General features: G+C 40.0%; 6 protein-coding genes, 4 long non-coding RNA genes and 2 other non-coding genes across 41 annotated transcripts; 5 read left to right on the top strand and 7 right to left on the bottom strand.

The window, feature by feature from the left end:
* Nucleotides 1–19,938: 19,938 nt before the first annotated feature.
* On the top strand, nucleotides 19,939–40,537 carry LOC116663635. Its single transcript, XR_004319873.1, has 3 exons — nucleotides 19,939–19,949; nucleotides 21,161–21,170; nucleotides 40,459–40,537. It is a non-coding gene; the product is annotated as an uncharacterized LOC116663635 (long non-coding RNA).
* ACVR1 (activin A receptor type 1) lies at nucleotides 37,486–104,441 on the bottom strand. The gene is made up of 10 exons (XM_032479489.1): nucleotides 104,303–104,441; nucleotides 86,736–86,809; nucleotides 68,677–68,940; nucleotides 66,268–66,479; nucleotides 62,679–62,778; nucleotides 59,397–59,543; nucleotides 53,031–53,306; nucleotides 49,778–49,975; nucleotides 39,437–39,567; nucleotides 37,486–38,704 (listed from the first exon to the last, which is right to left on the bottom strand). Exons 2-10 carry the CDS (start codon nucleotides 86,800–86,802, stop codon nucleotides 38,570–38,572), a joined length of 1,530 nt encoding a protein of 509 aa, XP_032335380.1. The 5' UTR covers nucleotides 86,803–86,809; nucleotides 104,303–104,441; the 3' UTR covers nucleotides 37,486–38,569.
* LOC116663634 lies at nucleotides 56,933–71,295 on the top strand. The gene is made up of 5 exons (XR_004319872.1): nucleotides 56,933–57,436; nucleotides 60,262–60,346; nucleotides 62,728–62,828; nucleotides 64,615–64,642; nucleotides 69,372–71,295. It is a non-coding gene; the product is annotated as an uncharacterized LOC116663634 (long non-coding RNA).
* Nucleotides 104,442–104,447: 6 nt separating the features above from the next.
* On the bottom strand, nucleotides 104,448–155,601 carry LOC116663633 (formin-like protein 5). The gene is made up of 2 exons (XM_032479491.1): nucleotides 154,944–155,601; nucleotides 104,448–104,597 (listed from the first exon to the last, which is right to left on the bottom strand). Exons 1-2 carry the CDS (start codon nucleotides 155,582–155,584, stop codon nucleotides 104,483–104,485), a joined length of 756 nt encoding a protein of 251 aa, XP_032335382.1. The 5' UTR covers nucleotides 155,585–155,601; the 3' UTR covers nucleotides 104,448–104,482.
* A 59,917-nt stretch (nucleotides 155,602–215,518) lies between these two features.
* LOC116663947 lies at nucleotides 215,519–215,625 on the bottom strand. The gene has a single exon (XR_004320301.1). It is a non-coding gene; the product is annotated as a U6 spliceosomal RNA (small nuclear RNA).
* A 39,247-nt stretch (nucleotides 215,626–254,872) lies between these two features.
* Nucleotides 254,873–563,068, bottom strand: CCDC148 (coiled-coil domain containing 148). 10 transcript variants are annotated; one of them, XR_004319876.1, is made up of 19 exons: nucleotides 562,547–563,068; nucleotides 544,919–545,044; nucleotides 510,525–510,587; nucleotides 509,426–509,547; nucleotides 503,031–503,134; nucleotides 497,911–497,993; nucleotides 494,988–495,139; nucleotides 493,513–493,608; nucleotides 493,251–493,432; nucleotides 471,328–471,466; nucleotides 468,894–469,100; nucleotides 426,930–427,070; nucleotides 406,152–406,270; nucleotides 372,888–373,002; nucleotides 370,681–370,821; nucleotides 340,609–340,718; nucleotides 262,717–262,917; nucleotides 259,601–259,694; nucleotides 255,797–256,179 (listed from the first exon to the last, which is right to left on the bottom strand). XR_004319876.1 is itself a non-coding variant. In XM_032479509.1 (17 exons), the coding sequence occupies exons 1-17, from the start codon at nucleotides 562,569–562,571 to the stop codon at nucleotides 256,119–256,121; spliced, it is 1,986 nt and encodes a 661-aa protein (XP_032335400.1). In that variant the 5' UTR covers nucleotides 562,572–563,068; the 3' UTR covers nucleotides 255,799–256,118. The 10 variants fall into 10 exon arrangements, 6 of the variants coding, with proteins under 6 accessions (XP_032335400.1, XP_032335399.1, XP_032335402.1 ...); XR_004319875.1 differs by lacking the exon at nucleotides 255,797–256,179 and having other exon boundaries at nucleotides 258,500–259,694; XM_032479509.1 differs by lacking the exons at nucleotides 259,601–259,694; nucleotides 262,717–262,917 and having other exon boundaries at nucleotides 255,799–256,179.
* UPP2 (uridine phosphorylase 2) lies at nucleotides 304,538–336,200 on the top strand. 3 transcript variants are annotated; one of them, XR_001364940.2, is made up of 8 exons: nucleotides 304,538–304,864; nucleotides 310,289–310,406; nucleotides 316,287–316,445; nucleotides 319,180–319,294; nucleotides 323,002–323,211; nucleotides 325,365–325,511; nucleotides 334,502–334,628; nucleotides 334,952–335,093. XR_001364940.2 is itself a non-coding variant. In XM_006176777.3 (7 exons), the coding sequence occupies exons 1-7, from the start codon at nucleotides 304,803–304,805 to the stop codon at nucleotides 335,101–335,103; spliced, it is 963 nt and encodes a 320-aa protein (XP_006176839.1). In that variant the 5' UTR covers nucleotides 304,543–304,802; the 3' UTR covers nucleotides 335,104–336,200. The 3 variants fall into 3 exon arrangements, 2 of the variants coding, with proteins under 2 accessions (XP_006176839.1, XP_032335406.1); XM_006176777.3 differs by lacking the exon at nucleotides 334,502–334,628 and having other exon boundaries at nucleotides 304,543–304,864; nucleotides 334,952–336,200; XM_032479515.1 differs by lacking the exons at nucleotides 304,538–304,864; nucleotides 310,289–310,406; nucleotides 334,502–334,628 and adding an exon at nucleotides 312,515–312,838 and having other exon boundaries at nucleotides 334,952–336,200.
* Nucleotides 563,069–563,204: 136 nt separating the features above from the next.
* PKP4 (plakophilin 4) lies at nucleotides 563,205–773,297 on the top strand. 18 transcript variants are annotated; one of them, XM_032479493.1, is made up of 22 exons: nucleotides 563,205–563,349; nucleotides 628,283–628,419; nucleotides 674,524–674,636; nucleotides 699,761–699,795; nucleotides 717,750–717,881; nucleotides 717,992–718,182; nucleotides 720,953–721,505; nucleotides 726,533–726,721; nucleotides 728,358–728,577; nucleotides 734,204–734,336; nucleotides 735,435–735,648; nucleotides 750,633–750,816; nucleotides 753,539–753,656; nucleotides 755,126–755,317; nucleotides 755,518–755,691; nucleotides 758,505–758,655; nucleotides 761,811–762,006; nucleotides 765,813–765,897; nucleotides 766,019–766,136; nucleotides 768,661–768,789; nucleotides 770,471–770,544; nucleotides 772,294–773,297. In XM_032479493.1, the coding sequence occupies exons 2-22, from the start codon at nucleotides 628,288–628,290 to the stop codon at nucleotides 772,540–772,542; spliced, it is 3,582 nt and encodes a 1,193-aa protein (XP_032335384.1). In that variant the 5' UTR covers nucleotides 563,205–563,349; nucleotides 628,283–628,287; the 3' UTR covers nucleotides 772,543–773,297. The 18 variants fall into 18 exon arrangements, with proteins under 18 accessions (XP_032335384.1, XP_032335385.1, XP_032335387.1 ...); XM_032479494.1 differs by having other exon boundaries at nucleotides 728,361–728,577; XM_032479496.1 differs by having other exon boundaries at nucleotides 717,750–717,875.
* LOC116663637 lies at nucleotides 669,053–689,320 on the bottom strand. Of its 2 annotated transcripts, none has more exons than XR_004319880.1 (3): nucleotides 688,746–689,320; nucleotides 673,784–673,788; nucleotides 669,053–669,064 (listed from the first exon to the last, which is right to left on the bottom strand). It is a non-coding gene; the product is annotated as an uncharacterized LOC116663637 (long non-coding RNA). The 2 variants fall into 2 exon arrangements; XR_004319879.1 differs by having other exon boundaries at nucleotides 687,865–689,320.
* A 60,376-nt stretch (nucleotides 773,298–833,673) lies between the features above and the next one.
* Nucleotides 833,674–843,332, bottom strand: LOC116663638. The gene is made up of 3 exons (XR_004319881.1): nucleotides 843,117–843,332; nucleotides 842,272–842,388; nucleotides 833,674–836,824 (listed from the first exon to the last, which is right to left on the bottom strand). It is a non-coding gene; the product is annotated as an uncharacterized LOC116663638 (long non-coding RNA).
* A 23,579-nt stretch (nucleotides 843,333–866,911) lies between these two features.
* DAPL1 (death associated protein like 1) lies at nucleotides 866,912–887,539 on the top strand. The gene is made up of 4 exons (XM_006176784.2): nucleotides 866,912–867,033; nucleotides 875,684–875,771; nucleotides 879,421–879,481; nucleotides 887,255–887,539. The coding sequence occupies exons 1-4, from the start codon at nucleotides 866,976–866,978 to the stop codon at nucleotides 887,369–887,371; spliced, it is 324 nt and encodes a 107-aa protein (XP_006176846.1). The 5' UTR covers nucleotides 866,912–866,975; the 3' UTR covers nucleotides 887,372–887,539.
* A 54,092-nt stretch (nucleotides 887,540–941,631) lies between these two features.
* On the bottom strand, nucleotides 941,632–941,819 carry LOC116663920. The gene has a single exon (XR_004320279.1). It is a non-coding gene; the product is annotated as a U2 spliceosomal RNA (small nuclear RNA).
* Nucleotides 941,820–1,004,689: the final 62,870 nt, after the last annotated feature.

The raw sequence follows: 1,004,689 nt of genomic DNA on the forward strand, positions 1-1,004,689 counted from the left end.
AAGATACATTCATTCAGCATCTACTACAAAGGGAGGCGGGGAAAGAATATTTACTAGATATCAAGTATGTGCCAAGTGATCCCAGCTATCAAAAGGCTCATGCTGTAGAAGGAGAGACAGCCAAGGAAACAAACAGCCCAAGTACAATACGATGCGTGCTAAGAGCCAGGCAGGGAAGAAACAGGTTCTTGCTTGCAACCAGTATTCCTCTAGGCAGGCACTGACAGAGCATGATTCCAGCAGCAAATATAAACTCAGTCATCAGAATCTGCATTTAGGACAGAGCTTCAAAAACTAGGTGAGATTATCATTACAAGGCAGGAATGAGGAGTACCTAAATTCTCCATACCTCGATTTTCTCGTCTGTAAATGGGAATAATAATGACCTAAAGTAGTCTCTCACTAAATTGCTGTAAAAATTAAATGAGTTAATGTATTAGATAATGTTAAGCCCTTAGAAAATGTTTGCACATATCAAATGGCTTATAAATGCTAGCTATTAATGATTATATAATAACTTTAAGACAGGGCTCTAAGGTAGGAACTTGATAATGGTGGCAGTGGTGAGGTGAGGCAGTGAGGGGATACAACACTTGGTCACAGAGAACATGGACAGAGGTCACTGAGTGTACCCAGACAAAAGAGACAGTGTAGACCTTGTAGCAATAAAGAGCTCCTGGCCCTGGACTCCTGTTACCCTGAGAGTACCCTTTCCATTTTTGTATGACCGTCTTCTTTAAAAGCAGGATGGCAATTGTTTTTTATGTTTCCTAGGATCTGCTACAAGCTTAGCTCTTAGTAAATTACCCATAAGTGGTTGTTGAGAAAAGTATATGAACATTTGAGGAAATCTGAAACTAGATTGTTACCAGAGCCTTGGGTATGGCAGGGTGAAGCACAGAGATGAGGGTATGGGGGCTCCAGCTGGGGACCTCAACAATTCTGTGGGCAAAGAATATGTGGTACAATTCCTGAGTACTCACAACTTTTGGGCAATTGTATTCAGCTGTGTATGTTGTCCAGCAATTAACAAAATCAACTTCTTTTTCTCTATATATAGTCACTCTTTCATACTACCCAAGGTGTTCCTCAGGCTACAATCTTTCCTTCCTAAATTAGGGTCTGTTCAGGAAGAGCCTATTTAAGTATGAATAAATTTACTCTTTGGCAAGGAAGAAGCAAACCACTTACTGAAACAGAGTAGCAACTTTTGTTTCTTTTCAGTCCTTGTCCCATTTTTGACTGGCAAAGAGGATAAGAAGGGCCACTGTGTAGCCAAGAGAAACGGAGTGAAGCCTTTTGGACAAACAAACCTTGCCTGCCTGGAAAACTGGCCCACTGCTGTCAAAAGGCCAATTTTTTCAAGATAAGTTCTTTTGCCCAATATTGTTGCAACTCCTGTCTAAAGCATGCTGCCCTATGTCATGAACTTCTCTCCTCTTTTTTGATGTTGCCAACGTCCCCTCTGGAGCCAATAGCCTGTTTACCAGGCATAGCATTAGGGACCGAGAAATCCCAAAAGCTGGGGGCATGGTCCCTGAACACAGTTCCTTAGTTTGTTTCCCTTGAAAGCCTTATGTACATACTACGATTAGTTACTGCCAGTGCTCAGCTCTCTACAACCCTCTCATCTCCCAAACTCCTCCCTCTGCTCTAAGAGAAGAGGAAATTTGGAAAGAATTTTCCTAAACGAGAAACTTTCCAAGAAGAAAGACTGTTTTCTCCTTCCTATATTCTCTACATCTTGAATAACCCCATCGTCTTTAATTCTCTTCATGATTAGGGATGACTTGTATGCAAGTGAGATTGGCAGCTGCCTGGTTACAAGGATTCAATGGCATTTGAAATGTTACCTAAGACTCCTTCCCTCTTTATTAAAACTGTGGGTTCTAAGGCATTGGTTCTCAAGTTTAGCACCCATCAGAACTATACGGAGGGCTTGTTAAAACCTAGATTTCTAGGTCCACAAAAAGCCTCCCCATCCACAGTTTCCAATTCTGTATGTCTGAGATGCAACTTAATTTCATTTCTAAGAAGTTACCAGGTGATACTGATATCATAGGTCTAGGGACCACATGTTGAGAACCATTGTCATAAGGTATCAATTCAGTCTAAAAACTTAATCAGTAAAAACTAGAGACAAAACATACTATGTAAAACAATATAAAAGATTTCAAGTGAGATCTGGAAGCAAAGTCCTATATTACAAGAAGAGTATTCACCTGTGTTCGGGTCAGTGCATGGAAGTGAGGAAACTACCCAAAGCTGGAGAAAAAACAACCTGAAAGGATGAAAGGCAACTCCCCTTGGTCTTCACACAGGGCCAGAAATAATGCCTATTTCTAAGGTTGAAAATGATCATTCATGGGCCATTGGGTAAAGTACATGGAAAAGTCTTGCCTCAGTAGTGGGGGATAACTGTCTCCAGGCAGGGCAAAATTCCAGACCCACCTAACAAATTTTAAAAGCAAGAACCAAAAGTGCTAAAATGTTCCCAAATAACAACTACAACCTAGAACAAAGTTTATAAATATTTAAAAGAATACAAAAATAACTGGCATCCAGTAGGTAAAACTCTGAATGTGTGACACCCAATAAAAAATTGCCAGGATTATAAAGGAACAAAAAAGTAGGACCTATTAAAGACTTAAACATAAGACAAGACACAATAAACCTCCTAGAAGAAAACGTAGGCAAAACATTATCTCACATACATCTCAACAATGTTCTCCTAGGGCAGTGTACCCAAGCAATAGAAATAAAAGCGAAATAGACAAATTGGGACCTAATTAAACTTATAAGCTTTTGCACAGCAAAGGAAACCGTAAGAAAAACAAAATGACAACCTATGGAATGGGAGAAAATACTTGCAAAAGATGAAACTGACAAGGGCTTGATCTCCAGAATATATAAACAGCTCTTATGACTTAAGAAAAAAGCAAACAACCCAATCCAAAAATGGGCAGAAGACCTAAACAAGCAATTCTCTAATGAAGACATACAAATGACCAATGGGCACATGAAAAAGTGCTCAATATCACTAATTATCAGAGAAATGCAAATCAAAACTACAATGAGGTATCACCCCACACCAGTCAGAATGGCCGTCATTCAAAACTCCACAAATGATAAATGCTGTAGAGGGTGTGGAGAAAAGGGAACCCTCCTACACTGTTGATGGGAATGCAGTTTGGTGGAGCCACTGTGGAAAACAGTATGGAGATTCCTCAAAAGACTGAAAATAGACTTACCATATGACCCAGCAATCCCACTTCTGGGCATATATCCAGAAGGAACCCTACTTCAAAAAGGCACCTGCACCCCAGTGTTCATAGCAGCACTATTTACAATAGCCAAGACATGGAAACAACCTAAATGTCCATCCACATGCCTGGATAAAGAAGTTGTAGTATATTTATATAATGGAATAATACTCAGCCATAAAAATGACAACATAATGCCATTTGCAGCAATGTGGATACCACTGGAGAGTGTCATTCTAAGTGAAGTAAGCCAGAAAGAGGAAGAAAAATACCATATGACACCACTCATATGTGGAATCTTAAAAAAAAAAAAAAAAAGACAAATGAGCATCTATATATATAGTCACTCTTTATAAATATAAATATAAAACAGAAACAGACTCACAGACATAGAATACAAACTTGTGGTTGCCGGGGGGAGAGGGGTGGGCAGGGATAGACTGGGAGTTCAAGATCTGTAGATACTGACAGGTATATATAGAATAGATAAACAAGTTTATAGTGTATAGCACAGGGAAATATATTCAAGATCTTGTAGTAGCTAACAGTGAAAAAGAAGATGAAAATGAATATATGTATATTCATGTATGACTGAAAAATTGTGCTCTACACCAGAAATTGACACAATATTGTAAACTGACTATAGCTCAATAAAATATAAACAAATAAAAGAAAATACAACCTATTAATAAGAAAAATCAGTGAATTTAAAGTATCCCAGGATTGACACATATTAGAATTAGCAGACAAGGACATTAAAGCAGCTAGTTTACCTGTATTCCCTATGGAGAAAACTTTGAAACATGGAAGATTTTTTTAAAATACTCATTTTGAACTAAAATTCTAGAGGTAAAAAAAATCTATCTGAGATGAAAAATATATTAAATGGGATTAATGGCAGATTGGACATTACAGAGAAAAAGATTACTGAACTTGAAGATGGAGAAATAGAAACCCTCAAAAATAAAACAAAAAGAGAATTACAAAAAAAAATGCACAGAGCATAGTGAATAGTGATAACTTCAGGTGGCCTAATATGTATGTAATTGAAGCCCCCAGATGAAAGGAGAAGAGCATGGTGAACTAAAAAGAAATTTTGAAGAAGTAGTGAAAAATACTCAAATTTGATGAAAATAATATATTCACGGATTCAAAAAGTTCAAACACCAAACACAAAAAAAGAAAAAACCTACACAAAGGTACATTATAATCAAATACTCAAAAGCAGTAATAAAAACACAATCTTAAAACCAATCAGAAGGGTAAAAACCCACATTATTCTAGAGAGAACAGAGATGAGGATGGTGTCAAATTTCCCATAGGGAAAATGCAAACAAGATAGTGGAACAAGAAAAGTGTCTACTGAGAATTCTATGCTCAGTGAAAACTGAAGGTGAAATACTTTTTCAGACATAAAAAGCTGAGAGAATTCATCACCAGCAGATATGCATTACAAGAAATGTTTGATTCTTTCAATTCAAGGACACAGTGTATCTTTCCATCTGGTTGTATCATCTTCAATTTCTTTCTTTTGTCTTATAGTGTCTTATACTTTTGGAGTATAGGTCTTTTGCTTCCTTCAGTAGTTTTATTTGTAGGTATTTTATTCATTTTGATGTGATAGTAAATGGGACTGTTTCCTTAATTTCTCTTTCTGATATTTCATTGTGTATAGAAATGCAGCAGATTTCTGTATATTAATTTTGAATCCTGCAATTTTGCCAAGCTTATATATATATATATAGTATCATGTCATCTGCAAACAGTGACAGTTTTAAGACTTCTTTTCCAATTTGGATTCCTTTTACATCTTTTTATTCTCTGCTGTGGCTATGACTTCCAAACTATGTTGAATAGAAGTGGTGAGAGTGGGCATCCTTATCTTGTTCCTCATCTTAGAGGTAATCAAGCTTTCAGCTTTTCATCACTAAGTATGATATTAGCTGTGGGTTTGTCATATATGACCTTTACTATGTAGAGATGCATTCCATTTATGCCCACTTTCTGGAGAGTTTTATCATAAATGGATGTTGAATTTTATCAAAAGCTTTTTCTGCATCTATTAAGATGATCATATGGTTTTTATTCTTTAATTTGTTAATATGGTGTATCGCACTGACTTGCAGATATTGACAAATTCTTGCATCCCTGGGATAAATCCCACTTGATCATGGTATATGTCCTTTTAATGCATTGTTGGATTTGGTTTACTAATATTTTGTTGAGGATTTTTGCATATATGTTCGTCAGTGATATTGGCCTGTAATTTTCTTTTTGTAATATCTTTGTTTTAGTATCAGAGTGATGGTGGCCTCATAGAATGAGTTGAGAAGTATTACTTCCTCTGAAATTTTTTGGAATAGTTTTGGAAGGATAGGTATTAACTCTTCTCTAAATATCTGGTAGAATTCACTTGTGAAGCCATCTGGTCCTAGACTTTGCTGGGAGTTTTAAAATTATTGATTCAACTTTATTACTGATAACTGGTCTGTTCATATTTTCTGTTTCTTCCTTCAGTCTCGAGAGATTGTGCCTTTCTAAGAATTTGTCTATTTCTTCCACATTGCCCATTTTATTGGCATATAGTTGCTCATAATAGTCTCTTATGATCTTTTATATTTTTGTGGTATCAGTTTTAATGTCTCCTTTTTCATTTCTGATTTTATTGATTTGGCCCTCTTCTTTTTTTTGATGAGTCTGGCTAAAGGTTTATGAATTTTGTTCATCTTTTCAAAGAACTAGCTTTTAGTTTCATTGGCCTTTTCTATTTTTTTTTTTTATTTTTAGTCCCTATTTCATTTATTTCTGCTTTGATCACTATGATTTCTTTCCTTCTACTAACTTTGGGTTTTGTTTGTTCTTTCTCTAGTTCCTTTAGGTGTTGGCTTCATTGTTTATTTGCAATTTTTCTTATTTTGGAGGTAAACTTGTATTGCTGTAGATTTCCCTCTTGGAACTGCTTTTGCTGTGTCCTATAGGTTTTGGATTGTCATGTTTTTGTATTCATTTGTCTCTAGGATTTTTTAATTTCCTCTTTGATTTCTGTAGTGATCCATTGTTTTTTCAGTAGCATGCTGTTTAGCCTCCACCTGCTGGTTTGTTCTTGTTGTTTTTTTCTTTTTGGACTTTTTTTCCTTGTAGTTGATTTCTAGTCTCATAACATAGTAGTCAGAAAAGATGCTTGATATTATTTCAATTTTCTTAAATTTTCTGAGGCTTATTTTGTGGCACATGTGATTTATCCTCGAGAGTGTTCCATGTGTACTTGAATGAGTATTCTGCTGCTTTTGGATGGAATGTTCTATACACATCTATTTAGTTTATCTACTCTAATGTGCCATTTAAGGCCAATATTTTCTCTTTTAATTGAAGTTTAGTTGATTTACAATACAGTGCTACTTTCAGGTGGACAGCAAGTCATTCAGTTACACATAATTTTCAGATTGTTTTCCATTATAGGTTATTACAAGATATTGAATATAGTTCCCTGGGGTATACAGTAAATCTTTAATCCTTAACTATTTTATGTATAAAAGTTTGCATCTGTTAATCCCATATTCCTAATTATTCCTCTTCCTCCCTTCCCCCCTTGGTAACCATAAGTTTGTTTTCTATGTCTGTGACTCTTTCTGTTCTGTATATATGTTCACGTGTTTTTATGATTCTACATATGTGATATCCTATGATATTTGTCTTTCTCTGTCAGACTGGGGCTAGTGCTGGACTACTGGCCAGCAGAGTCAGGTTGTGGGATCTGGATGGACGGTCCAAGGGTCCCAGAGCTGGTGTTGCATCATTGGTGGATGTGGCCAATTTCTGACACAGTTGGCTACTGGACCTGTGGTGGCTTGAAGTTTGTGTTGGCCTGCTAGTGAGGGGAACTAGGGCCCAGCAGGTCCCGTGGCAGTATCTGGCCTGCTAGTGGGTGAGCTGGGACCATCATTTGTGGTTTTCTTGCAGCTGGTGTCTGCCTACTGGTTTGTAAGGATGGTCCAGAGGCTAGACCAGGCTCATTGGTAGGCAGAGCCAAGGACGAGCCAGTCACAGGGCAGAGTCTGAACTGCTAGTGAGTGGGTAAGGTCTGCAAGCTATAGTTCTGCAGGTTTTTGTGGCTGGTGTCTGCACACTGATGGGTGAAGCTGAGCCTGAGGCTAGAGCAGGCTCACTGGTGGGCAAGACCAGGGCCCCGCTGGTCCCAGGACAGGGTCTGCTGATTTGACCTTCTTTTCAAATGCTACCTGTTTGCTACCCTCTTCCACCTTTTGACTTCATTAACATCCCTACATCCATCGTACAATTAACCATCTCTACCCATCCGTATACCTAACCGAAGCTTCTGCTGTGCCATATGCTGGTGTCTACCAGTTGGCTGGTGATGCTAGGCCCGAGGCTAGAGCAGGCTCACTGTCAGGTGGGGTGGGGGTCCAGCCAGTCTGAAGGCATGGTTTGACCTGCTGGTGGGTGGAACTGGATCCTAGGGTCTCTGGCTGGAGGGTTCTAGAGGTCTCGAGTCTAGTACACCTGTACATTGCTGCATAGGGTCCAGTCTTGGGGCCTCTGGTGGGCAGGGCCATGTCCAAAGGCTGCTGTGGACTCATGGGGTCTTCAGGCAGTTTGTCTGCTGGTGGATGGGGCTCCGTCCATACCCAGTTAGCTGCTTGGCCTGAGGCATACCAGTACTAAACCCTACAGGCTAGTGGGCAGGGACAGGGCTGAGTCCTAGGGCTAGTAAACTAGAGGGCGGATTCCAAAATGGTGCTTGCCAGCACTAGTGTCTACATGGCAGAAGAAGCTCCAAAAATGACTGCCGCCAACGTCTATGTCCCCTGGGTAAGCTGTAGTTGCCTCTTGCCTCATCAGGATACCCTATGATCAACAGGTAGGTCTGACCCAGGCTCCTATCAAACTACTGCTTTTTCCATGGGTCCTGGAGCATGTGAGATTCTGTGTGTGCCCTTTAAGAGTGAAGTCTCTATTCTCTATTTCTCTGGCCTTTAAAGCCAAATGCTCTCTGGGGGCTTGTCTTCCTGGTTATAGGACCCCTGGGCTGGGGAGCCAATGTGGGGCTTGGACCTTCACTCCTTTGGTGGAACCTCTGCAAACTGTGGGTTGCCTAGTGGGGTATGGGACTTGACTATATCATGACTCTGCCCCTCCCACCTGTCTCATTGTGGTTCCTTCTTTATATCTTTATTTATAGATATTTGCTGGTATGTTCCAGTCTTTTTCATTCATAGTTGTTCTGCAAATAGTTGTGATTTTGGTGTGCCTGTGAGAGGAGGGGATCTCAGGGTTTCTCTGCTTTACCATCTTGGCTGATCTCAAACTTTTCCTATTCTTAGTATGAGTTAATGCATCAGCAATATTACCAAATAAGTTTAAACAAGTAGGCCAAAAGAAGAAAAAATTATCAAGAAGACTTTTAAATTTGGATTGACAGACATTATTATTGATAATAAACAGTACTTTTAGTAATATAACATAATAAAAATATTATTTTAATTATAAACATAACTTTATTTCAGTCAGCTTTTTAGTGTCTTACTCTGGACAGCCAAGGATCTTCAATCAATTAGGAATTCCTTTAAAGGGAAACACAGAAACTTAGAAAAAAAAAAACTTTTAAGAAACAGAAACAAAGGAGTTAAAAAAACTTAAAAAAAGTATACCAAAAAAACTTTAAAAAAATGTGTAACATTCTAAGTGATATGAGAAAATTCTGCATCCTAAAATAAGAAGTCTATAAAATGGTTTTTAAACAACTTTTGGAAATTAAAATATTGTCAAGAAGTGAAATAATGTGAAACAATACTTTGTGAAATATATAATGAAATATTGATGAGAAATGAAAACTTCAGTATAAATATTGGAAGGTAAAACTGCAAAAATATTAATATCTAAATTTACTGTGTCAGGCACTATTCTAAGCACTTTACGAATATTAACTCATTTAATTTTTACCAAAAAACCTATGAGATGGGTAGTGTTATCTTCATTTTACAGAAGAAACTAAAGCACCAAGAAGTAAAGTGGCTTGCCCAGAGTCAGACAGCTACTAAGTAGCAGGACTAAGATAAACATTGATGCAGCTGTTTGTAGAGACAATGTTCTTAATCTTCATGCTATGACAAAGACAAAGATCTGGAAAATAGGAGATAAAAAGTTTATTGTTTTTAATTGGAAGACCAGCCCAGAAGGTTCAACATCCAAATAATAGGCAATCCTGATAGAGAACTATAAGGACAAGGGTACAAATCCTAAAAATTTTGCTGAGAAAAAAAATGTCACTTAAACAAAGACTGATAATCAGATTACATGAGATTTTCAATATCAACACACAAAGCTAGATGATTCTAGGGGAAAAGTCTAACTTAGAATTCTTTACCAAGCCAAATTCTTAATTTGGTGATATAATATAATAAAGACACTTCAGACCTGAAGGTCCTCAAAAAATTACTTAACATACTCTTTCTCAGGAATTTCCTGGAAGATGTGCTTCAACAGAACAAGGGAGTAAATGGTAAGGAAGATATTAGGAACCAGGATTCTTACACAGGAACAAAGTAAGGGAAACATAATTGTGAAGGGAGACCCCAGGACAACAGTAGTGGGTCTAGACAGAAACCAGTTAAAACTGGAGCAAGAAGATAGAGGGCTCCAGGAAGGGATATCTTTAAGAGAAAATATTGGTAAATTACTTTGTGTGGATGGATTAAGGGATTAACACACTGGCAGTGTGTTTGATTAGGAATTAAAGGTTGGATATTGAAAACTAAGCCAATGCCTAGAGAATAAAATCATCAGAGAAAATAAATTTATAGGAAAGGAAATGTAATCATTGGTGAATGTTTAACTGATGGTAATAAACAGTGGATACTGACAACCTAAAATTATACTCTGTAAAAATCTATGAAGGAAGAGTTGTTTTTTTTTTTTATCACTGCTGCTTTTCTTGGTAGTCAGAAGTAAGATGAGGGTGAGGAGAAACTGAGAGAGAGCTAAATGTTCATCTTCTCTAGAAGTTGATAGATAATATCTACAACTTAAGCAAATATAATTATGAAAAACAAAGGCAAAAGATCAGTAGAGACCATTTTAAAAGGAGAAAGTGGTTGTTGCTGTGGAATGGGAAAACAGAAGCAGGAAATGGCTGAAAATTGCTATTTTTTTTCCATTTTATTGAGAAATAATTGACATACAGCACTGTATAAGTTTAAAGTGAACATCATAATGGTTTGACTTATGTAATTTTTATGAAGTGATTATCACAATTAGTTAGCATCCATCATCTCATATAGATATAAAAAACAACAGAAAAGAAAAAAATTCCTTGTGAGAATTCTTAGAATAAATATTCCTAGTACTTATTTATGTTATAACTGGAATCTTGTACCTTTTGACTGACTTCAGTCAATTCTTTCTCCCCCAGCCTCCTGGCATATAATAACCACAAATCTCTTTTTCTTTGAGGGTTTTTTTTTTTTTTAAGATTCTACATATAAGTGAGATCATACTATATTTGTTTTCTATCTAATTTGTTTTCCTTAGTGTAATGCCATCAAAATCCATCCATGTTGCTGCAAATGACAGGGTTTCCTTCTTTTTAAACTGAATAATATTCCATCATATATATGTACATTTTCTTTACCCATTCATCTGTTATTGGACACTTAGGTATTGTAAAGAATGATGCATGAACAAAGTGGTGTATTTATTTTTTCAAATTAGTACTTTTGTTTTCTTTGAAAAATATCAAGATGAGGAATTGAGGAAAAAAGAACAAAGCTGGAGGCATAACCATCCCAGACTTCAGACAATACTATGAATTTATAGTAATCCAAACAGCATAGTATTGGCACAAAAACAGACATATGGATCAATGGAACAGAGGAGAGAGCCCAGAAATAAACCCGCACATCGAGGTCAATTAATCATTAACAACAACCAGTAAGAAGCCTGAGCAATCCATCTTACAGCTGAAAGGAAATAAATCTTGTCGTCAACCTGAATGAACTTGGAAGGAGATTCTTCCAGTCATTCCCTGTCAAGTCTCCACAGGAGAATCTGATTTTTATAAGACCTTGGTAGTAGCCCAGCAGACCCCGAATACAGGCCCCAGTTAAGCCTTGCCAAGATCCTGATACATAAAAACTGTGAGTTAATAAGTGGACATTATTTTAAGCCACTAAGTTTGTTATAATATATTATGTAGTATAGAAATCTGATACCCTTGATACTTGAAACATAAAAGGAATGGTTAAAATATAGGGAAACAATTTTTTTTCCTATAAAGCTTGAGTTTCAAGCCTTATTTTTCTTAGTGATGTTTAAAGAAAGTCACTTTGGGATGCAAAAAAAAATCATCAACAAAGGAGGCAAAAATATACAATGGAGAAAAGATAGCCTCTTATGTAAGACATGACACCATAAAACTTCTAGAAGAGAATGGCGGCAAAACATTCTCTGACATAAATCGTAGCAGTTTTTTTAGGTTAGGCTCCCAAGGCAACAGAAGTGAAAGCAAAATTAAACAAATGGGATCGAAGCAAACTTACAAACTTTTGCACAGAAAAGGAAACTATAAACAAAACAAAAAGACAACCTATGGAATTGGAGAAAATATTTGCATAAGATATGACTAACAACGGATTAATTCCCAAAATGTACAAATAGCTCATACAACTCAATAACAAAAAAACCCAAACAAGCCAATCAAAAAATAGGCAGAAGACCTAAATAGACATTTCTCCAAAGAAGACATACAGATGGCCAACAGGCACATGAAAACATGCTCAGCATTGCTAACTATCAGAGAAATGCAAATCAAAACTACAGTGAGGCATCACCTTACACCAGTCAGAACGGCCATCATTAAAAAGTCTACAAATAAATCCTGGAGAGGGTGTGGAGAAAGGGAACCCTCCTACACTGTTGGTGGAATGTAAATTGGTGTAGCCACTATGGAAAACAATATGGAGGTTCCTTAAGAAACTAAAAAAATTACATGATACAATAATCCCACTCCTGGGCATATATCCAAAGAAAACTCTAATTCAAAAAGATATATGCACCTTAATATTCATAGCAGCACTATTTACAATAGCCAAGACACAGAAGCAAACTAAATGTCCATTGACAGATGAATGGATAAAGAAGATGTGTATGTATATATATATGTATATACATATATATACACACATACATACAATGGAATACTACTCAGCCACAAAAAGGAATGAAATAATGCCATTTGCAACAAAATGGATGGACCTAGAGATGATCACACTAAGTGAAGTAAGTCAGAGAGAGACAAATACCATATGATATCACTTATATGTGGAATCTAAAATATGATACAAAGGAACTTATTTACAAAACAGAAAAAGGCTCACAAACATAGAAAACAAATTTATGGTTACCAAAGGGGAAAGCAGGTGGGAGAGGGATAAATTAGGAGTTTGGGATTATATCTATGTATATGTATAACTGAATCACTTTGCTGTACACCAGAAACTAATACGACATTGTAATCAACTATACTTTAATATTAAAAAAAAAAGGAGAAATAGTTATACCAAAAAAAGAAAAAAGATGTGTAATTTCTGGATCATATAGTAGTTCTATTTTAAAGTTTTTGAGAAACCTCCATACTGTTTTCAATAGTGGCTGTACCAATTTAAAATTCCACCAACAGGGTGGGATTCCCTTTTCTCCACAGTCTTGGTAAAATTAGTTATCTCTTGTCTTTTTGATGCTAGCCATTCTAACGTGTGAGGTGATATCTCATTGCAGTTTTGATTTGCATTTCCTCGATGATTAATGATGTTGAGCATCTCTTCTTGTGCCTATTGGCCATCTGTGTATCTTTTTCGGAAAAGCATCTATTCAAGTCCTTTGCCCATTTTTGATTGGATTTTTTTTTTTTTTTTTGCTATTGATTTGTATGAGTATTGATATATTTTGGATATAAACTCCTTATCAGACATATGGTTTGCAAATATTCTTCCCACTCATTAAGTTGCCTTTTCATTTTGTTGGTTTCTTTGCTGTGCAGAAGATTTCTAGTTTGATGTAGTTCCGCTTTGTTTATCTTTGATTTTGTTGCTTATGCTTTAGGTATTATATTAAAAAAAATCATTGCCAAGACCCATGTCATGGAGTTTTTTCCCCTATTTTTTTTCCTAGGAGTTTTGTGGCTTCCAGTTATATATTTAAGTCCTTAATATACTTCGAATAACTTTTTGTGATTGGTGTAAAATAGGGATCTAGTTTTATTCTTTTATATATGAATATCCAGTTTTCCCAGCACTGTGTATTGAAGAGACTGTCTTTTCTCCATTGAGGATTCTTGGCCCCCTTGGCAAATATTAGTTGACTGCAAATGCATAGGTTTATTTTTGCACTATCAGTTCTTTCTCATGGGTCTGTGTGTCGGGTTTCTGTCAAATATCATACTTTTTGATTACTTTAGCTCTACAATAGTGCTTGGAATCAGGAAGTGTGATGCCTCCCACTTTGTTCTTTCCCAGGAGTGCTTTGGCTATTAAAGATCTTTTGTGGTTCCCTATAAATTTTAGGTTTGTTTTTTCTACTACTGTAAAAAATGCCATTAGATCTTGATAGGTATAGCGCTGACTCTATAGATGGCTTTGGGTAGTATGGAAGTTCTAACAGTATTAATTCTTCTGGTCCATAAACACAAGATACCTCTCTATTTATTTGTGTTTTCTTTGATTCCTTTCATTAATATCTTACAGTTTTTGCTGTAGAGATATTTTACCTTCTTCCTTAAATTTATTTCTAAATATTTTATTGTTTTGATGCTATTATAAATGAGACAGTTTTACTTCTTTCTTTTTCAGGTAATTTATTGTTAGTGTATATAGAAAAACTACTGATTTTCATATGTAATTTTGTATAGACATGTTTACTGGATTTTTTGATTAGCTCTTTTTCTTACAGTTTTATTGAGATATAAGATATATAGCACTGTATAAGTTTAAGGTATACAGCATAATGATTTGACTTACACATATCATGAAGTGATTATCACAATAAGTTTAGTGAATATCCATCATCACATATAGACAGAAAATTAAAGAAATGGAAATTTTTTCCCTTGTGATGAGAACTCTTAGGATTTACTCTCTCTCATATACATCAATATTAATTATATGTAATGTGTTGTAAATTACATTCCTAGTACTTATTTATCTTATAACTGAAAATTTGTACCTTTTGACTGCCTTCATTCAATTCCCCCTCCCCACAACCCCTGCATGTAGTAACCACAAATCTGATCTCTTTTTCCTATGAGTTTGTTTGTTTTTGAAGTATAATTGACCTACAACAGTTAGTTCCTGTTACATAACATAGTAATTCGATATTTCTATACATTTCAAAATAATCACCATAATCTAGTTATGATATGTCACTACACAAAAATATTACATAGTTATTGTCTATATATTCCCAACACTATGCATTTCATACCTGTGACTTATTTTGCAACTGGAGGTTTGTACCTTTTAATCTCCCTCACCTATTTCTTTCCTTCCTAGATCCCCTCCCCTCTTGTAACCACCTATTTGTTCTCTGTATCTACAACTGCTTCTGTTTTGTTAAATATTTTTAACACCTTTATTGTGGTATAATTCCTGTACAGTAAACTACACATATTTCAGATGTACAGTTTGATGAATTTTGATAGATGTTTCATCACGTTTGTTCATTTTGTTTTTCAGAGTCCACATATAAGTGAAATCATACAGTATTTGTCTATTAGATTTAATAGCTTTTTTGGTAGGGTATTTACAATTGTCTATGTATAAAATCATATCATCTGTATATAGAGATAGTTTTACTTCTTTCTTTCCAATTGAATGTTTTTTTTTTTCTTTGCCTGATTCTCTGGCTAGGACTTCTAGTACTATGTTGAATAAAAGTTGTGATAGCGAGTACCCTCCTCTTGTTTTTGATCTTGGAAGGAAAGTTTTCAGTCTTTCACCATTGTGTATGATGTTTGCTGTGGGCTTGCTGTGTATGGCCTTTATTGTGTGAGGTACATTCCTTCTGTACTTTAATTGTTAAGAGTGTTATCATAAACAAATGTTGAACTTTGTCAAATGATATTTCTGTATCTATTGAGGTGATCATATGGTTTTTTTCTTTCATTCTGTTAATGTGATGTACCACATTGATCTGCATATGTTGATTCATCCTTGCAACCCAGAGGTAAATCACACTTGATCATAGTGAATGATCTTTTATAATGTGCTACCAAATTCAGTTTGCTGGTGTTCTCTTGAAAAATTTTGCACTTACATTCATCATGGATGTTGGCCCGTAGCTTTCTTTTTTTGTGGTGTCCTTTTCTGGCTTTGGTATCAGGGCAATGCTGGCCTTGTAAAATGAGCTTGAAGTGTTTCCACCTCTCTTCAATTTTTTTTTTGTTTGTTTGTTTTTTGTTTTTTGTTTTGAAAGAGATTAAGATGGACTGGTGTTAATTCTTCTTTTAATGTTGGTAAATCTCACTAGTAAAGCCATCTGGTCCTGGGCTTTACTTTGCTGGGAGACTTCTGAGTACTGATTCAATCTCCTTACTAGTAATTGTTTTCTTCACATTTTCTATTTCTAATTGATGTAGTCTTATTAGATTTTATGTTTCTAATAAGAATTTTCCCATTTCTTCTAGGTTGTCCAGTTCATTGGTGTATAGTTGTTCATAGTAGCTTCTTATAATCCTTTGTATTTCTGTAGTGTCAGTGGTCAGTCTCCTATTTAATTTATAATTTTGTTGGGTTGTGTCCTTTTTTTCCCTTAGTCTAGATAAGTTTTGTCAATTTTGCTTATCTTTTCAAAGAACCACTCATAGCTTTGTTAATCTTCTCTTTGTTTCCCTGTTCTTTATTTTATTTATTTCTGCTCTAATCTTTATTTCCTTCTTTCTGCTAACTTTGGGCTCTGTGTGCTCTTCTTTTTCTAGATCCTTAGGGTATAGAGTTAGGTTGTTTGAGTTCTTTTGTTTCTTATATTATAGGTGTTTATTGCTATGAACTTCCCCTTAGATGTTTTTGCTGCATCTCATAGTTTTCAGTATGTTGTGTTTCCATTTTCATTTGTCCCAAGGTATTTTTAAAGTTTTCTCTTTAATTTCTTCTTTGATCCATTTGTTGTTCAAGAAAGTTCGTTTCCATGTGTTAATGAGTTTTCCTTCTGTTATTGATTTCTAGTGTAGGTCATACCATTGTGGATCAGAGAAAAATACTTGGTATATTTCAATTTTCTTAAACTTGCTAAGGCTTATTTTGTGTCCTAACATATGGTCTATCCTAGAAAATGTATAATGTGCATTTGAGAAGAATACGATGTTGTCAGGTGGAGGTTCTGTATATATTTACTAAGTTCATTTGGTCTATAGTGTTGTTCAAATCTGCTGTTTCCTTCTTGATTCTCTGGATGATCTATCCATTGTTAAGACATTGGTATTAAAGTCCTCAATTATTATTGTATTGATGTTTATTTCTTCCTTTAGCTATTAGTTTTTACTTTATATATTTGGCTGCTCCAATGTTGGGTGCATAAATATTTACAATTATTATTGCTTCTTGATGGTTGATGCCCTTTATCATTATATATTGACTTTTAAATCTTTTTTTTTAAAACCATTTTTAGTTTGTTTATTTTGTATGGTAGATGTGTACCTACCCCTGCTTTTGGGGGTTACCATTTGCTTGAAATTTTTCCATCCCTTCACTCAGTCTATGTATGTCCTTCAGGCAAATGTGAGTCTCTTGCAAGCAGCATTTTGTTGGATCTTGTTTTTTGGGATTTTTTAAAATCCATTCAGCCATTCTATGTTTTTTGATTGGAGAATTTAATCCACTTATATTTGAAGTAATTACTGATAGTCGAGAACTTACTGTTGCCATTTTGTTAATTGTTTTCTATCTGTTTTATTTATTTTTTAATTTTTTTCATTGAAGTACAGTCAGTTATAATGTTGTCAATTTCTGGTGTACAGCACAATGTCCCAGTCATGCATATACATACATACATATGTACATTTCCATATTCTTTTTCATTAAAGGTTATTACAAGATATTGAATATAGTTCCCTGTGCTATACAGAAGAAACTTTTTAATCTATTTTTATATATAGTGGCTAACATTTGCAAGTCTCAAACTCTCAAATTTATCCCTTTCCACCCCCTTTTCCCTGGTAACCATAAGATTTCTTACTCTGTCTACAAGTCTGTTTCTGTTTTGTAGATGAGTTCATTAGTGTCCTCTTCTTTTTTTTTTTTTAGATTCCACATATGAGTGATATCATATGGTATTTTTCTTTCACTTTCTGGCTAACTTCAATTAGAATGATAATCTCTACATCTATCCCTGTTGCTGCATCTATCTGTTTCAAAGATCCACTGTTTCTTTCTTATCCTGCTGCTTTTGTTGTCTTTTGATATCTTTTGGTATCAGTAAGATTTGACTTCTTTATGTTATTTTGTATAATTACTATAGGCTTTTCCCTTGTGCTTCCATGAGTCTTCCATAAAGTATGTTAAAATTATAACATCCTTTTGAACTGATAACAACTTCAGTAGAATTGCTATACTTTACACTTTTACTACTCCTACCATTCACATTTTAGGTTATTAGTGTTACAGTTTAGATATTTTATAATTATATAACCAATTTTAGATTATTATTGTTATGGTTACTTTTACCATGCTTTTAAAAAAAACTTTTAAACTAAAATTGTAACTGAATTACACATCATTTTACCATATTATAGAATAGAACTTTGACTTTATCATTTCAGCGAGTTTTATGCTACCTACTTATATTTTTATGATGTTAATTAGCATCCTTTTCCTTCCACTCAAAGAGCTCCCTTTAGTATATTTTGTAAGGCAGGTCTAGTTGTGATGGACTCCTTGAACTTTTGTGTGGGAAGGTCTTTATCTCCGTTTCATTTCTGAAGGACAGCTTTGCCAAATATAGAATTCTTGGTTGAATTTCCATTCTTTCAATATTTTTAAATAAATCATAACATTCTCTCCTGGCCTGAAAATTTTCTGTTAAGTAATCTGCTGATGTTCACCTGTATAATTTATTTTTTCTCTTGTTACTCTTAAAATTCTTTGTCCTTGACTTTTGACAATTATTGTGTCTTGGTAGGCTCTTTCAGGTTTAACCTTTTGGAATTCTCTGGGGCTTATGGATGTGAGTGTCTATTTCTCTTCCTAGACTTAAAAAGTTCTCAACTATTATTGCTTTAAATATACTTTTGGTCCCTTTCTCTTTTCTCTTTCTGGAACTTTCATAATGTGGATTTTGTTTCTTTTGATTGTGTTCTATAATTCCTGTAGTCATTCTTTCATTCTTTTTGCTCCTCTGACCATATAATTTCAAATGTCCTGTATTCTAGGTCACTAGTACTTTCTTCTGTGTGATTGAGTTTGTTCTTAAAGCTCTATTGATTTTTTTTTTTCAGTTTAGTCATTGTATTTTTCAACTGTAAAATTTGTTTTGATGGTTTCTATTTTTTTGAACTTCTTTTTTGCTAGTGCATTGTGTTCCTAATTTTATTTAGTTGTCTGTGTGTTCTTGGACTTCACTACTTTAAAATGGCCATTCTGAACTTTTTGTCTGACAATTCATCGATCTCCACTTCTTTAGGACCAGTTATTGGAGCTTTATTAGTTTCCTTTGGTGGTGTCATGTTTACCTAATTTTCTGTTATCCTTTATTCCTTATGTTAGTATCTGTGCATTTGAGTAAGCAGCTTCCACTTCCAGACATTACATGCTGACTTTGGCAAAGACATTTCTTCACTATAGTTCAATATGAGTATCCAGATATGACTGCTGATAATGTCCTAGGGCAGATCAGGCTGGCTTGCTATCAGCCTGATGTTTTGAGCTAGGCCACTCCTTCAGCTCTGAGGTCAGGGGGTAGGGAGAGCCACTGGCTGGCCCAAGTGGAGTCTTTAGGAGTCTCCAGATTCTTTGATCAGGCTTCCTAGACAGTTGGAACTGAATACAATCCTCAGCAGTAACAGACTACGAATTAACTTCCCTGCCTTGGCCAAGCATCATGATGTGCCCCAGGACCTGTACAGCCCATTTTGGGGATGTAAATCAGGCAACACTGTGCACTGAATCCAGATGGGACCACAGGATTTTCTTCATCTTGGTGACATACTCTGGACTGCTACTTTTTATTATAAACCTTGAAGAACTATTAATCATTTTAAACAGTGATATGTATAACTTAGAAAAAAATGAGATTACAAATTCACTAAGATAATTATTAGTCAACCACTGAGTCTCTTCGTAATTAGACCAATCTGACTTCCCAAACTAGCACAAAAGTGCCATTCCTTCAACATTCCATAATACATTCTCACTATAGAAAGATGGGAAATACAGTAAATATGAAAAAATAACCCAGAGTAATACCACTCAAAGATAATGGTTAAATATTTTGTATAGTCTGAGTTTTTTCTAGACTTTTTTTTTAAAACAACTCAGTTCATATCTGGCAAGTACACTTGTGTCCTATATTCATATCTAAAAATGTTGCAGCTATATAAGAGAAGATCATTTGTTGGGGGAAAAAAAGCCAATCTCTCATTCTCATAGTACAGCAACTTACTATGCATATTCTACTGAAAAGAAAGTCAATGACATCATTCTCATCCAAAAAAGAAAGTAGAAAAATGAGTAATGTCTTTTAACAAGTGGCAATACATGGTATATTAAGAGCACAGGTGCTAGAATCAGTGTGCCTGGGTTCAAATCTCAGCTCTACTGCTTTTTGTTGTAGGTTGGACATTGTCAAAATCACCTTGAGTGTCAGTTTCTCTGTCAAATAATAATAATAGTGCCCACCCACTACTATTGCTATGAGGAGTACCTGTAGAACAGTGAGCACAGTGCCTGGCAGGTAGTGAACATTCAGTAAACATTATTATTATTTTTATTATTAACAACTATCTAGTGGATAAAATTTACACCACAAAAATATATAATACCAGATAAGATGAAGAAGGGGCTGTAACCACACCAAACACAAAGGTCGCCAGTGTGAGAGGAAGGATGGGAGGGAAGCCTCTCCTCTCTGGAGAGGCTTAACAGACCCTTAATATTTATTTGTTAAAGTGCATCCACAATTCATCTATTTAACAGAAAATCTAAAGAGTTTTGGAGTGACTTTGGCAACATCAGATTTGGGTATAAAGAAAAGATTTTATGGGGGTGGGGGTTTAGGTAATAGCTACTTAGGGTGATTCAGCTGGTGCAAACTGTCAAAATCACACTGCAGCCATAAACTCAGTGTAGGCTTTGCATAGCAGGAAACCTGAAACATGTGAATTAATTAGGTTTGGAAAAACTGTGCCTTGGGTCCCTGATGGAGGGACAGTGTGAGGCAGGATGCTTTGGAAAGAGAGATTAGGAGCCAAAGATAATAGAGACCTCTAGTAATTAAGGGAATCCTTCAGGGCATTCTAATTTAAGTGGAGAAAATGTCATTTATTTAGGGACACAGGTGGAGAGAGAAAGGGAGAATAGCTCCTCTGTGGAGAATCTAATATTCTAGAAGATGAGTCCAGGACATGTGTCACTCTGGAGTACAAACACAGTAAGAAAGAAAACAAATGCCAGACCAAATGATCTTCATTTTCTTAGCCCTTCTCTTAGGGAGATACACAAACTGGGATAGAGGGTGGGAAAAGGCCAGGAGGAGTCACAAGGTAGATGAAATCCCCAAAACTTAAGAATCTGATTTTAGTTCTGCTACTAATTAACTGAAGTTAACTTCACTATTGCCTCAGTTTTCTGACCAGTAAATTGGGGGTATAACATCTGTTCTACCTCAGAAAGGATCAGGAAAGAGAAAGTGCTTCCATCAGTCAGAGTTCAGTCAGGGGACAGAGAGACCGCACCAGATTTTTGTCACTTTTTAGTAGTAAGGATAAAAAAAAAATTATTTAATAGGGTAACTGAAAAGGCCAAAAGACACATTAAGATATGGTGAAGGAAGAAAGTACCAGAAGCAGCTTACAGCCCTAAGGGTTGAGCAACAAAGGGGAGAGGGTGGAATTATTAGAACTTAGAGGCTGAAAGCAGAGGACCACAGAGCTGACATTCAGATCTCAGAAGAGAAGGTCCTGAGGGGCTGGTACTGGTGGCTCTGAGTTTAGAGATGGGGCCCCACATAGCTGGGGTCTGCCCTCTGAGGAGTGAACACTCATCAGTTGGTGCTGGTATCTGGAGGTGGGAGCACAAGAAAGCTACTTCTGCAAATTTTAGAGTAGCTGCAAACTGGGGTCCACCTGCTGCTAATGGAAGGCACTGCTAGTGCTGGAGTGAAGCTGAGAGAACAGGAAGCAGGCTGCAAGGAGCAAGTCTCTTTCTTCTCTTGCCTCCAGTCTCCCTCTAATACCTCCCACCCCCCATCCCAGCCATTATGGCAGTGCCAGGCTGGTGTGCTCTTAGCCCAAGCATCACAAAGTAGCATATAAGAGAGAGGGTTTTCAACTGGGAGACAGTAGCTTCAGGACTGGTACAATGCCCACGAGAGATTGTGAGAGCTCCTGTCTTATCTTATAGGTGCTTCAAAATAGGGCATCTCTAATATATTAGAGAACAACTAGGGGCTGCTTCAAGGAACTGTGCAAACTGAACGTGTGCTCGCTCGCCCCAGCACTTTTCAGTAGTGGCCGTGCAGCTCAGAGGATGTGACCCAGTGCAATGAAGGTAGAAAAGGTTAACTTTGAAGACTGATGTGTGGCCTAGAAAAGTTGACACTGTTTTTGGAATCAAAAAGTCTAGTCCTGACACATCAGCAAACCTCTTTGAGCCTTAGTTTCCTTACTGGGCACCAAGATAGTATGATTCTGTGTAAACCTGGCTTTTCCCAGGGGCTGTTTTCTTAGTTCACCCATTCCCTGGCCCATTCAAATACATAAACCTTAAGTGAGGTTAGGTTCCAAGGTCAGCAAATAAGGGGGAGGTGAGCTGTGGTCAGAATTGCTTAGAAATATGCCATTTTGAGGCCCACATAGAACCTATCCATCTACACAGCCAGATTATCCTCTAGAATTAGAACATCTCTTTCAGTGAGTGAGTACCAGATGAAATCGTTAGATTGCTGAAAGGGCCATGTTGTACAAAACATACTGTCACTAAATGGTTAGACTACACTCAGCCAGTACATGGAATTGAACTCAAATCTATACATTTATGTCTTAGAACTTGCTCCCATATGAGTTCTGGAGCCACCAAGGAGTCACTAAGAATGGTAAGAGATGTTTGAACAGTATCATTTACTACTCTAGGCCTTTTGTTTCTTTGTTTTGTTGAATTATGTGTACAACACCCAGCAGAATGACTAAAATGAAAAAAAGTCTAAGTGTTGTTGAAGATAAAGAACAACCAGAACTCTTACACATGGCTCGAATATAAACTGAACAACCCATTTTGGAAAGTGGGAACATATGCCAAACCATATAACCAGGATTCCACTCCGGCATACGTACCCACCACCATCCATATGGTATGATTTTATACAATGCTCAGTAATAAGTGGATGCAATCTATGCTGTTAGGAGTCTGGATAGCAGTTAGTCTTGGGGTCTAGAGTGAGACTGGAGAAGAGAGGCTTCTAGAGTACTAGTAATGTTCTGCTTCTTTTTCTTAAATTGAAATATACTTGACATATAATGTTGCATATATTAAATTTAATATAAATGTAATGTGTATAGCATGTTAATTTGTCACATTTACATATTATAATTTGATTGCCATTGTTGCAATAATTGGCACCTCTCTCACACTACATAATGATCCTCTTCTTAAGTGGTGTAGAATAAAGTCCTAATCTTTTAGAAAGTTTGTTGATTACAATACAATATCATTGTCTATATCCACTATTCTGGACATTAGAGCTCCAGGACTTACTTACTACTTGTAAGTTTTTACCCTTAAACATCTCTCCTATCCCCCCACCTCCATCCCCTTGTAATTACCTATTACTCTGTTTTTACTAGTTTGGCTTTTTTAGATTTTACATTAAGTGATAGCATGATGTGCACAAAGTCCATGCATGGTGTCACAAATGGCAAGACGGCCTCCTTTTTCATGGCTGAAAAATACTCCATTGCATACATATTCCATATCATCCTTATCCATTCATCTCTTGTGGGCACTTAAGTTGCTTCCATATTTTGGCTATTGTGAATAATGCTGCAATAAACATGGGAGTACATATGTCTCCTTTAAATCCTTTCTTCATTTCCTTTGAGTATATACCCAGAAGTGGATTTGCTGAATCATATAGTAGATCTATTTTTTTTTGTTAAAACTACTAACAATTCTTTATTCTTCATCTCCCTCTTTATTCTTATTTTTATTGAAGAATGGTTGGTTTACAATATTGTTAGTTTCAGGTGTACCACAAAGTGATCGGGATATATTTTTTCAGATTATATTCCATTATAGGTTATTACAAGATATTGAATATAACTCCCTGTGCTATACAGTAAATCCTTGTTGCTTATCTACTTTATGTATAGTGGTTTGTATCTGTGAATCCTACACTCCTAATTTGTCCCCCATCCTTTCGTAACCATAAGTTTGTTTTCTCTATGATTCTGTTTCTGTTTTGTATATACTTTTTTTTGTAGTATTTTTTGGATTCCACATATAAGTGATGTCACAATATTTGCCTTTCTCTGAATTATTTCACTAAGCATTAAAAACCTCTAGGTATAAATACCACAAATGGCAATATTTCAATCTTTATTATCTATCTAGATAGATAGCTAGCTAGCTATATAAAATTATAAAATAATCAATCTTCTTAAGCCAGTCCCTGTTGATGGGCACTTGGGTTGTTTCGATGATTTGGCTATTGTAAAATAGTACTGCTATGAACACTAGGGTTCATGTAACTTTTCGAATTAGAGTTTTCATCTTCTCTGGACATATGCTGTGAAGGGGGATTACTGGATCATATGGTAGCTCTATTTTTATTTTTAAAAGAACTTTTAATTTATTTTTAAGAATACTATTCTCCGTAGTGACTGTACCAATTTACATTCCCACCAACAGTGTAAGAGAATTCCCTTTTCTCCACATCCTCTCCAGCATTTATTATTTGCAGACGTTTTGATGACAGTCATTTTGACCATTCTGTAAGGTGATACTTCATGGTGGTTTTGATTTGCATTTCCCTAATAATTAGTCATGATGAACATCTTTTCATGTGTCTATTGGCCATCTGTATGTCGTCTTTGGGAAAATGTCTATTTAGATCTTCTGCCCATGTTTTTTATTAGGTTTTTTTTTTCCATACTGAGTTATATGACCTGTTTGTATATTTTGGATATTAACACCTTGTCAGTTGGCATCATTTGCAAATATTTTCTCCAATTCCATAGGTTGTCTTTTCATTTTGTTGATGGTTTCATTTGCTGTGCAAAAGCTTTTAAGTTTCATTGGGTTCCATTTGTTTATTTTTGTTTTTATTTCTTTTGCCTTAGAAGACTGAACTAAGAAAATGTTGCTACGATATATGTTAGAGTAGGTTTTGCCTATGTTTTCCCTCTAAGAGTTTAATGGTGTCGTGTCTTATATTTAGCTCTTTAAACCACTTTGAGTTTATTTTCATATATGGTGTGAGGGAGTATTCTAATTTCATTAATTTATGTGTAGCTGTCCAGCTTTCCCAACACCACTTGATGAAGAGACTGTCTTCTTCATTGTATGTTTTTGACTCTTTTGTCAAAGATTAATTGACCATAAGCATGTGGGTTTATTTCTGGGCTCTCACTTCATTTCTACTGATCTATATGTCTGTTTTCATGCCAAAACCATGCTGTTCTGATTACCGTAACTTTGTAGTATAGCCTGAAGCCTTAGAGGACTACACCTCCAGCTTCGTTCTTTTTCCTCAGGATTGCTTTGGCAATTCTGGGCTTTTTGTGGTTCCATATAAATTTTAGGATTATTCTAATTCTGTGAAAACTGTCATGGGTATTTTGATAGGGATTGCATTAAGTCTCTAGATTGCTTTATGTAGTATTGTTAAAATACAATATTAATTCTTCCAACCCAGGAGCATTAAATATCTTACCATTTCTTTGAATCCTCTTCAGTTCCCTTTATCAAATTCTATAGTTTTCAGCATATAGGTCATTCATCTTCTCAGTTTATTTGTGGTATTTTTTGATGTGATTTTAAATGGGATTATTTGTCTCTTTCTGATATTTCATTATTAGTGTAAGTAAATGTGACAGATGTCTCCATATTAGTCTTATATCCTGCTACTTGCTGAATTCATTTACTAGTTCTAATAGTTTTTGTATGGACACTTTAGGGTTCTAACAATGACAGTTTTACTTCTTCCTTTCCAATTTGGATTCCTTTTTTTTTCCCTTGCCTGATTGCTGTGGCTAGACTGCCAACACACTATGTTGAATAGAAGTGGTGGGCATTCTTGTCTTGTTCCTGAATTTAGCAGAATGGCTTTCAGCTTCTTGCCATTGAGTATTATGTAGGCTGTGGGTTTGTCATAAATGGCTTTTGTTATGTTCAGATATATTCCCTTTATACCCACTTTATAATGAATGGATGTTGAATTTTGTCAATTTGGGGGGGGGGGGAGCATCTATTGAGAAGATCATATGGTTTTTGTCTCTCCTTTAGTTAATGTGGTATATCACTTTGTTTGATTGCATATGTTGAACTATCCTTGTGACTCCAGAGTGAATCCATCTTGATCATGGTGTATGATCCTTTTTGTGTATTGTTGAATTCAGTTTGCTAATATTTTGTTGAGGATTTTTGCATCTATATTCATCAAAGATATTGGCTTGTAACTTTCCTTTTTGGTAGTGTCTTTGTCTGGTTTTGGTATCAGGGTGATGTGAGCTTCATAGAATGACTTTGACAGTGTTCCCTCCTCTTCAGTCTTTGGGAATATTTTGAGAAGGATAGGTATAAGTTCTTCTTTGTATACTTGGTGGAATTCCCCAGTAAAGCTGTCCAGTCCTGGGTTTTTGTTTGCAGGGAGTTTTTGTTTTTTAATTACAGATTCTATTTCACTTCTAGTGACCAGTCTTTTCAAATTGTGTTTCTTCTTGAATCACTTTTGGCAGGCTGTACGTTTCTAGAAACTTGTCCATTTCTTCTAGGTTGTGCAATCTGTTGGCATACAACTGTTCATAGTAGTCCCTTATGATTTTTTATATTTCTGTGTTAATCAGTTGTTGTTCCTCCTCTTTCAGTTCCTATTTTGTTTATGTGGGTCCCCTCTGTTTTCTTCTTGGTGAGCCTGGCTAGAGATTTACCAATTTTTTAAAAAACTTAAACAAAACAAAACAAAACAAAAAAAAACAGCTCTTGGTTTCATTGATCTTTTCTATTTTTTTAAATCTTTATTTCCTCTCTGATCTTTATTCCTTCCATCTGCTGACTTTGGGTTTTGTTTGTTCTTTTTCTAATTCTTTTAGGTGGTTAGTTAGATTGCTTATTTCAGATTTTTGTTTCTCGAGGGGAGGCACATATCACTATGAACTTCCCTCTTAGAACTGCTCTTGCTGCATCCCATAGATTTTGTGTTTTCATTTTCATTTGTCTTAAGGCATTTTCTGATTTCTTCTTTGATTTCATCATTGACCCATTGGTTTTTAAGTAGCATATTGTTTAATCTCCATGTGTTTGTTTTTCCCTCATTTTTCTTTCTGTGGTTTATTTCTAGTTTCAGACTGTGGTGGTCAGGAAAGATGCTTGAAATGGTTTCTGTCCTCTTAAATTTATTGAGGCTTGTTTTGTGACCTAGTCTTTGGTTTATCCTAGTGAATGACTCATGCACATAAGAAAAGAATGTGTTCTGGGGTTTTTTTTGGATAGAGTGTCCCGTAGATATCAGTTAAGTTCAACTGGTCTGTTGTGTCATTTTGGACCTCTATTACCTTATTGATTTTCTATATAGATGATCTGTCCATTGATGTCAGAGGGGTGTTAAAGTCTCCCACTGTTACTGTCTTTTCTCCTTAGAGGTCTGTTAGTATTTGTTTTACACATTTTAGGTGCTCCTATATTGGGTGTGTATATGTTAAAGAGTGTAATATTGCTTTTTTGATTCCTTTATCATTATACAATGCCCTTCTTTGCCTTTCTTTATGGCATTGGTTTTAAAGTCTATTTTGTCTGATATGAGTATTGCTACCTCTGCTTTCTTGTTGTTTTGCATGAAATCTCTTTTTCCATTCCTTCGCTTTAAATCTGTGTTTTTTACCTTAAAGTCAGCCTCCTGTAGGCAGCATATTGTAAGTTTTAGGGTTTTGTTTTTTTTTTTATCCAATTTGTCACTCTCTGTCATTTGATTGGAGCATTTAGTCCATTGACAGTTGAAGTGATTATTGATAGGTATGCACTTATTGCCATTCTAATCTTTTCCAGTTGTTTTTGTAGTTCTTCTTTGTTTCTTCTTTTTGTTTTTACTTTTTTGGTTTGAAACTTTTCTTCTGTAGTATGCTTGAGTTCCTTTCTTTTTGGTTTTTGTAAATCTACTGTATATTTTTGCAATGTAGTTACCATGGAATTTTAGTATGTTGACCTAAAACTGTATGTACTAGCTTTAAACTGATAGTCATTCAGGTTCTAACACATTCTAGAAGATTTATATTTTTGTACTCCCCTTCCCCACATTCTGTGCTTTTGATGCCCTAATTTAAATCTTCATGCCTATACTTCTCTTGTTTATTATAGCTGTAATCACTTTTACAACTTTTTTAATCCATGTCCTGGCTTATTTAAGTGATCTTCAACAGTTTTATATATTTGCCTTTCCTATTATGATTTTTCCCTTTCTTATAGATTCTTCTTTTCCATTTAGAGAAAACCCTTCAATATTTCTTTTACAGTAGGTTTAGTATTGCTGAATTCTTTTAGTTTTTGCTTTCCTGAGAAATTCTTTCTCTCTCCTTCTAGTCCATTGATAATCTTGCCCCAGCAAGAGTATCCTGGGTTACAGTCTTTTCCCTTTCAGGACTTTGAATACATCATGCCACTTCCTTTTGACCTACAAAGTTTCTGCAGAGAAATCAGATGATAGTCTTATGGGGGTTTCCTGGTAACTGACTTTTTGTTTTTCTCTTGCTGCCTTTAGAATCCTCCTTGTCTTTAACTTTTGCCATTTTAATTATGAAATGTCTTGGTGTGAGTCTGTTTTGGTTCATCTTGTTTGGGACTTTCTGTACTTCCTATACCTGGATATCTATTTTCTTTAGGTTTGGGAAGTTTTCAACTGTAAAATCTTCAGATACTTTCTTAATCCCCTTGTTTCTCTCTCCTCACCTTCTGGGACCACTATCATGCATAGGTTTGCATGCTATATATCATCCTTATATCTCATATGTTACTTTCAATTTTTTTCATTTGTCTTCCTGCCTGATGTTCTGATTGTGTGATTCCCATTATTCTATCTTCCAGATCATTGATTTGTTCTTCTGTGTCATTTATTATGGTGTTCATTGCTTCTTGATTGGTTTTTATCTCAGCAAGTGAACTGTCTCTTTTTGATTGGCTCCTCTTTATACTTTCTAGTTCCCTGTTATAGTCATCTTTATTTCTATGGATAAAATTTCTTAATTACTTTAACATGTTTATTACTTCTTTGTTGTTGTTTTTTAAGTATAGTCAGTTACAATGTGTCAATTCTGGTGTACAATACAATGTCCCAGTCATGCATTGTTACCTCCTTTTTGAACTCAAGTTCTGGTAGACTGGTGAGTTTTTTAAGACTGGTGAGGTCTGTTTCGTTATTTGTTATTTCAGGGGATTTCTCTTGTTCTTCTAATTGGAGTAGTTTCTCTGCCTTTTCATTTTACTTAACCTTGTCTAACTATGAATTTAGAAGAAGCAGTTATCTACTGTGGGCTTGAAGAGGTGCTTTTATGTGGAAGCACACCCGTGTAGACTGTGTGAATCCAGTATTTTTGTTGCAAGGGGTGGTTTTGGTAAGGACACCAGCCGCATCTTTCCTCAGGGTAGGCTGGCCATTATCCACTTGATAGTGGTGTGGTTGGTGGTGTAGTATCTAAAGCCTGTGCTGGATTTGAGGCAGGGCTTCATCTTTGCTACTTGGCGGTCACCACCCTGTTGGGGACAGGGTCTGCTCCCCAGTTGTTGGAGTAGAAGCCCTGAGGGTTGGGTTCTATCAGCTCTGTCGCCCTTGAATGTGTGCCATGCCCCAAAGGAGGCAATTGCTGAAGCAAGTGAGGTCTCTGCAGTTACAGAGGACTTATGTGCCACCTGTATAGATGCCTGCAGTTCTGTTGAGAGGCATCCCAAGGTCATGTCCCCTTCTCTGTTTGTCCAGATCTAGTGCAAGTTTGTGGTATGGAGTGTGTTAGGGGTTGGGGTGTCGTGGCTGCAGGAATTGAGGTGACTGTGCTACCTTAGATCTGGGCTGCCTCTGTGGCAGACTTCTCCCAAGATCTGTCTGCCCCATATCTAGTGCTAAGCTGCAGTGTGGGATGGATGGAGCAAGGTCACTCTTGCTGAGAAACAAATGGCTGTGTACTCCTGCCCAGGATCTGTCTGCCCAAGGTGCAGCATTTAGCCACTGAGAACTCTTGTGGTGCCACCTGATGTACGCTCTGACAGTATTTGCTGCAGCTTTACCTGCTGCCCTGTGCCCATGCTGACAATAGATTCCATAGCTCCACCTAGATCAAAACCCAGGCACTCAGCTCTCTCTCTCCATAGCTAGACTGAATCTTTGCCCAAATCCCACACCAGGCTGTGGTGTAGAGTGAGTAGGGCGAGGGTGTTTGCCCTTTTGGACTGGGAAGTGCAGTGAGGTGGCAGCTGCCAGTGCAAGGTTCTCTCTGCCCTGATTATTAGCAAGCCAGCACACATGTACTCCTCTTGAGTATAGGCTTCTCCAGCCCTTCGTTCTGTTTCAGCCCATTCCCCAGCAGGCAAAGGGGCTTTTTCCCTCTGTGCCAGGATCCTGGGACTGGGATTTACAGATTGTGGCTTGACCTGCTCACTCGCAGGGAAGGTCCACCCACAAACTTCATAACAGATCTCTCCCAGGGGTGCAAGTGCTAACCTGATACCTTGTTTCCCCATCCTACCTGCTTGCATGGAGATATTTCTTACAGCTTTGGTTATATAGGAATCTTTCTGCCACTTTCCAGTTAGTTTTTTTTGTGAGAATTATTCCATTTGTAGCTGTATTTTTAATGTGTTCGTGAGCTCCATGTCCTCCTCCTACTCCATCTAGATCCCCCTCCTTCTTATTTTTCTTCTGTAGATCTATTTTTAATTTTTTCAGGAACTTCCTTGTTGATTTCTGTAATGGTTGAACAACTTTGCATTATCACCAACAGTGTGCAAGTGTTCCCTTTCCTCCACATCCTCACTGGTGCTTACCTCTTGTGTTCTTGTCGATAGCCATTCTAACAGATGTGAGGTGACAGCTCATTATGGTTTTGATTTGCATTTCTGATTAGTGATGTTGAACATTTTTCATGTACCTATCAGCCATTTGGATGTCTTTGGAAAACTGTCGATTTAGTTCTTCTGCACATTTTAAAATCAAATTTTAATTTGTTACTGAGTTGAATTCTTTATATATTTTTTATGTTAGTCCTCTGTCCAATATATGGTTTGCAAAAATTTTTTTTCAGTTCTGTAGGTTGCCTTTTCATTGTTAATTGTTTCTTTTGCTGTGCAGAAGTTTTTAAGTGTGTCATGCCCCCATTTGTTGACTTCCGCTTTTGTTGTTTGTGCTTTTGGTGTCATACCCAAAAATTAATTGCTAAGACCAATGTTGAGAAGCTTTTCTACATTTTCTTCTAGGAGTTTTATAGTACCAGTCTTATGTTTAAGTCTGATCCATTTCAAGTTAATTTTTGTAAATGGTGTAAGCAGTGGTTCACTTTCACGGTTCTGCATATGTTGATCCAGTTTTCACAACACCATTTGTTGAAGAGACTACCCTTTCTCCATTGTGTTTCCTGGCTCCTTTGTCAAATATTAAATGACCATATATGAAGGGGTTTAATTCTGAGCTCTCTATTTTGTTCCATTGGTCTATTTTTGTACCAATATCAAACTATTTTTATTACTATATTGCTTTGTAGTACAATTTGAAATCAGGAAGTGTGATGCCTCTGGTTTTGTTCTCTTTCTTTAGTATTGCTTCAGCTATTTGGAGTCTTCTGTGTTTTCATACAAATTTTAGGTTGTTTTCTCTATTTCTGTGAAGAATGACATTACTGTTTTGATGGGGACTGTATTGAATCTATAGATGTCTTTGGGTAGTATGGATATTATAACAATATTAATTCTTCTGATCCAAGTACACATGATGTCTTTCCATTTGTAGATGTCTTTGATTTCTTTCAGCAATGTCCTGTAGTTTTTATTGTATAGATTGTTCAGTTCCATAGTTAAATTTATTTTTAAGTATTGTTTTTGAAGCTATAGTGAATGAGATCATTTTATTTTCCAAATGTTTCATCATTAGTGTATAGAAAAGAAACTGTTTTTTCTATGTTGACTTTGTATCCTGCACTTTAACGAAATTGTTGGTTAGTTTCAATTTTTTGGTTGATTCAATATTTTCTATATACAAAATTATATCATCTGCATATAGCAACAGTTTTATTTATTCCTTCTCAATTTGGATGCCATTTCTTTCTCTGTCTTACCTAATTGCCTTAGCTAGGACTTCCAATACTATACTGGGTAAGAATGGTGAGTGTGGGCATCCTTGTGTTGTTCTTGATCTTAGAGGGAAAGCTTTCAATCTTTCACCATTAAGTATGATTTATTGTGGGTTGTCATATATGGCCTTTATTATGTTGAAGTATGATCCTTCTATACATCTTTTGTTGAGGATTTTCATTATGAAAGGATATTGTATTTTGTCAAATGCTTTTCATCTACTGAGATGATCACGAAAATACGATTTTTACCTTTTTTTTGGTATGATGTATTACCTTCTTTTTTGTTTCTCATGTGGCAAACCATCCTTGTACTCTAGGGATATATCCTACTTGGTCATGGTGTATAAACCTTTTTAATGTGTTCTTGAATTCAGTCTGCTAACATTTTGTTGAGAATTTTGCACCTATATTTATCAGGGATATTAGTCTACAGTTTTATTTTCTTGTGGTGTCCTTGTCTGGCTTTGGTATCAGGGTAATGCTGGCCTTGTAGAATAAATTTGAAAGTGTTCCGTCTCTCTCAATTTTTTGGAAGAGTTTGAGGAGGGCTGGTGTTAATTTTTTTAATGTTTGGCAGAATTCACCAGTGAAACCATCTGGTCCTGGGGTTTTCCATGTTGGGAGGGTTTTGATTACTGTTTCAATCCCTTTACATGTTATTGATCTGTTCAGATTTACTAATTCTTCCTGATTCAGTCTAGTAGGTTGTGTTTCTAGAAACTTAACTTCTAGATTATCTAATTTGTTGGCAATAATTATTCATAAGTCTTTTTATGACCATATGCATTTCTATAGTATCAGCTGTAACGTGTTCTCTTTCATTTCTAATTTTATTTGAGTCTTCTTTTATTCTTAGTCAAGCAAAAGGTTTGTCTGTTTTTTAATCTTTTTGAAGAATCAGCTCTTGGCTTTGCTGATCTTTTCTATTTCATTTATTTCTTCCCTGATCCTTATTATTTCCTTCCTTCTGGTAAATTTGGGCTTAATGTGTTCTGCTTTTTCTAGTTAGGTGGTTTATCTGAGCTCCTTCTAACTTTTTAATACATGCATTTTTATCACTACAAATTTTCAGAACCAGTTTTGCTGCAGTCCATAAGTTTTGGTGCATTTCCATTTTCATTTGTTTTGAGATAACTTATTTCCATTTTAATTCCATTTTTGACCCATTGGTTGTTAAGAAATGTGTCAGTCCACATATTTGTAGATTTTCCAGCTTTCCCCTTGTTGATTTCTAGTTTCATACCATTGTGGTCAGAAAAGATAGTTGGTTTGATTTCAGTCTTCTTAAATTTGTTAAAGTTTGTTTTGTGTCCTATCATACAGTCTATCCTGGAGAATGTTCTGTGTGCATTCAAGAAGAATGTGCATTCTGCTGCTGTTGGATAGAATGTTCTATAAATGTCGAATCCTTTTGTTCTAAAGTATGGTTCAATTCCAATGTTCCCTTGTTAATTTTTTGTCTGGATGACCTATCCACTGCTGACAGTAGGGTATTGAAATCCCCTGTTACTATCCTGTTATCTATTTCTTTTACAGCTTTTAGTATTTGCTTAATTTTTCAGTATATATATATCAGTTGGGTGTGCATATATTTATGATTGCTTTATCTTGATGTATTGACCCTTTTATCATTATATAATGACCTTCTTTGTCTCTTTCTACCATTTTTTTGGCTTGAAGTATACTTCTTCTGGTAAAATTATGGCTACTTGCTTTCTTTTGGTTTCCACTAGCATGAAATATCCTCTTCCATCCCTTCACTTTGAGCCTTGGTGTGCCTTTAGGGCTGAAGTGAGTCTCCTGTAGGTAGCATACAGTGAGGTCTTAGTTTTCTTTTTAATCCATCTAGCCATTCTGTGCCTTTCAGCTAGTGAATTCAGTCCATTTACATTTAGAAAGATTATGTAAGGACTTACTACTGCCATCTTATCATTTGCCTTCTGCTTGTTTATTGTCTTTTTTCTTCTGTTTCTGCATACCTTGGTAAATCTGTGGTTTTCAATGATTTGCTCAATCTCCCCTATTTTTTCTATGTTTCATGTCTCTATTATAGATTTTTGCTTTGTGGTTACCACAAGCTTACATAAAACTTCTTATAGATAAAACAGTCTTTTTTATTCTGATAGCAACTTATCTTCGTTCACCTATAAAGGTTCTACACTTTTACTCTTCCCCTTTTATATTTTTATGTCAAAATTCACCACTTTTTATGCCATAAATTAACACATTATAGTAGCTATAGTTTAATTTTTTTCTTTAACCTTTATACTACAAGTAAGTGGATAATACACCATTCTAGTGTAAAGTTAGTTTTCTCATTCTAATTTCACCTTTACCAGAGTATTATGTACTTTCATATATTTTTGTAACACTAATTAGTATCTTTTCATTTTAGCTTGAAGAACTCTTTCAGAATTTCTTACAAGGCAAATCTGTGGGGTTGAACTTCCTGTTTTCCTTTGTCTGGGAAAGTATTTCTCCTTCATATCTGAAGAATAGCTTTGCTGGGTAAAGAATTTTTGGTTGGCAATGTTTATGCTTCAACACTTTGAATATGTCATTCCCCTCTTTAATGGCCTGTTGAGTTTGTGCAGAGAAACTCAGTGATAGCCTAATGGATATTCCTTTGTAGATTATTTTGTTTCCCTGGTTGCCTTTGAGATTTTTTCTTATTATTGATTTCTGACAGTTTCATTAGAATGTGCCTTGGAGAGTCTTTCTGCATTGGGATAATAGGGTGTTTGATCAGTTTCATGGACCTGTACTTCCAATTCCTTGCTCAGGTTGAGGAAGTTCTCAGCTATTATTTCTCTAAATAAATTCTTTGCCCCCTTCTCTCTCTTCTCCTTCTGGTACAATTAATCTTGTATTTGCTTTTCTGGTAGATTAGAATCTGATAGCTCTCATAAAGTTTCTGCCCTTTTTAAAAATCTTAGTTCTCTCTTCTAACTGAATCATTTCTAGATCCCTATCCTTTGAGTCATTCATTCTTCCATCAGATCTGTTACCTATGCTAGCTGCTATTGCAGTCTTCAGCTTATTCACTGAATTCTTCTGCTCTAGGATTTGTTTAGTTCTTTTTAAAACTTCAGTCTCTAGTAAAGAAAGTATGATCATTAAATTTACCGAGTTTATTGAATTGCCTTTCTCAGTTTTCTTAAGGCTTGTTGAATTTCTTTGTAATAGCTATTTTGCATTCTTTATCAGTTAGATCACAATATTCCATGCCTCTGAGTTCAGTTGCTGAAGAATTATCATTTTCTTTTTGTGGTACTGTATTTCTTTGATTTTTTTCATGTTTGAGGTTATGCACCTCTGCTCTTGCATTTGAAACAGCAAACACTTAGTGAAGGATTTGTTTACTTTGGCTGTTACAGGTCAAGAGGCTGGTAGTTAAAAACCTTTCTTTTGTGTTCCAGAAGGTGACACTATAGCTCAAGTTTTTGGTTTTTCCTACTGGAGTTGGCTCTCAAGGCTGCATTCAGGAGTGTACAAAGAGTTGGGATGTGTGGGCTTAGCATCTGGGACTTTGGAGGTACCCATGATCTGACAGGGAGATCCAGGTATCTGTGAGTGGACCTTCTGCGTAAATCTCAAATCAGATAGCAGGAAACTCATTTTTTCAGTGCCCTCTGGCATTCCTGTCTGCCTCCTTCCCTTTCCTCTTCCTCCCCCTCAAAGAAAAGAAATCCCTCCTCAGAAATCCAAATGCTGCTGGAGACAAATGGGTCCCTCCAGCTGCAACTCATGAAGGTGGGCAGCCTGTCACTCATCACTTGCACTTTCCACCTCCTCTGGCAGAGAGGCAGCCACTGATGCCAACAAAAGCCTAGAGTACTGCAATGTCACCATGGCAAGGAGGTTCCTCTTTCTCCTCCGCTTTCAAAGTCATCTCTATCCAGCTCCAGTGGTGTGCTGGGATCTCCCATCAGGTTTGCTGGATCTCTACAAATTCTCTAACTCCCATGAGTGTCCACTCAGTTTTGTACTCTCCAGATTCCCCCTTTCCTGATCATGGCAGGGACAGGTAGGGTAGGCTCAATGACTCCCTTGGATCCACAGCCCTCTCTGAGGTCATTTGTACCTATTTTCAGATGCACCTACTCTCAGATGTCCTGGTACAATGTACAGAGGCACTTTTGGTCTGTTATGGATGTCTAATTAGTTAACAACCAAAGGGGAAAGAAAAAGAACAATTCATGCTGCCATGATCCTAACTTCACTCCAGAGAAGTCAGTGTTCTGCTTCATGATCTAGGGCTGTTTCCATGGATACAACCACTGTATAAAAATGTCTCAAAATGCATCAAGCCATATACTTTTATATATGTATATACAACTTCAACAGATGTTAAATGTGACTCCATTCTACTTCTGGTGGGTATTTAGCCAAAATGATTGAAAAGAAGGACTCAGAGATATTTATACACCTACGTTCATGGCAGCATTATTCACAATAGCCCAAAGGTAGAAGCAACCCAAGTGTTCATCAACAGATGAATGGATAAACAGAATGTTGTATATATACACACAATGGAATATTATCAGCTATAAGAAGGAAGAAAATTCTGCTGTGTGCTATTACAAAGATGAACCTTGAGGATATTATGTTAAGTGAAATAAGCAAATCTCACAAAGGACAAATATTGTATGATTCCACTCATAAAAGGTACTTAGTCAAACTCAGAGACAGAGAGTAGAATGATGGTTGCCAGGGCCTGGAAGGAGTGAGGAATGAGGAGCTATTTGTTCGGTAACTGATACAGAGTTGTAGTTTTACACGATGAAAAAGAGCTCACTGGACAGATGGTGGAGATGGCAGCACAAGGTGAATGTACTTGATACCACTGAACTGTACACCAAAAAATGGTTAAGATGGTAAAATTTGTTCTGTGTGTCTTACCACAACTTAAAAAAAAGTTAAATGTGACTTTAGCATTCATTTAGTTGGAGGGTATATATTAATGACGTTATTAACTTACCTCTGGTGAATACTGCAAAATTGTAACACCTCTACCCTTATTGGGCTACTCTAAACTACATTTTCAACCCTGCTGAACAAAAGCAGTGAAAAAAGCCAACAATGGACTTTTCTCCCCAAGCAGCAAGGTGAGATGCATGAAACCACTTTCCCATCACACAGTACCTTATACCAAACAAAATGCTTTGACTTCCTTTCACTTAAACTCACAACTCCCTTGTAAGGAAAGCAGGTCAGACAGGTCTGTTACTCTCATTTCAAAGTTGGGGAAACCGACCAAGAAAAAAATCACAGCCAAAAAAGCCCAAAATTTAAGCTTTCTGATACCAAATTCAAGCTGGAAGGCATCCTCATAGAACCCTCAAGTTCATTAATAGACTTAAAAAGCAAATTTGATTTACAAACTAGTTTTTTGCTCCAGTTGTTTCTGTAAGAAAATGCTTTATATTGTGTAGGTCTTTTTTGTATGCTGGAAAAATTCACTTTTGACTTGAAAACATTTTATTTAATTTATACAAATAACTACTAAATACAAAAAGTAGATTAAAACAAAATAGTTATTTTTTTTTCTGGCAGAGTTTAAATGCACATAATGGATAATTCCGAAGAAAATGCATTTTCCCCACAGCGTTCAGGACTAAAATTCTACTGAAATCTTTGCTTCTAAATCAGTAATATATTCGGTGGTGTCACATGGGTAATGGCTAAATACGTTCTGCATATGAACTGAAAAAAATTATAGTCTACACACATATAAAATGTGAAGCACTTAAAGTGTGAATTTAACTGATAATAAAAGAAAATGTCCATTTCAGAGTATAGTGTTAAAAACATTTCGGTAATAAAATCATAAAGACCACATAAAAATAAGCTTTAACATATGCACGAAGTAGTTTTGTAAAAACTGCTAAGTGCACAAGTAATAAATAATTTGCAAAGTTGTGTATAAACAATTCCTAATGTTCAGCATCATTGTAAACATCAGCACATGTGTAAAATGCAGCAAAGTCTGACATTACATTTTGTTTTGCCAAATTGAATTCCTATTATCCAAAGACAGACCAGTGGAGTACGCAGCCAACGTTTTGGCAAGTTGGGTCTTTAAAATTAAGAGTAACAGTGCAAGTAAGGAATGCAAAGAATTCCTAGTGCAATAAAGAAGAGAAGCACAGGCAATATTGCTGATTAAAAATTCACCACCTCCTTGAGTTTCCCGTGGGGAGTGTCTAGGAGACCTGTGAAGATATGCAAAGCCACTGTCTTAATGCCCAGATCTCTTTCAGGATTTCTCTGTGTTCCTCCAGTTCCCTACCTTTGCAACAGTGTCTGTCCAACATTAGTCTCTGCAGTGTGAACAGTTTGTGAAATGCCCAGTTCAGTCATTGAGCGAGGTTAGGGTGGTTTTGGTGTCTCCCCAGCATGCGGCTGGGTAAGATGTCTGCCTTGTCCAAGCAGCCATTTGGGGAGGCAGACAGACGGACTCTGTTCTGACAGCCAGTCAGGCCAGCCTTAGGTCCCAGCTGGACGACAACAATGTCAGACCTTCCTTCTTGACACCATGAAAATGTCAACAGTCAGTTTTCAATTTGTCTAGGGAATTATCAATTTTGGTCAAAGTCTTTTTGATACGCAGGGCTGTGAGTCTTGCGGATGGATTTTGATACCAGCATTCTTTCATCAGCTTGGCCAGAGAGGTTAATGTCTGAGGAGAGAAAGAACCAACAGCACAGTGAAAAGTAGCTGGGCAGGTGTTTCTGTCAACCATTTTGCAGGACTCTGCAGGTCTTGTGAAGTTAGAGTGACAATAATGCCATCTTCCTTAAAGAAAGCCTTGACCACTGATAGAGAAGCCACTCTTGAGTTTCTTAAACTCTGTCCTTTGGACTCCTCATGCTGAAGTCAGTTGGAACTGACTTTATCGAGCCAATTACTTAGACCAGACTGGACCCCTTGATGGTTTTATGGGTGCTAAAAGCAGTAATACTAAACCAGAGTTAATACTGGAATGTATAGATAAGGTCATTTCTCAGTGTCGTAAATTTGCTACTACTAAAGAGCGGCAATAAGGATCTTCAGCATTAAACAGCTTATGTTTGGAATTTTAAGTATGCAGAGATGAAAGGAGGGTAAAAGCACCACTCGGGTCTCTTGCTTTACAGGTGAAACTGCAGTCCTAGGGCTAGTGGCATAGTAGGAGCTAGGCCATAGGAGAAATTTTTGTGAATGTTGTCATTCATTAGCAAAATTTATTGGATGTGTAGCTCCTTCAAGAATGAGAGCATTTTGTGAACCTATTAGGCCCTTCTGTGTAAAATCGGGAGACACAGCAACAGCTAGGGCAGAGCATTCAAGAACTAGACCAGCTGAAACTCAAGCACCTGCAACAAGCGAACAGATGAAAACAGCTCTGAAACTAAGAAAGCAGCACTCTTACCGGGTCTGAGAACCATCTGTTAGGTATGTTGGGCCTCTGCTGATCCACACAGACTACCTTCCTCATGTCTTCAAAACTTGGGTCGTTGGGAACCACATCATAAAATGGTGGCTTGTAATCCTCCACGATACCTGCACACACAGACAGGAATGGTGTCGGGTTAGCGAAAGGGCAGAGGCTCCCCAGGGTTTTAGTGATGGGCGTCCCAAGTCACCATGTGACAGGAAAACGTACTAATCATCTTCCTCAAAATTCAAGGTAATGCTGAAAGCTACAGGTAGGTCTTAAAATAAGTGGAGAACAAAGCAATAAATCGAAGCCCTTCAGAGAAATGGAGGAAAGTAATTATTAGAAAAAAAGTGACTACTTCTCAAGCAATTATAATTATTAACAAAACGCTCCCGAGAGTGTATAGAAACAACTCTTCAATGCCCAGCAGGGCATAGGAGACAGAACAAGAACTCCTTCAGTGATTAAAAAGGGACAAGACACCTAAAGAAGGCACATGAATCTAGTGGTTTCAAACCATAAACTTCAACAAAAAGTTGTCCACAAACTAGAGCTAGAGGTAAACAAATAACCCAAGACCATCATCTAAAATACCCTTTTTTTGTTATGATATGGTTAGGGAAAATCATTGCTATAAAATAATCCCTCCCATTGGGAGGATGCAAATAATGTTCTATGAAATACTCATTTCCTCATTCATTCCTCATTCCATGTGTTCTGAGTACCCACTGTCAGACACAGCTGTCTGTTTGATGGCTCTATCATTTCTTCTCAGAGCAAAGGCACAAAATGTAGAGGACAGTCATTTGGGAAGGAGAAGAATGGCTGAAAAGAATAAACACTCCCCTTACTCCCAAGCAAATATGAAAGTGGCTGATTTCAGCATCTGCCCCTGTGTGGTTTCCACTGCCTTAGAAACCTTTTTCCCCAGCAAAATTACCTTGGTTCCTTACTTTTCACAGAGAAAAGTAGTTCCACAAACTGAAAAAGTTAAAGCAGTAATTTGGAATTAGAAAATTGATGAAAGAAAAGAAAGGAAAGAAACCCACAAAATCCATTATCTTTCTTCCACCATCAAAGGCTTCAATGAAGAGGACAATGGATTACTTGGTGTAGTGCCTTTTTTCCTTCCTCCATGCAACTTTCTCCTATTTATAAATACCTACCAGATTGTTGGTGCAGACAGAAGGAGGCTGTTTTAATAATTAAAACCATTATTAAGTTTTTCTAGTTCCTACAAGCCACCTGAAAAGCTTCAGTCTCTCTTTCATTTATCAAAGAAATTAACAGTAAGAAGCTGTTCTCAGAAATTCCATATAAATACAAACCAGTTATGCAAAAAATTAGCCATCATAAGGAACATCTATTAAACAACTACAGATTTTTTTTTGTTAAACTTCATAGATTCAGCTAAGTTTATTTTTTAAATAGGACAGAGTCTAAATTATATTTTTAAAAATTCTACTTGCTGTTAAGTCTAAGTAACTTACCCACTTTGCTTGCCTGTGTTGGTCAATGGATTAAAACCTTTCTCGGCAAATCAAAACTTTCAGAAGACCTGGGATGCCTCATCTCAGAGGCCCTATCTACGTCTCTTGTAAGGGCCCTAGGAAGCCTTCAAAAACTATTTTAATTCTTTTCAGTACATGTACTACTAGGAGACATCACATAAAATAGAGCTGGACCTAGACCTGCAAGATAATTTATACCTTTATAAAGGCCACATGAATTTATAAGGAACAATAGAATTGTGCCCTGCATCATCTCTTAACTTATCTAAAAGCCTGGTTTCATTCTTTTAAAATCTAGCATAATAGACAATATTTGGAGTAGTTGCCTGGCTAGCTTGGGAAGGGTTCTGTGAACGTAAATAGTAATACTACATTGAATTTTCCTCTAAATGCAAAAGAACATGGCTGGATTTTTAATACACAGAATCTAGGGATATTAAACTTCACTATACAAAAATCAAGTTTTCCCTTGGGTTTACATTTTCCATATTTTAATCTTACTAAATTCCACCATGTTTTAACAAAAGGAATGAAGTTTTAAAAGACCATTTAGTTGATTATGCATGGGATTTTGTCACACCTCTCTTTCTTCAACAATTGGTCAAACTGTTGACTGTTTCCATCTGATGTTGGTCATAATTCCTCAGAATAAAATAAACCTGGGATTAAGCTCCAGCAGTCACATAGAACTCCCCTCTGGTCAAGGAAAGTATTTCAATCAATATAAAGTACACGATATACCTACAATGTGTGGAACACCATACTAAATGTTGAGGATGATAAAAGTATAAGACATGCTCTTGGTCTTCAGTGAACTCAAAATCTAGTGGAAGATGAGGACAAGCCTCTTTTTTCCTTAGATAATGGAAATCTTGTTTTTAAAAAAAAACCCTCAAACATTTTTTTTATCCCTTTGTATGCTTACTTTATATCTTGAAAGAAAAGAGAGATTAGAAATTCTCACTTATGTTTTACTTGCTAGTTCCCAAACTGGCTCAAAAACCATTTTGATGTCTCGAACTGTGTTACCCGGAGGTTGTCCCTGGCACTAGGGGCATAAAAATTAAAAAGATGCAATGTTAGTGATGAGACTAACGGGAAAGGAAGACACGAAAAAATAAATTACAATCTATGAGCAGAAAGAAGAGGTGGAGGACATGGTACTGAGCAGGTTTGTTAAGTACCAGATACGAAGCAGGTGCCGTGGAAGCTCAAGTAAGCTTTCCAGGAGCTAGGGCTTGGGTGAACACGGAAAGATGAATTTGCAAGACAGAGAAGATGATGGGACAAGAATACACCACGGAGATGGGTCATTGCATTCCAGGAAGGCAGGGTGGGCAGGGATGGGGCAACGACAAAGACTTGCAAATGATCCTTCTATGTTGGAGAGACAAAGGGAAATTAAGTTCCCTCTGGCTGAAATCAATGCACATGGTGGTGGGAAGAGTGAGAGGTCAAGGTTGGACTGTGAAATTACTTGTATTGTCAAGGTAGAAAGTTACTTACTACAATCGTTCCTCACTTCTGCCAGAAAGTGACAAGCAATCTGGATAGCAGGAAAAAGTGGACTCTCACCTCAGTCCTTTTATGACAGCATCCAGTGAGCAACTGCCAAATTGTGAGCCAGCAAATGACGGCAAGAATTCAGGAAAAGTGACTAAAATACAAAATACTTCGAGTGCCAAAGGAGTGGTACAAGCAACAAAGGACCCAGGAATGCAGCGGAAGAGGAGCTCTTAAACAATGGTCAAGGAGGGGCCAACCCCCCAGGTCTTGCTTTTGCACATAAGAGGGTGTGATTCAAAGGGCCAAGGAAAGAATCAGAAATTATTTATAACCTCCTCTCCCACAACTTTTGACACATGTATCTGATCCATACATTTTTTTTTCTTGGACACATGTCTGAAGTTTTTCTTTGCAGCAAGTACATCTTTACCAACCAAAACCCCATATCATTAATTTGCTGCATGATTCTGAGTAAACCTCTTAATCACCTGTTTCTGGTTCCAACATCTTTAAAGCACAAACCCCAAAGCTGATGTACAGATCAAGGACGCCCCAGACGGTGCTTCAAACAGCAGGAAACACCAGAAGGCTCTTTCTAAAATGCAAGTCTCTGGAAACAAGGCTTCCTCGCGATCCTCCCTATCCAAGACCAAAGGTTTTGGGCTTTCAAAGCTGTAGGGATTTCTCAATTGCAGATGAGGGATTGTGGATTTGGTTACAATTTGAATAATCCGAAGGTGTAGCTCACAGCCATCCTTTCCTTCAGAAGAAGAAACAGAACCATCCAGGGAAAACTTACTTGTCCAAATTCACAACTAACTGATGACAAAAATTAACCAGAATCCAGTTCTCCGTTTGTATCCTAGAATTCTTCTAAACAAGCCAGAGGCAGGGAAATGAGCTGATCTCACTCAGCAGCGCATGTTACTCCCTCTCCACGGCCCTCCAACCTGTGCGGCTCCACTATACCCAGCATCTACCTCCACGCAGAGAGCTACTGCTAAGGGTTAACTCCTACACAAATTATGAAATCCTTCAGAGATCAGAACATTACAACTAAAGCCACTTTAGAGAGAATTAGAATGGTTCATGTTTAGCTTCTGAGAGGACTCTAAGTTAATATGGTGTTTCCTTCAGGGATGGCATGTGACAAAATTGGATGCGGTTCATGGACAAAACTTTTTCATCATATTCAATAACCGCATATGTATTTTTAACATCACCTTCCATTTAATGCCATGTGATACCAGTTTTCCCACTCCCAGGACTGACATTAATTTCCTTTTAAAAAGAAACTAAGATTGAAAAAGCTGATTTAGAGGAACTGATTAAGAAAATAATGGTACAAGTGGTACTCGGGTATGAAAAATCATAAAGGTAGTACATGTATGAATGAATCTTGGGAAACACTGTTTGCAGAGAGGCATTTTTTTCCTGGTAAGAATAGGATTCGTAAAGGTATATCTACCATATGCTTTGCTTTGCTTGACATTCCTCACAGGAGGACTTCAAAAGTCAAAAATGACCAATAAACAAATAGAAGAGGCTGCTCAGAGCAGAGGTGATGACAGCCCAGGGGTTTCTGGTACCCCCTGACCCTGCCTCCCTGCCAGAGACTGCAGAGAATCAGCACCTCAGGCATTCCTGTAAGTCTACAGTGAACACGGGCTGGGAAGCCCTGCCTTACCCCAGGGAGCGGAGATGGAAAGACAGCTCTGTTCCCTGCTAAGTAACATACATGTGCGGCAGCTTTGACCTCATCCTTCACCCCAACTGCATTCATGGGCACATGGGACCATGCACATCATTCGAAGTCAAGACAACTGCATTCTCTGAAATCCTGTTAAAAGTAACTTCTGTTACTAGGATTCTCGGTAATGGAATAGCCAAAGTAAATAGTTTACAGATTATAGTTAGGCACTATTAAAAATATTTATTAATCATTTACTAATATTACAGTTGTCAGAGGGGAGGCCAAAGGGCCAAGGAGAGATGCAGAGCCCTGCTCTGATGAGCTGTGACCAGACGCCTGATACCTCACACTCCCAAACCTGAGAGAAGCTCCACACAAAGTCTGAGGCTCTGTCCGCGCCCCAGGGGCAGTCTTTATTCCCTGCCCTGGGTGAGACTGAGGTAACATGTTCTGTCTTACATGAGAGCTCCAGAGTTCGGTCCCTAACCCAGCCACATCAACATCACCTGGGGCCCTGTAAGAAAGGGAGGTTCTCAGTCCAACCCTACACGTATGAAATCAGAAATCCTGGGCGTGGGTTCAGCACTCTGTTTCTAGGTCATTCTGTTGCACACTCTCCAGTGTAAGAACTATGGATCCAAGCAAACCCCTGCTTTAAATTCATACAGAAATTTCACCCCAAAAGGGTGAGAAAATGGTTTTCCTTCCTACCAATTCCAAACTCAGTGTCAGTCTAAACACAAAGAATAAATTCCAAAAGACACTACTGAGAAATTTTCAGCTGTGAAAATGGACTTAGCTCTCATTTCCTGTACAGACACAGCATGAAGTTTATTATTAGTAGCAAATAAATATAAAATTCCTATGAAAATATAAAATGCAACATATTTTTATACTCATGGTTCACTTGAGGATCATATTGCTCCAAGAGAACTATCTGGTCATCAATTTTTATAATGGACTCAGAAACTCAAAGGATGCATAATTATAATGACCGCCTATGATAAGATATTCATATATTTAAATGAGGTACATTTTATATGCAATAATTTCAAAAATATATATTCTTTTAATGACACTTCTTAAAGCTGGTAAGGAAGTGAAATAGGTATATCACACCCTGGGGTGAACAGGATATTGTAAATTAGAACAACTCTTATGGAAAGGAGCTTGGTAATATGTGTCAAGTCTTAAAAACTCCCTCCATAGTCTTTGACCTAATGGGTCTATTTTTTTTCAGATTAACAATAATTCCCCAAATGAAAAAGTTATATGAAAAGATGTCTAGTACTGGCCCCAGGTGGAGGAGACAGGATGTCCAACAATATGAAAATGGTTAAATTAATGAAATCTCATGTGACCATTTAAAATAAAAACAGACTTTTTAACAACATTAAAAAAACACAAATGAAAAAGGTGATACAATAAAAGCTATATATGACAAACCTACAGCCAGCATAGTACTCAACGGTGAAAAACTCAAAAGCTTCCCACTAAAATCTGGGACAAGACAAGGATGCCCACTATTACCACTCCTATTCAACATAGTCCTGGAAGTCCTAGCCACAGCAGTAAGGCAAGAGAAAGAAATAAAAGGGATCCAAATTGGAAAAGAAGAGGTAAAAGTGTCATTATATGCTGATGACATGTTACTATATATAGAAAACCCTAAAAGGTCCACACAAAAGCTACTAGAGCTGATTGAAGAATTCAGCAAGGTAGCAGGTTACAAAATTAACGTTCAAAAATCAGTTGCATTTCTTTACACTAACGATAAATCAACAGAAGAAGAAAGTAAAGAAACAATCCCCTTTAAAATAGCACCCAAAGTAATAAAATATCTGGGAATAAATCTAACCAAGGAGGTGAAAGAATTATACACAGAAAACTATAAACCATTGATGAAGGAAATTAAAGAAGACTTTAAAAAATGGAAAGATATTCCATGCTCTTGGATTGGAAGAATCAATATTGTTAAAATGGTCACACTGCCCAAGGCAATCTACAGATTTAATGCAATCCCTATCCAATTACCCAGGACATATTTCACAGAACTAGAAAAAATCATAATAAAATTCATATGGAACCATCAAAGACCTAGAATTGCCAAAGCATTACTGAAGAGAAAGAAAGAGGCTGGAGGAATAACTCTCCCAGACTTTAGACAATACTATAGAGCTACAGTCATCAAGACAGCATGGTATTGGTACCAAAACAGACATATAGACCAATGGAACAGAATAGAGAGCCCAGAAATGAACCCACAAACTTTTGGTCAACTCATCTTTGACAAAGGAGGCAAGAATATACATTGGAATAAAGACAGTCTCTTCAGCAAATGGTGTTGGGAAAACTGGACAGCAGCATGTAAAATAATGAAGCTAGAACACTCCCTTACACCATATACAAAAATCAACTCAAAATGGATTAGAGACTTAAACATAAGACAAGATACAATAAACCTCCTAGAGGAAAACATAGGCAAAACATTATCTGACATACATTTCAAAAATTTTCTCCTAGAAGAAATAAAAGCAAGAATAAACAAATGGGACCTAATGAAACTTACAAGCTTCTGCACAGCAAAGGAAACCAGAAGTAAAACAAGAAGAAAACCTACGGAATGGGAGAAAATTTTTGCAGGTGAAACCGACAAAGGCTTGATCTCCAGAATATATAAGCAGCTCATACGACTCAATAAGAAAAAAATAAACAACCCAATCCAAAAATGGGCAGAAGACCTAAACAAGCAATTCTCCAAGGAAGACATACAAATGATCAAAAAGCACATGAAAAAATGCTCAATATCACTAATTATCAGAGAAATGCAAATCAAAACTACAATGAGGTATCACCTCACACCAGTCAGAATGGCCGTCATTCAAAAATCCACAAATGACAAATGCTGGAGAGGCTGTGGAGAAAGGGGAACCCTCCTACACTGCTGGTGGGAATGCAGTTTGGTGCAGCCACTATGGAAAACAGTGTGGAGATTCCTCAAAAGACTAGGAATAGACTTACCATATGACCCAGGAATCCCACTCCTGGGCTTGTATCCAGAAGGAAATCTACTTCAGGATGACACCTGCACCCCAATGTTCATAGCAGCACTATTTACAATAGCCAAAACATGGAAACAGCCTAAATGTCCATCAACAGGTGACTGGATAAAGAAGAGGTGGTATATTTATACAATGGAATACTACTCAGCCATAAAAACCGACAACATAATGCCATTTGCAGCAACATGGATGCTCCTGGAGAATGTCATTCTAAGTGAAGTAAGCCAGAAAGAGAAAGAAAAATACCATATGAGATCGCTCATATGTGGAATCTAAAAAACAAAAACAAAAACAAACAAACAAACAAAAACAAAGCGTAAATACAGGACAGAAATAGACTCACAGACAGAGAATACAGACTTGTGGTTACCAGGGGGGTGGAGGGTGGGAAGGGATAGACTGGGATTTCAAAATTGTAGAATAGACTACACTGTATAGCACAGGGAAATATACACAAAATGTTATGATAACTCACAAAGAAAAAAATGTGACAATGAGTGTGTATATGTCCATGAATAACTGAAAAATTGTGCTGAACACTGGAATTTGACACAACATTGTAAAATGATTATAAATCAATAAAAAATGTTAAAAAAAGAAAAAGGTGACACAAAATTGTATCTATACTATGATTACAACTAAGTAAACAAATATGTACATAGTTGCATAGAGAAAGAGGGGAAAGAAAGATGAATGTTGGAAGGTAAAAGCAAATTTTTCTTGTTTTTCTCTCTACTCATTTTTTGGTTTGGGGGTAGTAATAACTATAATATTAATAAAATTAGTTTGCAAGCAGCTCTGAACACTTTCAAGTTTGAGTTTAAACTGATTTCTGTGTGTGTTGTGTGCACATGGCCATGTGAATATTCATGGGAGAAGGGGGACTAGAGAGAGAAGAGAAAATATCAAATCAGTCACTGCCGAGGGACAGTAGCTGATTTAAAATGAGACATGACATCCCCTTAACCGCCCCCTAAAAATCACACCACACCACACCACAGAAACTCAGCCCACAAAGTGCTAGGAACTAGAGTACAACCTAAATCACGGTGTCAGGGAAATCAGATCAGAAAGCCCCCATCATAGTCTCTCTGCCTCTACCCTTCCCTATTTTTTTCAAAAATAACGTTAAACACAACATCAAGAAAACTACTATTTGCTGAGCTACATTTTCAACTGATGGCTTTAATTTCCAACAGACTCCTATTCATCACAGCTGATCTTCAGAAGCCATTTGAGTTTAAGCTTGTGACACAGGGAACAAATTTGCAACATGAGTTTTTACAAAGCCGAAATCCCAAGTTTCTGCCAAGTTTGGCTTTCATCACGCAGGCTAGCTTGGCGGGGCTCCAGCACACCCACAGCTGGACTGCTACCATCCTGGCCATGGAATATTAGCCTCCTCTTCATGTGGGGCAAGTTCCCCACCACACGGTTTATTATAACACCAATTCTTCCCTAAAGTGTTTTTAAGACTGACTAATTAGAATTTGATTTTAAGTCCTAAGGTACTCAAGAATTAGGGTGGGGGATGGGGAACTGAAATCACTGTGCAAAATTTCAGGCAAAGTTCAGAGCTTTATAAATCAGCAAAACAATCTCTCTGTTGCAAACAATTCTCAAGGCACTGGAATGGCACAAAATGCCAAGTCAGTAGCTCCTGACAATTGAGAAACAATTACCAAGAAATGTTCGTGACTCCATCCAAAAAAAAGTACTTCAAAAGAACTGTCAGGTTACAATGTATGTATGTTTATGCATAATCTGAAACATGGGCTTTGATACCCTTAGACAGTTTGTTAAAAGCAAACATACTGTGCTCTTAGGGGGAAAAGAAACCTACCACAAAAACTTATCAATTTTAATTTTTGCACACTAAAACTATGTTACATTACCCAGATTCCAGAGTACAGTGTACTTAAAGTTCAACAGTGTATTTGTGGCGGATTTGAAAGATGGAGGTGAGAGTTTACTATGTCGGGTAATGGGTTAAAAATGATACACACACGCCTCCCTAACTGCTGAGGTAAGACCATTTCTTACACTTACAAGAGGACCAGCACTGAGCCTCCCACTCAAGGTTTCCTGAATTTAAACTTCACTTACTCAGCACATACAGGCTGCTGCTTACAAAGGTGTGAATTCTGAGTGGACAACCTGAGTCTCTTCTCAGTAATCCAAACTTAAGTAAAAAAAAAAATCTACAGTAGCCGACTTCACCCTTAGATTCCCTTGAGCAGTCTCCTCGCACTAAACCTCCCTTGTGAGAAGCGCAAAGAAGGGTGGGAAGGAAGGCAGCATAAGGAAGATGGAGGAAGGAAGGATTTAAAAATGGACTGGTCAAAATAACGAAAAACAAACATACAAAGAGGGAATACATAGTCTCTTCCAGAAATTCCACAGTTAGAACAGACATCCCTCATGTGCCTTCGACCAGCCGTAAATCAGATAAAAATGCCGACAGCTTGGCAAGTGTAATTCACGGAGCACCATGGACTTAAAGGCAGCAGCATCAGCAGGACTGGGACAAGGGCAGTATTGCATCACATCAGATACTTACCATTGCTCACCATCCGCCTGGCCACTTCCCACAAGACAAGTCCAAAGGCCCAAATGTCAACTCTCTTATAAGAATCGAAACAATCCACCTGAATGGTCTCATCGAGAACTTCGGGGGCCATGTAGCGCTTGGTGCCCACACGAGGGTTGTTCCCCACGTCCAGCTGATTGGTGCTCTGGGAATGCATGACTGCCAGGCCTGAAGGGAAGAAGATGACAGTGTCAGACCACTCGCCGCCTTCCTCATGGAGGGTTGCCGAAGGATTTGTAACCAACCCCAGTCAAAAGCGCCGTCTTGTGGTGTCTGTGGTCACTGCCACACTGCACCCAGAGTCATCTCTGGAGGCCACTGTGATGACTTGTGTGAGAGCAGAAATGACAGGCCAGGCACATTCTGAGGCTATCAGGTTAATACATGAACCTCGGAGACAGAAAGTTTTGGGGAGATAAACTAATGTACCAAACCAACGTGAGGCTGGTGTCCAAAATCCACGGGAAAGCAGGCTCACAAGTTAAATGGGAGCCTCAAAGTGGCCTAATGAGAAGCTAATTAAGCTCTTAAGCTCCACCACAGCTCCAGTGAGGCTGCAGGCACAAACTGCAGAGATGCTGAGGTAATTCCTCACCACAGAAGGGCTGGGTGCGCGGGGCACTGCTCCGTCCCTGATGGAGGACTGCTCATCAGTACAGTAACACCACTCACACCCGCTGGCTTTTCTCTACACCCTTGGGTCCAGAGAACCTTAAACTGGATCTCAATTCAAAGCACAACTCTCACATTAAATGGTTTTGAAGCACCTGCTTAACTCATGACTCATTTCAGGATTCCTCAGCCAATTAGAGAGACTTGGCATTCTTCACAGATCGGAGGGAACAGACAGGTACATGCATGGTTTGTTCAGGAATGGAATTACTTTTTGAGGCATATGCAGACCAACTGAAAACGATTCCTGTAACATGCAAAATAACGAAAATTGCCAACATGGGGCAAGAAGGCCATGTAAACCTTGGCAACACTACGGGGATCTAAGTTATCGATGGAGATGCTTCTCCTCCCACTCTATGGCTCTGAAAGTGTGGGATGATGACTATATAAAGCCAAGGAGATAACACATATGTCGTCTCAGCCTTAATAATTACCAAAGATATTGGCAACCACATTTGACTAAGTCAAACTGGTGCCTCTTTCCCTTTTATAAACCCCAAGAGTCTATGGCAATGATATTAAAAAACAATTGATAACTTTTAGATGCGATAAACTGTGATTATGCAAGAGATGTATTTTGAGGTATTTTAAGGGATGCATTTTGAAATATTTCTGAGTAAAGAGCTGCAAATTATTTTCAAACCAATTTGCAAATATATATACACACAGCCACATACAGATAAAGCAAAAACAGCAAAATTTTAATAACTATTGAATCTAGGTGTTATGGATATAAATGACCACTATACTATTTTTTAAACCTTTCTGTTTAGAATACTGGCATTTATGCTAAAATACTGGTAGTTTTGCAGTATTAATAATACATAATTTCTAACAAGTGGTCCTTAATTTCTGAGTATAAAGTAAAAAATTACAAATTATGGTCCTATAGGAGCTGTCTCCTGTACTACGAATCTACTCCCCTAAATAATGACCCCTTAACATAGATTTCTGTACGAAACCACATATCCAATTGGAACACTATAGGCCAAAACAAATGCAGTTAAAGAATTAATTAATTAGTTGGATTTGTACAAAACTCCTAAGTCCCATAAACCAAAACCAACAGCTGTCTCAATTTGTTCATCTTCCCTAGGCCTCTGGACTATAACAGCATAATCATCTCTGAATGATTGTTCGCCAAGCATTTATAATAATTTTGGAATCTTGTAAGAATTGTGTGAGGTGGGCATAACTGATTTTTAGTAACATGAATATACATAAACACACTACTATGAAAGTTTCAAACAGCACAGAAGTATCACACAGAGTGTCAAACCCTGACGTCCCCCGTGCTGAGCCCCCATCCTTGCCCTGAGTATAAGCAGGCCAAGCACTTAGGGCAGGTAAATAGATGAAAAGACCTGCACAAAAGTAAGAGCCAATAATTGGGAAACTCAAATCACTTTAGCTCCGTAAGCCATGGCAGAGCCATAAAAGTCTTCTATACTACAACTCAAACTGCCCACAAAAACTTTAGGGCCACGCCTGTTCATACCAGGAAAACACTATAAAATAATTCTTCAGTGTAAATGCAAAGACTTTAAAGGGCTTCAAAAGAAATAAATTTTCCTGCCTCCCTTGTGTTTAAAAACAAACAATAGATTTTATCAACTACATAAATAAGAGTTAATACTGCCTAAACTTTGATCAGTTTAACAGTAACTACAATTATATGAATATAAGATAAAACCATTTTTTTATTCAACTAGAGTGAGGATCCTCAGTAGTCCACTGAAATGCATAACCAACATTACAACTCAGTTCTCATTAGCATAAATACTCAGCCAATATTCTAGGGGTCTAGAATGAATAGGTTTTATATAGAGTGCCACTAGAAATGAAAATAATCTTATTTATAATGCAATTAAAGCTACATTAAGCACTACCCTAACACTGTAAGAAGGAGCTATCCAAGCAGGGCAAATGGTAAAGTGATTTGGGGACTTTTTCTTCTTTCTTGGTTGATCATTTTGCCTTGGTTACAGAAGAACAACTTAGAACCCAGTTTTTAAGACAAACTCATTCCATAGGTTATTTAATTGTGTACCTACTTTGTGTAGAGACTTGTAAAATCAGAATGCAACCCTACTGGCTGCCTCTGAGGGTGGGCTGGAGTAGGGACTGACTGAACAAGCATGAGGTGACTTATAGGAAAATGAGAAGGTCTGTATCTTGATATAGATTTGGATTTTACAGCATTTGTCAAAACTCTGAGAATGTATATTAAGACGTGCATTTTATACAAAGGTGTGTATGCTGAAGACTCTGGAGGGAAGGGCTCTTTTGTCTGCAGTTTACTTTGAAATGTATCAAAGATTAAGATGTATTGATAAATGGAGGATGGAGAGATATGCGGTAACAGTAAAATGTTCATGGGAACATCTAGGTGGTAGATATACAGATGTTCTGTGTGGAGTCCTTTCAATCTGCATGCTTGAAATTTTTCATAACAAAATGTTAGAAGGGGAAAAAGATGCAACCTGGCTAAACAATGGAATACAACAAAAGTAAAAACAGTAATTTAAATATATTTTTAAAAATTTACCCAAATCTGCTATGCAACACTGTCCATTCTTCTTAACCAGGATGTTTTTGCTTTTTAAGTCTCGGTGAGCGATGGCTGGTTTCCCTTGGGTCCCAAATATCTCTATGTGCAAATGTGCGAGGCCACTAGCTATGGACAGCACTATTCGCAGGCAGCTAACTGTATCCAGGGTAGTAAGCTGAAGATAGTCATACAACGACCCCATTTCATGATAATGCGTGATTAACCACAACTGTGTACTGGAGTGTCTTGATGTCATGTCAGAAGCAATGAAACCTAAAGAAAGCAAAAACAAAATTAAGAGACATGAGAATTCCATCTCATAGCTTTTAGTATACAGAAATAGTGACCATACAGTAGAGATCACCTAAAACAAAAAATAAACTCACCAACTACCATGAGAGGAGGTTTACAGAGACATCAATAGAGAAAAATAATATATTTATTCCTTAAAAAGGCACTGCTAGTGAATGGGAAATTCTTATATTCATTGTAACTAATCCTTTAAATAATCCTTTAAAATATTTTACATTGCATTAAGATTCAGAAAGGAATAATATCTTTGTGCTTACTCATAATGATAGTGTCAAACCCTTTATCACATTGATATTCAAAGCACAGATCATTCAGCAACCACCCAGGAAGAACACTAAAACCCAGAATCTAACACTTGTGATCTAGCCTTGCTCTGCTTGTGATCTGCTGTGTAATATCAGGCAACTCATTTGGGCTCTTTGGATTGTCTCTGCTGTAAAATCAAGGGGGTGGGTTTGTATTAAATATCTGACTGATTCATCAAATAAACAAAGGAACCCATCAAGTAAAACAAGCACCTGGGATGTTTTCTTGTCAGTCACACAGAAAAACCAAGATGATGGTGTTTGTTGGTTAGAAAAGAAGACAGATTTGAAAAGGAAAAATTGTGATATAATGTGAAAAATCCTGTAGTACATATCTGCACAGGGCAAGAGGAGCCCAGAGCAGGGAATCATAATAATTCAGACTAGATAGTACCACAAGCTACCATCAAGAAGTGACAGCTGAAGTGGTCCTGAAAAGAAGTGATATAATGAAAGATATAGATAAAGAGGAAGGCAGACATTTTTCTGGCCATTCTGAAGGGATTTTTCAGCACACTGAAAGAACTTGAAGTCGGAGGCACTTCCTAATCTATGAAATAAATTGTGATATGTGTGCCTGTCTTTTCTGCTACAGAGGCACTGTCCCAGCATGAGGGATATACTTTAGGGACACACAGACAGTGAAGTTTAGGACTTAGAAATATGAGAGGATTTGGGGGGAAAAAAAAAAGATGCATATGATATGAAGAATTAAATGACTTATGCAAGTGTAAAGGAAAAGGCAAATATGTAAAAATTCCTTACTTTTTATAAAGTACTTTATATAAAATTCGATTTATAATTTAATAATTTATATAATAACATGATTTATAATTTAATTTATCACTTTCACAAATATTTTCTCATGGGATTTTTCTCAATAGGTCAGTAAGATAAGTATCATTATATTCATTTTCCAAATAATGAAGTTGCTGCTGGGAGGTGCCAAGGATCACACAGCTATTAAGTTGCTACCAACTCCAAGTTGGGTGCTAGCTGATCTGGTGCACCATACCTTGCCTAGGAAAGCTCTGGGGAGAAAGAAAGGTTCCCTATTTGATCATCATCATCATTGACAACAATGGAAACAGTCAATAATTAGTGAGAACTAGCAATGGGCCAGGCACAGTTCTAAACACCCCACAAGCCATCCTCCAACAACCACACAAAGGAGGCAGAGTACATCACGCACATTAAGGTCAGTGATGGTCCCCAGCAGCCTGCTCTGGAACCCATACTCTTACCTGCCATACTACCCCCCAAACAAGCTGATTTCAAATCACAGAAAGACAATTTGTCATCTGTATCCATGGGACATCTGTAAAGTGAACTGAATGACACTTCCGCACCTTGGTCCCCTATCTCTTTCTCCCTCTTCCTGAGCTGGTCCTCACAACCAGCTTAGTCTCTCACTCTTCCCTGTTCTCCAGTCTGTCTTTGTCTCCCAGAGCTGATTCTCTTGGAGCCCTCAGCTGGCCATAATATCAGTCAAAATGTGCACTTAGACATTAGTTATTCTTGCTAAAGAAAATGTTTCTGCTTTATCATTTTAAACCAAATGATATTCATCTTTAATGACTTTCTCAAAAATAAATATCATAAACTATAAAAGCACCACTCAAAAGAAATTAAATTACTGCCGTATATTTGGGTAGCCTTTACTGATTTCTCTGCCCAAGAGAGAGCAGCATCTAACTGACTAAGTGATTAAATAAATGTTTATTCTCTCACCTTCCCTAAGTCCCCAGGTTCTTAGAGAAGGATTTTGTCTGTCCCATTAATTATGCTCTAGACCTTCAAGAAAAATGAGTTTTAAATAAGCAGGGTTAAAAAAAAAAAAACCTTTCTCTCTTGCATGAATTATATAGCTACATTTGCTTCAACATGCTAGAGCATTTTTATGGGACTTTCGCATTCTGAGTCAAAGAACTTTGCTCCTAGTGGAGACTGAACAGGTGCCTATAAGTTGGAACTCTAGCACAGCCACTGGATGTGTTCATAACATGGAGAGAAAGTGATCAGGGCAAAAACCTCTTATATTAACAGTCACAGTCATCCTCCCAGGCTCCTCAAGAACTACAATAAAACCCCAAATCTTAAGAGAAGTAATCAGTGCCCTTTGTGAGCCTCTCACTGGCAACTCTCACGGGAACCAGGCTCTGGGCATCTGGACAGCTGCAGAGTGCGGCCACCACACCGGGGAGCACAGTGAGACGCTGAGCCCAGGAGCTGCACTACTGGGCGCCCACTGGGCTCCACCAGCCTGAGCTGGGTGATCCCACGTATGCCACATGAAATGGCTTCGTTGGTTTCTCGTTTGTAAGATACAGATAGCATCACCCTGTATCTCAAAGGGTTATTGTAAAGATAAATGTTATTACAGATAAAATGCTTCAGAGGATGCCTAACACACAGTAAGTTTTGAAGAAAACTGGTTATTATTATAGTTTAAAATAGCTCAGGGTTCAATTAAAACCACAACAATTTTGTAATTTAATATCTTTTTCAGGTAGTTTCCTTCACTTCCAACTGATCTCAAGAAAGTCTGACTGATTAAATGGTTAGGAGTACCTTTTAAGAGCATGGGCCAGTTCTGGAGAGGGAGGGTGGTGATGGCACAATGTGAATATACTTAACTGTCACTTATACGATTAAAATGGTAAACTTAATGGATACTGTACCATAATTTAAAAAAAAAAAAAAGGAGTATTAGATGAGACTTTGGCATGAAAGTCTAATTAACTTAACCTCCCTGGTTTTTGTGAGGAAAAGCATGCTCAGAAACACACAACTTTGGTCCCTAAAGATGCTAGAGCAGAAACCAGCTTCTCAAACTCCCAGACACTGTCCCAGCCACTACAACACAGCCTCCCATTATTCATTTATTTGTTGGCTTTTACACCCGATATAGCAGAAGGATGAGATGAAATCCAAACTAATCACTGGGAAAATATCATTCTGGGGGGATAAACAATGAGGACCCAAGAGTTTGTGTGTGTGTGTCTGTGTGTAGGTAATTTAACTATAATTCAGTGTGGGCTAGAGTAATTTAATTGTGTATTTTGCAGGGGCTAGAGTTAGCAATACTCAAGGGTGGAGGGAACTCATAATCTGATATTCAAAATAATATGCTCTTTTGACAGAAAAGAAAATGATCACAGAAAACCTTCAAGTCTCTACATCCAAAATACCGCTAAAGCAGTGAAAGAAGTTTAATCAAAAAGGATAGTGCATTTCTACAAGCTTTCTCTGCTAAAAGGACTGACTACACAGTAAGATTAATCCATATAGCTATAATTATGATGAGGGTAGAAAAGAGCTCATGAATCCAGAATTTCCATGGGTCATTAGGTAATAAGAAGTGGGCAATGTTTTGCCCTCTGTGATCACACTAAGGGAACCTAACTTCTCTTACAGGGATCCTATTGCAAAGGTAACTTTCAAATTTTCCTTGTGATCAAATCCAATTTAATAAATACTTACTGGGCACCTACCATATGCAGGGAACTGTCCTCAGTACTGGGTGTAAAAGCCAAAACAATGGAAATAATTCGTGTCCTTGGTGTACAATGGAGTGGCATCACAGGTCATTTAACTCAAGAGCATGGATAAAGTGACTATTTGCAGAGCACAGCACTATGTAGAGCGTTTTGCTCAATGAGCCTGTGAGCCCCAGGGGAATGAGTGGGGCTGCCTGAACACACCCTTTCTTCAGTGAGTCTCCGAGCCCATGTTCTTCTCAGTGTACGTGCACCTGCCCACTAAGAGTAATTCTGCTGTTCAAAGGTAAGTACTTCTTATACATCACGGCTTCTAACACAACCAGGGCTTTAGCTGTTACTCAGTCTCAGTCTGCTCCAGTGTCAGAGAGAAAAACTGGGGCATTTAAAGATAATTTTGACTGTAGATGAATTTTCACCTCACACTCTTGACTCTAGAATCTAAGAAGCTATTCCACGAGCTAACTACCATGTGGTTAAGAATCAGACCATCTGGTGTGATTCTCAGCTCCATTATTTAACTTGCTGGGTGATGTTAACCTTTCTGTACCTCAAAACCTCATCAGTTACAACTAAGAAAACACGTGTACCTAACTTCTTACAGTCATGGTGAAGATTAAATGGGAAAAGGCAATAAAACACTTAAAGCAGTGCCCACTGCATAGTAACTGGTCATTACTGTTGTTATATACATATCTAACTGCATCATCAAACTGATGTATATAACATCACACTGTTAGATACATCATACTGTTACATACATACATCATATGATGTACTTAACATCCTACTGTCGTTACATTCACATCTAACTGCAATATAGGGCAGTCTATGACAGCAGATGTGCAAAGTGCAGGAGTACAGAAAAGCACAATCAAATCCCATGGGAGAGTCTGGAAGGGAACTGAGAAGTTGTGATGGAGGAAGGGGCGGTTGGAAAGGGGACGGCGGTTGGAGAGGGGACAGGGTTAATGAGTGATCAGGAGTAACATTAACAAAGGCACAGACATGTGAACGTTGATGGTGATCCCAAGGAATGGCAAGTACTGGAAGTGGCTGCACGTGGACATATTCATAGAGGAAGCTTCAGAGTGAGCCTCTCTGAGACCCCAAAATAGGGAATCTGGAATGCCAGGCTTGGAAGTCACAAATGTTGCAAGCAACGTGGGAGTCACCAAAGATATTCTGAGCCAAAGTGTCTCAGCTCCCCAGTGGAAGATAAGTCACTGCAGCAAGATGGACTGGAAAGGGAAGACCAACAACAGCAATACTAGAGAGGAGGATTAGGTGATGGCAAGGGCCCAGGGGGTAAGGGAAGGAGAGAGAATGACAGCAGGAACTGAGAATTCTGACACGGAACATACCACCAAACTGTTAAAGCAAAGCTTTGGACAACTGTCAAACCATTATTTGCAGACAACCTGACTCAGGTTTAATACTAAATTGGCAGTACTGGAAGAGAAATAAATTCTGGCAATGGCCTTTCTACAAGCCAAACCTAATCCAATAGCTACACAGTGGCCAACATTATCCTACAAAGAGTCAAATTCTGTGGAAACTCTGTATCCACTATTAGAGAAGCATTCCAGGCAGCCTTCATCATACATGTATTAGTGTAAACACATTTAGAGAAGCTTTTCAAAAACAGAGAAGTCACACGGGCTAAAGGAATTTTCTAACCCTTTCTACTTCAGTATTTCAATGGGCTCGTCACACACTTCACAAATGTTTCCAAGCTTTAGTTTCCAAATTAAAATGTATGCTAAATCCCTCTCTAAATCTGGGCTTTAAAAACGATGCCTTGTTTGAAGGAATGTGCATTTAATTACGACGTCCCTGGGAGCTATGAATCTCTATGAATCTCTAGGAAATCGTCCAAAGATCTTTCTTCGTTTGATTCAAGTAATAAATATTCAAAAAGGGTGGGGTAGGCAGAACTATGGAGGAAGCCTTGAAGTGAACAATATGGGGCAAATTTTTGTTATTTAAATAACCTGCAGAGTAAGAACTCAGCAATAACAATTTCCTTTTCATCATCCAGAAAATCTTCAAACTTAGCTTCTCTGCAGATTTAAACAAGAAATTTGTGTTAAGAGATAATTAGACAGTGTATAAATGCTGATAATCCCCTATGCCACTTTTTAAGAGAGATCTGCAAATTCATGTACACCAAGTCAGAGAGGGCAAAGGAAGGCAATTATTTCTTTCTAGATAAAAATTAATGAGAGAATTACTTCTGTACTCACCTAAAATATTTTCATGCCTCAGCATCACAGTGTTGTACAATTCTGTTTCCCTGAACCACGACTTCTCATCCCGGGAGGAGAAGATCTTCACAGCGACATTCTCCCCTTGCCAGCTGCCCCTCCACACCTCACCATACCTGCCTTTCCCTGTGGAAAGCAACACGGGGGGACATTGGACAGGAGGACAGGACAGGCAGCCAATAAACTTTGTGCCTGCAACTCTTAACTCCTCCCACGGAAAAACACAATTTGGGGAAATAAATACCATAACCTTTTGCCTGTAAAGACATCCAAAAATAAGGTGAAACATGTCCCTCCCACCCACCCCACTGTGCTATCAAATTAAATCCTCTCAGAATGTGCATTTGTACAATCAGCTGCTAATTACAAGGTTACATTTACATTCCTCTATTAAAATGTAAGAAATGCATATGGTTTGCAAAAGCATGTGGAAGTAAAATTTAGAAAATGGTAGATTATTAGATTTTAATGTTGATGAAAGCCAAAAAGTGTATGTGGCTAAACTGAATAGCTTCCTTGATTCCTTCCCTTCATAAAAGATCAACATAGGCATTTTCTAAGAGTCCAAATTTGTGAATTTACATATGCATTTATATTTTTCACAAAGGAGACTATTAAGTTTGAGATGTGTCTTCTGAGGGATTAAAGATAACACACACACACACACACACACACACACACACACACACACACACACACACAATGCTGTGTAGGAGATTGACAGGCAGCCACTGCCATCCGTAAAGGGTTTCTTGGTGGGGGATATATTTCAAGAGAGAATTAGCAAAGTCTTAAACACATAATGCCAGGACAGGACAGTCCTGATTTCTGACATTGATCATAGGGGTTCGCTTGTGAGACAGCCCCCGTGATGCCAAAAGGCAGTGACTTCGAAAAGGCCACGTGGAGAAGACATTTTCAAAACCACAGTGAGTAGTCATGATCTGATCCACTGCGTGCATGTCCCTTCCTGCAACCGCAGCACAACTGTCAGGTTGTCAGGATTTAGTGCAGGATTAATTTTAATAAAGCCCTAGCAATTGCCCAGCATTTGTAGTTTAAGATGAAGGCTACTGCTAAGATCTACAAAATCAGCTCCTAGAAAATGGTACACTAATCTCTTTCTGCCTTTGGTTCCGTTCTGTATCTTTATTTGCCCTTTGTCCTCATATTCTCATTAGGAAAGAAGGGAAAATATCCCAGAGCATTGTGGACATTACTATAAAGTTGCCTTAAATCCTTTTTTTTTTTTTTCAAGAAAAAAAAGATAGACGTCAGTGCAAGCAGAATTGAACCAGAAACCTACTTCAATGGTTTTCAAACACTTTCAAGTTGTCAAATGCTTTTTACAAATGCAACCTAATGCAGAAGTCCCTAAAAACAGAAGCAGAGCTGCCCCAAAGTCCAGGCCATGAAAACCCAAAAGGGGATTCCTAAGGTACCTGAAATTTGAGGGTTCACTGATCACCATCTGTACCGACTGATCGAGTCCAACTTCCCATGTATCTGAACCAAAAATGGTAACATATTATCCAAGTAATTCATTACATATATTTTTATACAAGGCTGTACCACATGAGCACTAACTAGAAGCTACTGAAAAGGCAGTGTTTTTATTAAAGTCTTCAGCACTAAACCAACAAAATGCTCTGACTGAACTTACACTCTTTCAAAAAATGCTGAAGAATATCTATACAACAGGAAATAGTATGCATTTTTTTTAGTACGTATTTTTAAAGGTGCAGTGTTATTTTGCCCTTTGGACTCTGGAGTCCATCTCTGAGGACTGACCTTGAGGGCTGCTGCTCTGTGAAGGGTGAGAGGCCCTGGGACAGGAGGGGAGGGAGTCATGTCCCCCTTCACCGCCTTCTACCTACCCAGGTACCCTTGTTCATCAAAAACAAAAACGAAAAACAAAAAAAAACCAGGATGTCATCTGGCACAAGAGGACAACCCTGGCTGTAAACAGTGGCACACTGGGGGCTCTCCATTCTCACTTTTCTACTCCCAGTCCACCGTGGAGAAGCAGCAGGAAGCAGGGGTTCAGAAATAGCCACAGTAGCTACAGATCCAGAGAAAAGGCGACAGGCCCCTGCTGGCCGCCTGTGTGCCTGAAGGTGGCAGTCGCTGCTTTGACTACCTCTGCCCACCCTCTTCCACTCCTGCATTTGAGGGTGTCCTGGTTTCCAGGAAAACAGGAAGAAAAGTTGGAGGATAGCAGACAAGTGGTAAAGACAGCTTATGATGGCCAGCCACCTCCCCAGCAGGAGCTGCAAAGCCAGCCCAGAGAAACCAGGAGAAGTAGGAGGAGAGCGTGGAGATGTTTCTAGTCCATCATTGCTACTGTGGCCAACCCCGAACGCCATCTAAGGGGATGTGAATGAAAACTATCATGTGACTTGCAAATGACCACCTCACAATACTACAACTAATACAACTCAGGACTTACGGGGAAAAAAAGCATTTTGCACCATCTTCCTAGAGGGCAATCCGACAGTAAATAAGACAAGCCATAAAAAAATCGCAAATTTTGACCCAGGAACCCCAATTCCTGGGAATGTATTCTGTGCACTCAAAGAAGCAATGTGCGCAAAAACTTTTTCAAGCAGTATTATTAAAGTTATCATTCAACAGACAATTACACAATCTTTCAAATTTCTGTGATGTGTACAAATACATGGAAATGTATGTGAGCTTAAAACTGAAAAAAAGGAGCACAGATTATTATATACACACTATGATTACATCTCTACACAAATAGGTTCCAATATGGGAAAAAATGTGTGGCCATAGAGAAATGTACATAGCTCTTGCTTAAATAAAGCAGTTATAGATGTAGCTTTGCTACATTTCTTTCTTTTTTGGTTAAGGCAGGGGAAGAGTGAGAGAATTGCAATCACCAAGTTAATTGTCCAAAAGCCGACTTACCTCAGCTCCTCCAATGCCAATGTCAGGAGCAGCCATGTTAATTTATTTTTAAGCAATCCCATCATCCTGAAGGGTCTAATTTAAACTAAAAGGTTTTGACGAGGCATTCTCTGTCCTAACTAGTGGCAGACTACTTTGACAAGAGCTTCACCAAGTTCTAGTGCTCCAACACAAGTCACAGAGATTAGAGGCATAGCCACACCACACAGCTACCTCACATTTGACCTTTAACAAGCAACAGGCAACAAGAAGCAGATTTTCCAAGGTCCATTCTGTTCCTAGAACCACAGCTATCACCGCACATAACCCGCAAAGGAAAGGGAAAACAATTACCGACACACTCCAGCAGTGTGATCTGACGAGCCACTGTTCTTTGTACCAGAAAAGGAAGACCAGAGCCGCTTCCCGATGTACACGAGTGATCCAATAAATCCTGTGGTTCAAAACAAGGAGAAAGAGAAGCTATTGAGGAACAGCTCCCAGGTTAGAGAATGAGCATGCACGTGGGTGTAACTTGCACAGGGGCAGCAATCATGGACTGTTCGTGTGCGTGGAAAGCCCCACCGGAGGAAGGCCTGCTTTTATTTCAGAAGCTAGCATTCTCCCTAATATATGATAGGTTTTTTAGAGGGATAAGTAGTTCTTTCTTGTATCTAGAGTTTTAGAATAAAATACACAAAAAAGAAGCTGAGTGGACAAAGTCAAAGATGCAAACTAGAAAGTCCAAGATGCAGGCAGAGCTGAGCTCAAGGGGAAGCAGTAGACAGAAAAGCGAGTGGAGCAAAAAGAGGAGAAAGGGCACGCAAATCCAAGAGCTGGGCAAAGCTGACTGTGTTCTGCTCTGCTCATAGGTATCTACCGAAGGATCCACTTTAGTTGACATGCCGACTAAGGGACTCTAATAAGGAACAAACAAACTGGGAATAAGGAACAAGCAACTCTAATGCTGTTTGTCTTGGAAAGACTCCAGTGGCCATGTGAGGTCCTTTAAACTGGTACACTCAAGAGGAGAGGGTACGTGGATGGAGGTTACCTTGTAGGTAGGTGAGGAACAAAAGAATCACAAAATTAACTCCTCTATGTCATTTCTTGATGTCAATTTCCCACAAAGCAGGGAGAGAAAAAGTCTTTCATTAAAACATAAAACCATACCCCAAATCTACTTCTAAAAATGAACACAGTACAAAAAAGATTCCCAATTAGTTCATTCATAAATTTTCCCTTCTTACTCTCAGTGCAAGCCAAGAAGCAGAAGCCTTCTCAATCAGGAATGGATTCTCTATAATAAGCAATATTGTGCCCATGGTGATTGTGGTAAGGGTGCAGTGACGTTGAGCTAACGCTCCCCCCCAAAGCTTGTCCTTTCCCAAACATTTTAGCTGGCCTGTTAAAGTAATACATTCTTTGTTTGAATTTCATCATCTTTTACTTACTCTGAGCATCACTGTGAAGTACTGTTGATCAGCAAAATTACCAAAATCTGAACATCCAAAGGAAGAAATTTAGAATCCTTAAAAGCCACAAAATGGATAATCAACAAGAAACTGAATGTAGATGAAGCAGAGTTTCATATCTCCTTAACCCTCTCTTTGGCTGTTCTTTTTTTCTCTTTATTCATTCAATTTTTTTGAGAGAATAATTCTGAAAATTAAACTAATGTGTTGTTTCATCATAATGTATAATCCTGGTTCTAAACCTAGTTCACAGACTTCAGGGAGGGGGTGGTATCAATCAAAGACTAACTAACAAACATCTACTTCAACTCTTGGATCCCAAGGCTTCTTTTTCAATGTAGGGGAGCTGTTTAGTAAGGTATGCACTGCTGTATCACATAAATGAGCATCTCACTTAAATAAGCTAGTATGTAGACCGATAATGACAACTTGTTTTAAACAGTGTTCCTTACGGTGTCATTGTATCATGATAGTCATCTAACATGGTTGGGTTGAGACTATTTTAACATATACTTCTGTTCCGCTTTCAAAATTATAGAAGCCACTGAAACAGTAATTTACACTGGAAATCCCAATCATTGCCCAACATGATCAGTTACATTAGTAGCTCTGAGGAGCTAAGTTCTGACTGTCTCAGAATCTTGCTTTGCTAAAAGCTTTGTCGGGATGCAGAGCCTTGTATCTTCCTTGCTACTAAGTCAATGAACTCATTTAATTTGCCTTAAAACTTGAAAGAAAATTCCAAGTACCTTTCTAATGAAAACCTGTATTTCTACACTTTTTAAATGAAACATCCTTATTTCTTCTTTTCCCAGTTTCGCTGTACTACCACGATTTAAATAGGTAAGTTAAAGGAGCCAAACAAGATTGCCTCCCCCTTTTTTCATACAAAAAAGTACATCTGACTGTGGTCCAGTGATGGGGAAGGCAGTAGGATGGGATATTTCTCAGCCTGGATCAGCCATCATCAGATGTTTTAACAACTCGCCAAGGGTTGTAGTCCAGCTGTACCAACTGAGCTAGGAAGACTGGTGAGGTCAAGTCTTCTCCAGCAAAAAAAGCAGTCGCAGGGCAGGCTTAACTGCAGGACTCCCAGACACTTTTAAGTTTGTCGTCGAGGAGAACAAGACTTAATACAAGATGATCTTAGGTGATACATGGTCATGGCATTAAATAACACTGAATAACATAAAAGCTACCACCTTGATCACCTTTCTTTCTTTCTTTTTCTTTAATGGAGGTACTGGGATTGAACCCAGGACCTCGTGCATGCTTAGTACTGATCTACACCCCTCTCCCCTTGACCATCTTTCAGTTCATCAGGTTATGACAAGAAGAGTCTCAACTGGGTAACAGCATGTCTTTAACATCTCACTAACAGTCACAAAGCTTTGCCTTTTTCAGAGGAGCACCGGCTCAGCACAGTATCCCTGTAGAATGTTATTACTTTTCCCTTTGGCACTTGATGGCACCCCATCCACAGAACGTGATTCCCTTTCCTCACTTAAAGTTTAAAGTTGTTTTAAAAAGTGAAAAAAGAAAGACAGTCACTTTTTAATGTCATTTCATCATTTAAAAATGTGCAAAAGAGTAACTCTAAAACAAATAAAAACAATGGTTTCTAGCCCTGTGCTGTCTGCTAGGATAGCTACTAGACATATGTTGACACCCAGTCAGAGAAAGGTGGCTGATCTGAACCGATACGTGCTGTATATGTAAAAAACACAGCAGATTTTGAAAACTCAGTTCCCAAAAAAAAAGGGGGGGGTGCAAAAATATCTCATTAATAATTATTTATGATTATATGTTGAAATGATAATAATTATATACAGTAGGTTAAATATAGTCTTAAAATTAGTATCACCTGTGGTTTTCTTTTTTAACTTTTTTAAAAATGGCTACTAGCAAAATTTAAATTACATGTGCCGCACATTTCTATTGGACTGCCCTGGTCTAACCAAATGACTGCACTCCACAAGGGGGCAGCACAGGAACATGAAAAATTTGATAGCCACTTTTTTGGATGTCGGGTTTTAAAGTCTTAAATTATAGTGTTGAAATAATCTAGAAGGGATTTTTAATATTAAGCAAAAGATGCTGTTTTTGAAAGCACTTTTATTGCTAAAAATAGTGTTACTAAGTAGCATAAACTCCAAGCCCCCCCCCAAATTATAGGCAACCACTGTCTGTCCCTCTTCCTTTACTCTCAAAAGAAAAATAACTACCAAGAGTCAGCAAAAATAAATCCACTCCCTCATTTAATGTAAATGTCTAAGATAAATGTTCTCACATAGAGGAGACTAAACTTACACAGAGTATCAGCATATGCTTGCTTAGGACATAATTGACCAACGGCATGTATACACACTGTCTAGTCACCAGTTACTGGTTAGCATTTATGCTTGAAATAAGAAAGCATCTTCAGCCATCTTTGTTATGTTTGGGGTCCCCTGGGGCCACAAACTCACTGCTAAAGTGCTGTCTCCAACATTGGTGGTGATGAGCCCTTCGATGGTGCCGTACTCCACATCTCTGGGATTGAGGCGTTCTTGGTTGCGCCTTTTAAATTTTCGGAAAGCGACTCCCAGTAGGCAGGCTAGAAGGCAAACTGCAAACACTACAGACAGGATAATGAGGCCAACCTCCAAGTGGAAATTCTGTGTTCCAGGAAAGGATTTCCCTGGAGATGGGAGAGGAAAGGGTAATTGGCTGTAAGGATCATTGTTGACTTAGTATTTAGCATAACTGATACCTAACGAGTAGCTCCTGCTCCTGACCACACTGTCTTACAAGCCGCATAGTGTTAAAACTAAAACACTTCCTAACACCTGGCCAACAGCCCAGTCATTTAGTCCTTATTCATTTAGACACAACTGGAGTTTGAAAAAATTCCACTGAGAACCAACTGTATTAATGCATCTATGTGAAAAGTATTTTTAAAATATAAGGTACTATACAAATCTCTGATACTGTCCTTATTAACGTAGATTGGATCTGTAAGGATATTTTATCATCAAGCCCTGACAGACGGACATTACACTGAGATATTCCTATGAGAAAGTGTTACCTGAGTTAAGACCAAATTACCCAAATCTGTGGTCTCGCTCTTCAGTGTACCTTGGACATACATTGCTGAATTCTCGTTGCTCTTTTTACATCATGATTTTTGCCAAGGAATCTATTCATTCATCTGATCTATAACTCACTTATTCAACATTCATTCATTCGCTCAAAACAGTCATTCACTTACTCATTCATTTGCTGAATCGCTCATTCACTCCCTGGCTCAGACATTGTTCATTACCTTTCAAACATGCATGCGTGCACCCAACACTCCCAGGTCACTCAAGCAAATATTCAGAAAGACTTTCATCTTGCCTAGTGAGTTAAATCAAAATTTCTTAGTTAGATGGTAAGGGCCAAGATTAAAAGATCCCAAAGCCATAATCACCTATGAATCTCAGGTCCCTTCGTGACATTATGTCACCAAGCCCTGTTTGCCCCAAAGTATGCTTTACTCGTTTCCACATCCCTGGCCCCTTCAGCCATCCAATCGCAATCCTAACTTCCTTTTGATATTTCTTTTAACTTTCCAAATCAAATTAATCAACAAGTTGGCACATAATACTCCATCATACATGTCATTTGTACGATAAAGTGTAAAACTAATTATATACAACATTAAATTATAAATATTGGGCCTCCCTAATTAAATTAGGAATTCTTTAAGTAAAGAAAATAAATTTTCTATTACAACTCTTATCTGGCAGAGTATTCTGCAGATTAGAAACTTCTCATACTGTAGATAAAATTTTTGTATAAATGCAGACATTTCTCTGTGGTGTCTCCACTCTGTTGATAACAATTTAACTCACAAAGTTTAAGAGTAAAGTTTATTCCATCTAGCACCCTTTTAGTTGTAACCATTTAAATACTTGAACTCTCTTTCAAAAATCTCCTTCATTATTCAACCCTATTTGCTTATCAGAATTTACCTTTCCCATATGCCTTAAGGTCCTCACCATAACTTCAAAAATTATATGATCTTGTATCAGCTTTTTTTCATTTTTCTGCCTCCTCCCTTACTGGCTGACATTTCTGGCCGTGGATATTCTTAGTAGCCTCTCCTACAGTATATTTCTTCTTTTGTGAGTACAAAATTGACTATTTACGTCTATTAAAAATGTACCATATACTAAGAGAATAAATTCGGCTTCAACTGAGTCCACAAAGACAATTTTTTAATTAATTAATACTTGTAGGGACTTTGGCATCACAATTTAGTGCTCATTTTATGGGGAAACAGTTTCAGAGGAGGACTGAAATCCATCGTGATTATTATACAGAGAAGATTCCACAAAAACCACAAGGTTGATATGAAATCTCACCCAGCTTCAAGTTTCAGTGATAGATCACTGGGCATCAGATATGGGAGACTGTCTTTGTCTCCTTTCTCATAAAGAAGGGAAGGTATTCCACTCGGGCACTGAAGCCTTATGTTTCATTTTCCTCCCTACACACTCAACATAGATGACTATTTACCAAGCAAAATTGTTTCACGAATTATGACATCATAGCTCCTTAACAGAAAAGGGTGCCAGGAACTGTTCACCTCTCATGACAACCAAGAGAGATCTGGGCAGCCAAATGGTCCCCAAGGTAGACATCACCTTGCTCACTTTCCCCCAAACATCCATCCTCCTTGTAGATTCCAAAAGGCCATGCCTTTCTCTTCCTCCCTACAGCTACCCACCTTGCCACCCACTGTTCAAAGAGTAGGAGGAAAGCCTTGTGGCTACTTACATCTTTAACCCACACAGAGTCAGGAAAATACTAACAAAAACCCTTGATCTAGAAATAGAAAAGCCCATGGGAACCTTTAGTGGGCAGCTGGGCCGTGATGTTCCTGTTACACCAGTCCCCTTGGCAGCACTCCACAGCTTGGCCAGGTGACGGCGGGGTCTTACAGGTCATCTTCCCTTGCTCATAGACCTGGAAGCAGCCTTTCTGGTAGACGTGGAAGCCATCGTTTATGCTCAGCGAGGAAAAGCACTGCTGGCCTTCACAGTGGTCCTCATTCCCACAGGAGAGGCCTTCACACACACACATGTAAAGTTTGGGGTTTACCTTGGGCTTCTCATCTGCAAAGGAGAGAGAGGAAGGAACACAAACAAACAAAAATCACTGCATGGGTTTTGCCCCCATTGGGGGAATGATAGTTTCGCCAAGACCATTACAGCAAACACACTAACCAAACAGCAAGTCAGGTGAAGCAACCCCACTGACCGTGATGTCCATATTCTGTTATTTTGTATCCCTCACCTGACCAACCACCAAATAATAACCACCTCTCAAGATACAAACGTGTTCATGTAAGTTGGGTGTTCTTTCAGGACCTACTCGGCCAAAGAATGGTTGGTTATCATCTGTCCACAGGCTTCTGAAAATGAATTTCTTCCACTGTGGTTCATGTTATCATTGGTCTCATGGGTTCTCCTATCCCAATACTTGAATCAAAATAAAATGTGTTACCGGAACATAACACTCATTACCTTAATTTTTTTTTTTAAAGGCTCCTATAGATGGTTATCTGTTAATACCAGCTCTTGCTAGCTCCAGATAAATCTCCACCAACTAGCAACACGAGGACTGCTGACGTTCCTGCCATCAGCTGTCTGCGTCAGAAATATACCAGCATAGTGACAGTGTACGAGGATGCACAGTCTCTGACTACAAATCCATATTATCAATATTTTCAGCTAGATGTCTAGATCATTTTTCAACAGCAGTAACACTGAAGTTTTTACATTGAATACAATGGGATCTCATTGCTGTTTACTTCAACTGGTAGGAAAAAAAAAATTGGAACCAATTACTGAGGATGAGGGCACAGAAAGACAAAGGGAACAGAACGATGCCTGAACAATACGGTAACCAGAGGGCCCAACGGAGCAGCCCATACCAGATGGGTCCAAGGTGCAAGATGGATGGTCAGCGAAGCTCACCTAATCAGACCTCCTGTCTCTTTCCAAAACACTCACGTGCAGTTTCATCTTTCAAGTCACTCTCTTTCTTTTCCTCTCCTTTGTTAGGATAAATAGTTCAGACCTGCTGGTCCCAACAGCTTCCACTAGTGGGGAAGGGAAGTGAAAACGGAATGTAAACAGCCAAGTCCTGGAGGCCACAGATTTAGTCAGATGAGGCCACTCTCACCCAAGTTCATATATGGAAAGTCTGCTCTCATAGCTCCCTCCGAAGGTCTACAGCACAGACAGGCCGCCTCCTAATCCTGGAACCCCCTGCAGCAGGTCTGCAAAATACCTGCTTCTCTCTTAAAATAACAGGTCAGGTGGCCGTGCTTCCAAGAGGAGACCTTCAGGTAAGGTCTTTGGAAATGTCAAGCTCATTTACACGGATTTATGTGGGTGTGTGTAGAGGTGTGGGTTATCTCAAAAAGAGAAAAGCATTCTTAGGCTTTCTTCTTCCCTCTTCAAAGAAGCGAAAAATAGTTCACTGCCCACTGCAGTGTGGGTGCCTCGGCCCACAGAGTAAAGTGCATGCGGACACACAGACACAGGCCTTCTATTTATAATTGACTTGCTAGGTCTTTTGAAAACCACAAGGGGCTCATCCAAGAGCAAAGACTTGCCTGAAAGCAGAAAATCTAAAATAGCCGCTGACAGTGTATGTATGTCACCAGTCTCACCCCCGAGAATCAAGAGCTCTCAGACATTTTTAATGAGCAAAAATTTTAATGAGCCAAGAGATAGTCTTTATTTTCCCTGCCTAGAGAAATCCAAGAGAAGTTCCACCACCAATTCTTTTCTATGAGGATGAGAAACATATACATCTGTTGACATAATCCGGCAAAAAGTTTACACTTGCCAAACGCAAGTGGAAAGATAATATTTCTAGGGAGTCTAGACATGCTTGCCACTGTCAAATGGCACAGAGCTGGACTGAGGGTTGCCAACTATGCTGCCCAACAGGTGAGGATTCTTCGGAGGGAAATAGATGAGGGGAAGGGGAGGGTTAATGGTGTCATATTGATTTGTTTGTGATCACAGCAGAGAATTTTTTGTAAAAAACAAACTTTAAAAACCGTGCGATAGTTCAATGTACACAAATTTGCAACACAAACACGTATTTTATAACCCTAAATAATTTTTAAAGGTCAGTAATATCCAAAAATACATACTTAACACATTAAGGAGGTTGTATCTGTTGGTGCCAGGCTGGGGATGAGGGGTTAGAGTTGGGATGAAGGGATAAAATGAAAACAATATAGGAGAGGAGCTGCTCATGGACTGATAATGAATTGAGGGGTATGAATCATTCAACTCGCTGCACCTAAGTCCACCAGGAACAATAAACAAGCAACTGCAGACTACAGAAGGCGCACTCATCACTGATCCTACGGAAATGGATGGTCCCGGGTACCAAAGAATTACTGACACTCCGTGATCCTAATAAAAAAATGTCAATTTTTAAAAATATAAAATAACAACAATAATAATTTCTCTGATACGCTCTCAGAGTAAACTGTGCTTTAAAGTTTCACCCCAAACTGAACTCTAGGTCCACAGATGCAAGATGCACACTGCCTTTCCAAGTTCCCCAGGGGGCGGTCTAACAGATGTTTAAACTATAACCTAAAGAATTTTGCCAGAATTGGGCAGCCTTCAGTAAATACCATCTTTAGTAAGATTCAACCCACTCTATCCAACTGTGCAATGCATACAGGCATAACAGACTATAGATCTTAATCAGATCTTACCCTGTCGGGTCATAAACTAAGTCCAGACCCAGGTTTTTCATTTCTTCCCTGCCCCAATCAGAAAAAAGAAAAAAACGGGAAGCAAGACAGTTCTTAATTATCTGTAATAATTAACTCAATCTCTGATACGGAGGGACCGTGAGCTCAGTTCAGCAGTTAGCAAAAGCAAAGTACAAAACCTTCACCAACTTTGCTTCCTATTTTGCTTCTCACCAATGTTCAATCTTCTTAATTTGTATATTCCCATATAACTAATTAGCAGAATCCTTGATGAATCGATTTTTTTTTACATAGAGTCAAATATATATAAAGACCCTAAATTCACAAAATATAAGAATGACCACATGCACCCACACACACATATGCACATAAGCACACTTGTTAGTTAAATGCCACTTTGGCAATTTCATCCAACGGAGTGGATTAGTTGAAGAGATGCCAAAAGGATTTTCTGGGCTAGGATTACCAATTCAACAAAGAAGGTTAAAAGCAAGGTAGTAACATTTTCAGATCTTAATATTCACAATTCAAAGGAATACAGCAGGCCCCAAAATGCCTATGACTCACTGTTTTAGTCTTGTTAAAATTTAGGAATAACCATAACATGTGTGGGCCTGTGATATCTTATTTGGGATGGGCTTGTGGGGCAGGGAGGTGTGAGAACTATCACAAAACCTTTTTTAGGGCCACAGGCAAGGGTCCGTGCACCTCTAATCTCTCAGACCGTGGCATAAATACACTACACATCAGGGAACACTAAGGAAGGATAATCACCTTCTGCGGCCGATTTTCTACAGTCTGGCCAGGAAGCACCCTCTCTGACATGAAACATTTTACACTTGCCTGTGCAAAGAACTCGGAAGTGTCCTGGCAGAAGGCAGCAAGTCTACTCTTCCTAATTGACACTCATTTAAATAATTCAGTAATTGAAACGTCAAGCCAGAGGTATTCCCTCTCTGCGGAGCTCACCCACACTGTTTGTTCTAAAGGCACCTCCTGGCATTACTCAGTGTTATGGCTGGCACTGTGTGCCCTTTGTATCCCAAGAACCAGGCCTGTGTGAACACACTCGCAACCCGCGTCTGGCTGGGAGCGGCAACAAGTTTACAACACTCGACACCCCTGGGAGGATGCAGGGCTGGCTCGTCAATCAGAGGCACAGGCTCGGAATCCCAGGGGCTCACTGTGGCCAAATCTTTGAAAAGATTTTTCTGGTTCCGAGAGATACTCAGCTCACCATCTGGACACACCTCCTCTCAGAGCCTAATCCTCGACTGGCAGAGGAAGAGGCAGAGCAAAGAGCATCGCGGACGTTTTAAGACTGTCCCCAGTTCGGGATAATCTCATGCCTCGTAGTAAGAGTATCCACATTTACGTCTTAAGTGGGACTTGAGCAATCTGGGCACAGCACGAGGAATGGATCTCCCCGTTCTCCCGCCCACCTGCCCAGTCATGCACTCCAGAAGGCTTTAAGGCATTTAAACTGATTATCATTCTAAATGGTGCACCAAACCCCACGTTTCCCACTAAGTCTTTGACACAAAAGACAAACGGGAAAATGCTCCAAGTAAACCAGCCTGTAGCTGATCCCAGGAGTCAGCAAAAGGAACAGGCTGAATTTCTTACAGGCTCACCTCAAAGGAGCCTAAACAACAATGCAGCTATTAGACTATTGTTATAAAGTCCAACAGCTCAGAACTTTATAGGCTAAAATAGGAACCCCAAACATCCCTGGACTCTTTCCAACAGTATAAATGATTCATTCATTTGAAATGACAGCTTATATTAGGCTCACTGACACGGGAGTCCTTCCATCATTCCTAATCCGAGAGTGTGGTGGGCACCTCTCCAGAATCTGAAAGCATTTGAGATCTCTGGCATTAAACAAAGGCTTATGGATGGATTTTGCAATGCCAGGTATCACAGCCAGCAAGCCTGCTCCTAAGACAGAAACACAAAGGTCCATCCGGAATGCCTAGTGAAGGGCATTTGATGGTCTGGCAAGAAGGCAGGCTATATGCTCAGGAAAAAAAGATGCCAAGTGCCTAAAGGCTCTCATTGTACAACGCCCACTTAGGGAACCCAAATCACATTTTTTTTTTCTGATCAGAGAAACTGATACTTGGTAAAGCTGTAAAAGCCAAGAAGGAAGTATGTTCCAGGAATTAAAGAGAGAGAATACAGACATCCGAACAAGATCACCAATACATTAGAACAATAACAACAAATAATTTTAGGGTTTCCACGATCTTGAACTCATCTGTCCTCTAGTCCACATGTGTTCTTCCTCCAAGTGTTTGTTCCCTCACAGAGTAATGGCTCCCCTCTTCAGATGTACAAGCCTGATTCCATGAGCCTCAAAATGGAGACACTGTGGTTCCCATGATCTCTGCCTTCTCCTCCTCCTCCCCTCAGATCCCCTCCGTTCTGGGACTGCCTCTTCCTGCTTCAGGACCTCAGGCCCGCGAGGTATGGAATTCCCTCCACAAGGAACACTTGGCTCCCTCCCTGCCAACACCCCCACCCACCCAGTCAGTGCCCATGCTCCCCACAGAGCTCACCTCACTTGCTGTTTCCTCAGAGAAGCCTTTGTTCACACACCCAAATGTAAAGCTGGAGCCACCCGTCTACACTCGCATACGTCTACACTTGCATATGTGAGTCTGCTGGCTGCTGAGCACCCCAGCCTCCCTCTAGACTACGCGCACCCTGAGGGAAGGGACCGGGCCTACGCGCTCACCGTCGCACACCCCACACCTGCCTCAGCGTTGGCAGGAGGGCAAGCCCGATGAACATTTGCTTCAGAATGAATTTTCTCTCCACAGAAAGGATTTAGAGGTGGGAAGAGACATGACGCTGGCTTTCAGAGCAGCCTGAGCCCATAAAGTCTTTAAATGTCAGCAGAGATCTTCAGGCACGGCTTAGTCACCGAGCCAGCATGTCTGTGCAAACCTCTTCTTTCCACAGGAGCTCGCCACGGCGTCACATCTGTTCACCTACTCGGGCTTGCAAGGGTGGAAAATTAGCACTTTCTGTGGTGTGCTAGGTTTTGTGTTTGCTTGTTTGCGTGCTAGAAGAAAGAGGCAAAACACAAGGGTTCCTACAACAAGGAGTTATTTAATACATTAACAGAACAGCAGGGCTTTTACCTCCTGCTCCTTCCGTGGATGACTGATTTGAGGACTTTTGGCTACTCTGACGCTACGGTGATCAGGACGATCAAAGCACTCTAGCCAGTGGAGGGAGGTCATGCAGGACTTGCCTGCTCAGCAGGGAAACAGATGCCCCTGGTCTCCGCTGCCACTTTCCTCCTATCAATGAAAATAATGGCGTTTTCAGCAGGGAGTGAGGAAGAGTGAATTACATCATTTTCCCCTTCTTGCTTTGCTGAAGGTGATAAGGATTCCTAACTCACCCTGCATTTGAACTGCTGAAGCTGAAAGGGGGGAAAAAAAAGAGCTCCATCTGTTTATTTTGTGTATGGGCTGACTCCTTGTCTCTGAAATAATCCATGTAAGTTAAGCCTATTGCAGCAGCCACATCTATTTCAAAGCCAAAAACCCAGTCTGTGTTTAAATGACTAATAAGTTAAAGAGCATTGTGGGGTGCTAACCCAAGACAATACTGGTCTGTCTTTTCCATGCTTTTTAAGATTCCCTGAATGTAGCACAGACTTAGCTTTAACATGTGTGCTGTGTCCATGAAGCCACTCCTTCAAGTGCGGGAAAATAAGGACTTCTTCATTTTGTCTTCAAACTTTTGCATCGTTGCTTTAGAGAAACAAATGATTACAAGGTCCAATGAAAAGTACCTACTAAGGAATTCTTTCAGCCGCCACAATACACCCTGACTTCACCCCACCCCCACACATTGACAATTCTTGAGTCTGAGTGAAGCTCCATTTATTGGAAGAGCGACGGGGTACCACAGACTGAAGGCAGGGGGTAAAAAGAGCTGGGGAATTACAAACATTTCACAGAAGTCATTTTTTGTTTTGATTCAGAAGACGCAGTGATGCGGTACCACCTATAGAAAGTCTGAGGCTAGACGCTCTGTTCACAGGATGGGAAGACATGCTCCTGACTCATTTGGGTTGGCTCCCCCTTACCCCCAGGACATCTGGGGAGTGCACACTGTTCCAGTGAGGGTTTCCTACCAGGCTCTATACTGACAATTCTGATTTTACAGGAAACCTTAAGCGAGGGCTGTACGTGGAACTGGACAGCAGAGAAGGCGCCATGGGGCGCTTCAGCGCCCAGCTCCCACCTCTGTTTCCCTCCAGTGCCCTGCTTGACCTTCTTCTCTGGGAATCAGGGACAGAGCCTCCAAGGCTGCAGATCTTTGCTCTGCTTACCAGCAGCAAGCCGCCACCACACCCTCACATCCTTTCCGGAAGCTTTCAAACCACAGAGATAAACCCTTCAAAAGATGGGCAGGGCTCCAATTTGTTAACAGCAGTCGTAGAATGCCAGCCTTTAGGCATCGTGGCACCCAAAGCTAAAGGTGAAAATATATAGAATTAGTGAAATTCAGCTCAATTCCTCCTCTCCAGCTCCCTACCATACCCAACCCCAGAGAAAAGCACAGAGGAAACAAGGTAATGTCTAGACCAGTTTCTTTCCAGCCCAAATGAAGCCAAAGAGATGAAGATATTCAAAGGTGAAATACTGGGGCAGAGCCCAAGCCTCTGATATTGCTACTTCCTTATCCTCCGATTTCCCATCATGTCCCAAGGCCCTGCCAGGTCCAGAACTCCACGAAAGGTTAGGGGAGAGAAGACTCCCATGTCTTCAATCCCATGAATATATGCTGTGTGCGTCTTTATTCCAGCCTTTATAACTTGATCTTCGCTTTGCCTATCTTCTTTACCCCATCAGTCTAGTTAATTTGGTCCACAAGAATTTATTAACTCCCAGATCCAGCACACTTAGGAAGACTGGCTCCTTCATCCTAGATGAAAGACCCACCAGTCACCACGAGACAGCTGAATGCGGGTCATTTTGAGTTTATTCTTTTTTTACCCCTGAGCCCACAGAAAGGCTCCAGGTGCCTATACTCCAGGTAGAAACAGAAAGCATTTCTTCAGAGTGCTACAAACCAGAACCGGCTTTTTAAACACCCGTCCCCTGCCCCCCAACCCCCGCCCCCACCGAGTCTCTGTGGCTGAGCCCACTATCCCCAGCTTCCACAATAATCTTGGACCTTGGCAGAAGACAGGCAGCTAAATCTGAGATGTGTCACGAGGCCACTGGCTGGGGAGCAAGAATATCTAAACACAAACCAAGGCGAGAGCAATAGGCCAGGGTTTCTGCAGAGTCCCTTTTGGCTCCTGTGGCTACAGAGCCCTGACAGCCTAAAGATAACCCCAGGCTCTCAGAAGGGTCACTTTTAAATAGTAGTTTTAATACCACCAGTCATTTCAGAAGTATTTCCTTCCAGAGCCTGCTTCCATCCATGATGGCGTGCCAAGCCTGCCCAACGATGGCAAGCCCGCTGGAGAGACGAAAGCCCAGAAGGAAGTGGAACAGTCCCAAAGGGAAACAGACAACTCCTAATGTGCTGGGATTCTATTCCATGCCTACACTTGGACTGCTGGGAAAGAATAATTTAGCAAAGAGATACCTTGTAGAAGTGATCTACTGATAATCACTGGAGATTAAAGAGCAGGTAGAAAATTAAACAAAACAATTTATCTCAATGTCTCCTCTTTCTAAAACTGAAGCAGGATAAACTAGGATAGCTACCATCCAGGTTTTCTTTTGGGGGGGGGGCGGGGATATATATATATATTTTTTTTTTTTAATAATACTGGGGATCAAACTCAGGACCTCTCTACCACTAAGCTATACCCTCTGCCCCTAATCCAGGAGTTTTTTAGGAAAGCCTTTCCATCCATGAGAAAACTTGTACCTCTTAGTCTGTTTGCTGGACCACACTTTGGCTGAGCAAGGAGAACAGTGTGGAGCCTTCAGCACACACTGTACACACGCAGCCGATGCAGCTGCCAACCAACCACAAAAGTGCCCAGTGGAACCACTCAGAAGAGCCTGCTGCTTTTTTGTTTCCTTTTAAGCCGGGGCCAGAGTTCCCAAGATCTTCCTAAGAACCACTATAATCTGCTCAGCCCCTCACCTATCCACCAAGTGAGCCCTCACTGTCCTAAATGGCAGTCAGCCAGGGGCTGGTGTACAAGGGACAGGTGCTCAGTGGGCTATTTTCAGTCGCTATCAGCTCAAGCGCGAGCTGCACATGCTCAGTAGGCAGGCAAGTTCTGATTGCATTTCAAACTCTGGGCAGCCAAGAGACATCCACCTTTCACAGCTGCCAGGGCAACCAGCTGCCCAGTGCTCCTCCCAAGACGGGAGCAATGAAAACAGTGTAACCTGGCCGGCCACCACGCCAGCGAGCAAGCCGCACCTCTCATTTCACTGCCTGGGTTATTCTGAGCTGGGCTTATTGACACTCCATGGCAACATGGGAACAAAGGGCCAGCTAGAGGGATTTACACGTCTTGCAAAAGTTGCTAGAAAAGTCAGCAGCTCAGCCTTCAGTCTTCATAATAAAGTAGCAGTGGAATTACTGTTAGATCATCGTTGTTTGCTGCTGTTGTGATTATTTGTGAGCTACCTGGAACAAAGGTCTACTCCTGACCCTAAGGTTTTGTTTTTGTTTTGTTTTTGTTTTGTTGGCCACCACCAAGTTGCTATAGTTGGGATGCCTTTGAAAATGCAGCATGTGGGCCTGTCTGCCCCAACCCTGCAGGGGGACTAGTTTTTCCCATCCCTTCACCTCTTGTCTTGCCGGAGCCTATGATCCACCTCCACCACACAACCCTTTCAAAGCACACAAGTTACGTCTCATTAATATTTCAATAGCTCTCACTGCCCTCAGGATACAAGACAAACACCTTAGGCACATGGCCCTGCCAGGGTAGTAGGATCTCAACTCAACCAAAGTGCCTTCCGGAGGCTGCTCCGGCCATGCTGGTCCACCCGGGCGGTGTCCTCTATACCCTCCACGTCTCTGGGCTGGGCCCTTCTTCTCTCTAAAAAGTCTCCCTCAGTCCTTCCTTTGCTGGTATAATGCCTGTTCATCCCTCCAAACCCGACCTCCCTGGACCGCTGTCCTCAATCCTAGCCCAGTGTGCCACAAGGGCCCTTCCTGTCCACACCCCCAGGGCAGTGCTGTAAACTTGGTTTCCTCTAACTAGACTGCGACTTCCTGACAGCAGGAACCCCTTCTAGGTGTGCTGACATCACCAGTGCCTACCCGTGTGCTCAGGCTTACTTATCAACTGGAAGGATGTAAGGCTGTCTTATAACTGATTCTCTTTCCCAAACTCGGAATAAATTCTTCGAAAGGATGTGCTTTCTTACCATATCCTCAGCCCAGATCAGTTCCTCAGTCTCTTATAATATTATCTTTTTGATATTGTGGTAATTATTATTGTAGCCGGCAGTACTTTATTCATTCAGCACCGACAACACACCAGGCAATGTCATAGACACTAGGGATAAAACGATGAACACCACCAAGTCCCAGTCTCTCTCAATCTAGGGCTCACTTTGCACGGATGGCTCCTCACCACCATCCCATTACTGGCCAGCACGGTGCTGTGGTAACGGTGCTGAGAGGTGCAGTAAACCACACACAGAGAGACACAGGAACAAGGAAGAAGGTGGCTCCCGACGGTGTTTGACTCTACTGGTTCCTATGCATGGTCAAGAGCCTTCCCTTCAGAAGATACTCATTGGCAACATTATCTGTATCAAAAATTACCCTAACCCTCTGCAAATGTGACACATATGAACTAGGACATGATGTTAAAGATAAACAAAAGCCATGACTGCAGCATTATATACATCACAGGAGTCAAACTGTAAACTGGACTGTGGTTCGATTTTTTTTTTTTTTTTCTATCTACTCTTCACAACTTTCCTGAATGGGACTGGGTTTTGGGCGGTGGAGATTGTTTTTTTGTTTTTAATTCAAACTGGCTTAGTGTAAGTACCAGAATTCAGAAAGTCAAACAAAGCCAGCAAAGAATAAAGAGGGAACTCTCCCCCTCCAAATCACTGTTTGAATTAAAAAAAAAATACAGGCAGAGGTTTGGGTTTGTTTTTCTTTTTAAAAGGTGAATTTCACCAACCACTTCCAAGAGGAATTTCTCATTCTTCCTCCTTTCCTTCTCTTCTTCCCACATCCCCCAAAGATACATATCCTCAGAAAGTCCATGCTCCACTCTGACCCATAACAAAGAATTAGATGCAGCATTACCGTGGATCTAGGAAACACCCCGCTCTGCAGAGCTCAGATTCAGCTGATTAGAATCAGGCAGCAGCTGTTCCAGTGTTATGACCACGGCTGAGAAGGCACAAACGTAAACTTCCCTCTTCCTGTCAAATCACTGGCTTGGAGAGAGGGGACGGTCAGGCTACATGAAGTTGTTATAAAAAAAGAAAAAAAAAAAAGTAAAAGGTTCGGGGCCAGCACTGTCGGAGACTCCGTGGGTGAGCTGCCAGAGCTTCCACCTGAAGGCGGCGGGGACTTCCGGGCAGCCAGCTGCTGGGAGCAGGCTGGAGTTGTCTTTTTTTAACTGTGGGTTATGACCCATTTGTGGGTAGTGAAATCGATTTAGCGGTTCAAGACAAGGTTTCTCTCTTTCTTTTTAAATGAACTAAAACCAAGTAGAATAAAAAAAGAGAAGAAACAAGAGTACATTAAACACAGTAAGAGTAATCACTCTTTCACGAAATTTTCTTTTCAGACGTGTGCGGGTCCTTCTCCAAAATGTTTCCAAATGTAGATGTACTAGGTCCAGCTCTAAAATGTCTCTTACTGTGAGTCACAGTGAAAATTTTGAAGGCCACCCCGCCCCGTGTCTTAACACTATCTTGGAATCGACATGAGTCGATATCTGAGTAAGTATGACTATTTCATATAACCATTATCTATGGAAGCTTGCCTGAGGTCATGCTGGGCTGCAGAGGAAAGTTCTGGAGGATGGTCAGCTGTGTTTGGGGAGGGATAAATTAATTTTTAAATGTGCTTTGTTTTCCTTCGTGTTTACTTTTCAAGAGCAAAAGTTGCACATTCCTCCAAATCCCCTGCTTCACCAGTTTTTCCATAAAGAGGAGGCAGCATCCGTCTTCTCCCTCTTCAGACCTCTCTCTATGAAAGAGAAGCTTCGAAGCTGTTGCACGCCCACTCACTGTTGACCACAAGGAAACCATTTAATGAGCTAGGGTCTTGGATTTGTTTTCCCATCTGTTCCATACTTGACTTCGAATTTTTTAGAGTCCGCTCCACACCCTACTGCTAACTCCTGTCATATAAATGCATTGAATGTGAACACTTTATAATGTTCACTGGAAAAAAAATTGGACGTGGCTTTAGTTTAACTGCCCACAGCTGAAACAAACATCCCGCAGGAAGGAAAGGCTGAAAGGCAGTTCTGTCACAGCTCACTTTGCCTCAACTAACACACCAATGTTCTGCTGAGGTGAGAAGTTTGACGATGAAGAAGCAGTATCTCCAAAGTGTGCAGCTCCATCAGAGATTTACATTTGAGGTCCTCATAGTGGCAGATAACTCAGTACATCTTGTTTCTCTCCCTAACAAACCCCTGGTATGATGATGTGTCAATGAAAAAGATTTTATTCTGAATGACAGGGATAAATTATAGTAACAAGAAATGAGAGCAACAAACTGAATACTGAGACTTTTCTCTTACATTCATTCACCCCTTCACGAACTTCCTGAATTCTCAATAATGAGAAATTCAAAGAAAGGCTTATTCTATTCTTCATCCTTGGTGGCAAAAGAGGGGCACCTTTGTGGACCCTGACAAAAAGTCTATTGAAGTGATCTCCTCCCTTCCCTCATTGGGTAATTGGGCTGGAAAGTCTGAGTAGTGATGGCTTCAGAAATACTAAAATCAAGTTAACCCAGAAAATAATTTAGTACTTAGCAATCTTCTCTAGGACAGGCCAACATGTCTTGTGACAAACTCTGCAAAAGTCCAGTCTTTCTTGCTGCAATAAAATCTAACCATGGCTTGCAAATTTAATAAAATGCATGTCATCTTAGCTTTGAAATATTTCTGAAGCAGCATTCTGCTTCAAGTTACTTGTGTCATGGTTGTCCCTGCAAATGCTCACAGGGATCATTATCCCTGTAAAACCAAACGTGGAGGTTCTGGAACAAAAATGGACTTCTGCCGGGCGGCACGACAGCAGTATTACAGCATGAGTAGTCTTGCTAATGGGAAGGAAAGGAAGGATATACAGGTAATTAGGGCTCAAGTGCTCTTCTTGGTGAGAGCAAATAAAACTCTTCCTGCAGCTGAAGTTGTATACATAATGAACAAGAAAAATGAATACTGGTAGGAGAGATGAGAAATAAAAAACACAAACCCAGTTAAAAGGGATTCACCATTTACTATTATAAGCTCTCACCTCCATCTCTGAAGTAGATCGGATTGAGCTGGATTCTAGCACATACCAAATATAATGTGAATGTGCATGTGGTTAATTTAGGGTCCTAAAAAATGCAAAATTCTGAAGACAGATAATGACTGAAACTCTTGAACACCATTCCTCAAAAGTGTATCACACCTTTTACTGGCTGTGTAACCTTCAGCAAGAGTTTTAACCAATTCAAAAGCACACTCCCACTAACCGATCTCACTGGGACAATCATGAGGAACACGGGAAATAACGCAGATGAAAGAGCCCAGCGTCTGGCACGTGTTACCCACTCAGTAAGTGTTGCCTACAAGCCATCAAAGAGGTAGTCACAGGAAACAGTATTTTCCAAACTTACGGGGTCTTTCTGGTCCCAGAGCATTTAGGATAACATAGAAATAGAGAAATTCTATTTCTCTCACTTATACTAGTCAAACCTTGCCAAAAATCGCTGTTTGTGACCTATTATTTGAAGTGTTAACACTATACCTAATCAATACTTAGGAGACATTTGGAAATAATTTGGGAGACAAAGGGAAAGAAGGTTTGTTTTTAACAGACTAAGAGGACTACGATACCCAACAAAATATATTAGAACAAAATCTCTATGACTTTCTCATTTATGCACCAAGAATGCCATCTAGCTCCACGGAAGCCCAATTAATAAGGTGCTGTGGCTGCTTCCAAACATCAAACATGGGTCTGCTTCCTTCCAAACGTGGTGGTCTAAAGCCCGGCACTGGACAGTCCATGAGGCCAATATAAAGCTTTTAGTTATCTGCCCTATTATCTCCCTCTTCTGGTTAAGTATTTTGTACTGAACATTTGCTTTATGACTAATGTTGAGTGTATTAGAGTGTACTACACACAGTGAGGGGTTCTCAGTGGTCTTTTTTAAAAATTCCTAGTAAATATGCAAAAACAAAGAGCCTTTTCATAGACTATGCTGTTGACAGTTAACAAGGAGTTGAGTCACAGAGGGAAGATAAGACTAAGGCAAGCGCCGTTGTGATTAGAGCACTCTAGATTTAGCACTCACTGGATATCCTACTCAAAAAAGAAAAAAAGAAAAAGAAAAAAAAGCTATTGCAACTGAAGGATGCTGTGTTCTTCCATATTTGTAAACGTCCTAGTGGTGGTGTTATATTAAATAGCAAAACCTTAGTGGCTTCCATTTCCTTTTCAGCCAGACTAATGTGTTTCATTACAGATCTTCACTGTGGCATTAAGAGGTCACTTGCTGGATTCTTTGGGCAGCTTAAGAGCTTAAAGCAGGAAAAAACAACCCATGGCTTGGTTGCTAATATTGTTCCATAAATGCCCTTTTCACCTCTCTTCCCCATGCTTTCTCCACTTCTCCTTCTCTATTCATACTCCATTTCCACTCTTTTTTTCCCATCCTGCCCACACCATGGGTCCACCAGGAGAGGAGACAAAAACTTAAAGACGGCACCATCACCCAGAACTGACACAGTACGTGGGGGAGGAGGTGGGGGGCGCATGGAATTTGGGGGGACTTCATGTCACAACATTCTTCAGGTTTTTTTTTAATAATGATAATATTGTGTAGCAATTAAAAAAGGAAAAATCCTAACAACTTGCCTATTATAATAGTTTCCAGACACTGTCAAGTGTCCTTGTATAAAATTCACCCCTCAGCTGAGAACTACAGTTAACCCAGCAAATCTTTCCAGCCCACTTCTTCTTAATTCCTTCAACCTAGGAGCCAACCTCTCTTCTAGTTAAAACACTTCCTATTCCTTTAAACTTGCCACGTAGAATCCTTATTTCATATCTTTTTGGTACTAATTAAAATGATTGTGATCTTATTAGAATGTATCAAACAACACTGCTTAGAAAAGGACATAAACTATAGATACCTAAATTGGTTTACATCAGCACTTTCCAACACAAACTTTATGTCATATACCTTATGCAAATGTAAATTTTCATAGTAGTGAAAAGGGAACAGGTAAAATTCACTTTTTTAATTGTCTTCAAAACCCAGTGGGTACTTTACACATACAGCATATCTCAACTTGCCTTAGCCACACTCTGACCGCTCAACAGCTACCTGTGGCGACCAGACAGGACGATGGAGGTCCACGATGCACGTCAATGAACGCGGGATGGAGGGAGGAGCAGATCAAGTATTATAAACTGAATATGCAACAAAATAGAGTTCTAGTATGTTAAGCACTGATTTCTCCACAGTGTTGGCTACACTAATATTATATGTCTCCTTGGAAACTTACCAAGTATATAAAGCTGATCACCACACCCACAAAAGCCTGTACTAGGACCATCAGTCTTACTGTCTCATCTGATCACAAGGCTGGGAGTCACACTATACGCACCACTCTTCATGGAGCAACCTTTGTAAAAGATAGTGTGAACTGCTCAGTGAACAGTAAAATAGAGTTTGTTTATATATCTAGAAAGATGTATACCAACATGCTAATGCTAAAAGCAGTTACATGTAAGTTCAGGGAATTATAGACAACTTTTATTTTCTTTATCTCTTGATTATCTCTTTTGTGGACTTTGATAGGGGCAGTACCATCCCTAAGTAGCTTTTGGCAAATGGGGAGAAGGGAGGATTGCAAGTATGAGGAAGAGCCTGAGATGCCAAAGGCTCTCAAACGCCTGTGTGGTCCCACACAGCTCAGAGTTACCCTGTGCCCCCACAGGGTCTGACTGTCCCACTGAACATTCATTTACATGAAAAACCTTTGTATAATTAATTGAGATTAATACCTAACTCTGTCATACATAAAAATACAAAGTAGGTCTTATCACTGTCTTAACATATACAGAATTGTCCCAAAATATAACTACTGTGAAAATCAAGGGACAACAGTTCTCTGTTCTGTTGGGACACTACAAAAATTTGTTCATCAAATGGGAAAATTCAATAACTGAAGGCAAGACCGCGTGAGATAATTAAGTCACCAATACAATCCGCTAGTACCAACCTGTTTTCTGTTTTCTAAGACATCAAAGATTATCATGTACATGTGTGTGTGTTTATACATATATTATTACTTCATTATATCTTCTAGTGCACTCAAACCCAACTACACTAGACTATATTACATTTGTTTTACATATCATTTTAATTATATGACATGACATATTTAATTACATAATATTTTAAAAGAATTTTCTCTTTATTTCAGATAGGGAATTATACTGAATTTTTAAAATTTATGTTTATAAGAATGATGTAGTGTGTATAAGAATTACACTTCAAGAAAATCAAAGGGCATTATCAAATATATATCATAAAAAGTGTTCACATTAAAAAAAATGAAATCTAGACACAGACCATATATCTTTCAGAAAAATTAATTCAAAGTAAATCACAGACCTAACTGTAAAACATATCACCATAAAACTATTATTAGATAACATAGGAAAAACCTAGATGACCTCACTGAGTATGGGAATAACTTTTCAGAGGCACGATCCATGAAAGAATTAATTAATAAGCTGGACTCTATTAAAATTAAAAACTTCTGCTCTATGAAAGACAATGTCAGAAGAATGAGAAGACAAGCCACAGACTGGGAGAAAATATAGGCAAAAGACATATCTGATAAAAGTCTGTTATCAAAAATATACAAAGAACTCTGAAAACTCAACAATGAGAAAACAAACAATGCAGTTAAAAAATGGGCCAAAGACCTCAAAGATACCTCACTAAAGATATGCAGATGGCAAACAGGCATATGAAAAGATGCTCCACATCATATGTCATCAGAGAAATGCAAATTAAAACAACGAGATACCACCACACACCTATTAGAATGGCCAAAACCCAGAACACTGATAACACCCCATGCTGGCAAGACTGTGGAGCAACAGGAACTCTCATTCATCACTGATGGGAATGCAAAATGGAACGGCCTCTTAGGAAAACAGTTTGGCAGTTTCTTACAAAACTAAACATACTCTTACCATACAAACCAACAGTTGTGCTCTGAGATATTTACTCAAAGGATTTAAAAACTTACATCCACACAAAAACCTGCACATGGATGTTTATGGCAGCTTTATCCATTATTGCCAAAACTTGGAAGCGACCAAGATGTTCTTCAGTAGATGAATGGATAAATCAACTATGGTACATCCAGACAATGAAACATTATTCAGCACTAAAAAGAAATGAACTATTAAGCCATCAAGAGACATGGAGGGAAGTTAAATCCATATTAAGTGGAAGAAGAATCAGCGGTTGGCAGGGGTTGCGGAGGTCGGAAGGGATGAACAAGTGGAGCACAAAGGATTTTTAGGGCAGTGAAATACTCCATGATACTATAATGATGGATAAATGTCATTACACATTTGTCCAAACCCACAGAGAGTTCACAAGAGTGAACGAATCCTAATGTAATCCATGGACTGGGGTGATTATGATGTGTCAATGTAGGCTCGTTAACTATAACAAATATGCCACTTTGGTGGGGGATCTTGAAGATGGGGGAGGCTATGCATGTGTAGGGGCAGGGGGTATATGAGAAATCTCTGGACCTTCCTCTCAATTTTGCTGTGAACCTAAAAAACAGCTTTAAAAAAATAAACTCTCAAAATCGGAGGGAAGGGAGGATTGTTAAATCTGATAGGATTAAGAATGAACTAGTGTAAACAGAACAGTATCTTATCCTACCCCAAATAGCTGTGAGCCACTTACCTTCCATACTAGGGGAAGGGAAAGCAATCATCACTAGCACAGGAAGAATCATCACTCCATCTACCATTGTACAACTGTGGAGGGAAAAAAGAGACATCAGGAAAATTAAAAAATGAAACTGTAGGATGACAACTTAAATTAAGCACACCATCTTCAAATTGCCATTCAAGGCCTTTCTTACAAATCCCCCTCACATATGTTGCCTTATTTCTTAGTACATTTAAACATATACCCTTTTACACGGATCTAAACAAATCATCTTAAAGAGGTAATCAGATTTACTTCCCACGGGTGGCCCCTCTCAGGCAACTTTCTCTGAGTCTTACAAAGAACTCAAAAGGGACATGAAAAATTCTCAGCTGGGCCAGGCATTCCTGAAGGACCTGAGGTTTGAATTTTGTCTTATCCTATCAGATGCAAAATTGGCATCAGGTTAAACCCTCTGAGAAGCATGAATACACTGTTCTAGTATGATGTTAAAGATTAAGTCACTGAATAATCCAAGCCGAACTACTATGTTTGAGTCTTACTTTTCTTTCAAAAGGATTAGAGGTAGAGCAACTACATCAAAGATAAAACAAAACAGAAACTGTAACTTATCCCTCATCTATGGCAAAGCAATGCATTCTTACATGAATCTCAAACTTGACAAAGCACAGACACAGGACAGGAAGAAATCATATAAAATTTTAACATATCAAACTATAATGGAGAAAACATAAGATACATTATATAAATTTCAAGTTGATATTGCCCTAAGACTACACTGGCAGAAGCTCAATTTTCTGAGTCAAAGGACTACAACAAATTTTCCATTTGAATAATTCCTGCAAAATTTTGGAAATATGATGCGAGTTTGGTTATATGAATTCTTTATTACACGGAATAATTTTAAGAAATTAAACATTTAGCTAGTTGCAATTTTCTGGATGGTAAAATGAAGAGGAAGCCGGTAAAGTCCTTTAATGACTAGGTTAGTGTGCTATCTTACTCCTACAGCTTTAGAGCAAAGAGTAGAAGCCCTGCTATTGAAGGGGTCTAGAATGTCGGACACCTTTTGACTCATCAGCTTAAAATCACACTTTTTGGTTACTAGTCTGATTGTTCATTCCGCATGCCCCTATCCTATCTTACCACACTTCAGTTTGTCCATAATTGTATTTCAGACTATGCCTTCTCTAATAGCAAGGTGAGGGAGGGGGTAAAGGAGAGTTTAATGGACCTGGCTTTTATATTTTTGAAAGCACATGGAACCTGAGTGATCCCCTTTTACTGTTGTCGTTGTTGTTGTCATTTCCATGTTCACATAGATCTTTTCTGCAGCAAGCTCTTATTTGTGACATACAAATGCCTCACTTGACCTTGGGGCCCTCACAACCAGACATTGGCTCCTCCATCACCATCTCACCTCCATGCCTTGGAACAGGAACACACTGTTGGTTCCTTCCACCTCAAATGCCAGGCGTCTCCTCCCCCACCCCTCTCCTACCCAATTCCCTCCTCCCGTCATTCATGATCTAGCTCAAAAGGCAAACGCTTGGTGCAACAACTCTTTATCAGCAGTGATTTCAATCCCCCAGCACTGGTCTAATGCCACTCGGAATCAATCATGTGTCTATGTCAGTCTCCACCACTAGCCCACTTGCCTCCAAAAGGGGTACAAGCATCCAAGGATCACACAAGACAATTCATTAAATTATGGGATGAAGATGCTAACATTTGCATCTTACAAAAAATGTTTGAATCTAATACAGCAATAATTAACCTGAGCCTTTATTTGGTCTCTGTCTCAGTTCCTTGTGACAGTCTAGTACAAGAGGTATCCTGCAGAAAAAGTGGGAGTTACCTAATGTGAAAGAATGGACATGGTTTGCTTATAGAATACAGCCATGTGCTATACTTTGGAGGGTCCATTTAAGTGGAATTACAGGTTGTAATGTCTAGTTATAATGAAATGAGCCCTCCCCAAATTGCAAGTATTCAAAAACATTAAAGAAACTACAAATTGAATGTTATTAATGAAAGCACCAGAGAAGAGTTAAGAAAATGATGGAGCTGGTATCTCTATTCCTAGTCGTTCTTTCTTAATCACTTTACTAGAGAAAAGCAATTAACACTCAGTGCAATCCAGACATGAAGCAGGCTCCCCAAAATCAAAATTTAAAAATACCTGAAAAACTCATTTGCCTCCAGTATCCTAAACAATAAACTTTATCCTGAGTGACTTGAGATTTTAGTCCATAATACAATGTCATTACCATTAGCAATACGTTAAATATTTCATCTTAAATCTTTTTAAAATTCTATTCTATATGTTTTATAATACCTACTTTTACTTTATATAAAACTTATAACCAACATACATATTGAGGGTGCATGCTCAAAAAACGTTTTAACTGATAGGACATACCATTAAAAGCCTTTGAAAACTACTATACTATCTCAGTCTTATCTCTGAAGCCCGAGTCTATCTTCCCTTACTTCTACAACTATGGAGAGCCTACTACATACTAGAAACTAGAAACATAAAATGATAAAGGTATAAAAATATGGTTCTTACTATCATGGACCTTACATGATCTATCTATGGTGGTAATCAAATAATCACCTAGAAGATGCACAATTAAAAACTGAACTAAGTGTTAGGAAGAAACAAGGCTAAACCAAAAAACAACTAGAGATATTCTGGAGGGTGGAGGAGTTTCCCTGGGGAGGTCACATCTAAGAAGGAGCCAGAAGGATGAGCAGGAAGTCCTATAAAAAGGCTAAGCGTCCGTGAGCCAGCACGTGTGCGTGCGCATGCGCGTGATGGGGTGGGTAGCCAGCTGGGGCGGAGACAGGAGAGCGTTTAAGGATAAAGGCACAGCTTCTCAGCTTCTCAGCTTCTCTACAGGCCCTGTGGCCGGGGGAGCATGGTGTGTCCTAAAGACTGAAGGCATATTTCACACGTGAAAAAATAACCAGGCTAGGACACCGAGAGCCTAGACAGGAGTTACAAGGAGAGGAAACCCAAAAAGGCTGGAGCGGTAGCCCCCGGTCAGAACCCAGGTGGAACATGGTAAGCCCTAGCAAGCCCGCTACTCACCTCTCTTCATTCCTTGCCGAGGCCCCTCCCCACCCCATTCTCTCAGGCACCCCAACCAGCTGGCTTCCGGCCCCTCTCTGGACCTTTGTATATGTGATGCTCCCGGTGACTGGGCCCTTCTTTCAGGACCCACCTGACAAGTTTCTACTTATCCTTCAAGTCTCAACTTAAATGTCACTTCCTTCTAGAAGCTTGCCTGAACCCTCATATGCCCTCATTACACTCTCATATACCACTTCGTTAATTTTCATTCACAGCACTTATCATGATTAATAATTATATATTCATACTTGGGTGATGCTTATGAACATCTGTCTCCCTCACTACAATGTAAACGTCATGGTAGCAAAATCTAGTCTATTCTGTTCATCACTACCAGAGCCAAGTAGGTGCACATTTAACACCTGTTGAATTCAAATTTTCCAAGAATTAATCAGCTCAATTTAACTCTAAATCCCAAAGAATTAGAAACTACCCCCCCGCCCCACTCCTAACACACAAGCACACACACGCCTGCAAAGAAGTAGCACGATTAAGACATTTATCGTCTCTGTAACTTTAATCTCTAGAACTTAGTTCAGGTGATAAATAAAGCCAGCAGGTAACAAGCTTCAAGCTTCAAAATCAAGAATCCTTTCCTATTTAAAAAATAATTCTAAAAGACAATCATCATTGGCAATTTTTTCTGTCATAAAGCCAACAAGAGCCCATGCCCCCAAACATCTTTTAACAGATTATTATTGTACAAGCAAAATTAAAACACAGTAATTTAGGCTCCTAAATGGAAAATAGGGGGAAAAAAGTTATAAATTCAGGCTTCCAAACTAATCTGCTATTTCTAGATAGCTAGCTCAAAATCTGCCAGAAGTCTTTGGGGAAAACAATGTAACAATGTCAGCATCACTTGGTCGCCATTTTGTTCATTGTCTGCAGTGTCTCTGCCGACCAGTTAATTCGGCTATTAAAAATGATACTTTCAAAAGGAAAGGTGTGGGAGGGGAATGTAGAAAGGAGAATGTTCTGAAATAAATTTCCTGATCATATTTTAATCATAAAAAAAAAATCAATATGCTTAAGTCCCAACTGGAAGCCCCAAGGATCGATGTCTAATTTCAAAATATCCTAAAAAGAACATATTGTTTTTGAAAGTAATTTTCAACCCCTTTACTCTCAAGTATTTTTGGCTAAGGAGTTTCAGATGTAGGTTGGCAAAAAAGTGGAACTGGTGGTGGAAAAGGGAGTGGTAATGCTTCAAGAGTTCAGGGATGTTTTACTCCAGTGGTTTCCAAACTTTTGGTCTCAGAATCTATACTCTTAAACGTTATTGGGGGGGGGGGGGGAATAAATTGGGAGTTCAAGATTTGCAGATACTAACTACTATATATAAAATAGATAAACAAGTTTATACTGTATAGCACAGGGAACTGTATTCAGTATCTTGTAATAACTTATGGTGAAAAAGAATATGAAAACAAATATATGTATATTCCTATATGACTGAAGTATTGTGCTGTGCACCAGAAATTGACACAACATTGTAAACTGACTATAAACTTCAATAAAAATATATTTTAAAACAAGTCAATACAAAAAAAAAGTTATTGAGGACTCTAAGGAACTTGCCTATGTGGGCTATTTCTATCAATACATACTCTATTAGAAATTAAAATGGAGAATGTTTTAAATACTGTATTTGTTTTAAAATAACAATAAGTATATTACCTTATATATTTAAATTTAAAAAGAACTACATTTTCTCCCCCCAAAATATGTATATAGTGAGGAAAGTGGCATTAGTTTGCATTTTTGCAAATTGCTATAATGTTTGGCTTAGTAGAAAGCACTGGATTCTCATATATGTCTCTGCATTCAACCCGTTATGACTGACTGAATGTTGTATTGATGAAGTATATATGGAGAATCCAGCATCACACATGAAGCATATATGTCACCAGAAGAAGGACCTTGTGGGACCCCTGAGAAAGTTTTGGAAACTCCAGAGAATCCTGGACCACACTTTGAGATGCACTGCCTTACTCTTACATGATCAGTCCTTCTACAATACCAGGTAACCAGATGGTACCAGGTATTTTAGGCTGAGCATGTGCTCAATACCTGACAAAAATGTTACTGCTCCATAGGTTTAGAAATCTCATTAAACTCTCTAACATCAAGGAAGTCAACAAGTCTAATGGTCAAGGAAGAAGGCATTAGATATGTATTTCATGTAGGAATAATACTTTATGTACAGAACTAAATATTTTTGAATGAGACATAAAACTCTGATAAGAAGGTACTCCAGTGTCCCATCTCTTTTAGGTCTAACCAAATCCTTTTGCAATGTTCTAAGGCCAAAATCCCTAACTGAAAAAATGCATAGGCTACTAGGGATTACAGAATATTATCTGAAAGGTTCATAGTATGAATTCTGCCCCTAGTATATACCACCTCCTTTCTGTTCTTGGATGGGACCCTCTATCCCTGGTAACTGATCTTACTATTTCAGACCAAGGCAAGGAGCTATTTAGAAAAAGGTTAGGGACCTCCTGTCTTAAGTGAGATACCCTCTTTAAATCAGTACCACCTCTCACAATGTCTCAAGACTATTCTCTTGGGAGACAGAACAGTTCCATGATATTTTACTAAAAACAAGACCACAGGGCAAAACAGAGCTGCTCTCTAAATCCCATGGGACTTTTCAAACTCCATTTATAGAGCAGACTGATATTCGGTTAAGGAGCTAGTGTTAAGCTCAATTTTTAACATGTGCGGGCTTGAGACCAAGCTTGGCACTTCTTTTGCTCATCACAATTTTATAGCTGGATAAAGCCACACATATACTGCAATACATTATTCCCCCCAAAGTCACAAAGCATCTTGATGTCAGTCACAGAATAATCAAGGGTATAATATACTCTATCTTCAACCTTTAGAACTCAAATTAAGCAGTCGACTTGATAATCTACTATAAGAATAAAAGATATTTCTGAAACCTAGACTTTGAACAATACACAACTTGTTATCTGTATGTTGAGGATGAAGGGAAAGCTGTAAGATCTACTCTCAGATTCTTTCCCATTGGAAAATTCTAGAAAGTGTTCATCTGCCTGGCCTGGTGGCCTAGACTCTTTTGGTTTATCCATTTATTCAGCACATAATTTACTGAGCACCTACTCATTCAACACGGACTTTCTTGTTACTTTCTCCGTTCAACTTCTAATAATCCCCAAGTTACAAAGAATCTTGAAAGATAAGTTGTACATTCACCCACCCCTATTTTGAGTGACTTTTTCACCATCCATGTAAAGTCATTCACTCACCATTGGTGACGGCTCTCATGACTGTTCCACAGTAGTTTTTTCTTTATATCTTTTGCTGGCCTATGCTATGCCTTCCATAAGGAAAAAAAAAATCACTCTCTTAAATATAAAAAGTAGAGGCAAACAGAAGAAGAATTAGAGTGACTCTGCTTTGCTCTTAGTTATCGTCAACATTCCACCACTATTGCAGTACCTGCAGTGGGGCTCACTAAGCAACCAGGCACGTGCTTAGGGATTATACGTGTTATCTCATTCAACCCCTCCCCAAAACACTCTAAAATAAATACTCACATTAATCCCATTTTACAGCTAAGAAAATGTGTTCGTAGAAGTAAGTTGCTCAAGGACACAAAGTCAAACACAAGGCCTTCTGACCGGAGTTCAGCTCCTAATCAGCCACCACTCACAACCTTCATTAAACTAGCCAGCCACAGTCTGCTTCTGTTGCCCTTAACATTTTATCCGAGTTTCAACACGTTGTGAGCTTTAACCATCCTGATTTTCCTCTTGGAGAACAATCTTTACTCATGGTTATTTGGGCCACCTTTCAATCATGCCCTCTTTCAATTTCTCTAACCTCAAAATTAACGTCATATACTCTGTAACCTCAGATTATCCCCTTACCCCTGAAAAAAAAAACTTGATGTGAAAGGAGAAACAAGCCACTTTGCCAGTGCACATGTGGTCCCTACCTCCCACCTCCCTTCATTCTTCAGTTCTCTTGTGACTCATATCTCAAAATAAAAGCAGGAATTAGTGTAAGTCAGGCACACTTGAGGGGCAAAGTTAGACCCAGTCAGACAAATTCTAGACATAAAACTTTGAGGGAAGGTATACTTACAACAACTACCGCCAAGTGGGACAAAAATCAGCCATTATGTGACAACAGCTATGTCTCTTCTCTGCTCAACAAACAGAGAGAGAACTCAAGGGCAGCTTGCTCCAAACTACCTGGGCCTTTGGAAAGGGTGAAGAGAGACCTGGGCTGTCAGTTACAGCTGCAAAGAAAGGCTCAACCAAAGCCATCATACCATGTAAGTTAAGTCAGGGTCTTTTCTCTAGTTCACCAATGACTTGTGAAATATTTTTAACACCACACTCTGTCTGAACTGACAATGTGCAAGTTGCCAGGGCGCGGTTTTATATAGACCCCAGTGCTGCCGGAGGGTTGCTGGTGGGGTGTTACTTTCAGAATATTAGCATGTAATTTGATCTTTCGAGATAGATGAATACAAATAGCTTCTTGGACAAGTCCTATAGAACTGAAACCCAGCCCCTGGATCAGTTCATCCTGTAGTTAGAGGAAATAATTACAGATTATTTCAGGAAAGAAAGGGTTTTGACTGAAAGAGTTACACTACAAACATTCCAGCTGTGACAGATGGACCCAAGATACGGTTTGGAAAGAACAGGAAAGAATAATATAATCTGTTTAAAAAAAAAAAAAGGCAAGAGGCAGGGAAATGAGGCTTAATTGAACGAAAATAAATAAAAGGTTGACATTAAGCTACCATAGAAGAACCCAAGAATCCCCAGTAAATTTATTTTAATTATATACAGGATGAAATTGACTCTGTTACACCCTACCAGATATACAGGTAATTAATGAAGCTAAGCTTCTGGGAGTCCAATGTTTAGACCGCCCACCGCCTGCCTTGCTGGTATCTTGAGACTTGGTTTTATTTTGACATGCTTGACTACATGGAAACTGTCCCTCATTTTCCACTTCATTCCCTCTGTATCAAATAGCCATGGCTCTCCTGCTTTGTTTCAACTGATAGGACCCCATCATCTCCCAGCTGTTTTGTTCTCTTCTCCTAGGCAGCTCAGGGCTCCTCTCCTACCAGTCCACAAACTGACTGGGACCTTTTTTTTTTTTTTTTTTTTTCAAACCTACTGGTAGGAAAGACCCTGGTATCCCTACCCATTCCCCAACAAAACTGTGAAGTCCATCTAAAATCTCACTTCCTCCCAAAGTCCTCAGCTAGGTGCCTTCTCAGCCCTCAGCCTCATGTCTAATTCTGCCTGCAGCTCCCCCATTAGCCTAAGGCTGCAGACCTTCTGCCCTCCCATTACCAGACATGGTGTCTCAGGCACTGGCCCCCTGACACAACTGTCCCAGCTCTAAGGCTCAGATGACTAACCTGTAATAATCTGAGGGCATGGGCAGGGATTAAATAAAAGAGATGTCAGCACCAGGGACGTATACTTCTCTCTTTAAAACAAAACAAAACAAAACAAAACAAAACAAAAAAAAGGGAGATGCTGGAGCATACTTTTGTGGTGGTGAGAAAAGCCACCCTTTATAAACCAGCCTGACCAGAGCCCTTCTCACCCCCACGCCCCCCACACACTCAAGCCCATTCCTGCCTCAGACCTTCCCACCCTCGGCCCTGAATTTCACCTCTGGGCCTCTTCTTCACAGCACTTAACAACACGGTGTGAAATTTGTCACTTGTGTATTAGTTCATTGTTTTTTTATTATGTTTCACCCTCTCCCATCCCTCCTTACTCCACATACCAAAATTTAAGCAGTATGAGGGTAAGAACTCTGTCTGGCTCACGGCTAAATCCCTGTGCCGGGCACATACTAGGCACTCACTATAAATTACAACACATTTATTTTAACTTCTTAGTCTACCCCATGCTTTGGTTTGGGTGGGGAGAGGCAGGTGAAGTTTAAGGAATTTTATACAGCCCGGCAAGGAAATGACTGGGACAGGGGGCTGCTCCTTATCCTCAATGCAATATAGTTGTAACCAGGTATTTGAGATAAATTAAAAGATATCATTTGTTACTTGGACTTCAGTTTTCAAGGGTGTCATCCAAGAGAAGCAGCCAAACAAAAAGACGGCTGGCAGACTCCGGGTATACCAGACAACTCCCTGGTGGACAATATCCCATTTGGACAGGACTGCTTGGCTCTCCAGTTGCAGACACCAGCTGATCTGCCCAGACCCATCCCCAGTGACCTCTGAGACAGCTTCTGCAGCCTGAAAATACATCTCCTACAAGTCAGAAATTGACATTATCTTCCCCCCACCCTCCGCCTCCTGCCAGTCTTCTAACAGTTATTGACGCTATTTGGAAAGCCATGCTTCCATGCCTATTAATAACATTCAGAAAGAACCCTGAGGAAGTGTCAAGAGAAAAATAGATCTGGCTGATGAAAGCCAAAGACACAATCAGAGGTTACAATTAGCAATTAATACATTTGAAGAAAAAGAAAAGTTGTAACATCTTCTGAATCATGTATTATCTCTTCAGGCTTAAAACAAAATATTTAGCCAATGAATTCAAGGAATGCTGAGTCAAGAATACCAGTCTTGACAGAAAGAAACACTTTCAAAGACCCTGTATCTATTTAAATAGGCCAGCTACTCACTTCATCCCCACATCAATTCCAGGGAATTTAGCCTACAAGGCTGATTATAGTTACTTACATCTTCATAATGTTTCTCCAGGTGACACCTTAAATAGCAACCAAATCAATCTATTCTAAAATAATGGAACAACTAATTAACATTAATCTTTAAAAAGACTTCTTCTTAGTGGTCTTTCTCCTCTCCCCTCCCCCGGCCAGAATGTGATTAATGGAATTCTCTCACAACTTAGCTTGAAATGTGCTTTTGCCAGTCGAGCAGCTAAAGCAGAATCAGATAATTGTGGTATGACTCAACAAATGCACAGCTGTTCATTTAAATATATCCATCAAAAGTATAAATACGATCATGAGAAAGAAAATGAGCCGTGTACACAGGGTCAGTGTACAAGTTGAACAAGTTAGCATTGAAGTAACCACAACAGAAAACAAGGAGGAAAGGAGATGAGGCAGAGAAGGAGAGGCTCTGACACCAGGTAAAGTGACCGGAAAGCTGGGGTAACCGAGAAACCACCCACCCAACCCACTCATTGACCTAAATAAGAAATTAATGGTAAGTTAAAGGTAAAAAATAAACGCATTCTACTAAGTGAGGAGAAGGAAACGAAATCTAGGAAATAGAGGATGCTCCCAAGTACACAGCGGCAGAAAGCCTACGGAGCAGAAGTGATGAAGCCAATCTGCGATGAAAAACAAAGACCCCGAGGCAGAGAAAAACAGGGGAGGGGGATCCGGGTACTCACCTCAGTCCTCTCCCCATTGCCTTCCAAGACTGACATTAGGAAACCTGGAAAACGTGGGAGCCCCTCCAGTAGTCAGTCCCAAAGCAAAGAACTGAAACATACCATCCTGTACCCGGCAGCCCCTCTCGGAGGTTCTGCACGTATGAGAGTGCCACCTGGACACGAAGAGAAGGGAGTCAAGAAAGAGAAAACAGAATGTGAAGGGGCAGGAGGGGCGCTGAATAAGAAAAGAGGGCCGTCGGACACGCAGACCCCACTCCCTCCTTCCTAGGGCATGGGCAGAAGGCCCACTCGGAACTTGAGAAGCAGAGATACTGAAAAGACCTGGGTACCTCTCCTATTTTAATATGTAATTCAAATATTAGCAAATAGAAAGAACATCTAATCCATGACAACGATTTCCAAGCTTTCCTTGAACGTCAAAAATCAAGTTCTCAGTAGTGGGGGGGAGGGGCTCAACCTCATGCTTGGCCTGACCACTCAGTCATCATCCTGCATGAAGAACCATTCACGTCCTCCACACGGACAGGCAAACCTCTCTTACGTTATTAGAAGCAACAACTATTTCAGCAGCCGCCGCCACTTCCCTCAGCCCCAAGTCCGCGCATTTCTACCCTCTTCATCATCTTGCAGACAACTTTCTAGAAAGAGCACTCTACAAAGCTTCTTCCACATCCTCCCTCTCCTCCATCCAGTCCATCACTGAAACGCCCTCTGACTAAGGTTCTAACCCTTTGTAGACATCACCTGATCCTTCTAATTTGAAGGGGGGCTTCCTCAAAACTCAGATTCTGAAGCTTTACCCACAGAGATTTTGATTTCACTGACCTGAGATGAGGTCTAGGAAGCCCCCAGCTCCCCGCCTCCAGCAACTCAGGTGAGGCAGAGAATGCTGAGGGTGGCGTCACTGGTCCACTGTGCAGCGTGGTGGTGCTGGAGACCCCCTTCCACCCCTAGGTTCTTCCCTAGTGGGGATTCGGTGGCTCCATCTCGCTGGTGTCTTTACTCTTATGGTTTGGACCTTCTCAGTTTCCATGGATGGGAGTTCCCTCTCCTGCTAGTCACTCATCTCTTAACTCGTCTGGTTTCCCTTGAGGCCTCACATTGCAGCCGTCCCTTCTTCTCAATCAAGATGCTACCCAGCTTCAAGGCCACTGAACCAAACCACCAGGTTAAGAGTCTTTACTCATGTTCTTCATTCCTTCCTTATCACCTTCTTCCCCTATCATATGTCCTTGTCTTTTCACTGTATATAAAATTTTCATTAAAAAAAAATTTTTATAATAGGCATTTCAAGTTATATAGAGAGAAAAAAGATAATAAACCCTATTTTTAACCTCCCAGTTTCAAAAGTAAGCAACATCCTACCACCCAGTTTCAAAAATAAACAATCTTATTTCCTCTTTTCTCCCCATTTTCCTCCTGGGGTGTGGTATTTTAATGAGAATCCCAGAAGTCACAGCATTTCACCCACAAATTCTCTGACAGATAAGGACTTTCTCTAAACATAACTATAAAATCAACGTCTCATCTAACAAAATTAAAAGTATTCCTCCTCCAAATATCATCTAAAAGCTAATCAGTGTCTAAATCTGCCAATTTTCAACAACTATAAACATCCCCTACTTCTCCCCCCCAAAATTAAGAGGAGAATGGGGATAGCATATCAAAAAGGAATGGTTTTTATCGCTTTTCAGTTATCATAGTTAGTGGCACAGTGTTAGGATTGTGGCGGTGTTGAGAATGCTGTGTGAATCCCATGGAAGACAGCAAATGAGTAACTACGGTGTATTCAAATTCTACCGTCCCCTGCTATTGCAGAGAGCCAGAACTCTCTGTGTGGACTAAAGGAGTTAGAGATGTGATATAGAAAAGGTTAAGTAAGAACCTTACAAACTGATGAACTCATGGAGTATCTATTATTCTCTGTCCACTAAAAAGGCCTTGAAACTATGACCTACCCAAAAGCAGTGAGCATTCCCAATGCCCAGACTTGGGGTAAAACTACCATTTCCCAGTAAAAGAAAAAGAACAATTTGAATTGAACCATGAGGATGCCATCACCAAATCTAGCCAGTGGAAAATTAGACATCAAACAGCTGCATTCTTCAACAGATAAATGGCAAAGAAAGGAAAGGGTTGGAGGGGGAACCTGAGGGTTAAGAGACTTCAAAGACATAAAAAGATGTGCAAGAATGAACTGTGGTGCCTAGTTGTACACATGCAGGTGATAAAACTGCAGTGAAGCAATTACTATAGAAGTGAGGAAAGTGGTTACCTCTGGAGAAAGACAGGGACTATGACAGGCATGGGACAAGGCAAGGGGCTCGAGGGAGACCGCTAATATTCAGTCTCTTTACCTGTGTGGTGGTCACAAAAAATATTCACCTTCTAAAAATGAACTAACCTATGTATACATTGTGTGATAGCCGTATCTGTGTTTTATTTCACAATAAAAAGGTAAAAAGGAGAAAACTAAAGAGGAATGTGTTGTTCTAAAAAAGGTGCAGACTAACACACACACACACACACATTCTTTGAGGAAGTTACAACATTGCATATCTCATAGACATGCAAAAATTTGCCCAGGTTTGTGTTACAAGTAAGTTTACATAATAACCCTCTGAAATGTCAAATGTTTTTTACCTTCTAACAAGAAAATTGTTTTTTCAAGCTCTAAGTTAACTAATTTTCATAGAGAAATAGGCATATTGCCTAACCATTATCAGAAATCTGGTATTAAAATAAAAGTAATACAACAGCTTATGATAAACTGTTCCTTCCTCTCTCCTACTTCAATTATATAAGTTTTATGAGTCAAGGAAATAGAAAGATTGTAGAGTCCAGATGAATGTTTTCCAAACACCATGCAACATTCTCATCAAATAAGAAAAATTAACATCACAAAGATGTGAAGCTTTCCTCATAAAATTTATCTGTACATTTAACACAATCCTAATAATCATATTAACAGGTTTTCTTCTTAGGGGGGAGGGAGTGGTAACAAGATATGATCATTTGAAAGTTGATATATTTTTTAAAAACCACACACACAAATTAATATGAAAATTCAGTAAACTGGAACTTTAAAGTTCTGTAAAGGGGAACTTAAAATAAGTATGAAAATTTAGTTAAATGAAACTACCCCAAAAGAGGAAAAAAAAACATATTAAGTGCCAAGAGTTTAAAACAAACAGTGTGATCCTGGTACACACATAGGCAGAGAGATCAATGAAACTAAATGGATATCCTAGAAATAGAACACAGTGTATATGGAATTTATAATACAAAATAAATCAAAAAAGAAAATTTGGAACTATTCAGTAAAATTGAAATGACTAGTCAATGTGATGGACACAGCTTATTTTCCACTAAAGTTCCTTCTTGGCTTCTTCCTGGGCACATGCTGACCAGCACTGCATTCCCCACCCTCCTTCACAACCAGATGTGGCCACATGACTAAGTTATCACCAATGGAAGTAGAACTGACATGTGATCACTTGCTCTGGACTTTCTCCTTCATCCTTCACATTGAGGGAACACAGATACGGTAGCAACCCAGCGACGACCACCCAGACAACTACAGTGACAATTACTGGAGCAACGGGACAGAAGGAACCTGAGTCTCAAAGACCATAGGACACGGGCAGGTCTGCTGACCTGCTGTGCTCACAGTGGAACTGTTAGGTGAGGAAAAAATCAACATCTCTGTTCTTTGAACCATAACATATTTCAGTCCCTTGGTTACAGCAGCTCAGCCTTACCCTAATTAATAGAGCACCTAGAGAAAAATTAAGTTGGATTCATACCCAACATTCCAGATGGATCAAAGATTTAAGTCTAAAAAAAGAACCACATGACACTACCAGGAACCATGCGGTAAGTTTTTAACTCTAAGAATGGAAAAGGTCTTTTAACTGTGATACAAAATCCTGAAGCCACAAAAAGTTTGGTTATATATTTCTCTCTATATTTTAAAACATCTTTCATTACCATCTCTGCCACCAGAATACAAGCTCCATGGAGCAAGAATTGTGATCTGCTTTTTTCACTATTTGTACAAACCTACTGCCTAGAACAAATGCTTAATGCAGAAGGGGTAGGCAATAAATATTTGCTGAGTAAATTGGTAAATTTAAGTATATAAAATCTTAAATAATGTACACAGCAAAATAATTATTTTTATACAAATGACCAAATATAAATATCATGTATCACAAGAAGGGGGTGTGTGTGCTAATTTTGTTAATGCAAAGGAGTGCCTATGAACAGATAATAAGAAAATCAATAACCCAATAGGAAAACAAAGAACAGTAACAAAGAACAGAACAGGAAATACAAATGGCCTTTAAACTTATAAAAAGATGCTGAATGTCAATCGAAATAAGCAAAAACACAAATTAACGCTACATTAAACTGTCATTTTTCACTTATTGATTTGGCAAAGAAGAAAACCTATTAGTCTGACAATTATACTGTGATTGGCAAGGGTATGAGGAAGCAGGGTTCTCATCCATTGCTGGTGGAATCTAAAACTTTGCAAGCTCTATGGACAGAGCACGTTGGCAATAAATTTTCATCCAAATTAAAATGTGATATCCTTTGACCCTGCAATTCCACTATTAGAAATGGATCCTACAGATATGCTCACAAACATGTATAAAATGATATATGTATAAGGTTATTCCCTACAGCCTTGTTCATGATAATAAAACTGGAAATGATCTGTATGGCCGTAAGTATAGTACGGGTTAAATAAATTACAGCCCATCTCTACAGTAGAATGGTAGGCATCCATTAAAAAACAATGCAATATTAATATGAAAAACTTCCAAGAAACATTATTTCAATGAAAAAAGCACAGAAGAGTGTATGTTGTTACCATCTGGGGGAAAAAATAGAAATGGCAATAATCTTTGGATTACGTGCTGGCATGTTACATATGCCTGAAATCTCTGAAAGAATACATAAGAAGTTGATAACAATGGTTGTCCCTAGGGAGGCTAACTGGGCACTTGGGAGACGGAGGGAGGAGGAAGACTTACTTTTCACTCTTTTGTAGCTTTTCAATCTTACAAACATTGATTACAGCATTCTCTTTTAAAAAACAAATATTTTATAAAATAACAACAATACAAATATTCATTCTCAGCCCCAGATATCTGAAAACTTGTCTGATGATTCTCACTGTCAAGTACACTAGGAAGCTATCAAGCTGAACAATTTTAACCCTGTTTCATAATTAAGAATCACAAGGTTAGCAATTAACTAACACCATCATCTCCTCCTCTTCCGTCAACTATATATGCAAAACATAGTCATTCTCTTAATTCCATCCCTGTTATTCATTACTTCCTCTTGAAACTCATTCAACCTCATCCTACCTTAAGTGGGCATGAAAATATCTCAAAATGCTCCAAGGATGCTAGCCAGAACTAACAACTATGCTCATCTATTAACACAACTGAGCGCCAAGGAAGTTCCTTCTAGGCCCCCAGAAGATGAGAACTTGACATAACTGACACCTTGTCAACAGCCCAAAGCTGTGCAGCATCTGCCTTGGAAAATAACTCACATCCGAATAAAAGTCCAATGTCAACAGTCATAGCTTCTGTTTCTTCCCTAATGTGAAGGTCTCCCCGCCCTCATCCCCGCATCCCCCTTTAAATTACAGGCTAACCCCTCACTTGAGGACTGGCTGTTATTACATTACAGCCATATAAGGAACACTGAGCAGTCATTACTTACACCGAGATTCTGCTTAAAAGGGAAAACTCTGCTTAAACAGAAAAACGTCCACAACACAGCAGCAGAAGGAAAAAGCAAGCTGTAAAACTCAATGTGCAGTCACATTCCATCAATTTTTTAAACATAATTAATATCCATATTTTGTGTGTCCATGAAAAGATTTGTATGTGAAAAATTGTGTGTTCCAAATTATTAGCTATAGGTAAAAAAAGGAAAGGCGGAAAATTCATCTTTATACTGTTTTGTACTATTTGAAACCAAACAATCAAAAATAAACTTTTACATAAAAGAATAAAGTTTTTAAAAGAATAAATTAGACTTTTCTTAAAAAAGAAAGCAGTTGACAAGTACTAGAGACTTCCTCCAAAAGTTCTGAACCTAAGAAGCGGCAGAGACCTCCTGCTTCTGTGTCTATGGACAAGTTTCAAAGCACATCCGGGCAATCTGGACATTTAACACAGAGACACACTCACCAACAACATTGAGCATTTCAGGCCTCCCCTCATAGAAACAGGCTCTATTCTAAAGCTGGCTTTTGTATTACCAGCATAGCTTAACACAACTTTAATAGCATTTCATCCTGAGAGTGAGACTTCTTACATAGGTTTCAAAGTACTCCAAGGAAGCATACTATGAAAATGTAGTTCTGGGAAAGGTAAAAGTATGGAGACAATAAAAAGATAAGGGGTTGCCAGGGAGTGGGGGGGGGGGGATTACCAGGTAGAGCACAGAGGATTTTTAGGGCAGCGAAACTTTTCTGTAGGAAACTATAATGCTGCATATATTATACATTTGTCCAAACCCATGGAAAGTACAAGGACAAGAGCAAATCCTAGTGCAAACTATGGGCTTTGGCTGATAATGATGTGTCACTGTGGGTTCCACTACTGTAACAACTGGACCACTCTGCTGGGGGAGACCGAGAGTCTGGGACAGGTTGCAGAGGGGAGGGAATCTATGAGAAGAATTCTCTGTACTTTCTGCTCAGTTTTGCTGTGAACGTAAAGCTGTTCTAAAACACAGTCAATTTAAAAAGAAAGAAAAAAAATATGTAGTGACACTATAAAGTGAAAAGAATGGCAGAAGTATTTAATATGTAGGGAAATGCGGGTAGTATCTAAACAACTTAGCCAGAGTTAAAAGATAACTGAGCAGTTCCACCAAAAAAAAAAAAAAAAAGCCTACCTTGGAGGTAATGCAAGAATAAAGGAACTTTATGGCTCGATCCTAACTTTCTTATATTGGATTCATATAAACCGACAAAATGATCACTGTGGCTAAGAATTTACCGTGTAGGTTTGGTCTCTGCCAAAGCACTAAAAGAGGCGGTTTGTTGCGAGGGCTCTGCCGGCTCCGGCAACGCCGCTCTGAGCGCTCCCGGGTAAAGGCTGACTCGGCTACCTTAGCGCTGGCTCCGGGGCATCTCTCCCAGCTGTCCTGCCAGCAGTCGCTCTGCCCCGGGGCTCCGCTCACTCGCTGGCTGGAGCCTCGGCGGTGGGAGAGCGCTGGCGCCCGGGGTCTCCGGGAACGGGACGTTCTCCAGTAGCTCTCGCTGGCGGCGGGACGCTCACAAGTGGCTCAGGGCTGCAGAAGGAAAGGAGAAAGAAAACCAGCTAAGCAGAAGAAAATCCTGCAGTTGTGAATGGGCTGGCTAAAGGCAGAGCACACCTGACGAGCCTCTCAACTGGGACCACGAAACGACGGCGGATTTACATCAATCGAACCCAGGGTGGAAAGGGTTGGAAACAGACACGCAGGATGCTGAAGTCATAGGTCCACACTGGTCTTTAAATATTGTTCTAAATGACACAAAACCCAGTAGAATCTGCAGTTGGTAAATTTCAAAATCAAGTTCCTTTCAAGTTCATATACCAGGTACTCGAGCCCATTACAAAAACAAAACAAAACAAACAACAAAAAAATGGCTTTGCCTACATTAATTATTACATGTACCTGGGAAAAACGAAGTTCAAGCAGTCCACAAGTATAGAACGAAAGTTTCACTCCAGACTCCCAGCTGCTCCCAGAGACATGCATGTACCAGAGTAACCAGGTTCTTGTGTAACTACCCAGATATAATCTGGTTTGGGTCCATTTGCAACCACCATTCTCAGCAATAGAGATCTAGTTCAAAGACTCATAAAACAATGGTGGGGTTTGGAACACAGAGCGGAAGGCAAGGGGGCTCAAGATAACTATCAAAAAAACAAAAAACCACCCAAGCTCCCTTTTCCTTTAGGAAGACTTTAGAAACATCAACATTTGCCAAAGGAAGAGGAAATTTTTATTAGAACCAGACTTTCCCATTCAAATAGTTAAGTAATACAAACATTGAAAAATTTATTACTTTCAGAAAATAGCACCTCTTTTTTTTTGTTTGTTTTAATTTCAAGGAACACTTTACCAAGAAAACTTTCATGTAAATAAATCTAAGCTGAAAATAAACCCAAAATACAGCATTCCTCAATAATTATTTGGAAGGAAAATCACATCAACCTTGAAATTCAAGGGAAATGCTTTACAAATAATATCAAAACTTACCTCACTTCAGTTTAAATTGAGGCTGTCAACCAATTTGAAAAGAGAATCAAGAATGTAAAAATAAGACACTAAAAATAAGACACACAAAAATATCCCCCCGTAGAAAGGTCAACCAGAAATTTGACATTTTCAGCAATCATTTAGTGAAGATAAAGAGTAATGATCCATTTCTAGAATGGACATCCTTAAAAACAAACTCTTTGGCTAAGCGGCATGCACAAACCTTGAGTTTCAGAACAAACAGTTGAAATACTGAAATTTTCCAAGATGCTGGGGCCAGGGAAGTTTGGCAGTTTCACACTGAAGTGCCTTCCTGTCTGCCAAAGATTGACTGCGTTTTAAAAGGGGGCCAGCACTCGGCGCCCTGTGTAGGGCCAGCTGTGTCTTCAAGTTTTAGGGACTGTTTAGGGGGGAGCTTTAGATAGCAAGAAAATAGAGAAATGCTAGTGCATAGTTCTTTTAAAATGATTCTTTTTTAAAATGAGAGATTTTTTTAAATTACAAAGGTACTTCTAATTTCCCTTCCAACTTCTCAGCCCTATCACCGTTCCTGCAGGGAATTCCTTCAAGACTGTGCTCAGACTCTCCTGCCTCGGTTCAGCCTGCCCTAATGACTCTCACACTTTCCAGATCTTTCCATTCTAATTCCTCTGGTAGTTATAACCTATATGACTCAATTCTATAGGACCTGGCACTTAATCATCTGCCTTAAATTTAAATTGAGTTTGTCTTTAAAAAAAAAAATTTTTTTAAGTAGGTAAGGATCAAATACTATGCTTCTGCAATAGCCTTTTTTCATTGTACCTAGCATATAGTTGGTGCTCAAGAGTTACTGGATAAAAATCAAGTCTTCAAATTAAAGATAACTTAGTACTTGTTTTAAAATTCATCAGGCTCTCAGTAATTCATGAACTGAAGTCAAAACTGTGGTGTACTATAAAGAAGAGCAGGTCAGTAAAATGAGAGCAAAGATAGAAAGCAAATTCCAAATACTTAATTCTTCCCACGTTCTACCCAGGACCCATCTCCGCACAAACACACTTCATGCCAATAAGCAAGGCTGACAGATCCTGAAAGGCAGTGGAAAGGAGCTGTGCTCAAAACCCCAAGAGTGATTTAAAAAGTGAAAACAAACAAAAAGAGGCATGTGCACCAATTAAAATCAGTGCTGTAAGATAAATTCCTACACAGGTCTTCTTCGAATTATGATGCAGTTACACCCCAATAAACACATCGTAAATTGAAATTATCATTAAGCTGAAAAATGCATGCACTACGCCTTACCTACCAAACATTATAGCTGAGCCCAGCCTACCTTAAACTTGCTCAGAACACTTATATCAGCCTAGAGTTGGGCAAAGCCATCTAACACAAAGCCTAATTTATAACACAGTGCTGACTGTCTCATGTACTTTACTGAATACTGTACAGAAAGCAAAAAACAGCATGGCTGTAAGTGTACTGTTATTGACCCTTGTGATCAAGTGGTCAACTGGGAGCCGCCGCTGCCCAGCCTCATGAGAGAGGATCGTACTGCATGTTGTTAACCTGGGAAAAGATCAAAATTCACAATTCAAAGTCCAGTTTCTACTGAATGCGTATCCCTTTTGCCCCATCTTGTGTAAGTCAGAGACCATGTGCATATGGCGAACTGTGGCAACATGTCACAAAACTTTCATTGAGCTGAGTTTTTTCCAAAACCTGAGCCAGTTTATTTGTTCAGCTATGGAGGCTTAATTATTGGCAACTATCTCGCCACGTGAAAATCTTGCCCTTAAAGGTCAGAAGCACACTTCTGTGAAGTGGTGGCAAGAGAGTGTGAGGAAGTGGAAAACGAGAAATCCAAAAAAATGTTCTAACTGCAACTGCAGGCTTATCATAGCAATATCTTTTTCTTTAATTCAATTTAAGAGAATATGCATAGTTCCTTAAAGGCCGTTGTAATAAGATGGGACTGAGTGACAGGCAAGCATAAAAGGTACTTAAAATCAAACATGTTCTTAGCAGTCAATACAGCAGCCAAGCAACAGGGAAAAAAATCAGGGCAAGTTTTCTCAACTTTTTAATTATAACTATATCCTTGGCTTCTAGAAACTGTGGCTTCTAAACATTACAAATGCTCACCTTTTCAAGACATCATCCCTTGTATAGTGGTGGATGTTAAACAGACTTACTGTGGTGATCATTTTGCAATATACACAAATACTGAATCACTACATTGTTTACCTGAAACTAATATAATGTTAAATGTCAATTATACCTGAATTTAAAAAAACAAAAAAAGAAAAAAGACATCATCCCATATCCTCCCCATCTACCTACCCAGCCTCCTAACCCAAATAAACCATGCTGTATCTTGCTTTAGAATTACTGTTAGCTGAAATTACTTTAAGCAGCATATGGTAGCAAGATCATGGACTTAGGAAAAAGCTAAACCCGGTTTTCCAATCTGCTAAATGTGATCTTACACAAATCATTTAATCCTTGTTCATTTCAGTTTCCTTTGCCATGAAACAAGGTTAATATCTCACATCTTTAAGAGTTAATAATAATGCCACCTTGTCATTTAGTGAGCCCTTAGTTCCAGAACTGTGCTAACTACATACCTGCATTATCTAATTTAATCCTAATAACACAAAAATGGAGAGGTGGACATTAGGATTCCCATTTGAAAGATAAGAGAACGGTGTTAGAGAGGTTAAGTAAAACTGTCCAAGATCATACTTCTATAATACGTGACAAAACCAGTCAACCCAAGTTCCGCTGACTCCAAAATCTGTGTTTTTAATTACCAGTAAGTATAATTGTATCCTGACTATTTGTAAGAACTGAATTGAATGCTTATAGTAGATATTCTTAGTATCCTTTCCTGTCTCCTACCCCTTAAAATAATAGAAATGCTAAAGCAGCATGGTAGAAAGACATAAAGCAAGTCCATCCCAGAAAACAACACAAATCATCCACATCACACTACAACTGTCCTCTTGTTTTGGCTCTAAAGTAACATCTCTATAACCAAGTGTATAAATGTCAAGTATCCTTGAAAAATAATCTACTCTAGACATTTGAACACCTGGACAAGACAGGTATTACCTACTAGTAATTCTGAAGACAGGTAATAGAGGTATCAACTGGTTGCCAAGATTCCCAGTCTCCCAGTGGGGAAAAAATAGGTCACATGCCCTAGACAACTGATAAGCTCGGGGACACCACAGAGCTCAAAGAACAAGGAGGCCCTCATAAGGTGAGGAAAGACAAATGCTGGCTGAATCAGGAAGCACAAAGTGTACAAGGATACAGCAAGTTCCCTTCTCCAGCTATTTCCAAATTCTCTGTAGATCGCAAGCTTTGGAATGTGGGAATGAGAAATGGGAATTTCCAAGAATTTCTCCAAAATTTTCCAAATTAAAAGTTATTAAAAAAAATACTTCAGACATCCTCTACTCATTATTATGGACATCTAAAAAAGTGTTAAGTAAGAAATAAACTTAATAGTATTTACAAAGAATTGTAGCCGATAACAAACATTCAAATGCTGGAGAATATCAGTGAGCATTATTGGGTAGTATTCCAATAGCAAGCCAAATCCAGGCCACGGTCTGTTTTGGTAAATAAAAGTTTTATTGGAACAAGCCCCACTTGTTCATTTTATATATAGTCTATGGCTGCTTTCACACTAAACAGCAGAGTTGATAGTTGCGACAGAGTCCAAATAGCTTGCAAAGCCTGAAATATTTACTGTCTGGCCCTTTGAAGAAAAAGTTTGTTGATCCCTCTAGTAACCTGCATTTGGATCTATGAGGAAGGTTAACGGCACTACATAGAAACTGCCATGTTGAAACTGCCATTTTTAAGGCTGATTTTGCTTTGAAAATGTATTTCTTGGAATACCACTCACAGGATTTGTATACAGTATGCCACGCATATACATTTATATTTATTTTATCTACAAGGATGACTCACCAGTAGCAGCAGACAGGGCCATGGACACACATTTATAACACAGCAGCAGCTACCAGCAATCATGACCAGTTCTCTCCTCTGCGCTCCTATCCTGTCCTGGTTCTGGGAAATGTCAATCTTACCCTTCAACTCCACAGGTTAGCTTTCAACTTGACATCAGCAGATTCCTTCCATCAACTAACGTTTCTGTTCATTGTTTTAATTCTCACAGAAGAATTAACACTTTTCCCCATTTACCTTTTTTCTTAACTGATTTTGGGGGGTGGGTGGGGAGGGATTTGGAAAAACATAAATTTCCCAAGAAATCCTGGGCAGGAATTCTGCCAGGAAAACACTAGTCTCTTCCTGTGTATATTTAGATACTACACAGGGCTCAAACTCACTAGAAAAAGAGATGAGGAGAAGAGGCAGGCATGGGGATCAAGTCTCCAGGATGTTTTAAGGAAAAGATTAAGGTCTGTTTCAAAGCCATGGGAGAAGACCAACCAAAGTGGCGACAGGGTGAAGGCAAGATTTCCTATGCTTTGGCACCTGATATGGATTAAAGGTCCAAATATGAGAGTATCTTTCTGCTCCAGAAGTTAAATTATAATTTGGCTAAGATGAGAGGTATCCACTGTGGACTATGACATGAGTGAGTGCAATTAAGTACCAGACCATAGTTCTGAAGATAACCTGATTGTAACTTATAACCTCAAACACCCTCATCCAAAGTGGTTTGGGGCCCATCAAATTCCCAGTTCTCTGTCCAGCCAAAGGCTTATTTGTGCCAGAAATATGAAGCACAAGGATCATGATAAAACTCAAGAGAACAAAGACAGTGGGAAGTAGTAGCAGCAAGAGGGTCCTGGGTTGAAGCCCAGCCCTGCCCATCACCACACAGGTAATCCTGGGCCAGCTGTCTGAGCCGCAGTCTCTCACAGGCAAAATGGGCGTCATGACTTCCTTGCCGAGTTGCCATATGGGACATACACGGCATATGGTGGGTGGTAATAAATGATAGCTATTATTATAAATTTAATACTTAAGGAGCAGGTGTAAGAAGAGGAAACAGTGAGTAAGACTGAGACTCACAAGGGTTGAATTAATCGGTTGAATCATATCAAAGTGCCAAGATTTGACCATTTTGACCCATAAAAAACTGTAATTTTAAAATAAATATTATAAAGAAAGCCTGAAAGGAAAGAACATGAAAGACTAATATCCCGTACTCATTCCCCTACTGGTGGCAGCTTAGAAGAAACCCAGACACCAGACGAGAAGGCTACAGACTAAAATAGAATACACCTTCATCAACTCCTCACTAGACAGGAGGTGTGACTTCAGGGAAGAGAAGATTCAACAGAGACAGAAAGACAAAGAAACACAAACACACACGTATACACACACACCTCACTCATAGGTAGCCCAGTAACTCACTCGTTCTCCCTCTTCCTTCTCTATCCCTACTCTCTGCTTTTCTCTCCTCATTTATTTCCCCACACAAGGCCCAAAGCTGGCTTGTTAACTATTTTGGGAAGGAAACAGAAGCAGCATTTTTGGTCCACTGATGTTACCAACTGCATGGCAAGCCTTTCTGCAGGCCCTGGAGAGCAGCTGGTAGCTCAGTAAGAAATCCACTGGATCCATCACATTTCCCCCCTCATTTTTCTATCTTCCCTTCATACTACAGGTGTTAGTTTTCTCAAATTCTGTTAGTCTTCCCCTAGTTAATGGTTCTGTGGTTGATTCACAGAGTCATGTCAATTCCTGGATGAGATCTGAGTTTCAAGACACCGAACTCGTCCAATCCCAAGCAGCTCTATTCCAGCAATGTCTAAGTCTCCAAAAAGGGCTGAGTGAGGAATCAGAGCACCCTGAGTAGACAGGGATTAAGAATAGGCAGAGGTAAAAGAAGGAACTTGTCTTTCTTCCATCCCCTCAATGCACTACTCTCTAAACAGGGCCAGACTTCACTGGTAATCAGATCATCTTTCTCTGTTGGGCCCCGCTTTTGCATATGTAAACCCCATTCTTGCAGAACTTCCGTGCTCCCCATTTCCATGAGACATACGCGTTTTATCTGCTGTAACGTGGTAATCCTTGATGATTACCCCTATATGTGATGCTACGGAGGCTTTCATCAGTGGATGACCTCAAAGCCCTTTTTACAAGAGTTTGCAGGATGCCACCCACCTGGGCCGGAACCAGATTTTCTAGTTTTCTAATGGGGTGTTTGTTTCTCCAAAGCTTCACTCTGGGGTTCCTTGTCTGTATACCTTTACTAGACAGATATTAGCAAAGCTTCAACAGGGAGCTTCTTGAAAGTAGGGACTCTGTATATCCAACCTCCTGCTGTATCTCCAATGCCTGGTCCAGTATCACACCAGGCTTATTTAATTATCTGTGAAATGAATGAAGCTTAAAATTATAGAAAAGTGAGAAGTTTTAACAATTTCAAGCTCATAAACTTGCTAAGTAAAATGTCTCAAGCACTAAATGGCTAAGTTTCTACCCTAGACATAAATTCAAAACAGCGCAAAATGTACCAAACTCTTATTTGACAGGAACAGGTTAACACAAACATAAAGAAACTTATAATGAATTGTACTGTAAAAAACTATAATGGAGAAGATTTTTTTTAAAAAACAGATACATATATATATATATATATATGTATAACTGAATCACTTTGCTGTACAACTGAAAAAAATATTGTAAATCAACTATACTTTAATAAAAATTATAGAAAAATTACTGTTTTGTAAAAGCAGTCTTCATTTTAGAATGGCAGTAAGTTTTCCTAGTACATTTATTAACCAAACAACTACTCCAAATTAAGGTTAAGTTTTTCAGAACCATATCTATAGAAATTTCTAGAAACATTGTGGGGGGCAGCTTTTCCAATAGAGAGGTACCCAAATAAATGAACAGAGAACTAACGCTTTTAAAAACCATTCTTTCAGTGCCCTCTTGCAAATATTCACATCAGTTATCAACCTAAATGAAGTTTTCACCAGATCATTCTCCCTAATTAAGGTTCAACAAGAATAAACTGAATAAAAGGCGACCGACATTCTTTTTCTAATTGTTCAGTTTAGTGTATTGTTTGTCCACAGGCATATAGGCATGTCTAAGGCTAGGTGGGAAACTGCTTGCCCCTGTGTGGACAGAACAAGGAAATAAACAAAAAAAGACCCAGTATAGTTTAAAAAATATTAAAAGTAAACAATATTTTTCATGGCTTTGTTTTCTTAATGCTGTTATAGTGTGCTGTGTGTACATGTATTACATTTCCATAATTATGCCAAACAAGCTATGCATATTATAAGTAGTTGCCAGACCTGTAATAAGTTATCTGAAAAACTAACATGCAAGCTTACTGAAGAGAAAAATAGCCTCTTATTTATCACTTAACTTTATAATAATTGGGTACCATCCCTTCCACACTACACAGTCAACAAATATTTGCTGACTGATGAACAATGAGATTAACCTAAAGTAAGATTAAAGTCAAGAATCCAGGGAACTCTGGGTCTACCGGTGACTGAGAAGCCTTGAACATTAGATTTCAAACTCTGCTCTATCATCTCCACGGGATCATTGCAGGGAATCATCAGGCGCAGCGGAGAAAACACCGCCCTGATGAGCAAGACACACCCCTGCACCCCTGACACCGGGAGGCACCTGTGTCCTCTGGCATCCGTTTTTCCTAACTAGAAATGGAGAGTGGTGGCCCAAGCTGCAGAGTTTCCTTCTTCCTCAAAGATTCTCTGTTTAGATACTTCTTTTACCACTGCTAGCAGGATTCGTCAAAAATTACGTTAACAGGAAAGGTTACCCCTTTACTTAAAGACGGTTTTCCAATCTACTCATGTACTGAGATGGCAACCAACCCACTCATTAAAAAAAAAAAAAAATAACATCTTTCATTTAATTTAGCAATTTCGTTCTTAATTTGCAGAGGTTTGCTTTTAATTTAATTTGCCTACCAATAATTTATTGGCCAAACAAAGGATAACTGGGTAAGAAAATGCACAAAAGGGAGTAGAATAACAGTGCGGGTTGCAGGGGAGGGGGTCTATCAAGAACAGTCTCTCAAGGGGCATGAGAATGCATCCAGTTCCCAAGACAAGGAGCCCGGATTAACAAAACTAAAGTCAAGGTGTCCACCTCACCCATCACACCAAATCTGCTCATCTTTCTTTACGTCCAGCCTCATGCAATGGAACCACCAATGAACACTGATGAGCAAGTTGGAAACTGAGGAGTTGCCTTTAAAAATCCCACCACTGTCTTTGTCCCAGCCCTTCCTGTCTCCCACCAGCAGCACTCCAACTGCCTCCTCCATGATTTCCCCTAAGTACCTGCCAACAGTGCTGCCTCTTCCTCTCCTGAGCATGTGCAGATCCCTAATTTCCAGGACCTAGCCCGAGACCTCTCCAACCTCATCCAGTCATCACCCCACAGGTACTGTGACCCTCACTGCACCTTACAGCTCCCTGAGAGCACCTCTATCCTCGATCTTGTTCACCATCTGCCTCTGTACTTGTCCGCCTGAGATGTCTTTTTCCATCTGTCAATTCCTAAGCTTCAGGATCAGCTCAAGAATCACCTCTCAATGGAAATCGTCCCTGAAACCCCCAAGCCCACACCCTAAGATGCATGCATCCTCATTTGCTGTTTCCAAACTTAATTATCACGGCACCTAAAAAGTGCACTTCAATTTATTTTTTAAATTTCACTGTCTAGTGAGTCTGATTTCCTAGAAGATAAGTAATATTTTTCATTTCTCAAACATCAGGGATTATAAACAATAGGTCCTTAGTAAATGTTGATGGGTGATAAAGCCTGATAAATGGATTCAAAACAGAAGCACAACCCTCCAAAAGAAGGATGAACAATAAAAATTGAGAAGTAATTATGCTAATGGAAAAAAGGAGGTAGGCCTACCAGAATCCACTTTTAGTGTTGTCATGGCTTTTAATTCAAAGGGGAAAAAAAAAAAAAAAAAAAAAAAACCCTCCCCCAAATCCCAAGTTACAGAGTCTGAGAGAGAGCTAAAGTGTTTACTTCATACAAAAAGATAATATGTAAATTAAATGTACACACTAAGCCATAGCTTCCTACTGATTTACATATGATAAGAAGGAAGTATTCCCTACCCCAACATATTAGACCATAATCTTTTTCTAAGTTACATATATATAGAAAAGTAGCTTGAGAGCAACACTCAAATACGATGCTCACACTGTAATATTACTGGAAACTAAGATGTTGTCAGTAAAGTGTAAGAAGCGAAATGCTTCATCTCATGAGAATAATGTTAATTTTCCGAGAAAACTATTCCCTCAGTGGAGCCAGGCCCCCACACGATCCCCGAGGCTTGGCTCTCACTCTCTGGCCTCCTTCCAGACGTCTTCAGTCCAGGTGCTGGGGGCCGGAGTGGGGAAAAGATGACTTCTTCTTACCATGACAAACGCTATCTTTTTAATGGTTCTCCCCCTCAACCCAATTTCCCAACCCCAACCTTTTTATACCACATAGTGGGAAGAAAAGAAAAAATACATAAATTGTTATATAATATAATAAGCATAGAGAAGGTAAGAGAAAGGAGGCCAGGGCCAAAATTGAGCGTTAAGGAAAACAGAAGGAAGATCCAAGGAATGAGCGCGCCTCTTATTAGCACTTTCTGGCTGGGATCACTTTAAGTTTACACATGAAATTGCTTAATGCATGAGTCATTTCAAATCACGACTGTATTGATTCACTTAATGTGTTCACGCAAACCTGCAATGAAGATGACCTAGAAGTCTTGAGATGCGAATGATTCTCCAATCAAAGTAAGGAGGGGTGGAGAGGTGGCAGACATTTGAAAAATCAAAACCATAAATAAAGTTTATAAATTTTTAAAAATCCTGTCATTACCCCACACCTCATGGTCACGCATGCGCGCGCGCGCGCGCGCGCGCTCTCGCGCCCCCTCCCCCTCCTCTCTCTCTCTCTCTCTCTCTCTCCCTCTCTCTCCCTCTCTCCCTCTCTCCCTCTCTCCCTCTCTCCCTCTCTCCCTCTCCGTCTCTCCCTCTCTCTCTCCTTCTGAGATGGCCCACACTCTGTCTATGGAGTATCTACTTTTACTTTAAACTAAACACCCCACACCTCTTGGCCTCTCTTCCTCTGAGACGGCCCACATTCTGCTTATGGAATGTTTACCTCCTAAGTCGCTCTCCCTTCTGAGTGAGATGGACCTCACTCTATGGAGTGTGTGTCTCCCTGAATAAATCTACTTACACTTAAAAATAATTCTTTAATAAATAAAAATTAAAATCTTGTTTTCTCATTACAAATGGGCAGGAAAATGTGAGATTTCTTAGTTTATCAAAATTGAGCATAGGTTTTAAAAAAAAAAAAAGGTTGAGGATTTATTTTTCTGGAGGATTCTGTGACAGGAAAGGAACACTAGTGTCAGTGGAGGTGGGGATGGGGGAGGTTGGTCCAGGAACTTGGCTTCTACCCTCACTTAGTTCACAGGATAACTGGGAGCCCAAACTTCAACTTCTATTTCAATGGTCTTAGATTGAAAATCAGTCTTACATGCTGATGGTTTCTTTGGGGGACGATGAAAATGCTCTAATGTTGGATAGTGTTGACAGTTGCACAATTCTGTGGATTTACTAAAAGCTACTGAATTGTACATCACAAAAGGGTGAATCTTTGGTAGATGAACTAACTCAATAAAAAGATTATCTTTAAAAAAATCAGTCTGAAAGCTCCTACTCCTTTTTCTGTACAACTTAGACCTCGAATGTGTGCTTTGCCTGTTAATGGCATGGACATACTTTGTCTCTCATTCCATTTTGTGGAAAGAGCCCAAACTTTGGAATCACACAGTTTGGGAACTGAACCAAGGTCTGCCACTTCCAAGGCCCTGGGAACTTGAGCACATTACTGTCTGAGCCCCAGTCCCCCAGCTATAAAACCAGCAGACACTACCTACCTGTCAAACGAGGAAACCGAGGATCTGCAAATCACCACCACTCAGGCTGATGGTAACTGGCAGAAAATTAAAATGGGGTGCGCTCTAAGAAAGGACATATGAGGGGTGAAGAGAAAGAAAAAGGGAAGATGCAAAAGCAGGAAGGATATGGCAAATGCAGAGTCAGGGCCACAGCCAGCTTACCTAGAATCAGGGCAAACCCCTCTGGAATCCTCTTTATGGTTTCAATGATGCTCTGGAGTGGGGGTGCTTGGAGTGGGAGGGTGGGGAGAGGGCTGTTCCCAGAGCAAGTACTGTGATCAGACTAGGTTATCTATGACATTTACATCTCTGGATCCTTACTCAAGTAGTTTTATGTGAGTAACCCCAAAGCAGAGACATTTTCTAAACTTTTAACCTCCTCAAGTGTCATTAAGCAATCAGTCCACTAATGGAATTATAGCCTCTTGATTTAGGTTGCTTTTAATTAGAACACATAGTTTTGCACCAGAATTCATTTTTTATAGATTAGTTTTATATAATAAAACATGCCTGAAGTTGATTGTATGAGCAGTCTTTTCATCACAAGCCTCAAGATTCCATACCTGTGATTAATTTACATCAGCACAAGCTGAAACTTCAGCTTTTCCATCATTTGCAATATTGTAACTCTTCAGAAGCAACTTACCTGACAATTAATACAAACAATCTATATTTACCATCAATAACCCAAATTCCCAATTGGGCCAGAATTTCTAATGTGAATGTCTTTATCATGGCTTTAGCATCATTCTCATTTAAAATGTGCACTACTTGTCAAGCAACAATTAAAAGAAGAAAAACAAATTATATTATATATAATGTATATATATATATAATTTGTATGTTATGTACACACATATACATATTTATTTTTTAAAAACATATAAACTTTCAGGGGAGGGTACAGCTCAGGTGGTAAAGTACATGCTTAGCATGCTCAAGGTCCTGGGTACAATCCCCAGTACCTCTATTAAGAAAATAAACAAATAAAACTAATTACCTCCACCCGCCAAAAGAAACATATAAACTTTATGCCACATGTTTCTACCCTTGAAAAGTAATTCAAGAAGAGCTAAAGAGAGGAGCAAACTGTCCTCCCCCAAGTTAGAGGCCACACCACAGCCGACTAAATTCTCTCACTCCAAGTTGCTCAAGACACCAACGGGTTAACAAATCAGTCTTCCTCAGCAGCATGTTAAAGTGCCCGGGAGATCAGAATGAATAAAGAAAACAAAACATTAGCAATTGTCTCTGTTTACCATTCACACTGTCAACAATTCTGAGAAAAATTCCACTGAATTTCAGGTCACTAAACCCTGGTCCACTTCATAAATATTTGTCTACTGATTTTGCTTTTTTACTTTTTAAATCCCAGAGGGAAATGATAATGTCCTATAAGTGTTAGAGTGGCTTCGTTTCTAAAATTGGCAGGAAGGAAAGGCTAGCTTCTGTTAGTTCTAATTTTGAAAGCATTAAGTATTGGGGGAGGGACCTCTCAGATAATAACTTTTTTTTTTTTTTTTTACATCTTAGTTGTCTCGTGTGCGTTTCTGTTGGTTCTACCAGCACTGCTGTGCAGTCAGGTTTATTTTAAGGCGACACATTCTAGCATAAATTCAACTGAGTCTCCCAGAACTTAACAGCCAAATTTAGACTTAGACTGGCTTCCCACACCCGGCAGGTGCCCTTCCATGGCTGCTCACGCTGGACATCTGAAGAGTCGGTCAGATCCATGTCTAGAAGCTGTTTTATTTTAAATATAATTTTGTATGGTGAACTTTCCCAACATACACACAACAAAAAATGTTTTAACTTCGACTTTAGAGTTTCAGTCAACACCCAATGCCTTTGCAAAGACAAGACCCAGTAAGTAAGATAGTTTAGGGGAAAAAAGGCAAAGATAGAAATATTCCACAGAAGCAGGGGCCTGTCAGGGTTGGGAAAATCTTCCACTGCTACCATATGTGAACATATTCTCTCTGGAGAGAGAGAAGTGGTTCCCAACTGTGGGGCTTATTATACACCAAACATCAAGATTGGTAAGGAAACTAGTATCTCACATACATTTACTGTCATTTCTCAAATAACTATGAATTCCTGGAGAAAGATATATATCCATGTAACATATATGATATGAATATAATCAGTTTATATACAATAAATATATACACAATGAAAATGGAACTACAACCTTTAGTGAAGGCTCTAATTATTATTTTTATTTTTAGGAGATTACCAGCACTCCACGCCCTAGCCCACCCCTGGGTGTCCTCCAACACTGTCTTCTTCCTCCCCTACACGGTGGCTAAACCCCAGAACAGAGTCTGGACTGCCCTTCAGCCCAGTCATTTGCCACCTTTAGTGCCTCAGGCACATAACTTAATGTGCCTCGTTTCCTTCATCTGCAAAATTAAGATTAAAAAGAATTGGACCTGCTTCACGAAGTAATAATCATCAGGGCAAAATGAGTGACTACAGGCCAAGCACTCAGAGCAGAACCTGACAGATGAGCACCGCAAAAGGGCAAGCTGGTACTGAGACTGACGTTGTTGTTATTGTTGGAATCAGAATCTTGACTTTTGTGATATTCATTTCCTTGCTTTTCTTAATAGTTCTTATCTTTTAATGACTTAAAAATAGTTACTTAGACTCGTCTCCGAACTCCCTCCTCTCTGGAAGAACGCAAAGGAGAGGGTGGTGCTGAACCAGCTCTAACGCTCGTCAGAACCTCCCGACCTCAACAGTGAGCAAGAAATGACTCGCAGAGCTCACGATGAACAGCAACTCTAGCTCTGCCACAGGGCAGGACTGAAAACCACTGGTAAGTCCGAGGATTCCTCAACCGGTAGTTTATTGATGGACCACAGGAAAGCCCACACACTGATAGCAAGTATGCAGACTCCATCCCCCAAGGCTACCTAGTGAGGAGGCACTAAGAGCTAGTCACCACCACCCAGCCCGCCACCTGCCGCCTTTAATGTAATACACATACTCCTCTTCATCAGTAGGGATGCACATACGAACATCTATCAAGGACACTAGGGAGCCATTCACACTATAAAATCTAAAACTGAAGCCCGAAGTGTCACATCTGGAACTCACCCAAGTCCTTCAAACATATAAAATAAATACAGTGATACCCCAACATTTAGAAAAAGACAAGCTAGCACAGTAGTGCAAGCATATGTTAAATAAAGGCCATTTAATATCTAGTACTAATCACTGAGGAATTTATTTCCTCAGAATGGTCTCTCTAGTTTGCCAGCTAAAGAAATACTATCCTAGGAAAGGCCACATACTTTTCAAAAATGACTAAAATAAAGGCTTTATCTAGAAGAACACAGTCTGCCCGTAGACCTACTTTGCTGTCCTTAGTCACAAGAGAAGAAACTATGCTTAAGACATTATGGCCACTGCCACTGGATGTGGCCGGAAGTGGCCTGGGAGGGAGAGGTCTGCAGCCAGGACCCTTGAGGCCACTCACAATCCACAGACATTTCCAGAGGGAAACACAGGCAGCACCTACAATCTTGACTCACTGCTCTTCCCTACACATTTTATCCAACATCTTCCCTCTGCGGTCAAAACCCTCTATTTCAAGAAAGTAACCTGGGCAAGCTTCACTCCCAGCCAAGCCACCACCAGCTATTTTTGTCAAGATTCACTTCCTTCTGGGTGCTTGGACACACATCCCCTGCCCTGGCTTTGCCCCGTAGGAAGTGACGGCCACCCTCTGACAGCAGGACTTTCCTTTAGCTCTGAGTCCCCAGGCCCTGGTGCCTGACTCAGGGCAGTCTGCTGAAAATAACTGTCTCTCCTCCTCCACAGAGCCTTCCAGGATTTAAAACCAGTGTCTACTCCCAGCCCTCCCTGCCAGCATTATGACAGGTCTAGATAAAGAACACCTCACCACCTCTTCTGGATGCACGCTACAATTATGGGCAAAAAATACCACACCATTGGTTCATACAATTTGTTTCATTCCAGCTACACCCAAGAACAGCAGGAACAGACTCTGCAGCCTTAAGGAAGTTAATTCCTCAAGCTTTATGTTTCTTTCACCTGTAAAATGAGGCTACAGATACCAACTTCCTAATATATATAGTCTGTGGCATAAGACTTGGCACAAAAGTAAAATCCAAATATCTGTTCCCTCCCCCCATATACCACAAATTAAAAACCCAAAGTAATTTAGATTTCAAACTCACAGAAAACAGGTAGGACAAGGGCATCGGAACACCTCTCTTTTGAATTTTCGTAACTGCTTTCTACACCACTCAAATAGCACTTCTTTCCTTCCCTTCTCTGGAGACCCCAGTGCTTACGTGGCTGTGAAATGGGAAAGGACCCAGATGAGGTCTCCCACATGCAGCCCTGCCTGGCCCAGGGTCCAAGCAGAGGACAAGCTCAGAGAATGCGATCAGAAAGCACACAGAGAATGAATGTAACTAAACTAAGTCTGCGCCACTCTCCAAAATGAGATTTTGTGTGTGTGTGTGTGTGTGTGTGTGTGTGCGCGTGTGCTCAGTTTGAACACTGGAAATTCAAAGATACTTGGGGGGAAACTAAAGCATTACATCCGTGACCAACAACTTCTCCTGGTTCTTAAATAGAACTATCAAACTTTAAGGATTGTAACACTTAGATACATTTTGCATAAATCAACGATTTCTATTGTCACAAACTAGCATAAATAGGTCTGGAAACTACCAGCCAACTTCATTCTGTGAGGAACCATTAAGTTTTAATCAGATGTGGTTCAGTTTCTGGAACAGTGAGCACTAAGAAGGACTCATCAAGGAAAGTGGGCAGAAGTGGGAAAAGGAGGAGGAGGGAAGGGGGAGGAGGAGGATGAGGAACAGAACAAAAGAACCGCCCCCAAGCCAGCCTTGTAGCACAGACTTCTGACTGAACACTTCTGCCCCTCTTTGCAGCTGTTGTCTCCTGCAGTTGGCACAGAGCGCTGCCAGTCTGGGACCAGCTTCCAGTGAGGACAGCATTGTTTTATTGGCTACTTAGGCAGTGCACACACCATTAATGGAGTTTTTATCTCTCCATTTTCCTGTCAGTACAGAACCAGCCAGTCTGACTCTGTTATTATCATTAAGAAAGCTTTTTTTCCCCCTCCCCACACACACTCTTTAATCCAAACAACATCTGGGAACTTCAGCCTCTATCATATAAAAGGGAAACAGATTTAGAGGGAAAGGGGGGGTGGGGGATACAGTTCCAGCCACACTGAACAACCAAATCCCACAGCCAAACTTATCTGGAGTCACCTAATATCACTGAAACACTGTTCACTTCAAAAGGCGAGGTACTTTTCACCACATTGCTTTAAACTTCCTCTAGACCTTCACAATATGGGAGGGGGAAAAAAATCTCATTTTGACATGTAGCTTTAAAAAAAAAAAAGGAAAATGAAAATTGTATTGCTGCTTTCCTAGAGGGGAAGTTCACTTGTGAAATAAAAGAATAATATTTAACTTATTAAAGAATGATTTTTTTCAAAAAAGAAAAAAAAGAATGACTCTGTATGAGATGTCACTAGTGAGTACATCTCCAGTGTACACACTAGCAGGAAAAAGCTGGCGCCATTAAACCCAGAAAATATGCCCTCCTGTAACAGACAGCTGTCTCCTCTGTCCTTTAAGTGTGCTTTTTGCTTAGATCATGCTCCACGAGTCATGGAATCAATACTGGGAAATGCACAGAGCCGGCCACGCTGCAGCTTCACACAGCAGAGCAGGTTCAAGCCACACAGCTCCGCTGTCCCTTTCCGGTCCCAGGCACACGCACCTGGGGAGAGCGCACACCCGCTTTCCACTTCACACTTGAGCATGCCTTGTGGGGGCCCTAATGTTGGTCCTTTCAGCATTGCTTTTACATAAGCAGAACCTAAAAGTTACAGACCTCAAATATGCAGATGTCCAGCAATCCATCATGCCCCTCCCCCCTACTCCTTTCTGAGTTTTCTAGAATGCACCAAGAGCAACTATTCTCAGACTGGAAGGAATTTACTTCCCCAGAAATGCTCATCACCACGTAGAAGACACAATCAGAACTGAGCATTTAAGGAAAGCCAAAATGTGAGTGTCAGCAAAGGTTTAATAGTTTATTTTTAATTTCTCTTTTTGTTCCATTCAGCAAAAAGAGGAGGAAATCACTGACTGTCTGAGCCACAGGCTCCCGCTCCCTGGAAGCTTTGCCTTAGAGCCCCTCAGTCTGCTGTTAATGACAGTCTCAGTAACCTGATCCTCTCACAGTGGGAGACTTGAGTAAGCACTGGCCTCTCTCCGGTCTCGCCTTTCCATTGTCCCACCCTGCAGGGCCAGCTGTTTCTGACAGCCAAATTGCTGCGTGCTAAGCGGTGAATGCTGTCAGAGAAGGAATTTTCATTTCTATAATGCATAGGCCTCTGCGGACAAATTATCCAGCTTATGGTGCTGGCTGCAGGATGCTGCTCCGGGCTGGAAGCATGGCCAAAATGCAGCCTCTCCTCCCTTCTCCCCAGCTCCAAGCTGACAAGACTGTCACCCAAAAATGAATCTGAATGGCCAGAGAGAAACAGAACACATGCTTTCAGGTACAAACAAAATATATGTCAAGTCGAGCTGTCCAGCTACAACCTTTGATGTAAAGGCATACAGTGAAAGCTAATTGAGCTAATGTCCCACCAAAGAGCTACGTAGTATGGCATCCATTAAGACCTACTGTAATTTGATACCCCGCAGTGAGCATCCCTGAGGCATCAGCAAAATCACTGGCCCTGTGCTTCCAGGGGATGTCAGACTTACCTAGAAAACACCCAGAACTTAGAAGGCGGTAACCATCAAGCAACAATCCAGGAGGTGGAAAAACAATACTCTTTCACGATGATAAAAAAAAAAAAAGGCCCCCAATATGTGATTTATAGAATAATTTTGGAGAAACTGCCTCCCTGGCTTCGGTCCACACCACCCCCCTTCCAGCAACCACCCCTGACTCTGGGCTGGGGTACAGCCCCCCTGTTCTGAGTGGATGCCAGGGTAAGGGGACCAGGCTAATCAGCACGCTGGATTCCACTGAGGTTGGGACGTGGCCCACGCTGGTCCAATCAGTGATTCTTGGGATTTTATAGGAATTGCTAGAAAAGAAAGTTAGGTTTTCTCACTGTACTTAAACCTCAGAGAATATGCCACAGCCATTTTGCTAACTCGACAGGGGAGCCCGCTGGAGAATGGAGCCAAAAAACAAAAAGGAATTAGGGGGAAAAATACCTGGGTCCGAGGGACACTGGTGGAGTCCTGGGTCAGCCTGGATCTAAAACCTGCCTCACCCTAGACTCCCTAGTATGGCAGCCGTGTGATTCTCCTCTTACTAAGGCTAACCTGGATTGTGTTTTCTGTCCCTTGCAAATGCAAACTAACAGATGAACCACATCATTCCATCCTAAGAACACCCACTGGTGAACACAAAAGCTCATGCGATGCCTTAGCATGTAAACAAGGAAAATTTCTGCATTTTTGGTCACTTCCTATGAGAACTTACTCTTTCTCTTCTCTCCTCTAGACTTTATACCCTAACATGAGCTAACATACACAACACATCATCTGGTCCTGACCTCCTCTGCATGGCAAGTATAAATATCTGACCCGAATTCAAGGAGAGATGAGGAAGCTAAAATCACGATCCATGTTTTCTTTTGGGGTCATAAATCTTCACACGGCCCGGCCCGTGTGGCACAGAGAAAGTGGACACTAGTTAGTGAGTTGTCCATCCACGCCATGTCAATGAAGCCAATGCAGGGAAAGGCCAGGAAACCTATGCAGTCCTGACCAGAAGGGGGAGGGGGACACCTGCCCTGCGCTAAGCGCTCAGGTCGGCCAAAGTGTCAGCACCTGCAGGCTGTGAGCCGCCACGGCCCTCGCGTGCACCATGTCCTGCAGCCATCCGTTTTATCATTAACCACTGTCTGGCCAGCAAGGGCAGGGTTCGGTTCAAGAACACCAGGAACTTTAAGGCAGGAGGCATATCCACAACTGCGGTGGGCCCACAGCCACTCACTAGGACTATAAATATCCTCCTGGCTGCCCGCCCGACAGCAACCACAATTCCTGCTCCCTTGTTGGTAACAGAGCTGCAGGCCTTTTCCCCCAAGAAATTCGGCACAGCCCACCAGGTATGGTGAAGACGATGAAATGTGCACATGAGCTGACTCAATGCCCTGGCAAGCCTGTTTCTCACCCCCTTCTTGTCTGTACTTGGCTTCTGATCCACAAAGATCAAAAACAGGAGACTTTAAAGTTGAAAATCATACAAGATCTCAGTGTGGTGCTTAGCAAAAAAACTGAAAAACACAAGGGCTCAAAATTGTGAGAGAGAAAGGGAGGGAAGAAAGGAATAAAACCAGCTTGCTCTCAACCCCTTTTCATCAAGACAGTCATTAAGGAATTCCAAACCCTTGTATTCATTCTTTTATCTGAGGATATGAGGGGGCAGGGTGGGGGTGAGGGGTGACCTTGCCCTGACTCCTCACTTGAGGTGGTGGAGAGCAGAAGGAAGCACAAGATGGTCACTGGGATAGGAAAATCATGTAAATAAATAAACAAACGACTGCATTTACCCAGCTGCTTCTCAGGGATTAAAAAAAATGGACCAAAATTCTCAGGACTGACTTAGGCTTAATGGTTAAAGATCCATCCAATCCCTTGACCCCAAAGATCACCCCAGTGCTGCAGTAAGTCGTCCCAGGGAAACGCCCCTTGTTACAGCCCCTGCTGAAAAACAAACCATCATGATTCAAGTCCTGAAGAAGGCCCGGGATACAGTCTTTTGAACCATTTCCTGTCCCGTTCCTGGCACAGCGCTGTCGCACAGTCAGTGTCCCAGTGTGGATGGGTCTCTCCTCCAGACAACTTCTTGACCCTTGGGAAAGGCCAATTTAGAAACAAACTGCATAGAGTAGAGAGGGTATTCTGAACCCTACCAAGCCTACTGCCTTTTCTCCCCGCAGCCATTCACTCACTTGACCAGCATGTACTGAGCACCTACCAGGAGCCAGGCGCGGTTCTGGGCACTGGAGGTAAAGGAGAGACCAAGTTCCTACCCTCGTGCAGATCACATTCAGGCAGAAAACGCCACATGGAAGTTCTTTCATGCATCTGACCTTATGTCTCCTGCTCTAAGGTCCTAAATCTGAGACGATTCCCTCCGTTATTTTTTAATTAATTAATTTATTTGGGACGGGGGGCAATTAGGTTATTTATTTTTTTAAATGGAGGTACTAGGGATTGAGCCCAGGACCTTGTGCACGCTAAGCACATACTCTACCACTGAGCTCTACCCTCCCCCTGCCTCCATTATTAAGAACACCGCATGCCCCTACATAAGGATTACTCTCACTCATGGACCCACTAACTCTGGCGAAAGCCTTCAACATCCAGTCACAGAACCAATATCCAATGGCAGGTGACGGCCCAGTTTACTCAATTGCTAGCACTCTGTGCCCTATCTTCCCCCCAGCCCCAGAATGGTCTGGCACACACAGGGGTTTAGGGAAAGTAATTTTAATCCAAAATATTGTCTCTGGGCAGGAAACTGTTCTAAGGCTCTTCAGTCTGAAAACCAGCAAGGCAGCAGATGAATTCAAGGCTTCCTAGTGCAAAGAACAATGCATTTAATCACACCTTTATTATAAAAGCCAAGCGATACAGAATAAACCTCTCATACTTTAACAGTCACAAAATTATTGCTAACAATACAAATTGAACACTAATTAAACTATACTCTAAACTCTATCCCTCCATTGAGTCTGCAGGTAAAGGCCTTGAACTAATGAGAAGTGTAGCTTCACAGAGCCAGCATGATAAATGCTTCAGCTCAGGAATATAGTCACTAAGTGTGTTTTTACTCATATCATTTTTCTATCTTTCTACAAACCAGCCAAATAAACACCATACAGCCAGGCTGCAATGGCTAACGTATTCAACACACACTACCCAACACACACTGGACTGTTACTAAATCCTGCGAATTAGAAGCTTATTTGCTTCCTATGGGTGACTTGGAAACATCCCTCAATATCACCAGTGTCTTGATTCTCCCTGAAAAATAAATAACAGGAGCCACAATTATTTTTTAACATTTCTCAGGCACCAGAGACTACTATGCTAGAGATATGCATGCACATTACCACACTTAATTCTCCCAGAGGGCATGGCAATACAATAAGAACTATTATCTCCATTTTGCTATGATAAAACTGAAGCTCAGAGAGGTTAAGTAGCTTTCCTAATGACACAAAGCTGGGAAAGCGGCAAAATGAATTTGAAACCCACACTTGCCTGACACGATCAGCCATTCTTACCCATAAAGTCTCCACCCATGATGTCACGGCAGAGAGTGAACATGCACCTTTTGGAGCAATCCTGCCACAGAACGCCGTCACCATGAGCAATGGTTAGATTTCACAGACTCAAGCAGTTATATCAGGATTCATGGATATAACAAAACTCCAAATCAAGGTATCACCAGCTTGAAGATATTAGAAAGGCTAAAAATCAGTCACCTTCAAATGTTTAGCACAAAACAAATCAGAACACCTGCATCCATTCAATGTAAGAGAGACCAAAGAAAAAGGAAAAAATAAGGTATTATCAGATAACCTTGAAATTAAGCCAAATGAAGAAAATAGTTGGGAAAACTGCCTGAGACCTGTGCTCACTGCTGAGCTTTCAAGAGCAGCTGTGGGGCCGGGCGAGGCCAAGGAGAATGAGACTGTAGGGCAGGTGACCCTGTGAAGCCACCTCCTGAGGAAAAGTGAGGTTGGGGGCTGCCCCCAGCACGACTCTCCACGGTGCTGAGGGAGATTAAGCTCCAGTGCCGATAAGAACTGTCCTCAAGGTTTATAAAATCCACCAGAAAGGATTCCAGCGAAGATCAACACTTCCAAGAGACCAGGTAGACCCAACTAACAGCGACGGATCTGCCAATCGGTGCGACCTCCAAACCCACTGTCCCCACTACGTTTGCCCTTGCGTTTCTCTGCTCTGTTTCAGATCTGCAGCTCCGCTGCCAACTCTGCTCTCTCTCAGGTACTCACCTAAGTTTCCTGAAAAATAAAAAGCTCCCCCCCAAAAAAAGAGTGCCAAAAATAAACAAAAAACTGCAGTGAGAAAGATCACTTGCTCTATTTCAACACAGCACCCTGGTAATCACTATGCCAGGATTTTACCTTGCCACTTTTTATTTTATTAAAAAAAAAAAAAAAAACCTTTATCACTTTCTTAAACACCCTGCCATGAGCTAAGGGTTACATAGCAAAAGAAGCCTTCTTGCCCTCGAGCCCTTATAGTCTGGCCATGCAAAATAACAGGACAGAGATGAGGGGTTCCAAATCATGTAATTATGCCAGTGATGTCAAGAGGTCAAAGAAAGAAACCACGACTGCTGGCTGAGGTGTTGTAATAGGTTGAATGGTGCCCTCTCCCCACCCCCAGCCTCAAGAGATACATCCACATCTAAACTCCCAGAACCTGTGAGTGTGACTTTATTTGGAAAAGGGGTCTTTGCAGATAAAATTAAATTAAGGATCTTAAGAGGAGACTGTCGTAGATTATCTGGGTGACTCCTAAATACAATGACAAGTGTCCTGATAAGACACACAAAGGAATCATTCACAGAGAGAACAGGAAAAGATGTGAAGATGGAGGCAGAGACTGGAGTAATGCAGCCACAAACCAAGAAATGCCTGGAGCCACCAGAAGCTGGAAGAGGCCCTCAGAGAGGACATGGCCAGGACCGACATCTTGATTTCAGACTCTGCTCTCCGCAACCATGAAAGAATACATTTCTGCTGTTTTAAGCCACCAAGTTTGTGGTAATTTGTTATGGGAGCCCTAGGAATCGCATACAGATGGTGGAGAAAATGCTGCTGGGAAGGCCTTAAAGGGCGAGTGCAAGGAACCAAAGGCAGGAACAAGAGACCACAAGGAAAGAGACAATCTGGTCATAGAGGAACAATGAGGAAATGAATGCTGCTGCTTGAGAGACTGAAAGACAGAGACAGAGAGACAGAAAGAGAGGGAGGGAGAGGAGCCTGAAATGTACTTGGGGTGACACAGCAACTTGAATGTCTATCTAGGTCACATTATTTTATTAGCTAATAGGGGAGTCACCAAAGATGTCTGAGTAAGGAAATAAAATGTACAACGTCATGTTTTAGGAAAAGTAATCTAATATTAAAAAGAAGGCTGAACTAGAAACAAATATCCAGCAGACTTTCCTTCTGTGAAGAAAGATTCTTGAAGAACAGAAATCAAGTGTCCACGTTCTAATCCCCAGAATCTGTGAATGTTACCCAATGTGACAAAGGAGCTCTGCAGATGGGGAGGTTCACAGCAGAGAGAAGACAAAGTGACAAGGGAAACACTGGAGGGATGTGCTTGGAATCTGGAGGGAGGAGAAACAAGCCCAAGAAAAGGGCCTCTCCTCTCAACACCTCCTGAACTGGAAGAGGATACATTTGTGTTGTTTCAAGACACTACACTTATCACGATCTGTTATAGTAGCAGTAGAAGACTAAGTTTTATGTTTCCTCCTCTGAAATTATGATAAATCTCCCCTCTCCTGAACTCTTTCCAAAAGTGTTCTTTCTTGCTTTTCCCCTTGGCTCACCCAAGCCAGTCCCGTTTCATGCTTCCAACATTCACGTGCAGTGTCCTCTGTTTTCAAACACTTCCTGAGTTTCTTTAGACTTTTGTGCTCAAAACTCAACATTATCACCAATATATGCCATCCAAGGTGGGGGGGGGGGTGGAGAGAATCTGCTAATCTACTCACCCACCCACTTTGTTCCAGAAAGGATTAAGAAGAAGCTGTTTCCACTATTTACAATAGCCAAGATGTGGAAACAACCTAAATGTCCACTGACAGATGACTGGATAAAGGAGTTTTGGTATATTTATACAATGGAATACTACTCAGCCATAAAAAAAGAATAAAATAATGCCATTTGCAGTAACATAGATGGCCCTAGAGATCATCATTCTAAGTGAAGTAAGTCAGAAAGAAAGAAAAATGCCATATGATATCACTCATATGCAGGATCTACACAGACATAGTGAACAATCTTATGGTTACTGGGGAAAGGGGGTGGGAAGGGATAAATTTGGGAGTTTGAGATTTATAGATGTTAGCACTATATATAAAAATAGATTTTTAAAAAAAGTTTCTTCTGTATAGTACAGAGAACTATGTTCAATATCTTATAATAACCTTTAATGAAAGATTATGAAAACAAATATATGTATGTATATGCATGACTTGGACATATGCTGTACATCAGAAATTGACACATTATAACTGACTGTACTTCAGTTAAAAAAATAAATAAATAGTGGCCTTAAAAGCAAAAAAAAAAAAAAAAAAAAAAAAAAAAAGACAAAAAGAACTTACATAAGAGTGCCTTCCAAAAAAATTTGACCCCAGCTGTAATAAACATTACATTTCAACTTATTACATGCTTACAGATATAAAACTAAAGAAACAATTCATGAAGCATATCTTGTAGTAACCCATAATGAAAAAGAATATGAAAAGGAATATATGTATATATATATATATGACTGACTGAAGCATTGTGCTGTACACGAGAAATTGATGTAACATTGTAAACTGACTAGACTTCAATAAAAAAAAAGTCATCATCAGGGAAAAAAAATTCATGAAGCAATTCTTCCCGGGAAAAAAAATTCATGAAGCAATTCTTCCCTTGCAACACATGACTTTTTATTTAAAACTTTTATTTCTAACGCTGAGTCTAACTCACTAAATTGATTCAGTAATAGATCGAAACCTAGTTTGCAAAAACAATAAAGCCGGGGTAGTAGGGACTAAACTGGACAGGAGGAAGAAGATAATTTCAAAAGGCAACTCTCCTCTAATTTTATGGCTACAGGGGAGAAAAGTTTACAAAAGTTTTACTTTGCAACAGAGAGTCAATTTTTAAAAAATCTTTGAAACAATTTGTATTAAAAGAAAATGATCTGTATTAAAAGGAAAGTTTTTAATATTCTCATTAAAATTTTCTTCTTAACCACTGCCAACTCCCAACAACCCAGCAGGATCTCAATTTTGAGACTCAGTTTGATACTGAATCTTCAATTCAAGGAATCTATATGCTATGACATATGCAAAGGTAAACAAGATATAATCCTTACCTTCAAAGAATTTATAACCTACCAATAAAGAAAAAAATGAAAAACACAGAACAATTATGAACAATAATGTTGTGGGAACACTGAGGAAGGAGGAACTGGTTTTAGCCAGAAGATGAACTATGACAAAAGCTGTATGGAGAAAGAAATGGCATTTGAACTGAGGAGGGGGTAGAACAGAGGGGAAAGCAGTTTACATATAGAGGGACGTAGACACAGCAGAGGATAGAGGTTGGCAAATAAATAAGTGGCTGTGGCAGATTTAAAACATGGCCGTCAAATTCTTTGGCCCTGTTTCCATCAAGAGATGGGATCTATCCTAATTATTAGAGGAATACAAATCAAAACGACAATAAGGAACCACCCTACACTGGTCAGAATGGCTACCATCAAAAAGTCTACAAATAATAAATCCTGGAGAGGGTGTGGAGAAAGGGGAACCCTCCCGCATTGTTGGTGGGAATGTAAATTTGTGCAGCCACTGTGAAGAACTACGTATGGAGGTTGCTTAAAAAACTAAAAATAGACTTACTATATGATTCAGCAATCCTACTAATGAGCATATATCTGGAGAAAACTCTAATTTGAAAAGATACATGCACTCCAATGTTCATATAATACTATTGACAATGGCCAAGACATGGAAGCAACCTAAATGTCCATCAACAGATGACTGGATAAAGATGTCACACACACACACACACACACAGGAATATTACTTTGTCATAAAAGAAAATGAAGTAAGGCCATTTGCAGCAACATGAATGGACCTAGAGATTATCATACTAAGTGAAGTAAGTTGGACAGAGAAAGACAAATATCATGATATCTCTGATATGTGGAATCTAAAAAAATGACAAATGAACTTCTTTATAGAACAGAAACAGATTCGTTGACATAGATACCAAAGGGGAAAGGGGAGAAGGATAAATTATAGTTTGGGATTAACAGATACACATTAGTATACATAAAATAGATAAACAACAATGACCTACTGTATAGCACAGGAAACTATATTCAATATCTTGTAATAATCAATAATGGAAAAAAATCTGAAAAAGAAAAAACATATATATAGAGAGAACTGAATCACTTTGCTGCATACCTGAAATTAACACAACATTGTAAATTAACTATACTTAAATTAAAAAAAAAAAAGTGGAATCTGTATAGCCCTCACCCCATGCCTTGAATCTGGGTTCTGTGACTGCTTGACCAATAGAATACAGAAGTGACATGGTACCAGTTTCCGGGACCACACCTTCAGAAACTAGCAGCTTCCATTTCCTGTCTCCTGCAACACGTGCTCTTGGAACTCAGCCGCCATGCTCTAAGGAAGCTCAAAATCGCCCATATAGACAGACCACATGTAGGTGTGTCAGCTGACAGCCAGCATCACAAGCCAGACCTGTGACTGAATGAGCCTTCAGATGATTCCAGCCCCCAGCCTTCAAGCATTCCAAGCTGAGGCCCCAGACATTGTGGAACAGAGGCAAGCTGTCCTTGCTGTGCACTTTCCAAATCCCTGCTTCACTAAACTGTGAGTACAATAAAATGACTTTTGTTTTATGCCACGACATCTGAGGTGATTTACTGTGCAGCAATAGATTGACGGAACAGCATAGGCAAGAGCATAAGAGGGCATGGTAGAAGATAACCATGGAAAAGAGTTTGAAAGAAGATGTCACACATCTTCAAGTCAATCTGAACAATTTAAAATTTCTTCTCTATGCCATGGTGAGCAGTTGATGGGTTGAAGGTCAAGAAAATTATATAACTGGATTAGGAAGATTATATTAGCAGCAGCATACAGGGAGGCGTTCCAGCAAGCTCAGAGAAACACAACGTAGATACAATAATCTTAAGTGTAGATCTCATAACTGTCCCCATTTTACAAATGAAGTGCTTAAGAGGTAAAGATCATCTAGAATAATCTGACATCTAATTCAGTAGCAAAAACTCATTGGCTCTGTCATCAAAATACATCCTGATTCCAGTCAACTTCTCATAGCTCCAAGCCTGGTCCAAGCCATTACTATCTCCCAGCTAGACCACTGATTATCCAACTAAACTTGCCATTCATAATAGGTGAATAACTCTGCAGAATACCCTATTCAGTGAGTTGGGTCCCCTCACCACATGTTAAGTCATGCCAATGTGAAACTGCCATAACAGCTTCTAAACACATAATCTCACTTTCTGTACCTATCACATTATCGCCTGTCTTGGGACAAGCCCTATGGGCTATGGTTTCCAAATTCCCTACAGACCTCAATCTTTGGGATTTGGAAGTGAGAAAATAGGATTCCTGAGAATACTTTAAGTCACAAATTATTTTTAAAGTACTACCAACATTCTGCACTCTTTACTATTAGGAGTATCTTTTAAAAATTGTTTAATAATTAAGAATGTTAAAGTCTGGAAGTATTTACAAGAACTGAAGCGTATAGAAAACATTCAAACAGTGGAAAACGGCAACAAACATAACTGCATAGTATTTGAATAACTTAGCAAGGTTAGCAGCACCACGCAGAATCACATGTCAAAATAGCCAATTTAAGGACTTATTTTGCTTCCAAAACTTATTATCTCTTGGCACACTACACATAGGGTTTTACTTTAAAAATACTCTACACATAAACGTATTAATGTTTATTTGCAAAATGACTCACTGTTAACAGCAGACAGGGCCACGAACACACTATACAAGCATAACTTGGCAACAGCAACACGCAAGTCTGCTGATTAAATCGTGACCACTTCTCTCCTTCGTGCTCTTCTCCTGATTCCCAGAATAGTCAACCTTAACCTTCTACTCCATGTGTCAGCGTTTCCTGCTCTGGCTTTCCACTTGAAGTCAGTAGTTTCCTTAGGGCCAATAACATCTCCATGTGGACTGTGGCTAGTGGCTACCTTACTGGACAATCCAAGTATCAAGAATCTTAGAGGATGGAAATTGGGAAAAAGAGGAATAAGCTATCTCAGAAAATTCTGAAATTTAGGGGAAAAAGAAAGGAAGTCAGCAAAAACCAAGTCAGAGAGGATCAAGTGATCAATAGAGGCATTGGAAAAATAAAAATGAGGGGGAAATGCCAGTCTGTAGACACAGACCAAAGTCCCAGGCAAATCTGAGAATGGATTTTAAATACTGAGTGAGTGATAATCCCTAGGGACCCTAGCACTAAGAGCAGGTCATACAAGGTTAACCTAACTTTCTTTTCTACTAAGATTCTAAAGCTAGAAGTTCAAGGAAACACAGATTTTAGCAAGACGTCTAACAAAGTATCTTATGAAATATCTGTGGACAAGATGGACAAAAGGTAAGCAGATATATCCACAAGTTACTGCATTTAAAGGGTGGGGCAGGAGAACTCATGTCTTCCCAAAGTAACAGAAGTGGAATCCAACATATTCAACAGGCTAGTACTGTGGGTGAGCCCTGACAAACTAGAAATTAGTCAAGGTAACTTTAAGTAAAGGAAACAAAAGACAAGGGCACAAGGAGACAAGAAGAATTCAAGAGAAACAGGCCTTAGCAGCATCCTGACATGAGACCGATGCGATACGAGAAATTTTGAGATTTTGGTGGGTAGTCAACTCATAAGTAGGACAACGTGGCTCTCAGAAACGCAGCCGTTTTGGCTGCATAATACAAGCATGGGAGCCAAACAAAAATAGGAGAGAAAATCTACTCAAGAATATTGTAATCAGTTCTAAATACCAATTTTTAAAGGCTTTCAAACAAACAGAAGCATGAGCAACAAGGTGGGCAGAATGGTGGTGACCACGCAGAGCCTCTGAAGACACTCTGCTCAGATAAAAGAATATCGGGGTGAATACAATGGGTCTAATCCTGGAAATAGAGTACTGTACTCTATTCCTTAGAGCTGAAAAAAGAGGAGCTATGACCAAAGGATAAACAGAAGCTGCATTTACCATAGACAAAAAAAAAAAAAAACCAACCTAAAATCAACCTTCTGATGGTCAGCATTGTCCAAAGACACAGAGGGCTTGTAGTAGAAACTGCATCCCCCAACTTGCAGAATTTCAGCGCGGCCTAGGGATTCACTCGGAGGATATGATGCAAAGCACTGCAGACCGTGGATGGTTGGACTAAATAACTCCTCCCAACCTTGTGACGCGACCACTAAGAAGAGGCCACTGAGGAAGTGATGGACACCCCTGAGGTACTCGCATCTGGTCCTGACCAGGCAGTTTGTGAATATTTAATGAATGGGAACAACTTCATAAGAATATGGGGAGAGAAAGAATATGATGTTTCAGAGAAGGCGAGTGGGGGCTAGAGAGGGGGCTGCAGCAATGAACACAGACTCGTTTTCTGAAATGCTTCCTCAGGAAATAGCTTGTGAAAGTCATAGGGTTTAAAACATTTCGTTTAATGACAGGAAAGATGTAAGCTATTTCTAAGCTCAAGGGGAAAAGCCAACAAAGAGGACAAATTGGAGGAGGTTGGGGAGAAAAGGACAGAGAGAAAGAATAAAGAGCAAGACCTTGGGAAAGGAGACCAGACTCAACCTGAAAATGTCTGGCCCAGAGTAAGTGCTGGATAATATGCTTAAGACACATTTTCACATGTACAAACTAAAGTATTTAAAATTGTTCTCTTTTAAATAGTTATGCAAACACACCCAAGATAGGTACCAATTTTACAACAAATATCACGGTCTGCCATAGTTCTGCAATCTTCTAAATGGTATTAATTCCCAGCAAATATAGCTTGCATGGAGTTCCTAAAACCATACAAACATCAAGATTCCTTTAAAACAATTTATATGTCATGGTATCAAAATTACACAAAGCAGGGGAGGACTGTCCAACAGATTTAACCGTCAAGACATTAGGTACTGATAATTGGGCTATACCAATATGCAAAATAAAACAAAATAAAAATTCAAGACATTAGCAGATTACTTTAATGAAAGGTAGTATGCCAAGATATTTAATAAAATTCTCTCATAAGACTTAGCAGTGATATCATAACAATAATATCTCAAAACAAGATTTTTTAAGTTAAAATGAATAGTTCCAGGCTCAAATATTTTTCAGAACAGACTAGTAGCCAAATGATTGTTACTTACTTGAATTACTGTAATATCCTTCCTGATCAGAGTCTCACAATTACCCAAATGTATAAAATAAATTATATTAGTCTGCTCAGAATGTCATAATAAAATACCATATGCTGGGTGGTTTAGACAACAGAAATTTATTTCTCACAGTTCTGGAGGCTGGGAAGTCCAAGCTCAAGGTGCTGGCCAAGTCAGTCCCTGAGGAGGACTCTCTTCCTGGTGGCAGATGACCACCTCCTTGCTGTGTCCTCACATGGTGGAGAGACAGCAAGCCCTGTGGTGTGGCTTCTTATAAGGGCACTCATCCCACCAGGAAGGTCCCACCTCATGATCATCTACAGTTAATTACCTCCCAAAGACCCATCTTCAAATACCATCACATTGTGAGGCGGTTAGAGCTTCAACATAGGAATCTGGGGGAAACACACAATTCAGTTCATAGCATAGATAGACAGATAACATTTTTAAAGATCATCCTCAAAACTGTTGCCAGTGGTGGCTCCAAAATCCAAATCTAATCAGATCCTTTCTTACCTAAAATTCCCCAATAGTTATTGTTCAGCACAGAGTAAGGAGCCCTCACAATGTAGCCTTCACCCGCCTCTCCGGTTTTATGTCACATCAATTTCCACACGTTCCCCTAAGCTATAGTTAAACCAAACTACCTGCTACCCCCAGCGTGCACCATGCACTCCTTACGCCTTCCTCCTTTACACCGAATGTCTCTACGCTAGAACACCCTGCCCTGACATCACCAGGCTCACTTCCATTTATTCTTAACTGTGCACTTAATCTCCTTGACCCAGAACCTTCTGTACACCCTTTCCCCAAAAGTGAGTTAGGTGTTTCTCCCCTGGACTCGCTGCAGCATCCTCCACACACCTCTGTGGCAGGCAGCACTTGCCAAGCTGTACCTGAACTGCTGATTCATGAGTCTCCCTTACTAAGCTGTGAATTCCCCTGGGGCCAGGAATAGCACCTTTGGTCCCGGTGTCACCAACACATATCAGCGCAGAGCCTATAACATAGTCACTATTTCAAAAAAGTAAAAAGTAGAAGAATACAGTAAAAGCATGAATCAAATAGATCATAAAAGAATTGGAAAAAAGAAAGAAGATGGAAGCATTTTTTAATCCTAACACTTCACATCCATCTCCCATAGACATATTTCTAGTTAGTCAGAAATCTGGACAAAGTTCTGGCAATTATCTCAATCCCCAGCAAAATGGAACACAACACAGAAATCACTGAAGGATCAAGAGCAAAGAGAAAGGAAAAGAATGGCTAGGACTGGCAAGCACGGAACTCACAGCAGCGTGTCCATAAGACACACTTTACACTCTTCCAACGTCACAGGTTAGTTGACTACCTTTTAACATTTTTCATACAAGCCAATGAACAACTGGTGGGCCCCTCACAAAAGAAAACGTCTCAATCAGACTTGCCGTGGCACTTTTAGGTTATAAATTGCCAAAAACTAAAAACAGACTTACCATATAATCCAGCAATCCCACTCCTGGGCATATATCTGAAGAAAACGCTAATTCGAAAAGACACACGCACCCCACTGTTCAGAGCAGCACTATTTACAGCAGCCAAGACATGGAAACAACCTAAATGTCCATCGACAGATGATGGGATAAAGAAGTTGTGGTATATTTATACAAAGGAATACTAGTCAGTTATAAAAAAGAATGAAATAATGCCATTTGCAGCAACACGGATGGACCTGGAGATCATCATTCTAAGTGAAGTAAGCCAGAAAGAGAAAGAAAAATACCATTTATCACTTATACGTGAAGCCTAAAAAAAAAAAAAGGCACAAATGAACTTATTTACAAAACAGAAACAGACTCACAGACATAGAAAACAAAACTAACTTATGGTTACTACAGGGGAAGGAGGTGGGAAGAGATAAATTGGGAACTTGAGATTTGCAGATACTGGCTACTAAATATAAAATAGATAAACAAGTTTCTACTGTATAGCACAGGCAACTATATTCAATATCTTGTAGTAACCTATAACAAAAAAGAATACGAAAACAAATATATGTATGTTCACAGATGACTCAAACATTATGCTGCACACCAGAAATTGACATACTGTAAACTAACTATACTTCAAAAAAAATAATAAATTTTTTTTAAAAAGCACCTTCCCTAGAAAAACAACTCACCTGTGTCTCCCTCGTCAGTAGTACCAACTTTATATACAGAAGTCAGAGCAAACCTGTGAGTGGTCTTGGGGAAAAGGCTTTATAAAATGGAAAGTCCACTACAAACGCCAGCGGTCATTACTGTCTGAATTACCCATGCCGGCTGCTGGTCCTTCAGCAGGAGGGGGCTGAATTAAGCAGAGGAAAATGACTTTATGCTCATGACTCATATTTTGCCTTTTTCTCCTCTCAAGAGAAACAAGCTCTAATGATACATTTTCTGATGACCAAACATTAACTCATCTGCTGAACTCTCCTCAATGACTAAAAAGTTCCTCACTTTGTAATGAGGCAGCAGCTTGAAATTTTAGTGTAAATATGAGAGAGTCAAAATGTATTCCTCTTCCTCAACCCATGACACCCTAAAAAATAATAAAAATTTTTAATGTAATCTGAAGTGCAGATTTTTAGACATGACTCTAAGATTATCCACTATTAGCCCTTAGCAGAGGTAGAAAAAAAGGTGCTCTAATATGCCTCTGTCCTGTGGCTCTAATTAAGTTTGATAAAGGTCTTCAGTTTTCCCCTCTAAGACATCGTCAGATTTGAATTGCTCCTGTCTCCTCATCTCTCCTCAGTGTGCTCTTTTAAAAGTGTCTCCACATCTTTCCAGTTTCCCCTGAGTCACTCCTTCCTGCTTTCAACTTTTCACCGCTCACTCAAAGCCTCTCCTCTCTTGTCCTGAAACTTGCTGATTCCATTTCTTTACTCTCTTTCATCATTCCCCTCCCCCAAATCCTAACACCGGACATTTAACAACTCCTGGGAAAGATCATTTTAAAAAAAAAATTGACAATGGCCCATTGTGATAGAACAGACAATACGTAATACAAAATAACATCTCCCTTGTTTCAAAGTAACCAGTATTTATTGAGTGCCCACTGTGTGCCATATAGGGGCTATGAAACAAGATCAGCTTTCAGTAAAGCTGCGAGCTTTGTGAGGAGGGCTGATCCACCTGCACGTCCCTCCACTCAATTCATCAGACTACCCCATACACCAAGGAGGGCACCTCTGAAGTCCAGAGATGTTTGGGCCTCTTCCACTGTGATGACTTCTGGTATTAAAAATACAAGGAAATGTCAAAAGAGAGGGACAAAAACTGTATTTTAAATAGTTACAAAACATTCCAGGCAATATTATTGGGCTGGTCTCAAGATAATGACATGGTCCAGTAATGAGACACAAGTTCAAAGTTGCAGGATCCAGGATACCTTCTTTCTATCCTGTTGGTGTGTTTGGGGGGTACTATCATTCAAAAATAGTGTCAAGACCAGCATGAAGCAAGGTCTCTACAGAGTAGTGAGTGGAGGAGTCAGTAAACAACAGTGACACAAGGTCTCTGCCCTCAAGGAATTTACAAACTAATTGGAAAAAAAAAAAAAAAAAAAAGACACACTCTCCAACCTCATTCCCCACCCCCTACCAATATAATGGAAGAAATATTGCACCAGGAGCCCAGGATTCCATCCCAGATCCATCAGTGATCCATCACTAAGTCATTAACCATGAGCAAGTCCTCCTCAATAGATTTAAACTTCAGTGTTTTTATTTTTTTCTCCTGTAAAATGGAATAATACAATTTTTGGTGCTGCCTTTTGTACAAAAGTTATTGAGAGGCTCACCTAAGATGTGGTGCTGTTTTGGTCAACTGCAAAGCCCTCCACGAACGTGAGCTCCGTAAGAACAAAGGGTGAAAACTTAATCACATGCTGCCTTATCATCGCTGTAAAAGAAAGTTAATGACATTTATAAACACATAAATTCTGAACTTGGCGTTGTTGTGTCCAGGGAATAATAAGAGAAAGACGGGAAGAAAAGGTGTGTGGCTATGATCTAAAAGTAAAGCAGTTTTATGGGGCCCCGGAGAGCCCTGGCAATTTTCCCGTGAATATCTAAATATTCCTTGTAATCGTTATTCCTTGTTGAAATAACTTCCATGAATAACCACAAAGATGACTACTCCCCAAACAAACCGAGATTTATTCCCTAAGGTCCCATACTATCTTAGGCTTTTTTGGCAGTTAAAACTTCTAGTCATTTGCTCTAACAAGTCTCCTCTCAATCCACTGTAATCTTGCTTCCTCCCTCACGCTAAACTTACACAAACACGGCTTTTGCCATCCTAAATTACCAAAAGTCAAACTTCCCTGGAGAACTCTTACCCATTTGGATCACAGGACTACCCTGGGGAGCCTTCCCTGCCCCCAAGTGAGTGAGAAGACACTCCCCTTGGTATCCCTCCCACACCTTGGCCCACACTCTTCGCTCAGGGTCCCTTCTTCCTGCACTCATTCCATGGACCCTGGTGTGGATCACCCCCTCAACCCTTCTCCCAAGTAGATGGATCCCCACCTTGAACTTCAGGCCACCGGAACCCGGAAGAGACTCTCATCCATCTCCTGCCCAGCCCTTTCTCCTGAGCTAGTGCTTTCCTTCTGGCAACCCAAAGGACAGCTCCCCTTGGATGTCCCAGGGCCTCTCAAACAGGACTTGTCAAACTGAGCCTGTCACCTGCCAGCATTCGCCAGGCCTCCCTCCTCCGTTCTGTAATCACCATCTATCCCCAGAGCGGCCTGAAATTCTCTTATCTCACTACCCAGATCAGACCAGCCAGCTCGACCTCCTAAACAGCCCTGAAATCTCCATCATCCCCTCCAGCCACATTTGTCACTGTTTCTTGGCCACACTGCTGTTCTCCCTGCCTCCACATGAGTGTTCCCCAAAGTATGCAACATGTTCTACTGGTGGTCCCCCAACATGATGCTCAGAGGTTCTTAAACTTCTCTTTTCAGGGGTTGTTTTTCTCATTATATGTTAAAATAAATTCTTAAGGTGTACATCAAGACCACATTTTCACAGGTACAGTTTCTTTGAACAATCATCCACATTAGAACAACCTGGGGACCTTTAAAAATTCTGGGTACATTCCAAACTAATTAAATCACAATGGGGGGTGGGGAGAAGGGCATCGGTTTGGAAACTCCCTAGGTGCTTCCAACGTGAAGACAAATTTGGGAAAATTCCATTAGAATGGGCCTGAACCAGACATTTAAAGGAAAAGACCGAACCTATCAAAAGAAAATGAAGTAATTAGTCAAAGGCATGGTAAACAGATAGGAAAGGTGCCCAACTCACCATGGTTTACCCAGGACTTTAGCACTGAAAGTCCAGGATCCCGGGATAGCTCTCCGTCCCAGACAAAGCAGGAGAGTTGGGCACCGCATTCAGATAAGGTAGTATCTGCAGTTTGGGGACAAGACTGTGTTCAGCAAAACACTATCCACTCTCCCTGGCATGTTGACAGCTATGCGGCTGGAAAGGGTTCCACTGTGGAATAAACTTGAAAGACCCCAGGGATATCCCAGAATAGATGATTAAATTAATGGTTGTCCTCAATGCTGGCTTCTCAGAACTTCCAATACTGTACTCTGGTCATTTATATTGTCTGAAAGAAGGACACGTACTGCATTTCTCAAGCTCATTTGAGGACCTTTTTTGTGGAGCACTTTGTGATTGAGGGTTCCAAGAAACTTCTTGTTAAATGTTACCTCACTCGTACTTCCAGACAATTTTCAGAAAAAAGTAAATCTGATAATGTCATTTCTTTATTAGAAAACTCGTGCTTTTTTAAAAAAAAGTCCCAACTCCTTAGCAGTGGTCTCTGTCTTCCCAGCTCTCCCATCCTACCCCTTCCTGTGTCCTGATCTAATGAATTTCAAATGTTCAGAAGCATCCAGATGATCTAGAGCTACTGCTGCAATGCCGATTCTGATTCAGTAGGGCTGGGGTGGGCCTGAGACTCTGCATTTCTAGAGATGCCAACTCCCAAATGGGGCCACTACTGCTGATCCAAGGACCACACTTGATAGCAGGGCTCTGGTCACACTCAGTTCTAAGGGCGCTGTCCTTCCTGTAAGCCTCTGTGCTGTGAAGGCCCTTTTCCCACCTGATACTTTCCTTCTCAACCTTCAAGATGCTCGAGAACATCACTGCCTTAAGAATATGACCTTGTTGCCTTCTCAGACAGAACCACACATCTCAGCCTTATCTTACGTTTACAGCTCCATTCAGGTGCTTCGTTGTGGTGTGACTTGGCTATTTATTTTTCTGCCTCTCTCCCGCTGAGCTAACAGCCTTTTCATCATCTGTGTATGCCCAGTGCTGGGCATACAACAGCTAGTCAGCAAATCTATACAGAAGGAAGGGGTGGTCACACAAGAAAGATGCACGAACTTGGTCTAGGGAAGACTTTTAGAAAATGGGGTTGTTATACACAAATTATCAGTCTGGAGTTTTGTGGTTGAGGATCTTCAGCAAAGAGAAACAAGTAGAATTCACGCTATCATTGTAGAGAGTCAAATCACAAAGGAATACCATCGCCTATTTTTTTGCTCCATACAAAATAATAAAATTCCCAGTTTTCTTGAAATGAAATCTAAATCCAGATAATCTTCTGATTAACATTCAACAGACTGAAATCACCAGGCACAGTGCAACAGGAAACACCATTTGACCTCTAAGTATGCGTTCATTTACTTTACGAAGAAGCCTTCTGACAAGTCTAAGTTTAAACAAACTTTGTGAAAAGACTACTCCGGCAGGTTTAACGCAGTTACAGCTGTCAAAAGCATGGGCAATGTATCACACTTAAGAGAGCATTTGAAAATGTGTCAATAATTATAACTAGACACTTGTACCAGATCTAATATACTTTCATTATCCTTTAACTTCAACTGATGTAAAATTAAAACCAGTTTCTTAAACATGCAACTCTCAGATCGTAATTTAATTCTGAAGTAGATATAAAACCTGTCACACTAGAGAGATACAGTACATTTTACTGAAGAGGATAAAAGGCCACAGTATTGTAATATATCATTTTAGGTAAGGTGACCACCTTTAATGCTGAAAGGGTAAAATACATTACTGAGGTGACAAAATCTTCCAATATTTACTTCACCTGTTTGTATTTAAAGTTTTTCTCCTCAAAATGATGTATGACCCATACAGCCTCGAGATGATAACTATTAATATTCTGGCTTACTTCCTATTAATCTTTTTTTCTCTATATCCATATGAATATAACTACAAACCTGAATTGTACTATATTTTACATTTGTTTATGTTTATGGAATTGTACATAACTTATGTCTATGGGATTGTACTATTTTAGTGTCTGTCTTTTTCTGTTTAATGTTGTCTTGTATCATCTCCATGGTCATTCTATTCATTACAAAAATCTTCTGTGTGCCTACAATGGACAAGGCTAGGGACCAGGATACACACATACACACACAATACAGAGTACCAGACACAGTCCCTGTTCTTGGTATTTACCCTACAGATAGGCTGGCAGTGTGTATAAATATATATGTATGTATGTATTTAAAATAGTTAAGTGCAAGGTACAGAAAAGAAGGCTCTAACTAGATGGAATAGCCAAGAGAAACCTCTTTGAGAAGGTACTTTTAAGGTGGAATCTGTCCCTGAAAAGTCATCTAAAATAATATTTGTGATTACATAATTTCTGTATTATTCATATTTTTTTTATATATAGCCTGTATGTATATATCTAACCTTTATAGGTTATTGTAGAACATTTAAGTCATTTCTATTTTTTTCTTTTTCTTTTTTGCTACTCTACAGAGAGTAGAATAAATTTGTATAAAGAGCTTTAGTGTTTTTTTTTTTTGATGAGTAACCAAGGGCTCAAAATCTTTCCTAGAATAATTACATTTATATTAGCAACCTAAAATTTCTAAGTCTTTCAAATGAAAAATTCAAGCATGCTGCTTAATTTCAGGGGAGCCAATTCTAAAGAAAAAAAATGCAGTACAGGGAATAAACATGAATTTTATATTACATTTTATTTACTTGGGTTTGAATTTTTAAATACATCTAATTTGGTAACCACCAGGAAATCTAACCATCTTATTAAACTACACCAGCTAAATATTTCAAAATTTTAAATAATCCCCTATTTTACCTACTTCATATTACAAAACAGTTTGAAGGAGCTAAAGCAACCCACTCTGGTCTGCTGCGAAGTCATAAATAAAATTTTGCTGTTTCTTAAAGGCTGTCTATCATAGGCCTATTGCTTTTTTTAAAAAGCTATTATGAAAATAAAACATTTTTCCCTAAGTGTAAAATCCATTGCCTCTAATCTTGATCAATAATAAAAAGCTGACTATATGAGTTTCTTGGTCACTAAAATGCCTTACCATCCACCATATTAAAAAAAAAGAGAGAGAAAACTAACCATATAAGCTTTGCTTTTAACATAAAGCACAAAACAGATACAGTGCTTTAAAACAATCAAAGTAAAGCTGTGGTTATTAGCAAGGCTCCCAAAGCCCAGGGTTCTTCACAGATTCAAACTCACACAGGGGGAAAAAAAATCATCCAGCTTCATTCACTGCAAGGACCAAAAAGGAGGGAGACTGAAAGAGAAGCAACAAATTAGCAAACTTTAGAAATAGCTCAGTCTATGCCCTTCTTGACAGATGAGGAGGAAAAAGTACCACAAAGAAAAAGGTTAAGAAAGTGACTTTCCTGGGCCACAAAATCGGTTTACACCAGAGAATGGACTAGCGCTTGGGTCTTACGTTGCTTTCTCATCTCCCCTGTGCCCGTTTTGCCTCACTGACACACCCAAAATCCAACTCATGATACAACCTATACTGTAATGTCAAAATGTAAAAAACCTTTACTTCGGCAATTCCAATCCTAAAGACTTACCCCCAGATATACAGAAGATACAAAGCCAGATGGATCTCCATTTCCATCTATATATAAATCAATATGTAGATATCGTAGTAAATGTAAAGATAGTCACTGCAACACATGTTACCTAAAATAACAAGTAAAAGACTGGCTAAATAAATTGTGATACATCCATACAATGAAATACCTTTCAAAAGAATGAGAAAACCCTGTGGTATGGATAAGTGAAACATTTCCAAGATAAATTAAATGAAAAAAGCCAGGTATAGAACTGAAAGGTGCACAATATGATACAATATATATATGAAAAACACATTAGTATGTATCCATATATGGAAAGACTAGCACTGGTAAGATACACTGAGTTTTAATCATGGTTTTTCTCCAGAAAAAAGTAGAAGGCTGGACGACATAAGTTACCATTCATGATATGCCCTTCCTACACCTCAAATCTTCCCTTGAGCATATGTAACATAACATGCATTTCATTTGTAAAACACAATACCACAATAACAATCATAATATTACAATGAATAAAAAAACATGATTTTTAAGAAAAAATATATAGGAACCCATATGAACATGTACATGTAATGAAATAAAGCTCTGTAGGTATTAGAAATAAAAAGCCAATTTGAAATTTAAAAAAAAAAAAAAAGAGTAGGATGACACAAAAAGGAGACTGAAACATGTAAGATAAAAGTCTCTATGAGAACCAAAGCAATGCCCTCCTGGAAGATTTCCATGTTCAATACCCACATCTGAAAAAGATTCACTCCACCCGTGCTTGAATGTCCTCGAACAATACAACCTTTAGGGATCACACGGGAACCAGGGAGGAGAGAGGACCTGGCTGCTTAAGTAACAATGAGTCGGAGGGAATCCTAAACAAACAAGCCAAGATAAGGGGAAAAGCTCATCTGCATTTGAAAAGGACATTCCATTCTAAACTGGCTAAAGTCAAGAGTAAGTCCCAAACTGAGCCATTCTCTTTGGACAATCTTTCCCCATTCAGGATTATAGCAACTTTTTTCCATCACCTGCAATCCAAAAAAAAAAAAAAAAAAAAGTCATTGTTTTAATCTCTCACCTTAATAAGGCTCAGTAAAATAGGCTTAAACATAAATTACAGGTGTCACTCATCAAAAAGTGTATCTGCCTTCGATTCTGTGAGCAGATGTTCACCAGTTCCCATGTTCCAAAGTTGAAGATTGTTATTGTACTCCTTTGCTAGGAAAAACATGTGGTTTATTTGCAAGACAAGGCATTTGACCCAAAAAAGTCAGTAAGAGACTCTGGACTGTTTGTAGCTGCTTCCCTTTATCATTCAGACCTTAGTCCACTTTCATTTCCAGACGGCATTTCCATCCTCTCCCACAGCTCCAAGCCCTCACCTCCAGGGTTCCAGTACCGTGTTTCCAACTCCTCACAAGACTCAAGTAAGCCCTCTTCCATGCCCTTGTCCCACCAGAGCCTCAGTCCCAACACCGTGCCCTATCTCAAACCAGCTCCTCTTATCAATCTCCCCTTTTCTGTTAAGATCAACACCATCTTGCCAGTCACCTAGTCTCCAAAAGTCAGATATGCTTGCCCACCACCCAACCCTCTCTCTTGTCACAAAAATGGTTTATTCAGTCTATGGCTTCTCCAGCCCAACACCAAAACCCTAATTCTACCCACTCCGATTTCCCCTTAGCTGTCAGCCATCTCACCTCACCACTAGACTAATCATGATGGACAACAGAAGGCTATCAAATGGGCTCTCAAACTCATCTGCCTACAGGGACGATGCAGGCAGCAGACAGGAGTGAGGCAGGCCAGGAGTATGAAGAAATAAACAATAAACAGCAACTGACGCTGGGCCTCAGTGTGTGGGGGAAAACAGGGTGAGCCCAGGCTGCGGTGAACACAGCACACACACCCCCTTGGACAGACACGGTCACAGGTTCCTGCAGGAACACAGGCTGAGTGTTGCCAGAGCATTCAGATTTGCAGAAGCAGGTGGAAATCTGGACTTTTTATGGGAAATTTTCCCATATTTAAATGTTGGGAACCATTTTTTAAAATGTTTTAAATGCAATATCAAACAGGACAGAACTCTGAGGAGCATTCAGCTCTGAGACCATCAGTTTTCAACTTCTGCTATAGAGCATGGTGACCTGGGGATTCACAGCCTGGGTAAAGCTCAGATGTGTGACCCTGGACATCTTCCATCACCCCTCTGAGTCTCAGTTTCCCCTTCTGTATATGGGGGATTATAAAAGGAAGTACCTCATGGAGTAAGTGTGAGCCTTAATGAGAGAATGCAAGTAAGGGGCTTGATCAGGCCCTCTTTTACAGGGATCACTTTATTGTTGCTATTTAAAATCAAGTCAAAAACCTCTATCTAGCCTGGCATTCAAAGTAAACCACAGTTTGGCTCTAAATCTCCCTTTCGAAGTTTTCTTCTAAAGTGCTCACCTTAAGGTACTCCAGTCACATCACAAAGAGCTTTTAACTTTTTTAACTTCCGGGAGTTACCATATATGCTTGGCCAAAAAAGTAGAAAAGGAAAGGACAAAAAAAAGAAAAAAGGAAAAGAAAGGTGGGGGAGGGTATGCAATATAACCATTTAAATAGCACTGGCCATTCTACTTGGGACCCCTTGGCCCTGGAATGAGTGTAAACCTGGAGACATGAGTCTGCTCTTCCTTTTAGATGTCTCACATCTTGATGCCTCTCTAAGAAGCTGCACCTCAAGACTCAGTCTGACTCTGGTGACTGAAAATACGTACAGCTCTTTTTTTTTTTTTTTTTTTTTTTTTTTAACAACTTGGCTCTGAAACAAAAGCCAACTACCTCATTTACTTGCCCCATTCCCTGGGTTTGGAATGTTGCCTATTCCACAACCTACACACATATAGATACTTCGCCAAAGGATAACGTCAAACTGGTACTTCCCTCCAAGGCCAGCCTAACAGCCACTTCCTCAAAGGTGTTGTCTGATCCTTATCCATCTGTTTCTTGTGACCAAGGTACTCGTTCTGCCCTTTATAGTTACATGTGCAATTCTTCAACCCCTTATTCAGGTACACCTTAAGATCAACTTCATTTTACTGAACTTGATAAATGCTTAATAAATGAAGGACAAAGAGGGGAAATGATGATGGAGCAGCAAGCAGCAAGCAGCAAGGCAGGGAAATGTTAATGATAAGGACAGTGACAACAGTGGTTGCTGCCACTGGATTATGCGCTTACTTACATCTCTGAATACAAAGAGCTGTCCCCTACTAACCACATGCTATATAGTTAACTAAGTAACCATAGTGCACATCTGAACACTAAATGTATGGGGTCATCTTCCCCACCTCCCTCTCATCCGTTCAGGACACGTGACTTGCACAGGCACTCCTACTGTCCCCGTATTACTGGAAGTCACCATCCCATTCAAACATCATCTAATAAACTGGGAGCCAAGTGGCTCCTGCCACCAGTTTTAATTAATTAGCCCTACCTTCAATGCTGAGTGGGATCAAGACAAAGATGCACTCTTGAAGCTGGTCCAAAACATACTAGTCTCTTTAATCTGATCTGGAGAAGCAAAGACCCCTACACAGAGAAAAGAACAATGAAGTGGGGGTATAGTGGGAGAGGGCTATCTGTAGAACTACTGAGACTCAATACAAAATGAAAAACAAAATTCTCATCCAGATTAGCAAATAAACAAATTAAGGCTGATTGTCACAATACCTAGAATAGGTTTTTTCAAACTGCTGTTTAGAACCCATTAGGAACTTGTGAAATCAATGTAGCAGATAGAGACCAGAATTTTTTGTAACGAAACTTGAATAGAAATTAGAAAGCACTGCAACATTGTTTTGTAAAATGTGTAATTCGGCTTTATTTTTAACATGGATGTGTGTGTGCGTGTACTCAGTCATGATGCAAAATGAACTGCCGAGAGTCAAAAATGTTTTTAAAACACTGAAATAGAACGTTTGTGTTTACATAATCTCTGGGGACTAAGATTTTCCATTTTTTTTACTAGGCCATACTTGTAAAGTAAGAGAATGTTTGTTCTTGCCACCTGTTGAGCACAATAGTTCAGTTCTTCAAGTTCAAAGAAGCATATAAAAATATCATTTGGCACACTTTTCCCTTCCCATTTTCCTTATTCTCAAAAAGGGAGCTAAGGGTCACTCTAGAAAACCTCCTACACTTTTTCTTCCTACTGGTTGTTCCGCCACACATTTCTCTCTCATGTAAGTCCCTGACATTAAGTTACAAGCCCAAAAACTCTGGCTCTCTTGGTGGTATCTGCTTATCCACATTCACCTACCACTTAAGGGAAGTGAACAAGTGTACTGGATTTTCACCCGGGGTGCAACATCACTCATCAATGGATGCAAAAGTGAAGAGTCAGACCTTGGTTTAAAATATCTCCTCAACCCATCCCCTCTACACTAGAAATGCCTTTTCTTGAGTTCTTTTTATGGCACATTTTTCTCAGTACCTGCTCTCCAAACTCCAAGTATCATCCCACGTCTAAGACCCAGGGTTGTCCAAGATCACTCCTACCTTCCTTTATCCCCTCTGCATGTTTCTCATCAAACTCAAGGTTATTTTTTAGTTTAGTTAATAATTCTTCTGTAATTGGCTCAAAAAGAAAAAGAAACAAAAACTAGCATTGTCTTATTTTCAATGGCATCCATGCTGCTTGGTGGCCACAAAGACCCAGCCTGGCTTTCATAGACAAGCAAGGGACCCAGCCGTCAAGCATACAAGCAGAAAAGGTCTACACGGGATACGCATTCAGTTCAGCCCTTAAAAACCTACCGAAAGAGGAGTTTACTTTGGATTCCATCCATTTTCCCAAGAGGTCATCTACCTTCCACCTCTCACATGAGCACTGCCTCCCACACTATGTTCACTGGCAACTGTTTGAGGACACATGCAACAGGAGAAAGTCAGTGTCAGGGAGTCAATTCACCAAGGGTTTGAGTCCCAGACACACAAACACAAGGTACTGCAGGATTTCTTGCTCTGAGGGATAGGAAAAATTAGTTGAGATATTCTTCTCCCCAAAAGAGGTGTCATCCTGAAATCCAAAAACAATCAGGAAAGGAAACATATACTGAAAAGAATACAACAGATGTTTGTTGAATTCACTAAGTACAAGTTACAATATCAAGCATAATAAAGGGATATCAAAAACAGTTCCTTTTACCTAGAGTGTCTTTTGTCCCTGGTTCCCAAATTCATCCTTAAGGACCACTGTGTCTGGCATCATCTTCTCTGAGACTCCCTCTCTGATTGTCTAAAGTCCTGGGTTCCTTTGCTCCCCTATGTGCAATCATCCATTCACCCCCTCAGCAATTAAAAAAAGAAAATTACTGACAGTGTGGTCTGGGATAGGTATTATATTGGGAACAGGAGATATACAAGAGAGGAGTAAGACACAGTCTTACCCTCAAGGAGCCCAGGGAGAGAATATGAAAAGTTTTAAATTGGTGATGGGGAATGAACTGTGTAGAATTAAAAAAAAAAAAAAATGGAGGGTTGAATAACTTGAATTCCTTTCCATCTAAGAGATCAATTAAGCCCCAGAATGAGCAGTGAAGATGACAAAACACTAGGAGAACATCAAAAGGCAAGACCACTCGTGCTTGCAGTGAGACCACTCTGAGCCCTGAAGGACCTGGCTCTCCCCAAAAGTGAGGACAAGAGGGACAGAACAGCCAAAGCTTAGCCTGAAGATGAGACAGCTGAACTCCTACAAACCCATCAGGACACCTGTGCTAAATAGGACCCTCTGATCTCACTCCTCCTCCAGAAAACAAACTTCACCTCACCTACTACGTGAACCTCCACAAAATTGGGAAAGACTAAAACTTAAAGTTACTTTCCTAGTCACAGAAATAAAGGTCAAATACCGAGAGCAAACAATGAAGCAACCCTCCTGGGCAAAGTGGGATGCTGGTCAGGGACTGAAACCCAAAAATCAAACGAGTGAGTAGCGGTGGCTTTGGAAAACAAAGCTCTCATGGATCACGGACGAGTCTTTAGACACAAAAACAAGCTTGGGTTTCCAGAAATGCATATAAGGGCACGAAAATATTATTCGATTGTGCAGCCGGTTTGAATACTGGGGATGGGGGTAATATTTGTTTTAACTTCGAAAAGGAAGCCACTGGGTCTCATTAATTTTGGAAGGATAAGTTCAAGTAAAACTACCTTCCATCCGAACCAAAGGCCGTTATATGCCAACCACACCAACTTGATGAAGCTCTTTCATAAGGGGTCTTTAATTGGAAGGCCCTTCTCAACAGACAAATACTGGTTTGAAACTTCTGATTCTTAAACTAGCACGGCCAGCAAGAGCAGTCTACAGCCAAGTGCCGAAAAAGAAGAGGTAAATCTTCCACTTGGTTCTTCTAAGAGTTGGAGTTGGCCACAGAAAGAAACACAAAGTTTTCACTCTGAAAGATCAAAGAAGGCATTTTGTACCAGGAAACCCAATTCAAATCCTCTTTTCCAGGAATAAAGCCACAGTGCCCAATATTTGCTTGGGAAAATAAAACAGGAGACTCTGTGGACTCCAATTAAAATCTCTGATGGCTTTATTTCCCAGCCTCACCAGTGAACATTTTAGCCAGGCATTGCTTTAATTTAAATACTGGCTTCCTGGTCTGAACGGTCACACTTACCACTGGGTAAAAACAAATGCGGTTTAACACTTCATGACAGCATTCTCTGCCCCATCCTGAGCGCTGGATGTACAAGACAGGGTGATGCTGAGAAGCGCCAGCTTCAGCCCAGCCCGGGTCTCCCACAACTGCAATCACGAGAAACTACGCTGCAGCCCATGCTTTAGTCACAATATTGAAAGGAGAAAATGGGGACGGGGGAGGGGGGTAGACATACTTCAATCTTACTCAGGTGTGACAACAATCAGCTTGCTTTAAAATGATCACCTGGGGTCTTGTCAATCAGCCAATAGCTCTTGCATGCCTACTACACACAGGCACCAAGCTAAGCCTGTAGTCAGAATAGTGCCATGAAATATTCCCCAAGTAATCATTATGTTAATGGTTATGTGTTTAATTTTCTTTATCTTTTTACTAAAATGTATGTATCGTGTATGTAGGTTATAACGGCTAAAAATAAAATCAGCACCCATGAACCCATCACTCAATCTAAAAGCCAGAATATCAACCAATACTGTACAATCTACCTACCTCCTCCAGCCCACCCATCCCCAGGTCCCTGAAACACACACACACACCAGGTATTCATTACCCTGAATCTGGGTTTCAATATAAGTATGAACACATCTTTAGGATTATCTCCTAACCATTAACAGGTGAGTTGGCTTTCCAACCACAGCAGTAATATATTATTTCTTTTTAAAAGATGATGACTTTAAGGTTTTTTTTCAAAGGTGAATCATTGCTTTAAACAAAAATACTAATTAATAGACTAAGTAAGACAGACTTAGTTATGGTAAACTCATAAAGACAGTGTACGAATGAATGAAATTAGCAAATGCTGGCAAGAGTGGCTGAGAACACGCGTTCAAGAGTCCCAGAAACTCCTGGTTCTAATCCCTGCACCACCATTGACTTTGACTAGCTCTTCAACTTTGGGCTACTCACTTAATTTTACCAAGCCTCAATTTCTTATTGTAAAGGAATGAAATAATAACAAAACATACAGTGGTTGTGAAAATATAATAAACAAGTGCATGTAAAGAGCTGAGCATGGTGCCTGGCATGTATCCAGTCCCTCTCCTCCCCAAACCATCATGTCTGTCATTAAACTCACTCAAAACATATCAGAGGACTTTTGCCACCATCAGTAGTTTACTTCTCCTTAATTCCTAACACGTAAAAATAAATCAAGAGGCAGGGAATCCAACAGCAGAACAAGCACAGAGGACAGTTCCCAGTCCCGGCTCCTGTTTGCCTAAAGTACAGTACATACGCATTGATTCCATCTTCACCTCATGACCTTGAATAGCTGGATCATTTTTCAAATCTACTCATTCTGCCACATCCCTCCCTCCTCTAGAAGGCCGGACTACTCAGTCCTACCTTACCTAGAAGCCTAGCACAATCATCACAGGACTAGTTCAGTGCAACTGAGGGTAAGACAGAGGCACAGTCTCTGTTTGTTGATTTAATCACTGTTATCTGTTCTGTGGACAGATGTACAAAATTTGGCAAATTACTACTCTGAAAAAAAAATCATTAAAATACTATTAATGGCACTGAGTTCCTCACTTCTGAAATTAATTAATTACATTCTTGAATACGGCATACAACTCCATCCTTACTCCACAACCTTAGCATTCTTTTAAATTACTTATAGGTAACAAGAAATGTTATTTGGATTCAAATGATCACTCTCTTTCTTCCAAGGTACAAAAGTTGTAAAACTACTACCTATATCAATTTAATTTAAAATCACTCTTTCCATGTCAAATAAAAGTCACCAATACTGCTAGAAAAGGAGAAAATGAACCCATCCTGGCCCTTGATTTTTTGCCATCTATCCAGAACTGACTGCAACACCATTCACCACCCTTGATATTTTCATGAAGTGGGACAGGAGAAACGTGATTATCCAACACACAATTCCGTCGATTTAAGGCCTACACATCTTGGCCTCAAAAGACTTCTGCTTTTTAATCCCAGGACAGAAAGCAAAAACAACTGAATCACAAAAAAAGCAATCTGGTCTTAGGCAAGTGATTCAAGTCCTGTCTAGGCCTGACCCCTGTGTCCCCATCAGTGAAATGGGTAAGGCCCATATTTCATACTTCAGCACACTGTAAAACTGGATGGCAAGGCCAGGGTCTGAGGTCAGCACTAGTCTAGTGTCTGCTGGCTGCCCAAGCCCGGGCCCCCAGCCAGCCACCCACCTCCAGAGACAAGTGCCAGGACATACTATAGTGTTTCCATTTAAGGCCCGCCACTTGGATCAACCCATCTCTTGAAATTTCTTACCACCACCTTTCCAGGAAGAATTTTTTTGGAGGAAAAGGGAGGTGGTGTCTATTTTTTGCCACCGCCTTTCCTTGAGCTGTCAGAGCAGTCTGCATCTCTGGGACAGGATTCTTTAAAACCACTGGGTTAGTCTGTGTCTAAATCCGAGGGCCTCTTTTCAAAAATATACAAATTATGTATGAGATCAGTCCCTTTTCTCATCATCTTATTCCCATAACACACACCTCAAAAAAGAAAGAAAAGAAAGCTCAATAAAACGAACAAATCCTTTGTATTACTTTGTTACCTCTCTCCCAAAGCCACAGTAAGCACAACTTTTTAACGGAGACTTTTCTTCTGCTACTAAGGGGAATGTTTTCTTCCCCTAGTAGCTTCCTCTATAGCTTCTCTCCTATGCAAGGAGCGTTCAAAACTCCAGGGGAAAAGGGGGGGGGGGGGGTCGGGGGAGAGTGGGAGACATATCTGGCACAAACTGGACAGAGCTGAGCCAGTCTAGAACCCGACGGAAGTTAGAGAGTCCAGGAGCTCCAGAGGCCCACATCTCTCCCCAGCGCGCCCAAGGTTCTAGCCTCACTGTTTTGGTTACAGTGTTGAAGGAAGGGTTTTAAACTTGGCAAAGTACCGTGCAACATCTGTAACCACATTTGCCTTCTGGGGATCGGAAGATGAATCCCACATTCCTGGCTTTGAAGCTTTTAGAAACTGCAGCTAGGAAGAACGGAGGGAGGGAGGGCGTAGAGCAGAGTTTATTGGCTGTCTCTCCAGCAGAAAATTCCTCTTGGAAGAGACGGATATTTTGAGGGTGGGGGCGATTCGCCCATCCCTTTACTCTCGACCAAGCTCAGCGAGGAAGGTGAGCCCCGTGGCCAGGCGACCAGATCGATTTACAAGTCAGAGGCGCACACCCTGAAGGAGTTCACCACATGCATAGACACACGCGCACTGCAAACCAGAGACCACCCGACTCCATCCCTCTGCCCTCTCCCATATCCCACCAGCAGTTCAGGCCCAAAGCAAGACAGTTTCGTTCCGCGACTGCTTCCCCCACCGAGAGTGGATCGGCAAGGGGGAGAAAGGAATGAAAGCGAGGGGGAGGCACCGCAGACGCCTACCCTCCCACCTCCAATCCCTGCCCCTTCTCCCGTTAGGCTTCCTCCTCCCTCGGTCCTGCCGACTCCGGCAGGCTCGGCCGGCGACCCGCCCTCACCTCTGGTCCCGCGGCGGCGGGGGGCTGAGCCGGGGGAGGCGGAGTGCGAGCCAGCCGGGCGCTGCAGGTCGGGGCGGCGCGGCGCGGCGCGGGGCGGGGCGGGGCGGTGCAGCCGGCGAGGGAGCCCGGAACTCCGCGGGGCCGAGGGCCGGCAGCCGGCCCCGAGCGGCGGCGGCGGCGGGTGCGGCGGGCCGGTGCGGGGGGCCAGGGGCTTTCCAGCCCTCGGGCCGGCGTGGCTGGCCTTGGAGCAGCCTGGTGGTGGCAGCGGCAGCAGCGGCAGCCACCCCGGGGAAAGAGCCGGGGGAGGGAGGGGAGGCGGGGTGAAGAGGAGGCGGAGGAGAAGGAAGGGGAGGAGGGCGGGCGGAATAAACTTCCCGAGGCGCCGCGGCACGGGTTGGGAGGACGGCCGCGGGCGGGGCGGGCGGGCCGGGTTGGGGCTGGCCGGGGGGGGTAGCGGGGGAGACGGTCACTGAGAGTAGAAAAGTTCCCCAGCGCCGAAGGGGAGGCTGCGGCGGCGGCGGCGGCTGCAAAGAGCAGGAGCCGGAGCGGGAGGAGCGGGGGGAGGAGGAGAAGGAAGTGGCTGCGGAGCGCTCGGCCAATGAGTGTCTGGAGCTGTGATTAACCAGGCAGCAACACATCATTTCCTCCCGGCGCGGATCCAGGGAGCCGGGAGGGAGACGGAAGGCGGCGGGGCGGGGCCGTCCCCGCGCCCCCTGCAGGCGCCGGGCCGGGGGCGAGCCCGCCGAGCCCCGCCGAGCCGCCCCCGGCGCTCCCCGTGCTGTCTGGCCGGCCCGGAGGAGGCTGCGGGCGCGCGACCCGCGGGGCTCCTCGCAGGCAGGGAGGCGGCGGGGCAGGCCAAGCTGGGCTCCCACGGCCGGGGTGGGAGGCGGAGAGGCCGCGCGGCGGGGCGAGTGCCCAGGTAGGCGCGGGCGGGGCTGTCTGGACAGCTCCAGGGGCGCGCGGGGCGCGCGGGGCAGGCGGGCCGGCGGGCCGGCGGGCGGACCGCCTCCCGGGCCCCGGGACTGCGGGCGGCGCGCGGCTGGAGTCCTGCATGGCCGACTTAGGCTGGATTCTCAGAGAGACGCCTCGGCATTCTCATTCAGGCCATTTCTGACCGGCCTGCATATCCCCTTCCACTTTGCTCGTTTCCTCGCAAGGTCTGCGGTCATGCAAGAGCTTGCCATTTTCGCAGTGGGCCTCCTTAGTAATAAAAATGCACTGGGGACAGAGCGGGGTTGAGGGGGTGCTTCTGCGGTAATCTAGCCCTGTCCTAGGCGCCATGGGAGCTTACGGTGGAAAGGAAGGAACATTCCCCGCCAAAGAGAGGCTGACAACCTCGGTCCTTAGATACACAAAAACACTCCAGTGTGCTAATATTATCCAGAGCATCAAAAAGGCATGCGAGGATCAAATTTTGCATGGTGCCTGCTGAGTGTAAGGAAAGCACCAAGCCATTTTCTCTTCCTTCTAGAAGTTAGAACGTACAGTCCTATCACAAAGCCAAATAAGAGCGTGAAACCAATAAATGTGAATACCATTAAGTATTTTTATCTCTACAGATTCATTCATGCAGCAGGCATTTACTGGATGACTGTCTGCAGTACTGCAAAAGGTTGCAAAGAAAATGGAAGATCTAGTCCCTGCAGGTCAGGAGTTTAAAATCTAATTAGAAACACAAGGCAAATACACACGAAACCCCTAGAAAAGAATCCCCAGGTATCATATAAGCAAGAAGATGCAGAAGGCTAGGGATATCTTTCCATTTGAAGGGCTTTGTACCTGTATGATTGGTAAGCATCAGGAGAGGAAATTTCAGGTCAGTCGAGCAAGAGTGTCTGTGCGTGTCCTCACTCTGTAGAACAATGTAGCAGGGACCTCAGTATCACTTGGCTGAAGCAGCAGCCCCTGCCACTTACAAACTGTTTGACCTTGGGCACATTTTTAGCCTCTTTAAGAAGGGAAAAGAGCCTGTCTTATGAGGTTTGTTGCGGGGTTCAATGTGGGAGCTTCTCAAGCTGCTTTGTAAATATTCCTCAATCAGGTCCATTTACGGAGTCCTCATGTTACTGGGCTCTTCTTGGTAACCTCCATTGTAGACTCTGCTGGGCTGTAAGCTTTATGAAGGCAGGGACCAGGCTTTGGTATGCCAACCATGTATCATCATGCTTAGCAGAGTGGCACGTGTGAGTGCTCAATAAAGATCTGCTGAATAAGTGAATAAACAAACTAATGAATCCTGTTGTGCTTTTAACTGTTCCTTTTATCTTTTCCTTAGTAGTGGTCTTATTGTGTGAATGGCTCAATGCAGAACCCTCTAACTCAACTCGCCTGTGACTACTCCTGTATTCCAGGAGACTCTGGGAGGATTCTGGATAGTTCTGTGGCCTTGTAACATAGATAAATTGAGAGAGAGAGAGAGAGAGAGAGAGAGTGTGTGTGTGTGTGTATAAAACAGGATACACAAGGATACGGCCCTCCACACACCCCACCTATACAAGGAAACAGCCCAAATACAGTCCTTTGGCCTGGATCCCTTAATCCAAGGTTTCTCAGCTGTGGTTCTATAGACATTTTTGGTTGGATAATTGTGGGGTACTATCCTGTGCAGTGTAAGAGGTTTTGCTGCATCCTTGACCTCCATCCGTTAGATGCAAAGAGGACTCCCTCCACAGTCATCACAACCAAAAGTCTCCAGACATTGCCAAATGTCTTTTGGGGGTGGGGTGGGGGGAGCAGAATTACTGTGCTGGTTGAGAGCCACTGCTTTACATCTAATCCATTGATTTAACTGGTGGAAAATCACACTACCAAAGTAACTTGAAGGAAACACATCTTCTGTTATTCTAAGATTCACAGATCTCCTCCATCGTATGTTTCAAGGAGCACGACTCTTGCTAATTAATTGCCTGCTGCATTGTGAATTGGCAACTCTTCTGTTTTCTGCATATCCTCCTCCTTTACGCCCAGATCAACATGTTCATTTCTAAAAGTCAACAGCTTTCAAAAACTATTAGGAAACAGGGTCTTGAGCAACCGGAGAGACCTGTACAATATTTTCTTATAAAATTGAGGGAATTTATTCCATAAAATTTTGCAGATTGTAAGTGATACAGATGTAAGTTGTACTTTTTATAAAGTATTTCATTTAATCTTATCCCCCCCTGCTTTTTTTTTTTTTTTTTTGGCTGGGAAGAGGCAGTTAACTAGGTTTACTTATTTATTTTTTTCTTGGAGGTACTAGGGATTGAACCCAGGACCTCATGAATGCTAGGCATGTACTCTACCACTCAAGCTATACCCTCCCTAAAGTATTTCATTTAAAATATCTAAGTAACTACATTGAGTGATTTTCACTCATCTTGAAGCCATTTCTTTTTGGCTCCAAGAGAGTTTTCCTTTCATAATGGTATAAAAGAACATGGTTGATTAAAACCTATAAAGCAAAAATCAGCTCAGTTATATATATCAACTTTCAGAAGCAAATTCTTAAGAAGAATATTGGTGAGATATTTGAGAGCTAGTGTTGAGAATCTTGATGGATTGATGTGCTGCATTTCAATTTCTAGAAATTTCTGGAAGAAAAGATAAAGGGTTGAAGGAATGAACAAACAAAACAAACAAATTCTGAGAAGTCTGTTCATTTGATTTAAGCATGTGGAACAACAACAACAAAAAAAAAAACCTGCACCCAGCAGGCAATAGTGATTAAAATGTGGGCAGACATTTTTGTTCAGCAAGACAGTATCATCTGTCTCATTAAACAGTTATTTGAAGCATTGGCTTTATAGTTTTGTTCATATTTAGTTTTGGTTTTATAGTTGTGTAATGGTTACAAGCATATGGAGATTAGTTTACATCTCATTTAGTGATTGTTCACATTTAACTTGAGCATGAAGACTCGATAGGCATCCAGACTGCTTAGAAAAAGGGCAAAGTTTGAGGGCAGATGTGGTGTATGGTAAAGTGATTCTCCTATTTCTATTTCGTTAGACTAGAACTAGGACACATACTCTTAGGGGATCTCCAAGTTCTCTATGAAATCCATGGAATTTATGTTTTTGCTTCAGTTACAATATTTTCAAAAGAAATTAATATCATATTAAAGTAACAAATATGATGCATATTCTGGGTCAGATGAATGCCTACCATGCAACCATTATTCCACTACCCTTTTCTGCTATGTACCTATAAGAACATGCAGTTTATTTGAAATGAAATTTTATTTAAAAAAAATAAGGCATCACTGAAGGTCCATGGAGTTTTTTTCCTTTTAAAAGTGTCTATTTCTCAAGTGTGAGAAATACTGACCCTGCTGCATCATAACTATTCTTGGAGAATGATGATTTAAAAGAGCTTGAGATCTGGAATTTGGTCCTAATCCTGAGACCCATAAGAAACCAATGTTATGTTCCAAAGATTGAAATGACTGGATCAGAATAGTAAGGAGTGGAAGGGAAAATCATAACCTGAAAGGATCACTAAAAATGCTATCAGGACTGGCACTCTTCTTCAAAAAGTAAACATGTAACCAGTCAGGTCAGACCCTTGTTTATCTTACAGTTAAACTTTTCCGGGTGTATGAATGACTCATTAGTTGCTCATTACATACAAGACTTTATAAGCCATCTACCATATTCAAAGACCTGTGGGAGCTACACAGGACTCCTCAACCTGCCTGCAGTCACTCCCCACTTGGGATAGTTCATCCAGTCACTCCTGGCACAGCAGGTTACATGCAAACCAGTGTGCGGCTATGAGCCAACCGTGTGATAAGAGGCATCACAAGACCATTGCAAAAAGGGAAAATTATTCATTACATGATAGTGAGGCACTTGGACAAAAATCTTGTTAGTGCTTCCTTCCACACCATTCCTGAAAATATTTCCAGAAGGAATAAAGGGTTAAACATTTTAAAAATTATAAATTAACTCAAAGCAAATATAGGTAGAGACCTTTGTATGGTAGATTTTCTAAACAAAAGTGATGGAAGAAAGAAAAAAGATTGGTTGGCTTAACTCTAAATTTTTTTCCCTAAAATATTTTAGGGAACAATCAAACAAAAGAAGAAGGGAAAAGAGTCAAGTAGTGAAACTACTTACAATATATACTCAAAGTGTTAAAATCTTTACTCTATCTTTTAAAAACTCTTACAAAGCAACAAACTGTACCTTTTAATAGAAAGTTGGGCAGATGTCATGAATGGACAAGCAAAAATAAAATTTTACAAATGAACATTAGGAAAAAAGTTTACTCTAAAAATTGAAGAAAAGGTAATGAAGTCAAAACTGAGATAAAATATTTTACACAATTTGTCAGCAATTGAACATATTCTGTATTGGTAAGATTGACTTTATAAAGAACATTCAGTTGCTGTGGAGAGTGTAAACTGGAGAACAGTTTCTTAAAGAGAACTAAGTGATATAGATCTTAAAATATTTATACCCTTTGATACTTTAACCTCATTTCAGGAATTTATGAAAAGAATCATCAATCACACAAAAACTTGTATAAAAGGATGATCATCATCTAATAATTTTGGACATGCCAACAATAAGGCATAAGTTGAAAAAATGAGATACAAAGATAATATTCCAACTCCATGACTCTTACAAATGCATGAATCCTTCACACATATATACAAAGATGAAAGACTAGAAGAAAATATTTCAGGATGTGTAGTAATTATCTTTGAATCATGGATAGGATTGACTTTTATTCTTTACACATGTCTGTATGTTCCAACTTTTCTATATTACTTTCATAAGCAGAAATGATTGTTATAAAAATAGAAATACATATATTGTAAGAGGGTCTGACAATCATAGAACAAAACCTATCTGGTGAAGAAAGTATATGGATTTATATGTGTGAAGAGGGAGTGAGGATGTGGAGAACAGAATTCAAATTGCACATTTTTGTGCTCTCCTGATAGGTCCATTTCTTTCAGAAGAAAATTTCCCAGAGGACTCAGAACCTTATCTCTTTATTTCTCATCATCTGTTTCTTTGTGACCCATTTCCTTGCAGGCTTGAGGGCTAGATGCCCATCAGCCCTGTCTAGTTCTTGCTCACATTCTGAAGTTGCGTGAGTTTCTAATTCTCTTAACTATGGTTAATTTAGCTACATCGTAGAGATGGAGATTTTTAAAAGCTACTCCCATGGATGAATGCCCTCAGGATGACCAAATTAATTTCTTCCTCAAATTAAACTAATATATTTTGAATATAATTGTGCAGTTCTTGGTAGGATCCAGCATTACAGCGGGTTTCCATTTTTGAAGGAACATTCTTTTCCCTGATTGGTCCCTCTGAACATTGGCATCATGAAGATATTTTCATGGATAAGAAATCAAATTAATTTCCCAAGTCTTCATGTAGTCCTACTCTACCAATATCTAAAATCCAAAGACTTCCTTTTTATTAACCTACTTTGGTTTAATGAAACTCCAGAGATCAGCAACTAAGGTTAATTACATATAGCTGGGAGCTAGCCGTGTGACCTTAGGCAGGTGACTTCAGATTGTAGAGCCTAACTTCAGCCTAGCTTCTCCTACGGTGTAAAGTGAGGGGTGAGTTGCATTTCCGAGGTCTCTCAGTTTCAAAATTGCACGACTTGAGTTAGAGTTCCTAAGAAGCTTATTATCTGAAGTTGCTGATGCTGTGTTTGCCATTTGGGGGGACGAAGAGCTTAAGATCTAGGAACTGACAAAAGGCCACTGTGACTGGAGTGAAAGGAGCATGTGGTGAAATGACCACAGAGGACTGAGGTGGTCCAGTTCCTTCACGCAGGTCTCACAAGAATGAGGCAAGGGAAGTGATCAAAGTGGTTTAAGCAAGGGAGTAAGTGACAAGTTTGCTTAACCTCATTTATCATCAAACCCAAGACATCTATATTCCTTATTAGCAACATTTTTTTCCCTAATAATTATTTGTTTTTAAAAAAGATACAAAGTATGCAAGAACAAAAGGATATATCATATAATGAAAAGTAAATTTCAGGATCATCAGTTTCCCTGCCACCTACCCTCTCCCTAACTCCACTTCTGCATTCACCCACAGAAATGTTGTAGACCTGTGCAGCTATACACGTGTTCTCTTTTGCTTTAACACACAGGGTAGCATGCTCTGCACTCTCTGTCCTTTGCTTTCTTGATTTATCAACATATCAGTAGTACCAGTCCTAGTGATATACAGTCTTTGCTATTACAATGAAGTAATTACAACACATTTTTAATACTATTTTGGGGCCCCCCTTCAAGGAAGCAGAGACTCACAGAAGTCTGAAGTCGGAGGGGACCAAAATCTCACCTAGTCCCAGCCCTGCCATTTAACCCATTTGAAGTGTATAATTCAATGATTTTTAGTACATTCAGAGTTTCAGTCATCATTACAATCAATTTTAAAACATTTTCATCACCCTCAAAAGACACCCTGTACACATTAGCTCACCATATTTACACTTCTTATTCTTATGTATTTCCTAACAATTTTGCAGTAAGTTGTACTGTTACAATAAAAGTAAACCTATTAGGCACAAGATTAAAATAATGCAATATTCACTATGAAAAGATACAGAGAAAATAGAAAAAGGTATTTCAAAGAAAGTAAAATCACTTAATTTTACTCTTTCTGATAAACAGATACAATATTTTAGATAATTTTCTTAGTCTTTTCTGTGCATATATTTATGTATTTTATAGAAATAAACATAGTTTTCTCTTACTCATCTTGATTATATTATGAGCATTTTCCCAGGTAACTAGGTATTTTCTGCGAGTATGATCTTTTGACTGATTTAAATCTATGGCTATACCACAACCTTGACAGCATCTCATTATTTCCTTGGGATAGATTCCTCAAAGTAGGACTCTAGATCATATTTCCAATTGCTAAGTAATTTGAACTGCTTCCAGTAGCTTGTCCATCTCACCACACCCTCTATTATCCTTGCCAATTTGGACGTTTAAAACATTCGTTTTAATTTGCATTTTTTGATTGTTAATGAGGTTGTACCTTACTCGTAAATATACCCACTGTTTGTATATTTCTAATTTTCTTTGCAGTGAATGCCCTTTACCCATTATTCCATTGGAATGTTAGTGTTATTTTTTATTGATAAGAGTATAAAGAGCTTTCTATGTTTCTTTCCTACTAAGCATTGACCAGGTAGAAATTTCAATCTATAAACAAGTTTTAAAGATAAACTTGGTTTCCACTTATTATTTCCCACATTTTTGCAGTGGGACTTGCTGCCTTTCTTTAAGGGGACTCTTTTCATTTCTCTTTTATTAAAGAAATTGCTAAGGATGAGGCGTGGGGCAGTCTGCGAAGTTTTTAGAGTTTGATAAAACAGTAGTTCACCAATTTCATTCTAAACCTCCCCAAATAATACTGTATTTACTACCAATAACATAAAACTGTTTTAATAAGGTTTCATTTTCCTGAGTAGCTGAGAAAGTTGTGTTCAGCCAAGTACATCCATCGCTGTAAAAGGTAACATCAATGCTGGGCCAAATATATGAGGGTATATAAAATGCACCCAAGTCTCACTTCATTTTTCTCTTTGACAAACATGAGCTTTTAAGCCAATGAACAGTCTAAAGTTTAACTATGACTCAGTTCCTTCTAGTGCTTCACCACAGAGTACAAAAGGTTACCAGATCCTCCAATTTCTAACACAGAGATCCAATTTGGAATGAAGGAAGTAAACTTATTACTCTTAAGCAGCTAAAGATGTTATACTGATCACATCTAAGAAACTGGAGTTTCAACATGTGAAATGTGAAAACATTTGAATCTCTTGAGGAACTTGAAAGGGGAAAAAAAATCCACAAACAGCAAGGAAAAAGTATTGATGACAGTGATTATTCCTGGATAGAAAACTGCCACATAACCCATTTGGCGAAGAGAGAGGAAAAAGGCAATTTATTGATCTGAGCAAATACACAGCAAAGGCCATTCCACACAGCCTCTCACAGAGCTGAGATGAGCTTTCGATTTAGGAAAGCTTAGTCTATGGCTGCTAAAGGTCGTGGTTCCCTGTTGACAAATCAAGTGTAGATTTGTTGACAAATCAAATGTTCATCAGAAGTTCCTCTACCATGAATTGTCTGCTTTACTTTTCCTTTGAGGATTTCATAATGTTATGGTTTCTTTTTAAGGAAAACGTTCAAACATAAACATAAAAGAAAAAAAGTAGAGTAATGAGCCCCATGTACCTATCACCAGGTTAAACAATGATCAAGATTAGGCCAGACTTCAGAAGACCTAAACAGACATTTCTCCAGTGAAGACATACAAATGGCCAATAGGTACATGAAAAGATGCTCAATATCGCTAATTATCAGAGAAATGCAAATCAAAACTATAATGAGATATCACCTCACACCAGTCAGAATGGCCATCATTCAAAAGTCCACAAATGATAAATGCTGGAGAGGCTGTGGAGAAAAGGGAACCCTCCTCTACTGTTGGGAATGTAAATTGGTGAAGCCACTATGGAAAACAGTTGGGAAGTTCCTTAAAAAACTAAAAATAGAGTTACCATATGATCCAGCAATCCCACTCCTAGGCATATATCAGGAGGAAACTCTAATTCAAAAAGATACATGCACCCCAGCGTTCACAGTAGCACTACTGACAATAGCCAAGACATGCAGGCAACCTAAATGTCCATCGACAGACGACTGGATAAAGAAGCTTTGGTGTATACACACACACACACACACACACACACACACACACACACACACACACACACAATGGAATACTACTCAGCCATAAAAAAGAATAAAATAATGCCATTTGCAGCAACATGGATGGACCTGGAGATCATCACTCTAAGTGAAGTAAGCCAGAAAGAGAAAGAAAAACACCATATGATATCACTCATATGTGGAATCTCAAAAAAAAAAGAAAGAAAGAAAGAAAGAAAGAAAAGACACAAATGTACTTATTTACAAAACAAAAACAAACTCACAGACATAGAAAACAAACTTACAGTTACCAAAGGGGAAATGGGCAGGGAGGGATAAATTAGGAATTGGGATTAGCAGATACAAACTACTACATATAAAGTAGACAAACAACAAGCTTCTACTGTATAGCACAAGGAACTATATTCAATACCTTGTAATAACCTATAATGAAAAAGAATATATATATGTGTAACTGAACACTATGATATGATACCAGAAACTAACACAACATTGTAAATCAATTATACTTCATTTAAAAAAAAAAAAAAAAGATTAGGCCAGACTTGATTCATCTATTTCCCATTCCCTCTTTCTCACCCCTTTTTTGTGAGGGGGAAGATATTATTTAACAGTAAACTTTAGCCATCATGTCATTCCATTTGTACACATTTCAGCAAGCATCACTAAAACATATGGACATTTTCTTAACCATAATGCCACTATCATACCTAACAAAATGAATGACTACTTGGTATGTCCAATCCCCAGTTTAAATTCTAATCATCTAGATTTTCTCAGAAAGGTCTTTCATTAAATCAGGATCCAGACAATACCTGCTTGTCTCATTTGGTTATTTGGCCTTTGATTAAGTCTCTTTTCATTTTGAGATCACTTAGTACCCTCTCCTTCCCCCAACCCCATGCATTTTTGTTAGTGTTGTCATTGGTGATGGTGGTGGTGATGCTGATGCCATTGGTTTGTTAATGAGACCAGGTCACTGGGCTCCACCTCCATTTTGCCTTTTAACTGTAGAAGAAATAGAGGCTTAAAGAACTTGAGTGAATTCCCCTAGAAGAGGTAGTTAATCAACAGAGTAAAATTCAGATCTCCTAATCCTGTTCTATCTTGCCCTTTTTCCATATATCATGTAGTCATGTTGTTTTATACTGTCGATGATTTTAGTGTTCTAGTGACTCAGAAAATATTAGAAACATTTTGAACTTTACTTCTTCCATGTTTGTTTACATTTAAAATTTCTACTATTTTCCAAAAGTTAGTCGGATTTAGAATTTGCAGCTTGCTCTTCCCCAGAGCCTGGCCCACTGAAGTTACTCTATAAATGCTGCTTTCTGAAAGTATACCAAAATTAGTTGAAAAACTCAAGTTTTCAAAAACCAAAATGAAACAAAATCTCATAGCAGATCAATAAAAAGTACTAGAGCTTTACATTTGAAGCAATATTAATCAAACAAAAATGCACCAAAAATTAAGATCAAGCATTAGAAATTTAGAAAACCTCAAAAACAAATTGATTTACTGAAATCTATTCAGCTAAGCAGGGCTTATATTTTTTCTATTAGTGATACAATTAGTACAAGAAATAAATTGTGATTGTTAGTAGTTTATATGTTCCCAGAAAGCGTGAAGGTAGAGAGGACACAGGACAAATGAGGGCCGAAAAGACGTCTTCCCTCATCCATTTCTACAGTCTCCAGAGCAGATGGAGAGAGGAAACCAAAACTCAAATCCATTTTAATGGCTCCTGCTTTGTCCTTTTTAACAAGTCAACCAAGAAATCATTTTTTAAAACCAGTTTTTACTAATAGAGACTTTTATTTGCATATGCTATATGCGATCTTCCTGTGTTCAAGAATTCTGATTAGGAATTGTTGCTTTCAAACACAACTTCCTTGCATAAAAATGAAAAATTCTTGGCTGCATTTTCCTCTTAGTCCTTATAAGGCTGTTAAACCAGGGGTCACCTACCACTCTCTGGACTTTGTTTATTTCAGTCCTTAAATATATCTGAAGAGATTTTAAAATATTTGTTACAGTGGAATAGATTCTGCATGGTTGCTGCTGAATCTTTCGAGAAAGGAGGAAAAAACTCATTGTTTTGAAAAACATGTTTTTAAAATAATTTTATGGAGTGCAGATTTTGTAAATGATCATGTTAATTGTTGGGAAGGGGTTCCCAACCTTGTTAATGTCCCCTTCCCATTAGGCTTTTGTTCCCCAGCCTTGAATATGTCATTTTCTCCCACAGACTGCATTTCTAGGGGTATAATTGCTGTCTCCATGTAAAAGACAACTCATGTGCATAAATTTCCACTCACTGAAACAAGACTGCCTCCCCTAATTTTAATGCAGATGTGAACCAGGGGGTAGGGTTACACTTACTTCCCCAAGCAAAATGAAACAGATTACATATTAAATATTGTCTTTGGAACCAGGTGCACAGAAACAACCAATTACCTAGACAGCTCATCAAGTCCTGATATGTTTACCACATTGTTTTTTGTTTTCTCTTTAAACATTTGGCGAATTATTCTGAGGCTTTCATTTCTTTATAATGAACAGAATATGCTTATTAATAAAGCCCCCTTTGTGTGATTCAGTAACAGTTGACTCACAAAAGCCTTTAAAACCACATTTGAAAGTTTCTGAACTGAGCTTGAGTTCCTATGAAGACACAGCCTTAGTACGGCAAAGAGCAGAGTTCTGTCTCTTCTGCTTCTGGTTCCTCCTCTTTGCTAAAGATAATTTAAAGGAGGAGAAGGGATGTGAATTTGTCAAGAGAGATGGGGGGGTGGGTGCTTCTGTTCCTCCTTTAGATATTTTTTTTTTATTCATACTTAAACGTTACAGTATCCATATTAATTTACCAGGTTTTGGTCACTGCTCATTCTACCATCTTGAACTCGTATGCATATCATTACTCCTTTGGGGTTTTTAATGAATTGGAAATGCTGATGAATTCAAAAGCTCTTTCAAGACTGGTTTCTGTTATTCCAAGAGACTTTTACCACTTCCTGAGGTGGAGCTGTTTTAGATTTCCACAAAGTCATTAACCTCCCAAAGATTAGTGGGCGGAATTGTGCAAACCATTAGGAAGGTTGGAGGCAAGGGGTCTTTGTGGTGAACATGCCTGCCTCCAACCTTTCTAATGGTTTGACTTCCTAATAGTTTGGACTGAGGGGAGGGAGGATTGGGGATAGGGAAGAGGAAAATGTTACTGGAAATTCCATGGAAAGGCTTAGTGGTAAGTGGCCCAGAGATCAACCATCTGCTGGTTGGTGGTCCCACTGGGACTGACCTGCTGAGAGTCAGTCCTTAAACCCTTTATCCTCTGAGCTTCCTTTGGAAGTTCAGGGGAGCTCGAAGCAAAGTAGGTGAAAATGCATAACAGGAAAAATTCTGTGTATGTGTGTATGTGACCAGGGGGCAGAAACTGAGTGTAAGCCTTATGTTTTTCTTTTTACTAAAACAATTTGAGACATCTTAGAGAAGATGAAACTTACAGATATGAAAGTAGAAAAAGAACTTGAAATCATCAAGAATACTACAAGTTACTCTCATGCATTATGGTCAAACTGGAAGTTCATCCAAGATTTGTGGAGAACTATTTGACAGTAGTATACTGCAAAGTTACAAATGCACACACCCTTCGACCTTGCAATTCCATTTTAGGAATATCTCCCCCACATATCCTCATCCACTGTGAAGTGATGTATGTACAAGGTTTTCTTTGCAGTGCTATATGTAAAAGGTTGAAAACAACCTAAATGTCTGTTAATAGGATACTGAGTCCTTAAATTATGATACATCCTTACAATGAAATACTATGAAGTATTAAAAAAGAAAGTAATAATAAGGAAGTTCTTAATGTATTGATATGAACTGTACCCCTCAATATAGCAGTAACTGGAAGGAAACAGCAAAGTTCAGGAAATTGGATCACATGCTACCATTCGAGTTTAAAAAGAAGGAAAGCCATACGTCTATATTGACAAGTACAAGTGGACAAAAATTCTCGGAGATGGCTGGGTTGGGGGGATGAAAACAACAGAAAGGCAAGGACAGGGTAAGATGTTTCACTACTTGGAACAGGAAAAAGTTCCGAGGAAAAATTGCCAGGTCTGGAGGGAGGCAGTCCCAGCTCTGGTTACCGATTCTAGCACTTTCTGACTCTGTAACTGCAGTTTCCTTATCTGTGAAATGGAGAAGATGATACGACTTGCCGCATGAGGGAGTTGAGGACATTAAATCAGGGACACATATAACCTGGAGTGGAGGTGGGACGGTGCCTGGGATATGTTCATTAAGTGCGGGTGGTCACCATTACTCTTCTTAATTACCATCACCATGAGCTTTCTCACAAATAACTAGGTATTTGGGGGAAGAGGGTGGGAAACGGGTTATGGAAGTGATCAACTAAAACAGAGCGTTTCCAGCTCCAAAAGAGTTTGCTGAAGGGATTGACATCATCAAAAGCATTTATAGATCACCTCTCTACATTGGCACTCTCCTCTGCAGAACTGACAAGGACAGACCCTCTCCTGAGTTTCCTATCATGCACCTCTTTTTCCAAGTTCTGATGGAAAATGGAAAGACACTGATTGGTGTCTGGCTTGGGGCAAACAAAAACAGGTCCCAACTGCAAAACTTACTATGCTTTCTGATAAAAAAAAAAAAAAAAAAAAGATGGGGAGGGAAGGAAGAGAGTGGATATTTCTGTACTACCAACATGATTGCAGGAAGCAGCCTGGGTGGCTCTGCCCTGGGCCAGCAGTGAAGGAAGATGGTGTTCCTTGCAGAAGTATAGAAGGTCTGGCTTAAAGGTTCAACTGACCTGTGAACTTAGGAAAGCAGAGAATGAGGTTGTCAAGCAAGTGGACACAACCTTGAATGTATGTGGCCCAGCTCTCCAAGAGTCCACAGATGGACTCCAAGTTGTCCTGAAAACCCAGAAATTATATGCAAAAGTGTGTTTGTATACAGTAATATGCATTTTGGGGGGAAATTTATAACTTTCATCAGATTGTCAAAGAGGGCTGTGATCTCAGAAGGATTAGAAGCCCCCACTAAACTGATAATAGTGTGTCATCCAGCATCGGGAGCCGGAGGTGCATACAATAAATCTTTTCCCAAAACACAGAAGGAAAGAATAAAAGAACTACATCTCTGCTATAGCTGCTTCCTAAGCTGTCGGCCTTGGACTTTTGTTTTGCCATATTCGCTTTAATTATTATTTGCTGAATCTTCTTTATGTTTGTTCAGTTTTTAAACTTAAATGCCTAGTTTAGCCTCATCCTATGCAAAAACATCTGAGACATCATGGATATGTTCTGCCACTTGCAGTTTATTTCCTAATGTACGGTAGAAGACAAGTATTTTTGGAGGGGGGTGGTAAACTAGGTTTATGTATTTATTTATTTATTTTGATGGCAGTACTGGGGATTGAACCCAGGACCTCCTGCATGCTGAGCACTCATTCTACCACTGAGCTATAGCCTCCTCCCCAGAAGACATTTATTACTTTTAAAATTTAAAGATGTTTGTATCATTTCCAAAATCATTTCTTGCATGCACAGAGTTGGGCTTAGGGCACTTTAGAAAACCCTGACTCTAGGTATTCTAAAATTCACATCATGCATTCCACTTCATAGGGAAGGAACCTGAGGCAGGAGGCAATTAACGCAACTTAACAGAGATTTTAAGCAAATGGGGGAAAACTTTAAGTCAGGTACCCGGCAATGCTGTATCTGCTAATGACTCGGCCACGCTGTTTCTCATTGCTATGCAGACAGTTTAAAGAGATTTTTAAATGCTCTCACATTTCCCCACTACCACATAAAGAGAATCAACTAGACTAGAGGAAAACCTTGATCGATTTAATACTCTGGTAATGATCCCAGTCCCCAAGGAGGGGGAGGGAGGAGCCAGTGAGTTTCTTTCTACTCAAATTCCATCTCATTTTTATTTTCTCTTAATGTTTTTTTTGAATCCCAAGTTCCAAAACCTGTCCCCTATTATGCAGTGCAAACGAGAACAGATGGGGAAAAGTTATGTTGGAAAGGGCTTTGGAGGGCCACAGAGAAGAGAAATATGACTACTCAATGTGTCACACACCAACCTGCAGCTGCCACCAGCCCTTCCACACGACACGCTGCGTATGGAACCAGCCCGGTACTCGGAGGAGCAGGCTGACTGCAGGAAGGGAGCGCGATGAAAGAACAGTCGCTTTACTTGTGTTTCCTTGAAAATATGAATAACGAGCATAGCAGCAGCACAGCCAACAAAAGAGAAATCAATCCAGAGGCCAGCCTGGAAAACAGTGAGCTGTACCCTCAAGGTTCCCACATGCTAACTGAGAATTGGCTTTCTCCTGCCTTTTTATAGCAAAGCCATGCCTCAGCATTTTTCAGTCACCATTCAGGTCTTTGTGCCGTCTAGGAATTCTTCCAAAAAGGTCGTCCTGGCTTCCATGCTTGATGAAAGCAGGATTTTTCTCAGGACACACAAGGTGCTGGTGAGTTCACCAAATATTTCAGGGGGCGAGGCAGCCGATCTGGTTTCCAATGGCAGCCACTAGCTGTGAGACCTCAGGCAAGTCACCTTCTCTGAGCTGGGTCGGGGGGACGGGGTCCATCATTGAAAAAACAGCTAACATGACTTCCTTCCGAGGGTGTCTGTATTCGAGGTGATGTATAAAAATGCCTGGCACAAGAGCATAGCTCAATATACAGCAACTGTAATTACGGTGATCATCAGAAAGCGTGGAACACGTTGTTCTCTCTTTTCTTTGAATTCAATATAAAGATATTGGCTAAGAATCCCTGAGAATCTCTGTTGAAAGCAATTATAAGGTTAACACAGTTTAAATTATTTGCTTCAAATGGTGATTCAGGTCACACAGATGGTATCTGTGAGCAAATCTTCATGTTGTAAATAGTCGTGTTATGAAGTCCCGCAGGGACTTCCTCTGAAATTGGGCCCATCTTTGTAGAGTAAATGTGCAAAGACTTTATATAGAGAACCCTGTTTTCCTTCCCAGGCTGTTTAATAAAACTACCTAGATCAGAATCTCTATGGGAGGGTGTTAACATTGCAACATCTCTAAGCTATGGAGTTGAGGGATCCTCATTTTAAATAAAAATGATGGAGATTCTCAAGCATGTTGGAAGTTGGAGAACCACTTCCTAAAGGAACAGAGACAATGATAATTGTAATTCTGAGCCATTTCAAGCTACCTCCCCTTTCTCACCACACACAGGCAGGCCCAGAAATGCAACAGCTGCTATTGAGACAGAGGTTTGGGTCTGGCCATCTGAGCTTCCTTCCCCACAGCATGGTCCTCTGGCTTTGCATGGTGTTTAGTTAAGGCTGTATTATCAACACTCTCTTTGTCCATAGGAGACACCCGTGTGGTTATAGTTCATCAGAAGAGAGTGGCCATGCCTCCCAGTTTGCCTGGGGCAGCCCTGGAGTGCCCCATATAGTTATTAAAGCACTTGTTTTCATTATCAAAAGTGTCCCAGTTTGGGTGATGACTTACATCATTACCCCAGTTCTAGAGGAACCTGGATAAGCACATTTAGGATATGAATGAGGGCTGGAAAAATATCTAAGATCTGTTAATCACCAGCACAGGTAAGACACTCCTAAACACCATCAGCAACAATGAGGAGGTGTGTTGGCTGAAGTGACATGGGAGTGACCAAAGAAAATTGTTTTATTTCAAGTTATTCCATAAATTGGCATTAAGAAAAGAAGGGCATGGAAAAATTAGGATTCTAGACTGGTTACTATCTCCCCTCTCACAGAAGCAGCTGAACAGAAAAAAAGCACAGATCTTGGCACCACATAGAGTTAGATATTATCTACCTTTCAACTTACTGGCTGTGACCTTGGTTAAGTTATTCAATATCCTTGATCCTCACTTTATTCATGTGTATAAGTGATAATAAAGCTGAACTTCAATTGTGAGGATTTAATGAAACATGTGTACAAAGCACCTGGTGCCATGACTGGGTTCTTAGTAACGTTAGTTTGGCCATTATTCTTTCCATCATGGCCACTTCGCACTGTGGTTCCACCAAAGAGATGTGACCTTTAAAATAAAGAGACTTGTAAGAGGAGTCACGAGGGTGCTGTGAGAATGGGAATAGACTGTAGGCAGGAAAACATTCTTCCTTCCTTTCTTCGTTCCTCCTTTCCCTCCCTCCCCCCCCCCCTTCTTTTTTTCTTTCTTTCATGACAAACTCAAAATCACAAACTTTTTTTGGAAGGAAAAGAAAGTAAAGGGACAAAGGGAAAACTGTGACTCAAGACTGATCAAGAAAGGCACTTTTATAGTCCTAGGTGAGGTGAAAGCAAAGGAAGAAAGAGAGAAGATATGAAAGGAAAGAAAGAAAGGAGGGAGGGAGGGAGGAAGGGAGGAAGGGAAGGAGGAGAGGGAAGAGAGAAGGAAAAAGAAGAGAAAAGCAGTGATGATATGTGATCACAGGTCAGCCAAAACCTGACTAGAATTTGGCCTGAGAACTTCCGTAAGAGGTGCTGCTATATGTTGGGGTGGGGGTGGTGGACACAGTCCATCCTATGGAAAGGATGCTACTGTTCATCTAACTGTTGCCTCTCAGCCATCCAGACTGCTGTTTGGGTGGGCGGGATGGAGAAATACTATTCTGTTAAAACTAAGAGCTTTGAAGTGGAGACAAACACAATCTGGTAGTATTACAGAGGTATTATTCACCCTGATGACTCATTCTCTTTGGCTCCCACACAGCAGAGGCAAGAAGTAAAATCAGTGACCTTGAAGATGTTGGCCAAGTATAGATCCAGACTTAAGGCCTGATTTCTCAAATGAACACCTGTGTGTGTGTGTGTGTGTGTGTGTGTGTGTGTGTGTGTGTGTAAAAAGAGAAAGGAGAGAGGGAGGGAACAGGGGAATACATGGTAAACAGTAAGAATGTATGGTGAGCAATTCTAAAAAGCCAAAATAAAAACTCTTAATATTTAAATAGCTAACTCAACTAATAACAAGCACTTACAAGGAAATAACCACTGTGTGAGTAGGTCTCAGCTCAAAGCATTGAAAAGGCAGTTCAGTGTGGAAACATTCAAAATAAGAATTCTTAGCTAGGAGCTGAGTATGGAATCCAGTCCTGGTCCTGGATTCAGTTCTCTCTCATTTCCATTTATCATGACTCCATGAATCCAGTTTGCCGAGAGTAGTATTTTGTTTTCCAAGCCACACACTGCTCTATGCTGAGAGCCCTACAGACGAAATTCAAACAGATGCAGTCCCCAGGCCTTTGACAACATGCAAGAGAAAGCAGAAAATAATAAAAGGATGCAACAGAACATACAGATGTGCAGGCAGCTGCACAAATGGCAAACAGAGTCACGGCCTTAGACCAGATGGATGGTCCCTGTGATCTAGCAAAAACTTATCGACGTGGAAACCAGCAATCATTTCAGGTTGACAGAGATAGTCTTAGAATTGTACACTGAAGCCTCAGAGAAAAATACAAGGAAAACCATTAAAATATTTGAAGCTAATCCCCCAAAAAAGAGAACTACAGGAGTCAAGTACCAAACAGCCAGGGTAGAAAGGGTTTCCAGTTACGGCGTGCACCCCATGGTAGTGGAGCACAGCACTGTAAACCTTGAAGAATCTCAGGCTGGTCACCGTGTCTATATGGACAACAACAGAGGGCTGGATTGAAAGGGTTCTAAAAGATGGCTTACAGGTAGACTTGACACAACCAGCCTCCTACAGTTTGTTCTTAAGGCAAGTTTCCCAAAGTTTATAGTTATGTTTTGGGTTATATTTGTCCCTCGGTGTTTCTACCTATATAAAATTTTTACTTTTCTTGGGTGCATATAAGTTACAGGAAGTAAGGTGCTGTTTGCTCAGAATTCATAGCTATAATCCTAAACAAAAAACTCTTAGGGTTTTTCTCTGCAAGTAGCAGGAACTCAACTCAAAACAGCCCAAGGAAAAAGGAGATTGTATGAAGAAAAAATTCATGTTTTTTCCATATCCCAAGAATGGAAACATTGCTGGTCTCAAAAACAACTGGAACCACACAAATACCATGAGCATTCTCTATCTTCTGTCTGTGTCTCTCCATCCGTCTGCTCCACTCTCTTCCCTTGCTGACTGCCAACCTGTCTGGGGTGCTGACAAGTGCACACGGGAAATACAACTGCCAACAGGCACAAGTTCACCTTTCTTCCACTTTAAAAAGCAGTAAGACTGAGCTTGAATCTCTTAGTCTAACTCCAAACTCCTGGGGAAGGACTATGATTGGCCCAGTTTGGGTCAGGCACCCACCCCTGAATGAACTAACTGTGCCCCGATAGTCACACTATATTATCTTAGCTTTCATCATGACCCGGTTTGTTTAGTACAAGGGACAGTCCTGGAAAGGATGCTACTGTCTAGACAAATGGTATCTGTGTACCCAGATGCTTTGGGCTGTAAGTAAGAGGGTATTTATTACCTCACATAACAGAAAGACTTGTCTGAAATTTGGTGAGTCTCAGATTCAGATCAATTCAATTCAGCCAGTATTTCCTGAGCACCCACTGTATGCCAGTGCTGCTTTATGTGCTGGAGACGTTTGAGTGAGCACAGCAGACAACAGTCCCTGCCTTCAGGGAGCTTATGCTCTGTGGTCGGTTAATTCAGGGACACAACAACATTAAAAAGTTCTCAGGGTTTTTGTTTTTGTTTATTTTTAACTCTGCCAAACCCAGCATGTCAGCTCTAACAATCTCTGACATGAGGAACTGAACTGAGACACATAAGTTTTAGTAATTTTCCTACAGTCTCGCAGCTACTAATGGAGGAATTGTGAGCCCAGATTCTTACCTGGTGTGTGGTGCTGCCTCTTGCTCTGGGGCTGGAGGGCCCAAGCCTGCCTGACGCATGTGGTTGTCTGATACCTGAATAAAATCAAGGATCTATGAGCCAGGAACAGGTGTAGGAGGGGTTCTTCTACAGAGGGAACTACCATGATTTCTACAGGCTGTTTCATTGGGACTTCTTGGGACAACTGTATTTCCAGATCTTAAAACTGACCGTTTATTTATTGGTTAGATGCAGTCCTGGAGGTCACGGTCAGGAGAGAACCTGGGGGTAGCTCACACAGAATCAAGGTGCCTGTAAGTCAAGGTTCCTATTTGCAAAGGTGTTGACCAGCACAGAAGAGGGGGTGGCTGATGGCCTGTCAACAGGCAGTTTTCCAAAAAACCAGAAGAAGAAGTTTGATACGGCAGAAAGCGTACAAAGAAGAATTTAGAGGCTCTGGGCATAAGTCCCTACAGTGGAACAATCAGAAAGTCCTTAAGGTATGTTGAGGCATCATTTTGGCAGAGGTTGAGGAAAATTATCTTCATTTTCTTTAACCAAGAAAGGTGCTTTTGAATCTCAAGTTCCCAACCTTGATTTAGGTGATTACTATGCAGTGGTAGAACCTAGGAACTTCTGAGGGGGAAAAAGCAACAATTTACAGAATTTAGATAAAATAATGTAGGAGGAAGAGGAGGAGGAATCATAGATACTTCTATGAGATACAAACTGGAGGCATATATTTAGAACAACAATAAACCTTCATATTAAGAGACAAGGAAATCATCACAAAAGCTGATAAATATGCAGAGGAGACTCAATCATATGTGCAATGTTTTATTTCATCTACTGAGCAGCGGGTAGACAGGTATGTGTTATTCTCTGGGCCTTCCTTTATTTTTTCTGAGATATTCCATTAATAAGAACAAATTTAGTATCGTTTTGCTTGTTGGGAATCTGTCATTTGTAATTTGATGAGTTGCCCTTAGTGAGCAGAGAGGTGGGGAAGAGGATTTGAGTTCTGAGGTCTCCCTCCTTCCAGGAGGGACCAGATCTTGGGTCCCTGATCTTAGATCATCAGCGACATTCCTCGTATCTTTGTGGCCACAGTGCTGCCTTCCTCTCCCCTGTACCCTGCTCCCCGGCAATTTTTCCCCTTTACATTTGGGAACTCAGTTGGGTTCAATTTGCCACTGCCCCAGCTGCACTGAGGATTGGGTGTAGCAGAAATTCAGTCTCCACTGGTATGTGTCATTGTTCCTGAGTCAACTCTGCTTTTCAAAAACACAATATGTTATTAAACAAAATCTCTCTTCTATTCTGAACAACAGACTAGCGGTTTGTTTTTTTGTTTTGTTTTTTTTTTTAATTTAGATTTAAGAAAATAGTACACATGCCTAGTCCACTCAAAGGCTAATCGTCTATCAGGGTTTACTGAGAGTTGCTAGGGTGGGTTCCCCACCCCCAACCCCAACACCAGTTTTTGAGTCACATTAATGGCAACGTTTTGCTATGAAAATGCTAACTTCTCTTCTGTTGTGCTTCTGCTGTTATTCAAAAACAGCCAAATGGATGTTATTGAAATCCGGTCCCAAAAAAGGTTGAAATTGCTCCCCAGCTGGGCCTGAGACCCTGTGTGCCAAATTTCAGCCTAAAGAGAATTCTTATATTTGAGTCACTGTGAGCAGCTGAAAATATGAGGTTTGGGGTGGAAATGCTAACAGACTCTTAACTATCATTTTGCAAACCATGTGATTATAACACAATGCAGACCTCCTCTGGAGCAACTCTCTGGCAAAAGCAACAGAAACAAGACGTCTGGGCCCCAGAGTTCTGCCTTTACAAGCTTCTGCCAGGCTGGCAGCAGGCTGGGAAGGCCTGAGGACGACACTGCTGACATTTCTGTTCTCGCTGAGGTTAAAAGACGGGCCCCCCTGGTGAATTTCTGAGGAGTAACAGAAGTGTGTGCAGCTCATTCCTTTACAGGGCTCCTTGGAACACGGATGTATGGTCACCCTTGCTTGTTCTGGAAGTGTTATCGCCAACACGGTGCTCGGTTCCAACCAGACACAAATTGTTTGCCACCTCTAGTCCCATTGGCTTAGTCACACTTGCTCCCATTCCAACTTGGCAAAAATGCCTGCACGGCTTGGCCACTTGCTTCTATCATCTGGCATTTAAACGTGGGCTGAATCTCTCCTCAGTAACGTCCGGGGCCACGGAGATGCTTTAGTTCCAGGCATTGAACACATGCTCCTGGTGGCAACTGCCCAAATATAGGTAGAGTTTCCATAGGCCAGCCCATTCACGACCCTTCACGTGATGGAGAGGTGATTGCAGCTTCTTGGGGGAAGCCTCCCAGGAGGGGTGTTTCCAGAAGAGCCCCTCACACCTCCCACAACACTCAGCCCTCTCTTGGGGCTGTGGTAGAAAACTTTGTTCCCAGAGCCCAGTCAGAATGTGGCTAATCTATTCCTGCCACTTAACAGCCAGTCTACTTTGGGCAAGACATTGAACCACACTGAGCCCTAGTTTCTTCATCTATAAAACAGAGATAGCACGTGCCTTCAGTCCAGTTGCAAGGATCAAAGAATGTGAGAGTGTTTCCTAAATTGCAATGCACTATACACATTTTTGGTAGTGTTATTATCTCCAGAATCTCATGATGTCAAAGTTCAAATCTGAGTTAAAACTATGGTTGAAGTCAGTAGAAGTGGATTTAAAAGATCTGCTCCCATCAGGCACAGCAGGCCACAGGTTCTAAGATTCAGTAAGTGTTTATCAGATGCCTCCTATAAGCTCAGTTCTCTGCTAGGGGTTACAAAGGATACACAGAAAGTGAAGACGTAATCCTTAACTTTAAGAACATAATTTAGCAGGAAACACAAGATCCCTGATAATGAAGCGAAGATGCTTTAGATACAGTATCGTTTCAGAAGTGGAGAGGAATGAGGACGGCTAGAGAAGTAGGGGTGGCTTCACGGGAGGTTCTATCGTTTGTGTGTATCAAGATTCCTTCTCTGGAGGATTTGATCTTCCACCCTCCAAGTGGTTTTAGTGGGTTTGCCAGTCCCAAACCCATTACGTGAATATAGCACAATGCAAACCTCCTCGGGAGCAACTCTGGCTACAAATGAGGGCCCAGGCCCCAGGCTTGGCTCCACAGTAGCCCATCCTCCTAGCTGGCATGACTGAACAAGGGAACGGCACTTGATGCAAGGCAGGCCAATCAAAAATCCCTCCCAAGATACTAGTCTTTAGCTGAAGATGGTATTGAAGGTGAGGGCTTCAGCCATTTTGGAAAATTACTCAGTTTCCCTGGCTTTTTCCCATGTGTACATGTTATTAAACATTGGTTTGATTTCTCCTGTTAAAAAAACTCAAGTTATGGAAGGACATGTGGAGCAGGATAACAGATCAGTGGGGTGCTGGAGCTGGCTCACACTTAGTGGCTCATCTCCTCCCCTCTCTCCATGCCCTGACATCATGCGGTAGCTTGAAATTGGCCATGGTGGGAATGTTTACACCACAGAAACCGGCAGCCGCTTTAAAGGTCTTTTTTTTCTTTTCTTTTTTTTTCCTCTTTGGAGAGCCTCCATGGTAAATGCTGTTAAATATTTACTGGGATACTATTTAATAATATTTTTATAAATATTAAAATATTTAAACACAATATACCATAGTAACCATATAAAGACAGGTATTTGGTGTGATAAACATCACATTCAGGATAATGATTATTTCTTAAGAGGAAGGAAAGGAATGTGATGGGAGGGTTCCACTGATCTTGAAATGTCTATTTCTTAAACTGAGGAGCAGGTCCATGAGATTTAGTTCTTTCATACTTTATACTTGGTGTTTTTCTGGAATATTTTCAATGAGATATGGAAACCAGCATTCCCACACAGTACAGTTATGTGGACAAGGCAGGGGGAGGCACTACACTTGGTCTCTATCCTGGTGCCATCCTGCTAGCTTGACAGCGATGGGGAGTCTGTGACTCTCAGGCTGGGTGAGTGGATGGACCAATCTCTATCCTGGTGCCATCCTGCTAGCTTGACAGCGATGGGGGGTCTGTGACTCTCAGGCGAGTGAGTGGATGGACCAGATGAATCTGCAGTATCTCTGAGGCTGCAGGCAGGGGCCACATTTGATTTTGAGGTTTCAAAGGAAAGAGGGAGTAAATAACACAATGGAGAGATGGGATGATCTGAGGGGAATCTTTTAGATGGTTAGCACGATCTTTTCTGGAGGACTTTCAGCTCTAACTGACCACTACAGGCCACCAAGCAGACGGGGGCAGTATTTGGTTACAGGCAGCAAACAGAGCTTATGTTGTTTCAGTGCTTGTTTCTAGTCAGCTTGGGTCATAGAAGAATTCTTCTAGAAAGGGTCACGTGTGGGAAATGGTAAGGGCAGATTTACAGCAAACACAGGTCAGGAGCTACTAGGAAGGGGTGACTGTCACTAGGGGACGATCTCCCAGCCTTTCTGTTTGGACTTCTGGCATGTTTTCATTCCTAGGTGAGTTCCATTCCCCTCGCTCTTGAAAGCAAGTTAATAAAGCATTTATAGGCTGATCTGGACATTGTATCTCCCCCTGACCTCCCTCCTCTCCTTCCCATTTAGTGATGCTTACAGCTTGCTAAACACACCATAATGTTTCTGCACATGCTGTTCTCTCTGCCTGGAACCCCCAACCCCACCCACAGTCCTTCTCTTTCTTTAAGCCACTCCTGTGTGAAAACTTTCCTCCCACCCCTCCACGTGAGCAGAGTTTCTCTCTGTCTCCTCTGGGCCCTCCTCTTCCTAGGGCCTGCCTTCATCATTTCTCTCTTCACACAGCATGTAGTCGCTGCTGTTCAAACACCCATCTCCTCTGCTGTAGTGTTGAGTGCCTTCCTGACAAGGATCCTGTGTTATTTAACTTCCTATCCCTAGAGCCTAGCATCCTTCTCTCTTACTCTATCTTTTCTCTTTAAAACTGTCTGCTGGGGGGTGGGTATAGCTCAGTGGTAGAGCACATGCTTAGCATGCACGAGGTCCTGAGTTCAATCCCCAGGACCTCCATTAAAAAAAAAAAAAAAAAAAAAAAAGACTGTTTAAAACTGTCTGCTAACACCTATGCAGACTTCAGTTGTAGGCAAAGAAGCAAGGTAAGAGGGGTCAAATATGCCAAAGACAAGGAAACGGACACTAGTTGGCACAAAGTCATAATCCATTCATTTGTGGAACTTCACTTGCTCTAGTGCAGTTTGTGGCAGATAAACCAGCCAAGACACAAAGGTGCACAGAAGGCAGGGGTGCAGGGAGGATAACAAACTCCTGGTACCACCCCTTCCCCTTCACCTGTGAACCTCTTCTGCTCTGTTTTTGTGTCTCCTGACCTGGCCTGGAATCTCCTGAATTGTTGTCAACAGGCAGCTATTTCATATGTGTTATGCCCTGAATTCTGTTCTGAATACAACGCTAGTAGGTTCCACTAATTAATTAAATTGTACTTCATAGACTTGGAGTCAGGTCTCTTGAATACAAGATGCAAATTTATGCAACATATGCAAATCACTCATGTTCTCAAATTCCATGAACAAAATCTGGTAGCCTTGAGATAAAAAAGCCTCTGCCAAGCATCATCTCTTCTAATTATTGCTTAATTTCCCCCCACCCCCCACCCCCACTTTAGCATTGAACTAATACTTTCAGGCTTGGCAGAAACTGGTAGAAATACAACAAGAGTTGAGTCCTAAACAGGAAGTTCCTTAAAGGCAAAGAGTCCTTAATCTATTTATTTTATGTTCTCCGGTGGCTCCCAATAGACTATTGAGCACACATAGTCTTGTGCAGTGCACACCACCACCAGTCCTGCCTAGTACATTAGGGATGATGCAGATGAACAGAAGTCAGCAGCTCTGCAAGCTCTGCAAGCTCTGCAAAGCATGGCAGTGAAGTCTAGAACAAGGAGATGGAGACCTGCACCGTGGAACACACATGGCTACAGAAATTCAAGTTAATTAAATGTAAATCTTCAAGTTCAGTTCTCAGAATAGCCACATTTCAAGTGTGTAGTAGCTACATGTGGCTTATGACTTGCTTATTGGGCAGCACAGATAGAGAACATGTCCATCATCACAGAAAGTTCTATTAGACGACACTGGTCTAGATCCTTGCTCCGCAAAGTGTGGTCCTTGGACCAATAGTAAGGCATCACCGGGGAGCTAACTGGAAATGCAGAATCTTGAGCCCTACCCCAGGTTCACTGCATCAGTATTTTAACAAAATCCCCAATTCACTCACATTCATATTAGAGTGAGAGTCGTTGGCCTCTAGAATACATCTAGAATAGAAGTCAGTGGTTCTCAGATTTTAGTGTGCATTGGAATCATCTAGAAAGCTGAGGAAACACAGATTGCTGGACATCAATGTGAGTTTCTGATTCAGCTGGTGTATTAGTTTCTTAGGGTGGCTGTAACAAATGACTACAAATTGGATGGTTTAAAACAAGAGAAACATATTCTCTTTCTCATTCTGGAGGCTAGTAGCCTGAAGTCAGTGTTGGCAGGGCTACGCTCCCTTTGAAAGCTTCCTCAGGTAGGAAGAATCTTCCTTGCCTCTTCCTAGCTTCCAGTGGTATGCTGGCCATCTTTGGTGATTCTCGGCTTGAAGCTGCAGAACTCTAGTCTCCACCTCCATCATCATATGGCATTCTCCTCTCTGTGTCTGTCTTGTCTTATTCTAAGGACGCCAGTCATATTGCATTAAGGGCCCGTCCTACTCCAGTATGACCTCATCTTAACTTAGCTAATTATATCTGTAAGGACTCTATTTTACATTTTGATGTGCTAGGGGGCTAAGACTTCAGCCTATCTTTGTGGGGGAACATAATTCAACCCATAAGGCGGGGGGGGAGTCTAGGGTAGAACCTGATAATATGCATTTCTAACAACTTGCCAGGTGAGGCTGATGCTGCTCAATGGACCACACTTTAGAAACCACAGGTTTTTCTAAAACACCTACAAAAAGGACTGCATAGAACTAAAAGTTAGATTATGTTATAGTGATAACTATTCAACTTCCCAAATGTGCAGAATTCCATTTTAAAGCATACTTGAAAGATTGTCATCCAGCCTGTGCATGAATACTTCCAGTGACAGGGTTCTCATCACTAGCAGAACAGCCTTCTCCTCAGCTCTGCCTGTGAAAATTCACACCCTTGAACTTTCTGAATATCTGCTCTATCTAGATGGATCTAGATATCTGATGGCAGCTGAATGTCTCAATATTGAACTCTACACTTCCTCTGTGTGACAGAGTTCTCAGAATCCTCTAGATTCTGGCTTGCTTCTGAGGGCACATTTGTTGCAATTTTTAAGGGTGATAATCATGCCTCCAGTTGGTTATGAATTAATTCAAAATAGACACAGGAATCCAACAGATGAAGATCAAATGATCAGCTTTATTTCTGGTAAACATACACTGGAGAGTAGAATCCTGGGCCTTGACCATAATCAGCCTTCCTACTAAGCCTCCACCTAACTGAATTCATCTGACACAGTCAGAGAGAAGCAGGGTGACAATCTACACTACTGTGCAGGGTTTTGAGGGTAAGAGTTACAGCTACTACCACATAAAGGCACCACCATTAGGAGAGGACAGGTTTCCCTGGAAGAGGGAAAGGAAAGCTACCTACCTTCTCTTCCCCCAAACACACCCATCCAATAAGATCTTCCTTCTCCTCTAACCAGGTTTAGCATCTATTTGGCATTCATTTCCACTGTCTTCCCCCTTTCAAAAAGAACCCTGATGTTATTTACAAGAGCCCTCCTCTTTCATGTTGCCTAAATGTCTCAGGAAGCTGATCCTATTTTCAACTCAAGGCAGTCGTAGTAACTCCAACCCTTCGCAAGGGACTGGTTCCAGAGTGCAGGTTTAAGGCAATCAATGCATGGCATTATTCTCAAGCCTGCTGTTGAACCAGGGATGGGTGCATGACACAAACTAGCTTAATTAATCTAAAGGTGAGAACTTTTATTCACTGACTGGAGGAGAGCATTTCTAATAAGGAAGCATTTTGTACCAGGACTGATGGTAGCCATCTTCTAACCACAGGTGGAGGAAGTCTGGAGAAAAAGCCTCCACCTAGAGGCTGGAAGAGTTCAAAGAAGAGCAGAGAAGTTGATTCCTGGCTCCAATTAGAATATGTTTGCTCTACCTTCGAATTTATTGTTGTTATTATTATTATTATTATAAAACTCTAAATTTCCTTATTGTTTGAGTTAGTTATGTCAGTGTTTCTGTCATTTTTAGGTAAAATAATTCTTAATAAAATATCCAAATATTATTCCCGTGGTTTAGAAGTTTCCTCAAGGAATCCTAAAGACATAGGACTCAGTCTCTACCCATCAATGCTCCATTTTAATTCATTAATGATGCTTTTAAAATATGTGCCCTTAGCTGACAGATAATTCCAGACATTGTACTACCATCAGCTCCCAGGACCCAGCACAGTACCTGCCATGGAATACACACTAAGCAATCATTTATTGAACACATGCAGCTGGAGACTGCATTAACATTTCTAGCAGACACATAATAGTTGTCATATTAAGTTCCAATGAACTAAAACCCTTAGAACATTTTTATATAAATTTATGTCAAAGCTGTCTGTCTCCACCTTGTATCTGAGCAGTTGCATTGTGTATGGAGTTTTCTTTTGAAAAAAATTTAACCTAAATAAAGGCCTTGATATTTACTGCTATTCAAGTGCTTCTAGGAGGGTCTAGCCTGGGTCACACACTCAATTGAGATGATTTTTAACTGGGGTCCCATCATTTGTCACAGCAGCTAGTCTTCCTATTTTGGTAACAACTTGAAGAGAGAATACATTCGTTCTACATCTTCTTATGAGTCAAATAGCAAAATGTGGACTGAAACAGCAGCAAGAAGAGAGGACCGACTTAAGCTCCTCTTTGCCAGAAGTAACCACTCAATTTCTCTTCATGCATCCCTAAATTGGCTGGGAAAATAAGAACTTGTGCCCTTCCAGAACGGTCAGGATCATGACACCTACCACTTCTAGTCCACTCCCTCTACTTCCAACCATGCTTGGCGAGTGGTGAATTTTGAAGAAGTTACTGAAAATGCCTGACTGAGTCCTCTGTGAGTTCTCTGAAGTTGCCTCTGCTAAGGACATGCAAAATCTCCTCCTCCACCAAGCCCTGAGCTGCCTGCTAGTGGGAAACCCACAGTGGTCTGGCTAAGCCCACAACTAGTTTAACTGTGTGAGCGATGGAATGTCAGGAATGATTAGGGGGTAGATTGTGGGCACATAACCAGCCATGTTCTCTTTTCAGTTTCACCAAAAAACAAAGCTGAGGGTTTTTTCTCTACCAGGATGACATCTATCTTTATTTATCCATTACTTCAGAATTTAGACAGGTAGGAGCAATTTATTATTAATAAACTACTACCAAAGCTTAATCTTACACAACATTCTATGCTTGATTTTTCAATGGCTTCAAATCTATCAAAAAATATGTATAGTTACTGAGGCTTTCAACCTAACCAAGATTAAAGCAGGTTGATGACACTCCCCTAATCTGACAACTTAATAGACCAACTAAAAAGGGAAAAGAAATGAAATTGGTATGACTTATTTCGAGTAAACCCATCATAATTTGAAATGATTACTTTCATAGTTCCGATTGCTATAATGAATTACCATAGACTGAGTGGCTTAAACAACAGAAATTTACTTCTCGTAGTTCTAGACACTGAGAAGTTGAAGATCACAGTGCCAGCATGGTCAGGTTCTGGTGAGAATTTTCTTCCTGGTTTGCCATCTTCTCCTCATGTTTTCACATGGTGGGGGGCGGGGCGGGGGCGTGGTGGGGAGGGAGAGGGGAAGCTCTCTGCTGTCTCTTCTTACAAGGGCATTAATTCCATCATGCGGGCTGCACTGTCATGATCTATTTAGTGCCCAGAGGCCCCATCTCCAAATATTATCACACTGAGGATTAGGGTTTTAACATATGGATTTGGGAGGGGGGAACCACAAACATTCCGTCTATAGCCATTACTATGTTCTTTTAAAAAGTTATAAATCATCTGTTGCTTAGTGGACACAACCTTGAATATATGTGGCCCAACTCTCCAAGAGTCCACAGATGGACTCCAAGTTGTCCTGAAAACCCAGAAATTATATGCAAAAGTGTGTTTGTATACAGTAATATGCATCTTTTGGGGGCAATATTAAAGCAAATCAGCCTTTAATTTACACATTTGCCGTTTCTATGATCCCCATTTTTCCCCTTCCTGGAAATCAGACTACTTCCTCCGTATCTTGTCTTTTGAAGCCACTCCCGCGAACCACCATTCCTCTGAGGTTTCTATGGCTGTCAAATAGAACTAGAGTTTCCTTTGGTCCCACGGAGTGGAATTCCAAAGATCCAGAGACTTGAACTCATACAAACCACCAGGTGAACTCCCACCAAATCTTATCTCTTGAGAAAATTAAAACAAACTATGGCAACTATCACTCCCTATTTTCAACTATCTATGAGGGATTCAGAGATCCACGGTTGGCAACAATCTGTAACTTTGCTGAGGCACTTGGCTCTAGCCCACTCTTATAATGGTAAGTGGCACCAGTGTGACTAGCTAATGACAGCCTCGTCAGTTGCCCCACATCCCCATCTCAACTGTGTGTTCTGTGTTCTTACTCTTTACCCATCACGATGACTGCAACTTCTCTGTCTTTATGAAAATGAGGCTGAACAGAAAGCTATCACCTATTGCTGTGATGGAAGTAAAAAAGGCTAAAATAAAGATGACATTCTTGAATTTAGAAGTTGTGAAGACCTTAAGTCAGATGCTTCATGAATGCCGGGGCTCATGCACTTTGGTGGCATGATAACCTATGGAAACACAGACTTACATCGTGTTCTCTGTATTTTTCTCCTCCCTTCATTCCAGGAAGGTGGTTAGGTCGTTGGTTGGCTGAACCTGAAGCTGTTTCAGGGTACTTTTGCTTCTTATCTTCTGTGAAAGGCTGAGTATGTAGAAGAGGTGGTACTAGGAGTTCTACAGGAAGGTCAGAGAGAAGTAGAAAGAGCTTTTCCTTAGAGAGGGAAGAGTTAGAATTTGCTGGGTCCGTGATGCCACTTACCAGGAGAAGTGGCAAGACCACAATCGCACAGAGAGCACCAGGATTCCAGGGACCATGTGGGGTGAAGAGAGAGAATAACAGAAAGAACCGTGTGGCCTGAAGATTAGACATTTTAGTAGAGATTGCTAAATTTCGTCAGTATCTACTTTGCCTCTCCTTCCCGGGCACACAGGTCAACTCTATTTCTCTGCCAGCCACCTTTCATCTAAGTGGAGCCAAGTGACTGAGACTGGCTGATGGAATGTGGGCTGAAGTAGCCTACACCACTTTTAGACCTGGCCCTTAAAGATGTCCTCGTGATCTCTCCACTGTCACCTCCAAGGTGACATTTCTCATCTAAGAGGCAGAAAGCAAAGGACTGCAAAGCCTAGACAGTGACTGGAAGAACCCATGATGGAAGGAGTCTGGATCCCTGCATTCCTGCCTGAGGACAGCTGCCTGGGATGGCTTCCTGACAAAGGAACATCCATGTTGGCCTGAGTAAGAAATAAACTTCTCATCTCCAGACACTGTGGTCTGGAGTCTTTGCCTGGTAACTGGCTTTGATTGCCCTGCCTAATGCACACGTCTTACCCCTTTCCCACATCACACACATGCCTCCCAGATACCGCTATCTGAAGCAGAGGCGGAGACACAAATAGCTGAGATTGACTTTCTCATCAGCTCAATGGGATCCTAAGAGTTGCATTTCATTTGACGTAAAGAAAATACATTACTTGGAAACAAGACTTGACATTGTAGACTCAGAGCTTTATCTCATTTCTCCATCTGAACTCCTTTTTCTTTCTGGAAGAGACAGAACTAAGGAAACCGGCCTCTGACAGACAAGATGCCCCAACAAATGCCTAACAGTAATGCTTCCCACCGAAGTCAGCTTCAGCTTCCTGACCTTCCATTCCCACCTTTTTATCTTCAGCTCTTCTCGTCCTTCCAGGGTATGGAAACGAGCCTTAGTGGTCTGGTTAGCAAAGAGTTAAACTTTTCTTTCAGGTTCTTCGCTTCTTCAGTCGATTAATTAGATTGAAACTTCAACTTCAGGCTGCCTGGCTGGTCTCTAGCTAATGCTGTCTCCTGAAATACTGCCCACCACACACGCGCTTTTGACAGCGAGAGCCGCTCAAAAGCCTCTCCACGCCTCTATTCCAGGAATAATCCAAGGAGAGGGTTGATACCTGTGAAAGCTGAGTGCTAAGGCCCTCTCTGTCCACCGCTTCAAAAGAATGACTACCCTCAGCCTGCCTTTATTTTGTGTTATAGCTCTTCTTTTTCAATGAAAAGTCCCTGCTCTCTTTTCATTATAAAGAATAAAGAGCTTTTCAAGTGTGAGTTGCTAAACCCAGAAGGGAACAGAGCTATTTTTAAGAGGGTTTCAACTCTGAGCTGTTACACCAGGCCAGCCTGCCAGCCACAGAGGTCTTCCGGGGAGGCCGAAGGCAATGACAGCCTCCCTTCAGGAGGGGATACTCAGGAAGGAAGCTCCTGGGGCAGAAGCACACTAGCTCTCTGGCCCACAGACAGCCCTGGTGCCTGCATACCTGGCTCCTCCAGGCAAAACCTCGCAAGGGGGTCGGGGGAGTATTTTTCATTCTCACCCACTTGAGGTTTGCCTGCTGCCTTAGGTTTCTCACATCCACTTCCTCCAAATAGGAAACAATCTGCTTGATTCTCATCCGGGAGCACAGGGAGGAGGGGGGCCGCCTTTATGTCCTCTCCTATCTTTGTCAAGCCATATGCAACTGGCAGCCACCACGCTTCTCTCTGCGGGAAGAGGATAATCAGAGCCGGATTCCGAATGAAAGGGGGAGCACGCAGAGTCGCCTGCCTCCCATCCAACAGTAGTGGAATCCTTGTGGCCCGGGGCAGGCCAGAGCTCTTCTAAAGTCAGTACACTTTAAGGGTGGGACTGGGCTCTTGGATTCAGATCTAGAGGACCTGGGTTCAAGTCTCCCCTCTTAGAGCCTCTGTTCCCTTGGGGTAAATTGAGGATAATACCACTGCCCTCTCAGAGGTGCTGTGCGGAGGATTATCCACCCTCATGTGGGTATGGAAAGGTTTGTCAACCCTGTGGTGTTACACACATGTTAATCATTGATCTGAAGGCTGGTGAGATAGGCACTCAGATTTCTTTCAAGAGCAGAAAATGGTGCTGCTGGATGACAGAGGAGATACTGTCAATTGGATAGAAACTATTAATGATTTGAGAGGGTTGAGATTATGTTTTCTATCTTCCCATTTCTTTAAGCTTCTCCACCAGAGAAAAAGGTCAGGGAATTAAAACTATTTTATTGTTCTGGTAGCTTTGGGGAGTAAAAGACTTGCATATACCCTAACATAGTGAAAGGGAACAAAAATGATCAACTATTTTTATACAAAGAATGGCTAAATGATATACAGATAGAGAAAGTTATTTGATTATGATGTACCTTGTACTATAGAGGTATAGAGTTTACAGATATATAATTATTTAAAAATCCTCTTAGAAAAAATATAGGCAAAAATAGGATGAATAGACCTAAGGGAAAAGAGTGCACATATACGGAGGTGATAAGGTTAAACTGTTACAAAGACAGGGCAACCGAAAATGCTCTGAGCTTCCGAGAGGCCAAAGCAAAAAGGGAAATATGGTGTTACCAAATTTATATCTTTCATAAGGAACCCCCTACTGCTACCAGTTCCTCATCCTTTTTTATCATAAGACTCATAAGCAAGGATATTTATCTTCAGGAAGAGAATACTTAGGGAGTTTCATTATGGTCTTCTTCGTGTATTTGATGGGCTGCCAAGTACAATAAGGAAAGATTGCTTTGGGTAATTCCAGACCACAAAACTAGAATCAATGAGTGTAAGTTAAAGGGAACAGATTTTGGTTAAAAATAAAGAACTTTCTAACAATTAGAGTTGTCCATAAATGGAATGAGCTGTCTGGCAAAGAAGTGAGCTCCCTGTTACTGGAAGTGATCAAACAGAGGCTGGCTAACCATCTGTTAAGTATAAAAAGGATTTGTGCATAATGAGAGAATTATGCAACAACATAATACAAGATTCTTCATGACAGTTTTATTTATAATAGCAGGAAAGAAAATAGAATCAACCTACATGTCCAGTGATAGGGGATTAGCTAAACTGTTTATGGTACTCTCACATGATTTATTATTTACAGATTTTTACAGATGTTAAAAATCAGTAAAATAATGACATGGGTAATGCTTATAGTCTATTACTAAGTGAAAAAACAGGCTACTAAAATAGGATGTATATTGTGATACCATTGTGTAAAAAAATTTTTTGAAGAGAAAAATAACTCTAAAGAGTGCATACATGAAAACATTAATAGTGATTACCACGAGGGTTTGAATTACAGGTGATTTTCCTCCTCTGAGCTTCCCAGGGTTTTCCAAATTTTCTACTTCTTGCACTTACCACTTACAAAATTGAGGGGAAAAAAGTAAAAAGAAAAAAAAAAACTCCCAAAGAGTCTTATTAACTAGTAGTTTGAACTAGAGGATCCTGATAATTTTTCAAACCTAATATCTTACCATTTTGATTTTAAACTTAGGTTGATCTTTGTCTCCTATACAATATTTGCCTTTTAAAACCATTTTAATCAAATATAAACACCTCCCCGCCAAAAAAATATTGGCTTCAATTATGAGGTTTTGGTATAATTGAATGCATTTCTGATTGCTAGGGCCATTTTAATCTGAAGTCTCTTTTGGAATTATGTGGGATATAAATTTAAAAGTCTACACATGAGAGGAGAAAGAGCTTTAAGAATTGGAGTCAGATACCCCTGGGCCTCAAATTTTGGCTCTGCTCCACGCCACTTCAGTTTCCTCAACTTTAATCTGGGATAATAATAATAGCTAAGATTTGTAGAAGATGCTCTGTGTGCCAGGCACTGTTTAAGTGCTTTATGTGCAATGGAATCCTCAAGACAATCCTCTGAGGTGAACTCGATTCTCCTTATTTTTTCAGATGACAGAACTACAGCACAGAGAATTTCAGTATCTTGTCAAGTCAGGGAGCTAGAAAGTGATGGAGAGAATACTAAACCGCAGGCAGTTCAACCTGAGACTCCACGGTATTAACCACAATCCTATGCCGCCTTACAGAGTTGTGAAAGGATTGATGGAATCAACATTCATAAAGTACCTAGCAGAAAAGTGGGCAGCCAGTGTGTTAAATTTCTCCTTAAATTTCTCTATAACTATTTGGCCCCAGAAATACTTCTAATTATCTTCCCCAAGATTGCATTCAATCAACATATTGCAGGGGTGTGGTTCTGTGGTAGGTAGTCTTCTGAGTTCCTTATCAATGGCACTCATGTCAAACCAAGGGGTATTAGAAATCATATCCCAGACTCTCTTCTGGGACTGGTTCTTTAATATTTCATCAATGATTTGCATGGATAGAACAGAAAATAAGCTCCTAGAGCTGACAGATGATACATGCTGTTAGCAGATGACACCCATCGTCAGTTCGGAAGGCGGGCATCCAGGACAGGATTAGAATTCCAAATGGCCTGGCAAGATGGAGAAGAGGTGGAGGCAGAAAGAATGAACTTCATTAGCAGCTAACACAGTGTAATATGTTTATTAAGAGGGGAAACATTACACACCGGCACAGCAAGGGCAGTGCCTAGCAATGAAGGACCATTGCTGGAAAGAGTGAGGGGATAAAGTTGCTCCTAAGCTGCTGCAAATGAGACAGAATGTCACATATGATTCCGGAAATGTATGAAAAAATAAGACCTAGGTTGGGGTAAATCAATTTTCCCATTATATGCCATATTTTTAAAACTCTTTTTTTTCCAGTGCTGTGGGGTTTTATTTCAACCTTGTCCTGGACATTTTGGAAAAGGCACATGGAAAGCAAAAGAAATCTTTATGATTGCAAAATCCAACTTGAGAGGATAGTGAAGGAACTGAGATCTTTTCAATGAAGACGGCAGTAAGTGCTGACAATTCACGTAAGAATTGTTGACAGAGTGGCATCTGTGTGCCAGTCTTTGAGCTAGGTGCTGGGAGACCAAGAAAGTCAGACCTGGTTCTCAAGAAGCTCAGAGACAAGAGGATAATCACTTTTCAGTTTATAAAGACTATTGTGTAGAACTCTGATATTTGTGTCATTCCTGGCGAACTCCTATGCCCTCTTTCTAGTATCTCCTCTCCTTTCCTTTCTTTCCCTATTTCCTCTTCTTTTCTCTTTCCTTCCCCTCCCTGGACTTTAGGTCTGTGATTGGAACCCACCAGCAGGGCAGGGTAGCCAGGTGTATTCAATGGAGCCCCATCTGAGACTTTGCCAGGATACTAAGACCCTCCCTTCTTATAGTTCAAGGTATTTCTATAAACTTATCTTTCACTCTCCATATACTCCATTAAAATTGCAGGCAATAAAGCAAAGCTGGGAAAGAGAAAAATAAGTTCCCAGATGGTAAATAGATCAGTTTGGCTGAAGAGAATGCTAGAGTAGATGCATTACGAATTTTATAATATTAAGGAATTCAAATTTTCTCTTGTTGATGACAGAAAATCAATGAAAGTTTGTGAGAAAGGGAATAAGATCAATTTGGGGTTTTCGGAAGAGTAACTTTATTGTAGTAGACAGAATGATTGGTTAGGAGACAGACTGGAGGCAAGTGTCCCTTCAGAGGGTGGTTACTGTGCTATAAAAAATAAGGGCCAGGGGAGGGTATAGCTCAGTGGTAGAGTGCATTCCTAGCATGCACAAGATCCTGGGTTCAATCCCCAGTACCTCCATTAAAAATAAACAAACAAATCTAATGACCTCCCCCACAACATAAATAAATAAATAAATAAATAAATAAATAAATAAATAAATAAATAAATAAATAAAAATTTTTAAAAAGGACCAGAATTAGGCAATTTGAAGAAGAGGCAGAAGATACATGGAAATGAGAGCCACTGTAGAGGAAAAGTCAATACAATTTGGTGCCTAAGTAAATATGAGCAGCAAAGGAGAAGGGAAATGAAGAGAATCCATAGGTAGTAGACAAGGAAGTTTGGGAAATGTCATTAACTAACATGGGCCAGTGGGAAGGTGAGAGTGGCTTTTGGGAAGGGGATCATGATGGGTTCAGGGCTAGACAGGTTGTCTTTGTGTTGATGGTATAGATAAATAAAAGCCATATATCCAACAGAGAGCTAGGAATAGATTTCCTAGGTGATCATCCTCACGGAGGTAATAGTGTGTTTTGGACACCTCCACCTGTATATCCCACTGACACATCACACTCTACATTGCCCACCACTGAGCTCTGCTGTCACTCATGAGCACGAAGCGTAATTTGCATTTCTCCTCAAGGTTAGTCTTGCTTTTAAACACCCAGGCTACTGAACTCAGTCATATCTGGCACCTTCATCTCCCACCCTTCTGCTCCTACGAGCAACAAGTCACTAAAATAATTGATTCTAAGAGCTAAGTATGCGGTGTATCGATCCTATTGCCATAATCAATGCTTGCATGATTTGTTCCCTTAACTATTACACAGTTTTATAACAGGTTTCCTTGCCACAGAAGTCTGTATTTTTCCACTGCTTACAGAGTGAAATTCAGTGTCTTCCAGGAATGAACATACCTGTCCAGTCTGCTCCCCAAGAATATCTATACCTACTCAAGCTGAGAGCCCTGCCAGCTCCCCTGCCTTTCTTTAATGATGCCAGGCATTTCTATGCCTGGGGTGCCTCTATTGCTGCTCTTCCATTATTTTGCAATAATTTTTTCCACTTAGGGAGAATATCTTTCAAGTTCTGAGTCACGTGCTAGTCCCATTGTGAGGGCTTCTCTGACCTCCTGTTGCTTGTCTGTCTTCACTCATGTTGCTTTTTCTGAAAGCCAGAGCCTGAACCAGGGAGGTGGGAGTAGGCATGGGAAGAAGCAAAGGATGTCACAAAATCTAAGCAAAGCATTGTTGGGAAGAGAGACACAGAGACAAGAGAAGTTAAAGATAAAATGACAGTCTTGGCCAGTCCTTGTTGCCTGGGGAAAATTAGAGTGTGCTAAAAAAAAAAAATTTTTTTTGGCTTTGAGTATGTTTGGGTTGAGATACCAGCAATGAACCCAAATCAAGCTGATAATTTTAAAGCCTTACAGAAATAGAGTGGTTAGGCTAGAGGAAAATATTTGGAAATTACACGCAAAGAGATAGTACAAGATGCGTAGAGAATCAAGGAAGAGAGGATGTGTCCAGAGAAAAGTCTCTTAGAGACAAGGCTGGTCTGAGGACAGAGCTATAAACGTGTTACCAATTTCTAAAATGAGAGGAAGAAGTTCGACTAGCAAAAGAGCCAAAGACTGGCCACTGGTGAAATGACACATTTTAGTTTTCCTAAGAGTTTTTTTCTTTCTTTCTTTCTTTCTTTCTTTTTTTTTTTTTTTTTTTTTGTCCTTAAGCTTTTCTGGGAAACTTTCCATTTCTGAGATATTGTGCTTCTGACTTGAGGAAACTGCTGATTCTCTGCTCAAATTGGGTCAGTTTTGATTATAAATCTTGATACTCAGTGGTGTGAAAATTAGTCATTTTTCTTTCAAAAGAAGTATTCCAATCTTGTATGAGGATATCTAACTAAAACCAACAACGACAAAATATTAGGCTGTAGAATTTAAAGAGAAGTGCATTAGCAGGGGTCTGTTTTCACATGATCTGACAACATATTGGGGGTGGGGTGGGGAGCTAGGATAAGATATGTTAAGATGGGTTCAATTTGTCCAGATCACAGCTTCTGAAAGAACTTCTGTTTAGCACAGGAGTTCTTTGTTGTCTTTGGAGAAATTCATTGAAATAAAAATATTATAAAAATACATGCTTATTGTAAGAATAATTCAAACAATCCACAAACATAGACGTAACTTTGAAAACCCCACCATAATAAACAAATTGGTATACACCCTTTTAGGCTCTTCAGAATACATACACAATCATATATGCATAGACATTTTCTATATGTAATTTGTCTGACTTCTACCATCTCATTTCCCCTAAAAATAACAAGCTATAGCAATGAGCAATTACACTAATAAAGGTTATATTTGTATAGCACATTCACACACATTATATTTCACATGCATTATCTCCTAGATCCTCACTCTTACGTTCAGAAGTAGGCAGGGTGGGATTGTTGGTGTCATTTGATAGACAATGTCATTTGTCTCAAGTCTCAAAGCTATTGTGCTAAAGAAGCTGCATCCGGACTTGGGTCCTCCATCCCAAACAACAGGTTCATTTCCTACATTATGCTGTTTCCCACAGGGGGATTTCCACATCCAGGTCCCCCCAGCCTCAGCTAAAATGTTCTATAGAGTGTGTCAGTTCAAAATTTGGATTAGGATACACATCTGAATGTCACCATGCAGTTGCCTGGTAGTTTTCTTGAGATGGGAAAAAGGTGGCCTTGCCAGCTTGACCTGCCAAGGATCTGGATTACATCTTATAGTGATGACAATGGAACGTACAATAAAAACTCTAGAGAACCCTGCACTAATGTCTCTACATGTAACACTGACATCTCTGTGTGTAATCCAGCTAATAAATAATTTTGCAATGGGCACATCTACTACTGAAAAAAGTGCTGTTAAAAAACACAGGACAACCGGCCCAAAATGGAGTCCCTTATGCTAAGTCCCAAGTCACCAAACTGAGATTTAACTTCATTACAGTTTCAGCTCTCCCAGAAATGGAGTCTTAAACCAGTCAATCAAGAATCTCCAGAGGTAGGGTATAGCCCAGTGGTAGAGCACGTGCTTAGTATGCATGAGGTCCTGGGTTCATCCCCAGTAACTCCATGATAAATAAACAAACAAACTAACAAATAAATAAACTGAGAAACCTAATTATCTCCTCCCTGAAAAATTAAAAAAAATAAATAAATAAAAAACTAAAGGAAAAAAACAAAGAATCTCCTGATCATCACTAGTTAGGTAATCTGCCTGCCAAATCCCTGCCATTCCCTAAAGAAAGTCATCGTGCAACGAACCCATTTTTTGCCTAGTATAACTTCCTTCTTCCTGCTCCCTTCTGTCTATAAAAGTCTTTCATTTAGTACAGCTCCTCAAAACTCCTTTCTATCTGCTATATTAGATGCTGCCAGATTCAGATCGATTTTTGCTCAAATAAGCTCTTAAAATTTTTAATATGCCTCAGTTTATCTTTTAACAGTTCTAAAGAAGAGAAATTTCAGAGAGAGATGCAAGATATAGCAAAGTGGAAAAAGCACTACTATATTTCATTTCTGAGAAACATACTTTCCCCCACATTTTAATACCTGGAAATAGGCATTCATCATACAAATCTATGGGTCTTTGATTTGGTAAAGAGCAGTAAATGGGGACTCGTTAAAACTAGATTCTTGTCTAAACTCCTGCATTTCTCCATCTTGGGCAGGCCATTGGAGATCCCAGGGTTGTGAACATGAGGTGACATATGTGATGCCCAGTACCAGGCTACCCAGGAGGTGCTCTCAGCGTTTGAGTTTGCCCCATTCCAGTTACTCTTCTTTGCACATTGAGAGGATTTTCTCATTTAATCCTCACAGTGAACCTCTAAGGAAAGTCCTCTAAATACCCCAGTTTTATAGATGAGCAAAATGAGATTTTAAAAGTTTGAATGAATACAGCTATAGGTAATAACTAGTAAGTGGCAAGGCTGGAGATTGAACAAGGTAATACAAAGCCAGGGACTCCCCAGTAACCCCAACACTATTGACCTACTTGTGTCCTGTGATTTAGCATCACTGTCCTTTTATTTTCCTTCTTCTTTTCCCATTCCTCTACAGGTTTACTAGCTGACTTTGATTTATGATAAACTAGATGCCTTCAGGATTATAAATGTGGAACTGGTGAGGGATGGCAGACATTAGGAATGGTAAACAACATGATTCTCAGTCTGTACACGTGTGCGCACACACACACCCCCCCTCACCAGACTGACCTTTGGATTACCTTTTGCACAGTGGCAAAAAAATTAAACAACACATCAAATTAAACAAGCCGAAAGAGAAAACAGCAGCAACCACAACCCTGGACTGGGTCTTAAAAAGTAAAGCGAATTAAACTTACTAGAAATCCTTGCAATTTCCTCAAAACATTATTGACTTCACCTATTAGTTTGGGAACTTCTGTTAAGTCTCCAGTAATAATATATATTCCAGATGGATTACAGCAATACTTGAAAAAACTTCAATAAAGCTAAAGGAGACAGGGAAGAGGAGAAGTTAACCCAGGATGGATCCATAGCTTCCCAGAGAGGAGGTCTCCAAAATGGTGCTTTTATTGAGTACCACCTATCAAACAAACACTAGGTACTTTCTTTTCTCTCCTGTGTCTTTTCCTCACATCATTTCTGTGGCCAGGGGGTTCCATTTTACAGATAACACAATTAAGGCTCAAGAGGGGGAGTAACTTGCTCAAGGTTCCCCAAGCCTCAGCTTTTCTAGTACACATGGCTAGGGGGCAGAAGCAGAGGTGGTGTAAGCAGATAGGGTTGGGGGTCCCTGGAGAAAGAGAACTAGGAATGGCTTTCTTGACATAAGAGAAGCCATTTTTCAGGGGGAGAGTATAGCTCAGTGTCATGTGCTTACTTAGCCTGCATGAGGTCCTCAGTTCAACCCCCAGAACCTCTGTTAAAATAAATAAATAAACCTCATTACCTCCCCCTTCGCCCACAAAAAGTATTTAAAAAACAAAGAGAAGACGTTTTTTGCCTAAGCCATTTTGTGATCCAAGCCTGGCCATGATGCTTTGCTTTTGAACAGATCTTAGCAATTAATGATTTTAGGGGAAGTGATGGAATGCAGGAACAAAGAAAAAGTAGGCAAAAAACAATAGTTAAGCAATAAAGCAGAGTCCTCGGCCCTCTTCAGGGGATACACATCAAACCTGGTACATATTCTTGAGTTCTGCAGGAACCGAGGCCCCCACCCCAGGGACATGCTGAATCCCACACTAGTCAGAACTTACAGAAAAATAATGTTGACTTTTTCTGACCCCTGTGACTTCATTGTTGACCTTTGCTCCATTCTATGCTGGATTTTCCTCTGTGCAAGCCCCTTTATGAATATGCATGTGCTGCCCAAGCCCCTTCATGGATATCCATGCACCCTTAGCTTGAAACTTCCCCCATTTTGCTGTTGGGAGAGACTGCTTTGGGAAAGGCCTCAGTGTTCTCCTTATTTGCTGTAATTAATAAATCCCTCCTTCTCCTGGTCTTTGGCTTGGCTGTGTCTTTTGGCTTGACACCCAGCAAGAGGCAAACCCTATTTTGGGGTAACAGTATCATGAAGCCAGTGATGACCCTCAGTTGTAAGCCTCGAATCTGACTTTATTCATAGTTTGTGTTCTCTTTCTTAAAGAGAGCCCTCCAAACTGTGTAAACACCATGCTCCCCCAAACCCAGATCCACATCTGGATGGGAGTCAAAAGGCGTGACAGCAGCCATCTTGAGCAAGTCAGCCCCTGACTCCAGCTCTCTCCTGAGCGAGGAGAATGCCATGGATGCCAGGATCTCTGGCCAGATCCAGGACAGTGTGATTGTATACACCCTACATTTCTCCTGGAGGCCTCCTCTGTCAATTTAGCAATCAATTCTCCTGTGCTGGCTCACCACACAGAGAAGCTGGAAGGGCAATGTTGACTATATTTTCACAGCTTTGGTTTTTTGATTAATTGTGTAGTTGTCCCTAGTCTGTAGGAAATGAGATGCCAAAAGGAAGGGGAGTGGATCCCTTCCAGACCTCTACAAGGCTCAGATTATACTAAACCAGGAGCAAAACCCCTTTTTAGCATCTGAAAGGGAAGGCAATTGTATTACTAAGCCTCACTCAACCGCCTCCAGACTTTTCTCAGCCAGAGAACAAAGGGAAAAAAGCAAACACCACTTCACACCCTTATTCACTGGAAGTTGAAAGAGACCTCCCACTATACACAAGTCCTTCTAAAGGTCAGCTTGGGAGTGTATCGAGGAGGAGGGCACTGGCCACGGAACAAAATGTTTACCATCACTCTGAGGCAGACTGCTTCTGTTTTCCTTTCAGCACGTGCACGGGGTACATCTGTCAAAATTGGACATTTTCATCCTGATTTGCTCACTGGTGGCCAAATTATACTTCCTTGGCCCTCCTCAGTCTTTTTCAGTTGATTCCAATTGAACTAAGAAAGCAGGGCCATCCTGAGCCAGGACAACTCCCTGGGGATGATTATTCATTCACATTCATCAAGTCAACAGCTACTCATTGATGTGTAATACGTATCAAGCACTGTGCTAGGCGCTGGAAGGATGTAATAATGCAAGAGCCCAGGCAGTCGCCTGAGAGCTTCAATTCAATGGGGGGGGGGAAGACCGGCATTAAACAATGAAACACACTCTGTTATTTAAGTACAACGGTGATAAATGTTTGAAGGAGCACAGTGTGCAAAGAGAGCTTCACTGGAGAGTAGTGACCTCACATGGGTCACTACAAAGACCTCACACTCTTTGACAAAGTGAAGGAGTAGGAGTTAACTCTGTGCAGGGTTGGTTGAGATCATGCTGATACAAGCAGTAGCAGGCAAAATGGCCCTGACTGGGGAAAAAGACAGCCTGGCACAGGAACGAGGAGAATACAAATGTGGCTGGAGCTCAGAGGACTAGCCAGAATGGGGCTGGAGGGGAACTTCCGCAGCACTTTGTATTTTGTAGGCTTTTGCCTTTTATCTCCAAAATGATAGGGAGCTCGTTATGGTAGTTAATGAGGGAAGTGACTTATGTGCTTTGCAGGATAGAGAAAGAGTTTTAGAGGGCAAGAGATTGATGAGGGGAGACCATATAATAAGTGCTGTCAAAAGTCAAGATAGGTAAGAGTTCTCATTTTAATGAATTCCCTGGGGGTCTTGAGAATGCAAATTCTGATTCAGGAGGTCTAGGGGAGGGCTTGAGATTTGCATTTATAACCCAGCTACCCAGTTCTCTAGTCCATACCACAAACAATTTAGTAACAATTTTAGATCAAAGTGTTTGCAATGGAGATGAAGAAAAGCAGACAAATTTGAGAGCTCTTGTGTGGGAAGTCTCAAAAGACTCTGACTTGGACAACTTGGTGGAAGGAGGTGGCATTTATTGACACAGGACACACCAGAAAAGAAAGAGCAACTTTGCGTGGGAGACAAAAAGCTCAGTTTTGTAGATGTTGAGTTTGATGTGTCTTAGGAATATCTAAGGAGGCAATGGTACATATGGATCTGAAGCTCAGGAATGAGGAGGAAGCTGGAGTTACCAGTCTGTAAGTGGTAACTGAAGCTATGAGAATGGATGCTGTCAGTGTAGGGAGAGAGTATAGAGCAGGGGTCAGAAACTCAAATTTGGCCTATTGACCATGTATTGGTCTTCTTGTAAGTATGCTGGGAAGAGAAAAGGTTCAAGACAAAGCATGTATTTAACATCTGAGTGGTCATGAGACAGGATGGAAGGGGGCAGGGCACAGCCAATCAAGGAATTACAGCAATTTAACACCAAAATGGTGGAAGATTCACCTCCTACTTGGCCTTGAGGATTAAGAGGTTTAACTTCTAGTAGACCTTGAGTGTCATTATATGCTCATTGTATCAGCGAGATCAAATAACATGCCCGCAGGCGCCATGACAGCCCCAAGGCTAACTACAAAAGGCCAAAGAATGGGCCGTGGCCCAATCCCTGGGAATCCCAGCCCCCTCCCCAGGGCAGTTGGAATGATCCCACCTGTAGGCGTGTGAAGCTACTGAGCCCATAAAACATGGCAACACCATGCCTAGTGGAGCTTTTATGCTCTCTCCCCACTTTGGAAGACCCACGCTCTGTCTATGGAGTGTGTATCTACTTTTACTTTAACCTGAGCACCCAATTCCCACACCTCTTTCCTTGCCTTTCCCTTGCCTTACACTCTGTGCAGTACACTTCTCTTTAAATAAATCTACCTTTACTCTATGGTGGCTCGCACTTGAATCCTTTCCTGCAGGAAGCCAAGGACCCACACTTGGTGGGGCACGTCCCAGGGGCTCAACTGAAGCCTGGGACATGGCCCTTATCATGCCCCACATCCGTTTTCCTGCATCAGTCAGGAGAAGCCAGCAAAAAAAAAAAAGTCTGAAAAGAAAAGGCCAGAGAGGCGGAAGAAAAATCAAGTTGTTAACCAACAGTCATTGCCTTTCTTGCTGACAGAACAGGTTTTAGACGTAGGGATGGTTTGAAATCCAGGAAGATAAACTCCCCCTATAGCCCCAATGACTGAGTCATGGTTGATTTAATCTAGACATAATAATCTCATTCCACTTGGCCTGAAGATTGATCCAATAGCAGGCTCGGGGAAAAAAGGAAGTAGGCTGGGGTGAGTGGGGATTCAGGAAGGCATTTTTCTTTCCCATAAAAAGGATAAGAATAAGAAAAGGGCTTCATAGTGTCACTGCTTCCCCCTTGTCCCTGCTCTGAACTCAGACATGACATAGAGCAATGTCCGCCATCCTAGGACAGAGGGGAGATAGAGTGAAAATTCAACACTTAAGCATGGTGAAATTAAAAACTAAAAAGTGCTGATGACACAGCTGAGCTGCTGACCTGCTCTGGAACCACCTCCCTCTAGTGTCTTTGTCAAGCGAGGTGACAAATGCCCCTACTGCTTAAGCCACTGTCAGGGAGTTCTGTCACTTGCATTTCCAGCTGTTACTTAGAGTATATTGTACAATGCACTTCTGGAGCTAGACAGACATAGCACAGATAGATACAGTGCTCAGCTTTGGATATGCTGTATGTTTCCTCATCTGCAAAATGGAGATAATAATAGTATCTATTCCAAGAACTTTCATATACTGTTGGTGGGAGTATAAATTAGTAAAGCTACTTTGTGAAATAATTTGGCAGGATTTACTAAAACTGAAAATCCATGAAGCTTAAGGTGCAGCAATTCACTTCTAGGTAAATCTCAGAGAGACTCTTGCACAGTGCATCCAGAGACATGTACAAGAGTATCCATCCAGGCACTTCGTGCAATAGGAAAGAATTAGCGATAGTCTAGATATCCATCAGGAAAAAATTCATAGGTAAGGTAGAGTATATCAATGTGACAGTATACAATGGAGCAGTTTAAACAGATGAACTAGCTCTCTATATATATCAACATGGATGGATCTCAGAAACGTAATGCTGAATTAAAAAAGCAAATTGCAGAGTGAGACGTGCTGTATGATCCATTTATATACATTTTAAAAGCAGACACTACACTACATATTTTTGTGGATCTGTAAGTCTATGGAAAATAGATTGGAAGGACACACATCAGATACACTTGGGGATGAGGGATAAAGGAGATAAGAAAAAAGAGGGGTCATGTCTAGACAGATGATTATATAATGCCAGCAACGGAAAGGAGAGACTGATTGAATCAATTCAATTCTGGGCATCTGCGGCTCAACCTTAGCAACAAAATAAAACAAAACAAAACACGAGTATCGGTCTTCTAGGATTAAATGACATGATAGCCCAGTGTCTAGCATATAGTAAGGACTTAACAAATGGTGGCCGTCATCATTGTTAGGGTGCTCGCCTGCTGTGCTCTGCCTTTTTGCTTTCCATAGGTTCCTTCCAGTAATCTTAGAAAGATGAGGTGTTTGGTTGGGTGTGTCTCTCTGTACCTACATTTCCAATTCTCATTTATTGGTTTGAGGGCTATGAAAGCAAAAGGCTGGGTTTGGGCCAAGGTCTTGATGTGCTCTGATGCTACCTGAATGGGCTAAAAAAAAAAAACCAAAAACCTGCTACCAGGCACACCCAGTGTGCAGCCCCAGCCCACCAGTCCCCCAAATAACCACAAAGAACACTTTACTAGTCTAAGTCCTTGCATCTTCAATAAGTAAGTTATATTAATTAGGACTAGACTGAGCAAGAAGGAGAATTTATTGGTGTATGTGAAAATTGGGAATTTCAGGGAAAAGAACTGGCTTCAATTTTCTCAACTGAATTGGGGAATTCTCATCGCCTTGCACCTACCTACCTTTGCTATTTACACAGCTGAAAGTCTGTTCTTGCAGTGTCCACTTCCAGGTACCAATTTTTGAACCAGTTCTGCAAGGAACTGAAAGGTTTGACTCACCAAGTGGAGAAAGGAATTTATTGGAAGCAGACTCTATAGTTCACAAAATTAGAGGAAATGCTGAAAGCCAGGTCTTGGAAAGAAAGGAAAGCAGGAAGCTACATCCTCTTAGCACGGAGTACATTCTGTTTCTTTAGGTTATGTCATGGGAACAATCCAATCCACCAACCTAGCTTCCCACTGTCATTCTCCCTGAAGAAAGAGTCTAATTGGCTTAGTTTGGGTCATATGGGGGACCCTGTGATTGACAGTCCTAATAAGACTACATAGAATTGGGAAGCTGTAGTCTCCCCCAAAATAAGCTTCTTCCAAAACAAGGGTGGGGATGCTGGCCTAGCAAAACAACAGATGTCTACCATGCAGCAAAAGGTAGCTTGCATCTTCTTAGAGAGTTTGAACAGTCACAGACAGAAAGATATGCTATTATAACTTCACTATCAGCTCACTTATGACATGGGGAGCTTCCCTTCATAATTTCATCTCTTCCCTCTTCCATACCTGTAAAATGATGTTCATGACACATTCCTTTCTTATATCATCAGATGTCAGTCTCCATAAATTAATAATTACTCAGAGCTGGAAAGGGTCTCAGACCTCTTAAGGGAGTGATTCTCAACCTTGCTTTGGCTGCACATTAAAATCACCTGGGACACTATTTAAAAATGCACACATCCAGAGATCCTGATTTAATTGGCCTGGGAGGGAGCGCTTGGGCATCAGTATATTTTTAAAGTTCCCCAGGTTATTCTAATGTGCAGCCACGATGGAGAAGCCCTGGCACAGGCTTCTAGGGATAGTCTGCTCTCAGGCACTGTCATCCTGCAGGAAGTTTCTCTGCATTTTGAGAGGTGACTGTCAGCTTGTTTCAATGATGCCAGGAGGGGGAGTATCTTAGTTTGCTCCAGCTGCAGTAGTAAAACACCATAGGCTGAGTGACTTAAACAACAGAGATGTACTTTCTCATATTGTGGAAGCTGCAAAGTCCAATATCAAGCTTCCAGCTGGGATCAGGGCCTGGGGAGAGCGCTCTTTTCTGTGTTCTCACATGGCGGAGAGGGAATACGCTCTCTGGTCTCAGTTCTTATAAGGACACTAATCCCATTGGATCGGGGTTGCACCCTTATAACCTCATTTCAGTTTAATTACCTCTGTAAAGGCCATAATCTGCAAATACAGTCACATTGTGGGTTGGGGTTTCAACAACAAGTTTGGGGGGTGGGGGGACACAAACATTCAGTCCATAACAAGGAAGTCAGAACTCACTGAGCGGTATAGTGTGACTCAAATTGTTAGGAACCTCTGTTTCATATTAGGCCCCAAACTATCTCTTTCCAAATTCTTTCTACCTGTTAGTCTTCATCCTGCAGAAAGGGTTCAGAGAAACAGGAGGCAACTAACACAATGAACAACCATTTTGCTAGGTATTTCACATACATTCTCATAATTCTCATTCAGGAGGCTACTGTGAGGAAGATATCATTATCTCCAATTTACAGATCAGACGACTGATATCAGAGAGGATGAGTAATCGATCTAAATTCATAAGACTGACTGTGGCAAAATGAAAATTCACACCCAGGCCTTTCTGCCTCCCGAGCCCGAGCTCTCTCCACCATCGTGCCGCAGTCATCCCTTCTACACGAAACTCTCGGATACAGGAGGGTGAGGTTGCCTCTAGGCTTGAAAGCTGTGTCTGCCTCCTGAGAACATGCCCCGTCCATCCAAATGCTGCTTCTGCTACTGAGGGTGTCTTTCTTTTCTTTCTTCCCTTTATTTCATACTTTTATTATTCATGCTTTATCCTACTTTTGATTTACTTCTCTCCCACGTGACCTTATTTTTCCTCAGCGTCTTTTCTGGAATTCCTTTCATTTTACAGACTCCAGTAGAGACCAGACTTCAGCATGTGTAAGAATCATATGGAAATATTCTGATTGACTAGGTGAGGTGGGACAAAGGATCTGCATTCAAAGGAGCAGGCAGGTGATGGTGCTGCCATTGGTTGGTAGAGGCCACTTGGAACGTGCTAGCATAGATGCACTTTTCAGCCTTTCTAACTAGCTGATCTGTAGGAAGGGTTTCATATGTTTTTTCACTTTCTCCTCAAGAGGGAAGATCAGCTTTTACTTCCAGTTCCTACGACTATGATGGGCACAGACAGAAAAAGCTTTGAGAAGGTAGACTCTCTAGGTCATGAGGGCAGGACACTATGGTTTGTACACAATGGGATATTTTTTTCTGCCATCCCCTTCCCCTTTTTGCCACAACAGCCCTTCTCTTTTACTTTGGGGGAGTGCTTTTAGCTTACACTGTGTGATCCTGGTGGGTCTGTCGATCATGTGGCCCCACAAATTCCACCATAAGAAAGGACATAGGGGTCAGAATGTGTACACCACTTCCCTGGTCACAGTGATTGAAATCTAACTTGTTCAGCACATGATCCACAAAGGGCCAGTTAGATTTTTTTTTCAGAATTGCCATAAATGCTAGGAGAAAAGAGGTGGGTTTTTTCCCTCTTCTGTTACTAGCTGCTGGGATGCTGCAGACCTGGTGATGCTGGTGGTCATCTTTGTCCTCACATGGAGGGAACCTATTGAGGGGAATGAAGCTAACACAAGGGAATAGAACCTGCAGGTGGAGAGGAAGAGAGAAGCCTTGCATCTAGTTTTGCTGAAGCCTGTTTCTCCCTTGGATTGCCCATTCCCTTCAGTCAATAGATACTGTTTGGTTTAATCTTGTTTGAGTTGAGTTTTTGCTTTTGGCAATGAGACTCAAGTTATGAAACATGCCCACCTTGTTCAACACTGCATCCCCGGTGCTTAGTAATCAATACGTGCTCACAAAATACTCAGCAAACGCATGAACAGAGCGAGATCTCACTGCACAAATCCTTTTCTGGGGCTCAAAATTCACTAAAATACCACAGCTCTTCCGGGTAACTTCATGTGGAAACTGCTTCAGACTCTCTCTGTTTTGATTCCTAGGCTGGAGCAGATTCTGGGGAGAGAACAGTGATTAAGGACCCAGACTCTGGCTTCAGCAGAACTGGGTTCGGATTATGCCCTTACAACTTGCTGCTGCTTTAACACCTCTGAGGCATAGGCTGTGTTTGGTTGTTTGTTTTTACCTGCAAAATGAGGGTCATGTTATTTATGAAGCAATTATCACTTTGATCTGCTCCATTCATCCTCTTCACTCTTTTTTCATAACTAAACCTGGTCTTCTGGCCCAGCATGGGCATCTGTCCCAGGCAGGGCCAATGAGAGCACCTGTGTCCCAGCAAGGTCGGACTAACTCTGCTTGGAATTCGAATTGCTCGTGAAAATCCACAGAAGCGGTTGAGACGGTCATCCGATGACAACACCACAGACTGAGAAAAGCTGAGACTGAGCTCCTCAGAGCCGCTGTCATTTCTGTGTTTCCTAAACCTGCTTGGGCAGCCCTCCTGGTCTGGGAGCTGGTCCAGAGGCCTTTCGATACATCTTTTTTGTTAGTTTATAAAGGATACAACAAAAGATCCTCAGCAAAATCAATGTACCTCACAAGTTAGCTTTGATAATTAAATAAGATACATGTGAGGTAATCTGCTCATGCTAGGGATAAAATAAATGCTCAGTAATGCTATATTTTTTACTCCAATTTGATTTCTTATTTGGTGGACCCTATGTGGTTAAACAAATGAATCCTGGCTGCTTGTCCGGAAGTCAGCTATATGGAGTTGCCCATGTGAGAAACAGCTTGACTGTGAACTGGAGTCTATACACCAATGTCTACTCCTATGTCTTTGGGGAGGGTAAGAATCAGACGGAGAGATTCTGATTCAATAGGTCAGGGGTGGGGAGGGGGTGTCTAGAGCTCAAGTTTGAAACTACCGATTATTTTCTCTCTCCGTGGTGTCTTAATCCCTTCTGATTGGCAGATATGTGAAACTCCCGTTATTTTTCAGTTTGGGGCTATAGGAGCAGATTGATTGCTCTTTGAAAAGCCAGCGCCCCCAACATTGATTTCATATGTATTACGTGTTTTAAATCAGTCTGTCTGTTGGCCCCAGATCGCCAGTCCCCTGCTGTCCCCGCCGGCAGGCCGTTGCCTGTGTGCTTGCGTGGCGCAGCGCCTCAGGACCAGGGTCCGGGGCAGAGAGCCCTTCGTCCTGGGACACGGGGCGCAGCCGGAAAGGCGGCCGCCCCCTCGCCCATCATGCACCGCACGTTCCTGGGGAACCTGGTGCTAAACCATTCGTAGACGACCAGCTTCTGGGTCAGGGTTTCGTATGTAGCAGAGCAGCTCCCTTGCTGGGATCTATTGAAAGTCAGCCCTCGACACAAGGATTTGTAAAAAAAAATTAAGAAAGAAAGAACAAAATTTTAAAAATAAAAGTAAAGACAAAAGATATAAAAACTAAAGAAAAAGAAAGAAAGTTCTTTAAAAAAAAATCAGTCTGTCTGTAGTAGGCTGAATAATGACCTCCAAAGATATCTGGTTCTAATCCCTGGAACCTGTAAATGTTAAGGAAATAAAGGGTTTGCAGATGTAATTAAGTGAAGGATCTTGAGAGGGGGGAGATATCCTGGGTGGGCCCCAAATGCCACAAGTGTCCTCATAAGAGAAAGGCAGAGGGAGATTATATCCACACACAGAGCAGAAGGCAACATGAAGACAGAGGAGGATCAGAATGATGCAGCCACCAGAAACTGGAAGAGGTGAGGAAAGGATTTTCTGCCCCTCCAGGGCTTCCAGAGGGAGCACGGCCCTACTAATGCTTTGACCTTTGCTAAGCAAAACTGACTTTGGATTCCTGGCCTAGCGGACCGTGAGAGAATAAATTTCTGTTGTTTGAAGCCATCAAGTTTGTAGTAATTTGTTACAGCAGCTGCAGGAAACTAATACACCACCCTAAATACATTTGTCAAATGTATTGAAAATCTGTCTAACCAAAAGCTGTAAGAAATGGAAACTTCATTCTATTTATATAGGTTTTGGGGGGACCTTTTCTCTCCTGCTAACTTGCCAAACACCTGAGAAGAGTTGTTACTGCACTGTTTCAACCACTCCTATGGTGTGGCTCACAGACCACTCTTCTGTAACAGATTGACCTGCTTCTGATGCAGTTTCTGCAGAAGCCTTAATGCCCCTCTGTCCGAGATAATAAGCCTTTCCCCCACATTTCAACCTTCTCCAGGAGCAGGAGACTGGTTCACAGCACAGTGGCCTTCACCCATCCCTCCCCTCCCCTTGGGATGGGGTCATGTGAGGTCAAACCTCTGGGAGGAAATAAAGAACACTGCTAAAGTTTTCTTTCTTTCCTTCTCTCCCCTAAGGTAATGATCATTTAAATTTTTCTCATACAAATGTTTGTAGAAAAAATTTAGACAATGTGAAAAAATATACAGTAAATAGCTCAAGTTCCTCTCTCCACATCTTCCCATTTTACTCCCTTCCATATATTTAACCACTGTTAAAAGTTTGATGTTTCCTTGCAGAAATTTCTTTAAATGCTCACAAACTCCATTGGCATGTACATGCCTGGGTGTCCACTTGTACACAAACAGACACAGAGACTTTTTTTGTTTTAAATTGGAAACAATAATGGGAAAGGTTAAATGCTGAATCAAAGCAACTCTGTTATGCCAAGATTAGAGCTATGGTTAGGAGAAACAGAAAACTATACTTGAGCTGGGGACATCTGGGTAGATGTTATTTAAGATTTTGAGCCCCAGACTTCCCTGAATCCTTCTGACCTGCAGAAGTGACCATCCCTCTCCATTAAGAGCTGGCACTCTTTCCTTGTTTGAAAATCATGCAGAGGCCTTTCCCTGCAAGGCCACATGCTCCTTCCTCATGATTTGCCCCCATTTCCCTTCCTGGCCACGAAGGCCTATAACTAGGGTTAAGTTCCAACATAACATAGCTGGGGACACAATGGGCCTGATAAGGAAGGGAAGGGACTCCTACCCAAAGGAGTTGCAAGACCTAACTAGAATGTATTGGTAGGAGCTGGGACTGGATTCTGAGGCTACTTCATCAAGCAGACTGGAACAATATATTGGATACAGGAGAGTTTATTGATTTGTGGACAATCAAAATATAAGATTTAATACCCTGTTAAGGATCTGAGGAGATGGTGTGAACTCGTGACTAATACAGATCTTAGAAGCATAGAAAAAAATGATGGCTCATAATAAATGAAGCTGAAATGCCAGAATTACTATGGTAGACAGTGGAGAACGGAACTAAAAGGTTTAGGGAAATAGACATGCTGAAGTGGATATCCCTGCAAGGCTGGAAGAGACAGCAGATGGTATGTACCATGGGAAGGACTACTAGACTCATCAATGCCAAGGCCATAGGTAGTGCACTGGTGAGAGGAGAACCAGCATCACTCAAAAGTTTATAAGACAGGATTAAATGAGAGAGGTCATTACAGAATTAGGCTCAATGGTAGCAGTGGGGATGTTAGGGCCCCAGATCAACAGACAGTAGGTAGTGGCACTTAACTGCCAGAAGCAAGGGGGATGTACCTTTCTTAATAAGTGGCAGAGTCACAGGATAGCCAAGGGGGCCTGACCTGCAGAGAGTAATGGAGATGGTTACAAGAACACAGTATTCCTATGGGCAAAATAGATGGGCACCCAACAAGGATACAACTCAGCTTGTACTGTTAGAAGAAGAATGACCACTAGATTGAGGACAGTTAAATGTTACGAGCACTTGATCAGCTCCTAGATCTGAATTAGTTTTTAGGTACAAAACCCACTGACTGAGTAGTCACCTATAGTTAGGTATCTCAATCATTTTGAACACTGTGGGAAACAAAGGATTAAACTGATGTTGATATTCTGAGACCTGAAGTATCATCACAGTCTCTGTGTTAGAATGGAGGCTTGTCAAGTCTTGCTCAAGGTCCTGCTTACAGGACCTATGGGATCTACTGATCCACCCAGCAGTCATTTTCATGATCCGGGAATGTACAATTGGGATTGAACTATGTAGCAGTTAACGGAGATCTGACTCTGCGTTCTTGGCCTTTGGGGGTAAGAGTTCTCATAGTGGGAAGTCCAAGGAGAAGCCTCTGAAAATACTCCATCACTCCCGAAGTCCCATGCAAGACCAACACCAATATCACAATCCCAGGGTAGGGAGACAGAAAAAATTAGTGCCATCTCTAAGGATATAAAAACATGCAGGGATGGTGGGCTCTATTTAATTTGCCAGTTTGGCTCCCAGAAGAAACCAGATGAATCTTGGAAAATGACAGTTTACTGCAAACTTAAATTGTCCCCCTCATTGCAGCCACAGTACTAGGTATGACTAATATCTTTACTAGAGCAGATGAACATGGTTTCAGGTACACAACACATGGCCTTTGGCTTGGCAAGTGCATTCTTTTACATTATGATCAGAAAATAGCCTCAGGAATAGTTAGCATTTACACAGAGTGGGTAATAATACATATTTACACTTTATTCCCAAAGCTGTGTTAATTCTCTGCTTTGTGTAAGAATATAGTCCAAAGAGATCTGGGCCATCTGGACATTTTATAGAACTTCACACTGATCCGTTATTTCAATGATATTATATTAAGTTGGGCTAAGGAATAAGGGGTGGCCAGCATACTGGAGGACTTAGTAAGACATACCTGCTCCATGTGAAATAAACCCTAAAAAGAATCGTATCCCTGGTGCGTAAGTAAAATTTTGTAGTTTTGTAGTCAGGGGTGTGCCAGGGCACACCCTCCAAAGTAGAAGCCAAATCATTGTATCTTGCACCTCCAATACAAGGAAGGAATTCCTATGCCTGGTAAGTTGATCTCAGCTCTAGAGAGCACATCTTCCACACCAGAGCATGGCTCTCCAGCCCATAAACCAAGTGACAAGAAACATTGCCAGCTTTGAGTAGGTCCCAGTGCAAAAAAGAGTTCTGTAGCTAATCCAAGCAGCACCCTGCTGCTTGGGCCCCAAGACCCTGCAGGTCCTATGGTATTAGAGATGTCACTGGCAGGAAAGGATTCAATGTGGTAGCAGGGACTACGGCAAACCCCAGTGGGAGAATAAGAGTACAGACTCCTGAGATTCTGGCACAAAAAGAATTACGTATTAAAAAAACAAACAAACAAACAGCACCGTACGCATGCTATTGGGCACTGATACAGACGGAGTGCCTGATCATGAGACACCAAATGGCTGTGCCTCCAGAACTGCCTGTCAAGAGCTCGGTTCACAGAGAGCCCTCAAGTCATAGCCAGTTTGCATAAGAGTCCGAAAGGCAAACCGCTCGAGCCCTGTAGCAGTTTGCTGTAAGATGAGCATGAACCCCAAGTCTGAGCAGCACTAGAGAGTGGAAACAAGCTGCAGAAGCACTGGCCCAGACTCCCACGACCTTCACCACTGCGCACCAGCACCTCTCCCTCACTTCACTACGATCAAATCGGGAATCTCTTATCACCAGCTGACAGGAGAGCAAAACCTCCAAATTTGATTTACAAACAGAACAGCTTAGTATGTGGGTGCTTAAAAATGGGAGCAGCTGCACTGCAGCCTCATTCTAAAGTGGCTTTGAAAGACAGTGGCGAGGGAAAATTCTCCTAGTGGGCAGAGTTTTGGGTAATGCACCTGTTTATCCACCTTATGTGAAAGAGGTGGCCTGAGGCTACAATATATCCAGACTCATGGGCAGGCACCCATGAGAGAGTAAGATTGAAAGAATGGAACAAGGAGGTGGATGAACATATGGGAGTGGGAACAAAGCGTGAAAATCTTTGTATTGTATGTTAAAGCCCAGCAGAGAGCGTCAACTACGGAGGAAGATCTAAACAGCCAAGTAGACAAGATTACTCCGCCAGTCCCTGTCACCAGCTATTTCAGTGCTGGCTCAGTGGGTACATGAATGTAGTGGCCATGGCAGGAGAGATGAACGCTTGGGTCCAACAGCATGGGTTCCCACCTACCAAGGCTGATTTAGTTGCTGCTCCATCTAATGCCCAGTATGCCGGCAGCAGACACCAATCCTGAGTCCCTGATATATAAGACCCTTCCTCAAGAAGACCACTTGGTGTCAAGTTAACTACATTGAGCCTCTTCTATCCTGGAAAGGCCAGAGGCTTGTTCTAACAAGAATAAACACATATTCTGGGACTGGGTTTGCTTTTCCTGCCTACGAGGCCTCTGCCACCATAACTGTCCAAGAACTTACAGAATATTTTTCCTCTGGGCAAGAATCCTATACAACATTGTGTCAGAGAGGGGAGCCCACTTTACTGCAAAGGAGATATGGGAGTGAGCCTATGACTACTGCTCACAAGATGGCCAGAAATATGAGAGACCCATGGAAGGTTATCTTCCAACTCTGCCCAAAGAATGATAAAGACATATCAAAAGGAATTTTCTCAAAAAACTAAAAATGTGACCCAGCAATTCCATTCCTGGGTGTATATCTGAAAAGATATGGAAGAAAACCAAGTATATATACATACATAAAATGGAATACTATTCAACTACAAAAATGAATGAAATTTTGTCATCTGTAGCAACATGGATGAACTGGGAGGGCATTATGTTTAGTGAAATAGGTCAGAGAAAGACAAATACTGGACTTATATTCCACTTATATGTGGAATCTAAAAAAGACAACAAACTAGTGAATATAGCAAAATAGAAGCAGACTCACAGACATAGAGAACAAATTAGTGGTTACCAGTGGGAGGGCAACATAGGGGTGGGGGAGTGGGAAATACAAACTACTGGGTGTAAGAGACTCAAGGATGTATTGTCCAACATGGGGAGTATAGCCAATATTTTGTAATAACTATAAATGGAAAGTAACCTTTCAAAATTCTATTTAAAAAGTAAAAAATAAAGAGCAGAACAAAACAAAACAAGGACACAGAAGCCAGCTTGAAGGGGTGCTCATTGGCTAGATTAGGAAAAATCTGAGCATGAGAATAATCAATTAGTGTAAAGAAAAATAACCCATTGAATAAAATAGTAAACTATGACTCTATATATGTATAAATAAATAAATAGTCTCTCTTTCTCTCCGGTTTTCTTCTTTACATGCCTTTCCCTCAGTCCTGGGATTTAACTCCTTAACAACGCAGTAGCTCATAAACTTTGGCCTCCGATTCTATTTTGGGGGGAACCCATGCTACGATGACAGCCATTGTCCTATTTTCCCCTGGGAGTACAGTATTTCCATTTTGATTTGTAGTTGATCTTTATCTACTAGATATACTGGATATTGAGTTCTTATAATTTTCAGACTTCCTACTTGGTCATCTATCTACTAATTTTCAACAACAGAAAGCCTCAAATTACATACAATAAAATTCTTTTTTTTTTTTTTAATGATTTATGCTTCTGAAGTTTCGTGTTAAGCAATTTGTCCTCATACCTAAGCCACAAAGATGTTCTGTTCTATTTTACGCTATTAATTAATAGTTGTAACTTTTATATTTATTCTTAAATCCGTGTGGACTCCATGGTTTTTGTTGTGTTGTGTAGAGGCCCAGTCTTATTCGTGTGCCCACAGCCAGCTGTTCTTTAGTGTCTACTCAGTTCGCACATGAATATGTCCCTGGCACTCATTTCTGTTCCTTTTTGTCCCTGTTCTTGAACCAAACCAGCCTTACCGTGGTGGCTTTGTACTGTGTCACATTAGCTATGCTGGAAGCACATCTCCTACAATTCTCTTTTCTGTATGGTTCTGACTTAGTGTTGGCCACGAGAGACGTTTTGTGTGATATTTGAAAAGTAGAAAATGAAAGGGCAGCTTTTCTTTTTCTTTCTTTTTAATGCTCTGAAGGTCAGTGGTACAGTGACCTCTTACACAGCTGTCACTGATCTACTGGCTCATCTTGTTCTGTCAACCCAGACATTCAGCTCCTCCAGCTCCTGACAGATCTTCTCCAAGTTCTGCCCCAAGTGTGTGGGCACCTCCGTGGTGAAAGGTGCTACCTTCCCTCGCTGGTCACTCATAGCATTGAGATGGAAGGTGATGAGAGACAGATGTTAATTCTACTTTGTCCTGTGGGTCTCAGTTTGTCCTCACTGGTTCCAATGTGTTTGTCCTCTCATCCACATCTAACTTTCCTTTCCAACTGCTGGTCTGTCTGACCTATAAAGACTTCAAGCTCAACCCAAGATGCAGGTCAAACAGCTGTCCTCTACCAGCTCCCACAACTGCATGGCATCTAACACAGTGATAAATCATTGTTCCGTACCAATACCAGAGACTCTCCATTTCTCTTGAATTCTTCATTCATGTAAATATATCCTGTTCTTTATTACTATTGCTTCAAATATATTTTAATATTATAAAGTTTTATTCTCCTTTTAAAAGGCAATCTAGGTATCTGAGGATATTGCTTTTCCATATGAACTCTGAAGTATAAATTTCTCACAAAATCCAACTAGAATTTTGATGAACCGTACTAAATTGATTAATCTGGGGAGATGTTGTATCTTTAAAATATGAAGTTTGATTCTTTCCCATTATAACATCACGAGAGCCATGCTGCATATGGTGTTTGAGTCTCTAGTATAACACACCTATATCAGGTCTGTCTTCTTTTTAAATATAGGCACATACAGCTATAAATTTCCCTCTAGGCACTATTTTCATTGCATCCCATAAGATTTGGTATGTTGTGTTTTCATTTTTATTCACCTCAAAGTATTTTCTAATTTCCTTTTGACTCTCTGATTATTTGATTGTGTTTAATTTCCACGTATTTGTGAATTTGCCAAATTTCCTTCTGTTATTAATTCCTAATTTTATTCTACTGTGGTTGGGGAGCATACTTCATATGATTTCAATCTTTTGAAATTTATTTACACTCGTTACATGGCCTAACATATGTTCTACCGTGGTAAATGTTCCACATGTACTTGAGAAGAATGTGTATTCTGCAGTTGTTGAATGGAGTGCTCTGTAAGTCTCTGTGAATAGAATTACAATGTTGTTCAAATCTCCTACTTGTTTGATGATTTTATATCTAGTTGTTCTACCCATATTGAAAGCGAGATGTAGAAATCTCCAACCGTTACTCTTGAATTGCCTATTTTCTCCTCCAATTCTGTTAATTTTTGCTTCAAGAGTTTGGGGTTGTTAGGTGTATGTATATTTGTAACTGTTCTATCTTCTTAATGGATTAAGTCTGTTATCACCAAATGTTCTTCTTAGTCTGTAGTAATAATTCTACTCCTAAAGTCTACTTTGTCTGATATTAGTACAGCCACTCCCAGCTCGTCTGGTTATTGTTTACCTAGTATATCTCTTCCTATACTTCAACTTCTTTGTGTCTTTGAATCTAAAGTGTGCCTCCTATAGACAGCATACAGTTGGATTTTATTTTTCTCTCCATTCTGCTAATCTCTACCTTTCAATTCAATATCTTTTCATTTAATGAAATTACTGATAAAGTCGTGTTTATATTTGCTATTTTTTTATTTGTTTTCTATATATCTTATGTTTTTTTTGGAGGGGTCCTTCCTCTGTTACCTTTGTGTTAAAAGAATATTTTTTACTTTAATTCCCTTATTGATTCGCTTACTATATTTTTTCAGTTATTTTCTTGGTGGCTGCTATGAGGATTACAACTAACATCTTAATTTATAAGAATCTAGTTCAGATTAACACCAGCTTAATTACAATAGTTTACTCCTACATGGCTTCATCTTCTCTCCCTTCATTTGTGCTGCTGTTGTCATACAAATTACACCTTTAGACTGTGTGCCCATCAATAAAGAAAAAAATAAGGAATGCTTTAGAAATTTGTAAGTCACTTTTGCACAGGGGCCATGCTAGTCTTCTCTCTAGTGTTCCAATTTTAGTATATATGCTGCCAAATAGAGCAAAACATGATGTAATATTGCCATTAAAAACTACTCTGGCTTCAGTGTGGATAATGAATTAAAGAGGAGGCCAGTGTGGAAGAGAAGACTACATAAAAGACGCTGCAATGTGTCAGGTAAAAGATGATAGAGTTCAGTACTGGAGTGCTGGAGAAGAGGTGTAGGCAACCTAACTAATTTGAAAGATAATAAAGAGATAATATTAGCCAGCTCTGTGACTAGATATAGGGGTCAGCAAAATAAAAGAGTCTAAAATGATTAATTCTCTGTATCATGTAACTGAGGGAATTATGGTGATATTCACAGAGAGAGATAACTTTGAAATTGAAGCTTTGGGAGAAAATACAATGAGCTCAATTTTAGACATTCTGATTTTGTGATGCTTATAAGATACTTAAATGGAAATAGGAGTTGTTTAGTGAAGATGGGATATTTAGGTTTGGAACTTAAGTGAGAAATAAGAGCTATGAATAAAGATTTGAGAATGATTAATATGTAGATAATAATGGAAGTCTTGAGAGTTTATTAGAATGTCCAGTAAGATAGACAGAAAAATAGAAACTGATAATAGAAGAGGATGAAGGGTGGAATCCCAAGGAATAATAATATTTTGAGTTTGAGGAAAAGAAGAGGATTCTTCACAAGAAAGTGAGAGTGGCTCTACAAGTATCAAGAAAACCAGAAGAGTGTGTTGTCATGCAAGTTGAAAGAATGAAATATTTCAAGAATTGAGATGCCACATAAAATAAAAACTGTATTATTTTCACTGGAATTATCACTAAGGAAGACCATTAATAACAGTGCCATATTAAAGTTTGCTGCACATTTTTTCTATTCCTCCCATCAAGAGGAGAAATCTATTTCCCTCCCCTTGAATCTTGACTGGATGGTGTTTTATCAACCAATAAAATGTGGCAGAAGTGAGACTGCTCATTTCTGAGTCTGGGCAGCTTCTGCTTTCACAGGCTTGAAACATTTCCCCTTAAAACCAGTGTTCATGCTGTGGGAAGCCCACATATGGAGGTGCCATGAGGAGAAGAACTGACTTCTATCTAAGCTCCCAGCCAAGAGCCAACATCACCTGCTGGCTATGCGAATGAGCCATAGTGGATGTTCTAGTCCAGTCAAGTCTTCAGATGACCACAGGTGCAGACAATGCCATGCAGAACAGAATTACCACTTGTGCCTAGTCAACCCACAGAAAATCATGAAAGACGATAAATGGTGGCTGCTGTTTTTAATGGGACCGTTTGTTACACAGCAATTGATACCTTATTTTATTACTATTTTGTAACACCTATAAGAAACAACGTCCTCTTGGGGCATAGTAGGTATGAACTGCCATAGGCTGAAAAGTGACTTGAAGGATAGGAACTGAAGACAATTATTTTAATAAGCTGAGTGTGAAAGAGAAAAGCTATTTAGAGTGTTATATGTAAGAAGGTTTGTATTTGACAAAGGTGTTATGTTAGTATTTAAATACAAAAAAACTGAAATGATCTTTAAGATGGTGTTAGTATAAACAGAATACAGTGACGATACAGAAGAGAGATGAGTTAAGTGATGGAGGGAGGTTCCTGAAGAGCTGGAAGAAAATGTTATTCAGCCTCCCCCCGAAAGGATCTGACTGGTCTCATTAGATGTGATCCACAGAGAGGCCCTGATGGGTGGATAGGCATATCCTGACTTCTCGGCAGTTACCCTGTGGATAGCTGCTCTTGGCTTAGGCACTAATTGTTTTTCTAGTTATCTGTGGCTAGGCTCTTAGGTTGTATTAGTTAGGATTTGGGGGGCTATAAGTGACAGAAGATATATTTCAAAGAGACTGACACATAAATCTGAAGTTTGAGGGTTGGTTAATTCAGCAGCTCTACAGCATCATCAGGGTCCCAGGTTCTTTCCATCATTCTGCTCTGTCATCCTCAGACTTTTGCCTTACTCTCTTAGATGGGCTCCTGTAATTATCTCAAGATAAATGCTGCAGTCCAAGGGGTCATATACAGAAGGTCATGTCAAGGGACAGAAATAGGAGGTTTCTCCTTGCATGTCCCTTTTCCATAAGTCCCACAGCAGACTTCTCTAATGGTTAGAATCTCATCATGTATTCAGTCAACAGCAAGGGTGATTTTAGGTAGGTTGTTTAAACTTGGTAAGCCTCAGTTTTCTCATCTGTAAAACAGGTAGCCTAGTACCTATCTCAAGATTATAATAAGGAATAAAAGACACTATTCTAGTAAGTGCATAGCACAGCGCTTGCCTCACAGAGCCTCTTCTCATCCATGCCATCCTCCATACTGGGTTAAGAGTTTCATTTTCTAAAAAGCAAAATTGAGATTCTTTTCCCATTTTCAAATGGGAGCCCACAACCAGCTTAAAATAAATTTGATTCATCTTCTGGTGCTGGGGTCTACTTTCCTGCAAACACTCAGAAGAGGAAAAAAAATAAGTAGATGTCTATTATAAAGGAAAAAGTGTGGATGGACAACTAACAGTATCTGCTCCGTCGGACCAGTAACGTGTAAGGAACTGACCTGGTTGCCTTGCCTCTGGGGGTGTGAGGATCCCTGTGTGCTGGGCGGGAACCAAGGTGTCAGAGGTTTCCGTCTCAGGTAAAGGGGAATCCAGGCACAGTAGAGTACAGATGTGAGGTACGTGTTTGGGTGATAAAGGGGGTGAACATTCAGTGATTTACGCTTATCCCAACAATACCCCTCATAAAATAGCCTGGGCTCCACCACAGGCCTGAGTCTGAGCCAGAATAATAGATTATAAAGTTCTTTGAGCTCCAAAGAGCGTGCTAACATGAATACTAAATAAGTATTTGTGTTACATGTTACTAAGTAAAAAAGATATATATGTATATATACCATGCATTCTCAAATGCAATATGCTTTCTCTAGCAACAATTAAGATTTCCCATCTACATGCTCCTTTTGCTTATCTCAATAGACACAGTGCCATCTACTGAAAATAGAGCACCAATAGCCATGGTCCCCCCAGGGATTCCCAGAAGAGCCTCTCTCTCTATGAGCTCCTCTCTCACCCACCTCCCAGATGGACTGGAGGGAGTAGGCGGAATCCACAGGCTGTTCTCCTGTCACAAACTGTAATGCATCTGTTCTCTGGTGCTTTCCATGAGCAGCAAGAGTAAGACGGTCCTGTAGGGACCTAAGGAGCTTGGCCAGAAATTAAAAATGTCTGTGAAAGCTCTTTTAGGCTATCCTCTTGCCTTCAACCAGGTATACGTTTAAACTCCCCTAGATAGACAAGGCGTGCTTATATATTAAGATATCAAAGGAGTATTGACATGTCCTCCTTTGAGTGACTATGATTTTTTTTCCATGTAACAGTGTAGCAATGTATTACAGTTATTTTATCTTTCTGTGAGATTTTCAGTGGGTAGAAGAGATAAGAGATTAATAACAGAATCCTGGAACATGATCAAGTCTGCTATGTCTTTGGGATTTGTGGATAGCTTAGGTCGCTGATGAAATTCACGCATGCCAAATTCCACAGTTTAGTTGAGTGTGTCCTCTCCAGGTCACAGTGACTCTTGGTTTCATACATCGAGAAACAAGAGGAAAATTGTTGCTGACGTCTAGCCACCAGAGTCAGCAATAAAACAGGAAACTGAGCTCTTTAAAATACACAGCCTTCTGCAGGACCTACTCAACCCCTGCCTTCTCTGCCTCTCACACCACCATCCTTCCTCCTGAGGAATTCTGGCTCCATCCAGCAAGTAGCCCTTCAGGGACCATTTATAGTTTAAAGCTTTGGTCTGAATGGATTCTGATCTGGCTTTCAGTAGTCAGGCCTGGCTTCCCTTCCATCTGCCCCTCCAGGTCTGGCCCCATTCTCTCCATTGCATCTGCTGCTCATTCTTTCTGCCTTCTTTTTATTAGATTTTTCAAAGCAAAATTTCCCACACTTAAGTTTGTGGTCTGGTAATTTATCACAAATATTCTTGAAACTGCCTTGTTAAAAGGGGCATTTGAAGCTGAAACCTAGGCATCTGTTACCACGGTGACCACCAACAACTACTGAGACCTGCCTGCTGAAACCAGAGAGGTAAGGGTCACATGGGCGGGAGACTGAAGGCAGGCAACTCCAGACTACTGCGCAGAGGAAAAGGCCCCAAGCCTCTGACGTGGGGGTGGGGTTCTCAGCCTTGAGCTGGACAGCCTTCTGTGCAACAGGAGGAAGCAGGCCAGTGTCCTGCTCCTGAATTCTCTATATCACGCAGTTTAGGAAATATGGGAACTGGAAGTTCTTTCCACCACCAGGTTACTAAGGAGAGTGTGAATTCCAAGTTTATAACTTGAAACTTACTTGATCACGTTTGCATGTTCTGGAGCCATTTAGCTGTCTGTGCCTCAAATTATCAATTTGAAAAGGCAAAATATTCCCTATGTCGTCAGATTATATGAATGTCAGTGAGGCAACAAAGTGAAACCTTTTTGCAAACAGGGTGCCACGCCCACGGAGACCAGACTCCACGCTCTGAGTATCCAGAGCCTCTGCAGGTTGCTGTAATCACCTTCTCTCTCACACAAAAGACAATTCCTGCAACAGAGAGGAGCGCAAACTAACCTCACTGATTGCCTTCCCAAGCCAGGATCCTCCCGGAGTCCCACTGTTCACTGGGCCTGTCAAAGTGAACACTGGTGGTTAGGTGTGTCTTGAAGTGCTACAAAGGTGGTTATAAAAAAAAAAGTGTATTCAATAAATAATGAAGGTTACAAGAAACACAAATTATACTCCTTCACCTTCTGCTTTCTTTTTGCAATTTTGGATAGAATGTTAAAGAGATACTTAGGAGTGGCAAGCATTGTATTGAAAAGCAGAAGTGTCAAGTCAGGCAATATATAAGGGAAAGACAGGAAGATCTATACATACAAAAGGTGTGTATGTGCTTGGGAGTACTTTTTGTGTGTCAAACTACATATTTTATTAGTTTGCTTTCTTGGTAGAAATATAATGCATTGAATCAATAGGATTAGACAAACATGACAGACAGAAAAATACATGTTGGTGAGTAAAGTATGGAAGGATACAGACACGATAAAGAGGAAAATACCGGACAGTGCTGCCATTCCTATGACCGCAAGCGAAGGGGGTGCCCTGGGGTGGAGTCTTGGTAGGAATTCTTATGGAACAATAACAGGATCACATGGAGGAGGGGTGGAGTTATAAATACAAGTGGATGCATTAAATCTGCCAGATCTAAATTCTTAGGCACTGCATCCTTTTGTCATCTCTTATTAGCACAACTGCCATCAGCATAAATGACTGAAGTATTAGTGGATTTTTGACGTCTCACTCATGTACCTGCACGAAGGAACTGGAGCAGACAGAGCTCATTCTTCAGGTGGTCAGAAGTAGGCAGTCTCCTACCTGAAATGTTCTAAATTCCCTTCTTTTCACAGAGTAGGTAGGGAGTCAAACCTTCCCAGAGATAGGTGGGGTGTGGAGGAGTTCCCAGAATGTTGAAAATAGTTGGATGTTGGAACCAGAATGGGTTCACCATCAAAGAAATGTCTTGTGTGTTTTTTGAGAAAGGATAGACAACGTAATTCCTCACAAAATTGCTAGTTTTGTGGTTGTTAATGAGAAATCTCCAAAAAAAAAAAAAAAAAAACCTTTTACTGTTTACATCTCAGACCTTGTAAATCATGAAATATAGTTTCAGTTTGTAGTGTAAGACCTATGGAGTAACATGGTTATTGCTGTTAGCTGTAAATACAGTCCTTTATTATGGTTGCAGCTTGCTCTTCCTAAAATAAAATTCAGCATTTGCTGAATTTAAGTTTAGCTTGGCTTACTTTTCTGCCAAACAGAATATAAGCATACTGGATATAATACTGCATTAGCTTTCTTTTCAACCCAAAATTTGAATGTTCTTATCGTTTATTATTAAACTTGTACGCAAAAACAAAATGGGAAATTTTAAGAGCATAATCTTTGGCATTAGAGAGACCTAGTTCAGATCTTGACTATGCCACTTGATCAGTATTCCTCACTTATCTGTAAAAATTGGATGAGAAAAATGCTTGTCTATGGCAGTTATGAGACTGAAAGGAGCTAATGGATTTAGTTTGTATTGAGGTATTTGCATAGCTTCGATAAATAATACCTAGTCTCCTCACTCAAGTCCTGAACAAATTAAGAAAGAGACAAAAGAGTAAGGCCAACAGGAGACATTATAATCAGTAACACCGACATTGGAGAGCATAAGCTTCCAGATCCGGAACACCAGAAATAGATTTACCACCTGGTCATAGTCCTAGACAATGGGTCCCCCACTGGGCAAAGGTCTTTGCTACTAATCTTACAGCTTGCCTGAGATCAGCTGGGAGCGCAATCTCCCTGTGAGGAGATTTGCTACAGAGAGAGGAAGAGGCTGGATGATAAATACCCAGTTTCTTCCAAGCTTATCAATGAAATAAATCACTCTTCCCCCAGGGAGGTTAAGTGAGGAGGTGGAAGTATCCAGGAGGGTTACAGCTCCTGGAGCTCCCTCTCATGGGAGAAAGCATCAGGAGTGAAGAATCAGTGCTCCCTCCAGTAGAGTGTTTAGCACAGTGCCTGGCACAGAGAAACATTTATTATATGCGTTAGAACATAAACTGAGATATATTACAATTTTTAAGAGTTTATTTGAGCAAAAAATTATTTGAATCAGGCACCATCCATTCTAACAGACAGAAAGGCGCTCCGAGGAGCTGTACTAAATGAAAGGCTTTTATAGGCAGGAGGGAGTGGCAATTTTTTACTAGGCAAAAAAGTGGGTTGGTTATTGCAAGGTTACTTTCCTTTAGGGGATGACAGGGGTCTGTCGGACAGATTACTCAACTAGTGATTATCAGGAGATTCCTGATTGACTGGTTTAGGATTCCACTTTTGGGAGAGCACAAACTGTAATTAAGTCTTGGTTTGGTAATCTGGAACGTAGCATAAGTGACTCCATTTGGAACTTGTTGTCTTGTTAACATATGTCACTTATGCTATTATAATTACTGACCCTTAAGGAAAAGTGAAAAACTCACAAATTAGTTTTGGGACCTTGATACATGTGGGAGAGTGGTAGGTGGCAAGTCTAGAGAAGAGGCTGGAATCTGAATAGCAAAGATCTTCGTGGTCTGTAAGATGAACTTCCACTTTATTTTGTAGACAGTGGGTAACCAAAAGTAATTTTAAGTTGAGGAGAGACCCTCAAGTTTACATTTTAGAACATGAACTCTAACTGCAGTATATAGGACGAAAAAGAGTCCACAAGCCAGACACTATGCTATGCCCTTAGTATAGTGCTCTCTCTCAATCACCACAATAATCTTGACAATTATACACAATCATTATTACGATTTTACAGATGAGAAAACGGAAGCTTTAAAAGTTTAAGTGACTTACTCAAGATACTCAGCTTATAAATGAAAAACCTGCAGTTTGATCTCATGTCTCCCTGGCTCCAAGACTCAGGACTGTCTTCATGAGCCTGTGACTTGTGCATTCACAACAGGCTTCATGCTTAGAAAGGTCCTCTTCCTGATTTAATACTCTGTTGTTGCCATCTTGAAATTCTTAGTAATTTTAGAATAAGAGGGCCCACATTTCTGTTTTGCACTGGGCTCCTTAAATTATGTAGCCAGTCCTGCCAAGATATCTTTTCTCCCCGTTACTCCAGTCACCGCTTTCACCAAATCTGGAGAATTCTGCACAAATAAAAATCTCCTTTTAATCAAAGAACCATGAAAAATTAACTACTGTAGGTGGAATATAAATATGTTGACAATTATATATGGATGTTTTTACATTTATACGTATAAATATCCACCATTCAAGCCAAATCTCCATCACCAAACAATCCTTTCGCAGATTTCTTTGGTTCCCAGGACCTCCCCAGTGCTGTAAGTGGGAGCCAGGCCAGAAGTGGTGAGGACATGGTATGAAGTTTATTGGGGGGTAAATACATTCATGTCTAAACACATGTGTTTGGTCATATTCCAAGTCCAAATACAAATTAATTTAGGATTATCTTTTTGATGCTTTCCATATTTCAGCTCCCATCAGTTGGCACAAATAATTAAGGGATGATGGAATACACATTGGCACAATCTCACAACTTCTTTGAGGCTATAGGTCCCTGAAAGACAGGCAGCTATTACAGAAGATGGAGGAGAGTATTTTAGAAAAGAATGCTATGTGAGCAGCATTGCATGGGTCCCTTACTTTTAATCACCATCTTTAATCATGAATTCATAATATTCTTTGAAGTAAGAGGCTACTCCAAATCTCTTCTAAAGACTTTTTTCCCATTAAAGATTTGAAAATACAAAAAGAAAAATTCTAGAAAAATTATTCTAAGTCCTTCCATATTTTTTTCATAAATACACACACACACACACACACACACACACACACACACAGTTACAAAATGGAAAATAATGGGCACACAGTTTGTAACCTGTTTTTTTTTTCCACTTGATGTACTAAGGATTAATAATTTTTAAAAACTTTGATAGTTTTCTTGGCCTTTTAATTTTTTCTTTCTTTCTTTTTTCTCTTCTTTCTTTCTTTCTTATGAAGACCATTGTAAATAAAAAAAAATTTTTTCCTTAGGCTAAAGTGAAATATCTTACTCAAAGGACATGAACATTTTTAAGGCCCTTGATATATATTGCTCAATTGCCCTACAGATATGGTTTAACAAAATACAGTCCCAGTTCAGTGTGAGAATGCCTGTTTGCATGAACTCTTTTAAAGTTTGGATCTAAATCTATTTAGTTTTTTCCTTTTAACTGCTTGTCAAACCAAGGTGCACACTGTGTATCTTGGGAGAGCAGAAGATGCCTGACATCTCATCCACTCTGTCCACGTGATTGTGGAGACAGTAAATTCTCTCTCCTTTGAAGAGAAGAGCTTTTCTTCATGGTTTGCCAGAGCTTTGGCTATATCTTTATTTACCATAGCTCTTGTTTGGAGACATGACTATTCCCTAAACATACTTTTAAAAAAAATCTAGTTTTGGATTTTCTCTGATCTCTTCTTTTCTTGCTAAATGATTTTATGATTAATGTATTCCCTCACCTATTGCTTTAGAACTTGTTTACCCTTGATCAAATAAATGGTTTCCAATCTGAATTCAGAGTTAGTCACATTGTTGCATATTATTACCTAAGTCCAAGCCCCTAAAAATGACTTGTAAATAAGAATTAGATCTAAAGAAAACAATTCTTTCAATTAATTCTAAACCTTTGAAAGCCACTTCTACGCTTGAGTGGTGTTCTTTGAGGATTTTCACGGCTATCAAATCCTTCTAGAGCTTTCCAGAATTCAGTAGAGAAGGAGCAGCCTGCAAATCAACGTTTTGGGTAAGCTTAGGTAGTACTCTCAGGAGTTCAGACACTTTTCCAAGTCCTAGGTTTGCTTCACTGGAGGCCATACTGACCAGGGCCCGTATCAATGAGACGGTTAGTAGGGAATTATTATACTGAAACCTTCTCTGGCCAGAAATTGAATAAGTAAGTTGAGGACAATATGATATGCTTTGAGTGATAAGCTGCATTCTGAAGAGACATTTATTCAGTGATACTAATAAAGTAACCATAATTCTTTTCATTAACTGCTTCCATCTCAGCAAATATTTTTAGTCAACTAAAGGACCAAGAGATTAATAACATCAACTTGATTAACAACATCAACTTGACTTTTAACTTTTAGTCTCAGCAGTGCATCCTCACATCACAGTCGTAGCAGAGTGGTGTGGGCTGAAGAGAGGGCTACATGCAGGATCCCTCCCTATTGTTTTCTTATAACATTTCTTTGGAATAGTGCCCTAAACACGAAGGGTAATTTGTCTGCCTATAACATCAGGGGGCTGCTTCTCTGTTTGCTTATTAGATCAAATAGGAGGATGAACTAGAAAGCTTATTAGGGAATCATTAAAACATATTTGGAATGCCACATAATATTTTGCTTCTGGCTCTCCTATTTGTTTGTTTTGCTACCATTACTCTATTGCTCATTTGGGGAATCTTTGCTCATTTTTTTATTAGAAGGTTATCATTTTTACAATCTATAATATTGAACATGTATAATGATCCCTTATATTTTTAGGAAGCTAAAATTGGAGTTCAATATTTTTTAGAACCCTGTTGCTTACTAGTAATGGAGAGAAGGCAGGATGAGGGATTGAAATTATTTTTAAATTATTAGCAAATCCTGGTTTCTCAAAAGAGAAATTTTTGAATTTTCTTTTCAGGAAAAGAATTTTCCTTTACATCTGCTCCTTAATTTCCAGATCTACGTATGTTGGCTGTGGGGGAGATGCCATCATGTAACGGTCTCTGATTCAAAGCACATCCTGAACTCCATCTTTTCAGGTTGTTGTCTCTCAACTGCCACCATAAGTGAGTCTTCAGTAAGCCATTCCAGCTTTCAACAGCCTAGCTTTTTCTGAGAAATGGGTCTGTGGTAAGACCATGTATTTCCATGAGCATCTAGTCCATTGTTGTACTTCTTTTGCTGGGAAAACCCTGTGATAACTTTACCTGGAGTAAATACCTTGAAAGGGGATGTCTATTCTTCATAAGATTACCTACAACCCTTCCCTCTTACTACTGAATCTGTGGATTGGGTCAAACCCAGCACGTTCCAGGGAATGGGTACACATTATGATCTAGGAGGAATTAACTTATACCCCCAAAGAATTTCAAGGCCTTACTAATAATGTGTATCCACAGAAGCCTGGAAACTTCCGTAGAGGTGCATTTTAAGGGCATTTGTCCAAAGAAGATATAACAGTAGGCTGGGCTGAATTCATTGATATGGGTGAACTTCCTAGAGATTTTGGATTTAACGTGTCAACTTGTGCAGTAGGAGGTGGCTCTAACATCTTCCTTGGTTGACTGACCAAAACTTGGACTCAGCGGTGGCCTGTATTTAATGAGATGACATGCCAGTGATTCCCTGGCATGGTGTGGTGGAGGGAGTCCACAAGCTTAAGGAGATAAGGATGTTGGACTGAACTGATCATGTACAACTTGCATATCCATCCCCACACCTCTGTTCCACTAGATGGCCCCAAATGCATTTCCTTCATTAAGCCATTGGGAAGTACATTAGCAAACAGAGTATCTTCATCATTAAAACACTCTGTGGTTGCCCTCATTGGAAAGCCAGGTATGATGATCAGGAATACTGCTGCTGACAGAGGCTCCCTTGATTATGCTGTGCCTTGGTATGGGTTCTTCATGTTTCTTTTAATTAGGGGTTATTGAGTTTCTTAGATCTGGATGTTTACATTTTTCAACAAATTTGGAAAAATTTCAGCCGTTATTTCTTCAAACATTTTTTTCTGTCCCCTGTTCCCTCTCCTTTTCTTTGGGGTCTACAATTGCATGCAGGAGGCTGCCTGGGATTGTCCCACAGCTCACTGATCCTCTGCTGATATTTTTTAGTCATTTTTCTCTCTGTGTTTCATTTTAAATAGTTTCTATTGACATGTCTTTGAATTCACTAGTGCTTTATTCTGCAGTGTCTTATCTGCACTTAATTCCATTCAGTGTGTTTTTCATCTTAGATGTTGTATTTTTCAACTCTATAAGTTTGACTTGAGTCTTTTTCATACCATTGTCTATTTTTTATTCCCTAACACACTTATGGTTTCCTCTACTTCCTTGAACATGTGGTTATCCTGCGTTGGACTACTTAGTTTTATTATCTGTGTCATTCTAGGTCAGTTTTAATTAATTTTTCTTCATCCTATGACATTTTCCTACTTCTTTGAACATCTGGTGGTTTCTGATGGGATGCGAGCAAGCATTACCTTCATATTTTTAGATGCTGCATATTCTTGTATTTCTGTATGTATTCTTGAGCTTTGTACTAGGATATACTCAATTTACTTGGAGACAGTTTGAGCCTTATAAGGCTTGTTTTTAAGGTTTGTTGTGTAGGACTAACAAAGCTCAGGACTGATGTTTTTTCCATACTAATCTTGTAATATATTTCTGAGTACTCGACCCTAGTGTCCCAGTATCAGAAGGTTTTCCATTCTAGCTTGTGGGATCGCCAACTATTTCTGGATCTATCTGGGCTCCGAGGACTGTTTCATCTGCTCCATTTGAGTGTCTTTCCCCAACCTTAGGTGGTTTCCTCACACACATCTTGGTCACTGCTCAGCTAAAGAAACTCTAAGTAAGCCTTAATATATTTACAGGATATTTTTGATGATAAATAACAGAAATCCAATTTACATTAAGTAAAAAGTTATTTGTTGGCTCGTAAGAAAAATCCAGGGCTAGAATCTCCTTGAAGACCCTGATATAGGAGCAAATGAGGTCATCTCTTGTGGGCTTGCTCTTGCTCTGTCTCCATCTCTCTCTTCTCTCTGGTTCTCTTTGCATAATATTGTGTAAGTTCTTACTGGAAATGGCTCCTTCTAAGCGGAGGGAAAGGTGGCCCCAGGCAGTGGCAGCTTATCCTTCTAGCTCTCCCTAAGTTCATGTATCAAAATTCAAGGAAGACTTAGTGGCCTGTTTGGGCTACAGGTTCATCACTGAACCATACATCACACATGGGATGTGTACTGCTCTGATGGGCAAAACCAGAGTTAGCCCTACCTAAAATATATAAAATGAGTTCTTTGCAGGAAAGAACAGTTTTGTTACTGGGAGATGTTGAGGGAGAAATGTTGAGTAGACAAAATGGCAATGACCACTGCACTCAGTTTCCTCATCTGTAAAGTGTATGAAATATTCTAAAATGTGATAATGTCTTAAGAGCTTAGCATAATACCTGGCCTATGATGAAATCACAATAAATTTTATGTTACTATCAATAATCCGAGCTTGGTACCTCCAGGTGTCAGTAAATTTATTCACTTCTCTGCATCACTAACCTTCAGTAAAGAAGTTTCTCCTTTGTCCCTCTGTGTCAAGAGTGACTTAAATTCCTAACTATGGGGCCTCAGTTCCCAGGTAGCTGGGTTCCTGATCATCTCCCATTGCAATTTCCAAAAAATCCCTGTTTCTACGTTGCCTAAGCAGAGATCTTGTCTAAGCATCAAATCAGTAGCAGGAAACAGATGGCCCACTTGAATTGGGTAATTTGAAGAGGGTTTAATAAAGGGATTATTAACAAAGGTGCTGGCAGGTTATGGAGAAATCACAAGGGGCAGTGCACTGCCTTTGGCTAGTAGAAGAGTACTGCTATTCTTCAAGGCCTGAAAGGACAAGGGATAGAATGGTGACTGGAACCTGAGAAAGAAGACACCTGACAGGAGACGTTCAGCTGGCCCACAGTGACCCATGGTGAGGGAGCCAGTGAATAAACACCTTGACCTCTCCTCTCTCTGATCTCCTACATTCCCCACTGGGTGGATCTAACAGGAAGCCAAAGGGCATAGGAGTCTGTCATTCCAGTGGAAGGCCAGCTTGCTGCCTAGGGCACAGAGAAGGGTGGCAAAGGGAAAAGAGGAGACTAGAGGAACAAATGGAAAATGTCCAGCAAGCCCTAGGTCATGGCCTTACTTTAGACGCTTCTCCCTGGGTGTACATATCACACCTGTTTGATCTTATTGGTTGATTTCCCAGTCCCTTTGGACTCGTAATTTTGTTCCTATTCTCAAAACAATCTATTTTGGGTTATGTTCACAAAACTTATGTCTGTTCAGGATTTCCCTGGTCCTAAGGTAGGGAACTCTGAACATCTATAACCTGGAATGGGGGAAAAGCATGGCTAGACGGTCTGTATTTATGACAGTGAAAGACTGGTCACAAGTGCCTGGAAATCTGCAGTCTCATAACAGGAGGTTTTGTTCTTCAGTTGTGAACCTTGAGTGCATCCTTAATCAAGCCATTTCTTGAAAGAGGCGGCTTTATCCATGGACTGGAGAGAATTTGCATCAAGAAAGGAGAGTTGTCACCTTATGTGGACTCAAGTGGGAGGAGACGACTGGGGTTAGCTTTAAAGACCACCCTCTCAGCATCTTCCATGGACACAAAGTTCACCTCATTTCCCAAAGTCCTTAGAAAGGAAGCCAGGGATGTGGAGCATAGGTAATAAAAGATTAATAATAATAATAATATAATATAATATAATAAAGAGAGGAAGATGAGGTAAAAATAAGTTGTTGGAAAAATATACAGAAGTCAAAGGAATGGGTGAAGTGATGACAAAATGGAAAAGGAGAAGTACTAAAGATCAACTTTCAACTCAGGAACCACAAGCAATCCTGTAATTACAGAGGAAGAGAAGGACTGAGTCCTGCTTTGGCCGTGGCAGATGAACCAGAGGCCAAGCAGCTGCCAATTAACGCAGTTAGAGGGAAATGCAGGCCTGGCCCGCGTGTCTGCTCTTTGTTTCCAAGCCCGCATTATGCTCTCAGAAACACCTTGGAAGCAACTCAGCAAGGCAAGTAAGGAAAAGAGGAGGCCCAGCTGTCTGGCAGGCCTGCACTGACCCAGAGCTTTGCTGAGCCACTTGAGATGGGTGGTGATCTCAGACTGGTTACCTCAAGAGATGGTCCCAGGGGTGGTTTGAATATTTTGGATACATTACCTAATATATCAAAAGAAAACTCACAACCCAAGTGCCCCTTGGCTGACGTGCACGTTGATTCTCACAGCCTTGGTCTTTCAGAGATCAGTGCTCTGTTGCTGTGTTGCTATTGTCAGGATGGAAAAAATAGAACCATTTTAATGTTGTGCTGTTTGCATTTCCCGACAGTGAAGAAGCAGCCCATTATTAGCTAGCAACACTGTTGTGACATCAGTGGTGACTCTGCTGCTTGGGATTCAGCTCATGAAATATCTTCCTCCCTGGTGCAATTTTTTTTCTTTTCTTTTTCTTCTTCCACCTTCCGTGTTTCATCCTCATGCAGATAACCGGCTAAATGGCCATGCCTGCTTCTGGCCTTTTTGAGAATGGGATATCAAAAATGCTAACACATATTTTGCCTGCCCTAGTTCCCAAACTTTGGCCTCCAGGAGCCACTTTTTTATGGCTATCCCTGAACGGGCAAGGGAGCTGTGCCTGCTGCGCTGGCGTGGGCTGCTGAGTGGAGTAGGGAGAGCCCAGCACACGGAGGGTCTCTGAGCTCTGTGCTGGCATGGGAGCCTGGGTGGGAGGGGTGACTGCTCCCTGATGGGAGGGAAGGGAGCATAGGAGGGGCTGCTGTGGATTGTGGGGGGCTGGTGAAGGAGAAAGATATCCTTGCCAGGGATGGGGGCAGTGGGAGTGACAGGAAGTTGGTTACATGCAGGGGATTAATTCCATAAGAAAAATAACTGAGGACAATTGAAGTCAGGATTCTCATTATTGGAAATGAGAAACAACATATAGAAAGAGAGAAAATTAAAACTTGATATAAGAACTGAATGACATATATTAGTATGATCTCATGGTTTTTAGCATATGGAGATACAGAAGTAAATATATGTAAAATGTACATACATGAGTTTCTGTATATTTTGTATGTTGCAACCTTTTTCTAAGTTTGGGATCGTTCAAAAATAAAAAGTGAAAAAAATGTTTATACTGGTATAATAGTACTATTTAAGATGGAGGCATAGGACTAACAACATAGTGGTGTTAAAAGAATTAAATGACATAATTCACGCAGAGGTACAATACAGTGTCTGGCACATCATTAGCTCTCAGTATCTATTCTTCTTATCTCCTAGGATAGAAGCATATTGTGAACATTATTCTGTACCTTGGTTTTTTCCCACCAAAAATGTATCTTGGAAATCTTTTCATAACAGTTCATACCTTGTTTTTTAAAATTAATAAAGCTAGCTTGCATTCTTTATTATATTACTGTTATAATTAGAAAAACAAAACAACAATGATTGTGGGGGGATAATCTGCCTTAGCATGTCATTGGCTGATGACTCATAATTTAATTAATTCCTGTTGCTAATGGAAACCTCTGGTTGAATAGGCAGAGCTGTATTTTAATAGCAGCTCTTTAGTGGAGAGTATAAGAAAAAAATATCCAACACCAAATCTATGGACACATAGATGTTCTCGCTAATTATCCCTACTTTTGTAAAGCTCAGAATCAAAAGCATTGGGTAACGAGAGCAGCTGGCAAAATTCATTCCTTCAATCATTTCTTCCATTTGTGGACAAATCCTTATTTAAGGACTGCTATGACCAGACACTGAAGGCAGCAGTGAACTAAACAGAGCCCCTGCCTCTTGGGGCTCTCTCCTAGTGGGAGATAGGTAAGAATAACCACCAAGTCTTGTGTGATACATCAGTTGGTGATAAATTAAACATTAGATCTGTCCCTTCCCTTCATGAAGAAAGGTAATTTGGTAATTTTTAAAAGTTTATGCCTTATCAATCATTTAACTTTTACTAACCTTTTGAGCCTGGGTTTCTATACATCAAAAACGGAGATGATAAAAATTATCTCATAAGGTTGTTGTAATCAAATATGTTGAGTGCCCAGCATAACAAGAGCCCCTTAGCAGGTACTTGATGAGCAGACACCATCACTATCTGTAAGCTGTACAATTTTTGGTTCTTGTTTTTGAGACTAAGAGAAAGAGGGTGGCTTTCATTCTCAGTGAAGCTGTTTCCTTTCCCAGGTTGGGTGTGTCACTGATATGTCTCCAGACCTCACTAACCTGTTCCTGATTAGTCACACTTCCTTGACTGTCCTATCACACCTCCCACCCACAGGAGTGGGAAGTCCATTCTTCTACTGGGTTGCCTGCCACAAAGAGTCCTAAGAAGCCTGTCATGGTCTCTTGTCACCTACCCAGCAGCCCATACTTTGAACAGTCTCTTTGCCCCGCCCTGTACTTGGGTTCCAGGGAACTCTCCTCCAAGGCCATGGCTCCCACTAAACTCTCCAAAGCACACCAAGTCCATACTTGGCCTTGCAGAATAGGCTGAGTCTCTGGGTCTTTATCCTGAAAACACAGAGGAAAACTGGAAGGTTTTAAGAAGGGGATGACTTGGCTTAGTTTATACTTTGAAAAGAATCCTCAGATTGCTCTGTAAGGAATGGGGAATAAGAGTAAAGAGAAGAAGCAGGGAGAGTGGGTGTTCCTGCTGGACCCCAGGTGGGAGATGGACACTGGATCAGAGGGGCAGAGAGGAAAGGGAAACCGCACAGGCTTGAGATAATTTAGCCACTTTGGAGGCAGTACTACAGTCCTGCTGATGGATTTGATGTAGGAGTGGGAAGGAATAGGGAAGTTTTCAGCTTACACATTTGGGTGAATTTATATGACTGTACCATTTATTAAAAATGGGTAAAACCATGATGTTTAATAAAAACTCGACTGAGTGCTGAAGGAATCTCAAGTTGGGTGCTTGACATTGCAATGACCAGTGCGTACTCATGGGGCTTACAGCTGGCCCACAACAAACCTCAGGGTCCCAGGCTAGCCCCTGGAGGCCTATGGGTGGCCAGAACCAGCTCAAACCCACCTGTAAAATGTCTTGGGCTCTGCAAGCCTCAGTCCCATACCTAACCCATCAGTCCCCTTAGAGCAAAGCAGTTTCTCTCCTTTTCTACACTGAAGCATGCTTATTTTCCACTTTAGGATGGTTAAGGATGGGAAAAATCATCCCCCATGGAGAGGATGGCTTTAGCTACACTGCCTAGCCAAGGTGACCAGCAAAACACCCTAAATTACATTTCCCAAAGTCTGAGCTCTTCAGTCTGAAACCACAGTAAGTAGAGGATAGTCCAGGTTACAAACATTTTATGGCCAGAAAAATTCTGGCCTGAAGATGCAAGAGCACAGTCCAATTAAAGACGTCCATAATTCCCATTACAAAGCAGAACATTTCACATGTCATGGACTGTGGTGTCTATATTCAGATATATGGAAACCTCACCACCGTTTTCCAAGAATAAGAGAGAGGTCCATGCTTCACATTTTTGCAAATAAAGGGGCCATTTACATAAATAAAAAATAAAACCAACTTCCAGGAATCAGTTTTCTGGGCGAACAAACTAACAAACAGTCTCCAGTGGACATCCTACCATGTGTACACAAAGAAGCCTTTCTGTGGAACAAGCTTCTCATTCTCGTTCTGATTTAATAAACACACGTGTCAGATAGCGGGGTCTTGATCAGAAATGACAGCAGATCTGCTTTCCAGAGCAGCTACTACCAATGACTGGATTCAAAAGGTATCTTTAAGACAGGGTGGGGAGAGGTGGACACCCCTAGAAGAAAGATGTAAGAGTCCAAATAAGCCAGCAACTCAACTCAAGTGTAGTTAGGAGAGTCCTCACCATCCCGGCTCCCTTTGCCTGGCTGTGAGGTACCCTTTCATTTCCTTCTCTGAGGTTGGTACTCAGCTCCACGTTGCCAGCCTCAGCAGCAATAAATAATGATGATAGCTCACAACACTGATTAAGCCCTTTCTGTATACTGGTAGGCAATGTGACAAGCACTTTACATGAATCGTTTTGTAACCCTGTAGTAAGTATTTGAAGTAATAATAGAGTATCATGATACTCATTTTGTACATAGAATCACCGACCAACCCTGAGATTAAGCCCTTTGCCTGATATGACACAGTTGGTGTCAGAAGTCAGGCTTTTGTGATTTCAGTCGCCCAAGCTCTTTCCTCTTTGCATTCAGCCCTTTCTAGTTCCCTTTCCTTGTTTCTCCTGGCCAGTGCTTCCTGTTACCAGCTTCTCCATTCAGCTAACTTCCCACAACAGATTGATCTTGTCCAGTTCTCCAGCACTCAGAGAGGGTTCCCTGGCAACCCCCAAACCTTGAGGTTCTCCCAAAAGCAGTGACTTTCCAAGTGCTCTCTGCTGCCCCCACCTGGCAAGCCTTAACACTGCTTAGTTCCTTGGTCAACACACACTTGATAAGGGTAGCATGACTTTTTAAAATACTTCTTTTTCTCTGATTCGGATGCTTATGTACTACTGTTTAAATTAAAATAATAGTGATACATCATCAAGACCAGGATCTAAGAATACATTTAAGGTCTCAAAAGTGGATTAAAGAGAATTTAAATTTAACCTGTAATTGGATACATGGATCCTCAAGAAAAGTTAATGGGAAGTATTTCAAATTCAAAATCTTTTTGGGGGGTAGGGTCTAACTTAGTGGTAGAACACGTGCTTAGGATGCACGAAGTTCCGATTCAATCCCCAGTACTACCATCAAAAAATTAACAAATAAATAAACCCAGTTACCTCCCCCCCCAAGTTTATCAAGATTATCAAGTTACTAAAAAATACAATTAAAGATATAATTTTAAAAAAAACTAACTTAGGGAAACTATGACAAAAATAACAAAAAATATAGAAAGACTGCTTATTTAAGAAATAAATGGAATAAAAAAATTAACCAACTATCAAAAACAACAAACTTTCCACAAGGAGAACTTTAGGCACAGACTTTTTAAATGTTCAAGCATTATGGGAAAAAACCAAAAAACAAACAAACAAAAATCCTTTGAGGCTTTTCCTAGAGACGAGAAATTATGATTTTTAAAAAGATTTTGTGTCTCTTTAACGTGATTTCTCGCTTATACAGTAGTCCTCCCATATTTGCAGCAGATAAATTCCAAGACTCCCCAGTGGACGCGGGAAACCACAAATAGTACCGAGCCCTACATGTACTACGCTTTTTCCTATATGCACACACCTATGACAAAGCTTAATTTGTAAATTATGCACAGTAAGAGATTAACAACAATAACTAATAATAAAACAGAACAGTTTTAACAATACACTGTAATAAAAGTTAAGTGAATGTGGCGTCTTTCTCAAAGTATCTTGAACAAACGTAATGCCTTTTCCGACTTAACTAAGCACTTACCACGCGCTGTGGCCATAGCTTTTCCATTCTGAGGTACGACAGCAAGACTATCACGAATTTCGTTTTCCTTCTTCACAGCTTCATGGAGAGAAGATTCCTTCTTACCGTAGATCTTAGCCACTTCAGCAAACGCTATCTCCCTTTCCTTAAGTTACGAACTTTCACCTTTGCAATTAAAGGGCGCACTTAACAGCTTCCCTTTGGCGTATCTTAATTACCAGCATCACAACTCTTCGGCTTTGGGGTCATTATTAAGTAAAATAAGGGTTACTTGAACCCAAGCACTGTGAAACCCCAACGCAGACCTAGTAACTGCGAGGGCTTCCGAGCGACTAACGGAAAATAAGCGGGACAAGGGGAAGATTCAAATCCCGGGCAGGATATCGCGAGATTTCATCACGCTGCACAGAACGGCCCACAACTTAAAGTTTGTAAATTCTTTATTTCTGGAATTTTCCACATATCATGTTCGGACCTTAGTTGACCTTGAGTAACTGAAATGATGGAAAGCAAAACCTTGGATAAGAGAGGACAGCTGGAGCGTTGCAGGAATGCCATTCTAAAGTGTAAACGTACTATTTTGAGAAGGTCATTACCTTTTCAGCTTATTAGAAATAAGCCAATGTGAGATTAGTAATTCTCTTTCGGAATGCTTAATTACTTGTTTGATTCTGTTGTGTGCGAGGCATAGAGTAGGTGTGCAGTCAATGTTTGATGAATTATAAGGAATACCTAAATAGCTTTTACAAGGTCCAGAGAAGTGGAAAGGAATGTTATTTGACTTGGGTTAACACTGGACTTTTTCCTAAATACACAGTTGTTTGAAGGCTTTACTCAATAAAATACTGTACTGGTACAATGAAGTAGTGGGTATCCCGTTTCCCCAAAGTTAATGACTTTCTCAAGCATTTGGCTTTCTTACCATACGATTAGCACCATTATTTCTAGGCCAATCAATAGGAACAATTCCAAGATTAAGAGCAATTTGGATCGTTATTCTCCTTTCATCACATATTCATTCTTTTCTGTTTGAATAAGACCTGCAATCAGTGGTATTTACCAATCTTTACGGGGAAACCTTACACCAGTGATTATTCTTGTCTTTGCAGGTATTAAACGCCATTTCAAATATCCTTTCAATAATTTTGTAGTAGCTAATGAAGTCCATTTTTTCCCCAGATTTTGCAGGCCACTGAAAGCATACTGAACCCCCAAGGGTCTTTAAAGAGTATGTGTTGTTTAATTGGTGGCAGCTGTTCCTTAGAAAGTTACCTAAGTACATAAAAGTGCTTTTTACCCTGTTTAATAGCTTTAAAAAAAAAAAATCACAGTTTAAGTTATCCTTGACATATATATGGAGTACACAAAGATCCCCTGAAGTTCTTTGATATTGAAAATTTCAAATATTATAACTCACATGTATGCAAGAAATTATAGGACAGTACCCTTTAATTTTGGATTTAGTTACTAAAACTTAAAAAAAAAATATATATATATATATATATATATATATATATATATATACACACACACACACACACACACACACATATACTTTTGGTACTCTGGATAAATTTCTTCAAGAGAAGTTATTAATTTATTGTAGTTAATTCTAAAGCATATACACTCTATATTCCTTGGATGAAACATTTTCCTGCTTTGTCTTTGAATTCTTTCCAAAAATCATTAAGTACTGGATACATACAGTAATAGTAGATATGCTTAAAATGTCACTATTAATCCAGTTTATAGCCTCTAACATTTTCCACGAGGAATTTCAGAAAGAAAACCTTACGCAGACATCTAATATCCAAAATAACCAGAGCCAAATATAATGATTTTACAGTTGAAGGATAGCCAAGACGCACATTTTCTGAGTGTGGTTTTTACTGAGAGTCCGCATGTAGATGAAATATGGCTTTTAAGAATATAATCTTCATGGAAAAGGTCTTTCTTGTCACAGCACTGAGCTGACTTTCAAGCCAAGGTCAAAGTCCTTTCTGCAGGTCTATTTTTAGGTTTTCCATTTCTCAACAGGAAGCTCCTGGTTTTGAGTTAGTGTGACGCAGACTGCATCGTGCTGCAGAAAGAAGAGGGACGCCTCCTCTCTGCGGCTTTCCCTGCTTCTGTCTTTAGACTTCCTGTTTCATGCATCCCAGGGACGGGTTGTCACTCTCCCACTTGCCCGCCCCCTGTGGTCACCCTGCCGCATTAAGCAGGGTGGTCTCTGAGATGGCAATGGCATACTCGGGGCTCTTCTTCCTTTTGTCCTTTTTGGATTGTCTGAAAGAGTGGTGACCTTATGTTATGGTTATTAATCAAGAGTTGTCCTGCTCTTCAAACTGTCAACCTGAAGGCAAAAGCAGTGAGGTCAAAGTGATTTAATTTAGATTGAGATGGAAGAGACCAGGAAACAAGAGCATGTTGAAAAAAAAAGTCAAATACCATTCATTTATTTTTGAAATTGAATACAGAGCACATAGAAGTCTGTAACAAAAAAATAAATCAATGCATTTCCATTTCATATTATGGCCTTTCACTGGAAGAGGCAGAGTGATGAAGATGAAAGGATCAGAGAGAAAGACAAGCCAGCAACCTTGGTGTGAGCAGAATCTTAGGGGAAAATACCTAACATAATAAGCATGCATTTTTCCCCCCAAAAGGAATCACTTGGTTTTTAAAACAAGTATTTTCTAAATTTGTTATTAGCAGTGCTTTGATTTTGTGAAAAGTTTAGAAGCATATACATCCATAAAATATTTTTTCCTCAGTTTTTACTGAGGAAAGATTTCAATATTCAGTTCTGGATGCTGGAGACTATTGCATCCTTGCCTGGCGCCTCGTAAAATTTTACTTTCATTGCAGAGCAGCCCCACCTGGTGGTTATTTGTAAACTTTCCACTAAAGATACGTTGCATTTTCACAGTCATGGGCAGAAGTGGGATCCTCTGTTTTCATTTTCTCTGTAGGCGGGAGGAAGTTGAGCAAGAAAGAGGAAAGAGCATGCATCAGTTCAGTTTAAAAGGCCACAGACCAGAGAGGGGAATACATGGCAGGGATTCAGTACATGTGGGTTGAATTAACGTTGCTTGAAGGGAGAGTTGGGCTCAAGGCTGAGAGGGAGTCCGATAAAGTCCCTCCAAGGGAGCATTGCCAGCTCCCTTGCTACCCTGCAAAAGCGCTGCACCTTGTGCCTGTCTGCACCACCAGGCCTCGGAGGCTTTCCATCTCTGCATCCCTACCTCTTAACATGGAGCTTTGCAATGCCAGGCCCCTGGAGAGGACTCTGGTTTCACCTGGCAGAAACACAGCTGGAACTAGCTTCCAGGAAGATAACCAAATTAGCCAGAGGTACAGAAGTGGTCAACGCAGAGAGAGCTGAAGCAGGGATGTGAATGCCAGCAGGATTCCTCCATCCTGAGTGTCTGAGTATCTCTGCTTGTTGCCTCAGTTTTCTCCTCTGCTTCTTAACTGGTGCTTGGCTGCTCCCAGACTCATATCTTCCCAGCTCTCTATCTGGAGGGAAGACGATCTCTTTCCCAGCCAAGCTTTGAGAAAAGCCAGAGAAGAAGTCTGATTGGCCTGTTTGGGGCCACATGACTACCCTTTGAGCAACTGCAATGGCCAAAGGAGTGAGATACATTGATTGGCTAAGCTTGAGTTGGCCACTGGTCAGCCAATCACTGTGGACAGGATGCAGGGTTGTATGAAAGGACAGAATATCTGTCCAGAGGAGGGAGAGAAGGTGCAGTTCCTCTAGAGAAGGAGATGAAAAGATCGACACACCCATCTGAAATAGATTCCCTCCTTCCCTCTCCTGTCTATGTCCATCACATCACCCAGTAAATATCTGCTTGATAAATGAAAGATTTTCTAGATGAGTAGGAGATCCCAGGGTAGGTGTAAGTGGTACTGAGATGGGGGTTGGGGTGTTGGCTATTTTCTGGAGCTGGTGACATCACAAATTCCCTTCCTTTAGGAAACTCTGGGGCCTTTCCCCCTCCCTGGATATGGTCATGTATGTTCTTCTTTCTTCATTATAGCTTAAACCAAGAATTCTGGCTTTTCTCTACTTGACTCAGAAAAATACATTCTTCATTCTTTGGGTATTTTCTCCTCCTCAGTTCTGACTTTGGTGTTGGTCATGCCTTCCTGAGAATAATAAAAAATAACAACCACGAGGAAGTTTCAAAGGTTTGATAATCTTACTGAATTTCCCTTTTAAGATATTAGAAAGATGCACAAAATCCAAAGGAAGTTTTCCCTCCATAACATTGCTTTGATTTTATTTAAATACCTAAACAACTCAGGTTGCTAAAATAATTTAAGTTCACTTTTGCTTTTCAATGTAAAATTTCATTTTGAGCATTTGTTTTCTTAGATCTTGTAAACATGATTTTGAGTCTTTATAATATTTCATTGTATTTTTTCCATAACTATGTATCTTTCCATAACCATGTTCTTGGAATTTTGGTTATTTATAATTTTTATTATTATAAATAACATTGTGATGAATTCCCTTGTGATCTTTTATCATATCTTTGATTTTCCCTAAAAAAGATATCTTGAAAACAGGATTATTATATTAAAGCATATGAATCTTTTTATACATGTATTCCATTTTCCCCTCATCATAACCTTTTTGTAATTCTTGATCACAGAAATTTAGTCAGCTTCACAAAGATACATGTACAAGAATGTTCAATGTAGTATTGATCATAATAGTGAAACATTTAGAATAACATACACTTTGACAGTTAGGGTTTAAATAAATCATGATAGAATCATTGAGTGGAACATTATACAGCTATTAAAATGGTGATGTAGAGTTATACTTATTTGAGTTTTTCCTCTTTTTTCTTTAAGTGTTATTGAGATATAACTGACAAACAGCACTGTGTAAGTTTAAGGTGTACAGCATAATGATTTGCCTTATATACAGCATGAGATGATCACAACAGTTTAATGAATATCCATTATCTCGTAATGATACAAAATAAAAGAAATGGAAAAAAATTTATCCCTTTTGGGATGAGGACTCAGGATTTATTCTCTTGACAACTTTCATATATAACACACAGCAGTGTTAATTGTATTACTCACTCTGCACATCACATCCCTAGTACTTATTTACTTTATAACTGAAAGTTTGTGCCTTTTGACTGCCTTCATCCAATTCTCCTTCCCCTCACCCCCTGTCTCTGGTAACCACAAATCTGATCTCTTTTTCTATGAGTTTGTTTGTTTTTGAAGTATACTTGACCAACAACACTGTGCTAGTTCCTGGTGCAAAACACAGTGATTTGATATTTCTATACATTTCAAAGTGATTACCACAATAAATCTACCATCTACTATCATACAAAGATACTATATAGTTATTGACTGTTCCCCACACTGTACATTTCATAACTGTGACTCATTTATTTTGTAACTGCAAGTTGTACTTCTTAATCTCCCTCACCTATTTCACTCATTCCCCCATTCCCCTCCCCTCTGGCAACCACCTGTTTGTTCCCTGTATCTCTCATTGTTTCTGCTTTATGCTTGCTCATTTGTTTTTTAGATTCCACAGATAAGTGAACTCATACAGTATTGTCTTTGTATGTTTAACTTATTTCACTTAGCATAATACCCTCTAGGTCCATCAATGTTGTTGCAAAAGGCAAGATTTCTGATGCCTGTTGGCCATTTTTATTTACTTAACAATAATTCACATTTTTCTGTGTTATGGACATTTTAATGGCACACAGCTATCCTATTATGTGGATGCATATTGTAACTAAGCAAGTTCCCCATTGTTGAAACTTTAGATTTCAATTTATTCTATTTTAATTAATTCTTATACAAAATCTTGGTGCACATATCCGATGCAGGCATGAAGTGCCCACGTTTAGACGTATGTTATAACTTCTAAAGATTTAGACCTGTGGTACATGGACCTCTGTTTGCACTCTTGCCTGGGCCTCAGGATGTTAGGGGTGGGTCTGGATGACAAGGATCAGATATTTACTCCCAGATGTGGAAAGGCCTGGGCAGGGAGGGGCTTAGTAAGGTGAGAGGACAGCACATCGTTCATGACCTTCTCTCCCTCCCAGAATGGTAAAATGAAAACTGAAGCATAACCTCGAGTTGGGAAGCCAGCAGTGTGCTTTGGGGCAACTCACTAGGAATAGATGTGTTTGGTGAGGAAGAGACATTATGGGTGCAGAGTCCCTGGCTGGCAACAGGAACTCAATCTTATTAGTTCTTTTTGCTGAGAAGAAGGGTGCTTACCTACGGGTCTTCCAGGCACCTTTACATATTGGGATAAAAACCCCTTCATGCAGCAAGACAGGGGGCTGTGAAGAGAGAGCAGCAAATGAGCACATGCCGGGGAAGGAACGTTTTGTACCACTTGTTTGTACAAAAGGCAAGCTCAGGGGTTTGGTTTTATGTTGTTCACACAGTAAAGTCACAGACAGGGGCTTCCCAAGAGACAGTCTTCTGTAGCCACTGTCTACTCTGAACAGTTCCGAGAGCTGCCTTTTGCGCCCAGAGGCGGCAGAAGCCTGCTTCGGCAGGGTCCCTGACGGGGAGGAACTGAGCTATTTAGGAATGAACTACCCACCTACTGTTAAGTAATGTTCTGTCTCCAACAGAGTCCTTCCACGTAGGAAAATGTGCTGTGCACTTGGCTGCAGCCTTTACTACGCATCTGCTTGACGAGGTTGAACTGCAGCTCTGAGGCCCAGCTCCGAACCAGCAAGTGGTCCCTGAAGACTGCCGGCATTAGGAGCCGGACTACAGCTGCGCTGGGTGCGGGTAGCAGCGAGCCCACTAGGAGGGTCTGGTGCAATCAATTAGCAAAGTGAAGCGGGGGAGCCTCTCAGTGGATGATTGCCTCTCCTAGAACAACCCCATCTAGCAATACTCCCCAGAGTTATTCAAGCAGTGCTGGGCTCTGGAGCATGGGCCTTGCTCCAGTTTTAAGCTGGAAGGTAGTAAAGTTGAGTTATGGGCGTCCCAAAATCCAAGCAAAAGCCACGGTCTCCTTAACACAGTTTTCCAATAGTACTCCCCATCTCAGTAAAAGTACAGTTAATCTGGACCTCCCCCCACCCCTTAATGTTAGAAAAGAAATGTGTTTCTGATAATCAATGATCCTTTTGCTGCACAACTATATTTCATCAGGACTGTGGTTGGCAAATTGCTGCCGCATAGCATAAAACAAAGCAATGAAACATAAGACACGCACCCTGTTTATTTTGCTACTGGTGGACACAGTTGTTCCCTATTATCAGAACACAGAAGCAGCCACACAAGCAGAATCATACCAAATTCTATCACACCTTCCACCCCAACACAACAAAACAACCAAACCACTGAGTTTCCAGGTAACTGCTGGGTCACAAATTCTTTTGCAAATTATGCTTACATTCCAAGAGCCCTTGGGTTATATGGTGATAGAGTACCTTGGATGCTTGGCCAAGCTGATCTGTAGGAGGCAGAGAACTCGGTTTGGCAACAGTAAAGATAATAAAATTACCCATATTCCTATCTCGTAAGGAATCTTTTGCACATCATTTCATTTATCTTGCTTATGGTCATAAAACAACAACAACGTTTTTTTTTTTAAATGAGAGATCTCTTTTTTTATTCTTTTTTTTGTTGAAGAGTAGTCTACTTAAAAATGTTAGTTTCAGGTGTACAGCAACTTGATTCAGTTATACATCTACATACATATATATTTTTTTTCCAGATTTTTTTCCATTACAGCTCATTATAAGAAATTGAAAATAGTTCCCTGTGCTGTAGAGTAGGTCCTTGTTGTTTATCTATTTTGTATATAATGTGTATCTGTTAATCCCAAACTCCTAATCTAGCCTTCTCTACCTCCTTCCCCTGGTAACCACAGTTTGTTTTCTATGTCCGTGAGTCTACTTTTGATTTGTAAATAAATTTGTATCTTGAGAGATGTCTTTTTTAAAATGTCAGTTGAGAAAAGATTTTTATCAGTCCTTTCCATTAAGACCCTCTTTTAGTCTCCTGGGTATTTACTGAGTACCTTGCAGGGAACTCTTTATTTATTTATTTTTTTGCAAGGAACTCTTCAATGTGCCACCTTGTACAGAAGTTGATGGGCAGTCTATGTTAGCAAAAAATACTCTGTGAGCTAGATAGCCCCATGAAGTTCTACACCACTGGTGTATTTCTGCTACTTCATTTTTTTTAAAAAATGAGTTCAAGAAACAAGCGCTGTGGGCGTAGTTTTGATTACCCAAGGCCGTACCCTCTTCCTGTGGAATTTGAACTTGAGATTAGCTCAGGCAACCTTGATGATTGCTAGCCTTCATCTCTAATCCTGGAGGGAGACCAGGGGTTTCTCAATAATTAAGTGTTGAGATGGTCCCCTTCCCTCCTCACCTCACAAGCTGCATCAGGTGGTTGCTGTTTTAGGCATAAGTCCAATCCTCTTCAGTCCTCCCCCCTGCACAAAAAGGAGAGCCAGGGAAGGGTGACTAGACTGTAAATGCTCATTAGGGTGCCGTGCACTCGCTTCTGTGCATGCAGTATGTTAATAAGCCAAGATATTACGGCAGAGGGTCCATAACTAATCTACCGTAATAAATAAGAGTAACAGCAGTGCTACCAGTATATTCTATGGATATTATGTGCTGCTGGCAAAGTGTGACATTTTGAATAAACTTTATTCTTGAGGTATTTAAAAAAACATAAAGGCAGTAATGAAATATGGAGCACAACATTAGTTGACACAGCAATTCCTGCCTCCCAAGACGCTGCTAAATAACCAGAGTTTAAATCTTCATCTTGAAATATACAGCTCTTCTACGATTTTAAGTGAGTTGTAAAACTTTAATGGAGTGTACCCTAACTTTATTTTTTAAATATTCTCCACGTTTTTAGTAAAGGTGACCCAGAAGTACATTGTGAACAATAAAACAACATATTTAAGCTATTAAATTCACCTCTCTAGCCAATATATATATAAGCCTTTCTGGTATGGACATCTCTCCCGGATGGAAGTGGGAATAGGGAAGAACCTGGAATTGACCATTTACCCAAAACCTACTGATTTTAACTCCAGAAGTGACTGGGTTGTACTTCAGATGGGCAAACTTAAAATTTCTGATATGAAGATAAATATATGTATGTAAATGCACGACAAGGACATTGTGCTGTACACCAGAGATAGGCACGTTGTAACTGACTGTACTTCAATAATAAATAAAATAACATATGATACGGGGGGGGGGGCATTTTTTTGCTGCCAAGTTGAAACGAGGATTCAAAAGCTAACACGACTTGTAAAAACTTAGAGAAAGTCAAATATTTGTATACCTGAGTGTTGAAATTGTGAAAAGTTCATACTCCCAAGTCCTGGCTTGGAGTTGTTGTTTTTGGACGTGAGAAGGCTGATTTAGGCCTTTGGGATGAGTTCACGCCCGTATAAGGAGAACTAATTTTAAGTTAAAAAACTAATTAGGATACTCAATTTTTATTTAGTCTCATCACTGAGTTGTGATTCTCTGATTATATCAAACTCCTGTATATTTCTTCGTGAAGTACAATTTACTTTCTACCTTTCTTTGTTTCTTCTTTTCAAGTGTACATTCTTTGAAAATAGCTCTAGTCTATTAAATACATATAGTGTGTATGTAAGTGTATTCTATGGGTATAATGTGCTGCTGGCAAAGCGTGACATTTTGAGTAAACTTCATTCTTGAGGTATTTTAAAAAACAAAGGCACTGTATATCTATCTATCTATATATAATGTGTATAAAATATTTTATGTATATAAAGTGTATACACACAGTGTGGCCTCCAGCTTAACACGGTATGTGCAACCTCGTTTGGATGTTATGACAACAGTGCTTTAAAAATGAGAAAACAAGTCGTCTATTTATTTCTTCTCTTTCCCACTGAAGTTACCTACAATAACTAGACTGTATCATAACCAATGAAAAGCATTCAGTTAAGTTTTTTTTAATGTGATGCCATATTAAGCATTATCCAAAGAACACTAGTTTTAGCCACTGACTAAAAAGTTCTGCTTTCTGCGAACTCTCATGAAATAGCTACTCCCCAAAACATTTACTAAGACTGCAACTGTTTCCCCAATTCGGGGGTCTTGTTAAGACTAACACCCTCTGCTTCAGAATTTATAGAGGGCAGGGAACGCGGCACTGTGTCTTTTTTCCTCAATCGGACTCTACTGTGTGAGCATTAGTTTCCTTTTTTCAGTACTCCACTGCTCCTGCCGTCTCTTTTCTCCCTCAATTCGCAGCCTCGGTTTGTTGCGAAGGGCAGAAGCCAAGGCGGAATCCAGCCCACTGGGTTCAGAGGCTACGAGACTGGAAGGTTTCGGCCTTTAGCAGAAATGTGCTACTTAGTCCCCCCGGCTGGAGAGCCGGTGTGCAGTGCAGACACACGCATTTCATTTCAGGCAATGTTAGGTGAACAGTCAAGTTTTCAGTGCGAGGGAAAAAGGAAATCCTTTCTGTTTTGTCAATAGACTCTTCCACTCCTATCATACTCACTGGAGGAGTAGGAGAGAGAAAATCAGAGAAGAGTGGCGACGAGAAGGAAGGAACAGGCAAGGCGGTGAGATGCACAAGGCGGAGGAAGCCGGAGAGACTCCAGGATCCAGTGCAGACGCGGCAGCCCCCGAGGGGCGGGGCCGAGGGGAGGAGAAGGCGCGCTGGTTGGTGGGGCTGCGGGGGACCGGGGACGCGCGCGCGGCCTCTTTCATGCCACCGCTTTCTTTAGGCTTCACCCCATCATTCACAGGACACCTCTAATGTCTTCTGTCACAATTTGAAAATAATCCGTACATCTATCAAAATTCATCAAATTGTACATTTGAAATATGTGTGGTTTACTGTACAGGAACCAAACCACAATAAAGGTGTTAAAAGAAAAAGAAAAAGTAATCCAACCATCGTTTTGCTTTAAAAAAAAAAAAAATTGAAAAGCTCTTCCACCATGGCCTGTGCAGGATGTTTCTCAATAATTTTTATATCCTCCAAAGTGGAAGGAATTCAAATCCTCTAAAATATACACACATAGAAATTTTGACTTACAAACAAAATGCGTACCTTATTTTACAAATATCCCTGTAGTGTAACTATTCTTGAACTATTTCAAAGGACTAGCATTAAGGCGCTTTTTGGAGTGATGGATCTGTATCCTGAAGGTAGTTACACAAATGTATACACATGTTAAAATTCATATAACTATATACTGAAAAAAGTCAATTTCACTGTATTTTTAAAAGTAAAATAAAATACAACATTTCATTGCCACAAGAAGAAAAAAAAAGCCCAACTCCCTTGTAAGATCCAAGGTCTCTCTCTCTGTAATTAGCATGAAGGCTAAGGTGGCTGTTTGGAAAGGAATAGATGTGCTTGAAAGGTCCAGACCTACTCTACTAAAACAATAATGCCCCCAGTGAAACAACACTTGTTAAACACTGTGAGAGTCCCCCAGAGTCACTTTCCTTGAGGAGTAGGTGTGTTCTGTTTTCCCCTCTGGGTGTTCAAATAGACCGAAATTCAGGAGGTCTGTGCCCTCTTCTCGACTTTGCATCTCACTTTCCTTGAACCTCAGTGGTCCTGCTTTGCAAAGCGGGGCTCATTCCTTTCCGGGTTCTTCAGCCAGGTTGGTATGAGGATCCCCTCAGATGAGGTCTGGGGAGAGAGCGATGTAAACTGCCCCACGGGTAAGTACAGGCATTAATAGAACCAGCTCTGTGTTCCCTCAAGTCCAAAGATCCAACAGCAGGCTCGGGGGGGGGGCATTTCTGCTCCTTTGCTGAAAAGGAGAAACAGAAACGGAATTGGTCTTCTCTTATTCCCCAGGAGACTGTAAATGTTGAGACTCCCAAGCACTCTCTAAAAAGCCCTCACTCGCACAGCCTGATGCCCCAGGAAGAAAGGAGGATGCAGCGGGAGTAACGTCCAGGGAGCTGGAGAAGCCCGGCAGAGCAGGGATGAGAAGGACTCCAGGCGCAGGCCGAAGTTCAGATGGCACATGCTGAAATTGTCTATTTGCAGCTGGGAACAAAGTGCTCCACCGACGTTCCGTGGTGTTGAAAGTAACCCCTGTGGCCAGAGACCATTGAGGCAGCATAACTAAATGGGACTGCTTAGTGTAAGAACTCTGAGATTCTTTTGACTCATTTCTCTTTTTCCAACTTTTGAAAGATATGTGATTACAGGGAGATATTTCAGTGTCATGGAAAATGGAAATGGATGCCCAGCTTCAGAGCAAGCAAAGAATGGTGAGAATGGTGGCCACTTACGTGGGTAAAGGGGACAGATGCTACTTGACTACAGACTAGGGGTTCTTAACATTTATTGGGCCCCTTTGGCAGCCCAGTGAAGTCTCTGGATCCCGTCTCAGGATGATGTTTTTAAATGAAATAAAACACATAGGACTACAAAGGAAACTATGTCAAACTACAGAGATCCATAGATCTAGATTAAAGACATTTGTCTCAGTACAGCAGTATGGGCTTTGTAGTGCCAAATAGTTTGATTTTCTAAGAGAAGCCAAGTTCCAAATTTTCTGATTTTTAAGGGTCAACATTTTTTTTTTAAATTGAGCCAGTCTACTTAAGCACACATCTGAGTTGGGTATGGCTGCTGGTCACCCCTTTGATACCTTCTTATTAGAGACTATAGGAGACTCCTTGTAAACAAGGGTGAAGATCCCACATGATGTCAACAGAAAAGACTGGGGACAGTGTCATGACCAAACCAGGGAAAGCCTAACGAATGGCCATTTGTCTGATAGAAGAGGACAAGACATGGCAGAGTGGATGTATGTATCCTGTGTGCTTGGATTCAAGTACACAGCAAGGTCAGTAATTATTTTCCTTCTTTTGCGATCTCAATTTTAACATCTCATCTTTCACATGATTTCCCACTGAGATATTTCGATAGATTTTTTAAAGTTTGACTTTGGGATTTAAGGTTTTTAATTTGCTTTTATCACTTATTTCTACTTACTCTTAGAAAATAGATTTTTCTCCCCCACGGAATAGAAAAAAGGAGAGAGCTGGTGTCATGCTATCAGCATAGAAAGGTAATATATGGGAAGTCACAAAAGGAAAAAGAGAGGGTGAAGTCTCTACTTCAATTTCTACTTAAAATTTCTTAAAATAATCTCTAGAAAAGATTTTTATCTGTTCTGAACATAAGTGAAATAAGGTAAGATCAGATAATTGTCATTTTATACAATTAGAAAATATATTGATTTCTCCAAAGAGTCATGGGATCCATATACACTTACTTACAAAAGGGTGCCCACATTCCAATAAACGGAAGCCACACCATAAGGCCCGGAAGTTACTTTTTCAAATGGAGTCAGTGAAGTGTGTAGCTTCCTAGATCAGTGGCTTCTAAAATTTTTGACCACCACGTGAAGAGAAGTATATTTTACATCATGACATACATTTATTTATATGATATATTTATATATTTATATGATATATATTTATGCATGACATAACATATATTCATATTTTATAAAGATAAAAGTTCCATGAAATAGCACTTACCCTTATTAAGAGACGTGTTGTCTAAATTTATTCTACCCTGTTCTATTTCATTTTAAAATGTTGGTCTGAACCCACTAAATTGATGCACGACACTCTAATGGGCTGTGATTTGCACTATGACAAACAACGTTAAGGCATGGTTCTTCAACCCGAGGCAGAGCCCCCCATTCCCAGGTTCTCTCCAAAAACTGCAAGGCCCCTCAAGTCTGGACCAGGTCCTTCTTTCTTCATCCAGGCTTATTCAAAGACTAGGTGTGGAGGTTCTGGGCAATAATCAGCTTCTATCCCCTTAATTATTTGATTTCTTTATTCACTCATTTTTTCATTCCTAGTTTCATTTATTCAGTGAAATATTTATCGAATACTCACTATGTGGCAGATACAGGTCTTACCTCTAGGGCTACAGGCATATAAACAGATAACGTCACATGTTAAGAACTGAGCTGGGTATGCCCAGGTAGCGATGGGGGGGTCACAGAGGAGTGGCACCTGGTGGCAATGAGCTTGAAACAGTAAGGAGAATGGGCCGGAGGAGGCCTCTGACTAGACAATCTCGTGCAGGCATCTTGGTGCCCTCCAAAATAGGCTCCTGGGTAGCAGGTGGGTCCGTGGACCAGGGGCCTAGGGGCTGGGCAGGGCATGGGGAGGGCACCTGTCATCACAGACAGGTGAGCTGAAGTCTTTGGAGAGTAGTGGAGGGAGAGGAGAGGAAGTGACGAGGTTATGGGGTTGTGGGAGATTTGAAGGGCTCTGGGCCCAGCGCTCAGTTTTCCTCCCGCGGAGATTTGACATTGCGAAAGCGTGTTATTTTCATGTTGACAGAAGATCTTGTGCTTCATTGTGACACTTCCCAAGAATTAATTCCTCCAAACACCAAAGACTTAATCCTGAATTTGGAATGAACATAGGGCTCCCAAGATCGCTTCTCAGGAAGAGTCTCTTCTGCGTCTGAAAGCTCAAAATTACAAGATCACAGAATGTTAGAGCTGGGAAGAAATTCAGTAACGGTCATCCACCTGCTCTCATATTACAGACGAGGACGACCTACCCAAGTCCACACTGCTGTCAGTGGGAGACCCCGGAAGTTGGTCATCTGCCTCGCGCACGGGCCAGCGTGCCACCCCCACTGCGGGCCGGAGGGCGGCGCCCTGCACAACCGGGTCACTCTTTTGGTGGATGATGGCTTCTCAGAGTTCAGCTTAAGTCAGCAGGCCGCTTCAGTCTCTAGTGGACTCTCCTTTGTTCTAGCGGCAAACATTCCAGTTGGCAGGAGCTTCTGAAACTCGCTGCATCGGTCCCTTGCTCTCTCTCTCTCCCGCTCCGGATCCCTTCCCTCCCAGTGCCTGGGGAGACTCCTTAGGGTCAAACCCATTCGATTTGTTAGGCCTCTAATTTCTTCCTTTGGTACACTAAAATGCAGAACGCTTACAAATTTAATGTGCAGAAGAAATCAGATAAAGAACTTTTAAAAAACATAAATCCCAGAATCCATCCCCAGGCATTCCAAGTCTTAGCTCTTAGGGAAGGGAAGCCCAGAAACCTGGCTTTTTAATCTCTTTCTTAAAGACACTGGTATATGTATCCCCTTGAAGCACATTTTGAAAAATACAGGAGTAAGAGCACACTGAGTGTGAGTAAAACAAAGACCTGGGCTCCCAGCAAGTTGTTTCTTCTCTTGACTAAAACAAGTTTAAGGCCTCAAGAGGCTTCCTCCAACTAAACCACGGAAGCCACTTCAAAAAGCGTCCTTTACCCAGACTGCCAGGAAATCTCCACAAGTTGACCTGTGAAGAAGCAGGATTGGGTTGTGAACCGCATAGGAAAAGATATTGGTAGTCTTTTAATTAAGAGTAGGGCCCCAACCTTGGGAAAAACCAGCAAAAGTCTTAGTGGCAGATTCCACAGTGGCCACAAGGTGGCGATCTTCTGCACCTATTTGAAACGCTCTGTGCGTTATCATCCAGTTTTAGCTTATATTCAATATTAAATACATCATTAATTTTAAAAGTGTGCATTAATTTTAAAAGGATGCAAGAAGAAATGGTGTAACAGGCGAGCCTTCAAGCTCACGTTTCAGTTAAATACTGACCTGCTCTAGATGGAGGAATTTAGTGTGATTTCAACATCAGATCCCAGAAAAAAGATAAAAATCTGTTTGAGAAAAGGCTGTGGACTTTGCAAAATGAAAAATGTCACTCAAAAAAAGTGTCTTGGAAGCTTTCTGAGAAGTTGGTTTTTCGGAGTACTAGCAGATGCAATTTGGTCATTAAAAAAACATCATCTGGTAAGATTTCCTTTTTATTAGTCTGTAGTCAGGATCAGAAAATGAAAGGGGGGCAGGAAGAAAGAAATAAAAGAAAAGAGTTCTGGATAAACTTAATAACACCAGGGTAGTCCTGGACCAAAAATGACAGCCGAGCTGAGGCTTGGCTGGTGTAGACCGGAGCTGTTTCTCCTCTACTCAGCTCCCCGGGAGGGCAGGAGCAGGTGAGGAAGCCAGCGGGCTGGGAGCAGAGAGAGGAGAACTTGAGGATCACCACAGCACAACTTCAAGTGAGCAACACAGCCTCGGACCACTGGAAGGCCAAGTCATTGTCAAGGTCACTGCAGGCCTGGGACCTCAGGGACAGAGAGGCCATTGGTTGGGCTTACAGTAAGGTCAAGGCATCATTCCGAGGGACAGGCTGCAAAAGACAGCAAAGGCCTCGGGCCAGATATACGTACATATCTGTGCACATTCAGTAGGGGGAGTGGCTGTTGGCCAGAGCCTCACACTGGGGTCATACAGTTTGAATGTAGGATCAATGTGTCTAGGGAGGTTAGTCAGAGGGGATGTAGAGGGATAAAAATCACATCCTTTCTAAGGGCACAGGGGAAAGCTGGCTTCACATCCCACCCTCACTTTTCCTTGTTTCTCCCATTGTGCTCTTGGTCAGGATAGGAAATGGTAGAAGGAAGAAAACTCCTTCAAGAAGAAAGAGCTGAGGGGGCTGTTGTCTTAGAAATCTGGAGAATGTGGGAGAGAAAGAAAACCTTTCTCCTTTCTCTTATCCTCCAGCGTGGGGCCAGGGCAAAGACTCAAGGTCCTGGTTGTTTTGAGGGACAGCTGCCCTTTGGTTCGGGGAAATCAGATGAGAGCTCTGGCAGAAAGGATAGAGGTTCTCGACACATAGCAGGTGTGTCTCCAGGACTGTAGCCCATGAGAGCCTTCCGTGTGCTGTTAGACAGCTGGAGGAGATGCTTATATGGCTGAGGAGAGAAGATACCTAAGAGACAGCCTCCTTGGCAAGACCCTCTTCCATGGCATTATACAGGGATCCAGGGAGATGGGCTGCTCAAAGCTAGGCACACAGAAAGAGCTCAAATCTTGCCAAGCGGTTGTGAGACCTGGGGCCATGTTTAATGTAAAACACTGTCAGTGATATAAAGGCAATCAGTTTATTTGCTAGCCCTCTAAATGAAAACCCTATCCCACACCCAGTGTGACGAATGCCTTATCTTTGGGGTACATGTCTCACTGACCTGGGCTGATTTTCTTACACTCGGGTGGTCAACTCTGAGGCAGGAATGGAGAAGCGTAGAGGAGGTCAGTTTTAAGAAGCAACTTTCTGAGTTTTTGTTTGTTGATTTTTACCTTGCATGGCAGACTTCATATTTGAAGATGAAATTTCTGATCCAGAAGGCGGCAGGGAGGGGTGCTCAGAGGGATTTTCTGATGAGTAGGCGTGGATTTGCATGGATTTGTCCACATTCTCCCCTTTGGTCTCTACATAACTGCCAGCCTTCTGCAGGCAGTAGCCCAACCCAAGGAAAGTGAGGAAAGCTGACCGGCTTGCACAGGGGCTGGAATTCTGAAGTGAGCCTGGTGGGCCCAGAGCCCTTGGCAGCTGCTCTGCCTGTTTCTACACCCCTCATTACACACATCACACTCACGTGCAAGACAGTCAGTTGGAAATGAATGCTGCCTTAAATGAGACAATTTTGAAAGTATGAATGGTCAAAACATAAAATTAGAAGTCAAGACAATTTCCCTCCAACTATTTAGAAATATTAAACTAAATATTTAATTTGAACTAATAATAAGCTAAATGCACTATTCTCAGATTGAAACAGCCCTTTCAAATAATTGTAATTAGATTTTTTAAAAAGAATTATTTAAAAAAATAACATTTCCTTTGTGTGACTGGTAGTCAAATTACTAGAATCTTAGACATTTTGATCTCACTTTAGATAATTAGCTGCGCTGTGTTAATTTCCAACAACTGTGTCTTTGAGTTCTGTCTGGCAGCCATGTAGATGCTAGTATCACAGAAAACTTGCTGAACGGCCAATATGTTGAATGCCTTGGCAAGGCCACAGAATTACAGTATTTAGTAATATATACTCCTTGCTCTAAGTAGAGTGACTATACGATTTATTTCCAACTTCTGAAACTAAAAGGAGGCACTATTAATAATTACTCCAGGAAAACAGCTATAACCTGGGACTTCCTTACTTTTAGGCAAGGTTTCTTCTTCCATGGTATTTTACGGAAAGGAGAGAGATACAGACATAAATATAGATATTATTCAAGTTCTCATGAAGTTTCTCATATTCCAGGTCATTTCAAACTTCTTTTTATTTTAACAATAAAATACTATTTTTAAAAGATCCTGAAATGATTCAGTCACTTCAAGTTTTGCCTTTTAATAGAGGTCAGCTAATGGAAAGGAGTTGTTTAAAAGGAGGCATAAAAACTTGGCACAGATTTAGTAATTATTCTTGGGGACAGTCCCTCAAAATTTCACTTGTTGGATTTTGCAAGCATTTAAAAAAAGCAGAAAAGGTAAGTGGTTGTGCTGTCAACTTTAGGATGAATGGAAGCTCCTATTGTTACGACAGCTCATGGTTTGAAAGGCATTTTTCAGAGACATCATCAGACATGATTTCTCATAGTCAAACAATGAGAAGCATGAAGACAAGTGCTCTGGACAACTTAGTAAAAGGTAACAAAAATTGGCCATTGTGTTGAAGGAGACAATGAAGATGGACTGTGTAGATGGAGACTGAATATGGGAGTGGAAAAAATTCTAAATTAAGCATTATTTTGTGTAATACATGGTTTTTAGTATCAATAAATACTTTAACAAATTATTATGAGTAGACACTCAATTATTTCATCCATCTCCTTGAAAGTTTATATATTTACTTATATATTTCTTGGAAGGGGTAATTAGGTTTACTTATTTTCCTAATTTTAGAGGAGATACTGGGGATTGAACCCAGGACCTTGTGCATGCTAAGCAGGCACTCTACCACTTGAACTATACCCTCCCCCTGTGAAAGTTTATATATTTAAATCAGCCAGAAACTGTCCTTTGGCTCTTCTTATAAGGAATCACCCTGTATTTGGGGTCGGCTTATATCCAGGCATATGTTGTAATCACCATATGGGGTTCTGTTCAGTGCAGTTTTGTAGTGGTAGGCTTCTAAGATTCAGGCTGGGAGAATGAGGGGTCCCCCTGACTCCCTGTCTGGGCAGAAGCGTCGTCAGGACCCCAAGTGACAGAGCAAGCCATTAAGCCTGTGAGCTCTGTCTTCTTTATCCGAAGCCCAGCTGCTGTCGTTCAAAACCCCACCATGCAGGGGAAACGGAAGATGACCACCAGGTTCTCTGCAACCAGAACTCTCTCCGCGCTGCCCTCACTGCCGTGGGGCGCTCCATCTCCACCTCAATACAGACCCAAGCCCCGACCCGGTTTGCTGTCAAGATGGTCTGGGGCACATTTACCAAAAGCCAGACACTGGGTCGGTCTGGAAAGAAGGCTGTGTCGGCCTGGTCTCTTTCGGCCTCTTGGAAGCTTACCGTCTAATTGGAGGTGGGCAAGGCAGGCCCCTGTCCTGACCAGCTCTGCGCCTGTACGCCAGTCCCTTAAACTCACTGAGGGAGTGAGATGAGTTTCCTTCCAGAGCTGACTATTCCTTTTATCTGGGAAAATAAAAGTAAAAGGACAGTGGAAACTTAACATAAAGGTACAGAAAATGAACACCTAAGAAGTAAAAAGAAACAAGGATCAGGGCGGCTGAAGCAATCAGGCTTTCTTGGCAGAAGAAAATTAGGCTCCCCTCCTCCATTCGCTGTGGACTTTTAGTTTCATAGATTTTGGAGTAGGAAGTAAACTGAAGGTCAGGGGAGGAGCACCCACGTACTTAAGGCCATACATATACATAAAAGGGCCTTAGGAACCAAAGAAAATCATCCGGTCTCCCAAACTCGAAAGTAAGGCGTGACTTCGTATGTGGAGCGACTTGGGAAAAAGGTAGTTGTGTTCCTGGTGGCCTTGCTCTTAAATTGGATGACTCAGTTCCCCTGAGTTGGTCCTTTAAAGGAACATCAGAGATTTTGAGGTGCTAGGGGCCGGCTTAGGGATGGGTGAGGAGTGCAGGAATGGGGACACGAGAGTGTGGGAGCATCACCAGGACCACTGAGGTCACTTGGTTGACCCAACTGCTTTCTAATGAAGATCTGAGGAGTCAGCCAGTGCCAGGTTGGGGGGCTTACAGCTCTGACACCCTTCATTCTCCAGTTTGCTCCAGTTCCCTATTTGGTTGGCACCATTTACAGCTGGGGAAACAGTTACATGAACTTCTTTGTAGAACTCACATGGACCACAAGCACGCCATCAGAAAGCTATGAGATACAACTGGGGGAGGGTATAGCTCAGTGGTAGAGCATGTGCTTAGCATGCATGAGGTCCTGGGTTCAATCCCCAGTACCTCCATTATAAATAAATAAGTAAACAAACCTAAGTACCCACCCCTCCCCTCCTAAAAAAACTTTTTTAAAAGTTATGAAATAAAAGAGAAAATAGATTCCAGGTCTGCAGCAATCCAGGTGGTTCTAATTCCTACACTTGTGGTTTTCTTTAAAACTTTAAAACATTTGCTTTCTTTCTTGGAAACGATTTCCCGCTTGTTTTAAGCAAAGATCACTGGATGCCAGTCATGATCATAATCATCACAATTATCATCAGAGTGCTTCCCTTGTGTCCTTCCCGCTCTGTGCTTTGTGCTCATCACCCAGAATGCACATCGTCAACAGCTGAATATTGCATTCAGTTTTGGGCAGCACATTTCATGAAGGATATTGGAAATCAGGAAGTTCCCAGGAGAGAGTTGCCGGGATGGTGCAGGATCTGGAAACCACAATAAACGAAGAACAGGCAAAATTACAGAACATCTCTGGCCTGGAGAAGAGAATCCTAATTTTAAAACTGAGAGTTACGAGCTGCCCATAATGCAGAAGGGACCAGTTATAGCTTATTTTGACTTTTGTAAAAAAAAAAAAAAGAACTTAATAAAACATAGAGCTGTTCAGTATTGGAATGGGCTGGGATGAAGTCATGAGCATCCTGTCCCCAGAAATGCTCATGGAGAGACGGGATGAGCATCTTTCAGTGATGCAGTATGAGGGACTTCTCCCAGGGTAACTTGCAGGGAAAGACTCTGTGTTTGAACTAAGGATATAAAAAGATGTACAACAAAGCGCCTGCCTTCTGAGGACCTACTGTCTTTCACAAGGAATGATGCCTAAATAAATATGTAAGTAACAAGACTAGGGGAGAGCTGTGGGTGGGGAGTGTAGCGGTGGATGTGAAAGGCTTCATTAGGAGGTAGGATGTGGGGTGGCTGCTGAAATGTGACCAGGACTCAGGTTAGTGGTGAGGGAGAATCTGGAGGTGCAGCTGGGGCTGCAGGGAACACTGTGAACAAACCCTTGTGCTAGAACAATGGATGTGCCTAGGACACAGAGCAGTGTTTGTGAGGACAGGGCTCATTGAGATTAGAGACCACTATAAAGGCCAGATCCGGGAAATTCTCAAACTCCAGGTTGTTGCAATAAGTCCTCTGCTGGTAATTAAATTGCTAAATAGCAGTGCCTTTTATGTTTGACATGCAGTGCTGGCCTCTTCGTGCAGTACTTCAGAGAGGCCAAATGCTATGGTAGACGCCACGTAATATCATGGCATTGTTCTGACCTCTTTCATCACTGGAGGATCTCGTCCTAACAGGCTCTTAAGGGAAATAGTACATTCTTTTGGCATTTGCCAGTATCAGCCTACCCACCCCAAACCCTCAAAGCCCACTGTATAATTACCCCCAGGAGGCCAGAGGTCATTTAGAGCAAGTGCAGGCAACACCCAGCTATTAGACTTCAAATTTCAGAGCTCTCCCTAAACTCCAGCCTGAAGCATTTTCCAAATGGGAGGGGCCCCAAAGGTGGGGGGGCCTTTGAGGTTGGTATTTCCTGTGTGCGGTTTGTGAGGTTGGCCTGGGCAGGCTGTGTGCCTGTTGGGAGGGGTGTAGCTCCACTCTCAGGGGGCCCCCTCCCCTTGGCACATACCTCCCCCCGCTTCTGTATTTAGCTAGGCATCTTGGGAAGGAAGCCCAGGTGAGACCTAGGGCTCCTGTGTGACTCACTTCCCCAGATGGGAGAGTTGACTCAGACAGGGAGTGCTGAAAGGCAGATTTTCCAGAAGGGACCTTCCAGTGAGACTATAAGCAGCCAACCAGCCAGTCAGCCAGTGCCTCTCCTGTTTCCTAAGAGAACGAGGAGAAGCTGGGAAGTGGGCAGTCCAACAGTTTAGTTTCATGCAGGGTGATTTCCTGGCCAAGACGGCAGCAATAATTGCCCTGCTCCGTACAGGAGCTGCCTGCAGACAGTTGCCCCCCGGTCTCATTTGAGGGGTCCCAGAAGCCCCACAGTAGCCTACTCTGAGGTTTAAGATGCTACCATCAGGATGGATTCATTGGCTTGCAGCATAAATCTCACTCTGAAGTTCTCTTTAAAGAAGCAGTTTCACCAGGATAGAATAAATTAGTCTATTGGCTCATTCCTCCCTGACAGGAGGAGCGTACTGCCCTGAAGGCATGAGGATTTGGAGAAGGCAGCCGAAGACAACTAGATGTTTTGACTTCAGAGAGCAGAGAGTACCAGGGGCCACATTCACTTCCTTTAGGACTTGCCCCGGCCCAACACAGACCCAGTCAAGCAGCATCTTCTGGCTCTGGGGACCCAGAGCCCAGGATAAGGTTCTGTGCTCTGAAATAGATACTTCTGAACCCAGTTTTAAGTTCAGTCTCTCCAGGAGGAGAAAACACAGGAATCTAGAGTTTGACCATGATCACCACTTCCACCCTTCCAACCTTGCCCTGCATTGCCTGGAGTTCTTGCATTCATTTTCAGCACCCGGCTTTCGTCTGGAGTTGGCTGGAGATTCTCAAGTCTGTTCTCTGTGAGGAGGAAACCCGTTTTCTCTGAGCAGACATAGCACTCTGCAGGTGTGGGAAGTTCTCCATCTCTATCCTGGTCCAGAAGCCCATGTTCTGGGACCATCACACACAGAGCAAAAGCTTCTGCTCAGATGCTTTTCAGAGAGAGAGAAACTGTCCAGCAGATGTCAGTAAGTTCCAGGATGTGCCGGGAGCCTTGCTTGACAGTCAACGGTGCTCTTTTCCAAGCCAGCTCAGCATTCAAAGAACTCAGAGGGCATGTGACTGACCAGAAGGCCTTTAGTAGTGGAGCTCCTGAAGAGGACAGCAAGGAGGGGAAATAGAAGTTCTTGTCCTTGCAGAGAAGAACGGAGATTTGTCATGTGTTTGAGGGTTCCAGGAAGTCTGTGCTACTGAGCCCAGGCTGAGAAATGCTTGGTGAAAGGCAAGGCAGAGATTGTGAAGCACCAGACAGCAGTTCATTCTGCCTATTTCACTGCCACCAGGTACAATCCGGTCTGTCCTTGCCTAGGGGCAGCCTGTTCAAACCAGACTGAGGTTCCTCATCCAGCCTGAATGAGGACTTGGCTGACAGCAAAGAGCGCAGGCACCATCAGCCCAGCCTAGAGGACTCCGTTCTGCACTAAAGGGACCCTTCACCCCATAAAGTTGTGCAAACTAGGATCCCTAGAGCCACTATGGCTTGGCCTGGGCCCTGCTTCTGGCTTCACATCAGACCGAATTCTAGAAGAGGTGAGGCAGAGGTGTGAAAAAGAGCTCTTCACTTCACTGCATCCTTTTTGTCTGATCAGTATTTATTTAAAGACTGCTATTTCCAAGTGTGGGGCTAGAAACTTTGGAGGGTATACAGAGATCTAATGTGGGGTGCCTGAGTTTACGGGGCTCAGGATCTTGAAGCCGACTCTGGTGTCCACAGCTGCTGCTGACCAGCACACTGTCCCATCTGCAGTGTGCTGATTCCAGGCAGAGGAATTCCTCCCCCATGCTATAGGATCTTGGTTAAGTCTCTCAATCGATCATCACCCACTACTGCTCCGGATATGGGACTGTGACCTAGGATGGCTAATCCGTCTACACCGGCATCCTTATATTCTGTTTCCTACGGCCAAAGGAGTGAAACCAGCCCATCAATTGATATTTGACCTGCCACACTGTTTCACACTATACAGCAACCAGCATGAAATTCTCCTGGGAAGGGACGGATCCAGTGATGTTCTTATTTAACATGGGATGCACTTGGTCAAATACACACGTGTTGAAACTGGCTTTCTTCTGATTAGCAGCTACTCTCATCACCCTAGAAAGTCGAGTTTCACATTCTACCTAGATTCAGGAGTTTTGAAGGACGAGGATTGTGTCAAATAGCTGGCCAGCAGTTTCCAAGCACTTGGAGATGCTATGCTGACATGCCAGTCCCCTGCACGGTGGGAGAAGGATACACTGTCATTAGAGAAGGGCTAGGAAAAGTGCTTGCTGAGTATTGTAAACCATTCTCCAAGACTCATAGCGTTACACATTCTATTAGTAAAGCTATATTTTGTGTTTTGCAGTTTTCTTTTTCAGAGTCGAGCCTAAAGTGTTTTCACTTGAGCCTGAAGAGCAGAGGGAGAAGGCACTCAGCCCTTTCACCACTGCTGAACCCCCATGTGCTAAGCAGAGACATAACGTGTTCCTGCTGGTCTCACAACTGGCCTTAACACAAAGCTCTTGGCCTTGGCATTCATTGCCAACCCATTAGTGGTGGCCTACTATATGGTACAGAAGATGAAAGCTGTTTTCCAGCAAACACTATAGCCAGTGGTGCAGGTTTATGTAAAGACCCCGCAGGAATTTTGCTAGCTCTTATCTGTTCCTATGCTGGTGTAAGGCTTAGAGAAACACACAACTTCAAAATCAATCAACTGTAGATTGTGACACTGATACTGTGAATATAAATGTCTATGGAAAGGCATATGAAGATAAGACCAGTAACTTTGAAGTACTCAATATGTCAGTCTCCTGTCCTTGTGGGCAGAAGATAAATATTCATTGAATGAATCAAAGAGTGGTGATCAGTTGAAAGGGGTAGGGTCAAAATTTCACATTTCCAAATGTGTTTTGCTTCACACTGACTGGTTCTAGACAGACAGTCAAGGACACCCAAGGTAGTCTGTAGGTACTTTGAAAAAAAAAAGTGACGTATCTCCAACAAAACGCTGGCTCAGTCTGAAGCCTGCACTGGGCTGAGAAAGTTTTCTATTTTCAAGCTCATTTATTTCCTGGAATCTCAGATTCATTCTTATCTCAGAGGGCCAACCCTCTGAGAACTTGACATAGAGGACAGAAATGTAACAATCCATATAAAAAGGATATATTAGTTTCCTAGAGCTTTTATAATTAAGTACTGCAAAAGGAGTGGCTTAAAACAACAGAAATTTATTCTCTCACAGTTCTAAAGACTAGAAGTTCAAAATCAAGGTGTCAGCAGGGTTGGTTCCTCCTGAGGGCTCTGGAGAATTTGTTCACTGCCTGTCTCCTAGCTTCTAGTGACATTCAGGGATTGACGGCTGGCAATCCCTAGCATTCCTTGACTTGGACATACATCTCTCCAGTCTCTGCCTCCATCCTCACATGGTGTTCATCATAGTGTCTGTCTTCATATGGCCATCTTTTTATAAGGACAGCAGTAATGGACTAGGAGCCCACTTCACTCCAGTATGACTTCATCTTAATTAATTACATTGGCAATGATTCTATTTCCAAATAAGGTCACATTCTCAGGGTGCTGAGACTTAGGACTTTGACATATTTGGTGAGGGGGTGGAGAACACAATCAATCCATAATCGGGGATGAGAAATTTTCAGACTCTGCCAAATAATTAATCTTGCCAAAGCATGTAAGGTAACATCTTAGAGAGGTTTGATTTGCGACAGCAGGTTCATGGGGCTTTTGAAAGAAACTAAGACATCCAATAATGTATTCACAAAGGACAGAAATGTTCCTGTTCTCTTATTTTTCCATCTCAACTCTGATTAGAATGTCAACAGTCACCTAAAAGATAAAGGCTCCATATCTCATCACCAATTTCCAGAGCCACCTTATTTTCAGTTTCTCAAATTTGAAGATGTCAGGAACACACCGTTCAGTATTTGTATCAGTAGCACCAGCTTTCTGTATCTTGTTAAGATGCCTTTTCTCCCCAGGGCTTTCCACCTACCAGATTTTCCACACAGCTTCAGTGCATGTAGAAATAGAAAAAAAAATATTCCACAGAGGTTAAAGTGATGTGAGGCTGAGTCGTTAACAGGGTTGTGTCTTTAGGATAAGTGGGTATTAAAATAGTCAATTTCAAAGAAGTAGACTGATCACCCCGTTTTGGTTGCACCAATAATGAGAACAAAGTGATGATACTTTGTGTCATTCATTTGCTAGTGTGTTTATAATTTTTCACTGGGCAGATGCTGGAATGATATATTTTGTCTTATGCAGCAACACTAGACAGACAGCTAATATTTTTTTCCAGTTGAGTTATTCATAGCTCAACACTGTTGTAGAAAGATGTCATTTCATTCCTTTTACTGCAGAGAAAGGAAAGAGTTTGTGCTACTCTTCACCGTTGAGCTGGAACAGCCTGTGGCTAATGCCCATTTGCAAAACCACATTGGGAGAGAATTTTTTACTCTCTCTGCTTTCTGACCTCCCCAAAGACATCACTGTCAAGTGCGGGCATTAAAAGCTCTATTGAGGGTTTCTACAAAGATGGTAGGGAAGAAGGGAAGGCTGTAGGTGCCCAGCATTTGGACTAGATTAATCTTATCCCTGTGGACTAGGCCACCAAGACTAATGATACGCAGTCTATACCATAGGTCCCATTGGGACACGCATAATTTTCTCCAGGGAGGAAATGCCTTTCCTTGAGAGCCACAGGGTTCTGTATGCTGCACTGAGAAAATCTAATCCATTTCGGCTGATTACACTGAGATACTCTCTGTTCCCAATTAAATCAATTATCTGAGTAATCTTCATAATTAACGGTAGAAGACTTGAGCTGTCAGGACTGGCTGGAGCAAAAATATTTGGGTGTGTGGGTTAAGCCACAGTTGCTCTGTGGGTGTCTGAGGCTCAGGCAGGGAAGGGGGCCGACTGCACACTGGGGCCAACTTTCTCAATTAGCAATGGACTTCAACTAAATGGCAGACAGTGCTTTCACCTAGAAGTTAGGAGACAGTGTTCCTGTTCAACCTCTGGCACTAGAGAGCTGTATCACATTGAACACAAGTCTTCTCTTCAGAATGACTTATTTTCACTTCTGTAAAATGCAGGAGGCAAGCCAGATGGTTTTTGTCAGTATTTACAAAGCAAATGCTGAATATCAGGCATTGTAGTGAGCATTATTTCATTTAAACCTCATAACCAAACTTCTAGGACAAGCAAGACACAGAGAGGATAAGTAACTTACCCAAGGTCACACAGCCAGTAATTTTCAAAGACCAGAGAATCTCTCAGCCTCTTGACGTTCAGTAGGTATTCTGTGAGAATTGTTCCACATGTAGATGTACTTTTGATTCATGGGAGAGGGTGAGCTCTGCATCCTTCTCTCCTGCCTTCTTGACAGCCCCTCCTCTCAGGTCCTTTCCAAAGGTGATTTTGACAGCCATTGCTGAGAGTCAAGTGGAAGGAAGACTCTGTGTTTCAATTAAGGCTTAAATTAATTTAGATTCTTGCTATTCCAAATCTGTGGATTAACAGCATGGGTATCACCTGCAATCTTTCTGGAAATTTGGAATATCAGATCCTCCTTCAAATGTATTAATCAGAACCAGTATTTTCAACTGGATGCTTTTTAAAGATTGAGAGGCACTGATCTAAGGCTGGCTCTTGGTCAGTCAAATTGGAACCACTGCAGGGGATTTCTGTTTTCTGTCACTTCTGGTAAGCTCTGAAGGCCCTAGGCCGAAGTGCCAGGAGAGGGGTGCCTTCTTTCCAGAAGTTAGTTTTAAGCCATTTGCACAGTGCCAAGAATATGTGTTTCATTTTTTAATTTCTTTCCCAAATCATCTGCGTTTGACTCTCTGCTCCACTTCCAAAAGGAATCTTCCAGTAGCCAGAAGAGCTCTTTGTCGGCTAACCGCAGCGGGGGAGGCCATTATGAACAGATTAATGTATGTGCAGGATGAAATTCTCCAATGTCCTTTTCCAGGCAGGAGAAAATGCTGTTCTAACTCTCCCACTGGCTCTTCTCCTTTATATAACAATGATGCTACACAAAAGCTTTCTATGGAAAGATAATTGGATTTCTAACTCTATTTGTTCAGAACTCACTTAACATTATAATGGCCCTAGTTATATTGTTTTATCAACTCATCAGTAGTTAAGTACCAATTTCTTAATAAATGTCTAGATTTTTGTACCTACATCTAGGATTACCAAAGCAGGAAGGGAAAAAGCAGCTAGAAATAGAAATCCATTAATAAAAACAGATACCACATAGCCTTGCTGCACTAGGCTTAAATGCACTGGGTAAATTTAGGTGCTATTTTTTTATCTTAGCTATGTATGCATTTGCTTAGTGTTTAATCACTGTGGTACTTTTGGCAAGTGGGTCACCGAAGAAGAAAAATATAGCCTGTATTCACAACTGAAGTGCCAATTTAACTCAATCTAAAATGAATTAAACATGTACTTTAATCTAGTAGTGATTATCCCTCCGTCGCACTAGAGATGGCAACAGAACCCTGTTTCCTGAATGCTCTAGAGCTTCCCCTTTGACATTTTAGGGGGAAAAAAAAAAGTAGAGATAGTACGTGCGCGCGCGCGTGTGTAAGGATTCTAAGGATTTTGTTTGTTTGTTTCCGTTATGTGCGATGGGGATTTCTTTTCCTCTTTTTCAGATATATGATAATAATGGCTTTTTTCCCAATGTTTTTCCTTCTCTGCTCTTCCCCTGGACGAGGAAGAAGCTACCACTTAATACCGGAAACAGAACTGAATGCATTACTTGCTAAACAAGTGAGAGCTGTGTTTGTAAGACTCTAAAGAAAGCAGATGTGTGCTCTTATAGGAGGTTTGGGGATGCCTGGCGCTCAGGGATTGGTGGTCTTTTAGAAGGGGGCGTGGTTAGGGATTGGCCGACCTGCTGCCATGGAAATCAGTTACTGAAGTGTGGCTGCTGCTGATTGGCTGACTTTCACAAGTGTATGACTGTTGTATGACTGTTGCTGATTGGTTGGCTTTCAAAAAAGCATAGTTACAAATTCAAAATTATCATTAATTGGTTGGGAAGGGTTTAAACCTGAATTTGGTAGTTACTTGTTACTACGATCAAAGGGCATTCAGTCTTTCTTTCTTGAATTGGAAGTATTGGCACTTTTTATGTTCATCTCCCCCCACCTTCCCGTCCCCCTATCCCCACTACACCCTACCCCACCCCAGCCGTCTCAGGGAGCCTGTACGCTCATCCTGGTGTGAAATATTGGGAGAGAGAATTTTTACGAGTCCCTTGAATCTTAAAGTGCCCATATTTTGGCACTCTACCCTAGGGTAAAATAGGAAATACATGGCTCCTGTGAGGGCCAGTCCCCCTTCCAGAGGCAGCTTTGTTCAAATCTCTTGCCATTCTTTGTCACGGAGCCCAGATTCGGCCTTTGGTCACATTAGAACAGCCTGTACCTATCAGCAGTAAACTCATCAGTAGTAAAGTACCGATTTCTGACATGGAGGAAGCCTATCGGTCATCCCTGCTCTCAAACTGCTCCGTAAAATTTAACTGTCCTGTGCCCCACTCCTTCAGGCTTCTCCTTTCCAAAAAACCAGGTGAGGAGAGTTCCAGGCAATATAATGTATTTCACGATGCAAAGTTGTAGCATAACTGTTAAGGGCAAAGACCCTGAGTAGCACTCTGTGCAATACATCTGTTCCTGAAAAGGGACACAGGCATGTGTCCAAAAAGAGCACAAAGACAAACACACAGATATTCTAATTCCAGCTGGTGTCATTTACCAGCTGCATGATATTGGGCAATTTACTTAAACTCTCTGAGCCTCAATTTCCTTGTTTGTAAAATGAGAAAGAGGTAAATCTCAGTACTTGTCTCACAAGATGATTGCAAGGGTTCAATGAGAGGAACACCTAAGACACATAGGATGGTACCTGGTGGGTAGTAAGTGCTCAAAATGTTGGTTATATCATGATTTGCTATTTTTATATGTAATAAAATCTGGTGGTACAGTAGAATAAGGCCTGATCTGGAATTCAGAAGGCCTGGGTTCAAATCTGACTAATATTCCTAACCAAGTGGTCAAGGGTTAGTCACTAAACTTAGAGACATGATTTCCTCATTCACATAGTAAGAATCCATGCATTGCCTACACATAATTGAAGATAATATTTACTAACCTCGTGGTGCTATTTAAATCACCTTCCCAGGGCTTCAATTTTCTTACCTATAAAATGGTGCTAATAGCTGCTTAGTCTAAGAGAGAAGGTGGCTTTGAGTATTAATGAATTAATATAGATGAAATGATAAGGAACCACAGATATCCTCATTAATTGAGGACAATTGATATTTGATAATTGGTGTTTAAAAAATTAAAGGAGAAATCACTTAAAACTGGAACCAGAATCTCACCATACATGGCATTTTTAATAACTGATTGAATTTTAGTATTAACAATATAACAGTTATCTATCTTATATTCACTAGACTCATATCATAATTGTAATTATTTGTGAATTATTAGAATTGGAAAATAAAGTGTTGATTTTTTTGCCTAATTGGACTGACAAGTTTTTTAATTAAAATTTTTTCTTCTAGCTTTATTGAGATATAATTGACATACAGCACCATAGAAGCTTAAGATGTACAGCATAATGATTTGACTTCTATCCATTATGCAATGATTACCACAATCAGTTTAGTGAATATCCAAACTCTCATATAGATACAAAGTAAAAGAAATAGAAAAAAATTTTTTCCTTGTGATTAGAACTCTTAGGATTTATTCTCTTAACAACTTTCATATTTGACATACAGCAGTGTTAATTATATTTATTCTGCTGTACGAGGCATCCCTAGTTCTTATTTATCTTATAACTGGAAGCTTTTAACTTTTGGCCGCCTTCATCCAATTCCTTCTCCTCTCACCCCCCACCTCTGGTAACCACAAATCTGATCTCTTTTTCTGTAAGTTTGTTTATTTTTGGAGTACAATACCTACAACACTCAGTTCCTGGTGCACAACATAGCGATTCACTAATTTTATACATTACAAAATGATCACCACGGTAAGTCTACCATCTGTCCACCATGGGAAGTTATTACAGTATTATTGACTATATTCTTCAGGTTGTACCTTTCATCCTGTGGCATTTATTTTGTAACTGGAAGCTTATACTTCTTAATCTCCCTCACCTAATTTTTGCATTCCCCCACTCCTCCCCTCTCAGGCAACCATCCGTTTATTCTCTGCATCTATGATGCTTTCTGTTTTGTTAAGTTTGTTCATTTGCTTTGTTTTTTAGATTCCATACATAGGTGAAAACATGATATTTTTCTTTCTCTGACTTATTTCATATGAATAATACTCTCTAGGTCCATTCATGTTGTTGCAAATGACAAGATTTCCTTTTTTTTTAAATGGCTGAGTGATATTCCATTGTGTGTGTGTGTGTGTGTACACACACACATATATTCTCACATCTTTTAATCCATTCATCTGTTGATGGTCACTTAACTTGCTTCCATATCTTGGTTATTGTAAATAATGCTGCAATTGCTGTAATGAAGATGGGGGTGCATATTGCTTTTCAAATCAGTGTTTTTGTTCTCTTAGAAAAAATGTCCAGAAGTAGAATTGCTGGATCGTATGGTAGTTTTGTTTTTAATTTATTGAGGAGCCTCCATACTATTTTCCATAGTAGCTGCACTAATTTACTTTCCCACCAAAGTGCACAGGGTTCCCTTTTCTCCACAGCCTCTCCAACACTTGTTATTTGTTTCTTTTGGATAATAGCCACTCTGACAGGTGTGAAGTGACAGCTCACTTGGTTTGATTTGCATTTCCCTGATGATGAGTGTTGCTGAGCACCTTGTCATGTGCCTTTTCATCTGTTTGTCTTCTTTGGGAAAATGTCTATTCAGGTTCTCTGCCCATTTTTTAATCAAGTTATTTGTGTTTTTTGTGGTTTTTTTTGGTATTGAGTTGTATGAGTTCTTTATATATTTTGGATATTAACCCCTTATCAGATATACTGTTTGCAAGTATTTTCTCCCATTCAGTAGGCTGCCTTTTCATTTTGTTGATAGTTTTCTTCACTGTATAAAGGCTTTTTAGTTTGATATAGTCCCATTTGTTTATTTTTGCTTTTGTTTCCCTTGCCTGAGGAGACAGATCCTAAAAAATATTGCTAAGATCAATGTCTAAGAATGTAATGTCTATGTTTCTTCTAGGAGTTTTATGGTTTCAGGTCTTACATTTAAGTTGTTAATCCATTTTGAGTTTATTTTTGTATATGGTGTGAGAAAGTTTGACTGACAAAACTTTAAGACCCCCTTTACTTCATGTTTGACCTTTGCCACACAGTTATTGAAAGGGTCATTTTTTGCAAAAATATTAAAGGACTTATTCTCCCAAGGGTCTCTTTTAATTCTCTGATATTTAAATCACTCTCTTATGAAGCTCAAATTGTTTCCTTGTCCAATTGGATGAAAGCCTGCATCTTTTGCAGGATATGCAATTTCACTTTGTTGCAATAAATTTGCATTTGATTTGCATTGTATTATTGACCACATGGGAGTATCCAACAAAGATCCTGGTGCCATGTGTGAGGGCTGACACCAGTATAATGGGGAGTTATGATTAAATGGGAACTAACTGTCAAAGTGGTCAGTTGATTAGTGAATCTTTTTCTGTCCTGATAATTTTTGCTTTCCCACCTAATCTTGGGACCGCAGACATGTAGTTAATGAGTCCTCTTACTCCTATTAAAACTGTGGTCCAATTCCCAAGACATTGATTTGGGATCAAATTTTTCAGAACCAGATTGTATTTCAAATGCCCTTGGATGGGAGACACTATTTTAAGACATCTTTTTATGTTTCTCAAGTAAAATGAAAACCTACCTAATCTCTGACTTAATCTTACTCTCCTAAATCTGGATTTCCAGGAATCAGATTTTCTTAGAGCAGGGAACATCCACATTTCTTTGGCGAGTTGGGGGCCAGTGATGTTGTCTCACTTTTGTCCCTGCAGGCAAGGGGCCAGGTCTAAAACCATTTTGCAGTAGGCACAGATGGGGCAGGTATAGAATAAGTCCCTCACTTGCAGGGAAATAGTGAATTCTTATGTGGTGACCCACTCCCTTTCCCTGCTGCCCTGACTAATACAGGCCTGTGGACTTCTTTCCTCGCTGTCCTCTGTAGGCAAGAAGAGTTGATGATTAAAGACATAAGCAGGCCAGGAAAGAACAACCCCATCTCTTCCTGAGCACCGCCCATTACCCATAACATCCCCTGACATGTCTGTCTGATGTCTGTCACCATCACAAAAGCCATCCTTCCCCCATCTTGAACCAAGCTCCACTTTCCTCTCCAATGGGATTAGCAGTGAATACAGCTGAGATCAAACAGGATTTCATGGTGCTTTTGTCAGATTTCCTAAGCAGGCAGCTGTGGGCAGAAATTTAAACAAACAACAGGCCTTTTAAGGGGCTCCTGAAATAATCTTGTCACCGTTGACCTTATAGCTCTGTTTCCACAGTCTGACCCCAGTATGAAAAGAAGCCTGTGCTCTGAGAAACTGGGAAGACCCTTTTGAGTGTGCTTGGTTTTCTTCTTCCTCCAAAGAAGGACAGTGGATGGGAAGGGGAAGGGGAGGAGAGAGGGGGGGCGGCTCTGAAGAGACTGCTACACTGGCTGGAGAGGAAGGGAGGTGCCATGTTAGGGAGGAGGCCTTTTGAGGAAATGAGCGACTTCCACCCCTCCCATCACCCCAAATCTTCTCAGGACCGAGGGCCCGCTGCCCAACCTCCTCCTGCCAGGTCTAGGCCTGCAGAAGCTGCCATGTCCCATCCACAAAGACCCAAGCCCAATGCTCACAGTCTTGAAGCCTCACTTCATTATATCTGAAGACAGTTCTAAATGCTTGTAGCTTCTCATTTAGGAAAGGGAAGAGAAATCCTCTTGGGAAAATCCCTTTGAAACACTAAGCTTTACTGTTTAAAAATCTGTTAGCAAACCACACATTTCTCCACTCACTGGGACAGCTGGTTACTCTCCAAAGAAACCCCAGGGCTGCTGAGTATTTTAATGAGAGATCTTTGGGGTCTCCTTGAAAACTCTGCTCAAAAAGCCCAGCCTCAGGGGAACTGGTCTGAGACCACCTTGCAGACCTGTTCATAAAATCCTTTGGGACTGGAGTGTCTGGAAGGTGGGTTTAGGAACATTGGGCAACCCTGGCATTGCAAAACAGTGTCAGGTGGTGGTCAGGTCCTGGGACATCAGAAGTCATGCCTGGCAGATGGGCAGAGAGAACTGGAGCCTCCACAGAGGCATCAGATGCCGCCCACCTTCGGCGGCTGTCACCTGCATGCAGGCGCTCAGCAGTGTCTGAGGAAGCCTTGAATGGAAAGGTCGCGTTGCTCTGTGTCTGAAAAATCATGATTCAGTAGGAGGGCCAGTCATGCGGCAATAAGCAGTGTCATTCAACGGTCTATTACATGCTTGCTCAGGAAGACCCAGAGAGTGCAGAAGCCAAGATCCTGCCCATAGAGGTGCTTATAGTCCAGGTGGGGAGATAAGGCCAGGAAACCTGACATTAGAAGGAGCAGTTCTCTGGGGCTGATGCGCCATATTAATGGAAAGTGTAGCCTCTGGCATTTGCTTTCTTTGCGTGAATTGTGCCTCCATCAACTTACCAGCTCTCAAAGTTTGAGAAAGCTTCTGAACTGCCAGGAGGCCCAGTTTCCTCACCTTCAAATGTTCGTATCTTAGTGCCTGCCCCACAGGGTTGGCACAGAGATCGAATGAGCATCCCCTGTGAAGCACATAGCCCATAAAAGGTGCTCAGTAAATATTAGCTACTGATATTAAGTGTTATTCAGAGATGGAATATAATGAAGCTCTAAGGTAGGGTGGTATGGCTGAGAGTAACCAACGGTTCTGAGAAACAGAAAATAAGTTGCTTTTGAGGTGGGCTTGGAAAAATGGGTTGAATTTACATTAGCAGTGGAGAAGGGCAAAAATCATTTCAAAGCATGCCAAAAAAAGTAAGAGAGGGCACCGACAACAGTGTGTCTCCTCCTGGGCCAGTTTGGACGTCGGCCTGCCTGGAGGAGAGGATGCTGAGCGTGGTGGGGATTCATCTTAGTTGACAAGAGCAGAGAATGAAAGCTGGACGGAGGCAAATCCAAGTCAATGTGATGGGGAGGAGGGAGAAGTCGGACGTGTAAGTCTCTGAACCGAAGAGGATGTGGAGAAGGTGGAGTTTCAGGAAGACTACAGGGGCAAGAATGTCAAGATAACAGGGAGCAGAGACCACAGAAAGTCTACAGTCAGGCCAGCCAGCTAGGGTGACATGGAGGTGATCTGGGGTTGAGACAGCTGGGATCTGGGGTAGGGTCGAGGAATGGATTAAGACGACTTTTACAGGAAACATGAAATAACACTTGGTGACACGCACATGCACAAAGTGTACATTGTGGCATATGAAGGCTTTAATTGAAAGCTTTTGTTCATTTGGATATTTTGGCTTTAGGGAACAGAAATGCCCTCAAGTTAAATCAAGCAATTAAAGATTTGTACACAAGCGTGGGGACTCAGGAAAAGCTAAAGAAAAAAACTAACAAAAGGAGGCCTCAGGGAGGCAGTAACTGGAGGGTCTTCCATAACACAAATGGCTCTAGTAAGATGTTTGTGGGTTTCATTTTAGTGCTCTACCAATAACAGACTTAATTTTGCTCTACATGTTGCATTTCAGTTTTCTTACTTCTGACCAACTCCCTCACCCTTTATAAATATATTTCCTATTCTCTATAGTGCAATAGGGATACTATTTGCAAAATATTAAAGTAATACATTTTATCTTCTTCCCCCTTAAGTCATAGTCTTTGTAGCTTTCCACCTCTGAAGCTCTAGCCATAAAATCCCTTGTCCTATGAGGAAGGAACAGTTTGAAAACCAGGCTTGGGTGAGAGAGAGGATTTTCTAAATCCCTTTCAAATTTTAGGAACTAACCTAGATGGGTCAGATCATAGACTTTCTCCCAGGGAATGGGGATGATACCCTTTCCATCTAATCTAGCCAAGTCCCGAGGCTTGACTAGTAGTGGTGGAAGATAATGTGATGCAGGGGAAGCTATAGAAAACCTCATCCTTTCTAGCCTGAAGAACTGTGGGAGAAAGGAGAGAGGCAGAGGTGGAGGCAAGGAGACATCAGACACCTATTTTTCTCTTCCTCTTATCTCCTCCCACCACCTTAAGGTCAACTGTCAAAGGAAGTGGGTAGCCTTAGGAAATTCTGAGGTAATCTAAGGTACTTGAATAGCATGAGATTCTGCTGTTCTCCACACCTGGGACTCTGGAAGGCAGTCACTTCCCCCGTCGCCCTCTGCAGCTCTGCAATAGCTTCATCAAAGTCAACTCGGTAAGATGAGCTTTCTGATGTTTCAGTGTATTTGGTCTGCCTTTGGTGCTCCAGTGATAAAAGAAACTGAGAATCTGGGGAGCTCAAGTTCTTAGCAAGAGTGTTTTGATGCCACAGTGGATGAATGAGAAGGAGTCACAGCCCTTTAGTATCAACAAGAGCAGAGTGAGGCCACATGAGCCAGGGAAGGGCCACCAGCCACGTTCCACACTTCGAGAGACCAGATCACAAGTGCTACCACCTGCCAACGGCTGTTTTGAGTGCCGTCAGGGCCAGCTGCGACCAGGTATTCAAGGCTGTGGCGATTAGAGGAGACAGGATATCACATGGCCTTTAGGCCTCTTCCCATTCGGAGCCACGATGTCACTTAAGCCCCACTTGCCACATAGACCCAGACACCATATTGAAATAGGGAAAGGAAAGACACAAAATTCTAAAAAAACTGAGTAATACAAACAAAATATCGAAATTATTACCTCAAGCTAAGAACTAGACTAAGGTGTTTTCTTTTGCCCTGTTCCTTTTGTTACTCAGTGGATGGGGATTCATGAAGAAGATTAAAGGAGTTAGAAATGAAATGAGGAAGCTATACTGTCTCTGCACAGTGGATCTGTAGTTTAAATGAATTCATAACCCTACCATGAAAGTGTCTGCTTGCCCATAGTTTCCACTCCCTCAAAACCTCACTTGAACATGGTCCATCACGACTTCCCAGCCAACTTCTCAATTGCTCTCTAAATCATTACCTGCACTTTCATTTCTCAGTGTTAAATGTCCACTTTGCACACAGTGTGTTAGTTCAGGGACTCTGCAGTCAGAGAATCTGCTGGGCTCAGATCACCTTTCTGGGCCAGGATGCATGGATTGGGACCTGACTCTTGGGTTAGGAAATAGGAAACCCAGACGTACACAAGAGAAGTTCTAGGCAAGTGTCCGAGGTAGGTAAATTAATAGAAGTCAATTCTCTACTCTTTCAGCTATGCTTAAAGTCATGACCAAAGAAAAACTAGGGAATGTGCCCCACAAATGTATAAAAATGTTGAATCTTGATGACACATTCTTTCCTCTGAGTCTCTCCACTAGACTTACGTAATTGTGACTGAGTTTCTCCACTATCAGAAATAAGCTGAAGGAGTTCTGTAAATTTCACCTCCTTTTCCCATATGAAGAATCAGGAATCAGTCAATTCTTTCTTATGCAGAATTTCATTTACATATTCTACCTACTCAGATATTACAGTTAATAAAGTGTTGGCATTATATGTTATAGTGGAATGTGATTTTTCAAAGAATTCAAATATGTATATTGACACAGATAATAAAATCACACTACACAGTATCCTCATTTTAAAATTCAGAAGGTAGCTCAGTGTTTTGCAGCCTCTCTGGGCTGTGATTATGAAAATGAGTGATCATTTTCTTTACATGTGCTTCTGAGAGAGTTATGGTTAATAGCCTCAGTCAGTTTATAATTTTATCCCACATTGCATTTATTCCAAGTTTCACTCCATCCAAAAGCAACTCTGAGGTGTCCTGTGGTGTATTTCCTACCTCATAAACATCTTTGTCAGGAACTCCACATGTTCACTCAGCAGGGGTGTTGAGATTCACTTAAGGGGAACCAGTCGTAAAGCCCATCCCAGGTGATCCACACTTTAGCATGAGTGAGGAGGTGCGGAGCCAATGGGGAAGCCACGGGCTGACCTGAGGGGTGCTGGTTACTCATTCGTCTAACATCGGCATATGCTTAAACCTGCCTTTTCTTCAAGTTTGTATGTCGGTGGCAAAAAGAACATGCTGACATTAGGATTTGGTAGCTGACATCAGTTTTAAACCTGGTTATTAGGGTCTCCTCAGAGACATTACATGGGCTTGCCCAAGGCCAAACCAAGAGACCAAAAGAAATGGGAAAGTACAAAAAAGTGTTTTTTCTTCTAATTCAGTGCCATTCTTTAATGTCATATGTGAAGACAATATTCATTTCAATATCAGCTGTAATTGTTGAAAAATAATTTAAGCTCGAGGCAAATTATAAATGAATGTACCTTTAATTATATTTGCAAGGGGACAGCTCATCACCCTTATCCCACGGCCCTGTGGCTCATCCATTAATATATTTTTATTCAACCAGTATTTAGTGAACATTTACTGTGTGCCAGACTCTTGGAAGTTGCTGGGGCACAAGTTTTCTCAGCTAGCTTTTCTCCTACTTCAGCCCTGATATATGAGGATATTTGCTTGTTTTGTTGGATTTTTACTCTCTGGACAATTCAAAATCTGAAGAGAGAAGAGGTATGTAGGGTGAACGGTCTTGAGCAGCGTTCAGTGGAGGGTGAGTGAAGGGTGGGGGCCTCTGAGAATCCACAGCTGGCTGTCCAACCAAAGATGGATTAAGGTGTCAAGTTGCTGGCCTCTCAGCCAAACACCTAATTGGGTACACTAAGTATTACTGGTTACAGAATAGGAAAGAACCCAGGACTTTGCATGAACTCTTTACATATTTTGTACTCTCTGTGGTTGGAAGAAATACTTGGACAAGACAAGTGAGCCGGGGCCGGGGCAGTCTCAGACTGCCCACTGGGCAGACTTTCGGAACAATGAATGTTTAAGTGTTTTTTGTTTTGTTTTGTTTTGTTTTGCTGCTCCTCCGTGTAGTCATAGTCAGGGCTGAACTGAACTGCTCAGGAAAACAGATGAAACTGAAGGCCCCCCCATTAACCCTTCCTTCTTAGTTTCCCTTGATGTAGCACATTATCTCTTCTCTAAGTCAAACAGATATTTTAAAATATTGATTTAAAGAGTTGCAAATTATTAGTTATCCAAGATTCCTGCTTCCATGTTTAACCATATTCTTGTTCCTTTTGGAACTACCATTTCAGTGGCTTGAAAAAGAGGAAGTCAGAAAGCCTCTCGAGGACCTGAAGGGTGTCCAGAAATAGAGGTGAAGACCCACCCAGTTTCTACCTGTTTCCCTCTCCTAGCTAGGCAGAGCAGGATCTTGAAAGATGTGATGTGAGTGACAGTGTCCTTGGCCATCTCTCCTTTTCCACTGCAGTACCTCACCTCCTCTGGGTACCACTGCTGTTGGGATGAGCCCTGACAATTGAGGTCTCCCCAGTGTGGATCCAGACACTCTGCATGCCCAGCTGTGTACACAGTTTAATTGTGATGTGTCTGATCCCTGGTCCCACTAGGTGACTTTCACTAAAGTACCACATTCTAAAGTAATGGTTGGCCATGGACCCACATCTAATGTCTCCATAGAAAGATAGAAATTAAAAGCAAAGCATGAGAAATAAATACCTATTTCAAAGACATGCAGCTGTCACAGGCTCTGGGATAGACGGAGAGTGATTTGGGGGGTCGTGCATCTGACAGTGACACCCTCCAAATCACAGCAGCTGGTGGGGGGGGGTGTGTGGATAAAAGCAACCCCTTCCATGCCACAACCCTTCTCTCTTCTTTTAGCCCATCAGTTAAGTTCCAAGTTGTTTTCAGGATCAATGCAAACCAGAGGACATCAAGTCTTATGTGTTTTTACCCCTATTTTCCTTTTGAAATTTCCTCATCTGTGTGTGGCCCAGCATTTCATAGCAGAGAATGGTTTTTCAGCCTCTTTCATTTTAGGAGGTGATACATCAGTGAGTTTTTTTCCTACCGTGAACAACAGGTGCATGGAAATCATAGTCAGGGGGAACAGGCTGTAGCCATACATCAGACTTTCACATACTCTGTGGGAAGTGGAAGCCCCACACTTAAACTGCCTCTTGCATTTGGCATCTAAGACCATTTCAAAGGTCTAAGTCTGTAGTAGAATGGTCGTCAGCTTTCATCTGGGATTCTAAAGTGAAGTGGGGAATATTACCCGCAGAGAAGAAGTGTGTAAATGCTTTCCATTAGTTTCTTATGATAATACATTAGCATTCAAACATATTTGTTTAAGGCTGAAACCCTGTTGACAGTTTTCACTTGAAAGAGATTTGAGCAAAATGGCTCTTAGATGATATTATTTATTTGGACCAACAAGCCTCATTGCAATTTGAAATAAAAATCTCCTTGGCTCCAGGGTTCTTCCTTCACAGTGGTGATTCATTTTTTATTTCTAATAGTCAATCTCCTTGATTTCCTCAATTTTATTTTTCTTTTGTGTTTTTCCTGAGTGGAGAAGTGGAAATATTAAGAATAATAGGCAACAACGGAAAGTGGAGGGTTTTATGCTTTGTTCCTGACACAGAAATTTATCAGAGAAGAGCTTAGCTAAAGAGATTCATGAGAAATAAATAAGCACCTTTATGGGCTAAGGCTTTCCATGAGTGTATTCTGGAAAAGACCATCTCCTGGAGACAGGTAACATATTATTTTCTTTCTTTTGCATTTTTAAGAACCTGTGAGGGCCGTTAGCAACTATCTGCTAAAAGCATAGAGGCAAAGACTCTAAGTGAAGACTGAGAAGTAAACAGTTTGGCTCCAATTTGTTCACATGGATTACTTGGCTTAGGTTCTTTTTTTTTTTTTTTTTTTTTTTCATGCACTCCTATATCCTGTCCTTTTTCCCTGATGGGGTAAGAGATGAAAAACTGCATTAACTCCTGGAAAATCCCAGTCTCTACAAGAGACCTTGAAATCAGAAGGATCTGGTGTTTACTGAGGGAACAAAGAGGATGAAAATGCTATGATTCAAGGAACTTTCAAAAATGAGTTTTTATTTGCTGCAATCAAATGTGAATATGGAATCTGAAACTGGCTGGCCCTCAGAAGCAGTAATATAACTGGTTATGAGCTATTCAAATTCACTGAGGGACACGCTAAGGAATACCCATATGGAATAGTCTTAATTTTGCAACAACTGAATTTGTTTAATTTAATTTTTTCCTATGAAATTTATAAACCAGGGGAGGATTTTGTACACTTTATGATTAAATCAACTTTCATGATCATTTAAATTCCTCAGTCAGATGTTGAGAAAGGAAGGGGTTCCGGGGAACGAAAGCTAACAAAGCTGTGCTGAGGGCATATGAAGAAGTATCTGTTTTTCAGAATCCAGACTATCAGAGGAGATAACGAAAAAGAATTTAGAAATGTTACTTGAATAAAAGACAACAATCACTAAATTTTACCGAGTACAGTGCTATTCACAGACAACATTTCACTGAGTTTTCACAAAACCCTGCTAGTAGGATGTATGATTCCCATTTCATGGGGGTGAAATATGGGTGTTTTAAAATGTAGGTAATTTTCCTGGCCATCCTGCACACACATCTTCCAACAACAAATCATGCAGTCTTTTTCCTAACCCAAAGTCCTTCCAAGTAAATGCCCTGCCACTCTGTGGTAGATAATTCATCTTCCAGCTACAAAAATATAGGGATGGGGTTAAGGTTTTCAGATTTACCAAATAAAAATGTAGGACACCCTGTATATGTCTCAAATACTGTATGGGACATACTTCTAAGAAATTATTCACTGTTTATCTGAAATTCAAATTTGACTGCTGTCCTGCATTTTATCTGGCAGTCCTAGATGGGGGCTATGGGCTCTTGCTGAAAGGGAGGAACCTGAAGGAAAAAGCAGGTAAGAAGTTGGAACCCAACAATAACTGTAGGATCCAATCAACAGTGAGGAACCTTCCTAAGGAAAAAGATGTATCTGACTTACTTTATTTTCACATGAAGCTGCAGAAAAAAGGATGATGGTGGAGATGTCAGGATGTGTGTAAACTGAGAGGAAGTATGCTTGAGGCAAATGTTCAATGAATAGAGACAGCACTGGGTTAGTATTATCCAGAAAGGATGTTTGTGCTTACTGTTAGATCTCTAATGGCAGGTGCCCTGGACACCAACAGCAGCCACTCCTTATGCAGGTCCTGAGTCACTGAATTAAAAGCACACACTTTGGAGTGATATTAGCTGCCAAGTGTTAGCTCTGTCATTTTGAGCAGGTCACATCATGTCTTCGAGCTTCATTGCCTTTATTTGTACAATAGAGTTGATATTACTCTCTTTAAGAACTATTTTACTCAATAAATGGCAGGAGTGGCTTATTTTCTTCCTCTTCCTCCTCATCATAATCTAGAGTAGGAACTGGTAAACATTTTCCCAAATAGCAAATATTTTCAGTTTGATGGGCCATAATGGCTCTGTCACAACTACTCAATCCTGCCATTCTAGTGAGAAAGCAGCCACAAACAACGTGCAGAAATGGCTGTGTTCAACGAAACCTCATTTACAAAAGACGCCTTGGTCGGATTTGGCCTGAGGGCTGTAGCATACCAATCCCTGATTTAAAGCAGGGCTCCCCAGTCTCTTCCCACATCTCATCATCATGGGGAAAGGATGGGGAAAGAAGGAAGGAGGGGCTGCTGGACCTGGTGAATTAGCAGGAATTTATCTCTGACTGGGTACCAATTGTATGTGGTGAATAGCACCTGCCTCATTTTTTTTAATATTTTACTTTTAGAGCAGTTTTAGGTCCACAGAAAAATTTAGAGGAAGGTACAGAGAATTCTCATATACCTTCTGTACCTACATGTGCATGGCCTCCCTCATTACCAGAGTGGGACATTTGCTACAACTGATGAATCTCCACTGATATATCATAATCACCCAAAGTCCATGGTTTACATTAGGACTCACTTTTGTTGTTATACGTTCTGTGGGTTTGGATATGTATGTATATGCCGTGGTATAATGACACGTACCCACCATTATGGTATCACACAGAGTATTCTCACTGCCCTAAAAACCCTCTGTGCTCCAGTTATTTATCCTGCTCCTGTCAACCCTTGACAACTGCTGATCTTTTTACTGCCTTCATAGTTTTACCTTTTCCAGAATGTCATATAGTTGGAATCATACAGTATGCTGCCTTTTTAGATTTGCTTCTTTCAGCGAGTAATATGCATTTAAGATTCCTTCATGTCTTTTCACGGCTTGATAGTTCATTTCTTTTTGCCACTGGATAATATTCCATTGTCTGAATATACGAGTTTACTTATCCATTCACCAACTGAAGGACATCTTCATTGCTTCTAAGTTTTGTTAATTATGAAATTGCCAAAATTTTTAATGAAAGCTGCTATAAACATCTGTGTGCAGGTTTCTGTATGAACATAAGTTTTCAACTTCTTTGGGTAAATACCCAGTTGCTGGATTGCATGGTAAGAGTACATTTTGCAAGAAATCACCAAACTTTCTTCCAAAGTGGCTGTAACACTTTGCATTTCTACTGTCAATGAATGAAAGTTTCTGTTGTTCCACATCCTTGTCAGCATTTGGTGTTGTCCAGTATTCTGGATTTTGGCCATTCTAATAGGTGTGTACTGGTATCACATTGTCATTTAAGTTTCCATTTCTCTGATGACATATGATATGGAACATCTTTTCATATGCTGTTTTGCCATTTGTGTATCTTCTTTGGGGATGTGTCTGTTAAAGTCTTTGGTCTATTTCTTAACTGTGTGTTTATTTTCTTTTTGTTGAGTTTTAAGTGTTCTTTGTATATTTTGGATAACAGCCCTTTATCAGATGTGTTTTCTGCAAATGTTATCTCCTGGTACACCTGCCTTTTGGGAAGCCCTGACCTACAGGAATAAGTATGAAAGATGTAGATTTTCTATCAAAACTCCAAGGACAAGAGTCGACTTTTATGCATTTTTATAATAATATCTAATATATACTATGTGTTTATTGTGTGCTGGCTGCTGTGATAAGCACTTTATATATATTATCTCATTCTGTACAGTCCAGACTCCCAAAGAACAGGTACTATTACTTTACTATCCCCACTTCACAGATAAGGAAACTGGGATTTGGAAAAACTCACATGATCACACAATCATCCAGAATTTGAATTCAAGCAATCTGCCTCCAGCATCTGGATGCTTGACTTCAATACCGTATCACCAGTCCCAGTGCCATTAAATACAATAGAGCTCCCTCAAAACAAAGGAAGAGAGAAACCAGGTGTCCATGTGCCAAGGACAGAATGTTGGAAGGCACTGAGGCATGAAATAATGTGGTGCATTTCAGAAGTGGTAAGGACTCTGGCATAGCTGGTCTTATTCTAGGCTTCTCACGTTCCTCTGTCTCAATAAGTGAGACCCATCCAGTTGGTCAAGCCAGCAATCTAGAAATCATCCTCTGCTTTTCCTTAGCTTCATGACCAAATCATCAAATTCCATTGGTTTTACCTTCTGCATCTTTCCAGTCTGTCTACGTCTCCCCATCTCCTCCATCTCCAGCACCACCCTGGTCTGTGCTACCATCAGCCTCCACCTGGATCCCTGCAATAGCTGTGTAGCTAGTATTCCAGATCCACCCCAACCCTGTCAACCCACCCTCCTCACTGCAGCCAGAGTGAGCTTTCAAAAATACAAATCTAATGATGTCATGTCTTCCTCCCCACAAACTCTTAATATCTCTAATAGTTTACCATTGCCATCAGGGAAAGACAAAATCCTTGGCTTGGCTTCAATGTCCTGTGGGGTCTAGTCCCCCTGTTTCTCTTTCCAGCACCTTCGCACGTCATATTCAACTCACCCTCCCTCATTCTGCACCAGAAGCAATAACAGTTCAGTTCCTTGTACTCCACACGCTCCTTCTCAGCACAAGGGCTTTGCCCCTGCTGTTCCCTCCACCTGGGATCCTGTCTCCCTCATTCTTGCCTAGTTAATATACATTCTTTAAATCTCACATCAGGTTTTACACCCTCAGAGCTGTTTTCCTTGATAAACTGATATCTAAAAATGCTCTCATAGACTAAGACCTTCTCTTTTGTAGAATCTACAAAAACTGTGATTTTAAGTTAAAATGGGTATTTAGTGGCCATATAGCTATTAAGTCAAAGGAGAGCAGCAAGTTCAGGTATAACCAACTCCAGAGGCTCTAATAATGTCCCAGGACCTCCCCTCTGCTGTCCCCTATGTTGGCTTCTTTCTCTGCTAAACTATCTGCCCATGACAAAGATTATGTTGTCCTCACAGCCAGTGGTCCCAGTTTAAAATCTCACAGGGCAATTCGACATTTGTTTGTCCGATTAAGTTTCTAATGTCTGTCTCTTTCCCTGGATGGCAAGGGCACCCTATGTACTTGGCACATATCCTGGCACAGAGTGGAGAAATGGGTGGATAACTAGCCCTAAAATGGGGGTGAGGAAAGGAGAGGAAGGAGATAAGACTAAATCAGGAGTGTGATGCCTTCAGGATGGTTTTCTGTGGGGTGATTCCTGATTCTTTAAAATTAGAATGAAGTTGATACAATCAATATAGAAGCAGATGGTTTCAAAACCAAAACTTGGAGGAAATGAGAGGCCTAAGAAGAATTACTGTAATATGAAGTTTTAAAAAAAATTTATATACACACACACACATATATATTAGAGCACTTTTACATCGTTAAAAGATGATTGCTGAATAATTGAGGAGAGTACAGAGGACCCATATATCCACACCCAGCTTCCACCATTAGTGACATCTTACATTAGTATGGTACACTTGCTACAATTAATGAACTAATATCAATGCATTATTATTAGTTATAATTAAGCATTTATTCAGACTTAGTTTTTAACATACTGTCTTTTTTTTTTTTTTTCTGTTCCAGGATACTGTATTAGTTTCCTAAGGTTGCCATAAATTATTCCACAAACTGGGTGGCATGAAACAGCAGAAATTTATTGTCTCACAGTTCTGGAGACTAGACATCTGAAATCAGATGTCAGTCGGGCCCATGCTTCCTCTAAAACCTGTAGGAAAATTCTTCCCTACCTCTTCCTAGCTTCTGGTGGTTTGCTGGTGATCTTTGGTGTCCTCAGCTTGCAGCTGCAGAACTCCCATCCCTGCCTTTGTCATCAAGGGCCTTCTCCTTCTCTCTCTTCACTTGGCCATCTTCCTATAAAGGCACCAGTTGTACCGGCTTAGGGACCTATCCTACTCCAGTATGCTCTCATCTGAGCTAATTACATTGCAATCACCCTATTTCCAAAAATGGTCACATTCTAAGACACTGGGGATTAGGACTGCAACATATGTTTTTGGGGGATGATACAATTCAATCTATAACAGACCTCATCCAAGACACCACATTATGTTTAGTTGCTGTGTCTCCTTAGGCTCCTCTTGGTCGTGATAGTTTCTTTAACGTTCCTTGTTTTTGATGACCTTGAGTTTTGATGAATACTTCTCCAGTACTTTGTAAGATGCCCTACTGTTGAAATGTGTCTGATGTTTTTCTCATGATAAGAGCAGGATCATGTGTTACTTGTAGTCAGAAAACCACAGAGATAAAGTCATCACCTAATATCCAAGGTGCATACTGTGACCATGATTTATCACTATTGATGTTCACCTTGAGCACTTGTCTGAGGGCATTTTTATCAGGTTTCTCCACTGTGAAGTTGCTTTTTCCCACCCTTTTCACATTTTCACATTGTACATTTTGGAAGGAAGTCACTGAGCACAGCCCCTAAGGAGTAGAGGGTTATGCCCCTGTTCATTTAGTGTGGAATACACACATAAGTTATTGGAAATTTATCTCCATGGGATATTTGTCTCTTCTGGCCATTTATTAACTTATTCAGTCATTTATTTATTTCAGTATAAACTTGTGGATAGTTATTTTCTACTTTGGGTCATAATTCAATATTACTGTATTTATTTTGTTGCTTCAAATTGTTCCAGGTTTGCCATTGGGAACTCTTTTCATTAGGTCTTGTGTCCCTTTGACATAAATCCAATCAATTTTTTAAAGCAGGTCTTTATTTTCTGGCACTGTAAGATGCTCCAGGGTCATCTTATATGTTTCCTGCTCCAATATCAGCCAATTCTCCAAGGAGTCCTGATTTCTTTTATTGGAGAATCATATGAGAAACCAAGGATCTGGGCAATGAAAAGGGTTTTGGATAAGGGAAGCGACTGACTCAGGAAGCTGAGAGGGAGAAGAAAGTTGTAGGCACAAGGGAATCGCCCAGGCCAAGCAAAGATTTCCTGATTAGAGTTCAGAACGGTTAAGGAGGAGAGACATGAGTGGAGGGACGTAAGTGAAGAGGACAAGTGCAGACGGCCCCAAAGTCAGCCAACAGATGTCAAAGCAAATGACCTTGTTATTACCTGAGCGGCTGATTGTCAGTCACTGAGGAGATCTTCAATAACTGATTGAAGACAGCAATATTCCATTCCTGTCCCAACCCCTAAAAATAACTATCTACTTGGTTATAACTTCAGGGTTTTGTAAGATCATAGACCCTTTCAAAAAGCCAAGCAAGACAGAGAAACACATGATAGGGATTCTCTGCACTTACAGACTTCGTTTCCTATCTCTAGCCATTTAGTGAACTTGACCATCAGGAATCCAAGCTGCTACTCTCGGCCAGCTTCATTTTGGACACGAACGCCTACTAGCATTTCACTTATGAGGCTATCTGAATTGATGGGTAGGATAACTGGCTGTTCGTTGAACTGGACTGTTGAACAATTTGAGCCTCTCCTGAGTGCCGTCCCATGTGAAGTCATACTTTAACCTAGGCCAAGTATTACATCGTGACGTCAAGGCATGACCAGCCTTGAGCACCTGGCTGGCACAAAGACAGGCTTTAGTGACTGACGTTGGCTATGTTGGGCAAAAGGGCAAAGGTAAATAAACTTTGTCTGTCCTAGGAAGGCTGTACACAGAGTACAGGTTCTTTAGTTGAAACACTGGCTATTTACTAGCTATGTAACTTTAGATATGTTTTAATATCCCCAGGATTCAATCCCTACACAATGGAAGTAATAAAATCTACTTCAAAAGATTCTTGTGGGTGGAAATGAGATAATGCATTTGTAATGTTCTGAGAACAGTGTCTGGTACACAGAGCCCTGGAGAGGATACACCCCGCTTTCTGTACTCCCCTCCTCAGTAAGGCCTCCTTTTCCTCTCCCACCCTTTCCTTCCCTTCGAGCACTGAAGCCTTTGTCTCATACCGTAGCGGTTCATGGCTCCTAAATTCAGCCTTCTATGCAGGCCTCTCATCCCACAGTTGTCCCAAACCAAAATAGCTTCTCTCTCTTCACCACTCATCAAAATTCCCATTTCCTGAAATTCTGATCTCAGCCAGATGTTAAGAGAAAGCATTTTGCTGAGTTGATTAAAGTCCATCATAAAGTGTAAATAGCTTAAGGGCATTACTATATTAATTAATGCTTGTTATTAGTACATGAATATGTGTTACTTTGTTCGAGCACATTCTCTGGTGTATGCATGTGTGTGGACTCTCCCTGTAACCTGTATCCATGGTTATTAGGAGGGCAGGCTCTGGAATTAGTCTGCTGGGTTTCACATCCAGATTTGATCTCATACTAGCTATGGGACTTTACGTGAGTTACTCAGGCTTTCCACACACTAGTGTCTCCGTCTCTAGGCAGCTCTAGTAAGGGCGCTGTAGGGCGAAATGAGGTGCTTTATGGAACCTACTCGGAAGATTGCCTTGTGGAAATAAGCTTCCCGGTGAAAGTTAGCTATCGTGTTAGCTGATAACCAAGGCAGTCATCCCCCTATCCTAGCTCTGCTTTGAATCTCAGGAAAGGTGGAACTCAATTTCGTATTTCTTCCTCAAAAGTTTCCTACTGATGAGAAGAACATTTCCTTTTGTTTTGTTCATAACTAGAGAGAAAAATTCCAAGAACTCAGCATCCAAGCATAAAGTCATTTCAAGATTTGTGCTATGGACTGAACTACGTCCAAGTTCCTATGCTGATGCTCTTACCCACAATGTGATGGTATTTGGACAAGGGGCCTTTGGGGGTAATTAGATTTAGATGCGGTTATGAGAGCGGGCCTTATGATGTAAGTGCCCTTGTAAGAAAAGACACCAGCTCTCTGTTTGTCTGTCTCCCTCTGTCTGTCTATCTGTCTCTCTTTCTTTCTGCCATGTAAGGACACAGCAAGAAGGTGGCTATTTGCAAACAGGAGGAGGGTTCTTATCAGGAATCGACCATGCTGGTACTCTGATGTTGGCCTTGCAGCCTACAGAACTGTGAGAAAATAAATCTCTGTTGTTTAAGCCACCTGGTCTGTGGTATTTTGTTATGGCAGGCCAGGCTGACTAACACAGTCTGAGTGACGCGATGGTCCTACAACCACCCAAGTATAAAACATCAGAACTCCTCAGTGACCTGGTAGAAACTTACTAATAAAGCTAAGACTTTATTCATTAACATGTGACCAAGTTCACTATGTTAATTATAATCTCAGGCTACAACCCCAGCCAGATGTCGTTTAGATGAATCCTGAAATTGTTCTCTGAGATGGATAAGACCTCTGGAGTCATCTGATTCACATCACCGTGTGGCAGATGAGGTCGCTGGGGCCTAGACTGGCTAAGAGGCTTAGCGGAAGCCACACAGCTGGAGCCCAGGTTCTCTCCCTCCAAGGCCTGTGTCCTCTTCCCACAACACCTCAGTGCAGATCATCAGTCTCAGGGAGGCTCTGGAGGGGCTGCAGAGATTTAGCTCAAACCAGAGTGCCTAGAAAGAGTGCAAAAATTCCCTAAGCTTCACGTGCATGTGAGAAAATGTTGTGTAGCAGTGTTAACCTTTTAACTACTCTAACTCAGAAAGGTGAAGAAATTACGGCTTCTTTGTTTTCTAGAATCAAGCTGAAGTTTCTCCTGAAATTCCAGCCTATCCCGTCAATGTGGGAGGTGGGGGTCCACGAAGTAGTGGGGTTGGGACAGTGGGCGGTAACATCTGCTTTTGCCAACAAACACATCACTGTCTTTTCAACATAAACAGTCCCTTTTAGCTCATTTGGCTTATATGGGGTTGGTCTTGCAGGTTTCTTCCCTCTCGCCCTGCTTTCTCTCAAGATGACCTTGACTCTTTGTGTACAAGTTTGTGTGCTATTCTGTGCTGTTAAGTCTGGTCCTTGGCTGGTATTTGCTTAGTTGCACCTGGACTTGCATCATCTTTGGGTGCAAAAGCAAGTAATTCGGTCCTAGTCCAGGACTCCACTAGTCCACTGATTCTTTCAGTGGCTGCTGTCCCTCGGAAGGTGGGAACTTTCTGATCCTCCAGACCAGAGATGGACACACTGTGACCCTAGGGCCAAAGTTTGTTTTTGTAAATAAAGTTTTATTGGAACATGGCCATGCTTGTTTATTTACACGGACTATGGCTGCTTTCATGCTACAAATACAGTCCTGAGTAGTTGCAAAGGGAACTGGTCTGCAACGCCAAAAATATTTACTATCAGACTCTTTAGAGAAGCAGTTTGTTGCTCACTGCTCTAGACCGGTGCTGTCTAACAGAAATTTCTGCTGTGATGGAAATGTTTCATATCTGCCTTTCAATATATTAGTCACCAACCACATACTCAGTAGAGCACTGGAAATGTGGTTAGTGCAATTAAGGAACCAAATTTAAAATTTTATTTAGTTTTGATAACTTTAAAATTCAATTTAAATAGCCTCATGTGTCTAGTGGCTACCATATTGAGCAGTGCAGCTGTAGATGCTCTGATCAGGCCTCCAGGAGCCAGGAGTTCTGCCTCAGGATCTCCTCTGGCCACTTCCCTCGGCTTCCCATTATCTCTTCGGGGACACGCCAGCAGTCCCCGATGTTCTAGACCCCTCCATATCTATGAGATTTTACTATCCAGCACCACCCACTGGTACCCCAGGTTTTGACCCAGGGATAGGCTGCAAAGAGGAAACTCTGGAACATTCTTCTTCCATAGTCTACTGGGTCGGGGAGGGCAGGTACTTCTTTCTTCCTTATGTGGCTGCAACTTCCCTTACAAGATGCTGCATCCCTCTCCTCCCTGCGCTCATATTCATTCTTTTCCCTTTCCAACACCATCAGTTGGATGGGGTGCAGAGACAGAAACTAGATTAACTGTAAGGGAAGGTCAAGGTCATCATACCAACATTCCAAAACATTGTCCTTCCGAGGACTGCTGCATTAACCTGTCATAAAGGTTAGAGGCTTGACTATGCTCCTAGTCAGTGCACATTTGTTGAGCACCTAAAGTTTCAAGCCCTCCACCCATTGCTAGAAAGGACCCAATCTGTTTCTCTCCCTTTTCTTGTCCCCTCCCCAAGCTGAAAAACATAGTTTCCCAATCACCCCATTGAATCTACTTCAGTAGTTTTAGAGGAAATACTTGCAACAGAAGCAGTCCTTTCTTGAATAACTTACATTTTTCTAAACTATTAATTGTATATAACACTTATCACCCATCAAACTTCATGATTACCTATTTAGTTTCCTGTCTTCCCCTTCAGAATATAGTCTACTTGAGAGCAGAAATTATCTGGCTCACTGCTGTATTCTTAGGACACAGAATTGCCCCTGACAGAAGGTAGATACTCAAATATTTTTGAATGAAAAAACATGTGAATTATACCTCACAGTATGACTTTGATGCTTAAAAAACAAACAAAACTCCTTGCCTCCCAGGGGTGAAGATAGAGAAGTTCAAAGGAGATGAAGGCTGTAGAGGCTCCCTCTTAACTGCCTTCGTGAGGAGAATGAGGGGACAAAGTTGTAAAAGAACATAGAATCCCACCTGCATCATAGATTCAAAAAACCAAAACTTTGAGAAGTTAGATGATGACCCATTGCTGGCAGAGAAGTACATAAGCCCATATGCCCTGTTTTCCAAATTCCAGGTTTTCACCCATTCTTTTCTTGATTATAACTACTGCAACCAAGATTAATTTCTGAAACTCATTAATTGACCTAAAATTTTAAGTTATCAACTTCTAGAGGTGTCTTTATTTTTTCAAGTAAAATAATTCAGTTGTGGAAATTACTTAAGTTTTTGTTTGGAATTAACTGGAATCTTTCCTTAAGTATGTCTCGCCCTAGCACCTTTAAGCTGCACAGTATCTTAAATTAGGTTTTTTTCCTTAGAAAATAAAACTGGCAAATAAAATTTCTGAAGATTTATTTCAAATGAAATAATGCATAGAAAACAAATCCTAAGCCATGATGTATTCTGTGCTAGTGAGGCGTTGCTACTGTTACCATAATCAGCAATCCTCAAAAAACTTTGCAGTAAAGTTTTCTTTCTCACCCTGCCAAGAGTGTGAGATTATATAAGATTTGGAAATCACCTAATGTTTAGTTATTTAATGAAATAGCATAGATTTCACATTATGGTGAAGTGATAGGAACCTCTACAACCTCATCAGATGGAAAGTAATGGCTCTGAAAATGCAGGAGAAGGGATAAAGGGGGAATCAATGGAATTGTCTTTGCAGTAGTAATTACAGATGGTGAAGTGCTGATGTGGTTTTAAGAAATTTTGAGTGGGGATTTTACATGAGGGCAAACTGAATATCAGGGTAGCTAACCTGAGGAGAAACAAGTCTTGATAAGTTCCTGGTATTTTCTTGCCACAGAACATTACTTAAACATGTTTCATCCAACAATCTCCTGATTTTATGTAAATGAACAAAGTCGATGCAACACAAACAGCCCAAGTTCAGTGCTGATGTTTGAGACAAATCAACATTGAAGTTCACTTTGTTTGTTGCCTCCCCTCTGCATTTTGTTTGAATATGACACAGATCGGAGCAGGGGCAAGAGTAGCTAGGGTAAGCATGCCATTTCATTTCTCTGAGCCTCGGTTTTCTCAGCTGTCAAATGAAGCAGACAGATGGTCAAAGATCACAAACTCCAATGATCACAGGGACCTGGCATGTATTTGTGTGAAGCTTGCCTGGAGGGTTAAGATAATAGGGTATTATTGAGAACCGTGGTTATCCAGATCATGTACATCCTTCCTTAAAGCTGTCACATTCAAAATGTTTAAAACCTCACTGTCCCTAGGGCCTGGGTTTCATTGGCAGGCCTCTGGCTGGCTGCCTCTGGAGTGAAAAATTGTATTCCATGAACCTGTGTCTTTTCTTCTAGGAAACTGCTTTTGACGTTCACCTGTGCAAGTATGACTGCATCTCAGCTCCAAATTTGCCCTTTTTGCTTGCTCGGTGAAAATGGAGGTGGGACCTTCAGAGAGTTTTCCTATGCCAGCTGGCACAAGGTTCAGCTGTGTCAGTATGTGGTGCTGGAGAGACACTGCAGGAGGAAGAAGTTTGCTTCCTGATTCCAGTGAGCTCGCTTGGGAGCTCTTGCACTGTGGGCAGTGTCCAGTTCCTGCAAGTGCAGCTTCTCCAGCACCTTGCTCCTGCAGGACAGGTGACTCCTCAAGCATTTGGCTCCCACACTGCATGCAACATCTCCACTGCCAGCTACTGCAGTGCAGTGATTGCTTCTGTGCCCAGGGCAGCACTGAGGGCGACTTCTCAAGCATATGGCTCCTGCAGCCTGGCAGCTTCTCCAGTGTCCAGTTTTGGCAGGATGTGCAGCTTCTCTAGCACCCAGCTCCTGCAGCATGGATGGCTTCTTAAGCATCTGTCTACTGCAGTGCACTCAGCTTCTCTATTGCCCTGGATCCTGCAGTGCACTGGGGCCAGCAATTTCTCCTGAAAGCCTTTGGGCATTTCTGTAGTGTAGTACCTCACTGAGACACCTCCCGGTGAACAGCTTTCTCTAACAGCCTAGCAAGTTCCACTGGTGTGGCACTACAGTGACTTCTCTGGCATGCCGCGAGCCACAGCCATGCCCTCCAACAAGGTCTGGGTCTCAGCCTTGGTGGGGGGACTCTTTCTTGGCTGCTCTATCTCAGCCCTAAGGGCAGTGGCTGATCCTTACAGCTGCTGTTTCTATATTCTTTAGGGTTCTCTTCACTTCTTACTAGTTAATCTCTTGTTACTCTAGTCTCTTCTTAGAGTTAGCAGTTCTTTATATTGTAATATAAAGAATTTGTTCAAATTACTGTGTGGTTTTGGTTTCATGAATGGACCCAAGTTGAACTACCCTGGAGCTCTCAGCAGCTCTCCCATTTGTGTTGGTGTCATTCAGATAGGACATCCCTACCCACTCCAGATAAGGCATTCCTACCTAGACATCAGACGTGCCTTGAATATATGCTCAGATCTCTTGCCCTGAGTAAAGAATCCAATCCCACTGAACAGATGAGATACCAGAGAACAAGAAAAGTTATACGATTTTTTTTTTATAGTCACGAAGTCAGTTAATTACAGAGCTGGGACAAGAACTGTAGTATTCTGACTCTCAATCCTTTGTTCCTTCCTTTCTGCCGTGCTGACCTTTTTTCACCAAAAATATTAATTAAGCAACTATTTGCATAGGGCCCTATAAGATACACAAATTATAAAAATTTGATCCTAGGTATGCTTCCCAGGCAGAGTGAGCAGGGACTGGGGAAAGAGTGTGGAATTTGGGATCAGAGAGGAATGGGCTGGTCATCACCTGAGGGACCTGGGGCAAACAGACGAACATTGTTGTAAAATGGAAATATCTACATTAGAGTGTTGTCAAGAGGAAACAAGATCACACACATGAAGCACTTGCCATCATTAGACACATTTAGGGGAAGCAGACAAATAAAAAGGCAATTAAATTATGCTGAATTCATTTCATTTCACTCAATTATGTTTCCCATTTGCACATTTCTCCCATGTGTATTTTTCTAAGATGATGAAAGGGCACGGACACAATTATGTAATTTTACACTAAGATAAAATTGGAGATACTACACATCTTCAAGAAAGAGGGCACTTTGGGCACATGTACATGTTTATAAGGCTTCATTTTTACCCCCTTAGCTTTGAGGTGTAATTGACAAATAAGGACTGTATATATTGTTTTGATATATGTATACGTTGGGAAATAATCACCATAATCAAACTAATTAAAATATTCATAACTTCACATAATTAACTTTCCCTTCCTTCCTTCCTTCCCTTTTTCTCTAGGTGTGGTAAGAATACAAGATTTACCATCTTAGCAAATTTCAAGTATATAATCCAGTATTGTTAACTGCAGTCACATTGCTGTAGGTTAGATATCTGAAACTTACTCATCTTGCATAACTGAAACTTTGAACCCTTTTACCAACACCTTCCCATTACTCCTCCCCCAGCCCCTGGCAGTCACCATTCTTCTTCTTTGAGTTTGACTATTTTATATTCCACAGTGTAAGTGAGATCCTGTAATATTTGTCTTTCTGTGCCTGGTGTATTTCACTTAGCACAATGTCTTTAAGGTTCATTCACACTGACACAAGTGGTAGGATTTCTTTCTTTTTTAAGACTGAATAATATTCCGTTGTACATGTACACCACATTTTCTTTCTCCATTCATCTGTTACTGGCCATGTAGATTGTTTCCATCTCTTGGCTACTGAGAGTCATGCTGCAAAGAACATGAGAGTGCCGATATCCCTCTGTATCTTTTCCCGATCCTGGTTCTATTTCCTTTAGATATAAACCCAGAATCCCACATATATTTTAAGAAAAAGAATTGCAGGAGAGACTTGCATCCTTACCTGCCACTTTTTCTGCTCTCCAGTGATGAGTGTGCCTCTAGCAGAGAAAGGCTAAATGAGTTGGAATGAGGTAGTCATTGAGAGAGGGGTGCACACATGCTGCCTGATTCATTGTTCTTTCACATAATCAGCGTGGATAAATGGAAAGTTAACTGCAGTCAGAGAAAGGTATCACAGGTACCACTTTCCGGTCTGTCAGGCACCGTTTGCACAGAGACATTGAGGTCATTCAGTGCAATCACCATTTGTGTTTGAAGTCTCTCTGGGGCAGAGCCTTGCTTAGATGTAATACATGCCACATAAACATGCCTGGCCTTAGCTCTCCAGGAATCCCTCTTTCTGAGCCTTCTTATTTGACTGAGAGATTTGAATTCCATGAACCACACATCATTTCACATTTCTTTATTTGCATGTTTCATAATTTATTTAAAAGAGTGTGTTAAGATGAGATAAGATAATAAATGGTATTAAGATAATTGCCATCCTTTATTATGTGCTAATGAACCAGTTATTTAATATATATTTTCTCATTTTATCTTTCCAGCACTCCATTATTGTAATTACTATCATTTCCACTTTATAGGAAACAACAACAACAACAAAAAAAAACCCCTAAAGTTTGGAGAGATTATGAGCTTGCCCAACAATACTTGAGTCTATTTGGCTTAAAAAGAATGATCTCGTCATTGCCTCTTTACTTGTAGATGCAGTCTACCTTATTTGCCTCTGTAGGTGCAATGTTTTTAGTCTACCATTTTGAAACAGAACAGCATCCACAGACTATGATAGAATTCTGCTTACTGTTTGCTTTTGCTTCCAGAGCCAAGAGTAAGGCTTTTCTCTGAATTCAATGACTTTCCGTTTATCCACACACTGATTATACTCAAGGACAATGCATCATTTGGTATATTGTTTGTCTATTTTATAAATCTTGATGCTCTCTTTCTTCAAGCTTATTAAAGCCATAGTTTTCTTTCCTGGCTAGCTCAAGTCAAAACTTGCCAAACTTTGCAAATTTTTTTTTCTCTACTTTGAAACAGAACTGTGACACTTACCAAAATACCAGCCTCTGCATTTTGTTTGCCAGACTATGACCTCATTGGTGTTTGAATGAAGAAATGATTAAAGCAAAGACTTAGAGGATTAGAATCAGGCGGAATGTCTCCGGTCCTTGTTCCCCTGCCCCGTTCCTCACCCCGAGAAAGGCGAAAGACCAGGCTCCGACTAGAAGAGAGGGAGACGCCCAGTAACCCAGACTATTTGCTAGAAAACCACATGCTTTGGTATTTTTTTTAAGTTTTCACTAAAAGGCATTTACTTTAAAATATTTTCAAGTAAAATTTACTATGAATAATAGTAATATTCGGTGTGCCATGCCTTTGTCCTATTCTAAATGTTGATTTGCAGGGTTGTTACATCACAAACGAGTTAGAGATGTAAGAATCAAGTGTTACCAGGAAAATAAAGGAACAGACACATTCTCATAAAGTAACTCACAGAACATAACAGAATTGTGTGAAATGCTGATATCGGAAAAAAACATGATCATAAGTCCAAAAACTGCTTATGTCAATTCTTTAGTGCCTAACAGAGATGGAGGCTATTTTTAGTGCTTAATGAAAAGCAAGGCTTTTAAACAAACAAACAACAAACTTTTGTCCTGAGCCATATTCTTTGTAATGAACCATGTTTTTCTTTTGTCTGAGGACTGGGTCAATTCAAAAAAATCTAATTTTCACAGTCAATTATCTGTGCTTACTAAACAAAGCATGTGCAGGCAACATGGTAAACTGAGTGACATGGACATATCTCCTAAAGTAAACAAAAGGAATATTGTGCAAAAGTCAACACTGGGTGAACTTTAAGGAACGAAGATAACCTGAAGTTTCAGAAATGAAGAATGTCAGTGCATGAATTGACGTCATCATGGCCCAGTGAGGACCAGACCCTCATGCCAAGGCGCTGGGGTTTCACAGGACACACACACAGGGTCCCAGCCAGGAGGAGGGAGGACTTGGACCTCAAATTCCTGCTTTAGGCTGGGACATTGGAAATTCGGTAACTTCAGTGAAAGAGGATTAAACACTTAGATGACCAGTCTTGAAATGCAGAGGGAGTTTGTGCTTGTTGGCATATGTGGATAGAAAAACAGTTCCTAGTGAGAAACTGAGACAAAGTATGACATGCAGTCAAAGAATAACAATTCATGCTAGTCACCTGGTGCTGAAGTTATCAGGACAGGAAATTAATGTAATTCTGGTCCTAGACTGGGGATACTCTTGAAGCTCCTGGCAGAAGCAAACACAATACCACCACCCTAGGGACACTTGCCTAATCAATCTAGACTGGACACACATAGAAAATACAAGTATGGGCTCAAAAATTAAAATTACAGATAAAATGAGCAAACAATCCCTCCTGAGGGAAATCAGGAATCACCCCCAGGAACTTGAGATAATTTAACAGTCTGAAAGAAGTTATAAAATGGTTATGTTTAAAATGATTAAGTAGACAAAAGATGGAGTAGGAATATATAGAAACAATAGGAAACAATTTACAAAGAATAGGCCAATTTGAAAAGGTAACAATTAGAATATCTACAAATGAAAAAACAGTCCTTGAAAAAAAATCTCAGTGGATAGTGTATCAGTCATCTGTTGCTGCAGTAATGCTATTGCCTTGGACTGAGAGGTAAGCAACAAGGAATATTTATTCCTTACATGCCTGGGGTCAGCGGGGGCGGGTTAGGTGGTGCTGCTGCCCTTGGCTGCGTTTGCTCCCGGCGTCAGCTGGCTATTGGCTGATCTAAGCTGGCCTCAGCTGGCCTCATGGGCGTGACTAGGCTCTATTTTCCATGTTTCTCATCCTCCAGCAGATTAGTGGGCATATTCTTACAACAATGATAGAGCAAGAGCATGAACCACTGACATGCTGTCACTTCTGCCCTGTTTTCTTGATCAGAACAGTGACATGACCAAGCCCAGAGTCAAGGGCAGGGCGGATAACCGCATTCATGGTGAGAGGGCACTGCACTGCACAGTCATGTGGAATAGGGTACATAGGCTGGGAGATGTGAAGAAGTGAGGATGTTACTGCAACAGACTGCAGATGAGTGAAAGAGCTGGTTAAACACACCTACACAGACAATGAGCGAAGAAGAAAAACCTGAGAAAATGCCTCTGTTTGTAGCAGAGAAGCAAAGAGATAGGATATAAGAAAAAGTTAAGACATTAGGAGGACAGACTGAGATGGCCTGCTGTGGATCTAACAGCAGCGCCAGAAAGGACAGTAAATTCAAGGAAGAAATAGAATTCCCTGAGTTTATAACAGACCTACTTTCTCATAATTTGGAAGCACAATGAGCCCTGAGAAGAACTTTATTTTTTAAAAAGTCATACAGAAACGCCCTTTAGTAAAACTTGAGAATATAGAGAGAAAATCTCAAAGCCACAAGATAGAGTAGACTGATTACTTGCTAAAATACAACTCGTAAATGAAAGCAAACTTTTCACCAGCATCAGTAGGTTCCATAAGACAATGAACTAATATCCTGTGAGGATGGAGAGAAAGTAACCAGCAATCTGGAATTGTATTCCATACTACACATCACTACAACATGCAGGCACAATCAAGGCAGTCTTCAGACAAAAGCCCACGCTGAAGAACTATTATGTAATGTGCTTTAGAAAGAAAGAACTTAAACACGGAAGGAAGGAATAAGGTCTGAGAAGCAACAGTGATCAAAGACATTGGCAGATGTGGATAATTTAAATGATTATTAACTGAAAATACCACAATAATCATAACAATGACTAATGGGGGTGAGGGAAGGCCTGAAAACAGGGTAGATTAAGCTACTTCACATGGAAAATGTGAAGTAGTAACTGGAGTTAAAGAATTACAAGTTCCTTGTGTTATTTGGGAGAGGAGTCGAGGTATTAATTAACCATACATTTTGTTAAGTCAAGTATGCTTGTTAAAATGTAAGGTTAACCATTAAAAGAAGAGAAATAGAATGCATAACTTCAAAATCAACAGAGGGAGATAGAGTCTACTCACTCTGCAGAAGGCAGGAGAGAGGTGAAAAGAGCCACTATCTCTCTGTCTCTCTATGTATGTAATTAGAAACACAAAATAACCTGGAAGCAAATAAAAACACACCAGTCCTCACAATATTTGTCGAAGTATTAAACTCAAAAAATGCTTGAAGTTTTAATCATGAAGTATTTCAAACAAGTAGAAATGTGCAGCTGGAACCTCACTAATAATCAGGGAAATGCAAAATGCAACAAAGAGATACCATCTTAAGAGCATCACATGGTCAAAAGAATTATACAGCTAATGACACCAGATTTATTGCCGAGGATATGGGAAGTTAGGGCACATCATACACTGTTGGCACAAGTGTAACTTGGTACTTTATAAGGCAGTGTAAAAATACCTAGTAAAAGTGAATACAAGTGGACGTATGTCCTGATAATAGAGAAACTCTCATGTGCATACACAAGGAGATATACAGACAGATGCTCACAGGGAAAGACTGGAAGCAACCTAAAAATGTAAGGTATAAGGCAACCTAAAAAAAAGCGAGTTGTAAAGAGCATATACAGTATTCTCCCCTCCCCTCTAGATCGATCGATCTATCTATCTATCTATCTATCTATCTATCTATCTACCTATCTATGTAATTACTACACAAGCACACACACACACACACAAGCAGGTTTATAGTATGTACATATAATCTGCTCATGTAGTTTTAAAGCAGTTATAAGCACATACTTATAAGCGGAAGTTATAAAACGTGCCCTAGAAGGACATCCACCACCTCTGCGGAGAAAGCAAAAGTCACCTAAAGATAAGGAAGGTGTGTGTGTGTGTGGGGGGGGTTGTAATGGACTCATTTTTTAAAAATCTGTATTAAATATGGCAAACTGTTAGCGGCTGTAAAATCTGTGTGGCAGCTACACGGGCATTTGTTCCAGCTGCACATTTCTACTTGTTCGAAATATTTCATGATTAAAAATTCAAGGAATACTGACTAACATAAAATAGAGGAACACCCACAGGCGTCCAGCAGAGAATGAAACACAAAGCCAGGTGATGTGGTCGCAGGAACTGCACTTTTGGAAAGTCATGACATTCCTCAGGTGAGGCATTAACAGAAATGTAACTGTAATCATGATTATGTACTCAAGATTTCCTGTTTCTGTAGAAAAAAATTAATGTTTAACTCAATGGACTGCACTTAGCAGTGTTAGGAGAGCACTGTAAAACATGCCATTCTCTGTCCCTGAGCTAAACCCAAATTAGAATCAGTCAGCTTTGAAATTTCATGACTTCCTGGGCATGGACTTCACCACCTCCGTGATGTATTAGCATTATTTTCCCATCTGAGCCCTCTTGGGCTGCAGCAGGAATAACTTTGGTTTTTTGTGAGAGGCTAGGACTGAACATTCCTGGAGTTCCAAGGGAAACAGCCCCTCTCCCATTTCAGTGTGAGATTTGTGAAACTCACAGAGCTTCCTTCTAACTGAGAGTCTCATCTCCCAACGTTCTTCACGTTCTTCACGGGGCACTTTCGTCTGCTGCTGAGAAACAAATGCGGGCTTTGATCTCCGAGGCCCAAAGTCACTGGAATGATGAGGAGCCTCTCAGCCCTATGCCTTTTAACTCCCTTTTCAGGGATGGCTCTGGAGCAGACAGAACTTGCTGCAGGCAGGGTGTTGAACTGGACCCAGCTTTGGGGGTAAAATCATAGGGAAGCCTGAGATGAGTTCAACTATAAATTACAGTGGGTTTGAGGCACATTTTGAAAGTCAATTAAAATTTTGGCAATGAGATGATTTTAAAATCAGCTTGATGACTTGACTACCGCTTTTGGGGGGGGTAATTAGGTATATTTATTTATTTATTTTTATTTTAATGGAGGTACTGGGGATTCAACATGCTAAGAACACGCTTTACCACTAAGCTAAACCCTCCCCACTTTGATTACCATTTTAACGGGGCTGTTTTCTTCAGAGGCATCCACAGTACACACACCCACGATAGCTTAGCTTTGAGCTCCTTTCCCAAAACAGGATAAGATGTTGTAGAGAGATGCTCTTCACATCCCAATCCTCTGTCACCTTTAAGACACGTATCAAATTCCCTTCTCTTGTTGATGCCATTCTCCTTGGACTCTTGTCTTCTTTAAAGGACTGCAGCATTTAAAAATAGTGGTGAAACAGAGTGAGTTCTCACAGCTTTGTTGCTGGGCAGACCTAGGTGTGAATTCCAGTCTCGGATGACTCATTATAGGATCTCAGGCACCTCATTTAACCTCCCTGAGCTTCAATTTCCTCATCTGAAAATTGGGACAATAATAAGACCCATTTCAGAGGCTTGTGGTGAGGACTGAATGAGAGAGCCCAGAGTCTGGCCTGGCATAACGGTGAATCAATTACTGTTGTTACCAACTTCCTCTTCTCATTGTTCTCTCTGTGATTTTCCCTTGTCCTTCAGATTTCCATTCCAAGAGTGATTATTTTGAATTTAGAGAAAAGCATTTTCATTTTATTCCTGTCTGCTATTGATTCAAAATATCATGCATCATTTCCAATAAAATAGCTTTTTTTGAATTTTTCACTTGGTATTCTGTGCCTCACATTTCCTTTCCGCAAACAACATTAAGAACAGAAACAGTCTAAAAGTTGAAGTCAAGCACGTTCAGAAGTCACGTGGTTTCCGTCTTAAGTGCCTCTGTTGATCAAGCCACTTGAGGGACTGCTCCCCTTTGCGGGCTGTTAATTCACGGAGGCGCTGGTGTTGGTGTCAAGATCAGCCACTGGGGAAGAGGAAATTTAAGCTTTTGTCACACTGTGGGAGTTGTGTTCCCAGAAAGAAAGGCCAATGAAGCAGCCAGGGCAGTTGTAAGGCTAAGTCCTCTCCATTTGGAGATTGCCGGAAGAAGGAGCCTGAGAACAAGGACCATTCTTTAATGTCTTTTATGCAACTTCACCCATGAACAAGCTTTGGACATAGTACGTGCTTGCTAGTCACTTGCTGAGTGATCAGTGTGACACCTCCCATAGAGAGAGTCACCTCAAAACAGACTGTTACGGACTAAATGTGTCTCCTCAAAATTCATGTTAAAATCCTAAACAGCAAGGTGATGGTATTGGGGTAAGTAAGTCACAAGGGTGGAGCCCTTATGAATGGGCTTAGTGCCCTTATTAAAGAGACCCCAGAGAGCTCTTTGCCTCTTTCCACCGGGCTAGGACGCAGGGAGAAGATGTGGTCTATGAACCAGGAAGCAGTCTTTCGCCAGGCACTGATCTGCAGACACCTTGACCTTGGACTTCCCAGCCTCCAGAACTGTGAGAAATAAATGTTTGTTTTCTAAGTTAGTCTGGGGTATTCTGTTGTAGCACTCTGAACAGACTGAAAAACAGACCCTATCAAGGAGGGCTGATGACAGTCAAATCCTCCATCTCCCCTAAAAAAAGCCCTAAAAATAAATGTCCATACCACACGAATGGTGTTCTTTTATTTATTCTTTATAATCACGGCCCAAAGAGAAATTCCTGGCTAAATATACTTTAAATATGAGAAAATATGATTCTGTAAGGAAAAAACAGATCAATGCAATTTTGTAAATCAAGAGAAGTTATTTTCATAGAGAGAATTTCAACTTTATAAAGATTCCAGATGTCAGTGCTCTGTGGGTCCTGGAAAATATGTCATTGTTTTGTATTTGTAATCTCATACACAATGACTGAACTTTAAAAACAGGACCGCAGTAACTCTAGCACCCCCCCGGGACTGAAAGCAGGAGGCTGCAGTCCTGTGCGGGGACTGGGGGATGCTGTCATCCTGCCCGTGGTCTCAGCATGGTTCAGCCTTCACCAGAGTCCCCTGCACGGGGCCCTGCTCACAGCAAAGGCTTCATCTGCTGCCCCTCCACGTGGTCCTGTCTGGAAGAGTCTCACGCAGACCGAGTATAGTGTTCTAACAAAACTGTGGAGGGAGAAGTGGTCTAAAAAAGAGAAACACAAACACTGTGGTGCTGCTGGCGTTTGTGCTAGGAGGTCGATTCTTACTTCTTCTAATTGTAGTGGAGCTAGTCCTTGTGAAACAGACTGCTGAGCTCTCTTCTCCGTTCTGGGTGCACGGCTATTTTCACAGTCGATGTTCCCACCTACCTGCTGGGGGATGGGAATCGGAGTAGGAAATTCTGATGCTTTGATTAGGAATTTTGAGTTCCTAGTCAGGCAATGTGGAAAAAAGAAAAATATTTTTTAAATGTTTATGTTTCTAGTAACATACCAAAAGCTAGGTCTGCGGAATTTGAACACGGAGATTGCTAGAAGTCAGGGAGAATTCAGAGTATAAGGGTATTTCACATCAGACAGGGAGGAGAGGTACAAAGAAGGCCTCGCCTTCTAGTTATGAGAATGAGAGGGCAAGAGAGTAGGGCAAGAAGGTCAGACAAGGGTCCCTGGTCACCATCCACCTCCATGGGGATAAAATTGAAGGGAGAGAGTGCTATATAAATATCCAACTAGACACAGGTCAGCCTGAGAACACTGAAACCCAAGGCCCGCATCCTTCAATGCAGCTAACCCAGGGGAGGTTGCAAGTCTCTAGGAGAAATTCCATACTCAGAATGGGCCCGAATCCAATGCTGGGTGGGGCAATTAATACAGCAAAGATGGAGAGAAAGGAATCAGGAGAGACAGCCAGAGACCACATCAGTGGCTCCCCAAAGCCTAGATCTGGCACACAGGGGCTCCTGAAAGTTCCTGAGTGCTCTCACAAGGGATCCAGAGGTTCTCAGATGCTGGTGAGCTGTCAGAGGCGGGGAGACTGAACAGCAAGGCCACAAGGGGAGGGGTCTTTGAGGCTGGGGACAAAGAGTAGAGGCAACAGACTTCAGAGATGGGTACATGATGTTCCATTAGCACCAGATGGAACTAGCTGCATCTCAGGGGCCCCATTCAGGGACTTACAGACCAACCCAGGTAGCCACAGTTTCCTCACAAGGACAAGGCGGACAATGCCTCACTTGCCACTGCCAAAGGACAAGGAACTGAGCACACCAATCCAGGAGCCCTCCTCTTTCCCACTGCCAAGAAATCAAGTCAGTCCCTCCCACCCACTCCATCCAGTAGATATCATTTCAGATAGAAGCAGTGGGCAGAGGCAGGAAGTAAGAGAGACTGAGCATACGTCTGAAGGAGAACAGGTCGTCTAAATGAGAAGATTTAAACCAAAGTCATGAAGATGCTGTTGACTGGCAAGTTTAAAGTCACCACCCTCTGCCCCAACTTCCAGGCCAATGGGCACCATGAGAAAGATTAGATGGATAGTGGAAAATAAGGTACATTATCTTTGCACATATGTGTAAAAATGTTAAGCTGCAACACATCTACACTCTAAAGGAAACAGTTGTGTATTTTTTAATACTTCCCTTCCAAAAAAGATCTGAAGCAACTACAATCTATGTATTGGAAAATAAACACTAAAGGAAAGATCCAAAGATTCAGTAAGTTTTAGTTGTTAGGCATAAGAGTAGAATGATGAAGATTCACTTAATACACGTGTTTCAACCTATAGAAGGTTAGTATGAGACGGATGATAAGTTGCACCTTCTCTGTTCATGGAATGTCAATATTTTTAGGGACGAAATCAGAGAAGCAAGAACGGTCCTAGTCACAGCTGCATCTCTAGCACTTCCTAGACTTCCCAGAGCAGAGTGTATGTTCAGTAAATATTTGCTGAATGAATAAAAGAAAAAATAAACTGCTTAGCATCAGAATGGATAACAAGACATTTTTGAGCTCTTTCAAGCCATCGATGGTGCTATGGGCCAAATGGTGGAGCGGAGGATCTGGCACGGCAGGAGGAAGGGACTCTCTGTTACCCTATTCCCATCCTGAGAGACCTGTGCAGAAAGAGGGGAAACAGAAGGGAGTGGATGCGGGAACTTTGCTGTGTGTTGTCATCCCTATCTCCCAGGCTATGAGGTTGGTGCCGCGGTGTGTGTGTGTGTGTGTGTGTGTGTGTACGTGCATGTGCGCGAGATTGTTTCTTGGGCAGGGGTGATTGCTGTACCTCAGGTAAACTGATATGACCTTTAGTGGGTACCTCATGTAGAGGCCCCCTAAGAGCAGAGGCTCTGGGCCAGGGCAGAAGGGCTTGGTCTGGGAGGAAGGAACAGCACGGCCTCTGGGAGGCAGGCCTAGTCCAGTGGGCCTGGAGGCCATTTGATCTCAAATTAGACTTTACACACATATACCCGTAACTCGCTGATTGCACTGGAAGAAAGGGAAGAATGTTAGTTACCTTTGAACTGGGTTCCATTAAACTTACAGTGTGTGATGTATTAAGCAATGTTTTAATAGGCCCTACAATGTCTTGTGACTAACACAACTTGACTATTGTTTATTAAAAGAGTTAAGATGCCAGTTCATAAAATGTCAATGTTTAAAGTGCATTCCAATTTGTATAAGCCTGTTTGACCTTTCTTTATTTTTCAAAATACCAGAATCTAAAAAACTGAAAGCCACCAAGGCCCTGTCTGAGATGACCTGGTGCAAATACATACAAGTTAAACCACATAGAGCTACTAACAGTTCTCTCAATGTGATGCTTTTTTTGGTCACCTCTGTGCATTTTACACGTTGTTCCCTGGGTAGGGAGCACAGTCTTCTCACGTTCACCCCGCTTCCACCCTCAGCAATATTTTGGAGAACTGACTACATCTTTCTTCAAGAGTCAACCCAGGTATCATATCCTCCCAGAAGGCCCTGCAACTCCCAGCCTGGGTCCGGGGCCTCTTCTTTGAGTTTTCATAGCTCCTGCCATGTTCTTTACCACCCATCTCTCTTCCCCACTATAGTGAAATTCCTTTAGGGAAGACATCACCTATCTCATCCTCTTTGTGTTCTCAGCATTTGACACAGAGCCAGACACTGGGCAGATGCAAGGTCCTTACAGCACGATTATGGGAGCCCCAAATCCCTAGTTATGCCCCTCTCCCCAGTGTGATGGGACCACTGTTGTAGGGGGTGGGTATGGTCCTAAGTCTACATGAGTAATTATCACAGATTTGGGAGAAAGAGTATCAACAGGAGAGAGACCCAAATGCCACTCAGTTACGCGCTGGGACTCTGATTTCTTTTTTTCCAATATTAGAGGTTCAGGGGCAAAATTAAGGCAGAGAGAAATTTTTTTATGAGCGCAAGAGTATGAAAATGCTGGCACTGTGGAGGAAGACGTTAGGAAGTGAAATGTTTTGTCTCAGGCCAGACACTGCAGGGCATGGATTTGGTGGAGCTGCTGCAACCCCGCTGATCTCAAAGCAGTGCTGAGTCATAGGCTCTTCCTGGCACTCGGCCTTTGACTACAAAACACCCAGCAATGGCACGAGTTTGCTTTGTGAGTGCTTTCTAAAATGAAAACTTTTCCTCTTCTTGTTCAAGTGACTGGCCTTTTGCAATACAATCAATGACAAAAACAATGATTGAGGAACTACCTCTCATTAAGAGTAGGACTGAGTCTTAAAAAGACTGAAAACTAGGGAAAATAATCTAAGACTTCCCAGAAGACATGAATTAGTCCTCTGCTTTCATAGATTCTACAAGACTACTCTGCATTCCACCTTGTCAATGACCACCTTTCATAACATCCTGGGCTTTGTCATACCGGGTCCACAAATCTTTGCTGGCACTCCCTGGCACTTCTAGAGATCAAGATTATTGCTGACAGAATTTGCACTGGAAAGCAACATGTCAATTAGTCTAATTAATTCACTGGAGGAAATAATTGTCTAACACTGATCTAATTAGCTAACACTGTCACCTGTCAGAGCTACAGGTCAATGCCAGACTGGCATTGGGTGGTCCTCTTCATTATACCCTAACAATAAATAGAGAGACACAGCATGGAATGCCAAATAAAAGTGTGAAGGTCCCAGCAGTGGTAAGCGGGCATAATGAATCTCAGAACTGTCAGCAGTTGTTGGGAAGGAGCAGCAGGTGGCCCACTTTGAGGTGGCTCAAAGGTGGGTCACTTTTAGGTAAGAGACACATGTCTTGTGATAAACTATAAACAGGAGCTACTGTCCCAAGTTACAAGCAACACACACATGTTCAGTCTTATTCTGTCTCAAAGTCGTCATTGCCTTTCCCAAGTTCAGTTTCCTTGGAGATTTTTGGATACCTAGGGCAAGGTGACAAATGTCCATTTGTTGGTAGCAATGGCAAGATTTAGGCTGCTACCTGGGTTCCATATTTATTCTCTTTCCTTCTTGATCTATAATCTTTGCTAGCTGATCAAGATGAACTGAAGGAAGCTGGCATAGATTTCAAGGGGTTTGTCCACAATGACTGTCACCAGGAAGACGAGTCTCTTCCACCATGGAGACCCCAATTAAGACATGGGCATTTGATTCTTCACTGTTATGCACATTCTTACAAAGAAATTCATGCATGTTATGAAATGCCTTTATCTGCTGCTGTTTGGGCATTTATGGACATTTAATGCTCTGATTTCCCTGAAAGCCATGAGGCTAATATTCTTGATGCTCTCACCAGCATAGAACTTTGGTTGATTGCCTTTGGAGCCGGGGCAAAAGAGAAACAGGGTGAAGTTCCTCTAAAGTCTTTTAGATTTTTCTGTTCCTAGAAGTGCGAAGTGAGAAGCAACAGCAAACATAGTAAATTCCTGGATTTCTTAACAGAGACCCTGTTTTCTGAAAGTACTAGTATGTATTTTGTTATTCTACCTAGGTTGATCTCTGACAGCTGCTTCATTGGATTTTGCAGGCAGCCTTGGGTTTAGCCAAATAAAGAGGCCCCAGGAAACAAGTTTTGTTTAATTATCAGACTTTCTGTGTGAATTTGATGGTCAAAGTTCAGATGAAGGGGTGTTCTGAGGTCCTGACTGTGTTTTTTTCTCACTTGTGATCACAAAGAATGAAAACAAGTTGGTGACAGGTAGGATGAGGTGAGAAAATGAAATATTTCGGAACTGAAAGTTTTCACATGTACTGGACACATTTTGAGACCACCTGGTAGATTTGTTATGGAAATCAATAGAGGACTTGCAACCACATAGAGTTGTCTCAAAGTAAATAAGTCTGTGTGCTACCCCAGACCCATGCTGGGACCAAGGCCAGATGTAAGGAAAGGGTGCCCTGGTCAAAAGTTAACAAGCCAAACAACCTATCCTATTAAAGAGGTAGGATGCCACACCTTCAAGGGAACCTATCTTCTTGGGGAAGTGTTGCTCTGACAGCTGAGCTGCAGTATAAAAGGCCATGTCAGGGAGAATATTTTTGAATTGATAAGAGAGTTTAGAATGCTAAGGGGAAAGTTCCTTCAGCAACTTCGGAAGAAAACTTAAGTTTTAAGAGAGATTATCATTCAGCCTTGTCATTCGACTATGATTTGATCTATGATTTAATAGCATATCACAGTGTTTTTTCTTTCCTGACATCAACTTAAGAGTGACTATCCTCATAAAACAAAGTATGGCTTCAATTTTCCCTGCTTCCAGTACACCCATGAGATCTGACAGGAATACATATGTTGGGTGAGTAATTTTGATTTTTCATTGGCTTTGATGACATGGAGGTTCTTTGGATTTTATATTAAATGTTCAGAAGACGGACCTCTACAGTTATGTGTTTCTTAAGTTTAAAGATGATATACTTGGAACACAGCTCAGAATGCAAAACAAAATAAAAACAATGCTAATTTTCTTCTCAATGGTATTTTCATTCCTTAGTTCTTGGGAGGGGTTGGCTCATCTAAGAAAGTAGGGCGATATGTCAATTATATCTCAGTAAAAGGGAAAAAAGTGTCGCAAAGGAAGTCACTAAAAATAGGTAAAAGTTTAATCAACCTGCATGAATGAACAGAGTCACAGTTCAACCTAGAATTCAGCCTGGAGCTCAGCCTTTAATTCCAAGACCATGGGCTGTATGTATCTGAGAAATAATTAAAGGGCCCTCCCAGTGTCTAAGAGAGATTTAACTGTGTTGCAGCATATTACAAAGTGATTTCATATGCTTTGTGATGGACTTTACATAGAATTCACTTCTAAAGTACCGTGTAGGTTATTCATCTCAGGGGTAGACATAAATCTGCTGAAGCTATCTGCAAATTTAGCTCCAATTCTTGCCCCAGGTTCACAGAACATAATAGAGCATTAATCTTCATGAGGCTTAAAGAATTTTTCCAAGTTCCCTCTGGTTTTCTGCGAGTTGTGTGAAATGTCTGGCTTAGAGCCTCCATCAGGTCAGCATTTCAGAAAATGCTCCACTTACCCATCCCAAAAAGAGGTAGCTTACTACTGTGTTCATTTCTTCAGGGAAGCCAAGGAGAGAGAAAAGGAAACATTATGAAGGTGAAGGTAATGGTAAAATGGAAAGACTTCTCAGCCAGCATGTTACTTTGGTTACTGTTATTTTAATACTGACCATGCTATGTAGCTTGTCAAGTTTTGCTAAAAGACTTTATTCTCAACCCTATTTTTGGCTCATGTTTTAGGGGCAAAAATGCAAAACAAGGTAGAAGAGAAAACAGTAAATGCAAGTCTATTTAATAGAAATTATATGTTTTGGAAAGGCTGAAGTATTGCAATTATCTGATTCACACTGGGTTGAATTTGGCATGATATCCCAAATTAGTCTTTCCTTTGGTCACTGGTGGAGTGCTTCTTGGTGAGCCCAATGGAATAAAAATCTTCTACAGACATCCTCTTGCCCCTATGTTTTGACCAAGGGATCATTAGACATTGGGATAGACATCAAGGAAAACTAAAGAATGAATTAAGAGGAATATTATAATTAATGCAAGAGAATATAATTAATGGTTATGCTAGTTTGAGAATTCCTTCTTGAAGATAGGAGAGGTGGAGTAGATTGATGATTTTACAAATACAAAGGCCCACAGATCTCCTTGACCAACTGAATTAGAATTTCTAGGAGTTGGGCCCAGGTAGTGGTACTTTTTAGAGCACCCCAGGTGATTCTGATATATAGAGTCTGACTCACTTGAGTAGATGAATGACAGTCTTTTATAGAATAATGATTCATGGATTCAGTTGGGAATCAGAAGGGAAATCTCCAGATAGTGAAAGCAGTTTGGGGAGAGTAAGACAGAAAGTGTAATACAAGTTGGAACAGAAAGTGGATGGCAGTGTTTCTTAAATTTAAAGTGCATAGGGATTAAATAAGAATTAGTTAAAATGCAGACTTTAATTCAGTAGGTCTAGGGTAGGGCCTGAGATTTCGCATTTCTAACAAGCTGTCCAGGTAAAGCTGCAGCTGCTGCTGGGTCACTGACTACAATTTGTGTAGCAAGAGATAGTGGGTAACGTCCTCTTGCCCTTCACCAAGAGAAGAAAGGAGATGTCTTTTTGTCCAATGCTTTGAGGCTTTGAGGCTTCCTCTGAAGTAGAAAGTATACTAACGTCACGGAGTGCTTTATTTTTGAAACTAGCTATGATCCACTAACTAATTAAGAATTTGTTACCCTAAATGTTTTTGAAATTAATAATATTTCTGTTCTACTTCCTGAACAGTTAAATTTAATTCAACAAATAGAATCTGTTAAGATTTAGGGACTAAGAAGGATATATGTGACAGCCTGCACTGAGGGAATTCATCATCTTCCTGGGGAGACAGAAAATTCACATGTGAAATGTTAAATAAATGTTTTAGGAGCACAGTGCAGGGTGGAAATCGTACTGACCAGAGAGGAAAGATGCTTGGAAAAGCCTTCACCCAGGAGGTGATATTTGAATTTGACCTTGAAGAACGAGTAGGATTATAATAGGGGGAAAATGGAGGGAAAGGGGAAGGATGCTTCAGGAACAAAGGCCTAAAGCTGGGGTTCTTAACTTTGCACATCAGATCATCCGGGAAGATTTACAAAAGAATTTCTAAGTCTAAATTAATTGGGGCCTGAGCACCGTTGTTTTCCGCACAGTTCCCTGGTAATATTAGTGCACAGTCAGGCTGAGTATAACTGGAGGTATAGAAAGATGCAAGTTTTCTGTTAAGATGTTAAGAATGTGATCCTTAAAAAAAAACAAAACAAAAGAATGCGATCCTTGAGCCAGCAACAGCAGCACCAATGAAAAGCTTTCTAGAAAAGCAAATTCTGACACACACACACACCCCTAACCTGTTGAGTCAGAATTTCTGGAAGAGGAGCCCTTGAAATGTCCAGTGATTCTCATGCTTGTTAAACTTTGAGACGCACTGGCCTATAGAATTGAGAGCTTCTATGGGACTCAGAGATGACATGCCCACCTACACTCAGACACGGGCATACATACCACCCCGTGGAAAGTTGAGGAGACAAAGAAGTGTGCAGAGATGAAGAGACAGCAGTGAGAAATATTTCCTCAGCAGGGTATATGGAAGGATCGCCACGGGAGCCAAAGGCCACTGGTGCAGGATGCAGCGCTCATGCAGTGGGGAAAGCGGCAGGAGGGCTGGCAGCCACGGCATCGCTAGACTGGATGGTGTGCCCAGGCTGTGCTGGGATGTCACACCTGAGATGAGTGGGAGTGAACAGGTGGCCACAGAACTGCCCTGGGTAATGATGTGATGGGCTGACATCAAGAATGGCTTTAGTGGGGAGGGTACAGCTCAGTGGCACAGTGCATGCTCAGTATGCATGAGGTCCAAGGTTCAATCTCCAGTACCTCCATTAAAAGTAAATAAATAAATAAATAAATAAATAAATAAATAAATAAATAAATAAATAAAACTAATTACCTCCCCCTAAAAAGTAATAAAATAAATTTTAAAAGAATGGTTTTAGAAGCTGTGGTGTATATATATATATATATATAAATATATATGTATATATACACACACACACACACATATATATTTATTTATATGTGTATATATGTGTATATATATTTATATGTGTGTGTGTATATATATAGAGAGAGAGAGAGAGAAAACTCAGCCATAAAAAAAGTGAAATAATGCCATTTGCAGCAGCATGGATGGACATAGAGATTATCATACAAAGTGAAGTAAGTCAGGCAGAGAAAGACAAATATCACTTATATGTAGAATCTAAAATATGGCACAAATTAACTTATTTAGAAAACAGAAACAGACTCACAGACATAGAAACAAACTTATGGTAACCAGTGGGTAAAATGGGGAGGGAGGGGTAAATTAGGAGTCTGGGATTTGCAGATACTAACCATTGTATATAAAATAGATAAACAAGGTCCTACTGTTTAGCACAGGGAACTATATTCAACATCTTATAATAACCTATAATGATAAAGATTATGAAAAAGAATATATATGTATAACGGAATCACTATGCTGTACACCAGAAAGTAACACAACATTGTAAATCACCTAAACTTCAATTAAAAAAAAATGGCTTTAAGGCTTTCTAGCTGTAGTCTTTTCTTTTTGGTAAGTTTGTCTTTCCATTGGCTTCTTAGTAAATCTACACATTCTCTTCCGGGCATCTGGTGGAAGAAGGCTGCTGGAACACTGAGTCTCTACACTGAAGTGTCCTCCTTCTTATCTTAGCTTCTGTTTTTAAGTCTTACTTTCCTTATTACAATAATTTTATATTCTTATGGTTTCACATGCTTACTGACATTAAGAATTTCACTGCACCACTTCCCCTTTCTCCAAGCTCTTCAGTCTCACTTCTTCTCCTTCATGCTTTCTCTTAAGCATCTCATTTTTTTATAAGCTCTAAATCCTATTTCTCCAGAACTCTGTGCCCATTTATTCTTTCTTTTTACGTATTATACTGTCATTCAGTCTCTCTAGGTTCGTACTCAGCTCTCTGCCTCCACCCCATCATCCTGCTTCATTTATTTCTTATCTTCTAATGAAAAAAGATCATTTCTAAGTATGTTGACAAAGAACTTCTTATTGGTCAGGTAGGCTCATGCTGTTTAAAATGTCAGTGGCTTCTCGCTCAATCCAAAACAGGCTGATGGAGTAAACGAGGGTGTCTGCTCTGCATAGCCATTCAGACAGAGAGAGGGAGAAATATATTTGAGGAGATACTATTATTTTTTAGGAGCCAGGCCTAGAAGTAGACGCATCACTCCCAGCCACATTCCATTGGCCAGAACTCAGTTATATGGCCTCATCTTACTGCAGGGGGAGCTGGGAATATGGTCCAGCAATGTGCCCCGGTGGGAAAAGACTGGGACTCTGATGAATGCACCACTTTCTTTGCCACACCCTACTTTCTCATGTCAGCCCCACTAAAGCTAGTACCTGTCAGGTCCTCCATGTTGGGAGGTGTAATAAGGAGAGCGAGTTATTCTATGCTGAGTGTACATCGGGAATGCTACACACATTAGCTCATTCAGGCCTCAGGGCAATCTTGTAAAGTAGCTATTATTTTCACTGTACCAATTTTACAGATGAGGAAAGTAAAGAACAAAGATACAATAATTCACCCAAGGTTGCACAATTAGTATATATGTAATTGAACTGGTAGTGGAATCAGGGCAGTCAGTTCCAGAGGTCGGTGGCTTATGTTACACAGACTCTCATGCAAAGAAAGTGACCATCAGGGCTGGACAGAAATGGATAGAAATGACTGTTCTGTAATCTACTGGTTGTATAATCTTGCACACGTTTCTCAACTTCTATAAGCCTTGGCTTCTTCATTTGTATATTGAATTATTAGTATTACTTACCTGATAGAATGTTACGGGATTAAATGAGGTAATGTATTTATTATATGCTGCCTTCATGACATTGTGGAATTTTCATGCTTAATGCTATGGCTGGCACACAGTAAATGCACAGCGAATATTAACCATTATTATCATTATTATACCACATTGCTTCCTTACAAATCAATTAATCCTAAGTGAAGGTTTGTGTCCAATATTTGGTATAGCGAAAGCCACTTCTTATAAGCGTAGACTAATATTTCCCTTTTGTGTACTAGCTCTTCAAATTCCTTTACACCATTTTTGTATTATTTTTTTCAGAAAATGTTTTGTTCATGTTGAAAATCCTTACCTGGATTCTATGGATGAAGATGTTCTCTATCACTTGGATTTAGGAACAAAAACACACAACCTACCAGCAATGTTTGGAGATGTAAAGGTAAAAGTATTTCTTTCCTGTTTAGGAAAAACAATTGTTTCTTCTGGTGATATTTCTCCTTATCTTCGTAACATAAACTTTACACATTTAGCTAGAGAAATGTCGGAGGTCCCAATAGGAACCAAAGCCACACTCAATTCTCTGAAACAATTAAGAATGTGTACATGATGAATAATCATTTCCACCTCAACAACATATAAAGTTTCCCAAACTAAATCTAATTCAGTCATGGTATTGGACTCCTCTGGTCCCTAGAGATAAATACAATTTTACTGGCAATACTGCTGGGTGTTCAGAATTCATTCTGATTCAGTTCACTGTTTAACATCTACATTTCTAGAAGAAACTCACTAATTCTCATTTTATGAAATTACTCAGTAAAACTAACAATACTATCGTATTCTATTTCTTAAAAATAACCATTATCCAATATGTCATAGTATTAAGATTTTTGTTATTTCATATGAAATATGAGAACATTGTTTATGGAATGCTGCTAGGAAAATTATACTTTTGTATTATTTATTTTATCTTAAATATATATGTTAATTATAAAAGTAGCTTATGTTCATTATTTGAAATTGGAAAAATAAAAAAAAGAACAATGATTTTTAAAAACACATCTAAAAAAACCCTACCATCTAGACACAGAAACCATCAGCCTGTTTTCTTTTCTTTCAATGCTTTTTAATAAATAGATTTTAAAATAGTTGGAGTCACATAACTTTACCCACTGTGTTTTTCATGTAACTTTATGTCATTAACATTTCTCCACATTATATTCTCTTTGAAACACATAATTTTTGGATGCCAAGAATTTGACATTGGTCTCTGCCATACACTATGTAGTCTACTACTGACTTTAATGTTGAAGTATTTTCTGTTATAAACAGCACTCAAGTGGATATTTTTGTACCTACATTTTTTTCACATTTAAGTCTATTTGCTTAAGATAATGTATGGAAATGGTCAAGGGAAATGAACTTTAAAAAATATTGTTTTCCAAATGGCCTACACCTATTTACAATCCCACCAGTAGAGAACTATGTAGTTTTCATTTGATTTTATCCACTCCTTTAGCAATTGCAAGAACAAAAATAAAATTCGCACATCCACTGTCTCAAATCTTCACATTCTCTCTTTTAGTGGATTTAACAGATAGTCATTTCCCCCATAAAACAACAAAATTGATTTCAGAGTGGTCAAAGGTGGTTAACAGGATATACCATATAGTGGCTGAGCTAGGACTTGGATCAAATTCTTCCAAGTACAATTTCCAGGGACTTGAGAAAGTCCCACTGCACTAGGTGGACTCTTAGAGTAACCATAACTGAGAGTAGTCCATCAATTGTCAGAGGGCATTGAAGAAAGGGGAGGAAGAAGAGGAGGATGTCAGCTAGAGGAAGGAGGAGGAGAAGCAAGGAAAAGAGAAAGAGAGGGAGGAGAGAAGAAATAAATCTATGACGTTCATCAACAGTAGGTGCTAAATTGCTTCCTCCCCCTGCCATCTCCCCTAGGGAATGAGGTGTGAAGACGTGGGCTGATCTGATCTGACCCACGGATTTCCCTATTCCCCTCCAGTCAGCTTTTCTTGGCCTCCCTCCATCTTCTGCTTCATCTTCTCAATGTAACCTCTCTCCCTCCTGCTGATTCTGATGTTCCTGCTCCAAGAGTAATTGATCAAGGCTGTCTTTGGTACTCATTAACCAGACTTCATCTGAATTCAAACGTTAGGTTTGAGGTTCATGCCTCACAATGATTTTCCCAGAATACTTACATAAAAATAACTCTGATTAATTTAAAGACCCATCATAATTTCTAATTAGTAACTAAAAGACTTGTGTTTTTGAGACAGAAGGTGATCTATTATCTACACATCTAGGTATTAGTCTGTCCTCTACCTGACTTGATTTTTATCAGCATTTATACTCTATCTGTCAAAACCACTATCCAACCTTATAAGCTCACAACCCACCTGGTTGTGGACCCTTTTTGTAGGTTCTCTTCTGGGTGAAAAATATACGCCCTGGTTTAGAACCCATTTTATTCTACTAGAGAGCAACTCTATTGACTGGGTCATTTTGATAGGAGGCAAAAGTGCGTGCGTGCGTGTGTGTGTGTGTGTATGTGTAGATTGGGGAGCAGGTGACATAGTTCCAAACGATGGCTGTTTAACCTTTCTTTAAAGGCAACAGGTAAAGTCTGACTTATATTTACAGATGCTCTTCTCAGAAACCTGCCCTCTTCCAGTCCCATTCTTATCTGTGAGTAAGAACATGCTAGGTTCAATTTCTTGACCCCCTTAAATCCCAGGGCAGCAGTTTTAGCTAAGAAGAGAGGACATAATCCATCAGTACCTGAAAACAACCTTGTCTTCAAGAAGATGATAATCATTACTCATAGCCAATCTTCAAAGGAAAGGAGAACTTTGGGTGTGTACATTTTAAATCTTAAAGAGTCTGATAATCATTCCTGTTTCCTTCATTTCCTTACCTACTGTATTTTTAAAAGTTTTGTTAGCTGCTGCTTCAAAATATCAGTGGCTTAACACAATGTAAGTTTGTTTCTCATTCACACTGAGTACAAAGAGGGTGTCCCTGGTCAATGGGTGGCTTTCCTCCCACTGGTGATGAGAGACTCTGGCTCCTTTCATCGTGTTGCTCTGTCACCTTCAAGACAGAGTCAAAGTCTCCTTGGGTGTCAACACCCATTCAGCAGACAGACAGAAGACAGTCTGCAGACAGACAGAAGACAGTCTGCAGCATCACCAGTGGGAGAGTTCTCTGGGCACGGACTGGAAGTGACACTCTTTACTTCTGCTGATATTCCAGTAGTTGGAACTCAGGCATATGGTCTCATCTAACTGCAAAGGAGGCTGGGAAGTTGCACTTCATAGTGTGCCCAGAAAGAAGGGGGAAAGAGCTTTGGTGAACAGCTAATGAATGTCTTTTGTCATATTGACTTGAATGTCATATTCATTTTCTGTTGTTGAAAAAAATATAGCAATGTTTGTTTAGTTAATCCTATTGAATTTACATTTTCCTTTTAAAATTCTTATATTTTTATATTTTAAGAATACAGAATAATATAGCCTACAAAATTTAAATGTTCAACTGTTTAAAAAAGTTAATTGCTGTATCAGAGGGGAACACATAAAAATATTATTTTATGTTTCATATTTTACTTAATTAGTCCTATTAGTACTAACTGTCACTGTTAACTAGTCCTATTTTATTTAAATAATAGCAATTTATGTAAATGAAAGATAAATAATACAACATATTTTCAGGTGAAATAATTTTTTAAAAAATCTCTATCAGTTCACAAGAGAAAGGATATTTTTGGTTCTCCAAAAGTTAGAAGGATATAATCTATATAAATTTAAGTGTATCTGTTATGCTATTCCACAAAAATGGTTGAACAAAATTGAAATCAGTTGAAAAATATAGTGGAGGGTCTTTAAAGTTTATCTATTCAAACTCAATCTCCAAGTATGTCTTTTATAAAATCACTAACTAGTACCCTCTAATCTCTCCCTAGAAATTTCAAGTAACATGGGAAAGCATTATCTTATAACACTCTGTCATATACATTTTAAAAGTCTCTACACTCCTTTATTGACATACAAAACACCTATTCTGCAGTAGGACCAGATTAATACAACGTGGCGAAGCTGAGTCTTTCAAGACGCTAGGCATATCTGAACGTGAGTTCATCCTGGCAGTCATTAGGAAGGTCCTTAACATATTTTTGTAATGCTTCAAAGGCTCCTTCCCAATACATTCCTATCTTTGATAAAACCAGGACAACTGATAATTTGGGGGGGGACATAAATCACAGAAGTTGTCACTTAAGGCCAGTGTTGGCTGGTGGTCTTCAGCCATATTTTACTTCTCATTAAAGCAGCCAGACTGAAAACTGTGTCTAGAGGTGATATTTAGTTAAGTCTGATTTAGAAGTAGGGCTTTGAGAACAAAAATGCTTCTGTCCATACTTATCATCTTTATGTCTCCAGAAACATTCAGAAATTCCAGTTGATTACAGCAATATCTACAGTTCAAAGAAGGATTCCAACCACAAGCTATTCCAACATCTGTTTTGGTTTTATGGTCAATCTGAATAGTTGTAATTTACATTTACTGGCACCACACAAATGAGGTTATTTTCAAACTACTGTATTTTGCAAAAAGGAAACAACAATAAAAACGACCTCCTTATACTTAGATCTTGAGCCAAGGCTTACCTATCTATACCAACAGAGGGGAAGGTTTCCCAAATAATCAATAATAATTTAAAAACTCACCTTAGACCATGGTCTAAAGATAACTCTTTGTTATTCAGCCCTGATGGCTAACTTTCATTGCCGTTCATTACCAACTCCAGCCCTGACAGAGAAACTCATAAGAGGGCACAGAAAAGACAATAATGAGGGTAGAAGAGAATCAGAGGTCTGGATAAAAGGATAATTACATCCCATAACTGGGAGTGAGGGTGGCACAGCAATTATTGCTAAATGGAAACAGAATGCATCATGTCATGAGACCACCCAATATTCGCAGTAAATCGCGTGTGAACCAGGCACTGACTCTACAACCTCAGATAGGTACTTCTGTGGGCAGATGCTCTTTATTCCTGTGAGGGACCTCACCGGCAGTCCTTCTGATGCTCTGCCTAACACTGCTCACATCAGTCAGGCACCACCAGCTGCCTTTTCCTTACTAGCTTTGAATTAGCTTCATGTATACTAAATTCCACAAATACAGAGACAATAAGCAAGCTCAAAAGTAGGGCCAGGAAAGTGCTATATGATCTGGAACATCTTAATCAGAGATGGGGTTGGGGTGCAAAGCCAGGTTTAACCTAGCTTCAAAAGGCACTCCTTTAAGCACTGTGTTGCCTTAGCTCTCTGATTTGGATCTTTAGACTCTGGGCACCTCACTGCTCAGCTTGGATTGCAGAATGACTCTGCACCTGGCACGCTTCTGTGGTCTGTGCCTCCTCGGGTCTCTGACATCTGCTGCCACTCCTCCTCCCCGCTGCTGAGCCCTGGTTCCTGCCAGGTGGGCTCTCATGCATGCTGCTCTTAGGCCACTCCCATCCTCTCTCTGGCATCCTCCTCTCCCATCCCTGGTGCTGATGTACCCCTAATAGGCACTTGCACAAACAGCTACCAGACAATTTTATCACTATATTTTACACCATACTTTATTAGCTTTGACACCCTTGACCGTGACGCGTATTGTAATTGCAGCGATGTTAAAATGTGAATAAGGCAAAAATAAAACCAAATCATTGGAACTGATGAAATATCGTAATGAGAATTCCAGTCTACAATGATAAGGCTTGTTTCATGAGAATTTCTTCTGAATGAGAAGTTAGAAAGTCTTGATGTGATTTCTTTAAAACCTTAGGGTAACATAGTATGTTTTACAATAAAAATGTATGATTGGGAATATGGAATCAGAAAACATATCTCTAAATTTGTAGTTCTCCTTTTGTTCTCGTGTTACTTACTTTCTATGTTCTTGGTATTTACATGTGAAGCTTAAAGCCCAACAACGTGCTACCGGTATCAACTGAAAATGCTGGTTGATACTCACTATAAACAAAAACACCAGGAAACACCCACTCAAACAAAATCAACTTACTTTGATTTTGTGATTATCTTTTTCTTTACTAAGTACCTCAAACTTTGTTTCTGGTTGCCTTATTTACAGGTTAATGATGCAAATTAGTGAACTCCTGAACATAACCCATAATATCTACATATACTCTTAAGTTTATTACTGAAAAATAAAATAAAACCATTAAAGTTGAAAGGTGACACTTGCCTTTTAATTTCAGGTACTAAGGCAGGTAATTGTTTATTTTTATTAACAGTTTGTCTGCATTGGAGGGAGCCCCAACAGAATGAAAGCATTTGCCCTGTTCATGCATAAGGAGCTCAGACTGGAGGATGCTGAAGAGGACATGAAGGACATCTGTGCCGGGACAGACAGATATTGCATGTACAAAATTGGTCCCGTGCTCTCCATCAGTGTAAGTGCTCAGTGGCTGCGTGTCAGGTAGTTATCACAAGTTAGAAGAAAGTGGAAATTTCCAAATACAGGAGGGATATTTTTTTCCCCTCCTGCTATGCATTTTCACACAATTAAATTCAGTGTCCAGGTGTGACATTCATTGTTGGAAAAAGTCCTAGGGGCAGAAAATAGCATTCAGTGCTACTCTGGTTTAGTTTATTAGTTACCTCTTAGCTATGCAAGTTAGAGAAAAAAGCCTCAAAGCACACTTGTCTTCAGTTGGTAACTGATTAATAAGCCATCAGCAATTTTTTCTCCTCTATCCTTTATCCAGCTTTGGGAATGTTGGGATTTTAGTACACAGGGGCCAATTTTCAGGATTGCCAAGGTGGTGCCATTCAACATTGTAAGCTCTCTGAAAAGCTGCTAATGCACTTACACAGAGCTCTTGCGAATTGCTCTCCTGTATTTAGAATATGTTAATAGCTCTGGACACACAGTGTCCTGAGACAATATGAAAGTGGAATGATTTGTAATTTTAGGGAATGCAGAGACCCTTTCTCTCTTGGACTCAGGATTGCATACACTTAGGAGAGTGTAGATGCGTGTGCACCCAGCTTACCTTCTAAGTTGGTCTCTCTGCCACAGGGCTGTATTCTGAAACAATAGCTCTAAGTCTGTCACGCACCTGGACATGGCAGCCCCATAAGGGGTACAGCTGAGCATGCCAGGTGACAAGGGAAGAATCCACTGTAGAGGTGTGACAATTCTAAGGAGTTGAATTGTCTGTGACAACTGCGCCAGGGAATAGCTGCTCTCCCTCAATTGCTCTATAGTACCTGGAGATGGAAGGATGGATGATGGTGGCTGAAAGCCTGAATGAAGAAGGGAAGACTGTGCAACACCAATGGGACAGCTAGGTTGATGTCCTCTCTGGGCTAGAATACCTGAAACTGGCTTTGGACTCAAATGAGAAAATCCATTCATTTATATATTTGCTCATTCAGCAATAAGAGCATATCTACTTGAGAAAGAAACTGAATATCCTCTGCTCTTTGTGAATTTTGTCTTACTAACTTTTGCTTGACTTTGAGACTACAGCTCTTTGTCCTTTTTTTTTTTTTTTGCACAGTAACTGGATAAAGGCAAAAACGTAAAATTTGTGAAAATGTGAAACTATCATAAACAAGTAGTAAAACTTCAGAGTAAGATATAAAAACTGCAGTAGACTGATCCTGCTGTCCTGCCAGGGGAGAAAGAACTAAAATAAGCATCATGTCCAGAGGGGTCAGCCAGTGAGAAATGAGCCTCACTCGGCAGAAAGAGGGTTTCCAATTGAGACCTCTTCTTTAAAAATCCTTCCTCTCCAGCAGCTGCTGAGATGTGTGTGTGTGTGAGTGTGTGTGTGTGTGTGTGTGTGAGAGAGAGAGAGAGAGAGAGAGAGAGAGAGTCTAGCAGAAACACAAAGCCCATTTGTCATTTTATCACCAGGCTGCATAATAAATGATAATCATAAACCTATCAAATATCTGATTTAGAAGGAACCTAATAGATCACATAATGGTTCATTCTCTTAATTTACAGTTGAGGAGATGAGATTTAGAGAGTTTACTCATTAGTGGCAGAGCCCAGACTTGTTAATCTTGGACATACAATTATTATAGGTTTGATTCATGCCTTCAGGAGACTTAGAATGCATTTGGAAGTCAGGACGTGTTCCAGGGGAACCGAAAATGGGGAACCCAGAGGTTCAGAGTTTCCATAGTTTAACATTCTTGATGGTGAGTGGAAGGAAGCTCAGGTGTAAACATTATAGTTATGGCTGCAAGGCTTTTCCAGATTTGTTAATGAGAGAATTAGTGGCAGCCATTACCTAATCTTCCATGTTGCCCCTGGTGCTTTTCTGCACACAAAGTCTTTGTGGCCAAGAGTAGAATACTGAAGAACACATTTGACTCTCTGGTGTTAGGAATGAAATAGACATCAATTCTAAACTTAGCTCCAGCCACTACAAATTCCAGCATGGAGAATCTTTCTAGAGCATGTTTAGAACATATTGTAACCAACAGGAGTAGCTAAGTCCCCTAACCTGTGTTGACTCCTCTTCTGTGACATTGATTCTACTCTTCCAAATGTTGAGGAAAACCAGGCTTATGGTCATGATTTCGATCAACTTAACCTCACCTACACATTCAGTATATGCTCCAGATTGGTAGGTAGAGATTTAACCCACATCTCTACCCTTGTACCTTTCAAAGCTCACACAGAAGTACCAGGAAACAATCAAAGCTACCTAGGAGCAATGAAATGGGTTCACTCTTTCATTTAGTATGGTGGAAAAGGACTAAATACATGGCAGCCAAATCTCTAGTTCCTCGAAATCGAGTCAATCCTGCAAAAGCTCTTTTTCAAAGGCTCACTCTGAAGAGCCCAGTAGGGAGAGGAGAAATGGCGCTGCCCTGACACACCAGTATGCCCCGCCGTCCCCACCTTCTGCTCTTGGTGAGGAGGGCTGAACTCAGTTTAACTGGCAGGGAGGCACCTCTCTCTGATCGTCACAGATGGACCCATCTATCAGCATGTCATGTAGGCGTCAGTTAGAGCTGACTTACATTTTCCTCAGCTTTGGCAAAGTCATAATGATTATGTAAATTTATCTGAGGGCTGTTAACTTGTAATGAAGGAAGAAAATATGTCCTGTGCGTGTTATCAGTCTGTGAGATGTATAATGACTTTCTCTTTTCTCTTCACAGCATGGCATGGGCATCCCCTCCATTTCTATTATGCTTCATGAACTCATTAAACTACTGTACCATGCCCGGTGCTGTGACGTTACCATTATCAGAATTGGTACATCGGGGGGAATAGGTGAGATGTACTGATTTACACTGTTAAATCCAAATGCGTGTCCCATACAGGGCAATTGCCAAAACACAGCAACATACTCAGAGCCCAGCAGAAACCCAGATGGACTAAAAGTGTCAGGAGGCTGGGCTTGAGGAAATTTAGAAATTTAAACTTAAAGAAAATGAAAGAAATGTAAAGACACATTTCTCTTTTTTTCCTGCATGGAAACCTGGAGTGAGCGATGCCCCTGTCTCTGGCCCAGATGGACTTAGGTGTTCTTAAGGGGAAGAATTGCTAGGAAATAAGTTTTGAGGATAAGAATAAACTTCGAGGGTTAGAATAAATTTTGAAGCTTATGAATTTTATAAGTGACAGAAAGAAGTGCTTTCAAGTTAAAAAAAATCACTAAGATTTGCCTTGTTTGTCAGCTAAGTAAGCAGACTTTAATAGCTTTAGGAAAACATTGCTTTTAGCTCATGTCAGTGACAGCCTTTTTCTGGCGGGGTATTTTCCTCATCAATACACCAGGAGAGATCAGGCTGGGCTTTTAGGGAAGGGACAGGTGATGCTCCCTAAGGTTCTCTCAGAGCCCCCCTCCCCCATTTTTTCTTGGCTGGTCAGGCAGCTGTTCAGAAGCCTTGTTTAGGCCTCCCCCCCGGGCTGTGGTAAGGTTCTGAGGAGATCTCTTCCTTTTTCAACCTTTCTTCAGGAGCAGGTCTTGTGAGGGGTTGATTTTACTACATCACCAAATGCAGGTTCAGAGCATGGGCATTGTAACTGGAAAGGTTTGGTTGGCAGAATGACAGGACCAAATGGGAACTGTAAATAACATTGAGATTTTGGCCTTAGAATTACACATTTTTGGAGCAAGACAGGACCTCAGAAATCCTTAAGCAAAGAACTAGAGAAGCGGCTTGTCCAATATTACAGAGCCTCAGGTGGCTGAGTCGTGCTTCACTAGAAACAAAGATGTTCAAAAAGATCACGCCCTTTCCACAGCTGCAGTACAGGAATAACTTCCAGCCAAGGCCCTCCCAGGTGGATTAAAGAAGGACATCTATGGACGTCCACCCAGAAAGAGAAGGGAAGTGTTAGAAATCATTGTTACATCAAGCATCCTTCTGAACTGTTGTTTATCCAATGTTATCCCAAACAAGCAATAGTAGGGAGCGACGAGTCTGAGGATGCAGTGGATAACATTGTTATTAGGATTGCTTATAATTCTTGGGGGGTGGGTTACAAGGATCTGTCTGCATAGCCCATGCCATGTACCATCCTGACTGCTGTGGCTGCCCCTTGATATTAACAAGTGCCCAGCATGGGCAAGACTGCTGAGCGTCCAGCTCACGGTCATGGTTTTGTTTCAGGGCAACAGGATACACACAGCCCATGTATCGCAGTGAGGGTCTATGAACTGTGGGAAACTAAAGCGCTGTGCTATTGGGGATACCTCCATTTTGAAGTTCTGTTCTCATTAAAAACTCTCAGCTTATCGACAAGATGTGTTTGCTTGTTTTAAGAAATACTGATTTGCAATTTTTCAGTAAGTTTTCTATTATGGGGAGCAAAGAAACAAGGCAGTAGCTAGAGAAGAATATGAGTCAAGAGAAGGTGTTTTCACAATAAGAGATGTTGTATCACTTTCGAAAAGTCATTTGGAATTACCTAATAGAAAGGAAAAACTATTGATGTAGGGAAGAGAGGAAGATTGCTGGAATTATGTTCTTAAATAGGCAAGAGGGGATAGGAATTAGTGCAAAAGCGCAATTAGACTGGGAAAGAAATGAGGACAGTTCATACATAACAAGAGAGAAGTCATGTGGAATCTAAAAAATGAGACAAATGAACTTATTTGCAAAACAAACAGATTCACAGACACAGAAAACAAACTTAATGGTTACCAGAGGGGGAAGGGGGTGGGGGGAGGGATAAATTGGGAGTTCAGGATTTGCAGATACACACTACTATATATGAAATAGATAAACAGCAAGGTCCTACTGTACAGCACAGGGAACTATATTCAATATCTTGTAATAGACTATAATGAAAAAGAATATGAAAGATATATGTATCTTGAGATATAGCTTGAGTTTTTCTTTTTGTTTTTGCTGATCCTACTACTCCTTAGATGAGCCAACAAAACTTGATGATGATAAAATACTCGATTAAATAGTATTTTGGCCTTTGAAAGACTTTAACCAGGATATAAATGTTCTAATACATCCAAATATTAGGATGGCATGTGAATGACTTCATTTTGATGCCCACATTTTCAACTTCATTCTCAGTCATTTTCCTATTTCTATGTCTTGTAAATAATTCAAGAAGCCACCTATTTGACTTATTTTAAAAGTATCTGACCTGCAAAGGCTCTATCATCAGAGTCCACCTTGGGTCTCTAGCTGGATCTTCTAAATGAACCCCATGTTGAGCAATATTAGAATTTATTAAGAACCCAGAAGGATATGGCAGGAGTTGATAAACATTTTCTGTGCAGGGCCAGACAGTAAATATTTTAGGCTTTACAGGTCATATGGTTTCTGTTGCAGCTTCTCAACTTTGCCATTAGAATGTGGAAGCAATCATAGAAAATATGCAAATGAATGAATGTGGCTGTGTTCCAATAAAACTCCATTTACAAAGATGGGTGGATTTGGCCCATGCAGATCTCCGTCTACTGCATCTCTATGGAAGCATTAACTCATTCAACAAATTTTTATTGAGTACCTATAATGTGACAGACATAATGCTAGACCTGGGGAGACAATTGTGGACAGACACTGCTCTTGCCTTTACAGAGCTTATGTTTTATCAGGGCAATAGACAAACAAATGAGTAATTACAGAAAGTGCGATGAATGTTAGGACAGAGACAGTCTAGGGCACTATCAATATCCTCTCATCCAGGCTCTAAACAGAAATCAGAATGGGTCAAAAACTAGGTCAAAAGCTGGGCCTGCGGAAATTCGATGTAATCTATCTGCATTGCCTTTTAATTCCTTTCCCCTCTGTGGATTAAGACCTTTTGAAGGAAGTGACTCAAGCTGACACCTAAGGAATGAGCTGGTATTAGTCGGATGAAAGTGTGTGTGGGGGCGGTGGGGGTGGGGGGAGGAGAGAGCATGCCAAGCCAAGGGAGTAAGACTTGGCAGAAAACGGTTTCTCGAATCCCTGAGACTTGAGTTCCAGAGTCCCAGGAGCAAGCCAGTCTTTGTAGCAAAGGAAAGTCAGCCATGAGAACTAATTTACAAGGGGTCAGAGAAGGAGGGAGGGAATAGATGTGACAAGAATCAGAAAGAAGAGGGGACAGAGAGGCAAAGAAATAATAGTAATCAAGGAGTTGCAGAGAAGATTAAATATCAAGTAGTCACATCACTTTATGAAAGCTACTTGCTGGCAGGCTCATTTAGTTTATTCCAGACCTAATTTATTCAAATTTGAGCCCGAAGGCCGGTACTAATTTGCATGTCCAAGAGTCATGTTTGCCTTGAAATCTAAGCACCATCACATTGTAAATGTGAATCTGGAAAGACAGCAAATGTAAATGCCTGTTCTGAATGTTACCATTTAATTGCATTTGGAAAAGAAAATCATTTAAATGATGAAAATGGGGAGAATCGTTAGCAACCAGCATTAATTAATGTTGGCAGAAGAGATTACAAACTATGTGTCGAAAGTAAACCCTAGGTGACATTCTTCCGTAACCACTTATCTGTTCCCACACGGCAGGGATTGCACCTGGGTCTGTTGTAATAACAGATGAGGCCGTAGACTCCTTCTTTAAGCCCCAGTTTGAACAGATAATCTTGGACAACATCGTCACCAGAAGTACCGAACTTGACAAAGAATTGGCTGAGGAACTACTCAACTGTAGCAAAGACATTTCTGACTTCCCAACCCTCACTGGACATACGATGTGTACCTATGATTTTTATGAAGGTGAGAAGAATTTATAAATTGTGAAAGCAACCAAAAATTGCTAGCAACTCTGTGTTATTCAAACCCATAATTTATATTAAAAACTCCACTTTAGAGAATAGTCGGGGATTAAAAAAAGGAACTGAAACAGCCTTTTCAACTTCCGAAAGCACAGGAATGTTAGGACGTAATAAGACGCAGCGACACATACATAATAAATTTATTTCGAGAGTGGGTTTAATCCTCCAAGAACAAATTGGATACTCGAATGCAATTAGTGATGTTAGCAAAATCTTATCTCTGTTTATGCCTTTAATTTAAATTGGTGACTCTAGGAGAAGGGGGCTGTGTTGATTCTGTGTTTCTGCCACTTTGAGGTACATTCATCTGTACCTAGGCAGGGATCTGTACTCAGGAAAGAGTGGGAGCCAGGAAACAGGGAGAAATCTTAAGGGGAGGAAATCCCAAAGGGATGGGGTAGACTCAGAGCAGTTCTTTTATCTCTCCTTTATCTTTATGAGTAAAGGCTCCCCAAATCAAGTTTAGGAACAAACTGAAGGTAACTGCCAAGTAACAGCTCTTGCTACAGGGGGTGAGGGGCCAGCAGGAAAAACCCTCCTGGATAGACCCTGCTCGTTTCACAAGAAAGACGCTAACCAGTCTTGGTGCCTATCCTTGGAGGGCATACTAGAAACTTTGTGTAGTTGTGTTTGAGCGTGTTCATCAAGCTACATATTATTACACTTAAAATTATTTTTCTTTTCTTTTCCCTTTGGATCAAACTTAAGGTATTACATTGAATCCTAAACAGTTACGTGTGGAGATAGATTGTATTACTGATGAATGTTCCTTCAGGTTAGATGAGGTGTTGTCCCCACATACATGTTGTAAAGTGGGAGGCACTTTGGGTCTGGTCGTGTTGAGACCCTGTCACAGGCCACTGGCCCCTCTGTCAGGAGGGTTACCAATGGCTTTAAGCTATGGCAAATGCAAATGGTGGCCTGTTGGAGTCAATGTTTTCTGTGGGCTGCACAGTATTTTTAAATACATGAATTTATTTTGCCAACATTTATCATTTCTGGAGATTTCATGTGAAAATCCATACTTTGGGCTTATTGAAATTACATAACATAAAAAAAATTAAGGTAATTTATGCATGGTGGCCCTGGCAAGCCTCGGCCTACATCTGGGGCTATATTCACTGAAGAGGAGGCGAGGCTGCTCCCTGCCAACCAGGCGGACTTCAGGGACATTACCTGCTTGGCTTCTGGGACATCTGATTTGAAGCGGCTTAAATAACACTGCATTAGTGGTGTTAGCCGGCAGTTCTAAGGAGGACCCAGGAGAAGCAGACAGGGAGGATGGAAGTTGCATGAAAGAGAGAGGAAAGGGAGGCAAAGGGGACTGTTAAGATAATGGGTGGTGACAGAGTTTACTGGCCTCCCAGCTTCAAGTCGGCTGCCCTTGGGAGTGGGGCATGGTGAAGTCTGTTCCCAGCACATGTTGGGTGGAGGAGGAGTGACAGCATCAGCATCTTTTCTCCACCTCCTTCTGGCCCAACTAATTGGTATGGGTGGAATTAAGTGATAAGTGAACACTGAGAACAGCCTGGAAGGGGAAAAGTGACCACAAAAGGGTGGCATGCAGCCTAAAAGGTGTGTGGCAGAGAAGAAGGTGGGTGAATCAACTGTCTGCATTTGCCTACCATCGGTCCTGATGGGCAGGTGGGATTGCAACATCCAACCACCATCCCCATCCCCAAATAGCTCATGATCGTCACTAGGGCTTCAAGCCTTTTTCTCCTTCCCTAGCATCTGTCCCTGGGCCATCCACCCATAGGAGAAACCTGAGATTTTCCTCAAAGGGCAGATGTCACAGTGTCTCTCTGGATCATGCTGTCCCTGGGCATAGTGTTGGCTGCTGTGGCCACTCAGTGGTCACGTGCCCCAGAGCTGGGGTGCTCAGTGCCATAGAGACTCCTCTTAATGTGAGAACAGCCTTGCTCCAGGTCATCTGATAGGACGATTCAGTTGGCTGGGTTTATGCTATTGAGGTGCAGGCCCACCAGTTAGAGTCAGCCACAGAGCACTTGGGCTGACAGCAAGCCCCTTGGTGATACCACTGCCACCATGGTAGGACATCACGTCGCTAAACAGTTTCCATTCTTTTTTCAGGCCAAGGTCGACTAGATGGAGCACTGTGCTCCTTTTCCAGAGAAAAGGGGTTAGATTACTTGAAGAGAGCATACAATGCCGGCGTCAGGAATATCGAAATGGAATCTACAGTGTTTGCGGCCATGTGTAGACTTTGTGGTCTAAAAGGTAAGATGTTCATGAATGTCTAAGGTCAAATTCCCCTCTCTCATGAAGTTATTTTCACTCTGCAGGAGAAGAAAAAGGAATCCAGCTGTATATTACTTGGGGTTGAGTGCATGATTATCTCATAATATCTTGTGAGCATACGGAACATTATTCCCATTATGCAAACGAGGAAACCAAGCCTCAGGGGTCAAAAGTGAGTTGCCCAAGGTCACTGGCTAGTGGGCTATGTAGCCAAGACCTGATAGCAAGTTCTGCTTTCTTCACCCTGCTAGTGGCTGCTGTTTTCTAGCACAATTGAATTTATTGACACAAAATATTCCTACAGTAGTCCAGCAAAGGACAAAACATTAGTGGAGTGTTTTTTTAAAGTTAGTTTACATGCATTTTTGCTGTTTCCAACTTTTTATTTTGAAAAAAAAATCAATAATACAGAAAAATTGAAAGAATAGTATAATAAATACTTATGGAACCCTTTACCAAGATTCAACAAATGTTAATATTTTGCCATATCTATGCATACTCTCTAAATACATATATACACGCATATGTATGTGTATGTATTATGTGTATGCATAAATATGTGCACACACACACCTGTTTGCTTTTTTCCCCTGAATCATTGTGAATGAAATGCAAATGTCACACCACTTAACTCTTGTACTTCAGCATCATTTCCTAAGAATAAAGACATTCTCCTAATGACTGCAATACCATTATGAAACCGAAAGAGAAAGCTAAGGAAAGTAACATTGGTTTCATAACATCACTCAACATCCATTCCATATTTAAATTTTCGAATTTTCCTAAAAATATCTTTAAAGATTTTTTTCTCATGCAATATTGAATTAACTTCACACATCATATTGCTTGGTTATATCTTTGGACTTTTACATCTAGAACAGTCTCCCTAATTTTCTTTTTTTCTGGGGACAATGGATGTTTTGAAGAGTCTGGACTGTGATCTTGTAGAACATCCCATGTTCTAGATTTGTCTGTACGCATCATCACAGGGTTTCCCTTGTGCATCCACACCGCGTATTTCCTATGAAGTGGAGGTGAAGTCTGACGGCTTGACCAGACTCAGCTATGTGGCAAAAACACTTTACAGCAATGTAAACTTTCCATTGCCCCAATCAGGGAGAGGTAATGTGACGATATCCCACTACTAGTAATTTTGAATTGGATCACTTGGTTCAAGTGGTCACTGCTGTCTCTCTCCATTGAAATGTTAAAGTTTTCTCTTTGTAAGTAACCAGTAAACTCTGGGATGATAACTTGGCATCGTGTGAGTGAATATCCTGTAACCCTACTGTCTTTTCCTAGGGATTTTAGCATGGGCTGCAAAATGATGATTTTCTAGTTCCATCATTTATTAGCTGCAATTCTTCTTTAAGGGGAGCCTCTCTCTCTTTCTCTTTCTCTCTCTCTCTTTTTCTTTTTGGTGTCAGGGAGTCATTATTGTTTTGTGGATATTGTTCAAAGCAGTGTGTTATACACGGTTTCTGTTATTATTCTTCTTGATACTTAAGTTATCCCAAATTTGGCCAGGAAGACCCCTTTCTAGCACACTCTTTTATCCTTTTGACATAATCCTCTTAGCTCTTGAGAATTGTCTTGCTTTTAGGCACAACAGGATTCTCAGGCATCCTTTACACTTTGCCTCAGATCTGGGACCAGCCATTTCTCCAAGAAGCTCTGGTTCCTTTGGGTGGAGAATGGTATTAATAAACCAGATATGAGTGTGATATGTATTTTTATTTTCAGTGAAACTATTACAGTAGAACCACTAACCTTTTAGCCAGAACTGAGAAAACCTATTGAAGTAAAACATAATTTTCACAAGGGCTTATTGGTATAACTATTCTCTGTGATTTTAAATTATTTTCATAGTCATCCTCTAGAACTAAAAAAAACTGTAAGTTTTATTGATGTAAGAGTATAAAGCTGCAAAATTAATTATTATTTATTGATGTAAGATTATAAAGCTGCAAAATTAATTATTCATTATTGACTATGAAAGCTTCAATCTAAAGCAAGACAGCACCATCTAATATAATGTTTTTGAGTGGGAAGCAGTCTCCAAATATCAATAATGATGTCCCAGAAAATGTTGGAGCAACTGTTCCCAGAATTCATAGTTTTGCATTTCACATAGCAGTTATCTTTTTTCAGGAAAAAGTTCATAAAATATATCATCTCTTCAAACATGTTTTATAGAATGCCTACTGAGTGCCTGGTACAATACTAAGAAGCCAGGTTTTCAAATCAGATCTTTGGTTGATAAGATTTGTCTCAATCATTATCTTCCTAAGGAAAGGATTTTTTTCTGTGCATCAGGTAGTGGCCTGAGTGCCCAGGCACTAGGGATACAGCAGTAAATGTCACAGAGTCTCCACCCTTATGGAGCCTAGAGAAGAGACAGAAAACTGCAAAGAGTAATCTATAATATCATGGTACTATGGTACTTAGATGCTGAGGAGTGCAGTGGTGAAAAATAAGGCAGGAACAGATAAACAACAAGTTGCTTCTGTATAGCCCAGGGGACTATGTACAATATCTTGTAGTAACCAATAAGGAAAAGGAGCATGGAAACAAGTATATGTATGTGTATGTATGACTGAAACATTATGCTGGACACCAGAAATTGACACATTGTAAACTGACTGTACTTCAATTAAAGAAAAATAAGGCAGGGAAAGGGCACAGGGACACCCAAGATAGGGAGGAAAACCATAAATTAAAACAGCCTGGTCTGGGAAGGATGCACAGAGAGGGTGCCATTTAGGAAAATGCCGTGTGGGTATTCGAGCAAAAGCAGTCTGGGGAATGCAAATCTAAGGCCACCAGGAAGGAGCATATGGAGTGTGCTGGAGAAACAAGGAGACCAGGGTGGCTGGAGGGGAGTGACAGCAGTGGAGAGGGGAGCAGAGGGAGGAAGTGCAGATGATGTGGTCACTCTGAGAACTGTGACTTTCAATCAGAGCAAAATGAGAAGCTATTGGATAGAGAAGTAAGGAGATCTGGCTTGTGTTTGAACAGGAGAACACTGGCTGCTGCTCTGGGAAGAGAGCCTACTGGGGTCAAGGGCAGGAGCAGGGAGAGAAGGAAGAGGGCTGGTGCAGCAGTCTAGGGAGAGAGGATAGACCAGTGCAACAACAGCGGAGGAAGCAAGCAGTAGTCACAATCTAGATACCTTCTGAAGGCAAATCCAACAAGATTTGTTGACAGTTTGATGTGAATTTGGAGAGAAAGGCAAGAGTGAAGAACGACTCCCAGGTTTTTGGCCTGAACAGCTGAAAGGATGGAGTTATCGGGATTGGAATAGAGAAAAGTGGGTGAGGATTTGGGAGTAGCAGACATCAGATGGAGGCCAAGTGAGCAGATGGATTTCTGAACCTGGAGTTTAGGTGACAAGTTTGGACTGGGGAAGTAAAATCATCAATTGACAGCATATAGATGGCATTTAAAGCCAAGCCACGAATCCGATGACAAAGCGAATGAGGTAGAAACAGGCGAAAAAGCTGGGGGTGGCAGGGGGGACCTAGCAGAAACTAAGGAGTGGCCAGTGCAAGTGCACTATGCCTGCAGAGTCAGTGTCCTGGCACCAAAGAAGGAACCTTCAAAGAAGTAAAGAATTACAGCACGATAGTGCTTATTTGATTGCAAGTGCAATTTTAATTCCAATGTTTGTCTTTATTGTCAATCAATTTTAACATACAAAACTAGAGACAAAATGAACGCGGTAACATTGCTAAAAGCACATTTTAGAAAGAAGTTCTCGGCCATAAGAAGAGATTCATTGCAGAACCACTATTCTTAACTACTCCCATCTCTCGGAATGCATGGACATGTAAACACTCGTAATGTATGGGTGAAGGATGCAAATACATCCTTGTCATCTTTAGAAGGTCATCATTAACACCCCCTTTCAGGGGAATGATAGCATCTGCTTTTCTTGTCACAAGCTAATGAAAGCTGGAGCCTCAGCTAGGGGCAGCTTGACCTTGCCTGAGCGGCAGCCCACCCTGCACATGATCTGCAGGAACACCTGGATTCAGATATTTCTGCTCCAGGAAATGTCTCCTTACATTTCTTTCTTATGGAAACATCCAGTGGTCACCTGATTCATGGCTCCCCGTGATATGCAAACGGAGTAGAATTTGGTAACCAGTTTAGTCAAACATAAAACACCAAGTCACGAACTGCTGCCCTGATGTATGTCTGGGGATGACCATCAGTTCTTTCTTAAGAGGCAGCCAGAAAGGGTTCTCTAGGCTTGTGAACCCTGGACCTGAGTATTTCTCCCTTTGAGGATGTTGTCAAACCCTCACAGAAGTTATCTTGTTAGGAGGGATTTTTTTTTTTTTTTTGTCCTTGCTGCAAACCCTTGTGCCCTTGCTCTCTCTGCCACCTGTGGGTACCCTCCTGGACTCTCTCCTCTCTAGCCTGCTGTACTTCTTGCTTCCTGCTGCATTTTCCTTTTCTCCTGTTGCTGAAGCTGCTGGGAGTTGATCTCAGTCTGCCAGTAACTCTTTTCCAGGCCACTGTTGCAGCCTTTGTGTTGAACAGATCCCCTCCAGGCTGCCAACACTTATGCTAAAGGTTGTGTCTGTAACTCTAGTTCTTGGGAGTATTTCTGTCTGAATTCCTTGGTGAGGAAAGGGACTCTTTATGTCCTTCAGACACCACTGTTTTCAAAGGTCAATTTCTGGTACAGGAAGATCAACCACCAAGGACACAGACAAAAATCCCATGCATATGATGCTACCATGTTCCCATCTTTCATCCCCACTTCATCACATCCTTCCCTGACAGCAGTGAAGCTTGGAAAAGCTTTGTATGAGCTAGAAAAGCTTGCTTGGGGGAAGGCTGAGAGAGGCTTCACAAGCAGCTGTCTTAACATAGAGGACATTAGGGAGGTCATATATCAATAGTAAGCAACACTTGAAAATATGTTTTGCCTGACACCAAAAGCTCCAGGATCCCAAGCCTGTTGCCCCTCCCCCTCTATCCTACTTCCATGGTCAGTATGACCCTCCACCCAGCCTCTCCAGACAGCCTTCTCTAATGGCTTTTTATGTCCCTTTGGTACTACCAGATGACTAGATAACCCACCTGTCCTCATACTAAGGTGATGATGGCTGATGGTTTCAGCTTATAAAGAACAATGTTTTATTTATTAAACAAGGGTCTTCTAGCGACTCAGTGTCCTGACTCAGAGGAGTCACTCACTGAGTTTGAACTGGTGCAGAAACAGATCTTTCTACACTCACCTGGGCAAGGAGGTTTGGGGTCCACATGGACTACCACTTCTTGTCTTTGTGATTCATATATGATCTCGCTTCATCAGAGAAGTTTTGCCTGCCAACCTAAACTAAACTCACGCACATTCATTCACTCACTGACTCACTCACTCATTCTACTTCATTGCTCTGCATCATATTTACCACTATACCAGACCAAACTTCGTTTCTTTGTATCTTAACTCATATATTATTTTACATATATTAATGCATGAAAGTATGTATTCAGCATCTCTTTTCATTATAATATAAGTAGCGTGAGAACAGGGACCTTTTTAAAAAAATCATTTTCTTGCTATATCTCTAGCACTTAGAATAATATCTGCCATATGACATTCAATAAATATTTGCTAAATGAATGAACAGATGAGTGAGCAGAATGACCACGCCACCCTTATGACCATGGAAGATAGCTATAACAAGTTCAACTGGTTCCTTCATTCCCCAGCTACATTTATGGCTGGGAATGGTCTAAAGGACTTTGGAGTGCCTAGTAATTGTCCCAATAGGAAGCAAAGCTGTAAGGTTAAGCCTCCCTTTGCTATAAGGTTCATACTATACTTCTGCTAAATCTGCAGCCTGTGGAGCTCCTGATATTTGATAGGTGGACAGACTGCGTGAAATGGGGCCACGGACAACCACTCACTGTTGTTATCCTGAGCTCATTATCCTGAAAGAGAATAGTGGGAATCCACTGTTGCTTTAACAAAGATTCAGGTGAGGGAAGTAGTGGCCTTCACAAAGGCTGAACCTTCAGAACAATATAAACCCAGTGTACAATGCTGTGTAAATGCATTCATCTATGGTTTTATAATATGCATACATACGTCCCTCTCTTAAGCAAAATCTACTTTAATTAAATCCCTAACATTCTGATTAAAGATGATAATCCTTTTGCACTGTGAACTCGTGATAAGTTTGTTCAGTTTTTATCCATCTTTAAAAGACAGTGCCGGCTTCCTTTTGTTTCAGTCTAGCTGTGTTTTGATGCCCACTTGCTTGCATGGCAATACATAAAACCTAATATTTATCCAAGATTAGGTTCACTTAAATCTTCTTTGTCTTTAGTTGTTGGCAGCACTCATATGGTTTTTCTTTGTGTAAAGGAAGAATTCAGTGTTATTTCCTTTGACAGATACTGGGAACTTTGGGGATATATTCAGTCTTCATAAAATTACTTTATTACAGTTCAATGAAAGGGAGCAGAATCCTGGCTTTAATTCCATTTTATATTCTCCTGCTGGTCCCAGCAATGGAGGCTGCTGGGCTCCGGGAACTGCAGGGTGATCACCGATAAAGTGAAAAAGATATTAGAACAAGGTCTAAAGATTATATTCATTCTGGAGCTAGAACATTTCTTAACTCAAAAATGGGGGAAAATTGGGGTTTTGAAATATTATTACCCGAAGGCAAAAGGCAACCAATTGTAGCTCTTCACCCTCATGGTAGCTCATCAGTGATACTGAGGCTCAGAGAGGTTAAATAACTTTCCCAGGTTCTCACACTTAATAAGAAGTAGCTGAACTGGAATTTGAGCCCAGTGATGTCTGACTTGAGGCCCATACTCTGCTGCTGCTTCTCCACAGCCTGTCACGGATGCACAAGGTTCAGGGTCTCTGTTCAGAGGAACAACAGCAACAACAACAACAAAATGCAGAGTTTTCTATTTTAAAAGTTGTGAGCAGATAGGCACGCCACTTTAGCAAGCAAACCCTAAGGGCTAACCACATACCAGGATGGCTAGTGCTGGGATCAAATGCAGTGTTGCATTGATACTTCTTCAGTAGTATGCACAGTCATTCTTTCACCAAGAATATCAGTCAGGGTATTTGGGAAATCAGACATCAGTGGTAAGGAATTCATTTATTAATTTCATAAAGACAAGTTTTTAAAAAATGACTTCTTGCTTTGCTGGTTTTCACATATTTTAATCAAGGTGGGCTTCAGGGGCCCCAAACCCCTTGAAATAATATAAAATTATTTTGTGTGAAAAGAGGTTCCAGTTGCAACTTTCATCAGATTTGCAAAGGGACCGAAAAAAAAAAAGATCCCAAAGAGTTGAGAACCCTGGGAGTTCCTGGTGCGGCTGAGGGTGCACTGAGGTCCATGTTCATACTGGTCTGTTCCCATCACATTGCAGCCTGTGGTCAGTGAGCTGGCAACTGCCTTGGTGACAGCTAGGTCACTAAATGTCCCTTCGCAGGAGCAACCCTCCCTGCCCAATTTGAGGATTATGGTGGTAAAGCTGTCAGGCTTAGTTTTGACAAATTGTTTTGGGTAATTAGTCCCTTTTAATTGCTTGTGGAAATAGTCATTTTAGGCGACAAGATTATTATATGCTGCTTGTTAATGGGTCCTCCAGCATCAAGAAAACACCACTGAGATTGCCATGCCCTGTTCCTGTCACTCTTTGGTGTTACTCTTAAAAACACCAGAGAAGACGCTTAGTTAAGTCAGCTCCCTCTCCGTGACATGTACCGAGCATGAATTTCTTTTCATCCTTCTGCCAAGTGGAGGATTAGAGAAGGACTTTCATCTTTTCCCTGCTACCACCAGCCCATGTCGGCCTTCGCAGACTTGCTGATTATTAACTTGAAAAAGCTGGGGAAGTTTCTGGCCCTTCCCTTTGCCTGTTTACCTGTTCAGCCAAGTTGCTTTACGACCGAATGGGTTTTGAATAAACAGGGTCCTAGGCTGTGGAATATTTGACTTAGCTCAGGTTGGATATTTTCATTGCTTTTCACTTCACTGGACAGGAGGGTCCATCTGACTGCTAGGTCAGGGGAGGTCTCCCTAATGGTTCACCACATTCCAGCTCTGGGGAGGAGGAGGGATGGGAGGTACACAACTCTTCTCAGCAGTTTAGGAAGCGAGGAATTGATTGGCTGTTTACTAGCTATGTCCTCCTGGGCCATTTGTTTGACCTCCCTAGTCTCTCATTTCATCATCTGTCAAAAAGGGATAAAAATAATAGCCAGCTCATGGAACAGCTACAAGGTCTAAATGGTATCTTAAGTACCCAGCACATGGCAAGAGCTAAACCAAACAAAAGAGATAGCATCGATTATAATTACAGTCCATCTCACCTTCTCAAATCTAGAGCTTATAAAGAAGACTAAAATTGTGGAGAAGTCAAAGAAACAAATATTATACTCATACCCAACTTTATCTTCATGACCTCAAAGCTTGTATATGTAGCCATATCTAATCCCAGATACACTGAATCCTTTTTAAAATGGTGCAGATGAAGATATATATTATTATACTGCTATCCATTCAAAGTGGTTGACACTGATTTCAGTATGTGTAGCCACATTCGTAGAAATCAAAGATTGCATGAGAAACTGACAAGAAAGCATTTGTAGGGGACTCAGTGTTTCTCTCTAGATCTGTTGGAACAATCCAGAGATGCTGCCTTTATGATGCTTTCTCAAAAATGAGAGTTTCATTTTTTTTAAGAGAAAGATGTTTGTTCTTTTCCCCTCGTTTTCTAACTATCATGAGGTTTTATTCTCATTCTTTAGAAACTAAATGCTAATAAATTTGCTCCTTCCTGGAGTTGATTCTTATAAGTTTTAGCATTTCACTTTGGTTTTTCCTCAAATTTCATAAGGATCAGTACTCTCCTTTATTGTTATTTCTTGGGATTAGAGTTCATATCTCTTCTCTATTTACTTCACTCTCCAGCAGGCAAACTCAAACGTTGCATCAAAGGAGTAAAATGTCATCTGAGGAAAAATGCCTAGCTCTCCAGTTATATCCCCAAGTGAGAAAAGCCTTCTCTAAGAATTGGAAATGGAATAGAAAGCTGGAGGTTTGTGCATTTTGGGTGGTGAAGATCTCTCTTTATTGTTACCTTGAATACAAAGCTTTCCCGAGACTTGACCTAGCCAATTGTAAGGAAAAGGAGAAGGGAGAGTTTTGAAAATTATTTCAGTTAGATAAAGTGTCTGGTGAGAGTCCACAGAAATATGAATTATAACTCATATGGAAGGCTAAGGGGTTCAGTGGGTCGCATCTACATGACAGGGAAAACAATACAAATTATGTGTATTAGGGACATGGGGGTGTTCAGCTAATGCTTCCATACATGAGATAGACTCATTTGTTCAATAATGGTGTTATTTACTCTTCTAGCTGCTGTGGTCTGCGTGACACTTCTTGACAGACTTGAATGTGACCAAATCAACTTTCCCCATGATGTTCTGGTGGAGTACCAGAAACGGCCTCAGCGCCTCATCTCCAAATTCATCAAACAGCGGCTCGGGCTTCGTGACCAGACATCATAGCTGGGCAACCCAGTCCTTCCCTACAAGTCTATAGTTCCAGTCGTAATGTTGAAGTCTTATATAATTTGTGGCATTTTAATATAGTTCTCATCCACATGCTAAAATCATAATTGAATGATTTAATAAAACTCTTTCTCTTAAAAAATGGATTTTCTTGTAAAAGAATTTAATAACTCAGATTCAAATTTCATTTTAGAACAAGTTAACTAAGTCAGTCTAATAATTAAAATTGTAAAACTCCTGTATTGTGACATTTGGAGTTTCATATGCAGCATTAATTAAGCTCACATCAAAATAGATCAGCCACTTGTAGATAGTTACCCATCACTCTGTTTCTGAAACCAGTCCAGAAATTCATGTTAGAATGTTGTCAGGCACTTCTAGGTGCTGGATAAGTGACAGAAATTGATCATGCACATTCAAAATATTTACAGAAAAAAGTGTCAGTGTAATATAGGTCTACATGAAAAAGCTACCCTTGGGGAAATATGACCATACTTTTTTTTCCCCTTGCAAGATTTCAGTGCACCATCGAACAGGATTAGCAGCTTAGGTTTGCCCATGTTTGTGATTTTTATCACAAAATATAAAAACTCTATATCACACATTGATTTTTCAAATGAAAACCTTTGGAAATGCAAAGAAAGATTTTCGTTTTTCTCCAGAAATCACAAATGATTAAATCACCTTCTAGCAACCTTTTTTTTTTTTATGGAAATGTGTTTGAAGAAGCTGAATTTTAAAATTTCATTTTAACATTAACCTCATAGGCTGAGGAGTTAATATCAACTGAATTTAGACTTGAGTTCAAGAAGTTCAAGTCGTCCTTTGGGTGAATTTGGATCTTGTCTGCACCTTGCCTGTACCCTTGTTCAGGTCAACCCTCTGGGAGGCATGGTGTGACTTAGGGGGTACCCTACGCTCTATATGAGTGGATGCCACCTGGAGGAGGTTTTTTGAAAGCTGATACACTTAGGAGTTGGGAAGCATGGATGGGGGATGAGTGGAGGATGGCTTACCAATCTTGAATGGTATGTAATGTTGTGTACAAATATTTTTTTTGTTGTGGCTCAAATAAAGTTTAATTCTAACCATGATAGAGGTTTTTTTTTTTTTTTTTTGCCTCCTTGTAATCAATGACAATAAACAATCCCCTAAGAGGTAAGTCAGTTTTGGGACTTTTTATGGCAATGGGTGTGCTTGATGTGCAATTTTTAAAGATATCCCAATAATTGACCGTCAAATACCAGAATCAGAACTCAAAGTAAGGTAGAGTAACACTGCAGTCATTAGTGGGGTTTTCACTGTTTCATATTTTTTTAGACCAAGTGGAAAGTACTTCAGAGTGTTCTTCATAAGCCTTCAATTTGAACTTTCATCTATCTACTCCTGGAAAATCTTCTTTATTGAGAGAAGAGGAGATTATGATTGAGAGAACAACTAAATAATCACAGTTAATCCTCCTCTCAGCTCCTGTCTAAGGCTGTGGGGGGTGGGGCATATGCACTTGTGTATGCATGTTTTCTGCATGAGTATTTCCTGTCTCAGTAAATGGTATCAGCCGCACAAGCCAGAAACTGGGAAACCTCTTTGATGATTCTGTCTCCTTCATTCCCACATCCAGTTGCCAAGTCCTGTTAACTGATTTCTCCAACCTGTCCACAAATGGAAAGCCTTCCTGGTCCTCAAACCAGAGTCCTCCCAGCCTCTGCCACAGCCTTCCACAGCGCCCTCTACAGCCTCTTAAAAGTACTCATCACAGCTTGCAATTATGGCATGGCTTGGGTCTTTATTTTAATTAATGTGCTTAGACTATCAGGTTCATGAGGACAAAGACTGCATTTATTTTATTTATTGCTGAACCCCAAGCACCCAAACAGTGTCTGCCTCATTCTAGGTGCTCAATAAGTGTTTGATAAATGAAGGAAGAATGAATCCTTTCATATGTTTCCCCTATAAACTCTCACTAAAATGCCTCTAGTCTTTGCAAGACTCATCCTTTCTTTATTCAGTCCTTTGTCAGCTCAGCTCTCCTTGGCCGTCCCTCCCACATCTCATTTTGTCGGGTGGAAAGTCCCCTGTACCATCAGTATAGCGTTGCAGTGATGTCTAGAACTTCTTGTTTCCTCCTAGAGCATGGGGCTTTCCCCTCTGTCAAAACCCAAATCCAGATTCACTTCCTTCAGGAAGGTCTCCAAGTTCAATCCCCCCTCAGTGCATCATACTTAGTTCCTTTAGAACTAGAGTTGCACTAGGAAGATATCAATGTGTCCTCATGTATATGCTGCATTGAGAACACTCATCCTTTTTCATGAACTTGGGTAATGGCTGCCCAGCTGGTCTTTGGAGCCTCGTGTCTCCTTTCTCCCCTTCGACTGCCATGGAGAGTTGCCCACTGCAGGCATTCAGCCACTACTCACCTCTGCTTGCTGCACATCAGGGAACCAGCTCTTCACCTCACCTCTCACCCCACCATCCCCACTCATTCAGCCTTGCTCTCCTAGAACTCCATTCAAGAAATAAATAGGCTTGCAAAAACTCATCCGATTATTTCTATGTACCAGTGTTTATGTGCATTTTTAATATTTTTTCCTTTGTACATTCATTCATTATAAATCCATATCCCTCCTTCTTCCCCCAAAGAATCAGAGGCAGCTTACAAGGATAAATAAAAGCACATCACGATAGTATAAATTAGACCTAAGTGGGAAAGAAAAAGGAAAAAGGAAGGGAAGGGGTGTCGTTGGCACAAAGTCTGAAGCTAACACCATTATGCATCCCCTACAGCCCACGCACTGGGAGACAACAGGCCCTAAATTGGCTCCAGGCTGCCTAGCAGTTGCTTCATAAAGAGAAAACATTTACAGCATCTCCAAGATAAAATGTGAACTAATGACCAGAAGAAGAACAACTAGTCCTGGTTCTACGAGGCCACGGTGTAGTGCAGTGTGAGTGCGGGAGGTGGGGCGGGCGAGGGGGTGTGTCAGTGCATTTGCTCTATGTCACTCTCAAGACTGATGCATGTCAGCATCACCAGGGAGGCCTTCAGAAACACTGTTTGGGGCCTCATCTCAGACCAGTTAAATGATCAACTCTGGGAGTGGGACTGGGTAGCCCTATTTTAAAAATTTCCCCTAGTGATTTTCAGCCTGGGTCAAAAGCCATGATTTAAAAGAATGAACAGTCTGTGAATCTGGCAGGCACCCCTCCAGCCAAATTTCTGGAAGTCTTTTGATGATATCTCCACTGGAACAGTTATATAAAGGTCAAGATTTTCTAGTTGACTCTCACTCCTTGATGTCAAGAACAGTATCCTTTTTTTTTTTTTTCCAATTGAGGTATAATTGACAAATAAAATTGTATATATTTTTTGAAGTGTACAGTGTGATGATTTTACAACCCAGACATTGTGAAATGACTACTACATCAAGTAAATAACACATCCATCATCAATTGCCAAGATATGGAAACAACATAAGTATCTGTTGATGGATGAATGGATAAAGAAAATGTGTTCTATATACATAATGGAATATTATTTCAGCCATAAAAAGGAAGGGAATCCTGCCATTTGTGACAATATGGATGAAACTGGAGGGCATTGTGCCAAGTAAAATAAGCCAGACAGGATAAAACAAATACTGTATAACATTAATTATATGTGGAATCAAAAAGAGCCAAACACATAGAAACAGTAAAATGGTTACCAAGGGCTGGGGACAGGAGATGGGGAGATGTTGCTCTACGTGGTCAAAGGGTACAAATTTCTAGTTATAAGATGAATAAGTTTTGAGGAACTGATATACAGTATGGTTACTATAGCTAATAATATTGTATTGTATACTTGATTTCCTTAAAGAGTAGATTTTTAGCATTCTCACCAAAAAAGGAACAATACCTTAATAATTTTAGATCCCCAGCAACTTGCATAGTATCTGACACATAGTAAAAGTGAATTCATTATACATATTTTATTTTTATATATTTATATAAATATATACAACTCATTTTTATATTTATATATATTGTTATGGATTAAATTTTTGTGTCATTCCACTCCCCTCTCCCACCAAATTCATATGTTGAAATGCTAACCCTCAGTGTGGTTATATTTAGAGATGGGGGCCTATAAGGAATTAGGTTAAATGAAGTCATAGGATGGGGCCCTGATCTGATAGAAATAGTGTCCTTATCAGAAGAGACACCAGAGAACTCACACTCTTTCTCTCTATGTACACATGTACTGAGAAAAGGCCATGTGAGGACATAGTGAGAAGGTGGCCATCTGCAAGCCAGGAAGAGAGCCCTCAACAGATACAGAATCAGCTGGACTCTTGATCTGGGACTTTTAGTTTCCAGAACTGTAAGAAAATAAATTTCTATTGTCTAACCCACCCAGTCTGGTATTTTGTTACGACATCCACAGCTAACTAAAACATATGTCATATATATGAATTATATATGCGTGTGTGTGTGTGTGTGTGTGTGTGTGTGTGTGTGTGTGTATAGTGTAGATAATACATATAAAAGAACCCCTCCCAAAACAAAGGCACAATCAATCAATCAATTAAAGCAAATGCATAGCTGACTGCCTGTCAAGTTAATTTTGTCAAAATATCATCCCTTGACCAACCTTGTTTGACAACCATGTGTCAGTGTAATTTGCTATGTGGGCTCATGAACAGCCATGATCAGCTCTTCTGCTCCATGTTTCAGCCCCAAACACACCAGACAATTGACACACAACAACTGCTTAGTAAAACTGAGTCTCTGGTCCAAAATGCACCCGATAACTTCTGGCTTATTCTTACCTAGTTATAGAATGTTATTTAGTGCTTTGCACCCTATAGGTACTTAACAAGGACTACAAACTATCAACTTCAGAAATGTAACAAGTGAGTTTGAATTTTATTTCCTTCGTTTAAAAACATAGCTCTTAACATTTGGGATTCATTTGGGAGACCATTGATACAATCAATGGACCCGCTGAGTCATGACAGGAGACCTGTGTCCCCTATCACAGGCCACCGCTCCTCTGGGTGGCCCTAGTCACACCACTGTCCTCTCTAGGCTGTGGTTACTGCTCCCCTCTGGATCCCTCACATGAGGGCTGGTAACATTTATTCCAGCTACACCATCCTTTGTTGTTCCTTAAATTCTGCCCATCCCTTTGTAAATGGTCCTTTCAGTAAATTCTCTCAGTTCCCCAGTTTAATTGTGCCACCTGGTTCCTGCTGGGACCCATGAATACAGCCTCCAAAATACATCTGGGGACTCAAAACCATTTGGAAAAACCTAAGAAACTAAAGTCATTCTATAAGCAGATCTTTCAATTACAATTTTTTTTTTTACTGCAAAACAAGTTAGTATTTTTCTTCTTAACTGGTAGAATACTTAAAAAAAAAAACAAAAAAAACCCCTCTATTCAAGAATGTATGCTTGTATTGAAAATTCTCCTGAAGCTCTCCAGGGCTGGGAGCTTGGGAAACACAGTGTTCGACTTACATTTTCCTAGCTGGCTGCTGGGCATCCCACGTATGAGAGGACTGAAAGCTTGAGTAAGAGACAGATAAATGGCCTCTATTCCTTGCCTCCAAGCTACATGTTCCGTCATCCTGTCAGGGAAGGAAATTAAAATTGTCTGACACACTGAGCTTCATAAAATCACACTATTCTCTCCAGGATCCTGTGTGCCTCTAGATATCTACACCACAAGGAGTCTTTTGTGAGGATCCAAGCTACAATCTTCATCTCAGGATTAGCGCTTAAGTCCAAGAATCCTTGATGACTAGGGTCTCTCTTTGTCCCTTTTGAAAAATAAACTATGTAAACTTTTCTTTCTCAATCCTCCTGAACTTTCTCTATCTTTTAAGAATCCTAAAATAATAGCCAGTGGCTCTACCATCCAAGTCTTCTAAGATGAATAACTGAAAATACTTATAATTTGCAACCTGCTTCATTATTCACTCCTCAAGGGTTTTCTCAATTTCTGAGGTGCTTTTTCACTCCTCCCAAACAGGTGTCACTCAATCTAGAATCAACTTAACATTTGTTTTTCTAAAAACTGAGTGTAGCAATTTTCACTTGAGAACAAAAGCCCACCATTAAACCACTTCCCCCAGAAACCTTAAATATGATTTCAACATTATTTTTAAAAGTATAACATAGTTTAAAATATCATCAGGCAACTAGTCTAGAAATCAATGTCATATAGTCTGTACAGGATTAGAAAAAATTACCCTCCAAAAGGTAGTAACTTAAGATTGTGTCTATTTTTTCCTATATTTCTAAAATTTCTCAGAAAATCTGTTACCCTCTACAATAGCATAATCGTTATCATTGTGAAGCACTGAGGACATTCCAGAGTTACAGAAATCATCTGAGTAATCTGATTTTGCCCCTTCCTCTGTTGGAAAAGGAAGTACAGATCTTTAAAAATCTAGATTCTTCTTTTCACTTTCATATCACTTTATTTTTTCATCTGCATTTAAGGCCCTTTGCATTTCCTCCCAACACTGTAACCAACAAAAACCAATGATGCGGCAAAGTGTTACCCATGTTCCACTTACTCTGGGTAAATAACCAACAGTGGACACCAGTCCACCACCCAGGTCTGTCTCCTACCCTCCTTGGCCCTATCTTCTCCTTTCTTCCCCTTGGACTCCAGAGGTCTCACCTGCGCTAGAGCTGGTTCCACGACTGATTTAATGTTGCAATGCCATGGACCTGGTCTACGTAAACATGCAAATGATAGAACAGATGTATTTACAGAGGATCTACTTTGTGCAAGTCACAGCGCGAGGTGTTGAGGGAGAGCAGGACAGTTACCTCCTTTAAACAATTTACAGCCTACTAAGTTGGAAGCACTAAGACAAACTGTGGATCACTACAATTCAAAGATAATCTGATAGACTTGAAAAGAGATGTGGGAATAAATGTGTTTTAAGGAGTTACTGGGGTAATGATCATGTAGAGCTGAAAAAATGGTGGCTATTCAGGATGAGCTTTTTTTTAAAGGGCCATAATTTTGAGAAAGACTCTCAGGAGGGTGTGGCCATCAAAGAAAAAAGCATGAAATAAGACAAAGGAGGAAAATACAGGACATATATAAGAATAGTGAAGAATCCTGCTTGCCTGGATTGGAAAGGTAATTTGGGGCTCTATTACATGGGGTCCTATAAGTCAGAGTGAGGAGATGGGACCTTATTCCTAGGCAAAGGGAAGGAGCTGAAACGCATAGAGCAGGATTGATCCGAAGTCTGTTAGGGATGAGTGTAAGGAGGAGGAGGGAGGCTGAGATAATTACCAGTGACAAGAAGCTGCACCTGAAGCTTGCACAAAAAGCAAGACTTGACTGGCTCCTCTCAAAATAGCCCCACGTTTGGGGGAGGGCAGAGATGGAGTAAAGATAAGATGGGGCTGCCAAAGACATTATTTTCTTGTTCGACTAGTCAGCTCCCCTACTTCTGAAGGTCAGTGCCTTCAAATTTTCACCTAATAAGTTAAACAGCTTACATATTTCAGAATAAAAATTCCCTTCTCCTGAGAAGATGATGTGTTTCCAAATTCTCTCTTTTGCTAAAATGGCTAAAGAAAGTTCAAAGCTGACGGAGCCAGAGCAATAGCCGTAGGAGAGAATGGCGTTTAAAAGACTGATGAGTGAGTGATGTCAGTGGTGATCTCAGCATCTATTTAGATAAAACTCCTTACGGCTTTGTGGCTAATAAAAAATTAACTTCCCCCAAAGGCTATGTGTATAAAATTCAATACATTAAAAAATAGAGGCTCTGTGAAATGCTGGCACATGCTACAACATGAATGAACCCTGAGGACATTATGCTAGGTGAAAAAAGGCAGACACATAAGGACAATGATTGTACCAAGAACAGTCAAATTCAAAGAGAAAGAAGGTAGAATACTGGTAACCAGGGGCTGAGGGAAAGAGGCAAAAGGAGTTACTGTTTAATGGGTACAGAATTTCAGTTTGGGGTGGTGAAAAAGGTCTGGAGATGGAATGTGGTGATGATTGCACAATAATGTGAATGTACTTAATGCTGCTGATTTGTACACTTGTAAAAGGTTAAAATGGTAATTGTGGTGAGTATATTTTACTACAGTGAAAAAAAAAAGCCTCATTGAAGTCTGTATTGTGATTATAACACCAAATTCTAATTTACTAATTTTTAGAAACAAAGTTCATGCTATATGGTCTGGTGGAATCATGCCCGCTGACTGGCAATCTACAGGGCTTCTCTGGTCTACTGGAGAAGTCACGTGGCTCTAAGAAGCTTGCTTGACGAATGAGGAGTCAGAGCAAGGAGCTGGGTCTGGTGATGGTTACCAGTGGAGAGATGATTTTGCCTAATGTTCTCATCCTCAATATAGGAATATATCTGCCAAGGAAGCCTGAATCTTTGCATCAGTCAGTCCGAGCACTCTTCCTCAAGACAGTGTCACCAGTCAAGGTTATTTTTCAAAGCAGTTTATCAGAGTCAGGAAGGCAGCAAGAAAATATGACTAACACATCAATAGCTATTAGAAAAAGTGATGAAATCTAAAGTCCTCAGTAGAGAGAAGAAGAGCAGGATCAGGAAATATTCTTATAGGATCAAATTTTGTGATTTTAAGATGAAAATTTTAAACCCAACATTCATTGTCCTACATAGAAATGCTTTGGCATCTTGATGACAGTAGAAGACCAATTAATAAGGCTGTTTACCTTTTCAGGTTGTCATGGCACATATGAGACTCTCTAGGATTGAAATATGCTACTAGGGAAGGAAAGAAACTGGTATGAAGTGGGGGAAAGATAAGAAGAAAAAGGAAATATTGAGAAGGAAGGGAGACAAATAAGGAAGGAAGATAGTTGTGAAATACTGTTGTGAGAAGAAAGAAGTCTCCATGAGATGGAGAGCTAACATATATATCCCAAAGCACTGGAAATAGCGACAAAGCTGCATAAAACATTTCTGGAAGAGAATAAAAACACACTAATAAACAACAAGTTTCTACTGTATAGCACAGGGAACTATATTCAATATCTTGTAGTAACATATAATGAAAAAGAACATGAAAAGGATATGTATGTATATGTATGACTGAAACATCATACCAGAAATTGACACAACATTGGAAACTGACTATATGTCAATAAAAAAATATCTGGGGGTGAAAAAACCACACACACATAAAACATGGTACTAAAAAGGAAGAAATTTAAAGCCAGAGTAGTGACCTGAGCAGATACTTGATAACCTGGAGGCTTGGACTTAAAGTTCATGTAGACACATTTTGGGTGAGGGGTTGGGACTAAGACCCAACAGAAAAAACAATCTGACCACCCACCCAGGAGACCCTAGTGAATCTTGTCTGTCTCTATTTAGGCAACCAGCAGGGAAAAACATGTAATTTCCTGAAAAGTCCAAACTCCATGCTTGATCCTTACTCAGGCTTGCAGTTGAAATTTATACTGAATCCCTGGAAACCCCAGTTCGAAATATAAACAGAAAATTAGGTTGTGGAACAGAGATGCCCTTGTCACTCCTGGTATATATAAATGCAAAACTATGTGTGGAAACACAGACACACCTGGGTGGAGGGGGATTCTCACAAAATATTCAGCCTCATTTAATATGAGCTCACCATAAAAAGTCACAGAATAAGCAAGTCACAATTTTGTGTAAGGCACAGTCAATGGTCACAAAATACAGGAGGATTAAATTCAAGAACTTGAGTTACCAGACTGGGACTTAGAAAGTGACTATCAAAGAAAATTATTATTTTAAATTATTAAAGTTATAACAGAAGTAATTAAAACACAGGAATGAGAAATGGAAAAAGACAAGGCTGCCTATGAATGACATTGATGATGATAATAATAATAGTGCAGCACTGACCACCTGCTAGGCACTTTTCTAAATGCTTTGCAAATATTAATACATTTAATCCTCACAACACTGTTAGATTGTATTATGAGGTATTATTATTTTCCCATTTTATAGATGAGAAAACTGGCACACAGAGAGGTTAACTGACTTGCTCCAGGCCACACATCTAATAAGTGACAGAGGTGAAGTTTGCACAAAAACAATCTTTACCCAAATGTCTCAGTCATTTGAGCTGCTATATATGAAACAAAGATAGCATAAGCTGGGTAGCTTATAAACAACAGAAACTTATTCTACAGTTCTGGAGGCTGGAAAGATCAAGTTCACTGCTGGCATATTTGGTGTCTGGTGAGAAGCCATTTCCTGGTTCATAGATGGCTGTCTTCCTACTGTGATCTCACTTGGACAAGGGGGTAAGGGATCCTTGGGGTCTCTCTTACAAGGGCTCTAGTCTCATTCAGTTGGGCTCTACCTTCATGACCTAATCACCTCCCAGAAGCCCCATCTCCTAAGACCATCACATTGGAGGCATCAGACAGTGTTTAGGGTTTCAACACATGAATTAGGGGGGAAACACAAACTTTCAGTCTATAGCATCAGAGTATAGGATCTTAACCACTACAGTGAACCAAGACCCTTTTATATCCAAATAAAATTTAGAATCTCAAATATTTCAAAATTTGAAAATTACAAAAATGAAAAAAGTTGAAATTATAAAGAAAATTCAGTGGATGAGTTAAATAGTAGATTAGGCATAGTTGAAGAAAGATTTAGTGACCTTTAAAAGAGAACCAAAAAAAAAAAAAAGTGAGAATACAGCACAGAAAGAAAAAGAAATAAAAGTATAGAAGCAAGAGTAAGAAGCATAGAGAATAAAATGAGACCCAACATATTGCTAAAAGAAGTTTCAGAAGGAGAGAATAGACAGAACAATTAAGAGACAGTATTCAAAAACATAATACTAAGAAATACCCAGAATTGGTAAAAGATATAAATATTCAAGAAGCACGATATAAATAAAGGTAAACCTTACATGGGAATATCATAGTGAAATTACCTAAGAAAATGAAGGGTAAATATTCAAAATAAGCAATAAAAGGAAAGAGAGGGGTTCTCTGCAAATAACAGCTTGACTGATGACACATACCCCAATAGCAGCCGTAGAATCTAGAAGACTCTAGATTATTGAGAAGATTATATATTTAGAGTCCTGAGGAAAAACAGTGTCAACCTAAATTTTACACCCAGGTAGACTATCATTCAGGAATGAGGACAAAATAAAAACTTTTTTTAACAACAAAGATGGAGAGAGTCCCCTACATTTAGATATTTGCTGCAAGAACAACGAATTGAAAGATGTGCTTCAGGTAGAAGAAAATGAACTCAGAAGAATGTGTAGGAGGCAAGAAACAATGCTGAGTAATGAAGTTGGTAAACACTGAAAAATCCATTTGGGGGATTAAAAACCAGTACTAGAGAAAATTAAAATGGAAAACTGAAGTGTGATCTGTGGAAGGGTCCTGAGGGCCCACAATCACTGGGAGGAGAGTAGAGCTTGGAATGACATTAGACTTTGTTAAGTTACTCGCAAGTATTAAAATATAAGGGCTACCATCCAAAGAATGGGAGTCGAATGCTGAATTATCAATTAGGGGGGAAATGACAAAATAAAGGAAAACTTGATCAAAGTTGTATAATAAAGAAAGAGACAGAACAAAAAAGATTAGAAATAGCATGATAAATAAGGAATAGAATACCAGGTGACAGAAATAGATCTAAATGTACCAGTAACCACAGTGATTGTAAACTGACTTGACTCATCAGTTAACAGGCAGAGATTATCAGCCTGAAAAGTAAAACAAGATCCAACTATATCCTATTAATGGGAGAACTTCTAAAACACGATACTGAAGATTGACATTGAAGAGATAGAAAAAGGCATACCAGACTTAGATTTCTAATAGGATGGAGAACTGTCACCCCAAACACCCAGATCTGGAAAAATCACCCAGAGACACTGTAAAATGTCTTATTAAGCCCATAAGAAATTAGGGGAAATCCTTAAGAGAGAGGAAAAGCAAAGAGGAAGCCCATATCACAGAAGGAGATAAACACAAACACAGAAAGTGGAGCCGCCCTGAGTCAGGGGTCAGCAAACTATGGCCTGGAAGCCAAGCCCGCCTCTCCTGTTTTCCTAAAGTTCTGCTGGAACCCAGCCAAGCCCAGTGTTTACATACTGTCTCTGGCTCCTTTGGCATTACAACAGCACAACTGAGTAATTTCAACATCTCTGTTGCATGACTGGCAAACGTGAAAATATTTATATCTAGCTCTTTACAGAAAAAGTTCACTGACCCCTGTTCCAGGGGCCCAGGGTGAGGTAACATGGAGTGAGGCATAGAAATCCAAAGGCCTTTGCTCTGTATACAGTGAATGAGGTGAAATGGAAACTCCCTCAAAATAGGATACTTGAAACTACATTACTCTATGAAAAATAATGGGTTGAGGGAAAATCTGACTCTCTGCAAAGGGCTCAGATGAGGAAAGCTAGCTGGCAGCCTGCCACTGCTACTGGGATTACTGAGTTTAGTGGCCACTGCCTGGACTCATGCCCACCTAAAAGCAGCCTGCCAGCTCAGAGGTCCACTTCCAAGGGCATCTCTCAGCACCCTCCAGCTGTACTCTAAATGAGGTGTTAGCAGCCTTTCTTCTCTTGTTTCTGTTCATTATTTCACTCACTATGGTTGACACCTGTGTGGCCCCAGTTAACTCCCCAGGTAACATTTATCATTGATGTTACTCTTCTGGTTACAAAGTTGCATGTTTGGAGTCATCTGTCCCCAGCTTGCTTGCTTGCTTGCTTGCTTGCTTGCATTCTGTTACTTTTAATGCACAATATTACAGCATGCAGGGTTAAAACATATATATATATATGTTTTATATATATATATACACACACACACACACACACACACATACCACTATTCTTTTTGGAAGACCTGAATGCAGTAGAAACACCTAAATGTAGATGCTTCAAATTGAAATATTAAGTGCTTCATTAGCAATGTGTTTTGGTTTGTTTTTTAGCAGAATGATAACACTAAGAAGTAATTTTTTTCTAAATCTATATTTAGATTACCATAACAAGGAACACTGTCCTTGTTTCTGAGAGCTCTGTCCTTGCCTAGGTAAGATTATAGGAGATTTGGGGCAGTGACTGAACCATGACCAGAAGGTATGGGATTGGACCAGTGTTCACTTCATGCTGGAGAAGAGACTGAAAAAACAATAGGCTGGGTTTGGTGCTGTGAATTCTTGATGTACCCAGCACAGTGTTGTTCAATAATGAATAATTCCTTGAAGAAGGTACTGATTGCTAGCTTCTCATGGGTACTTGGTGAGAACTTGGGGCAAGCCAACCCCATTGGGAGGGGATGGATTTTTCATTTTCCCCTGGACCACCTCCCTGACACCCCTTTTCCTTCCCCCCATCAATAGTCCTGGGAAGACTCTAAAGGAGAATAGTTTCACCCCTTGGGAACTGAGATTGTTGGAGCCTCGCCTCCAGCTGGAGAAGGCACATGGCTTCTCTCCTGGATGCAGGCTGGCCAGACACAACCACATCATGGCAGGTGATGCCAGGGAGAATTGGTGGCTGGTGGGAGACCTCCTGGAGAAGTGCTGGCCTATGATCACATCGAGTGTATTAGTTCTATATTTCTCTGGTTATAATCCCCCTTCAGTCTCTAAGACTTCAATAAATCCTGTGGATTGCCACAGGCTACTAGCATGTGAAAGTAAGGAAATTCTGTTTTCATGCTTGGAGCAAAGCTGGGAGGGAGGACAGCAACTGCCTATGTGAGGCCAGATATGAGATGGCTAAAGATGATCTGCTGGGCAGTGGGGCTGCAGATGGAGCCACGGGGCTGCCTGTGATGAAAGCTTCAACCAGGACACTTTTGTGTAACACGTAGGCATTTCCAAAAACACGTGTGGAAGAGAAACAGGTAAAAATACTGAATGGTGGTTATGACAAAGCCATTTATATATAAAAAGAAGTGAGGCTTTATTTTCAGATTCACTATCTGGGACTCCTGGTATTTGGTGCATGAACAGATCTGGGGAAAGTTCTATGGACTAGACCTTGGAAACAATGGCTTAAGGGAATAACCCTCCTGAGGATTCACATTATTGTAAGTGCTTCAACTATTGATAGGAACTTAGCGTCTATTCCAGATATTGGGGATAGCTAGGGGGCCTTCTCAAATCACACCATTATGATACATTTGAGCTCACACCCAGGTAAAAATCTAGAGTGAGTCCTCATGCCTGACTGGTGGCTTTGTCCTATCACTTTCTATAGATTCCCAGCATAGTTCTAGATATTTGTGACAAAAGAAATGACCAGACTGGCAAATCCTAAGACAAGGAGACAGTAGAGTTCAGGGCTCAGAAGCCAGGTTATCTGGCTTTAAAACTAGGTTCTTATGAGCTGTGTAATACTGGGCAAGGCAAGTCACTTCCCTGTGCCTTGGTTCCCCAGTTACACAATACAGCTAACAAAAGTGCACACCTCACAGGGTTGTTGCTGCAGATTGAATTATTTCATACATGCAAAGCGCCTAGAACAGTGTCTGGTGTGTAGTTAGTGCTCAATAAATGCTGGATGTTCCTACTGGAAGTTCAGGCAAAGGACTGGATGTAGTCAAGGATCTGTCATTCGAGGGTTTTGATTCAGATATCTGCTTCTCACAACAAACCACCTTAAAGCAATAATGCATTACAGTTTCTCATAATTTCATTGGTTGACTGGGATCATATGGGTAGTCTTTCTGCTTGTCTCACTGAGGGTCTCTCATGTGGTTGTAGTCATGTGGTGGCTGGAGCTGGAGTCATGTGGCGGCCTGACTATAGTGGAATGTTCCAGATGACTCCTTCTCTCCTGCGTCTGGTGTTTCAGTGCTCTAGGACATAGCAGCTCTTTCCACAGAGCTTCTCATCCTCCAGAGCTCAGAATAAACAAACTTAGAATTCAGTTTTCTCCTGCAGTGATAAGAATCAGAGACTCCACTGATCCTCACTTTACATCACCCCAAACCTGATTTAGTCTAACCAATCATAAATGGTTCCCCCAACCCAGTCTTCTCCTTGCTTCTATCCAACTTATATCCTGCCCTCATATTAACCTTCCAAAAACACTGTCTTTGTTTTGGTACCCAACAAAGCTTGAACTATTAATACTGTCAACATGATAATGTTCAAACACCTTAGGCTGTTATTCAAGGGTCCATAGGACTGTGTCTGAGAAGGATAGGGTTAGGTTGGAGGATGACAGAAGGGAAACTCACATATACCAACAGGTACCGCTTTCTAGCTCTATTGAGCCTCTAAGGGTATACCAACAGCACAAAGGAAACATCTGAATGCTGTATAATTTCTTTCATTATAGGGACAGACCAAGGAGGCGACAATGGTCAGAAGCCTGCAGGGATGAAAAATCTGCTGAACAAAAGGGCTCACAAAAACTTATTTTCTTTCCTGCTAGATGGGTAGCATGATCAACTTCTGCTACTTTGTAAAGCCACTCAAGCTACATCACTTAAAATAATCATCCATGCCTAATGTTTGAGTTCTGGGTCCCCATGTTCTTGCTGCATAATATTCTACAGTCTTTCTTTCTCTGCCTGCATCACAAGTTTTGCAGTTCCCTTTATCTACGCCTGTGTAGAGGGCTAGGAGATTTCCCATTTCTCCGCAGAGGTTTTCTGAGGGCCGTCTTGGCCACGGTGGACCACAGAAGTCCTCTGTAATGGTGTCCCAATTTCAAGTTTAAACTTAAATGCCACACAATAATAAGTCTACTTCAAAACTCCCCCTCTTCCTTGACATAAACCTTTGGACTCATCCAAACTGGTCGATTCTTTCTGTTCCTTTTACTTCCTACTTCTTTGTCTCAATGCATAAGGTGGAAAAAGATGATAAAGAAGGAATGGAGAAGACATGAGTTGTTCCAATGTCCCAAGAAGCTGAGGAGCTGGATCACAAACCATTAGGGAAGCATGTGGGACAAGAAGTGTCTTGCCCTGTAGTTCTCTCACCTCTACTGCCTTTTACTCATATTTTTCCTTAAATATGTGAGATATTCTATCTCCTCAAATTCTGAGCATGCTTTAGGAAGAGAAGGGATTTATTTTAAACTTTTTCTACCATGTATATTTATCTTTACCCAGAGAAGCTATAGATAACTATTTCTTGGTTGAGTATCCCAATTAAAGGCAAAGTTCATACAGTTCACCCAGCCATCCATCAATCAACCCCATTTAATGAGTCAAAGAACATTTACTGGCTGACCCTTATTCACCTTGCAGCCCTGCTAGGGGGTTGCTCATCACAGCGCATGGTTTATGCAGTTCCAGAACGCTTAGACTCCCCTTCATCTAATACACAGCACCCTATAAAACACTCAGCTTTAAAAATCATTATTATAAAAGTAATACAGGCTCACAGCAAACATTAAAACAGTATAAAAGGGCATAAAGGGAAAAGCAAAACTCTCCTGGTCACCACTCCACCAAAATTTTCTATTCCAATTACTCAAAAGCAACAGTTGCTGACAGTTTCTTTTATTTCCTTCCAGAAATGAGCATTATTATTTTTACATAAGTGAGATCATTCTATATCTATTTTTCCATTGTTGATCCCCTTCCCTCACCTATATGGTGTATCTTTGTTCTCTTTTCATATTAGTCCAAGTAACTCTCCTTGCTTTTTCTTTTTTTGGTAACAGTTTTACTGAGGTATAATCCACACACCATATAAGTCACCTATTTAAGGTGTATAACTCTGTGGCTTTTGGAATATTCATAGGGCTGTGCAGCCGTCACCACATCCTCATTCTTTTTAATGGTTGCAGAGCCTTTGTTTTATCCTATGCCATAATTTCAGTATTTGGTAAACTGAATTAAGCTATAGATTGGGACTGAGAAAGTAGGGGAAAAAAGCAAATTGTCTAGAAGCATAAAAATAAAGATGCTTTGAGGCTTCCACTGCTTTTTTAAGTCAATTTTAAGTAACTCTGTTATATTGATATGAAACATGGTTGGGAAAATATTCTCTCCACATTATCTGGATCTTTTCTTTCCAAATAGCAGGGCCCTAATAATCCATGTGGACAGAAATTCCTATTGCATTGTGCTGGATTTCCTTTAGAAGTCACTTATCTTCACTGCCAAGTAAAGCTTTATTTCATTTTAGTAAGTTAAAAAAATTATCTTTAATAATCCTCCCAAACTAAGATAGCTTATAATATTTCAATAGTAACATGACTTTTTTTCTTGCAGCATTTGTTTTAAATATAATGCAAAGGTAAGTATTTCAGATTAACACAATATTTATAAAATGTCTAAAGAAATGTAAGCAAATTGTTTTTGAAATTGTTTATAAATATTAGGGATTTTAAGCATATGTGGTGTTAAGTAATACTGACATGTCTGGGTAAATGTGCAAAATAGAAGGAAAATAACGCAACTACTCTTTCCCCATACTTACATTTCCACATAACAAATTCTCTGAGGGACAAAAAAAGATATTTGGTAATATTAGTAAGGCCTATAGTGACATCAGAAACACATATTTAAATAATTTAAATAAATGAACCTGAATCAGGTTAGGCAGGAAAACAGAGTTAGACTCAAGTACTATGGAAGGCAGGAAAGAAAAGAACCACAGGCACTTGTTAGTATAAAAAGAGGAATTACTGTAGAGGTTGGAAAACATCTTTCTATAGATTTTTTTTTTAACTGAAGTATAGTTGATTCACAATGTTATGTTAATTTCTGGTGTACAGCGTAGTGATTCATTTATGCATATATATTCCTTTTCATATTCTTTTTCATTGTAGGTCATTACAAGATATTGAATATAGTTCCCTGTGCTATACAGTATAAACTTGTTTATCTATTTTATATATAGTAGTTAGTATCTACAAATCTCAAGCTCCTAATTTAACCCTCCCCCGCCTTTCCCCTCTGAAAACCATAAGTTTGTTTTCTATGCCTGTGAGTCAGTCTCTGTTCTGTAAATAAGTTTTTTTCTGTCCCCTCCTTTTGAAAAATATGATAACAGGACAGATTTGATGCCACATTCCTCCCTAAGGGCTGAGACTTGATTCCATAAGGTCATGCAGCTTGTGCATTCTGTTGTTACAATCCAGTCCCACAGTGAGTCTCAAAGTGAAATATCCAGTGTTTCTAAATGTTCAACGTCTAAGTTCCTGAAACCTTTCCCACTCAGGACCCATCTAGCACTCGGCAGTAATCTGTCAAGTGTTCATCCTCAAATGATCAGCCAACATACAACCATTTTTCTGAATTGAACAGATGTCAGAAACAGTAGAATTCTCAGATCTTCTTTTCTTCTTAGATCAAACTTCCTCATTTCTGGGATTTGACTGAGATCTTAAAAATCTGTATCTTAGATTCTCCTCCTGATTTCTCCAGGCAAAGTCTTGGTCTTAAAAGGTATGCCATTTTCCCAGGTTTCCTTAAAAATGTCTTTTACCTTCAAAATGACTTCATACTTTGGGGGAAGGGTATATCTCAAGTGGTAGAGTGCATGCTTAGCATGCATGAGGTTCTGGGTTCAATCTCCAGCACCTCCTCCAAGAATAAATAAGTAAATAAACCTAATTACCTCCCCTACCAAAAAAATAAAATAAAGAAATAAAATGACTTCATACTTCACCTCAGTGTCCTGGATTTAAAATCTAGCACATCTAAGGAGATGGTGGAGTTGTTTAAGTGGGGACAAAATAAAACCCAAGAAAATACAGTTCCCATTAAAAATAACCAAAAATATGTCAGATGTAGGAATCTCCACCCTCTTCATGCTTTTAAAAAATAAAAATACTACATAGAACTTTGGATATGTGGGCTGAACTCTGAGAAGAGAGAAAATAATTTTCAGTTCTTCCTTCCATAGAGTGGAAATCATTGTTATGAAAAACAGTACTCAGCAATTAGGGTGATGTTAAAAAAAAAACAAACAAACCTGAAATGTTCTCTTCTTCCTATTTTTTGGAGACAGAGGAAATGATACTCGAGAGGACAGACTACAGAGATGGAGGGATTACCTACAGAGGGCGTGAGACTGTGGTTGGTGCATTAGAGGAATTGAAAAAAAGAACCGTGTATCACTGTATCCATAGCAGCAAACAACAAAACCCACTTTCCTAGTTTAAGAAGGAAAGCGATCTATTAAAGGGTGTTAGGTAGTTCCTAGAATTTCTGGGAGGGTCAAAACAGCAGTGTTTGAGGCTATCCAATGAGGGAAAAGGCTCAACCGTCACCAGGACACTGCTTCCCTGAGGACCCGCTGCAGCTCTGCTAGTCCCATGAAGCTTTGCTCACATCACCTACCCGGAGTGCTGGATGCTAGAAGCTATGCAGTATGGTAACGCATGTTACCCAGAATTATTGTGGTGCTCATTTCACAATGCATACAAATATTAAAACATTATGTTGTACACCTTAAACTAATATAATGTTATATATCTATTATACCTTAATTTTAAAAGGAAGAAAAAGAAGGCAGAGGAGGGGATGATGAAGACATGCTGGCTGGCAGAACTAGCTGGAAAAAAATAATACACACAGGCAGACCTTGGAGATATTGTGCATTTGGTTCCAGACCACCACAAGAAAACAAATATGGAAATAAAGCGAGTTGCACAAATTTTTTGGTTTCCCAATGCATATACAAGTTATGTTTGTACTATACTGTAGTCTATTTAAGTGTGCAATAGCATTATGTCTAAAAAAATGTTCATACCTTAATTGTAAAATACTTTCTTGCTTAAAAAAAAAAAGGCTAACCATCATCTGGGCCTTCAGTGAGTCATAATCTTTCTGCTGGTGGAGGGTCTTGCCTCAAAGTTGATGGCTGTTGACTGATCAGGGTGGTTGCTGAAGGTTGGGGTGGCTGTGGCAATTTCTTAAAATAAGACAATGAAGTTTGCTGCATCTACTGACTCTTCCTTTCACAAAGAATTTGTCTGTAGCATGCAATGCTGTTTGATGCCAGTTTACATACAGAACTTCTTTCAACATTGGAGTCGGTCCTCCCAAAATATGCTACCTCTTTACCAACTAAGTTTATGTAATATTCTAGATCCTTTGCGGTTATTTCAACTGTCTTCAGAGCATCTTCACCAACAGTAGTTTCCATCTCAAGAAACCACTTTCTTTGCTCATCCCTAAGAAGCAACTCAGATACATCTTCAGGCTCCACTTTCAATTCCTGTCTTCTTGCTATCTCTACCACATCTATAGTTACATTTTCACTGAGTTTTAAACCCCTAAAAGTCATTTATGAGGGCGGAGATCAACTTCTTCCAAACTCCTGCTAAAGTTGGTTATTTCTACCTCCTCCATGAATCACAAATGTCCTTCATGGCATCTAGAATGGTGAATCTTTTCCAGAAGATTTTCAATTTACTTTGCCTGGATCCATCAGAGGAATCACTAGCTATGGCAGTTACAGCCTTACCAAATGTATTTCTTAAATAATAAGACTTGAAAGGTGAAATTACTCCTTGATCCATGAGTTGCAGAATGGATATTGTGTTTGCAGGCATGAAAACAACATGAATCTTCTTGTACATCTCCATCAGAGCCCTTGGGTGACCAGATGCATTATCAATGAGGGGTAATATTTTGAAAGGAATCATTTTTTTTCTGAGCAGTAGATCTCAACAGTGGGCTCAAGTATTCAGAAAAGCGTGTTGTAAACAGATGTGCTGTCATCCAGGCTTTGTTGTTCCATACATAGAGCACAGCAGAGTAGATTGAACATAACTCTTAGGATCCAAGAATATTCAAAATGGTAAGTGAGCACTGGCTTCAACTTAAAGTCATCAGCTGCATTAGTCCCTAACAAGAGAGTCAGCCTGTCCTTGGAAGCTAGGCATTACTTTTTCCTCTATAGCTATGAAAGTCCTAGATGGCATCTTCTTCCAACAGAAGGCTATTTCGCCTACACTGAAAATCTCTTTAGTGGAGCCACTAAAACTGTGCCCCATAGAGTTAACAGAAGCTAATAACTAATAGAAATTGTCTTAAAGAATAACAGATAAAGGAACAGTTTGTTAAAACCCCTTTGCTTGAAACTATCCTCAATGATTAAGTTCACTTTAGTTTTGTTTTTTTTTTCCTTTGTCCTTTTCTTAAATTGCATACCATTCTGACTTCACCAGCCCGGTTGTTTTACAGGAACTTGGAGTCAGCCCCTGCCCAGTGAGAGCTGGCTGGGGGCTGGATGGGACCACTGACCCTAAAACGGGACCTGGACAGGTGTCCCATAAATGGTCTTTTGACATCAGAAAGCTGGAAAACTCCACCCTCAGGTCATGCTAAGTGCCTCCATTTTGATCATGCAGAAACGTAACCCAGACGTGCCTGCACAGAACACCGATTACCTCACTGTCTTCCCTACCTCCATTCACCTTTCCCCATGCCTGAGACCACCCTGCTTATCCCATAAATACTCCAATTCCCCCAGCAGATCTGAGCCTTGCTCTCCGAACTCACTTGGCTGCCTTGTGAATAAATTCTCTGCCGTAAACCTCAGCATCTCAGCCTTTGACTTGCAGTACATCTGGCAAATGGACCTGGTTTGATACCACCACCTTTATTAATTAGCTAGGCCTCCTGGAAAACTTGCCACAGCTTCTACATCAGCACTGGCTGCCTCACCTTGCATTTATGGAGACAGCCTCTTTCCTTAAACCTCATGAACCAACCTTTGCTAGCTTCAAACTTTCCTTCTGTGGCTTCCTCACCTCTCTCAGCCTTAACAGAATTGAAGAAAGCTAGGGCCTGGCTCTGGATTAGGCTTTGGCTTAACGGAATGTTGTGACAGTTTTGATCTTCTATCCAGACCACCAAAACTTGCTCTATATCAGCAATAAGGCTGTTTTGCTTTATAACGTGTATGTTCACTGGAGCAGCATTTTTAGCACCACACTCTAACCCACTGAGCTAACCGGCCGAGCTAGGAGTAGCACTTTTAATTTCCTTCAAGAACTTTTCCTTTGCATTCACAACTTGGCTAACTACTTGGCATAAGAGATCAACTTTTGACCTTTCTCAGCTTTTGACATGTCTTCCTCACTAAGCTTGATCATTTCTAGCTTATGATTTAAAGTGGGAGACATGTAAGTCTTCCCTTCACTTGAACACTTAGAAACCACTGTAGGGTTATTAACTGGCCTAATTCAATATTGTGTCATGGGGAATAGGGAGGCCCAAGAAGAGGAAGAGAGATAGGGAATGACTGGTTGGTGGAGCAGTCAGAACACACATAACGCTTATCAAGTTTGCTGTCTTATAAGGGTAAGGTTAGTGGTGCTTCAAAATAATTACAATAGTAACATCAAAGATCACTGATCACAGATCTCCATAACAAATATAATAATAAAAAATTTGAAACATTGTATTATAGAAATGTGACAAAGACACAAAGTGAGCAAATATTGCACATATAGTGCTAAATAACAGACTTGCTTGACGCAGTGTTGCTGCAAACTTTCAATTTGTTAAAAAAAAAATGCAATACCTGTGAAGTGCAATAAAGCAAAGCACAGTGAAATGAGGTATGCCTGTAATTTAAATAAGTAAATAAAAGCTATGCAGCCATTATACCTCCAGCTGAAAGCCTCCACTACTACCCTTGACAGGAAATGGATTCTTGCTTTCTCCCATAGCGCTCTTATGAATGAAGTTGCAAATGGGTGCATTTTATTGCCAAATAATATAGCATGAGAGGCTGGAGAAATTGAGAACCTACCTTCTACTCTGGGAGATTGATGCATAATGTGAGATATTGCCCAACTGTAAGAATGGTGTGACTAGGAAGCCACAAATCATGGCAACTATCCTCCATTGGCAGTATGGGTCCAGTGTTGGAGCTAGGCAACAGCTAGAAAGGCAACAGCTCTTGACAGATTAGGTATTACAAGTGAGAGAGGGGAGCATGGTATCATGAGTGACAATCAGATTTTAGATTTGCATAATATGATGGATGGTGGTACCATAACTTTGATAGGGTGGGCTTGAGGGAGGAAGATGTTTAGTGTAAGAAAGGCAAGTAGGATTAAGAGTTTAGTTTGAGGGACACTGGGAAGATGACAGCAGAAGTGGCAGAGTTTTTTAATCTTTTCAAATTAGCCTGTAAAAAGAAACAAAGATAAACAGGACATAAAGCCCAAAACCATGGAGATAATCTTCAATAGTAGGTGACAAGATATTGCCACTGAAAAATATGAATGGGTAAGGAGTAATCACTGACAGTTACAAGACTTGAATGTACCTTCTTTGCAGGACAGAGGAAATCAAGGAGTATCAGATGGACCTAAGAACCCTAAAAGAGCCAAGAAATATTCACTGAGAACTTCAGCTAAAACTGAGAGGAGTTTTGCACTCTTTAATAATAAATGAGTATAGGAGTTTATAGTAAAGTCTGAAGGAACTCAAAAATCTGGGCCCCATGAATTCCTAGACTATAAGTCAAAACTTACTTCTAGGACAAAACCCCACAATAATGAAACTTCAGCAAAGAGAATACAAAGTAAGCAGCACAGGAACAACAGAATCAAAGGAAATAGCAGGTCCAGATAAAAGTAGAGGAAGACATATCTCCAGAAAATAAGCTGCCAAATTTTTTGAACATTGTGCAAATACAACAAGAGAAAAAACTCTCACTGTGAAGTTAGAAGAAATATCTTAAGTCACAACCACTTCTGAAAGTTAAGAAAAGTTCAAGTATAAATGAGTAAAGAAAAAATCAGATCTTAACATTAACATGAAAAAAAGAGATAAAGAAGCAGAATAACATCCCTACAGATAAATGAACACCAGAGAGAAAATTATAACCTAAAAGTAAAATTATAACCTAAAAGTTAACAAAATATGAAAATGGTACAAAATATGAAAGAACATTAATCAGAATTAGGAAAACTCAAAATTAGATGATACAGCCTCAGGAAAAATTATAAGCAAAAGAAAAACATTTCAGAATGAGGTTAACTACAGGGAATAATTCAAAAAAGGCCAAAGGATTTGAATGGGCATTTCTCCAAAGATCTACAAATGGTCAATAAGCACAAAGATTCTCAACATCACTAATCATTAGGTAAACGTGAATCAAAACCACAAGATATCAATTCATATCCATTAGGATGGCTGCTAAAAAATAACACTAATCATTAGAGAAATGCAAATCAAAACTACAATGAGGTATCACTTCACACTAGGCAGAATGGCAATCATCAAAAAGTCTACAAATAATAAATACTGGAGAGGGTGTGGAGAAAGGGGAACCCTCCTGCACTATTGCTGGGAATGTAAATTGGTACAGCCAGTATGGAAAACAGCATGGAGGTTCCTTAAAAACTAAAAGTAGAATTACCATATGATCTAGCAATCCCACTCCTGGGCATATCTGGAAAAGACAAAAACTCTTAAGTTGAAAAGATATATGCAACCCAATGTTCACAGCACTATTTACAACAGCCAAGATCTGAAAGCTACCTAAATGTCCACTGACAGAAGAATGGATAAAGAAGATGTGGTGTGTGTATATATGTATATGGAGTATTACTCAGCCATAAAAAGAATAAAATAATGCCATTTGCAGCAACATGGATGGACCTAGAGATGATCATACTAAGTGAAGTAAGTCAGACAGACAGAGGCAAATATAATATGGTATCACTTATATGTGGAATCTAAAAAGTGATACAAATGAACTTACTTAAAAAGCAGAAATAGACTCACAGACATGGAAAATGAACTTACAGTTACCACAAGTGAAAGAGGGGAGAGGGATAAATTAGGAGTTTGGGATTAAAAGATATACACTACTATATATAAAATAGATAAACAACAAGGACCTACTGTATACCATAGGGAACTATATTCAATATCTTGTAATAATCTATAGTGGAAAAGAACCTGAAAAAGAATATATATATATATGTATATACACACACACATATATGAATCATTTTGCTGTACACTTGAAATTAACACTGTAAATCAACCATACTTCAATTAAAAAAAAATAACAAGCATATAGAGCTGGAGAGGACATGGAGAATTTGGAACCCTTGTGCACTGCTGTTGGGAATGTAAAAAGGTATAGCTGCTGTGTACAAAACAGTTTGTTACTCAAAAAATTAAATACAGAATTACCATATCATCCAGTGGTTCCCACTTTTGGGTATATATTCAAAAGAACTGAAAGCAGGAGCATGAACAGATATTTGTACACCAATATTCACAGCAGCCTTATTCATGATAGCCAAAAGGTGGAAACAAACTGCATGTTCACTGAGACATGAACAAAATGTGGTTTTAAAAAGTGGTATATACAAACAGTGGAATATTATTCAGCCTTAAAAAAGAATGAAATTTTGACACATGCAACAACATGGATAAACCTTGAGAGCATGATGGTAAGTGAAATAAACCATTCACAAAAGAACAAATACTACATAATTTGACTTATATGAAGTACCTAAAATAGGCAAACTCATAGAAACAGAAAGTGAATAGTGGTTACTAGTGGCTGGGGGAGGGAAGAGTTTTTGTTTAAAGAATTTTATTTTGTGGTAATGAAATGGTTAGGAAGACAGATAGGAGTTATGGTCACATAATAACGTGAATGTCTGAAATTATTTTCAAATAAAAAGTTTTTTAAAAACCTAAGAAAAATAAAGAGATCAAGAGGATTCAAGAGAAAGTGATAAAGACTATGAACAAAGCAGATTCAATACAGTATAACAGCAGAACAGGAGTTCCTGGGGGCAAAAATAAAAAGGGAGCATAACAAATACTAAAAATTATAATTTAAAAAACATCCTAAAATGATATCAAATTTATATTGTGAAAGGGAATAGTACAATGGTTATACTGATCCAGAATGGCCAACATCAAGATAAAGTCCAGTACAACTACTGTATAATAAGAAAAAAATTTCCTTGGTGTAATCAGGCAAAGGATCAAGTGATCATCAGGGAAATTAAAATCAGATTATAACCAGCATTTTAAATAGCCTTTTGACATTTTATGCTAAGGAAAGAATATGCAAATAAGGTATTTCTCTTTTTTTTAATTGTTATTGAAGTATAGTCAGTTTACAATGTTCTATCAATTTCTGGTGTACAGCATGATGTTTCAGTCATACATATACACATATATATATTGGTTTTCATAATCTTTTTCAGTATAAGTTACTACAAGCTACTGAATATAGTTCCCTGAGCTGTACAGAAGAAACTTGTTTATCTATTTTATATATAGTAGTTAATATCTGTAAATCTCAAACTCCCAATTTATCCTGTCACATCCTTTTCGCTCCTGTTAACCGTAAGTTTGTTTTCTATGTCTGTGAGTCTGTTTCTGTTTTGTGAATAAGTTTGTGCTTTTTTGATTTTTTGTTTTTTTAGATTACACATTTGGTGATACCTCATTCTCTTTCTGGCTTATTTCACTTAGAATGACGATCTCCAGGTCCATCCATGCTGCTGCAAATTGTATTATTTTAAATAAGATATTTCATATCCAGGCAAAACTGACTTCCATCTACAAAGACATCTGACAAATTTATCAACATTCAAGAATTCAGAAATTATTATTTCCATGAATAATTCCTAAAGAGTATTCTAGAAAACAGACAACCTAAATGACAAGAAAAACTGAAAGACTGGTGGCAATCAGTAAATATATGTTTATTTATAGAACGAAGATTAAATTAGGGCTAAAAGGGAGAGAATATAATATTTGTATAATCTTTGACAATATACATATAGGACAACTATAACAAAAGGAAAAAGAATAGAAATTGCATAAACATTTTTATTATTTGTTTTTATCAAGTTGGTATTTTTATTCTAAGACTGTTGTGTGTAAAATGTGAGATAATGAAGTTACTGAATTATTGACATCATATTCTAATTCTAACATTGTTGCCAAGGAATGTGAGCAGCCTCTAAAAGTTGGAAAAGGCCAAGAAACAGATATTTCACTAGAGTCTCCAGATGGGAATGCAGCTCTGTTGACATCTTGATTTTAGCCCAGTGAGACCCAAGTCAGACTTCTGACCTTCAGAACAATAAGATAATAAATTTGTATTGTTTAAGCCACTAGATTTGTGATAATTTATTACAACAGCAATGTAAAATTAACAAACTCCAACCAAGAACCATACAGGCCCAGTCAACCCACAAAACCATGAGAGCCAGTAAAAAAAAATTGTAGTTTTGAACCACTAAATTTTGTTAAAAAGCAATAAATAACTGGAATAGTAAGGAATTTATCAAGTCTATTAGGTTGTCTTTAAAGAATCCATGAGCCAAACTGAAAAGACTTCCACTGGGTAAGGAGGGGATCATCTGAGCAGCCATAAGGATAATACTTCAACAGACTGAAACATCAAATAACTTTAAATCCATGACTTCATACAGATGCAACAAAAATTATCACCTTGGATGATGTTGGAAAGCCAACTCATTATTTTGAAAAGTGATATGGAAAAAAAGGACTCAATCACTTAGCTTACTTTTTTCATACTACCAAATATCAGAAGAGGAAATTTTTTCTTTATATAAGGTTTCCAATTAATAAAGGAAGGAGAGATTGAATTATAGCATTTCTATCATGTAATCTATAATTGGTGAATCTAAGCATTGAAAATTAGTGGCAGCTAAAATTTCCAAGAAAAAGACTCAATTATACTTCAATTTAAAAAAACACATAAAATAACACAACATTGCAAATCAAATATACTTCAGGAAAAAAAGGCTCAAACAGATTTTATATATATATAATATATATATATCTCCTGATAAAAGAACATAAAACCACAATTAAGGGGTCTTGGGGAAAAAAAAAACCTGAATCTGAATCTGATATAGCCTCTAAATTCAATTACCAATTTATAGCACACGCAAAGAACAGAGGACAGAGGAACACATTACACTGCACAAGGAGGACACAGTAAAAAAACCCAACATAGGAGATTCGACAACAATTTACACTTATTTATTCAAACGAATACATTTCAAGAGAAAAAACAAGGATGGAGAGGGAGGCCTATAGATTAAAAGACATTCAGATATAATTTAAAAGCTGAAACTAAAATATAGTATTTAAGGATCTTCCCTTGCGTGATTCAATAATGAAGAGAAGACAGCTAAAAGGTCTAATCCTGGAGCTCTCCAACACAGAGATCACTGGGGATGGAGGAATCAGCAAAAAGAATGAAGAATGACTAAAGGAGTAGGAGGTAAAGCAGATGGGTGTCACAGAAGCCATGGGGAGAACATGTTCAAGGTAGGGTAGTTGTCAACAGAGTTAAATGCTGCCTTGAAGTCAGTAAGATGAAGACTGAAAATGGTCATCAAATTTGTCGACATGGAGTTCACGGGTGACCTTGCTAAAAACAGTGTCAGTGGAGGGTGAGGCAAAGCTAACACAGAATGAGTGACAGTAGCTAGAAAGCGAGAAGACACCAAATATCTACCAGCAACTCTTCCAAGAAGTTTACCTAAGAAGAGGAGCAGAGAAATAGCCTGGTAGCTAGAAGAAAACACGGGGTTAACGGAGATTGACTTTTAAAGTGCGATTTATTCCAGCATATGTGTATGCTAAGGGAGAACTTGAGGATATGGGAGAGAAAGAGTATAGCCAATAAGAGAAATTGTTGTGGAACCACAAGGGAATGAAATCCAAATCGCAAGGATTGGTGTTTGAAAGAGAGTTGCGCCCTCTGCTAGAGGAAGCAAAATTTTAAATGCAGACTTGAGTTTATCTGTAGATTTGGTGGTGCGGATGTGAGGGACCTCCTACCAGATGGATTACTTTCTTCCCGTTTATTTTGAAGCAATCCCATCACCCTCAAAGATGTGGAGTTGAATCAGGCTATACCATTTATTAACCATGGGATTCAAGGTAGTGGTTTCCAATTTTTTTTTTTTTGGATCATTACCCATTAAGAAATATATTTTTTGTTGTAAACAACTATATACACAGACATGGATAAGTGAAATCAAATTTCATGCCACAGTGCTTATTCCTATTGGGTAAGTACTTTTTTTCCTCCTTTTTAATGCCACTTGACAAACTGGATTGGCAAGAGCCTAAGTAAAGCAGAGCACAAGGGTTGCGGGGGAAGATACCTATTCTGTGCCAGGGTAAATATGACTCCCAGACAGTGACTGTGCCTGCTATCTCAGAAATTCCTGTAAATTAGAGATATTAAACTTTTTAGCCAGTCTCTGACTTATTTCTGATGTACTCATATACTAAGAAATTAAACTTTTAATAATTTGCTTTCTTAACGTTCTTTGTTCAGTTTGCTGGGAATTTATAGCATTGACATATAATATATAAAACACTTGTGTACACTTTAAAGAATAATTAGAATCATACAATCACTATCCTAGTTAAGCAAAAATATTTCCAGTAACTTGGAATTTCCCACCTCCATCTATCTCCCTACCCCTGAGAGGTGATCATTACCTTGATTTCAGTGTTCAGCATATTCTTGTTTTCCCCAATTGTTTCACCACCTACGTATGTATCCCTAAACAATATAGGTTAGTTTGGCCTGTTTTTGTACTTTAGATAAATTAAACACAACCCAGTGTGTATACTTCTACATCTGGCTCTTTTCACTAAATATTATGTCCCTGTTCATTTTTTTTCATTTTCATTGCTATGTGCAATTTCATATTATGAATATATACCATAATGCTGATATCCATTCTACTGTTGATGAGCATTTGGCTTGTTTTCATTTGGGAATGCCAGTCTACGTCTCCTTATACACACATGAAGGGGCTTCTCAAGGGCATGTAACCAGGAGTAGAACAGCTGGATCAAGGTGTATGAATAGCCTCAACCTTACCAGGTAAGTCCAAATGTGCAGTTTACATTCTGTCACCAATGGAAACTTCCTGCTGTTCTGTGTCATTGTTTCTTGATATTGTCAGATTTGGGGGGGTATTATTACCAAACGGTGGGCACACATTGGTATTTTATTGGGGGTTTTAATTGGCATTTCCATCTTTTCATATGTTTATTAGCCTTCTGGATTTCAGATTGCTTTTATTTTGTGTCATCTAAAAAAACACTGGTCAGGACTCACTAGATTGATTTAATGACCCACAGTTTGAAAAACAACTGACCAAGGATATATTTCACTTTTCTGAATCTATTTTCTTATCTGTAAAATGGGGATGACAACCTCATAAGGTTGTTACAATGGTCAAACAAGACATTGCACGTGAAGTACATATATGGTGCTGAGCACACAGTTTGTGTTTAATGATTGGTAACTATTACTAACACTATTTTTAAAAACAAATAAAATTAATAAGTTTGGGCATAGCCAACATCTAGGCTGCTGCCCAGGTCTCAACTAGTATTTTCATCACAACCACAAGTACCTACTCTACAGTTCTCAAAATGGTGGCACTACCTCCTGCTGTGTGTCAGCAGCTACTGGTATTTGTGTGTTTGGAAATAGTAAAAAAAAATATGTTTGAATACTTGTATTTGTGTGATTGTTTAGAAACAGTAAAAAATTTATGCTTAAGTTTTATTTGAAACACTTCTTTTCTATAAAATCATCTAGATACTTAGTAGATAACGTGGAAATTTCAATAGCATTCCACATTTTAAAACATTCCTTCCAAAAACCCATACAAATACATTTTTCCAAGCCAGAAGAGATATTCCTATGCTTGAAATGCTACTTCTAATTTCTAATTTATTCTTACAGGCTAATTTGCAAAATGAAATTGTTTGCATGATTGGTTTGCAGTAAACATGGTATACCAAATTGGTTTCTAAATTTAGAGAAAGGTTGAGTCTCTTCTTATAATCAAGAAATAATAGCAGTATTAATGATAATGAAACTTCCATAATTAAAAAGTCACATTCTGAAATAACAAGAAGAAATGAACATTAGTAGGTAGCAGCAACATAAACTGTAATTCTTGCAAATAGTTATTTTGAACTCTTTTTATGGGAAAATGCAACTTACTAAATGATAATATATGTACCATACGTGTCATCATTAAGTGCCATAGTCTTTGGAGAATTTAGTACTATTAAACGTAACAGTTTACTGGAGATCGTCATTCTAAGTGAAGTAAGGCAGAAAGAGAAAGAAAAATACCATATGATATCACTTACATGTGGAATCTAAAAAAAAAGACAAATGAACTAATTAACAAAACAGAAACAGACTCACAGACATAGAAAACAAACTATGGTTACCAGTGGGGGAAGTGGGGGAAGGGATAAAATGGTAGTTCAATATTTGCAGATAGTAACTACTACATATAAAATAGATAAACAAGTTTATACTGTATAGCACAGGAACTATATTCAATATCTTCTAGTAACCTATAATGAAAAATATGAAAACAAAAATATGTATGTATATGTATGACTGAACCATTATGCTGTACACCAGAAATTGACAAATCATTGTAAACTGACTATACTTGAATAAAAAAACAAAGGTATTGGAAATAATGCATAAAATTCTAAAAATCATAAAAGACAAAGTTGTTTTAATAGATGCTATGACTTCTATGTCTGATATTTTAAAATTTCAGAAGGTAGTAATTATTGTTACCCATATAAATGTATTTAAAGAAAAATCTTCTTTATGTGTAATACAATTTGGGGATGAACTCTAGATTTTAAATACAGTAGACTTCATATCCTTTCTTGGAGGTTTTTGAGGACTGATTTTTGGTAATATCGCTTTGGCATAAAATGTTTTATGAAGTCCAGCTTCTCGAAGTGCTAACTCAAAACGAAGTCTAGGGTCAGAAATTATCTGTAGAAATAAAACACAGTTTAAATAAATAGCAATTCACTGAAGTAAATTTTATCACTTAGTCCTGTATTATCCCAAACTGTATAATTTGCTTTTGCTGGACAGATAACTAGGTGACAATAAATTGTGTATTTACAGTGACTATATCCTGGTTATTTTTACTGAAAATATCCAAACCTTTTTTGACATTATCAGTTTCTAGTATATCAGTGGTTTCCAATACAAGATATATAGAATATTGTATACTAGATTAGTCAAAATAAAACACATTAAAATTATTAAAAGATGAGATAAAAGAAACAACTTCAGTACTATCATTGATTTGTTATTTATTAATAGCTGGGGTTATAAAACGTAAACAATCATTGATTAAACCTAAACCACAACTTGTACATGCGTCTTTAAAACAGACATTTTAATTTCTCTATCGTTTGGCAATATGTAAATGAAGTTCAAACACATGGCCACTATTTGAGAAACAAAATCAATAGAACTTGTCTTCCAAGGCTGGATTTCTATTTCAAAGCAGAACTAGAAAATGGTTCCATCAATCTGATCCTAAGTGGGAATAGACATATGAGTAGTTCAATTTGTTTTCATTTATAGCTGATTGGATCTTATTCCTCCTTCTATGAATATTAATGTCAACAAACACTGTCTGCAATGATAAGAAGGTACCACATATGGATTTCAGCTAATGAAGCATTTTGCAGGAAACTGAAGTCCCTCTAGAGGATGGGACAGTGAGCTGTTGAAAGCAGCCCCTCCTTCAAGGAGCTGGTAAACTAACAGAGATGATAAGAATGTACACAGATAACTACAGTCCGTGGTAAGATGTGACAGATGCTCCAAGAGTAGCAGAACACGGAGGTACATCTCCTGGTGCCGACGAGACTAGGATGGTCTCAGGTAAGGAGGACCACTTGAGCTAACTGTAATGTCCAGCTTATTCTTCTATAATGCCAGGGGTAGGGAGAGGAAGAGAGATCAAGCCAGAAAGGAAGGCACATTTTGCAAACTTAGAGATGAAATTGGTCGGTTTGGAATCAGGGTAGTTTGAGTAGAGTACCTGGTACCATTGGGGAACACTGAAAAAGGGCACTTCAAAGACTGGGGCTGGAATTTTAAAGGCTTGAAGGCTATGCCAAGGAGTCCAGGGAGCTACTAAGGTTGTGTTTCTGTTTTCAGCTTGGAACTAACATAACCATTGTTGTTGCACAAGAAGATGCATCTGATTGTAAGTTCAGGATAAACTAAGGGGGCAGAAAAAGAAGAGATGGAGACAGAGTGCTCACAGTCTACTGCAACTGTCTAGACATGAAGTAATAAGTACCTAAAATTGGCTGGTAGCAAGCAGGAGATAACTGTCCAAAACACTATGAAGGGAAGGATCGATGGAACTTGGCAACTGATCAGATACAGGGACCAGGGACAAGGATGTCAAGAATAATAGAGATATTTGTATCTGAAAAGCAAATATTGGAGCCTTAGACCTAGGTTTCTCCTCCTCTGCTCCAGGAGTCTCCCTGCTCACTCTCATCCATACCCAAGGATCCACGTGCCACCTGTGTGCTGATGCCCTAATGAACTCCAGGATTTACCTTTTTCCCCAGCTCCAGAATGGTGAGTTTTGAAATGTTTTCATAATTCTATTTTTTCAACACATATCAGGTGAAATGAAGATCTCCCTCACCTGTTGACCTCCTTTTCCCCAATTCTTGTCCCCAGAGGAAGCCCCTCAGTTTCCTGTAAGAGTGTGTTAGACATCTTCACCCTAAACCTGACACGAACAAAACACATTCTCTCTCCCTAAGTCTGTTTTTATTTCTGTATTCTTGTAAGGTTAACAGCAGCCCTCACCTAATGACTATAATTTACTGAATTACTACTAGGTGCCACACAATATTCTAGGCAACAGACATTTATTATCCTAATCCTCACAGAAACCTTGCAAATTATTGTTTTACAGGTGAAGTAAACAAGACAGGAAGGTGTTAATAGCTTACACAAGTTCACACTGCCAGTGAATAGTGGATGTGGATTTGAATCCAAAATTCAGGCTCTTAGCATCACTGGCTGCCTAGTTTAGAATCACGCTCTCCTTTCATTATGCCGTCTTGCTCTCAGCCAGAGGCAGCCACGCCAAACCACTTCTAGGAGGGCTCTACCATCTTAAAAGGATCTGACCCCACCCTCTACCCCTGTCCCTCACCCCCCAGCCCCACCCCCACCAGTTTTTCATTCGAGACACGCCACTGTAACATAAACCTGATTATACCATTCACCTGCTTCAAAGCCTCACCTCTGCTCACAGGATAAAGGTCAAATGTCTTAGCAAGTAAGCTCTACTATATTTTTCACAGTCTGAAGGGAACCTGTGTTTCCAGTCTCAGCTCCCAGGACCCACCCTTGCCCTGTACCTTACACTGAAGACACATCAGTAAGGGCCTCTTTCCACTCTCTTCTGCTTGGTGAAACCCTTGTTTCCTCAGCCCAGGTACCTGAAAGCTTCCCAGCTTCCGACTTCAATTCTTTGCATACCCAGCTGCCCTCCCTGCTTTGGCTTGTGGAGATACCCGTGCCTCTTCTAATTAATCCCTCTCCCTGCGCCCATACCGCCCCCCAATCTGTTTTCGCTGTTGTTCATTTTTAACTTAAATCATCTGGAATGAACTCTTTTACTGCTGCCAAAAATCCTCAGCTAAGGTGGAGCTTAGTTTCCCCTTCTCACTTTCTCTGACTTGGCATTCAGGGTTGCCCGTTCACTCCCTTCCTCCTGCTGCTGCAGCCCTTCGCTCTCCATTAGGAAGGTGACCTCACTGTTATTCTCATGCGGGCTGCTTTCCCTCCCAAACCAACTCCCCTGCTCACTTCCTCCACACAGGACAAGTTTATCTTGTTCAGGATGCAGCCCTGGCACCTGCCACAGTGCCAGATACAGTATATGTCCCATAAATATCTGTCCAGTTAATATGTGAATTGTTCATCTTTTTATCCCCTAGCAAAGTATGAAGCACATGGTAGAGGAACACTCGATAAATTTATGATAAATTTGTCAGCGGGTGAGTGGATGGATTTTCCTGCTTTTTAAGTAATTAAGTAACCATTTAGCTTTTCTTAGATTTGTAAAGTTAAGTACTTTCTCCTTTAATTTCAGTGATAACTATTCATTCGTTTGTCCTTGCCCCCTGTCTTCAATCCATCCATCTAAAAAATCTTTTAAAAATCTCTTCTCAGTTATAGAAACAGACTAAAATGATTCAGGAGGTCCTAGATATAAATAACCTCTTATTACCTTTTGCCACAGAAAATGTTTTATTTTATCATTAGTTCTGATATATTATCTTCTGTTCACTGGGCTTTCAAAAAGCTTCCCTCTGCTTTGTCTTATCAGCACCATCAGTTGTTTCTTTAATAGGATTTAGGTTACTCACTTAAATAAATTCTGAATATAATTAATATTTATACAACAAAATGCAATATTAACACAACTTCAAAGTAAAATTTTATAAATTTCTTTGGATTAAAATAATTTTCAGTGACAGATTCATAACATTCTCAGATAAACTGTTTTGTTCTATAGTCACGTTATCAACTATTTTAGAATATTAAGAATTGTTCAATAATTATGCACTATCACTTAGAAATAAAAATTACACTAATATGCATGGTATTTAAATGTAAATACTGAAAATAATTTGTAACCCAAAACACACACTTCTACAGTTCTTATCATCATCATGGCTTTTGCATCAATAGTGCTAATTTCCGTAATTACCTGCTGTTCATTGTATGTATTCAATGTGAAGAGTGGCTTTTGAAGAATAAATTCTTCTTCAATTCCAATACCCATCCTTGCTTTTGATGCCATTGTATCTGACATCATTCTAACAGGATCAAATTGAGCGACAATAGTAACCTATGAGAAAGCAAGCATGGTTACTTGGAACAAGAAACAAGCTAAATACTTCTGGGCAACATTATTAATGCTTAATGTCCATTAAAGTTAAGAAATTTTATTAAAAATTTCATAATTATAGCTATGATTACTTTTCTTTCTGCTGCAAAATCAAGGGAAATTTTGTATAGAAAACCCACATATTCAACCACCTTGATAGTAACCAAAAGTAAAACACATTAACTTTTAGCCAGTAGCAATCTATGGCCACAGTAACAACCCCATGAAGCTTTCTAGAAAGTTTAATCTGATTGAGCTGAATCTAAAGCATATCATTTATGGTAAAGTCGGGTGTGTTGGCATTAGTGAGCACGATGCGTGAGTTTCCACTGCAGCAGGCAGCTAGATTTCCAGGGACTGTTATAAACCATTGTTCTCTCTTTTACTGAAAAACTGCAGAGTCATTTTAACCCAAATGCCCTTGTCCTTTAGGATAATTGAAATCATTCAAACCCTCATCCTAATGGAAAGAAGCCACTAATTTTGTAAATTATGTGCACTATTAATAACACCTGCCTGTTAATTCCTAAAATCAAGAATTAGCATTAAGAAAATGGCACTTTTAATACCATTTAGAAATTGTAATGGCATGTCTGGGGGTTGAACTGCTTTATTATAGGTCTCCTAGCCAAAATGTCTTATACTATAGTTCTAAACCCTGATTACAGATCACAGGCACAAATATTTCCTCTTTCAAAGGGCTCAGAGATGGAAAGAATCCCAGTCATATGGGCTCTGCAGTAATCAAAATCACATTTTGGACAAGAATGTGTTTAGTAATAGTGACATTAAGTTTTGTCCCCAGGATGCCATATTATTATTTGCTAATGATTGAATAATTTAAATTTTGTTGAACCTAAGATGACCAGGACTTACATTCCTATGCTCTGAATTTATTTCTATAATCTATTTTATTTGATTAAAGATGATATAATAGTTGAATGCATTTACACTTCCTCTTTGCTATCTCATTTAACTAGACATCCTTGGTTTGAATACAGTTTGACATTTACTAGTTATGTGACTTTGGAAAACCTCTGGGCTTCCTTGGTTTCCTCTTCTATAAAATAAGAATATTAATAATATCTACATCATAGGGTTGTGGTAGAGATTAAATGGGGGTAAAACCTAAGAGCATTTAGAAGAGGGTTTTATACATAGTAAATACTCAAAAAATGTGAATTCACATCACTACAAACCTATGAGGCTGGTACTATTATTATTATTCCCGTTTTTCAGAGGAGGACACTTAGAGGGATAAAGTAAAAGACCTAAGTTTCCTCTGCCAGTAAGTAGTGAACTGGGTGATACCAGGTTTGAAAAACACCAGAGGCCAAGTTCTTATCCCAGGTCCAACGCTGCCTCCACCAACATGGATGGGAAACCAGACAGTCATTTCCCATCAGCTGGGAAATGGTGTCAGAGTACAGCTTATGAGTGGAGCTAATCACTTTCAGGTTAAAAACTCTGAAAAATTACCAAGTAAAACTCTTTTATCCCATTTCCCAAGTTCCTAAATTCCTGCTCTTGCCGTCTACGTCTATCAAAACTTTTGCCTTTTATGAGCCAAAACAATGGGAGGCTCTTATTTCTCCACAAAAACAGTATTGTTAAAAAGTGAGTTTTAACCTGGATACATCCAAGCAGAGGTTTCTACCCTGTAGAGGATTATCTTGCTCAAGCTTCAGCACAGTTTTTTGAGGAGAGTAATATCTTTTGGCTAGAAGCAGAGTTTCACTGCTGTAAATGGATACTATTTAGCTTATAAACTAGAAATAATATGGATGCATTTAAATCTTGGGAGAGCTTTTTAAAAGGCGCTGATAAAGTTCCTTTAATATACTAAGAAACTGGAAATGGTTCAGCATAAATCTGATTGCTCCCAGGAATGAAGGTCAGTGTCCCAATTTGGAAAAGTTACATTTTATATAGCAGATGTCATGAACTAAGCCCTAGTAATAATGTTATTAAGAGCACTTAGGAACATTCTTTTAAACCACCCATGAAAATTTCCAAATTAAAAACACCTGTTTCCTAAGGGCTGCTAGCCGCCTCTCTCTCTCTTCTTCAAGTGCTTCTTGAAGGGCCACTTCTTTTTTCTCCATCAAACGCTTTTCCAATAATTCTTGTCTGTATTTAACCCTTTAAAAATAATGCACAGGGAAATGGGGAACACATCATGACAATGCTGGATATTGTACGGTTAAGAGTGTAGGGGCAGAAGGCATCCCAGAAATTGCATCATAGTCATTTTGTTCTTACTTGCTTTTGGTTGATTTCTCATAGCAAAACAATAAAGGACACGTGCATAAAGTACAGTTTACAATAATTCTAACAACAGTCAGAGAACTGCCTGTCATGGGGCAGAAAACCTGGGGTAAAATCCAATCTTCTCTTTCTTCATTGAAATCATCGTATTAACACTCAGACTGTCAGCTGCCACAGCTGCAGCTGATCCAACCCAACAGATGACAGTCCCGCTGGAGCTATTACAGCAGTCTTCTGATATGTTTTCACACAATTTGAGATGTTAAAAGGCTATGTTACTGATGAAATATACATAATTTTAGAAAGACTAGTAAGTAAAATACTATAACAGTACTCCCAAAGTATCTCAATTACTAGAACGTAAAACAAAGTTCATCTATATTGTCACTCATTTTGTCAAGAATGCCCTTTCTGGGTGGACATGTGTGCTTGTTAGGTAACTTTGAAAATTGCACTTTGACTGTAGATGGCAGCAAAAACATGACTTTCCCTTAGCATTCGGTTTCCATCCTCCTTAAAATCAGCAGATATTAGAACAGGGTATATTTAAATACCTTTTTAATACTTCCAAGTTCATTTCGCCCTCCTCTGCTGCCTTTTTTGGGGCAGCCTTCCTAAACTTCCTTTTGCCCAAGGTATTCTTCTATTGAATTGTAGAGATAAGATTTGTCTTCTCAAAAAAGTGGGCACTTGGGTTCTTGAGGGAGTAGGAGGCCTTCAATCACTGGCAGTGTAGATTTAACTTCCTCTATGGCATTGGTCACAAATGTGCTTTGCCCTTAGTGTGCCCACCTGTATTTTCCATGGGTGTCCCTTCACTAGACCTTCTTGTTCTGGATCTTGACATTTGCTGAGGTGTTCACTGTGCACCAAGTCTTGTGCTAAGGGCTTTACCTGTTGTAGCTCACTTAGATTTCACAACAACCCTACATCGGGGCACTATTATTGAGCCCATTTTAAAGATAAAGAACTGGAGGCATAGACAGGTGACGTGACTTGTCCAAGTTCTCACACCCAGAGAGTGGCAGAGCCTGAGATCAGGGTTGGCATCTGAGAGTGGGTGACTTCTTCAATTTTGCCCCACCTAGTCACAGCCCTGAGCAGGGAAGGGTTCAGAGGGGCTGGAACAGAGCAAGTGGGTGACCAATAACAGAGAAGGAGATGCCCAGGAAAATGCTGGGAGGCTGAGCCTGGTTGTCACCTGGTTCCCTCAGTGATTTGCTCCTGGGGAGGAAAACTCTTTAAAACCAGGTTGCTCCTGAGGCTGGCATTAAAGCAGCAGCCACACTGGGAGAGGAGAGGAGGGAAGCGGGCAGTAGATCCTTGCAGAGTACAGAACACAGAGTGGGGTCTGGATGGGAGCTCCTAAGCTCCTTTGATGGCTGTTGGGCATTCTCCCCATCACCCCCTATTTCAGGACTCAGTACAGTCAGATATACAGATTAAAGAATCTGAGTCCAGACTGCTCCCTTTCTTCAATGCCTCCCTATCATGCATGGAAAGCTTTATTTCTCATTCCCTCCATTTTCACTAAGGCATGACACAACCTCCCTAGTGAGGTTCTACTCAATTTAAGCACTGAGGACAAACTAAGTGAGCTACTGTGAAGGTACAGTTAAAAGACACCTTGGGATTTGATAATTACCACATGTTAATTCTCAGAACCTCTGAAAAGTTTCTCTTCCTTTGGGATGCATAGGTTGCTTTGTCTGCAACAGAGTTTTGGTTACTTTGTGGAAAAGTAGTAGTTGTTTTAGTTAGAGGAGCTTGCCTAGTGAGGACAAGTTTGCAAATGAGGCATCTGAACCTGTGTGCTAAAGAAGGCTGGCTCACACTTTACTTTGAGGCTCATTCATTCAACAAAAATTTGTGCCCTGCATCAATCACTGGAGATAGATTTCAACAGGGAGACATGCTCCTGCCCTCATAGAATTGACAATCTAATGTGGATACAGAGACCTAGGAATTAAGACACAAGGTGGCTCTTGCTCTGATGGGACAGTAGGACAGAGGCCATGGGACAGGCACCTTTGGGACATTCAGGGGAGCATCCAACAGGAAGTGCTCTAAATTGCAGACCTAAAAAAATGAGCAGGAATTCACCAGAGGGGAAGAGAATAGAAAGAATGTTCCAGGCAGAAAAAAAAAAAAAAAGCATATGAAAGCCCATAAGTGAGAGGACATAATATTTCTGAGGAACTGAAAAATGTTTGAAATGACCAAAAATGAAAAATGTAAGGTGAGGAGTGCCAAGAACTGAGGCTGGAGAGGCAGGAGAGGTGAGATTGTGAGGGCTTTGCAAGCATGAGTGCTTTGATCAGGGAAATGCGATCAGAAAACTCTCTCCTGTAATATGGAGGAGGATGGCTTGCAAGGCCAGAGAGAATTCTCCAGAGGCAAGTTGATGGTTTCCTGAACCAAGGCAGCAGGAAGAGTACTGGTAGGAGTTAAGAAGAAGACATGGGTTTATTTTTGTAGAAAACAGAATAAATAGGAATTGTTACTTTATTTTATGAGAGAGGGGAAGAGAGAAGTTAAGGTTTCTGTTTTGCATGGTGAACAGTGGTGTCCCTCACTAAAACTGGGATCTTAGAGAGACAGAGGGAAAAGAAGGAATTAAGTTCAGTTTAGACATAGACCTGCTGTCATAAGATCTGGGCTGGAGAAGTGGATGTAGGTCTTTATCAATGGCATGGGATTAAGACCATGGGACAGATGGCATCAATCAGAAAGAGACTGTAGAGTAAGAAGAGGGGTAGGCCTAGGATTGATTCCCAAGGAAACAACTTTTTTCTTTATATATTTTAGTATTTATAATTTTTTACCATTCATTCATTGACTACTGAGTACCCACTCTGTGCCACCGGCTGTTACAGGTTGGGTGATTGCACTGATTAAAAAAACCTGCTCTCGTCATTTGCAGCAACATGGACGGACATAGAGATTATCATACTAAGTGAAGTAAGTCCAAAAGACAGCAAATATCATATGATATCACTTAAATGTGGAATCTAAAAAAATGAGACAAATGAATTTGTTTAAAAAACAGAAACAGATTCACATAGAAAACAAACTTATGGTTACCAGGGGGAAAAGGAGGGAAGGGATACATTGGGAGTTTGGGATTTGCAGATGCTAACTACTGTGTATAAAATAGATAAACAACAAGGTTCTACTGTATAGCACAGGGAACTACACTTAATATCTTATAATAACCTATAATGAAAAAGAATATGAAAAGGATATATATATATTATATATATATATATATAATATATATATATAACTAAATCACTATGCTGTACACCAGAAACTAACACAACATTGTAAATCAACTATTTTTCAATAAAAAAACAAACAAAAAGCCCCTGCTCTCATAGTGTTTCAATTCTAGACATATATATTTCTTGATGTATTTAAAAGAAAGGAAGGGGGAATTATCAGTTTAATTTATCCACTTTGCTGCAACCCAAGGAAGCAACTTCTAAGAAAAGGATAGAAGAGGAGGAAACTATCAAGGAGAATGAGGAGAAATGGTGCCAAAGCAGCTAAGGAAAGTGGGATCAGCAATGTCACAGGTTACAGAAGATGAGTCATAATCCAAGATAATCATTGGATTAAGTAACAGGGAGCCACTGGTGATCTTGGCAGTAGACAGGCAGCTGAAGGATTGGCAGGAGATAAGGAAATAAAGAGGGAGAAGAGACAAGCTCTTCAGTAAGACTGGTCCCCATGGGGAGGAGAGAAGCAGGGTAGTGCTGGAGGCAGTGCAGAGCTGATCACAGTTGCATTGGCTCCAAAGTGATGATCAGTACAGCTTTGACTACCGTGAAGATTTGCCGTGGAAAATTTAGGGACACGGATACAATCAAAGTCCTCACACTTAGAGATGCTCTAGTTTAAGCTCAAATAATAATTTACTTTCAAGGGGGAAACTCTTGATGCCTCTTTCTTTTCCCAGTCTGGATAGAAAAATGTCTTTGCCTAAAGAGAAGTGATGCAGAAAAGCCCCTGGGAGAAAGCCAGATACTCACATATTCATAGGGAAAGAAAATAGCAACCCAGTAAAGTCAATCATTTGGAAAATTTTCCACTTAAATACCTTTAGCCATTTGAGGGAGCAGATTTTCTCCAAATTAAACTGTTGCTATGAAAGTCAAAGTCAGGAAGTGGCAAAACTCAACAGTCTTTAAGCTGTGCACTGAATTCCCAAACAGGAATCCTAGCTTCATCTCTCAGTCTGCTTCATGCTCCCTGAGTCTACAAAGGCTGAGGGCGCTGCGGAGGAGGCCTTTTGGATTCCTGTTTGGGGAGAAGCATCATATTGTTCAAAAGCAACAGCTGCTGCAGAATCAGGCGCAGCATTAACAATAATCTGAAAAGGATTTTGTTTAAGCCTCCGGGCCTGAGTGTAGATGAAGGGACGAGAAGCTGTCACATAGAAATGGAGAATTTATGTATCATGTTGAAGACTTTTCATGTGTGTACTGCACTCTAAGAGATGAGTATACAAATGCAGATGGTTTGGAAACACCACGAACTTTAGTAACAGCCTCCGTTTGCTTTGGTGAAACTTCAGTAAGAACTGGGCAAAACAATAAGTACAAAATCTTGACCTCCTTCCTATCTGGAGACACGGGTAACTTCAGTCCAAAAAGAAGCTACAGCAACCAAGAGGGGAAAAAAGACTTCTAAGTAATTGCTGATCGTGGCAGGTTCTCCTTTTTTTTTTTTTTTTTTTTCTTTGTCTTTTTTAAAGCTTCAGCAGTAAATAAAACAGCATTAACCACATATCTTAATTAGGTTACTCTAACCAGCCTGGAACTCACACCAAATATGTTTCCAGAAAGTAATTGGCCCGACTGAATGAAAGGCAGTTTTTAAACAAATTTGCTACTTCATTTTTAAGTGATGTGGCTCACTCACCATTGAACAAGAAATCTTTAAACAGGCACATGCTGGACGTATTATTGCCAGAGGGGTTTCAGTGGCAGCATTGTGGTGAACCTGTTTTTGCCGACTGGGAAATCCAGCTTGGGCCTACACCTCACTCAGAAAGTTGTTCTTCCCACTGAGCACAGAGCACAGAGCACCCCTCCTTAGCACCAGGGGACTCCAACAGGGGAGAGTATGCAGACCCAAACACAGGCAGGCCGGTGGCAGTGCCTGTCCAAAGGTGGAGGGCTGGGGGGGAGCAGATGGAGGGGCCAGCCCAGGGAGGAGAAGGGAGACAACATAACCGGTGCTCACATCGGGGGCATCGCCCACCTAACAGTATGGGCGGCAAGACTCTACGCAGTCGGGTTCTGGCTAAGGGCATAAGCAGAGACCAGTTTCTGCAAATGCAATGTGAATCTTGATACAAGGCAGTGACATCCTGCTACAGATCAGCATGGGACAAAAACAAAGAGGATTCACAGAGAACTCGCGGAACCAGAAGGAGATGAACCCACGCCAGCCCCAAACAGAGACCATTCTTCTTGCTCAGAATGCTTACTGGTTCCTCTACAAGGTGTAAAGGCAAGCTCCTATTGGAACTCTATCTTTAAGGATTAATTAAATTAGTCAACATATAGCTCTTTGGGCACCTACCATGTGCCAAGCCCTGTCCCAGATGCTCAGGATACAGTAGTGAAAAATAAAAACTAGACAAAAAAAAGAGTCTCTCCACCTCTTAAATCTTACATCATTTGTGGTTTGTTCTACATAAGCATGCCTAAATTAACATCCTAGTAAAATATATAAAATGGTTTTAATAAATTATTTTTGAATTTATCACAAAGTGCTAAATTACACAGCTCCTTCTTATATTGCTTTAGAGTGATGGGTTTTAACTGTGACTGTCATTAGGCTCAATGGAGCTTATGAAAACTTCTGATGCCAGGGTCCTGCACCACACTCATTACATCAGAATTTAGTGTTGGAGCTCAAGCACTGGTGTTTTGTTAAAGTTTTCCAGATGATTCTAATGTGCAGCCCAGGCTGACAACAGCACTGCCTGGACCAGGGGGTCCCTAATTTGCACCAACATCAGGGTCACCCAGAGGGCTCCTGATTCAGTAGTGAAGTGACACCTGAAAATCTGCATTTCTAAGAAGCTTCCAGGTGACGCTGATTCTGCTGGTCTAGGGACCACACTTTGAGAACTACAGCAAAGATAAATATAGAGGGACTCTGCCTGACTCCTGTTACCCAGACAAAACCAGGTACAAATTACTACTAGACAGAGCTTCTTCTTTCTGGTTGCATGTGCCAGATATCACAATGCCTCAGGATTGATCCAGACTAGAAGCTCTTGCTTTAGTGCTACAACATTCAAGAGTAGAATCTTGCAACCCCACCCCACCCCCATGGCCCTAACACACATGGATGACAGTTTCCCTCAGTGACAATGGTCCTCCAGGCTTGGGTTACTATTAGTGATGGGCATTTGCAACAATGGCTGTTACTGAACCTCTTTCTTTCCTCCCAATGGACAAAACACTGGTGTATCCTGGTGACAGTTGAAAATCTCAGGCTCCTGGTGATATTTAAAGGGTCTATTCAGTAAAATCAAAAAGGGAAGAAACAACTTAAAAGCATTTCAGCCTTAAAAGAGACCTGTGAGCTACTTCTCTTGGGAAGAGTTCTTGCAGCTCCAGGGTGGGTAAATATTTTTCATACTGGAATGAAAACCCATAAATGAGAGTGATAAACGTTTTCCTGTTGGTTGTAATCAGTTCCAATCTGGCCATCTGAGTTCACTTGAGTTAGAAATGCAGAGATATAAACAGCTGTGAAAAAAGGACTTAAACCAGGGAATCCAGAGTTAAATACAGGACAAGATGTGAGGAGAGGGTTTTGAGAGAAAGAACATTGCAGATATCATTTTAGCCCTTTTCCCAAGTTAGTGCAGAAAGACATTTCTGCCACATTTATCCTCCACTTCTTGAACTGTTCCTACCCCTTTCCATCTAGTTTTCAGTAATCCTTTTATATTCTCACATAGTCTCAAAATCTTCCTAGAATAGTCCTTTCCAAAAGCATTTCAAGTAGGGTACAGGAAATAAAAGATGCATTGTCTATGGGGAATTTAAAACAATAATAAAAGCCTGTCTTTTTTTTTTTTTTCTTTTTAATCACTATGCACTAGCAGATCTAAACAAAGTTAGTGATTTAAAAAAAAATTCCCTCCATTGGCGCATACAAGGCCATCTCACTGTCTCTTGGTTGCTTCTTTCAAATGTTTTCCTTAATTGAAAACCAGAGCTTCTCAGGTGACACTCCTTCCATTGCTACCCTTTACAATAGTGGAGGAAGAAAGCTAGCATTTTCGTGACTTTCCAACAATTTCAGAAAAGTTTTACCTATTGACTTGGGCTTACCCCATCCTCTTTCTAATAGGGTTCTTGGGATCAAATACTGACTGCCCAGGTCACTGCCTGACATTTACTGAGGATTATTCAATACTCCTCCCTTACAGTCCCTTAACCCCCAACAGCATTCACCTCTCCTCCACTTCAACAGCCCACTCCTTAGACCAAACTTGGAGCTTGGCATTACCTAAAACTTTTGAAATCATGCATAATTAGTCAAATCCATTTCACCTGCCTTCACCAAAAGGTCATTTTAAGACTTGCCCATTCTCCAAGCTGCACGTATCCCAAAGAGCAAGATGTTTGCCCTAGTTGTTTTCCAGGAACTGTATCTAATTCGAGCTGAGCTGGTTGTAACTTGACAGGACCACAGGCCCTCCAACTGGGCATGCTTGAGTGTCTGCTAAGCGACCTTTTGATTTCAGAGGGCTCCACACTCCAGATCCTCAGATTATGCTAAGCAGCTCCATTTTTTAACGTGCAGTAGTTTTATTATGCCTGAGCAGAACCATGCTTACTGCACCTTTTTCCAATTAACTTTCCCCTTTCCCCCCACACTCCCCATTCCTCAGACTGCCCCGCTGCTTTATTCTTTATCCTACAAGTACTGGAAGCCCCTTGCCTTTGGGGAGGCAGGTCTGAGATTTGTTCTCCTGTCTCCTGCTTTGCTAATAAACTCTTTGCTGCAAACCTCAGGCTTCTCAGAGTTTTGGCTTGATGCCTCTCAGGCAAAATGAACCTGGTTTGGGGACACTATTTTCCTGCTAAATTTTTAAAAGGAGGGATTCTGTTCTGACTCCAGTCTCTAGGATCACCACATATTCGGATTAAGGTTGCACATTGTGTGACTCTAGGAATGGATTGCCTTCCAGTCTCCTACCCTTTTGATGTTCTCACTCATTTAACCTTACTCAGCCTGCTACTACCTTAGCTTATCAGGCTCTCCATTTTTTCAATGATATTTATTAACTGTGAACTATATGCCAGGCACTGGGCCAGGTCTTCCCTCATGAACTTCACTATCTACCTCTTCCTTTTCTCCCAGGCTATGAGACACAATCAGATTTTACTTCATTCTCTCTCCAGCTTTGGATCCATGGGCTTATCTCTTCAAAGGCATTATCACTAGGATCTTTTTATTGTCTTCTTTTCTTTCCACATCTGCTCTACCAATTTCCAGCCCTAACTCTTTATTGAATTTATTACATATTTGTGAGGTTTGAACCTTATCTGGACATTTAACACTCCTCCAGAATGATTTTATTTACTCCAGCTGCTTAAAACTCTCCCTCTTAGGAGAGAACCTCACCTCCTACTTTACTGAAAATAAAAGGGCCATAAGCATTCACTTTCCCCACCATACCTTGCCCACTTGCAGTTGTCAGGACTCATCTTTATTCATCCTTCGCTCCCTAAACCTGGGCTCTTAATCTCATAAACCTAGTTGTCTCTAGGATCTTGCTCCAGAAGTGAGTCTCTTCCTTTCCTACTTCTTCAGTCTCTCTCTCTCCCCTCCACAGTTCTTCTTCCTCTGCATACAAAATTCTTCAAATGGGTAAAACCTGTATCTCTCAACTCTCTCTTTTCAGCTACCACCCTCATTTCCCCATCACTGCAAACTTTCTTAAATGAAAAAGCTATACTTCCTGCCTCCAGTTCTTTGCTTCTTATTTAGTACAAACTCCATGCAGTCTGACCTCTGACCTTTCCACCCCAGACTGTAAACTCAGAGCCTTCTCTTAGAGCTCCACTGACTTGACCTTTCTACGATGCCTGGTACCAATGACCACCTCCTTCATGAAGTGCACGTTCTGTCTCTTATTGATTTTCTTCCTTGTCTTTTACTGGTTCCAACATGAACCCTCTTTCCACAACTTAAAAATATTGTCTGGGAAATATGATTTCAGCTACAATCAAAGCATGAATAGCTGCAGCCTCCACCTCCTTCAAAGCCCCAAGTCCTTTGATCTTTTATTTTTCATCTGTGTAATTTCAGGATTGGCTTCAAATAAATCCTTCAAATGTAACTGTATTACAGTGATAGTTAAATGCAGAGCTTCTGCTTTAATGGGCATCTGAACTTGGTATAATGTTGACATCCTTTCATCAAAACTTAAGAACAAACCTAATGATACACACCTAAGTAGAAGTCTGGAATTCCTCCCCACAACCTCTTAGAAATGAGCCACCATGGTACCATAGGTACCATGGACAGGGCCAAGATTCTGCCTAGTCAATTATTTTGGGTCCCTTCTAATCCAAAGGCAGAGAATTAAGTTCCCAATGTTTAATACCTTATAACATGGCTGCAGCAATTTTAGCCTTAAATATTTACAGTATAGTTAGTCACTCAGCTACTTAAAAATCACAGAATGTCTAACTTTGAGCAACACAACTTCTTGGAGCCAAGAAAATCTCTTATGTGTTTAAACAATTGACTGGTGGCACATTCGGGATTATTAGCTATAAACCACTTTATAAATTGGGAGATATCTTCCAAAAATAATGACTTTGATAGTAGAAGAGTTGATATTTTTTTATTCCTGCTTTCTGATAGTAATTGTATAGGGCCTATTGTATACCACCTATTATAGGCAAATCTAGATTTTAAAAATTAAACCACATTGTGGTAGATATCTTTTTTTTTTTTTTTTTTTTTTTACCATCTAGCATCAACCTAGTAACATCAATCCCCTTCACACTGCTCTCCTCATTCCATGGAGGTCTATTGAAGCCTTTAATCAGAGAATCCCTCCACATTTCCTGATATTAGTGGTTTACATGTGACCAGATAAGGGTAATAGTAGGACATTACAAATATGACCATGTGATTGGCCTTCAGTGAGCACATGAATTCAGCTGAGCCAATCAGAATCTTTCCCTGGGGATTTGTATATGGATATTGAAGAAGAAAAGCCTTCTCTTCTCTCTGAGGTCACTAAGCTTGAATGATATGCTTAACCCTGGAGCTGCTTGTAGCTATGCCTCCTTTTCCTTCTGCCTCCCCCAGCCCAGGCACGTGAGGAAGTCCATGTCAATGCATAAACAGGTACAGAGTGAATAAGTAGAAAGAGAGTGAGCAGAACCTGAAGACGCCATTGGAGTAGCTGAGGCAAGACCCACTCCTGGCTTCCTGTGCATGTGAGTCAATTCATTCCCTTTTTTGCCTAAGCTAGTTTGAGTTAGGTTTCTCTCAGTTGCTTCTCAGGAATCCTGACTAATAAACATATCTTCTATTTATAAGGGAATACTTATCTTTTTACTCTCTATAACAGGAGAGCACATCAGAGCTGTTTCAGGTGGTAATCAGTTCATTTCCCAAATTCATGGCCCATGGAATGTTAATATCCCACAGGATGTTAACACATGTGCTGTGAAAAATGTGTTGAATGTTCTAGTAGGTTGGCAGAAAACTAAAAGAAACAAAGTGAAATAGATTTCTTTACAGTAGGATCTCTCAAAATATTTATTATGATATGGTATGCATGACAAATCTCCAGAAGGAGGATTTAGTTTGCTTATTTTCCAAAATTGTCTGATGTTAGAAACCTTCTACAATAGAACCCAGTCTGGGAAATGTTACTTGCCTTTCCATGAACAAGCAGGGACATTCAAGTAAACAAATTAATGGCCATAAACACATATACGCTTATTGATTTGTATTATAGTTATTTGTTTTCACGTGTTGCTTCTGTTAGACTGCATCTCCTGGCTACATTGGCTATGTCTTAACTGCCTTTATATCCCCAAGAACTAGCATAATGCCTAAAACAGAAGGCATGCACCAATACATGAAAGACATAGTGAAAGATGAATGAATTTTATAAGGTATGGAAAGCACTCAATTGAATTTCCTAAGTTGTAGGTAAATAACAGGACATAGGAGTTGACAAAATTAAAAGTTAAGAATAAATTGAATATACACTTCTCTATTAAGCCTCTCTAATTAGTCAGTGGCTATTCCTTTGTAAGATATTTAATTATTTGAGGGGTGAAAGAGAAGTCCAGTCACTGGAGAACAAATCAGGTGTCCAGTTCCTTTGGACAATCAGGAACCATTGATGCTAAAAGGCAAACTCAAAGTGACATCCATGGAGCAAACTGTGATTTTGAAGGGGCAGCACAGGAAAGAATGAACTGAAATTTAAAAGGCAATCCAGGCAGATCAGCATTTATTTGCCTAACTGCCTCCTTATGTTTATTAATTCAATGTATTTATATTAAGTGCCACAGATATGAATGTTTAAAATTATATTCTGAAAAACATAGGAAAAGCCCAGAGCAACTGGAAACACCTCTCATCAAGTACAAGGGCAGAGGCTATAACTGGATTTCTGAATATTTATAGGAGCTTGCTGCTTGCCATTGTATGAGTTCACTAGGAAAAGGCATCTGTTATTTGACACTAACTGGGTAATTTGCACGGTGACTCTTGAACTCACAAATGGCTTATGGTAAAGTTTAACATCACAATATGTATCACATTTTAAAAATCTTTAAGATGCTATATAATCATTTTATCTGTTGTATAAGAAGGGAGCTCGTGTTGAGGGTTTACCTCACAATATTAGAAGCTGTCTTTAAATTCTCTCCACTTCGGTTTGTAAAGAAAAAGACATGATTTAAATGCAAGAAAATGACAGGCATGAGTGATTAGTTTCATTGGAGCTTTTATTTTTCCCCTCTGAAGAATTCTTAGAAGGTATATATAATTTCTGACAACCCTAATTTCAATGAGTGTCTCAGAATCACAAATACTGAAAGAAGTATTGCTTCTTTCATTAGAACTTTGAAAAACCATGCTAATAAAATATGCCACTGGGTTAACAAATCATATTCAGTCTGGCTTTATCTCTTTTTAACTTCTGATTTTAATTGGTCCTCATTTATCCAGGGACAGACACCTGTATCATGAGGACGGAACTGCTTTCTCTTCTTCAGGAGTTGTGATGGGATAGCACTGAGACAACAAAAGAAACCCAGTCCTCTCCCTCAAACAAACGATTTATGTAAATAAGATGAATAAAGCTTGTCGTCTCTAATACTGTCTGAAAATCCCCCTTACACTCTCTTTCTTCCTTCCCAGGTCTCAGAACTTCTGTAGACAGCAAACATCAAAAAAACCAAAGATTTTATAATGATTCAGCCGCCCACAGCAATGAAGTAAACCCTGATTTTCCTTCAGCCTAGGAAAAGATCAGCAAAGAGGCTTCACAAACAGCCTCTTAACTTTTGAGGTTAAAAAAAAAAAATCACTGTGGCAGAAAGGTTACTTTCATAAATACCTTTGGGGATTTTGTTTCCTTTCTCTTTGCTTCTTTTTCAAAGTAACTCTTCTAATTTGCACCCCCTCCCCATACAAACATTATAAAGTATTTTCTTTACCAGAACTTTGAGGTTAGGCATTTTAAGTATACTTAAAAAAAAAAAAAAAAAAAACACAAATGGTAAAATATATTTAGTTTGGGATGTGACTTTTCTAGTGCCTCATTTCCTTCACTCCTTTAAATGCTGACTTACTCCCACTGCAGTTGGAGTTTCCTCTTTCAAGTTTCACCTAGCTTCTCCAGTGACTTCCTGCCCAGCCTTGCCTCCCTAGCAATCTCCTTTCAGAATCCAGCCTTTGGGAGTGAGCTCTAGAATCTTTGTTCCATTTCCCTTTAGAGACAGACACCTCCTCAAAGCGGTGCACCCTAGTGTCCCACCAAGTGCACACTGGTGTTTGGATCTCGGGGTAGGCAGCTGTCCCCAGTGTGCCTCAGTGAGCTCTGTTGCCCATTGGGGCAGTGTCTTCAGGAGAGAGGCAAAAGCTGATATTCTCAAAAGGATGTTACTTGAGGTCAAGAGAGAGATGTGTGGTTTTCTCCAGAGCCCGAGCACATAAAAGTTGAAAATAGTATTACTGACTAAATTGATAGGGAACTGACTTTATTGGAAAAGATCAAACAAACTGGAAGGAGATTCAGATAAGTTTACAAATAATACCCTGAGGTCCCTGACCCTCAGCCTTCTTTTTAAAGGAGACCTATATTTTCTCAAAAGCATTATTTAGGTATGGGCGGAAATAAATCTCCAAAAGCCCTGTCTTCCTTTCCTACGTTGAATTAAAGATGTCCACACCCATATTCCATGGGACTTCTCTTTGGAAGGCTTTCAAAGGAAATGAAGAAATTCCTAGAGGAGGTCATGGGCCATAGTATAATAAACAGACAAAAGATGCACAATTTGTACAATTTAACAATATATCAGAATTACAATTAAATGCCAAATGTGGGGAAAGGGTGGACAGGATGAAGAGAAGTAGGGTAGTTTCCTAAGGAAGTTTCTTAAGTGAGATAATTAACTTCTATGAAATTTTATTTTGATAAACATTACAATGGCCAAGTGTTGGCCCAACTGGACACAGCTAACAAGGACACTGAGAAGTGGTTGTGTCTCATATTCACATTTTGCATACAGAGTAAAGTTACTACATGAGAGGCTCCTTAGGAAGAAGAGTGTTCTCCTGTCACAAGAACTTCACAATAATTGAGCCCAGAAAATAGGCAGAGTGGGCTCTCCCATGGGGACTGATCCTGATGCCCAAACAGTACACCGCAGGAAAATCCACTTAGCCCACGTTAAAATGACAAAAGGGGCGTGAATCTTGCTCCTCGATGGTAGATTATTTGCTCTAATCCAAGCTACTGGGCCATCTAATGGCCTGGAAAGCAAAAAGAAGTCTATTTTAGGTCCTCTAAAAGCTATTAGCTGAATGTCTACACAATTCTAATGTCTAAGAGATATAGCCAACCTTGTCACATATATGTAAGGCAACTCACATTTTTCTCTCCAAGTGACTCTAAATTTTAATCTTTATTGTCCTCTCCCAGATGTCACAACTCCTTTCTGCCAGATTCCCCATTATTTCAAGAGACAAGAATATTCCCTGAGGCCTCCTTCTGAATATACATCTTTCTGAGATCATGTCTCTGGTTTCCCTGAAGACTGTCACATTGATAAATCTATCTTCTGCCTGGATCCTTGATTTTGAAAATAATTTTATCACCTTAGCCAGGCACAGCCAACATTTCTCTCTTATACATATTCTTCAGGCAGAAAGTCTTGCTTGGTCTGTTCCATTTCTGTGCATAAAAGCATTCATATGCAGAACTTGGCATAACTGTACATGGAGACAAGCTTTTTTGTAAATAGGCCAGTTACCACACATGGGCCACAGGAAGACCCTATCTGAGCCTGGTCCAGCATAAAATCAGTTATGTCCTTTCCATGGAAGCCTGGGAAGGTATGGCGTGTGGAGCAATACTCTGACAGATCGTAAGGATTAACTTGCACCAAAAGCTCCCGGTATTAAAAAAAAAAAAAAAAAAAAAAAGGCATCAAAAAGCTTTGCTTTTTTAGAAACATTTAGAGCTTTCAAGCCCACACACATTCAGATAGTACTGATTAATCCTCTCTCTGTTTGTGGGATTTGGAAGAGCTACAAACTATAAAGAGCCACAATATTTTGACTAAGTGATACATTCTTCTCTCTAGGTGTATTTGATAGAAACTTTTGGACTTTCCTCCCTTCAATTAATAAAATGTTATAAATATAAGAACATTTGAGTATATGAAGACTTTACAGGAATACAATTGATAAATATACCTACTTCTTTGGTATGTATAAAGTGTTGAGAGTTTTAAAAATCATCTTTTTGCATAAAGCTTTATAGTTTTCAAGGTACTCTCACATATATTAGCAAGACAGATTCAGTACCAAAAAAATCTTATTATTCAACTCTTATTTAAACAGAATTCATTACTCACTTCCTCCACTTCTCCTGATTATATGAGAGAGGGTATTAGAATTTTTTAATTTAATTAGGATGTATACCCTACCTGTTTCCAAACAAGATTTGAAATGACCTATAATATTAAACCCATGGTAAAACTGCAACATTAAAAATCAAAGAGGATACACACCCAGGTAAAAGAAGATGTCCCTAAGCACCTGCAGCAAACTGTCACAGCTGGGCTGTGACCTTGCCTCTCACAGGAGTCAGCATTTGCTCACCAGGTGGGAATGCAGAACCTCTGGGCCTGTGTAAGAGTATGTTTCCAGACCTGTCTCGCCAGCAGGGTCCCTGGATTAATTATGCTGCTGCATTTCTCAGAAAGTGGCTGGTAAACCAATTGTATGGGAATCGTCAATGGTGCTTATTTTTTAAATGCAGCTTCATGGACCTGACCTAGGATGGCTGGTGGTAGGGTTCTGGGGATGATATTTTCATATACCCACCAGGTGGTATTTTTGCTCTTTAAAGCTTGGCAATCCTGCTTTGCTGGGACTGGTGCCTGTTGCACAGAAACTATAGAAAACCCAGCACCAAGAAGGTAGAAAACTGTTCAGTGATCAGTCTCTTGGACGCTGCTGTATGCCTTCCTGTTTTTGCCTGGGCTTGTCACACTTTCAAATGCTTTGCCCACTGCTCACTTGATGTTTTACTTTGGAGGGCCCCATATGCCTAGCTCAGAGCCTCTTTTTATGATCATAGGCCACCCAGGAAATCATTTTTAAAAGATTATGGACAGCACATCCTCAGAATTCTCTGTATTTGACTTTGCTTCCAAAGCTGCCAGTATTAACAGGATGATCAGATAGAAACACTACCTCCACACCTAGCTCCTCAGTCTTCTACTCAAGACATCAACGTTTCTGGACATTTTTCTTCAAACTCAGCAACCTATCCAGAACAAGTGTAGAGTGTCTGGTGGATGCATGAGGCTAGGACCTCACTTCTGAATTTTGGGAGCGTTCACAGCGCAGGCAGAACAGCTCATAGGGCACAGCGGGTCTGCTCACAGGAGATTCCATAGCAGCTGGTAGGGACTCACAATGATCTTTTCATGGGACTTAGCCGTATGATGTCCCCCCTCTGCTGGAGTGCTTAAGAACCCTAGTCAAGTGCCAGAGCTGCCTCAGACCAGCTGGAGGGAGCCAAACACTACACTTTTAGGACCTTTGCAAACTAGTTGTTGAACATAACTGTTAATAAACATTACATTACATAAACTGAAGGCGAAATAGACTATATCTAAAAACAAAGATAACAAATGCTCAAAACTCATCATTTTTTAATTGCTATTATCTAGGCTCGTGAGGTTATTTACATCTATTGTATCTGTATGGTAGAAATAATATAAAATGGTGTGCAATGGCGTAATTCTTCCCAATTCTGTCCAGTGACATCAAGTTGGTCGTTTGAAATAAGCCATGGGGGGAGGATCTACACCCTAGAAATCAACAAATGCAACAAATCAGGGCTTACTCCCATCTTCTCCTCCCACCCCCAGCCAGTTGTTAAATATTTACCAGTACTTCATTGCTCTGAACTCAGTTAGTATTAAGATGGAAAAACACAAAAGTACAATATAGTTACTTGACATTTCCCAGCTTGACTATTTCCTCCAATCTGCTTTCCTTTCAATGTGGTCTAACGTCTCCCAAGTCAAGGTCTTTGGAAGCAGAACCTCTGCCAGATAACTGATCTGAATAATGTGCAGTCTGAGTTGTTACTTTACTTATTGGCTCTCCTAAGATGAAGTCAGAAATTCTACAGAGATTTTATATCTAAAAATTTTCCTGCTTAAAATCCCTGCTCTTTTACCTGCATTGTCTCTTAGATCTTCCCCTGCACACGTGTGTCTGCATCAGTGTTTGCGTGTGCATATCTGTATACACTATGTAACAGCCGTATTGTTCCTTCTGACTGGCTAATTTTAACTTAAAATAACTACAATTTAAGCCCAGCTTTGTATCTACTAAAACACTAGGAAGGGAGATCATTTAATGTCTTAAAATCAATACTTGGATTCTTAAGAGGGAATTTAGGAGGTCAGCAAACGTTATTAAAGGATCAGGAAACTGACTCAGGAAAAATCCAAGGAAAGTAAGACTCCTTATATGGCGATGATAAGGCTAATGGGAAACTGAAAGTGATATTAGAGAGTGATTGGGAATTTCATACAGAGGAGTCATTGTTCTCTGTTTCCACTCAGGGTAAGTCAAGAAGGATTCAACTTACAGTGCTTTATAGAGAGAACTTTACAAGAATTCAGTAAGAGAAAATTATCTTAAGGTTGCTTTCACCTAAGGTTGTTTTTAATCAGCCATTTTAATCAATGATCCCACGGAAGCTTAAATTGAAGGTAGAGTCTTATTACTAAAAAGTCACCCAGAAATGAACTCAATGGAAGATGGGATGTCTGGATTTTCCCCCCAGGTAGATACAGGCTTTAGCTTTCTAAATATTTTTCAGAGTTCTAAGCTTAACTGAAGATCATATTTACTAAGGCTAACCCAAATAGATAGGGATGTATAATTAAAGGACAAGGACATAAGTACCTAAGACATGCAATACCGAACCAGACCAAAGAAACATTATGTCTGAAACTCAGTTTCTGATCATGTCAATGAGGTCCTTTTGTGGGAAGGCAAGTGAGGGGCTCAAATCAAAAACTTCCCTTAATAATCCACTAAGTCCATTTGTGTGTCTAATTCCATTTTGAACTAATTTATGTATTAATATGTGCAACCTCATAAGGTAATTACTTTCCTAGTTTTCACTACCACTCTCATGGCAGATATAGTTTCTAAATGAGGTTCTTCTAGTATCCTGGAATTTTTAAAATCTTTATGCATGCATTAAAATCCTTTTGGAAACAGAAAGGGTATAAACCACCAAATGTATTCATTAATTGTTTAATACAATTATTTATAATTAATCAAGTGAGTAAAACAGAATTTACGTGACTCAGATCCTACCAGATTTAAGTTTTCCAAGGTCTTAGATTGGCCTCTACTTATCCTTTCCCCACAAACTTTCCCCAACCTGCTGCAAATTTCATGCTTCAATGGTTCTAAATCATTTTCAGTTCCTGAAAATTGCCATGGAGATGTGGCAGTAACACTTCTTATTTCTGGGATGTTTTCTTTCCACCACTTCCTGACTCCGCCTTTCACCCTCTGCCTGGTTTAGGTGCTGCTCCCAGACGTTCCCATCTATGGGTGCTGGCCCTCACAAAGAATATCCGAGTTCCCCATTAGACTGTCAGGTCCTTGAAAACAGGGACTGTGTCTTTTTTGTTCACCCCTCTATGCCAAGATGGTAGGCATTCAATAATAATGGTTAAATTTATAAAATAAGTAGTTCAATGGGTTTAAAATAATACCCCCACTGTGTTCATACACTAGAGGTTCAGTCCATCAACTCTGGCCTCTACAAGAATGGCACAACTTCATGGCCATTATAGTTATTGTTGTCTGAATCCCACTAGGCATCATGCAGTCCCTCAAATGCAAATTTATGATGATCTTATACACATGCCAGTTCATGCTTCTGCATTCTTTCCTAGTGGTGCCTGGGATTTCATCGGACTTTTTGGCTGATATCTTCAAGCAATACATGTAGTGGCCTCAAGATCTGTTTTACAGGTTGGAAAGAACCATTCAGAACTATCATCCTGTAAGTGTGGTTTGTAGGATGGAAGCAGCAGAAATGGTGAACTGAGTTTAAATTTATCTTGTTTGATTCTCTGTGTTACTGGGAGCACAAAGTTTAGCCCTCTGTTCAGCAGAACTAAAAAGCCACTGTAAAGTTCAAGAACATCTCCTCCCCCAAGGAACAGAAGCAGGAGAAACTTTCATCGTGATGAGGGAAATCAAACAAATCTTGATTTTGAAACAGCTTTGTCCTCACAAAGATGACTTCTTAAGGGAGGAAACCAAAACTAGAGTGGAAAAATACAGGCAGGGACTATCAGACTTGTAAAGATTACTCAAATGTAAAGAAGTCTGCTCTAAAGTTGTGTGTAGGCTTTATGGGGAGAATAGAAGAGGCTCATGTAGCAAGGTATGAATTTTTAAAAATATCTTGGTCTAGAAGAGATCCTACTTAGCTTTATTAGTTTGCTGTAAGGTATATGATACCTTAAGCTTAGAAAATAACTCTCTTGTAAATGGTTTAAATAAAGAAATATGTTGATATTAAGACAAGTTTTCCGTTTATATGTTATTTTAAATTATTTTCTAGACTAGATCTTAGATGCTTCTAGATGATATTTTCTGAAATAAATCAAGATTTTTAACTCTAAGTTCTTTCTGTCATAGGAAAATTGCAGGTGAGTAAGGACTATCATTTTATTATAATTATTAGTAAAAATATAGTTATCTGCTTAGGTTGTTATTCAGAACAAGTACATTTTTTTTTTGTCATTTGAGAAGAAAAGGGTCAAATGATACAACCTCCAGCTTGTGACTGAAGACAATTAAAGACTGGCATTTAAAGTATAAACATTTCTTCTCTGTCTCTCCCTCTCTTCATAAATTTGCTTTCTTAATGATTTTAATCAAAAGCTCAGAGAAAACTAGAATTGATTTTTCTGTCACAAGGCTTTGAAAAGCAGCCCGAGAAGGTTGAGACACTCTCAAACTAGTCATTCTACTAGTGGCTATAAATCACTCTGATGGAGGGAGAAGGAAAATGAAAAGATTCTACACTTTGGTCCAAAAAATTAGCTGCACAAGACAGGGGTGGGGAGACAGGGGTTAGTGGTACCATGTAGGAAAAAGATGGCCTTTATCCAGGTTCACACATTGAAACTGGTTTTCATGTCTCACAGTTTATTTTAGTCTGAACAGTCCCATCACTTTTTTTCCCAGGACACTGACTTTTTTGAAGCACTTAAAGAAGTTGTTCTGTAGAATGTCTCTCTTTTTGGATTTGTTTCATTATTTCCTCTTGGTATCTAATTATTTCTTTTTATTCTTCTTCCCCCTGAATTTCCCATAAGTTAGGTCTCAAACAGGGGTCGACGAACTACAACTCACAGGCTAAAGCCCACCCTTGGCTTGTTTTTTAAATAAAGTTTTATTGGCACACAACCAATTGTTCGTATATTGTTTATGGCTGCTTTCTGCTTTATATAAGAACAGGGTCGAGTAGCTGTGACAGAGACCATATGGCCCACAAAACCTAAAATAATTACAATCTATCTCTTTCTAAAAAATATTTGTCAATTCTTAGGCTAGAAAACTGGTTAGATTGAGGCAAAATACTTTTGGCACAAAGGTGACATATTTCCTATTCATCATCTCACGAGGCACATCATCAGGCTACCCAGCTACTAGTGATGCTAAGTTAGTTCATTTGGTTAAGTTGGTGATGGCCAGATTGCCTCATTGCAAAGGTAAATTTTTCCCCCTCTTTTCATTTAGTAAGTAATTCATGGAGTGATATTTTGGCTTTATGTAAATCTATTACTCAAAAATCTTCCATCTAAAGGTTTTACTGTCCGTTGATGATCTTTGCCTGAAATAATCATTACATTAGGGATTGAAAAAGGTCACTTTCTAAATCTATTATTTTGTCAACATTTATCAGCTGACACAATAAAACAGCCTAAACTCACCTTATAATTTCAAATCAGCCATTTTCTTTTTTTCAGTTAGCCCTGGTTCCTTTAGGTGAAAATAGTATCTAGGAATCAATATCTAAATTGATTTAGATACTAGACTGTATGATTTAGTACACAGAATGAATGACCTATAGGCCTGAATCTTTATTATCTGGCCCTTTACAAGAAAAGTTTACTCATACCAGGTCTAGTGGGATGACAGAAGGAAGGGGCACTACACATTTAAATGGTAGTAGGTATGCTCATTGCTACTAAAGTGTCATTGTTTCTAGTGGCACTTTCAGTGACCCTTTCCAGAGGGAGAAAGGTTTATTTAAAAAAGAAAAAAATCACAAGTTCTTATTGATATTGTCATTTTACATTTAATATTATAGTGTCTTAAAAATGTTATTTAATCTTTTTCATACACTGAGTCCTAGTCCTGTTAACACTATAATGTTCATTTATATGTTTTATCCTACCACAAAAAAAAGGTAAAATATTTCAAGGTCACAATACCAATATTACCACTAATCTTAGACCCACTGAGTGAAGTTTAGGATTTCTATTCTTTTTCACTTAGAATACATCCAAATAAGGATGTACAGAGTATTATTTTCAAAAATCACTTGAAATAATTTTTTTTCTTCATGTGACTATAATTACCTCAGTTGGGGAGGCTATAAAAATTCTTATGACAATTAGGAAAAGTTGAATATGGACTGGATGCTAGATGATATAATGGAATTATTGTTCATTTTCTTAGTTATTATAATTGTCTTTGTTCTTACCAAATTCACACTAGAGTATCTAGTGGTGAGGTGTCATGATGTCTGCAACCTTCTTTTAAATAATATGGTAAAACACAGTGGGGGTGTGTGTGTGTGTGTGTGTGTGTGTGTGTGTGTTTAGAGAGAGAGAGAGATTACAAATGAGAAAGCAAAATACTAAAAATCCATACATCTAGGTAGAAATTTTTGTACCATTCCTGCAACTCTTTAAGCTTAGAATTTTATTGAAATTAAAAGTTAAAGAAAAAAGTGGAGAAAAAAGAGAAAGATGATTATTAGTTCTAAATGGATTTTAAAAAATGAATCATTTACACATGCACCAATATTCTGCCACCTTGGGCAAAATTAATTAATGTGTATATCTTGGGGAAGAAGCTTTTAATTCTGCTCTGCTCTTGGAGGAGGGTCAGACCATACCCAGAGCTCTATGTGCTTTACTGTGAAAGGGAATAGACAAAAAAGAATGCAATGAGAGGAGAGACTGTCAAGTTTTCTTAGCTTTCTTTCATTCTAGTTTGGTCTATCTAGAGGCTGGTTAAGGGTGGAAATCAAGTATATATGAATATTTTGCTTTTTTAAGCAACGGCATTAATGCCCCCCCCCTTCACCATCCCATTAGACCTGGGGTTAGCAAACATTTTCTGTAAAGGGCCAGATAAATATTTTAGGTCTACAGGTCATATGGTCAATGTATATGTCATATTGTCACTGTCACCATGTCATTGTGGGCCATAGAGTTTCTGTTTGTGTTAAAACTTAGGTGTCACTGTGGCACACAAAAGCAGCCATAGACAAATGACTGGACGTGGTGTGTTCCAGTAAAACTTTGTTTATGGACACAGAAATTTAAATTTCATGTGGTTTCCACACAACATGATGTCTTCTTTCTTTTTTTTTCAACCACTTAAACATGTAAAACAAACAAACAAACAAACTTCTTAGCTTGTAGGCGATGCAAAACGTAGACATAAGGCTAGATATGGCTCAATTCAGAGGGAAAAGGGGGAAACTTACAATTGTACCTTTGTGTCCGCTGCCTTTTAGCCACCCTCCTCGGCTTTCGTGAAGGAAAGGGGCTCCTTTAGATGATGTGACAGGTCAAAAGCACATCAATGCTCTTAAGCCACGAAGCCAGCCATTGGAGTCTCCGCCCAGATCTTAAGACTAACTAAGTCCAAGAACTGTTCTAAATAGGAAGGCTTGTTTCAAATTTGTCATCAGTGTAGTTGGGAGGAGTCATAATGTAAGTAATCATAACTAGAACCTTGAACTATCAGCCCAGGATCTAGAGAGAGAGTCTCACTTGCTTCTTTTGCAAGTGAAGCCACCCCACTGTCTTTGTACTCTGGGGCCTTTGTCTTGACAGATCCATGTCATGCTAATACCTCTGTGTAATCAAACTAGTTTGCTTCCAGATATGAACTTGTCTTATTTAAACAAATGTATATTAGATACTGATACAAATAACTTCTTAAGTAATAACCTTTGTTTACAATAATTTATATCCTTTTATTATTATGACCCTTCCATAGTGACCCTGAACCGTGATGTGTGGTGAACCATGCTGGTGGGCTCCTTTGACCAGTGAGGGTTTTCCCCTAAGCCTTCCTCTACCATAAATGACAATGAGTGGAAAGCATACCCCTTCGAAAAACAGCTTATAAAAGGAAGGACTTACAGGGATGGGAATGAATATGTGGGAAGAGACAAACATAACTATCTTTAATGTTCAAATGATTGTCAAGGGAAAGAAGGTTCAGACTTGTTCCACATGGTCTCAAGCACTAGAAGGAGGATGAATGTGTGGAAGCTGGTAGGACAGATCTGAGTTTATGACTAAAAATAAAGAAATAGAGGAAAAGAAAAAAAAATCCCAATATCTGTCCAAAGACGAAATAGACTGCCCTGGAATATAGCAAGTTTAATATCAGGAGATACAAACATGACTAAGATATATGACCACTTGGTGGAGAGGTATTAGAAGAGATTTTAAAATTAAAATCATTGAACTAGATTACTTTTGACTTAGGACCTTTAATACCTTAGGCTTGACAATTTTGAGATGGCATTCTTTGTTTAGGGGAAAAAAAGACAAACATAAATAACCAAAAGAATGAAGCCATTCCTTATTTTTCTAGTTTAATTATAACAAGGACAAGTGTGGCTCATTCTCCTGCAATGAATCAAATCCCCCTTATTTGCATAGTATTTGTTTATTCTAGTTATATTCATTCTTTCACTTAAATGAATATTTATTGAGATGAAGTTACCCTCAATGTGCCAAATATGAGGCTACCTTGGTGAAGAGACACAGATTTCACTCTCATAAAATCAATAATTTTCCAGAAAAGATGAAAAATGTAACAAGTAATTACAAAAAAAAAAGATGTTGAGATTGTGCAGATATAGGGCACAGTGATGGTCTATAAACATGATTACAAATCCATTAATACTCCTCCTATTTTGGGAGGAGTTTGGGTCCCTAAATTCCCTTGATGGGTCTTTGAGATTTCCAGGACTGGGTCATGAAAGGTCATAAGCCTTCTGCCTTGTTTGATGGGAGATGAGCTTCGGGAGCCTGGAGGTACTGTGCAGGAAGTCCAGCTCCCCTGAGCCCACTGTGCTTTGAAGAAGTCAAGTCTCATGGAGAAAATATGCAGAGCTCCAGTTGACAGTTCCCAGCTACTCCTAGCTTTCTAGATATCCCAGAACTAGAAGTCTGAAAGAAGTCACCAGATTATTCCAGCCCCAGTCATTCAAGTCACACTCATCCATTCAATTCTTCCCAGCTGAGACTAGAGACATCATGGAACAGAGACCAGCCATCCTCTCTGGGTCCTGTCCAAATTCCTGAGCCAATGGATCCACACATATAATAATTATATTGTTGTTGTTTCATGCCAATCAGTTATAGGGTGGTTTGTAGTAGTTCACTGCAACAGGCACCGTGAGAAGATTTATCAAGACCTAAGCCTGTCTAAGAATCAGAGAAGATCTCTCTGAGGAAGTCACATCTGAGCAGAGACAGAGAATAAGAAGAAGGAGTTAGCCACAAGAATATTCTGGGTAAAAGAAACAGTCTGAAGAGTCAATGGAGGTGACAAAAGCCCTGAGCCCGCAGGAATTGACAGAGTGTAACAGTCTGCAGAGGAGTGGGAACGGCAAGCGTCAGGTGGGAGATAAGAGATGAAGCAGAGTCTGACATGGCTTGTCTCACAAGCAACATTAAAGCATCTGAACTTGATCAGAAGTGTGAAAGTCAACCACCGAAGGCTCTTCAGTACCAGAATGGCCTGACTGGATGTATTTGCAAAGCAGGTGAGACTGAAGCAGTGAGAAGCTGTAGCCTTAACTCAGGTGTGAGGTAGTAGTAGACTGCCCAGGATAGCAAGGGGGATCCATATGTAAAAGGTGAATTCATGAAACTTACTAAGCCCTTGGCGGTGGGGGTGGGGAGTGAGAGAGGGAGGAGTCACCTGGGCTTCTGATTGGGCAGTGGGGTGAGTGGCGTGAGTCATTTACGAAATGGAAACACGGGAGGAAGAACAGGTGGGCGGGGTGATGAATAGCTCCATCTGGGGCATGGGGAATTAGAAGTGCCAGAGAAACATCCGTGTGCAAAGCCAGGAGACAGCTGGCTAAACATTACTGATAAGGAGGAGGATATGGCGAGGAACTGCAATACCGAGTGTGTATTTTAATATGAGGCTTTTTAGATGTTATTTCCATTCATTATGCTAACAGCCACGTGGGAGTGTTCTGAGAGGTAAGTAACCTGCCTAAGGTCACAGACACAGGAAGTGGTAAGGTAGGGATTTCAACACAGATCCTCTTACTCCATGTTCAAAGTGAAAGACACATGGTACACTTCCAATGGAAAAAAATCACAATGCCAGGCGATACTCTTTGGATTTTGAAGGCAGCAAAATCGGCCTTTGGGAATGCTTCTCCAGTCAGGTTAGTGGGTGACTTGAAAAGCTCGCAGTTTTGAACAGGGGCCAGAACAAAAGAAACTATCCAGCTAGTCTAAGCCACAGTGAAGACAGCAATGCTACTTGGCCCTATGACACTGGGGATTCACTGGTGCACTGGTGTATTATGGATGGCCAGGATGTTCTTAACAGCCTGCCAGAAACATTTATAAGTTTTCCTCTAGTAGAGACCCTCAGGATTTGGCAGCGCACACATGCTTTCTTGCAAGTTATGCTTTTTCTCTAAAGAAACAGCTCTTGGCTTGCAATTGGACCCTCGTCATTATTAGGATAACTATGATCTGTTAAGCAGGTGCAATGTAATAGGCACTGAAGTTAAGTGCTTCTATGTTTTAACTCCTTTATTCCTCTCAACAACCAGGTATTATTTTTTAAATCTCCATTTTATAGGTGAGAGTTGGTATCAATTGGATTTTTGTCTTTAAGACATCTGATGACAATGAGCTGTAGGCTACCCAAATATCTTTCAATAAACTCTTTTTACCACAGAATTTGACAAGAAATGATCTCTGTTGTTTGCAAACTAGAACTCTAGTTAATACCGGGGGGCTAGGCTAGATGCTTTCCAAGATTCCTCCCAGCTCTAAAATTATATGACTCTATAAAACTCATATTAAAATATATAAAGTAAGAAAACCCAGATTGTAAACATGCTCCTTTCACTAACAAAACAATTAGTTTAATATCACCTGATAGCTCTGTGTGTGTGTACACATATATTTTTTTGTAGGCGTAGTTCCAAAGGGTAAACACCAAGTGCTTGAAGCTATATTGTATCCACCATGATGGCAGCATTTTGTGAAAGCTGCCACTACATTTCTTTCAATCTGTGGCTTTATATTTCTATCACTTCCATCCATAGCTGCTAAATTTCTATCTACCCAGCCCTGCAGCTTTATAAAATCTTCTTTAAAGTTTATGCCTAAAAGATATTTCATTACCTGAAAGTACTGAATAAAGCTCCCTAGCAAAGGGGTTGGTGAAAAAGACATCAATACCAGACAGAGTGGTGCTCCACTTCATTCCCAAATACTATGTGGGGCACTGGAGGACACAGGGTCCCTGTGCTGCAGAAGAGGGACAGTAAACCATCTACCTCTCTGTATTAGTGTAAATGTTGAATGGGAGAAAGGTAATGCAGTTTCAAAACAACTCAATGCCCGAAGAGAAGCTTTCAAATATCTGTGGACTGAGATAAAAGTCTGTATTCCTGGGGAAGAGAGTATGAGATAACTTAATCTTGAAAATACCGTAGCACCTAGCTGTTCTGTTTGGAGTTACAGCATCTGCGAGCATTTCACTGACACATACATATGAAAGAAAAAAAATCACAGTGGGCACTGAAGGGTGCAGTCATGCTCATTTTGCATAAAAATGCATCATAAAGGGTTTCAGAATATTGTCTGTTCTCTACCAAACATACCTGCTGACATTTCATTTTATGTCCTAAACAACTATATGCAACAGACAGACCAACTTGGCATCTAGTAGAAATCCAGTAGCTTTTTAATGAGCAAAGATTTTTAAAACCAAAGTTGTAAACATTTAAGTAAAAGCAGCCCCAAATACTATACAAAAGGCACTCTCCAGTTGCCTGTGGTCTGGAAAGGGCCACAGATCTGAAGCTGGACTCGTGTAACTCGGGAGATGAATCACTATCCAAGACCTCTAGAATGACCCCAGCTGTGCCATCCCTGTCTAGCTGGTGCTCCGTCTGCCCACTGGCACAGGTTTCCTTGTTCATTTTCACATTAAAATGACTCTACATTGCTTTATCCATAAATTTCTTAGTCTCTCTCAATCATGCTTGCTCAGCTAAGATCCATTCAAGGACTGCTACAATTATGTGCAAATAATCTGTGCATCAATGCCCCAGTATATGAAAATACAGACACACATGTCATAGTCAGTTATGCTAAACCGATGAACAGGTTCTACATGTTACTATTTTTCTTTAGACAAAATTACCTCTATAGGTTGGAAGATAGCATGTTGGCTATCAATGGGGTCTCTTTCAGTCTTTTAAATTAACTCTAATTTGTGAAACTTATAGCATCATTTAAAACACAAAATAGACAGTCTTACTAAGAACTATATTTGCTTGCTGTCTCACGGTGCTCATTGGTTGACATCATTTGGCACAACCACTTGGAATGGGGATTGGGTTGACAGAGATTTAATGAACAAGAGCATTACATTAATTTGGGGGAATCTTGTGTTGAGAAGCAAAAACAACAAATGTTTGTAAAATTTCTGTTGAAGTCACTTTACTAAACATATTCTTTAGGAATCTCAGATTAGACTCTAGACCCACTTTAAATGCCCTTAATGTCTTCTAATACAACATGCTGAGTTTTGCATATTATTAAGACAAGACATGGAAAATAGAGAGAAACAGCTGGTTTTAAGACTCTGAAAATGCAATAACTGTCAATTCCCCACTGTTGGCAAGACCCCAAAACACACACTAGATTAAGAAAGCCAATCTAGTGTTAGGAAGGCAGCTGGCTCTAGTTTCTTCCTTCCAAACAGTCACCGCCATCTTAAACTTCTGGTATTTGTTTTATGACATAGGAAAACTCTCTTCTTTTGGAAACAATAACTAAAAACTAGGGTTTGTTGCTGTTAAACATGTTTGTGAGCAAACACACACACACACACACACACTCTCCTGCTTGGAGAGAAACATGCAAGATTTTTGCTTGCAGAGGATGCCTAGAATCAATCAACTACTCCGTGAATATAGTTTCACCTACATGACTTCCCTGAACTATTTCAGTGAGGGTGTAGCGCTGGGAAAAGAGAAATCAGGAGCACATCAACAAAAAGTGAAATCTTCTCAAGAACCCAACAGATGACTCAAGGCCCATACTTGAGAAAGTATGGAAGGAACTCTAGGACACTGGTTCTCAAATGCTGCTGCACTTCTGAATCCCTGAGGATTTTCAAAAACTGCTGGGGCAGAAATCTCATTGCCAGAGATTCTGATATAATTGGTCTAGGGCTTGATCTGGACATAAGGACTTTCGAATGCTTCCCAGGTGATTCTATGGCAGCCAAGAATGGAAATCCTGCTCTAGTGTTCCATTAGCATTGGCAAAGGAAGTGCTCAGAGCCCATACCTTCCACTTGTTGGCTGTGCCCAGCTTCAGTTTTCTAGTTATAAAATTATATGCAGAAGAATGGCTTAGCCACGTTCATCTGCTTTTAGAAATCTGTAAAGTCACTTCCTAGAGGATATAGTTTAAAACATTTTAATACATTAAAATTATTACAAAGGAGGTAAATGGAAAAGGCAGGCTATTTGTTAAATTAGAAGAAATAGCAATGACTATAAGTGAAAGCCCACAATTATATCCATCCTTGTAGAAACAATAATTGGCAAATACAGAAGGGGAGTATGTGTTAGCTGCAAGACAACTGAACTTCAGAAAAGTTAGGCACTGAACATTTGAATAAGGATTTGCAAAATGTCCTAACGACACGGTGGGAAAAAGGCCCCCATGCATGGAAGGGTGATCTAATTTCTGTTTGTTTACTCTGCAACTTTCAGTGGTAATAGAAAGCAATGACATTTAAAAAGACCAAAAAAAAAAAAAAAATGAGCTATGACCATTACAAGTCCTTACTTTCCACTCCTCCCTGTATGTATCTAACATAAAAGATACTCAATAAATTATGGGAAACAGTACAAAGATTCCTCAAAAAACTAAAAATAGACTTACCATATGATCCAGCAATCCCACTCCTGGGCATATATCCAGAGGGGGCTCAAATTCAAAAAGATACATGCACCCAAATGTTCACAGCAACACTATCTACAATAGCCAAGATATGGAAGCAGCCTAAAAATCCATCAACAGATGACTGGATAAAGAAGTTGTGATATATTTATACAATGGAATACTACTCAGCCATAAAAAAGAATAAAATAATGCCATTTTCAGTAACATGGATGGATCTGGAGATTGTCATTCTAAGTGAAGTAAGCCAGAAAGAGAAAGAAAAATACCATATGATATCACTCATATGTGAAATCTTAAAAAAAAAAAAAGAAGAAGAAGAAGAAAGAAGACACAAATGAACTTACCTACAAAACAGAAACAGACTCATAGACATAGCAAAGAAACTTATGGTTACTAGCGGGAAATGGGGTGAGAATAAATTGGGAGTTCAAGATTTGCAAATACTAACTACCATATATAAAATAGATAAAAAATAAATTTCTATATAGCACAAGGAACTATATTCAATATCTTGTTGTAATCTATAATGAAAAAGAATATGAAAACAAATATATGTTATGTATATGCATGACTAGGACATTGTGCTGTACACCAGAGGTTGACACACTGTAACTGACTGTACTTCAATTAAAAAAAAGTGATGAGGACAAAATACAGCTTGTAATAGATTGAGAGGGGAAATATAATTAATACATGAAATGAATTGCTGTATCTCTTTTTTAAGTTGAACTGTATGAAATTGCCAATACTTAACCATTTTTGACCCAGGAAAATGGAATTTTCTTATTGCTCAACTTAATATATGTGCTAATTTATGAGTATGGTTTTCAAGAAACTTAATCTTAGAATTAAAAAATAGAAAAAGGAAATAAACAACAGAAGTTTTCAAACCTCCAAGGCTATGTGGATGTGTGTTTTTAACAGAGTTGGAAATTGCTTCAAGCCTTCTTATTCTGATATGAGAAAAATGCACCTACAGTTAAAATAAACATGAGATTTGTGAATTGTATTTCAGTAGTAGAGAAAAAGCTTTTAACCAATCAACCACATTTTTGTGTCAGGATGGTTACAAAAGAACATCACTTCTGGTTCTTGTCAGAAGCAAAAGCTACCAGCATTTGTTACATGTTGAATTCCGTCTCTCTAAATCACAAAATGAGGACTTTGCTTTTATCTATAATATCATCCAAAATCTTCTAAGAATTATTTTCTGATATATTATCTGGATATTTTAATGGCCTTCCTCACTGATGTCCCACTGGCATGCAAGGATTGGATGGATTCATAATTATCTGAATCTACAACCTTTCACATGAGTCAAATATGCAGATCATAGACCCTTAAAAGTTGATAGTTCACTTAGCCCTCAGAAGTTATCCAGTTCAGTTTCACAAAGGACAAAACAGAGCCTCGGAGAGGTAAATCAATGACATACACTTACTGAAAGAAGATTTCATGCTGAAGCCCTGGTCTCCTGGTTCCTAGTCCTTAGTACACTTTTCACTGTGTTATAATATGCCTTTTCTCCCTGTTATGTAATGCAGGCCAATCTGATTTTCCTTTTCCTCTTTTCATCTGGAGTTCTGAGTCAGCTAATCTTGCTAACTACTGGGACAAGAAGCAAAAGGCTGAAATGGCTCTGTAATCAAAGAAACTCCCTGACTATGAGGGGAGATTTTATTAGAAGCATGTCTCCTACATGCTTAGACTTCACATCTGTTCCTTTTTTCCACCCCCTTTAATTCCTGAGGCTCTCTTTTGTTTCCCCAGCATAGTTTCAGACTGTCCAACTAGCCTTTTGACCCCAACCTGTGCCTTGCCTTTAGTTTTTAGCTGCACATGGGTTTCTGTCCCTGACCTGTGGCCTGGCCTGCCTTCTGGTATCCTCTTATATCTTGGTCTGTGCTTGTTTAACTGGTTTCTCATTGGTTGTTTCACCTTTTAGCCTTGAGCCATACCTTTGCTATATTTTTTCTTCATAGCAGATTAAACTCAATTTTAAGTCCTGAGATACCTGGAAAATCATGTGAATTTCATCCAGAAAATCCTTGGGAATTGCTTGGCATCTGTGTGGAACCCCAGATTCACTCTGCAGGCTTGGTGACTGGAGTTTGAAATAACTCCCATGGGTCACAAAAGAAGCTTCCTAGATATAAGTGAATCTTGCTGTATAAAATGGTTATGTCACCCTAAGTTATGTAAAAGTCAAAAATGAGATTTTGATTAGTTTAGAAGACTTCATTTTTCAGAGAAGTTTTAGGTTCACAGCGAAACTGAGCAGAAAGTACAAAGAATTCCAGGCAATTTTTTTACATTGGCTAACTGTAAAGAAAACTTATTGTGATTTATGTTATGAAATAAAAGATCTATTTTTAATTTATCTTCTGTGGAAAATCTACTCAGGAGCTAGCTAAACTAGATAACTATGCCAGTTACCAATTTATTGACTCTCAGCTCCAAATCCATCCTTCACTGTCTGCTCTTTGAAAATAGAGACGGACCCTGTAACTATTTCTGCTTTGCAGCCGGCACAGTGATTAGCCATGTCAGAAAAGGGTGCTGGAGAGATGCTGAAGACATAAGGGGCTTTCCTTCCTAGTTCCAGTGTTTACTCCTTCTTACTCCTGCTTCATGGCCACCAGTAGCATGTGTGGAGGACACCCAGTGGTGCTTGTGCCCATGGAGTTCACTGGCACCACATGGTTAGCTTCCCATCAAATTCCAGAGGTAATCCCATGGTCAGATTTCCACTGAGTCTTGCAAGCATGAGCATCGCAATGGCTGACTTGTAGCTTTGGCCTCCTGCACCCACGTAGGGCGTTTCCTGCTTGTCCAGTGAGTGCACACAAGTCCTGGCTGAGCCCATCCAGGAACTTCCCCACCTTGGAGCAGGCCACAACCACACCTTCTACAGGGAGATCTGAATCCCAACCATGGAGAAGGGGACCCCACTTCCAAATTTGTGTCTTCCACGAGAATCCTCCTTCAGCCAGCCCTGTTCTTTAAAGTTCTCTCTACCCCTTTATATGACATAATTTTTTGTTAGAATTAATATTCTTTATCTTAAACTTTCCCTATTCAAATTACTATGTTGTCTCTGTCTCCTCACTAACCCTAATTGGTACAATAACCTTGGGAAAAATAACTTTAATTTTTTGGTGCATGCATTCATAAAATGGAGAAACCTGGTAAGCTGATCTCAGATGCCCTTTCCACCATTAAAATTACATTGTGCTAGGGAACTCAGGGTTTTTCCAATATTGAGTCGATCTGAAGTATACTAGAATGAATACCATATCGCACAGTATTATTGGGTATTGTCTTCCTCAGCCTCAGTCATAATAAATGGGTCTCCCATCTTATCTGAACAATGGTTTCCTCCTTCTGGGTCAAAATACTGAGTCACAGCAGCAGCCAATATTATTTCATGCACACAGTGAGCAATCAAATACTATGAAATCCTCTGTGAGGGTTCTAACTAGGAAGCTGTCTAAGGAACAAAATGGAAAACCAGAGATTCCTGTATGAATATGAGAGTCTGAAATACACTACAAATATCAGTTTATCCATTAGTGAATATAAATATTATAAGGACATATTAAGTATAGATATTGTTTGTCCTAATACATTACAGAAAACTCCATTCACCTAACACATTACAGAAGACCTTCATTACCACACAATTTCAATTTTTTCTTTTACCTTTCTCTGTCTTTTACTGACTGTTCTGCCATTAATTTCTTCAGTTCTTCCAGACGCCGAAGATCTCTCATTTCCATTTCTTGCCATTTCTGTTCTTTCTCAGCCCAGTATTTTCTTATCTATTGTATAAATGTTACATAAAATTTAAATTAACAATAGATATGCAAAAGCAAGGAACCAAGTTATGACATTATCCATTGGTTCATATAGCAAAGATTCAATTTGAATGGCACTTCCATCTTTTTTGTCTCTTAGATCCGCTTACAATATATCGGCAAGAGAAAAAATAAAGCAAAACACGAAAGTACATGTCCTGAGAAACTGCATGGTTTAACAGTTTCTGAAGTGGAAATATAACTTGTGCTGAGACCTAAGGTTTTCATCTATGGCTAAAATAATCGACTTTCAGGGAACCACAATAAAAGCATGTGATTGTCTCTAAAGTATATGATCTACCTGTTACTCAAAAATATTTTTATCCTCTTATGGTAATGTAGTCTTTAACAAATATAGCATTAAACCTATTTTTACTTTAAAAGCATGGGTTTATTCATGCTAATGGACAGCAGGATGTTGAAAGCTTTATGCATCTGGGGAAGTGGCAGGAGATAGGTGGGAGGAAGGAGGAAAAGAAAAAATTAGCAGAGTTGTGATAAATAGTAGTTCTGACTTATGTGGTAAAATGAAGGACAAATTTATCAAGCTTGAAAAGGTGAAAGCATTATTCTCACTAGGCATGTTTTCCTTCCCTTCTCTTAGAATGGAGACAGAATGAGAAAATCTGAAGCACACATAAGCTATTTTCAGGGGGCTGAAACCATTATTCAGGGTTCACTTCATGATGAGGCAGCTGAAATTCATGTATAATTGACAGAGGACCATTCAACTACTGTGATCCGCCATGTTGTGTCTGGGTCAAGAACTAGATCTTGCTGGTAAAAAACAGTACCTCAGTGGTGAATGGTGGTGAGTGACCACCAGCAGAGGGGCTGCAGCAGAGGATGGGTTAGCCTCACCCCAAGGTGGCATTTTCCCTTTTGAGAAATGAATAAGAAAAGCTAAGTGGTTTCCAAACTTGCCCAGCAATATGGTCTCTGCCCACTGGGGGAACCAAGAGAGGCATCCCAAGCACCAGGGCCACAGCCACAGCAACCCTGCCGTGGGGCCTGCCACACCAACAGCCACAGTAGTGACATCCATTCAACGCTGAGTAAATAACTGGATGATCCACGGGTGTGATTCCACTCCAGAGACGACTGAGACCTACATTTAGAGAGAACAGAGATGGAACCAGAAAGGTAGCAGCCCAAAGATGGAAAGTGAGAGAGATGGTAAGAGAGGGAAAAGAGGAAACACTAACTGATAGTTCAGAGTCCTGACTGATAAATGCCAGGGCATTCTATTAGTGCCAGGTACGGAAATGTTAACAGTCATTGCATCATCTCCCTCTGGGTTAGTTAGTAAGTGATCTTTATTTTATTCTTTATACTTCTCTGTGTTACTTTGCTTTTTGCAATGAATATACATTTCTTTCATAATCCGAGAAAATAAAGCTACTTCAAAACTAAAGTTTGAGAAAGAACAGGTATTGGATGAAAGAGCATTTTTCTCTGGATTCCGAAAGACCAGTAACGTTGCTCACTCCCAGCACTGACCTTGACCTTGGAGGGAAGTCAGTGGTCTTTTTGCCAACAATCCCTTGATTACAAACAGACCAACCCCAGGTTGCTGGTATCATCAGATCACTGACACCATTTGGTGCAGTGTTCTGTGCTGGCCCTAGAAGTATGTCTTCCCTGAGGCTTTTTGGCATCTCAGGACCAATTATTTCCATTTTGATTCTGATATCCTTGGCCATTGCTGTAGCATAAAAATCAATCTCTCTCTCTCTCTCTCTCTCTCTCTCTCTCTCTCTCTCTCTCTCTCTCTCTCTCTCTCTCTCCTCTCTCTCTCTCTCTCTCTCTCTCTCTCTCCCCATTGTTTTGACTGAAATTCTCCTTAGTGAAGGATGCTTTTCTTCTGATGCCCCATGTGCCAAGAGGCTGGGGAATGGTTTGGACATCTTCCTCCTTGTTAATGGCTACTTTAAGACCATGATGCGATCCCTCTCATGTATAATGCCTTCTTCCTTTGATGTTTACATCATCTAGCCTATATCACCCTCTGCCTGTCCTTATCACTGGCATGTGTGGACTTCCAGGTCACTCTCAAATAGTCATCAAGAATTCAGATATGGGGGTAAGGGGGTGGGAAAGGATAAACTGGGAGTTTGAGATTTGAAGATACTACTATATATAAAACAGATAAACAACAGTTTCTGTATAGCACAGGGAACTATATTCAATATCTTGTAATAACCTATAATGAAAAAGAATATGAAAACGAATATATGGTTATGACTGAAACACTATGCTGTACACCAGAAATTGACACAACATTGTAAACTGACTATACTTCAATTTTAAAAAAAAGAATTCAAATATGTGAGTCACAGCCACACAAGACCTGTCCAGAACAACTTCCACCTTCCTAGGTGACTTCAGTCTGAAGCCCCACAACCTGCTAACCTCCCAGTTCCATGACTCCCTCCATTCCAATGAACCACCTCCACCTCCACCCCCAGGATTCTACTATCACGGAGAACGGTTCCAGCTCTGAAAGCTTCAATTATAGCCATCGAGCTTATGACCAGAACCTACGGTCCCTTCCCCATCATCCTCTGTGTTCTGGTCACATAATTTTATTCATCTAGTGTAGCCTTCACCACAAGGCTTTGCTAATTAGTATACTAGTTCCTCTCTCCCACTAGACTGTAGAAACTGATTTATTTATCTCGGCACTTCCAACAGCAACTAAGGTGTCTAGAACATAGAATACATCTAATAAACATGTAATTGATGAAAGAATTATACAACTGTAGAAGCTGGTACCAAACTGATGGTTTCAGCTGAATCTTTATTGACAATCAGCTTTCCTTTTATGAATTCTTGGTCGGTGTCTCTCCATTGCTCACGGTGGTATTCCTAAACCTGTTCACTATGTTAAGCTCCACATTTGTCTCTATCTCTTCATTTTAGCAGAGGAAATGGAGCCCCTAAAAGATACCTTCCTTGATGTCCTGCTTGTCAGAGGAAGAGGTGTCCTTCATCCTGTCCAAGACTTATCCCTCACCTGGGCTCCAGATCCTATTCCCCAATTCCATCTCCATAATCTTACTCCATCTTCTACCCTTCTTTCCCCTGTCCTTTCAACCTCTTGGTCTTTGCTGCTTCCTTCTCCTCACATGAAAATCTACACAAATCTCAGTCATCAAGAAAAATTTTTAAGAACTTTCTTTAGACCCCCAAGACTGTAGTACCACACCCATCAGTGTTCCCTTTCAGTCAAGAATACTTACTGTTCTCCAATTTCCTATTTTACTCCTCACCCATGACACCCCTACCTCTGCCCCAACTCCAATTCACTACTCTCACCAGTGACTTCCAAATGATCAAATCAAGTCATCCTTTCCAACCCTTATTTTATGTGATGTCTCTGTGTATTTGATTCTATCCACCCTTATCTATAGTCTTAAGACACTACTGACTTTGGCATTCATTTGTTCAACAAATATTTATGAAGCATCTGCTTTAAGCCAGATATTCTGCTATGTGCTTGGATATGGTGCTTAATGAGAAATAAGGTCTCTACCTCATGGAGCTGGGGGTTTCTAGAAAGAGAGAGGGAGAGAGATGATAAACAAGGAAGTAAAAGAACAGAATATTACCTGTGAAATTCTACGAAGGAAATAAGTATGGTGATGATTTAGAAAAATTGAGGTAGAACTATTAGATGGCATATTTTTAAATGACATGTGAATTACACTTTGAAACATGCGAGTGAGACAACCATGAGAAGAGATGAGGGAGACGACTGCGGGGTCTGTGAGCTTCAGGTGCAATAGCACTGAGTGGGGAAGACCTTGCACGTGTTCAGAGTTGGGGCTAGGCCAGTGCAGCTGGAGCAGGTGGTGTGAGTTAGGCCTGGAGGTGTGTTTGGCAAGCTAGATGGGGGCTAGATGATTACGCAAGGATTTAGTTCTAGAACGAGGAAAAGGTACTGATGAGTTTAAAGCAAGGAGTGATATTATGTGACTTACATTTTAAAAATACAGCTCAGGCTACTGAGTGAATAATGGATGGTACAGGAGCAAAGGAGAAACAGGGAGACCAAATAGAATAAGGTAAAAATGATCACCTGGATTCAGGAAATTAAGTAAAGTATTCAGATCTGAGATGTGCTTTCAAGCGGAGTCAGAGTGCTCAGTCAAGGATTAGATATGGAGATTGAAGGAAAAAGAAGTCAAGGGTAATTCCTAGGTTTTCACTAGAGCGACTGGTGGGATGATGCGACTAACAACTGAGATGGAAAATTCAAAGCATAACTGGTTTGGAAAAGACAGGAGTTCAGTGTTGAATATTAAAGAGTTGAAATGACTGTAAGACATTTAAGTAGAGATTCCAAGTAAACATCTGGAGGTACAGATGGGTGGCTCAATGGAGAATTCAGGGCTGGAGGTCTAAATTAAGGAGCTATTCACTTAAAATGGTCTTTGATGCCACAGGACCGGAGGAGATCTGTAGAGTGAAAACATAAGTCAAATAGAGAAGGTGGTCGTGCACTTTCATGTTTATCTGCCTTTTGCAGTTTTCTCAATTAGCCTAACTGCATTTTCCTCCTCCACCTGTTGATTTTACTCTACCATTAAGACCAGAACAAATGGCATCTCCTTGAATATTCCCCTGAACCCTCTAGGAAAAATGTTAACTCCATCTTTGGTACACCAGGGGTCCTTAATTCAGGCTTATTACCCTCTCTTCTTTGTTCTGCCTTGTACTCCTTGGTTCATCTGCGGGAAGGTCTGCCACTGGATTGTTACTGATACATTTGGGCATTTCTGTCTGGCATGCTCTGCCCTGCCTTGTTGCCTGCTAAAGCCCTCCTGTCCATCATTTAAGACCCAATTTTAGCATTGCTTTCTCAGCCTTCCTCCTTCTCCCTCTCCTCCAGACATAGTGTACCTTCTAAGGCACTATTTTGTATTCCTAGCACAAAATTGGGTGAGTGGAAGTATCTTTTGGTCTCTGGTCCAAGAATAACAAAGTTGTGGATGGGAACTAGGCCAGCAGTTTTATTTGCAGAATGGTAAAGTCTGAACTAAACACTTCCCTAAGGACAGTTCCATTCACTCTCCATCAATTAATAAGAGCAGGAAGTGTGTGTCATGAAATATTGGCTTGGCAAGCCTCAAACTAAAGTTAAGTTTAAGGGTATTTAACTAGACCTTTGGGACATCTGTTGAGACACAGATTTTAAACACACTGCTTTTAGACTCCTTTTTTTGAGGGATCCTTATAACATTCTAATGACAGGGGAAACAAAGCACACGTGATAAGAGTTGAATTTAAACCCTGTCTCTTGACTTCCAGATGAGGTTTCTAGAAAAGTCTTGCTTTTCTGAAAAATAAAACGGGCCCTCATTGTCCCCCATCTCCTCTTGTTATTGCTCATATGTACTGAATAGTCCTCATTCATAGTCCCACATTTTGTTCATTTTTGTAAAGTTAAGCCAGTAAAAGTATAAACAAACTGAAAAAACTATTCTCTATAAGATTTATGGGCCAAAGTAATGCTATGCTATCTTTTCAGAGGGTGTAAGATCGTTTTTATATCCCACCTTACTTTTGTAATCTTGCAAACAATTTGTTCCTAGTAAAAGCTCCATTAGTAAACATGATGCTTATGATATTCAAGTACAACAGAGATTAATTTTTTAAAACTTGGACTACTATTACACAACCATTAAATTATATTTTTTCACTCCTTCAGTCCAACATGAAATAATAATTTCTTGTTTACACATAGAAACCAGAAAGTTAGGGCTAAAATATTATAGTAGGAAGATAGTTTGGTCTCTGATTTCAAGCAATCTATGTGATGTTGAATCTTTGAACAAACAGACTTCTGTACCTTGCTCCTCAGTCATTTTTCCTAAAGCTTTAATGACTCATTCAGGAAGAAGTCATAATTCTTAACCAGATAAACAAATTATATGAACTATGGAGTTCAAAATATCCAGTTTGATTCCTCATAAACCACTTAGATAGAGCAATTTTTATTCCATTTTCTAGATTCTAATTTATTTAGTGAATTCCTTGCATCTTACATCTTTTCTACTTTGGCCGGGAATATCCACCCCCACAAAAAAGTAATATTGCTACATATGAAAATATAACAAGATCTCTTTATTTAAAAAGTTTTTTTTCACTTTAAATTTTCCCCACTTGTTTCATTTAGATGAGCCTGTAGCACATAAAATCACCAATTGAGGTATGACTCTTCTTCCTATGCAATCAATTTGACAATCATCTATATTTTGCCAGATAAATTTTCACACATTTGTTTGAACTGAAAGGCAAGTAATAGGCCTTATGCTGTAGCATTTATTTGTGTCTAGCATATTTCACCTTGCAGATGAGAGGTACAAAATACATACTCGCTAAACTAATCCAGTGGAAAACAATATGGAAAAGCAACATTACACATAGTACTTTTCTTATATCAACTCATATAAATCCAACACAATGAATAAGCATCCAAATCGACAATAATGACAGACCACAGGCAATCAGTGGACCCACTCATTTAGTCACATGGAGTATGGAGGTACATGTAATCCCAACAGAGTACGGTGACATGGTACTTCCCTAAAATAAACTGTCCACAGAAGCCAGATTAAAGGTTTTTTGTGTAAAGATGGACACTTGGTCACTTCCATCCTCAAAATCTTTCAGCCAATGTAATGTCTTCTATACATTATGGAATAGAGATATCTGTGGACTTTAATCCAGGACTTGCTGAAGCTTCCGAATAAAAATTTGGCTCCAGAATAATTACTTTGCAGGTCATTCTTTAGGCAAAGATGGAAAAACTCTCTACGTGGGTAAAAAATCCAAAGCTAGCTCTTTGGTTTTTAAAATAGAAAGCAAGTTTTCCCACCATCCTGCCTGGTTATTTGAATTTAATGGATCTCCTTTCAGTCCACAATTTAGACTATTTGTATTTCAGCTGCTTATCAGTGTCCTAAACTTGAGCATTTTTGCCACAACTCTCCAGTCTGATAAACAAGCACACCCACCGCTGGCAACAAGGTAAATTGTCAGACTCTTTCTGAAGAATAAATAAGAAAATAACTAGCAAAAGCTTTAAGAAATTAAGAAATAAAGTTTAAGAATTAATAAGCAGGCACCTATGCAAAGATTTAGGTATAGGGATGTTCATTACAACCTTAAAAAGGTAAAAAAATGGAAAGTAATATAACACCCCCAAATAAGAAATCAGTTAAATGCAATATTTCACATGAGATACCATGCAAACACTAAAAATTATGTGATAGGAAAATATAAAAGATATATTGATAGACGGAAAAAATAATATATGTAGTATGAGTCTAGTTAAATTAAAATACTTGTGTATACAGAAAAAAGAATATAAGGCCATTGTTATTAATCTTTTGTTAGTGGTTTAGGGTGATTTTTATTGTATTTTGTGTGCTTGTTTTGTACTTTCTAAACTATCTACAATGGACATAAAATACTTTATAATTACAAAAGTATTTATTTTAAAAGTCTGGCCAAAAAAAGTCAAAATTTAGAAGAAATATCTAAGGGACACAAATATTATTATTCATTCTGGAAGTTTTTCAATCCTTTTCCCATATCAAGTCAGATAACAAAAATACTGTATATCCTTGTGTATAACATTTTCATTTTTTATCACCTTGCATGAAGCATCACATTCACTTTCTATAGAAGAATTTCAGAGAACTATGACTTAATTTTGCAGTAATGCAATATCCTATGAGGGTTGATTTAGACTCAGTAAAACTTCTACGGAAAATCCTTTCCCCTGGGTGGTTTGCCTCCCTCCCCCCACCAGCTCCTGATGTGCTGGATATTGTCTATTATTAGCAAATAAGAGCTAAATGCTTCCTTTTAACTTTAACCATGTTCAATTACAGCACCCCTTTTTAGTCCCAGTTTGCTGACATAACTGTATTCCCATCCTCTTAATTTTTTGTCTCTTATTCTCTTACTAATTTTCTATTTTAATGATTCCTAATAGGAAACAGATGGCACACTCAGAATTAGGATAAATCCAGAAGAATGTAACAAGGGGACAATGACAAAGAAGGTTGGAATGCCGACAATCACGAGGGAACAGGCAGTAGCTGGGCTGCTTCACCCCCCGAGACCAGAGCCAGAGAAGGCTGTGTGGGGAGGGCCACCTGTCAGGAGCTGGGACCTTTGGTGGAGGACACAGCCAGGCAACACAACTCTGCAGGGCTGGGACCTGGGGAACAGCTCTCCCAACCTCTCTGTCCTCTGTCATCCTCATCTCTAGTCTTCCACTTTGACTGAACCCAATCAGAAGCCAGAGGACAAAGGAGCCTTATACAGGACAACTTCCTGTTCACAGAGCAGGATGGACAGTAGATATGACCCAACGGGTAGATATCTAGCTCAGTAACATTAGTGCCTTTATTAGAAGCTGTTCTGAAGTAAGTGATGTCTAAAGTGTAAATAAATAACATGAATCTTTTAGGTGATGTTTGCTTTGGTCACTTACGTGAGAGTTTTTTTTTCTTCCATAGCAGAGCTGCCTACTCGAATTGGCAATAGCTATTTTCTGCTGTGATGCAGTCTTACGTCCTTAGAACATGATGAGCCAAGAAAGTATTCTGGGGTAAACACATTCGTTATCTCCCTCTTAATTGAAATGCCAGGTGGATTTAAAAATAACTGTGATGTCTTCTTTAGGAGGAAGGTCTATTTTCAGTAGGGGCATTGAAATATTACATAATGATCATGTCATATGTTGATATTGCTAAAATGAATTTGTCTGTAATCTTGTTTAATTTCTCTCTTTTCACTATTCATTAAGAAGGGAGTATATATCCTGAGGAGGTTGTATTTCAAAGCCTGAAGTGTCAGGGAGAGTGAAAAGTGAAAAGTAATCAAACCTCAGAGTCATTCAATCATGACTTCCTAGAGCTGAGGTGACTTAAGCAATCATTTAATTCAAACACCTCATTTTACAATTGAGGAGGCAAAATCCCCCAGAGCCTACATATCTTACCCAAGGTCACCCACCTTGTTAGGGCTTCCTTGTTTGGCATATTTCCCTCTATATCTCAAAATCAAAGTACAGTTGTATTTTGCTTGTTCACTAAATTCATTCATTCAACTAATATTTATCAAATGCCTTATATCAGGCACTGGAGGTAATGAAGAAAATGGACAAATGCCCCCTTTTTATGGGGCTTACATTCTAGAAGAGAAAGAGAAGACAGTCAATAAATAAATGAATAGATGTCAGAGGAATGATAAATGCTAAGAAAAAAATTAAGTAGAGTAAATGGACAGTGACAGGAAAGGAGGATGATATTTGAAGTCTGGTCACTGAGGATGGATGTTTTCTCTGATAAGACGACATCTGAGTGGGACCCTGAATGAAGTGAGAAAGGGAGTTATGCAGCCATCTGGGAGAGGAACCTTCCAGGCAGAGGGAACAGCCAGTGTGAAAGGCTAAGGGGACATGTGCTAGGGTTGTTTGGAGCAAGGTGAGTGAGGGGGAAAGTGGTAGGATATGAGATCCAACAGATATTGAGTGTGATGCAGGGAATGACATAATCTGATGTGACTTTTAAAAGCATCACTCTGACTGCTGTGTGGAAAACAGACTGGAAGGGGAGAGTGGGCATGGAAAAGGAGGAGGCAGAGAAATTAATTAGGAGAATAAGAGGTTAATATAATAGCTCTAATTTGAAAGGTATAGCCTTCTACTTATGACAATAGGATAAAGGTGGGGATATAGGGTGTGAGGAGGGAAAAATAGGTGTCAAAGATAATACCAAGGCTTTTTAGATCAAGCACTGGAAGAACAGATTTCCATTTGTGGAGGAAAGGAATATGGAGGAAAGAGGTCTGGAGGGGATAACAAGATTACATTTGGGGTATATTAGATTTGAGGCACTGGGATGTGTGAGTTTGGAGTTCAAGAGAGAAATCTGACCAGAGACATTAATTGGTAATTTTAGTCAGCATATAAATGGCATAAAAGTATATTGGATCGGTTGAGATGGCCTAGAAAGTACACATACTTAGAGCACTGAGGCCCCAGGGCACTTCACAACTTAGAAGGAAGAATGATGAGGAGGATCTGTCCAAGCTTACTGAGGAGAAACCAGTGAGATAAAAGAACAAAGAGAGAACGTCTTCCTAGAAGCCAAATAACAAGTTTTCCAAACAGGAGGCAGCAATCACTTCCATCTTAATAGTTCAAATAAAGTGAGGACTGAGATCTGACCCCTGGAATTAGCAACATGGAGATCACTGATGACCTTGAAAAAAGCACAGTTTTGCTAGAGTTGAGGGACAAAATGGCTCAAGACAATGGGTGGAAAGACATGGAGACAGTGTATATAGTCTACAGAATGGTGAGATTTTCTTAAGGTGGGTGGTGTGAGGTCAAGGGAGAGTATTTTTAAAAATATAAGTCATAATGGTATATTTGTAGGTTAATAGGAAAGGTCTAGAAGAAAAGGGGGAAACGGTGGTGGGAGTGAGATTGAGTAGGAGAGAGGAAATAAGATTCTATGTTTAAATGAAGGGGCTGGCCTAGATAGGAGCACCGTAAAAGGAGGGAAGGTGGGGAAGGGGTACAGACTCTGACAGGTTGGTAGATGGGGAATTGGGAGACTGGAAATTCTCTTCTTGTGACTTAAGATGTCAATAGGTTAAAAAAAATCACATCAAAATCATGAATATTTTCTTCAGTCAACTTAGCAAAAGAACACCACCAAGGAAGCAATGAAGCCATTGTGTGTGTGTGTGTGTGTGTGTGTGTGTGTGTGTGTGTGTGTGTGTGTGTGTGTGTGTGTGTGTTTAATCTGTTCATAACGCATGTCTGTACTTGAAACTTCAACAGTAATCAAACTATATTGGTCTAGTTTCTTGTAAAGCCGTAATGGTTCATTAACCCAAGGAGAGAAATCCTAAGAGAAGATTTAGAAGAAGACAGACTGTGTGCACATGTAGAACAGAAAAGAAATACTCCTAGTAAGCAGACTATTAAAGAGATTTTAAATGATCAGTGACCTATCTGTTTAATAGCGCTGAGTAAACTAGGACAGGACCAAAGCCCTGACAAAGACCCTAAAGCAAATAGTTCGAAACGGAGGTTTCTCAGAATCAATTAATCACAAAATTAACAGCAAACAGCAAGCCCAGTGATGGACAGTACAGCACAGTGTTTAAAATCATGGATGATGGAGTTAGACCTCCCAGGTTCAAATCTGAACTGCACCTCTTAATGGCTATATGACTTTGGGGAAATTATGTTCTCTCTATGTGTCTCTGTTACTTCATTTATAAAATGAAGATCATATTAGTACCCACCCCTTAGGGTTATTAAGAAGATTAAATGAACATAGAGCAGTGCCTTGCACATAGCAAGCATTGTATGGGTTCTGTTAATTAAATCAAATCGCCATGAATAATAATCAAGACCTCGCCAGAAAATACAGCCAAAAATTGACACCTGGAGTTAATTTTTAAGACTTTTCTTTTAAAACTGCCTGCTGGGAAATCTTTTACAGAAAAACAAATACATCTGGCTCTTGATCATCCAGGGTGTTTTTATTTTCTCCATCTGACTTTTTCTTAAAACTGGATCCTGACAAAGAGTAGGAAGATTCCATCATCAGTTTTGCCACTTTTAAAAAAAGAAGTTCTAGTGGAAATTTTCACTTTTAAAGGACAGTGGAAACCAGAAGAGTGAGCTTCTTAGACTACCAACCTACTGCTCTGTCACCTACTGACTCACACACCGAGTGCAGACTACGTTTAGACTCACATTAGAAGGTCGTAATCAGTTAATAAGCTATGTTAATGTTCACTTTTAAATTTTAATAACAAAATAAGGAACATTATGAATATTTTTAAATTATATGATCCTTGATTTCTTTTCTTTTCTCCCATACCACATTCATTTCTTTACTCATTCAAAACTAGAGGATTGGTATTAAGTATTCCGAATATAAAAGTCTGAACCTTCAGTTTATTCTGGAGTCATTTCTACATAAAATACACATTAAGTATCTTCTCCTTTTGACCACCTGAATATCCTGATCATTAATTTAGCTACTAGGTTTCATAGCTCCAACTTTTGGGGGTGTTTCATCAGATTCCCAAACAAAAAGACCAATCAAAAGAAAAACACCCAGTCTAACTTTGCCAGATCACATTTCTAGGAATTAGTAAATGAAAGAACCACAAAACTGAGGGTGGGAAGTTGTTCAGCGGATTGGTCCTCAGCCAGACGGGACTACTTCAGCTCTAGTGGCAGGTGGTTCCTTTGCAAAGATGTTTGTAGTGAGAGTTGTGAGTGGGCAGATGTTAGAGCAGAGGTCAAACTCGTGTTCAGAGGTTCAAGACATGTTTTTAGGGTCCAAAGAACCTATGAGTTTTTATATTCCATGTTCTCCATTCTATAAAAATATAAAAAAGCACTATCAACCAATTTTAGATCATCTGAATGTCACTGCATTACTGAGCACTGCTACAGTGCTTTCTGTTTGTGTTCACAATTCAGTTGGTCCCCAGTGATATATTACATAAACTGACAATATTTATATCTGAAGTCATTTTAGTCTAAGTGGGATCCAGTTAGATCAATCAATTTCTCTCTCCCTCCTTCCGCCTCCCTCCCTCCCTCCCCCCACCACCACATTTACTGCACCTCAAGGTTGAGAAGGAGCAGCATGAGGGAAAAGGACCTGGAAGAAACGGAGGAGCTGGACCAGGAAGTGTCTCTACCAGGAGATGCTTTCCAGGCAGTGATCTGATTTTAAAGGTTCTTCTCCCCACTACCTAAATCCCCAAGATCTATATCACCCTCCCTCTGTAACAGCAGAGCATTCACTGGAAATGAAAGGCAATCAGTCACAAGCATTTAAAGGAAATTGCAGAGGACAGTTCCATATCCTGCAGTTCCTATGGGGCACAAACGCATACAAGAGCAATTAAAGGCCTAAACAAAAGGAAAAAATTAATAGAGAGTTGATGAACCCTACTGGAGTCAGTCAGGGCAGAAAGTTTATACTCTAAGGCCTGAACTTTGACCAATTATGGCAAACTAATAATTTTTATTGGCACAAGAGCATTCACACTGGGAAGCAATCAGACCAGCATGGGCTAGTGTGAGGATAGATGCGCAAATGATGGCTGGATGATATAGGACCAGGAAATAAGAGAAGAGAAGGTCTAGGCACATATAAGGGCAAAGGTACTACCCACCACCTCAAGCTTAGACCACCATCAATACCCACTGAGATGGGCAGGCAAGTCACCCCATAATTGTACATGTGTATGTACACAAATATACACATTTGTATGTTCTATGTATATGTGCATACATATTTAACTTACTACTGTCTACAGTCAGGCTTAATTTAACTAATTACAAACTCCATATTCATTCCATTTTATATTTTCAGTTTTTCTCTATTAACACTTTTATTCTACCTAAAGTTTGAAGTTAAAAGAAATGCTTCTGTATTGTTAGTAAGAGCATCTATTTTTTTTTTTTATTTCAGGGGTGTAATTAGGTTTATTTCTTTATTATTAATGGAGGTACTGGAGATTGAACCCAGGACCTTGTGCATGCTAAACAGGCACTCTACCACTGAGCTATAATGTCCCCTCTCAGTAAGAGCTTCTAGTAACTTAACCAAGAATTATATATTTGGGGCAGAGCAGGGATTAAATACATCCCTTTAAAAATATACTAGAAAAGGGCAACTTCTGTTTGAGAGAGGTGACCTCTTAAAATCACAGGAAGGGACAGGGCATTGTATGTGTCACATTAAAGGCACTTGATACATACTTATTGAATAAGTGAAAAAATGAATGACTGGTCAGCTTATTTGGAACTTCAGTGAGCCCTTTGGGATTATACACAATCTTACTGTTAATACCGCTCCCTTACTAGGAGCTGACACAATCATTCTATGTGTGAGGTGGTGGGGAGTGAACAGAGCTCTTCCTGAGCCCACCTGGGTGCTCTGATTCCACGGTCGGGGTAGTAGGCGTACCAGGTGCCGAGTAGTGTTATCAGCCTGCTTCCTGTTGACAGAATTTTTTGGCGGGGGAGAGATGGGGGAGGTATTAGCCTTCTTTCAATTTATTCCCCCTCTGTCCATTTCAGTCTAATCTGGCAGTGTTTCTGACAAAATTTTCTCAAGAACCAAATGGTCTTTGTGGATTTTATGGGATTCACTCCATTAGACAAAAGCAATATGCACAGGTCCTTTTGAAATAAGTCCTTCTCTCTCTTGGTCTCCTGTTGATGTGGCTGAGAGAAATTGCCCTTAAACTTCCCAGAGGCCCTCTACTTTGAGAATATCTATCAGAAACACCCCTTATCTCATGGAAGGGTCCATTATACGAATGGATACTCTGACCTTTTGATCTTTTCATACTCTCAGCCTTTTCTCTATGCCATGCTGTCATTAATAACCTCTTAACTCTAGAGTCTTTTGCCATATGATAGGTTCAGAGTTTCCCAAAGCATCAAGTCCTGGTTCCTTTCTGTGTAACAGTTCTTTCCTCAATTTCCCTCTCTCCTTTTTGCTATAAGTAGCAAACCAAACCAAACCAAACCCAGGTGGCATCTTCAAAACCTTGGAAGTCTTCTCAGTTCATGACATACAAAGTTTTTTACTTAGGAATGTTTCCCATCTAACTGCAGGACAGAACTGCCTGAGGCTTTCTGCCATCACATAACAGTGATCCTCCTTTCTCCAGTTTCCACCAATATGCCCATTGCTTCTTTCTGAGCCCTCAACAGCCACACCTTAAACCTCCATACTTGTATTAACGGTCTGTTCAAGGCATTCTAGTCTTTTTTCTATGATGCTCCTCAAAATTCTTCCAGCTTCTCCTACTTCCCAATTCCAAAGACACTTCCATATTTTTACGTATTAGTTATAGCAGTATTTCACTTCCAGATACCAAAATTTGTATTAGTTTTTTTTAAACTTGCTGTGTCACAAATTACCACAAATTTAGCAGTTTAAAAAAATACTCACTTAATAGCTCAGCATCTTATAAGTCAGAAGTCCGGCAAGGCATGGCTGGCCTCTCTGCTCATGACATTATGAGGCTGAAATCAATTTGTTGACAAAACTGAATTCTCATCTGGAAGCTATAGAAAAAAGTTGCTTCCAAGCTCATTCCTTTTATTGGCAAAATTCAGTTCCTTACAGTTACAGGACTATAGGTTATAGGGTCCTTTTCCCCTTCTGGCTGTCAGCCAGAGCCATTCTTATCTCCTAGGGGCTACCCACATTCCCTGCCATGTGACCTCTTCAATCTCCAAGCCAAAAATTATATGAGTCACGTACCTTTCATGCTTCTAATCTCTGCCTACCCTCCTGTGACCAGCCAGAGAAAACTCTCTGCTTTTACAGGGCTCACGTGCTTATGTCAAGCCCATTCAAGTAATCTCCCTTTCTAAGGGTGTGTGCATGCCATACAACCTAGTTTGGTATTTATAGTCCTGGTGAGTATATGGGGTACGTATCCCAGGAGGGCAGGAAATCTCAGGGTCCATCATAGAAGCCTCTCTATCACAGGTGTTATTCACTGGCCCCTTTGAGTCCCAACAGTCCTGAAGAAGCAGAGTTTAAAGTCTGGGAATTCTTTTAAAATTAGTATTCTGTGTTTACTTTTTTTTCACTCTTGGCTCTTAAGATCAGTATATTACTAGACTAAGAAATACTGGAGAAGAGATTTCATAATATCACGATAAATTACCCTGATAACCCATAAGTTGCCACACTGAGAGAAAGGTTTTGATCTGAATTGGGAAAGCAGAGAGCTTTTTGTTTCTTCTGAGAAGCAGCACTGTTCCAGCCCTCTAGCCTGCATTCTGTTTATGAGAGACTACCCTCTTTTGTTTTAGACTCGTTCCCCTCTTCCATGGTTATCTGTTGGATGAATATAATTCTGAGTATTTGCCAGGTCATCTGAGGACAAGGGGAAGCACCCAAGTGCCAAGGTTCTACTGAAGCCTGAGTCTATTGGTATTTACTGGTGTGATGTCCTTTGAGGCTAAGACATCACAAAATGATTAATTCCTCCCCAGAAACATCTCTGAGGTAAGGCTGAAGGTCACACGGCCAATGGAGTTATCCTGACTTCTGATAATGTCCCCCACCTCTCATTTGTATAATATGAAGTGGCTTCAATGCTGGATTCAGAATTGGGGAAAATTGGGAGATAACTGTGACATGCTAAATCAAGGAACAGATATGTCTCCTTTCTATGAGATCCTCGCTTAAAATCTCCATTTTGGGAGAGAGGCTGAAACCACCCTTCCCTTGGAGCCCACAGAATGCTAGACATCATGCAGCAACAAAACCTGCTAAAATGCTGTGATGCAGAGCAATTTGTTTGCTATTCAGGCCATCCGAAGAGCCACATCTAGTGAAAGGGTGGTTCTGGGACCAATATTACTTATCAGGCATTTTGAGGTTCATCTGGCACAGTAATTGTCTTTCTTACAACAGCTGTCTAGGGAGAGTTTATGGAAAGGCACCATTTCTTGATTTTATCATGACACTTTCAAAAGAGGAGAGATGCTTCTTAAATATTACCATTATCACCTAACAGCTTATGAATCAAAACTTTCCTTGAGTCTTGAGATAAAACTATGAAAACTGAATATTATATTCAACTAGAGTTTTAAAGCACAGAAGGAAAAAGTGAGCTAATAAATTTATATTTGCAGGGAGCTGGCCAGGATGCCAGAATAAACTTTGACACCGGATACAAATTAAAAGGTCACTCCAGCAAAAAGCCAATATTATTTCCTAAAAGATAAATTCCTGGGAAGAAGAATTAGGATAAAGCTGATCTCTTGTTCAGAAATCCTGGGCGGCAAGGTTTACACATGGCATAGTTTCTCTATCTCTGTTGCTGCTCTCTTATGAGAAGAGAGTCAGGCAAGTGAAACAGCAAATGGAGAGAAACAGAACACCAGTTAACACAGCAACCAGTCTCAAGTCAGGGGAGGTTGCCTGTTGGGGGTTAAGCTTCTATTAAACGCTGAAGAACTAAAATTCATCTCCAACATAGAAAATACAGAGAATCTAGATTTGTGGTTAGCATATATAAAGGTAGTCAGAACTTTGGTCAGTATGTCTGAGTTGACATAGAAATTTCCTTTCCCACTTTAAATTTTGGACAAGCTATCCCAACAACAACTACACACACACACTGCCCCAGTGCTGAAAATAAAGATGGACTCAAAATCAGAGTAGTGAGGGGGAGCCAAGGCCAAGTGGCTCCTGGGGAGAAGTGGACCTGAGATAAGGCCTGAGGGGCTGGTGGCCGGACCTTTAACATTAGCTGTGGGACCTGTGCACAGAGAAGCAGGAACAAAGCTACCTACAAAGAGTAAGACATTATGTAGGGCTTGTCCATACCCAAAATGGGAACTAGATACATCATGACCACCCCCCCAGGGAGTGACATGGTGTCAATTTTCTGCTTGGGACCAGAGGAGGACAAGTTCAAGTGCAGAACCCAGGTGCTGAGTCAGCACCCACTCCAAGCTCACAGCATGGGTCCCAAGTCTCCAAGTTAATATACAAACTAGTTGCAGGCCAGTAACATGCATAGGCCCCTGACCAGAGGCAAACATAAAAGCTCTCTGTGGAGATGTTCTTACTACCAGGTCATAGTTCATAAAGAAAAGCAGAATTCACAAAAATTTCCACAAAACTACAGACACTACAGGCAAAATGTAAAGGCAAATGACCAATGAAAGAAAACATCTGCAACTCACATAACTGACAAAAAGAAATAGTATCCAGTGGGGGAGAGTGTAGCTCAGTGATAGAGTGAGTGCTTAGCATATAAGAAGTCCTGGGTTCAATCCGCAGTCCTTTAAATACATGCATACTTACATACCTAATTACCTTCTCCCTGCCAAAATGAATAAAATTTTAAAAATAAAATGAAATAAACTTCCTTCCTGATCAACAACAAAAAAATAATATCCAGAGCTTATGAAGAACATCTAGAGATTAAATAAAGAAGGCATAGACAAATGGACACAGGAAGCATGAATAAGCAATTCAGAGATGAAGAAAACTGTCCAATAAACATGAGATTTTCAATCTCACAAGTGACCAGGAGAATCTAATTTAAAACACTGAGAGACCGTTCTCATTTATTAGATGGGCAAAAGTCAAATAGAATAGTTTTAATATCTTTTAAAGTCAAAAAAATCCTATAAAGTTGGAAACATACAAATCCTACAACTGAGTGGTTCCCATCCCAGGCACACCCTAGAGAACGCTGTGCGTTCATGCCCCAGTCAATATGTACAAGGTGGCTGCTGCAGCACAGTTTCAAGAACAAAACTTAAGAAACTTAAATGTCAACCACTAACAGATGGGATAAATGGTAGCCTAGTTCCACAGTGGAACATTATGTAGACATTAAAAGGAGTAAACTAGGTCTCTGTGCATGAACATGGCTATGTCTCAAAAAGTAAGGCTAAATGAAGAACTAGATGCTACAGAATGATACCGTGTGATAATATTCATGAAAAAAGTAAAAGAAATAAAATATGTATTTAAATATGTTAAAAAAGCAATAGATGGCCTGAAAGATAGCAATAAAATTTATGCTTGAGATTGCCTTTGGGGCGGTAAGAAGGGAAATTGTACTGAGAAAGTCCTCCAAAGACGACTTCAACTTTATCTATAAAATAAAATGAATCTGAAACAGAATGTAAAATGTTACGTTTCAATGCTAGGTGATGAGTACTGATGTGGTTATTATCAATCCCTGTACTTAAAATTTTTTTTCCAAATGTAAGAATTATTTTTTAAAAGAAAATAAATAAAGTAAAACATATGCCTTGATCCCATACAACTGCAGGAGGTTGACCATGAATTTGGCTTAGAGCTTTATTATTCCTTCTATTACTGTTTGTTTTGTTGTTGTTGTTTTGGTATCAGGTCAAGCCAAATGTCAACAGCTTATCTGCAAGTCATGAAGGTCTCTCATCTTTCAAGATGCCTTTCTCCCATTTCCAGAAATCTTACAGATTGCAGAGAAAACAGCTAGCAATGTCTCTCTATCCTTTCCTGTATAACCAGGCCAATTCTCCAACTCAAATTTAACAATTAAATGCACTTACTTCAGTTCTCAGTACTTGAAACGTATGCATATTTTCGCTGTCTTTGTAAGTTCCCAGAAAGCAGAACTGTATCTAAATCTCTTCAGATGGCACTTTAAATACCACATGCATACAAGTGCTTAAAAATACATTGCTTTGTTTTTCATGGTCGTACTAATTAGAAGAGAGGAAGTACTATGAAAGGGGCCCAGGTAGATGACAAAACCCTAAATACATGTTTTCCACTTCACAACAGAAAATAATTGGCAAATTTTCCCATAGAGATATATCGTTCACATGCGTCATTTGAAACATGATTGATATTTCTATGTGTCTCTCTTGATGGGGACTTGATGAAACCACCCAACTTACTTAGAAGTTAAACCATAAATTACATCTTCTTTACAGCTTAAAAATCGTATAACTTGGGTATGTGTTGTTTTTTCGCACATGCTGACTCTATACCAACTTGCTGACATAAACACACAAAGTAAGCAAAGACAATGACAACTGAAGTATAATAACATGCAGAAAAACTGGCTCATAGCTATATGGTTGGTCATAGCTTAAAGTATCAATTGTGTTCACAAAAGCAAAAACGTATTCATCGAGGACTATGAATTAGTCAGTCATTCTTAGGAGTTTAAGCAGCTCAAAAAGAAAACATTTTTTATATCATGCAGATCAAGTCAATACAGCTGTAAAGGTTAATGGAAGTTCCTTTCATTATATGATGGAATTGATCATGAATTGCCTTTGGTGTATTATTTCCCCAGAAGTCAAAAAAACCTTAAAGAAAAATATTTTTTACTGTAAATTCTATCATTTTTGTGGTGCGAAGAAACAAAATATCTAAATAAATGTCCTATGTATATTTTAAAAACCCCCTCTTCCACAGGTTGCCAGCAACCATTTTAAAGCTGTTAAGAAGTGTTCCGATTAATATTTTGAAGACTGAGAAACAAATGTTCATTCAAACGTAGAAAGAGGAATTTTTATCAGTATGAAAAAAATCAAACAATCTAACAAATAATAAACCAAGAAGTAAATTCTGTAAAGGGCCTTTTGGTATTCCATGAATTGCACTGACCCTGATATAATGTATTTTCCCTATAAGGACATCTTTTGATAGTCATTTGCTGCACAGCAGTCAATCAAAATGCTACCCCAGTACCTCTGGTTTTGCCATGCTCCTACTTAGTACAAGGCTTAACAACAGTCACAAACCCTGTCTTGTCCTTATCTACAGCATCTCTCCTAATCACAAGTACTTGTGCTTGTGCAGGTCAATAAAGTGGATTTTCCTCCATGTCCAAAAATCTTTTGAAGCTCAAATAAACGGAAGCAAGACTCCACCAGCACCTTTTGAATCTTTCCAACAACTGCCTATGAGAATTCCATGCCAAACACGAAGATCAGTCAAAGCTCACTCAGGCAATTAAGCATCCATTCACACATTTACAGCAACTGCAGATTTTATACCTTTTTTTTCTTCTCTTCTCTTTGTAACAATTCCTTCTTCTTCCACAGTTTCTCTTTCTCTTCTTCCTTTTCTCTTCTTCTGACAGAAATTTCCATTTCCAGTCTTGCTACCTCTTCCTGATGGGCTCGCCATTGAAGAACCTGAAATAAATAGAAATTCATTCCAGTGAATGTACACACTCAAGTGATTTCACAGATCACAATGAGAATAGGTTCTGTATCAAGCAGATGTCAAAGATTTTCCATGTACACATTAAAATTCTGCGTGCACATGACTGTGTGATATGTTTGTGATGTGTGCAACAGATGTATCTGTGTTAGGAGAAAAGCACTGAAAAGGAAAAAGTGTTGAAAGAAAAAAAAAACTTGAGAATCACCTTATTCAGAGATTCTTCACTTGGATTCCTCGAGTGAAATCCTAAAGGGACTGTGAACTGATTTCAAAGGATCTGTGAATTCTCACAAATACTGTGTAAAAGTTTTTGTGTTTTTGCACAGGCGTGTTTTTCTGGAACAACAGTTCCAGTTTCTGGTCAACAGTTTTCAAATTTTTCCCAATGATCCTAAGTTCCTAAAATCAGGGGTTTAAGAACCTCTGATATAGTTCATCCTGATTTTATAAAACGAGCCTGAATGAAGATGAAAAAAAAAAATTAAAGACATTTAAAAGAACTTTCTGAGTACTGAGAGGTATTACTGGTAGAAGTATAATTGGTACAGCAGTCTAGAGGACACTGGGCAATAAGTAAATATGTATAACACTATGAAATATGCATAATATTTGACCCACAACCCCACTTTGGGGAAGTTATTCAAAGAAGATAATCAACTGGACAAGTGCACAAAAATGTACCCAAGGGAATCTTCACTGCCATGCTGCTTAAACAGAAAAAAATTGGAAGAGTCTAAACGTTTGGCAGCAGGAGATGACTTAAATTAATTATGGTACCTTCATACAATGACTGTCATCAAAAAGGATCTATATTTCCATATTCACCAACACAGAAAATGTTCACACTGTATTATTAGATGCAAAATAGCAGGTGTAAAACCACATTTATAGTATGATCTCATTAATATAAAATATCATCTGTGTACTGCACATAGAAAGCAATTTAGAAGGAGGCTTACTGAAACAATAACATTGTTTATCTCTGAATAGTATCATTTCACGGGATATAAAAAATTTATTTTTAAGAATTTTTGTGCCGATTGATATTTTTACAATAAATATGCATTATCTTTGTAAGCAGTTAAACCAATGAAACTAACAAAATAAAAACATATCTTTATATGTTCCATGTAGACATGTAGCTAACAAAGCACAGAGGAGAGAGACGGAGGGATATGAAGAATTCTTTTTAGAAAAGGACGAAACTAGCATTCTCAGTTTGATGCCTCATTGTCTTATATATTTGATATAAGCTTGACTCATTATAGTACTGTATAAAATGAAAACTGAATATTTAAAATATCCTTAAAATATGATGAATTGATTAGTTAAGTTCTTTTTGCACTTTTATTATTTAAACTTTGTTTTCTAAAATATTTATCAAAATAACCAAGGAAATTCAGACTCTCGGTTTTCAAACATAATTAGGCTTCCCCATCTGCTCCTTGTCTTGGCCATATTTACCTTCTTCTTTGGAATTCCATTCCTAGAATAAGATCATCTGTGCCTTCTGTCCCAATCTTCAGTTTCCAAACTGTTCCTTCCTGTAACCCACCTTCCATCTATAATACACTATATCAAAATCGTGTCCTATCAAGTGTTGCCAGTGATCGCCCTCCTGACTACCCAAAAGATAGTTCTCAGTCCCCCTTTCCTTAACCTCACGTTAGTTCTTAACCCTGTCGACCATCTCTTCACGTTTAAAACTCTTTCCTTCCTAGGCCATACACCGTTCTCTCCCGCTTCTCCACCTGCGGATACTACTCTCTTCCTCCAGCTTCCTGTGCCCACCCTATACCCCTAACCCAACTGTTATCCTTTCTCTTCAACCTCTCTGCCTCTCTCTGTTCATTATTTGATGCGCTCGTCCTCTCGTATGAGTTAGCCTATCACTTCTGTTGGTCTGTCTCTAAAATGTACAGTATCAGCTCGGTATTTCTGTCTGCAACCCCATCCTAACAAATGCTTCAAGGTTTTGCTGTATGCATGTGCACTCAAAACACATTTCCAAAATTAAACTCAGCATCTTTAACTATGCCACAGCCTCACATCAAGCCCTGTATATCTGCCTCTTCTTTCAAGCATCCTGGTTTGGTCTAAGAAACTACAAGTATCTCTGTAGTTTACATTTTTTTGACTATGTACATCTATCAATATGACTAATTCTTTTTTTATTGAAGTATATCTGGTTTACAATGTTGTGTTGATTTCTGGTGTACAGCATAGTGATTCAGTTATATATATACATATATATATATATTCCTTTTCATATTCTTTTTTATTATAGGCTATTATAAGGTATTGAACATAGCTCCCTGTGCCATACAAGGATTTATCGTATGTAAACTTTTTAATCACGGCCATTCTTATTGGTGTGAGGTGACACCTATTGTAGTTTTGCTTTGTGTTTCTCTGATAATTAGCAATATTGAGCATGTTTTCATGGGCCTATTGGCCATCTGTATGTCTTCATTGGAGAAATGTTTGTTTAGGTCTTCTGCCCATTTTTGGACTGGGTTTTTTTTTTGTTATTGAGTTGTAGGAGCTGTTCTGGAAATCAAGCTCTTGTCAGTTACATCATTTGCAAACATTTTCTCCATTCTGTAGACTGTCTTTTCATTTTATTTATAGTTTCTTTTGCTATGTAAAAGCTTATAAGTTTAACTGGGTCCCATTTGTTTATTTTCGCTTTTATTTCTATTGCCTGGGTAGACTGCCTTAGGAGAACACTGCTACCATTTATATCATAGAATGTTTTGCCTATGTTCTCTTCCAGGAGGCTTAAGGTGTCTTGTTTTATGTTTAAGTCTTTATGTCATTTTGAGTTTATTTTTGTGTATGGTGTGAGGGAGTGTTCTAACTTCATTGATTTACACACAACTGTCCAGTTTTCCCAATACCGCTTGTCAAAGAGATTGTCTTTTCTCCATTGTATATTCTTGCCTCCTTTGTCAAAATTTAACTGACCATAGGTGAGTGGATTTATTTCTGGGCTCTCTATTCTGTTCCATTAATCCATATGTTTGTTTTTGTGCCAATACCATGCTGTTTTGATTACTGTAGCTCTGTAGTATTGTCTGAAGTCTGGGAGGGTTTTTCCACCAGTTTCATTCTTTTTCTTCAGTACTGCTTTGGCAATTCTTGGTCTTTTGCGATTTCATATAAATTTTACGATCATTTGTTGTAGTTCTGTGAAAAATATCCTGAGCAATTTGATAGGGGTCAGTCAATATGACTAATTCTTTAAATTTTACCTCTGACTTGGACAATCTTATATTTCTCAAGCTCAGATGAGCTTTTACTTAGGACAAATCAATTTCTAGACTACTGAATTTCCCTAGGCCACTTTGCTGTAATTCCTTAGACCACCCAAAGTCTATGTGCCAAATGTAGTTAGAACAATTCTAGAACACTCATGGGGTGATGTCAAGTGCTCTGAATAGGACCTAAAAATTTAGCTTTCTCACATCCAACCAATGCCCCACTTTAACCTACCTAGTGTGTAATCTCTAGGTAGGTTTTTCTCTTGTGACTTTTCTTGACCATTCTTGTTCTTAGCCTCATGTATGATCCAAACTATTCCCCCAACTGAAATCCCCTCAATTTCCCCCTATTTCATAAAATGCTTCTTGGCCCAGCACATGTCCCACATCTTCCATGAAACATTCTCCAACCCACATTCATCTCCCTTTTCTTATTTCACTTATCATATCATAACTGCTTTCTAGTCATTTTGAGCATAAAGTTTTTATTTAAAGCAGAGTCCATGATAATATATGTATTTTATCTTCCCCTTGTACTGTCTAGCACTGTGCTAGCACATCATAGGTACTTAATTAAAAGCTCCCATTTAATTTACCAAAATAAATATTTTTAATGAAACATAATAAATGAAAACAAAAAGATAGCATTAGAGTATACCATTTTGCAACACCTAATGATATAATGAGTCCTTGTTCATGGTCATCAGTTGCTACTAAAAACTTCATTTAACAGCTGATAGGAAATGTTATAATGGATAGATCAGGCTGGCAACAGTTGAAAACACTGAATAATCTTAAACATTGAGAAACAATATCTGTAGAAAACAAGCAGACATTTTGACCTCTTGATGTAAGTATACATCATTCCCATGAGCTATGTTTGCCAAAAAATAAAAAAGAATTGATGAAATCTCTAGACCTGTCTGTCAGGTTACAGAAAATTCAGTCAATGGAGAAACATATTCAAGAACTCTATAGGAATACCATCAGCAAGACAAATCCGAAAAACTTTCAAGGATCTAACCTATTACAAGGAAAAAAGAAGAAAGGAGACATATGCATTAAAAGAGACTCAAGAAACATCAGCCAAATGCAGTATGTAGCAATATTTGGTTTCTGATTTGAATAAGCCAAATATTTTAAAAATCATGAAACAATTAGAGATATTTCAATATTGATTAGTTAGTTGATGCTATTAAAGAAATACTGTTAAAGTCTTTAGCTATGATCACAGTATGGTTATGCTTTTTTAAGAGTCCTTTTACTTTTAGAGGTACCGACTGAAATATATATGGAAAGATATGATGTTTGGATTTGCTACTGGGCATGTGCAATGGGCATGGGGAAGCAGGCAAGGGTATAGAAGAAACAAATTTGACTAACGCATTGATAATTGTTGAAGCTGAGTGATGATAGACTGTTGTATATGTTCAAATTTTTCCACACCAAAAATTCTGTAAAAACATAAAAATAAACCATAAAATATAGTGTACATCCAAAAAGACTTATATAATAAAATATTGTAGTCTCAAGATTCTCAGACAATGAGACTTGAGACGCACTGAACTAATAAAAAGAAAAATAGTATACATTCAGCCTTTTGGAGCACCATTTCTCAAAGTTACAATAGAAAGAAGTTTGGGGTTTGGAGTTACTCTTCTCATCTTTTGATTTAAGACTAATTTATGGGAATTATCATTGAATGACCTTTGCAAATCTGATGTCATATGATTTAAAGAAGCCATATATGAGCAAAGATCTATAATGGGAGAAGATTTTCTGTTTTCAAAGGCAAGGATAGCAAGAAAATAACCAGACCAATAAAACTAGGCTAACCCAGTTTATTCACCAATTTACCCAGTTTACTGTCCTAGTCATTTCCAAGTCTAAATGATGTTTCTCCTGTTCTCCAGAAAAGATAAGATTGTTATATGTTTTTAAACAGGGCACACACACCATAAATCATGAAACAAATCTAAGTTCGGCAACCAAAAGCCAATGGGTAATAGATGCTAAACTATACACACACACACACACACACACATATGAGAAATGCTAGGACAAAAAATATTCTTGAGCAAGTCAGCATCAGCCTTTAGAAACTATGTTGCTTCCACTTCATATTGGAATCATGAGAATGGTCAGGAAACTTTAGAAGATTGCCTGGAATCAATGTCACAATATCATCTGTAATTGTATCTATACCTCAAAAAAGGTGAAAAGTGAAGGAGAGAAGGTTGCCGAAGCCAGCATTATAATCTAAGTAGCTAGACTTGTGAGATCTTGACAAAAAGACACAGGCTCCGCAGCAATCAGTATCCAGGCAGGAAGGTCCCGGCACTTTTTGGAATGCACAATGGACGCGTCAAAGACTGCTGGGAAAAGAGGGCAATTGAAAAAGTCTGTATCCAGTGGATTCCCACAGTGGCAGCCAAAGGATGTGGATGACTCCCATGTGGAGAGAATGACAAACGATTATGATATTTTCAAGATGCCCAAGAACAAGAAAGCTGGCAGGTGGGCAGAGAAATCAGTATTAGCACAATAGGCTAGAGTACAGAAGACTTCTGAGTGAACAGTGAGCAAAAGGAAGAATAGCCCAGAAGAACATTTTAGTGGCTTTATTTTAAAAGGTTTGGTAATTATGTAGCTTTAAACAGAGCATGTGAACATAACTGTGTAACAATAATAACCATGAAAGAACATTACTAGAGTGGCTGTCAGGAGTGCATTATAAGGAAAACATTATTCAGATTATTAACTACAGGACATTTTTCCAGTTCTTTAGTTAATACTTTGTTTAATATTCCTGCCAAAGGTACTGTCTTTGAATGAAATCTTAACCTAACAGAGAACAAATGAAGTTTAAAATATGTTCATCTGTTGCAAATAATAAATTAAGGATTTATACTGAAAATGGTTACTAGCATTGCATGTACTCTTTGCTCTTAATGTAAAAGTAAAATGGTTCAAGTGAAATTAAAAAAATACATATTATCAGAGTGAATAAAGCACTAGAAAACCAAAAAATGAAACCCATGAAAACTTCAAAGGCAATAATGGAAATTAAGATCAAGGTAACAATTTTACATCAAAGTTGAGAGGTTTGAAAATAATTGTAAGTAGTAATGCAGTATAAAGGGAATGAATATTGAACTTGGTCAGAACACCAGCTTTTTTGTCTTATCTCTTCCACTACATTGTTACTTAGAGCAATGGCTAACCTAGTTTTCTCATCACATGTTAAAGTGTACGACTGGATCAAGTGACTTCTATAGTTTCTTTAAGGTTTTTTTTTAGCTTAAGTAATCGATTTTATTACTGTCAATTTCATTACTAATTGTAAATAATACCCTATAAGTTCTAATACTCTGATCTATTTTATATTTTCCTTAGATAGAGAGACTGCAACACGGCATGCTCTGCAATTGTCTTCTGTGAGCAAAATGAATTGCAATGAGGAGCATCAGGATTTTATAGGCCTGTTAAATACTAATAGGCAATTAAACATTAACTGTGAATTCCATCAGCCATATTTACAGAAACATTATATCATGTGTGTTGTTTCATATAGAAAAAGTACCATCTGACCAGTGCCTGTAACTAACAATAATAAAACATTAAAAATGCATTTATGAAGGCTTGTTGTGCACCAGGCTTATGCTCTGTAAAGGCATTAAACACACTTCACCTGGCTGACTTCTGCTTATCTTACACAAGCCTAAGCTTAGACATCCTTTGCTCCAGGAAGCCTCCCCTAATTCACCATGTCCAGGTTGAGTGCCTATTCCCTGCTTTCCGAGTACCTTGTCTCTCTCTTCTATTACAGCACGCATTGACATCGAACCTTTTGGATGTGCCTGTACTTGGCTATAAACTTCTTAGGGGCAGGAACAAAATTTGTCTTATTCATAGGCTCTCTCCACTGCCTAGCATGGTGTGAGTAGGCTTCAAGAACTACTTGTTGGTAAATGCAGAGATAAAGCTCTGAAGCTATGCTTGGAAGTTAGATCTACAACGTTTCCCCATCTCCCCACTGGATTGGTCCTTAAAAAGAAAGGTACCCTCACCAGACACACATGCTACCATTTTCTGACTCCTCCATCAGGACTCATGATCATTGCTTTCCCCGTCCAAACTATTTCCAGGATTCCTAAACTCCACCTCTGCTTGCCTGACAGGGAAAATATCTAGAAAATCTCATCAGGATTTCAACAACAAACTCATATTTCTAGCAATGTTAGAGGATGTGTGCAAAAAGGTGTCAAGCAAATCCCTTTCTGTCTTCTCCTTAAATGTTCCTATCAGCTCCTAAATTCAGTTCAGCTGAGTAAACTTCAAATTTCCATTTTATTAAATCTTTAACAGCCTGATAGTTCCATTAAATTCTTTCCAAATGTCCCACCATTTTTCAGTATTACCTAACTAAGCTTTTTTTTTTATCTTATGTGTTCCATTTATGTTTAAACCTCACTCATGAAATACAGTACCTGTGATTTTGCATACGTTATTAAAGCCTTCTATTCTCTCCTTGGCATTTTTGCTTAGCAGAAAGATTTGTTTTTTCCTCTTGGTTTCACAATTGTCCTTTGGTTTCTTGGGTGACTTCCTAAGTGCATTTTTTTAATCACCTCTCTTTGATAAGTGCTTTCCATTTTCTGGACTTTTTTATTAGTCTTTTTCAGAATATCAATGATTATGCACTATTATCTTGACTGTTTCATGTCTTTTTGAATAAAATCTTGCAAAGTTTCATCTAATTGGGTCTTCACCTTAGTGTAAAACAAGATTTGTAGAGGAAGAAACAAACTAAATGTTAATAAGCAGAAAACTATCAACAGATTTTTTTTTCCTAAAGGACAAAATTTATAAACCTATCAGTCTATTTTATTTATGAAGTTGACAAAGCCAAATTGTATAATAGTCAGAAAATGGGGCTAACAGCCAGGAAATCACTTGCCTGCTGGCTATGAGATCTAGGGAACTCATTTCCCATTTCTGGGCCTCCAATCCTCTTTGAAAAATGAAGAGGACTTAACCAGTTTTTCAAACAAAGAGTTACACTCATTAGTGGATAATGAAATAAATTTTTTGGATGGGAACTAGCATTTTTTATGGACGAAAACAACAGAAAATATCAGAGTACATCTCATGTCATTACAATAATGCTGTTTCAAGAAATTTTGTTTTCTGTGTGTGTATGCATGTGTGTGTGTGTGTGTGTGTGTGTGTGTGTATTCATTTGTGATATAAAATATAAAATACATGTCTCACTGTAGGTCACAGTGAAAGAAGCTTGAAAACCACAGCAGGAAGTTCTCTGTAATAGCTCCCAATGCTGAGATTCTATGGCTTTGTGATATAAAGACCAAAGCTATTGTGCTGCTGTCATTAAGCCACAATCCATATTCCTCCTGCAATCAACACAGAAGCATGATGAGAGAACCCAGGTTTTGAAATCAGAAAACAGAGCTTGAGTCCTACCTCTGAGATGTACTCAAGGTATTCCCTGGGGTACACTGTTTAACCGCCTATAACTTAGGATTAATGTAAAATGGGTAACAATGTCGCATATCTTACAGGATTGCTGTGCAAATACCATCAATGTGCACAAACCAGAAACTCAGGACTCATCTGGACACTGCCTCTCCCTGACACTCCATATTTAACCCATTGCCATGTCCTGTAGACTACCCACATCCCCATCCTACTTCCACCACTCTTGGGGTGAAGTCTAAACTCCCAACCATGGACAACAGCACCTCCAGGACTCAGCCCTGCCTCTGTCTGCAGCACCAACTCATAACACCGTGCCAATCACAGACTCACCCTCTGTGCTCCAGGAGCCCTGGCTATCTTACAGATCCCTAAACAAGCCACATTTCCTCAAGCCACATGGATGTTGTCCATGCTATTTCCTTTGCTTGGAATTCTCCTCCCCTCCTTTCTGCCTCCCTCATACACTCTTCCAATCAATACTTACTCAGTTCCAAATTTCAGCTCTAGTGTCTGTCAGGAAAGCCTTATATGAGGTAAACCCCACCCCAGTTGCATGCTCCCATAACATTGTTTACTTTGTGTTCAAGGTACTTACCATAGTTTGAAATTAGACATTCAGTCTTGTGATTACATGACCAGTGTCTGTTTCCCCACTAGACAGTGATCTCCATAGGGACAGGGACCATATCTAATTGGCTCACCACTGTATCTTCAGTGCCTTACACACCACCTGACACTTACAGATGCTCAATTAATATGTTTGAATGGGTGAATAAATGAGATAAGAAAGCATAAGTGCTACACAAACGTTTACTACATTCCTGGATTGCTGCGATTGCTTTCCAGTTGACTTTCTTGACTCCAGTGTCACTTTGATTCAACCCATTTGGTAGATATCTGTCTATTGGATTAGTTTTCATGTATTTTTGCTCTCCTGCAGATGATTCTAATAATAATGGCTTTGCATGGCCACCATTTCAAGTGGCTTTTATAGCTATTTACTTATCTGGACATCACCTTGTTCAAAGGAAGACTTAATCTTTTAAGGCATATGTGAACTTTACTCCACACATATGAACTTTTTCACACATATGAATTTCCTATTATTCTCCAGAGCAAACAGACCAGCCCTTCATCTTCCTCCTCCGCCTCTTCCTGTCCTCCCCACTGCTCTACATTCATGCTTATCTCTGTCCTAGGACTTTGCCTGGGAAGCCCTCACTCCTTTTCATCTGTCCTTCAAGGTCATGCAGGGACCCTTCCTAATGAATTCTTTCACCATTTGTCAATCCCACCTCTGGCCTGCATCCATGGACAGTGTCTAAAATAGATGCTATCCAGTCACTCTTTAACCTACCTTGCTTTATTTTCATTTCACTTATCACTATATTAAATTATATTATTACCCTAACAGTTCTCATCAGAGGGAAAATTTTTTTCTTTTTATTGTATCTATATGAAATGATGGAGGTTAACTAAACCTATTTTGTGGTAATCATTTCCAATATGTATAAATCAAACCATCATGTTGTACACCTTAAACTTATACAGTGATGTATGTTAATTATTTCTCAATAAAACAAAAAAATGTATATTTTTGATCAACTGATTTATTTTCTTATCAGCGTTTCTCACTAGACTTTAAACTCCATGATAGCAGGGACTTGGCCTCACTCACTGTTCTAACCCCACACCTGGAACAGGGCCTCACCCAAAGCAGGCATTCAATGACTATTTCTTGGGTGGATGAACAAGTATCTAAAACCCAGATTAGCAACTATATACCTGTTTAGTCTCTAAACCTTGGGTACAGAAGACTACCATTTAGCATGTCACTCCTGAGATTCCATAATTTCAACAGGAAACTTTAAACTGCCCAATCCTTACACACACATCGTACTTCCTTCCATCTCTCCCCTCTCCGTCTCTGCCTCTTTGGCCTTTTATCAACAAGATAGGCTAAAGTCATTAAAGTTTCACATAGCTAGTAGGTCCTGAACTCAGCTTTAAACTGTTCATAAGAAAGGAGGAGGAGTTAGACTGTAAGAGAACAGAAGAATTCAGGAAACATTAAGACTCTAGAGTACATACCCTGTGAATGAGGGTCTTGAAAAAAATTAGGTTTATATATGCATATAGCTGTCTTCCCCCAGTGGACAGAAGGTACTGACTTATTCACCTTTTTATCTCCCATAGAAATTATCTCAGTGCCTGACACACAGTAAATGTTAAGTGTGTGTTAAACATATTTAGCACTTTATTATCTTTATAAAAAGATTTTATTTATGAACTCATAAAATTCCTGGAAGAAAACATAGCATGTAAGGTCTTAGACATCAGTCCTGGTGATGATTTTTTGGATTTGACCCCAAAGCAAAGGCAACAAAAGCAAAAATAAACAAGCAGAACTACAATAAACTAAAAAGCTTCTGCACAGCAAAGGAAACTATCAATGAAATAAAAAGGCAACCTACTAAGCGGAAGAAAATATTTGCAAATTATAGATCTGATAAGGGGTTAATATCCAAAATATATAAAGAATTCATACAGCTCAATAGAAAAAACAACCTAATTTTAAAAGGGCAGAGGATCTGAATAAACATTTTTCCAAAGAAGACATACAAATGGCCAACAGGTACATAAAAAGGTGCTTAATATCACTAATCATCAGAAAAATGCAAATCTAAACTACGATGAGATGTCACCTTACACCTGTTAGAATGATTATCATCAAAAAGACAAGAATTGACAAGTGTTGGCAAGGACATGGAGAAAAGGGAGCTCTTGTGCACTGTTGGTGGGAATGTGTATTGGTACAGCCACTATGGAAAACAGTATGGAGGCTCCTAAAAAGAAAAAATAGAACTACCATATGCTCCAGCGATTTCACTGCAGGGTATTTATCCAAAGGAAATGAAATCACTATCTTGAAAAGACATCTGCACCCCCAATTTCATCGCACAATTATTTATAATAGCCAAGACATGGAAACAACCTAAGTATCCATCAACAGCTGAATGGATAAAGAAAATGTGATTGTTATATATATATATATAACCAAAAAGGACACACATAATAGAATATTATTCAGCCATAAAAAGAAGGAAATCCTACCATTTGCAACAACATGGGTAGACCTTGAGGAAATTATACTCTGTGAAATAAGTCAGACAAGGACAAATACTGTATGATCTCTTATATGGAGAATCTAAAACAAAAACAAACCAAAAAAATGAACTCTTAGATACAGAGAATAGATTGGTTGCCAGAGACAGAGGGGTGCTGGGTGATCAAAATGGGTAAAGGGGGTCAAAAGGTACAAACTTCTAGGTATAAGATAAATAAGTCCCAGGGATGTAGTGCACAGCATAGTGACTATAGTTAACAGTACTCTATTGTATATCTGAAAGTTGCAAGAGAGTAAATCTTAAAAGTTCTCATCACAAGAGAAAAAATAGTAATTATGTGTGGTGATAAAAGTTAACTAAACTTACTGTGGTAATCATTTCACACAATATACACATATTTCAAATCATTATGTTGTATAGCTAAAACTAATACAAAATTACATGTCGATTATACCTCAATTTTTTTAAAGGAAAAAATGGTTTTGTTATTAGCCATTTCCACGCATATCCCACTTCCCAACTAGATTATATACTTCTTATATTCTAAAGTCAAGGTTTACACAATTTTTATAATCCATAAAATCTACTACAATGCTGAATTCAAAGAAAGTACTCTATAAAGGTCTTTATTAAAGATACCTATGATCTAGGGGAGAGGGTATAGCTCCAGAGGTAGAGTGCATGCTTAGCATGCATAAGGTCCTGGGTTCAATCCCCAGTACCTCCTCTAAAAATAAATAAACCTAATTACCCCCCCAAATAAATACATTAAATCAAATCTTATTAAAAAAAAAAAACACCTTTGATCTCATGAACATCCTTTAAGAAAGCTGAGACACTTTCTGCTGAGCCCTAAGTTTAATTTCAGTATCAGAGATTTTCTATAAAGCCACCAACCCCAGAAATTACTTCACTTTTGATTCTGCAGTTCTGAGCATTCTTATCTTGGGCTGTGGTTAAAAATAAAATACAAATAAAATATCTAGCACATTTGCCTAACAAGGCATTTGTCTAATTAATGCAAGTGAAATAGATTACAGAGAAGAGAATGAGTTATCTAGAATCTTTTCCTGTAATTACAATGGTAAGATGTCTAAAGGGAGAAAGTGGGAGATGTACATTACATAATGCAAATAAGTATTAGTAAACTATTCTTAAGTTTACAAATTTACTCTAGCATAACCAGACATCTCAAAGTTCTGGTATTTTTCCCTTAGAGTTATTATTTTAATGAACAGAACTTCAAGAGAAGTGTTCATAGATCAGTAACCACTGGAACAGTTTTTTCTTTTTATGAGAATAAGGCAATTTTGGAGCTATGAAATGGAGACAACTGCTGTGAACAAAAATTAAGGAAAGTGATTATTGAGTGTGATAAAAAGTGATTACAGTCTATGGATTTCCTAACTCCTAGGACCCAAACAGGAAGCCTTCAATGAGAATATTTTTCTTCCCATCAACTCAGTTCTTTCCAGATAGAGTACAGAATCAACAACAGATAACTTAAAGAACTTGGCAGTACTTTTTATCTCTTCACACAAACTCATTACATCTTACCTATATAGGGGGGCCAAGAAGAGAATTCAAGCAGAGATCACAAGATTAACTGGAAAAAATCATAAAAGAAAGTGATTTCCATTATCACCAGCATAACTCCCTTCACTTAAGATGTTATTCAGCAATAAATATTTCAAACTAGATATGGTACATGTTGCTATATACGTATTGCCTGAATGCCTTCCTGCAGAAAGAACAGTCGGAACATATCAGAAAAGAGAACAGGCAGTATCTTCTTAGGGGGAAAAAGAAAGCAATAGGAAAAAAGGGAGGAGGGGAAGGGAAAAGGTAAAATGAAAAATTAAGGGGCCATTACATCCATGCAAAGGGACCTCACCCAGATTACCCCCCAAAATGCTAGTGGAGGTCACACACATCAATCCCCTGAGCATTCACAAGATGATAAATCCCATTATCTTGAACTTTTTCCAAATAGATACTAAGAAAGAGGCAGGATGCTGGTATTACAATTATGTTTGTGGAGATGGAGAATCTTACTCTTTTCCATAAAGTCTTGGTAGATCTCTGAAATGAATGTTCTGAGCAGATGAACAGTAGAACAGTGTGCATTATTTTGAATTCATTTGCTTTATGTTCAAGATTTAACTGGTTTTGCTTCTAAATGACAACTCTGCTGAAGCTCATTTATACATTCCTCCAACTTCCCCGATCTTCTAAGCACGTACTCTGCATATGGTTCTCAAAGGAATAGCTATGACCCCCTACATAAAGTTCTATACTATTCAGCCAAGGAGACAACTCTGTCCTAATCCATAAAAACATATTAAGTAGAAGATATAAAGCATGATGGTGTGAATCTAATTGCCACTTATGCTAGGAAATTTAGAAATTTGAATTTGATCTTTTAAGTCTATGTTCTACTCCAAGTTTCCTGCTTAAGGATAATTACTCCTAGCTAGGAAAAAGACCCTATCTGTCACAACAGAGCTAACGTAACTGACCAATGATTCTACACATCATTATGTGTGAATGCCTTGGGGATTTCTTACATTTAAAACTATTTTGTCTTTTCACAGGAGTCAGATGAGTTATGGCATTCCAGGTTTCTCATATGTGTGGTTCCTCTGTCATATATATTTCATGGATCACATAGGGAGAGGCTCTAGTCCTTGAATAATACTGTTGTTAGCATGTAAATTGAGACATAGTCTGTGAAATTAGTAAGAAAGTATCTCTAATTTATAATTGAATAAAATCATATTTAAGAGCTGGTGACATGTCAGAATTAACAACACCCATTGTACATCTTCATCGGCTAGCTGGATTCACCTCCTGTTTGTACTTTCCAGTGTTCCCAGGGTTTCCTTTTTGGTTCTTTTCCTTTTACTCAGCCTATTGGGCCCCCAGTACCATGAATGTGCTCACAGCTCCCAAATCGATGGCTCCAGATTCGTATTTTCAACCGCCTAGTGAGGAACCCACAGCCACATAAAAGCAACACATTCAAAGACAGAATCAGCATCTTTCCCTCAGAACCTGTACTCCCTGTCTAGGTTGATGACATCATATATCCCCCAGCTCACCAAGCCAAGAGCCACTCTAGGCTCCTTTCTCTCCATTACCTTTCACATTCTGTCACAAAATTCTCCTTAAGATGTCTAGACTCCTTTCTATCACCTCTGGCTCTAAAGCTACTAAGTTAAGTTAAACTTTCATCATCCCTTTCCTAGGCCTTGAGAAGCAGTAGACCTTGGACTCCCCACTTTCAGATTTATCCCATGTCAATCCATCCTTTATATTATGCCTGACTTATCCTTTTATAATGAACAGTCTGATCCTATTACTCCATGGCCTCAAGCCTTTCAGTGGCTCCCCATTGGCATAAGTTCAAATGTCTGCTGGGGGCAGGCAAGTAGCAAAAGTGAGGAGAGTAAGACACCCAGGTGGTGGCTGGGCGTGGACCCAGGTGGACAGGCACACACTCCACCTCAAGGCACCTAAGGGAGGCAGTTGCTTTTGACCCTAGCCAGCTGTTGTCATACAGAAATGTAGGCTCTGAGTCACCAGATATTCCAGTTTTTCAAGAGATGCTGGAAGTCTGGATATGTATGCACATTTTCCAAAATTTTAACATTGAAAATACATTCACATTCTTAAAAAAAATATGATGCCCTAATTTCATATATAGGCCATCAGTTTTCAACTTCTCATCTACCAGATAAAATTCCAACTCATGCCTACAAGGTCCCCATCATCTGTCAAAGAATAGTCTTTATTTGCCCTCTCTGCACCAAACCATATTCCCTGTACCTTTGGCAAACTACTTGCAGTTTTTCAAACATGTCTGCCGTTTTAGGTCCCCATGGCTTTGAACAGTCTTTCCTATTTCTGGAACACCCTGCTTCCCTACCCGCTTCTTGTTTTAGTAGAAAATTGTTACTCACTTCTCCAGTTAAGACTCAAGCATCTCTTTCTCTGTAAAGCCTTCCCGGATCCAGCCACAATAATTAAGACAATTATCTTTGGTGTAACCACCATATCTAGGACATATACTTCTTATAGCATTAATCTCACTGAATTGAAATTATTTATTTTAAAGTTGCCTCCCCTATCAGACAATGGACCTCTTTCAGGGCAAAGACTTACTTCAGCTTTTCACTTCTATTCTCAGCCCATAGCCTATTAGTCTACACATAATAGTATTAGAACTGAATTGGAGGTAAGTGACTGCACCATTTCCCCCAGTTTATAGCAAAGTATTAACAAGAGGAAAACAGACAGAGATCTTCATTGATGTCTGAAGGAATTTAACTTTGCTTTCACATTAAGATAACAACTTCAGCTTCAACTGAAAAGTGCTCGTAACCTGCCTCTTCTAGGCTGGTCAGTCCTTGATGTGTTATGCCGTGGCTTCAGCCCTGATTACTGTCTCTCAACCCTATAGTTTTCCTTTTTCCACAATTTTATATAAAAGGGATTATACCACATGCAGTCTTTGAGTTTGGCTTCTTTCACTTAGTGTAACACACCTGAGAAGCATCCACGTTGTTGCCTGTACAGAAGCTGACTCTTGCGTTGTTAGAAATATTCTGTTGTATGGATGCAGCACAGATGGTTTATCCACTCACTAGCTGTAGGACATTTGGGTTGTTTCCAGTTTTTGGTGATTACAATTAGTCTGTTTATAAACACTTGCTGCAGGTTTTTGTGTCAACGTAAGCTTTCATTTCACTTGGATACGTAGCCAGTAGGATTGGTGAGTCATATGGTTAAGTGTAAGTTTAACTTTATAAGAAATTGTCAAACTGTTTTTCCAAAATGGCTGTTCCATTCTGCATTTCCATCAGCATTTCCTGTTGTTTCACATTCTCACCAGAATTTGATATTGTAAGATTTCTGTTTAGTTAGTTTTTACAGAGAATAGGAGTGACTGAAGCCATTCTGACAAAGTGTAGCAGTATATCATTGTGGTTTCAGTTTGCCTGACCTCTTCTAAATCACTTTTCCTTCACCCTTCCTTAGTAGTTGGTGGACCAGACATCTCTGTGTCCCACCTTATGTCCCCCTGGCCAATCTTCTGACCGCAGCTGTTGTTGTGGCAACCAGCTGCTCACAGGTAGGACCTGAAAGCAACTCAACCTCACCTCATTTTCACCATGTATCTATCACTTTCTGTCCCATGGCTTCTCTGTCCCCACCCAACATGTGACGTATTTGTTAAAAAAAACCAAAACCTTCTCATTTCTGATACATGTGTAAACCTAGAAATACAAAAAATGTTTACACCCTAATGGGCAACTCTTGACCAATGGTGGATTGAAGCTGGTGAATACATACTCCTTCCCTTGGAAGAATAGTTCCATCCTTTGGGAGAATAGTTCTAAGGCATTTTCTCTATGGCTGCTCATGGGATCCCCAGAGGGAATGAACACAGACCAAACATTATGTTGCCCACAGCAGTGATCAGCAAAATAATATATCCTGGGGGTGGGTATTATTCCCTTCTTCCTTGTTTGACTCTTTCAAAGCCCCTACTTTTCTTCCTTGAAGTCACTTTCCAAAGCCCTTGTCTTGGGCCCTACTTTAGGTGGTATCCAGGCTAAGTCACCTTTGGGAAGTATCTCAGCTCAAAGGGGAGGTAAATAACAGAACAAAGCAGAATCTATGCTGATACTCGCTGTAGGGACACAACAGCGAGTTGTGTCCCTCTTCCCTCTTTGATGACTGCTATATTTAGGCATGTCTGCAAGCACAAGATAGAAGATTGCAAAGTTATATGACTAAGCTGTTGGACCTTTAATACTTAAATACATGTCTTCAATTAGAACCTTAAGGAGATATATTAAGATAGTATTTTAAGATTTATTGAAAATTATAAAATATTAATGTCAACTTGCTAAACATTAATATTTAAATTTTATTCCCCACGAAAGTAATTTGTAAATTTGTATTACCTTATTTTACTTGCACATCTTGTCACAGAGCCTCATGTGAGTAATATGAAAAACAACGGGGGTGGCTTGCCTAGGTGTAGTCTTCTATGGAAAGGGGGTGTCAACTCTGTACAAGGGCTCACACCAGGTCAGGAGAGAGGACATGAGTGACAGTGACTCTTGTGTCATTTAGGACAGAAGCAAATAACAAAGGAAAGGGCTACATTATTTTATATGAGGAACAGAGTCCTTGATCCTGACAACTCTGGCTACTAAAGCTACACTCAACTGGGTCCGATAAAACTTACCTCTAGGAAATGTCCATAGAGAGAATAATTTGTAGGCAAACTTGGGATCTTGAAAAGGTTTATATTATTATTATCTCATTTGGCAACGGATACCACTTTTTCAGTTGTCCATGCAAAAGTAGCTTTTGTCAGCAAGCAGGAGAAAGCTAGTCTATTCAGAAGGATAGATGTCTCAATTTTCTTGATGACAATGCAAGTCTAACTTGACTCTTTTTAGCATAGATCGTTCTGGCATGTATACATTACATGTATGTTTTGATGATATCTTCGGGGACTCTTTGTGTGGGGTTTCTTTTCTTACTGTCGAAGCATCCTTAGTATTTTCATAAAAGGTAAAAGCTGACATGATGGTAAACAGAAGCCACTTATGTGAACTCCTAGAGGATAACCCTGGGTTTTATTCACAGTTTATAGGCTTCATAGATGAATGGTAGAGAAAAAGCTCCTGGGAAAAATGAGCAGTTCACATTGGATGTGACTTCAGACAAAAATGTTCAAGAGAAAATTATACAAATAATTGCTTAGTATTTACAATAATCAAGCACTGTAAACATTTACAACATACTGCCTTTGTGAAACAGATCTATCCTGTTTCAGCATAATCATTACCACCTTCCCTTTTACCAACTACTGGAATTAATGATGCAGATTTTTAAAGTTAATAAGCTATTCTGAGGGTTTTCTGTGTACTCTTCTAAATCTCTCAGATGGTAATTCATCAGCATTTGAGTAGCTTGCAATACTTCCATTTTATTATACTGAAAACAGATAAAATGTTGTCTGCTGACTATTTTCATTTAGGGGTAAAACTATTATTTAAAGAACATGCCTTAAAACCAAACATAGTGATTTTGTCATGAATGTAAATTGCTCTTCTCATTTCTCTGTTCCCCTAAACACTTCATGTTGGAAATCTTCAACATCTTACATCCTCTTTGCCTCCCTATAGTAAATTAAGTTATATTAATTCATTATTTGTTTTATTTGATTTTTCTTCTCTATTTCCTCTCCTCCTATCCAAGTTCAAAAGGCTAGGCTGATGCTCAGCTGTTTAATATTGGGATCAATTGTAAGTGAGCTCTGAGAAGACATGAACATTACCTGACAAGCTTAAATATGGCATTCCGGGGGCGGGGGGCATAGCTCAGTGCTAGAGCACATGCTTAGCATGCATGAGGTCATGGATTCAATCCTCAGTACCTCCATTTAAAAAAAAAATAGCATTCCAAAAGATTTTCATAAGATTAATAAGGGGAATTTCTACAGCACAAAGAGCTGTAGCTCCACTTCAGACTTAGGAATGATCTTGGAACAATCACAGGGACAAGAAGAGCACATGCTAGAGGTAGAGACAAATGCAAATGGGTCCTCAATGCAAGTTGGTCTCCCTGATGGAGGAGAAGGCTTTGGTAATTGCTCTCTACACCTCTGGTTTATGGAAGGTGAAGTATAGTTCTTGGATGAATGAAATAAAGTACCTTTAAACAAAAGTCAAAAAGAAAAAGAGCACAACTACTGCCAATTCTTCAGCAATTCTTATCTTTGTCATAGACAAGAGAAAAGGGAAACTACAATGCCTTAACCGTACATCAGGCATGAAACTCTCCCCGGGCAGGTGGACTCAAACCTTCTGATGAGGCTGTAGAAGCCCCACCCCAGAGAGTAGGACGTGCAGTGCTTGTGCCGGAATGGATGTGTGGCGCTTACTGCAGAGGATGGGGCAGCTGAATGCAAGTCTGATGTGGAAATTAATCTTGCTGGAGTATCCAGTCAAGGTTCAAGGACAGCTTGCCTAGAATCAAGCATACCAACATCCCCCTTCCCTCCACACACGTATTTCCTCTCATTCACTGGGACAGAATGAAACAATAAAATCCAGAGTGTATCTTTTGGACCTTAAAAACTTGTCTCATTATCTGAAGCCCTGGAGACACAAAAGATAGATTAATTTTTCTTCTAATTAAAGGTTATGACTTTGGAAGAGGCTGCAGAATGTGAGAAGGAAGTAGCTGGCTCCAAACAATGCATTAAGAAGATTTGGTTTCTGCACCATAAGCTACGATTCTAGATCAGTGAACTCCTAGAGGAGCATTTTACAAAGATCGGGAAGAAAATGTTGGTAAGGGTCATACAGATCTGACATAGAAGATGCCAAACGAAAAGCAGATGAAGATGAGTAAAAAAGTGTACATTATGTTGACAACAGGCATCATCTAGAGAGAACAACAGTGAAGAAGACATTTGATGATTATCGTAATAAATAACAGGAGATCCCCAATGTCCTCATATCTCTTTAACCTGCAACTACAAATGAAGTCACATTAGCATTTGTGACTGCCTCCTCAGTCCCACTGTAGCCCGTGAGTGTTCTAGGGATTAACAGAGGGTATACTAACAACCACATGTCTGATGGGTATTTATATCTTTCTTAGACAAGAGGGGAGGAGCTTGTACCTTTACTTTGTATCCACTAAGTCTGCAGCTCTTACAGGGACCCTGCTTGAATGTCGTCACTGGTGCTTGCAAAGCTACCAAACTCTAGAGGTGCTAAGCAGTCCTGCATTCCCTCCAGTCCTTAGTGATTCTGGGTTCCTCATAAAAGTGAGTCATGCTCGTCACTGCCTGTTTCAAAGGACTCAGATGCAGTACCATCCCTCCATCATTATCTCTCATTTGTCTCAGGCACCTGAATACCTGAATAGATACATGGCACAAAATTTGAGGAACAATTTAGGTTCGGCAGGATCTACATTGCTCCACTGTACCTCCTGAAAAATATTACAGGTCTACTGGAGAGATTTCAACCTCAGCCACTGACTCTTTCTCAGAGAAGAAAATAGTGTCTTTTCTGCAGCTCCCTGGACCTTGCTATGGGCTCCAAGCCTAAGGTCGCTGGCCTCCATAGTCATGTTCCAGGACAGCAGTTACAGAAGACCCCATGCTAGAATTTATGCAGTCTTACGTGAGATGTTAAGATTTTACTGGAATATCCCTAGATGTCACTAGCCTCTCGCTACAAATGAAGTCTAGGATCTGACCATTCAACATGGAATCCATGGACCAGAAGCAAAGGCATCACCTGGGAGCTCATTAGAAGGAAAGTATAATCTCAGATTCTACCCCAGAATGTGCAGATTAAGGAGATCTCCAAGTGATGCATGTTTATACGGAGTATGAGAAGATAATATTATAAACTGTGTCCTAAACTTTGCCATTTTAGAAAATGACATCACTGACAGCAACACTGTTAATGGATCTGAGTTGTGAATGCACACAGATGTATCCACTTGCATCTGCTCTCATCACGGTCACTGTGATTCTACACCTACATGCAAGTGTCTGATCACTGTGTCTTTGGTGGTGCCACACCCAAATGTGGGCACACTGAAATACATATTATTTTATTTTACTTCCTTTTTATATTATTCTTACAGTATTACATTGACTTTATTTTCAAGGCACATGTGGGTTGATTGTAGTTTCTATGGATTTCATTTTGGGAGAGTAAATGAGATACTGTAGAATATTTGTTACAAATAGGGGACTTTGGTCTGAGGACAACGACAACTAGTGCTAAAAGTCATGGGAACCCATTCATGGATTTTCTTTTTACTTTTTTCTATTGAAGTATAGTCAGTTTACAATGTTGTGTCAATTTCTGGTGTACAGCATAATGCTTCAGTCATATATGAACATACATATATTTGTTTTCACATTCTTTGTCACCGTAAGCTACTACGAGATATCGAAATATTGATTTTAAGCAGAGGAGTAACAGGGTCAGAGGCTTTGTTTTAGGTAGATTATTCTGGTGTCTGTTTGGAATACAGATTTAGGGTTACACGGCTGCTGTCGGAGGAACTGATGTGGCTGTAGTCCAGGTGAGTGTCAGGAGTGGTCACAGACCAGAAGAAATACTGGGCAGAGAGGATTCTGAAAAGCAAGGATGAGAGGATTTCAAGAAGAAAGGGGCAAGTCAACAAAGTCAAATGGACTTAGAGGAATTATGTAAATTAGTAGGTAGGTGGCCCCCAAAAGCATGCACAGCTGGGAACAAACAAAGCCAATTCTCTTTGCCTTGGCATGGGTGTTGGAAGGAACTGAACATGGAAAGAAGAAAGAGCAAGAAATGTTTTATTGCTTTTCTCTGAGCAGCATTTTCCCATTTATTTCTACGTCCCTGCAAACGATCCTGTAATCTGTAGGAAATGGCATGGCTAATAAAATTGCAGAATGAACTCTCATCCTAAATCAAATGCCAAATACATCACTTCTGGCAGGCCAATTGTCTGTGACTCAACATCCTTATCTGTGGCATAGAGACAGTAATTTGTCCTCTCTCATAAGATAACTTTGGTGACAGAAAAATATATGTCAAAATATTTTGAAAGTTAAGGACAATAACTAAATTGTGATTGTTGCATTGTTTCGATTTAGACGATATAATACGTTTCCATTCTGAGCATCTGTATGCACAAGTGGGAGTCACACCACTCACTTCTAGGTAGTAATTAGGTTTTTCCTTTCTCAAAAAAGAAAGAACTTTCTGATATTAACACTTCTCTACGGCTTCATACTAGGGAATTTATGTGACAAAGGGGCCTAATAATTCTTTGACTTTTGAAGTCTCTTTTCTCAAACCCCTGTCAATCTCGTTTTATAATCAAAGTATATTCTTTGGAGACCTTTGGTGACAGCTGGAAGTCAGAGTTACAATTGGTTATATTTATTCAAAGTATTCTGTAAAAGAGTATTGATGGGGAAATTTTAAATTGAAAAAAATCTCTGGAGAAATGATTATTGCTTTAGAAAAGTGTAAGTAGTCATGACAACTCTGGAAAGACACATCTTATGGTGAGCATTTTGCTGGCAGTGGAAGTTTCAGACAGAATCATCCATGTGTATCATGAGCAGTACTTGTCAGTACCCGAAGAGGTTTATGACCCGAGCATCTATTCAATTCAAAATCAAAGAATTACCATTATACCTATAGATTTCCTGACAGGCTCCCCCCACCTTTTTTTTTTTTTTTTAGAAATAAATGTCTAATTTCTCTTTAAAAAAAAAAAAGTAAATTGATTTAGTTAACTAAAAGGTATAAAATGGTGATATTTAGTTATAAATTATCTATCAGACTTACTACTCTAACGAGAGTCTTATCAGGCCAGGGTGGGACACTAGAAGTTTACTAAGTTTGCATTCAAAACTGCCTCATTCTGCCATTGAGTTAACTTTAAGACTGAGCATAACATTTTACGCTAGGTGAGCTGGAACCCCATCCAGACACACAAAACGGCATTTCCATGATCACTCATAAGTACGTCTCTCAGCCATATGAAATACTGTGAACTAAGAAGGTATCCAACATGGTCAGTTATACACAGATAGTCATGGTGTTGGAACCGACCTTGAACAGGCCTCTTAGGTCAGACTAAGCCCTATTATTATAAATGTCACACATTGTTTTCTGGAATATGCATGCTTTGTTAATATGACAAATGGAAAAAGTAGGATGCCTCATGTTCCTTATCAGACTATAAACACAGATTCCAAGCTGTCCAGCTAATACCAGAAATTCACTAACGATGCAAATTCACTACAGAGATACTAAAATTGCATCTTACAAGTGAATAGTAGAATTTTAGAGGGAGATAATTTAGTTTAACACTTTTACAGACAAAGAAATTGAGGCCTGGGGAATATTAAGTAATTTGTCCAAGTCCGCACAGGTAGTGCCAGGGCAGAAACTGGAATTCAAGAAGTTCTCTTAAGAAATAAAATTTGGAGTAATTACAACAGATTGTGGTTTTCAAGTTAATATTGCAAATGTGTTAAGAATATATCATTATTGAAGAATATTCATTATTTTTGATCATTTTTATTGAAGAATATTCCCAGGGCTACTGCATGTGGTTGTGCATGGTGGACGCAGAATACACCTTGGGGGAGTGGTGCCATCTGCAGAAATTAAAGTTAGATAGTACACAACCTGAACGACTGTTCACAGCAGGGTTTGCTGCTTATTTCATGCAAAAAGCCCTTTGGAGGATTTGAGGAGCTACTCTAAAGTGGCCTACATTTCTTTGAGGTAAGGATCAACATTCTTGATACTTAACACTTCATACCTACTAAGAAATGCTCCAAATTAGGCTGACAATTTGTCATAATCAAGGAGAATAATGAGTGACCTACATATATCATTACTATTCTTCTCTCTAACAAGTAAGGAAAATGATAACTAATGTTTATGGAAATGTTCATTAAATGCCAGGGACTGTGCCACGTGATTTACACACGTGGCCTCATTCATACTCACTAGAGCACAGTGAGTTAGGTCTTTTATTTCCTCTGTTTTGTAAATGAGGAAACAGAGGCTCAGAAGGGTTGAGTAACTTGTTCAAAGTTAATGAGCTCATAACCGATCTAGATGAGACATAAACCATAACAATCTGCCTAGTACCTCTGGCCCTATCCACCACACCAGTGTTTGACAAACCTTAGTTACTAAAGTGTCCCCTCATAATCAGATTCACAGATAATCTGTGGATATTAGTATTTTTCTTTAAGTTGACTCACTTTTTAAAAACTTATTAAAGTTATTTGACTGACTATAAAAAAAAAGAATCAACAGACTAGGTACTTCAGACTAAACTTTTGGATGTACAACAAAAAGAATAACTAGCCAAAAAAAATTTTTTTTAATAATGATAGTAACTTCTTAAAGAGTTAGGAAACCTTCTTAAAGATTGAAAAAAATTAATGGATCAAGTGAGGATTTCCTTTGGGGAATTTGGAAAGCTACTCAAAATCACCCATTCTTTTTTGAAAAACTGGGAGGTGAGCATTTGGGGGGCATTAGCCAATGGGGGAGGAAGAACATGCTTTGAAAAGATAATGGAGGAAACATGGATTCTGAAGGGCTGTACTAGTGGGAGCCTGCTTGTGCTCTAGGGGCATGGGACTAGAAGCAGCTATAGATTTTTAGGGCTGGAGGAACAGAGTGGAGCCTAGCATTCACCAAGAGCAGAGATCTGAGTGAAACAGCCTCTGCTCAGGGCTGGGATCCTGGATAATTTGAGTGACTCAAAAAATCTTCAAGCCTCGATCCTGGGGTTTTAATGCTTTCACATATATGCCAGAAGGATGGAGCATGTTTTCTAGATGGGAATAATATCACCCAGGCATCAAATTATTTCTATCAGCATTTTAAATTCAAGATCTAGCAAATATCCAGCTGGGGGAGGAAGAGCAGTGCTTTGGAAAGATCATAGAGAAAACATGGGTTTTGAAGGCCTGCACCAGTGGGAGCCTGTCTGAGTAAGAACCAGTAAAATCAAAAGGCATTTGAAATTCTGCAAAAATCATCAGAAACAGACTGTAAAACAACTATGCTTCCTATGTTTATAGAGATAAAAAGCTGAGCTTAAAATTTTAAGCTCTATGAATTTAACTATGAACATCTACAAACTATGAATATTGACATTCCAAATTTTGAAAAAGAAGCAAATAGAAATTCTAGAACTGAAAATCAGAATAAACAAAATTAAGAATTCAGTGGTGGGTTTAATTGCAGATTAGTAATAGCTAAAAAAACAATTTATAACCCAAAAGACAAGTTAGAAGAAACCATCCAGAATAAAATACAGAATACAAAATAGAGGGGATATATAGAAAAGAAGGTAAACTCAGAAACAGAAAAAGCATTTAATAATAATAATAATAATACTATATTTACATACACATAAATACATACTACCCTTTAGCAAACTAGGAATAGAGAACTTCCTTAGTCTTAAATCTTTCTCTTTGAGATCAGGAACAAGACAAAAATGGCCCTTATCAACACCTCTATTCAATAGTGTATTGGAGATTCTAACCAGTGCAGTAAGGCAAGAAAAATAAATACAAGGTATAAGCAATGGAAAAGAAGAAGCAAAACTGCCATTTATAAATAGTAATATTTGACACATAGACAACAGAACATAAATAGAGATAAATTATTAGAATAACACTTAATGTATTAATATTAAAATGCTCTAGTTGTTCATAGTTAATATAAATTATATTTTGATGTTCTAGTAATAAGCATTAGATATAATATTTTTAAAGATACTATTTTCAATAGCATCAAAAACACCAAGTACCTGGCAGTCATTTAGTAAAAGAATGTATAGGATCTCTGCAAAGAAACTATATAACTTTAGGAGAGAAATTAAAATTAAGGAAGACCTAAGTAAATTAAAACACACACCATGTTCCTTATTTTGTAATGCTCTCCATTATTGCCAGATTTATCTATATATTCATTACAATCTTAAACAACCCTCAACAGGATTGTTTTTAGATGGTGGTAAACTTTTTTTAAATGTCTATGGCAATGCAAAGGTCCAAGAATTACTAAGACATTTATGAAGAAGAACAAGGTAGGAGGAAATACCCTATCATGAATCAACACTTATTTATAGGATAAAAAATAAAATTGGAACTTTGTTTCATGACATTAAAAAAAAAATTCCAGGTGGATCACAGACCTAAGTATCAGAGGCAAAAACAATAAAGGCTTTAGAAAGTTAAAAGGAAAATATATTTCTGATTTCAGTGGAAAGGAAAGATTTATTACCCAAAATACAAAAGCGCTAACTGATAAATTCATTATTGAAAAATTTTAAACTTTTCTTAATGGAAAGGTACTACAAAGAAAGTGAAAATAAAAGATACAGAATGAGAAAGCGTACCTGAAACTCATAACCCACAATGAGCTTATACGCAAAATATTTAATGAATGAGTACAAATTGATAAGAAAAAGGCAGACAACCAACTAGGGGGAAAAAAGGACAAATCATCTGAGCAGGAAATTTTACAGCTATCAGACTGATCTTACACGTCAGTCTCCTATTAAAATCCTTCGATGACCCCTCATCACACACCAGCTCCTTGACACTGCACTCAAGGCCCTGCTAGATCCAGCACACACCTTCCTGTCGTTTAGCCCTCCTCTCATTACTCCCTGTCCACAATGTGTGAAGAGGAAACACCAAAATGCTTTTGTGCCCTGACAGGTTGTTTCTGATCTGTGGGAAACGAGCTCATCTATCCCATGTCTGGAGTGTGTTCCCACTTCTCACTTGACCAAGCTAACAAATGCCATCCTTTAGGATTTAGTCCAAATGGTTGCCTCTCCCAGTGCTTATTACTGCTGCCTCCTCCTGTAGGCTGTGTACCCTCCTCTGTGCTCCGATAAGTTTCACACACACCTCCTCTGTGGCACTCACCACACTCCATAACAACTATGTATTTGTATGCCTGTCTCTTCTATTGGGACCTGGGATCCTTGAGGGTATCTCATTCATCTCTGTATGCCTGGTGCCTATCACAGTGCTTGGCACTGTGCTCAAAAAAGATTTGGTGACTGAGTATATGAATGAGTTATGCTACATACAGAGAAAAATAATTTTTATAACAATCACTAAGTAAATCAGTAACACGCAAACCCTTACGTCACTTGCAAACACTCAGGCATTCAACATATGTCTTTTACAAATTCCATCTTTGATGCAAGTAAAAAATAGGCACAGAGCCCAGAAGAATCACTTTTAACATGTCTCTTATGGTCCTTTCATGCCCAGAAATTTGATTCTCTTTATTATAAATGCCTCGGGCACTAACAGATCATTTTTTTCTCATTTTTTGTTCAGCTTTATCCCTTCACTAGTCTGCCTCTCTCATCCACAATAAAGAACTTCCAGCAAACCACCATACCAAATGTAACATTCATTATAATGAGACAATATAGGAGAAATTCAATACATCTTATTTTAGACATTTACAAAATGGGGATTTTCTCAAGTGGTCTGCAGTGAAAAAACACTATTGGGAATTTACTGTGTTAGAATCAGCCTGGTAACAAGTACGAAGCGGTCGTTGTGCTCAGAGTACTAAATGCTCCACTATGTAGAAATGCACTCAAATACCATACATATGGAAAGAGAGATTTCCTTCAATAATTAACATATTTAATTTCCCCATTATCACCCAGAAAATTCTGTGAAAATACACGACACATCAAAAAGATGACCTGATCCGCCCATTTGTGACCTGTGAATTCTACCCTTGAAATTCTTTTGACAAAAGATCTCCTGAGCTGTCTGCGTAAGAGCAATGAATCAGGACTAGAGTTTTTCTACCCAATTATCCTCTCATTCACTGTATAAAGCTTCCCCAGTCAAACAAAGCCGGGGTGAGAGGGCCAACTACAAAAGCAGGGCTGCCCTCTGAGTTTCCAGTGGGAGAAAAGTATATATAGAAACCAGAATAAGCTCCGTTGTGATGAAAACTACGGGGCTGGCCTTAAACAGACTTAGATGAGTTAACACCATGAGCTGATTTTAAAACGCAAATTTTTTTAAACCATGAGGAACATCAAAGCCAGATGTGAACAATTTGAAACACAGGTAAACTACCAGACAACATAGATGGGTAACCAAGATTCTTTCCATAACACTTTGTTTTAATAAAATAAATCTCATACAAATACAACCTATTCAAGGGCATACGAAGTTAATACTGGTGCTTATTGAACATCTATTATGGATTGTAACTGGTGGTAAGCATTATGATACAAATGAATAAAAATGGACCCTCCTCTTCATATGTTTAGAGCCTGGAAATAGACATATAAACAAACATGTACATCAGTTGTACTAAGTGTAATATGGGAGGTAACTACAGGGAGAGAAATGTGGGGTGGGGGGAACGACACACTTACCAACTGCATTATATGTAAAAATCAGCTCTCTAGAGAAAGTCACACTGTTAATATAATGATATTTATAATGTAAGAGGGGCCAATAGACCTTACCCTTATCTGTAGACTCAGTTGTGCCATAGGAAAGTGCTGATAGCCGTTTCTGACATACAAAAACAGTCATTTGACACATTTTAACCTATGAGTTTCAAAGCAAAATTTCATTTGTTTATTCCACAAATATTTGGTCATCAAAGAGCGAGTGCAGGTAGAAGAGGAACGAAGAGAAGGAAGAGCAGACGGCACCGGTGGGGACTAGGAGAGGCTACGGGCTACAGTCACCACTTAACCAAATCCTTTCTTCCCCGAGTCTCCCCTAAAGCACACCATAGACTCAGCCCTCCTGGAGAGCTGTGCAGCATGAAGGACCCTGGGTTTGTTCTTGTAGGAAAGAGGCCATAGAGACCCTCTGTGGGACTGTCTGGAGCAGAGATGGGGTCTTAGGGAAGTAGCTACCCCCCAAATCCCTTGCTGGTAACTCACAGTCACAGTAGGCTAATTGTGCCCCTCATTCATTCTCTTCTTCTTTTGTAGTAACGACCGCTTAATCTTGGCTGGACATCAACTACCTAAAATATACTCCATCATTCAGGTACAGCAGCTAAGACTAAGTATTAGTTCACGGGAAGTCAAGTGGACCAGATGGTGTGATTCCTACAGGGCAGTCCCATAACCTTCTCATTCCCTTCTTCCTGCTGCCTGGGGAAGTTCCTCCACTTCCTACAGTTTTGTCTTTGCAAGAGGATCCTATGAATGAAATATAGTATGCAGCCTTTTTTGTGCCTGCCATTTTCCACTTAGGATAATACCTTTGAGATATGTCCATGCTATGGCATGTATCAATAGTTCATTACTTTTTTTGCTAAGTAATCATCCACTGTATACAAGTATCATAGTTTGTTTATCTCTTCCCCAGTTGAGGGCATTTGGCTTGTTTTCAGGTTTAGCAATTACAAATAAAGCTGCTATACAGGTTGACTTACAGTTTTCTGTGTGCACACGTATTTTCATTTTAAATGAGTAAACATCCAGAAGTCGCATTGCTGTATCATGTGGAAAGTGTGTGTTTATTAGTATAAGAAACTGCAATGTTTTACAAAGTGACTGTGTCATTCTCCCATTCCCACCAGCAGTGTGTGACAATTCAAGTTGTTCCACATCTTTGTCAATATTTGGCATGGTCAGATTTTTTTTTTTAGACTTTCTAATAGGTATCTACTTCTATCCCATTGTAGTTTTAATTTGCATTTCACTGATGACTAATGATATTGAGCATCTTTTCCTGTTTTATTTGCCATATAACTTCTTTGGGGACTTTTCAAATATTTTACTCCTTTTTTATTAGGTTATTTGTTTACTTATCATTAATTGTCTTCACGCTGTCTTTCAATAAGCAGAAGTTCTTAATTTTGAGAAAGTCAAAATTGCCACTTTTTTTCTCTTTTAGGGGTAGTGCTTTTGGTGTCGTGTTTAAGAATTTTTTGCCCAACCCTAAGTCATAGAGATTTTCTCCTACGTTGTCTTTCCCTGTTTTTCATAGTGTTCAGTTTACATTTAGGTCAATGATCCATTTTGAGTTAATTTTTGTATAGGTCATAAGGTATGTATCGAGGCTCATTTATTTTTGCATCTGGATATTCAATGGTTCTCATACCATTTGTTCATAAAACTACCCTTTCTCCACAAAATTGACTTTGTATCTTTATTGAAAATCAACTGACCATCAGTGTGTGGGTCTACTTCTGGATTCCCTATTCTGTTAATCAAGACACACACTTTTGTTTTTTGTAGCTATGTATTTATTTTTGATAAGAATTTTTAAAAATACTAGCTTCCTAACTCCAAGTTGTGGCTTCCTCTCTTAAATTACCCAGTCCTTGAAATTATCATTTCCTGCACAAATTCACCATAAAATACGAACATCCCATACAGCACATCTTACACGAAGTATTCTCATTTGCAAAACATCTTGTGAGATATTGTTATGACTTGCCACTGAAATACAGGCTCTTATTGTAAAGAACATCAAGAAGTGCAGTCTTTTTTAGACTTTATAAAATAGACCCCAACTAAGACATTTGAAGAGTGGGGCTACTTTGAATATATTACTTGGAACTAATGTAAATTCATCAGGTCCCCAAGCCCTGTGCAATTTCAATTAGCTACCTGCCGAGAGCCACAGGCAGCATCATATAGCTGTACAGAGGAATGCCACCTGCCTCTGTGACCAAACATCACTCTAGTACCAATGCCTATGATTCCTCAAAGCTCTCTTGATTCTGCAGATATTACACCCACGGTTAACCACAGAGAACGTCTCTGTGAACGTCTCCAGCTGCAGAGACTGTAGGGCCCCTGGGCCCATCCAGTACTGCATGAGATTCATTGGTAACTCTGAGTGTGTGGATGGTGCACGGCACAGTTGACCACATCAAGACATTCACGGACAGATGTCCTAAATTGGCATAAACTACTGAATCCCTGCCTTGGTAAACTAAACATACAAATTTTTTCAATTACATTGCTTTTTTTTCTTTTTTGATCAAGGAAGCAGATAATGTGTGGATTGTGAATTCCTAAGAAGAAACCTGCAATGTCTCTCATTACCAAGGAAAACTCCCCTGAGATGATGCCAGAAATATAAACAGAAATAAATGACACTATGGACATTGAAAGATTGTTACTATGTGGTAAAAGCATCCTTTCCGCTGCGTCTAGTCCCACAGGCCATGTGACTGATGGGTAAGGTTTTGTGGTCACCTCTCCCTTTGAGCTGATCTTGTAACGGGAAGTCCTGTGTGCCTATAGCAACAATCACAGCTTGAATCAGGTAAGTGGTGGGTCATCACTGGTTCTGAGTCCTGCTCATCTTAACCTGCAGTCTGCACGAGGGCAAGTTAGAAAAGCATAACAGAATCCAGACATCATCTGCATCAGAGTTATTAGTTGTGCATGGCAGAATCTACCCTAGTTAAAGAAGGAAAGCATTTTTTTTAATTGAAATATAGCTGATATACAACGTTGTGTTAATTTCTGGTGTACAGCATAGTGATTCAGTTATACATAGATATATTCCTTTTCATATTCTTTTTCATTATAGGCTATGACAAGATATTGAATATAGTTCCCTGTGCTATACAGTAGGTGCTTATTGTCTATTTTATATATAGTAACTAGTATCTACAAATCTCAAACTATCCCCACTGCCTCCCCTTTCCCCCCCGGTAACTATAAGTTTGTTTTCTATGTCTGTGAGTCTGTCTCTGTTTTGTATATAAGTTCATTTGTGTCCCTTTTTCCCCTTAGATTCCACATATAAGTGATATCATATGGTATTTTTCTTTCTCTTTCAAGAAGGAAAGTATTAATTACAGGGCTTTAGAAAGTTCTCCAAGTCTTCAGAAGGGTCTGAGAAGCAAGCACTAGACTAAGTTTCCAGGAATAACATCCAGAACCACACATCACAGACCTGGTCTGGTAAAGGTCACACTGGCTCTGGCACAACTGGGAAGTTGCTGCCATCACCACTGACCCCAGAACACACTGTCTTTGCTTGTAATCACACCAGCGAGGGGGATCCCCTTGCCACATCTGTCTCTTCACATAACTGCTTCTCCTTATCTTTCATTCCAGTAGTTTGATTATGATGTGCCTCGGAATAATTTTCTTTGTATTTATCCATCTTAAGAGTTTGCTGAATTTCTTGAAAATATAGATTGACGTCATTCATCAGATTTGGTAAGCTCTTGTCTGTTATTTCTTCAATGTTACCTCTATCTCATTTTCTCTCTCCTCTTTCTGGGACTTTAATTATATGTCCATTAAACCTGTTTATTATGTTTCATGTCTTTTATGCTCTCTTCTCTAGTCTGCTTTTCACATTAATATTTTTCTCTTTAGATGCTTCAGTTTGAATATTTTTTATTGCTCTATCTTTAAGTTCATTAATTCTGCCTTCTGATATGTCTGGTATGCTCTTAAGGCACATCCAATGGGCTCTTAATTTCAGGTATTATATCTTGCATTTCTAGAATGCCCACTTGATTCATTTTTATATTCTAATTTGCTGTTCCATATTTGCATACATTTTGTCCATCTTTTCTACCACTTTCTTTCATGTATTAATCATAATTATTTTATAGTTTTTATCTTTTAACTACAATATCTAGATCATTTTTGATGCTGTTTTATTTCTTTATTATCTATCAGTCACCTTTTCCTGTTTCTTTGACTGTTTGGTAATTTTTATTTTGGGCTGAATGTTGTGACGGATCTATTGTACAGGCTCTAGGTTAAATTTTTTTTCTCTAAATGGTGTTGGGTCTTTAGTCTGGAAGGTAGTTAAATTGCCAGAAAATCTCCTGGATTGTGTTGAAGTTTTATTTTTACTTTTGTTTAGGGTAAGTCTGTTTCAGTTTTGTCCATAATCCTCGAGTGCAGCCCACACCCCTAAGGCATGACCTCTTGGGAGTTTTAACTGTCCATAGTGTTCACCAAGATTTCCCCACATTGGCTGGGCTAGGATTCCAATACCTACACCTCCCAAAAACTGTGTGGCTTCCAAAATCTCTATTAAGTTCTCAGTCTTCCAGCAGTTGTTCTCTCTTGGCCTTCTGATGTCTCCTTCTGTGCATTCAGAGCTTATAAGCTGGCAAAGGACTCATGAGATATCCTTATATGTGTTTTAGAGGCTCTTCATCTGCTGTTCCTTCATCTCTGGTACCTTATCCCCCAAATCTTAGGTGCCTTTGCAACCCAAAATCCAATATCTGATTTCTTCACCTGTCAAGACTGTAATTTTCTGCTGAGGTTACATCTCTCTCCATTTTATATTAAAACACGACGTCAGGAAGAAATCCAGACTGAATAGAGGGCTCACTTTCAAAGCTTATCTTATTTCAAGCATCTTATCCATGCACTGGTTTTCCAATGGCTGAAAACATTTTTTAAAATAATATTTTGTTTAGTTTTTATAGTTGTTTACCATGATATCAGTTATTCATTATCACTGGAATTGAAACTCAAAAAACTCTATTTTGAATTAAAGTACCATATACTATCTGATTTGTGAAACCTAAATCTGTTCTCCAACAGCAAAGGAGGCTAAAATCTGTGGAGAAAGGGGATTACAGAAGGAGCAGGTGTATGTTATACCAAGACGAATAAGATGGGGTTGCTGCTTGCAGTCGTGGAGGGGACATAGTTTTTTTCAGTGTTCTAGAGTCACTGGCATGTCAGCGTTATTTATAACGGACTAGAGAGAACCAAGTGTGGATTGAACCTAGCCAGAGACTCAAGGAAGTCTTCCTGCAGCAGATACTTGGGCTGAATCTTGAAGATGAGTGAGACTTAACCAGACAAAGGAAGGTAGGAGAGGCCTTCCAGACAATGCCAGCAACGGCAGGGGCAAAGGCACAGGGCAAGGAAACAAAACCTCGCACAATGCAGCAGCAGAGGAAGCTGGAGAGCGGATTACAAGGAGTTTGGTATTTTTAGATCATAAAGTGGGAGGTGGAGTGTGTTAGGAAAAGAGGCTGGGAAGGGAGCTGGGGTGTGTGTTACTGAGGACCTGGAAAATCAGGCTAGGAAGTTTGCCATTATTGTAAGCAAAGGGGTGCCACTGAGGAGTTGTCATCAGAGGGTGGAGTAACTCCCCTGCAGTTTAGGGGAAACAGAGAAATTCAGGGTGTAAAGCAAAGCCATTAGAAGGCTGCTGCAGTGCTTCAGGAACAATGGCCAGGGCCCCGTGATAGAAAGGAAGGGGGAAATAGTTGAGAGAAAATTTTCCCAAGCTGGTAGGTCACTTGAGGGTGGAAAAAGAGGAAGCTAAGATAAATTTCAAGAAAGAAGTACAAATTTACTAGGGGAAAACAGATTTCTACTTTGGACACTGAGTTTGAGGCATCTGTAGGCTTCTATGTTGGTATAACCAGTATACAGCTGGATAAATGAGGCTCAGAAGAGAGCTGTTCAGAGATGGGAAAAAAGATTTGAGGGTAACTAGCATCTAAAGGTAGGGAAAATCATAAGAGGGATTGGGAGTCAGTGAACTAGAGGGAGAGAAGAGCAAAGAGCAAGGACAGAAACCTGGAGGACCCCAGGGGAGTAGGAGGGGCTGACAATGACAAATTCACAGGCAGACTGAGAATTGCTGTAAGATATGACAAAGTGAATAATTTTTTAGAAGCTGAAGGGTGAAGAATGTCCACAGTGAGTAGTCAACAGTGAGGAAAGAGGCAGAGAGGTTCGGTAGTATCAGGAGGGAAGAGTGGTGACTGGACGAGTTAATATGGAGGTTACTGCTCATCTTGGAAAGAAGAGAGGATTTTAGTGAAATGAAGAGGTCAGAAGTCCTGGAGGAAAAATAATCTAGATTAGTCTTTCAAAAGGATGACTTCAAATGAAAGGGTAGAGAATAGGGACTTCTCAGGAGCTAGAGGATGACTGAGAGGAATACTCCAAAGAGTAAGAGAGAGAAAAAATAAGGAAAGGGGATAATCAGTAGAACCCAGTTTCTAAAGTGGTTCGATGGGTCAGAGTCCCAAACATTAAAGGGAAGGACTGGATATAAACATGTAGGAGATATCACATCCTGCATCTGCAGGAAAGCAAGGGACTAGCAGGAGACAGAAAGACACAGGGTGAGGGAGGCAGGAATTAGAGGTCCATGTCACACCTCCAAAACTTCATTTTTTTGATGAAGAAAGAAGTGGGTTGTCTCCTGGGAGTTTGGTGGGGAGGGTTTCTGGTGTTAGGGAAGAGTCTTGTGAGGACTGGTGACCCTTTGAAACACTGATAAGAGGAATAGAGAGAATGAGTGAACTAAGGACAAGACTGAGGAGTCTCACGTGGACATTTCATTGTGAGTCCAGATGAAGATGTCGTTTCCTTAGCAGCACTTGGCTATCCAGGAAGGACACAGAGAAAGTCTACCGTGAGACAGATCTGAGAATGAGGTTCCCAGCCATTCCGTAGATAGGTAAGGATGTTAAGGAATCAAGTGCACAGCTAACAGAGTGGTCTAGGCTGGATGCTGGGGAGGGGCTCCTAGTCTAGGAAAATTTAGGGGACCAAAGAGCAGGTTTAGTTGGAGCAGGAGAATGAGAACTCTGCTTTCCTGTGTGCCTCTTGCCCCTCTTGTGAGATGCCTAAGAGCCTCTACTTGCTACGGCAACCATTACTGATAGAAAAATAAAATAAAACAGACAGAGAGAAAGAGAATTCATTATTTCAAAATTCCTTTAACTCTATTCTTCAAGGCACAAATCATCTAAATCATCCCCCCAAAGCCCTTTTAAATTCCAAGACAGAACAAAATTATGGTTAAATGTTTAACTAATGTTTATTATAGCTAGCATGTTGGTTCTAGAAAGGTCAAATTTATGATACAATGAAGTAATATTTTTCACATTCTGTGGGTCTATTTTATAGCACATTGGGGCCCATAGTATAATAAACATCTTCTGTTATTTTGTAAGATCCTTGTAGGCAAAGCTGTGTCAGGCTGAGATAATACTGAATTTCGAGTCAAACGAGCTGGCATGAACCCTAGGCAGGTCAATCTTTCAGGGCTACAGCTTTCCGATTTGTAAAATGAAGAATAGGGATAAAATCTCCAAGTTTCCTTCCAGGTTTGAAAAAAAAAACCCATGAGCATAATTTAATATTTTTAATTACTACACAATCAATAGGGTTACTCCTTTTCTTTTATATTTTTGATCCTAGCTATTTATTTTCGGTCCTGGCTAATTTATTGAGCCTCAGTTCTTGATTGGGAACACAGACTCCAATGATAACACTGTCTTAGTAGGAAACAGAATCCATTTTACCATAATTCACTTTATGTTCCAATTTCTCCACTCTCTGTGTACATTTGCTCTTTGGAGGTTTCATCTCCAGACGTTCAGAGATAGCTGTTCACCATCTTGTGACCGTGGGTCTCTAAGGAGATGCCATATTACATTGCCTCCACTGAACCCAGACCCTGATTTCATGGGTGGGTGCTCTACTGCACCCCCTGCCCATCTTAACTGAGATTTGTCACTAAGGGTAGTATCAGAAAATGGCTACAAAGCATCTATTCGAATGCCTGAGATGTTAAATTCACTCTGCAGAGTATGCCTGAGATATTGGGCAGCATGATGTGTGGGAAATAATCAAAACACAGCATTATTTCTGTCCTCTATTCAGATGTTTCTCCTGTCACTAGATGAAAACTAAGCAGAACCCATGGCTCACTCTTGGGTGAATGTCCCATAGTCATTTTATTTTTGTTATTGTTTTTTGGTGTTTTTTTTTTAATTGAAGTATAGTCAGTTTACAATGTGTCAGTTTCTGGTATACAGCATAATATTTCAGGCATACATATACAAACATACATATATTCCTTTTCATTACAGCTTACTACAAGATATTGAATATAGTTCCCTGTGCTACACAGAAGAAACCTGTTGTTTATCTATTTTATATACAGTAGTTAGTATCTGCAAATCTCTAACTCCCAATTTATCCCTTCCCACCCACTTCCCCCCGATAACCATTAGTTTGTTTTCTGTGTCTGTGCCAGAGTCACTTTAAGTCGAAAAATACAGTCCTGATTCAAAATTAAATTGTCCAGTTCCAAGAGATTAATCAACTCTTCCCTCTTTATTCAAAAGATGACATTTCCTTCATCCCCTAGATGCCTACACCATCAGAGTCCAGGAGTGGAAGGGAAAAGGTGGGGAGAAGTAAAGGGGACGACAGCAGGGTTCCCATTAGACTGCTGACTGACACCCTAGTAAACCTGGCAGGTGCTTAATGCCAATTCTTGCCTTCTTATCAGTTTTGTTCTCTGGACTGCTCCTAGGAAAAGTCCCCTGATATGGACCATACACATTTTCCTTTAGCTACTTCTCTTCCACCTTTCAGTTTCCCATTTATTGCTGTTCCACCCCACTGTTTTGGGTGGAGCCCAAACCTCTGGCAGGAGCCCTGTTGGGCAAAAATCCTTAGGCAGGATGATTTTGAAAATGACCCCATGCCACTAGCCAATGATTTCTTAAATACGGCACATAAAAGATTGATAGATAGTATTTCATTAGGACCTTCTGGAAAGCTGGAAAGAAGGTCGCTTTCCCATTAACCACAAGAGAAAAACTGAATAGCCTGCAACATCAAAACTTTTCTTGAACCCATCCTAGAGCAGAGGTCACAGGGCAATAAACTAGCCTGAGATTTAAAGAAAGGTCGATGCCTCTAAGAAGAGAGGCAACGTGAGAACTGGCTTACCAGAGGCAGAGCCCCTGGGAAAGATCAGACCATTATAGAAGGGGAAAGAAGGTTGCAGGTAAAACTTTGTGATGATGTGATAGTTACATTTTAACAATTTGCCGCTGCAGGAGAGTGTGAGCTTATGTGTAGAACTCCTGGAAGCCACAGATGCAAGGGGAATTCGCTTTTCTCCACAAATCTCACTGAATGCTCCTCAGAAAGATTGAGGTCAGGGTAAGCAAGCAGAGGAAGCCTCCTATGGTTGTGCAAGTCTAGGGGAGAGGAACAAAGCCCTACAGAACAAAAGCCACTGTGGGCAGGGAGGGATGCAGAGCAGCAAATCCACCAGAACTAAGCGTAGACCCTTTACCGCTGGGGAAAGGGAGCAAAGAAATCCTCCTCTCCTGGGATAAGAGCAGGGAGTTCTCTCCCTCACAAGAATCATCAGGACCTGAGAGTTTGGAGTTTGTCTGCCATGGGGAGGAGGGCACAGTCACTGGGTAGGTTCTAGCCTCAAGACCCAGGGACATAAGTCCTGCCTAAGCCTGAGGCTGCCCCAGGAAGGCAGAATGCCTCTTCCCCTGCCAGGCTAGCAAGTGGCTAGTAAAAACTTATGCAGGGAAAGGAGTGAGAGTGGCAAGTTTCTCTCTGGGGCACAGGCTCCCAGAGAAAGCCTCAAGCCTATCCTGCCAGAAGCAAAGTCACACTAAATGCCAAAACTGGTGAATGGATGGACTGTGATAAATCCATATCATGGAATACTACTCAGCAATAAAAAGAAAAAACCATTGATCTATACAACAACACAGCTAGGTCTCAAAGGCATTATGATACGTGAAAAAAGCCAGACTCTAAAGAGCACATATGACATGGTTACATTTAAATGGCATTCTAGAACAGGCAAAACATAGGGACAGAGATCAGCACTTGCCAAAGGCTGAAGGTGGGTGAGGTGTTTACCACAAAGAGGCCTGAAGGATTGTTAAAGGTGACAGACCAGTTCTATATCCTGATTGTGGTGGTGGTTACATGTACACTAAAAAAGGTGATTTCACTGTATATGACTTATATCTCCAAGACATTTAAAAATTTAAAAAAAAACAGAATTGCATTAAAATTAAGAAGTTTTGTTCATCAAAAAACAACATTAAGAGAGTGAAGAGACAAGTTACAGACTAGAGGAAAAGTACAACTTGTATATAGAATATATAAAGAACATACAAATGAATAAGGAAAAAAGCAGACAATGGAATAGAAAAATGGGCAAAAGACATAAGTGAACATTTCACAAGAGAGGATATTCAAATGCCCAATACACGTAAGAAAAGCTGCTCAACAGCTTGATTTTAAACGCAAGTGAAAATCATAGTGAGGTGCCTATACACATCCACCAGATCAGCTGAAATCAAAGATTGGCAATACCAGTGTTGGTGAGGATGTGAAGTAACTGACACTGGTTGCAAATTTGTATAACCTCTTTGGAAAACTATTTGGCAGTTTTTACTACAGCAAAACACACATGAGCTTTATGATCCAGCAATACCACGCCCAAGTATTTATCCAATACATACAAGTGCGTAAGTCCATTATAAGACATGTTCAAGAATTTTCATAGCACCATTATCATAACAGCAAAAGCCTGGAAGCAGCTCAAATTTCTATCAACAGGAGAACATATAAATAAATTGTGGTGTGTATATATATAATGAAATACTACCCAGCTTCAAGAAGAACAAATAATTGCAACACGCAACAAGGGTGAAACTCACAGATATGATGAGTGAAAGAAGTACAAAGAAGAATATACTGTATGGTTCAATTCATAGAAATTCATGAAGAAGCAAAACTAATCTATGGTGATGAATTCAGATTAGTGGTTATGGGTGGGGCTGGTATGTACTAAGAAGAGGCATGAGGGAGCGTTCTGAGATGTTCTGTATCTTGATATCAGTGGTATTTCTATGGGGTGGCATACATTTGTAAAACTTTATTCAATAGCACACTTATGTTCTATGCACTCTACTGCATATATGTTTACCTCAATGTAATACAATAAAAAGAAAGTATCACCTATAGCGTAGCTCAAGGGTTAATGATCACATGTGCAAAGTATAAACAGACTGGAGTATATAAGGACTTATCATGGCCCCTGACCCCTGAGTGTTTCTTATCAGCCACAGATGGAGAAGAAACATGCATTAGTTCTGTAGCCTGTGGTAGATCAGGCTTGATGTGGGTTCTATTGCTTTTGGGTCCCTAACTCATGCAGTGTCAAAAGAATTATCTTTTTGTGTAAAAAAAATGCAGAGCAGACATTTTTCCTGTAGGCATTTTTCACTACAGGAAAAGAGACATTTGTTTTTACATACTATTAATTGCTATAATGCGACATCCACCAGGTTATTTTTTTCCATCAAGAGAACAAAATTTCTCATTGCACCATCATCCCTTCTACCATGTTATTTATCAATAAATCAAGATTTGTGCACTTTACAGTATGTATGCTGTACCTTGATACAATTTTTTTGATGGCCTGGCCAACACTCCCAGGGAGGCCAGACCCACGTGGGACCTCAGGACTCAGGCACCCGTGACTTGTCTGGGGGATGCAGTTACTCCCAATGCAGCAGCCACTCTTATTTTCAGTTCTGCCACTGAGGCAGTCAGTCCCTCAGTATTTCCCTGTGAGCGTCAGACACCAGTCATCAAGCCTCCAACGACAGGGAGCCCCTTGCTGAGCCTCTGAGGAAGAAAATCCCACCTGCTCCCCCTCTCACTCTGTTAAGGGCTCACACATAATCCATCAAGCTCTCCCCAATGTACTTCTTCACAAATCCTCTCTCTTCTTCATAACTTGACCCTTTTAAAATTTAAAAAAAATTTTAAAAATTGAAGTATAGTCAGTTTACAATGCTGTGTTAATTTCTGCTGTATAGCATAGGGATTCAGTTATACATATATATATATATATATATATATATCCTTTTCATATTCTTTTTCATTATAGGCTTTTACAAGATATCAAATATAGCTCCCCATGCTATGCAGTAGGTCTTTGTAGTTTATCTATTTTATATATAGTAGTTAGTATCTGCAAATCCTGAACTCCCACCCTCCCCTTTCCCCCCGGTAACCGTAAGTTTATTTTCTGTGTCTGAGTCTGCTTCTGTTTTGTAAATAAGTTCGTTTGTGAACTTGACCCCCTTTTATTCATCTTTAATGTGAATGAGAGGTCCATGGGTCTGAACCAGCATCAGACATTTACTTTATAATCATACTCTGCACCTTCATCCAGCACCTCACTCTGGTGTTCAGCATTTGTGGTTGGTATTGGGTACCCTCAATCAAAATGTCAATAATTAACTTCCTGCTATAGTTACTTCAGGTTGAACCATATGAAATTGTTGATTGTTCACAATTTTTGACCTAAACAATTACAACTTCGTATGGTTCAAACTAACAATTTTATTCAAAATAGGCTTTTTAGAGAAATGAGACTTTAGGTTGGAATTGAACGAAAGGGAAGAGTGGACTCTTAAAAGAATACCCAGGCAAATACCGAAATGCATTCTGCAAAGCGTCTCACCTTGGCTTTCAGATCAGCACACACTTCCTGTTGCTTTTTCCTGTCCTTAGCCATCGTGCTTTCCATTTCATGAGCTGCACAGGCCTCGGCGAGTGTCAGCACAGCCTTCTGTATAAAGTCTCTCCTATTCTTATTCCAACTTGATATCAGGATCCTTCGCTGCTCCTTGGCAAAGCGATACTGGTCACAATATTTCTCATGTTCGACCTGAAAAGACAACAGTTGGTAAAAACTTACTATGAATGTGAGCCTATGCTTTATGTCATTGTTACCAAAATGAATAAAATGAATTATAACCAATGATTTTGTAAAATGGGGGACAAACATCGTAATAGCAAATGCAGCCATCAGGACCAGGTACCAGTCCCAGGGTTCTGAGCCCCAGGCTAACTGGTGACTGAGGACTAGTCATTTAACATGTTTAAGTCCTTATATAGGATGGAGTCAGGCCAGGCAGCCCTAAAACAACTTCTGCCTCTGTATGGCAATGATTCTATGAGCAGAAAACATTATCTCCCTCACATATAATTTCAAAAATGTTCCATTTCTAAATCGGATTTGGCATATTAACAATGACTTCAAGTTCTTCAATTAGACGTGCTAATGAACATTAAAAATTGCTACAATAATCCTGAAAACTCTATTTGCCCTTGATTACTGAAACAATCAGATGTCAGGACATCTAACTTGAAGTAACTACTGTAATGACATTAACCCTTCCCATCCCTCACTCCTGAGGGGATGACATTCTAACACAGGTACCAACAGTAACTGCTGGCAATCAATCCCAACCCCAGGAGATCTCAGAGTCTTGAGGAAAAGAACAGAAAGGGAGAGAGCCTGAGAAGTTTGAAAAATCTCTGTCAGTAATCCTGAAATACTTTTTATATAAAGGTGTGTCTCCTGAAATTGAGAGTCAGTGACCTAAATAATTCTTTATTTTGCCAGTATAGGCCTCATCTCTGAATTTGACACATTATTTAACCCCTAAGTGGTATGAGAAAAGAAGCTAGCAAGCAGAATAAGATTGGTCCTACCTAAAATGATAATCTAGGTATGGTTAATTAACTGCATAATGAAACAGGCTATGGCTTCACTTAAACCAAATACCAGATACTAAAATCTCTAAACTTCTTAGCTTTATTCCCCAAAGCCAGGAATATGCTTCAAACCTGTCAAACATTAAGAAAGGAAGTATATGCCATGCAGAAATGATGTCAATCAACCCAAAGCAAGAAGTAAATGTAAAAATCTTTATCACATTAATAGGAGGTAAATACAAAGATCTGTATAGTTAAAAATGACAGCTGGTCACAGAAGCAAATAGAATCAATAGGAATTTTTTTTAAGATTTAATTTAATAAATCAAGACTTGTATAATCTAGAATGAATTTTTATATAACATGTTTTTTACATAACAGGCATTTGCTATGAAATAAAGGTCAGAATTAAAACAAATAACTGTTGGGTGGTGGGGTGGGAGGGAGAGGACAGGAGAGACTGGTCATACTAGCTTTGTGACCTTCGCATCAGTTTCTTTATCCGAAGAATAAGGATATCATCCTTCTATCATCCACTGTTACGTGTGTTACAGGAGTTCACACATGACTGACATAAGTTCTATACACATGTCAGTATTGTCACTTGCTTGATTTAAAGCAATTACAAACATGAAGAGTGTGTGATAATATTTTATAGCATGGCTCTTTTAAAAGTCAAGAGTCTCTGCATATTTGTTTATATATACATTTTAAAGTGAGTTACTGTGAAATTCACTGGTGACATAGTAACTTTTGTTTCCCTGTCTTTGTGGTCTTGTCCATTAAAGAATGAAACCATCATTTCCCAGGCCCTGCTCAGGGAAATTTCAGCCTTGACTCCGAGTTCTGAATTTGGAGCGCTTGTGTTTCAAGCCCATCTAGGGGGACCAAGTGGAATTGTGGAGGAGATGGTATAGGTAAGCACCAGCTCCTAAGGCAAGTGTTGGCTTCCCCATGACTAGAAGGGCTAAGGTGTTGCAGGCTATGTGAATGGTGGATCAGGTACCACACTTACAGGCAAGACCCAGAGATGGCAGAACATCTGAAGTGGGTAGGTGAATATACAGACACCTGGAGGTCAAACACTAGCAGAGCAACCCAGGGGGCCATGCTGAAGCTCTCTGAGGCAAGTAAACTACAGAAGAGTAAATGTTGCTAAAGGGGTCTCTGTCACACCTTATTATGCACCATATAGACTTGAAAAATGGCAGACTTTCATTTTTCAGACTTATTATTTTCTAGAGTGCAGGAAAAAAATAATTTTAGAGCACCATTTAAAGTGTGTGTGCATATATGTGTGTGTGTGTGTGTGTGTGTGTGTGTGTGTGTATCACTTAATAATTATCAACCACTAAAACAATTTAACATGTTAGTATATAGGGTCCAGCACTCACTAAATCATGCCTCGATTTGCGAGGAAAATATCTTTGTAACATGTCCAGATACAGAGTCCTTCTGCCACAGAGATCCCCAGGATACTGATCCAAAACAGCTTGGAAAATCCAGTGGTCTTCATCACTTAACTGGAAGTTTCTAGAAATGACAAAAATGTCATAACATACTGTGAAGCAATCATGGAGTTTGAGGGACTTCAAACTGTTTAAGCTGTTAGCAGTGATAATGATTACATAAAATGAAGTCTTTTTTTTTTAAAAAAGAATACATTATCCAAATTAAATGTCTGCTATAGAAGAGTTTCTAAATTCTAACACAGTGGGTTTTTTCAGTCCTTTATTTGGTCTTGCCATGAGCTCTAGGCATAATTTGAAGTTTGACAACGAAACATATTTTTAAAGTATTTATTCTGTCTTGCCTCTAACAACATTTTAAAAATCATGACCAATGAATGAAATAAACAGAGATTGGGAAATAAATTATTAAGCATACATATTAAAAAGGAATTTTGCTAATTCAACAAAGTTCCTATTTCTGGACAGGAGAAAAATACAAATGCAGATAGTAAAATGAACAAGTACACAAAAGAAATGACGGCCTGAGGAAGGCACTGATTTAAGGTTTGACTTTTAAAGTGTCTAAAATTATCTTTTACTTTCCCCTCTAAACTTCTTGATTTGTGGGGATAAGCCTAGATAGTAGTAGTAGAAAGATAACCAATGACATTCAATTTCAGATCACTAACGGAGTCATTTGTAAATAGGATCCTTCCCAATAACATGTCCACCATGCTCCAAAATGCCTTTTTAGTTCAGAACACTCCTAGGCACTGGCCTGGTTTGTGTTCTGTACAAACTACTAGCAAAGCCCTATACAGAGTGAAAAAGTTGCAATGTCAGCTTGAACGCTAGGCTGAATTAATGTCTCTTTATTATTCTAAGTTTATTTGCATATTATTATTCCTGTTGGGATAATCAGATACAGATGCAATCAGAGGGGATATTATTAGCAACAAATATTTCTTTGGTCTAAAATGGAGACTTGCTATTGTTTATTTCTGCGATGTCAATGGTCTTGTGTAAAGTTAATTCTGTAATTTAAAGAATTTTTTTACAAAGTCTTCTATGCCCTTGAAAAGTATTTGACAATTTAAAATAATAAAAACCTCTGTAAACCAATGATACTAATGGGACTTGTACTGTCGTCATCCAAGTTACCGTTTCTGTAAAGTATCTCATTATTCTGATAAGGAGCAAGAAAGAAAAAAAATTCTTTTTCAAAGAAGATAACCTGATTCAACAGCTCTATAATAGGAAGAAAAAGTGGGCTGGAAGTGTTCCATCAGGAAGAAGCAAACTCTACAGTTCTTCCATGTGACATAATGATCGAGCGCAGAGAAAGAATTTGAGATGAGTTCATTCATTGAACACACCGCGTGTTTGGGTTCTGTCTAAATCAGTTATGTATGTAGAGACAGCCAAAGGCTTCTGAAAATAAAGCATTTCAAATAGGACTCTTAAGCCTAGAGAAAGGCTTGCCTGAGTGTACTTGGATTTTAAAACACCCTCAAGTCTTCATGGACAGGATCTCAGGTCCTTCCCTCAAGGAACTTGTTCATTCATGATAACATAAATGCATTTTAACAACAGAGTTAGCTACAGAAATTCTCTGTTACTACACAGCAAGCAACCCTCCCCCCCCGCAAAAAAAAAAAAATAGACCCAAAGTCCATGTCCTCAGTAATGCTTTTAAACATTCTGTAATCAAAGGGACTTGAATATGGTTTGAATTTCCATCTTTATTTGATTACAAATACAAATGTGTTGGAGTGTTATGTGCTGGGGAGGAGGAAGTGACAGAATCTAGGTCCAATAAGTTCTCTATTCCTTTAAATTGTCATCTAAAGGATGCTGTTGGTGCCGTGCTAGATCACATTGATGAGCTAGAATTGCCGTCATCGAGAGGATGATAATACAGAGATACACTTCCCTCCTCCAGAGAATTGTCCTGGGCCAAATGGGACCTGCCTCATGCAGGAGGCTACTTTCCCACCCACTTTTGAGAGCCAACACCAGCCAATGATTGGCTGACATGGGGGTACAGAAGGCCAGCCCACCTGCCTCAAGATGAAACCAGCTCTGATGCCATTTGTGCTCCAGCCTTTCACTGGGAGAGCAAACTGTAGTCTGTTTCTATTGAGGTCTTCTGCACAGACATTTCCCCTCCTCCATCCTGTTTCTCTTCATCATCCTTCTCCTGAGAGCACTGTCCAATAAATCACTTGTTCTTGCGATCCTTGCCTCAGATTTGCTTTTACAGAACCTGACCTGAGACAATCTATGAGCCATTTTACTCATAATTTTCAGAAATAGTTTAAATCCTTTGGTAAATGGTGAAGTACTTCTAAGTTAATTGCTTTGATGATCTCTCATACTGAATTGTAGTATAAGATTGTGGCTATCCTCAAAGAGAAATGCAAGTTGCAAATATTTACAAAAATGCTTTTTAAATAAATGCACACATTAAGTAGTGTACATTGCTATAAATAAATATAGCAGCAGGAGAATTTGTGGCACTCAGTGCATGTTTATACTTTGCATGAATGTATTAATTCGGTCACATTTTAGTGACAACATTAAAACCACTTAAACATATGAAATGATAATATAACATTAAAACTAGATATTTCAAGCCAAGTGTGCCATGAACAATGATCACATCCACTTTGCTCTTATTGATTTTAGAAACCTCGCATCTCAACAGCTTTTTCCAATTATCACAATTACCCAAATTGTAAGGTATTTTTCTAGTATATGTAGGATAAAAATGAAAAACATACTTATAAGAAATGATATATATATAAATACTCACAATATTATTATTTTTAGAGTATTTATAGCAGTTTCCAGAGCCTCCGGCTTAAATTCTGAAGCAAACATTCACATTGGCCATTGTAGTGGCAGAGTCAGACACCTCCATCAGGGTGCTGTTTGTGAGGGAGAAAACACCCACCACTACACACACCGAGCCTTCTGGGTGGGTCTGGATGGATCTGGATGGATCTGAGAGGACTATTCATACGTGATAGCCTCTTCACAATAACGAAGTAGCCATCTCCTATTTAGCATCTAAAATAAAATCAACTTTAATATATCTGAATTTTTAAATTCAAATTTGAATATTTATCTTTTCTAGTCAAACTTTCACCTTTTTTCATAGTAAAAAAAAAAACCTATATAGAATAGCATAATTATAGAAAATAACTAAGGTTAGCTTTTACCTTCCAAAGTTCTTGTTTAACTGCTTTGCTGGTGTTTATGATGATAGAACGAGCTAAATTACAGAGATGTTGAAAAATAATCTGAGTACGCATCTACTTTCTGAATTTGAAAAGTGACTGTAATTTTTTAAAAAATTTAAAGACTTTAAAATTATCCTAAACTTTTGCATTTTTAAAAATATCTTTAGACAAAAGATCTTTGGTAGGTCTCTGCAATTTCTGGGGTTTTTTTGGCCCATCCAAAATGCCTAGTTTAAAATGTTTCATAATTTTCATCTTTATAATAGAACATCTTTATAATATAATAAGATTTTACAGTTTCTGGGTTTATTGGACACGAGAGAAAGAAATTTTAGCCTACAGGAGTGGGAGCTATTTACCACTCAGTCCTCACCCACCATCTCCTACTGCCAAATACTGAAGTCCACCAATATCATTTCATCATGATTTCCCAGGATATGAAGCAAAACATGTAATTCAGAAAAGGAGGCTGACAAGGCTGTGAGAATTCAACCAGACCAAGGCCAACTGTCTCCCTAATTCTACCTGTTTGACTCATTACAAAAATCTGAAACTGACTCACAATTAATTTAGCTACCGATTTTCACCATAGTTTAAATCACTTCCCTAGGATTCTGGTTCCATGACATCAAAATACACTGGAGAGGGGAGGGGGTGGGCAACCAACGGTGGCAAATAAGACATTTAGAGTAACAGGTCCTTTAACAGCTGAAACAAGTCTATGAAACTAAACACTGTGTAGTCAACCTGGCTGAAAGTCGTTTTATACTTTCTCAGAGTGAAAGGGGCTTTCCAGCAAAGTGGTAATTAGTGCCTCTGGAAGCTAGCTGATGCCACTATCAGCATCTGATGACTGCCTTGACTGTCCACAGTGAATCTGCCCCAAAGAGAAACTCTTATCTCTTCAAGTGTAAGTGTCAGGGGGACACATAGTTTTCCTCCACTGAGAAACAGGACTGCAGTGAGCCACCAGTGGATTAACGTGGATAAAAGATGCTCTGACACAATCTGCTTGTTTGGCTGCAGTAAGTCTGACCCTCTAGAAAATACAACTTGATATCACTTTTCAAAGCTGTCTTTTTAAATCAGACTCTTCCAAACACTGAATCTAATTAGCCTGTTTCCTGAAACTGTCTTCTCGGCTGGCTACCCATCACCCCACCCCAAGCCTATCATCCAAATATAAATCTATCTTTGATTTTCAGCCTGGTTTACAGAGGGTTCCCTGGCCTCAGACTCATCTCTGACCAACCGAATTGCTCCTTAGATCTTGTTTGGGTATGTGCATTGTCTTTCTGGGAGATGCATTCCCACTGTGCAGTCCTCACCTCCAGACTCCCCTGGCTCTGCTCAGTCTGGCTACTAGGTGGGAGCTGACAGCCAGGATAAAGTGGGCTCCCAGGAGTATGGTCAAAATCCACTGAAGTGAAGAATTAACAACAACAACTAGGGGCCCATACGTCAAAGTCAGAACTTGCACCAGCATCCAAAGCCCCCTCTAAGGGGTGACAGGAAAGTGAAAATACGGCAGAGTTCTGTAAGTGATGACTCCAGAATTTCTTATAAGAGAGTTTAGGGATGGGATCTGATCAGAAGAGGAGGCTGTCATTTATTTGGAAGCTGCAATTGCTATGTTCATAGCAAGTATAGTTTTTATTTAGGTATTTTTAAAGTAGTTTGCATAGAAAGCTCAATTTTTTACTTAGAATGTATATTTTCTGACAGTGGAGTAGCTAGGATGGTGGCAATACATCTAAACTGTCCTTCGTCCCTACCAACATATGCTACTATTTTAAGAGGCAATACAATTCCTAGTGGAAGTTTTGAGATAATGTGATCAAGATAAACCAGCCTGTTAAAAGTAAAATGTAATGGCTCAGTCATCCCAAATGCTAGGTTTTAAAGAATTATATTCATCATAAGAAATTTAAGGAAAAGGCAATTGTAGCAGACATTTCCCGTACTCTTGATCCTGCTCATCAGAATCCTGATTTTATATCAGATCTACTTCCCTCCAAAGGCCCCCCACTTCAGGGAAGGTGAGCCCCATTCCAGCCCCAGGGGTGAATCTTGATTGATCTTAAGCCATTCACAAACATCCATTCTCAAGTCTCCCATTCCTCTGGCCAGTGTTTGATAGAGTCATGGACAAAAGACCCAATTCCGCCCAATGAAATGTGAGACATCTGGGGCAAAGGTTTCCTAGCTCTAAACAAGTCAAAGAAGACGAGGTCCCTTTCTGCTTCTGAGTGCTGAGGTGTGGAACTGCTGCAGTTGTCTGGCAGACGTCATCCACCCTGCAGGAAGGCAGGGCAAGAGAATGCAGAAAAGTAGACCTCACTGTACTTGGACTTCTCTCTTGGACTTGCACTTTGTGTGAAATAAGAAATCACCTTATTACTTATGTTACTTTGACCGGAGCTGGGTATTCTCTTACTTTTGTCCAAAGATATCCTATTTGATAGCTCACTGAAGGGGAGAAAAATAACATTTTTGAATGTAGCATCCTGATATTGCTTTGGAAGGAAAGGACTATGAAGGATGTAGAGATTAAAAAGATGGAAACATAATGTGGCCAGAGACCAGCATCTATAGTAAAACTCAGCTGACTGGGAAAACACCAAAGACTGTTTGTAAGAGCAAAATCCAAAACTAAACAAAAATAGCTCAAACTCAAAAGAACAAAATCAGTTAAGACAATATAATCTGCAAACACATTATTTGCTCTAATTAAAATTAAAAAATCCTTCGATTGAGCCAAAATCTGCCTCCACATTACAATTGTATTCTTCACTTTAGGGGTACAAGAACATTTTTAAGTGCAATAAAGTTGAAGTGAATGGAGTTATTTTATATAGACACTGTGACTCAATTTTCCAGGTTCAAAAGCAAGAAGAGTAGAACTGGGCTACTTCTTTGAGATGAGATGAGGAAAAATTTAATTAACCGTCATGAGGACTTCTGAAATTTTAATTGTCACGTAAAATCACTTATCAACTCAAACCAACTACCAGTAATGATTAAGAAATTGTTAAGACTGAAAATAGAAGAGTGATGGTTCCCTCTCAGTCTGTTAATTTTTTTAGACATTAATAATGTTTAATTTTATGTTCTTTTAGAGGCACTAGTGTGGCAAATAAACATAAACCTGTGAGTGTGGTGATTATTATTTCTTACATTACTGGTTCCCCACAGTCTCAGTTGTAATGATAGGTTTCCTCAAAGGATTCTATTTACCCACAGTCAGACTTCAACATATAAAGAGTAGGGAAAACTTGTTATTAACGATTGATCTGATCTACAAAATAGGCGTTATAATTTCTCCCGTGTCAAAATTTGACAATCCTGTCCATAGAAATTTTAATCTTGTCTCTGCTTATAGCGACACATTTTATTATTTTAATAACAAGTTCTATAGGTATTATCAAGGTTAAAAAATAACATGTATCAATTGTCCTGTACTCAAATCTGTCAAGCTGCTATGTTTCCACTTTCTCCAATCTGATTCACTCAAGCTTAATTTGATTTCACACCCAGCAAAGAACAAACCTCTTGTAAATGACTCTCACTCCATCCTGTAAAATCCTGATTTTTCAGTCTCCTGAAGTATTAAAAAATGAAACCTCGTGCACTGTTACACTGTGTAGTTTTTAGTTGAAACAATTATATCAAGAAGGCAGATGGGGGCTGCAGTGATACTAACAATGCGACTGCTGAATTAGAAATTTATAGCCACTATTCTTAAATATACTTTTCATAAATACATTTAAACAAACATAACATGTAAGTAAATATACAGACAGAATTATTAATTAAGCAAAAGCAAAATCTAAGATGGATTTTGGGGATATCCTGCAGAAATTGGACCTATTTTTTTCTCTTGATAAAATGCATTCCACCATAGCCAAGAGAATTTAAAATATACATTATTCTCACAACAAACCCCAAGTAGGTTGAACAATCACCAAATGTAGCTTTTCATTCAAGATCTTAAAGTAATTAAGTATTTTAAAGGATGTATTTAAAGAGAAAGCTATGAAATGCACATGACAAACAAATAAAATCACAGTCTGCAATTATTACCTCCCCACAAGAAATATAAATTCCAAGGTAAGGTTGGACAACCCATGTGGGACTATGCCAAGAGCAAATGGGAGTTGCAGTGACCCAATGTTGCTTGAGTGGGTCATGTAACCCATGTGACTAAGCAAACACGTCAGTTTTCAAATAATTATGCTCCTATTTCTGAGCACGTCTCCCCTTATTAACCACCCTTGACACACAACCAGCCCAGACAAGAAATGCAGAACCCGAGACTGGACATGCCCAGGCACTAAAAGTTCCTGAAAGTTCTGAGACTACATTCTCAGAGAAAAAATGCCACCTGGTAATTAAGGCGTCGACGTTTTAACTTGTTATGACTTCATTAGGTAAGCAAATGTCAGCTGTTTCTTATGCCCCCTTCTCTTTCTTCTATCTCGTGTTAATCAAGCCACAGTCACACATGTAAGTACAGGTTTGTTCAAATACTTTTTTAAAGAAAATCATGTGAGGCCACGCTCTGTGTCTTGAATGCGGGCTTCTGATTCTGGTGTTTATCTATTTCATTTTTTATCTTTTTTAACTTTTTGCCAATTCTGTTGGCAAAACTCACATAAGGACTGTGATAGAGATATGCTATGTAGATCAATATTGAAAAAGAGAGAGAAAGAGAATATGAACAAGACCCTGGTGATACACAACACAGCAATAGCCAATGCCCTTATCAACAAGTCCAAAAGATGAACCAAATGATATAAAGTCCGTTGGTGAAAATATAAATTGTTTCTACTTTTCTGGAAGGGAATAAGGCAATATCCTCAGAAGCCTTAAATTTTTCAAGCCTTTTGACTCAGGAATTTCATTTCTAGGAGTTTCTCTTAAAGGAGTAATCATGGGATTACTCAAAACATAGTGACAAAGTTATTTGTTCCAAAGTTTTTTACAACAAATATCAAAATATGTAATAAATAATTGTCCCAAGCCAGGAAATGGGTTGAATTTGTGTAGTCGAATTACAATCATACTTTGTAGTATCATGCACATAATAAACAATAAGCTATAAAAGAATATTTAATACAGTGACCTAAAACATAGGTTAGTATACATGTATTGAAAAAATAAATAATATTGGATCTGACTCATAAACAGGAAAAACAACAGATATGTGTAGAGTATTTTTTCATTTTTATAAACAACACAAATACACAAAATGTTACCAAAGGATATCTCTAGGTACTGTAAACTTAGACAAACTTTGTTTTTCTCTTTGCTTGCCTTAATTTATAAAAAACTTTCTCTAATAAATGTCATTGTTTCTGTATTATGAGAAAAAAATAAAAGAAAAAATATAAGGATAATATCTAGACATCTTGAAAGTTACTAATAATTAGGGTAAATCAAAATAATTCAGTTGAAAAAATATAAAACTATTGGGCCTTGGCAATGTATACACAGAGGGACAAAGCTTTTAAATTCATCGTGGATTTCAGTTCAGATCTGTAACTCATAAAATAATAGAATGATAAATTATGAATCAACATTATAAAATTTAATATACTTATCCGACAATGAAGTAGAAATCACTTGTTATCACTGCAGAGCTTTTGTCACATATTGGCTTCAGATCAGACAATTATGTCTCATCTATATGATTAATTCATCCAAATGTTAGGAAATTAAAGCCACCATCTCATGAGTCTAAAACAAGCAATTAAACTTGTCTTCATGTTACTAATGAAATACAGTCCAAAGAGAATCTAAATAGCATCAAAAATGTGCTGAATAAACAGGTTCAACTGCAGTCAACTTTTTAAAAACATATGTTTTAGTAAAAACCAATATCTTTCAAAGTTTTGTTGTCCAAGATAGTAGCCACTGGCCACATGTGACTACTCAGCACTTGAAATGTGGTCAGTCCCAATTCAGGTGTGCTGTTAGTGTGACAGGCAGAATGTAATATATCTCATTAATACATTTTAAATATTGATTATATGTTGAAATAATATTTTGGAACTATTAAGTTAAAATACACTATGGCATTTTATCTTTTAAAATATTTTAATATGGCTAATTAAAAATTTTAAATTATATATGTGGCTCACACCTGCGGCTCGCATCACACTTTTTTTCAACAGCACTGCTATAGTAAGTAGTCAACTCAGTTTACCAACATCCTGGTACATAGACATGCTTGAAGTGGTGTGGTGTGAGGGAAAACCTTTCTATTCAGGTAGCACAAGAAACTCATTCCTGCTCAGTTGTCTAGTAGTTCAGAAACTGGGGAAATTGCTTACCTATAGCAACAGCTGTCAAATAAATCTGTAAAACAGAGCTTTTAAAATGGGGTATATTGAGGATTCAGATGAAATGTACTTGTCATGTCACCTAATAGGTGTCAATAAATATCAATGGGCTCCTTTTCCCCCTTGAACTTAGACTTTTTTAAATCTGTATTTTTTTGCTTTATAAAATAGAAACAGTGCCATATATATGCCAACATTATTTATAATGTTACCAACTGGGGATAATTATTGTTTATTTGGGTATATAACCTTCCAGTCTTCTTTTCTGTAGCTAAATGGGTGTAATATTTTCAGAGGGAAAAAAAAAAAAGAGAATCCATGTTATGCAAACTATTTTGTGGCCTGATTTTTATTTGCATAGCAACTGATTGCAACTACCTGTGTCATTAAAAGTTCATTAATTATTAATGACAGTGTGGTATTCCACTGTGTGGATATATCATAATTGATCAGACGAATCCTCTACCTGTTGGCTGTTTACTCATTTTGAAGATGTTGCTATCACTAAAGAAAGAAAAACAATATTGAGAACCTTTGAAGCCAACTATTTATGTCATTTCTATGATTATTTCCTTTAAGATTATTTCTAAAGTGACAAAGATTATTTACATTTACAAAGATATTTCATGACATATTGCCAGAGTGCCTTCCAAAGGAGTTTATATGCTAATTATGTATAAAAACGCCCATTTCTCCCACTTTGATAAATTTCTTTTGTGTTTTTATCATTTTATAGGTAAAAATGTAAGTATCTTTAAATTTTTCATTGCTTTGATGAATAGCAAGGTTTTCATAAATCTCTGTCATTTGTATTCAGAATTACCACCCAGAGTTCCACAGACGGCCACCATGACATCAGCTCGCCTCCCGCATTGGCACCATGCACTCTGCATCCCCACCTGTGACTGCAGTAGATGAACCATCTGTGCTTATTCCTCTACTTGTGTGCTAAATCCCATTACTGACTGGATCATTCTCATCAGCCTCAAACTTAATAATGTTTGTCCCATTTTAGGCAAAACAAAAGACAAAGCAACAATACAAAAGTCTGGCCCTACTTCCTTGCTAACCTTTGCAAAAGAACTTCTCAAAATAGTTATCTATGCTCACTTGCCTTCAACGCTTTCCTCCCATCCACACAAATCCAACCCAGCCAGGCATTTGCTCTTACTACTTCCATGAAAATGGTCACCGATGACCTCCATGTAGAGACAGCAGTCAACTATCCGTCCTATTTTATTTGACTTAGCAGCATCTATTCAGTGAATCGCCCCTCCTCAGCTCGCAGTGCTGACCACTCCCTCTTCCCTTGCCTTCCAGGATAGCACTCTCTTGGTTTCCTTGTCATATCTCACAGAACTTTTCTCAGTGTTCTTTGTTATTACCCCTCTTCTTGCTGACACTGTAAGGCCAGCAGATCCAAGGAATCAGTCTGTACCTTCTCCTTTGTCCCTTCGCACACTATTTTGGTGATCACATCCAGTTTCGTGCTGATGACTCACAAACATGTATCTGCAACTCAGATCTCTCTCCCAAACTCCAAACTCAAGAACTGACTGTCTTCACAAAATCTCTACTTGGACGTCTTATAGTATCAAACTCAACCGGTCTAAACCCAAACACCTGATTTTCCCCACAGCCAGACTTGCTTTGCTTACAATCTTCCCCATCTCAGTTGATGGTAACTTCATCCTTCCAGTTGCTCAGCCTCAAAACTTTGGACTCTTCTTTTCTTGCTCTTTTTTTCACACATCATATGAAATCTGTCAGCAGATGCTATTGGTTCTCCCTTTAAAATGTGTCCAAAAGCTGACTAGTTCACACACCTCCACCTCCTGATCCAGGCCACCATTATCTTCCACCTGGATTATTCCAATAACTTCCTAAGGGCTCAATCTTTTCTTGCCCCGCCTTTCCTCCATCTTAAGCACAACAACTGCTTAAGTGATCCTGCTAAAATGTACGTTAGGTCTTCTTACTCTGCACACTTCTCTCACACTTCTGCTTCCAGTAGTTTCCTGTTTCACTTGGAATTAAATCAGAAGTTTTAAAAATGGCTACCAGGCTCTAAATGACCCACCCTCACCCTCACTTCTTTGACCACGACTTCGACTCCTCTCCCCATCTATCACTCTGTTCCTGCCATGCCAGCCACTTGCCAGAAATATGCCCATGCAGTAAACACTGGCTAGCACACTTAGATCTCAAATTTCTGCACGGTTAGTCCTCTCACCCGCTTCATGACTTTCCTTCAATGTTGTTAGGCAGTTTAGATAGAAATGAGCACTGGGCAGGGGTAGGGGAAGGGGAAAGGAACAACCCAGAAAATGGCAGAGTGTCTGCATTCAGGAAAAGGGACCCCAGAAATTTTTACTTTCTCTAAATAAGGCCAGTAAAAGAAGCCAGTTAAAATCAAAGCGCTGCAGCTGAGCATGGGAGAGGGCCGTGGTATAACTTGACCCAATGAACCTGCCCAAAAGGGGATGGGCGTGCCAGAGCGCAGGGAACCTGAGTGGTCAATCAATCAATCACAAAACCAGGATATAAAAACAGGAAAAACAAAAGAGCAGCACCATTTTTCCTCTCTTGGATTGGCCTGCTCCCAATTCTCAGAGCGTACTTCCACTATCTTTTTTACTTCACTAATAAAAATCTTCCTTATAACATGCTTTCTGTCTCTTGTCAAAAATTCTTTTTTTTAGGTGACTAGGAACCCAGGTTATTCTTATTTCCCTTTCCTGATAACAATGTCACTCTCTCAACCAGGACTACACCCAAAATTCTCTTCAAAATTGCCATCTGCCCACACCCCCACAACCCCAGCAACTTCCCTTCCACTCTAATCTCTATTTTCTTCATAGCACTTATCACCTTCTAATACACTATTCTGTGTAATTTACTTACATATTGTGTTTATAGTTTGTTGTGTGTCTCCAAGTTGCTTCATGAGTACAGGGAGTTTCGTCTATTTTATGCCAGTAATTGCTCAAAAAATATTTGTTGAAAATATAAATGACAAATCACTTCTTCACCTCTTTTGGTCACTTTTCTCTTCTTGCTGTTCACCAATCTATTAATTTGCAGTGTCTTTATATATTAGAGATTTTAATTTTCTGTGCCTGGTATTTGCCAATACTTCCCATTTGTCATTTAATTTTTAACCTTATTATTATTTTTTTCCTTAGAAACATTCTTTGTTTTTAGACTAGGTTATATATTTGCAGGTTTTAAAATTCAAAAGCTATAATAAAAGGGGGGTTATGATAAAAATTCTCCCTCACACTCACCCCCCCCAGGCATCTAGCTTCCCTCCCCAAAGGCAACAAATGTTATCAATTTTTGCATATTTCTGAGATATAATTAAGCATATATATGCATGTGTGTATGTGTATGAGCAAGTACACATTTAAGTTTTCCTCTTTTACACAATGTTTACTGTTCACTGTGTACAAGATTTGCTTAACCTTATATCACACCCTAACCCCTACCCTTGGAGAGTGTTCTGTGTCAATGAATGTTAAGTATTTACATTTTTTTAAAATCTGGAAAATAATACATTGTATGGTTGCACAATAATGTATAAAACTAGTCCCTATTGATATTGAGATTCTTTCATCAATCTTTAGCTACTACAATGAGTAACTAAAAATAAATTACTATATATTCAAGTATATAGTTGATCCTTTAACAATATGGCAGGGTGGTGTGAGGAGGGGAGGGTTGGGGGCACTGAAATTTCCCTGCAATCAAAAATCTGATTATAACTTATAGTTGGTCCTTCTAGTACTTGGCTCTTCTGTATCTGAGGTTCTGTGTCTGCAGATTCAACCAACCATGGATCATAGTTACTATAGCATTTACTATTGGAAAAAAAAATGTGTAAGTGGACCCTCTCAGTTCAAACTCGTATTGTTCAAAGGTTAACGGTATTTGTATACCTTATTAAGATATGGAAACTATTGGGACAAGGTGTATATGTGCTTTGAGATTTGATAAATCCTACCAAACTTCTCTCTGCAGAAAAGTTAACATTAATTTAGACTCCCTTTCAGCAGAATATGAAACACCTGTCTTCTTACACCTGTACATCTGTTAGGTTTAGTTGCACATGGCAGACACCCCTTAAATTCTTTCAGCATAAAGAATGTATGGTGGCTAGATAGTAACTGATTTACATTATAATTGGAAGGGCTGGAGGAGCAATTTCCAACACCCAGAAAATCACAGTGCCTCTGTTGTGCTTAGGAAAAGCCCCACCTACCACCTCAGGAAGCTGCAACTGCAGACCAAGATCCACAGGAGCTTAATGAGCGCCCCACTCCCTGTCTCTATCTCCCTTAATTCCAAATCCAAATCATATTATGCAAACATTCTTGATTGTTAGAACCTAAATCACATCCATTGACTAATCTCTTATGACAACATGATATCATTTACAAAATATTTAATATAAGATAGCAAGAGTCCTCCTTCATGATTGGTTTCTCCACCTCCAGGCTTTCTGGGCTATTTTTGCTTATTTTTTTTCCCATGTAAAACTAAAATTCAGATTAGTATTTTTTTAATCTTGTAAATAATTTTATTGGAATCAGATTAAATTTATAGACTAGAGGTAAATATCTAGAATTGTTGAAACTTCTATTCTAAAATCAAGATACGGCTGGTTCAAGTTTTATGTTCTCAAGTAATGTTTTAAAGTTTTCTTCCTACAGTATAGATCTTTCACATTTCTTGCTAAATGAGCTCTGAGATATTCTATATTTATTGTTGCTGTTGCAAACTATGTTTCCTCATTGGTTATATCTTCTAGATAGCCATTGTTTGCATATATAAAAACATGTTTGGTTGTATTTATAATTTTATATCCAGCCATCTTACTAAATTATCTTATTACTTGTATAGATTTTTCTGGTGAATGCCTTGGATTTTCCAAATAAAATCCCATTATCCAAAAATAAGATAATTTTACCTACTTTGTTCTATGTTTTTTTAATATATGGTTTGTTTGTTTGTTTATTCTTTAATGGCGGTACTGGGGATTGAACCCTGGACCTTGTGCATGCTAATACGCTCTACCACTGAGCTATTTCCCTCCCCTTTCCTTATACGTCTTATAACTCTAATATATTTCTCATCTCATTTTGTTGCCTAGTATTTACAGGATAACATTAATTAATGGAGGTAATTGCAGATACTCATCACTTCCAAAGGTGTTTCCTTCTATTGTTTCCCCATTAAATTTTGAAAGGTTTACATATTTTATAATGGTAAAAAGTATTCATCTATTAATTTTAACATTTTTACATTAAGAATAGATGCTAAAACCTTTAGTGGCATTTTAGTGTCCATAAACATAAGCTGCATTGGATCTCCTTAGATTCATTATTTCAATGTATATGAATATCAACACTGAAGATTCACTATAATATTTTATTTCATATTTTTGTGTCAATAGATATAAATGACACTGGGCAATAATTTTCTGTGCAATAGTTATCAAGTTTTCTACCAATGTTATGTCTGCTTCATAAACATAACTTAGAAGTTTTTCTTCTTCTATGCTCTGGAACAGTTAAATAGCAATGGAATTATTTATTCTTCTTTATTTATTTTTAAAATTAACCAACTTTATTGTTTAGAGTAGTTTTAGATATACAACAGATTTGAACAGAAAGTACAGAGTTCCCATACACCCCCTGTCCCCACACATGTAAAATTTCTCCACTGTCAACATCCTGGACCAGAGTGGTGTATTTGTTGCAATCAATAAACCTAAATCGACATGTGATTATCATGCAAAGTCTATAGTTTCCATTGTGATTTATTCCTGGCTTTGTACATCCTATAGGTTTTGATAAAAGTATAGTATGTATCCACCACTGTAATATTTTACAGATGGTTTCTCTGCTCTAAAAACCTTCTGTGCTCTGCCTATCCATACCTCCCTCTCCCTAACTTGTGGCAACAACTAATTTTCTCGCTGTCTCCATAGTTTTGCCTTTTCTGGAATGTCATAGAGTTGGAATCATACAGAATGTAGCCTTTTCAGATTCTTTTGCTTAGTAATATGCATTTAAGTTTTCTCCATGTCTTTTCATCACTTAATAGCTCATTTCTTTTTGGTGTTGAGTAATATTCCATTGTCTGAATGTACCATGGTTTGTTTTATCCATTTACCCGCTGAAGGGCATCTTGGTTGCTTCCAAGTTTTGGCAATAATTGATAAAGCTGCTATAAAATCCACGTGCAGGTTTTTGTGTGGACAAAAGTTTTCAGTTACTTTGGGTAATTATCAAGGAGTACAGTTGCTGAAAACTGAATATGATTTGCTTAGATGTAGGGTTTTGTTTTTGTTTTTATTTTTGTTTGGTGTTTGTCTTGCTTCCTGTTCTCTGAACTTCCTGGATTTGTGGTTTGGTGCTGATAGTAATTTGGGGAAATTCTCAGTCTCTGATACTTAAAGTATTTCTTCTGTTCTCTTTCTTTCTTCTCCTTCTTGTATTCCCACTACACATATATCTTATACCTTTAGTAGCTGTCTCACAGTTCTTGGACATTTTTTTTCAGTCTTTTTTCTCCTTGCTTTTCAGTTTTGGAAAATTCCATTGCCGTATGCACAGGCTGAGAGATTCTTTCCTCAGCCATGTTCCGTAAACTAATGAGTCCAATGCGAAATAAGGTATTCTTCATTTCTGCCATAGTGTGTTTGATCACCAGCATTTCTTTGATTATTTCTTAGAATTTGCATCTCTCTGCTTACATTATTCCTTTGTCCTTGCATGTCTAATTTTTCCTACAAATCCCTTAGCATATTAATAATCATAGTTTTTTAAAAATTCCTGGTCTGATAATTCCAACATTCCTGCCATATCTGACACTGGTTTTGATGCTTGCTCAGTCTCATCAAATAGTACTTTTTGCCTTTCAGTATGCTTTGTAATTTTCTGTAGTCGTTTAAAGGCACACATGATGTACTGGGTAAAAGGAACTATGGTAAATAGGCCTTTAGTAATACAGTGGTAAGATGTGGGGAGAGGAGAAGCCTTCTATAGTCCTATGATTAGATCTCAGGCTTTTAGGGAGCCTGTGTCCCTGGACTGTGAACTTCACCAATCCTCAGGATTTTCCCTCTCTTTGGTGGGACAGGATGGCTGGAGAGGGCTGGAGGAGGGTAGTTCCCTTCTCTCACATGGAAAGCTAGAGCTGTTGGACTTGGGGATTTTCCTGCCCCCAGATAGGTTAGGGTCTGATAAAGCTAGCAGTTTAAGCTCTGATAAAATAGTTTCCCTGAGGGCAGCCTTTGTTGAGAACATAATGCTCTGGAGTATTTCAAAATAGTTCACTTTCCCCTTCCCTGGCCAGAGGCAAGAGAGGATTTTTCTCAGATATTCACTGTGAGAACCTGGTAGAACTCCTTGAGGTAAAACAAAAGTCATGGGACCCACATGACTCAGGCCCCCTAGAGTTTTTAACTTTCAGAGTTGTCAGCACACAGCTTCCAGCAATTTGTCAGTTACTGTTTAGGTTTCCCTACCCCAACCTTGGTTCCTGTGAAGGTTTCTGCTGATGGGTTTCTTCTCAGGCAATTTGTGATTCTCTGTATCACCTACATCTCCAATTTTGGGGGCAGTGGTTTGCCCTGTGACATTACCTCTCTGATGTAGTTAAGGACAGTTGTTGATTTTCCAGTTTGTTCAACTTTCTACTCCTTGTTAGAGCAAAGTGACAAATTCTAAGCTCCTTATATGCTGAACCAAAGACTGGAAGTCCATATTGATTCTTTAAAGATTTAAAACTCACCTGAGAAAAATACCCTGTTAGATTTTTTTAAATGTTTATGTCACTGAATTTATTTAAATTTTTTCTTTATGATTTTCACTGCAGGTAACATGTTTTAAAAAGCCATCTTCAAGATTACTTAATACTTGTTTTTATTTTTAGTCTAATTCTTTCATGATTTTTTTCTTCTTCACATTTTAATGTGCCTGGGGTTTACTGAGTCACATGGAATAAGAAAGAGATCTGACCTTATTTTCTAATTGCCTGTTTTTAATGCTATCATATAAATAATCCAATCTTCCCCTCAGTTAAAAATTTTTACCTTTATAATAAATTAAATTCTTACAGATATTTTCTGTTTTCTGTATTTCTATTTTATTCCACTGATCTGCTACATATTACAGAGATATATAAAACTTTCTAACGTATTTTAATATTAAAATATATGCTTATATTTGGCTGTGTAAGTTTCACCACTCCCCTAACCCCAATTATTCTTCATTTTGAAACTTTGGGTGACTTTACAAGCTTAATCACCCTAATGGATTTTTGGAATAATGTTTAATAATTCTTCAATTGTGACTGTATTAGATTGACAGATTAATTTCGTGAGTCATGGATATTTTGAAATCAAATCAACTACTGTATAAAATTAGGAATTTTATACTCACACTGGTTTAAGGCATTAATATGGACTAATTGCCCTTGAAAATCTAGCAGTGAGGTTGGCTTCCCATGCAGTCAAACAGGGTTCCCAGCTCAGTTTCCCCATGATTATCTGGGCTCCGTCCTTTCCTTGTGCACTGTTTCCTTCATTCACAAGTTAGCTGCCAGCGGCCCATTCGCACAGCTATGGACGTTCTTGATAGATCCACAGGGGAGAAAAGGCACTACCCCTCACAAGGATCTGACAAAAGTTCTGAGCTTTACTCTGATCTGGACCACCCTAAGCTAGTTGCTGTAGCCTGGGGGAATGAGGTTGCTGACTGGTGAATGCTCCCAACCAGGCGTAACTTTGGATCTGGGGATGCAGTCATTCCAACCTAAACTGGCAAGCTGCTACAAAATAGGGGGAATTAAAATAATACTGGGATTAACTATGGTGTCCACTGCCTTTAGCCCAGTGAAAATTTCTTATAATTTAAAAATGTCAGGGGGAGGGTAATAGCTCAATGGTAGAGTGCATGCTTAGCATGCACGAGGTCCTGGGTTCAATCCTCAGTACCTCCATTAAAACAATTGAAAAAATAAAATTAAAATGTCCCAGATTGTTCACCCTTCTTATGGTTTAGCAGTGGGCACCTGCTCACTTGTGCAGGGGTGCACATACAGGTACATAACCTATGTGAATTCTCACAAGGCCAAATAACTAGAATCAAAAACAGAAATCAAAATAAAGGCAGACATTGGCAAACGAGAGTCCAATTAATATTACAATTGAACATACAATTCATTGTGCTCATTGGAACAGTGTATTTACTATTCTATTTATGCATTGTTATATTATTTAATAGCAGTGTATTTATTCAAAATAGCCCATTTACTCTCTTCCTCTTCAATAAAACTGCTTCTGAAATCTCATTCAATTTTATCGATGCTTCATCATTCCCTGCCAGCATGTTTATAAAATAGTCTCGTTCAGCGGTTAGTTTGCATGTAATTCTCATTTGGTCAGGGTACACACGTATATGTTGCTTCCCCGCAATATTTGAAGCTTTCTCAAAGGCAAGGTCATATTCTAGTCTAGCCTGTCTGTTGAACCCTCTACCAAGGAGCTTAGCAGAGACCACTGTATATTAAGGATTACCCAATAAATATTCATCAAGTGAAACATATCATTAACTACATAAAATTTATTCTGGATAATTATACATGGCCAGCAGACTATTAAACTAGAATTTATGAAACTATATTTCTCCGAAGTAGACTCCTACCTCTCCCATAACAAGCCTCACCACTCTCACCTTCATTGTTTTCACCTTTAATTCAACTCAATTTGCACAATCATTTATTTAGAAGCTGCTATGTGCCAGGATGTGCTAGGTGCTAAGGATACAAATAATGCTAATAAATTACTTTGACTTCAAGGGGTTTACAGCCTAGTCATTTAATATCCCTTCTTAGAATGTCCTCATTACCACCTTCCTGCCTTATCTAATCCTACCCATTCCTCAAACTCCGTAGTGAATTTTACTTCCTCCATCAAGGCTTTCTAAGCTATTTTTTTCTTCAGTATTTCTTCTCTCTGCAGAAATCTTAGTATGTGATGTGTATTCCTCTTATTCACTATTTAATCTTCAGTAATGGCAATGGAGCTATGACTCTCAACTTCTTCTGAGTGGCACAGGGTTGCACAAAGGAGGAGCAGAAACAGAGTTTAGATTAAAATAAAGACAAGATAACTGGCTCTAAAGAATAGATCCGACTGGAAGGGAGCCACCACAGGCTGCTAAGGCAAACTCCTCCACGTTAAGGAGCTGTTAGCCTAGAAACACCACAGTCTCAGCTAGCTTTCCTAGAGAACAAGATACCATCTGGGAGGAGAGGTCACGGGGCAGCCAACTTGCTTTAATAGGACAGTCAGATTTATTTTCCTCACAGCCACAATCAGTCTAATTACTAAAAAAACAAAACAAAACAAAACAAACAAAAACCCTCTCTTTCTTGCTTGAAGAATTTTAAAATTTCTTTAACAAGGTTGGGATGGGGAGGGAGAGAGGATGTTTATTTTACAGTTAGAAACAAACTAAGTGCATGGTTAATATTTCACTGTGACTGAGTTTCAATTAAAGTGTAATTAATTCAACAATCAACTATAAATGATATATTAATGTTTTTCTCCACTTTATTATAAGATAGAAAGAAAGGAAGACAGAGAGGCAGAGAAGGAGGAGGCTCTTAGGAGACCAAAAACGTGTCTGCCCAGGAGGAACACATGACCATTCCCACAGAGCAGTAAGAAAGCAGCTTAGGTCAGGAAAGTCGCAGACTTTACCCGAGATTGCCTTTCCAAGTGTGCTGAGACAAGTAGAAGCTGTCACTGAAGAGTTCAGCTCAAGAAGCTACCAAAGAAAAGAATTACACTTGGTAGGATTTAAGATTTTCCTTGTTATTCATTTCTTAACACTAGTAATTTCACATAGAGGAGCTTCATTCACAAGCAATTCATTAAGAAATATAAGACATACTAATACTCATCACATTTATCTTCTCTGACTTCAAAGGAAGAGCCTTTAACTTCTAATTTACTATAAATGTGTCCCTTCAATAGTTTTCCTGTCTTTTAAATATACATTCTTTAGGAAAAACCTTAAAGTCAATATAATAGAGTAAAAGGCATGTTTTCCTAGAAAATGTTCCCCAGAAACTTCATATATAGAAGACTACATGAAGTAGCCAGTTGATCTGACCCAGGGTGGCATCTTTGGGTTTGTTCATTAAATAAATTTTAATATAGAATTTACACTAGAGAATATGACCCTGCCAAAACTAAATTCTAAATCACTTAACACTATAGTTCTCATTCAGAAGAAGACTGTTATTCTCAGGATTCAATCAAAAGTACATTTTCTTACTGCTATTTGCAGCAACATGGATGGACTCAGAGAATATCATACTAAGTGAAGTAACTCAGGGAGAAAAAGGCAAATATTACATAGTATCACTGATAAGTGGAATCTAAAAGCTAATACAAATGAATCTATACATGAAAAAGAGACAGACTCACACACATAGAAAACAAACTTATGGTTACAAAAGGGGAAAGAGAAAGGGGGAGGGATAAATTAGGAGTGTGAGATTAACAGATACAAACTGCTGTACATAAAATAAACAATAAGGATTTACTATATAGCACAGGGAACAATGATATTCAATATCTTATAATACCCTGTAACAAAATATAATCTGAAATACATATATACATATATATATATAATATACAACTGAATCACTTTGTTGCGTTGCTGTACAACTGAAACTAATGCGATATTGTAAATCAACTAGACTTCAATTTTTTAAAAGTGCACGTTCTAGAAAGAATTTATACAACATACTTTGTGTTCAGTATAGGACAAAATCACAGTAGATTATAAGTAACATAATTCCATGGGTACAATTTCCATTGTAATCAATTATTAGCACTGATTTGTGAATTCCCACTGGAGAGGAGCATCAATCCTTGAAGTGAAAATTCATAGTTATCAAAAATTCATGTTTGAAAACTATTTCTTACTTGTGCAGTAAAGAGATAAATAAGGAGTATTTTTATCAAGTTTCAACCTTATAAAAACCTTTAAAAACATTATTTCAGGGTAACTACTTCGGAGGAAAAAAAACCCCTCTCCATTCAATAAATAGTCAATCTAAACATTTATTGATAGATTGTATTCCAATGACATAGTACCTATAAAAACGGTAAGTCAGAATTATAGTGACCCCTAACAAAAATTAAAATGTGGTGGCAAAAATCTATATAATTCTAGTAGCTTTATCTTACCTGTATACGTCTTCTAACTGCAGATCAAAATCTTGAAGTTTCTTTTGATATTTCTCTGTGAAGCTACAGAACTCATTAAGGATTGAAGATTTCAAATCTGAGTATGGACACTCCAAAGTTTCAAATTCCATGGGCAGTTCACTAAGTAGGTTAATTCCTTCTTCTGAAGAATGATCTAGTATCTGAAAAAAAATATATATATATGATTGTTCTATTTACTGTAAATGACAAACTGATAAATTACTATCTGTATCACACTTACTTGCACACTCCATTCTGAAAGATTATTTTCTATTTTCTGTTGCTCTAGACTGAGTCTTTCAAAGACAGCTTTTAATTGTTTCTTCACAGAGTCAACCTAGAGGACATTTAGAACAAGTAGTATGCAAATTATTCTGATTTAGCCAATATTTATATTTAATGTCACAGGAATTTTTCACAAAAGCCAGTAAGTGATGACAAATTAGATAAGGGAAAGCCCCTTTGAGGACCTATGAAAGAGGGTTCAAGAGATGCCTTAACCAGGCAGTTATCATCAAAGGAGCCTTAAAGGGGCTTCCAGACACATAACCCAAGAATGGGCTCAGTCATAGCCACTCTGCACCCACATTTGGATTTTGTCTGTGATCAGACAGAGAGCTTATCAGATTGTCCTGTACTTCAATCACCCCCTCCTTTCTTTGCATCCTTGCCTCTAATCCCCAGCTGTGCAAGGATTTTTAATTATTCGTGAAAGCAATATGACAACACTACAGAATAACTGAAAAAATAGAGTAAGAAAAATCACCTAAAACTCTACACCTAGTGAAACTATGATAACGAAGCTTATGCTCTAGTTGAGGGAGGTAGTCAATAAACTAATTTTAAAAGTAAGAAAGTATCCAGAGGAGGTAAGTGATGTAAAAACTGGGGGAGGTAATGGCGAGTGACTGTGGCTTCTCTCATGTGGCTGATCAGGACAGGCCTCTCAGAAAAGAGGACATTTAAGCTAAGACCTGAATGATAAAAAGAGCCATCAGTGGGACAGCCAGTGCAAAAGCCTTGAGACAGGAAGGAGTCGGGTTTATATGAGGAACTGGAAGAAGGCCAGCAGCAGTGAGACAAGGTTGAGTAGGAAAAGGAGAGTGTCAGTTAGGGGATGAGACTGAAGAGGTAGAGAGGGGGCTGGATGTACAGGGAGGAATTGTGGGTGAGCAGGAGCCCAGAGATTTACCAGGGAAATGACCTGATCCCCCTCCCCTAAGGCTGGATCTCAAAATACACTGGTGGATGGAGGGGCAAGAATGAAAGCAGAGAGACAAGTTATAAGGTCACTGTAACATTCCAGGTGAGAAGTGAGCATGCTTGCAGATTCAGGGATATGTTTCAGATACCAAGTAGACAGAATTTGCTGTATCTTCTATTTCAATACACCAGACATATGTGTTTCTTTTTTTCTTTTTTTTTTTTTAACATTTTTTATTGATTTATAATTATTTTACACTGTTGTTTCAAATTCCAGTCTAGAGCACAACAGACATATGTGTTTCTTATCTCAAATTGTTCCAATGGGGATAAAAATAAAATATTACATTATTAAAAGTAAAGGTAAGGGGGTGAGGATATAGCTAAGTGGTAGAGTGCATGCTTAGCATGCACAAGGTCCTGGGTTCAACCCCCAGTACCTCCAGATAAATAAATAAATACCTAATTATCTCCACTATCCCCCAAAATACAAAGTAAAGGTAATACACTGACCTCTTCTAGTACTTTCACAGAGTTAAACTCACTCTGTGAGTGTGAACACTGTGAAATGGGATGCAGTCTGTATTTTAGATCTTCTCTCAATTGCTGAATAGGATGTATCACATTTTCAAGATATATGCACCATTGTTCTGCTAACTCTCGTTCTATGGTGAAACAAAATTAAATCAAAGCAACACATTATTAAGCTTCTTCAAGAACAGGTCATCGGGATGCAGATTTATTTTGGGATTCCTTTAGAAAAAAAGACAAACAGCAGTTAATATTAAAAAAACATGAAGTGGGAGGGTATAGGTCAAATGGTAGAGTGCATGCTTAGCATACACAAGGACCTGGGTTCAATCCCCAGGACTCCTCTAAAGACGAATAAACTTCATTAACACACACACACACAAACCACCATGAAATGAGTGGCCCACTTTTTTTTTTCTCTTAATATATATTTTTACTGAAGAATAGTCAGTTTACAATTTGTTTCAATTTCTGATGTACTGCATAATGCTTCAGTCATACATGAACATACATTTATTCATTTTCATACTCTTTTCCACAATAAGTTACCACAAGATATTGAATATAGTTCCCTGTGCTATACAGTATGAACTTGTTATTTACCTATTTTATATACAGTAGTTAGTATCTACAAATCTTGAACTCCCAATTTATCCCTGCCCACCCCCTTTACTCCCCTGATAACCTTAAGTTTGTTTTCTTTGTCTGTGAGTCTGTTTCTGTTTTGTAAACAAGTTCATTTGTCTTTTTTTTTTTTTTTTGATTCCATATAAGTGATATCTATGGTATTTTTCTGGTTTGATCATTTTCCTTTGTATTAGCTTGGCTTCTTTTGATTTTTGTGACTTTATTGCATGTTTTTGATTTGTGGTTACCCTATTTTTCAGGTGTATCAACCCCTTACTATATCTGTTTGCTTTAGACTGGTAGTCATGTAGGCTCAAACACATCCTAAAAAGAATGAAGGAAAAAGAAAAAAAAGAAGAGAGAGACCAAAAGATCTGTATTTTCTTGCTCCCATCTCCTACCTTTTATGATTTTGATGTCCTTTTTTTTTTTTTAAAACATCTTCATGTTTATTCTCTTGCAACTCATTGTAGTTATCGCATTTCCAGTTATGGTTTTCTTGTGTTAATAGTTTCCTGCTTCTTTTCTATTTAGAGTAGATCTTTCAATATTTCTTTTAGGATAGGTTTAGTATTGCTTGATTCTTTTAGTTCTTGGTTGTCTGTGAAATTCTTTACCTCTCCTACTCTAAAGGATAGTCTTGCCAGATAAGAGTACCATAGGCTAAAGCTTTTTCTAATTCAGGACTGAAAATATCTTGCCACTTCCTTCTGGCTAGCAGTGTTTGTGTAGAGAAATCAGCTAGGGGGTCCCTTGTAACTAACTCTTTGTTTTTCTCTTACTGTCTTTAGAATCATTTCTTTATCTTTAACTTTGGCCCTGTGTCTTGGCTGTTATCCCTTTGACTGAGGGTGTGGTTGGTGTGGTGATCAGAGCCTGCCCTAATTGTTGTTGTGGAGTGGGACCTCCTTTTTTGTTCTGTGGTTGTCACAGCCTTGACAGGGGCCAGGTCTGCTCCCCCGTTGCTGGAATAGAGGCTTCTAGACCCACTTCTGAGCTTTGGTGTGTGGTAGGCAGGGTTGGAGAGCTTTAGCTGAGAAGAATCGCTAAGCATACCTCTGCAGGAGATGTCCACTGGGAGGTGCCCTCTGTGGTATTGTCTGTCACTTGTTATGTGGGCTTACACAGTACTCTGCTGACACTGCTGCTGTCCCCGCCTGAGCTGTGGGAATGTTGGCCACCCGCTCTGGTGTCCCCCAGGTTCTGGGCCCCAGGAACCACCAGCACATACCTGCCAATGTTGGGTGCTAGGGCCAGCTGTGGCGAGCGTGCAGTCACACACCTGAGTCCGTGATGTGCCACAGTGTCGGCGCAGACCCCAGCCCCGCCTCTACGTAAGGCAAGGTACACTGGCCTGCTGTAACAACCTTTACTCACCCCGGCTGTGCGCCAGAACTCCGCTCACTGCCTGTTCCTCCCAGGGGCACAGGTCCACAAAGGGCCAGAGAGAGTAAATTCACCCTCTCAGTCCAGCCTGTGAAGCTGCAGGGCCGCTGGGTATGGATTCAGCTTTTAGCTCCACCGCAGCTCTGACTGACCCGCACCTCTCTTCTCGCGAGAACACACCAAGGATGGTACCAAACAGAGAAAGCGGCTGTGGCGGGGCTGCGGCGCGGCTGCGTTGCACCCCCTCCCCCCACCACGCACACCAGCAGTGGAGGTTTTTTTATGGGGGTCCCAGGCAGTTTTGTTCCACACACATGCCCAGCCAGAGCTCATACCGCCCTCTAGTCCCCTGAGGCTGCCTCTGTGCAGTGGGCCCCAGCCCTCTCCCTGGGCTCATGACAGATCTCGAGGAGCCAGCCCTGGCTCGTCCCTGACAGCTCGCGTCTAGGGCTGGGGATCGCAGAGACCTTCTGTGCCAGTTTCCGTTCTGTCTGCCAAGTGGCTGCCACTTTCTCCTCTGAGCCTCAGAAGCTCTGCTTCTGTCCCCACTGATCTCCCAGCTGGAGAGGACATCCCAGCATGAGGGTGCCTTTCTTTCTTTGCCGCTCCCTCCCTGCAGGACCCATCCCACACTGATTTTTAATTTTTTCTTTTTTTCTCTTAGCGGATTTTGTGAGAATCCTCCTGTATTTCAAAGCAAGAGGCACTCTGCCAGAGTTCAGTAGGTGTTCTGTGCGATTCATTGGGTTTGTAGATGTAATTCTTGGTGTATTTGTGGGAGAGGGTGAGCTCTGAGTCTCTCTATTTTGACATTTTGGCATCGTCCCAAGTGGCCTACTTTTAGCTTCAAAATGAAACTCGCCTTTAAATATAGGATTAAAAAAAAACTTACCAAAATTCAAAAGGTCAGAAAGACATTCATTTCCAATGTTCTCTTCATTGAGAAAGGATTTTATTTCACATTCCATTTTACATCTGAAATAGACATCTCAATCAGTTCTTCTACATCATAAACATATATATAGGTTTAAAAAATAACTAGCAGTAGAAACACTCAATTAAATATTTTTTCACCTGTTCATTAATTCAGATAATATACTAAATTCCTAACATGGATTAGGTGCATGCAGGACACTGAGACAGAAGCTTGGGTGAATACTCCAGGAAAAGTAATAGTCTGTGCAAGGCAATAGTGTGGTACATTATCACATCGTATCAGGTGGAGTGAGCTCATAGCTTTGGGAAGCCACTGAGGGCTTTAATTAAGCTGACCATTTCAGAAAGATTTCTAGGGCAGCAGGATAGAGGATGGGCTGGAAGGAGGGGTGACCAACAAAGATGGAAGATGAAGAGGAGGGGATAGGCAAACCTGGACCGATAAGGAGGCTATTTATAAAGTTCAGATACAATGAGGTCCTGAACCAGGAAAATGGGAGTAAAAGTATATATTTGTATACACCAAAAAAGTGATAAATCTCAATAATCCTTTCCTATATCATTTAAATATAGGTCATTTTTGAGTAAAACTATAACCAACGCTCAATGGACATCTAAAAATATTGTAGTCTATCCCTGATTTATGGCAGAGTTAATGAAGTCATGAAAGAGTTTTGATATTATAATTGTTAAAATACAATGTTAAAAATGGTATAAAATAAGAAAATAGCAACAATTACCACACTTTAACACAATGATTATTTTCATTTCTGCATGTTTCTAGCCCTTGTCTACATGCGTGAATATTTTAAATAGTTGTAATTATGGCATATTTACCATCTTATATTGGGTCTTTGTAAATAATATTTTAAGATAGTTCTAAATAATTTTCATAATTATTTATTTCAGTGGCTGCAGAATATTCTATTTTATATATGTGCCATCATCTTCTAGGACAATTTACATCCATGGGACAGGGTTTTGTTTTTATGTATAAAGGAGGGGTGCTGTAGTAGATGACACTTCACTGTCAATTTTTCTAGCATATAGTTTTTGTCAGAAGTATTTTTAGGATCACATTTGAAACTGTTACATGGAGAACGGGTGCATAATAGTCGAGTAAATCCAGAAGCTATTTCATAATGGGCTATTCTAAACAAAAACATAGCACTTACAAACCATCTAGCTCAGCCCCCTTATATTTCCTCCAACAGGAGAAGTGGTTTTGTTCATATAGGAGATCAACCTGCTACTGTGCAGGTGATAATTCTAGTAAGTTCCATCCTGGCTTCCTAGGTTAACAACCTGAGCCATCAGACAAGACCAGCCCATTTCTCTAATTGTCCTAATTGCCTAACAAAATCCAGAAGCAAGTACTACAAGACTCTGGGACTAGCCTGTAAATGCAGGCTAACATTTCCCAAATTGTTTTCTACAAAACAGAAATGTCAATAAGATACTAGGAAAAAGTGGAAAATGGTGACTTAAACAAAATCAGACACGTTTCCATAGAGCAAGATTTCTCAGAAACTTGATTATGCCAAAGTGCATTGAGGTTCTCCAACAAGGAGATGAAATTTAAAGTATTTTCCTAATTTATAGGACCATGAAATTCATTATTCTCCATGGAGTATCTTGAAGAATATTTCCGGATTTTTTTAGGATATAATTTAGGTAATATAGATAAAAACTCGGTGGACTCAAGAGCATTAAGTTGATAACTTTGGGGAAGAGAACTCTGCCTGTTCACCACTGACACGCTAGACTTGGTTCCAGGTGTTCACCAAGTTGGAACTCTGCAGCACATACAGCTGCTCCACATCTGAAGAAGGGCCACAGGTAAGCCAAATTTCCAAGTCCAAATCTGCCAATTTAAGTCCCTCCTAATGCTATTTGGCCTGTCCTCTGGTACCACTGAATATGACAGTACTACAAAAACCCTCCTGAGTTTTTGTGTGATCGTTTGCCTAGATGACATATTAATCTACTTCCTAGATATGCCCAGTTGCAATGCAATCACCTACAAGGTAAACTAGCCTGGTGAGGACCATTTTGAGCTCTCAGGAGTCTATTTCCAGGACAGGTCCTCATCCTTCCAGGATGCTGCCAAAGTTCTAGGTGTAGTAGAATCAGTCTCCTCAGAAAATCAAAAATTACCCAGAGCTTCCTGTGATCTCTAGGGTAACCACTTTGTTACCGATTTTGGAAGACAGGTGAAACATGGGGTGCTGGAGAATGGAATGTCAGAATCCATTTATAGAAACAATACGCAAAGGGCCATGGATCATGAAAGGAAGAACAAGAGAGGATGTTAAAGTTTCTTCAGTGGAACTAACAGCCAGATCTGCAGAAAATTAGGGCACTGGAGCTGGCTTAAGTCCAAACCATCCTTCCAACAAGGAAGGAACTCAGCAGATCAGACAGCTTGGTAACTCAGACGCAGCTTCAGCTATTTGATCTGATCTGCTTCTCCCTACAACCCACCCCCTCCCCGGAATTTGGATCCGCATCTCTCTTGAAAGTGTATCCCAAGCTATGCACCACAGAGGGCAGAGAAGGAAATCTCACAACTGTTGGCTAAGAAATGAACTTAGAGGGAATTCTCAGGTGGCCTGAGTCACACAGTATGAATACTGGTCTCAAATTCATCTTTAAAGACAACTTTTCAGACAACATTTAATTGTTGTTGGTAAAACCCCATGATATCCTCTCTGTGAAGGTGATACTTTCAAAATAATGCTTTAGAACTAAAATTGTGAGCAAGAGATCACATATATTTCTAACAGAAACTATAGTAAAAGTCATAAGGCTTACAAATAGACAACTCATACTTTATTATTCAAAGGTTCTTATTAAAATAGTAATTGTAATTCTTTACTACATGGCCAATATAAATAACTTCCTCCTTAACCTCGAAAACAATTATTCTGAAACAAGGGAGCAAGTGTTCCTGGGGAAGTATATCAAGGTCTTCAAGGGGTGTAGTTTGTGCAAGTATATTAATAGTAAATATAATTTTATAAATTTAAATATTAAATTCTATAAATTTAAATAAAAATGTAATTTTATATTTTGATGTCAATTGTCTAGTTTTCTTAGTATAGATTTCCAAGAATTGAAGTTTGACAAATTTTTTTTTTTTTTTTCCTAGCGGGCTAGACCAAGTAGATCTCAGGTAATGTGAATGGAACTCTGTGGAAAAAAAAAAAGAAACTGCTCGGCTCCGAGGTCAAAGAGCACAGGAGGTAAAGGCAAGTGATTCAATACCACCGCCACATAAACTAGCTTATTTACCATATGCAAATAAATTTAATCATCTGAACCTCAAAATTCTCATGTGTAAAATGGGGCTAATGATGAAACCTACCCTGTAGGGTTGTTGTAAGGATTAAATGAAATTAAGCATGTAAAGTACGTAACATATTCCCCAGCATATAGTAAATTGCCTAGCAAAAGTCAGATGTCACTGTGGGCCCTTACCTTCTGGGACCTGAGATTCTCAAATGAAGTCTCTTATGGTGATGCATAAGAATATTTTACTTTTATTCTTTTATTAAAAGGGAATGTAGATTTTAAAGGTTGAGAGACACTGATAGAGCTTAAACTGATTTTATGGTGGTCCCTAAATTCTTCAAAAATCTAGCCATTTCTCGAACTTTCCTAACATGAATAGTTTTTACTTTACTGAACACACGTTGGAATTAGCCTACATTCTAGAATAACACAGAAAATTATCTTGGAATCCTTTTTTTGCCCAATTTTCAGCCGGTACAGGTTTCAAGACATGAAGGTTCTTCCTACTTGAATGTCCCTTACTTCCATCGTCTTTGTGCCATTCCAGGTCAGCCAAAAGAACTACTTTCTATAATGATATGTATGTGCCTCTTCTATCTAGCCCAAGAACAGCTTATACACATGGTAAGAGATGTGTGCAACAGGCAAGATAAAAAACTTCCCCCAGTGTCTTTACATTTAAGCTGCATCAGTGAGCAAGTTAATTAAAACTTCCTAATGGCTTTCCTTTTTCTCATGTTTCAAGTTACACAAATTTTCAAAAAGATTTTTTCAACATTCTCTCTGTAAAATGTGACATTTTGAGGGAGAAGATGGGCCTGATTTGTTTTTATAACAGCAGTAGGAATGACAAAGTCTAAAATTTTATTTTTTCTTTAAGTTATACAATGATGTAAAACCATTTCCAATCATTGGCCTTTTACATCACAAGTAGGCGTCCCTTGCCAGAACAGGAAACTCCTATCAATATGAAAAGCACCAATGCCAAAAGTAAGGTTAATGGTATTTAGAAATTTAATTTGGAATGAGACCAAAAAACTGTCTAGTTTATATAAAATACAGCTTCCAAATGTACATTTCAAAAAGAGTACTCTATAAATACCACCATCATTAAAGTAATATATTTGCCTCAAGGAAACATATCTGCCTTCTCTTTCTGTCTCGACCTTTGAAAAGAAATTTATATCTCAAAGATTACAGTTGAAATCAAGTGTAGAATCATTATTCCTGTCTTAATTCATCTTGAAGTGACTGATGGAAACAACAGAAAAAGTCAAAAATCCAAGTTGAACAAGTTAGTCATGATACAGCTGCATCTAGAAATCCTTCAACTTGAGTCCCTTCGTTCATTTGTTCATTCGTTTGCTGAAAGCACTTACCTATTTCCATGTATCCTACATAAAGATGAATATGATGGGGTGCTTGCCCCTGAGAAGTTTATCACTTCATAGGGAAGACAAATATACAGATAAAACACCATAATCCAATGTGCTAAGTACAATATAAACAAATACAAGTATGAATGGGAGGGTAGAAGAGTGAGTGATTCACAGATAGAGAAGATTATCTCTTCTTTTCCCTAAGGAAGGGAAAAGCCATGTTAATATATTCACTGGATTCCAGATTAAATTGAGGAAATGAAAGGATTTTAATTTGACTGGCATTCAACTGTAACTTTAAATTTTGATTATCATGGCTTAATTCACAGGGAAAGTTACAGAATATCTACTTAGATAAGTGAAACTTGTACGTGTTCTTACTGAGATTTCCATCACTTCTTACCTGACTTCATTTAGTCTTTGGTGTTCCTGCCACCACACTTGCTTGTGTTGCTTTATTAGTGTTTGTTCTTTAGATATCTTTGAAGTCTGCACTGCTTTTCTGATCTAGATTTAGGGGAATGAAAAGGAGCAATTTCAATGTTTTTACATGTATTTTTCTCAATAGAAATGTTTAGTCTGTATTTTCTAAGTTAAAAACCTATTTTTTTCCACCCTATTACTGCATGTTTTAACACTAACACCTTTCTAGGGAAAGGTGAAGTAATTCTATTTTCCATACATACAATAAATAACACCTTAATTCATCCAGCCCCAGAAAATTTTGCAAGAGTGTTCCACATATTTTCTTGCCTTTTTATGCATCTTCCCTGCCAGGCATCATTATTTCCATTTTATGAGGACCCTGAAGTTAAGAGAGGTTAAAAGACTTGGTGACGATCATCAAGCTCACAAACATCAGAATCACACAGAACCTTGGTGTTCAGGTTAGTTTTATGTGATCCTTCAGCACAGGGTGGGGAAAGGTCATTAGATAAGTTATTAGGAAGCCTGGCTTTAGTCCCACTTCAGCACCTGCTAGAAATGTGACCTTAAACAGTGCGTACAATTTTAATCTTTCAACTCCACGACTCTGTAAATGAATTTTTTTTATTTTAGGCAAATATTTATATGAAGGTACTAAGCAAAGAAATAGTGCAAAAATCAAGTAACTCTGAAACCCAAATTTACAACTAAATTTAAATTTTCTCTCAATTTTATGACTTTTAAAAAATATAGTACATAATTCATATTTTGGGGGTTTTGCTGATAAGCTGTGTCAGGCCTAGGTCTGTTTGCCATAAGATCCAATCTTGGTCAGCTCCCTGATCTGCTCCACATGGGAGACTAGCCTGTATTTCTCAGACACCCCTATCAACCGGCTTCCAGCTGGGCTCAGCCAGACGGAGACACTGGTAGTGGGAGATGGAGGGGAAGGAGGGAAGAAGCCAAAAGAGTACTCCTCCCACCTTCTCTACTGTCAGAGGGGTCTCCACCAGTGTCTGCATCCTCTCTATCGCTCCATTTCTTGACAATTCTACTATGGTTCCAACTATCCCTAGGTAACCTCAGCCTATAGGATGTGCTACACCCTTGCTCTTCCTAAATGTCCCTCTTACCCAGGCATAGCAATGACTTCCTGCTATTATAATTCCTGTATTGGTCCATAGTCCTCTGGCTTCTCAGCTCCATCATCTGTATAACTATTTCCTGTATTAAAGACCCTTCTGCTCTAAATCCCTAAGTGGCGTCTGTCTCCTGGTTAGACTCTGACGGACACTCATGTGTATGCTGAACTTGTGTATTACACATTCATACTTTTAAACATCTATAAAAGTGCTAAACCCAAATCAGAAACTTGATGAAATACGCATATTTTATATTTTCTCTGCTACTAGAATACTTAGTACCCTGAAAGCTTTAACAGATCAATACCGAAGATGTAAAAACTTCAGAAGTCCTAAAAAGACTCTTTACAATGCATGCTATTTCTAGCTGTCATTCACTGATTACTTTAACCTTGAGTTTATCTTTCTGCTGTGCTGGTTACTGATTCAGAATTAGAGGTGTAAGAAAACAAAATAACCTAAACATTACTTTAAAAAAGCACAAAGTCAAAGTCAAATCTTTGCTTAAGAGTGCTTCAATTATGAAATTTAGGAGAAAAGTACATTTAAATCAGAACAGGACACTGCAGGAAAACATTCAGCAATCTATGTTTCACTAAAAAAAAAAGTACATACAAAGTGTTTCTAAAAAAAGACACTCTAGTGTTTGCTTTAAGAATGCACAAAACTCATCCTATTTGCCATTGACAGTCTCTGAAGTTTGTTGCAGCAGGCACAACTTTTAAAATTAGATTTTTTTGATATATTTGGTTTATATTGTACAAAAAAATTAAAACATATTGGTGAAAGATGTAGACACATTTTTAGAGCTTAAAAAAAGAAAATCAATGCTTCTGCCTTTGGGCCCAGGGAAAGACCAATTAAGTAGACAACGAAAGTCAAAATAAAACTACTGTTTCTCACTAGATACTTCCTATATTTTGCAGAACATCGTGATTTTTTGTAAATTCCCTCGTTGACCCTCCTTCTACCCTCAGGCCAAAAATAAAGAAAAATAATCTTAAAAGAACAAGAAGATTTAAAGTTGTATCTTTATCAATAGAGTGATTTCTAGGTGATTCCAGTTCATTTTGCTTAACAATAGACATTTGAAATCAGTATTTAAGGTGGATGACCATTTATGCAGAATACTGATGAATTAAAAATAACAAAAATAATACATTCATAAAAGAATCAGAAACTGGAGGTTTCCTATGAGGTTTATTATGATGATTTATTATGAGGTGCCTTGAAATGCCATGAAAGCCTTTTGGACCAGATAATCCATCTTTAGATATAAACAACAACAATTAATAGACAATTTAAGTGTTGGTTACATGTACACATGTCAAAATTATTGAGATGTACACTTAAGATTTATGTGCTTTACTATGTGTAAGTTATACCTCAGTAAAGAACTGTCAACATAAAGGTTTTTTTTAATTACACTAAGATGCAATTCCTCATCTATCAGGTTGGTAAAAACTCAAATGTTTAACAAGACACTGTGTAAGGCTATAGGGAAATACGCTCTTTTTTTATGTTGTTAGTGGAAATACAAAATGATGCAACACCCCCCCCCCCAACCTAGCAAACTTACTTATAGAAATCTATCTAGTGAGAGGGTATAGCTCAGTGGTAGAGTGTGTGCTTAGCATGCATGAAGTCGTGGGTTTAATCCCTGGTACCTCCATTAGGAATAAATAAATACCTAATTACCTCCCCTCCACCAAAACAAAACAAAACAAAACAAAACAAATAAACAAAATGAAATCTATCTGAAAACTATATTGGCAAAAGTATAAAAAGATAAATGAACAAAGCTATTCACTGCAGCACTATTTGTACTAGAAAAAGACAAGCACACGAATTCCTTCAATAAGTGTTCTTGCCAAAATAAATTGAACTTAAATCTTATCAAGTCTCTGGATATAACTACCAATTTACTGGAAATACAAGAAACAGAAAAACATGTTAAATGACATCACCAGGATGTCATCAGCAAAATCCAAACTGTAAGAAACTGTAAAGGACAAATACTACAATTCAAAAAACAAATTATAAGAATATAAGAGGATGGAGGAGGAAACCTAAAAAATAAAAATCAATTGTAGTATATGAATATTATTTAGATACCAATTTGAATAAATTGTAAGAAACACTTTGGAGACAATCAGAGAAATTTAACAATGACTGATTATTAAGAAATTATTAACATTTTGATAGTAATGGCATTATAGGGTTTGGGGTTTTGTAGCCCTAGTGTTTTAGAGATACATGCTGAAATATTTATGGTGAATATTATGATGTCTGAGATTTGCTTCCAAATAATCTGGTGCAGAAGGAAATTGTAGGTGGGAGTACAGAGGAAACAATGGCCAAGAGCTGTTCATGGTTAAAACTGGATAATGTTACATGGAGATTAATGATACCATCACTCTAATTTTGCATATTCTTGCAATTTTCCATAATATAACATTTAAAAAAAAGAATTAGTACATGGAATACTTGAGTTGGACAAGAAGAAATAATCATTCTTGCTAAGTAAAGAAATTCAAATAAAAATAATTGTAAAGATCTCTTTTATACTTTAATTGGTAATGAACAGTTAATATATAATGTACCAAAAATTGGTCTCAGTTTTCAGTTCGAATCTACTATCTGGCTTCAGGTTCAATTTTAGCCTCTGAAGGACTAGATCATTCAATGCTCACATCAGTTATCTTATCTGACATCCCAGAACTTGTGCATGATCAATAACACAGCAATTACACAGGTGACCATCACATTTAATTAGTATAACAATACCAGTAATAAAAATCAGACAAGTCTTCTGAATGTATTGTTAATTAAAAATACTTGTGAATTTCTTTTCAAATAGAGCTAAGTATTCTAGATATAATTTGAAGCAAAAATCTTCTTATGTGCTTTAAATGTTAACATTCTATCATTCAGCTTAGCTATGTTTACATTTAATATTGCCACAATATATGCTATAATAATTAACAATGACTGTTAAAGCTGTTAATTTCATGTGCAAAAAATGAGCACATTTAGTTAGTAAAATAAATAGGGAATTGATTGATAATTCATACAAATATTGAGAGAATGTGTTAACTATATAACATTAAGAAGACTAAAATACTATTTTTAGCCAGCACATATTTTATAAAAAGGTAAACAGTAATATAAGAAAGGATAATAGAGACAAAATTATCATAATTCTAGTTGGTATAGGCTGTTTGATATATTAGAATTCCTAATATTAAACAAAATGAACTATAAGAATATTTAATTTTCAGCTATCTAATTCCATTTAAGCCATGAGTCTTTCAAGAAAAAGTCCTATTTGAGAATTGTTCATATCTTACAAGAATAATTTAAAAGTGAAATGTCAACTTACTATCTTTAAATTAAATGAGGGGAGGGTGTAGCTCAGTGGTATAGTGCATGCCTAGCATGCACAAAGTCCTGGGTTCAATCCCCAGCACCTCCATTAAAAATAAATAAATAAATAAAATATAAATAAATTAAATGAGAAAGGAAGCCTCCAAAATTCATGAAAGCAACATTCCCAAAACATTTTCCTTAATCCAGATATAGTAAAAAATGAAAATTGTATAAAGAAAAGACATTGAAAGAAAATGATGAGGTATCCAGGACACGTTTCGTTCTCACTGACTGAAATTCAAAACAACAGATACTACAAAAATGCTTTAAAAGTACAATCCTTTATTATTATGAACCAATGGAGACTAAAAACGGAAGCAAAAAGCTTGTCAAAATGATTGCTATAGACTGTAAACCACTTTCAGTAGTTGAACGCTAGACATTTTTTGAGATTTGCCATGCTATGAATCCCAGGTACCAAGTTATTTCCAGAAAATATACAATGAAAAAGCTTCTTCATGAATTATACTCCATGAACAAAAGGTTATTGATGTTATTTAAAATGTCAGTTGAGAATGATCATCTGTTTAACCTCACAAATGTATCACACAGTGACCAGAGAAGCAATATAGTAGCTGACAGTGCTGAGAAATTATCATTCCTGCATTTAATGTCAAACTTTAAAAACCACATTAATAATTTAAAATCTTAAATGTTTATTCTTTGATAGCAATTCTATCATCAAAGAGAAATTCACTTTGACCAAATACTGATTTTAACATTCAGTGATTCCATACTCATCCAAAATATGCATTTGGATAGATGAATAGATGGATGGACAGAAAGACAGCTGAACAAAAAGATACATAGAGAGAGACAATATTAGCAATATACATATATGAATATATACACACAGTGGACTCCTGAACACACGGGTTTGAACTGCATGGGTCCACTTAATACATGCATTTTTTTTTTCACTAAATACTGCGGTACTGCATGATCCACAGTTGGTTGAATCTGAGGTTGCAGAACCGCAGGTATGGAGGAACCTCGGGTTCAAAGGGCCAATTAGGAGGGCTGACTGTAAGTTATACACAGATTTTCTTCCAGCAGATGGTCTGCACTCTAACCCCCAACATTGTTCAAGAGTCAACTGTACATATTCCAGTGCTGGAAAGGGTGTAGACAAAATGTTTGTGGTGATATTTTTATCACAATGATACTTTAAGAAAGATCTAAAAAACATTTATATTTTTTAGCCCAGACATCCCAATCATGAGAATTTATTTGCAAAAGGTGTCTATGCATAAACATATTTATGGAAGCATGATTTCCAATATTACAAGATTGGAAAAAATCTAAATATGCAAAAATCAGGACGGGATAAGGTATACATCTTTTTCTATTTAGAGTACTCATCACTCCTGTTTTTGTTTGGCTAATTATTATTGGCCTTGGGATCCCAATTCTAATGTCATTTTGTCAGAAAAAGCTTCCCACCCAATTAGGATCAAGTCCTGTTACTGTACATGAGACACTATTTTTAAATTGGAGCTTATACTTAATATAATTGTATTTCAGGGCTTATTTGATAAACACTGACTTCCCTCCCCATCTCCTGCAAACAGTACACCCCATGAGAGTAAGTGCTATAGTTTGCTCACCATTGTATCTTCAAGGCACATAATAAATATTTGTTATATGTCTATGCATGTATAGATCGTGTATATACAATGGATCAGCATAGAAGTCAGAAATATGAAAATAGTTTTATTATGATAATTATATAAGTGATTTTCTCATAAAATTTCCCAGAAAACACACACACACACACACACACACACACAGAGCTACTAACCTTTAGCTCTGTAGAGGCAGAAGCTAATTTTTTTGCTTCAGTTAATGCATACAATTGTTGATAATCTACTGGTTTATACTTGATGCTTCTTATTCCATTTTTCATATGGAATACCAGATTATCTGTTTTTCATTAAAAACAGAAAATGATGAAGAAACAGTATTGTGTTATTGAAAGTCAAAATAGAGTTATGGCAACATATTGACTGCCTGTCTTATTTTTAAAGATTTTTAAACAAATATGAGAAGTAACATATTATGACATTCATAGTATATTTGAACCTCTATCTCTGGAAATTTAAAAAATATTATCACTATATTCTTGCAAAAATTACTTCTAAAAGGGCATGAAAGGAAATACTTCTATTTTAAGTTAGTATATTGAGAATTTTAGAAAATATATTATCAAGATACAAAGTGTGACCATTCTTTTTATTTAAAAAGTGTTAGTCATCAAATGTGAATATTTAAGTATCACACTATTATAAATCAAGAGAAATAAATAGAATTTTTAAAATCATAGCTACATTTTTAACTTAGAAAAACTGAAATAGTTTTCAAATAAATTTTTTAAAAGGTTGAGACTTAAAGCTAAAAAATTTAATAGGCCAAATAACATTAAAATGATATAAAATGTTTGGGCAGGCATTCTCCATCCAAATATATAAAATGTCCTTAACATGATATTAACTTGATAGGAACTATTTTGATAAAGTAACATGATATTAACTATTTTGACAAAATAAAATAGAGATAGAGGATACTATAAAGCCAAGAAGCATGAAATACAATAACCCAAGTGCGACAAGCAAAAAATGTACTTTTGCCTCCATGAAAAATTAACCTGTGCCCTGTAAAGCAATTGAGATTTAGTAAGTATATCATGGGTCACATGACTATAAGAAGGTTCCAAACAATTTTAGGACGAGCGCAATGAAGGAAAGAATGATTGTCCTGACCATTGTAAGGGAACTGGAGAAATCTTCAATGTGACCAAAAGATGAACCTTCTATTATTAAAACTTTAAAATCAACATTTCAATTTTATATCATGCATAATCCACTATAAATCATAAAACAGGCTTAGAAGTAGAAAAATACCTGAGCTGTCATTCCTCTGAATTGTCATGAAGGGTCGGTCTGTTTTATTCATGTTTTCCGTATCTATCAAAGAAACAAAGACAGCTAAAATTTCATAATGTTATCCTTAAAACTGTTTTAAAGATACATTCATTGTAGTGGTTTTTAAAATAAAGCCCAGGTCTAGGTGCCATAACTCTTTGTATTTTATTAAAATGTGTTTCTCCTTGCTCGTAGAAGCCTCCTTCTGTTAGTTTTTTCCCTTTGTGCTTTTCCTGGTCTTGGTCTCTTCTTCCATCTCTTACCTCTTAGTCCTCCTCTCTTGTGATAACCAATTATAAAGGTTTTTTTTTTACTTTTTAAGTAATATATTATAACTTTCTGTATTTTCTTTTGAAATCTTTTATTGTCACTTTGGTTAAGTGTATAAGTTTTGTTCCATAGTGACCTCTGATCCTATTTGACCAAGTGTTTTAAAACATTTTTGATATTTTTGACAAATTTCCCAAAGATTTCAAATTCTAATTGAAGTCTGTTTGACTGCTAGCTAACTTTGAGGTTTTCTAAAGGCTCCTGAGATATCTCAGAGACAGAAATATTAAACTAATTACACCTATTCAGTATGTTAAATGATATGGGAAGCATTGTCAAATGAGTGGTAATAAATCTTCCTAGGTTATATTGTATGGGAAATGTTATTAATATAAATGTTCTAGAAATTATATGAAATTTCTAAAAGTTGAATATATCCTGCAAAAATGTTATCAGTTACAATTGTAGTAATTATCTTAAAATGTATGCCATAGCAATAACCAAGTTTGTCAATTGCATTGTAATCAGATTTTTAATTATCCCTTTTCTTTTAAATTGAAGTATAGTCAGTTTACAATGTTGTGTTAATTTCTAGTGTACAGCACAGTGATTCAGTTATACATTCCTTTTCATATTCTTCTTCATTATAGTCTATTACAAGGAATTGAGTATAGTTCCCTGTGCTATATAGTTAGACCGTATTGTTTAATCTATCTTATATACAGTAGTTAGTAGCTGTAAATCCTGAACTCCCAATTTATCCCTCCACCCCCTAACCATGACTTTTTAAATCTTTTGTCATTTATAGACAGTTATTGTTTTGATCCAATGCTTTTGCAAAAAATGCTTCATCTTCAAGACTCATAGAAAGGACTTTTTGACAAGTACAGGTGTCATAAATTTTAGATCATACCACTGACTGGGTAGGAAATTAAAGAAGTATAATGGAAATCCTGACGACTTCATGAAGCTATTAACGGAAGATTAAGATCAAGGATTTGTCACCTATTAGGACTCAGAAGATGGAACATGGAACATGGTTATAATTTTTTTTAGTTTTTTTGTCTGAAATATTACTGGGTTTTTAATTTGTATGTTCCAGACATAAGGAAACCCTTTCCCTCAAGCTAACTATGACTTATAGTAGTTTGGTAAACTATACCTTCATAAATAGAGTTGAAACATTTATCTTTTCTCTCTACCTGATCCCTCCAGAAACTCGAAACCTTAGGTTCCCAGAAGCCTTTTCAGGTGAATAAGGCTGAAAAAACATTTAAATATAAAGTTAATTTTAACATATGTGATAGAGAATCTAAACTTTAAAAAATTCATAACCTCAACTAGTCTCTTTGGGGTAGGTAAACAATCAAGACTTCTCTAGAGATGAGAAAAAACAGCAAAGAGATCATTTATGTAACAAGGCAATCTTTTTACAGTGTTAAAAGTTTGTATTCTTCTCCTTCCTAAGAAAATCTCTTTTAATACACCAAAGAAGAAAATGTTGGGGAGGAGGGTATAGCTCAGTGGTAGAGTGTGCGCTTAGCATGCCCGAGTTCCTGGGTTCAATCCCCATTAAAAAACAATAATAATAAGTAAATAAACCTAATTACCTCCCTCCAAAAAATTAAAAAATAAATAAATAAAAACAGAAAATGTCAGTTTACTTAGGCTTAAAATTGCACAACATATTGATAGTTTGTTAATTCTAAATTGCTTAACTGTGTAGATGTATAGATTAGCCAATTACCTCATGAGGGTAGATTTTAAAAGACGATGAGGATTCTGCTAGACCACACAGTGTGAGAACAATACTGAATCTGAAGAAATATCTTGGATGTAGCATCAAATTATAGCTTTTTTCAAATGAAAGATCTCATGACATTTTAAGCATTAGTTAAACCACTATGCCCAACGTCCCACTTACACAGTATTTTTCCAACCTGCCGTATTCTCTTTCAAATTCTAAGTACAATGGCACATTTACTTCCATTTTGAAACTTTATGCACTGTTGTTAGCATAGGGGAAAATTATTGTTCTGGAAAAATAAATGGAACCAAAAGATAAACTATTAGAGCTAATAAAAACAGCTACATAAAGTGCTCAGTTACATAATAAACATCTCATAATCAATTCTAACATAATGGGGTAAGTTCTCATTCAACAGAGCAACCAAAACAAAATAAACATAAACAAAATATATAAGCATAAACTGTACAAGAAGTTTGTAGGATTCATTTTCTAAAAGAGTACAACAATTTGGTAAAGGAAACAGAGCTTGAATAGAGAGAGAAACAATTCTGTGTACCAAATATTTAATAGTGGCAATTTGAGGGTAGGAGGATTATATTTGATTTTGATTTCTTTTTGTTACTTGAGCATATTTTCTAAATTTTTGTTTTTTTATAAGAAAAAGGAAAACATATTAAAAAAATACTAAGCAGGGGCAATAGTTATTTCACTATATATTGGGATAAATGCTACCACAGTTTTCATATTCTACCAGTTAAAAAAGAAACTGAATTTCATCACACCAAGGATCCTTTAAAATGTGAACTTGTACACAGGAGTATAATTTTCCACTCTAACATTGAATTAACATTTCTTACTACTCTTTTCTTATTAAAAGACAGGATATACTAAGTACATTTGTAGAATTTTATAAAAGTTGGAAAAGCTAGCATTAGAATATTTACAAGGTCATTTTTTAATTCTCTCTGGGGAATAAATATATTAAACTATTTTTTCAATTATGAAAGTACTGGTTAAATAATATCAAAATGTATAGACAACTATGAGGTAAAAATCAGAATTTCCAGGCTACTTGGCCCTAATACTCCACTTGGATTTAGCCCTGGTAGTCATTTTTAATGTTTTATTTTATATTCTTCTGAAGATTTTTTATGCACATACAAGTGCATATCCAATTTTTATGCAAATGCAATCATGATATATGTACAGTTCTACAAGCTGCTTTTCATTTAATAACTTATCTTTCTATATCATTTTGTGTGCCCATGTTTATATATATGTGTATCTTTAGTGGTTGCTAAATGACACATATGTATATGATATATATGTTATTATCATCATTAATATATATTATTTAACCAGTACAAGAATCCGAAAAAGAAAATTCCAAAAATATTCTGCCCTTTTATTGCAAAACAAAATCTTTAAAATCCCTGCCGTTTTCATAATTCTTATAAATTTTTTAATGAAGCAAATTCTACACAGTCCACCTTTATGAATTTTGCTATTTATAAAAATCCATAATAGCTCAAAAAGGACAGTTTAAATCAATCTCACTATTGAAAAGGATTCAAATACAAATCTACTAATCCCATATGCATTTCAGTCTGGGGAGCAGACTCAAGCAGAAAGAAAAGAATTAACCAAGGCAAGGGACCTAGAAGTTTCTGGGGACTTGAGAATTCCACAGAGAGTGGAGGTGAATTCAGTGGAGCCTCTCACGCCCTTACTCCTGCTATGTCCTCAAATCTATTTCAATCATTTTAAAAGCCCAGAAGAAAATGCATATATACCTAGTTTAAAGCAGTACATAGTTTAAAAAAAAAAAAAAGTAGGGGGTGTGGGGTGGAATTTCCAGACACTGAGGTGGTGGGGTGGGGATTAGATGAATTCACACAGCTCACAATGATAGTCTCAGAAATCTGACCAGAAGCTGTGACTGGCAATTCCAAGTTTTGGCAAAACAACTGGGGAAATTTAGTAATTATTTATAAAGAAATACTATTCTGTCCCCAGTGTTCTTCCAAATGTGGAACCCATAAGAGATAAAAGTGATCCTCTGCTAGGAAAAGACTCACCACTTGTCCTGCTTACTTGAGTTGCCATTTTGGACCTGCTGAAACTGAAGACTTTATCAGCTTTCTTCTGACACAATTTGGGAACCCACTTTCTCATCCTACACACCTGGACTTGAAGTTAGAGGCTTCTCTGCTTCCTCCTGGCCCCTTTTACTGCTAAACTCTTCATTCATAGACAGGTATCATATAATTCACCCCTGCAAATCATTTGTACAGATTTTCACAATACCCTTTTATTTGTTTTCCTAGACCCAGGATGAGTGATGTCTCAGAATCCTACGTATTTCTGATCTAACAAATGGTTTCCTATTGCTTTCCAGGACAAGGTTCAAACTGCATAGTTGACAAGGACCTTTTACAGCTCTTGCCTATTTAGCCCATTCTTTCCCCATTATACCATAAGCACACTACTCTGCATTCCCAAACCACTTGCAAATCCCTGACCACACAATATGTGTGGAGGGCAGAACAATGGCTCCCCGAAGATTGCCACATCCCAATCCACAAAACCTTTGAATACATTATATGGTGAGGGAGAATTAAGGTTGCAGCTAATCAGCTGATTTTATCTGTGGAAAGTACTTGGGATTACCCAGGTGGGCCTGATGTAACCACAAATCTTCCTTTTAAGAGGAAGGCAGAAGAGTCATAGAGAAGGAGATGTGAGGACAGAAGCAGAGGTCAGAGAGAAGAAAGATTTGAAGATGCTACCCTGCTGGCTTTGAAAGGGGAGGGCTGGGACCACGACCCAAGGAATGCAGGCTATCTCTAGAAGCTGGAAAAGGCAAGGAAATAAATTCTCCCATAGAGCCTCTAGAAGGTATGCAGCCCTGTTGAAAACTTGATTTCAACCCAATGAGACCTATTAGGGACATCCAACCTCTGGAATTGTAAGACAATAAATCTGTGTTATTTAAGCCATGAATTTTTTATTTGCAATTGGTTATTTAGCAGTGGGAAACTGACAATGCTTTTTCACACTTCCCTGCCTTTGCACATGCTGTTACCTGTGTGGGGGATGCCTTCCCAGCCCTGGCTTCTTCTGGCCAATGCCTACCTATTTTTCAGTCTCATTTTAAGCATCCCACAGGAGCCTCACCTAATCCAGGTGACGATTTTTTTCCTCTCTTGTGTTGCTATTGTACTTTGTGTATATCCCTTCTGATGCAGTTATTCGTTTGTCCAATGGTTACTGAACATCTATCACAGACTAAGGGATATAGATTTACTCAGTTTCTACTTCATCTGAAGTAGCCCCTTCCACCCTCAATCACTCTTTATCCTCTCATTCGAATTCTTTTCCTTCATAGCACTTCTCACTATAAGGCACTATGTATTTATTAGTTTAATTACTTATTGCTCAATTCTACAACTAGGATGTATGAAAGCAAGGCCTTTGGCTGATCATCTCAGTTTCTCCAAAGTGCCTAAAATAGTGCTGACATATTAGACACTCAATATATATTTGCTGAAAAAGCATCAAGTGATTTTATTTTCAGATCATAGTCCTGTCCCTAAATCTTGGTGTTTGAGGCAAACACATAGTTTTCACCTCCTCTTCTCCAATTTTTAAAAAAATCTAGGCTCACCTGTATGAGATAAATTATTATAAAGAACAAACTCCAAACCAAAATGGGCAGTGGATTGAGGTATACATCAAGAAGTAAGGAAAAAGAAAAACTCCCATGTTATCCCAGTGAATCTCAGCACTGACTGCAAATTCATGTTAACTACAGTTGCAGGTGCCCCTTGACCAGCTATTCAGCTGCCAGTCACAGCATACAACCCCCATCCCCAACACGCAGAAACCTGGGCAATGTCTCTATTTACTAGTAATCAAAGGATGTCTCTGCCATTTTGGTATCCAAGAGCTTGAGGGTAAGAAGGACATTCTTTGCATAGTAGACACACATTATCTGGTCTTTCTTACCTCCAACATATATTAAGTGAAAAAAGCAAGTTGCACTATGATACATACCATATGATACCACTACATAAACAAGCTCAGACACAAAAGAATGCTGTACAACCGCCCTGCCAGCTCTCTTTCTCTTTCCAAAGGGAAAAATCTACAGGTTATAAAAACAGACCAAACTAAAGAGGATACTGTAGCTATCAGTTAGTTTCAAAGGGGACTTTAGTTCCATCTGTAATGAAATCTTGGTTTGTGTGGTTTTTTTTTCTTTTTTTGTTTTTTCACAAAAAGAACATACACATGTGTATGTTAAGAGTAATAATTAAGAGTAATAAATATTACCCCAAAAGGTCTTATTCCCTAAATAATTATATTACCTATTATAGAATTAATGTGATTATATTCAAGTTTCTAAGTGATTATCCTGTGGGTTCTGTTGGTGAGAATCCCACAGCCTGGCCACCCGATCACACTCACCTCTGAGCCTGCCACACTTGGACAAGTCCTGGAGCACTTCGACCCTACCAACTTGCAACAACCCAGTGGCACCCAGCCTGAAATATCCAGTTAACATTATCTGTAGTTTTGGATATAATTCAATAATTGTTACACAAATTTGTTGTGCCTTGTATAAGAAATTTCTTTTGACATCTTCTTTAACAAGGTGAAACACAGCACTCTTTCTCTTGATTAATGATCACAAATGCATTGCTCTTTCTTCTGAGCCTAAGCTTGTTCATTAAGAGAAAAGTGCCAACATCAAGCTCACAAGCCAGGTTACAGAGTTCAACCACTAAATGGAATTTTGAGGTGGCTTTTCACTATTACTGCTGAGGAAATGCTATTGTCTGACATTTAAAAGTGTGGCAGACACAGCTAGGTGCCAATATCCACTCTCCCTGTTTTCCTTCCTAATAGAACCCAATTTTGTTCAGGGTTAAAGCACTGGCCTTCCTTGATACCCCTGAGGCTACCCAAGTGACCATGTGACGAAGTTCTAGTCAATGAGATACAAGCCCAAGTCTGCTGGGAATTTGAGGACAAGATCTGCTTTTTCCTATGGGCACTGCCCCTTCTCCCCTGTCCTTCCTCCTTTATTCCTGCCTGGAATGTGGATGTGAAACGAGGTATGGGGCGGCCATCTATTACTGTGTAGTGAGTATACCGATGAAAGATACACACTAACTATTGCAGAAAGCAAAGCCAAAGGGAGCCTGGGACACTGTTGATATCAAGAATCTGCTGTACCTGCTGTGGATGACGTCTCTCTAGACATGGTATGAGAAAAGCAGACAAGTCATCCACAGCGGGTACAGTATAAAAATCCTTCTAGAAAAGCACCCATCAATACAAGCACAGGATAAAATACTAAAAAATATTGCTGCCGTTGCTCTTCAATGGTAGCATGGGAAAATTACAGTTAGCAAAACTTCCTATTTTAAATCCCCAGTAGAGTTTCTTTTGCAGTTTCAACATAGCTGAGTGAGACTAGGTAAAAAGATGTGTAGGTGGTTCTGGAGGGGGAAAGAAAAAAGTCCTTGAAAACTTAATTCCACTATCAAAAAGTAAAACAGACAAATGTGTCTGTGGGTTTTCAACACTCCAAAATAAATCATTTTTGCACAAAGGATGAATTATGTGAGAAATTTTCTTTTAAATGCTACACAAAAGCACTTTAAAAAATTTTAAAGAAAAATAGCAATCCACCACTCTTTAACCACAAAGACTATAAAACTGTTAAATGACGGTGCCTGGAATGTGGTAGCACTAATACACTTTGAATAAATGAAGTAATACAGGGTAAGAAATATTCATTCATTTTTGTGTTATTGCCAGTTAAAGATCTCTAGGCTAAGCTGTGAAGAAACAAAGCATTAAAGGATTAAAGGAGTTAAGATAAAGTTTAGAGGAAAGGATAGAAAGAGTGAGGACAAAGAAAATCTGACAGAACAAAAGAGATAAAAAAGAAGATTGTGTTTATTTACTTCTTACTTCCTCTTTCCACTTCCTTCAGATTTGGGTCCAAAAAAAGACATCCTCCCTCCCAGAAAGGCCACAAACTCACAGTTTAGATCAGCTGCACTGAAGTGGCTACAAGCCTTACTGCAGAGGCAGCAGGGCAGGCAATTCTGAACCATCAAAGGTGGGCCCTAAGGCATGTCTGGGTGAGATTTCCATTGACAAGACACAGAACAGGCTGAGCAGCTCTGCTCTGGAAAAGAGGGAGGAGTTTCTGATGTGGGGAGAGGGGCTGGATGGGGAGGGTGTAGAGAGAGATGTCAAACAGCCTTTTCCTGTGTCAATTTCTGTTTCAACCCAGTCCTTCACACAGAAAAGGAAAGGGAAATTCTCTACTATCCCTTAGTTCATGTTCTCTTTCCACAGGGATCCTATTCTCTGAACAATAACTGGAAATTCCTTATACGGAAAAATCTCAAGAATATCCTACGAAAGCTGGGGAGGTAAAAAAAAAAAATTCTTTTTTAAGTTTCTTTCCCTTAGAGAAAGAGGGAAGGAAGAGTTCTAGGGGGTCAGTGGCGGGAGGTGGTGAGAGAAACAAGCTGATGGTGTAACACAAGGACAAACAGTAAGAATTATGCTGTATAGGATTTTCCACTTGGCTCTAACAGTACTATCAAAATACATTGTTTCAAAATATAATGGTCAATAATATATGAAATAGTTGACTACTATTTATCAGTGGTCATCAAAAACACGAGATACATAAGATACCTATGCAATGGGAGGTTTTAAAAAGGTAGTACTAAAGAGAACACTATATTAGACCAACAAAATTGGTTCGTTTAAAATACAATTGAAATCAAAACTGCACATCCTCAAAACTAAGGTGTACCTTAACTCCAGAGCAGTGTTGGACTTTGGAGTAAGGCTACAGTAGACTGACTTCCAATGCTACCACTTACAAACCATAGGATTCTCAGCGAATTATTTAAATGGTGGAAAAGATGTAATACTGTAAGGATGTCAACTCCTCGAAATTGATTTATACACTCTCAGTTGCAATCCTAGATTTTTTTGTGTGTATATGAAAATTGGCAAGCTGATTTATTAATGTGTATAGAAATGCAAAGGACAAAGAATAGCCAAGGAATCTTGAAGAAGAGAACAAAGCTGGACAGAGCTGGAGGATTTACAGCATGGTATAATAAGATCCACTATGAAGTTGTAGTAATTAAGACAGCATGTTATTGGAGCAAGAACGGATAAACAAGGCAATGAACAATATAGAGTCAAGAAACAGATCCACGCATTATGGTCAGCTGATTTATGACAGAGGTGAGTCACACTGCTGTGCAGTGTGCAAAAATACAGTCTTCAATAAATGGTCCTGGGTCAATTGGATGTCCATATGGAAAAAATGAATCTTGACCGCCTCCCAACAGTCACAAAAATCAACTCCAGATGTATTAAAGATCTAAATGCGAAAGATAAAAAATGAGGCTTTTAACAGAACACATAGGAGAACATACTTGTGACCTTGGAATTGGCAAAGATTTCTTAAACAATTCAGCAAAAATAGCTAATCATAAGTGGAAAATGTATTAAGTTGGGAAATACTAAAATTAAGAACTTCTGCTCATCCAAAGACTCCACTCAGGGAGTTAAAAGGCAACCCCAAAAGTAGGAAAATATATCTGCAATACATACATTCAACAAATATTGGTATCCAGGATATACATCTATTTTAAAACACATAGAAATTAATAAGTCAGAGACAGACAACACAATAGAAAACGGGGCAGAAGACCTGAATAGACACTCCACACACACAAAAACGATAACTAAAAGGCCAACATACATTCTAAAAAGGCTCAACTTTATTCATCAGGAAAATCCTTTAAAACCAAAATGCAGTATCTCTATAAACACACTAGGGTGGCTAAAATGAAAAAGACAGAAAATACCAAATATTGGTAAGAAGATGGAGCAACCAGAGCATTCATACACAGCTAGTAGGAGAGTAAATTGGTACAACTGCTTTAGAAAACTTACCAGCAGTTCAGTTATATGACACAGACAATCTACTCCTACGTATATCCGACAGAAATGCACACGGATTTATTCACCAGGAGATACCTATGAGAATGTTCATAGCAGCACCATTCCTGGTAGCCCCAAACTAGAAACTGCCTGAATGTCTACCAGGGGGTGAATAAATAAATTGTGGTCCTTCTGTCTGGAACATTTTCTCAGTCTTTTCTTGGTTTTCATGATTGTGACACTTTTGAAGATCACAGGCCAGTTATTTTGTCCAATGTCCCTCTACCTGGGTTTGTCTCATTTTCTTCATGATTAGACTCAGGTTTTGCAACTTTGGCAGGAATATCACAGAAGTGATTCGTGTTCTACTCACTGCATCCTATCACTTGATTTCCATCTGTCCATTACTGATGATGTTCACTCTGAACACTTAATTAAGGAAGCATCTGCCAAGTTTCTCCCTTAGAGTTACTTTTTTCCCCCACTTGTAATTTGTAAGTATTTTGCGGACAGTTGCTTCGAAATGCTGTAGATAGCTCATTCCTCATTAAACAATTAATTCATGTGTATATGTATTTGTCTATACTATCTGTGGAGATTCATTTTATTCAGTGGGTTACAATCTGCTATTATAATTATTTATTTTGATACTCCAATTATCCTCACTTTGGCAGTAGAAACCTCTTCAAGCTGGCTTTTGTGTCCTACTTAAAGAAAACAAAAAACCCAACCATTCCTATCTTTTAGCTCACAGTTCTGTAGGTCAGAAGTCTGCATGGCATGGCTGGATTCTTTGCTCAGGGCATGACAAGCCTGAAATCAACACATCAACCATGCTGAATTTTTCTAAAGAGGCTTTGGGGGAAAATCTGCTTGCAAGATCATTCTTATCATTGGCTGAATTCATATGCTTGCAGCTATAGGACTGAGGTCCCCATTCCTTGACTTGTTGTCAGCCAGGGGCCACTCTCAGCAACTTAACGCTTGCATTCCTTGCCATGGGATGCCCTCCATTTTCAAGACCACCAGAGATAATCACTCTCATGTTAAATCCCTCCCGTGCTTTGAGTCTCTTTGACTTCCTCTGTCTCTGACCTCTCAACTCAAATTTGTAGAGCTTATGTGGGAAGATCAGGCCCACTAGATATTCTCCCAATTATAAGATCAACTGATCTGGGACTTTAATTACCTCTGCAGAATTCCTCCTGCCATATAAAATAACACAGTCACAGAAGCACTATCTCCTGACATACACTCCTGGGAACTACATAAGGTGCTTTTGCTGGGGAGCAGGGCTTCTCATGGGCCATTTTAGAATTCTGCCTCTGCATACGTAAAGTGCTAGAACCGTGCCTGGCACATTATAAACACTATACATGCATTAGCTATTATGATTATTGCTCATCTGGCAAATTCACAGAAATTTAAAAAATAGCAATGACACAGGAATGATGAGAGTGTAGTGAAATGACACTTCCATGTACCATCAAAGAAATACAAATTTATAAAAGCTTCTGGAGATTGGTTGTCAACGTGTATCGAAAGCTTAGTATTCGCACTTCTAGGAATTCATCCTAAGGACACAGTCAGAGGCATACCCAAAGATATATGAAAGAAGGCATTAATTATAGTATGTTTACAATAATAAATATGTAAAAAGAAACCAAAATCTCCTTTTAAGGGTTTGATTAAATAATATGGCATAGCTATTCAATGGAATACTATGTAGTCTTAAAAACAAAAATAATAAATAAACATAAAAATATAAGGAGGCATATTCATGTTACAAGTGAAAGAATTACAGGTTACCAAATTGCCTGTGTAGCCTTACCCAGTTTTCATCCAAACACCAAATGGACTCCTACTTTTCTCTTTGTCTCCTGAGCTGGGTAACAGTTAAGCTTGGCATGGCAAGATAGATCTTAGCCTTCTCACATTGCTGTTAGTTAAACAAGGCTTCTGGCAACTCCCTAGGGGAGCCCCGGCATCCTCCCCAGAGTATGAGGGTCACGTGAAAGGGGAGAAAGCACTCCCTGACACCACTTGTCTAGTCGTGCCGTTTGCCAAAACAAGGGCGTCCTGCAGAGGAAGGCTCTGCGTCCTCTCCCCTGGCGCTCTGTGCTGCCGTCTTCCCCAAGGCCTTCCTGCAAGTGCAGAAAGTGTGGCCTGGCCTTTCATCTCTAACGCGTAGCCCCGCTTTATGCTAAACTGCTTAAATTACACTTTCACTTAAGATTTTAGACTATGGTTTTCGGTTGGTTTTAGCTATAATGAGAGGTATCCCAGGGTAAAATATATGTATTAATTGAGAAGGGGGATGACAGACGTTAACAATCATTGAGAGCACCTATAGTGCACTTTAAAATAGCTACTATTTGTCCCTTTTACAGGTGGGAGAACTGAAGTTCAGACGGGTTAAATGACTTGTACAAGGATGCACATTTAGGAAGTGGTAAAAATAGGTTAAGGATGTACACTTAGGAAGTAGTAAAAATAGGTTTTGAAGCAATTGGTTTTACCCTTTTTATGATACCAGTGAGATTATATATATACAAAAAAATTTCAAAAGTGTCCCAATAGATCTTAATAATTAGCCTAACTTAAGACCTACGGCAGTGCACATGCCTGCTTTCCTATACATGAAGGCAAATTAGCTACAAGCTATGTGATTACAGAGCAGATTGATTTTTTTCTCCTAAGCTATTTTCATTTCAGCCTTTCAGACTTCAACTTTCAAATTAACCGATGTGCTTTTAACCGGAAGATCCAGACATCACCACAGGTTCAGGTTGAAACAATTCTTCCCACTGTTCTTTCAACTCAGGGAGAGACATTCTATAGTTTTTGGAATAGCACTTTTCCATAGATTCAAAAACCAAGGATAATTTCTTCCTTCTCTTGCTATTCCCTGACACAATTCTTGAGAAAAGTGAATGCCTAGGCCCCCAAAGTCACCAACTATCCATTTCTTCTTCAAGGACTTTCTCTCCTATCCTTCCCAGACTCCTTCCCCATGCTGCCCTCTGTGCCACTGCATAGACACGCCTCCCCCTCCAGCTGAGTTTCAAAACCTCATATCAGGCTGTCCCTCCATGTATATTCACACTCTCCTCATCCTGGTTGGGCTCTGGCACACTGTGCTGGGTCACTCCCAGTCATAGGTGCCTCCCCCACCATTTCATTTGAGTTCTGACACCCATCTCAGGCTGCTCCTCCATGTGGGTGCAGGTCTTATCCTGGTTGGTCTCTGACACTAGTGCAAGTCAACCCTCCCAAATGAATCCTCTCCTTTCTTTTTGGGTTCCAGTACCAGGCTCTGGGCCACCATGTTTCCCTCTCCCTTCCAGTGGAAAGAGCAGCCCTGTTCTGCCCCATCTAATGGCTTTAGGACTGATTGTTCAGGAAGGAAAGAGAAAGAAGAGAAAACTGGGTAGAAGATACATTGTCTTCCTCCTAAACAGATAATGCACCTCAACAGAAATTCTCTATTTTATTGCTATCATGATTTAACTGTTTTCTGTTGAAGACTCTCAAAATATTTGATATATAAGTTAATTTCATCTATAAGTAGACATACTCTTAAAATAGGGACCAGTCAATATTTCCTGAAACCTTTTTAGTCTAAGAAATTGATATCTATGTCCATTAAATTTGAAATTGATTACTTTTTAATGATCATAAATATGGGTAACCAGTGATAAAGGAAGGGAACAGTACCCAGTATGCCAACCAGGGAAGAAAAATATCATACCACTCAAGCTCACGAGCCCTGGGGCTGGAATGTTAGGTTCCAAACTCAGCTTTGAGGCCTTTGCTAAGTTCCTTAACGTCTTTGTGCCTCAATCTTCCCATTTGTAAAATGAAGATAATAATGGTACTTCTTAGAGTCATGAGGAGATAATTTACAAAGATTTCTTAGAAGAGGATCTAACATCAAAAATATCATCAGGAAATATTAGTTATTAATGTTATGACCAGTTTCTCACAGATGTCAGAAATTGTGTCCATAGACTGTGATTCTTAGACCCTGATTTGAGAAACAATATATTAAAATGTAGACTCTGTCACTTAGGTGAACACTTGGCACTAATGTCATCATAAATCCATGAACACAAAACTAGGTACCAAAATTATATGAATGGATTTAAGAGGATATGTTTATATTCTTCCTTAAAATTGTGTTTGAAATAAAAACATAAAATGTAAATTCTCATAGAGAACTTACAAATCTCCTAGCATGTGTTAGCAGTCTCCAGAGTGAGAATAACTCCTTATAACACAATAATATATTTTCATTCTCTCTACAACTTGAGGTAGTATAAAGAAAGACTAAACAGTCTTTTACTGAATTTGATTTTAGCTTAAATAGGCAGGCTTTCTTTCAATTATTCTAAATAAGAATAACCTAGAACAACAACAACAGCAAAAAGAATAACCTGGAAGAAAAGAAAGTTTATTCATGATGGAATTCATGTTCATCAACTGCAGATCATGAGAAGATTATGATAAAGTTAACTGAGTAGATCCTAGATCAACTCCAGTTTTCAACCCACATTCCCCTAAGGGCTAGATCAGTACTCTTTCAAAAGCTCTTATCCACATCTTCATAAACTAATTAAAGTAAAACTTCCTTTTTCTTCATTTTTAAATAATTTCACCATACAGCTAAATGAAGAATGCTCTGTAGGACCACCACTTTACCTGTTTAGATCCATCTTGCCCTCTGACTCAATTGGTAATTATTTTCTCAAGATTTAACAAGTTTCCAAGACAAGTTTCTCACATTTTCTGAATTCAGCACATAAGTTTAAGTAGAATAGGGAAGATGAAATGTTCTGCTCTAAAAATGGGCTGGCACCTCCCTTTGGTCATAGAGAAATAATGTCATTGTCAAACATGACCCGGGTTAAGGTCCTGTTGGTAGAGAAGGAGCCTTAATTGACTATTCAGAAAGACAGCAGAAAGACTACATTGATCATGCTTTCATATGTATGTACCTTGTTACTAACCAAGGTCATTTCTTAGCACTTATTTCAGAGAAAATTCTAGTTGTCTGATGATTTAAGGTGTCCCATTTTATTTTTTTTAAAAAGTTATTTTAAGAACTTCTATCCTATTTACACGCTGCTTGGGACTATAGTAGACATAAAATAACTGCCTTTTGTCCTTAAGTGAAAAACGTTTTAAAAGCACCAGAAAGATTTAATACAGCTATGGTTTATGTCATCTTGAAATTCACACATTACATGCCTTAATTCCTCCCAGACAGAAGGTTGGAAGGGGACTGACTCCCTGGGCAGGGAGTTTTCACTCAAGACAAGAGGAGAGAAGAACCAAAAGGCATATCAAGCACACGGAACAGGGAATCTAAGGGCCAGATGTGCCTGGAGGAGAGTTATTAATGGGGAAAGACTGGGCAGGGAGACCCAAGTTCAGAATGAGGGAAATGACGCTGAAGAAAAGCAAATGAGGCTAAAAGCAGGAGTGTAAGAAGAGAGGAGTGGAATTGCAAATTAATTACTTAGAGTAAAAAAAATGTTCAAAATCTTTTCAATAGCCAAATTCTTTCATAAACAAAATTCCTTCTCCAAGATTTTAAACTGAAGGCCAAAGGAAGCTTGCAGTCAGTCTTTACCCAGTGACTAAAGTTCTAAGATATAAAGCTTAACAGCTGTCACAAACCATGTTTCCCACTAAAAGAAACTGGTCTGCGGTGAGCATGCATGAAGCCAGTGTGCTGAGAGATGGAGGGTGTGAATTTTTCTGAGGCCAAGGCTGAATCCTGCCTTTCCCTCAGCTTCATTTGTCCCACCTTAGTTGGTATTCCTGAGCCTATAATTTTTAATTTTACTTAAGCTAGATTGCATTGTAACTATGAATCCTGAACAAATACATTCAAGCAACGTAAAGATTTGGCAGGAAGTCACTTACTGTTTGCAGAGCCCCTGAGCATCTCCACAAAGCACCAAGGTTCCCCAGATGAGAGACTGAAAGCTACTACCCTAACTAATAGCTATTATTTGAGACTTGTCTTTATGAGCAGATGTGTGCTGGGGTCAGAGATGAATTTACACCTACTTCATTCATTCACTTGACACATCAGACTCTTATCATGTGCTAGGCACGGCACTAGACACAGGGCTACAACAGTGGATATAAGAGACATGCTCCCTGTCTTCATGGCGCATGCTGTCCAATGGCCTGCTGTGCTCACGGACAGTGACGACAGAAGGCCACCTCTCCTTGTTATTGATGGCTGCTACTCTTTCATAATAACGCAATGAAAAATGTTAGTGCTTAAAATGAACATTCTATATTTATCATGAACATTTAATTAAACAATCAATATCATTTGTGAAATGCCTAAATCACGAGTCCTAAGAGATACTAGGTCAGCTTATACCTACCATAAAATCTTAGAGAACATTTAATCAAGATGACATGGATGAATTAAGCATTTGCTACCAAAGTAATGAGGCTTTGTTTTATACTACTAGTTATTGATCTTGTTTGGCTCCTTTAAAATATTGGGGCAAATGATGTCTTTCTTTTACTTCTGAAAGGTAATTGTTAGCCCATATGCCTTTCCTTAGCGTTTAATGTTATTATTTATGAATAGAAATGATTAAAGGATCCCTCTATTAGGAAGCCAGACCTTCCAAGGATAACCAATCCTTAGACAGTAAAACAACGGAATCCAAAAGTGAGACCTGTAGCTGCAGTAGCATGACATGATTTGTAAGACTTTCGCTGCTACGCCAAAGGAGGCGGCCTGGGCTTGCAGGGTTATGGAAGTACACCTGTAAGCATTTACCAGAAATACCACTGGGGCTGTGACCACACTAGGGATTCAGGTGAGCATTTCAAGGTTCCACAAAGTTTCCACAGTAACAGAGGCACTATGGAAGGTGTGAGAGGACAAGAGCTGGGTGAGGATCTGAGCCGGGGGATGCAGTTTTAGGGTGAAATCATAGGGAGGTGGATCCCCAGTTCTTCCCTGAACTCTCTCCATCAGACAGGAAGTGATGACCTCACCAGACAGATTCACACTGCAGGATCATCATGTAATCAGACATAAATCCACTTCCTGCATCTGAGTCAAGATGATTCTTTCATCTTGGTTCATCCCCCCTAGTTTTGGGTTGCATCGGGTACCAGCTTAAAACAGAAAAAAAAAAAATTACTTCCATTTCTCTGCAGAGCATTCACTTTTCTACAGTGGTTCTTCCATTGATTTATCCACTCACTCAGTATTTACTGAGCACATACTACATTCCAGTCACTGTACTAGGTGCTGGAACTGCAAAGATGAAGATGACACAGTCTCCATCCTCCAAAAGCGCTAAGCATATAGTGTCTAAACTCACAGAAGTGGTCTCTAAACTGTTGTATTACATACTTCTAGTAAGTGTTTTAGTGTGTTCTGTCAGTAATGGATATTTACTATTTGCAACTTATTATAATCATTATAGACTTCTATTCTTGTATTCCTTTCATCTCATACCTCAGGGCAAAATAAACCTTTGGATAATGTTCCTAGGTAGCAAGAGTTGATGTAAATCTATACTTTAAATGATCTTAATTATTTTAAATCTTCTGTAAAATGCAATCAGTTTGCTATTGCTATTGTCTTTACCTACAGTGGGTCTGATGGCGGGATCTCCAGGTATTACTGCACACAACCCTGTGCTGTCCCGCTGCTGAGTAAGCCCTCACAGAGGGATGGAGGAGTCACTTCTGGCTTTTTCTCATCATTCATTGTGCCTAAATTACAAATCTCATCTAGAATCCAGGGATGTTTGCAGAAACACATTTAAGGCACTTGTCCATTTTATGAAGGTTATCTTTGGTTAAGAAAAAAGTTAATGTAATCAGTCGATCCTCTTAAAACTAGAAAAAAAGTAATTATAAGGTTTCATAATGTGCTGAGTATGACAAATGAATGAGAGCAAACTTGGTACAATGGGGGACTGAGTGAAGGAAGTGCCATGCATTAAAGATTAGAACCACTTACTTTATTTCCTTAGATTTGAAGTAGAATATCTAACACTGCCTTCCTGTACCTTCCTGTATAGGATTGACCTGTGCTCCATTTAGAAGAACACTAGTCTGCAGAGTAAGACAAAGAGCCTGACATTAGAGGTATCAGAGCACAGAGGGCACACAGCCTCGTTTCTCTAGAGGTGGGAGGCAGAGGTGGAGAAAGGGCGGGCAGGTGATGTGCAAGGCGAGGCTTACAGTAGGCTGATTTCATTACGTGTAGGGGAAGAGAAGGTTTTAGAAGACGCAGCTATTTAAGCTAGTGGGGCACAGAAGCAGAACGTGTTTGGAGTAGCACGAGCAAGCCATTCAGGGTGGCGGAAGTTTAGGGGGCCAAGTGGGCAGCCTTAGATACAGACAGAGAAATAATAGATGAGAAGGAGACTGGCAGAAATCTGCTGGTGCCAAGAGCAGTGATGGCTTCAATTTAGAAAAGGAAAGCCAAAATTAAAGAGATGAGCTGACGGGAGAGCAGATCACAGAGGTGGATAGATTTTTAAAGAGAAATCATTGAGGAGCATGTCATATTAAAAGACACTGCTGTAGAGCAGCTTTCTTGGGAGCTAAATAAATGGCTCTTAATGCTAAGAATATCACAGAGAATGGAGCAGTTACCCATAAAAGTCTTTCCTAGTACCAGATATCTGTGGCTTAGACGAATGGAATAATTACATCCCAAATCAGATTTTAAAGAATACAATGACCATTTTGCTTAATGGCCAAAGATCTTTCTAAATTCCTAGCCTCTGATATTCTGTTATTTGTAACCTCTTACTCTTCAATACTTCTAAGGGACTCTGGAGATGGACCCGTAAGAAAAGTGTAGGTTCAAAGAGCTGAGTCCATGTCATTGAACCTTATCCCACTTACAATCACTGGCCACTGGTTTTGAGTTTATCTGCCAAAAATGAAGCTTGGCTACTCTACATTAATATATGCATACATTCAAACACTACCCCTCTTATACCAAATCATTACACTGTACACCTTAAATATCTTACAATTTTATTTGTTAATTATGCCTTGATAAAGCTGGAAAAAATACTACTCCTCTACTCCTGGAAAATCCAAACTTTTGCAGAAAGACAATATACTATACTTAAGGCAGCACAACATTACCACTGACAAATAATTAGGGAACTGAGTCAAGGACCTCGAGTTGCATCTGACCCACAATGAAAGAATAAAAACTGTTCATAACTGCTTTCCAAAATGAAAGAAAATGGGAAGAAAGTAGAACTATTCTGGGATTGCCAAAAAGTTGAGAGAAAGAGGATTCACGTTGCAAGGAAGCCTGAGCAAATTCTACAAGGGCTGGTGCACTAAACATTAAGGGGATGTTTGGGGCAAAGTTGTTTAATAAATAAGAATCAGTGCTAAGGCTTAGGAGATGCCAGGGAACTCTTAGCATGGAATCTCCCTGAATTCTTCCAACCTCTTCTCACTCTCACTTGCAGAAGGCAAAAAAAGAGATCTGAGGGAAGCCCACACTCTTGGGCTTCAGAAGTGGGAGAGAAAGACCAAAGAGGACTTCACCCCCTCCACTGCTCCCTTTCATGTGCCCTATGCCCTCAGTAGGGCCTCTCTGCTTGAGGCAATTCTAGATTTTACCTCACAAAAGCAGTAAAACTTGCCCACTGTATTCTTACCAGACCCTGACAGCTAAGAATTTTTTCATTCATTCTGCTTCAATAACAAAACTCTGTTGTTTGTTCTCCTTCTACAATGTGTTATCTCATTATAAAAAATTCAACAATACATAAAAAGTCCATCATAATCCTATCCCTTGGAAACAGCCTTTTTGTGGTGATTTCTTCAGCTTTCTTTCATTATTCATTGGGTCTGTTCCTTAATTCTGAACAACAAAAAAATTAATTTTTTAAAAGATTTTATTTTTATCTTAGAAGTATATAAGATGTTCAAAATCTATTCAAAGCACAAATGCTGCATTCTTGTATTATAAATATAATAGGATACAAAGCACCAAGCAATAATATAGCCTTGCCTATTTGAGGGGATAGCTCTAGCCAAAAAGTAGAAGTGGCTGACAGACTTGTGTATCTACTGTCCTGCTTCTGAGACAACCAGAAAGCTGCCTGTGACCTGGGGGGTGGCCTGATGGTGGCCCATACTTCCAAATGGCCCCTTCTTCCTTGCCGCCCTAGGGAAATTCCCATGATCTCAGCTAGTTGTTGGAAAGATGTAATCTGATTCACTTCAGGTTAATGTGCGAATGAAGAAAAGATTGCTTAAGCAGGGACCTTTCCAGGAGTATGTTTGTTAAAGCAAAAGCAACTCAAAAGGCTAGAATTTCAGTCTGGGTGATAAAGTGAAATGGGAGAATTTCTGCTAGTGTCTGAAGATCATTTTGATTAGAGGAACTATCCCCCATTGAAACTGAAAATCACAAAAACGTGGAAAGCCTGTCCCCGCCTACGAGAGTTCTAGCATAATGCTAATCTCATTGCAATATTACACTGTATAAAGGCAGGAGACTGGAGGAGGAAGACCATGGGCGTTGGAATAATGCACCTGTGAATTCAGCCCTGCCCCTTACCAGAGGAGTGTCTTTGACCAGATGTTTTGGTGGGTTTTTAAATTTTTTTTATTTATTTTTGGGGGGGAGGTAATTAAGTTTATTTATTTAGAGGAGGTACTGGGGATTGAACCCAGTGCATGCTAAGTGTGTGCTCCAGCACTTGAGCTATACCCTCCCTGCCCTGTTGCTGTTTTTGTCATTCAGCCTCTCAAATGGCTTTCCTCACCCATTAAGCAGGGTCACTACGGGAATTTAAATGAATACAATAGCATATATGAAGTGCATGACACACAATAGGTACTCAAGAATAGGAGGTATTGTTTCTTTCAGATTTCTGCAGTCTTCTGTTAAGCAACAGTTAATGGAGTGGTGAAGGATGGTTCTACTACTGGCTGATGGGGACCAATACACCTCTCCCACGGTGTCGTTACTGGAATGGTTAGAATGCTGTAAAATGTTTTCCTGAGAGAGGTTCGAAACCAGGCAAAATTTGGTACCCAGACAGAATTACTTTACCCTTCACAGTGCTTAATTTATTTTTTCTAATTGGAGTTAGTCAGCATTTATAATTAGAAATATGACATCAAATCCCTATTTCCATAATCTTTTAAAGAAGTGTATTCCCTCACGAGAGCAACTGCAGGAGTAAGCCACAGCTAGCTTTTGTGGGGGAGAACATAAGATCTCCAGGAGGCCACAGTCCTCACCGTGCCCTAAAGTCCCCCAACACTGGGGAAGACCATCACTTACCGTTCAGCAACCAGCTTGCATTATTGTCGACTTGCTACCTCAGGGCTCTCTCTACTACTTTTCATTTCCAGCCTGGCTCCCATGGTCATTTGAGTCAGTGACCTCTGCCACAAGGGCAAATTAATACATTTCACAATATACAGCAGTATGTTTCAGTTCTGAAATCAGATAATTTGGGTTTGAATACTGATTCTCCAGATTACTAGTTTGGGGACCTCAGGCAAAGTACTTCACCTCTCAGAGTCTCAGTTTCTTCAATCCTACCAGAGAAATAGTAACCGATTCATCTCCCAGGGTTGTGGTGAGGTCTGAATGATGTAATGCACATAAAGAACTTTTCATCATACCCAGCCAGGGGCAGTAAACGTTAACCACTACAACGAAGGGGAGGAGGATGATGGCAGTGATTGCTGCTGCTGCTGCAACTGTCACTACCACTACTCTGAGTAGTACCAGCACCATTACTTACTACTGTTATGTAGTGGAGAAGGATAAAAACATTTATGGGCTTCCTTCATTCTCATTTCTGCTTTCTCAAGCAGGAAATGGAAATTCATTTGAAAAGCCCTAGGGAACTCGGAGCTTTTTAATAGTGGGAAAGAGCAGTTTCTATCTGCGGCTGCACAGGAGCCCAGTGAGATCGGCTGCAGGATGAAGTGAAAGTTTCCAATCTCAAAGGCAGCAAGACCACTGGTAAGCCAGACCCACACTCAAATCCAGGTGTAGAAGGCAGGACTCTGTCTCAAAATCCCAGCAGGAAACATGTTTTAGATAAACCGCCCCAGCCGAAAGAACCACAGTGGGGAGAAGACAGGCTCTCTAAAGACTTGAAGCTAGAAAACTTCAGAGGGACAAAGGAGATATCCAACAAGTTAATAGTCATGCAGGGAAGACAAGCCTTTCTCTCTGGGAATGAGGTGCTGGCAGAACAAGTAGGGAGAGGGCGGGAATGCGGGCAGGATGGAGGAAATGGAGTACAAACTGCGGTCAGAGTAGACAAGCCCCGACCTCCGCTAGAAAACCCAAGACAAGACCAGAAGGGAAGGGAGATCACGCAGACAGGGAGAATTCCACCAAGTGTGACGGCACTCTGTCTGAAATGACTTCTCCTTCGGGCTCCCACAAAGTGGAGGAACACAGCCGGGTTGTGCACCGAATGCACTCAGCAGCCCCAAGGCAGAAGGTTCATCACCAACACAACAACTAACATCCATCTTTTACAAAGTATTTTCCTGTTTATCATTTGATCCCAGACTAGCTCTACTAAGTGAAATTCTCCTATTTTACAGATGAATAGAGAAGAGATTAAATCAATTGCTTAGAGGCACAAACCCAGTAAATGGTGAAGATTGCTAGAGCTTAATTCTTTTGAAACCCATTACTTTGCACTGCTCACTGCACCGTCTTCAGAAACCATTTTATTCACCATGTGGTTTCCAAGTTTGTTTTTTCCCTTTATAATTTTCCTGCTTGGTTTCAGGAAGTTCTTTTTTATTGTTTGTTTCTTGGTTTTTTTTTTTTAATTTAAGCAATTTTATTTTTTAATTATTTATTTTTTAATTTTATTTTTTATTAAAGTATAGTTGATTTACAATGTTAGTTTCAGGTATACAGCAAAGCAATTCAGTTATACAGACATACATGTATTTTTTTCTTTTCAGAATCTTTTCCATTATATGTTATTACAAGAAATTGAACATAGTTCCCTGTGCTATACAGGAGGTCCTTGTTTGTTTCTTGTTTTTAATGCAGATAAGCCTTGGTTGAACACAGAAGAAAAAGATCAAGGAAAATATATGTCAAATCGTGGAACAGTATAGCTAAAGAAATTAGTTTCCCTGGGGTGTCAAGCATGGTGTCCCCAATAGTCCCACCTACAGACCAGAGTAACCCAATTTCCCCATCACTACCTTAACCCTTGGACCACTAGAGTCGGGGATTATGATGTGGTAACATTTCCATCGGGGACTTATAGTAACTTCATCCAAAATGTCTTCATCCTCCCAATGGATAGTTTAATCTTGTATTATTCTAGTAGAATGAAGGATTATAGTCAAGAAGAGACTGTGAAAAGTTGTAGAAAAATGTAACTCAAAGGAATATTCTCTGCCAGGATTTGGAACTTGCCTGTTTAGATAGTAAGACTTTGCCAAGAACTTTCCAGTTAATACTAAGCTTTCAACACTGATTAGAAAGTAAAATGGACTATCTCAAACTAGAGGAATTTTTTTTTTCAGTTCTGTGATTCTGCTTTCAGACATTTTTCCAGAGCTGAGAATAGAACATATCTATAAGGCTCGCAGTCCAATGAACTAAACAATGTAGCTTCTTCATTTTTAAAATGGTCTGTTTTGAAATGAATAAATCTTAACACCTCATTAAGCTAAGAAAAGAAACAAAAGGAAAGAAATAGTCTCTTTGGCCAGGAAAAAACTGAGATAGGTTTGAAGATACAGAAGCTGAAGTTACTTGGAAGGCTGCCAGAGTAAACTGAATCAATTGATTCAATTTTTTTGATTCAATTTTTTTAATCAAACAAAACCCACCACAAATCTTTTTCCTTTTTATCTGACCGAGAGTCTGTGTTTTGAAGTTATACAGACAAAATGCCTATCAAACCCAATGACATATAAAAGATTCACAGGGGATGTTGGTATTTCATAAGATAGAGATTTAAGAATCTAGTGTGTAAGTCTGTAAGACTGGGCTCTCAAACAAGTGTGTGTGCACAGACACACACACGTACGCACATATAGACATACGCACACCTTTTCTCCAGAAGGCACAAAGGTACTCATTTCAACCATTGGGGAAAGCCCCTGCAAAACATATAAAGTATCTCTTATATCATCCATTAAAGTGTGTATTTTTAGAGCTACTGACCTTTATGTGGACTAAACAATAAAGCTGTTCACAAACCTGGCACAGAGCAGCTTTTCCAAACTGAAACAATGAACCGCTGTCCCTAATGAACCCGTCACACTAAACAATTAAAATGGCATCTAGCAAAAAATTTATAAAGCCATTGTAATATGACAACATCAGGATTATTGGTCCTGTCTCAAGAAAAAAAATCATTTTTTTTGCTTTGGCATTTATGTAAAAAAACAAAAACAAAATAAATAAATGATTTATTTATTTATCAGAGGAATGGACTGAATAAATTAAAGGCAATCGAAAGAAACTCAGTGCTACCCAGCTCCCCGAGCTGCTGCCAAGCTACCCTGGGCACTGGTGGCCACAAACAGGTTCTAGTAACACAGTCTTAGTAACAAACAGTCCCTGTGTGGATCCAACAGACCTGAATTCAAGTCTTAGTTCCTCAGTTACTAGTTGCATGAGCACGGGTAAATTACTTAAACTCTAAGCTTCCAGTCTCTTTTGTAATATAAATATTATAATGCTAGTCGCCTAAGAGAAGTTAGGCTGTATGCAGTTATAAATGAAATTATATGTAAAGAGTTTAGTACAGTGCCCAGTATAGAGCAGATACCCCCAAAAGTTAGTCAATATTATCATCAAGAAATCTCATAGTTACAGTTGAGACAGGAGGGAAGGGGGCAGGGCACAACCATTAAAAGAATGATGCAACTAGGCCCAAGATGACAGATTTCACTTCCAGTAGACCTTGAGCCTCATGGCACACCCACTGGTGCCACGACAGTTCCAAGGCAGACCATAAAGGACAAAAAGTGGTCAGTGACCCAATTCCTGGAAGTCCTTGCCCCTTCCCTAACACAGTTGGAATAATCTTCCCACTTGTTAGCATATGAAATTACCGAGCTCATAAAAACTAACCATTCCCCCACCTCGTGGTGGTTCTCCCTTCTGAGTGAGATGGACCGCCCTCTGTCTATGGAGTGTGTATCTCCCTGAATAAACTTGCTTTCACTTTACCATGCCTTGAATTCTTTCCTTCAGGAGACAAGAACTTATACTCTAGTAAGAGTGACCACATAATTTCTTATCTAATCAAAGGCACTTTTGAGGTTGAAAGGGAGTTCTATTAGCAATATGGTGGCAGGGATGGAAGGTCAATCTAATCATTGTCTGTGAAGCATAATACACTGGGGACCAAGAACAAGGTTTTAGTGATAAGCAAAATGAAATACAAATCGTATTAGCAAACAAGGATGCCAAGCTACCCTTGAATGGAAATATTAGCAATGAGGAAGAGCTCAAGTTAATTGAAAATTTCTAGTTTTGAAATCAATTAGTTGATATGATCACACCAGAAACAACTGTTAACGTCAAAATTGTTTCAGCATTCTAAATTTAAACATGTCAAGCTCATTTGCATCACTTTACACAAGACCTTGAAATTAAGAGTTTTAAAAATCTACATTTATCATAAAACATCCTTAACCATTTCTTAGATATATATACACTTTCCCATGTGGTGTTTTCAGTATAGCTTTTAGCTAGAAATTCAACTAATTTTAAAATTATGTAAGAAATAGCACAGTAGTTATCTAAATCATCAAACCAGGAAGGCAGTAACCGGGACAGTGCGTCAGAATATTCCAGTCACTAAAGGGGATCAGCCTTCCTCTCTGACATCCATAACTCAAGCATTGTGTCTCCAGCAAATTAACCAATCCTGAAAATTGTAAACATGCAATCAATGAACACTTATTTAAAATCATCTTGTTAACTTTGATAACTCTATGGAGATCTTGTGAATGTGTATATAGATAATTTCATCAATCCTCTTTGCAAAGATAAGGTAAGTTACTAACTGACAAATGAATCAGTAGTAAGATTAAAAGGGCATTTTGGGGAATATATCTGGAGGGAACTCTAATTAGAAAAGATATATGTACCCCAATGATCATAGCAGCACTATTTACAATAGCCAAGACATGGAAAAAACCTAAATGTCCATTGACAGATGACTTGATAAGTTGTGGTATACATATATACCCACAATGGAATAATACTCATCCATAAAAAATAAAATAATGCCAAATAAAATAATAAAATAAAAACAATTACAGCAACATGGATGGACCTGAGATCATCATTCTAAATGAAGTGAGCCACAAATAGAAATAAAAATACCATATGATTTCACTTATATCTGTAATCTAAAAACAAAAAAAAGGGACACAAATGAACTTATTTACAAAACAGACTCACAGACATAGTAAACAAACTTATAGTTACCAGGCAGGGAAGGGGATAGGAAGGGATAAATTGGGTGTTCGAGAGTTGCAGATACTACATACTGAACATAAAATAGATGAACAATGAGTTTATACTGTATAGCACTGGGAACTCTATGCAATATCTTACAGTAACCTATAATGAAAAAGAATAAGAAAACGAATATATATATATGTATACGTATGACTGAAACATTATGCTGTACACCAGACATTGACACAACATTGTAAACTGACTATACTTCAATTAAAGGGGGGAGCTTATGGATAGAATTTTAAATTTTTTCCTTTTTTCTGAAAGAAAGGGCAAAAGCCAAAAATGCCTGTTTGTTTTCTTGTATTTTCATCAAGAAACATAGAAAAGAATAATAAGAATTTACCAAAAAATGGTAATATATGTATGAATATGGTGACTTCTAAAACTATTTCTGTGATTATTTGTGAAAACATGAAAATTATAGCTAGCTTATGGATGTGAGAACAATCTGGCTGAAACATCTGCCTCCTTGCTGACTGCCAGGATGGGTCTCTGTGATGTGGCTGCTGGACCAGCACTCCTTCCTCCATCATCTCAACCTCCGTCTCCCTGAAACCTGCCTGCTCTGTGACCTTGCTGCCCAGATTCACATCTACTTGGATAGTTTGAATCCTACAAAAAAAAAAAGTTACAATAATTTAGAAGCTCTGGCTTGTAAGAGACCTTCAAAATCTTTACACAGATCCAAAGGCTCTCCCTAACCTCTCTACTACCCTGGATGGAGCCTAAGCAGAAATTGAATTCTTCGCAATGGAGCTAACACATAGGGTTAGGCAGGGAGTTCACTGCACAAGGAGGTCTGGCAGTGGAGAGAGATGGGGCTGAAATCTCAACTGTGCTCTGCTTGCTAAGCCACATGCCGTGGTGTGGGGTTGCATCTGTCTGTTTCTAATTCACACAGTGTCCGGGGGGCTAGTGTGAACCCTGAGTCACGTTTGGCCTACAGGTAAGAGACTGGCCCTTCTGCATTCTCTGATATTCTTCCCCTCACAGTGAGGCAGGAAACAGTACAATATACACTCTCAGGAAATCATTTTAAAGGACAACACTCTCGACACTACAGTTGGGTAGGCAGATAACGTTTCCAGTGTTACCAATGAGCCCAGTTTGGTCTAGATTACCACAAGTGTGCTTTCTTTCCTGAATTTCTCTCTCTTCTGTCTCTGTTTTCTTCTCTGTCTCATTTCTCTCTTCCCTCTCTTCCTCACTGGATATTTCTCATTCAACTCTTCCCATCCCCCGAACTCATCCCTAAGACCTTGAAGTAAACAAGATTCTTTCTGCCCGAGTTTTTGATACAATGCTCAAATTTGGCTTGAAACAGTTCTCTTTGAAGCCATCTGCCACCCAAGCTGTTTGCATCCTTCCCTGAATTCCCATTTCTAAAACATAGGAGGAATCAAGGAAGCTTCATCTGTATTCACCCCTCTGACTCCAGGCTGCCCCCTGTTTCTTATCACCAGCTCCGGTTCCCTTGGCTCCTTCCTGAGGCATCTTCTTTCTTTCATTACATCTCTGTCAGGAGTCATCCAGGCTCAAGGCCATGGTCCCTCTGTTATTCCACCAACAAACTGTCAACTTTCTGCTCTTTTCATAAATAGCATCCCCCACATCCATAGTTGTATCAATATACACGTGTTTTCTTTTTTTTTTTTTAAGATATATTAAGCAAAAAAAGTACAATGACAATATATGTCCTATTCAACTGGAAAGAGAGATACATAGAGTCAGGATACTGACACAGTTATTAAACTTTTGGTTGTATAGCATCTGATAGAAAAAAAAATTAAGGATAATGACATCTACATATAGAGCCAAATTAAAAATAAAAGGGGCTCCAACTGAAGAATGTTTCTCAAACTGGCCCATGGTTGGAGTCCATTATCATATGTCAGGGTTAGTAGAAAACTTGTAATTATATGCAAAAAATTTTTTGTTAACCTTCCTGGGGAGAAATTACACAGATTTCATCAACTTCTCAGGGGGAATCTTTGACCCAGATAAGCTTAAAAATTGAAGAAGAGTCAGTGACTGAAATATCAAAAGAAACTCACTGTAAGTAATTGATAAAAGTCATCTAATATTTAGCCTTTTTAAGTGCAAATATTAAATTCTATGTGTAAATATTAAAATGATCTCATCATTGCTGGGAGTATATTATGGGATCAGGTAAGTTTTTCCAGACCACTTAAATCGCTTCATACACGATCCAGAAAATGTGAAGCTATTCTTTAAAGTAGCATTTCCTAAATGTTTCTCTGATGATGTGAATCACTTGGGATGCTGATATTCTAAAAAGAAAGAGTCCTGGCTCCCACTCCACAAATACCGAATGAGAAATTTTTTTTACTACTTTTTGTTTAAGATTTTATTTTTTTAGAGCAGTGTTAGTGTTAGGTTCACAGCAAACTTAAGAGAAAAGCACAAAGATCCCCCATATACCCGCCCTGCACCACACATGCATAGATAGCCATTATTAACATCCCCCACCAGAGTGGTCCCTTCGTTACTATTACTAAAACCACATTGATGATTATCACCCAAAGTCCATAGTTTATATTAAGATTCACTCTTGGTGTTGTACATTCTACGGGTCTGGACAAATGTATAATGACATGTATCTATCATTATAGTATCAAACAGAGTAGTTTCACTGCCCACTAAAACCTCTGTGGTCCACCTATTCACCCTTTGCCCCTAGAAACAAGTGTCACTGATGAGTCTTACCAGTAGGAAGCATTTTATGAAAAATTTCCCCAAGTTGCTATTAATTAATACCCTTGTTCATCACACAAAAAATGAATGGACTAACAAAAGGAAAGCCAGAAACCCATGCCCTAATTTTTAAGAAAGTATCATCTCTTAAAATTAGAGTCCGTTTCTTGCAAAATTTTGAATACAAAGAAATGATTAATAAACTATACTTTAAAAACATTTTGGCCTTTATAGCAATGCAACAAGTATTAAAATTAATTTTGTAATACATCTGTAGCCAGGTAGGTACAAAGATTTTTCTATTCAAACAATTTTTTCAAACCAGGTACAATACACCTACTGAAAATATTTGGAGAGCTTCACGCATGTGAGTCTAGGAATCTGATGAATTATTATGCCTAAAGTATTAAGAAATTATTCAAGGAATCTTAGCATAAAAAGCAATATGTTAAAAGCAGCAGCAGGGGGGTCAAGTATTCTCTCTCAGACACATGATTCCATTAAACTAATAGCTTTTTCACAAAAGGAATGATTTTCTAATGTATTAAAAATCACCCCAGGGAGATTATTTAGAATGGTCATTCTAATGGGCTAGCCCAGCTAGCTTACTCCACAGCATCAACTTTAATAAAAACATACTGGGAGGAAATTTCTTTTTAATTTTAAGTATTTAATTTTTTAATTAATGTAATCAATTCAATCCCACAAATATTTGTTTAGTATCTACTATAAGCCTGGCTCTAGGCTAGCTTCTAAGGATAAAGTAAGCAATGAGTAAGGCACAATTCCTCCCCTTAAGAAGCCATCCTGTTTTAAATTTTTAAAAATATTTTCCCCTGATTTTAAAAATTTGGGGTAAATTAAATCAAGGGTTGTCAAACTTTCTATAAGAAGTCAGATAATAAATATTCTGTTTTGTGAATCATACAGTCTCTGTTATAACTATTCAATTCCACTGTGTAGCATGAAAGTCACCACAGACAATATTTAATGTAAAAAGCATGGTTACAATATAACTTTATTTACACAGTCAGATTTGGTTCTTAGGCTACAGTTTGCCAACCACTGGACTAAATAATTTGTGAATGCTTATTTAACTTTTTAAATGTTCATTTGAAAAGTTTCTCATATCTGCTTTACTAAAAATGATTGATAGGACCAGGAATACCAGGAATAATTAAAAGTAGGTATACTAAGGAAATAGGGAATTAAAGAATTACAGGGAAAAAATAGGCTGAAAGAAATTAAGGAAGTTGTTAGAGGAAGAAAGGCAGCATCACCCAAACAGAAAGTGGTTTATCAAGAGCGGTCAAGCTCTATAGAGCAACTCTGAAAACTTTAAAACCTTTGTGCAACAATAGCAGTAATAACAATATACTGTAGAATAATTTACTTCCATGCAAAATCACCTTTATAGCTCTAACTTGCTTTAAAAAGCAGATGTGTCTAAGAATTGAACATAAAATCAAAATGTAATGTAAAAACATTTTTTTAATGAAAAATACAAATAAGCATAAAGAAAAAAATTATCGCCTCAAATACTACCAACCCAGAGACACTGCTTTTTCACTGAATAATTTTCAAATGTGTGAAAATAGCTGACTCTTCCAAGGGTCCTGCAGCTTGAAGGATCAGAGCTACATCCATTCATTCACGTTCTAAGTTCACATTTTCGATGGCTGCAGTGATCAGAGCCCAAGAGTCTGCCACCGCAGGGACAGCGTGTGCCAGGCACTATGTGAGGAGCTTTCTGGAGACCATCTCACTGAATCCACCCCAGGAGGCAGGTACTATTATTCTGTCCATGTTAGAGATGAGGAATCTGAGGCACAGACAGGGAAAATAATTAATGGGTGCTCAAGCAGCCAATCAGTGGTAGAATCAAAGTAAGAACCCAGGAATTCTGTCTCCATCATCTGCGCTCTGAACCTTCAGTGCTTCCCCTAAGAAAAATAAGTGTGTGAACACCCGATCAGGTTACTCTGCCATCAGTATTCTGACACTACTTGCTTTCACTGTGGTAAATGTAAATATAAAAAAAAAAAATGAATGTTTCTACCACTTATGAAGAAATAATGGAAACAATGCCACAATTTTCAATGGTTTGGTGAATAAGTCCTTTTATTACCTTTCGGTAATGAATTTGTTAGTGAAAGACTTTGGTTTCTGAGGGCTACAATTTAACCACTCAGGCATTAGAACAGTCAGTGGTTCTGAACTTTGAGGGGGACTCAAAGCTGTTGCAAATATGACAAAAGCCACAGAAACTTTCCCCAAAGGAATGCACACAAGTATGGTGTGATGGCCCTGGAAGTACCCTTCTCTAATCGCCATCCAGAGAACTCCTGCTAGGAGCAGAGTTGATGGACAGCCCCAGCTACTGCACCCTTGGATCTAGGCCAGTGTTCACAGCAAAACCTCACTTCCCCTGGGGCTGCTTCGAACCGGTAACTGAGCATGGCAGGGATACTAGTGCCAGTGCTTTTCTGCCCGACACAGAATGCTTCCAATGAGCAACTTGTCCTGGGGACTCCCCACCAGCCGGGCTGAGCCTTTCTTGGAACTGCTCTGCATTCTGAGACTTTCTACCCAATCCTTCTTTCCCTTTCTCCCTTCACAGATGTCAGTCTTGCATTGTGGACTCATTGCTGTTTACTCCTGCTCCCTCTCTTTTATTTTCCACGGGGATTTCTCCATAAATTGAGCTTATCTAATCCTGTCTGGATGTCTGTTTCTTGACCCAAAAAGATATTCACAAGTATGTACAATGCTGTGCACCTTTCAGAGGGTTGGCAGAACCTCAAAGTCCATTTGCGGATCCCTTAGGATGTAAGAACACCAGGTTAAGAACCTAAGCAGATGGTACAATGAAAGTGAAATGAAAGATACTAAGCCAACATCTTTATAATTCTGCTTTAATAGTTATAAGAATTTGGTCAATGATTTAAAAAACATGTATAATCCAAATCTAAATCAATTAACTACATCTAAACACTGGTATATATTATTGGTAACAATGAATCATAGTTACTTATTTTTCTTAAAAAATCTAATGGAAAATAGGAGAGCCATAGAAATGCCATAAATTTAAAAAAATTTTTAATGTTTTCTTAAAAACTGTTTTCTGGAAAGAGCATTAGACCATGCAATACTGAAACCTGAGCTCAAATCCAACCCTTGTCCAAGCTTGCTGAGTTACCTCCTACAAGTCACTCAACTTTTCTGAGCTAAAATTCCCTTATCTGTAAAATGAAGGGGTTGAACTAGGTAATTTTCAAGGAACTTTTAAATTCTTAAAATTTCATGATAATATATGTTTCTCTCTGTGGTGCTAGGGAAATAAAGCTATTTCTAAAGCAAATATAGTAATATCACTAATGTTTTTTCAGAGGAAACTGATCATAACTTTAAGTATATTTAAAATCCTCAAGATCTGACCCTTGCCTCCTTTTCTGGACATACACACTATGTTCTAGCAACATCTTCTTTCTGTTCCTGGTACCTCCCAAGGTCATTCCTGCCTCTAGCTCTGTTGCATCTGTCTGGAAAGTAGTTCTTAGAGCTTTTCAAATGGCTGGCTCCTTCTCATAGTCCAGGTCCTGGCTGAGACCTCACCTCCACCGAAAGACCTAATGTTCATTCTGTCCAAATTACTACCCCCTCCAACATTCCCCAACCCTCTATCAGGATATCCTGTATATCTTCTCATCAGCAGTTATTACTGTTTCATTGTTTGGTTGTCCATTCCTCCCCACTAGAATAGAATCTCTATGGGGCAAACATTTCATCTGTCTCGTGTATCACTGTCTCCCTAGAATGATGCCTGGCATGGAGGAAGCATTTAATAAATGCTTGTGACGTGAAAAAAGGAGTTAGCAAATGAATAGATGTACCCTATGAGAAAACATAACATCTTAACTTTTAGACGAGTGAAAGGAGCTATAAAAATTTTTCCTATTCAATTTTTTTCAGGGTTCCATAGAACCAGACTATAAACTTGTATTGTTTTTCACAATTAAAGAACATAATAACCCAAATGTAAGCCACAAGTAGCATTAGTTTTAGCTTTGGGCTGGGTTTTTCTGGGGAAGGTCAATAGAATTGTATGGTGATCAATACCAAGATCATGTTCTAACTCATTGAGCAAAAAGGCTTAAATCATTTAGCTTTTAATATTTGGAAACAAGCAAGTATCAAAATAATTCTATTGATTCTCAAAGAATTGAAAGTCACAAGGCCTAATAATAAAGTCATGAAATAGCTCTAAGAAAATTTAATTACTGTAGAAAGGTTACATTAAGAATGAGTCATAGACATTTAAAGAAACCATTTTTTCCCTTCACTTAATTTGATGCCATAAAGTCCAAGGAACAGACAGATTTGAAGTGAACTCTCAGTTTTCCATGGTAGAATCAGGATTGTAGTAGAAAGGGTAAAGTTTCTGGAACTTCATAAATCCTGGCTCTGGTACTTACTAACTATGGCTTTGGGTAATTCATGTAATTTCTGTGGGCCTCAATTTTTAATCTGTAACATAGGATTAGTAATACATGTTAGTTTTGACTTATGTAAATATTCATGAAACCATCACTGCACACAATCAAAACACTGAACATAAACATGACCCCTAAAACTTTTCTCATGTACTTTTTTTTTAAGGGTACAGTTAATATTTTATTGTCACTTATCAGATGGCAGTCAGGTATATAGTTTTCATACTTGATCTTTCCTTTTCGTAAATAATAATTTTTAAAAAACTACAAGTTTTAAATAGCCAATGGCTGGTCATGTCTTCAGAAAACATGATCAGATTAATTCATTAATGGTGGCTTCACGTTTTTCCTTATTAGCTCCAGAAAATTCATCCACCTTTTGCCCCTTTTTAAAAAACTGGAAGGCTGGCATGCATATGACTTCACACTCTGAAGTAACGTCCTGATAGTCATAGACATCTCCTTTAAGGAACACCACTGTGGAATAGTTTTCAGAGAGAGAATGAAAGAAAGGCTTGATCATTTTGCAAAGCCCACACCATGTAGCTGAGAAGTCGACTACTACCAGTTTATCTCCTGCACTGTTCAAGGATTCCTGAAAAGCATACTTGCTCCTGACCTGCTTCACCATTTTGGCTGCTGGGGTCTGACGAAACGACGGAAGCGGATCTGAGGCGCTTCACAGAGCTCTCTCTCACGTACTTTTTCATCACTCCCTTCTGTCTCTGCACTTCTGATCTCCTTTCTGTCAACATAGATTAGTTTGCATTTTTCTAGCGATTTATGTAAATACAATCATATGGCATGTACTGTTTTGAATGTATCTCTTTCATTCAGGATAGTTATATTGGTTTTCATCTATGTAGATGTGTTTATCAATAATTCCTTCTTCGTTTCACTAGGTGGAACTCCATCGTACGTATATACATCTATCTGTTTATATATTCAACTGTTGATAAATTTTGGGGTTGTTAACACAAACAAGATACTTTTAGGTGACCTATGGGTCAAAGTAGAAATCACAAAGGAAATTAGGAAATATTTTGAACTGAAATGAAATGAATGAAATGAAAATGAAAATACATCACAATTTGTGGGATACAGTTCAAGCAGTGCTTTCACAGGAAAAGCGATAGCATGAACTTCTCATATTCAGGAAACAGAAAAAAAGAGAGGAGTCAACTATATAACCATATAAATAAAATCAACTGTATAAACTTTTACTTTAACAAGCTAGAAAACAAAAGAGCAAATTAAACCTGGAGCAAGTATAGAAAAAATTTAAAAATAAGAGAAGAAATTAATGAATAGAACAGGAGTAGCAAATATGTTCCTTAAAAGGCCAGGGAGTAAATATGGTTTGCAGACCACAGGGCCTCTGTGGCAACTACTCAGCTTTGACAATTCCAAATCAGCATTGTTCTGGTATCTTCACACGTATAAATAAGGAGAGAAAAATAAAATGCAGCGTTTGGAAAGGAGAACTAACACTGTATTTATTCAAAGACAGCAAACTGTGTGTGCCCATAAAAAATACTAACGGATCTCTAAAAATTTTTTTAAAGTTACTGAAAATAATATGAGAGTTTAGCAGAGTCACAGGATACCAGGACAATACATAATATTCTATTGTATTTCTACCTGCTGGCAATGAACATTTGGAAAAAGAAATAAGAAATACCTCATTTACAATAGCATGAAAACTATGAAATCCTTAGGGATCATAACAATATACATTCAAGATCTCTACGTTAAAAACTACAAAATATCCAATCAACTTCCCAATTTTTTTTTTAACAAAAATTGACAAGCTGGTTTTAAAATTTATCCAGAAAGGCAAAAGGCTTATAATAGCCAAAATACTTTTTTTTCTCATCAGCGTTTTCTTTTTTCTCTTTAATTGAAGTATAGTCAGTTTACAATGTTGTGTCCCAAAATACTTTTGAAAAAGAATAACAGAGTTAAAGAACTTACACTATCTCATTTCAAGACTTACTATAAAAGGTGTAGTTATCAAGACAATATAGTATTATGTAAGGATAGACATATAATCAAAGAAACAGAACAGAGTCTAGAAATAGAATGCACAAATATGGTCAATTGTTTAAACTGTAGTTAAATATACATAACATAAAATTTACCATTTTAGCCATGCTTAGGTGTATAGTTCAGTGGCATTAAGTAGATTCACATTGTGGCACAACTATCACCACTATCCGTCTTCATAACTTTTCCATCTTCCCAAACTGTAACACTGTACCCATTAAACACTAACTCCTCATTGTCCTCTGCTCCCAGCCTTTAGAAAACACCATTCTACTTCCCATTTCTTTAAATTTAACTATTCTAGGTACCTTATATAAGTGGAATTTGTTCTTTTGTGACTGATACATTTCACTTAGCATGTCTTTAAACTTAATCCATGTTGTAATATTTATCAGCATTTCCCTCCTTTTCAAGGCTGAATAATATTCCACTGTGTGTATATACCACATTTTGTTTATTCATTTATCAATGAACACTCGGGTTGCTCCTAACTTTGGCTATTATAAATAATGCTTCTGTGAAAATAGGTGTACAAATATGTTTGGCTCTCTGTTTTCAACTCTTTGGGGCATATACCCAGAAACAGAATTGCTGGATCATATATATGGTAATTCTATATTTAATTTTTTGAGAAAGTGACATACTGTTTTCCACAGCACCTGCACTATTTTATATTCCCACCAGTAGTGCATAAGGATTCCAACTTCTCCACATCCTTGTCAACACTTGCTACTTTCTGATGTGTTTGTTTTTTGCTTTGTTTTGTTGTGTTTTTAATAATAGCTATTCTCATGGATGTGAAGTGATTTTTTTTTACTTTTTTAATTGAAGTATAGTCAGCTTACAATGTTGTCTCAATTGCTGGCGTACAGCACAATACTTCAGTCACTGTGTTTTTATGTTAGGTTGATTTTGACAACTGTATGCTGATATTCACAAATACACGCCGACAATTCAATGAGGAAAGGCTGGTCTTTTTAAGAAACGATGCTAGTTACCTATTGTAAATAAACAAATGTCAAAACTTATCTCATACCATACATAAAAATTAACATGACAAGTAAAATTATAAACCTTCTAGAAGAAAACACTGGAGAAAAATCTTCGTCAATCTGGAGTATGTAAAGATTTCTCAGATAAGACAGTAAAACACAAATTCTAAAAAAAAATTGACACAGTGAACTTTATCAAAATGAAAACTTTTGCTCTTCAAAAGACACTTTCAGAAACTTAAATGTAAACAAAACACTAGGAGAAAATATGTGATACATTTATCTGACAAAGAACTTATATCCAGAATACATAAAGAAGTTAGATGTCAATAGTGAGAAAACAACCCAATTTAAAAAGGCAAATTATTTGAACAGATGCTTTACAAAAGATATACACATATCCAATAAGCACATGAAAAAATGTTTAACATCTTTAGTTACCAGGGAAATTCTAATTTAAACCATACTAAAATACCACCACATACACATTAGAATGGCAAAAATTAAAATACAGTTGAACCTTGAACAACACAGGAGTTAGGGGCACCAACCCTCCGTGTGGTTGAAAATTCACGTGTAACTTAGAGCTGGCCCTGCAAGTTTTCCCATCTGCAGATTTAACCAACTGTAGATAGTATAGTACTGTAGTACATACTGTTGAAAAAAATCCATGTACAGGTGGTTCCTTTTAAAACCTGTGCTGTTCAATCGTCAACTGTATTGACAATACCAAGTATTGACAGGAATGTGGAGCAACTGGAACTTGATACATTGCTGTTGGAAGTGGAAAATGGTATAGCTACTTTGGAAAACTGGCATTTTCTTAAATAGCTAAACGTGAAACTATCAAAGGGCCCCAGCAACTTCAAGAGAAACAAAACATGCTTCTACAAAGACTTCTATACAAATGTTCATAGCAGCTTACTCAAAATAACCAAAAACTGAAATAATTCAAATGTCTATCAACAGATAGATGAATACACAAATTATAGTATATACATATAATAGAATACTATTCAACAGTAAAAGTGAACAAATGATACACACAATATGTCTGAATCTCCACTCTACTGAATGAAAGTAGTCAGACACAAAAGACTACATGTTGTATGATTTCATTCATGTGAAATAAATCTAAAATGACAAAAAGCAGATCAAGAGTTGCCTGGAAAGGGGCAGTGAGGGAAATTTCTGAAGTGATGGAAATGATTCTGTTCATGCTTACATGGGTGATTGATCTGTCAATACTCATCAAACTATTCTCTTAAAATAGGTATACATTTTATGTAAGTTATAATTCAATGAAGTTGCTTTTAAAATAACAGCTCATTTCCATCCTAATGTTCAATATTAAAAGATAGAGAAAATAGTAAATAGGAAAAAAGATAAACACTTATCAGGAAACTGGATAATTTGGAAATTAGAAATTCAATTCTAAGTCTCTCATGAATATGAAGCTTATAAGGGTGGACTCTAGAAGCAGAATACTGATCATAGCTTTCCTAACAGGTGTGAGATGATGGCTCATTGTGGTTTTGATTTGCATTTTCCTCATGATTAGTGATGTTGAGCATCTTTTCATGTACCTGTTGGCCATATGTATGTCTTCTTTGGAAAAATGTCGATTCCATTCATCTGCCCATTTTTTAATTGGACCATTGTTTCTTTGTTATTGAGTTACATATCAATTTCTTACATAATCATGCAATATGTGACTTTTTCTCTTACGTTAGTAATTGAAATAAAATATGCAGAAGATGTTTTATTAAAAAGCAAATTATTTGCTATGTAACATCCTATGGATTGGGAATTTTTATTCCCTCTTTTGTTGATACATTTCTTTTTGAGCTTCAAACACACTATTTATGATCTGCAAAAGTACATGTAGTAAGAAACCGTTTGTCAATATTGTTTAATATTATATTTTCTTTTCATCCTAGAAGAGTGTGAGGAAGAGTAAAATATTCATTGATTTATCCAGATTCAATATCTCCTACATTCACCAGGTATTTACAATATTATAATATTCTAAACACTATAGAATTTTGGCTTCTTAACAGTCAAAATCTTTTCTTGTGCTTTTAGTGTTTATGTGACATTTGTTATGCTTGCTCTATAGAACATTCGGTATAATGAGACTCCTAAATCAACCTAAATTAGCACGCCCTCCCCCTTTAAAAAAATCATAGGGTTAAATACTGAGGTGTAAAATATGCTTTGCACAGAAATTAGAACCTTGTTAGATTTGGCTGCCTTTTCCTTATTAAAAGAGTTGTTATATATTAAAAACCTGCTTTGATGAAGAATAGAAAAAAAAACCCATTATCAAAAACAAAGACTTGTTAAAGGTAGTATCAAAAATAAATAATTAGCTTTTATTCAATGAATGGCTAAATCTATTTTGTGGTTTGAAAGAGCTAAGCACAGATTGCTTCCCTTAGACTGTTAGCAAAGAAATGTTTTCATCAATTAACACTCTTTGCTAAGAACAGTTTTTTCCAGTGCTATTTCTCAAATACAGTATTACAATAAATAGGTGTACCCAAAGGACAATTCCTGGGCTTTTTTCTTTGATGTCTGAAGAGTACAATAATTATGGCATGCCTGTTCTGAATTATGGGAGAAAACAAAAAAATCACATTTCAAACAGATAATTTACTTGCCATAGGTAGCCATTCCTGCAAATTAAATGAGAGGTACATCACCCACAAATCATGCCAGTCCTCCTTTTCATCATGCTGTTGTCCAACATTTACATTCCAGGAGGATGGAAGCAGAGAATACAGAGTCGTTGCAAAAGGCCAAGAACTATAAGGACACACCATTCCACTCACCCGGGGCTCTTCCCCTGCCTCAGATTTACCCTTTCCTCTTGCACCCTATGCTGACATCATTACCATTTTATGAGGGTCTGTGTAGTGGGACGCAATAATCACCAACATTTATTGAGCAATTTCTCCTAGCCAGGCACTACCCTGAGAGCTTTATCTGTTTTGATTCGTTAAATCCTCACAATAATGCTCAGTAACACCATTGTTCCTATATTGCAGAGTTGGAAACTGAGGTCAAACGTCATACAGCTGCTGAGTGGCAGAGACCAGACGCAGATCCAGGCAGTCTGGCTCCAGAGCCCATGGACCTAACCTCTCTGTTCTGCTCCCTCTCAGTGAATAGAGACCACTCCCGGGTGGTGGTGCTCCTCTGCACTCAGACAAGTGGACCTCTGTCATGCTTTTTTAAATTGAAGTATAGTTAACTTACAATGTTGTGTTGGTTTCTGGTGTACAGCAAAATGATTCATTTATATACATTCTTGTTCATTTTGTTTTTCATTATAGATTATTATAAATGATTGAATATAGCTTCGTGTGCTCGACAACCCAATCAAAAACTGAGCAGAAGACCTAAACACTCATTTCTCCAATGAAGACATACAGATGGCCAATAGACACATGAAAAGATGCTCAATATCTCTCCTTATCAGCTGCAAATCAAAACTACAATGAGGCATCACTTCACACCGGTCAGAATGGCCATCATTGAAAAGTCCACGAACGATAAATGCTTTGTTTAGTAAAAGGCTCCCTTGTTAAGGTAAGAGTAAGGTCTCAGATGGAAAGAAAGGAAAGCAAGATAGAAGTGGGAGTTAAGGGAAGAGATGGATCTGAACAAGGAAAAAGAAGTCTATTCAAAAATAGTTCATGGAAAAAAAGAAAAAGAGGGTGGTGGAAATAGACCTAAGGGCTACAGCAAAGTGATAAACATTTTCAGTAAATTTATTTCAAAAGAAAACACAGCCATGATTTAGAATGAGATCATACAGTATGTCTTTTTATACATGAATTAACATAAGCCCGGAAAAGATACTAGTCTGACTAATACATTTTACAGATCAGTAAACACAGGGCCAGAGAGATTAAATGCTTTGTCCAAGCCTTAAAGAAGCAGGTTGCACAGGCAAGTCTAGAACCCAACCAGATCTCCTGACTTTGAGCTCAGTGCTCTTCCACCAACTATATCAAACACAACTTGTCAGCTTTTAAAACACAAAAGTGGTTGTCAGTAGGTTTTGACTCAATTTCAAGAACATAAAAATAATTACAGTGTATACATATTAGAGATTAAATACAAAATCCCTTAAGTTATCTTCTCAATAGTCAAATAATATTATAAGGGAATAGTACAGATAAAGTAGTCATTTATAAATGCAAGAAAGAACTCTTGGTATAAATGCACATTTTTTTTCTCTAATCGTCTTTCCCTATAAACATTTTAAAATTGACATTATTTTTGTTTTGGAAAATTAGTCACAGACAAATAGTATATAGTAAACACAGTAAAAAGTCTAAATCGTATTAATTTCTTCTTTATTAGAGACTGTTATGGTTGGAATTCAGAGGAATTTTAGGCTAGGAGTTATACAGCCAGTTTTAATGCTAGCTTGTAATTTCTAAGGTTCTTTCCAGCTCTAAAATTCTATAATTTTAGAAAACTGATAATTGAAATAAACAGTGGATTAAAATATTAAATTTAAGATTTGACCGATGAAATTAGGATATACCACCAAACATAAGCCTATAAGAAAATTGTTTATAGTTGCGTCAAAAAAGAGATTTGGGGGACAGGGTATAGCTCAGTGACACAGTGCATGCTTGGCATGCATGAGGTCCTGGGTTCAATACCTAGTACCTCCATTAAAAAAAAAATCAAATAAATAAAGCTAATTACCTCCCCCTCCACAAAGAAAAGAAAAAAAAAGAAATATATAGCAAGTTCATAAAATGCTAATGATTATGCTATCTATGGTATTTTAGACTATTTTAGTTAATAAAGAAATGTTAACAAGTGTTAATGTTAACAAACAGAAGGAAGGATGCACAAAGGAAAGTTGATGTAAAGTAGAAATGAGGAGGCTTTTTCTGAGATGAACTCTCAGATGCCAAAGACCCTTGTGTTTATGGTCAGACGTAGGTATAATAGCATACTCATACTAAAAGTTCAGAAGTCCACACATTTTATATTTTTTAAGTTTAAAAGTTAGTTATTACTGTTTGTGAGAATGGAGAAGTATATTAAGCCTCATTTTCATAGATGTGGGGCAGAGGCAGTGGAAAAATAAGTAACATTTCCAAGGCCAATAAATCACTGCAAACCTAGGATTCTGAAATCAGGTTTTCTCTTGAGCATACAAATGTATTAATTCTGTGTGGGTGGAATTTTTTTCTTTTCTCAAATTATCTACAGCAATTTCCTTTACTTTCTTCCCATTGTGCTGTTATTTATGTCTCACTGTCACACCACTTGGATGTATCAAGAGAATACTCATCTCAATACTGCTGAAGACCTCACTGACCTCTCTCAAGTCAGATCACAATAATGATTAGCATCTCTGATGAAGTTGGACACTTAAATGAGATTTATTGGAGACAAATGATCTAAGTGATCTTCCAGACCAAAGGAAAAAAAAATTTAGATGAGAACACAGCCTTCCAAAAACTTATTTCTACTACTGGGGGGAGACAGAAAAGAAAAACAAACAAACAAAAAACCCAAAACCAAAAAAAACCAACAACAACAACAAAAAACAAAACAGGAAGGGAAGGGAAATAGGAAGGGAAAAAAATGTATACTTTAAAGATATTCTATTAAAACTGAAGTCTCCAAACATTCTCTATCACACACCACTATTACTAAGCATTTCTTTTGTAACTAAGCATTTTTTAGCACATACTTGTAAAATTGTTATAGATTCTTCAAGTATAAAGTTGTACTAAAATGTTGTAAATTGTAAAACACAAATATAGAGAAATCCATAAATACAAATAAGGTATAGTATTGATAATTTTAGTAAATTTTACTGAGAGTTATGTGATAGAAAATGTTGCATTACTTGAAAATGGTGGTTTCATAGCTGATCATAGTGGGCTCAATGTCTGTCAGTTAATTCCCATACTTGGCTTCAAGGACTATAATAGTTAAATAGACACCACAAAGAGATATGGAAGGAGTGCAAAATTGGCCTCATGTACTCAATTATGATACTCAAATTTCAGCTTTATCCACTTATTGTACAAAGGTTGTAACTTAGTATTTTTCTCTAGTAATTTTCTGACTTCTCTGATATCAATCAGCTTTCCTTGCAAAGCTTTTTTTTTTCCCTCCTTTAATGTTTAACAAATGAGATCTAAATTCACCAAAATGCCATTTGGAAGATTTTCAATCATCTTAAAAAATGTTTCCAAATTTACTAAGTGTTCATATATGAGACTTTAAAAGTGATGTACTTATGCCATTTTAAAAAGTTTGTATTTTTAATAGCTATATTGAGATCTAGTTGACATTTAATAAAAATACATCCATTATAAATGTAAAATGCAATTATTTTTATTAAATGTATAATTGTGCAATCATCACCACCTTGTAGTTCTAGAACATTTCCATCATCTGGAAAAGTTTTGTCATAACCACTTGCATTCAGTCTTCCCATCGCAGCCCAGCCCAAGGTAATCACTGATCTGCTTTCTGTCTCTATTTTTTTCCCCCTTTTTTTGAAGTTTCATGTAGATAGTATCATACAACATAATGGCTTTTTGTGGCCAGCTTTTATCCTCTTAGCATAATATGTCAGAGGTTTATCCATGTTGTAACATATATCAGTAGTTCATTATTTTTACTGTTGAGTAGTATTCCATTGTGCAGCATTTTATCTAATCACTAGTTGATAGACATTTGGATTATTTCAGTTTTTTTCCTATTACAAATGATACTTTAATAATTCATATAAAAATCTTTGGACTTTTTATCTCTTTTGAGTAGAGTTCTAGAATTATAATTTCCGGGTCATATAGTAAGTTTATATTTATATTTTTAAGAAATGGTCAAACAGTTTTCCAAAGTGGTTATACCAACCAGCAATTTATGACAGGTACAGTTTATACACATCCTTGTCATCATCACTTGGTAATGTCAATCTTTTGCCTTATACTTTTTCTAGTAGTTGAGTAGTGGTATCATATTGTGGTTTTAATGTGAGTTTCCCTAATGATTAATGGTGTTGAGCATCTTTTCATTTGATAATTAACCATTTGTATAACTTTTTGGTGAAGTAGCTATTCAAATATTTCACCCAGTTTTAAAATGTATTTGTTTGCTTTCTTATTTTTGCTGTTTAGAAGTTCTTTATATATTCTAGACGTAAGTCCTTTACCAGATTATGCTTTACAAATATTTTTTCCTAGACTGGGGCTTGTCTTTTCATTTTCTTATTGATGTCTCTTGAAGAACAAAACTATTTTTTATGAAGTCCATTTTATTAATTTCTTTTATGGACCATGATGCAGTGTCATATCTAAGAAATTCTTGCCTAAAGCAGGGTCACAGAGATTTTGCACTAAGTTTTCTTCGAGAAGTCTTATAATTTTAGTTCTTAAAGAACTAACAATTCTTATAGAAGTTTTATAATTTTAGTTCTTAGGTCTATGATGTATATTTAGTTATTTTTACATATGGTATGAAGTAAGAGTATAAGTTCATTATTTTGCACGTGAATGTCTAATTTGATGTTCTTTTTCCTATGTTTGTTCATTTTAAGACTGGTTTGTAATTTCTGCAAAAAGTGTTAGCTGGGATTTTAATAGGGATCACATTGAATCTATAATCAGAGGTCTTATATTTCTTTTTAAAAATTTATTCCTAAGTATTATATTCTTTTTCATGTTATCTGAAAGGGAATTGTTTTAAGTTCATTCTCATTTTCATTTTCAATTTGCTAGTTCTTAGCATAAAATATTAAATTTGTTTTTGTCTTACATATTATGACTTTGCTAAATAATCACTTCTAGTATTACTTTTTTTTGGTATATTCTTTAGGATTTTCATGTATAGGATCATGTCATCTATGAATAAAGACAGCTTTAACTTTTCCTTTCCAATTTACATGATTTTAAATCATTTTTCTTTCCTATTACAATGGCTAAAACCTCCAGTAAAATGTTGAACAGAAGAGATGAGAGTGGGCATCATTTTATTCTAAATCTCAGGGGGAAATCATTCAACCTTTTACCATAAATAGGACATTAGCTGTAGATTTTTCATAGATGTACTTTATCACATTGAGGAAGCTTCCTTTTACTGCTAGTTTTTAAGCATTTTTATTACGAATGGGTGTTGGATCTTGTTAACTGCTTTTTTGCATCCATTTTCATCTTCATTTTTTTCTTACTTAAAAAATTTATTAAGCTACAGAAAAAAATACGACAGTTCTTGACTTCTGGTCCCTGACAAGATGATAGACTAGCAGGTGCTATTGACTTGCTCCCCCAGGTCAATTCCAGGGATGCCCAGAAGCTGTAACCAACTGTAGAAGCCCTGTGATGACAGTTAGCTGACTTACTGTGTAAAGGAAACAGTGGCCCGAGATGGAAAAGACTGGCTGCCACGGTCAGAGAACAGGATAGGGGGAGAGCTCTTGCTCTTATTTTTTTCTCCCCTGCTGCTCTGATCAGCTTATTGCCACCTCTGTGAAGCAAAGAGCTCTGGAGTTAAGAAAAATATTGAGGTCATTATTTCCCCAGAATTTAATTTAGGAGAACTTCAAATCTAATATTTTAAACAGCATTTCAGTGTGATGATCGTTTGATGTTCTAGGGTTGGCACTGAGTCAAGAACTGCTTTTCAAGTAGAGATTGCTGACTTGCCAGGTCCCTGCATCTGTCTGACAGCCTTCTCTTTCTTTGGGCTTCATTCAATGGTGGTGGCCATATGGGTTCTGTCAGTAAGTAGCATGCTTCCAATATAGGTTCATTTATGAGGACTGCCACATTCATTTTTGACAGAGAGTTTTACTAGATAAAGAAATCTTGATTTATAGGTTTTTTTTTTCTTTCAGAATCTTGAATATGTCTTTCCCTTGCCCTCTGGTTTCCCTTGTTTCTGATGAGAAGTCAGCTATTAATTTTATTGTGGTTCCCTTGTATGTGATGAGTTGTTATTTTCTTTTTGCTTCAAAACTTTTTCTTTTTTTCTCCTTTTTCAGTTTTATTACGTAGAATTATTACAGTTTGACTGCATATACACATTATATTGCATGTAAATACATATATTCAGTATACTGCACATTTAAAACTTTCTTTTCTTTATCTTTCAGCAATCTATGATTAGTACCTAGCATGGCTCTCCTTATGTTTACTAGGGATTTAATATGTTTCTTGGACTGTAGATTAAAATTTTTACAAAATTTGGGAAGTTTTAGGCCATTGCTTCTTCAAATATTTTTTATATATCCTTCTATCCTTCCTTTTCTTCTTTTACTCACAGCTGTCACATAAGTTTCTGAGGCTCAGTTCATTTTTTTTTTCTCAATCTTTTAAAATTTCTGTTTTTCAGATTGGATATTTTTTGATGCTCTAAAATTTCCATTTGGTTCTTTTTTCACAATGTCTGTTTCTCTATTGAGAGTCCCCATTTGTTGAGTCATTTTTTCTTTAAGTTTCTAAGCATATTTATAGGAGCTATTTTGGATTAGCTGTCGACTACATTCAACAAGTGGGCCCACTCAGCATGTCTACTGGCTGCATATTTTCCTGAATTTGGGTCACACTTTTCCGGTTTTTTTTTTTTTTTGTGCATATTTCAATTTTTTGTTGAACACTAGGGATTTTACATAAAACACTAACAATTTTGGATGGAGTCTGGTTTTCCTTCTGAGATGTTTCATTAAAACAATAATTACTAGAACTTAAACTTCAGAACTTGTTTCTCCTGAGTAATGGGGCTACTGATGTCTCTGATAAATTTTCCTATCACATTTTTATTATTTAGCCTGGTTCCTAAAAAATTAGTATAAATGTTTCTTGAAAGTAGTATAAATAAATGTATAAAATAAATATAAATTTGAGTATTTTCTTCCTATACCAATGGTGTGGTAAAATGACTCTACCCTGAAGAAGGAAACTTATTGCTCATCTCAAAATTCTTTTCTTGCTCCTAACTTCAAAGGAAGAAAACTGAGAGTTGGGAGTATAAGGCTTTGAGGTTGGGGAGTGGGTAGTAATAGACATCGTACTAAATAAAGTTCTTTTACTCAAACTAGGCTGGCAATATTTCGAAGTAGACAGATCATTCATTTTCTGTCTTTGTTCTTTAGAAATTTTTAGACTGTTGCTCTTCATAGACCAATAAAATGGTCATAATATATGTTTTGTTTTATTGGAAATAATTGCATACTATTTTAGTGTAACCTTTTGATTGTAAGGAACAAAGACTCCCTAAAGGCAAACCAGGGAAAGGATGGGTTAGAGTGAATACAAGTAATGGATCATTTTTAAAAAAACTTTTTGGGGGTAGGTAATTAAGTTTATTTATTTATTTTTCGGAGGAGGTACTGGGGATTGAACCCAGAACCGTATGCATGCTAAGTGTGTGCTCTACCACTTGAGCTATACCCTCCCCCTGTAATGGAGCTCTTGAAGAGAGGGATATCTGCACTCCCATGTTTGCTGAAGCATTATTCCCAATAACCAAGATCTGGAAATAACCTGAAAGTCCATCAGCAGATGAATGGATAAAAAAGATGTTGTATATACATACAATGAGATATTATTCAACCATGAGAAAGGTAGATAGCCTGCCATTTGTAATATCACAGATGGACCTTAAACAAATTTTGCTAAGTGAGATAAGTCAGAGAAAGAAAGACAAGTACTATACGATGTCACTTATACGTGGGATCTAAAAAGGTCAAACGTGAAAATCAGGGTCAAATGGTGGTTACAAAGGGAGGGGTAGAGAAATATGACTGATGTTGTTTAAGGCTATAAATTTGCAACAGGTGGCAAATAAGCCATAGAGCTCTAACATACAGCATAATTAAAAGAGACAGCAATATTGTACTATAATTATGTAATGTGATAACTATTGCTGCAATGGCAAATGTATTACAATACATAAATGTATCAGAGTAACACACTGTATACCTTAAATTAACACAATATTATATGTCAAATATATTTAATTAAAAAAATCTCATGGAACAATAAAAAATGAAGGATATTCTGTCATCATGGGTAGAATAAGAACCCAGAAAACATGAGGACCAAGGCAGTGTTCTCTCTGGCTCACTTGTTCTCTCAATTCCAAATTTCCAGGGGAAAAAATCTGATTGGCAGTATCACAGGTTATGGGTCAACAGTCAGCCAATGGATTGACTACTTTTGAATCAGGTCCCCACCAGGGCTGATTCCATGCCAGATGCAAGGTCATGAGGCATGCAGGACTGCTTACTTCAAGGGCTGTGGATACAAGTACTTAGAAACATGTACCTACCAGATGTTTGATGCCTTTCTGATTTTATGAAATGGATAAATCTGCATGATTCTACCGTGTTCCAAAAGAAAGAGCAACCTGGATGCTTCAGACGGAAAAAATGTAGGCAACCCATACTTAAACTGCTTGACAAAACTGAGTTTCAAATGCTTTCCCCAATATACTGAATTGTACGGCGTTACCTCTGAATTGATAACTTCATGCCAAAGCACATGCAGCCAGTTCTCACCCACGTTCCCTCTCTCCGAGGAGTAGAGATGGGTCCTGCTAGAGAGGAGATCTGAGGCCTTTCTCTTAGGAGGCTACCTGGCAGAAACCTCTCCTCTGCTCTGCCATACATTACCTCACTTTCCACACTGAGCCTCTAGTCCCATCTTTTTCCAATTATCTCCCAACATTACTGATTCCAATTTTTCATTGTTAGAAGTCAAATTCTTCCAAAGACTAAAAGAAGGATTAATAAATGTTGGCTGTTCTTAGTGTGTAAGGCCCTTGAGTAGTCCAAGGCACTATGGAGGCTACAGTCAGGACCACGACATGTACTTGATCCTCTAGGAGAGAAGGCTCAGACACAAATAGCTATGCCACAGGGGTGGAAAGTGTTAAGTCCACAATAATACGCTAAAGCAGAAATCATCCTCTTCAGAGGAAGGATCAGGAAATTTTCAGAAAAGGCTTTACAGGTAACTATTTGGCTTTGCCTCTAAAGACAGGGGAGGATTTGCATATTCAGAGAATGGGCTGGAGATGGGATACAGCCAATTCAGCAATCCTGAGTAGAACTATTATTAATCCCTAGCATGCTCTCTCAGGACAAATTTATTCCATTGCTGTCTTTCCCTCATTTGCCACCTGCCTCTGTCTTAACATTCCTTTAAAACAGACACACAAACAAACAAACAAACAAAAACAACGCCTTCCCCACCTCCTCTGGCCTCCACACACTATCAGTTAGTGTGCTTTGTGAAATTCTTATCTTCACTGCGCCTGCTTTCTGCATGGGCATTCAAGAATGGCAAAAGAGACAGTGTTCCTGCTTCTCCCTTTTCCTTGCTATCTCTGCTATTCCTTATGAGGAATTAACTGTTAGTCATTGTGGACTAAGATGAAAATGACAAACATTGGAAAGTTACAAAGTTTTCATAATCATGAAAGGTTCAGGTTGACTTATTTCTGAGTTGGTCATTTAAAAGGTCCCTTGGATTTCTGCAGTTTAGTTTTGTGCTGGAGGATGGCGTTCAACAAATTTTCTATCCTTGTCCTAGGACCCACAGTCAGCTGAAGCAGAGGCCCTTCTTCCTCTTTTTCCCAGGAGTTACACCCACCAAGGTGGTAAGGTTAACAGGTTAAATGCTTCCTTTTCTCAAGTAAGTCATTTGCATTTCTATGGACCCTCAAGGTGGGAGACAATGGTTTCTACCCTCCTCAGGAAATCTGGAATGGAGGCATTGAAATTTATGAGTAAAGGGCACTTTGGTAGAGGAGAATTTTATTGGCAAAATGAGTTAGAATTTTGAGGAGAGAGAGCCTCAGATTCATTTCATTTGTATTTAAGGGCCAGAACATTGGAGGTGAAAAAATAGAAACCTCAAGAAATTCCCTTCATATTGTCTCTTGGTGAAAAGAAAAGCCAATAGATGGAGATGGAGTTAGAATAGAAGGAAGGTGGTTTTTGCCAAAGGTCAGATACTTGTAAGATGTAGGAAAAAAAATTTGGAGGAAAGGATGTAACACATGATCTAAAAGAGCAATTATAATCAAAGGAGGAAAATTCTGGAGTGGGAGGATGGCCAGTGTTTAGGAGCACAAGTGGAGTGTGAGCTTAGAACAGAAGGCTGGCACCCTTCTCAGCCAGGACTGAAGGAAGTGATGAAGTGTGAAAAGTGAGACTGAGGTTTAGGAAAGTTAAGTTGAGAAACCTTATGGTGGATGCCTCAGTCTGGTAGGCAAGATCATTTGCAAAATAGGAAGAAGACCAAGTACAGTGAAGGCTGGAAGAGAGCAGAAACAGGACAGATTTGGGAGAAGTGCCATCAATAGTGTCCTTGGATAAGTGTCCTGGATAATCACCCTCCTGAGGAAGAAAGGAATTTAGAGAATCAGTGAAGACCTAGCCAAGCCTGGACAGCATAAACTTCTAGTGGAACAAAGTGATTTCTTTATCCAGCAACGCTTAGAGTTGTGCAGGAGCAAGTTCAAAAGAAACGTTTCAATGGAATATAGGAATTACAATAATAATAATAATAATAATAATAATAATAATAATAATAATAATAATAATAATAATAATAATAATAATAATATTGAATGACATTTTAAAGGACATTATTCTTAGTGGATCTTAGTAACATTTTAATCATTACAAACATGAAATACACAATGTTAAAATACTCCTCAATCGTGATCTGAGAAAAATGCAAAAAGAAAAGATTCCTGGGTAAAAAAAAAAAAAATCAATTAGTTCTTGTTCTTACCATGCTAGCCTAAGAAAAGAAAAAAGAAGTATCAATGTTTTACTTTCCATTGGGCACATCTTCCATTTATTATTGTTACAAATTTTTTTTTTTAACTGTCATTGGTATTTTGTTAGTACATTAAAAATGAGTCTTATTTACAAAAATTTGCATTTTACCTTTTCTGTTCTCCTATAAACAAACACAAAGGAGAGAAAGAGGGCAGAAATTGAAAGCATGATGAGCTAACTTCCATGATGGCAAGGCATGAAACAGCACTCCAGGGCCCCTGCTGATTTCTCCCCAGTTATGGAAGTATTTAGGGGAACACTCATTTGTTCAGCCGTTTTGTTCCACAGTCCAACCCTGCATAGAATTATCAACTAAGTTCAAAAGTTACCACAAATTGTAGAGATGTTTTTCTAATCAAGATACCATATTAACAATTCTTACTTATTTTTGTAATTTTCAATTACAGTAAGGTAAAAATCAATAGCAAATATTATCCAACTCAAAATTCAGGACATAGTAGTTAGACATATGTAGCTTGCACATGCATTAACTTGTTTTTCTCAAAAAAATACTTCTAATTTCCAAAATCCTATTAACTTTTTCACACAATATGGTTCCTCCAACTTGAAGGGCAGTAACATAAAAATAGTCTTCCTACTAAAGGGATTAGTATAAAGATGGCAAAATCACCGAAAAGAAGGAACAAAGAGTATCAGTGGCTATATCATAAGAGCAATATAAGGTTTAAAAGCTGAATATTTTCATTAAGTCCTGCTTTAATAGCTAGTATCTAAATACGAAAGTTATTTACAAAAAATTGGTACTGACAAACTAGCACAAAGTGACTTTAAATTAAAGCAAAGCACTTGTAATTAAAGCTCAAGATTTCTGCGTGTATTGATTCCATGCCTCAGTTCATTTCTTTATCAGATTTAGAGATAAACTAGAAAATATCCAGAAAACAAAATCCTTCAACTGTAATCTATTTCCTTACTCTCTTCTTAAGTCCCAGAAGACATGAAGGATCAGCTCTATCACCTGTGTCTTCCCCACCTTGTAAACTCTTAGGGGAAAGAACATGCACCTGTCAAAATCACAGCGCAGAATGCACACACAGATGGCTGTTTAATAAATCCCTCAATGGAGAGACTAGAGGTTTGCTTTGGGAAGCAGGAAACACGTTATCTCATGTATTGACTCGATGACATCATCAAACAATACGTTAACCTGTTTCCCCACTAAAATATCATCCGAAGGAAATCGTCTTTGAGTCTCCTTTAACTCCTTTAAGTCTTTAGACTCAAATTTTTGAGGCAAAATTCGCCTCAGGGAAGGGGGAGTGGTTGAGAAGAACAAGCAGAATTCATATGGATCACTGACGTCAGAAAGAAGCAATGATTTAAGGGATGGGTGTAAACTCACCTGAAGAAGCAGAAGCTGCACACATGTCAGAGGTAAAAGGGCAGAGGCTCAGGGACTCCTCAGTCGCAGGAAAAGTGAAACGCCCACTCCCAGGCTCTCAAGGATTCGTATAAGGGCTCAGCTGTTCTGCCTTTGACGCGAGGAACAAACCCTATCATGCATAGCTGGGGTTGACAGGAAGGCAGAGCAAAAGCTGCCTCAGATTTCAGAGCCAGCCCTCGGGAATCCCCTAGTTGTTCTTTCCCCCACTCCTCCCGCTCCCAAAGCCAGAGATACCTTCTACCTCATTCCCCACCTTCTTCAGGCCCTCTCCCGCTTAACAGCATCGGTCTCTATGGCGACCTGAAACCTCAGTTCCCATTGGTCCGTTCAATATGAGGGCCGGGCCAATGGGGAGGGCCAGCCTTCTCCTTTCGACCAATGGGGTTGGCAGGGAGCAGGTCCGGAGACGGCGGCGTGCTGACGTTCCCGGGAGCCCGGGGCTGACTGGGCAGGAGGGCTGGCGGCTGGGCGGGCGGCGGCGGCGGCCTCTGGGCAGTAGAGGGGGCTCCGGGGCTGAGTCCGCGTTGACGCCGGCCGCGGAGGCGGCACCATGGGCAAGGGGTAGAGGGGCAAGTTGGCCACCGCCGCCGCCGGGGGTGGTGGGAGAGCCGCTTCGGGGTAGGGGGCGGGTGGGGGAGGGAGGGGCGGGCAGCTGCTCGGCCGCGGCACTTTTTTAATTTTTTCGAGTGTCGCAGCGGCGACCCCTCGGCGCCTATGTTCCTGATCCCCGGAGCGACGACGGCCGCTGCCTAACCTGGAAAGTAAGTATGCGGGCTAGCGGGAGGGCGCGGAGACTCCTGCCCTCGAGACCCCGGGCCGTCACCCCGTCGTGCCGGAGCCGGGACATGCCTGTGAGGGGGGCGGGGGTGAGGGGTGGGGGACAGGCGCCTCTCTCCCGTTACCCGGTCCCCACCGCCTCGCGGCCGCCTCGGCTTTCCTGCCCCGCCTCGTGTTCCTGCCCGCACTCGCCTGCCTGCTCCCCTCCCCCCCGGCAGGCGCACAAGTTTCACCCTCCATTTGCTTTTCCCGACGATTACTCTCCCCAAGTCTCCCCTTCATGCCGCGCACGACCCCTCCCCACGTTGGCCTTTTCGGATCCAGGGCCCCCAGCCCCAAACTTAGGCGCCACTCCGAGCCCTCCTGGAGGTCTGCTCGGAGGCTTCCCTGCTCCTGCCCGCCTTGGCACGCAGCCTCGCGCCCCCAACACCACTTGGCGCCCGCCTTCCCCAGCCCTCGGGGCTGTCCGTCCGTCCGTCCGTCCCTCCAGCCCCAACTCCTGCATCTTGTCCCCCTCCCCTTCCTCCCACGTTCCTTCTGTCTATACTGTCTTGCGTTTGCCCTCTGAGTCCCGCGCTTGGTGCCGGTCGTGCCCATCCTCCTCTGTCCAGTGCGCCCCTCTCCTCGCGGCGTATCCTCACGCTCCACCCCACTGGCTCTCCAGCCCCAAGCTTCCCTGGCCGCCCTCTTGCGCTGCCGCTTCCTTCTTTCCCTGCCAGGAGTTGAAGAGGAGCTGCGGCACTCCCCAGGCGAATTGGGTGTCCCTGCCCACCGCTGGGGCTGCCCAGGACTCTCTCCTTTTCCCCCTACCCGGGAAGCGAGGGGGTGAGCGGCTGGGCCGAGATTTGGCTGCGTGTTGGCTGAGTGCGACAGAGAGCGCGGGCAGTGGAGGCGCCGCCGCGGCCGTGGCCTCGCGGGGCGCAGCAATAAGCAGGTGTGTGTGTCCGCGGGGGACGCGCACCGCGGGCTCCTCGGCTGGCGACAGATTGTGCAGGAATGCGAGGAATGCACCAGGGGCATAGTCCACACGGCCCGCCGCGGCAGAACTAGCGCCTTCCCGGCCCAGCTCTCGCCGCGCTGCCAGAGGTCACCGCAGCATCTTCGGAGCTGGTGAGCCTAGCTCCACTCGTCTCCTCCCTTTGCATTTCTCCATGCGGCAGAGAGGGCGGCGGAGGGGAAGCGCGGCAGTTCTGTCGGGTTTCAGCTAGCCTTTCGTCTGGGATTTTGCTGCATTGGTCTCCAGGACCGTGAATTTCGGACCGATGGCAGTGTAGCCAAGGTTATTGATCATTGCACAAGGTTCTTGGCAAGTTTGGTTCGCGAGGTTTGAATGGTGCCTGGTTTTTACTATGGTTTTCTGAAAACCTGCAAGAAAGGGTGCCGAAGGTTCTTAGAGTAATGAGCTTGCAACCAGCGTATTTTAGCTCTATCAAAAAAAAAAAAATGCCTGTTAATGCTCATATACGGGGATATACTGCAAGAGAGAACTTGAATGCATCACTTTGCTGTCGTAAGAATTGTAATTTTTTTTTCTCGCATACTGGGCTGTGTTTAGACCTCTTATAATACATAATGAATAGAAACAGAGAAGCAGTGTTTGGTCAGCGATGGGACAGATAGAACTGTCTGGTACAGTTAAATTCGGGGCGTGTCAGTTACCATTGGAAGTTACATGGGTACTACAAGATCATTTATATTTCACGATGTAATTTATTAGTTGAGGTCCCGGTTCTTTTGTTGTTGCTGTTACTGAGTTTGACTAGGAAATAAAAATATAGCCCTACAACTTTTAAAGAATGGTAATTATGTATAAAATAAAAAATGATTAGTATACATTTTTGGTCAAATTTTATTTTCCTTAACGCAGGAAAGCAAATTTTTGACAGAAGGTTCTTTTCTAGAATTGGGCCTTAGATTCTCTTATTTTAAAAGGTGAAGCAGAAGACTGCTTCTTTTGAATGCAATGTATTACTATAGAAAGTATCTTCATTTCTGTTGTCTGTGAAACAGTGGAAATGGTAACGTGAAAATGAGAACAACTGATATCCAAAATATGTGTTTCTGGTTGTGGAAAAGCATACTGTGTGTACATTTATTTGAAACAATTTGCTTTGGAGGTTGAATTTACTATAAGCCTCTCCGTACTTGGGTATTTTGTATCAGATTCAGAAAGATAATAAGTTGATTGTCCAGCTGCCTTTCAACACTTACTGGGTAGGGATCAAGGGCATTGAAAAGTATAAAATGAGAGCCTTTTATTTAGTTAAAGACTCGAAGGAAAGGAAAAATAGTAAAGGGAAAAAACTTTGTGCTGGGAAAGGTTGTATCTTTTGCTGCTGCATTCTTTTTCATGTTCATAATAAGTAGACCTTCCAATTTAGAGATTTTAGCTCTAAATTAGAGTTAGTAACACTGTGTTAGATATTGGGAAGTGTTTGGAGATGCCAACAGGAAACATTATGTAACACTATCCTCACAGCAGAATTTAACACGTGCTTATTTGATTTGATGTGAAGATTAGAAAGTAAAAGCACATTTAGTTTGCTACATTAGAAATTGAGATAACCCATTCAAGTATATAGAGAATGTATATATGTGTGTGTGTGTGTGACTGGCTGTGCAGTTTTTTGTGCTTCAAGTAAAAGTTGGCTTTCAGTTGGAAAAATACTCTGTTTGTTATAGATATTTGAAGAGAGGAAGTTTTAAAACTAGTGATTGTTCACAATAAAATAAACTGTTTTGACTAAAGTACATTCCCTCCCCCAACCTCCGTTATTATATAAGGAGGTGCTGCATTTCATGTCTTACTATGTTATATGGAAGATTCTAAATTGGATGGCGAGTGTCCATTTATCTTAATTCTTACCTATACTGCTTTTGGAGGGAGATAGAGGAGCAGGGTAGTGATGGAAAGCATAAGAGAAGGTAAGCAGAAAGTAGGAGCAGCTGGCATTCATCCAAGAGGGGAAGAAGGAAAAAAAGGATCTTGCTGCATTTACAAACCGAATAAACCAAAACTGATTCTGTGAGTAGTTCTGATATAATTTGAATTTAAAGAAACTACTACCAAACTCAGTTTAATAAAAACTTTAGCAATTGTATGACCTTGAGTATTTGGATTGTCTATGTTAAGTCAGAATTGCAGTTTTCTTTTCTATACGAAATGGGAAAGTAATTAATTTAAAACTTTTAAATTCACTTAATTTTAAAAAGTCCAATTATTGCCAGTTTTCAGACTGAGTTATTTCTTTGCTGTTGACAGGGGTTGATTTAAATAGAGAATTTTCATACCCTGGATGATGCTGATCATTTGTTAAGTCCAATGCCTCAAATTACTGCTTTGAAATATGAAAGTATTTTGAGAATGCTGTGTAATCTAATCGTTTTTTCTATTTCAATCAAGAGGTATGTCCCTAATTTGCTTAATTCTGAAATGGACATTATTCCTTCGTTTTTAACTGGAAGATGAAGTGGAGGTTATTCTAGAGCTTAAACATTCATGGCATTGTATGTCACTTGGGGAAGCTGCCTTCACACCTTCAGTGTACTGGGAGATAATTCCTCAATGTGTTAAATGGTTTTATAGTGCCTTTCCTGCACTGAAGGGGGAAGAGGAATCTGATTCATAACACCAAAGGACTGGGTAAGTTAGGAAAGTTAAGTAACTGTTTCATGCCCGGATTATAACTACAAATAGCTGCAAACAGAGAGACAGAGGTAGACAAAGTAAAACTTTAAGTATACCTGGATATAAAGCTTTTATACTGCCAGTAAGTGATGATAACAGTCAGCAAGTCAGTTTGATGCCCTGCAATAAAAAGTAACAGGCTTCTTTTAGGGTAAGGGGATCAAGACCCTAAGTCACAAACAGCAGTAATTCGTATGCTTGCTGGTTTCACTTGAGAAGTTGTACAGCATTCAAAAGTTGCTCCCATTGTCACTTCAGTAATTCAATGGAATTATCTTCACCATTTGGAGGCTATGTTACCATAATTAACTTGGGTATGTTACATGATGGTGAACTTTAATTCAACTTAGAATGCTATAGATATTCCATTTGTCATTGGTCTAAGTTGTTTTTTTCCTTTTGTAATTTAAATTTACTTTTCTTTGAGGTACCGATAAACGTTGGCTGCATCGCTGATTTCATTATTCATAGTCTTGATAATATTACAGTTTATTATGACTCATATATAGTGATTCATTGCAGGTGATAAAATGTCATTGGAGATTGGATAATAAATTTTTAATACTATAAAATATATAAATTAAAATATGAAAGTTTGAATTATTTTAAGTCATGTCATTGTGAAACATTTTTTATGAACTGGGTGATGCCTGCTGATTGGTTAGATGCTAGTCCCTGTGGGCAGATATTATATCATATGGCCCTCACAAAGTCCAGAACCCACAAATAAAGGGTGGGGAGGGAGGGGGCCAGGGGAACCAATGGCCATTTTTCTTCATCAGCCAAGGCATGTTTAACTTTACAGTTAATGTAATATTAAATATGAATTTGGTGAGTTCCAGATATCCAACAGCATTTATTCTACTCTTCCTTAATCTGAATTTCTTCCCCTTTCCTCACCCCAACCCGCAGCACACACCACCACCACCACTGCTGTGTCTGTCGACTTGGAGAGGCAGAGAAAGCCCCTTTTGAGGGGCTATTTGCCTAGAATATAGAAGTTGGTGCCTAGTGTTCCAGATTGAATTTAGAGTGGATGTGAGGTTTCATCATAAAAATGATGTTGTATATGAAAGTTAGGTAAATGTGAGGTTGAAGAGGGGCTCTCAGGGTACTGTGCAGACTTTGGGGGCCTGGCCAGCTCTTAGCATACAGTTTTTCATGGACACCCACAACCCATTTACAAATAAACTTTTAAAACACTGGGTAGGTGGTGTCTGAAATTCTGGTCCTCTATAAGCTGTCTCTTAAATTGAAAACATGAGAAGGAGGTAAAAAGCACCCTAAACTAGAAATTAGGAGATCTGCCATTAAACCTTATGACCTTGACAGACCATTTGGTATTTGGGTTACAGCTTCTTCCTTTTAAAGTTGCAGGGTTTGGATTGCATTGATCTAAGATGTATTTTCGCCCAAGATTCCCAAAGTTCTGAGAGTCCTTCTGGTTTTTTTTGGGGGGGGGTAGTTGTTTGTTTGTTTAAGGAATAAGAAAGTTTCATAAGCATTTGTGTATATAGTCAGGCCTGTTTTCCCTCCTACCCCAAATCATAGCAACAAGGAAGTTAAGTTTCTCTTTTGAGACTTTTGAATCTCCCTCATGTTCATCTTAGGTGTTTTTGTTTGTTTGTTTTCTTTAACAGTATAATTTTGGGAAGTTGGAGGAGGGGAATAAAGCATGCAGTGTGTTTAAGATCTCTGCCTATTCTCACCCCAGTTCAAGGTGAACCGTGGTAGTTTAGGCCAGGGAAAGTCTTTGGGATTTCACGTTCATACTGAGTGAAGCCCATGAGAAGTGTCATTACAAGGCAGTGATGTGTCATAGTTATCAGCCAGAGTGTCATGGTTCAGTTCTGGCTCTTCTATTCACTAGGCATGTAACTTGGTAAATTATATAATCTCTCTGGATGTCATTGTGCTCATCTGTAAAAGAGAATGACAAAAGTGTTCATTTTGTATGGTTGTTGTGAAGACTAAATGAATTACTACATGTAAAGCACTTACAATGGGGCCTGGCTTAGGGCCAGCACTTAATACATTTAAGTCATTTTTATTCTTACATTGTGGTACTTAATGATGCTTTCTGTAGTATCTCCTATATGCCAGGCAAATTTTTGGTTTGTTTTCTGTGATCCTAGTCAGTATGATTATGAATCTAAGTAGGATATTTCAGGGAAGAAATGAACTACTGAAGAAAAATTGCTGTGACCTTGATAGTTTGTAAGAGGTTGCCTTTAAAGAAGATAATCCAGCAGAATAAATCAACTACGGGCCTTTTCAAAATAGGGAAGTTAGACCTTCCTTAGGCAGGCGATACTTAGAGCATGTAAACAACACTGACCAACATGTATAGGAGGTTTGGGTAAACACATCTTAATGAACTGTTATGTTTAAAAGATAAAGACTAATAGTATTATATTACAGGAGCCAAAGTAAAGACACTTGCAAAATGTAAAACATACCTTTTAAATATGTATACAGCCATTGTATTTGTCATTCTAAGCGGCTGTGTCTTTGCTAGTCAATACACAAAGGAAGTGTTAGTGTTAGTCACTTATGAACTAAAATGCACCTTGTAAACGAACTCTTTAGGCTGCCTTTTCTGTCTGAAATTCACACTTGAAATTGGCAGGACACTGCCAAAGCAAGACTAGAATAAAAGTTCAGAAGATACTTGATGTAAACCAACAGACAGTGGTTTAATAGATATAGAGTCTGTAGTCCTAGACCTGACCGTTCAGCTAAGCAGGTGTGTGTCCCATGAGCAAGTCCCTTAACTCCTCTGGGCTCTGGTTTTCTCATCTTACAAAATGAAGGGGTTGGGCTAGATGCTCTCTAGAGTCCTTCTAGTACTTATATTTCACAACTCTTAGCACAGCAAGTGTTCTCATCCTGTTATATTTTTTTTCCTTAGCAAGAATGTACTGGCCTCTCCTTAAGAACTTATTACAATTTACCCTCTGGGGTAAGGGGAGAAAATTGAAGTTGTACACCTGAAATGCTCAGCTCCTAAAAACATGGCTGTTGCAGCCAAATATTTGGCCCCATATTGGCTGAGTTAGTGGCTACCTTCTTGGACTCATTTGTTAACAGTCAGTCTGCTGTGCACATTTGAGGCTTAAATGTGCCTTGTTGAAACTAAATTTTGTTGAAACTAAATTTTCCAGTAGTTGGATAGAAATTGAAGGAGAATTTAATTTAGGATGTGGTTAGATGAGACTAGTCTTGTTAAAATGAGAAAGACCCGCATACCGTTTGCTTTGGTTTGATTTGTCCTCAAAGAAATTAAACAATTGAGACAGAGTTATTCTTCTGGAAACTAATTTCCATAAACACTCTATGTTCATAGAATCTCACTGATCCGTATCTTGTTATAGAATACAGGTACTTTTATTTAACTGTAAATTTTTGCATATAGGACAGCCTATCAGTGTTCAGAAGTCATGGTGTTTTTCAGCAGGATGATATTTTACTTAGATTAGTGCTCTTGGATCTGTGCTTTAAAAAAAAAACAATTAAAAAAATCCAGTGAAGAGATTTTCTCCTTGCTCTCTTCCACAAAAGGGGAAAAATCCTTATAGAACTTACATGTGTATACTTCCATATACAGTAGTTTTAAAATAATTGAGACCGGCTGTGTCCCTATGCTAATTCAAAAGGTACATTATTTTCAAAAAGGAGAATCAGTTATACAACTAATGTGTATGCAGTATTGATTGAATTCTTGGTGTCATGATCAGAGTAAATACTTGGAACAGGCTCTTAAGTTTCTATACCTTCAAGAGAATTATAAACACTCATATAAAATGGACACCAATATTAACCACTTTGCAGTGAAGTGCATCATATTGTCTGACACCTGCACCCTGGATTGAATGGGAAACAAGGGCTGATCTAGTGAGAGGTAACTTCTTACTCCCAAGTACCACCAGGGGTCCAAGTGAGGGGACTGAATACAAGTAGTGCTTCAGATATTTGCTGGAGTCCTACTGTTAGTGAAGACTTGTGTTCTGCTTTAGATCCCTCTTATTTAAAAAGATACATGATTCATGTTGTTTGCATTTAGTCAACGTTCATTTGTCCCCTGCTCTGTATCATACTCTGTGCTAGGCCTCATGGCCAAAAAGTGCTTTTTCCCTAGGGAGTTTAATAGTCTGTGTTCGGTTCAATATTCAGAGTCTTCATCTTTGAGGAACCTGTGATTAATTTTACAATCGAGTTGGGAAAGATAAGACACATGAACTGGAAAAAACTGTCCTAGAAAACTTTGGTATATAAAGAAACATACTAAATTGTTCTGTAAGTGTAAAGGATGAGCTGCAAAATGATTTTGTATTAGCTAGGTTTTAGCTAAACCTACTTTCTGGCTGTGTGTTATGTGATTCATTACTAGAATCTGGATAGACAGCCACATTAACCACTGTCTGGCTTGCTTTGGAAAAAGCCTGCATCCAAAACAGTGTTCTCCACCAATAATGAGATAGTGATTTCAGAAAAGATTTTAATCATAAACTTGATTATTATGTTTATGTTTCTTGAAATACTTTATCTCATAGCCCATGTGGAATAATTGATCACAATGAAAATGCATTATTTATCAAGAACCATAATTTATGCCTTAAGACCTGCCATTTTGAGTACCTTCTTATTTTCATTTTCACATAGCAGTACTTTGGTTTATTGTGTTTTTCTTTATTCTTTGTGCAATTTGTGTCCCTTTATAGGTCCAAGCTTATTATCTATTATTGAAAATATTCCCATTTGTTGTTATGAATAAACAGAAGGATGTTTTGAAAATCTCTTGTGACATCTGCTAGAATAAATGGTCTCATTGAATCTTACCTTGAATCTCAGACTGATGCACTAATGGGAATTTTCCGCTTATTGTCAATTTGTCAATGACTGAATAAGCAGTAAAGTCACTTTTTAAAAAACCACCAGAAAAGGAATCAGCCAAATTGGACTTTCACAAGAACTGCTATTATTTTGAGATCTGTGATAAGCAACTCAACTGTTAAAGTCTAACTCAGACTGTCCACAGATGAAAAATATGTGTCAGTCTGAAATCTTTGGCCAGTACGTTGGCAGGTGTCAATCTTCCAAAATATTGTTTCTGAGTCACTTGATCAGATGTCTAAATACAATATTCCATAGAAGCAGCATTAATCCATAAATCCACCATCCTAAGATGTAATTGGAGTATATCAGTTCCGTGTTCCCATGGTCCTCCTACTTCCCTGAGCTACTTGACAGCAGAGACCTTGTCTTTTTGCATGTCTTAATCTTGACCTCTTAGTCTTTCTAGTACCTTAGTTGAATGAATGGGTTTCTAATTCCAATCTTGGAATACTTTCACCTGCTACTCTTGGATAAACTTCTCTCTACCTAATGCCAGCCCTCTCTCATTTTGTAAACTACTTTTAAACTGTTTGGTCTTAGACCCTCAAAACTACTTATCATGCATGTTTCAATGGAAAAACTGCATTCTGCCTTACTACCTTTGTAATACAACTTGCTAGATAAATAATTCTTTATATCAAATTCCTTATTAAAAGCATGAATTAGAAATTTTTAAAGAGATTGATTCATATTCATTATTGCCTGGATTATAACTATGGTAAGATGAGTTTACATAGGGTACTGTTTCTGAAACTATTAATATGTAGCTATGAAGCACCAAGACCAGCTTAACCAGGCTTTAGCAGTATGACACTAAGCAAACTTTGTGTCCTTGCCTTTTGTGAATTAGTAGTATCTTTGGTATATTCAGCTAATAAATTGGGGTAAAAAGTAGATGCAATTTTAAGCACATGAAGTTTTTTTAAAGGAAAAAGTTACTAAAATAATACAAGTATAATTAGCACTATAAAATTACATAAACATTAAAAGTCATAAAACAAAGTTTCACACCTTGTTTTGACCTAATGTGTGCAGCAGACCTTTAATTTGGTTTTAACAGTGTTATTAGAAATACTCTTAAACATTTTGGTGGTTCTTCCCCCAACCTCAAGTAATCACTGTGATAAAATTTAAATAAATTATAATTTTAAACAATTAAAATTTTAATTGAAGTATAGTCAGTTACGTGTTAATTTCTGATATACAGCATAATGTCGCAGTCATTCATATATATACACATATATTCATTTTCATATTCTTTTTCATTAAAGGTTATTATAAGATACTGAATATAGTTTCCTGTGCTATACAGAAGAAATTGGTTTTTTATCTATTTTTTATATATAGTCATTAGCATTTGCAAATCTCAAACTCCCAAATTTATCCCTTTTCCCCTGGTAGCCATAAAATTGTTTACTATGTCTGCAAGTATGTTTCTGTTTTCTAGATGAGTTCATTAGTGTCCTCTTTTTTCTTTTTTTAGATTCCACATATGAGTGATAGCGTACAGTATTTTTCTTTCTCTTTCTGGCTTACTTCACTTAGAATGACATCTCCAGGTCAATCCATGTTGCTGCAAATGGCATTATTTTATTCTTTTTTATGGCTGAGTAGTATTCCATTGTATAAATATACCATGACTTTTTTATGCAGTCATCTGTCGATGGACATTTAGGTTGCTTCCAAGTCTTGGCTATTGTGTATAGTGTCTATAGTGCTGCTATGAACATTGGAGTGAATAAACAATTAAATTTTTAATTATGAGGTAATTATAAAGTCACATGCAGTTATAAGAAATAATACACAATCCTGTGTACCCTTTACCCATTTCCCCACAATGGTAACATCTTGCAGAACTATAGTACAGTATCACCACCTGGATATTGACATTGATGTGATCACGATACAGAGTATTTCCATCACTCCAAGGGTCCCTCGTGTTGCCCTTTTACAGTCACCCCCCCCACTTCTCTTCTATCTCGCCCCTCCTTAATCTCTAGCAACCACTAGTTGTCCTCTTTCTATATACTAAAGAATTATATCCAGTTCTATAAATTCTATAATTTTGTCATTTTAAGAATTTATATAAATGTAATACAGTGTGTAACTTTGGAGTTTTTTGTTGCTTCTATTCGTGTAATTTTTTAGCAATTCATGCAGGTTGTTACATGTATCAGTGTCCTCATCTGTTTTATTGCTGAGTAGTATTTCATAATAAATACATACCATAGTTTGTTTAGCCATTCGCACTTTGAAGGATATCTGAATTATTTTCAATTTACAAAGCTACTAGAAATATCTGTGTACGTGTTTTTGTGTTATCATAAGTTTACATTTGTCTGGGGGAAATGTCCAGGAATGCAATTAATTACTTGGTTAAATTATAATTTTTAAAGCTCCCTTTCTATATTATACAGTGAAATACATATGACCTCAGTAATTTAAAAGTTAGGTATATAGCTTTGGTAAACAACAAAAACTTGCCTGTAAAATCAAGTCTTGTATCTTTTATTACCAAGTGTTTTACAAATACTGCCTCCTATGAGTTTATCTCGTTTTTCACAAAGCTTTATCATTGATTTTATTTTTTTATTTAAGTATAGCAAATGGACAATATTATATACATTACAAGTAAACAATATAGTGATTCCCAATTTTTAAAGGTTATACTCCATTTAGTTATTACAAAATATTGTCAATATTCCTTGTGTTACATAATATATCATTGTAGCTTATTTTATACATAATAATTACTTTGTCCCTCTTTGTCCCCAGCCCTATATCGCCCCTTCCCACTTTCTTCTTCCCACTGGCTCTGGAGAACTAGTTTGTTCTATATCTGTGAGTCTGCTGCTTTTATGTTACATTCACTAGTTGTGTTTTTTAGTTTCCACATATAAGTGATACCATATAGTTTTTGTCTCTCTCTGTCTGATTCATTTCACTTAGCATAATGCCCTCCATTCACATTGCTACAGATAGCAAAATCTCATTCTTTTCTTTTATGGCTGAGTAGTATTCCATATATATACACACATATTACATATACACGCACACCATAGCTTCTTTATCCATTCATCTGTTGATAGACACTTAGGTTGCTTCTATATCCTTAGCAGTTGTAAATGATGCTGTTTTGAATTTTAAGCCCATCATTGATTTTAAATGGAATTCATTAAGTTGCTTTGTAGCTTGAGTTCAGGGTTTGTTTTTTTTCTGTTCTGTTTTGTTTTAGACAGCAGATGTATTTAATTTCCAGTAACAATACTGTGTTTTAAAATGTGATTTTTAATATTTGTTCTTTCAGAATTTCACCTCTGTATGATGTAAACAATTGTAGGTAATATTCTTGCAAAAAAAATGTTTATTGGGTACCATGCTAACAGGCAAACTGGGGATGTAAAATAAAGACAGTATCCTTGTATGCCATTGGAATCGATCCAGTTGTCAGGTGGAAGCCAACAAGCATACCTGAAACTTTTAAAGGCAAGGAGTCTTCTTTCTTTCCTAGAAGAGAAGACATTTTCCAAAGCACAATTTTCTCATCCTCCATCCTCAATTTTCCCCCTGCTTTTTGCATGATTGTTCCATGCAATTTAAGCCAGAGAAAAATGGTGGAATTGTATCTGGTCTACATAAAATTATCACGATTGATAATTTGATTTATTTTTAATAATACCTTTTCTACCTTGAATGTCAGATATTTATTTTCATAGTTAAAATGGCATCAGGTCATTTAACTAGTTTTTTACTTTTTCCTGTATTGCTTATATTTATTCTAAGATTTTTATCGATGCTTTTAGCATTCACAGTCTTCTGAAATCATAGCTGAGAAGACAAGTGATGACTATAATTATTCCAAAACGTAGCTTATACGGTAACATTCTTCTTCAGTGCTGTGTTTTTAAGGATTTGATCCTTTCTCTATATTTGAATGATATAATCAGCACCCTTTAGTTTCACAGAAATGTGATCTTCCCAACAGATTGTATATTCCTCAAGGCTTTTCTGTGCACTAGTATTCCCTTCTCTGCCTGGCAATCCTGTGGGGTTTTTTCTTCAAAGTCTGACTTAACAACCCTTCCATGGTGAAGCCTTCTTTGCCCTTCTCTCTGGATGTAAACCTTCCCACCTCTGCTTCTTAGCACTTTGCATGTAACTCTGCCACAAATATATGTCACACTGTGTTTGAATTGTTTCTGTGTCTATGTTTCTGGCTATGTTGTGAGTGCTGTCCAGGTGAGAACTGCGTCACAGCTATCACTGTAACTCTCATCTAGCGATGTGCCTGACATGCATTAAGCACCAGATGCCTGCTTTGGGTGAATGAATAATGAAATACTTGGTTTATAACCACAGTCGTCCCTCTCCCCTCTAACCCTCGATGACTCCCGATTATTTACCCTGCAGGATGGCTTCAGACTCCAGCCTGCCTACCATTGAAGGCCCTTCACAAGCGACCCTAATTACTCTCCTTCCTGAACCTTCCACATCAGAAAAACCAGTTTCGACTCACTGTTGCCTACCTCCCTGCGCTCTCTGTTTAACTCTTCACAGTCCTCCAAGACCTAGTTCACGTCCCTCCTCGTGTGTGTGATCCTCCAGGAACACTGGCTGACAGTCATCTCTCCTTCTCCAAATGTCTTTACTTGTTCTCTGCCTTTTAATGATAACCTTCCCGTGGTGGTCTTTCTGTTGTTGTGTTGGGCTGTTAATGTCTACTGGTTAACTTTTCTCTTGTCTCTTTCCTCCAAGTTGATTGTAGATCTTGAGGAAGAGTCCTTGTATGTACCTTTGCTATCTGCCAGGTGACACATTTCAAGTAGAGGTCGTCTCTGTTGGTAGTGTTGTCAGGCAGGGTAAGGCTCTAATTTAGGTATACTGAGATATGTACGAAAAGACAGCCTCTTGCATCTTTCATTAGTAGTTATTTGCGAAGCACCTAGTTTGTGCCAGTCTTTGGTATATGTTCAGGTATTTTGGAGACCTCAGTTTTAAAATAAGCTACATCAAAATGAAGTTTTGATGGTTTGGTTTTAAAGACCCCCTTTGCCAAGTAAGCTGTAATAAGTGAGGTTTTGATTCTTTAAGTATTGTCTTTTATTTTTATGTAATACTGTCCCATGTTGAAAAGAGTGAACCCTGAGGCTGAGAAAACAAAGAAAATTGTATATCTTGAAATTTTTATTTTAACAATAAAAAGATTATATGTTTCTGAAACTGCAGAATTGTGATGTCCAATCTGGTAGCCACTGACCACATGGCTATTTATATTTTTAAATTAAAAATTCAGTTTCTTATCCTCACTGGTTACACTTTAAGTACTGAATAGCCACATGGGGCAAGTGGCTATAGTAATAGGCAGATACAGAACATTTTTGTCATTGTAGGAAGTTCTTTTGGATCTGGCATAGAGAGTAGCTGGGACCAGTTATAAGTAAAATAATAAAATTGTAAATGCTTTTAGAGTAACAAAACAAAATTAAATAGTTTACAATTTCCAAAGCACTTCTATTAGTATTCATAATAACTGTAAAAATAGTTGATATGCTACCTTCATTTCACTAGCAAGCAAAGTGTAAGAGAGTCTCAGGAGTAAGAGTCAGTTACTCTTAAAGGGTATTAAAATAAACTATAAGTTCAATCTGTGGTTCACTTCTTCACACTGAAACATAATAGTTATTTAGTACTTTGTTAATATTTAATTACTGAAGTATGGAAAGTGTTTGATGCACATGAATGTGTGATCTTACTTTTTTCTTCACTTAGAATACCAAGTTTAAAAAAAATTCTGTTGGGCTTATCTTTTGAAATTTTCAATGGAATTCAGGGAATTGTGGCCCATACCATTTATTATGGAGGCCCAGCGCCAGGTGTGGGAAGGGCTGTGGAAATGATGCGGAGAAGGCCTACTCCCTTTGTTATGGCCAACACTCAGGACATTCCCTCTTGGAAGTGATGTTATAGTAGCAGTTGAGCCTCAGAGATCCCAGAAGTATCTTAACTGACTGCAGAAAGGCTCAGTTGCCTTCGTGGGTGTAGCAGCCTCATGTCCACCAGAGCCTTTTCCTCTACCGTGTTCCGTCTACCTGCTCAGGCCTGTAGGGGAGGCAGAGGAGTAAAAGGCAGAGTGCTTGTCCTCAGAAAGCTTGTATTAACGCTTTTCCATGATTCTGGGATAACAGAAGGAAAATGATTGCTTTGAAAACCTTTGGTTTGTCATTTTACTTTGAAAATTAATTTAAAAAATCACTTGAAACACATAGAGGCGTGGGTGCGCAAAGTAAGTTAAACCATGTGCAAAATAGAATTCACTGAGTATGTATAGAGAGTGTCACTTTTCTTTGTAATCCCAGGAAAACCAAAGCACAGTCCCCTCCCTCCCCTTAGTTTTTCTTTTAATGCCAGTCTATGACACAGAGATTTCATCTGATTTTTAAATTTCCGTAAACTAGCTTCAGAGCAAAAAAAAAAAAATCCTGACATACAATTTGAGTTACTTTAAATGGAGATATCTTAACATTTCTTATTTTTAATATTTAACATGCTACAAATCTCTGCTGTGTCCTATGGTCTTATTTTTCACTGCTTGAGAAGCTGGTGGTTGACCCTCCTCATAGGGGAAGTTCAGTCTGTACCCAGTGTGCAGGCCCCTTCTCTGCCTCTGCCTCACTTTGCTGTAGGTACATTAGAACTGGTAGTCGGTCTGAAGACACTTTTTCATTCACCCTTTTTGGATTCACTTTAATTTTCAGTTGTGTGCTGAGCTTCTTAAAGCTTTCTGGAGCAGAGAAAGAGCTGGGGAAGAATACATCTTCACCCTGTTGAAGCCTGGGCTATCTGTAGAATGAGACTGAGTAACTTAAGCATGTTTAATTTTTCAATAATCAGAAATGTTTAAATGCCTTTGTTAAGTTTAATGCAATAATAAAATGGAATTACTTTTCAATGACTAGAGCTGCTTTTCTTCGAAATAATGCTTACTTCAATAAATGGCAGTTAATAGAAGAAGGGAATTATCCTGATTTTGTACAACTGTGAATAAGATTGGAGAAATATTAAAACAGGTATTCACTGATATTTAGGTTGGAAACTACTGCTTATGTCAAATCACCTAGAAGAGATGAATCTTACTTTCGGTTGTGTCTTCTCATATGTGTGACGGGCTTCTGTTACTGCAGTGATGTGCACAATTTAAAATAAAGCACAGTTTTTCGTGTCAGCACTTGAATGCTTTTTTTTTTTTGACAATGAGCAAAATGTTAGACATTTCACTGTGAATAGCTCTCATGATCCAGAAAATTCGAGCAGACAATTTAATTGTTCTTGACTGTAAAAATTAAATCTGATACTAAATTTAATCCAGGAATCTATTCATGTAGGATTTTCCCCCTTATTTCAAACAAAAATTAAACTTGCATGTCTAAGCAACTACATTGATGTAACATTCAGAAGAAAATTCATGCTAAGTGACTTATAACCCAGCCTCCTTACTCCCTGATCATTATTAATCCTGTAATTTGACTTTCCTCACTCCGTCCATAATCATGTTCGCGTCTTCATCTTTAAAACTTTCCTTCCACCAAAGTCCCCACTTGGGCGAAGATTTTCTCTCCTTCACCTCCAAGGCCCTGAAAGAGTCTCTACGCTGGGTGACTCCGTAGTGTTTGTTGAGAAGGTGGCCTGGCTGGAGGTGGGACCAGGGGCTTGAAGCTGTGTTTATGACAAGGATGCTACTTTTAAGTTAGACTGCTCAGAAAATAGCGACTTCATTATACTGACAGATTTCCAGCTACAGGGGGCTTTCACCAGTGTCCTAAGGAAGACAGGGGTTTTTGCCGTGCCCTCAGCAGGCTTTAAAGCTTTTGTTCTATAGTGGAGACAGGAGAGATCCAGGTGGGATTTCCTGCCTTTCCCAGAGCAGCTGCTGTTCCCTTCCCCAAGGCCTGCACCTCGTGGGAGGCAATCTCCACCTCTGGCCAGTCTTTAATGGTGGCACCTGGTGGTGGTGGTGGGGTGTCCATGTAGAAAAACCTGATTGTGGGTTCACCTCCTGTCTGTGGCCCTGCAGGGTTCTTCATTCTCTTGCTTGTCCACATTCAGCCTTTACCAATTTGCTAAAAACTCTAGCTCATTTCTTCTTACCAGCATTCAGCATAATTGCCCCAGGTAAGCAAGCCCATCCTTGGAGGTGCCTCTCTTTCCTTAATTTCAGGTCATTTGGTTATACAGAGGTTTCGGCTCTCTGATGAGTTGAAAAAAATTGTGAGTTGGCAGATTGTGTGGTGTTATTGTGGCTGTCATCAGGGTGAGATCTCTGCTCTTTCTTCCTTTGTCCTGGAAAGAAATGTTATATGCATTTACAGCTGCTTTGAAGACGCTAATCTTTCCACTTCAAAAGTCAAGAACTTTTAAAATCTTTTTATTAGCGCTTTTTTATTTTTCAATAACCTGTCTATGTGCTGTCACCCCACTAGACTATACATTGGAAGTCATGAAACTGCCTGGCACAGAGCAAGCGCTCAGTGCTTGTAGGCATTGTAGTTGGCATTTTGATCTGAGTGAGGGCGCTTTCTTACAATACTTAATGTGGCAGCAGCGTATTCTGTTTGCGCCTTGCCCACATCCTGTGGCACTCTGTCAGCTCATTGTCTTCTGACCCAACAGCGTCCTACTGCAGGCCCCTGGGAGTTTCAGCCTGAAGGCTTTCTCTGCCACCAGTTGGGTCAGGTCAGAAGTGCCAGGAGGTAATCACCCTTAGGAACAGCCCCCAGCCTTTAACTCATAGGAGCTAGACCAGTAGCCCAGCTTCTTGGCCCCTTAGTTGAGGCATCCCTGAGGCCTGTCCTCTGCAAGCTCCTCAGGCCCCCAGCGGCAGGAGGTCCTTTTGCTCAGAGCAGTGACATACTCACTAATGCACCGCTGTTCACTTCCTTCCCTGGCCGACCTTAGTGTCTACCTCCTGGGTCAGTTACTTACACTCCAGTCCTTGTCTTGGGTCTGCTTCTGGGAAATTGCAACTCAAAACAGTTAAAATTCACATAAATATTGAGACATTTGAAGTTGTTCTATGCATTAGGAACAGCCTACAAAATCAGGGAGATTTGAGTGTATGCAGTTGGGTCTTTTTTGGTTTGTTTTTTGTTTTTTGTTTGAGAAGATTTATAGCTTTCAACAGATTTTTCAAACAGTTCTTTGCTTCTCCCCTCCAAAGAAGATAATTCCAATAAAGGGAAAGAAACACCTCCTTTCCCCTCTTTTAGCTTAAGACTTTAGAGCAGTTCTTTCCCTTTCAGAGGACTTTTTAACTGAGTCTTTTTAGATGTGATCAGGAAATCACTGGGGCATTGTAGATACACATGAGGTCATATCTCACTAACTGGATTTTAAAGATAGGACTTCAGGTTTAACTTTATGTTACTGATTATCATCCACATGCACAGCAAAAATGTACTGTGGTGTCACATTATACCATGCCTTCCCTCATTTTGAATTGGGAGCTCATCTGAGGGTTTGAGTTAAAATAGCATTAGTTTTGGGTTAGAGAACCGCTGTTTTAAATATAGGAAAATTCACTTTTAAAATAGTTTTTTTTCCCAGTTATGAATGTGATACATACTGTTATAGAAAAATCTTTAAATGCAGAAAACCACAAAAGAAGAAACCTACCTATATTTACCTGTGTCCAGAGGTGAACTGCTGTTAGTATTTTGTTGTAAATAGTCAATTTTCTTTTTAAATGTATGACTATGTTAAGGCTAAGCCACAGATATCATGATCACACTTATTCGAGGATAACACTGCTGATGAAGTTTATGTTTATAGAATCACTAAATGTAGCCCCTTCCTTTTACAGGTGAGAACCTGAGGTCTGGAGAGGTGATCTCCCAGGCCCATTTGCATGCCTGGCTCAGGAGGTGTAGTGTTTCCTCCATGGTTGTGTCTGTGTGTATCTGCAGCCTGGTCATCCTTCGTGGAAATATTCTTTGCAGGCTGGGCCTTCCGGATCCCAGTGGGTCCCTCCTTTGATGGATGCCAGATTGTTCTCTGCAGCGTTCACCTCTGCTTCACTTTAAGGTAGTCAGTTTGTTGCTCCAGTGGTCACCTTGACTTAGGTCACTGTGGAGGAGTTACGTGGGAGACTTGACTTCTGGCTGGGTGGCAGGAAAGAGTGACAGGTGTGCAGCAACTTTAGAGTCTGTTACTGATATCATTTTTGTCATCCAGTCTCCAAGGTAGATTTAAGTCTTGAAGCTGAAAAACAGTGAGACCTAAGTCATAGGCTGAGGCTTAAAGTAGATACCATGTTCATATTCCCAAATTATCAGCCAGATAGTAAAGTATATGTTGATCTCACTGAGATAACATCTTTTTCTGTCATTTCACAGATTTTGTGTTTGAATTTAGGTTTTAGGTTGTATGAGTTCTTTTTAATCTTTGTATAGTAGTTGCTGCTTTATGGTTTTAAATTTGAGGAAGTGCTAACACACACACACACACACACACGCTATGGAATCCAGATATAGCCCCAGATTTGACATTCAAGTGTTTTCCAAAAAATGGAATCAAACTTCTGCACATTCAAAATGTACCTTTTTCTAAAAAGTAAATACAAGGTACACACTTTTCCTGAATGACTCAAATGTTCAATGTGAGATGAGTCAAATCATTGATCCCTGAATCACTCATTCTCACTGTGTCACCAAGACATTCCAATGGCCCCCTCTATCTATTCTTGGATTTAGTATCTTGATGAAATGGCCTAGCCCAGGAAAATCTTTCTGTTTCATGTTAAATAGCTGGCCTCGGTACTTGAAGCTTTGGTCTAGTGGTGCGTTGTGATGTTGACAAGTAAATATGAGAAGCTAAACCAAGGATACTATTGAACAAAATCTTAGGCCCTGGAAGAAATTGGTGCAGTGGCCATGGGTGACACACTAAAGAAATTTGCATCAGGATTGGTCTTCTATTGATATAGTCCAGTTTGTTTCTTGCTTCAAGTATCATGTCCTATGGTCCTTTAATTTAAATCTAGGAAACTTGGAAGGGGTGGAGAAGGCCTATTCATGCTACCTAGCTGGTCAGTTTGAAAATAATCTCTTTAGAGGCACAGTCACACCCTGCCGTGATAGTGTTAGTGGGATACAAAAAATGCAGTCCTGTGGAAGGCGGAGGTGAATCACTGCAAGGTTAGTGACATCACCAAACCAAGTCTGCCTACAAAGTTCGCCAGCCACCAGCTCCAGAGTTTGACTGTCAGTATGTTTTGAATTTTTTGTGTGTGAATTCACATTATCCAAATTTGTGTAGCTGTGAGGCACTTTTTGCTGTAATTTGTTCAATACATAAAGCCTTTCCTTCATCAGTACCAGACTTGTTCCTCTCCTGAATTTGTTGGTGACTAGAAACAAATCCAGGATAGGAACCAGTTGGTATCCTTTAGTCATTTCATCAAAGTAAAACAGTAAAACCATCATCAGTAATGAACAGAAATCGTTAAGTGCTGATTAGGTATCTCTGATATGAGAACACTGGCAATGGCCACCAAATCTTATGTCTGGAGTCTGAACCTGACCTCTTGGTTTAGCCAGAAGCTGCTTCAGACCCTTCAGTGTCTGCGTGCACGTTGCTGTGCCTGATGGGGAAGACATCCGGGAGTTCAGTGTATTCTGTAAGCTCTTCATCCACAGTTTACCTCCATTGTGTGCACCGAGGACAGGAAGAAAACTTGCCGACAGCAGTAGATGGTGGCCCAACTGTTTCAAGGCTAAGGAAACTTTCTCAGAACTGCAGGTCCAGTAGGATTGCATGTCAGCATCCTGGGCAGGGTATCATGTTTCCCATTAGCTAATTTAGATGAGAATTCAGGACTTTATAATCCCCTCCCTCCCCTGCAAAAATATTTAAAAAGAGGAAATGATCTAGGCCAGCTCAGCTGGAGGTGTGCTTTTTATAAATAAGGAATTGGAAGAAAACCTTGCCAAAGTGAATGAACTACTTCACTGCAGCAGAAGTATCAGCTCCTGTGTCACCTGAAATATTAATTATGGCCTCATTTCTCTGGAAGCCAAGCGACAAGGGACAAACCCTGTAAAGAGAAGTGAAGTATCAGTCTTACAGCAAGGTTTCCTTGAATTCTACCACATTGATCAACTGGGATTAGGCTGAAGTTCAATTTTCTGGTAACAATTCCCTGATTTTAAAGATGGCTAAAAATATAATTCTGTTATGCAAAGCACAAAAACTTGCGAAATTCTACCAAAGGGCACACAGAAGATTTATGAGGTGCTAGTAATATTTTATTTTTAATTGTGAGTGGTAGGGATATAAATATTCATTTTATTGTAATATTGATTTTTAAATTCTACAAATATATTAAGCTCCCTTTTTCGTGTCTGATGTATTAGACATTTTTAAAAAGGAAAACCAAAATACTAAACAAAAAGAATAGTGACAGATAATGGATAATAAGATGGCTTGCTGTGTGTATAAAACATTTCACTTGAGAAACAAATGGCTAAAGCCCCATGCCGGGTAAGCTGTAGGGAGTGGCTTCTGAGGTTTGCAAACAAATGCATTGGTAACTATAATAATACGTCGTATATATGTAACTGATAAGCCAAGGACAAAGTTTATATTCTCAGCTCTTGTATTCTAGGGAGAAATTTCTGGTTCAGGCTAAAAACATTTTTCGTATTCTATAATAGACTGGCAAAGGTTAGAGATCTTACATATGCAGTTTTGTTTTTGAAAGGGTGTGGTTTGAAGTTTAACCTCATGTTAGCTACAAGATCTGAGGTTGTTAAATAAAGAGGAATTTTAGCATTGTCTCATATCATAAAGACATAATTGTTACTTAGGTTATTTATTATTTTCTTTTTTACTTAAGGAAGCATTCAGTAAATTTCTGTGCCTTAAAAGTAATCCCATTATGTTGTATGTTTTGTTTCTCCCATTCAGTGAGTTAGAATATTGTAAGATGAGATGCGCACAAGTAGATGACTTGCTATGATTTTGATTTTCAAAGTTTAATAAACACTTTGGACTATGCTGACAGTATATGTGGCTTTTTAGTTCTTTGTGCTGGAAGATGCACAATTTAGAAGTGTTGTACTAAGTGCTAATCAAGATAGATGGACTCGTCAGCAAGCATTTTCATCTGCCTACTGTCCACCTTGGCAGTATGTCATTTTTCTATTAAATAGCTTTATAAATATGTTTGATTGAATCACCTAGCTTATTAGTAATGGCTTAAACCAGGATCAACATGGTGAAGTACAAACAAAATATTAATTAGCTACATAATATTTTGGTAGTTGTCCAAAAACATAATCTGAAGTATAATGGCAAAGGGTGTCAAGAAGGCCAAATTTCTAGTTATAAGAGAAATGAGTCATGAGCATGTAGTGTACAGCATGGTAACTGTAGTTAATGCCATACTGCATATTTGAAAGTTGCTGAAAGTGTAGAACTTCTAAAAGTTCTTATCACAAGAAAAAATTTTAACCATGTGTGGTGATGGATGTTAATTAGACTTCTTGTGGTGGTCATATCTCAGTAAGTACAAATACTGCCTCACGCCTGAAACTAATATAATGTTGTATGTCAATTATACCTCAATAAAAAAACATAATCTGAACTTTTGGGGTAAATAGAAGCTGGTGATCACTAATGATGATGAAACTTTGTTTAGGGTTTTTATGGACTATTTTAAAGGTAGAAACGTACAGAGAATAATGTAATGCACACCCATGAAACTATCCTTCAAACTTAAGAAACCTTGTTTTGCCACATTTGCTTAAGGTTTCTGAAGTTGGTGTTTATCCTTTTTCTTATGTGTTTATTTTACTACATATGTAAATTTATATAAATGTGGGCTTTTATATTGAAAATCTTTGTTATGGTTGTATGATTTCCTGTCATTCCCCCCCCACACCCCCGCAGCCCACTGCACTTATGAGTTTGTAAATTCCACCCCTGAAGTACTTTGAAGGAAGGGGATTCGTTCCTGTTTCTTTTCTAGGCTGGGCTGCTACATTAGCATTCTCCAGGTTTTTCTTGTTTTTTTCTGTTAATGGGAGTTACTTAAGCAGCATTATTATTTTTTTCAGCCTTTTTAGCTCTCAGACAATGTAGATGTTAAATATTAACCAACTTTTAAATGCAGCATAAATTTTAAATTTTATCTTTCCTTGATATATTCCTATTTAAGCTTCCATAGGTAGTTTGACATTTTTGTACTTAAAATGAGAATCCTGATATATCTATCACTTTAGGAAAGTACTAAACTAGTAGCAACCATATTAAGGGAAAAAAATTGTCTTCTGTATCTTATTTCACTAAGCATAATACCCTCTAGGTCCATACATGTTGTCACAAATGATGGAATTTCTTTTTTATGCCTGAGTAATATTCCATAGTGTGTACATACATACGTACGTACGTATACACATACATACACACTGCACCTTTATCCACTCATCTGTTGGTGGATACTTGAGTTGCTTTCTTACTTGCCTTATTCTACCCCAGTTTCTGTTTGTATTTTCAGGGAGAGAAATTTCAGCTCATTTTTCATGTTTACATGACTTAATATTGAAATCCAAGGTTTGCCTATAACTTTGCTACTCAGTTTTGCTTTGGCTCTAAGCAACAGCTAGGGCTGCCCATGTGGCTTAAATCTTCTTCTCTCAGATCTCTTTGTCATCTCAGGAGGATGTCAGAAAGAGAAGAGGAACCCAGTCTTAAACTTTAGCTCAGAAACTGCTGTTGCTTCATGGGGACAGCCAAATGCAGAATTCTCCTTCATTCACCAGAAATCAGTTAAACCTCTGAGCTGGCGCTGACTTCTGAGTAGAAAAGAATCTAGAGATACAGGAGAATTCTGTTTCTATTGTTTAATTGTTTCTATGTCTGTGAGCCTGTTTCTGGTTTGTAAATCAGTTCATTTGTATAATATTTTTAAATCCCACATATAAGTAATATCATATGATATTTATCTTTCTCTGACTTCACTTCATATGATAATCTCTATGTCCATGGCTTCTAGTGACATTATTTCATTATTTGTATGGCTGAAAATGGAATACAGTATTCTGTTGTATTTATATACCACATTTTCTTTATCCATTCATCTGTCAATGGACATTTAGGTTGCTTCCATGTCTTGACTATTGTAAATAGTGCTGCTATGAACATTGAGGGTGCGTGTATCTTTTTAATTAGGGTCTTCTCAGGATATATGCCCAGGAGTGGGATTGCTGGATCATATGATAAATCTAATTTTAGTTTTTTGAGGAAACTCTGTACTGTTCTTCATAGTGGCTACACCAGTTTGCATTCCCACCAACAGTGTGGGAGGGTTCCTTTTTCTCTACACCCTCTCCAGCATTTATTATTTGTAGAGTTTCTTGATGATGGCCATTATGACTGGTGTGAGGCAGTACTTCATTGTAGTTTTGATTTTTATTTCTTGAATAATTAGTGATTTTTTTTTAATGGAGGTACTGCGGATTGAAACCAGTACCTTGTGCATGCTAAGCATGTGCGTTACCACTGAGCTATACCCCTCCCCCACTTCTGCCTATTTTTTGATTGGGTTGTTTGTTTTTTGATATTAAATTGCATGAGCTGTTCGTACATTTTGGAAATTAATCCCTTGTTGGTCATATTGTTTGCAAATGTATCTCCTATTCTGTAGGTTGTCTTTTCATTTTGTTTATGGTTTTCTTTGCTGTGCAAAAGCTTCTAAGTTTAATTAGGTGCCATTTGTTTATATTTGGTTTTATTTCCATTATTGTAGGAGACAGATCCAGAAAATATTGCTACAATTTATGTCAAAGAGTACTCTGCCTATGTTTTCCTTGAGGAATTTTATAGTATCCAGCCTTACATTTAAGTTTTTAATCCATTTTGGGTTTATTTTTGTATATGGTGTTAGAGAATGTTTTAATTTCATTCTTTTATATGTAGCTGTCCAGTTTTCCTAGCATCACTTATTGAAGAGACTGTCTTTTCTCCATCATGTATTCTTACCTCCTTTGTCCTAGATTAATTGACCACAAGTGTGTGGGTTTATTTCTGGGCTTTCTGTCCTGTTCCATTCATCCATGTGTCTGTTTTTTTGTGCCTGTACCATACTGTTTTGATTACTGTAGCTTTGTAGTATAGTCTGAAGTCAGGGAGCGTGATTCTTCCAGCTCTGTCCACCCCCGCCCCCTGCATTGTTTTGGTTATTTGGGGTCTTTTGTGTTTCCCTACAAGTTTTAACAAATTTTGTACCAGTTCTGTGAAAAATGCCGTTGGTAATTTGATAGGGATTGCATTGAATCTGTATATTGCCTTGGGTAGTATGGCCATTTTAACAATATTGATTCTTCCAATTCAATAACATAGTATATCTGTCCATGTGTTTGTGTTGTCTTCAATTTCTTTCATCAGTGTCTTACAGTTTTCCAAGTATATTTTTCTTTTGTCTCCTGAGGTAGGTTTATTTCTAAGTATTTTATTATTGTTGGTGTGATGGTATGTAGGATTGTTTCCTTAATTTCTTTCTCTGATATTTCCTTGTTAGTGTATGGAAATGCAACAGATTTCTGTGTATTAAGTTTGCATCCTGCAACTTTACCGAGTTAATGATGAGCTCTAGCATTTTTCTAGTAGTGTCTTTTGGATTTTCTATGTACAGTATCATGTCATCTGTAAATAGTGACAGTTTTTCTTCTTTTTTTCCAATTTGGATTCTTTTTATTTCTTTTTCTTCCCTGATCACTGTGGCTAGGACTTCCAAAACTATATTGAGTAGAAGTGGTGAGAGTGGGCATCTTTGTCTTGTTCTTGATGTTAGAGGAAATGCTTTCAGCTTTTCACCATTGAGTATGTTAGCTGTGGGTTTGTCATATATGGCCTTTATTATCTTGAGGTGTGTTCCCTCCCTGCCCACCTTCTGGTGAGTTTTTGTCATAAATGGATGTTGAATTAGAGAAAGAACAAAACACACCCAAGATATTTAAAGAACAATTATATAAACAGGAAATTAACATAATTTTAAAACCAAATAATGAAGTGCTTTTAAAAATTGATATATAGTTTACACACCAATTCAGTGGATTTTAGTACATTTACAGAGTTAGGCAATCACCATCACATCTAATTCCAAAACATTTTCATCACCCTCCAAATAAACCCCATACCTGTTAAGCAGTCATTCCCCATTTCCTTTTCCCCCAGCCCCTGGGAACCACTACTTTACTCTCTCTATGGATTTGCCTATTCTGAACATTTCATATACATAGAATCACACAATATGTATACTTCTGTATCAGGCATCTTTTACGTAGCATAGTGTTTTTAAGATTCACCCAAATTGTAGCACAAATCAGTATTTCATTCCTTTTTATGACTGAATAATATTTTGTTGTTTGGACAGACCTTTTTTTGCTTATCTGTTCATCAGCTGATGGACATTTGGGTTGTTTTTATTTTTTGGCTATCAAGAAAATGCTGCTTTGAACATTCATGTGTGTTTTTATGTAAACTAAAGTTTTCAGTTCTGGGTAAGACCTAGGAGTGGAATTGCTGAGTCGTACGATAACTCTATGTTTAGTTTTTTGAGAAACTTCCAAACTGTGTCTAAAGCCGCTGTAGTGTTTTACTTTCCCACCAGCAGTGGGTGAGGGTGTGATGCTCTATAGTCTCATAGACTCCTGGTATTGTCTGTCTTTAATTTAGGCTTTCCTGATGGGTATAGAGTGATAGCTCATTATAGTTTTGATTTACATTTCCCTAATGATTAAAGACATCTGAGCATATTTTCATGTGCTTATTGGTAATTTGTATATCTTTGGAAAAACATCTATGCATGTCCTTGCCCATTTTTTGATTGGCTTATTTCAAATGCTTTTATTACAAGTATTATGATTACTTCTGGGGAAAAGAAAATTTTGTAGGAATGAATGATGATGTCTGAGGAAAATACATGTGGAGAATTGACTACCACATAACACATTAAAAACATTTGATTATACAAATGAACATTACCCACTCACTTGTATTATTGAAGTGGCGTCAAATTAGTTTATAGCTTTAGTGTCAGATTTTAAAACATTATTATTAGAATTGGAAGCTTTTATTCATTCTTGAATTTTTCCCTTCTAAAGACCTCTTCTCTTTATACATGCCTAAATTCTTTAAAAATGTAGAGGGGTACCTGTCTGCATAATAAAGCTGATCATATTTTGCTATAGTTTGCAGGTGAAAAAAATAAATATTAGAAAATGTTTAAAAATATGATGTTTTATTCTATTCTACTTAGAGTAAGATTGATCAAGTTTGTAGATTTGTTAACTAGGGTCTGTCATGCCTTAATTGTCTATCTATCTATGAGCCACATTTAGCTGTGTAAGTTTAAATTTAAATTAATTAAAATTAAAAACTCAGTTCTTCAGTCACACTTGCCACATTTTAAGTCCTCGTTGGCCACACACAGGACAGCACAAATGTACAACATTTCCATTGTCGCTGGAAGTTTGATTGGGTGGTGCTGGCCTAGAATTACTTTGTTCAGTTGTCCTCAAGTGCCAGATCTTTAAAAAGAGAAAAAAAAAAAAGTGCCATTTAATTAGTTGCTTCCGTACTTACATGACCTGCCATTATTCTGAGATAGACTCAAAGCCTGACCATGATCTGCAAGGCCTTGTGTGACGTGCCTTCTTCTCTAAGCAGAAGTTCTAAACTGGCACCCTGGCCTGTACAGAAGTCCAGATTTCTAGCTTCTCTTAAAATAATAGTCATTGTTTATTCAGTGCTTACCTCATGGAAGGAACTATTCTATGCATTTTATGTGAATTAGTTCATTTAATTCTCACAGCAACCCAAAAAGCTAGGTATTAATTATTAGCTCTATTTTACAGAAGAGAACATAGAAACACTTAGCAGTGAACTATGTCATCTAGGAATACACAGCTAAGAAGTGACAGAGATGGGGTTTCAGTCCAGGACGTTTAATCCTAGACCCCATGCTCAGAACAACTTGCTCTGCTGTTTGGGTTCTATGAAGGAGATATGTGTCCTTTCCCCCTTGACCGTTTTCTTTTTAGAGCTCATTCCAAGCATCTGATGTGTGCTTGGTGGTCAGTATATATTTGTTGAGGGAATAAATGAAAGTGATTTGATGTGACCCATCACTAAGGTTGGACATGAGACCAGGATCTTTTATAAGCGAAAATATTTAATCCTTTAATTCATTATCTTCTATAAAATAAAGGAATGATACTGAAATTTCTATAAAGCGTGTTGGATTCTAATGCAAAAAAATGTGTAACTTTATAATGGCCAAAAATTTGTTTTTGTAGTTTTGTTTTGATCAGAGTGTGAGAATAGGTATTAATTTGCTTATTTTCAGTAATACCCATCCGTAATGTCAATAATTAAAATACATTAGCATATGTAGTCTGATTAAGGTTAGTAGCTTGTTGATTTATTTAAAACTTTTAAACAGCATTTATATTTTGTTACAAAAGGAAAATACTGATTTGAGCCACATTGAATTGTTTTTATATCTAATTAAATCTGTAATCATTAATGGTGGAATTTAAACTAAAAGCATTACAAAAATGGAATTTGATAAGAATAATTGTATTTTTTGGCTTCTAATTTGTAGTCATAGTAAAGTTATTTTGGAGATACTTGGCAGCTCAGTTTCTAAATTTTTACTTTTGTCATGGGCTATAATTAAGCTAGTTTCTTCCTATTTAAATATGTTAGATACAAGAAAATTTTATTATATTAAGTTGTGTGAAGTATGGAGACATTATTAATTGTGTCATAAAAAGTAGAATGTTTTTTCCCTTGTGGTTTTTATTAAAGTAATAAATTGTGGTGAAATCAAGAAATTTTAACAGAATGTGACTGAACATTTTCTATTGTCCTAATGGAGTTTTTTTGAAAGCTAGTAGTTTAGTGGCCATGTAGAGCTGAGTTTTAGGTGAAACTGAAGACTTAAAGCAAAAAGGTTTGAATGACTGAGATCCATAGGACCTACAGGCCTTGCCCAGCTTTTCGAGCAGTGGTTCAGCTCACTGAGAGCTACCGGGGGGGGTCAGGTAAAGGATGGGGTTTAGAACAAAGTGGGCCATATTCCAAATCCAGCCTTTCTCGGCTAAACCATAAGGCAGAGAATAAAGCATAATGAATTAGTATCTGCTGCATGGCAAACTGAATTTGGGAAGCAATCTAGAAAGATACTTGAAAAGATGTACCGTTTGTATCACTGACAGCATACCATCGTCCTGAAGTATGGAATAACGGTGATTGAAAATCATTCTGTTTTGCTTTAGATGGTCCCTCCTGAGTGTGAAAAACTCGAGGCTGGATCATAGACAATGTGTGAGTGCATTGACAATCTTTGTAGGTTGAGTAAGGCTAGTTTGGACACTGATCATTTCAGTCATAGCTCTGCATGCAAAGAATGGTTTATTGTCAGAATGGTGGTAATATTTTAAACACAAAAATATCTTCCATATAACTTGTATGTAACTCCATAGTCATATACCTGTTTCCAGCCCTATGATACATTCCTTAGGAAATGTTACAGCAACATTCTTATATTCGGTGTAACTGTAAACAGGGGTGGGACAGAGAGCACAGAGAATTGGCCAGAACTTATATCACACAGTGATTCAGCCAGTAGTGGTGGTTCCAGCATTAGCCTGGCAGCTTTGTGTAAACATTAAAAACAATTGCAAGTGACATAGTGGTGCCTTCAGGCCATATATAGGACATTTTAAACCTGCACAGGGCCTTTTTAAAAATTGCATTTGTATAAAGCATACAGTGGGTCTGTATATTTTCTCTTTTACTAGTTGTCTTCACCATAATCTTTCAAAGTATACACTCTTTATCATTGCATATGTTTTACTCACCAGGAAAGACTAAAAAAAATCTGTGACTTGCCTAGGATCCTGCAACTAGTAAGTAGTAAAATCGAAATTCAAACCCTAATTTTCTGATGTGAAAAGAAAGGGCCTCTGTTTGATCGTGCTACTTCTGAGTTAATGTGGGCAATGTCCTATGTACAAGGTACCCATGGATTTAGAGTTTTGGTTTGTGCAGGTATTATGTTTATATAATTATTCAAGTTAAAGTTTGATAGGCTTGTGCTGAAAGAACTTGAACATTAGAATAGTTTCTGCAAATACTGTTCTGCACTTCTTTTCTGTATGCATTTTGATTGCCAGGTAAGGGCATTGTATGACCGACCCACTGCCAGGCACAATCTTGGCTCACAGGGACTCAGTGTTGTTGAATGAATGAATGGAAAACAAAGATTTGGCAGATGTTTGTGTCTTGTAAATGTAGTGATGAAATGTAACGTGTGAAATAAATTAAGTAGAAAACTCCTGAGACGTGCCTAAATCATAAATGAAAAGGTTGATTTGTTTCTTCAGTTAGGGAGTTATTCACTTCTGAATTCATTCCACAGGATGAGATCTAGGTAGGCCCTCCACTTTTTTTCAGTTTCTACCCTCTATTCCCACAAATTTATGCCTGCCACCTACTAAGTCATTCCTAACTGTTGTCTGTGTATAGTAGCAGATTTCTACAAGCATCATTACAAGTCAGATTTCACGTGCTCGTGAAACCAGATTATAAAAATATTTTTGAGGGAGAGGTATAAGATACAGATAGAGTATAAACTTGCAAAATGTCTAAAAGCTTAATTTAACACATGCTTGTTGAACTTACTAGTGCTCTGGACATCCTCCTCTTCAGCCCTACTAGACTTCCTTTACCTCCTCAGCACTTCCTTCATCTCCTTCAGAGATGGCTCTTCATTTAGTCTTATTCTGACAACTGATGCTTTTCCAGAGATGGTGCCTTGCTAAATTCGAGTATGTACCACGTGCTCTTTCCTTAATTTTTGTTATCTGCACCACTTATATTGTTCCACCACTTCTGAATAATATGAGGAAGACTTCACAGAGAAGGGATCATCCCTGACCCTGTCTTGACTCTGATGCTCACTGTCTCACATCCAGGTATCCAGGTTTCCCATATATGGTGGAATATGGTAGACAGCTTTTCAGAGACCCTCCAGTGGTCCCTCCTTCCTGGAATTCATACCTTTTGTGCCAGTCCTTTCCCTCAAACATGGTCTGAATTCACTGTTTGCTTCTAATTAATAAAATATTCCTTAAGATGGTGGAATGTCACTTCTAAGAATAGCAGTATTAACAGTATTGTGACTCTTGATAGCTTTGTGGTGAAAAAACTTAGAATCTGCTTCTAGGGGAAAGGATGAGGCCTGTGCTGTTTAAAAAGAGCTGTTCAGAAGGGATGTGGAAACAGGAACAGGTAAGCCAGGCACTATCCTTCAAAAGATAGCTTGTCTCCTGTTGACTGTGTGTGTGGCTTTGGAGAAGGCATTATGTATCTCTCTGAGCCCTTATTTTCTCCTCTCTGCAATGGCTGGGGTTGGACTTGAGGATTTTGATAAATCTCTTCAGTTCACACTCTCTACATCCAGGAATCTAATGTTTTGCTTTTTGATAAGGATGTTTAATTTACAACAAAAACAAAAAAATCCCATCCAGGTAGAGTAAAGTTAAGTTTTTCCTTCAGGAACCTCATGCTGTAGGTATGAAATTGCAGTACCATCTTAAATCTTCTGATATTATTTCACTGGATGTTAGCTTATCTGGGCTTCTCTTTTCTGAGTTACTATTTACAGTAGCTTCCTAGACTTACACTTTTTATAGTTATAAAGGTAGTTTTAATGTGGTCCCACACTATCTTAATCTTTTTGAGTTTGTGTTCCTGACAAATCAAAAAGGTCCAAACGTTACTTGCTAGGGGAAAACAATATGTGTCCCTTTCTCTACACTGCATGTGTTTTGTTCCTCCTGTGGAGTTGGCCTGAAACCATCTTCTGTGCTCTGAAATGTTCCTGGTATCTAATAATGGCACTCAGAATACTGATGGGGGTTCCGCTGACCCTGTGGCCTCCTGCCTTAGCTGGATGCAGGCAGATGGTTTTTTGCCATGAGTTCTCTTTTCCCAGCCCCTTCCCACTCAGGTCTTCAAGACTTATTAACCCTTTCTTTTCAGTGTCAGAGTATCAGAAACTAAATTCTACTCACTGCATTTAAGCCCATTTGGTTGACAAAATTTTCTTGCCATTGGGAATCAGTGGAAATAATTTTTAAGGCTGTGTTTGTCAAATAAGACAAACATATATATTGTAAAAATATAATTATGTCCAGCAGAACATTAACAAGATGAAGTAGGAGGACATTAAGGTGAGGGGCGCCTGGGTTCCTCAGGTTTGGCTTGCACGCAGAGGAGCTCTAAATCACTGTCACAGCTCTCCCGCACCCCACTCCCGCCTCCTTTGAGAAAGTACCTAATAGTGGGAATCGTTTTTCTTCAACTGTTGGTCTTTATTAAGGATTAACAATTAGGAGAAGTCTCAAATTGTGTTTTTAAATAGATGCATTAGAAATACTAGATCAAACATTTGGGTTTACTTAAAATATTTTCTGTCAGCTTAAGGGTGCGCAAATCACGCATACAAGATGGCACCCACCTAGGGTTTGTGGAGAGTGGAACTGGGATATTTGTAGCCAAAATATGTGAATTTAGCTTATGAGCAGTTATTGTGCCTCCAGATTGGCTGGTGCACTGTGCACACACCAGTGCAAGGGGACCTAGGGAATCAGCTGTCCACCTGTTTTTCCTGCTAGGCCTCTGGTACCTCTGTGATAACAGATCTAGTTACCTAATCAATTAAAAAAACTCTTTGGAGGGAAAGCAAATGTGATATCTGCAACGAAAAATGTTTACTAGAAGTTTTTGAGGGGGTTAAAACATACATAAGTGAAGTCTATGAATTTTTGTGTACTTTCAAAAAATCCTATAACAAATTTCCACTTATAATAGCTGTTTTTAAAAATTGCTTTTCGGTTTAAATGGTGATAATAGCTGATTCGTCATGGATGAAGTTTGGAAGTGGGAAGTAGCAAGTTGGAGTAAGGAGGTCCTTTTCTGGAGGAGGAAGTGCAGATAGCAGTGCTCCTTTAGAAGGCGGTGCAGGGCACAGCTTTAAACATCCGTCTAAACTGTCTTGAGGAGGTTTTCAGCAGTGAACACTCTAGAAGACTGACAAAACTGCTGTTCTCACTTCTGTTTTTTCTCCCTACTTTGTTCACATTGCTAATCTTTATTTTGTAGAAAGTTTCTAGTTGGACTTCAGTTAGGGTTGAGTTGTTTGTCCATCTCGGTTGGTGGCACTTTTTCATCATTGGTCTGGGTCAGGCCCGTGTTTATTTATTAATTCCTTGTCACCATCCCCTTCATATACCCTCGCCCATTACCATGGGCACTATTCTAATGTGGTTAGTGTGTTTCTTTGTTTGTATGTACATTCGTGTAATGTATATTTTGTATTATGTAAATTGTTACATAAATGGTAGTATTCTCCGTCAGTTAATATTTTCACTCAGCAGTTTAAAGATGTGTCCCTGGTCCCATGTGAATATTAGCTTGTTGATACTGACTACAGCTGAGTTTTTATGATGCACGTTCATCCAATTTTGCCTCTCCAGTCCTGTGATGTGGGTCCAGATTGCTTCTACCTCCCCACCATCACAAAGTGGGCTGCATGTCCCTTGGAATTTGTGTGACAGTTTTTTGGGAACTACATCTAGGACTACAGTTGTTGGATCATAGACTGTGAGTGCATTTAATTTGCATATGTGATACACGGTGGTTTCTAGAATGGCTACATCCACCTATATAGCCCCAACACCCCACCAACACTTAGCTGGTACAGCTTTCTAATTTTTGCCAGGGTATCAGGTATAAAATATCTTACCTTGTATTTCTCTGACTACATGTGAACTTCACCATTTCTTCATCTGCTTGTTACTGTTTTTGGAGTTTCCTCTTCTGTAAATTTTTTGCATACAGCTTTTGCCCATCTTTCTGTTGGGATTCCCATCTTATGTTGATTTGAGGGGCATTCTCATACTCTCATGTTCTGGATAAATGCCTTTATTGGGCGTTGCAAAAAATCTTCTGATCTCTCATCTGCCTATAAACTTTATCCTTGGAAAAGACACCCTTAAAATATGCTTTCAGAAAGTTTGTTTTGTTTTGTTTTTGCCTTATGGCTTGTAGGTGTTTAAGTCCTTCCCTGTCCCTAGGTTTTAAAGATGTTTTTCCAATGTTTTCTTCTTTTAATTTTAATAGTTTTACTTTTCACAGTCTGGCTTTCTTCCATCTGGAGTTCCCTTGGTGTCATACTGCCCTGATTCAAAGTCTTCAAGTGGCCTAAGTTGCCTACAGGGTGATGCTGGAGCATCCAGAGGCATGTGAAGCCCCTCAAGGTCTGTCTCACACCTTTCCTCCTGTTAGATGTGCCTGCAGTGCGCACCTTACTCACCTTGGTATTCCAGGTGCACAGAATTTGATGTTGTCTAAAAACACCCCCAACAGAAAAGTGAGCATTGTGACATAATTGAAAAGGTATTTTTCCAACGTAAATCATTTTAAAGCCTAGAAAGAGGTAGTCCTTTTACTAATTTTTTAATAGAAGTACTTCTGTTTAAATGGCATAGGTAGTGCCTTCTCATTGCTTCAAAAGTCAAACAGTAGAAATGTGCAAAATAGGAAATGAAAAATTTTAAACTCCAACCCTTTCATACTATTTTTTTCCTCCTTATTGTACATATAATTATTTGAGTAGAGGCTTGGAGAGGGATGTCAGAAATCCCAATGCCCAGGCCATGTTCTGGACCAGGTAAACCAGAATCACTGAGGGCTGAGACCTAGGTACTGGGATTTTTAATAGCTCCCTAAGTGATTCTAATAGGCAACCAATGTTAGAAATACTAAGTCTTACAATGCCTTAAAAAATAAAAAATGGGTCATATCAAACGTATTGTTTTTCCCCAAGTACTTGCTATGTGAGATTTAAAAAGCCTACCTTTGATTTAAAGTTCAACTATAATGAAAAACTCTATTTATTTTGAAAATATCCAGCATGCCAGCTCTGTTAAGCAACTTGATTAGCATTATAGAATAATTTAATTAAAGTGGTTAAGTATTCTTGGAAATAATGGTAACTTTTGACTTACATGTTAGTGATAGTATAAAGTTCTTCCCTGTTTATATTAGGATTCAAGGTTTGTCAAAATCCATAATATTCATTCGACCAGAGTCCTCATGGGTACTTTGTTTTCATTGTGCCAAATGACAGAATATAGTCAAGTATTTATTCTTTTGTAACCAAGGTTTGTAAAAATTAGAAGTCAAAAAAATGAATTTACTCAAAGTAAAACTGCCTTTTTTATTTTCACCCGGGAAATCATCTCATTTCTAATCTTCAATCACTTCCTCTCCTCTGGCTTTCTTCTCCTTAAACATCTTTCTCCCCAGATGTTAACAACAGCCAGAAACCTTCACCTCCTGAGAGCTGGCCTGCGCTCCCTGCTGCCTTTCAGTCCAGTACCCGATACAGTGATGCTACAGTGATGCTGCCTCCTCTTCCGCTGTCCCTGCTCAGCTCCCCCAGCCCTGCTTTTCCTCCCCACACCACGCTTGCTCTGCTGAGGAACATACTCTTGATGTCTTCCCAGCAGCATTTGGTCCACTGACTCCTTAGTGAAATTTCTTTTCCTCCTTGACTGTTAAGATACTGTCTTTTTCTGTCTCCTTTTATCTGACTTCTGTTTCTTAGGTTTCATTTCCAACGGACACTTTCTTCATGCTTTCTTTAAGTTACCATTTTTCTTTCTTATAAAAGTGTTATATGTGTTCATGGTAGAAAATGTGGAATAATAAAAAAAAAAAAGATAGACTGTCCAAAGTATCATCACTTAGAAACAGCATTTTGGATGTTTTGATTTTTTATGAAAAATGAGATCGTGCTACATATGCAGTCTTTACACATAGCCTTCATTTCCTCCCTTCCCAGTCATAACATCTTTTCCAAACTATTTCAGTATTGGTTAGTTTCAGCTTTTAAAAATTCTTTTAAATTAATATGCATATGAAGTCAAATAATACTAAAAGGCATGTAATAAATTACAGTTGTACCCTTGTCTCATTTTTCCCCCAGAGGCATACAGTTTTAATTATGTTAGCTGTTTTTTCTGATATTTATATCTTTATTTCTCAATAACATGGTTGTAATATTTCTTAAGTCATCAATATTAGACATTATATATTTACTTATTATTTTGTAAGTGAAAATTTTTGCCTTGAATCTCTTTCCTTTCTTTCCATTTTCCTAGTATGGATTTTCACAGTCTTTAAAAATGAAATTACTATTAATTGTTTGCATTATTTTGACTATGTAAATATCATTCACCAATGAGCCAAGTAGTCTTTTGTCTTTCTTTTTGTATTTATCCTCCAGTGGAAATACTTACCTCATTTTCCCATTTCCTAATTTTGTTTTGATCTATGGCTGAATCTTCCCACACCCTCTTTCAGCCTCTTAGTACCATTTTCCATGTAATGGTCAATCTAGCAGATAATAGCATTTTGTTGTTTTCTTATGACTCGCCCTCCCGGGACCAGCCCTCTGCCTTCTTGCTCTAGATGGGGCTGGTTGCTCTCTAGGGCTGCTTCGTAATGTCATTGCTCCTGACTAACCCTCATCAAGAGACTGAAGGAATCCCTGATGCCTCTGGCATGTCAGGAGATAAATTCAATGATACAGTGATGCTAGCAAATTTGGGCATTTGAGAAGGTCTCAGAGAGTCTCTAGTCCCTGCTGGTGTCACGCACTTGCTGCTGACAGTGAGCAGGATGAGCTTGGCATCCTAGTCTGTGTGTGCCTGCTCATTTGTTGACACTCTGTCTTAGGAATATTGATCTAGGTCTGACCATTGGTTTCCTCTCTTTCCTCTCCAGCCCTATGTAGATCCCTTCTCTCAATCTTTTACTCTCCTGTGTGATTGTTGATTGCACTGCTAACTTTTTTTTTTTTTTTTTTTTTTTTTGGTCTTTTGGGAAGAAGGGAATGGAATCCAGGGGTGCAGGATCCATTTAAAACAAGACTGACATTTTCCAACTTCAGGAAGTAGGCAGACTCTTACCAGTATAAAAATTGGATCATTTTCTTTTTAAAATTTAGGAACTTCAGATGTTTCACTGATGAAGAGGGAAAAGCTGTCTGCACTTAGCATATTTCTCATTATACAACTCCAGATAGTCATCTGTTACTTTACTGTGGCATTTTGCTCTGTTTTCAGCACTCTGGGACAAGAGGTTATATGTTCTCTTTATGTGCATTCTGAAAATCATGTCACTGCAGCACTAAAATTGTTTTTTTAGATTGTGGAGTGGGAAATGAGTTCTGTTTAAAACAAAACAAAAAAAGACTTCATAGTAGCAAAAAAAAAAAAAAAATGACCTTTATGCAGTCTTACCTGAAGTTCAGTTGAAATATCAACTGTGCCCAAGATATGCTGTGAACTAGGAAGTTACTTGCAATAGTGTGAATAAGTAACTTAAAAATACCTTAGTTATTTAAAAGTAGATGAGCAAATTATGAACCTGATATGTCTTAAGTTAACATTAAGAATGATTTATTTTGGAATAAAATATTTGAATGAGGTAATCACAGATAGTATAAACACTTTAAAATATGATCGTAAATTACTTTCATTATTATTTTTATTTAGATTTTTAATATGAAAATTTCTAAACAAACTGCAAAGACTTCTGAGGTACTAAAAATGCATTTAATATTTCTTTTAATTCATAAGAGTTATGATATTTTAAAACCAATTTAAAGTTTTAGTTTTGCTATTTGCTTGTCCTGTAAATTTGAGCAAATACTTCAACTACTTTGAACTTATTTCCTCTATTTCCTTATCAATGAAGTCAGGATAATTCCTACCTCTAGATTTTTTTTTTAATTCAATGGCCATTCTGTTTTTTTTTAAGTTCTGCCTTTTTAGTAATGAAACTATTGAAACAACATGGAGCCACTTTTTCGTTTTCTGACAAAGACTGGAAAAAAAGAGAGCCTCGTACAGATGAAGGCCAGTGAGACCAGCTCACAGTGCCACAACTCTTCTAGAGAGGAAGTTGGCCCTAGGCATCAACAGCTGTAAAAAATCCAGAAGGTAGATTTGGTTCACAACTATTTTTTTGATTTACAGTGTTGTGTTAGTTTCTGGTTGGTCCATGACTTCTAATGTACTATAAGATAATCACTCAAGTGGACAAAGACTGTTTCCTGCTGAGTTGTTTAGTGTATTAAAAATCACTTAATGTCTAAACATTAAGCTAATATTTCATACAATATACTTCTATGTAGCCAATAAAGGTACTCATGTTAAAAAAAGAGGTGTATGTACGTATTTTTGACCTTTTGGTAAGTGGATAGCAGTTTAAACATTTTTTTTTAATGATTATAGTGATATGCTAACTTTTGCTATTCTGGGCTACATTTGCGTTTATACATTTTTGAGAGCCCTTTCTTTTTGGCTTATGGCCTAGTTTATAGCTCTGAATTCTCTTCCCTTTTGCCTCTTTTCCTACTCTTTCGTTCCTTTGCTTTTGTTTGCCCAGAGCTGGATATAAATCACGTGGAGAAAATAAATACTGGTTGAGAAGTTATCTTTAAAAAAAAATCATCTTTCAGTTCTTTATAAAGTGTGGCTGTAGAAAATGGTCTACCATTTTTTCGTGGAAACTTACTGGGTGGTGGTTAAGAGCTTAGGAGTCAGGTAGACCTGGGCTTGAATCCAGGCTGTCACCTGTTTGCTGTGTGACCTTATGCAAGTTATTTAACTTCACTGGCTTCTGTATTCTCAACAGTGAAACAGGGATAATGTGTAACTCAATTTTGCCTTGAAGATTAAGTGATATAATGTTTGTAAAGTGCTCAGCACTGACTCATAAGAAGTATTCAGTAGATGATTGCATCAACTTTTCAATGATGAGGTAGAGGCCAGACCTTATTTCAAATACTGTCAGTGTTTAAAATCCCAGTAAATGTTGCCTACTCAGTGTATCATCAAAAACCAAAAAAAACAAAACAAATCAACAAAACAGAAATGTGGGATAGAACTCAAAAGTTTTATCTGATATTTGGGAAGTATTATAAATTTCAGTACAGAGTGTGGCAGAAAGAGGATGAGGAAAGGATTATGGGAAGGTGGAAAAAACAAGTCTTAGCTCCTAAGTAAATGAAAAATATAAATGATGAATAGACGACTACCTTGAGGCAATTGGAGGATGGGCAGCAAAGGGGGAGGGGATGCTAAACTGTACAGTTCTGCACATCTTAAGTGAATGTGGATATGAAGATGATTTGAAATGGACAGAAAAAACCTATCCAGATACAAAAACACTTTTACTGTCGTCGACATTCTCATGATGGACTCTGTACATTGGTACTTTGTCTCAGAACTCTAGCGTATTGTTAGTTTCACGTAGTGTTCAGAAATGTTAATTGTGTTGTGAAAAGCAATTTTGTTTCTTGGGCTTCTTTCAGCATCACTTTAGTAGTAAAAATCACTGGGAATCTAGTTTATTGTGCTGATGTTGGTATGTAGCCATCTTCCCTAGGATGTTTCTTCTAATATCTGGGGATTCTGCAGTGTTGAGCCATGGACGGAAGTTGGGAGGGCACACAGCCTGAGGTTGTTCCAGAATTCCTCCTCTCTGCTCTGCTCCTCTATGCATTCCTGCTCCTCTTGTTCAGACAGTGCTGTTGCTTCTGTAACATCAGTGGGAAGGTTGTGAGTGGTTTTTTCCTTTGACGTTGAGAGATTTTGGGGGATTCTGTGCTTCTCCTGACCAGGCGTGGCTTTCTCCGGCACTGCTGGTGACAGTGACATCATAGCCTGTGGCCACAGAAGAGAGCAGAGTTCCCTGCCTCACCCAAGCTTTCAGTGCTCCTGAATCCAAAATAAGTGTGGAAGCTTGCGCAGTAAGAACAGTAAAACACCCCACATGAAAAAGGCTGCCGTCACGGTGCCCCCAGGGGTCCAAAATAGCAATTACTTTGGATTCCCTGCATATTTGAGCTGTTTACTAAGGTGGCTAAATGCATAAGACCAAATGACCCATTGGGCTCTTATTTAATTTAAAAAATGGACCCCTTTTGCACCAGCACTGTAGATGTGAACATCTCCTCCTTGGGCACAACTGCCAACCCCAGTGGGCAGTGTTCCAGTGGGGCCCCCACCTGAACCCACAGCCTTTCTGCTGAGCCCCTGCCCCAGCCCGAACCCGCTGTCAGTGAAGCGTGCCAGTCACACACCGCACTCAGTTTCCCAGCTTGTCCTTACTCCTTGTGACCCACTGTGTCTCCAGCTCTAGAGAAACTGTACTACCACCGAGATTTGGCTGGGTAACATTTAGCATCTGTCTGCATTTAAGTCAGAATAGCAGAGGCCAGCTTTCTGATAATCCTAAAGGTAAATTGGCCACACGTCCACTGGCTTGGAGAAAAATTTGTGGTTGTGTGGTGGCTGAGCAGAGCACCACTGACGCTACTGCAGTTTGAAAGCTGGGTGGCCTGGCTCAATGACAGCACGTTCTAAATCTTGCCGTTGTCTTAGTACTTCTTCATCCACTTGCTTAAAAATGAGGTCAATTATTTCTGGGAAAAAAAACTTGGTAATACTTGCACCAATTTAAAAATGCCCTTGTCTATAGATTTGTCTAACACTTCTTGAATAAAATGAGGGATATTGGAGAACAAAGAAGTGTAGGGAGTCAGGGCTTAGAGAGCAGGACACACGAATTGATCGAAGTCTCACCTCCCTAGACTTGAATTTGCAATTTCTGATTTTATTATTATGCAGTAACATGTATCAGAAAGTGAGATGGGACTCCCCCAGAAATGTCAGAAAGCTCTGATTATTGTACTAACACTAGAGAAAGCAGTCATGAAAATCACCTTCAGTAGTAAGCTGTTGCCACCTTTATGGACAGTCTGTAAGGTACTTTAGGATATTTTAGATTCATGGATAATCAGGGCAGACTAATCTTGCATGTTTGTTTCCTAATTGCTCTATTTTTAGCACTCCCATCATTTCTCTTTCCACTGGAACAGCAGATCACAGTGGAGCGCACACACCCAAGCACAGTGGCAAGTGCGAAGGCCCCAGTCAGCTCAGTGGCTTCCGTAGAGAAAGCAATCATCCTGATAACTGCCAGTAATGACAACCTTGTTGATTACACCAAAGTCTATTATTAAGCATGCAGGAATTTTCGTTTTTGCCTTACAAGTATGTTTTTGTTCTTTGGTAAACCTGCGTAATAGCAAAAAGTAAAGATAACTTATCCTTATTGAAACTTGAGTTCTATAAAGAAAAGACGCAAAAGCCTTCCCTTTTTATAGATATTTTGTCTCCCTGAGCAACAGAAAGTGCAGTCCTTATTTAACTCAATGGCAATGCTATGAGAAAAATATAAGCCTGCAGATGGTAATGGCCTTTATTTTTTCCACGGAGGTACCTCCGAATCAGAGTCAAGGCTTAACTTCAACCCTGGGCCCGTGACGGCAGGTGTGAGATAGAGCCCGCTCTCCTGTGTTGTTGGCCCAGGGTCCCTCTGAACTGTGGAGCTGCTCTTGTAGGGTTGCCCACTTTAGGGCTTGAACCTGGACTGAGCAAAAGCCTCTGGTAGCTGATGAAGCTGTGGTTCCAGATTAGGTCCTTGCTGTTTTTCTGCTCATCTTCCCCATCAGAGTGACCCACCAGGTCTGCAAACCCCATATGTCCAAACTGAGCTCCTATCCTTGGCTCTTCCTCTCCTTTTCCCAAGTTTCATGAATGGTACCAGACATCAAACCATAGCTCGTCTTTGACTTCTTTCCTTCCTCTGCCCTCATGTTCAGTCAGTTACCAAGTCTTACTAACTTACATGTTTGATTGACTTACTTCTGTAATATTTCTCAAACCTATCTTTTAAGCTCAATGCCCACTTCATTTTTCCTCCTACCTGAACTGTTGGGATAGCTCCCAACAAGGCTGCTTTTAACTAGGAGCCATCTTGTAGAGTTCTCACTTTGTCTGGGACTTCAGAAACCGAGGAACATTGACCATGAGTGCTCAACCTGGGCGCAGGTGGGTTTTAGATTGAGCGCAGGGACAACAATCATCTTCAGAACTTCCTAAGGAGGGCCCTGGCTCCGTGGCTCTCCCTGGGGCAGGCTTCCCTACTCTGCTGCCTCCTGGGCCCTGGCCTCAATTGGGCTGTTTGACTTCTGAGATGTGTTACCAAAAAGGCTATCATTACCAATGATAACCTCTCACTTAATAAAATATAACAAAAAGAACCACAACAGAATTCCTAATGTTTATTGTTGCCTTTCAACTCTGCCTTTTTGGCCCTTTTGGGTATCCACTGATGTCGCCTGAAGGAACCATTTTATTTCTAATTGCTACGTGCCAGGTTGTTTTATGTGCTTCTGCTTCTCAGCGTTCCACAGATGCCACATTACTCAAAGCTATGGTTTAGTACATCTTCACAGATTTCTCCCTCCGTGCTCTACACAGCCTCCCTGCTTGAGGTTCTTCGGTAGCAGCTGCCTGCACACCCTGCCGACATCTATCCACAGCACATGCCTAGCCAACTGAGCTAAACTGGAGTGAGCATGGCTTCAGTTCCCGTGAACTGGCTGTGCTCCAGGACTCTGCCACTCCAGTCTTACCATCTGATGTTAAGTGTTTTGTTGAAAAGGCAGATTTAAACACTTCAGTGAGAGCAGAACCAAGTTTCATAGCTCTGTGAAAGGCGCATGATTATTATTTCAGTCTCTCTAAAGTGTGTTGGTTTTGATTCATTTTCGTACTATCTTCTCAGCACATGCACAGTGTCACCACCCAGTTGTTTACTTAGGGAAGGTTTTCTTGCCCAAAGCAGGTTGTGACCTTGATCTTCCCTTGTACTTTTCAGTCCATGGTATCTTTAAGACTACACGGTCATGTCTCATCACTCAGGGGCTTTCCCAGATCTGCACTTCAGAAGCATGGTCGTTGGCCTTCGGCAGCTACTGGAAATGTTTGTAAAGCACGTTGGATCATGCTTACAGTCTCACTCCAGTTTTCTGAGGGCTGGAAGCACTCAGCGAAGTAAAATAAAGGGGAAGCCATTATCTGACTTTGCTTCACTTCATTCATGACTATCCACATGGATTTAAGACTATGATCGTGAAACCTCAAGACCTTAGTGAGTACATAAGAGCAGGCATATTTTAGGAACTGGAATAATCCAGGTTGGCTGTTGATGTAAGCTTAGCAGATATCATGATGATAGTTCCTGGAAATAAGGTACTGGACACATTAGTGACTTCCAGGTCCATTAGAACCCAGATTCCTGCCTTTGTAGCTGAGGGTCCATAAGAACTCTGGTTCTAGTCTCTTCTGAGATTGTTATCTTCCTTTCCTATTGTGGGGCTCCCAGAAAAAGCTTTCAGAGAAGCTAGATCTCTCATTCTCAAACCAGTGCCCTGGGCTGGAAACCTTAGTTTCAGTCATCTCTGAAGTCCCTTTGAGCTTTAAAATTCTGTATTAAAAAAAAAAATTCTGCCTCACCTTCATTCTTGCTGCTGCTCTTTCCCTGACATCTCACCTGTCTCCTGGTCCCACCTGGTCTGCAGTTGAAGTGTCTTCTCATCATCCCTCACCTTCCCTGTGTATCAGTTGTTTCTAGCAGAACTCCTGCCACCCCCGGACTTCTCTCTGGTCCCTCGGCCTAGCTAGTCCCCTGTCAAACAGAAAGCATCTCCAAGGCACTGCTACTCTTTAGAGAAATACCCAAATGAACCTGGTGCAGTTGGAGACAAAAGGTAGTTCGCAAAATTAGCTCACACGCTAATAGGTGCTGCCTGTGATACAGAATGTTTGTTTACATGTGCTATAGCCTCCATAGTGTGTTAGAGACGGTTTTGGTAAGAATAAAAGTTAGACATTCATAAAGCAAAGAATAGTAAGCTCCCTCTGTTTTAAAATAAACTTTTGGCACAAATCCTTGAGACTTTCGGCTCTGTGTCTTCTATTTATATATTTAAGAATGCTATGGGAATTCTTGGTAAGATGTGCTAAAGACATGAGACCCATCCTGTACCTCGCTTAGCTTTGCTTTCCACATCTGTTTTGCATAAATCCAGTTAGAACCTCCCTCGTAGGAATTCTTTAGCCTAATTAAAACTTTGAGCTGTAACACATGTGAAGGAATTGGAAGAGCTCCTATAAGTGACATTTGTCAGATGATAGAAGCAATATCCAAATTGTTAGCTGTGCTTGCTGCGCTTCTGATAGTTCATAGATGCATGTCAACTCACGTAGAAGATATGTCGGAAGGAATTCCAGTGCTGCTTTATCTTTGTTTCATATTTAATTTAATTGGTAGCTGATTAAGAAAGACTGCAGCATAAATTCTCTTGATTCTCCTGTTACCTCTAATTTCCTCCCTCTCCGAGGGTTCAAAAATATTTTGATAACTTATAAACAGCTATTTCACTTGCCGACTAAGGGAACTTGGTGATTAAAATGAAATCCCATAAGTAGTTTTATAAAGGGAAGCATAATTTTGTAAAATGAATTTATATTCTTGTATAAAACTTAATATTTTATCAAATCATATTTTCTTAGTAGGGATACACCTCTAATTTTTAAAATTATGCTTTGGAAAATTAAGATCTTACATATCTTTGAAATTTGGTACATTCCAAATATTTTAAACACCTCCTATTTTTTAATTGGAAATTTTAGCAGCTGAGCAAAGTCCATGCCATTCCTTTACCCAGAACGATTTTTCATTTCAAGCCCAATAAATGAAATATTTTTGAGTTAACTATTGACATTCTAGAGGTACAGGATTATTCCTATAGTTAAGAAATTGTGATCTTTAACATTTTTATTATAAACTTTTCTGTAAGTATAAACCCAAATTCTGTCTTCATCTTTGTGTGTACAGTCATGAATGCCCTCAGTTTCATTCTGTCGCTTTGGAGATTCTCAGTCTTTAGTGTGTATCCAGAGGGCTTGTCGAGAACAGACTGCTGTACCCTACTCCCAGAGTCTCTGATTCAGCAGGTCTGTGGTGTTGCTGGTCCTACTGGACCACACTTTCACAACCACTGGGTAGGAATTCTAGTAAGTAATCATCTACTGGGATTTCCAAATATAATGAGTTTGAGGAACAGGAGAACATAGGAAAGGTAAGAACAATTTACTAGAGTTTTTATGGCTCCCAGAGTTACAGTTAAGTTACTTTTTAGCCATATGCCCTTTCTTGCTGTTCTCAGGATATTGCATTTTCCTTATTTTGATTTAAATGTATATAGTACTGACAGTGTGGCTGGTATTACTTGGTAAATGACCAAATGTACGTTTGCCAATTTTCGTTAATAATCGGTGAATGGAGCATTGCAATGACTTTTATACTGTTAACTTTGCATCAGTGTTAGGACCTCAATATAGATAGGTTTCTATAAAGCACATGTCCAGAGCCAGGTTTCTATAAAGGGGACGTCCCATAAATGTTGAAATGAGCAAATGAACATAGCAGTTTGTCTTCCCCCAACATCCTGGACTTACTCTTTGAAAACTGGGCTGATCCAGCTTTGAATAACTGAAAGTTGTCTGGTTTGTCACTTCGCTGTTTTTGCCATCTTTGATTCTCATGCTTGTATTCCTGAGGGATGGTTATCTCACTCAAAATTCTACTGTCAAGAGTAGGGAAACAAGTTTAACATAAAATCAAGCCTTCACTTTTCTCTTACTCGTTAATAATAATTATTTACTTGAATAGGTAATATTAACTTCTTAAAGAAGCTCCTTTGTGATGATTTGGGTTCATTATTCAGGCCGGTCTTTTGATCTTCTAAATATATATTTTCAAAAATTTTCTTAACCTGGAATGTAAGTATATGGCAAGTTAGATATTATTTTTCCATGCCTCTTACATATTTCCAATTCTTTATCATCACATTCTAACCAAGTTTATTATGATAGTTCCCAAAATGTTGAATACATTAAATATCCATATAATGTTATATTTTCCAGTACATTACTTCAGTGCAATTTCAGTGATGTTTCAGCTTAGTTTTTAATGACTCTCCTGTCGATTATGACAGATTGAGTCACTGTAGACTGCCAAACTACCTGCTCATATCAAGGGTTGACAGAGATGCTGCTTCCATACAGGAAAACGGACAGGGGAGCTTACTGGTGTCTTCAGGTGGAAAGTAAGAGAAATTTCCATCCTGTTCTGGTTCTGATGCCATCATCTCATGGACTCCAGCTTATGAGACATTTCTGTACAGCTCCTGCTTACTTCATGAGGATATAAGAAAGGTACTCCGTAAACGCGACAGCCTTAGGAAGGTGATGAACTCAGCGGTGGGTGTGTGCAGAGTCTTTGAGTGTCTGCAAGGACACCCTGTTGATGGCCAGGAAACGTGAGAATTGAAACTGAGCTCAGGGCACCAAAATCGTATTTTTAGTGGTTAGCCTAGAAGTGATCATCAGAGCCTTAAGATATCACTCCCCACCACGTAGATCTGCTAGGAAAGCCAGACACCTTAGGAACTCCTGGAGCTTAGGATGAATCAGGAATCAGAAAATTGAACTTGAGTCATGACCCAGGCTTCGCTGAGGCCCAGGTTCTTCCTCTGCACTCTGCTGCCTGCTGCCAGCTGTTGCTGTTGATAAACTAGTGAACAAAGTCTGTACTCATGTAGCTTAGATTTGAGACAAGGAGGGAATGAGATCAGGTGGGTAGAAGTGTTAAGATGAAAAAAGCTGGGTAGGTGAGGGGAAAGGATTGAGGGCCCTGGAATGCCTGGGAGAGGGTGGTGGTGAGTGGTGAGGTCAGGCTCAAGGTCATGAAGGTCTCAGATGAGGTAACTCAGTGGTGTGAGGTTAGAGACAAAGAGCTAGAAGGGGGGAATGTCAGGGCCTGGACCAGCAAGTCCAGGGCCAGTTGGAGGAAGAGGCAGTGTCGCCGTTCCTGCAGTGCACATGCCGGGCAGGGGCCCTGAAACGTGGTTGTGGCCTACCTCTGCAGTACTCAGGGGGCACAGCCTTCACCTGTGAGTTAGAGCTGGCCTCATAATGAAACATTACAACATTTGGAAACAGCAAGCCTGAGCTTTTCTCCTCAAAGCTATACTGTGAGAGTTGAATTTTAAAAAGGTTGTATAGTATGAAGAAAGGACTTTTGCGTTGAATGCTAACAGGCATGTGTTTCTTCTGGCATTGTATTGCTTTGGTTGCACACTGCAGTTGAAGGAAGCTGCCTTGCAAACCCATTAGCAAGACTGTGGGCAAGTTGTGTCCCGGCCCTGAGCCTTTATGTTAAGTGATTTTCCTCAGGGAACTTCTGGCTGTTTGTGGTCCAGGAGAGGAAGAAGGTCCTGGAGGAGTAGCTCCTGCTTTTCTTTTTCTTTCTTTCTTTTTCAAGTATTGGTATTGCTCTCAAATTTATTTAGAAAAAAAGGTTAAAACAAGGAATTTGGAAAACCACTCAACTAGATAATCATCAAGGCCCATCTTGTTTCTCAAGTTCTGTGAAACTACTGTTTTTATTAGTCCTCAAGTATATTTTGCTACCACATCATTTAGCCACAAAAATGTTGAGATTTGTGTTGGTGACCTTAGACGTTTATGACAGAAGAGCTTCTTGCCTTGCAATGTACTTGGTACAAGAGCATCTTTAGCAATAAAGAGTTTTTACTGTGTTTAATACTATTTGTTTTGTGATTACTTTTGAAATCTGATTAAGAATTGACACAATTTTCTCTTCAGAATTTTTACTTATGTCTATTTATTTTTAATCTTTTGGTGAAACTTTATGAATTAGAATATTCTAAAACGCTGAAGAAAATTGGAAACAGTTAGAGTAGAACTTTCCCCTATTTCCTCTGACTAAAATGCTTATGTGCAATGTTGCCAGGACGTTCCTATAGCTGTAATTTCACCATGTGTACTTTTAGGAGGGATGAAGCAGTCAACTGCTGGTTAAAATATTTTATTTCTGACTAGCAAAGATAAATCCAAAGTGGTTAGGTTAATAAGAGAACTGCTAAGTGCCTTCTAAAAGTGCCGTATTTAGTTTATGGTCATCCTTCGTGACTGCACTCATGTTTGGAGGACATAGTCTTGTGAGATGCTGGTACTGCTTTGTCTCTCATGGATAACAGTATGGAATTCTGGAAAGTCAGGGGTGGGAAACAGCTGAGCGATTCCCCTGGTTAGCCTAAAGCCTGTTCCATCCAGCCATAGACTGTTTCGTTCTTCCTGTTGCTTTGAAGGCCAAGGTGGCATGTCCATGACGTGGGATGTTCTGTATTCTATACACTTAGCACGATCTGTATATTTTGCAGTGGTGCAGATACATTGATCCATAAGTGACTGATATCCCATGCTGAGTCGGAATGCATGAGTTCAAGTCTAGAGAGAGACCCGTGTGTTTCTCAGTGTTTTTCTGTGACTGATCATTGTAAAGGCAGGAGGATGAGTTTATACTGTTACTGGAGTGGCTTTGTTGTGATGTAATTTCAGGAGCTGCTCATGGCAGCTGTTAGTCGAACGTAAATTGAAAGCCAGCTGGTTTAGGTATCTCCGTGGTGAAGATCAAGAGAGTGCTTTGAAACCGGGACTTGGTTATGGCAACATGAGACTATCCCAGCTAACAAACTCTCTAATGTGTTTCATCTGACGCTTCCCCAGCTCCATCCCTTGCTTCACCTGCTCCATTTGAAAAATGCTACTTTCTTGGGGGTTGAGTTGCTGGTCTTGACAGGGGACAGACTTTTGGCTTCTTGGTTAGTTCAGTATTTTTCAGTTCTTTTGTGATCATCAGATTATTGAAGTTAACGTTGATGTCTTGCTCAGACTTCTTTTGTCTCTCTCACAGATAGCAGAAGAGTAGTGGAAATACATTCTGTTAAGCCATTGTTGAGAAAGTGATGTCTGGGGTTGGGGTCCTTAGAATTTCTTGAATGTAGACTGCCACTAGGAAGAACTCTCTAAACCTTTGTTGCCAGTTGAATGCAGCGTAACGTGAACCTAGTGCCCTCCGTGGTGAGCTTTTGTCCACAATGAAATGTTCCTGGACCCATCCCCAGGAGTAGACTTCTTCCACCTCTGCTTCTTGTGGCTCTGCCACAGAGTAGCTGCTCCCTTTCTCCTTTGATAGGTGTGTCCAATTTTCCCCATCCCAAAGAGCATCTTATCCTTTAGACATTCCATATAAGACATTGAAAATAGAAAGGAAGATGCCAATGAGGGAAAGTAAGAAACCACTTTGTGTCCTAGGCAAGTCCTCATTCCCACTGACAATTCTTGCATGTGTTTTATAATAGTTTATAAATGATATATAGGTAGAAAATTGATACTGAGAGCTCCAGCTGCTCTCAGAGTAGTAGGGAAGTAACTCAGAAAGATGAGAGAATTGTTGAACTATAAAATGAGCAGATTGCCTGTTCAGTGCCTTTTTCTATCCCATCAAAGTGCCAGTTTGCATTACCTTCACCAAAACATTAAATTAAATGTCTTATTTATCATGGTGCCTCTAATGTTCAAAATTCTGTATGTTGCTGTCATTCTTATGAGTTCTGAGGGTATGTACTTCTATGTGGACAGATGGTACTTATGACACAGCCTTTATAACTTTAGTGGGCTGGAATGGGTATCAAATTTTTATATTCACATTATTACCTTAATTGTAGAGAGATTCTGGGGTGGCTGTGGAAAGTTGTCTGACATGTGTTCTCTTTGTACTGCCAGGGTTCTAAATATTTATCAGTCATTACTTATTTAGAGTCTGTAATGTCATACTTTATTGGTAAATGTTCCACCTTTCAGAGGGCATTAGGTAGGTTTTCTGCAGTATCTAGGAGACTTGAACATACCTCTGTCAGCCTATCAGTGAATTTATAAAGGCAGATTAATAAAAATTAATAAAAACAAGTCTTCCCTCCCCCCCAAAATTAAAATGACATGAAAATGCATGCAGGGCACAATATTTTAAACTCAAAATTTCATGCTTATTTTTTGAGATCTGATTATGTCACATTAATTTAGATTCTGATAGATACATGAATTCGTAATCAATTCATTTTGATAGACTGAGGTTATCTTTATACTGTTAATAATGACGTATTAAGCTAAAAATTAAAAGTGAAAAAATTTTGAGAGATGTAAACATAATCACTAAATGCTGCTTTTGATCTGTTCATTAAATCAAGACACAGATCTATATTTTTATTAGCAGCAATAAAAATGTGTCTTTAAAGTATGGAATAATCCATCCAGTCCTTTTATTTTCCTGCCCATTTAATCAGAACAGGTTGGTGTTTCAATATATTGAAACATAACCAAGACTTTGATAACAGCTTTCTAGATTACTATGGGATTCATAGCTCTAATTTATAGAGCCTCATTAAAAGTACATTTTAATTATACAGTAGATCTGTAACGGAGGATTTCAAAATACCAGCATGACCACATCGTGACATTGGTTGTGTTATCTCCTGCTAATGGAATGTAGCTTCCTTGACTTGTGGTTATTTTCCTAAGTTCTTCCTTCAAGAAAGTCAGAATCCTCACCTTAAAAGAAATGAGTTATTTAACTAGTAAAATTGAAAATGAAATCTGACTCTTTCTGACATTTTTAGTGCCAACTACTGAACAAAAGACTTCTTTAGAGAAGCTGTTTATTCAGTAGTTCTTTGACTATGAGCCATCTAATATATTAAACATTTTTCAGTAAGTGCAGCAGGAGAGTGACAGTTTTTGTTTTCAGCTCCTCACAAAGCAAAATCTATTCTTTCAGCAGGCACTGTGTGCACTGCGTCAGCACATGTGTTAGGCACCAAAGAAAACACAGACATCTAAGACAAGAGTCCTGGTTTCAATAAACTTAAGTCTAAATAGATGAGGGAACATTTATAGAGCAGATACAAGTGGGTGGAAATGAGCACTGTGTACTGGGTAAGACTTTAACTAGATTAGTTGGAGCAGAGAGGTGAGTCATCCAAAAATAAAAAATAAAAAAAGACATTTCCAGGCACGTACAAAGTATGTGTGTAGCAGGAAGAAATGGCTTGGTGAAGCGAAGGCAGTGAGCCCGGTTCTACACTTGCTCATGGAGTTTAAATGACAGGAGGTGTCGTGGCTACGCTCAGGGAGCAGCAGAAAGCACAGGGCTGGAGCTCTGGGAGGGAGAGGAGGGGCTGATTCCACTCATACTGCCTCAAGCAGCAGATGGAAGGCATGGCAACAGCACCATTCAGAGAGGCTGTGTTGAGAGGGAACTCCTGCTTACAGGGATGCCCACAGTTTGGGGACAAGCAGATACAGAGGGGCTTCTTCCAGATTTCCCCCTGACTGTTGCCTCTGGTTTCTGGAGTGATCTGTGTGGCTCTATCTGCTTCCATGTCTCCATTCTTCATCCTTCAAAGGACTGCTCAACTCCTGTTGTTCCCAAAGTGGTCAAGGAAGACTTCCATGAGCCTGAGTGAATGGAGGAAGGAAAGAAATGTAGAGGAGAGGGGACAAAGGTCTAGAAATCCCAGTTAGAGTCCACAACTGTGATACCAGTCTTCATGGAGCCTTTTCTCAAATCCTTTAAACTAACGATTTTTATTTTCCATACATGTTGTATAACGTTGATCAAAAGTGTGCTTTTTGGTTAATTTGAGACATACAAATTTGAATGCTAAAACTTCCAGGTACTTCAAAACAAATAAATGGTCTACCATTTGGAAGAGGAGATTTTGCTGTAACTTAGAAAAATTTAATCTGTTTATTTGATGAATAACATTTGCTTGGTTAACTGTGTTACCTGAATTTCCTTCTGGAAAGCAGTGATACGTTTTATTTGAGAGAGGAAGATATGTATAGATAGACAGATGGACACACTGAGACCAGTTAGGAAGACGTTTTCAGGGTGAAACATTTCTGTTTTCCAATTTTAGTTTTGTTTGAGCTTTCCTATAGAAAACATTTACCTTTCCTCTATGACATGCCATTTAAATTTTACACATGAAATAACATATGTAAACACAAGCTAGTCATAATCTATACCTACTCTGAATCAGTCCCATTGGGTGTTTAATAAAGAAATCCCAAGTCAAGCATATTTAGTCATAAAAATGGGTAGTATTAAAGTCAATAGAAATAGTATGGCATGAATTATATCTTAAATTTTTTTTAATGTTATAATAATACCTTGTCTGGAGAGAAGTTTTTCAGGTTTCTTGTTGCAAATTGGAAGACAGTTCTGTACTTTTGTATGCATTTGTGCTTCTGGGGTGACCAGACTAGAAATACACAAATACTTTGAATTTTGATGAGGATGGGCTTTATTTTAAAGTGTATGAAATAGGGATAATTGCCTAAGTGCTTTCTGTATGTCACCTGTGGAATACTGAACCACGTTTTCCTGGTTCTTGGTTCTGAAATTGTTTGCACTTAAGATGATAAAATGAACTGGTTTTAGAAAGCAAAATTTTAAGAACAGATTTTAGACATAAATAATAGCCTAGAATTAAGGCATTGTTCTGCAGAAGTTGATATAAACCAGTGAACGTTGAAAGAATCGAGTTTAGTTGCCGTGTGTATGGTGGTGGCACCACGCACGTGCACGGCAGGTGTGTAGCCGTGGTAGAGACTGTGGATGGGGACACGGAGAACCTTCCCAGGCATCTCTGTAAGTACGAGCTGTTTTCATCATGTTCTAGAGTGACTAATAGACATGTTACTCATGGCGATTAACCTTTTCATTTCTGTGGGTTCTGTGTTAACCTCTTCTTAGATTTCTGAAGTTAAGTGAATAACTCTGTGGTTGTCTTGGGTAGAGACCAGGTCTCCCCCAAACCCCGTCAAAGAGCTTTGAAGTCCCTGTAGTCCTGAGCCTGTCCTCAGTTCTGCAATTCTAGGAGCTGGGGCTCGTCTATAAACCAGAGCACTCATTTATTAGGTCATTAATTCATAATCGCTGAAATGTCCATGGTTGCCCAACAGGCTTCTCCCTTTTGGCATCTGGGTAACTGTTGCAGTGGTGAACCTAGCATCCTGTCAAAGGCTACTCTAAGCTGATACCGTTTAGTTTTTACCTTCTCCTCCTCTTCCTTAGCCCTGTTTTCTAACTCCAGGTCACACAACCACCTTCACCGGCTGGGGGTACCTGATTCAGTTGCACTCTGCCTCAACTCTCACCATCATATTAGGCAACGGTAAGGCCTGGTAGACAATCCATGCTTTTTCTGCCTTCACGGTTCCTTCACCTTCTCATCTCCAGAGTTCTCTCTCTCTCTTTCTTCTCCTCCTCCTCCCCACCTAATTTTAGACTGTTGGCGTTTTCTGAACACAACACATGGTGATGTTTTATAGCTCTGTCTTTGTAGTAACTCTCATCTTCCCTGACATCCCTCCTACTGTGGCATGTTTTATGATCTTCACTGTTGCATTTATCACACTGTTTTTATTCCTTTCTTTCCTGTTAGACTGTGAACTCCTTCAGCATCTTGATGGTTCTGAAATCTAACGCTGCTTGGCATGTAAATGGTTTTTTTGATGAAAATGCTGATATATTGTCATTCTTTCCCTCACTTTGTTTCATTCCTTCCCTGAACAAACTCTGTTGCACACTACTAGGTTTTAGGCCCTTTTTTTTGGTGCTGAGACTACAGTGCTGATTCAGCTGAAAACAGTCCCTGCTCTCACTGGATCTAGAGTGTATGCTCGGGGGATGCAGAACAGTGAGTAGGAAATTCAGTATAGTCCACTGCATGCTCCATCTGTGCTCAGCAAAATGCTAGAAGCTTTGTGATTTTTTCATGTGCTTTCTTCAAAAAGCTGTTTGGAGATGTTGAGTGTGAAAATGTGTTTGTCTTCTTGAAAGCAAAATACGGGATTAAGCGTACAGAATCTAAACTGATTAAAAAAGACTGAAAGATAACCACAATTTCTCTGATTTTAACTTGCTGAAGACAGGGACAAAACGAAAGGCTTGTTATTGCAGTTGTTAATCTATCATACTTTCAGTTTTAATGCCTTTTTAAATCTAGAATTTTCCATTTTACTCTAAAGAGCTACTTAAGAAATTGGAAATCATTAGATGCATTATTGCTTAAATCGATATTGTTAAAAGTGACTTTAAGCATCTGTGAAATCAGTGTTTTTGATGATTTCCTTTTTCACCTGTGCTTTCAGTAAAGCACCTTATAGATTAACATCTGTCCTAAACAGAACATGTTTTAGGCAGATTGTTATATATCCCAGATGGGAAGTTGGTCTTCCCAACCAAAGTACCAGTATGTACCATACACATGGCCTATTTCCACATGAATGTTCAAGAGACAAGCATGAAAAGTATAATTAAAACTCACACCTGGCCTGGAGCAGACTGGGTTCTTTTTCTGGAAAATCATTTATTACTTCATTTAGAAGTGAAGTTTTCCAAGAAATTGGTACCCAGCTTACAGCCAAAACACAATTTTGTGCTTAATTTTGTTGGCAGGAATCTTTACTGAAAAGAGCTTAAATTTTTCTGTACCATTTTCTTAAAAGTACTTAATTAATGTTTTTCTTTTAATAGGCTGATGTCATTGGAAAAGCAAATTTTAACTGTAAAAGATAGAACAATATCTCTTTTAGTTACATTTGCTCATTAATAGTAATTATTTTATTGTAGGATTTCCCAAAGCATTTTCCTCAGAATGTTAACAGGTAGCCCTCAGATTGAGAATCAGTGGGGGAAGGATAGCTCAGGGGTAGAATGCCTGCTTGGCATGCATGAGGTCCTAGGTTCAATCCTCAGTACCTCCATTAAAACAAATAAATAAACCTTATTACCTTCTCCCACCCCCCTCAAAAAAAAAAAAGAAAAATTGAGGATCAGATAAGTGTCAGATACTGAATTAGGTAAGATTAAACAGGTTCATTTACTTTAAGATTTCTCAAAGTCTTTAAATGTTCTGTACCACTGCTTCTCAACCTTAAAGATATATACAAAACGCTGGTGATCTTATTCACATGATGATTGATTCAGTAGGTCTAGGGTGGGGCTTGAAATTCTGCATTTCCTGTAAGTTCTAAAGTGTTGCCAGTGTAACTGGTCCACAGGGCTCACTTCAAATAGCACGATTTTTAGGAGTCTTCAAGAGGAAGCATGCTCGGCAGAATTAACTAGAGAAACATTGTTTTTCACATGTTAAAAGTAGTCCATGGAGCATGCTTTGAGAATTTTAAATTTTAAATTGAATCTTTCAAGTTACAAATGAATTTATAATTTATATAGAAGTCTTTTAAAAAGTCTAATACAGAACTTGTAGGTTATCAGCTAGACCGCCTGTGTAAATCCCAAGGCACTGAAAGATCATTTACCTAGTCCACATAAAAAGAAAAATCAGTATCTTGGACTAAAAAGACAACCACTGTATGAGATACCAGGTTGTTACTAGATTGTATACTTCTTAGTTTTAACAGACCTTGTAAATATTATTAAATGCCCCAGTCCTTAATTAAACAATCTTACTTTGTTTTTATTGCCTCTGGTAATTCACTTATAAATTACCTTATTTCTAAATCCCCATATGTGCTATGCTAGTGGCTTTATTAGTCTTTAATCTTTAACACTAGCATTTGATATGAAAACTAATGATAAAAACAAATCTTTTATTTAAACGGCTTGAGATTTGATATGGCTTACCATACCCTTAGGTGCAAATGATATAAAACAAAAGTCTAGGGAGATTTTTGAGAAATCTAATGAACCTAAAGCAAAATTTTAAATATAAAAGCTTAACAAAATTAATTAATACATTATAGATGGGCTTTTCCCCAGCTGGATCCTTCTGCTGTACCTGGTACAGTGTCTCCATGTACCCCTGCCCAGTGAAACCCTTCCTTGAGCACCTGCCTTCTGTATTTGAGCTCTTACTGCCTCGATATCTCGAGCTGCATTTTATCGTAGTTGTTTATTTATCTTTTCTTTCCTTTTAGACTATAAATTGGATTGGAGGTCAGGGTCTTATTCATCTTTATACTTTCAATTATACCTGGTTTATAGTGTGGTACATTGTAAGTGGAAGATCAGTAATACATTAAGTAAATTGTATCTTTAGAAGATAATTCTGCATGTAAATTTTAATTTTTCAGTCTTAGGATACTTAAAAATTATGTAAGTTAAAATTTTTTTTCTTTTTCCTCATTTCTTGTCTTGGTGATTGTATCAGTTAGTATTACTCATTCATCATCATCTACCAAGTCATCCTAAATTTCAGTGGCTCAAACAGCCATTTAAAAATTTCTCACAGTTCTAGGCTTGATAATGAGATTCTGCTGGTCTTGCCTGGGTTCGCTCAGGTGACTGCAGTCAGCTGGCAACTTGGTCAGACTTTCTTAGAGGCCTGTCTTACACATTCCAGGGTCTTGGCTGGAGTGGTGGGATCGCTGGGCCTAGGTCTCCCAAGGCATCTTTCAATCCCGAGCTCTGTCACAGCATAGTGATCTCAAGGTTCCCAAAAAGCTGCAACGCCTTTTAAGGTTCAGCCTCAGATATTGTACAAGATCACTTCAGCCACCTTCCACATTCAGTGGGCCCACCTCTTCCTGAGAAAAGAGCAAAGGTGCAGTCCCCTGGAGTTCCTGCATGTGCACTTTTTCCCACAGAGTTAAATAGAACATTCGTACAGTTTTACTTTCTTCAGCTCCTCACACCTCTCCTGTTGATATCATGTGAAGTTTATTTAGACTTAATCTTCAATTTCTAGTTATTTGCTTAGCACTGTTTCTTGTGTACTAACCATTCCTTGATCGTATTTGTTATTTGGTTGCAGGACTTCATTTAAAGATTATTGAAACCAGATTCTCTTGAGTCCTGGTGTGTCCTAACATGCCTCTATTTTGACTTCATATTTGAATAATAATTTTTGGTCAGTACTTAGGAGTTATTGCTGTATCCACTGTAGTTGGTAGGAGATCTCATGCCAAACTGATTCTCCTTCCTTTGTAAACAGTTTATTTTTCCTCCATGATAGCGTTTACAATCTTTCCTTTATCCCTGGAACTAAGACATGTCAGTGGATTGGGTCTAGATGTAGTTTGCTTCATTCATTTATTCACTTATTGGCCCATTTTAAGTATTCGTTTTCAGCTCTGAGAAATTTTCATTTCTTACTTCTTTTAGTATAAAGTCTCTGGCTGTTTCCCTTTCATGCAGTTTTTAGTTTAAACACCAAGGGTGCTGGTTCGACCTATTCCACTTTACCTTTTTTTTTTTTTTTTTTTTTACTTTGGGAATTTGGTCCCTTCTGGGCACCAGTGCTGACTGAAGCCCTGCTCTCTATCTGATCCCTCATGCTTTGGCTGCTGCTTCAGCATGTTCAGGGCAGGGGCTGACTACCTGGATGCATCATCTCTCTCCCCTTGATTATCTGATCTGGGCCAACCTAAGCCTAACATTCTGGACTCTACTCACTCTGAACCTACAGCTCCCTCACCAACTGCTCCAGCCTCTCAGCGGACTTTTTTTTCCCCCCTCAACAGACTTTGTTTTCTTTTGTGTTTTAGTTTCTTCTGGTTATTTTGCCATAGATCTGCAGCCATTATTTTTTCTGATACTTTGGCACACTGATGGCATCTTTAAAATTTCTAGGCTGGCTAATTTTCTTATCTTAGAAAAGAGAAAATGCCTTTTCCATTATTTCATAACGTTGTGAGTTGGGAAAGAATGGAAATGTGTGCTCATCTTGCCTCTTGATCCAGTCATCTCCAGCTCAGGGATAATTTCATTCTCATCCTGTTATCCCCATCCTTTTTACACTCTTTAACATGCCAGACATCTACATGCCATAAAGGATCCCAAATCCTAAAAAAAACTGAACCTGTAGTGTTTTCCAAAAGAGATTCCCTTTTTGACTCTCTTTAAGAAATGTTTTTTTGGAAAGGTTGATAATTACCAAAGTGCAGCCTGTGTTTATCCAACATAGATTTTTTGTTTTTGTTAGCAGTTTATAGGGGTTACCTGCAAACCTGTTATAGGGACCATGTCAGCCCTCCACCTGACTCCAGGGAGCACTGTTCACACAGAACACAGTGTGAGTGGCCACCTCGAGGTGTGAGTGGTGCTATATATTAACTGTGTGTTTCATTTTCAGAAAGTATTATTGAATAGTATACAGGGTTGAGGGCATTCTATTTTATAATGTGAGCCCCTTTTATTGAAATGAATTCCAGACATTTGTGAACCATAAAATTATACTTAGTACAGTTTCATAAATAGAAGTAGTTCAGTTCTCTGAAAAATAGATAATCTTTAATATTTAAGCTGTTAAACACTGTCTTATTCTACTTATACTCAAGTTATTCTATTTGTAGATCACATCTAGTAAGGATTAAGCATATGTTTATTCTACTGTATTAGTATTTTTCCTTTTTCATGAAAAAATAACTGGGATAGTTAATAAAATATATAATTAGAAAACATTAAAAAGCATACACACCCATCAATTACTGCCCATGCCAGGCCAACACCCCAAAAGTTCTTCATGTGTCCCTCTGAGATCACAGCCTCTTTCCCCACAGTGGTAACCATTCCTCTGACTTTGGTGATAACCATTTCCTTGGTACCTACACATGTATCCCTCATAAACAGTTTTATCTTGCCTACTTTTAAACTTTACATAAGTGGAATTCAACTGTTTGTATTTATTTGTGACTTGCTGCTTTTATTCAGCATTATGCTTGTGTGAGTCGCTCTTGTATAGAGCTGTCATTCATTTGTTTTATTGCTATCAGTGAAATGTATTGCATGACTGTACGCAATGTATTCATTCATCCCATTGTTAATTGTCATCTGGGTTATTTTCAGTACTTGGCTTTCTCAAAGAGCGCTGCCATGACCATACTTACATGTCTCTCCAGGTGTTGATGTGCAGGAGTGTCTCTATATAATCAGGAATGGAATTAATGGACTGTGTAATATATGTATCAGCAGCTCAACTAGATAAATGCCAAAATGTATTCCAAGATGATGGTTCCCGTTTACTTACTCATCAGCAGCCTGTGATATTTTTTCACCATTGTTCCACATCTTTGCCAAAATTTGATATTAGTAAATGTTTTGCCATTTCGGTGGTTGTGCGTTGATATTTCATTGTAGTATAGATTTGCATTTTTATAATTACTGAAGAGGTTGAGCAACTCACTGTCGGCCATCTAAATTTCCTTTTTTCTGAATGACCTATTCATACTTTTGGCTTATTTTTATATCAGACTATCTTGCATTGATCTTTTGATTCTAATAATAAATCTATAAGTCAGAATAATTATCTGCTGTACATAATTCATTCTCTTGAATTACTGTGCTGTTTGGCATATAGCTCTCTTCTAAATAAATTCTTGCCAAGAAATTTTAATTTTTTTTTTGATGAACTATCTGATTAGACTTTAGTATGTAGCTATCTCTAAGGTTCCTAAACAGTTGCAGATTTTTGTGGTGCTCCTTATTTCCAGGATATTTTAAAACTATAACTGTGAAAAGTATCTAGTATTCCTTTTTAGAATTCTAGAATAGACTCCATATGGTACTGAAGGTGTTTTACTTTTGAGGCATATTCCTAATTCCTAGTACTCCATTCTTTTCTTCTGTAATATCTGTTCCAGTTTCATTATAAGTAAAGCAATGAAACTTGTCTTTGCTATGTAGGATACTCAATTTTTTTAAAATTTTACTGTTAAAATATTTTGTTCATCTAATGCTTGTTTAACAAACTTTTATTATTCTATATTATTAATGTATTGCTTTGAGTCAAATTTAAGTATTTGTGCTTATTTTCTGTCCTTTATTATTTTTCTTAATTCATTTTTAGACATTATTTTATCTTATCAATTTTGAAATGGTTGTTAACAGTCATCGTAACATTTTCTGAGTGTTAAAAATGAATTCATGAGATGTGTGTTAGACTCCAGATTACTAATGCAAGAGAGCAGAGAATAAATACACAATGTCCAGTTTATTTCACTGGATAAGATGAAACAAAGTATACTTATGATACTTGGACCAAAAACTATCAGTAAGGAGAGTAGAAATGCATAAATAGAGGGAAATCCAATATCTAGTTGATCTTCTAGCTCAGAGATTTAGCAGCGGTGATTTTGTGGGTCAGTGTCAGAGGTGGTAAAAGGGATTGTAGTTTTTGAGTCCTAGTGCCTGTATGATTACATCCATAGCTTGCAATGAAAGCCTTCAGTGATCACACTGGAATGTATATGGCTTGCATCCTTGAGCAAAAAAATTTCCTGTTAATTCGTGAGAGTTTACTCTAAGATACACACACACACACACACACACACACACACACACACACACACACACACACACACACACACACACACAGTATTACCCTAACACTTTCATGTAAAAGCTTCTTGTCTTCAATAAAGTTAATAGTGAAAACACATAGCAGTTCATAGTCAGCTCTCCAAGAAGTGTTTTACAAGACTCAAAAAAATGCAGTCCAGTAGAGTGATAAAAATAGAGACCTGGGCAAAGAGGAAATTTAGTAAGGAAAGGTTGGGATAAGATGAGAACACACTTGTAAGAGTTAGTCACAAATGCATCTCTGAGCTGTTTGAATAGCCAAACAAAAATTGTCAGCACTGAGATTCCCAGTACCATCCCCTCCTCAGGGCAAGCACAGCTTCCTGGCCTGCAGGTACCTTTTTATAGAGAGGTGTGATGTGGTGAACAGCATTCTGAAAACTCCTGAGGAACATTCACATCAATTCAGAATATAGAAGCTGTCCTATCTTAGTGTCAGCCTCGAGATTCAGGGGAACTTTGTTTCCCGTTTCTAACACATGCAAAGACCCTTTCTATACCACCCCTGCTCCTTGGTCATCTGAACTGTGGTTCAGGATCTCTTGTGATGGGAAATGTACCACCTTTAGAAGTAATCAATTCTTGAAATTTTGGACATACGACTGTTAACTCCAAAAGGAAAGACCTTCCTGAGCTTGCCCTCAGGGGTCCAACTTTTAATTTTATAATACATTAATTAAGTATAAATAAAATATATTATAAATGTAACTATCAGTGAAATTTGATTCAGAGTATAAAGACAGTAATAATTTAGCTTAATATAAGTTTGTTACAAAATCATTAGTTTTTGGCCTACCTTTTGGGACCAAAAAGTCTAGCATTGCTTGTGCATGGCAGTCCTGAACAGATTTACAGACATGTGCTTGTCTGCATGGTCCTTCTCATCTTCAGGTCAGACTCTCTTCCTGTTCCATTAACTGTTCCTCCTGTGTTCTCGACTGAGCGCTGAGCTCATAAGGAGCCGGAGCTGTCATTCATTTCATTCTTGTTCCTGTGCCTGGAAATAATGACCGAAGCCCTTTACCAACCCATCATCCTCTCTTGAATAGATATACTTGTGTCCATTCCTGTCAGTGTGCCCCCCGTAACCACAAGTGGACATGTCCCAGGGCGCCTGAAGGAGAGACGTATGCTCACTTGCCCCCTTCCTAACACCTTAAATACTGATATCAGTGCAGCACAGCATCACCGTGGCTTTGCCGCAGCCTCGTCTCCTTCATAGTTCACTCACTCTGCTCTTGAACCTCAAGTGCCTAAGTCTTCCCCCCGGGTGCTGCGGAGCTAGCCTAAACACAAGACCCTACGTTTATTTATCCCTGGTGTTTTTCTCTCATCAGAGGCAGCTCATTACTGCAGTGTAGCAGTGGTTTTTGTATTTGAATTTTGTCACCTGATAAGTTCAGAATTCTTAGTCATTGAAGAATTTGAGCCTACCTTGTATGTTATGATGTACCTTATGGCTAAAGTTTTTGGTTAGGGCTGGGCCAAGATCCGAGCTCTCTGACGTTACATTAGAAACCTCTGTAGGTTGATGTATTTTGTTCAGCTATTTACAGATTGTGAAAGTCAGCCGTTGCCCTTGGCCAGCCCCATTTCTCTGCTGATGATACTATCGGGGGACTTCTGACATCATACCTGCCTCACTGGAGTCTAGACACACTGCATTTCCATGGGTACAGTGCCAAAGAGAAATTAGACCAGCTTAACGTGACTTTTCTTTGGCGTGCTCCTTTTCGGTTCTCACACATCATCTCTTGGATAAAATCCTTGTAAGAATCTCACCCAGGATCTATGTCTAGCTCTCTAGTTTGTAACGTGAAGAGAGTCTACTTTCTCCTTTCCAAAAACAGCCATGGCATTTTCCTGCTTCCAGTTTTCTGGCACCTCTTCCATTCTCTGTGATTCTCCAAAGAGCCAAAATGGTTCAGCAACTTATTTGTAAGTTTCCTCAGGTCCCTAAAATGGGATTGCCCAAATCGGGCAAGTTGAGGTCATCGAGGGATGCACAGAGCCTAATTTCTCAGTCTCTTTGCTATATAAGTACTCATTGCTTTTTCTCTTTGCTGATGGGAAGAAGTAATAATATTCTGTGACTTTAGTCTTAGTTTGATTCCTTCCAACTCCTCACATTGTTATGCGAGCTACAATAAATCCAACAGAATAAGAGGTTTATAACTTGTCAGTATTATGGCGTCCCTCCTCTGTCCCATGTTGGTGATGGTATTTGGGGGCTGTTCCCAGGATGAGGCATAGAGGTGTCTCACCCTCAGTTATGTCTGGGTACCATGGTCATCGTTCTCCATCCTGTGGGTGTTAGTAGTCGTCTGCAATGTCTCCTAGTTTTTGTGGAATCTGGGAATAAAAACATATCTGCCTATGAAAGTCTCCTTTCCTGCTGAGTAGTAGTTTCTTGTACAAATTTATGAACTCTCCACCAACCTCCTCCTATTGATTTTCATGTTGTTATTCCATCATTTGTGTCTTGCTATTGTGCCTTGATCTCATCTGTATTTTGCTGACTCAGCTAGATGATGAGCCACTGATGGTCAGTGACCTTGCTTTATACCTGTGTCCCCTTTATCACCCCGGCATATGACGTGGGCAAAGTAGTATTCAGAAAGTGCCTGTCTGATATCATAAATCTGGACAGTCATCAAAAAATAAATATTATGAAATTAAGTGTGGCGCACTCACGGTGATGTAAGATAATTACAGTAATATAATTCAATATCTTTCTTTAAACAGTAAGGCTTCTCCTGTTTATAGTACAGAATTAATAATTACTTCCCCAGTGACGTTTCAATTTCTCCTTTTCTCAAATTCTCTTTGTTCGCTGACATTTTGCTTCTCTTTTTCTTACACATTGGTTATTTCATGATATTATACTCTTGATATTTAGAATTTTTGTTTCTTGGCATTATTATTTTTGTTTCACTGTTGCATAGTAACATTTTTGTTCTTTGCAACCATCTGCTTATTTTAAGGTGTGTAGTTTTTCAATGGCTAAATGAAATGGCTTAAATGCTAAACTAGTATCTTTATGTGTGGCTTCTTTTTCTTCGTAGACTTTATCTCTTGTCCATAATGGGCACCGGGTAAATATAGAAATGCTTAATTTTATCCAGTTGATGATATGATATTTTAAGTATATTATTTTATATCTTAACATAACATACATACTAAAAAATAAAGGTTACCATAAAATCATTCCATTGTGCTGTATGAAGAATTAGTAAGTCATTTCGTGAGGAAAGGGTGGTTCAGCAAAGGGCATGTTCCAGGGCACTTAGATTTTGATGCTGGGCCCACTTATTGCAAATATGAAGCTCCTTCTCCCATGCATACTTGAAGAGACCCTCTTCCTGGCAGTTGGGGGGGCATCCTCGCCTTGGGCACCACAGATGGGCAACAGAGAAATTAGCTGCTAGAGCCAACACCAGGACTCCTCATGGAAGGTCCCACTGGGGGAGAATGCATAAACTCATCAGTTCTATTGTCCATTTCTGCCTATTAATATAGCAAGAATAAAGCAACCTAGCACCCAACCAATCCTCACTAACGTGGAAGTCAGGAGAGTAAGGAATGAGATGGAGGCTCAGGTGATAATGTTCATCTTTTCTTGTCTTTCAGATTATGAGTTTGGAAATAAACAGCAAGGTGATATTGACATTTGAGGGAATGGGCGAAAAAAAATCCCCAAATCATACTACAGAACTGAACATTGTGTAAATTAATAAGAAATCAGAATACAGCAGTAGACTAATTTTTAGGAGAAAACTGAGGAATGTCATTTATGGCCTTGAATGCCCATATACAAGTATACAGAGTAATGGATTGAACAAATATGGTCTTAGGATATCATAGCACTTGGTGAGGTTTGCCTAATAACTATAATGAGACATGAAAAAGACAATCAGTTCTTCCTTCATGTATTCTTTGGCAAACATTAATTGAATATCTTATGTATGCCAGGCACTGGGCCAGTCTCATGATGTGATACACTGTGCTCTCGAGGTGACAGGCAGAAAGACTGACAGGTAAACAAGTTTTTAAAATGTTTACATTTCAGGTGAGCATCTTTCCCCAATCTTTTTCAAATTTGTAAAAAGTCCACATCAAATCAGTAAGTTTCCCGGCAAACACACCACTCTCAGTAAGTGTTATCTTAGGAGAGGCACCTCATCTCATGCCAAGAACCCATTCTTCTGTCATAAGCTGTGGTCCGGAAAAGTAAATTCCCTTTCAACACAGTCTCCATAGCCACTGTCGTCTTTGCATAATCAGATTCCTCCTAGGAAACCAAGCTAGCTATAACGCTCCACCAAAGATAGCCTTGTTGCTCGTTGTGAGTGCCTTGCACTTCTTTTACATACAGCAGAATTTTGCTTGTTTTCAAGTCTTCCATGAGTTTTAAACTCCCTTTTTTCCTATTGCATAAGCCTCTTCTGTAATCTAAAGCATTAGCACATTCGTAGATGTCTTCTTGTTTGTATACTTCTTTGAAAACTGACCCTTACAGCAGTCTAGAGTGTTTATTATTATTTTGTTCGTGATAAGATAATCATATTAACATATAATGGTTAGCTGTTCAGAAAATTCAGCGATTTTATAAGCATCTTAACAGCTTTATTGTCTTCAGCATATTTTTCATTGAGTCCTCCTCCCCAACCCTTTGTCATGTCATTTTTTCCTGTGATGTTGTTTGAACATTTTCTTAGTATTTATTATTATCATTATGGTTTTATTGCTGTTTCTTAGTACATGGTAGCCCTAGCTGCACTTTTGGCCCTAGATACTGCCTGTTAGGAATTGCAGAGCTGTATGGAGTTGTGCTCATCGATCATCATCGGTGTGGAAGTCTGTGGTAGTTCCTGGTGGAACCATCTGCAAACGCTCAGCCCGCCCTGTTGCTGCTCAGGGTCTTAGGAGACAGTGTTAACCCTTTGCCTGCTTGATTGTAGGAGGAATGCCAGCTCCTGAGCAGGCCTCACTGGTGGAGGAGGGGCAACCACAGACCCGCCAGGACGCTGCCTCCACTGGCCCCGGCATGGAACCCGAGACCACCGCCACCACTATTCTAGCTTCCGTGAAGGAGCAGGTACAGCCTCTTATTTTAGAATTTGCAATTCATGATTTCTTCAATGCCTTTAAAAATTAATCTTTGGATGTGTTTTAAATTTGTCTAATGTCCTTGACGCCTTCACGTTTTCTAATTATAAGGTGTTTACATCCCTGAGTACATTGGGATGACTGGCAGGTAGAGCCGCTCCAGGTGCCAGTCAGAATCGGAACATGCAGGATACTTGTGCGTCTGCAAGTAAGGACAATATCGATGGTGATTGGTGTCTCTGTCTCGCCCTCCTCACACAGTGTGTGCATGCACGCAAAGCTTCATCAGACGTACCGCACATTGCTGACTTTTCTGTCAGGGCTCTGGCAGCTCGAGGCCTGTGATATCCTTAGATCTGTTGAACATTTTAGCACAGGTATTACGTAGGGTTGTCTCTGTGAGTTTTGGATCAAAGGCTATATTTGTTGTGTTTGTCTGAATTAAAGTATACTCATTCCGTGAGCTAATGTTCTAAAACATGTCAAATTGTGCTAGTTTGCTTAAATGTCATGTTTATGTTGATTTTTTAAAGGCACTTAATACTATTTATCCTTCAAACCCAAGTAGCCTTCTAAATTAGATTTTTATCTGGTGTGTGTAGAGAAATTGGAATTCCTGAATTTAATTGCTTAAGATTTAAAAGCTTAATAAGGTGAATGTAAATTTAAAGCTCCAGGGACACTCTGCCCTCTCCCTAGCAAAACAAACAAACCAAAAAAGGATACGCCCTCTGTGAGGGTTATTTTGTTGGAGATAATCTAATACTAAAATTTCCTTTTTAAATCTTATGATTAAATCACTGGTTTTGTTTATTTGTTTTTCTTTGAGAGATACAAACTTAGATGTTGTATATAGGCTGGAATATTCTTTCAAAAATCAGATTCAGCAGTTCAAGCGACTAATGATGAAAAAGAGTAAAGGAATGTTTAATACTTCATTATTTTACTGTTTGCTGTAACTTAAAGCTAGGGTAACTTAAAGCTAGATATGTGTCTAAAAGCCTGCTGTAGAATGAGGAGATGGGTCTGCCATTAGAAACAAGGATTTCACAACTTATTCTAGTAGCAAGATATCAAAATATTTTTCATTCCTCACTGATATGTGAAGTTTTTAAACATTTCACAAACTAAGAATTTGAGAAGATACAAGGAAATTCTAGTCAGTACTGTTTTCATTTCCACCAAACTATGGATTATCCAAGCTTCTATCATCTCTGAGGGGGAAAAAAGAACTTTTTTCTTATAACACTTCGTAGTTGTTAAGATTTGTCCCAAGGAGCTGTAAAATGAGAAGGCTCTGATTTATTTGGGGCTCTTAGTGTACACTGCGTTTTGGTGAAACATGGCAGTAAATTCATCAAAATGCTCAGAACTGACTGAAGACCAGAAACTGTATTCAGTAAACATAACGACAGGAACTTAGTGTTTATATCTTGAAACCAGATAACTCTGCATGTTGAAGAAAATTGGAAACCTGTCATGATTTTAGCACTCTTAATTCCTTGATGGCCTCAGATGACTTCAAAATTTTACCATTTGCAAATGAATACTATTCTGAATGGGTATTTTATAGGGGATAGCAAAAGGGGTCTAGTTTCTCAAGGTAGCCAAAAAAAGAAAAATACAGATTATTTGCTATTTATTAAAATTCTTACATATCTCCCAGAGTATTTAGTTAGTGGGAAGATATGCTCTCTTCTTTGCTCTTATTGCTGTTCTAAGAATTTGAGTCCATTAATATACTTTTACAGTTTCATTCTTAATTTCTTTTAAGATTGTCAATGCTCAGTACTCAGTATTTCCATCACTCAACCCAAGACACCATATCTATCTCTTGTTCCAAGATGCTTGCCTGATTTTAAATAGCTAACTCTGGTTCCCATAGGATTTTGTGGCACCAGGCAAGACACTCTAATTTCTCTGTAGTTGAAGTAAGAGTTTCATAGACTTTTTTCTGAAATATGTCACTTGCTTTTTTTTTTGTCTGCCAAATTAGACAGCACCGAAAAGTTAAATAAGAAAAAGAAGGTTGGCTACTGTTTACCTTATATATTTGATTTTAAGATACTAGTCAGTATGTGGCATTCTTAGTCATGTTAAATTCAAATGGAAGAGTTAATTTTAGATTATGTCCTTGATCATGTTTTGTATCAAAAGAGCCGTATTCCTGGACGGGATGTGAAATTATAGGGAAAAAACACACCTCACTTTCGTAGACATGGAGTGATGGGATCAGCTCTGCTGATCTCAAAGAACAGACCTTGTATGGTGACAGCTGTGTCTCAGGAATGGTGTTTCATTAGGGTGAAGACCCCCGTCAGTGCAACTGGGGAAATGGCTGGGTTCCCATCCTGCCTCCACTACTTACTGTGTGATCTTGGGAAGATTATTAACCTCTCTGTGCCTCAGTCTCTCATCTGTAAAATGAGGATAATAATAGTTATTGAAGACATTAAATAGCCTATGTAAAAATTTTACAACACTGCCTGGCACTTAGTAAGTGTTCATAGTGAAGGCTAATGTTACTATTATCATCATCGTCTCTGCATAAGAAGAAAATGCCCTACTTAAGAGGAGTTGGTGATCCTGCTTTTAAATACGTATATATAGGGATTCAGTGAGACTTCTTTCAGGACGCTGATCTGAAGACAAAAAAACTTTCTGGATAGTGAGCCATATTTATACTGGGACATTATTTTACTTCTGCATGGTGTTAAACTTTTAAAACTCCATACTTGTCTCACCAATTAGAACAGCTCTATGTATATATTATAAGAAACTAAGGATGTGAAAATAAGTTTTATTAACATGCTGATGTAGTGCAGTGCCAAACATAATGTCAGGGTACTTGATCTAAGGATCAAAGGACTGAAAGCAATATCTTTTAACATGCACCTGAATTTTGAGAGGAAGAGCCTGGGTTCTTCTTGTGAATTATATCCAAGCCACTGAAATACCTCACACGAACTCCCTGTGGGCAATTCATGGTAAGTAGTAGGCAAGAAACTGACAAGCGACTGGTAGTGGTCTTGTTAACAAATCACTAGTCTATTAATATCTGAAATTGGATTTAGGGTGTCATAGAAACAATGAAATCTTCCTCTTCTGGGCCACTCTTTCCCAAGGATCCTTAGCGTCTGAGCTGTTCCTTATTTCTTGACAAAATAATTAAATTCATATTCTCTCTCTCTTACGAAGTGATGACCTTTCACGTTGATGTCAGTCATGTAGATGTATGCGTGTGCAGTTAGAGAAAAAGTTCTTACTCTTTTGCAGATAGAAAGAAGGAATCTACTTCTGTTTAAGGGCTACCTCTTTCATGAAGCCAAGTTCACCCCAGACTGAAGACAGATCTCTCTCCTGACCTTCTTTAGCCCTTTATACCACTGCTCTGACTCCACATATGTGCCCTTGGATCGTCTAATAAAAGCTACCTAAGGATAGAGCCATGGTGTATGTGTTGTTTCACACACGTGTTACAGGCCACGCCTCCCCTGGCCCCTTGAATGTTTTAGAGCTGCAGTGACTGATTGTTCAAGGAGAGAGTGGATAAATAATGCTGGCTATCAGATTGCTTTGTCACCAACTGACTGTTTTGTGAGGATAATGGAATATGTCATCACATTTATAGAAACATCGCTAAGCAAGAGAATCTCACAGACGGCACCTAGAAAACTAGTTCCCTGCTGTATGTTCTTGTCTTTTAAGACGATTTGAATTGCACCCTACTCATACTGATCTAGGAATTAAATCTGATCTCTGCATGGAGCAAACCAAAATTTCATTTCATGTGGGTGGTCAAATAATGATACAGGTGTTATAAATGTCATCTTCCATCTGTCCAACTTAGCTGAAAATTAAGTATAGGAAATGAAAGGATGTGGTTATTTTGGTAATATCACAAAATATCCACCAGTATCATATGTACCAGGTAACCAAAGAAGAAATGTTTTTCAGTTAAGGATCATGCTGTAAGAGCAATAAAACGTCAGTCCGTGGGAATAACAAAGTAATGCGATCCTTGGACTCGAGTCTGAAATCATAGGAAGTATCAGTTGAACTTAAGCCACCAGTTGGCTGTTGGATGTAATCAGGATCATCATTTGGCAGCTTCTGCTGTTCAACTCAACTCCTATTGAGAACCTAGCAGTCAAGATGAATACAGATGTTGGAAGCAATGTTTTTTGTATCCTGATAGTTTTCAGGCAAACTTGAGAATGATCTAGTGCCTAGTTTGATATCTTTCACATAGTGAGTTAAAGAAATATGGCCAAATACGGTGCCCTCAAAGAGCCTTTCCTTCTTCTGTGAAAACTTAAGACTAAAGTGATTGATTCATCCTTAAAATGAACAGCATGCCTTTGGATATAGAGAAACTGGAATTTGATAAGACGTTGACTCATCCAGAAATTTGCTGCCACCTCCTGCAACTTAGATGGGTCAGCATGCTAGCTTCACAGGCACAAGGAATCAGTGAGCCCAGGGCCACGAGCTGGCTATTATTATCAGTTTGGAGAGTATTGTAGTCTCTTTTCTTTTCTTTTTTTTTTTTTAATTGAAGTATAGTTGATTTACACTGTTGTGTGAATTTCTGATGTATAGCATAGTGATTCATATGTACATATATACACATACACACACACACATACACACATACATATTCCTTTTCATATTCTTTTTCATTATAGGCCATTACAAAGTAGTGATGTAGTTTTTATATTGATAGAATGTCATCCTTTAAACATTCTTTAAAAGACCGTGTGGCTAATCCTGGGTAGGGTTAACAAGTATATTTCATAGCACTACATAAGGTGCAAGTTGATTTGCATTCTGTAAAAACACATATGTAATATTTATTATACTCTTTCATCTTCTGTCATGAAATTTCTTGAATAATTGAGATCGCTATTTGAACTTGGCCTTACTCCCTAAGTGCTCTAACCTCCACTGTTCTCCCACAAACCACACTCTCTTATTTTTGCTTTATGATTTAAGAAGTTTGGAATCCACATTTAAGGTTGAGGGCACTCCAGATAGCATGAAATGATAAGCAAGAATAGATTTGGTAAAAACATGCTAATTTTATGTGTACTCCTCTAAACTCTAGTGAAGTCCTAAATTAGGTACTGTGTGCACTTGTTATCTTTGATGAGTGAAAATTGCAATGTTCTTTACTTGTGAGGCTTTCAAAGAGAATACCACCTTTCAAGGTAATATTTTCTGACTTTGTGAAAATTATAATTCTGCTTTCAGTGTGTCCATGTTAATTTAAGTGATATTTAAATATCACGGAGTGAAATGAAAGTCACTAGGGATCCTTAATTTTTGAAGATAAAATAGGAAAATTTGGAGCCCAGTGGTGGCCTATTGATATACTTCATTTTTACATGGATCTGTTAGCTTCAGTAATTACACACCCTTTCCTGTATGGCAGAATGCCCAGAACTGAACAGATTCCAACACAATTATTTACTTTATTTCTCTGAAACTGAAACAACTCAGTTGTTGTACACCTGCCTTTGCAACTTCCTTTTCTTTAGCCCCTAAGTTTATTTACAATGAAATAGTTCTCTCTGACAGACCTCAGCCACATGCAGAAGATGGAATTTTTACTTCAGCTGTAAACAAGCATAGTATGTATAGCTTAGTTCAAAGTACTATGCTGTAAGTACAATACCCAAAACTTCACAGCTTTCCTCTTAGTAACTCAGTAATTTTTCCTGTTGGTAACTGAACTATCCTGGCAATTGTAATTATTGTGTAGTGTGCAGGGAAGTCTTCTGTGCCTGAACTGTGTCATCAAACACAAGGTAAGACTGGATCTCTTCTTGGTGACTTCTGTGGGATCATCAAATTTTACAGCTCTACCTCATTAATATTATGGGAAATAAGGTTCAAAATGAGGTCAAGCGGTAGAGCTCTTGTGATACTATTTGGCCTGGATTCAAGAATTCTTGAACCCTGATACTTCGTTCTCAGGAGATCAGTCCTCTTAAGTTTCATGTGACATGGTCAAAATTTAACATTTCTCTTCCTTGTGTTAATGCTGTAGGATATTCCCCACTTGAAGTATCTCTGTAGTTACACAGTACAGAAGAGTACAACCAACAGGTTTGTTCAGTATTTGAGTGTACAAAAAACTTGCCCTTGGATTGCCAAGTTAGCTAACAACAAGCATATACATTTTTTACATCTGCCCACATTTTACAATAGTCTGATGAATGATTAGCTGGACCTGTGAGTAAAGTTCCCCAATTTTACTTGTCCCAGGCATACATTTTGAATAACTGAGTTTTTGTTCTATTTGATTCCATTGAAGACATCTTTTTAGATGTATTGACACTGTAGGTGGTTTTGTTTTGGTTTTGTTTTGTTTTGTTTTATTTTGTTTTTTTTTTTTTTTGAAGAGCTCTTAAATTCCAGGAATTTGAACAGATTTTGTCTGGCTCATTACACACAGTTGGATCACACCTGCAGACATGGACTATATAGTAGGTGCCTCCTAAATGTTTATTGAGTTAATGAACTTAAAAATGTAAAAGTGCTCACTATCCCTCTGTATAGTCAGCTTATACTTGCTTTTAACTAAATAAAAAAATACTGATTGAAAGCCTCCTGTGGGCAAAGGCTGTCCAACAAAGAGTAGGGAGGGGTGGTAAGGAGATTTATAAAAATGGGCTGTTTCATACAGTTTCTCCCCTCAGAAGAATGCAGAGTCACATACCATGTTGTGTATTTTTATGTGTGGTCATTGGCACATACTGAATATTCATTAATTGAAACCACAAAAATCCAAGAATATGTACTTTTGCCCCATTTTTTAGTTAAGCAGGCTATAGATATGTATTGTCAGTTTTATGTAATTTGTTAACTTGGGCATTATTAACTTTAATTTTTCCCATTGAATTCTCTTTACCTTTGGTTTACATTTGAAAGTAACAGAACATTTTCCCTTTTATTAACACTTAAAGTCAACCCTGACTTTACATATTTGAAATGATAATTTCCTTTTCAGTTGAATAGCTCAGTTCACAATTCCTGTTCAGAGTTAAATTATGAACATAAAGAATAATTTTCCCCCTGTACATGCACACTTCATGCGATTAAATGTAAAATGAGTGACTGCTGAGTTGGTGCGATTAAATGGGGGACAGGATCATTTAGCATTGAATTCTCTGCGCTGCGTGATTGTTTTTCTTCTTTAGAATCACTTTTGAAGAGAAAAACAGTTTAGAAACATACTTGTGCCCTCAGGTGTAACTCTAAAGTTACTCCATAGCTATAGCCAAATAGTCTGTTTTCATGTTTATGTTCTCAATTTCTCAATTGTCGTTTTTGTTACTTTTGCAAAAAGAGGTCCATACGGTCTCGCTCCATGTGTTTTTATTTGATGCATGTATTGTTTCCAGAGTGATCAGATCTGCTTGTACCTCAGCAAAGTAATGTGGGCTTTGATTATTTCATGTTAAGCATTCCTAAGAAAAATCATTTAAAATGTAAAGTTCTTTTCACGTAGTTCAAAGACAAATTTATGTCTTAGCTCATACAATCTTAAGAGTTTTTATGCACTGAAACCTTAGTAATATAGGGGTTGAAAATAATAGAAACACTCTGCAGGCAAATTGAAAGAATACATTACTGAAACATGACGATAAATGCATGTTATAAAATTAAATTCTATATAAATTACTTTTCAGACATGAAAATGGCTGTCATAAATTGGCAAATAGTTTTCTTAGAGTTGAAATTTCTTGGCTCTTGAAAGAAAATTAATTTTCCTTTAAAAATTAGAGTTCTTGGCATTTCAAATGTATAGATTATTAAATTTGTATTTTGTAGACTTTTACACATGAAAATTCCTATAAAGCAGCATAACATCAGAAGAGTATTCATCATGTTGTATCATCTACCCTAACAAACTTATATCTGATTTATAACTTTTCCTAAAATCATTCCTAAAGACTAAATCAAGATAAAAGTCCTTAGCCACTGCATATGGGTTTCTAACAAGCTATTTTGAAGGAATCAGTTCTTACCATTTCCTCTCTATTTAGCATTTCTGCATTCTATTATTCCTTTAGAAATTCTCTTCTATCCAAAGTTGACATAAACCATCACTTCTCTCCTTTGCAAAGTATTTTCATAAATTGTTTTATTAATAAGAAAGTAAACCTGTCTTACCTCAATGTGGAATAAATTGGCATCTCCTTTTTTCATTCATAACCTTAGCTTCCTCATATGTTTCTTGCTTTAAAGTGACAGTTGTTGGAAGGAAGGCTTACTGGAGTTTTCCCATTGCATCAATTTCTCATGTGTTTCTTATTAAGGTGAATTTTTTTTCCTACAATGTAAACAGTTAACAAGAACAAGATCTTCATTTTTCTTTTATTTAGCAAAGTATAATGAAAAAGTGAATTCTTATTAAATGATTTTGTGGAAAAATGTATCTTAGTAATTGCTGCTGTTAGCATTCTTCTAAGCGTATTGATAGGAGATTTGATGGTCTGTAGGTAAAAATAGGAAACCTATATTTGTATAGCTATGGATTTTAAACAAAATGCTATTTCACTTAGTTAATTTGATCTGCACTACAGGATGGGGAAAACATTTTATTGATACAAAACTTTCATTTGGTTGAATTTCTTTTTTAAATTTCTCAACTCTTTTTTAAAAATAATTATTATTATTTTTAATGGAGGTACTGGGGATTGAACCCAGGGCCTTGTAAATGCTAAGCACATGCTCTTCTACTGAGCTATTACACTTACCCGCTAAATTTCTTAACCCTTGATAAAACTTCTTTTGATTTCCCATTAAAAACTATGAAGACAATCACTGTATTGTCAGAGGTTGGAGAGGAGTTCTACTCTAAGGCCAATAGAACAGGACTGAGAACCATCAGTAGGTCATCTATGCCAGGTCTGCCATTGTGAGAGCAAAGACCCTAATTGCTTTATTGGGCCTGCTGGCTTTTTGATACAAGCGACCTGCTATCCCTTCTTTCTCTACCACCACCACCACTACTACAGGAAACAAATGAAAAAAGTTTTTAAGATTTTATCATTGTCAGTAAGATAGAAGACTCGATGAACTCTGTGGAATAGAAATACATTAGGAGACTAATTATTTACTATGTGCCAGGCACTGTGCTAAGTGCTTTACATGGAAGATCTCCTATATTACTTACCACAACTTTATGAGTTACTGTTGCAAAAATGTCTGTTTTTTGGCCACTGAATATCTGAGCCAAATTTCTTTGTTCCATGCATTTTCCCACCTTAATAGACTTGATGGGAAAATATATAGTCTTGAGCTGTACAAGTAAATTGTTTCAGGAAGTTGTTTTCAATCCTTAGCCAGAATGGTTTGTGTTGCTTGTAACTAAAAACCTTGAATTATGCAGATAGATACTATTATTATCCCTATTTACAGATGGAAAAACTAAAACTCAAGAAAGTTGAGTGGCTTGCCCAAGCTTACACAGTCAGTCAGCAGGGAATCTGGGATTCACATCCAGGCAGTTACACTCTAAAGACTCAAACTGAAAATTGAAATTTAGAGTGGAGTCAATAAAGACCAAAATGGATACAGAGGAAAATTGAATCCTTGGTGATGGTAAGATTATTAGAGAACTTATCTTGGAATATGGAAGAAAGAACAAAAAGGATATGATAGATGTCACTAGACATGGAGGCCATAGAGAATAAATCTAACATAAGCATTACGGTTGTTCTTGAGAAAGATTTTAGAATAGCTAGAGCTGAAGCAATACTTAAATATAATTTAAAATTTCTAAAGCCATTAAATAGTATGACTGAGGGGTAAGGTTTTCAAAAAGGTAAGAAGTTACCATAGACTGATTTTGACAGAGAAAGAAAGAAAAGAAGTAAGTTTGTATAGGTTGCAGGATGTGGAAAACTTGTCAGATGAATCATGGTTGAAATGGAAAATTTAGCGGGACTGTGACGGCAGTCTTCAGACCCAGAGGGTATCGCGACACAGTGGTTCAGAGCAGGCTTAGCCCCGCTTCTACCCCTGGCTGTGCCTGCGGCTTTGATCAAGTTACTTCAGATGGACGCTTCTCTGTCCTCATTTGTAAAATGAGGATAATGGTTCCAATCTTACCAAAATAGTAAGTCCTCAAACATTCACTGCAGTTGTTATCCTTGAGATGATATGTAGAAAGGTTGTGGAAATAGCTCATTCTAGCACAGGGCTCTTAGGAGGGACCTGCATCCAAACTGAAGAATGCTCAAAGGCAAAGGCCCAGGCTAAGACTTGGCCCAGGGAAGGGGTTCCAGCCAGGGGACCAGGTAGAGGTTATATGCAAGAGGGCCCTTATGGCATCCTGCTGTTGAAGCTGATCTGAGGAGGCTGTGCCTGTCTGGACCCATGGAGTTAGGGGTTGTGTCATGGCACCTTAAAGCAATCCTGCAGACCCAGCTCTTCGAAGGTATCTTTACAATGTATTCAGAAATCTCATTCAGAGATTCCTCAGATATATCTTTGTCAGTTGCCTTGGAGGGAATTTCTACAAAGTATCGTTAAATAAGAAAAGGAAGATGCAGAGAAGTATACAAAATACACATTTTTTTTTTTTTTTGTAATGCCACACTCCAGGATATAAACTCCAAGGACACTTTCCACTGTATTCCAGAGCTTAGAATAATGTCTGGTACTAATCAGCTCTCAGTACTTGTTGAAAATGTTTGTGTGTTGATGGAAAATAGGGAGGGAACAAAACACAAACATACAGGTGCACATCAAACTCACATTAACTACCTAGGAGAGGTGAGGGAGGAAGTCAGAAATCCCCTCCCCAAGAACACAGTTGAGGGGCAGTATACAAAGTTAATCAAAAGTAAATTTTCCTCATGACATGTGTATGATTGTTTATACCTGATCATCTTTTCCTTTTTCCTATAGAAAAATCAATTTTGCCCAAAAGTGGTAGTCATAAGAGATTTGTTCAAAAATGGATGTTTGTTTCTATAGTGAAATGGTGGTCCTCGCATTTTGACCAGGACCACGCACTTTGGCTTCCTCTACCTGTGCAGACATCAGCCTCTCTAGTCCCACAGCTAGTGACAGCAGGCTGACTACTTCTCAAAATGATGTCACTCATTTGGGGGTGAGGAGCAAGGCATCTGTACTGACATTATTGTATTTTCTAGCTTTTAAATGCTTCCAGCAATATTTCATATTTCACTGAAAATGTAGCCTTAGTGAGTCATGTCTAAGCCTGAAGAAATCCTGGTGCTTTTATGAAGAAGTTGAGAGTTTGTCACTGCTGTGATGGCACATACGTCTAATCTGTTCTTGCCTTCCATAACCTGGATTCACTCCAAACCCAATTGTAATCACTCTGACTGATTTATTTGAACTGGCAGAGCTCACATCGGTAGACTCTAAATGTTCCCTTATGATATATTCCTACACAGAAGAAGGTAAATGTGGTAATTACGATTGTCTTATTTTATGACTAGAACCATGCAAAAAATATGGAGCCATTTCCAACACAATTCTTGTACCTGGAAAATAACATGCCAGCTTCAAAGTCCCCAGGCAGACTAGAAATGCACAACAAAATAGAGTAGATTGGCCACAAAATATTGCAAAACACAAGATCTGCTGGTCTTTGGCCTTTTTAGCTAGCATTTTGACTGTCCTAAATAGGTTTTTAAACATCTTGAGAACACCGTGTTCCCCAGTACAGGTTTTGATTCCCATAGCAGATAAGTACTGGCAAGTTGGAAGGGTAGGCACCTGGACAGCTCAGAAAAATGTCAGATGGCCACCTGAACGCCAGGCTGGGGAGGCTACCAACAAGGAAAGCTGAGCCAAAGAAGCTCAGCTCTCTCCCTTCCCTTCAGCTGGACTCTCTGGAGGGGCTCTGGGCAGGGGAACCATGATCAGCCCGTCAGGACTCTGTCACGCCCAACCCCCAGCCCCTGAGACCCTCCTGAAGAATCTCACAGGGCCCTGGGGGCCTCCATTTGTCCTGAGGACATCACTGTACCACAGCGAATATTTTTAGTGTTAGCCCTTGTTATTATCAGTAGTAGTAATCTGATAATCCTGACTCATCGGTGAACTCTTACAGTTTCACAATACTCTTGTAAAGAATTTTGTAGTTTCTTGGTATGATGAATGCAGACATTGATGTCAAATTGAATGGATTCAAATCCAGGTCCCCGCAGATAACTTTATGCTGTTGGGCAAGCCCCTTAACCTCTCGTAGCCTAACTCCTCTGTAAAATTAAAATAAAGCCCAGTGTGTAAGTATAGATTATATATTTAAAATGCTGATAAAGTACTTGCTATTTAATAGGTGGTCGGGCCCCTATTTAGAAGCAGAGCTATCTCAGCTGTTACATGAATATTGAAGTTTTCTCTGTCTCTGGGATTTTTAGTGATAAAGCTGTCATTCAGATCTAATTGCCCCTGAAATTGCTACAGCAAAATGAAACTACCCACCCGGTGTGGAGTGTTGTTTTTTCTGTTGCTCTGTATTTCCTGCAGAGTGCAAAGTTTATTTTTCATCTTCATCTACCAGAAATCTTTAATTCCCAATCTTTCAGTTTTGTTTGGTAAGTTGAGAAAATCCCATCCCCACCCCCTTTTTCTTGTTAAAACCTGCCTTAAGTCTCTTCCTTACCTGAAATGAGTTTGAACATTCCACAGTCTAAAATAACGTAGTATGATTATTCTGAAAGAGCTCTCTGCTGGAAGCCATGAACTGTTTTAAGAATATGCACCGTGGCTGGTGGACGCAGCAGGTTCTGACTCCCGGTGCAGGATGAGACACTGAAGCCACCTGGTGTCCTTCCGGTCCTGCAGCCATCCCTGAGGGGTGGGGAGTGCTCTGTTGTGAACCCCAACCCCTTAAAGGAGATTTCCAAATCATCATATTGCAAAGAATCTACTCATTTCCTTAAAATAAATTTATGAAAAGGAATTATTTCTTTAAAGTTTTAATACTTTCAACTTTAAATCTTAGGCCCCAAGTACTATGCAAGATTTTGTGTTCAGTAAGCCCTTATTTATCTGTAGGACGTGTCTACAATCCTAGCAAACAGATGGCATAGATGAGAAAAAATACATTACAAGTGAAATGAGTACCAGACTCTGGAAATAGCAATCCCTGACTTGTTTTTCCTACTAGGTGGTAGGAAACAGTGCTCTGATGCTGTGGCAGTTAGTGAGTATCTATATCCCAAGCACAAATTATTGACAGTCCTTGCTTATCGTTAACATTTATTGAGCGCCACTGTGCATGAGACTAACTGAGCACTTTGTACATGTCACCTCATGTAACCCTCACAACAATTCTAGGAATCTGTTGCTATCATTGTCCCCATTTTACAGATGAAGCAGCTGAGGGTTAGTGAATTTGTGAAGCTTAAGTCTACCAGAATGTAGATCCTGTCATTCACAGCAAAAGCCCTGGTTCCTAGAACCAGGATGCAGGGGGCTGCTGCATACTAGACACGCAACTGATAGTTGTTGGATGACTGAACTTTCTCAAATTGACACATCTGGTGAGAATCCAGGGATTGGCAAAGGATTCAATTCCAGAGGACCATCGGACCCTAAAGCCTATAGCTTAAACTTATTTCATTTTCTTGCCCCTCTCCTCCTTCAGTCAGCCCTGTATTAGACAGTTTCAGAGAAAGAGAAGACATGATCCCCACCCTCCAAATGTATAATCCAACAAAGATGCTTACAGCCCAGTAGAGGTGTTCAGAATATACTTGCTAAGCTTCAGAATAGTAGTTGAGGCAACTCGGCACTAAAACAGTCAGCTCTGCCATAAACGTGTTAATTCAGCTCAGGTTTAGCTGCTATAATGACGAGACATGAGAGTATCAAGGCTTAAAAAAGATAGAAATATATTCCTTTCTCCCGAAAAATTCCAGAGAGTAGTGGTCCAGAGCTTTGCTGCATGGTTGCCGTCCCTGGGTCTGAGGCAGCTCCCAGCTCTCAGTAGGTCCTGCCAGCAGGTAGGGGTAAAAGAACCAGGGGAATAGACACAGTCCTTTTGGAGGGCCTTCTCTGAGGGGGCTTGTTCCTCACAGGCATCAGACTGGTCATTTGGCCATGGCAAGCTGCCCCAAAAGTTCAGAATGCGGGCGCCAGCTGGGCAGCCTTGAGTTCAGCTAAAATGATTACCAACAAGCAGCAGTTTTGGCCACAGTCTACCGGGGAGGATGTGGGCGTGCTGACGCCGGGCCCTTGCTGCTCCTCTGCCCTCTGTTCTCCCTGCGTCACTGCACCTCCTGTTGATGAGGCCAGGCTGAGCCGTGCTGGATGGTCCATGGTCCAGAAAGGACCAGAATCAGAGTCGTTACACTAACTGATGCCATATTCTCTGTTTAAAATGTGTACTGAAGAGGTGCTTTGGAGGGTAGAAAAATTTGATTTCCTTGTGTTCTCAGAAAGTTTCTGTTTTTAAATGCTTCTCAGTTTCCCCTTTAACCCTAACTATGCCAATTTTTGAAATCCTAATAATATTGCTTAAATTAAAAAAAAAATTCTGATACTGAACTTTTCATGCTATTGCCATCCTGTAAAATAGTAATGGAAGTTGCTGCATGTGCCTAGTATGAGTAATGTTGCTATGAGATCCTAAATGTTTCATTTCTTTACTTCTGCCTTCCTGCATGTGGAAAAATTATACTCCCCCAGGACCTTAAATGTAAATGTATTTGAATAATATCATCTGTCAGCATGTTGAACACAGATTTTCCCCCTATTACCTGAAAACTTTCCTTTACAGTGCATAATTGGAAATGAGTAAATTTTAAAATGTAATCTCAACTAAAACACTCCATTTTAGGAAAACAAAAGATGTTTTCTAATTCAAAAATTTTGATCTGTAAGATAGGAAAGTCATCTATCATTTTTTGACTTTTTACTCCCAGTATCTAGAATAATGCCCAGCATGTGAGAAGTACAGTATTCAAATATTTATTGACTAAATTGTATTTAAATTTTTAAAATTTCCTATTTTATCTGTATGCTTAGATTAAAATACTGCAAAATAACTTACTTAAAATATTTTGGTAATAGCAACTACACAACTACCCGCAAACACCCACTATGTTCACATCCAGCACGTGCACCCACACGCACGTACACACATGCATTTATTTGGAGGTCAGGCCACTGGCAACTTCAGCCCTTTGAAACATTCTAAAATTTACCATAAAAATGTCTTTAGGTCCTCACCCTCACCCTGTTGCCTCTAGTTTGCAGCACATAATTTGGTTATCTTTGCATTTTTTGTAGGATATGTTTTAGATGTGTGAATATAGCTAAGGAGTTGGGGGACAAGGTGAGGAGAGGAACCAGAGGGCTGGAAAGAGAAAACATGGAGATCAGAATTAGAAGAAACTGTGACAGCGCCAGGTGACATTTCTGTCAGGGAAGGAGACAACAACTTGAAAGGCCAGCCCCAGGAATTAGCGATGCCTCCGTTTGGTTGTGGTTGTGCATAGTTTGTAGTGAAATTATTATTATCACCTTTTAGACAAGTGTGTGTGTTCTGTATATTTAACAGGCCAGGAGAAAGCAGAAAGTAAATTGGCGTTTGAAGGATCAGCTTTGGATATCCAGAAATTTTAATCCTGTGAAACAGCTCTTTACTCAAAGATGACAGAGAAAGGGAAAATTATTACATAGTACAAAGAATCCATGTAGCCAATTTTAGAAAGAAATGCACTGAAAGGTTACAGCTGGGGAGAGCAGCACTGAGGGATTAGACTGATGCTACCCATCTAGTTATCCTCATCAGGGAGGCCAGGTAGAATTTTGTTGGTAGGATAATAAATAGTGTTTACTGAGCACTGGGGCCAGGCCCTGTGCAGGTGATGGCAGTGTGTGTACCTGATTAAATTCTCCATCGCCTTGTAAGTTAGTAATTATGCAGATTAGCTTATTTGAAGTGAGGGGACTGATGTGTAAACGGGTTAAGTTGCTCTTTGTGGTTCCCACAATTCATAAACAATTAGCAGGAATCTTACCCCAGCACACACTCCCCAACCCCTCCTGCCATCAGTGGTGGAGCCTATGCTCCTGCCAGGCTTCTGGAGCCACGCTTAGTTGAAGCAGGACCACTTCCTAGTTGTGTGGCCCTAAGCCAGCCACATGGCATGGTATTCTAAAGCCTCAGTCCGTCTTTTGGGTGATGGGAATAAAAGTAATTGGTTGACTCCCTATCACATAAAGGCATTGCGATATTCGTGAGAGTAAAAAGCACTTAGAAATCCTCTCCTTTGTAAAAATTGTTATAATTCATTGTTATGATATTCTTATAATCAGCAAAATAAGGATAAAGTTATATCCATTTAGGAATTATTACTAAGTAGCCTTGTGCACTAAGAAATAGGATTAGGGTGATTTGGGCCTCAAATGTTTTCAGATTAGAAATCTGTTTTTCATTCTCCCTGCCATAAATATTATCTTCGTCCACATCCCCATCCCCCTCACTCCCTCACCTCGCCTCCTAGCTTATCTGGAAAGGTCCTGATTATATTGTGTTCCTTGCATTACATTGGTATATAAGCTGCATACAGGGGACAGTGACAATAATGAAGAATTTGTTTTGTTTGGTGATTCCTTTTGCAGTGATTATTGACTGTGGTCTGAATGGAACGTGCCACCAGAAGGCATCTGATTGTGGCTCATGCATCTCTGCATGTACATACCTGTTATCTGCATATAACTGACTGCTGGATAAGTTCACATTCATTGCCTGTCCGGACTTTAGGATGGCACCTGACTGTCAGGAGAGAGCCCTCTTTACCTGCAGGTGCAAATGGGGAGTAGCCATGGTGAAGTGGTATTTAAGGAAGCTGAGCTCAATAAATGAAACTTCACTCCTCACCCCATCCTCCTCACCCCAAGTTTCCTGAGACCCTCAAAGGTCTCTCGTTCACAGGCCCACCCTCTGCAATGAATGCACAGTGCCATTGGGCACCCAGAGACCCAACACCCGTAGTCTTGACTCTAGAGCATGGCAGAGAGCAGGCCTGGCTTCCACATTTCGTTGGGAGTTACTGGGCACCAGACAGTTGAGCACGACTTCTGGTTTGCTTGGTTACCTCAGGAGGAAGCCTTCCTTTGCTTCTCCCTTTGGGGGGCATGGCTTCCTCACTGGGCACTTGGGTTGGCGCGCACACTCTCTCTCTCCTCTTTCTCTCAACTCCAGCTTTAACAGCTGTTTCCTCTTCCTGCTTGCTCAGTTTTGTCCTTTTTGCTCTCCAAGCCCACCAGCAGTAGTGCCTCCTGTTTGTTCAAAGAAAGGGAGATGGAGAAGAGTTTTGAAAGTCTGAGGTATGGATAAGTCTGTTTTTTAAGTTGTCAACTGCTGGAGGGCAAGTGCCCTTGGTGTTATTCATAGCAGAGCATTAATAAAATCTCCTAAACGTAATACTTTTTACTTGTACTTTGTTACAAATACCACTATAATGGAGTTTAAGCAAGTGCAGAAGTTAGGATTTTCCTAATACCTGCATTCAGTTCATCATCACACTTATTTAAACTTACTTTAAGTTGTTATTCATCGTCATATCCAAGAACAACAATTATAGCTATTAATTTAGATCAATCAATAGATTGATTAGTAGATACATAGGTACGTAGATCTCTGTATGTTTACCACCTAGTGGGTGTCACACTTGCTTCAAACCTGGCACAGTAGTTTTTCCTGTCTGTAAACTGTTGATAAATTCTCACAAATGCATTGTATGATTTATCAGTTTAACGTTTATACAAATTCTTTGAAGGTAAGAGCTCTACCTAAGTACGAAGAATTATGATTGCTTTCGCCATGTAATTCCCAGGACTCAAGTTCTCCTGCATGTGGTTTCTCTCATGATCAGTCAAAAAAGGTTGCTATGCAATACCTTTGAGAGTTTTTCAAAATCAGAAGCATATTTTTGATTGAGGTAGATACTGGATTATTCTTGCTGGTTTTAATCTTTAAAAAAGATAAACTGTAAATTTAGATTAAAGTGGTATCTCTTCAGTCATTTATACATGGAATACCTTTTGATATTTGGATACTACCCATCAAACCCTTGGCAGTAGACTGTCAGAGTATTTTTTAAATGTATATTGAATTTGTGTCACTATTCTGTGATTTATTCAAACTCAATTTTGTTTAAGTAGAGAATTCTATGTGACATGCTCTAAGTAATATTAAATGAATAAGAAAAAGATTGCAAGTATCAATCTTTAGATTCCTTTGTCCAAAGAACTTGGTGAAGTTCTTTCCCCAATTTATTTTTTCATATAGTTTTCTGGGGGTTTTGTTCAGACATCATTTTTCTTCAGATTTTTGTTTCGCTTTCCTTGAAAGATGATGAAAACCATCTATTACTGCATTCAAAGAAACCTGCAAACAGAAGATGCTTACGTAAGGATGGTTAGATAGCAGAAACAAAAGGCACTGGGTATTTAAAACCTGATGCTTTCTGAATGTTCCTTTTCTAAGTAGTCACAAGATGTTTGGGAGTTCAGTTGACCTTGGTATACAGGGGGAAAAAATTGAAACTTCCGTTGGGAGAATAGCAACATAGGGCATGAGCCAAAAAAATGTAAGCAGCCCAAGTGAGGTGTCAAGTTCAACCTAATTTCACTTTTGAGAAAAAGATTCCCTCTCAGGCAGTTCAGCTTGATGGATAGAAGATAAGCATTAAAAAAACAGCAACAAAAAACAAAACAAACAAAAAAATGGAAACATTGAGGCACAGATTATGAATGAAAAAGTGAGGTATGATTTATGGCTTGAGAGAAAAATAGGCCTGGTGCATATGCACAAGTGCCTGAAATGTCAAAGTTCAGGTGGCAAAAGGTAAGAGATGAATTGGAATCACACAGCACAAGGCAACAGGAAGTCAAAGCCTTTTTTTTTTTTAATGTTTATTCTGTCACTGAATGGTGGGTGATTGTAGAAAATGCACTTGACTTCTTAGCATTCCAACTTTTCTACTAACATGGTAACCAGAGATGGTATAGCGTGGCTGTTCAGAGAGTTAGGGTCTGACCAATCTGGCTTGAACTTTGAACTCATTTTTTTTAATTCAAGTATAGTCAGTTTACAATGTTGCATAAATTTCCGGTGTACAGCATATTTCAGTCATACATATACATACATATATTCCCTTTCATGTTCTTTCTCATTATGGGTTACTACAAGATATTGAGTATAATTCCCTGTGAGTATAGTTCCCTGTGCTATACAGTATAACCCTGTTGTTTATTCTATATATAGTAGCTAGGATCTGCAAATCTTGAACTCCCAATTTATCCCTTCCTATCCCCTTTCCCCTCTGGTAACCATAAGTTTGTTTATGTCTGTGAGTCTGTTTCTGTTTTGTAAATAAGTTCATTCGTGTCCTTTTTTTAGATTCTGCATGTAAGTGATATCATATGGTATTTTTCTTTATCTTTCTGGCTTACTTCACTTAGAATGACAATCTTCAGGTTCACCCATGTTGCTGCAAATGGCATTATTTTATTACTTTTGTGGCTGAGTAGTATTCCATTGTATAAATATACCACAACTTCTTTATCTAGTCATCTGTTGATAGACAATTAGGTTGTTTCCATGTCTTGGCTGTTGTAAATAGTGCTGCTGTAACATTGGGGTGCATGTATCTTTTTGAATTAGAAGTTCTCTCTGGATATATACCCAGATTTGGGATTGCAGGATCATATGGTAAATCTATTTTTTAGTTTTTTAGGGAATCTCCATACTGTTTTCCATAATGGTTTTTGAACTCATTTTTAAAATGTTAAGTATTAAATCAGGGTAGTAATATACATGGCAAGTATGTTTCAAGAATTTTATCAAGAAAACTACTTGTGAAATGCAAATTTGTATTCTTTTGCATATTATAAAGACAAAAGCATACTAATAAAGAAGAGCCTGAAATACATCTAAATTTTAAGTAGTACATGTAACATTACACTTATACCAAAGCCAGCAGAGACATTACAAGATAAGAAAACTATAAACCATTATCCCTCATAAATATAAATACAAGAATCTTTTACAAAATATTACCAAGTTCAACTCAACAATATATAAAAAGTTAACTCCCCATGACCAAGTATGGTTTACCCCAAGAATGCAAAGTTGGCTTAGCATTTGAAAATTAAGCAATGTAATTCACCATAGTAATAGAAAAAAGAAAATACTCTTGTTATTATCTCAGTGGATAAAGAAAAAACATTTGATAAAAATTCAATGTCCATTCATGATGGAGTGTCTTGGCATACTCAGATAAAGGGCATTTATGAAAAACCTAAAGCTAATATTATGTTTATTGTTGAAAGACTAAATTGCCTCTAAGATTTTGCAGTAAGTCAAGAAAAAGAAATAAAGGCCACAAAAATTGGAAAATTAAAACTATCCTTTTACACAGAGGACATGATTTTATATGTAGAAAACTCTAGAGCAGGAGTCAGCAAACTACAGCCAAATTTGGTCTGTCATCACCTATTTTTATATGACCTCTGACCTAAGATGGTTTTTTTTTTTGTTTTTTTTTTTTTTTTTTTTTGCCTGTTCCAGGGTAAGATGGATACAAACATGTTAGAAAACAGCTTGGCAATTTCTTATAAAGTTAATCAGATGCTTAACCTTATGATCCAACATTTCTCCTGGGTATAACCCAGGAATTAATGAAATAAATACATCTGCACAAAAACTTGTATATGGATATTTATAGCACCATTATTTATAGTACTCCTAAATTAAAGGCAATTGTCTATCAGTAGGTAGAGGAGTAAACAAATTGTATTATGTTCATACTACTCAACACAAAAAAAGAAACCACTAGTACACACAACAGTGGGGATGCATCTCAAAACTATGATGAATTAAAGAAGTCAGACACCAAGGAGTACACACTACACTATTCTGTTTACATAAAATTTTAGAAAAGGCAAAATTCACGTATAACAACACAAAGCAAACCCATGGTTGCCAAGGAGTGAGGGGAGAGGCAGTACTGAAAAGAAGGCAAGGCAGTTTTTGGGGGGGGGGGGTAACGCATACCCTAAACCTGATTGGAGTTGTGGTTCATTGTGTGTGTTTAGTAAAAACCCATCAAACTCTGCGTCTTTAAAATGGGTTTGTTTTATGGTATGTAAGTTATATCTGACTTTATAATAAAAACATTATTTGTTTTTGCAAATCCTAATGCAGCTTGGCTTAAACTAGACTGTGAGCTTCAGCAGAGCACAGGCTCTGTGGTAGCGACCTTTTTATCTCCAGTATTTAGCTAGGTACTAGACACCCAATATTTTTGAGCAAATGCCTTGAGTGAAGGATAGAAGCAAGGTGAGGTAATAGGCTGAGAGTAGGAGAAGGAAGCTACCTGGAGCTTAGCCAGCGAGGCTCACAGGCCAGAGTTCAAGTCTGCTGAGGCTGGGTGAAGCTGTCATATATGAAAGTTTGTTTTAGATTTGTTCATCCTAACGTTTATTTTTCTATGGGAGAGGAATGTGTATCATGTAATCCACCACGGCTGAAATTACAGATAACGTCTTTCGGATGGCAGACAGGGATTCAGACGATTAACTGTTGGTGGAGTATTTTATATAGGAAATAATTTTATTGAAATAACGTAAGGAGCCTATGTTGGTAGTTTTAATAAAATCAAGCCTGACTCATCTATTTGAAGACCAGGATTATGGAAATAACATCTTATGCTTCAGGAGTATTTTAAGATTGAAACAGTTATATTCATATTTACTTAAGAAGAAACAGAATTGGTGGATAAGTCAAACTTTAACCCTGTGGAAAAATTTAATATTTCTATCTGGCTTCTCTGTGTGAACTCTGAAGAAATTGCTTTAGGTTGTAAACTCCCTAAATGTTAAGTTTCCAGTATTACGAGAGGGTACTTTTACAGGGAAGGATCATGTTTTATTTCACGTCTCAAAAATAAACCTGAGTCAATGTATTCTGCTTTTTAATCCTTTAAAGATTTTATTGCAATATATTTCAGAGTTTGGGGGAAAATTCTTAGTGGCTTTGCAGTTACATTCCTGTAAGGGAGAAGTGATTTGGTTGAATATGCACTCCATTGTCCCCAGATTTTGACTTCTTTCTGCACCCTTTGGGAACTGCTAGGGCTACAAGTAGTTAGGTGCAGTCACCTCTCTGCAGTCCATCCATGTTTCATCCCTGTTTATTTTAACCCTGATAACTCATTGACTCATCCTTGCCGTAGTGTGAAGCATTTGGTTTTATGGGCTTGTTTGGATCAAAAGATGCCATGAATCCAGGAGATGCATCTTTGTGTTTTTAATTACATTGTGTCCCTGTAACTGGACATGGACACGTCCTTGGAGAGAGAAGAAAGTTGACCCCCATTTGTGGAATGTTCTCAATTAGCTAGTGCTTCATCGATACATACCAGACCTGGTTATTCTGGCCAATGGGACCACTTCCTTACAGTAGAGAGTCTTATGGGATTGGTCAGCCTTACTTGCAGGTAGTGACAAAACAGATGAGGATTTCTTGGGCTGTAGGGAGTGGACTGCCTTCCGCGGAGTCATCCAGTATGTCTACTTGTGAAAACTTAACCCTAAAATAGAAATAGCAGAGGAAAACCCCATATTTAGCAGTCACGATAGTAATAATTATTTTGGGCAAGAATCACCAATTGCTGCTAAAACTTAGTGGGTAAGGATGATGAGGAATAGGATATTTACATAATCCACTTACATAGTTCAAGGTTTCTCCCCACAAGATATTATTAATTACAAAAGGAAAAAAAAGTAGCTTTACAGTGGAAAAATCTGGTACAGACCATCTAAATCAAGTGATCTAATTTAAAACTAACAGTAATGGAACAAATCATTATTTGCCTTTTCCCACTTTCTCCCCCCCCCCCCCAGTTTAACATGCAGCCATGAGTTTGAATAAGCTAAATTTTACATATAATTTCCTTCCCTCTGCTCCTCTCCGTGCATAAAATATCCTAACCAGTGTCTCTGGACCATGATTTCCAAGATGGAGCAAAAGCTTTGGTTGCCTTTCTTATTATTCTATATACCATAATATATCAGCACTTTTTGACTGGTATATGTCTGTACCTTTGCAATGTACTGATACATTTGATCTTACCTCGCTGGGTCATTTGTCTAGCTGTTTGACTCTGTATAAATATCTGTTTTAAATTTTTGAAATTTAAATTTAAATTATGGCTTTTTTGCTTCCCAGATGGGTCTATGAAAGAACACAGATCCTTCAAAGATACTCATATAGACCTACATAGGATTTGTTATGGCTACTTGGCAACTACCCATGTATCGCTGTGAGACCTCCATGTCTCTTGGGGTATATTGTTCACCACCAACACTTGATCCATCTCCTTGATGAATTTACTCTGCAGACGTCAGTGCTTTCAGTGGTCTAGTGCTCAGTGTGATTCTGAAGTTGCCGTTTGTAAGCTCACTGTTCCTAGAAGAGTGAAGGTTCCCCTCCACATGAGATGCTGACACATCACCAGAGACAAGCTCAAACACCTCTTACCTTTTTATGAGTAGAGAACATGTTTTATCCTCCTATTAAAGTTCGTTTTAAATAGACAAATTTGGAATTGAAAACAGGCAACTTTTTTCTCATTTATAATTTATTAATAAGCAGAGGGAGAAGGCAGAGATTGATTTAACTTCTGAGCCCAAAATTTTAATCTTTCATGTTGACTAGTTTGGAAAGGATTGTTAATATTCCAATGCATGTATTTTGCATTTATCAACAAAATTTAAAATTAAAAAAGTTTTTGATTTAATTACAGTGATTTTATTGAAGATGTAGTAGCTTTCTTTGATAAATCTTTTTTTTTTTTCAATTATTGCTTAAAAGTTGTATGGGCTTATAGAAATAAAAACATCTAAATTGTGTAAAATATTTACAGTTATGCCTAATGTGTATGGTTGTGGTTTTTAAAAGGGTTCTAAAATGATTCAACCTAATGTGAATGTCATTCTACCTCAGAGCAAAATGGCAACATCTTAGAGGAGAAAACACCAGAAGGGTCAGGACATGTGGAGGTTTAAAACCTCACTGTCCACTGGCCCTTTCTGTGGCTCTGCTCCAAACAAAGTCACATTTATAGATCTCTCAGGAAACAAAATATATTCTACTGCCAATGAGAAGTTAAATTGGACAATCTATTGATGTGGAGAAATGTTTTCCTGAAACAGGAAGTCTATTTGTAATGTGCATCAAGATGGATTAGTGAGTGAATCTATAGCAGAATTGTCATTATTATGATAAAGGCACCTGTAGGTGAAAATGTCATAACTTAACATAAAGAAAATACGGCAATGTGTTAATGTTTTTAAAGCAAGTTTATTGAGGTGTAATTTGCATACAATAAAAGATACCCTTGTGAGTAGTTCTATGAGTTTTGACAAATGAATACAGTCATGTTATCATGGTCAAGGTATAGAACATTTCTATCACTCCCAGAATATGTTCTGTAAAAGATTTTTCAAAAGGTGCTTTTATTTCCATTACTCTAGGAAATGGATCCCCAAAAATGTTGCTGCAGTTTACATCATAGAGTGTTCTGCCTGTGTTTTCCTGTAGGAGTTTATAGTATCCAGTCTTACATTTAGGTCTTTAATCCATTTTGGGTTTATTTTTTATATGGTGTTAGAAAATGCTCTAATTTCACTTTTACACATAGCTGTCCAATTTTCCCAGCATCACTTACTGAGGAGACTGTCTTCTACACTGTGTATTCCTGCCTCCTTTGTTGTAGATTAATTGACCATAAGTGTATGGGTTCATTTCTGGACTTTCTCTCCTGTTTGGTTGATCTGTGTTCCTGTTTTTTGTGCCAGTACCATACTGTTTTGATTACTGTAGCTTTGTAGTATAGCCTGAAGTCAGGGAACATGATTCCTCCAGCTCTGTTCATCTTTCTCAAGATTTTTTGGCTACTTGGGGTCTTGTGAAGGTGACAGTGAATCTTTGGACAGACACATTATGACACAGCAAGCACTTTGCCACTGAGGCTGTGACTCCCTTTTGTGGTGATCCCCAGTCCTCCTCTTTGGCTGCCCTGTTTGCTAGGGCAGTAGCTTTAATGTAATTCTTTTCCAGTTTGACAGGTTTGTGGAGTCCATCTGCTTCTCAGTCCCAATGGAGAATCCCTGGCCCTCTATGTTCTCATGAAAAACAGTCTTCAAAACTGCTCTCATCACTAAAATTCTATAGCTGTGGGTTTTTAAGTTTATGCAGGACTGGGTATTTATGTTTTAAGTATTCAACATTTATCGTTACTTTGTTAGTTTAGGTTTGCAAAATGAATACTTTAAGAGAAAACTTACATACTTCTGGAAAACAAATGGGGCACCCTACCAAGAATTCACAGGCTAGGCAGTCTAGCCTTTCACAGATGTGAATAACAGAAAATAGGTTAGGCTGCTTATTTATGTTTTTTAATATCAAAAATACAACGATATATTCAAAGTGACTTACATGAGTCACTGTTTTTAGAATAACGTTTTGCAAATACAATTACCTAGTTGTCATTACTTTTTCTTTTCACTATTAAGTATTAATGATCATTTCTCTAATGTAACTCTGGTTTGCCTGCTAGGCTTAAATGGAAAAGAACAATTTCCTTTCTTAGTGTTAAAATTCCCACCAGGCCTGTGGTCTTTGGGTTAACTTTACCAAAGCAATTAAAGCTATTAACAAGGACACAGTTTTTATTTGGCCATTACAGCTGTAGACAGAGAACCCCAAAGTGTTTGCCTCTAGGTTATGGAAAATGCATTAATTTGTTTAGCACTACTAGTGCTTCTCTACAGCTTCCCTTTACTGTAGCAGCAAATGCAAGTGGGTGAGCCAGTTTCTTGGCTGTGAAGCCACTCCCAGCGTAATTGATCAAATTGGCAGGCACTTAGCTTGCCTGCTGCTCTTCTAAAACCATCTCAGCCAGGATTCTCTCATCCGATATTTTATGACCTTTGGTCCTTCTTTATCACAAAGAGTGAAAGTGTAAACTGAATGTAACTAAGTTTTAAAAGAGAGATGTCAGCCACTTATTTACCCTGGCTCTTAAGGGAAAAAAGTATTTTCCTAAAGAGTAGTTTCTTAAAATATAGGCATATCTGTTCCTAAAACCTTTTGATTTTCTGCAGAAAAATTTTTTTAATCTTTGCAACTATTTATATTTGCTAATTTACCAGTGCTTACTCTATTTAGCTGTACTATCAACCTCACTTTTAAATTATGTTTGCAAAGTTAATTACACTTATCTGTAAATGAAGAAATCAGAATAAGTATTTCATATTAGCATAATAGCTCTAGGAAAGTAATTTTGCAGCTTTTTATTGCAATATTAAGTAACAAATGGCCACTTTGAAAGAGCCAAATTCAATTTCAACACTTTTTTGTAGGCATAATAGACTTGCAGTAAATTCATATGCTGTGCTTCTGTACTGTGATCGTGGTGGGTAGAGTAATGCGCCCCTCTCCAAAGATAAAGGGTCCTAAAACCTTCGCCTGTGTTACTTTGGAAAAGAAATCTTTATGGATGTAATTAAATTAAGGGCCTTCAGTGGAGGAGATTATCCTGGATTATTCAGGTCAGCTCTGAATGCTTTCACAGACCTTCATGCAAGAGAGAGGCAGAGGGAGATGTGACACATGCACAGAGGAGAATGCAGTGTGAAGGTGGAGATGGAAACAGCAGTGATGTGGCCACCTGCCTAGGTATGCCAGCAACCGCCAGAAGCCGTAAGAGGCAAAGAACAGATTCTTCCTTTCAGCCTCTGGAATGAATGCCTAGATTGCCATAAACTGACTCTTGGTAAAAATATGGACATGGAAGGTGCTTTTCCAGTGAGAGCTCAGAGGAAATGAGGAGTATGTAGCTGGAAACTAGAGAAAAATTGATCCTTGTTACATAGTGGGAGAAAACTGAATTGTCTCCCACAGTTGTGTGGGAAGCATGTAAGCAATGAGTTTGGTATTTAGCTGAAGAGATTCCCAAGCAAAGTGCTGCCATACAGGAATATTAAGCATAGAGTTTCCTTTTGGCTCCAGAGTCCAGCAGTTTGTAGGCATTGCTTCCTCACACTGTGGATCAAGCCCCCGCTAACTGCCCAGCTGTGACTGCCTGCACACTGAGCATGAGACCTGGCACCCCAAGGGACTGGGGACTGCTGACCCGCCGCTGAGACCTAAGGTCCACTGCACCAGCACCTGTGCTCAGCTGGCTCTCCTTCTCCCTGACAACCCACAAGTTTTTATCTTACTTCTGGAGACCTAAGCACTCAGTCTCACACCTTGCATTGTCTTAGTTCATCACCAGAAGTCCATGCCTGTCTGGTTTTCCTGTTAGCTGCCAATGTCCCTTTCCCATCCTCTGTTTATCCCCTTGTCCAATCTAACCCTCATTCTCCCTGTGCTCCATGCTGAACTCTTCTCCCACGTCCTCTGGAACTCCTGCTCTGTGGGCAGCCACTGATCCCACATCTTCAACCTTCTTATGTCTTTCTTCCCCCACTTCTTTCCTTAATAGTAATCTGGTTGTCCCCCAAGGGGACCCCACAGTCTGTGAAACTCACTCTAGGGACATCTGGTTATTTTCTTCACCACTGGGTTTCTTAAGCTCAGGAAACAGTCTTTATTCTCCTTGCTGCCCAGGCATTTACATATGTACTCCCTGCACTCCGCCCTGCTCCTTTGAGACCCTCATGCCTGGCTGTACCACCCCCTCCTCCTCCTCCTCTTTGCTGTCATTTGACAGCTGTCTGGTCACTCAGCCCCCAGTTCACGGCCACTTGTCCAGCTCTTCCACCAGGAGTCTCTGGGTGACTTCAATGTCCACCGGACAGCCCATTCAGTCTCTGGCAGAGCAGTCTGGGGCTTCCTCATCTGAAGTGACCTTTCCCTTAAACACTATTCTTAGACCAAAAAACCCTGTCCTTTAGCTCACTTCCTTCTTACTGGCCCCCAAATAATTCCTCATCTTTATTAAAAGCTCCTGTTTGTTGTTTTTGCCACTCTCTCTATATCTTCAGCAACCCTACTTTTGATAGACTAACTCACATGGTCCGAGAATAGGGAAGGGAGATCCCCCCACCAGAAAAATCAGGATAGCACATCTAGAAGAAAGGTAAAAAGATGCGAGGTGGCAAAAGCAACAGGTGTCTGTTACACAGTGCTTTCAGCATTTCATATTTCTGTTGTATTAGGATTATTTTCTATTTGCTTGCTTGAAATAAATAGTCCTGGATGTTCTAATTGTATGAATAGATTTTAAGGAATTTGTCTCAAAACCATGCCTAGTCAATTAAATATAAGTACATGTTTATTTAGTGAAATGATAATTTCTAATTGTGCTCTAGGTAGTTCAAGGAACATCCCAGCCTTCTAAGAAGATGGCCAAATACAACATCAGCAAAAATAAAAGGAAGTAAACAAGGTGTCTTTTACTGATCTTATGTAAACTTTAAGTGCTTAGAAAGTAATTTAAGGTTTGAGATTGTTCTGTCAATTCTTTCTTCTCTGGATACTGTCTTGTGTATTTGTAAATGTGAGCCATCTGTCCTCCTGCCCAGCAGGCTCCAGGAACACTGCCTTTCCCTTGCAGCAGGTATATATTAAGGACATGTAAACTGATTTTGATAATAGAGCAAAACGTAATTAGAAAGGCCAGTCTGCTACAGAAGCTTCGTACCATGCATCACAAAACCAAATGTAAATAATTTGGATTAGATCCACACCGTTGGGTGTTTCTAGTAGCATAAATAACAGAATCGGTTGCATAAAAATAACTCTTTGTGAACATTCCTCTGTCCTTTGATTTGAATATTTCCAAATGTTTCACTCTGTCTCCAGCATCATTTACAGCCAAAATGGAGGGAAAGTTGGTTAGATGTATTGTATTTGAACATGAAGATGGATGGTAATAATATGGATTTGCTTTGCGTTGATTTTCTGATGAATGGATTGGGTTTTGCTCATGCCATCTGTATTCTCACCTGGTCTACTTTTGGTTATGACATAATCCGTAGGATGATTGACATTTTGTGATAATCCTCAGACATAAACTACTTTTTTTCCTCTGTAGCCTGTTTTTTGTTATTAATATACTACCCCAGCTGATCAGTAGGCCACGTCCAAATATAATCTACCACGAATCTGAGAAGGTTTGAACCTCGGGGGGGGTTTCTGTAGTTACTTTGGCCACTGTTTATTTAGCTCAAGGTACATAGTACTTTAATACTCCTGATCAAATTCTAAGGGCAGTACATTTATTCTGTCATTATCACAATGGAGAATTAAACAAATATTTATGAATCAGAATAAGGAATCAATGTTTACCTGTGAAAAAAGGTAATGCCTTTTTTTGTCACATTAGTAGTTTGTGACATTGGCAAGTTCTGAAATAGTTTAAAAATCCATCTTGTTTTCAAAATCAAAGTGAAGTGGGCTACATACAATTAAACACATCTCAATGTTGAACGTATGTGTGAAAAATATCTTCACAGAGGGATTTTTAAAGTTATTCAGTATACTGATGGGATACAGTTTAGTTTAACAGCTCGTTGTGTTGTAATCAAGGGTGTGAATAGGCAATCAAATACTTCTGTGAAATTCTGCTCCCCAGAGAATTCATGGCACGCCTGTTGCTATGGTGCAGTCTCACCTGGGACTTGTTTAGCATTTTTCTCAATCAGATATATTGACAATAATGAGCTTAAAAACAGAAATCCTCATAGAAAATTCAGAATGGAGAAATCCAGTTAGAGCAGTAGGGCTCTTCTTTTCCTGCTTGCCTTTACGAGTTCGTATGTGTGGTCCCAAGAGTTTTAAGATCCACCAAAGGCATTTCTCTCTCTGTAAAGTGAGCTGGACCTGACAGAAGGCCCTGTTTATCGGATAGGAAACCATGGAGAAGCGCATCTCTAAAAAAGCTGCAAACTTGATTCTCTTCATCCAGGCTGCTTCCCTGGAACTTGAGACCATCAGCGTACTATTTAATAGTGCCATCTTGTTCAGATACTGCCAAAGAAAGACTTACAAGTCACAGTTATTAAATTGAAGGAGATGAACACATCAGAGGAAAAGAACAATCCAGGCAGTGAGACTTCTGATTGGATTCCTTGGGCTTGTATTGTTTTTAAGAGATGATTATCTTCCTCTCTTCACCTGGAAATCAGTTTCATCGCTACACTCTGTAGGTCATGGTGTGAGGCTGAGAGACAGTGATAGCGCCAACTCCAGAGTGACACCTCTTAGCTTCATGTCCCCACTCTGCCGCTTGCCAAGTGGGTGACCTTAGACACTTACGACCTACATCTCAATGAGAATAATGATAACGTACCTCATGGGGTGTTTACAACAATTAACTAAGAGATGCTTAGCACATGGAAGTCATTCACTGGGTGTTGATTGTACTCACCATTTATAATAGCCTCAGTACAATGTCTGGCTCATAGTAAGCACTTAGTAAATAGCTAGTAATACTAGTATTATAATTCCTTTAGTGAATCTGTGCTAGATACAGTCTTTTAACAACATGGAGGGAAATATAAGAGAATGGTTAAATTGGATGTATTTGGTCATAAAACAGTGTGCTCATATGGATGAGATGGGATAGTGAGCCCGCAGACAGCCCAGCCATTGTGCACACTGTCCTAGATTGCAAGGCTGCCAGGCTAGGGTTATCAGCCCAGCAGCCACTACAGTGAAAGTGTCGTCATTCTTAAATTAGATCCAGCTGCACATGTGCTGCTCTAAAACACTGTACTGTTCAAACCAACTTAGTGTGTGCTGCCAAGAAAATGATGGTTTGCTAAATTATGTGTTTTTACCTACCATTTGATATTCTTAACATTCGTTACACAGTAATGTTTAAATGCTTTATTTTAATTAGAAATCCATTAGCTTATTTTAAAAGATAGGTCTCCCAGATGTGTAGTGTAAATGGCATTTTAGGTTGAGTTTCAAGGAGAGTGGGAGAGAGCCATAGCCTGCCGTGTGGTGGTCCCTTCCACCGGCCGTTCATTCACTCTGCTGATGGGCTCAGAAAGTCTCCTGTGGCAACCTCTGTCATCCTTCCTTCCCAAAGGGACCAGTCTCCTCATCCTGGCTTGCACACTCAGGCAGGCAGGCAAGGTCCCAGATGCTAAGACTGGTGCCACTCTAACTAGCCTCCGCTTACCAGTGCCTCAGGCCTGGACAGGAACACCAACTGAACCTGATGTTCTCAGGACCATCTGCACCAAAGCATTTGGCTTAAGGGTGGCATCCTCTCACCATGTTAACTTCCTGCGTCTAGAAGGAGAGAAGACAGTCACAGAATTTAGCTTGATCTTTTTATGTCTGTTAACTGGAGGTATGAGTTGTTGGTGTAAAACTGACTGGCCTGAATATCTTATAAAAATGAGGAAAAGGCTGTTTTTGGATATTTTCATAAAATAGACACAAAGAAGGAATTTTTTAGTAGGGAATTAAGTTTATTTATTTTTAATGGAGGGACTGGGGATTGAACCCAGGACCTCACATGTGCTAAGCACACACTCTACCACTGAGCCATACCCTCGCCCTAATTTTTTAAATTGATATATAATTGACATATGTTAGTTTCAATGTTACAACATAATGCCTAGTTAAGGAATTTCTTAATAGAGTAAGATGGTGAGAAATACTGAATACAGATTTTGGATTACATTAAATCAGTGTCTGAATAATAAACAACACCTTAATATATTTATCCACCATCCCAGTACTGTTCATCAGCATTGATATTTTGATGTCATCAAGCTGACTATATAAAGAAATCTCACATTTTAACTTTGTGAGGGTCACTAAATCTGCTGAAATTACTTGTTTTGAAACTCAGTAAGTAGAAAGCAGAGCATGTGATAGTAGCAAGAAGTAACCACTCTTCCCTTAGTCATTTGTCACGAGTGGTACTTCAGCCACTGCTTTCTTCCTGTGATTTGACGTGTAAAATTGGATCCTCTTTATATGAGGATTAAGAGGGGAGAACAAAAAATGACACAGGAGAGCTATTGAGAACAGAATATGATCAAAAGATGAAAGAAGTAAATCATTAACTAAGTGGTATAACCTTGTACAATACCAAGAGCTTATTAGTAAAAATACAATCCAGGACATCTGTCTACAGTCCAAATTACTTCAACCCTTTCGGACAATTGCATGCAGTCCTCACTTATAGATGTAATATTGATGGATGTTAGGTTGTTTCCAGTTTTATTTGATTGGTTAGCGTGGGGTACTTTTCCAAGTGTATCCAGAGTCTCAGCATTAGAACTGATGGGGCAATAGGTAGGTATATATATACGTTTTTTGTTTTTGTTTTTGTTTTGTTTTATTGCATTCCCCTCCCAAGAGTTGGCACCAGTTTACATTCCCGTAGCGCCTTTTCTCTGCACCTTACCAGTGCCTGGAACTTGTAAATCTAAGTGTTGCTGCTCATTGTTTGAAGGTCGTTAGAGTATTATTGAACCCCTTTAGAGTACTTTAATAACTTCAAAAGCCAAAAACGTCTATTCTCCTCTCAAACAAAATGCCATTTTCCAGGGATTGGATTGGTTCCTGAGCAGGTTCTGTCCTGATAGTATTTAAACAATACTTTTTTTTTTAATTAGACCTTTTATTCTTTTCTTGCTTCTTAGTTTTTTTAGTTAGACTTTAATTAAGTCGTATGCTAGTTGTAACAAGTGAAACAATATAAAGAGATAATATAAAAATTTAAGCAATAATTTGATCCTTTTCTCATTCCCACCGTCTTCTGGGTAACCAGTCTTACTGATCTGCTGCCTTCCTGTCACAGTTTTCTCCATGCTCAAACCAACCCATATAGAGGTTTTTTTACTTTATTATCTTTTTGTATTTTACTCAGCTCTTCAACTGCCTTTTTTCACTTAATTGCATATAACAGTCCTTCTGAGGCAATAGATAAAGGTTCAGCTCATTCTTTTTAATAACCACATGCATAGTAGTTATTACATGTAATGTGGAGATTCCATAGTCTGTTAAAATATTGACATGTAGACAGAGGTTCAAAGTGTTCATAACAATGCTGCAATTAATATTTTATGCATGCAGGTGCTTTTATTTCTGCAGAGTAGATGTCCAAAAGTGGAATTGCACAGTCATGAGGAATATGCATTTTCAATTTTAATAGATGTTACCAGATTATAATAGCAAATCACACTAATGTGAATAATATGTGTATGTGTCCTTCTCCTCATGTGTTCCCCTCCCCCCAGCCCTGGATGGGATGCTTTGGAAATGTTTGCCAGTATGATGAAAACTGACCATCTTGTTATTTGGTTTTCTTTCTCCTTATGAATGAAACTGAACATTTTTTCTGTTATTATAATTAGCATTTACATTTCATCTTAGATGAATTGCTTGTTGATACTCTGCCTATTTTTACTATGTTTCTGTAAATTTGTTTGTATGAGATTTAAAATTTCCGTTACGTTAAGTTTTGTTACAAATATTCATTTCTCTCTTTTGGCATTTGACTTTGTTTGCATGATCTTTTGGGTTATGAAGTTATATTTTTATGTAGTCAAATATGCTTATTTTATCCCTTATGATGTTGGGTATTTTTTTAATCTTCTTCAAGGAGGTCTCTGTCAGCCCAAGGTTATAAACATTCCTAGGTCATCTTTTCATACAGTGGTTTTTCCACCCCCTACATTTTTTATAGAACGTGTGTGTGTGTGTGTGTGTGTGTGTGTGTGTGTGTGTGTGTGTGTGTGTGTGTGTGTGTGTGTGTGTGGTTGAGGTAGTCATCTAGCTCTGTTTTCTCTAATTATACCAGCAGTTTCCCATTGAATGAAATTCTACCTTTGTCATAATTAGTAAGTTCCCATATTTACTAGCATCTGGCTCTTTAATTCTTATTACATTCCAGGGCTTTATTTGATTTGAGAAAATGTTTTGAAGCAGTAAAGTCAATTACAGTTCTAAATATAACCTTCAGGAATAGAAAATGAGACAACCTTAATTTTTGCAGCTTCCTATAACGGAAAGAGCGAGAATTTAGAATTCCTTTCCCAGCTCTTCGCTTATGAATTATGTGACCTTGAGCAAGTCATTTATTTTGCCTTTCCCGCCCTGTGATTGCTTAACTCACTAGTGCCTGTACTTTTGTAAGGATTAGAGAAAAAAATATGCAGAGTGCTTGGCCCACAGTTGGCATTCATTTGGTGGTACTTAGTATTAATAAGAGGACTTTCAATAACAAATTATACCTGTTCCAAACATCAGGGGGCAGATGTATTATTTCATGAGTATATGTTGTGTGCAAGAGAAAAAGAATCTAAAATATGATAATTTAAAGATTCTTTCAGACAAGTAATTTAGTCTGAACAATGAAAATAACATAATGAAATCTGGTACTTTTTTCTAAGAACTTTTTCTCTTTTTCTTTTTCTTTGTTTTCTGCTGAGAGCCACATAGACCTAACACTAGTAAAACAGCATTATTTAACTTGTATGCTTTTTTCTTTTTTTTTTTTTTTTTTAGCTAAGTAGGAAAAATACAGCTATTAAATAAGAGTAACAGAGAGTAAATTTAAATTGCTTTTCTATATACATAAACAGTAGAAGGAGTTGGATGTTAGGGGAGAAAGCAAGAGAATCAGAGAAAAACAGGGACACTGAGTATGGAAGGACTTGTGGACTTGAAGAGTGGGGTGGGCATGAGTCTGAATGCAGGCGCATTGACGTGCCCCAGTTCTGTCCTAAGACTTTAATGTTTCTTCTACGTTAGATACGTCCTATGGTTATCAATAATACATTGCTTTTCCTTAACCTTATTTCTCAAGATTCCCAGGACGGTTTCCAGAGGTTTAGAAACAAATGATGTTAGTGAAGCCATATAGATAGAATGTAAAATTAAAAAGTTAAAAAAACAAAACAGTTGAATACCTCTTATACCTCTTGAACCAAGTAACAAGCCTTCCCAAGGAGCCATTTAATTGACTAGAGCACAACTAATAAATATATATTCTTATACCAGTAACTTCCCCCTGACACACACACACTTTAGCCTTAAAATAGCTGCAAAGCAGAAAGAACAACTGTAGAAGGAAGCCTAGTAATTTGTAAAGTATAATCATAAAAGATCTACCTGCACTAGACAGTATTTGTTTTCTTTCCCCATTACATTTCATTAAGTTGCTAACCAAACCTTAAATTAATCATTTAAAAAATTAGCCTCTTATTCCCTAGTGCTATTTATTAGACCTACTGAAGAAAGGGAGATTAAATTTAGCCTTGTTTTGTTTCTCTTATCATTTTCATATTCTTTGCTGTGTTTGCAGTAACTAGTCCACTTAGAGGAAATGGGAGATTGGTCATTTATTTCTCTCACTTTTCCGTTTTAGCAAATAATGATCTATATGCATTATTATCATTTGTGCAGTCAATTAACTCTCAAATAAGCATCTAACATTAGGTGATACACATCAGTGCTCTTGCTAATTTTGAAATATTTATGTACACTAAAACCAGATAAATTGTTAATGTTAACTCATTATTATTTTTCGTAATATCTTAATGAATTTTAAAGTAATGCCTAATCAGGTATTTAAGACATTACATTTTAAGGAAAACCACCTTGTGTTTTTGACATTAATTTTACCAAATACCTGCTTTGTTGGAAAATGACAGCAAGACTTGTCGCTGACAACTATAACTAGCCCTGGCTCCCAGAATCCATTTTTCATGTTGTGGCTCTTTTACTGAATATTTATTTGACTACTAGTAAACATAAATTAGTAAAACATCAACTAATAGAAGACTTAACTAGCATTATTTTCATTTACACACACTTATTCATACACACACATATTCAATGCTTAGGAGAGAAGAAGGTAAATGAAAATAAAAGAAGACATTTCTAGTTTAATAATTTAAAGTGTCAGTGGACTGGTGGACAGGTTTTCAAGAACATCATACCAAGGCTGGGGAACTCCTGATTTTCTGAGAGGCGGGTTACAGTGCCTGAGAGAGCAGGGAACTTGGCAGATGGAAACAGGTATAAGCAGTTGAGGGGAGGGGATGCAGTGGCTTGGAGTAAGTCATGTTAACAGCATGAAGCCACTCTGCCACTGAAATTATGCACAGTATTATTTTTCTTTAAAAAAAAAACTTATTTATCCCTGCCACCATGAATATGAAATTCCTGATAGAGCTAACTTGTTAAAAGAACAAAATTTGGGGAAATCTAGGTTCTTATTCTAGCCCTGCCTTGATATCTCTCTGTGACTTTAAATAAAAGTAGAAAACTCTTCTGTACCACTGGTTTTTCTAATTTCTTTTATCTACATTATAAGGATATGATTATTATTATGTTTGAAGTGCTCTAAGAGTTTCATAAAGGATCAGCCATAATATATTATACCTGTCTTTATATAAAAATACTCAATAATCAATAAATTTAAGAATGTATGTAATCAATTATAACATACTAAGTAAAATGGGCCACGTAAAATTCACCCTGAATGAATTAGCAGGGTTTTCTTGTCTAGGTTTTGCAGGGAGCTTGATGGATGAAATACAGACTTCACTTTCCTATAAGAAGAATTCAGCCTAGTAAATCAAGCAGGTGTGATGGCCAAGTACTTGACCCAAGGGCTCGGTAGAGGACTGTAGGCCCACAGGAGGGTTGTATTTCAGGTGGATGGAGCAGTGTGAGAAGATGCTTTGAGTGGTGTGTGTAGGAAATCCTGAATTGTTCTATCCAGGGTCATGAAGAGGAGTGGCAGGAGACCGAAAAAAGGTACTTGGGGGGCAGACTGCAGTTGGCTGTTTATAAGTTGTATTACAGGTTGGATGGAAAGGGCGTGGTACACAGTGTCAATACCATGGAGTTAGGAGTCTGACTGTTGTGATTTCAAATCCTAGTTTTGAATGAATTCAGGGAAATCAGCCCTCTACGAATGAGGGTAAACCTTGATACCTTGCAGGCTGACTAGGGAGTTAACAAAGTAAAGCATATCAAGCAGTTAGCAGTGAGCCAGGAACCCAGTAAACATGCAGTAAAGGATAGAGATTATTGATGAGTAGTATTATGCCCTCAACAGATTTATCTGGAAGAAACGTGAAAAGCAGAGGCAAGGCCCCTCACCACCATGGTGTGGAGAAGACAGCGTGGGGTTACTGCAGTCATCCACAGGTAGCACTGGCAGGAATGGCGAGGGAGGAAATGGATTCAACAGTGGTAGGTTGAGTGACAGGATTCGGGAAGCCATTTAATATATGAGGACTGGGGAATTAAGTAAGAGAAAGGGAGGAAATGGTGGAAAGGTTAAAACACCTGGAGTTTGAGCCTGAGTAAAAGAGGAATGGTGGTTCCATTAAGTCTGTGCTTCTGGATCTTTTGTATGCATGAGACTCTCCTGGAGGACCTGTTCAAGCACAAGTGGCTGGACCCGACTCCTGATTCAGAGAAGTTTCCAGGTGATGCTGATCCTGCTGGCTCAGGGCCGGTACTGTGAGAACCACTGCAGTGGAGAAATAGAAAACACAGGAGGCCGGAGAGGTGGGTGTGGGCTTGGCTCATCCTGCAGGAAGAGCTGTTAGCTCATCACCATTGAAAACATCAGTTTGAGTCTGACTCAAGATGGTGGATTTGGACATCACTGGTGTACATAGACCCGTGCAGTGGTCAGAGATCACCGGGGGAGAGATTAAAGAGCCACGGCAATGAGTTACTGTTGAGTAGGTAAGGTTTTATGAAGCCGTCAGTGGTGCCATGGGAAGGGCTTTTACCTCAATGCCTTAGTCTTCTTAGCCTCTAAGCAAAACTCATTAGTGCGCTTTAATGTAAACCTCTCTTCCTTTATTTTGATGTCCTCATAAAGGAGCTTTGGTGACAGAGTTACAGATAAGAACTTGGGCTTCAGAATATAAATTTAGAGCATCTGGTAAGCTCTGCTATTTTCTCTCTGCTTCATTAAAACTGGAGGATAGATATCAAAGCTAGAACTTGGTATATTCCTGTGTGGTTTGATAGTAGGATAAAACACCAAAGATCTGAATGTTGATCATCTCATCTCCTGTTAGAATGTTAGCTAGTATAACAAAAAATCAGATTGGTGGTTGTGTCTTGTATTTTTCTTTTATCTTAAAGACAATCTAAACATAAGAAGCAGTGAGGGGCAACTAATCCAGCAGAAGCATCCTAATGATGTGTCCCCTTCCTGTCTTCAGAGTGGCATGAAGTCAGGAGTTTCCATTTGAGGGTTAACCCTTTGTGGTGACCTTCCCTTTGTAAATATTCATCCTGGTTAAAAGGAATTAAAATTTTGTTTCCCAGTGTAAGATATTTTTAATTTGCAATACAGGATAGTACCTCTTAGTTCAAGCATCCCTAAATACAGTAAGAATGAGCTGAATTTTTCAGTGTTGCCTAAGTTGTGTTCTGCAAGACAATATTATTTCTTGAGATGTTAATAGTTACTTCTTGGAAAAGGAAAAGTGTGTGTGGTTTCAAGAAGTCAAAGAATTGCTAGGTTATGCAAAGTGAGCCAATTTCCTACTGGTAGACAGCTCAGAACTTTTAATATGCTAGTGTCACTGTGAACCCCCAAGACTTGGAATTGTCTGGGCAGCATTTTTCAAACTGACTTGAAGATTTGAACCCTTTCCTTTAAGGGCAGACCTGGGGGACAGTGGGGACACTGATGTTCTCAGAATGTGGTTTGGTTGAGAAAGGCAGTGTTTGTTTTTAACAAAGGGATCTAGTCATTACAAAGGGGATAGACATCATATGCTTGGCATTTCCATAATTAATTGTGCTTGATTTTTATCAACTACCAAGGAGACTTAATAATGACTGGTCAGTTATTAAGTAAACTGGTAGACGATCAGGACATTTGATCACCTCTGCACTATTGGGTGGTTATTTTAAGGTTGAGAATTTTCAAGGATGCTTTGAAAATATGACTGCTTTGGTTTTGGTATCAGCCTAAATTAAGGAATGGTATTTGAGATGTTTTGTGGATTTCTTATTAGCTCTTAAATATTCATTTTTAAAATAGTTCCCTAGGCCTGATTTAAGAGCTTCAAAGATATGATCATGGCCATAATTTACTCATCTTTTAAACATGGGAAAGAGAAAAAAAATGCTGTAGTACGTCCTTAGATAGGACATATGCTGTCAAATCTTCTGAACCTTAAAAATCTGACATTATCATTCAGTGATATTTGATCTTTTAGTGATATGAAACTCTTTCACCATACTAAATTTGAAATGTGAATTATTTATTGGAAGATTGTTAAGCAACAATGATTGAAATAAGAATGCTTCCTTAGTTAAGTGCTGATTGCATCAAATAATGACCATGTCAGTTTATTTCCTTCGGTATAACCAGTACTCAGAACTTTCCTGGTGAGATGAATAGGCAGGGAAAGGTATGCTGACGCCTGGTGTCATGTACTGCTGATGTAAATTGACTTGTAGTACACAGAAGAACGTCTTTAAAAACTATGTATTTCAATTTATAGTAAGAAAATTATACAGAAGCCTTAGAAGCCAGGATTTCAATGATTTTAATACTGGGAAGACACTATCTTAAAAAGGAGTCAATTTAAAGATAAATATTTAATAGAAGGTAGTATAGGTCAACTAGGGAAGAAAACAGAGATTGAGGAGTACTGAGATCAAGAAGTCCTGAGATCCTGATGAGAAAGATTTGAGCATTAAACTGAGCGGAAGCTGACAATTCAAGAAAGAGAAGCAAGATCCTGGAAGAGACAAGACAGCGTGGAGGGGCTGACCTTAGACCAGAAGGAACACTGCCTCCACCACGTCTGGAAGGGAACTGAGAATTAGTGAGAATGTGGGGACAGGAGGCTGAGTGTGTCATTGCTGATGGCCTGATAGGAATGCCTACTGCTCTTTCTTAATGGCTACCATCATGGCGGTGGTGACTCTTGTAGCCACTCCTGAGTTAGTGAATCAGTTAGAACAACTTGGAGTAAACAGATGCTAGTGATACAGGTGGGCACCTATGGTTGGCTGGCATGAGCCCCAAAGCACAAGGAGCTTTTGCACGTGTTTGGAAGAGTAATGGTCTCTACCAATTAGGAAAAAAAGAACACGGCTTATTAATGTCAAAGACGTAGGAGGCAGTATGATTACAGATTGTACTGACAGGAGAAGAATGAAAAATATTGTACACAACTTCCCACTCATAAGTAGAGGTTCTGAGGAGCCAGGAGAAGGCCAGCTCCCTGCTCTGTGGCATCCCAGGTGTGTTGTGTGCAGAATGCATAGTCCTTACCAGAGTGCAGTCAGAAAAAGCAGTATTTTCAGGAAAGAACTACATTACAATTAAAGCCTGTAGGTGGAGAGTCGTCTTAGTAACCCAGAGATGGAGAATATTCTGAGAATTTGGAAACCGGAATGAGGCTTTAATTGGGCACAGTTGGAAAGGGTCAGGAGATAGGTCACTGCTGGCCGTCAGTGAGGATTTAATGAGGGTGAGAGAGACTAGGCCACAAGAGGGTGAAGTGAAGTCTGCCCTGTTTTCAGTGCTACCCCAGAGTCCTTGAAGCCGGGGTCTGGAGTGGTGCTCTTCCTGCTTAAAGCTTCCCGGGGCTTCTGGAAGCCAGCGGCAGGAGACAGGCACCTCGTGACTTGATGTGTATGTAGTATTATTTCTGTTTGAAAGGAACACTGAGTCACCAATTTAAAGCCTCATTTAGGGCTGAGGTACCTGGAGTTGAGGTAAAGGTAAACCTAAATAGGAAGGGAGAAATAAGAGGTTTCACTCCAGATGAGCAGCAGGAACAGATGGATGTGAAAAAGGACCAACTAGAAGTCTCAGAAAATACTGTCATTGGAGAAAAGTAAAATAGATGAGGTAAACCCTTAAGGAGGCAAACAGAGAAATAGTGAACCGAAGGAAATACTGAGAAACTCTCCCTGAATGTAGCTCAGAGAAATTAAGAGAAAATATGAAAAAGCTGGGGAGATGCCCCATTGCTGGCATATTCAATACCCTAACCAGTCTTTCCTCTGAAAGAAATTAAATATGCTGAATAAAGTATTTAAGTCGTTTTTTTAGAACCAAGGCTGAGCTGGCAAGAAAGTATTCACAGAAACAAAAACCAACAAGAGAGTCTCCTAAGCTAAGCAAGCAGTAAAGCTGGCTTCCACCTTGAAGGTACGTGTCAGGCCTAGGGGACGCAGAGGGGCCGTCTGCCAGCACATGCTGCATGCCCTCTGAGGGCTGCCCAAGGCGAGGACTCTCTGCGAGATCCCTTGCCTAAACCTCAAAGGTTGCAAAGCTACAACATTAGTGTAAGGATATTGGGAAACCTGTCCCACAGAAGAGGACAGGGTTGGGTGCTAGTAGCCCTAGGGGAAGCGTCTGCCCCTGAGAGTTTATCATATCTATGAGATTAAAAACCTAAATGGCCAATAAACATAAAAAGATACTGGTTAGCAGGGAAATACAAAATAAAATGAATGCAAGATAGCATCCCATGCCTATCTGATTACAGGAAGGAAAGAAGGAAGGAGGAAAGGGAGAAGGAAGGAGGGAAGGAAGAAATTTAAGCACCAAAATGCAAGTCAATATCAGTGAAAATATACAGAAACTGAAACTCACGTGTGCTACTGACTGGACTATAAATTGGTACAACTACTTTGGAAAGTAGTTTGAGAACCGTTACCAAGTTGACGATGAGCATAGCCTTCAATCCAATAGTTCCACTTCTCCATCTCTACTGGAGAGGTCTGGCACATGTGCACAAAATGATTTATACAGGCTGCTTATTTTGCGGCATTCTTATAATTGCACAAAATTGTAAACAACTCAAGGGCTCATCATGATGAGAATATACAGATATATTGTGCTGGAGTCATACAATAGCATACTATTGAGCAATGGAAATGAACTAGATCTATGTGTCCTGGTATTGCTAAATCTCAAAATCATATTACAATAAAAGCAATCTGCAGAAGACTGGGTATAGTATACTGTTAATATAAATTGTATGAATATGCAAAGCAATATATATATTATGTATGAATCTGTATATATGGAGTAGTAGTAATATAAAATATTCATGTGAGTATTAAACACCAAATTCAGGGTAATGGTTTCATCTGGGGAGGGAGGAAGAGAGAAGAATAGAACCCAGGAAAGAGAACCACGGGATTCATTGTATCTGTGTTCTCTCTCTCAAAAAACCTGAAGCAAATGTAGCAAAATAGTAAGATTTGCTCGAGCTGGGTGGGGTTCAGCAAAACTCATTATGTTACTATCTGTACTTTTTCTGTACATTTAAAGAATCTCACGATATGGGAGTGAGAAAAGAATTCTGTCATATAAAAGGAAGCCAAAAAACCAGTACTGTCTAAGGGTGAGTTCTCATGGAAGGGGAGTCTTGCATTCAGGGTGTTTATTACAGACCAGCATGTGTGGAGGAGAGGGTAGGGAGAGGCAGGCCTGGGCAGGGGAGAAGTCTGAATACCATGTAGGCCGATCAAGCCCACGGGAAGCTCTGGAGCAAATCTGGGCACCTCTCAATCGGTAGCTGGATGCAGTACACCCAGAAGGGCATGCCCTTGGGCAAGGAGCTTCTCTGCCACTGGAGCGCCCCTGAAGGCACTGACTACTGAGGCGGCAAGTCCTTCTTCGGGCCGTCTCAGACCATGCAGCTCTGGTTGCCATCCAAGTTCATGAAAGTGAATCTTTGTGTTCTTCTGTTACCTTGACTTTCAGAGAGTATTTATCAGTATACTTACCTGAGAGAGATGAGGTCAATATAAAGAAAAGCTTCCAAACACATGTGAACTGACTCCATTTTTTTTTAATTTAGTTTTTATTTAGGTGGATAATTAGATTTTTTTTTAATGGAGGTGCTGGGGATTGAACCCAGAATCTCGTGCATGCTAAGCACGTGCTCTACCATTGAGCATACTGTCCCCCTAAACTGACTCCATTTCTATGGCGTGTTAGTAGCTTTGGCTTTCTAAGTTTCTTTATGGTCTTGTTGGACAGAATTTAGGAGGAAATTGTCAGCTACCAAATCATGGGCAGTTTTAGCATGATTTCCTTGTTCTTCTCAAAGGACTCCCCTATAATTTAGATGTCCAGTTTTAGATACCTATGTAAGAATCAGCCTTCACACTCTATGTTTAGAGGATAAAATATTGAAATGTAAAATTTATAGGTGGTATCTCAGCATAATCATCTTAATGAGTGTGATTTTGGAAATCATTACATGTGTTTTTATATGACTGTGTAATGCTATCTTCCACATCGAAGAAAACAGTAGAGACAGAATTGTTAAATCTTTATATCCTACTCATCCATCTTGGTGCCAGTCACATGTGGGAGTTCAAATTATATTCTGTAGATGTAATATTCATAATTTTACAACAAAGCATACATATATGTTACTTGTAAATATTCACAGGTATTATGTAACCATTACAAATTAGCTTCCTGACCGTCTGCTTTGAGGGCTTTGATGATGTCCTACTTGTGGAAAGTGTGGGCGAACAAAGGGTAGAATGGTTTGATAAAAGCAGCCGGTGATGTTCAGTATTATGGGCTCCACAGCCAGGAGGGATACAGTGTGGCCTTTACTCGTCCACATGAATGTGGAAGGAATAGTCCAACTTCTAAGAAAATGTAGCTGCATCGTGGGTACATAGGCTCTTCTAGCAACTTAACAACCATAAACGGTTTCTACACGTTTTGGTCAACGTTTCTAGTTGCAAGAAACAGATGGATCATGATGAAAGAAGAAAAGTGTTTATTAAGTGATTATAGGTGAATTCCCACAATTGTTGCAAGAACTGGAGAACAAGACTCGAGACCAAGCTTCCAGGAACTGTGTCAGATCAAGTAAAGAAAACACTGCCACTGCCACTGCCACTGCCACCAAGCATAAACATCATTTGTGTGCAGGTCCTTTCCATGTTAGAAACTTGACCTTGAATCCTACTGTAGGGGAGTAGAAGAAAGGGAGAAGAAAGAGAGAAAACGAGCTTCATGTTTTCTGATGTCCGCGTCTTGGATTCAGCATCTGAGTCACTGTCGAGCATCTTCTTGGTGGAGCCAGTCACCTGTCTCTTCTTCTGAGGGAAGAAATTGTGGGACAGTAAATATTGGCTTCTGCCTTCAAGCAGGAAATCCCCCATTTCTTTGTAAGGATGCTCAAAAGGCCATAGGCAGCTGTAAGCATGATAAAAATCCACTAAAATAGAATTTTTTTTCTATTATTGGAAATTTTTTTCATGTTCTAACTTGAAATGTGCCTTAATCCTACACTGGTAAATTTTGGCCATCCCAAAATGAAGAAAACACTTGAGCCCTCAATCCCTAATAGCCACTGAACTGAGAAAAGTAACTTGATGGCTTGGGGAATATTTTGAGACTCACAGATCCTTTCCTGGGCTAGCTTGATACAAGCAGCCATTCTTCTGGGAAAACAATTGAGCAAAATAATGGAAAGAATAGAACTGTATCACAAAAAATATGATACTGTTTAAGGGCAAAGAAAGACTAAATGTGAAGTAACCATACTATTTGTCCTTAAAATAATTATCTTACCCTGTTACCAAGTGTTGCACAGTTATAACTGATCTCATCTTTTGTTGTTGAACATTTATTAAAAGCCTAGGAATTGTTAAGCAGAGGTAGGCAACATCCCACTCACAGATTGTGGTCCTGTTGTGCAGTGTTATTGAGCCAGCTGTTTTTGATTCAGGCCCTGCCCTCTACACTCACTCCAGTTGGGCTCTCTAGAAAAGGACTCTCAATATCAGGAAGCAGTAAGGACTTCAGGGGCTATTTCTTAAGAATTATTCTGAAAATAGTTTGTAGAATTTGCACAGCCAGTGCTGTCAAGTAATTGCACATTTGCCTGATTCCACAGGGAGTTAGTACACTTTTGAATTGTTTTTATTTTTCCATGGCAAGCAAATAGACATTGTCATAAATATATTGTCAATAATATTATAATTATAAACAAAACTAAGGTCGTTTTATTTCTGAAAACTTTTCTAAGGGTAGTTTCTAGGCATAGGGTTCATCTGCTGGGTATTTTGAACTCGCAGCCATTGTCCAGTTAAACTGCTTACAGTTCAGCATTTCCTTTGAGTAGACTTGTGAGGAGTTCCTACGGCACCAGGGAGCTGGGGGTGTTACTGGGGATGTCACTTGTGGCTTAGCACCTTCAGAGTATACTTGATTTGATTTGTAGATATTTTGTAGCATCGCATACTTCCTGTTAAAATCCTGTCAAGGTATCAACGAGATAAGTACAAATAATGTTAAAACATCTCCTAGAATAGAACTTCTTTGCCTTCATAGTGCATCATAGAATGAAGAATATAATTTCCTTAGACAGTCTTTCTAGCTTTTTAATACAATTTTAAATTCTGTTTTATGGCTCAGACTTTTTCATTATTTTTTTCTCCTTTCCCTTCATACAGTGACACATGAATGCATTTGTGACAGTAGAAAAAATTTGTATTGTAGATAAATATAGCAAGACTTTTTCTGTGGGATTATGCTTTTTTTTCATAACAATTAAAAGGCTCTGTATCAAACACGGTCAAGTGAGTCTTGTTGTGGCAGTTGTTTTTAATGCTGTGCTAATGCACAGCATGAGGGATGTAAAAATCAGCTGCTGAGGGTGAAGAGCTTGTATTGGCTGGTGTGCCTCTAATGCAGGCACAGCAAGTAAGGACTCTGCAAACCTTACATTTACTACGTCACTAGCAAAAGTACCGTTTGAAGGTTCAATTCGAACCCCACCCCCCAAAAAAGGCCAAATAAAGATCTACATGTTTCCAGCTCCAAACAAAGGCACATATTCTAGTGCCTCTGAGTTTGTAAAAGCTACAAATTAGTAGGTTGTTTTGGCCCGCAATTCTACCCAAAACCCCAATTTCATAAGGCCACACTATAACGTTGTGTTATGGGTATGTTCCTGTGTTTCCTGTGACGTACATGAATTATGCATCTGCCTGAGCAAACTTGGTGCCTTATATGCCTTTTATTTCCTTGACTCACAGGAGCTTCAGTTTCAGCGACTCACCCGAGAACTGGAGGTGGAAAGGCAGATTGTGGCCAGTCAGCTAGAAAGATGTAGGCTTGGAGCAGAATCACCCAGCATCGCCAGCACCAGGTACAGGGCCAATGGCTCGATCTTCTTACAGGTCTTGCAGTCACAGGCCATATTAAGTTGTCCTAGATGCAGTGAATGATCCTTTTAGTGTTGTCACTGTTAACCTGCCTTCCTGAATTTGACAAAAATGTCAATTTATTCTAATTTTGAGAAACCTCTTGTGATATTAACCTTCAATCCTGTGCCAGAAACGTTCTGTATGGATGGCACTGGTAAGCTTCTCTAGCAAAAGCTCCTATACTGCCTTTAGAGATTTGATTTCTTACATGTAGACATGGTTAATGGATGTTTTTCACAATTAATTGCTAGTTATTGCTAGTTATTTGGTAAAGCTGATTGGCTTTGAAAACCTGGTATATGTGTGTATATATATATATATTTTTTTTTTAACTAAGAGATATTTCTATGTGAAAACATTTAGCCAGCTTCTAAAAATACCTTCAATTTACCTTGGGTGTTTCCAGAGCTCTGTAAAAGTACTATACAAAATACTATGTGAGATAATTGTACAGTCAAATGTAGTAAATACAAAGCTAGTATATTACTGAAAACACACATTTAATCACAAGGATTGTTTTATATTTAAATAGCCTCTTATGCTGTTTTAAAACATCATTACTACATAAATTATTGCCACAAGCTCCAAATGGTGAAATCACTGCTTATCCAATCTGGAGGCTCCTTTCTTAGTATTTACATATTCTAGTGAAGCCTACCATAAAATACTTCTGTTGCTTGCACTTTTAAGCCTGGTCTGTTTACTCCTCAGTAGGTATGTGCCCATAGTTAACTTGTCTCTCCTTTGTTCCTAACATCATAATTGTTCTGCTTCTCAGTATCTTCTGTTACTTGTAGCCAAAAAGTCCTTCTTGGTGAATAGAATGCTTTCTGTAGTTTCTCTTTCCCAGCTGGTTGCTATGCATTTAAAATAGGAGACAGATAAGTTGTATTCTCATGAATTTTTTTTATCTCTGACTCTTAACAGTTGTGCATATTTTAGTTTTGTATGTTTAGTAAGGCATAAAACATACAAATAAGATCAAGAAACATTTTAAACACAGATATCAAATTATGTGATCATTTAAAAAATATCCAGGCAGGTTTTTTTTATAGGAAGAGAAATTATAAGCAATCTGTAAAATTATAAATCAAAAATTTCTAACTCTAGCTTTGTGCTACTCAATTATATAATTATCAAGGATGTTAAAATTGTCAAAACAAAAATTTATTTTACTTTTATTCAGTATTTTTTAAAGGTTATTGATATCTTTAGCACCATAAAAAGCAATTCACAAACTTAATGCAGTATTGTATATTTCCAAAAAGTATGGACCAAAAGATTTTTTTCAAATATAATTTTGTATTATTAGAAAAATTAAATCAAGGTTTAAAGATTTCAGTTAGGACTTTCTTTCATTCTGGCAGTTTAGCCAACTAAACTAACATAAAACTTTTCTTAATAAACTCCTAGAAGTACTTGATATATCAATAATTCAAGTCAGTACTTGGAGGAAATGGCAAAGGAGAAAGGAAAATCCCTAGATACTAGAGATAGAGAACCGAAAGCTGGAGCCAGAAGCATTTGAGCTGCCAGGGCTGGAGGCCCTGACCCAGTCGAAGCCCCAAAAAGCACTAGTCTTAGGTTTAATACACCTGCAGGGACCAAAGTATGAGGCTTTGTGTGTTCATGGTGGTACACTTGGACTTAGGAACACCGCGTTAAGCCATGACCCTCAAAGGACAACCCTCTGTGTGCACCACGTGTGGGTCTGGAGCCCAAATGTAACTGTGCATTATTCAGGAATCCCCAGCTGAGAAACTAACATCACCAAAGATGAACTCACAATCAGATAATAAAATCTCAAGTTGAAAAAACTCAACGATGAGTGAGAATCAGCAAGCAGGAGAGTAGAATTTAAAACTTTAAGAACTTGATGTCATTGGATAAAGTCTGACAGGTGTGCACAGGAAAAGAGGTACAAAGATGCTTATTGTACCATTATTTACAAAAGTAAAAAACTAGAATCAGTATAGAAATGGGAAATGAACTGTGGATAAGTAAACTCAAGAGCAGTTAAATAACTACATGTGTCAACATGGACACCTTTGCAAAATAGACAAGTGAAAACTATGTTACAAAAGGATAGATAGGTGGTTATCATTATGAACATTTCAAAATATACACAATACTGAATTTAAACAGTGTGTGAAATTATTTATGATTCAGTACATGTCTAATAAAAGTATAAAAACTGTTTTGGAATGACGTCAATTTAAGATAGTGGTACTTCTAGAAAGGAAGGGGAGGAGGAAGCTATCAGGAATTAGGCTTTGGCCAAATCTGTAACATTTTATTTAAGATTACCATTTGGAGCAAACATGACAAAAAATGTTAACATCTGTTAAGTGAGGGGGTTATTGATAACATACATGACTGTTAGCTTATTTTTCTATACTTTTAAGTTTTAATATGTTGAATAATTTTATGGTTATATAGTCTGAATTAGCTAACTCTATAACTTTGTTAAAAATCTGCTAGTAAAATACATATTGTGAGTAATACTTACTATCAGTGATTTAGGGTTTTGTGTCTGGATCTCAGTGCCTGGCTTGGTGCCCGACGTGCACTGGGGCTCAGTCAGTGAGCATCCGGTGAATGAGTGGGTCCTGTAGAAATGGGAGCCAGGCTGACCCAAGAAGGAAGGAAAGTGTTTGCAGGGGCATGTGTGATCCCCACTGTGGCTGTACTAGAGCCCCAAGAGGCTTGTAGTGTCTCGGATGTGTCCTAAAAGAACCTAGAGGCTTATGAAATTGGAAAGGGAAAGCTGGTATTGGATTGTGGGGAACTAGGGAATGCTAAGCTTCACCCTCATTAGGTCTATAAAGGAGATCCGTTGAAACTTGTTGTTGGAGGCAGTCCTGATAGTGTAGGATGTGGGTCAGAGTGAAGAGAGGCCAGGCAGCAGGACAGGAGTCTAGTATGGAATGGAGCCATAACTGGAGTAAGGATGTGTCTATTCGGTGAACTCCAGTTGGAATGGTAATTGATCCACTTTTGTTGCCCTCCTCTCGTCTCACGTTAGGTTCTTATGTATTCTTTATCTTACTTTAATTTTTACTTTTTAAAAGTTGGATTATGATTGATTTACAATGTTGTGTTAGTTTCTGTTGTACAGCATAGTGATTCAGTTATACATATATCTATATTTTTCATATTCTTTTTCAGTCTAGGTTGTTACAAATTATTGAAATTAGTTCCCTGTGCTATATAGTAGGACCTTGTTTATCTGTTCTGTAAATAGTAGTTTGTATCTGCTAGTCCCAAACTCCCAATTTATACCGCCCTCCACCCTTTCTCACAAACACTGAAAACAAATTTATGGATTCTCATGTATTCTTCATACCTCTAAGTGCTAATCCTTTCTTACAGCCTTTCCCAGATTTCTCCAGGAAAGTCATCTCTCTTCTTCTGAACTTTCATGATTGTCCCTCTGTCCCTCCTTTGAGGTGGTAAGGCTCACCCACCCCCACAGCCCTGGCACAGTGTTCATTGAGTGAGTATTGAAACATAATTAAGCCCCGTGTGATCTGAGTTTCTCAAATAAGGATGCTTTACCATTAGGTGATCTACTTTTATCTCCGGGTTTCTATTCACCCTCTCTCGTATCTGCCTTCTTCACACCTTTCAGTGTGATTTTCAGTGAACCTTAAAAAGACTGTTGACACATTTACTCTGTTCTGTGACCACAAGGTTTGCACACTGCCAGGAGCCCATTAGAAAATGGTGTTAGTGAAAGGAGCATAGGTTTTTATTCTGTCACTTTAGAGATCCCCCTAGTGTCTGTCAGTCTCCACCATCAGTCTTGGAACCAAAATCTAAAAATAGAGAAAAAGAGAAAATAGCTCCCAGACTCAAGCCCTCTTTCCTGTCAGCCATGTCTGATTAGCTCAAAGGAAATGAAAAGTATGGTCACTACTTACGGCCAGGAAGCTTCCTTTTGATTCAGGTCCTTCTTATGTGGAAGTGAGTTTAGTCAGCAGGATAGGGGATTTGAAAACGAGTTATCTTCCATATTGCTTGATTTAGATTCTGTGTCAGAGTTGGTAAGGTGATCGGCAAGATTTTCTTATTTTTCCCAGTCCAAATATAATCTCAAGCGATAATGAATGCTTTGATTTACTTTTTCAGTTGTCCGAAGTTTTTGCCATGTTGGCTTCACCCTGTGAATAAGGAGGAGGCAGTGGCATGAGGTCCTGTTTAATACATGTTTCTAATATTGTGATAAATAGTATACTGTAGAGCCCTCTCCCAAATGGCTCTAAAATTCGGTTTCCTCACACTTGGAGTACCAAAGATGGATTTTTTTTAACCCGTGCCATGAGGTGTTCCCATTTTATAGTAGAAAAACTGGGCTTCTGCATGTAATTATTTAGGAAGTGTCCTAAAAAGTGAGCTGCACAATTACCATTGGCAGTTCCCTTACAGTGTGCCTTCCTGAGAGCTTTAAAAATCTTAGTGATTAAAATGATTGCTAGGCTTTCTATTAATGACCCTTTGGAAGCCGTACTCTTCTAAACAAGATGTAATAAAAACCCATATGTAATATGATTGTTCGTTTGTTTTATTGACTGCAGAAAAGCATTACTAACACAAGTAATAGCATAAGCAATATAAATATATAATGATCCTTAATCTGGAATTGATGGTGCTTGTATCCAAAAATGATATATTAGACCAAAAATAATCACTCCAACTTTGAGAAATCCTGAAGATGAGCTGTGGGAGGAGTTAATAGCAAATTCACAGACTTTCTGCCTTTGTACCAAGTATGCTATAGTTATCTGTGCATTTAATAGTTATGTTTTAGTACTTGACCTGATTAAAGGTACACTGTGGAAATAATTAGTAAATTATTTCTTTTCTGCATTTACACTGAGTACAGTATGGTTATATATATTTAATTTTTACCTTATTTAAAATAGGCTATGGGATCAGTCAATAGAGAAGATACTGACTTTTGCATTTTTTGAGTATACTATAGTTTCTCTGCATTTAATATTTCATCTCATAGAAAATAGGCTGTGGAGTCAGTTTACTGAAAAGTTACAACCTTTCTGCATTTTACAGAGTACACTGTAGTTATCTATGTACTATTTTACCTCTCCAAATGTATTTGAAACATCTTTAGAAAATACAGAAACCAACAGTGGAGTGAGGGAATTAGGGCAAAGGGAAGACTAGAAAAATAAGATGGAGCCAAGGTTTAAATAGTTTACAAAATGTATGTTATTAATATTCCATGCATTACCTGCGAGTAGGGAGCCACTCTGGCTCTGAGTGTCCTAGTACCCATGCTAAAGAAAGAAACAGTAATGAATTACATGATTCAGTGTCTAGAAGACGAAAACAAACCAGGTTGCTCAGGAGGATTCACTGTTCCTGGGGCTGAGACTTGAGTGGTTTCTCTTGTGAGCTGTCATTGAGAGACCACTGCAAGATGAGGCAAACAGTGTCCCAGTAGTCTCTCTCTAACTTACAAAATCAGGCTCATAGTGTGCTTTCTTTGATTACTGAATGAAACATAAATGGATGGAAAAACAGCTTAGCTAAAATTCCCCCGGAGGCCCACTCTGTCTCTCCAGTTTGGCTGGAGGATAATATTTAGCATATGTATAGATGGATCAGTTTCAGGTTTTCCAGGCAAGCAGCATGCCATGATGACTGTTTCTGTCCACAGAGCCTTTAGAGCATGGGTGGCAGTGGGTACTGAGATGTGACAGGTCCTGTGTTGCAGGTCACTGTGCCAGTGCGCATGCCTTAGCAACAGAAATGGTCCTCAGGGGACACTGACGTAGGTACAGCACATCCCAGGAGAATCTCATAGCACAGGCACCTCACAGGACAATAATGCCCTTTAAATCTCTTCATTCCCTTGGGCTAAGCAACAACCTTCAAGTCCAAATTTTGATGAATATAGAATTTATTCTTTTTCTCTTTGTAGTATCATCAGTGGGGTATTGTTTTCACCCTAGTCTACTTTATATTTCTCTGGATGGGGCTACAGCGAGGGGACTTACCCTCACCCTGGGACCACCCCTGCCCATCTATACTCCCAAGGGCATGGAAGGGGACAGGGGTGGCCAAAGCAGCATTCTAACTTGTTTTTTAACTGTGAAGCTACAGAATGCTCATTTAGACAATTTGTAAAGTTCAAGAAAGTATAAAGAGAAAAATCCATAGTTCTACCATTCAGAGATAACCACTTTATTTTTAGGTCCGGTTTATTGAAGTATAATTTACTTAACAGTAAAATTCACCCTTTGTGGCATACAGTTTTATGATTTCTGGCATTTGGACATTTAGTTACCTAACCACCATCATGATTGACATATAGAACGTTTCCATTAGCCCCCAGAAAGAGACAACCACTTTTAAAAGTTTGCTGCATTTCATGATCTTCAAAAAAGATTTTTTTAAATTTAAGTTTGAGATAATTCCCTCCAGCTAACTTTTTATCTTATTCCTAAATTCCCACTTTGATATGCTTGTTCTAACTTCTAATGGCTCTCACCTGCCTGAGGAATTCTCAGGGAGATAAGTAGCTTGGAGCTGCACCCAAGGGATGTTAATTTAGTAGTGGCTGGGAATCAGTACAGGCCGCCAGTGGCAACCTGCACTCTGTGAGTGGAGGCCTTGGCCAGGGGAACTACTTACTACAAGGCCAGCTCGGCTGTCAAGTGTACAGGGTATGGCGTGTGCTGTGTGTTTCATCCGAGCAGACAAATTACACCAGTGGTTCAGCTTGTTGGGTAACAAAACTGTGGAAGGAGAAGAAAATATACTTCAAATTGAAGAGTCAGTAAATATAAATTTGATCATCTCAGAATTCAAGAAATTATCTCTGAAATTTTATAGTACAGAAGTTTAAAACTGTTTCTGATAGCAGGCTTAGAGTCTGACCATTGCCCAGAAACAGAAACTTCACTTCTCATTTACTTCTAGATAAACAGTGGTTGGTAAAGAGAAAGTTTATTTCCTTGGGACACATAAAGTGGGTCTACATATTTTATCTTGTAAATAACGTGGCTCGTCTGCTCCTTAAGATGAACCACTAAATTTTCATTTATATTGAAGTCAAAAAGAGGTACCTAAAAGGTGGACCTTTTAATAATTGTAGAAAAACACCGGTGGCAAGTTTTGGAATTAAAGTATAGTTTAAATTTTTTGTTTTGATTTTTTGCACATTGTTTTAAAATTTGTTTATGCCAGTTGGAAGCAGTTGGCCCCTTCACATTGTCTGTCCTTTAAAGGATTGCCATGGGTGTTAGGAAGTTACTCTAGACCCTGAGAAATACCCTGTCCATATGTATCCACTGAATGTGGGGGCAGGGAATGGGTGGCAATATTGAAATTAAATGACTTCACACTCTTCCTGAGATTATCTCTTTGTTTTCAGTTAGTTTGAAATTCTGCTAAAATAGAATTCTTTATGGTTTCAAAAAGGCCATACCATCTTGACAAATAGTCTTCTTATCTCCATTTAAGAAAAGAATTGTTATTTTTTAATGAAAAGATTTGATTCCCCACTACCATTCAGGCTTTTTTTTTTTTTTTTTTTTTTTTTTTTTTTTTTTTTGCTTTTGCTTTATAGGATCATCTGGTAGTACCCATCAGGCTCCCACTGATACTATTAAAAACTCTGAAAATGGCTTAGGGCTGACAGTAGCAAAAAAGGCATTTTCATGGGTCAGGTCTTTTCTTCAGCAGTATTTTTAAGTCATTGTGAAATACACTTCCTCAAATGGTACATCCTTTAAAAATGAAGTCTTTGAAAAGATGGAATGTTTGTGACTTGACATCTTATTGCTTATTTAATGTACCACTTCAGGAAGATGCTTGATAAAGTTCTGTCCCTTTGACCTTCAGTGTTCTCACCAGCCAAAACCTGAGGTTTTTAAATAATAGTTTTACTGAGATAAAGTTTACACACCATAAAATTCATACTTTTAAAGGGTATGATTCAGGATTTTTCAGTATATTCATAGAGCTGTACAGTCATCACCACTCTCATTTTAGAATATTTTCACCACCCCAAAAAGAAGCCTTCAATCCATTAGCACTCCTTCCCCATTCTTCCCTCCCTCCAGCCCCCCAAAACCACTAATCTATTTTCTGTCTCTGTGGATTTGCCCCTTCTGGACATTTCCTGTACATGGCATCATACAGTGTGTAGCCTTTTGTGACTGGCTTCTTTCACTTAGCATGATAATTTCAAGGTTCATCCATGTTATATAGCATGTATCAGTACTTCATCCCTTTTTATATCCAAATAATATTCCATTGTATGGATATACCACATTTTGCTTATTCCTTTATCACTTGATGGACATTTGGGTTGTTTCCACTTTTTGGCAATTGAGAATCGTGCTACTGTGTCTCAGGTTTTAAGAAGGGAAAATCCCAAGGGTTCTGTTTCAGGCATTCTTAGTTTAGAGGTATGGAGAGGCACTGGGAGTTGTAAAGATTCCCCTTAGCCTCTCTGTTCTTCCTCATATTCCTTACAAGGGCTTGCTTTCTTTTTTGTCTCCTTTGCTTTCTGTTACGGCAAGTCCTTGTATATTGCTGAGCTAGTTGAATTAGTTTTAAGTGCATAGTAGGTAAGCTATTTGGGAGCCCTCTGATGTTCATCAGAATATAGTTCAGCAAATTTCCTTTCTTAGTGTTGTATTTGGTCACTAGTGACTCTTAGTAGTCAAACAAACAAAAGCTGTCTTGAGTTCATTTGAAATTCAGACTAAATGAAGAATAAACTATTTGATATTTGAATGTGATTATCAGAAACCCTCTTTGGGATCTCTACAGCAAATATTTAATAAATGGGTGCACTTCTGAGCAAGTTTAGTAACACTGAATTTTTATGATACAACTCTCCTGTGTTAACACAGTAAGGAGTAACACATCTGAAAGATACAAATGAGTCTGTGGCTGACCTGCAGCTCTACACAAGTCACTTTCTGGAGCAGTTTACTCAAGCACAGTTCTTCCAAAAGGCATTTTAATTGTTAACTTCTCATTGCCATTCCAGTCATAAGCCAGTTTCATCTGGGACATACAATTCCAAGTAGCAACTGTCTCTACACTTTTGAATTAAACTTACATAAACTAAGCCTTCTGTAGGGCGTGAGCCCAAGGTAATTCAACCAGTATTCCAGTAAGCTAAATTATTTTAACCTAAGAAGAGGCCAAGTAGTTTTCATAAATACTAGACCTAGAACATTATGCAAACAAAATGTTTTAATCATAGTGAATAAATATTTCAAAATGAATTAACTATTTCTTTAACTGAGCATTTTAAAATGTTAAGTTGGTGATATGGTTAGGAAGAACAATAAAAAGAGATCAAGTTCATACTTAATCAAAGTTTCAGATTAAGACTATTTTAATATATTTGGTTAAATATAGAGGCAGCCCACTGTATTAATTTTCCTAACTAATGAAGAGGAAAATAGTTTTAAAAATTCAGAAGCCCATGCATCTAAAATATATGTACCATGCCATTATTTAATTAACTTTTAAAGAACTGTTTTAATTTAAATAATATTATTTCATTTTCTTTCATTTTTCATAGTTCACATCCTATAATTACTATTCCTAAAATATTTAACAGTGATGAATTACTAAATCAATACAAGGATTATATTACTAGCCCCTGCTCTTAGTCATTAGGTTTTTTTTTAACCATGTGTATATATTGATAAATTATAATTTAAATAGGCCATATAGTTTATTTCATGATAGTTTTTAGGAAAATTTACCTTTACTGCTTTATAAAAATTAATAACTGCTTTAACTCTGTATTTTCTTTTTTTTTTTTTTTTCTTTTGGGGGGAGGGTAATTAGGTTTATTTATTTATTTTTAACTTATTTCTCTATTATTATTTTTTCATGGGGGTCCTGAGGATTGAACCCAGGACCTCGTGCATGCTAAGCGTGTATTATATTACTGAGCTATACTCTCCCCCCATCCTATATTTTCCTATTACAATTATTTTGTGTTTTTTAGTCTTTGTCTTGAGAAATGCCAAAAATACTAAAAAGTACAGAGAATAATATGAGAAAAATTCAGGTACTTACATCTCAGAATTGAAAAGTGTTGATAATTCATTATTTTGACTTTTTTATGTAAAAAATATGTTAAACATATAATTCAAGACCTCTTTGCCCCATTCTCCCTTCCTAGTAGGTATTAGGTAGTATATAGTCTTACTTTGTATACTTTTATATAATATGTATACATCACATATACCCGTGGCCCATGTTTTGTGTTGCTTTTTTAACATACACAAGTGGTATAATCCATGTGTCAATATGCATCTTGATTCCTCTGCTCAATGTTTGAGCTCTATTCATATTGATATATGTAGATCTAGTTTAGCTTTTTAACTGCTGTTATATATTTATGCCATAGAAAATTAAACTGTCCATTCCCCTATTGAAGAACATTTAAGTTCCACTTTTAAATATTTTAAGTAAAGCAGTAGTGACCATCTTGGGACTTATCTCCTGGTTTACATGAGTAAGATTCTAGAAAAGGCATCATTAGAAGTAGAATATTTGGGGCATAATGAATGCACATTTTCAGTTTTTCTAGATCTTGCTGAATTACTTTCTCAGGTACCTCAACAATTGCACACTCTAAGCAGTGTGTGGAAAAGCTCCAGGTTTTTTGTCTCTCTCTGGCTCTCATTCTCTCTTTCTTGACCAACACTTAATATTAGGCAGGCTCTTTGAATTTTACCAGTCTAACGTTATCTCATTTCACTTTATATTTTCTTGATGACTAGTGAGATTGAGTAGCTTTTCATAGCCTAATGATCCACTTGCATTTCCTCTTTTATTCATATCCTTTGCCCATTTTTCTAATGGGTAATTTGGCTTACTCTTTTTGGTTCTGTCATTAGTTTTATTGTGCTGAAATAACTCTGGGATATATATCTTAAAACAGTACAGGCCTTAGTACATCACAACACAAAAGTACACTCTGTTAATCTATTTTTAGAATGAAAATCTTTAGTATTATGACAGATATGTAGGAGAAACAACCTCTTACATGATATATGATAGTGGTCCCCAAATTCTCCTAATCTGACCAAACAAATGATGCTGACATTCCTTTCTCTTTCCACATTTCCTTTAGTAACTCTGCATTTATTTTTTTCTGCAGATGTTTATGATGTCTTCTCTAAATTCACTCAGTAAATATTTCTGCCTTTGCTATCTTGTAGAAATACAAAGATACAAAAGCCTGGAATTTCCAATTTAGTAGAAGGGACCTTGCTAGTGTGTAACTATGATGAAGCACCCAAATATCAGCATAAAATATATGTCTATATTTTATTATTTTTAATTTTTGAAGAGTGCTGTATTGATCAGATTACATTGTCTGTCCTGGCTCTATCAAGGGAGGTCTTTGACTCTCATATCCTTAGGTAAAAATACTTTGTAACTCTCTTAGACAGGAGAAAACAATAGCTATTGAGCACCTATTACATAATACACACTTATGCTGATCAGTGCTCTGTACCCATTATCTACTTACTGTTCAGTAGGTTTTCCTTTTTGGTTTGTTTTGTGTTTTACTTTGCTTTGGTTTTCATTATTACAGTACACATGAATTTAACATTAAGATATTTTCTCCAAAGGATAGTGTTGTTCTATTGGTTTTTCCACTGGGGTGTCTGGAAATTGATCTGGAAAGACTTAGGCACTCCATTTACCTCCACGCTACCACCGCAGATAGACACAGTCTATGTAGAAACTGCTTGCTATATAAAGGCAACTATAAAACCCTTACCCCCCAGCCCTACTCCACTACCACTATTTTGTCTCTCCTTAATGGAAACTTTGGAGTGACAGCTATCTCTATTCTTGGTTGATCAGAGACATTACAAGAAGTCATGTAGATATTAATTCAAAGATTCTAGAAAACAATCTTGAAAAACTTTGCCATTAATGTACTTTCTGCAGTTCATTATTTGGGGTAGGGGCGATTTACCATTCCTTCATCTAATGACTTTAATCATTATGATGAAATAAAGGAAAGTTGGTGTTAAGTTCACATTCTCATTACCATTTGGCAGGTTAAGGACACAGAGAAAGATGTGGGTGATGAGATGTTTCCTCAGCCCTTCAGAGACCTGCTGCTGTATACAGCTCTAAGCCAATGATGTATAGAAAAGGAAATTGGAAATGTGATTATCTACCTAAAAGTGAAAATTGTCCATTAGTGCATTTTCAGCAGTTAATCAGCTTGCCATAAAAATGAACATGGCATGTCTGCCAAGTGGAGGAAACACAACTGACAAGTTTGCCAGACTTTGTGGTGACTGAATTGTTATTATAGCTCTCCTCCCTGAGGCTTCACAATCTGTTTAATAACAAATCAATCTAATCTGTTTTTTACATAGATTTTTTTCTGCTCTGCTGTTGTCTTACTCCACAATTAAATAGGGGGTAAAACACGCTAAAACTGAAGAGGGAAAAAGCCTGTAGGCTACAGATTTTCACAGCTAAAAATCTTGTATTAAACAATTATACATTTTAACCACTGTCAAATAGTTTATTCGGTTTGCATTATTGGACTGCTTCTAAGCCAGGGAGCAGTGTCTTCAGGGTATATGTGTTCATTTCTTCTAGCCTTTAGCCTTTTTTTTTTAATTGGAAAAGAACAAATATCAGCCAGTTATTCTAGGATCCTATGATCTGTTGTTTCTGCTTCAAAATAAGTCAGTTAAAGGCTGTTCTACCCCCAACTTTAGTTACATTATCAGTAGCAAGGCTCTTTGAGCCATAGAGAAAATTCAGGATAAAATTATCAACCATCATATAAGAACTGGGGCTTAGGAAGTACAAACTACAAATTTATATCTATTTCCTGAGCAATATTAGCAAAATACTTTTCAGTAAAGACTATTTGCAAATAGTAATATTGTATTCTTTATGAACATAAATACAGAGGTAGAAACTGTACTATTGACCAGAATAGTACATTAAGAACAAGTTTAGAAGTTAAAATCTTGGCTGAGTTTTTGGATTTTGGGGGTTTTCTTGCAACCACTGACAAAATAATGTACCTAGATCAATGATCATCAGTGGCTGCGCAAATTATTAGCTGAAAAGATGATGGGAAACTTTACAGTGAATGGATCATGCTGACAGCACCTGAACTCACTGATCCATCTTATGTTCTACAGAAGACAGAAATTACAGCTTTCGGATGTGATGCAATGGGAATTGCAAACCATCACCTATGACAGATTCTTGCCCCTAAATTGCTCAACCATCTAGCTAAAAGTACCAGTTCATAGGAGATCAGAGACAGAGGAACATGTTAAATGACATTGTGCTCATCTGTTAGTTAGATCTAGTCTGTTGAGAATTCTGCAGGGCAAGTGAAATCATTTCAAACAGGAAAAAAAAATAAGGGAGGGCAAAACTAGGCATAAAAAGAATTTTTTAAAGACACAGCAACCAAATGCAATGTGTAGACCTTGTTTTGGTCTTGATTCAAATAATTATTTTAAAAAATTCAGACAGGAACTTTGAGTGCTGGCTGGATATTTGTTGATCTGAAGAATTTTACTGGTAATTTTTTTAGGTGTGATAATGTTATTGTGGTTATGGGCTTTTAAAAGTATGTATTTTAGAGAGACATCTAAAGTATTTATTACTGAAGTGATAAGATATCTGAGACTTGCTTCAAAATTATCTAGTAATGCAGAGAAAATAGTGGGCAAATTTATAGATGAAATAAGTGTGACCACCACATGTTCCCTTTTTTTTTATTGTTGGAGCTGGTAATGAAAACATAGGGGGTTCGTTACACTATTTTGTTTTATATGTATGTAAGCATGTGTGTTTTAAATGTTGCATAGCAAAAAGTTTAAATGTTAAGTGATTGGGCTCTTAATTTTCTGACTGAAATTATGGTTAAAACTTAATTGCTTCATTTTTAGGATAGTCATAATTCTTAAAATTTTAGTGATGGATGTTTTCTTCATTAGTTTAAATGAAGAGTATGTAAGTTAAATTAGACTATGAATCTACACAATATGTGCCGTATACTTCATACTGCCTTTTCTATCAATAATGTTGGCTCATTGTGGCAATTAATGGGATAGGGAGCAAAGGGGAAAGAAAGATAAAGCAGGTCAGCCACTTCATCTGTCATGATGTGAACCATCATTCCTCTTTTCATTCATATTTCTTAAAAGGAGAGTGCTGGATATTGAAACAAGGAATTTAACACAGGCTGGTCCAGCCATTTCCCTTGTCTGTGTGCCGTGGAGGGCCTGCTCCATACTGAGCAGTGCTTATGGGTCACCCATTAGGTACCAAGAATGCTGTCCTAAGAGACTCTGTTTTCCGGTGTCATCATTGTCTTTCATTCTCATTCATTCTAACAGGCGGTTTTCTGTTTTATTCCCCTATTCAGTAGTTTGGAAACCGTGTACACTTATGTGTGAGGGATAAGAGAGAAGAGGTTAAGTAGGGGGTTGTGGGACAAATTAGGGATCCGAGAGAGCTTTCAGGGGAGATTTGGAGTGTTCTAGAACTGCTTTGCTGGGTTCCTGTAAGTCTTACTACCTAGAAGCCCAGCATATGCTCTGCCAGATGTTGGCTGTGTCCTTTTGTGTCCATTCTTCTTCCTGGGCAGTTATTGATGATGCTGGGTCAGTACTCTGTCCCACGTATGTGAATCCATTCCTCCTTCAGCACTGAAACAGCTGTTTATGGTGCTTGTCCACGAATCGAGAGCTGACAATGCTGTTCCAGTGAGAAGCATAATTTTTTCCAAAGCAAAGCAGAAGTTTAAGAAGTATATCATGTTCTTCCTTTTTACACTCATAATGAAAAAAAAAGTTTCCTTAGAAATAAAGAAAGTTAATTATTTATAAAAATTTTAAAATGCAGTTTTCTTCTAGGTCATCAGTGGGCAGAAAGTGAGTATCATTCTTTAGACACACACCAAATTTGATAGTGTCTTTGCATGAGTATCAGAGAATGGTATGTGAATAAATCATCTGCTTTTGAGTGCCTAAACAGGATAAATAATCAGGGTGGTACAAGTTTAATTTAACATTTAGTTTTATAACACCTTAAAATTCCTTTTAGGTAAATTTTTATATAGGCTTTTTAAAGCATTTTAAATTCTACATATTCAGAATGAAATTGTATATATCATAAACAAAGCTATGTGTAATGACAGATTTTAAAGGTTTGGGATTCTAGCCAGTGTATCTCTGCACATGTTTACGGCCTAGTCCCACGTTAACTCTGTGCTCAGTCTCACGTAGCACAAGTAGAAAAACAGGCCCTTGCTCTGCTCCTTACCAGTGCCAGCTTTCCTTAAAAATGTAAGATTCGATTTGTTTTATACATTTCTCAAAAGAATGTATTTGTGAATGCTCTTTCTTTTCTCACTTTAAATTAAAAAAAAATTTCCCCCTTTCTGTTTCCTTGCCTCTGAAGGAATTGGAGAGAACAGAAAGGAGAGAAACAGTAGCATTTTGTAGACCATCAACACAAATAATTCATAGTAGCCCATCCATTTCAAAGCTTGACTCTTTGCCTAAATAGGATCCTTCGTTATAGCAGAATACTTAGGAAAGAGAGTTTGGTGTTTTTAGCCATTTTACTATTTTCATCTCAGTTGCTTTCACTCTTTCAAATGTCAGCTGAAATGTTAGAAAACCTTCTCTTCTGATTTCTGCTTTTACTGGTTGGAACACCTGTTGTGGAGTGGTCTTAAACAGAAGTCATGCTTCTTGTATAATTTATGGAAACACCAGAGGGAACTGTTTGTCTCCTTTTTGTCTAGTACTACATTCTTTTTGATCTTCCCCTTCCCCTGTGGTCCTCTGGATCTTTTATTCATAGATGCAGAGCACTTACACAAAATGCTTTTGTCAAGGAATATTTAACATCTTCTGAAATGTGTTCACCTCTAGTCCCTGTGAAAGTTGCTGGAGTTGTTTAAAGGGCTAATTTGGTATGCCCTGTGCCTTTAATGTTTTTGCTGTGCAGCAAGCCATAATTTTCTCTTGAAGAGACTGGTTGTAATATTATGTCTTTTTATCTTACCTTTTCCTGGAATTCATTTTAAGCAGATGTTAAAAGGGTCCAAAAATATGGTAAAGTAGCATGAGGGAAAACTGGAATGAAGAATTGAGGAAGCAAGGATAAGAACCAAATAGAGTCGGTAATGAGACCAAAAATGGCCCCCACCGTGCTCAGGTAGACATTTTAAAGACTGAAATTGTAAAGGCACATTCTGAGAGCATGGCCAGTTTTTTCACGTAAAGTGTTGCTGAGAGGAGATATGTGGGTCAGACTGTAAGTTCCCGTGTTCCATGGAGCAGCAGACCTGCCTTCCTGCAGCCCTCATGCCTGCTCCTTCTGTTGGTCACCCAGGTGTTTGCCCCATAGGCACAGGTGGATCGGCACAAATCTACCCCACAAGTGGAAGGGGATTCGGGCTCGTGTCCCGTTGCTGATGGGTCAGGAGCAGCTGCATCCTACGTTAAGGACATCACTTTTAACTCAAGTGCCCTCTCTTTCCCCTAATCTCAGTATCACCGTCAAATCATATAAATAATTGTAAGAAGAGATCCTTTGCCCTGTCTCATTTGTTGTGCCTTGCTTAGTTCTGATTATACGCATATACCAATTTCAGGGGCAATTTAAAACCATAACACACAGAAAGAATAGTAAACTACAATTATGAGCATGTTGTCATGGTTTCACTTTTCCTGACTGCTGATATCCAGTGGCCCTTTGGTAGGAAGGAAATCAATCTCCATCCAATAGAAAATGTTCTGTGGTCTGCTAGCATGATAAAGAGAACACAGAAGGGAGCCTCAGTCTTGAAAAATTGCGAATTTGAATGAAGAGCTTTTGGTTTTGGTTTTGTTGAGATTAATTGTGAATAGACAATAAGTAGATTTGGGAGAGGCTCCCCAAAATGTAGCTGAGTACTACAAAGGATTGCTTTCTGAGTGTTACTGCCAAGATATCCTTATAGTCTGTAGGCTAGTGCTTTTTCAGACTGGCGTTCTCAGAGCCCCTTAGGGATGCTAATGTGGTGGGTGGGGATAGCTGTCTGCCTTCCAGCTGCTCTCCTCTGCCCCAGCCGGGCAAAGCAGTTACCTTCACTGTCTGTTCTACATGTTTGCCTTCTTGTCTCTGCCTTACTGAAATAGCTGCGTGGGAAAATAGCTATCCATACTTGGCCTGGGAAGAATAATCGTGATGTATTGTCTAATTTTTGTCTAATTGCCCTAGTTCTGGCAGTAAGACAGAGGTCAGATCTCTCTTTAATGTAAAGGATTTATTTCCTGGTTAATTCTTATCTTTTTTTTTTTTTTTAGGGTTTTGTTGTTGTTGAGGGGGAGGTAGTTAGGTTTATTTATTTATTTACTTTTTTTAGAGGAGGTAGAGGGGACTGAACCCAGGACCTTGTGCATGGTAAGCATGTGCTCTACCACTCTCCCCCTCTAAATTCTTATCTAACTGAAAGTGAGAGATCAGGTCCTTGTTTCTCAAACACAGGAAAAACAAAACTAGTTTTAACCTAACAGTTACCTACTAGAAGGTGGTCTGAGTTCCTGAAACATCAGAAAATGGTTTATGGCATTAGAGAGCCCTCGATTCCATCTCAGGCTGCTAGACCCCACTTCTCACCATGCTGATGATGAGTATAAAATGAGCTCAAGGGCAGTCTTGTTGAGGTCAGGTTGAGGGGAAATTTGACCTGCTTACATGGTGAATGTTTTAAGATCTGCAGCTTCCACAAGTTTTATCTTCAAAAAATGGCCTTCTCAAGCATAAATTCAAGAGCACTCAAGAACAGTAAGGCCCAGAATGAACTTTCCCTAGCTGAGAACTCACAAAAAACTAATGGAATATTTTACAAACGCATTAAGAGAAACTGAACAAAGTGCTCAGTGTACTAATTAAAAGGGACGTCATAGCAATACTAGATACCATACTTTAAGTCTTATTTGATTTGTATAATGTTATTGCTGTATCATAATTGAAGATTTAATTATAATTAATGAAGATGTAGAAATTTAAGTGTTAGGTAGAATGGACTAGTCAGCTAAGGGAATTTTTATTTTAATTTATCTGGTAGCACTCCAAAAAGAGACTAAAACTTGAGAATCATTAATAATTATTTTGCCAGATTCCTGGTGGAGAAAATCCTAGGTGCATAAGAGGGAATCTAGAGTGACTGGCAGCTGTGGAGCCCAGCTTTCATATGGAAGAAGATTCTGAAGCAGTTCATTAAAAAGCAATTTGTAATACCTAGAGGATAACAAGGTGTTAGGTAATTTTGATATGACTTAATTGCCTCAAAATAAAAACCCAAACAAACCAATGTTCCTTTTTCTTTTTTAGCTAAGAGATGGACCTTGTAATCAATTTTAAAAGCTGATTTATCAATATTAGAGCAATGGGTTACAAAGGAAATTTTAACAAAAGAGTTGTCAGAAGTTTTCTCCCAATGGATTTAGAGTCCAGAATACCTACACCTTTGCTAATGGAATAACTTCAATTAGTAGAATAATAAAGCCCACCAATAACAGATGGAGATGTTGAAAGGTAATTTTTAAACTGAGGCAACCACAAATTGAAAATAAGACAGTAATGAATTTGTAGAGAAGGGGGAAAATGTAGTTTGCTATTTCTTTAAGTTACTGAGATTTCATCTATAAGCATGTGGTTGTTCTTGAATTCAAGAGTTAACATGTGCAGAAGAAATACCAGAACTTTTGTGTGTAACTCAGAACTTATGATCAGAGCTCAAACTAGCAAAACTAATGAGAAGATCAAGAGTAAAAAGTCAGACCAGCAAAGTACCAATGCATCTTTAAAAATATTAATAAGACTAATGCACATATAATCAATGAGAATTCATCTGTTAATTACTTCTGTTCAGGAAAGGAAGATCACCTAAGAATCATTTAACAAATTATGAAACACTATGCTGTAACAGTGAAAATACGTAGATTATGTAATGCTACTAAATTGGAGTGGTTTAAACAACCACTGGAAGAGACTGTCATCATACAAAGGGGAGACATGATATGTCAGGTGTACTTGCACGTGTATGACTGTGATGTTGATGGTCTCTCAACTGGCTGATTCCTAGCACTTCACAATTTTTGAGCTGTAGGAGTTGAAGCAAACTCTAGAATATAACAATACATTTCATATTGCTGAGTACTTCTTCCCCCAGAGGCTGCGGTTCCAAATTCCACCTGGGTTGTCCCAATACCAATTTAATAGGAGAGTAGGAGAGCTTGGTCTTGTGTTTTGTTTTGGAAAACAGCTGTTTTGGGTTGCTAGAGAGTCTTGAATGCTTTTCAGTCACAACACTGCTGGATCCAGCAGAGCGAGTACTCTCTTACAGGCTTCTGGCTTTCAGATCAAACTTTCAAAAGTTTCTTGACATCTTCTTGCCATGGAAGGACACGTGATCCAATGGGGGGGGGGTTCACACAGTGTAATGAGTAATTGCAAGACAACTGTGAGCACTTTGCCTCTTCTCCCCATTATATGCCAGCCTCTAACACTGTCTGGCACTCAGTGGTTGATCAACACATATTTTTTGAATGGAGTCATGTAATATGTACAATAAACATCTTTTCTATAAAATGTTCAAAGAGCTAAAAACAAGGTGGGGAATCTGACTCCTTCATAGAATGATTGAAACAGTTTATAAAATAACGTAGGATTAGCCTTAATAAAGAACAACCCACAGTTAAGTTCAGCTATCATTTACTTAGCATCCTGCTCAGTGCTGGTTGGACGCAGATAGAATTGAGACGCTGCCTTTACCCCCAAGAAGGCTATAGTCTGGTAGTGGAAACAGGTAAACAAATAACTGTAGTTACAGTCATATGAAAAACAAAAATCGAGATAGATTATTGGATCCATTCTTGACAGAAAGGAAGAAGTGATCAACTTTCATCAAGCTAATTCTTGAAGGATGATTGATGTTCATCAGAGAGAACACTGTACAGGGTGTGTAGTCTAGACAGTGGTAAGTGTTCATGCTCTATTCATAAATAAAAGTTTCTAGAATACTTTGTTTCAGTGATACCTGTCCATTAATACTAAGTGAAATTCAGTTTGCTATTGACCATGCTTAATTTTTTTAACTATTAAGGTTTCTATATCTATATACACGTGTGTGTATGTGTGTACATATATGTGTGTATAGAATTTCTTAACACAGTGATTTTATTAAAAATAAAACAAAGTGGAATAATGACAGTAACCTGGACTTACTAGTGATAGAAAGAGCCCCATCTAGACCAGGAGAAGGTAAGGGAAATGACATGGTGAAGTTACCACGTAGCTCCATCAAGATTCTCCACTGCGCCTCGCCTGCTGTTTCCCTCCTGCCGTCCGCTAAAGCAGACTGGAGCACATCAGACACAGTAGAATCAGGAGGAGTTTGAGTACTGACTTGATTAAGTAGACTATTTTTGAAAGATACTCCTATTATTAAGTGACAGAAAGTGAAGGTAAACACTGTTAGAGTATTCCATTTCATGGATATATACCATCTGTATTGTTAACATGGTGCCACATAGACCTTTCTGGGATTTGTGTAATTCTGAGTTTCCATACTGTGTTCCTACACGTTCTCCCCTCAAAATAGCACTGGAAGCGTGAAACAGCCTGGTATGTGAGGAAACTGCGAGTAATTAGAAGTGCCTTGAATGTAGGTTTGTGTGGGAAAGGGTGAGCCAGGAGGAGCCAGGTGGTGGAGGGCCTTCTGTGCCATACTGAGATGTTTGAACCTGTGCCTTACTACTGAAGGTGCTGGAAACTTACTCTGTGTGGATCTGTTGGGCGTTAGCATCAGGAGAATGATTTTCAGCTCTGAGTGTTTGAAGCATCACTGTAACAGCAGCCTGGGAGGGAGCCTGAAGGGATGAGAACTCAAAGCCAGGCAGACAAGTTAGGAGAGGGACTGAAGGATTAATTCAGCCAGAAGACGCTGAGAAGACGAAGGCCTGAGCTATGTCCTTGGTCATCAGGATGAATCCAGAAGGTGTGTTTTGAGTGACTGCCACATGCCAGATACTGTGTGGTTTCTGGGGGTGTCTCTGTGAATAAGACAGACTTTCCTGCCCTCATGGAGCTTACACACTAGTGTGGGGGGCGGTGGGGTAGACAATAAAATATCTCCATGTTCTTCAAATTGAGTGACTCAGTGGTAAAGATTAAATGGGAGGTCATTTGGGGAAAAAAAGAGTTTCAGCGTGTTGAGTACAAAATGTGTTCTATCCAGTATGCACTTGGAAATACGGGTCAAGAGTTAAGGAGTGAGGGTGGGGAGCATATAGCTTAGTGGTCCCCAGTACCTCAAATAAATAAATAAATAAATAAGTGCAATTACAAATAAATAAATAAACCTAATCCCACCTTCCCCCCAAGAAAGAGTTAAGGAGTGAGGTTTTAGCTTTTTTCAGAAGGCCTGTTTATATTTGTTTTCGGTCATAAAACATCAGTCAGGACTTTAACTACAAACAGAATCCTCTCTGACTTGTGTAAGCAGAAAAGGAACTTATCAGAAGCTTTTTGGTATCAACTTGCAAAATCTCTAGGAAGGTCAGAGAGCCACATTCTGAGTAGGGGTCTCCAGGAACAGTGCCGGCTGCCACTGCCGGGTCTCCCACAAATGTCCCCCTCTATGCCACTGTCACCCCTCATCTGCCTTCTGGGAGACCCTTGGTCACTGGCCGGCTCCCTGGCTGCAGAGGAGTGTGAACTGGCTAGTTTTCTCACTCATAATATGGGAAAATATCAAAATAAGGATATTTCAAAGACAGTCATAACTATTCAACAAAGATATTTTTGCCTCCATTTACGTCTGTGCATGAAAAAGAATGTAATTTCTTAAGTGAATAGAATTTTACAATGATTTTACTGCATTTTTGATGTACTATTATGATGAAGGCCTGATATCTTCCTTAAAACAAAACTAATGTCTTTCACATTAAAATGAATTGCCTTGATTTATTAATTTGCTAGTGAACTTGCTTTTAATTGTTCACTGTCTAATCAGACAGTCCCAAATTGATGAATGGATTTCATTCTAGAAGGTTGTTGATAATTAAGTTATTGGAAATTGTGAGTGCATCTTCCCACTGAAACAGAGTTATGGATGATTTTCCATTCTTGTATTTTTAAATGTTTCATATTCCAGTGGAAGCATCTTCGGGTGGGACATGAAAGTGGATGGGATGGAGCCAGTCGTGGGCACAGGACCTGTGGACACGTTGTAGACATTCAGTGAAAGTTGGGGCGGTGTTTTCTAGGAGTAGAGGGTTGGAGGGAGAGAGGGAAGACGGAATATGCCCGTGTCTAACGTGGAGCTGCCTCTCATTTTATTGTTCCAATAAAAGTGACTTAAAACATTCAGTGACTTAAAACAGCTTTTCCAAACTGCATGTATTTACTGTCTGCTCCCTGAATCCCAGAGTGGTGAACAGTTTGAGAATCATATAAAGTAAGTGGTTCAAAAGGAAATAGACTGTTCTGAATAACATATAATGACCAGTTATTACACAGAATTGTGGGATGAGTGTGAAGGTAATTGGGCTGAATATATAGTCTTTAAAATATACCATGGAATTTGTTGCTTCTTTTTAGTGCTCAGTATTAACTTGTTTTCCCGGTGATTTTTATTGTTCGCCTGCAATAGAGTAGGGAAAAATAATTTTAACTGAGGCTTCCCTTTGCTTTCAACTAGGAATGCCTTATTGTGTTGTGATGACTGAAGGTCTTTTCAATAGCCAAAATGCTGTTTGCCTGATTGTTATACAATGAGGCTACTGGAATTTCCTACCTAGAGTGGGCGGAGAATGATTTGACCTGTTTGAACAAAGTAGTAAGTAATAATTAACATACAGCTGATCTTCAAAACAGTAAAGAACTCAGTGTTGCTTTTTCACAATTTGTGTTACAACAAGATATATTAAGCATCCTCTGTGTGCCAAGCTATATGTTGGGCACTTGACCTAGAGAGTTGGACACAACAGCTGCAGCCCTCACTCAGTTTGAGCACTTAACATGAATTGTATTCTGTGATCTATAATTTCAAGAGTAAATAATCTTGTAACGGTATTTCATTAAGGTTTATGTAAATTTCAAACTCAGAAGATAATAGACTTTATCCTTCCCAACAAACCTGAGGTATATTAAATATTTCTGGTTGGCAGTTTGGTTTACCATGTATTTTAATATTGACCAAAAATATGAACATGTTGATAGGAACACAGTTGGGTAATCCCTCGGTGCTTAGAAAATTAACTGAGGTAATAGAACTAAATAATAAAAACATATTCAAGAGAAACAGAAATTCAGTCCAGGAGACCCCTTTTGAAGTCACAAGAATGTGACTGCATACCTTCAGGAGCAAGACAAAGGCGCCCTTGTTGATATTTGACCAAATTTTCATCTTTTTCCTCCCCCCTCAGTCAGTCATTTTGAAACCAGTTGGGGGTACATCAGGTAAAGAACATCACCTCACTGGGTGCTGAGGATGAGCATTAACTGATTGACTCCATTCACGGGAGCCTGCCCCCTGCTTGCAGCTCAAGCCCCTTCAAGGTCCCGGAATGTGAACTGATGTGCCTCTGGTGACAAAGAGGCAAATCACAGACAAAATTGAAAGTTTGGGAGCTCCTACTGAACCTGGAGTTTTTAAGCAGTCAGAATTTAATTAACCACTCACTGACTTGGAAAATATCAATGGGTTAACAAGAAGTTAAAATCTGACAACTACAGCACTGAGAGGATTGTTCCTTTCTTTAATTTACAGTGTTTCTAAGCCCAAAGTCACATACCTTTTCCTTAAATTGAATGAACACTCCCAAAATACTTCAATATGTTCAATATGTGGTTTGTTTTGATTTCCAAAAAAAAAAAAAAAACAAGTACAGATGTTTGAAAAGAAAAAAAATCCTATTAGTTGTACTCCACAGAAATAGCTGGTAGCACTTTGGTTTTTGTTTTTCTCCACTTCTTCCTGGGGATATTGTGTGTGTGTATGTGTATATGTGTATAAGTGTGTGTACTTGGTGCAAAAATGGGATCACAAGCTGTTCTACCATATAGCACAGTGGGGAGAAGCCCTGGCTTTGAAATCAAACCATCCTAGGTTTGAATCCCAGCTCTTCCAGTTACTAGCATAAAAGGCTTTGGCCAGTTTTTTAATCTGTACAATAAAGACGATAATAATATATCTGTCATAAGGTTGTTGCGAATAATATAAAGGAGATAATACATGTGAGGTACTTACTCTAGTATTTAACAAATACTTAATAATCCAGCCTCTTGTTCCTGTGTCTACCACACTGTCCCCTCAGCATGATGCTATCTTGTATTTCTTGTATTTTTTGAGGGGGAGCAGGAAGGTACAGGTATGTTTTTATGCACAAATTTATTTAATTAGTACTCTGTAAATGAAGAAAAATATGTAGTTAAAATTTTCTCCTGGCTTGTAAAACCTTATACTTTGATATAAAGTCTTATGATATTTGAATTTGATAAGGTAACATCCTATTCAAACTAAACCCGTTAATGTACATGTGTATTATAGCGTCTACGGCTTCTTTTGAAGATGAGTAAATTGAATGAACTTCTTGACAGCCTTTTAGGTTCTTTTCAGTGTATATGTTGTACAATGTATAATAAATATGTTGTTTTCATCTGTATGTAGTTTTCATATTAATTTTCCCACATAAAGCACCATGTCACAGTTAGTTGTGTGTTCTATTTATCTTAGCCAACGAGAATCATATGTCACTTTATAACTTGCATTAATTTCCAAGTAGTAATACAGTTTTGTCCCAGATTGATGTGGAAGCTTAAATACTATCTAAAAATTAACTTAGAACAGTAATTTTAAATTTCATTTGTGGTTTTTATACTTTAATATAATTAAATATGAAAATTAAATGTTTATATGCAAAACAGATCCACAGTTAAGTTTTATGACAAAGGATGTAAACGTTACCTTTTTTTCCTTCTTTTTCTCTAGCTCAACTGAGAAGTCATTTCCTTGGAGATCAACAGGTACGAGTTTTGAATCATATAAAAAATCTTTCTTATGTTTTGCACAGACCAAAAAAAAAAAGCCTGCTTTCTTAATTCACTACCTCGTGGTGAAACCAGCCAGGCAAAACCTTTAATAGTGACAATATCGAGATACTTTGCTTTGAAGTAGTACTTCTTAATACACTTGATTTTTCTTTAAGTACTTGAGTAGATTTGTATACATCAGCTGTAGAGAAGTTAAAGCATTGGACGTTAACATTTTTATTATTACCTCAATATCTGAATTTTTTTTTATTGTTAAGAAGCACAGGGATGCCCTCACAAAGGTTTTTATATAATCTGGGCAAGTTGGCTAATCAGTTGTGTAAGTCAAGGTCTTTCGTTTCACAGTGTTTCTCACACTCAAGAGTTGCCTGAAGTGTTCATTTTCTTTATGTATCCAAGTGTGGATTATCTGGTATCTTCTAATACAGTCTGGAAGTTTCTCATGCAATTTATCTTTTTACCCTAAATTCACCTCCTTTAAAGGATGAATTACATTAAAGACAGTGCCTGCCATTTTTACGGATATTTGATGTCTTCATACTTAGTCCTCATTCATTAAAGTTCGCTGAGCAGCCACATCATAGACCAAGTACTGTCCACGTTGCTGGCCAGACAGTGATGGACACGACATACACGTGCCCCTCACCTCCCGTGCCCCTCACTGTCCCGTAAAGGACAGTGCCAGCAATGTATAAGTGCTGGAATAGGCCTTGAAATTGAAATACTTTGGCAATTTTTAAATAAGGCTTGAATGGAGTAAAACTCAAATCACCAAATGCCTGGCATCTGAGTTTACCTGAACCGGTACCAAGATGTTACCAGGTACCTGGTGTTACTCATAGTGCAAACGAGGCCCTCTGCTATTTTATAAAGAAGCTGTTCCCAAGAACTGTAGTATTTTACTCAAACCATAGATTAGGCAGAGGCATGTGAAAAGCTGCTTAACAATAAGACTTACAAGCAGCAGTTTAATACAAGGAAAGACATGCCATGAAGGAATATGTGGTTAACTGCCAAGTAAGTATTGTGTGGGAAACATTGTTATAAATGGACAATCCACTTCTGAGATAGTTTTGCAGAGAAGATGAGCCTGTAGCCTGGGGCTTGACAGGTAGCAAGGGTGTTGTCATTGGGCAGCAGAGGAGGTGACAGAAATGTCTTGTGGGAACATTTAAAACTGGTTTGGGAAGAGATAAGATGTGCGAAGTTTAGACAGCCACACTGGGTCAAATTAAAGAGATCTGTAAATACCAGGGACTTTGAGCTCTCCTGCAGGTCATGGGGAGCCACTAGAAGTTGTGGGTTTTTACTGCCAAAAGCCAGGCAGGCACATTGTATGATGGTATCTATTTATACCTAGAGAGAACGAACTTAAATGATGAAGACACATCACAGGGAATGAGTATCTGGGCTCTTGGTGTCCCTTCTACCTCCCCCACCCCCCAGTGCATTTATTCAACTTTAGTCATTTGACTGCCGTCTTCATGACTTACTAATGCATAAAATATAGATAGATAAATAAAATATTATAGATAAAATATTATATTCATGTATTTCATTTAATGTATGAACACTGTATACTCATATTTTTATATATATTCCAAAATAGTGCCTCAAATACTTTAGTCTTAGGGAAATACAACTCCAGTATTCATCTGTCCTCACCACGGCTACATTCATAATTCACACCTAATAACTATATTTCGCCCCTCACTTTGGTCAGAGAGTACTCTTGCCCAAATTCATATTCGAACCTGGGAGGTGTTACATTTACCTGCCTTTTGCAGGGAGGGGAAAGTATACTAATCTTCAAACACAGCAAATACAAGTAATAGTTACTCCACTTTCTATTATTTTAACTATATTAATGTTTCTTGTGTGTTTTCTTAAATTTCCCTACTTTTCAGCCATACTTAAGGCATTTAAGTTGTAACCATGGCAATGAGCTATAATGATAATGGTAGAAAATTGAAGTTTGATCATAGGAATGAAAGAGACAAATCTGGTTTGTTTCCTGTTCCTTTTTCTAAGCAGTTACAGATGCCCTTTAGAAGTCTGATTGTAAGTAAACAGGATAAAATGACAGTTTCGCTTCTACTTCTACTATAAAGTTTAACTTTGTCTTCTCTTTACCACTTTGCATGCAGAGATAGCGGATATAATTTGAAAATAATCTTGTTTTTAGAATTTAGTGGTCCTACCCAGAATGAGGTAGGGGTGGATTAAATATAAAAAATATTGAAAAGGTCTTTGGTCTATTTTGTCCTAGGCTAGGTCTTGACCGAAAAAAAAAAAAACAACTTTATTCGATTGTCTTGGTTTCCTTTAAAAAGAAAGATTACATGAAAGGGTTTAGAATTGAAGGTCTGTTATTGTTCCTCATTCTTCTTTAACATTTACTTGAAGACACTTTCTCTACTCTCCCCTTCCTTATTTTGTATTACAAATTTGACTTGAAAAGCTTTTCAGCAATAGGGCTTGTTAGCAAGGCAGTGGTTTGATCTCTACCTGGGAGAGATCCCTGCCTACTCAGGTGTTTTCAGGATGTTATATTCTGTTGAAATGCCAGAAATTGAGACCAACTGCTGAATTTGTTTTTAAATAGCTAACTTACTGCAGAGTTACTTTCTAAGAAAGAGCTCGATGCCCTATGAGGAGAAGATTTCTGTTTATGATTCAGTTTGGGAGAATCAGCTTCCTTGTTTTTTGATTGGTTGGTTGGTTGATTTTTAACTTGTACCAGGGATCATAGGCTATTGGAAAGAAAAAGCCAAAGCCTTGGACACTCAAAGAGGTAACTTCCCAAAGCATGGGGAAGAACCATCCATTCTTGAGAACATTTTTATCTTCCTTGGCTGATTGGGAAAGTGTCTTAAGGAGAAGCTTCCTTGGATATAATAAAGTTGTTTGGAAGCATTTATGCTCTGTTATTATCTTGCCCTTTTGTTGCCTTCTCTCTTCATTATTCTGTATTTTCTAGCTTACCATCATTACATACCTACTCTCTAAAAACACAAGTGCACATCCTCTTGTCTTTTATGAAGAGGGGAATTTATCATTTTCTGTTTGGGCATTGTGTTTTCCTTAGCCTTGCATTTCCCATGACCTTGGGTTTTGTGTGTGTTTTTATGTATATTCTGCTAAAAAGGAGTGAAGGGGGAATGTTGTCTTAGTGTTTTTTTCTGTTTCCTCTGTTGTTAGCCTGCCATTTTTCCATGGTTCACGTCTTCATATCTCTTACCAGTATATGGAGTTGTACAATCTCTTATGTTTCACCAAAATTTGAGGTAGCTTTTAAGAATATGATAAAATCGAAAAGTAAACTCCAGAATCACAGAAAATATATATTAGAATAATAAGTAAAGACCTGAGGAAAGTGAGAATGCAAATGTATGTACATGTAATTATACTTCTTCAAGATGGACCATATTATGGAGGATATCTTTTAAAGAAAAAAATCTTGAACTTTCTCTTTCAAGAAAAAGCACACCAGTTCAGTCCTAAATAATAATAATAATAACCATACACAGTGTACGCTACCCACGAGGATGAAGCTGTTGAAGCCATAAATTGAGTCCTTTTGTCAAAGTGATCATGGCTTGTTACTTAAATCCTCCAGCCACATCCTGTCAAGTGAATTTTGCCACAAATCACAATTTCAGTTTTTCTGTTTGGGGGGAAGAATTACCAGTCTAGATGGTTGCCAGTTTTAGTGCTTCTGTGTAACATGAGGTGGGGGAGTGGCATCAGTGAGAGACTCCATTCCTCCCCTCCTCTTTCCTACAGATTAGGACCAGGAACCTTCTACAGAGCTGGAGTGCTGTGTCTTTTCCCACCAGATCAGAGAATCAGGCTCACTTTGATCTGAAGAAAGTACTCAAGAAACAGTTGCAGAAATAGATATTAATGTATGTTGAGTAGGTGATTGGGAGTTACTACTCCTGATCAAACTGAAGAGGCCAAAGGATTGGAGTCGCTAGTAAAGAACAAGTTAGCAAAAGACATAGGAGCATAAAATTTCTGGTTGACCCAGAAGGCACTAAGGGATTAGCAGACTTGGGTGAGTCTTTCACAATAAGTAGGAGAGAAAATATTAATGAGTCCATGCAATTCAAATATTTGATGTTTGACAACAAAGGTGAAAGGAAAGGAAAAAGATGGTGGAAAAGTAGAAACTTTAAGCTGATCAGATTATTTAATTTAGCAGTGCCACATGTATTTATAGTGGAATGTGTGATAATGCCATAATTTTAACGTGCTCTCCATGCCACTCATCACTGTGTGGTATACACGGATGTGAGTTATTAACATACTACTAAACTTAAGGCTTTATAAAAGTTAAGTTTTAAATTTTCTTTATATATTTAAGTTTTGTTTCTAAAATGTATGAGCACGAGTTTCTTCCACTGGGATGGGTTTTAAAAACAAATAAACACAAATACTGAGGATAAAAGATAAACGAGAGACTAGCCCTAAGTCAATTTATCTTTCTTTTTTTCTCCGTCTGGAGCAAGTAATTTACAACACAAAAAAGCATCAGCACATCATGAGATAAGACGCAAACTTAAATGGGAAAACTTTATGCCTCAGTAGAAATGTACTGAATTTATAAAGGAGATACAATAGGAAGTTATATTATACATATTCATAAATAGGATGCTAGATTAGCAATCATGTATAAAGGACTATTATTTTACTGAGAATTTTGAATGTTATGATTTATTATGGCTGTAAACCCTACAAATGACAGAATTTTATTTCTATTCTTCTGAATACCTGGAGGAGTACAAATTTCCATTAAAATCAGCCTTTTTGGGCCTTTAGCAACATAGCTTCGTGATCACCTCTATAAAAGTTCGCTTAACTTTTTGATGTTTTATTACACTTTTAAGATTTTATTACAAAAGTAAGACATGCTTATTTAAAAGAAAAAATTGTCTAGAAGAATTTGAAGTGAAAGGTAAAATTTTTCTTCATTTCCACATCTCCCCATACCATGGCCATGGTCCCTGCTGCTCCCCCATACACAACAATGTAGAAGAAAATCTGAAATAAGATGCACCAAACTGGTAAATTAGTGTGTGAGATTGTGTGTGTATGTGTGTAAAATATCCACACACATTTGCATTTGTTTTGTTTTGTATTTAATACAATGAGGATATATTATACATTGTTCTATGACTTAGTTTTTTTCCTTAACAATATAGTAAAACCATGCACGTGTTTCTGTATCAATATACAAAGATCTGCCTCCTTTTCAGTGGCTGTCTGTTGTTTAGAAAATTCAGTAACCAGTCCCTTATTAGTGAACTTTTTTTTTTTCAATTTTGCACTTTAACAAACAATGGTAAAAATTTTCTCTACACATCTGTCTGAGTGTCTCTGTCAATTACATTTTTTACAGGAGACTGCCTGGGCAAAAGTGTGTACATTTTTATTTTGGCATTAGTGTCAGATTGCCCACCAAAAATGTTTAGCAAAAGCATGTGGGACATGGGAAGACTTTTCCTCTATCCTCTTAGATTATGTCACTGGAATTTAACTGACAATAGACAGATTAATAGGAGGAAAAAAACAATTATTCATATACATCTGGAGCTCACCAAAGGAGTAGCTCCCCAGATGGCTAAGGTTGGGGATTATGTACCTAAATAGAGGAGAGGAGGCAGGCAGACAGGCTTCTGTAGGAAGAACACATGGGTTTCTGGGGAGCAAACAGGAGCCGAGAGTTTGTGATGACATTTGTTTACCCAGGTGTGAGTGGTCTCTGTGTTGTTTTTTTTTTCTCCCCTTCATTCCATAAAACTCCCCCAGAAGGGATCCATGGCAGCCTCACTCCCAGAAGTTTCTGCTTTTCATGAAATAAGGGAAGCTCCAGAAGGAGTTCTTTCTGTATCTGCTGAATCTCCAGTATCTATAGTTTAAGATAATCTTCATGCCAACTCTCAGGGTCCCAATAGTATGTATCCCTACCTGTACCAACTGTTATGCTTGTCTGTGCTTCCTGTGTTAACAGTGGATAGTGACATGTGAAGTATAAATCTTCATGAATGTTTAAAACTTTAAGAAGTTATTAGGCTTTTAAAAAATTGTTTCTAATTTCCCTGTATCGTAAGCTTTATGGACAGATTAATAAAGTTATTTAAAAAATAATTATTAAATATTCATTAAATGGGAATATTGCATGACGACTTCAGCATACCACTGACCATTATATTATTTAATTCTTATGGAAACTGGAGATCAGCCTGATCTTGGAATTTAATAAAATTGTCATGTTTCCTGTCAGCTTTGCTTTCTTTCTTCTTATCTGCCTCAAAATGATCAGATACATTTTTTTGTCAACAAAAATGCAATGACCACTGCCAAAATAAGCAAAAACCAAACTCTTTATCACCACTGGAGGCAATTTGGGTGCCTCACTTCAACACCTCACTCCAGAGGTTCCCAAACTTTGCTGCACATTAAAATTGCCTGTGGAGCTGTTAAAATTTTATTCCCAGGCCTCCCCCACATACAGTTAAATCCAAAAGTCTGGGGCACAAACCAGAAATCAATAATCTTTAAAGACCCCTAGGTGATTCCACTCTGCAGTGTGTGAACTACTGCCTTACTCATAATTAAATCAGTTTAATTACTAGTAATTAAAGAGAAGAATTAAAGTTTATCCTCCCTGTCCTGTACAGATTTTATTTCAGAATAGCCAAATAACCCTAGTCATTCCTAGCTATCTAAAGATTTCTAAAATATGCCAAAGAGTTCCTACTGATCAATGTAGAAAGAACAGTAAAATTAGAAAAACCACCAGTTTGCAGCTCCTAATGAAATCATTGATTCAAGCAAAGATTGTCAGTGTATGAAAAATAACCTCTGTTCTTAATCTTAGCCTCACAGTAGAGTCACCTTGGGAGTGTTTTAGACAGTTCTGCTGACTGAGTCCCATACCCTCCCACTTCCACCCCAGGGGGTTGCAGTGTGCAACCAAGGTTGAGAATCATTACATTAGTAGAAAGGAAGATAGTGAACTTGAAAATAGATCAGCCTGCCACACCACAGGAATTGGCTGATTGATCTGAGCAAATGTAAAAGCTATGATGTGACATGATGTGAAGTACACAGCACCATGCGTAAAGTATTCAGCATAACTACAGAAGTTTGACCTGAAAGCTTTTAGCTCTAAATTTCTCCTTATAAGCAAAATTGAGGCCAGAGGATATGTAAATGCCACTACGAGACACCCATCAAACAAATTCAGAATGTGGCGCATCCTCTTGAGTTTATTGCTGTGGTTCCAGCAGTGAGCCAGGAAGATGAAAATGGGGAAATGGGCTATCTTTTTGAGATTTAAAGGACTTAGGTAACCATCGCAGTTAAATGCAATTGGTGAACCTTATTTCAGACTGACGAGTACAAGCCACTGAAGAAAGACATTTCTTGAGACATCAGGAAAATTTTTAATATGAACTCATTGTATGGCATTATGGGATAATGGTAGTGTTGTGAAGTCCTTATTTTATAGAGCTACATAGGGAAGTATTTAGAGTTCTGATGATCCGATGTGAGGGGTCTGTTTTAGAATACTGTAACAGAAGAAAGGAAAAAGATAAATGGAGTGTTAGAAGTGTGGCATACAGTTGTAATGATTAGATCTGGGGTGGTCAATTATGCTTTTCTGTTTTTATGTATGTTTGAAAAAGCTTAATTTTTAAAAATTACATACCGCTTCTTTAAACAAAGGACTCAAAGTATTGAGGTTAAAATTGTACATCAGAGGGACCTGATGCATAGAAGCCAGCAAACTGTTGACCACACTATGAGGGTTCATCCTAACAGGAATGAAACCAACAAGAGATGATGGTGTGCGCTCCCCGGCCAGTGGGTATTATTTCACTTGAGTTTCCACGTAGATGGAATTTGGTTAGATGAATTCTTACTAAGCAAAATTACCTGTAACATGCTGGGCATCAGCTGAGAACCCCACATTATCACTCTGTGTGTCCATGGGTGGCAGCCACCAAATAAGAATGTTAGCATTCTGCTTTTGCCAGCGTGTACCTGAATGTTCCCAAGCCAGTTATTCACGATATATGAACACATCCCCCAAAAGCTTAAAATTGTAAGTTAGTACTTTGTGTAAAAATCAGATATCCTGCTTTAGCCTTTAACATTTTATGCTTAATTCAAACATGTCAAATAAGTATTTTAAATCTCCTGCTTTTAGTGATATGCAAAGAAATATCCTTTTAACTAGCTAAAATAAAACAGAAATTGTCAAGTCAGAATGCTCTTCTTTTTCCACTACCACCACCTCACCACACAGAGCCAGCTTTCCCAGTTTACAATGGTTACTTTGGGGAACATTAAAAAGGCTACAATTTATAAATAAATCTCCACATTTCATTTTTATGCCAAAGGTAGCCTGCATTTAGCTTTATCTTGATAATCTTTACCAAAAATGATAATCCAGTAGAAACATACGGGAAAACCTAGTTTCACAAGACCCATTTATTTCTTTTGATAGGGAATACGTATGGATTTTTTTAAAAGAAGATTTTTTTTTGGTTTTTTTTTTTACAAGAATCTATCTTATATCTCCCACTATCAAGTATTTTCATTTCTATCTTTGGTAACGTTTTTTTCCCTAGAAGGAATGAAGTTTGTCTTTGAAAAAATATTTGAGTGATTTTTGAACACTTATTTTCTGTAGACCTCAGACTTTTTACATCACAGCAAATCCCTTATTCTTTTTTCTGCTTTACTCTTTAGGAGGTGAGCACCCCATGGCCTTTTATGACCGCCACCTATTAAAGTTGGACACTTATGTGTGTGATCCATTTCTTTTCATCTTTATATTTCTAAACTTCTTGTTTTTCTAGTTTTCCTTTATAGGTATAATGGAGTATAATTTTTTATGGTAGGTGTAACACCTGTATTTTAATTAGTACCCAGACTAAAAATACTTAATCAACACTCATTTTAATATGTCTGTGAAAATTCCTATTTTTTTTTCTATAAAGTATTTCTAGTCATTTTGATTCCCTGACCAGAATTCAGAAATTTGAAAATATTTATGACCAGGGGGTCTCTCTGTGACATACAAGCCTAACATACTTTTCAGATTGTTATTGTAGAAATCAAATAAAGCACTTTATAGCAGTTGATACAGGTACGAAGTTTGCTTAGATTGTGAAATTAAATTCAGGTAGATGAGCTGTTGCAGTGGATTTCAAGGCAGACTATTGATGTTTAGAGCAAGATTTAAAGTGAACTAGAAGGTACTTCAATAATAAGGGTTTCTGTTTTCCAAGGCTTTTCACACAATGTTTTCTGGATGAGTAAAAGTTTTAAGAGCCACTATCTTAATAATTTTTTAAAGATGGTATAAGTGTGCATAAGATCCAAGAACCTAGATGTACTCAAGAAAACCAGACTTGAAATAGTTTCAAGAAACATGGTCTTCTGCCCATTCTCCCTAAGTCTTTACTCTCATTAAAACCCAACTTTTAAAGGATATTATAGGTATGTAGTAGTTTTCAGTTGAGTCAACAAACTCCAAGTATCTGTGATAGTCTTAAAGTATCAGTCAATATCCATCTACGTCTTCTGTGGATTAAAGAGTGTTTTTATGCTCCATACTTTCATCACCCTGTTCACATTTTCACCCTGAAACAGGATTTCCCAATGATCTCATTGCCTCCAATAATAAGGTTACCTGCCATAGAAATGAGTCTCGTACGTCAGAGAAGTTACTGAAGAGGACAGATCTTCTGGGGACTGTTTTCCAGGTCCCCTTCCAGAATTAGGCTGAGAGCTTTACTTCTTAGCCATTGAAGGCGCTGGAATATTTCTGCAGGGGCTCTATGCCAAGTAGACTGCCCCCCCGAGCCTATGGTCCTACAGGAGGTGAGAGTCCCATGGCCAGACAGGAAGCTGAGTCCTTGTAAGACAAAATTTTATACTCATATTTTTCAGAGTATTGCCTCAACTCATAGGTCGGAGTTGGAAAAAATGTGACATACTCAATTCCCTTAACTGTCAAAAGGGAGTATCATCTGCCTTAACATGGCAGACTATTACCATCCCAAGAGTCCTGCCAAAATCCACACTATACTGCTTTTTATGCAGGAGCAGACCCCTAAACACTGTAGCAACTCCAGACAAGGAGACTCTAGTGTAAGGTTATAGCATGCTGGATTGTAAAAGACTAGTTACAGGACTGTATGTACTAAAAATTTCCTTACTGATCTCTATTCCTGTTTCCATGGTGATTTTACACACAGTGCAGACCACTGTCATTTCATATAACAGACACATAGATTACCAAAGCAGAGGCATTTTAATAATTTCAGTTTCCTTAGAGAAACCTTAGACTTTTTACTGAGCATATGTTTGTGCATACTTGGTATGTATTTCAGAGGGTACATCGCAAAAAAGATAAAACAATTCACTTTGTATTTCATCTTTTACTATGAGCTTAATGGGATGGATAATACAACATTTTCATAGCCCTACAACATTATTGTCCCTTACCCACTAATATTTTTCTTAGCTGTAACCTTCTACTTTTTCTAATTAATCATCTTTTTTCAAAAATACTATTCAGGCACTCAGATGAAATATAACAGGCAAGAAGGACCATGTTTTCAATAATATCCCTGTCTTAAACACAGATGGAGATTATTTCATTATACCTTGAAGTTTGTTCAGGTTCTTTATTTTCAGACATTCACTTTTTTGGAAGATGCTAATTTGATGTTTGAAAATGTCCCATAGTATATTTCTGCTGTCCCAGAAAACATGTTTGTGATTTTTTTTAGAAAAGGTAACACATGTTCTTCAATACACAGATTAAGGAGGTAGCATTCACATTCTGTTTGCCATTTTTACTCATAAAATGTGTCTCATTTTCATGTTCTGCTTGTGCTAAATCACAACATGCCAACTATTTAACTGTAGTTTACAGCATTGATCATGAAATGATTAACCCCACCCAGTAAATCTCTGTGAGTTTCTCTGGTAAATTAGACTAGTATCTTTTTCTGTTCCACATAGCAGATGTTTTTAAAAGAAAGATTGCATAAATAACGTATCATTAATAATTGTGACATACCATACTACAATAAGGAATACTTTATTCATTAATTAGGAAATGACCCTTTTGCTTATCTGACATACAGTGGCTATGTGTATATAAATTTATGTGTGTGTATAATTTGTGAATTACAAGTTTTCAAAGAAACAATAAAAAAGTAGTCAAACTGTTTTGAAAACAATCTCATTTCCTTTGGATGATCAGAAGAGATTTCAGTATCTTTATCTTTGCAGATATACACTATTATTGGACTCCACAATGTACAATATAATACTGTATAGTTGATATACAATATTACATTAGTTTGGAGGGTGTGATTCAACATTCATATGCCTTACAAATTAACCATGATAAATCTAATAACCATATGTCACTGTACAGAGTTATTACAGTATTGTTGATTATATTCTCTATGCTGCACATTACATTCCCATGACTTACTTATTTTATAACAGAAAGTTTGAATCTCTTAAGCCCCTTTACCAGTGTCACCAAAAACTCCCCCATCCTTAACTATTTGTTTTTCCTCTGCCTGTGAGTATGTTTCTGTTGTGTTTTGTTTGTTAGATTCCACATATAAGTGAAATCATGGTATTTGTCTTTCTGTAATTTATTCACTTAGCATAATACCCTCTAGGTCTATCTGTGTTGTGGCAGATGGCAAGATTTTGCTCTTTTTTTTTTGGCTGAGTAATATTCACACAATGGAATATCACATCTTTATCCATTCATCCAGTGGTGGACACTTAGATTTCTTCCCTATCTTAGCTATTGTAAATAATGGTGCAGCAAACATATGGATGCATATATTTTTTCAAATTAATATCTTTGTTTCCTTCAGGTAGATATCCAGAAGTGGAATGGCTGGATCATATGATTACTTCTATTTTTAATATTTTGAGGAACCTCCATACTGTTTTCAGTAGTGGCTGCACCAGTTTACAATATCATTAACAGTACACATTATTTTTGTATATGTTGCATTCCTTTGCATGTAGTTGTCCAGTTTTCCTGACACCATTTATTGAAGTGACTGCCTTTTCCCCACTGCATATTCTTGGCTCCTTTGTAGTAAGTTAGTTGACCATATAAGCATGGGGTTTTTGTTTCCTGAGGTAGTTCTGTATCACTATAAAATTCCCTCTTAGAACTGATTTTGCCTAGTTTCATAGACTTTGGAATATTGTGTTTCCACTTTGATTTGTCTCAAAGTATTTTTTTACTTCCTCTTTGATTTCTTCATAGACCTATTGGTTGTTTAAATGCATGTTGTTTAGCCCCCAGGTATTTGTGTTTTTTTCCAGTTTTCTTCTTATATTGATTTCTAGTTTCATACTATTGTGGTCAAAAAGATGCTTGATACAATTTCAGTCTTCATAAATTTATTGAGTCTTGTGATTCATCCTGGAGAATATTCTATGTGCTGTAGAAAAGAATGTGTGTTCTGCTATATTTGGGTGGAATGTTCTGTACATATCCATTAAGTCTATCTGGTCTAACATGTTGTTTAAAGCCAATGTTCCCTTACTGATATTCTGTCTGTTTGATCTGCCCATTGATGTAAGTGAGGTGTTAAAGTTCTCTATTATAGTATTGCCATCAGTATCTCCCTTTATGTGTTTAGGTGCTCTTTTGCTGGGTACATAGGTGTTCAAGTGCTATATCTTCTAGTTGGATTAATCCCTTTATCACTCTGTAATGCCCTTCTTTGTCTTTTGTTACAGTCTTTATTTTAAAGTCTATTTTGCCTGATAAATGTATTGCTACCCCACTTTCTTTCATTTCTGTTTGCATAAAATATATTTCCCCATGCCTTCAATTGTGTGTCTTTGAATCTGAAGCAAGTCTATTATAGGCAACATATATATGGGTCTTGTTTTTTTAATCCATTCAGCTACCCTGTGTCTTTTGATTGGAGTATCTTGTCCATTTGCATTTAAAGTAATTATTGATAGGTACGTACTTATGGTCATTTTTTTAGTTGTTTTCTGGTTGTTTTGTAGTTCTTCTCTGTTCCTTTCTTCTTCTCTTTTTCTCCTCCCTTGTGATTTGATGACTTTATTTTTTGTGTATCTGTTAAAGGTTTTTGGTTTGTGGTCCCCATGAGTTTTATATATAACAACTGGTGAATATAGCTATATATTTTAAGTTGATGATCACTTAAGTTCAAGCACATTCTAAAAGATAAGGGTTTTTACTCTCCTCCCAGAACTTTTTATGTTTTTGAGGTCGTACTTTATATCTTTTATCTTGTGTGTCACTTAACTAATTGTTTTAGATATAAATGATTTTACTACTTTTGTTCTTTAACCTTCATACTAGCTTTATAGGTTATTTATCCATTAGCTTTACTATGTTTTTCTTTAAAGTGAGATTTTTTTTCTGTCATTATTTTCTTGATTCTAATTATAGCATTTCTTTTCCATTTAAAAAATCCCTTTAACATGTTTTATAAGGCCAGTTTAGTGTGATGAACTCCTTTGGCTTTTCTTTTTTGGGAAACTCTTTTGATCTCTCAATTCTGAATGATAATCTTGCCAGGTAGAATATTCATGGTTGTAAGTTTTTCCTTTCAGAACTTTGAATATATCATGCCAATCCTTTCTGGCCTGTAAAATTTCTGCTGAAAAATTAGCTAATAATTGCCTTATGTGGGTTCCCGTGTATGTGACTTTTTTTTTTTCTCTCTTTATCTTTAACTTTTGCCATTTAATTATAATGTGTCTTGGTGTGGATCTCTTTGAGTTCTTGTCATTTGGGACTTCATGCTTCCTGTACCTGGATATCTGTTTCCCTTACCCAGGTTAGGAAAGTTTCAGCCATTATTTCTTCAAGTATATTTCTTTCCTTTTCTCTCTCTCTTCTCTTTCTGCAACCCTGTAATGTGAATGTTAGTATACTTGATGTTGTCGTATAGATCCTTTAAATTATCCTCATTTTAAAAATTTTTTGTTGTTGTTCTTATTGGGTGATTTTTCACCACCCTGTGTTCCAGATCACTGACCTTTTCTTTGATCTGCTGTTGATTTCCTCTAGGGCATTTTTTTTTGAACTTTAGTTATTGTATTCTTCAGGTCTGATTGGTTCTTTTTTATATTTTTTCTGTCTTTTTTGAAGTTCTCACTTAGCTCATCCATTCTTCTAGTTTGGTAAGCATCTTTATGATCATTATTTTGAACTCTATCTAGTAAATTGCTTATCTCCATTTTGTTTATTTCTTTTTCAGAGGTTTTGTCTTGTTTTTTCATTTGGAAGCTATTCCTTTTTCTCTTCTTTTTGTCTGGTTGTCTCTGTTTTTTTCTCTGAGTTAGGTATATCAGCTCTTTCTCCTCATGCTGAAATGGTGGTCTTATATAGAAGGTCTCCTGTGAGACCCAGTGGCACAATTTCTCCTGGTCACAAGAGCCAGGATCTCCAGGGGTATCCCCTATGTGAGTTGCATGTGCCCTCTTGTTGTGTTTGGACCACAGTTGCTATGGACATTCTGTGTGGGGCTGTGCCCCAGCTCGACTGGCTGCAAGATTTTGCAGGCACACTGGTATGCTGGACTAGCTCCCTGGAGTGGTAGCCACTTTGGAGGGGTGCCAGTATTAGCTGGGGCCACCATTGGGTGGGGCAGAGTAAGGACCACTTTTAAGGGGCCAGCTGATCTGGGTGGGTTGAGCAGGGCAGGTCCTCAGGAACACTTGGGGCAGAATGCATGGTGTATGTTAGATTGAATAAAGAGTGACAGGAATGGCACCTGCCAGTGTAAGGGAAGGAAAGTAAAAAGAAAAAATACTGGCATCTTCCAGTGCTTCTGTTCCCAGAGAGAGTTCCAGCAGATCTCTGCCATCTGGCACACACACCCAAATTAGTGAATCTCCTTCTCATATGACCTTGATGCTTTTCAAGCTGCTTTGGCCCTGGGACTTAGAGCAAGTGAGTGTGTGTGAGCCCTTTATGGGCAGATTCTCAGTTTCCCACAGCCCTCTGGCTTTCCCAGACTTAAGCATCACTGGTTTTCAAAGCCAGATGTCATGGGGGCTCATTTCCTGGTGCAGGTGCCCTGGGCTGGGGAGCCAGATGTGGGACTTGGATCCCTCACTTCTCAGCAGAGACCTCCATGTTTATAATATCTCTCCCACTTGTAAGTTGCTGCACTCAGGCTGTGTGTTCTGACTAGACCGCATTCCCTTCTACCCATCTCAGCACAGTCTCTTCTTTATGTCCTCAGTTGTATAAATTCTGTTCTGCCAGTCTTCAGGTCATTCTCATAGTTGTTGTATACATAGTTGTAGTTGTGTGTAGGAGGTGAGCTCAGGATCTTTCTCTACTCTGCCATCTTGATTCTACCAAGATTATTCACTTTAAATAGCTTCTCTTAAAAAGAGTTTAAATGAGCACAAGTGCCTGTCACCTGGTTAGTGAGAAAATGTTCCATTGGGTAAAATTGCTGAAGTAGAGGTTTTTAGGGTGCCTCTTTCTCTTTTCTTATTTAAATAGTATCTCCTAATGGTTAAAAGAGAGACATACATGGAACGCTAATGGTTTTGGTTTCCATGGTGATAATTTTTCAGATTCTAATACTGCATGCCACCTAGTGTTTCCAAGCCAAAAGCTTTGATGTATTGGTATCCTAGGTTTTATCGTGTACTAAAGCTGAAGCTAAGAATTGTCTAAACATCTTCTTTTTTAAAATGGCACCTTTTTCCCTGTATGAGCAGTCTTGAGGCTACCATAGTGATAATTCCATATCTATAGCTTGTTGCCATTTCATACGTGATTTTTTTCCAGTGTTCCATTCCTGGATGAAATAAAGATGGAGTGCTGCATAACTGATTTCCGGTCATCTCTTGTTTAGCTTCTTCAAGGCATTCCGTTCCCTGTAAACTCTTATAACCTAGCAAACTGTGTCTTTTACCTAGTCCCTAATAAAACTCCTTCACAAATTGCTGAATACAAATGTTTAGAACTCTGGAAAGACAGAAGACTTAAAACTGAAGCAAGTCACTCTCCAGTATTATTAGCCGATACTTAGATCATGTGTCAGTGTGTACCGGAGAAACCATATACAATCTATAATCTGTATTGAAATTCCAAACTTTAGAATTCAGAGCTCACAGAACTCTGCGACCTAGAAGTATACTGTCAAATGATAAATCTGGAGACAGGTTTATTAACAACCTATATTAAGAATGTCAGCAAATCTTTCTGGAGGCAAGGAAACAAAACCTTGGATTGAATCTGACATCAAGTTAAAGGTTTAGAATGTGGCATTCCCAGTTCTCCCATAAACCTCATATTCACTCTCCATACTAGCTTGATCAGCAATGCCTAAAGAGTTTTACTTTGCTTTCCAGGGACAGACCCTGTTGAATGCAATAAAGTAAAGCCACAGCACAGTGCCAGGCTTGAATCAGCACTCAATAAAGAGAAGCTGCTGTTCTTACTGGGAATTCGTTCAACAAATATTTACTGAGTACCTACTGAGTGCTCTACACCTATGCTAAGCTTTGAGGATACAACAGGAAGCAAAGCAGACAAAAATCCCTGCCCACACTGAGCTTATATTCTCATGAAACGAGATGGTGATAAGGGCTGTAAAGAAAGGATAGGCTGGCCTCCTGTGATAAGTGAATACTGCTTAGATATCACTTCCTTTAGGAAATTTTTTCTTAAGCTCCTTCCCCGTGGACAGTAACACAAATGCGCGCATGTGCATGCACACACACATACAAACACACATGAAGGGAAACACCATATCTTTTCTCATAGCAGCATTCTTAGAGCCTAGTGTATAGTAGGACCTTAATAAATAGTTAAAGGAAGAAAGTCGGAAAAGAAAGGCAAATTAAGACGAAATAATTGAAATTATTAGGATTGTGTACACAACTCAGAATGTGAAGCAGACTCGTTTTAAATTTCTAAGGTGGGAGTGAAGTGGCATTCCTGGAAAAATGTTTGTTGGCAGCATGAGGGTTAAATTTGAGAAAGAAGAACTTGTCATGAGGATAATCAGAACATGGGCAAATGTATTTTGAAGATAGTAGAGAAAAGAGAACATATCTGAATGGAGTTTGGAAAAGGCAATATAATCTACACCACCTAAATTCACAGCATGAAAAACAGAAGTTGGAATAGAGAAGAAGATAAATTGTTTTGTTTTTTAAGTTCAGGATGGCAAAATGGTATAGTTGAAAATGAAACAAGATAATGGGAGAGAGAGATTTGGCTGGAGAAAACAGTAATGTGGTTAGATTTGTCTGTATTCATTTGGAAGAAGACCAAAAGTATAAAATAAGAAATTGGGTAAGAAATGAGAGTTTCCATTGTTAACAACTCTGTCTAGAGTTGCGTTGACTTTAGATGATATGAAATATGACATCAAAAGCTAGCCCTGCCTTTAGAGGTTTCATCACAGACTTAATAATGTGAACATCATGCAGGTTTTCATTTCAGAAGTTTGAGATGTGGAGGATCTTTTTAAAAAACAACCACCATTCTCAGAGTCTGAGAGGTGAGTTTTCCAAGAGAAAACAAGGTTGGTTTTCAGATTTTGATTTAATATAGTGTATAAGTTAATTTGTAGCTGATAATCAGAGTGAACAACATTCCTGAAATTCAGCAAAATATATTAATAAACTGAGTATATGGAACACTTTCATTTAGAAAAGGGTCATAATGATTGTGCAGTCTAAGGTGAAAATAGGCTTGTATTTTAACTTGTGTGAAGTCTTGAGTTTGCAGTCTTGTATTAAGATTATAAGATATTACTGACAAATACCTGAACCTTTTTTAGCAAGTTTTTATGTAATGTCGCTCAGTTTAGCTGATTAAACTTATCTTCTTGCAGATGTGCCAAATACTGCTGTAAACAAACCTAGAGTTTCTGACACTGTCCATCCAAACAACTATCTCATCAGGACAGAGCCAGAACAAGGGGCCCTCTATTCACCAGAACAAACATCTCTCCATGAAAGTGAGGGTCTGTTGTGTTATCTTTTAAGTATTAGATTTGCTTTTCATATTTCCTTTTTGAAAATGAGCATCAGAAATATAAAATGAAGATATTTCCTGCTGGTTTCATTCCTGCAGGATCATTGGGTAACTCAAGAAGTTCAACACAAATGAATTCTTATTCCGACAGTGGATACCAGGAAGCAGGGAGTTTCCACAACAGCCAGAACTTGAGTAAGGCAGATAATAGAGCGCAGCATTCCTTCATAGGATCAACTAATAGCCAGCTGGTGAGGAATTCAAGAGCTGAAGGGCAAACACTGGTTCAGGTAAGCCAAACACAACCAGATCCTCTTAAAGACGTGCCCCCCTAATTGAATACCTGTTATAAGTATTCCTGCTTAAAAGTAAAGCCAATACCTGACCATTTTGAAGTTATAGAATGGATAAAGTAGCAAAATCGCTTTACACTATGAGTCCATGGTGATAAGGAATTTTTAGGCATGAAACTGAAAATGTATTAGTTCCTATTAATGAATTCTGATTAATCCTGGGCATAGGAGACTAATTTTTTTGAAAGCAGCAAGTTTGGCATGAGGAGAGTAGTCCAGGGAAAGTATGAGAGAACTGGGTGGAATGTTCTAGTCCCTGAGGGGTTATGAGTTCCTAAAAATACTAGAGCTAAAAACATGCTATAAAGAGTCCTCGAGGGCAGGCAGTTCCCATACCTGCAAAAAATGGGACTGGCCCATTCTAACCAAAGCTTTTGCCTTCATCACTGGAATTGTTCTCTGAAAACACATTTCTTCCCTTTGTTAGGATAGAGATATTCCTGCCTATAGAAAGCTATGTATAGAAGCGTACCCATTGTGTTAAGTTAGGGTGTTCTTACTTGATAGTCAACAATAGTAATGATGATGCATATGTATTCATAAAAACTCCTTAGTTCGCCACTCATCGCCGCTTTATTCACATCAGTCCTTCAGCATGTGCTAGAAGTAATAGGAGTCCCGAGTGGCAGTAACCAATGAGGATAGCTGTCTTCCAAGTTCCCCATGATTTCTCTGGAACTGAATAATGGCAAGATGATCAAAGAAGTTAGGCAAAGACTAAACTTCTCATAATGCAATGCAGGAAGCCCTGAAGGTACTCTTGCAGCGGGCCAGGGTTCCCGGTGCCAAAGGAGAAACACAATACGACTTGGCTCAGCAATTTAAGGGAAACTTTTAAGTATTAAGAAATATTTCTGTAAAACTCACACAAATATGGTGCATAAATTTTTAAGCTGAGACAGGAAGTCTTGTTGCCGAAGCAAACTACTTCCAGTGGCACCTCCATTGCTCGGGTGATACGTTTACTCCTCTGCTGTGAGGGATGCTCTGATGGGAGAGTTTGGGCAGCTTCAGACTAAATATTTATAGGTCATCTGCTTAGGTGAATTTCTGTGTCAGCAGGTCTAAAGTCACACTTCTGAATAATACTTAGCTACAGAACGGTCTGTTTTTCCCCTAAAAATGGTCGTGTTACCTTTTTATTTAATTTTTTTTTTAAACTTACAGTACGTTTTGTTCCTGGAGCTGAAGATTGCAAGGGGGTCTTTAAAACTGAATTTGTGTGTAGTCTAGGCAACACAATTTCTAGGTATCTGGGCCAAGTGTCATCCCATTTTAAAAGTAAACGGCTTATACATGGGATTTTAAAAATTATCTTTAGTGCTGTTAAACCTCAAGCATAGATTTTAATTCTCTGTCTACTAATTTTTAAACCCCCTCTTTCGTGCCTTGTTGTTTATTTACAATCCCCTTCCCTCCTCAGATCTTCTCTCCACAGCTGTTACCTTCCCAAAATTGTTGAGTTTGAGCATTCGAGTGATCTCAGAGCAGGTGTTTCAGGCAGCCAGTTGCTTATGACACCTGGAGACAAAGTGTGCTTCCTCTTAGGACATCTGAGATTATACAGAGTCCTTAAATCATCCCTGTTTCTTCCTTTATTGCCCCAACAAAAAGTGAAAGGGCTTGGTGACAACTCTTCCCTGGGAGTCACTAAGGAGATATAGAGTAGCCTGTTTCTGGGCTTGTAACCCAGGGCCCTGGCGTGTGTTTCCCACTCCTGTTCCCTCAGGCTGGAGGCCCAGCCCAGCCACCATTCTTCTTCATTATCGTACTGCAGCAAGGAAGGGGTTGGAGACTCTGTTTGCAGGAGTCTGCAGGTTCATAGAAGAACCAGCCATGGCAGTGATGCTCTTCATTTCCCTGTCTGCTCTCGTCCGGCTGGCTAGGCCAGGAACCCAGCAGAGATTTTGAGCATTCCTTCTGCTGGAACAGATTTGAGGGTACCTCTGTTTGCATCTCATTAAATCCACCAGCTAAAGACAAGAACTTATAAATCAAAGGAGGTAGAAAGAAGTGGCTGAAATCACTCAACAGCCACAGTTGAGCTAAAAGCAGAGAGAGATTTGACTCAAGCACCTGTGCAATCACGCTGTCCCTTGAGACTAAATCCACAGAGGAGAGTGTTGCATTGGACCCCAGGCCCTATCCAGACTTTCACTTATTCCACTTTGAAAAAATGCATTCCATTTGTTAATGGGGCCAGCCCATAAAGACAATTATAGATACTGCTCTAGTTATATTTACATTAACGTATTGGGAAAAAAATTTTTTTTGGTTTTACGTAAATGCGTTACCTTGACCAAACTTTGACTCACAGGATACAAAAGTACACTGCTCCAGTGACCCTTCACACTTGTAATATAACATCTTCTGTGTGGTGAAAAAATGCATAGGCAGAGGGTAAAGAAAATGTAAAGATAAAAGAAAAGGGAATATTGAATGGCTTTAGATCTCTCTTTACTGGTTGATGTTAGTATTCTGAAGGGGAAAGGTGGAGATTAAACCATGAAAAAAAAGGTAGAACAAGAAAAACAGAATAAGGAAAAATTAAGATCCAGCTCGAAAGCATAAAAAGGAAAAGAAACTTAGATGCCTGAATAAGTAGTGAATTCACATTCTGTAGTGAGCTATGTGCGTTTTATTTCTGTAATGACAATGGACACAAAACCCTGGATAAACCCGTTCTCTTTTCTCCCCCTTTCATCAGCCATCAGTAGCCAATCGGGCCATGAGAAGAGTTAGTTCAGTTCCATCTAGAGCACAGTCTCCTTCTTATGTTATCAGCACAGGCGTGTCTCCTTCAAGGGGGTCACTGAGAACTTCTCTGGGTGGTGGATTTGGCTCTCCGTCAGTGACCGACTCCCGACCACTGAACCCCAGTGCATACTCCTCCACCACATTACCTGCTCAGCGGGCAGCCTCTCCGTACTCTGCACAGAGACCCGCCTCCCCATCAGCTGTACGTCGGATTGGGTCAGTCACCTCCCGGCAGACCTCCAATCCCAATGGACCAACCCCTCAGTACCAAACCACCACCAGAGTGGGGTCCCCACTGACCCTGACGGATGCACAGACTCGAGTAGCTTCCCCATCCCAAGGCCAGGTGGGGTCATCATCCCCCAAACGCTCAGGGATGACCGCCGTACCACAGCATCTGGGACCTTCACTGCAAAGGACTGTTCACGACATGGAGCAATTCGGACAGCAGCAGTACGAAATTTATGAGAGGATGGTTCCACCTCGACCAGACAGCTTGACAGGTGAGTACAAGGCGACAGCACTACACAAAGCCCAGCGGGGAAATCTTCCGTGCAGCCGTTGCTGAAACAGAGCATGTAAGGTGGAAAAATTTATCTGAAAATTTATACTAGAGACTTCAGGCTGACTTGTCTTTCAGGCTCTATAATTTTTAATGCATCAAATTACATACATTGAAATCATCAGACCTCTTTTGTAATGAATACATTTCCCCTGTTCCTCACGATATTACGGTATAAAAGGTTCTGTTTTGCATTTTAGAAGAATTGGTTGGAATTCTAAACGGTTTGTGGAGGTTTTTTGTAATGAAATATTTTTCGTTAGCTAGGACTACCCATACCCAAACCCGTAAGCTATGTTAAAAGGTGGTATCACAATATTTCAAAATTTTAAAAGTAATTCCTTAATAATACAGACTAGAATATGCATTTCCTCACCTACTGCCTTTTTAGCATCCCGATATGAAATGCACAAAGTTGTTGTGAACTACCTTCAGATTGCACCAGTAAGGTCTCTGGTGGTACAGCCATTTCCTTCGGGCATTTTCCATGGTGGTTTTCCCACATGATATATAGAAGTAGTATTGTTTTGATTAAAATGAAATTCATCTTTAACTTCTTTCTTTTAAAATGAAATTCATTCGTGTTTTAAATTATATTTTAAATGTAACATGCATGATGGTAAAACATTAAAACTATGCAGGAAAATATAAAATGAGAAGTGAAAGTCTCAACCTCCTCTCCCCCCGTCCCACTCACCAGTTTGTGTCTTCCAGAATGTTTGATTATATATAAGTACATATGTTACATACAAATGTGCACACATTGTGTTTTCTCTTTTATGCTGAGGGGATTCTGTTATATAGATCTTCTATATTCCTTGTTCTTTTTTTTTAACATGTCTGAGAGTTCCACTTCATTCTCTCAAGAGATGCCCAGGACCCCATTTTATAGATGTATTATAGTTTGTTTAATCACTTCTGTTAATGGACACTTAGTCCATTTCTCATTTTTAATAGTTTCTTATTTTTAGCTATTAGAGACAGGGATGCAACATGTATTATTCTCCCTGCACATTTACACATAGATACTAAGAAAACTGTGGGATCTATTTCTTGAAGTTGAATTGCTGAATCAAAATATAGGCATATTTTTTCATAAAGAAACTGTCAAATTGCCCCCAGGAAGACTTTAGAGATTTACATTTGCCACCCATAGTTTGAGCGTGCCTGTTCCCTACACCTTCACTGGCGCTGCATATTGTCAAAGTGTCTTCATCTTCACCAGTATGGCAGTTAAAAGGCTATATACCTCATTGTTGTAAGTAGCCTCTGTTGAGTTATGGCTGAGGTTGATGATTTCATATGTTTATCAGCCGATTTATTGCTTTTCTGCAAACTGCAAGTTCTTTTGTCTGTTTTTATAATTTGTAAAAGTTTTTTATCCTTGAAATAAATTAACCCCTTGTAATACATTTCTCCAGGATTTTTCTCATTTAATACTTTGTCTTTGACTTTGATTTTGCTATTTCTTATTTACAGAAGTCTTTTAAGGTTTTTGTGTAGTAAAATTAATATCCTTTCCTTATGGCTTCTGGGAAAGGTAAAAGCCTTTCTGAGATTTTCTAATTGAATATTTTTGCACTAAGAATTAGTACTGAACTTGATTTTGAGCTCAAGAAACTTCCTTGTGGAGAAACCACCTCTTTCTCATTCAGCCATCAGAGGGGTATCCCTAGCTTAGATGTTTTCTGGCATGCCTCTGAAAGGATGCAGCAAAGTGAGGTAGGAATTATTTATGACATTCTGCCTCCAGAGGAAACCTTAAAAGATAAGTAGTTCTGAGAATTTCTGTTCTTGCGACCTGCATCCCCATATATGCATACACCAGCGACGCAGAAATCTACGCCTGCAGTGGTGTAAAGAGGAAACCCAGGAAAGAGTAAGCACATACAGAACTGTCTCCATGTTTATTAACCCTGATGGCTCATCTCCTTTGATTCTAAAAAGTCTGCTTCTCTGACAATGCAGGTGCCAGTTAGACTTTTATGTTTCGGGGAGAAAAAAATTACCCCTAGCATATTATGGATTTTTTCCCCCTAGAAAACGGCAATCTTCAAAAGAAGAAAAGAATTTCTTAAAAATGTTCTAGGGAAGCTTTGTTTCCCATCAGCTCTCTACCTGCCCAATTATTCTGAATGTGGATCCTAATTTGTGAAATCCTTTCTTTTATTCTTATTTCAGAAAGTGATGTGCTTGTCATTTTGTTTGCTGTGGTTCTTGATTTCAAAGGAATAATAACCTGCTAATTGATAAGCCTAAAGCAGTAGTTTTTAGTGGATTCAGATGCTTGGCTATTTGGTGACCATAATTTAAATGATGATAAAATATATGTATGAATTACTTCCTTCCAAAGAAAAGATATGTCTGCCCTAAAATACTCATTTGAGTATAGCCATAGCACATCAGGAAAAGTTTGGAGAATAAAAAGAGTTCATATTTGGAAGGTAAATATATGTTTATTTCAGTATCTTAAAATACAAAGGTTTTAAATCACAAGGAATATATCGTTGTAATAGGTAAACTAGTATGTATTTGTGGGATTGCAAATAGAAACTGGTGGTTGGATAAATAATACTGTGAACACCAGAGTTTTCCATTTATTTGGAGGGAGGTAAGGTTATCAAAAATCTGTGGAAATACTTCTGGAAAGATTATTTCAGATAACAATTACAGAACATATATCACTTGTCTTCCAGCTTAAAAGATACTAGCTTACAGTAGCTTTTCTACAAATAATCATTTAACTTAATCTATAGGGGCTGTGTAATTTTTAAAATATTAATCTATAGGACTGTGTGTTTTTGTTTTAATGCATGAGTAGGTAAACAAAAATAGTAACAGTCATTGTTACGTTATTCAGAAGGATTTTTAATATCAAGAAATTGCTACATCTCACTATAATTCTTAAGTTTTTTATTTCCCATTATAGTCTGTCACATACAGCAATTTTATCTCACTTAATTCTATCACCAGTGAATTGTTTACTGGATACTTTTTATAGTTCTGAGTGGTGTAAAGCTCATTTTGTTAACCTTTCTTGTGAAATTATAGTAAGTGTTCATGAAAGTTTTCATATTAAAATGCATTCCAGTGAAGACTCCAGCCAGATCCTTGCACAATAAGAATCTCACATTCTGAATGGGACAGAAGGCTTTGGTCCCATTTCACAAGTGGAGGTGGGGTGGGGACGAGGGGCACAGGGCGGGGCACGAGGCCTCGGGGGATCATCCAACTTCAGGAGCATCCAGGGTTCTGCTTGCCTCTGCCCAAGTGTGAGTGATCTTCAGAGTCTTACAGTGAACCAAGTGTCTGTGGCTCTGCTGAATGTTAAAATGACACCTCATACTGAGAAGATTACCAGGGATGAGGTGCTTTTATCCACCCACTTTATGTCACCGTTAAAAACAATGCCTACACTTTTGTTCAGGATAGTCATGGGCTCTGTAAAGAAATGGAGTTTATACGATGCTAAAAATGAAAAATCTGCCAGTAAATCAAAAGCTGAAATCTTCAAATGATAACTTACAATAGCAATCATAATATTGTCTTTAGAGTTACATGGGCTTCCCTGGACCCCTGGAGAGCTAACCTCCCTCTTTAACCTTATATTTGTGGAGGGCTCTGTCCAGTTCAAGGTTTCTCCTACCACGTCTCATTGGTCCTTGAGGAATAGCTTTGTCCAGGGTTGGGTGTTCAGTGATAGAGCACACAGAGGGTTTCCTCTCAGCCTTACCAAGAAGTAGCTCTCTGAGAGGGATGAATCACATTTCCTTTAGGGCTCTGTTTCCTCGATTTTGAAATGGGAAGATTTGGCTGAATAATCTCCCAATTAAAAAGTTGTTTAAACCTGTGGTCTTCATTTTAGGAAATAGGAAGCCAGTAGCTGAAGCCCACATTTGTTCACTTAATTTCTCTCTATGTCACATTGCTGTCCAGGGTGGGTAGTAATCATTCATTTTAGAAGCTTTATGTATTAACTTTCTTGCTACTGCTCACTAAGCGACATGTAATTACCACTTGCATTCAGGCCCATTTGCTTTTAGTTGTGATATGATTAACTGAACTAACAGGATGTGAATGAGTGTATCTTTTTGTAATTTTATTTACTGTGTTGATTATTTGCAGTGTTTTTAAAAGCAGATACATGCTGACTAACTTCAGTTTGTGCTTCTTCTTGCTCATATTTGGAGTGTAACCTTAGCTGATATTGACAAAATTTACTTACTAATGATGACAAATCACAAATTCTGAGCATCACAATATAGAATATGCTGATTCACTTTTTTAAAGAAAATAAAACTTTTGGGTTTGCAGTCTGCATTATTTATTAACAATTAGAATGAAAGAGTATTTGAAATGATTTGATATTAATACACTAACTTTGTACTTTTCCTTCACGCTAGAAAGAAGGTAAACAAGAATCTGGTATGTGTGTTCCTTTGAAAACAACTGTTTTGTTTTAGTTGTGGTAACAAATAATAAAATAATACTTCATAAATCTTACTGGTTCACTAATAATATTTTAAATTTTGTAGCATAAAATCCAGTAAAAATCATGAATGAGTTAATTGAGACAAAGTTCAGAGCAGTTCTTGAACATCAGGCTTTCTAGGCACTGGTATGTAGGTGTTGTGTTAGGTGCTGGGATTTTAAGAGGCAGGGGACATGATGGCATTCTCTTTTGGGGCCCAATCATAAAAAAGCTTATAGTTGGGAATGAATTTCAGAGTATCGAATTGTTTAATAATTTCTTGTGTTTTTTTTTTAATTTACTTATATTTTACTGCCAAGAGAAAGTCTTATTTTTAGAATGTATATAGCATCTTGTTCATATCTGGCATCCTTCTCTTGTAGAACTCACGAGGTTTGGTGTTTAGACTCAGATCTGGTCCTGTTGATTAGGAGTTATTCCTTTAAACTCACCACAGTTTCCGCAATTCCTTAACGATGTAATTTTCCTGCCTCTAGGCTTACGGAGTTCCTATGCTAGTCAGCACAGCCAGCTTGGACAAGACCTTCGTTCAGCTGTGTCTCCCGACTTGCACATCACTCCTATATATGAGGGGAGGACCTATTACAGCCCAGTGTACCGCAGCCCAAACCACGGAACCGTGGAGCTCCAAGGATCACAGACAGCGCTGTACCACGCAGGCTCAGGTGGGCGTCAGCACTGTTAGCTGGTTTCCCAATTTCACAGGCCCAAGAGTAGGAGGATTTTATTGAGATTGGGTTTCTTTTTAAAATGAGCTTATATTGCCCATTTGATTGTCAGATAAGCAGCTATATGAAAGCAGATCAATACGCAGTAAAACAGAAGTTCATTTAGTGCCTGATTATAGGCGATATATCTTTACCTTGGTTCAGTCTAATCAGTGAACATAGTGATGATACTTTAATTGACTAGTAAGTTTGTAGAGCTATAGATCTGACTCCTTGGGTTAGACGCATATCAGATATAGAAAGGAAGGCCTCTTTTGGAATATTTCCTTATAATTTTTGTTGCCTAGGACATGAATTTAGGGAAAAATCCCTGCGTGAGCTGTTTGGCTTATCTTTGATTTAGCACATGTGTAGCCCAGGTGTATTTGGTATTACTCTTTTTTAGATAGTGGATTTCCTCTGAATACTCAAGTGATAGAGTATGAAATAAATATTCCTTATGATGGACTCAGTCTGGGACAGAACGCAGCGATGGCATTTATAAACATCGGGAGCTAGTGCGTCTCTCCCTTGTACTTGTCACTCCCGGAAGCTGTAGCCTGTGGCCACAGGACCTGCCAGACTGCTGCAGGTCTGGCGCACGGAGTCTCAAGGTGCTCTCTCTTTAAAAAGAAAACAGATGCAAAAGAGGTAGTACAGGCTTATTAACATGCCCATAAATGAACTCCTGGTAGCAGTGATAACCCCCTAAAGTAGCACAGCTCTAGGAGACATACCTCACAGAATACCACAAGGGAGCAGGCTGAGTTTGAATTGCTTCTTGCCAAAAACTGACAATTCTGTCCACTGAGGTATTTTTTTTTCCTAATAGAATGTACCAATTTTTAATGGATGTTAGTGAAGAAATATTTCACCTGTTATGCTCTGTAAACTGAAGAATTTCTTTAATAGGATTAAGAAGTAATGTTAAAATATTTTAATTGCAGGAAGAATATGTATACAATCATTGGAAAAATACCTCCTGCAATAGTTCAGAAAGAAATGTTAAATACAGTGTACCTGTACCTTTATACAGTAATTTTAGGGAGTGGCTATAGAAGAATTTGATATCTGTCTTCTTTCTTGTGATATGTATCTTCCAGTGTTATCAAAATCCATAGGTTTATAAATAAAAGTATATCAAAATAAGTAACCTATATACACTGTCTAAAGTTTGATGGTTTCAGTTATCTACACATTTGAATAAATTTGTATAAACTTGAATAAATATCTCTTTGGTTGTTGCTAAAATGAAATTACGAAGTTTTGCGATTTATTTCTAAGATTAGTTTAATTATTTCCTATATTTTGCTTGCAGTTTTGTTGTTGATCTTACTTGTAATACTATGTTAGCAGATTTATTGTTTCATTCTTGTTTTTTCCTGCTAATAAAATTGACATAAATATTATTTGTGTATGTTAAAAACTTCAGCACCCATTCTGTCACTAAGGAGCTAGATTGGTAGGACCTAAAAGTAAGCAACTTGTATCATTGTTAAAAACTATAATCCTTAAAATAGAAAATATTTTGACTTTGGAAAGTTATCACCTGGCAGAGAACCTTCTAATCTTTTTTAAAATGTTGACTTTCTAGTAGGTGTTGGAAATCTGCAAAGGACGTCCAGCCAACGAAGTACCCTTACATACCAAAGAAATAATTATGCTCTGAACACAACAGCTACCTACGCGGAGCCCTACAGGCCAATACAGTACCGAGTGCAGGAGTGCAGTTACAACAGGCTTCAGCCCGCAGCGCCGGCGGACGATGGCACCACGAGATCCCCGTCGATAGACAGCATTCAGAAGGACCCCAGGCAAGTACTGCCGACAAGTCTCCAGAGTGCTGCCGTAGCTCCGGGTCAACCATTTCCTTCATTCCAACCTTTGTCCAAGTCACTGTGTGTATTACAATACCAATAACTCCTTACTTCTCATATTTCCAGTTGTCTTCCAGCACGGTGGGTCACTGAGATTAATTTCATTTTAAAGATAGGTTCCTTCTTTCCAGGCTTTAGTAATAAAGTTAGAGAACATGCAGGTCTGTGTGAGTGTCTGCATCCATCGTTGAAATGCTTCACCAAGGCAACTACCTGGGACGGCCTCTTAGTCTGAACTACACAGAGGATTGTAAAGGCTCATTTTATACCTGTTCCTTCATCCTGGCTGACTTCTTAGATGATGGCTTCAGAAAATGCATATGGTTGTTTTAAACTGGGAAAGACTAATGCCATGTACGTTTTTGATCATATTGGTCAATGCTGTGTTGGGCTTTTATTAACTAGGTCCTTTGAAAAGCTTTCTGCCATTTAGGGGAAAATAGTTCACAAGCAATTCTCATGTCTCATAAGCCAAAAATATTTGGCAATTAATAGACATTTCTCCTTTTAATTTTATTTGGCCCTGTAGAAAACATATTTTATTAAGACAAGTATGAGTCATTTAGTAATTAATTGATTTGGAAAAACTAGCCTCATCTTTAATGAAAGCCATTTGAAATACTCAGGAAATAAATAAATTTAGAAACTAAGAGAATTTCAGCTTCTGAAAGAATGAAATTGTTAAATTTTAAGCAGCTTGAGAATTATTTTAAGGCATATATTAGCAAGATTTCATTCACTCATCGCCCGCAAATAGTAGTTTCACTGAAAAATTGTTATTATTATCAATTCATTTTTAGCAACCTACCATCTTATTCTAATGAATGTGATTTAAAAGCATGAGTGAGGCTTTGGTTATTAAAACAAAATAAGGTACTTTTGAGTGGATTAGGAAGTCCAGTGCCCCGCTAAAACCACTCCACTTCACTCTTTTGCCTTAAATTCTTTACAGTTTATATGTACTTTTGGTTCTGCTATTCCTATTTGCTACCCTTCTGTCATTTTCAGGATTTTTAAAAATAATTTCTCTAATAGCACCTCCAAATCAGAAATATTTTTACATGATTCCGCTTTTTTAAATTCTCAAAATAACAAAATCCTAGGGCGTCCCTATAGATACAGAAATTCTCAAAAGGGTTTTGAATTGTAGGTAATTTAGACCATACCTAGACTGATCCTGAAGAGAAAAGAACAGCTACCCAGAAAAGCAGTGAAGCGCGATTAGAGCTTTGCATTTAATATGCATTCCTGGAGACTTTAGTTTTGCACTCTCACAGAAGCTTGTTCACAGTAAACAAGGATTTCATGTCTGATAATATCCTTCAGTTATTCATAGTATGATAATTTCATAGTCTAATGCATAACATTGTTAGTGCCAGCTTTGATTATGTAAAACTTTACTGATAATGCATTTTGTAAGATGAATAAATGATTATCTTATAATAACAGGTGCATTTATTCTAGTTGAAACTGGAATCCAAGTGAATTTAAAGTTTGAATATTCAAGCCAAAATAAAAAGCTCGTAACAATTACTTAATTTTTAGTTTTAAAATAGCAATTTTAGTATTTTTATTCACATCTAAACCTACTTTATCATTAATTATGTGTTATAGTTAGCCTGAAAATCCTTGTAAGACTGAAGAAGTTATTGATGTTTTCTACATAAAAAGAAATGTATGAGTTTTTTTTTAACAGTTGTTTGGTTTGGAAGCAGAATTTATTGATAGTACAAATAATTCATCTGAAGCAAGTAGCAAGGTACTTCCTATGAAAAGTGGCAGGGTCTGAAAGAATGACAGCATCCACAGTGTTCTTTTTGAGCAGGGCTTCGGCTCTGACATTGAACAGAATAATTCCATTTACCATCCCCTTGACTTTATGTTGTCAAATATTTTACTTCTACATAGATTACAAAACCCATAATTCAGTGTTGTTATTTTTACTGTAATCAGTTGTCTTTTAACAAAATTAAGCTATGTTAAAAAGATAGTCTATATATTCACCTACATACTTATTTATAATTCTCTTCACGTCTTCCTATTAATTCTAGTTTCTATCCCTATTCATTTCCCTTCAGCCTGAGGAACTTTCTTTCGCCTTTCTTGTGTTGCATGTCTGCTGGCAATACATTCTCTCAGCTTTAATTTATCTATGTTTTTATCTTACTCAGTTTTAAAGGATAGTTTGGCTGGATATAAAATTCAGGATGTGGCAAATAACAAAATTACTGACAAGTGTTTTTGATCCTGTCACAGTTGGTTTTGTTCTTTGTTAGGACAGATCTGTTTCCCATTTATTTCACTCACACATGGCCCTTACTCTGTGGCATGGTTCTTACTCCTAAACATGGCCTTTGTGGACACTAAATGCTGAGGTTATCAGTGAGGTCTGCACTGTGACTGGGCTGCAAATCCAGTGTCACCTCGTGTATGTTCAGCTCTCGTTCCAGCAGCAGCCACTTTTCCCCAGACTTACATGTGCCTGCATATGTACAGCCCAGGGCTCAGCTCAGGACTTGTGAGTGATCCTTGTACAGACTGGTAGAATCTCCTCTACGTAACTCTCTCCTCTCCAGGATCCTGCTCTGCAAATTTTGACCTCTTTGGCATCTCCAAGTCCAGTCTTTACCCCTCAGTTCACTAAGACCATTATGCCCATTTGGACTCAGCTTCTTGTGCTGTGATCCAAAAAGTGCACTGAGGCAGAAAGCCAAGTGAATATGAGGTTCCCAGGGTGATGCCCCCTGCCCTGCCCTTCAAGGATTACATTTTTGTGTTACTTATTGTCTGGAGCCTGAAAACTGTTTCCTCATACATTTAGTCCAGTTTAATGGTTGTTTATGGTGGGAAGGCAAAGTCCAGTACCAGTTACTGTGTTATGGTTCAAAACAGAAGTCTGGGCTTAGGTTTTGATGAAGTAAATCTTGGCAGGCATTGATGCCACTTGGCCAGCCCATGAATTGATAGCAGTCTTTCCAGGATAAATTTTTGCTGAATATCAAGGTTGGAGTTATGCCAGCCAAGCCCAACTGCCCATCTCCAGCTGGAGCCTCCCCTTCGTGCTGTCTGGCTCCAGTGGCACTCAAGGATGCCAGGAAATCTTGACCATCCCAATGCCATTTAAAAATGACAAAAATATGTATTTGTGATGATTGGGTCATCAGGGAAAGATAAAATCATACTCCTTGCAGTATGTTGATTGTATCGTAGATTTATATAATAGGCTTTAGACAGATTTTCATCAGAAGTAGTTAACATGGTTTCAGTGCATAAAAGGAAATCTACACTTATTACAGAGAATGCACCTACTTAGTATAGTTCACTTTTCAGGGATGATGAATATTAAAACATCTGATCGTAATTCAAAGCATGTAAAACACTGTAATGTACATCATCACAATTTAATCATCAGAGCCAGCCTAAGAGGAAGTTAGAAATGACAGTTTTTTTATTCCTATTTTACAGTTGGGGAACCTGAAGGTCTAAATAACCAACTGGTTTTCAGAATCACATGGCAGTTGAAGGACTTGGAACTTAACCATAGGCAGTCTAACTCTAAATGCTGTGCTTTTTCTGCTCCATTATCCCGCCTTTCTTGGCATTTGTGGTTTTCTCAATGCCCATTAATGACATTATCACCCAGTCTGTCCCCCAAGCCAGAAATTGCTATCTCACTTGACTTCAGTTTTCAGTAGATCATCTGGCTGCCATGCAGAGCAGACAGGGGAGAGGGTGATATTTGAAGCAGAGAGAAAGTGTAGGAGGCGTAATGGAGAGAGGGATGGATTTGGTTTGTATTAAATATTTTAGAGATAGTCAACAGAGCTTGCTGATGGATTGGATGAGAAGGATAAGAGAAAGAGAAATATCAAGGATGGTTCTATTTTATTTTGACCACATCTAAGGGTAGTGGCTAGTCTCCTTGCCACCAGCCGTTATCTCCCTACACGGAAATGTAACCGTGTTGCTTTCTCTCACTCTCCAGCTTTAAAACCTCCATCAGCTTTCTGTTCCTTGTGTGTGGAGAAAACATAGACCACTAACCTCCACTGCTTAGTTACTAGCCCTCGGTTCCTTTCTGTGGATATCTAATGTTATCTGATAGTGCCTACCTCATGGGACAGCAGTCAGGTAAATGGTAAGGTCTTGGCATAACACCTGACACAGATAAACTCAGTAAGTAATAACTCTGTTATTGATATGAAAACTAAACTTTTTTAGTTTGACATACAAGACCCTGTACATAAAATCATGTCTTTTTCCATGTTTTTATCTCTGGCACCTGCTGGGGCACCTGTAGCAGAGTAAGAATGCACTAGTGGTGATCTGAATGTGTGTGTTCAGGTATGGAGAGGCCTTCGCCTTTGTAGTAGACGACCCAGTGATTACGTGGAGCCTTCCCAGACCAGGAGGAACCCTGGACCTTTGAAAACTGGGCAACAGAAGTATCACTGGGTCATTCAAAGATTTTTGCAAAAGGTTTATTCAGGATTAATTCATTTTTGACTAACGGTTTACTTTATCCTGTTACCACAGTCTGCAAATGTGTTGCTTTGGGAACCATTTGTAAGAAGCTGATCTTTACCTAACATAAGCATAAATTCACATTTAATAAGGATTCCAAATAGTGAGCCAGTCAAATGACATCAGAAAATTCTGACAATGTGAAGTTACCTTAAAAAAAGGTAGTATAACAGTATGTAAATGTATTTAGTAGCACGATTATACACTTACTGTACGTGAAATGGGGTAGCATAGGGAGTGGCAGCACAGACTGAAGGCAAATGCTTGATCTACTGTTGACTAGCTGGGTGACTTTAGGCAAGTTGCTTAGCCTTTCTGCTTCAACGTCCACATCTGTAAGGTATAAGAATAAATGAATTAATAGGCATAAAGTACCTAGAATAGTGCCTGGCACAGAATAGGTGCTCATATATTACGTACTATTTCATAATGTAAATCTTTGAAAAAAAATTCTGTACATGCAAATGCACATCTGACATCTGCTTGCATGTGTAGGAAAAAAAGACCAGCAGGAAATGTCAGCAATGGTTTTCTCTGGATATAGAATTACTGAAAAAAAGTTTTTATAATATATTTTTATGTTTCTTTTATCAAGAGCAACCATATATATTCAATTACTTAAAAATTGTCAGGCACACAACATTTCCAGTAGCCTTTCTTCCTCCCTGCTCGGGCCTGCCATCTCCCCCAGCTGAAATTCACGTGAGCCCTGCACCTGCAGGCTCTACATAGGTAGAAAGGCGTAAAATTAGAATCAGGAGGAGGAAAACAAGAATGGAAAAGTTACTCACATTAAGAACCTCCTTTGTTCCCCTGAATCATTCTATGTACCCTGATTTCTTTAAGATCCTAAGCATCTGAGCCTCTGCATATATTCATCAGCAGAAAAAAATTATTTATGTATGTATGTATATTGTAGGATTTTTGTACCATCCAATTGTGGCCTCAGCTGAGGTTTTTTTTTTTCTGACAAATGTTTCATTCTGTATATTGGTAAAACGGGAATCTTCCTTTATGAAGCCATGTTTTCCTCATGCAGGGAGTTTGCCTGGCGTGATCCCGAGCTCCCTGAAGTCATTCACATGCTGCAGCACCAGTTCCCGTCGGTTCAGGCAAACGCGGCAGCCTACCTGCAGCACCTGTGCTTTGGCGACAACAAAGTGAAGATGGAGGTACAGGACCAGCGGCCGGGATGCCGGCGTCGGCGGGGTGGGGATAGAGCGGTGCCTTTCCCTTTAGCCGCTGCGTGCTTAAGAAATGACCAGATGCAATCTAGAGACCCCTTTAAAGGGGTATTTTGATACTAGTTACTCTTTTATTCTTTTTAGTTAAGAACTTATTCATTTCCGCATTTCTCAGGGAAAACTAGGAGGAGTATATTTCTTAGAGTGCGTTTAGCATTTTCAAATCTTTTGTCCTTTCATTAGCTTATTACAAAACATAAAACAAGATCAACTTAACTTGCATTTTTAAAGTATTTTCTAAAACTCTATTACATAAAAATTACTGTGTGTACTAGTGTACACACATGTATTTTATGAGATACTGGTCAAAATCGGTGCCAGCAGACAATTAAGTAAAGTTACAGAGGATTTATAACTGTTACTAATACTGAACATGTATGAATATTCTATTTCAGATTTTAAGGTTTCTTGGCATTTGTAGAAACACAGTCACTGATTTAACACTTTAGGCTTTTTTCCCTCTGCAGTGTCACATAGAACATTAGGGGTTTTCATCACTTTAATATTCAGAACAACACACAGTTATAGACCTAAAGGTGGATGCAGGAAATAAAGCACAGAAATATTCTCATAATGTGCTAATAAAGTGACACATAGAAGAAGATTGAGGGAGAGTAGCCTGGAGAAACAATTCTGAAAACCAAATGGCTCCAGTAAAAATACCTTCCTGTGTTGTCTTTGACCCCGCATACAGCTTTGTTGTGTGTTTGTTGGTTTCCCTCAGAGGTGACAGCATAACCCCTGCGTGCGCTCAGAGGGTTGGAGTATGGCCGTGCTCCCTGCACGTGACCTTTAATCCATCTCGATCTCCCTTCCCTTCTTTAAGCCATGAACCCATGATAAGAGATTCATCTTGGAGCATGTCCTTAAAAATTTATAAAATGTGTTATTTAGAATAAAAAGTAACCTTTTGAAATGACCTGGAGTTGTCTGTTTTCCATCATCTTTCCCTCACAGACATTTGTTTGATCACTGATTTGATTCATCACGTGTCACTTAGTCCTGGTCCCTAATTTTTTATTCTAGGTGTGCAGGTTAGGGGGAATCAAGCATCTGGTCGACCTTTTGGACCACAGAGTTTTAGAAGTTCAGAAGAATGCTTGTGGTGCCCTCCGAAACCTTGTTTTTGGCAAGTCTACAGATGAAAATAAAATAGCAATGAAGAATGTTGGTGGGATACCTGCCTTGTTGCGACTGTTGAGAAAATCTGTTGATGCAGAAGTAAGGGAGCTGGTCACAGGTGGGTAAAAAATGTGATCTTGTCTCAAAGGAAATGTTGAAAACCATCTATCTAGACTCTGCCCTTGTACAGTGGTGTTATGAAGGACTTGGAGGTTCTAGCTAAGAAGTGATGATACAGCGCTCACAACTGACACAGGCTGCATGTGAGTTAATCTGATGACTCAGGTCTTGTAGTGCTGCAGAGTCATCTCTACTAGTGTCATTTACTGTATCTGCTAATGCGTAAGTATCAGCTAACAGATGTCTTGTTCACAGACGGCTGAATATGTCATTTTTTATTACATATTCTTTGTTTTAAACAGACTGGATCCCCTTCATTATGAAAACAAACTGTACGTAGTGGATTGACTACCTTCCCCTCTGTTCAGCCAGAGTCTGAATACCTGTTAGTAACTCAGATGCTTTTCTAGGTACTGGAGGCGTAGAGATGAAAGAACTCAGTCCCTGCCCTCAAGTAGCACTTTGACTCTGAAGGAACACAAGTGGTTCAGTGAATGTCAGTGAAAAGTGCAGGCGCCAGGACTCAGTAGATGTTGCATTGGGAGCATGGCGGATGGGCAGGGAAGTTCCCTATCAGTGTGAAACCAAAGCTGTCCTAAAGGATGAGGCATTAGCTGGTAGACAGGGGAAACGTTTGCAGTCACACGCAGAGGCTCAGAGACAGCATGGGATACGGGGTGGGAGCTACCGGCAGGAGGAGGATGCTAAAGGAGACAAGACCACATAGAAACGCAGGCCTGGTTTGGGGAACTCGTGTGAGGGTTGTCCCCCACGCGCAGTGGGAGTGGCTACAGGACATGGCATGGCCTGGTTTGGTCTTTTAAATGCACCCTTCCAGCAGGCAGCGGGTCAGGGATTGACTTGAAATAGAGGAGCCTGGCAACTGGGAGGCCTACAAGGAGGTCAGGAGTCTAGAGATAGCAGCTTGAACTCTACCAGCGGTAGAAAGAAGGGTGGGCAGTGGAGAAGAGGGAGCTGTGGGAGAAATATTTCACAGCCAGAGCATGATGGTTCAGTGTGGGGAGTGAGATTCCCAGAGGAACCAAATGATGCTTTTTCTTGAGGTCAAGATGAAAGAACTATTCTGCAGGAGGGTGAATTAATGACCTTTTTATAATTAGGGGGAAATACCAAGTGTTCATTAGGAAAACAGTTAAATAAATGACAGTATGTCTGCACAGTGAAGCCACATGTAAGGGTTAAAACAGGTGCATTAGAGTTATCTGTAGCAACAGATAAATCTCTAGAAACATTTGGAGAATGATAAGCCCAGTGTGGTACTGTGGTGTAAGTTTTAAATATTCAGGTGAGGCCGTAGTTTATTTTTTGATACAGGCACATGCAATAAAGGTAAAATTTTTCACTGGTATGCTAAAAGACAGATTCAGGGTGGTGGTTACCTTTTCAAGGTGCAGATGGAGAAAGGGGGATTGGTGGTTATAATTCAGCTCTGTTTCTTTAAAAAAGAAAGATAAATCTGAAACAAGTAAGACAGCGTGTTAATATAGTTGACCCTTGAACAACATGGGGGTTGGGGGTGCCAGCCCTCCGTCTAGGTAGTTCCTCTGTATCCTGGTTCCACATCCATGGGTTCAGCCAACCACCAGGGGTGCAGTTCTGTGTATTTACTATGGAAAACAATCCGTGTGTAAGTGGGCCTGTGCATTTCAAACCCCTATTGCTCAAAGGTCAACTGTATTTAGCAAAGCTAGGGGTGGTGGACACCTGGGTGTTTGTTTTATATTTGCTATGCTATTTTTCATGCTTGAGATACTTAATTTTTAAAAATTTTAACAACAATTTTGTGAAAATTAATCCCGTTCTCCACTGGCTTCCAGTGTGAAATCAGAGCTGTGGTTCTGTCAGCTGTAATTCAGTGACAGTTGGGAATGTAGCAGACCATCTCAAATCTAATATTTAATTAAGGGGAATCAGCTTTCTTTTTTTTAATATTTTATTTATTTATTGTTGTATTTATTTTATTTTGGTAGCGGCGGAGGCAATTAGGTTTGTTTTTAGAGGAGGTACTGAGAATTGAACCCAGGACCTTGTGCATGCTAAGCATGCACTCTACTGCTTGAGCTATACCCTCCCTTAAGGGGAATCAGCTTTCTTATAAGGTATTCATGTTCGAAATAAGTACACCATACTTCAAATAAGGTATGAAATTTACATACTAAAAGTAAATACACTTTATGTATAATCTTAAACTCCAGAATGGATTGTCTGCCCCAGTGTAGTTTGAATATTAATGCTTTAACACATCTAAATTACATATTGATTTCTTAGTATGTACTCCCTCTTTCTAAAATGCTTTTAAGACATCAGACCCTCTCACACCAAAAAATAAATGATTTACATTTACATATAAGTAAGTATTCTGTGTGTGTGTATAAAATGAAATTAGAAAAAGCTAAATAGAATTAAGGAAAAAAGATTATAAACATATCCGATCTGGAAGTTAACACAATCCCTGTGATTACACCCCAACATTTGTCTTAAGCTCCCTGTTAGGGAGGCACAGAGAAGACAGTCTATGAGCGCATTCTTCCCTCGCTTGATGTTTCTTTCCCATCACTTTGAACTTCCTGTGTAACATTGGAGTGTTTTCTCCCAGTAACACACCTGTGCAGCCAGCAAGGCTGCAGAGTGATGTGTGCCAGCTCCCCGAGGGGTCTGCGGCAATCCAGGGACAACCTGACCTTGGAAGCACAGCCTCTCCTCAGACTTGGTTCTCGTTTAACTAGGCAGATCTATCACGACTTGTTTCGTACATCCTTACCGTGAGCTTTTTTTGCTTCTTCTGTCATAATTTCTCAAAGGAGGAGTAAGTCTTAGCTGGATTTTTGTTTCTGAGGTTTTATCCTTGGGAGAAACTGTTACAGTGCCTTTCCTGAATTGAGCTCAAGGAATTTGTGTGATTTAGGAATAAACAAGAAGTAAAGTACATGAAAGTTCGGTGATTTCTTTTTCATTTTAGAATAAATCAAATTAATTAGAAGTAGAGCCAGACTTGATACTAAGGGCTTTCATGCACTTATTTACCAGGTGCATACTCTGGATGTGAGAGCTGATTTAGATGCTTTACTCCATATTTCATCCTTTCTGTGTGGGTACAGTACTAAGTTGCTGAGAGCACAAGATGTTTTAAGACATGGACCTTGACCTTGAAAGGCGGATGTGAGTTTTCCTAATTGAAAAAGCTACTCCCCTAATTGTATCACTTCCAGTGTAAAACTAGCAACAAACTCTGATATTTCTTTTTTGGAAACAGCTGCCAGTACCTTTTAGACTTTTTTTGAAGTATTTTGTGGGCCATACTTACAGGGTAGGGAATATTAAGAACTGCTTTATAACTCTGTATTTTTACCTCTAACGATTTACACTGATATGTGGACTGATTGCTTATGAAATGCTCTCTCCAAAACTAGTCTTTGCTTTGGAATGGGAGTTGTAAAAATATATAAAGGAATTAGACTAGAATACTTCAGAATTGAGTTTCCAGTTTCAAAATGCTAAATGTCAGCCCAAGTTTGATTTGTATATAAACATTACCTACCTGATATGAAATTACCAAGTCATGATACAAATCTAGCAGAGTTGCTTGGGGTGGGGGTGGTGGGGTGTGTATTACATGTATACATATATTTATAGGTTAAGATTTATGGAGACATGAAAAATTATTCACATTTCTGAATTCCAGAATTTAGTGGTACCAGCTTTAACTGATACCAGTAATATTTTAAGAGCAACTAATCCCTTGATATGTTTTAAAGAATGACAACATCAAGAAATCCCTGAGTTCTTTCATTAATTGTTACTTAAACCAAATACTCAGAAGCTGTCTTTAAATCGTAGAATCACAAGGTTGGAGGGGACCTCAGAATTCATTTTGCCCAATCAGCCATCCAATTTATGAAGCCCTTGTACAGCTTTCACACACAAGTAGCCACCCCACCCACCATGTGCTTGAATCCACAGGGATGGGGAGCCCATTACTTCGTGGGGTTAAGACTGAGCAGCAGGGTTATCCAGAAGGCAAGAAGATAGGCCCTCAGGAGCGCATTTTGCCTAGGGGTAGCCCCATTAGTCCTAAATCCAGCCTCCCAGACATCTTACCAGTAAAGTGTGTCCCAGTCTGAACCATTTTCAGCAAACCATGTCTGCTCCACACGTGGGCAGCAGGGAGCTGGGTGACCACGTCACCCAGCATTTCCTATCAGCTGCCCATCTCCTAGAAGACCCCCTTTGAAAAACAGAACATTATCCTTCCAAATTTTATTGCTCTACCAGCATCTCCACAAAATACTACGGCCCTGGCCAACCTTGAGGGTGCTTGGCCTTGGTAGGTTTGGCCTAAGAGTTCTTCTGTGTAAATTGTAGTCAGCTTAGGATCATGAAACGTTAGAGCATGATGAACTGTTGTGTTCAAAATAATGTATTATTTGAAGAAGTTACACTTCCCTTGAAACTAGGTATTCTGTTGTTCTTAATATTAAGTAATTCAACCTAGTTATTAATCCAAAGCCTTTTCTTCTAGTCTCCTTTGTTTCAGTTTGGCATTTTTAATGTACTTAAATGAAGAAATTTTAGCTATTCTTTTAAAAAGATGCCTTTAAATGCATTAAATGTAATAACTGCCCAGCGCCTGCATTTTTGGCCACATCTTTATTTGCAGGGGGAAAAAAAGAAAAAATACTTTTGGCCAAGTATATTTTCCCAAGACAGTATGCCTGTCATTGTTAATTAAAATAGTTCTCTAATGTGTAACATGATTCTTGTGTTTTCTTCATTGTGTTGAACACTTTCCAGGTTGAAACCTAATGAGCTTTTCTTCCAGTAATTGCTGATATGTATAGGTGCTTGGGTGAGGTTTTTTATTATCAAGATACTTTCTGCCTTTATTGTGCTGAAACCTGAAAGCTGCAAGAAGTATGGTTGTTCCCCAGTTGGGTTATAAAACGAATGTCTGCTAGACCACAAACTATGGATGGAAAGCGGGAACATCTTGTCACTAGAAAAGATATGTTGAACTCATTTGTTCAAGATAATTAAATAGTGTTTCTAAGCTACAATATATGAGTTTCAAGTTATTGAGCATCCTGAAAGCATCATTTTTTTAAACTGTAGAAATTGAAGATATCACATCGAATCTAGAGGCATGCCTTTTAATGTACCAGATGTCCCAAAATTTATCACACTTCTGTTGCCCCCATTAACACTGGTGTTAAATACCAGAAAGTAGCCTTTGAATAATAATGGACTTTGTTTAAATGACTGCTATATTCACATTCCTTCCAGTTTAGCAAGTGATTATTCATCCATATGGCTAAGTAAAATATTTCCACATTGTTTATTTTAAAATTTTTGGATGCCAGTGATGGCTTCCAGATACTATGAAGGACATGAAATTAGGCATATTGCCTTCCTGATCATTAGCTCCATATTTCTAATTAGACAGTAAATTAGTAAGAACATGATAGTCGTGCACCAATGAAGGGTAGATGGGCCAGGCGAAAGTTTAGCAAACAGCAGGACGTCCTGTAAAGAGCCAGAGCTTAACAGGCACGCATTCAGCCTTTTGGACTGTTACGTGCCGCAACAGGATGAAATAATTACTAAACATGTCCCCTTGGCCTAATTACTGTGCCTTCAGAACAGTCATTTATTCTCTGGTCCAGAGAGGAGTTGGCCTACTATTTTCTGTCCTGCTTTTTGTGGGCCCGCAGAGCTGTCAGGAGCCGCCTGGGTAGTTTTCAGAAATCCAGCAACACCTCCTCCCAATTCCCAGCCCAAGTCAGTAGGAGCCTTACCACTGGCCCACTTTGTAAAATAATAGCAACAGAAACGTGCACTTTTACTTACTGAACATCGCCAACCGTAAAAATTAGTCATGAGAAATAAAATGACAAAGGTTTTATTGGTAATAAGACAAAAATAGTTTTTGATAAATGAGACAACTACTTAATTCAGAGTCATACAACTTGGAGCTGGAAAAGGCCCTTAAAGAATCTTCTATTCTGCCCCCCATATTACAAGATGAGAAACTGGGGTGCAGAGAGATTGAGTCCCTAGGCTGGGTTCCTGACATGCAGGCTGCAGCCCTCCCTTCCTTGCCCCTGCTCATGCTGGCCCGGCTCCAGGCCACCAAGAAGTGCAAGGCAGCCCTGAGATCTGGGGGTGCAAATGCCCGTTTTCACCTGTCATTTCCCTTATTCTTTCAAATTACCACTAAAAAGAGAAAAGAAAAAAATTGCCACAGTATCTCCTTTACTCCCAGAATTTCACCTAGGAGTATAGAAAAGTACTGTTGAACTTGGTCATTAGCACAGCAACCGCAAACTACACGTGAAATGTGATTTTAGTCTTGTGAATATTTCAAGATTTATAGTCAGAGGGTGAAAAGATTTGACCTTTTCAGGGGAATTTGACTTCCTATTCTGTGTGCAGGCCTCTGAATGCTGAGCAAGAGGAGGTGGTAGAATGGGGAGCACTTCGAGTTCCCTGTAGAATTCAGGTGCCCAGACTGGGCAGGATGGGGTTCCTCAGCACAGACAGGCCCCACAGTAACACTCCCTCAGGGCACGTCAGTGTGAGAAAGATGACTTAATTCTTAAAAAAGATGCCCAAGAGACCCCGCCCAGGTTCCTCAGGGACTTTGCAGTTTCTGAGTCTGTCTGATGTCCGGGGCTTAGGGCTGGAGGCATTTCTGTCTCTAAGCTGCTTCTGCTGGGCCCAGACAGCCGGGGGGAGCTTTAATGCAGTTACAAATGAAGAAGCACGTGCCTGGAACACACAAAAGTCAGCTGTGGAACCTACAGCTTCAAGGATGTTTCCCAGGGAAATCTCTGTGATAGTGTAAATGACCCAGAGACCGAAGTGGCCTGATGAACAGCCAGGATGGCCGGACCACTGCCCGCGCTGCTACCTCTGCATCAGAGTGGTTCCCTCAGGAGGATGTCCCCTCATGTGACCTGCTCACATTTGTAACCTCGCCTTCACAGAGAGAATCGTCCTTTACGTCCCTTCTGGACAGTTCTCAGTCAGCATTCTTAAACTGTAAGCTGATTTATTTTTGGTGGAAATACCTTTCCAGGGAATGTAGGACTGTATGCCTACATGATGTCATTAATTCCCCCAGACCTACCCATGAAGTTGGGAAATTACCTAGATAAGAAAGAACATGGTGAAATGCAAATGTGGATCTTTAGAAACTGATAGATCTTTTCAAAGATGCTGTGATCCACCTTTGTACCTGAAAAGTCACAGAAACACAGACTAACCCTTGTGTTCTTTAAAGACTCTAAAGGTCTATCTGTGTGCTTCGGCTGGGGAAAAGGTTAAACAGAAGGAGCAGCCCCCTTCAAATTGAATATGTAGGCTGGGCCCCCACCGTGGGCAGCGTCTGCGGCTAGCACGGGTCTTCAGTCCCACACAGCCCCCTCCTGGGCAGCCTCCTTCCCGCAGATCAGCTGAGCCCTCATTCACAGCTGCTGCGGAAACCAGAGGTCATGGGCACAGTGACCACAGCTGGGCCTGAGCTGGCGTTCCCATGCCTGGCATGGAGTATGCGTCAGCTGTGCAGGTGAACAAGGCACGCCCACCAGGCCTCCCTGTGGGACCCAGCCCTCGGGGCAGCTGCCCACCACTCAGGAGGCCAGCCCTGCCAGCCAGCCAGCGGGTAGCAGAGCCTAGCCTGGGGCGGGGGTGCAGAGAGAAGAAAGCCCGGAGGGGCGCCGGTAGGCCAGGACCAGGACTGCATGAGATGGTAGGGTCTTGGGAACCCTGGGAATGATTATACACCACCATGGCTTGTTTTCCTCGGAGCTTATCCAGAGAAAGGCATTCCTATAATTGAAGACAGTACTTTTGTCCCACTCTCACAATAATTGCTTTCTCTTTGTTTCAATTTCTTTTCAGTTTCATAATTTATTCAGAGCATTCCAGTCCTGGTGGAAAGTTTGAGTCACTTACCTAAAGCCACAAATGATAGCCACTTCTTCTCATGCTACTTTTTTCGCATGCAACCCCTTCTTCATTGATTTCCTCGTATCTGTTAAGGGCACCATATTCTCACATGGGCCAAGCTGTTGGTTCATCTTTGACGTCCCCGTCAGCTTGCATCAGGCTCCATATTCTCATCACAGGCACTCTTCTTTCCTCTTTGCCTTCGCATCCCCTCCACACTCCTTCAGGTCCTCATCACATGCTCCTTAAACTGCCGTCTTGGGACATAGGCTGTGCCCCTCTCCTGGTCCGTCAGCCTCTTCGGCATCCCTGGGATTACTCCTGTCCCTCCTGCATTCCACACCTTCCCACCCACCAGTCCAGACCTGCAGCCCCTGTCCCTGCCTCCCCTTCTGGACCCACCGCAGCCTCAAGCTTCCTCTTCTCCTGCTCCTTCCAGCCGGGAGGGCGCCCCCTGCCCCTGCCCGCTTCTCCCTGGCCTCTGCCCCTTCCCTTCCAGCTCAAATGCTGTGGTCCCCAGTTCTACACTGAGGCAGAGGTTCCCCTGCTCAGAAAAACATCCTTAGAGAGGCAGCATGGTATCGGGAGTGAGTATGGGCTTTGGAGTCAGATCAACTTGCTTCCTCCCGGCTCTGTGACCCCAGGCAGATCCCCTCGCCCGGTGCCAACTCCCCAGTGATCAGCACAGTACCTGCCTGCTGCTCCGAGTTTTTGTGGAGTTCGTGGCGTGAGATGAACAAGTGTCTCTACCAGCACTTTCTAGTGGAAGTGTAAATGCAGTACATGGGTCATTCTAAACTTCCTAGGAGCCACATTAAAAAGGAAAAAAAAAATTGGTGGCTATTTCAATAGTGTAGTTTGTTTAAGCCAGTAGTTCTAAAATATCACTTCAACTTGTAAGCAATATGAAAACTATTAGTGAGATGTTTTACATTCACTTTCTTCATAGCAGGTCTTTGTAATCCAGTGTGTATTTTACACTTACAGCATATCTCAGTTTGGACCAGCTGCATTTCAGGTGCTCAGGAGCCACATGCAGTTGGTGGTTACTATATCGGACAGTGCAGGCTTAGGCTGTGCTTGGCTGTAAGTAACATATCTAAAAAGCATGAGATACAGAGCTTTAATGGCCACAGTGGGCAGAGATGAAGGTGGCCATATTGTAAAGGGGTATAGTAGCCATTGCATCTTGTCATTGCTCTCTGCCCAACAGAAAGTCACAGAGGTTTGTAAAAACCCTGCTGGGTTAGGGGAGAGTTTGGGGGCAGCTGGAGAGAGAAGAAATAGAGATGCGTTTTCACTCGCTCCCGAGTGTTTCAGCCAGAGACCTTCTCAGGAACCGCTCTGGAGGCCTGTGCAAGGAGCAGGCAGGCGCCCTGGGTTCAGAGGCCCACATTCCTGCCTTGTTATCCACATACTGCAGGTTTACGAGATGCACACACACACTTGGACCCTCGTATGCAATCTGCCACCTTGATGTTTTATATTTTCATTTTTAGTCCAATATTTCTACCCCCATTTTTCAAGAATGCTTGCAGGGTGGGTATACAGGACACCAGCCTGTTGCAAGGAGCCCAAAGATGCAAAAGAGCTGGGAGGGGATGAACATATATACCAGGCGGTGATCTGACCCCCAGAGAGCTGAAGCATGACAGTGGCTTGTCAGGATGCTTGTTCTGTGCCAGGGACGGTGGGGCCAAGACCTCGTCGCCTCCCATTTAATGCTCTTCACACCGTGAAGGCTTGGGTGCCTCGAGGACATCTCACAAAAGAGCATGACTGAAACAAGAACGTCAAGAACAGACACTGAGCAGGAGGCCAACTCATGAAATAAAATGCAGGGGCATGTCCATTGGTGATATTTGAAGAAGAACTAAAATACTTTGGGGGCTGTTGGGGTTTTTTTTCCCTTTTTTGCGGTGTTCATGAACATTTATGTTGTTGAGTTTTTTTATTTTGTGTGGTTTTTTTTTTTTGATAATTAGGAAACAGTATACATTGAACATTATATAAAAATTAGTGAGTTCAGATTTCTTTCATATCAGAAAGAAAAACAATTGCATAGGCTGTAATGTATGCTACAAGAGAAATAGCGTTTTCCAAATATTGCCTGGTTGGTTTTTAGTGTCCTTTAAGAAATACATTTTTCAAATGGTGCTATTATTTTAATTAATCAAGTAAAATCAGTCTCTAATTTAACTATCAAATTATCATTTGGCTGTTAGAATAGCTATAAAGCTAGTTTTAAATGTGAGCACTTTGAAAATTCTGCAGCCTAGGATTTATGTGAAATGGTATTTTAATTACTTCATTCATTCTTTGTGGGGAAAATGAACTTTCATCCCTTATGGCAGTATTTCATTGTGCCTATCGGTTGCTCATAATTATGTGTACTTTTTCCTGTGGTAGAGAATAAGCAGTGTTTTCTACAATAGTGTGCATGAAATTCCCTAATATATTCTAAATTAGTTTGTGTGTATATATTCTTAGTTCTCACAACAAATAGCTAATTGCTTTAAATTAAAGAAAAACCTCAAGCTTCCTAAACTGAATTATAGTTTATTTTTAACTTTCTCTTTGGGAACCAAGAGACAGTGGAGAGTGCTGCTGAGTATTTTTGAAGCAAATTTTGCATTAGGCTATCACGGAGGTTGATCATGTTGATGGAGAATGCTAATCCTTCAGCTCTCTATTTCTCATCAGTCTTGCTACACGTGGGAGTTGGTCTATTTTCTATTCATTACTTACTGCTCTAAGAACATTCTTCCTGACCCATTAAATGAAGCCCTAGACAGTCTAAGTGGAGAGAACATTGTTTTATTACTGCTTTAGTGAAGCAGGTGCACACAGGTATTATTAGTTGGTCTCCAGAATGGTGCTTTTTACTTTGAGTAGAAAAACCAAATTAATCATTCCATAGCTGGGGCTTTTAAATTTAATTGAACCTTCTTCATCCTTTATTGGTTGATCAGAACCAGTTGTTTTAACTTTCCATAACCTTTATGTTTGAAATAGAACATGGGAAGAAAAACCAGTGTCTTGAGACTTGCTTTGATATTTGGAATAGGTAGTTAAATCCACACCAAATGTTGTAGGCCTTCGTGTTACATGATAAAACCTGGGATTGGAGAGATAATATAACTCTTAGCGTGGGATTAGAGAGGTGTCTTTGTGTGGATCCCTTGAAATGCCATAAGCTTTGCAAAAATAGAATCTTTCCTTTTCTCTCACCAAGAATAATTTTGAACATTTTTTGAAGTTGCAGAAAAAGAAAGCCTTAATTTCTATAGCAGGCTAGTTTTATGATCAATAAGTCATCTGAGTTGACCAGAAGATACTCCAGTCTGCCTGTCTACAGTCTACTGCAGGACTACGCATTTTTAAATTCATATTTTATAATGGGGCAACCCTGGTCCTTTCTATTTAGCAGTTTGAGGGATGGGGACTTGGGCATTGGGGTATAACTCTACTTCTGGTTCTGGGACATGGGGCAGCAACGTGATTCTCCATAGCTAGGGTGGTGATTTCAGCAACCATCTGTTTTGGTCTTCGTGTGAAAAGCAGGCAAAACTATGCTGGTGAATTCCCTTAAAGATCCAGAGCATTGTTCTGACCCTCTCCCCGTAGTTACAGACTTTAAAGACTCTCGGTTTTAAGAAAAAGTGTAAAAGGGAGTGAATACTTAGCAGCTAAATCTGACAGGCAAGAAATAAAAGGGAAATCTAAAAGCAAGTACAGGCTATTAAATTGTATCCATCAACATATTTCTGAGCACCTATTATGTGCCCTGCATATGTGTAATCAGACATGTAAATAAATGGGTGATTGATAATCTGTTACTCATACTTGCCTACAAAATTAAATTTAGAAAAATAAATACTCATCAACATGTAGAATTTCAGTCCTACAAAATAATTAAATAGGAAGTTAATTCATTTTGTGCATCTTGACTCTTAGGTATGTGTAAAGTACACAGTGCCTGGCACAGAGTAAAACCACAGGAAGTGTCATGTTACTATTGTTTATGCTGATTTAGGAACATTTATGCTGTCCAATCCTGTGTAGATGTCATGGCTAATAGTAAACTATAGAATGCTATATGACTCCACTGATCATTCTAAATGCCTGGTAAGGAAAAGAAAGAGCCAGACAAAATTCTAGTTCCAGTGCAGAAAATCACGTGAACCTGCAAATTTGGAAAATATCCTCTTGTCAGAAGTAGGTCTTACAAGTAGCCAGGAGTGAAAGCAGGAACCATGAAAAACAAGCTTTTCTGCCAGTGATCAGAGAACTTCTAGGCATCAGCTCCAAGACCCAACGTGCTGAAGAAGCACCCCGCTTCTTAGTCATGTTTTCACCTGAAGTTTGTGACTCAACACTTGGGTTTTCTGTGGAGATGTATCTAATTTTATACCTGTCGCCTCCAATATGATAGGCTTTGCTTTCCATAAACCTTGCCTTAAATTAACTTTTCTGGAATGCACTTATTCTGTGAAGTAGAACATAGCTTATTAGAAAATGCAGCACTCTCCCATGTGCTAAATTTTGTGGAGTGAGGAATTTGAAAGACTTTCACAGAAATTTGTTCCAGTGCCCTTAGGAATCGTACGTTATAAAATTGTCAGCTGGGGAGGTTAGGAAATGGCCCGTCCCCACCACTGGCCCCTGTGGGCTGCCCCCGTGGCTGGCTCAGGCCCCTTCCGAGCCCTGGGTGGAGCGTGGTTGGCCTCGTTAGCAGGAAATGGTAAAGCCCTGTTCACAGCAGCCGCTAGCACCCCACCTTCTGTGCCTCAACCCGCTCCCCCTTCCGTCCTCTCTCCCCTCTCCCCGCTCCCGTCATTTGGGTCAGAACCGACCTCCAGAGACTCGTATTTCACCCTTATCTCCCAGGTCCCTTCCGTGGTCATCAGTCCTCTGATACTTTCCCCCTAAAACAGGACTTTTTAAATGTCTTTTAGACACAAGCCCCCCCCCCTTTTTTTTTCAAACAAACTCACAGTGAAGCCCAGTATTGGGAACAGAACCACTCTAGGTGAACCGGGGAGGGGTCTGGAGGCCAACCCCCTGTTCTCTCCCCGCCTCTCACACAGCTGCCCCTGAGAGCCCAGTGAGACCCCCAGAATCCAGGGAGCCTGGTTTGAAACCATTCATGTAGACGTAGCCAGTTTCATCCGAATCCACAGAGCAGTCTTTCCACCCGTGGTGTCTAAGTTCATGTCGTCAGCACCTTCAGGTGTGCTGCCCTTTCCCCAGGACCCGGCTGCTGTGGCCACAAGATGATTATGGGAGCAGAAGTCTGTCCTGGTGGACAGAACAAGCTGGCAGAGGCAAAGCAGGGTCTTTCCTTCTCCTGACTGTAAACTGCCAAGTCCCCCTGGAGTCCAGGCCTAACTAAATGGGTCACCGTGGAGGCTGAGGTCCCGAAAGGCTGTGGTCGTGGTGGACTGTCCCACCCACAGAGGAGGAGCAGAGAAAGGGTGAAAGTCCTTGGGGAACAAGGGAAACCCAATCAGTGAGGCTGAGAAATCAAAGCCAAGTGAAGAAGAGGAGCTAACACCGCTCCCGCAGAGCCGGGACCCGGAAGTTTCCCAGGATGAGCCCAGGCATCTGCCTCCAGCCATTCTCCACAGTGTGTGCGGGGCGGGGCCAGGCCTCCGGGTTTACTCTCAGAGTATTGTTTTGCCATCATCAGTTTCAGCCTTTTGCTTCTATCCCTCCTTACTCCAAAAAGAAATAAAGCTCCTGTCAGCTCTCTCCTGCCTCCCTCCCTTGTGAGGGGCCCTACGATTTCTCCAGGCCCTGAGAAGGCTGTGCAGACAGTTTCCAGGCTGGCTCCTGGGTCACCGCACACTGAGCAGCAGTTTTCAGTCTTGTCTCTGGCCCAACATTCTTGATTAATCGTGTTCACTAGCCTGACAGGCTTCCATGGACATGGGCTGATTTCGCCAACTCCCTCCCTTCCACAGGGCCTCAAGCGTTTTTGTGTGTTGATAATTCTAAAAACACTGTACTGAGTGAACAGCTCACCAAGGATACATCAGGAGTGTAGGGCTCTGGGGGCTTCAGTGCAGAGTCAGCCAGCTGCACCGTGTCCCCTCCACCCACTCCCCTATACTTAGGAAAATGCATTGACGTGAAAATGACATTGGATTAAGTATAATCTTGAATTTGCTCTAATTTCTTAAAGAGTAATTGTTAGAAAATGTGTGTGCTATAACAATAATTTACTCCTCTTATAGTTGACACAGACATGAAGACCCTCTAGTCTGCTGAGAACTCAAATAGCAGTCTAATAAGCTACATTTAAGGTCTGTTGTCCTAGCAGTCTTGATGTGAATTACAATATGGGTAGCTTTTCATTCATTGTTAGTCTTGCCTACATCCAAAAAGGAATGGTAGTAACTTGCACATGCTAATAAAACTCTTAACATGGAAATAGAACTGTTTAGACCTTACCAGTAAGGGAGATGAAGCAAATGTAACCACAGTCTGTGCCAGTAAAGTTACTGCAAGTGTAATATTTAAGCCTGAGCTTCCCAGTAGCAAAAGTAAGAAGAGGAAGTGTGATGAGAAAATGTCAGTCTTTGGAGAAAGAGAAGTTTTTTCCAAGTACTAAATTCAAGAAATTGTTTGTCACACAGAACACTGAATATAGGGGATGATACAACGAACCACATTTTTACAACCATCACAAATGCATCATATTTATCCTCGATTGGATTGTGCCCCCCCCCTCACAGAGTAACTAATTTGCTTTGCAAGACCACAGTCATCTCACCTGATAGATACATAGGCTCTAAAACTTAAGGACGACTTGGTAATACGCTGCCAGAAACTCACATGTATTCACTCAACATTTATTAGTGGTCCATCCCAGTCTGGTTGTAAATTCAGGCCATACATTAGGTTTGGAACAAGCTAAGTTTGCAGCAAATAAAGCTAATGTGTTTCTTTCATTACTAAAACTGCAGGATTTCAAATTGATGATTTTATTTTTAAAATCTCGTTTTTTAGGAGTTCTTTGGAATTTATCCTCCTGTGATGCCGTAAAGATGACAATCATCCGAGATGCTCTCTCAACTTTAACAAACACTGTGATTGTTCCACATTCTGGATGGAATAACTCTTCTTTTGATGATGATCATAAAATTAAATTTCAGACTTCACTTGTTCTGCGTAATACAACAGGTTGCCTGAGGTAAATTTTTTATTTCTTTTTCCGCTTAAGTCTGTGATTAAATATATGTCACAGGCAAGTTGATTTGAGGATGATTTATTTCATTTCATCTATCTAAGTTTCCAAGTTTATTTCAAAATTTAGGCCACTAGGCTTTGTTATCCTGTGAGGAAAACATTATGAGCATGAACTAGTGGCTTGAAAGACATTATCTTATAAATGTCTCTTCTGTAGATTAGTCAAAAAACCCTTTTAGACTGAAATTACTGCCAAAATTCCAGTGTTTTCCACTTTAACAACATTTTTCTGGCTACCACATTCTGATTGCTAATGTGTCTGCAGCCTGGTTTTTATTTAAATTCAAAATGTATTAGTAAATAAGTAAGTCATGGGGATAAATGTACAGCATGGTGACTGTAGTCAATAATACTGTGTTGTAAAGTTGAAAGAGGCTAAGAAAGTAAACCTTTAAAGCTCTCATCACAAAGGGGAAAAAAATACTTGGTAATTCTGTATGGTGACAGATGGTAACTAGACTTACTGTGGTGATTATTCCACAGATGTGTCCAAACGTCAAATCGTTGTGTTGTACACCTGAAACTAATATAATGTCTGTTAATTATACTTCAGGTTTTTAAAATGTGATGGTTGAAACATTTTTTTGCTTTTAAAAGGGTGCAGAAAGATATGGTTTTAAATAATCATTGGGTTTGAGTTTTATAAGTAAATGAAAGTGAGCCCAAATACTATTTTCAGTCCTTATCTTTGGCATTTAAAATCCATAAAGCCTCTTTTAAATGTACACAGTATTGCTCATTATTTGCCATTAACTCTCATCAGCTCAATTTCCACCCAGGTTCCTAGGCTTACAAATGCCCTGAGAACTTGAAACAGAAGCCTTGGGCCAAAGTGGCCTGGTGATAAGGAGAGTGGGTTCTGGCATCAGACAACCTGGCTTCCTGTCCCACTCTGAACCTCAGTTTCCTCATCTTTAGAATGGGGGTAATAATACCATCTCAGAGTTGTGAAGAATCAGCTTGTATAAAGTTCTTCAGGTAGTGTTTAATACACAGTGAGCGCTATTTACCATTTACACTAAGATGTCTGATCATCTCTACAACAGGGAGCTCGAGAGAGGAGGAGAAGAGGGGACTGGGCTTCTGCATTGAAGCCTTCCACTGTTGTGACAGGTGACTGTCATCCTCCTCTGCTACAGTGGGGCAGGGGTGACAAGAGTCAGGCTCCTGGAAAACAGGCAGGCTCCCTGACTCAGATGCCTGCATCACAGCGGGGGTCGCATGGCCTCTACTGATGACTGGTGAGGCAGCATCTTATCCTTTCCCCGTCAGGAGAGACAGTGATCACTTAACTGTTCTGCCAGGCTTTAAGGAAGGGCCAGGGGCAGGACATACGCTCGGGCTCCCCCAGTGGTTCAGGGCTCTTAGCATTTGGTGAATGCCTTCAGTGTAAATTCAGTGATGAACAAAATAGACTAGGTCCCTTCCCTGATAGAACCAATTTTTTCTTGAGAAAGACAGATAAACAAACAGGAAAATAACAAGTTGCCACTAAAAAAAATAGGGTGACATAAGAGTCATTAGCTGGTTACTTTGATGTCCAGGTGGCGTCTCATAGAAGGTAAAGTTTAAGCCTAGGTCTGAAATATCACAAAGAGCTGCTCATTTGAGGGTAGATGGGGGAGGTGAGGGAACGCAGGTTTTAGGCCAAGAAAACAGGTAGTGCAGAGGCTCTGGGGCACTCAAGAGGGACCCACAGGCTGAAGAGGCTGAGAAGGGAAGGCAGCAGATCTTGGCAGAAAATCTTGGGTGGAAAACCAGAGGGGGGTGCAGGGTCCCAGGAGCTCGCAGAGGAACAGAAGAGGGCAGCTCTTAAGAGCTGCTAAGAGGTCACTCCAGAGAACAGTAGAGGGACCATGAGTGATAGTATCTCTCTGGCCCAAGAAAAGCAAGGTGAAAAGAAAAGTCATTCCAGATCCCCTTTATCTAGTCTGTTTGCAGAATCTCAGTGTTAGCCTAGAACCCTTGTTAATGGGACATAAAATAGATTCTTATAGTTTGGTATTGATTCACGAAGGTGACTTGATATCACAAATTTCAACATGGATGAGACCTAAAACAATTTTCAGAGTGCTTTTATAATTTAAAAGATGAGAAAAATGATAGCATAAGCAAATGCTCCTATTTAACTTGAAATGTTTCTACAAGAAATGGTGTGTTTCCACTGTTAATTCAAGAAGCATTTATGATCACTGACTACATGCAAAACATTTTAATATGTGCAGGGGACTGTAGACACCTTATGGCCTAACGAGGGAGGTAAAATAAAGCACGCCTAAAACTAACAGCCATGGCTTTTACATGGGGGGCACTTTTCTAATTGCTTCATACGTAGCAACTCCTCTCTCCTTCCCAGGAACTCCATGAGATAGTTACTGTTACCCCTCCCCCTTTTTTACATACAAGGAAACTGAGGATAAGCCCCAAAAATAATTATCTTCGGAGGTTTGAAGGTAGCCTGTCATTTGAAATGGCAGAGGCGGGCAAGGGGAGGGATACAAAGTTGAAGCTCCCTGCTCCCTTCTATGTGTGTGGCTAACGGGGAGCTGGCTGTTGTTGTGAGCTCTCACGATACTAAAACGCAAGCTACGTGGCTGCAGTCTGTCCTCTTAGATTATTAAGCTAAGACTCCGTGCTAATGAGCCCACATGTGTCTGCCTGTGTAGGAACCTCAGCTCTGCGGGGGAGGAGGCGCGGAAGCAAATGCGATCCTGTGAGGGGCTGGTGGACTCGCTCTTGTACGTGATCCACACGTGCGTGAACACGTCCGATTATGACAGCAAGGTGAGTGCCCGCCCCGCCATGGGAGCACCGCTATCTGCATGCCATTGACTCTTTCTGGAATTCTTGACCCTCTCCTCCTCAGTAGGCTATAGTCCAGCTTAAAGGCAGAGTGTCTCTAAAAATTACAAGTTAACAGGGACATGAGGACTTAAGAAAAGAACCTTAGAACAATGAAACCTCAGTGGCTCCATGTGGTAAACCACCTAGCAGGGTCCAGACCTTCTCTGTGTTTCTCCTGGGCTCATTGTCAAGGTGATTGCCCCACTGCTGCCGCCTCCGATTCTCTATCCCCTGCTGCCAGGATCAGATCCACCTGTATCTGAGTGTCTGCTGAATGAAAGTTCCTGGTTGAGGCACTGGAATCTTCCAGTGTCTCTGCCCTTCTTGCCTCGGCACCAGCTTTGGATGCCCCTTTCTGCATCCTAGGTTTCTGCCTTTCACCCCCTCCATCTGTTGCCCTGCTGGTCAGTCTGTTCCCAGCATGCGCTCTTCTCCCCTCCTATTTCCTCCATCCCCGTGCTCACACAAGGCATTCTGCTCATCGTTTTTCAGCTATGATGCTATCCAGGCTCTGCCCCAGCAACAAGGGCTAGAGAAGGTGGTATAAACAGAGGAGAGACTCAAAGTATTAGGAGCGCCACGGCAGGCTGGGCACTCGTTCAGGATGGGCTGGACAAAGAGAGGCCATAAGTAGGCCTGAGGTCATAAATAATACCAGTCTGTGAGGGACAAGAGTGAAGAGTGCTAGGCTTGGGAGGAGGTGGAGGAGAAATTCAAAGTGACAGCGAAGTTTTTATTTGAGCTTCATTGACCCAAAAGATCTGCAGATGAAATTGAGAAGAGTAATCAGAAGTTGGAAGGGGAGCTTGCTGGGCAAAACTGAACTTGATTTTAGACACTCTTAGTTGGGGTGACAGCCTCCCAATTAGAGGTGTGATTCAGACTTTAAGGAGCAAATGACCATATACAGAAGACAAGATTTCAACAGAGAAGAGACCATGGAACCTTCCACAGGGAGAGGGGAGAGTTGGGAGTGGAAGGAGACAGAGATGACACTTGGGTAGGGGCAGGGGTTGCTGTGCCCAGGGAGGGGTTGGTCACAGGTGCTGTCATGATTAGGAATGATTTCCAGTGGTGAGAAGGAGTGAGGTTCTGGAAATTTGGGTGCATGTCTGCCACGGCAGCAGCCCAGAAGCGAAAATACTTGGCATTTTCTCTTCCAGAGCCTCACACATTTCAGCAGGAAATCAGATCCTCAGATGCATTGAGGATGGCTCTGCACTGTCAGTTGGGTATCCCATTAAAAACACCTGGAATCATAACTCTGACTCTAGGTTGTTTTGGGTTCCCCTATGTGAAAAGCAGTTCTTTCATATTCCAGTTTATTTAGTATCACTGGGGCTCGGTCCAGAAGCACTTTGCGCTAATGTGCTCTGATGGTGCTAATCGTGCGCCGTGTTGGGTTTCAGACCGTGGAGAACTGCGTGTGCACCCTGAGGAACCTGTCCTATCGGCTGGAGCTGGAGGTGCCTCAGGCCCGGCTGCTGGGGCTGAATGAACTAGATGACTTACTAGGAAAAGAGTCTCCCAGCAAAGACTCGGAGCCAAGCTGCTGGGGGAAAAAGAAGAAGAAGAAAAAGAAAACACCACAAGAGGATCAAGTTAGCATTTTATTTGACATGAAACTAAAGTTTCATTTTTCTGGGAGTAAGGAAGTCACATACGTGGCCAGAATAAAATTTTTTTCTCATGATGCAGGTTTTCTACATAGCTTTAGTTGAGTCCAGCAGAAACACTTGTTGTCAAGTGTTGGGTTCTGTGTTCACTTTGCTTCCACTAATGTGTGCTCTTTGTCTTTCAGTGGGACGGAGTTGGTCCCATCCCAGGACTGTCAAAGTCCCCCAAGGGGGTTGAGATGCTGTGGCATCCATCAGTGGTAAAACCATATCTGACTCTTCTAGCAGAAAGTTCCAACCCAGCCACCTTGGAAGGCTCTGCCGGATCTCTCCAGAACCTCTCTGCTGGAAACTGGAAGGTAGGATGGCTTCCACTCGTCCCCTCTTCTTTCCACCTGTGCGGTCAGATCAGCAATGAGAATGGAAAGGGACACGTTTGTTTAGAGTTGGGTTAAGGGTGGGAGGAAAAAAGTGGGGAGACAGCAGTCAGCTCTGGAGATCCAGAGATGAATTTGACATAGCCCTTCCCCGTGAGAAAAACAGACAGACCCGAGTCAGTACAGTGTAGACTCTACTGGATATGTGTGTGGTGGGGTCGGGGGTGTAGAGGAGGCAACCCTGATAAAAGGCCAAGAGAAAGGCCTTATGGGGAGGACATTGTGGGCAGAGATTACAGGCTGATTGTTGGGACCTCAGGGGCAGGACAAGGACGAGGAGTGCCTATTGCTGGAGCATCATGACCAGGCCTGACCACCGAGCTTCAGGAGCTGGAACCCAACCTGCAGACTACCAGAGGGGCCACTGAAAGGGTTTAAGCAGACCAGCGACATAGTCAGGCTGACGTGGACCTTGCTGGATCCCTTTGGCAGAAGCACGGGCGGTGAATTTGAGGAAGAGGAAAGTTGAGGCGGGAATTCTTTGGGGGAGCCAGGCGACAGATGCCAAGGGCCTGAATTAGAGCTGAGGTTGGGCCACCAGTCCTCCCTCAGACATTTGCAGACCATACATCCGTACATGTGGCAAAGTTTCCACATCCTTTGATATGTGTGAGACTTCTTCATGAAAACTGAAGATTTCCTCCTGTTACCACTATAAGCAAGATCACAAAACTTTTTAAATGTCATCTGGCAACTTCCCAGACTATCTCTGAAACATTTTCAACCTCTAGAAATTTCCTGACAAGTGTATTTTAGTAGGGTTATTACAATGCTTGTTTTGGGTTACTTCTACCACCACCACCACCTCCCAAAATGACAGTCTTCTGGCCACCGTTTTTTCCATGAGAGTGAAAAGCATTGCTAGGCCTAGGAAGGGTTCATTCCACGCAGCCAGCTGCTCCAGTGAATACACACAGATAACTGTGGCCTAGCGCTAAGCCACCATGATTATTTTGGTTTTGTTCTTCTTGATTAAAGGGCTAGTAGCTTAGCATCTAAGTACTGGCTCAGGAGCCAGACCCCTTGACTTTGAATCCTGCCCACCCCACCCCACTTGCTAGCTGGAGGTCTGAGTTCTCTGTCCTTAGTTTCATTATCTATAAAATGGAAATAATACCTACCTCATCAGGTGGTCGTGAGGATTATATGAGACAGTAAGTCTGGAGGGCCTAGAACAGCACCCAGCACATAAGTATTCATAGGTACTTATGTTGGTGATCTCTAGCTTCTTATGACCTGAGAATCATTTGATGATAATAGAGAACACAGTAATTAAAATAGATGTGATTGGAGTTGTAGAATTTTATTTTCTGGGATCACTGAGTGAATAAAAGTTAAATGGCAAGGTCATTTAAAATGTAAACATTATATGGAAATGATTTCAAAAGTATCTAAAATAGTAACTGAGACTGTCGGCCCCTCATTAAGAAAACACGATAATCATGGCCACAGATGTTATGTAGTCAGAAGCTACTTCAGGAGCGGTGCGGCCGCAGGTCTCCAGAAGTGGAAGGGAGGCGCTCGGAGCTGCGCTAGGCTGAGCTAGTTGGTCTCCCAGTAAGACGGGTTGCTTCTGTCCTTGCAGGTTTCAGAGGGAGAAGCTGCCAGGCTACCCAGGTGCTTTCCCTGATAGCAAATCATGTGTTCTCTTTCCCCCTGCAGATTTCTTTTGATTTGGAAAAGAGGAGTATTCATTTCATATAAAGAAAACTAATGGGATCTTTGAAATGCATCTTTTCCTTTTATTTTGTGTTATTAAAATAATCTCTGTTGGTATTAGAGAAACTGAGTGATCCATCACATGTTTTAATGTTGAGAATAATACCAAGGGCTGGCAGATCTTCGTCCTCATGGCCACGTATTAGATGGTTTATGAGCAACATTTTTCAATTATCCTCAATTTTGAAAGATAGTTTGCATTGGTAAAAATGTCAATGGAAGCTCAAAACAAGATTAAAGACCCATTTTCAAATGTTACTTTTGTTTGTTTGTTTGTTTCCGGATGACTTAGTGTTCATTTCCAGTGGGTGCAGTGCACAGACTGACTCACTGGACAGACTTGCCTCGTAATCACAAAAGAAGTTCCTGACTGCAGATTAAAAAAGCAGCAGCAGCAGCAGCAGCAGCTAACTAATCTTGAATGAGAAAGCATCTTGCACACAAATACACTGAACTTTTTCCCCAGTGTGTATGAATTATGATGCTTGACGTTTCTGGATAATTCCTTTTCTTCTGAGGCAAGGGATTTTTTCCAGGCAATTTGCTTGAAAGGTTACTCTAAATGTTGTTGCAGAGAATGCAGGGGGAATATGACTTGATGGAGATAGGTTCTCCCTTAATGTGCCCTGATCAGTTACCATCTCTGCGATCCTATTTATAGCCTCTGGACCTGGCGTGGGGCCAACTGCTGAGAAGACACACGCCATCCCCGTCCTTAATCATGTTTATGTATCGAAGTAGAAAGTAATCACTGCCTTCTCTTTTCTGCACAAAAATATCTGCCAGATGGTGGTTTGAGGTTTTCAGGCTTTAGGATTTCTTTTTAAATCAGTCATCGTGGCTTAGCATTCTCCCAAACTATGGTTTTCTCGTTACCAGCATCACAGATTTAATCTCCAATTGGAAAGAAACCATTTAATCTATTAGTTGCTTCTTTGGGAAACATCTTTTTTAGGCAGTGGTAACAGCTGAGAGTTGAACTCTGTTTTATATTATTACCTCGTTTTGCTTCCTAGTTTGCAGCATACATCCGAGCAGCTGTCCGCAAAGAGAAGGGCCTCCCCATCCTCGTGGAACTTCTGAGAATGGACAATGATAGAGTTGTTTCTTCCGTGGCAACTGCCTTGAGGAATATGGCCTTAGATGTTCGCAACAAGGAGCTCATAGGTATGTCCAAACTATAGGGACACCACAGTGTTTATAAAACTCTTCTTTTGGTTTGTAAAAAACATGGCATTGAAAATGATTAGCCACTGAGTCCTTGTCCCTGGTTTCTTGGCATACTTAGTACCCCCTTGTCTATCCTTTCTGACCATTCCTTTTCAGCACGAGGCAGGCTCAGTAATCACTGATCAGGAAGGTAACTTTTCAGAAGAGCTAGCAGTTTCAGTCACACATTACAACATTACATGATTGATTTGGTGTCTCTGTTTCCCAAGAGAGATTCATTTCTTGAACAGAAAAAGGCCTAATTCTCCCTTTTCTGATTTTTGATACTTACATTTGCTTTATTCACCAAAACTGCCATGTTCTAAATTTTAAAAAAGAAATCACATGAGTGTTTTGTAGCTTTTCCCTCTCAGATCTGTATAAATGCTTGTTCTAAAACAGAGCTGCTGTCCCAAGGCCTGACTGAGCCCTGGGGCGGATCAGGATGAGGACAAGGCAAGCAAGGTACCCAGGGTGCAGAATTCTAGGAGGCGTGCACCCTCGGGTCCATCCCAGTGTCGGGTTGGCACTCACATGAATTCGAGGATGAGAGCCTCTCCCAAGTTTGCACCCTAGGCAGCTCAGCTTGCTTGCCTCCGGGGCATGGCCGCACCCCAAGCAGAGTGTGGGGTAGAGAACAGGTTAGAGACCCTCCAGTAGACCTGAGGTTAAACCCTGGATCTGCTGCTCACTGGCTGTGTAACCCGGCGTGTCTTGTATTGAGCCCACTTGGCTGCATTCCTTCATCTAAACTGGAGACTCTTCCTGGGCCCCGTCTCGGAAAGGGAGCTGACCACGCCTAGTTCGCCTCATCATGGGCTTGCTGTGAAAATGCGATGGCAGGGTGAGGGGCAGCTCCTCCTACACTGCCCAGCTCTACTCCAGGCCCACAGCTGATGACAGGTCAGGGGACAGGGAGGGGGACTTGACAAGCTCTTATGTGGATTAGTGAATATGTATTGAGCGCATATTAAAATCCACCTGCCATGAGAGCTAGTGAGACAGAGATGGAGGAAAAGAGAGAAAGACCAAGGGCAGTACTGTTTGCCTTAGAGAGTGGCTGTGGGGACTCACTGTGGCCACCTCCACAGAAGCCCCTCACCCAGTGCCTTGCAGAAGTGCTATTTTAAATTATTGCCTAGCTTAGCCTGCTCTAAACACACCATTCCTCTGAGTCAAATGGTACCCCACGGAGAGGAAAGGCGCTTCTCCCAAGCCCTGCTCATGGTCCAGCTCATGCCTGATTCCAACAGATGTGCTATATCTCTCAGTCCCTAATTTCCTTGAGAGAAATTCTTTAGGTCCCTGAAGAGATATTTTTAAAGTTATTTCTGTTAATGTATACTGTTTGTATTTCTTATAAGAAGCCCGTACAGTTTGGAGATCTTAATGCTAAAAAATAAAGGGTTGGCCACACCCATCTTCTGGCCTGTACCTCCCACAAATGAGGGGATACACAGGAGTGCAGAGGGCGCAGCCAACTCCATGAGTGCCAAGGCCTTTGGGAAGAACAAATGTGTATTCAGAGGCCTGGCCTTCTCTCAGTGCATCTCCGGATATTCTGTGAACATCCTAACCCCCTTTTAAATTTTGATGAATGTTTTCTCCCTCCACTGATGAGCATTATTTTACCCAGCCAGGGCACTCTTGAGCTGTTTCATGAGTCACTGTTTCTTGTTCTCTTCCTTCCTATGAGATCTGAGCCCCTCCAGCATTCGATATTTGGTCTAATTCACCCAGCACTTCTGTTCCTAAGAACATCTGACCCCTCCACTCTCTCCCCACATCCATCACCAGTGATGGACTCTTCTCCCCAGAGTCATTTTTCACAAAGAAACAAGGTGTTGTCACTTCACAAAAGTTACTGCATATTCAGCAGAGTCAGACCAACCCAGCTGTCTGAGCTGCAGGCTCTGAGGGAACCCCTAGGGTCACTCACAGGCAGAGCAAGCTGCCTTATCCCACGCCTCTGGAGAGCAGTTGAAAATTGCGCCTTAGCAAAATGACAGATTACATGTCATGGACCTTTTGGTCATTCATGAGTATTCAGAATCACCAGTGCTACATCGTCTTCTGTTCTTAAAAACCACATTTATCTCCTGGCTTACAGTGTCATCACTGTTTTCCATTCTTCATAACAACATTCTCTGTGAGTAAGCCAGCATCTTCCTTTGATGTGCTGTAAATTATGCAGCATGTAGTCAGGCCCTGTCTCTTACTGCTTACCCTTGTATGTAAATAAGTCTTCAATAAAAAACCCATTTAGAATCCACTCAATTATTAGCATAGGGAAACAAAAGAAGATATTTACTTGAGCTTTAGTTAATTTCTTTGTGGTGCAGTTATTTCGGTTTGTCAGTTAGTAATTGAAATTGAAAACGCTAGAGATCATCTCTCTTTGGAAGGAGTAAGAGAAGTTGCGGGTCTGGAAAGAGATGCTTCAGGAGCAGGGCTTCCGCAGGCTCATCCTGTAGAGGGCTTTGCTGTTGCATTCCCCCCGGGAGAGAGCATGCCCCAGTTCTAATACCAAAACTTTACTTGTGTCTTTACAAGAAATGAACACATTGTTACTGATGTCAGACCAACTGATACAAACCTTCAACTTGATAAAAAAATGTGTAACTGTGGCCAGTTCACATGTTGCGATCTAGAAAGATCTCATGAAAAGTGTTGTTTGGCAGCCTTACTTGGTCCAGCTTTAAAACTTATTCAAAGAAAAGTTTTTAAAAGCTTTAAGAGGAAGTTGAGGTCATTGTGATGCATAGGAATTCAGTGGAGACTAAAATTTGCTATCATCATTCCTTTATTCTCACTGTTAATGAAAACAGTTGAACGGAAGCAACTTGATCGGTGTACCCAGTTCTGTGCTGATTTACATTTTCTGTCAGCAACTTGCAGTATGGTTTAGAAACCAGTCATGTCTCCGAGTGGCAGTGCAGCCACGTTAACCTTCCTGACAGTTAAAAACGTTGGTCGTTTTCATCTTTGCATGAATTTTTTTCTTCACTGGAGGCTATGTTTTTGAGAGACAGCCCAGGCACAGGCCTTCAGTGACAGCAGTCACACAAACCGGTCCCTCCCGAAAGCGGAATGACCTCTCTTGCCTTGGGCAGGTAAATACGCCATGCGGGACCTGGTCAACCGACTCCCAGGTGGTGCAGGCCCCAGTGTGCTGTCCGACGAGACCGTGGCGGCCATCTGCTGCGCACTGCACGAGGTCACCAGCAAGAACATGGAGAACGCCAAGGCCCTGGCTGACTCGGGGGGCATCGAGAAGCTGGTGAACATAACCAAGGGCAGAGGAGACAGGCAAGTCCGCTCTAAGGAGACGCTGGCACTAGGCCCTTGCTCCTGGGATCGTCCTGACAGGGGCCTTCATGTCAGGGATGCATTTGCTGTGGGGAAGGGTTTCTTTCCGCATTTCTTATGTGCCAATAAGCAAAGCAGTTTCCAGCAGTTAAAACCTGTTTTACTGGGAGAGGCATTTGCGGCCACATGGCCCTTTTTCTGGGCTTTATTTTCTTGGAGTTCCCCTCACCCCCACTGTCTTTCCTGTCCCCAAAGCCACACTGGGTCGTGCTGACCCCTGGATGAACCAGACTTGCCGTGACCAGAGACACTGTCTCTCTTGCCCTTCGGCCCCACTCCAGGCTCAGGGCCTGTTCCACCAGAACATCTTGAAGCCTCAGTTGTGGGACTGAATCCTCCATAGGTGCCCGGAAAGTACGGAGACCACCGCGTGCAGCGAGCCTGCCATGTGGCCTAAGGATGTGCCCTGGGCTTTTCATGTCTCTTCTGGGTGACACCCAAGTGATACAGGATTTAGAGGATTGGTAGCAAAAACAGAAGGTTTCTTGTTGTGGATCTAGAGCAGTGAGTAAATTTGCCTTCGCATCAGAGCAGAGACTCCTTCAAGGAGGAGGGAAGTGTCAAGCTGCTTGTCGCTTCCCAATGGTGGTGAGGTGGCCCGCCCTGCTCTCCCCACCCCTCCTCTGGCCCAGCGCCGCCGGCTTCCCCAGGTGGTTTAAGGCACCCTCAGGCATCTGATGCCCCCAGGAGCGGGCACTTTATTTTTGTTTACTGATGCATCCTTGGTCTCTAGAACAAAGCCTGGCCCATACTAGTAAATATTAATTGGCTGAGCATCACTAGAACACACTTTGTATACTTTTGAAGGAATTTCTAAAATATAAGAATAACGGAACAAAGCATATTCTCACCTCTGAGAAACCACAGCTACCAACATTATCCATGTCTCCTTTCAGTACTTATGTACCTTTTTATCTCATTAGTAATAAGTGCACACACACACTCGATTTTTTATTTCAAAGGAAATGAAACATTACAGATAGGGCTAAGGTCTCATTCCACTAACTGCCCCTCCTGTTCCCCTCCCCTCTCCCCTAGGAGTAACTGAAGTCACTTTTAGTGCTCCTAAAATTTTGTGATAACCTTTATTTGTGAGAGGCATAAGAGCTGGAGAAATGCTGAACCAGTGCCAAAACCTTTGTATATATATATTTTTTAAATTACTACCCAGTCTTTCTTTCAAAACAAGAGATTCAGAAGTCCTGGATCAAACATGTTCTGAACATACAAGAACTTTCCTTATGATTCATTCACCAAGTATCTGTCTGCTACCCATATGCCACGTGCTACAGCAGTGAGCAGGTCACACCTGCCCTCGGGTAGCTTATGTCCCATGGGCAGAGTAGACGAGGGACCGGCAGAGTAAGAAGCACACTTCTTAGCCTGTGGGATGGTGCTGAGTGGGGGCAGATAATAAAAGCAGGGATGGTGATAGGGCATGCCTGGATAAGGAGGGGGCTTCACCATTTCAGACAGGTTGGTCAGGGAAGGCCTCGAGGACATGGTGCCTTTTGAGCACAGACCTGGAGGAGGGCGGGGAGAGCATTTGGGGCAGAGGGAACAGCATGTGGGAGGGCCCTGAGATGGAGCTGTGCGCGCCAGAGAGAAGCAGCAGGAAGCCAGCAAGGCTGGAACAGAGCAAGTCAAGGGGGAAGAAAGGAGAGGAGTCCGGACCCCATGGGTCAATGTAAGGACTTTCACTCTAAGGAAAACTGGATGCTGTTGGAGCATGTGCAGCAGAGGAGAGACACGATCTGACTTCCTGAAAGGAATCAGAATGACTTAACAAACTGTTCTCCCCCAGCTCCTAGTGGAGACTAATGGTGGCAGGAGTTGAGGTGGTGAAGGAGTAGTCAATTCTGACATGTTGAAAGGCAGAGTCGATGGAATTTGCTGAAGGAGCCGCTGAGCAGCATGAGAGGAGGAAGATGTCGAGGAGGACCACCACGGGGTGGACGTACCCCGAGACATGGGGGAGCCTGCAGCGGAGCAGGTGTTCAGGGAAGACCAGAAGTTTGTTCTGGACGTGATACACTTGAGATGTCTCTATGACGTCCACGTGGAGTGTCTGGTCAGAAGTCAAGTTCAGGATAGAGGTCCAGGCTGGATATCCATTTGGGAGTCCGAGGGTATAAATGGCACATTTAGAAGAGGGAGATGGGATGAGAGCAACAAGAAACGTAGAGAGGAAGAGAGGCTCGAGGGCTGGTGTCATAGTTCGAGGTCAAGGAGACAAGGAGCCAGCAGGTGAGCCCACGAAAGGGCAGGCAGAGCACTCAGGAGAGCCGCCGCACGGGCTGCCCCGGACGCCCCACTCAGGAGGCGTTTCAGGGGTGGGCACATGTCCCCTGCTGCTCAGTCAGTAGGACCAGGACAGAGACATGTCCAGTTGAACAATATGGAGGTTTTAAGAGAAGCTAGGATGAGAGAAGTAGAGACAAAAATTTATTACTCCTTCCAGGAGTTGTGCTGCAAAGCGGGAGCAGAGAAACTGCCTTGCTTTCTCAGGAGTCAGGTGTCTGCTCATACAATTCATCTCTAAAAATGTCTATCCTTGCTGTTGGCGTCGCGGTGCCGACCTGGCACGTCCCTGCTTTGTCAGGTGTGGCAGGGTAGCCGCTGGGGCCAGGCCTGGGGTCTGCCTTTCCCACCTCCCTCCCAGCTGCCCAGTCCTCAAGGACGGAAAGCCAGCAGCAGCGTCGGCCCAGCTGTGAGGTGTGAAGACCCTGCGGGGCTATCACAAGTGCTGAAATTCCCTGTGTTCTTCTCTTCTTGGAGGTATATCTCCTTGCTCTGTAGTCCATTTTGGTAATACAAAATTGGAAAGGGCTTTCAGTGGGTTGGTTTGACCTGGTTCTGCCCTTGACTCGGCAGGGTCACCGAGAAGAGTGAGTCTGGGGCGGGGGCGGAGGCAGAGGTGCCCAGAGCTCCACCTCCAGGAACAGAGCCGGTGAAGCCCTCACACTGGCCTGCACCCTACCCTTGCAGAAGCCCCCAGAATCATCACAGCCCAAATTCTGTCGTTACAGGCGGAGAAAGCCTTCCAGACTGCTCACCTCTCTTCTTCCTCCCTTCAGGAGAGTTTAGTTGGGAAGATAAGGAGAAGCAATCAGATTTGAGATCCTGTAATACACATGTGAAGTCAAATTTTCAGTGTCAAAAAGAATTCTGAGGGCAGAGGTGCGCAGTTACCCCTGGGGCTCTGATGCACCCTCACTTGGCAATCTGAAGGCCTTGGCTGAGGGGGAGCTGCAGTCCCTCTTCACTTAACAGTGGGGCCCCTGATTTAGAGGAGCAGCTCCCGAGTGGCCAGTGAACAGCAGCACTCAGAGCACGAGCCGGCGTTCGGCAGAATGTCTTCAGAGAAGGGAAGTAACAACTGGCCATGGTTTCCGGATTAAACACTAGAGCACACAGGCACATTTGTTTGCAAAGAGGTATAATTGACGAGAAGTAAAACGAAGGTGTTTTATACGAAGGCCTAATAATGGGGGTGGTACTTAGGTTAACCTGGGAGGGTGCTCGACACTCAGGATGGGCGGTCATGGTTAAAAGCCACCAGCTCATCCCAAACTTGATCAACTCCCAGGTACACCTGGTTCCTCGACGGTGGTTTCCGGCAGTGCCTCCTTGCTCCCTGGTCCCTGGGGAGATGGTCTCTCGGCCGTTGGCTTGCTGCCAGTCTCTTGAGGTGGAGCCGGAGGCTGTGCGGCCCACATTCATGAACATCCTTGCTCTCTCCCCAGATCATCTCTGAAAGTGGTGAAGGCAGCAGCCCAGGTCTTGAATACATTATGGCAATATCGGGACCTCCGGAGCATCTATAAAAAGGTAACTTGCAAGAATAGCTCCAGCATAATCAGCATTCATCGGAGCACACGTTCGTAATCATTTATTATAATGAAATGTCGTTATTCGTTTTGAGAGGTTTCTTTTTCTCTTAACTTAACAGGATGGGTGGAATCAGAACCATTTTATTACACCTGTGTCAACGTTAGAACGAGACCGATTCAAATCACATCCTTCCTTGTCTACCACCAACCAACAGATGTCACCCGTCATTCAGTCAGGTCAGTGGGTACCCTCCCCTTCTTGGCGAGAGCACGTGTGTGACGGAATGTTGTTTCCCATCCAGAGAAGAATGAACATATGCTGATGAAGCCTGTCACCTCCAAACACTGAGGGAAGGAGAATTTGCTCTTCAAGTAGAAAGCCTTCTTTGGGAATTACATGCCGTTGTAAACAGCACACCCACTTTCCTCCTTCCGTTTTAAAAGTTTATGCCATGTTTACACCAACCACAGTGCATAAAAGCATTCCATGGTCCTCAGTGGTATCCATTCCCCCAAGATTCTGCTTCCCTGGGTTTGCAGAGGGGCCTGGGAATGTGCATTTAATAAGCTGGCCCGGTGGTGCAGATGCAGGAGAGTGGAGGATCACGCTTTGAGAGCCACTAGGTTGTGCCTGAACCTGGCTGCCCCTGTCTGCCTGCTGGCCATAAGCTTGACATCTCTTCCAAAATGATTTTTCAGTTTTCTTGGTGGAAACTCTTAGAAACAGTCCTTTAGACATGAGCTTAAGACCCACAGCCTGGGAGAGCCATGATTTCCACCTGTGCCTTCCTCCTCCCCAGTTAAACCTCCATCCCAGGCTGCATCCCAGGCCCCCAGCATACACTGCTCATGGGAACAGGCCCTCCAGGTGGGTTTACAGGAATTCCCTTTGATTTGTAAGTTGGGAGTCTTGGCACCCACATTACCTACTTTTATTGGTGGTGGTTAATTTGGTAGAAGGAATATTTTGAGACAAACTAAATTTTTTTTGTATATGAGGACAGACTACTAAGTCAAGTCAGTCCTGTAAATTTAATTCTTAATTAAATGAAACAGGAAAAGCAATAAATTTCTTTTTTTTTAATTTAGCTTTACATTTCCAATTCTGACATTATAAATATTATCTGTTGTATTCAACTCTGCTCCTCCTGGCAGTCTTACTTCTCATGTGGACAAATGTGGCCAAAAAGACTAACATATGACTGGTGGTTCTACCACATAAGTGGATAGCTCTGCTCATACCAGGAATTTTAAAAAATTATCTATGCCTACTGAATACAGTGTATATTTATATCTGAGTTTTTAAATTACGAGTTGTTTTCTTCAGAGAGACCTCTGCTTGGTTTTTGACACATTCTTGCTGTACTCCCGGGGGTGGCCTGAGCCTGTCTTATTTGATAAAAAGGCACAGCCATCTGTGGGGACTCAGGAAGAGGGGTGCTGGGGAAGCAGGAGATTTAGCTGCTTCACAGAGGGCATGTGTACAAGCAAAAGAATAATTTCAGGCAAATTAGGACATAGTTACTACAAGCAATGAACTTGTTTTGAGGACCTCTTAAATGTACACACTGGACAGTGCTGATGAGCCGTCCAAGTTCCTAGGTCCCTCTCTGGATTCCCGTCAAAGGCAGGACATAATTCACACTTGCTTCTCCAGTTATTATAGGGTTGATCATCCATCCCTTGGCACTAGTGTGGTGTCCACTTAATGGGCACACCTCCTGCCTTGCTGATGTAATTGTGGGAGGCAGGAGGGGACGTGCTCTGTCCTGCTGCCTTCTAGAAAGTAAACAGGATAAGAAGCACATAGAGCCTACCCTTGCATGCTCACCCTGTGACAGGGAAGTGACTTTCTAGGGAAAATATTTCGATGTCAGTCTTTCCCTGAAAGCATCCGTGCATGCAGAACCACTGGTGGCAGGGGCTGGGGGCTGCTGCGTTCAAGTGGATCCAGTGAATAAGTGACCACTCTTACTTCTAATTAACTTCAGTGCAGGCAAGATGAGTTTTTTAATCAGAAAAAGATGTGCAGTGCTTTCCTTCTGTGCAGAAATGTCCACCAGGAGACCCATGGGTAGATAAGTTGTTATTAAACGTTGGGCTCCAGCTGGGATACAAGAGCTGGGCCTTTGTGAGGTGGGGCTTCCCAGCACCATGAGCTTCCTTATGAGCCAGGCTTACTGAGTTTATGTAATTTCCCTGACAGCTGATCACCATAGAAGGAACTGTAAATTTTATGGGCTGGGTGTTCTTATTCAAACACATTTAGAGATGCAGATATTTTTGAAATCTTCAGAAATCAAAATATGCCATAAAACATCTATTTACTGAAGAGCTATACATAAAGGATAATAGATGGGTGTGTTACGGGCAACTGAACTGAGCTCATAAAGTAGCAAATACAACTCTTGCATGACTGGGACGCTCCCATCACTCGCTCGGGTTCAGAGCTCTTAGCGGGCAGGTCACTGAGCCCCACTGTCTCCGTGGGGAAACTGCACGGTCCCCGCCCCGCAGTCCAGCAAGCTTGGGAGGTGACGGCACTGTCCTTCCAGTGGGCGGCCTGCAGGTCGCCTTCCAGGGACCCAGGCTGGCTGCCCTTCCACTCAGAGCACCTCTGAGAGCTGACGTGAGTGCCAGCCGCATGCTCTTCAAATTACTGACCTTTGTTTTTCCAAAGAGGACTTTCTAGAGACACTGACAGTCTGATTTCTCTCTTCTCCTCTTTTTCTCTCCCTCCTCCTCCCACCTCTCCCTTCAGTCGGCAGCACCTCTTCCTCACCAGCACTGTTAGGAATCAGAGACCCTCGCTCTGAATACGATAGGACCCAGCCACCTATGCAGTATTACAGTAGCCAAGGGGATGCCACACATAGAGGCCTGTACCCTGGTAAGACGCCAGTCGGGTGTGTGATAGAGTATCTCGAAAAGCCGTGTGTCCCCAGGCACTCGGCCGGTGGCCCGGGAGGTAACCTGTGCCTGCATTGAGACGATCCCCCAGCAGCAAACCATGGTCCAGTCTCTTCACCTCCTGCTTCAGGGGCAGTTGTTGCCTTTTCCGCTTGTTTTAAGCAAAACAAGATAAGGTGGTGGTCTGGTAACCACACATAAAAAGAGCACTGCATCCAAATGAGAAATCATTTCCAGCCACCCCGCAGCGCAGGCCCTTTGTCCTGCCCTCTCCCCACTCGAGCGGTCTCCCCCTGTGTGTTCCAGGGCTCCCGAACCCTGAGCTCTGTGACCCTGGGCAGGGCCACATCTCCTGGACTGGCTCATCTCTTAAATTCAAACCTGTGGATGGAGATCAATTTCATTTACATTTTCGTGAAAGAGAGTTTGAATGAATAACAGCATATATGATGTGATTCTCTTCAGAGTGATTATTTTTTAATAACAAAAATGATGTTGCATAGTATTAATATTTTTATGTCCTATTCAGAAAGTGTGCATATAATTTATTCAAAGAATGCCAACCTGAAGGGTTACCAAGATTTCATATTGTCTCCATTCTCAACTATCTTGCAGATTATAACTACTCTAGAGGTCTCAAATAAGGCAGTGTGAGCTACCAAAAAGTGGGAGTCCTTTCTCACAAAACCTATTTATTAAAAAGAAAAAATAAAAGCTGGTGGCAATTTAACAACTGCTGGGGGAGCAGTCTCAGTTGTGCTGTTGTCTTTGAAATTGTGATTTCACAAGACTGTTTACTAATCGACTGTTGTTACTATGGCAATTAATAGCTCAGAAAATTGCAGACGCTACATTTGAGACACAAGCTCTTTGCAGAGGAAATGCACATACAAACTGAAGTGCATTGTTGCTTCAGGTTTGCAGCAGCCTGCTTTATTTTAAAGATCGCCTCCTTAGCATGCGCACCCTTCTGTATCTTCTTTGCTTGCTTCAATAAACTAATTTGCCTCAAATATGTTTCATTTTCCTCATTAAACAAAAATAAAAATCTTTGCTAGCCTTAATAATACTAGAAGGTTAATCAGTGACATCATCGGGAGTCCACTGTGGACTCTTGAAAACAGCTGTCTGATTACCAGGTTCTTTTTGTTTTAAAACATACTTAAACATGGCAGACACAAGAACGTGCCTCCATGTGGCCAGCCTGCTCCTTCCAGGACCTGGGACTTTGAATCAAAGCTGCTGTCAAGGCATGGAGCTTGTTCTGCTGTGTTTCCCTTCCCCCATTTGACCCAGGGCTCGTCCTCAGAGCCCTGGTGGAAAAGTCATGTTCCTCGGCTCAGGGAGCAAGGAACCAGCCAGGGAAGTCTTCACAAGCAGGAACAGCTCCCCACAGTGACCAGTGGTGGAGAAGAAACCCTTTTGGGGTGAGCTCTGCACTGGCGTGGCTTTTTGGTGAAACACACAAAGCCTGTCTGCCGTATTCATTAGCCCCTAACAGCAAGCGGCTCAGCAGCAAGCGGGCTGGATCCAGGGAACCCAGGCTGCCGACTGTCCCGGTCTGTGCAGGGGTGGCACCAGCCCAGTGCAGGGAGTCCGCACAACCTAACGGACCGGAGTAATGAGCGCTAGTTTTAATTTCATAAAATATTTTCTTACAGGCTCCAGCAAACCTTCACCAATTTACATCAGTTCCTATTCCTCACCAGCAAGAGAACAAAATAGACGGCTCCAGGTGAATTTGCAATATCATTTTTACAGAAGGCCGATTAGCAGGGATCAACACAGTAAGGGGTCCGCGCCGGTTGACTTACCAGAGCTGGGCCGACACGGCAGGGGCCGAGGAGCTTTCCCTGGGGGTCTCGCTCCTCGGAAGCTCATCTGGGGTATAAGCCAATCACTTCCACAGTAGCCTCAAGTCCTGGACTATCTGTATTGGTACCACCATGCCACTGACGGGAACCAGCTGAGAAGTCTAACTCCTTTTCTTTGCCCAACGATTTCCTTTTCTCACCCTTTTTTTTTTTTTTTTTTTTTCCTGTTAATCTCTAAAATCTCTTCCATCCTCTGGGTGGGGAAAGGTTGGTAAGCACACTTCATTCTCTCATCTTACTGTTCTCTTTTTTACATACACCTTTCTCCATCTTCATGGCTCCCTCTCATCCAAGCCACTGTGGTTGGAAAACCCGAGTCCACAGCCAGATCTCTTAGGCTCAGAGGTCACATCAGACTCAGCCCTGCAGGGTTGAACCCCACTCTCCATCAGAGCACAGATGAGTGATTGTAATATTCAATCTCTGCTTTTATGGGGTGCCTAAAATTCATTTCTGTCCTTCCTAATGCCATGTCCACCTGGGTCATCTGATCACTCCTCCTACCTTCTAGTAACACATGAGCACCAGGGGTTTCCCAAACAAGCCTGCAATCTGCCTGCAGATTCGGATGCTCTTAGACCTCCTTCCATCTCATCATCTTTTCTCTGTAGACGGAAGAAAAGGAAACTCAAGTTATTCCTAATCTCGACTATAATTTTTGAGTCAGGAGAAATAGCCTCAGAATCAACTCTAGCTTAACAAATCTAGCTCTGAAATCCTTATAATGTTAGAATGCATTTAGTTCCAGAATATGGTATTAATACCTGTGTTCCATCTTAGGAAGTGGGGGGCTTGGGGATGATCAAGAGGAAAGACATTAGAACCATTACAGTTTTGTTCCAAAGCTGTGAAGAAATTAACATGAAGTCAGAGATAAGACAAAAGGAAATGGGGCTGGGTGTGTGTGCCCACGTGTGTTTCACCTTGCTTCCTCACTGATGGATTTGATTATTAGCCCCAGTTGGGGAGGGGTCTTTTCCTTTAGAATTGTATTTGCTTGTGTGTCTTTTCTAATTTCACTACTCCCCTGCCTGGAGATTGCTGTTCCTTTCAAAGCATAGCAGAGTTTCCAGAGGGTAACGGTTAACCAAACTACATATTTCTTTTAAAATTGAGGGATGGACTCAATCTTCGTCCCTGAGGTAAATATTTTTTAAAAAATAGTTCTGCAATTATACAACTATCCAAAGCCCAAAATCCAGCCTTTAACTAAATTCATGATGTGCTCATGGGTCCCTTGTGTCAAAGCGAAACTCAAAGCCATCTTTTCATTGGGCACACTCAGGCTTCCACAGCAGAGCACAGAACTGGGCCCATAGTGAGGAGGGAGGTAGCCAGGGGCTGTCTTAAGCTCTCCCGAAGGGCTCACTTGTAGCGGCCCTAGGACAGGACTTGAGTAAACTCTGCCAGCCCACCTGTAAACGTAGCTTAACATCCTCACAGTCAACTAGTAGACATACAGTGTGCACCAGAAACAACTTTGAACCATAAATTAACAAGTACTGAATATTGCTTTAAAAATACAAAGCAAGGAAGCCCACCTTACTTTTCCCTAAACATGTATTTCCAAAAATTGCCTTGATTTATTTGCTCTTTCATTTTGTCAACAGCATCAACAGCTGTACTATAGTCAAGATGACTCCAACAGAAAGAACTTTGATGCATACAGATTGTATTTGCAGTCTCCTCATAGCTATGAAGATCCTTATTTTGATGACCGAGTTCACTTTCCAGCTTCTACTGATTATTCCACACAGTATGGACTGAAATCAACTACAAATTACGTAGACTTTTATGCCACTAAACGACCTTCTTACAGAGCAGAACAGTACCCCGGGTCCCCAGACTCGTGGGTGTAGCATCAAGATGCTCCGTGGAACTCTTTCTTTCTAACCTTGTTTGGATCGAGATGAGAAGCCTGTCTTGCTGATTTGCTGATGAAATGTGGAAGTGACACAGAAGGAATGAGTGAAGAGCATATTTTTTTTTCTTTTTTGAGGAATTATCAGGGAAGTAAGGCAACCTTTGGGAGAGAGGACTTTCTAAGCTCTACTTAGGTGTTAGATCTAATTACTTGTAGATTCTGTAGTCCGGTGAAGGTGTGGGCGATGTGATGAGAGGTTTGAGAAATGGGTGAAATGAGATGGGGGATGTGTAGGTCAAATCAAATTAAAGATGATTTTTTTAATGTGAATAAAGTTACGTTCTGATAGTTTGTACAGAAAAATAAAATAAAATGGATGCCCTTCCTGTTTTATTGCTATTACTAAATGTCAAGATTGTATGCTATTATGTCTTGTAAATTTCTTTTGTTGGTGTAAATATGGAAATGCCACATTGGTTAAGTGCCATCATTTGTAATGCAGTGTGTCATTTGAAAAGAGAATTAAGAAACTGACAGCTTAAAAAACAAATGGGAAACCCAAGGAACTCTCAGCAGTTAAAGACAAACTACAACATGCTTTGTTTCCAAATGAACAGCATACCTTTGAAGCACAAAGTCCAGTCTGGAATAGCAGCGCCATGTCCATTCCCTGCCTCTTTCATAGGACACTTCACTGCCATTTTCTATGCACATGGAAGAAAAATAAATGTGGAGATTTCATCCTTGGAAGTTTGTTCCCTGTGCTTTATTTTCTGTGTGTGATACAGAAAAGCAGATTGAATAAATGCAAATCCAATTACATGTTGGAGACAGCTTAAATATATCCAACTGTTTTGGACTTTTCCTAGTTTTATAGTTAATACATTTTGTGAGATGGATTATACCGAAGAATGAAGCTGTGGACTTTCGTCCTCTTTACCTAGCTTAGTATTTTTATTTCTTGGGATCTGTTTTGAATTTAATGCCCATTGCCATTTTGCAGTGTTTTGTTGTTGTTGTTTTTGCTTTTGGTTTTTCAGACTGCTGTACATTTTCCCTTCATCAAAGGGAAATGACATCTGGCAGCCTGGCCCTACCTAAATTCCTTTTGGCATCATTTTAAGAACTCAGTAACTACCTAAGAACAGTTGCTGGGCACTTACTGGCTGGTACCAATGTAATAAACCAGACCAAATTCTAAATAATTATTTTGCTGCATAATTCCACGAGACACAGTAATTCCTAGCTTAGAGACAAGGTGGGGAAGCCCCAGCATACCTGGTAGGTAGGGGTCCTGATAACACCAAGATGCGTTACTTCTAAGTCTTTCTCTATCCTTGGAGATATGGAGAAGCACCACCAGCCCCAGGAGGCCAAGTCTGAGGCCTTCCCAAGTCTTGGTAGTTTCTACCCTGGATCATATATGGAAGACAACGCGTATGGCAAGTCCAGCCCAGAGGTGCTGACTTAGCATGTCCAGCAAATGTGACACAAATCCTAGATAAAACGTGTGCGTTCATGTTTGTGAGTTTACGGACAGAGGCCCAAGAGAAGAGAGCCTTCCCTTGCTGAATGGACCACAGCCCAAGGTTAGGCTCCAAAGTGAAATGGAAATGCAAGTATAGTAAGATTCCTTAAGTCTGCCAGTGGGGAGCCTGTCTGATGTGCAGGCTTTCTGAAATGAGCCAGCTCCCACCATCAGGCTTGCCCAGCTGCCCCCGGCCTCACCTGCCCTGGAAACAGCTCTCTTTAGATGGCAGAGGCTGCCAGACTTCCCCCAAGGGACTGGAATCAGGACTTTGGAGATATCTGGTATCCATCTGAGTTTCGAATCACTGACTTCCCTGAATCTGATTTTTGTGCCTCTGGGTTAAGGGCCTGACCCCGGGGAGTCAGGATACAAGGGAATCTGCAGCTGGCCTGAGCTAACTGACCGTGGCTGTTGCTTTTAGTGACCTCATTAGCCTTTGGGGTAACTTAGTAGACCCAGGTCCCCCATATGACAGGCAGTATTTCAAGAACGGATCCAAGTTTGGGTTGCAAAGAACTCATTTGGGCCTCCAGCCAGACCTCGTGATGGGGCCAGAAAGAAGCCTGTGAATGAGGACTGGGCAGAAGATCAGATGCCCGCTAAGGTTCCTTCCTTGTGACTGGAGGAAAGAACCAGCAGATGGAGACTGGAAGACGCAGAACTGCATCACGGAGCAAAAAGCTGAGCCCATAACCCCTCCAAGATATAGGAATAAAAAGCTCTGCTAAAACAAAGTTGCCTTTTTGTTGCTGCCCCAAAGTGTCACCAAGTAACATGCAGAATTCAGCCCTCGTGAAGAGGGCTGTGGTTCCACTCAGAGGTTGGCATCTTTCCACCCCTCCTGGTGAATCAAGGCTGAAATGAGGCAATGTTGGTGAGCTCGCACAGTGTCTTCACCCTGACCGCACATCAGAACCCCCTGGGCAGCTTTCACAACGAGGAGGGCCTTGCTCTGACCAATCAGAACCCCAGGAGGTAGGGTCCAGGCATCAGGGTTCTTGAGACTGCAATGTGCAGTCAAGGTGAGAGGCCCCCTGGCCCTCACACCATTCATCTCACTGCCTTCCTGCCCTGTGACCTGAAAATGTGGTTGGAATTTAGGATGTGGAGTTTCTGGAAGAGAGTGATAGAGATTTGGTGTGTTAAAATTGAGATCTTAAACTTAGAATGTCAGAAGTGAGATTTTTCTTCTTGCCAGAGGATGTATCTTTTGCCCATGCATACTTTTTTTTTTTTTAACTTATAAAAGCCCAGGGGTGTTTCATGAGTGTCAGAAATGATGACCTCACTTAACTCTTCAGGTCATCAGTCCCTGGCCAGTGCTTGGTTGTCCACACGACTGCTGATTCTTGCAGTGAAACGCCACTAGATCACTTTACCCAGCACTCACTACGCACTACTAGTATCACAGACATTACCATTTAACTCTAACAGCAAACGTATGAAATCTATACTAATAGCCCATTTTACAGACCCTGAAGCAAACCTGGAGAGGAACTTGCAGAAGATGACACAGTGAGTGGCCAGGGCAAGGTTAGTTAGCATCACAGTCCACCTTTACTACAATGCCAGTGTTTCTAAAATTCAGTAATCCGAGTTCCAACTGAACTATTCTTTTCCTGAAACTTTATCACAAAGAAAAAACCATCATTACTTGCTGTAAATAAAAGGCAACCATAAAAATGAACATTTAACTATTAAACATACAAGTATCCATGTACCATCAAAATTTACTGTCTGCCACCACTGGTGTTATATGAACTTCATTTTTGGAAATGAGGGTCCTGATCATTCTGATGTGTATGATGATTTTGGCTGGGCTGAGAACTCCCCTTTAAAAAACCTTGTGAACCACATCTATGAACACAAGGCCCATTAAAACAAAATCTGCCACTGGGTGACCCTCTCATTTTGGGGCCTCAGCCATACCTTTGGAGGAACATGTATCTAAATCCACTGATGGTGGTTTTATTTCCATGATCAAACCAGATTATAAAGAAAAAATATTTGTAAACTTGGCCATTGCTGTTCACTTAGGGTTTTTTCTTTTAATTGTTTATAATAGCATTATTTATAATAGCCAAAAACTGGAAACAACCCAAATTTCCAATAGGTGAATAGATAAACAAATTGGAGTACACTCGTGTGGTGGAATATTAGTCAGCAATAAAAAAGAATGAGCCCACAGGTACTCATAATAACATGGGTGAATCTCAAAAACATACTCAAAAAGAAACAGACACAAAAGAGTGCATACTGGATAGTTCTAAGAGCAGGCAAAAATCATCTATGGTGATAGAAAACAGAACCACCATTGCCCAGTAGGTACCAGTATAGACTAGAGGACTTTAGGAGATGATGGAAATGCTCTACATCTTGACTGGGGTGGCTCTTACACAGGTGTGTGCATTTATCAAAACTCATCAAAATCTAGACATGAGATCTATACATTTCATAACATACAAAATTTACTCCAATAAAAAAAGAACACTTACTTCAGAAGTCACTAAAGAAATGAGTGATGACACTGTCTGAGACTTGGTTTTATGACCTAGAATCAAAGTTACCATTACTAGTCTCCCAAGTTGAGAAAAATCCAACTTACATATTTCAAACCTTTTAAAACATCCACTTAGAAAGTGTTTCTCACACAAAAGATTTGAGCACAGAAATTTTTGTAGTTAGATACACCAGTCTACTTAGAAGCTGACGGCTTACCAAAGTTAAACAGAATCCTATAAAATTGATATTTGAAAAGCACTATATGGGCGAGTCCTTTTGAATGAGCTATGACTGGACAGATTTATGTGTGTGTGTTGACAAGAAATGAGCCTGAGAAGTAAAACTCAGGCTCATGTTTAAACATGTTGCCAAGAGAGAAAAGCGTGTCGTCCCTTTTATCTAATGATCCAAAGAGATGTGTAAATAAACCACCTCACCCACCTCGGTGCTACCCAAGCCGCGGGGAAGGAGTGTGGGAGAGGAGCCCTTTCAGCAACGCACCAGAGAGGTGTTCGCAGAAAAGCAAATAGGTCAGTGAAATCAGAGGCAGAGCAGCTAATGGGATTTCTTTACCTCTACAAATGCAGAGTGGACTGAATTCAAAGGGAATCTTTGTTGGAGGTCAAGGAAATCCTTGCAGGAGAGGAAGCCGTCTTAATTAATGTGCAACCGGTGAGGGAGACGAAGGAGAACAAAGGATGCAGAGCGTATTTGGGATTCCATGGGGGGCCTCCACCCTGACAGAGAGCTGCCCTCTGCTGACCTGTGCCAGGGGCTGGACCGGGCCTCGGAGACCAGGTGCAGCCACAGGCCGCCACCCGCACAGAGACACTTCTCAGCTGGTGCTTGTCAATTCTGCCTCGCGTTAGAAGAGCCTGACTTTTGACTGCAGCCTTACTCACCCTTATGATAACAGTTTGCCGTTCGGCATCTGTGTGGTGGCTTGGCTCGTGGTCTTTATGAATGCACTTATTCAGGGCAATCCTTCAAGGCTACAGACACAAAAAAGGAAATTATTAGCAACCAAATTATGACTTGAATTGTATCTGTTTTAGTGTTTTTCCCTATTTTTATGTCAGCAGCTTCACTGAAAGCAGCTGGCATGTCCCCTAAGTGGCTATTTGTGCCCACTGATGTTGCCGAATTCTAACTGGAAATCACTAAGAAGCATTTGGTGCTGTCATAATCGTCTGCGTGAGCCACAACTAGCTCTTTCATCATTAAGCCCCATCCAACGGTTGGGGGAACTTTGATAAAGACTTCATGACATGATGGGCTATTTCACCCTCCATGCACACCCCAGGGTTCCCAGAGCTGGCCAATGCACCGTCTTGCAAAAGAAATTAAACACAACTTGTTCTGAGTCAAAGGTGTCATTCTACGATCAGTGGGAAAATCTCCAATTCTTCCTTCAGAAATCTCCTAGAACTGTTCATGTACTTCCCAAAAAGCAACACCCCTGAAGTGTGCCCTGATTTGCTGGTGATGACCTGTCATGTGTTTGGCTCCAGTGCCTTGCCGAGCTGCCACCCACTGAGTACTAAGCTAATAAAATGACTTCAGGGAGGATGGTGCCCTTCCAGGACCTCTCTTCAGGGTTCTGCAGTCAGCAGGCCATCCCATCCCAATCCCTCTCTTTTCTTTTCAGGTGGGAGAATGAGTGCAGTGAGGTGTGCCCAGCCTCCTGGGGGCCTAGAGAAAAGGATTCAATCCAGATGGGCTCCAGGTTGGGCATGACTGTAACAGGAGGGGGTCTGGCCATTATAGAATGGTTGTGCTGTGAGGAATGCATGTCAGGCTTTTACAAAATATTTTGTGAAGACAAACCAGGAAGCACATTCTAGAGCTGAATGATTAAAATATTTACACATCCACCAACACCCCTGCAATCATGGTTGGCCTCAGTGACCACAAGTCTCCTTTTTGTCTCAGAGCTGTGGTCAAAAGATCATGGTGTGTTTATTCAGTTTGCAAATAATTAGGTGCTGGTTTTTTCACTTCTACTGCATGCATCCTACTTTCTAATCACTTCTTTGATCATTAACACTTCTGTGGAGAAAAGCTATCAGGAAAGGTGCAGTGATACTGAAAATCATCGAGCCTGTCACTATATAACACCTTAATTAGAGAAAAGCTGGCCCAACACCACCTGGAACCGCTAATATTATCCTCTGAGGCCACATCACTGGGTTGTGGTAGTGACATATCATCACTGAGGAATTTTATTTGGATGATAATAACAAAGTCCCCAAAGTTGTGGCTTTAACAAGATGAGTTACAGCAGGTCTTGGATTTTTTCCTCCCTCACATACTGAAACTAGCAAAGAAAGGCAGATCAATGCTAGCACAGTGGTTCTACAATGTCCTCAGGCACCCAGGCTCCATCCTAATCTCTGGCCACAGCCCTTATCCTCATGGCTTCCCAGGTGGCTGCAGGAACTCCGCCATCACATCCTCATTCATCAACAAGGAGAGAGGAGTCGGAAGTATGGAACCAGCCAATTAAGTCAGCCTCCTAAAAAGAGACTTCTAGAATCCACCAATACATCTCATTGGAAGAGCAGTTTTACCTGGACTCATTGCCACCTCCACTCATGTAGGGGGTTCTGTTAGAAAGGAAAATGAGGGAATGGAAAAGGGGAAAGCTCTGTAAGTCTCTGCCCAGATGATGCTACGAGGTGATCCCACCACTTCCATTACTTGGGTTCCTATGAATGTAAGCACCAAGCCAGAGACCCACGTTGTATTAATTCTGTGCTTGGGTAGAAGCCACAGTACCCATTCGTGCCTCGACATGGAAGATAAACAAAGCTGAATAAAATTTCTCAAGCTCAGGTGGTTCTAGAAACAAGGTCAGTTTCTGTTTACTGCCCCATCTCGTAGTTTAGATGTTAAACATGGGAAGTCCGTTACCATCAATAATCTATAGTCAGAAACCCCACCCTCTGGTGGCTTCCTATCTCTGAGGGGCAGAGCCATAGGAGTCCTTAGAAGAGCCTCAGGAGTCAAGGAGAGGGAGTCTGGGCTCCTGTCCCCACTGCATCAGAAATAGCCCACCAACAGCAGCTTTCTACATCACATGGCCGCATAAGATTATTTTAGCAAAGTTTCTACAGCTGAAAACAAACAAAAGTAATGATAGCCATTGCATGCCCAATGCCTGACCTTGTGAGCAGCTCCTGACTGGCAAGTCTGGTGGAGTCATAGCAGCAGCAGCCTCCCTCAGCTACCCACTCAATTCACCGCGCGTCTGTGGAGCATCCCCGACAATGTCCTTGGCACTGCATGAAACGCAGAAAACTGATGAGGCTGCCATCATCCCAAGAGCTTGCAGCCCCCCAAGCCCATCAGAGCAGACAGCAGCCATCAAGCCTGAGTTCGGCTGTCAAGGTAAAGCTTGCAGAGTAAGAGGGACTCATCTTTGGGTTAATTAACTTGAGGTTAACTCTAAGCAAAGGCATCAAGAAATAAATGAGAACGGCATGGGGCGAAGGAGAAAACCTGCTGAACCCAAGGACAGGAAGAAGGTCAAGTGCAAAAGGCAGAAAGAAGCAACAAAGAGTTCCTCTCAACTAGTTTGGATAATGAATAAACCTCCTAATAACTCTTTGCTGAGTGTTTACTAGGATACTGGGTGTCAAGGACTGTCTAAGTGCTCTACCCACATTATCCCATTTCATCTTCATAACAATCCTAAAACAACGTGCAGAAGAGAAAATTGTGCTCAGAAACAGAGAGTAAGTGGCTCAAGGTCACATCCCTCAGTAACCTGGATCTGTTAGGCTCTAGAGCCCCCAGGAGCCCAGCCTGGTCTCCCCAAGGAAGCAGAAGAGCAGTTACCCCCAGCCTTCACATAATCCACATTTATGCCAAGTAAGCCCTCTCCAGGGATCCAGCCAGGGATCCCTCTCCAGCTTCCTACTAGCTTCTGAACCAAATTAGACTCAGATAATGCCAACTAGCTCTGACGTTTGCCTTAGCAGAGCTAGGAAAACGCCATATTGGCTCAAATCAAACTTGGAAGTTTTTACAACTATAGAAAACCATAAAGTGGCCTGTTCACAAACTATACTCTGAGTTTCGGCAGATCTGCAGCAAAAGACTTAATGGAATCAAATGAACGCAAGAGAGCACCTTCCCAGCTCCGCCAGCTCGCTGCCAAGAGGAGCAACTCAACTGGACAGTCTGAGGTCTGGGCAGGAAGGAGGAGGGGCAGGGGTCGCGGCAGTGCAGCCTGGGGAAGGGGCTGCGGCCTCACAGCCAGGGAAAGGCCCTACCCTCTGCCCTAGCTTTTGTGGAGGAAGACCATTCCCCAATGTCAGCTGACTCGCAGCCCTGCAAATCTTAAACGGGAACTCTGGACATTCTAGAAAATGCTGAAGGAAACCTTTTTATGTCTCCGTTCTTCACTCACTGTTTCCTCATCACTCCTCTTCAAGGGCAGGGGAGGGACCTCCTGAGGAGCCCAGGAAAATCCAAGGTAAGCGCAAAGGAATCTCCTGGCAGCTCTGAGCTCGGGGACGCCCCGAGTCCTGGTTGGGTGAGTTCCGCTCACCCAGCTAACTAGAGAAACCTGCTTTTGCTCTGGCTCAGGCTCTAAGTCCTAAATCCACGTCCCAGTTGAGAACGCTGGCACGTGTGTGAAAGCGCGGACACCTGTGCGAGCCCCGCCGCGGTCCCGCCGTCAGGCGGGAGGGGCGTGCGTCTGGCGCCGCCAGCCAGAGGGCTGCCTCCTCAGCGCACAGAGGCCTAACTGATTCTCCGGATGGAAACCAGGAACCCCTCTCTGGGAAAAGATAAGAGGTTTTGTCTTCAGTGCCTGGGGTACAGATACCGTGCCCCAAGAGCGGGAGCCCGCCTGGCTAATTCGGGCAACCGCCCCAAACCCCGGGAACACAGCTGCCCTCTTGAAGAGACTGTTTTCAAAAACATGGCGCGAACCTGAGGCTGAAGCTGGATTCCCCACCTCTTCCCTCGCATCCCCACGTGGAATTTAAGACAGTCAAGTCCACAGTGCAGGTCTGAGCTTACCTACCCACCCCAGTCAGAGGCCGGCAGGCCAGAGAAGCAGGATGGAGGGTGTGCGGGCGTGGGAGCAAAACACCTGGGGCCGGGCCGGGGTGCGGGGGCCCGTCCCCTAGCCAGGTGCCCGCGCCGCGGGCTGACAGGGGCTGCACGAAGTGGTAGCGCTGCGGTGTTTCACGCTGTGTCTCAGGCACTGCGCAAAATCCCTCTCGTGCATTCTCTCACTAGGAGATTGTAGGGAAAGGCCCCATTTTACAGACGAGGAAGCCCAGGAGGAGAGAGGTTAAGAAACTCACCCCAAGTGATGATGGCCGACTGTCTGCCGCCGGAGTCACCTCCCAAAATGAACACTAGGCTCTCACCTATGGGATTAGCGACCGCCCCTCTGCCGGGAGAGCCGGGAACGAGGGGCGGGAGCTCTCTCACCCTTTGTGGGCCAGGCGTAAACTCCATTCCAGCTTCCGTCGTGTGACTGGGAGGATAAGGCAGCTCAGACCTGCCCTCTCTTCCCATCTCTCACTGTGTCACTGCCCCCCTCTGCGACATCTTCAGTACCCGGTGTTCCCCACTAGCTCTAGAAGGCCTCCTTTTCTGCTTCTCCCCCCAGCCCCCGCCCTGGGCCTGCCCTGGGCTTCCAGTCACCTCTCTATCCAACCGGATGGGGTGAATGCTTCCCAGCCGTCGCCACCCCCAAGCAAACCCACACCTGCACACCTGGAGTGAGCGTGCAGCCAGCCCTCACCTCCTCGCTGGAGCAAGCAAGTGGATTTCAGGATACTAAGCAGCTCTCCGCACTCAGGAGACCACTTCATCCTTTTGCTGAGTAAAAGAGTTTCCCATGTTCTTGGAAGATTAGTTCCACAAGTTGTCCCTAAGAAGAGTTTTATGGTCAGGTAAGTCCAGAAAATGGAGCGTCTTATCTCCCTGGTGGAAATTCACAATACCTTTAATGTTCATTTTGAAGGCTCTGAAACGACTAGAAATAAATACTGGATTCAGAAGTCCAGTATATCTCAAGTTTATTTGACCCAAGAACCTTTTCTTTTGGGGAATGGGCACCTTTTCTAGAAACAGTGTTCAGTGAAACACCCTCCGTGCAATATAAGAGTAGATAAAAGCTATTTTTCCTTCGTCATAGGTGAAGGTTCTTTTTTCCTTACACAGTCTATACTTTTATAATTAAACTAGATCTTCATAGACTGTAAGATCACCTTAAATTCAAGATAGCCTAATTAAAATCTGAACCCATTTATTTATTCTGTGGAGCTAGAGAGTAGGCTAAAGCATGGCCCAGAGGCGCTGATGCTAAGTCACGTAGGGGTGTTCTTTACCCTCAGTAATGTCAGTGGTTCTCAAACTTATTGGTCTCAAGATCCCTTTATGGCCTTAAAAAACATTGAGAATCCTAGAGAACTTTTGTGTATGTTGGTTATAGCTACTGATGTTGATGATATTAGAAATTAAAATTTAGAAATGTTTAAAATATTTTAATATTTCATTAAAAAATAAACCCAATACATGCTAACATAAGTTACACATTTTAGGAACAATAACTATCATTTTCCAGAACAAAAAAAAATCAGTAAGAAGAATGGCATTGTTTACATTTTTACAAATTTCTTAAATATCTGGCTTAATGGAAGACAGATGTAATTTCATACCTGCCTCTACCTTCGGTCTGTTCCGACATCACACGTTGTGTGGTCTTCATAACATGCCACTGTATGCTGGTGAGAGAATAAGAGTAGAAAGGGGAAAAGACATAATAGTACTTTGCCAGTAATCGTTTTGACCTTGTGGACCCCCTGAAAGCGTCTCTAGGACCCCGGGGTCCCTAGACCACACTTGGAGAACTACTGCTTCAGATGATCAGCCCAGTTCGTTCTCCCTCTGCATATACAGGAGAGGGGTTGGGGGATGGATGCATCTCCCTGGCTCCTGAGATGAGCACATCCATGACCAAGGTGTCCACTTCTCAGTGGGCCCTGGTGCTCTGGGCTGGCTGATGCTTCTTCCTCTCCCCTGCCCACCACTTTTCATCATGGTTACTGGAGCCCAGTAGAGGAGGGGTCATTTTGCATGTTCTGGACTCAGAGGTTTTTAAAGGGCTTTGATGTATAGAATTTCATTAACACCATAAGGTCCCCAAGGTAGCCATTGTCCAAACACAGATATTGCCTTCATTTGTAAGCCACCAAATTCCTGCAAGGATGGGTTTAAGCGCTATCTATAATCCAAGCGCTATTCTCCTGCAGGCTTTGAGTGGGTCTGTGATATAAGTCAGCTATCTTTTATAAAGATGTGTGTTTTATTCTTCTTCACACATGGGAGGAGGATGAAACAGTGTTTCATCTCGGCCCTGGGAAATTTGAAGCCCAGACACAGAAGAGAACAGAGGGAAAGACACCTGCTTTGGTAGATCTGAGCATCAAGGCCACGTGCTGCCTGCTTGCCGGAGCCCCTCCCTTGGGTCAGCCCCCAAGACTGAGTGAGAGATGGGTCTAGATGAGTAGGACCTAGGTATGTCCTTGTTCTGTAGAGCCCGCAGGTGAACGATCAGACACAATTAACAATTTTTCTGCCTTGGGCCAAAAGGAGAGGAAATGCAACTCTGAGAGCCCACTGAACACCACGGCAGTAGCTGTACCCCTGTTCCCTCTGCACGAACCTGTGTTTATGAAGCTCAAGTTAGAAGTTCTGGTTTTGCAATTGGGTGGATAGGACATAGTCCCAGCTCACCCACTCATTAGCAGGGTGACTTGAGCAAAGCACAAGGGTCATTTGAGTCTCAGTTTTACCGTCTGTATAGTGGGTTATTATAGGACTTGCTGAGATAGTGCAAGTGAGCACTTAGCACAGTATCTGGCCCACAATAATTACTCCATAATTGCTAGCCATGATTTTACATGTTCTAACATGATTAGAGGCACAAAAGTGTAGGCTCACCCTTAACATTTGCAGAGCACAGGGAATATATACCACACAGATACACAGATATTTTTTAAATATAAGTCAGTTAATACTGTTATACAAAATGTTTCATATATTGATCCCAACAAGTATTTCTTCATAACAGCAAAAATTTTAAAGCACACCCAAAGGTACGGTTTTTATATGACTGAAAGTTTGCAAGATGTCAAATATGACTGAATGTAATTATTATACATATCTGGGGGCTGGTAGTATTTGAATAAATAATAAATACAAACATAATTCATTATTAGAAATATTTTTTCACAAAATACTTTCTTGTCTTCATTTTGGCAAAATCATTAGTGACGTAGCTATGATCAACTTACCAATTTTAGACACCAAAAAGGTAGGTCCATCCCCTTCTGTGTATTCCTTCTGCTCAAAGTCTTGCTTTTTCCCCCAACAGACTAGCACAGGAAATGAACTCCACAGGGACTGTATGGAGTCCGTGGTTGTGGTGGCAGTTTTAAAGCTTGGCCACAAATCCTTTGGCACTCCTCCCATTGAAAGTTCCCTGTCTTGATCAGTTCAGGCTGCTATAACAAAATACTTACGCTGGGCGGCTAATAAGTAAAAGAAATCTATTTCCCACAGTCCTGGCTGGGAAGTCCAAGAACAAGACACCAGCAGGTTCAGTGACTGATGAGGGGCCCCTTCCTGGTTCATAGATGGCCATCTTTCTGCTGTGTCCTCACGTGGGAGAAGGGGTCAGGGAGTTCTCTGGGTCTCTTTGTTAAGGGTGCTAACAAAGTGAGAGCTCCGTCCCCATAACCTAATCAGCCTCCTAAAGGCCTCATCTCCAAATACCAACGTGTCGGGGATTCGGTTTCAACATGCGACTCTGGAGGGACGCGAACATTCAGCCGTAGCAGTCCCCTTCCCTTGCATCTGGGTGAGCTTGTGTTAGACTTGTCCAGTGGAGCGGGGGGGAAGTTCAAAGCCACAGCCAGTGAGCCTGACCTGGGAGCCAGTCCCCTCTGAATCTGTGGCTCTTGCTCCTAGTCTGCACGCTGTCTTCCTCGGAGCACAGAATGTCTGGAGTGGGTACCTACACATTCTTCAGGCAAATTAAATTTTCTGGAAGTTTGTGTTGAGAAAACTAAATTAGAGCACTGTTGAAAAGGGCACGGCATCTCAGGAAGGATTAATTGAATCAAAACATCCCTGGGGATGTTTTGCCCCAGGATGGCAAAACTAATGTTCATTTAGCTCTTTTGTGTGGATGTTTTTCTTTTAAGCTCCCAGCAAATATTCTTGACAATGAGAGACCTTGTAAGGGATGGGGTCCGGTCTTCCGAGTCTAGGCCCTAGGGTTTTCTCCTCATGTCCCCTGAGAAATTATGTCCAAAATGAAAATAAAAGTAACTTGTTTACCATGTAACTTGTGGAGAGTTGAAGAAACAACTTTATATTAATTTATTTTACACAACCTTTTAGACTTCCAGTTTTTGGTCCACCAGGAAAGGAGTTTGGAAGTCGCCACTCTGTTCTAACAACAAATAAAAAGCTGAGAAGCAACACCTTTTCTTAGATTCACCAGAGAACTGAGGTCACAGAGAAAACCACTGCCCCAAAAGTTGGAGAAACAAAGAGGCAGATACAGAGAATCACAATTTATCAGAGCAGAAACCTCTGTGGGAACAAGTGCTGGGGTAGGAAAAGCTAAAGTGTAATTAACAAACGCATGGAGGCTCAAAAATTCACCAGTCTCAGCTCTGAGAGCTAAAAACTCTACGGAGCCCCGGTCTTGGGTGGGCAGAGGGCACACTTTTGTGAGTTCTGCCTCCAGAGCCCTACCAGGTTCTCACAGGGAAGATGGGAGGAAGATCCCCTCATGCTTCCAGCAGGAGGAAGAGAATGACAATCATTTTGAAAGAACACCAGAGCATTTTGTTCTTCGTAACAAGGCCTCCCCTCAAGAGAAACGATTTTACCAGACCTTTCCTGTTGAGCTTCACTAGAAACTAACCAGCCTCGGGGGAGGCAGATACAGTTTCAATTCCACTCCCCTCAACTTCCTGTTCCACCTAAAGTGGGAAAAAACCCAAGAAGCACTTGGGAAGGTCACAGCCCAGGAGTGCAAACTGCAAGTCTGAGACCTAACGCAGGGCTGTAGAACACCCGCTCTCCCTCTGCACCTTACCACTGCAACACTCACCATTCACCCCAATTCCTTTTATCCAGAACGTCATGTCTAGCTTTCAACCAAAAGTTACAAGGTATGCTACAAGGCAAAAAATACAGTTTGAAGAGATGGAGCAAGTATCAGAACCAGACTCTTACGGCAGGGATGTTGTTTATATCAAGTGTTGAGAGAGGGGAGTTAAGGTCTCCAACTGTAATTGTGGATTTGCCTGTTTCTCCTTCCTCTTCTGTTTGGTTTTGCATCATGTATTTTGCAGCTCTCTTGTTGGATGCACACACACTGAGCACTGCTAAATTGTTTTCTTGGTTTACCGTGATATAATGTCCTTTTTTGTCTTTGGTATTTTTCTTTGCTCTGACATCTGGTTTATCTAATATTAGTATAGCCACTCTTGCTTTCCTTTGGTTAATGTTTGCAAGATATATCCTTTACTTTTTTTTTTTTTTTTTTTTTTTTTTTTTTACTGTTTAACCATCTTTAAATGTACAGTTCAGTGGCATTAAGGGCATTCACACTGTTGTACTACCCATATCCAGAACTTTTTCATGTTCCAGAACTGAAACTCCATACCCATTAAACCATAGTTCCCCATTTCCCTCCCCCACCAGCCCCCATGGAAACCACCAATCTACTTTCTGCCTCTATAAATTTGACTACTCTGGGTATCTCATATAAGTGGAATCATACAGTACATATTTTTTGTGACTGACTTATTTCATTAGCATGATGTCTCCACAGTTCATCCATTTCTTAACAAGTGTCAGAATTTACTTACTTTTTAAGGCTAAATAATATTGTATTGTCTGTATATACTACATTTTGTTTACCCATTCATGCATTGATGAACACTTGGGTTGCTTCCATCATTTGGTTATTGTGAATAATGCTGCTATAAACATGGATATACAAATATCTCTTTATATCTCCACTTTTAAGTATATACCCAGAAATGTATCATATAGTAAGTCTGTGTTAAATTTTTTGAGGAACCACCATACTGTTTTCCATGTGACTGCACCATTTTGCATTCCTATCAGCAATGGACAAGAGTTCCAATTTTCTTGCATCCTCCCCAATGCTTGTTATTTTCTGTTTTATTTTTTAAATAATAGCCATACTAAGGGGTGTGAATCAGTTCTGTCCTTTTACTTTTAACTTGCCTATGTCTTATTCAAAGTGAATTTCTTATAGACAGCATAGAGTTGGGTCATGTTTTTTGACCCAGTCTGCCAACCCCTGTCTTTTAATTTGTGTTTTTTAGACAATTTACAGTTAAAGTAATTATTAACATGTTAAGGCTTAAGTCTGCCATTTTATCTTTGTTTTATATTTGTTCTCTCTGCTTTTAATTTTAATTTTAATTTTTTCTGCCTCCTATTGGGTTACTCAGGTAGAATTCCATTTGGATTTATCTATAATTTTTTTAGTGTATCTCTTTACATAGCTTTCTGGTGGTTGCTCTAGGTATTATATTATGTAATATATCATATAATTATATTATGTAGTACATAATGTATTACAGTCTACTGGTGGTATCATCTTGTCAATTTGAGTGAAATACAGAAAACTTAGCTCCCTTTATATCCTTTACCCTCCTCTATTTCTAACTACCTTAAGTATTTCCTCTACATACATTTAGAACCACATCAGGCAGTGTTGTAAGTTCTGCTCCAACCATCAAACATAATTTAGAAAATTTAAGAGAAGTAAAGTCTACTATCATTACCCATGTTTTTGTTTACCATATTCTTTCTTCCTTTCTGATATTCGAAAGTTCCTTCTTTTTTTCATTTTCCTTCTGTTTAGAGAAATTCCTTTAGCTATTCTTTTAGGATAGTTCTGCTTGTAACAAATTCTGTTAGTTCTCCGTCTCAGAATATCTTGACTTCCTCTTCATTTCTGAAGAATATTTTCATTGCCTATAGGATGCTGACTGTTCTTTTCTTTAAGCACTTTAAAATTACGCTGATTCCCTCTGGCCCCCACGGTTTCTGATGAGAAATCCACTGTCAGTCAAACTAGTTTTTCCTTATAGGTACGGGTGTTGTTTTTTTCTGGTTGCTTTCAAGATTTTTTATGTCTTTAGTTCTTATAATTTTTAAAAAAATCATTTTTTTTTAATTTTAGGGAGGAGAGGTAATTAGGTTTATTTATTATCTTTCTTTATTTAATGGAGGTACTGGGGATCAAACCCATGACCTTGTGCATGCTAAGGATGCACTCTACCACTGAGCTGTAGCCTCACCCTAGAAATTTAGTTATTATGTGTCTTGATGTAGATTTAAGTTTATCCTATTCGGATTTTACTCAGCTTCTAGAATCCATAGTTTTACATCTATTGTTAAATTTTGGAATTTGTCAGTGATTGTTTCTTCAAATACTTTTCTTTCCTTTCTTCTTTTTCTTTTCGGAACACCAATGATACAAATGTTAGATCTTTTGTTATAGTCCCACAGGTGTCTGTAGTTCTGTCTGTTTCAGTCTATTTTCTCTCTGTTGGTCAGACTGGGTAATCTCGATTGTTCAGTCTTCTAGCTCACTGATTCTTTCCTTTGTCCCCTCTGTTCTGCTGTTTGGCCCATCTATCCAGGTTTTTAATTTGGTTATTGTGTTTTTCAGCTTTGAAATTCCATTTGGTTCTTCTTCATATGGACTATGGTGTTCTGATACTTTCTGTTTCTTTGCTGAGGCTTTCTACTTTTTTACTTGTTTCATGTATCCTCATAATGGCTTACTGAAGCATTTTTACCATAACTACTTTAAAATCACATCAGATAATTCCAACATCTTTATCTTTTCAGTGTTGATCAACTGTCTTTGAATTCCATTTGAGATATTCTTGGGTTTTGGTATGATGACTGTTTTCCAACTGAAATGTGGATATGTTCATATTATTTTCTGTTTTAGCTGCCTTTCTTTGACATTGCTCAAGCAAGGGAAGCGGGAGTTGTGCTGCCTCATTATTGCCATATGGAGGTGCAATTCTTGGTTCTCCATTCAGCCTCCATTGACACACAGGAATGAGGTGGCCCCTTGTTACTGCTGGGTGGGAGTTCTGGCTCCCACCATGGTCTCCACTAACACCATTGTGGAGATGGTCTTGTTATCACTGGGCAAGGCTGAACATCCTGACACTCCAGTAGGTCTCTGGGATACCACCCCAGCCAGGGCTGGGGGAGGAGGTGGTGAGCCATTGTTCTTGGGTGGTGGTGGAAATCTAGGCTCCCTGTGTGGTTTCCAGTAACACTGCAGGGGAGGAGGTGCATCATTACCAGCCAGCAGGGATACAAGTGTGGACTCCCTACTTGGCCTTTGCAAGTAAAGAGGAGGCAGGGGCCACAGTATTTCCTGTGGTGTCTGGCTGGAGTGGACTTGTTATTGTCTAAAAGTCTTCTCTCTTATTAGAAGACTCCTTTCCTGGCCCTTTGGCAAGAGAACAGGCTTTTGTAGGAGATTGTTTTGTTCTGTTTTGGTCTGTGTTTCTGTTTCCAGCTTCTTTAGCTCTAAATTTTGATAGATGAGGCAAGAAGAAAACCCAGAGAACTCATTCCTGTGTCATTCCTCAGTTCCCACGTTCCCTAGTCAGGCTGCCTTCTTTTCTCCACCTGTTAAAGTCTTCTTATGTTTGTGCTATATGCAAATGCTCATGGTTTCCAGTGGTGATTAGCAGGAGGAATAGGGAAAAGTATGTCTGCTCCACCTTCCCAGAAGCAGAACTCTGAGAGAATGGTTTTTAGCAGTGGATTTCTTTTTTAATGAGGTTGATATCAAGAACAGCATAATCTTGTCTCGTTAACATCATTAAAAACTATAGATATTTTGTATAGCCAAAGGCATAAGAATGAACATTGACATGTACCGCCCTGGATTAATGAGACACATTAATAGTTGTGCCATGAGAGAAATACTTCTCTGAGATCAGAAATACCTAGGAAAGGCTGTATATTGTGTCCCTCCTTTTGGGATTCTCAATGTAATTAGTAAATTAAAGGTTCTGAGAAGACCTGCAGTAAAGAATGTCCTAATTTTTTTAATCCAGTGTCTTCCAGATTAATTTGAGCCTGAAACATGTTTTCTGGAATATCTGACCATATCCTGTAATAGTGTCCACTTTGGAAATACTGAGCCACACACATAATCCAGGGAGTTCCATCAGGACCCAGGCTCTACAAGGGAGGCGGCTGGCATCTCTCTGTGTGAACTGCCCTCCCAGTTCTCCTGGAGGGTGGACATTCTGTCTTGATGGAACATGCACAGTAGAGGAGTGGAGGGAACAGAGTAATCTTTTGTATTTTCCCAACTCTGGTAACCTGTGCTTTTACCTTCTTTTAGTTGCTGATTTATTTTTATCTGTACACTACCTCTACAAGGTAAGAGGGGAAAGTATTACTAGTTCCATTTTGCAAATGATGAACAGACATCTAAAAAAATGTGTGTTCCTAGAAGAGCCAGGTCTGATCTGTAGCCTTTGGGCCACAAAGGCTGTTCGTAATTAGTGAGTCCCTGCAATTCCTGACTAGGGCCCTGTCCTACCAGACACGTGTAGGGTCTGACGTCCCGGGCCTGCCCCCCGGGATCCTGTGCTGGGCCCCCTCGGGCCTCCCCAGCAGATGCACACCTATGAGGCTTCTAGAACTTCACTGCCTGCGCCCTGCTCCACACAGGCCTCTGCCAGGATGGTCTTCCTGCTTTCCAGAAACCTTTGTTCCATGGAAAACAAGTGCTGTTTTCCAGAACAAAACCTCCGGGGAGGTGAGGGGAAGCTAGAATCCTAAATGCAGGATGAGGCTCCAAAGCGCTCCCTGACCCCCATTTCCTCTCCAGCCACCACAGCCCACCATGCGACTCAAGAGGGGAAGTGGCTGGGACTTCCGAAAGCAGATTTCCTAAGAAGAAATGTTCCCAGCAAGCATAACATCCAAGTGGCATGCCCCCTGCTCCCAGAACAACACAATAGTGATTTGTCTGCCACGTTGCCTTCAGGGAATCAGGAGGAGGAAATGACCACTCTCCTCTTTTGAAGGACGTTCAGCATGAGGGAAAAATCACTGAATAAAATGAGATGCTGGGTGATGCTGTAAAAACTAAATGTCCCAGAAAAGAGCTCCTGTCTGAGAGCCTCAATATTTACCTTCCTCCCTGGTGATGTCATAGCTCCCCTTTCCTCTGCAAATGGTCAGAGAAGAGGGCAGTTCTTTAGTGGGGAAGAGATGAGAGAGGACAAGGGATTTTGTGGTCAACATCGCCAGAGAATGGAATTCAGCGTTGCCTACAATTAGTTCTTCCTTCCTACTTAACAATGCTTCTTGCTACGAAGAACATTAACTGAGGCGTGAAATTCTTAAAGAGTTCCCCCACTGACCAGGCTGCTGCAATGGTTACAGGAGTCCTTGAAGTCATTAGTGACTGCTGTTAAAATCCAGCTATGACCTGTAAGGGGAAAAGTAGTGCCAGACGTTTACTCATTCGCTTAGATTAGTTTCTCCAGCTTGACCAGATAGACTCAAGGAAATCAGACATGGAAACAAGGCAGATTTGATTGGGAGGGAGGTCAGAAAAACACGAAGCATGTCCAAACAATAGGCCCACGAGGGGCCCAGATAAATCAGTGTGGGCAGCTTGGGGCCAGCATGAGAGCCCTGTGCACTTGAGGCAGCCTCAGAGATGCTGAGGAAGAGGGAAGGATGTGCTTTATTTGTTTTTCTTTTTTTGAAGTAGATTTGACATGTAACGTTGTGTACATTTAAGGTGTACAACGCTGTTGATGTGGGATACATTTGTACACTGTAATGTGATTGCCATGGTAGCAATAGTTAGCACCTCTGTCGTATCACATCATCACTTCTCTGTTGTGGTGAGAATAATTAAGACCTAGTCTCTTAGCAGGTTTGATTATTATAATATGATATTGTTGTCAGTATATTGCACATTAGATCTCCAGGACTTAATCCACTAATTGCAAGTTGTACGCTTAAACGTGTCTCCTGTTTCCCCACCCCCAGCCCCTGGTAACCACTGTTTTACTCTCTGTTTTTATGAGTTTGGCTTTTTTTAGATTCCACATATAAGTAGTATTATAGAGTATTTGTCTTTCTCTGTCTGATTTACACCTGTTAGAATGACTCTTATCAAGAAGACAAAATAACAGTTATTGGCGAGGATATGGAGAAAGGGGAACCCTTACACAGTGTTGGTGGGCAATGTAAATTGGTGCAGCCACTATGGAAAATAGTATGGAGATTCCTCAAAAAGTTAAAAATAGAACTACCATGTGATCCATCAGCTCCACTTCTGGATGTACATCTGAAGGAAATGAAAACGGTACCGAAGAACTATCTACGCTCCCATGTTCATTGCAGCATTATTCACAATAGCCAAGATCTGGAAACAACCTAAGGGTCCACCAAAGGATAAATGGATGAAGAAGATGTGGTTATGGACTATTATTCAGTCATGAGAAAGAAAGAAATGCTGCCATTGACCACACCATGGATGGACCTGGAGCATATTCTGCTGCGTGAGGAATGTAGAGAGTCAGCTGAAGGAGCCGCAAGCCCACCTCAGACCACGCCTGCACCCGCAGGTGGAGCATGATGCAAGGAACAGTCAGGACGGCGTGGGTTCTCCCCTAGATCCTGTTATCACCACCTCGCCTGCAGGACAGTTCCTCCTTGGGTAGATCATCTCTAAGGTCATTTTCAGCAATAACATTCTATGATTTAAAAAAATATTCTGGGGTATTTTATTTTATTTCCCCAGACATGCATTTTTATTACATATTCACCTCAACCAATGATAGAACTGTGTAATAGAAAAAGCGAAAGACCCCACCCACCTCCCCAGCCCTACTGGCCCCTAGGTTATTGCCCCTGGAATTTCATTTCTACACAATGAAAGCAGAGAGTTTAAGACCCCGGGCTCTGGAACCACATGGCTTGGTGCAAATCCATTCCCTGCTCCTTCCCAGCCTTGGGCCTTGAGCTGTCCTCTCCTGCTTTTGTCCTGATCCTGATCTGTACCACTAGGACGATAAGAGTCTGCCTGTTACTGTGAATTAACACGTCTAAGTCCAACAGTGCCTCCTGCACAGCACTCAGTACCTGCCTGGCTAGTTGCCTGCAGCAGACCCCCGCCTGTAATAAGGGAACAGTAAATTTAGCAGACCTGGGTGCTACCTGCAAGGAGCTCACAGTCTAAAGTCAGCCCAGGCAAAGGCCAGGACCCACATTGTGTCTGTTCCATGCCCCTCTGTGTGGATATTTTAGAGAGAAGGAAATGCTGGTGAGAGCAGAGAGTAGGTAAGGAGCTGCACGGGACCGGCACGCCTCACACGCAACGTCACAGGATGCAATCCCTTCAGCCAAATGAGTCCTCAGAGGAAAGCTGGACAATCCATTTAAAAACAAGCATCTGAAAATGGCATTGCCGGAAAAAGCAACAGAGGGTTAGGGTTAGGGTTAGTGACGAGTTTTTTAAAATCCATTCCATGCAGAAATTCCCAATCAGGCATTGTCTGGCACTGAATACTCTGCCCCAGAGAAATGCAGAAATGCTTCCTGACACAGAGAACAAACAAAATCCATCAAGTCCACATATACCCTTGCCTCCCCTGACTTATATCCTGCCTTCTTCAGCCTCCACCCAAAAATGAGTTGAAGACATTTCCAGCAGGCCCCCTGCCCAAATGCATGCTGTCTGGCTTCTCCAATTCATAACACAGCAGCTTACCCCTGGACGGATTCAGTGACCTGTGACCCCAGGCTCCCTGTCTGCCCCATCAGCCAGGCCCCACTGAGGCTTTCCTTCTCTGAGTGCCAGCAGCCCCTTCCTCTGATTCTTTAAGGCTTATTCAGATTATAGAGGAACATTAGGGGCTGACAGGAAAATCATGGGCTTTGGAGTAAGGACTTAACATCTGTAGGTCTCAATATTCCTCATCTCTAAAATGGGCTAATAGTAGTGCCAGCCTCATAGGCTTGCAGTAAAGACTAAGTGAGATGATAATGTAGATAAAATGCTTAGCATTATGCCTGGCACATAGGTGATACTCAATAAAAATTAATCCACTTGTCACTTCCTATTATAAGTTTGTCAGCCTGTGTGCCTTAGTAGACTGAGCTCCTCCAGGGTAAGAACAATGGCTTAGCTGTCTCTGTATTTCTCACTCCCTGTAGCTCCAGACTCCAGAGCAGTGGTGGGGTATAGTAAGTACCCAGGGTATTGGTTATCTGTGGCCATAATAATGCTGCATAGCAAACCAAAATTAAAACAATCATTTAGCTCATGATTAAGCCAGGCTCAGCTGGGTGGTTCTTCATGTCTGGGCTGGGCTCAGCTGCAGGTCATGTGGTCTCTGCCCTGAGGATGGGGGAGGGTGATAGCCATGGTCTCTCATCAAACAGAAACTGAGCCTGGGCCTGTTCACTGGACAGCTGGCAGAACCCTCAGAGTGGAAGAATGAAAGGCCTCTTGGGGACCAGACTGGAAACTTCCATCATCACTTCCACCACATTCTGTTGGCCAAAGCAAGTCACAAGGCCAGGCCAGGTTCAAAGGAAAGCACAGTAGATTCCATCACTCCATCTCTTAATGGGAGGAGTGGCAAAGTCACCTTTTAAAAGGCAGGATTCAGAGAGGAGTGAGGTGTTATTGCCATGTTTGCAATTTACCACACCCAATTTTTTGAATGAATGAGATTAGTTAGGGAGAGAAAAATGAACCAAAAAAGCAGTAAGTAAAAAAGTCAAATTTAAGTCCTCACAGTCATAGGCAAGGACACTTAAATTCTAGGTTGCTCAGTACAAGTAAGATGAAAATTGACCTCTCAAACCATTAAATAGTCAAGCGTTCTCTAAGGTACAGTAAAGAGAATATGTGCCAATTGGGGGATAAATCAAGAACCTCCTCTCCCGGTGTCTTGGGAAGGCAGATGAGCCCGGATTTATCGAGGACACTCGGCCTCCTGACAGCAGTATAATTACAGACTCTAGCATCATTAATCAGCAACCGCTGACAACGAAAGGAGTCTATAAACCTCTAACTCTCTCTGTTCCAAAATTGATTTGACTTAAAAACAATTATTTAAATTCCACATACTTGAGCATTTGGCTTAGGAGAAAGAAGGAAAAATACTGAAAAGAGAAGTTTGTGGTTTTTCATTCATTTCCACCTCTTGAACATCTTTTATTAGCCTTTCAACAATTTGATGAACCTTTGTTTTACACACACACACACACACACACACACACACACACACACACAAACACACACAGCTTCTATCAGAGAGACTCTCACCAACACCAAATAAAATGAATTAGGAAAGTCCTCACTCTGCCTACTGCAGGAGGCATGTCATCCCCCAGTGTATCTGTGAATTTCCAGGAGCCCACATTCATCTTGTCATTCCTTCCTGCTACCTACTTCCTCGCTGTCATCCCAGTTCCTGCAGTGCCCGCCTCTCTCCCTTCTTAAGATGTCCTGGAATGGTGCAAAACCCTTTCATCCTTTCTGTGAAGTTCTTTGTCTATAGCCTCAAAATAAGCAAATTTTGCTGAAGGTTTTGTGGCCAAAAAGGGTAATTACAGCACAAAGTAGAAAGTAAATTCACTGTCAGGTAGACATCGCTGTTCCTAATTTTGATTGCTTCTACTTACCAGCGGGGCTTTCTCTCTAGCTCCCTCTTCCATGTGCTGCTGGCTTATGCCAAATCACTGTGCTCCGTGCTCTCCTCGGAGTGCTTTCTAGACCACTGTGTCCTCTCTGCTGGCCTGGTCTTCTAGCCTCTCATCTCCTCCTCCATGCCAACAAAACTTTAATGGTTCTTGATTTCCAAGAGCTGTTTAGGTTATTTTGTCTCATCCTTACCCATCCACCTCAGGCCCATGGACCTCCTTTCTCAGCACTTGGGAGGTTCTTATAATTGTTTTCCCCAAAAAAGTACACTTCTGTGTAAGAACAATTCTTCCTCTCAGACTTCCTTCCAGTTGAGCTGTGTTAACTTCTAAAAGAGCAGGTGCCTTCTGCCATCGGTCCACTCTATCTGCCACATAACTTGAAAGCTCAGAGAGCTGTCTCACCTCCATGCCTGATGCCTCTACCAGAAAGCTCATTCCTCCAGGTTAAGGAATTATATCCAGAAGACACACATACTCAATTTTTTATTTGGAAGAAGTAACTCATTGAGCTAGAAGTTCTCAAACTTTAGTGTATATGAAAATCTTTCAGTGCACAGGTTAAAAACATAGCTTCCTTAGTCCCATCTGGTCAGAGTCTGATTCTGAAGATCTGAGGTGAAACCTAGGAAGCTGAATCTTTAAAAGCATCTCACCTCCACCTCTCCCTCAGGTGATTCTGAAACAGGCAATCAGTCAATCACACCTTTAGAAACACTGCTTTTCTGTTTGACCTATGGAGAGGAAAGTGGGGGTGCCAAGGATCACATTACCCACTGTGTTGAGTTTCCTATGACTGCTGTGACAAGTTACCACAACATTAATTTGCAGTGTTATTCACAGTAGTCAAAAGGTGAGAACAAGCCAGTGTCCATTGATGGATAAATGGGGAAACAAAATGTGTATACATACATTGGAATATTATTCAGCCTTAAAAGGGAAGGAAATTCTGATACGTGCTATGACAATGGATGAAACTCAGAGACATTATACTAAGTGAAATAAGCCAGACACAAAAGGATGAAAGTTGCATGGTCCCACTTACACGAGGTATATTCATAGAGGCAGAAAATAGATTATTTGCTAGGGTTGGTGGGAAGGGGAAGGAGGAATTTTTAACTGGTATGGAGTTTCTGTTTGAGAGGTGACAAAAAGGTCTGGAGCTGGATGGTGGTGATGGTTGCACAACAAAGTGAATGTACTTAATGGCACGGAACTGTACACTTAAAAGTAGTTAAAATTAATAAATCTTATGTTATGGATATTTTAGCAGAATTTTAAGAAGCTAAAAAAAACAAAACCTAGATGTTTATCCTTTCATAAACCTGGAGGCTAGAAGTTGAAAATCAGCATCACGGGCCACGCCCTCTCCGAAAGCTCTGGGGAGGATGTGGCCCTCGATTCTTCCAGCTTCTGAGGCTGCTGGCACCCTTGGCCTGTGGCCGCATCACTGCAGTCTCTGCCTCTACCTTCGTATTGCCCTCTTCTCCGCTTTCCCTGTGTGAAATCTCCCTCGGCCCCTCTCTTAGAAGGACTCTTTGATTGTATTTAGAGCCCAGATAATCTCCCCGTCTTCAGATCCTTAACTTAATCACACCTATAAAGTCCTTCTTTTGCCACAGGTTCCAGACATGGGTATCTGTGGGGGGCTTCTTCAGCCTGCCGCACGGTCTGTCAGTGTTCCAAGGAATGTGGCCAGGATGGGAGGAGAAGAAGGGGTACAGAGCTGGGATTTTGGCCACAGGGAGGCAGGTCCAGGGGAACGATGAACATCGTGGTCAGGCAAGGGCACCACTCTGTAGTTTTCTGGTGTCAGGGATGCCGTCCCAACCCAGTGGGAGGAACCAGCTCAAGATGGGTCCACCTGTCAGGGAAGGGGTGGCCGGGATGCAGCCAGGAGCCAAGTCGCTGCCCAGCCTCACAGATGCTCCGTGGCTGACCTGGTGGTACTCAGGCACTCCCAGTGTCACGTGCTCTGGAGCCAAAAGGGAAGCAGAAAGCGACCACAACCTCCCTTGTGCCCACCTTAGACCCCACTAAGAACACCTGAGATCTATAGGAGGAACAAAGAGCCAAGTTGAGCTCCTGCTGTATGCCAGGAATCGAGCCAGGCTCTCTCCATAATCTCATTAAATCCCTACTTCAGCCCTAGGAGAGGGGTCCGTCAGGCCCCTTTCACAGATGAGGCACCTGCAGCTCAGAAAGCTAAAGTGATTTGCTTATAGTTACACAGCAGATCTGTGTCCCGTCAAGCTGAAGGGCTCCAGTTCCAGCTGGACAGACCTGGGTTCACATCCTGCCCCTGTCCTTACTGGCCATGGGGCCTTGAATACACCTGTCTGCACCCGCTCCCCCATCTCTGTCCCCCGCCGGGGGGGGACTGCTGCAGCAAGTGTCTACCTCACGGGGTGCATTGTTACAAACATAAGCGTAAAGCTCAGCGTGGTGTTTGGCTCTGGTTACAAGGGAAAATGCCCAGATAACCGATATTAATATTCCCAGCCCAGCCCAGGTACAGAGAGCTAGGCCTGCCCCGGCCCAGGCTCCTCCCTCCCCCGCCTGGCAGGAGGGCCCAAGGCAGGCTGGGCGGGAAGGGGGGTTTCTGCACAGAGGAGCGCCCGGGCTCGCAGCAGCTGGACCTTTCTGGTCCCTTCTTCTCTGCCTCCCCAGCGAGCCCATTACTAACCCTCAGCAAAGGAAGGGCAGGGAAGCCTCGAGATAATCCCTTGCTGGTCACCACCCCCACCACCCCCTCCCGGGTCTCCATGGCATCAGGGACTGTTCGTCCAGCTCGCTCGGGGCCCTCAGCGGGCCCAGCCTCTCTCCCAGTGCTAGCTGCAACCGCAGGGCCGGCAGCCAGGCTGGAAAAGCAGGGCTGACCCCACCCCCTGCTCAGGTCTCCTGGGGCTTTTGCCCACACAAGAGCCCCCTCAGAGCCGGGAGCAGTGGCAGGACAGGCCTGTGATTGTCCAAGCTGTCTTAAAGAGTTTTAGCAAACACAGCTGGCCCCACAACAGCCTGACTCACGTTGCTTCTGGAGGTCACGTTGCTTCTGGAGGTCACCTAGCCAGGGTGGGGTGGGCCCCAGGGAAGTCACAGGGGCCCCGCTGAGCGCCCACGGCCTGGTGGGGAGGGGAGTGATTCCCACGGGCCTCGCTCTGGGCACACCTCACACTCGTTCAGGAAGGAGGGAGTCTGCTCATTACTGAGCACCATTGTCTGTGAACCCCGTCCTCCCCATCTTAGGAGAGGGGCTGGTGCTTGATGAAAAGGCCCCAGGCTCGGCCTAAGGCCTTGGTGAGTTTTTCCCAAATGAACCTCCTGCCCTCCGTTCCGGACCTACCTGCTCCGACCTGCTGTCTCTGGTTCCTGCCCCGAATGCCCATAACTGGCCTCTGCCCCAGTCCCTCAGATCTACCCCCTCGGAGCTCACTCAGCGCCCTGCTGGTTGCCCGCCAAGCACAGTCTGGTCCGTCACAGCCAATGCCCTGGCTCCAGGGCTCTCGCCGATCAAAATCTGATGCCTTAAATCTCCTCCTTTAACTTAAAAGTGAGAAGCGCTGCAGGCCTAGCAGCAAGACCCACATGGCCTGCGTGTGACATCAGTGACCTAAAGCAGAGCCTTCCTGACATGTGAGCAGATTCCTTGTCTTTTATTTTTTTGTTTCCTTTTTAAAAATATCTTAACAATTTCTTTTAAATTTCCTTTTTGGGAGGAGGTAACTAGGTTTATCTGTTTATTTTTTTAATGGAGGTACTCAGGATTAAACCCAGGACCTCCTGCATGCTAAGCACACACTCTACCATGGAGTTATGCCCTCCCCCTCCTTTGTTTTTATTACAGCTTCACTTAACATTTGCAGACTGTGGAGCTGCAGAGGGCCTTGAAGGATATGAAGTCCAGCACTTCATTTTACAAAGGAGGAACCTGGAGCAAGGACGTCCTCCAAGGCACACAGCTGGGACCGGAGGTGTAAATTGTGTGACACCCCCCCCCCCAGGACATCATTCCCGTTGGCAGGATGACAACGTGGATGACAGGGTTGGAAACTGGAGTCTTACCAGAACTCTCCCCAAACCAGGATCTAAGCCTGTGTCCCAGATGAGTGGGAGTTTACGGGACTGACTCAGGGGCCCGGGTGAGCAGGGTGATGCACAGAGAGGGCTGGGAGGCAAAACCCAGTCATAAACAGGCACAGACTGATCAAGGTGTCTTCAAGAAAGTGGGGCAGACAGAGGGGATCCAGGTACGACGCCTTGGGTTGGCTTCAAGGCCTGGAGGTGGGGCAGAGAAGCAGCCCTCTTCCCTACCAGGGCTGCAGCGATCGGCGAGGTGATGAAGGTGTCCGGCAGCTCTTGCCACCTGCTCTTACAAACTGGACAGCTGTCTGAACTATCAACTCCATCAAATTCACAGTCAGCTTCAAAACCAGCGCAAGCAGGTCGATTTTTGTAGGTGCTTCATAGTATGAGCAAGACCCCACAGAGCGGACCCTCCCGACGCCGGGCCCAGGGAGGGCTCTTCCCACCAGACCAAGCAGCTCATTGTTCAAGCAGAGCCTAAAGTTGTTGGAAAAAATATATTTTTATTTCTTATCTATCAATGTTTTTACCCTTCTCGCTTGGCCTGTGTGAACAAGATAGGGCACTAGGGCTTTAGCTAATTTTTAAAGTCCGTCTAGTTCCACGACGAGTAGCAGGGGGAGGAGTGGGTCCGCCATCCAGCCTCAGCCAACTCGCAGGTGGAGCAGGTACTCTGGACCTCAATGTCTCCAATTACAGACATTAAGATAGAAGACGAAGAACAGATTTACCTAATGAAGGATGATTTTTCAGGACTCCTCCCCTACGTGCACAAGCACTTTTCAAGGCTTATAAGTAGTCTATGTATAATTTGCGTTCCTTTCTTTAAAAAGGCCCCCAAATGACATACACCTAAGCCTCTAAAACTTCGTCTAACCCCAGATGGCATCAGGTAGCCAGTTCAGAGGTGCTAAAGAGTCAAATTTTGAGGAAAGAACCCAAATCCCTGAGACTGTCTCTGGCTTTTACTAGCTCCTTTTTTCCCTCCACCACTAAAACGTTGGTGATGTCGGTATCCACAGCAAGCTAACATCAGACATTCACAAACATGATTCTATTTGAAAAGCCACGGAGCTTTGGATTGCCATGGTGTCTCTTATTAATGAGGAACTTCCACAGTGAAAAATAAAACGAAGTTCATAAAAAATTCAGCTTGCCTAATTTGACGTGAAGGTTGCGAAGCAGGAGTAAGCCAGGAGAAGGAGAAAAATTAGGTAAAAAAGGCTATGAAGGAAAGATGGAGGCTGGTCAAAGGAAAGAGCCTCCGCACAGGGTCCCCTTACAGCACAGGGGAGAACGTCACCCTGCCCCTGCTAATACTCTTAAGTAGCAACTGAGATCTCATCCAGCAAAGACCCGCTCTGTGCTAGAAGACTGATAGTACAATGTTATGAAGAGATTCAGTCATTCGTTTTTCACTCAACAAACGGTGTAAGTATTTGTCAGTAGACGCTGGGTTTATAATGGTGAGCAAAACAGATGCGGCCCCTTGTTCCAGTTAGGAGGGTAACTGTCAGCCTAGGGGGGCTGAGGAGGGATTCGAAGTAAGCTGCCCAGCTGGAAAAAAAATGCGCGAGCAGCCAGCAGGCTACGAAGCAACACTTTATCGCGGTACAAGCGGGTGGTGTGCGGCGGGGGTGGCGGCAGCAGCGGAGCTCAGCACTTTCTTCTAGTTCAACAAGAGGGCCACGCCCACGTGGCACACTTGTCCTGCTTTTACCTGTTCTGCCCATACATGCGCATTGTTCATTTCTTTGTTCATACTGCTTACATAATGCTGCTAGCGCATGCGTACCTTTACTTTCTTTGTTCATAAGGTTTACAGAACTGGCGCATGCGTCTCACACTACCAGCGCATGCGTACACTTACGTCTTACGAGGTGTAAGCAATTGTGAACTTTGGCCTGGGCCCCATGGCCTACTCACTTAAGGCTGCTGACAGGAATACAGACAAGCAGAGGTGACCGCCTGCAGTGTGAGGTGTGCTTTGAGCGAGGAAGTACAGCATGTTAGAGGAGCACAAAGAGGGCATCTAATCCAGCTTCCGGGAGTCAGGAGACTTATGTTGGGGAGCGAAGAACCAGCTGAGGCCTGCAAGATGAGTAGGCATCTGTCAGAAAAAGGAATGAGAAGCATGTTTTAAGCAGAATAAAGAGGGAAACAGTTGAGGGTTTCTGAAGCACTGTGGACCAGGTGTGTGTTGGGTTCTGGGAGGAGGACGGAGAAGGCATGACATAAGAAGGGGCTGGACACAGATGTTTGGAAAGTCTGAATGAGGATGGTGAACTCTACCCTAAAGGTAATGAGACTGACTTTAGGAAACCACCCAGATGGTGTGGGGAGTGGACTAGAGAGAAGCAAGGGATAAGAAGACCCATTAGGAGAAGACAGTGGCCTCAGTGGAAAGAAGTGACAGCCTTGGGAGGGAGAGATGTATGTGGATTCAAAAAACATTAAAAGGTACAATGGATGTGCTTTGATAATTGGTTTGAAATGAAGTGTGAAGTGTCCGAGTGTCCAACGATGACCTCAGGTACGTCTGGCTTGAGCAGTTGGGCGTCCAGATGGTAGAGCCGTTTGGAACGGCAGAAACTCCAGAAGGAGCATGTTTAGTGCTTCTGAACTGAATCACCCATTAGGATAAAAGGAGGCTTCAGAATTCACAGCAGAAGGCCTGGAAAGATTGAGTTATTGAAGCAACGGAGGCCAGGGCAGAGGAGGAAAAGGTAAGAGGTTGGGAAGTCCAAGAGAAAAGATACTCAGATGAGAAAAGAAGGCTATAAAAACCATATGTACAATAAAATACACACAAAATATGTGCAAAGAAAAGATACTGGCGGTATCTTCATGACCAGGTCAGCAGCAGTGAGATTACTGGTGATTTGTGTTTCCTTCTCCTTGAGTGGCTGTATTTGCAAAGCTAAAGATTGTAAACAAATGTGTGTTTTTTTAATAATAAAAACAAGTTATTTTTGAAAAGTTGCTATGTAGGTGAGGGAAGATGATTAAAGGGCTTTTAAATAAAGTGAAGCACTTAATTGGAAAGGGTAGCAACAACCCAGCTAGCGGACGCTGGAGGAGATAAGTGACATGATTTACCATGTCACAAATGTGGTTGCATATTGGGATCACCTGCACAATGCAACACTGACCCTGGATCCCACCTCCTGAGATTCCGGTTTAATCGGCAGGAGGTGTGGCCTGAGCTCTGGAGAGTTTTTTTTTTAATGCTCACAGGTGATTCTAACATCAGCAAAGATGGAGACCCACCAATGTAGTCATTATCGAGAAGTTAGGGGATCACTTCAGAGCGGCACTTTGAGTCAACTGGAAAAGAGTAAATCTCCAGGAGAAAGTTACCGTGGCGAGGCTATGAGGAGGGGCCAAAAGCTAGCAAGGAGCCTCCTGGGTCAGGCATGAGGCCAGCCACACAGGATGCTTTCAAATGAGAGCCAAGTGAAGTGAGCTTAACTCTAATGTTTTGGGGAAAAAAAGTGATGGTGGCTGGGGGGAGCTCTGAGAAACTCTGCAAGAAATGGGGGCATTTTACGTGGCAAGAAATTCTGTAGTTTCAGAGGCCTTCATGTGGTCAACAGGTGGGGAGGCTGGTACCATATTAAAGGCACGGAACTCTGGGTCGTTCAGCAAGAGGCCGTGTCAGGACAGCAACTCGGCTGAAGGCCTTCAAGTGCACAGGGGACTGTGTGGATCGTATTCACCGACGCTGAGGAGCGGTTTCACGCAGTCTGCCCCAGGCTGCGTGCTGCGGTGCTCGTGGCAGAGCTGTGCTCCCAGAGACGCTGGTTCGGTGGAGCTGCAGTCACGTCTCTTTCGAATTCTGGCCCCATCGCTGACGATCCCCCGTTCTTCTTGGGTGAGTTATTTCATTTCTGTGACCTCGCTCTCTTCACTTGTGAAAAAGATGATGATAAAACCTGTTTGACAGGTTTCTCAGGATTAAATGCAATAACATTGTGAAAGCCGCTAATAGGTTTTTAAGATGTTTTGTGTTTGCCAATGTTTGAAATAGGAACAGGAGATACAATAGCTGTTGGAGTCAGTTTGTATCCATGTCTTCCTGCTTCATTTCCATCTCTCACCTGATAGCTTCCCCATTCTGTAACTGTCTGAATGCTAAAGTACAGCGGCTGGAGCAAACTCCATTGTTCTCAGTAGGAGATTTAAAGTGTGGAGTTGGCGGACCTAAAAAGTGTAAAAAAAGAAAAAACACAGAGTTAACAAACTCAAAACTTGATGTTGGGAATCATCAGAGTGAAATAATGATTGCTGAAATTTAAACTCTGAAAGAAAAGGCAATTGTGGTAAAGTGTGTGGGACTCTCACGTTTCATTAAATCCGAGATGCCTTTAGTTGTAAGATACATCGTCATTTTATGTATTATGAAGGAAAAAGAATGTTCCTAATTACGCTATGACACAGTGCTTTCTTTCCTTATACAATTTTATTTCCTTATTGAAAGCCATTTTAGGTTAAACATCTGTTGTTACTGTTTGTCACTCATGCACATCTAAGGAAAAAAACAGTGGCAAAGTTGCTTAGGTGTTCTGCAGAACTTGTTCACGTTCAGTCTAATTCTCCTGAATCACTTTTCAGTCATTGACACACGTGTTTTTCCACCCTGTAATGTCCTCTGGGCTTTCAAGTGAATCGGTAATACGTGCTGTCATTACCTCCCACACCTTCTTCTTAAGCCACTGACAACTCTTTGCAAGCTTTTTCGCCTAGCATGTGATGAGCAGCCTTTCTGGGCCTATCTCAGTAACTAACCATAACTCAGCTTTATCTACCTGTGGATATCTTCCCTTCTTACGTGCTATAACGCTGTGCTTCTCAGACTCTCTTGTTCATACAAGTCAGCTGCGGACCTTGTCAAAAGCTGATAGAAAGTAGGTCTGAGCTAGGTCTGAGATTCTGCAGTTTTCACACATCACTGGGTGAGGCCAACACGTCTGGTCCCAGTACCACAGTTTGAGTAGCAAAGCTATAAAGCAATTGGTTCATTCAGTTGCTTCTTTGTGGGAAAATGAGGAAGTACGGTTATTCCACCAGTAAGTACTTGTTTTGCAAATATCAAATTTCTGCCCTGCTGCTCTGTTTTCATGCCCTTCTGTGTACACAACAATTTTTCATTTCAATACCAAATTATACTATAATCTCCTTGAAATTACTTAAATGGCAGTGAAACTCAACATGTGTAGCACCAGCAATGGATGTAATTCATAGTTGTGATGGTGGAGTAAATAGCTAGGACCAAGTTAATGCATGGACGGTGAGCGCTGGCCTCCAGAGCTGATTGGAAGCTGTACTCTGATGTCAAAGATGCCAAAAAAGTGCAGCTTCAGCTCAAGGAAACATGGAGAATCTGTTGCAAGTCTCTGTTTTAATATCTACAGTTTTTTTTTCCTACTTAAAAAAATGCTGCAATCAGCCTTACGAAGTATGAAAGATAACAGTAATAACCCGAGTGTTTCTCAGCGTCTGTGTTTTTCAACCTTTTGGCTTCACCTATGTGAATGGAGCATGAGGATGGAAGTTGAGTGTGTGAGCGTTGGTGATACATGTGTTTGACAACTGACTTCTCGGTGGTCAAAATCACCTGAACCTTGTAGTAAATGCCTGAATCTATTCCCTGCACACACTACGCCCCCTCACTGAAGCAGCATCTTTGGGAGCAGGTCCTGGGGGGCTCTTTCACCAGGTCCCCCAGGGAGAGCCTAACTCAGCCTAAATTTGAGAACCACTTGTTTAGTGTCTTCATACCTTGCTGCAGGATTCAGTCTGTCCACCTCCAAGTGGGGGCACCTACCATCTACCAAACACTGCCAGGTGTTACAGGGAGCACCACGTGGTCTGACAGTGTTTCTCCCCGTCCTCACGGATCTTACACTCCAAATAGGTTAAGAGAGAGAAGACTGTGTCATGGGCATTCAGATGTGGGGTGGAAGGGAGGGAAGAGGAGGTTGCTTCCAATGGATATGACTGGAAAAGGCTTTATGGAGAGGTGGGAAACACGCTGGATCTTGAAAGGGGAATGAAGTTTGGAGAGCAGAGGAAGAGGGCATTTCAGGCAAGTGGCACAGATAAGCAAAGGCAAGGAGGCAGAAAGCCCTAGTCCTTTTCCAGAGATGGACAGTGGACCATATGTTCAAAGGAGATGGTTTGTGTCACAGAATCACAAAGTGCAAGCTTGCAAAGCTTGATGGGAATAAGGCGATGCTCCTGGAGAGGCATCTGGTCTCTCCATTTAGAGTTTTTTTAATATGATTATTTCCTTTTCTTTTTCCCTCCTCCTCCTCCTCCTCCATTCTAGTCTCATTTCAAATTGAGAGAGCAGACCCCTAGCCTTTGCTTTTCCATCAGTACCATGGGCCATACCCCTCTCCCCTTGGCGCTGGCTTCCCCTGCCACGCAGCTCGCTTCTGCACAGACTCCTGTGTCATACCCCCTCTGCTGTCAGCTGGCGCATGAGGAGAAATGCAAGCTCAATGCAATGTTCATCTGAGCAAAACACAGCTCGAGAGGAAATTGTGCTGCTCTGTTGCAAATAGCATATGGTACCTCCCAAAAGCCAAAAGAAATGATTTTTAATCATCTGCTGTTCAGGATTATCCACGCTCCCTTTCCTCAGTGTGGATAATTGAGGGTTGGCTGTATCTGGATTTCAAAGCAGTTTGGACTTTATTGAAAGCCAAGGCTCCCAGTTTGCACCCCCACCCCAGTGGGCATTCGTGCCTGTAATTAAAATGACCTGTGAGGGGAAGGCTGCAGAGGTACCTCTGATGGGAGTGGTCACCAGGGAAGGGCACTTTTATGTTGCATACGTGAGACCGAAATGATTGCAGCTGCCTTCCATCAGGAGTGATGGCCTTTGTGCTCTGGATATGGAGTGCCGTTACCTCTAGACATTTCAGTCAGCTCTCCAAAAAGCCTTTCGTGAACTTAACACCTTTTTATTTTATTTATTTTTAAAAAATTTAATTGAAATATAAATGATTTACAATGTAACTTTCAGGTGTCCAGCAAAGAAATTCAGTTACACATATATATACATGTATTTTTTGAGATTCTTTTCCATTATATGTTATTATGAGAAATTGAATATAGTTCCCTGTGCTATACAGTAGGTCCTTGTTTTACAATAGATCCTTGTTTTTTATTTATTTTATTTATAGTAATGTGTACCTGTTAATCCCAAACTCCTAATTTATCCCTCCCCTGCCCTTTCCCCTTTGGTAACCATAGTTTGTTTTCTATGTCCATAAGTCTATTTTTGGTTTGTAAATAAGATTTGTATCAATGTTTTTAGATTCCACATATAAATGACATCATATGATCTTTGTCTTTCTCTGTCTGACTTACTTCACTTAGTATGATGATCTCTGGGCCCATCCATGTTGCTGCAAATGGCATTACTTCATTCTTTTTTATGGCTGAGTAGAATTCCATTGTGTATATGTATGTATACACACGCACGCATGCACGCATGCACGCACGCACGCACCCTATGTCTTCTTTATCCAGTCATCTGTTGATGGACATTTAGGTTGCTTCCATGTCTTAGCTATTGTAAATAGTGCTGCTATGAACATTGGGGTGCATGTGTCTTTTCAAATTATAGTTTTCTTCGGATATATGCCCAGGAGTGGGATTGCTGGATCATATGTTAAGTCTATTTTTAGTTTCCTAAGGAACCTCCATACTGTCTCTATAGTGGCTGCACCAATTTACAATCCCACCAACAGCTTAACACTTTTTTAGAGTGAGACTTCACTGTGGTGCCCGTGGGGTTTCTCAGTGATACAAGAGGAGATACTAGAAATTATTTGTTTTAAGGTGTCCAAAAACTGGCCAATATCCTTCTCTCCTTGCCTGTATCATCTTGGAAGAGGTTCCATAGAGACTCCCTGCACTGCTGAGTATTTGCCTCCGCATGCATCCCCCTGCACCGCACAGACCCACAGCCAGCAGCCTGCGTGGCCAGCTGATTCCCCACCGAAATGAGGGCAGCCTCAGGGTGAGGACAGAAAGCCATCGAAGACTTTCTTCCCTGCCCTCAGAGAGGACATCCCAGCCATTCTCATGATTAAACCCAGTAACTGCTCCCATTAGCTCTGTGACATCTTCCCCGAACCATCGTGGTTACTGATTAAAGAGAAGCTGGATTATTTTTCTTAGAAGAAAATTAAAACCACACAGAGAGACTAGGGTGGGTGGGGGTGGGGCTCTCCACGGCAATGTTCTTGGTGAGAACCACAGATGGCTCCACCTGTCTCCACTCTGGTGACATCTGGTGCCCCCCGGTCCCCGAGGAGACAGGATACTGCCCAGGAGATGTGCCTATCTTGGGGGCGCTGCCCCTCTGGCCCTGCCCTCATCAGCATATATCGACTTCCCCTGAGTGTCAGGCACTGTGCTGGGTCCCGAGGGCAAAGCGAGTTGTCCCCAGGCTCCCTCTCCCACAGGGAGACTGGCCCACAGCTCTGAGCATCTCAGGGAGGATTTCAGGCGGTCCTCCCTCTGGAGCTGTTCCACCCTGCAAAGCTGCCGTGCATCTTGCTTTATAGACTGCAGAACTGTGGCTCTGCCTCAGAGGCCAACGTCTCTCCCTCTGGCTCAGAAGAAATGACCTCTCTATTGGCAGCTCTCCCAGCAAGAGAAAAAGCCTGTACTTCAAATACAGTTCCTCCCCCCCCCCCAAATAATAAAAATAAGGTGCTACCCTGGTGTTTCCCATCTGTGTGCCTGCCTTTTATGGCCTGGACGCTTGACTCTCATTAGAGTTGCTGATGAAAAGCTGGTGACTGAGCATAGGAGTGGCTCCAGGATTTCTGTATGGGGGGCCTTTGGGGTGGCATTGTGGTCAAGGGCAGGGCCCCTGCTTACTGAGCACACTGCTTATTTGAAGGATGCTGATGAAGACTGTGGGAGGGTTAAACTCTCCCATCAACCCCACCAAGTCCTTGGCAGCACCCCAAATTAAGCCTTTGTTCTGTGAATGAAGCCAGCCCTGGGAATCAGGAGAGCTGAGGGCTTGTTCCAGCTCTGATTGGGGGAGGGGAGGCTTGTACAATCCCAGAGTTTTTCAGAGACTTAGGATCCTCATCTGTAAATAGACTGGGGTTGGACCACATCATCTCTAAAAATCCTTTGCAGTGAGTCCCTTGACCTTGGAGGAAGGAAATGAAATTGCAGATACAGTCTCCAATCCAGAAAAAGCTAATGATGGTGAACATATAGCTGCAGAGGAAAAGCTGCATGAAACTGCAAATGGTGGGAATGATGGAAAGTTCTTGCTTTCCATCCACCGGCATCTGTCACCACTACTTCTGGCAACAGCCCCTAATTTCCATTTGGGAAGGTCACCAGGTTCTTCCAGGGATGGAACCCATAAACTAAAAGATATCCTGTGTCTCTCACTTCTCACCAGCTCTGCCACCACCCCCTTGTCCCAGCCACTGTTGTCTGTGCCGGTTTCGCCCCAGACCCCCTGCACAGGAGCAAGGAAAGCTTTGGTTGTTGCTGTTACCTGTTTTATATGTGTCTTTTATTTTTAAAAATATTCTTTACTGAGATATAATTGATGTATAGCATCATGTAAGTTAAGGTGTACATGTTGGTTTGATACATTGATATCTTGCACTATGATTATTACAGTAGCCTTACTAATACTTTATCATGTCACCTATTTATCATTTCCTTTTTGTGTTGAAAACAGTTAAGATTTACTCTCATAACAGCTTTGAAGTTTATAATACAGTATTGTTGACTATAATCATACAGTATTGTTGACTATAATCACTAGGTTGTATATTCAATCTCCAGAACTTATTTATCTACTAGCTGTAAGTTTATACCCTTATACAACATCTCCCCAATTTTTCCACCCCCAGTTTCTGGTAACCATCATTCTACTTACTCTCTGGTTTTATAAGTTCAGTTTTATTTAGGTTTCACATATAAGTAAGTGAAATCACATTTTTTTTTGTCTTTTTCTGTCTGACTTATTTCATTGAGCATAAAGCCTTCAAGTTCCGTCCATCTTGTTGCATATGGCAGGACTTCCTTCTTTTTCTTAGTTGAATAATATTCCATTGTGTATATACACTACATTTTCTTTATCCATGCATCCATTGGTGGACATGTTGTTTCCATAGCTTGGCTACTATGAATCATGCTGCAGTGAACAAGGGAGGACAGCTTCCCCTTCTGGATACTGATTTCAGTGCCCTCAGATACATACCCGGGAGTGGGATTGCTGAATCATATGTTAGTTCAACTTGTAATTTTTTAAGGAAATGCCATACTGTTTTCCATAATGGCTGCACCAGTTTGCATTCCCACCAAGAGTGTATAAAGTGTTCCCTTTTCTCCACATCCTCGCCAACATTTGTTATCTCTTGTTTCTGATGAAAGCCATTCTAACAGGTGTGAGGTGATAGCCCACTGTGGATTTGATGTATATCTCCCTGACTTAGTAATGTTGAGCAACTTTTCGTGTGCCTGTTGGCCATTTGTACTTGGAGAGCTTTTTCAAACCTAACTCATGTCATGTCTCTTTCCTTTGAAATAGAAATCTCTTTACCACAGTCAGAATAAAAGTCCATCTCCTTCCCTTGGCCTGCAAGGCCCACATCTCGTGGCTCTGCCCCTTCCCCACCTCCTCTCCCATCGCTCCCTGCTCGGTTCACGCTGCTCTGGCCACCCTGGCCTGTGTGACACTTCCTTCGTAAGCCTGGCTTGCTCTGCCTCAAAGCATTTGCACTTGCTCCCTCCACCCAGAACATTGTATTCCTAGATGTTCACGCAGCCTCTATTCTCATTTCATTGGAATCTCTACTCAAATGCCACCTCCTAAGAGAGGCCTTCCCTGACCATCTCACTTAAAACAGCACTCCACCCCACCTCACATCACTCTCTCCTTCCTCATCTTTGTTTGTTTTTTCTTAATAGCTCTTGTCATTTCCTAATTTTGTATCATTTTATACAATGTCCTTGTTTGTTTTCTCCCTACTGGTAAGTCCCAAAAGGGTGGGGGTCTGATCTGTCTTGTCCCTATTATGTCCCCAGAATATACAATAGTGACTGGCACATAGTTGCTGTGCAGTAAACACTAGGTGAGTGAGTGAGTGAGCAGTGAGGTCAATCCACGCATTCAGTGTCCTGGCCACGCTGCTTGATTCAGGGTGGGCATGTGACTTAACTGGGTCTAGGTAGAGTGAACCCCCAGACTTTGCCAGGACGACAAACTGCAGGGACATATTCTCCTTTGCTGCCCTAAGGGTGGTAATGATGTGAGGCTGAGGCCAGAGCTGCCAGATGGATCTGGAACCAGGGCCAACACAGGGGAAACAAGACCAAGGGGCAAAACCTGGTGGCATCCTTAGGGCCCTGAATGAAGTGACGCCTGAAGCTGGAACTTTCTACATGCTTTTCAACCAACATGAGCCAGTGCATTTCATAAGCAAAGTAGCTCTGCTTCTCCCACATCCCCCAGACGTCAAAGCAAGGCTCAGGGGAAGAAAAAATGTTGAGTGACCTAGGCAAGGTCACAAGGTCAGATTAGGGCTCAGTTTCAGGTCTTCTGACCGCTGTGTCATGCTGGTGTCCTCCGCACAGCCTCCTAGGGCCCTTCTCTGGGACTGACAGCGGCTGTGCTAACCCAGCACCTGGCGGGGTGGGGTTGGCTTGGCCTCAAGGCAGAGCCACCTGCTGTTTGTGTTCTTTCTGTTTATCCCTGGCTTTTCTTCAAAGCACCCCACCTGCTTTTGCAACTATTACAAATATCTGCAGCAAGACTAGAGGAGACTAGTCAGATGATGACCACAGCTGTGCTTCGGCATTAGACACCAACAGACGTCCAGCCGACAGAGCCTGGATTAGCCACGTGCGCATCTGTGATTGGGCTGGCGAAGTGACACGGCCCTTCACAGCTGTTAAATCCTCGTTGTCCGTCGGCCCCTCCAACGGTGTGAGATAGGAAGTTCTTATGTTTTAGAGTAGCAAACAGTGGCCTTTGGCCCCCACCGGCTCCTCTCCTGTGAGAGCCGCTGAGGATGCTTTTGCTGGGCTTTTCCCACAGGCCTGGCCACCTGCCCTAGGGTGAGCTTCATTTCTCAGAGCTGGGCTCACACTGTGTCAATCTCGAGCCCACCTCCTAGGCCTGAGGTCTTTCTAGCACCTTCCCGCCGACAGCCCAGGGGCTGCTCAGGAAGGAGCCTGCAGGGAAACATCTCGGCCACACTTCCCACGTCCGCCCCAGGCTGCCACGCAGTGTTGAGTGAGCTTTGCGCTGGAGGTGGTGTCCTGGGCTCCCCTGCAACACCCACAGGCACTCCCTGGGGGTCTCATTCATCCCTGGGAGCTGTTACCATCCATCCGTGGCAGCATGCACAATAGCCCACCAGGAGCCTCTCCTGGGTCTGGAATAAGGATCTTCTGTGGCTCCCACTCTGCCTCCCAGCCAGGCTGGTGGGTTTCTCCCCCGCATCAGTCTTCTCTGCCACTCCGACCAGGACATACCTCAGGCTGGACACTCGAAGATCCCGCATCTGAGGGGTGGCCCCCATCTCAACATACGGCCCTACAGGAGAGGGGCTGGGAAACTACCCAGTATGGAGTCCGATTCAGTGAGTAAAGAGGGGAAAGCAATTTTGACTTCCTCAGGCAGTTCCCAGAAAACTAGTCTGGACAGAAAAATGCCCGGTTTTGTCTGTCTTTGGACAGAACCCACTAGGGCTGTACTAAATGGCCATCTGGCTCCAGACCCCTAAGGGTTGGATGATTCCCATAAATTCATGGTCTTCCAGCAGGGAGGTGCATCAGAATCAGGGAGGGGGACCTGGGCTCTGCCTGCGGACATCTGTGGTCAACAGTCTGGGACAGGACCGATACACACGTTTCTCCACACCTCTTCTCCCAAAGCCTTGAATTCTGTTGACAGAAAGGAAAGTTCTGAAGATCCAAGGAACCTGGAGAGGTGATCTCAGCTGACAGGGAAGACGGCCCCCTCCGATAGCAGACCATCAGCTCGTGGGTTTCAGCTGAAGATCAGGTGTCACGTGCTGCAGAGCCGAATAGAGCCAGTGACCAGCACTTTCTCCGCTGCCTTCATTCTCTCCTTCACTGACATTGACAGGAATCTCCTCCTGATTTGTCCCTAGGACAGCCAAGTTCTTACTACTGGGGGAACAAAGACAGCTACCAGTGTCTATGGGGCAACCCATGGCAGGCAGTGGAGACAGTCTACACACACCCAGTGCTCGGCTCACCCCAGCCAGGACCTCAGTGGGAGGCTGGCAAGTGGGAGCCGCCCCAAGCCAGTGGGGCTCCACCCTCCTAAAGAGTTGCCACACTCAATCCCGACAGAGACAGGGGCAGGATGGATATCCCTGGGGAGAGCCTGGCCATAGTTCAGCAGGAAGCAAGTCATGCATTTGTTGGTGGCAAGGATTACATTTCACCCCGGTCAGCTGGCTCCAAGCAAGCAGCAGTAATCTCTGCCCTAGAAGGCAGTGTGTGGTAGGCTGTCTCCGCAGCTGGACCGGGAAGTGTGCAGCCACAATGCGGTTTCTACTGTCAGTGATAACAGCTGGCACTTTCTAAGTACTGTTCTAAACACATCCTGTTGTTAACTGACTAATCCCCATTATAGCTTTATCAGGTAGGTACTAAAATTACCCTACCTGATAGATAACTGAGGCACAGAAAGGTTGAGTAACCTGTCTGAGGTCACATGGCAAGTGGGGGGAGGAGCTGGGAAGGATGCAGTGTTCTGCCTCCAGAGTTCTCCATAGCTTGGCTCTGAGGATGGGGCACAAAGTGAGTCTGTAATTCTGTCAGGTCCATGTTCAGGGACCCATCTGATTAGAGAGAGGTGGTGACAGAGGCACCTTCTGCCCAGCAGGGTGGTTAGCACTGGTGTAGTCTGGGCACTTGGGGTCAAGGTTTTCATGACTCATATCTATGTGACGGGTGACATACACACACCATCAGAGCATTCCTGACAGGTGTGGCTGGTGAGGCAGAGCCAGCCACCCACCGTGGACAGCTGAAGGGCTGGGGTACCTCAAGCTTCTGCTTTCCCCAGACACAAGTTCCAGTATTGGTAAGGAGAAACAAACCAGAACAAGCTCCAAAAGAGCCAGCTCCACATCCCATCCTAGGCAGCTGAGTGGTCCTAGGAGACCCACTCACCTCAGGTGGGTGCCTGAAGGGGGGCCCCTCTCTGTGCCAGGCTTTGGAGGCACAGAATAGAAGCACAGAACGCTGGCCTCATACAACCCTAGCGGGCATTGTCTCTGGGTAATTCACAAGCACGGGCATATGCGAGGGAAAGAAAGGCCACCTGCCCTCTCCTCCTGTGTGTCTGCCTGGGAGCTCCCTCCCCTGCAGACCCTGAAGAGGGAAATCAGCTGAAAGCACTGTGAGGAGTCCCTGTTCCTACCTACACAGGGCGTGGGTGAGCGGGAGATGCTGAATGTCTCTGTGGGTGGAGCAGAAGGTGCAGGGCGGCGGAGAGCATGCAGAGACGGGGAGGCTGGTAAGAAAGCTGCCTGGCCCGTGGGTGCTGCACTGTGGATGTGGGAGAATAGGAATTCAGTGAGAACCAGGGCAAGAAGGACCTGAGATGGAAACAGGTGGATTTGACCAAGGGAACAAGGAATCCAGAACTCGGGGACAGAACTCCCAGGAAGAGCCCTGTCCTGGGCTGACAGAGCTGTAGTCCCTGTCACTCTGGGGCTTTAACTGCTACTCTGCGTGAGACTGGTCCTCTGAGGCAGACACCTGGCATTTATTGAGGAAGAAGAAGAGGAGAAAAAGGTGGAGGGCAACATTTGTGAGGCCCAGTGCCAGATGGAGGCTCAAAGGAAAGGCTCCCAGTCTCAATACAACTTATACAGTGAGTGAACGTGCAACCAGCTGAGCGTTTTCTCTTTCCTCTCTCACATGCACCACCACAAACACACTCCCCCACACACACTCACGCCCCACACCAGGGTAGCAGGCCCCATCTTGGAGCTCCATTCTTGGGGCCATGTTCTGGACCTGGGCCCCCACCTCATCCAGGAACTTTAGAATGGCAGTGACTGTATCCTCTGAGATAAAGTCCAGTGAGGCCGCCTTATTCTAAATCCTGTTCTCCAGTGAATGCTGGCACTGTTGGTTTCTGGCTGATGAGCAGAACCACAAAGACAGACAACATCTCAGATGACCACTCAGTGCTTGAGGAAACAGGCAGGTCACCACCTAAATCTCCCCCAATAATCACAGTTGCATTTTAGTCATTCTGGAAGGGAGACATGGCTCAACCTCAACCCCAGAGTCATGAGGTTCTTCTCAGGTAGAAATGGTGCATAATTATCATGGTTTGGAACCAGACTCATAATCTGCTCCTTATTATTTATCGTTATTTAAAGCATCACTTGTTGGAATCGCTTCATTTTAGATTCTATACAATTTCTCTCTCAGATTCTCTCCCCCATTCACATCGCAGTTGCTTTATAGTGGGAGACAGTGAGGCCACGGGGGGTGTATTTGCAGGGTGGACTCTCTTCCTGGGATGTGGGGCAGGCCCTTAGGGTGTTTGTGAAGAGAAATGAGAAACAACAATCCAGTCGCACTAGTTCAGCGGTCACGAAAAGGCACACAAGCCTGGAGGTCTCCGTGGCCAGCAGACCCCATCCTGTACCCTGTGCACCTTTTATCTGTGATTGGGGGTGGAGGAACCCAATGCTTCAGATGAACTTTGTTGTTGCAAACACCCATCTCCTGGATCCCTGAGTTGGTGTTGCCCAAAGCTGGGAGGCCTTTGGGGTTTGTCAGTCTTCTTACTCAAGTCCTCTGTTCAGTCTTTAGAGTCCTGAGGTGAGGAAGAAGAGGGCTGCAGTAGCTTCAGAGAGCAGTGCAGCCTCACCAGAGTGCATGGTCCAAGAAGTCCCTGTGAGACTCTTGGGGACAGATGTCACAATGCTCGGGGCCAAGTATCCCTGGAGTCTCAGATTCTCAGCAGTTAATGGAAAATCCCCCCTGGGGAGGATCTGCCCTTGCAGGTTCCACCCAAATTGTTCAAAGAAGGAAGCCTAATGGCAGACAAGTGTAAACGTGTAGTTCAGGGTTCTTCTCAAGCTAGGAATTTATTTAAAGTTATAGGTCTTCCTACTTCTTGCAGATGTTGCATTCTAGTCTATATTTATTTGTTCAATATAAAAATATTTGAATTAATCACAAGCTAAATTATAACTTTCACCCATAAGTCTTCTAATTAAATGGACTCTCCAGGAAAATGCCTGCTCTTGGACTTAGTGCACTAAGAGTGGACTTATTCTCTCCGTTACTATGGGAATTGGAATAATAACACAACTTTCACTACCGTTCACTGACAGTGGAATTCTGGACAGGACATTGTGCTAAGTGTTTTCTTCTTTTCCACTTTTTAAAATCAAGATATAATTCACATGCCATGAATTTCAACCTTTTTTTAAAGTGTATAATTGCATGGGTTTTAGTAGATTCACGAGGTTGTGCAACCCAAAAAGCCATGCTCTGTGCATCACCCCATGCCCTTTAGCAATCGCTCTGGATTCCTGTCTCCCCCAGCCCCGGGCAACCCCTTATCTACTTTGGCATTCTTTCAGATCATCCTAAACAACAACTTTGTGAAGGATGAGTAAACTAAGCTGCTGAGAGTTTCAGGATCTGGACCAAATCCCACGTGTGCCTTGAGTGTCAGAGCCAGGTTTTAAACCCAGGTCTGTCTCACTGCAGTGCATGTACACGCAGACACATCCCCTCATTTCCTCCCTCTCCGCCCCCCGCTGCTCTCATCCCGTCCAGGTGCCCCAGTTCATCCAAGGGACCTCGCTCATGCCCCACCTCCAAGGGACCACACAGCAAGCACTCTCTACCAGACCCCTTCTAGGGATCAAGCCATCTCTTCTTTGCACAACTTTAGGATGAGGTCTATCCCCCACTGGCCCAGATGCTGCCAGGCAGGGCTTGTGATGAAAGTAGGACCTTGGCTGAAAGTAAAGATGTGCCAGATGCGCGAAGCTGGAGAACAAGGAAGTGCCAAGAGAGCAAACAGGAGGACCAAGAACCCACCTCAAGTCTTTGGGGGCAATTCATCCTGTTCAGAACCATCCCAGTGGCTTGTCACACACTTAGGATATGGCTGGTAGCCCCTGGTCTTCTATTTGGAGAAAATAAAACCCACGTGGTTCTTTCATGATCAGTAAATGTTTCCAGAACAGCAAATTCAAGGAGAGTAGGGATGAGAGAGAAAAACTCCTTGGAATCTTACATGTCAAAACAACCTTACAAACAAAACAACTCGGTCATTAGGCTCAACCATCAAAAGAAGCAATTTTTTCAGGTTGTTGGCTCTCAATGTGAACTGCTCCTTCTGCCAGAGCACAGACAAAAGTTCTTGATGGCTGCGTCGTTTAAGTCAGTGCTTCTGTTCAGTGCAACAGCAGGTGGGCTTGTCCCACGTGGTACAGCGCGTCTTTACCAGTGAGCACCTTCTGTGTCCCCTGAGGCCCCTCTTCCAGCGCTGTTGCCAGGGGAAGCAGAGGAAAATGATGCTTTTCAGCTGTGACCTTTCTGCTGGGAACTCTCTCAGCTGATCAGTTCTCTATACGTTTAATGTGATATTTGTGGGGAGAATGACCTTCATTAAATGGCAGGGTCAAGTGCACCATTGGAGGAGGGAGCCAAGAAACATCATAAGAGTAACAGGAAGACAGAGAAAGGAGTTAGAACCCCTCTTCCCTAGAGTGTTGAATAAATCCAGAAAGACTGAAAAATGTCTCTGGGGCAATGACTACAGCTTCCCAACACTGACGGTTGTAGAGTCAAGGGCTCACCACCAAGCTCCCATGTACTCGCTCGGTAAATAAAAGCAAAGGGTGAAGTGAGGCCTGGCTCCTCGGAACTCACTTTGCTGTGTTCTCGGGAGGAGTCAGTGTACTTAATTTTATTCAGCTGGTGTGAAAGGCATAAACGTCAGCGGTTCTGTCTAGAAGCTTCCCACCCATTCTTAAAAAAACAAAACAAAACAAAACAAAACCCCCAGAATCCCAAAGTGATTCCTAAGGGCCTTTGGAAAGAGCAATAAATAGAACGAACCACAAAGTGCAGCTGCCAGTGAGCTTTTAGAGTCGGCATTTGGTTTTCATGTGCCTACAAAAACCCAGACAATCAGAGCATGCTCAGGTAATATCCAAGGAAAAATATTTTTCTTATGGCCTTAAAGATGTCATTGCTTGGTTATCTTGTCGGTTTCTCCCCAAGACCCTTTGAAATATAGACATAGTTCACGTAAGGAAGAAACGGTATGATAAAAACAAGACAGCATGTGTTTTGTTTTGGCATCAAGAACATCTGTATTTGTGCCCTGGCTCTCTTTTACTAACTAGGTGACCAGGCAAGTTATTAAGGTTTTTTAGCCCAAGTTTCATTTTCTGCAGAATGGGATTATCAGTTGAGGTTCTTGGGCCACAAGTCACAGAAAGTCTAACTCTTAATGCTCAGACAATGAGGAGCTGAGAGCCTGACATCCCTGAGGACCAGAGGAGCCGGAGCGGGTGCCGGCGGAGCCTGCTCCCTCTCTCTGTGTCTGGGCTCTCTGCCCCACCACAGGTCAGCAATAGAGAAACGGCTGCAGAAGTTCCCGGCCTTTCCTGCCCACACAGGTTCAGGAGAAAAAGACTCTCTCCTCCAGCAACTCTCAGGAGAAAGTAAATTGATTTCCCAGAAGCCCTTAGCTAACGTCCTCTTGTTTCCTGTTGGCCCAAAGAAGTCACGTGCCATTTCTTAATTAATTGCTGTGGTGAGGAGGGTGTCATACCCTGATTGGCAGAGAGCTGAGTTCCTCAGCCTATCAATGGCAAATGATTCCTCTTGGATCATGTAGGCCCACTTGTAGTGCTAATGCTGGGAGTGGGGCCCACCTCCTGGGAACACCAAGGGCTGGGAGAGAGGGACGGGTGTCGATGCTTAGGTAGGCAGTGTTATGTTAACCATTTCACAGAAGATGTAAGAACTGACGGAGGTGTGTGAAAGTACTCAGCCCCACCCCTGGCACAGAGTGAATCTCAGTAGAAGTTTCTCCAGGTGGAAGGTGGGGAAGAATGGAGTGAGGATGGAGTGAAGCAGAAATGACTCCCTCACATCTGGAGGCTACAGGTTAGAGAACATGCTTCTAGATTGCTTGAAATTCTATCCCAACATTAGTCCACCACCCACCACCCCTCAAACACAAACATTTAGTGTATTTAGAGTTAGGACCATCCTCAGGATGCTTCTAAACTCTGGAGTACTTTTCCTGGCTGAAAGACACAATGTGGCTGAGCCTTCCTTTCCTCCCATTAATTTGCTCTTAGTAATTGCCATCTTTGTAAGTGGTCTCACACTGTTCCCATAGGCGCCCCAAACGCCACAGTGTTGTTTAACAGAACTTTCTGCAATGATGAAATGATTTTAGTGCTGTCCAATACTTTACCCACTGGCCACTTGAAATGTGGCTAGTACAACTTAGGAGTTGAACTTTCAATTTTAGTTACTTTGCATTTTTAATATAAAGAGTCACATGTGGCTAGTGGCTACCGTAATGGGTAATGCAGCTCTAGACTCTAGCTTCCTAAACACTGAGGCAGAGTTTCTGCTTCCTCTCTATCTCACCCCAGCCTTCAGTCAAGCCCTCGGAGGGCCCTCCATCAGTGCGTTTGACCGATAGACTTAAGTGATGCCACTTGGCACTGAATCGTGAATAGGCCTGCCCCCCCGCAGCTGTGTGACAGAGTGCAGAAAGTGAAATTAACCTGGGCATGAGAGTGATGTGCTGCTTGCTCCATTCTCTGCAGCAGTGGCTTGCTTGATTATCTGGGTCATGATCAAGTCTCTTCTGGCTGGGTTTGCATGCGGCCCTGTTAATCGTGTAAATAAGAATGGCCCTGGACTGGTGAGAGGAGCTGCCCCCTCCTGATCTTCCTGGCACCTGGCCTGCCTTCCAAGTTGATGGCCTTTGTCCTGGTCTCCTGCTCACTTGGGCACTTGCTGAGATGATACAGGCTTGAAAAGGGGAGGGGAGAAAACCTACTGCAGGAGCTGAGCAGACTGAATACATTCTTGCTTGACCGCTGAATCACCCCTTCTACCATTGTGTACCTGAAACTCTGCCGCTGACACTCTCTCGGGAGTAACAATAGCCTGGTGAACGGGGCCCTTTCTTCTCGAGCTGAGCGTTTCCGTGGGCGCACATTACCTAGCTCTCCTCGAGGGAGAGGCCACAGCTCTTGGTCTGTGATTCTCAAGTAGATGCAGTGCCTTACCCCCGGTCATCAAGATGATGCCATCTTTAAATTGGATCCAGAGGCATTTAGATTTGGGGGTTGTTTTTCTGCTGGAGTGGGGAGTAGCTTCTTTATTTAAAAAAAAAAAAAAAGAAAGTCCCCCACTTCTGAACTGATCCCTGAAGCTCAATTTGCAGATGAAATCGCATCTTCTCAGGATATTTATTGCGGTGTGTGCGCCACCTAGAGGCCGCTGCCTTAAATTCAGCCAGTTCCAGCCACCAACCTGTCCTCTCTTTTCCCTTTCTCATTTTTCTGTGTCAAACAAAAGACCTCAGAAAACCTGTCTTTGCTGAGTAAACTCGATTTCGCTTCTGCCTCCTCAGTGTTGCCTCTCTGTGACCCCAGACTCTCCTCTCACGGAGCCCTCGGCCTAAGGGAGGCCTGGCCGTCTTCCCAGGACTTTCTGGCCTCTGTCAGAAGGAAAGAACTTTTCAGGCTGTCTTGAGACTTCAGAAAGATGCTCAAGAAAGATGAAAAGATCCTTCCTGCTTATGCCCCAGACCTACACAAGCCGTCTCAGTGCTGGCGGCCATCTGAGCCGCACTCTGGCTGGGTCCCTCTGCGTGGGACTCAGTCCCCCAGGACTGAAGATCCAGCCGGCACCCCACATCCCCCTCCTGGGACCACGGCTGTGCCGCACAGCACGGATCACGAGCTGCGCCCAGGGATGGACACCACGTTCGGGGAACTGATACCAAATATTTTATTGGGGTCATTGCTGTTTTATTGTGGCAAAATATGCATGACAGAACATAGACCATTTTAACCACTTTCAAGTGTACAATTCGTTGGCGTTAAACATATGCACAATGCTGTCCAGTGATCACCACTTCCGTCTCCGGAGCTTTTTTGTCATTCCCAACCAAAAAAACTCCACAGTTCGCTGCACAATGACTCCCCCTCTCCTCCGCTAGCCCCAGGTCCCCTCTATTCTACTTTCTGTCTCTATGAATTTGTCTAGGCTAGATAGCTTATGTGAGTGGAATCATGGCATTTTTGTCATTCTGTGTCTGGCTTAGTCAAATATTTTTAGTTGTGGCTGTTGTACTTGGGCTCTAGAGACCTGGCTTTCATTTCTGTTTTCTCTGGAGTCGAGATAGGAAAGAAGTCAGCAGAATGAACTTAAACCTTACCCTTGAGCCACCGCCAAGCCTGGTTATGCGCTCTGGCTGGGCGTGCCTCTGAAAACTGCTGTGGTATTGAGGAAAGGAGGAGCCACAGCTCCGGTCTCTCAAAACAAACAAGGAAGGGTCTATTGTTTCGGGGCTTAGGGGAATCAGGTCTTGGCTGGCATTTCCTGGCCGGGTTTTACAGGCATCCTGAGAAGGCAGTCCCTGTGAAATCTGATGCGAGGGGCTGCCAGGCCCATGGGTAACTGGAGGATCCAACCCTGGAAGTTTGGGGGAGATGGGAAGAGGCAGCTCTGAGGGTTTGGATGTGTGGGTGGAGTGGTTTTGGGGTTTGTGTGTCTGGGGAGGACCTGAGGATTCGGGGTGAGGGGCCAGGGTCTCCACTTCTTTCCTCCTCATTCCATGGAGAGCCGATCGCATACCTTACAGTCATCTTATTGCACTAACAGAGTGGACCCTCTGGTAGAAGTGGCCAGGAGTATGTGTGTCGGCTTCAACTCTTTCTATGTGAAGAAACTGTATTTCAGAAATTCCCAGGGAGCAGGGGATTGGAGCACTGGAGTGAGTCATTGTTAATAGTAACAACTAACATTCACACAGCATTTAAATGGCTTATAAAGCACTCTTCACTGGCGTGATCTCATTTTTTATCCCAGAGAGCAGAAGGAGGTAAGGAGAGTTTATAAGTGGCACCAGAAAAGGATGCATCATTTACTGGCATCGATTAATGATGGTCATCTCAGACTTGCCCATGGGCTTCCGCCCTGAGAGAGCTCCTTGGCTGAAAAGAGGGACTCAACAGGAGGTTCCCCCAGGAACCAGGAAACGAGACCTCAGAAAAAAGCATATTTGACTGGGAATTATAGCAAATTTGAAATGGCTCCTATGCTCAACAGAAAATGTTGAGTTAAATAATACCATTTCTTGCTGGAGAGGGTGTGGAGAAAAGGGAACCCTCCTACACTGCTGGTGGGAATGTAGTTTGGTGCAGTCATTATGGAAAACAGTATGCAGAGTCCTCAAAAGACTAAAAATAGACTTACCATATGGTCCAGCAATCCCACTCCTGGGCATATATCCAGAGGAAACTCTAATTCAAAAAGACACCTGCACCCCAATGTTCATAGCAGCACTGTATACAATAGCCAAGACATGGAAACAACCTAAATGTCCATCGACAGATGACTGGAGAAAGAAGTTGTATATTTATATAATGGAATACTACTCAGCCATAAAAAAGAATAAAACAATGCCATTTGCAGCAACATGGATGGACCTAGGGATCATCAGTCTAAGTGAAGTAAGTCAGAAAGAGAAAGAAAAATACCATATGATATCACTTATATGTGGAACCTAAAAAAAAAAAAAACTTATTTACAAAACAGAAACAGACTCACAGGCATAGAAAACAAACTTATGGTTACCAGGGGGGAAAGGAGGTGGGAAGGCATAAACTGGGAGTTCAAGATTTGCAGATACTAAGTACTGTATATAAAATAGATAAACAACAAATTTATACTGTATAGCAGAGGGAACTATGTTCAATACCTCATAGTAATCTATAATGAAAGAGAATATGAAAAGGAACATATGTATGTACATGTATGACTGAAACATTATGCTGTACACCAGAAATTGACACAACACTGTAAACTGACTATACTTTAATTTAAAAAAAAAAAGCTCAAAAAATTACCATTTCTTGGCAGGACTTCTAGAGCCTCTAATGTGTTAGTGTGTATTGTGACTTCCCAAATGGGGGTTAGTGTATCATGTGTCTCACACATATTTTATCATGGAAAAGTGTTTGAAATGAATGTTCCTAGGATGTAGCTTGGGAAGTCCGGACTAAAGAGGTGGGTCCCTTGGTCCAGGGAGAGACAAGGATCACCACAAAATGGAACCAAAGAGCTCTGCAGAGAGGTAAAGGCAGCTAAAGATCTAAGCAAGATGGTCTGAAGCCCCGAGGAGAGCAGCTGGCAAGGGCTTCCTCAGGAAGAGCCCACATCCCCTCAGGTTCACGGAGAGTCCCTCAAACTGGCCAAACCCTCTCATGCAGGAATGCAAGGACACCTCAAATCATCTCGTCCAATGGAGATCGCCCCTAAAAGGAGCCCTCAACACAGGCTGGGAAGCCCCTCAAGCATGTTTTTTGGACGACATACTCATTTGAATGGGGTTTAACTTTCAGCGTGGATAAGCATAAAAGTTGTTGGAATTTGCTTTCCCAGCCTCTTAAATCAGCATCATAGTTACTATTGCTGCCATTCTGGAGGGCTTTCAGGATGCCGAGTGCTGTCCTGAGCATTCTCCATCAGCGTTTTCACCTGACTCTCACAGCAACCCTTTGGGAGAGATCTTATTACCATCATCATTTTATAGATGAGGAAACCGTGTCTTAGGAGTGTCAGGTGTCTTGTTGTTGATCACAGCTAGTAGGTGATAGAGCCTGATGTTAAGCCAGGTGACCTTGGAGGCTCTGTGCTTAATGAACCATGAGGATTTACTGCCTCGTTGCCTACAGACAAGATGGCTAGTTGCCCCACCTGCCTAATCATGCTCCCTATCTTCCTTTATTTCATATTTCCCAGCTTCCCTTCCAGCCTGTTCCATGACATGTAAGCAGAAGTTGTTGGGTGTTACTTCTGGGAAGGCTGTTTAAAAGGCTACCATGCTGAAACGCACCCTGTGGACCTCTTCCTGATTCCTCCTGCCTAAAACTTGGAGGTGATGGCTAGAGTTTCAGCAGCCATCTTGGGCCATGAGGTGTCCTTGAGGATGGACCTCCCCTTGCTAAGGATGACAAAGCAGGAAGGTAGAAGTCCCTGCCGATCCTGGAACCAACACATCCATTGTCGACTCCACACCACCAGAGATAAATTAGCCTTCGTTGTATTTAAACCATTGTTATTTGGGCTTTCGGTTCTGTGACTTGAAATCCTAACAGACACACCAAGTCATATTTCAAACTGTGCTTCCTGGTCTGAATTTTTAACTGCCTGCCCATCAATGAATAATTTCCTCCCTGAAGCCCTGTTTCCCTCCACACCCTATGCCCCAGGGAAGCATGTTCCCTCCCTGTCTGAGTCAAGTCCTAAGTCCCAGTGACCTTTTCCACACCCGCACAGCCTCTCCCTTTCTAAATCTAGCAGTTAATACCGTACCCACATCTGGCCCTGCATTCTTTTCAGCATCATTCAAAATAGTATTAGGAATGTTTTCTACTAATGACCGTTTGGGGAGAAGCATGGTTTAGTGTAAAAAGCATTGACCTGGTAGAAAAATAAGGGGGTGGCTCTGCCCTTTACAAGAAGCAAGGTTGTAAGGGGAGAACTGGGGGGCGATCGCTTCCTCGACATGAGCCCAAGACCCCCTGACTCGGCCAGTAATGACTTTTCCATTTTATGGGAAGCAGATGGGATTTTAATGGACTGTGACTATTGTCTATTTCCTTTAAGCAACTTACACTGAGATCTCCATGCCCCTTCTAGGCAATAGGATGCGTAGTCACAAAAAAGAAGGTAATCTTTGCAAATTCCTATTTAAACCCTTTTCTTTAGAAATCACACTGCTTTATCTCCCCCCCCACCCCATAAAAAGAAGAGACCCTGGCCCTTCTGAATTCTAAATGAAACAAGGGAGTTGTGATTGGATAGTGCCACAGTGCCACTTTTTTTGCCCTGAAGAAAATAAACAAACCCCAAAATGGGTTGTTTCGTGATACAATAAACATTAGGACACTCTCGGCAGGGGAAGGCGGGGTAGGGTGGGACAGAGCAATGGAGCGGACGCCTGGGACGGCTGGCACAGTGCTCCTCCTTCTTATCAGAGTTTTCACTGTGTACTCATTTATGAAGCTGTACACTTGTTTTATGCTACTTTCTGTACTGATATTATATTTAACATAAAAGGTTAAAAAAGTGGGAGGAGGGCGGTAATCATTGTCCAGTTAGCTACAGGTGGAAGAGTGTTGCATAGGTTTTCTCTTCTAATCCTGAGCATGACTGCATAAAACATCCTTTTTTATCGTCATCTTAAGAGAGGTGGAGTCGGAGGCACCGAGTGGTTGAGTGGCTGAGTAACTTGTAGTTGGGAAGTGCCCAGGTTGGGCTCCAGTGCAGGTGGTCTGGGTCCCCCTTTACACCCGCTGGACTAGGGGGTTGGGGTCAAGGGTAAAACCACTGAGGCTATTTCTCTTTAGGTGTCTTGTGTTTCCATTTTGTTGAAATAAGAATAAAATGTGGTCTTGCCGGAGGGGGAAGACCTAATTTTGGCAAGCCCTTAAACTCTTGTGCCAACAAGCGGGCCCAAGCCCCTTGTTCCGTTCTCAGAGTGACATACTCTGGTAACCACCCATCCTAGTGCACCCAGGTCTGAGAGGTGTCCTCACACACAGGACTTTTGGTGCCTGGGGAAAGTCTCGGGCACGCTGGGAGAATCGGTCGCCATAAATGGTCCCCTGCATCAGAGGGATGCAGGGACAGTCTCCCCAGAACAAAGCTCAGGTGACAACTGGAATGTCATGACACATCATGAGCCACAAACCCCCACCAGAGAGCACACCAAGCAACGAGGACGTCTGGCCACTTGGAACCTGGCTAGGCCGGGGGCTGCCTGCGACTGAGTCTACCTTCTAATGCAGAAAACTAAATTAATCCTAACACCTCGAGAGAAACAAAATCGATGGTAGCATAGGAAGGGTCTGAATAAGAGCAAAATTTACATCTCTTTGTATTGGGCCATAAATCCCCCTTGGACTTCCCATCAGTTGAGACCGTGTTTAATTCTGTCAGTCACTGAGCCAGCACCGCGGTCTTAGCAGACAAGGATTTGCGCGTGCTGCTATAATCCCTTGCTGTGGACCAGGGCTCCGGGCATCCACAAATGTCACAGGTGCCCCTGCAGCTGTTACCGTGTTGGGCTCGTTGTCAGAGGAGACGTGATTCAGCAGAAGCCATTCCACCTGCCACCAGCATCCTTTTCCTCTGGTTGCGTAACGGGAAGGAGGCATAGACGTGGAATTGTAGAGTCGTGGAGGTGGAAGGGACAAGAGAGGAGATGCGTGACCTGGGGGGGAGGGGGTGGTGGGGCAGCAAGGACATTACAAATGACCACCCTGTGATTCACTTCTGTGCATATTCCTCACTGTATTGCCTTTAATATTCATTCAGCAGTGTTTGTTAAGCACCTGCTGAGTGTTTATTCTAGGCACTGGGGATCAGCAGTGAGCATCATAGATGAAGTCCTCATCCTTGTAGAGTTACATTCTGGTGGGGGAGCTAACCACCCGGAGGAGCCTGTATTCTCATGCCTGGGTCCCACAGTCTTGCTGCCTTTGTCTCCTGTTCAGTATGGATTTTATACATAGAATATTATCATGTTAGCTTTAAGGATCTGTTGCAAAGGTACCATTTTTTGAAGAACATGCTTGGGAAGAGTGATTGGTACCGCTGCTCCCCAGTCTACCTGTATTTCTTCCTTAATGAACATCTCTAATCCAGTCCTAGGAACACCAAGGCCGGCCGCACGGGCTGTACACTGCACAATGCCACAGGGCACCATGTACTTAGCTTACAGTAGGCCCTCCTTGACCGGCACAACCTTAGGTGATACCCCTGCCCACCACCATCTGCTCAGTGTAGAAACCTTACCACCCCATCCTGCCAAGGGATGAGACCTTTGAATTCTTCCGTAAAGATGAGTTTATCCTACTTGACTTCTAGTTCTGAAATCTTGACATGTCTTTGTTCTTTCTAAAATGCAAACTAATCTTATCACTCTGTTCAAACCCCTTTAAGTCAGTGGCTTTCAAACTTCAGTGCAAGGCATCTTACGTTATGACCCAGCACGCATATACGTGTGTACACACACACACATACAACGAAAGCCCTCCCCTCTTCTCCTTCCCCTGTACTCTCCTTCCTGGTGAGGAGGGCACGTCAGTTGACGGTAGGACTGTGGAGCCAGACTCTGGCTTTCGATCTCAGTTCCTCACTTACTAGCTGTGTTAACAAAGCACCACAAATGGGCGGCTTGGAACAACAGAAATATATTCCATTATAGCTCTGGACGCCAGAAGTCCAAAGTCTGGGTGTTGGCAGGTTAGGCTGCTTCTGAGAGCTGTGAGGGAGAGTATGTTCATGCCCCCTCCCCTCGCTTTGGGGACAGGCAGAACCCTTGGTGTCCTTGGCTTGGAGGTGCATTGTTCTTGCCCCGCTCCACCTTCACACGGTGATCTCCCCACGTCTCTGTCTTCACGTGGCTGCCTTCTTACAAGGACCCCGGTCATGCTGGATTAGCGGCCTGTCCTGCTCCAGTGTGACCTCATCTTACCTAAGGACATCTGCAACTACCCTGTCACCAAATAAGGACACAGTCTGAGGTAGTGAGGGTTAGCACGCCAGTGTATCTGTTTTGAGGGGGTCACAGATCATCCCGTAACAGACCTGAGGCAAGTACTTCAGTTTCCTCACCTGCAGAATGGAGATAACAGTGGTACCAAGATCTGAGGATCAGTGGGTTCACAGTGAATGCATAATACTCTCAGAACAGTGCTGTGACTGACTGTATTAATTGCTGCTTAAGAATTCACCATTATTATTTTATTTTTATGTGCTGGTTATGAACCACTGTATTGATTTCACACCTACATTTTAAAGCTCATTGCTGTAAATGTACCTGATCCATTGCTGTTGGAATAGAATTTCAACTTCCCCACATGGTTCCCGTGGTCTACCTGATGGAGCCCCGTGCTAACCACCCCGCCTCCTCTATGCCAGTCTTCCTTCCCATGGTGAACTTCTTTCAGTTATCTGAATATGTCATGATCACTCTGGCTCCCAGGGCTTTCATGTAAGCTCTCATTCTACTCCTAACCCTAATTATCTGGAAAAATCCTACTTTAACTCTCCAAGAATAACTCCTCCAGGAAGTCTTCCCTGACCACCAATTATGGATTCTCATAAAGTTCTTTCTGCATAGCACCTACACACTATATTATTAATGTCAGTTTACTTGTCTGTAGCCTCCCCTACCAGCTCCACAGGAATATGGCATCTGTCTTAAAAACTACTGTGTGCACACCACCAGCGACAGTGCCCAGAAAATACTCCTGGTTGCCTAACATTTGTCTTTACTAATTGATCTTGTTCTGGTATCAATGACTCGGGAAGACTAAGGGACCTCTTAGGGTGAGTGATGGACTGGTCTGTTCCAATCACAGAAACCCATTCGTCTCACCAGGAACTGATTTAGGGATGGGCCGAGTGACCCACTTCTGGTCCCTGAGCCCTGAGGGGTGGTCTGCTGGGGCAATTTCTGGGAAATAGTTCCAGGAGAATCCTAAAAGTGTCGTGTGAGAGGAAAGAGCCCATGCCTGCCCCCAGGTGAGCAGACGGGCAGCCGTCCTGCAGCCACGGTGAGAGGCCCCAGGACAGATGCTCGCATGCTGAGGACGGCAGTGCCAAAATGTGGAAGGAATCAAGTCCCTGATAATTTTGCTGACTCTGCAGTAACCCTCCCTAGAACTGCCCTGTCTCTGGACTTCTTGTAATGAGGTAATACCTTTTCCTTACTCTTTACCACCATTTAGGTGAGGTTTTCCATCACTTACAGCTGAAAGCAACCTGATACAGGTACTCAGTAAATATTCTTGAATGAGTAAGTGTTTATACACTAAACACATTAAAGGGGGAGAAGAGAGGAGAGAACTAGAAAGTTCCCCAGCTACCAAGAGCCGCGTAGGAGAGGACTCTTATGCAAACTATGTTATTTAATCTTTGCGGCAAACTTGTAACTATGGTAGTTTTATGCATATTAGAGATGAGGAAACTAAAGCTCAGAGAAATTGTAACTCCTGTCCAAGGTCACAGAGTTGGTAAGAGCTGGAGCTGGGAAACATTTAATTACTGTTTTATGAGGACTCAGTTCAGCATGTGAGCTGAGAGTTCTCATTGATAGCACAGGGTGTTTTGTTTTTTTGTTTTTTTTAATTTCCTCTTTTCCCCTTCTTTCATTTCCATTTACATCTGAATTTTTGCCTGCTAGTTTAGAGATTAAGCAATCCAATTTTGATCTCATCTGGGTCACTTCTGACTTTTGACCCATACTCAGGTTTATTTACCCCAATTAACTTCTCCATCCCATTACTACCTCTGTGTTCCCCTCCAGAGTAGTGTGTATCACCCCTCCTCGGAAAGGGAGTGCCCAAGGGACCCTACCCAAGGGCAAATCCACGTCACTTGGTCTCCCCAACTCCTCTCCTACCTCCCATCAAGTTGATACTGGACTTTCTCCAGGGTTGCCAGCAGCCCACGCTAGTCTGCCAGCTTGGCAGGAAGCCTGGCTATGGGAAATGAACCCCATATATATCTAATTCCAAAACACACTGTTTTCACTATTCCACAAGGCCTGCATAGACACAGATAGCCTACAAGTATATTCTACTAGTAATCTTAGAAAAAACAACACTCATTTGTTCAGCTTTCTGTAGCCCTTTTGTCCCGAGGTGGGAAGAAGTGAAGGAACAGAGAATGCAGTCTTTCCCTCCACCCACCAGAATGTCTGCCTCTCGCAGCCAACATTTCACAGATGAATGTCATAGAAAATGCCTTAGCTGCATCCGGGGAATGTCAAGTGCTTTCCTCAAGTTTCTGAGGGAAAAGCAAACAAACAAACAAAAACTGTCCTTTCTGCAGCAAAGCCCCAGGAATTGGCTGTCAGGAGGGCCTTGTGAGCCGACAGTCATGTGCCCTCTAGTGGTCATCTAGAGGAAGTCCCAGCCAGATGGTCTTTTCTGCAGGAAATCAGCAGGGAGTGGCGGGAGAGAAAAAGACAGAATGCATCAGAACACTTTAATGATCAACTTTAATGGTGGAAAGCCGCTTGCCTTGGAGTTTTATTTAAAATGCAGAGTACGGGTTATGGGCGTTAAACAGACGTCTAAGCCGTCCACAAATCTGGCAGGTTTCACTGACGTTGCCCTGGCATTGGCCTCCCAGCACTGAGCCCCTAAGGCTTGGATGTGTTCCTGAAAGAAGGGTGCAGAGCTGGAGGAAATCTACTTGCCAGAATTCCTCCTGGGAAGGGAAGGCTGTTTTGGGTGGGAAAACATTTGATAAGCTGACTCTTGCGTGGAGAGAATCATTCTGGCTAGACTCGGGTGGTGGTGGTGGGATCTGTTCGGTTCTGTTTATTGCAGATGAAGAAGCGAAAGATGGAAAGGATGAATGAAAAAGTGGAAGAGCCCGGTGAGGGAAGGGTGCCTGCTCCTCCATGTGTGAGCTGTCCCAGTGCCAGCCCCACCACGACCCCACCCAGCCTTCAAATTAGTCTCTACGGCCCACTAATGAGTCAGGGGGTCCTTTGGGGCATCTCAGAAGGGGAGCTGAGCGCTGCAGTGGAGTCAGCGCACAAGTGAAAATAGCACATGGGCACAGGAGGGGTGTGGCCTTGAGAAGCAGGGGAGTGAGCCCCATGAGCTCACAGTACGGTGGGAAGGAACTGGACTGTAATTATCTGAGTTTAAGCAGCTTTCTGTGGGGGAGAAAAACCTTAGCTGGTAAAGTTGTGCAGTAGCCTAAACTTGGTTAAAGTAGATGTTCAGGCTTGGGTTTTCAGAGACAGCTACCCAACTTAACAACAACTCCGGCCTGAATGCCAAAATTTGCATTATATTAACAACAAGATACCTTGATGGTTGTCCATTCCAACTCAGAAAGGAAGCATGTGAATTAGGGTTCAGAAACAGGGCCTGTGATCATAGAACAATGTAATAAGCTGCTGGAATGCCTTCAGATTTAGTTATTTAAATTTCCCCAAACTGGGGGGAGAGATGTCAGGGAAGATAGACCTGGGTGAGCACCCCAGGTCCAGAGACTTGTCTGTTAGAATATGACAAATGAGCAGCAGATCTAGGACTCAAATCCAAGTCTTTCACTGCAAACCCCGCATTCCTTTCCTATCCTACATTGCTCGTCCCGTACAGAAAGCCCATTTTTATTGTTGTGTTGATGTTTTATGGTGAAGTAGCTTCAACTGAGAAAAGCTCAGTAGTCAAATCCTTCTCTCTGACCTAATCTACTGCCTTTCTGTTGGTACTAGAAAAATCAGAGTTATAACAGCCCTAAAACTGCCAACACACCTGAAAAATACTTATCTCTTCGTCTAAGGATGGGACCCAACTGACCAAATAAAACCAAAATATAGCAACTATAACTGCCTTTGCCCATATCGTTCATGTGTGCCTGGAAACAAAGTTTATTCCTTTCCATCAAGAATTCTTTCCTCCCAAATAATCCAGGTATGTGGCTTCTTAACATGCATCGTCTTACACACAGACACGTTGAGAACAGAATGAGATCGTACTTCTCTTTGCCTTCCGAGGGCCTAGCCCCTTTTGACACCTTTTGATAAATGGAAAGTGGGCAAGTGCTCCGACGTGGGCAGGCGGAGGAATTCTAAAGCTCTTCCAATTCTACAGCAAGAGAGGACAAGAAAAAAGTGCTAGTCGTGCAGGGGCACACACTCACCTCATCACTAGCCAAGTCACAGTTTCCCCGGAAGCCTCACATTCATTGCTGATGATTCATTCAGCTGCCTCCAAGCGCTATTTCCGTCCTCCGGACTGACTTGGACAGGCACGATACAGTGAAGACAATTTGGAGTCATTTACTTTGTTTCTCCAATGAAAGAAAGACGTGGATTTACACAGCCTCTCTTCTCCAAAGAGCTCAGCATGCTTGCCCATCTGGTGTCTCATTTGTTTTGTTTGAAGACTTTCCTTTGAAGTCAATAAAGTCAGTCAAGTGTTCAGACCAGGGCAGGTGAGAAAATATGTAGTCTTATGTCCTTATTCACCACAGGGGGGAGCCCTTGAGCCCTCCAGTCACACATTCAGGCAACGGACACCTACTGCTCACCTGATGGGCCAGCACTTCTCTGCAGGCACAAGGGCATTTCTGTCCACAAGCAACCCCAGCCTGCCAAGTCTAACAATGGAGTGAGACACATGAACACAGAATTACAGTGTAGAATTGCCAGATAGTGTGATAAGGGCAGTGCTGCAGGCCTGGGTCAGGTATGACTATGGAGAGTCTTGGGTGGGCATAAGAGGGAAGGAGTTACTGAAGGGTTTAGAAAGTAAAGCTTCAACATAAGTTGTAGTAAGTGAAATAACTGGAAAGATGGTATTAAATTCTTTCTAATTAGTTGAGTTAATTAAATCAGACACTTCACTCACCAGAATGACTGCCTTACCCATTTTCTCTGCTTGACTGGCAAATTTGTCTAAAAGGACTAAGCTGTGCTGTGCTTAATAATCACAGAGTAAATAGAAAAAATATTCCCTCTGCAAAAAACGTAAAGCTTCAAATAGCAAGTGTTAATGAGGATGTGGAGAAGTTGGAACGCTTGTGCATTGCTGGTTCGAATATAAAATGGTTCAGCTGTCGGGGAACACAGTTTGGCGGTTCCTCAAGAAGTTAGACATAGAATTACCATATGACCCAGTAAATCCACTCTGAGATCTATAACCAAAAGAACTGGAAATCACTACTCAAACAGATCCTTGTGTGTGCACGTTCGTAGCAGCGGTATCCACATAGCGGCAGTATCCACAATCGTGCAAACAGCCCAGGTGTCCCTCGACAGATGAAAAGATGAACAAATTCCAGTACATCCATATGGTGAAATATTATTTAGCCACAAAAAGGACTGAAGTGCTGATACACACAACAACCTAGGTGGGCCTGGAAAACATTATGCTAAGTGAAGGAAGCCAGACACAAAAGGTCACATACTGTGTGATTCCATTCACAGGAAATATCCAGGATGTGCAAATGCCATAGAGACTGAATGCAGACTGGAGGTTGCCAGGGGCTGGGAGAGTGCTGAATGAGAGTGTTAATGAGTAGAAGTTTTATTTTGGAATGCCGGCAATGTTTTGGAACTAGATAGGGATGGTGGTTGCATGACATTGTAAATGTACTCGATGCCGTGAAATTGTTCACTCTGTAATGATTTGTTTTGTGTGATATGAACTTCACCTTAATCATTTGTTTTTAAAGTAAATCTTGAGCCAAGAAGTGACTGGGCACAGGAGGACAGCCGGATCTTGACAGACGGCTGGGAGGAGGGCATCTGAGTCAGAGCCTCATGTGTAAGAGATAAGCAGGACAGAACAGAGGACACGCACAGTGTGTCTGGGCAGCTGACACGGTCCCCTGTGCTGGGTGGGGGCCCACGGGGGAGGTAGGCTTGGAGAGGGATCTTCCCAGGAGTAGAGAATTAGACGGCAAATAGTTCACAGACATATTTTCATTCAGTTTCTGTCCTGTCACAGGCCTTTCCCAATGCTTAGACAAAAGACTGAGGGAGGGTTGGAGATGGCCCAACTCGGGGAGAGGGGAAGGGGGCACCCCAGCACTACGCAGAGCAGACCAGGCCTCACCTGAGGCCCAGACAAGATTCTTCTCAGAAACTACCCACTCTAGGTCTGTCTCAAGCCACCGCTGGAACACGTGAGTGATTGACGCCCCAGACTCGGAAACCACAGGGCAGGGCTGCAGCCATCTTTGCTGGGGAACCTTCTCGGACCTTTAAGTCACAATCCAAAGCAGAGGTCCTTAACCTTTACTGTGCCTCTTCATTAACAGAAATTGTGCAATAACCTAATCCAGTGACGGTCCTAATACTTATGCTGTAGCGATAAGGATAAATGACATTCTGAGCTATCCACAATGTCTATAACGTGATACAAAAACGTCCATGATTTCTCCTGCTGCAAAGTCACAGGAGTTGCAAACATTGTGGTGGTTTTTGCCTCTATTCATGGCTAGAGGAAAGGCTGAATTTCATTAGAGGCTAACAAAAATGAAGATGCATTTCTCGGACCCCAGCTTAAAAACACCTGTGTTACAACCTGGAAGGGAGGTTATGGGGCAGCAGCTCCTCCCTCACACTATCACTGGTGTGTAAGAAAAAGAACTGAAGTATTGTGCATGGCTGGCTTGGCCTGGGCCTGTTCCCGTCCAGGCTGGACAGCAGGCAAGGGAGAGGTGATGAGTTGAAGGAGGGAGGGCACTGGAGAGGGGGAGATTTCAAAGGGCATGGTCAGCGGGAGGGACACATCTAGGTACTTGGGCTTCCTGCCTGCTTGGGTGGCTGGGAGTGTAGTGGTGTCTGCATTTTTCTCTCTGTAGAACTGGTCAAGCAAGTTCTGCTCAGGGAGGTTTGTGTACCACCAACTGAGCAGGGTTTAGTAATGATATCTCTGCTCAAGCAACTTGTATGTTTGTGTGTGTGTGTGTGTGTGTGTGTGTGTGTGTGTGTGTGTGGTTAGGGGTAGAACATGTATAGAAAAAACTCCCCAGAAATTGCTCTTATCAGACAAAGGATGGAAGAGGGAGAAACCCAGCTCAGTGCAGTGTGCCTCTCATTCTATCACAACAACCAAAATGCAAGCCTGCCCCCTGTTTTAAAGACCCTCCTTCCCTTGTAGGGACCTCATGGGCACTTGGAAGGAATGGCTATTAAATGCGTGACTTACTCTCTGTCCTGGTTCCTGTCCCCCCATCCCTGCAGCTGCATCCTCAGTGCAGCCCCAGGCTACCCCCACCCTCTTCTCCCCTCCCATCTGTCTGTACTCTCTGCCTAAATGTCATCACTCTTCAATTTGGCCTCCAAGTAGAGGAGGGGTCTTTGGATCCAGAGGATCTTGAGAGAACCAACCACAGCGTCTGGTCCTTCCAGATGCTCGGAGTGCAGCTTCTCCAATCCGTGGGTTCTTGCTGCCGTGCAGTTCTAGGCCCTTCTCTGACCAACTGTAGCACTGCTGGCCAGGCAGGTGGTGCTGATGCTGCAGGACCCAGACTCAGCTCTATGTTTTGTTATGGACTGAGTCATACCCCCCACACACATCAAATTCATATATTAAAGCCCTAATCCCCAATGTAACTATATTTGGAGATAGAGCCTTTAAGGAGGTAATTAAGGTTAAATAAGGTCATGAGGGCGGCCCTCTAATCCAACAGCACTGGTGTCCTTATAAAAAGAGGAAGAGACAGGAGAGGTCTCACTCTGTCTGCTCATGCACAGAGGAAAGGCCATGTGAGGACACAGCAAGAAGGAGCCATCTGCAAGCCGGGAAGAGAGTCTTCTCCAGAAGCCAGACTTGATCTTGGACTTCCAGTCTCCAGAACTGTGAGAAAACTAATTTCTGTAGTTTAAGTCACCCAATCTGCGGTTTTTATGGCAGCCCGAGGAGACTAGTATAATCTTGTAAGACATGAAGAATCCCACATCCCACCCCAGACTGGCTGAATGAGAACCTGCATTTAACAGGTTCATTCATGAGCAAATTGCAGTTTGAGAAGCATTGGCTTAAAACTGTATGCTGCTTTTGATACAAAAAAATTGTAGCACTCATGAACCTCAGGTATACTGAGAGCTAACAAACAAATTAGTTGAAATGGCTTTTTATGCCAAAAACATGCAACTGGAGTGGACATCTGATGATTTTATCTGCCCAGCGCTCCTTTTCCTGCTTGAGAACTAGCACCTCCCCTGTGGTTCCCACAGTGCTGGTCATTCATGGAGCTCCATCAGCTGCCTGTCCACAGGGGTGGACACAGGGCCCAGGGCTGGCCAGTCCTGGTACCTCGTCTGTCTGTCCACTATGACTGGTCGACTCATATGCATATGACCAAACAGGTCCAAGCAGCCTCCCTTGAGATCTGATATGTGGATGCCGAGATTAGAGAAGGTCTCTTTCCTTTGGATCATAAGCTGTAAGGAAATAGGCTTAGAGCCTCCTTGTATCAGCAGGGAAAAAATGAGGCCAACCTGCAAAGAAAATGGGAGATGAGATGGTGAGAGACCCCTGACAGCATTGTTTGGGCACCCCACCCCACCCCAACCAGCTGTACCATTGGAGTTACCAATTCTATAAGCCAACTTGTGCTTGAACTTGGTAGAGATGGGTTTCTGCACCCAATACATTTAGGTATATTAGCATAGTTCCCCTCACAAACCCTGTTTGCCATAAGGCAATATTGAGTCCAGAGTCCAATCTAGTGTCTACATATTTCATGTGCACCAGGCATCAAGTGGAGAGCCAGGGATACCAAGGTGAAGAAGGCACAGCCTCTGCCTTCAAGTTGCTGACAGTCTGGAATCCAGACTGATGGAGATTCAAAGATGGGAGGAAATCATGCACTAAAAGTGCTAGGTTCTGTCATGGAGCTCTGAGAAAAACTGCAGGTGAATGCAGAAGACAGAGGGAGAAACTGTGCAAGAGACCCAAGAACAGAGGAAGGCTTGACAAAGGAGTTAACATTTGAGCAGAACCTCAAAAAGTGAGGATGTCCCAAGCGTTTGAAATGGAGAATGAGAAATGAGCATGTGTAAAAACAAGGATCTGTGAAACACCTGTGGGTCCCCTGGTTGAGGGGATGGTGAGAGGTGAGACCGTAGAGATGGGTTCAAGGACGTTGTGAAAAGACCTTGTGCAGCCATAGAATCGGATCTCATCTCGAGGCAACACAGAGCCAGTGTGGATCGTTGAGCAGAGAAGAGCTATGAGCAGATTTGTGATTTAGAAACATCCCTCTGTAGGTTAAATAGGATCATTAAACCATGAACCCCTGGATGGCAGAAACGGCTCTGGTACATGGTAGCAGTTAATATTTATTGAAACAGAGACAATGACAGACTCAGTGGAGGCAGAAGCAGTGGGACTAGGGAAAAAGGGAGCAATTTTGAAAGACATTTTTGAGCTAGAATCAACAGGACTTATCAAACAATTAGGAAAAACGGAAGGAATTAAGAATGATTAAAGTGGTTTCTCCCTTGGCTGACCAGACCGGTGGGAATTAAGAACTAGATAGAGGTTTTCAGGTAAAAATATTGGCCTTGCTTTGAACATATTAGATGGGGGCCTGGGAATGCAGAGTGAATTTTCTAGAAGGAAGTTGGCTTAACAGACCAGGAGCTCAAGAAAGAGGACAGGGCAAAAGATGAGAGGGCCTGGAAGTTATCATCACGAGAGTGCATCAAGAGAGGTGCTAGTCGAGGGAATTAGCCTCTGAAATGCCAGAAGTTGTTCAAATTGTGATTCTCCAAAGGAATGTGTCATACTCATGAACAACAAAGCTCCCCTAGGCCCCACACCCCCATAAAACTGAAGACTCCAGAAATCTGACTCCCTCAGCATGTCTGGGCCACAAACCAACCAACCGTAAGCTTCTGGAGATTCTGGCGGCAGCCGATGTTGGACCACGCATGAGAAACAGCACCAGAATCCGCGGAACCAGACAATGTTTGAAGTCCTCCTGCCAATCCTTGGATGACCACGGAGTCCAGACGCCTTTGCATCTTCCCATTTTCCTGCCAAACTGGCCACACACTCTCCCTCTTCCTGGAGCCCCTGCCTGCACCTCCACGGGCGCTTGACCGGATGCCCGGTCCTTGTGGTGGACACACACCTGAGCGCAGGGGGCAGACACGGTGGGAACCAACAGCCCAGGGCTGGTTGTACCAGGGATTCTCAGCCAAGCCCTCTGGTTCAGCTGAGCTTCAGAACCAGGTTGGAATATGAACCTATCTGAAAGATTACTTTTCTTATTGTTGTATCTTTTCCTTTAAAAAAAAATGAATTGACATGGAAGGATATCTCTGCTATAAAGTAGGTTGTATCACTGTACTATAGTATGACCGAAGTTTGTGTGTGTGTGTGTGTGTGTGTGTGTGTGCTGTCTGTCTAGAATACGTCTGAGAGGATGTACAGCCAACCCTGGAAGCTAGGATGAGGAAGGGGTAATTCAGAGCTCTGCCTTTTTAGCCTCCATATAGTTTGCTGTTTTCAAAAAAATTAATTTTCAAGTAAAACTTTTTTCGAGAAGCATTGAACATTTAAATCAATTCTAGAAGAGGGGGAGGGTATAGCTCAGTGGTAGGGTCTGTGCCTAGCATGCAGGACGTCTTGGGTTCAATCCCCAGTATCTCCATCAAAAATAAATAAATGAATGAACCTAATTACCCCTCCCCACAAAAAAAAAATCAATTCTAGAAGGACAGCCCAATGTTTAATAGATTTCCAAGGCGTGTGTGTGAGCATGCATCACTGAATATCATGGTTTCATGTAGATGGTCTTAACCAAGTCAGGACAGGTTTCTGATGACTGGCTGAACGAGAAGGCAGCTTCCTGTTCCTAAAATCCCTGCCTGCCAGTCTCCCTTCATCTCTCCCAGGTCAGGTAAGAACTTGTCTAGGGAGCATGTGTAGGAGAAGGGAGTTACCACAGTGGTAAACATGGGGGTCACTGGCTGCACGGACACTTGTGAAACAAGACCAGGCACTGGATTACTTACAGCTGGTTCATGGGGAATTTGACACTCTCTGCCCAGACTAACCCAAGTTTATCATCCCCAACCTAAGCTAACATGAAGTTCATAACCAGGTCAGTGATCAAGTCTAAAGCTGGCTTGTCCCTGACTTGAAGGCAGGTGGGTGCATGTTCTGGGCTGACTCCTTTCCCTTGGCAAGAGCTGGATTCCTGACTAGTTGAGGTACCCTTCCTGCCAGCCTGGGGAAAGGCTCCTGGGAGCATAAATCCTGAGAGCCTCCTTAGAAAAGTCAGAAGAAACCAGGAAGAATCAGGAATAACTAGCTCAGGAAATACTTCATAAAGGCAGAGATTTTTTTTTTTTTTAATTCTCATTTGGGGAATTAAGAAATTAAGAAAAATTAAACATAAAAATCATAAAAACATAAAAATCCATTGTTTTAATGGAAAACAATGAACAGGCATTCTTTGGAGATACTGCGGGTTTGGTTCCAGACCACAGCAATAAAGCGAGTCACATGAGTTTTTTGGTTTCTCAGTACATGTAAAGTTAACTTCTGCTACTCTGTAGTCTATTAAGTGTGCAATAAGGTTATGTCAGAAAACAATGTACATACCTTAATTTAAATGTACAGAACAAAAAAGTTACAATAGTAATATCAAAGATCACAGATCACAGATCACCATGACAAATATAATAATATTGAAAAGTTTGAAATATTGCAAGAATTACCAAAATGTGACACAGAGACAGGAAGTGAGCAATTGTTGGGAAAATGGCGCCTATAGACTTGCTCGGTGCAGGGTTGCCACAAACCTGCCATTTGTGAAAAAGTGCAGTATCTGTGAAGTACAGTAAACCGAGGTATGCCTGTCCTCTCTATTAATTTTGGATGCTCTTTAAATATTAGGAAATTGAAAATGTCAACATCAGTGATAGGCAGCCCAAACAGGAAAGGTAATTCCTTTACATCCTGCGACAACAGCTCTGCTGCAAGAACCCCACCTGCCCAAGGCGGTGGGGCGGGGGGGACTGTTAGGAAGGGAGCCTGAGAGGCTTCCTCTTTGCCCCCTCGCCTCATCATCACCTCCACCCATCAAAGGGCTGGCCCGACTGCTCCCACCACTGCAACCTACAGTGTCCTCATTCTCCACTCTCTCTCTCTTTTTTAAACTGTTCTATCTTTGTGTACATATTTGCTTAAAACCAGCAAATTCCTATGCCAGGTTCAGGTAACAGAAGGGCTTTATGAGTAGTTTATATTGCCTGGACCCAAGGTCTGCTGCAAACACAGTCTGGAGTGAAGTGAAAATAACACCCTTCTAAAGAGAGCTTAGAGATTCTCATCCAGTAGGAATTCCACTCCTTTCTCTGGGAACAGGACTGAGTTATATCTGGCCACAAAGCCACCATTCAGAGGTATAACCAAGAAAGGAGAGAGCAGACCACCAAGAAACAAGATCAACTGTGCTGCAGTGCAGTGACCACAATTCAAATCACCTGCACCCAAAGGTAAAATTACAGAAAATCTTTGTAGGATACATGCACCATCAAAAATGAGATCACTGCCGTGGGTAACCTGGCAGCTGTTCTAACCCATGCCACATTTAAAAGACTGTTATGAGGATGTGGAGATAATGGAAACCATGTGCATTGTTGGAATAGAAAATGGTGCACCCACTGTGAAAAACGGTAGGTGATTCCTCAAAAAATTAAACATACAATTACCATATGGTCCAGTAATTCCACTTCTGAATTTATACCCAGAAGAAGTGAAAGTGGAAATCCAGCAGATATTTGTATACCCATGTTTGTGGCAGCATTAGTCAGAATAACCAAAACGCAGGAACAATCCAAGTTGTTGATTGGATAAACAAAGTGTGTTACGTGCACACGATGGGATGTTAATCAGCTGAAGAAGAAAGGAAATTCTGACACATACTACAACATGAATGAGCCTTGAGGACATTACGCTAAGTGAAACAAACCAGTCACAAAAAGATAAATATTGCATGATTCCATTAATATGAGATAGCTAAAGTAGTCAAGTTCATACTGGCAGAAGTTGAGGGTGTGGTGGCCAGGGCCTGGGGCAAGGAGGGAGTGGGGAGTTTGTGTTTAATGGATATCAGGTTTTAGTCTGAGAAGATGAACAAGTTCTGGAGATGGATGGTGATGACAGTTGCACTACAATACGGGTGTACTTAATGCAAATGGACTATATACTTGAAGATGGCTAAAATGATAAATTTTAAATTGTCAATAATTATAATAAAATAATAATAGTTTTTTACAGTAATTTTTAAGACTGTTCTTAGGCCACAAAGAGCAGCATTAAGTTCAAGGCACACTGATCCATGTTCAAGTACATCCGTTTCTACTTCCAGAACTTGGCTAATTTTTCTGGCTATGACATCAGTTGTTAAGTTTCCCTGATGGTATCACCTGGTTCATGATTTTCCATCTTGAGCCTTACGCTCCTTGTCTCGTGGCAGCTGGCACCTCCCCTGGTCTCCCTGAACCACAGCCAGTACCCACGGCAGCCTCTGCTTGGCTGGCTCCGGCCGGGCCATCTTTGACTGACCTCGTCCCTCCTCATTTTAACCTCACAGGCCCATCCTGACTTCTTGTTTTAACAACACTCACTATTACCGTCATGTAAAACTCCTCAAGCATGCTAACGTGCTCTGTACAGAGCAAGTAGAAGGCCTGTTTCCCTGTCCTGGCAGATAGTGTTCCAAGGGTGACGGTGAGCTTCAGAGGGCAGAATTTACTGCTCATGTTTTGTTTTTAAGAGTTCTTAGTGGAAGGAGTCTAGCCCAAATGGACTTAGAAATAGAACCTAGAGATGGTAATTTCTCATCTTTTTGTTTCATCTCTCGCCTCTTCACTCTGTTTTCTCCCTCCCTGTGCAAAACAAGACAAGCAAACAAAACACGACTTACCTTAGGTAGAGTATGTGTTTTCACTCTGTTCTCTAAAATACTGAAGTCTTTGGAATTTCAGCTTCTTCCCCAAGCAGACTTATCAGAAAGTTCTTTTCAAATAAGTACTTACTGTAACTATATTTTGGTAAAGAAAAGTTAAAATGAAAAATTTTCATATAGTTACAAATATGCATATATGCACCTCATTTGTATAGTGTTTTGGAGTTGGCCATGTACTTTTATGAGCATAATCTGATTTGATCTTGCCAAGAACCGTAGGAGGCAGGCAGGATCATCAAGCCTCCAAGTTATAAATGCAGAAACTGAGGCCCAGAGAGATTGAGTGTGGCCCAGAGTTAGAGGTGACCAATCAAGAAAACCGAGATCCACTCCAAGTCTGCTCCTTGTTCTCCTGCTCTCTGTGGTCCAAGCAATTAGCCGAACACCATCAGTGGCCACCATTTTAGCTTTCAATTGTGTGTGGCATCTGGAGCTGACCCTAGAGTACCAAAACTGCGTCCCGGCCCTCAATAGATAGTTCAGTGAGAAAGGCAGAATTTAGTACGAAGTGGCACGTGCCAGTCACCAGTTATACCCTACAGGCAGCAGATACAGCAGGCAAAGTGTCCTATGCTTTGTACCATGTGAGCAGGCAGGACCTACACAGTATAGGACTGACAACCTGGCAGGACCTGTGAAAGGAGCTGGAGAAATCCAAGACCCTCTAGAAAAGGATTAGCTCCTATGAATGGTCTGAACCATTAGACACTGACTGAGCTGGTCTCAGCCAATTGTTTTGTTTGGCATGACTAGACTTGGGACTTTCCCACCCTTTTCTATGATAGACTCCAACAGTGACTCACCTCCTTTTCCAAATCTTGCCACCATCTCAGGTGTGCTGACAAACCTGGGCTAGAGCCTCAGATGTCCTTGCTCTCAATTCTGCCCTCCATACACCTGTCCATAGTTCCTCCTCTTCCTCTGGAATTACTGCTCAGTCTTTCCTGGAATATTGGTGTCCCACCTGTCCCTGTAATTTAAGAGAGAGAAAAATCTTTGGACAAATTCTAGCCAAAGACTATTTCAGCCAACAAGCATCTATTTAGCAAGACATTTAGCAAAATAGATGCAAAGCATTTATGACCTTGAGTTTGAGCAATCAGTAACCATTAATCACATTAATAATTAACCAAACAGGCATTTACATCTGTGATTTACCCTCCTGTGTGGGTGGAGTAGGTGGCCAGTGGAAATTGCCAAAGGCTTGCCCAAATTATCTTTCTGTCAGATCACCTAACTTGGAACTTGCAGGGAATTCTAGAAGCCTGACACACCTAATTGCTACCATTAAAGAGACTCTTGTTGATTCTTTCTGGACCCATTAGCAGTATTGTGATATTAGCTGAGAGGTCTCAGAGGGACACTGGAGGGTATATTTTTATGGGGGCAGAGAAAATGGAAAGTCTGAAGCATAAAGCATTGACCAATCAAGGCTGGCCTGTGGAGCAAACAACGCTGAGTGGCCTTGGACGACCTAGCATCAGGGGAAGGCAAACAAGTGGAAGGAGAGGCGCCAAAGACGGGGTGGCCTTCTCCACAGTTTGGCCCTGGACAGCCCTGAACAGAGCTAAGGGAAGCCTGTGGAAAAAGGGGTGCTGCCTCTCGATGCCTCCCAAGCTAGCCTCTGCCTGGGAGGGTGCAGAGGGGGAGTGCCAAGGCACAAGCATGGCCTCCCATCCTATGTCAGTTCCAAGACTGGAGAGGCCTCTTCTTTGGAGGCTCTCAGCCTAACGCTTCTCTGAGCCATCCATTCTGCAAAGAGGACAAGGCCGTCACACTTTGAGATGCCACAGCCCCTTGGAATCTTCTGAGTAGAATGGGATCCTGCTCCAGTTTTCTAGTCCATCCAATTCATTGGCCAAATTATTTTGTGCATAACATTAAGTCTGTGACCAGCCTGCCTTTGGTGGGCTGCCATATTGTTAATGTGCCAGAAAACAGCTGAGATTAAAGCTTAATGGAGCTAAGGGAAATACTCTGGAATGAGTATTAATAAGCACCAAGTGTGAAACTATTATGTGGGATTGTTGCTGGAATAAATCACCTTGTTAAATGGCCTGGGATACTTTGTGGTCCACAGACTACAGCCCTCTGTTCTTGATACTCCATCAAATCCAGGAAAGCATTCAGTATTTCTCCTAGACATTCTTCCTCTGTAGCTACTGGAAACCAAAACTGTCTCTATGGTGGGAATTTTAAGGACAAAATTTAGAGCTGTTCCAACCATAAATGTGATGTTTTATAACTGGTTAATTTTCCATAACTTTGTGGGTTTTTTTTTTTTTGTACTTGTAAATATATGAATGAGTGGACTGGGAACTCGTTATAATTTAATATTAGAATTTCAAGAACTTTTCTTGAGACGTACAAACTATAATTTCCACTTTTTTACTGCGGGGATGTGTACTGTGTGAAGTTGGTTTAGCTAGAACTGCTTTTTCCAGCATCCCCTTGTGGTTCAGAGATAGAATTGGCCAAAAGAGGAATCTGTGTAAGGTTTGGAAGGCGGGAGGAGAGCAGTAGCTGTTGTTCTCCGCTGGTGACGGACACAGAGGTGCAGGCAAGTTTTCCTCACTCTCTCCTGCTCTGGGTCCAGCTCTTCCCAACTGTAGGCACTACTGACCAACAGCCCCCATGCCCCTCAACAGAAGCTTGGCTGCAGACTTTCAGAAGCAAGTCATGTAGAAATCACACTTTTCACTGGGTCCCCTTTATGGTCCTACTCTGGCAACTGGAGTATCTGGTTTCCCAGAGAGATTCCCCTGCAAGTTCCGCATGGCTCACCATACCCATCCTTGAGGGGCAGATTCATGACTTTCTCTAATCCCCCAGCTCCTCCTACCATGCCCTTACTTCTCCAGCATCTCCCACGCTTGTGTGATGAATCCCCTCCTCCCTAATACACCTAGTTCTGCTTCCCTGATGAAACCCTGACTGAGTCCCTCACTTCACCATGTTGGAAGCAATCAATCAGACAAAGAGATTTCACAGAGTTGAGTTGCCTCCACACTTACTTCTGTAGAAAGGTGAATGAGGCTAAACTCAGTATCTATTACTAATTCTCAGCAGAAATTAACACAGATCATCTAAGGTGGTAGTCTATGTGCATCCTCTTTCTTGTGATCTAAAACAAAGACCTGGCCTTCTTAAAGGCACTAAGAAGGTTCAAGTTTTAAATTGTCCTTTGTGGATTTCAAAGATAGTGTTAAGTAGGGTGAGCATCAGCTTTCTGCAAATCTTCAGGCCCCAGTTTTACCTGCGAGTTCACACTAGTGCACAGAGGAAAAGGGAATTGGAAGCTGTGGTTTTTATGTTGTTTAGAAAAACGTTAAAAAAAAATCTTTATTCTCAAAAATGTTAGGATACTTTGCTCTTGAAGTTGAGAAGTTGGGGGAAAAAATCCTCTTTAATCTAGAGGAAGAAGCAGGAGTAGAAGACAAGTCACAAGCTGCCTTTTTCCACTTTGTAAGTCCACCCAGTTAATCTGCTTGACATAACTGGAGAAAGAAAAATAAAAACACATGGAGGGAAGTGGCTTCACCAAAGCTCAGCAGGGCAGTCGAGAATATCCAACATCGCTGGGATGTCCCCCCGGGCATCCCAGGTTGTTTGCTCAGCTGGGCCCCTTGACCATGTTTCTCTGGGCGTCGTGGTGTGAGCTCCACCAGTCTTCAGTGATGCAGGGTATCTGCTTTACCTGTCCCCTTCCTTGCCATCCTCTGTCACTCGGTGTCTGCACTTGAGCTAGACTCTCAACAGAGCTCCCTCCCGAAAGCCTCTCTAGAATTCTCACCCTTGTAACCTTCCCTTCTGTTGTTCCTCGTGTCATCAACTTCATTCTCTCAGCGTCACGGTCGTCCTCACCCCTCATATCTCCTGCCTCTCAGCTAAGATGTGAAATAAACACATTTTTATCAGAAAAGAACACCCACTGGTCAGCCCTCCCTTCATCCAAGGGTACTAACTACATCTTGATCCCATGTCAATGTGGCGGCAGAAGGCAGACTCTTCACTGAGTATCCCGGGAACCCCACGACTCCGAGCACGCTGACTTGGTGTTCCTGGCCTGTACTGAAGCTTTGTGGGTCACACAGAGCGGTCAAGCCAAGCAGCACGTGAGGTACTTCTCGTCTCCAGGAGCACTGGAGCGGTTTTCTCTCCAGGGTTTCCCCGTACGTACGGCTACCACCCCTCTGGCTTCTCCCTCCTTGGTTCTCCCTCCCCTGCTCCCTACTCCTTTTTCTCTCTAGAGCATTTGAGCTCTGCTCCAGCTTTGAGCTCATTTTTGCAGAGCCTGTCTCTGCAGACTCACACTCTCCAAGGTGCTTAACCAAACAAAGACCTGTCAGTTGACAGAAACCCTCTTTGGAAGGCAGTTTATCCACTCCCTCTTGTCACCTGACTTTGCCCCTTGGGGCCTCACCTTTTCTCTCAAGCTTATCATGCGTATTTCTAACGAACAAATATAATGCCCTTCTCAAGGGGAAATCTAACAGCAGCTAAGAGAATAAAACGCCTCTTATGTGCTTCTGCCCTATGGATTTCCATGGAACCACTAATCTTATCTGGGTATATCCTCAATTACCAATTTATTTTATGGTTTGTCAAGTTGCATAGTCTCATTGAAAAGAATGCAGTCCTTTCCCTTTTGCTTTGTTTTTTCTTAAAGTTGCTGTTCATGGTGAGCATGATCTAGAGCCGTTTTGCACAGGCACTGGAAGCCAGGTAGGCGTCGTCCTTCTAGAAGTGTACTTCCTCTTAGGTTTCAGTATTTGCTTGAAAGGAAACTAAATGGACATCTAGCAGAATGGGAATTACTGACTTTATCTTGAGAAATGCAAAATAGGACCAGGGTTTTTCTGAGTCTGACCCTTAGCTCTGGGCCTTAAACTAGACGTACTTTCCAGCAGATTGATTTACCTCTGTAGCATAAGCAAAAGGCATAATCCCTCAGCAGGGCACATGGGTAGGAAGACCATTTCATTTGCCGAGGACAGTCCTGGCATAATTATAAATAGAAGCCCTTTTCATTTTCAAAAATGTCCTGTTTGGGACAATACTCCATATGGTCACCCTGGGGGAGGCACCTACAGCCTGGAGCCTAGTGCAGTGACTGCCTGCAGCGGAGGGGGTGCCTGGAGGGCTTACGAATGTGGGCTCTGTGGTCCAACCATCATGTTCTGGCTTCCTCACCAGAGTGCCCAAATCAGTTAGGGTTGTTAGCTATGGGGTGGCTCATCCAACATTGCCAGAAAAGCTGGAGAGCCATGCTTAGAGGCCCGGCATTTGGAGCAAGATCCAAAATCCCAGAGCATAAGTGGTCTGGCAGGGGAAGCTGCTGCTCTGCCCTTGAGCACCATGATGCATCCTCTCGCCGCCAGCTAGCCTCACTGCAAGCCCTAGGACGTGACCTTGCTGCAGGCGGCACTGCCCTGAGAGGGCTCTCCACGCCGTGTCTTCAGATGGCAGGATGGTCACCCAGTGGAGCTCCAGGTGACCCCTCCTTTAGGTCATGTGCACATACCTCTTGAATATTCACTTTGGCTTTGCTCCTGTGGAGTCTCATCTACGTTGGAGCCCCTGGGTCTCTGATTTTACTATCTGGGAATATTCTATTCCGATGTTTGTATGAACATATAAGTGAGTGAGCACGAAACAGGCTGTTCTGTAAAGCTATAGACCATCACTATAGATAGAGAAGAAAAGGGTCATGTAAAAATCCTCTGTTTAATCTAGAAATATTAGAGGGACATGCTCAGACTTTATGGAGAAAGGCAGTACATACTGACAAAAAAAAAATCATTCATCTACCCCTAAACCTATCCCCACAGTAGGCTCTGCGATACCTTGGCTTTTTTATGGCTCATAATGAGCAATTTTTTACAGATACTGTCCAGCTCCTCAGGACAATGCCCAACCTGGGATTTACACGAGAGCCACTGACCTTGCTACATCAGCAGGTCGTTGTCTCAGAGTCCTGTGCCTTTGAGCTCTTTGGAGAGGTCACGGGCAGGGAAACGCTCTCTAGGCCCAGTCACATTAACCCTCCCGGTCTGGCAAAGACACCCAGGCAGACGAATCTATGGGAAGACAGAGCACAGAGTCGGCACTAAACGGAGAGGCAGATGCTGTGCAGGCTGGTGTCTCCGAAGCTGGCATTCCCATCCCCAGCCAGCAACCGAAATACTGTCCGTGCTTGCCAACCTCCACATTAGAGAGCTCAGCCTGGCTGCTGTCGTCCAACGAGACTAATGGACAGTGACGAGATCTGAAGGTGATTCAGATGTGTTCAGCACTCAGTCATGCTCTTGGGAGAGGACGTTCTCACTGTGGTAGACAGAATTTTCTGTTTTAATTACAAATCACTAGTGAACTCTATTTGAAATTTTGCAAATAATAAGCGAGTCCAGGTCTCAACTTGGATTTTACAACTGGATGCTGTGAGAAAATAGGGTAATCACTGTTGCTTCCAGATTTTCATATGCTGAGCCTCTGAGGTGCTCGTGAAACCAGAAAGGACAGGAAGGCAGGAAGCCCAGCTCAGTCACCTATCTGGATCCTAATTCATCTGAGACGTGGTGTAGGTTTGTTATGTTTCCTTCCTCTGAACCTTGAAATTTTACAGAAAATCGATTTGGGGCTGATCATAAAAATGATGACAGTGAGGCTATTTCTGCTAAAAGAAAGGCTAAGCCTATTTTTAAGATCAAAACAGATAACATAGTTTATTTGTGAATGAGTACAGAATGACTGAATTGGAAAAAAATAAAATCTATGTTCAGAATAGATAATGTCCATGAATAAGTCAGAAGCTGACCTCATGGGACTTCGGCTAGCTTGTAGAGCAACTTGTGCAAGTTAGAAAAAGGCAGCTCCTTTTGGGGGGTTGAAACCTTGGGGAACATGGCTGTGCAATGAGGCAAAAGAAGGCACACCAGGGTGCCTGGTGCAGGGGAGGTCCTGGTGGGACTTGGTGAGGGTCATCCCAGAGCCTCAGCTTCGGGTCAGTTTCTTGATGGGTCCTTCTGATCTTGCACTAAAAGCAGAGTGTGGAGGTATAAAGGCAATAGAACTATAATGGGTTGAGTTATGTCTCATCCTGCAAAAGATGTAGACATTCTAACCCCCAGTACCTGTGAATGTGACCTTATTTGAAAATAGAGTCTTTACCAAAAATCAAGTAAACATAAAGTCATTGGGGTGGGCCTCTGTCCAATGTGACTGTATCCTTATTAAACGGGGGAAATTTGGACACAGAGACAGACACCTAGAGGGAAACCAACGTGAAGACACGGGAAGAGAAGGTCATCTACATGCCACGAACGTCCGAGGCTACCACATCTAGGAGAGAGGCCCAGAGCAGGTCATCCGCTCTTACCTTCAGAGAGGCAGAGCGTGGCCCTTCTGACATCTTGACTTTGGACTTCTGGCCACGGGCATTGTGACATGATAAATCTCTGTTGTTTAAGCCATCAAGTGTGTGGCACCTTGTTATAGCAAGACTAGGAACCATATAGAAACCAACAGTAAGAAAGCAAAGCCTCCAAGTGTGTCCTGGACCAGGAGGTCTGGATTCATCTGAGCCCACCACTCACCCAATTGTCTCCCAGGGGTGTGGAAACCATGGAGCTGAGGCCAAAATGAGACTCAGGATGGGATGTGGAATTGCAAACTACAGGGGAGGGAGGAAGGCCGACTCTGGAGGAAGATGGAGGGGGCAACGCAAGCCTGGTCGGAGTCAGGGCTGCACTGGGGGCCCCTGGGGAGAACGTCCAGCAGATGTCTCGCCAGTAGCACAGAGACTGCACAGACAGAAGGGTCGAGCCTCAAGTCTGCAGAATAAAGATAAGGCTGTGAGGTCAGAAAAGCAAATTTGAAGCCAAGAGGCTTGAGCCATTTGGGGATGAAGAAAGAAGTTCCTGACCAGAGTCAAAGCAACTGGGCTGAAGGAAAACAGGAACAAACAGTTCTTCAAAAATAAAAACGTGTTAATGATATGTTGATTTCACTTCCATAAAAATAAACAAAAAGATACAAAATAAAAGTGTGTGAATTATTCATTATTGGTCGGTCTATTTTCCTTAATACGCACAGAAACCGAGAGGACACTGAAGGTTACTGGGGGATTTTCAGCTCTGGTCAGAGACGGATACGCCTCGTCAGGATGATTACATCACACCAAAAATGTAATTGGCTCCTTTAGGCCACATTTCTGAGTGTTTTCTATTTCCCACAGATAAACATCAAACCATAAATCACAGGTTTGATCCAAGGGAAATACTAAAGCAGTTGCCAGTTGAGAAAGGATAAAGTCTGATGGCCTAGGAGGCAATTTACTGAGTCTCACGTTACATTTGCAAAACACCTGGAACTGAACTGAGCCTTCAAGGAAAAGGCAAGTCAGTGTTTCGGAACAAAAATAGAATAATGCATGAACTCCACCCACTCTTGACCACATCTGAGGGAGGCCGAGGCGCTGGGTTTCCTTTCTGTTCGCCGTTCTTGTCTCACTCACACATGAGTAACTACCTCCCTGAGGTCAAATCATACTGTCCCAAATGGGTCCATTTTCCTAGACGGTCTCAAACCATTTCATAACCACATTCAGTTTAAATCTGCTTTCCTTGCAACCCATAAAAGAGATGTCACATTCCTCTGCCACACAAAATATGAACATTTTCCACATCTCCAAATGAGCGAAAGACTGCCCAGATGTTTGTTATCCAGAGTCCTTCAATTCAGAGAAGGCCTGGGAACCTTTTTTCTTCTAAAGAAAACTGTCTCATAGAAAACAAACTTATGGTTACTTAGGGGAAAGGGGGATATATTGGGAGTTTGGGATTTGCAGATACTAACTACTATATATAAAATAGATAAACAACAATGTCCTACTTTATAGCACAGGAAACTATATTCAATATCTTGTAATAGACTATAATGAAAAAGAATAGGAAAAGGAATATAAATATATGTGTATAAATGAATCACCATGCTGTACACCAGAAATTAACATAACATTGTAAAAGGACTATATTTCAATAATAAAAAAAAAAACTAGCTCCAACTTTTAGAAGATAGGACCATAAGTATATCACATATTCACAACAAAACATATCTATAAAAATCTTTGGAAATACAAATAATGATAGGAAAGCTGTTTTTCGGCTTTGTTTGCCAGAGCAGCTGAGATTAACATGTATGTATGTGGCATTTACTTCACATCATATGACAGCAGTGAGATGCTTCCGTGTGATGCCAAGCAAATAATCTCTGAAAGTGCTACCTGGAACTTTAATTTTGTTATCTTTGAGGAGATCTTTGAGGGAGTCAAAGGTCATTTATTAGATACCATTAGATACAATTTTACCAGATTAAATAGAGCTTTATAAAAAAATGTAATAATTATATAAGTTTATCCAGTTGGGGAACACTTTAATCAGTAACTAAACTCAACCATGAATCAGTCTAATCTTAGTGATAAAAATGATCAAGAATACTTAATTGAGCATTTTTTAATCTGCTGTGTTCTATTGTATGAAGACACTGAAAGATACACACATGCAAACCACACAGCCTAACCAGTGAAATGATTGCGCTCGAATCATTTGCTGTAATAGGAATTGCAGTAGTAAAGTGGCAACTGTCACTCTCTCTCGGGGGGTCTATTACGTCCTGGGGGTGGTGCTTAGGATCCACCTGTACTGTTTCCTTTATCCTCATAACTCTTTGAAGCAGAAGTTTTTCTCTCCATTTTAAGAGGAGAGGAAAGAAAACTGAGGCATAGGGAAATACTTTCCAAACATCTCACTGTCAAGAACCATGAAAGATTTTGAGATTTTACCCTACTTGCCAGCTAATGACTTAGCCTGCCCCCTTTTCATGCATGCTGGTGGAAAGACACGAAACTACCGAGTCAGAGACAAAGGACTTTACTTTCCTGGCGTGGTGGACAACATAAGCTTCCTATACGTGTGGATTTCCTAGTTCAAGTGGCCAGCCATCCCAGTTTCCCCAGGACTGTTTCAGTCTGAGCACCGAAAGTCCTGGGCAAATCAGGGCACTTGGTCACTCTAGTTCCCATTGTCCTCTGAGTCTTACAAAGGGACTGGGGAGCAGCCCAGATGTGGTGACCACACAGCTGAGGAACCCCAAACTTAGGAGACCCCCACTTTTATAAGGAAGTTGCTAATAAACTTGCCCAAGTTTTGCCCCCAAATGTGACATTATTTTTATTATCTTGGATAGCAAACAAATCAGTCCAGTGCCCCAGAGGGCACTTCTATATCTTCTAAGACTGTTCACTATACAAATGACTTTGAAAAGATTATCTGATACAAAAGCTGTAACAATGTACAGAAATGTGAGAGACTAGCGAACTATTTCCCAACTCCTACAGCTGTTAAGTGGGGAATACAATGTTCAAATCCAAGTTCTTCAGATGTCAAAGCCCACGTGCTATCCTGCTCCTAAATTATCATGCTCAGATCTACAGAGTTAAGGTCAAAAGAGGGAGCTTTTCTTTCAGTTGAGGCTTGGAACTCTTAGTCACATTTAAAAAAAAATACATGATATTTTCAATCTTGTATGAACTTATGGAATAGAAATTTGGAGGTATTGCAGAAATGACACTGTAATCCAAAATAAAGTTAAATGAGTTGGTTAAGCTACTTGACACTACTTGACTTCCAGGGCTCTTCCTGCCCTGAGAGTCTGTGATTCTCCTTCCACATTCTTACTACCTGCTATTTTCTTTCCTCTCCTTGTGATGAATACTTAATATGAAAGTATATTCTTCTGCCTCATTTTGAATCCAGGCAGAATTTCAGCCAATAAGCTGCAGTGTATGTTTTGATACCAGAGTAATTAAAAAACAAGTTCCGTTATACAAAGAAAAGCAAAGAAGATTACAACTCAGGCTTTCACTTTTTTTAAAAAAACAAGTTTTCATTAATTGTACAATGGTAACCACAGTATCATATAGGTGTGACTCTTTTTAGGCAGAGTTTAAAGCATACTATTTTCTCTAAGATTCAGATCAAATTTCCTTTTTCTTTTTGTTAACCCGAGGTGCTAGCAGGGGAGGATATTACTGTATGTTTTAAAAGGTTATTTTGATTTCCTTTCTGTGTAACACTGGTGCTCCTCTCTACTGCCCTCTAAAGATCAAAGAAAGATGAAAAGAAACAAATAAGCCAACAGAGAACAAAAGATCTGTGATAAGAGAGTTTCTTCTATATTGCCTGAGTGAGCATTTGCAAAGAGGTTAAGCAAGGTATGAAAAAGTTGATAAATCAACTCATTCTTCTAAGAGGTAGCTGGTGATTAAGGTACCCTCAGGCCATGGTCACTCAGATTAGCTTGTAGGAACAATTATGGATCCCATTCTGGGATCTCCAGGCTGCTTAGGGACTGTAAAGATGAGGAGTCAGGGTTCAGAGCTATTTTCAGTGAAGGCAAATTACACACTCTTCCAGCAGGGGCTTTCAAGAGCTGGACCACCCATCCAAATGCATGAAGCAGGAGCAACACCATGGGGAATGGTGTAGCCTTCGGCAGACTAGAGAGCACTTGTCCCATCTAAAAATGCTCAAATTCAATTTTAGTAGAACTTCCCCCAATAGACCCTGAGTTATCTGGGGGCAGTCAGAGGGCCAGACTGCAACTCTGCCTCCCAGGCTTACGCAGACACCGTTTGCTGGAATTTCAGTGGCAGTGAGGAAATGCCCATAAAAAAATGCCCACACATTTGATAAAGCAGGAACGTGACTTGCTTATCAGATGCTGTCTGACTGATGAAATGTCTCAGAAGCTGGAGTCCATGAGAGAGAGAACCATGAATAGGGTGCTTAGAATGGAGTTGGTTTTCTCTCCAAATGTAGCAGAATCTGGCGTGCTCCGAAAGAAACCAGAATGCATTTGGATTATGAATAAATATTTAATAAAATTTGTTTTCAGTAGGCTTATTTTTAGAAGAAATACTTTTTTGAGACCTAAGGGCTCTGTTTTCTATGCCCCAACACAAAGCATGAAGATGCCCTGCTTGGGAAGCACACACGTACAGACCTTACTGATATCTCCACTGGCAAACTGAGTGGCGTCCAGCCCTAGTCCTGCTTTTCTGAAGCATTTCCTGCTGGCTTAACAACACAGGATGCTGTGGGCCTTTTACCCATTTGGCTTTATTTTCCTGTCCCTCTGTACATCTGTCTGGTCACTCCTGTCTGTCGATCTGTTCCTGGGAAGCTCGTCACTACAGGCCCTGCACCTTCTTAGTCTGTCCCATACTATTATCCATAAACTGATCTCATTAAAAACACAGAATGCTGGCATGTAAGTAGGGTCCAGTGATCTTCATGGCTTTGCTCTTGAAACCAGCTCCCCTCCTCCTCCTGACTCCAACACACAACTGCCGCTTTTTACAAGGTGTTCTTTGTGTCTTTGTTTTTACTTTCTTCCCTCTCTTGTGCCCAATTTTTTTGAGAGTCAACATTTATGTTTTATTGAAGTATAGTCGGTTTACAATGTTGTGTTAATTTCTGGTGTACAGCACAGTGATTCAGTTACATACATACTCCTCTTCATGTTCTTTTTCATTGTAGGCTACTACAAGGTATTGAATGATAGTCCCCTGTGCTCTACAGTAGGCCCTTGTTGTTTATTTATTTTATATATGGTAGTTAGCATCTGCAAATCCCAAACTCCCAATTTATCCCTCCACCCCCTACCTTTCCCCCCAGTAACCATCAGTTTGTTTTCTGTATCTGTGAGTCTGTTTGTTTCGTAAATAAATTCATTTCTTCTGCCCAATTCTTGACATTTCCATTCTTCACCTGCCACCTTGGCTGTTTCTGACCTTTTCACAGTTCACAGGCTTAAGATTCTCTTCTTGTCATTTCTGTTTCCATGGAATACACAGTGCTTGCAGAGGAGCACCCTAAAAGTTACTATTTATCACAACTGTTTATTGTATTGTCTCCCAAGTACATCAGTAAGATTCTTCGGTGACCTGGACTGGTGGCCCTCCCTTTCTGAAGTGGAATTCTGGAAGTTGGAGCAGCCAGCTTCCCTACTGACTATTACTGGGACCACACAATTAAGATCAAAACACCTCTCACCATTGTGCTTCCTGGTATAGCAGATGCCCCTTATCCACAGGGAGACTTTCCACGACCTCCAGTGGATGCCTGAAACCACAGACATTACTGAACCCTATGTATACCATGTTTTTTCCTATATGTACATACTTATGATAAAGTTTAATTGATAAATTGGGCACAGTAAGAGATTAACAACAATAATAAAATAGAACAATTATAGCAATATACTGTAAAATAAGTTATGTGAATGCGGTTTCTCTCTCTCAAATATCTTATTGCACTGTACTCACCCTTCTTGTGATGATGCGAGATGATAACCCGCCTGTGTGATGAGATGAAGTAGGTGAATGACGGGGATGATGTGGATGATGTGACGTAGTGTTGGGCTACTAAAGACCTTCTGACCATCCATCAGAAGGAGGATCATCTGCTTCCAGTGATCCTGTATCAGCAAGCCCTGACCCCATCAGTGGCTGGAGATCCTGGGTGGAACCGAGAGGGATGGGTGAGATTTCATCATGCCAGTCTATGAACTGTTTATTTCTGGAATTTTCTATTTAATATTTCCAGACCACGGTTGACTACACGTAACTAAAACCACAGAAAGTGAAACTGCAGATAAGGAGGAACTACTATATGTTGAGCATCAATAACATGCATTTGTTTTGTGCCAACCACATGCCGGGAGATCTGCATAACAAACAGACTCCATTCTCCTAATCCCTGTCCCACCCTCTTCCAAGCGCATGCGCATGCAAAGATAAAAATGCTGATGTTGCTAGTTAGCCTGTGTTAAAATACATCCAGGGGCTGAAGAGACCCAGAATCCAAAGTCAAGATTCTTGTCCTAACTGTTCTGCATCTTAAAATCCATGACTTTGTATTTCTCACAACTACACTCAGATACAGGATTTCAAATCGTATATAATCCAAGCAAAGCAAAGCAAACTAAGAAACTTTTCTTAAAATCTCTGTTTCATTGTGGTCATGTAAGAAAAAAGGAACTGTTTTTGTCGTTATCTGCCTTGAAAAGATATTTTATTCAGAAATCAGATTTTTAGCTGATATAATTCACTAAACTTATTAATGATATAATATAAAAAGTTTAGTATGTACATATGTGTTTTATTGTTTTAATCACCAGCCAAAGCTCTTAAAGAGAAGATGATTTTTCAGAAAGTGGGTATTTTCTCACAATTTGTCTTCAGCAACAGTTGAAATCAAATTCTATAAGGCCTGTCAGTGTCTTCAAATTTTCATTTATTTTTCAACTTCTAAAGCACATCAATCAGCACATACACCCACTGCACAGTGTAAGAGAGAACAGAGCACATGTGCCTCCTTTCCTAGCCTGCCCACACCCCGACCCACACAGCACACATCCTTACTGAAGATGGATTATTGCAGCTGCTCTCATACCCATAGGGAAGGGAAGGCCCAATGTAGGGGCATCTGTGGAAATCTTTCAAAAAGACTTTGCTTGTAATTTCATCATTCTATCATGTTTTATAACAGGATTACCATAAGATATGTTTAGGAAAGTCATTTTTTATGGTTAAAATGGGATTAGCTAATAGGTTTGAGAGAACTATAAAACCATTCAGAAAATAAGATTATTCACTGTTGTGTTTCTATTTCTTTATTTGAATGATAGAGAATTATCTCTTATCTAAGATAACCATGAAGTTGATACTCCTTTCACCAAAGCCTGTGAGCATTTAGAAACATAATATCTGAAAAAAAAGATACAAATGAACTTATTTACAAAACAGAAGTAGACTTACAAACATATAAAACAAACTTATAGCTACCAAAGGGGAAAGGGTGGGGAGAGATGATTGGGAATTTAGGATTAATAGATATATGCTACTTTATATAAAATAGATAAACAACAAAGACCTACTGTATAGCACAGGGAACTGTATTCAACATCTTATAACAGCCTATAATGGAAAGGAATCTGAAAAAGAATATGTGTGTGTGTGTGTGTGTGTATACATATAACTGAATCACTTTACTGTACACTTGAAACATTGTAAATCAGCTTTACTTAAAAAAAAAAGTTGCAGATATTGTAGAATGGCTTGGGAAAAGTCATTTTCCATTGAGAAACCACATGGTCTAATTGTCTTTGACGAAATGCAGTTTTAAAAGTAGCACAGTCTATTTTTAGTTTTTTGAGGAATCTCCATACTGTTTTTCATAACAGCTTGCACCAAACTACATTCTCACCAACAGTGTAGGAGGGGTCCCTTTTCTCCACAGCCTCTCCAGCATTTATTGTTTGTGGACTTTTGAATGATGGCCATTCTGACTGGCGTAAGGTGGTACCTCATTGTAGTTTTGATTTGCATTTCTCTGATAATTAGTGATACTGAGCATTTTTTCATGTGTCTATTGGCCATTTGTGTGTCATCATTAGAGAATCGCTTGTTTAGGTATTCTGCCCATTTTTGGATTGGGTTGTTTGTTTTTTTCTTGCTAAGTTGTATGAGTTGCTTATATATTCTGGAGATTAAGCCCCTGTCTATCTCATCTTTTGCAAATATTTTCTCCCATTCTGTAGGTTGTCTTTTTGTTCTTATGGTTTCCTTTGCTGTGCAAAAGCTTATATGTTTAATTAGGTCCCATTTGTTTATTTCTGCTTTTATTTCTATTGCTTGGGTAGACTGCCCTAGGAGAACATTGCTGAGATATATGATGGATAAGTTTTGCCTATGGTTTCTTCTAGGAGGTTTATAGTGTCTCGTCTTATATTTAAGTCTTTAAGCCATTTTGACTTTTTTTGTGTGTGTGGTGTGAGGGAGTGTTCTAACTTCACTGATTTACATGCAGCTGTCCAGTTTTCCCAGCACTGTTTGCTGAAGAGATTGTCTTTACTCCATTGTATGTTCTTGCCTCCTTTGTCAAAGATTAATTGACCAAAAATTTGTGGGTTTATTTCTGGGCTCTCTATTCCATTACATTGATCCATTTGTCTGTTTTTGTACCAATACCATGCTGTTTTGATTACTGTAGCTCTGTAGTGTTGTCTGAATCCCACTGCTGGGCATATATCCAGAGGAAATCTTAATTCAAAAAGACACCACCAATGTTCATAGCAGCGCTATTTACAATAGCCAAGACATGGAAACAACTTAAATATCCATTGACAGATGACTGGATAAAGAAGCTGTGGTATATTTATACAATGGAATACTACTCAGCCATAAAAAATAATAAAATAATACCATTTGCAGAAACATGGATGGACCTGGAGAAGGTCATTATAAGTGAAATAAGCCAGAAAGAGAAAGAAAAATACCATATGATATCACTTATACATGGAATTTTAAAAAAAGACAAACAGACTTATTTATAAAACAGAAACAGACTCATAGACATAGAAAACAAACTTATGGTTACTGGGATGGGAGGGAGTAGGAAGGGATAAATTGGGAGTTCTAGATTTCCAGATACTAACTAATATACATGAAATAGATATACAACAAGTTTATACCATATAGCACAGGGAACTATATTCAATAGCTTATAGTAACTTACAGTGAAAAAGAATATGAACACGAACATATGCATGTTCCTATATGACTGAAGTATTGTGCTGTACACCAGAAATTGACACAACATTGTAAACTGACTATAGTTAAATAAAAATAAAAAATAAATAAAATAAAATAATTTTTTTTAAAAAGTAGCACAAAGCAAAGAAACCTGATTGCCTTTAAACAAGTACTTCCTGAGGACCTATATTTTGGTTCAAATCCAGGATACTATGAAATTTCATTCATCATCTCCACAAAGCATTATGAATGGGGAGAGTGGGATGATTGCAGGAGTATCTCACAGACTGAGGTCACGGGAGGCTGGGGGTCAACCGCAGCAGGGGGCTGTAGAGAGAGAGGGAAGTGAAAGCTCAGGGGCGGGGAAGACAGAGTGAGCAGCAGGCACTTAGAAACCCAACAGCACTGTGACCACAGCAGAGACTTCTGCCATCGAGAGCTCCTGGAAAGACATTTTCCAAGGCCCCTAAACTTTCACTAACATTTTAGAGGCAGCTGGCAGAAGCATCCTTAAAAGTGAGACATAATAAGTAAGATGAAGACATTTTTATTCCAAGTCAAATGAGAAAGAAAAGAAGGTAGAAAAATGACTGGAACTCAAACATATTTCAACACTGCAAGCCAGCCTATACGTCCCACAAATATCAGAATTTAGGACCAAAGGGAACTTGAACCAAAAGAACAGTTTTGTTCTGAGCCTTTCACAGTGTTAAACATGAAAGTCTGCTCCCCAAATCATGTATTCTCTCCTCCCCAGATGAAGATGTAGGTTTCTCCTTTGGCACTTCATTTTCTATGGAGAGACAAGTTTTGTTTTCAGTGTCTAATAACGTTCTTTAAAAGCAGAATGTCAGCTAAACTGACGGGCCAACCTCAGCATCACACAAAGAGGGACAACAATGTGCCTCTTGACATGATTCAGCAGGACGTGCACAATAACCCCCATGAAGTATACTTGCCAAAAAAAATAATAAATCCAACCTGAATCGGATCAAGCCTCTAGAGCTAAACACCAGTTTGCAGGAAATAACAGTCAGCAGGAAAACAGCAATATGACAAAGCCAACAAAACTCAGAGTGTGGCAAGTCCTGCAGGGCTACAGACCAGATTCTTCAATAGATAAGAAAAAGGAAAAAAAAAAAATCAAGATTTAAAAAAGACTTAACAGACACACATCAACCAAATGCAATCTGTGCAGTGGTTTGGATTCCAGGGTGAGCAAACCATGTGTATCAAAAAACTTACGAGACAATCAGGCAAACGTGAATACTGACCAAATATCTGACGATTTTAAAGAATGACTATTAATTTTGCTTGCGTGACATAATAGTCATATTTTAAAACAACAGAATCATTATGGTGAAATTATATAACACCAGAGATTTTGTATCTAAGTAGTCCAAGGGGCTGGGGAGTTGAGGGGTCGGCAGGGTGCAGCTGGGAGGTGGTTACAGTTCAGACAAGATTGGCCGTGTGGATAATTGCTGAAGCTGGGTAACGGGAGCATGGTCCTTTGTTGTGCTGTTCTTGCTTCTTCTGCATATGTTTGAAAATATATGTTTGAAAAAATATGTTTGAAAAAGGGTTTGTTTAATGAATATTTAAAAATTAAAAAAAATTTCTCTAGAGGAGACTTTTGACATGTATGTTAATAATCTACATGTATTTTCTAATTTATACAAGAAAATTATCAGTGTTGCTTGTCATACTGACAACAGCATCTAAAAACTTCTAAAAAGCAATAACAAAAATGACCAAAATACCAACAAACCAATAGAAGACACAGCATAATTTATGAATCAACAATTCACAACAAAGAAAACACCAATCAGTCTTAAACATTAAAAGATGTTCAAGCTCACTCATGCTAATGATTAAAGATAAAATAAAATATTATTTTTCACCCCTCAGCTTCACAAAGGTCAAAAGTTGGCATATTGGCAAGATGTGGCGGGAGAAGTCACTCATGTATTTCTGGTGGAAAACGCCCTCCAACTTTATGGAGGGCAATTTGACAATATCAGTATTACAAGTGCACGTATCCTTTGATACAGCAATCTACTTCTAGGAATTTATCTTGCGGGTAAACTGGCACACACAGGCAAGGGTGCATTTGTGCAAGATTATTCATTGTAATATTATTTAGCATAGTATATGGACAGAAACAAATCTTCAGCAGCAAGGTACTAGTAAAATAAATTCTGATCCATCCAAAAAGTAGAAGGCTATAAAATCACTAAATAATAACAAAGCTTTTATGTCTAATTAGGAAATTATCTTCAAGATATACTGTAAGTGAAAAATGTTAGGTACCCAATAATGTATGTATGTATTAACAATATGTGGTATTAAAAGCTATTATATATGAATTTCTTCTAAATGTATGAAATATCTTAGGAAAACTGATAACCTTGGTTGCCCACAGAGAGACCTGGAAGTTGGAGAAGGGAGGCAGGGATCAGGGACAGAAAAGCATATAGATTCACTATATACCCTTTTGTATTTTTTGAGCTTTGAATTATAGGAATGTGTTATTTGTTCAGTAAGTAAAATGTAAAAGACTTTGGAGATGTTAAGTTAGGTGACTAATTTGTAGGAGACCCAAGACAGGGCTTTGTCGGCAAAGAGACACAATAAATACTTGGTGGGTTGTCCTAATGGTGGAATGGGACTTACAGAGCAAAGGGGGTCCTCACATGACTGCAGGGTCTCAGAATTCATGTGAAGGGATCCCCAGGCTCAGAAACCCACTCCCTACCCAATGTGGCACCAAGAGAAGACCCCCACAGGCAAGTGTGTCTTAGCCCTTTAAGCCAAAGGACCAAGTGTACGTTTTCTCTGTAGAGTCACCCCCATACCCCACATCTCACCTAGAACACATTTAATGGGGAAACAGCAGAGAAAATACTGAATGAGAAATACTGAAAGAGAAAACAAAGCACTAAAACTGATCCAGATTAAAGAAAAAAATTACAATGGATGTCTATGAATTTCCAGCTATGGTTTTTCCCTCTGACAGGAAAGGCAGGGAGGGCCTCAGGCAGGAGGAGAGGGAAGCCATCTGCAGAGCAGATACAGTCAAACACTGGTCCACAGAAGCCCGGTGGCTGGCCACCCTTCAAGGTATCTCCTTCCCACGGCCTGTCTGGCCATGGTTAGAACTTCTCTCAGGATCTTTGGTCCCTGGAGCTTTCTAACACGTGGAAGGGCCACTCATCCCTGTGACGTATAACCTCATCTCAGCACCTGCTGCCGGGAGAGTAATACTGCTCTCGGGCTGTTTTCTTGTCAGTGTGTGGAACAGATTCCCAGCAGGACTTTTCAGAGGCGTGCTGGTCGTGTCCAGCACCAGGACAACAGTAATGACCAGGCCGACAATAGATCAATAGCAGCTGCCAATCATTTCTCTGCCACTGTGTCGTGTTTAACAACTCAGCTGCCTCTCCTTTTCTCCTTGCATGGCCTTTCCCCACCTATCCGATGGGCTTACTGCATTTTCACCTTTTTGGAGTTGGGAAAGATCAGGGGTTGCAGAGATGGGTGTTTTCACTTACCATCTCAAGTGAACTTCTGTGAACAAGTGACTGATTATCTTCTAGTGAAGACTGCCTGCCTCTCTGCTCTGACACCCCGCACCAAAACTTCAAGGCCCAAGGCAAGAGGAAGTGTCCCTTTCACTGTTTACCTTACTAGCAAGGTTGACTAACAGCCAGACTGTGTCTCTCTGCCATCCTGCACCCAGCACCCAGACTTGTTTTGGTTGCTGGGGAAATCCTCAGGCTGCAGAGGTGTGTGTCTGGGTGACAACTCAGAAGAAAGATCCCTACGTACAGCTCAGGATTATTAACGGAGCCTTTGTTTTGGGTCCTGCAAATGGAGAGAGGCGCCAGCACAAGTTGGCTGCTGAAGAACACCAGGGATTAAAAATGTCCCCAGAGAAAAGGAAAAGCCCAGTGTTTTGGAGAGAGAGGGGGGAGGAAGGCCTGCTACTTCTTAAAGACAGACAAAGGAAGCTGGTGAGCCCAGGTGGGCACTGGCATCTCAGACACCTTGCAAAACAGAGGACAGGGCCCCTGGAAGGGAGCTGCCCTTGAAACCATACCACCACGTGAAAGTCACCTGCCCCTGGTTAGCTTTCTGGCCCATCACTCCTGACATCGCGTTCTCACACTTTCAGAACTGGGGATTCAATGCAGGATGTAACTAACATTAAAAGAGAAAAGGTAAAGTATAAAAATGAGACACAGACTGCACACCTGCAGGTGCATGAAGAAGGTAATGATGGCTCCCCACACACACATTAAAAGAAGAAAGTACTATGATGAAAGAGTCATATAATTTGAAAATGTTATTAATGTCTTTAATGTTACATTGTCCTTTCATTTTAAAGACAAAAAGCTCTCTGACCACCTCAATGTCGTGAGAAGCCATTTTACTAGGCTTTTAGCATTACTAAGCTCATTCCCCAATACTTTGGTCCTAGCGAGAACTATACTCTCCCTGCAGTTAACGAGACAAAAGTCTCTCTTAAAATGAGGCTTATAAGCCCATTTAAAGGGTAATAACATATTGCTTTCCTTGGATGAGACTTTGATCCTGATGGAGGCTCTAGGATAGCCCCAAAGTAAATAATCTGGGGTCCACTCACCTCACAGCTTGCAAAACAGGCCTGGCTTTGAGTGAGTAATAGAAGACAGCAGGGAAAACCTCTCCACCCCGAGAGGTGCGCGCCCACCAAGGGAGTCAGAATTGGAACTCCGGGCCTCTTGTTCCTGTGGAAGCAGGTGATGACAGCGTGGGGAGGAACATACTGGAAGAGGCCTCCCAGAAGGAAAAACGCAGTGGCCTCATTTTTCCTTCTCCCCCTCCTCTCTTGATGCTTCTACAGTAAAACAGGTTGTCTTGTTGTAGGTCTTGCTGCTCTGTTATAGATTCCCATTTATAGTCCTGTTACTAACTTAGAGATATTTTCCATGTTGGGGTAAAAGGAAAAACAAAAGTCAGCATGGCACCTGTTCTACTACGAGGCTCATGTTAAATGTGTAGGGTTGGGAGGAGGCTAAAGAAGATGCCCTGTGGAGTCTAAGTAATTTTTCATGTTCCATTGGTTATTTCTCTTTCACCATCGCTTCCTGAACACCCTCAACTCCCATCACCACAGATCAGAGTTTTCCTACTTGGATTTCAAGAGCACAGACTCTAAGGGGTTTTATTCAGAGCCATAAGAACAAAGGTTTCATAATGAAAACAGCTTTGAAAATGTTGCCTACTAACTCCCCCAGGGAGGTCCACAACATACAACCACTACTGAAGGCTTTGCACGTGAATGTGGGGAAAAGGAAACCTATTCACTATGACTTCCTGGTAAAATAAGGCAGCATTTGCTCAGAAGTCTTCCTCACTTGGGCATGCATTATATTCTAGCCCAGTCAGCTAGGCGGTCCTTGGGACAGACTCTCCTAAGGAGCGGTTGCCCTTCGATGTCCCCCTTGCCTTCTGCAACTTGTGGATACAGAGGTAATCCAGGAGATCTGGGCAACAATCTCACGTCTAGGTTTTTTATGCTACAGACCTGTGCCGTTCTAAATGGTAGCCACAAGCCACATGTAGCTATTTATATTTCAATCAATTAAAATTCTTTAATGTTAATTCAGATTCAAAATTCAGTTCCTGAGTTGCACCAACCACATTTCAAGTGCTCAAGTCCCATGTGCCTGTGACTACCATTTAGGTCAGAACAGATACAAGTATTTCTATTGAAGTTTGCTGCCAGAGACTTTGTCAATCATAGAAGGAATCCTCTTAACCTTCTCATCTCATCTTCTACAGCCCTCATGAGACAGGGAGATTCTCTGAAAGCAAGGATGGGGTTGTGTGACCTCTGAAACCCAGATCACAGTCCAGGGCACTGCAGAAAAGACCACTCACAAAATATTAGCCAATGATACAGGTGGCCCCTTCTCTTCGTTCTCATAGCATGTACCTACCTTGGTCACAACACTATAGCACAATTTTCTCTCCCCTCCTAAAAAAATTATTGGCTTTTATTGGTTTAAAAAAGTAATACAGAAAAGCTGAGAAAAGATAATAAAAATCAACAGGTAATACTCTCACCTACAGACAATCACTCAACATTCTGGAATATTTTCATTCATTTCTTTAACAAATAGATATTTTTATTTACTAAGTTATAATTACAGTAAAACTCACCATTTTTATGTGATATGCATATGATGTATGATGTAATCACCACTACAGTCAAGATATAGAACATTTCTATCAACCTTCAAAGTCCTCTCCAGCTTCTTTATGGTCAAACTTCTCTCCCCAACCCCTCCTCTGGCAGTCACTGGTCTGATTTCTGTTCTATAATTTTGACTTTTCAAGGATGTCATATAAACAGAGTTGTATAGTAAGTGGCTTTTTTAGTCTCATTTCTTTCATTCGGCATAATGCTTTTGCAATTCACCCATGCTGTTGCAAATATGTGCTCACTCCTTTTCATTGCTGAGTAGTGTTCTATTATATGAGTAACCTGCTGTCTGTTTATCCATTCTACAGCTGATGGACTTTGGGGTTGTTCTAACTTAGGGCAATGATACAATAGTTATAGAATAGAGCTGTTATGAACATTGGCACATGGGTTTTTTTGTGTACATGTTTTCATTTCTCTTGGGAAAATTCCTAGGAATTGGATTGTTAGTCAAGTAGTAAGTATGTGCTTAATTTTATAAGAAACACCAAACTGACGTCCAGAGTGGCTTTACTAATTTGCATTTTCACCAGCCATGTATGAGAGTTCCAGTTGCTCCAAATCCTCACCAGCATGTTGTAGTTTCCTTTTTTCTTTTTTTTATTTAAGTCTAATACATACGTGGTGTATCTCATGGTTTTAACTTGCATTTCCCTAATAGTTAATGATGTTGAGTATCTTTTTATGTACTTATTTGTTGTCAATATCTCTATTTATGGAGTTTCTGTTTGAATCTTTTTCCCATTTTTAGTTTTTTAAATTGGGTTGTTTGTTTTCTTATTACTGAGTTGTAAGGATTCTTTATACATTCTAGATGCCAGTACTTGTCAGAAATGTGTTCTACCAATATTTTCTCCCAACTGGGGGCTGGTCTTCATTTTCTAAACAATGCAGAACTTTCTAATTGTATTGAAGAACAAAGAGACATTCTGAGAACCTGCCATATGCTGACCTTTGATCAGCAATGGAGACACAGTAATACCTAAGCATAAATTTGCACCTTTTCTGTTTAACAAAATAGGCATCTGTTGGTTTACAGCTTACTTTTTCACTATCTTATCATGAGTATTTTCCACATCATTAAGTGTTATTTCAAAACACAATTTGTAATGTTTTCATAGTATTCTCAGAATTATCTTTAACTATCCCTCTCTATTTGGGGATGTTTATTTTTATTTCAATTCATACTTAAAAAAAAGAGAGAGAGAAATATACAGCTGCCGTCCTTTGCAGAAATCTCTGTACACATCCCCAATTATTTTCTTAGTATAAATATTTACAGTTGCAAAGACTGAAATAAAGGCATAACACTTTGTTTCATAATTGTCTCTTCAGAAAGATTACTGATGTCTTGAAGCAAAGATCCTATCTTGCCTTCATTGTCATGCCTGTAAATGACAAAGAGCCTGTCACATTGAAGGTGCACCATACATACTTGACGGGTAAATGGTTGGAGAGAAAAAGAATCCCACTGAGCTTAATCCTTTCCCCTTCCTCCTGTGAAAGAGTTCCCTTAGCCGTCTACCTTGACTTACCAGATGAAGGGAATAAGAAGTTTTCTTTTAAGAGAAAACTTGCCAAGGAGATGTAGGTTCCCAGAAAAGCTCGATGACAAGCCCTGTTGCTGCTCAGCAAAGCCCTGAAGGGGCCCCGCCCCCAGGCCGTGTGAAGCCATAAAGCCCGTGCGATGGGGCAGCGGCAGCTGGCACTCAGCCTCCCGAGCACCGGCGCGCACTCGCACTGGCCCGCGCTATGGCAAATGAAGCGCAAGCCCCGCTCTCCGCACTGAAAGGGGGGCATCCTCCCGCAGGTAGGCTGCCCACCTGCCCTCCGTCTTGCGCACAGCAAGGCCGCGCTGCTGCTGCTGCCGCCGCCCCTCCTTCCATTGACTCCTTCGACAGAGGCGCCCAGCAGAGCAGAGGCTCTCTCCTCTCATTGTTACTTTAACTTCATGCAACCTGCTTTCCTTCCTTTATCTCTGATACTTTTACGCTTGTGTATAAAAACCACCCGGAAATTTGTCAGGCTCCGGTTGAATTAAAACATAATTATACCTGGGAGTACGGGGATTCCGTGCTTGTGGGGAAGAGTAGGTGAGGAGCTTGGACCCTCCCTCCCTGGCTGTAGGTTAGCAGGGACACATCCTCACCTGGAAGGTGATTTATTGCCATGGAAACATTCCTCCCTAGAGGTTCCAGCTTTCAGACTCAGTCTCTCCAAAATGCCTGTACATCGTCTGACTTCGTACCCAGGCAAACCAGCTCCACACGGAGGAGAGCAACCCAGTTTCTCCCTCCCTCCTCAGGCACTGGGGTTGGTCAGTGTTATCAGTGATGTCTTTTGCCTGTCCCCAAGCTGAGGGCTGAGGAGCACTTTCCAGTAAGGATTCAAGCATGGGAGGGGCTGACTAGAAAATGTAGCTATCAAGGTACTTTGCAAAGCATCCACAGTTCTTTCTTTCTTTTTTAACGTATGCTATTTATATCAACTTTCTGGAATATGGAAATTAGTTTTATTGTACTTAACCATATGTTCATATAGATTGGCTGAGGCATGCAGGCCTATTTTTAGCCGGTTTTATGTTCTTTCAACTGCCTTTCTTCTTTCTTTAAGAAAGATCTCAAAAGCTTGACTGCTTTGTTCTTGCCTTTCTCCATTATCAAAATTTATTTATTGGTATAATTCTCTGGCTCCTCTAAGCTGAGGTTATTTCAGTCATCTTTGCTGCAGAGGGTGATGGGCAGGTGTAAGCTTCACAAAGCATCAGAAACTGACACAAGTTTTAGTAGCTTTCTGGTGGGCAGCCCAGCTGAAAAGAGTCAGAAATTTTACTACTAATTCTGAGTTTCCAGTTCTCAGCACGGTGCCCTGATCTCCTGTGGCAGGCTCCTGACATTTTATATTTGTAACTGGATTTAGTAATATTTAATGTTCTCTATATATAAAGTTAATGATGCTAACTAATGATCCAGAACCATCGATGCAAATTATTAGAAGAGAAGTTTATACATAAAGACAAAACAAAACACTGTTCTCTTCCCGCCACTTCCACCCCAATCCCTCATTAAATAGTTCCACTAACACCTGATTTGCTAAATGACATTTATACACAGAGATAAACTTAACCAAATGAAAGTTTGAATGAAACCACCAGGAACTTTCTGTCCCCACCACTAATGATTGCTAATTACTCTGTGTACACAGCACACCAGGACTCCATCAGGCATGTCACAATGCCTCTGGCATGACAATTAATTATTATGAACTGTGACACTACAGATAAGAGGTTTGGGATAATTAGAATGGAGATGAAGGCAGACTTTTTCCTCCCCACAGAGAATAAGGGAACAAAGAAGCCTCATCCTTCAACTTGCCTTGATACATATTTTAAGTCTAAACCAGATTGCTACAGTACCAAATTTTATTTATGGAACAAAAAGAATTCAGGGCCAGAATTCCATTAAATTTCACCTGATTTTTACAGGCGATAGACAGATCCCTGAACATGGGACGCAGACATGATGTGATGGGAAAGTTCTGACATGGCCTTTGGAATCAGACAGACCTAGATTTAAACCTTGCTTCCCTCCCATGTCTCCCAGCCTCAGTTTTCTCATTTATGAAACAGGGGGCAATAAATAACATCGACATTGTAAGGTTGTTATGACTGTGAAAGGAGATAGCCTATGTAAGGTACCCAGCACATGAATGTTAATCCCTGTAAAATGCAGGCCTCGTAAAACACATAGCTGTCAGAAGAAGTTATTCTCCCCAACTGCAAGACCTCTGGATGTTTGAGGGTTGCAGGAGGCACTACCCGCAGTTGTCAGAACAGAAGGAAATTGCGGTAGATCCATGTGCCTGCCCCATCATAGTTAAAAATGAAACCACTCAAAAGTCAGCCGGCTGTAACTCTTTCCCACCTATGGGTGGAGTGCTTAGTGGTTTATCTTTCATGTATATTATATAATATATTGCACCTCTGTGAGCTGTGGTTATAAATTTATGCTGCGAAACAGGACTACATTAAACATGAGGAGGCCTGGGCTCTAGGAAGCTTAGCTTTGGGTTTTCTGCAGTTTTGATTTGCTTTGCTCTCAGTTTTATAAGAGCTCCATTATATCAACGACCAAAAACGTGTGACTAGAAGGGAATCCAAGGAAGCTAAGCACATACACTATGAACCAGAAAGAGCAGTGGTTTGTGACTATTTCCCATATTCATTGCACTTTTTAATTTAGTTCAAGGCAAATGAATCAGAGCCATTGGAGGGGTCACCAGTGAACCCCCAGAGAGAATCAGTTTTCTGGCTCATTAAAGAGAGGGAAGCTGGGGTAGTGTATCCCTAAGTGTGGAACTAATGCTGAAAATGGTGATGAAGGCGGGAACCATAGCTGCAGAAGGACCAGTATCATTTGTTAAAAAGCAAACACCAAAGGCTTAATTCTCTCAACTCCAGTCCGCTCATGTCACCTTATGGGAGTCGATCAGTGAGGTCCAAAAGAGAGTTTGCGAGACCCACTACCCCACACATCACAGGGGCAGAAATTTGATGACTGCAAAAATGGCTGCTCTTCACCCATCCCTGTGTGCCTGGCACTGCACAGAGCCTTCTAGACACTGGCAACAGCCCTGCAGACTGATGATGTACCATCGTCCTTGTTTCACAGAGGAGCAAACTCAAAGTCAGCAAGGTTGATGGACCTACCCAATGCCACATAGCTGGTGAGCAGTAGGGCAGAGATTTGACAATGAAGTGTGCCCCTGCCAAGCCCTCTCTCCTTGCTTCACAAATGTTTCCGGGGGGAGGTCGGGGGTGGCAGGTAGTAGAGAGCATGCTTAGCATGCCGGAGGCTTGGGTCCTGGGAGTTCCCGTACCTCTATTAAAAACAAAACAAAACTTAGTTTTTCCTGATGAGGGTCTTTTGGGTCTTGACTGGCTGCTTAGAATTTGTACCCCCAAAATCAACTGCAAATGCAAAGGAAGTGTTTTGCAAACATGCTAACCTTTTAATTAAAATCTTTAAATGGAAGTTGGAAGTCACAGGCAGAGTTTGCACAAAACTTTGTGGAGTTCAGCTTTTTCACATACATCTTCCACTGATGAGTGAAGGAAAGACGCTCCGTTGTTCTTACAGGCTTTGTCTTTCTTTATCTTGACTCCTCTCTAGCAAGCACTGTGCAAAATGCCTGGAAAATCTTAACTGGAAAATTACTATCCAGTGTTCTAAACTCAAGGGTCTACTTTTGAAAAGTTAGAAACACTTACTCAGCCATAGGAAAGCAAAGTTTCATTTTCACCACATCAACTAAGGTTTTTTTAATGAAATTATCTAAAAGAGCACCTCTCTCTTACATTTTTTAAAATTTCTATTTCATTTTGCTTATTGAAAGGACCTAAAATCTTACCATGTGCATCTGTATTCAAAGTCCTGTTAAAAAGATAAATCAGCTCATTTTGTACTTTGCCCAATTCCAGTTGATCCTACTACAGAGTGTCAAAGGCAGTATAGTCTCAAACATGGAATTATGTAAATGATTACAAATTTAAATGAACTAATTTAGTTACTGTGAAACCGAAAAGATCCCATGAGTCAGACTGTCTGGTGTAAGCAAAATGGGCAAGAATCCGATTGTGTTGGGTTGCAAATGTTTGTTTACAATGGGTTGTCTAGATCCAGGGAGATAAGTGTGACCAGTATACCCAGAGAGCTTTGAAGATGACCCTCCCACAAACTGGTTCCATCTGGTTCAATCACCCTGGTGTAGTGAGAGCCTTAATCTCTGTCTCAGTGTATCCATCTGTAGTATGGGGAGAGTCTCTTCTGATTCTTTCTACTGTACATGGCTGACCAAGTGAGATTAACTCCCAGAACAAGTTTGGTACAAGAACTATGCTCTGAAAATCTGAGGTATGGTTTCCTCATGCTTCCTAAATCACCCAGAGCCCACAGCCCTGGGTGGATTCAAGGTCTCCTGGATGGAAGTATGAATCTTATGGGAGGATTTTTAATTCCCCGTCAGATGTCTCTGTTTTATTATTCTTAAGAATGAAGAACTCCCATGTTTGCATTCTGTTAAAATTTCTCCTGGCATTTGTTTCTCTAAGTGCCCTATATTCTTTCGAAAAGGAGGGAAGTGATGGATTTTCTTTAGTAGGTAGATGGAAAGAGTCAGAATCACAGCAAAGACTTTATAATAAAAATCATCTAGGTCAACTTCTACCAAATTCCCCAAAACCCCTCTGAAATATTCATGGCAGATAGACTTCTTTTCTTTAATACCAAAGGGGCCAAGGACATATTATTGTACTGGGCAACCTACTTCACTTTGAGTAACACAGTTATATGTAGCCACACTCTGCCTTTCTGGAACTCTCATTCTTTGGTTTTCATTCTCTCCTCTGGAAAAACAGAATATAAATAATCATAACTACTAATTATTAAGTGCCTACCATGTACCAGGTGATTATATCACCTCTGTTCTCAAGAACAACATAAACAATCAGTATTATTCCCCTTTTTAACATGATATATCTCTTTACTTATTTAGATTGGACAGAGTGTTGCAAAGTTCTTTCTTATCCTGAGATCCATTTAGATTTTCTTTTTTTTTAATTAAAAAAATTTTTTAACATTTTTAATTGAAGTACAATCAATTATAATGTGTCAGTTTCTGGTGTACAGCACAATGTCCCAGTCATGCATATACATGCACATCTTTGTTTTCATTTCTTTTTCATTAAAGATTATTGCAAGATATTGAATATAGTTCCCTGTGCTATACAGAAGAAATTTTTAGCATTATTCCCTTTTGAAGGATGCAGAAACTGAGCCTCAGAAGAGTTTAAGTATCTTGCCCAAGGTCACAGAGCTTAGGAGGGGTAGAGTTCTCTGACTCTGCATAACATTTCCTCACCAGGAAACCATTCCTCCTCCATATGATGGCCCCTCAGGTTCTTGAAGGTGGCCCCACATGTTCCCTTGAGTCTTTGCTTCCTCAGAAGTGATCTTTCCAGATTCTCCAGTTCCTAGTGTGACAAGGTTCCCTCTCCACTCTGGTCATCCTCCTCTGGACATTCTCTAGATGGTCCATGACCTTTCAAATGAGTAGCACAGAACTCAACATCCCAAAGTCCTTCTCATTTTTAACTATTGCTTGTTTTAACTCTAACAAGCTTGCTTCCACAGTAGGCGATAATACTTCATGGAAAAAAATGTGTAAAAACAATAGCACCAGAGACAACGGAAGGAGCGCTAACAAGACAACACTCACAGCACTCCGTGTTCTAAAAGCTCTGTCATGGGGAGGATAAAAGACGCTGCTGGAGGGTCCTGGAGGCCCCAGCTCGGTCCAGAGATACTGTGACTTGATTCCTCTTGGTAGAAGATTAACAGTGCTCTGAATACCACCCCCACCTATAACAGAGGCACCCCCTCCTCAAGCAGCCTTCCAGAAAAAGCCATCCCTTGGTTTGTTTCACTTCTGTATTCCATGGCTGTTCAGAAGATATTTCCACACCATTTCACTTCTGTTGCTGATTATTTTGTATGCCTTTTTTCCGTGTGTGTGTGTGTATGTGAGAGTTTAAAGCAGCCTATGTATGAAAAATAGCATTTTTTTCCTGGACTGCATCTAATCTTACAAAATTCTAGTGAGATGCCTTTATAATCAATTAAAAAAAAAAAACAACTTGGTGATTCAAAATGACCAAGTAGAGTTTATCCTATGAATACAAGAATGGTTTGATAGTAAAATATCCATTAATACATCTTTAAGCCTTTTACATCTATTAATATAATTAACCACATTAAAGAGAAAAATCATATGATCATATATACAAATGCTAAAATTGATTTGATAAAATTCAGCATGTATTTGTAATTTTTTAAACCCAATGAAATAGTAATGGAAGGATATTTCCTTAACATGATGAAAGAAATATATACGAATATATGGAAAATAAATATGTGTGTATACATCCAATTAAGTATACATCATACTTTATGGAAAAACACTAAAAGCAATCCCTTAAAAATGAGGATGACAAAGATGTCCACTATCACCACTGAGGAAGTAACATTACAGTTATTTGCAGATTGTATCTTTTTTTTTAACCTGGAAAACCTAAGAGAATCAACAAAAATATTATAAACAATAAGAGAATTCAATTAAGATCTGGTTATAAAAATTAATAACATTTATATAAGAACAACCATTTGTCTATTAGAGCTATAATGGAAGAACAGATCCTAGTTCAACAGCAACAACAAAGATAAAGTGCTTAGGGAATAAACCTAATAATAAATGTGTAAGAGTTACATGAACAAGTTACTGAGGAATCCAAAAGAAGATGTAAACAATGGAAAAGCAGACCATGTTCTTGAATAGAGAGCCACCAGGAATATACAGACATGAATTTTCCCTTTTAAAAAAAAATCTATAATCTAGAGCAAGACCTTTAAAAAACTACCAACAGGATTTTTTGGAGGGAATTGACAAACTAATTCTAAAGTTCATGTGGAACAATAAATATGTAAGAACAGTTAGTAAAATTCTGCACAGAAAATGTAGCTAGGACTATTGAAATTAAAATATATTGTAATGCTACAATCATTACAGTAGGGTTGCAATAGTGTATAAACAGACAAGAGAGAACAGAAGTCCAACAGGAAAAATGGGCCAAAAATTTGAACAGTTTATAAAAAGAAAATACAACTGGCTTCTGAAACACAGAAACAGGCTCGACTTTTAATAAAATGTAAGAAATGGAAATTACCTTTTTTTTTTTTTTTTTTTTTACTTATTGTCTGACAAAACCAAAACCTTCTTTAGCTCACATTGCTGCGATAAGGAAACAATCACTGTCACTATAGCTGGTAAGATTGTAAACCGGTGCCACCTCTGAAGTTCAGGTTGGCAAGATTTAACAAAATTCCAAATGCACGTACTCTTAAGAATAAACAAGATCACTACTAGGAATTTATCCCATGGATATATTTCTGCTTATACAAAATCATGTATGTAAAAAGATATTCATTGCAGCATTGTTTGTGATAGTAATGGAATAGAAATGTCTAAAATGTCCAACATTTGGGAATTGGTTAAGTAAACACAATGTTCATAGAATGAGATTTTAAAGTAGATGTTAAAAAGAAAGGTATTCTCTCTGTATACATTGAGAAATTACTCCAAAATACATGGCTGAATGAAAAATATAAACAAGGTGTAGAACAATGTGCATCTTATGCTGCCATTTAAAATAATAATAGTAATAATACATGGATATATGTATAGAGTATCTGTGGATAAATATAGAGGAAACATAACATTAGTGGTATCTAGGGAGATGAACTGGAGGCTTAAAAACAATGGTAGAAGAGAGACTGCGGACCTTTTCACGCCTTTTGAACTGTGTGTTTTATGCATGTACTATTACATAATCAAAAATTAATTAAATCATAATTTTAAAAAAATGATGAAGACAATTCACGAGGGCATTGAGAAATAGAGTAAGTTTTCCTATTTTTCACTTTATTGGAACTAGTTTTAGAAAATTGCCAATCTGATATTTCCAGAAAAAGAATTAACAGGTTCAGACAAACCAGTGTTCATTTAGCTTTTTCTCATTTGAGTTTGTCAGATTTCAGATGTGCAAATTTCCTGGGAACAGAAAAGAGTATTTGCTTTGACTTGCATTCTGAAATGGGTTGTTCCTTTTCAAAAGTTGATTTCATCTGACATTGTTAAACACTTGAATTGCTGTTAGGTCATCTGTAGCCTAATTAACACTAATTGATCTCTTGAATGGCAGGATTATTAATGCAATTTAATTACTTATTAGGACATCTGAGCTCCTCCAACATTGGAGGTTTGGGGTCTGGGATGGAAGGTGGGTATCTGGTGGGATCAGAGCATCTCTTCTGAATTAAATGCCTGTTATCACTGCATGCCCTGACTTTTGGCTCATTCTCCAATCTAGTTTTTGAAAGCTCTGGTTGGGAAAATAAAAAAATGCAAGCCTTGCACAAACTTTAATCTTGTGGGAAAACAGGAGGGTCATATTGTAATTGTCAGTTGCTATCATGAAGAATGTAATTGGTTTGATAATAAGAAAAAATGTTTTTCAGTGAAATGCCTAAGGGTATATGTTGTTATCTCCTCCCCAAATCAAAGGTGTAAACTCCCTTGCTTTTTTAACCTCAGTTCCCCATCTCTGAACACAAACAAGCAAACCACAGTCCTTCTCTCCATCCCACCTTGTTTGCCTGAAATATTTTTTCTTCTATTATGCTAGTGCAGGGTAACTTTTTACTGTGTTGTTTTAGATAGATAAAAGTTTAGCTCTTCAAAAAAAATAAGTTCTGAAATTCTTCCAATCTAACTTCATACCTTGAATAACAAAGCAAACTTCTTGCTGCTCTAACCATGACTCCCTGTTGATGCTTATTTGTTTACAGTAAAAGCTGGAGGAAAGCGAATTTCCAAAAAACAAGAAATTGGCATCTTGGAGAGACACACCAAAAAAACAGGATTAGAGAAAACCAGGTAAGGGATTGCTTGCCTTCTTCCTCTCGAGGAGTTTCAAGTGCCTCTACTTCCAGGAATCAGAGGCTTTGCTGTATCTAGGACAAACCAAGGCTCCCTAGGCATTTGCTAACCAGGGTCAGAAGCAGCATGGTTAGGGTGCAGTGATGAGGGGACAAGATGGATGATGATGGAGGAGGGGAGGTGGGGAGGGGGGTGGTGGCCAGCAGGTGAGAGGCACCCTTAGGGGAAAGGTAACTATAGTCTGGAGGGCTCTCTCTGCCCATCCTCCTCCTCTCTGCAGCCAGCCCAGCTGCCTCCTACTTAAAAAGCACGGTCCTGAATGTCCCTGAACCTGACTCACATCCCTGTATCTTATAACTTGCACATTAGCCTTTAAAGTACTGTCCCTACACTGGCCCTGTTTTTAAAACATACTTTCTGCTGAAGCAAATCTCCTGAATTAAAAATAAATGCTTTTTTGTTTGTTTCTTTTACATTCATCACTTAATTACTTAGAAAATAATGGCCACTATATTTGGCACAGCCGGAAGGCATCTAGATACTGAGGTTGTTTTCAACCTGCTCCTTCACCATGACCTTGATATATTGCGCTGCTCTCCGAGCTAAGCAGAGAGCTGTGAGCTGGATCCCTCGCACAAATGGCCATGCCACTCTATGCCTTGGGAAGGGAAACAGTGCATTCAAAAAGAAATAAACATGGGAAAGAGCCTCCTCCAAGTGATGTAATGAGGGGCACTTCAGAGACTATTAATTTCAGGATGGTTTCCATAGATGAGTTGATGAATGATCAAAAGGAGTGAATTGGAGGATGCGCAGGCATGTCCGTGAGTTAAAATGGTAACAGTCTCAGAAAGAAAATGTGGACAGAACAGGCTGTGGAATTTCTCTGGTATTTTGTTTTGTTTTTTTCATACAAAATTACTTTTTAGATTACTTTTAAAGTTTTCATCCTGATTTCTGGGACGGAAATTTTTTGAGGATTTTTCTACTTTAAAATGAAATGTGTTGGGGGAGGGTATAGCTCGTGGTAGAGTGCCTACCTAGCATGCATGAGATCCTGGGTTCAATCCCCAGTGCGTCCATCAAAATAAATAAATAAACCTAACTACATTCCCCGAAAAAAAAAAGTAAAATAAAATATATGAAATGAAATACTCTAACCATTATATGTAAAGAGTTCATACAATTCAGTAGCAAAAAAGCAAAGAAGCCAATTTAAAAAGAGGCAGAAAATCTAAATAGACATTTTTCCAAAGAAGACGTAGGACATACAGATGGCCAACAGGTACATGAAAAGATGCTCAACATTATTAATCATCAGGGAGATGCAAATCAAAACTATATGAAATATCACTGTACACCTCTCAGAATGGCTATTATCAAAAAGTTAAGAAATAACAAATGTTGGCAAGTATGTAGAGAAAAGAGAACCCTTGTGCACTGTTGGTTTCAAATATAAATTGGTGCAGCCACTGTGGAAAACAGTATGGAGTTTCTTCAAAAAATTAAAAATGGAACTACCATATGGTTCAGCAGTTCCACTCCTGAGTATTTAACTAAAGAAAATGAAAATACTAACTTGAAAAGATATATGCATCTCCACTTTCACTGCAGTATCATTGTAGTAGCCGAGATAACAGAAGCAACCCAATTGTTCATCGACAGATGAATGAATAAAACAATGTGATACACACACACACACAGAGGAGTATTGTTCAGCCATAAAAAGAAGGAAATGCTGCCATTTGTGACAACATGCATGGAACCTGAGGGCATTATGCTAAGTGAAATAAGTCAGACAGAGGAAGACAGATACTATATGACCCCTCTTACATGTAGAATCTAAAAAAGAAAAAACAGGACAACTGACAACAACAACAACTCGAGCTCATAGACTCAGAGCCGATTGGTGGCTGCCAAAGCTGGGCTGAGGGGTTTGGGGCTGGGGTATAAAATGGATGAAAAGGATCAAGAGATACAGACTTCCAGTTACAAAATAAGTAAGTCCTGGGGATGTAATGTACAGCATGGTGATGGTAGTTAATAATACTGTGTTGTGTATTTTTAAGTTGCTAAGAGAATAAATTTTGGAACTTCTCATTACAAGAAAAAAGTTTTGTAACTGTGTACGGTGAGGGATGTTAACTGGACTTATTGTGATCGTTTTGCAATATATACAAATATCAAATCATCACGCTGTACACCTGAAACTAATGTAATATGTCAATCACACCTCAATTTTTAAAAATTTGCCCCTTTGGTGTGAAGTTTTTGTTTCTTCTGAATCAGAAAATAATCATCACATGTTGAAAGCAAAGCTCTTAAGTCCTCAAGGGTAGGGGTGACATGTATCTCTCCTGACCCAGCGGCTAGGACAGTTCCTAGAGTAGAGAAAGCACCCCTAAGTGACACCAGGCTTTCGCTGAATTGCCAGCTGGTTAATTTCAAAACCTATCTCACTGCTAAAGTCTGACTCGGCATAAGGCCTGTTTATTGTGACACCAGTTAACAACCCTGGACCAAGGGCTCAGGAACTAAAGACTCATAGCTGGAAATGACCTCCTCTTTGGTCCCCAGGGGACAAGTCATTCATTTCCCTGCACCTCTACCACTGGGACTTACTATTAACTCTAATATCAGGTGAACAGTGCGGGGAGAGGAGTTGCCTGGAAAGTCATAAACTGGCAGTTGGAATCCTCTTTAAAAATTCAATTGTTTTCTAATTAAAAGTTATTGAAGATGGGAGTTGGACTGTTACAGACCTTAAATAGCAAGAAATAGTTCACTCCTGCCCTATTTACCTGGGACAGATACAGAAATGTGGGACCTGAAGCTTATAGAATTATGGGGCTATTTTAAGGAAAAATAATAAAAAAAAATCACAAATATGAAATGGCTATGGCCCCTCTCAGGGCCTTGGAAGGAGACTGTGCAGTGAGAGGCCCTGATAAATCCACCTCTGCTCTTTACGTTGGCTTTGTGTCTATGTGGATATCACTGCCTCGATTTCATGGACACACAACTCTCCTTATATCTTCTAGGAGAATAGCTTTTGAAAAATATACCATAGAAAGTAAATTTCTAAGCATCATCAATCTATGTCCATTTCCTGATAACTTCTGCTCACCAACACAAACCGTCCAGAAAAAAAATCTGCCAAGTGCAGAGTTCCCTTCAAGAAACTGCTCTGTAGACTCAGCCCTGATGGAAACTCTCCTACAAAATAACTTGGCCTGAGACAAGAAACCAGGCACAAGAAAGTATACACTGGATAGTGCATTTTATGAAGTATAAATAAAGTCAGAACTAATGTATGGAGCTGTAACAGGTTAGTAATTATCCTTGGGGGCAACTAGTTTAACTAGTGTTACAAGTTTGTGAATATTCACCAACCTTAATGTTGGTAATATGTGTACTTTTCTACATGGATACTGTACTTCGATGAAAAGTTTTAAAATATTAATTATGTTTGGCCTAGCACATGGGCACACAGAACAAGATTTTTATTTGTTTGTTTTTGTTTTCTAGGAGTAGCCAAGCAGAGTGAAAGCTTAAAGGCCAATTAGAAAACACTCTGTACAAATCATTTAGTCTCTTTCGTGGGAAAGTTTCTGTTTCTATATGAAGTCTCTTTTCATCTTCACAGTGCCATTGCAAATGTCGCCAAAATACAGACGATGGATGCCCTGAGTGACACGCTGGAAAAGGTGAGCTGTGGGTGAGGCGCGTCACGTGACTGATGCTCCCAGCCAGTATTTGCTCAGTGGATTCGACTGCATGGGTGACTGAGCTGATGACCACTGAGGTTTTTTCTAACTCAGAGGTTTGATCTCCTTGCGAAAGAATCTACTCTCAGTTCAAGGAACATGAAGTGGTTTTAATGAGAAAAGCTGATTCTCCCAAATTCCTGATGTCTAACAAATCATTTCCAAAAAGTAAGGCAGAAAATAAAGCAAGAATCATGATGCCAAATTGGCAGAACTTTGCTTTGCCATCCCAAATAGTTCTTGGGAATGTTGGCATGTTGTTATAAGAAAGACAGCCTGTGTGTTGGGAATTCAGCACTTTTTGACCTCACTCCCCACCACTGCATTCCCACAAAGAAATGTTTGATTTGAGGCCAGGATGGGTGGTGGAGGTTTGCCCAGTTTAGGGCTGGAGGAAGGCTGGGCACTGGCTGGCTTTATCTAGTAGTCTATTTATAAAGGTAGTTGACCGTTGCTATTTTTATTTCTATATCTTGAATTCTTTTGAAGTAGCTCAAGAAACTCAGAAAGTTCTTCCTGCATACACAATTGTTTAGTTTTGGATTCAGTAGTTTGTTTTTCAATGTCATTGAGTGAGCTGAGTGAGAGTCCTTATTCTGCTTCTAGATGGCAGATACGTTGAATTCAGGCATTGAAGAACCACTCTTTCTGCTGCCCCCACATTTACTGAAGGGACAGTTACTGGGCATCCTTGGTAGAAGGAAGACTTGCTGTTATTGCCAAAATCAGAGGTCTGAAAAAGATTAGAGTAGAAGTGTTGCAGCTAGACTTCTGGGTCCCCTATTTGGCACTGGCGTCTCCACTCACTTTCTCTAAGACCTGGAGCAAGTTAGTTAGCTTGTGCCTCAGATTCATCATTTGTAAAATAAAGATAAGGAAGAGTATGTACTTCAGATGATTGTTGTGTGGAACAAATAAGGTTCTCAAACAGGGCGCTCTTGGAACAGTGCCCAACACAGAGTGACCTGTCTGAGCTCTCTGATCTGATTAGTAGCGTTGGTTTTACGGCAGCCAAATGAGAAGGTATGTCTGAAGTCCAGAAGGCAGGTAGAACCAGGCGAGATGTTGACCACAGACATTAGCTACAGAGCCTTCTCTTGTGGGGGCTCTGTTCTCTCATCAGGTAGATTTGAGGTGACAGCATGTGACTCTTTGCCTTCTGGGTTTAGACGGAGGGCAGGGATGGATGATGACCTGCCAGGGCAACACCGGCTGCTCCCTCCTGCTTCTCGCATTCTCTTGGTCCTCCACTAAATGCCCCTTCCTCGGGGGCAAGGTTGTAAGTAGAACTAAATGGGGTAGACACATTCCTGTAGAATACGTGTTAACCTGAACTAAAATGTTTAAAGAGAGTGGTCAGTAAAGGTTGACTATGTACATTAGGTATGGTGCCAGAGTCGGTGTTGATCTTATAGACATATGTGCATATGTCTATGACAAAAAGGGTTCTTTCCCTTTCAGTTAAAAATATCACTTCTGGGTTTCAAAGATAAAAAGAAGAATCAAATAACAATAACAATAATAAGTTGTATTTAGAAAACATGGAGCTGATGTGCTGTTACAAATATTTTTAACAGCAATTATATCTGTTTTAAAGCCCTTTAACACTTAGCTCAATGCCCACTGGTGTACGGCTGTTTGGTAAGACCGCAGAGACAACTGGCTCAAACAGGTTTCGGCATCAGAGGTTGGGGGCTTGGGTCCTATGCTGGCTCTGTCATTTGCTAGCTGTGTGTCCTTGGGCAGGTCTCTTCACTTTTCTGTACTTCTGTTTCATCATCTGGAAATGGGAATGTGACTATAGTATCCACTTCACAGAGATGTTGTGAAAATTAAGTGAAGTTATATAACATGTGCAAAGGACTCAGCACAGAACCGGACCACATTAGCCTTCAGTAAGCATTATCATCTATTCCCAGGGAGATATCCTAGGGGCATCTCTTGGAATCCAGGCAAAGGATAAGTGGCCAGCAATAAAATCAATTCCCAAGGTTACCATAAGTGACTATCTTGAGTATGGAAGTTGGTGGGATCCACATGTTTCCTTACAGCTAAGAAAAATCCTCCCTGAATCTATAATTCTACCTGAAGTGTAATAGGATTTCATAATAAAGGTCAACCTGGGGTGGAAAGACCAATGCCTTTTAAAAAATAGATCCGCTGTGATCAGTGGTTGCCACAGGTTGGGAGGAGGAGGTGACCACAAAGTGACAGGAGGGAAATTTGAGGGGTGAAAGAACAGTTCTCTATCTTGATTCTGGTGGGGGGCCACAAACCACACATGTGTGAAAACCCATAGAACTGAACACTAAAGAGGGCATATGTTTTACTCTAGATAGATTATACCTTAATTTTTTAATGAAAAAAAAAAAGGATAACTATATAGCCTCATACAAAAAAATTTTAATGTATATAAATAGAGATATACATATGTGCTGATAAACATTCACCTGCATTACAAATGATTCTCCCAACAATATATATTGTCATGAAGATCTAACAATATACGATTGGCTAAAAGAAATACAGTAGCAGAAATGAGGGTCATAGCCTCTGCATTTATTAATATTCATTCATGCCCTCAGCTAGAATTATGTCTAGTTCCTAGAACACATGTTAATTCTCATGCCAATTTAAGAACTTAGAAACAGAGAGAGGACAGCCCTAGTCAGAAGGCCTCATCAACCACTGAACCATGGCAAGAAATTTCTATCTATTTGCTATTTATGTCTGGTTTCCCTACTTTAAAAAAAACCTGGGGTTTAAGATTTGGGAGATTGAAAAACAATTCCCCAAAGGTTGGGATTGTACAACTCTAAGTGGCAAGCAGCCTAAAATTTTCCCTCCCACTCTCTCTCACTCCTCCCCACACAGACCTCGCTCCTGACTCCCTTTCTCCTACCCTACCCTCCTCTTCCAGCCCCAAATAATGAGAATTCTTGTTGCCCAGTGATGGGCCGCATGTGTTTATTCCTGCAGAGAGGAGTTATGTAACCCAAAGCTCTCTCAGCTAAAAATCTGGGAAACCTGGTCTTAGACTGAGTTCCACCTACTCCTTAGAGGTTGTTTGACCTTTTAGAAGTCACGTAGCTCCTCTGAGATTTCTGATTGCTCATTTACTTGTTTTTTTTTTTTTTTTTTTTTTTTTTATAGCAGGCAGTGAGAAAGAATGATGCTGCCAAATATATTAATTCTCTTGTGAAGGAAAAACCGGGCTGGTCTAACAAGATAACTCACAAGTCTAGGAATGTGAAGGAGAGGCTGGGCTGGGCTAACAAGATAACTCACAAATCTAAGTATTGGAATACTGATCTGAGTTCTGCTAGACTAACTTGTAAATCTAGGTTAATTAGTGTTGGTTTGCTGTTCATGTTTTTTGCTAGCCAGCTGGGTTTTCAAAGATACATATCTGGCTTTGGAATGTTGGTTTGCTGACTCCCTGCCTCCACCTTTGTGATGATAATGCTGCTAAAGCTGTTCCATGCCTATTGGCCGAATACCCCAAGCTTGTACTTTACCCTATAAAACCTCATGTGCACATCTTGGAGGTGCTCAGAGCTTCGGAGCAGAAGCCCCTCTGAGCCCGCTGGCGTAATACATCTGAGTACTCCAACCCTCCGAGTGGTGCTTGTTTCTTGACTGGCCTGTCATTTCCGTAACACTGTGGATAGTTACAGATGTTAAATTTGGCAATAGTTGGTAAGTGTCTACTGAACATAAAAGCATACAGTTCAAACATTAGTAACGGGGTTGGGTTATGGTGTGGAGTGGGGTGGAGTGTTCAAGCCTAGTTAGGTTGGGGCCACTTTTCAAGCTGCCAGCTGTGTCCCCATGGCCAAAGTTAGTGAGATGTGAATGAAATTGGATCCTGGGGGGAGAGGAAACCAGCAAAAGCATCTGCAAATCTAAAAAGGTTTCTCTTGTTCTGTAAATTAACATCACCGTAGGAGTAGCCGTGAATTTCATTGACTCAAGCTGAATGTTTTGTTTTTAAGCACTTTGCTTAAAGGGGTGTGGAAATCTAAGTGCCAGCATTCAAGTTGGAAGATGAATGGAAGAGCTATCCGTCTGCTAACACCACCTAACTTCAGGCACTAAAACAAAACCTGCCGCTGATTTTCTTGCATCTAGAATTTCTTTCATAGCTCTAATCATAAAGACTTTTATCATACTTCTTTGACTTTTTCTCTGAAACTAAAAATGTTGGTTCTGAAGTCACAGCTACCTAAGGTGATGGTAAATTCTCAATGTGGAAGTTTCTATTGATCTGCTTTTCAGGTTCAATATTTTGCCCCTTTCGGGATGGAACCACAGCAAGGCAAAATCCTTACACATATGCTGGCCTCTAATTCTTTTTTTGTGGGGTTACCCTAGATTCTTTTCCTAATGAGTCAGACAAACACCTTTCATTCTACAAACCCTGTCATTTTACAGACGAATAATGAAAACTGCAAAGTGTCCCCAAAGTTAAAATGCCAGACTAAAGCACACCTGGTTGCAAGCTGGACTCTGGAAAGCTGTTCCTATTTATTTCTAGTTCAGACTTAAAAATAAAATACTCCTGTCTCCAATGATACAAAATCTACAAAAAAAAAAAATTAGGGTATTTAAGGGTTGACTATTTTATTCATAGTTTCATCGATTCTGAAGGTAGACCCTTTATAGACTCTCTGCTCACAGCCCCCAAGTCCTTCTACATTAGGATGCTCCTGACTGAAGGTGTGGGGTATATGAAAAAGAGAACTTGGCTCTCTTGTTGTATTTTCATGAGTTGCTTTGAAGCCTTGACACTCCAAAGTCTGTACACTTGTAATGTAATAATCATGGACAGTTTCTCTAAGGCTATTATCCTTGCTAGAATTATTTCCACTTTTTTCTCAATCCTGCTGATTTTCTTTTTTCCCCCTAAACTTTCCCGGACCAGTTCACAGATGGCCAACAACTCCCAGGGGACAGTCTCCCATTCTTTCTGATCTGTGGCATTCCCCTCTTGAAAAGCAGTTGAGCAGACCTTTTAGAACCTCAGTTAAATCCTTTAGTTCCACTGGAACCCCTTGTGCACTATTGCTGGGAATGTAAAATGGTGCAGCCACTATGAAAAATAATATGGTAGTTCCTCAAAAAATAAATATATAGAATTACCATTCGTTGTAACAGTTTAACTTCTGCATATATATACCCAAAACTACTGAAAGTAGAGACTTGAACAATTTCTGTGCAACAGTGGTCATAGCAGCATTGTTCACAACAGTTAAAAGGCGGACACCACCCAAGTGTCCATCAACATACGAATGGATATGCAAAATGCGGTCTCTCACTCTATATATAAAATGGTATATTATTCAACCTTAAAAAGGAAGGAAATTCTGACACATACTACAACATGCATAAACCTTAAAGATATTATGGTGAATGAAATAGGCCAGACACAAAAGGACAAATATTGCGTGATTCCACAATGATAAGGTACCTGGAGTAGTCAAATTCATGGGGACATAAAGTAGAATGGCAGTTATCAGAGGCTGGGGGAGGAGGGAACAAGGAGTTATTCTTTAATGGGCACAGAACTTCATTTTGGTATGATGAGAAGTTTCTGGAGATGAAGGGTAGTGATGACTGTGCAACAATGTAGGTGTACTTCATGCCACTATATCCTTAAAAATGGTTGAAATGGTAAATTTTGTATGTATTTTACTGTAATTTTTAAATGACTAAAAAGAAAAATGTAGCCCCTGAATTGTGGAGATAACTTTGGAAATGACCAAATAATGAGTTAATGCCAAATTAAGCAATGTATGTCCTCACAGTTTTCCTCTCCCCTTTCCTTTCCCACCTCCACCCATCGTCACTCTGACTTCTTAAGAACAGCAGTCAACATTGTGGCTTTCTCTCTCTCTGTCTCAACTTGTCATCTTGCCCCATCCTACCTTGGCTAATTGCCCAGATTTCTGTTACATAAGAATTACTTGTTTGTTTCCTTTCTCACCACCACCCCCTTTACCTTACATTTGACTTTAAGTAACTTGCCAGGTTGTTCTTCCTACCTGTAATCTCTGGAATGTGATTTAGAGCTAACCTGAAATAATCCATGTGTTTTAGTTGACACTAAAGACACCTGGTCTGGAAGAAAACTTCTGAAATCAGTGACCTCTTAAGATTCTTCCTGGTTCTAATGTTAAAAGAAAAGCAAAACAAAACACTTTGCCCTGACCACACTATAAAACACATGTTATGTGGTATGATAATTGATCTGACAAAAAAAATCACTAGCTCTTTTTTTTTAGATTCTAAAGCAACATTTATGACCAATACCTCAATTATGTTTCTTCCTTTCTACTAGAATACCAGCTTAGACCATCCTTGCGTTTAATTATTATATAACTTTTACACCTTCTCACTGTAAAAGAAAACCTTTAGAAAAACAAAAGCAAAGTAAAGAAAAAGACCAGGAATTGCTCATATTTCTACTCCTTAGAGATAATCGTTAACACATCAATGTATGTTCTTCGAGCATGTTTAATTTTTTAAGACCAAGAAGAAAGAACTTTCTGGAGTCAAGTTTCACATGAAAGAAAATGCTGTGTGCCTAGAGGTCAGGGACATTTGAGAAGAGATGTAAGGCACATATATTTTCCCTGGCTTAGAAGAGCCCAAACAAACCATAAACAGTGTGATGTTGGGGGTCATGAACAGTTTATCTCCCCTTTTATTTGATTTGAGTGTCAGGGCAAGGGCATCTAAGTTCAACAGTGATAAATTAAATTCCTAGTGAGCTGAAGCATCCCCTCCTTGCTGGCCAAGAAAGATGTCCTTAGATACATTTATGTTGAATCCATGGGCTTAAAAACCCAGAACTGGAATGGACCCAAAAGACCACTGGGTCCAAATTCTCCTCCTAGGGAAAACCATCTGAAAGACTCAGGGCATTGGGCAGCCTTTCTTTAGCTGCCCTTAATGTAAATTCCATAAGGTCTCTTGGTTCCATATGAAATTCCTCTTATTGTCAAAATCTGTGTTATTTTAAATCTACTTAAGCTTATTTCCTCATAGATGTCTTCTGCAGAGATGGCTAGTGAGAACTTTTGTTACCTGAAGCTAACAAGTCATCCTCAGCCTTCTCTTTACCAGGCTGTTGAGACTGAACCATTAAAAATGGCCACTATTTGACCATTTTTTACCTACAAAAATAGCAATTTCACATGCTTCAACCTAAAAAATAACCCTAACTCTTTCTAACTTCTTTCAGAGGTTCTTTACTTTGGATCTTTTGACATCTGAGAGGTTCCCCCTCCTCACCCCGGACCTTCTCCAGAGTCCCCGTTCCTTCTTAGCATGTATTGTTCCACGTATGCATAGTAGTGGGAGAACAACTGCTAACATTAGAGGACTGATGAGGGTACAGTTAACCATTTTTGCCTTTAAAATGTCACTTCAAAACATATATAAATGCACATTTATTTTTCACATATATTATCACATATAATCTATTTTATAATTTTAAAAGTTAGAAACATGCTCTGCAGGAAAACTCGGGTTAACACATACACCCTTGGGTCCAGAGGTGGAAGTGGCATGGAAAAAAGAGATACTGTCAAAGAAGAAAACAAAATTGTGAAATTCCCCCTGACCAACTGTATTGCTTTCTACTACTTTAATACTTTATGACCCAAAAGATCCAATAAGCTTATTTTTTTCTTTCCTTCTCACCTTTAGCTCAGCCATAAATTTCCAGCAATAGTGCACATGGCACATCAAAAACCCAGACCTGCTCTGCAGAAGGTCACTCCACTGAAAAGGATCTACATTATTCAACAGCCTCGAAAATGTTAAGCTGGAACGTAAAACACAGCCGTCTAGCCAACTGCCTCAAATATCTGAGAGCTTAGCAAAAAGGAGCAAAACATTCCATAGGCCTAGTGAACTTGCTTGATAAATAAAACAGCTTTTGTATCTTTTCTTTTGACTTTAGGTAATAAAGCATCCAAAGTTGTAAATCCAGTGCATTTGGGGGCCTCATTTTGGTCCTGGTCAGGCTCACATTGATGCTGATGTGTGTAATTTTGTTAGGTAAGTGGAGAACCTAGAACATGGGACTACTCCACTCCACCTCCCTGGATAAGCTCTTTTCTCCTGGATGCTGACCTGAGTTGCCCCACCCACAGCAAGCTCTCCCTGGAGACAAAGGTTAAAAGGAGTACACTGAGGTTTTCAAAGGCCACCATCCTATGCAGACATGAGGAATGGTTCTTCTGGGTGTGTTTGTCTTAAGATGCTCGAGTTTTCACATGAGGTGAAATGTGTTTTACAGTTTCCCACATAAATATATAGTTTGTTTTGAAGGTTTGGTCAGGAAAAAATGAAAATATTGGATTTACTATAGACATTCTCTTTTGCAAAGCAATCAAGGTCAGAAGGTAGGATTCTAGTTACAGTGGGAGGTTTGCTCAGGGCCTCCCACAGAGTTCATGCTCTAGAACTGAGTGGGTCCTAATGCTACAGGACATTGTGGTTGGGGTGTACACGTTGGTTTTAACTGGAGGTGGAGCTGAGAGGGAAAGTTTTGTAGCTAAACCTGCTCTAGCTTCCCTACCTTCCAACACACACACACACACACACACACACACACTCTACATATACTCATGTGAGTAGCCAAGGGCATCTTCAGCTGTCACTAGGGGACCACCACATTTTTTTCCACAGAAGTTAGCTGCCACTCATAGTTACACCATTCTGTATCTCTAATTAATAATGCTACCCAACAGTCAGCATCGCTCTTTGCCCAAGGAAGTAGTCAGCACTCCAGTTCATCACTTTACAAGTGGACAACCCTTGGAGTATGACCTGGTGCCAGGACTGTCTCTGATTCCTGAAAATCCAAAGGCACCTGGCTAAGGCCCCACGGTCATGACGATGCATCCACCTTCTGCCCTGCATTGTTTGGCTCTTTTTCAGGATTAAGAGAACTGTTCGAGACAATATCAAGCTTCCAGTCAGTGCCAGCATGAATCAGTAAGACAGTCCTAATCACCCCATATCAGCTTAGCTCAGTTCTCAGTCCTCTGGGACTATTGTCAGAAATACTCCAGAAAGAGAAGTGTTGCAAGGCATATAAATGCACAGAAGTTCAAGGTCAGTCACCATCTCCCCAGGGGACAGTAGCAAAGTGTGAGAAGCCAGATGGCGGGGTGCTGGATGTAACACTGGACTGAGATTAGGAGACTGGGGTTCTACTCCTGAGCCTAACTAGGTGGTAAACCTTGCAAAAGCCACTTAACCTTTCTGATCCTTCTCATACAGGCATAAGAACATCTGAGCCCTTCAGCTGAGTCCCTCCCAGTGGTGTACTGGGAAGAAGACAAAGTGGACACTGAGATTTGTCAAAAGCCATTTAAAGGGTTTTGAGAGCAAGGTGGTACCAGGATGATTATTCTAGAAGCTACCAGAACTACAGTAGCAGGAGAGAGCTATAAGAGATGGAGCAAGCTGAACCTAGAGTAGGAAATTCAAGAAGATCTGGGCTAGATGACAGCAGGGAGGAAACTGGGGGGGTGGGGGGTGGGGAATGATCGGACACACGGGAAGCAAAGATGGTGGCACATCAGCCTTTTCTGAGGGTGACACGAGGGCCAACCACCCGAAGGAAGGGTGAAGAGAAGGGGCACCATTCTCTCTGTCTAGAGACAGGGGGACTATTGCAGGGGAAGAGAGGCCACTCAAAGGGAGAGTGGGCGTGAGGACTTACGCCCACAGTTGCGGCCCCTGGAATCACCAGATCCGAGGAACTAAGAAGTCTGATGTGAACTCCAGATCTGAAAGGAAATTGGGATTATCTTGGAGACTGTCTTGGAATGAATGGAAATATCTTGGAGAAGAAAGAGGACAAGGCGGAGAAGAGCAATCTGTGGCGATAGGGCCGCAAGTGTGGAAAGCCCAGGGCCGCTCCGTCTCCTTCCTGGGGGGATTGCGGCCCTGGGGTGCGCGGTGCCCCCCGCAGTCCCTGTGATGTGGTCACGGGCCCAGGGAACGCCACGACGACGGGGGATGGCGCGTCGGTCGGTGCAGGGCTGGGGGCTTACTGACAGACACTGGAGCTCAGGTTCAGCAGGCTCTGTGCTGGGCATGACCAAGATGAGTAAGACACTAGTCCTGCCCACCAGGAAATCCACGTGCTGTAAAAGCCATATGGAAAGTTTAGAAATGGCTCGGTGAGGGGTGAGGGACATGCAGGGGATGAGGTCGTGTACAGTTTAAAACAAAAAACAACAAAACTGTGTTGGCTGTGGAGATCAATAATCAACGACTCACATGCAGATCTTTAATAAATATTGAACTTTTATTATGGAAATATTCAAACATAAAAATAGTTGAGTGAATATTATTATACTGAACCCTCAGGTACCCGTCACAGTGCTTCAACAATGTGCCAATCTTGTTTTACCTCTAATACCAGCCCTCCCTCCCCCCACATCTGCTCCACCTTCCCTCGCTTTTTCTGGATTACTGTAGAACAAATCCCAAACCTTAAATGTTCACATATGTTTTCTTGGTATGTCTCTTGGTATGTTTTCACCAAGAGATAAGTGCTCGTGTGTGTGTGTGCACGCATGCGCATGTGCATGCACTCTGTCTCTGTCTCTCTTTCTTCTAAATTGAATAGAGCAAAAGGAAGTATTTATGTAAACCATCCAAGAATCTTTCACCATAAAAAGGAGACTGGCACTGCTAAATCAATACAAGAGCCAGAAACCAAAAATAAAACAAAACCAAAAACCACACACGCATGTGTGCACACATGCATACACACACACACAGAGCTGAGGCAGTACAGCCACAGAAAAGACTTCTGTGAAATTTGAGAAAGCAATGAGAAGTAGAACTTCTGGCTGGAGGGGAAGTAGAAAATGAAGACGACTTTCAGGTGGAAAGAAAGAAAAAGGGGTAACAAGAGGTACAGGATGAAAACACTAGGGACGTTAGTCCTTGTTGAAGGAAAGGATATAGAGAACACTTAAAAATAGCTGGTTCTGAGGTCACTCAGAGGAAGAAAGGGGGTAAGATAGGAATAAAGGAGGGTAAGTTAATGACAGTAAAAACTAAAATGGATTTATTCAGCATTTATCAGATCCCGCCTATGTGAGAGGCTTTCTTTAGATGGAACCCAAGTCCAATATGTGGCACTGGTTCATATTGTGCTTTAAAATGAATGTCTAGATGTCAGCTGGAGCCGCCACTCCCTTCAAAGAGATAAGATTAGCTCAACATCCATCCTGCCCCCACTGGATGTTCAAAGCCCTCCCCACAGAATCTCTGAGTCTCTAGGGGGTTACATTGCCATGGTCACCTCTGATTTCCAATGAATTTGTTCATTACTTGCTGTTGCCTGTATCCCACCACCCTGCTCTGGGCATGGGACCTGGCCCTTGTCCATGATTTTCTCAAATGCCTACTCCAGAGGGTGACAAGATTTACCGAAGACTTGACAGGGAGTTTACATCACAGGAACCACACAACCTCCAATAGAGTATTAGATATCCCTTCCCCCACCCAATTCCCACTCCCCCCTCCCCAACCATTGTTTTCATTGCTCACTGCACCCTTGGCAGTCTCATATCCTCACACCATCTTGCTGGATGCTTTCCACTTTTCTCCTCTCCTCCTCCTCCCCCTAATTTCTATTCCATTCCAAATCAACAGTTTCTCTAGTTCTCTTGACTCCTGGAAAACCACATCCTCAGGGAGTCACCTTATCCCAAAATAGTCTCCCTGAGTCTGGCAAGCCTGACACCAACTCTCAGGAGGTCAACATTTTCATCCAAATACAATAGGATGGATGAATGATCAATCAATCAATTAATTAGTTAATTAGAAAAAGCAAAGTGACAGAGAACCTGAGCCAAGAAAAATGAAGAGTCAATGGAAAAAGGGGAGAACTTGTAAAGGAAACATTGAAGGGCTGAAAGAAAACACACACACACACACACACAATTAAGGCAGGTAGAGCTTTAACTAAATGATTCTCCACACAGTATTTCATGAAATAATTCACCAGGATCGTGAGAAATGGTAGCTGTCATCCCATGTTACAGATGAGAAAAAATAGCCTCAGAGAAGTTGAGTGACTCCCCAAGGTTTTGTAGCTTGTTATGTGGTGGAACTTCTCTGGGAATCTCGTAGTCTCAAATCTAGAGCCGTCTCCATCACCCCATAAGAATACAGGCTGGAGCTGAAGCTTAGAAATCTCTAAAAAGAGAGTATCTGAATATAACTTGAAGTTAAGAAATGAAGCTGAATTCAAAGAGAAATATGTGTGTAAGAAAGGACTGCTTTGGGACAAATCACGTTCCTCGATGGGAGAAGAGCCACCAAAGTTCAGATTTCCAGATTTTTGTTTAAAAGTTTGAAAAGATTGTGGAAGTGAACCAGATTAGATCTGAACCCTCAAAAGAAAGAATAAAAGCTTAAAAAAAGGAAAACGTGCATAGGACGCCTCTCTTGTGTGCTGCAAAACGCATGAGGCTGGGGGCAGTGGATAAACAAAAGGGGACCCCTTGAATGAAGTGTTTGTCATCTGCCTGTAAAATGTAGACACAGAGAGGTGAATGTTTTCCACAAAGGCTTTCCAAATCAATCTAAATAATTGCAAAAGCATGTTTGGATGACCAGTAGGCCCACTTTATGGGCAAATGTGAGACAAGACATCAGACCCATGCTTGCACCAGTGTTTTCAACCCCAGCATGACTGGGGTCAATCATACCACTACTATAATTATCAGAGACCTGTGAGGAAAGAAAAAAGGAAGCCTCAACACAGAAATGCTCCTCGTGAACAAAAGTTTCAGTATAGTTTGAAAAGAAAAAATAATGTGAGAGAATTGAGTCTTCCTAGGCTTGCCAGGGTTGGGAAACTGCCCATATTAGCCAGAACCACATCCATATTAAAACAGCAATTTATTATGAATAAAATAATTTAGGCCAACACTGTGGGTCCAGAAGAATTTTTTTGCCTTTTTTCAAAAAAAGGGCCCATCAGTTATTCAAGTTTAAAAATCATTAGATCGGAGAGAGGGATATTTACTTAGCTGTTCATGCTGGCTAGCCGTTTCAATATATTAGGATTGAGAGTATCATAAGCAAAAATGCCAGAGGTCATAAAATGTAAAGTGAAAGGTTTTATCACTTCTGCTCATGCGATCATAGAGATTGAAATGAATTTCTTAAAACACAGGGAATTGGGCAGGAAGGGAAGAACCGAAGTCGTGCTCCCCTTTAAAGCTCTCCTAAAAATGAAACATTTTTTAAAAATGACACAAAGAGAGCTCTCCAAAGAAATATAGCCAAAGGCTTTCAAGAATAAAATAGGTATTGTCACAAAAGCATTTAAGGGAGAGCACGGACAGATAAAACCAAGATGAAAACACTGGGGCAGAAATAGTGAAATCAAAGAACAGATGAAACAGGATGGAGACGATGAGAGAGCAGGAACAGGTCACAGAAGAACAAAACACTCCCTTCGAAAGCTAACATCTATGAGAAGAGACAGGATTGCCACAAGATTAAAATGGGCAGAACAAGGCGCCAAGAGAGATCCTAGAGATAATGGAAGCGTTCAACCAAACATATCAAGTGCAAGGAAAGATTGAGTGATGCGCTTGGCTGTGGGCTGATGAGGAAACGGGCATTCTGATAGTGGACATCATGGGGTCAAGTGGTTCTAAGTGAGCTGGATTCTGAAGCCAGGAAGCACTCCCGTGTCCAACCAACGTGCCACTTAGTTCCAACCGGCTTAAAATAGTAAAAAAAAATTGGAAACGACCCAAATGCCCATCCACTTATAAAGAGTAAACAAGATGCAGTGTATCCACGTACTGGAATATTATTTGGCAACTGAAGTACTGCTAAATTGGGTGAATCTTGAAAACACTATACTAAGTGAAAGAAGCCAGTTGCAAAGGACCACGTATTGTATAATTCCATTTATATGAAGAAGTGTCTGGAATAGGCAAATCTATGGAAACAGAAAGTAGATTGGGGCTGCCTAGGGCTACGGGTGCTGGAGTGTGGAGAGGGTTGGGGGTAGGATCTTAAGTGTATGGGATCTCTTTTTGGAGTAATGAAGATGTTCTATAATTGTATTTATGGTCACACAGCTCTGAAAACAAAAACCATTGAACTGTACTCTTAAGTGAATTGTATGATACATAAATTGTCTCAAAAAAGCTGTTACCCAAAAAAAGGAAAAGAAAAATTTGTTTTGAAACATCAGTCACGTGTCATAAAACACATAAAGAAGTTAATAAGGGTCAGCGCTGTTTTTATATTCTAGCTCCCTCACCACCCAAAGCTGAGGCCCCATCCCCAGCCAGGCTCGCTGCCCTCACTGCTGGGGCAGGGCGGCTGAGAAGCTATTCTTGGGACTTGGACCAGAGCTAGAAGCAGTAACAGGTGGCAGGCATCACATAGAGTATCTCACTTCCACAACAGCCCTGCAAGAAGGGTATTACTATTATCATTCCCCTTGGAAAGAAGAGGAGATATTTATGAGATTATATCCTTACTAAAGAGAGAAGCAAGGATGTTGCAGAGACAGGGTTTGAGCCCATTAGACCTGATGTCTCCTCCAGGACTCTTACTCCAGGGGTGGGGTGGTTGCTAAGAGTAGGACACCACACTCTGTCCACTGTTAGTGAGATTGCGGTTAGTCCTCACCTCCTGGAAGATAACTTGGCAGGATGGATCAAAGTCATAAAAAAAGAGACATACTTTTTGATCTAGCAACTCCACTTCTAGAAATTTACTCTACAGAAATCAGGACAAGTGAACAAAGATATATATAATATATATAAACATAAAGATTTTCATCAAGGTGTCATATACACAGTAATAGGCCCCCAAGCCACCCTTTTTAAAAGAAAAATGCATATTTCCATCCACAGAGGACTATTAGTTTTGGCATGACGTCCCTTTGTCATGGTGGAGCTCAGGAAGGGCATGTGTGAGAAGAAATAGGGGAGAAGTTTTTTGCTTTGTGATTACCATGAGGCTTGCTTATAACAGCTTTTACCTGTAACAGTCTATTTCAAGCTGATAACTTAAGTTTGATTCCATTCTCAAGCTCAACATTTTTATTCTCCCCATCATCACATTTTATGTTTTTGATGTCACAGTCTACATGTTTTTATCCTCTGTATCCCTTAACTAACTATTATAATCAAAGTTATTTTTACTACTTCTGTCTTTTAATCCCTATACTAGCTTGATAAGTGATTGATCTACTACGTTTACTATATATTTACCTTTCCAGTGAAATGTACTCTTTTGTATGCTTTCTCGTTACTAATTAGTGCCCTTTCTTTTGCCTTAAAGAAGTTTTCTTAACATTTCTTGTAAGGCTGCTATAGTGGTGATGAATTCCTTTAGCTTTTGCTTGTCTGAAACTTTCTCTCTCCTTCAATTCTGAATGATAACTTTGCTGGGTAGAGTATTCTTGATCAGAAGGTTTTCTCTTCCAGCACTTTGAATATATAGTGCCACTCCCCTGGCCTATATTTCTGCTGAAAAATCTGCTAATAGTTTTATAGGAGTTCCCTTTTACATACAAGTTATTTTTCTCTTCATTCTTTTAAGGCTCTTTCCTTGTCTTTAACTTTTCACATTTTAATGATAATGTGTCTTGGTGTAGGTCTCTTTGGGTTCTTCTTATTTGGAACTCTCTGAGCTTCTTTGATCTGAATGTCTGTTTCCTTCCCCAGGGAAGGATAGGGAGTTTTTCAGCCATTATTTCATCAAATAAACTTTCTGCCCCTTTCTCTCTTCTTCTTCTGGGAGCCCTGTAGTGTGGATGTTAGTCCATTGGATGTTGTCCAATAAATCCCCTGGGCTATCTTCACTTTAAAACAATGTTTTACCCTATTTGCTGCTCTGATTGAGTGAATTCCACTGCCTTGTCCTCAAGTTCACTGATCCTTTCTTCTGCTTCATCTAGTCTGTTTTTGAACCCCTTCAGGATATTTTTTAGTTCTGTTATTGGATTCTCCAGCTCTGTGACTTCGATGTGATACTTTCCTATATTTTCCGTCTTAGATGAAATCATCCAACTGAAAGTATTGGCAACTAGTTCAGTGTTGCTTCAAATGCTGTCCCAGCCAAACAAAACCTGCCAGCCCATGGCTATGGGATATTTATGTGTGTGTGGATATATTTTTTGTTCCCCTATGTTTTTTATAGCACAGCATCTTTTAACTCAGCTTGTTTCAGGGGAAGGTGAAATACGGTTCAGAACAACAGCCAAAAAAGGCATTTCTCAGTGTGATATTCAAAACAGACCTTTTAAAAAATACATAACAGGAACAATAGTTTTGAAATTCAAGCTTTTATTGCCAAGAGTCATGTTCTTGAGAGTGAAAAGAGCTTTCTGTATTCTAAAAACTTCTGTTTTTAAATTAAAGTATAGTTGATTTACAATGGTGTGTGAGTTTCAGGTGTACAGTAAAGTGATTCAGTTAGATAGATAGATAGATAGATAGATAGATAGATAGATATACACATACTTATATATACATGTATATATATATATATATATATATACTTTTTCATATTCTCTTCCATTATAGGTTATTATAAGATATTGAATATAGTTCCCTGTGCTGAACAGTAGGTCCTTGTTGTTTATCTATTTTATATATAATAGTTTGTATATGTTAATCCCAAACTCCTAATTTATCTCTCCTTCCCACCCCTTTCCCCTTTTGTAAAACTTCCTCTGAAAAATCTATAACAGGAGGCTGGCTCTCTGAGAGCCCACAGTATACTGCAAGATACAGGAGCAGTATTCCCTCAAGGTAAGAGTTTGACCACTTGGTTGGCAGGAGCAATCGGAGACAAGAGGAATAGTATTACACAGAAAAGTGACTCCTAAATCCTTCAAGTGGGTCTGGAGGGGAAGGGGGAGCACTTATAACCTGTTTCCCTCTTGAACCCCTGGGAGGAGACAGCCTCTTTCAAGCCCCTTGCCAGCAATTACCAGCTGTATTTGAGTAGCAACCTCAGTGGGTTGAATCTAGACAGAAACAAGGACCAAGTTAACCTCTCCTTTGACAAACCTCTCTGACCCTCAGGAGGCCTGGATGGTACCAGAATTTCCCATAGGCCTCAGAGGAGATGGAGAAGGTGAGCTGAGAGGGCTGGCCTGCAAGCAAAGGGTCACCATGGTGAGGGATGAAACCACCCTGTAGCTGAGGGCTTTGGGGCGGACTGTCCAACTCCCAGCAGACATCAGGGAGGGCCACATGGCCAGTGGGAGCTGAGGTGGGCTGTGACCCCACCTCATTTGTAACAAGCCATAAGAACAAGCATTTCTGGGATTCTCAGGCACACTGAAGTCAGAGCACAATTGAACTCATGTTGCATTTTACCTGGCCGGACACTGGAGGAAAAGTGTACAGTGGAGATGAGGGTATTTGTAAAAGAATGACTCCAATTACCCAATGAACAGACCAAATCCATACCTGAGGTATCAGCTCTGTAGGGGTGCACAAAAATGAAAAAAAAAAGTTTTAAGAGTATTATATTCTCCCACCACTTCCTCCCTACCTCCTCTCCAAAACAAAGAAACAAACAAAATTAGTCACCATGAGAAACAAATCAGAAACTGGATTACTTTGTACTTGTTGAATTGCATCTAGGACAAGGGCACCATAATTTTTTCAGCACCTAGGACATCTAATCTGGTCCTGATTTTCAGACGAGTAGCTGTACAATCCTATTTGGATAAGCTGAGGAACAAAAGGTGCTGACAAGAAGAAAATAAAGGGTTCAAGGACTCAGGGTCTCCAAGGGCTCCAGGTCAGAGAGCTGGCATGCTGGGAGGGAGACTAAGGAAAGGTGTGGTCGGAGCCCACTTGAGGGCAGGCTCTGGGCTGTGGCCATGGGGTGAGGTGGCTAAGTGCAGCTGGAGAAGGGAACAAGGTTACTGCAGAGGTCACCGGGATAAAAAGGGTCGTAGGGTGGAGAAGAGGACCATGAGTCAGGTGCCAATCTCAGTGAAAGCCAGAGAACATCCCAAAGCTGAGCGGTGGTCAGATGCAGTCAGTTCGCTGAGTACAACCTGTGACCCACATGTTACCATAAATGGACCTTCACCTAATGCAGCCCCAAAGGCAAATTATATTGAGTAATAGTTTACACAGAATACTCGTAGAATTACACATTAACTAATAACATTGATTGTCACTCACGTTTGTCAGATTTTAGCAAAATTAGGATCTGTGTGCAAGATTAACTCTTTAACTACTACTTACTATGTTTCCTATGAAACACGTACATAAACTCCTTCCCAATTTTTCAGCTGACAAAAGGAAATATGTTATTTTCTGAAAATTTTGCTTTTATGCAGTTAAAGTTGAACCCAAGCTGCCAGGGGAGATTGTTCTGTGCATTTTTACTTGACATTCAAAATGAGGTTGCAGAGAGAGCTTCTTATTCAACAGAAGTGCCTCTTTTTTTTTCCCCTTAAGTCTCTAGAGAAAAATTACTACCCAGGAATGATTTTTTTTAACTTGCTTTCATTTTCCCTGTGCCAGACTAAGTATCCCTGAGAGAAACCAGACCTTTTCAGAGAATCCAGACTCAGTGCCGTTGATATGCAACTCTGAGTGAATTAACATTTTTCTTGCTGAGATGACTAGAAAATAGACTACAAGAAAACTTGTTGACTCCTAGTTAATCCTTAGTTTTATAACACATTAGGCTGTCTCTTCTCCTTAATGATTTAAGTATCTGATACTAAGCTTTCTTGTCAAATACATGAAAAGTCTGGCTTTATTCTATCTGAAGTTTGTAGCTAAATATTTATCTCTGGTCTGAGAAAGAGGGGAAGGTCCACTTGGTTGTGATGGAATGCCTTTCTGCACACATCATCAGAAATGTGTGAGATGGTGACTCAATTACTGCCATTTTAAATGCTTGGGTCTGCCGAGTAAAGGGGATTCTTTTTGTCTTCCCAACAATGTTCACTTCATTTTCTCTAATTTTTACTTTGCTAATCAAGACTTCTGTAAGATCTGAGGCTGCGCTGGATCTAACCTAGAAATTTGTAGGGTGCAGGGAGTCCTGAAGGTGAAAGCAAGCAGTTTGATATCCTTGATGCGATAGATTAAATGCTCAGTTATCCACATGGATAGAAAGGGGATAGTTAGAAAAAACAATGTGCTATCCAATACAAAAGCCCTTTTTTAAAGAATGAAATAATGCAGCAACATGGATGGACCTAGAGTTTATCATACTAAGTGAAGTAAGTCAAACAGAGAAGACCAAATATTGTGTATCACTGATATGTGGTATCTAAAAAAATGACACAGGTGAACTTACTAACAAAACAGAAAGCGAGTCAAAGACAAAACAAACTAAAGGTGTCAAAGGGGAAAGGGGTTGGGGGAGGGATAAATTAGGAGTTTGGGATTAGCAGATACAAACTACTATATATAAAATAAATAATTTCCCACTGTATAGCACAGGGAACTTCATTCAATATCTTGGAATAATTTATAATGAAAAAGAATATGAAAGATATATATGTGTATACATATATATATATATATGAAACTGAATCACTTTGCTGTTCACCAGAAACTAACACATTATAAGTGAACTGTACTTCAATTAAAAAAAATACTTTTTATTTAATGTGAACTCTTGTCCAGATAGATAATACAACAACGTGCTTATGACCACAAATTGCTCGTAGGATCTGAAGGGAGATATTGCCAGACTTGCTTTCCTATCTTCTTGGAATCTTTTAAAACCGGTAGACAGGGATGTGATGTGTGTGGAGACTCTTGAGGAAGAATTCTGAGAACTACTAGGGCCTCCTGAATAGGGAGGTTTCTGTTACGCTTTAAACCAGGTGCATTATTTTCCTATTGATGCCGTAACAAATTACCACAAACATAGTGTCTTTGAAAAAACACAGATTGACTCTCAAGTCTTGGTGATCAGATATTCAATTCAGTCTCATGCGTTAAACTAATGAGTTCCTTTCTGGAGACTCTGGAGGAGAATCCATTTTCTTGCCTTTTCCAGCTTCTAGAAGCCACCTGCCTCCCTCTATCTTCAAAACATAGCCCTCCAACTTCTGCTTCTGTCGTCAGATCTCCTTTTTCAGACTTTGGTCTTCTTGCCTACCTCTTATGAGAACTCTTGTGAATACACTGGGACCACCCAAGTGATCCAGGTTAACCTTTGCATCTTGAAATCTTAAATGAATTGCACCAGCAAAGTCCCCTTTGCTTTGTGAAGTAGCATGCTCACAGGTTTCAGGGATTAGGACGAGGACATTGTTCAGCCTTCCACACTGGGGCGGTCCATGTGCCCTCAGACCTGGAACTGAGCCTGGTCTCCAGTCACCACAGCAGGTTGAACTTGGGCCAGAGCTCTGGAACACCCCATGTTACCCCAGAAGGGGAAGGGAAAAGATCCCAGTTCTTATCTCACCTGAAAGAGAAGAACTCAGATGGGAGGTGGAAGCATTGTGTAGTGAGAGATTTTAAAGGTTTTATTTAGCAAAGGGAAGTACACCTCCAAGAATAGAAGGTGGGCTGATCCAAGTGCGGAAAGCAATGGTCTTTGCCCCTTCTCTTATACCTTTGCTTAGAGATAGTCTCTTGATTGATTGATGCCTTTTGCCCCTGGAGTGCTTAGTCATGCTCATCCCAGTTTGTGCATGTCCTTACCCATGATGCACACTGAAAAGCCCACGGTGTGGTGGAGGGGAGGCTAAACCCCAATGCTAATTATATTACAACAGGCATTGGTTCATGTACAGTTAGGTCCTTGTCGCTACCGTGCAGTTGCATCTGTTGGGTTCTAACCAGTTTCTTGCTGGCAATTGTTTAGAGGAAGTAAAGCCTCTTAATGCTGAAGGCGGGCATAACGCCATCTTCCGGACCATCCTCCACCTTGTCTGCCCAGTGCTCCCACTTATCTACCTACCTAACACCCACAGTCCAGTGCACCTTCTGCTAGGTCTCTCTCCCACTCCAGAATCTGCTTCTGCTCTAATTCATCTGAGCGACCAGGACATAGTTGAACAGCCATGGAGAAGAGCTCTCCAGTCAGTGCAGAGAACCCACAAAATCATTTCAACCCAAATGAAACAGATAAGAGCAATGAGGATGAATTATGATTCAATAAAAATCTACTTGTATTTTTGCCTCCCTCTATCTCTTAAAGATTTGTTCAGGGAAAGGGTGATCCTGCCTCCACAAGTGTCTCCATGCCGGCACTGTTAGCATTTCAAGCAGGACAAATTTTGGAATATTTAGCATTCCAGGCCCTTGCCATCTAAATGCCAGTAGCACCCTCTCCCTCACACTGCGACAGTCAACACACTCCCACACATTTCCTCATGGTCCCCAGGGAGGGCGGCATTGCCCGCAAACTCAGCAGGGCCTCAGGGAGCAATTGTTTTATGGTCCCTTTAGGTCACACACAGCCTCAATTCAGTAATTAGGATGCTTGAGCAATACAAAAAAATTAGAATTCTGATGGACTGAGGGCTGCTGCTGGAGGAAATCTGTTATAGGGGAGGGGGTTGTGGTCGACTTCTCCCTTGTCCCCTGTCAGGGCCCCAGCTTGCTAACTTGAGTGGGGAGAGATCATGGAAAAGAGGGCTGAGAAGCTTCCAAGTTTCTTGCTGATGGCTTGATCACAACTGACTTTTCTTTTGGGGGACTATTTTGGGTTTTTCAGAGATTCCATCATTGGGAACTCTCAGGAACTATGGAATACATTCCATTCTCAAGGCCATTTCCCCTCCATCCCTGCCCTGGCAGTGCCCTGCCCCGACAAGGGCTCACCTCCCTCTGGGTAAAGGGTCATGAGTCAAGAAACTGCTTCTCCACTCTGCAAGTGGTGATGGGTGATGGGGCCGCCAGTTGAAATGTCACCTCTATGGCATCTAGATACCTAGTTGACACTTTGTTTTAGAATCCTATTGTGATAAGGAATTAAGAGAATTATTTCAAAACAAATCATTTAGAGCTGATTCTTCAATGACTAGAGAAACTCTGGTTCTCTGAGTTTCTACAACATTGTACATACAATTCATTTTTATGATCCAGTACCTTTTCAAGCTGAATTTCGAACACAATAGTCAGAATGCCCTCTGTCTGAAAGAGTGTTTAAGAAGCTTTTTTCCCCTCTCATTAAAATGCTGTCCTTCTCTTTTCTACTGAATCTTAAAGCTCTTAGTCCTGATGCCTTATATTTTGGTCCCTTCAAAATGGAGGTTTGGGGACCCATGGGTAGCTTCTCATTCTTGTTCTTTCTCTCTATTTTTATTTTTTAACTTTAAGGAATATCTGGAACACAGGGGAGTGATGGCTTCAAATATGATGAAAAGATAATGACTTGTTTCATATTTCCCAATAACAGCTATTGCGTGTAGCACGTCACAGCTCACAAAGCGTCTGGTTGTAGGTGTTCCCTTTGATCCTTAGGAGGCAAGGACCAGGCAAGCCAATTTCACAGGTGAAATAAGTGAAGCCCAGACAGAAAAGGAAGGGGAACTAACATTTAGTAAGCACTATTGTATGCTAGGTGGGTTTTCTTTACACATTTATCATTTCATTTAATGTCCATAGTGAAAATATAAGATAGGTATTATTATTGTCCCCAAGAAACAAAGGCTCAGAAAGATTAAGTACGTTACCCAAAGTCACACAGCCAGTACCTTTATGTTTAATCTGCCCTCTTGAACTAAGAAGTCATCAGTTACCCACTAAATGCCTTGATATTCACCCTATACCAGGAATAAAAAAAGGTCTCAGGGTGATTTTGTCTGTCTGTTTTATTGGATTCCAATGCCAGCAGAAAGCCAGATGGCCAAAAGGAGTAGACTTTTATGGTTTCCAATTTTGGCATTTAAGAGTGAATGGAAAGGAACATGAATCTGAGGAAATAGCAGTGCAAGGCATCTCACATCTTTGTAAAATGATTACTTTGAGACCAATCAAGCCAAGACAAACACTGAATCATTTCAAGTGAGACAAACACAATCCCATTTCTACACTGCTCATTAGGACCCCAGAGCACAAAGCTCGGGGGACCGGTGATAGACGGTTACATTCTGGAGCACCCTGTAAACATTTCCAGGACCTCCTCTGCCCTTTGTCAACTGTACATTAAACAGCTTCCTCAGCCCAAGGGGACCCTTCCTTTGCAGACCTCCTGCTGGGCAGGGCCTTCTACGCATGCTTTCTCTCTACCTATCATTGTGGGAAAGCCCCTGTTCCCTCCCTTTGTTGCGGAGTTCTGTTCTACCCTGAGTACTCAGGCTTTCCTGAGCCCCTTGTTCCCTGCAGTTGTAGAACTCTTGCTGACTCTTCTGCTCAGTGTGGGACTTCATAATGCGTGGTTTTCCTTGTTGCCATTATGCACGCTCAAGTATTACTATGATCAAGCCTTTATAAATCATTGAGTTGTGGCAAAGATCTGTGTAATGCAAGTTCAGACGCTGATGTTTTACTGGACACAGGAGATTCTTAAGAGATCAGAGCATAAATATTTAGCAGGTATGATGTGTCTATGCGCACAGTAGCACCCAGCATGGGAGAATCCAGCTAGCACTGTGGGCAGGACTTCACCGAGGAGGATGAGGTGGTTAGTATATGTAAATAATGGGGGGGGGGGCATTTAAGAAGAGGACAAGGCAAGTCTCAAATCTGAATGGTACCCCAGAAGGAAACCTCTTTTCTCTGAACTCTATAACCTCACTTCTAAGCAGTTTTATGGTGCCAGTAATTCTAAAGCTAGTCAGTATGAGCATAATGAACTTCTTGCCTTTAGAACTATGGATGGTGGAATAAAACACCAAAGGATCATGGTAAGAACTCATCCATAGCTTTCTAGCATCAAAGTGGTTAAAGCAGGTTGTGGGTTTACAGAAGCAGGTCTGCACTGTCCAGGGACGGAGTTCACTACAGCCTGAGTCAGGAGAAAAGGCTCAGATGTCCTGCCTTCAGTGATAGGTTTTTGGTTTGAGGGGTTTTTCTGAACTCATAATAATCTCTTTATTGATTATTCTCTTGGACCTAAACCCCCTCCCCATATTATATTACAACCAGGTCAGTTCTACAAGCTTTTGAGGCTCCCAACTTCCAATGTTGTTTTGCATTCTCCTATTTTAGATTTTGCTTCATAACTTTATCATTTATTTTACTTTTTTATTGTGTAAGTTTGATATGTACCATATTTCTACTTCTGTACACCCTACAACGTGCTCACCAGTAAAAATTGTTTTCATCCATCACCACACAGTTGACCCCTTTACCCATTTTGCCCTCCCTCCCGCCCCTTCCCTTCCCCTAAGTACTTCTCTGTTCTCTGTAATGATGATGGTTTGTGATTAACACAGAGGAGTGAAGACCCAAAGGCTGGTTTGTAGCTAGAACCTCTGGCTCTGAAGTCAGCTGACTAATACAAATACCGGCTCTTTTATTCCTGAGCCATGTGGGAATTATTTAACCTCCCTCCCCTGTGTCATCTGTAAAATGGGAAGATTAATATCTAACTTACAAAATTTTGAGAATAAATAAAACAGTGCCAATGAAGCACTTAGTACTGTGGCTGGTACTCAAAACAATGTGAGCTCTTTCATCAAAAATTAAAAAAAAAAAGACCATTAAGAAAGTAAATAGGTGTTGAACTATAATAATAAAAAATAAATAAATAAATAATTATGTAGGAAAAAACAAAACAACAAGAAAAAAAATAAATATGTAAGCTACAGACTGGAAAAATACATACAGCAGATTTATCTGGAAAAGTAATCATATCCAGGATATTATATAAAGAATTGCTACAAATCAAAAATAGATGAATCACCCAAATTTTTTTCAATGGGCAAAAAGCTTGGACAGACACTTCACAAAAGAAGATGTACAAGTGGATATTACCACATGAAAATGTACTCAGCATCATAATCCTCAGAGAAATGCATATTTAAGTTTAGTGAGATACCATTTCTACCAGTAGGATTAAAAATCAAAAAGACTGATGACAGTAAATGTTGACAGTGATACAGAGTAACTAGGGATCTTGCATATGGCTGGTAGGAGTGTCAAACTGTACAATCATTTTGGGAAACAGACTCGCAGTTTCTCATAAATGTAAGTATGCATGAATCCTCTGACCCAAAAATTATATTCCTTGGTATTTCCCCAAGAAAATTAAAACATATATCCCCCAAAAGATCTGAGTATGAATATTTGTAGCAGCCTTATTCTTAATAGCCTCAAACTGGGAACAATCCAAATGCTCATCAGCAGGAGAAAAGATAAACTTTAGCACATTGCTCCGGTGGATTTCTACTTAGCCATGAAAAGAAGCCAACTCCTGATACTTGCAGCCACATGGATGACTCTCTGAATGAGTGAAAGGAGCTGGACACAAAAAGGACATTGTGTATGAAGCGCAAGAGCAGGCACTTGAGACCATGGTGCTGTTGTGCAAGAGGAGCTGACCGTAAAGGGACACAAGAGAACTTTCCGGGGTCGTGAGATGTTCTGTCAAGTTTTGATTGGTGGTGACATGGCTGTAAACAGTTTTCCAAATTCATGGAACTGAACATTTAAGATCTGTGGATAGTACTGTGTTAAATTGGGATGGACCTAGAGATTATCATACTAAGTGAAATAAGTCAGACAGAGAAAGACAGATATCACATGATATCACTTATATGTGGAATCTGAAAAAATGAGGCAAGTGAACTTATTTACAGAATAGAAACAGACTCACAGACAGAGAAAACAAACTTATGGTTACCAAAGGGGAAAGAGGGTCAGGGGAGAGATCTTGCAATTAGCAGATACAAACTACTATATATAAAATAAACAACAAGGTCCTATGGTATAGCACAGGGAACCATGTTCAATGTCTTGTAGTAACCTATAATGAAAAAGAATATGAAAAGGAATATGTATATGTATGGCTGAATCACTATGCTGTACACTTGAAACTAACACAACATCGCAAATCAAATATACTTTAATAAAAAATTTTACACCAGTAAAAAAATAAATGAATGTTACTTATTATTTTATTGTTATTCCAACAAATCATGTCATCAGCAGCAGTACTGGAACATGCTTTGCAGCTGTCCAGGATGCACCAGCAGCTCCAAGACTCCAGCACGTTGTGGTCCATCCAAACTGAACTGGACTGGACTTCCCTGGTGACTGCACTCTCGTGACTCAGATTTTCTCTCAAGTCTCCAACTGTTTCTGTTGCTTCCTCTGTCTTTACTTCTCTTGGCTTCTAATATTTCCTACTCCCCTCTCTTACCCACAGAATGATTGGGTGAGTCAGTTAGCATTCTATCTAGTTGGTGTGATTTCTCATATCCGGCCACCTCAGAAACCTCCGCTCTCCTTATGTATAACATACAGAGTTGCTTTTGTCAGAACTCTATTTCTTTTCTTTTTCCAGTTTTATTGAGATATAATTGACATACAGCATTGTGTAAGTTTAAGGTGTACAGCACAATGACTTGACTTATGTATATTATGGAGTGATTACCACAGTCAGTTTACTTCACATCCAGCATCTCACATAGATACAAAAGAAAGCAAACAAGCAAGAGCAAGGAAGGAAGGAAGGAAGGAAGGAAGGAAGGAAGGAAGGAAGGAAGGAAGGAAGGAAGAAGAAAGGAAAGTTGTATTTTTCCGTGTGATAAGAACTCAGATTTACTCTCGTAACAACTTTCAAATATACCACACAGCAGTGTTAACTACAGTCACCATGCTGTACATTACATCCCCATTATTTTTTTATCTTGTAACTGGAAGTTTATACCTTTTGAGGACATTTATCCAACTCCCCCTCCCATACCTCTGGTAACCACAAATCTGACCTCCTTTTCTATGAGTTTTGGGGGCTTTATTGTTTTTTGTCTTGTTTCTTTAACTCTACATGTACATGTTTTTACCCTTAAACAAAATCTCCACAATTCCTCTGACGCTAGCCCCTAGTAAACACCATTCTACTCTCCATTTGTACAAATTCAGTTTTTTTAGATTCCACATATAAGTGAGATCATACACTGTTTGTTTTTCTCTGTCTGACCTGTTTCACTTAGTATAATGCTCTTAAGTTTCATCCATGTTGTTGCAAATGGCATTTCCTTCTCTTTTACAGCTGAATAATATTCCATTGTTGCAAATGGGATTTCCTTCCTTTTTTTTTTTACAGCTGAATAATATTCCATTGTGTATATACCATGAATTCTTTATCCATTTATCTGTTGATGGACACTTAGGTTGTTCCTGTGTCCTGGCCATTGTAAATAAGGCTGTTATGAATGTGGGAATGGAGATACTTTTTTAACATAATGTTTTTATTTGTCAAAACCTTATTTCTAGTCCAATTTGTATGGCTAGGTTGGAAGGGTCTCATGACACAATTCATGGCAACTTGGGTGGGAAGGCATGAACTCAATGGGCTGTGGGTGGTGGGTACATGGAGGTCCCTGAGCCAGTCATTGTAATGGCCACTTTCTATCACATGCAGTGTCCCTGGCCCCCCAGTTTATAAGTCCCTGGTTGTAGTTTTGGAGCACATATCACTGCCACAGGAAGGATCCAATTGCATGTGTTTTACACCCATAAGTCTGCTGTAAGACTTGGTCAGCTTACTGACGAGGTCACAACATTACCACAACATATAGTTAAATACATGCTTACTGTCAACTGTTGACATCCCAAAGACCACCAGAAAAACCTGTTGATAAACATCATCTTGTATAGCAGGATATTTTTAGGCTGTTAGGACCTGAGCTGAGTAATTTTTCAGGCAGCTCTTGCAGGGTGAGAAACTGGTTGGAATTAGGCAGAGTTTATGACACAAGAGCTTTGCATTCATGGGTTCAGTGAGGCCAGGGTCTTGAGGGGTGTCTTTCTGAGCAGCTGTTATTCTTGATTGGGAAGATACTTAGTGGGTTCATACTCTTATCTTCCAAGCGTAAGAGTTTCTTGGAACAAGCAACTAACTTATTTCTGCTTGGTCTTAGCGTTAGTTAACACAGGGACAGAGAACTCTGTTTTTCAGTTCTTCCTGATTGACTTCTAAAATTTTAAAGCAATTTCTCACCTCATCTATTTTACTCTCCTACCTTCAGATCCATCAATCACAAAGCATAGTTTTGGTGTGAGTCATAGCTGTTGGAGACCTTGGGCTATGAGAGCAGGTGGTGATGGCGTGTCTACTGTTTCTTAGATTCCTATGAGACAGTAGGATGCTTTCTGTATTTTATTCATTGTGTTCATTCTGTTAAGTTTATGATCCAGTGTACTTCTCGATTTCCTCACTTCAAAAATAGGGATAATAAATGTATTGACCCCATGGAATTGTTGTGAGAATTAAAAGAGTAAGTGTGAAGAGCCTGAAAATGCTTATCGTCATGAGCCCCTCTTCTCTCTAGCCCAGACCCTACAGCATCTGTGAGGTCATGAACACACCCTGGCAAGTCCTTCTGAGGCACCTGCCCTGGTCTTCTCCTGCCCCTCACCTCTTGCCCTCAGAAACCAGGTGCACCAGCCTGGCCAAAATAATTATTTAAAATATTGAGAAACGTCCATCCAGGTGTACACGTGCCTCAATTACCCTATCACCGCCGCACTGCCTCTCCCGTGGGACGCTTAATTTTCTGTTAGGCAACCAAAGGGTAGACACCTTTCCCAGGCTTCCAGAAAAGTTTCCAGACCCTGCTCAGCACAGCTCTCCCTCTGCTCCCAGCCTCGGCTCTTGGTTCCAACCCTGACACCCTTTTGCTACTTCCTCTCCCAATATTAATAATGTGTAGCTCTGTAAGAAATGTCACTACAAGCCATGGGGCTCTATTGAGATATACAGTTATAAGTAAAGAATCTCATTAAGTTAATCACTTGAGTTTAATTCCACTTAGCAGTCATTTACCAGCCCCAGCACTATGCTGAGCTGGGGGCTACCAAACAAGGGACTCTTCCCCAACGTCAGCTAGAAAGTGTCCCTGGCTAGTAAGCCCAAAGACTGAGGGCCATAGGTCATCTCGGCCACTGGGATTTGGCCAACTCCCTGACCATCTGCCTGTTCCTACAGCAGTTGGCGACAACCTTAAGGCTGGTCCCAGTATGTTCTCCTGGTATTTATCCATCCAGCCACATCCAGATTGAAGCATTTCTCTTCCACTGGCAGTCTTCTCTGCTTTGCACCCAAATGCCTGCTCTATCCTGCTTTTCTAGGAATTAGAGGCTGTTGGTTTCCCTGGAAGGAATAAAGAGACATTCCCGGTTTACATACTTACTGCTTGAATCCTGTGCCGCATGTGAGAGCCATAGACGTCACATCTCATGCACGTGCAGATCCCACCCAAGGTGGGAGTTGGGGTGGGGACAGTCACCACAAGCCCCCCTTTTCCTGAGCCTTCCCCACTGTTTCAAATGTCATTGGCAGAAGTTCTGTTGCCTCAGGAGTGGGAGGAGGCACAGCCTGTGTATGAAGGAACAGATGGCTGCAGTGGGGTGGGGCTGAGCGCACTCCACTGCCCTGCCTGGCTTGTCCTGGCAAATTCACTGGCTAGCACAGCCTGCGTACTGCACCAGCCACCTCCACTCTCTCCTGCTGCCTCTCGTCCTCCACTGAAGCCAGCCTTCTCTTCAGCTCTGCTCTGCAGTCTGTTGATTCTGCAGGCTGCAGGATAGACTGCCAACCTCTCAGCTTGGTCCATTCTCCACTAGTCACAGAGTGCTCCTGTCTCCTGACCTTCCTGTCACTCCTAAAGTTTTTACACCTGCAGCCACTCTCTAGCCTCTGCCCCAGGACACAGGCTATTTCTTCCACCCAGAATTCCTAGGACCTGCTCTCACGTTCTTCCTGCCTATCAAACTCCTATTCACCCTTCAAGACCCACTCTAATATTTCTTCCTCTGGAAAGCTTTCCCAAAGGCCTCTGTGGTAAGACAGTTGTTGCCTCTTCAGAGTTCCCCTAGCACTGGATTCCTACATCTAATAACATGTATTTCAGGTTTTATTATAATTTATCTGTTTACATATCTCTTGCCCCCGTTAGACTGTAAGGTCCCCAAGTACAGAATCCTCGTCATAAGTTGATGTTTGGTATATTTAATAAATAAATTGTAAAAAGTCTAATTCAGAGTCTGTACTTATAGTTTCTTCTTAGGCTTTAAGAGGCATCTCAATATTATCAATACTCTTGTGCCTCCCCCTTTTCCCTCCCCATTCACCCTTGCTTAGGGGTTATAAGAAAAGGGAAATTAAGATGGCTGTGAAGTGGGACATGCATGTCTCTGGAACCTTCCACCTGCTCTTTTCTGATGCCTTCCCTCCCACCCTCTTTGAGAACTCTCTCCTCCTCCAGATGCCCAGAGAGAGAGCATGGCCAAGCACCATTAGTGCGCGGCTGTGGGCGAATCCTGTACCATTCTAGGCAGCACCTGAGAAATGGGAGGTGTGAGCCAGGTGATGCCTAAGGTTATCCGTAGTTCCGACAATCTGTCAGGCATAAAGAAAGTAATTGGAATTCTAGGCATTCCCAACTAACAGCAACATTATTTCTGTGCAGAGGGCCTTTTCAGTGTCCCACAGAATGTCTGTCCCTGTGTTTATCTGTGAATGAGGCCAACTCTGATGGCGCCTTCCCTTCCTGGCACCTCGCCGCCCACCACTTCTGACTCACGGCTGCCTCCTGCGTTGCCAGCGGGGCCCCTTGGGAGCCTTATTATCGGCTTGTTCATGTGGACTGGCAGCTGCTGTATCCTGTGTAGTCCAATCTGTCCACATCAAAAGTTCCTTGTATTTTTCCCATCTCCTGAAGTTTAAAAAAGCCACCACGCACACTGTGGACTGTTTGCAGAGCCTCTCAGCAGTGGAGAGGCCGGGCTCTTGCAGTTTGCAAAGCTTTCTGTCAGCAGTTCTTTGATGGACTATGCAGGTAGCACGCTGCACAATTCTAAGGGGGCGCCCTTCATGCTGAGATCCTTGTGGACTTGTACCTGCATTAAAGTAACTTCCTGGCAGCTGGCAGCAAGGTATCTGAGGAAAAGGTGTCCTTTTCTTATTTGCACAAAGGTAACTTCTTTTCCTCTTCTTACAAGCACACGAATCCCATTACGGGGGCTCTACTCTCATGACCTCATTTAAACCTAATTACTTCCCAAAAGCCCCAGCTCCAAATCCCATCACACTGGGGATTAGGACTTTAACACGAATTTTGGGAGGACATACTCAGTCCGTAACAGTAGGTGAAATGCTGCTTAGCTGCTTCTCAAAATAATAGTGAATACAGCTGTGCTTAGCAATTGATGGTTTACTGTTTGAAGACTCACTTCAAAATACTCGCCTGACTGTATTAACGAATACTAAATTATTATATCACGAACTTCATCCAACCTCAATCAAGCCTGACATTGAAAGACCCACCTTAAACCAGACCCCAGACACCTTATAAACATCCCACGTCTGGTCTCCCTCTTTGGAGACACTACTAAGACTTTGTCAAGGCAGTGACCTCCACTGGGCATCAGCAATCATCCATATAAGCAAGAATTTTAATGAAAACCAAAATAACTATTATAGGACACACAGAAACCCCCCATGTAATGGATTTTTGAAAAGGAAACTAAAACTTATACCTACATTTGGTGTGTTGCAGAAATGAACAGCACCAGTTTCTATTTTTGAGCCTTCACTTCTGCAAATTTGTCAATGATTGTCAAAATCAACCTTCTCACATGTTTAATAGACAGCAGAACTGTCTCCACCCATGTCTAACAAAGAACACTTTTAATTATTTTAATTTTGAAAGTCTTCTTTCAAATGAGGCAATACATATACAGAGTTAGGGGAAAAACTTAGCCATGAGGCTGAGATTCGCAGAGATTTATCATAATCTTATTTCACAATAAATCCCAGAGATCGCGATGTTGTTTATGTCTTTGTTTCCTCAGGATGAATAGTAGCAGTTTTCAAACATTCCGCCCCACCTCAAATCCCCTAAAATGTCTTCACCAAAAAATTCATCATAAATTTCTACTATATTTGATTTAAATTTCCCCAATTTTTCTTTTGCAAAAGTCACAGAAAGTAGCTGAATGATAGTAAACATTGATTGTATTTGATCGTTTACTATAGAACGAGGGTCCAGTTCTTGGTGAAAATGATTGAAGCATTCAAACATTGTCCTTTTTTTTTGGTATTACTGAAGTATAATTGGTTTACAATTTTGGGTTTACAACATTAGTTTCTGGTGTACGGCATAGTGACTCAGTTATACGTATATATATATATTCTTTTTCATTATAGGTTATTACATGATATTGAATATAGTTCCCCTGTAGTATAGAGTAGGACCTTGTTGTTTTTCTGGGTTTTTTTTTTTAACATTTTTTATTGATTTATAATCATTTTACAGTGTGTCAAATTCCAGTGTAGAGCACAATTTTTCAGTTATACATGAACATATATATATTCATTGTCACATTCCTTTCTCTGTGAGCTACTGTAAGATCTTGTATATATTTCCCTGTGCTATACAGTATAATCTTGTTTATCCTACAATTTTGAAATCCCAATCTATCTCTTCCCACCCCCCACCCCCTTGGCAACCACAAGTCTGTATTCTATGTCTATGAGTCTATTTCTGTTCTGTATGCTTTGTTTTTTTGTTGTTTTTTTTTTTTTTAGATTCCAAATATGAGCGATCTCATATGGTATTTTTCTTTCTCTTTCTGGCTAACTTCACTTAGAATGACATTCTCCAGGAGCATCCATGTTGCTGCAAATAGCGTTATGTTGTAGGTTTTTATGGCTGAGTAGTATTCCATTGTATAAATATACCACGTTTTCTTTATCGAGTCACCTGTTGATGGACATTTAGGCTGTTTCCATGTCTTGGCTATTGTAAATAGTGCTGCTATGAACATTGGGGTGCAGGTGTCATCCTGAAGTAGGGTTCCTTCTGGATATAAGCCCAGGAGTGGGATTCCTGGGTCATATGGTAAGTCTGTTCCTAGTCTTTTGAGGAATCTTCATACTGTTCTCCACAGTGGCTGTACCAAACTGCATTCCCACCAGCAGTGTAGGAGGGTTCCCTTTTCTCCACAGCCTCTCCAGCATTTGTCTGTTTTATGTATAGTAGTTTGTATCTGCTAATCCCAAACTCCTAATTTATCTCTCCCCCTCCCTTCCCCTTTGGTAACCGTGAGTTTGTTCTCTATGTCTGTGAATCTGTTTCTGTTTTGTAAATAAGTTCATTTGTATCATTTTTTAGATTTCACATATAAGTGATATCATATGATATTTGTGTCTTTCTCTTCAAACATTGTCTTTTTAGTTACTTCTGGCAGTGAAAGACCAGCATCTTCTTCTGTTTCTCCTGATATTCTTCAAAATGTCCGTTTTCCTTAAGCTTTGTTTTTGCAGAGTGAATGGTGTTCCCTACTACTTCTATGTGCCCATATTCAGTGACCAATTCTAAAGCTTAGCATTTCACCGTACATTGTTCTAGGTTGATCCTGGCTGTTGGCAAATATGTTTGTATGGCTACAGGGAATACAGAATTAAAGTTACTTGAATTCTATTTGTCTTTATAATCACTGTGTTATCATTGATTATTTCAAATCTACGGTTTAGACTCAGGAATGTGTGGTTCAACTGTGCCCAAACTGAGGTCTAGTGATTCCAATTTTATCATGAACTTACTCCTGAAAAAAAATGCTTGTATCTGAGTCTGCATGTGTCATAGGCCAACTGTGTGACTGGAAGTTCTCCACAGTAACTTCCATAATACAGAACACAGTGTTTATGAAAGGATACGTAACAATACTGTGTGTAATTGGAAAGATACATGTGTTATTAAAACTGAACAGAAACCAAAGTAGTTTTTAGAATTGAGACTAGAGAAAAGTTTTTCAGGGGGAATTGTTTTATCATTGGCATTGTTTAGAATTGACAGCTGATGGTGATAATAAAAAACAGGCCTTTTGGGTAGGTTTTATTGTTGTTTTTAAATTCCCTTTAGACAATGCACCTCTTACACCTGCAAGAGAAAGGTTGTTTCCATTGCCCTCCCATCCGTAGGCCACCAACTCCTACGGTCAGCCAGGGATGGAGACGGGGAGACAAGTGAGACTTAAGTAAGACTGTGATGTACTCCTGTAGCAGGACTTCTCAAAAACAGAACACCAGGGAAGGGGACCCTATGCCCAATTCAGGAGAATATACTGATTAATTTAATCAGATTTTGTGTTCAGTCCCCCTTGCCTGTGATTGATTTAGGCCTGAGTGTTGGAATTATAGCCAAAGAGCTCGATGTCTGTTGTGAGGGCTTTCAAATCCATCGCCGTACCCAAAGCATTGTCTATAGCTAAGGCTTATAAATAAATCACAAACACATATATGTATAATATAAATATGTGAATGTATACATACATATACATTGGAAACACACGTATAAATACATATCATCTTGTTTGCAATGTATGTGTATACTCTTGACATTAATAAAAATATATCCACGTAAAAGAGGTACTAAATTCATAGTAGCTTTTTGTCTTTATGTATTTTTCTCAGTCAAAAGATAATAAAAGTACAAATACTATTAATCCAGGTTAATGGTTTACGTTTATGTTTCAAAGGAGTCCTCTTTATTCTATTCTTTGTCATCGAATATCCGTTATCATCCAAATTTTCTACCAACCACCAGAGGGTAGTATAAACCAGCAAAAGGTCCAACCATCCATTTGGCTGCAGAGTAGTACCCAGACTACCTAAGCAGTGACAAACAGCTATTCCATTAGAATGACCAATTTAGGCAAAACAATTCAGGTCCCTTTTTAAAACAAATTTTATTTTTTATTGAAGTGTAGCTGATTTACAATGTTAGTATCAGGTGTACAGCAAAGTAATTAAGTTATACATATACATGCATGTGTGTATTTTCTTTTCAGTTCTTTTCCATCCTATGTTATTACAAGAAATGAAATATAGTTCCCTGTGCTATACAGTAGGTCCTTGTTGTTTATCTGTTTTATATATAATGGTGTGTATCTGTTAATCAGGTCTATTTTTTAACAATTCGAAATGAAAGTACTTTTACTAACTTCCATAAGGAATATGCAAATTCTAACCAGTTAGACAACCTTAGATATTAAGTGCTCAGAGTCTAGGGTCAGAGTGACTGGATTTAAATTTGACCTCCACCCTTAATGACAGGGTGACCTTGGGGAAGTTTTTTCCTCTTGATTTCCTTATCTGTAAAATGATGGTAATAACGCAATTAGAACAGTGCCTGCCTAGCACACAGTGAGCCGACTCCGTTAGTGTTAGCTTTCTCAGAGGTTAAGCACTCAGGCTCTGCAGGGATGCTGTCTGCACTCAAATACTGGATCTACCAAGCTAAACAAATAACTTGGGCAAATGATTTTTCTTAGACTCAGTGTCCTCATCTGCTAAATGTTTGACTAACTATACCAACCCCAAGATAATTGCTTGAAGACTAAATGTACATCAGCACTTAGGACAGAGCCTGGCACTTAGTAAAATGTAATATGTGCTTACTGTCAGTATTCTTTTGTGATTACTAACAGTATTATTTTTAGACTTGTAATGAAAGACTTGGCCCTGGTATTTGTGCGAACTTGAGAAATAGCAACATGGAATACACTTCCTGATTCTTGCTGAGGCTGGACAGGCTCCTGACCGTGGACTACTCATCCTGTTCTGAAGCTCTGCCTCTCCCAGAAAACTAAATGGAAATTTGTGCAATTAAGTGGAGAATTTGATCTTTGTCAATAATGTGTACAGTGTTTGTCCCTTTCAAACTTGCTTTCTTTTTGAAAGGAGACATTTTATTTGGATCATCCAAAAACTTTGAGCTTCTGCTCTAAGACTGTGCCCAAGGTGTCATCCCTTGTGTATTTCCAGACAGACTCTTACAGATCAAAGTGAGTGTCTGCTTTCTCCCTACACTGGTATCTGCCGGGGTTCATACTCGTCATTGAACAGGGATGGCTTGGCATTGGCAGCCCAGCTTACATCCTATTTCCACGGAAAAATTTGTCATTTAAGAAATCATACTTCAGAAAAATACGGAAACATCATCAGTCATTTTAAGTGTTTTGTCTGCCAAAACAGTTTGATGGTGTTGGACTGTTGCTTAGCATATAGTCTCTTTTAGTAATCAAAAAAAAAAAAAAAAAGAAATGTTATTAATATTGGCAACAAAAATGAACTAATTTCATGAGCTTACCAATGTTACTGGAGGATTTATAGGTTGTCAAAATGAACCAAGACGGCCAAACTGCTTTGGCCAGCCTAACAAATCCCGAAGTTGCCAGCCAATCTGGTCAGTTTTTGGCAGTGAATTGACTTCCCTGTTAGTTTTGCTCAGTCTCAGCTCTGAACTTCCTCTTTAACTGGACGCCATCACTGCTCAAATCAACCCTGCTGCAGACAGAGCTCCAGTGGTGATATCTTGGAAAGACGGAGAAAATGGCTGGGTAGAACTACTCTAAGCTCTGGATCACTTCCAGAGGACAACTTCCCCACACAAACCAAAGAATCTGTTTTCATCAAGTTAAAAGTTCAAAAGACTTGCCCCCAAAGTCAGAACTTCTGTAGCTGGACAACTGGTGTTCCAGTGTGATCATGTCTGCCCTTTCAATACAAAAACTGAAGCACTTTGTAAAACCTGAAAACAGTTTCAGACATTAAAAAGATAGACACCACCCTCCATAAAAAACAAGAATTTTCATGCACTGTGGAAACCATTCAGAGGCAAAACATTACATCCTAGTGAATATAATAGGGTCTTGCATCCCCCTCTTATTTGAACACAACTCTCATTGACTTAAAAGTGACATTTCCAAACGGGCTGCAAGAATGATTTGTCCTCCAGACAAAGCAGGCTGCATTTGTTCTGGTAGAATAGTTTCTCTTCTTTGTCTCCAGATAATTTGATACAGCATTCATTCATTCAAGTGTGACTCTCATTTGAAAATTTTCTCAATGAGACCATTTAAAAAATATTTTTTAATCTGGAATGTTCATGAGTTACTCTAAGGCTTCTTTCAGCCTTTAACCCTGTCCCTGTGAGCCTAACAGAACTGCCTACATTTTTTGAAATAAAATTTTTCACAGTAAATTTCCACTTAAAACTGATCATCCCCTAAAACTTTGTTTGGGCTAGGCATGTGCAGTTTATGTTCCCAATGTTAGGACAAGGGATTTTTCTGATTGCTTCAAGATTTTTTTCCCCCCAAATAAAATGACAGGTTATCAGCCCTCAGACTTGGGAAGGAAGGGAAGCCGCTTAAATGATGGCTAGTGTCCCCCACGTTCCTGCGGGCAGTTTTAAGAAGAGTACCAAATCTCTGTGAGTTTAAAAACAAGTGCTGCGGAAACCAGAGCTACAGGGAGTACTGTTTTCTGTTCTGGGAAATGTGCCCCGCTGGGAGCCAATCTCCTTTCTACCCACCTTCCCCAGTCCCCCGCACTTCCTGGCCCTTCAGGTCAGAATCCCCATAAATTTCGGGGCCTGCCGTTTTCTTGGGGCAGAGGTGAGATCGGGGAAGAAGAGATGCCAAAATCACATCTTCATTAACTCAAACAAAGCAGCCCTGCAAGGTTTACATTTTAAGCCTATGAATCTTCTTCGTGATGGTTCCCATGTCTCTTGAAATAAACAACGTGGAAAGAAAAATATTGTGGTCTCTGCAGCATTTTGTTCTGAAAATAGCTGTGCAGGAGAGGTGAACTAGTGGCACATACCCGAGCAAAGCTCTCTGACATCACTTTCACAGTTGCCTCTTTTTTTTTTTTTTTGTAGTTTAGCTGATTTAGAACCTTGTATTAGTTTCTGGTGTATAGCATAGTGATTCAGTTATACATATATACATTGGTTTTCATATTCTTTTTCATTATAGATTATTGCAAGTTACTTAATGTAGTTCTTGTGCTAAACAGTAGGATTTTGTTGTTCATCTATTTTGTATATAGTAGTTAGTATCTGCTAATCTCAAACTCCCAATTGATCCCTCCCTGGCTCTTCCCATCCTCCCTGCAGTAACCTTAAGTTTGTTTTCTACGTCTGTGAGTCTGTTTCTGTTTTGTAAGTTCGTTTGTATCATCTTTTTAGATTCCACATGTAAGTGATATCATATGATAATAGTCTTTCTCAATCTGACTTAACTTCACTTAGTGTGATAATCTCCAGGTCCATCCATGTTGCTGCAAATGGCATTATTTTATTCTTTTTGTGGCTGAGTAGTATTCCATTGTATAAATATACCACAACTTCTTTATCCAGTCATCTGTCAATGGACATTTAGGTTGTTTCCATGTCTTGGCTATTGCAAATAGTGCTACTATGAACAGTGGGGTGCATGTGTATTTTCAAATTAGAATTTCCTCTGGATATATGCCCAGGAGTGGGATTGCTGGATTATATAGTAAATCTGTTCTTAGTTTTTTTAAGGAACCTCCGTTCTGTTCTCCACAGTGGCTGCACCAATTTACATTCCTACCAATAGTGTAGGAGGGTTCCCTTTTCTCCACACTCTCTCCAGCATTTCACCGTTGCCTCTTTCTAATCAAGTTACCGCAATACCTGTGTACCCATAAGAAAGCCAAAATTAGCAGGTCTCTTTCATAGTAAAGGTAAATGTGAGTTAAATTTAGGACGAACCAGAAGGCAGCCTGGTTAGTGGTTGTGCTTTGCATTCAACTTCTGTTTTTAGCCTATGACTAGGGTTTAAATGAATAATCAGTATTTAAAGTCAGTGTGGCCCTTTAAGGCATAAATAACTGAGACCATCAATGAGATTGTTAAATATCAAAGAGGTTACTACTACTTCCTAAGTTTCCCCATGAGTGAGAAGTGAGTGATCAGATTCAGAAACACTTCATTTGATAAAACTAAATGCGATTCTTCTCCTCGCCAATCTCCTCTGGAGGCTTTGCTCTTCACTTGAGCAAATTAACTGAGAGTGAACAATGATCAAAAGGAAAACTTACCAGAGCCAACTCCATACATCGCTGGTGAGGCTGAAACACAGATCAGAAAAAGTCTTTAGTCAGAGATCAGAAGCAAAAGGCACAGATAGAAGCATGCAATGTCTGCTATAAATAAGCAGGAAGAAAACAGAAAGCGGGTGAGGTCACAGTCAGGAGAGGACTCTGGTGCTGCACCGCTCCTGGCAGGGAGAGCCTGAATCACCGGCGGCTCCCGAGTTGGAGTCTCCCCATGCCCACCCCACTCCTACACACACCCTACACACACTCCACCATCCCCACAAACAGCACCATGCACAACACCTATATCACACACAGCACCACACACACAACACCCACACACAGCACCTCACACACACACACACCAGTTCTCTTTTTTGTAAGTAGGGTTTACACAAGCCCCTTGAGTTTAGTTGAAATGAACAGAGGGAGCTTACATAGGAGTTACGGGTCCAGGCTTTAAGAAACAGAAATCTGAAAATCACTTCTGGAATACATCCCACCAAAATTACTGCACACATATCAAAGGGCCAGTGTGCAGGGTTATCAATTGTGGTGTTATTTATATAGAAATAGTTGAAAACAACTCAGTGCCCATCAACAGGGAACTGGTTAAATAAGTGGCCCCTCCACCCCACCGCAGAACCACGTGACTGTGAAAAGTGCTGTCGGGGAATGCTCTCCAGGATACATTGGTGCTGAACAGCGTGCATGTTATATTATTTCTAGTGTAAGGAGGGAGAGGACACAGGAATATGTATTTGTAGTTACAGAAAGGAACTCTGGAAGAAAAGATAAATTAATGGAAGAGTTCTCCAACTGAGGTTGCACAGTCAGGCAAATGTGCACAGAGGTGGGCTCCTCCTGGGGAATGACTTTTTAAATGATTTTTGGTTTTTCAACTATGTGAGTGTATTATCTATCCATAAATTTTTATTTAAAGTGATAATAATACAACTCAATAATAAAACAACCCAATTTTTTTTAAATGGGCAACAAATTTGGACACTTCACCAAGGAAAAGATATGGATAGTAACTGAGCACATAAAAAGATGCTAATTAGTCATTAGAGAAATGCAAATTAAAGCCAGAATTGATTTTGTGAATCCAGAAGAGGTTGATGAGAGGCTGACCTTCAATTGTGACAGATGCACAAAGCAAGGGGGACAAATGTTTAGATGCAGGGCCATTAGGTTGGAACTTTGGTAATCCCCTTACCAGCAGTTTGGGGTGAGATGCTGAACAGCCACGTTATCAGAATAAAGGTGAACCATAATTAAAAAAAAAAAAGAAAAAGCCAGAATGGCTCAAATTAAAAAACCCAATAATACCAAGTGCTGAAAGGAAAGTGGAGCAAGCAGCTGGAACTCATGTATGGCTGGTGGGAACTTAAAATGGTACGGCCACTTTGGAAAATGGAGCATCAGTTTCTTATAGTGTTTAATAAACATTTACCGTTGTTATCCAGCAATCCCACTCCTACGTTAGCCAAGAGAATTAGATACTTGTATCCCCCTGCAGCCCCCCAGAATCCAACACACTTGTACACAAATGTTTGTAATAGCTTTAATCATAGTCACCCAAAACTGGAAACAACACAAATGTCTACCAACTGGTGGAGAGATAGTTATGTTGCTGGAATACCACTTAGCAGTAAAAAGGAGTGGACTACTGACACATTGAGCAACGTGAATAAATTTCAAATGCATTCTGTTAAGTGAAGGAAACCAGAATCAAAAGGCTACATATTGTGCAGTTCCATTTATGTGACACTGTGAAAAAGGTCCTGCCATAGAGACAGAAAACAGATCAGTGGCCAGGGGCTGTCGGTGGAAGGAGGTTTGCCTACGAAGGAGTTTCAGGGAAACTTAAGGAGAATAGAATCGTTCTATTTCTTGATTTTGGTGGAAGTTAACACAACAGTGTGTGTTTGTTAATTTCTAGAATTATATACCTTAAAGGGGTGCATTTTACTGTATGTAAATTATACCTTAACAAACCTGACTTTTGTTAAAAATTATAATAATAAGTAGGAGGGCGACATGGTCAAGTTTCTGCTTTGGAAAGGTCATTCTGTGTTGCCATGTGGTGAAAAGACTCGGGGGAGCAAGAGTAAAAGCCAGTTTGCAGCTGTGGCAGTGGTTCCATCAGTCACCTCTCCTGATACCTGGGACCAGGGTGGTGATGGTGAAGATGGAGAGAAGCAGGCCCATCAGAGACGTATTTTGGAGTGGGAATTGGGAAGATTAGCTAATGCACAGGATGTGGGTCAAGAGAGACCTACAGTTGTCAAAGGGGACTCCAAAGCTGTTTTAACTTCCTCTATGTCTTACACTGTTCAGGCTGCTATAACAAAAATACTGTCCATTGGCTGGCTTAAACAACAATTTATTTCTCACAGTTCTGAAGTCTAGGAAGTCCAAGATCAAGGTACTGGAGGACTGGATGTCTTGTGAGGGTCTGCTTCCTTGTGTGTGGACGGCTGTCCTCTTGCTGTGAACGTGGAAGGGGTCAGGGAGCTCTCTGGGGCCTCTTTTATAAGGGCGCTAATTCCATTCATGGGGGCTCCACCCTCATGGCCCAATCACCTCACCTCCCAGAGGTCTCACTTCCAAATACCATCACATGGGGGATTAGATTTCAACGTACAAACTGCAGGGATACAAACGTTCACTCTGTAGAGTATCCCGTTTGAGGCAGGCATAGAGCGAAGACCATCAAACAGTTCCGTCCCTAATTCTACCATCAGTCACCTGCAGAACCTCGACAGACTCTGTACACACAGGCTAAGGGCTAGAATAATGATGTAAAAACTGGAGACTATGAGACTGAGAAGCTTTACACTGTTTATCCTAGAAATTAAAAAACAAAGAACTAATCCAGTCAAGGCCTTCTCAAGAAGGGTTCCTTGAATGAAGATACTCCCCACTCCAGATGGGCAACAGCAAAAAGATAAAACACTGTTGCTTGTATTTTCTGGCCAACATAAAATGGCCTAACAAGGAAAGAAGAGAAAAAAAAATAGCTGAAATGTATTCCATTTATTAATTGATAAAAAATCATTGTAATTTATTTGTATTAGTTCTTGTGTCTGTAAAGTTCCTTTCTGATGCTTGCACATGTTTTTTCTGTGACTGATTTTGGACTGACCAGTGATTGTCCATTAGCCTAGCTGGGACGTTCCTGGCCACGCCACACGTGCTCACCCTAGTTTGGATCTAACAGTCTAGAGCCAGGCAGTTGCCTTTGGTCACCTCAGTTCAAAGTCATTTGGTCAAAATAGCTCAACCAGATCTTACAATGTCATGTGACGTTCAACAGGATATCCTTTCAGGTTTGTGCTGGTGAAAGCCCTTTGTGATGAAAGTGAACACCATAAAGAATCGCAATAATAGAGTCCAAACCTACCATGTACAACCTCTCATTTTATCTCACGCATACACACACACACACATATGCATACATAGACACAAGTATTTTCTGATTATAAAAGTAACACACAGAGGCTGTAAAACATTTTAGAAAGTCCTCCCCAATTCTGCTTTCCAGATATCCACTTAGCTTTTCATTATATATTTCTCTAGATTGTTTTCTATAGAACTACATGTTTACTTTAAAAACATTGCTTATACGAAGAGAATTTAAAGAAATTCAAGCCAAGATATACACACTGGGTATTAATACCTTTACCCTGATTAGGAGGAGGAAATTATATGAGAAGATATACCCAAATACCTCAAAAGGATATGTCTAAATAATTTATTAACTTTTAAAGTATTAATCTAGGGTTGTTCCCTTTGATGGTTATCAAGAGAATGTGATTGAAAATTTATGTAAATAGAATAAAATAAAATCACGGAATTATCTGAGAATTATCTGATTCTATGTAAAGATTCTTAGCAACAATACTTCACAAAGAATTAATACATTTAATGTATGATAGTGACAGGGTTAAGGACATGCTGCCCCCAAATGTGGCATCTTGGCGTATTGAATGTTTTAAGCTGAAGGAGTGTGAGAAGTGGCAGATGTGGAAAGGATGCTCTGATCTTCCCTTCTCCTGGAAGCAGGTCCCAGCCCCTCAGGTGAGAATTGCTTTCTGTGTACCCAGAGAAAAGGCAGGACACTGAGAGGAATCACAACAAACAGGTCTCCTCCCAAAGTTGCCTTCAGTTTAGTCCTCTCAGCTCATACCCTTCTGTCCTATCATGTTTCTTCTGAAACTTTCCATTCTTCATCAAACCTAGTATAAAAATGTTCAGGTTTAACCATTTCCTGGGGTCTTCATTTCCTTATGAAGGCTCTTGTGTCACTTAAAATGCATTTGAATGCTTTTATCTTGTTAATCCATCATTTCTTGCAGACCTGCAACCAAGAACCCAGAAGGGTATTTGGAAAATACTTTTCCCCCACTATGATAGAAAATGTTTTATTTTGTTAGAAACACTTTCTAAATAATATAATTTATAAGTATATGCCCTTAATGCATTTAGCCATTTGAATTAAGGGAAAATAGTGATTCATAACTAGTAGGTAATTAATATCAAAATATCTTGTTTGTCTAGACCTACCCTATTCCAGAGAGATTAAGAAAACCTTTAACAGAAATGTTTTATATCACCTTATATCTTTCGGTCATAAAAATATTTTCGGCAATCAAAAAACACCCATATGCGGTTTCAAAGGTCAACTAATACTTACAGAATTTTAAATCATAAACAATAACAGCAGCAACAACAACAAAACAGCACTCAGTCCCGGAAGTAGATTCCCCAAAGGCAGAGGCAATTTCGAATTCACTTAGCTGTCTCTCCTCTTATATTTAACTCCTTATTTTTCCTAATAATTTTACACTACTATATATTGATTAAACAATTTTAGACATTATCTACTCACTTCCTGCTATGAAAGATAAGAATTTACTATCCTTTCACCACTCCTACACATGCACACACACGAACTTCTCCCTCTCTATGTATTTTAATTGTAAGTTTGTACTAAATGAATATTCAGGTTTTATAACATAATTATAATGCAAACCTTGCTCATCCGTAAGCAACATTTTATTTACATTTCTTTTCTTACGCATTTTTTGTTTTTTGTGGAGTTAAATACAGCTTTGTTATTTGTTTAGTTTTGCTGTGTGTGTGTGTGTGTGTGTGTGTAGGTATATATAGAGAGAGGGAGAGAAGACTTTTCTTATACTGCTCCAGTTCTCTTCCCAGTAACGTAGTCAAGCTCCTCAAGTATTCTAATAGTTCTTTCTTTTTTTTTTTTTAATGGAGACATCTCTACTGGATCCTTCCATCCTTTTATTTCTGTCTGGATTGGTTCACGTCTAGAACTGCTAAATTTTGTCAGTGTCTGACATTTCTTCATCATCACTGTGGAAATTGAACGTGCCACTCTGCTTTGTTGGAATCCCTGTTTTCCCACTCAGATCTTCTTTTTTGATTTATTTTCTGCTTTGGTAGCACACATGCTCCAGAAGCTTCTTGAAAGATCCAAAGAAAACAAAGGTTTTGAGATTTGCTGGCTTGAAAAAACCCTTTTTTGCTATCCTCATATTGGGTAGTTTGAGTGGAGAATCAGGTTGGAATTTTTTTCTCAGAATTTTGAAGACATTAGCTTTTAGCTGCTGGTGTTGTTGAGAGTCCAGTGCCATTCTATTTCCCTGTGACCTTTCTTTTTTTTCTTTCTGGAAGATTGTGGATTCTTTTTATCCCTAATGATGGAGGATTTTACAGTGACGCGCCTCGGCATGGATCCTTTTCATTTCTCATTCTCAATGGGACTCGTTAATCCTTTATTCTGGGATATGTTCCTGTATCGTGTCTGTGATGGTTAATTTTATGTGTCAGCTTGACTGGGCCACAGGATGCCCAGATAGCTGGTTAAACATTATTCTGGGTGTGCCTGTGAGTATTTCTAGATGAGATTAACATTTGAATCAGTAGACTGAGTAAAGCAAATTGCCCTCCAATGTGGGTAGGCCTCATTCAATTCATTGAAACCCTGAATAGAAAAAAAAAGGCTGAGTAAGAGAGAATTCACTTTTCTCTGCCTGACTCTTCCATATGGGACATCATATGGAAGAATCTTTGGACTCAGGCTTGGACTAGAATTATACCATTGGCTCTCCTGGGTCTCCAGCTTGCTGACAGCAGATCTGGGGACTTGTTGGCCTCCATAATCAAGAGAGTCAATTCCTTATAATAAATATGTTTAATTTATATAAATGTAAATATATACACCATTGGTTTTGTTTCTCTGGAGAACCCAGACTAATACACTAGCTGACAATTTTTGCTTCTTTCTTTTATTTTCTCTCTGAAATCCTTATTAATCAGATATTGAACCTTTTAAACTGCCCCACCTTGCTTTTCTTTCCTTTTCTAGCTTTTTTGTTCTACTTTTGAGAGATTTTTCAAATTTATCTTTTAACCCTTCTTTTGAATTTTTTACTTAAATCAACATATTTTTAACTTCTAACGCTTTGTTGTTGTTGTTGTTCTTTAATGATTCCATTGTCTTATCATACTATTTTTATTTTAAGGATGTAATATCATCACTTTTCTTTCAGAGGATGTTAGTCATTTGCTTGAACTTTTCTTTGGTTCCTTTCACTGTCTTTGATTCTTCTGAGTTCCTTTTTTTCTGTTGTTTTGTTCCTAGTTTTTCATGTCAGAGGCTTTCTTCAAAAGTCTGCTAGTTCATATTAAAAGTGAGGTGCTAAAAGGCTGATTGGAAGCTCTAAGAACTTGAATGGGGCTTGTTGAATGGGTGAGTTTCACTGTAGGGTAATCAAGTGGAACTTGGACTTTTACGGGACAACCCTAAAAGTCAATAGGTCTTTTTTCTTGGAACTTCTCCAAAGAAGATTATCCAGTGTGCTGACTGAGGGGTATAAGCTTTCCTGTCAGTGTTCTGGGAGCTGAGGAAAGGAGAAGGCCTGGGGTGTCGCCATGCAGCATGCAGCCTTTCACTCAGTCTCACTGTTTCTGTCTGGTGCCTCATCCCTCCCTCAGCTGCACCTGTCATCATCCCTGAGTCCAGAGTCTCTTGGCATAATCTCTCCATGGATCAAAACTCCCATTTCCTGCTGAGGTTGAGGATGTAATCACTGGACGTCATGGGGTGAGGTAGAAGTTCAAGGGTCTAATTGCTTTTCATACAGACTCGTAACTAATTTTCCTGTTTATCTCACATCTTACCCTTCCTGTGAGTACATGGTATCTCTAATTTCTGAGGCTCTCAGGTGTTCTGGGCCATGAATCGGTTTGCTTCTCATTGGCAACCACCTCTGCAGAAACATAAGCTTCAGTTTTACTATTCTGATCATTCAGTTACCACTTACCCTCCACTTTTAACCTTCCAAAATTTTGTTGATGTCTCTAATCCTCTATTGCTGTCTCTGGTCTATTTGCCTTGTACTGTCTCTTTATGTCTCTACTATCATTTTGGTGAGATTTTAGGAGAAAGCATAGTTGAACACAAAACACATATTGTAATAGATACACAAGAATCCTTACAATACCTAAGTATAGAGAGCAAAATGCGAAAGCACCGTTCTCCCAAGCCCTCCGTTCTCCTAAGGCAGTCCCTGTCTGTGGTCTGATACACATACCCTATTACACATCAAGTCTATTCTTGATGATAACACACACATAGATTATTTGATTCTACTTTTTTGTTGTTGTTCTGGTTTTAGTTTTGTCATTTAACAAAATGTTTTGGAGCTATTTCCATATTAGTACCTATAGGCCTATCTCATTCTTTTTAATGACTATATAATATTTAATAGGATAAATTTATCATTTATTTAACCATTTAACCACTCTCTTCTATAAACTTTGTACACACACAGAGACATACATATACACATATACACATATATATATCTTCTTAAAAGTCAAGTGAATTAAGTGACTAGAATTACATAAATATCAAATAATCATATATATGTAAGGGAGGGATCAAAAGGACAATGCTATATATGTAGAAATCTTCACTGTTGAGTTATGTGTAACAGTGAATGGGAAGAGCCATCTCCATTGCCTCCACAATCTGAGGTATTAGGATTCACCTCCAGTTAAAGATGTGCGGTAATTAAGCTGAAGCACCCCTGAAGCTATGTAAGCCTCTAGACATAAAGCTGTGTAAATCAATAACTCCATGGTCCAGTTTACAATTTATATTTTTACAAAACATGTCTCCACTAGTTGGAACAACTTTGTGTCAATCAGAGTCCTGACAGGAAACAGATGGGACTTTCAAATGGGGAAGGGAGGAGAATTGAATGAAGGGACCGCTTTCAGTGGCATATCAGGGTTAAGGGAAACCAGAAATGCACTGTGAGTGTTCTGAGGCTTGCAGCAAAGAGCGCCATCACCACCTGGGGATCAAGGAAAGAAAGCAGTTCCTGGGCCCAGAGAGTAACTCTAGCTGAAAGAGAGGCCACCCATAGGAGCTGTGGCTTGGCAGAGGGATACAGCCAGCCTTCCGAAACTGGAAAGGGAGGAGATGGGGGAAACACCTGACCTCACTCTTCGTCTTGTATTTTTGTTTGCTAAATCGGGGACCTCTAGGTGGGGAAGAGTAGAGAGTCAGTCCGGAGGGGCAAATGGAAACTAATTCTCTTATATGAAGAAGGTACATTAGTGTCTTAACTTTGCTCATTAATAGCTATATCCATGGACCTCAGGGCAAAGCCGTTCACCAAGAACAACAGACAATATATTTATCCAATCATAGTAATGAATTAATTACATCAGCAGTGAAAATTACCCACACATCAGCTTATAATTCCAATTATATAGGAAAGAGACTACATATAAGAAGAGTCCAAAAAATTAAAAGATTAACTTTGGAAAGAAAATCATCCCGTGCCCACCCCCTCTCATTAGTGTTTAGTTTCTTTATTATTCCAGCTCGGGGTCTGCAAAATAAGATATGTCATCAGTACTGAGTGGAATGTCTCTGTCCAGGCTCTAGGAGAAAAATTCCATCACAGCTAGGGGTTAAACCCACCAGAGGATGCAAGAGGAATAACTTGAGCAAAGGATGGGAACCATCCTTCTGTTTATAATAAATATGAACCAGTGACAGAAACAACATACGAAGAAGAATATGGATGAGGTCCATAAGAAAGCAGAGTCTCCCACAAATCAATGTGGTGAAATAGTATTCCTGGTAATTCCAAAGCAGCAATATTCTTTAAGAATAAAGTTTATTTTAATTTATAAGCAAATAGAAAAAACTTGGAGATGAAGTATCTGTAGCTATTCTTACCTTAAAACAAAAAATGACTGGGGAAAAAAGGGCCCAGAGGAAGCATTGAGATTTTATAGGTTTGAACATTACTTTTCCCCTAAAAAAAGTTTTTTTTTAATTAATAAAATAAGTTTGACTTATTCTATTTCCATATTTCATCTATTTACTACCGAAACATGACATTTTTTTGAGCAGTTTAACATGTTGTACTTTTTATGAGGAAATTTGTTTTTAAAAAACTACTGAAGTGGGTTGATGATTAAGGTTCTGCCTTTGGCTCAACAACTAAAAAAGAGGTTAAACTCACTTTAAGTGATGGGCTAGTATTTTCACCTTGACGCCTGGGAAAGTCCAAGATTCTGGTTTCCAAATCGTGACTTACACAGCACAGACACCTGGGATGGAGCACTTTTTAACACATTCTTCCTATGTGCCAGAATTATCTTTCAGTAAATAATTTTGAAATGAAAAAAAGAATAGCAAAAAAAAGTGAATTTTTTGGAACTTTCTAAATATAACTGTGTCAGTAAAAAACAAATATTACAGTTCCAAAGAAGGACTGAATTAATTCTGTTTCATTACCTTAAAGTAGGGTTTTGTTTTTTGTTTTTTGTTTTAAGGAGGGTGAACACATAAGGAAAGCTTTCCAAGATGTGACTATAACAGGCTGACACAAGGGCTTTTGCAGTGATGGAATAATTCTGTATCTTGACTGTGGTGATGGTTACATAAAACTACATATGTAATAAAATTGTGTGGAAATGTACAGGCACCTACAAATGAGGGCATGTAAAATTGATGAACGTGGGATGAGGGCTGTGGCCTGTACCAAGGTCAGTCTCCTGGTTTTGTTATTACACTGTCGTTATGTGAGATGTCAGCATTGGGGTAACTGGGTGAAGGGTACTGGAATCTCTATATACTATTTCCTCCAAAAAGTCTTTAAAATTTTATATACTGTGTGATTCCATTTATTTGATATTCTGAAAAAGACAAAAGAATAACAACGGAGATCAGCTGTTTCCCAGAGAAGGGGAAGAATGTGACCCCAGAGGAGTAGCACAGGGAGTTTTGGGGGGTGATGGGACAGTTCCATATCCTGATTGTGGTTGTGTTGATGTTAATCTACACATATGTTAAAACTCATAGAACTGTATACCAAGAAAATGTCAATTTTACTATATGCTAATTATTTTAAAATTTTGTCAGGATCTTAAATATTTTTGGAAAACTCTTGAAAGCTTTTGAATCAGACTTCCATTTAAATTTTGAGATATTGGGCAAATTAGGCCTCAGTTATCCTATCTGTAGAACAGTGATGATAGTAGCCATCTAATGATAAGGTGTGTAAAAAGGCCTTTGCACGTTTTCTAGCACTGAGTCTAGCTGAGACTTCGCTTTGTAAGGAAATTTAGCATAAACAAAAGAGATGACTGGATGTCTCTAATGGAAAACCGTATCATTTAGAGTACACCCTTTATCTGATTTCTAGCTTTTCACTGACTTCGAGCTATTTTATAATTCTGAATTTGTAGATATTTGACAGCAATGCACTATAAGTTTTATCCAGTGTCATACAAATAAGTTCTGTGGTGGAATTGTGGTGTGGTTGCTTAAATTGACCCCACATGCCTAAAAAAAAAACCCATCCTAGTGAGGAATGCCAGATTTGTGTCCCTTTGTAAATTTATTTCAACATTTCTTTATTCCATATAAAATTGTGTTTCTTTTGACTTCTCCTTTGAAACGATTATAGTGGATTTCCAGTTTGCTCACTGAATAATGAGTTAAGTAAAATCTTTAACATTTGTTCATTTTATATCTGCATAAGAGTCAGGATTTTACGTTTTTGGAAATCTACCCTTTAACAATTTTATAGCTGGAAAATGCTCAGAGGCAATGGGAAATTGTCATAAAAGTACTAAGCACAGCATTTTAGATACTAAGTCATTCTGGCTGTTTTGAATTATCTGGGATTTTAGTGTCTTTGAAATAAATAGTCCTGATAATCAAATAAAGTTTTTGTTACCCTTATTAATAATGCTTTGAACAGAGTAGGTCCTTAATTAATATTTGCTAAATGAATCAATTGAATTGTTACTTATCTGAGATTGCCTAATCAGTTGGAAAGACAGACTTCAGCTTTTGTACTCACGGGCTGAGGCAAAGATCCACAATGCTCCTCCTTACTTGTTTATGGTTGTTTCAAATTTTATCAGTCTGGAGGGGCTAGGTTGTAACAAATAGCTCCCAAACCTCAGTGGCTTAACCTAGCAAAAGTGAATTTCTCACTATTCACTGCAGCAAGGGGGCTCTTTTAATCGTTGTCACCCAAGGACCCAGGCTGCGGAGACTCCAAGCTAACATTTACCTCTCCAACCGCTGCAGCAGTGGGAAGGGAACCTGCCTGCCACATCATATGCGGGCTTTTCAACTTTCACTGCAGAGAAAAAATGAACACGGAGGATGAGGTGCCCAGCAGAGGAGACTTCGTTTTTTATCGAGTTATACTCATTTTACAATGTTGTGTCAATTTCCAGTGTAGAGCACAATTTTTTAGTCATACAGGAACATACATGTATTCATTGTCGCATTTTTTTCGCTGTGAGCTACCACAAGATCTTGTATATATTTCCCTGTGCTATACAGTATAATCTTGTTTATCTATTCTGCATATGCCTGTCAGTATCTACAAATTTCAGACTCCCAGTCTGTCCCTTCCCACCCCCTTGGCAACCACAAGTTTGTATTCTATGTCTATGCATCTGTTTCTGTTTTGTATTTATGTTCTTTTTTTTTCTTTTTTCTTTTTTTTTAAGATTCCACATATGAGTGATCTCATATGGTATTTTTCTTTCTCTTTCTGGATTACTTCACTTAGAATGACATCCTCCAGGGACATCCATGTTGCTGCAAATGGCATTATGTTGTCTTTTTATGGCTGAATAGTATTCCATTGTATAAATATACCACATCTTCTTTATCCAGTCATCTGTTGATGGACATTTAGTCTGTTTCCATGTCTTGGCTATTGTAAATAGTGCTACTATGAACACTGGGATGCAGGTGTCTTTTTGAAGTAGGGTTCCTCTGGATTTATGCCCAGGAGTGGGATGACTGGGTCATGTGGTAAGTCTATTCCTAGTCTTTTGAGGAATCTCCATACTGTTCTCCACAGTGGCTGCAGCAAACTGTATTCCCACCAGCAGTGTAGAGGGTTCCCTTTTCTCCATAGCCTCTCCAGCATTTGTCATTTGTGGACTTTTGAATGATGGCCATTCTGGCTGGTGTGAGGTGATACCTCATCGTAGTTTTGATTTGCATTTCTCTGATAATTACTGATATTCAGCATTTTTTCATGTGGGGAGAGTTCTAATAATATTGTTAATATAAACCATGGAGATGTTAGCTATCTACTCTACACCTTCTTCCCTCACAAAAATGCTCCATTGCCACTGCCCCACAAGAAATCACCATTTTTAGTTCGAGTTTACAGAAAAAGAAGAAAACGCTTTCCTTTTTATTATCACCAGCTGAGGTCCCTGGTAGTGGTGAGGAGAGCCTGGGGCCACTAATCTAAGAAAAGGAATAATCAGAATGTTAAAGGGAAAACTGAATGCTTGGAAGGAATCAAAATAAAATTTTAAATGAGGAAACAAAGGAGGAGTGACAGAAGAATTCTTATTGGATAAAAGTAAGGAATTTTTCCAAAAGCAGATCGATGGATTTGATAAAATGTTTCCCTGACGATCTACTGTGGGGGTGGCTGCAGAGTCTTGGTTGATGTTTTGTGTGCTCTTTGGTGAGGAAAGAATGATTATGCCCTGGCACAGTTTTAAAACAGGAAGAATGAAGGTTTTAAATCACAGTTTTATTATAGGGAAAATGTAGCCTGCATCAGAGGACTCAAAAAACCCAGGAAGTGGAGTGTAGCCAACAACTGCCTGGGGGCTTGGTGGGGGGGGGTCTGTACCTGGATCCTGACCAACTCTGTTTCAAGTTTATTTGATTGAGAATTTCACTTTGAAAAGAGTACTTCATGGGGACCTTTGGGAGCTGTCAAACTCTGCCCCAGGGCAGGAGATTAACGGCTGCGTGGACCAGCGGGGAGAAGCCTAGTAAATCAGAGGCCCCTTGTTTGTGGGTCTGTGGCTTACAGGTGGCAAAGTAACAGGCTGTGCCTCTCTGCGGGCGCCTCAGGGACTTCAGAGTTTACGGGTCAGAACTAACCACGTGGATGGAAAGGAGCATCCAAAGGCATTCTCCAAACTGCTGATTGAAAAATGGGCTTGAATGAGCCTGCAAAAGAAAAGTTTCCTTGAATTATCTATCTTCTGGAAGGATCTCCAGGAAGCTGGTAACTGTGGTGGCCTCTGGGGAGGAAAGCAGCCCTTTTGTGTCTTATGAGGGGGGCGGTCAAGTGTAGCAGTTAAGAGCATGACCCTGGAAGCTTTGGTCTGTCCTTTAGTGGTTGCGTGGGTTTTCGACCTTCAGTGGTCTCAGTTGTAAAATAAGGATTATAGTAAGGATTAAATGAATTAATTATATGGAAAGCAGAACACTGAACATAGTGCTATACAACTATTGGCGTTGATTATCATGTGTATTTGCATATATTTACCGACTGAAAAAAATTTAATCTTACGTTTTTATAGAGCAAATAGTTATTTGTTCATAATCTATTTTCTGGGATTTTATTTTTATACATGAAACCTTACAGTTAGATGCCACTGTAATGCCCCTCCCTCACTCCATCTCCTTTTTTTGCATTTCTTTTCCATGATTCTGTCCTGCATTCAGCTATGTGATGGTCTGGAAGTGTAAGGGGTCATTTCCATCAGTGGCCCCCATCACTCAGTTCTCCAGTTATCACCTGAGTGCTCCCCAGAGAGCTTATCAATAGCCAAGGAAATGAAATAATATTTACTACCCTGCAGGAGGTCCCCAAAGAGGGGACAATATGCTCTTCCTCCATTTTATTTTGCAATTAGGAAAATGCCATCTCCAATTTATGCCTAAGGGCATGGATGTTCAACTAGAACTACCACTCTCCATTTTTTTTTATTTTAAAACAATTTCAAATATATAAAAGAGATAGAATATATAACAACTGTCATAGATGTAGCACTTAGGCTCAACAATGTTAACTTTGCCATATTTGCTCCTTTTTTCTCTTAATTGTTTTAAACAAAATTAGAGAGCATGACTTTTTCCCTTTTTTCTTCTTTTTTAAGTACAGCTTTCTTGAGGGATAAGTCACAGACCATACAATTCACCTATTTAAAGTGCACAAGTAATTTTAGTATATTCACAGATAAGTGCAATCCATCGTCACAATCATTAAAACATTTTCATCACCCCAAGAGGAAATCTTGAATCCTTAAGCTGTTAACCCCACTTCCCTTCACCTCCCCAGCAACCACTAACCTACTTTCTGTCTCTATTATACATTTGCCTGGTCTAGACGTTTATGTAAGTAGAATCCTACAATATGTGGCCTTTTGTGACTGGTTTCTTTCATCTGGCATAATATTTTTAAGGTTCATCCATGTTGTGGCATGAGTCAATATTTGATGTCTGAATAATATCGCACTGTATTATTTATTCATTCATCGGTTGATGCCCACTTAGGTTGTTCTCACTTTTTGACTACTATGAATAAGGCTGCTATGAACATCAGTCTACAAGTAACCTTACATTTTACCCTTAATTTTTTTATATTCATCTCTGAGATAGAAACATTTTCTCACATAACCACAATATCATCCAAATTAGCAATCCTCTAATATAACCCAATCAAGACACAAATTTCTCATATTTCCTCTAAATCTCTTTTATGGTTTGTTTGCTCCAATCAGGAACCAATCAGTACAACACTTCCATTTACTGTATTACATTTGGTTGTTTTGTCTGTTGAGTGTATTTTAGGTAGAAGAATGCTATACCTCCCTCCTTTCCCCTGATATTGACATGTTGAAAAGCCACCATCCTCTTTTAAATCACCTTCAGGCAGCCTATGAGAAAGCAGCAGACGGGGCTTATAATAGCCTCAATTCTAGCATGTTCATCACTCTTTTTGCAGTGAGTTTGAATCTCAGTCCACTAAATAAGTGTCACTTTCTTTCCTTATGCAGAATTTCTACTTTGAACTCTGCCCTGTTCTACTAAATGGTGGAAACTTAATTATGATCAGCTTGGGATTTCATCTTTCCCCAGGGTGGCATCCAAGCTCCTGGGGGTTTACAGAGTGTGGACACGTGTCGGGGAGTGGGTCTTGGGTGCCTGGACTGCCATCTCTCCCTTGCGTCCCCTGAAGCAGCTACGTGGTCCTCTGTCTACTCAGCCAATACAGATCAGTGCTAGGTCAGTGTCCCCTCAGCCGGAAACAGGATCTCCTTAGGTCACCTGGCTCTTTGGTCCTTGTCTTTGGTAGTCTTGAGCACACAAGAAACATTTAACGGCTCCAATTTTCAGCTGTGGGATTAGGCATTCCATGGGGCCATTTTTGGTCTGATTGTCTAGACCTGTGCTATCTGATGTAGCCTCCAGCCATTGGTGGCTGCTGAGCACTTCCTTGAAATATGGCTACTCCAAACAGGTGTGCTGGGACCATAAAATACATACTAGATTTCAAAACCTTTGTATAGAAAAGGGCAAAATGTCTCATTAATAATTTCCCTATCCATTACAAGTTGAAATGATGACATTTGAATATATTAGGCTAAATAAAATATTTTATTAAAATTAATTTCATCAGTTTCTTTTTACCTTGTTTAACATGGCTACTTACTAGAACATGGAAAATTACATGTGTAGCTCAAATTATATTTCTGCTGGACAGGGTGCTGGTCTACATTTTCCATGTGGCCATTTCTTCCCTACTGTGCCACCAATTCTGGTGTTTTACTGACTCCACAAACTATTCTGGAGTGAGGTTCAGCAGGGTGGGAGGTAGCGCTGGGGCCCCTCTCTCAGGACCACTTACCCATATCTCACTTGTTTCCTTTTCCTCAACTTTCCTTTCTCCTCCCAGTTAGACCATATTTAGTTGGGGAGTAGATAACACAGCTTTTCAGCCAGCCTTCCAAAACTGTTGTTTATACCCCACCTGAGTGTTTGCAAGTCAAAAGCCAAGAATTTGACCCTGGTTCTACTGTGTTAGTCTCACCCTCAGGCAGTCTGTGCATAAAACACCCTGACTGCTGCCAGCATGGGGAGATAATACAGAGAAGCAGGAAATACTGGGCATGAAAACTGCCTCAATTACTATACCAAGCATTACTTATCATTCTAGAAACGTGTGTTGTGCAGGGATTCTGTGTCAAGCGCTGGGCTAGGATTTGGGAATATCGTGAGGAATAAGACCCAGGTCCTACTGTCAACGAGGACAGGCCGAATGGGTGATTTAAGCATAGAGATCCATAAACGGGCTATTTAAGAACTTGTAGAGGCACTGGAGCTGAAATATCTGCTCAGGACCCCATAGGGCACGAGGAAAGGACTGTGCGGCCGGCTCTGCCGCGGGGTGGGGCAGAGCAACAGGGAATGCAAGCCAAAGTGCTGTGAGAACCGAACAGTTTATTACGGACTCAGCGCCCCAGGGAAGTCACTCTCCAAGCTTTGGTCTCCTCAACTGAGAAGAGTGTGGGTGATTTTGACCATTCCCTCTACCTCAAAGCACTGTTGTGAAGGAGAAATGATCATTCCAAAATATACCAAACTCAGCATGGCTTGGCATTGGGTGGTGAGATTATGGGACCATTATTTTGTTCTTAATATTCTGTATTACCCAATTTTATATAATAATAAGCAAGTATTACTTTTATAATCAATTTTTCAAAAAGAACAATTTTATTTTAAATTTTGCCTTTGCTGCCAAACTTCTTGAACTAGTGGTCTATACTGGCTCCCTCCACTTCCTCCCCATCCACTGAATCCAACCATTGTAATCTGGCTTCCACCCCCTCAGCCAAAGGTCTCCAGTGGCCTCCCACTTGCCAAGGCCAATGACCTCTTTTCAACCCTTGTCCAGTTTGACTTCTCCACAGCATTAACACAGCTTCTTAAACTTTCTGAAAATCATTGTTTCAATTATATAAGTAGTGTACCTGAACTACAAAGAAACAAAAACAAAAACCCATCATCTACAATGTCACCACCATGGTACAATCAAGGCCACTTTGGTATATTTCCTGCTAGTTTTTTCACTTAAGTATATTTTTACATCATTATGGCATGAATGTATGTCCAGCTTGGAATTTACAGCCTCTTTCTCGAAACTCTCATTTCCACAAAACAGTTCTTTCCTGGGTCTTCCATAATTCACTCATCTTTTAAACTTGCACACTAATACACAAAACTTTCCTAAAGTGCTTGTTAAAGTGCAGATCCCTGGACCCTACTCTAACCCCTCACATATATTCTGCTTCATTAGGGTTGGTTTGGGCCCAAGAGCCTACGTTTCCTGCTTTCTCTAGCAAGTGGTCCAGAGATCCTACTGAGAAACACTGTTGCAGACTCACCCTTCTGCAACAACCAGCTTACCCACCAACTGAAGACCAAAAACAACTTTGGAAACCCTAACCAGTGTTTCATAAGCTCAGATTCTCTAGGGGTGGGGTCTGAGTATCTGTATATTTTTTAAGCCCTTCTTGTGATTCTGATGAACCATAGCCTTACCTATAACCACATTATTCTGTTGGCATTTCCCACTTTCGAGTCTCAGGGCCTTTGTTTGTGCTGTTACCTTGGCCTGGATTTCCATTCCTCCTCACATTCATCCTTGAAGCCCAGCTCAAAGGTGGCCTCCTCTGTAAAACTTCACAGAGGCTTCTCGTCCATCTCCTCTCTCCTTTCCTGCTCACAAATCCCAGTTAGTAATTTAAATGTCTATGTCTTTAAGCTGGGCAATGAGCTACTTGGGAGCAAGTATAGTGGATGTATTAGTTACCTATTCTTGTGTAAGAAAACTCCTCAAAGCTTAATGGCTTAAAACAGCAATAAACATTTATTATCTCACCCATCTCATAATGTCTGCAGTTTGGGAATTCAAAAGAAGCTTAGCTAGCTAGTTCAGGTTTGAGTCGCAGTCAAGGTGTAGGCCAGGGCTGTAGTGATCTGAAGGCTTGTTTGGGGGCTGGAAAAGCCACTTCTCTGATGGCACATTTCAGTGGCTAGCAAGCTGGTAACAGCTTGGGTAGAGGGCCTCAGTTACTCTTCAGGTGGCTCTGCATAGGGCTGCTTGGGCATGCTCACAACATGGTGGCTGGCTCCTTCTAAGAGAGAGCAGGAATTCTAAGAGAGAGCAAGGTAAAGGCTATAATGTCTTTAATGACCTAGCCTTGAAGATCACACACCATCACTTCTGTAGGATTCTGTTTGTCACAGAGGACAGCCATGATACAGTATAGAAAATCATGCAAGGATTTAAATACCAGGAAGTGAGGCTCATTTGGGGTTGTCTTTGAGGCTGACTACCACAGAGAGTATCTATTCTTTTTCTCTATCCATCACCCTTTGCTCTATGTGGGAAATACATTTCAAGTTTTCCAACTGGATTGAACTGTCCACATCTGAGGGGGAAGCATATAACCTAAGCCTGGCCAATTTGAATATTACATTCATCCGGCCAGAGTGGTCTGTTAAATGGGCATGTGATCAACTGGAGATAATCAGAATCTTCCTTGATTTTTGATATATGGATTCTGGGGGAGAAGGGGTCTCTGTTTTGCTATTATGAGCTCTAAGAATGATCTTAGCTGGAGCTTCTGAAGGCCCTGTGTTCAGGTCATACTGGAGGAAGCCATCTTTAGTAAGAGAAAATGAGGCCAGCACACAAAGAAAGGCAAAAATGAGCAGAGATAAATGGAGAAAAGGGAGTTCTGATGAAATCATTTGAGCCCCCTTGATTCAGCCATGCCTGAATTTTCAATTACCCGAGTCAGTAAATTTTCTCTTAGTTTAAGCTAGTTTAAGTTGGATTCCTATCACCAGCAACCAAAACAACTCCAGCACATCAGCAGGGTCCATGTCTTATTCCTCTGGAGTTTCCAGCACTGCGTACTCAATTCAGGTTGAATGAATACATCAATTAATTATTATATCTTTACATAAAAGCAATTTGGTATATGCAAGTATTGGAGATTTTTTAAAAAGAATTAACAGCGCACCAAGTAAGTAACAGTTATGAGAACACTAAAAATCCTAGAACCTTGAAAAGTTTGAGAGTCTGGCTGCCCACTCAACCATTTTGTTAGTCTACTATGCTTAGTCTCCTATAGTTCTGTGTGATGTGGTTGAATGAGTGGTTTACCAGCATCCTGAGTAAGTGCAGAGCTAGGCTGAGAAAAGGAGGACTGTGGGAGATGCATACCATGTTCCCTCAGTGACAGGGAAATGGAAGAAGACCCTAGTGGACCTCTAAACACTTGCTTATACAATATGTGGGTAAAATTATGTTGCTGGAATTAGAATGAGTAAATCAGCCAAGGACAGCCAGAGGATGCTGACTGTGGGTGGGGAGGTTTCTGGTCTCTCTAAGAACCATGCCCAGAAAGGAACTTGCATAAGCAAGATGTAAGATCAGATTTATAGCTACAGGTAAGGAGTTCACCAAATGACTGTGCTAGTCATCAGATTATCCCAACTCTTGCCCTAGCTGAGGGACTGCAAGGAACAGAGAAAAATAGGGCTTCACAAAGGAATGTTTTGCTATGATTTAGATGAGTAACCTCACTCGTGTGAGTGGTTGTTCTAGTATAGGATGATATAGGGAGATAGAAAGGGAACAGAGCCAGATACGGGAAAGAGAAGCAGCTTGTCTGCTGCCTGCCTTTCTCGTCAAAGTCTCCTAATACTCGGCAGCTTTGCTGCATCTAGGAAAACTGTTATATACATCATCAACCAAGAGACAGGTCTTTATTTTTAATTCATCACAGAAGCCCTACTGCCAAAATGATGCCTGACAGAAGAATCTCTCGTTGGGAAGGGCCTTTTCCCAAGCCAAGGAAAACCTCCGAATTCCTTAGTTTTCCCCGGGCTCTTAGAGCAAGTCCAGTTTTCTTTAATTTCTATAAACTCCTGTGGCTTCTGGTCATATACCGACAGCTGTTTTTCAGAAAGGAAATGTGTCTAAAACAGTAAGAGCCTGGATTCTGGAGTCAGACTGCCTAGGTTCAAATCACTGCTTCCCCACTTACTTGGTCTTATGATCTAGGGCAAGTCACACTTTGTGCCCCAGATTCCTCACCAGTGAAATGGGGTTAATAATATAATAGTATCTCTTCATAGAGTTGTGGTAAGTAGTAAATGAATATATATATTCAGATATATAGAGTTTAGAACAATGCCAGACACATAGTAAACCCTATATAATTTTTGTTATTATTGTTATGTAGACAAAACTACACTTCTATGAATCTTCCCCAAATTTTTGTCATTGTACATATATTTTTCCCCCAATTTGACCCTCTTTTTTTTTTTTTTTTTCATTAACTACATCTCACGAGAACTACTTGTGGACCAAATGTTGTTCATTGGCTTCAGCCAGTTTGGTGGTGCATGTTTGTTAGCATTTTGGTGGGACCTCTGCCAGTTTGTATCCTTAGACTTCTCGCCCTGCACAGGGCTACTGGGTGCTGAAAGTTCATGAAAGTCAGTTTCCAACCGAATTCCACGGGTGGACACAGATTAGCTGACATGCACACGAGGCAGGCATGTGTGTTCCCTGAGCTCGCGACTCCCGATCAGAACCCTTCATGAAAAGTTCACTTGGACCAGATGCCACAGTGTCCTAGAGCAGGATCCAGCCACACTTCTCGTCCGATCAGGTGACAGAATTCTGCACTAAGTGGCAAGCACAGGACTAAAACACCCAGGCCCGGCGCACCATTCTGGGCTCAAATTCATGCCCCATTCATTTAAGGGTAAGATGCCCAAGTAGTACACATACCTCTATAACCTTACACTTCACTAATACATTATTAGGTTATTTCTAACATCTCTTATGCTAAAGAATATATCCTCTAGTGCAGATACAGACTAAACTGAAATAGTTGAAGGAGCTGGAGGAGCCACTGTTTCCAAGTCCAAGGTCCTGATTAGGTCCCTTCAGTGCTGACAGACCACCCCCTAGAGTGTGTATTCCCCATTAGAGCACTTCAGTGTGTTCATTAATGACTGTTAGGGCAAATATTAAAACTACCTTTTAAAGCACACACATATACCTTGTTAAGCTGAAGTATTTCAATTATGACAATAATTGCCTAATGCCAGTGAAACCCTTAGACAGTAACCTGACTTTTTTTAGGTGACAGTCTACCTGTTGATTTTGATTTGTGAAGATATTCATAGATTCCTCATTAAAAATGAATAATTAAAATAACATCAGCTGATAAAATACTCTCTTTGCAAGGAACTTTGACAGCTCTGGATTTTATAATCGGTGAAAAATGAGTTTTCAGCTGTGCCGGTGGGTTGGAAGTGATCCTATGTGCGACTCAGGCACTAACTAGACCTTAATTCCAGGATTATCAGTGGGAAACAGTTTTCAGTGGGTAGACTTTTGATGAAGCAAGTGGAATTTCAGAACTTAAATATCAGTGTATTACCACGGAAGATCTTTTCAACCTTTGCTGTCTGTAGAAAACTTTGGTTTACGGTACAAAAGCCACGCAGCCAAAAATGATAGGACAGAGTTCACTGACATGTTTATTTAGGCCACACCTCACCCACTTGCTTTTGAAATTGAACTTAAATTTGGTCACAGTAAGCAAAATATTAAAAGAAAATACAGATACTTACTTTTAGTGTTCTTGATGGTGCATACATTCGGCTCTAGTTAATTGCACAGAGAGCAGCAGGAGGGCACAGATTTTCTGCAGGGTAAGGGAGAGAAGGCAGAAGGAAGGAAAGTTTAAGAAGGGCAATTGTGGAAGACAAGCTTTGTCTAGTTTGAAGTGGATGGTGTATCACTAAAAGCCTGAACCTTTTGTGGTTTTGTTTTTTGTTGTGTTGTTAGGGGAAATGAAGGAACCCTGTGATTATTAAGGTGTAGCAATTCATTGGGGTGTAAACATGAAGCTGTTTACCTGCACCCAGCCTCCTCTGGTAGAATCCTTTCTTTACTCTGGTCGGTGAACTGCCTTAACTCAGTGATATCTCTATAATTCCACAACTTCCCAGCCTCATCTCTGTGCTCAGCCCTGTTCATTTTTAAACTTAAATATCAAAAACAAAACAATACAAAACTTCAGTGTCAATCTAGTGGAAGTGGGGGTGGGAGATGTGTCTGCTCTCACACCTGCGTCTTCTCTTTCCCACACGGGACCACCCTAGGTTTGGAGGATGGAATGAGATCTCCTTACTTGGCTCCTTTGGACAGGGTGGGTGCTCCCACCGAGGTTGCTGCTGCCTCTCCAATACCAACAGATTTTCTTCCTCCTCTATAGCTGCCCAGGTTGGCCCTCCCTGAGTCACATGTCCCTAGCACACAGTCTCCTGACACAGGGCCTATCTTAGGCTCAGCCTCTTCTCTCCCTCAGCCCAAGGGGTCCTCTTGTCCAAAATTCTGGCAGGATGGCTCAAGCTCAGCTACTTTGTCTACTCCACTTACAGGAAATCCTATCCTTGCAGTACAAACAGTGGAAATGCAGTCTGGAGCCTCATTAAGAGTGAATTAGAGGGGAAAAAAAAAAGAGTGAATTAGAACACTTTGTAGGAGAAAAGGGGAACAATAGAAAACAATCTGTCATTAACTCAGAAGGAGTGTACTATTCCTGGAAGTAGTGCAATTCCAAGTTGAGGCGTGGAGCGGATAGAGTAAGCACCCAATCCATCTCCTAATTCCAGACATTAATTTAATTCCCAGAACACAGATAAAAAAATACATCAGGTGCTTTACTTTGTAAGACAGATACTACGTTTGATTTGAGCTAATAGAGAAGAGATAACAGTTCTGCTTAAGCCACACCCGTCCCCTTTTACACTTGAGGTGGAAGCCGATAGCTCCAGAAGTCCACACCCATCCCCAGTGCTCCAGATCTTACCCTGATATCGCTCTAACCTGATATAATGCTCCTGAAGAAACATCTTTCTTACTGAAAATTAGCTCTGATGTCTTCTTCCTGAGACCCGATCCAAACACCTCCCTTATGTCCTTACTCACTAACCTTAATTGATCAGCTCCATCCTCTCAGCTCCCATATTTTCTGTAACCCCTTGGGAGTTAGGGGAAAACTCTGGGACTCAATAGACTACTTTTTAAAAACTTTTTATTATGGACATTTCCAAACATTAACAAAAGTAGAAAGAAGAGTGAAAACCTGGCATGTACTCACCCCCCAGCTCAGCAGTGATCAACTCATGACCAATCTACATTCCTACCTACCTTCCCTTCCCCTGGACCATGTGTCTAAAATAAAAGAACTCTTTGTTGTTTTAAACATAACTGCAGTACCATAAACCCACCTAAAAACTAAATAGCAGTGCTTAATTATCGTTAAATATCTAGTCCATATTCAAATTTCCAGAATTTTTTCATAAATTGGAATCCTAACAAGGTTTTCTATTTGATTGAAATGTATCTTGCATGAATCAGATTACATTAGGTTATACTGTGGTAGCAACCAACTCCAAAATCCCAATGGCTTAACAACAAATTGGGTTTATTTCCTGCTCAGGTGAATTTCCATTGTGAGTCAGCTCTGCATCCTCTTCATTCCTGGCCATGGGCTGAAGAAACAGTCCCTATTTGGGATACACCCACTTCCTGGCAGATGGAAATGAGGAATGATTGAAACACAATGACTTTTAAAACTTCTGCTCAGAAGTAGCAACCATCACATCTGATCACATTGCACTGGTCAAAGAAAATCACATGGCCAAAGCTGATGTCAGAAGGGAAAAGGGATGTATAATTCTCCCACAGGAGAAGGCAGCAAATACTGGGAGTAATACAATCGACCATACCTTGAAAATCCCTTTTGATTTATAGGTTCCCCTTCTCATCTTTTTTTTTTTTTTTTTTTCTAATTTACTGGCTGAAGAAATTGGGTCATGTGTGCTGTAGAATTTCCTATATTCTGGATTTTGCTAATTGCAACTCTGTGGTGCACTATTTAACATGTTCCTTTGTCACTTCTACTTCTTCTAAACTTGTCATTAAATACAGAGGCATTATCAGATGCAGGTTCAAATTTTTGGCAAGGACACTTTCTTGGTGGTCATATGTGTTAATTATCTCTTGTTGTGTAACAAATTCTCCCCAAATTTGGTGGCTTAAACCAACAATAATCATGTGTTAGTTATCTCACGGTTTCTGTGCATCAGGAATTCAGACAGGGCACGGGGGAATTGCCTGTCCCTATGTTTTCTGAGGTCTAGCTGGAAAATTCAGTCTAAAGGACTAAAATCATCTGAAGGCTTGACTGAGGCTGAAGTTTGTTCAAGGTGGCTCACTCATTGGTTAGCAAGTTGGTCTTGGTAAATGGTCTTTTCAGTGTGAGCCTGTTCACAGGGCTGCTTCAGCATCCTCACAGCATGGTGGCTGACTTCCCCAGAGTAATTGATCCAAAATACCAACAATGAAGCAGCAATGTCTTTTATGACCTAGCTTGTGAATTCATACACTGACACTTCCATTGGTCACGAAATCAGCCGTTATTCATTGTGCAAAGTCTACACAAAGGTATCAATACCAAGAGAGTTGGTTTCTGGGAGCCATCTTGGAGGTTGGCTATTACACGTATCAAGTGGTTTTTGATGTTAAAACAGCAAGTAGGGATAATCTATATCATGTTATGTGAGACAATGGTTTCTAGCATTTGGGATGTCATGGTCCAATAGAATTTTAAGGGGAAAAACAAGGCCTAAATAGAACAACTAGATCTTCATTTTGCCATGTAAAGTCACTAAAAAAAGAGTAATCTGTTAATTCTACCATTATCATTTTTATCATTTTTTTAAAAAGGGCTTTTTCATACAGACGGACATTGTCTCAGGATGAAGAATTATCGGAGGAGGATATAGCTCAAGTGGTAGGGTGCATGCTTAGCATGCATAAGATCCTGGGTTCAATCCCCAGTGCCTCCTCTAAAAATAAGTAAATAAATCAATCTAATTACCACCCCCTGCCAAAACAAATACTTTTTAAAAAATGAAGAATTATCATTGTAGATGTGGAACATGGAGAATTCTCCTAAACTGCTGGTAAGAATGTACATTGGAAATCCACATGGAAAACATTCCATAGTCAATTTGAGAATTCACATACTCTATCACCCAACAATTCCACTCCTAGGTATACACCCCAGAGAGATGTACACACACACACACACCAGGAATCATGTACAAGAATGGCTATAGCAGCATGTTAGTGATAGCCCTGAACTGGAAACAAACCAAATGTCCATCAACAGTAGCGTGGATAGACAAAATGATGTATATTCATGCTATATGATTCCCTTTGTATAAATTCCCCAAACAAGTGATATTGAAGTATAGTGCTTTGGGATGCATGCTTAGTTGAAAAAAAGTTTTTTCTTTTAAAAAGAGAAAGAGTGTAATTGTTATAAAAGTCAAGTCATGGTTATCTTTTGGGGGAGTGGGGTTTTCTGATTTTAAAAAGACACAGGTGGAGACTGCTGGGGTGCTAACAATGTGTTTTTTATTGACCTTAGTGATAGTTACACATACATTGCCTTGATAACTCATTAAGCTACACATTTAATTTTTTTCTGTCTGTGTGCTATATTTTACCATAAAAAGGGGTTTTTAAGAAGGAAAAATAATAGCCTTCTTAATTAAAAATTTTAGCTTCAGGGGAAACTTTTTTTAAAAGAAGACCATCTGTTCTTTCTCAGCTCCATCATCCCTCTCCCACCCCTTTCTCCATACGGGGTGTCAGCAGGATCTCTGCTAGTTCCAGCACTGGCAGCTTCACACGAGAGACACTCTCACATGTCCCTGACTCAGTGAGCAGGAATGGATGTGGTTACATGCACACACACACACACACATACATGAAGCTTCCCTCCCTGTGCTTCAGGAAGAGGAAGCACCTTTGCTCCTCTTCCCAGGTTGGCGAGAAGAGGGAACAGTCTCTTCTTAGGAACTCTGCATCCTGCCACCAAAAGTCCCCCACTTCTTGTTCTCAGGCCTTCCAGGCAGGAATGACAGCAGACTTGCTTGCTCTTCTGACAGGCACTGTCAGCACGCCCGGCTGGCAGCCCCAGTGCCCGGCAGTGCCCTGGACTAAGGACGAGTGGTGCTTCGTGCTGTAGTTCTCAGCACTGGGCTGAATCGCCCATTTTGGTACTGGGCACTTTGCAGCATCCTGTTACACCACTGTCGATGGAGCGTCTGTTATAAGCCAGGGGTTTTGCTAGTTGTTTCACAGCATGTAGTGCTTTGTAACTTACAATATTTTCTTTCATTTTCATAACAATCCTATGGAATAGGTGGAAGATATCAAATTATTTCCACTTTTCAAGTTGGTCATTGAGTGAGACTCGAAGTTTTGAGTGTCTATGGGAAAATCGCTGTAAAGGGCTCGTCATATCTCTGAATATTTGCCGTATCAATAGCCTCATGGTAGAAAAGTAGCCCTGGGTGGTTCCTCAGACAGGGTTTGATGGTATTTCCCCCATTCCTCACCCCCAGCCCACAGCTGATTTTCAGAAATGGTTACTTGACTCAAGGGCAGCCAAGCTAACGGGCTGAGATATATGGGATGGCCTGGAAAAACAGATCTGCCCAAACAGGAATGATGGTGATTAGGTAGCTAATTAGATTATCTCAGAAACATTTCATGAGAAATACAAATTAGCTGTTGTTATAACAGAAAAAGCTACAAGACACCAGAGATGAGAAAGTTTTGCACAGATACCATAACACAGGAATCATCAATAAACAGAGTATGAGTAAAAGTAAGGTAACTGCGCACAGAAAACATAGGCTTGTTTGATACAAATAGAAGGTGAGTTATTTAAATGGCATTGGCAGGAGCACTGGAAGCAAAGATTTCAGGGGACTAAGTTCCCATAATAATAGGGGAGCAGCACTCCTGCTGCTGAGTGGGCTTAGTCTAGCCTCTGTAGTTTCATTCTCCTACCCGCCTTTTTTTTAAAGTTTCAAAAGATGGCCGGGTTATGAGGACAATGATCAAGGAAGACTCCAGGAAATGAATATTATATCTTGTCTAATGACAAGAGAAAAGCCTTTTTTTCCCCCAAGTATTGATGGAAAAGTAGCAGAGAGAGAAAAAAAGAAAGTTAGAAAATCAATCCAGAAGTCTATATCCTGGGTTGCATTGGTGGTTCAGTGGTAGGATTTTCGCCTGCCAGAAGTCTATATCCTGATTAACAGAATAGAGAGATAAAGGGGGGAAAGTGAACAGAAAAAAAAAAAAAAAAAGAATAGAATGGAGGAAATTATAAAAAAAAAAATTGAAGAAAAATCCCCACAACTAGATGATATAAATTATCAGAGGGTAAGGTCCCACTGAGTGCTCAGTGACACAGATGAGACAAGCAAACAAACAAAAAGTATGAAACACATGATCCCACACAATCCCACATAATCTGGGGTCACATAATCCCAGAACACCAGAGAGAAAGGGATGAGACAAAAAAGCTTCAAAAAGCACATATATATATACACACACACACATATATAACTTGCTGTACACCAGAAACTAACACAACACTGTAAATCAACTATACTTCAATTTTAAAAAAGCTTCAAGAAAGGAAAAACAAATGACACACAGAGGAATAGGTAGGAGAATGACACTAGACTTTTTAACAGCAACATTGGATGTCAGAAGACAATTTTGAGGAAACAAATATTTATAATTAACAGCCAGCTAAACTGTTAGTCAAGCTTAAAAGAAGAATATAAATATCTCTAGTCATTGAAAGCCTCCAAAGATTTACCTTTTAGGTGCCCTTTCTAGGAAGTCATTCAAAGTTGGGCTCCAGCAAAATGAATGAGTAAACCAAGAAAAAAGGCAGCATAAAACAAAGAAAACAGGAAAGCTGAAAAGGGACTCCCAGGCAGCTTAGGAAGCCAAGAGAGCATTACACGTGTATGTAATAGATATACTCTCACATGTCCCCCATTGAAACAGGATAATGGCAGCTTGCAGAGGGTGGTCTCCAGGAAAAATGATGATGAATGCATTTGAGAGTTTAGCAGAATTTATATCTTTATGAGAATGAGTCTCATTGATTCATACCAATCAACTATATTGTTTTAATTACTGTACTGAAATTAGTAGCTAGCAAGAACATCCTCGTTATCCTGCTTTTTCAAAATTTTCTCTTTTGGATAAGCTAAAAACAACTTAATTCAGAAAATAAAATCCACTTTTGAGTTTATAAAAAATATAATTTGGATTTTAATTGTAAATTTTTCATTACAGTATAGCAGGGTTAATACTTAGCTGATATATACTGCTTGGTTCTTCTGGCTGTTTACAGTTAGCATCTGTTTTGGTTGCTTGATATCCATGGCATATCAATTTTATGTGTTTTAAAAGCTCTGTGGCAGATATATTTAGGTGGGCATATATTTGCCCAACTTCACTACATTTCCCAGCATCCTTTGCAGTGAAATGTGAGTGGAAGCAATGAATGCCACTTCCAGGGCTGGCCAGTAAAATTCTCCAAGCTCATCTCATCCTCTTCCCCACTTCTCAATTGCTTAGAACATTGATGGTGACAACCAGAGTCATCTTGAAATATCATAAAGATGGTGGAGACACTACAATCCTGGATGCCTGAAGAACTATGTGGATATGAGCTGTGTCTATGTTTAAATGTATCTGCCGTTCCCCCAGCCCCACTGCTACTCACAGGGAACTTTGCTTTGAATTAATACAAAAGAGAGAAATATACTTACTGTCTTTGAGCCATATGACATTTTTAACTAGTACTGCAGCTTAGTCTAGCCTAATACAATGACTAAACAAATGTTGCACTTTTGAAGGGTAATTTGATAGGACCTATCAAAATGGTAGAAGCAGAAATGCTGTGATACAGCAATTCCACTTATAAGAATGAATCATACAGAAATACTTAAATAAGCAGGCAAAGTTTTATGTACCAGGATATATACTGCAACATTATTCATAGTAACAAAAAACTGTAGACAACCCAAATGTACATCTTTGGGGAAATGATTAAATAAATTTTAAGTATCTAATGAAATGCTGTGTAGCTAAAAAAGAATGATCCATGTGTTGTAAGGAGAAATGATGTCCTTAATACATTATTTTGTAGCATTTTTTAGGCAGAGGGGGAGGTAATAGGCTGATTGATTGATTGACTGATTTATTAAGAGGTATTGGGGATTCAACCCACGACCTCATACATGCTAAACACATGCTAGACCACTGAACTATACCCTCCCCTGTCTTAATACATGATTTAAAGAATAAAATTTTGCAAAATAATATTTATAGCATTTTTCTAAGAGTTTCATAAAACAACTATAAATATATGTAAAACGTGTATGTAATAGATATACTCTCACATGTACCTCATATGTGTATTTGTTGTGCATAGAAAAAGGTCTAGAAAGTTATGATCAATATATTAATGGTGATTACCCTGTAAAGAATAAGAGCACTATGGTGGTTTTAAAGAACGTCTATAAGTACTTCAGTACTCCTCTCTCCAAAAGGTGAGGCCCAATTTCCCTCCTCTTGAGTGTGCGCTGGATTTAGTGTGTGTCTGTGTGTGATTCCTGGGATTGGGTCATACATGACTTTCAGCCTCCTCCTTGCTCTGTCTTTTGGATCACTCACCCTGGGCACTCCCACCTCGTGAAAATACCCAGCAGTCCTTTACATGTGGTAAAGAACTGAGGCCCTCTGCCAACAACCAGCACTAACTAGTCAGGAGTGAGTGGGTCCTGCCTTGTCAGTGGATCTCTCAGCCCCAGGCAAGCCTTCAGATGACTGCGGTCCCTGCTGGCACCGTGACTGTGACTTGTGAGAGACTCTGAACCCAGAAACACCCGGCTAAGCCACTCTGGATTCTGCCCCGAAGAAGCTGTGTGAGATAAGCTATGTTTATTGTTTTAGACCATTACATTTTAGGGATAATTTTTTATGCAGCAACAGGCAGCAAAAATGAGTATGAAGAGAAGGGTAGCAGAGAACACTTTAAAAATTTAACTCTTCATTTTTTACATTTTTATAATTAGCACTTACGATTTTTAAACAACAAAAAAAATTAAGTTGAAAAGGGCAACCTTTAAGGAAAAGCCAGTCACTTGCTAGACCTAGAAAGAATAATGCATATTTCAAAAAACATGTAAGAAACTCAGTGACTGATAGTGGTGATTGCATATATAGAGAAACAGGCCAGAAACATAAAATATCTGCTCCCAGTGACAGAAAACATAAGACATTGCCAGTCATTGATCATTATGTTTTTCTGATTAAATATTAGCCAGTCATCCCTGACTTGCAAAGGAGAAAATCACAGAAGAACATTTCTCTCTGTTGTACAAATATTTATGTTTGTGTTAACAAAGGACAAAGAACCCCTTTCTGATTTTTTTCCTTGAAGAACGAGTACTTGTATTTGCAGTTTTGATGAATGGTAACGCCACTAGTTAAGACACCAGTTAAAGAAGTTAAGTTTTTAACATCTGCTTCTCCCTCATCACCTCTACAGTCTCTGGGTTGTACCCAGAAGAGTGTCACTATTTGTCTTTTGTTCACATCATTTCCTCTCTTCTACCCAATTATTTATCTCTGCACTCCTTGTGCAAACTCAGAAAATCAAAATCAGTCTAGCCAGGTTGCAAAGTAAGAACTTCCTGAAAAAATACCACTGACTTAATGACTTCTCCTGTTCATAGTTACATTTAATTCCTCTTGAGCTAACGGCACCAGGGGACTGATGTCTGCGTCCTGTAGCAACTATTCCCATCATTTCTTCCTCTCCATTTAAAAACATTCCTTAGTGCTTACAAAAGGTATGGGCCCGAGAGTTCTTTATGTAAGTATTGTATGTGCTGTTATATGGGATTTTATCCACGTACCAGCTTTTTTTAAAAAGTAAATATTAATCTTGCCTGTTACGTAAACTAAACATCTGTAATTTTCCATATGCAATGATACCATCAAGGGAGGAAGGAATGTAAGAGAAGAAGGGGAAAAGGCATTAAAAAGAGAATGTCAGGCTAAGACAAAGGAATCTAGCTAGACCTAGACCATCTGTCTGAAAAGCTAAAGTAATTGTTCAACTTAAATTACGTCATCAACCCGAGTTGGGGTGTTCAGGCCCATTCCAGTGACGGCCATTTCGGCTAACCACCCAAGTAGTATAAAAACTACTCTCAACCTGTTCTTATTCATTTGTAGTATCCAGGCTTAATTAGCGTTCAGACAGAACCTGACACCAATTTGACTCATTTAAAATATGTTAGTAAAATAATTGTCCCAACATCCTCCCTTAGGCTCCTTTGCTAACACAGCCAAAGCATCCACTGTAACATTCCCCAAAAAAGTCCAGATCTATACTGTTTTGACTATGGAAGCAGGCCTTTTGGGTACTGTTTTATGGTCTCATTTGGATTATGGTGGGCAAATAAGAGTGAGATAAAGTCCAAATAAACTGGCTCTCAAATTCCCATGTTTGTGTGGATTTATTTGGTCCTTTGATGTCTTTTTTGTTTCTCTGTTGGAATGTTTCAAATATGCACTTAAGTCACCCATAGAAAAGGCTGCTAATGTAAATGGACGTGTGTTTAGAATGGGCTGTCATCTTAACCCTCCCAGAGATGCAAACCCCATAAAACACAAGGGGTCAATTGGAATTACCTCTTCTGTTTCTTCTTTTAAATATGAGAGGTTGCAGAGTTCAGTTGCCCTTTCCTTCTCGTCTCTCTGTTTATTCAGGTGACTTAAATTTTGGCTGTTATAAGGAGGGGTTGACCCTCAACTCTAGGACATTCCTCTTAAAATTGAGTTTTGACTTCCATGCCTTACTGATTATTTTAAGAGTACTATCTGAGTCTTTGATACTCTATCTTCACAGTGATTTCCATTAAAGAAAATAGTAATATTGGAGTGTATAATCTGCAGTGTTTGAACTCTGATTGTAAATGTTCTTTCCAAGTTTAAAAAATATTTTGTCATAAAAGTGTTATAAAAGTAATACTAAAGAAACATTAGAAGTGGCGGAGGTTGGGGTGAGAATCATCTGTAACCTATAACTCAGACACAAGTCTATTGCTAAAATAGACCTAATCAGAGAGGAGGTGGGGCATTGACCCACCCAGCACCTCCAGGCTGGTAATATGGAAGCTGGTCAGAACTGGCTGCCCAGCAGCTCTAGAACCAACCGCGTCGCAGAAGTGAAAGGACCGCTTTTCATGTGTAGTGTTGTATCACAAGCATTTTTTGGTACAGTCTTCACAAAGAAAGAATTATATTCTTTCAAGTTTAGAATTTTTTTTTAGAGTGTACTTAGAGAAATCAAAATTAACTATGTTATATCCACATCTTCAACTTTCGTTGAGTACTTACGGTGTCACTGTTAGCTATGTAGTAGAAATGAGACAGTGAGAAAACTATTTTAAAAGCTTAAAGGACCATCCTCTCCTTGCTGAAAACCACATCTCTCATAAAAGCAGGTCAATGGTACACAACCGGGCTCTACCGGAGATTTCTGAATAGAATCTGTCTCACCAAAGTGCTTGAGTATGTATTTCAAATCAAAATGTGAATCCCTTTCAGAATTTGTATATTCAGAGCAATAGCATAAAATATATACATGATGCTTTTAATGAACTTCCCAAAATTACAAATAATCTTTGAGGATTAAGGGTGAGAATTATGGAAAAGCCAAGAGAGCTCTTTATAGCAACGGGGCATCGCCATGGGTAATAGGAGGCATTCTGAAGGGATCACTTGAAGGCTTTAGAGAAACAGAAATAGCGTAACGCTGCCTCTTAATTTGATGGCACTGTCTATCCAACTCACTTGGCATCCTGAGTATCTCCTTTTCCGCAATCTCGTTTTATCATTTTTTAATTTCTGTTCCGGTGGGGTTCAGTTTCAGATCCTTGGTTAGTTTAGTTTGGTTTGTCCTCTCATGTTACTAATGACGCCCCAGAAATATGGACCATCTGGCTTTGTGGAGAGAAGTATTTCTTAACAATAAGCTCTTCTCTCCTTTCCCAATCCTTCTATTCTACCTGCTGCCCCAAGTTTGTGAGGCTGTGAGCAGCTGAACATGTACTAGGAGGCTTGGGAAAATAATGGAAAAAGCACAGATTTTGGAATCAAATGAAACTTAAATCAAATCCACATATGAGACAGGACTCTTGGACAAGTTACTTGACCTGTCTAAGCCTCAGATTTTTCACCTGGAGATTAAAGTTAATATCAAAATTTGTTATGAGCATTAGATAACATCAGCGCTATGACACGCAGCTGGTATATAACAGGTGCTCAGTGATGCTAGTTCTCTAATGTCAGTGCAATTCGCCAGCTCTTTGTGGTGCTCCCCTTCCTAGTACACGGTAGGCTTGCACTTCATGGCCCACTATTGGTTGTGTGGGGCCGTGGGACTGGTTCTAGCTAATGAGTTGCAAGCAAAAGCAACATAATATTTGAAACTGCCAGTGCAAGGTGTCCTCCTTTGACATGGTGACTGGAAACATTCAAGATAGTGGCTGCTCTCAGCTTGGGTTCAATGACCATAATGAGGACAGTGTCCCTGCTGACCGGTGAAGGCTGAAGAGAATGAACAAGAAACACATTTTGATATCTTCAGCCACTAAAATTTTAGTATTGTTACTGCAGCATAATCCAACCTTTCCTGTTGGTTTCCTCTACTTGAACAACCAAGTATAAAAATGGAGAAAAGAGGGACACAATTTGATTACTGGATTGAGGAGATGTCTGACTGGTTCTCTGATTTCACCCTGGTCGATATGGTGAGGTTATACTTCCAGAGGGAAGTTAGAAATAGATTTTCTGGTGTTGGGGGTGGTGAATCCATATTTCAGTCCAAGTAGAGAATCTTGAGGAAGCAGAGATTTGAGGACAAGCTATTTATGGTGTTATATACTGACCCTTGGGAAAGTTTTGAGAAATCTCTTTGAGTTTTTAGTAAATTTCAGATTTACTCTTGGATGAATCAACAACATTCTTTTCTCTCTGCCCTCACCACCAATCTTACTTAGGAAGTATTAAAATGTCCTTGCGTTCCAAAGAAATTAATCTAACATATTAATAAATAAAAATAAAGCATCTCTTGAAAATAAACATTTCTTTCCACCAAACAAAATAAACATTCATCAAAATACTTAAATGTCCTATTCCCTTCCCCCTCATAAGTTTTCTAGATTTATCAATAAAATCATCTCCTTAGAGGACCAATTGAATATAATCTAGCAGTAATTAGAAAAAACTACAATACAATGTCAAATTCTATTGTAACAAACGTTATTACAGCTAGTGTCTCTGAATAATGAGAATGTTTACCAGTCCTAGTTGATAATGGAAAGCTTTATGCACTATTTACCATAACTGAATTCCAAAACAATAATTGTGAATCTCTCTTAGTGCTCATTGCAATGACAGCTGACTTATAATCATGATGCTTTGTAGAAAAATAAAAACCAACCTTTATTGGGCAGGCAGGATGCTGAGTGCTTAGATCAGGATTGCATTCAGGTGCATATAACAGAAACCCAACCTCAGTAGCTTAGCCAAATGGAGTTCATTTTTCCCACTTAACAAGAAGTTAGGAGGTAGGTAGTCCACTCCTGGTATAGCTGCTTGAGAAAGTCATCAAGGACCCAGGTTCCCCGTGGCTTCCTGATCCACCATCCTTAGCATGTAGCTTTTGTTCTCTTAGTTACAAGATGGCTGCCTTTCCTGCAGGTATTTCCATTCTATACAGAATGAAAAAGGAAGGGCAAATAGCAAAATACGCATGCCAGCTGGCCTTTTTTTTTTTTTTTTTAATGAGACATTGTCACTTTCTTGGAAGCCTCTCCCTATAGAACAGAATCAGATGGTCACCATAGCTATAAAAGAGTCTGTGGAGTGAGTATTTTAGCCAGGCACATTGCCACTTCAAACAAAATTGTGTTTCTGTTAATAAAAAAGAAAAGGAGAATGGATCTTGGGTAGATAACTAGTAATATCCTCCATAGGGCCTTTAGGGCATTATCCCAGATCTTTGCAACAAATCTGTGAAGTGATTACTGTTATTTCCTGTCATTTCCCCATTGTATCTATTAGGAAACTGAGGCATAGAGGGCTAAAATAACTTACCTAGGGTCACACAGATGGTAGGGGGAGAAACTGGAAGAGGAAACCAGACACCCTCTGGAAGATGATGCCCAAGTAATCACAAAAGGCAGAAATGGCAAGCAGATCAAGTGTGGAGCATGGTTCTCCTGGAGGTTATCTAACCGCTTAATCAATCACACAGAGGGCCAACCCAGGGCATGGCCAAGGTCTCTTGGGCAATCTGCCAGCAGGTCCCTATGGGAGGCAGTTATGCTGTCATACTTTCCCTGCTGTAACCACATACTCTCAGACTCCAAATAGTCTTGAGGCAGCTGTCACAAGCATCTGGAGGAGCTTGTTAATGAGGCAGAGTTCATGAGTCCAGAAAACTTGGCACATCGAGGTTCTGGGAAGCAGCATGAGTTGGGGGGCGGGGTGAATGAAAGGTGTGGCCTTTCTGCCCTCTGGGTTTAGGGATTTTTGTTTTAGGCACCAGTATAAGGCACTTTAGGCTTGGGAAAGAACACATCATTTTGAAGCAATAAATATTTGCAAAAATCCAAATAGTCATTAGCATGATGTGAGGTTTTTTTTTTTTTTTTTTTGTACTCACCCTGTTATCTTTATTCATTACGTTAACTTTAACAGCTCCTGGCCTATAGTAAAATACATGAAGTATAGCAACGAGAAGAAAGGCTCAGCTCAGGGCAGGAGAGCAGAGGCACTGGGAGCCAGCCAGTGTTCTCAGGTTGTAAAATAAAATCTCTAGACCAATTGGACACTGGCCTCGGGCCATGGCAGTGATTAATGCCAGAGTTGTAAAAAGTGCTATGGTGGGAATGGTTAGCCAGGTTGTATTTTGTGCTTGTGTGTGTGTGTGTGTGTGTGTGTGTTGGTTTTTTTCTTCAAAGCAGATTAACATGAAAGATGTAACTTTCAGATGGTTTGCAATCAAAAAATGCAATTAAAGACCCATTTACTTTTCTCTTTTAATTAAGAATTTAAGCAACTTTATAGAAGAAAAGAAGCCTAAAAAACATTAAACTCTAAACTAGTTTCATTATTTCAAGTCTCCCCTGATCTTTGTTAACATACTTGTGTACGTTTTTACACAACTGTGATTATTACAGTACACATACAATCCTAGGTTCTACTTTTTCACTTACATTTATTTCCTGTGAACATTTTCATACTTATATGAAATACATTTTTGTAAGGTTTAGAGTATTTTATTACATCCATCTACCATGGTTTTCTTAATCATCTATTATTGAGTATATGGGCTGTTCTCATGGTTTTGCTGTTACAAAATGATGCCACTTCCAACATCTTTGTACAAATTTTTAATTTCTTTTTTATCTTTAGGTTATTTCTTTCAATTATGTTCTCCTAAATGGCACTATTTAGTCAATGAGTATGAAGTTTCTTATCTCTAACTGTGCTTTGACTCACAGTGTTATCAGCAATGGAGAAATGCACCTGCTTTTCCAAATCACTGGATGTGCTGGCTATTTACCTGTTGTCTCTTAGCGCCATATCAACCCTCCTGTAATCTGCTGTGAAATGCTGGGACTAGAAGCCTGGAAAGTGCATTTCCCAGGCTTTGTTTCTAGCTGTGTTTCTAGCTGGCTTCCTGTTGAGTGCTGCCAGTAGAAGGTGCCGGCAGAGAATTAAAAGGCATTAGAGGAAAAGGGGAGAAGTCATAGTTCTCTTTCTGTTTCTGGCAGTGTCCGAAGAAGTGACTCCATCTCTGGATACCCTCTCCCTGGTGTTTCCAGCATCCCGTTTCGCTCTCCCAGTAACACAGTAAGAGGTGCAGTCTTGTGCTGTTAGAGTGCTGCCTCCTCCTTTTTGTTGTCCCACCTGCTTTCTGTCCTTCTGTCCTACTAACCTCAGGGTTACCTACCTTTCCCTTTTTGACCTTTCAGCTCTCCCAGCAATATAGCTTCCTATATGAAATGCTCTCTCTTTGAGACACCAAGCTCCTGACTAGACCCTTGTAAGCTGGATTTTATAATTCTAATATATATTTGATTAAGGTAGTGTGTGTATGCTGGCTCCTCAAAGTCTTATTTTGCACTTTAAAAAATTACTGGTGGAAATGGATTTCATCTGTTTGTCATCAACCTAATTGCTCTTCATGTCTTTAAGAATAATGATAAAAGTTTCTAGGTGAGTACATATATCTTAATACAATAAATTACTTGTATGAAACAGAAAAAACTAAAACTAAACGTTTCATTAGCAAATACAACTGATTTGTAAATTTAAGTCTAGGATCTTGATTCAATTTGGTTAGCTTATTTTTCTGCTTTAACAAGGGTTGTAGTGAGTTGAGTGGTGCCCCTCAAAAAGAGATGTCTATGTACAAATACTTGGAACTTGTGAATGTCACCTGATTTGGAAAAAGAGTTTCTGTGGCTGTGATTCAATTAAGGATATTGGGATTAGATCATCCTGGATTATCTAGGTAGGGGACCTAAATCCAATGACAAACATCCTTAGAAGAGAAAGGCAGAGAGAGATCTGAGATAGAAAAGAAGAAGACACAGACACAGAGGAGAAGGCCATGTGAAGATGAAGGCAGACTCTGAAGTGATGCAGTTACAGCCCAGAAATGCTTGGAGCCATCAGCGCAGGGAGAGGTAAGTACTGGATTCTCCCCCAGAGCCTTCAGAGGGAGCAGAGCACACGATCCTGCTGACACCTTGACTTTAAACTTCTGGCCCCCAGAACTATGGGAAAATTAATTTCTGTTGTTTTAAGCCAGCAAGGTTGTGGTAATTTGTGGCAGCAGCTATAGGAAGCTAATACAAATATTATACAATTTCAATATTTATTGATAACTCTTTTTTTCTTTATTCCATTTGTAGTATTCAAAGAATTTGTAAGTTAAAAGGGGAAAAGTTCACATAAATATTGACCTTAGATAATTAGGTTTCAGATCCTTCTTTACTTGTAGCCATCTCTTATTTAGTATTTGTCCCCATCTTTTTTAGGTGAGATTTGTTACACGTTGTTCTTGTTCTGTTCTTTTTTGTTCCATTTTGCTAATAATTCTAATAAACCTTGTAATTAGGCCTCTGTGTCACTCACGTTCAAGGAAAAAAAAAACCTATTAGCTTCTTCCCGACCCAAAACTCTTACAATTAATTTATCTTTGCCTATGTTTTTTCTTTCTAATCTTTATTTTATCATTTTCATTCCATCTATTATTTCTGTTCTCTTCCCTTTATTCTGCTTTTTATTGTATCTTGACTCCCAACCTGGCCTTTTTTTTTAACTGTGGTGTAAAAAAGCCCATAAAACTTGTTTTTTAATGACCAAAGTTCTCCTTGATTATTCCCCACCCCCCTTTAGTTCACAATTTGAAGAGTTTTTGTCTGTAATATTTGCCAATTGTGGTGGATATTTGTTGGTTTGCTTCTCCCTAATCTGGTATTCTTTTGGGAACTTATCCTTTCCTGGTGTTGCCCACATGCTTCAAGGCAAACTAACCACCCCTGCTTCTGACACCAGAGACAGGCCATAACTGACCCCGGCCAGTCAGCACGTTCCCGGTCCTGTCCACTGTCATTGACTTAAGAGTGGACATTGGACCTCAGATGGTCCAATAAGGGTGATTTTCAGGATTCTTGCTCATAGTGTTGGGACAGGAATGTGTGTTCTCTTCTACTAGATGCCAACAGGGAAACACGCAGTCCAGTTGCAATTGGCAGCCACGCTCCATAGTCAAGGGGAATCAGCTTTAAGATGAAGGATGAAGCTCACATGGTACGTAGCTGAGCTGGGGGTGGGAAGAAAATCAATCTCTGATGACCTTGTTGAGTTGCTCGGTCATCCTGTTTTGAAGCTTACTCTTCCTGTGGCCTTGCCACTTAAGTGAGCCAATAATACACTCTTCTTGGTTAAGCCCTTTCTTAAGCTGAGCTTTCTCTGATGGCCTTAACTGGTATATCAAGAATAATTAATTAGTTATTTTTATTAAGACATGTGAATTCTGAATTTTTTGACCAATAACTCTAATACCTGTTACTATTTATTGAGTATCATTCTATGTACCATTAAACTGAAAAGTAGTTACAATCATTGTCATCCAAGTGTAATTCCTATGTCAGCTGCGGAGGGAGGGAGAAGGCATAGAAGGATGCACGGAAGCAATGCATTACCATAAACAATTTTCATTTTAGTAAGAGGCACCCTCTCATTGTTATAATGTCCTTTAGCCATTCCCTTGTAGGGAACTTCTCAGAGCAGTGGCAGGGAAGGGGGGCTTATTCATTCACATTGCCTTGTACCTTTTGCTGTCTTGCAGTCTCTTCTTACCTCCTCTCCTCAGAAGCAAACACAAATTCCACTCCTTGTCACACTCGGAGCTATCTGGCCCTTGACTGTGATGCCTGGCCACTTAACTTCTACTCAGGAGCAAAGGTCTCACCTCCTGACCCAAGAAATGTTTTCCCAGTAAATACCATCTAAAGGGTAACTCTGATGCCAGTTATTAAGATAACAGTTTCACCTTGGGTTGCAAAGAGGTTAAATCACTTTGCCAAGGGCTCAGAACTAAGAAGGGAGAACTGGGCTATGAATGCAGGTCTGCTTGTCTCTGAAGCACCAGGCCTTTTTATTACGCCCTGGCGACTTCCAACAGGAGCAATAAAGGTGCTGTGGGACTTCGGGGTCTCGGTTAGTAAAGGCCACGCACCTGCCACAGTTGCTCTTGGGAACTCGCTCTGGGAGCTCTCAGCTGCCATGTAAGGGCTGTGCTGGGGCCACTGTGTGGAGAAACCACGTGGAGACAAATGGGAGATGCCTAAGGAGCCCCTTAGCCCTTCTGGGTCTTCCTAGTCCAGGCGCCAGATCCCACCAGAGCCACATTCTAACTGCAACTGCCCAACAGATCCTGAGTGAGAACTGCCTAGCTGAGCCCAGTCAAACCCAAGATCGCTATTATGTAAAGACACCGAGTTTGGGGTGGTTTAATACACAGCAATAGATAACTAGGACTAAAATGCACAACCTATAGTCACTCAATCACGCAACATGTTCCTTGTCCTTACAGAGCTCAGGTTCTAGTGGAAAAAGCTGCCAGACTCACTATGACAGCTGTTAAGTCACTCTGCCAATTGGTTATTAGAATTATTTATTGTACAGATCGCTCTTCTCAAGGGCCTCTGGATGTTAGGTTTTAATCAACACATGGGAACAGTCTTTGCTTTTGATACACTTGTCACTTTTAGTGATGGTACACAGGTACACAGGTTGTTTAATGGCAATTTTTTCTATTTCCTGGTTTTCATCTTCCTGAGTAGTTTCTTGCCATCTGATTTTTTAAAATAAAGCTTTTTGTTTGAGATCACTGTTGACAACAGATGTAAGAACTATTATAGAGCTCTCCTGTCCCCTTCACCCAGTTTATCCCAAACAGTAATCTTGCAAAACTATGTTACCCCAAGGATATTGACATCAATGTAGACAAGAAACAGTACATTTCCATCACTACCAGGATCTCTTTTGTTGTTCTTTTATAGCCATTCTGCCCTCACTCCCCTTCGCATCAATGCTGACTCCTGGCAGCCAGTAATCGGTCCTCCATTTCTATAATTCTGTCATTCAAGAATGTTATGTAAATGGATCATACAGTACATAACCTTTAAGGATTATCTTTTTTCATTTAGCATAATTCCCTGGAGATTCATCCAGGTCATATGCACCAGGAGTTCACTCCATTTTATGGCAAAGTAGCCCATGTCATGGATGTACCAGTTTATTTGACTATCCATCTGTTGAAGGATGTCGGGGTTGTTTCTACTTTCTGGCTATTATGAATAAAGCTACTATGAACATTTATGTATAGGTTTTCATGTGAACACAAGTCTTCATTTCTCTGGGATAAATGTACAGGGGGGCAATTGCTGGGTCATATGGTAGTTGCATATTTAGGGTTTTTTTTGTTGTTGTTGTTTGTTTGTTTGTTTTAAAGAAACTGCCCAATCGTTTTCCAGGTGGCTGTACCATTTTATATTTCCACCAGCAATGTACGAGTGATCCAGTTTCGCTGCATGCCACCTGATTTTGAATAAATTAAATATAGCCTCCCAGATAAATATTAGGACAGTTTTTATTTTAATTGCAGGTACCAATTCTTTGTCAACAAGATTTAGAACTCTAGCATTCTGGTTGGCTTCTGGGGGTAGGCTGAGGGTGTGGGGAATTAGAAAGAACACAAAGCGCCTACCAGGGCATCATCTAATTTTAACCCTCAGTGATCGCTGACATATTTTGGGTTCCTGACGTCTTGTTTTAACCTGTTTCTATTGTAATTGTATCAGTAATCTCTTTCCCTTCAGGTGGTCTTTTCAAAGGCACAGAAAACCTTGAAGAGTGAGAAGCAATAGATGAGCTGTAAAAGCTAAAAGAGCTTTGAATTCACTGAGAGGTAACAGGGCTTTAGCTACAGCTCACTAGGTAGTCAAATCAGTCTTTACTAAGTAGCTGGTTTGCAGAGCAAATGCTCTAGGTGAGGGGTGACTTCTCTAATGAAGCCCGGTGATAATTGCATCATGCCCTATTTTCTCTCAGGCAGAGATGATTCCTGTTAAAGCCATGGAAACATTTAGACCCGACACACACACTCTGCAGGTTTTTAGACAGAACTTCTAATTATTGTATTAAAATACCAAGACTAGTTTAAAAAATAGTTTTTCTAAATGGAGGAGTCCTGGTTTATGCACATTTTGGCTTGGAAGTTGTCTCTGTCCATTCTGCATTGTCCTTTAGCAGAGAAACCTCTCTCAGTTCTAGGAAATTGATTACCACCATCATCAATAGTATCAGTGTACCTCATCTGTTTCTGAACTAGGCTGCCTGATCATCAAAGGGGAAACAACAAACTGATTTTTGAACCAAACCAAGGTTTCCATTTTAGGTACACTGTCCATATTTATGCCCCCTGCTCTCCACCCTTGAAACCAAATCTTGTGGTAGGTGCTATTCCCCGATTTATATTTCTTCAAATAAATATGCAACTGCAAAGGAGTTTTGACTAGTGCTTGGTGTCACAAAAAATACTTAAAGGGGTTCAAGCTCATAATCTCATTAGTGTATCAGTACTATTTCACAGAATTGACAGGATGGTTAGTAATTAATAACATAAACAAGATGGTAGTGGCACTTGCAAATAATCTCAGCAAGAATTTTTTAAAAGGAAAAATTTCCTTTTAATCAGTATATTGTGTAATTAAGAATTTCTATATATTGATTTGCATAAAGTGAGGTCCACCTTTATGGTATATAGATTACAATTGTTCCTTTTTAACACTAGCATAGAAGAAAAATGTAAATGGCTCCAAAAAATACAACTCTGTAAATGTCTCCTGAGTGCTACTGTTTGAGACAGGAACTGCCAATTTACCTCTAGATGAGCCCCTGAGAGTTTGATTGGCATTTTTACCTACTACTAAATCCTCCTTAAGGCACCCCTCCTCGCACACTGGGCACATGTGGGCACTCTGGACTGCTCTGATCTAGCCTTTAGGTTGTTATTCCAACCAACATGGTCCCAGGTAGTGGGGAGGGAAAAATATTGCTCATTATATGTTATATAAAAATTAGCTTTGGTAGAGCATTTTCTGATTTATTTCTGCTTTCCGCCTGATTTCATTTAATCTTTTCAACAACCCCGTGAGGCAGAAATTCTGTTGCCACCATCCTTACTTTATAGATGAGGGACCCAAGGTGCAAAAAAGAAAAAAAAAAAATGAAATGAAATGAATTGCCAGGAATCACCAACAGTAACTGCCAGAGTCAGAACTGGAGTCTAGATATTATGACTGTAATGTCCATTCTTTTTTAAAAAAGGAAAGCACTCCTCCGGAGGTGGGGAATATTAAAATGCATTTGTTTTACTCAAAGTTAACAGCACATTTCTCATTTCTTTTTAATCTGTCTTAACCAGACTCAACAACATTTACTGGAGGGATTATTGCCTGATTGCATTACCTCACCCTTCCTGAACACAGGAAGTTTCTATTTCCCCCTATAGGCCATTTCCCCATCAGAAGATTGGACTAAATCTATATTTAAAATGTTAGTCAGATGGCATGCTATCTTAAACCAGTTTCTCCCAGGATTTTAGTTACTCCTGTATTCTAATAAGGAAATGTGAACCCTTGAATCTATCTCCCTACCTTCTTCCCTTAGTGGATTCGTTATCAGTTTAAATAATTCACTGCCTCGCCCCTACTGGATGAGTTTCTACAATATTGGCAAGCCATGTGTAGACCCTTGGAGGCGTTTATATGTCCCATTAGGTGACTCTTTTAATTTCACTGCTTGGCTGACTGTGTACAACTATGGCTTCTGATTTCCCTGGATGGATGTCTGCCATTAGCCCACATCTGACTGTGCGCTGTCTCTGTGTGGGGCCCTGGGTTATGACACATGCAGGCACTGTGTCAGGGTATGTCATTTCATTGCTTTTCCCAACTGATTCCTAACAATAACCCAACTTATTTCATTACTCCCCAGGTCTTTAAAGTTTTGTTTCCTCCTCAAAATGTTAAAAGGAAAAGGAAGAATGAATGGGTCAAAGGAGAATGAATTCTATAAATATTAAAAACAAACAAACAAAAAACAACACTCCGAAGTAGGCAAAAAGTGTTTGTGGGCTGAATTCTTTTGAGTCTGGTTTGCCTACCTTGCCTTAATTTTTTTTTTCAGTCCTGTCTCAGTTTTTGCATTTAATTACTACGCTGCTTTAAACATTTCATTTCTCACTATGTATTCCATACTACACATACAATAATAAACACTGGCTATGATCCTAACTTAGGCTTGCTTTAAAATAGAAGTACTTAAGAATCTGAGCCAGGGGAAAAAGCATACTAACACTCACAAGGCACATTCTTTTCTCATGCCTTCCTCAGCCTATTGCCCTGGGCAGTAAATTGTAAGGTAAAATAACCAGTTTATTATTTGCTGTTTTTTTTTTTTTTTCCCCACTCTGCTGAGAAAAGCTACACTCCTGGCAAACTGAGAGAAAATTTAAAAATGGAATCCAGTATGCTGTATGTATGTTTGGTGAACGTGTTCAATATACAATATTCATGTGATCTATATTTCTCTCTCTCTCTCTCTTTTTGGCTGGATTCAACAGAGATGTAATGAGTGAGCTTTTGAAACTGAATGGGATAAGCAGAAATACCCTATGAAGAGCAAGAGGTGACTCTTGCTCTCCCCTTTCCCTAAAAATGCAAACAAGCCCTTCCCTAACAACTAACCAAAATCATCTTTATTTGTTTGAAAGGAGAAGATTTTTTAAAAGCATTAAAATTCATTTTTTGAATCTACGCTCCACTAATACTTCACATATTTAGATGCTTAGGAAATGTTCAAAATTTTTTCTTGTAGACTTGATCTTAATGGAGCTCCCTTTTTTCCCCCACCCATGAATTTTTATTACTCTGTATTTTTGGCCTTATCCTCTATAAAATGTACCATTTTTACTCACAGCTTAAGATAGCTTTGATGTTCTTAGCATGACATACTGTATGTAATGTTAGCTGTTTAAAGCTGGAGATCAGACTGTGCATAATAACATATGTAGCTTGGATTATATAAACAGTATAGGAAGAAGGGGAGACAGGGCCCTTCTGTGTACAGATTTCAGATTGCTAGCTGTATGCCTGTTCAGAATGTTAAACACTCCTAAATAGGCAGTGATGAAGTTACTTCTTTAGTGACTGTGACTTACGAAGGTATAAAGACAAAAAATTTTCGACTAAAAATAATTTAAAGATGATGCTGGTAATTACCATATTTACTTTATCTGATTTTCTACTTGCTACTTGGGGAGCTTTGAGGATAGAAGGGAAAAAGTGAATTTCATTGTCTTCAAAGCCCCATGTAACTGAGGAATTTCATCAAAAACCTGGAGGACACAACTTAGAAGAGCCAAAGACAAGAAGAAAGTGATACAAATTGTAAACTTCATCCATTACACATTTCACCCATTATAAAGAAGCCTGGGGCAGGGGATTGTACCAGTCTATTTCCCTAGGATTGTTTCTTTTGTATCTTAATATTTTAGGTTAGTTAGACTAGCCTGAAGTTTTTTTGTTTTTTTTTTTCTTTCTGTTGTTTGTGTCATTCTTTTATTATTAAGCTTGCTGTCCTGCTTTTTCATCTGTTATTGAAAAGACTGGTAACTTTCATACATTTCATTCCAAGAGAAATTAAATAAAACAGATTACCATATTATTCAGCAATGAGACATTTCAGAATGAAGAAATAAATCAATAGCTTTCCTCGTTTAGTAAGTTTATATTTTATTTTAAATATTCATATCCTGCTTTGTTTTAGGAAGACTTCAAGGCCGCTGATATGTTTACTGCTCAAATATCAGCACAGTAATAATCAGGCCTTTGAAACCGTGGGTGAAAAATCCAGTAAATTTCAGTCATCTTTTATTTATGTAATGAGATTGTGTGGCATTTTACTTCCTGTCCCTTTTCACAGGAACTTTAAATATGGACTCTCCTCTTGCTGGGTATCTTTATATTGGGAAGTTCTGTGTGAGGTTGAAGTTTTTATGGGGAAACTTGTTTAAAACACAGTTGTCTTTAAAGGCGAGTTTGCCACACAGCAAGGTTAGGGGTTGCCAATAAATCCATTTATAGCAACTTCTGTATTCCCTGCTCCAGACACACCATTGGGGTGACCCGTCCACGATTCCCGCGGGCCACACAAGGCAGCAACAGTCCTAATTGACCCCCTCTGTGACCAAGGCTGGTCTAACGGGCTTCGAGTATGGAGTGGGCTGAGCTCCCCGGCCTGAACTGCCTGCCAGGGAACCCAGGACTCCCAAATCTGTAGGCCCTACCCCGGCTTTCGCTCTGCTGGGAAATAACAGACATTTTGGAATTCGGGAATTTAATTTACCGCTACCGACCGAAACAATAATAGCAGCCTTGTGTTTCTCCTACCTCCATACCCCGCTCCTCCCTCGGATACAGGCACGATGTTGGCCCTCCGTGGATGGAGCACAGGCAACCCAGGGCCAGCCCAGAGAGGTCGGAGGAGGCTACTGAGACTGGGCCCCGGGGGCTCCCAGGGCAATCTTTGGTCCCTAAGCGTCCCTAATTCGCGTTTGGGAAAGAAAAAGACACAGCAGGCGAGGTGCCCCTTACACCTTCCATCCGCCTTAGCTCATTCTTGCCCCAGAAAAGTGAGTGTTTGTGTGTAGTTAAGCGAGGCAGGGAAAATTCAAGAAAGCCACACAAGTCACCCTAAAGCATCCACCAAAACTTCAGCTTGGTTAATTGCTCCCATATGTCCTCCTCGGCTGTTTACAAAAAGCAGCATGGGGGGAGGTCGGGCCACTTGACTGATTTTTGGAGGTTGAAAAAAAGACTATCACCCATCTTGATCCAATCCTGGAGGGGCCCAAGCGCAGCCTCGGGGGACAAACTCCCTTGGGGGGCCGGGGACCGGCTCGGAGAGGTGGGGCGGGGGCCGCTGCGCCCACACCCCGTAGAAAGTTCGCGCGCGGCGTCCCAGAGGGTCCCGGGCGCCGCCGCGGCCCGGGGCGGGGAGGGGCGCGGGAGGCGCGGCCCGGGCGGGCGCGCGAGAGGAAGGTGCCTTCGGGAACACGCGCAAGGGCGGGGATTCGCGCTGCCAATGAGGCCCCGGTGTGGGCCGTGCGAGGCTGGGGGACGGGCCGGAGCGCAGCCTTAGCTGTGGCAGCTGCGGGAGCAGCGGCCGCCTTGGGAGCTTGAGGAAAGACAGCCGCGGAGCGCCGAGCTGGCCGCGCCCCGAGGCCCGGCCCTGGGGGTGGGGAACTGCGCCGTGGAGCTGGAAACTTTCCCGGCAGGTAACTCCCGCCGCCCTGACACCGCCGCCGGCCTCCACGCGCCTCGGGCAGGGCCAGCTGCTGCGGTGCAGTTGGGAACAGGGGTCCCGGGAGGAGGAGAGGGTGATGGGGAGAGTGGAAAGGCATGTGGGAAAGTTTCTGGCGCCTCCCCGCCCCCCTTCGCTGGGCACACCCGGGAGCTTTCCGGGGATAGGCACGGACATGTTGGGAGCCCCGGGCCTTAGTCCTGGCGTCTCTGGATAGTCGGCGCTTTCCCTTCGCCTCCCCTCCACGCCGGACCGAGCGGGCCCCGGGCGGAGCTGATGTTCCGGGGCACCGGGAACGCGCGGCGGCACTCTCAAGTTTCGGGACCACCCCCACCCGGCGCGCCTCCGCGCCCCCTTTCCCGCCTCCTCGGTAGCCCTCGGGCTTGGCAAGGGCCTGGGCTGCGCCTGGTACCTGAGGCGGGGGAGGCGGGGGAGAGGCGCGCCTGGCACCGCAGGGTCCAGGGTGCCCCCGGAGTGTAGATGAGTGCGGGTCGCGAAGTTGGGTGAACTTAAGCCCCCCGAGCTGAAAGTATTGCTTCGCTTCCAAGAACACTGCGATTAATATATCCAAGTTCTTTTTTTGGTGGGGGGTGAGCTAGGATTGGGCATTGAGGGAGTAGAGAATTATATCAAGATTACATTTCCCCCAGTTCTTGGAGAGTGAAGAGTGCTCACTTCTCCTGGGGGACTTATGTCAGGGCGCACGTTCTTCCTGGGGGACTTTGGGGTGCGGGCGCGCAGCGCTGTGGGTGTGAAGGGCTCCCGGCTTTGGCGCGGCAGCTTTCCGGAACGGCTGGTGAGGAAGGAAGCCCTAAGGCATTGTGTGCGGTGTTTGCAGACAGAAACGTCTTTGGACCGGCGTTCCCAAAACTTACTTCACTTATTGTGTAAGGCTCCGGGAGGAAATGCGGCGGTGGCCAGGTAGAAATACGGCGCTGCGGCCAGGGGTTCGGAGGACAACGGGCTCGGCGACAGTCCTCCTCTCCCAATTCCCCCCAGCCCGCTGTTGGCAGACCCGGATCCCCGTGCCATGGGTTCTGGGGCTCGTATCGGTAGCGCTGTTCCCTGCTGGAGTCATCTCTGGAAGGTTAGGAGGACACCTTCATCTTGAACTTGACCCTGGGAGCATCGTCGCCTGGGCATTACTAGGTAAAAAAACAAAACAAAACAAAAAAAACAGCTGAATTTTCCCACGAGATGGGCCTGGGACTCTGGCACGGAAAGGAAGTGCCTAGTTTAGAATCTTTGAGGAATGGGCTTAGGACTGCCGAGATCGTTAACTCGAAACGTCAGACCATCAGACTGCAGAAGTTAAAGTGGAGGGGGTGGGGATGGGAGAGGAAAGGAGAAATCTGGTTAGTTTGTACAAAAAGTTGGTATTTCTCTGTAGTGGAAATGAAGAGAGTCTGCATCTTTGCTTTCACCAGATCTGCTAGTCTCTTTCTCTCTCTCCTCTTTTTTCCCCTTCCTGGGTCATCTTTATTCCTGCCAGGCTGGCATTCTTGGCATGGGGGAGGGGAAAGAGAAGAAAGCAGTTGGGAAGCTTCTCTGGCCAGCTTGGAGGTATTTAAGATCTGCTGCTAGGAAGATTCCAGGATTTTAACAGCTGCTTCTTGATTGCAGGGAATGAAAGAATTTACGAGCAACCGAGAGATGTTCATTATAGTGGTCTGAATGTTTACTCATCTCAGCTACTTAAAGTTCTCACAAGGAACCTTCCCTAGAGTATACCAGTTTTTGCAAAATTTGTGTCAGCCAGAATGCTTGGTGGGTGTTAGTCAGAATGCATCGTAAATATATCCTGGTGGTATTAAGATGAAAAGTATGCGGGAGTAAAGGAAATATGATATCTGACATCCTTCAGGACTTCCTCTTAGGGTTGCTCCTGTTACCTGCCAAGTGAATTCAGTCCAGGCTTCCGGACTGTTGTGATTTGACAATAAGAGATGGGAAATAGTGTCATCGATTTTGGTGGAGGCAGGAAAGTCCAGGAATAAATTTAAGGTCACTTTTTATGACCCTGTCTTTCAGCTGTGATGCCACAGACTTAACTTTTGCTAGGACTTGGAAGCAATGGTTTTCCTGCTTTTTTGGTTTAACCACCAGAATGTCTGAATTATCATAATTTGTGTCCATCATGGAACTAAAACACAACTGATTCATAGTCAGCCTTTTTCTGCTTCCCATAACCGCCTGTGCAAAAAAGAACATTTTGTCTTTTTAACCACACACAAGTTTGTTATTTGGTGCCATAGTGAGTTTTTGTTAGTGGGTGATTGAGGGCACAAATTTAAAGACAATGGAATTTTCTCAATTACATAGTTCATTTTTAGGCAGCATCCCCCTCTGAGTTGCTGATTAATTCTTTATCTCCCAGGGAACATTAAAATCAGTATCCATGGGCTGGTAGAACTGTAATCCATATTATAATGATGCCTGCCAGAGGTTAATGTTATGTCCATATTTCCACTAGACATTTCTAACTCAATTGTAAAGGTTTTTTGTCTGGGTTGGGTTGCAAGTAGTCTGTGAGTCTCATAGTCAGAGAGATGGCTTTATTTTTTGTCTTTCTGATGAAAAGTTTAGTTTAACTTGTAAGTTACAGGAGCAAAGTTAACAAAAGCAAAATAAAACAGATGAGGTATATATATTGCTGGGGAAGGATTTGTTTTAGTCCCTAGGATAGCTTTGTTTTAAACCATCTTTTAAATGCATGTTTCAGTGGTGGAAAAACTAGAACCTCCTCCCAGCCCCTCAACACTTTACAAGTATTTTCTGTATTCTAGGCTTTTAAGCCTTTCTGGATCTTAGTTTTCTCATCATTATCATCCCTAAAATGGGATTACCTTTCAACTCTTAAGTTCTGTGACTGTAATAGTTTGAGAAATGTAGGCATTGTGGAGCCAGTGCTGTAATATTAGAACTCTACTTTGGGATTTATGAAGGGCTTTACTTACGTATTTTAACTTTAAATTCTCAGTTAAGTAAACCAAGGCTGGGCAAGTTAGATCCATATGCTTGATATTATCTGTAAATGGTGGAGTTGAACTTGAACCTAGGTCTTCTGATTCTCCCTGTTCTCACCCCCATCTCTCTATTCATGGAGTCACCTGTGAATTGGCTAAAATTTGACAAACAGACTAATATTAATATGTGGCATTTTCTCACAGTATTTCATTTATGGGTTATTCTGGTTTTAGAACCCCAGAGTTAACATCTATGCTTTGATGTCAGAGATTAAAAACAGTTCAGTAATAATGGTAATAAAACTTTCTCCCCAAGAGAGTTTCAGAAATTCACATACCTCAGACTAATCATTTGTTTATTTTCAACTTCTTTTTTATTAAGTAGGCGTCAAGGTCTAGTGTGATTTATAATCCAGACTAGTAAACCCAGACAGCATTCTTAAGGAAGTCACTTCTCAAATCTGTACATCTTTTTAAAAATAAGTAATGAACATATCATTTGCCTTTCATCTTGGTATCTTTCAGCTCAATTACAAAGCCTGGATAAATGTCCCATTTTTGGTGTCATTGTTCTTGGGCTCTTTCTACTGATGTCTGGGTAGGTCCGATTTTGTAGCACTTTCTGTGCTAAATAAATTCTTCCCTTATGCTATTGGTTCAATGGTAAAGAAGTAGTAGGCTGCAGGTGACCCATTTTCACTGTGACTCTGAATGTTTGTACTGTGTCCTGCTTGCCTATTTAAGAGCACTGAGTGCAACTTGACACTCATCTGGAAGCTGGTATGGATTTTCTTTAAAAGGTTCTAAAATAAAATTATGTGCTAAGCTATAGGCTCTTTTATGTCTGAGCAACCTGTCTATCTTCAGCTTTTTAAACTTATTCTCAGAAGACTGTCTTTTCAAAATACTAAGCAATGGGGTTTAAACCTTAGGAGGAGGATGTATCCATGAGTGCCAACTGGCTAAGTGTGAAAAGGCTACCATTTCCAGGTGTGTGTGGAGAGAGAGCATTATGAACCAGTATTTACTAGTGAAGATGGAAGACTTTGTTATCAGTGTACCAGGTGGGGACAAGAGCAGCAAAGCAGAAGAATGGCTTCTGGTCTTTTTATTATTAGGAGAATGGATTTTGAAGGATGGGGAGGAATTTTGATAAAGTAGGCTATCGGGAAACACCTTACACAGTAGAAGGGGTTCCGGTTTGGTTTAGCTATGTTACTGATGAGGGTTGCCCTTCTAGGCTAGATGGTGTCTTTAGGGGCTCCTGCAGGAGTGTGTGATCAAGGAGACTCTTCTGGAAAGAAGAGGCCCTAAGGTTGGAATGTTGAGGACAAGAAAAGTGCTGCAGAGGGATGGCACAGGCCCTGGATTTTAGTAGATTTTGCCACTACCATGAGGGAATGTATTAGTGAAAATCTTCCAGCTGCAAATGTATATAGATGTGAACCCAGGATGTTCAGCCATACCGCCCAGAGCCATGGTGACTCATCACTCGCCACCTTCCCTGCTTCCCCCAGAACAGAGGGTTACTATCTCTGTGAGCTGGGGTCGGAGTTCGGGAGGTCTCTGAGAAACACTTGGCTGTGACCCTTTCATGCATATATTCTTATGCAAAAATGAGATCTTACATTACATGTGCTTTTGAAGAAATGTCAAAAAGATTTGGCCTCCAAGGTGCATAGAATGCATCTGCACAGCTTAGAGTACAGTATACATGTATGTGATGTGCTTTTTTCCCCTATCCTATCAGTATATTCTTCTTTGGGAGTATTTTAATGGCTGTTTAGGGAATCTATTACATGTTGCTGTAATGTATTTAACCAGCCCATTTTGACATTTACGTGCTTTGGAAAGAAATATCTTTTAGGATATCAGAGTCCTTTGGCTCAGATGTGATTTACTCATTATTAAATCATAGGGCCCAATACATAGTGGGTACCTGACTGCTGGTAGCTTCAAAACCTCACTTCACCAAGAAACTGACTCTGTTCTTAGTTCCAATTTGGGAAAACCCAGATTGGCCTAAGGCCAGCCAAAGGAGAGTTATGGTTGGCAGTTCCCATTAGACCCACAAGATGGGACTGTGGGGAGACCAAGAATCCTACAAAGAAGGGGGCTATTGTTAATGGAAAAGGGAGGGAGCTAGGTAAACAAAAAGAGCTAGCTGTCTAATACAGGATATGTTTCCAAAAGTGGTGTTGCTGGTCATAAAAACATAGCAATATGCTAGAGATTATGAACATTTTTAATGCTCCTGTGATGTATATTGTATCATCTTGAGAGTAGTAGACTTTTCCACATTCTTTGGGGATTTGAATTACTGTGTGCACAGGCACTTGTGTAACAGGGTATTGAATTACTGCAAAAAACTTGGGAGTTGGTCATTATTCCCACGTAACCCATTATACTCCCCCCTCTCTGCCATGCTTTATTCTAAATTACTTGGAATTAGTAACATCAATTATTAATGTTTATTGAGTGCTTGCTGACTCTGAACTAGAGGACTGAATTTAAAAAATTCTGTGGAAATGAAACAGCATTGTTCTTTCTTCACACTTTGTCCTACATACATAGAGTGCTGTGGCAGGGATAGTCTCTTGCCCATACCACAGCATTCCCCATCCTAGTCCTCCCTGCCTTCTTGTGGCTTTAACCAACAACCATTTATTTGCTAGGAATTCAGAAATTGGAGCTGGGTTCAGCTGGGTGGTTTTTCTGCCGGGGTATAGGCTCACTCATGCTCTGGTGGTTACGTGATTCATTGCAGGGGCCACTGCTGTAATAATTTACCACATTACTTGATAACATAATCCTGCTTTTGATTAGTTTTCCATTGGCCATGTGCTTCAGGGTAAGTTAGGTGCGCCCCCTGCTCCAGGGAGTTGAATCTTGATTAAGCCAAGTCAGCTTTAGTAATACCGTACCTGTTGCTAGTGACTGGTTAATGAGTAAGTGTATGACAACTATTGGGTCCCACTATATTGGGAACCTAAAATTGTCAGCAAAATAAAACAGGTTGACACTTTGAAAATCACAGAATACAAAGGTGGAAGGGGCCTAAGACCACAGAGACTTTTTTTAGCTGCTGAATTAACCAACCCTAAAACCACTGTGACTCAGAACTTCTTATGTGGGAAAAATGTTTTTAGTATTGTTTGAGGCAGTGATCTTCAAAGTGGAGAGTCCTAGACCATCCAATATGGGAAGAAGGAAAGTATTAAAAGTTTAGGGAAAAAAAACTTTACTAATATTTAATAGATGAGTTGATTCTGGTTGGTCTATCTGAAAGTCTTCTGTCGCTTAGGTCATATGAGGTCGCCTGAGGGAAGAGTAGGCATTTTACGAACTGGTGGAATTGACAATGGTACCCTCATTCTTATTCTTGCCTTTTGTGAACTCTACCCATGTAAACAGATTTATGTATTATATCATATAATTTTAAGGAAACTGACTCCCACAAAACAGGCAGGTGGCTTAAAAAGATTCTTGCAAAGAAAGTTTAATGATAATGATGTAAATATACAGGAACAAGAAAATGTCTTATTTGAGATTAGGAAATGACTTTTAAATCAAATTTAATAAGTTGGCACCAAAATTGTGTGTGGGTGTGTATTAATAAATAAAAATAAACTTAAGAATACTGTTTGAATAACTCATCCTTTAAAAAGTTTTTAATGGATGCTTTATAATGTACATACTCCATTAGTCTACACACTCATAACCCTAGTGTTTAATTATGTATAAATTATTGGAGGTACATGTTTAATTTTTTTACTGTTACGGCTACATGGTCAAAAAGTTTTGAGACCACAGTTTAAGTCACTTATTGCCCCTTATTGTCACATATTTTTGTTACTTGCAGCTGAAAGCACCGTAGCTAATGTGAGGGCAGATAAGAGCTTTGGCTGTTGCCCTTGTATTCCTAGTTTTCAAGATTCTCTGTGATCTGGGTCATAACTTTCTTTTCCAGACCCAGTAGTCCCCCCTGTGTCTCTGCTACTGAGCTCCCGTGCATTCCATAACTGTCATACTTGGTTTCAGTTTTACCTCTGAGGAGGCTGTTCCCCCCTCCACTCCCCTCCCCAATCTTTTCAATGTCCTTCAAGGCCTAGCTCAAGTAAGGAATGCTTTTTCATTCACACTTTTCTGAATTCCCCCTTCTGCAACTACAGGGTCCTTCTGTTTAATCCCCCTAGCACATTGCTTGTACATTGATTATAATGTTTTTTTCTTTTTTCTCTTTTTGTTTTTTATTAATGAGTCATTCGCTGGCTTGCTTAGCCTGTGGGTTGTAGGCTTCTTGATGGTTGGGGCCCTGGCTTGCCTTAGGCTTTTTTTTTAATTGCTTGTTTCCCCTTCTGGGAGAAAGAAGGGCAGGCAGAGACGCCACAGTTGTAAACCCGGCTCCTGCCAGTTACCACAGGGAGGGTCTCTGTCCTCCAGCCTGAGGAGTAGAGAGCACCATATATGCACGAGGTATCTGAGAGCCAGGAGCATGCACAGCCAAGGAAGGAAGATCCAGGATCCAAACCGGGTCACTTTTATTCCAAAGCTTTTTCTGTCTGCCCTCACGTGTGTTACCTGCAGTTCCACGTTGTCCTTCTTTCATGTGGGAACACCAGCATGGGTGAGAATGGAATGCTTCCATGCAACAGTGGCACAGAGACACTACTGGACAGTCCTGGGTGGGTGCAGTGAGATCAAGGGAGAATCTACTGTCCTTGTGGAGTCACAAGAAAGGCCTGCAGAGTGAGAGGTATGAAGATCTATATGCCTGTGGACAGTTAGCTGTCTGCTAGTAACCCCAAGCAAAATCATGGGAGAGAGTCTCCATGAGAGTCTGACCTGGGTATCCCCAGTGGGGGACAGGAGGTGATAGACTACACTGCTCAGCTGAATCAAATTATTTATGCATATATTCTCTCTATGGTAAGGAAAATTTAGGGTTGACAAGTGGTCAGCTTTCGAGTGAGGCCTGTTAGATATATGCTGTCATGATGGAAAACAGACATCTCCTATCTATCCAGGGTTTTGAGGGTCAAATGACAGAGCGTATATGAAAGGGTTTTGAATGTTGTAAATTGCCTCCTAGATGCAAGGGAGACATCAAATTTGATTCTTTTCATATAGTAGTGACTTCTAGCTTAGATTTCTTTGTTAGCCATTTTTGTTTTCTTTTAAGTGAATTTCCAAAGGATTTGTTTTTTCAAGTGCTGGAGCTCTGAAATGGAATAGGACACAATTTTTCTCAAATGAATTACGGATATTTGTTCAAAGCTTGCTCTAATTCTTTTAGCCATGGAGTAAGTAGAATTTGTGATATGATGAATCTGTCTTGGGATTTAGTTGTTCAAGTACTCTTGGGATCCTTTTATAAGAATGGGACCACTTCTGGTGCATAAAGATGGAAATCTGGCGAGGGGCAGATCTTTGAGGTAAGTTATGGGGAACCTGTAAGTACCACCTGAAAAACTGTCAAAGAGTTTTGATTTTGGATTATGTTTTGTTTTGTGTTTTGTTACTGTGAAGCCAGTAACTAATTTTAAGGAGTTATTGGAGAGGGTTTGAGGAGGGACCCTTTGAAATATCTCAAGATAGTTTTGAAAGTGAAAACTGAAGTGTGGTTTGAAACTTATGAATTTGAAATTTATTCCATTGTAGATTTCCAAAGAAATGGATGTGAATAAGTATAATTTAAGTCCATTTGAGGGAAATTTTGCAGTGGCAGTTGCATATTACAGAGTGTGACATAAATGAAAACATGTTAACTTACAGAGTAAATATAGTTATTTACAGATGCAAAAGACAGAAAAAGTGAGTGGCACCTAACTTGCATTTGTGACTTTTTTATTATTCAGGGCTCTTGAAGCATGCCTATGACTTCAAGAGAACTCTACCTCAGAGTGATTTAGCTAGATAAAGCAGCAGTTCTCAAAATGGTTTCTACAGAAACTGGTTCTCAGGAAATTAATACATGTTATGCAGGGAAACAAGGTTTTATGTTGAAATAAGTGGGAAAATGTGGGTTAACCAAAGTAAAACAGGTGTTTTTGTTTTTAACTGCAGGACTTTTGAGCATTCTTACTTCTAATGTTCATTCTGAATCTTCTTGAACGGAAACAGAATATTTAGTATTTCTCAAATGCATTGAACTATAGAAACTTTTTTTGCAAAGCATCGTTTAGCCAGAAGACAATGTTGGGTTGTTTAATTTGCTAAAATGTTTTAAAGCAAATCCCAGACATCATATAATTTCACCTGACAAACTTTAGTATGCATTTCTAACTAAGGACTTAGAGCAAAAATCGCTACGTCATTATCACTGTTAATAAAATTAACAGTAATTTCTTAATGTTATCTAATTGTCCTCAAATGTCATTTGTCACCATTTCTGTTTTTGGAACCAAGGTTCAGTTGAGGTTTACATATTACACTGTGGGTTACTGTTTTTGTCCCTTTGGTTTTTTTTTTTTTTAAATATAGACAAATAGTATCTTACCACCCTCTTCTCTCTCTCCTGACTTTTAGAAGTGAACTTGTAGAATGTCCCATCTTTGAATTTGTTTCCTTGTGGTGGTGTTTACCTTGTTCCTTTGTCCTCTGTTTTTCTTATAAACTAGAGGTTAGATGTAAAAGCACATCTAGATTCAGATTAAGTATTTTTTGCAAGACTAGGTCCTAGAGTATTTTTTTCTCCTTAGGATTTGGGAATAGGCAATTTAATTTAGCAATTCATAAGTCATTTTTTTTTCATATAAAGAAGTAATGACTTAGAGTTTGTTTGGAAATTTAATTTTATTAGTATATCAGGAGGGGGTGCAAATTTAATTTATTCCAGTTGCAGTTGGGAACATGGTGGTATTTTGCATAGCTGGCCTAGTTAAATGGGTATGTAAACCATGTAACTCTTGGGTAAGATGGTTTCTCGTGATTGAATTTTATTTGGAATGACGAGGTATCTGAGTTGTAATGGTAATATGCTTTTCTATAAAGATTTATTTCTAAACATTAATTTAGGAATATGCACTTATTTTACCTCTATTTGATAAATTTTAACAGAATATTTTTCTGATAAATGCTTATACTGATTTGAAGTACAGCCATAAATCTAAATACACCCTCAGGGTGATAATTTTATATGTACATTGTCTTGGAAACTCAGACGTGTAAATAAAAGTTCATATCATAGCTGACTTTGCTAACTCAATTTGATATTTACATTTTTCCCCCTTGATATCCTTCCAAGTGCTTGTTGTATGTCTGGGGAAAATTAAACTTAGAGGAATTGTGTGTGTCTTGATGAAGAATAGCATAGTATGTATAAAGTAGCTTTGTTTGATGGATGGAAGCTATCATAGGCTGTTCCCAGCACAGTCTTATGTTTAACCCCTTAGTGGGCAGGAATACTGTTTCATACATTGCAATTTGCCTGTTGTGAATAATAAGGTGCAGTGGGCAGAGTGGGTACTTTGTAACTGTAGTAGTACACTAAAACTGTACACACACACTCCTTTTTTCTCCTCCTCTTTTAAAAGTACAAATATATAGGGTAGAGTGAAAAAGCATGATCTTTGAAGCCAGATGAACCATGGACAGTTTATCAGATCTCTTTGCTTTGTCTGTGAAATGGGGTAGTAATTCCTGTTTCATAGATTCGTGCCAAGACTAAAGGTGAGAACCCTTTTAGAATACTTAGCCCTGTGCTTGGCTTGTAGGTGCCCAAAACAGGTCCTTTACTCCCTCCTCCTCTTAACCCTATTTTTAAATTCAACTTTCTGGATCTGTAATTGAATGGAAGTTTCTGTTTGTTCTGAGTGTTTTAAAAATTGCTAATTTTAAGGTACTTGTTACAGAAGTCCAGGTAAGAGCTCAATTTCAAGATAATCTGTATACGTAGTTTGCTGGTTACTTATATTAAAACAATTAGATGTTTATATGAAATGTTTTGAACAAACAAGTGGGACATTTTTAGATGGTAATACGTAGAGGAGAAGGAACCAGAGAATAAAAAGGGTAGTTTATTATTGGCATGAGAATATTTCTGACAGACCATCTGGTTTTAATGAAAATCAGTATTTAAAAAGTCCATTTATTTACTGAGCCTGTGAGAACATGAGATGCTCTGCAGACTTCAGTAGAGTTTTGCTGGAGTGCGGTGTAGAATAATAAACTCTATTTTATTTAGATGGAGTAAGTCTGTAGTGCCGCACTCAAGTCATAGGTGTCTGTTTATTTGTGAACAGGGCTGTCGCCAACCAGGAGCGCAGCCTTGCCTGCAGAGGAGGCATCGGTGCTTCCCCGAAGGGGGAGGACTCTTCACCGGCCTATACCCCATTAAAGACGCATGGAAAGGGAGAATTAATATATCCTAAGTTTCGAACTGCAGAAGTCGAGGAACAGTTTGGAAGCTGCTTAAATAGGCATTTATGGGTAAAGCAAGATGTGTTTTCTTCTGTCAGCCATTTCTAAGTCTTGGGGCATTTGGCTTTGTCAGTGATTGTGTGAGAAAAGTTCTCAGGAAGGGGGGGGCTGACACTGCTCCCTCCCAGGTAGCACCTTTTCTCTGAGAATGACCTTGATTCCCTAAGGGCACTCAAGTCCAGCTGCTCTGGCAATTTTTTAATACTTTTTTCCTACCATGAAGTAACAGTTTTGTTTATCCCTTCCTTTCTGAAATGTTTTGTTTAAGCAAGAGGGATTCCTTAAACTGTCCAGCTCCACATACCAAATCAGGCCAAGAGGAATCAGAGAGTGTGGTTTTTCTCCTCCCACTGTGGAAAAAGTGAGGAGATAGCATTTCTAGAGGGATCATGATTGAGTTCTAAGCTGATGGAATTTATTGACATTTCATCTTTGCAGGGCTCTTCCTTTCTTCCTTCCTTTCTTTCTTCCTTCCTTTCTTCCTTTCTTCCTTTCTTTCTTTCTTCCTGACTGCCTGCCTTTCTTTCTTTCTTTCTTTCTTTCTTTTTTTCTTTCTTTCTTTCTTTCTTTCTTTCTTTCTTTCTTTCTTTCTTTCTTTCTCTCTCTCTCTCTCTCTCTTTCTTTCTCTTTCTTTCCTTCCTTCCTTCCTTCTTCCTTTCTTCCTTCCTTTCTTCCTTTCTTTCCTTTCTTCATCAAGAGCAGAGTTTTAGAAGTAAAAAGTTACCATGAAGGTGTTAACTGACAAATTAAGAACTATTTTCACTTGTCAAAGGGTGGGTGGGAGTCTTGCATTAATTTTTCCAACAAATATTTTTTGAGGGTTTGTCCCTGTGCTTTTCTGAGTTTGAGGCCCAGCTCTGTGTCTCAGTCCAAGGGGACAAATGCATGCACAGTTCACGTGCTGGAGAGACACATGTGCAGCAGGAGAGTAGAGGAGGAAGGCGGGGAGGAGGGGGCAGGGGAGGAGGCGTTGGTGGCTGGGGAAGGCTTCAGGGAGGCGATGAAGGATGCGTTGCAATTTACCAGGTGGAGAAGAGGGTGAGGGGCTTTCCATGAAGGGAGCATGGTGAGCAGAGGCTGGGAGGCATGAAAATACAAGTTATGTTTGGGGTGTCGTTTCTGGAACAGATGGTGCCTGGCATTTGGGTACAGTGGCAGGGAGGGAGGGAGAGCCAGATTGCAAAAGACCTTGTTTGCCAGGCTAAGAAGTATAGACTTGATCCGGTAAAGCAAGTGATAGCTGTCAAAGGTTTTAAAGCAGGGAGATGACGTAATTAGAGCCGCGTGTTGGAGAAAAGCTTCGGTGGCGGCAGCGGTGTGGAGGAGAGACTGGCGTGCGGACAGATGGGCGGCAGGGCTCTCTGTCATGAGGCTTTTGAAATAGGTCAGGTGAGAGGTGATGTTTGAGGCCTGAGTTGGCGGGAGGAAGAGAGCAGATGCCAGTCGAATACCTTTTATTGTGCATTTAGGATCGTGAGCTCATGTAACATCCGCAGAAACTTTATGCAGTCATTACCCTTATTTTGCAGAGAAGGAAATGAGCTCAGCCTAGATTTGAACTCAGGGTGACTGTCCTGTGTCACCACGCTGTTAGAACAGAGGGGTGAGAACGCACGGAAAGGTGGAGTGGAAGCGGCTTCCAGAACAGAAAAGGAATACTTGGCAGCTGACTGCAGGTGGAGAGCAAGGCTATTTCCAGGCTGCTCAGCAAGGTGTAGACAGATGAGTGAAACAAGTAACTCTCCCAGCAGGGGAGGGGCAGGGTTTGGGCCCCTCTGGGAGGCCCAGCTGGAAACACCAGGGAGGCAGTAGGAAAGTTGGTTCCTGCCTCCCTGTAGAAACTCCTTCACGTCCTGTGGGTGGGCTTGGAGCAGAACTTCTGTAGGAGGGGCTGGGTAACAGCCTCAGCCTTTACTCCCATAGCCCCTAGTTCTGAGCAGCGTTGGTTGCACATAGGCATCACCTGGGCACTTATTCTGAATGCACGTTTCCAGGCCTGCCTGTTGGGTGGTGCTTCAGTAGATCTGGGGTGGGGGTTTGGCAGCTGCATTTGTATCAAGATCTTGGGGTGAGTGAGGCAGGTTGCAATAGGATGGTACTTTTGAGAATGGCTCTGAATGACCTTGGCTGTCTTTTAACTTCACTTCTTTCAGGAGATTTTGAGAGCTCCTTAAATAACGTGACGCTGACCTCTGGTGAAAAACAACACCTAGAAAAATTGCTTGTTTTTAGGGAGTTATGCACATTCATATTTAATTCTGCCAAGGATGCTTTTTAGTTATTTGAATTAATACTCAAAAGTAGCTAACCCTCAAACTTAGTTTTGTTTTTGCCTTCTAAGTGGACCTTTGGCAAGAAATTTCTGGTGAATTAGGTTCTGCGTATTTTTCTTGCTTATGAAAAAGAGGTTGGAGGAGGGAACCTGGGATGTAGAGTGTGAGGAATAATACCATGGAGTTCTTGGTTTGCCTAGGAGTGGCCTAGGTTGTCACAGATTAGAAAGTCACTGAATGAGCATCTGGTGTACAGCATGGTGACTATAATTGACAATACTATAGTATGTATTTGAAGGTTGTCAAGAAAGTAGATCTTAAGTGTTATTACCACATGCAGACACAAATAGTAATTAGTGAGGGGATGGAGGTATGAACTAACCTAAATGTGGTCATCATTCTGCAATATATATGTGTATCAAATCGTCATGTTATACACCTTAAATTTACATGTGTTATATGTCAGTACTATCTCAATAAAGCTGAGAAAAAAAGAATCACTGAAAAGGACTTGACTCTTTTAAACCCAGTCAACCCACTGGTTATTATACGATTTGCTTGTTATTAGTCGTGACCCCTGTCTAGGGCGCTTTCCTCTTCCTCTCTGTCAATTGGGTCTTTTTTTTTCTACTGAGTTACAGTTGACATGTAACATTATGTTGCACACCTGAAACTAACATAATGGCCTGGTATTTGTAGGTATTGTGAAATGATCACCACTGTAAGTCTAGTTAACATCTATCAACACACATAGCTACATTTTTTTCCTTGGTTCAGGTCCCAGCTCAGACCCTTAGCATCAGTGTGACCCTGGATGAATTACCCAACCTTCCTGAGCTTGTCTTCTGTGACTTTGGAATGCCGGTGCTTTGGAAGGTTGTTTTGGGAATTGAGTGACGTGTGTCCAAACACCTGGACCTCAGCCCAGCCACACTCCCTAATCGTGGGAGGGAGGGTGAGGCCTGGAAATGTACCTCGTTCAGCGCACAGTGCCTCCTTACTCCACTGGGCAGTGTATTCAGGGCTGACTGCACGGTGTGTTTCTTCACAGCCCTTACCTCCCTCATTCCACCTTTTCCTCCAGAGCTAAGAGGCATTCTCATTTGGATGTGGCTAATAATAGGAGAGAAAGTGTTCTTTGGTTTTTGTTTTCAGCCTTTGTGTCTTTATTGTTGGTATCTGGTTACCCTTGGGATAAGTTTTGCTTCTTGGTCTCCTCTAGTGAACAAGGCTTGGGTTCGTTGGCTGCTTGCTGCTGATTGGTTGACTTTTCTTGTGTAGGAGGGAGGAGCCGCCTCCTCTGGTTTTCCCACCTTTGTTAAATGCCATTTACTACTTCCCCTGTTAATTATGGGGCTTCTTGCCACCTTTCCTTAGTCCCTGTCCTGGTGGAGGGAACGGGAGGGAGTCCGCTTGTGCTCTGGTCGGTTTGTTCAATCACTGCGTAGTTGCCAGTGAGCCTTTACTTTGTGCCAGGCTCTGTGCTAAATGCTTATTCTTAAATTACCTACTTTCATTTTTCTTAAAGGCCTTAAGAGGACGTAGTAGGTATTCTTCCTGCACCCAGTTTGTAGATGGGGGTCCATATCCAGCCCCAGGTCTCACAGCAGGTTAACAGGACCCTGGTTCCTGCTCCTGCAGCCTGCCCTCTGTCCCACCCTTTGCCTGTGGTAGGCATGGCTATCTGTCCTGCAGAACTGGTTAACTTTTAAATCCTTTAGGAGTGCTGGTGCAAAGGTCTGTTTTAGTGAGCTGTATGGGGACCGCAGATGGTGCAGAGTTGGGGTGTGGGGAGAGAAACTTGGGACGTAACCGACAGTGCTCACGGGGAGAGCAGGCTGGTGGAATTAAGCGGGGTATTACAGCTGCTTAAGTCTGCTTGTTCTCTTTTTGAATGGCCCCAGAAAGACTCTGCCTGGATGTGCTAAGTGCATATTTGTGGATGCTGCAGACAAGATCTACGTATTCATAACCCTTTTGTTTTTGCCATTTTAGTCCTACATTATAGATTGCTTTTGACTGACTTTTGGAGGTACGAGGGGGACTATAGTGCCCTTAGATTATCCACAATATTAATGAACATGTCCTACCCTTCAGGACTGTGTGTTTGACCTCCTCACTTAACTTTCAGCATCAAAACATGTAGGAGATGAGCCTAATGGAAAGATCAATAATTCTGGAATAAAGTCAACTTGGTTTCAAATTTCAGCTCTTCCTTAATGCCCTTGGACAAGTTTCTTAACTTCAGGGCTCTCAGTTTCTTCTGTAAAATGGGGATCATTGTGCTCAGTGAGCGATAATATTTATACAGTACATCTGGAATAGGACTTGGTACCTAAGAGATATTAAGAAGTTTCCTTATTCATTTCAACTTGATTCAGTGTGTATTAAATATATTGAGTGTGCTAGACTTTGTACTAAACCCTGGCTGTTAAAAAGAGTAGTAAGATGTGGTTTCTATCCTGGAGGAAGTTAAATTCTAGTGGTCAGGGCTGACACATACCAACTCATCATGAGGAGGTTAGGTGCCAACAAGCAGGCTGCGGCAGGAGCCGAGCACGGGAGCATTTCCTCTGCCCTTAGGGTTGGGAGATCCTTTCCTTCCTGAAGGAGGTTATGCCCAAGCCCTTTCTTGAAGCATTGAGTAAGAAGTAACCAAGCAAAGGAAAGTGGGATGGGTTGCAGCCAAAGCAACAGCATGAGCAATGGATGGAGTGTCTAGAACAACGGGCCGCCTGGGCTTGGCTGGAAGCAGGAAGTACAGGGTAAGGAGCTCAGAGAGCCTAGTGTCTGTGAAGGTCCTGGCAGGCCTGGTGTGCCTGCTTGAAGAAGTTGGAAGATGTAAAATTTGCTGGGACGGAGAATCAAAATGTAAGGGAAAATTATTATGTCAATAGTGCTTAATGGTTTTGTCAGACTTTTCATAGCACATACACAGTCTGATTAAATAAATTGTGGTGCGTCCATACAGTGGAGTGATCTGCAATATTAAAAGAAGGAGTTAAGTTTAGACATGCTGTTCAGGAAGAACGTCCAAGAATATTATTAAATGAAAAAAATATGCATAGAGTATCTTTGGAAGTATCTATATAAGAGACTACTTACAGCGTCTGCCTTTGGGAGGGAGATGGGGGCTGGGGTAGACAGCAGTTTGCATTTTACTGCAGACTCTTTTGTACTGTATGGCTATTTTTCCACATGCATGCATTTCTTTTTTAAAAAAAGAAAATACTGTAAAGAAATAACTAATGTTGTACATTATCAGGTGAGCCGGAAACCAAGTGGCGGAGCGTAGAAATAACTGGTGCTACTGCACTGTAATGCTGTTATGCAGAATGCTAGCTTATTTCGTGCTCTGACAGTAATACCATTCATGGGGGGTTTAGAGTTTCCCACTTTCACATACATTATTTCAGTCAGAATTAATCACTTCCATCTGTGCGCCCATAGCAATTAAAATATTTTAAGAATTATAAATGTTAAGTGATGCTCTGTAAAGTTTGGAAAAGGGGTCAAAAAGAATGATGCCTGTGTGAATGGGCATGCTCAGGTTTGGCAGTGATGCTCCAAACATCTACAGTGTGTATTTGACAGGATCACTCCAAAGCATTTAAAGAGTGCTTAAGAAATTAAATCATTTTAATATGAAAAGCTTTTCAGGTGGTTGGGGTGAAGTAATTCTAGTGTACCTGACACACATGGTTTTAACTTTCTAGGGGGATTTCTATCTTAGGACAACAGAGGTTTAACTATCAATGGTCCTAGTCTATATTTCATGGTTTATAGATCACAGAATAGAATTTTTGTTTTGCAGTTAGTGGCAGAAGCAAAATCTCTTTTTGCAGGGATAGGAGAGTGAGTGGAAGAGGAGGAGAAGGGATACCGAGAGGAAGAGGGTAATACATTTTAGAATACAAATGAGATTAGTCCTCCTTGAGAATGAAGTAAATCAGTCTTGATGTTCATGTCTCAATTTGAGCTCTTCATATTGGAAAAAGAGTTGAGTTTTTAATATTTTCGGCTTGCAATCATTTTTTAGAAATACCTACAACTTTTATTTGTGGGCTTTGTAATATTATTTTGCTAAATCGTAAGTGGTTAAATTTATTGCATTGGGGCTTGAAAATATGCTTTAGATTTTTAAGTTGAATTCTTTGGCATTGTATATGAATTATATTGTAAAAGAACTATTTTGAAAACTGAAAATAGACTTACCCTATGATTCAGGAATTCCATTCCTGGGTATACATCCAGAAGGAACTTTAATTTGAAAAGATACCTGCACCCCAATGTTCATAGCAGCACTATTTACAATAGCCAAGACATCCTAAATGTCCATCGACAGATGACTGAATAAAGAAGTTGTGGTATATACACACAATAGAATACTACTCAGCCATTAAAAAAAGAATTAAATAATGCCATTTGCCACAACATGGATGGACCTGGAGATGGTCATTCTAAGTGAAGTAAGCCAGAAAGAGAGAAAAATACCATATGATATCACTTACATGTGTAATCCTAAAAAAAAAAAAAAAAAAAGACACAAATGAACTTGTTTATAAAACAGAGACTCACAGATATAGAAAACAAACTTATGGTTACCAGGGTGAAAGGGATTGGGGAGGGATAAATTGGAAGTTTGGGATTTGCAGATACTAACTAATATATATAAAATAGATAAACAACAAGGTACTACCGTATAGCACAGGGAACTATATTCAATACCTTGTAATAGCCTATAATGGAAAAGAATATGAAAAGGAATGTGTGTGTGTGTCTATATACATACATATATATATAAATAAATGAATCACTATGCTGTACACCAGAAATTAACACAGCATTGTAAATTGACTTCATTTACTTTGAATTACATTGTAAATATACTTGCATTAAAAAAAAAAAAAGAACTGGGGGGAGGTTATAGCTCAGTGGTAAAGTGCATGCCTAGCATGCACAAGGTCCTGGATTCAATCCTCAGTACCTCCATTAAAAAAGTAAATAAATAAATAAATCTAATTACCCCCCACCTCAAAAAAGAACTGTTTTGAGAAAAAACTGATCAGATACCTTGTTTTTTAAACCAGTGATACTAAAGGTATGTTTAAGTCTGCTTTTGAGTTTATCAAAGCACATGACACCACTCCAAGTGAAAGATGACAGGCTTAGAACTAGACAGAGCTGATTATAAATTTAAGTTTTGCCATTTCCAGACTGGGCACTTACAAGACTAATCCTTGCCTTGCTGTTGTGATGACTAAGAGATAATGTGTGTAAAACATCTGCTGCCTTGTCTAGTTAAGTGTTCATCAAATACTGGTTCCTCCTGAGCTCCTTCAGTTGAGATGTGGATACTCAGGGTGTGTTGCCCTTTGTTTGTATAGGTTGTCTCATACCTGTCTGTGTTTACACCTGTGGGTGATCTGGCCTTGGAGGTGACTGGCTGGTGGGTGCAGTGTTGTGTGTTGAAAAGTTATGACAAGCTGAAGGCTGGTCATTATTGCCATTGAACTTCCCAGTGTAACGGATGGTTACTCTATGTTTGTTTGTGTTATTCTGTTTTAAAAAGCATGTTTTGTGGGGTTGGAGTGTAAATTCCAATGTAAAAATTTTTATCTTTGAAAACCCAGAGCTAGGCCCCTGTTACCAGTCACTTTGAGTGTTATCCTGTCTACTCTAGGCTAACCAGACCCTATTAGGTAATCCAGCTCCACCCACCCTCAAGCCCTTGGCCAACAGGGTGGGACACTTTAAACGGAAGTTCCCACTGTGGCTGTCCTTGCTTAAGATCTTCCTTGGGTTTTTATGGAATGGGATGAGAAAACTTCCAGGTGGATGGGCAGACTTATTAGTACCTGCCTCCTTTCACACTCCCACCTTCCATCCCCCATTTAAATCTTCCCTGTCCTTTAAGGCTCTGTCCAAGCCCCACATTTCTCAGGATGCTTCCCAGACAGCTGTCCATTCCATTCTAGTACTTCTGTCTGTAGTGGACACATTAGCCCAGGCACCACTGTCCTCACCTTCTTTATTATGCTAGTCTCAGATTATCGCTGACCCGAGCTTTTCTTTGGTCCTCTACCTGGATGTGGAGCTTCAGGACACGGCTTCTGACTTTGTTTCTTCCTCTTTGTCTGGTCCACCACCTTATGTCTTAGAAGAATCCTCTGTAGAGTTTCCCACACAGCCAACAGTCTTCTCTTTTTAAATTTTAGCTAAAAAAGAAAGGAACATAAAAAAACAGTTTTTTGGTGTGTGTCCTTCCTTCAGTGTTTTCTTTTCATAGATGTACACGTATATGATATTTATGTTAAACAATATGCTGTACTTTGTATAGTTTACTATTTTTACACACACACACAAGGTGTATATTGTCTCTTACTACTATGTATTTTACAGATGCTTTCTGATGATTGCATGTAATTTATATTCCAGCCTATAGGTATAATTTTTAAACTGTTAACTTATTATAGAATTTTAAATAACACTGCAATGAACTCTCCATCTATAGTTGTATTGAAAGACCTTTAGCTGTTAAACTGTGTTGAAATCAACTTAACCACAGTAGTTCTAAAAAATAAAGTTGTAGAATCTGTTTATTTTATGGGTATCTGAGTAATCACTGTGGTCTGGCTGTACTAGGTGTTGTGGGATACACTCAGAAATAAGGATAAAATAAAACATTTATACCAGTAGAAAGTTATGTCAAGTATTTAAATAGATTATTTATTTAAAAATTGTTATTGACATACAGTCAATTACAATGTGTCAATTGCTGATGTACAGCACAATGTTTGTCATGCGTATACATCCATATATTCGTTTTCATATTTTTTCCATTAAAGGTTATTACAAGTTATTGAACATAGTTCCCTGTGCTGTACAGAAGGAACTTTTTTTAAAATCTATTTTTATATGTAGTGGCTAACATTTGTAAATCTCAATCTCCCAGATTTATTCCTTCCCATCCCCTTTCCCCAGTAACCATAGATTGTTTACTATGTCTGTGAGTCTGTTTCTGTTTTGTAGATGAGTTCATGGTGTCTTTTTTTTTTTAGATCCCACATATGAGTAATGTCATATGGTATTTTTCTTTCTCTTTCTGGCTTACTTCACGTAGAATAACCATCTCTAGGTCCATCCATGTTGCTGCAAATGGCATTTTTCTTTTTTATGGCTAAGTAATATTCCATTATAGAAATACACCATGTCTTCTTTATCCAATCATCTGTCGATGGACATTTAGTTTGCTTCCATGTCTTGGCTATTGTAAATAGTGCTGCTGTGAACATTGGGGTACATGTATCTTTTCGAATTAAAGTTCCCTCTAGATAGATAACCAGAAGTGGGATTGCTGGATCATATGGTAAGTATATTTTTAGTTTTTTGAGAAATTTCCATACTGTTTTCCATAATGGTTGCGCCAAACTACATTCCCACTAACAGTGTAGGATTGTTCCCTTTTCTCCACAGCCTCTCTAGCTTTTATCATTCATGGACTTTTGAATGATGGCCATTCTGACTGGTGTCATGTGATAACTCATTGTAGTTTTGATTTGCATTTCTCTGATAATAAGCGGTAGTGAGCATTTTTTTCATGTGCCTTTTGGCCATTTGTATGTCATTATTGGAGAATTGCTTAGGTCCTCTGCCATTTTTGGATTGGGTTGTTTGTTTTTGTTATTAAGTTGTATGAACTGTTTATATATTCTGGAAATTAAGCCCTTGCCAGTCGCATCATCTGCAAATATTTTCTCCTATTCCATAGGTTGTCTCTTTGTTTTGTTTATGGTTTCCTCTACTGTGCAAAAGCTTATGAGTTTAATTAGGTCCTGTTTTTTAAATTTTTGTTCTTATTTCCAATCCCTGTGTAGACTGCCCTAGGAGAACATTGCTAAGATTTATGTCAGAGGATGTTTTGCCTATGTTTTCTTCTAGGCGATTTATTGTGTCTTGTCTTATATTTAAGTGTTTAAGCCATTTTGAGTTTATTTTTGTGTATAGGGTGAGGGAATGTTCAGCTTCATTAATTTACATGCTACTGTCCAGTTTTCCCAACACCACTTGCTGAAAAGACTGAATAGACTATTTATTTAGATAAAATAGGTACTAAAGAATTTATGCAGACAACATAAGTGTCCATCAGTGGATGAATGGGTAAGGAAATTGTGGTCTCTGTGTACAATGGAATAATATTCAGCCTTAAAAAAAATCCTGTTATTCTTGACAACATGGGTGAATATGAGGGCATTATGCTTAAGTGAAATAAATCAGACATAGAAAGACAAACACTTTATGGTATTATGTATATGTGGAATTATTAAAATAATAAAAGTTGAGCTCATAGAAACAGTAGAAAAGTGTTTGTGAAGGGATGGGGGAATAGAGTTTGGTAGAAGGGTACAAACTTTCAGTTATAAGATGAATGAGCTAATGTATAACATGGAGACTATAGTTGATAACACTATATAATTGAAATTTGCTAAGAGAGTAGGACTTAAATGTTCCTACTTAAAAAAAAAGATAAATATGTGAGATAATGGATGTGTTAATTAACTAGGGGGAGAATCCTTTCACAATGTATATCAAAACATCATGTTGTGAACTATAACTATTTTATAATTTTATTTGTCAATTATACCTCAATAAAGCTGGAAAAGAAAAAGAGCTTTGAGTACTTAGCCATAAAAAAGAAAATAATGCCATTTGCAGCAACATGTATGGACCTGGAGTTTGTCATACTAAGTGAAGTAAGCCAGAAAGAGAAAGTAAAATACCATATGATATCACTTATTTGTGGAATCTAAAAAAAGGATGAACTTATTTATAAAACAGAGACAGACTCACACATATAAAAAACAAACTTATGCTTACCAGAGGGGAAGAGGAGGAGTGGAGGGATAAATTGGGAGTTCAGAATTTGCAGATACTAACTACTGTATATAAAATAGATAAACAACAAGGTCCTACTGTAAAGGACAGGGAACTATATTCAATATCCTTTCTAATAGCCTACAATGGAAAAGAGTATGAAAAGGAAAATATATATGTAAAACTGAATCACTATGGTGTACACTAGAAATTATCACAACGTTGTAAACCAACTATACTTCAATTAAAAAAAAAAGAGAACATTAAGTAAGAACTGTATACAAATTAAAAACAAAACACCAGAGTGGGTGTGCGGGTGGGTATGTGTCCAAGGGTGAATTCAGACAAAAGGATTTACCTGTGTTACAGTTTTATAGCATGGCCTCACTGAAGGGGGTAAGGACAAAAAGGCATGAATTTAAGTAACTTTGGAAAATGGTGTTTTGACTGGACACTGTAAAGCTAAGGACAAAGGGAACTGCACCATAACACTGTGCTCTAGTTGGTAAGGTTGTTTCTCATGGGAGAACAGGGTAACAATTCTGAAACACCTATTCAGAGGTCAAGCAAATAAATAAATGGATGGTGGATAGTGGGAGCCAGATTTCCCACTGTTGGAGAAAGAAGTTAGAGAGAAGCCAGGGCAGAAGGCTGCACTGAACCATGTAGTACTGGATTAGAGTTGGAGACATCAGTATGGACTTATGTTTAGCCTAATATGGATACAGAAATCATTATAGGTGAGTGTGCAAGTGCACGTTAGTACACGTACATGTATCTTCGAGATCTGTCCAGTGAGAGAGCTTGGAAACAATGACACTCCAGTAGCAACAACATACCAAGATCTGAATATCGTTCTTCAATTAAAGTAATCAGGGCTTGGAGAAATGGGTAATTATAGGTCTAGAGAATCTTTTATTACCAGAAAATAAGGAAATGCTCAAAAAAAACCAAAAAAAACAAAGGAGAGGGGCATGTCAAAGGACATTGGAACCAACCTCAAAGAGCTCCCAATAGCCATAGCTGGAACAGTTTAAGCAATAAAATAAATAGAGTGGTATTGCATTATAACCCAAAGTTTAAAATAAATATATGTAAGTTTATGTAGGGAAAAGAGATGTCTTTCTTATGGAAGAATTCCAAGTAGTTTATGTAGATACTTATCCCTTTAGGAGCTGGGGCTTAATTTCCTGACTTCTTGAGTGTGGGCTGAATGTAGTGACTTGCTTCTAAAGGCTAGATTATGGAAAGAATGAAAAGGTAAATTTACAGTGGACAAATTCATAAACACGAACCAAATAATCAAGGTTGACATCACCAGTGAGCAACCAGAGTCAATAAAGTTTTGACATCATTCTATGAGCATGTGCCCTTAATATGATGTAATGAAAAGGATACATTACCTTTGTGGTCCCCTTTTCAAAACCCGGAACCCCAGTCTAACTGTGAGAAAAACATCAGACAAATACCAGTTGAGAGACATAATACGCAGTATCTGACCGGTATTCTTCTAAACCGCCAAGGTCATGAAAAACAAGGACAGACTGAGAAAGTGTGTTAGAGAGGAGAATAGGGAGAAATGATGAGTAATTTGCAAAGTGGGATCCTGGAATGAAAAAGGACATTAGCAGGAAAGCTGGTGAAGCCCAAATGAAGTCTGGAATTTGGTTAATTCGAAGGGGAGGGTAACTAGGTTTATTTTTTTTTAATGGAGGTACTGGGGATTGAACCCAGGACCTTGTGCATGCTAAGCACACACTCTACCACGGAGCTATACCCTACCCCCTGTTTAATTTTTCAAAAAGGCACGAAAAACATTTCTCCCAACATTTAGTTAAGAAAATATTCAAACCTAAAGAGAAGTTGAAAGAAATGTACAGTGAACATACCCACCACCCAGATTCTATAATTAAGATTTTTGTGATCTTTGCTTTATTTCATACCTCCCTGTCAACCCATCTTATTCTTAAAAATATTTCAAAATAACTTACAAAGATAACCGCCCACCCCCAACAGCAATGAGAAAACCCAAGACCTGTTTAAAATGTAATTTCTGCCAAAGTTATGGTCCATCGCCTACCAGGCACTCAGAGTTAACCTTATGTCTGTGGTTGTGCCCTGTGGTGAACAGAGGTGGATGAAATGTTGAGGAGAATGTAGGTTATGGACCGTTTTCAGAGGTCACCCCGGATGTGTGTGATTAGAGGACCATGCTTCACTGAAGTCGATCTGTGCTAGCGGGCACTGGGGTGTTGGGGAGTCTGTGAGTGTCCAGGAAATAGCACCCGGTTTCCTGCCATGTGTTTCCAGTACCTCACACAGTATTAACCAATGTGGGCAGCTTTGAGGATGGCTGGAAGGGATGGCGGGTCTGGGCGGGGACAGTTGTAATGTATAACACCCGAGCATTTATCTGGGGAGAGCCAAGGCCGTCCTCCCCAGGCCATTCTCCCTCCCCTCTGGTCCCCTGGGAAAATAAATAGAGCGGGGAAGAGAGCGGCTTTCGCTCTGGATGGGGGTGGGAGGGCCGATCAGCTCATCAATCAGGAGAGTGTGTAATTATGCGGAAAGGACAGAAATCACTCCCTGAAGACCACAGACTTGGGGATTTGCCCAGAAGAGGACCTTACAGCTGCTAACAGTAGCCCTATTCAGCTTGGGTGCATAATGATTTTTAAAACTAATCAAGAACCAAGGCCTGAGGCTGGGGAGAAACACAAATTTCTTGTTGACAGAGTAAACATCTAGATTTTGTTGGATAGGAAGTCGCTGAGGAAGGTCAGAGTGATGTAATGGTGCGTGCCAAGCTTTCATCCCAGGACAGATGGGCCCCTGAGGTACCATCCGCAGCGCCCGGGGGGCCTTTGAAATCACTTCCTATAAATTAAATCGTTGTTAAGTTAGTATCGAGAAATTAGTATGGAAGCCATACCTGAAGTAAAACCAGACAAAGGAAGGAAATTTCCAGTGGAATTACCTTACTCGTCTTCCTCCCTTGCCTTATGAGTAGACCTGAGACTTATTATTTTGGTCAGCTCTCTCGTTCAGTACTTGAATATCATTGCCTCCCGCAAATAGCCGTCCAAAGTAAACTTCCCTTTCTCCTCTTAAGCTTGGACAACTGCACTTATCCCTACCTAAGCCAGTGTCAGCTGGACACTTTTCATAAACTGTCTTGCTATTTTGGGTTTTCTGTTTTGGTTGAGGAGGAAGTAGTGTTTTTGTTTCTGGTTCTTTTTTTCATCAAAGGAATATTTGTTCTGGGCAGGCAGGGGGAGGGGATGCTTCTCAGTGTAGGTCAGAGGAAGGAAATATATGGCGTCATATGTAAGTGACTGATTACGAATCTTAACTGGTGGGGTGTTTCTAATAAAACATCTAATAAAACACTCCAGAGCAGAAAGCAGGATCTGTGGTCTTTATCCTGTGATTTATTCAGCAGTTAATGGTACCCCTGTGTGCTAGGCACTGAGGATTTGCTGTGGACCATGTAGTGTCTGTCTCAGGGAGAGACACAATCAGAGGAGATGGCAAAGTGAAGTTTGTAGAGATGTGTGAGGAATATTAGAGGAGTTGGAGGAGGAAAGGTTCAGGGAGACTTCCTGGAGGAGGTGATTCCTGAGCTGCATCTTGGGGGAGTAGCTAGGTGAGGTGTGGATTGAGTGGAGGGCACACGAGCTGAGATGAGGAAGGTACACAGTGTGGTGTGGTGGGGGACAAAGTGGGTAAGGGTGAGGTCAGCTGAGCGCAGGGTGGTGTTTGTAGGAGAGGCCAATGGAAAGGTTGATATGGAATCAGTGAAGAAGAACAGCCAGGGAGGTGCCTGTGGAGACGTTGGAGGGTAAGGAACAGGGGCGGGAAGTTGGGGTGTTGGGGTAAAGTGGGAGGAGAGCCCGAGCAGGTTGAGGAGAATGGTGATAAAAGTTTGAGACAGCTGTTTGGGGACTGGGAGGGGTTTTCTTCGGATACCCAGGCCCTTCTGGGTCAGAGACATCCAGGAGCAGTGGCATGTCTCTGTGAGCGGTGCCACTTCTTTTTGGGGACTTGTGGACCCAGGTTGTAGGTGTGGAGAAGCTGGTAGTGGTGTTGATTTCCGTGGGTTTGGCCAAAGAAGAGGAGGGCAGAGAATCGGGGGTTCCGGCAGGGAGGTGGGGCCAGATCACCCACAGTGAAGAAGGGGGTGCACCCAGGGACATCGGGAGCAAGTACCCTGGGGGGATCGGGTGTGAGAGCTGGAGGGACAGGAGGTTGTGGTCATCAGCAAGAGCCCTGAATTGTGCCCTCTGACTCTAAGGTGTGGCCCTGGGAATGGCGAGGACTAGAGGCTCAAGTGCAGTAGTAGTGACGGTGACTCCATCGCTTCCTCCTGCTGTGTGCTGGGCACCATTCTAAGTGCTGGGAGCTTTTCAGCAACCTCTCGAACAGGTATTCTTATTCCCATTTATAGGTGAGGGAACTAAGGCCCAGAGATGTTAAGCAATCACTCAAGGTCACACAGTTAACTAATGATGGATTCTAATCCAAGTTGTACAGGTGCCTCCCCACCCCCAACCTGTCTGCTTTCACTTTCCTTAAGGGGCCAACTGTTGGCTGAAGAGAAGCTTGTGAACTCAGCCACTCCCCCCTTTTCCTGGTGAATGAGGAGAAGTTACAAAAATATGTAGGTGACAGCTGAGAATTGGAGTGGAGGGTGGTAGACTGAGTATCGAGAGTCTCAAAGGAGGGTGGATGTTTTTACATCAGGTTGGAAGAGAAGGGCTCAGCCAGCACTTCCCTGGGGAGGGAGGCCCTGTCAAAGGGAGGGAGGAAGGCATGAGGAGTTAGTGTTTGATGAATATGTATTTTCAGTTTGAGAAGAGGAAGAAGTTCTGGAGATGGTGAAGGTTGCACAGCATTGTGAATGTACTTAGTGCCACTGAAGTTTAACACTTAAAAATGGCTAAAATGGTAAATGTCATGTTGTGTACATTTTACCATCACACAAAAAATAAAAAGTAGAGGGAAAAATACTGATCGCTACCATTTATGATTTTCCTGGTAGAAAAGGGGCACTTGTTTCATATTTGAAAGAATGTGACATTTTGCTAAATGTTTTACATGTATTTTTCACTTAATCCTCACTTTCAGAGATAGGTAAACCTTGCTGTACATATGAGGAATCTCAGGTTTGAAGAGATTAAGCATCTCACCGTCCAGAAAATGGCAGAGGCTGGGCGCCACCAGACTCCAAATCCCTTGCCAGTCACCCCTAGGGAATTTAACAATGGAAAGAAGGTTCCAGAGGCCTGGTGGAGAGGGAGGACTGGTGTAGGGAAAATGCTGGATGAGGAGAGGAGGGTGGGGATGGGAGAGAGGACCATGGGATGAGAGGTCAGATGAAAGGACTGAACTCTCGTGTCCAGATCAGGCGTCAGGGGTGAGGAAGATTAGCTGCATTTCTGATGCTGACAGAGTGAATACCAAGGGTGAGGTCGAATCCTGGCCAGCTACCTGGCTCTGTAGCCAACCAGCCAACTGCAAAGATTGTGCTGCAGGTTTTTTTTTCTTTGTAACAGGATGGGATGAAATACATGTATTAGGACATCGGTTTTACCTGGCTCCTCAGGAAGGTTTTGAGGTTGAAACCTGGAACGCCGACGGCGTCTCCTGTCTTCAGTGGTGGCCAGTGGCATTTGTGCCCCCTCCCGGGTGGAGATGCGGGCCTGTCTCAGATATTTGGATTTAGTGAGGTGTTTGCGAAGTGATCGAAGCTGTTTACAAGGGAAGTGCTCTCCTGAGAGTTCCTGTTATTGTTTCACTTCACGTGTTTGCTTTGGATTCAGCAGAATTCTTTTATTCTCCTGCTGGTGGTTTTAGCTTCTGTGCTGAAAGACAGGCTGCTTGAGCAGTGCTTTCTGTGTGTGGTGACGGCAGTGAGCGTGGCTTGTGATTATATAATAATTTTGAATAAATAAAGAGATGTTCTCATGGTGGGTCTCGTAAGGGCAGCCTGGAAGCTGGCCTCATTATGGATTAAGTTGCACTGCAGTTCTGTTTTGCAGCTGTCAGAGGCGCAGCAGCACATCAGCCGCAACCTCCAGGTGTAATAGACCTTCATCAGCATCAGTGAAAAGTCCTGGGAGGATCCAGGGCCCAGCAGGATGCTGTCCCTCAAAAGTCGTCTGCAGAGTCTTGCTCTGGCCGCGAGACGTTTTACCCCCGTGGCTGGCTGGATCTGTAGTGCTTCACAACACATCTTTTCAAGGAAAGGTAGAGTTTATATGTTTGCTGGTGCCAAATTCTGATGAATCATTTTACTGTCCCCTTTCCTGCCGTTTTTCTCCAGCTAAGAAACAATAGAGGGGCGAAGGTAAAATAAGGCCAATGGGATTTATCTTAAAATGAAAATAGGGCTAAGGTAATGATGACCAAGGTGACCCTTAGTTTTGGGGAATAGTAATGACTAACATTATGAGCAGTTATCTTCTGGGCTAGGAGCCATCCAGGTATTATCTGACAGGCTTGAGAACACGATCTTGTCTTTTGTTCAGAGCCACAGCCCCCCAGCCCAGAACAGTGCCTGGCGCGGAGTAGCACTGCAATGAATGAACTTAAGGCAGATAAGGATTCTGTGGCACACAGTGGTTACGTTGCCTCCCCAGGGCCACATCATTAGTAACTGGGATTCCTTGACAATAGTTAGGTGAAGAAAGTAGAGAATAATGGTTGGTCAGAACCCCTTCATTGAAAATAAAATTTATTGTGGTTTTAGAGAGGTCTTGAGTTTTACAAAAGAAAATTGCTCCGTCTATTAAAATATACTAATTTTATAATTAATTTTATTAAAAAGAAATATAATTTCATAGTTATAATAATCTTGTGAGGAGTAAATGAGGAAGAACTTGGAACAGTGCCTGTACATTGTAAGTGCCATATGCGTGGACGTTTGCCTTGAGCGTCATTTGTCTTTAAAGGATATTTGATCACTTACTTGGTTTTAATTTTGAAGTCAAGATAAAACTTTCTCTTTTGACTGTGGAGACTATCTTTAAGAGTAGACCTGAATGAAAAAATATAATTCAGAGATATAATAAGAAAGCAAAGAATGAGATCTGATTTTAGTAATAAGAATATTATGTTACCATCTAAACACTACATGAATGCTCAATATTTTATTAGCCAAACAACTAGAATACAACATTTTAGTAGGAATTGTCCCTAGAGCACCAAGAAGTGTACTATAAGGAAGTGTTACTCTTAGCCCAGTAGTCTAAACATTATTGATTTGCAGTTCTATCAGTAAAATGTTTTTTGCTCATCCTTGCAATATTTGCATACTTATGAACTAAAATCAGTATAAAATACACAAAAAATAAAAATGAGACAAGTAAACATGATTAGACATTCTAATATCTTTTTTCTGTATCCAGGAGATCACCTTGTACCCCTGGTTTAGAAAGACCGAGAGTCATCTAGAAGAGAAAGCACACAGCATTTTTTGAAGGAGGGTTTGCTAGATTTTTGGACTGGTATGTGGATGGGAAATTGACAGAGAGGTACACTGTCAGGCAGATTGAGTGTAGGATGTTTTGGGGAGTAAACCAGAAAGCTGTCCCTGGCCATCTGCTTGAAAATGTTGGTGAGGGCACAAACCAAACTCCCAAGGATTAAAGTGTCCCCATTTGAATGGTCACATCACTTGTTCATAACAGATTATGCTGGACACTGTTGGACTAGACGAGGAAAAAATAGAGTTCATACACAAGGTTTGCGAAATTGCTTTTAAATTCGAAAGGTATTTCAGCTATTTGAAAGGACCGGACTTCAGTGGTAAGGAAGTCAAGTTAGTCATTTGGAAGTGAGAAAGTGGAAATACGATGAAGCCACTGGACTTGACCTTGGCAAGAGGGGGTGACTGGATAGAGAGGTACTGAGGAGGGGGCTCTGATCACAGCCTCCAGGGGAGACCAGGGTGGAGCCTGCTGACGTCTCTGGAAGGGCAGGAGCAGAGCCTAGAGTGGGGCACTGCTTGTCATTACTGTGGAACATATGCTGGCAAAGTAGTCTTAGTTTCCTCACAAATTAATACTTTCTAAGACCGTCAAATACCTGTTTCTGGATTTAAAAGATCACGTGAAGGGAGACTATCAAGTTAACCAACTCTCATTTGCTTCCCTGGGGACAGTCCTGTAGGATCCCTCCGAGCTGGGGTTCTGAGTCTGGCACCTCACACCAACAGGTGGTCATAGATAAGAATTTGGGGATAGTGGTTGGGGTGGACTGATCATCTACAGTTTTCTACTGGTGTCTGGGGCTAGATTAACTGCTGTGATAAGTTGGGAATTTCAGACAGATTTACACGTTGAATTACTTTCTTAAAGAACCAAAAGCAGACTGGAGAAACAACTGATAGATTGCCCAAAGTTTCATGTTCATTTGAGAGCGTACAGAACTGTGTCCTCAGGGCTGAATGGAAAGTAGAATTTGACGGCATTTCAACAGTGGTACAATTTATTGATTACCCACAAATGAAATACTTGGGTGCTGTTGGAGTATTTTCAGTGGGAGTATTTTGCAAGAGAGAAAAAGGCCTCTTCTGGAAGTAGGTGGGCTGGATATTAAAGAACTAGAGGGAAAAACAAATATCGACCATTGGTGGGTACCTTCCATTTCCCCTAGGAACATCCTTGAACAAGAGGGACCTAGTCTTTGGCAGCATTCAGTTCTGAAGAAGTTTTCTTAAATGATGGTTGTAATAGCATGCAGAGAACACTAGCAATAAGTATTCCTATCCTTGATTTTATATAAAAAAAGGGCTTAGTCACTCTCATAAATTATTGTTTGATGTGTTTATGGCTTAGATGGGGAATCTGAGAAACTGTGATAGTTGGCAAATACTTAGAAATGTCAGAAATAGAATGAGACGCTGATAAAATATGGCTTTGGGGTTGCTGAGAGTCCTTGAGAAAAGTGACCTCACTCAAAGAGTGAATCAAGAAAGAGTTATGCTGATTCCAGAAGCATGACTCATTAGGGGAATGCAGCCGTGCCCCCCCCCCCAGGCTTTGAATGAAAAGGCATGGGAGCATCCGGTGGAGGGCCTGGCCTGAGGGCGGCCTGCCCAGAAACCCTAGAGTCCTCCTTACCGTGGTCGTGGTCAGTGCAGTAAAGACAGATCCAGCACTAACACGTGGCTCTAGTGTCCAGATCCTAATCTACCAAATCCTATTTCAAGAGTGTGGGGAGGGGATAACGTTCAGAGGTAAATGTTCATAGAAGTGAATGAAAAGCTTTGAAATTTTTCTCTGAGTGACCTTTGGGTCTCAATTTCCTCATCTAAAAATAAAAGAAAGGTTTATTGGAATAATCTCCTAAAGCCCCTCCTGGTTCTAAATGAGTGTGTCTATTTGGAAGAGATGAGGCTGAAAGGTGACATTTATTTTGCACTCCCTCTTATGTACGTTCCAGATGCTTTATGTACAGTAGTTCCTTTAATCCTCATTATTTCATTCACTCCGTAAATTATACCCACGAGGTAGGGATATCACTGTTCCCATTTTACAAATGAGTGAGTAGCATGGATAAGTTCGCTCAGCTACCACTGAGAAGTGGCTGAGCTGGAATACAGCGAGAAATGATCATAATAATAGGAACGGTGATTCATCGTCAGTTTTGAATGAAATGAAAAAAAGTCCATGTTTGGGGTATTAGAATTGTTCTATTTTCTCACAGGTTACTAGAAGTAAAACAAACTTTTTAAAGATAGTAAGATGTCAGATTCTGCCCCTCAAACAGGAAAAACTCATTTTTGTTTGGGACTTGGGTGGCAGGCAGTGAAATAAACGACACCTTAGTTCTTCCCGTCAATCTGAGTTCTGAACCGGTTCTCACAGAGATGGAGAATGACAACATCAGGAATTCAAGTTGTACCTTTTTTACTGGTAGAACTAATACTGGAGAATGTGTCAACAGTGGGCTTCCTAATACTAAACCCCAGAATAGGGGGGCTTGCCTGGTGGCTCACATGGTACTGGACCCCCATGTTTCCCCACATGGAGGCCTGGCCCCCAGAGAGCCAGAATGTTTAAGAAGACTTTAGTGTGTGCCCCCAGAGAGCGACTTGGCATCCAGGAAGAGGAAGAAGGTGGGAGGGGCCGGGTCCCTGTCCCCAGTTTCTGTCCCCAAGCTTCAAGGATTAAATAGGTCACTAGGGGCTTCTAGGACGCGGTGGGCGAGGGGCCAGGAGAGAAGCCTGGATGCTGAGCTCGAGGTCTGCTCTCCACGTAGAAGGAGCCAGGCACCAGGCGCATCCCCCACTTCTTTCCTCCCCCCAGTAATAAATGCTGTTCAGTTTCCCAAGGCCAGCACCGTTCTACATACATTTCCTTCTACTTGAGATACTGGCTTTTGCGAAGGTGAAGCTGGATTTACAAGCAAAACCAAAAGAGCCCTAAAACCTTGTTGCTGCTGAGGCTGACGTCGCGGCTGCTTCCATTTGAGTAGATGTCGAAGTAAAAGACTCTGGCGTCTTATTCACTCAGTGTTCTGAGAAGGTCACTGTGATTGACTGTGTTAATAGTAATGTCTTTGAGAAGCTGAATTCAAACACATGCCTTTGGAACTTGAAAAATCCCTTGGTGCTTCTCATTTTGGGGCGAGGTAGTGAATACATCAAAAACTTCAGGTAAATGAAAACTGCCCATTTCCATGTGGCGGTTGAAGTCTCTGCCGTGCAGGAGACCCAGTTTTAAAGTTGCTCTCTCCCCTCACATACTCTTTTTTTTTTTTTCCCTAAGAGTAATGGAAGATGTTCAGACTGAAAATTATTGTGGTCACCTGGCTTGTCATTTTCTAAAGTAACATTTTTATTCAACAAGTAAAACAAATTTGCCCAACTAAATTATTCATAGGAATTACAAAACTTGTCATTTAGAGTGGATGTTGGGATATTCAGGTCATCTGGAAGGCTGTGGTTAAAAATAAAGTGACCTAAATATATAGCTCTACTTTTTTTTTTTTAAGAGAAATTTAAGCTTCAAATTTTTTTTGACATTGGTCCTAATTCTGTTCCTGTTGGGAATGTAACTAGCTACTCTTTCAGTGTTCCAAATAAAGTCGATTCCTTTTTCTCTTCTTGTTGGGCGTTTCTCATGGTGTATCCGGCTCTGTTTTTCAGTTAGACTGTGTGAGTTCTGTATCCTTCCTGGTGCACGAGGGGTGTGTACGAGAGTGACAAAGAAACTGCAGAAGATGGCAAGCAAATGACTCCTCCAAGAAAAACTGAAGAAAGCTGGTTAATTGTTCCGATCACTCCTTTTGTACTTGAAAGCAAGAAGCATTTGAAATGTGAACTTGTCCCAGTCTGCTTTTGGGCAGTAACTAGAGCATAAAATGTTGAAAATCAATTATGTATTTAGGGAGGTAAACCAGGCTGACATACTGAAGGCATATTGAGTTCTGTTTGGTGGACAGAAGCAGGGCAGTTACATCATATTCCTGCAGTAAAATTGTGTCCCAAGGTGGGGAGACACAGAGGATAACACATCCTTACATATCCATACTTCACAGGACATGGGAGTATTTATGATATATTTGTCATTTGTCCTGGGGGAAAAAAATCCCATCTTAAAATTGACTCTGCTTTTTTGGATGTTGGCTGATAAGTATAGAATTTGATTTTTTAAAAATACATTCTTGGCCCTGATTTGTAGCAGTGTGGTCAGTTTGTACTACATTGCACATTCCCTGTGCCAGTTAGGTGGTAAGGCCTTTGCCAGAGAGGATAGAAAGTTTCAGATTTCTTCTGTAACCCACTGTGCCCGACAGCACTTGTCGCTATGTAGCTGTTTGTAGGTGTGTGAGATATTTGCATGGGTGTTATCTTATGTTCACTCCATAGGAGAGGCCCCTGAGGACTGGACTGTGTTGCATCTAAGGCCATATGGTTGGAAAATAGCTGTATTAGCCTGCTAAGGCTGCTGGGACAAAGTCCCACGAACTGGGGGGCTTAAACAACAGAAGCTTCTTGGCTTAGAGTTTTGGAGGCTGGAAGCCGAAGATCAAGGTGTTGGCAGGATTGATTCCTTCTGGAATCTAAGAAGGAAGCAGGTGTTCCAGGCTCTCCTTCTTGGCTTACAGATGACTGTCTTCACATTGTCTTCTCTCTGTATGTGTCTGTCTCTGTGTCCAGATTTCCCCTTTTTATAAGGACACCAGTCATACTGGATTACCCCCACAATGGTCTCATTTTAACTTGATTACTTCTATATAAAGACCCTGTCTCCAAATATGGTCACATTCTGAGGTACTAGGAGTTAGGTCTGCAACAAGAATTTTGGGAGATGAGGGAGGCACAATTTAGACCACCATAACAGCAGCAAATCTGGGGTCACATTCTTTTTTTGTCTCCTGATTCAACAACTTTCCCAGTCCTGTTGAATAAAGATTTGTTATTTGGTTTATATGCAGCGTGGACAAAGGCCACAGTTTCTACTCAGAAAGCATTCTATCTTTCTACCAAATACCACCTCCTCTGCTCACAGTGCCCTGTCGCCGCTAGCTTGTAGATTGAAGCCATTTCTTATATGAAGACAGTGTTGCTTGAGGCTGTTTTTTAGTGGGTTTCTAAAACATTTATCTCCTCTCCCTTTGATCCCTGGAATAAAAAAAAAATACGTGTAATTTGATGTGCACGTTGGTTTTAAAGAGGTATAAAATGTGCACTTTGCCTGTGATCTTTTCTCTTTTTGTCTTTTTGGGATGCTTTTTTTTTTGTCCTAGCTGGGGAAAATGATTATCAGTGTTTGAGAGTTATGTAGGACATACAGCCTCCTGGGTAGCTGGTCTCTTAACTCTCGGCAGCAGTGGAAATCAGGGTACCAAGTAGTTCTCCCACCCGAAGTTTGGGTTGATACTCAGAATGTAATATCTAAAAGGTAAAAAATGTTATATTTGATCACTTTGATTTTTCAGTAGTATTTAGAGGGATCTTTCCTGCCAAACAACATTGGTGCCAAAAAGGCATTAATTTATTTAAGAAATTTCCAATTGTAGTGCAGTTTCTTCTTAGAAAGAGCTAAATGCAATTTGTCGGACTCAGGATTGTAAACATGTGGGGCATGGCCCTGTAAACGTTAGGAAATAAATATTTGCAGTGGTTCTGAGTCAGAAGTCTGCAGATCCATATTGGATGTAGTGTATGTGTGTGTGGGTGTGTGGTTAAATGTAGTTTTCGGAGTTTTAAATTTGCTTATATTTTAAACACTTTTTTTTTTTTTAAAATGAAGGACAGATGCCATAGAAAGCAGCAACATATAGAAATTTTAAAATATGACCCTGCTTGAAGTGATTGGGGACATTCTCCTGTGTGTGCTGATTTATAGCCTGGCAGGACTCTGGTTGGTGTGTGCATTCTGAGTGCTACTGAAGAAGAGGCATGGAGATGCAAACCTCTTGTCACTGTTGCCTGGCATCCCACAGTTCAAAGGCAGCCAGTTACATAGTGGTTGGCAGTAAGCCTCCCATTTTGTATATTTTTGAGAGAAAAGAGAGAATGTGATGTCTGTGTGGAGCATTTTATAATGAAGGAGGAATGGCTCGGCTGCTGTAGACAGGTATTAAAAGGCTATCCCACTGGCCTCGTAACTGTATCTGCCACAGATGCATCCCCATGAGGCCTCCAGCTTGAGAAGAAAGCCCACTGTTGTGCTGCACAGCTGTTAAAGTAGTTAACTCGGTTCCTCCAAAACTATTATGGGAAAAGCTTTTGAGAACATGAACTTACAGTGTATTTGGGGTCTTCAGGATCATTAACAACTTAATTCTAGCAAACAGCAGCAGACCAAATTATGTCGGCTTTAGTAATTCAGCTTTTAAAAAATATTGTGCAGAAGTACACATAACGAAGTTTATATTTTAACCATTTTTAAGTATACAGTTCAATGACATTAAGTCCATTCAAATTGTGGCACAGTCATCACCCATCCATCTCCAGGACTACTTCTCTTCCCCAAGAGAAACTCTGCCCATTAAGCACTAACTGTCCATGCCCCACTTCCCCCTGCCCCTCTAATCTCTATTCTGCTTTCTGTCTCTGTGACTTCGCCTCTTCTAGGTACCTCATAGACATGAAATCATACCATATTTGTCCTTTGTGACTGCTTGTGACTTTCTTAAGTTGTCTCTGAACAGCTTTCAGCATATGCCATTATCTTTTTTGATCACAAAATAATGTAGTAGATAACTTTAGACTATGAAAGCTCTAGGACAGAAGTGTGAAACTCACTTGCCTTCAGGGGCCAGAGAGTAGTAACATCTGGTATTTATAGAGCAGTTGCTATGCGTGAGGCACTTTGCAGGTAACGACACATTTCCCCTCACGCCAGCCCTATGAGGTAAATACTATTAATACCCCAGGTTTGCAGATGGGAAACCAAAAGGTGAATTACTTGCCTAAGATAACAGCGTGGCTGGTATGTGGCCGAGTGGAGGCTCCAGCTCAGTAGTCTCTGCTCCAGAGCCTGAGCTCCTAATGAGTGCCCTGATTATGTGTGTGCAGGTGGACCGGGCAAAGGGGACTGGGATCCCTAGCCGGCGTGGGGGTGAGCTGGTGGTGAAGGCCAGTCTTCAGCCCCAGTGTGGGGCTTAATTAAGGGAGTGGAGGTGCAGGCGCTGCACAGCTGCTGCAGGTTGTCGCAGAGTGGGACTTTGGGCTCAGCACTGCTGGCACTCCCAGATTTCCGAGAGCAGCTAGAACGTTATTTATGGACGACATCTCAATTTCTAAGTATTGGCAACCTAACTCAAAATCTGCAACAGAGCATATGGGCCAGACAGACTAGCTGGCGCACTAGTATGAGACCTTATTTCTGGAGGTTTCGGGGTAACCTTTCACCTATACAGACCCTACAACAGTTTGTACCCCTGGGGACACTGATCACTTGCCATTGTTTGGACTCAGAGGCAAGGCCTTGCTAATCTTTGCTTTCTCCGCTGCAACTTCGATATAGCAATTTTCAGTAACTACGTGCTGAGCGAGTTAGTCTCTGCAGCACTCATGATTTCCTCCCGTGTGCTGCCAAGAGTTCACTGAAAGTCTAAGTCAAAACAAAGACAGTGCAGTTTGAGAGGCTCATATCCTTTCATGTAGCACTTCCTAATTTATTGTTTCATTTGGGGCTCCTTTGATTTAACAATGCTGATTAAAATGAGGACTTCAATGTGTGTTTTTATTTTTTTCCCTTCAGAAAGTCCCACCAAGGAAATTCAAATTTATGCTGTGTATAATGCATGCAACCTGGAACCTCCTTATTTTAATAACAGCCACCAGCATTAATGACATGTGTACTGCTTGCTAGCCACTGTGTTAAGGATTTTACATGTCTTACTACTTTTAATTTGGAGTTGATAATCAAGAATTTGTGGATTGAGACTGAATTTTTGTATTTGAAGAGCTTGGAGACATTCAATTCAATGTGCTGACTTTGCATATGAAGCTGTTCAGGGCCAGCAAATTTAAGAGACCAGTCCAAGGTCATACATCTGTTATATGGTATAGCCAGAATCCTTTGGATGGATACATCTGTTGAGTGTTACAGATGTAACCCTCTTGTGCCTACATGTCAGCGGTCTGATATAGCCAGTGTCATTCCCCCTCAACCCCCACCCCATCCAGTAATTATTTTCTAGAGTCCATAGTGCTTCTACTTTTACTTTCTACCACCTGTGGGAAAACAGGGCTTATTAAGTTAACCCATAATAATTTGTTACCACTCACATAAAAAGCTTCTGAATTATGGATCATTACCAGGGTATTTGAAATAGTTTGCTGGTACAGGTGTGGTTTTAGATCATCTGTTGTGCCTTTGTGAGATGTCTGTAGTCTGGAGTTAATGTGAAACTAAGAAAAGAGACTCAAGTCCTCACCTCATTAGCACAGGGCCCTAAACTAAAAGATCTGATCATCTTAGAGATAATACTAAATGAGAATGTAAGGAGAATGTTTAACTTAAAACAGGTAATTTACATATGAGTGATGCAGTAATCATCATAATCAGCTAATATTTGACCCTTTGCCCACACTTCTATAGATGCCAGTAGTTTTCAAATCCATGTTTGAAGCTGGAGGGCAGGGTTTCAACTGAA

Source organism: Camelus ferus, chromosome 5 (assembly GCF_009834535.1).
Source record: "Camelus ferus isolate YT-003-E chromosome 5, BCGSAC_Cfer_1.0, whole genome shotgun sequence".
Classification (NCBI taxonomy): Eukaryota; Metazoa; Chordata; class Mammalia; order Artiodactyla; family Camelidae; genus Camelus; species Camelus ferus.

Excerpts from the sequence above, each read along its gene's own strand:
- ACVR1 (XM_032479489.1), bottom strand. The coding sequence starts at position 86,802 with ATGGTAGATGGAGTGATGATTCTTCCTGTGCTAGTGATGATTGCTTTC. Across the intron at positions 59,544-62,678 it reads CACACTGCTGGAGTGTGTCG|GGAAAGGCAGGTATGGTGAG; the intron begins GTAATTGTTTTC and ends TGCTTTCCACAG. Across the intron at positions 49,976-53,030 it reads GTGTTGCATAGCAGATTTGG|GCCTGGCAGTCATGCATTCC; the intron begins GTAAATTTTTAA and ends TCTTCCCTTCAG.
- LOC116663633 (XM_032479491.1), bottom strand. The coding sequence starts at position 155,584 with ATGATGTGTTGCTGCCTGGTTAATCACAGCTCCAGACACTCATTGGCC. Across the intron at positions 104,598-154,943 it reads CCGCCGCCGCGGGACCAGAG|CCCTGAGCCACTTGTGAGCG; the intron begins GTGAGGGCGGGT and ends TTCCTTCTGCAG.
- UPP2 (XM_006176777.3), top strand. The coding sequence starts at position 304,803 with ATGGCTTCAATTTTCCCTGCTTCCAGTACACCCATGAGATCTGACAGG. Across the intron at positions 304,865-310,288 it reads GACAGGAATACATATGTTGG|AAAATGTTTTGTTCATGTTG; the intron begins GTGAGTAATTTT and ends TATTTTTTTCAG. Across the intron at positions 316,446-319,179 it reads GTCCCGTGCTCTCCATCAGT|CATGGCATGGGCATCCCCTC; the intron begins GTAAGTGCTCAG and ends TTCTCTTCACAG.
- CCDC148 (XM_032479509.1), bottom strand. The coding sequence starts at position 562,571 with ATGTGTGCAGCTTCTGCTTCTTCAG. Across the intron at positions 373,003-406,151 it reads TCAGTAAAAGACAGAGAAAG|GGTTAAATACAGACAAGAAT; the intron begins GTAAAAGAAAAA and ends TTATTTTTAAAG. Across the intron at positions 370,822-372,887 it reads TAGCAGCCCTTAGGAAACAG|GTTACTATTGTCGCTCAATT; the intron begins GTGTTTTTAATT and ends GCTTTCTCATAG.
- PKP4 (XM_032479493.1), top strand. The coding sequence starts at position 628,288 with ATGCCAGCTCCTGAGCAGGCCTCACTGGTGGAGGAGGGGCAACCACAG. Across the intron at positions 717,882-717,991 it reads ATCTCTCCATGAAAGTGAGG|GATCATTGGGTAACTCAAGA; the intron begins GTCTGTTGTGTT and ends TCATTCCTGCAG. Across the intron at positions 755,318-755,517 it reads AAACACCACAAGAGGATCAA|TGGGACGGAGTTGGTCCCAT; the intron begins GTTAGCATTTTA and ends TTTGTCTTTCAG.
- DAPL1 (XM_006176784.2), top strand. The coding sequence starts at position 866,976 with ATGGCAAATGAAGCGCAAGCCCCGCTCTCCGCACTGAAAGGGGGGCAT. Across the intron at positions 867,034-875,683 it reads AGGGGGGCATCCTCCCGCAG|TAAAAGCTGGAGGAAAGCGA; the intron begins GTAGGCTGCCCA and ends ATTTGTTTACAG. Across the intron at positions 875,772-879,420 it reads ACAGGATTAGAGAAAACCAG|TGCCATTGCAAATGTCGCCA; the intron begins GTAAGGGATTGC and ends TCATCTTCACAG.